This window comes from Rhyacophila brunnea, unplaced genomic scaffold, assembly GCF_057557595.1.
Source record: "Rhyacophila brunnea isolate RB1 unplaced genomic scaffold, BYU_Rbru_1.0 scaffold_9, whole genome shotgun sequence".
NCBI classification, from domain to species: domain Eukaryota; kingdom Metazoa; phylum Arthropoda; class Insecta; order Trichoptera; family Rhyacophilidae; genus Rhyacophila; species Rhyacophila brunnea.
Window position 1 is genome coordinate 22,863,107 of NW_028233361.1, and position 1,153,433 is coordinate 24,016,539.

A 1,153,433-nucleotide genomic window follows, 5' to 3' on the forward strand; every position below is an offset into this window, starting at 1 on the left:
ATATTTCTAGTTTGTAGTCAATTGAAAAAAGTGCTACATCAATGGATTTTTACCATTGAGGTATTAAATAAAAAAAGGGGCAAGCAATCGGCTTTCTCATACAACTGAATGAAGCAGGCCAATAATAGCTGACAACTTACGAAAAATAGCGACGCGATAAAAAAAATCCAGGGCATCAAGGAAGATTTACTTAACGTACACATATAATATAATGTTAACATGGAAATTTTGCCACAAATTGATTACTAGCCAGCCTCACCATACTTACATATAACCTGCCGCTCCTAGATTTTTACCTTATAGATTCCTGAATGATGCAACCAAAACACAATAAAGTAATCAACGAAATGCGTTACAATTATGCAAGACATGGTTTAAGAACATGTTTTCGTCTACGTGGAAAAAAATATTTATATTAGTACTTACTATATTATATACCTACAATATACACTTAGATAATTTGTAGTGAAACGAATGAACCAACTTAACCCGGTCGCACATATAAACTCGTCCGACTGCAACACGTTTAATTAGTCGATGTGATTTTATTGTTATTCACAAAATACAATATGTATATTAATGCACTTCTGTACAGCTGTCGGTATGACATTTTTCGTCGAAAAGGCATCTGCTTGATATTTTGTTATTGGTACGTATTGAGATTTTTGTCTGATGCATTGACAGATTTTACCTACTCTAAACGTCAGTAGATAAACGACATCAATTTAAGAAACCAGCGCTCGGAATGGAAAAGTTTACGAACCGGAGCGCTCGACAATTTTCTGAAGAAATTTACATAGTTATCAAATTTGATGTACCATATTTTATAAAAACAAGTGTATTATATTTTCTATTAGCGTATTATCTAGCTCAGACGGTCAAAATATTTTCTCCACGAGACGGAGCGATAATATTACCGATTTCACGAGCCGGAACGGCGCTCCGGTCCATTTAGAGCCCTGAATAAACATTGTAACAACATTTCAACATTAATTTAAAGAATTTTATTGATTTTGACGATAACTGAGAAAAAATAATAAAATACATAGATATGCGCCGATGTAATGAATTTGAATATAATTTAGGATTTACGGGTCGATATTGTAAACCTACCTATTGGTGTCACTTTACCTAGGAACGTCATTGGATCAGTATCATTATTATTACCACGTTTTTATTAGCACGTATTCTTGTTTGTCCAGTACTATTTTTTTCTTTTGTGTCCAGTACATTTTTTTTCTTGTTTGTCTAAGATTTGTATTGGACGATTGAAGATTTTTAGAAGAAGAGCTAGACATTTGAAACTTTTAGAATATATCAGAACACGACGACAATGATTCGTTTAATACTTTTAGCCATTTTTAAGCAGAATTGAATTTATTTTCAGTTAATTCTGTTTTGTATGGAATGTTATGATTGTTGGTTGCTAAGGGGGTCCTAGCAACTAAATTATTAATATATACGTGCGTTACTATGGAAATCAATATGAAATGTCAAAATGACATTTCAGTATTCTGTATTTATTTTATTCGGTATTTCTATCAAGTAGAATACAAAGTTTTTATTAATACATAGAATAATTGTCAAGTTTATATGATTCAATATAAAATTTAAAAACGTGGTGTATAAAAAGTTCTTTTTATCTTGTAATTATTTTTATTATCGTTTAATTGATTATTAAATTATTTAATATCAATGCAAAGGTTACGTTTCTCTGACTTGGCATTAGGTAATTGACGCACAAGTCTTTTCATCTCCGTAGTTGGTTTCTCTCGTCTCTTGGCCGGTCAGCGTAATAAACATTATTCGTTCTCCGTCCCTAACTTCTTATTCCTCCTCTTGCAAGAATGTAATTAATGTGTTCGGCTAAGTGATCGGATCGATGGAGCTCCACAGGCTCTGTTATAAAAGATTTCAGAAAATTAATCATCTGTATTATTTGAATTTTAATGACTCTCCCTTCATATATGGACTGGAACGTAACTATTTAATTCTTTATAGCTTAATATATTCAAAGAATATAATATGTAATAAGTACCTTGAATTTTATAACGCATAAATTCTGTATGCGAATGGAAAAAGAAGGTTGCATTATAAATAAGAGAGAACTCAACTTTATGTAGTATCCTAGAATTTATATATTTCTTATGAAATTTACAAATTCACCACTTTTGATTGGACTCATCATAATAAATATACATTATTCAATTAATAGATATCACCAATTTAATCACCACATCAGTTTATTTCAATTTATTTATTTTTAGCATATTGTGGACATTACAAATTATAAGTTTAAAACGTTCACAACATGACATGAAACATTATTATAAAGAAGAAGAAAAAAGTAATAAAAGCGATAAAAGTGAAAATATAACAAGAGAACATACAAAGGCAGTGACAATATTGACAATATAATTATACATCTATAGAAGTTCAAAGAAGTACACCGAGTTTGTTAGAGAGGCCCTATTTTAAGAATTTATAAAATAGCGTCCACCTAAACTCATACTCTCGCAAGTGGAATATATCAACACCCGAAGCAATTTGGTTGAACATAGTTATCGCCCTCCCAATTTGCATTACCAGTGGCAGGTTGGTGCTGCACCTTGGGAGAATAAACAATGATGCTCTCTATCAACGAAGGTCGATCCACTACTGGATGACTGCCTATTCTATCTCCTTCCACTCTTCTCAATACTTACTCTTATGTTAGTTCGTATATCTACCAAACTTGGTACTTGGGTACCAATTTATGACGCCATACATCCGTAGAGAAAATATCCGACTCAATGCTATCTCATCAGTTTGGTGACTTCTATCATTTATCGCGTGATTACTTTTGTCTGCTCTCTTACATATTAGGGCCGTTTCAGAAAGGACACCGGTGTCGCGCTCGTATATAATAAGGAGGCCTTTGTATTCGAATAAAGGAGCCTTTGTATTATGTTTATGAACGCCCCAGAGCTAATGAATCAACGCATGTCCGGTACACTTTTCCGTCGGCCGCTACATTCTCAAGCCGCCGATACACTTGTTTTTATTACCGCAGCTGACTCATTAGCTCTGGGGCGTTCATGAACATAATGCAAAGGTGCCTTTATTCGAATACAAAGGCCTCCTATATTATATCGAGCGCGATACCGGTGTCCAGTCTGCAACGGGCCTTAATTTATTTTGTGGTATTTTTTCTTATGTTATGCCCAATATGCACCTTTCCATGTCACATCGCGCTATTCTTAAGCCGGCACTCAGATATGAACTCGCCTCATTTGCCGCACAGCCATAAATCAAATCAGAAATTAGAAATGACCAATTTGTAGGTGTGCTTATGCATTCTAGCGTCTTCGATTCGCAGCCCGAGACGCATGCGATTTGTTGATAGCAGCACTAGATGTTTTTTTCAAACTAAAAAGTCGCATTCAACCTATCTGCGGAGCTCCACTTGTCAACGTGTGTTTTGTGAATAACAATGACGTCATATCAAAGTATTCGTCACGTAGCAGACGGGACGAGTTTTGATGTGCGAACCGGGTTAGAGTCTTATTTTTTTATTTAAACCTATAGGTATAAGCTGTTGAAAATGGCATTACTGAAAAGGATTTTATTGTATCGGACAATTATTCAAAAACACCAAAATAATCGATTAATGACGAATACTGGATGTCATGATCTTGGCATGAAAACTATTATTTCGACTATTAAGTTGTCTACCTGTAATTCAAAAGAAAACAATTAATACATAATTTATGTAATATGCATTGTATACGATTAACATCGACCGAATCGATTTTAGTCAAATTCTCTTTATCGCTTTTAATACGCACACATTCGCTTATATTTGATTTTGTAAAAATCTAGAAACTTATGAGTTAGAATTATTATTCATGAATAAATTCATTCGATTGAAGAGTTTGTGCAAATGATTATGATACAGTTGAACAGATCGTAAATTAGTAATAACATTATTTCGTTTAATATTAAAAAAAAATAACGGGACACTGAATGGATAATTAAAAATACGTATAGGTACTTATTATAACAGTGTCTAAAAACAGGTAATCAGAATAAATTTAAAATAATTCCAATAAATCAAATAATTATATTATTATTGGTATGAAATGCGCATAATAGTAGGAATATTAAAAATATATTGGATCAAATATTTCTTATGCGTAAGTGCTAGTATTAAAAATATTTTATTTGGTAGTAAATTACTGATCAAAATACCTTCTTACTGTTTAGTTTCAGTTTAGAATCTTTAAAAAATATAACATGGTCATTTGAAAGGTTGCTTCTAAACAGTGGTGTAGTCTAAATGAAAGGCTGGACATTTAAATCAATGTTATTAATCTAACGTTTTAAAGCTATGCCAAGAAATTATTGGTGAATTCAGTTAAAATAATTACAAGATAAAAAGAACTTTTTATGTACAACGTTTTAAATTTTCTGTTGAATCATATAAACTTGACTTGACTAGCTTAAACGATCAAAAAATTTGTACATGATACAAATAATACTGAAATGTCATTTTGACATGTCATATTGACTTCCATAGTAACGCGCGTATATATTAATAATTTAGTTGGTAGGACCCCAGACCCCTAGCAACCAATACTGGTGTCGAAATAACTTTTCATACAAAACAGAATTAACTGAAAATGAATTCAATTCTACTTAAAGATGGCTAAAAGTATTTAAAAAATGCATTGGCATCGTGTTCTGATAGATTCTAAAAGTTTCAAATGTCTAGCTAGTCGGGAAGTTAGTTAAAAATCGATTGCTAGATTTGTACCCGACAAAGAACCACCGGAAAAATAAGAATACGAGCTAAGAAAAACGTTGTAAAAATGAAAGGCACCAGAAAATTGATTATTTTATCTTCTTCTGCTAGTTTTCAATAAAATATATCTGTCATAATATATCTCCCATTTTGCATATGATCGTTGTATCAGACGTAAGAATGACTATTTTGTGTTGTAAGTAATATATACGTATATACCTACTGTCATTTTCTTTTAGTTTTCCTTATATAATTTCTATGTTATTTTAATACTATCCTTCATCTGTATGTGCCATGTTCACTTTGACGACGATGTCTCTGTCCTGCGCTATGTGGAACAATTTATTGACTCGTCTAATTATGGTGTAGAGTTGTAGACTGTAGTCTCTGATGCGACTTAACCAGGATGTGTGACGTCTACCAAATCCTCTGCGTCCTTATATTTTATTTTAAAATATACCCTGTAATAAATAATTGCTATTAACTTACGAGACATACCCAAGATAAGCCACATCTCACCGTTCCACTATAAACAATCTAGGAATTTGCATAATGTTTCGATGCAAGCACATTAAATTGTAATTGTTTACAAATGGCGTATAACATTAATTATTACAATTAAACTGACTCTTATGTACAATACAAGTAACAATATAATTTTATATTATGATAAAGCATCGCTTTTTACTAAAACATAAATGCCGGGACACCTTACTCCGTGTTCCCATGCTACTACACCACTGGTTCTGGCTTCTTAGAAAAAGTTTTCATCAGGTGAGTGTTTTTATGAGGCCAGATTTGAGCCAATGACCTGTTTCGATCTCTCTAGAACCGAAACACCAATCTATTATTAAACAAGCACGACTTTTTTGTTTAATAATATCATTATGTGGGATTCTTTCGCGGGCAATCTTAAAGTACAAAGTTAAATTGAAATTAGGGTCACTTTTAATGTAATGAAGTACCAGTTAATGAAACCTTTTAAAAGTATAGACCTTGTTATTTTTACGTAAGATTTAATTAAGTAGTTGTGGTTGATAATTAAATACTACCTTAACGGCCCACATGCTCAGCGTAGGTCAAAATGGAGATTTTATGGCATTTTCAGAGCATAATCCTGGTAATTCTTTAAACGTTGTAGATAATCTATTTATATAATTTTGAAGCCTTATCCTTTATATTTAATTTAAACGTTTGATGACTGCATAAAGTATTTTAATTACATAAAATAGTATTCTTTTAAACCTCTCGCTTTAATGTTTTAGAATATAGTCATATTTCAGTACATTCATGTGCAGTGGTGTTTTTCATTTACAAAACAATTAGTTAAAATAATGTTAACATTATATAGTGACATATATACGATAAAAAATTATATTTTATAATCTTTGTGATCCCAAATTTATTATTCAAAAAATGGGCACGATTAACACATTTCAAGATGATTCTAAATATACTGATTATAAGCGTTTATTATCTTTGACCATTCAAATGTAATAAATATCCTACGAATAATGATTGCTTTATAATAATTATTGACCTATTATTATCAATTTAAAACTCAGCATCTCTGTAAACTGATCCCTAGATTTTACTTCAAAAACCAGAAAAAAACAGAACGTTCATTATTTTTATTTTTCAAAAGTCGACCATCGTCATAAACGATAACCCGGATAAGCTGTAGGGGTGGATAGTGAGTGGAAATTTGGCAGGAATGTAGCTTTCAATCTCATTATTGACCAAAAACTCTTCGTCAATCTGAGTCACGCGGAGCTTTTTATGGGTCGGTCCAGTTCCTCATTCCGATGTTTATGGAATAGCCAATCGTCATAACAGATGGTTGGACAGGATTGAATTGATCTTACCTTTTAACCGGCATATTATGTTGACACTGCCAAAAGTCATGAGATGAGCCGAACCATATAAGCATATTGAGTGTAATTTTAGCCAACTACGAAGTCTAGATCGATTTTATTTGACGCCTATGACGCAGTCGGTTAACAGAAGATTTAAAAGGGGACCTCGAAACAAACCAGTATTTTAATTATTAAATTAATAACACATACATAATATTCTAAGATACGTCTTTCTCATAAATTGAGTAGGTATCTATAAATATTACGCAAAGCATAATAAAATTCCAGAAATTAACATCAATTTAAGAGCCCATAGCTTTACCACTCAAACAGATTAATAATTACATATATTATTGTGTCTTCACTGTCATTAAAATTAGTCAGTTTGTCGGGCCTCCACGTCCCTAAACTGGCCAAAGTCTTGAGTAACTCTTTCTTTAGATTCATTGGTAACTGTTACTGTATATTGAATTAATTAGAGACAGCAATATTATTAAAATATGTAAACAAACAAATTTGAAACGATCTGTGAAACCGCCTACAAATCGCCGAAGTGGGCGGCTAAACGCTATTCCAATCGAACAATAAACAGTCGCCCACGACATTTTAAAAAGCATTAAATGCCATAGAAGTGAATAAATTATTTATGAAACTATTTAAATCGATTAACAAATGATTATCGAATCCATGGCTATCTATTATAATAGATACATCTGCATAAAAATACAAATTGATATTATACGATTGACAACTTCCTAATTTGTGGAATATTATTGTTATTTTTTAATGAATTATTGATATTATTAACATGCATACTTATATTGCATTTAATAATTTTATTGTCAATGATATAAAGAATTGATTTTACACGATAATTTTACATAGACACCAGTGGCGTGCGGTCCATAGATGCTGTAGATGCTCCGCATCCCCAGCAGAGCTCGAAATGGAATAGTTTACGAACCGGAGCGCTCGAAAATTTACTGAGGATATTAACATGGTTATCAAATATTATGGGTATTTTATAAACATAAGTGTGCTAGTTTTTTTGTTATATAGCATATCTAGCTCAGACGGTCAAAATATTTTAACCACGAGACGGAGCGATATCTTTACAGATTCCACGAACCGGTACGGCGCTCCGGTTGATTTCGAGCCCTGATCTCCAGGAATAATCGATTGAATACAAAGTATGTACTTAATAATAATATTATGAAGGCATTTATTATGCAGACAGTAAATTTTACTTAACCAAGATATAACACCACACAAACCAATATAGGATAACAATATTCATAGCTAACAAACACGTCGATTTGAATAACAACATAATATATTGGTTGATATGTATTTCGATAAATCCGGTGTATTTCACGTGAGTTTCATTGGTATTATCTTAAAAAATGTTTATAAAAAATAGCGAAACTTTAATACAATACGGTGAACGGGCTATTAAAAAACGTGTGAGCGAAATGCATAGCACGCATGGTAGGGATGCTACGTGGGTGTTGTTATTTATGCGATCGCGCAACAAAAACGCGAACTTTTTTCGCATGGAAATCTACGTGCATCAAAGAGAGATAGTGTTTGTTACTTTGTATGTGTGCTGCACTGGGCTGCGCTGCGTTACAGATAGACAATATAATATTTTTAATTATATATATATGATAATTAATGGGCTCACACCGGGTTATTGCGTCCCGAGTGATGATTATGTGATTGTGACCGAATTGTATAGAATCAAAATCAGAACTATCCATATCCACCTATATTATTATGGTGGTATCAATAAAAATGTGTATTTTGTAAATAATTACCCAATCAACAAATTTTTAACGATTTTTAGATTAATACATAAATAGCAACCTACCAGATATTTTTCATCATAGTATGTGCCAAAGAGTGAATTATGGATAGTTCTACTTTTGATTATATACAAATCATTAATATAGGTACAATATTATTGATTGACAATGGCAGTATGATGAAGTCAAAAACCGAATATGATCATACCCGTCCATACTAAAACATATGAAATATTAAATACACAAAACTACAATGATTACTATTACATACCGGTTTCATATTATTATAAACATTCTTTACAAGTGTTTTTGTCGTCGTCGTGGGGCCTAGAAGTTATTATTTATTCGATCGTCAAAAAACAAAATATTAATTGGAGAAGAGAAGAGAGTCGACGGGTAAGTCGGTAAAAAAGGGGCCCACAAACTCGCTCCCGCCCCGCCCGGGGCTTCGCCTTTTTATTTCATTACCTACCTCGGAGCCGCCTAATTCTATGTTATAAGCATCAGCGTCTCCAGTGTATTGACTCCCCCCATTCCTCGTTACGCCGCGGACATCACATTTCGTTTTTAACACTATGTGTATCACAAATAAATATATGCATAAAGGCTATACCTCAGTTGAGGCATGGTCTAAAAAGATTGTGGCTAGACGATGCGCGGATTGCGGGTCGCAGGTGCAAATGACGCATGCCGAACGAAATATAATTTGTCATATAAATCCAACATGCGTCCATTTAATGTTCTGTTTATTGTTCTATTAGTAACAATAATAATATATTCATTGACATGTTTTCTTTTTCAAGTAGATGTGTAACGTTTTTAGTCATCTTTACACGATTTAAGAATTAATACCCAAGAGTCCAAAATTTCGTCGCGCATATAGTTGAAAATTATTTGCCGGTTCACTGAAGTATCGTCTTAATAATCTTGTAATCTTTTGATCAGAACTAAGTCCATCATAATAGATCGAAGCCAATGACATTATTAATGGACAACGCACTCAGTACCAGTAGCCAGCAAATAAATTCGCGCATAGCGATATTCGCACATGTATAAGTAGACGTCACACAATTCCCATTATGCGATATCACGCATCGGGAATTTATAGCAATGTCACCTTTATTGTAATGTTTAGAACAGTGTTTCTAGTGTCAATGTTCATTTGAGCGAACCCCGAACCATTCGGCAGACCCGACAAAAAGCATCGGGAATTTATAGCAATATCACCTTTATTGTAAATGGCGTTAGAACAGATTATGCCATTCGGCAGACCCGACAAAAAAGTGAGTGTCATTTTTTGTTCTAGATTCTTCGTCCATATTAATGTCATTGATCGAATCAGACATATCCAGGAGTTTTTTTCGCTTGATGACTTTATAACGCGTTTACTGTCGAGGTTTTGACCAAAATGTACGACGTTGCAGAACCAGGTGTAAAAATACAAAATTAAAAGTTTGCTGTCATATTTTTCCAAATAATCAGTGATGATCAGAGGTGACGTTTATTAGTACATATTAGAATACTGACTATGTATCATTCGTGTAATGCAAAGTAGAGTACCTATACTATTACGCTTTATAACTTTGCATTCCGCCTTTAGGATGAAAATGATATTGTAATATATTCTAAAAATAGTTTTTTTTTTAAATTTTTACCTTTTTTTTTCGACCATGTCCGATCCTAATAAGATCATATGGGCCTACATATAGTGGAGGTTTATATTAACAGATTTTTTTGGTTTTATGAGAAATGGATGTCAGCCACTTGCTCAACCTATTAGGTCCATACTCTGACTCATGCACAAGTTGAAAAACAATAATATGTGTAATTGACAGACCCAGGATTCGAACCTGAGTATTATCTATTTATTTAATTATTACTACATAGGTATTCTATTAACACAAGTGAATATCACTAGATTTGATCTAATTTTATGCGAGGTAATCAGGCAAGTGTAGTAAAAAGTGCAAAGCTATAAAACGTATACTCTACATTTACGTGTATTATCTATGATTTTACCACAGATTAGACCTGACGAAGTGAAGGGTTTGATGAACAGATGAAGACAGCCAAACGAATGACTCTCCTTGACGCAAGCACAAAACTTCTCGGTGTAATACCAGAATTTAAAAGTTGAAGTGAATATTTATGTGAACTTCGCTTATAAGACATAACTAGAATATTTGAAAGCAGTGAGGAACACCAAAACTACGAGTATTTTGATCAATTTATTTATCATAAGTGTAAATAATTACATGATAAAAAGAACTTTTTATATACCTCGTTTTTAAATTTTCTGTTGAATCATATAAACTTGACAATCCTATGTATGTATTAATAAACTTTTAATAAAATTTGTACTTGATAGAAATACTGAATAAATATAGAATACTGGAATGTCATTTTGACATTTCATATTGATTTCCATAGTAACGTACGTATATATTAATAATTTAGTTGCTAGTAACCCCTTAGTAACCAGTAATAGTGTTTTACTTTTTACGATTTTTTTCCGAAATAACTTTCCATGCAAAATAGAATGAACTGAAAATGAATTCAATTCTGCTTAAAAATGGCTAAAAGTATTAAAAGAATGCATTGCGTCGTGTTCTGATATATTCTAAAAGTTTCAAATGTCTTGCTAGTCGGGAAGTTACTTAAAAATCTTCAATCGTCCAATACAAATCTTGGACAGACAAGAAAAAAAATGTACTGGACACACTAGAAAAAATTAGTACTGGACAAACAAGAATACGAGCTCATAAAAACGTGGTAATAATAATGATAATGATCCAATGACGTCTAGCTAGTCGGGAAGTTAGTTAAACAAGATTTGTATTGGACAAACAAGAAAAAATTTGTACTGGACAAACAAGAATACGAGCTAATAAAAACGTGGTAAAATGGCACCTTTCATTACAATAATAAGTGTATCTTTGGTATTAGTCAATACAGAATGTGTTGAATCAGTTGTTCAGCAGTACCGCGTTATTCGATGTAGTGAAATAATAAATCGTGTCTCTTTGACAGACATAGTTTCTAAAAAGTTATCTAGCACTTACCGCTATCGCCAGTTCTATTTATAGATCGACGAAATGAGATAGTTATAAGCAGTTTGATGATTCTCACTTACTTTTTTATATTTATACAAATGCCTATATGACTGTCCACTAGTCGTGAAGTGATCCCTAATCCCTTGATGATATAAACATGCGGTTACGTCATGTAAATTGCCATATGTATTTAATTTCGCCATATCACAATATTCATCATGAGCTGTGGTATCGGTAAGAAATGGTCGTATAGCATTGAGATCAAAAAATAACGTGTTTGTCGTGGAGCATTGCAGATTTTGTGGTGTTTTATGTATACCTAAATTTGATCTCAATACTATTCTTCTTCTTATTGTGCCATCCCCTAGCGGAAGTTGGCCACCATCAAGGCGATCTTAGCTTTGTCGTCTGCTACCCGGAACAGTTCAGTGGAGCTGCACTCGTACCAATCACGGAGGTTCTTAAGCCACGAAATGCGGCGATTGATATAATACTATACGGCCATCTATTTCCGATACAATATATCTCGGTTGAACTGTGATATGGCCAAATGCATATGTACGATTTTCCGGACTCGTAACAATGTATGATACTTCATCTACAAAATTCAAACTTATTGTTGATTTTTTTCGTTATTTTTGTGCTGGGATAATTAACGCACCCCCAGTAAAATACTGTAGTAAGTCAAAAATTGGCATTTTGCAGGAGAGCCATTTGAAGTTTCGAATATTCTTTGTAAATACAGGAAAAGTCTGAATGTAAAAATTATTACTCATTTTTATGGAAAAACATGATCTATTTTCAACTGTATTCATCATTTTTCTCTAAAACATATACAAACGGAGATATTTGAATATTTCTGAGTTACGACTGTATTTTATTAGGATATTTGACAATTTCATGGTAAAATTTGAATCAACTCAATACTTTCTATGTAAATTTCCCTACCATCACTCTAATAATTTCAACTAATTTGTTGGGCACTGTAAAGGAAGGTTTTCAAAATATTAAGTTATGGTACAATCTTTAAAGATTTATTGAAAAAAAAAGAAAAATACAATTATTAGTTCAAAACAACAAAAAAATACTAAATTATTTAATTTAATGGGAAAATAATTTTTTTACATACGATTTTTAATTTTTAAACATCACTTGGAAGAGAAGCAAAAAATCATAATAAAATTCACGATGTTTAGCGGTGCAGAGGAAAGCTAATCCTTCTTTTTAATTGTCGTTATTTTTGGCCACTCTTGATATGCTTTGGATATATTGAGACCATCCATTGGTAACGGTTTGCCTATTTGCTGTTGTCGAACATTCAATTTCCTACATTCTTCATGATAACTGGTTTTAAAAAAAATAATGTATGGATAGTCTCTGTCTACTTTTATAACTTTAATCTTCTGCCACAAAACTTTTTCTCCATTTTCATCCGTGTTGTAATTTTTACCGATTTCATCTGCTAGTTTTTTCATGTTGAGAAAATTATTTGTCGTCATGGATTTAACTATGTATGGTTGTCCTGTTTTCTTACTTGTTTGTCCAATGGTAATCATTTGGCTGGGCACAAATATTGGTCCACTTTTTAGAGCCCTGGTCTTCTGCTGCTCAATTGTAGAATGGACAATATTGCCTTCATTTTGTTTATGCCCGGTGACCAAAAACTTATGAGAGATCGTTGTATTTTTTTGTGAATTCCCGGTGGCATATAAATACATTGCAGCAATGTATTTATTTTTATTCTGCCCGGCACAATTGTCACTGTAAAAAATAAAATGCTCATTGTGGTGATATTTTTCACATGCATTGTAATCGAGTACACAGCTACCAATTTTATTGGATCCTCGTGCAGCTTGACTCTCGTCCCACATGTATCAGTTTGCAATATTTTCAGTGATATTATAGACTGTACGATTGTACATTGCCAAACTTTCGTTTATAATAGAAAGTTGACACATTTCCGCAAGGAAGCGGTAAAACAGCCTGCAAATCATATACAGCTACATTAATGACGCTATTTTGGCCATTAGTTCGGGACTCTGCTACGTCTTTGATCTTTTCATCCCTTGCCTCTTTTTTCCAGGTTGATGTGTCTCATATTTTTCTTGAAGTTGTTTTTTTCCATCTGGTGGTGAAGAATTATTGTATAGGTCGCATTCAACGCACAAATCTTTTTTAGGCTTAAAGAAGCCAATATTAAATTCGTCATTAAATATAGATGCGTATAATAGTGTTCTTTTCCAAATGGCATATTGCTGTCAGCTTGTTGTTTTTTGTATAACCGATACATTTCAGCAATTGTTAATTTACCATCTAAATACAATTTGGACGTCTGTGCACGCAAATAATGTTACTCGATCACTTATATCATTTTTTTAAACATCACTAATTTTTTGTGATTTTTGTGATCTCTTTGTTCTGGAATTGGCGTTCTGGAAAGAAGATCTCTTGTTTTCCATGCAGTGGAGCAGTACCTTTCACTCACCCCAAATGTGTTGATAAAGTATTTTTTGCATACTTCTTGTATTTTACTTCCATTTAATTGTTGATAACAAAAATTGTTGCCTCTGCTGCTTCCAGTTTTTTTTGTTTGAATACTTTGGAACAATAATATCCATGCAATTAGTGAGAAAATTACGCTGTATCTCAAGATTTTCCTGTAGTAACAGAGTTACAACAGTATTTTTTTGAAAAGTATTGTTTTAGTTTTTTAGAAAGCTTCTTGTAAAATACTGTCGTAACTTAGTTACAACACTATTTTATTATCTATTAAACAGTTTTCGGAAAGTAATGTACTGTATTAAGTGCTTTCTCTCCGACACTATTTGAGTTTGAGATACGATAGTATTTTATTAAAATAGCAAAAAAAAATACGAATCCAACCACATCCATAACTCGAAAACGCCCATTTCAGACTTACGACAGTATTTTACTGGGGGTGCGTTAATATTCACTGTGATGTTTAAAATCACATTAAGTAATTGATCTATGCTTGAGCGCGTCTTATCTTCATTTGTAAAATTGTAAGTAGTCTCGAGAATTGAAATAATCTAAATTCACTGATTTAATTTCTAAGTAAATCACAAAAACCAAATACTTACCTACATGTTATATACGTTCATAGTTTGAAATTATTACGATATACTTAGTTAATAGGAATAAAAAATATACAGTTAGATATGTAACGCTTTTATTTCGTCGATATTTTGACGCAATTTTTTGATATTTCGTTTAACATGGTTTTTAAATAACTCTGAAAATATTCTTGAATACATATTTAGTTGTCATTCACAGAAATATCTTTTAAATACCTACTAATAATTTGTTTTTTCAATAAACATTTCCACAATCAATATCGATTTTTTAAAAAAGACAATACCAGTTATAACAGTACCTATTCAAAAAAATTAAAAAAATTGAGGCAAAATTATCAAAAAGCTTTCGACTTGGATTCTGGTAACAAATAAACATTCTACTGTGCGAAGCTTCGGCAAGACTCATAGGATGAGCACCTACATAATAACTGCATTTTTATGAACGGAGGATATTTAAAAAAAATGTGTGTATAATATTAATGATTGTAATAACTTTTAATGTTGCTAACATATCCTATTGGTCTCTCGTACAAACAAATCGATTTCATACCAAACGAATCGTTGCAGTTTTAATAGATGAGGAGCTTTCGGGACGTCTTTTACTTCGTCATATTTGCGTACAATATTTTTATATTATAATATGGCAATGCGACTGAATATGCATATACTCAGGTAACTTTAGCAAATAGATGTTGAAATATTTCGTTTTGTTAATTATTTAGGGCATTTTGGTTGCTTGTTAAATACGTAAAATATGTGGAATGGGATACATTTTCTCAAGAGCTGTGACTTCACCCAATTGTCTATTATTAGTATCAATTAGCAGCTCAACTCGAAAAATAGCTTTTAAAAAAATTCTATTGCCAACTGACTGAGTTGTTATCTGTAGGGACAGGGAGGGACGGTTCAACTTTTTTTAGAAAGTTTTCGGAAATACAATCATACTTTATTATACCGTACAGTTTGTATTATGTATTACTTAATACAATTAAGTATATTATAATGTAATAAGTAGGTTGTGGGTATTTCAGCGCTCGAAATGGAAAAGTTTACGAACCGGAGCGCTCGAAAATTTTCTGAGGATGTTAACATGGCTATCAAATTTTATGGGTATTTTACAAACATAAGTGTACTAGATTTTTTATTATACGGCATATCTAGCTCAGACGGTCAAAATATTTTAACCACGAGACGGAGCGATAACTTTACAGATTCCACGAACCGGAACGGCACTCCGGTGCGCTCCGGTCCATTTCGAGCCCTGTGATATTTCATCCGGTATTTCATACTAGCTACCCTGGTACCCTAATTTTACAAAAAACCTCATACTGTTATGTCCCTCAGGGAGGAGGGCAAAGGAAACAGGTAGCTTGTGTTGATAGGAACCTGATGTGGTTTGATAGTTATATCCTTCCTTCGTGTCCTTACCAAAGACTTGGATTTCTGTGCAAATTGTGAGTAGTATTCACAGCTGTTACGTTTAAAGACCGTTGTCTTGAAGGTAATAATTTTTAGGTGATTTTCCTTAAGGCCGTACATCAGTTGAGGCACGGTCTAAAAAGATCGTTGCTAGGCGATGCGCGGAATGCGGGTGCAAATGACGCCTGTCAAACGAAATATTATTTGTCATATAAATCCAACATACGTCCATTTTATGTTCTGTTTATTGTTCTATTAGTAACAATAATAATATATTCATTGACATGTTTTCTTTTTAAAGTAAATGGGTAACGTTTTTAGTCATCTTTACACGAGTTAAGAATTAATTGGCCCGTCGCCATCACGAAGCAAAGTGACGTGCTTCTAGCTCGACGTTATCTCACTGAATGCGAGCGAGTCCAAAATTTCGTCGCGCCTACAGTTGAAAATTATTTGCCGTTTCACTGATGCGTCACCTTAAACCTTAAAGGATGTATTTAGACTAGATGGCTAGTAGATGATCGGAAAACAATAAGCTTTCACGAAAGTTAAAACATTAAAGTGTATTCAACGGAAATGCAAGTACATAATACAGCGGACAGCTGATATGCTCGTTACAACGATTTAAAAATAATAGACAATGGCGCGTAGTGCTACTTACTTTACAATTTGAACCAAGTAGCCAATATTAAGTATTTACTTACATATTTATGATACATGAGGTTTACGGTTGTTATAGAGATTAATGTCGATGGTCGGTATTCACATTCATATAATACACTGAATCGTAGAAATATTACACAACAATACGAGGGCTTAGTGTCAAACAACACTATCTACAAAAGTGCAACTTTACAGGAGAGCCAAAAATCGTTATTTTAGATTTTTGTAACTCAACAAGGGAAATGTTTATTTAAAATCTAATGTTAATATTTTATAATTTATTGTGTATTGTACATTTATCTTGCTTATGATGATGTTAAAATTTATAGGGATAGTTTTAAAAAAATATGAAAACAAGGGTAACTTATGAAGTTAGCGTTAAACTTTACTGACGATTTAATAAGAAATTAGAAAAGATTGACATAACGTTGTTTTACTATCATGTAGCCGTAAATGTAAAATAACGTTATCTCAACAACAAAAAAAACACTTTTTTGTAGATAACGTTGTCTAACTTTAAGCACTCGAATAGTTAGTTATAAACGCAATCCTCAAATTACGCAATATACTTTATCAAACTTTCGATTGACGATTAAAATATATTGCTCAAACCTTAAGTTGGTACCTATATCTAGTAAACGATCAATTATTATATTACACAATAAAGTTAATAAATACCGTCTATATTATTTATCAATATGAAATACTTGAATCCAATTCGAGTCCTATCCGGCGTCATATGTTTTGTAATATAATAATTATATTATGTTGTTCTGAAGTGTTGTCAAATTATATATGTTTAATAAAGAGTGTTATATTCTCGGATCTTGTGAATAATTCGTTAAATAAAAAAATAGTTTATAGTTTACTAAGTTTAATATTTATTAGAGAGCTTTCTCGCATGATGTGAAATTATATTGATTGTGCTTTTGGCGTCGAATAAATAACAAAATGTATTATTATTGAGGACACGTCAGATATTCATCACCGCTGACCTGATACATAGCCATTGTGAACAAGTATTTGCTTACTATCAAGATTTAACTCAATAACCAAAAACTGTATTTCGTTACATTGAAATAAGTTTTAACAGTTTTTCCACTTAACAGATATGTATAGGTGTGCTTTAAATTGATATTGTAGAAATGTGTGCATAGTCTAAATTAATACAACTTTAATTGCATCAGCTTTAAAATATTGCAAATCTTTTTATAGTGATCATTTTACGTTTAGGTGAACTTTTATGTTTGAATCACAGAACAGATAATAAATAGAATTCCGATAGGCTATATAACAATACAGTAAATTTTGACACAGAGTTTTGAATGCGTGAGTGTCCTACGAAAATGAACCACGCATTATAGACGTGCAAAAGTATGTGTAATACACCAATATTAAATGAGCGTCAATGCATAAACGGAGAGCAGTTATCAGTATTCGACGTATGACGTATTCTTGACTGGTGTTTAAATTTATCCCGCATTATTCCTTACTCGAGATCGGTTGCCTGCTTCTCCTTACCCGTTAGGTATTTCAGTTCCCATTATTTTTGAGTACCCTGGTCTGAATACTGTATTTTTGAAATTTACATCTCAACTGCAATCCAGAAGATTATCATAAAAATGGTTTCGAATATTAATGCATTTCTATTTTACTTTGGTCAAAAACAAGTCACACTATAGTCCTGGAGTCCTAATCGACCAACTCTCTATTTCGAACGTTTCCCTAATCTGTCAGTATTTTACAACGTTTTTCTTAGCTCGTATTCTTATTTGTCCAGTACAAATCTTGCAATCGATTTTTAACTAACTTCCCGACTAGCTAGACATTTGAAACTTTTAGAATAACTAATTTTAATTTAAAACTTTTAGAGTATATCAGAAGACGATGCCAATGCATTTTTTTAATACTTTTAGCCATCATTAAGTAGAATTGAATTCATTTTCAGTTAATTCTGTTTTGTATGAAAAGTTATTTCGACACAATTATTGGTTGTTAGGGTTCTGGGGTCCTAGCAACAAAATTGTTAATATATACGTGCGTTACTATGGAAATCAATATGACATACATATAAAGTACAATTTTTTTGATCATTTAAACTAGTCAAGTCAAGTTTATATGGTTCAACAGAATTTAAAAACGTTGTATATAAAAAGCTTAATACTATTTTATGAAATTCAATATTATTTTCTGCTAATATTAATAAAATATAAAATAAAATGTCTTCACATTTCTAGTAAGTATCAGTTTCACGGAGATAAATTACAAATTAGCGTTAACCGCATACAAAAATATTATACTCGTAGGCATAACGAGTCATTAGTTTGTCTCATCGCATTATTTATTACGACGAATTACCATATTCATAATAATTACTTCTGATATTTCAAAATTTGTAATATCTATTAGATATGTTTTTATAATACCTACCACATTCAACGAAGAATTATGTTGTAGGTAGTTATAGGCATGCATGTGCTAAGGTGACTCCAGAAATTACGTAAAACCACAAATTTCAATCATATATCTATATCCATACCTAGCAGCAGTGGCGAAGGGTGACTTTTTGAAAGAGGTAGGCCGTGGGAGTAACCATGCTTGTCAGATATGTTTGCGGGAAATAAGAAGATAACCCAATATTACTACTGATGAATAGGTACGCTAAACGAAGAAATTTCAAAAGTTTAATTGGTTTGTTATAATTAGTTCATAAAAATAAGCAATTAGTTTGAATTACTCATGTATTTTTCTAAACATTTATAAACTTTACACACGCTCAAAATATATTACATCATATATTAAAATATCCGTTGTTGTATGTTCCATAACAATTTATAATTTAACCCGTAAAACTAGACATTTTAAAATACTTAAAATACTAAAATACACAGACTTAGGTAGGTACAATATCAGATATCTAAATTGTCTAATGAGTATACTTATCAAAAAAAAAATCACGAGAAAAATTATTTTATATTTTTAACAACAATCAATACATATTTAGATTGAATCCCATAGAAAATATTTTTTAAATTATCTTCTTATTAATTATTTTGAATAAATGTGCTCTCGCGACGTAAGCGCTAACGAAGCAGCTTGTACATTTGTATGCAGGACGCCAGACATTTTGAAATAATGAGAAAAAAACTTCATATTGAAAAACTCGTCGATTCACGCGAAAATAATCCTACACAATATGTGAAGCGAAACGCGGTGTATTCTATTTTTTTAAACTTTCGAGAGATGCCATAGATGGTGTTTATTGAAATATGGGAAAAGATCGTAAAATTATGACAATTATACGATAGATGTCTTTGGGCATATTGAATATATTATTATGTGTGATTATATAAATACGTCAACATGAAAATAAAAATTATTTTTCTTAAGAAGGTAGGCTTTAAATAATCGCCTAGTATGGAGTCTTCGCCACTGCCTAGTAGTGTATATCAGATCAAATCGGTATACACAGTGGCGTGTAAAATGTAATAATATTATCTAGTTAGTATAAAATTGTATGATAAATTTTGTAAGGTATTATATTCTTAATACTACACACCAGTTTTGAGTGTAGATAATATTGGATAAAAATGGTATTTCAGAGAATGACAAAGCTGCTAGAAGTATTACAATATTGTTCATAACCTGAAGTGTTTTGGATGCATGGAAGAAAGAGATTTGGGTAGAAGACGAATCATTGTTGAAGAATCTAGGTCAGGGGAAGGTTTCTTTAGGACGTAGCCTCTGTGTTGCGGTCAATTGAAGATCTCTTTGATGATCACCAACCTTTGTAGAATAACGGTACTTAAAAAAGAATATTGTCTGTATTTGGTAATCCTTTTAACGTAAAGTTAATGTCTTCAGTATTGTCAATCGACACACTGTCATTCATATATGAAATTACACACATTAGCGGCAATTAGTTTATTAATACTTAGTTTAAAATTTCAATTAGTATATTGTATACTAAAATATTCAGTGTTAGGGATTTGTCAAAAGAGAAACGATTATTATCAATAACTTACCTTTTCCGTGAATATTAAACGAAGAGGAAAATGTGTCTTGAATTAACAGGAAAATAAGGTGTAGGTAGTCAAGTTGAAATAAGTGGCTTTAAAGGTACAGTGCGTGCAGTCCCACGGGCCACAATAAACCTGAGTACGTGTACAGCGTGACTTGGCGCTGCGGCACGCGTTTGTCCATGCAAATGGCGGCCCCAGGAGGGCGGCCTTTTGAAGACTGCGCGATATTTCTGAACAGGGTGTGGTAACAAGTTTTCGATGTTATAATTTTTTTTTATTATTTTTTTTATATTTATATCAAATATTCTCGACTATGACTATTATAGGGAGTAATATTAACATTTTGAATTACAATTATTTATGGCGAATCCATAACGTTTTTGGTTTGAATTGGTAGCCATAATAAAATTAATATTCTGTACGTTGAAGTATTGACGCATTCTTTAACCACCTGTTCTGACTATTTACTTTTTTTAAGATTTTCCATCTAAATTATGGTACCTCATTGTCTATTGATCACCAGCTGTCATGCATGTAATAGTGGTTCACCATATATATATCCATATATAATTCAAGTTTCAGTGTAAATGTTGGTAATATCTGAACATATTTTGATAATGTATTCAATTGATTAATTGAATGAAACTAAAATTAAGACTAATAATTACAGATGAGGACAATAATTACCTGAAGTTTGCTACAAATTACGTGCATGTTAATTTTATCATCTTTTTGATCATTGTTTTCATGCGTTTTAGCTCAGTTTAGTTTAGTATAGATAGAGCAAGTTTTATTCGTCATTTTTATTGTAAGTATACTTAATAGTTACCAGCCCTGTAAGAATCAGAGGATCCCTAAAATTCTTTGACGTGTTCTGTCTGAAGTTCGGATAGTTTGTGATAATATTTTTTTATGGTTGGTAGTCAACCATTCTGTCAATTCAAATAGAACTGACTGGGACCAATATTCACGCTACCTTTATATTATACAAACAGAAGACCATGATGGGTGGATAATCTTAACCATAAAGAGCTAACTGCGTTTCTGGGCGGTCACTTCTTCAGTCACGAAGAAGCGAGATATTAAATAAATCAAAAAGTAGCCATTTACTCCGATTTCTGTGAATATTGCCCTTATCTATAAATTTTCATATAGTTTTTTGGTATAATAACAAATAACTGTACATATATAAATACTTTTCAATTTATATTTCTGCTGAAAATCTCAATAATAAAATGATTATCACGAAATGAAAACAATTTTATTTTATTATCTCTCTAGTAGAAAATCGTTTGATTATAATATTGTAGTTAACTATAGTTACATACATTATAAAAATAGGTGGAACCTTTCCATTTTATATTTTAATGTATCATTAATTATTTATTTATAACTTTTGTTTTATTTAATCTGATATATTAAAATATAATATATTTTACTAAATTCTACTAAAAAAAAAGTATATTATACTAAAATAAATCATTTCCGGCATGTCCTTTCTCTTCGTTATTGACCAATTAACGGATAGTATTTGCTTTAAATTAAACTAAAAAATATATAAAAGAAAAAAGTAGCAGATACATATTAATATATAAGGTAAACATTTATTACTTCAACTCTGTATAATTAATCGACTTCTTTGAATGTTGTTAAATTACTTTAATATGTAGATAACTACAGCATATGAACTGTAAATAATAAGCATGTAACATATCGATGTATCGATGGACCTAACATTCACGTGGTAGAATTTCTCCCTGAAAATATAATCTAATTCCTCTTTCTCGTTATCATGTAATATTTTTGTCTTTCAAAAAATATTTAATTTTAAGACACCTACCGTTAAGGCCAAGGACGGCGAATACAATAAACAAGAACTTGAAATGGAGAAGTATTTATTTATAAAAGACAATTGCAGCGTAATAAATTAACAAGTGACATGAATGGCAAGTAACGACAATATGCATTCATCACCCCCTTTGACTAATGGCTTTCATTTTATTTGAAGCCATTGCTGGCTGATTTTCGTATTACTTTCTAGGAAATGGCTCACTGACCGAACATTTAGGTAAAGGTATGCTACCAACGTGCTCTAAATAAAATTTGTATGGGAACATAAAATACAACAAAGTCTTAATATTACTATATATTCTATATAAGCTAAATCCTTGTTGTAAGACCAACTGAAATTGATTTCAACCTAATCCCCAAAAATAATAGTGGATGAGACATATTACTTATTAGAAAATTTTATTTTTTTTACCGAAACGTCAAGGTGCCGACTACAATACTATCCATCATAAATTAACAAGCAATTGTGTATCTGATGATTTCAAATTCAATGAATATTGGCAATAGCCTTTTCTAGTTTTATTTCATGGTATTTACAATCTTAACTTTGATTTCCAGATGGTGTCAGGATTAATTGTCAAAATTTTAGTTTTGACATACTTGCACTAGTTAATATTTTTTCATTTAAGTTGGTATTGTTAATTGAATTTATGGTACAGTTCGGTTATGAGCAATACAGCGGCAAACACATTTTGAAAATAGCCGATATACTGGATTATTTATTAGGTTAACCTAACCAAACGTAACTTAACCTAACCCAACCTAACTCAGCCTAAACCAACCCAAACTAACAAAAATAATCAGTATATCGGGTATTTTCAAAATGTGTTTTCCGCTGTATTCCTCATAACCGAACTGTACCGAATTTTTACTTGATTTTAAATTTAAAAAAATGGTTGTCAATATTAATGCAATTGGTAATAATAGTCCAAAAGTTTTATTATTATTATGGAATTTAGCAAGGATAGAATTTAGGCAAGTAGCTTAATTGTTAAAACTTATCGCCCAGATTGCAAGTTCCTTTTTTGTCCAATTTTGTAAGATTTTTCTAATAGATATTAATGTTTCTGAAGTTGTTCCAAATGATGTATGTTCAAAGAAGAATTTTACATTCTTAATCCTTGTATTTTATTTAGACTTGAATAAAAAGCAATCATATTAAAAATATTTCCTAAGTATGTAGATATATTTTGTACTTAGGAAATTAAACCTTTATTGCTGGGCACCCATGGTTCCGTTGAACAGCCTGTGAAGTTTAATATGTTTTTATTGAAATAGAGTTGACCTCTGTTGAACTGCGCTGTAAGCCCCCATTCAGGTTTATATTATCTACCTTTGTGGGTATATCACGCTCAGAGATCCAAGATACACCAGCTAAGGTAGGGCTGGAAGTATAATGGGTTTCGTTTTGCTTTATTGTTACTCAAGCAATATTATGAGCGAATGTTGACCTATCAATGTAGACGTAACATTATAAAATTAGTCAGTCGGGCTATATCCTAGTATATTTAATCATTGTTTACATCCTGGAATAGCTATATATTATTATGTTCAATATTGGCTACTACGGAATTACACTTTGACGCTTATTGACTCATCCTATTCCAGATTATTCATTCTTATGACAAAATTCTGCTATGCCACATCCATGCATTAGTATTTATCCTTTAATAAAAGAACAAAATTTATATTAGCAGATCAGGGTCATAGTATATTTCGCTTGCTATACCCTTTAGTAAATCAATGCATGTTATATTGATACATGTGTCCAGAAGCCTGGATAAAACATGGAATATTTTTAGGGCGGACAACAGCGCTTTAGAAAGAGTGAAACAACTACGTGTACTGAGGTTTTCCATTAATAATGAGAGAAGAATAATAAAATTGTGCTAGGCAAGAATTAATGTCCTTTTGGTCTAATGAAGGTGCTACGTCCCTATGCGTTCTGAAATTCATCTTGTACAAATGACTAAGAAGATCAGTTGTCATATTATATAGCTCGCTTGGTGCATGATCAAAAACAAGGAAAGAGTATTGGACTCATTTGAGCGGAGCGTGCTACGGGGTATCGTTGGACCCATCAATAACACCCAGTTCGGGTAGAGACGGAAATACAATATTACGAGGTGTACGTTTTGTACTTAAATTAGGCTGCCTTAAATGGGTGGTTCATATACTAGGTTATTGGTGACTAGGTATAATGAATTAATGAGTAATTATACCTACTAATTTTGTGGAGCTGTGCATGGTTATCAAAGTCAAGCAGATAAATTGAGGTTTTTACGCCGAATGGCTAACATGCAGTGATTATATATTAAATATTTATATGTATTTCTTTTATAAACTTGAGTTTTATAAATATTTAATTATTAATAAATAGATACGTTTTATATAAATATTTGTTTTGTACCACCAATAAAAAGAGTCACCATTTTTGTTTGTCTAGTTGGGATACGAAACTATAACATGCTCAATAGTTTAGGGTAGTCGAAGATTGAATTTACAGTTTTAAACTTAACCAAAAATTCACCTGTTATTAAATTGATTTCCGCCTGGATAGATTATGCTCAATATATTTAGGATATGACCAAGATGCTGTAAATAATCCTCGCGTATCCCTACTGGAATATAGGTTACTTACAATACGACGAATGCTTTAACTGCCTATTTTTTTCTTATAAATTACTTTGAATAGTTTTTTGATTATAAAAAAAAATATAGAACCATTTTATGTCTTGCTCAGGTTTGAGTAATTTTATATGTATCATTAAATAATATTGGACTAACGCCCATGATGATGACGCATTATAAATATCATTAATTATTAACAGATGTTCGTCAGAGTGATGTGAGAAGCTGTTGATTGAACTTGGAACAAGCACTGATGAAAAAATGTTATTATAAAAAGAGTCAAATGAATCTGTCGCTCTGGGGTCCATATCTCATCATAACGGGAAAGCCCTGGTCAAGATATACCTACTGATTATACACTAATTGTAAATATGGTGACCGGCAATCAGGTATCAGCTGAGTAGCTTACCTATTTTATTATTACGTATGATGGATGGTATCTAGTTACTAATGATTTTTCATAATAATATATATAATTTAAATTTATTATATATTCTCATTTATAATAATAATTGTAAGAGCTTTTAAGTCAACTTGATATTTAATGCAGTTAAAAAAAACTAATAAAGGCTAGTTTAACTTTATTTATGCTAGTCAGTAAATTTAAAGTATCTAAACTAAGACTAACTTATTCAATTGATAAGTACTATTACTGTCTAAGAATAAGTTAAATAACTATTACGATATAGTTTTAATATAAAATAATGAATAACACTTAATACGTCAACGTGATAGATAAAGAATTTTCTTCGCTAATTTGATTACTATAATTTGAATTTAAAATTATTTTAAAATACTAGTTTTTCTTGTTGGTAGTTTACATATAGGTAAGAGTAAGATATAAAGTAAGAGGATTATTAAAAAAAAAAAATCAGAAATAAAAATGAAATATTTAACAACTATAAAACCGATATGCATAATAATGCCTTTTTATATCGAACTACCTAAGCTAATTTGATATATAAATAACGATTTAAAGTTTTTAATTGTTTTTATTATTATGATTCAACCCTAAATTAAAGATTTAGAAAGTGAAAATATTTATTATTGAAATTCGCAAGAACCATCAATAATGTTACACTAGAAAATCAAAGTAATCCAGATGCCCTCCATAAATCATATAGTATGGATTATTCACCATCACCAGCAATGGCACTTCAGCCTAATGTGGGTCTCGGATCCTTCCATAAAAACATCTACACCCCCTTTTGTCTGTCGCAAGCTCCCTTAACTGCCTTAACCTTTTGTATACTGCATTTTTTCTATACAGTCAAGCACCACAGTCTAGGTCTCCAGACCCTTCTTATTCTCTGTTGAAAAGGAGGCTTTTGGGTGGTTATATGTCTCGATAGTGGCGAGATGTGGAAGTAGGTGGCTTATACAGGGTTTATTTGAATTTTAAAACCTAGGCAACACCATCTTCAGTTTGTATTCGTAGTTTAATGAAATTAAATAAGTATGACTGACAAAATTTAGTGCGCACTATTTGTGTCAGATCTCCACAGTTTACATCCACCCTTCGCCACTATTGTCATCCATCTTGAGACACGCTGGCTGTATATGTATGAGTACAAAGCCGTGAGTGCTCAAAAATTCATACAGTTATTTCAATGTATATTTTTAATATAGTGCAAATATCTAAGTTATGTGAACAGTTAACAACTATTCCTTGTAACCGCCAACACAATTTTAACTCTGTGTAACCCAATAAACTCCGCTTAGAATCGGAAAATCAGTTACTTTTACTTTATTTAATATTATACTTCTAAAACTTGTGTTGTTAATATTAGCTACAATTGTAGAAAAGTAATACTTGTATAATATAATGAAAAGTGTGTTGAATAAAGTGAACCGGCAGCCGATCAGCCAGGAATTTAGCGCCGCGTGGCGTGAAGGTATGTTGGCAGATAAAAATACTTATCCTTTTTTTTACAATGCGAGCTCATACCTCAATTAGCCAATAATAATATTATATAATAAAAAAAATCAAGAACGTGTGTGAATTTCTCGAGAACTTATTTATTAGTGAAGATATTTTTACACGCATAGTTTGATTTAATACTTCCTGTGAAAACAAATATGTTTGTTCAAGAAAATAGTTTGTTTTATTAAATTAGGTATCTACCTTACAAAATGTTAGTAAACTAGTATCTTTATATTATTTTATTATTCCGGAACTTTGTTGCTTATTTTTCAATACTCAAAATATGATCTTGAGACCTGTTCTAACGATAGGTTTATAGCCAGAAGCAGCAGTTAACATCGAGAATTTAAAAATTGTAGAAATAAAAAAACTATGCGAAAAAAACATTTCATTAAATTGATTAAAATAATTATTAATTAATACCATCTACTTTGTATAATTTGTGACATTTCTCATAACCTAACTAATTTGATAAAGTTTCTAAAATTTTACTTTAATCACATTTTTTATGATAAATGACATTTTAATACGTTGCTGAGTACCTATATCAATAGTGCGTATCTAATATACTTACTACATACGTATTTCTAAACCCTTCAAATTTACAGTACTAGTTTTTATACTTGCTTCTTTACTTGGTAATTAGTTTGTCACGCTCTTTTATTGTATCAATTTGTTAATAAAAAAAAATAACGGTATATTTTGTCAGTGTCCATCTTCCATTGGTGAGTGTGCATAGTAGCCGGAGATGCCGAAAGGCGAAACCCGGGTCGCAAAAAAATACCCAAATTGAATAGTAAAAAACTTAAATCTACAAGAATAATGATGTGAAGATTTAAAAAAAGAACCAACAAAATATATACATAATGAAAATGATTGGACGACAGTTACTTTTTTTCTTTTCAGAATTTTTGAATAATTGTAGACTTAATTTTTTTGTTCTTAAAATAATAGAGTTTTACCACGTAAACATTAATTTAATTATTATAATTTTCGTGTACCACTTATATAAGTATCAATTAATTTATATATTGTTGATAAAAATAAATTTCGTATATAATAATATAGTGATATATTTACATTTTTAACAGTAGTAAACTGTGAATGTATTAATCGTAATTATATGCAATAATTAGAAAATATTTTAATTATTTAATCTTCAAGAATCTAGATGATGACTACTAAAACGACATTCGAAGGGGAAATTACTCTACATTACTACAACATACAGGCATTTTTTCATAGATTATTAGACTCTTCTTATCGATACGTCTCATACTAGAAAAAAACTAAAAACAAAACAAAAATTAGGTGGAGAAAAGCTCGCCGCGTTCAAAACAAAATGCTTAATGTATTCAATACAAAAATAAGTTTCCATCTCTTTCATTATGTCCGCACAGGTAAAAATACACCTGCAAAATGAAAGAGATGGCTGGCTTTTGAAGAGTGAGGGGCGAAGGGTAGAGAAGACAGGTAACCTGTTCTTCTATTGTAATACATCCACTCTTACAGTCCATAAAGAAATTTTGAAAATAATTAATGTTAGAAGGAAAGAATGAAACTCGCTTTGGGGATATTTATTTAATAGGACGTGAAAATAAATATTACTTATATACTTTTATGATATATTTAAAAAAAAATATTTTGACAATTATTAATCAAATCATTTAACAATACATTTACCACATTTTATGAGTTTTCAATTGTTGAATGCTTGCAACTCACGCACTTTTTAAATTTTAACTTATGTAATTTTTGTATCGTCGCTATTGTCTCGTATTATAATAAAATTTTAAAAATTGTATTAATTAATATGGATTCAATAATAAATGAATTATTTTTCAAAAAGTTCACAGTCATTATTTTATGTAACTAGGTTATTGCTTTATCAAACCAAAAAAGCTCGCACGGGGCTTTATTTTAGAGCTTAATTTATTCGTACGATCAATAAAAATTGTATAAGTATTAAATAAACGTGAGAAATAACTACAAAAAAATAATATGTACTATGTTAATATTATTCACAATAATATTATACTTCTAATTTATTAACAGCAATTAAATAAAATATTATAATATGCCAATATTTGAGTAAATAAAATATCGTCCTAAAAAGGTGTTTTATACATTAACTTTCCTTTGTATTGTCAAAAAATATCTACTTAATGGTACCACTGTGTGATGATAATTAGATTTCGGTTTTTTGTTAATTGTATGGTTTTTAGTTGAAGATTTTGATTCATGAATTTTGACTCATCAGAAAATCGTCCCAACTCAACCAAACTTTAATCTTAAAGTGTTAATATTTTTTACAAAAGTAAAATGTTATTTTATAATACGCAATTATACAACATTTACATAATTTAGTGAGTGTCTGTTTGATATTGTACAGGTAAGTATGTTATTATCGTGTGTAGTGGTCTCAGGCTTCGGTTGGCCTTTCGCAGCCAAAGCGAGCACAATGGCTCACAACTCACGAGTTACGTTTACAGGTAGCGGCAGACAGAGACGGTGCTTTGAGGCAGCCAGAGTATTGAAATAAGACTCGTTCACAATTGCACAATATACTGGTCAGATTTAAATATATATTATATATATATTAACGAGCTACTCAGATTGCTTTTTTTACTATTATAAATGCTAGGCAAAAATGGCGTGACGCCTTTTAAATGTTATGCTGGAGTAAGATGTTGAATCACGTGGATGATTAAGCGCATGAATGAGCTGTACATCCAGTTTGATTTAAGATATGTGAGACGCAAAATCGGGACCTTTGGCTATATTGCCCAAGATGATCAATTATGTATAAAAAAATATTATTACTTACCTATTGCAAACGATTTGACAAAGTTTGTTAACTAACACCAAAAATATACTGTCATATTATTATATAAATTGAAAAAAATAACTTTGTTTTGACAATGTATTCATTGTATCAGTTGACAAAAACCTCCTATACGAACAAAACTAAGTCTTATCTTTATATAAGTATATTGATTAAGTACATACCTACCTACCATGGTTAATATTTTTTATTTAATTTATTTTAAAGGGTATATTATCTTTTTAGTGCATTTAGCGATATTTTTTCTGAAACACTATACGATTGTTTTTATTCAAAAAAATACCACTTTAAAACCGTCAGAAGTTTATATATCAGTTCTTTATTTTGAAATTTGTTATGATTTTCGCTGAAACTTTGAAAAAGCAAAAAGTTATAGGTACCAACACATAATACTTACTGAATTTTCTATTTAAATAGAGAAAAAAACTTATGTCTCCTTCTGATTATAAAAAAACTTTTGATTGACAACTCAGAAAAGCCAAAAAAATATCGAATATGATTCTAAAAAAAATGTACTGTTCGGTTTTACGGAATACAGCGGAAAACGCATTTTGAAAATAGCCGATAAACTGGATTATTTGTTGGTTTGGGTTAGTTTAGGTTAAGTTAGGTTGGGTTATGTTAGGTTAGCTTAGATTTGGTTAGGTAAAACTTATAAATAATCCAGTTTATCGGCTATTTTCAAAATGTGTTTTCCGCTGTATTCCGTATAACCGAACAGTACCAAAAAAAAAAACAACCAGCTGCTCAGAACTTTAGGATGCCTATAATTTTTATGTACTAACGGTACTGTGAAACAAAAAACATTTAAAAACAACTACCTTAATAGATAAGATCACTTACTCGGTCAGTGAATAACCAGAGTCTAAATGTGTTTATGTTTTAATTTAAAATATTCAAACATATTTTCCTATATAAATTAGTAAATTATTTTCTCTCATTTAAGCCGGAGTCTGTTAGAGATAAAGGGTCACATTTTTATCACCTGTACAATTTAGTGTGAACAGTTCTTTATTGCGCAAAGTAATACCTGTAATAGACCAGCGACAGAAGATAGGTTTGTTGTGCGTAAAAAAGAGACAGACGAGAAAATCCCTGCGGCGGCATTCAGTCCTGAGAACGCATTCAAACGCTCGTGACGTGCATCGCAACTTTGTTAGTGAAAAAAATAAACTGTGAACAAATCAAAAATATAAATAAATATAATTTATATTGATTGTTTGTGAAAAAGTGACCGGATCGAAGTAACCGCGCTGTGTTGTTAGTAATGAATAGGGGGCAAGCGTCCCACAAATTGGGCTGGCTACCAGACTGAGCGGCTCATCGGCCGGGTCTTGCAGCTGGATGCTGGAGAGGTCCCGCGAAGGTCTGCGATGGCCACGCTCGGGCTGTCCAAGGTCTTCATTCTGGACAAGTACTTCACGGAGCTGCAGAAATTCTGGGAGACCGAGAAAAAGTTGCAAGGTGAGAGTGACGCCCTGCGCAGACCTGGCGACCACACGACACCTGGCCCTGGGCCTGGCCCCCCTCAAATCCGTCCGTACTCCCATTCAATAAACAGATGCATGTTATTTTATTATCATTAAGTTATCTCCATCTAATTTTACTCATGTTAATTAAGAAACTACACACTTCCATGCTAAACTTCTAATTTAATATTAGATACTATTGAATATATACCTCAAAATTATGATTACGCATAAAAATAATAGCTTAATTTTTGACTTAGATACTTCAGTATTATATTTTGTGTTGTCAATTAAATGCGTACCTATCAACCTACCAGTGGCGAAGGGTGGAGATGGGCTGTTAGGATCCGTCATAAATAGTGCACACTAAACTTTGTCACTCATATGTATTTGTTTTCATTGAAATAAGACTACAAATTACAGATGCTGTTGGTTAGTTTTTCCCTGCAAAAACCATGCCATAATAGATAATAATCAAAAAATACTCGTCTATCTATAAAATATCTAAAATTATGCAATTAAATTATAAATAACTTTGGATATTTTATAGATAGAAAAATATTTTTTTATCTATTATAGTTTGGTTTAAAAAGAGATTAATGAATTTAAAAAATGAACCATCAATATATTGTGTAATAATAATTAATCCAACGAAAAAAAATGAGTATGACTGAAAAAATGTGCATAATTGTGCCGTATCGCTCAAAGTATAAACTATTGTAGTCTGGTTTAGGCAGCGTTTCATTGATTTTTAAAAACTAACCAACACCATCTCTAAATTGTAGTCTTAGTTCAATAAAAACTAATACGTATGACTAACAAACTTTAATGTGCACTATTTATGGCGGATCTTAACAGCCTACCTCCACCCTTTGCTACTGCTTCCTACACCATATAATATGCATTTTTAATGTTATGTTTCCAATATATGATAGTACATCCTTGTTACATATGATCCAATATATGAAAGTACATTACAGCATCGTACCCACGATAAACTATAGATTTTCAACTAACTTAATCTATAGTCAATTCACCGTGAGAAACAAAAAACTGAATAACTGATTGGCCAGATACCTCACAATGGTATTATGTATTTAAGAGCATAATACATAATACCATACATAAGTTATAATCATTATCATAATATCGAGTAGATAATATCACAATAATTGTATGTATCTTCATATGCATTCAATTGCTACGTATTTTATTTAATCACTTTACATCATAATATATGACTGAAAGTTTTTCCGATAATTTGAAAATATGGTAAAATAAAATTGATCCTAATACAATAAGCGAAGCACTTAATATACTTATATAATATGCTGATAAATAAAAAAAATATATGATTTATTTTCTGTGACTATAAATAATTAACTTTATATAAAACTATTTTTTTGAAGTTATACATCTTTTGGCGCGTTTAGTAAATCAGATCAGAGTGTATTTTTGGCGTATACATAATTAATTTTTTCACACGAAAAAAACACACTCGATTGGATTCGAACCACTGATTGTTCGGATATCAGCCGAACGCACTACCTTTACGCCACGGTATGATACTGCAATCGTGACGATTATACAGTATATTATTATACTTTAGAATTGTTCCGTTGCCTAGGCAGCGAGTTTATTATTGTCGGCCATTTGCAATTCCTTGCGTAAACAAACTATTACACCTCTGAGTGACAGTTGGTACTTTAAAAATAAAAACAACGAGATACCATTATATAATTTATTAATATAAGTTAAAATGTATATAAATAAACCAACGGCGTTCCAGTAAGCGGTTCTTTTTCTTGAGTGTGTAATTTAACAAGATAATTAAAAGCTAGTCAAAGAATCTAGTTTATCACAAGTTTTATTTTTGTTTTGTTACGCCAAAGAAGTATAACTTATAACGCGCGTACTAAAGTACACACAGCGATTTTATTTAATTTCAACTCACTACATCGTACTTTAAAAGTATGAATTTTATTTAGAATGGAGATTATTTTTATCTCCAACGTATTATGAATAATTATCAATTTTAAATGAATGTTTGACAAACCGTTTAGCTTTTAATTTGATGAACTAAGATAAAATAAAATTATCGTAATATGCCATAATAACACCTGATTATAGAAAGGGTATTTTTTCAACAAGACGTCGAGGAATCTTTATAACTAAGCAAGGTATTACTACTAAAATATTGAAAGAATTTATACTAATTAATATAAATATACATTTTAATTATCGTTTATAATGGTATGTCATTTTACGTGGAAATTGGTAGCCATCTAATATTATTAGTCAGTCGTAAAAATGATGCTCTACTTTTCTAAAGAAGTAACATCAACGCTAGAGCAAGCTGGAAACCGTTGATGTTCCGAATTGAAAAAACTCACCAAACCTGTCGACTGCGCGCTTGAAATTTAATTTTCGTTCACAGGCACCGAAATAATATTTCTAATTTATTCAGACAAGCTTTTTTCTATATCTTACAGTGCGTATTTAAATTAATTTTCTAGTATGTGCTGCCAGTGGCTTCTCTAACCAGAGGCGGAATGAAAACATATTTTATTTGCTTGTTAACTGCCGCATAATAATATGATAAAGAGGTCTTGACATTGAAAAATGAATACTACAAGTAATACTATATAAACAAAAAACGACTTATCTAAAAATACAACCTGCAATTACACATAAATGTAATTGTCCAATATTTTTGTCAGACAATAATCATTCATTAAACAAATATGTTACCCACAATATTAATAATATTATATCTAAAGTAACCATTATCCAGACAATCCATTAAACCAAACTAAAAATAAATAGGTACAATTTTTGAATGAATATTATTTCATAATTGATATAATATGAATAATTAAATACAAGTTGTTCGTACGTCTTTCATACATTTTATTTTTACGATTAAACCATTTTCAATTCATTCCAACTCAATTGGTAATATTCTGACAGACCAAATCATTGTAAGTACCTATATGTTTTTTTATATATTATAAAATTTAATGAATTGGTTAATAATTGTAAAATACATTTGTATTACAATTATTATTGATTATAATAAAAAAAAATAACACGTAGACCGTACCTAAGTACAATGGAATAAAAATCATATTTTTATAAAAAACATCAATTTAAATATTTTTATTATTTTTACTAATAGATATAGTATTTTTCTATGATAAATCATATGTTATATACTTCCTAGTCTTATGTTACAATATTCCATCGGAATGTAGCATAAAAAACTTATTATTAAAAAAATATATATTTGCATCGGTTTGTATCATCGATCTATTGTTCCAACCGATTTTTATTCTTTATTAATTCATAATTATTATTCATATCTTTTATTGTACTAGTAAGAATTTTGTTTATTTTAAACTTTTTGAAGTCTGTTCAAATGTGTACATTTTCATAGATCAACTGCGGCTCTGTAATCTCTCCAACGGTTGTCAGTCACTCTTCAATTTGATTTGGTTCTAATAAACATTTATAAGTAGTCGAGGCGGCTTTTTTATAATATCATATGAATAATTTTACAACTATCGATTTATTAATAATAAACATTCCTTGCAAAAATAATGATGGTATTAAAAGACAAATTTGTATTGGCACGGTGGGAAGCGATAGAGTATTTAATTTTTATCTGTATACCTACATCATTTGGGAAATATATATATATATAAAAGTCACAAGTTATTTAGTAAAAACAGGAACTGAATGCAAATAGTTGACCGTATAGATTTGAGGGTGCTGTTGACAAATTTAATATTGAGGATTAATATAGAGGAAAATTTAATGTAGGATGTAGTTGTAAACGATACAACAGTATGTGCGATATACTGGTAGGGATATTTTAATAACAAAAACATTTTATATAAGTAGCATGATACATTTTTTTGTTAATCTGTACAGTATACGCTTTAAAGATTGATCAATTATATAAACGGTAAATAGGTTCAGTAAAGCGGGGTGAATAGGAACGTTTTCAATTTAAATCTTACGCTCAATGACTAAATATCTAAATTTACTTGCCAAAAGTTGTGTTTGCAATTCAGCAGTATGGCTTGGTGAATGGGAACGCTCATTATCCACTCGCTGTCGATATTTCTCACAAATTATGGTCAGTTCTTATTTTCCAGTGAAATGGGGTGAATAGGGACACCAAATAAATAGAAAGGAAAAACTGCAAATTTTAATAAAAAATATGTTTAAATAAAGAAGCATTTATTTATAATATAATATCATACACAATGGAATGCAAACAGTAGCGTTTTGGCAATAATTGTAACACTTTGAAACTTTTTATTTGAGAACTGTTACTATTATCCACGTCATTCATATTCACCCTGTTTTACGGTACCAAATTTCTACCTTTCTTCTCCCAACGTATTTCATTTCAATTTGCGTAAATTTTGAATGTTCATAATATTCTAATGAAAAAATATATGAATTGAATAAAAAATCTTAAATGGTCAATCTTAATTGTCACTTAACTGTTTGTTTACATAATAATAAAAACTTTGTCATTTAATAAACATCAACATAGTTCCAAGATGGACAGACGTTGTCTTACAGATTCCATTTCGAATTTGGAATACAATCTTACCAACTGTTCAAATAGTTTCGCGCCCAGTCACCTCGCGCAAGTGGCCGCCGCCACTTGCCCCCCTTTCCCTCCGTTCCCTTTTCATCTTCCCCGTGGAAAATTTCTTCAATACCTTGCCACACCAGACCACGCGCATGCGCGGCAACTTCGTGACTCGCGATCATAGTACTCGTACCTACTCCCTGCAGGGATGCATCAGCGCTATGACAATGTATTTTGAATCATAGACAATTATAAGTCTTTTATACAATAATAGCGACTGTGTTCCAAATTCAAAAACCGGATTAATGTACAAGATTCATAGTTATATTAATATTAGAAACACTTTATAGAAATATAAACGTTCATTGTAAAATATTATGACCAATGTATATAGCTGTGCAATTATTAACAACTTTATTAAAGAGATAGAATGTAAAAATAATCTTTAATATAACTCCTCTTTCAGTTCATTGTACATATAACTTTATAACTAAACAAAATGATGTATACATAGTTATGGTTTGCTCTATCGGCCTCGTAAATAAGTTTTTAAAATGGTTTGCCATTGGAAATGGCAGATCAGACAATATTTCTTGTAATACTTTAACCTACGTTAGTAGTTGGAATTGATGATTTTTAAATCAGTCTGTACCTTCGGCATCCACGTTCATAAACCCGCCACTGACTGTCTCACCCTCTTATTACGAGGGTGGGTCAATAATTCCTTAGAAAAAAGCATTAAAACAGCTTTTATTTTTGTATTTTTTTTTTATTTCTCAACATAATCTCCTTGGAGCTCAATACACTTGGTTAGACGTTTCTCAATATTTTTTAAACCGTCAGAAAAATAAGTTTTCGGAAGGTCCTCAAAATAAGCATTTGTCCGATCGATGACTTCTTCATTTGAAAAAAAACGTTGTCCACTTAGCCATTTTTTTAAGTTTGGGAAAAGGAAAAAGTCACTGGGGGCTAAATCTGGCGAATACGGTGGGTGGTCGACCAATTCAAACTTCAATTCTTCAATTTTAGCCATTGATCGTAAACATGTGTGAACACGGGCATTGTCCTGATGAAAGAGGATTTTTTTCCTGTTTAAATGAGGCCGTTTTTCTTCAATTTTGTTTTTTAGCTGGTCCAATAAAGATGCATAATAATCCCCTGTTATTTTTTTTCCTTTTTCCAAATAGTCAACGAAAATAATTTCACGTGCATCCCAAAATACAGTAGCCATAACCTTACCAGCTGATTTTACGGTTTTCGCCTTCTTTAGACATGGTTTGCCTTCGCAATCCACTGCTTTGACTGTTCTTTCGTCTCGGGAGTATAGTGATGTATCCATGTTTCATCTACAGTCACAAAGCGACGAAAAAATTCATCCGGATTGCGTTGCATGAGCGACAACAGGGCTTTAGAGGCTACCACCCTATTGCGTTTATTGTCGACTGTGAGCAAACGCGGCACCCATCTTGCAGAAATATTTTTCATGCCCAATTTGTCATGTAAAATAGAAATGACGCTACCCTTTGAGATCCATGTAACCTCAATTATCTCACTCAACTTTAATCTTCGGTCACTTAACACCATATCGTGGATTTTATTGATCATTTCTGGTGTAGTCACCTCTACAGGACGTCCTGAGCGTGGTTCATCCTTTGTTGATGCACGACCACGTTTAAATTCATTTAACCAGTTATAAATAGTTGCAAGTGAAGAAGCAGATATGCCGTGAACTAAATCCAACTCATTTTTTATTTCCTTTGCTGGTAACCCTTTTATATTAAAATGTTTAATAACAGCTCTAAACTCAATTTTCTCCATTTTCCATTTTTCCATTTTCCACAAGTTTTTTTTTTAAATGTACGAGAAACACACAACAACCCGACCAATCTGATTGAAACTTCGCAGCATACTGAATCGGTAGTGCCGCTGCATGAAAACAAACCGCTTACAGTACTAGTCGCGCCACCTGTCGGCTTTTCTAAGGACTTATTGACCCACCCTCGTATTATAAAACCGTAACGGGCATACTGCATACAGATTTGTTCATTCTTTAAAAAGACGCATCACTATTTAAAGCCACCTTGCAACAATGACATTAATATGGACGAATCATCTGGAAAAGAAAATGACACTCACTTTATTATCGGGTCTGCCGAATGGCATAATCTGTTCTAACGCCATTACAATAAAGGTCATATTGCTATAAATTCCCGATGCGTGATATCGCATAATGGAAATTGCGTGACTTCTACCTATACATGCGAATGCGCGAATTTACTTGCTAGCTACTGTATTGAGTGCGTCGTCCATTAATAATGTCATTGCCAGCTTGTGTATTTGATTCCTAATGTATAATTTAGATATTCAGTTACAACTTTAGGAGTTTGGCATTATTTATAATATAGCCATTGTTGTTGTAATGCTGTATAAAATTTCTCATATATATATATTACTCGATTATAATATAAATACATCCAACCCAATTCAACTCTAACCATTGGTCTTTACGCTTCAAGCAGTTGTAGTAAGGACATGGTTTCGCAACTGTTGCATTGCACAAACAAGCTATAGATACCGAGATACAAAGAGTATACTTCTCTATATCAAAGTGTGACGTTCAATTTATTACTCTGCAGTTTATTTTAATCAAACTACAGTTAGTTTTTAACCACAATTAAAGCTTTTCTAACACTACTCTGAAGTCTGAACAGTAGGTACCTTATTGAATAACATAACAGAAGAATTTAATTGTCTTATTATAAGTTACTTAAGTAATATCTTTCTCTGTAGGTACTTACTATGTAACTATGATGATTATAATTGATAAAAAAAACCATGATCGGAGTTGTGATGCGTTTAATGATGTAGAGGTCCAACATGCTGATCCCATCAAATAACATTTAAAATTTTTGCATAATTTAAAAATTATATGAATGGTTTTAACTGTTTTGAGAATCCTTTTAAAATCTTCCAACGAATCGATTGCGTCATTTGTAAATTTAAATACCTGGGAAGAATATGGAAGAAGATTAAATTTAGCAATTCAACCTATATCACAATTATATTTAGATTAAACTAAATATTTATAATTACAAGATAAAAAGAACTTTTTATATACAACGTTTTTAAATTTTCTGTTGAATCATATAAACTTGACTTGACTAGCTTAAACAATCAAAGAAATTTGTATTTGATAGAAATAATACTGAAATGTCATTTTGACACTCATAATGATTTCCATAGTAACGCACGTATATATTAATAATTTAGTTGCTAGGACCCCAGACCCCTAGCAACCAATAATAGTGGATTGGATTACGGATTTCTTCCGAAATAATATTTCATAGAAAACAGAATTAACTGAAAAAGAATTTAATTCTACTTAGATATGGCTAAAAGTAAAAAAAATGCATTGTCATCGTGTTCTGATATATTCTAAAAGTTTCAAATGTCTAGCTAGTCGGGAATCTAGTTAAAAATCGATTGAAAGATTTGTACCGGACAAACAACCATTGGAAAAATAAGAATACGACATAATAAAAACGTTGTAAAAAAACGTTGTAAAATAAAATTAAATAATAAAATACAGTTAGTTTTGGTTCACGTGAAATACGTAAATAAAAGTCGACAGATATCCACTATAGATGAATAGACTTATTCGATTTTAACGCAATTTATTCACTCTATCCACCCCTCACCCCATTGCTCCACTGCTGCATTTTGATCAATAATTCACCAAGTCGTCACTTAATGCTATCCCACCCAATCGGTATTGTTTGGATGTACTTTTATTTATATATCAATAAAATATAACTAAATTTGTAAATATTGATAGTCAGCAGGTACCCAAATAGTCTATAAAAATAATACTTACTTACTTAAATTGGTGCTACAGACCATCCAGGTACATAGCCGACTACATAGTCATTCTCAAGGAATCTCTAACCCGAGCTCTCTCTTGATCACACTCAGCCTCTCTGCGTTCCTCTTGAAGTTATTCGCCCATCTCCTCCGGAGGCGCTGTAGTGTGTACGAGTGCCTACAGGGGTTGATAAATAATATTAAACAATATCTGTTTACTTGTTTGTTACATTATTCAACGTTTTACAAATTAACAACAAAATCACATAAAATTTTCATTTTATTTTTCATCAAAAAAGTACTTATTAATAATGATCATTAGTATTCCACATAAATTCCATAAATTCATCCAAATTGGACAATACTACCGTGATTATTTTTTGCGGCTAAATTACTGTTTGCATAATTTGTACATTGTATGAATACTCGTAATAGTTGTATAATATCTCTGTATAGCGTTATACGTTTTCGAATTGTTAAATCAGTGCAGTAATGATATGCTAGAAATGTATAAGAATTAACACACAACTGTTTTTAAAGTGCCCACCCATCGGGGGGAAGCATAATTTAAATAATTTTGTATTGAAGCAAGAAATAACGGTGCAATATTTAAAACACATTGCCTAGCGAATACGCTATAATCGTATTTCTCCTGGGTGGGAATAGAAACCCCACAGTTTTGTGAATATTTATTTAATAATATATTATAACGAATAAATGTGTATATTTAAAAAATAAAAATTTTTAGACATTGCTATTTCTTACGTTAAACTTTCGATCGTAACGCCAAATAAATCATTTTGACATTTTTACGGTTAATACCGGATAGAGAATAAGGAAATTCAAAGAAGATAATGCGATATAAAATATTTCTTAAAAGCTCGTATACATATTATAGAAAAAAGTTTTCTGCCTAATATTACATATCGACTATAGAAAGTAAAAAGGGCGTAACCCTCGGTTTTTTCAAAATAGGTTTTATTGCATAATAACGTTGTACACGACTAAATACACGTTATGTCCAAAGGATGTAAGCTTTAGATGCCGATTTATCATCTAAATTTAGCTTGCAGTTTTAAAAAAATAATAGGGAAGTGACATGGGAAAAACGGCTTAACCATCATTTTTGTTGGGTTTTTTTTTATTAACTCAATAATATCAGATTAGGGATATATAAACCAAATTATTAATTATTATGTACACGTCAAGGTTATGTATATTTTGCATTTTAACTTTGACCGAAAACTATAACAATAACGTATTTGTGCATCCTATTAAATTTGATTTGTGTGTATTACGCCCTTTTTTCCTTTCCACAGTCGGTATTATAATAAGTTGAGTTGGAAACTTTTGTTTCCAAATCGTCCAAATAAATGAAATAAATAACAAATGTTTCATTTTTTTATAAATACATAATTTTGTTGTCTGTTTTGCTGTCCAGGTGAGTGTTCTTATACTTTGAGCTATCTATTCGCCTACGGCTATCGATTTTTTTTTGAATTTCACCTAGTAAGAGGCAACCAGTTTTGAGATTAAAGGGGATGATATTACTTATATGATTTATAAATGGCGACAGGTGTATTTTTCCAAATTTATTTAGGACTGAATTGAATAAAAAATAATATTTTTTTACCATACTGAAGATACATAAGATTTGAAAATGTTAAATATTATGTATTTTCAAAAATCTTTACCTAACACTATTCGACACAAGCTATGTTATCAAGTATATGATATAGTCTATTGACTACTCACTATTTTATATATTAACAAAGCTATTCTTACACAAGGCGGCTATCGACGGTACTTTCAGGCAGTTAATTTTTACAATAAGTAACCGTCTAAACTGGGGGAAATTGCTATGTTTTAACAGCCCCTCTCTTTGCTATACTAACTTTTAGTGCGTGATAGATAGTTTTGACAGGTTATACGGCTAATTTATTGTAACAATTATAATACCTCAATGCATAATAACCGCTGATAGCTGCCTTGTGTATTGAATAGACCCACAGAATCATTTATCAAATCATGTTTGAAATTTCACAAATAAACGTGACGATATTTTAACCCACCGTATGGTGTTTACGACACTTACACTATTATGCACCTACATTTTAATTTATTTACTGCTTCTAATGTTCAATTACTAATATGTTTGAGATCATATTATACATATTATATTATTTATAAAATGCGTTGTTATTTAAAACAATAAGTAGATTCATTGCGCGGCTTAAAATTGATATGATAATTTGATAAGATTTTAGCATTTGTCCATTTCTGGCTTATTGTTTACTTTGAAGGCCTCGATAAAGTAACCAATATACTTTAATAATTAATTAATGTCATTGTATGTGTATTGATATCATAATGAATTGAAATACAATTGATAAGATTTTTTAATAGTTTTATTATCAATATACTTACATATTATTATATATCACGCAATATTACTATTAAATATATCTCAACAAGTCTTGCGTACACTTGCCTAGATGACAGCTTCCTTTTCCACAATATTTACAACCAAGAACGTTGTGCACGCCATTTTGATCTCCGTGTTTGTTTTGCGCACTTACAATTATCTAGTAAATCTTATGAACAGACTACGAGCTATATTTCACGCGGAGTCAACCAGTAAATTATCCCCTATAAATAAATACCCGTAGCAAATCTGAAACTATATCCTTGTAAATTAAAAAAAGCTATATTAGTTGTATTAAAATTAGTTATATTCAATTTTAGGTTGGCTTCATAATATATTGTTATCGATTTAAAATCATAATTTTCTAATGCAAAGTTAATAAGTATATTTTTGCAGACCCCAATCTCTTTCTCCCTTTGTGCGCGCATTTATATATCAAACATGTCTCTGAGAGTAATGCAATGAATATTTTTGTCTCATTATTTTGAGTTTTTTTTTCCTTAAACTTCTGAAATTCCATTGTAATAATATATGTACTTGTTTATATTTATTATGGGCGGGAATCAAACAAGTACTGAAAAGTCATAAAAGCTTTACTTTAAACCACGCAATAAATGAATCACTTATACATGTATTTTAACCATTCAATTCTTCTCATATTGTATAAGTACATCGTAAAATAACTGAATAATTTGTTTGTAAGAAATATCCAACAACAAAAGCTCACTATCGGGTACGGAACGATGCGTTCAACCGAGTTGAAAATATGCATTCAGTATAAACAAACGTAACCGAAGAAATGTTAAGATATTCTTTTGAGCGTGCATGCACGATTCATCATTAAATATTTCACTAGCTCATTCAGGTGTACATTATACCACATAAAGCAACAAGTTATTTCATTTTGAAGTCTTGTTTCAACATTCAATAATATCGTAAATGAAATCAAAAAAGAACATTCCACGTGACTATTTTGGAAGCTAATATAAAATAAATATAGTGACGTGAGTATTATTAAATAATAATTAGTAGAATAAAAAAAACTAATTTCTTATTAGTTAAATGCTTTTATTGAAGCTATGTATATATACCGTCTATATGTAGATGGAGTACAAATACATGAAAATGATGATTTAAAAAAGTTATTCATCAAAACGTTTACATAAATTTTGTGAGAATAAAAAATTCATTTATAGCAAACTTAACGTTAATATTGCCTATTTCTGTCAAGTAAGTAAATGAGTTGTAAGCTTTGCAACATATTTTTAGATTTAGGTACAGCAGCCAATTTCATAAAATAATAAATACGAAAATGTTGCCAACAGCCAGAAATATAAATATAGTATGAATGGATGATATTGTTTTATTAATTATTACGAACATAAAACATGTTTAACCTAAACTAAAACATTCACATTATAATACAAATTTAATGCAGTTATAACTACATATTATGAAAATAGAAAATGTCAGCTATTGTACTTAGATAGACAATCAAATACACCATACATATTATAATCATTAGTCTGAATATTTAAATGAACTGCCACAAAAATAACATTATATTGTTATACCTTACGTATTAATGAATTGTCAGAATATGCCAAAGATGCTGGTTGTAAGAAAACTTTTTAGGCACACATTTTTCAATGCGTGATGAATCACATTGAAAGCTATATAATACTAAAACAATGCATATCGCCAACAAGTATTGTATGTTGTATTACAAAAACTTCATAAGACTCCGTGAAGTTATGTTCATATAAAAGAGTAATATTTCCGATTTAAAATTCTTTCCGTGTAACCGATATAATATTTTAAAATACAATCTCCACTTCAATAAAGCGTAAAGAGTCGAAACACATTTATATTATTTCTTGTTACACGTTTGTCATCGAGTTTAGCAGTCGGATACGAGTTTTTTTTCTTCTTCTAAAAACGTTTCTTCATTTTTTGAATCTCGTTTTGAGGTCATCGCCTTCTCGTTTTGTATTATTTATTATTTATTTATCAGATGACATGATGTATTTACTTACCGTATAATATTTTAAATTAACGTTATTTTTTTTGCCGTCCATTAATAAGCCGGATGTCTTTTATTGTACTCCATGTGAGTATTTTTTTCCGATACGTGGATTAATTTTTATGACATGTGAATCAAAATCTCAACAGGTGCCATGTTTATATATATTTTTAGATAAATCAGATTTAAATAAACATCATAATATACCAGTTTTTAAAACAATGCAACAATATTTTTGTTCCGTCTTTTAATGAGAAATAATTTAATATATAAGTTAATCATTTAATATTACATATGTTTTTTTCAGATCATGTTTTTTCAAGTATGAATTCAGAAATTTTTGTTTGAGTATATTTAATTTCATTATTATTGATTTTATGTAATGTTACATAAATTTCGGTAGACAAACTCGATAAAGCTCACCACATGATTACACTATGCGTCCTAAAACAATCTCTATATGTTATATTACATAAAATTATCATGAATATCAAGCATTGCTTTTCTTGAAAATAAAATAAAATTCGTCTAAAATAAACGTATTTTTTATAAAAAGACGTTTTTAAATTTATTTCTACAATACAGTATAGATCTTGCGCGTCTTTCAAAGAGTTTTTTTACAATAAATGATTATTATTCATTGGCTGATTTTTTTTGTGATTTTACCGAGGCTTCGACTGCGACTCGCTGTCATATCGCCTCTCCTCTTCTAGAAGGGGGTCCGTCGATCAGGTCCTCACTCCTATTCTGTTAAATAACTTTACAATTTTGCCTAGCTCTTCCGTCTTACCCACCGCCAGGACACCTTTCAATTCGTCGACATTCTCATAGATATCCGCAATTTGCAGCTGTACTCTGTGAAGTTCATATTTAGGGCATTGTAGTGCTATATGTACAATATCCTCTAAAACATGACATTCATCTCAGAGTTGCGATTCGTTTCTTTCCATAAGGACATCAAATATTTTGCCCATTGTGTGCCCTGTTCTTAGCCTCAATATTAACTTAAGCTCATTCCTCGTCAAAGGAGACTCTACAAACCAGGGCACCTCTCGTGGTGATGGTAGAATAGACTTACTCCATTTCCCCTTTTCTAATGATGCCCTATGGTGTAAATCTATCCACATACTTTGGCCCATTTTCTTTAAAGCCTCATTCTAGTCCAGGTTTTCTGGTATCCACTAATATGGTACCCCTGAATGGCCAGCTTCCTTTGCCAGATCATCCGCCCTTTCATTGCCCTCAATAATTGGCTGAAATTAAAATATCAATCTTTTGGATTCAACTACTCGTTGTGTCAAGCAAGTGACTTTCCAGGCGTGGGATTCAAACAGACACTCTGCTATTAGACTACGGCAGAAATATTATTGTATAACGAGTTGCTAAACAAACAGGGCGTAAGATAATATGTTTTGGTAAAAGTGGGCTATTTATATGATTATATTGTTTAGTTAGAATATCATATTCAGTGTGCCGATGTGTATCAAAAAATATATTCCATGACTATACCGTCTATATCACAACCATTTTTATATAATGCAGTTAGTGAAATATGTATTATAAAACTAGCACAAAGTTGTAAATTGTTATCGTTTTCGCTTAGCATTATTGATGACCTGTATTAACTTTGTGGAAAGCTCGAATTATAAATACTTGAAAATATTACGAAATAAAATTATTCAAACTCTTATAATGATTTGACAGTTACTTTTTTTGTCTAAAAGATATCAAAACAGTGACTATATTATCAGTCAATGAGTGGATAAGGAAGCAGACAAGGGTTTGCGATGTAATAGAGTTTATTAAAATCCTTAAATGGAGATGGGCTGGACACATAGCTCAAAGAAGAGACAATCGTTAGACAAATCTAGTCATCCAGTGGTATCCAAGAAGTACAAAACGTCCGCAAGGTAGACCTAGAGGCCACTGGATAAATGATAAAGTTCTGCGGAAGTAAGTGGCAACGCAATGCACAGGCCCGAGAGAAGTGGAAGCAGCTTGAAGATGCCTTCATCCAGCAGTGGAAAGATTCAGGCTGATGATGATGATGACTATATACATACGGTTTCACAGTTTCATCCATTGATTTAGCATATAGATTAATAGGCTTTTTGCTAACTTTGCATAGTTTTGAAGTGTAAACAATTTATGACAGTTCGTAAGGTATTCAAAGCCATCTAATGGCCGGCCTATTGGTACTAGGTAGTTTTCAGTCAGTGAGATTGTATACCGATAGTATTTAGGTGAGCCTAAAGTGGACTTTTGTACAAATTTCGTTTATAAAACCATCTACTTGAGCACAGCAAAATAATTAAAACTCATTAATTGATCTTATGATAAGGTATAATTTAAGAATTTTAAGTTAAAACTAAAATAATATAATTCGTGATGTGATTAAGTAGTAGATAGATACGCCATTTCATTAAAATAAACCAATAACTTATTTAGAAAAAAGGAAAACTAAATCTTTACACATTTGTAATAACTCTGATAACAATTTTAATTAGTAAATTTTGACTTGTGACTAGACATAAATGTACAGATTACTGTAAATTAAAATTATTCTATCCATTAGAATGTAGCCAGTTACTCCGAAAGGTCTTTAACGACCACAGGCACAAATTTAATGTAAAGTTTTATGATAAATAATTACAAGATAAAAAGAACTTTTAATATAACACGTTTTTAAATTTTCTGTTGAATCATATAAACTTGACAATTCTATGTATTAGTACTTGATAGAAATTAATACTGAATAAATATTATAGAATACAGAAATGTCATTTTGACATTTCATATTGATTTCTATAGTAACGCACGTATATATTAAAAAATTAGGACCGATTGGCAACCGATGTGGCTGTATAGACGCATCCTCAAAATTCCTTGGACTGACCGGGTGACAAATGTTGAGGTTCTCAATCGAATGGGAAAGGACCGAGAAGTTCTACGTAGTATCAAAACCAGGAAACTACAGTACCTCGGCCACATAATGAGAGGAAAAAAATACAGCATTCCCCAACTTGTCATTCAAGGAAAGATCAATGGGAATCGTAGCAGAGGACGGCGCCGCATTTCGTGGCTTAAGAACCTCCGTGATTGGTACGAGTGCAGCTCCACTGAACTGTTCCGGGTAGCAGACGACAAAGATAAGATTGCCTTGATGGTGGCCGACCTCCGCTAGGGGATGGCACAATAAGAAGAAGAAGTAAATATTACTTTTAACGATTTTTTTCCGAAACTTTTCATACAAAACAGAATAAACTGAAAATGAATTCAATTCTGCTTAAAAATGGCCAAAAGTATTAAAAAAATGCATTGTCGTCGTGTTCTGATATATTCTAAAAGTTTCAAATGTCTAGCTAGTCGGTAAGTTAGTTAAAAATCTTGGACAAACAAGAATGAGCTAATAAAAACATGGTAAAATAGCTAAATTATAAAGATGCTTAAATATTTATAATGCTATTTTTTTTTCATTGTATTAGTAAAAATCACTCTAATGTTATAAGGTAGCATTTCATTATACTTTTTCCCCTGAGATATGTCATATTATAACAACATTGTAGGTGGCAATGTAAAATAAGGTAGAAATTTTAATTAAATTTAAAATATGTTCAACTACGTATTAGGTCTTAGGTACGAGTATGATAACGTTATCAGATCAAGTTACGTAAAGATAAATATTTATTTTAAAAGGAATTCATCTTCCCATAGCATCAATATTGACTAAATATCATGTAAAGCTATGGCATTTATATTCAAATCTGAATCACACGGGATCCACCCTTAAATTTTAGTAGAATATATTATTATTGCCTCTTTGCATTATCACCTGTATACTTAATTTCAAATGTCTGAAAATAAGCGAATAGGTTGTATTATTGAACTGAAGTTAATATATGGTGAGTAAAAATGACTTATCATGTTGCGTAAATTAAAATCTTGAGGTCGTAATGTTAATAAAAGTCGAAATAGGTACTTAACCACATTAACCGTTATAAATGCACAGTCACGTTGGGGATTGAATCCAACGTTGTGGTTTTTCGTATCATAATAAACATATTAATCCAAAAACCGGTCCATCTGATCCTCAGAGAATATCAAACTGGCCGACACCATACGTTTATAAATTATAGATTAAAAATGATATGCAATAGATGTATTAAAACATAATATAGTTATAAGTAGGTTTATCAATTCTAAAAGTAAACATTACGATTATTTTATTTTTCAAATTAGAAAAGTAATATCATCAAATAATCATCAAACTGGATCATCAAACTGGATCATCACACAGCCACTTTAAACGGAAGTCTACTTTACTTTATCTATTGCTCCATAAATACTACTGCAAAACTTAACAATTCCGTAGATCTAGCGGTACATATTTGGATTGTTTTATTGATTCTGGGTACCACTGGATGTTTGATTTCAAACTATCGGTTATCATTTGTCAGCATATATAGTTGACGTAATGACTACCTACATTATTTTTTCATCATCACACGTGCAGAATGAATGTTTTCATCACCTCCGACGCATTTTTGTCCGTAGCATCTGTTTTTAAGTAGGTAGTATTTTCTCCGAATATAATCAATTCGTCTATGTACCTATCGTGTTTTAAAGCAGTTCTGTGACCGATACATGCATTTTTCGTTCCACTGTAGCTAATACATGTCCCAGTCACGTAAATCGTCTCTTCGTGATAACTTCAATCACCGAAGGCTGTTGTGTCTGCTCACGAGCTCGGGTGTTTGTAACGCGGTCATACCAATGTACCCCTGATTGAAGTTATCACGAAGAGACGATTTACGTGGCTGGGACATGTATTCCGGATGCCGCCAAAGAGTGCGGCACTTAGTACCCTTGTGGCACAGCCTCAAGGGTTCCGTTGCCGTGGCCGGCCCTCCTCACCCTCCAGCGATGCTACAAAAGCGACCTACGTGCTGCAGGTCTGACATGGCGGGAGGCGCAGGAGTTGGCGATGGACCAAGGGAAGTGGCGCTAACTTGTGCTTGCCCTATGCCCCAATGTTGGGACGTGACAGGGTGACAGAAGAAGAAGAAGAGTAGCTAATATTCAGATTATTCACTATCCAACCATAGCATGCCTAATTACAATCACAATGATCATATTAATAGTGATTTTCGGAAGTTGAACATCATTATCTCCTTCACACAGCGCTGATTGTATGCTATATTAAGATTACTAAGCATAAAGGATATAAGTGACAATTTTTAGTTTTACAAGAGTGCAATTTGAAATAGTAATTTTATAAATTTCAGGATACTAAAGATGTCATTCTTAGCAATCTATCCCATAAATAATTACTTCTTTTTATAAAATATCCATTACTTATGTCTTTTTTGTTTAGCTACTTCTATAATTTATGTATTGTTTCATAACGGAAGCGTATTATGGTAACTCATAAAATATGAAAAACAATTATTTGCAAAATATCAGATACTTAAGTGAATAAAATTTATTAAATTTATTTATTAATTATAATTGAAAAGCTTTGCTAGGGTTGCATTTGCTGTTCGCTGCATACTGAAATGCAGGAATGAGTCGACCGCGGTATGCATAGAAGAAATAAGTAGGTACATACCAACTACTTCTCCATTTCGAAACGCCATTCGAGTGCAAAAGTCAATTTGGTCGAAGATCTTTACGAGGCGGCCAGCATTCGGCGCCTTTGCACTTTGAATTTCAACTTTACGGTATCCAGACCTGAATTGGGAACATTAAAAATCTTCACATATGTACTCGGTTACTTGTGGTTTAAAATTTACTATCTAACAATTATAATGTAGTGGAAAATATTATATTTAATATTAGCTTATCACAAATAACGCAACAATTGGGGATAAAACCTGCGCATCTATTCTATACACAAGACTGCTTTCGGCCGCTATCTAGGGTAGGAAAGTATCCAACTATTAGCACTTATTGTAACAATTACAATAAGTTAGTTGTAATTGTTACAATAAGTGCTATGTTTTAACAGCACCTCTCTTGGCTGTGATAAATTTTAGAGTGAGATAGACAGTTTTGACAGTTCAGACAGCTAACTTATTGTAATTATTACAATATGTATTAATATTTCGATACTTTCCTATCCTATTTAGCTGCCGAAAAGACCAAAAGCAGTCTTGTCTATAGATGCGCTGGAATTTTTAAATAATTCTCTCCATAATACATCCCTATTTAACGTGATCGGGTATTCAAGCATTCAGCAATTTTATATCTAGGAAGGTTTTTGGTCTACGTTTTCTCCAGCGTTATACAGTATTGCTCGCCATTAGTCTCTTTATGTATTAAAGCCATTAAAGGTCGTTCATTTGATCCACATGATCTAACAGGCTCAGTCTCTCAATTTTGATTGATTGAAATTCGTTGGAATAGTCGTACAGAGTAGAGCTCATCATTCCCGCCAATATCACTCGTAATTCTATGGTTTTCATAATGCTCCGTTGCAGAACGGATGTGATGTTTTATGATGATTGTAGATGTGTTAAAGTAAAAAAGTTTAAATTTACAATTGTTTTTATTCTATTTATTTGCTGACGTGATTACAATATACGATATTTAGAACATTTTTAAAGAAATATTAACATTGTACTGGCAATGTTTATTTCCGCAAACAGTGGTTTATGAAAAAATAGTGTTACAATAAATTATACAAAAAGTTATGGTACATTAAAATTCATATCAATATTATTCAAAATAATGAGGTAAACAATGGATACAGCACTGTTGTTTGATTCATTATTTTTTATGACTGTAAACATTCACTACCTAGTACAGAATATATGCTAATAGTTTCTAATAAAATATTGCATACGTCTCTTCGTGAAACCATCAGCAGACTTCATTTTAAATCATTCAGACAATGAAACATTATTTATTAGAATTCGCATGCTATGTCAGTTGGCGCTTTTTAACAACGGCCTTTTAAAATGGGCGTGTTTTCAAAGGAAATTTATAAATGTCTAATTAGAGAGGAACTTGACAGCCATAACAATAATATAATAATTGAAAAGACTGTTGCAACATTTTTAATTGAACGATATGCTTCTTACTTATCATATCGTTCATATTGAAAATGGCTAGCAATAGTCACATTGCACACTTAAAAGCACATTGATTTATTATTATCGGCTTATTCATAAAGTTTCAGTTGCATAATAATATTTTTATGAAGAGTCTTACGACGTTTTTCTCGAATTAATCAACTCTGTATTAAAAACTCACTAATATTAACTTTGACTTTTTATGCGGTAGAATATATTACGGAAAACGGTACAGTATGATTACGATGAAATATATAATGAATAAGACCAATAGTATTATTTACTTATATTTTAATTTTAGTATCAATACTTTTTTCCTGATCTAACATTTTGATATAGATATAGATGTGATAAAAAAATGATATTTTTCTTTGAATATAAAATGCATACATTCATGTAAACATTTATTTGTTTAATTCACAAATTTAATTATAAACTATTTAATCAACTTATATATTTTGAATTATACATTCACTTACATTATTTAAACGAAATCTGTTGAAGTTTTACTTTCATGTTATAAATTATGGAATCACAATAAAACAAATGGTTGGTAAGAATAATTTATTATTTGTATTATATATATGTACGTTTTTGTCATAACAAATCGGTATTACATTACATTATATCACCATGTTCGTTCCTAAAAGGATAATATAGGCTTCTACAGAGTGGAAGAGGTATTAATAGATGTTTATTTTTACCATAAATAAGGTCCAGACCACCGCCATTTTAGATTTATAAAGCCTGAGCATAACTTTTTGCACAAGCAACGAGTGGTCCACTTTTCAGCTGTCAAAATCAGATACCAGATTGCTTGACATATTGATTCTCCATTTCTCGTCTCAAATTTAATTATAAAAATTCTCAATAATATACATTCCTGTTATTCATCAGCACTGTCAAATTCAGACTAGTCATTCACACAAAAACCGGTGGAAATATTGATTTCCAAAAAATATGTAGCATTGATATATGCATTACATTTGTAGGTGTGTTAATGCTAGTGTATTATTTATCATGTAACTTATCTATTCAAATCAAACCATTCCCTGTGTGAACACGACCGATGCGTCAGCATGAGCACTCTATAGAATAATGACAGGTAATGACAGGTAATGACAGTTCATAAATATACAACAACGGGAGGGGCGGAAAAAATAGGACCAGTCGTTGTTAATGTATCGGTTTTCTACTTGAGTCGGCAATGTCCAGGACACATATTGGAAAATATTTCCAGACCTGCAATTCCCAACCGGGAGCCACGACATGCCTGTACTTTACATATAATATTTGTTGTTAATTAAAACTGCAATAAACGATCGTTAGACATGAAGAATGCGATTACCTGTTATAGAGACATTTTACGGGAGAAAAATTATCCTCCAACTAAAAACTGTTAGTTATTGCATTTTTATTCATCGAACCGAGAACTGTAACTGAAATTGTGTACATTTCTATATTGATGTATGTATTATCAATTTGAATTAATATGTCGCCATCTTTAAAATAACCTACGACGAAATTCCAGTATTGCCATTTGAATAGAATATACATAATAATAATTATACTCATGGCTTTGACAATATAGTCCCAGTCAGATACTAAACGTTCGGTATTTTTCCGGTATTTTATAAAATCCTTAGTGCTCACGATGCGCATGAGACATGCTTAAAATATTTTACTCTATCCGAGTTCTCCAATCAGAATATTTTATATGCTCAGGATTTAACGATTGTATACATAGACGTTCCTTTAAAACTTGCATGCAAGATACATGCATTTTTCGTTCCACTGTAGCTAATACATGTCCCAGTCACGTAAATCGTCTCTTCGTGATAACTTCAATCACCGAAGGCTGTTGTGTCTGCTCACGAGCTCGGGTGTTTGTAACGCGGTCATACCAATGTACCCCTGATTGAAGTTATCACGAAGAGACGATTTACGTGGCTGGGACATGTATTCCGGATGCCGCCAAAGAGTGCGGCACTTAGTACCCTTGTGGCACAGCCTCAAGGGTTCCGTTGCCGTGGCCGGCCCTCCTCACCCTCCAGCGATGCTACAAAAGCGACCTACGTGCTGCAGGTCTGACATGGCGGGAGGCGCAGGAGTTGGCGATGGACCAAGGGAAGTGGCGCTAACTTGTGCTTGCCCTATGCCCCAATGTTGGGACGTGACAGGGTGACAGAAGAAGAAGAAGAGTAGCTAATATTCAGATTATTCACTATCCAACCATAGCATGCCTAATTACAATCACAATGATCATATTAATAGTGATTTTCGGAAGTTGAACATCATTATCTCCTTCACACAGCGCTGATTGTATGCTATATTAAGATTACTAAGCATAAAGGATATAAGTGACAATTTTTAGTTTTACAAGAGTGCAATTTGAAATAGTAATTTTATAAATTTCAGGATACTAAAGATGTCATTCTTAGCAATCTATCCCATAAATAATTACTTCTTTTTATAAAATATCCATTACTTATGTCTTTTTTGTTTAGCTACTTCTATAATTTATGTATTGTTTCATAACGGAAGCGTATTATGGTAACTCATAAAATATGAAAAACAATTATTTGCAAAATATCAGATACTTAAGTGAATAAAATTTATTAAATTTATTTATTAATTATAATTGAAAAGCTTTGCTAGGGTTGCATTTGCTGTTCGCTGCATACTGAAATGCAGGAATGAGTCGACCGCGGTATGCATAGAAGAAATAAGTAGGTACATACCAACTACTTCTCCATTTCGAAACGCCATTCGAGTGCAAAAGTCAATTTGGTCGAAGATCTTTACGAGGCGGCCAGCATTCGGCGCCTTTGCACTTTGAATTTCAACTTTACGGTATCCAGACCTGAATTGGGAACATTAAAAATCTTCACATATGTACTCGGTTACTTGTGGTTTAAAATTTACTATCTAACAATTATAATGTAGTGGAAAATATTATATTTAATATTAGCTTATCACAAATAACGCAACAATTGGGGATAAAACCTGCGCATCTATTCTATACACAAGACTGCTTTCGGCCGCTATCTAGGGTAGGAAAGTATCCAACTATTAGCACTTATTGTAACAATTACAATAAGTTAGTTGTAATTGTTACAATAAGTGCTATGTTTTAACAGCACCTCTCTTGGCTGTGATAAATTTTAGAGTGAGATAGACAGTTTTGACAGTTCAGACAGCTAACTTATTGTAATTATTACAATATGTATTAATATTTCGATACTTTCCTATCCTATTTAGCTGCCGAAAAGACCAAAAGCAGTCTTGTCTATAGATGCGCTGGAATTTTTAAATAATTCTCTCCATAATACATCCCTATTTAACGTGATCGGGTATTCAAGCATTCAGCAATTTTATATCTAGGAAGGTTTTTGGTCTACGTTTTCTCCAGCGTTATACAGTATTGCTCGCCATTAGTCTCTTTATGTATTAAAGCCATTAAAGGTCGTTCATTTGATCCACATGATCTAACAGGCTCAGTCTCTCAATTTTGATTGATTGAAATTCGTTGGAATAGTCGTACAGAGTAGAGCTCATCATTCCCGCCAATATCACTCGTAATTCTATGGTTTTCATAATGCTCCGTTGCAGAACGGATGTGATGTTTTATGATGATTGTAGATGTGTTAAAGTAAAAAAGTTTAAATTTACAATTGTTTTTATTCTATTTATTTGCTGACGTGATTACAATATACGATATTTAGAACATTTTTAAAGAAATATTAACATTGTACTGGCAATGTTTATTTCCGCAAACAGTGGTTTATGAAAAAATAGTGTTACAATAAATTATACAAAAAGTTATGGTACATTAAAATTCATATCAATATTATTCAAAATAATGAGGTAAACAATGGATACAGCACTGTTGTTTGATTCATTATTTTTTATGACTGTAAACATTCACTACCTAGTACAGAATATATGCTAATAGTTTCTAATAAAATATTGCATACGTCTCTTCGTGAAACCATCAGCAGACTTCATTTTAAATCATTCAGACAATGAAACATTATTTATTAGAATTCGCATGCTATGTCAGTTGGCGCTTTTTAACAACGGCCTTTTAAAATGGGCGTGTTTTCAAAGGAAATTTATAAATGTCTAATTAGAGAGGAACTTGACAGCCATAACAATAATATAATAATTGAAAAGACTGTTGCAACATTTTTAATTGAACGATATGCTTCTTACTTATCATATCGTTCATATTGAAAATGGCTAGCAATAGTCACATTGCACACTTAAAAGCACATTGATTTATTATTATCGGCTTATTCATAAAGTTTCAGTTGCATAATAATATTTTTATGAAGAGTCTTACGACGTTTTTCTCGAATTAATCAACTCTGTATTAAAAACTCACTAATATTAACTTTGACTTTTTATGCGGTAGAATATATTACGGAAAACGGTACAGTATGATTACGATGAAATATATAATGAATAAGACCAATAGTATTATTTACTTATATTTTAATTTTAGTATCAATACTTTTTTCCTGATCTAACATTTTGATATAGATATAGATGTGATAAAAAAATGATATTTTTCTTTGAATATAAAATGCATACATTCATGTAAACATTTATTTGTTTAATTCACAAATTTAATTATAAACTATTTAATCAACTTATATATTTTGAATTATACATTCACTTACATTATTTAAACGAAATCTGTTGAAGTTTTACTTTCATGTTATAAATTATGGAATCACAATAAAACAAATGGTTGGTAAGAATAATTTATTATTTGTATTATATATATGTACGTTTTTGTCATAACAAATCGGTATTACATTACATTATATCACCATGTTCGTTCCTAAAAGGATAATATAGGCTTCTACAGAGTGGAAGAGGTATTAATAGATGTTTATTTTTACCATAAATAAGGTCCAGACCACCGCCATTTTAGATTTATAAAGCCTGAGCATAACTTTTTGCACAAGCAACGAGTGGTCCACTTTTCAGCTGTCAAAATCAGATACCAGATTGCTTGACATATTGATTCTCCATTTCTCGTCTCAAATTTAATTATAAAAATTCTCAATAATATACATTCCTGTTATTCATCAGCACTGTCAAATTCAGACTAGTCATTCACACAAAAACCGGTGGAAATATTGATTTCCAAAAAATATGTAGCATTGATATATGCATTACATTTGTAGGTGTGTTAATGCTAGTGTATTATTTATCATGTAACTTATCTATTCAAATCAAACCATTCCCTGTGTGAACACGACCGATGCGTCAGCATGAGCACTCTATAGAATAATGACAGGTAATGACAGGTAATGACAGTTCATAAATATACAACAACGGGAGGGGCGGAAAAAATAGGACCAGTCGTTGTTAATGTATCGGTTTTCTACTTGAGTCGGCAATGTCCAGGACACATATTGGAAAATATTTCCAGACCTGCAATTCCCAACCGGGAGCCACGACATGCCTGTACTTTACATATAATATTTGTTGTTAATTAAAACTGCAATAAACGATCGTTAGACATGAAGAATGCGATTACCTGTTATAGAGACATTTTACGGGAGAAAAATTATCCTCCAACTAAAAACTGTTAGTTATTGCATTTTTATTCATCGAACCGAGAACTGTAACTGAAATTGTGTACATTTCTATATTGATGTATGTATTATCAATTTGAATTAATATGTCGCCATCTTTAAAATAACCTACGACGAAATTCCAGTATTGCCATTTGAATAGAATATACATAATAATAATTATACTCATGGCTTTGACAATATAGTCCCAGTCAGATACTAAACGTTCGGTATTTTTCCGGTATTTTATAAAATCCTTAGTGCTCACGATGCGCATGAGACATGCTTAAAATATTTTACTCTATCCGAGTTCTCCAATCAGAATATTTTATATGCTCAGGATTTAACGATTGTATACATAGACGTTCCTTTAAAACTTGCATGCAAGATTCACAATTCATTAAAATTAGTTTTAGTGAACAAAACATAAGACGCAGTTCTAACTAGTAGGATATTTTAATAAATTTTAATTCATATTGACCTCGACAAATGGGATTTTGTAATATATATTACTTCCTTTGCCGCGCTCCAGTATTGGGGAATAGAGCAATTACAAGGTCGCAGCACTTCCCTCAGCCTATCGCCATGTGGCGCCCACTTTATGAGACATGCAGCTCGTAGATTGTTTTTTTTAGCATAGCTGCATGATGAGGGAGGGTCAGCCATGGCAATGGATCTCTTGAGGTTATGCAATATCTGGCGACATCTGGAATACATGTCCAGTAAGTAGGCTTTTATGTGGAATGTATTTTAAATATTATCCTAACGTGTAATGTGGTATTGAACTTGGATATGCAAAACACGAACAATAAATAACTTTAATCCAGCCAAAAATATGGTGGCCGATATTCAATCAGACTTGTATAAGAAGAAGAATGATATACAATGAATAACGTATTAGAAGTAGACCTTAAATATTCTTAATGATGTGCCAAATCCATTTCATAGCTTTTCCAATTTTATAGCCGCACCATTGATTACAACATGTCGTCGATGGTACAACTGAACGCAGGAAGAGAACAGACTATTGCGTGTTCCGTGTTTGTGTGATCACTGTAGTATCCCACTTTTAGTTATTATCTTTTTCTTTGGCTACTCTGATCTAAAAGCGGTTTATCATGATTCAAACTACGAAGATGTAACACTGTAATTATATACTATATATTGCTAAATACTATGGAACTGGGAAGAAGAAAAATAGTAATAAGTGCCAGGGATTCCGAGATCCGAGATAAACAGCGCAAGTTAAACTTTGCAAGTAATACTGATTTATTTTTATTGAACTAACAATACAAACATCAGATTATTAGTTTGGTAAGTTTTTAAAATTCAATTAAACCCTACCTAAAGTATGACTGACAAAATGTAGTGTGCTCTATATACATAAAATGTAATGATCATTCTTCGCTTTACTATAATCGTCGACGTCCGGATGAGGCATAAATATGTTAATAAAAATAATGTTGTCACCTATAATAATTTATTTTTTTATTTTAAATGTCTCGCCATCCTTCCGCCAGTGTAGAAAAATATTTTTCCTGTGTAAGTACGTAGTAATAAAGCTCGCGATTCACTGCCTTTAATCCGCTGTACGTATTGTCACTCGCGGTGCGTCCGCACTATCTCGGCACCGGGCACACGCCGCCAAACTGCCCTGAATGACAATCGCCACATCCTCTGACAGACACGTCCTCTCATTTTATTTACTAGCGAAATCGACTTTTTAGATACTCACGCTACTTTATTGGCGACGGCAGGATTTCATTCACGTCGAGCGCGTGCGGCCGCATCCTTATTTAGTTTTATTATCTCGATAATTATCGAGGCGTATCAAGTCTATGGGTAAAAAACCTTTCTATAGACAATACAGCAACGCAATCAAGAACACTCATATTTTCAAACTTCAAACTGTTCCATTTTTAAACAAGATAATCGATCGATATAACAGAAAATTTCTATGTTATTGTAAGCACGGAATAAGTTTTATTTTTATTACATACCTACCTATTATTGTCATTGAATTGAATTTAGTGAGGAATACTTGCATATTATGGTTTAACAAGCCAATACTTTCAATATCATTTAATTTCTTGTACTTAACACTAATTAGTAAATATTCATGTATAAAACATCGTAATCGAAATAATATATTATGCTGATGGGACTATTTCTAAATCTTTTTTTATTTTTCCAATAGTATTTATCTACTACAATGTATAGTGGCTCTAATTATTAGTGATTTTGATACTTGAATCTTGCTAGCTCAAATTCAAATGTTGTTTTGTCCCTATTATATTTGTGTTCAGGGTTTGGGTTCAAGGTTTTGATTAAATGGGTACACGTCAGAAAAAAATCAATTGTTTTGTAGTTGACCATATCTATAGAATGATTTTCCTATTTTTTACCACCTCTGAATTTTTACATTATTATTTTATGATAAATAAAATATATGTAGGTACGCGTAGTCCAAATAGATCAACATGGTAGATTTTTTTTAACATTTTTAAGAAAATATGTGAGTTAAAAATGAAAATGGCGAAGAAACGTATAAAACATGGCTGAAACTAATAATAATTTTATGAATTTGATATAATTTAATGTATTGGAATCTTCCAACCAAGATGAGATGGTTTCATGTATGTAAAAATGCAATAAAAGCGATCGAACAGTTCAATTCAGAAGTAACTATGGGAAAAATATAGTATTTGTTCGTTGCTGACCACATGACTAACTTCTGACTGACTTAAATCTTTTAAACATTTTAAGATGGCCGAAGTAATTATAATCAACGCTCCGGGACTTTTTCATTTACCACTATACGCTGTTGATTATGATAATATTATCATATACGTACTCATATAGCAATAAATGCTTGTTTTATATGTAAATAAAATTTCCACGTCGGAAAAAAAATTGTACGTCTTATATTATTTATTTTTATTTGTAATATATTCAAGTTACATAAAAATTATAAAATACAAATGATTTTTATTAGCGCCGGGAAGTAACTACTTTTACGCATATTGTTTAATTATTTTTGATTGGAGAAAACATTATCAAATTTACTGTGACCATAAACGCAATTACCAGTGTATTCGGAAATGGTTATTTGATTAGGAAATTGCTTAGTTTTTGCATTCTCTACATTTCTCATTATTTTGTTAGTACCTACACATAAGTAGGGACCGGATAGAATTTAATAATGTAACTAACAATGCTTATGTATGTACGTTATTTGATTCAGTGGCGTACCACAGGTAACTGAAATATTATGATTGGAAGATTATTAAAAATTGTCACCAATATTAGAAAAGTATGCACGGAATTAATACAATATTTTAGTATACGTGTATACTAATGTCGCTAATATTAATAAACAAGTAATGACATAATGACAAAACAACTAAGTATATTTTTATACGAAGATTTTACGATAAATACTATAATATTAATACTATCGACCGAAGGTACTTGATGAATTCTAATGGATTCAAGCTTTGTACTTTTCCATTTAAGATGCAATCTAGTGTATTGTTATTAATAAGATAGGGTTTTTACTAATTAGGTTTTTTACTGACACTTCAACTACTTATTCATAATTTGTTTATTGTATTTTTTGTGACCTCTGGATACTAGATAGGTAGGTAATGGAGTTTTTACGTACTTTATTGTATTGATTTACTATATAAGGTAGAGTTTCGCGTGTTCGTTGTCAGTATGTGTTTACCTTTGGTGAGTGCACACGACGCCTGAAGATGCCGAAAGGCGAAACCCGGGTCGCAAAAAACAACTTAAATGGAATAGTACAGAGCTTGAATTCATTAGATAAATACTATAATGCTCTTTAACATTAACTGTGCCGAAAATGTGCTAATAAATAATAAATTATTAAAAATAAAATAGAATATAATAAATTATATGAGTTATTTAGTAATATCCGTTTGTTATAATTCATAATTGTTAATAAATCACTTGTATAGATTATTATTTATATTTCATAATAACTAACAATATATTAATAATTTTAAATTGTTAACACATACTAGACGGCAGTAACAAAAGTAAACAATAAATCACAAATCTATTAATATTGTTTTTTTTTGTCAGGTTAAGGACATTTCATACTGAAATTTATTGCATGATTCATAGCAAACCGGTGAACTAGCGAATGTACTACGTAGCTTATTTTTTTTATTGTATATTTATTTCTATTTTATTTTAATATAAAATATGACACATTTTATAATATAAAGAAGTGGTTTTAGTTAAAAAATATTGTCGTATTGGATGCATATATGAACAATAAATATATACGTTACCAAATTTCACCGATGTCACGTACCATATATTATTATCACACTTAATTGATGATAATATTATATATTCGCAACATTTTCGCGACATTAAGATAACCAACTTCAATCGTCGATGATCTCAATTAAAATATTTCTCAAATGGCCCAAAGATATTTTTTGGATTCGGTTAGCACAACATATTATTATAATATATTTTAGTCTATGGTCAGCCCGATCGAAATAATGGGCTGTCTTCGGATGGTCCGTGTTATTGTCAGCTGATTCATGCATCCCGAATAAAACACATAAAACCATGCCTCTTTGGGATCGTGCAAGCACCAGCATTCGCTATTAATGTAAGGAAGCAAATGTATGTACATATTTAACATCCCGATACTCCAAAGAATTGGAACGTCTTGAGGCAACGGTATCATCTACCACAATAAGTAATGCAAAATCAATTCTCAATACATTTATTATGTATCTACACACGCATTGTACAATATCATTATTATCATCATTATTGACTCTACAAACCAGTGTAGACCTTAATGCTTTCCATCAGTTTTTTTTTATGAATAGCTGCAAATCATTCGCTCAACCTTTTGATTCCATGCTCTGGATACAAATACACTTTTAAAGTCTTAAACATCATGTTCAAGAATATAAATAAATACTATCCACTCCGGTAAGTTTGTACTCCTCTGGTTGAATCTAAAGATAGTGATTCCAGTTTTTAAATGAAACCACCGCACCACGCCTACAGAAAACACAGCCATGCTGCAAATTGTCCGTTCTTGGAAATAGTACATATAAGCAGCTTACATTAAAATACGTATATTATAAATTATTTCTACGAACAACTACAAAATTCATTTTCGTACATATATCATATCCTGTAAACAGGGTTTTGTATTGCAGGAAATCTTACATTCTTCAAGTCAGGTCTGAATTGTTTGTTTTGCATTATGAAGTTCTTTGAACTTGTTTTGTAAAAATCTGCAAATAAAAAACATGTATAAATAACAATTAAACCTGAATAGCAAAATTAATTATTTAATTAAGGTACTTTCATGTTAATGTATCATGAATAAATGATATAATATTTATTTGATACTAAATATATACAAGATTTACCAATCATATAATTGTTGAAAATACTTCTGAGAAAATATATTATAACCAATAGAAAAAATCTTTTTGAAAAAGTAAGAAATCGAACCCGCATCTCTCGGGTATTGCGACCATGCACAGAGACCACTATGCTAAAATGTTTACTCAGCATCATACAATATTAAAATTTACTATAATGCCAATATAAAAAATATGTCATCTGTTTTAGTATAGAAAATATGTCCTTATATTAAATAATTACAAGATAAAAAGAACTTTTTATGTACCACATTTTTAAATTTTCTGTTCATATAAACTTGACAATTCTATGTATTAATAAAAAAAATTTATTGTACTTGATAGAAATACTCATTTAGTCATTTTGACATTTCGTATTGATTTCCATAGTAACGCACGTATATATTAATAATTTAGTTGCTAGGACTCCCTTAGCAACCAACAATAATAACTTTAAATAAAAAACAGAATTAAATGAAAATGAATTCAATTCTGCTTAAAAATGGCTAAAAGTATTAAAAGAATGCATTGTCGTCGTGTTCTGATATATTCTAAAAGTTTCAAATGTCTAGCTAGTCGGGAAGTTAGTTAAAAATCTTCAATCGTCCAATACAAATCTTGGACAAACAAGAAAAAAAAATATACTGGCCACACAAGAAAAAATCTGTACCGGACAAACAAGAATACGAGCCAATAAAAACGTGGTAAAATACAACTTCACATAAATTTACTGAACAATAAGTGATTTAACCTTTGTACTCCATTTCAATCGTTTTTTGCAATGCAGGTTTTCGGGTAGAAAAGTGCACAACTCAAATCAATATTATAAACCAAGTTTTAATACCATCAATTACTGTATTATCAATGTACAACGTATAAAATTTTACACAACAATTTACAACGGCATTACAATATGCGTGTCGAATATAAAACTTTTAAAATTTTATGTTAGGTACTTATTGATATTATACTATTATAAACTAGAATTTTAGCAAGTGCCATTCGATCTAAATTGATAGGTACATTTACTTTTCATTATCATTTTAATTATTTAAAAGTTTACAATCTATGATATATTATATTGATAAAAATATTCATATTATAATATTCTAACGTTACGGATTACATTTAAACTAGATTCAACTAAAATTTACTTGCTTGGTGTTTATAGTATTAGGTATATCATTTGACATTAAAAGTGTCCGGTTTTATTTATTGATATACCAACTGCAGCTTACTAAGGTACAGTGAACCGGATATATTGTCGTCTCACCTCTTCTCTTAATACAGCCTCTTTTGAGTCACAGTTAAATAACTCCGTAGGATTTAAGTCAATCATAGAGAATTGTATCATTATTACATTTGAACCCACTACTTATTTTAATGCGAATCGTAATAAAGAAAACAGATATATTCTTACATATTAATAATATAAATCAATACATTGACAAAAATTAATTATTGAGATTACCGTTCCATTTTTCAAAAAATTGTGTACGTTTTGTTTAATTAATAATATAAAATCTTATAATTTCATAATATTATGAATTTAAAATAAATAATAGTGGTACATGCAGCATTTAAAAATATATTATCGACTGAGTGTAGTTACTAAATGGTGATTTTATTTGATTTATATAATAATTTTGTCCATATAGATAGATCTCACAATACCAAGCATCAATACATTTTCTTTCTATATAACACCCTACATGTGGCTTTGTTTAAGTGCATATTATTATATTGTCATGTAGTCTGCTACCATATGAGTAGATAAATATTATATATAAATTGCACCACTTATGACAACTTGTATGTACACGTAGGTAGGGATTGCAATACCGGTATTTCAAAACCCGTATTCCAGTATTTATCAATACCGAAATACCGGTTTTAAAATTCCAAAATACCGGAATTTTCAGTATTAAGAAACCACACTCGTAATGTTTTTTTAAAATGAATTATAAGTTACGTGCTGCTAAAATGTAAATATATTGAGTGAATCCAACAGAGGTGAAAAAATAATAAAACAAATTTCACCAAATATATTTTACAAATTATCAAATTATTTTGAAATAGAAAACATCCGTGACAAAAATGTTCAATTATTCTATTATTGATGACTGTACAAGCGTTAAATTTAAGAAGCTTTTCCTGCAGCCGGACTTATTTGCACTAACTTGATGAACTTTTGAGGGCTTTAGTTAAAATTATCAATATATTCAAATTATTTGTAAGAAATCACTAGTTCTACAATTATGATCAATATATATTTTTAAATGTCAACATAATAATATATAATAAATGTAGGTATGTAGGTTTTTGCTATAAAATAATATTTTAAAAAGATTTTAATAGCTATATTTATTGATAAGCACCTACTTCTGTTTTTTAATTGTTAAAGAAATACCGGTATTCAATAAGAAATACCGAAAAACCGGTATTAACATTTTCATTCGGTATTGCAATCCCTACACATAGGTACTCACTTACCCGTAATGAATCAACTAATAAACAGATGAATAATTTTATAACGAAAGTATTCTTTATCTGCGTATAAATAATATTAATGTTGTGAAATTCATTACAATTTCTTGGAATGTACGTAGGATACGAGTGTCTTTAAATCATATAAAAATATATATCACTATTAAAGCATATTTACAATTTCTCATAAAATATGCAATTAGTAACTGAAAATATTTCAATGAGACTAACACAAATAGTATTTTATTTTTCTTGTGCATTAAGTAGGATTTGGCATTATACTCTATACGGACGGTGTTGAAATTATAGTGTATAAGTAGTAAAGTTTGGCAGTACATATTATATGAGTGGCATTGAAGTGTGCTTGCCATAAGCTATATCGATAATTCCTCTACATGATACGTGGGGTTTGGCAATATGCATTTGTGTTCACGCTGTATTTTTATCTACTTATTGAATGTATACAACTGACTGTTACTTATTACGTTATATTATTTTATCAATTATAACCTTTTTAAATATGTTACATTCCGATCATGTGAATATTCAATGAATGACACGTTTTCAAATCGAATTTTATGTATTGGTAGTTGAATATTAAATTTACATATATAAATATTATAAGCTTTGGTAGAAACTGGTAACATTGATGGGATTATTGACATTGTTACTTAATAATACTGAAACAACTTTGTTATATCACAATTCATAATGTTATTGAATTTAATGAAGGACTTTACAGCTATTTCGTAAATTGTCCAATACAAACTTTACTCTCAAATATAAGCTTTATTTTCGAATGTTTCAAACATTGCCTTAACAATAATTAACGCTTACGACCGTGTCGTAAACATTAAGTATTCAATACAAGCTCTTTTAAGAGGGCTCATTAGATAAAATAGAAATGCGAAATCAGGAATTTAGTGTGGAATGTTGAACTTAACTTATCTGATCAAGCTACGTGCTTCGTACAATTTATTTGTATACATACTTGGTGGTATCTATTCTCTGATAAAATATATATGTACCTACATAAATAAAATGACACTATAATTATACAACAATGAATCAATATTATTAAATAGGTATTCTTAAATGTGTATTATATTCTTTTGACACTACAGTAGGCCACGAGTAGCAGTAGTGTTGTGAACAGGGCTCGAAATGGACCGGAGTGCACCGGAGCGCCGTTCCTGTTCGTGAAATCGGTAAAATTATCGCTCCGTCTCGTGGAAAAAATAATTTCTTCGAATGAGCTAGATAGGCCATATAATAGAAAATCTAATACACTTATTTTTTTATAAAAAAAACACATACAATTTGATAACTATGTGAATATCTTCAGAAAACTGTCGACCGCTCCGGTTCGTAAATTTTTCCATTGCGAGCGCTGGTTGTGAAATATTAGTGTAGTAGTAGTAGTAGGAGTGAAACGATCACAACAACACCAAGGCCTTGAAAAAAGTACATATATATATATATATAGTGACGTCTTATTTTTCTTATGTAATCCTATGTATACTTACCATTTCTCTGATAAGGGATGGAATGCTAAGCTTAAACCAGTGTCTGCGATATCTAAACTAAGATAATCTCTTTCCGTCACGGTTCTGCACCGGAAATTCTCCACTGAATAAGCTGATTATTCTCGGGGCGTAGTAGTATTTGTTTATAACGAATTCCATCAAAGCGAACGTTCAGTAATAAGTAACCAATCTAAAAAGGCTGGATCGAAGTTACAAAATAATTGTGTAATTTTTGTTCATTTATGGCAAACCCGGTTAAAACAATTTTTCGAATATGATAAACCGTTTTTTCACATAAAATTTCAAAAGTTTTCAGTTACAATACAACAAACCAAAAATAAATACGTTCACTTTTAAAACAACATTACTAATGGCAAACTTACGGATGATGATAAAGTTGTAGCTTCCGTCAGGCATCAAGCTGTTGATGAGAATGAAGAAGACAAAAATTATGAAATTGGGTTGGACGATTATAATAATATCAAAGCTCCAGTTCTCACTACGTTGGAAGCATCTTCCTTTCGTAATTTCTTTCAGACTTGGAATACTATATAGTACAATTTTCAATAAACTAGTATTAAAGTATAAAGTAGGTAATATTATATATTAATCACTATATAAATGTTGCTAAAATAAAAAAAAACTTAAATAAATGACGCTACTGTATTAAGTAAAGAAAGCATATAACAGATAGGTACATTAGTGACTCATTGTTTTCAATTAGAAATATATAGTTAAATTATAATCATTGTTATTGTAGCGAGAAAATACACTAATGTAATATAAATATAACGCCTATGACTTATCGAGATATTATTTATCAATACTTATCGAAATTTTTATCTTGGAGGTTAGATCAGCCTCCAGATGAAATGGCTAATGGTTTTCTTTCCATTTAAAGTTGGATTAAAAATAATAAAAATCAAACTTTGCTATATTCGTTGACATCGTCTCCTTTATGGTATGCAAATGATTTAACACTTCTGTAACAGATTTAAATAAAATTGCGTCACTAATAGAAATTGAATAATTTGCATTACATCAATTACGAAGATTGATTTGAATAAAAATACTCGACGATCATTGCTTTAATGTAACTTTTCAAATTGAACGCAGTCATAATAATATATTTAGATTCGATTGTATTACTTAACTATAATAATACACTAATCTTTTGTTTTTGTATTATCACTATATTGATTTGAGTGAAATACGTAAATTCATTGTTATTTTAAATACATTTTTCATTGTCATATCAGTTTGTAGGATTTATGATTAAGTATACTGTAATTTTAATTTCCGTGCAAGCCTTTTAATCTGATGATAAATTTAATTGGACTTTAAGTGAGAATTCTTTAAGCAAATATTTCTATACTCATATTTAACACAAATCTAACCATCTAATTCATTGAAACAATATACTGACATCATGGGCGGCTGGCTCCTTGGGTCAAATAGTCAATGACCTCCCAAAAATAAATATCTTACAATCTACATACATTATACAATGTCAATTATTGCCTATATATTATTATCCTACGCCTTTTTCCGTTTTGGCGAGCGATTGTAACGTGACGCACGCTAATTTATATGTACATGTATCTAACCACCATACACACTAAATTTTGGTCATTGCTGAAAACGAGATGGCTATACTATTTTCAATATGTAAAATGAAACAGAATGATATAAATTTTTCCTTAAATTAAATAGAGTTTTGTTCTGTGGTTTCAAGGTCTCATTTGAGCGGCAAACCTTTTTATTCTTATTTGTTGTCGCTTATTATTTCAAACTGACCATTGTCGTCTGAAAGTTTTATATGTTATTAATTGTAGTTCAGTTTAAATCCAACATTTGAGTAAAACCCATCGACTGCATTTTCTGTATTAAACCATTGTATACAAGCTACCGATTAAAATGTAATCTGCTATATTAATCATAAAGTTACCTTCTAATAAGATCAGTAGAAATATAAAAAATGTTTATATATAAATGATCCCGCCATTCCATAGCACTAGGTATTATAAAGGAGTTTTTATTAAATGAGTTTGATTGTTTTAATCTTATGTTCTTAAATAGTATTAAGTACAACAGTTATTAGGTATATAAATAGACACACAAAGTTTGGTTTTTGACCTAATTTACAAAAAAATATAACGTGTTGGGTGCAATTTCGGTTAACAATGAGTTGACAACGTGAAAAATCGACATTTTTTAAGGGTAAGTAACCTACCTATAACAATTTCTAGCACTTATTCTATAATGTATAAAAAGCTAATTTGCAATACGTCTTTTAAGTATACAACGAAAAGGCAAATTAAAATAATATGTATATTCAAAATTGACCTACCCCGTTGTCAGGCTTAAGGCCGCTATTGACTGACATAATAATATTTTCTAAGTAGATCAACTACATAATATTGTTCCTAAATTATCCATTCTCTAGCTAGAGATCCGTTTACTCCGTTTATGAACGGAATGTAAATTTCCATGATTAATTGATGTTTTGTTAGAAAATAAAATAACGCATTTATGTATTTTCACTTAAATTTGTCATTTAATAATTAAGTAAATATTATTTTAGCAGTCATTCTATTTCAATGTTGTTATTTATTATATCATTCTATGTGTATTGTACAACGTTTTTATTAGGTCGTATTCTTATTTGTCCGGTGGTTATTTGTCCGATACAAATCTTGCATCGATTTTTAATTAATTTCCCGACTAGTTAGACATTTCAAACTTTTAGAATACATCAGAACACGATGCCAGTGCATTTTTTAATACTTTTAGCCATCTTTAAGTAGAATTAAATTCATTTTCAGTTAATTCTGTTTTGTATGAATAGTTATTTCGGAAGAAATCTGTAATCCAATCCACTATTATTAGTTCTTAGGAAATTATTAATATATACGTGCGTTACTATGGAAATCAATATGAGTGTCAAAATGACATTTCAGTATTATTGCTGTCAAATACATTTTTTTTTGATCGTTTAAGCTAGTCAAGTCAAGTTTATATGATTCAACAGAAAATTTGAAAATGTTGTATTTAAAAAGTTCTTTTTATCTTGTAATTATTTACTATCTCTATATATATAAAAATCTCGTGTCACGATGTTTGTGGTCGAACTCCTCCGAAATGGCTCGACCGATTTTTATCAATTTTTTTATGTGTAGTTGTTAGGTATGAGAATAAGTCAACAAGTATATTTCATACCGCTAGGTGATTAGGGTATCTCTATCCAGAAAATTTTTCTTTTATTTTTTTGACAATGTTTTTTTTGTATTTTTTTTATTATTTGGCATAAAAAAATACCTATAACCTCAAATTTTCATTTTCCTACCCCCATCCTCCCATTTTTTAATCGCGATTTTATTATTTTTGTATGAACAAATTTAACCGTCGTTCGTATTTCAAACAGAACGAAATTATTTATGTGGTTGAATGACAGATGGCACTACGTCCGAGAAGAATTCAAGAGAAGCGTCGCGTCATTTTGACATTTCATTCGGCAAATCACAACGCAGTGCGTGCAAAATTTTGTACGATTTATTTTAATTTATCTATTTTTATGTGCGTGTGTTACAGTGCACAATGCCAGCAAGACGCAAGGGGGGCCATTTGGGCCGTCGAACGAATAAAGCAACAAACATGCGAAATAGTAGAGTAGAAAGAACAGACGAACAAATCCAACAAAATAACAAAAACGTGCGTGTAAGCATGTCGCAATTGCGTGCATCTCAATCACAAGAGGCACGAGCTGAACGAAATCAACAACGACAATTGGAACGGAGCCAAGCGCGCCGGTTCGTAGTTAACACACGCAGAGCAAATGACCGACAACGCCAACAAGTACATCGAACATTTCCATCCGCTTCTTTCCTTCGTCTCGCATTCGAGTACGAGCCAGATATTGAATATTCCGCTCATCCGAAAGTGCTGATTGGTGCTATAGACAAAAAATTTCCCCATTGTCATGCGCTCAAATTCAAACATGAGTCAGCCGGGATGTGTTGCGCATCAGGAAAAGTGCAACTACCAGAAATTGAGAAACAACAGAACCATTGAACAGCTTGCTCATTGGCACGGTTCCAGATTCAAACCTGTTCCTGAAGTCCATTCGCACATTCAATTCATGCTTCCAAATGACTTCGTCCGGAGCAACAGAAATAGTTCACAATACTGCGGCAAATGGTCAACAATTCCATTCTACGTTCAAAATCAAAGGTCAAGTATACCACAAAGTAGGCTCATTGCTGCTAATGCCAAACGAACCACATACATTTTTACAAATCTACTTCATGGGCGCGGCGGTGAGGACATCAATCATGTGGATGCACGTTGCGGCTACAATAGCCTCAATTCGCCTAATGCCAGGCGCATTGTCGGCGAACTGGACGCCCTGTTAAATGAGCACAATGAATTATTGAAATTCTTCAAAGCACACATGCACGAATTTCAAAGTGACAATCACGCTATTGTCATCAATCCTGATAAAACACCAGCTGGAGAGCACGTACGTCGATTCAATGCGACTGTTGTTGACGACATTGCTGGAATCATGGTTGGCGACCGCACATCGACGCAAGAAATCGTGATTCGAAGAAGAAACAATAATCTGGAGTTCATCGCTGACACACACCGTTCATACGACGCTCTCCAATATCCGCTAATTTTCTGGAAGGGACAAGACGGATAGTGCATAAACATTAAACAACGAGATCCTGTCACAGGTAATTCATTCATTATGAACATTATTACTCATTTTGAATTGAGAAAATGAATGGTTGATGTTTTTTTGTTTTTATCGGCGGTCATCGTCTACAGTGCTCTATTCCTCTTTCTGTCATATATCCCATCCCCACACACTTACGATACATTCGTTACTTTTTATTTAACAACCAAAATATTCACTAGAAATAATTTATATGGCAGAACAACGTTTGCCTGGTCAGCTAGTAATATTATAGTAATTATTACATGTTTATTCAACATTGAATACACGCAAGATATAATATTGTAGAAATTAGTATTTATTGAAAATATAATATAGCTTAGAAAACCTATGTATTTCTCTTGCTTGGTTAAAGCTCTAGCCACCTCAGCTATTGACCAAAGTACAAACATTGAAATCATTATTTTCTAATAACTACGTTATTCGAGGTTTCATTTCACAGCTTACTAATAATTTATTATTAATGAGTCTTTTAAAATTGTATTAATTAATTTAAATATTTTTAATTGAACATTAAATATAAACAAGATTTAACAGTGTAGAATTCTTCGTTGAATTTACATAACGTGGTAAAGTCTCTCATAGCCACATTATTCGATTGTTTGTTGACAATGCTTAAACATACGCACCATTTCACTATGTATTACAAATGCAATCAATACTGTATACTAATCACACATTTAACTGTGATTTAAATAAAGCTGGGCTTAATAGGATTCATAAATATTTACGATTATGGTTGCACAACCCCTTCTGTACTGATAACACCAACCTAAGAGCCATTTACTTACCTTATCATTATGTGTTTAGCGAGTGTTAATTTAAAATTAATTTCACACGACGCCATGCTAATAGAACGATAAAACATGTTCCAATCACGACTTTTACAGCGCTTTTTATAAATCCACGTAGTTATCAGTGACGTTCGAAAAAAAAATGCTAGACTTTTTAATAATATAATATGTTTGTTTATAATAAAAGCATTCTTGGTGTATATTAATCTTAACCAGTAATTGAAAAAGTAAGCACTACCGTTTAAAAGATTCAAAGGGGCACTAACAAACAAGGGGGCGGTAGGGAATATTCAAAGATGGTAGAGGGTGCATGGATTCTCAAAATGGCCAAATAATACATTTTTATATCGCGTACGGAGACTATACAATTGCTTTATCATTCAATTTTAAAGGGGGCTTCGAAACAGTTCAAACCAAACTTATAATTTTTAAATTACACTAAGATTTTATACACAAATTGAGTACCTATAAAACATTTTAGAACAAAATCTCTCTGACTAATATAAAAGACCTATAACATTATAATAAAACATATTTACCCAGGGCTCGAAAAGACCGGAGTGCATGGGAGCGCCGTTCCGGTTCGTGAAATCGGTAAAATTATCGCTGTCTCGTGGAAAAAATAATTTGACCGTATGAGCTAGATAGGCCATATAACAAAAATCTAACACTTATTTTTATAAAATACACATAAAACTATGTTAGTATCTTCAGAAAATTGTCGAACGCTCCAGTTCATAATATTTTTCATTTCGAGCGCTGTATTTACCTTTAGTTACAGGGTGTAATTCTAGGCAAAATGTACATTGATATTTTTTATTTGGTATGCTAGTAGTTGGAATTTATGATTTTTATTTTATTTTTATCATGAGGGGTCTAAAAATCAGTCAGTACTTAGGGCTTGAGAAATAAAATGTTTATCATCAATATTAAATATACCGTTAAATTCTGTTCGAATTTAAACGCTTTCTTGTTCGGTGTCCGTTTAGGTCAAATTATTATAAAGAAAGGGTACGCCACTGGCTGCAATCAATACCAACGGCCTACTCCAAGGACGTCCAATCATTTTATAATTTAATTGATGGTTAGCAGCGTAATCGGTTTTAAGGCGCTACCCGGGAGACAAAAAAAAACACTTCCATTATGATTCATTCTTAAATGTGACTAGAATAATTAGTATGCCGCTGAACTGCATCCGACACCTTTATCTTAAATCGTTTTAACATTGATATATCAAATAATAACGATCTGACAGCTGCCTGATCAAAATGCATCAGATGAAATCATCAGATTCTATTATTTGTTTTACCTTATGACTTTAAGTATATAAAAACAGGTCGATGAAAGTATAAATGTTAATAATTTACTAAATAGGCACACTGTTTTAAATTTAGTACTCAATGACTACCGAATACGTTTATCTTTACTTATTTATATAGTTGTCACAATAAATTCTCATATAATATTGATTCGGTACACGATGATATTATACTTTCAAGGTCCCCACATCCTTAAGCGGGCCCCAAGGCTAGGTCCTTTGTCGGGCCCCCCTACCTATCGCCAACGTTAAAAGCAGTGTGACGCTCTACAGTAGCGTTTTCCAAATATGGCGTTCACGGTAGAAAGATAGGTATTTAGTGTATTTTTAAAACTTACATCTACTTGAATTATGGAGTTATCAAGTAATGACGCAATTAAAAATTACATCGCACAATAACAAATTTAAAAATATAACCTTTACCAAAGGACAATAGCGCCGCAGGCGATTTTTTTACTATTAGAGCAAATGTGTGTTTATCTCACTTATTTGGTCGATTCGCCACCCCGGGCCCCCAGGCAAGAGCCCTGTCAGCCCCCCTTTTGTGGGGGCCATGTATGCTTTAGTCTTTATGGAATAGTACCCCAATGTGCTGAAAATTATTATCGGTCATTTTAACGACCCACATATATGGGTCTAATTAGAAAGTGTTTGTACACATGACCATAGAATACAATCCAATGAATTATTGCCAACACTATAATAATTATCAATAATTTCTGTTTCTCCATGAAAATTGCAATGGATATCAAATACTTATTATTTTAATTTTTGTATAATTTACTGAATCAATAAAACAAAAAACCTACTAAAACTTTATGACTTTTTACAACGTTTTTATTAGCTCGTATTTTTGTTTGTCCGCTGGTTGTTTGTCCAGTACAAATTTTGTAATCGATTTTCAACTAACTTCCCGACTAGCTAGACATTTAAACATTCGAATATATCAGAACACGATGCCAATGCATTCTTCTAATACTTTTGCCATCTTTAAGCAGAATTCAATTCATTTTCAATTAATTCTATTTTGTATGGAAAGTTATTTCAGAAAAATTCGTAAAAAGTAAAAGACTATTATTGGTTGCTAAGGGGGTGGTCCTAGCAACTAAATTATTAATATGTATGTGCGTTACTATGGAAGTCAAAATGACATTTCAGTATTCTATATCTGTTTGTTTGTTTGTTTTTTATTTACTTCATATCAAGTACAAGTTTGAGCATATTGAGCATAATAATTTAACAGAAAATTTAAAAACGTTGTATATAAAAAGTTATTTTTATCTTGTAATTATTTATGGCTATTTTAATAAAAACGGCAAGCGGTTAGACAATTTGAGGGGAGTATTTAAAAACAGAGTTTACACATGGCCACAGGACAAACTTTATTAAAACAAAGGAATTTATTATTTGGGTATTAAATACTACAAAATTATATATTCTATTCTAGTTATACAATTTGTTGGTAAATGAGAAAGGGGGGAATAGTTAGATCCACGCGGTATAATTTGTTAGTTACATTTTAAAATATATGATATCCTTCTCCTTGGCCATTATTTTGACAGTAGTGACCGACAGGAATCACAACATTAACGAAAACTAGCTTACCCACTGGGTGTAGATAAATATAGGGTAAACCTAAACAATACGTGTTAAAGAATAATATGTTATTTTTGCCGTCGCGACGACCGACGACGTTTCTTTTCCGTCGGATTACAAATCTCACCGACGCACTTGTAAGGTGGTAAAAACTACATACTAAATAATGATGGTGTACCATTCCATAGGGTTGTTACAAAATAGTACAAAACCATCACAAGTTATTATTTAAATTCAATTTAAATCTAGCACATTCGACCGAGAGTATTTTGTTAAAACAAAAAACCATTTCAACTGCTAAATCTGCAAACCGGCTAACTCCGTTTGGGCAAATTGTTCAGAAAGGAGAAAAAAAGAGAATTAAACAATAATTCCAAAAATACACTAATATAATAAGCTGCACTATGAATTAGTACACTATTTTTGTTTCCCTTTTACATATAAAGAAAATTTATATAAAGAGCAAAGTTGTTCCATTTAAGATATTGGAAATCTGGCACCTGCAGTTAGGTATTGTGTTTGAAGAACGATAACTCATTTATTGATAGGTTTAGGAGTTTGTGTGACTATATAAAATATTATAAAACATTCTTAATAACAAAATCTTATAAAAATCTCATTATTTTCTCTTATTTTGTTAACTGTCAATTCATGGTGGAGCTGCATTGTATTGTTGTTTTAATTTAATAAAACGCATTTTTTTGTAGTACTTATTCCACTTTTAATCAATAAATTAGGACCGGCTTCGTCCGCCTCAAAGGAAAATGTCTCTCTGAGGCGGACGAAACCGGTCGTATTATTTTTATAAATATTTTTAAGAAGCTTTGAGGAATCTATATGAACAACATTCATAGTATTTATAAATATCTACATAAAACATCCTTCCAATAAAAACATGTTACCGTATGAATTTTATCACAAACGTTATACGGCCATTTTACGTTAGTTAATTAACTTCTAGTTTTACTGTAAGTACATACGTCACTTCACAGCTATTGATTTATGATCTGTTTCCTGTGACACATATTGATTAGGCTTTTTAGTAATGATATCCATGAACGGATATACTATGATATTTAAATTTACTAAAAAAATCTACATCGTCGAATGATTAAAGCTACCTAACATTTACGCATTAATATAAATGTATATTTTTGGAATTTATCTAATTATTTCACCGATTATTTGCAAACAAACATACATATTATATAAAATATTAATTGAAAAAATTTCATGTTAAAAAATATCGATTGTTGTTTTGGGTCAAAAAATCATCATTTATCAAGAAAACGTTTAGTTCGTTGTCATAACGATAATATATGAATGAAATAATATTATATTAACCACTTTTTTATATTATATATTGTTATCTACTTATAGTTTTATGCACAATAATGAAATTATTAATACTATTTGGTCCGAGTTGGACGATGTTAATAATTAATACAAATAATAATGATGATCATAATAATTAATCTTTTGGTTTTTAAATGGATTGTAATTCATGTTATTAATTATGAATACCATTCTACCCCTCTGTCGGACCCCTAGTATGTTTGTTATACAATTTAATATTATATATATATATATGTATATATTTTCAACATATATATGTTGATATTTTTCTCAATATTTTAAGCCTCCATTATTATTAAATTATTTAGTGGAAAGTCTACAATATTTAAGTCAATAATAATTCCAGTTTTCTCCAAACAGTGGTATACTGTAAATTCGCAACATCTCTAAGAATTTTCAACAATTATTTATCCAACAAAAAAAGATAGAAATCAATTTTTCTAATTCCACCTAATAGTATATTTACTGCAATCTCTCTAGTAACGCAACAGTAGTCCCTTTATAATAAATACGTGTATGATTGTATTATGAATCACATACTTATCGAAAAAAAATCAAAACGTCGTCTTCTTTTGTTGACCGTTGCCTGGTAACTGACAACCGTGGCAATGTTGAAATGCAGTCATATTTTGAAAAGCCAAGATTTTTCACTCCTAACGGTCTTCCGCTTGTATATCAATAAGCCAATAAGCTCTATTCCATTGTCACTCTTGTACGCTGATTGTATATTTCTGCTTCACTTTTTGTTCCCGAACCTTCACCCAAAACCACAAACTTTGACAGATTTCTAGCATCACGACGAATAATGAGTGATATGTCCAAAAAATGCAAAATGCATAGACATAACTTTTATTTTAAGTCGTTTGATTACTTATTAGTTCGTTATGTGCCATATTAACCAATGATTTCAAAGCATTCAGCGCGAACACCATATTTCAAAAGCATTAATTGCCCCACTTATTTTTACACTCAGAACACCTTTAAAAATATGGGAAACACTGTTTTTTGGTATTAATAATTCTATTTATTATAATGGAATATTTTGATTGATTATTGTTAATGTCAGGTACATATTGGTTAAATTAATGTAATGATGTATTATTGAAATGTATAATAAACAATGGAGAAGTCTTCCTGGAAATATACCGGCAACGCCAAAGTCGAGCGGTAGATTCGAATCTTTTCAACTGAGAAAAACAGGAACCGAAATCGGTTTTGGTTTTGTATTGCCCACGAAACAAAAAAATACACCTTGCCTTCTTTCTCGCATTAAAAAGGTGGAGATTATTTTTTTATATAGCTATTCTTATTTCAAAGGTTTATTCGCTTTTATATTATCTTATTGTTTGCGTGTATGTGTTTGTCTGTCCTTTTTATGCGGTCATTTTAACCTAACGTAGACAATTTATCTCCGAACACAATCAAATGAAAATCATTTTCAACCAAAATATTTTTATATAACTTTATTATGTTAAGCTTTATTTCATGTATTAAACTATACAGTTTACATAAAAAGATACAACTCTACTATAAAAATAGAAAGTAATAAATATTAAAAGTACACTAAAATAGTAAATGTTCCACTATAAAAAAATGACAATTTTCTCTATTATAATCTAACATTTTCTAAATTTTGAAGCCTGAAAGTGTAGTTCCAATTTTGAAAACATTATTTTCAAGTCAAATCATGACATGACAAATTAACGAAACAATGCATTACTGTCATTAGCAGCATGCATAAAAAATAGTTATTAATTGAATTATACATGAATAATGTTATATGTTCCTTAAAATAATGGAGATCATTTTTCAAAATATGAAAAAGATTTATTATACATTTTTACAAGACATTCTGCCCATTGTAATTACTTTGTTAATTATTAATTGTGGAAACAATACTTAGTTGAACACAATCACTTTAAGCAATAGAAGACATTTTCCTTGGCAGTGGTAAAAATGGTAATGGTAGGTATAAAGTACCAACATTATAGGGAGACTTTTTCTGTTCTTCTACTAATGCCAACCTAAAAAATATATATATTTATACATTCATCAACTCAGTCCAACTTTGAATGCTAACTAACAGGTGTAAAAACACAGTGATTTATGGAGAAAGAAGCAAGTTACTATGCTATATACCTATTATGATTTATAATGGTAAAATCGTCATTTTTAAATATTCACTAAACGCTTTCGATTTTTTTTAAATAGTATTTCAAATGAATATTCAAAGTTTTTATTGACACGAATTGTCTGCGTGTATCTTATTTTTAATATATCATAAATCTACCTGCTTCAGGATTCACGATGATCTATTTTTAACTTCAACGTCTTTTTTAAACACGCATTTGTTATAATAACATAGAAGTCATCCAAAACGACACACGTATTTTATTAAAAGAAATATATTTTTTTTATTTAGATGAATGTAGCTGGAGGTAAAAACTCTCATGAAAACTGATTCGATTCTTTTGGATCAAATAAAGTTAAAATTAAATTATCGCTGTGAGAAATTGCAATCTTTATATTAATGTTATTTGCGATTCTAAAAACAATGATGAATTTGTGAACAGTTTCTCTTTAAATGAATTCAGCATTTCAAATCTAGTTGTCAGTTTATTTTAATAGATACGTCCCGCACCATTTTTAAATTAACACGATTCGTTAAAATGTAGAGAAAAATAATGTAGCACATTAGCGGAAGTGTCAAACGCGAAATTTTCCAACACGCCAATTGTATGCGGGATTTAATAGTACCTACACAAAACCCATTTCCTATATAACAAGATTAAAAGTAATGATATGAAATACAAGAGTGACTCGGCGCGTTTTAAGAGGCTCACAAAATAATTGAGTAGGTTGTATGTACCGAGTTTATTATTTTTCTCTTTGGTCCATCCAACATCCGATGCTGGAACAATGGGTCATTTAGTTTCCACGTTCTCGATGCTTCGTCCGAGATAGAAAATAATAACTCTTCAACGAAACTATAATCTTCTTCAGTAAACATTATTTATAACAGCGTTGTAAGTTTATTTTAAGATCTTTACATCCCGTTACCATACCTAATGAAAATCGTTATAACAACATTTTGTTTGTTTATTGTGTAAAATTCAACCAGCATACATACATAATAACTTTTCAGGACAAGTCGGTATACAGGAAGCCAGGCAGGAACCGAGCTAATTTTCATAGCCGATTTTGGCAAAATTCATAAATTCAATAATGAAAACCCAACCTAACCTAACCTAACAAATAATTCAGTATATCGGCTATTTTTAAAATTTGTTTGCCGGTGGCTTCCTCTAAACCGATAAGAACCCATTTTTCTTATTCAATCTAGAGTAGTACTTCCCAAAGTGGGCGATAGCGATTCTTAGGGGGAGCTGAACCAAGCCACGTACATACTATTTCAGTCACACTTCTTTGTTTTCTTTGAATAAAATTAAATAAAAATTGCAGATGGCTTTTAAAATTCGATTAAACCCTGCCCAAACCAAAGCATAATAGATAAAAAATATTATATTACAAAATATTTGGGTTTCCATCAAGGAATAAGAGTGAAACGTTGATTTTAAAATAAAATAATATATACTAATAATTATAACCAGGACTTGAAATAGACTGGAGCGCACCGGAGCGCCGTTCCGGTTCGTGAGCTCGGTAAAATTATCGCTCCGTCTCGTGGAAAAAATAATTTGACCGTTTGAGCTAGATAGGCTACACAACAAAAAATCTAACATACTTATTTTTATAAAATACACATAAAATTTGATACCTATGTAAATATTTTCAGAAAATTGTCGAGCGCTCCGGTTCGTAAACTTTTCCATTTCGAGCGCTCATTATAATACCAAGGTGTATGTCTGTGATTTGAAATATTTGGCTTTGAAGTCACAGAATGAAACTTTTCGAAAAAAAACAAGCTTACACAAATTTATCACGAATAAGTAAAATAGTCGGTGGAGTGGTGGGTGTTGTTCGGGTAGATGGGTACACGCCTATATCTAACCGTTGTCGATCGGCGGGCTCGTCAAGCTCTCAGTCGAATGTGATACTGATGAACGTATATAAATGCACTGGATCCAACCGTTGATTTGAAAATTACTAAATCAGACTATTTCTCCATTCTGTGTATGTCTCCACATTTTACGCGAATTCACGTAAATCACGAATTGTATTCAATAAGACAAATTTAGCTGAATATTTTTATACATTTTACATAGCTACCTAATGTTGTTTCATTATTATTAATTTATAATAAACATTTTTTCTATAAAATATTCTCCCTTCGTTTTTCCTTTCTTTAGATGCTGGCTATCATGATAAAATATGCACAAACTACATAGTGATAATAATTTATTAGATTTATGATAAATTTATGATCCCAATGAGAAGAATTTTAGTTTTTTAGAAAGCAGCGGTAAATAAATTTTAACTTCTGACAATAATAACTATATCAGCTGTAGGCTATATTTTTACACTTGACCATCAAAATTCTTGTTCTATTTTCATATAATGGGGTATAATATATCATGATTATATTATTATAAAAGAAAAATTGACTGATTTATGTGGTTATTAACTTGTAAACAAATTGGCAGACTAATTTAGATGACTTAATGATAGCTTAGTAACAATACAGTAAACTACTATATTGAATAGTAGTTTACTAATAATTAGCAAACACGTGCTAATTATTGATCAATCATGTATCTGGAAATATTGACAATAATAGTTTTAGGATAAACGTTAAATAATATCATACAATTACGTACATGATAGAATTTTAAGTAGTATTTTTTGAATATCAAAACAATGGGTAAATAGCCTATTGACAAGTGGGCTAATTGGATACCTATTATTCTAAAAAGGCATTAAAGTTATCATACGGAACGTTTCGTAAATAATTCACAAATGAGAAATTGAGATGTATTTTTGAACTAAATTCCATTTCACGCCAAATTTAAATCGGTGTTCCTATTCCTAACTTCCTTCGGAATATTTATTATTTCCGGTGACCGACTTGTAAAAAAAAATGAGAAAGATTGAAGAATTCAAATATTTTGAAATGAAAACGTCATTGTAATTAAAGGTACATAATTAAATAGTTATTGATTTAATTAGCATGTACGTAGTAGCACTCCTTTTGAATTGTTTTAAAATAACGTTTTTTTATTAATTTAACAGTATTTATTTTGACAGCCTATTTTGGGCTATGTGAGCCAAACCGATCCAAATGTGACTATTCTTTAAATTTAAAACAGGGAACATTGATTTATAAATCATGTCAAAAAGGAAGTACATACTATATTAATTAAAACTATTGTACTCTACTTTAAATGGTATACAAGTCAAACAATCAAATTCGGATATTTTATTTCATTATTTTGTAGATTAGTATTTAAATAGACTACATTTATTTTATTTATGTTTAACATAATAAGTATCTAATATTTTTTATAAGTAGATAATAATTAAAATATGCATAAAAATACTTTAATAAAACAACAAGCACTTAATGATCTAATGATTTATTATAAATTATTAAAACACAATGAAAAATATTTTGTATTTTCTCTTATTAGTTTGAATATTTTACCACTTCGGTTTCTTATCCCTTATCTTATTATTTATATGAAAAATGTCTTGGTATCTCACCTATTTTACAACGTTTTTCTTAGCTCGTATTCTCATTTGTCCGGTGGTTCTTTGTCCGTTACAAATCTTGCAATCGATTTTTAACTAACTTCCCGACTAGCTAGACATTTAAAACTTTTATAATATATCAGAACACGATTTCAATGCATTTTTTAATACTTTTAGCCATCTTTAAGTAGAATTGAATTAATTTTCAGTTAATTCTGTTTTGTATGAAAAGTTATTTCGACACCATTATTGGTTACTAGAGGTCTGGGGTCCTAGCAACTAAATTATTAATATATACGTGCGTTACTATGGAAATCAATATGACATGTCAAGATGACATTTCAGTATTATTTCTATCAAGTACAATTTTTTTTGATCATTTAAGCTAGTCAAGTCAAGTTTATATGATTCAACAGAAAATTTAAAAACGTTGTTTATAAAAAAATCTTTGTATCTTGTAATTATTTAAATTTAATATTCATTTATATCGACATTTTCTTTGTTTGAATCAATGATGCGCAACTGACGCGTAATAATAAATAAAAATTTAGTTAAAACAGTTTTTGATATAAGTATAATTGCCCCGTCTTGAAAAGAAATTTTGATCATCATTAGTTTAGACAAGAATGTGTTTAGTAGTTTTTTGTACTTTAGATTATACATACAAGCATTTGCATTTTATTTGTGAAATACTTTTTGCTATTATTAACAGACAATAAAATTAATATAAATTGTGTTCATTGTAGTCATGATATATCAAATATAACAGCTGAACTTAGCTAACTTTTAAAAGCGCGTTAACGGTTCGTGGAGCTTTCGTATCGATACAGGAAGCTTTCCATCCACCCAACAGAAAACTGTTTTACCTATACTGGGTCGACCCGCCTGGCGATGTGCGGCAAATGTGAATCGACGGACAACAATAATAATAATTTATAAATAAATAATAGCACAACATGGCGGAGACTAGCTGAGACGTGACCTCACGGCAGCACCCGTTAGATTCTCTTCAGGGCTGCCTGTTGCAAGCAATTTTGTGTAAGATAATAGGCAGGTGTATTAAAATAATTATCGTTCCCCCTAAGTTATCATACATACCCAAGACAATAGATACGTAACTTTATAATGTTTTAAACTGTTTATTGAGACACACGCTCACACACATTATAGCAGAAAATAAAATTTCTAAACAGATATCTCATAAATACTTACTATATTAAAATATAATGTTTCATACTTTTATAAACTCTTCTAACAAATTGGGAGTCATATTTTCACACCATTTATTGTTATACTCCGTCTTACTATTAGAATATATATTACACAATATAATAAACCTAGTTTCAATATTATATTATATCGACAATATTATATATAAATGTTGAGCGTTAAGTTTATTTTTTGTATTCAAGTATCTACGTATCTGTTTGAATGTTTATGACATAGACACTCACGTCCCTATGCAAAGTACCGCTTTTAGAACAATGAAAATTCCACCCCTCTTAGTTTTTCATTAAACTATACCGACCCTAAATATTTAGCAGTAATTATATTGTTTTATCATTTTATCATTTACCGGAGTAGTATTTGTGACTGAGCAAAAATAGACTCGTTTTTTTTATATTGTTACCATATACGTTATCAAATCATTTGATAATGTCTCAACAGTAATCTACATTCATTAATCGAACAAATATTTGTCGATGCATTCTTTCTTGAATTTGCCGCCTTAATAACAACTGCCGCCCCTATACGGCGCATATTCTGTTTGCCCCCACGAGGATGTCACTGGTCATAGGCCATTTTGATGGCAAGGATTTAGTTATATTTTGGAAAATATTAGTTTTTGTGAGAAATACACATATTTGATAAGATGTTGGTATACTTAATTAAATAATTGTAATACTGATATTTGAAAAATTTCGAGGGCACTTTTTAATTTTCCTAATAAATCGATTGCACCATATGTGAGAAAATTCCTTTCAATATCCTTTTTTGTATGTATTAAATGGGCAAAACGACACAGTGATTGAGTTTTATTGTTCATTATTATAATTTATATTATTTTACAAAGTCATTTTTTATAAAAAGCATTGGAATCATTCAAATGTCATTTAATAAGCACAATGACAACGTACATAAAAAATAAATAGCCTCTATATTATAATGTATATTTATGTTCACACAACTAATATTCCGTTATTAAAATATATGAACCCCGTCCATATATTCCATCACCTGATGAAAACAGGTGATAAAATACCTTTGATTGAATCTCACTTTTGAAGAAGTGTACGACGCAACCATTTTGACAGCTCACTAGAGATCAATTTACGATATGGCATTTAAATACGTAAAAATAAATAGGTACGACTGTGTATGTAACATAATATAGAATATAATAAAAATAGTCTTACATTATAATGTAACATAAGCTTCATAAATATCTACACGAGTGTAAGCCAATTAAATACCTATTTATCAATATAGTATAACATTTATTAGTATATATAATAAGACTTTCTCTGTTAGATTTTTGGGTTGTCACCACGTGTTTTTCCTCTTTCCTACCTTAACATTTTAGGCTCATTGTATAAATAGGATATTATCAAAAGATAAGTGTACTGTAAGATGTATGACTGCAAACGCCGCTCTAAGAATGCCAACAGGAATCCATTCAGCTGAGACCAAACGTTTCTCAGGGTAAAAAGAGTGATTTTTAATAGCGCATCATCCGTATTAATATCTATTGTCAATATAATTGTCGTTTTGTAATAGAAGTAGTAGAAACAAGCGATGACAAGTCAAACATATATTACTAAATCTTATCGTCATCATCTTTGTCACTTTCGATGCACTGCTGAATGAAGGTCTATCATGCTGGTGTTTAATTGGTACTGTTTCCAAATTTCATTATTACATCGATCCATCGGACCATTTCTCGGGTTATTCTTGGGGTATTTTAGTTTACTTATCTCGAGAATACTGCACGTGATCAGGCATGTCCAACTTCACTTCGAGAGCTTGTCGCGTTATATTGAGTACGTAAATTTTCCCTGTGCATTATACCTTGTCCATATTCATCATTTATACATTAGTACTAGGAGAAAATATTAGTTAAACACTTTATGATTTTTGTATATCTCACCTTTAATTATCCCATTCAAGCGTACAAAATGCACTGCATTCTGGTTTAATTTTCCGGATAATATCGTCCAAAATTTCTTCATCTACATACATTAGCTGACCCTAATATACGTAGTCTTCACCACATTTGAAATGAATTTTATCTAAAAGGATTAATAATTTTGAATCCATCAAGAAGTTTATTGCAATAACCATTTATTTCATGATAAAATAACAATATAATTTTCATACAAATTAGTAACACTGATTTCAAAGAGTTTATTTCAGCGAGATTTTCCTCAACCTATTATAAAACTAATAAACACAAATTATTAATCATTTTCTCTTGGAATGTAAATGTTACTTTCATTGCTTTATTATAAATTAAAAGACCAATAATGACTTATTATGAAAGATTTTAAAGCAATTATCGGAAAACGTATAATGCCTTTATGTCAAGCTTAAATTAATATTTGCATATGACATTTCATTGAATAATATTCTGATACGGAATCTATTATTATGTTTAGTTTATGTCACTTTGAGTTATAATATTTCAAATTTCTAGCATACGCTTATTTATTTTCATACATTCTACGCTAGACAGCTGTCACTTTTTTAATAATGGTAACACTAATAAAAATATAGGCGTAATTCAAAACCGTTCGAAATTCTAACTGGATACCTTATAGTGTTATATTAATGGTATTGAATATCGATGTGATGCCATCTAAAACCGTGGCATAATCGAGCATACTTTTGCAGAAGTAATACATCTTAATGATATTATAGCGGTAAATATTTCCAAGATTCAAAGTTCTCCATCGTCATTGAGCTTCGGGCTATCTCGCATGTTCACGAATTCACATTAACTGTCCGTCCACAGGTGATAGTAAATAACTTGTATAATTTGGCCTGTCAAAAGAAATTACTGGAACCACTTCCTCGCATTAGGGAGATAAATTACGTAGAATAAATACAACAGTAAACATTTTTTAATGTACCTACATTTTAAATGACAATTTCAAAAGTAGATGTTTTTTATAATAGGTGTAATAATTTACAAGCAAGAAGCAATAAAGGAATGTTCATTGAATAGAAAAACATTTTCAAAAACAATAACAATTAGTTAGTTTTTTAAGATTTATCTACGTACAATATAATATACTAGTATAAAGCATTCAAATGTATCGTAGTATATTTTTGGGTTTTCACCGTGTCTCCTTCTTCCTTCTTAACTCGACGTTTCGGGCTCGTTGCAGAGGCCATTATCAAGAGATATGTTTTATGATGAAATGTAGTGTAGGTATGTGAATGTAAACGTTGCTCTGTTGCTCTTAGATAATCGGATTCCTTTTGACATTCTTAGAGCAACGTTTACATTCACATACCTACATTACATTTCATCATAAAACATATCTCTTGATAATGGCCTCTGCAACGAGCCCGAAACGTCGAGTAAAGAAGGAAGAAGGAGACACGGTGAAAACCCAAGAATATACTACGATAAAAAACAACCGTGAAAGCCTCAATCATTACATTCAAATTTACACTACCTTACACCTCAGAAGTACCTATTTACAGCGTGGTATAGAGAGGTGCACGCTAGGCACAGCAAATACGGATAATTAGTCAAGAGAAGAAACTAGGGTATACACTGAATAAACACTTTAAATTAAAATGAGAAGAACACCTATTTTGACGAAGAGACAACATTAGTTAAATCTAATTATTCTGTTATACCCAAGAATTAGTCAGTAAGATGTCTGAAAGACAAACCTAGAGGCTAATGGATTGACGATACAGTTAAAATCGACGGAAGTATGTGGTAACGTAACTTACAGGACCTAAAAATGGAATCAGCTTGTAGAAGCCATCATTCAGCAGTGAATTAATCTACTCAGATAATGATATACTCGTATTTATCATACTTTCTTCAGTTTTGTTTTAAATTGTGTTATAATATTTTTTCTAAATCCTGAAGCATTTACTTACTCAAATGTAAAGTTTATTATTTTCTCACGTTTATCGAAATTTCCTAATAGAAATTATTAATCACTAAATTGTGATATCGTAAAAAAGAGAAATTTGTATTTTTACGAAAAATACAATCTGATATACCAGACCCAGACTTCACAGATGATTCGATTCGAAGCACGGTACTAATGCAAAGGTCACAGTCGTGAAATAAATTAAATGTTATAAATTTAGCCATTAAAATACAGCGAGTACAAAGTACACCGAGTTGATTATATACAATTAAAAGCTACTCTGCTGGAAGGCATTTTAAAACGTTTACTATGACATAGCATTGCGTAAACAGAATGTATTTATAAAATGTCGAATGATTTTAACGCAGAATAAATGCATATTAGATCAATGTTGCTTGTATTCACTCTACCCATTAATAGTTAAATACAATTGCTGAAATAATTTTACAAGTTTTCATAGAATGATACTCAAATATATTATTAAAAATATCCTAGTAATGCAACAGTAAATATTTCCTGTAAGTATTAATGATGAAAAGACAAGGGCAGTTTTTACATGACTGAGGAAAATAATATAGCCACGACCTAAATTTAGGAGCTTTAAAAGAGATATCAACGTCTGCATCTTAATTCTTAGATTTCGATTAAAAATTTCCGATAAACGAAGCCATAACAAGAAAAGAACGTCTTAAGGGGGGACATGCTCGTCGAAGGTCAAAATTGAGTTTTTATTGTATTTTCAAACCATGATCCTGGACACTCCTTAAACGTTGTAGATAATATATGTATATAATTTTGAAGCCTTATTATCTTTTATAGTTATTTTAAACATTTTATGACTGCATAAAGTATTTTTGTTACATAAAATAGTATTCTTTTAAACCTCTCGCTCTAATGTTTTAGAATATGGTCATATTTCGGTACATAACTGTGCAGTGGTGTTAAGATTTTTTACATTTATTAATTTTTAAACGCATTTATAAAACCATTAGTATAATTTATTATGAGATAATTATTGTAAAATATTCACGATAAAAAATTATATTGATAATCTCTGTGATCCCAAATTTGACAAGAATTAGGCATTTTATTATTCAAAAAATCGGCAAGATTAACACATTTGAAGATGATTCTAAAGATATTTATTATATGCTATGTCTTTGACCATTCAAGTGTGATAAACATCTTATGAATAATGATTGCTTTATAATAATTATTGACCTAAGAATAAGGTAGTGTTTTTTTGAAATACGCCATTTCTTTTGTCATTCCCCAGTGGTTAAGCTACAACATACGGCCATAGCCATAAATTGACAAACTATAATTAAAGTAGGGAGTAAAATGATGTTAACGCGCGTGTTTGAACATGTACCTAACCGAATTTATTTTTTATTTTTTTTAAAACGGTACATGTTCAAACAGTTTAAGTTATAATATATTTAAGTATAATATAATATAATATATGTTTAAGTTCTATATCTATATCTCTAGAGTCTAGTTTTCATTGTCATCAAATGTTGGTGAATCCTCAAAAATGTCGTAAGTATATCTTTCTTATATGTGTAATTTCTGAAAAAGGGTAATTTTAAATGTTGTTTGTATACTTACAGTAATATTCCATAATATATTTTTTTATAAATTATACATATAAAAGAGAATGTTCAAAAATGGAAACTGCCGTTTTCTTTATGAACCTTCAATTGTGTTTTTACTTAGAAATATTAATACACTTATTTTTTTATTAAAATTGTGAGGTTGTTTTGCTTAATTTAAGGTACAGGCGTTTGGACCATTGTTATTCTTCACATGGTGCATACACTAATAAAGTCAGGTCTTTATAATATAAAATAATAAAATGAATAATGGTTTCTGAGGTAAGTAGTGTTTCCATACACTACTCGCGTTGAGGAATTGTTTTTTTTACTGTACCGTAAAAACAAGTTGATTTTTCTTCGTGAATTCATCTGTGTTTATGAATTGCAGCACTTAAATGTAAGTTATTATTTAAATGACTCCGGGATTACCCGAAAATAATTATACAGGTAACGTTAGTAACTTTTTTCGCTTGATATTTTCACTTGCATTAAGCACACGCAAATGTGTTTACTGGAATAAAATTGCATCTACAATTATTTTTGAGCAGTGCCTGAAATATAACTTACGTTAAAATGTTATATATTTTTTTATCAGTTCACACTGAAAATGAATTCTGATGAAGTAGGTATGCTAGTTATATGATAACGACTCGGTGTCTTGTTCTTCGTCTTTCTTCTTCTTTAAAGGTTTAACTTCTGATATCAATAGAGTTTGAATATTTATTAATTGTGTTGAAAATGACTTACAATTTTACTAATGTATCGATCAACCACTTTATTGGTACCTAGTGAAATATTATATACTTAAATGATTTCGGATTATAATTTTGTTACTGACAATCAAATTCATAAATTTATCATTCGATGATATTATTTTATATTACATTGAATGGCAAAACAAGATAATTATTGAAACTTATGTTCATTGTATTATATTATATTACAACAATTATTAACAATATCAATTGACAGATTATTCCATACAAAAGCTCAGATTCCTCCTTCCTGCTTCAGTATGCTATTATATACTGTATTACATTATTGTTATGTAGGATATTCAATTAATTAGTCGTTAATATAATAAAACATTTTCAGGTATATGTTTACATACCATATTAGTTACATACCTACATACGTAGAGTCTGAATATGGCGAAAGTCAAAACCCGAGTCACTAAAACCTAACATAATGAAAGAACACAACTTATAAAAATTAGAAGTATACTTACTACTAATTCAATACACGACACATTTATGTGAAAGTGGTGATTATAATTCTTTTTTGCAAAAACTGATAACTTTATTTTAAATAATCAAAAGGTAGGTACGCATCTAAAAACGTGTATATAAAAAATATTTCTTTTAGTTGAAAAATACTATAGGTAATATAAAATGCGCATTTTTGGAAGTCAGGTTTTTATTATTCCACTAAATTTAATGAATATTTTTATTATTAAAATGTAGTGTTAAAAGTTATTTTTAGAAAATATTGAAATCAATTCGAGCTTTGGTACTGTGATAACACAAACGTTTAATTTGATTTCAAATTATTCATATACATTTTCTAATATATTTTAATTAAAAAAGAATTCATAAAACTACTTTTAAATAATTAAAATATTATATAGGTACTAACAAAAATCTGACTTCCAAAAAACGCTTATTTCATATGTCATAAATATATATTTTTCTTCATAAATTTAAATCTAAATTTGTTAAGTCATTTTTTAGAATTAAAAACATAATTATCTCTTCAAAATTTTTAAACAGGTTCATGTAGATTATATTTTAAGATAAAGTTTATCAATAAAAGGTATTAAATTGCAGAGGCATAACAGTCTTTCTTAACATGTTCTTTTCTGGCTATCTTCAAATTACTTTTATTCTATTTCTAATAAAATAACATTGAAATCGTAGAAAGGAAGGCCGAAATACACCGGTAAGTATTCACAGTAACCAAATTGAACTCTGACCCGATAAAACGTGTATGTGTTGAATATTTAAAAATATTCTCTCGGTAAGTAAGCAAGTACTGTGAATCGGTCATCATAACGGTAGTAAAGTTTTTCTCAGCCGCTTTTTTTAATGTTACTAACGATATGCAGGTATTTATTTTATTTTTATTATTGTTGAAATCATATTTAGCTTCGTTCGAATGATTCGTTTCATATTTGAATCTTGAGTTTTTATTGTATTTCTTTTAAAGATATATTGTTACGTTATGATGGCCCTTAGACATAACGTTAAATATGTGTCTGGCTCAGTGTACTTTATCAACCATGAGTACCAATATTCCAAGTTATAGTTTATATAATCTTATAATTATTATTGTCAATACTGTGAGAAAGGGAATAAAAATTCTATCTAAGATGAGAAAGAGACAACTGATTGTTTGTTATAAAAATTATCGTCGACGTACAGGGGTAGAAAATTGTGAGGCTGTGACGAAATTAAGATTTTTACATTTTTTTAATTTATTAATGGCTATAAATTAAACTCTTTCTGTATATCTTTTTTTATTTGTTTGGAAAAAATATGTAGTTAAAGATATCGCCTGCATATTTTAAATTGCTAACATATTTGAGTCACTTAAAACCTCTTCCAGATGAAATTTATATTGACCCCAAATAATGAACATCTAATGGACCGTGGGTATTTATTTTCTAACGAGACTTTCAATAAGATATAGTAATAATTTAATAAAGTCATGGTCCTGTCTCTCTCAAAATAGAGTGAAAACTGATTCAGTCAACTTCTTCACTTATCTATGTCTGCAATATTCTCATTTGTTTTGAATTTTCTGAAGATAATGTAGACCCATAGCTCATCTAGTATATCTCGTCCATGTCAAGCGATTATCAGGAATGTTACAAAATGCGTTTCACGTACATTATTGACAGCTATGCTTGTTTTCACGCTCTGGATTAAAATCGTTTACGAAAAACCATCTAAATTATCCATATAGTGAAACTTTCCTTTGTAATGTCTATGTAATTTATCCAAGCGCAGTAAAATTGAAAGATTAGTGCGGGTCATTTCCTCAAATAATAATATCTTTACGAGTCTTGTCGGTATGTAACATAATACCACATTTTGATATCAGGGACGCATAGCAATTAGTAATGACTTTGACAATTTATCTCGCGTGGTTGTCCAGAGGTAGAAGCTCTCATACTTCGTGAGAACCTGCCTTTTAATAATGTGTACACATTATAATAGCATGAAATATAAATGAGGATTTCTTTGTTTCTTAAATATATTTTTATATTTATGTTTTTTGGGCCATTTTCTAATCGGTGTTTTCATTTCTTGATGTAGTTTAACTTTTATTATTCATACTTACATTTAGTCAGTGTTTTATGATAAAACGAATTCATTTAAATTTAATGAATTAATTTACAAACGTATTAATAAATTTCATAAATCACATATTAGAAACAAAATATTTGCACCGTATCTGACAACAACCAACAACTATCGTAATCAAACCACTTTACTTTATTAATTTAGCTATTGAAACAATCATTTCCTAACAATATTAAGCTTTGCATTTTAGAATAATCTTTCCAATGCTCAATGTCTTTTTATTTGATTGTACAGATTGAAACAGTATTAATTTATTTCGTGTTCATCGCAATCGGTCTTGTTTATAGTTGTTGATTTTGGTTGCTATGGTTTTTTACTCTTATATTTTTCCGCCTGTAGCCGGTGTTGTCATATTATCTGCTGCCACTGTATGTTTAATTGCTATTATCATGATTAACGTTTCGTTCTTCAAGTCTTTTTAATATCTTTCTCAAATCAAACATTATTTGACGTATTTCTCTGATAAAATAATGTTACTACTAAAATAAAATTATATAATATTATGTAGATTGTGTTGAATTTGGGGATACTTCGTATAATAGTATTATAAAGCTGTCTTTTGTGCAAGCTTGAAGAGGGTAATAATTAAATAATCAGTCACAAGAAAGAAGCCCCCCGGTTATGAACTAAAGACACAATAATAATAACTTGCTTCCTGAAGTCATCAAGAATGCATACAATATACTGTCTTATTACTATCTCATGTTTGCTTGCCATTTTAGAATTAATTAAATTGTTTTGCACAAGTTAAAAAATTATTAAACTTCAATATTTAAGTAACATGTGTTAAAATTTGCATTATTTTTTGTCGTCTAATATACTACGAATATCAAAATAAGCCCACGATTTTTGTAATCAATAAAATATTGAATTTATTACAGCAAGTTTATATGAATTTTGTTCATTAGGCATTGGTCAAATACGTAAAATTGTTTTTTTATTACCCGGTTAAAAATGTTTATCTAATCTAGTTGAAATTTTGACGTTGGAAACAGTTTATTTTGATTAAAGTTAACGAGATTTATAAAGTGGTTTGTTTGTAATTATCTACATCATTATAGATTTTAAGTTTTCGCGATAAACACTTTCACTTAAGTAACATAATGTTACGTTACCGACTGCTAATTCTAAATACTAAATAGTATACATTATAATATAATTACGTCGATACGATTACTGATTTTTTTAAATGTAATTATTTATTACTAACCAAACCCTTGCTTTTCCGTACGAGGTGGTATTATAGAGATAATTGCATAAAGTTGATTACGTATTTGTGGAAGATTACAATATTGAAAGTTTTGCTAGGTTCGAGTTTCATATAAAGGCTGTAGTGAGTTATGTTCACCCATTTATTTCCTTAATTTTTGTAACCGCCAGAATTTGACATTATGTGTAGTATTCTTGTGTTGTTTTATTTTTTTTGGAAATCCAAGAGACCATCGCTCCTTAACTAATATTGGGCAGTCGTTAATGATATGCCATACTGTTTGGGACGTGTTGCCGTCACATGAACAACAGCCATCGTCCCTAAATTTTAATATGTTTAGATAGGCTTTCAGAGCTGATCTGCTATGATATAATTTCTCAGTAGATGACAAGATATTCCATACAAAAATATGAAACATTTACGTATGGATTATTACACTCTTTAATACAGCGCATCTGTAGGTGTCAAATTATATATTTTATTGAAGGCTGATTATGAAAAGCTTTCTAGCGCAATTTTCCGTCCGTTCCCAGTAGATGTTATGACATTTTATACAGAAACATGATACATTTACGTATGGATTATTACAAGCAATGAACGCACTGGTTAAGGCCGTCTAATAGCCCGACCGTGGTTAAATTACGAGTTACGATATATCTTAGAATGCAGTGCGGTAAGCCATGGCCACCAAAAGGGGGCTCAGGGTGACAGGACTGACAGGGTGACAGGCTGACAGGGCTCTAGCATGGGGGCCTGTGCTGAGAAGGGCTCGGCGTGGCGTGTCACAAATTTGCTCTAATAGTAAAAAGAAGTAGTAGTTTTACTTCAATGATATTAATATTTTCAAATATGGAGATGCAATTTTCAATTGTGTGATATTTGACAACTACATAATATAAGTGGATGAATTAAAAAATACAAAAAATCACTAGAAATATATCATAATTTTACCGCATACACCATTTGGAAAATATTATTGTAGAGTCACACTTTAGCGATAGGTAGGGGGGCGGCCAAAGATCGTAACCTGGAGGCCCAGGATGTGGGGACCATGCGGTACCTAAGTTGTTGGCAGTAAATGAAGATTTTCGAGCGCAGATTTCGTTCAAATTAATTAACAATCGTTACTTTCAATAAACAATTTAGCACTATGATTGAAATTCATGGTTTTGTGGCTCGGTATTACTGATATAATCTAATATAAAATTGATTTTTATTAAGGTCGGCTTTAAACAATCGCCTAGAAAGGAATCTTCGTGGTGGGAGTTAACAATCTAATGTGATGTAAGATTATTATCAGGTGTATTCTTTTATCAACACTAGACTTATAAAGCAGTACCTATATGTGGTAATGATGATAATATTGATAATAACAACATAAAACACCTGCCGCGTGTTGATTACAGTCGATCTGCGCTCAAATCATCTCGCCTAATGGTCCTTGCCTGAACCAGACCAATCATGAGCACGGTGGTCCGAGTCAATTCTCTCGTGCTTTGCTACAATGCAGGATATTTTTTCCATTTAAACTTTTTATTACTTCCGACACATTAATAACATCCATCGCTATTGTGATAGTCAACAATAATAATGGGTAACTTTTGACAATTTCATAAATTTTATCGACTTTCCAAAAATATTTATAATATGAACTATTTTTTTTAATATAGAATTTGACAATGTAACATTATTTATTAAGATATTATTATCCTTTCATAAAAAAATATTGAACCAGCTATATTTTTTCTAATAGTTATGTTTGTGAGGTTTTCCGAATAATTTAATAAACAATATTACGTTCATACATAATTGTGTTAATTATTCTTTGAAAAAACAAATTATTAACAAGCAGGTACTTACCTACGCTACAACAAATTTTTGGAAAAGTTTTGAAGTTTTATTAATTATTACTTATTAATTAACCATTTCTTTTATTCAACGAATAATTCACAAGATTTAAGAATGTACCATTCTAATTTTTAAATTTGGAAGGGCGCTGATGAGCAGTTATTAAAGGCCAATAGTTAAAATTTGTCGTAATTAGTATGTCACCTTGTAGCATAGTGTACAATGCGCACTGGGCGTAAACCCAAGAGATGCAGGTTCGATTCCTGCCGGGTGTCAGTTACTTTGTCAGTGTTACTTTTTTTCAAAAAGATTTTTTCTATTGGTTATAATATATTTTCTCAGAAGTGTTTTTCAAAATGATGTATATTAGTAGTTAGTTTTATTGATGGTTTTAGGTACTCGGAGGTCTACGGCTAACTGTTTTGAAGGCTTCTTACTAAAAGAAATTTATCGCAATAAACTGTCATAGAGTGCTACAAATACAGCGATAACTTTCAGTTAACTGTCAATTTTTTTTTTAAATTAATTCACTTTAATTGATTTTTACACTGATTATAGGGTATATTTTCATCTGCTTCATGAAAATCAGCCACCAAAAGCTCCATTTTTCATATTTAATATTTTAAATACATAATCCCTAATTCCAACATATGTGAATGTGTGTTTTGGAATTCGGAATTTTCTATTTTTTACAAAGACACGACATAACACCTTCCACGTGTGCAGATGATCTTCTCGTTTTGATTTTTTTTACTGCCCATCTTGACTAACAGAGAAAGGATGAGCCTTTGTGAGATACATACTTATTATTTATACTAAATTTATGTTATAACTAAGCACCTACAATATTATAAATAGTATAATAAAACGCAAAACCTGCTAACTAACAATTATATTTAAATTATTCAAAAAAAGTATCAAGCAGATTAACCCTTAACACGTTTGAACTATTTGATATAAATTATACGGCATTAAAGAGCATTTTAGTATTTGATGTTTTTTTTTAAACCAAATAATTTATTAATCCGGTTTTTTGAAAGATGTATTATGTTTTTATGTATCTATTTTTTTTAGTATAAGCATTTTTGTGAACACAGAAAAATAGTGTAAACACAAGAAAATCACAAATTCGACAGAATAAAACCAATTGTCACCCAGTAACTAATACTATAAGTTATCTAGTATTACAACATCCCAAATGAATAGTATTGTAAATAATATACACAAGTCTATCTTATTGGTGTATTTTCCACTTTTCTTTTCTGATGTAGATAACTTAGGTGATTAAGCTTATTTGTACTATAACATTTTACAAACACTGTACACAAATATACAGAATCTTATCGGCGTAAAATACAATTCAATTATGTAATTATGTGCTTTTACACCCCGATCACGGATATTGTATCAAAAGGTTTGATACAATATGCAAACAATTATCTGTCACACCAAGATCTTCTCCGATTATACGTATTATAATACTACTAAATATTAAGTTGTTGAATTGTGTATTCATATTTGATTTCAAAATGTATTTATAATATGCGTTTCCATAATATAATTAACTCTTATCAATTAGGTTTGTTTAAAAATATTTATTTTTAAATTTTATTCATTACTTGCTTATTATCATAAACATTACTTTTTTAATCAAAACAATGTTTTTGTGATAAAATATTTCTCATAGTTTTATGGCAAATCTTTTATTTAATACTGTAATAATTAACGATATTTTTGATTAGATTTTCCTTGTATGAGTAAAAAATATATTACTCGATGGTTTAATCATCTGTATGATTATCGTAATCGCTAAATTTATCCGTGTAATGTAATGAATCACCGCCTTCCGGACCACCGTGTTTTCGATAGCAGATAACTTTATTTTCTTTCAAACCCGTTTGATGTATCGAGGTGCATACGCTGGATTAACTATTATAGTTGAGTTTCTATAAACTGATCATTGTAATATTAAATACATATGTATTTTGTATCTAAAAAACGTATTATATTATAATGAGTAAATTCTACGTAATGAAAATACAAATGTATGCTAATTTTCTGTACTATCATTATCATTTGAAAAAAATATATACGAAAGAAGTAAAAACAAAATCATTTTTCAATAAACTAACCACATAATATTCTAAAATTTAGAGAAGCCTACATAATATTAGAGAAATTTTATTAGAGAGTATGTGAACTCGTCCTTGAATCAAACCCGGATTGGAATATGATGGCCGCAATATATGGTTGTAACATTTATATTTTATATATCTATTGAATTTATCAAAAATGTCATTACCTTATATTTTATATTTATTTAATATATTATACATTAAATGATCGAAGAAATTTAACTAATTTATAACAATGACGTATATTGGGATATATGTACATATATATAAATACAAATATATCAGTCAATGAAGTATATTACTTATAAAAAAATATTAATAACTAATACCCCTCCCCTACCCTTCTATAAATTACAAAGAGTACACAAAATAAAATATTCTTAGAACCAATAACTTTAAGGTTTGCCTGACCCTAAGTAATAAGTTCCCATTAATAACATCCCGAAAATTAACACGCATACATGCTGCGCTACGGCTGCCATCTTAGAAAATGATGGATGGTTTTTAGTTTTACAGTCATACCTTTTTCATTAACGGCTGAAAATATCTAAAAATGTTTTAAATTTTAAGAACATTAAAAAAATCACATAAATTTATCATTGGAATCTAGCACTGTGTATCTGTGTACATACAATATCTCCCCTTTATGGGAGTTTTATCTAGGTAAGGGGTTATTTTGACCTAATATGACTGAAGACGCCTACGATAGCCAAGCGACTTACGCATCGGCTTATAACGTTGTGGGTCCCAGGTTCCAATCCAGGATCTTTCAAATACATATTGTTTTTCTATTTGTGTTTGGAGTCAGAGTATGTACCTAATAGGTTGGGCAAGTGGCTAACATCCATTTCTCATAAAAACTAAAATAAAACTCCACTCAGTGCAGGCCCATATTATCATATTAGTATCGGACATGGTCAAAAAAATATATGACTAGACTAAAAATTTTACCAAAGCGTGTTTAAAGAACGCTATAATAGTATCGCAGTTGAAATTTTTTCATTTAAATAAAATTATGTTTAGCGTTGCATTGATTATGTGGCTGGTTATAATGTTACATATTATAAGAATATCCAACATTACAAACGATATTTCCGAGAGCAATAGACACATGATTTTGAATAAATATCTTTGGTACAGTTCGGTTATGAGGAATACAGCGGAAAACACATTTTGAAAATACCCGATATACTGGATTATTTGTTAGTTTGGGTTAGTTTAGGTTGGGTTAGGTTAGGTTATGTTTGGTTAGGTTAACTTAACAAATAATCCAGTATATCGGCTATTTTCAAATTGTGTTTTCTATCCATACCATATCTTTTTAATTATTTCTGTATTGAACTATGGATAAGAAGAGCTTTAAAGCTTTGTCGCTTTTGTATTTTAACTTTTTATACTCATCACACCAATTTATTGCAGGAAACCGCTCATCTTTTCACCATTATTAAATATGACATATAAGAGTATCTTGCACGTACTTGGCATCACAAAACGCGCGTATGTCTAAAAGTGTTTATTATTAAGTCTATAAACGCTATTCATCCGCGAAGTTCTATTATGTTAAGGTAGTGTCAGTGAACGAACTCATCGACGGGGCGGCCGATCTGTTACCTCATGTCATATTGCCTCGATGTATCTATAGTCTAAGATTGCCTCACAGTTCAATACGTGCAACGTTATATAATTTCTATGATAAACAATATTGCGCGAAAGTCAATTATTATTGCAACGTGCCCTGTTACTGACTTCATTCGGAGGTTAGCATTAATCATGGTGATTTCATACTTGGAGGTAAAAGCTCTAAACATATTTTCAGTTTTCTACATATTTGATAGGTACACGAATGATTACGATTTAATTCCACATTACGATGAAATTTCGTAGCCAATCATTTTTCGATAGACTGTCTTACATGTTATAATTATATACGACAACATAATATGCTTATCTGCATACGTATAGTCTAATGAATGAAAGATAATAATATATTTTTTTAAAAATGCCTCAGTCTAAGATAATAATGCAGTTAAGACATCTAACTACTATAGTCCGATATACCTAACCAGGAACATAAAAATATCACACGAACAGGCCACGGAGCAGTGCGAGCCTATCTAAAAAGATTTAATTTGAGGGACTATGACTGTTGTTCATGTGACGGTTATATATCTCAAACTGTGTGGTATGTCATCAACGACTGCCTTATAATAGAAAAGGAGCGATGGACTCTCAGGACTCTGTGTAGATACCATAACTATTAAATCGACTTCCAAATACTAAACAACACAAGAACACCACACAAAATATTTAATTATGGCCATAAAGAAAATTAAATATATAAATGGAGGAACATAATTAATTACACATCAATGCAACTGACTATCCCAACCGCCTTGTATGAAAAAGCAAGGGCATGGTTATTTATATACTTATATAAAAAAATATATTAAATATTAGTTCTAAACCATGTTTTATGCGTCAAGCTTAAGTGGTTCTCATGTTAGTTCTTTTACAATCGTATTTTATTTTCAAATTACAACAATCTACCCATTTTTATAACCTATAAATCCTTTTTTAGAATAAATATATGAAAAATGAAATTGAAGACATATCAATATGTATTTATGTCACTTTAAATAATCGACTTTTGTAATTAGTTGGGTGTATAAAAGAACTTATGATTTTGGTGCGTATTAGAAGTTAACTCTTACTTATTAGTCATTCCTTTGTGTATGAGGATCGTGACCACCCTGAAATGCAGTCTTCTGAGCGAATAAGACTCGACTCTCCACTGATCGCGGTTCCCTGCTTCTATTAGAACAAAGTGAAGACTGCCCCCAATAACCTCCTTTACTAATAATTAATTCATAATCACTATTGTGTGAAATTGCACATACAATATTATGTAGTTAGTTACTTATTTTCGTTGTGTGACAAATATCTTTGTTATTAGACGCCTCATTTTAAAGTTAAGATTTCGTATAAGCATTATAGTATGTGCCTCTAGGCAACACAAAAATAATTTTGGTTGCCTTCTGGATAAGTCTGTAACAAGATTTAATTTTTAAAAATATGGAATAAAATTGAACACGTGTTAAATAATATGCAGTTTTCAATAGTTACGTTTGTATGATTCGCATCTGTTTTTACCTTACCTTTATCATTTAAGATATCTATAAAATATCTACATAAAAATGGTAAAATGTTAAAATTATTTTGTTTTTGCAAATATTTAACGATCTAAAATTAATATTTTTATCTTTGAAAAACTAAAAAAAGTAACAAGAAAAAATCTTATAAGATTATTATTAAAAGTCTGTTGCCATGAAAATTAAGATAAAAGTAGGTCCCAACCTCAAAAAAGTTGGGTACCCTTACCCTTGATCTAAGCCTAAAACAAATATTTATGTAAATCGGTGTATAATATAAAACGAACGATGTTTCTAGATGCATTTTAGTCGTTTTGGTAATGTTCTTTCTCTTACAAATTGGTTGCTGTTATGACATAGCAGTTTTTGCCATTGCGATTCTTCTTTTAATATCTCGCATGCAACTTTTTCATACATTCATATAAGTACATTGCAAGATAAATATAATAGGTATATCTTTCAGCAGCAGACTAGGTTGCAGTATTAGATATTACCCATATACATACCCATATATTACCCATATATTACCCATATACATATATATACATTAACGTGCGGACATGTCTTTCAATAGTGTAAATAAAGCTGATTTAATTAACATTTCTTACAATTCATATTACATTTTAATCATTCATTATACTTTATCTAACACAATACCTAATATATTCAACTGAATGAATGGAGGCGAAATGCGTCAAATTCTTGCATAGTTTGATTTAGCACAGCGGTAAATTCAAATGCTGATAATTAAGTTTTTTTGTCTAGAAGTTTTCTCACAAAACTTAATATAAATTTATTTAAAACGAAGAGCAATTGTATGTATGTCGTGAGAAAGGTTTTCTTATCAAAGCTAAGAACATAATTACTAATTTGAATGTTTTTATAATATTATATCAAATACACAATATGACGGTTTGTTTGAGAAATTAACACGGAATCTTTTTTTTATTCGCATCACCGCGCAGACATTGATACAATTTGAAACTCGTACGTTGATTGCAATTTTAAGTAAAGAGAGTGGACTGTATAATAATATTATATTATATGAAATAGTTAGGTACAATTATTTTATTAAATAAGATAAATGTACCTACGTCGATCAACAAAACGATCTTGTGCGTGGCCGGTCCTTCGGCTAGTATTTTATAATGTTGAATAATTTATTTAAGTGAATACCCAATAAATAAATAAGATACACTAGTATAATTTTCTTTATTATCTATTTCTGAATACTGAAACAATATATAAATCTGGCACTTACAATTCAACGACGTTGTTTGTCGTCAGCGATCAACATTTCATGAATACCATATCAATTTCATTTATTTGACTTATCTAATTATTCCTTGAGATCACAGAATTTGAAATAGTATGGAAAATTCAGTTCAATTCACACTAAACATATCGTTACTTGAAAGCAACGGTGGGATAACTAAAAAAATACTACTTTAGAGATACTTGATTAATATTTGTGTCAGACAAATGAATGTGTTTATGTTGTTTTTATGCTGTTTATAATAGATGACAAAGGTATTTTTTTTGTAAACTATTATTAACAGTATATTCTCTTAATTATCCCACTGTTTAATACATTCCACAGTGACATTTTTTTCTTTTAAATTGGGATATTACATTTAAAAAAAACACAGTGATTCATTGTGTAGGTACATATAGAGTTGTGTTTCGGGAATTTCCCGATGGGATTTCTCGAGAAATTTTCGAGATTTTCCATCCCGAATCTCGAGAATTTAAATTTTTAACATTTCAGGATATCCCGGATCTCGAGAATCTTTTCTCGGGATTCAGGATTTCTTTATTATCAAATATCAATTTGAAAAAACGATTTTATATATGAAAAAAGTGGACAGAAAACACAAAACGTTCAAAGACTGATTGACGTTCAAGGATTGACTTGGCATTTAACATTATCAAGCCAACGTCGACTCAAAATGAGTGCAATGTTTGCAACATCAGGGAATTTTGTGTCTCAAAAGCGTACGCGATTGACAGTCGTGTGTTTTTTGAAATTCAATTTTAATAAGTAATGTTTTGAATTATTTTTGTTTTCCTACTTTTATTTTGTTTGTCTTCTTACATAAATAAAAAAAATCAATTTTTTTTGGAATTTGTCTGTTTTACACTGATTTTAGGATTTTTACAGGTTTTTTTAAATATCCCGATATCTCGAGAATTCAAAATTTCATCATTTCGGGAAATCCCGAATGTCAAGATTGAGATTTGCTCAGGAAATACCCAACTCTAGGTACATATAGCTTTCAGCAATCGATTGGCATACTTATCTCAGAATTGACGTTTTTTCACTTTGTCTCACTGTTGCTTTCATGTAGCGATATATGTATCAGAACTATTGTATTGAATGCTTTATATTTGAATTAACCACGTTAAAGTATAGTCTTATATCAAAATTGCCATTTATTACGGTTGCAATCCCAAGTAAAAACTTCTTAAAGTGTTGGTACCTATTATGTGGTTATATATCCCAATACTTTGGTTAAAGTTAAAATGAAATGAGACGTAGATAAACGAGAGACCACAACAGGACAGAGTACTGGTGGTCATCGAACTCCCGCCAAACAAGGTGTTCAGAGGTGCACGCTTAATCTTTCAACACATCAAACTCTTAAATTCCACGTGATATTGTCGGCTCAATGTATATTTAATTTGTAGGGCCAATAGCATAATATGCAAAGCAATCAAAAAGCACTTTAGATGAAATTAATATTAAACCTGTTGCTAGATGTCTGCTTTTAATTTTTTTCGAATTCATAGACTTTATAATATCAATAATTATTCCAGTATCAAAACAATAATAATGCAATGAAGATTAGGGAACAACAAGTAACAAAATAAAACAGTTTTCATATCACAGTAATTATAAGTGTAAAAGAATTGAAACTCGTTACTGCTTCAAAATTAAAACTCACAAGCATGTTATTATTTAAATTCCATTACACTCGATGAACTCATGTGTTAAAAATATTAATTATTGTATAGAAATGTAATTTGATAGTCAAATTTTAAAAAAAACCTAAATTAAAATGTAGAAATCCCAATATTTTTTTTAAAATGGTAAAAATTAGTTATTTGAAAATAAAAACTTATTTACTTATAGAATGTTGAAAACCGTTATATAACATTTACAATAGCATAATATAACTTTGAATTCGATTTACTCAACTTGGATACTTGATTCTCAGCATAAAATACGATGAAATATACTTGTATGAATTTATATGAATTTTATTACAAATGAATAATAAATTTAAGTATTTTTGGCGTTCAAATCATAAATGTTGTCAATCTCAAACTAAAATAAAATTATGTATCTACCATTTTTTTATATTCTACGAATAATTCACAAAAAAGCATCGAGCAATATTTTTGCTTTAAAAATTATTTTATTTGACATATATAATTTAAAAACACCTCAGTACATTCTATACGCAAAGCAGCCATAGGCGGCTATCGATGGAAGTATATCATATTTATGTATTGAGGTATTATAATTGTTACAATAAGTTAGTCGTCTTAGCTGTCAAAACTGTCTATCTCACTCTAAAAATTAACACAGCCACGAGAAGGGTTGTTAACACACGTTGGGCATCTTTTGACAGTTTAGACGGATAACTTATTGTAACAATTAACCACCTCAATACATAAATATGATAAACTACCGTGCATAGCCGTCTTGTGTATAGAAAGCTTCGCAGATATATATAACTACTAGAAAAAAAATCCAGCTCCACATGGCTCAATTGTTAAATCGAATAGTTTCTAGTAGGTTTTCTAGGATGTTTTCAAATTATATAATGTACAATAAAATATTTTTTAAACCAATAACATATTGCTCGACGTGTTTTTTTAAATATTTCATTATAAACGCTAACGTTTGATACATATTTAAGAAAAGACTAAACGGTAAAGCTAATGGTAAAATTGGTGGATGATTTATATAATATGACGTGTAATGATTTGAATTGTATACGTTGAAATCCATGTAATTAGATTTAGTTTAATGTCATATCAACACACCAGTGTATTAATTAATCAGAAAACTATTCTGATATTAATATATTTATCTCTTAACCAATTGCATTATGTTTATTAACTGTTACAATATCTATATCATAAAAGAATAAACCTACTTATCTATTTACAATCATTTTAAATTATTAATAAAGAAAGGCATTTAACAACAATAAAAATAGAATACATACAATCAAATAGATTGTCACTCGGCTATTGGTAGTTTTAACAATAATATAATATTATATTATTACTCTTTATATTTCTGCTTCGTTGTGTTGGTATTTTTATTGAAACACGACTGTGACTTGCACTAGTTTAGTACAGTTAAATATCAGAGTAAAAAATGACATGCCTGTTATTTAAATGATAAGTTTCTTCCTACGAAAGAAGTTGCAATAATAATATTATATAGGTACTCATTAAGTAGAATTTTAAATCATCTACAATCTACATACGAGGCGCTGTACAAGTGTACAGGTTGGTGTACGTACATATATTATTACACACGTTTAAATTCTCATTATACTCACATGAATACGTTAATGAGTTTTTGCCGACGTTTTGACCCATTCTGTCCAAGCGTGCAAGTAAAAATCATTGTAGTATACCAAATATGTAAAAGAAATGCGTTATTCTATGAAGTTAATTAAAATAAACTCTTTAATATTTTGGTACTTATTGTCATCATCAGCCAGATGAATGCCTCCCCTAGCTCTTTCCACTCTCTTCGATCCCTAGTGCTTTGCTGCCGCGTACATCCACCGAACTTTATGAACTCGTCTATCCATCAGGTTTTAGGGCGTCCCTGTGGGCTTTTAATACCCCTTACCACAAATGTATGACGGCATTTGTCCACTCACTAAGCGACATGTCCAGCCCATTGCCATTTCATCTACTTAGTGACCTCTATCACATCACGTACTCTTGTCTGCTTTCTTATCCATTGGTTTATTTTGTGATCTTTGTGACATGCATCTTTTCTTGCCACTTGCCAATCGTAATTTTTGGATTTCTCTTACATTCATACGTGAGCGTTGGTAGCACATATTGGTTGAACACTTTACTCTTAAGCCACAATGAGAGGACACTTTTGAAGATACTATTCAGGCGCAAGAATGCACTCTATGCCAGTTTGGTACTGCTAGCAATCTCGTCATATATACCAGCGTCAATTGGCATTTGTTGTCCAAGATAGACGTAGTTATTGACTCGCTCGATTTGAGTGTCACTGATGAGGATTGCTTTTGGTTCAGTGGTAATTGTTAAAGTTCCTTATCGTTATCAATCAACATGGATTAAATAGTACATATTATTTTATTATCTATACTTACTTAAAAATGTGTACATAAAGTTGTTAATTTAAGCATGGCAATGTGAATATTACATTTTTACTATCCAGCTTTTATAATATTTGATAAAAGGTTCACAAAAATCGCCCCAGACGTTATGTTTCTCCTCTTTTAAAAGAAAATCTTATTGTTGAATAGTTTAAGAATGGATAGACATAGAAATCGATGTGTGGAATTCATTTAATTGACTACACACTCATACTATTAAAAATTATAAAAGATTCAATTTAATCTGCATCATTAAACGTTATTTCTGGTTTTAAAAAGTAGTCAATATACAATTTATAGCATCATGGTGGTAATTAATTTTCTTCAATATCACAGTGATGGGTAAATTTCTTATTAAAAATAATTATTTTCACGCGTGCAATTAGTCTACAGGGTCAAACGTCGTGATACACTGGTAATAATATACTAACCAACTAGATACTATTAGATTATAATCGTTATTTATTTTTATTTTTGACTTTTTAAAAAAATCTAGTCTTTAACTACCTAAATTATGGTCATCATAGTCGATGAGTCAACAATCCGCTGTGGATCTTGACCACCTCACGATGAGGTTTCTTTAACAGTTTTTTTGCTATTAGGCAAAATTTATGTTACCTACATACTCAACTTATTATGTTCGTGTATTAGATTCAAACTCATATTAAAAAATAACAGGGGGAATTTCCAGACTTGAACACCCAAGACCCACGACTTCATAACCGGACACACGTCCATCTCAGATGTACCTATACTAAATACAATTACCTATACTGAAATGAGACATATTTACTTATTTACAAATTAGTCACTGAATATCTTCTTCTTAGTTGTTCCCTCGTAGCTGAGACCTTCCACCCCTCTTAACCCCAACTTCTCTCAAGGCAGAGTGAAGGCTCCCCCAGTAATCTCAGTCACTTGGGTCGTGTCAGCTCTTCTTCTACTTATCCTTGCTTGTGACAGTCCGCACCAAACAATAATATGTCAAAAAGTGTAGAATGCGTTTCAGACATATTATTGTCCAAAGCCGTTTCTTTATCTGTAGTCTCTGGATGATTGACTGGTGATACATTTACATAATATTTTAATATAGTACAAATTTTACTCTGAATATATTATGATATAAGTTTTTTTTATTAATTAGGGTCTAACGGGTTAAAAGTGTTCTTTTGATATACCTACTAGCGAGTTGAATTTTTAATTTAAAAATACTAACGCAGCGTTTATTATTATCCCGCACAACGATGCAATTGAAATGAGCTTTTCTCGTATTCAAACGTGAGCCGCAGAGCTTTTTAGCACTTAGCTTGGTAACAATTTGAATAAGTAGCAGATCGTAAACAAATTATTGACGTATTACATAAGAGATCAATTTCAAAGTTGTGTTGTTTGTCTAACTGTTTTTCGAGCATCTATCGACAACTAATATTAGAGACTTTAGGCAATTGATTGCGATCCGTTATGCTTAAAGCTTCTATAATGTACATAGATGGTTGTATCTGTATCTAGAATCTACCGTTGTAGAAATAGAGCTCTCGTCTCTAAAGTTTTGTATTCGGGTCCGTTTTCGCGTTTGGTAAAAATCACATGTAACACATATTATTTTCAACATACCTACGTACCATAATATTATTATTACTAGTATATTATTATTTATGAAGATAGAACTGAGCTCGGCCTAATAAAGATGGAAACTATCAAACTGTTTGTAGGTACTCGTATATCAGGGCGTCATAGCGATTCCAGTATATTTTGCGCATGATTGGATTTATAGTAACAGAAACTCGTAACACTGAATTGATAATTTGAGAATAAAATTCATAAGATAATTACTATTGTTTTGGAAACGTATTTATAAAAAATTTTCTCTATCTTTAACCAAAGAACACATAGCCATCAAAACTTTAAAAAATGGAAAGTTACCATCATGTAGCTTTTGGTGTTGATGTAATCACTAACTGTCAATTCTTGATGAAAATACAATATTTTATTAAAAAATAAAATAAAATTTCGTTTTTTACATTAGCTTTACAATCTGATGTAGATTTTGGCCGGATTTTGAATGGTCTCAGAAATGGACATAAATCGTAAATTCATAAATCGGAGAATATCAACTATTATATAAGTAAACAATGTTTCTCCAAGCAATACCTCAAAAGCAGACGATCCCGGTCCTGATCTTCATTAAATTAAATCTTATTCTTATCATGCCTATAGAGGGTCGGCCATCATCAGAGAAATTATTGCTATATCATCTGCGAACAGTAACATTTCGATGGAGCTGCACTCGTACCAATTACAGTGGTTCTTATGTCTTGAAATACGGCGCCATCCTCTGCTACGTTTTCCTTGGAGGGAATGCCATACTTTTTTCCTCTCATAATGTGGCCGAAGTAGTATAAATTTCTAGTTTTAATACTACTTATTCTTTTTCCCATTTTTCACCCTGTCAGTCTGATGAGTTTTCGTTTAGACATCTAAATTAAGGAAATAAAGTACTAAAAACATATTTTGGTTTTTTTTTAATTAAGATATTAATCTACTTACCTATTTGCATAATCAAATTGTGGACTAAGTGTGTGTGGCCATACTATGGATTTTTTGTAGCAGAATTATTTATTTACCCATAAAGTTGTTTACCTGCTTGATGCTGAACAGACGAAAAACCAATGCGAGTAGAATTTTGCGTTTCAGACGCGTCGTCGTCGAACGAGGCAGTCCACCTGCAGCAGCGTCTTCGCAGCCTCAGCACCGAGCTGGTCACCCTGAGGAACCGTCTGCACGTCGGACAGCCTCCTCCCGCCCCCACAGCGCCCAACAACGCCGCGCAGCCAACCTCCGCCCACAACACGCTCGGGAAGCAAACCATCTTGCATCCCCAGGTAATATAACACACTTACTGTAATACAATTTTATACTGGTATTTCCTTCTAGAAAGATATGATTATGAATGATATTCATTTACTGTTTTATAATTGTATTTATAATTAGGTTAGGCTTTTTTAAAACCAGCATTTCGGCACTAGTTTATGTTGCACTACATACATCATTGGATAGTATACCTTTAAATAATATTTATATAATTAACTATTTTTTTATTCAACGAATAATTCACAAGATTTAAGAATGTAACATTCTTTTTATTGAACATACATAACTTTAAAAACACTTCCGAGAAAATATATAACCAATAGAAAATATCTTTTTTCAAAAAAAAGAAAAAACAATAAAATTGGAGTGATCCGTGACGTCGGTTAGTAATTGAAGTAATAAATTAATAAGTAATGATTTAAAATACAATCGCCGATCGCCAATAGTAACTCAATTTGGAAAGCGCTTTAGAGAGTATTATAAGAGCCATTACTTAAAATTTGTCGCAATTAGATAAGATACCTATAGCATTGTGGTCAATGTGCATGAGCGTGAAACCCGAGATACGCAGATTCAAATCCTGCTTGGTTTCGTATTTTTTTCAAAAAAAAAAAATATTGGTTATTATACAGTTTCACAGAAGTGTTTTCAAAATTATGTAAGTATATTCAATATCATTTATATAATTCAATTCCAACATCGCTATCAATCGTGGTCGTCCCACTACCTCATCCATGTCTCCCACTTCATACTTTTTTTCTACCATGCATTTCCGTCAAACACATCGTTGTGTCGATCCAACAGGTTTATAATCCTGCAACCGTTAAGCCTTCCCTGTATGACTGTGTTATACCTACATAATATCTAACGGTGATTCATTTTCTGAGTCCTCTGTTTAACACGCTGTTTATCAATTTTGTTACATTTAGAAAATCTAGTATTTTTGTGTGCTTCTCCACCTATCTGTGTATTTTGTAACTATTCCGAACATGCTTAATTCAATATCGCATTGTGATACTTTTAAGTTTTTTATTTTTCTTATATTACATATCTTTTATTGATACATGATGACTGATAGCACACATTGGCTTTCGGCACAATGGGAGGTTATTTTTTTAAATACTTTTCATACACTAGAATTGGCTCCATGCGAATTTTGTTTTGCGTGTAATTTCATCATCCATTAATTTATATACACTAATTGTTATCCGAGATGAATGTATTGAATATTAGTATAGGTAAATACTTTAAATCCTGGGTTTTGTTACTTGTTACCAAGTAAATCTTAAATATTACACCTTTGTGTGTAGATATTATCAACATTTTACTTAAGGTTTGCATGTTAATTAAAATGTCAACGAATTCATTAAAAATTATGTTTAATAAAATAAATAACCTATAAATTATATTTTTTTAAATAATACTATCGGCAAATAGTCAATAGAAATAACAACAGAGTAATTAATATTATATTTGTTTATATATATATTTATAATATTAAGACTAGCTTTATTTTACGATATTGACATTAACTTTTAATGTGAAATGTTAATACATTAAAAATTTTATTAACAGTTGAAAATGGATTTAACTAAAATTAGAAGAAACTGAGAAAATGAATTAAACGAAAACCAAATATATTATTATTGTTTCACATATGTAACACATTTCTTTCAATAAAACGTTTACAATTTAAGAAAATTTATAGAGTTATCGGTTAGTTTTTGGGGTTTGTCATAATTTAATTTATACGTTTTATATTATACCCACTGTTTTTTTAAGTGTTCTCACTCTAGAAATACAATTAAAAATAATTGTGATGACTACATATAATAATATGATATAATATATTTCGTATCCGGAAATTTGTACGTAAACAATTCACCGCATGACACTTATTCGTGCGCCGCAGTAGGTACGTGAAACATGAGTTCATGTAACATTTTAATCAAATGATGGGTTCTTCGTTGAACATTTCACCGTGGAGTATATTTGTACGTATGCTACAACATATGGCGAATTTAATGAGATATATTTACTAGGTTAGGTTAGGTTAGGGTTAATCTAATTGGAACAGTACTATTTGCAAACTATCGGCGCACTTTGTAAGATAAGTACAAATATATTCCACGGTGAAATGTTCAACGAAGAACTCGTCATTTGATAAAATGTTATACGAACTCATGTTTCACGTACTGCGGCGCACAAATAAGTGTCCCACGATGAACTGCATACGTACAACTTACATGTAACCAATATATTTATAGTAATAATACAGTGAAAAAATGCCTTTTATTTAATATCTAATTATTAATTTCATTCAGTCAAGGATTAGTTGCAGTAAATAAAATCAAGATTTTTTTATTCATTAACTGCTTTTTACTACATAAATTTAAATTATGAACATCTTTTTTCGGCATATTCGCAGTGTAAGAACTCTGCAGGTTTTGGTAGTATTGGCATGTGTGTTTCCGGCAGAAAAGCGGGAGCATCAATTTATTATTACATAGAGAAAAAATAACCTGCTAATTTGGAGAGAAATGTTTACTGTTGAACCAAATCGTTTCAAATGTTGTTATATTGAGCTTGCGCTAAAGTGAGTTTATGTGGATATTGTTCTATCACTTGTCTTCATTTTATTATTTCACTTAATGAAAATAAATAATTGTTCATTTGAATAGATCCCACTCGGAGGATTTGGGTTGGGGTCCCAAGTTCAGGGTGGACCGGCAGTCCCTCCTCGACACACCGCAGCCCCGCTTCCGCCACCGCACCACCTACCCACCCAGCCGCAAGGTAATACTGAAATCTTTTTTTATTATCCTCACATAGCCAGTACCCAAACGTATATAATATAATTAATTATACTCAGCACAATCACTAACTATGCTCCACTTAGAAACAAGACCAAATGATTCGAAAGGGATGATGGGTAGAGTAAATAATCTTAGAAGCGTTTCGCTGAAAGTAAACGCCGTTGTTTACAGAAACATTCAATGCGGCTCCCGGTGGAATGCTGAAGGCAGGTCGACTGAGTGGCGGAGGGGAGGGGGGCGTCCCGGCGTCGGGCACGGCGTCGCGAGTGCCCCACCTGAACGACCTCACCCACCTCGCAGGACCTCTCACCGAAGATGCCGTCATCAAGTGCCTGCAGACCAAGTTCTATGCTAATAAATTCTATGTGAGTAATGTATATTTTTTTCTGTAGTGTGTGCGCATATCGAGTTATATGGACTGAGGTTCTCCATTACACAGCACTTTTCAACTCATAGCACTATCAATGATGCTTGATAAAGCTCACCATGCAAGCGAAACGCGTATCTTAGTGTAATTATTTCTATATGATGAACACTAGAAAACATTTTCAAGAGTTATGTACTACCAAATAAACGCTGTTTTTTTTTAATTTGGACGATATCTATAGAGTTTTTGTATTACAATACCTAATGACTATTCCATAACGCTACAATGTGGTTGAATTTGTATCTATAGTTGTAGATTATGTTTTACAAAAAACATTTGTCCATTTAATTATGGCGTTATAAATGCGATATCGAACTTTATTGACGTTTTATTATAGGTAGTTGGTACTATACTTATGGCCGATACTCAAGCGGTAAAATGTCGGCCTACAATGTTGTAGGCATCATGGGCCTGGAAAAAATCACACGTTGTATTTCAATGTGTGTTTGAACCAAACGTATGGATCTAATAGATTGACAAACAATCTGATAAAACAAACTTTACTCTGTGGAGTCCCATATTATGATCTTCTTAGGATCGAACATGCTAAAAAAACATATCAATCAAGACATCTGTAATAAGTCAAGCCACGGCACTAAATGGCGCATACCGATGGTAGTGCTAGTTATTGCGTAACTTCGAACGCAACCAGTTAATGAATATTTCCTCTTGTATATTTATATCATATTAATTAACGTATTACTCTTTTTTATTATTAATAACCAGGTCCTTGCTTTTTCGTACAAGGTGGTTGTTAGTAATTTTGAATAATCACAAACACCCAGGCTTTGATAAAATCACATAAATATGCTGTGTCCTCTCCGGGAATCGAACGCAGAGCTTCCGGATGAAAGGCCAACGCCTTACACACTACACCACGAGAGCCACCCTTGTCATTTTTTCAATATGAAATAATCATCATATTCCACACACAGTTTATCATATTACATTCGAAGTAGGTATAAGCAATAACTAATAAATTCAACATTCATGATATGGCCTAAATATAATGGGCCATGGTATAAATATAAATGATTGTCTCCTTTATAATTTTAAATAATTCGAGCTCAAATTCAATTGAATGGGATACACGAGTGAATTTATATATTTTATATTATTCAATAATTCAGCAACCATTAATAAACAACTATTAAATGGTTAAAGCTTTTATTTTGCGCTCAATTATCCTCAACGGCAAATTTTATATGAACCCTTGCACAATTTAATGACATTGATGAATGGAACACTAACATAATATAATACAATATATCTTTGAGACCCGATATTATAAAAGTAACTTCCAATTAACTAGTCTGAGACCTGTGTAGGTAATGGATAGGTACTATAGTAACCTTTACAAACAACTTGATAATGATACGGTATATATACATTGAATAAGGCACTTTCTCTTCGTGTTGACATTTAGTTGTTATCTTTAAACCGACGGCTGTGAAACATTATATTACATCACGCGTTCTGTTTAAAGTTTCAATCCAGGCTCATAAATTCGATAATGTCAAACCAGCTCGCAATTTATTGCGAACCCCGCGTCGACCACACCCAACTAGATAGGCTTTGCCGCGAAAATAAAAATCACGTGATAAATTCGAATGATAAATAATGATAATTGATCAGTGTTGAAATTTCTTGACCTCTCAATATATCAAAAGAAAGATCTACATTATATGTTTAAACAGACAAGCAAATCGTGCTTGTGCGAACTAGCTTTATTTTTTTTTCTTGTTAGTTTTTTTTAAATAAAATCAACAGACTTTACTAAACAGTGATATAGTATAATAGGCACATAAAAGAGAAATAAAAAACGACATTCGGATGTTTTTTTAATACGTATCTTAACTAATACTTTCGATCAAATAGAAACACTGTCTATACTCAATCTCAAAAACGAAATAGTACGTCTTATTTACATTGTAAATAATATTCTCGCAAAGCGGAAACTTAGAAAAATTATTATAGATAAATCATTCAACAGTAGCACTATGAGTACGTAAAAATAAATTTGCAGTTGTAGTGGTATTTATTTCTATAATTAAAACAGGCATTGCAAACAATTCCAATACACTTGCAAATGCCCGGTGAAGCACTATATTATAATGATTGTCCTCTACAGCGTCTCAGTTTACCAGGCCATAGTTCATAATATTTGTAAATTAATTAATTATTAAAGAAAATACGTAAGTAACTCTTTCAGCCGATAAAAACAGTAAAATTTCTGCCATTGTTTTCATTGGCATCCCGATGAATATTAGTAAATATTAAAATTAGTACTATACAGACCTTGCAGTATACAATATGATAACCATGTAAAATCATAATATCATGTACATTTTAAGTGAGATATGTTTGTTTTTTACTTGCTTATGTAACTTTATCTCTTGGATCCAAATTTTATAAATATCTAGTTGATGTCTGATGAAACTATCTTTACTAACCAAAACGTATTAAAATAATATACCTAATTGTTATATGCGAGCATTCACTGAAACTGGATGAACGGTGGGAATAATTAAAGCTTCCTCATGAACCTAGTATTGAATTATTCGTCTGACATGGTTTACTCAAACATTTTTTTCCTGTAAACTGTATGAATGTGGTTGAATTTTTTTTATCTATTTACCTAGATTACAGTAAGTGATATTATTCCATTTCTAGTTTAATTTTTATAAGATTATTGCCCTGTTTTGGTAACGCCGTTTATAGCTAACCGCCAAATCTTCTTGTAAAAACACATATATTATATTATGTATTTTAAAATTAACTCTACCTTGCTAATACCAATAGGGGTGATTTCCTATATAAACATCAGATACCTTCGTCTCCGCGTGTCCATAATGCATTCAACAGTATGGGATGTGTAATTGTTTCAAAATCGGTTACTTCCATTTTTACTTTTTTCGATATTTTTCTTGGTTCAGATTCAGTAATTACTCTTATGATATTATATGTTTATTCATAAAATATCAAATCCAGCTCTGTTTAGTCAAATAGAATTAAACCGGAGGTTAATTGACAGAGTCAGTTATACTCATTAGCTGCCATTTTTCAATTAAGTAAACATGTTTTTTTTATTAAGCTTAATGACATCAAGGTCTGATCACCTTTTCTAATTGTTTGTGGTTCATGTGGTGGAGAAATACAGGATGCAAACCACATTATATACGAATGTCCTAAAATGTATACGGAAAGGGAAGAGCTGTTCAAGTCGGTTTAACCAGCTGTTGGGCCCATCGAACCATCCGACCTAGTCGCCGCAAATATAAATTTTGTTGCATTTAAAAAAAATTTGCGTCATACTGTTAACGTGAAGATCGCTTTACTTAAATTGTTCGGCAGTTTTTTATTAGCTCAATATGTTAATTAATACAATTTTTAATTTTGCTTTTACGTGCTTCTCTTTCACATGGGTACTCTTGATCTAAAGTCATGTAATTTCAGTCAAAGCATATTTAAGTGCATGGTGACCTCAGTCTTGAGTAACTGCTCCTGAGACATTCCCAGTCATAAAAAATGAAGCTTCTCACCGAAGTAACGTCCCGTGATACGCTTGATTGAGTAAGGTGCAGGGCGAATGTGGTTTAGTGGGACCATTAACTTCAATATTTCCTAATATGTATATATATATATTTATTCTAAATGTAATGCCCTTAGCATTTTTTGCGATTATTTCAAAATGACAGAATATGGAGGTAACCGACTTTAAAACTGACAGCCTTAATTGCAACGCTTAGGAAATTGCACGGATTCGGCATAACAAATGCATATAAGAAAGATAATTGTCGTGGCAAACTTTGTGTTGCTTTTATATCGGTGAAAATTTCTTCATAATAACACCTCAAAGCGAAGAGGAATCTCAATTTTGTTAATGGTCGGGGTGGCAGATAAGTAGTGATCGCCGCGTGAATGGGACCGTCTCCGCCCGTCCGCACAATTAAGCGGGGAGCTTTTGGAAGCCGAGGACCGGTTCTCCGGTCTCTCCGTGTTGATGTAAAGGCAGTGACGTTCCGTGGGAATAAGCAATCTAGATATTGCCTTAAAGCGCCAAAAGCTATACGATTAATTCGCGCTTATGGCTTTCGATATGTTTTATTAAATGTATCAAGAAATAATTTGAGATGAATCTTCTTCTTTATCATCATGCCGGATCTTCAACAGCTACAACAGTATTCGTTAAAAAGTTACCAACACAATTTTCTTCAGCTTGTAGAATTTTGTTTAAATGTCTTTGTAGTAGGCAACCTTTGCATGAAAATATTTGTTTCATGCTTTGCATTTTACCAATCATACAGGTTTATTTATCAAAGAACCTCCATTTCACACATATTTCTGTAGGTGAAATGAGATTATTAATACAAACATACTCCTTCACAAAGATACCATTAATTATAATGCAGATATCGTTCATTTTTCAACTACATGTACTTATAATATGTATTAGAGAATACACTATGCAATCAACTGCAAATATTATGTTGGTATAATAGGACAAGAATTCTGTAAAAATTCACGTGTCGTTTTTTCACCTACAATCCGATGGAATCTTGTGTGTAAATTTCTCTATTTTGCTGAGTTTCGTCCCGAGCTGGAAATCACGCGGTTTAAAAAAGGTGGCCCTTTTCCATGAACCACCACTGCGTAGTGGGACCACACCGCGGTGACGGCGGGATCGGAGCCGCCGGCGAAAGATGACGCCCTGTGCCCCGCGAGCCTCTCGGACCACCTCTCGTGGTCCCTATTTCCTGCAAATATATCCTGTTGATAACCCTTTTTTATTTTCTAAATTGAATGATTACCAACTTGTATTATGGTAAGAAAGAAGGAGATTCGATTTTAGAGTATTGATTAACAATATTAACGAGTATATTATTACGAATGATGAATGATTGAATGAAAGATAAAATATTTATTTTGGTTTTCATTTTTATTCTAGAATTTTTTTTAAAAAAACCTGAAATTAAACACTCACAGTTTCTCCAATCTCCAATTCTCCAATTTATTTCAACCCTTAGGACTCAAAAAATATAACAGTAAATTTTGCCCGGAATGCAATAAGATGCAATAAGCATAAATGTGAATGGTAATAAAATTCATTAATTTTCTTTATGACCTAAATAGTATCTCCACCATTTTTGTTATCAATAAAAAAAAATTTTAGCCGAAATCCTTAAAAATCAATAACGTAACTAGAATTATAAAGATTCGAATATTTCTAATCTTTAGTCTAGAAAATTGTCGAGAAAACGTAATTTCTATTATTGGCTCTATAATAATTATTTGATTCACTTACCTACTATATATATACGGTTGGTGTCAGATTAGATTAGTATCGAAAATGTAAACGATAACAAACATAAGTTAGGGGAGGGGGTTTGCATCAATTATATTGGACAAAGTAGGTAAATAATATTATTACATTTGAAATACATATGTCTTCCGTATAACTATGAATTGACTACCAATGAAAAAATCACTAGTGAAAGGTTATACCTACCCTTGGAATACTAAATTAATGGAAAATGCGTTATCTTCCTGAGTATAATGAGATGAGCTAGCGCCTCGAGTGTATATAAAATGCGTGTATTTTTTTTAAAGAAGGTTCAATCTTCGCTACGGCACAGATTCGGGTTTGAATTCCGGCTCTAGAAATTTTACATATTGAAAATGGTTATATATCGTTAATTATTAACAACAGTGAAGTTACCACCCAAGAAAATAATTCAATAATTACATATATTTTAGAAAATTTCCAATTTGAAAAACAATATTGTTTAACAATTTTATGCCATAATAAACAGGTTAAATTAAATCTTAAATAACGCAAAACCATGGGTTGAAAGTGATTTTCAATGGTTACGTATTATTTTTGAATTTTATGACACGTAATTATTAGATAGCGTTATACAATCATACCAAGATCAAAAGATGTTGTGGAAATCACTGCCCTCTGGAAAAACGTTGAATAAACATTCTTTAATAGAGATGTGCCATAAATATACGACAGCTAATCGCATAAAACTATACGTTATGTTATAAAACCACCATCTTTCAATGTACCAATTGACTATGGCTATTAATTCAACTATACTTCAAACATTTTAAAATCGCAATCAAGGCTTGCTCAAAATCTAAATCGTTTACTTAAAAATATGTGAATTTTTTGCAAAGGCGTCACCCAAAGCGATATCAATCAATATACTTATTTCCCAGTTAAAAAAAAATATTTATTACTAGCAGATGACATTATTAATTATATGTTTATATGTTAGGACTAGGTACTTGATTTTTTATTAGTAACGTAAGATTTCGTCCTTACTTCCTCCAACTCTATCCCTAAATATCTAGTGCCGTCATTTTCCGATTACTTTGGCCGATCATTCTTAAATCTTCCGTGTTGCAGACCAGCCTTCTCAGAGTTAACCGTCCAAGCCCTTTCTTTCCCTTGGATAATGCGTCTGTGGCCCGTTTTTATAGTAAAAAATCACTATTAAGAGGAACATAATATGATTGATCGATCATTTTAGTTCGTAATATTATTTAAACTCAGCGATCTGATTGTGATAATAAATAACATGATTACTAATTTAATGCTGATAACAATTCTCTCGTTCCCCACTTATAAATTACTAGGAAATCGACATAAGATTGAGTTAGTTTGGAGAAACGATTCAGAGTGAAGGCGAGGCAAGCGCGTCCCGAAAGAAATTCACACACGGAATAGCTTTGCATTATTCCAGCAAGAGCAAAAACCGAAAGTAGAAATTCGACTTTTCACGGGCAGGATTTCGGCGAGCGCACCGACCAAATGTGCGGCCTGCTCCCTGAATAGGGTTTTAAACCAAACGCTGTGTTTTATAATATAAAATAAATATATTCATGATGAGTTTGCTCTCAGAACTAATTAATATCTTGAAAAGTGATCTACCATCGTGTTATAAATGTAAAGTATTACCAGTACTCACGTATGCAGGTAAAATATGGACCCTTAATATAAGATAAATTACGGCTTGCACAGCATGGCACGGAAAGGTGCATGTTGGGCATAGCACGGAAGTACCATAAAATAAACCAAGGGATAAGGAAGGGGCAGACAATAATACTGGGCTGTAAATGTCTCTTATCAAGTAAACAATAGCTGGAATTTATACAGTGGTAACCGAGGACCACTAAACGACCACAAGAATTCCCTAAAACCTGTGGGATAGACGAACTTATAAAGTTAAATTAATATGTGGCAGAGAAGAACTAGCGACCAAAAAAGCTGGGAGGAGCTATGGGATGCTTTCATCTGGCAGTGGATCGATCCCGGCTAATGATGATTATATATTAATATGGCGGCAGTTAGTTAATTGGACATGAAACGCATCAACGAAGCCTGTAGTCACAGTCTAGTATTGACACTTGCTTTATTAATTATAGTCTGTTTTCATTGTCAAATCTTGACAATCGTAATATTTTTCGATTCCATTTTCAGCGGTATTTATTTATTTAAGTTCACTGTATGACCAATCTGGTAGCCGCTATCAAAGCCGAATGTACCGCCGTATTTGAAACTTCTTCCAACGTATTCCATTACGGGCCATACTGTGACATTCCCTTTAACCTCGCCAGCCAGTTGCGAACTCATAGACTTATAACGAAAAACCGTGAGAAAAGACCCAATGCACCATCAGTTTATCGTGTGTTCATCGTTTGCTTTTCAGCATACGTCAATGGTAGGGACTAATTATTTAAGTTAACGAACTCATAAATTTACTAGGGTATTGAGTATTGTCGTTTACATTCTATAATAAAATATAACATTAAAAAACTAAGTAATATTAAAAAATATCATCCTTTGTTTCCAGTACCTATTTATTTAGTTGGCTTTGAAAATTTTATTACTTACGCAATATTCAGGTTTCGCGCTTTACCAATCATTGAAGTATTTCATTAGCCGACTAAGCTTTTTGCTGTAAGCTTGTTGCACCGTTCGTGCACGCGGATTTATTGCTACACGTAGTATTAAGATATATTATGTACTTACTTTTAATTGAATTTAAGCTTATATTATATACTTAGTGTGTACCTACTTAATTTTATGGGTCTAGTTCTGAGTTTCCGAAAATCGATAGTGCCGACCCTGCCTAAGTAATTGCAGGGCTGGCTTGCCCAAAATGGAACTCAGACTGTCGGCCGTCGGGTAAAAAACTCAATAAAGTCAACAAGGTCCGATGGATTTTTTAGACACCATTGACTCGCCGGGCGGCCTCTGAGGCCACTCACTGAACCACGACAGTTGTTGAATTTACCTCAAAATATGAGATTTTTCTGAAAAACGTTAAATTTTTTTCGCAATATGTTATTTACAATTTCAGCCGGTATTTAATTATTTGAATACCATGACGGTTTAATTCTAACATATACTCCGTTAAATTATCGTCAAACTTGGAACCTCCCTATTTGATAATACACAATTTCATAATTATTTATTTTAAAGTGTTTGACGTTGTGCTACGTAATATACCTACCTATTATCAAAATCAAACTTTTTTGCCGTATTCCTTAAAAAGCTGTATATAATTACTTAGTCAAGTAATAGTAATACGCTGTAAAGCTTCCAGATAATATATCGTCATAATATATTGTTATCTTAATGAAACGTTGAAAATTAGTTAAATGCATGTTTTTTCGCTTATTCTAATAAGATTATATTTTTCTTTAAAATTGTAATGAAAACAATCACAAACATAATTGAGTTAGTTTTATTATTTGAATATGACTATTTAAACAGTAAGTTAAAAAAAAAATACTTTCCCTTTGAATTAATTTGAGCGATCCATGGTTTAGAAGTTTAGGTTATCGACGACATAAATAAAGTCTGAACATGCTAAAAGATGAAACACAGGTCAGTAAAAACGGTTCCTATAGATATGTTTAATTCGAAAAAAATATGTATGTACAGTGTACACTAAAATCTGACAGTTAATTAAGTAAGTACGTAACATATCTACCAAGAGTGCATTTTTGGCAATTAAAATATCTGGGTAAGCACTTTGATCGAATTAATCGGTAATTACATGAAGGATCCTCATATAATTCACCATCTGGTGTGTTTCTACGAAATGAGGAATACACGGTGACATCGGCGACAGTCAGTGGCCATCGTGACGATGGGTGCGTGCCCAGCCCGGGCGTTTCAGGTATGCGTTAGTACTACTGGAGGTACTCATACATACTTTCACGGAGGATTCCTGTGTCACAAATGAAAACAACAAGCTCCAAAAGAGAAACTGTCGCCCGGGCTGCGGGAGGGGGAGGTACGAGCCTCCGGGAGGACGGAGGGAGAGGGAGTAAGGGACTCCGAAGACTGATCTTCCATTCCCGCCGAGGTCTCTCGGCCCGCCCGCTATAAAAAGGCGCTTTCATCGTGTCCAATCTCAACTTTTACCACACAAAATACAATTAAATATAAATACTCTACTATTAGATGTAATTTATTTATTAATGTGTAAGGTTTTTTTTAGTCTATGCTATTACTATTTTTAATATTATTTGAAAAGGAACTTTATATTAAAATAAGAAAATCACCAATGCGGAGTATAAAGGATAAAACAGAGACTTAATTTTTTAGCCATTTGCTCAGCCATTATAGTCAGGCTAAACTGGAGAGTGATAATCACTGCTCATCCTTTGCTATACGCATAATAATATGCAATTGAAAATTTTCATTTATTGCAACAGGTTCCCGCATTGCATTCGAAGATAATCAATAATCAGAACTACCATCGTAATTCGCAATTAAGTGCCATGACCTGTATAGTGGGTTTTGGGTTCATGCTATGAATTCAGGTGTTGAAAAACTTCTCGAATTCAGGTGTTGAAAAAAGACTCGACTTAATCCTTCTTATTTTTAAATTCTGGTATCTAATGAATAACGTATTCGATGATAATTATTTGATTATTTTTGTTTTTGGTATATTTTTTCTTATTTATTAAAATAAGAAGTAAAATCAGATGCCAAGTTCATATTACTTGTAGCTTGCTGAAATTCCGTTTAACTGATAGGTAATTAGGTAATTTAATTATACCTATTATTTATTTGTCCCATTCGCAGGTTCCGAAGCCATTTTTATTAAATGATTGAATTGTATTATTATATATTATTATTATCTTGACGGTTGAGTTACAATGCAAAACTAATGGTCGAAGAGTTGAAATAGTCTATCTCTCTTATAGATAGTGGTACTACACGTACCATCTGATATGCTGATCATTATATTCAAATTCAGTTAACAAGTGTCAGCGGTTGATAATAATTACAATCAAATAAGTGCAACTGAAACCGGCTTTATAATTTCATTTTATTATTTAATTTACCTATTATTATTGGCATTAATAAAAATACTAGGACTTGTAAGCCTGGGATCTTGCTCGATTTGTTTACACCTAAATTCCAGCTTTATAAATTTAAAAATAAATCTACAATTAATCTCATAATAAAGTATGAAAAGATTAAATGCATAAATAATGTACTTTGTAAAATCTAAATCATCAATCAATAAAATACTTAATATAAATTAATTATCTCAGTCCCAAAATTTAAAAGATGTTTTTTTACAAAATATCAAAAAAACTGTCCGGGATTTTAATCTCTAATCAGTACATACCTTAGTTAATATACATACATTTTTTTTATCTAAATACATTTAGAACATCTCATTTCTAGTGCGTTGACATCATGTTTATGATATTGAACACTGAGCACCGAACACGGTCCGCTTTCCCGAAAAACTAGTTTCGGAGCATGTTTGTATGCGCATGCGCCCCCCTGCCTCGGCCTCGGCCCCCCGCCACTGCGCGCCGAGAATGCGCGTCGGAATAATATTATGATATTCCCGCCAAACTAACGACACTCCTGTATAAATAATGCCTGGGGAGATATTCAACCACGACAATGCTAAACACTATTCCTTGATAGCCAACCCAAGTCACAACACAATACTGAAGAACACCAAATATATTATACATCTTTATAAATACCCATCTTATTTAAAAGTTCTCAATATTTGTGTGATAACTTTTAAAAGCATTAACATAGCTTCAAAATAATTATATTTGAAAACATCTATTTAAAAAAAAATGGTGATAGTTTACATAGGGACGTATCTGTAATTACTATGACGTATGCATACAGAAATGAATAAAGCTTCTGATTAGCCAGTGGTGGGCTTAAGCGTGTCCGGAAACTTGTACGTATGCAGTTCGCCGTATCACACTTCACCGTGAAATATTGTACCTATCAGAAATATATGGCAGTATATTAAAGACCGTTCAACCTCTTTGGGTTTTATAGTACCTACTGACATAAAAAAATTGTCTAAATAAAACACGGTTCTTGTCGGTTTACACTTACAGGAAGCCGGCAAACAAATTTGGAAAATAGCCGATATACTGGATTATTTGTTAGGTTAGGTTAGGTTTTCATTCTTGAATTCATGAATTTTGCCAAAATCAGCTATGAAAATTGAATTAATGTTCATATTTAATCTAATAACATTGAAGACCGTATAACATACGGTAATATCTTTCCGATAAGAAAACTCACAGCGAACTGTGCCACGGTGAAATATTTTACTTTACGTACAATTTACATGTAACCGAGCTTAGGAACTTGGATGCCTGAGGTAATAACTGATTATTATAACACCACCGTCGTTAAAAAAATAAAATAAAAACCATAAATTTCAACTACCAACGTACTTCGTAATAATAACAATGTATCTCATTCATAGAATCACATTTTGTCATTAAAAATATTAATTATTGAATCATGGTAGTCATGACACATAATAATGTTCGTTGTTTATTTTTTATGTACAAGTACCTACGTAGGTATCTGTTTGAAAGATCATGTTATGGCCATTTTTATGTTAATTTTAGGGATTTTTCTTTGATTTCGGTAATATTTTATAAGTACTAAATTTGTGACGATTTTATGATTGGTTTGAACCGTTTTGAAGTCACCTTTAAATCTTCTGACGAATCGATTCCGTCAAAGAAAATCGCCGCTACTGATAGCCTTCCATTTACTTCATAAAATGCACTACTTATTTACTGAAGACCCTAAAGTAAGAACATGTTAACTAACATTTGTCGTCCCGTTCCCATTCATTTTTAGTTCAAAATTATCTGCAATTTCGTTAGGTATTTACTTACCTATCTTTTATTAATTACCTTCGGCTATCTTAAACAGACAAATACACAAAGAATCTTTAAATGTATATACACATCATCGAGCGAAAATTAGATCATTTCCACGAAATCTACTCTCAAACAATTGTAGTTTTATATACATAGAGGTCTATGCCTCTGACAGGTTTAGAACCTTCTGGGTATTACAACAGTAGTTATTTATGATTCAATTATTTTTTAATCAGATATTTCGATACTTTCTAAAGATGTGACAGAATCGTCTGCCTCATAATAGAGCCGCGCTGCTATATTTGCATTCGTACCTTCATTCGCCGCCTTTATAATGCGCCGTCCCTATGCAACGCATAGCCTGTGTAAACCCCACAGAGCGTCACTGCTCAAAAGTGACCACAACATAATTATGAAACTATTAAGACGTATTGAATATGTTAACTGAAATCGTATATGAAAATCAAACCAATCAATTACGACATGAATAATATGTTAAACTCAAAGTTAACATGTTTTTACAATATTTTTTTCAGTCAGGCTCTTCACACTACGTCGTCATATCTATGGTTAACACGTTTTTTCAGTGATAGCGATAACGTAATTATCGATTTGGTGTTTCGACGTGTGTGGGAATTGTGGATTTTACAAGCCTGATGTATCTAAAATTTATAAAAAAAAAATAACTTCAAGAGCCATTCCACTCAAAATATTGATTGAATCTCAACATGTTTTAATGTGTTTTTACTGTAAGATTCCATCACCAATATTGGAATTTTTACGACAAAAACATGTTAACTATTTTTTTTTATTGAAATTTAAAATATATTTAATGCAAAACATATAAAATAACTTTTTCACCTGCTTATTCATTCATTAACCACCATAAATGTTTGCTATAAATGATTAAAATTTAGGCCAATACGCAACTATCTAAATCTCCAAAAGTATTTTTTGCTAGTTATCATGCTTGGAATCTTCAACTGATAAAACACTTAATTCAATTAAAGATGTACATATTACTATTTCATGATAATTAAGGTCTGTCATTTGACTGCAAAAAATCAACACGAGGTGATATAATATATCTAAAAAAATCGGTGTGTGTACTTATGTACGCGCATTAGAAGTTATACTTTGGCGTAACAAAACAAAATAAGCCGTTACCTGAGTCTATTAATATTACAGTGGATTAGGTTGATGAAAACGTACGCGATTCATCTTAGCACATGATAATTGTATTTAAATATTGTATTGGACCAAAACTCATCTTTGCCATACAGCGGTTATAATCGATTCAGAAGTGCCCATGATGAATTAAAATTATTTACCAACTCAACATTCACAAAATTTATTTATTTTTATTGATATATAATTTTACTCATAAATAATACTTACATTAATATAGCCTCAAATCTTGATACAAAATCTTTACAATGAAAAATAAATATACACTCCAATATAAATAAAGTTTTATGAATATAAATCAACAGTGTAAAATGTTAGTCTCCAGAAATTTGTTTATAAACATATATATTTATTATGACACACTATTGGTTATGTTTACAAGACGTGCTGTTTACTTGGTTGTATTGAACGACTAACTAAATGACACTATGCGCATGCGCATGTACTCTTGAGACCGAAATAATAAATTATGTGTTACATCGGCGCCCGCAACTTCGTCACACGCCAATAATAAATAATGTGTTGCATCGGCGCGTGCAACTTCGTCACACGCCAAAAATACACTCTGATCTGTTTTCCCAAACGCGCCAAAATAAATATAACTTTAAAAATAAGTTAGTTCACAAAGATCGAAACTCTCGTCACTGTAAACGACTATAATAATCTAAGCTCTTCTACAGAGTTAACAACCAGTATGTACAAATTATAAATGATACACGTAAAAATTAGATCGGGCCCGTTTGAATAAATTATCCTTTCCTGGCAAACAAGTTACCTCACAAGTAATAATTTTTAACCAGCCCGTACATGTGTAGTAGACAGAGTGTGGTCAAAAGTATGATAAAGATTTCGAGTCACGCACGTGCGATTACAGAAATATTTTCAAAATTGCGAGCGTCTTTTTAAAAAATGTTCCTCATTATAATTATTTACTAATTTACGATTGGGAGTCGTTACGAAGTTTTTGTGAAAAACTGCCCGAGTTCTTTGTAACTATAATAAAATAAAAATTGAGTTTTAGCTCTTCTGACTATATTATATTCTATATCTGTGTGAACATCGTAATTTTATCAACTTACTAATTTAAACTGACGGTATAGTATAGATAGATAGAACATTCAAATTCCATGGTTCCATAACCGCCTCTATCCAGATCTCTCTCTCTCTCTCTCTAATCTGTCACACTAAGCCTCGCTGCATCCCTCTTGATGTTATCACCTGCTAGGGCTCTTTCCACAGAAATTTCCGAGTTCCCTGGTTCCTTCATAAACTTTATGGAGAGCTCTCAATCTTTCGCATCTAACAACGTGTCCGGTCCATCTGAGTCTTTCCGTCCTCGATACATTAACTATATTAGGTTTAAATTGTTTGCATAGCTCAACATTCGTACGGATGTACCATCTTTGATTTTCTTGAAACTATTCTTCGGAAAATTTTGTTTTTGAATACTTGGATAGTCTTCTCTTGTTTCTTCATTAGGCTCTAGGTTTCACACTCATACAGGCCGATGGGTTCCGCAGTCACGTTGTCCACTCGGAATTCTGTATTTTTGGTCAGTAACTTAGACCTTAATAGACTTTTCAGTGCAAAGAACGCAGCATTTCCATTTTTCAGTCTGCTGGCGAGATCTGGGTTAATTTTGATATTTAATGAAATTTTGGTTCTCATGTACTTAAAACCAAAATGGTTAACATTGAGGAAGAATAGACACTCAGGAAACATTTTGGTATGTAACTCGACATTCGAAAGTAACACATTAAAATATATTATAACTTAAAGATTAAAATTAACTGCGTTCCAAGAGAAAGAATAAAATAGTTATAAATGTCTTCTCAAATCTGTCAGAGGAGGCATTGATGAGTTTTGGATTCAGTGATAATCCTAAGAAAAGTGTAGTTAAGTTCATATAGGTACCAACGAATACCGAGGGAAGACAATGAACTCACGTGTGATGAACGTTCTCGTGCTAAGGGTTTCGTTTGGTAATACTACTCAAAATGTCAAACAATTTAAGTTTTAAGTATTTTACTATTAATTTATAAATGCAGTGAAAAACTTTAAAATATTCCATATCGCCGACGATTGGAGTTTATATGCTTCATTAGCACCGCAGGCCAACAAATAACTCAAAATATTATATTATCTTTTCTTCTTTTTGCCATCAATAAGCAACTGGCCTGTCTACCCTTTTTTTTCTTTATACAAATATTTTTTATTAGGATTAAAATGATCTTTGCATTGTTATATTCATAGTTTTTCTTCAAATATGTGATAAATCTTGGAATAGAATAATTGATTGGCATCGAATATAAACTTGTACTTATCGTTATCAGTTCCGTACAATGTATCTATACATTACAAGAAAAGAATCGTTCTACCGGTTGTTTTTTAATAAACTATAGATATTATTTAGGTACGAAGTTGGAGATATAATTGAGAAAAATATATATAACCAATGTGGTGTGGGATAGAAAGAGAGTAGTCTATACAATTCCGGAACAATTTGTGTCCTGGATATGATTCAATCGGGATTCTGGACGGAGACTTATCCCGGACAGTCCTGGGCAATCCTGGACCGTTGCCAACCCTGTCCACGAGACGTCCACTGTGTGGATTATAGTTTATTAGTCATAAGAACGGATAAAACTATAAATCTTATTACATGTGTTTCGGCGTTTCGTGAAACATGGCCCTCTTCAAAAATAGTTTCCCCACTAAATATAACCTATTTAATTTATCTTCCAGACAAACGTTGGCCCGATCCTCGTATCCGTTAACCCTTACAACGATGTTGGCAACGCCCTCACGCTGCGGAGTGCGCGAGGCGGAACTCCAAGACCTCAATTGGCGAGGCTGGTCCACGAAGCGGTCCGCCAACAGGCAGATACTGGCTATCCACAAGCGATCATACTATCAGGTCAGCATCATATTTAAGAGTTGTTGGCGTTCCAATAAACTCAATTTATACTTCAGCACACATAATTTTCCCATCTGAGAAAAAAATAACATTAAAATTTCTGCAAAAGATTTATGACACAAAAATAAACGAATTTCAATTACTCTGGACTATGTGGAATCTATGTATTTGAACTTCGTTTTAAAATATTTTAGGGATTAAGTTCCAAATAAGGTTAAATGTTTAATTCAATAACAAGGTAAAAACCACCGCTAATATAGTCTATTTTCGACTAACGAACGAAAAACTTTGTTTTTGTTTCTAGTCAAAAACGATTAGAGAAATAAATAATTACAAGATAAAAAGAACTTTTTATATACAACGTTTTTAAATTTTCTGTTGAATCATATAAACTTGACTTGACTAGCTTAAACGATCAAAAAAATTGTACTTGATAGAAATAATACTGAAATGTCATCTTGACATGTCATATTGATTTCCATAGTAACTCATGTATATATTAATAATTTAGTCGCTAGGACCCCAGCCCTAGCAACCAATAATAGTGGATTGGATTACGGATTTCTTCCGAAATAACTTTTCATACAAAACAGAATTAACTGAAAATTAATTAAATTCTACTTAAAGATGGCTAAAAGTATTAACACAAATAACACAATGCTTACGGGCCCTTTTAATTAATTTTGTAATTAACGTGTTAATTTGCATTTGAAAAGCAATTAGCAAAAACACAATTTTGTGCGGCCCGTAAACAAATTGTTAAAAGAATGCATTGGGATCGTGTTCTGATATATTTTAAAAGTTTCAAATGTCTAGCTAGGCGGGAAGTTAGTTAAAAATCGATTGCAAGATTTGTTGAAATTGAAACGATTTAAGTTTTTAGTCCGTATTTAATATACCTACATAACGGGGAAGTCACGGAACAGCCAGTGAAAAATCCAGCGCTCGAAATGGAAAATTTGACGAACCGGAGCGCTCAATAATTTTTCCGAAAATTTTAACCCTAGTTATTATTTTTATGCATATTTTATAAAAATAAGTGTGTTAGATTTTTCTTATATGACCTATCTAGCTGAGATGGTCAAATATTTTTTTTTCCACGAGGCGTAGCGATAGTTTTGGGGATTTCATCAATCGGAACGGCGCTCCGGTCTATTTCGAGCCCTGGGAAAATCTTGCTTCAGTAGGTAACTAATGGTTAAATTATTCGTCTTATAAGCAGTTTGAAAATTGTGCATTCATATCATTCTTGATCCAAGATTTTTTTTGAGAATTTTTCTAATTGATATATTTCTGAGGCTGGTCTAGTTTACATTAAAGGCTTAAACATTATCGCATAGAATAGCAATTCCATACAGCAGCTAAAGAAATAGAGGGCAGTACATTTGCTAATATTATGTAATTCATATTTTTGAACCACCGTTTATTTATTCTCTAATAGGTACGAGTGGATCAGGAAAGACCTACGCTTCGATGTTGCTTCTGAGACAATTGTTTGATGTCGCCGGAGGAGGTCCTGAAACAGATGCATTCAAACATTTAGCTGCTGCATTCACAGTACTACGATCTCTTGGCTCTGCTAAAACTGCTTCCAACTCAGAATCTAGCAGAATTGTAAGTAGGATATTCAATTATCTGCATTTACATAATATTGTTAGATCTAACATAAAAACATTAATATTTTTGTCTGGTACCTACTCAACGATCAAAAATGAAAACAGAAATCTCCAAGTGTAACATTACGCAGATATTTTTCAATTAACATGTACTGCATTTGGAATCAGGTTATTTGCCTTTGATGTTTTTCTTTTTCCACCCCGGAATATTAGTAAAGCGAATGACTATCAATCAATCGTCATACATTTAAAATACATATAAGTACCAAAACCAATAGCTCAAAGAAGAGACAAACGCTGAACAAATCTAGTCTCAAGTGGGTAGCACAAACTTTAGAAAACATCCGAAAGGTAGACTGCTGGATCGACAAGATAATTAAGTTCTGCGGTAGTACGTGGCAACACAATTCACGGGACCGTGAGAAATAAAATCAGCTTGAAAAGCCTTTTTTGGAGCAGTGGTTTGGATCCACGCTGATGGTGATGATGGTAACATACCAATAAGTACTTATCTGAAGATATAGGCTTGGAGCGAAAATCGATTCAATGACATAATTTTATTTTTTACTACATTTTAATATATCTACATCTTAAATATATTTAGTTACAATAGTTTAGTCAATATTCACTTAGTAATTTTATTCTTGCTTGTTTTTTTCAGGGCCAATTCATCGAGGTCCAGGTGACAGACGGAGCTCTTTACCGTACAAAGATTCACTGCTATTTCTTAGACCAAACCAGAGTGATCAAACCTCTGCCAAATGAAAAGAATTACCACATATTTTATCAAATGCTGGCAGGGCTATCGCATGAAGACAGAGTCAAGCTGAACTTAGATGGATACAGTCCTCAAAATCTCCGCTATTTACAAATGGGAGACACAAGGCAAAATGATGCAGAGGATAGTGCCAGGTTTGTTTAAAATACTATATTATTGGCTGTATTATTATGACTTATAATTTTACTCATTCAAAACTATTTGATTAGCAATTGCACGAACTTCTTACATTATCGATGTCCAAAAAGCTGTACTCTGTATGCATACATTTTTAATACTATCTAGAGATGGTTGGATATACTCACATCAGTAGCGAAGGGTGTTTGGTAGGTAGGCTGTTAAGATCCGCCATAAATAGTGCTCATTATTTGTTACGGTATACAAATTTGTTTTTATTGAACTAAGACTACAAATTTACAGATGGTGATGGTTAGTTTTTTAAAATCAATTAAACCTTGTCTAAACCAAACCATAATAGTTTTGGTGTATTTCCGGCGATACGACAAAATTGTGCACATTTTTTCATTCATACTTATATGTTTTCGTTGGATTAAGAATACATATTACACACATTGTTGGTTCATTTTATTAAATTTATTAAGCTCTGCCTAAACCAAAAAATGTCCAAAGTTATGTATGATTTAATTGCATAACTTTACATATTTTATAGATAGACAAGTATTTTTTGACTATTTTGTATTATGGCTTGGTTTTCGCCGGGTTTAATTTAATTTTAAAAACTAACCAACACCATCTGTAAATTGTAGTCTTATTTCAATGAAAACAAAATACGTATGACTGACAAAGTTTAATGAGCACTATTTATGGGGGATCTTAACAGCCTACCTCCACCCTTCGCCACTGATTCGCATACAATAATTTAATGATTCATGATGTTCGAGCAATACCTTCCTAAACATACATATAACAATAACGTTAAAATAAATACAAAACAAGAGAGGCAAGTTGAACTCCATTATAATAGTTTGCAAATAAAACTTAATATTAATGACATATTTTTCATATCATAATAATATTATGTATTTTTACCAGTTTTGTATTACCAATCAAGCATTTTCAAATAAGTCCCTGAATTTCAGATTACTGAGAATATTAGAACTGAAAATTAGGTATCCATATATCCTTTAAATAAATGTCTAAGACGTGCCCATATTGTTGGTCATTATATTAATTGGAAGCTCAGAGATTGGTTAGGAGGGAGTAGATTATTGAAGCAGTAAACACAACATATTTTATGTTGTAAATAAATACTTCTACTTGTGCAGGATAATTATGTGCAGGTTGCAGGTTGTTAATCATATTATTGCTATTAGAAGTAGAATAATAACTACATACCATAGTAACTGTACAATTATGGAAAGGATACTTCCTACTCGTATTTTCTCTTCTGTACTTATTGCTCTTCCAATAAGAATTGATGGAGTCGTTATTATTACCGAATACAATACCTAGTACATAACCAATAGAAAACAGAAAACAGTGGTTAGATAATAATTATTGTTTACTTTTATTTCAGATTTCAAGCATGGAAAGCGTGCTTGGGAGTTTTGGGAATACCCTTCTTAGATGTTGTCAGAGTCTTGGCAGCTGTCTTGCTTCTTGGAAATATTCAATTTGTGGATGGTCACGGGCTAGAAGTCGATATCAAAGGTGAATCCGAACTGAACGCCGTGGCCAATTTGCTGGGAGTTCCCGGTCCATCGTTGTTCCGAGGTCTTACGTCTAGAACTCACAATGCCAGAGGCCAGCTAGTGAAATCTGTGTGCGATGCAAATATGTCCAATATGACGAGAGATTCGCTAGCCAAAGCTTTATATTGCAGAACCGTAGCTACAATTGTGCGAAGAGCTAATAGTCTGAAGCGCTTGGGATCTACTCTCGGCACATTAAGCTCGGACTCCAACGAAAGTGTTCATAACCAAGGAGAAGTAGCAAGTCAACGCGCATCGACGATAGGAGGAAATGCTGGTTCGAAGTCTATGACCGCTCTAAATAATGCGGTCCGACATGCAACTGACGGCTTCATAGGAATCCTTGACATGTTCGGTTTTGAAGATCCAAAACCGAGCCAATTGGAGCACCTGTGTATTAACTTATGTGCAGAAACCATGCAACATTTTTATAACACGCATATATTTAAATCGAGCATTGAATCCTGCCGAGAAGAGGGTATACAATGTGATTTGGAAGTAGATTACGTTGACAATGTGCCGTGTATAGATTTGATATCTTCACTGAGGACCGGACTCTTGAGTATGCTGGACGTGGAGTGCTCCATCAGAGGAACTGCCGAATCTTATATTGCCAAAATGAAAGTACAACACAAACCCAACACTAGACTGTTCGAACCGAAACCCCTCGAGCCGCGATTGTTTGGAATTCAGCACTTTGCCGGCAACGTTATCTACGATGCTTCTGATTTCTTGGACACTAATAAAGATGTCGTTCCTGATGACCTGGTCGCCATATTCTATAAGCATAGTTGCAATTTCGGTTTCGCCACACATTTATTCGGCAGCGAATTGAAAGCACTGTATTCTTGTGAAACGGTTCCGAGAGGGGTGAGTTTTAGAATTTCGCCAACCTCCCACACAGACCTCTTGAACGGTGACGAGCCGGTGTCTACTCTGACTCAAGACTTCCACACTCGTCTTGATAATCTCCTTAGAACTCTGGTCCACGCCAGGCCTCACTTTGTACGATGCATCAGAAGCAATCAGACGGAAACGCCGATGCGATTCGACAGAGCGACGGCAATGAGACAAATCAGATCGCTGCAAATCCTGGAAACGGTTAACCTCATGGCCGGTGGATATCCACACAGAATGCGATTCAAGGCGTTTAATGCCCGCTATAAACTATTAGCGCCATTTAATCAATTGCGCAGAATTGAAGAAAAGGCCACCGAGGATTGTCTTTTGATTCTTCAACATGCTGTTAATTCAGCGTCGAAACTAGAAGATACTGTCGTTTCAACAAATTACGCTCTAGGCAAAAGACACATTTTCTTAAGCGAGGGTATAAGACAGCAGCTAGAAACAATGAGAACAGACACGAGGCAGAGATCTGCGACCGCTATTCAATCTGCATGGAGAGGCTGGCGATTAAGAAGAAGATTTGCAACCTTAAGAAGAAGTCAACTGGCGGGACGAGGGGTGGCTCCGGCGACTAATGGAACCACTCCTGCAGCGGCAATCGGAAGAAATGCAGCGATAGCGGGGGCTCGACCGCGACCTCAGCCCATCGCGGGAACTCCGCCGCCGGACCCCACTGATAAGTGTGACACAAAGATGATACAACAGACCTGCAGCCTGTTTGGGTTGGACTTGGTAATTATTATATTTTTTATACAGTTAATTATGTGAAGTGTCTCACGATTTATAGGTAATAGATAACTACGTCAGATATGGCAAATATTGGCCCTACCAAACCACATTCGGTTTTAATCCGGCCTATAATGGGACCCTACGTTTGATGTGAAGCATCAATTTTTTTAGTCAATTATATATTAAGCGTCTGCACCTACATCAACCCCCTGCTCGCCAGTCGACCCTTCTGCAGTAGTAAATGTAGAACCTAATCGGCGCGGATATACATACATATAAACTCAACCATAAACAGCGTTAATGGGCGCCCATGTTTAGTCTGTGACTGTATTTCTAAATCTTTAGCAACATGATAAAGTGATGTATCAATTAAAATCATATGCAAACCTATCACGTCTGAGAATGTCATTTTGTGCACTATACCAGTGGCAAATAAAGACCTTCCGTGGTCCCTAGGTACTGACATTTTGTATCCCTGCCCTACGACAAAAACTTGCACTATCAAAATTGATTTAAACTTACAAACAAATAAATAGTTTTCGGATAACTGCAGCTAGATATCAGTGCAAATATCTCATGTGTAAATTTTGGAAAATTCAATATTGTTGTAAACATAATAAAGATTTAATAATCAAAAACGTTAAGAATAGTACCTATATAGAAATTATATTTACTAGATAGGTAGGTACCTATTATCATTTTCTGAAATACACCCTACGCATATTTTTCTGCGGGGCATATTTTTTTACGGTAATTGTTACTGCAATGTGCTGTCAAATTCTATTAAAGCTATATCCACATATTAATTATATTTATTAACAGAATGATTAATTCCAAACCAAATTCACCTCAGTGTATTACTACAATGATGTATTTTTCAGGAACGTCCCCCGCCCGTTCCGCCAAGCCGATCTTACACGGTTGCAGGAAGCTTAAAACTGGGATACCCTCAAACTAGACTGATGAAATTGAACTTCCCGGACATGCAAGAGGCGAGCTGTGAACTGATTCTACGCAAAGGAGACGCCGTCATAGTTGTCGGCGCCTCACCCCGAAGAGGTCACCTCATCGTTGAGCACAACAACACCACCCTCCACGTCCCCTTCCAGTACATGGAGCTGGTGAAACACGTCCCCCTTCTCCTTCCCCCTGTCAATATCAACTCCGCCAACATCCCCTCCTCGCCCCTCAACATTTAATCACCTGTAAAAGAATATTTATTACACGTTCAGTAGACCTATTGTACATTATGAATTCTTTGCGTGCCAACATATTTTCGCATCCGTCATTGTAAATATATCCACACACCTTCGATAGTGTTTAAGTATATGGCTATTAAGATATTATATTTTTAGACTCATTCATATGTTACATCCATTTTCCCTCGTAGTTTGTTTGAAGACAATATGAGGCTTTCTGCGCAACAAGAACATGACTATTTGTATTCAAAATTACTTACAATTTCGGCCACAAGGGAGTTTTTTTGCTGAAGAATCAAACATTTATTAGACATGAAAGTCTGATAACTTTCATAGCAGTCTTTTTATATAATTTCTAGTTAATAAACTGTCTTTATTCCGGTGAATTATATTATTGTAATTTTCAATATTGTGTATTGTATCAATATTTCATCAAAAATTGTCTATTCTAAAGATACAAATTACTTTACTTATTATATTGTTTAGCCTTTATTCCAACTGTCACAGTTTACTGTTAAAGCTCTACATGCGCAATATTGCCATATAAATATTAAATGAGGATCCACTTCACGAGTGCACATGTAGGTACTTAAATAACAATAATTATTAACTGTAACTAGTAAAAAGACAGACTAAATTGTCATTGCAATATTCACATGTTTTAACTGATTCTACCATTTTATTAAATCGCATTGTAAATAAGTAAACTGTAAAATTTGACAGAGCTAAACCGTTTCAATGGCCACAATTATATTGTTGAGAATCGGTGGGTGATGGTGTTCACTTGATTGGATTGAAGGCCTCATATTATAGCAATAATGGTACCATATAGATAAGTATTTACCAGTAGAGAATAGTATCATACGTATTTTTATATTAGTCTATTTTCGACCTAGTGAAACAGTATTAACGCAATGGTAAATTATATTCGGAAGGAGTCCAAATGGGTGCGAATAGAATTAAACTTGCATTTGTATCGGTACTACTTTAAGGATTTATTACTACAAATGGTAAAAGAAGTTTAGTTATGTATTATACTTTTCGGTATTCTTCATTTGTCTTTCCATAGATAATAATATTTTATGTACTATCAGACGAGTATCCCCAGTAATATGGTCACAATAATAATTGGTATCATTTACCAAATTCATTGTAGTCAAAATACAATTATTATATATTAAAAACCAATTTATAATACTACAATATGCCACAATTTATATTTGAAAGGTACAGGGCAACATCAAAAGTATTGAAATGATGACTGTTCATTCGCTATATATTTTAAAAAAAAAATGATACATATTATTTTAATGTCATTATTCAAGTGTTTAAAAAAATTGTCTATGACTTATGGTTTTAATTGTATTTAAGAAAGTTCCTTCGATTACTAAAAAGCTGATTCGTTGATAACGGAGACGTGAACTTTTGAATTGTAAATCAGAGTTAAAACATGCATGTCTTTGATAAACTAAATGCGGTTTTTTGGCTAGTCTGTATTTATTATACAAAAAAATATATTTTTCAAATCATTTTAATTTATTTAAGAACTGTTCAAATATATTTAAGGATATATCAATTGATAATATATTCCAATGCAATGCCAGTTTTAACCTTCATAATAAAATTGAAAAAGTACAGGGCGACTTCTATATTGTGGCTGACTTGTCATAGGATTGTTATGTACTGTGTAAGGATGGAAGCGAGGGGCAGGCTTAGAGATGTACGTCTAATAGGTGAGAGAGTCTAATGCCCAATAATTTATCAGCCACAACATCGAAGTCGCACTATACATGGTCAGTAGTATTATATTTATTTTTCAAAATTCTATTAGAGTTGACCAAAGATATTGAAAAAAATGTTCTTCTATAGATGTGCAACTTAAACACGAAAGTGAAGTAAATAAAAAGGACCTCCTGTTCAACTAATTTTCATGCAAATTGTAAAGAGCATCAATTAGTTGATGTTGCATAAAAAATGCCACTCTCAGCAAACTGGAACTTGCTTCGGCAATTTTGATATTGAATCCACAAAAGGCTACCATCTGGCAGAATAAGTAATTCTTCAACATCTTTGGATTGACTGTATAATAAAAATAAAAAAACCCAGTACATAATCCATAAATTTATTTGCTTAACCAACAACATTGTGTACAAATACTTTTCTAACATATATTTTTAACTCTATATGACATAGAAATATAAAGCTATAAATAAAGATGTTGTTTTCTTTAACACAAATTGAACACCATGTAGTGGTTCCATAAAAATGACATCGGCCATCTTATCTAAGACTATAATATAACACAGAATGCGAAGAAAGGCTAAGCGACAGGTACCTGGATTTATTACAAAGATTTAACATTCAATTACACCAACACAACACATCCAAAGAACATTTCATGAATGTGACAAAATAAATACATATTTTTAACCAGGGCTGACACATCCCAACATATTTTAATATTTATTGAAAGCATCTACAATGTTTTATCTTTCAATATTAAAAACATTACTTTCGAAACAAAGTCATTGAATGCAAAATGGATAGTCGGCACCCCCGGTTAACAGTTTTAGTTTCACATATAAAAGTATATCAGTCTTCGATTTTATTTCTGCAGAAAAATATAATAACAACGTTAAAAGTATAGAGATTCATAAAGAAATATTGGTAAAGCGTCGAGGTCCCAAATACATGAGGGGGTATCTATTTCACATTAGATATAGGTATTGTAGAATTATTTACTTATATTAATCATATTATTTATTATACTTAGATTCATATTATCCAAAAATGTTTAGGTCAACCCAAATCTGCTTTGCTTGTCATGTTGGCATGAAGATTTTTGATATAATATCACATTCCCAAATCCAGATGTACAGAATGAGGAAAATCGACTGTTGTTGTCTGACTATATTTTATAACATATTGTGTAAATTAGCAAAATATGTACAATAAAAAATTACTGAAAATATTTATAAATCGGGAAAAAGTATGAGAACTGAACAAAAATATATTTCTGTATTATTTTGACAGCTTTGAATAATTAAGTGACGTTAAGGTGAACATACAAAAACCAAAATATTTTAAGGATTTTTATGAGAATTGGTTATCAGCCATTCGCGGAACTAGACTGCAGCTTTATCGCGACATACACGTGGCCGCGGTTGTTTCTGGAACTAAAACTGTTGTAATACCTCCAGCATGCAAAAAGCGCGTGGCGTACTACTGTAATCGCATACAGCGCCACGACGTAGATGTCAATATATAGAAGGCGCACAATAATTAGGTATATATACTGGATCCACACAAAAATTGATTTGAAAAACTACAATTAATTTATTTATTTATATAGGACACAGCCTTATATAGAAAATCTCAATATATTATATTAATGAGCAAATGAGACAAAAAAATTGTGAAAGACATGAATCTGAATTTGGAATATACACCTGTATTGCAATGTGGGTAGTGTACAGTTTTAAACCATATTCTGGACAGAATCTGTCAAATATATAGAATGCCAGTTACCAGCGACTGAGTGCAAAAGAAAATCTGGAAGGCCACAACTGAGACGGCTGGACTGCCCCACGGGAGATTTCAATATGTTGAAAAAAAACAATTAAAACACGGTGGTACTAAATCGACCAGTTGTGAGAAATCTTGTGGAGGAGGCTCTTAGACCAAAAAGGACCCAAAACTGGTGCCAATAATGATAAAAATATAATTAAAAAAGGCTTGAATCAATTACACACATGATGTCGTGAAGTAATAAACTGTATTGCATTTTTTTAAATAATTGATTTTGCTCTGTAGCGAATTTTACATATTGCCGTTCTAGAAACAGACTATTGTACCTCAAACAAATTCAGTTTAGAGTTAACTATAAAATTTTTATCACAATAAACGGTAAAACTGTTGTATGTTCATATCTCAATTCAATTTTACTCTGGAATTATTTTAAAAAATACAGTCTTACATTCAATATAATGATATGCACGCACTGGAGTAAACTGTACTAAAATACTTCCTACAGTTTAGCTGCAGCTCGAAACTTATTACTTTTGCTAACTTGCTATATCTATATAACTATCTGTGCGGTATTTGGGTTCTTTGTTTTTATTTTACCAAGTAATCTCTACCTCAACCAAATAGTCTATTCATTGTTTTATGGTTTGATTTAGTGATGCTGAAACCTTTGGATTAATTTATTGGCGATATCTCGACACCTCCTACGTATAAAGCCGTAACTGCAAAATGATACTTTTCAGTAGTACGATTTTAATAAAATTGAATGACACCACAATGTTAATTTTTAATGCGAAAAATCGTAATTTTTTAGTTGATTGATATAATTATATTGATTGAACTTTTTTTTATTATCATTGTTGTATTATCTTTAAAATTATTTAATAAATGGCAATCAAGTTAAAATAGCCAAAAAAGCAGGTACGGTATTTTACATAGGTGTTGATCTATACGTGATTACCGATGACAATGCGCAGTTGCAGATTTGGGTTAGAAATTTTTTATTAAGCTAGTGTTACTAGAATCAATATTTTGCAGTTAAATTTGCATTATGAAACTACATGAATAAACTTTTTGAATGTGCAATTTAAAAATCTAACAATTTTTCAACATACCTAGTCACTATGTGACCTATTTGGTTATTTAAAATATTAGTAAGTATACCAAAAAATACATGAACACTTTTAGATAAAAAACGTTTAGTTAAAGGCAAAACAGACATCGTTGAATGCGCAATACATTTACGTAGTACCGAGTACGAATTTAAATGCTTATAAAATACTATTTATAGTAAAATACGATTTATAACTATTTGTGTCATCACAATGGCTTGGCAGTGTTGATACATTTATATTTTGAATAGGCAATTAGGACAAATACGAAATGTTAATTAAAATTTGTACTTGAAGCTTTTCCATTGTCAATTCTTCTCTGGCCATTCAGCTAGTCCGCCCTGTCCGTGTATATCATGACGTACATGTTCAGTAGGTCACTGAATCCGGTCGCAAACCAATATTACAGTGGAAAACGTGGAACATGAACGCATAGTAAACCATAGAAGAATACACTTATTCTCGATGCAGCGGCGAAAGGTGGAGGGAGGCTATGGAGATCCAACATAAATGTGCACACTAAACTTTATCAGTCATTCTTATTTGTTTTCTTCTTTCGTTGTTTTCTGTGAACTAAGAATACAAATTGCAGATAGTATTGGTTAGTTTTTAAAATTCATTTAAACCCTGCAGCAAACCATAACAGATTTTAGATTTAAAAAATCGGTGTGTATACTTATGTACGTGCATTAGAAGTTATACTTCTTTGGCGCAACAAAACAAAATAAGCCGTTACCTGAGTCTATTAATATTACAGTGGATTAGGTTGATGAAAACGTACGCGATTCATCTGTGTCTCATACAGCACATGATAATTGTAATTTAATTATTGTATTGGACCAAAACTCATCTTTGCCATACAGCGGTTATAATCGATTCAGAAGTGCCCATGATTAATTAATAAAAAATCAAATTTTAATATATTTTTTGAATTATTTCCCTACCTATTCAACATTCACAAAATTTATTTATTTATTAATATATAATTTTACTCATTACTAAATAATACTTACATAAATATAGCCTCAAATCTTGATACACAATCTTTACAATGAAAAATAAATATACACTCCAATATAATGCATGTGCATGCACCCTTGAGACCGAAATGAATATAATCATAATAATAAATTATGTGTTGCATCGGCACGCAACCTCCATCACATGCCGAACGTGTTACATTGGCGCATGCAACTTCGTCACATGCCAAAAATACACTCTGATCTGTTTTCCCAAACACGCCAAAAGAAGTATAACTTCAAAAATGTTCTTCTAACTGTTTGGTTTGGTTAGGCAGGGTTTAATAGAATTGTAAACCATCTGCAAATGGTATTAAGTAGTGTAGTTAAAAGAAAACAAATAAGTATGACTGACAATGTTTAGTGTACACTACATATTTATGTCAAATTTCCATAGCCTACCTCCACCCGTTGCCACTGATGGAGAGTATGTTTAATGTTACTAAATTGAGACTAAATTGCAGAAAACTATTGTGAGTAAAGGGGATCCTCGTTATCTGAGAGTAATTAGAGTGAATCCACTTAAAACGGAGACCAAAATTACTTAGTAAATGCGTGTAATTGGGACACGTTTAGAAAAGAAAAAGACATGTGAGCAAGAATTAGCGTAGGATTGTGGGATTGAAAGATTGAAAGTGACAGTTGACGACTGTGAGCTATTGGGCTTGTGTTTTTTATGTGTTTTCATAGTTTTTTTGCATTCCCGGCAAATTCGTAACTGCGGGGACTCGGATAACGAATACTTTGATGAGGAGCCCGTGTATGCATAAAATCAATATTGCCATGTCTAACTATACAATTTCATGTGAAACGTTTTCCACTGAGCCATCTCACCGAGTGAAAGTGTACACATTAAATCTAACACTATTTATCGTGATAATAACACTGGAAGTATATTTGAATGGTTCCTTCAAAAATACTACAAACAACATTAAATTTAGATTAAAATACGTCTGCACACTAATATAGTAATATAATCTATCGAAAATATTTATCACGTTAGGGATATCATCGTTTATTTATAAGAATATTTCTTGATAAGTGGAGTACATATGAATACTCATTATTTGATTACAAGATGTCGGTAATACTGCACGAAAATGCTGATAGTCAAAAATATACATATTATTATTATAGTCTGTAGAAAAGGTTTAAAAAAATGTTGCCAATCAGTGTAGTTACAGTAATATCAAAATTGACACACGTATTTGGCTTTTATTAAATAGGAAAATATCGACACAATATTAAATTTGAAAACATAGCCGAGTGAAAGAATAACTGCGACAGCTACTAAATTGCAGATAGATCCATCAGATATCTGGTGCATTGAATGCGGAAACATCTTACGATATATATTTATATAACAATGCCATTGCACATATTGAGCAGGTGAAATTATTGTACTTAGCTTTAACAATTCAAAAAAATAGCGATCAAACAGTACCATCTCCGTTTTAAGGCCACGAGTTTTAACTGAATACATACTGACAATTTTCGAGGTAAACATAAATGCTTTGTTTAATAAATAAAGTAAACAACCTTGTGCAAATTAAAACTAAACCAAACGTAAAAACTCAAATCATATTACATACAAATACAAAATACAGCCGCACAAAAATATAACCTTTTTTTCATTTTGGTTTAGTGTATGCTATATGCTTGTGATTTCAAGAATATTTGATTCTCGAAAATTCGGAATTGGTTTATTGATTTCTCGAGACCTTGACAATTTTTTATTTAAGCATTTATTATGCGAGGAAATTGTTGTAAATTTTCTTAAAAAAAAAATCTATCCAGAATGAAAGTTGAGACCATTTTTTTCTTCAGCCAAAAAAAAATCACATGCGAATTTTCAAGAATCAAAGTTTTTTTGGCAACGCTGTTTCTGAATCACATATTTTTTTATATATCCCTAGTGAGAGAGATTTCTCAAAAACTGAGAATCTCCAAAACATCTGACAAAAAATCTCAAGACACAGAATCATTATTTCTCAAGATTTTCCATCTCTAGAAATCTCAAAAGTCTTTTGTTAACCGCCATGGCGTGTGGCAAATGGAAATTTCGAGGGTTGCTCAGTAAAATCTCTCTAAACACCACACTGTGTATGTATCTGAAGAGAGTACGTAATCATTATCAATATAGCAGAAATGAGTGATGCAAGGGTAAAAAACAACCATAATAATTATAAAAAAGTGTCATGAAAAAAGGTCATATAATTCATAACGACAGAGTAAAGCCCCATAAGTCAGAGTTTCATTAGGGATACGTTTAGCTAAAATAAACCTTTATTTTAAGTTAAGCTAATGGCATAACAAATTCATTTTATATAAACGTATTTTTAATGAGTTTTAACATACTTAAGTAATGGAATGATAAAAAAGTGGAAACAAAACCCATTCACACAAAAAAATCAACCACCATAATATTTATGTGTAAAGCTTATAAAAATGCTAAACAAACAACAACATGAAATAATTAAGTTCAGAGAACATCCAGATAAAAATTACTCTTTCAGATATTGTTTAAGAATGATAATGTTGATAAATAATTGATCCAACAAATGGGTTACTCAGTTTTCTTTGACAGTTATCGGTGTGCTGCACTTGATGGGTATTTCAAGCTGTCCGCTACTGAGGTTCTCTTGAGCAACTTCCTCTAGCGGAGAAGAGATTTGACTGTCGAGGCACGAGAAAAGATCACTCGACACTACTTCTGAACACATTTGCTGCTGGGCAACTGAAAAACAACACATTAAATTATTAACTATTATAATTAATAGTTAGACAACACTTTGATGGAGATTCCAGAATGTTCATAGTTGGCATTATTGTGAATTGTTTGAACATAATAGAGAAAATTGCACTCTGCTACTGCTCTGCGACGTGTTGCATTGGTTACTTGTGTACTATTATTTGTAATTGTTCATCTAAACATAATATTAATGTTGTCCCCTGGAAAATTTATCTCATAGGTAAATCTGTAAAGAGTAATGACTTGCAGCGAATAGGTAATCACTATCTTTGATAACCCTTTTTCAACTCCAATTTCGTACACAATGAAACCTTGATTTTAAGCTTTTGAAGAGACTGATAAAAAAACGTAAATAAGGGTTATGAAAATTCATAAAAAATGATTTCTTTTTATTTTTTAAATTATACTTACCCCTTTTTGATAATTTTCCTTTTATTTTGAACTGACAATGTTATTTTTTGCGGAGACATTATTTAAATGGGTGTAAACAAAAAAAAAAACATCAAACTTTTACAATCGCGTTGTGTTACCTTGGTTTTGGGCACCGCAGACATGATGTCTATAAACAGAACGCACACATGCGTCTGGTATTCAAATAAATTGGATTTTAAATATATAATGCGTAATTTTAATTGAATTTTGAATATGTCAGATGTAAATTGACAAGAAATAAAAATGTAAAACCAAAAATGAAATGTACCAAAATGACACGGGACTGCAGAAAACACGCAAATAGCGGGAAAACGTAAACTCGGGGTATATAAAATCAAGGTTCCACTGTATAAAAAATCCATCTCCATAGAACAACGTTACCTTTAACATATTTGTTGGTAACTCAATTTAATTAAATAAATTATGCTCCAAAAACTATAAAATAACAAGCTTTATAAAGAACACTACTCACATACATATTCTTATCGCTATAAGGTTAATTACCATTTTTGCTCCTAAACAGACCATATGGACCTCCACTCTAGTGGAGGAGATATGTACATATTAACATTAACCCTTTCAGCATGAATTAAATTTTCTACGGCAAAATTTTATCTAAATTAATTTCGGCCATGTTTAAATACCCATCGCAACTCAACACAATAAATACACCCTCCAAAAAGACAATACTTAATAAATTTTAATACTTTAACTTCTAATTTGAATGATTAAAAATATTTATTTGTATAATAATTATATTGAAGAAGAAATTATTTAAACTAATCAATTTTAAAAATAGCACTTGGCTCTTGGGTCTAGCTCTATATGGCAGTGGCGAAGGGTGGAGGTAGGCTGTTAAGATTCGCTATAAATAGTTCACACTAAACTTTGTTAGTCATATGTATTTGTTTTCATTGAACTAAGACTACAATTTACAGATCGTGTTAGTTAGTTTTTAAAAATCAATTAAACCCTGCCTAAACGAAACCATAATAGTTTTGGTCTAATTTGGGCGATACGACAAAATTGTGCACACTTTTTCATTCATAGTTATTTGTTTTCGTTGGATTAAAAATACATTTTACACATTTTGTTGGTTTATTTTTTTATTTCATTAAGCCCTGCCTAAACCAAACTAAAATAAATAAAAAATATTATTTTATCTATTGAATATTCAAAGTTATGTATGATTTGATTGCATAATTTTAGATATTTTATAGATAGACACATATTTTTTGACTATTATCTATTGTGACTTGGTTTCTCAGGGTTTAATTGAATTTTCAAAACTAACCAACATTTTCTGTAAATTGTAGTCTTATTTCAATGAAAACAAATATGTATGTCTGAAAAAGTTTAATGTGCACTATTTATGGCGGATCTTAACAGCCTACCTCCACCCTTCGCCACTGCTATATGGGTGACATGAATAATAATATGAAGTATTTCTTTCTCATCCAATGATATTTTCGCTCTGATTATATTTCAGACATTTTGACAGATGACAGGTGAGATAAAGCTTAGTATGAAATATTGCTGCTCGGTGCGAGACCATTATCAATTGAATGTGGGAGATTTTATTGTAATTTTCAGTTAGTGTTGCATTGACTGTGTGCGAACTGCCCAACAAGCAATCCAAATCGGTATCATTACACTGAAGCGCATCTCCAATAATTCATTGTTTATACAATTACATAGATTGATTTAGACGGCCATATGATTGACGTCTCATTGATATGGGGTATAAACCACCGTACATGTCACGCAGTCATCTTTTATTTAAATTATGTCATTGCTCTTTAAAAATTGTCTATTGGCAAGTCTGCGAATAAACTATTTTTAAAGATGTTCAGGAAAGACAATAAACAGTTTATACGCCCCGGTTTACTTTCGTGGTTCATTCATATACTTTTTAGTGACATGGCAATGAAATTCATATATTATTAAGATGGTGTCTGTTTACATAATAGATGAATAATATATATATATATATATAACATGAAAACGTACTTAATACTGCCAGTCTTTCGTGTTTGCGAATATAGTCAGTACCTACTTGAAATAATTTTACTTTGTCGAAAACAAATAAACATTAAAAAATGTATTGATTCAATTTCAAGTGAAAATATGACAGCTGTCCGATTTTCAAGCTATCCATCGCGCACGCAACTTATTTGCCCAGATTCGTTCTCCATTAAACACTAATTACCCAAATAACGGCTGATTAATGTTTAATGATCAGTGACATTCTGCCTTAGCCGATTCCGAAATTTTAAACGATCAGTCACATTTAACTTATTTAATTTAGAATTTGGCAAAAAAACATTTTTTTTTTAAATATGATCCTCCAACGGTATTGCTCTTACACTAATGATATAGTATTTTAACTGATTTCAACAAAGACTAAAACATGTCTAATGAAAATTTATAACATACCAATTAAGTTTTGTATATTGTCAACCAATGCTCTGCTGTTAACGAGAGTCCGGGATGCAATATTCAGTACGCTGCTCCAATTATTTAGCTGTGTTTCCTATAAAGGATGAAATAAATAATGAACAATGAAAAGATATAAAATAACACAATATGAGATGAGTTATGTCGCCGTTTGCTGCATAGGTGATATCATTTGAAAATTATTATGAATTCAAATTCCACATTGTCACGGCAATAAAAAAAATGTTAATTCTCATAAAATCATCAAGGAATTGAAATTTATATTGATCATGCATGGCATGTCTAAAAATAGGATTCCAAAATGAACTCATTACCCACTAAGGTCATCAGTCGTGCTAATAGAGCATCATGACAGCGTATCGTTAGCAGGACTGACCATTTGAGCAGACGCCTATGAGTTATTAACAGTGCACCCACCTAACTGACTATCAAATGAATCAAGCCAAAGATACAAAAATGTATGTTCGGTGGTATTATATCTGGTCAATTTTCATTTTAGAATAGTATGGAATTAAAAAATAGTTCATTTGAGTATTGTTGTGAAACAGAATTGATATAATATTTGTTGACAGTTGTTTTGGATGTAGCACCTAGACTTGCTTTTTCTTCCACCACCCGCCACGTGTCCACACCCATTATGCAGGCGTATACCGTGGCGTAACGAATGTTAGGCACCTTTCAAATTTATACTGAGAGTGCCCCAGGAATAATTCCCAAGAACTTGGTTGGTGTGAACCAGTGTGCGTGATTCCTATTTTGATATAATATATTATGGTCAATCGTCAATATGAAAAGACCTTCTCGCTTGCTGTAAAATGCCGCAAATTTTTCACAAAGACTAGTGTTACAATCAAAATAGCTATCGTGAAATAAAGCAATCTATAGAATATAATAAGATTTATATTATGATATTTGTAATGCTTAAGGCCCATATTAGACTATCAAAAACTGGCCAATCTCAATAATTAATGAATAGGTAAGTAATAACCATTTTTATATTATAAAGGCTTGAATGGGAAAATACTGACTATTTGTGGAGTATGATACTAAAGATTCTCTAAAGCTACTTAGTTTCTCTCATGGAATCTAGGTTTCAAAGGCCATTTGATCCAACTGAAAAAAAAATGTGATGTACAAACCATCTTTTTGAGTAGATTTTCCATAAATGGTTCGTAATTAACGCCGACCATCTCCTTAATTTCCATAGCATTGTTTATACTCTCTTGTATATTTGCTTTCACCGCAATTATGTCTTTGACAATGCTGCTGCACACAGGGACAGCCGCATTTGTGTCTCCCGATTCTCTCAGAGCACTCTGTATCACGTGGGTGTGTTGGTTTATGAATTCAATACAATTTCGAAGCTCTGCAAGATCAGATTTCTGCTTTGCTACAATAAGAGAATAAAGCATTATCACATACATACAGTAGAAACAGCAAGACTTGTTTGATTGGTGTGGATAAAAAGATACATACAAGACAGGCACTATTCTTTAATTACAAAACTTACATAAAATCAAAAACTTGGACAAAAATAAGGGAAATGAAATTCAATGAGTAATTTTATTATTGACAAGCTGAGGCTAAATAGATTCCCACAACCCACGATGGCCGCGCAGCTTAAGCGTTGGCCTATTGCGTCGTGGGTCCCAGGTTCGAATCCTGGGTCTGGCAAGTGCACATATTGTTTATCAATAATTTGTGTATGAGTCAGAGTATGGACCTAATAGGTTGAGCAAGTGGCTGACATTCATTTCTCGTAAAAACAAAATCTGTCAATACAAACCTCCACTCTGTGGAGGCCCATATGATCCTATTAGGATCGGACATGGTCGAAAGAAGAAGAAAGAAAAGAAATAGATTCAAGAGCATAGCAGATCCTAAAAATAAATATTTTTTGAACCGAAACATTTGATAATTTTCCAAAAATATTAATGGTAGTGTGACTTTTTCTTTTGATTTAAGTTTGTACTTTTTCCGACCCGAGTTTCAGCATAAAAATTGAGGGCTACACCATAAATCTTCCTCAGCAACCTATTTTTCAATACAAATAGTTTTTACTGGTTTTCAATATCATTGTTTTATTATTATTAGTCTTATAGCTCGACGATCCAAATGTGCATTTTAACTAAAAATAGAACTTTTCCAATAGTTTACGAGAGTTATAGATATTATTAAGTATATAAAATCAAATGTTAGAAATTATAATAATCTATGGGGTTTGGTGGATTAATGTTAAAATAATTTTATTTTGTTGTAAATGTTTATAGATACTATGCCCACACGATGGTAGAGCGGTTACCGCGCCCACTTATAATGTCGTAGGTCTCAGGTTCAAATCCCGAGTCTGGCAAATTCACATGTTTTTCAAAGTATGACCTAATAGGTTGAGCAAGTGGCTAACATCCATTTCTTGTAAAAACAAAAATCTCCTAATACAACCACCACTCTATGGAGGCCCACATGATCCACTTAGGATTGGATATGGTAAAAAAATTTAAATAGATAAGTATTATTTTTTGTTATAAATAAGCATGCAATATTAAAAGCGTACATAAGTGAAACGGCAAATAATTTTCAACAGTATGTGGGACGTAATTTCGGCCGCGTTGCCAGTCGACATGTGAGCACGTCAATTTGTTTTGTGATGGCGTCGGAGGAATATATTTTTAAATCGTGTAAAGATTCCGCATGTACTTAAAAAAGAAAACATGTCAATGAATATACTATTATTATTACGAATATAATAATAAACACAACATTAAAAGGACGCATGCTGAATTTTTATGACAAATTATATTTCGTTCGGCTCGCGACATTTGCACAATCTGCGCATCGCCTAGTCACGATCTTTTTAGACCATGACTTAGCTGAGGTATAGCCTTAAGTGAATTTAATTACGTATTCTTAATATCACCAACTGGAATGCAATTTTAAATCTGTTAAACGAAATGGAGCGCTATTCAAGAGGATTTCAAGAACCAATTTCAATTTCAAGCCTTCGTTCATAGGTAACCGACTTGAGTAAATCGACATACCTAACTGTTTTTCAACATTCTGTAAACCAGATATAGTTTTCAATTGATACAGTAGGTGTTCTAATGCCAAGAGAAAAATTGTCATTCGTGTGCTTATTATTGTTTTTAGTTGTTAAATATGTTGCTATGAAAATTTTAAACATATTTTATAGAATGTAAGCCAATGTTATAAATAAAATGCACAACTTTTCATACAAAGTCACTTTTCATTCATAAATAGATAATACTCATGTGATGTAAAATCTTCTGCTAAATGCTTCTAACTATTTCTTTTTGATTATTTGTCACTTATGTCCCTTTAATTCTCAGCCCCTCAATTTTCTTATACATGGTCAGAAGTCTCATTGGTTTAATTCTAATATTATTATGATAATTTGATTCTTTCAGGTTAATAAAATCTGAAGTAGGTAACTAATACACTGCTCATTTTGAAGTTACTAAATTAATTAACACTTTTTCATGGAACAATTTTATTTTTCAGACACAAAATTCTTTCTGTACTAAATAATGTTGGTAATTTTTCTGAAGAAGGTATTATTTAAAAAAAAAAAAAATGTATTTTGGTGTTTGTCTATCAATTTATCACCGCAGTTTCTGTGCGACGGTGGCGTCACTGATTTCACAGGTCACAGGCTGCTGGTGTCTTATATTATTTACATATACAAGTAGATATTCAATGTATATGTACCTCAATACATAATTTTGCCCATAGCGCCAACAATAGTGTAATGGCAGAACGTCCATCGTTATATTATAGTAAAGTAGATTTTTCAAATGCGCATATTAAAAAATTGACAAATTACATACCTATCTAGGTATGTAGTTCACATGTTTTTAATTATATAGGAAATACTCAGATAAAATGTCTATATACAGAAATACTGTGAAATAGTTGGCCATGTAATTTAATCTAATCCGAATGCCATAACCGCTGAGAACGTCAGAACAAATGTCACAGTAAAGTTATATTTTTTAGGTAATAGTACTGCAGATGCCCGCATGAGCTTTCATAACTTTCTTTTTAGACCAAATCCAACCTGACCTAACCTAACCTTGCCTGCCCCAACCTAATATAACTTAATTATAATCAGAGTGTGATAATGATGCATCAAAATATATGAAAATTTCAAATTTTAAATTAACAATTGGATCAAAAAGCATCTGCGCCGACAGAAAAAGGTAGTTAGTATAATTGTCATATATAATATAATATATAATTATTGGCATACGCCCCACCGGGGGGCAATTTGAATGTTTTGGGGGGCAAAACGGTAATCTTGAAAATCAGTTGAAAACAAAGCATATAACAAAGATCGCACTTATTTTCTTCCGAGTTGTACATTGTAACGTAATATACATATTTATTTAAGAAAGTTAAATTAAAAATAGTATTGCCCATGTGCATTTTTTATTTGAACCAATTCATTTTTTTTTCAGAATTAGTTAGGTAACTATAAAATTTTGATAGGGGGGGCATGGAGATTTTTGAAGCGTAGAGGTGGGGCTTAGCAGAAATAAGGTTGGGAAATACTGGTAGATGGAATAAACCGTTTTCATAAAAAAAAATTATAAACACTCATGCAGGCATCTGCAGCATATTTACCTTTTATTACAACAGTGAATTCATTACACTACTGTGCCAGTCAATGCAATTGGGATACTAAAACTTGCCTCATTTTCAATCAATCTATGCTCTGTGCTTGATATTAATTTTTTACACTTTTTATTTACATTACACAAATACTTAAACAATGTTTATAAATACAAAGTTTAAATTTTATGAAAATAAAAAATCCTATTAAACCGCCAGAAGCATTGGCAAGCATTAAAACTATTGCAAAAAGTCATGCCATGCGACAACAGAACCAATTTTGTGTGGGATGCGTTGTGCTAATCATTGTTCACGAGTGAAATATGGACCGGAAACTTTGTCAGTTAAATCTGGTGTTAAGTCATGGTGAAGAAAGTAAGTACCTAAATTAGTTTTTAAAAGTTTTAATTGATATTGATACCCTAGTTCTCAGCTAAAGTATTATAAAAACATCGTAGAATTTGGAGAAAATTTAAAAATTTAAATATCGCCTAGTTATTTTAAAAGAATCATAAAACCATCACCAATATAAATAAACAGTTGGTTGAAATAAATGTTTGGTCGATGGCATTGAAATGGTTAGTTTATGACCAAATTCGTGAGTTGAAAAAATGACACGCCACACAGCAGTATAACCGAGAGAAATATTAAAAGCAAACAAATATTCCTAAATTTATTACAAAATCGATCGACATAGGTAGGTGTAACTGCCAAGGTGACAAGCTATACACGCACGTTTAAAATGAGTGGAACTTAATATAAAAATATGTACAGGTGCAGACGACACCTGGCATACCTTGGAAATCGTACAGTCTCTGTAATCTCAACAGATGCTGGTCATCTCTTTCCGTTTCTTGGACATCTTGATCAGCCTTGCGAGCGTCCGCGTAATTCAGCATCTTCGCAAATAAACACTCTCTGTCTACCATCTTCAATTAATACTACGAAACTAATTTTGAAATGAGTGCTTCGATAAAAGATGACCTCATACACAAAAGTAAATTGACACTTTAATTGACAAAACAAATATTCAAATTTCAAAGCAGTTCGTAAACGGAAAAAGCGAACAAAACCTGTCAACGAAGAAAACTATACCATAAACTATTTTTGAGCCGATAAACAATTATTATGTCAACCAGTGTTGCCATATTTTGAAAGTGGAATTATAGTACAGAGCCTCCAAAATTATAGTATTTGGGGATAAAATATAGTACGCGTTGTCATCTCTTGAAAATGAAAATTTTCCCAATTTTTCATAGTCGGCTCGTTTTTTTTAGAAAAAATATTTCGTCGCGGGCCGCAGGTTCCCAAATTTTCATGGTCGGCTTGTTTTTTTTAGGAAAAATATTTCGCCGCGGGCCGCACGTTCCCAAATTTTCATGGTCGGCTTGTTTTTTTTAGGAAAAATATTTCGCCGCAGGCCGCACGTTCCCAAATTTTCATGGTCGGCTTGTTTTTTTTTGGGAAAATATTTCGTCGCGGGCCGCAGATTTCCAAATTTTCGAAGACCACTCGATTGCGAAATGGCAAATGAGGAATTATAGTACTTTTATATAAAATTATAGTACGATTTTACAAAGCACGCCGCGATACAAGCGTCAGTCCTGCCAGCCGGTAAAAAACAAGATGAACAACCAGAGAGGTAAATAATCGAGAAGAAAAGGGGGTAAAAAAGGGCCAGCGCAGAAGAACACAAGGCAAAAATACGATCAACATCTCAAGGGACTTCAGAGTCAACAAGAATAATAAGAGTTTTAATGGTAGGTAAAACTCCTTTCATTATACCTACCTACCTACTTTTTGAACCAACGAAACTTTAAAATATAATTACCCACCCAACGAGTCCAAATTATTATTGATATTTTTGATATTTTTGATCCGTATGAAATATTAGTTTATTTCGTTTAGGTAGGTACTAGAATTTTTAAAGAGTTTTTTATATATTTTTACACGGCTATAAACACTATACTATTTTGTGGCTTAATACCTCTCCATGACACGATAAAATTCTCAGTGGTAAATCGGTAAAATATACACAGAAATCAAGCAAACCAGTTAAAATGTCGAGAGGAAGTAGTGCCGGTTTTGACAGACATATTACTATCTTTTCTCCTGAAGGAAGGCTCTATCAAGTCGGTGAGGAACTTGGAAATTGTTTTGATTTTATGCATTTTTGAATTATCCCTATTGCATAGCCCAGCAAAAGTTTTGTTTCTTCCACAATGACTGTCAAAAAATCTCGAATTGTTAAAGCTTCTCGTTTGAATCGTAGAATTAATTGTGCAATTTCGTGCATCATGTCGACTCAGTCTACTACGTATTGAATACTTTTATTGAATTTGCACATTTAATCGAAAGCGGCGACATGTAATATGACTATCTACCGCTTTTTGGTTATGTTTTAAAAAAATCCATTTTCTTTTAGAATACGCTTTTAAGGCCATCAACCAGGGCGGGCTTACCTCAGTGGCCTTAAGGGGCGACAATGTCGCAGTATGCGCTACTCAGCGGAAGGTGCCTGACAAGCTTCTGGACCCTGCATCGGTTACCCATCTATTCCAACTTACAGAAAACATCGGCTGCGTCATGACAGGAATGATAGGTTCGTGAATATCTCTTGGTACACAGGATGGATGCGCATTACAATGCAAATCCGTTCTGACAAAATTAATCATCCTATTACAATATATTTCCAATTTGTGTTGCACGTTTCACTGTTCAACTGATATAGCCAAACAAATAATATGTTGCATTCCGGCAGAACCACTATATCTTGATTGAGTGCTACCACGTTATAATATTTTGTTTTACACTTTTTCCAAAATTATTGCTATATTTGTATTATTGCAGCTGATAGTAAATCCCAAGTCCAGAGAGCGCGGTATGAAGCAGCCAACTGGCGCTATAAGTATGGTGTGAACATTCCTGTTGATGTTCTGTGTCGCCGTGTTGCAGATATTTCCCAAGTTTATACACAGAATGCTGAAATGAGACCGCTAGGCTGCAGTAAGTGTATTTTATTTCATCTTGGAATAACCCATGACAGGGCATTTTACATTTTTTTATGTAGAACTATCTGCTAATGTATCGACACTATCTAAACTTTCTTTGCTGTATATATATATGGGATGTCATAACCGGCGAGGCCTCATTGCAAAATTGGAAGTCATTTAAAACATAAATGATTAACCTGATCCTTGCCGGGAAGTTTTGTATGGCGGCAGGTGCCTTTTCAAACCTTTTTTATTTTTTTTAAATATATTGAAAGTTTACCATAAACACTTACCAATCATGTGCAAAATGTCTCATTTGGACCAGTATTCTTCCGAAAAAACACAAGTTTAATGTCTAAAAATTGCCAGGGTTGCCACAAAACTTGTAGAAAGAGTTTTCAAGTTTATAGTTTTCTACCGTGTGGTAAGTTTCGAAACATGGAACCAAGCAGAGGGCCACTTTGCATTGTTTACACCGATACTTTGATTCTCTCACGAACAATTTATAAAAAAATCAATTCTCTATTGCCGAAACTTTCAAAATCTGATCCTGATTTTGAGCTATTGAACGATTTTATTTTTGGCACAAAATCTCCAATTTCCCATTCGGAAACTGGCATCGATTCATCAACAGTAGAAGAATGAGATGTATCTTGTTCTCTAGATGTCACTACATGCTAGAGATTTTAAATTATTCAAAACAAACGCCTGGGACTGGCATTCTGTCTTCAAAGACAGGCGAACAGATTCGCGTTTTTTGTATAGCCGACCCTATGCGCCTGACCAATACACGCGAACATGTTCGCTTTGGCGTCGAGTCGGTTATAAAACATTCATTATTTCATAACTATCCAAGGTATCACAATGAATGATGTGGCGTTGTGTATATAACGGAAAAGTTTCATGTGATAATACTCCCTGCAATAGTACGGGGGTGGTATGTTGCGCAATTGAGGACACGAAAGTCATATTGATTGTCTTATCGGTCTTACAATATTTAGTAGGCAGTGAATGTTGAAAAAAATGCATGTGGCGAAAACTTAAATGGTTAACTTGGATGGTAAAAATTATTGTTCAGTATCGTCCGTATAACATTAATCCTATGCGTCTATGGTGATGGTGTATATTCATAGTGTATTTCAATAGAACAGATTTTCCTTATGGAGACGACATGAATGTAGAATGTATTATTGTTTTCATTTTAGGTATGATGTTGATCGCACACGATTCAGAAAAGGGGCCTTGCGTGTACAAAACTGATCCGGCGGGGTACTTCTGCGCTTACCGCGCCATTTCAGTTGGGGCGAAACAAACGGAAGCCAACAGCTATTTGGAGAAGAAATTGAAAAAAAAACAAGACTACACGTACGATGAGGCTATACAGCTCGCAATTTCTTGCCTGTCAACGGTTCTCTCGGTTGATTTTAAGCCTTCAGAAATTGAAGTCGGTGTCGTTAGCCAGAATAACCCAAAATTCTTGTAAGTGAACAAAACTAAGTTACTTTCAAAATTTAAATACCAAGTAAGTTACTATACTAGGACCATCGTGTCGACTGCTTAACATGCAAACTGGCGAATTTTTTCAAAAACTCCATTTGGGCAAATTGTTCTGGAAGGCGAAAAAACTTAATTATTTAACTATCGAGCAGCGGAATTCAACAATTCCAAAAACACACTTGGAAATTATTTTTTTTTACGAATAAGATGCATTATGAATTAATACACTATTTTAGCTTCCCTTTTATAATATAAAGAACAGAGTTGTTCCATTTATGATATTGGAAATATGGCACCTGCAGTTGGCTGTTTTGTGTGAAGAATAACGCATTTATTTATAGGTTTATGAATTTGAAATTTTGTGTGAGCTTAGAAAACATGCTTTATAACAAAATGCCTTCAAAGTCTCATTTTTGGTCAAAAGTGCAATTATGTAGCTGGTTTTCAGATTAAGCAGTCGATATCTTGGCTACAATTTTATAGCGCTGTATGCAGTGCTACGGAATATAGCGGGGTCGTAGGCATAGATTTATACCTGATAGTGCGAGGGGCTCCATGGTCCTCCAGATCACCATTATGACATCTGTAGCCAAGATATAATTGTAAGGCTATAGACGGATTTATCAAACTCACCTTTCAATTGAGGTGTCTATTTCCAAGCACTGATCCAATGTCTACATTTCAATATTTGTTGTAAATGACATTCATGTACACCATTTCGCAACTCAACAGTTGGGCATTTTGGACCTATCAATATACAAAGTCAGCAACATTAATGTTAACTGGTTTATACCATACCACCTACAAGTTCCTATTCACCGTTATTAATGTTTCATTCTTTGGCAATATAGACATGTACTACAAAAATAGGCGATGATTCTAATATAAATTGTTTTGTGTTACAGGGTTCTTTCCGAGACGGAAATAGACAAGCACTTGACAGCAATCTCAGAAAAAGATTAAATTTAAAATGTTTTAAGTAATGGTTTCAATTTTTTTTCATTTTTTATCACAATAAAAGTATTTCCCGCTATTTGTATGTATGTTTTATTTGAAAAACCTTTTATTTTAATACATGGCATTTTCATAAGGACAAAATATGTTTATTATGAACTAGAATTACATAAGTACAGACCTACAAACGTATCTGTAGAATGGCCAAAAATGGAACTACAAACTACCATAGGACGCCATTTTGAAAATTTCATTTGAATGTCAGATTTTGTCCAGTTATGAGTCTTCATTGGGTAGTTTTCGACAATGGCTCCTCCATCCCATTCTTCAGATAAGTTTGTAGGTCTGTACTCAGTTTGCATACAAAGGCCAACACAATCATGTTTCCAAATTAATTAATATAAAAAAAAGAAACACTTTTACATAATGTTACAGGAAATTAATATGTAGCTAAATATTGTGGATAGCTTAGTTTACTGTTCAGACAATGTCATTTTTCTTCAATGATTTATCGATGGCATGAACTTTTTGTGATGCTCTTCCTTCCTTGTAAAACCGACAACCAATTCTCTGGGGACTATAATATCGAGGGCTTGAAGTCAAACAACACTATCTACAAAAGTGCAACTTTACAGGAGAGCCAAAAATCGTTATTTTAGATTCTTGTAACTCAACAAGGGAAATGTTTATTTAAAACCTAATGTTAATATTTTATAATTTATTGTGTATTGTACATTTATCTTGCTTATGATGATGTTAAAATTTATAGGGATAGTTTTTAAAAAATATGAAAACAAGGGTAACTTATGTAGTTAGCGTTAAACTTTACTGACGATTTAATAAGAAATTAGAAAAGATTGACATAACGTTGTTTCACTATCATGTAGCCGTAAATGTAAAATAACGTTATCTCAAAAAAAAAAAAAAAAAACACTTTTTTGTAGATAACGTCTGACTTTAAGCACTCAATATACTCTGTTGGAAACAAAATTGGTGACAAAGCAATTTTTTCATGCTGTTTTGAATTATGAAATTTTTTAGGAATGGGTTTATAAGAATACTTTTCATAAAATAGTTGCCAGAATGTCGGCACCAATAAATATATCCAAAAGTGTAATTATTATACTAACTGGAATACAAAAGTGATCACAACATTTATAATGGAGAAAACACCCTCTAATATAAGCTCGGTGTTTCAAATCTTCTATGGAGACGATCATACCAGAAAAATATATTATGCCAATGATATAAATCCATTAATAATTATTTGATATCTGAGCCATGCAACAATATATCGTGCATCGCGTACTTCCATGTCCACTGCCTTGCCAAGTGCTCGAATTTTTTCCTGTCTGTAGTATATATGTGGCCCAATGCTGGTTCCATACAGATCTAAAACAAAACATAAGTACAACTATTCTTCACAAGAGTTGAAAATATAACATTCTTAATTATTATTATGTACATAATTTGGAAACATCTTTACTAGAGAAAAAAAATACATTTTCTAAAGCATTTTAGATGTATGAATACTAGCTAATTTCATCATAATTAGCTAGGATGCAGACGGCTCAATGGAAAAGCACATTGGCACGAATCTTATGGATACGGTTTCTACTCCCTCAGCCCGAATTTTTTCAAAAGATTTTTTATCTGACATGTTTTAAAAGTGTATGTTCGAAACGTACGTAAATTGTGATTATCATAATAGTAATCAACTGTCATTTGGAATCAATGAAACTCGGTTTTCACATGTCCAACATTTATAAAAATCGATACAAATTGCTGTAATCATACTTGACTCAGTTTTCAAAAACAACTTTTCTACCTAACTACCCCATGAACACAATGAGAAAGTAAAATCTTAAATAAGAGAATGTTAAATCTGGAATAAAATAAAACTTCTGATCCAATTTATATTGTCTTATGACGGAACGTTTGTTATAAAACACCACATAACATGCTTTAACAATTGATATTTAGATAAAACTATGTAGACTTTGCCTTACACGAAAAGCAAAAATCATTGTTATTTATACAAAAAATATAAATGTGTTAAACCTATCCGAATTAAACTAAAAGTGTATCCCATGTGATAATAAATATCATAATCAAACTTTACCCGAGTGTACGGATCCGTCAATAAGCTCTGAATTGAGATGAGCACTTTACTGATAGTGAGTGCCAGAGACCAGTTGTGATGGATGCAGTCGATACCGACGTCACCGTGCCTCGACACATTTGGATGAAGTATTTTCGTCAGGAATCGAACCACAGGAGGATTCAAAGGATAACTGAAATATAAGTATTTATTTACTGACAGTCAACATAGGTAAAGTCACATTCACTATTACAAGACATGATCTCATATTACATTATGGGAGAATATCCATAAGCGGACAACCACGATTTTTGCAGAATAACAGTAACTGTACTTTCCGAATCTTTATATTATGTTTTATTTTTATAATGTTGCCAATTTCATCAGTCAATAAAATTGTAATTTGATGTGATGAATAAAAATAATCATTACTAGTCTTAGGATTCTTAGGTATTTAAATATTTTGTGTGGCCCCACAACAAAATATCTATCTGTTTCAGACAATTTTGAAACATTTAAGCCCTATTTGTTAGCACCTATTTTTAAATATTTTTAGATAATTACATAATATTTCAGGTTTAAGCACATATTTTCACATAAACACAAAATTAATTAACACAATAACACTAGTAAACACAATTGAAATGTTAGAATCATCTACAAAGTCACTAGTGGAGCAAATTATTATTTTAAACAATACTGTGATAACTAAGTACAAGCCTCAGATGTTTCAATTTTTTCTACTTCGGAAATACTGTCCAACAAGATCTTCTTGGCTACGTGTTAAAACTGTGAACTTACATGCTCCTCCGATTTTCGATTATAGCGCCTTCCGGTTAGCGACGAGTTATCCACGTGTTAAAACTGTGAACTAAACAAGCTCCTATTTATCGACGACAGCGACTTTCGACTTGTGCCTAAATCTTCTTGTTGGACAGTAGTTTCATTTACATACACAATAATAATATCTGTAGAAGTTGAAAGAAGTTTTTCCATGTCTAAAAACTTTCTAGGATCAAATCGACAAAGATTCACTTTCGAAAATTTGAAGCATTATTTTATTATTTATTATAAAGCGTTTTCTGTTTGCGAATAAATATTAAATTAAACTGTTCAAATATATATTATGATTTCTTGTAATATTTACTTAATTTTTGCACCTTTGTAATTATGAAATTTTAATAATATATCGTCACTGTTCTGGCAGAAGACACTAATTCGAAAAAATGATCGGAAACCTTCTTAATAAATAAACAGTCTTTATTTTAGTCATGCTTTTGACGATTACTTAATAAACTCACATGATAGACCATTATTTCAAACATTTTAACAACTTCAAAGTCAAATTACTCAAAACTAGTATTCTACAGTTAGTGTGTTCTGCCAGAACAGAGACGATATTTTCCGATTATATCTAGATACATATTTTAGGTACCTATTCTATTATTCATTTTTAGTAATTGTGCCGCAGAGGTGACCATTAGCTTTTATAATTTTTTTTTACGATAACAGTTTATTCCATGTAGACAATTATAATAAATACCTTTTTCTGTCGGCGCATCGGCTTTTCGATCCAATAATCGTTCATTGAAAATTTGAAATTTTCATACATTTTGATGCACCATTATCACAAACTAAGATTATATGAGGTAATATTGGGTTGGGGTAGGTTAGGTTTGGTTTGGTCTAAAAAGAAAGTTGTAAAATCTCATGGCCACCTCTGCGGCACATTTACCTAATTTTTTTTGCACCTAAAAATCCTTAGCCTAATCATTACATATTTTTTCAATGTAAAAAAAACGTACCTGAATGGGACTTGAATATAGAGATAAAACAATCCGCCTTCATATGGAGATCCTATTGGGCCTGTCAAAGTCGCTTGCCAATGACAACACTTTGCATCCAAGGGAATAGCTGCTATGCCTTCCGGTGGATCATTGTGCAATACCTGTAACAAAAAGAGTATTTTTTTTAAACTAGACGTACCCAACAACTATGTAAATGTATTTTAGTTTGTAAGCAAGAATATGTCATTACAATAAATTGGTAAACAAAAATAATTTGCTAATTGAGATGATAATACTGTATGTCTTCCAAATTATTCATTAAGTTACTGTTCTCGAAGCTCAATCTACAGTTGTCCTGAGCCTTCATAATGTACTATGTCATGGTACCATGACTCGCTACCGTAAAGCACCACCGTCAGAATACAAGCATCAAATAGGTGGCATTTGGTTTTAACCAAGTATAGTCATGAGTCTCAGACATTCTGCATCGAGTTGAATGATAGTATGCTATTTTTGCAAAGTGCCACCTCTCGAGATATGGACCCCAGGTATTTAAAGCGGTTGACACTCCATATTTTGCCCGTCGTTAATCAGGGGGAAATCTGGATCAGAGCAGGTGCTATTGCATAAAATGTTGATTTTCAAACCGATGCAAGACAGAATATTATGCAACCTATCGATTGCCTCTTGAATGCCTTCAGTTGAGTTGTCTCATAGGACAATGTGATCGGCGTACCCCAGATCACACAGCTTTTACCTAACCTACCTGTTCTTCAAGTTAACCGGATTTTGGAGTCCTGAAAGACACAGTATATGGACTGCTGGTATGATTTGTGAAGATGCAAGAAGAATGGCGAGCAACATAGATTCCTGGAGGCGCCGAGTGGTGTCCAAATGTTCTAAGTGAAGCTCGAGTATGATCAAAGAAAAAGAAGAATGCGATTTATCTAAAAATAACATCTTCAACTTCTTCCACTACTAAAACACCCTACAATTTATTAATCTGATATATTATGTAATTACATATAAAAGCAATCAAAGTATATCTGTCGCCTTACCTTTATTTCTGTTCTGAGCCTATTGCGGCGCCAGGTATTTTCTTCACCAACAGGCTGTGACTGCACGGCCATTTGAATTAGGCAAGTGTAACAGAAACATGATGTCATCAATCGCTGATATGTCTACAAAGAAATTGAAATATTTATAACTTGTCATTTAAATCAACGCTTTTAAGTATGAACAAATAATATATTATTTACCGTAAACCAGTCAGTGTTGTTGACCAATGATTTATAGAGAGGCCACCTTTTATTGGTGAAGTTTTCCCAATTTTGACTAGGCACTTGCGCTTTCAATAGAAATCTCCATTGTTGGCAAACCATACTGACGCTGCATAATGAGAAGTCATCCAGATAACTGAATATCCACAGGAGAACTGAAACAAATTGAAATCGTTTGAGACTAGTTTTACTAGAGTTTGTACAACAAAGGTTTGGTGAAGACATAGACTGGTTTCGTCAAACTATCGAATTAAATTTTACGGTCTTCAGACATTTTCACATTTTAATAAAATTTGAATGCAAAAGCCAATCTCCATAGACAAAGGCTTTGGAGCCTATTTCAGCTTAAAATTTAGTGACAGTCAGGCCTTAGTGTGAGGCCTCAGTGCCAGCGTTTGACGCAGCGTTGAGCGTTTTGCGCAACTCAAACGTATAACCGTATAAATGTATAACCATAAAAAGTCACTGTTTACGAACATTTTCACACACGGTTATGCGCTTGAGTTGCGCAAAACACTCAACGCTGCGCCGAACGCTGCCATTCAGGACGTACACTTAAGAGAAAAGAAATACAAAGCCCACCTCAATTTACGTGACAAACTTTAATGCATTTTATTGTAGAGATGTATTGAACATGGCATATTCTTTAACGTATACATATTTAAGTTTACCCCATATTTCACAACATTCGAAAATGAAACCTTTTTAAAGCCTTACCGGCAACCCACTTTCCATTACTTTTGTGTTCCCCGTTTATATTTGTCGATTCTCTAAATGGAATAGTTTCAAAGTGAGAATTTAAGTCTGTGTAACATAATGGTACTTCTGAAGTAAATGTCACAAAGAGTAGATGCAAACTGACAAAAGCAAAATTGATAGTAAGTGGCGATGCGTTCCTCAATTAAGTCAGTGTAAAATCAAAAGTCATCATTGGTACGGCGGTACAAATGTCTTGACGAATACAAACCTTCTGGCGGAAGCCTCTGGACAAGTCCGGGCTGCATCTGGTTTCCAGGGTGTGCGTTAGACAGAAGTTCTATTCTGTGCTCAATTTTGGGAGGATGGTGTGGCGGAATAATGTTTTCAAAGAGTGGAGAACTCTCTTCGTCCGGCATGTCTTCATCTTGATCGTTGACAGGATTCTTATAATTGGAATAAAATGAAATGTGACACATATTTATAGATAGATATTTATTATCAAGTCAAAGAGCCGATAACTTTAGAATCACCAACACCATAATTGAATTTTTAGAGACATACTAAAGGTATCTTAATCTCTACTATTAATCATCAAATCTCCAGCCAATCTTTTAATATTCCGAAATGAAATTCACTATTATTAATCCATTTCAAAAAAATGTTATTTTTGATAGGTTTAGTTTAGTTATAGGTTTAAAATACAGCCATCTGCATAATTAGTTTCAAACTCGGCCAAAATCCACTTCCCTTATTCTATCCCAAGTCACTTATTATCAAAAACAGCCAAACTGAATAGTCAGTATCAAAATTGGCCGAGAGCATAATTATTTTAGATGTCAAATTGAGCTTTGTTAACAAAGTTACACTTAAATTTACTATTTAAAAGTATTCAGGAAAGGTTATAGTATATTAAGAAAAATATACCCACTTTGAAACTGGGGGCCTCATATTTTCTATAATTTTAATGGTAAATCCTGATAATAAATAGAATGTGAGTTTTAAGAAATCGTTTCAAAAACAAAAATGTGAATTTGCTGATTTTCAAATTCGCCATGATGTTATGTTGCCAATTTGAATGCAGTAACAGTGCAGTGAAGCATGTCAAACTGACGGCATGAAAATTGTTCCAGAAACTTTACATAAATATATATGGAAAACATTGTAGAAATCGTCAAATCAGAGTGGAAGATGTATCTGAATCTTTACGTCATCCGTTTATTCCCTAATAACGCCTGTGTAGTGTTGTGCATGGATTTATTGGCACTAATAGCATGTAAATTAAACTATCATGATAATAATTACTGTTTACGAGTAAAAGTGCTGACTGTCTCGCCAATCTCATTCTCCAAGTGTGAGCGAGCCCCATTGTTGTCATTGTATGGTGCTATTCGATCATCATCATCATTTATGGTCTTGGCCTCCTTCAAAAACTTCCATCCTGGATGATCCAGCGCTAACATTCTATAGTTGCTTTGACCAAGCATTTTTAAATCTCCCGTTGCGCAGTCCAATCACCTCAATTTCAACCGTCCAGGTCTTCTCTTGCCATCGGGGGTTGCGTACATAGCCCGCCTCGCTGGTATATCATCCGGCTATTTGATAGGTTGTGCAAATTGGTAAACATCAAAATGCTCTGCATGATACAGTTCAAATTTTTTTTCGGCAGGTTCGCCACTATCGTTCTACAGCACATGTGCACTTTTTTGATCCATGCATGCAGTCGTGCAACATGCATGATAATACGTGTTTACATTTGCATTTTATCATTATGGTCGCAACAATGTCATTTGATAGAACTAGAAAACCTGATATTATAACCCAAAATATAAAACAGCCCAAATTTATTAAATATAACACTTTACCTCGAGGATCCACATATTACTACTTGTCCATGAATATTCATGTAGATTTACAAGAATAAGATGTCCGTAAAGTGAGGCAGTAAATGGTAACATTTGACATAATCATTCAGTATAGTTTATACCGCCCATCGGCTTAGTTTCAAAATTTAAACAGTGGACGACTATTGTTGATACAGTAGACTACAAATTATCCGGGCTAATGGTGGGGAGAGGCGGCACGGATAAATGAATAACACGGATACTCCGAACTATGGTTTTTTCTTTTTAAAATACATACTCCATATATCAGTGGCGAAGGGTGGAGGTAGGCTGTTAAGATCCGCCATAAATAGTGCACATTAAACTTTTTCAGACATACATATTTGTTTTCATTGAAATAAGACTACAATTTACAGATAATGTTGGTTAGATTTTAAAAAATCAATTAAACCCTGAAAAACCAAGCCATAATAGATAATAGTCAAAAAATACACGTCTATCAATAAAATATCTAAAATTATGCAATTAAATCATACATAACTTTGAGCATTTTATAGATAGAATAATATTTTTTATTTATTATAGTTTGATTTACGCAGGACTTAATGAATTAAAAAAATGAACCAACAATATGTGTAATATGTAGTTTTAATCCAACGAAAACAAATAACTATGAGTGAAAAATTGTGCACAATTTTGTCGTATTGCCCAAATTAGACCAAATCTATTATGGTTTCGTTTAGGCAGGGTTTAATTGATTTTTAAAAACTAACTAACACCATCTGTAAATTGTAGTCTTAATTCAATAAAAACAAATAAATATGACTAACATAGCTTAGTGTGCACTATTTATAGCGAATCTTAACAGCCTACCTCCACCCTTCGCCACTGCCATATATACATTTCTAAAGCAGACAATTATTTTAACATGTTCAACGCTTTCGCTGCTGAAGAGATAATGAGATTTTAATTTCCCCCTTTAAAATGCACGTTAATTACATCGATCGGCCGCCTGGTCATTACGCGCCGTGTGCGTCTTCCGCGTCGAAAGTATTAATACTCATTATTTATTAAGAAAATCTGTGATTTTGGTTTGTTTGCAGAAATCTTTTAATGATTTTCTAATATCAGATCGAATTTTCCTAAGAGGTACCTATTATATCGTTGTCTACACCGTATTGTGAATGGATAATCGGGAGTTTACTGTATTTCTATACTGCTCAATCGATTATTTCATAACCAAAACAATAATATAAGCAGTGGCAGCTCGTCCATATGTACTGCGGAACTGCAGCACCCCCAAGCAAATTGAGAAAAATGTAATATTATAATATTAAATAAATTTATGCATATTATATGAAAATATCAATATTATTTAAGTGTGTTAAACTCGCCCGCGCACCGATACATCTAATCATAATTATCATACACCGCGATGAAAGTGATGCATCCCGTGATTTCATGCAGTACCATTTTCGATAGAATATGCTCGAATAGGCAAATGAGGGGCGCGAGGAGCGGGGCTCGCCGCTCAGAACTAAGTCTGGTACTGCCGCTTTGGCAGTATTTTCGTGTTGCGAACGTTGTCGGGTACAGGGGCTCTGAGCTAGATGCGATGCGCGGCGCGATAGACCTTCTTTCAAGAAAAAAAGACAGAAGATTCAATTTTACAATGAAATAAAAACACTAAGGTATAATGTTTAATTGTAATAATTTTGATGTTAATAGTAAAATATAATCCAAATAAACATTTATTTTTAATCAACCGCAGCACCCCCAGATATAATATCCACGAGCCGCCACTGAATATAAGTTGCCATTATTGATTCTAAGCAACAGTTTAGGCTCCTACCTGGTTCATCAGCCATAAGTTCACATAGTTCTGTGTGGGGTGCAGACGTTTTTCAGATGGATAGTTCAAATCTGACGGCTCATCATTTCCTGAATCGCCGTCATCGGTTTTTTCACTGCTTATGTATGAAGGTGAAAGGACTGTGGCATAATCAGGGAAGAGAAACGTATGGCAAGTCAAGCAGACCGGTTCTCCAAAGCATGGACCATAATAACCATTACAATAATGGCATAATGTTGTCTAGGACAGAAACAACAAAATCACGTAATTATAAAAATCAGAAAGATGTTAAGTTTTTTTTAGTCAATGGCGAAAACATGTTATTTAAGAAAATACTCACAGGATACTCAAACTGTATATCGGGTTCTGAATATTGACAAGTATTCAATATTTCCTGCGTTATTTTATCATCATTAGACTCCAATAAATCAATAAATCTCGCTGTATTAGTTATATCCATACTAATTGTCCATAAAAATGCATTGAATTTGGCAATAATCAATTGTTTTGGATGAGAATGTTTGACGTTTCAATTTTGGATAAATAGTTTAATTTGAGGCTATTGGTTTCTACTTTTTCAGCCAATAGAGAGAATCATAGACTATGAACTACTAGAAAATGACTCACCGGTTCGGTAAAATATATACAAATAAAAATAGCCGAATCCAATCGGGCCTATAAAAGCTCTCCCATAATAATTGGACGATGCATTCTTTGATGTACAATGTACATCGTATGTACGCCTCCCAAAATCGACGTCACTGAAGACTTTTCACTTACTAAAGCCTTAGAAGAAATCCAAACAGCACTAACTTCAAACGATAATAAACTTAATATACCTAATACAATTAATACGACCTATCACCATAGAATCATGTAACAAACTCCAAAACTCCCCAAACCTCCTAATTACAACCCGAACCCCACTCTCAAACCCAAAACCAATAACTTCGCTTCAGTTAAATTCATGAGAGACATACAATATATTATATTGGATGAAGACGGTAACCACCAAAGAGATGGAGGAGTCCAATCTCTTTGGTAACCACACATAATCTTTTAAAAAAATCATACAAACTGCCGCGAAGGCATTTAACTTCCTCAATGGCCTCCCAGACAACCCAGACTTCCCTCCAAAATCAAAAGGCAATACCAACCATAAAATCAGACCTAAAAGCAGATCACCCGCGAGATCCAGACAGACTAGAAGCAGAACTAGGAAATTAATAGCAATAACCCAAAGACTCACAGGCACACAAGACACAATAGGCCCAGACACGTCTGACTCTGAAACTGATCCAGAGACAATCCCAAACACCAATACCCACCTCCTAGGACGTCCTAGACGGATTCAAGGAACTTGGCAGCATCCATCAAGAAACCGACAAACAGCTAATTATAGAATCCCAACCAGCGACACCAACAACCTCCCCAGACCCCGCCCATATATCACACATCAACCCTCCAGCTTCCCCATCAATTTCTACCCCCTCTACCAGTAGATTGCGCACATCACAATCTCCTCGAAACCCACTCGACAAATCCCCCTCACCGCCTCAACGCAGACCCCCACCCCCAACTCAAACCCCCCATATCCCACCAACAAACACACAACCACAAACCTCCACCCCAAACCCAACCACTACCTACCAACAATTCATCCAAAGTTCCCCCAATCATACTACACCACAAATCATCACATCATATCACGGAAGCACTCAACATTAATCAAGGGATCAAAATCACCCTCCCGGACCCCAGATCCTACGTGAAAATGGTTAGCTTCCTAGACAGGAGAAAAATAGCTTACCACTCATATCAACTAGAAGCCGACAAAGCATATAGAGTAGTAATTAGAAGCATACCGGAAGCCATTAGCAACTCCGCAATCACAGAAGAGCTAACCAGACTAGGATTCCCAATAATAAACACACAACGCAAGGTCAAAGGAATAGATAGAATCCCAATCCTCCTCATCCTCATTGACGTCGAAAAGAACGAGGCAAGGAGAGCTATATACAATTTAGACTCAATATTCTATTTAAAAATCAAGGTAGAATCACTCAAGAAAAGAACCGCAAATAACCAATGCCATTATTGCCAAAAATATGGACACTTAGGACGTAATTGCCATGCACCCCCCCCCCATCGGTGCCTAAAATGCGGATCAGATCACCACATCGCCGTCTGCAAACACTCCCGAGACATGGGTCCCGCTACTTGTGCTAATTGCGACGGCCCCCACCCAGCCAACTTCAGAGGCTGCGTCGCCAACCCCTCTAAATACAACCCAGCCCCAGCCCCAGCCCCAGCCCCAGCCCCACCCCCTGACCACATGGCCAAACCTACCACCATCGATGCCCCGATGGTTCTACCAAAATTCCATAACAACCATGCAACCCGCATGGCCAAGACCACTTCGATCATCCCTAACAGCAGCACAATAATGGAGGAGACCACTTCTCCCCACACCCCAACCTCCTTAGACTAACACCACCATCAGAAACCCCATCATTAACCCCTCAACAAACTACAATAAAACTGGCTCCCCAACACTCAACGCGTATCATCCACAAATCGCTTAACTTCAAGAACTGTTCTCAGGTATGAAAAACCTACTTCAAGTAGCCAACTGCATTCTCGCGACAATATGCCCAACCCTCAAGAACCACCGAACCACCTCTCAGTCTCAGCAATCAGCCCCCTCCCACGACCAAATACCTACAACCTCCAATGGCTACCAAGGTATTACGTACTTCTCTCCAAATAGCATTTTGGAATGCCTCTGGAGCAGTACACAGGGATAAACACAAAATCACGTGCTTCATAGAGGACCATGACATTGACATCTTCCTAATAAACGAAACCTTTCTAAAACCACAAACGACAATCAACTTCCCCAGCTACAACATCTACAGGACAGACAGACTTGCAAACAAAGGAGGTGGAATAGCCATCCTCATCAAATCAACATTAGACCACTGCCCACCATCAACAGCAATGCCACACCACTCCCCATCAGTAGAGTCCACATCAATCTTAGTTAACACCAATACTTACGGATTAGTACAATTCACAGCAGTGTACTGTCCCCCCAAAAAACAACTTTCACAGTCCGATCTACATGACCAAACTGATTCCCAATGTCTTATCTTCATCATTGCTGGAGACTTCAACGCTAAACATTCCGCATGGAATAGCACAACCACCACAGCTAGAGGCAAGGTTATACATCAATACGCAGAGGACTCAGAGTCAATAATAGTAGCCCCATCCGAAGCAACCATCCACACCCCAGGTCGTTAATCAAACATTATAGACTTCGCACTTTTAAGAAACACTAGCTACATCCCGATAATCAGAGTAACAAACGAGCTTAACTCGAACCACAAAACCATCCCACTGTATTTGGCAGACCCAGTAGACCCTCTCGCCACACTCCCGGACAATACCAGATAATATAAAACATCTTGGGATGCCTATCTGGAGGAACACCTCACACCACACACTCTACGCACGAACGAACTAGATATAGAAACCGTGATATTGGATCTAACCAACAAAATTCAGGAAGCAATTAAGAAAGCTTCTACCTACTCGAACCCAATTACTAAACACAGACTAGACCTACCCAAACACAACAAACTTCTCATCACAGAAAAAAACCGACACAGAAAACTAGGCCAGCGCACAGACGACCCCCAAAAATTCGCACTAGCTAAACAGCTCAAAGCGAAAGTCGACCGCGAAATCTTAGAATATATCCAAAGTAGATGGATTAGCAAGCTACAAGACCTAATAAAAGGCAGCCACTCTTTCTGGTCACTCACCAAAATTTTAAGGCTTAAAAAATGCCCAATAATCCCACTAACTGGACCCAAAAGGCTAGTATTTACCAATGCAGACAAAAGAACGCTATTCGCGGACAGCCTCCAAGAACAATTCTCACCAAACCCCATAGACCACTCGGACACTCAAACCAGAAGACACGTAAACGCAATTATTAGAGAAGCCGGTGCTATTCTCAACTCAACACCTAGTCCTTCACTAACACCACTAACAGCTGTCACCATAGGTGAAACTAAATATCTGATCAAACGACTAAAAAAACGCAAAGCACCAGGCAATGACGGGATTAGTAATCTCACTTTTAAAAAGTTCCCAGATAAAGGCACTGAAGCTCTAACAAACATACTCAATGCTTGCCTAGGGCTACAGTATTTCCCAGATGCTTGGAAATCAGCCGACATAATACTTCCGCCTAAACCAGGTAAGAATCTCAAGCTCCCACAGAATCATAGACCGATCAGCTTGCTCCCTACTATGAGCAAGATACTGAAAGAGCCATAAATTCAAGACTTAAAAGCATTATTTACGAGAAAAAACTCATACCCGACGAGCAACACGGTTTCAGACAAAGCCATTTCACCTACCATCAGTTACTTCGCACCACAGAATACATCAGCACCACACGTTCACGATAGGACTATTTCTAAACATAGCCAAGGCCTCATAGTAAAACTCGCCAGAGCAGAGATCGACCTCCCTATGTCAAAAATCCTAAACTCATTCCTCACAGGTAGACAATTCGCGGTCAAATATCAAAGCACCAGATCAACCACACGGACTCCCACCGCCGGAGTTCTTCAAGATTCAGTGTTAGCCCCAAATTATTTACCAGAGACATATCCAGTCCCCAAAACACTACAGCAAAATCCTGTATAATAGCCTAATACGCCGAAGATACTGCAATTCTAGCCAAATCCTTAAACAGAAATCGCGCCACAGACATATTACAGGAAGCAGCAGACAACATATCCACATGATGCAAGAATTGGCGCATCAAAGTCAACGCTAAAAAAAGCGCGGCAATCTTATTCTCACACCGACCAAACCCACACAGCAGATACGCAAAATCTCTCCGCATGAACAACACGACCAGCCCCTGGACCGACACAGTTAAATACCTTGGCCTACACTTGGATAAGCATCTTACCTTCTATAAAGACATACATATTATCAAAGATAAACAAGCTAGAATAGCCAAGACAAGACTCACTCCAATGATCGGTAAACGCAGCAAACTCTCCCTCAGAGTTAAACGTCTCCTGTACACGGCGATTATATGACCAATTATGACTTACGCTTGCCCCATCTGGGCACACGGAAACCCCAACTTAATGAAAAAGTTGCAGACAGTACAAAACGTAGCCCTACGCGCGGTCACCGGCGCTCTACTTCAGACTACGTCAGAGGAACGACCTCCACAACGATCTAGAAATAGAATCCTTAGCAGACCACATACAAAAACAAGCAATTAAATTCTACTTCTCCATGAAAAACCACTCCAATCCTTCAATCAGGAACCTAAACGACTATGACGAAAACGACATCACCGAATGCAACAGACCACGAACCGTACTAAGACGTAACCCTCCTCAACCACAATAAAACCAATAAACGAACCACTAAAAATAATTCTCTAATTACAGATCTACAGACCCAAAGCAGCAACAATTAGACGCCAACAATCTCCGAAGACCATAACAACCAGGACCTACCGACATCTCTTATACTTTCAGATCCTCAGCAGACAATGACGACATAAGCCATGGACCACCAACAACCAAGATCCACCAACACTACCTCTACTATCAGAGGCTAGCAGACCATGACGACCAACCCATCCACGGACTACTAATACCACTTTCTTTTTAGATAAAAATCACAGCGGCAAGGGTTTTTTCCGAAAGTATTGCACACTCCACTCTCAGAGTTTTTCACCCCACCGCGGTTCAAATTTTGATGAACAAACAGGTTTTAAAAGGTTTCCTGACCAAGTTGTCATCATCTTCTTCATCTTCACTTGGAGCTGGTTGCACTGGTGTACGCCCAATTCCGAAACTCACAAAAACCCCTCAACCCTCATAGGGAAGTCAAAGGACCCAGATGTATCACCAAGGGTTCGCGCAGGCGACAGGATGACGCCACGAAGAGGGCAAATATGGTGACGCGGTCGGTGCGGTGCTGACCGAGAGGGTGGCTCGAAATTGAGAATGAGAATGAGAAACGAAATTAACTTATAGAACTGAATTCTAACTTATAGAATTGAATCTAGAACAACACCCTTGCAATTGGAGGCATAAACCTCTCCCAGTCTTCTTCACGAACCGGGAAAAACAAAACTAAAATCGCACACGTAAATTCCTACCAACCTCTATTACAGATAAAAATACACATGAAGGGGATGCGGAATTAGCCCGGGTGCCCTGAAACCGAGGAATATCAAATAAAAGTCAAGTCGTATGTACCCTCTCCGCTTTTTATGGTTTTGAAACCAAAGAGATTAGGCACCGTGCAATGTCTTTGTTTGAAACAAATTTTGCACAAAATAATGGGAAGTTGAACTAGGTAGGTAAGGTGAGTAGGAGTAAGTGTGACATATAATTCAATGAGATGAATTTCAACCTGGTTCATGATGAATAGGCGTGTTTTAAACATTTGAAAACTTTACCGTAGGATCTATAAAAGCATTACATTAATATGTACAGAAGGAAACCACTGTATATCTTACTATAATACGACATTTTAATATTTTTTGATCACTAGTAAGTTTGTTACACCTACTCCAATATTGGGGTAAGTGTAACTAAATTCATCTTTATTCCAAAAGTACTTCAAAACCATAATGTATTATATGCATAGAAAGGTAAAAGTTGTTATCGAAAAATAGCCAGAAAAGTTTATTAATCGGTAAATATATATTCAAAAGTAATGAGAAAAATAAAATAAAAAATTAAGATGTATCGTGGAGTTCTATATACCAAAAATACGTGTCAAATTCGGTACATTTCTATCGGGTGGTAAGAATGAATGACATAAGATTTATTATCAAAATTACGATAAAAATATACGTAAATCTATTACCTAGGGAAACGCTAAACGTTAATTGGAATTTATTATATCCTTATATCTTTTTTTTCAAATTTAAAAAACATCGATTTAGAGGTTAGAAAGCATGCAATTAAAATCGAAACATCTCGGTTCAGACATAATTTATCGCAAAAAACGCTTAGCGTTTCTATTAAAAATATTATTTATTAATTTTTAGGCTAGTTATTTAAATTTAATCTTGTATTTTTGTATATTAACGAATCGATTGTAAATAAAATGAATATTTGACAAGACTTTATCGACATATGCTGCTAACGCGGAAATAAATCGAACTATTTTTGAAATAGTACTTGCATAGATTAAAAAATACATACACACACACATACATTGAAAATAAAGGTTCGCCAGGTACGAAGACAAAAACTGTGTTAATTCTGCTGTCAATAATTTTTGTTTGCGATATTGGAGCATATGTCAAGGGACTACATATATCAACCTCCACTTTCTGAAATAGTGTTGTGTAATTATTTCAGATATTTATTACTGTTTTGACGTACCTACCTTTTATAAAGCGATTTTAAAATAAATATAGTTTCATAATAATATAAAGAAAGCATACGAGCGAAAATGCCTAAGATACTTCTGACACACATCAAATTTAATCTTTGTCTAGTAACTGTACAATTTATCCATATTTATGTTAAGTGTTTAAAATGTTATAAGTAAAAAAAAAATCGTCTATTCACGTGGTAGTCGCGAAAATTATGAACAATATACAATGTTAAAAATAATAAGAATTGTTAAAATTTTACAGATTACGTTTATGACACTAGTTAAGTGTCTAATTGTTGTTTTCGCCGACAATAAAAATACCAATTCTCTGATATAACGAGTACCGCTTATAACGAGCAAATTCAGCCGGTCCAACCTTCCTAGTAATAACCAAGTACAACTGTATATTCCTTATTTTGTTTAATAATAATTCGAATGGCATTTGTTTTGCTATTCATTTCATATCATTCTTTTATTCCACCTCTAGTAGAAATTCGATGTAATTGTCAATTGTACAAGATTAAACTCAATCTTATAAACATTTGTACTTAAATGTTCATTTACTACTATAAATGAATTTTACTGTAGAAAAATATTTATATTAATTCGTATTGACAACGTAAAAAAATCTGGTTCATTGACTAGACAGGATACCCTTGTATTGCCACTGTAAAAATAACTACGGTAAACAAAATGTAAAAATCATAAACACTTTAAATCAAATCGACATGTTAGAATTGTAAATATTTTATGGGGAAATATTAATTGTAAATATTTTTACATAGGTAAGTAAATATATAATAAATTTAAATGCATTTTTATCAAACTTATGATTTTTAATATGTGGCGACACACAATATTTTATTTTATATTTTAAGTTCGTATCATTGAACCTGAACTGAACGAATCAAATGGCACCGTTGGATTTATTTGATTTGGAACCGTTTGGTAGAATGTCCACGGAAACGCTTTTCTGACAACTAATTAGTGCTGCCAGTACTTAAAATTAATTAATAATATATTAGTCTCTAAAACAGAAACATATCTGAAACGTCAACTTGTTATGAAATTCTAACCTCCTATCGTGGTCTACAATAATACAAATTTAACAAACTATCGTATTCATTCATTTTAAATATACAAAATATAAAGAATGCTTCATAAATAGGTAGCCATTTAGTTAATTTATAAGATTTATAGGTATGACGAGTTTTTAAAAATTACTTTTAATTAGAGCTTTTCATAATTGACCACTATTGTTCATGTCGACAGTGTGATATTGTGACTTAGACGACAATCGAACATAATATTAAAATCGTAAGGTAATATAAAGATCATTCCGGGTTGATGTAACACAGTTTGTTTGTAGTTTAGAATCTCCGTTACAAAATATAAATAAAATGAAAATAAATTCTTTGTCTGACATAATAATTATAGTAATGATATTAAATCGAACTTGCATAGAAAATAGTGCTGGATTTTGATTTGTCTTGTTCGCGTATGGTTACTTATGAATAATAGGTATTGATTATTAATCTATAATACATATAATTCAAGTGAACTCCTATGGTGTAAATATCTAACATATTAATATGAACACCTCACGATATATAAATGCCGAATAATGCTTATCAACACTTTGACAGATTGCCATTAGTCTATGGATCGTCCGAATTGGTTTGACGTTTCATGTCAAACCATTTCTGATGGTCCGAGAACGGTTTGATTTTCAATGATACACTGAACCAAACGTCAAATCTCAAACCATTTCCGGTCAACTACAATTTGTATGTATATTGTCTATGGTTTAATTTGATTTGTTTCGTTCATGTTGAAAGAAACGAACCTATCATTGCCATCTGGTTGCGATCGACGAAAGTTTTTAGTAACACATTTTTAGAAATTCATGGTAGATGCCTGTAGATGCCTTTAGATGGCGTTGAAGTCACATTTGATCGTAAATTGAGGCAAAGAATTCGCCTTAAGTTAAAACTGCAGTATAGAATTTTGACAAAATGGACAAAAACATTTTTTTTGGAGTAAGTGTGTCATACTAATGTATGAAGCGCTAGTGATGTCCCGAAAGAAAAACGACGTATTTTTTATTAACTAACGCAGGTAGTTGACGGAAATTCGATGACACTAACGAGTTTACTTTTTGAAGGATCATGGGAAAAAACTTGTTAGGTATGTCAAGTGTACAGTCAACATTATATATCCATTGTGGACAATCCTTTAAATTCAAGTTGATGGTTGTACGGTTTTATAAGACAAGTTATAGTACCAATTGATTACAAAAGGATCGCAAACTTTTTTTCAAACATATTCTACGGCTTGCGGTTTTTAGCATGGAACATGCTTTTGTCTTGACCACCCGGCTGGATTCGTTATGAAAACATCGCACAGGCAGCGGTAACGAAAACAAAAAATAAAGTCACGAAAGTAGCGCGGCGCGGGCTGGAGTGGCTTCAGTCGGCCGTGAACGGTGCTTCGGGAATGACGTGTGACCAAAGAGATTGGAGGAGTCCAATCTCTTTGCGTGTGACCCGCGCCCCGCAATTTTTTTTTTTTTTCGAATTTGGACAACCAGCATTCAGAGAATCAGTGGGCAAAGCATGTTCCATGTTTAATAATTTTAGCCGTTAAGGTTTAAGTAACCATCATATTTAAATAATAACTTATTTCTTTTAATAAAACCTATAAACTAATTGTGTCCGGGTACTTCGTTTTTAAACGGTGTGTTAATATTATTTTCTTTAATATACTGTCCAATTAATTCGAGAACTACTTTTTTGTGAGTCATGCTTTTCCAACGTATGCAAATTTTCTGCAAAAGATTTTTCAATCACTTTGGTTAATATTGTACTTCTGCTAAAACTGTCTTCTCTTCTTTCGTAAACATGATTATACATGTCAACCTAGCACTTCGTCAGGTGGGCACAAGGACACCTTTCGGAGGCAGAGATACCAGACCAGGTTAGGGGTGGCTTGCCAAGAGGCCCACACCCATCCAACCGAGGTTTTCCCAGAGATAACCGAGGTGGTGCGAGGGGCACTTACCCTAGACGCAGGTGATCGGGTCTCCCTCACCACGTTCACAGGGGGACGCCTCCAGCATTTCCAGGAAATCTGGCAGGCCAAGGGTGCACCACCACCATTATTAAAAATAATAATGGTAACCCATATTCCGTTTATAGAAACCCCCTCTAATAATGCCTTCCGTACAATTCCAGAAGGATTTCCAAACGCGACAATCGCCGGAGATCACTTCACAAATCGCGGAACTGTAGAAATCGGGAGTATTGGAATCGGCAGAACCATCTCCGAGCTTCCTCTCAACCCTGTTCCTAGTAAGGAAGCAAGACGGCAGTCAACGACCCGTCTTCAACCTAAAACGCCTAAACGGTTTCCTACAACCAAGGCCGTTCAAATTGTTCCACCATTTTCAAGGTCCCAACATTCCTGCAAAGAGAAGACTGGTTAGTAAAAATAGACCTAAGCCAAGCGTACCTACGTGTACCTATAGCTATACAACATCGCTGATTTTTTCGGCTAGTTTACCAAATAGAACTCATTCAATTCACATGCCTTCCGTTCGGACTGTCGGCAGCACCAAGACTGTTTGCCTCATTAACAAACTGGGTGGCCGAACACCTCCAGGAAAAAGGTATGAGAATCGTCACTTACTTAGACGACTTTCTAATGGCAAATCAGTCCAGAGATATTCTTCTGTCGCAACTGACTTATATGATAGATTTCATGCAGGCACTAGGCTGGATAATCAACAAGAAAAAATCTTGTCTGATTCCAAGCCACCAGCGGGAGTTCTTGGGTATCACGTGGGATACTCACAACAATCGAAAATATCTATCAACATAGAAGTGCACATCGCTTCGTCACCACCTGCAATTGCAGATCCAAAAAGGCCGTTGGTCGCTCAGGCAGGCCCAACGCCTCCTCGGGCGACTCAACTTTCAACCTTCGTCACTCCACAGGGAAGGTTGCATTGCCGACGTCTACAACGTACGAGCGCTCAATTATCAAGGAGCCACCCTCACCAAACAACATCGATTTTACCACAAGCTCGATAGGACATCATGTGGTGGATTCGAGCGGTAGGCTCCTCAGGAAAGATTCACAGGGCAACCTACAATCACTTCCTCACCACAGACGCAGCCGATTCAGGCTGGGGAGCGCAGTTAGACGAGTACCACCTATCAGGTACATGGACACAAAGCCAATCCACGTGGCACTCCAACCGAAAAGGGCTGTATGTAGTACTCTCAGCCATGCAACTCCAGGAGCAAACGCTCAGGGGATCAGAATTACTCCTACAAACCGACAACAAAACAGTGGTGGCCTACATCAACAACGAAGGGGGCACAAAGTCCGCAACCCTACTAAGTCTTTGCCGACAGATTCTGGAAATCGCCAACCAGGCCAGTATATCATTGACTGCACAATGCCTTCCAGGAAAATACAACTGCGTGGCAGACCATCTTTCACGCAGCAAAATTATCCCAGAATGGCACCTAGTTATGGCGGCTACAGCTCCTCTATTTCAAAGATGGGCACTCCTAGACGTAGACCTGTTCGCGTCCAACACAGCCCATGTTGTCGCAACTTATGCCTCACGAAATCCGAACGATACCCTTGCACTGTTCCACGATGCCTTCAGTCGACAGTGGGACTTCAAACTAGCCTGGATATTCCCGCCACCAAATCTAATTCCACAAGTATTGGCACACCTGAACATGGCAAGGGGTACATATTTACTAGTGGCCCCATGGTGGAAGAAGTGTTTTTGGAGTGCAGAACTACAGCAGAGATCACTGGAACCCCCCTACCCGATCCCGCACTTGGAGTCATTTCTAGTGGATACGGTGACAAACCATCCACCTCCACAAGTCCGGGACCTATCACTCCAGTTATGGATAATTTCGGGTGGGCAGAGTTAGAGGCCATCCATGGACTGAAACCGTATGCGGCTTAGATCCGTGTGCCATACTAAACTTATGATTTTTGTTATAAAATATAATATTTTCACTAAATTTATAAGTGGAAGTGTATGGTATAAACGGATACGATCAGATGCTTATAACATACTTTGTGAAAATATATTTCCATGAACAGAAAAGATAAGCTAAGTATGACACATGGTTCGAAACCGCACATGATTCAGTCCATGGATGGCCTATTAGTTTCTAGCTGGTCGGTAGAGGATAGATCACTTCTCACTTCCGGCTGGCGACCATCCACTTTGAAGACCTATAAACTTGCATGGGACAAATGGAAGACATGGTGCATGGCCAACACGATAAGCTATAATATCCCCGAGCCGATTGAAGTGGCTAGATACCTGAGTCACTTATACAATATGGAAGGTCTTTCATATAACACTATTCTTGTACATAAGTCAGCCATAGCTACCTTTTGCAAACCTATGATCAGTAAAGACATCAGCAGTAACGTCATAGTAGTGCGTCATATGTTAAAAGCCATATCCACCCGCAAGACTAGACCTACAAAACCACCGATTTGGGGTCCAAGAATAATCGTGGACTACCTCAAGAAAACAACATCACTAGTATACAACCTATATGAAGTTTCACGCAGAACAGCTATATTATTATTATTCGCATCGGGACGACGGGTTCATGACCTTACCCTACTCAGTGTAGCGGATAATAGCCTAGTCGATAATGGCGACCATATAATTCTATGGCCAGTGTTTGGTTCCAAGACATACACATCAAGGCACCACCAATCTGGATGGAAATTAAGCGCTTCCAGTTGCCAAAACATCGATCCAGTATTTTGGCTACGAAAACTTATCTGCGTTTCCAATGAGAGAAGAGAAGAGGATGGTAATATTCCGGCATTATTTATCTCATCAAGAGGCCCCGCAAAACCTGCGACTCTAGCAGTCATCGGGAATTGGGTGAAGTCAGTACTCGCTGATGCAGGGGTACAGGAATCACCAGGCAGTACTCGATCAGCAGTCGCCTCTCTAAATTGGTTAGAGAATTACCCCACAGATGACATCCTGCAGAGAGGTAATTGGCGCCAAGAAGCTTCTTTTAAAACATTTTACCAGAGACCGATAGACACAGAGACTTCTACAGCGGGGGAACAAAATATGTTGACCTCTCTGTTCAGCCCGGTGCACTGAGCCTAAAAGCAAGGAGATATTATACCTAATTCTCATGTTAGGTTCATCTACCCTATCTTGCAGGATCTATCTTGCTTTACCAGGTGATACAAACAGATATCTCAAGGGACTTCAGAGTCAATAGCGAATAATGAAAGGAGTTTTAACTTTATAGTTAAAACTCTTATTATTCTTGTTGACTCTGAAGTCCAGAGAACACCTACCTGGTTTCCTTGAGACATATCAAATTGAATAAGCAGAGACAAAGGACGCTTCCGATAGAAGCGTCAGTCCTGCCAGCCTGCTAAACAAGATGAGCAACCAGAGAGATAAATAATCGAGAAGAAAAAGGGGTAAAAAAGGGCCAGCACAGAAGAACACAAGGCAAAAAATACGATCAACATCTCAAGGGACTTCAGAGTCAACAAGAATAATAAGAGTTTTAATGGTAGGTAAAACTCCTTTCATTGTTTTAAACATTTTCATTGATTAACTTGTTAATTTACACATTGGAAATGAGAGATTTATCAATTATTTTCTTTATTTGTATTTATGAAATTCATAAAAGAAAACTTAAAACTTGTTGTTTTCACTGCTATATTATTTTATGCAAGTCTACATATAAATAACACAAACTTATAGGATTATCGGAAGACATTACGATAATGGCAACTTTTCACAGCTCAACTTTTTATTCGTTCGTTGATCAGTAGCAGAGGAGTCCTCGGACTTTTGGCAATAAAAGAAACAAATACAATGATTTTTTCGGTACTGTTCGGTTAAAGCGGATACAGCGGAAAACGCATTTTGAAAATAGCCGATAAACTGGATTATTTGATAGTTTGGGTTAGGTTAGGTTAACCTAACAAATAATCCAGTTTATCGGCTATTTTTAAAATGCGTTTTCCGCTGTATTTTAACCATGGAGATTGACGGCAACGGGCAAAGATATATTCATAGATAATAATATGTATATATTAATCTATGGTGACGGCGAAGCTGTCAAATATTGTCTATGATTGTCAATTTGTCAAGTGGTATTCATACTGTCGTTTTAATATTGGCTTCAATCAAATCGAAAACTGTGTAGAGTCATACTTTTTTTGTTTCATTTTATTATTTCGCGTCCGTTCATCATGTTAGGGGGGTCGAATAAAGTTTCAGTGGACACTCTCCGGAGGAACCTCGGCAATGTCGACGCTCATTTGCCACACATCGTCGACGTCGAATGGAAGTTGGACCTGGTAGCGAACACGTCGGCCCTCGAGAACGAAAACAGACTACAGTACACCATCAAGCTGAAGACAGAGTGCGGCGAACGGGACGATATCAATTTCGTCTGTAACGTTAATCAATTGCAAGATCTCATATATAAACTCAAAGAGATCATCAGACACTGCGAGAATGTCAGTTCATAAACATCAGTGTCTTTTTCCTTGTCCGTTGTAAAACTCAAACGCCGATCGACAGTGAATAAACAATAAACTTTTTTAATTCCGTGATGTATGCTAATGGTATGGAAAAATAAATATATTGCTGTTACATAAAAATGATATTAATATGAATAAAACACATGAAATTAGTAAAACAGGTATATTTAACATTTATTGAACATGAACACATTAGACATAAATTAGTTTCATTACAAAAAAATAATTGTAAAATATAAATACAATCTTTGTTAAAAAAAACAGTATATCTTATTTGATATTAAGGCATTGTCATTTTATACCAGAAATCACCATCTGGTTAATCAGTAAAGCTTAAAATATTATATATCTTCTATAAATTACGCTGCTAGTGTTTTTTTTGTTAGAAAAAATAACAATGGCAACATATAAGGCACATTATACTTATGACTAAAAAAATATACATCAAAAATTATATGCACATCTTTTCACCTCTGATAAAACTTCGTTTCGATAAAAGATTAATAAGTTAAATACATTCGATTTGTCACGATCTTAACGCTTCATTTTTTCCAGAATCGGAATAATCATTTCGAAGGTGGGTCGCTTTCCTGGATCTTCGTTCATGCAGATCTTGATCAACTTGGAGACGTGCGGGGCGACACCTGGACCGATGGTGATGCGCAGACCCTCCAAGGCCACTTTCATACCACATTCCATCGGAGACAGGTCGGCGAAAGGCACCTGAACAGAATAATTATTGTATATTAATATTCGTCCTGACGAATAAAGATTCTAATAATGGAAAACGAACTGAGCCGATTGCGCGAGGAAAATGTCTCCCTAGCGGCTCTGGTGGAGCGGCTGGAGAAAGAAGGGGCCGCTCTGGCAGGCCGGCTGGCCGGGGTGGGAGGGCAGGAGGCCCGCGCCAAGGGTAGGGAGATTCAGATGGGGCTTCAACGGCAACTGGCTGAGGCCGAGAGGCAACTGCAGCGCGCCCTGGCCGCCCGGGACGGGAAGCCACAGGGGAGCGGGGAGAGCACCACCTACTGCGACGACATGGCTGAGTGCCTACAGCAAGAGTTAGTCAAAATGCGACTGTGCCAGGCAGAAAACGAGGCCACCATTCGGGAACTGAGGGCCCGCACGGCCGACTTGGAGCAAGAAAAGAAACGCCTGCACGAGGCGGCTGTCCACAACTGTGTTGCGCACCTACAGGAGGAGCTCATTGCTGTGAAACTGCGTGAGGCCGAGGCCGGACTTTCCCTGAAGGAGCTCAAGAGGAAGGTCGGTGACCTCTCCGACTCGTGGATGAGACACCTCCAGGAGCACCGGCGGGAGGGGCAGACAGCGGCAGGTGTCCTCAGCACCCCTAAGAAGATCATGCGGGCGTGGGAGAGCAGGACCGTAGACGCCCAGCGGTTAGAGGAGGAGCTTATGAGCACCCGCATCCGTGAGACAGAGACGCTGGCCGAGCTGAAGGATCTGCGCCTCAAGGTGATGGAATTGGAGACACAAGTGCAGGTGTCCACCAACCAGCTGCGGCGACAGGATGAGGAGAAAAAGGAGCTGAAAGAGGAGTTGGACGCTGTGCAGCGTAGGGTGAGAGGTCTGCTGAGCAAACAGAAAGAGCAGGAACAAAAGTATCGCGATGCATTGGGCGCCGCTGGCCACGAGCAGATGCTCTCTAACATTCGTTTTGCCGAAGACTCGCAGCGGATAGCTGCCCTCCAGCATCGCATCTCTGTTCTGCAGATGACCGACCAGATCGAGATTGCTGAGACCAGGCTCAAGAGCAACGATGAAAGGATCGAGCAAGTCAAACGGCTCCACGATCTGGCTGCCGACCTCTGAATTATCCAATTTTTCTCTATTCACAGGCGTTTGTCATGTAAATGTTAGTATGTCGTGACGTAAGATTATTTCACAGACCTTGCTCTGGAAGTCCGCGTAGCATGTGAAAGACATTCGAAAAAAATTTAAATGAGAGAATAGAATGATGTTTGGTGTTCTGAAATAATATCCTACCTTCATTTATTAATGCCATGACAACCAAAAATATTGTTGGGTAAAATAATCATTGCCCAGCTTTAATGGATAGAAAATTGATATGAGAATGTAATATTAAGAAATTTATTTGCCAAAATAAATGCTACATTGTTCGATAAGACAATACACACATTTTTTCGCTGATGCTAGGAAATGAACTCCAAAACTAATTCCAAAAAAGTATTAATAGAGTATGATAGAGGAATGTATTCCTTGACCAACAACTGAATTACATTTCTACACTTTTGTCATAAGGCGAGTTTCATCTAAAATTATCTAATTGAAAAACCTTATTGATCAGTGTGAAATGTAGTTTAAGTCAAAGAATACCTATATGTAGTTTGACTATAATATTATGTATGTATATATATATAAATATACTTAAATTCCACAGAAACCTGATTATTCAGACAATCTGATGATATCCTCTGAAGGATCTTTTCATCAGTGATCCGATTATCACAGCATAATTCGGATCATCAGCTTCTAACATTATTTATTTAAATGTATAAAGTGCGTAAAGAGAATTAATTATAGAGAGATGTACCCACTAGTCATAGAATATCTATATTCTATAATATTATGTGTCATTGATTTAAAACTGTTGTCAAAAAATTACCAAATTGAGTTCCATAATTCTGTTTGTTTCCATTTATTTATTTCTAACACAGTAAAGCTTGAAGTTGTTCAGCTTGGTTATTTTAATAAGATAAGCCTGCCAGTTATGTAATCGTTTGTGTAAATACCGAGATTAAAAAAGCCAAAGTTTAGTACTATTCATGAGACTAGTAGATTATTCATTTCAGTTTGCGGATAGGAAAAATAATTGTGTCAAATAGTTCATAGGATATGCATATTATAATTTGAATCTCCGTATATTTATTATAGACATATATAGTTGTCTGATAAATAGGAATCTCTGTAATGCTTTTTGCCATGTTTTTAAAGGAGACAAAATGGAATTAAACGGGCATGCCAAGTTGTAGTACCTAATAAAAACTATATTTAGAAATTCAATCTCATGTTATATTTTTTATGCTGTTATACTATGTAATTTGAAAATGATAAAACTTCTGCAGTAACAGTAACCTAGAATGTTGACTAATATATACTTATAAATACTAATGCAATTGAGACTTGATATTTTCATTGGAAGATCATCACAATATGGTAATATATTTATATCCCTATATTGAATTTACATGTTCCCCTATCAGAGCTTCTTTTTTATATGTGTAAATGGCTCAATAATCCAACATGTCTGAGTGGATTTGAAACATTGAAATTGAATATTATTATTGAAATGAATCAATATACCTATGTAATTCCATTGTGCCAATATTGTTTGTGCCATATATCTTTAAGGATTATAATATTAAGTGAAATGCAATGTCAATTTAAAACTATTGTGGCATAACCATATAATAAAGAAATAAGCATAAGTGTCTATATTTCTCTTTTCATGATTATTCATCATCACACATTTTTCTTTCTTAACAGTTTCGCTGCCTAGTATATAATATAGAATTGACCCCATGTGCCAATTCCACGAAAACGTAAAAATTAGGTCAAGGTAGATGAAAACAAGTGATGACTATATTCATAATATTTTTTAAATAGATAAACATGTCAATACGGCAGTTAAATATAATGTCACCGATCGGAGCCGGCGGCAATGCCCTTGAACTTGAACTGTATTTGTTATAACAAGTCGTAAATTATAAGATTTTTCACAGTACTTAAGACATTGAAAACATTCAAGTGGTTTTGTGAATGAAGGCCCTTGAAAAATGCTCGAAAATATTATTATGTTACGAAATTTATTTTATGGATTTTTTATGGCCTGAGATAACGAAATTTATCGGGGGGGGGGGGGGGGGGGTGTCCCTAATTGATTTTATGAGATTTGGTGTTCACCATGTTATGAAAAGTATCAAATTTCAAAGCAACCACTTAATTAACACTAATATGAAGACCAATTAATATTTTCTTAGAACAGTAGCGTACTTGACTAAAAAACTTTTTATGTTTATAAAATCATTAAAAACCAACTAGCGAAAAATATCGGTAACGTATTCATCTACGATGCCAGCTAAGAAATAAATCACTCAATGGTAGTGCCAGTGAAATAATGACAATTTCGTGATTACTATACAGGCGGCTCCGATCGGAGCCGGAGGCAGCGATGCTGTTAACCCTTATAGTATTATGTATGACCTTTAACTTGGCATTGGAATGAACAACAATGGCTCTCCCACTAAACCCCAGACCCTAATGTGGTATGTAGTAATTTTTTACATCAATATAATATTATTTACGAAAATGAATAAAAAATACAGTGCATTCTCATCAAATATACTTTGCTGGCAGCCAATACCAAATTGCGTTTTTATAAAAAACAGATTACACTAAAATTTCAGACCAAATTGAGATAAAAAGTTCATAAGAAATAAAATGATTATTGAACATACATAATTTTGAAAAACACTTTCTGCGAAAATATATTATAACCAATAGAAAAAATCTTTTTTGAAAAACGTAAGCCACCCCGGCAGGGAATCGAACCCTGCATCTCCCGGGTCTATGCCCCATCCGCGCATTACCTCTATGCTACGCAGTGACATACTAATTGCGACAAATTTTAACTATTGGTCATTTCAATTATGTATGTTCAATAATTAGAATGTTACATTCTTAAATCTTGTGAATTATTCGTTGAATAAAAGAAATAGTTAATTATAAAATGATTATTGCACATAAGAAAAATTCGAGAGCCTATCTGAATTAAAAATATTTTTTTATATTCCATGTCAAAATAACAGTAAATCAAAAATTTATTTCATTTCCTTACATTACAAAATTAATTGATAACATACTTCTCTGGTTGCCAGTTCCCATAGTAAAATGGCAAAGCTCCACATGTCCGCTGCTTCCCAATTCCTTTTGGCGGCAGGTTTCTGCAGAGCCTCTGGCGCCATCCACGCCGGTTCGTAAATGCGACCCTTCTCTTGGAATGAGAACTTTGCGTCCGCCATGTTGATGCGAGCAGTCAGATCTTCATCAATCTGTATTGAACATATTTAGTGTCAAGTAACAAATGATTCAGTACCAGACTGCCATAGTAAAATTGGCATGGCAGATTGAAGATTTAAAACGAAAGATCATTTGTAAAAAATTTGTATGAAATGTAATCACGACTATTATAACAAAGTCAAGATTTAAGATTTTTAAAATTATCAGTAGACTTGTTATCTAGTGTAAATTAGGGTGTCAAGTCATGGGGTGTGATTGTTTACAATTTCATTTCCAGCGTCACACTCCATGACGAAATTACAATTTTCATGGTTGGTCATTTGTGAGAAATATATCTATGAAAATTGTCCCTTTATTATCATGTTATAGAGGGCTGTCTACACATCTCAGTTTCAGTATGTATTCTTATCAATCAGCCTGTCTTCATTCAGTGTTTCGAATGAACTATATTTTTTTTTTTGACCATGTCCGACCTAATAGGATCATATGGGCCTCCACAGAGTAGAGGTTTGTATTAGCAGATTTTGTTTTTTTACGAGAAATGGATGTCAGCCACTTGCTCAACCTATTAGGTCCATACCTTGACTCACACACAAATTGAAAAACAATATGTGTACTTGCAAGATCCAGGATTCGAACCTGGGACCTACGGCGTTATAGTCTAACGCTTAAGCCGCACGGCTACCGTATTTACGCAAGGTGAATTGTTTTCGATTGTTATAAAATTCATTCAATATATAAATTGTACATTCAAACCTCTTGACTTTTGCATGCATTCAACTACATATTCCCATCATTAAAATTTACTTAAAATAACAATTGATAGGTAGTTGATGGCAGAAAAGAAAACTGATGTTTGTAAATATGTACATACCATTATGTGCTTGCTGTTGAGATGGTAGGCAGGTACAATCTTGTCCCTGTCGAGGGAGTGAAGGAAAGCCATTCCTTTGGCGACGTCACACGCTAGGCGCACAGCGGCTCCCGCATCCACCACCACGCCACCTCGCCCGCCGCCCCCACCCGAGTGGAGCAGGCTGTACAGTGAACCCCACGCCATCCACTGGGAAATGACTACTAAGTTGTTTGGTGCCACACAGCACCCTACCTGGTGTAGCAAAGATAATAAATATGTTAGAACGTGGATATATTATAACAGAGACTGAAATTAACTTATAAATTATTATATTGTTGATCCAGCTAGTCTTTAGCTCAAAAAATATGTAATATGTAACGACTGATAGGTCGGTAAGTTAATTAAAATACAGAATAAATCTACTCTTTTTCTATTCCCACCATTTGTCAATAATAGACTAAAATGTAAATTCCGGTACTCGTACTTGATAAAACACACCATGCTAGCGAATTGCGTGCTGTAAATATTTTTTTTATATTGTGAATATGAAGTGATAAACCCATTTTATAAATGAATACTGATTCTTTATAAAAATGATTTGAGAATGCCAAACCACAAGAGAAAAATGGTTTTATATGCCTTAGTCATATTTTATAATTACCTGCACAATGACCTAACTTAACCACTATCAATTACTCGTAGAATGGCAATGTTGTCATCGGTATAGTATTATACATGCACTCAACATGATTAATCTAAAATTGCATTTGGCACATCCATAAATTAAATTAATCCTATCAAATATTTCAGGAATAAAATGTTCCATACAAAGGAAAAAAAGAATATTTTGAAATAGGTATACCTATAATGTTTCTGGTAATACTTTTAAAAGTGCTATCAACTTACAACTGGCAATATGTTGGGATGAGAGAATATTCTCAATTTCGGGAATTCTTCATTAAAGTCTCGTTGGACACGAGGCGTCATTTCTCTTAGCGCTAAGAATTTCGCCACTATGTCGTTCTTTTGCCAACGCCCCCGCCACGTGTCTCCTGTGAAAATATTATTACATCATTCATATACTTTAAAATTTACTAACCATTTTGAGCAGATTGATTTGTAATACGCTTTGTTCAGAATTATTTCAGTTCAAGTAAGGAATGGTGAACATTTCGTGGGTCGGGATGTGTAGTCAGGTAAGTCACAAAACAGCAAAAATGAGATATGAATGCCACTATACTAAAAAAAAAAAATCTTTCGTTCTGTGTAGTCAGATAAGTCGTACGTCTCAACATTAGCGAGATGCATTTTCAGTCAAAACATATTTTTTATTTTACGGGGTGTGTACACAGTTAAGTCACATGAGTAGTCAGATAAGTCAACGTTTTGTGTGACTTACCTTACTACTCATGGTTGGCTTATCTTCAAACGTCATACCTACTCCATCATGATCTTGGTGAATCTAACGAATTTTTTAAGATATTTTGAGAAATTTTGAAAAAAAAATAACAACAGAACGTTAGTAAAATAGTCATATTTTAATAAATTATGACTTATATAAATAAGTGTGTGTATTATTAGTATATTATAAAAAATATACCAAATTTATCGAATTTGATTTATTCAACTCTAAAAACACGTAAACAATATCCAAACAAATAATCTTGCTTCTAGGTTCAACCACATACTCCAATAACTTGTATGTTGACGATTCATATGGTACGAGGGTGGGTCAATAAGTCCTTAGAAAAGCCGACAGGTGGCGCGACTAGTACTGTAAGCGGTTTGTTTTCATGCAGCGGCACTACCGATTCAGTATGCTGCGAAGTTTCAATCAGATTGGTCGGGTTGTTGTGTGTTTCTCGTACATTTAAAAAAAAAAATTGCTTGTGGAAAATGGAAAAATGGAAAATGGAGAAAATTGAGTTTAGAGCTGTTATTAAACATTTTAATATAAAAGGGTTAACAGCAAAGGAAATAAAAAATGAGTTGGATTTAGTTCACGGCATATCTGCTCCTTCACTTGCAACTATTTATAACTGGTTAAATGAATTTAACCCTTTTACTCCCACGGGGCCGATATTTCGGCCCACCATACCTATGCGAAAACTCCATCTGGGCCGATCCATCGGCCGAAAGTTTGGAACCAAATTTACGATTTATTCAAAATTTTTTCCCGTCATATTTCGTTCATGTAGACGAAGCATTATATTCACTGTGTGTTGGGTGGTGACTAACATTTATTTTAGTGTCTGGCATTGTTTATAATTATGCCATACCCTAATAACTCACAAGTCATAATTGCTCTGCTGTCGAACTTGAGACCAAAGAGGGTCATAAAAATAATAAAACATTATTTTTATGACACATTTTAAATTCTGATATTTCTTTTAGTTGTTTTATGATTCATATATCACATTACAAAATGCCCTGATGATTTAGCCCCCAGTGACTTTTTCCTTTTCCCAAACTTAAAAAAATGGCTAAGTGGACAACGTTTTTTTTCAAATGAAGAAGTCATCGATCGGACAAATGCTTATTTTGAGGACTTTCCGAACACTTATTTTTCTGACGGTTTAAAAAAAATTGAGAAACGTCTAACCAAGTGTATTGAGCTCCAAGGAGATTATGTTGAGAAATAAAAAAAAAAATACAAAAATAAAAACTGTTTTAATGCTTTTTTCTAAGGAATTATTGACCCACCCTCGTAGCATAAAACATCCTGATTTTGATATTCAAAAATTATTAGTTTAATTTACCAACATTGAAGAACCACACCCTTCATGCTTAAATAATGCTTCCACGATTACACATCACAACGTTGTTTTAAGCTATGACCCTCGTTCTCGATTCAGAAGAAATAATCACCAAAAACGTAACTTAAAGAATGATACAAAAGCCTCCAGAAATGATAAAGAAGTTGCACGAATTACTGGCAAAAGTTACAATGTAGGTACCTATAATGAAAGTTATGAATATGGAAAAAAGTCGTATCAGACAAAGCGAACCAGGAAAACATAATTTTCACCAAGTAACAGTTCAATATTACTTGACTGTTGTACTGTTACGGAAACCAATTTGTAAAGGTTGTACATTAAAAACATTAAGTGAAAGTCACAATTTTTTTGAACATGTTTTGAAAAAAAACGTGCGACTGCTTCCGGTATACTCATTCAAGAAGATGCAAGAGGAAAAATATCCCTAAAAACAAAGATAGCGAACAAGATAGGCAAATAGCAAAGACACATATGTGACTGTCAGAAAATACTTACCGCCACATTTGACAATAACTGTGATGTATTCTCAATATTTGAAGAGTATTAGCTGTAATCCCATCAATATTCGTTTATACGCAGAAATATTCCATGGCATGAACTTAACATTCAAACGGCTAAATAAGGATACTTGCCAAAAATGTATATACAAATTAAGAATTCCACCGATGATAAAGAAAGAAATAAAAATCGTGAGGAATTGAAAGAGCATCATATCATGACGAAGCTGACTTTGCATATTCAGCTAAGAGTTGTGATAAAGAGTACTTGCAAGATTCCTCTTGCCAAATTGTAACATTTGACATACAGCAATGTATGCCCACACCAGTTGTTGAAAGTTCCCTGGCTTTTTACAAACGACATTTTGACAGTGCATGATTGTGATAATAACCAGGGATATTGCTTTGTATGCCATGAGCTCTTGCTAATAGAGAAGCTAACGATATCGCTGCATGCCTGTTCAAATACTTAACCAAGGGGATACATGATAATATTAAGCATGTGATCATGTATTCCGATATATGTGCGGGTCAAAACAAAAATAGCCACGTAGCTGTAATGTGCATGATAGCAGTGAAACATTCCGAGACTTGAAACAAAATTGATTAAAAAATTTTAGTCCCTGGCCACACACATATGGAGTGCGATAGTGACCATCGCATAATTGAGAAGAAGAAAAAGACATTTGGTGGAACGATCGAACATCCTCATGATTAGGCCAAATCAATATGCGAGACTGCAAAGAAAAATCCTTTTCAAGTCACTGAAATAACTCGTGCAGATTGTTTTAACTACTCGTATCGTATAGACACATATGGGAATAAGTTTGTTTGGAGAGATGTTAAGTGGCTTTAATTCAACAAACACGAACCGGGAATAGTGAAATTTAAAAGAACTCTCGACGAGACGACTGCATTTTAACAAATTTCATATATAAGACGAGACAAGACGAAAGATTTGATAGACTTACTTCCATACATTTCACCTTATTATAGAGAATTTTATGAGTCACTTGAGACATCTGAGACAGTCAGGGATATTTAACCTGATACAATTGAAGAAATCCGTACTGAAGTTTAATGATAACGATGAACCTTTATAATATTCAGGTGTGTGTGCCTTTTCACTACTTAAATAACATTAAAGTAAAAATAAGGTACGCCCACGGTGGCCGCGCGGCATAAGCGTTGGACTATCATGCCGTGGGTCCCAGGTTCGAATCCTGGGTCTGGCAAGTACACATATTGTTTTTCAATATGTGTGTGAGTCAGGGTATGGACCTAATAGGTTGAGCAAGTGGCTAACACCCATTTCTCGTAAAAAAAAAAATCTGTTAATACAAACCTCTACTCTGTGGAGGCCCATATGATCCTATTCGGATCGGACATGGTCGGAAAAAAAAAAAAAAAAAAATAAGTTATAAAAATTCAAATTTTAAATTTATATAATATTTTGTTCAATAAACCAATAAGATTTATGTATAAAATGTGTGTTTTATTGCTAATATTAGTCGGATTTACATGAAAAAATAATAATATTACTTTGTGCGTAGTAAGGTAAGTCGATCATTTTTTGTGCAAATCCAGATAAGTGAATTCCCTTTTTTTTTAAACCAATTAAATTTTAATGAAACAAAATAGTTAGAATACTTCTAGGACATATAATTGAAAGGCAATTACATGTACTTTGCTTTGTTACTCATAAAAAAACATAACTATAATTAGGGGAATGTGGGGAATTTTTTGAAGTTTGTTTTTGCTATATCTCAAAATGACAATTTGTGACTTATCTGACTTCACATCCCGACCCACGATTTTATTGTGCCACTGGGCGGTGTTAGCCATTTTCATACATTGAAATTATAGATTTCGAAGGATTGCTTTCTTCGTGCCTAATATAAATACAAAGAAATCAGCCAATTTGCATTAATTGCGTACATACTGTGGTAAATGAACCCTTGTCAGAATTATCTAGACTGTACAAGTTAAGGTAAATATTAAGTAATCTTTTAACCCGGCCGGCGCCGATGTCACACACCTTGTACAAATCGGCCAAATTCGCAATGCGCATGTGTATAAATCGATGTCACCGCGTCCATATTTATCATACGGGACTGATTTTTTCACGTAAATTTGGCCTGATTTGTCCTTCTCCTGCCACCTATGACATATTTTAAAAGCATTGGTTCTAAATATAAAATAATCACCAAAGTTTCGAACCAATTCGTACGGCCAAGTTTTGCCGGTCGACAGAAATCAGTTTGAACTGCGCGCCGCGACTGCGCAGTATACGACAGACTTTCAACCGAGCGGGCCATTGCGCGGGATTGTATTTATCGCATACAAGTTGAATATTTACCGCAATCGTTGATAAATACTTTTTTTGCTGTCTGGTGTACTTATCACATTAAAACTGGCATGATTAACTATTGAACGTATGATTTTATTTTACCGCGATTTTTAAAATACTTTTTGTACTGTCTACCGTGTCCCATTTTAGTGAATGTGAAAATTAATACTGATATCAATAACTATTGTGTGTGAGTTTAATGGTTTCTGTGATTTGGCGTTCCCTAATACTGTAGTTAAACATTTTAAAAACATTTCATAGTTTTATAGTGCGTAAATATGGAGGAAGAAAATGTGCGTACTAATGAGGAATTGGACTCAGATTATGATATGTCGGAAGAGGAATTGGAACAGCATGAGACTGATCATGACGTCGACGATACGGACTCTGACGAGCCAATTGAATTTTTGCGGTCGTGGAGAACTGGCCCGTATATTCCAATAGTTCACGAATTCAATGATTGTCGATCTGGCGTGACATCGAACGACTTGAACGAATCCTCTCCCGAATGTCTTTTCTTTGAACATTTTTTGAATAAAAATATAATGTCGGAAATAGTGAACCAAACGAATACATTTTTTAACCATTCGTACAGTGCGGGAGACCTTGGACCGAAATCGCGATCACACAATTGGACAGACACGTCAGTGCCGGAGTTGTATACATTTTTTGCCGTATCAATGCTGATGACTCGAAATAAGCACACGTCGATAGAGGAACATTGGAGTACCGATCCTTACCTGCATGCAGACATTTTTGGGAAAATAATGGCTAGAAATCGATACCAACTTATTTTACAAATGCTTCATTTTTCTGATCCTAGTGTGACCGCCTCAAATGATAGACTAGCTAAAATTAGATTACTGTTAGAACACACAAGAACAATTTTTAGGGAAACGATGATACCGTGTCAGAATCTTTGCATAGATGAGAGCATAATCGTGTTTAAGGGTAGATTAATTTTTAAACAATTCATTCCTTCCAAAAGACATCGATTTGGAATAAAAATGTTTGTGATGTGTGACGTAATGACAGGATATATTATTGACTTTATAATTTATTGTGGGGAAGGGACTGACATACAAGACAATGAAAATCTCGGTATTTCCGGTGCGGTAGTGACAACGCTAATGAAAGACTACATCGGGAAAGGTCACACCTTATGGTGTGATAACTGGTATTCGAGTCCGGCGCTTTTTAAATACCTTCACTCTCACAAAACGAATGCTTGCGGTACAGTGAGAAAAAATCGTAAAGATATGCCAGAGTTCAGCAAACTGAAAAAGGGAGATACCGAGTCTAAGTACAATAGTCCACTTTTGGCTCTGAAATGGCACGATAGGAGGGATGTTCACATGCTATCCACCCTCCACGATGCATCATTTGGACCAACGGGAAAAGTGAACTATAGAACTGGCGAAAACATCGAAAAACCAAAATGTGTTATAGATTATAACAAAAATATGGGTACGGTAGATAAGTCCGACATGATGCTTAGCAACTTGTCGTGTATGAGAAAGTCGATCAAGTGGTATAAAAAGGTCGCATTCCACATGATCGACTTATATTTATTAAATGCTTTTTATTTATATAAATTTATTAAATGTGACAAAAAAACATTGGGCGATTTTCAACTCTGTGTAATAAAACAATTAGTGAACAAATATTGTGTGAGAATTTCAAATGCACCCCTGCCCAAGCCGACAGCGTCAACTAGCGATAATCCCGTACGATTATTGCCCAAAAGTGCAACGGGACATTTGCCAGAATACATTTTACCGACACAAAATACCGATAAGCCTAGAAGGAGATGTTTCGTATGCGGGAATTCTAAAAAAAATCCGAAAAAAACAAAACTCTCTCGCTATATGTGCCCAACGTGTGATGTTGCGTTATGTCTGTCACCTTGCTTTAAAATATATCACACGTCAAAAGAATTTTAAAATAGGTTTATTATTGTATTTGTTTTTTTTTTAATATCTGAGTTCGTGTTAATTTATCAATAATATTCAATAAGTTAAGTGTTTGTGTAGTTTAAATATATTAAAAGGGTCCCCTTTATATTTGTTTACGACTCAACCCGAAGACATTAATATGTGATTTATCGATATGCACTTGAAAATTAGTAACACTTCAATTCGTGGGAACGTAATGCACAAGTGTCGAAATAGTACACACCGCGCAGAGCTCTAACTATTGGCTACAAAATGGCGTCTTACGGTGAGTTCTTTCAAATTTGGATAGCATTCGTTTGTTCGAGTGTTTCTGATATTATAACTGATTTATTACGGTTTTTTAGTGTGTCGAAATTATTTTAATGGTTTTGGGTTCTCGACTGGAGCTGTGACATATTTTTTATTGCTTTTTTTAGTATAGAACAAAGACGATAATGAAATTCATGCGTAGTTATGGTGCGTCATACGATTTTTGAGGCAGGTGCCGGGTTAATATTGCGTCCTGGTCAATGCTGTAGTGCAATAGGATAACTTGTAGAATGGCAATGTTGTCATCGGCTGATGCAGCCGTCTGCACACCACAAATGAGAGGAATCTGTGCCATACTTCTACCGTAGCAAAGTTATTTGCTCAATATGTAATTAATTACCTGAAGGTGTGGAGCCAATTTGAATATTTAATGCTAGCTCATTGATATTGATGCCTTTGTGCCGTGAAAGTGTTGCGTCTCGACTTCTCGTCTTTAATCCCAGCCATGATTGGTCTTTGAAATGGATTTTTTTCATATCCTGTCCGGCTTCCATGGCCAAGTCCAAGAGTCTTGAAATAAAAATAATTATGATTTTATAGAAGTAGTTCGATTGTATTCTCATATACAATAATATTTATATGTGCCATTCTCAATGCACACTGGAAACAAGAATGTGAGCGGGAACTTTTATCAGGAGAAAGATGTCAATGGAGAATAAAGACTGCGCTACGGTGGAAGAATAGAATGAGGAGACTCGTCATCAAAATAGCCAATATCAATAACTGGACAAAACTCAGTTTAAACCACATTGCAATCAAATGAAGTTACAGACGTATGCAATATTTTACCTTTGAGAAAGCTGCCCTCTTGTCTTATCAAGCGGTGTGTCACCATCCTTATTAGCAAGAGACACAAGACTTCCAGCATTGACCAAATCCTCTGCGATTTGGCCGTATCCCCAAAAGCAGGCATAATGCAGAGGAGTGTTGCCATGTTCATTGATAAAGTTGACGTCAGCACGTTGTTGTAAAAGCTAAAATGAAATGTTAGAATTGAACCAAATTAGCAGAATACCAGTTAAAGCGAATCCTTGCATAGTGTTAAAGCACTGGTTATCAGCAGTGACGTCCCGTGGGAACAGGTAGATTTTATGGATAAAGGTAATCTCTCTCCACCTTGTATGTGCATAAGAAAGTTTAAAATTTTCATGGCTTCTAATAAATTTACCTACAATTTTAGATTTTAAATGGTAGGGGGTTTAAAGGCGGACTCTGCCTAGGGATGTCACTGGTTGTCAGCAGATAATGCTACAAATATAATGCACTAATATTATACTTTACTACATCTGGCGAGCCAAAAGAAGTAATCCATGCGGTACTTAAGTCCAGTGGTTTTCAAACTGCATCATTTTATGGTGCCTAAAAAAATTTTGCACTTAGAATGACAATTGATACCGTTTTTTAGCTTTTCCAAGAAACATAGGAGACTTTATATCTTTGTCAATTAGCTCAGTATTTTTGGGTACCAATTACTTTTCCGTTTTTCAATGTTTTAATAAAAGTAATGTATCTAAAAATTTCAAATTAATGTACGTTATTGAAGTAAATATAAACCTAAAGACTGTCTTTTAAAATAAAGGATTAATGGTAACGGTAGCGATAAGGGAAAAGCAGTTTAAATTTTGTTTTCATTTGAAGAAAACAAACATTGAAATAAATAAATCCATCATTACCTTTGAGAATAGATGCATGATTTCAGATTAGAATTATATTTTTAGTCTATCACATCCCTGAGAATCGCTCGTAGTGCACACTTTAAATACCACTGCCCTAGTCAGCTTCATTAAAAGCTATCGGCGAACAAATAAAATTTGGGTACGATGATGCAAATAAATATAGTTCAGGCTAAAACTGTGGGGTGCATAGTTTCCTCAACTTTTGTTTTAAGATTACGGCTGGAGTGTTAATTTCATTGTATTTCTTGGTAATTGGGTTACCACGGAGTGGATTTTCCTTTCTTCTCATTTCCAACTAATTGCAGAATTCATTCTCAAGGGTTGATGCAATGACCTGTATATGTCGATATAGAAAAAGTCTACTGATATTTGTGAAAAGCCTAAATTTGCTTTGTGAAAAATGATAATAATGGATGCTGACAAATTTCAGATAATTTTGTTTGAAATATTCAGTTGTCAAGTTTTGCTCAAACGTGATGAACAGTTAGTTGATAGATAACTCACTATTTGTACGATATTCCGATGCCCATGAGCTGCTGCTAAATGCAACGGGATGTCATCTCCTCGATTTGTGGCGTTGATTCTGGCTCCTCGCTGAATCAACAACTCCACCAGTTTTAAGTGACCTTCTTTGGCAGACCAATGCAGTGGACTGAACCCGTGGTCGTCACTGTAAATAGATATAACATGCTGAAACCAAATAGGCTCAAGAGATACACAATTTATCACAGATTACCATTTCCGCTTCTTGGGAGCACAGGTGTGCCTTCACAGAGTGAAAATCAAATTGACAGGTTTTTAAGTGGAATGGCCGTTAGCCATTTAATTTTGTTATAATGTGAGATTTGAAAATTTGAAAGACAATCTGCCACCACTCAGTGATGCCAACCGTACTATAATTATAGTACAATACTATAATTTTAATTTTGCAAAAAATGTTAAATACTATAATTTTATGCCAAATATACCAAAATACTATAATTTTAAAGGATTCAAGACGAAAAATGTTCCTCTACTATATATTTTTCAGAAATACTACAACTTTTACGCCTTTGTACTATAATCAGCATAGAAAAAGATAGCAACACTGCCACCACTGCACAGTGAGCATTGATTTAACATATAGGATTGACTTTTACCTAAATTCACATAGTTTTGATGCAAACATAGTTCATGGCATATTGTTAGGTAATCGAGCCCGTTCATTGGTCAGCCTATTGCATTCAATGAGGTATCAGCCCATCGGTTAGGAGCCAATAAGATTTTATATCGCTAAGGTGTAGGTAAGCCCAAACTGAAAGTGGTCTCTATACAATTCTTGCACTTGTGAGTATCTCGATTAGTGCAGTGAAAATAATTCAAATCTCTTTGGTAAATTACTATTTTCACTCCTTGGCAGAGCATATTTCCACACAGTGATGTCTACACAAATTTTTACTAGGAACAGTTGTTAATCATTCGTCCAACTCACTGGGTCAGTCATTCTGTTGAACTAAATACACATTGAAAAACAACATGTGAATTTTGCCAGAGCCGAGATTCGAGCCCACGACCTACAACTTCAGAGGTGGGTGTGATTTTATTGTCTTAAAATTCCAAATTTTTCCAAGGCAGATTTCATTTCTCAAGGATGATTTCTAAGATCGTTATGCTTTGTATGTTAATAGACAACAATTCAATGTTAATCGAGTTTAAAAAAAATGATTGATAAAAGGGCGTAGATATTTACTTAGATGTTTAAATATTCCCGCAATGTTGTAAATACTCCCACTATTCTAGAATTACGTCACGGCACGGTTATGGAACCAGCTGTCAGTGGGTGTGTCTTATATTCCAAATAAGGTAAGGCATCGAGATTGCGATATCGGAAATATGAGATTATGATGCACACCTGTCTTATCATTAAGAAATCGTTATCATAAATGCAATATTCTCATCATTATTACCCCTGGTTCATGTCATGTTCAGTGTCGTCCAGCCAAACTCGGACTTGCATGGCATTTCCTTCCCTGCACCAATGAAAGATATCCTCCATTTCGAGATTAAGTAATTCAGACGGTTTAAAACAAAATGAAGATTATAAAATAAGACAACTTATATGGACAGCATTGCACTTAAAAACAGAATTTGAGGCGTACACAACCAAAAGTCAAACTTAATAATAAACATGCAGTGATGTTTTATCAAATTTCAATGGCGGATGCTATGTTTAGTGTTACTAGCTACATGAAGGACAATAAATAATACGAAACACACAAAAAAAATATTTTATCGCAAACTTGGCTACACTTTGTGGCCAAATTTTGACAAGTAATTTTTTTCGCGCCCTTATTCACTTCAGTCCAGTCGAAATACATCACCGAAACTGAGAGTGATATATTTTTATTTTTTGTATTTTTACTTAAAAATAAGTGATACACCGTTAAAAATCTTCATACAACTTTAGATTGATTCAATTTGTGTACAATTATGGATAACCCTATCGATATTGTAGAGGTTAATTCGGAAATGTGGATGAAAAATGAGGAGATTTACAAAACTCAAATAGTGGACAGTGCAATCCGCAAAAAGGTAATATAATAAATAGAAATTTCGTTCACATTTCGATAATTAGCTTTCTCGTGAGATAAGTCGGCACATTGACCTTTAAATAACCTTCCTCAGATTCCACTGGTGAACGCGAATGCACTTCATCTTCTGCAAGACAACCGACTGGTTCGGTTCAGGGGAATGATTCAGGACATGCACAATCCGGAATTTTATTTCGAGTCGTTTGAGATAACAAATAAGACAACGAAGGAGTCACGCACGAGTTCGGGAAAGTATCGGGACACTTCAGATATTGGTGTAAGTGAAATTTTCAAATTCGCGTTGCAAAATAGAGCAAACCTGTAGAACTTTGAATATATCTTTGTACGCTGCGGGAGCATTTTTTATCATGGAGGTACCTCCATCTGTTAGCTAGTCATTAGTTACTTGGAGACCTAGCTTCTGGTACGTGACCAACATTCTACGACCCACACTTTTGTAGATTTGAAGGATTAGTAATCCATTAGCAGACTTATCTGTATATTGTATGTAGAGCATGGCCCCCACATCCTGACGCGGGCCCCCAGGTCAGCATCTTTGATGGGTACCCTTAACTATCTAAGGTTAAAGATATTGTTTCCCAAATGGTATTACGTGGAGCCCTAGGGTTTCGTGAGGTAAAATTATGCGGATTCTGTGTGTTTTTAGGGTTTCTATTTATTGAAAAATAAATCCACTTAAATATTGAATTGACAGCACTCGGCATCATATGAAGCACCGATTGTGGTCCCCTTTGATAACCAAGTTACATGTGACCCCTCGTCATATTGGATAAATAGCAGGAAACAGGAAACACACTAGAAATAAAATTCTACACGTTAAATTATCATTTTAATTAAGTATAAAAATCCTCATATCACATCAAATTCTATTGCACAACTACGTATTTTAAAATGTTATACCCAAAGAAAAATAGCACCCGCAGACGACTTTTTTTACTATTGCAGAAAATTTGTGGTATGTAGCCTGGGGCCCCCCCTTAAGCGCAGGCCCCCGGACTAGAGCCCTGTCAGTCCCCCCTCCTTGTGGGGGACATGATGCAGAGTACGGTTTAAATGCAGTTTACCCACCCAATCATTTCCTATGAAAATGTTGATTATTTGGTGGGTGACTTTGGGAGCAATATTGTAATATTAGTTGATGGTATTTTTTAATAGGAAAACGAAGCAATGAATTACAACTCATCCAGTTTAAAGAGTGCTGAGAGACAAACAATGGTTGCGATATCTCTACCCGGCTTTAATGATTGGGCGAAGAACATTGAAAACGAAAGTAGCGTCTTACCACATCTGAAGCATCCTCCGGGTACATCCAAGAATGGGAATTGCAGCTCCAGCTCTTACTCAAACCTCAAGAGAACTTTGGAGGAGGTGGATAGTGGAACAGCCACTGACTCCATGGATACCACAGAGAATGGAGATAGTTCTAATAATGACCGAAAAAAAACTCACAAAACGGAGACTTCAAACGGCACCAACAATCAAAATATCTCTCATGACCACATTATTAATTTTCCTCTTCCGGATGTCGAAGGGAAAGTTTGTCTGATCAAGGTATTAATTAGTACATAGGTAATTAATAACTATAATCTCCTCCGCTATGTGGAGGCCCATATTGTCGGTGTTTTGTAAAAAGGGCGAATTAACAAAAATGCTATTTTACAGGAGGATTTTTAACTTTTGACATTTATTTGTTTATTACCTGTGGATGATTATAAATATCTAACAAGCTTATAATAAAGCTTAGAAAGAATTGTCATTATAATAGGCATTATTATATAATATTTTCAAAGGCCTAATATATCACATTCGCTTTTTATTTGTAATTTTAATTAATTTAATTTTAGTCGATTATCGTTTTTTAAGTACTTTCATGTGGGATACAAATTCGCCGTTTTTACACAACAAAGCTAGTGGGGTACATATTGTATTTTCATTAAAATCTTGATTTCGCCAAAATGGTTGATTCGCCCTTTTTACAAAACACCGACGATATGATCTTATTAGGATCGGATATGGTCGAAAAAAATAAATTAATTACTTGCATTCATAGAATAGTAGTAGATGTAAATTTATGCCAGAGATATTATTCCATAGAGGTGTTAATTATCTGTAATTATTAACCACAGATTCATAGGGTTTTCTCCCTGTAAAATGTGGATACAAGGAGCCCGTGATCGACATGTGGCCTTGAGTTGCTGTGCAGATTCAAATCCCACATTTAGCAGATTCACATGTTGTTTTTTCAATGTATCTGGATCCAAAACATGATCATTATAGGTTGGGCAAAGTTAACAATTACTGCAAAAAAAAATTGTTAATAATCTGTCTTTGGGAGGCAGCCACAATCATTAAATTTATTGGGCCTGTACACGTGCATGGATTTACTAACAGCAATTTAGTGCGTATTTTAAATTATCGTGACAATACACGTAAATTTGCTGACTGTCTCTCCAATCTCATTCTTCAAGAGTAAGCGAGACGCTATGTTGTCATTTTATGTTACTATTTAAGAGATCGTAAAAATTGGTTAACCTCAAAATTAGTTTCTGCCCGTGTAGTTCGTTTTTTCGCTGGCAGGTTCGCCACTATCGTTCTACTACGTAGATCCAAAAAATCCCAACTGTCACATGAAAATTCAGAAGCTTCCGAACTTTTTTGATTCATGGATGCAATCTTGCAACTGCAGGATAATACATGTTTACACATTCATTTTCTTGTTATGGCCGCGATAATACGTACTGTCAGCAGTAAATCCATGCACGTGTAAACAGGGTATTATACTTTCTATCTAGAAGCAAACATGGTGAATAAAATATATATATTTTTTAGTTATAATGTACTGTATGAGTCGCAGATCACTTCTAAAAATGGTAATTTACCAATTTTTTGGATTATTCTGATTCTATGTTTCTTTTCCCAAAGGTATATCATGATGCGGACCTCTTGAAATTAAATGATATGGTCGAAATAGTAGGATTCCTCTCAGTTGACCCTATCTTGGGGAGTGACTGGAACGGGAGCAAGGAGGAAAAAGACGAAGAGATGGATGTAGAGACACTCACACATAACCCGCCCCCGAGCTTAGTTCCCCGAATTCATGCTGTTCACATTGAAACGTTGAAGCATTGCAATCCATTAATGGAGGCAAATTTCGATAAAGGTAACATAAAATCTATTTTATTTGAGTTATTCTAAATTGCTTTCTAATTAATCAATTACAGGCAAGAACTTCAATGTTTTAATTAGACGAGTCACGAATCACGCTGATCGTCGTAAGTAATTGTCAACCTTAAATAGTTATTACTATATACTCGTAATCGATTAGTTTTATGTTTACTTTGATTGGTTCGGAATGGGTGTTGAATCTTTTTATTTTGGAAGACAACTAGTGGCAGCTAGTGATTTTTGAAATTGCAATTTTTGAAGGTGTGCCAGACACCTACCATATTGAAATACGAGATCTTTTCGATGTTGTTTTTGATAGGATAAAAGTTTTTTAGAACTGTCTCATTAGCCGGGTCTACACTCGGGACTTTTCCATACGTCTCACGAATTGAACTCAGGGCATGCGTCGTCGACCTTGAAATCGGTTTGAAAATGGCCGCCATTTTGTGATGAAAAAACTAACGCACTGCGATCCGACCGGCTTGGATTTCTGTTCAACACCCCAGCAGCTTCGTATTTTTTCGGTAAGATTCGGGTCGTTCGTGCATTTGGCTGTCAGTTGCGTTGTCAATAAATGTATTTATTTGAGTCTATTTGATCATATTGGATGCATTTTAATATTGGAATATTACGATTTTTTGCAAAATGTCGACTGAAATGATTACAATGGATTTTATTGAGAGTAAGGGCACATTGCGCATTATGGGATATAACCATAAAGACTATACGAACAAACTGAAGCGCAATGATGCCTACATATAATTGGCAGGAAAATTTGGAATGTCAGTTTTAGGGGTAAAAATAAAATGTTTACGGTTATACTTTTCCAAGGAGTACCATAAAACAAAGGAAACTAAGAGTGGCGCTGGGGCTGACAACAAGCATGAACCCTCGTGGTTTGCATATGAGTCAAATGGCATGTCGATAATAGGGGTTAAAAATAAAATTGAGAGCTTGAGTTCGTATTTTTCAAAGGAGCTCCACAAGACTAAGGAAACAACAAGGAATGGAGCTGGGGCTACAGCAAAAATGAACCCTCGTGGTTCTCATACGAGTCACTGTTGTGTTGTATCGAATATATTATCTAGTTATACTAGGTATTCAATGACATATTGTAGTATTGATGTGTCGTATTATGTATAACGCCCACGGTGGCCGCGCGGCTTAAGCGTTGGACTATTATGCCGTGGGTGCCAGGTTCAAATCCTGGGTCTGGCAAGTACACATATTGTTTTTCAATTTGTGTGTGAGTCAGGGTAAGACCTAATAGTTTGAGCAAGTGGCTGACATCCATTTTTCCTTTGACATCCGTGTAATGTTCTGAAAAAGGACGTTTTCATTTGATTCTGTTGCCCTCATTATTCCGAACAGTAGTCAGAAAATATATTATATCATTAAATTTAAATCTCTTCAACTTAAATTGATGTAATTACAATATACCTAGTATAATTGTAATATTTATTTTGACAATCAGAATTATTCGTATGACGTTCGGGCATAGAATATTTTATTTGCGAGGGTGAATATCCATACAAGAATAAATATCATTAATGTAATACAAAGTGCACCGAAAGATGGCACTAAACTAGTTCCATGACTGGTTTTGTCGTCAGGACACACTCAATTATGCTTATTTATTACAAATATGATTGTGATAATAAGTTTAAAAAAATAACTAATATAATTAAGTATTTGTTATTCCAAATTTTACTGTTTTCTTTTAACTTTTTACACTCGTTTCCCGTTCGCTCCGTGGTGGGGCTGCATTACCGTGAATAATTTTATTCATCACCTGCGAATCTATTTCGATGTATAATCTATGACTCAACGAAGTGTAAGCTGTGATGAACGAATGTAGACAGTAAAACGGATTCATCTCCTCTGCGCATGCACAAAACTTCTCGGTGTAAAACCAGAATTTAAAAGTTGAAGAGGAAGTCGGCGTTGAAGTGACTAAATGGGGACATAGCTATTGACATTTGGAATTGTCTGTATATATGTAATATATTATTTGATAATTAAAACGTGTAGTGAGTTAAGAGCATACATAAGTGAAACGGCAAATAATTTTCAACAATAGGTGGGACGAAATTTCGAACTTGTCGCCAATCGGAGAGCGGTAGTCGAGGTGTGAACATGTCAATTTGTATTGTGATGGCGTCGGAGGAATATATTCTTATATCGTGTAAAGATGACTAAAAAACATTACACATGTACTCGAAAAAGAAAACATGTCAATAAACATATTATTATTACTAATATAACAATAAACATAACATTAAATGGACACATGTTGAATTTTTATGTCAAATTACGTTTTGTTCGGCACGCGTCATTTGCACAATCCACGGGTTGCATAGTCACGATCTTTTTAGACTATGCCTCAGCTGAAGTCCCTTAAGTCTTTCTTCATTTATTCCGTTTTTAAATGATTTTTTTCCTTTTTTTTAGCAGAAATCACCTCAGAGCCATAATTCATATCTGTAATTGCTTTGTTCTCAGACCAATATGGTATCATACTTTCTGTTCGGTGCATGACATTCAACATCTTACTCATGGTAAAAACGATTACATATCACAGTTTCCATTATTTTGTAATGGTTTTATATAGTGCCGAATTAGTGAGATTCTACTGTACATTGTTTTCATTTTATGTTTGTGGGCGTTGCAATAACTTAATTTTATAAAATTAATTTCTTTAGCTTCTAGTATGAAGGAAGCGAATGAATGCAGAGAGCATCTCCGAATCGCATTGTCACAGTTACTTTTTGGAGACACCTTAGCTGCCGACTATCTCATATGCCATCTCATCTCGTGCGTGTGAGTAATTTCATTCAATACCTTCGTAATGCCGATTCTTTATCCAAACCTTCAAGTTGATTTTAATCAAAATCTCTTGTTGTTTCCAGATATGTGCGAAGAGACGTTCTAGCCCTAGGAAAATTCTCATTGAACTTATCAAATATTCCGACTGTACGCTACCCGCAGTACACTGAAATGCTGTACAGCATCTTACAGGACATTGTAACAAAAAGCTACTATCTACCGTTGACAATTGATAATGTGAACACATACGAATTTTTACCCAAGTTAGTATACATAATGAATTGTATGAAGTTAAATAAAGATATTCTACATTGTACTTCATTGTACACCCACGATGGCAGAGTGGCTTAAATGTCGGCCTATAGAGTCGAGGGTCCCAGGTTCGAATCCTGGGTCTGGCTAGTACACATATTGTTTTTCAATTTGTGTATGAGTCAGAGTATGGACCTAATAGGTTGAGCAAGTGGCTGACATCCATTTCTCGTAAAAACAAAATTCTGTCAATACAAACCTCCACTCTGTGGAGGCCCATATGATCCTATTAGGATCGGACATGGTCGAAAGTACTTCAGTGACGAAGGATGGAGGGAGGCTGTGGATATCCGATATAAATAGTGCACATGAAATTTTGTGAATCGTACTCATTTGTATCCATTGAACTAAGAATACAAATTACAGATGGTAGTGGTTAATGTTTAAAATTCAATTAAAACGTGTGTAAACTAAGCCATATGGGTACTGTTCGGTTATACGGAATACAGTGGAAAACACATTTTGAAAATAGCCGATAAACTGGATTATTTGTTAGGTTAACCTAACCAAACCTAACCTAACCCAACCTAAACTAACCCAAATTAACAAATAATCCAGTTTATCGGCTATTTTCAAAATGCGTTTTCCGCTGTATTCCGTATAACCGAACAGAACCGACATATGTAATAGATAAAAAATATTCATCTATATAAAATATCTCAAATTATTCCATTAAATGATACATAATTTTACATATTTTATAGATAAAAGAATATTTATTATCGATTATGGGTTGGTATACGCAGGGTTAAATTGAATTTAAAAACTAATCACCGCCATTTTTCGATATCCCGAATTTATGTTTTATCTTTATGTTTTTTTTGTCATTTCAAAAATGTAAAATCAGGGCTTACCTGTATTTATTAATGTGCAGAGGAATAGTGGACAAAACCATCCACCACCGAATACATGGTTCACGAATCCGAATCCCATGGTATTAAATAATATGTTTTTTCGTTTCTAGGAAGGATTATACATGCAACCGTCTGACAAGTGGCATTCTTCAGTTGAGTAAAAATACTCACCTCATATTGGACGAAACTAAATTACAGCCGGGTCAGTTGAACAGTTCAGGTGTACTAAATATAGGCGCTCTGGGAAATATGATGGAAACTCAAAAAAATCAGTACGATTTCAAGTTTTACAAAATGGACTATGATTGCGATATACCGGTTCTTATACTGTCAGAAGGAAAGTCACTGCTTCCGGTTAGTATTTATTGTGAATAATTTCCAATTATATATTGTTTGCAAAAATTTTCTTTGAGATTGGTTAACATATCTAGTCATTTACCATAAGAAACAACCTCTACAAGAAATATTCAAAGTTGGGCGGGCGCGTTCAATAAAAGACAACTTGGAGAGGAGGGGTATTTATTTAAAAAAGGACGATTATAATGTATATGTTACGCCGAATGTGCGAAATTGACTATTACATGAAATGGGCTAAATTTTGGCTAATTCATGTAATAGTCAAGCCTGTTGCCTTATTCATGAATTAGGTAAATTTTCTGCCGAGTACGTGAATTCGCCAGGGTATGGAATTCTTAAACTGTCAACATGACAGTAAAAAAGATAAATTTAATACGGATGGTTTTATTAGTTATAATTGGACATAATATAATATTATTATTATTAGGTTAGGTTAGGTTTTGTAATTCTGAATTATTCAACTGAATGTCCATTTTGAGGTTAGCTAACAAGTGTTATCACAAACATACAATCGACCATTGCACGATTAATACCCAAGCACGAAACAAATTGCGAAAATACCTTTTAATAAAATTCTTCCGTTATCATATTATAGTTAACACCACCGGAGCGCGACCATCTATTTTGACCATAGATAATATACGTACATTTTGACCCATGCATGAGCATTTGACACATTTAGTTTAGTTGCAAAAAATACCACCGTAGCGCTACTATCTAATTTGTCCAATGCATGAACTAGGCAGAAAAATTACTGCCGAATTCACACACTCGCCAGATATTTTGTCTAATTCATGAATAAGGCAACGGGCTTGCATTTTTCTTGATTTAGGCAAAATTTTGCCCATTTCATGTCATAGTCAATTTTGCACATTCGGCGTAACATATATATATCATCATAAATTGCCAGGTGTTCAAAATTAAAACTAAGGTCATCTCATATAAATAAAAAATATGAAATGATATGTCAAATGTTATCATGTCGTCGCTATAGGATTGGTTTCCCGAATATCCGTTTTTGTCGAAATCGACCTCTTAATGCAGAATGTTTTATTGTATCTAATTGGACGAGAACCATCCCTTTCTTTAAATTACTTTGTAATGGTAATGAATACATCAATCATATGCTGTAAAAATAACAATTTAAATATCTCCATGTATTTAAATATAGGATTATGAAATTTGTTTTTCGTCTCCTGAACATTTGGTCTATTCGGGAAACCAATCCTACAGTGACGATGTGGCGCCTTCACTCAGCGGACAACTTATACTGGTGGAACTATAGTACTGTAGTACATTAATTAGGAATATAAATTTTGAAATGAAACCGGCACCTGTTACCTGCAGCTCTGGTAATGTAATCATTGTTCCCTCCCGCTCATTGATGGCTTTCTCTTCTACCTGAAGCCTGAGGTACCATGTGACCTTCTCAGAATTTTGGTACGCTGACTGAACAAGCATGTATTTTCCAATTCTAAAAGCTAATCAAATGTGTATAGAAGCTACTAAATTGAAGCCAATTACAAGTATATAAAACCATCAGAAGTCAGTTCCGGCCTAATCCGCAATCGAAACGAAGAGGAGTCAATTTAGAGAATGTTAGAACATATACAACCAAAAGTGGATAAGCATAAACAAAGCGCAAAAGTCATCATTTGGAACAATTATGTACATTGAGAAGACTGATGTTTGATCACTTCAAATATTTTAAAACGTTTTTATTAGCTTGTATTCTTATTTGTCCGGTGGTTGTTTATCCAGTACAAATCTTGCAATCGATTTTTAACTAACTTCCCGACTAGCTAGACATTTGAAACTTTTAGAATATATCAGAACACGATGCCAATGCATTCTTTTAATACTTTTAGACATCTTTAAGTATAATTGACTTCATTTTCAGTTAATTCTGATTTGTATGAAAAGTTATTTCGGAAGAAATCCAATCCACTATTATTGGTTGCTCCTAGCAACTAAATTATTATTATATACGTGCGTTACTATGGAAATCAATGTGACATTTCAGTATTGTATATTAATTGTTTGTTTGTTTTTTATTTACTTCATTGCTTCATATTATCAAGTACAAGTTTGAGCATAATAATTCAACAGAAAATTTAAAAATGTTTTATGTAAAAAGTTCTTTTTATCTTGTAATTATTTATTACGTGTTCACAATGACGTCATTGCATATTCACAACAGAAACTTATGTGTACTACTTTGCCAATCCTTAAGGCCATGCATTAGTTGAGACACGGTCTAAAAAGATCGTCGCTAGGCGATGCGCGGTTTGCGGGTCGCGGGTGCAAATGAGGCATGTCAAACCAAATATTATTTGTCTCATAAATCCAACATGTCGTCCCCTTATTGCAGAACTAGCCTAACTGATTTTTAGACATTTTACAGGAGAGCACTTTTAAACTTTATTTCGTCATTAATTTGAAAACTGTAAATATAAAAAAATTGATTTAAATATATGATAATGCATTGGTTAAATGCTTTGTTTATGTGAAAAAAAAATACCAAAAAGTATATTCCGTCACATATTTTATGCAGATAGGCTACTTTTGCACTACAGTATTTGAAATCAGCACTATCTTATTTGAGTTAAGCTTGTTCTGCATAACTATTAGGATATAGTTGTACTACAATAATTCAGATCAGAACTATCTTAATTGAGTAAAGGTATTTGAACGCGAACATAATGCAATAAAAATGGTACCTTAAGCGCATTAGGAAGTTAGGCTAAATTTGTATAGCACTACAAAATAAAAATTATATCTCACGACATAGTTTTTTTATTCACAAAATCTACCAAACACTTCAATGAACATGGGTACTTATAATATACTGTAGTTATTAATGAAAGTTAAAGTTCAATAAGTTATATAAATGAAAAGGCAATAAAACCTATTACTCATAAGCACTATTTTTAATTTAATCACTGTCGGTTTCATCCCTATTCACTTCTTGTGGTAAGGTGATCAGTCTTGTATAGAAAGAATGGTAGTCAACAGGGATTATTTTCTCCGGGCAAAGATACATTAGGTCACAATGTTTTAGCTTAGCTATTGGTATGACCGAACTTCTTACTGGCATCAATTTGAAGTCAGTTATCTTTTGAATTAGTGGTCCACGGCTGCGCTCAGCTGCATTAACTGGTGCAGGCGATTCTTCAAAGTTGTACTCGATTTGGAGTGTGTGTGGATTTTCTGGCATTACTGAGATTCATTTTATCTTTTGCCAAGAAAATTTGATTCCACGTTCATCCTAATCCCAATTTTTGGTTGTTGATTTCAAGCAATGTAGGCGTAGGGTCTCTTCCTACATGCTGATCGTGCTATTGAATACCACTAGCTCGGTGTATATACTGGTATTTTCTTGGCAGCCCTTTCAATAACACTATGAATCGAATCAACTTCATTTTGCGTGTGACCTTTTTCTGAAAAGATATGTGTTATTTTACAAGAGAAATTGGCCGCACAGAACATGTATATACAGTACATGAAATAGATACAATTTTTTCCAGCACGATTATCTGAAAAAAATATGATTTCTTTTATCCCTTCCGATACCTGTTGTTTGATGAAATCAAAGACACAGCTTCCAAATTTCACACACTCCTCTCATTCCAATTGATTCATGTCACATAAAACAATGACCTTGTTGTGATCCTAGATCATAAATACTGAGATTGTATGTGGCATACTTTCGTTTATGTTTATAGTATAGTTGTGCGGCTTCTGCTCTGGGATTTGTAAGACTTGTTGTTGCGCAATAGGAACATTTTATTTAAGTTTGCCTGCTCCTTGACATTTATTTTAACTTTCGGGTAATTTCTTTATTTTTTAAATGAGTATCATATTCTGCTTTCATAATATCTTTTTCTTCATTACTGCTCTGCTCATATTTCAAGAAAAAGTCACACTGGTCCTTCTTCGGAGTAAAGAATAATTAAATTCATTACAAAATATGCCTCTATATGTAGGTACATTGAAGCAATGGCTACTGTTAAGCTTTTTCCTTCGTAGTCCTTTTTATATAGGTCAAACATCTTTGTTATATTTAATGCTGCATCCAAGTACTGCTTCGTGGTCTTTTTTCGGCAATAATGGCTGCTTACTGTAGAAAAACTGTTAATGTGATCCCTCACGTTTTGCTTCATGTGGTCGCTTACCGCAAATATCCTCTGCAACCCTCTGCTGTCATCAGCAACCGTGTTTTAATTAAGGTGGTATGAATTCTTTGCAGCAGTCTTAACCATTTGATAACGTATGCTCAATGAGTTTTAAAACAATTGGCATATTTTAATCTTGTTAAGATCTTCTGAAAGAAAATTTGAGTTGTCAGTCATTTTACGATGACTTCTTTCTCGACCTTCACTTATATCAATTGTAGTTCTTTTTTTTATTAAATTCAACGAAGCGGTTCACGTTGATTATTTATATCACCTAAATTCCAAAACTGATGAAATATTGCAATCCTCTGTCCTTGGGTAATTTTTATAGAACAACCAAATTTGCATGTTTGAGGAGAGGGTTCCTTCATTTGACGCTCACATATTACATTGTTTTTCCAGTTTATAAATTCGTTTCCAGAATTTCGCTACTTTTTATTACATTTCTGCGCCACAGAGCTTCATTATGATGTCTTTTCCTAGTCTTTTTTTCCCTGCTTGACTTGAGTTATACACCTCTAGGACAGGTGCTGGAAGTCGATTTACAATATTACCAATACCATTTGATGAGTTTTCATCACTGTGTGATGATAGTGAATGCTGTGATGGTTCATAGTCTGATCCACTGTCGGTAGAAAATGGGTCCACTTTCCCATCATTATCAAAGGAATCAGATGTCGAAAGAACCTCTTGATCATCCATAAAATTATTGCAAACCTTGTCGATGATTACAGAGTCTGAAAATATATACATCATTGAGCTAATGTGCGGGATAGAAGCAAATTGCAGTTCTTATTTCAGTCAACAAAGTGTTTATTTTTGTTGTAAAAGTGAACAATAAAACTCATAATTACCTCGTTGTTCTAATGTAAAGTGGGCCACTGTGGCACTGATTTCTCCTTCGTTATTTGGAGTCAGCGGGATCAATCGATTTGGTGTTGATTGAACTCCAGTCATGCCACTGATTTCGGTAGAAAATGTGTTAACTATCTCATCATCATCAACCGAATTAAATGTGAAAGGAGCCACTAGATGGTCCATAGAATAATTGCAATACTTGTCGGTAATTACAGCATCAGCGTAATTACGTTGGCAGTTGACATTGACAGCAAACTAGTACAAATAAATCCTAACTACAATAGAAAGAGGCGATATTGCCAACGTGTAGGTGTACTTTTGCGTGCAGAACTAGCTTAACGTCAGTTAGGCTAATTTAGTTCCAAAATATTTTTAAGATTGAATTTAGGCTTGGAATGATCTAAGCTGATAACTTTTTTTATATTGATAATTCAGATACGCCTGTTCGGACTCCAAATAGAGAATCAAAAAAGGAATTTTTCTATCAAATAAAAAAAAAATCACAAAAAATCAGTTAGGCTAGTTCTGCAATAAGGGGACGATGTGTCCATTTAATGTTCTGTTAATTGTTTTATCAGTGACAATAATAATATATTCATTGACATGTTTTCTTTTTAAAGTAAATGGGTAACGTTTTAAGTCATCTTTACACGATTTAGGAATTATTACGGCCGTCGCCATCACGAAGCAAAATGACGTCCTTCCAGCTCTACATGCTCTCTCAGAATGGGAGCGAGTGCAAAATTTCGTCGCGCCTATGGTAGAAAATTATTTGGCGTTTCACTGATGAATCACCTTAATATAATTTTTTAAATTAAAAAACATTTAAATACTCTTGTCTAAAAATGGTAAAGTAATTACCAAGGTACACACAAATTTCTACTATAGTGCATAAAAAATATATGAAATAATCAAACATATAATCATGTTTTAATTAATTCAAATATTATGGTTTTTGTCATCCGTAATTTTTTCTCAGTGGTGCAACAAACAATACTAAATTCAAATACATACATACCTATTTTTCTCAACATTTATACAAACTTTAATTTAATCATTCAGGAGTGAAAACAATGTTCATGATGAAAGTGTTTTTCTCTTTGGTTCACCCCAGATCTGCAGTTAAATGTAATACATAATGGGTATACAAATTTTTATGATGTAATTTTAATTTATAAAAACTTATTTTTCTAGAGTGATTTCCACATCTCAATAGTGCCAGAAGAATCATGTATGGAATTGATAAATGAAATAGTTGACAGTGTTAAGTTTTATTTGAACAAAGATCTCTTGAAGAAAATCCGAATCTTTTTGACATCGATGAAACTGGCTGATTACTCCATAGAAGAAGAACCAAAGGTATGTTTCCTCAACCGTATCAATTTCATGATTGTCACCATCAGTGGCGCACCCAGAATTTAATATTGGGGGGGGCCCAAGGAGGAGAATGTAAATTAGTCCTATGGGTTCTTTTTCTTCTTCGCAGCCTAATTTCTCGTCTATTGGTCTTTTGTCTATTGCACTCGGTGTACCTACACCATGGTCCCCACATCCTGAAACGGGCCCTCAGGCTAGGATATTTGGTGGGCCCCCTACCTACCGCTAATATAAATGGCAGTGTGAAACACTACATTAACGTTTTTCAAATTGTGTTTTAGTTCAAATTAAGGGTACTTATACAGTGAATTATTAGCGATTTTTAATAAATCTACTTTAATAATACAGCTGTCGAGTATCGACACATAATAATCAAAAAATATATTGACAATTGTGCAATATATTTTTTGATTGATTTGAGTAATTGAAAATGTTCTTGGCCATGAAGTATAATAGCGCCCGCAGATGACTTTTTTTACTATTATAGCTAATTTATGATGTGTGTTTACCTCACTTATCTGGTCAACCCAACACGCCGGGCCCCCCACAGCCCGGGTCCACAGGCTAGAGCCCTGTCAGCCCTCCCCAGCCATGACCTACACCACTCCGGAATTCGGGTGGACACCGAGAATTTTTTGACAGTTAGATTAGGGATTGGGTTTTTAAAAAACCTGACATTAGTGTTACGAAAGTTTTGTTTTAGAAATTAAAATCTAAGATTTTTTTCTAAAAAGGGTGCTGGAGAATTATTACAAATTTTTTTGCCGTGTTTTTATTTGTCTAAGCCCAAAAGTGTCTATAGTTTATTGGGTTTCGATTTCAATGTTTAAAATCATTCTGATAATTTTTATTTTTGGGGGGTGCCAAGGCCCCTTAGCCGGGGGGGGGCCCTGGGTGCGCCACTGGTCACCATATTCTTTTCTATTCGCTACCATAGTGCACCTGATAGATATTTTTGATCCAGGCAATAAAACTCCCATTATTGCCTAATCTGCTTTTAACTAAATTTTTTAAAAATAATGAAATCAGATAAATTCTACTTTTTTTTTAAATAAACTAGTACAGTAGGTTCCCACTATGTGCATTTTATTTACAGTCTATTGAGTGCTGCCAACCCAGAGAATAATAACTTATCTTTAATTACCATCACCAGATGATAGATCACCGTCTAGTGTTGTACACAAAGAGTTCATTAGACTTTAACAGTCCAAACAATTTGTGTTGAGTGATTAGTTTTCAACCACCCTTAATAAATAGTCTGTCATGTTCTGTTCCCCTTCACGTTTGACGATTTAATTTACTTCATCTGTATCTGACATTGTGATCATTGAATGAATGCAATACCACTTTAGCTTCTAGTGGACCATGTATGAGCCTCCACAGACTTAGTGAAAAAATTTATTTACAAGGAATGTTTGTTAACTATTCGTTAAAACCCATTGAACACCAGATTGGAAAAAAACAATACATACGTAATTTTTGCCAGATACACAATTTGAATTCGCACCCATGGCCAACAAGCATATAGCCAACTACTCCAACATGAATCATATTGGAAAAGTGATTCATTAGTTTTTCGAAATAATGCCACCGGCTAAATAAACTATATTTGATTTTTAGTACGTCCAAGAAGATTTTGTAAACATGCGGAGAAACATGAATGGCGTAATGCAGAATGCAACCGCCGATGATCTTCACAAACTGCTGGTGCTGACCAGATATGTGGCGCTATCCCGAGGATATAACACCCTCACCCAAGAGTGCTGGAATATCGCCAAGGACATGGAAGAGCAACGCTCTACAAGATTGCAGAAATAATAATAAAAGGGCGCTGTCATCTTTGTCCATTAGCCTTCATTGTTATGAAGCATTTTTTCACATTTATACATACACATTTTGTAGTTACTGCCATTGTATTAAATAATTTTCGATTATGAAAGCAATGTGATTAGATAATACTATGTACTATGAAATGTACATTTCCTGAATATAATAAATATATTTTTAATACAACGACTTCCTGCGTTTTTATCAGTATGTAATAAATGATTTGGCTTTTGTAAAGTAGTTATTACTATTTCTATGTTTATTCCCTTCTGGGTCAACTGGAATGGCAAATTTCGAAACTACATACATACATATGAAGCTATTAGTTTCAAAGTCAGTAATCTCCATTTTTAATTTTTTTGATATTTTTCTTGATTGTGATTCTGTAAGTGTTCCATTGTATGTATGTATGTTAATAAAATATCAAATCCAGACCAGTTTCTTATTTAAATAGAATTAAACCAGAGATTGATTGTAAAGTCGTTTATATTCATCAGCCGCCATTTTTTATATTTTGCGACTAACTTATAACATTATTTTATATTAATTTTAAGGGCGATTTATTTTACTGCTAGCTTTTTTTAATTGTTTAGGTAAAGAAAAGTTTGGGAAAAGAAAATATTCTGTTTGCAGTTCTAAATGTGCTTAGTGGTTTTTTTGCGAATATTGTGAATCTTTAAATTTGATTATCTTAAAACATACATCTGTGCAGTAACTGGGGGTCGGAAACCTTTTATCAGTAGATTCCCGGAACTGAATTGCAAGGAACTTCGTTTATTTAATCAGATTTATTAAATGACTGTTAATGTTGTCTCCCATGCATAGATAGTATTATTTTTCAGTCAATATAAATATTTTAATACAAAGTTTGCATAATTATATATACATAATCTCTATATATATAAAAATCTCGTGTCACGATGTTTGTGGTCGAACTCCTCCGAAATGGCTCGACAGATTTTTATGAATTTTTTTTATGTATATTTGTTAGGTATGAGAATAGGTCAACAAGTATATTTCATACCGAGTAAGTGATTAGGGTATCTCTATCCAGAAAAATTTTCTTTTATTTTTTTGACAATTTTTTTTTTGTATTTTTTTTATTATTTAACATAAAAAAATACTTATAATCCCAAATTTTCACCTTCCTACCCTTACCCTCCCATTTTTTAATCGCGATTTTATTAGTTTTGTATGAACAAATTTAACCGTCGTTCGTATTTCAAACAGAACGAAATTATTTATGTTGTTGAATGACAGATGGCGCTACGTCCGAGAAGAATTCAAGAGAAGCGTCGCGTCATTTTGACATTTCATTCGGCATATCACAACGCAGTGCGTGCAAAATTTTGTACGATTTATTTTAATTTATCTATTTTTATGTGCGTGTATTACAGTGCACAATGCCAGCAAGACGCAAGGGGGGCCATTTGGGCCGTCGAACGAATAAAGCAACAAACATGCAAAATAGTAGAGCAGAAAGAACAGACGAACAAATCCAACAAGACAACAAAAACGTGCGTGTAAGCATGTCGCAATTGCGTGCATCTCAATCACAAGAGGCACGAGCTGAACGAAATCAACAACGACAATTGGAACGGAGCCAAGCGCGCCGGTTTGTAGTTAACACGCGCAGAGCAAATGACCGACAACGTCAATAAGTACATCGAACATTTACATCCGCTTCGTTCCTTCGTCTCGCATTCGAGTACTTAGAGAGTACTTCGAGATATTGAATATTCCGCTCATCCGAAAGTGCTGATTGGTGCTATGGACAAAGAATGTCCCCATTGTCATGCGCTCAAATTCAAACATGAGTCAGCCGGGATGTGTTGCGCATCAGGAAAAGTGCAACTACCAGAAATTGAGATACCACCAGAACCATTGAACGGCTTGCTCATCGGCACGGTTCCAGATTCAAACCTGTTCCTGAAGTCCATTCGCACATTCAATTCATGCTTCCAAATGACTTCGTCCGGAGCAACAGAAATAGTTCACAATACTGCGGCAAATGGTCAACAATTCCATTCTACGTTCAAAATCAAAGGCCAGGTATACCACAAAGTAGGCTCATTGCTGCCAATGCCAAACGAACCACATACATTTTTACAAATCTACTTCATGGGCGCGGCGGTGAGGACATCAATCACGTGGATGCACGTTGCGGCTACAATAGCCTCAATTAGCCTAATGCCAGGCGCATCGTCGGCGAACTGGACGCCCTGTTGAATGAGCACAATGAATTATTGAAATTCTTCAAAGCACACATGCACGAATTGCAAAGTGACAATCACGCTATTGTCATCAATCCTGATAAAACACCAGCTGGAGAGCACGTACGTCGATTCAATGCGACTGTTGTTGACGACATTGCTGGAATCATGGTTGGCGACCGCACATCGACGCGATAAATCGTGATTCGAAGAAACAATAATCTGGAGTTCATCGCTGACACACACCGTTCATACGACGCTCTCCAATATCCGCTAATTTTCCTGAAGGGACAAGACGGATATTGCATAAACATTAAACAACGAGATCCTGTCACAGGTAATTCATTCATTATGAACATCATTACTCATTTTGAATTGAGAAAATGAATGGTTGATGTTTTTTTGTTTTTATCGGCGGTCATCGTCTACAGCGCTCTATTCCTCTTTCTGTCATAGATCCCATCCCCACACACTTACGATACATTCGTTATTTTTTATTTAACAACCAAAATATTCACTAGAAACAGCGCTCGAAATGGAAAAATTTACGAACCGGAGCGCTCGACAGTTTTCTGAAGATTTTTACATAGTAAAGTTATCAAAGTTTATGTGTTTTTTCATAAAAATAAGTGTTAGATTTTCTATTATATGGCCTATCCAGCTCAGACGGTCAAATTATCTATTCCACGAGACGGAGCGAACATTTTACCGATTTCACGAATAGGAACGGCGCTCCGGTGCGTTCCGGTTCATTTCGAGCCCTGACTAGAAATAATTTATATGGCAGAACAACGTTTGCCGGGTCAGCTAGTAATTATATATGCATGTTCAGATATACTTGTAGTTCTACTGAAACATTTCGCAGCCCTCCCCCTCCGCTAAAGCCCTGCAACCCCCCAGGAGTCCACTACCCATGAGTTTGGGAAGAACTCATTCAAAGCATGAGATAGAAAAACAAAATCCAATCCATCCATTTTTGTATCACTGTCGGTTTCTCTGCATAACGTGATTTTTGAAGCTGGTTTCCTTTAGCCAAATTATATCTTTTAAAAAACCTGAGGTGCAAATTCGGATTGAATTTTTATTTTCTGTTGACTCAATATGGCTATATAACATAGATAATGTGTACACATTTGCCATAAAATAATTCTTTATGGTTGTCTTATCTGTCATGGTATCAAATATTCTGTAAGTACCGACTTAAATTATAACTGCTACAGTAATAAAGCTTATCTGTTGGTGTGCTAGATTCAGAGGTGGGAACTACAATTGAAAATACTTTGTAGATTATTCTGTAAACTTATTTATTTACTGCAACCTTCAAATACACCAATATTGAATGAGCGTCAATAAACTGTGAACAATTTATTGTCAGAACGAAGGACAAGCGTATTTTTGACACGTTTAAGTTTATCCCATATTCTTCCACACTCAAGATCGGTTGCCTGTTACTCCACACCCTTTAGGTATTTCAGTTCCCATCAGTGTTGCCAACCGTACTAATTATAGTACAATACTATAATTTAGAATTCGCGGAAAATGTAAAATACTATAATTTTACGCAAATACTTATGCCAAGAATACTATAATTTTGAAGGATTCGAGACGAAAAATGTCCCTGCACTGTAATTTTTACCCTTTTGTACCATAATCAACATATATATATAGATGGCAGCACTGGTTCCCGTTATTTCTGAATTCCCTGGTCAGCTTATACGATATGTAAACAGCTATTATTGCAATCAATGACATTAATATGGACGAAGCATCTAGAAAAAAAATGACACTCACTTTTTTGTCGGGTCTGCCGAATGGCATAATCTGTTCTAACGCCATTACAATAAAGGTGATATTGCTATAAATTCCTGATGATTTTTGTCGGGTCTGCCGAATGGTTCGGTTCGAACGGGTTCGCTCAAATGAACATTGACACTAGAAACACTGTTCTAACGCCAGTACAATAAAGGTGATATTGCTATAAATTCCCGATGCCTGATATTGTATAATGGAAATTGCGTGACGTCTACCTATACATGTGCGAATTGACTTGCTAGCTACTGTATTGATTGCGTTGTCCATTAATAATGTCATTGATTGCAATAGTTTAAAATACACACTAAGCTGGCTTTCACATCTAAAGTTGCCTCGTCTGCTGCACAGCCATCTAGGAACGTCGATGCATATGAACCCCGCACATCTACCTAGCGACAGTCACATGTAACCTCTCGAAACGTATAGATATTTCGATACGGCGACCGATGACCCGGTATAGGAATGACCAATTCGTAGATGTTTGTTTGCGTTCTGGCGTCTTCGACTCACAGCCCAATAGGCATGCGATTTGTTGATAGTAGCAATAGATGTTTTTTTCAAACAAAAAAGTCGCATTCGACCAATCTGCGAAGCTCCATTTGGCAATGTGTGTTTTGTGAATAACGATGACGTCACATCGATTTAAGTGAACCTGTTACAGACGAGACGAGATTTGATGTGCGAGCCGGCTATTGGTGCAAGTAAATCCATGCATGTATACAGGTGCGCTAACATTCATTGTAGGATGTATAGGATTTAAAATAAAAAAAACATAAAATTAGAAATAGATTGTTGTCTTTTTAATACTTCATTAGGCATAGTGATAAGGTTATCCTTGTACATAATAAAATGAAACAAAAGTAATTATATTTTAATAAATGCAGGATACGAAACTATAACATTAAAAATACTATAAAGCTTATCACTTTTCACATGGTCATAATAATTAAATGAGTACTAATGCATAGTATTTATTGCGAGATTAAAAATGATATGTTTTAAAACCTATCCCTTATTCGGGAAACTAAATTCTATATAAAAATAAAATATGATTTGTCTATTAGATTAAACTGGCCAATGATTTTACATTTTCTCAATGTAATAATAACGAACAACCATGACAATAATTACGCTACCTTATTTTTATTCAAATCTATTACGAAACTAAATATTTATCGAATACTTACTGAAAATTTTACTGAGACATTCTCCGTTTATAGTTTCTTCTATAAAATATGGCCGCAGACGAATGCAAGGAAACAATTAAATTTTTCTCAAATAAATCATAGAAAAATAAATGCTCTTATGAGTATTTTGTACAAAAATTAAATGTCCATGACAATCTAGCTAGATTTAAAAAAGAGGTCGAAACACTCACTTAATAATTGTGTCATTTGTTTTCAGTATATCATTCCTAATGATAAATATATATACACAAGTAGCAAGTGATCCAAACAATATTAGTTTGTGTAAATAATCTCATGATTAAAATAATTAAGCAGACGCCATAAAATTTAGAGCTAGCTTGTAAAAGGAACCACCGTCTTATTAATTAAAATGTATACGAAAAATAGAATTGATAGGCATGTAATACGTTTCTGTACTTTGATTTCTTAAAATATTCAACTAAATTACTTATAATCCTTAGATGTGAGGTCAAGCGAGAGTCTGGCTTCCCCAAGACCTCATGGATCCGCCTCGACATAATTTTCTTCCGATCGTTTGTACGTGAAATCCGATTTTCATCAACGCCTCATGGTCTAAGATTTTTCTTCCGTCAAATATATATGCCGGCTTGAACATGACGTTGTAGAGTTTTTGGAAGTCAAGTGTTTTAAATTCGTCCCACTCCGTGCAGATGATGATGGCGTGAGCTTGCGACGCTGCCGATAATGCCGACGAATGAATCTCAAAATTACTCGTTCTGGCCTCTGCCAGTTCTATCTTTATTTGAGCCGGTTCCACTTTAGGATCGTAGATTTTGAGGGTAGCTCCTTCGATGAGTAAAGTTTTAGCTATACAAATCGCTGGAGACTCTCTCGTATCACCGGTATTCTTTTTAAAGGCGAAACCCAGCACTGCTATTGTCTTATCTGACACAGTGTTGAACAATGATTCGATGATTTTTTTGGTGAACCTCGATTTTTGATACTCGTTCAAATCTATAACTTGCTGCCAGTACGCTGCGACCTCCGGTAGATTTAAACATTCGCATATGTATACCAAATTTAGAATATCTTTCTGAAAGCAGCTTCCGCCGAATCCCACCGATGCCTCCAGGAACTTGTGACCGATTCGAGAATCTTTACCCACAGCGCGAGCCACTTCGGAAACATCCGCTCCCGTAGCTTCACAAACCGCCGATAGAGAATTGATGCTGGATATCCTCTGCGCGAGGAATGCGTTTGCCGCTAATTTGGATAATTCTGAACTCCAAGTGTTCGTAGTGATGATATTTTCTTTCGGTATCCAGTGCTCATAAACCCAAGAGAGCTCACGAATAGCTTTTTGACCTTCCGGAGTATCTTCGCCGCCGATTAGAACGCGATCTGCGCCTAAGAGATCAGTTATCGCACTTCCTTCAGATAGGAACTCGGGATTCGACAGTATCTGATAGTTGACGCCGGGTTTGATATTAGCAGTTAATATTTTCATGATACTTTCGGCTGCCTTAACGGGGACAGTGCTCTTTTCGACGACTATTTTATTACCCGTCGCGATGTCTGCGATCATCCTCGCGGCTTTTTCGACATATTTGAGGTCGGCCGCCCTTCCTTTTCCATTCCCGAACGTCTTTGTCGGCGTATTCACCGATATGAATATCAGTTCGGCTTCGTTGATGCTCTTGTCGATTTCTGAAGTGAAGAAGAGGTTGCGGCCCCTGCATTCTTTCACGACTTCGTCCAGCCCGGGTTCGTAGATCGGCAGTTTGTCGGAGTTCCATTGATCTATTCGTTCTTGACTTTTGTCCACGACCGTCACTTGAATATTTGGACATTTTAGTGCAATAACACTGCATGTTGGACCGCCAACGTAACCTGCGCCCAAGCAACATATCTTCGTGATAACCATGATGCGTAATCTAAATAATAATAGTTAAACAACAGCAAAGTTTCAAAACAGAACTGTCAATTCACAATTGCACAAAATGTTTATCAACGTGGCAAAAAGTAATTCTTAGAATTCTTCTAGAGAATATTTTTATCTTTGTCACGTGAAGCACATGAGGCTTTCATACAAAATTATATGATTACTGACTGGAACACTCGATCGAAATATTTTTAATAAAGGATTTGATCTATATTTTATGGCAGTGTTAATTTGACATCGCCGGCCGCGGTTAAGCTTGTGTCAAACTATTTTGACGTTTGAAGTTAATCACCCGGTGCCAGGGTAGCCAATTAAAAACTATTCAATTAATTTTACACCTTTCAAATAATATACCTACCTATTCAAATTACAAAATTAATTTATAGAAAGACTTTCTTGGTTATCCCAGCATAGCTAGGCACCTATATCCCTATAATATCAATCACAATATGAAATAATAAAATTTTGTGGAAAAATAATAAATACTTACCTACAGCTTTTTTAAAACAAAGAATCATTTTGCAAAAAAAATATTATGTAGGCAATGACATTATTATGTAGGTAATAATAGTAAATGAGCTGGTATTCTCTTTAATATGAAGTATTCCCAGGTACCTATTTAGATTATTTTTGAGGATAGCCATACCTTAAAAATTATACAAAGTTGACAGATCGTAGGACGTGTCATAAAAGTGTCAACAAAACCAAGTTTTCTAACTTTTTTGGCATGATGTCTGGGTCTTTTAAAGGTTTCACAGAAAAAGATATCGAAAAAATTAAGGACAACAAAACAGGTTTACTTGACAGTTATATCTTCTTAAATCATACATCAAGAATGATACGCCTTTACTTTTAAGCATCCCACGTTAATATCAAGAAATCATAAATAATTTCCGTTATACTTTTTTCATGGGCAATCATAATGCTATTATGTCACATATAATTATATATATATATACTTATATATATATAAATAAATATTATATTGTGATACGGGGAAACCATTGCCTGCCACTTGTTTGGAGTATTTATCATTTGATTTTTGATGAAAACCGTCCATCAGTCCATAATAAACCATTGCACAACCGTGGATGGTTGCATCCTGTCTGCAATAATATTATTTTTGAGCTTGCATTTTAAATTAGAATTTCATTTTAATCTCTGAATTCGTCAACTTTCACAATTACTGTATAAATACACTTTTTTGTGTGCATATTTATATCAATCTTTAATTCAAACCCTAATAAATAATATTAGAATATTATAATACTTAATACAATGTAGGATTCGTAATGTAGATATTATGTTTTTATGAGAAGTAAAAATAAATAAATTCTTCAAAACAGTTATTACATAATAATAATGTAAGTATCTAAGTAGGTATCTACCTATGCAAAAAATGCCTGTCCTATAATTAGTTATCTATCTAATGTTATCAAGTTTTGGGAAAAGGTTTGCACAGAATGCTAAAATATGTATATGAAGAATTTCAGAAATCCTCAAATTGCTTGCTCGTTCACGATACTTAACTACAATTATTCAGGTTTAGTTTAAAATACGGCGCCTGCAATGGATGAGTAGTTGAGTGTCCGCTATTGAAGCTATGGTTCTAATTTCGCATCAAGTAAATCTACATGCTGTTTTTAATGTGTGTTTGGATCCAGATTCGTGGACCTAATAGGTTGAGCAAGTAGCTAACATCCATTTTTCATTGAAAAATCTGGTCGAAAGCCTCTTTCAGGAAGCAGTGAAAGTGCATATTAGACTGTAGAACCAATGAAAAATAAAAATAAAATAGGGTGGAAAAACTGACTCATAAGGCCATCATCGTACCTATATTGTAAGTACAGGCGGCCCTCAACTTTCGTACGTAATTGGTTCTTGGAAATGTATACAAATGTTGAATGTACAAAAGTAGAGTAATGTAAAAAATCATCAAAAAGTGTACTTAAAATTTTTATTTATCAATGGGTATAATAAAGTTTACGAGGTGTATTATAGCAAACAGGTGTTTTCCTTATAAACTTGTCAAAAAATAGTTGAATACCACCCTTTTTTTCTTTGTGGAGAGAGAAGCTACTGCATGGAACCGCACAGTTTTTGCATTATCAACAAAAATCTAAATTTTAAGATAAGTACAAAATAGCAAACTGTACGAAAGTAGAATGTGTGAAAGTCGAGGATCGCCTGTACATCTTTATTAACTACACAGCAATATATCCAGTGTTTGCTTTTTTACGTGAATTAATTATATCTAATAAATATATATAATATGTAATATTAGTTAGGTATTCACCTCAATGAAATTGTAGGTAATACAATATTGCAAAACATTGAATTACGTAATTGTTTAATTTCTAGATGGTGCCCCTCCCATCAAAAAATCTACGATGAAAAATAAAGTGCAGCATTCGGTTACCCTCAAGAAAATGGCAGGCGATCAAAAGTTTGAAATTATTGATCAAAAGGCTATGTTGAATCAGCAACCCGTAGAAGTCGAACAAACAATCGTAGTTCCGGAACCCGCCCGCAAAATAAGTGAGGCAGAAATTTGTGCTCTGAAAAATGAGGCTAACAACAACGGCAACGACTTGAATGATAATATTGACGAAGTTTGCGATTTACCCATTTTAAATACTGACATATTGGGATTTGAAAAGCCTATCAACTTAGAAGAGTTTCAGGCGCATCAAAAACTTATCGAGGAACAAAATAGGAAGAGGAAGGAAATGTTGGCAAAAGCTTTAGATGATCGGTTAGCAAACAATATCTATTATCACTGTTTGTCTTTGATTTCCATTAAGAGAAATGTATTCTTTTTTTTTCAATCGAAGCATGTATCTTCAGTAGAATATTCACTGTAAATTTGATAAATTTCTCAACAAGTTTCTGTCCATACTACTTCTGCCATCAGGCAATATAATCGAGTTTTAATTTATAAAACGATTTGTAGGTAAATGCATAATATTATCAAACTATCAATATCGACTGAGGAATGATTATCGCACGCTGTTCACGCACGCGGTAGGTTCTTAAGATTTAACATAAATAGTGCACTCTAAACTTTGTCAGTAAAACGTATTTGTTTTCATTGAACTATGACTACAATGTGTAGATAGTGTTTGTTAGTTATTTGAAATTCAATTAAACCCCGCCTAATCCAAGCCATAGATATTAGTCAAAATATATTCATACATCTATAAAACATCTAAAATGAAGCCATTAAACCATTCATAATTTTAGATGTTTTATAGAAAAATGAATATTTTTTATCGATTATGGTTTGGTGAAAAAACTAACCAACACCATCTGTAATAAGTATTTTAATTAAACGAAATTAAATAAGTATGACTGCAAAATGTGCATTATTTTTTGTCAGATCGCTCATAGCACAAACTAACCAGCACCATCCGCAAATTGTATTCTCAGTTTAGTGAAAACAAAAAGGTAAGTATGATTGACAAATTTTAGTGTGCAGTGGTAATAGCAGTGGCTTTAATGTAATAGCGCTAATAGCAGTGGCGAGGGGTGGAGGTAGGCTGTTAAGGTTCGATATAAATAGTTATATCGAACCCAGCCTACCTCCACCCCTCGCCACTGCTATTTATATATATACTAAGTCATATGGTGGCGGCTTAATAATTAACCACGAAATAGAAACATGTTGCAAAGCAAACACAAATTCACACAGACAAACTATTATCGTCACTTTGTTTAGTTTATTTAGTAATTATTACAATTCATATTACTGTTTGTACTTCCGAAACAGGGAGTTCTTAATAATCTTCAGTTCCATTTTTAGCAACATTTCTTTTGAGTACACTATTATTATTATTATATATTACCACCGTGCTTGGAACAGTTTTCCTTCAAAGTTCCCCATTATAGACCATGTTGACGCACTACTGTTGGGTTTGGCATCCAGTGGTGAACTCTTTTAATAATGAATTATTTACAGATTCATTTGAGTTAAATAATGTTGGTATGTTAAATCTGTTCATGTTTTCTTGCTTTAACTTGTAGATCTAAACAAACTGCAGAAGAAGCAATTCGACTGGAAAACATAAAAAAAGAACTGCAAAGCCTTGATGCAGCTCTATCTGACGATGTGTCAATACTTAGGAAACAAATTGACAAAGCGAGTCTCGTATATTCAGAAGCGGAGTAAGTGTTTTTTTCAATCGTTAAGTGCTTAGAAATTTGAAGCGTGTGCTAAAAAAATTATGTTGCAAGCAGTGGCGGCCGGTGACAAGAATATGAGGGAGTGCAAAAAAAACTCACCTATTTATACAAGAAGTCCATCTTCCATCGATTTTGAAAACACGTTGATAAGACGAACATCTATACTTAACATCGCAAGAGCATTTAGCCTGTCTTGAGTCATTGTATTTCTCAAAAATGACTTAACCTTTTCTAAAGTTGAGAAACAACGCTCACTTCCCACTGAAATCATCGGGATTGTACAAATTATTTTTAATAGGGTAACACTTTTGCCAAATACTTCCAGTAAATTATTATTAGTGAAAAGTTGAAGTATCAATAATGCTCCAACAGTAACGTAGAAATCTTCTCTACTGTATAAGACTATTAGTTCATTTTTAAGTTAAAATTTGTCACGTTAATAATAATTATTCATTATTTATAATTAAGTATTAAATTACCCGATTTAAAAAAATTCATTTACTAAAATATAATGCCAGCCGGCTAGGTAGGCGGCTAGCTCTCTTCAGTACACATTTTAAATGTACGTATGATTTTGAAATGATTAATGCGAAACATAGCTGATAATTTGGCATAATTCGGTCGCGTTGTTTACGGAACTCTAACTGTGACCGCCGATTTTTAAAAATTCATTGCGTGCGGCCGCATTGTAGATATGTTTCAGACGATGCATATTTACATATTCCAAAGTTTTAGCGTTGTCCATCGAGTAATAAGATAGTTATAATAAAAGTTATAAAAAATAAATGTCACCTCCGCGCATTGCCAATCTGCCCCTATATTAAACGTCGAACTGCAAAAAATGATATAAACTTTGCAACCAAGGAATTTCGGCACATTTAACATGATGAGTGACATGCTTATTGAACATATTTAAGCCGAAACGTCGATATTGAGTGGAAAAAAATAATATCTTCGGTATTTTCTTTAAAATCAGCCCATGTCAGATTCAAATCGCAGAACGTTCCCGCGACACGACAGTGCTGTGATCTGTCATATAAAATCGCAACTTCGTTTAATGAATGCATTTTCACGATACCTACGATGACGTTATTGAATTGAATCGTCGATTTATGCTCTAAATTCCCATTGATGACATTCTGCCGCTACGGCAGCTATCCAAGGTAGGGTTGTATCGAAGTATTAGCACTTATTGTGATCCAAAAGCAGTCTTTATACTTACCCACCTATAGAATAGATGATGCGCCGATGTGAATAATAATTGCTTCATGAATTCGACTCGGAAAATTAATTCCGATTAAACTATAAAACAGTGGGTAGTTATCGACATACTACCTACACAAGTACCTACCTAATGATAAGGTTAATGATACCTACCTAATCTCAAAATGACCACAAAAGAAATGGGGCCTTTTTATCGTACTTACTTACCTATCAAAATAGGTACCTACCACCTAATCTTAAATCGACCACGAAATAGGGCCCCATTATCGTTTCAAATAAGAAAAATTATAAATAGGTAGGTAGGTAGGTAGGTACCGTTCCATGAATGAATAGGTACTTGGCTGAGCTAATAATGTCGGCCAATGTAAACTGTCATCCGTCTCGATGTGAATCGCTAATTAAAATAACGATGAACAATAATAATTTCACTTGTAAAATTCTCATTCAACGACAGTACCTATGCTCCATGTTCCTTCTTATTGAATAGATACCTACCTACCTATCTGTACAAAATAAACGTAATAATAGATATTATAAGTCCTATGTAACTAGGTACCTACTTCAATGCGGCAAACACTAGGCTAATTAATTGTTAAAAGCTACCCACCCACCTACGTCTACAATTCTACACCTAAGTACCTATTTATTCTCAATAACAGCCTTTCTGTGGAATACCCACCTGATTAAAATCATAATGCACCTAAGTACCAAATTAACAAGCTGAACTGAACTGTGTGTACATCAAATTTAAGATACCTACCTATTGAAACACTAATAGTAATAGGGTAATCTCAAAATGAAAATAAAAAAAATAATCCACCAACGTTAGCATAATAATATCGGCGAAATCGGTGAAACCGGGAGCGGCTTACGTTGGACTAAACTTGCTAAACTAACCGTTTGATAAATAAGTCGAGAATATGTTTCTATTTTTGCACTGCATGCATCGACATGACATTAGTCATCAATAATTAGGCTTCCAACTATATCTCGACGCGTGGCCTAAGCGCTTGTGTTGGAATATTTATATCGGCCAGTATATGATTTTATTGTCCGAACGCCGAGTTAAGCTTTGTGTGCTATGGCATTAGGTACAGGCAACCTCCTGAAGAATTAACTTGGAAAACATCATTTCCAACGAAGATTCATGTAGTCTTATAGAACTTTGTTGGTTTTGATTCTACTAGCCTCATTTGTCGATCTAAATTTTTAAATGTATGCGTGAAAAATAGTGTAAATTCAAGGTACACTTTGAATTTTGCTCCTTGGCATGTCTCACCGATGTTGGCATGTGTGTATTGGTCGCGTCTCATTGGTGTAGTTACGTGTGTATTGGTAGACGGTGGCGTTGGCGCGTCGAAATCACATGTTCGAATACGCGCGGAATTCAAAATGATTGATTTCGTATAAGTTTCCGATATCGCATTTTTCGGAATACATGGGGGTTGTATATTATATATTTTTATTTAATCGATGATGGGAGTGCAGTGCACACTTTGCTCCTTTACTAGAGCCGTCCCTGGTTGCAAGCATTGATATTTTACATCTTCATAATTTTTAGCATTTGAGAATGTTGAACTGTTTATGGGTCGTCTCATTGCTGTGTACAGCCAATTAAATTTTATATCGGTATTCTGGAGTAGTCAAAACTGATAGTGGGCTCTGTATGATTTTTGGCGCATATGAACATCTCTATTCTTGTCAATATTAGTAAATTACTATATAGGTACATATTTTATAATGGTTTTCTGTATTCTATTATGTTCATCATCATGTAAATCAAATTCTTTTTTTTTTTTTTGACCTCCACAGAGTAGAGGTTTGTACAGTTGAACAGATTTTGTTTTTACGAGAAATGGATGTTAGCCACTTGCTCAACCTGTTACGTCCATATTCTGATTCCAAACACACTCTCCATGTCATACTCATACACACGTCCATACTCTGAACCTGGGACCCACAGGATTATAAGCCGACACATTAGCCGCTCGGCACATCGCCGTTAAATTATGTTCTATTACATCCATTAATGTCAATTAATATCTTTCCATGAGATTTTTTTTACTTGCCTTGATTGGATCTCCTGTTTACTTATCCAATGAATTTAGCGTTACCAAACCCCGATTGTGCGTTTTTACAGGAAGAATTATCATAGAGTGGAGAAAGAGTTTCTTGCTGCAAAATTGACACTTCAGAAGGAGAAGGAAAGGAAGGAATTACTTACAGAGCACCTGTGCACTCTAATCGCTCACAACGAGGATCGCAAGGCGAAGAAACTGGAGTCTTTAATGGACCAGCTGGTGTATAACAACGTCGAAATAATACACAGCTATGTGAGTGACGGAGTTTGCGAACAAACAGGTAAAATGTTGGAAATGGAAGACGGACATGTCATCATTAGAGATGATTAAGAAAATATAATATCTTTTGAATATATTTTTTAAATTTATTGTTGAAAATATACAATAATGTGGTGCTAAAATAAATAATCATCTTCCAAAAACAACTATTAATAATAAATTAATCTGTACAACGAATATTATTATATTTAATTGTTTATATACAGTTCTTACAATTAGTGAAATAACATTTTTTTTTACAATTCGTAATAATTAATTACATGAAAAAATATTAATATTAAGGCTGTGTTCAATTTATACGTGGCAATAATTAGCGGCCAATATCAGGCAGGCATTTACTATCTACATAATTATTAATTTATAGGCATATTTTGTACAAATATTTTATTAATAAGTTATGTAACTAAATTTTACTCTTGTGTTGCCCTATTTTTGTCGTCATTATTTCATACGCTAATAATATATTCTCTCTCTATAGTCTATATTAATATTCTAAGTATAGAAGATGAGACTGTGAATGTTCAAAAGAAAGATTATCACACACAGGGACAAAACGATAGCGTCGACTGCAATATTTTCTTAAAAAATATTGTTGAGCATTATTTTATTACCTACTTATTAAATAACCAAGTAAGATAGAATCAATTATCTATGAATCATCAGAGTTCCATTTTTTGTTTAATTCTTAATAATACTTATAGTTAATACAGGCACATACCTTACGTGGGGGACTATTTTAATAGCATTACCGAAAGTATTGAAAGTTATAGTAAAAATGTAATTTATTGAACAATTTTGATTTTGTTAGGTAGACATAAAAGGACTTTTTTTACCTTTTATTACGCATTGTAGACTGGTCTTCAACAACCATGGTTGCTAGTAGCCAGAAAGTGTGGTTGGTTGCCGTAATCGCTGATTTCCTTCCTTCTGAATCGCGGTTGGCGGAGATCAATCGACAATATGTTTAATAATTCATACAAAATCTTTGATGTTAATCGTTTATTTTTTACAATGATTTTTTCACAATTTGTGTCTCATTATGCAAAATATTCCACTGAAACAAAGCTAACTTCACTATTCATAACAAAATATGAATTTGGATTTACATGTTACGTTTATTTGCTTCTTTTAAAGTAACCTATTCTCTTTTTACTTAAAAAATAATAGACGCAAACTAGCAAACTAGGATGAATGTATGTAGCTGTAAAGACGCTAATAGAATGAATTTTGTTTTGTAGTATCTACTGTGACATCTCGGAATGTAATTTTTTTAACTAACATTCTGGCAAACATACAGTAGAACCTCATTTATCTGGACTAATTGAATATAAAAGTGATAAATCCAAACGATCGAAAAACATTCTGGATAATTATGATTTTACTGTATGATTACATTGTGAAATTATATAACAGTGTTGTCACAAAACATAATGCTCTCATTAAATTCGGACAAATAAGTATTTAATATAAATTACAAAAATATGTATGCAGTAATCTTTTGTGTATAATAGCCATAGATTTATTTACCTATTAAAAAAATTGCCATTTTCAAACCAGTTTTAATTAAATGTAGGGATATAAAACAATACTAGTAACAGAAAATTTAAAATGAAACCATTTAAATAATGAAAATAAATTTTGTACAAATTTTAATAATTCATTTTCAACTAACAATTTTTTTGTGCGAGTTAACTTTGTAATGAATTATCATTTCAATGATTCTGTGCTTTATAAAAGCATTATGTTATTAGAGTATTTACATTTATAAGGCATTTGTATTTTAAGTTTTATGCAATATTAATTGGTTAGATTATATTATATAACATAAGTACTTTAATGAATGGATGCTTTAGTTTCCTATTGAACAATAATATATTTTTAATACTATTAATTTTGAGTTGTAACTATTTTATAATGTTAGAGAGCTGCTAAAGATATACTTACAGCATCTTGTAATGGAGATTTAAGTAGAAATATGTTTTTCTTTATAGAAATAAGATCTTTTTCTACCAAAGTGTCTTATTTATCGGTGATATCTGTATGAATGTAATACTTACGAATAATACTCACACCAGTAAGATAAACAAAGATAATTTTGTGTTTTATTTATTCTCAAAAGGATGTTAGTTCCTTGCAAACATCCTTTTCCCCGTATGTTATCCTCTTCCGTATGTATATTTCCCTTCCGCTTCTCTCAACACTCTGTCGACGTTCATGGTAGCTTTCTCCAAGGATTTCCTGGTGTCTCTCTCCCGCTGTAAGAGTTCTAGGCCTTTCTTAGCCGCGCAATGGTACCTCTGGCTCAGTGATGCTTCAGATCCCTTCACTCGAGGGATGTGACCCGTGTACCCAGCTATCGGTGGAAATTCGGGAGAGATGTGATTTTCTTTTTGAAAAAAAAAGGAATTTTGGTAAATAATACGTCAGCACAAACATTTCAAAGTGGATCTAGAGAGTAGAATTCTTCATAAAAAATATGTTCCCACTGTTTTCTTATTTCTATAATTTTACATTTATTTACAAATTTATTAATTGAATTAATTAACAAGTACCTACCTATGTAAGATTTAATAATGCAAGATACCTTTGAATATTTTTTCTAATGAAAGTTTTAGACAGTTTGGTTTCCGAGTTCATCCGAGTACTAATCGGTTCTTTCGGTACTTATGTGTTATGACACATTCTCAATATTTTTTGACTCATGCCTCCCTTTGATAATAGCCAAGTAACCTACGATTCCTCAGCACATTCGCATAAAAAGAATTTTTAATAAGGAGAACACGTTAAAAATAATCGATCATTAATAAAACTTTATACATTATGTGAATTCGTTATCTTCACATGTCATTCTTTCACTTCAGTATTTTTCTCATTAAGCTGTACTGTAGAACCTCTATTATCCGGATTTTCGATTATCTGGATTTTTCAAAATAAACACAACATTAATTTTACTAATGGTTTTGTAAATTCGTTTAAAAACTAATAAATCTAAAAAATTATAACACCACTTCACATGGACCTACTGAAATATGATTATATTCTAAAACATTAGAGCGAGAGGTTTAAAAGAATACTATTTTATGTAATAAAAATACTTTATGCAGTCATCAAATGTTTAAAATAAATATAAAGGCTAATAAGGCTTCAAAATAATATAAATAGATTATCTACAATGTTTAAGGAATGCCCAGAAAATACCATAAAAGCTCCATTTTGACCTACGCTGAGCATGTGGGCCCTTAAGCCGAATTCTCTGATCCTCAGTCGACAAGGTCAATTACAATTGAATTTTGCAATCATTGTCAATATGTGTATTAATAATGTCAACGAATAAGAAAGAAATCAAAATTTGAATATATTTTTGGATTTAGAAAAGTTATCCAACAGTATTGAAACTAAATAATAGCATTCTACTAAGAATTTTAATTAAAGTCACTTTCAAAATTAAATACAATTTGAAAGAATTGTATTACCTTTGTACTTGTTTCTTTCTTCGTATTGCCGCAGAGAAGTCTTCACCTCGTCCCTGTTGTGAATGGGCTCCATCTTAGGCGCACTCCGCGACCTGGTGTAGCGCTTATCGATTTCCTTCCTCCGTCTTAATTCCGACTGTTTAGCGCTGAACTCCGTCATACTGTCATCGGCTGCCCTTCCGTATGATTTGCCATAGCGAAAATTTAATCCAGGAATGTAACCGGTATAGCCTAATATGTACTTCTTCCCACGGTAAGCAATGTCGTTGTAGTTGTCAGGCAAAGCGGTGTCTTTGTACTGTGAAACAGGTTTGTGTATAGCATAGTCTTCTGGCCGATACGCAGCTGGTCTCCTGTGAATTAAAAGATATATAATAAATTCATTAATGCGTTCATCAGCCATTACTAACTACACTATGTTACTAAAACAGACTAACTCCTGGAAACGTCTTCACTCTTGTCAACCACAAAGTCCCTTCACCCTTTTCGCCTTAGAGATACCATATTTCTTTCTACTCAGTTTATGCGTCAATTATATTGAGCTACTTTACGAGCTGTTTGTTGGCGAATTTAAAAGCGGGCGATTCAGCTACTGCGATTGTGATGATGACACACAAAACTTTCCATTCGCTGAGAAGCCAACAAGCTAGCGACTATTTTGACAGAACGTAGTTCCTTTTTTACCGGGAGGTCGCTACTACGGCTCTACTGCGCAGACGCAGTACACCCACACGACGGTGTTTAGCGTGTATAGTTGACCGGCTTTCAACTTTTCTCAGTAGATTGTTTACAATCTGCTTGTTAGCTTGTTCGATGATGACACTGGGCGACTTTACAGGCAGATTTTAATGATTAATAATTTTGAGATATGGTTTCCCCAACAGTCACTTCACTTCCATGAATGAAACGACTAGGGGGTCGTTGTACAATGTGTATATTTTGTGTTTGTAACTACCTCGCCACATGCCATCTTCCTCGCATATGGCTTTGAAGATCCTTCTAATATCTTCCTTTCAAAGATATCCAGCTACCTCTAATCTTTTTTGACAAAGTTCAGCACTCTGACCCATACATTAATATGGGCCTGATAACGTTTTTTTTAAGCTTTATTTTAGTTACCTTTGAAGTGGTTTTGTAAACCGTGGTAAGATTTGTTTCCCAGAGTAATTCTCCTATTAACTTTGTGGCTGATGTTGTTTTGAGAACTAATGTATACTATATTTTCTCTTCTACTTCTAGTACCTATAAGTTAGCGGATTATCAGATGTAGGTATTTAATGATGATTATACCATAACCCTCGACATTACGCCATTTTGAGATAATCGCAAATAAAACGGTAAACAATTAGAAAAAACAAACAGCGAAATAAAAATCTATTTAAAAATATCATTAAATTAACAAAAGTGATATTTAAAATTGGTTGTACACTATAAAAAATGGCGGCTGATGAATATAAACGATTTTGTTATATTTATCTAACACACGTGGCTGGATGAGTTAAGTACCAGAATCAAAAATTTTTTTTTTTTAAAAATAGCAAAAATTTAGATTACCGGTTTTGAAACTTATAGCCCCAATTATTATAATGGTTTGGAAACAATGTTTTGTTAAATTTACAATATTTTAGTTATTATTTATGTTAGCAGTTGTTTCGGTCGGTGTCTACTTAAAACGATCCTAATGTATTTTTTTATAAGTTAAGTCATATTTGAATCGTTATGAGGGTGGGGTATAGTCCGAAACGGTGTTGTCTATATAGATGTCTCAAATATTATATACCTATATTACAATCAACAAAAACCTTTTTTCCAAACCGTTATGTAATATAAATAATATTTCGTGAGTATCTGTATGATGTACAATCGACACTTAGCAAAATATTATATCGACTCTGATCTGTAGAAAATCATATAGTCGGTAAGTTGTACTATTATTAATTTGTAAAATTCACTATTTCATGCGTTGAAACCGACAGAATAATGTATCGTAGGTTTACTAACGATATCTACACATTCTGTATTACCATATTAATTTACTTAATGGAGTTGGTTGGGCGTAGTTTTTAATCTTCATTTAATTTTACGACGTATGTATGTTAACCAAATAATGTAATTGCCCACGGCAAAGTTTCCAAGAAGAAGCGTGATTTTCCGAGCACGGTGTATATAACGGATGTTTCCCCGATGCTCATTCATATCGTACAATGTACATTGCTTGCTAAAACGGCTTATTTACAGAAGTTCACCCTTTAACATACCCCCTGTCTTTTATTCATTGTATTTACATAATAATTTTAGAGCAGACGCTGATAAATGAGTATTATTCAAAAGCGTGTCAAAGTCAACTGGCGGTCGTCAGCCCTTACATAAAAAGTAGACATGAAAGAAAATACAATATAATGTAATATGAAAATTATTCAACAAACCTACACGCGTGTCCTGAAAACTTGACCTAGTTAGATTTTTAGATACTTGACAATACACAAACGTAAATAACCTGTAGAATTCACGGACATACTTCACGCTATTCCATTTTAAAATGGTTTAAATGTTTGCAATACTCACAGCAGAGGTCCCCGGCTGGTGAATTCTTGCATTATTTCCCTGGTGTTGGTCCCATAGCAGCGTCCAAAGCGAAACTTGAGCGTCGGACAGTGGCCCGTGTATCTAAAAATGTGTAAACAGATCGATATTTTTATAAGGAAGAGGCATGACAAAGGCGCGTAAGGGGAGCGATGTGCGTCCTTACTTCCGCGTCGAAGCTTGTCGGAAGTGCATTTCGCATACGTGTGTTGTTTGATAGCAAACATAATAACGAATAACATCAGAGCTTACGGAAAATGAAAAGAAATATCTATATTCCTCCGGGAATTTTACAAAAACTTTTTCAAGATTGATTTTATTATATGTACACACTTATAAAACCAAGCATAAAGGGAAACTGGAAAAGGGAATCTATTCAAATGTTTTGAGAAATTTTCTGAGAGTCTTTACTTCATAATATAATCATTATTTTATTCGTGTTGTGATTAAACTATGTAAAACTAAAAGAAGGTGGATCGCGTGTTAATAATTATTTAAATAATAACTAGGTACATATTTTAGCAAATGTAATACTAATGGTACATGGGTCAATGAGAAATGGGACCAGTCTCAGGAAATAAAAACTAGAATTGAGATCGCAAGGAGCGCCTTTCTCAAAATGAGACGCCTCCTTAGCAATCGAGGTCTGAGACTGCGTATGGTACTTTATGTTCTCTCAATTCTTTTCTATGGTATGGAAGTATGGACGATAAACCAAGAGATGTCACGGAGACTTGAAGCTTTCGAGATGTGGCTATATAGACGCATCCTCAAAATCCCTTGGACTGACCGGGTGACAAATGTTGAAGTTCTCAATCGAATGGGGAAGGACCGAGAAGTTCTACGTAGTATCAAAACAAGGAAACTACAGTACCTCGGCCACATTATGAGAGGACAAAGATACAGCATTCCCCAACTTGTCATTCAAGGAAAGATCAATGGGAAGCGTAGCAGAGGACGGCGCCGCATTTCGTGGATTAAGAACCTCCGTGATTGGTACGAGTCAGCGCTCGAAATGGAAAAGTTTACGAACCGGAGCGCTCGACAGTTTTCTGAAGAACAATACATAGTTATCATAGTTAGAAGACATAGTTATCGATATTTCTGTGTATTTCATAAAAATAAGTGTGTTAGATTTTCTATTATATGGCCTATCTAGCTCAGACGGTCAAATTATTTTTTCCACGAGACGGAGCGATAATTTTACCGATTTCACGAACAGGAACGGCGCTCCGGTCCATTTCGAGCCCTGGTACGAGTGCAGCTCCACTGAACTGTTCCGGGTAGCAGACGACAAAGATAAGATCGCCTTGATGGTGGTCGACCTTCGCTAGGGGATGGCACAATAAGAAGAAGAATACTTATGTAAAATGGATATATTCGAAGTACATATTAACTTTACTGATATTGTATGATCTTAAGTGGGTACCATCAGTCTTTTTAATGCTAATTATGTATAGGTATATTATATACAGTGCATAAATACGTACTACAGATTAGAAGTTATTATAGAAACTGACGTGTCTTTCTTGGGCAAAAATAAAAAAAGCGAATACCCAAGTATTTCCTTTATTAAGTGTGGTCTTATTTAATTGACATATTCAAAAATTGGTCATTTTAGTTGGTAGGTACTGACCTAAACATTCTTTTCTTCTTTCGAACATGTCCGATCCTAATAGGATTATATGGGCCTCCACAGAGTGGATGTTTTGTATTAACAGATTTTGTTTATATGAGAAATGACTGTCAGCCACTTGCTCGACACAAACTGAAAAACAATATGTGTACTTGCCAGACCCAGGATTCGAACCTAGGACCCGCGACGCTTAAGCCGCGCGGCCATCGTGGGGGCAATCTAAGCATAATCATATTTTATCTTATAATTGAGGCGTCTAATTCCAAAAAGCGATAAGTTCACATTTGGTCAAAATCGAGAAAAAAATACGCACGTATTCTTTGTATAATTGGACACAATATGTATTGATCTATAAATTCCAAAACGCGACATAACCCTACGAAAAAAAAAATTAAGTCTCAATTTATTACAAAAAGCGCCAAGTCCGTGTTTCATAATATTAAAAGCTTGGTTGATTTTGCGCGTGTTTAAGTCAATCAATAAGGGAACGTTCAATATTGAAAAGGTCGTCTCCTATGCTGTATCATCTGGTAAACACGTGACAGTGCCACGGAAATATGTGCCTTATGCGGAATAAATTTAAAAGTGAGGTACAAATGGCGCTACGTCCAATTTTATTTTGCCTATATTTATTACATTTAAGAGTTTATCGGCTGAAACAAATTGCCATTTGGTTCTAATTTCGACATAGAATACAATGGAAAAAATAATCTCATGTTAATACAAATAATTGAAGCTTGAAACATAAAAACGTTGTTTCCCGAAAATATTGAATTGTGGACTTGTCGCTTTTTGTAATTAGACGCCTCAATTGTTTCACGCAAATAGTTTTCTTCTGAATGTGTGAGTTTATGAGTTCTTAAACAACGTACCTACATATCTGTTTACATTTATATTTAAATTCATCACGTTTATATCATGTCCCTTGAACGAAGATCATCAAAAAGAAAAAAATACTCGATTAAATTCTATGATACTCATTATTTTAATCGACGCATTACTAAACAATATAGTCGAGAGATACCATCCAAATTTGTATAATTTAATAAGCAAATAACGTACCTACAAAAATAGTACTATAATTTTAAAGTTAATAATTAAGACATATTACTCCTACTACTCCTGCGAGACGTGGACCCTCAACATGAGAGATGTCCAAAGGCTAAGAGTCACACAGCGAGGCATGGAGAAGTGTATGTTGGGCATCACGCGAAAGGACCGTAAGATAAACGAATGGGTTAGGAAGCAGACAGGAGTACGCGATGTAATAGTCGTTGCCAAACAGCTGAACGGGCGGGGCACATTGCAAGGACGGCCGCTGGACAAATGCCGTCATCCAGTGGTACCCAAGGGGCACGAAACGGCCACAGGTTGCCCTAAAAGCTGCTGGATTGACGAACTGGTAAAGTTCGGCGGTAATGCGTGGCAGCGAACGACACAAAACCGAGAGAGTTGGAGAAAGCTTGGGAAGGCCTTCATCCAGCAGTGGATTGACCCCGGCTGATGATGATGACTCCTACAATATTAACACAAGCACAGGAATAAACTAGGAATACGAACGAATGTTGCTAAGGAATACCACGAAATATTTTATATTTGTAATAAAAAAAAATTGTAAGTAGGCCGATTACAATGATCCGGAAGTATGTTGGCTCTCCTTTGTTACAGAAAACATTATTGTTGTAAGTTATTGTCAAATTATATATTTTAATTTACTTGCAACATGATACACTATCAATAAAATAAACTTTTTGCTACACGAGAAACGTGGAGTTTGATATCAATGCTATACTACGAGTACCATCTGGTATTGGTAGAAAACCTCACAGAAATCATATGAGGCCTCTAATTACAAAAAGCGACAAGTCCACAATTCAATATTTTTGGGAAACAATGTTTTTATGTTTCAAGCTTCAATTATTTGTTTTAACGTGAGATTATTTTTTCCGTTGTATTCTATGTCGAAATTAGAACCAAATGACAATTTGTTTCAGCCGATAAACTCTTAAATGTAATAAATATAGGCAAAATAAAATTGGACGTAGCGCTATTTGTACCTCACTTTATAATTTACTCCGCGTAAGGCACATATTTCCGTGGTACTGTCACGAGTTTACCAGATTGGTTGACTTAAACACGCGCGAAATCAACCAAGCTTTAAATATAATATGAAACACGGACGGACGGATTTGTAATAAATCGAGACATAAAATATTTTTTTCGTAGGGTTATGTCGCATTTTGGAATCTATAGATCAATACATATTGTGTAAAATTATACAAAGAATACGTGCGTATTTGTTCTCGATTTTGTCCAAATGTGGACTTATCGCTTTTTGGAATTAGACGCCTCAATTAACAACACTACGTACCTACTGTAATTGGGCAAGTACTAATTTTTCTTAAAACTTAATAAAACTAGAATACAAACTCTTACACGCCATGTAAATAAAAAATACATTGAACATAGGTTTTCAGGGTATGCAATCACTCACTATGTTTACGACAGTTGTCTGAAGATTTTTACATTGTAAAGTTATCAAAGTTTATGTGTTTTTTTCATAAAAATAAGTGTGTTAGATTTTCTATTATATGGCCTATCCAGCTCAGACGGTCAAATTATTTATTCCACGAGACGGAGCGATAATTTTACCCATTTCACGAACAGAAACAGCGCTCCGGTGCGTTCCGGTCCATTTCAAGCCCTGCAATCACTTAAATTCCGCACATAGGTACTCGCATGTATGCGTAGAGGCAAAACATTGGGTGTGTGAGGAAAAATCATTTTTAAATACAATGAGTATGTACTGTTTTTTGTGGAAGGTAAACAATTAGACGACGATTATCATTAATCAGGCATCTATTCTATTGCACATGTTATCTAGAGTGAGTGATAAAAAGAATTTTAAAATGTCAATGAGCATTACTTTCACCCGGGTTCAGAAAACTCTAAAAAGGTTTTCTGCAAAGACGTGGTCGGAATGCGTGGTTTCTCATTGAACGCTGTGAAAATTAATGGTATTATTTAAGATAGGTAATTGGAATTCCAGTTGTTAATTTATTGCATACGAATGTTTTTTTTATTTCCTTTTCAAAATGCCGGCACAATAATAATTATTAATAAACACTGTCTATTAAAAAGTCACTCACGAAGATGCATGCTTTTATTTTCGATGAATGATTTAATTTTAAGATTAATGTGCTGCAGGAAATGCTCGTCATAACAAGAAAGAAGAATAACGCCGAGTAAACATTTAAACATAATCACCTATCTATACCAATGGTTTTCAAAGTGTGCACTGTGGCGCACTGGTGACCCAGGCTGTTCGAATAAAAAATAATTCCATACAATCTTAATTCAATGATCACAATGATAGATCCACACTCTTCGGTGGTTGTTGCCTTCAAGGGGTAACAAAACGTGAACTCCTTTTCCCTTATTACCAATGTGACAATTCGTCAGTGTTATTTTCGAGTACAGTTCTGAGCGCTGTGTCATTTAGATATAATTCTTTTGTTTCACACGTCCACATTTAGTAAGTAATATACCTAGGTACCGAAAAAATATTGTGCGTATATTGAAACAGGGAAAAACAATACGTTTATCCATTCAAGCTTAGAGGCTATTCACTGATTTATCGTGGCTGGCGAAAAAAATCTTATCCCCACGAAACCACCCAGTTGAAATATTCGGATTTCTTTCAGCTAATTTGTCGCTCCTGAGCGACACATGACCTGCATACCCGACGGAATGTTACTGGATCTTCCGCCTGATAACAATAGTTTCCACCATATTCTGAAGAATTTTTATATTGAAATTTATTTTCGCCTTATTGAATCGCATCACATCACACCAATGATATAACAATTACTTAACCTGGTATTTTTAGATTTGTTACTTTTCCCCATAGACAGGGGTGGATTTACCTGTATTCTGAGTGTACGCAGGAGTAAGGCCCCGCGCTGACAAGGGGCCTCTAAATTTTAAAAACGAAAATAGCCAAATTCTACTACTAAAAGATTGTTCTTATAATATTATGGAACTGTTTATTACAAATAATGAATGCTATAAGTTATTCTTTGCAATTAAAAAATGGCCATCTATTAATTACGTAATGGATGTATAATTATTATTATCTCCATCCGAAATATTTATTGTCTAATAAGAGAATGATTTTTTTAAATTATGTTGTTGTCAAAATAATTACATACGAAAGAAACAAAGTTTAATAAGATATTTCTCCATTTTCACCGTATGACTAAATCCTCCCTTGGCCATATAATTCAAAATATTCTCATCTCATTAAACGCAAGCATTGTTTGAATATAACAATGTAATTACCTCCCGGCTTAAAGAGAATATTATAGATAGGTAGGTAGTTAAATTATTAATATGTTTTTTTCCCACTGATAACTAACCATGTTAGTAATCTAATTTTGAAAAGGGACAGAAAATTCAGTGCCTATAATAAGTACCCACATTCCGTATAGCGTTTATCTACCTACTAACCTATGTATCCATGTTAAATATTCGGTGGCCCGAAAGGTCATTTCAAAATCAATCATAACTATCATAAAGCAAATTGTTGAAGACTGTCCACCTAAATCCCAAATTGATCGATGCCCTACTCCTAATACTCCCACACGAAGTTTGTGTGGATCTATAGTAGAAGAAAAAAACGTAGAGACTAATATTAATTAATCTATTGGATAAACACTAAATTGAACAGTTCCCAATAGATAGTTCCCAATCTTTCTTGTCGATGGAGTGAAGTCCAAGAGTTTGAAGCCGAATTCGGTTCAATACTTAATGACGGTCCGGTCATAAAACGCAAGAAATACAAAGTTATTTTCAAATCTCTCAAAATTCTCGGTTACGCGACAAACGTTAATGGAAATTTTGATGCAGAACTGTTTTAGTTTACATTTGTTTTTTTTTACGAGAGAATTCTTTGAAACAACTTTGGTACTGAAATTATTTATTATTTGTATGGATAAGTGTATGCATCATATTTTAGTAGGATTATTGATTAAAAAATGGTGCATACCCTTGTTTATATAAATAATAAATAACTAAAGTAGGCTGTTTCAAAAAACTTTTTTGCAAAATATTTCAAATGTTTGTTAGAATAGTTCTGCATTCAGCTGACGCATGAACACCTGTTTAAACATTTTCCCCACACTAGAGATTTAAACCTTATTACAGCGTCATCCAGAAGGCAATCCACTTCCCATTATTTTTCGTATTCCCAGGACTGAGAAAGAAAGCATTTTTTTAAATCTCGCGGGACCTACAGTAAATTACAAAATGGACGTGAAAAGCAGTGAAAATTGGCATACATTGGAAACATATTGTTTTGTCTTACATTCTATGTAAATTAATTGGGTACCTACTACATTAACCAACTGTTAGTGGCCGCAGGGGAAAATTTTGTCATCTACACTGCGTTTCTATTCTGTCAATCTACATCTATTCTGCGTTCTACCTAGGTATGATTCGTATTATAAATTTACTTCCATCTTCGTATATGCCACTCCTAAATAACGCATTAGTTGCCTGCTATATAAAAATTAATTAACATTTTTGAAAACTGCCTTATTAATCTATTCTAGCGATTCTCAACCTTTCTCATTTGGCGGAACCCTTGAAGCAATTTTTAAACTCTGGGTGTGTCGCTACCTGCTTGACACGTAGGTACTAAATAACTAAATTATAGAACAGTATATTACATTTTTTTTCTTTTTTATGATTTGTAGTTAACTAAAGTCAACTTTCAATTTTTTAATATTTTTAATTTTAATTATTTAATAATAAAAATGGAAGATATTATGAATGCACTTCGTAACATACAAAAACAACTTGACGAACAAAGAATAGCGATTCCAGAGAGGCCTTCACCCGAAGAAGGGTTCTTACAAACCAAACAAACTAATTACATACCATTGTTCAATTTATAAACATTATCTAATAGTGGATATTATACAAAAAAATAATAAATAATATTATATAAACTAGAAAATAAGTAGATAATACAACCATAGATAGATATAAATATACATAATAGATATATTCATAGGTTATATATATTCATTAGATATAGTCATTTTAACTGTCGTTTACTTTTGTTTGTAAGAAATAAAAAGGCTTTTTTATAATTTTATTATTATTTATTATTACAAAATGGACGTGTATGTTTGAAAAAAATATATTAAGAGAGTAATATTCATATACTATACACTAGATTTTTAGTAACTAATATTTTGAGATGTCTCCCAAAACCCCAGGGTTTCGTGGAACCTGGTTGATAACAACTGCTCTATTCTTAGACATTAATTAATCAGAGCTGTCGTGGGTATACTCGTGTTACTATAATGGTTCTCTCTAGTGTGTGCACTTCAAATAAAACAATTAATTGAAATAATAAAGAAGTACCTACTTGCACATTTACTAATCTAACAATTCTTTTTTTATGATGTGTAATTCGCACTATTTTAAATGAATAATAATAGACGGAATCGTAAATTAAAATGTCACTATCACTCAAGCCAGATTTCCGTTTGAGGAAAAACGTTATTACCCACCTACTTGGTAAATTAAGACCAAGCGTATGCAAAGTGATTGTATAACATTTGAACTACGCTATGGTCAATTATATTAGAATCAGTGGGTCACGACCTAGTATAGAGGTGGCGAACATTTTACGCATAGGTGCCAAAAAACTTAAGCAAAAAACAATAATAGGGTGGCGCGACAAGTGTAATGCACAGTGTGCACCTTAGACTATAGATACATTGTGTGCACTATTTTTGTTGGATCTCCACTATTATGATTTGGTTATGGTTGAATTAAAAAAAAACTAACGAACACCATCTGCAAATTGTATTCTTCAATCATCAGTGAAAACAAAACAATGATCCGGTTCGTGGATTGTATGCGTACGTGTACCTACCGTTGTCAGCGCTACGGGCACATCACCTCCCAAGCGGTGTTGCCAACCATACTATAATTATAGTATATTATGTATTAAAGTAGTCCGAAGATACCTACTATAATTTTGAAATTTCGGAAAAAAGTATGCAATAGATGAAATACCTATAGGACTAAAGTTATTTGGGAGAGATAAAATAAACCTCTCGAATGTCTGTCTAAAAAAAGCCCTTGTTAATCACTATACGTGTATTTTTTCGAAAATGCAGAAAAGTATCGGTCATTCAACCAGTACTATATTTTTTGCCGAAATACTATAATTTTATATCTGCGTAGGTACTATAATTCGGTGACAATATAACATTGCTGCCAGATAATTAGTACCATTGGTAGGGTTCGGACATCCACACGCACACCATCGACTAACCGATTGTTTTGTTTTTACCGTAATGTCTGGCAAATTTTACTGTGCACCCTACCTCTATCCTTCGCCACCGGAGACACATTATGATCACCTGACCGTGATTCATTTTAATTGGCATGTAAATAATAATTTAGTGTGGGACGTGGATTATAATAATGTGCCGAATAGTTATGTAGGTACTAAGGTAAACTACACTATACACTACTTTTACTACTATAAAATACGATATATGATACGATACGATATAAATACGATAAAACCATATGAAAATCATTATATTTTATTATATACATAACATGAATATTTTGTTTTCGATTTGGGATACATTATTTTTAATTTCTGTACTAGGTATGTACAGTTGTTATCGAGATACATGCTTACCTACCTACAATGCAATGTAGCCGCAATCAGTGGCGTAGATTAAGTTCCCTTTGTGTTAAAAATAATAATAATTTCGTTCGTGAAAAAGAAAAGCGGTAATCATTTTGCAGAGGTAAGTATTAAAAAGTCAGTGGCGTGACTGAGCTCGATTCGGCGAAAGATATAAAACACTTGCGCTACTTGTCTCGCCATGGGTAAAAAGACTTATTTAAGTTTTCATTTTTTGTACACGATCAGTCACAGGTATTTATTTTTTGTTTTGTTTGCGTGGCTTAGGCCGCTTGGGAAGTTTCGAAAAGCAATCGTATCAATGTAAACATTTTATAAAATTGTGATTCATGAAACTTTATTTGGCGTCCTAAGCGATTCGTTTGTGACTGACTTTTCTCCTAAATCAAAATAAGGAGTTCAAAACAAAAAAAAATGTTTGCACGAACAGTAAAATACATCAGTATACAATGATGTTTGTGCACTGTTATATAATACTATATCGGTGGCGAATGGTGGAGGTAGGCTGTTAAGATCGAACACAAATAGTGCACACTAAACTTTGTCAGTCAAAGGTATGTGTGATCATTAAGCTAAGACTACGTAGATAGTGTTTGTTAGTTTTTAAAATTCAATGAACCATCGCCTAATCCAAGCCATAGTCGACAGTTAATAGCCAAAAAATATTCGTTTATTTTAAAATATCTAAAATTATTCCATGGTTTATAGTGTTTATACATACTTTTAGTTATAGATATTCTATAGAGGGAAGAATATTTTTTATCGATTATGGTTTGGTAGGGCAGGGCTCAAAGAATTTAAAAAAAGTAACAAACACCATCAGCTATAATATTATGTATTCTTAAATCAATGAAAACAAAATAAATAAGTAGGTATGACTGAAAAAGTGTGCATTATTTTTGTCGGATCGCTCATAGCATACCTTAACTTGGTTTGGCAGGGTTTAATTTAATTTTAAAAATTAACCAGCACCATCTGTAAATAAATTGTATTCTTGGTTCAATGAAAACAAATAAGTACCTATTGCACTGTGCACTATTTATGTCGAATCTTAACAGCCTACCTCCACCCCTCGCCACTGTAATATAGTATGGCACTTTGTGGGCCTATTGAATGGAATCAACGCAAATGCTGATAATTAACTACCTACATTTTCTTGGTTGTGGTTATTTTTATATTTTCGATTATATTAACATAGATATTATATCCGATCAGTTATTATAGTATAGAATATAGATACTCACAGATACTAATAGTATAGCAAGTAGTTATAAGATGTAGAGTTCTCCAAAAGGGTTATGAAGTGGCACTAGATACCTGAGACGTCTCTGGAGGAGGTTGGCGGACGACATCTAGATGCGGTGCAGAAAGATTGCTAGGGTGATTGACTGGAGAGAGGTCGGGACTAGGGAATCCAATCCCGGGATTGATAAACATAATCCCGGGATTTCGGGATTGATTTTTTTATCAATTTTTATGGAAAATATAACAGAAAAAATACTTTTAATACAAAATAACTACATTAGAAATAAACTGAGTTTGAATGAAGTTTGATGTGTAGGTTGCCGATTCATTTTATTTTTTCACATAGATTATTAAAAATGAGAAAGATTTTTAAAAAAACAATGCTTCGCACTTTTAACAAAGTAATTCCACCATGATATCATACGTTTTACGGCAATTTCATATTTGGCTGACTAATTAGATTTATGAAGCGGAAAGGCCATAAGTACGCCATGATTATTTGCTTTACTATTTTAAATCTCGCTGATCTATTCATTATGTCTTTACTATCAGAAATAGCAATCTCATATTAAATTCACATTATTATTTATATTATAATATTATTTACTCCATTTAACTTGTGTATTTCCAAGATTTAACGTATACAATATTAACAATAAATGTCTTAAATAGTATAAATTATACTAGATTTATTTTTGACCAATTTTATCAATGTTATTTGTAAATATAAAAATTTTATATTAACAATGGAAAAAAATCCCAATCCCGGGACCAGTCCCGGGATCCCGGGATTGTCAAATTGTAATCCCGAAATCCCGGGATCAGAATTTTGGCTCGGGATTGGATTCCCTAGTCGGGACAAAGACCTGAAGAAAAGTTGTGCAATTGGCAATAGACCTGAATCGACTATAGTACCAGGCTATCTAATATAGTAAATGTTCACAAGTAATAGTTTAAATTATATTACAGAAAAAAAAATTATGGCAACAATTGAAGAATAACATTCTAAAACGTACTTTAAACGCCGATAGTTTTGTATGCGCGTTGTATAATAAAATTTACAAGCCGTTACAATATAAGAGTACAGTTAGGTTAACAATGACAATAAAATTGTAGTTTTCGAACTATAAAATAGATAATAAAAATGACAATCCAAATTCATAGTGAAGGAGGGACTGTCACTGGAAAATGTTTTCATTCAATTTAATTTGCCAAATTGTTAAAAAAAAATACATTATGTGTGCTTATATTATTAACCCCACCCATAGAGAGTGATTGATGACAGTTGAATTTAATTTTAGATCGTTGGTTTATTTAAATATTTTGGTTGAATGCCAGTCTTACAGCGCTCGAAATGGATCAGAGTGTTATGTGCCATTCAAATTTGTACCGTTAGTTTGTCAGCCTGTGGGTTCGACAGGCTGAAACATGTTGTATCTTGTCATTTCTTAAGTTTTTTGCATCATATTTATTGTTTCCTTCCTAGAAGTATTTCAGAATAACAAATCACTCTACAGCTGGACGTCTCACAAGAAGGACGCATTGTGTACCTTGTAATATTCAACTTTGTATTAAAACTTCAGTAATAATAATTGTATGTGATTTTGTGTTATAAATCGGAATAAAAGAAAACGTTAAATATAATTAATAATATCTTTTAATAAAACCAACCCATAACATAAAATTGGTGTCAGGAAGTGTGGATAAAGCTAAATAACGTGAAAAAATAACGGTGAATTCAAATTCTTTAAAAATAGCAAGAATCCTAAAAATAAAACACATAATAATATTACGTATAAACTAATTGTTTTTTAAAGTACATCGTTGTGAAAAACGAACGGAAATTAAAAATCTAATTAATAATATAAAGTTGTATATTCTCCTAAATCTTCAAAATCATTAAATCAAGAATCTTCTATATCTTCAAATCCACAAGAGAAGTCCAACAAACTCCTGTCTCCAAGAGTCTTCAAATATCTTCAAATTCCTAAATTCGACGAATAATCTCCAATTCTTCAAAATCAAAACTCGAATTCGTCAAACTCCAATCTCGAATTCATCAAACTCAAATCTCGAATTCTTCAAGCTCCAACTTAAAATTCTTCAAGCTCTAGCTTCAAATGCTTCAAGCTACAGCTTCATATTCTTCAAGCGTCCATCAGATCTTCAAATCTCCAATATCATCAAGACATAATCTCCGAGTGTCAAGTGCTTAGTGTATATAACAGTGACAGTGTAAAGTGTAGGTATTTATTCTCCACAACAGAACGGTAAATTAATTATTCATTCATTTATATGAAAATTATCAATAACTACAATAATACTATGTCGTCACTAAGCTTAGATACCCTGATGAAATTTATTTCAACCTTCGATGGAGAAAGGAAAAATCTATACCCATTTCTTAATGACTGTGATACGGCTATTGAAATATGTCCGAATGAATTAAAACCCGTCCTGTTAAAATACATGATTCACTGCGTAGTAGGCAACGCCAAATATACAATTTCGAATTATAAATTTGAATCTTATGACAATTTCAAATCTTTTCTAAATACTACTTACGGTGAAAATAAACATACGTCTCAATTAGAATTAGAACTCAGAAATTGCAAACAGGATTATAAAGAACCTATTATCAAATTTATTCAGCGTGTAGAGAATTGCAGAAATAACCTCATCAATGCAATCAGACTTATACATAAAAATGACGACGAGTTAAAAGGTCGGATTAAACAAATCGAGGATAGTGCTCTAAATACCTTCATGCTAGGAATCCATCCTCAAACGTCTATGGTAGTTCGATTGTCTAAGCCAACAACATTAACAGAAGCAGCAAACGTGGCTATAGACGAGGATAAGATTTTAAATGATTTCAAAGGTATGCACATAAACTATAAAAATAATAATCATAATCAGTCACATCATTTCAATTACAACAATCAAAATATAAATCAGTTCAAAACTTCAGTAAATAAAGTGTGCAGGTATTGCAAAAAATCAGGACACTTAATCGAAGAGTGCAGAAAACGACAGTACAATAATCGTTTTAAAAATAATTCGAATCCTTCTCAGCTTCAAACTAATCAAACAAATCCAAATGTTTCTTTCGATCAATCTCCGCAAAATTCGCAATATTCACAAAATTCTCAAAATTATCAACTCCCAGCACTCCAGGAGACCTGCCTCCTCCCGGTACGTGCGAAGCATTCAGGCAGAATATTTTCATTAGAACCAAGTACAGCGTATGTTGAATTTCCATATACAGAAAAAAAAAATCTAAAATTATTGATTGATACTGGCGCCGACATCTCATTAGTAAAAATAAGTTCCCTAGATGGAAACGAACTTGTTAATGAAACTGAACTCGTCACGCTCAAAGGTATCGATAACTCTCCGAATCCAGTAAAAACTATCGGAACAGTTAATTTAACATTTCCTTTAAAATGTAAGCAACTTCATCATACTATTCACGTCATTTCAAACCATGTCACTAATATTCCTTTCGACGGATTACTAGGTCATGACTTTTTCGTCAATAATAATGCAAAGATTGACTACGAATCAAATACATTACATATTCACGATGAAATTATTCCTATATTCAATAAAATCAATCCTATTTATACTTTAAAGCCTAGATCCAAAACCCTTATAGAATTAGTTGTTCAAAATCCTGAAATTAACGAAGGTGTTATACCAAATATCCAAATACTTCCAGACGTATACTTATCACGTACTCTTGCAAAGGTACTTCCAGGAAATAAAGTATATGCCACAATCGTCAACAACAGTTTTAAGTCAGTCAATATCTTATCAAATAAAATAACTCTCGAACCATTTAATAAACACGAAAGTTTCGTTGATTTTACAAACTCTAATACTAACGCTTTTTCTCAAATCGACAATCAAAGTACTGTTCTCATAAATAATTCTTCAGCGTGTAATCCTTCATATTCATACAATGACTTCATCGAGAAACAAAATGAAAATGTCAATGTCAACTTGAATGAAACCGATGAATCTCTTACAAATCAAAAACAATCGATTGCACACTGTATTTCGAATGATAAATTAATGTCCAAGGAAATAGCTTCAGAAATAAGTACGATAACTAACCCTAATCACAATGAAATTCCACAAATACTTAAAAAATATCATGAGTCTCCCATAAGCGAACATTCCGGATATCACAGAACCTTAAATCGCGTACGTCTAAAATACAAATGGACGAATATGAAAAAAGACATCAAAGATTACATTAAACAATGTGAATCTTGTCAGAAAAATAAAATCTCTCGAAATAACCTTAAACCGAACTTAAGAACAGTTAAAATCGGCGATAAAATATACTTAACCAATAACGCCTCTAAAATAAATAAATCAAAAAAATTATCTCCTAATTTCCAAGGACCTTACGAAATTGTCAAGGTTAACAGTCCGTTAAATGTTACAATTAAGGTTCAGAATAAGTTAGTTAAGGTTCACACAAATAGAATTAAGCAAGCTAATTTAGATCCCTCACAATAAATAATCTCATTCAAAGGATTATGTTATTATTTACTTTATTATAATATGTACTAATATTAAGAATTTTATTGTTTTTCTAAATGTAAAAAAAAAAAATATATATATATATATACCTGTATGTAATATGACTTCAATTGTTCTAAATCTATTTGTCACACATCACAATCTATTGTTCACAACAAAATCTATTTTCGAAAACCAATGTATTAATATGATTATAATTTCTTTTAACCAAACTCATGGTAAAAATTGTGTACCATAAGTTTATTCTTTTGAAGGGAGGTGTTATGTGCCATTCAAATTTGTACCGTTAGTTTGTCAGCCTGTGGGTTCGACAGGCTGAAACATGTTGTATCTTGTCATTTCTTAAGTTTTTTGCATCATATTTATTGTTTCCTTCCTAGAAGTATTTCAGAATAACAAATCACTCTACAGCTGGACGTCTCACAAGAAGGACGCATTGTGTACCTTGTAATATTCAACTTTGTATTAAAACTTCAGTAATAATAATTGTATGTGATTTTGTGTTATAAATCGGAATAAAAGAAAACGTTAAATATAATTAATAATATCTTTTAATAAAACCAACCCATAACAAGAGCACACCGGAGTGCAGTGAAATATACGAGACTATCGCTTCGTCTCGTGGAAAAATTAAAAAAGTTTTACGGTTCTTAAATTGTTAGGAAAAAAATTAAACTAATTTATTTTACATTCCCAATATCTTCAGGATATGTAGAATAAGTATATGACATATTATGGTACGTTAAAACAAAATTAATTTATAAAACGATCTTAAGTATTATATGAATTAGGTTTTATTAGCAAGGTTACGTGGGTTAGGTAGACCACCTTTATGGCTATTGGCGGAAAATAAAATAACAAAAGAGAATAATACAATTTTTCACATTATATTTCGTAGAAATGAGATTTTTTTACCCGCGGCGCTGACAAACTTTGCCTGCCCAATCGTCAGTAGGTATATACCCACTTTTAATTGATTTTAATTCAAAAATCATCAAGTACATTCGGTCGATAGTATTAATATGTCAGTATATACGCTTTCCAGAAGTTTAAATAGGGTTATAATAATTGTCTACCCATGGTATTTATTTAATAAAAAATCGAACACATATTAAGTATATAATATTATTGTTGGAAAATTATCGAGCGTTCCTTTTTGTAAAATATTCTATTTCAACTGCTAACAATAGATTTTTATCCTCATAATACATTTTTTATGTGTAAGTATCAATAATAATATTATTGTTCAATCAGGGATAGTTGAAATATTGAATTTGGAAGAAAGATTGTTAGTAAGTAGGTACTTAAATTGTATTAGATGACTCGGCATGATCAAGACTTCATTTTTATTCGAGAAGAAGTAAAGAAAAACAGACGAAAATAATATACGAAAGCGAATTGCGTTTGTACTCTATGAAATTGGCACAAAATTCAGTTTTTTCTTTTATATTTATTACTATTGTCATTCAATGTAAAGAGATTTTGATAAAAGTCGAAACATGATAAACGGTGAAAGTTATATTCTCAATATTATATTATATATTATGTACCTTTAATCTAGATACGTACGTTATGAGGATTGGCTAGCCATTCTCTCACAAGTCACAACCGATTGGGTACTTACATGCCCTGGATCCGAATAAGCATGTTAATTTATTGAAATATCAACATGTTAACTTGGTAGTTGCAGTAAATAATAACTACAAAGCATATTATAATATCTCCTAGTTCTAATATTTATATATACCAGGAATTTTGTGAAACGCATAGTCTTCTTATTCAATGACATTACAACCAAATTGAACCTTGACTCTTCAATGCCATGCCTCTACGATACCAAATTTTCGCCACCTAGTGTAGTGGCATTTTTTTCGTTTACATTATCTCTCTAGTAAAGTCATGGTTTTTTATCAGGTATTTTTCCATTTATGCATCCATCAAGCGTCTTCTTTGGAATTCGGAGTTATTCGTCCTTTGCAGGACGCCAGTCCTTCGCAGAATAAATATTATTTATATATTTATGGAAAGCCGACGTTCCTTGTATAGATTTATGTAGAGTTATCCATTATACCAGATTCTTCACACTGCTATATTATTCATGAGTCCATAATAATATGTGCGTTATAGAATCTTCATTTGAACCTATCCAGTCGCTACCGATATGGTTCAGGATTCACTTCCGTAGAATAACATTGTGCGCATGATTGTTTTTTATATATCACTATTTTAGTTATTTATGGAGTTCATAACGTTCTCAATAATGTTGAATTTCTATAGTATCAACTCTATTATTCTTATTTATCATTCTAATTGTGGCGCGAAAACAAAGTAAAAGTAATATTGGCCGAATAATTTTCACATTTGTAACCCGGTTCATTTACCCTTATCGGAAAACATGCCTACCGAGATAATATAGACCAGGGATGGGCATACATGAGCTCAACGAGAGCCACATTCTGGATTTTCATATATATAAAGAGCCACATCATAGTCATGTTCTCACGTAGTTTAAATACACAAATTCAAATTTAATTACTTTTATACACAAATCTTAATCGCTATAATATAAAGTATAAAAAATACATATATAAGAAAATAAAAAAATTTAGAAAGAAACACAAAATAATTAGTTCAAAATTTATTCAATAGAAATAAAATAAGTAGGTATGTATACTTAATAAAAAAAAATATTTATCATTTTATAGTATATGTATTTTAATAATATGCACACACGCATCCACCAATACGTGCGTCTTGTCTCATTTGTAAAGGAAAACTCGCGAACATAATATCTATATTTGTATCAAGAGATATTGAGGACCGCACTTAAACCAACGAAGAGCCGCATCTGCCCACATCTGATATATACGTTTATGAATGTATAAACATTCTATAGAGAGGATTCATTATTATTTTACAACGTTTTTATTAGCTCGTATTATTCTTTGTCCAGTACAAATTTTTCTTGTTTGTCCAAGATTTGTATTGGACGATGGAAGATTTTTAACTAACTTCCGACTAGCTAGACATTTGAAACTTCTCGAATATATCAGGACACGATTACAATGCATTCTTTTAATACTTTTAGCCATCTTTAAGCAGAATTGAATTCATTTTCAGTTAATTCTGTTTTGTATGGAAAGTAATTTCTGAAAAAATTAGTAAAAAGCAAAACACTATTATTGGTTGCTGAGGGGGTCCTAGCAACTAAATTATTAATATATACGTGCGTTACTATGAAAATCAATATGAAATGTCAAAATGACATTTCAGTATTCTATATTTATTCAGTATTTCTATCAAGTACAAAAAAAAGTATTTATTAATACATAGAATTTTCAAGTTTATATGATTCAACAGAAAATTTAAAAACGTGGTATATAAAAAGTTCTTTTTATCTTGTAATATTTGATTATATAAACGTATACTATCATCGTTAAAACGCATTTATTTTCAGGGTGAACGGTATTCTTCTATTTTTTTAATTTTGAATTTAGAAAAAGTGCTTTCATTGCATGGTCACTTGCTCAACTTATTTGGTCCAAGCACACATCAAATAATATCGTGTGTTTTTTTTAGCCAGAGCCGGTATTCGAACTCAGGATCCGCGCCATTATAAGTCTGACCCATAGCCACTCAGTCATCGTAGGCCGTGGGCAGAACATAGTATGCAATAAATCTGACTTTGATTGTAGAAATGTAGAAAAATATTTAAATTAAAATATACTTAAAACCGCTCTCTTTCTAATTATTCTACGAGTAATTTGTGATTGCTTGACTCAGTTGCAGTCCCGTACAACTGTTAGGCGTGAGCATAGAGGTATTAAATGAAAAGAGGGGCAAGAAATCGGCTTTCTCATACAACTGAATGAAGCAGGCCAACAATATAGCCGACAACTTACGAGAAATAGCGACGCGATAAAAAAAAATGCAGGTCATCACGGAGGATTTACTTTGGTCATTATAACGTACCCATATAATTAATAATGTTTACGTTAATTTTTCCGTAAATTGATTACCAGCCTGCCTCACCATACTTTTTATATAACCTGCCTGCTTCACCATACTTTCATATAACCTGCCGCTCCTAGGGCGTGAGGCACTATACTATTTTCATTCTGATACATCTAAGGTGGAAACCATAAATATCTACTACCGGAACGCCTTTAGGCGTCACATATATTATTATATAGGTATTTATATATTACTAACAACATAGTAGAATATTGTAAAACAGTCAGTGGTGGTATTAGGCCCGAGGCTTGACAGATTTGGAGGCCTCAATGTAAAAAAATATTGCCTATGCTATCAACCACCATTGTGTTTGACTAATGCAGCAATAATCAAGGATCATCAGTATTTTTATCACTGATTGTTTTATGCTTTGATTGGTAGTTTCCATTAAGTTTGTGAAAAAAACTTTTAAAATTTGTCATATCTACCTCATATATTTCATAAAAGCAGCTTTTGAATTAACAGATTTTATTCATTACTTATTTGATTTGATGTTTACGTGGTAGAACTAATGTTTTTAAAATAAAGTTTTTGTCTCATAACGTCATAACAAAATTAAACCATAACCTTCATAACATTCTTTGGTATATTTTAATAATATATTATATTATACTATATAGGTATAACTGATAAGGGAAAAATTATCAGGAGGAAAATTACTCAACCATATAATATTACTTTGTAAGTTTTGTGGCATCAAAGAAATACGTCATGATTTCAATATAGATTGAGTGGATGTACTCTTTTGCTGTATTCAGCCATTCAAGGCAATTGGTTTGTATTTGATTTACGTTTCAGTGAATATTTTCTGCAACACAATAACCGGAAATATGATATTAGCCAAAGGTTCATTAATAATTTTCTTATATAAGGTAATTCTATTTCCTCGCAATATTTGTTATTTGTATTTAAGTATATGAATGTATAAGACGTAATATATTTTCCATTTCAACTGCAACCAAGAAAATCGATGAAAATTTGACAATTCGTATTACAGACAGTTGAACGGTCGTTTCCATATCAGTGTTCGCCGGATGAATAATCATTGTAGTTGAATAAAATAAAGTATATACGGCAATTGTTCCATGTTTAAAAAATGAGAAAAGCAATTATACAGAGAAGAGTGAGTAATAGAGATCATACAAAAAAATATAAGTCCTGTATGCCAAATACGTAGGTACACAATAAAATTTAAAATGATAATAAATGTTCGATTCTTATATAATATTACATTATAGTTGGAAACGCCAAGCCCTTACTGATTTTAAGGCTCCACACAATTGAAATTAAACCATCAAACTTTCAGTGAAAAAATAAATAAAACGCACATTGTTATTTATATTGCATTCAACAACTTTTATAGATAAATGGATCGTCGTGTACATACTGTCCTGTCACCATCATTATAATGCATTTTCACAGCTTGTTAATCGATGCATTATTTTTATTTAAATTTAAATTTAAATTGATCTAAACTTTGTCCAGTCAATTATATATTTTTTTTCCATCATTTGCATCACCGAGTGAAACAATATAAAAATATACATATATTGATGTGAGCGGACTTTTTCCAGTTACATAAAAATCAGTAAGCCGTTTGCCATCCTTTGCAACTTATGTTGTCAGAAGGTATTGTTTAAAAACGTAGCCTTTTGTTATACGGAGCGAAAATTCTCAAAACTTAATAATATGGTCAGTTAATTCGTGTGAAATCTATTCTTCTTTATTATACAAATATTCGTAAAATAAAAACGTTGAGTGAGTGATCGTTCGTACATAAATTGTTTATTATTTACCACTCACCCGCTTGCCAAGAAATTCTAACTTTAAGTCTTTGTCGTTCATTTAAAAGTGACATTAAGAAACCATTGAAAAATATAGCGATATGTGAAAAATACGCACGTCCTGTTTAAGATTTTATAACTTTCTGACGATCAGACATCCATAACAAATAATATAATTTGTAGCTACAATATTTTTCTCGTATATAAAAGAACGTAGGTATTTCAAAAAAAAAAATGTTTTATTCATTTTAGGTAAAACACAGCTGGTGACTTCTTTAACATATAAATAGTTCAATAGGTCAAAAAAATCCATAACATATTCACATCACATTTACATAATACCTAACCGTTTACTATTCAGAAGCACAACATGATAAATGGCGAACAGTGACATTCGCCCCAGATCACGCCAGATTTGTCACGTGCCTACACTTTGTTTTCAATATCATAATTCTAAACACTCGTATGGAGCATATGTCCACCACAAGATATTAATAATATTGTACATTACATTCATATTCCAAATCGTGGTCCGTATCGCAGTTGTGGCTGCATAGTGTAGCGTTAGGTTTAAAATTAAATTATAAAATTATTAAAACTGTTTTAATCATCATGGACCCAGCTCCGTTTCGCGAAATCGCTCCGTCTCGTGGAAAAATTAAATATTGCGTTCCGATTTATGAATCATTAAAAAGTAACTAATAGAGATATTTTTATATAATGTAAGTACATATAATTATATAAACAGGTGGCAATGATAATATTTTCAACAAATTATTGAGTCAATTTTCCATTTCAAGCGCTGATCTCAATAATAGATTTAACAAAAATGCACCAGTAGGAAATTTAATCGGCCAACAATGGGTCCATATTGATTGGATAATAACAAGGAATTTACTTTAAGTGGTAAGTATATTATTGCACATTTTATTTACTGTCTAACTTAAAGAGTTTAACACCGACCTATATGATGTTAAACTAATTATAGTATGCAGTCGGATAGTTAAATGGTTGACTTAATTAATTTAATTAGCGATGTACGCCTATTGCGGAGGGCAGCAACAAATAGCGAATGCAGATGGATCTTAGTGGATAATATTTCTTGCACAAACACTTCTTCTTATTGTGCCATCCCCTAGCGTAATACCACCTAATAGGTTGAGCAAGTGGCTGACATCCATTTCTCGTAAAAACAAAATTTGTTAATACAAAACCTCCACTCTGTGGAGGTCCATATGATCCTATTAGGATCGGACACGGTCGAAAGAAGAAAAGGATGTTTAGGTCAGTCCTACCAACTAAAATGACAAATTTTTGAATATTATTATTAATAAAATGTCAATTAAATATGACCACACTTAATTTAGGAAATAATTGGGTATTCGCTTTTTTATTTTTGCCCAAGAAAGACACTTCAGTTTCTATAAAAACTTCTAATCTGTAGTAAGTATTTATGCACTGTATATAATATACCTATACATAAGTAGCATTAAAAGGACTATCTAAATTAGATGGTACCCACTTAAGATCTTACAATATCAGTAAAGTTAATATGTACTTCGAATATATCCATTTTACATAAGTATTCTTCTTCTTATTGTGCCATCCCCTAGCGGAGGTCGGCCACCATCAAGGCGATCTTATCTTTGTCGTCTGCTACCCGGAACAGTTCAGTGGAGCTGCACTCGTACCAATCACGGAGGTTCCCATTGATCTTTCCTTGAATGACAAGTTGGGGAATGCTGTATTTTTGTCCTCTCATAATGTGGCCGAGGTACTGTAGTTTCCTGGTTTTGATACTACGTAGAACTTCTCGGTCCTTCCCCATTCGATTGAGAACTTCAACATTTGTCACCCGATCGGTCCAAGGAATTTTGAGGATGCGTCTATACAGCCACATCTCGAAAGCTTCAAGTCTCCGTGACATCTCTTGGTTTAGCGTGCATACTTCCATACCATAGAAAAGAATTGAGAGAACATAACAACGTACCATACGCAGTCTCAGACCTAGGTTAAGGTCTCGATTGCTAAGGAGGCGTGTCATTTTGAGAAAGGAGCTCCTTGGGATCTCTATTCTAGATTTTATTTCCTGAGACTGGTCCCATTTCTCATTGACCCATGTACCTAAATATTTATAATGGGTCACACGTTCGATTGGTTCGCTGTTAATGACAAAATTTGTGTTGGTGTTTGGTGTCGCTATTTTTGATACTAGTAATAGTTTTGTTGAGATTCATTTTTAAACCATAAGAATTACTGACCTCATTAACCTTTTCTAGTGGTTGATGTAAACTCTTTAAACTATCAGCAAAGTATCATCGGCATACCGTGTATTGTTTATATGTTTCCTATTAACTAAAATACCCACCGATTCACCTTGTAAGACACAAACACTAGACAGAAAATTAATCATCGTTTGAACATATTATGGAAAAATTGGATTCTTGGGATTTCATGCTATTTCGTTTACAACTTGTAGCTTTCGATGAAAATGCATATTTTCTAATAAACTTGTTCCAATAGAAAAGTTTTTTTAGGTATTTATAACGATTCCTAATTATTTTAAATTATCTTTTATTCGGTTGGCGTCATTATCAAACCGTATTGTATCGTCTGACATAAAAATACTAATGATTTCACCACTCGAATAGTTATAAATATTTACAAGAAACTACAAAAAACGCGAAAATGACAGCAACATGCATTAATCGATTCACTATGAAAGTCTACGCAAATACCTCTATAACTAATTTTAAGAGCTCTATTAAGATTTTTAATTCTTGCCAGCGATCAAAAATATATAACAGTAAATATAATATGCGGATTTTATGGCAATAAAGTTGCCCGCCCTTAACCAAGAGAATCTCAACATGTTCTATGCCTCGCATCCCTAGGAAATGTTTTAGCATGAAAATAATTATTTTGATTTAACTCCATTGTCTTTAGATGGAAATAACGTGCTTCGACGAAAGAATCATGCCGGTAGATCCGCCTCTGACTATTAGATTCCATACCGACAGCATGTACCCTAATAAAAAATCAAATCTAGTTTTTTTTAAATTGTGCGCGCCTGATCTAGCTAGAGCAATGACTAAATAGGTTAGGCGAAATGGCTCATTATAAATCATGCATTATTCGTACAAGTTTATTCATCTAGCAAGTAAAATGCTTGAATATGGTTGTAAGAATCCAATAATAGGTATATCATAAAAATTTGAATAGAATACAGATTTCATGAACCATTATCATCTTTTGGCTGCTTAGGATTCGAGATATATCTACTGATCTGGTGTACAACAGTCAGCATTCGATATACTGTATATTTTTATTTATTTAAAAGAGTATTCAATAAATCTAACTTTATTTTTATTAAATTAGAATTATCGAATATTTTCATTTGGCCTACTTTATCATCGAACGCAACTAATCACTTAGCGTCATTAAAACTTGGAACTTTCAAAATTAATCCGGCACGCATGCGATAAATATCAGTCGCAATGTTACCGGTGAACACTGTCTAACTCAGAACTCATGACGGTTATGCAAAAATATCTGAAGGTTTGATAAAATGGTTATAAATAGTGATAAGGGTAGTATTTACAGTGGATTATGTGGCTCAGGTCCGTGCATTTCGCAGAGTGGTACGCCCTACAACCTCTGCCTCCTAGTCTACCCCCCCAGCTGAGTAGGCTACCCCATCGTCGCGTGCAGGGTTTATAATACCGGTTTTAAATACACTATAAAACCGTAAGTATGAATTTAAATACCGGTATTCTTTATGTTACGTGCCGATGATTCAATCAAATCTTACATTCAATGTAGGTGGCTTTGGTTTCTACCTACCTAGCTCAAAATTATAAAGAGGAAGTAATTTATTAAAAATTAAAAGTAATTCAAAAATGCATGCAGTATAAATAAAATTACGGTTTTTAGTTTGAGTAGGATAATTTAAAAAATACCATAATAATGAAACTGTGTCTTAACAGTTTTACGGTGACGAGAAAAAATGACCCGTTTACATGCGCATGTATTTACTGCTGACAGTACCTATTATCGCGGCCATAACAATAAAATGCACGTGTAAACAAATATTATCGTGAGGTTGCAAGATTGCATGCATGGATCAAAAAAGTTCAGCGGCTTAAATTTTCACGCGAAAGTTATAGTAAGATATCTGCGCCTTCGCAGTAGAATGATAGTGTCGAAAATGCCGAAAAAAATACGAATAATTACAACGTGCAGAGCATTTTGATGTTTACAATTTTACAACCTATCACAAGCACAATAGCGTCATACACTCACAACAACGTGTCTCGCTTATGCTTGAAGAATGAGATTGGCGAAACAGTCAGCACTTTTGCATGTAAACAGTTATTATCGCGATAGTTTAATTTACACACTATTGGTGCCAGTAAATCCATGCACGTGTAGGTACAGCCGCTATAACTGCCACACAAAAGCAAACATTCAATTTGTCGGCGTGACGTTTTACTTAAGTACTTATATATATATTTTTTAACGTTTTTTTTTTAAATTTAAAATTCGTAATTGCTATTCTTTACCAACTGGCTAATAAGTTATTATTTTTACTGAATGTAATCAACATGTTATAAAATCGTTAGCAGAATAAAATATCTCTATTGTATTGAATGCTAGTACTTTGATAATCTGCGAAGGTTGAAGCTGAAATTTAATATTCGTATACCGGTTTTATCGCGTTTAACCGATATGCCAATCCCTAATCACGTGTTTTCCGTTTCCAGTACACTTTTCCCCGCGGTGATTTCGGTAAAAGCACCGCAAAATAGCTACACATTTGTCTTCAAACTAATTGTTAGGGTTGTACAGCCAATCGAGAGAGTGCGTACCTATGTTTTTTAAGACAGGTTGGCAGTCACATATAAACGTAAAGACTATTCGTTGTATGCTTGTGTAACTTAGATTTCCTTAGTTAGAGGTAAAATGCAAAAAGAGCTCCACTTATCTTAGTCGAAGTTGATCAGAGGATAAATATTTCCTATTCTTCTCATACCTACTGTATTATTTATAATGGTGTATGGCCAAAACGAAAGTTATATATATATATATATATATATATATATATATATATATATATATATCTTTAGGGTAGGATGTAGCTATGTTACTATTGTTTCAAATATGTGGATTAGGGTTCAAATGCTAGCTGGACAGGCACGCATACAAAGGGCGGCACAGAAACGGAAAAATAATTTATTTACATAGGTAAATGGAATACTTACCTATTATTTCTTATCATTTTTCGTCAGGCCCTCTTGACTCAGAGGACCGTGGCCCGAAAAATTTAGCTATGGAACAGTCTTATCAACGGGTTCCATTCTTGAGAGTCTACGCCCTACGGCACGCAAGGCCTCTGTGGCCCTCATAAAATGGCGCAACTATCTGGGGCTTCACGTATGCTTTAATATTCCGATGCGCCATGTCAAAAGAGAAGACAGCGCGGACGATACAAATAGACACTAACGATCGTAATAATTATTACTGTTAAACGCAGATTTGATAATCACTTGTGGATGCGACAGCTCGCAATAACTTGAGGTAAACACCCTTAGTTATACACCTGCTTGCCAGGTATTTATTGTTAGACTCAAAGTGAGGAGTGTCCGGGTATGCGGAATGTACCTACTTGTAGTGTGTTATTCCGCGGTTGAAGCAACGAGAAGTTATAAGTAGTAGGCGGGGTAAATGGAGATGTCAGTAGCATCTGCTAGATTTTCTTAAAGCTCATTTTTGATTAAATGGCTTCGTAAAAAAACACAATTGTCGCATTTTGACTAATAAAAACCTACATGCTATTATTGCAACACCTTTACATCTACACAAATTAACAGTTTGGTATGATTTATGGTCTGGAGGTTTAATTATATGTGGATTTTTTTTTGAAAATGAAAATGCAGTTACTGTCAATGGAGAACGCTGCAGAAACAGGATTACTGATTTTTCTGGCATGTATTAGATGAATTTTATCTGGATAATATGTGATTCTAACAAGATGGTGCAACATGCCACACAGCTCGTGACACAGTCAACTTTTTAAGAGTATATATAAATCTCTTATTTGATTATCCTATATTAAAAATACGTTCTTTTCGACGAACCTACGGTGTTTGTGTTTGTACACATATAAAAATCATGAATACATATATCCTTAGCCTCGCTTTACAAAATTGTATTATATTCTACTGGAAACATTTCGGGTGCGTATAAAAAATGCACGGAAATGGGAAGGGCCGTTATTTATATACGAAGTTTTATTGAGTGATTGAATTTCTGGTCGGACAGAGGACGCGGCCGTTTGTTTGTTCGCTAAATGTAATCGTGCTCAATCTACAATCACGGAATCCGCGTGACACGAAACGTAAATAATGTGATATGCCTCCGAAACCATCACCGAAATTCGTATAATACTAATTAATCCATTAGATTTGACAATGATGGTGTAATGTAAACTGATAATTTATATTAGAATAATAACATGCATACTCAATGGTGGGTTTAGGGATGTGGACGCCCAACGCACTGCCTGATTTGATCTCCCCTTAACCATAAATCACATCCTCTTTTCAAAAATAATTAATATTAAAGACTACAGTGATGAGACATATTATTATTAGTGGTTTAATTTGTGTGTACAATTACCTACGTACCTTTCTATTTGAGTGGGTTATGGGTATATTTCATGTTATTTTCAGGGATTTTATTATGCTTTGAGTAATATACAAAATTTGTGAGAAATACGCATTATTTTGAGATTTTGCTACACTTTATTAATTGTATGATAGGTTCAAACTATTTTGGGGCCCTTTTTGAAAACTTCTGATGAATCGATTGCGTCATTTGCGTGAAAGAAAACTACCGCTATGCCAACCCATGCCTACCTACCGCCTCGTGCGTAGATGTTCGTTTATAATATTGTGAATAAAGTATCCTAATTACTCTTCTTGATTTGCAATGGGAGAGAACCAGTTAGCTCTAATATTTATTAGTACGATATATGAAGTGGTCCCTTAGACCCTACACAGTTGGTAGAAACGCGTTTCTGAAGTCGTGGGTGCGGACTTATAGACTTACGGATAACATGTGGGTTTAATCCAGAACAGATAGGTACCGACCCAATTGATTGGCGACCATTAAACTATTCTTCTCTTAAAGTCTCACTGTTGTACAATCCCACTCTGTGGATGTCCCTATGCTTTACTTAGGAACGAATATTGTAGATAGTTTACATTAACTCCCTTACTAAATGATGAATAAAAATAGAATTTTGGAAATATACATACCTAAATCATGTTAATAATTAATCCACGTTATATTAAGGCTATACCTCAGTTGAGGCATGGTCTAAAAAGATCGTGCCTAGGCGATACGCGGATTGTGCAAATGAAGCGTGCCGAACAAAATATAATTTGTCATATAAATCTAACATGCGTCCATTTAATGTTCTGTTTATTGTTCTATTAGTAACAATAATAATATATTCATTGACATGTTTTCTTTTTCAAGTAAATGGGTAACGTTTTTTAGTCATCTTTACACGATTTAAGAATTAATACCCCCGTCGCCATCACGAAACAAATTGACGTGTTCACAGCTCGACGTTCGCTCTCCAATTGCTAGCGAGTCCAAAATTTCGTCGCGCCTATAGTTGAAAATTATTTGCCGTTTCACTGATGTACCGTCTTAAGCACTTAACAAACTAGTAATTTCAAATATTCTGGTTCTAATGCTTCAAATACACTCTATGACGATCGGTCATATATATGTCGAAAAACCCGTTTCTTATGTTGGCATCCTGTGTCACAGGGTGTCACAGAGTGTAAATACGATGTCATAGCTCTCATACAATATGTATGTATAAATGTCGGAATGGCATAGATTTGATCATATACACTAAAACGCTCTTACCATATATGTGCCCGATCGTCATATAGTCTATTTGAACCTTAAGAAAATATATCCATTCGACTTCCCTAATGTATTATTGTCCCAACCTATTTATTTTATCTCTAACAGTATTGATTGATTTATTAATGTAGGTACGTAAGTATTATGTTATTAGTTAAATTAGTAGTATTCAAATTATTCTGAGAACAATTGGGTATGAGTTTTATTTTGATTCCGATTCTCATTGGAAAAATTTCTCTAAAAATGTGATATCCCGAGAAATGTTAGTTTCCACGGGAACATTTTTCGTGACCAAAGCACTGACAGAAGAAAAACGTCGTGTCTAAAAATTCAGGACTGGTTTGAGCTCAGCACTCCATATCTGTTCCGATCAGCGGCAGACGGGAAAAATATGATATGGTACGAACAGAAGAAGAAACATTTTCATCCGCGAAACCAATATCAAGAACTTATAAATATAATTATAGTAAAACTGCATTTTTTTTATAATTATGGAGTATTTAAGTGGTTTTAACAATGTGAATTCATAATGAGAACTGTCAAACGTTTCCTGATTAGTTTGTTTCTAATGTTGTGCACGTTGATTCACTTATAAGTAAAATTATTAAAGAAAGCTGCTTCCCGTTTGACAACACGCTAGCTCGGTTTTTATCAAACGTCTGGATGTCTAATCTCTGATGGCTAAATAATAAATATTGTTTCGTTTGGTGAATATAATAGTATAGTTGACGTTGAGTTGAATATAATATCAAAAATAGTGAATTAGGTCAGGTCAAGACCTTGGAGACATGCCTAGTTGTCTCGGCATTTCCGCTTCCTGCGTTGAAATAAACTATTTGATTAATACTAGCCGAACAACAATAATTAACTGCATGTCTCTAATCTAATATGATCTCTAGAGGATAATTAACACCTCATTATCACGACTTACGCTAAATAACGTTGCAAACACGCAATTGTTGCTAGTGTTGCTACCTAAAATACACAGAGAAATTAACTACAGCGACGAACCTGAGACCAAGAACATCTATCTGTACGTGAAAAATGTTTACCATTCGCGGTCGAATACAAAAATACCTGGAAATTTGTAGTGGACGATAATATTAAATGTTTATAAACAGTTTGTATATAATTTTCATTTGGAAATATACTACCCGTTAGTCATGCAACTGAAGAACTTTAGCAATTTAGCTAATTTTGGCGACTGGGTTTTCTGGTTTGAATCAAGGTACCAATAATTTGGAGCGGACCCTTTTTTGAGTTGCTCCGCTCCGGTACCTAATACTTGCTCGAGCTCCGCTCTGGGTATAAAGTATTAATAAGTATTATATGTATACAAACGTTAAAAAAATAAGTACATACCTAAGTAGTTTTAAAATATTCGTCATTTTCATTATTAATTCTATTAAACAAAATCACCGAAAGCAAATCGTCTCTCATTATTTGCCTCTTCAGTCAAAAAAGTGAGGTTATTTATCACTCGGCAGTGTTGCCATATTTCAAATAATTCCAGTGTTGCAAATAGTGTCAAAATATATCTACTATTTTCATTAGATTTTAGGACGAAAATTTCATAATAATAAAAAAAACAACCGGAGCAGTGGAGCACTACAAATTTTTGGTGCTCCGGCTCCGCTCCTGCTCCGGGTAAAATCTCATTGCTCCAGTGCTCCGTGCTTCTGCTCCGAGCTCCGCTCCAACGCTCTGCGGCAATAATTACTAGCCAGTGGCAGGATCTCTCACAATTTAAATCGTAACGCACTTGCACTTACTATTAATGTGTTCAAACCACAAAAGCTCATCACCAATATTAGCGAAAGGAGCACGACAATTAAGTAATTATTTCGATGTACGGCTTAGGTCGTAGGCAATTTATTTCAAAATATGTTAGAATATTAACTAAGAAATTTTCTTAGTGCGGAAATGTATCTAGGTAGGTACCTAATACACCGATATAATAATATATATGCATACTTGATATTTTTGGTATGTTCTAACAAAATTAGTTTTATTTATAAATGTATACCAACAGCCATAAAGAAAATAATAAAAAAACATGACAAACTCACAATCAAAAAAATATATAATTTCGCCACAGGCAATTTTAAACGTTTCGCGATTGATGTAGGCACTAAAATAGCAAAAAATAGGCACCCGAAATAGTAAAGCCTATCTAAAAGTTCTTCGTTGCCCGTTGGAGGTTTCCAGCTCCGCCATGTTGGTAGACCAACTTCCGTCGTTATAATGTATCCTGAGGTAAACTTTCTGAGGCGGAAGTCAGTTAATCTTTGATGACGGGCGAAACGCGCTCCGCATTTATTTGCGTGAGAGTTGGTAATATTTGCAAAAGGTTTACTTGTTACACGAGGGATCGTGTTAATTTTCCCGGTGCGTATAATATATTGACTATTGAGTAAGTGTAATAAATAATATTTGATCGCTATTCTCTATGGCAGTATTGTTGGGTGAAAACCTTAGACTATAGATACATCGTGAAAACGTTTTTTTCTTTCTTCGTTGTCTAAATATCAACTCAAACCATTTTTATTTATTTATTTAGAAAAAGAGTATTACGGCATTACAGCGATTGGCCAATGCGCCATAATACATAATAAATACAAAATTATAAAAATGTCTTAATTACAAATAACAACTAATATAACAAGAAAGTAGAAAAGACGTTTGTTTGACATGTGTTTATGTAAATATTAAAGAAACATGATATATTATACAATTATAAATTTAACCTATTTAACACGTCCACAAACATTATATAGTTAATAAAAAATAAATCAACCTTTATGGTGCCATCAAATAAGTTAATCGTACGATACACAGCATCATGAAACATAACATCTGTCCTGCGACGAGGTATTTTGAAGACCGTAGAGTTACGAGTGATATTGGTGGGAACATGAAAATTAATATTTGCCAGTATACGGATTGTAAATGAACCCACGAGAAGTAAAAAGAAATGCTTTAAAAAAGCAAACACTCTTCGGTGGACGGGGATTGTATTGATAGCATACCCAGAAGAAAACGAGTCCGGAAATTCATTTTATTATCATTTTCAATATCCATTTACCAATGTATTTCACATACGTCTTAATATTTTTATTATAAGATATTAACATTGAATGGATTGGTCTTAGGGCGATTGAACCGATTGAACCCAATCGGGCAGCATTTGTAATGAAACTAAATTTGAAAGGTGGTTTTTAATATTAATGAAATGTTTAAATATCTACATTTAAAAAGTAGTGAAATCATGATTTTTTTTGGGGACAAATAAAGAACAAGATGTTTCTAGATATCCATGATTACTACATTTAAAACATTAAAAATGAGCTCAATTGCATATCAGCAATACAAAAGGATATTATTGGGCGAATAAAAGGAGCTAGTAAGTAGTAAGTATCAAAACATAATTTTACCGTTTAATTAAGAAGCTGGGATTTTTTTAATATTAATGCTTTTGCTGATAAAAAGGCAAGAAAAGGTATTATCTTCAGGCTATACTTCAGCTGAGGCATCGTCTAAAAAGATCGTGACTACGCGATGCGCGGATTGTGCAAATGCGCGACCCGAACGAAACATAATTTGTCATAAAATTCAACATACTTCCTTTTAATGTTATGTTTATTATTATATTCGTAATAATAATAGTATATTCATTGAAATGTTTTCTTTTTCAAGTACATGCGGAACGTTTTTTAGTCATCTTTACACGATTTAAGAATATATTTCTCCGACGCCATCACAAAACAAATTGACTTGCTCACACCTCGACTGTCAGTCTCCGATTGGCGAAGACTGCGAAATTTCGTTCTACCTAATCTAACTAAAATTATTAGCAGTTTCACTTATGTATGCTCTTAATAGTTGTGTGTGAGGTAAATTATAATACATAAATAATGAGATTTAAAAAAAAAATCTGTCAAAATTCACAATCAGTGTCTGTTTTATCTGAGGGAAGGACCCCACGGGTTGAGTTGAATAGGTAACAACTACCCTTCGTTAAAAAGTTTTGTAACGAACATAGAAATTTAACTTCAAAAACATTATATCATTAAACATATTATTATGTACATAATTATAACATACGAAATTATTGTTTTGTCTTTGAGGGCAATTAAAATATTATATTAAGATTAATTATTACTGTAAAATATAAGCATATCAAACATTTTACAATCCAGGATCGGTTGTTGAATTTTAAGTTAATTTAATTGGTAATATTTATATTTAATATTGATTACTGTGGAATAAATGTCTGTCTACTGCATTGTGAAATCAATGCTTTTTACATTGCTATTTAAAGGTCAAAGAATTTACCTTGCGATGGAAGCATTTAATTAAAACTTTTAAGCTACCTACCTATCTAAAAGTTTTCGTGTTTTATGCTTTATGCAGATAGGTACTTCGTTAGGGCAGCGTGAAAAGATAACATTAGGTAGACACTTTATGAAACTTTGTTAAAGTTAGGTACTTTTTAAGTAAAAATAAAAATCATATATAAATTACTACACAAATTAAATTTTTAGTAACAAAAAGCTCGGGCTATATTTTGCATATTATGGATATATTTATTAAAAAAGCGTAATGGCGATTCTAAAATGCATAATATAATATATGCTGTGATTGAGATAGTAGCAACATATAAATTAATGTTCTGTTCCTTAGTGCATTGAAAAATGGCGACTATATAATTATGTAGTCTTTAATAATTTACAACCGCCATCATTACCGGCCTATTTTGACGTTTTATTACAATGTGCTGATCACACAACAGATAATAAATACAATTCCGATAGGCTACATTCAATATGTTACATTTTAATGCAGGGTTTTGAAAGTGTGAGTGTCCTACGAAAATGAAACACGCATTATGCACGTGCAATAGTGTGTGTAATACACCAACATTAAATGAGCGTCAATGCATAAACCGAGAGCAGTTGTCAGTACTCGATTCGTATTCTTGACAGGTGTTTAAGTTTATCCCGGATTCTTCCTTACTCGAGATTGGTTAACTGCTACTCCTTATCCGTTATATATCTCAGTTCCCATTATTTTTGAGTTCCCTGGTGCTGATGATACCGTGCGATATTTTAATCTAAGTATTTTAAATAATGATGGTTCACTCGTTTTACGCTTCCAACACTCCTTTTTATCTCAGCGCATCCCTGTCAACCAAATTAAGTGTATACATTTTTACCTTGTCAATCTATGTTCATGTCGCAATTTTACGTGATTTACGTGATTCTAACTAATGATGGTTTATTCTAAGTACAACATTTTATTGTAGGCTTGTACCATGAATGTAAGACGTTTTTATCTCAGTAGAAAATACGATACATATCCAACCACAAATGTTTGGCTTCGTGTGAAATAATATATTTATCTTTTTCATTCATAATCTTTTTAAAATAAGTTTTAGCTTAAATTAGGTCTCTAACATATCGTCACTGTTCTGGCAGAAGACACTAATTGAAAAAAAATTACATATTGAGTCAGTTATACCAAAATGTTCCTTATTTCAAACTTTACCGTCTGGAAACCTTTTTAATAAATAAGCAGTCTTTATTTTAAAGTCATCCTTTTTACAATTACTTAATAAACTCACATGATAGACCATTTCAAACATTTTAACAACTTCAAAGTCAAATTACTCAAAACTGATATTCTCCAGTTAGTGTGATATATAAAACCGTGTTATTATCAAACTTCTCGTCCAGTATAGGGTCTAGGACGATTTGGCACCGCGAACTGGCCTCCGCCGATTGGCCTCCGGTAATTGGCCGCCGGTACAATCGGACGCTGGCCCAATTGGACGCCGACCCAATTCGACGCCGACCCAACTGGCCTCCGGGAGATTGGACGCCGCACAGTTGAATTAAATGCGCAAAGGAATAGACGTACGTTACGATTTGTTGGAGTAAATAAGCAAGTCAGTTTAATATGTTTCTATCTTCTCAGTAGTCGTACCTTATACATTTCGCGCTTGACACATTTTTAATATAGATTGAGAAAATTTATTATGCCTTATGATGTTTATTAAAAGAAAATAATTCTTCCCTCGCTAAAACTTAAAGATGTGCATAATCAATTAATTTATTGTCTATACATGGGTACTTATTTATATTTACAACAAATATTAAAAATAATGTTAGATGTTAGAATGAAAATTACATTATATTTCAGCGTTTTATCGACTTAATATTATAATAAAGCTTAAACATGTATATTATTATGCATAAATGCGTATTTTAAGATAGTATGAAATTACAAACAAAATATTAAGTAAGTTATCTGCTAAGTATAAATGTTTTAGTAGTTTGATTGATAAACTACTTAGGTACTGGGTGCCGGACGAAATCTCGAAGGCCGAAATCCCGAAAGCCTAAATCCCGAAAGCCGAAATCCCGAATATCGAAATCCCGAACGCTGAAATCCCGAATGGCCGGAATCCCGAAAAATAAAAAAAATACAAACATCAATAATTGCGCAATTTTTGCAAGAGACACAAAAACCCATTTTTTGTGGAAATATAAAAAAAATGTAAAATACAAACATCAATAATTGCGCAATTTTTGTAAGATGCACAAAATCCATTCGTTCTACAAAATGGTCTCTCCTGAAAAAAATTGCGCAATCAAAAAAACCCATTTTCCAAAAAAATGGGATTTGTCTCTCTTACAAAAATTGCGCTCACGATTGCGCAATTATTGATGTTTGTATTTTACATTTTTTATATTTCCACAAAAAATGGGTTTTTGTCTCTCTTGCAAAAATTGCGCAATTATTGATGTTTGTATTTTTTCATTTTTCGGGATTTCAGCATTCGGGATTTCATCCGGCATCTAGTACCTAAGTAGTTTATCAATCAAACTACTGAAACATTTATACTTAGCAGATAACTTACTTAATATTTTGTTTGTAATTTCATTCTATCTTAAAATACGCATTTATGCATAATAATATACATATTTAAGCTTTATTATAATATTAAGTCGATAAAACGCTGAAATATAATGTAATTTTCATTCTAACATCTAACATTATTTTAAATATTTGTTGTAAATATAAATAAGTACCCATGTATAGACAATAAATTAATTGATTATGCACATCTTTAAGTTTTAGCGAGGGAAGAATTATTTTCTTTTAATAAACATCATCAGGCATAATAATTTTTCTCAATCTATATTAAAAATGTGTCAAGCGCGAAATGTATAAGGTACGACTACTGAGAAGATAGAAGCATATTAAACTGACTTGCTTATTTACTCCAACAAATCGTAACGTACGTCTATTCCTTTGCGCATTTAATTCAACTGTGCGGCGTCCAATCTCCCGGAGGCCAGTTGGGTCGGCGTCGAATTGGGTCGGCGTCGAATTGGGTCGGCGTCCAATTGGGCCGGCGTCCGATTGTACCGGCGGCCAATTACCGGAGGCCAATCGGCGGAGGCCAGTTCGCGGTGCCAAATCGTCCCATTCCCTCCAGTATATTTACAATATGTTGTTTTTTTCAATCAATGTGTGGTTCCAATGCATAATACCTAATATGTCGGGTGAATTTTGAGAGGGGCCAACATCCGCGTCGAATTTTTCAGTACTTAAATATTAATTACTTAGTTTATTAATAATTATGACACTTAAATTTTATTTAGTACAACTAAGTTTGGCCCAACCCTAACCTCATTTGACCAAACATGTGTAGAGCACTGAATCTAGTATAGGTACAAGGGCAGAAACGCCTATATTGTTGTACGTGGAAAAGTGGGATGAGGAGATTTATACAGGAAATTCTATACACCCGCTATCACGTGTCAGCCACAATATAAAAAAAAACACGATATAGTGCTAATTTTCCATATTATAAAACCGGGTGAAATTGGTATCTAGTTTATTTACAGACATTATGATTATATTGAATCGCAGTCTGTGTAAAGGTGAAACTCACGCGGTGCAAGGGCGGAATTAACTAGTCTATTGGCGTTTCCATCGTATTTTAAGAACATGGTTACTGTTATACAAGAGCTAGTTTTGTTTAAGATATATTTATTACGCTCTACTCCTGCACGTGCTGGGTACTGGTAAATCCGCCGCTGCACGACTGGTATACTTGAGAAACATTTTTCCGCTAGATGTCGATAATATGTGAAAGGGTGACGAATAATTTTCATTCCGCGTGAATATTTCCCAAATAAACAAGTCGTACGAAAAGTTAACAATTGTATTATTCACTTGTGAGCTTGTGTCAAATAGGTAGATACATAAATTGTGAGATTTCATTTAAAGTATATACGACAATGATTTGAATATTAACAAATCTATAATATTAATCGTGTTAATCGTGTTGATCGTGTTGAGTCTTCGGCGTGAACAGACGTGTTTTCAATAAATTTATGTCGCCGTCTAATTACAAATAATTGCTTTGCTTAATTAGTAATTTCGCTCATAAACGATCATTATAAATCGTTAAATTAATTTGGTGTTTCATAAAAATTTGTTAACGTTGTACAAATTGTTTCGATTTAGTTCATCTTATATTTATAATAATTATTAATAATAACGATTTTGTAGTTAATAAATAAACGGGATAGTTTAATATTGTAATTTTGTAATTTCTTATTATTATTATGGATTAAGGCAACAATTTAATATCGTACTTTGTGTTTAGTTATAATGACCTACACTCCGGTAAAACTAAGTGATCTTGCAAAATCCTAAGGTAGCAACCGTTCAGACATTTAAATCATATTGGCAGCAAAGGCATAGTAATATGCCGCTCAAACGGACCCCTCCTCGTGGGGAATCGCTACCGGACATTCCAGGCCCTGCAAAAACTGCTTCAGGAATCGGAACACGCGTACGCGAGCGGTCAAAAAAGGAACGCTCGCCGAAGAGCCCCAAATCACAACAAGATAAGGCCTCTACTGCTGAAGATGGAGAAAGAGAGCCAAAGCAAAAGAAAACCAAACAAAGAAGCCACCAGCCTGCACCCCCGATTACGTCGGATGTCGAAAGCGACTGCAACGTCGTTATAGATTCAGCAGTATCGGACACCACAACCGAGCCTGAAAATAATGGCATCTATGATGACATACAAACGTGCTTACATGAAGTGCACTCCTCCCTTAGGGCTGACTCTAAAGATAAGCTACATAATGCCCTACTAAGCCTTTCCGAGGCTGTTGGAAGGCAGAATTTGTGCATGGCCAAGCTGGAGATAAAAGTCGTAGCGCAGGAATGCGAGATTAAGGGCCTGCAGATTCAACTTCGTGATAAGCAATTAAGCATTGAAAATCAAAACCTGGCCATTGCTGATTTAAGAGAGCAGACGAAAACTCTCAAAACTGCCACATTACAAATCAACAAGGAGCCTACCATCACTGCCTCCCCTATTGATACCACCTGGGCTACTGCGTTAGGAAGGCGGCAGCGTCCGGCAGCTGCGCCATTCACGGCACCTGCTGTCACCGGGTCAGCATTTCCTTCGCTGTTGCCGCTAGCACCAAGGCCTGGAGTCCTCTTTTTCCCTACGGGAGAAGGAGAAAAACGATCGGAAACGACAAGAGAGCTCATCAAGAAGTCCCTTAACCCCAGGGATATTGGGGTACAAATAACGGAAATTAGAAACGTCAGAAACGGAGGTGTTATCGTACACCCCCGCTCTGAGGACGAGGCCAAGCGTCTCGTCAGCGCTCTGGAGACCTCAGAGACTGCTCTGAGTGTTAAACTTTCAGGAAAAAAGCAGCCTCGCATTATTATTTTTAATATGCCGGCTTCCACTACAGAACCCCAGCTTCGGGAGGCAATTTACAACTCTACAAGAGAGCAAACGGGTCTATCTGAGGAGGCCTACCAGGCCGTACGCCTCAGCCACAAGGCGGGTCCCAGGACTGGCAGATGCCATTATATCACGTATGTACCTGCCGCGGTGTGGTCTGCTCTCATTGCAGATGACAGACTGTACATGGGATGGGACTCTTTCCCACTCCAGAACTATCTAGGGGTAACCAAGTGCAATAAATGCCACTTATATGGGCACATGGCCAAATCATGCTCGGCAAAAGACGTCACCTGTTCTTACTGTGCCGAACCAGGCCACGACCGTGCGGACTGCCCCGTGAAGGAAGCTTCACCAAAATGCGTTGCCTGCCGCCGTCACAAGCGGCCATATGACCACCCGACCCATAGTGCAACATGTCCGGCTCGCCTGTATGCGGAGCAGAGGGAGCGATCAATGACGGACTACTCAATAGAAATCCCTCACCCATCCTCAGCATGACTCGCTTATAATAAGCATCATTCAACAACTTCCGCACCTCGGTCATGCGAGATTTATTATCAAAATGTAAGAGGCCTAAAAACTAAAGTAAATACATTTAAAGAGGGTATATTGTGTGCCCGACCATCGATAATTGCTCTAAGCGAAACATGGCTCGACGACACCATATCGGCCAATGAGCTGTTCGGAAGTGAATATTCTGTGCATAGAACAGACCGTCGAAATGGTAGACGAGGTGGGAGCGTTTTGCTGGCAATTAGAAATGGGGTAGCATTATCCACACAAACTTTATATCCAACCAGATCAAATTTAACTGAATATGATTTTGATTTTAATTTGTGTAAAGTTAATTTTAACTTTTGTTCACTGTACTTGGCCGCTGTATACTTCCCTCCCGGCAGCTCAGCGACTACATACAGTGATTTTTTTTCACATAATAGAAAATTTGGTACTGCCCAACAAAAAACTAATTATTTTGGGAGATTTTAATTTGTATTCCGCTGGTATAATTGAATCTGATTATACCAGCTTTAATAATTTATTTAATTTAAAACAATTTTCTTCTGTGAAAAATAGTCTCGGTCGGACGCTTGATTTGGTGCTATCTAACGTTGGTTGCACGGTGGTCAGCGCGTGTGATGAGCCTCTCGTTCCTGAAGATGTCTATCATCCCTCTACTTGCACAATTTTATCTTTTAAGCATGTATCGCACAGAAATGATTCGTCGATTCCTCCACTGAATAGGCATAATCCGCAATGGAATTTTTCAAATGGAAATTTTTTAGCGCTGTATAATTCTTTGAGTACTACAGATTGGACCTCTTTATATGAACAAATTGATGTAAACACGGCATTAGCTATTTTTTATAATAAATTTTATAATAGTCTGGACTCCTGTTTCCCTCGCCGGCTCGTTCATCTACCGAAGTACTCATATCCTAAGTGGTTTACGCCAGAAATTATTTATAATCTAAGGTCAAAGGCATATTATCATGCACTGTGGAAAAAACATAGACGGACTGCAGATTATAGTAAATTTTCCTGTCTTAGAAACTCATTGAAGTGTGACATCTCTTCGGCTCACAAATCATATCTAACGTCGATTGGTCGAAATATTGTCTCAGATCCTAATTGTTTTTGGAAATATATTCATTCGCTTAGTTCCAGTAGTACTACAAAAGACAATGCCATGATGACGTTGAATAATGATCCTATAGAGAACCATGTTATATCTGATGCATTTGCTAAGCATTTTGAATCACTTTATAGCTCAATAGAACCGCTACTTGACCCCGATTCTGCTGGTCCTTCGTCTGCAACGCAAGATATTCAAATCTCAGCTTTTGACGAGAAAGATATGGAATATGGGTTTTCAAATTTGTCTCCCAAAAGTTCATTTCGTCCAGATGGCTTGCCACCTTATGTGGTTAAGGGCTGTTACGAACAAATATCCTTTCCGCTTAAACATATATTTAATTTAATCATAGCATCCAGCACTTTTCCTGATGCATGGAAAATAACCCGCCTAAGGCCGCTTCATAAAAAGGGATCTAGATCAGAGATCTCTAACTATAGGCCAATAGCAGTTCTTTCGGCTCCATGTAAATTATTTGAATCGATATTACATATAAACATCAACCGTCAAATAGACTCTCGCCTCTCCGATTCGCAGCATGGTTTTCGACTTAGGCGGTCCACAGTAACAAATCTTATAGTGTATAATAATTTTATTTCAAATTCTATGGATAAGTCAATTCAAGTTGATTCTGTGTACACAGATATTTCCAAGGCATTTGATCATGTTGATCACGATATTTTATTACAAAAGCTTTGTACATTTGGCGCGTCATATAGTATAATATGTTTTTTTGCTTCTTATTTGAAAAATCGCCGTCAATTTGTTGATTACCATGGGAATGAATCGCGGATTTTTAGAACAAACTCTGGTGTTCCTCAAGGTTCAAATCTTGGCCCAATTTTGTTTTTAATATTTTTTGATGATATTGTCAAAGTTATAACCAATTCTTCTTGTTTGCTATTCGCAGATGATCTTAAACTTTTTCGAATTATTGAAACCCCATTATGCTGTGCGATGTTGCAGTCTGACCTAGATGCTATCTCGCAATGGTCTATCTTAAATAAACTTGAATTCGCTACCTCCAAATGTAATATTATTTCATTCAATCGTTCAAGGCACACCTTATTGTTCCCATACACATTGTCTGGTATAATATTGAGTAGGGTAACGGAGATAAAAGATTTGGGAGTATTGTATGATACAAAGTTCACTTTCAATCAGCATATTCTTAACATCAGTACTAGATCTAGCAAAATGCTTGGTTTTGTTATGAGGGTTTCAAAATCATTCGAGAACGTCCGAGTGCTACGTACATTATACGTATCATTTGTGTTGAGTATTCTTGAATATGCCAGCATTATTTGGAGTCCTAATAGGTTCATGCACACAATTAAGCTGGATCGAGTCCACAATAGATTTCTTAGATTTCTCTACTTAAGAACATACGGGTTCTTTCCTTATGATAATGACAATAAAATGAATTTCCCGACTCGTTTTCTTCTGGGTATGCTATCAATGCAATCCCTGTCTACCCGAAGAGTGATTGTTCTTTTAAAGCATTTCTTTTTACTTCTTCGTGGGTTCATTTACAATCCGCATATACTGGCAAATATTAATTTTCATGTTCCCACCAATATCACTCGCAGCTCCACGGTCTTCAAGATACCTCGTCGCAGGACAGATGTTATGTTTCATGATGCTGTGTATCGTGCAATTAGCTTATTTGATGGCACCATAAAGGTTGATTTGTTTTTTATTAATTATATAATGTTTGTAGACGTTTTAAATAGGATAAATTTATAATTGTATATATTATCATATTTCTTTAATATTTACACATGCTGTCTTTTCCACTTTCTTGTCATATTAGTTGTTATTTGTAATTAAGATATTTTTATATATTTGTATGTATTATGTATTATGGCGCATTGGCCAAAAGCTGTAATGCCGTAATACTCTTTTTTATAAATAAATAAATAAATAAATAAATAAATTAACAAAGTGCTGTATTGCTCGCAGTCATGTTTTCGTGGCAAAATTATTACGTCACGTAAATTATGTCTGGGAATACGTCATCACTTCATATTATTTTATTTACGTGTTGTGTTTATTTGCAAACGTAACGTCATATTATTATAATCAATAGTTAGCTGTCGTTAACAAATTTGTATTGCTTTCAAATTTTGGCAGTATTCTTCATCGTCAAATAAACATTAATAATGTTGGGTTAAATTTAAAATCTTCTAAAATATCTATTTAGATGATTCATGAATGATTCTTAAAATTGTAGAAATGATTTAAATAAAGATGGATTCACTAATAAAAAAATAGAGATATAAATAATGTAGAATACTTATATAGAATCCTTTATGGCAGTGGTCCCTAACCTTTTTATCGCCGCGGACCGGTCAACGTTTGATAATTTTACCGCGACCCGCTGAGGGGGGGGACGTTGTTTATATTTTAGATTGTTTTGATTTAATTGTATTTAAACATGCCTTCAAAATAAAATACAGTTACACCAAAAATGAATATAAAGTGATTTAACATTTTAACTCACTAAACCAATGAGAACAATCCGATGGAATCCAGGGCGTAGAAGAAGAGGCAGGCCAAAGATTCGCTGGTTGGATGGAGCTGCCAGTAACTGCCGTATTCTGGGGGTATCGCATTGGAAAGCGGCCACACTGGATAGGGACAGGTGGAGGGAGGTGTTGGAGGAAGCCAGGATCCACACCATGTTGTCGCGCCCCTGATGATGATGAAATCAATGAGAACCCTGAGCTTGTTTTTGCAACGAGACGGTTCCATCAGGGCGTAATAGGAGACAATGACACCCGAAGTGTGTTGCTTATGTCCAGTTTATTCCGTTGTTTTGTTTTGGTAGCTGTCATTGCAGAAAACCCCATTTCATACAGATAGGATGTCGTAAATGGCAATAGGGATTTAAGTGCTGTGGTGGCAATCTCAGGGTATTCCGCACTGACTTTAATCCAGAACACCGGCAGAGACGTAGTTTTAAGGCCGCCATCATTTGCAATCTCTCAGCTCCCGGTTAACCTCTCGCCCATGGAAAGTCGCACAAACCGGAGAGAAATACACCACAGTAAATAAAATGGAAATAATTTAATGTTCCTTGGGCGGCCCGGTACCATTTGATCCACGGACCGGGGGTTGGGGACCATTGCTTTATGGGACTCTAAAAAAATGGCATTTTGAGGTTGAGACGTAATAATTGTATATTCACTGTATTCGCATAAAAAATACAAATACTACGCTAGGTAGGTAGAGTGTCGGAGGAATTACCATCATGGCGAGCTATATGCGCATCCCTCTAAAGTAAAAGAACATTCAAGACTGAGTTGATTTTGAATACCCCATAACCTAGGATTATCCAAAGTCAAAAGTCAAGTTGATCTTGAGATTTTGGTCAATCGCTTACCACATTGGTCCATACTAAAAATGTTGAATCTTCCAGATGAAGCCTTCTGCGGCTTCTTTATAAAATTCGGGGAAGTAAGCTCAAAAGTGCAATTTGTGCATCCAAAACAATACAAAAGCTCCCGCTCATTTCAGAATTAAATGGTCGCAAGGTTATTTTGTAATCATTTTCATCTGTGTATGCCAATCTCTATAGAAAAAGATTATATGTTTAATATTATTTATAGAACTGAATACAAACACGTCATATTGATTTTTTAATGTACCTGTGCGTATTTAACTGAACTGATGATTCGCAACCGTCACCATTATATCAAAATGACAGTGACTGGATAAGTCCGTAATATTTTAAACCTAGTATTACTTAGCGATTATCGCTAATAAATAAGCTAAAATAGCATATGTTATGTAGATACCATCTACATATCTACTGTAGAAAAACTGCAGTCTTCGGCCATAGTTTCCACACTGAGAGTTAGTACTTATAATTCCGGAAAAGGTAGATGGGAAGAAGATGCATAACATTATCTTGGTTACGCAACCTCAGTAAGTGGTCCAATCCGCTCAATATCCAAGGCATTGGTGATCTGACACGAGTGGCCCAGGATATAGAGATGCACATTGAACACGGCACCAATTAATAGAAAAAGAAGAATTGCATTACCAGCCAATTTAATGTAACAATTGCAACTAGAATTCTAAATATAAGAAATACTGATATAGTTACTTCTTTTTATCTTCAAAGACTTGTAATATTATTATATATAAAAAAGGACATGTACTTGTTTATTGTATTTTAATTGTTCGGTACACTTTGATACATAATCTCCTTTTTCGTATCCCAGACTGTTGATATCCGTGACTCATTTTAAACGTCCAAGTTATGTATATCCCAGCTATCCCGGCATTCCGCATTCGCATAGCTGATGGTATTGAGAGGCCCGTAACATTCTTCGTAGAATTTTATAGTCGATCTTTATCTTCCGCGTCAACTCTCGTTGTTTCCGATGAAGAACTTCCGAACACTCTGGAGACATACTTTAAAGGCCGGTCTTTTGTGCTTATTTCTTTCAGAACGGAAATTTTATATTTGTCTTTTTTTGTATTTATTTTATTGAATCTATAAAATTGCGCTTCCAACATATTTACGTTTGATTTTTAATACTATATTTTAGTTAACAACTTGTGTACCTTTCATATCCAAAAGATGATTGCATACTATCAGTGACGTCCCGTGGGGGTAGGCAGATTGAGCGTCGCTTGGGGGCGGCAGTTACCCAAAGGGCGGCAAATCGAGGAGAAACATTAGGTATATATAGAAATGTCTACCTAAACTTAGTAATAATAGTAACGGAAATATCTATCCATTAGAAAAACTAAGCTCTCTGGTTGGAAACAAAGGTAATATAAAAGTTTTAAGAGGACTTTATTTTTTGTCGCGTTCGCGTTGTTTAGTTTACTTCCGCTGTCATTGGACGTCACGTTCTTCGTGAACAGCAATGACACGTGCATACCTAATTTAAAATTTATCCAAATATGCCACTCGCAAGTTTAGGAAGTTGTCAGATGTATGTTTAAATGACTCGCAATATTGTCTTTTGAAGCAGAGATGGCATTTAAATTAGATTTAGTGGTACCTATATATTTTGATAGCAATGTATCCATACAACACATTTCTTAGATATTGGAGTCATGAAAAGATGATAAAAAGTCCTACTGTATAAAAAAAATGTGCCGGCATTTTGGTACTGCCTGGGGGCGGCATTTTGTCTAAGGACGTCACTGCATACTACGAGTATGTAGGTAAGTATATTATTTTGATATCTTAACATCGTATTCCTGCTACGATTAATCAAGAATAACGTTGCTTTTGAAAAAAATATATCAAATTCAAAACAATGGATTATGATGGCGAATAGGGTTGAAGAGGAAAACGGAAAAGCGTGCGCTCTTGAGATAAGTAGCATGAGATGCAAAAATTGTATTCGTGATGACGAACTTGCGTAATAAAGCTTTTACGATCACTTCTTTGACATCCCATTCTCGCAAGCATGACCTACATAGTTTAAAGAAAATATTTTTGCACTTATACCCTACGCCCAAGGGGCGGCTCTACCTTAAGGGTTCGTAGGGACCATCCCCACATCGTTATGTCAAAAATACAAGTTCGATATTTAATTTAATTTAATTAAATATTTAATTTATTTTATCATACTGGGGAGCGAATCGAATGACCCCATGGTGAGTAAAAATGCTCGCTGCACGTCGTTGTTTAAAACTGATAATGGTAAGTTTATAATAATTATTAATAGGTAGATATTAATTAGGTTAATATTTTTAAGAACGCATTTTAGATGTGATTAAGTGACGACTCAGATAATCATATTATTTATTCTGAAAAATTACTCATTTCCTCATTAATAACATCATATTATTATAAGTATCATTTGTATAATATTAGAAAGTAGGTAGGTATGTATGTATATTTAATGATTAATGGCTAAACCCCACCACTTAGGAAGTCGTCGAGCCGCCACTGCCTACGCCTAATAAAAATGTCCATTGGCTTCCTGATGAAGTAGGTATATACTATAATATTTGCCTAAAAACGTAGAGTTTCATAAAACGTTTTTACTAGGTTTAAATATCAGCTATTCGACCAGCTTTAATTACTTCCATGGGTGACAATATATTATTGAACATCACAAAAACAGTATACTGTATATAGATACAATTTTAATTATTATTGAAAAACCAATATAGGAGATATGACGTTATTGTTAAACCAATTATAGTTGAAGCCCATGAGGTTTCACAAGCTAGATTGATAGTATCAAAACGCCAATCACACAATGTTTTTATATTTTAAATAATTATCTCTCTTAATTATTTATGATTATTTTCTATAAATATGTTTGTTTATGTAAAACAGGTGCCATTCTTTTCTTGTTGTTCATCAATGCTTATATAATGTTATTAAATTTAATTCTAGTGATACCCACTCGCAAAAAATATTAATCCCTTATTCGTTTCTGACCAATTTTCTGACAGTATGATTTAGGTCATGGAATACCTCGGGATGATTGCATTTTTAATGGCTGCCTCAAATATTTTTCGGATAGTATAGAAATCATTGAAATGAAGAAAAACGGTATTCCAAAGAAATTACGAATAACTGCCGTTGTTACGGGTTAGTTGATCTACGTAGTTTTTTTTTAAATTCTCAGAATGTAGCCAAACTATTCAAGCTTGTAGGATGACGCATATTTTGTTTCAAAACTTTACAAAATGCATCGACTGTTGGGTTTTGTAATTAGAAATAAGTTTTTCTTACAAAATTTTGATTGCTTTTCTTACACAATAATAATAATTATTATGAACAAATTTCATGAACGAAAGGATTTTATATCTAGGTATATCCGCTTGCTGGATCAGTAAGTGGTAATAATTATTATTATATACTGCATTTACCCAGTGACGCGTTTAGTGGCGTGGAGGCCCGACGCACTGACTGTTTTTGAGGCCTCCTACGATTAAAAAAATGAACAATCTAATTTTAATTTTCCAAATAGATTCATGAATCCAAACAATTTTTAATTTTTATTTTGAATAAATTATACAAACATGGTTTAAGTAATTGAAACAGTCTCCTTTCTTACAAATCATAATCCATAAGTACATCGTGAGCCTATACTACAAGGTTCTAAGTGTTCGTCCTTGAAAAAACAAACCCAACAAAGAAGTAGTATTCTAAGCTACCTCATTGTTACTTTTGTTTCTCCAAGGACAAACACTTAGAACCTTGTAGTTCTCCACTCGCGACATGCTTACAGCAGAATACCTACCAATTTAGTACCTATTTGAAAAACAGTTTCCATGAATATAATGGAAGTATGGGAATTACAAAACATTTTAAATATATAATATTTATATCCATTCATTTTACATAGGCCATTTTTTATGTTGTTCACTGTTCGTATCTACCTATTTAATTAATCCATTTTACTTCTAATCAAGAGCTAAGAGAACTCCTACTTTTATGCAGGGGTTTTGTTATGCTTTGCCTATTGCAATACCTATTTTCTACTCAGTTTGTGCGAAATATGTGTCTTTTTTTCAATTTTCAATATAATTTTAATAACCGAATGGCAGATTTTAACACTTCGTAGGCCCCATTTTCATTTTTTTCTCGAATCGGTTGCGTCATGTTGCGTATAATGATATACTTATGTATAAATATTATTATTATGCTGTAGTAAGTAGGTATATAATTAATATTAATTATATTTATATGGAAATTTTACAGACCTAGTTCTTAACACTATTGTATTAATTATTATTGGATGACAAATTACATTAAGGGAGCACATGCTCAGCGTAGGTCAAAATGGAGCTTTTGTTCTATTTTCAAAGCATGATCCTGGACATACCTTAAACGTTGTAGATAATCTATTTATATAATTTTGAAGCCTTATTATCCTTTATATTTATTTTAAACATTTGATGACTGCATAAAGTATTTTTATTACATAAAATAGTATTCTTTTAAACCTCTCGCTCTAATGTTTTAGAATATTCAGTTATTATATTCAGTACACAAATGTGCAGTGGTGTTAAGATTTTTTACATTTATTAATTTTTAAACGCATTTATAAAACCATCAGTATAATTTATATCGACATTATTATAGTGAAATATTTACGATAAAAAATTATATTGATAATCTCTGTGATCCCAAATTTGACAAGAATTAGGCATTTTATTATTCAAAAAATGGGCAAGATTTACACATTTGAAGATAATTCTAAAGATACTTATTATAAGCTATGTCTTTGACCATTCGAGTGTGATAAACATCCTACGAATAATGATTACTTTATAATAATTATTGACCTAAGAATAAGGTAGTGTTTTTTTGAAATACGCCATTTCTTTTGGCATTTCCCAGTGGTTAATACAACATACGGCCGTAGCCATAAATTGACAAACTATAATTGAAGTAGGGAGTAAAATGATGTTATCGCACGTGTTTGAACATGTACCGTTAAAAAAATCGGTTAGGTTAAGCATTAAATGGGTTAAGCAAGATAGCAATGATCTCACAACGAACGAAACCGCTCAGCGGTGGCCGATACGTTTCTTTCGCAATGGGTTTGTCATTTATCATCCTATTGTCACGCTATTATTGCCTTTTTATTGTATACGTAACAGAAAAAGTCGAACAATTTACTGCACTATTGTAGTATTAGTATCCCGCGCATTGTGAAATGACATGGCATTGTTAATGATGTTTGTCATCTTGTCAGAGGTGAATAATAAAACAACGCAATTTACGCGGAAAAAGCGCTGCACTTTTTTGACAGCTGACACTAGCGGCATTTTCTCTCGGTGACTGGAGATGGTACCTACTAGCGATTCAAATTTTAATTGCACGAGAAAAATCATCACTCAAGATGGAAAAAAAAGATAGTGTTGAAATATGAACACGGCCATTCCCACGGAAGAACTACTAATAATTATTGTTTATAATATTCAATGCAATGCATTTCCTGTCGCAAAAATATTGTACTTCTGGTTAATTTATGCTGCTTATTATTTCAACAATTTCCTTGACAATACTTTTACTTATTTCAACATTTTCTTGAAGTACTCGGAATCGAGCCCTATTCGAATTTTACACTGGAACCGAACCTTTTAAATGGGTGTCTCCAGGGGCGGATCAAGTCAAGCGGAGGCCCTGAGTGGTAAAAATTTCGGGGCCCCCAAATTAAAGTTAGAAAAAAAAGTTTTATATATAGAAACGCTCATTAATTTTTAACAAAAAATATAACAAATGTAATAGAAATACAATTTTAAAAAACATATTTTTTAAATGAATTTTCGTCTTGCTTTATTTCTTGCAAATTCGTCAATTATTTTAGCAGTGTCAATTCGGCTTAAAATTTCTTGCTCTATATACAAAATGGCCATACTATTTAATCTTTCTTCTCCCATAGTACTTCTCAAATATTTTTTTACAGGCTTTGAAATAGAAAACGATCCTTCATCTGACGCATTAGATAAGGGGATTATTAAAAAAAATCAATAATATTTCTACATTTGGGAATGTGCAAGACATTTCTTTGGCGGCTCGATAGATGTCTGGTGTGGTTTTAAGTGTTCTTGTTTTCTTCAAGAAATATAAAAAAAATGGTCAAATTCATCTACAAAAGTACAAACATCAATGTCCTCTTTGTAAATATCCATCAACTTTTTATCGCGTTCTTTTTTTCTTCCATTGATAGATTCCAATCAAAAATTTTCGAAAAGGCTCTATAACTATTTCATATGTTTGTGTTCTTTGCGATAGTTCTGCATTGGTCTTATTACATATGACATAAAATGAATTTACTTCGAAATCTTCTCTAGTTGTAAATTCATGTTCGACTTCTTTGTTTTTATCAAAAAACATTTTTCTTTTTTGTTGTCTGCGAGTTTGTCCATATTCATCATTAAAGGATAATCTTGATAAATCAGTTGCCTCTTTTTCAACTTTTTCATATTCTTAATGACATTTTGTAATGACTTCAGTAGGATAGATCCTTTCAATAGTTCGCATTCCGCTGTTTAGTAGCGAGACCATAATAAAGTAAACGATGAACTGCACCCAATCATAGAAATTATCAAAATCTGCCTGTAAGACAATTCTTTAAAGACATTCCAAGATCTGGACCTTCGGGGCCCCACGCGACCGCTTAGTCCGCTTACCGCTAGACCCGCCCCTGGGTGTCTCGAACAGCCCTGGTTCGTTCAGTCTTTAAAACTCTAAAGAACAGATTCAATTTTGCAAGATAGATATTTAGTACATTTTGTATTGCTATTCAAAAAAAAAATCGTTACATTTGCATTGTTTTTTCTTACTCTTAGTCATAATATTTTTTTTGCGGGCATTCTTCATAGTGAAAATACTCTTATCATCATATATACATAAATTATTGGTTACAAACTGAAGCACTGATGATAAAAATATACTCTGTGGTGTTTTCATCTCCTGGTACGGCCCATTTGCAGGAAAGTGTACCTAATTTCATTGTAGTACATTTTGAGGTGACATAAATGCATCAAACTGACATGTTTAAGGCTCAATCTATATGCACCGTGCAACCTCTTTGGTTGTAATGTATTATGAATAATAAAATTTTAGTAGCACTGTAAAGAAAATATGCTCTTGTTCTGAATTCCAAAATATAATGTCAAAATACAATTTATAATTTATATCTAAATATATTTTCAGAATCAATAATGTAGGTAATAAAGCGGTCATCAGTTTTAAAAATTCTTTTGAAAAGCGGTTGGTGTTAGCCAGATAAATCATTATGCAAATAATATATAAGTAAGCTAAATTACGTCACGCTAATTTTATCTGTAAGGTATAATAATAAAAATAAATAAATATTTTTATTGGCATCTTAAAATGTATTATTGCCACTTTTGAGTACCGTTATCGTTCTTACTCATTATACGATATTAATAATAATAATAAATAAAAAATGAGTAATAGTAAGTTCCTAAATATAAGTAATAAATTTTCAATGTTCATGGTCCGTGAAAATCAATCGCGTGGTTCGGCAGTCAACTGTTTTGAGTTTTGTTATATATATTTTTATTTATTTGTCAAAATGTGGGTCAATGGATCAGTCACCTTTCATGGCAGGTTGCAATGAGTAGGTACTTCGTATGGACGCGATGTTCGATGAATTATGGATTATAGTCGTTTGCTGACAAACCATGTACCTTTGTGGTGTGGATTAATACCTTTTTACTCTGAGAAACAGCTATTTAACACGTATATTCATTTTTAACCGCAGCGGATACAAACAAACTCATAAGGCACTATAGTATAATATAAAATTTTGGCATTTTAGATTATGTCAAGTAGTTTTCCTAAAATATAAAAAAAAAAAAAAGCACTTAGGTATAAAAGGCAGTCTATGAAAGTATGCGTTTAAATTAAATGGCCTACAGATTTAATCTAGGTGACTTATATGGAATACCTATACAATATTGTTCAACTTAGGTACTCCACTTTTTTCCTTATCCGTATTAAGATAACAAAGAAAGATCTTTGTCTGATAGTGGTATATACCTACTAATATTAATATTGTTTTCTTGACTCACATTTCTTTCACACATTTCAACTTTCGTCGGATACAGAGTTTTTCAAATTGTTATAAGACATGCATAACAAAAAAAGTAATAAATATTGAATTTTAGAAAATCAATGTTAAGTGTAATTCTAAATTTTATTCTTTTCTATGGACACTGACTGAACTAGAAAATTTTATTAAAAATTTGGTTGAATACATTATTATTCAACATCCCTTAAACTGACAAGTTAGGCAATGTTTGTAATTTTGTTAACAATGTGTGACCCATGGCCGGCGAATGTTTGCCGTACTTCGACACAGTGTTGGTGTTTCAACACGCGTCAAAAGCCACCAATATTGGACCAATGTGGAAAGGAGTGTCAGATATAGGTTGGCAACATAATATCCTTATTGACTATTGCCACTCAATTGTAACATGTCATTAAAATTAACACGCCATGTATCAAATTATTTTAAGTAGCGTATTAATTGATACCAGTAGGTATATTATTACAATGTTGAACAAAGAGAAACATTGTAATAAGAGGATAGAGCAGTGTTTCCCAACCTTATTTCTGCCAAGCCCCACTTTAACCCCCTATCAAAATTGTATAGTTACCTAACTAATTCTGAAAACATGAATTGCTTCAAATAAAAAATGCACACAGGCAATACTATTTTTAATTTAACTTTCGTAAGTAAATTTGTATATTACGTTACATGTACAAGTCGGAAGAAAATTAGTGCGATCATTGTGCTATGCTTTGTCTTCAAATGATTTTCAAGATGACCTTTTTGCCCCCCAAAACATTCAAATTGCCCCCCGGTGGGGCGTACGCCCCACATTGGGAATCACTGGGATAGAGGGTCAGCTCTTCCCAGGTTTACCAAAGTAAATCATAAATGATATACATGGCAGACAATGTTTTGTTTTTGTGACATGTCTGCCATGTATATCATTGATGATTTACTTTAATCTTACTAAGTAATCTAGTAGTAGATTAAAGTAGATTACTTAATTGTAAGATTTCGTGACTTTGATCTTCATCAAACTGTTTTGCAGAACTTTACTGTCAAAGAAACAGTAAATATTGCCCTGACAGAAGACTATCATCCGATAGAAGATGATACAAAAAGAGGAAGAAGTAGTATTCAAAGTATACGCTGCAATGCAAGAATTCTCCATAGAAAGAAATTATCGTGACTACTGAAATTGTCAACTATGCACTCGCGATGGCCGAGATAATGTGTCGGCTTATAATATCGTGGGTGCCAGGTTCGAATCCCGAGTCTGCAAATTCCACATGTTGTTTTTCATTATGTGTTTCAGCCCAGGGTATAAACCTAATAGGCTGAGCGAGTAGCTAACATCCATTTCTCGTGAAAACAAAAATCGGTACTGTTCGGTTATACCGGAGCCAGCGGAAAACGCATTTTGAAAATAGTCGATAAACTGGATTATTTGTTAGTTTGGGTTAGTTTAGGTTCGGTTAGGTTGGGTTAGGTTAGGTTAGGTTAGGTTAGGTTAGGTTTGGTTAGGTTAACCTAACAAATAATCCAGTTTATCGGCTATTTTCAAAATGCGTTTTCCGCTGGCTCCGGTATAACCGAACAGTACCCAAAAATCTTTTAATACAACGTCGACTCTGTGGAGGTCCATTATGATCGTCTCAGGATCGAACATGGTGAAGTAAAAAAGTAAGATGATTATACAGTAGTTTTTCTGTCATTGGTAGCACTGTGTTCATATTTAGACCCAGTGCGACTGAGTTATCATCATCATCAGCCTTAATCTATCCACTGCTTGATGAAAGCCTCTTCAAGCTGCTTCCACTTCTCTCGGTCCTGTGCGTTGCGTTGCCACGTACTTCCGCAGAACTTTATCATTTCATCGATCCAGGTCTACCTTGCGGACGTTTTTTACCTCTTGGATACTGGACTGAGTTATAATCACATGTTATTTTTCAATCAGTTCAACCGGGTTTTGGATGTTTGCATTGGTCTCAATTTCTTTCCGTCTATGCTCATCCACAGGTTGAATGATTGTATAACAACGAATCCTTGTAAAATAATTTGTTACGTCAACTACCACATTGTGTAGACCAAATCATACCCCATATGGCATATGGAGTAGAAATGTTGTGACAAAAGAATGTTAATAAGTCGTCATATATGCAAGTGTCAAAAGATTAAATATTTTTGGACTCTAAATATCTGCCCTGTGTAGTCTCATTAAAATATATATATATATATTGTATAAATAAGTATTTGGATATAGATATAAGATAGATGTATGCATTTTTTTCTATTTTGATACCTAAATTTTTCTCTGAAGACTTTCTAACACGATTTTCTGCTTGAGGCTGTCATGGATTAAATAGATATATTTTTTTTTATTTATTGAGTATTCGGATCATTTTTTTAACGTTAAAATCGAAACGCGCGCACTACAAAGACGGGGATTTTGTGCAACGATAAGATCAGAAAGTACTTTTACCATTTTGCACATTTCCATAATATTATTATGACTCGTTAACTTATGAACATTGAGTATGACGTTTATAGTAATTGAACGAGAAAATGAATAATTAATCTTAGTTTTGTATTCGGGTATAAATATAAATAAAATTATTATATATTTTAATAATGATCGCTGTTAAATCTGTTAAACATAAATTTGGATAATTTTAATTTATTACATTATTAAAATAATCATAATTTTGTGTTAAAAATGCGATTAAAATAAAATTTTATTACACGTAGTACACGGTTTTGCAGTCTGCTTCATTACTGATGGATAGGAAATCAGTTTACGGAAAAGACAGTTTTGGAATAATGTATTTTTTTTTGTTTGTCATACAGTTATTTGAAAATAGCAGTACCTTCTTTCAAAACAGTGACTTTATAACCTGGGCAGGCCTGATACGCTATGGGACTAAATATCTAAAATTAAATCAATTGATGAAGAGAATAGTCGCTTTCCATATTACCGCAAATTTAAAATACTACCTAACATTACTTGTCAATATCAATCGTGTTCATTTCCACTAATGTCAATAGCGTTTGAAATGTAAAATTTTTGATTAAAGTGATTATTCGAACAAAAAACAATAAAAGTATTATTAATGTTAATATTATTTTCTTAATTAAACATATTTTTAAATATTTGGTTCTTGTCGGTTTAAGGGAAGCTAGCGGCAAGCAAAATTTGAAAATAGCCGATGTTCTGGATTATTTTTTATGTTAGGTTAGGTTTTTATTCCTGAATTCGTGATTTTTGCCAAAATCGGCCATGAGAATAAATTAGCGTGGTTCCCGCCTGGCTTCCCGTAAACCGACTTGTCCCAAATATTTTTGTATTACCCCAAGATACCTTAAAATATAAATCCGGTTCTGAACCTGGACACTCGATTTAAAATAACAAGAGAGTTTTTTTAACAACAGATATAACACCTTATATTATTTATTTTAATTACTAACTATTTTAATTTATCATATAAAAATATACATAATATTTATTATTCTTTATTCAAACACGGAAACCTCTATATTATTTGTCAAATCATTAGGAAGTTATCAATCACTTCAACAGCGACAATTTAGTGGCACTACAATGCCCTAAATTAATTTTCTAAATAATCAAACCAATCAATGTACCTATTCTTCAATAAATTTATTATTACAAATAAAAATTCAGTGCTTACTTGGATGCTTAAGTATGAAAAAACCACCCTTAACATTTTTCCGAACACAAATTTTCCGTCGTACCTATCTATGGGCGAATCAGAGACGACGCGGCAGAGGAAAAGGTACAGACCTGAGGTATACTACCATCTGTATGCGTAGTTGAATCACGATTGGGAAACCGCGCTGATTAGGTCATGAGCCCGTATGAATAGGATGATAAATGAGTCATAATCTCCAGTAGGTAACAATTTTGCTGGTTAGTTAGACGACTGCTGTATTTTTGGGATATCGAATTAGAGGGACAGACTGAATGAGAAAGTTGTTGAAAAAGGCAAGAACTGCGACATATTCGCGTACCTACTGATGATAATGACCATTGAATTCTGGTGTAAACTGCAAGCATTGAGCTTTTGAAAGTTTGAATACGAAGCTTGTTTTGGAAATTCTTATTTACAAAGGTTTTACATAATATCCGAATCTGCTGTGGTTTAGTACCAATGTTGGTCTCGTCGCAAATGGAAAATCAACAAAGAAAAGTAAATATTAGCGAGATATCTCAAAGAACAGCGATCCTTTGTTGATATAAAAATATAAGTCTCGCCTCGAGTGAAAATTGTCCGGAAAAACTAAGAAATGTTGACGGCATCAAAAATAGACTGGGAAAATGTAATCGATAACGACAGACGTATTTTTGTGAAATAATTATGATACATTGTTTAACTACGGGTGTATTTTTCACTGATGAGAAATTATTGAATGAAATTATTTTATTTACATAATATATTATGTCTACGTGGTTCTTCTTGTTATTCTTCTTCTTCTAACGGAGCAACAGCCCAAATTGAAACTTGATCTCTTCGATTCATCTCCTCCATTCCCCTCGGTCCACAGCAGTCTCCAACAGTGGTATAATGCTAAATGAAATAGTACCGGGTCGCAATTTTTAAACATTACAATTTCTCCCACCTCCCTTTCCCACTTTTTCTAAAGCGCTTGTTTTAATATTTCAACGTTTAGGTACCGAAAATGTATTTAACAGCAATGACAACGATTGCTAAAGATTAACACATTTTCCTATTACCACTTGAATTGAGCTGACTAATTGCTTCCCAAACATTTCTACTCCCAGTTTTTTTTTGTTTTCGATTGTTTCTTTATCCACATGACTCAAAACTATTGCAGGTAACATAATATCGATGAAAACTGTGCCTACACCACTCTTATATTATATTAGCGGCCAGCGCTCGAAATGGAAAATTTTACGAACCGGAGCGCTTGATAATTTTACGAAAATATTAACACTGTAACTTATCTAATTCTATACATATATGTATTTAAAAAAATATTGTGTTAGATTTTTTTATAATATGACATATCTCGCTCAGACGGTCAAATTAATATTTACACAAGACGGAGCGATAATTTTGGGGATTGTATGAACCGGAACGGTGCTCAGGTGCGTTCCGGTCCATTTCGAGCCCTATTAGCGGCTCCAATTCTTCCCCTTAACCAGATCGAACCAGCGGCGCCGTGTTCTCCCTACCTTTCGCTTTCCACCTGGGTTTTGTGTGAGGATTATTTTTTGGAACCCATGTCCGCACCTTATCCGCACCTTACAATATGTCGAGAGAGTCCTAATATATTGTACCTATTTACATATATGTTGTACAGATTGCTATTGTATCTTATTCTTCAGCTGTCGTATTCTTCTGCGTGGCTCCAACACTCTTTACTAGATTTTTTTTTAAACTATGCCAACATTTTTCAGTCATTCTCTCATAAATTTCCACGTTTGGATATCTTATGTAACTACCGATCATATTATTTATCTAGGTGGTTTACACTCGTATAGTTTTACGGCGTTTATACAACCCTTTACGACTCGAACCGACGGCCGTCACAGAAAAGAATGACTAAACAGATTCTATTTTCGTAAAAAAATAACTATTATGTTAATTAATTGACCTATATTGGAAAAGTGGCAATAATGTCAAGGCATCAATATCACCCAGTGACGAAGACTGACTGTTAGATCAAAGCAAACAAATTAAAATAAACAACTTCTTAAATCAGTTTATTAAGAAAACCGGGCCATGTTTGGTTGCCAGACTTTAAAAATAGATACCTATAACTCTATAAGTATAATCTTATACTCCTTAAATGCCGCTCTAAAGAAGGCTCAGGAATAATAACGGCAGAACATGCAAGACATTCACAGCGACAATTTAGGTATTTGGAGCGCCAAGTTTTTTTCTCGGAAGACTAGGTATCTACTATTAAACAGCATACCGAAACTTGCTGAAAGTTACGTTTACTTAACTGTTTTGCTGACTGTAAAAGAAATCTTCATTAGTCCCACTCAACTCGTGCAGGTAAAGATTTCTATCTGGAATAACAAGACAAGCTAGGTCCGGTCTTATGGCAGATGGAAAGATTGGGTCCAATCGGGATTCGCGTTCTGGAACGGTCTTGCGTCCTAACTGGATTCAGGTGTCGCAAAAAAATGAAACGGTAGATTAAAGTTGGTTTTGAATTGAATTTTAGGGGAAATCGAGAATTACGTGTCTAATAATGTTATACAGAGACCATTATTGAAAAACAATCAAAATGAATTCATTGCCACCATGGAAGATGCAGAACAACACCAATTGAGAACGAATAAAGCGGGTAGTAGGTAGGTACTTTGTTGTCTTGAAGTTTTATCTGTTTGTTCATTTGTAGCGTCTTATTTCGGACGTGAAGATCTCTTCAAATAGTTTTGTATTTCCGTATTGTTTTAGCTTTGTTGTTTGTATTATATATTTATTAATTAGAGTTATTTGTTTTTTGTTAGTTCACTATGCTCCTCTCTCTCGTCGGCACTGTTATTAGAAAGTCTTTGTAAATCCAGTCAAAGCACACTTAAGTGCGTGGTGACCTTAGTTTTAAGAATCTGCTACTGAGACACTCCCAGGAGTAAAAAACTGCTGATGTTTCACACCCAAACGTACGGCCTCGTCATACGCTTGCTTAAGACCGAGTGTGATGTGCGAATAATTTGCACATAAAAGGGTATGAAAAATATCATTTTGTTTGAGTAGGTAGTAAATTGATTTGCTATATTATCAAAATGTTCGGTAAATTGTTATACTGTACTTATACAGTTATCACCCCGATAATAGTTTTCGGATAGGAAAATACTATACTTAGGGTCATGGCCCCCATATTCTGAACCGGGCCCTCAGGCTAGGATTTTTGGCGGGCCCCTACCTATCGCTAAGGTTAAAGGCAGTATGACGCACTACATTAGCGTTTTTCAAATTGTGTTTTAGGACAAATTAAGGGTACATTCAGTGTAATACTAGCGATTTTTTGTATTTTTAATACGTCATCTACTTTAATTGTGGAGGTGTCGAGTATTGACACACAATAATCAAAAATTACCATTGCACATCATACAATATCATGAAGTATAATAGCGCCGCAGGCGACTTTTTTGCGATCAATGCAAATTTATGACATGTTTATATCATTTATCTGGTCAACTCCCCTCCAGAGCCCGGGCCCCCAGGGTAAAGCCCTGTCAGCCCCCCCTTGTGGGGGCCATGCTTAGGGGCCTCGAACACCATGTGCAAATCAGACCTCGCATTTTCTAGGACCGGACCTGAGACAAGTGTGTGAAGAAATGGAAGTATGTGTGTTGAAATTGTTCGCAGAACAGAGCTGAGTTCTGTTGGTATTGGCATCCTGAATAATATATTCAAAAGCGACCTCCCATTCTATCTAGAATCCAAAATGTTCAACCTATACGTATCTACTTGTAGTAATCACATATGCGTGCAAAGTGTGCACGCTGGGCATAACGCGTAGGAACAAAAAGTTGAGTGATTTGATAAGTGAACAGACAAGGATATGCGATGTAATAAAGTTGACTAAAAACTCGAATGGAAATGGTTGGACACATCAATCTAAGAAAACTTAATCGCTAGTCCAGTGGTAGGTACCCAAGAAGTATACAACATCCAAAAGATAGACCTTGAGACCGTTGAGTCGACGAATTTATATAGCAATTCACAAAACCGAGAGAAATGGAGTCATTGGTGAGGCCTTCATTCTGCAGGAGATAGATCCTGGCTGATGATGATGATATGGAGCGTCTATATAAAAAGTTAATATTTTAGTATCATTATTTTTATATATGGTTTCACCAATGACATCAATATGGACGAATCATCTGGAAAAGAAAATGACACTCACTTTATTGTCGGGTCTGCCAAATGGTATAATCTGTTCTAACGTCATTACATTAAAAGTGATATTGCTATAAATTCCTGATGATTTTTGTTGGGTCTGCTGAATGGTTCGGCTCGAACGGGTTCGCTCAAATGAACATTGATATTAGAAACACTGCTCTAACGCCATTACAATAAAGGTCATATTGCTATAAATTCCCGATGCGTGATATCGCATAATGGAAATTGCGTGACGTCTACCTAACATGCGAATTTACTTGCTATCTACTGTATTGAGTGCGTCGTCCATTAATAATGTCATTGGGTTTCACTTAAAACTATTTTGATGGTAGGTATTGCTTAAAAAAAAACAAAAAGCTAGAATTTCGTATGCTATCACATCGACAAAGAATCTGGTGCCGCATTATTTAAAATAAATGTAGTTTTCAATATGTACAAACATTTTTTTTTTTACTATAATATTAATTTAATATATCAATGTCAAGAGGTTAAGCAAATTATTACCTTTCGAAATAAATTTATGAGAAAAGGACTCTTTGTTACTACAGCATCGAAATAATTTTATTAATACAAGGCCACATTATTAAAAATTAATTTGACATCTTGACTCCTCTGAAAAGGTCGACAGTAACTTTCTTATTATTTGTAAGTATGCAAATTAATCACGTATTAAAGAAAGAAAAACAAAGTTTACAGTTATGTATGTTTCAAACTCTTTGGTATGGATCCCTCGCCATCGGTTATTTTGTTAATAATATACGTCGTGTTCATTGTGTGACCTCTGCAATAATTTAATACTTGTAGCCTTTTTAATCTGAGGGCTGATTGAAGCCATGACCCACAATTCGACTTAAGGAAGGTAAGCATGCATATTAATTATGTTATATATTTACGGTGACCATATTTTTAGCGGAATAATTTACCTTTAAACAATTATAGTAGGTATTGGTATGTTTACACCGGAATTTTTAAAATTTCGTCAAAAATCGAATTCGGTTATTTTTATAACAAACGATAATTATTATGTAACTCAACTTTGCCATTATGTAGGTATATTTGGTGTATGGTAATATTAAGTATTGTATATCAATAGCTATAGTGTGAAGCAAAAGAAGAGGTGGTTAAAATGAAGAAACTCTTGGATAAGTCTGGTGGTATGGTATTTGTAATGGTAAAGGTATTTGGAGTAAGAAACTTCCAACCCAACGGTAGAGCCCCAAGTCGTATAGCTTTACGAAAATACAACGTGGGCCTCAACCACATACCTACCCTGCACACATAATAATATACCTATATCCAATGTGCGCATAGTAGAATTTATTCGTATTATCGTTGCTATAGGATTGGTTTGTCGAATATACGTTTTTGTCGAAATCGACCTTTTAATGCAGAATGATTTTTGTATCTAAATGGAACAGAACTATCCTTTTCTTTAAATTACTTTGTAATGAATACAGCATTCATATGCTGTAAAAAACAATTTAAATACAACCTGTATTTAAATATAGGATAATGAAATTTGTTTTTCGTCTCCTGAACATTTGACATGTTTTCTATTCGACAAACCAATCTACAGCGACGTTATGTAGAAATCCAAACCAATGACCATCGTGCTGAGAACTGTGTTCTGGATTGAGGACTTTTATCATTCATTATAATAAATATCTGATACCTACATGCCCTGGTATCTCACGAATGATACCAGTGAATAAATAAAAGATTAATAATTTATTTATACAATTTTCCCAGTATGTACCTACATTATCTTAATTCTCATTTGCCATTCTGACATTGTATTTCATTGCAACAAGAACTTGCGCATTGTACTACGTCATCAAAAGCATTTATTTATGTAATAGTTGTGTAGTTAAATAAACACAGACTTGACAGTTATTTTATTTAAATAATACTATGTTTTGAGGCCGTGTTAATCAAGTGAAACACTACGATAAAACTTGTCAATAGTAATTTATTTATAGGCGTTTCATGGAAATAGAAATACGATATGCAGTATCAAATTAATTATGTAAAATTCACAATAATTTATAGTTATAATAGTTCAATAATATATATATACATATAATAATGGAATCAGTAGGCCTCGTATAATCTTAGTTACACAATTATCATTCGTTTATAGAATGGTAGGAATGATATTAACTATTTTTCATTCAAAATTTTCGATTTATTTGTTGTCTATTATATTTTTTTTTCGTCATAATATATGGGCATCTACAGAGTGGAGGTTTGTATTAACAGATTTTGTTTTTTTATGAGAAATGGATGTCAGCCACTTGTTCAACCTATTACCTAGGTCCATAATATGGGTCATACACAAATTGAAAAACAGTATGACGTGTAATTGCCAGACCCAAGATTCGAACCTGGGACCCACGACGCTATAGGACGCCGATCGTGGTTCATTATATTATTACACTATTTATAAAAGTTTAAATATTTTTGTTTGATTTTCTTTTCCTAATTGACATCAACTGAAATTTACATATAAACAACATAAAGTTTGTTTGTTCAAATTACCTTTACTGTCAATCATAATTTTGAATTTTCACAACAGATAAAGTTTGCATTATTTTGAATTCGATTTTAATTTCTTTTGTTTGACTTGACTTTGGAATTATTTTGATTTTGACATATTATTTTATTTTGAAGAAAATACTTAATTAGTATTGATATGTATACTAAGTAAGATAAATTTATATTGATCAATGAAGTATCCATGCATGTTTTCATGCCAATTTCAAAGACTTTTGTCAACACTCATAAAAAATCTCCCGACATCATCAGGATCAATGTTGATTTTCTTCCGGAATACCCAAAGAATTGCCATTTTTTCAGAGGAAGAAAACTCCTGTCGTTGTGGCCGATCCTTCCTCACCCTGCTGCATTACTACTTCTGGATGTCAAGTGTATCGTCTCAGAGACGTGAGACATGACGGTGAACTGGGAGAAATGGTGCTACTTTGTGTTTGTTATAATAATTATGATACATGCTTAAAGCGTGACAGGGTAAATACCAGTGGCGAAGGGTGGAGGTAGGCTGTTAAGATCCACCATAAATATTGCACACTAAACTTTGTCAGTCATACATACTTGTTTTCATTGAAATAATACTACATTTTACAGATGGTGTTGGTAGTTTTTAAAATTCAATTAAGCCCTGCGAAAACCAAGCCATAATAGATAATAGTCAAAAAATACTCGTATATCTATAAAATATCTAAAATTATGCAATTAAATGATACATAAATTTAGATATTTTATAGATAGAATAATATTTTTTATCTATTATAGTTTGGTTTAGCCATAGCTTGATGAATTGAAAAAATGAACCAACAGTATGTGTAATACGTATTCTTAATCTAACGAAAACAAATAAGTAAGAATGAAAAAATGTGCACAATTTTGTCATATCGCCTAAAATATACCAATACTATTATGGTTTGGTTGAGACAGGGTTTAATTGATTTTTAAAACTCAACCAACACCATCTGTAAATTGTAGTCTTATTTCAATAAAAACATATACATTTCACTGAAAAAGATTAATGTGCACTATTTATGGCGGATCTTAACAGCCTACCTCCACCCTTCGCCACTGGTAAATACATAAGTAAGTAATGTAGGTACGTATTTCCCCCCACAATATAATGATACGATCCATTCCGTTGAACATCTTCACAAAAACAAATCGCGTTTCTGGTAAACCGGCATTACAGCAATTACGCGATTATGTAGTTAGACAATAACTGTATTACGTAGCAGAAACCAATATGGTTGGTTATCCATCGTGATATTAATGCAACACGCCGCAGTCAGTAACTGCCGTAGTTAAAAATTAACAGTTAAATACATCAATAATATGAACAGTATGGATTGCAATCCCGGTCGGAATTTACAATCCGGGATAAATATATTTTCAATCCCGAAATTATAGGACGGCGGTAACTGTAAGTAATGTAGAAGTTGGAGCACCAATGCTGCTACAAAAAACAGAGTTTTTTTGGTTGCAGAATAATTTGCATTCAAACAAAAAATGGAAAGATTGTTATCAAAAAAGTATAGTACCTCTACTAATTAATAAAGTGTGTTGAGTTTGAATTTTGTACATAATTGAGGTCCAAAGGGCACTCAAGACGTTAAATTAGACGTGTAGTGTCAAAAAAACGCCTTATCATCGAAACGAGGAATATGAGGGAAAAGATCCGCGCGATCCTTCATCAACTGGGAATATCAAGAACTTCATTATTTTATAATGCCTGTTAGATCATAGCTACAAAGTTCAACCTGAGATTTAGTAGGTAGGTACTCTAATTTGTTAGTCATCATAGACCCTTATCATTTTTTTTATTTAATGTTCTAAAAAAAATAACAATCAATGAAAGTATGACCATTAAATATCAGGATTGGAGGCGGCTCTCGTGGTGCAGTGGGTAAGGCGCTGGCCTTCCACCCGAGAGTTCTGGGTTCGATTCCCGGTCATGACAAAAACGTTTATGTGTTTTTCTCAAAGCCTGGGTGTTTGTGATTGTTCAAAATTACTAAAACAACCACCTTGTACGAAAAAGCAAGGAGATGGTTATTAATAATTCTAAAAAAAAAAATATCAGGATTGGTACCCTGAAATTACCGAAAGTACCCGGTAATTATACCTACTGGATAACAAAAAGCAATCCAAACCAAATAATATGTCTGGTGTTAGGTGTTATTTTTATGAGATATCAATATGTTTTGTGTATATACAGACCGCTTTCTTTGTAATACACTTATTTACTTGACAAAAAAATAATTTTTTAAAACAAAATAGGTAGGTATATAACTTAATCCCGGACTATCTGAATCAGAAAATTGAGCGGGTCCCGAAATTCTAAGCCCTAACGAACAGTAGTTTGTATAGTGATTACAATAGCATACATAGCTACTACAATCGCTAAAAAGTTGGATGATAAAACATTTATATGTTTTTTGAATAAATAAACAGTTAGGGACTTGCCCATTGATTGTTTGCTCAGCCAATTCATAAATAAATAGGTATATATTATTAAACAATCAATAAGGTGGAAAACCGACAGGCAAACAATGTTTGGAAAAAAAAACATTCACGTACCTACACACTGACGTGTTTCAAATGAGTCTATTAATATTAAATTTGGTGACTTGCTTTATTTCTATTAAATTAAGTTATCGTACGAGAATATCGATTGAGTGAAAGCATCGGTTGGCTGCTGAAAGTAGAAACACAGATAATGCAACGATTACAATATTATTAAGAACGTGAATCACAATTTCCTCCGTGGTATGGATATAATTTAAGCTATATAGATATATAGCCAACCAGCTTTGAGACCAGTGGGTCTAATCTATTCACAAGGCTGTTATCGACGGCTATAGTGTTAAATTTATCATATTATTTATGTACCTAGTTATTGAGGTATTATAGTTGTTACAATAAGTTAGACGTCTCAATTGTCAAAACTGTCTATCTCGCTCTAAAACACAATATGTCAGAATATTTTTTTTCCACAAAAAATAATATTGTAACATACGGTAATGAAATCTATGATAAATTATTGTATGTACTCGTACATATTATTATCTTCAATTAGAGATAGCATATCGAAAGAAAAGTATTAATACCTGTGGATCTATTCTATACACAAGGCGGCTGTCGATGGTAGTTTATCAATTTATCAGTTTATCAACTGTCAAAACTGTCTATCTCGCTCTAAAAGGTAACACAGCCAAGAGAGGGGTTGTTAAAACCATGGCCCCACATCCTGAAGTGGGCCCCCATCTTGGATCTTTGGCGGGCCCCCTACCTATCGCTAAGGATATAGGCAGTGTGACGCTCTACAGTAGCGTTTTCCAAATTGTGTACGCGGTAAAATTAATGTACATATTTTTAAGTATTTAGTGTTTTTTGTATACATTAATACATCCATCTGAATTATGGAGTAATGGAAAATGGAAAATTGTATCGTAGAACCACATAATTTTAAATAATGATAGTATTGTAGGAAAATAGCGCCTTTACTAGTGAAGCAAAATTTGTGATGTGTGTTTATCTCACTTATCTGGCGACTCGCCTCGCCGGGCTCTCCCTGAGCCCGGGCCCCCAGGCTAGGGCCCTATCACCCAAAAAAAAACAATTAAAACAGTTACGTACTTTTTAACAGTTTAGACGGTTAACTTATTGTAACAATTAACCGCCTCAATACATTAATATGATAAACTATCCTCGATAGCCGCCTTGTGTATAGAATTGCTTTGCAGGATTGGTTATTATGCATTCTAACTCCTTGGCCGACGACATGGGTCAAAACATACATATAGATACATACACTTAAAACAAAATGAACTCTTCATAATCAGCGGGATTCGAACTCGTGAATCTCATACGTAGTTATAAGTTGATAACACATGCTCAAAAGTGGGCGATTGGGCTGCAAGGATAAAAACTCTTAATTCATTAATAATTATGTACCTAGCATCAGATTCAGGGAAAATTAAATAAAACAGTGTGACGACAATAATCTATATTTTTAAATTTGTTCGCTGTCCGAGTTCTATTTTATTTTCATGTACGATTCATAATTTTGATTCAATTGAGATATCATAAGTCTCAATAAATTTATTTGATGTTCATTGTTCATAATATACCTACCTATGTTATGGGTAACAATTAATACTTATCCGTAAATCGAAAGATATGGCAGTGGTCATTCAGAGACGGTTTAAGACCTTTGTAAGCCGTTAAGACCTCTGTCCGAAGAACTTTATTATTTCGTACCAATTTTATTTTATTTCCACGTACATAAGTAGTTATTGCAGATAAGTCTGTCCACAAACGCGATAACTTAAACTATAAAGAATCAATACAAGAAACACAAATTGAATAGTTTTTACGCCCTGTGTACCGTGTCTACTTAGTCTAATGGGTAAAACGGCTCTGTGTCCACTGTCTCTTGAGTTCTGTAGGCATTATTGTATATTACACATACAATTTGTGATGACTGATGATACGTTCACAAAAGTTGACTTCTGAAAACTACACAAAAAAATCCGCGGGAAACACTAATTAAGAAGTATAATCGTTACCAACCTAACAGTGCAAAATTTAATGCCCCTCATTTTCAATATACTAGGTATACATATGTATGGTTGAATCATTTGTTTTTTATTCTTTCGATACATTAATGAAGAGATTTCCAAACTGGGAGGCGCCGGGTGTTGCAAGGGGAGGCGCGAAAAATTTAAAACAATATTTAATGTAGCCGCAGGTTTGCAGTTTGCAAACGTTTAAACAGTTTAAAACGACCGCTAGTTATAAACTATATAAAAAACAGTCCTATAAAAGGTTGTTTGCAAACTTGACTGAAAATATGGAGACTAATTTTATAATACCTCACTCTAATACCATTGTGAAGCGCGCTGGATATCTCGTGAAAAACTGAAATAAAATGGTCAAATCATTATGTTGAAATTTCAGGCAAATTTGTTTAGGAACGATAATTTTGTCGTTAAACTTGTCTACTTGGTTGAAATTTTAAAAAAAATGAGTGGATAAATCAATGCAAGGACCACTAATACATTCACTGTTTAAAAAAAATGAACGCATTCATAAAAAATGGAGCTTTAGAAATCAAAATTACAAAAAATGTCTCCACTTTTAAATGATTTCTATGCCAGATATATTGAAGCAAACAAAAATCTATTTACTGAGTTCTTGGTTAGTTTTCTAATGCACCTTTCACATTATTTTATTAATAGTAAAAAAAGTCGCCTGCGTCGCTGCTTTGTTTCAGAGCTATTAAATATTTTAAATATGTGGTTATACGTTGCAATTTAATGTGATACCTTTTTCATTTCTGTATTAGTACATTGTTGACTATTTAAGAAGGTGTCCGTATTATTTAACCAAATAAAGGGGGGGAGGCGCCAAGATCAGATTTTTTTTAAAGGGAGGCGTAGTGACATAAAGTTTGGAAACCACTGCATTAATCACAAACCATACGTGTTTCCTTTTCTTTGAATTTGAAATTGAAGTTATCACGAAGGGATGCTTAACTTAGCTGAGACATGTGTTCCGGAAGCCGCCAGAGAGTAAGACATTTTGTACCTCTGCGGCACAGCCCCAAGCGTTCCGTGGCCGTTCCTTTGCACCCTGCAGCGGTGCTATAAAAGCGATCTACGCACTGCAGGTCTGGCATGGCAGGAGGAGCGAGAGTTGGCGATGGATCGACGAAAGTGGCGCGAACTTATGTACGCCCCATTCTCTCAATGCTGGGTCGCGATAAGAAGAAGGTCAATAGATCAGGAATTTATTGGATGGTGTTGCAGGCAACGGAAAACTGTTATTCATGAATTATCATCAATACCGCCATGAAAAGAGAGATTTTTTTCTTAATCATATCAATAATCGTATATAACGTGTTGACTAGATTAGAAATGTTGAAGTAGATTCGTATAGAGTAGAATATATGAGCATAATTATTATCTACTCTACTCTACCTACTCTACAAACACATACAGTATTATTTCATTGAAAATAATATAATTTCATAAAAATAAAACATTACTACTATATACCTATATATTAGGCAGGTAATATAGCACAGAACAGATTAATAAAATTATAGAATTCTCTATAGGTACCCAAATACACAAAATTTTGACGCAGGGTTTTGAATGTGTGAGTATCCTACGAAAATGAACCACACACCATAGACGTGCAATAGTGTGTGTTACAACTTCCAAATACACCAATATTGAATGAGCGTCAGTGCATAAACCTAGAGGAGTAGTAGTTGTCAGAACGAATGACAAGCGTATTCTTGATACGTGTTTAAGTTTATCCCATATTCTTCCACACTCGAGATCGGTTGCCTGTTAGCCCACACCCGTTAGGCATTTTACTTCCCATTATATCTCAGTTCCCTGTAATACACCTACACAACCAGGCATGGCCCCCACAAAGGGGGGGCTGACAGGGCTAGAGCCTGGGGGCCCGAGCTAGAAGGGGCCCGGCGTGGCGGGTCGATCCTTAAGCGAGATAAACACACACTACAAATTCACGCTAATAGTAAAAAAGTCGCCTGTGGCGCTATTTTACGAATGGAATTTTATTTTATAATTATTTTTAGTGTGCTTCCTGGCTAATAAAACGACTATTTAGAAAGGCCGCATGTTACTTGGGTATCACAAAGGGGGGTCGCGATCATTGGTTCATAATATGATACCGTGCCGACAGGGTCTAGGACGATTTGGCACCGCGAACTGGCCTCCGGTAATTGGCCGCCGGTACAATCGGACGCCGGCCCAATTGGACGCCGGCCCAATTGGACGCCGGGAGATTGGACGCCGCACAGTTGAATAATGCGCAAAGGAATAGACGTACGTTACGATTTGTTGGAGTAAATAAGCAAGTCAGTTTAATATGCTTCCATCTTCTCAGTAGTTGTACCTTATACATTATTATTTGAAAATGCCAGAAGCCTGCATTTCCGCAGAATACCATTTGGGGATCACTATTGTAGCACATTACACGGCTCTTAACCTTAGAGATAGGTAGGGGGGCCCGCTTCAGGATATGGGGGCCGTGCACTCAGGGCTGTTCGCAGTATAAGTAAATAGAAAGACACGCTGATATTAAATAATCTACCTATCTAGATGCTAAAGTATTTATTATACGCAATTTTAATTATACTCGTAACTATTATCCAACACTGCTAAAAAATATATTTAACTAATTAATTTAAATATTTAAACACCACATGAAAAATTATTCATTGTCAAAATAATAAAATTACTCTCACCTAAAATTGTACTCAATTAAAAAACCAAAGTCACTGCCAAGTTAGAATGTTATTAGAATAATAAAATTAAATAATACTGTATTTTAACTTTCAAAGTACCTACATTAAGCACCTGAATATCACACACATACACACATTAAAGATATAATTATGTTTACGCTTAATAATTAATCATAGCTTTATAAATAAAGTACCATTGTACACCTTTGTCTTTAACTTAATAGGTATACTATATATATGTATAAAATGTTGATATTCCACTTCCTTATTCAGCAGCAATTTTCTTTGATGAAAATGACGCAACTGGTTCGTCATAAAAATTAAAAGGGGTCCTCCAAACAAGTAATTTATTTTAATTATACGAAAATCTGTATTTTTCACAAATTGATATTTAAAAAAAAATATCGATTAGAGATTTCACAGACCAACGCAATGAAGTCCCGTGGGAGTAGGTAAATCGTGCGTTGCTGAGAGACAGCAAATTAAGAAAATTATATGCATACGTTTTTGATCGTAGATTCCGTGGAAGTGACAATTTTTCGCCTGCGGCCAAGTGGCCTAATCACCGAATATCATGATTGCAAATATAAATTCATGAAAGATATTCAGATATTTAGGTATGTATCGTGTTTAGCAAAAAAAGGTCTGTTTATTTGACCATGTCCGATTCTAAGAAGACCATAAAGGGCCGTAGGGAGGTTTGTATTTACAGATTTTATTATGGGAAATGGATGTCAGCCACTTGCTCAACCTATTAGGTCCATACTCTGAATCCAAACACGGATTGAAAAATTATATGTACATTTGCCAGACTAAGGATTTGAACCTGGGACCTACGAAATTATAAACCGACGCGTTAGCTATTATCTATGGCGTTAGCCACTCGCCCAACGTGTGCGAATAATTTAATTAATTCGCTACATGCGCAAAACGCACGCTAATGCAATATTCAAGTTCTATCATTTCGAAAAGTAGATCAACGACACCCATGTTTGTTTACATTTTCATCGGTTTCAGAACTATATGATTATTAACAACAAAAAATAGTTTTTTTTTTGAAGAACGTTGTATAACCATTTTTCAAACTGTGTTTTTTTTCTTAATTTCATTGGATATTTTAAGTGCCGCATCAAAAAATATAAACCCTTGAATAGTTTTATTTAACTACTTATATCTACCTAACTATCCCTAATAAATGCAATTAAAATTACTGTGTGCATGAATGGTCCAAGAGTCGCCACTTGTCTAACACCCGTTTAGAATACGACGGATAGAATATTATTATAAAGAGTGTATTATAATAATTATAAATGATTAGAAAGGTGCTGTTGACAATATTTCTCTTACCCTGGCATGAGACATCCATTGGTTTGGGCCATATAATTCTGACGTTCATTTTTGCTCACATCAACCCACATTATAAAACTTTTATTGACAACAAAACTTTTAAAATATCAACGAAAATACATTCTTGTCCATGAAACGATTCAATTATTTGTATAAGTGCTTTACTTTCATTAACGAAATTGTTTTTATGGTTCACAGTAAACAAATAATCGGTCGCCAGCCACGCAATCACAAACGAAGTACGAAATTTTCTTGTATCATAATTTATTTTATTGCGAATGTAAAATAATTTGAACACACGTCCGTTCGACCGGACGGATTGTTTACTTCTGAAAAGCGACGCGAGTTTCCACGTAGAAGTGCTACGCCAAACGTCACACTGAGGTATGCTCTTATTTCCGTAGCGGCGTAGACCTACACGTACGTTTTGTTTTTCTTCAGCCGCGATTTTCCGATTTAATCTTCAAACATTTGTATACATAAGTAACCAAGTACAATTATTTAAAGTGTTTTTATACAAATCCCCATGTTTTTTTGTATTAGGTACGACGCGGAGGAAATCATACCCGAAGGCGGAAGGCTTTTAACTTAAAAATACGGAGTGTCTGGGTATGGGGAATCGGAAAAGTGCTGAGGCAGGGTCTGCGATTGAAGCGACGAGAAGCTATAAGTAGTAGGCGGGGTAAATGTGGAAATCCGTGGCACCTGTGGGATTTTATTAACCGCTCCCCTCGCCATCGCCATGGACCAAGATTTTGAAGCATGGTGTTTTATGATGGTCAGGCCATAATATAAGGTACGCCAACTGTCCTCAAATATTGAATGCGCGTTACATTTACGTGACAAACTTTAATGAATATCATTATGACACAGACGTGACATGCGTTTAAGTTTATCCCTTAGTTTTCACACTCGAAATCATTGTCGTCCCGTGGGGGTAGGCAGATTGAGCGTCGCTTGGAGGCGGCAGTTATTCAAAGGACGACAAATCGAGGAGAATCATTAGGTATATGTAGAAATAGCTACCTGAACTTAGTAGGTAATAACGGAAATATCTTTCAATTAAAAAAATCAGCTCACTGGTTGGAAACAAAATGTATTAATTAACATAAAAGGTTTAACAGGACTGTAACTTTTTCGGGTTCGCGATGTCTAGCTTACTTCCGTTTACTTTACTTCTTTTTTATCCAAAAATATTTTTGCCAGTCACTCGCGAGTTTTGAAAGTGAAGGTGTATTTGTAAATGCATCTGAAACCGTGGACTCGCAATATAGTCTATTGAAGCAGAGATGGCATTTAAATAAAATTAAATTTATTGGTAATTATATTTTGTTAGTAATGTATCCATACAACACATTTCTTAGATATTGGAGTCATGAAAGAATGATAAAAAACACTGTATAAAAATGGGGTGGATTTTGGCCCTGCCTGGGGGCGGCATTTTGTCTAGGGACGTCACTGCTCAAGATCCGTTTCCTGTTATATCACACTAACAGGGTAAGTATCGGTAAGTAAGGGGCATCTGTAAGTATAAGAACAAAGTTTTTCATCCGCGTTGGAAAACAAAAATACATGAGCATTATTTGTATCACAGCATATTATTAAATATTCGTAAATGTTTAGATACAATTTATTTTGATACAACATTAGAACAGTTTGTAGGTATACTTTGTTCATTAATTGTTCGCCAAACCGATCTGGACTAGTTACAAGTCGCGGCGCTTGGTCTCGTGGAATGGTGTTGAGGTTACACCGCTCACCGCCGATATTTATACGATTTGGGCTGTCCAAGCCACATTTAATGAGATAGCAATATTATTAATTTGCAGGTGTGTTTGCAATTTAAAACAGTGTATAGGTAATTAAATGTCTTCAAACAATTAAATAATTGTAACATATATAATTTGAAAACATTGGCGAATCGAGTGGATACGGGTTCACGTCCCGGCGGGCGTCGTATTTTTTCTAGTAAATATTATATCTGAGGTGTTTTCGAGTTATGTTCGTTAAATTCTCAAGACTTGTGCCAACAAGCTAATTATTTGTTGAATAGAAGAAATAGATAAATTATTAGCAAGTGCAAGTACGTTATAATTAAAATTTCGAGTGATCCGGACGTTGGTTAGTAATTAGGCCAATTAATTGATTCCTTGATTTAAAACACAACAACCGCATGGCGCACGTACTTTTAGGTGCAGTAAATAAATAAATAAGAGCAATACAATAATTAGGATAGAAAGTAGGATATAATAATAATGGAAAGGGTGGTTTTTTGTCTGGGGTACTGACAAGATTTTGCATGATAAATGTTACTAAATAGGTAGGCTTTATTGTATTATTCCGATTAAGAAATCCAAGAAGAAAAGACCTAATACTGTACCTACACAGTTGGTACCTGGTGAATTTACCTATACGCAATTTGAAATTTAAAACCACTTTACGTAGCCACACATTATAGTCCACACGTCCATACCTAGATATTATTGTTCATTCGTAAGTAATCAATAACTGACATATTACTATGTATGTATATGATTTATCAGTGGTGAAGGGGGGATGTAGGTTGTGGAGATTCGATATAAATAGTGCACATTAAACTTTGTCAGACATACTTATGTTTTTTCACTGAATTAATATTCAATTTAACCCTAAGTTTCGTGTTCACCATTTATGTCGGATTTCCACGGCCTACCTAAGCCCTTCGCCATTTATAAAATATATTCAAACAGGCATTATATTATTAAAGTAATAAATAACGATAATATTTTGAATTTGATTAAGTTATAATACACAATCTCAATAAGTAAACTTTCGGCATTTTAATTTAAAAATTAAAGATCTATCATAATATAGATATGTTTAACTCTAATTATAATACACCAATTACACTAACTTCACTATTTTCATCAAAGAGTGAATACTATAATAATAATATTAGGTAGGTAGGTACCTATACAGTTTTAAATAATCACTATGTTGGATAATGTCATATTTGCTTTCATTAGCCACATTGTACAAAGTTGGTAAATATGCCGTTGTACAATAGTAAATAATATTGAGAAGTGCATGTTTTGTTAGTTTATAGAGCAAAATATATCTTATTGTTATTTATTTATATAATATACTACGTCTAATGTCGTATCATACTGAATATAATAATACTTTGAATTCTTTTTTAATAGTGCGCGAAGTTTGAATAAAACAAAATAATGTTCAATAAGGTTGCCAGACAAATTCCAGGATAATTACCATAATTTTAAATCCGAATTTATAAAACTCATAATTATTTTATATTATCATAAAAAGATAGATAAACATTTAAAACATCTGTAGAATCAAATAAAAATGTTTTTACTTCAAATGGTAGATAATAAGAATATAATATAATGTACATTCCCATATTATAAAATAAAAAAAATACTGAGCACTAGGTATAATAAATAGTCCAGTCAAAAGCGTTTCAGTTGTATGTTTTACTATTAAAATGTGGGCGCTAATATCAGACGATCGCTAAAACGTATATAATGTTGCTATTTTGAGACTGTAACAGTAGGTAATAGAACATTGAACTAAAAAATCTTTCTTGTTTATTGCTTATGATATTTTTTTTTACTGGCGAGCTCGGGCTTCACGTTCACAATCACCATAAACAATATCTATCTAAAATGTTCTAAGTGGTCGGCGGTGTAGGTACTGTTTTTCGCACGGCATTTCATAGTTTTTTTTTGCAACTTGTAGTTGCAACTGTTAAAGTCAAACATCTAAATGTCAGATTCTCTCGGAAAAAATGTCTATTGATCTAAAGAAAAACCGCGAGTCCTTACTCGTGGCCTGGAAAGACGTTTTAGATGATAAGACAGCCACAAACTGGTGAGTAGATGTTTTTGTTTAGATCTGGTTGAGGTCTTTGATCTCATTATCACATTCCGCCGGCTTTTACGACTATCAATATTTCCATCTAAATCCATCATTCATAGAGTACTTCGATATTGTAGATACCTGTGAGAGCTTTCATATCTTATCTGTTTAATAAAACTGACGTTTTCCAACATAGGTATACGAACGTCGTAAATTTTGCCGTCTGTCAAAATAATAAATTTCTAATTGGTTCGCTGCCTTTCAAATTTGCGTTTGGTAAATTATTCTAGTCATACAATCATTAGCATACTCACTGGCATTTTACAGACTAAATTTTGTAATTTCTCTCATTAATAAATGGATACCGATCACCTCGCAACTTGTATAAATTTAAAATACCAACCCGACCGTCTGAGGATTCTAATTTCTATCGTCGTATTTTATCGTAGGTATTGCTGGATACTATATTTAATTATAAAACCAATTCATTTATGTATTTCTGTACGATTTTCTTAATTAAAGATCCAATTTGCACAATACTTATATCGTTTAGTTAATATGGTAAATAAAATTATATTATTCAGTTCGAAGTAAGTATGTACTTATGTATAATTATTATTTTGTCTTCAGGCCTATGTAGTTTGTTTATGAAGAAAGAAATAACACAAACTTAACATTTCCATATTATTGTATTGTAAATATCCCAAGAATATAATGGTACCTACTTATCTAAATCTAAATGCCAGGGAAATGTCAAAATTATTCTTGTGGAAAATGATTACATAAAAACAAAATAGCAAACTCGACTCATATATATCATGTTATCTAGCTAGAAAAAATAATCTACCTATCTATAAAAACGATTTTTTTATGATACTTACATACCAAATTAAATCTAATTGAACTTACAAACTCACCGACTGACTGGCCTGATCGAGATATGTCACATTAAATCCATGGAGTCATGAGGATTACTTACCATATCCGACTTGACAACTGAAACTAACGATTCCTTCGAAGGTGACGTTAAATTCCACTTCCGGTCGGGTGTGCCTTCAACGCTGTCATGTTAATGTTTGCCATCATAAGTAATTTTCGGCGGACATTATTCATTATTTGAACAGATAATAACACGAAACAAAAATATGCTTAGTAAATAGAATCAGTAATCAGAGAAAGTCAATTTTTGTAGCATGTCATTGGCTGAAACGAATGTTCTCTGTCTCATTCATGATGAGACCATCTATAAGTAATAAAAAACTATGGGTGCTTTCAAATAATATAGTAACCCATTTATTACGTTCATAAATGATATATCGAACAACCCGTGGAGGGAAAGTGATAATGATATTCGTGTTAGCGAAGTGACAAGCTATATTGTAAATACTATTATAGATCCATGCTTTGGATCCAAACACACGTTGAACAAACGTGTGAATTTGAACCTGAGATCCACGACTTTAAGATAGTCATTAGGCTGACCAAAAGATTTTTTGTCTATTGATACTTTTTAATACTAGCAACAAAATGTAATGTTATGATCCACTCACAAAAAACGTCAAGATGATCCAATTGGTATAGTGCCACCTGAAGAATTGATGGGGGAGCCACAGTCGAAAACTACCCAATCAAGACTCGCAACTGGACTGAATCTGACATTCGAATGACATTGTCAATATGGCGTCCATATGGTAGTTTGTAGTTCCATTTTTGACCGTTCTTCAGATAAGTTTGTAGACTGATTGTACCTGAATCGTTGACTATAGTAACCTCTAAGTATAGTTAACGAATGCTCACGATGATCAATGTGTTCAATCATTCGAGTGATCTAGCCGTTATTTAAATTTTAACATTTGTATATTCAATTTTTGTATATGTATGAGGCTCATTAATATTGTCTTTGTAGGGCTCTGTTTGGATACGAGGGTCAGACGAATGAACTGAAAGTAGTGAACAAAGGCGATGGAGGCCTCGAAGAGTTGGCTGACGACCTCAACAGCGGGAAAATTATGTACGCCTTCGTCAAAGTCGAAGACCCCAAAACAAGCCTAACCAAATATGTCTTAGTCAATTGGCAGGTAAATATTCTTCATGGCTTTATATTTTTCTTTCTTTTCGTTAACCATATTTTACGACAACTTGACAAGGTGGTGCTGTCTACTTTATGTATATTTGGCAGTTCATTTTCATTATCATGTGTGCGACACTCTAGGATGGGTTCCGGTTTCTTCCGACAACTCTCTCCACCTGTCCCTATCCATACTGGCCGTTTTCCTGTTCGGAGCTCCAAGTATTACATGGATTAGCCAATGAATTTTTGGGTCCTATGGGATTGCTCGACATTACTCTCTTATCAGGATCTTTGTTCTTCATGTCATGCAAATGGATAGCCAGCGCAGCCTTCCAATCCCTGCAATCTTTCTACAGCCCGTGGAGCTCAGCAGTATCCTATTCTCAATTTGTTGCCATCTCAGCACCTTTATTCCATTGCACCCGCCGCAAGTGGAATGTATCACATATAAATTATCAATTATTACCTTAGATAATCCTAATTACCTAGAGTAACCAAGGTAGTAACAATTCCATAATTCACACGCGATACATTCCACTCGCGGTGGGTACGGTACAATGGAATACAGGCGCCGGTCTGCTCAAGTTGGCTCAAACCATTGGACAGTACAACTTGGTTGCCACTCAAAGACAAACTTTGTTTCATTTAGAAAATTTACGGTGTCATACTGCACAACGTGAAGATTTCTACACTTGAATTGTGTGGCAGTTTTGTATTAGCTTTTATTACTTATTACGATTTTTATTTGACCTCTACATGCTCCTCTCTCCCATAGGCACTCTTAACTTAGAGTCATGTCAATTCAGTGAAACCATACTTGAGTGTTTGGTGACCTTAGTCTTGGGTAACTGCTCCTGAGACATTCCCAGTCATAAAATACCAATGCTTATGGCTCAAATGTATGTTCCCGTGATGCACCTGATTAAGACCAGGTGTGGTACGGGGCCAGGTTTTGTTTGGTGGGGTCAATGTTGCCATCTCTGATTGACCTATAAATATGGTGGATTTTTTTTTCAAAAATGTACAGAGGTCGTTCATTTCGCAAAGACGATGTCCTCATTTCCAAGGCATATGTGAGCATAGGCGATACAAGTGTCTTCAAGTATAGTAGACGGTACTTGACCGAAGTAGTATTTATTTTGTTGCTGACATGATACTCTTGTTAATTTCCTTTGCGGTATCATTATGTCAGATCATAAGCAATTATTGAATAATTTCTATATTATTGTTATATTATATTATGTCAGATTAGTGTTAACCATTTGGAGTCTCGTTGGTTTAAAATAATATACAGATAGATAGCGATGTCTACCAATTGATTTATGATTTCAGCACATACCATCCTGTTATCATTTTAACACTACTTATCAAACGAGATAAATAATTATGTACCTAGTATTCATTACCTATTGGATGATAAAATGATATACATTTTTTGTATTCCATCAGTTAAGTAAACTGACTTAACGATTATTGCAAATATTTCAGAAACTGGAATATTTAACATTTAGTCAGTGTTCAATTCTGTGTTCAAAAGTAAAGGGAGGTAACGCTTAATTTTTTTTTTAAATAAATTGAATATGCCAAATTACTCTTAGTCATCAATATTTTTGAATAAATAAATTCCACAAAAAATCATAGAGTTCACATGGGTACAAAATGGTTCAGAACTTATAGCTCCCCTGAAAAGTATTGATTTTTAGACTGCCCTTCCCTCACCCCTATGAATGATGACTTGTTTTCTAAGGTAAATTACCATTTCCGCTAATAAGACAGAGCAGAGCATGAGCTTTACAGAGCGGATCTTATCTGCCAAACCAATCGGGTCCATGCTCTGGGATCTACACATATTGAAATAACGTATGAATTCTGAACATGCCATCCAAGGCTTTGAAGGAGACGCTCGACTACTACTCACATTAATGCTTCATTTTTTTTTTTTCATGTAAAACTTTATTTACTTAACTGTAAAAAATATACTGTTATAGTAGTAGATATCTTCATATGTGTTAGTCTCACTAAACCAAGTCATAAAACGATGAATAAAATATTCGGTAGAAATATAGATATTTGGTAATGTAAAAACAAAGACTCCATAACCCATGCTGATGCCCCCAGTAACCAATAAGTTGAGACATGGCTATACTGTACTGTGTATTTTACTACCGTCTACTCCAGTCAGGCACGCACGCAGAGGGGGGGGGGGGGTTTGTGTCCGGACTCCCCCCCTCAAACAATTTTTCTGTGTGCGCACCTAACTCCAGTGCATAGACAAGTTCATTGGATGCACGACTGTGTATGGTATACTGTCATTTGATGGGAATATTCTATATTATTTATATTGTAGTTTCACATAACACATGATGTTGATTATCACTGAGTCATAACTACACCATTTTATGTTTTGTACTATATTACTATATACATTGTTATCTCTTATTTGGATACTATATTTACTGAGTCAACAAAAAATTGGTAAACGTCACGTCATGTCTGTTTTAATTTAAGAGATTTTTTGGTATATAGGAATCTACTACTTATATAATATTATAGGATTCAAATCTACAAACACCAATCAGAAACCTAGCATGCTAGCCGTTGCACGGCGGTGGTTCTTTAAACATATGCTTTGCTTTTATGAAAAGGTCCTATGGTGCCCTTGTTAGGTGTATTGTAATCATTTTACAGTGGCACCATAGGCTATTCGCAGAAGTATTTTTATTGTTTGCTACAATGCCTATTTCAATGTTTGCAAACAAAACCAATACAACTGCAACTGTAGAGTGATCGATACATAACTCAATTATTGACACAATAAAAGAAAATAGTTTTTGCAAAATCTATATATTGTATTAAAGTCAATACATTATGTGTGTTTGATTTTCTTCTCCTACTTGGCCTCAACTGACATAAGAACTTTATATACAAATGTTTTTAAATTTTCTGTTGAATTATTATGCTCAATATGCTCAAACTTGTACTTGATATGAAGTAAATAAAAAACAAACAAATATAGAATACTGAAATGTCATTTTGACATTTCATTTTGATTTCCATAGTAACGCACGTATATATTAATAATTTAGTTGCTAGGACCACCCCCTTAGCAACCAATAATAGTCTTTTACTTTTTACGAATTTTTCTGAAATAACTTTCCATACAAAACAGAATTAACTGAAAATGAATTCAATTCTGCTTAAAGATGGCTAAAAGAATTAAAAGAACGCATTGGCATCGTGTTCTGATATATTCTAAAAGTTTCAAATGTCTAGCTAGTCGGAAAGTTAGTTAAAAATCGATCGCAAGATTTGTACTGGACAAACAACCACCGGACAAACAAGAATACGAGCTAATAAAAACGTCTGTTTGTTCAAATTGCCTTTCCTGCCAATTCCGTTTTTAAATTTTCACGACAGATAAGGTTTGCTTAATATTATGGATTCGATTATAATTTCTTTTGTTTGGCCTTGTTGTCGGAACTATTTTGATTTTGACATATTATTGTATGCCTAGATAAGGATATTTTTAGTATCTATGAATGTAACTAGGTACTTATTATTGTTTTGTCAAGTATGATAAAATAATGTATATCGACCAATGAAGCAACCTTGTGTGAAGCCGGGGTGGGGGGTACTTCTTATAAATTTATATCATGTTCTAAATACATAGCTGTTATTTTTATTTGCATTCAGATTAAGCTATTCAGGGACAAAATGAATGGTACACATATCTACTAATTCTAGCTGGTCATCATCTAATTTGATTGCCACTGAATATGTGTGTATGTGTGCACAAAAACATGGCTTTAATTTGATCATATTTACAGCTGTTGCTCAATTGATGTTATGACTCCTACAACAGATGTGAAATAGCAATGTTCATGATAAAAGAGTAATTCGATAACATGAATGAAATGACTGTTATTCACTGCTCAGTATTCGATAACATGATAAAACTTAAATATAGGAATCAAAGAGTTTGACCATTTATAACTCAGTGAAATCTTATGATCTTTTAGTATTACAACACAATATGGTGGTAATTCTGCAATATTTTTAGCCTGCGTCTTTTGTACGTATGCTCCTTCTATTTAGCTGACTTCTATATTTCCTACAGCGGAAGGTTCGACAGGCGGGAGGCGGGTCAAACGCAGCGTTTCGCGGTTTATGTCAGGATATCTTGTGATTATATTACTTCATCCTATTTTAGCATTAGAGCATAGTGCAAGAAAAGATTGCATCACTTCCCATCCATGGTTTATCGCCACGTCCCATGCCTCCCGCCTGGTATATATGTATTAAGAGTTTACTAGTTCTTTCACCAGCACTCGTATTGTAATGTGAATGCTTTGGTTTGGTACAAGTCAAACACGTTTCGTATTCGATGATCAACATAAGTAGTCATTATTAAAACAATACCATCCATTCATAACAAATTCAAGTTTCAAGGTGAATTTAGTTGTGGAAATGATTGCAGTTTTGCATGTGGCCGATATTCAGATTCGACTCTTTTTTTTTTATAAACATTTGCCCTTTTCTTTTGTATATAGATGTTAATTAACATTGGATTAAAATATTATACTCTACCATTATCTCTTGCATCTCGGGTATTATAAGCATGGACCCCACAAAGGGGGGGCTGACAGGGCTCAGGAAGGGCCCGGCGTGGCGAATCGACCAGATAAGTGATTTAAACACACATCAAAAATTCTCTCGAATAGTAGGCGCTATTTATCTTCAATATTAGTATTATTTCAAATTATGTGGTTGTACGATACAATGTTTGATTGTGTATCGATACTCGACAACTCAAATAATTCAAATATACAAAAAACACTAAATATAGGTACACAATAATTTTACCGCGTACACCATTTGGAAAACGCTACTGTAGAGCGTCATACGGCCTTTATCTTCAGCGATAGGTAGGGGGCCCTTCAAAGATCCTAGTCTGGGGACCCGCTTCAGGATGTGGGGGCCATGATTATAACCATACAAAAATTACTGAATCTGATTGGTTTAGTAATAATTTTCTTCGTTTCTAGGGTGAAGGTGCACCAACGGTTAGAAAAGGCACATGCGCAAATCACATCCGCGATGTCAGCGGACTTTTCAGCGGCGCGCATCTCACACTGCATGCGCGCACGGATGACGACATGGACCCGGAAGCCATCATCGATAAAGTGGCCAACAGCGGTTCGGCTTACAGCTTTAAAGCTCCCCGCTCTGAAAACAGCGGACAGAGCGGCCCCATCGGCACTACTTATCAAAGGGTGATACCAGGTAACTGAAATAATCAAATTTTATTTATTAAATTAAAACTTAAATTATTGCCTGTGCCGCTACGGTTATACATTTCAAGTAAAAGAAATGTATCTCATGTGTTAATAATCTTTTTCTAGGAAAAGAAATCAATTCAAAAGAAAGAGATCAATTTTGGATCAAAGAAGAACAAGAAGAAAAAAATAGAGTAGCTGCTGAGAAAATCCGGCGTGATAATGTAAGTACTTCATATAACATTCTCTCACATACAGTCAGCGATTGTTTATCAACTCCAGTGCAAAGGGTCTAATGGAAGGATAATTGACAACCAACCATTCTTTGTAACAAAACTGTTAATATAACTTCTACACTGTGGACGCCCATGTTCACAAAGGACCGAAAATTTTAATTTACCTTTTTTTTATAGGTATATTATATTGTCACTGTTCAGACAAAAGTCACTATCAGCAGAAAAGATAGTTAAAACTTAAATACTTGCCTATGGATTCAGAAAAAAATATTTTTCAAACACAGTGGGATACAATTTATACTGAACCTAGACAATAAACATACTGTCATCTTGTACAATGTAGGTATACCATCGTACATCTACTTTCCGACTTGTATCTCAAAAGTATGTTTCTGCTGATGGTGACTTTTGCCCGCGATATTTTGGATCATGAATTGGTCAGGTACCTAATTGCGTTTTGAATAATAATTGAATCTTTTGTTTCATGTATTTTCCAGGAGAGAAAAATTGCAGAAGAAGAAATTCGAGCTCGAGATGCTCGTGAAGCGGAAGAGAGAGAGACCGCAGCGGAGAAGAGGAACGAAGCCATCGCACGCAGGAGGGCCGCCGAGCACAGCCAAGAGATCGCCAGGCGGAGGGAAGAAGACGACAAGGAGACTCAAAGGTTTGTGACTGTGTTCATTGTCTATCTATGTCTGAAATCCCTGTTTCCTGATAATTCAGTGACAAACTCCATTTCTTTATCAATGTATTGTAGTTATGTAGAATACAGCCGGTCCAAAATTTGGACAAAAATACGAATCCATATAGAAAATTTTACTGCTTGCAGAATATGCTACCTTCGTAGAACACAATCACGCTACAATAAGATAACATAAATATTCCATTTATCTCCTTAAAAGTTATTCGCACTCATAGATATTATATAAAATATGTGGTATTTATCATTAAAAAAAAGTTAATGTAGTGTATAAATAGGTGTGTAGTTTTACATAATCACATCTAACACAAAAGTGCCTATTTCTCAGTTTGTGTCCTATGTTGACTGGTTGCTTTCTGCAAAAATATGCTCAATTGCGAGTATTTGTATATCAGACTTGATCATCCAGTGTTATCCAAAATTATGGCTCATTAGCAATAGGCATAATGTGATTTAGATATATCGATATACCTCTTACAATTTTTTTTGTAGGCTTCTCAGAGAGCAAGAGGAGAATGTTGCGAAGAGTGGTTTAAACGAAAGCGAAACTCTTCGTCGGCAAAGATCGAGAGAAGCCAAAGAACTCATCGGACATTCTACTTCACAGGCCCGTGCCCTCTTCCAGCAAAACTCATCGCAGGGGCAGATGAATAATAAGTTAGTGTTCAATATTACTCAAAGCGCAAATAAAAGTACGCTATGCATGTCATAATATGGTGTTCACCTCATACAGTGCAGTAGTATGGTTATATCTGTTATAATCATTCAGGATAGCCATGCCCTTATTATGTACTCGTTACTCTTATTATGTGCCCTTTTACTCCTTTTTATGGCCATATTAGGGCCAAGCCACACGGCATTGCAAATTCATAAATACTGCAGTACCGCAATGCTGGTCTTGCCTGCTTCCAATTGGACCCATTTGCTATCAAGCACAATCAGCATTGTGGTACTGCAGTTCGTGTGAATTTGCAACTCCGCTTGGCTATGCTCTTACAATGAAACTTATCTAAAGAGATTTAATTGAATTGGATGATTAACTTCTTATGAATGTTTCGAATCTCTAATGTATTTTGATATCTTTTGATCATTAATTCCATTAGTTGTAATATAAGTATATGAAGTAGAAAACTATTTCACACAGTCATTGAAACATTTTTATCAATCATTAAAATTTCATTTATTTTGTCCCAATATGGTTTTTTGAAGTTACATATACCTGTATCGATCTTTCGATATGCTGTCTTTAATTGCAGATAATATGTACATACAATTTTATTTATCATAGATATTATTACCGTATTATGACATTATTTTTAGTGGCAAAATAATATTGTGAAATTTGAATGTGATTAATGTTATCATTACAGAAACTTCAACTCCGTTCCTCAAAAACCGATCCGCAATTCTGTGATAGCGCAACGCATTAATAGTCTGACACAGCAATCCGAAACCGTATACAAACCGCCGGCCGACGAAGCCTTACTCAAGAGAGAAGAACCCGCCCCCGCACCGAAAACTAGTCCCATCAAAAACATAGACAAGATCAAACTGAGCCTGGAGACCCCGTCCCAGATACAACAGGCCATCGAAATAGACCCCACCGTTTCCGATCTCAGTCACGGTGACGTGAATCCCATCAAGTTCACCTCCGTGATAACCAATCCCAAAAATGATGTCCCCTGTTCGGAGGAGACGCAAAAGCCTGCGGACCGAGACCCAGAAATCTCAAACAGGAGTCCCAACCACACCAACCCGCAGAATGAGGATTTTATCAAGCAGAACATTCTAGAGAATGATATCTTCGACAGTTCACTGTCCACCTCCAGCAGCAACGATATGGACGACGACGATAGTGATAACAAATTTAGTACCATCAAGAGATCGCCGCACAGCAAGAATAACATCTCTGAGGAGAATAACACCAGTGGGGGGAAAGATCGCGGTGAGCTTAGCCGACAGAATACCGTCATCGAAAATGCCAACTACAAAGACGGCAACGGCCACACTAACGGATCTAGCACCCCGGATGGTATGTATATTTGGATACTTTCAATTTATAATACTTCGGAAGTTCATGTCGTAATTGAGAGTGATTTTTTTATGTTAGCTGCTTTCACCTTCCGATATCTCAGAAAGAATTCTCTTCATGGCTTAAGGGCGAACGTGCTCAGCGTAGGTCAAAATGGACTTTTCATTGTATTTTCAATGCATGATCCTGGACATTCCTTAAACGTTGTAGATAATCTATTTATATAATTTTGAAGCCTTATTATCCTTTATATTTATTTTAAACATTTGATGACTGCATAAAGTATTTTTATTACATAAAATAGTATTCTTTTAAATCTCTCGCTCTAATGTCTTAGAATATAGTCATATTTCAGTACATGCATGTGCAGTGGTGTTAAGATTTTTTACATTTATTAATTTTTAAACGCATTTATAAAACCATTAGTATAATTTATGTCGACATTATTATAGTGAAAAATTTACGATAAAAAATTATATTGATAATCTCTGTGATCCCAAATTTGACAAGAATTAGGCATTTTATTATTCCAAAAATGATCTAGATTAACACATTTGAAGATAATTCTAAAGATACTAATTATAAGCTATGTCTTTGACCATTCAAGTGTGATAAACATCTTACGAATAATGATTGCTTTATAATAATTATTGACCTAAGAATAAGGTAGTGTTTTTTTGAAATACGCAATTTCTTTTGGCATTCCCCAGTGGTTAAGCTACAACATACGGCCGTAGCCAAAAATTTACAAACTAAAACTGAAGTAGGGAGTAAGATCATGTACCTAACCGAAAAAAAATAATTTTTAAACGGTACATATTGTACCGTTGTACAAACGGTGTTGTAGTGATATGCAGAGCCTTTCAGAGAAAATGCAAAGCCCGGTATATTTGGGCCCTCCCTTCAAAATTCAAATTACAGGTAAACCCCTGTTGATCATGGTGGATACGTTTTAGATAAGGTCATGATAAGCGAAAGTTCAGGATTTAACGATGCTTTTAAAAAATCAATTTATATAATGAGAACACTTTATTTTTATAAACAAAATAAAACATTGCGTTGGGTGCGTTAATATTTATGTACCATTGTATATTTTTCATGTAGATGTGTCTCCAGAAGCATTAGAAGATGATGGAATTTATCAAGATGTGGATGATGACCCCGGTCTTACTGCATGTGCGCTTTATGATTATCAAGCAGGTATGTAATAGAAACTTAACTTAAGCTGAATAAATAATTAACCAATTTTCAATAGTATAGCATATTGGACATGGATTTACCATATAAGATGGACTTTTACCTAAATTCACATAGGTTCAACGTATATATAGTTTTTGATAATATTATGTGTAAAAATCCCAATTTGACTATTCTTATAAATATTTGATTCATAGTGAAACAATCCCCGTACCCCATCATAGGAGATTGTTGGAAAGGTGTCAATACACATTATGCATTTTTCCATACTTTAAAACGCAACCATGATTTTATATGGAGGTTTTAATATTTTTGGAGGAAGTTTTTAATATTTTCTGTGGAACGAATCATGCGTGAAAAGAAGGATTTAGTTACCATTTTCAGATGTATGTACTCTTGAATACCTCGAAGCATACGTGGAGGGTGGAGGTAAAATGTGGATATCCGACATAAATAGTCCACACTAAACTTTATCAGTCATACTTATTTGTTTTCATTGATCTGTGAATACAAATTGCAGATAGTGTTTGTTAGTTTTAAAAATTCAATGAAAACCTTCGTAAACCAAAAAATTAATTTCTATCTAAACATCTTAAAATTTTGTATGTATATTTTTTATTCACCGCCTCAAAGGTTTGAGATATTTTATCTGGTCTTATTAACACTACCTCACACTGGTATGTTGCTCACAAAATCACTTTAAATTATGGAGAGTAGGATGAAGTAGTTGTTTGGTTTGTCTGTAACTTGAATATTTATTTTGTTGACGTTTCCAGCTGACGAATCGGAGATCACGTTCGATCCGGGCGACATCATCACTCACATCGATCAGATTGACGAGGGCTGGTGGCAAGGCCTCGGCCCGCACGGCCTCTTCGGTCTGTTCCCCGCCAACTACGTCGAACTGCTTCCCTGCAAACCCAAAAAATAGATTTCTTCGTTTCTGCAACACCAATTTTTTGAGGACTGTGTGCACAAAGATAAGGGAGATAAGTCTCAAAAATTGGAAAATACATAATATATGGGTAAATGACAAAAAGAACGAATCAAACGATGTCTCCGAATTACTCAATTCTACACACAAACAAGAGTTCCCATACAATGTCCAAATTGTCCAAAACTCAATCTCCTGAAGATATACTATGTGTATGTATCTCTCTTCTCCTTTCGCACACAGAATGATGCGCTCAAAATTCAAACTGTGACACATAGCCACCGTTCCTGTTATATTTAAATAATAATTACGTATTAGATAGAACAAAGATCACAAATTAAAAAAAAACATGATAATATAACTTATATCGACAAAAGTTGAGAAGTCGAGTTATATTGCGATAGTGCCCTCATTGTGTTAATATTGATTTTATCATATTTGAGTTAATTAATTGTTGTCTACCTCAGATTGGAATAACTAAGATTAATTGAATTGAAATGAATTTGTTTTATAAAATTTGATACAATCTACGCCTTTTTATATAAATGTAATTTGGTTCGAGCCGATATGGTTTTACTGAGTAGCAGTGGGTGTGGGTACATATTTTTATTTTAAAGGAAATTCATAATGCGTCATCATGTCATAATGTCGTCAATAATTGTTCATACCTAATAATAACAGAGACTTTTAGATATCCTTATTTTTTCTTTTATAACACAACACATGCATAATAAATGTAGTGTAAAAATTACAGTACCTATTTAGTTTTTAATAATTTGCTGATTTACATTTTATAACAAAAACTGTAATTACTTTTCCTCCGTGTATAAATTAGATTTTTTAATGAATTTTGATATTTTTATAACATTCATGGATTTGTTATGTTGAAATTACGATTGAGATTCACGAAATTAATGAGTTATTATTAAGTTTTAGGTGGTGAAGCTAACGAAAGAATATTATTATGTTTAGTTATTTTTGTAAGGATATTAATCTGTACATACATAATATTTTATTTGTCATCCTCGATCCAGATGTATATAATATTATTTTAAATAATTTCTGTCACTATTGACATATTTGTTAAATGAAGTCGTATTATTTTATCCAATGATGTTTTTTGAACACAATAATTTTGCAATAAAATATGAGCTTCTTTCCTAGTCTAAAAAAAAAAAAAACGATTTTTTTGCATGAAATACAAGAACAAATTATGCCTAAATGTGCTTTGCATAAATAACTGTGAAATCTTGCTATAACATTGTGGAGAACAGTAATTATAATAAATATTATATTTTAGGTTTATAATAACGGCTTTTGCTTGTATTTAAAACTAATGGCCTCGAGTATTAGGTACATTTTAGCCTTAGCCTTTTACATTATGGTCCGTCGGACATTGACAATAGTTCACTTGATTTACTAATCCATATTCAGTCGAGTATTAGACAGTGATGTCGGAATGAGCGTGAACTGTCATTATAACATTGTCTTTGTCCGAATAGACTTAATAATTACTGCCAACATTTAGTCATTATATTTTAACTAAGCATTTTCTTCATTAAAAGAATACCATGTTTTTTGTCATGCGAGTATTTTTCTTTGTATCAACAATTAACTATGTTCACTAGGAAAATGTTAGTATGTGATGTTTCAGTATATTGAAGTTTTATAATCAGTATTTTATCTAAAATGTGCAAAAAAGTTGCTGTTTTATTGGCTTGCACTTTTAAATGTACCTTTTATGAATAATAAATAATATGTAGATTTAACCATTTTTTATATAAACATGTGAATAAAAAAAGTCAAACACCAATATTGGCATTTAAGGATTTTATACGTTATTTTAAGGCTTATTCGATGTTCTCGATCGAATACCGTTAAGTATTTCAAATGATTGATCATTGTCATACCAGAAATATTTGGCTGACTGGTTTAATTATTTTGTGTTTTGACTTCAATTTAAGTTATCTCATTGTAATTGTGTTAAACCTACACATATTACTATGGATCAGAACTTCAATTTTTGCTTTCGGGTTAAAACCTGATCATCTAATATTTTTATAAACATTTTATTGCAATGATCTCTTTATTTATTATATATTATATCAGTTTGTATTATTTATTTGCTCTTATTTTGTTAACTCTCTTTATGATTTTCAAAATCATAATATTTTGGACACATTTATGTAGAATTATTTATGGTTAACTTTTCGTCGCCTTACGATTGGTTTGTCGTTGCTCCATTTTTGAAGAAATTGAATTTTTAATGCAGTTCAATTTCTTTTATAAAAACTTTTTATTTTTCAATGGAAACAAGTTTTTTTTAATGTGGTAAGAAAACCACGGCACATAACAATCATTCCATGTTGGTTTGTCTAATGTGGACATTTAACAAACCAGCACCAGACAATATATATAAAAAAAACTATTCAAAAGACCATATAGTATACATATAATATTTTGCTTGCATAGTTATTATAACTCAATTAATTTAAATATTTTCTGGGTAACTATTTCGATTGTCTAATCTCCACAATTCGTAGCATACAAATTCTTCTGAATTACATGAGTAATATCACTGGATTAATTAGTCATTTAATATAATGTATCTCACTATGTAAAATAAATAAATATGAAAGATCTTCAAGCATTGGAATATATCATAATGAACTTTGTTTGTCGTCTCCTGAATATTTCACATATCGTCGCTTTCGACAAATCAAACCTAATGCGACATTTTGCCTAGTTATTTAGTTCAATATGTACTAGTAAATATACCACCATTGATAATTCAAATAAAGTGTTTTCCATGCAACGATATCCAAATGGTAAAATAAATGCTTCATTTACTTACATTGAAGTGTATTTCATATATCATAAAGAAGCATGGCACGTCCCGCACATAGATAGCATAATTTTATTATTTTGCCATTACACAATATTATTTGTATGATTGGTCTATATCTATGGTCATACTGAACTATTTTTTGTGTATGTACGTAATGGTGCTTTATATAAATTTGTTTTTCTATCCAAAAATTTATTTTTCAACAGAATCTTACTAGAACTTTATTGTAATGCCAAATAATAGAAACAAACAATACAAATTAAGTAAAAAGTAGACATATTTTTGTATCAATTTACTACCAACACAATTCATTCATATTTTTTTATAGCTTTAGAAGTCGAAAATGGCAATTTGAAATTTAATGTTTTGAAAACAACATTATTTGAATTTGTTTTTTTATTAAAGATTTGGCTTACATCCATTATGTAGAAGATATTATAATTTTCCCAATATTTTCTACCGACGTACCAACACAAAGCATTTAATATTATAATGTAAATCTATCCATACCTTTGTGGAGATCTATTATTTATATTTCGTCTATTTCTCGAATTGTAAACTAAATTTATCTTTGTAACTATTGTAAATTTTATCACACTCATTATTCTATTCTAAATGTCTCTTCATTAATAAATTCGTATCGCTTAGGTGATTAAATTCATTTTTCGTGTTCATCGATTCATTTTAAACGACCAACCTATTATAAAAAACCTAATAGTTCGTAACTGTCACCCTGTATAAAATTAGCGGTTGAATTTTATAACTCTTAGAGATGCCGCATTCGTGCGGTGAGTGAATATAATAAAATTAGATGTATGAAAATTGTATATTCGATAGAGAATCATTAAAGAAAATCTTATTACTCATTCCACATGTTTATTATCTACACAAAAGAAGACTTTATTAGACTGCATGTAATTGTGTAATATAAAAATGACTTATTCATATTATAGCGTCTTGTAATGATTATTTTATTATAATCTCCTTTTTTGATGGAATTGTGTAAATTATAATTGTTTTACATCGTATTTATAATTATCGCGGTTTTATTGTACTTATTTCTCGTGATGCGTAACATTTTTTTACTGTTCTATATTCATACATAATTATTGTCAAATACATTGTTTAGAAGAAATAAAATAAGGTCTTTAATGAAGAAAATATACTTATGACTTATTATTTCTTCGACAGGTTGCCACCAACTTTCCTCTCCGAGTAAAACTCTAAGGTACGGTACATCAGTTATACGTTTGATGTGATATCTCTAACAAGCAAAATAAATGATCAAAATACTTCATTCGGTCATGTTCAACCTGTTTTACTCCACTAGCAAAAAGTTTACAAAGAACCCCAAGGGTAGTGGGAACCACTGCCCTATTCGGTGTCATGTTAATAGATGGCATTACGGTCACACAAGCAATACCTAGTAATGACCAATCAATACTCGGCCTGCAAATACTACTTGTCACTATAGTCAAATTTGTATAGCATATTACTTGGCGAAACGAATGTTCTCAATGATATTCGTAGGTATTCAGGTGATTAAATTATTATAAATAATACGGAAATATGCCCGCGGATAAAATGAAATAAACAGTTTTAATGGGAATTCGTATAAATGTTATTGTTTATTTGAATAATTATAGTTATCTATAGGTACTTGCTATAAATGTGAGGTTATTATAGTGCTTTACATCGATAAATCATTATAAGACGTAAATAATATCAGCTGTCGTTTTATACATAAACAACTACCTAATGAATGACGGATGGTACGTTTTTAAAAGTGGTTTTTTTGTGACTGTGTTGAGTTTTATAAAATTGTGCGGGATTCAAATTGTAGCTTAAATGCATCCGATAAGTAAATATGTGATGAGTAAATTAAAATAATGTAATTTAGTATACATAGCATAATAAATACATTGTGTCAAAAGACTTTCTTTCCGTTAGAGGTGTAGAAACTTAACTTAAAACAAAGAACTTAATTCATAAAAATATAAATAAATCAGTTCTAATATGTTTATCGGTAAATCTTATTTTGATTAGTTTGTGAAAATTGATTGTATATCGGTTAAAACGCATTTTAAATTTAAAGCGGCCATCTTTGTGAGTGTTGCAAACATTGTGAAAAAATAAATTCCCCGATATAATATCAGTTGTCAATAAAGTCACGTGTCGATCGAAAATATATTGAGAAATGAACAAAAATCACTGAATTGGTATGGAAACTAATGATGCGGGTGTCAACTGTGGAAAACCCATTTTAAACGATCCGAGAACCGATTATTTTTTTGAACCCATCGGACATAACGAATAAGGCACACAATCGCTCACCAAAACGGGCAAAGCTGTAGGATAATAATATATAGGAGATAATTTTGTAAATACTTGATTTTGATTATAAATAAAACCATAATTTACTAGTACAAATTTCTCAAAAAAACTATTTGTACCTGTTTTTTTTACCATATTTTGTATGTATGCACTATAAATAATCCGCCGCTTTCACTAATTGGACACTTGTCTGGTTTATGGAGTACTGTACATCTCTATTATTCCAAACGCTTTTTACATTTTCACGACTCTATTTTTATGAGCCTATGGGTGTAACCGACTAAAATCTATCCTGCGATCGACAAGTTGAACAAGTCTTATTTATACCCAGGGCTCGAAATGGAACGGAACGCACCGGAGCGCCGTTCCGGCTCGTGAAATTTGTAATATTATCACTGTCTCGTGGAAAAAATTTGTTGACCGTCTGAGCTAGATAGGCCATAGAATAGAAAATCTGACACACTTATTTTTATAAAATACATATACGATTTGATGACTATGTAAATATCTTGAGAAAATTTGACGAGCGTTCCGGTTCGTAAACTTTTCCATTTCGAGCGCTGTTTATACCTATAGATCAGTTTTCTCTCGGTTGGTTATAGAATTTCTATAATAAAGTTTGTAGGAAGAGGATAAAAATGTAGAAATAAAAGTGGCATATGATTGATTAAAAATATATTCTTTATTTTATAACCATTACACTTGAAACTACCTGGTAGTATTCTTTCACCTCAAAAATTAATAACGAGACGAAGTTGAATTTTTTACCCTTGAATACAATAATTTTCTTCTATATATTCAGTCACTTTCATCGGTGCGATAGAGTTCATTTTCGCAACTATGAATACATTACATTTCACAACAATAACAATATCAGCTAATAAATAAGTGATGAAAATATCGTAATGACAAAAATGTTAATTAATACATACACTGAAAGGAAGGATGGCAAAGCCAAAGTAGGTAACAGGTTAGTACTATCGTCTATCACACACAAGTTACAAAAAATATCACATTATAACAGCTAGAATTAGCTACCATTGCAGATGAATCCTCACATTTATTTGAGTTGATTGGAATGAAATTTCCATGCGAGTCAAGCACAAGTTCTATTAATTTCATTTCTTATAAATATATTGTTAATTTATTATTAAATATATTACATTATGATTATTATTATAACGTATTTTATAAGTAGCTTCGATTTGCTTAAGTCATTCTAAAATTTAGAGTTAAAATTAATAAACCGTGGGAATATTATAATAAAATATATTTATGGTGAACTACATAGGAAAATATACAACATTCAGCGACATTTTATAATAAATTTAGTCTCGCAAATTGTGTCGTTTTCAGCGTTGAGAATTGAGGACAAAGTATTTGATACAGTATATCGACGGCTTAGCACATAGAAATTGTAAGTTCAGTTATTGTAGAAATTGAGTCATTTACACATAAAAAGATATTGTCTCGATCAGTGACGTCCCGTGGGGGTAGGCAGATGCGTCGCTTGGGGGCGGCAGATACTCGAAGGGCGGCAAATCGAGGAGAATCATTAGGTATATATAGAAATAGCTACCTAAACTTAGTAATAACTCAAATATCTTTCCAAAAAATCAGCTTACTGGTAATATTGTCTATTGGAGCAGAGAGGCATTTATTTAAATTAGATTTGGATGACAATATGCAATAAAAAAAGGCCAGGAAAGTTTTTGTATTTTAATGGTTGAGTGTTGAGACTAATAATTATAATATATTTATGATTGAAAGTATGTGTATATTAAATACTAAGGAAAATTATTTTGTAATATTGTAAAATAATAGCATAGTAAAAATGGCGTAAAAATAATAAATCTATGTATTGCTAAATGGTACAAACCAAATGTGTCAGAAACATCAACCAAATAGGACCTCAGATTGGTGATTTGGGTAAATTTCTAACTCAATTATATAATATTTATTCACTTTTTATAACTAAAAATAATTTTGTATGTTTTAGTGATACATATTTTGTTAGTAATGTATCCATTCAACACATTTCTTAGATATTGGAATCATTAAAGGATGATAAGAAATACTGTTTTAAAAAATGGGGCGCCATTTTGGTGCTGCATAGGGGCGGCATTTTGTCTAGGGATGACACCGATCTCAATCAAATACATAATATCATGTCCATTTTAAATTTGATTTTTTCAAAACATACAAAGCCGGATGGATATAAATAACATCTGCACACTAACCCGTCAATATACAAGAAATGCATGATAAATGATCGGTGAAGTTAGCACAAAAATTACTAGCATACTATTTACATGATTTTACAATTTGAATGAAAGATATATTTATTTTTATAAAAATAGCTGTTATAAAATAAAATTATATGAAAAAAAAACGCTTCAAAAAGGTAGTCACACAAAAAGATTATAATTAGATTTAAAAAATATTATTATATAGAATTATTAATAATAATATGGATGAATGATTTACATAATAATAAAATAATTAAATCTTTAGTTTTAACAATGAATATCAATTTGGAGTACGCAGCGTTTCGCAGTAAAAGAATCAGTGAAGTATAATTAAAAATTTACATAAATATCTTAATAATTGTAATATTTTCTTTGAACGGACATAATGTTGTACAATCACAGTAATACACTTAGCAAATAGCTGACGGATAATACACCACAAACAAAAACAAATAATATTGAAGATAAATAAAAAAATCAGTCGTAATTACATGAAAAGCAGTTGGACCCGACACGATTACTTGTTCATTTGAACACATTCACATCTTATGTATATTGTGATATAATATTCTAAGTAGATGTCCAATAGTTATCAAATGAGTCCTCATTTAACACTGGTAACATATAATATTTTGACAGTATACAATAGCTTTGAATAACTCAACATCAGAGAAAAATGAATAATATTGATATAATAACTAAAAATATGTAGTAATTGGGCCCATCTCCAAAGAAATCGCTAAATCAAATCAAATTATGTGCCATACATTTGTTTACATTCTAGCCAAAAATCATTACACATCACATAATTTTTGAACTGGCATGATGTGTTTAATCGCTAATATCAATATCTTAAAATGAAGATTTTAGGATAACGCTACTTTTCTAGAGATGGGCTCAATTACAATAATCAACACACAATAATATCAATCAATGATGGAGTTGAGTTTTATGAGTGTCTTATAATAAAATCCTGTGATTTAGATTTGTTTCATAATAGCGTAATCGAATTCTTGATGGTGAACTAACCTACTCTACATTTATAAATTTCAGAGATATAGACTTTTATTATGTCTCGTTGGACATTTTAACCTTTCTAACGCGGCAACTGACTTTAGTCAGCCTATACGCGCGAGTCATCCGCGCGTCAGCTGACTAAAGTCATTTCGATTTTCGTTTGCCTAGTACTCCTTTCGGCCAGGCGCGAATAATTCGAACATTGATTTAATTTATTCAGAAATCATCCTTCTCTTGACATCTGTCAATGGATAGCCTAAACTTTTGTTCTATCTAATTTAAATAAATATTTTTCGGGAGCGTGTCTTGAATAAAAAAATATCAGTCATCGGGCCAATTCAAATTTGCCGCGTATATAGTGTCTTATCGCTTCTTAGTGCATGTGCGTCGAAGACATTTGACTGACGTGTTTGTAACGATACGAGTTTGCGATATAATAAGTTATATTGTTTTTTAATGATTGAAAAACTATTTGGTGCGTAAACTGTTAAATAGAATATTCGAAATTTACATTGATCAAAGTGAATTTACAAAATATTTTTACAAAAGGAATGCTTTTGGAGATTGCATTCATTCGCCTATCTGCTATTATATTATCCGCGAGTAAATAGTTTCGGAAAATAATTTGAACAAGGTGTCATTTAAATATACCTAGGAGTCCGCGATTCAATATGTCTCTTTGTTTATCATTGATTAACATTTTTAAATACTATTTTCTGGTTATAGAATTAGGTGAAACAGACAAAAATTATTTATTTACCCTAGTTATCAGCCATTTATAAAGAAAAGACACGAACAATCAGATGCCCGTTCCCGCATAAATGCGGAAATTGTCGTATTACGCTACACCAGGTCCCGCGCTACTGAATTTTTATACACTGCGCGGCAAATCATCGTCTGCTGGTGTGAGACAGACACTTGAGAATTATTTTTTTCGTAACACTATTCAAAAGGGTTTGATTCATGACTACTATTTTTTTTTATGGAGAATTCTTCTTATATTTATAGTCGAAAATAACTCGAGTTACTTACTATCATGTCATTATAATAAAATAAGAGATTACCTATTCTAGTACCAGTGGGTCTATTCTATACTTATCGACCGCTAAAGTGATAAAGTAATAAATATTATCATACTTAGGGTAGGTTTGTATCAAAATGTTAGCACTTATTGTAACAATTACACGAAGTTGGTTTTTATTGTTGCAATAAGTGCTATATTTTAACAGCACCTATCTTGCTGCTGTTGAAATATCGCACTTATTGCAACAATAAAAACCAACTTCGTGTAATTGTTACAATAAGTGCTAATATTTTGATACAAACCTACCCTAAGTTTGATACTATTTATCACTTTAGTGTTCGATAAGTATAGAATAGACCCACAGGTTATTGAAGTAATATAATAAAAAAAAAACAAATGAACTTGAAAATAAAATTGTGGTGACTATAAAGCATTTAGAAGTGCAAAAAGTGTTTGAAATTTAATATTTTACGAATTGTAATAGCCTAATAGGTATTCGAAAAATAAACCGTTTTGTTATAAACTATGTGTCATTCGATTCCATTCAGTTCGGGGTCAATGGTAGGTACAAACCAGGCACTGGTGGTAAGTACATTACTCTCAAATAGCCAGTAGTTCTCAAGGATGATTTATTTATACTCGACCTGCAGTGCTGCAATGTGTATGGGAGTTCAAATAAAAGTTACACAGTTTGAGATGTCCTGGATGCTATAAAAATGAGCTATTTATGACTGATATTTTTTTAACACACTCAACAAAAATGCTCATAAAAGTCATAAACCATATTATTATTCATTATGTGTATGACATATTTGTCGAAATCGTAGCCGTAGACTATAATACTGAACTGTTCTTACACTTGTTAATCTGTCATCGACGCATTAGTCCAGCACCATTTCGTAAGTGTCATGGCGCCGCTCGAGTAAGCCGGCATTTTTTCAATGAAGAAATCTTGTTCGTGATTTCTTATCAGTTTTAGGCGACGAATGTTTATTTTTAGAGTCACATAAAATATTAGGTTCTGTCATAATCATTTTTGAACTTGACTCCGATTTTTTACTACTCTATTTGTGTATGTTTGACTGACATTTATTACGATTTATTGATGCTTGAAATAACAACGCGCACTGTTGTACTAAGTCGGGATTCGTAACGCTTAGAAAGGGTTAATATATAAATAATATTTTTTTTTCAACAGATGACTATTAAAACATTTAGATCTCTCACTAACTACCATAAATCATTTGGTATTTTAAAAATAGTTTGGTCAAATATAATCCTTTTTTAAATATATGGAGTGGGTTAGTTCACCACCAAAGCGACTAATTGAGGAGCTGACGATTAAAGAGAACCAAGTGCCTAGAACTAACGATGTTGACTAAATCGACTTCAAAGTTAAATACGCGATCACAAATTCTACAATACTGTTTTCAACATTCTATAAATAAGGTCTACTTCTTAAATGACATTATTCCTTGTCGAGAATAAAATTTTGATATTTCTTTACGTCTATTACTGTGTCTATTACGTAATTTAGCTATTATAGTAGTTGCTATGAAAATAATAACATTTTATGCAGAGGAGTTAATGGAATGTATCTACCTAAACCAATGTTAGGGGTAAAATGCTTATAATTTTTCATATAACACAATTACATGATTGAATCCATTTTCACGCATAAATAAATTTGTAGTGTTGTGGATGCTGCTCCGAACTCATTGTTTTAACGTAGAATACGTTAATTGACAAGATCTACCTAAACGTCTTTTTACTAATGAAATAAAAAAAAATCTTTGGTGCAATAGGCAGGGTTCGGTACCATTTTTACAGCAAGCACAACTTCCACGGCAGGTCCAGATGGTTTGCATCTCGGCTACCGGTGCAGTCAGGCAGAGACAAAAATAAGTTTTTATACTAGCCCAGAACAAAATGTGGTATTCCACAAATAAAATTTTCATGAAAACTATTTATTAATATGGCATGTGTATCAGTTTAATCCTCAGTTCCTCAATTATATTATTAATGTAATGAAATTAATTTTGGAAATTTCCATAATTTTATTAATATTGCACATTATGTATATTCTTGTAAGAAAGAATGGTTGATCTATGATCAGTAAAATACAATACACTGAAGATGTATATTATACGAAAATCTAGGAACACATTTTTGATAACTGTTATTTATTTTATCCAATGATAAATTTTGTTAAGACTCTGATAATATTTTAATTTTTGGCATTGTGTCATAGCTCTGGCGATCTATTGTATGAAACATAATGGTGTATTTATATATTTTTATTAAATTATTATATTGACTTGCTGTACTTGAATGCACATTAGTGAAGTGGAGAGTTGATTAATGAAAATAATTAAAGAGAGAAAAATTTGAGAAACGCAGCAGGGGGAATGGGGTGGGGAGGCAGCGGACCCCCCGCTTCTTTTACTCTTTCTCGATATTCCGGGCACTGTAACACAAGGAAAAAACATTATAATTATAAATATACCACATTAAAAATTGATTGTATTAATAGAAAGCAAGACATAGTCGAAACGGTGCCGAGTGAAAAAAAAACAATGCAATATAGGCTTGATGTGAGTGACTTGTGTAATTCCTACACACTAGAAGAAATCACATCTATAATAAGGATAAATTATTCCACTTTAGTAAATCGAAAAATAGTAAAAAAAAAAACAACATTGGAGTTTTATCAATTTTATTGGATGTCAACTCTTCAGTATTTTTATTGTGGTTGAAAAATTAATATTCCGTACGTTGATATATTGCAAAGTGGTGGCTATAAAATATTGTCTATAACTGCCATCTTTGACAGCCTTTTAACATTACATTATTACATAATTATTAGGTACACACTAACATGCTTATGCGATTTTTTATATATTGTTTATTTAAATATTATTCTGTATAATGAAGGCACAATGTATTTGGCCGCCCATTTGTGTGCAATAATTGATGCGGTCTATCCTTTTACAAGCAATTATAACAGCTAATGAATATGATAATAAGTCATGAAAGCTTAGTATTCAAAAAGATCAATGTACTTATGCAGTAATTAATAAGAGCATCCATTTATAATAGGTTTATAGTTACAGGGTAGATTTTGGTGATATCTGTACATTTAATAATTTTTTTAGTGAATCTAAAAGTGTGTTCGAAATGCCTGCAGTTTTTGACTGATGTGGGTTTTGACTATCATTAATTTTGTCTCCGTTATATTTTTTCAGTGTCACTTTCATGTGTTTATATATAATAATATAATCTATATAGCAGTGGCGTGTGGTACATAAATCCTGTGAATGCACCGCATGCCTTTTTATTCCAAAATATTTATTATAATAGTTTAAGTACCTACCCACAAAAACAATAAATAAATTCAATGAATTACTAGCTGCCTGGTACTGCTCCCTATGATAACAATTAATGTGCTGTGGTGTGGGACTAGTAGAATTTTTAGTAGAATATTTATATAGAATTCTTTAGTAGAATATTTTTCATGCTTTGCAAGCAGTTCCTTATTATTTTGATACAGCGTGGTCAACTTATAATTTCATTCGAAACTAATGACAGTACAATTACATTTATTTGTTTTGATAATCTTTCATCGAGTATTCAGTAGAAATAATGTATTTAAAATTGGAACATAGGCATATGCTTTTGAAGAGCATGCCTGATCTCAATAGAAACCCGCACGCCATTGTCATATAGCTATATCAAAAATCCACTTTGATTTTATTTAATCTGAACAATTTAATTGGAAAGTTTCAAGCAATTAATTGATGAAGGAATATAATAATTACCTCATCGGCAATACACGGATGGCCTAAAGATCTCCAGAATAAACATTTGCAATGTCTACAGAGCGATAATGTCTCAGCATACTGCACGTCTTCTCGTAATCCAAAAGATCTAAAACAAAGTAAAACTATAATTAAATTCCAATCAGCAAATACCTATTGATAACTAAGATTTTGGACTATACTATAAGGAGTCAGAATAATTCTGATGACCTTCCTTGAACATGTAGGATACAAATAGAAAAATTATAATCTGTGGACAAAAAATAATTTAACTCGTAATTTTTCATTAACATAACGTGTGCTCCCATAAAATAAAATTGGCTGTGGTGTGGGTTACCTCAAGACTTTCATCTTTTAAAAGCCACCTACTTCTACGTCTAAAAACTTTTGTTTTATGTAGTGATAGTCGTATACATTAATGCAAGACGTTTTGCATGCAATTAGAAAATACCTACTTTAGAACACACTAAGTGTGAATCTTGCTATATATGAATCTGTAATGTGAAACGACCTAAAGCTAATTCAATCATTAGCCTTGATTTGATTTGATTGAAAACAAAAAAGTAGCTACGTTTTGTGAAGAATGTAAATCAGTGAATGGTATAATTACTTTCTCAGAGAGTGATATACTGCCCGCCAGTCGACCTTGTCTTCTGGTTGTATATTTAGTTTGGTAAAGGCGCAGTCAATTTGTGACGGAGTAAAATGGAATGAGACCAGCTCCCGCCAGATCCTTTGTTCGGCGCAAACGGAAGCCATGACGCCCCACGCCTCTGCACTAGCCTGAAAAGAAATTCCAATATACAGTACAGTACGTATCAATGTTCCCTCTAATTTTACGTTACATGTGCACAAAAAATCTAGATGTGCAATGTGTTCTCAGACAGACATGAATAAAGCCATGATATTGTTCAATTCACGAAAACTTTCTAGAGGCTTCATACAAAATATAGTGTTTCTTACTGAATAATATTTTTAAAGGACTTACTAACCACATTCAGCGCTTTAATTCCATTGTACCCATCGCGAGTCGAATGTATTCTAATGTGATACATTTCACTCATGGTGGATACAATGGAAAAATGCGCAGGGATGAGCATAGCTTTCCTTAGCTTCACAATCTAAATTTACTGCGAAAAAATCAACTCACGTGCAGCGGTTCGAATAACTATAGTTCACAATAGTGCCATTGCCGCACCTCAAGTTACAACTACCGCTATCTACCCTAATGTTTCCTAAATTAATACTGTGCACTGAGGGGTTACCTACTTGATGAAAATTGAATTTAATTATTTTATAATAATATTTGTAAGTTGATTATAACATTGAAATTGTAGTAAAGTTGAAGAATTATAATATACATACTTCTAAATCTTTGTGATCAGATATACGGAGTAGAACTTCTCTGATACATTCTTCTGGTAAATGCTCTAATTTAGGCACAACCTCTGGTCCAGGCTGAAACATAAACAACCCTCATTATTAACGAATGAATCAGTAATTGGTATAAAAAATGCTGTAAATACAGTGGAATCACACTAATCCGGCGTTAAATAAAATCTGATGATACCAGATTTTTGGAATGTATGAAAAACTATAAAATAAAGAAATAAAAAGAAAATGATATTTCCTACATACGAATTCGATAAATCAGTTTTTTGGGTTGTAGCAAAATATAATATTTTTCGATTACTATGATTATTTTCATACACTAAAACCTTATCTAAAAACTTTCTTCCGTAGGTTAAGCAAAACAAAAATGTCTCCAGAGAGCACTGGATTACTAGACTTCTGAAATGCTGGATTTGTGATATATTTTCAAAGGGCCTATAGTTGTAACACATGTAAAACAAAATGCATTTATAACAGTTAATTTTACTTGATGGTAATATCAACAGAACACAATATTGACAATCATTCTAGGTATACCTCATTGAAATTTAAGCGTTCAGCAATATTGTTTATTCTGCGGATAGTGTTACGGTGGTGACCCCACAGGGCTGGGCTTCCCAGAGGGCGGCCCCAGCACGAACGCCTCTCGTGTTCGCACAAGCTTCCCAAAGCTCCCAGAAGCACTCGCAGTGCGCGAGGATTCTGCTGAGATGCGCTTACTGAAAACAGTTACAACTTATTATGAAAGATGTTGGAAAACATCTTAATATCTCATTATTCTGTGATTTCAGTAATAGAAGATAAACAATCACAAATCCCAAGCTTTGAGAAAATGCATAAATATATTGTGACCTCACCGAGTCAAACTCAGGGCCCCCGGATGAAAACCAGCGTCTTACAAACTGTTCAAATCAGTACTGATCTTATCCCTCTCTATTATTGTAATCTTATGTTAGCCACTGTGTTGTGTTGATATAGTTGGTAATGTCTGGATTAAAAAAATTCAAATGGCTTTTGAATTTAAAATACAGTAGAACCTCGATATAACAAACCACAATAATTATAATGAACAAAATATCCAGTCAAATGTGTAAATTCTTAAAAATATTCTGTAAATGTTATACATGTTTAAATCCAAGTGTCACCGCTAGTAAACAATGTTCTGCGCATGATAGTCACGTCACACCTCTCGCATTCGCAATGTCGTCTTGCTCATAAACTGAATGTAGCACTGATGTTTGGAACGCTGGCTGCTAATTCACACAGCTGCGCAGCAGTTTAATTTGTTTACTCGAAGTGAATGGATGCATTTATTATTCCATTCAATAAGTCTAAATTGTAAATTACAATCAAACACATCGTATGAAATTGGCACATGAAACTTTACGTGAAGAAGCATTATTAAAGTGGTATGCACAATAACGTTTCAGTGGGGTTCTGGTTAAGGCAGTTGAATTGAAATCTGCTGCATTAAATTAGAAAATGAGGTTCTACTATATTATGTATTTATCGTGAAATTTAGATATATTGTCACTTTTCCTTTTTGGAGTAATAAAAATAAAGAAGTATATTTTTGTCAGAACCAGCGTTTCCTTGAATTCTGAACAAAGCACATAGATATTCTTGCGATTCATCCCATTTCAATAACACAGGACTAGTGTGGAGTGCTTTATCTAATAATATAAAAGAGACATTAATTACATCACTAAACTGATTGTTCGTTTCGACCAGGCTGTCAGTGGGAATCATTGTTTCAAAAATAAAAGAAACTAGATAATATCAGTAAGATACCTTGCATTGCGACTTCTTCTAACATTGTAAGGAGTACTTTCTGAGCATCGCCAGGCAGCGCTGTCAGTTTCTGCCCGGCCATAAGTAGCTGCAGCAGAGCGCAAATATAATTAAATCGTCGCACATCTCGAACTGCGCTCATAAAATCTAATCTGCGGACAGCCTCTGAAAGACCATTGAATCCTGCAATCTGAAATACAAATACAACAACATTAAACCCATTTATAGCTCAAAATAAAAAAAAATTAAGACAGCAGACGTTGAGGTTTAAGATAGTTGTAGTTTTAAATTTTGCGACTGTGTTTTACATTATGGAGATAATATAAATAATACAATATGTCAGTGCTATATGGAGTGTAAACGGTGGAAGCAGGGTTATGCATGTGAAAGAGTGGAGAGATTTTTAGTTCCCTAGATCGATGCCAAGGTCACAGCCATGATATTACATTGGTCTGTCAACAGTTAAGCTGCGTTGACACGATCCAAGTACACTTGCACCGAGCGCCATCCAAGCGCACTCGTACGGAACATCTTCATACAAATTACTCCTATCCAAGCTACTTGGACCGCGTCCTACTCACCCAAGCTAACTTGGATAGGAATAATTAGTATGAAGATGTCTCATACGAGTGCGCTCGGTCCAAGTCAACTTGGATCGTACTTGGATCGTGTCAACGCGGCTTTATTCCAACATTGCTAATTTCTGGACCTGCATATTTATTCTATACACAAGACTGCTTTCGGCCGCTACGGCAGCTATGGGTAGGTTTGTATCGAACTATTAGCACTTATTGTAACAATTACAATAAATTAGCCGTCTAAACAGACAAAACTGTCTATCTCACTGAAAAATTTAACACACCCAAGAGAGGTGCTATTAAAACATAGCACTTACTGTAACAATTACAACTAACTTATTGTAATTGTTACAATGAGTGCTACATAATATTTCGATACAAACCTACCCTAGATAGCTGCTGTAGTGGCCGAAAGCAGTCTTGTTGTATAGAATAGATGCGCTGAGAGGTATATTGAGTTATTCGAAAAATGCAACATCCTCAGTTGAGGTTACAAATAAAATTATCTAATTTAAAATGCATGCGATTTCAATTGAATAGATTCACTACATAGATTTATTGTTAAATAAAATAATGGTGGACAAACATAATAAGAGAATGTTTTAACATTTTTCATTATGATTATTTTTTAATTTAAAGAACCATTGAACCTAGCATATAAATATCATGATAAAATCATCATCATGTCAAGAACAAATACTACTTGGGTCTATTGCAGCGCTCGAAATGGAGAATTTTACGAACCGGAGCGCTCGATAATTTATGAAAATATTAACATTGTTATCTAACTGTACTTGTATTTTATTAAAATAAGTGTGTTAGATTTTTTTTATTATATGGCATATCTAGCTCAGATGGTCAAATTAATATGTCTACGAGACGGAGCAATAACTTTGGGGATTTTATGAACCAGAACGGCGCTCCAGTGTGCTCCGGCTCATTTCGAGCCCTGGTCTATTAGCTAAGACAATTTAAGTCTCATCTACTATTACGCCGAACAAGACACTAGTAAAGCCTGGGCTTACCTAATCTTTGGAAACTTAGATATTAACTTTGCGAAATGAACGAACCCTGACCATTCTTGAAAGAAAAATTCTCCACCGTATTTATGGCTTAATCACGCACGGCGACAATTGAATGCGAAGATACGGTGTTAAGTTCTGTAAACAGCCTTCTGAACGAAGATAACAGTGCAGTTCAATAAATTAAGATTGGGAGATTACATTATATAGCTCATGTGCATAATGAACCGACAAAGAGAGTAATGTTGAGTAATTCAATAGCACGGAGAAAAGCCAGGCCAAAAATTTGCTGGCTGACTAAATTGGAAAGCAGCCACTATGGATATGGGGAAGCAAGGACCCACAATAAGTTGTTGCATTGCAGATGATGATGGTAAAATAGTGTTGGACTTACTTCTCTTGTGCATTTTATTGTGATGCGACAATGTGGCGGTATAATTGGGAAGACGTTTCCCACAGCGCCTTCCGGTAAATCCGCATCCCTGAAACAATAATGTATTTTTTTTTACAATACTATCTTATTATAGTATTAGATAATATTATATTCATGCTTGACATAGTCATATAATTTGGAAAACGATTGGTTCGGTTTCTTTATTTACATATTAACACAAAATAATTATCGATAATAAATTAAATATCATTATTGTTGAAATGAATATGACGTGTATTATTCTAAGATAGGTACATTCATTATTCACCCAACATTGATTTGCACACCTCAAGTCATGTGACATGCATGATAATTAAGAATGCGTCCAAAAGTGAATACAAAACTAAACAAAAATTTATAATTACATTGTCCATTGTCCTTGATTCAATTTATAATGAAACATATCAAAATAATTTAATTATTAATTGTTTGAAATGATTTGTATACAAATAGATATAATAATAATATAACCAAAGATGTTGAAAAAATCTTGTAGCCTAATTGTATGAAAGTAATGGAAAAAAATAAGTCTTGTCTACAACGTGTCGAATACATCAATGTGACGTCTTTATTATTCACAAAACACACATTTCCAAATGGAGCTCCACACATTGATGGAATGCGTCATTTTAGTTTGTAAAAAAAAGAGTCATATGCAACTATTTTCACGCAGGGTATAATCCCGGAATGTCGTACTTCATCATTTATTTTGGCTTGCCGTGTGACGTTACTGCCCTCGCACAGCCTTGCCTATACATACATTAGAAAGTTTCATGTTGCGCTGAGTTTTAATTTTTTGACTATTATCCCATTCGAGACGATTTTTAATGTGCGACTGGGCTAAGAATACCGAGGAACACAAAACAATGAAAAGTGCGTTGCCTTCTAGGTGTAGCTGTAAGAAGGTACTATTCTCGAGTGTGGAGAAATATGGAATAAATTTAAACATGTGTATTTCTTGTATTTAACACCTGGCCTCAGTGGCGTGTTTAGTGATGTAGACGCCCAACGCACTGACTGATTTTGAGGCCCCCTATGATAAAAAATGAATGATGTAATTTTTGTTCACTGTTCGTATCTACCTACTTAATTAATTTAACCTATTTTTACTTCTAATCAAGAGCTATTAGAATCCCTACTTTTATGCATGGATTTTCTTATACTTAATACCTACTTTCTACTCAGTTTATGAGAAATATCCATCTTTTTTCGAATTTCAATATAATTCAATAACAGCACATTGGCAGGTTTTAACTCTTCTGAGGTCCCCTTTTAAAACGGATTGGTTGCGTCATGTTGCGTTAGGGAAACGTGCCTCTTCCTAGCCTTGACATTTATATCTTATTAATCTCTTTTCATATAAACTCTGAACTTTGACCAGGGTTTTCTTTATTTTTGACATATAAATATGGAACTTACGTTAAAGTAAAATAGCATTCAAATTTGTTTTTATAGGGAATCAGGAAGAAGATGAAACAGTAAATTTGAGCCCCTTCTTAACTCCAGGAAGTAGGGACAATAAAAATACTATAAGATAATAATAAGATACTGGGTGTTCTCTCAATACAACCTCGGTTTGCCTGATAGAGTGATACTTTTTTCTTGTTCCTGTAGTTCATCTATATTGGCCAGTATTCATTTTCATATTCGAAATAACACCACTCGTAATTTCGCATTTCTACAAAAAAATTATAATCCATTGCGGGTCAATGCAGCGTTGCATGATGCTGTCTATCATGTGGTTGATGTATTTGCTAGCACCATTTTTTTTTTTTGATAAATTATATTAAAATGTTAAATATGATAAATATAAAATTCTATAATTAATTGGTTTTTCTTCTCTATATTATTATATTCCCACTTCATTATATATTATATGGTTAAATTTCTACTATAATATAAACTATGTTATTTACTTTGCATTATGTTACATAATTTGAGTATTGTAGTATATTGAGGCCAAAATGGAATCCCAAATTTTGTCTACTGCTACTAAAATAAATAGGGTTTATCTATTTTAAAAATAGCCACCCATTACGACAAAGATACTGCCTATTACTTTGGTTTGGTACTTATGAACCTACATAATTCATATTATTTATAGACAAGGTTCATGCACAGTGCTCAGAACTCTTGAGAGATGGTCGAGAGAACACTGTTTCATGTAACTTTCTCGTATCTGAGTTGGATAATAATACCTACTGATACCTAGCCATCATATACCTACAAGTGGCTTTCTAGGAAGTTCCCAGAATCTAAATGTGAGAGATGGTACTCGTTTATGTGCAACGTACAGTAGGCACATTTTCATATTTTTCAAACGAAGAGTGCCAAGGATTACGGCCAGTGCCGGATTTAATGACGTGGAAGCCCAACGCGCTAAGTGATTTTAAAGCCTGATAAAAAAAAATCATAGACTCCAACTATAATTAAGTACCTACCTAATTATTTGTATAACATTTTACGAATTTAAAATATTAAAATAACTCCCGGCATCATCGGCATATAATGAGATTTTGACAAAGATTTTTGTATAAGTAATTTAATAATAATCACTGGTTTGAACTGTTTCGAGGCCCCTTTTTAAAATCTTCTGACGAATCGAGACCCCATTTTCAGTATGAAGGAGATGTGAATATCAAAACTTTCCAGAGTAGGTACCTCTCATGGAGAGATTTTTTTCGTCTACGGCGTTAAATAAGTTTTTCCACGGACGATATTATTTAATATTAGCGCTTCGTACATATGGGCCTCGCATTCTCTAGGACCGACCCTGTAAGTTAGACATAGAGGTATAACTAAAAGTTGGGAGCCGCTGTTCTGTGGCATTTCCGTTTTCGTAAATACCGCTTAGCAGTAGATCGTTAGGAGATTATGATGATTTTAAAAGCATTTGGCAATAATATATTTTCACTTTGGTTTGCAGCATTTTAAAAATTAAGTAAATTTCATGAGAGCATTAACCATTATCGGAAGTAGAGCATAACAACATCATAATAATTATATTATTGGTAACTATCGTCATATTTTTATTTCTTTAGAATGCGTTTTTTAAATATACCTACTTTATATTATGTATATTATTTAATAAACATTAGGTACACTATTGTGGTACAACACCAAATATTAGAAACATAGACTAAAAATCTGCTATATTTTTTTTTGACATTTAATATTTATTGATAAATTAGAGAAGAGAACATAAAAAATCTGTATCGTAAAAAGATGTTAATATATAAAAACATACAAGAGAGACCAAGGGCCTGGCCTCCACAGCGTATCTGTAATGTGTAAAAATAATTGCAGACATTTGTATCTGTTCAAACAAATTCCATTAATTCGTAAACAAATAAATGCATAATATTATAAATGTAGTGGAAAAATAAACTTTGTTTACATTGCAATAATGGTGTGTATTTCAAATACGCGTCGATGTATTTAAAGCATTGTTGTCCTGTTCTGCTAGGACGTATATAAGTGTCCGGTCAAATATTGCAACATACAATTAATAAAATGTGATTGAAAAATGAATTTTACATAAATTGCAACAAGGGTGCAATTGCAACGCTTTGCCAGAATGGCTTGCTAACGAGCCCGATCACTTGGGTCCATTCCCTGTATTCAATTATTATGAATATTTACAAGAGCACCGGTTACGAAGTTGGAGAAATCGGATTAAATGCTAAAATGTTATATAATATACGATTGTATTTTTTATTACATGACTGTCTTAATATTCTATAAATGAGGTACCTATTGTTCTCAAAAATGATCCATTATTAACATCGATATTAAATTTCTTTGTGTTTTTTTGAAGTCAGGCCAAAACATTAAAATTGGAATGCTAATAACGGCATTTCATACAAAGAGTGTAATCCATATCCAATGCTAACCCTGCTTATAACTTTTTATACGAAGCACCAAGCAGCAAGCAGTTACATTCTTTCAATCCTGATTTACGCACATGAGTTGTTTATTAAATACACAAATAACTAATATATAGGTTCACAATAATAATAATAACAATGGAAAATGTAAAATAAAATAACAATGAGTCAAAGTGTAAAATAATTAAAGTATATAAGTACACATTAATATTTATGTTATATACTTATATAGGTATATACACTAAAACTTTTAATACCCTAGGTTTCCCCCATATCTCATCCAGTACCCTGGATACCTCAAGATCCAAGAGTACTTACTACCCAAAACAGCAACTGCATTACCTCTTTGGATTTCAATACTTATTCACTCATGTACTCAGTTGAACGGTACATACTCATATAACTTGGTGACGACAGACCATGGCCCCCACAAAGGGGGGGCTGACAGGGCTCCAGCCTGGGGGCCCGGCGTGGCGAATCGACCAGATAAGTGATTTAAACACACATTACAAATTCTCTCGAATAGTAAAAAAAGTCGCTATTTATCTTCAATATTATTATTATTTAAAATTATGTGGTTGTACGATATAATTTTTAACTGTGTATCGATACTTGACATCTCCATAATTCAAATAGATGAATTCAAATATACAAAAAACACTAAAACACATTAATTTTACCGCGTACACAATTTTTTGGAAAACGCTACTGTAGAGCGTCACACTGCCTTTATCTTTAGCGATAGGTAGGGGGGCCGTCAAAGATCCTAGCCTGGGGGCCCGCTTCAGGATGTGGGGGCCATGCGACAGACAGACGTAACATTTGCCTTTGTAGACTCAGTTAAAAGAGCTCCTGAACGTAACGGTTTAACTGATCTATTCAGAAGAATGCCGCAAGTTTCACGCATAAATGTATGGGGTAATATTAAAATTGTTCCTAATTATTTTTTTACTTTATATCGTACTCATTAATCCTTAATACCTCAAGAATTATTATATATTATTTTCGGTTAAAAAATGCATCATACCGCCGAGAAGAGGTATGTAGGTACGTATTGAAAACGACTGAAATGAACGCTATCAACGGCTTCAGTGAGACGATTGCATGGGTAAATAATATTGAGTCATAAAAGTGATTATTATGAACGGCGATTGAATCAAATGAGGAAATATCAGAAGCACTTTCCATTTCTTGCCGCTCGCGTTATTATAAAACGTTACTAGACGTAAAAACATTCATGAGCAAATGCACGACGACTTTGTTACTTTGGCACTTGTAAAATGCAGACAGGCCGTCATTGTTAATTATTTATGTTATGTACCTATCAAATATCAACATGCATTATTATAACATAACCCGTACAGATGCATTTGTTACAGAATTTGCACTGCATTAGTGCATTATTTATTATCAATATAGTAAAGTTGACAACCCCGCCTCTTACAAGAATTTCCTTCACTTTTCATGTTGCTGACAGTTTTCTTAAGTATTCACCAGGTTTCGAGATATTTTATTGATACCACAGAACAATCTCCGAGTTCCCTGCTTGATACATTGGGATTGATTGACTTTTTCATTGTTATGATTCTAAAATTAAATAGTATACTGATAGGCACTCTAAAATTAGAGATTTTTTTTGGTTTCTCGAGAACATTTTTTATGGTTTGAAATACCAAATGAAAATTTTCTCTTCAGATGACAGATTGGAGACTCTGTTAGTCTTCCAAAGACGTGCCAGCGAATATTTTCCTTTAATATTCAGATGTAGATGTGGACATTTTGTGCAGGGTGTCATATTAAAACGCATTTTCAAAATTATATAAAAAAATTTAACGAGGTTGTCGCGCGACATGTTGCCAGTGTGGACCCGGCTTAATATAACCGCTCAAACATCAACATCGGTACTTGTAGGTAATGAAAATAAACACCATTAAAATTATTATATTGTGTAAGTACCTACTGTAATCTTCAACAATTATAGGATAGGGAAGAAATACATTTGAATTTATGGTTTGTATTTTATTGCTTATTGTATGGTCCTCAAAACAGCCTCGGGCATTCAAGTCCTTAAACCAGCCACTGACAGTAAGAATGTTATTTAATTACATTGATATCTAGTAAATTACCCAACTATATTCAATATACACACGCGGTGAGATTTTCTCGAGAAAAGAGAATACAAATTTCTCATAATTTTCCTCTAAATTCATTCGAATAGGTAACTTTTGAAGATGCTCGAAAGCTCTCCAATGGGGTGATCTGAAATTGATTCTACAAAATATAATATATTAGCAGCTCTTCATAGAAACTATAATTTCTACGGCGGTCTTCAAATCGTTCACTATCCGTGACGCCATTTCATCGCTATATAGATTGGTTTGTTGAATATCCGTTTTTGTCGAAATCGACCTTTAATGCAGAATGTTTTTTTTTAATCTAAATGGACCGGAACCATCATTTTCTTTAAATTGCATTATAATGAATACATCATTCATATGCTGTAAAAACAACAATTTAAATACTTCCATTTATTTAAATATAGGATAATGCAGTTTGTTTTTCGTCTCCTGAACATTTGACATTTGGTCTATTCGATAAACCAATCCTACAGCGACGATTTGGCGCCATTAAATGGCCACAAATTTTATGAGTATTATAATATTCTAAGATTATTGGGCTGAGATAGTCGTATGCTAGAATTGCCTACCCAGCATTCTTCAAATGCTGAAATGCATTGACGGCTTAAAAATAATAAACAAACAAAACCTGAGAATGTTTAACATAAATAGAAAAAATAATGACGAAATTGTAGCTTTGATGAAACACGTTTTTCATTTTCACAGCACGTGTGCGTGTCAAATAATTTTCTTGGCCAATAGACATACCTACCTAGAGAAATTAAAACATTCATATTTTATTATTGTACAAAGATTCTTTTAATGTGAACGGCGATAATTCACCCATTCATTGCAATGATAATTTAAATTAAAATATGTGTAACGATACACGTACTAAGAAATAATTGTACTTACTTAATAAAATTGTGACATTCAATGAAAGCATCAGATTAATAACATTACAAATCAATATTATGCTTTTCAATGGGCAAAGACAATTATTTACTTGAAATTAAAATATTGCCATTACTAAAATTATCTAGCTACCTATTAGTACCTACTCTGATTTAAAAAAAAAAAAAAAAACCTGCTCCGTCCTAAGCATTTGGAAATTTCAAAGTAAATTTCCAAAATTTAAAACCCCTTGTCTAAATTATGTCACATTTTTAATCCGCCCAGTTTAAAAAATGTTCGAAATTATCGATTTCAGTATAATGTTTCGACGTCACCAAACATTAAATAAGATGTCACTAATACGTAACGTTTTCACGAAATATTTAATTCTCGGAAAAAGGGAATTTTGTCGCATTTTATACAATTTGTCCCCCCCCCCCCTCTGTCTTTAGGGCGTAACGTTATAATATATGGACGATTCGGAAAAATTAACCGCACAGACGGATTCACAAGAATGTTCAACAACAATTACAATATTATATTCACTGCGATTTGAAAAAAAAATACCACATTGCGTTTCACAACAAAATAACGCTTGAAAATACAGACTGTCATACCACAAAACATCTGAAATGTAGAACTAGAGATCGCAACAATAATAATTATGTCTACCGAAGAACGTGGTAACACAATTCACATGACCGAGAGGAATGGAATCAACTTGGAGTGTACAAATTTCCGTTGTGTGGACGGACTCGGTAACACATACCTACAATAGCCAACATAACTTAACGTGTTTTAAAATAATGTATAAATAAATTTTAGATAAGTATTTATTTAGGTTGACATTTTGAAACACCGTGCAAAATTATTTTTTTATTTTCCAAGCAAAGCTTTCGTTCTGATCCAAGGGTTAATCAATTACGAAAGGTCAAATATATTATGCAGTAATATGCAGTATGTGTATCAACCACTATATTATATTATATTATGTGTGTACTACTTTGTTTCGATATTACTTCCGAGGTCTTCTAAAATGCATCGCCACGGTCGATTCTATTCAACGAGCCCGACCCGTAACAGAAATTAATGTCCATTTATTATGATTGAATGGCGCTTTATAAATTAATAATTAAATTAGTATTAATACTAGTTAAAAGCACTGGTAGTAGTTCGCTATAAAACTACTGTAAGAGAAATTGCCCATCATAATAAACATTATGAGTTATGAGTATTTACAGGATAAAAAGCATAGACAATATACTAGGTAGGTACCTACTGAACAGTTGATAAAGTTTACATAAAAAAGATCTTTCATTTCATGATGCAATAAAATTTCATTATTTTTATTGTTGCTTGTTTGTTGTGTTCTTTATTTTCGTATATATTCAAAAAATGTTCAATGTATAACATAATAGATATTATTATTATAGAATGATATTATGTAGGTAGGTATAGTTTGCGTCGGATTTGAAGACATTTTGAGCTCAAAACTAAAGGGAAGCCGCTTTGCTTTTTATTTATTTTTAGATTGCAAAGCAAGTTTTTTTCGGGCAGCATAAAAATAATAGGATGTGGGTTGTCTTCTGGGTGAGGGTGTAAGAAGGTTTACTTCTCGAGTGTGGAGAAATATGGGAACACGTGTTGAAGAATATATTATTTTCAATATTAACGTCTGTATATATTACGCTAAAGTCTGCCACGTAAACGAAACGCGCGTTCTATAAAATAATATACTTACTTAATATATTAATTATGTCCTTTTTCTGTATTTTCAGGTGAAACTGGCTTCAAAGATTTTGGTACGCGGCGATTGGATTTAGCAGTTCTATCTAATTAATCGGATTAGAACATTTGGCATTGTGTGTAAATACGTACAGAAAATGGCGGACTGTTTTTACGTTTTTCTTAGATAACTCACTCACATACTTACTGCTATTTGTATTTTTTGTGAGTGTCTATCTAAATATTATAAATAGTAATGGTAACAAAACGTTTTCATTTCGGTGTAGCCACGGAAAATAAATTTCAGAGCACATAATAATATTATGTGTGAATCTTGCTACGGATGAATGAGGCAGCGCGAAATGGTATGAAGCTAATTTTAACCATTGCTTATTAGTCGTACTTAGTCGTTGTTAAAGCTCCACTTTCCTTTATTTAGGCTCAATTTGTAAAAAAAGGTTTTATCTTCAGCTACAGCATCAATTTTATGGCAGTTTAGTAGGTACCTACGTATCTAACAATAATATTTATTAGAAAAATAAAACGAAAATCTAGCATTGGCACGAAAAAATGAGAAACAATGTAGGGAGGGCATGTAGGCATAATTATTACGAAAACAGAATAATTTAAATATAGATTTAACTATAGGTATCATGTTTAAAATGTAGAAAAACTACTTTGACGGACAAAATATCACATCAAATCGCGAATTCATGTAAAACTGAAAGGGTGATTATGTCAATAGTTAGTAGTAATGCTGTAACAACTGAAATATGACACGGATATTTGGGTAGGTATAAAATAACATTAATAACATTAACATAATATAGACGTACTCACTTATCTTTCACTGATCCTATATATCAGTTCCGAATACAATAAACACTATCTGCCCAACCTTAACACTGACCCAGAAATCAGGTTGCAGTTGTGGGATATCTAAGTGCACAGTACACGTTCATAAATAATATTGTATACCTACTAGCCAGGTTAGCTACTTCTAGTTTTCACAAGCGCAAATTTTCATTTTGGCGCCCGACAGGTCACAGGTCACGGCTATTCGAAATATATTCAAAAATATAACACAGTTCGAAATTGTATACAATTTTAGACACGCATAGTCAATGAATGCTATTGATTCGTGGTGAAAATATTATTTTCAAGGATCAAAATGCTGACATTTCGAGTAGGAATCTATATACATAATAATAGGATTGCTATGAAAGTTTTTAGAGACTTAATTGATTGACTTTATAATCCAGTATGGATCACGGCAACAGGTTTTTTTTACGAGATACTAATCGACCTCTGGGTCCATTGGATCCAAAAACACAATGAAAAACAACATGTAAATTTGCCGGATGCATGGTTCAGAAACGGACACTGCCACTCAACCACGACGGGTTTGGATATTTATAGTTGGTATAAAGAAAGATTCATCTACATTCTGCATACTGCATACTCACCCAAATTTAGGGATGTGCGATTAAAATATATCTTTTGTTTCAATTTAATTTAATTAATTATCGAATCGAGAATAAAAATCGAAATAGGTAATCGTTTGTTTTTCGCACATTCCGAATTGACTTCCTATTCGGATAGCGAATTCACATAAGCGAAGTACCATCTCTCGAGATAAATGCACCCCAAGGACACTCAATAGGCACCTACTCTGAATATTAATTTATTGTATCTAACATTAATCAAAAGAAAATTTAAATCGAGACTGATGCTATAAAATAACGTTGTTTTTTTCACGGTGGGAAGTTGTCATGCCAACGCATTGCGAACCTTGTTACGAATAGGTAGGTACTGTATTTTTTTATCCATCCAATTGACGAATAATATCGCTGCCGGCGTACTCCAAGACGTCATGACTCCGACTCCACAGCATCATGGTGTGGGGTGGTATAGGCTTTCATAGTATGAAGCCGAAGAGGGTGGTAAAAAGAAACGGGGCAAGGACGCAACCCTATCTGACTCCGGCCGTGACCTCGAACTATTCCGTGATAATGTTGGCACAGTTTCAGTACTATGCAGGGATTTTATTATAGCGTTGACCTTGGGAGAGATCATGTATTGATGTATGCATCCATTATCTTCCAGGGGGAAAGAAAAGGCGGTCTGGATTGTTGAAAGAACCCAAAAGTGCGGTGATATTCTAATGATTATAAATATTAATCAAATTTAGTTTCTTCATACTGATTTATGGAATAAGAAAGCCAGAAGCGTTCTACATTATTTAACAATTCAAATGTAAAGAATGAGATGGGTGAAGATGGTAAAAACTAAAATAATTCTACATAGACATTCGTCGAGAACACAAAATTCCACACATAAAAAATACAGTCGGATGGTTGGAAAGACACGCATACAAGGAATTTTTAATGAGTACACGAGGGCTTGACAAAAATAAGACAAACACGACCGGAGATTCCGCGTTCTATTTCCAGTGCACAAGTAAATTCTGCCTGTATTTCTGGTTGCATACACCGTACAGGGAATATTATTGTCTCAGACTTGCAACATTACGACAGTTAAATAAATTAAACGCTATACGACATAAAATAATATTATATATAGCGGGTTAACGAACTAAATAAAGCACGCCATCTATTTCGCTATGCACAAAGGGAGACTCACGCGACCAAAGAAAGTCGCATACATATTATTTATTTTACTTTCTTTATTATTTTAATATACATAATTATTTAATTCCAAGCCATGATGGCCAAGTGGTTAACGGGTCGCCTTATAATGTCGTGGGTCCCAGGTTCTGCGAAATACATGTATTGTTTTTCAATGTGTGTTTGGAGTCAGGGTATGAACATAATAGGTTGAGCAAGTGGGTAATTCCCATTTCTCGTACAAAATCTGTGTACCGAGCTGTTTACTTGAAACAAGGCAATTTTCATAGCCGATTTCGGCAAAATAAATGAATTCAAGAATGATAACCTAAGCTAACCAAACAAATGATCCAGTAATTAAAATAGACAAAAATTAAAATCTGTTATGACTGTGGAATTAAAAAAATAAGGGAAGTGGGTTACCTTCTGGGTGTGGCTGTAAGAAGGTACGATTCCCAAGAGTGGAGAAATATGTGTTAAATAATATATAATATATCATAATATACCTACATTAAAGTCCACCACGTAATCGAAACGCGCTTTCAATGTTTATAATAATAATTTAGGACATTCAGGATGCTTTATATTTCTTGCTGACCACCATTAAATTATAGACCAAAACTACCTTCAAAGTATTGGACTATCTATCTATACCTATAACGACTGGCTTAGATAATGAAAAAATGCGAACTACATAAAAAAAACATTTGCGATTTGCGATCCCTGAATAAATAATCCAACACATGTAAATTAGAAATATTATATTAGATATAATATGCAATGCAATTTTATTTTAATTTCGTTTTCATGTAATTAAAATACGTAACAAAAAATATTCCCGCGGCAAAGAAAATTATACGAACGCTGTCGCATGTAGTTTGTAAGCAATTTCTGATATTATTATACAATGAACAAAAACTTGTTGAGTTTAGTTCAACCTTGTATGTGTTGTGGGAAATTCGCTCCATATTTGGAAGCAGACTGTCTCTTTTATCGTATCGGTCGCTAGGCGACGGTATAAATACATATTTTACCTGTTCAGATTTTTTGTGAATCATCATTCATCAACTCTGGAATCAGTTCACATCTGACTGAACATTGTCATAATGAAAAACCATGCCATGTCAGGTCCAGCGTTGCCAGTTTGGCGTTTTTCTTGACAAATTTAGCTTCTTTGAATACGCAACTAGTGTGTGTCGTTAAATCTAAAGTTTATTAACACCGAATACTAACTAACTACAGACTTGTTTAAAAATCGACATTGTGTACCATAGTATATCAATAAAATATAATATACAATATTTAGTAGGTACTTACCTATTTATGTTATTTTTTAGTTGTTGATATGACTTATGTCACTTGTATTAGTGGTGAAACAATAAAATAATATTTGATGTTCGTGAAAATAATGTTCATTAGTATAATTTATTTTATCTGGACAGATAGTCAGAAGATATTTTATTGAGAAAATCTAGCACTTTTTTCTAGTGAATCACTGTCCTGTGTTCGGGTCATTAGTATCTTATCCTATCTGGCATAATTTTGTCAACGACAATTTGCCAACACTGGTTATGACAAAATTTTGAAGGTTTCAGTCGGGGTCTTTTGGTGGTTTTTTCGCGTTATGTCCAATATTAACTGCCACGTTGCGCTACTCTATTTAATATGCACACTATCCATGATAATAATAATACACTGAACACACACATCATTATTTAAATGAAAAATCACGCAATCAAAGCAAAATGTCAACAGCGGGCCGCCGTTTTAATTTTATTTAGAAAGAGTTGCTAACATGAAGAAATTATTAACCTTTCTACAGCTACTAATTCAACATCACTGCAATCATCATATAGTTGTTGAAATACAAAAAATATCATATGAATCCAATGGCGGGTTTAGAGAAATGGAGGCTCGAGGCACTGACTAATCTTGCCCTCACGATAATAAAATATAAATTCTAATACCAACGTATTTAAACATATGTATGTAGTAAAAATACCATGATACCTCTTTCCTATAATGACATAATGTAACTAAAAATAATTAGGTATTATTAATATGACAGCGACGGCACATCATTGACATCATAATAGTAATGCTTTAATTTTGTGTGTACAAGTACTCACTAACGTACCTATATGTTTTTTTTTTTTTTTTAATTATTATTGACCATGTCCTTACTTTTTCGTGCCAGGTGATTGTTAGTAAGTTTTTAGTAAGTAAGTTTGAACAATCACAAACACCCAGGCTTTTGGAAAATCACAAATATATTGTGTCCTCACCGGTTCGAACCCAGAGCTCCCGGATGGAAGACCAACGCCTTAGGCTGCGCGCAGACGGCAAAGCGAAGTTTCGGATTCATCCGCCAAACGTCGTTTACGGGTCGAATGCGTTTTGTTTGCGTTTCGTTTACGGCGATATATCGACGATGCTGTCCAAACATCTGGACAGAGAAAACACAGTTTTCAAGGAGATTCATAAACGCCTTTTTTTGAAACTGCACCCTGCTGCGAGAGTATTTATCTCTCATTACAGTGGTGAACAAGGGTAAATAAATCAATATAAAATCAGTACATAATATTGCATTATACCTACATTTATTTTCCCACTATTGCTTCTTTTGGAGCTGGACTGTTTTATATCGATAGCGTTTTGAAAATTACCTATTATTGTGCCTATTATGTATCATCATAAACTTTGTCTGATCAATACTATCGACCGACGGTACTTGATGGAGTTTGAATTTAAATTCTAATTGATTTAAGTTTTGTACTATTATTATTTATTAATACAATAAAAAAAAAGATTATAAGTTAATACACGAAGAAAGGGTAAAAACCTTATTACCTAGATACCCACTAAGTAAAGGATGAAGTATAAAAACATAATATTGTGAATAATTTGAATACTTGCATTGTTTCTAAAAACTTGTTGTAAATACTATTAATACATTCGGTAGGTAAGCAGTTTTACAAAATAAAATAAAAAAGTTTTGACACAGCACAGCTATGAGAAGAAGTATTTCATCAGAAGAAAGGCTCGCCATAACTAGAAGGTAAACTAAACTAAACTAAAAAATATACATATACCTATACAAGTACATAGGCACATACCTATCAATAGTAGTAGGTGGGTATTCATTATTCTCACTACAATATATTATTATTGGTACCCGTTTACATTTTAGTGTATATATATATAGATCATCTAGATGAACAGATTTTAAGGGAGATATTTCAAATGTTTATTTATAATTTATTTTTTAAATATTTATTTGATAAAAGATACAATAGGTATAATAATATAATACATTGTTCTGACAAATTATATACAAAACATCTATAAAATATTTTAATTAAATTATATCTGTTTTTTTCCCCATTGCATAAACGCCACTGTGAAATTCTTGATGACACTAATTATTAAGAAAGAAGGATTTTTTCAAATTTTTCGGACTAAAGTAATAAATTATGTCATACAATATGTGCCTTATTGTGTTCTGCAAACTGATAGTAGTAGTCTTTGTTTTCATCCCTAGTGTTATTATGGAAGAATTTATTTATTGCACTATCCGAAGAATTTAAAAAAAACCTTTTTTTGTCTCAGAGGCCAGTGGCGAACTAAGATGTAAACATTACCTACATATTATTAAGTATTTCTTTTTTACCGTTTTACCTAGATATTTTCATAGTGTAGAAATTATTTCAAATGACTTTCATGCGGATTTTTGTTAGCTATATGCAAATGCAGACATAGTCCAAATAAGCATTAAGCATTCAAGTGAATCTTTCTGGTTGCAAACAATTCATCATGATTGGGTTTTATTTTTACACTGCCCAGACACGTGGTATGACTTAGATGGTGACCGGACAAAACAGGACACGACAAAACAGAACATGACAAAACAAAACAATAACAATACAGAACATGATAAAACAGAACAGCCAGGTTTTTTCCGGGTGTTCTGTTTTGTCACATATTATAAATAAACATTTGAAATATCTCCCTTAAAATCTGTTCATCTAGATGATCTATATATATATACACTAAAATGTAAACGGGTACCAATAATAATATATTGTAGTGAGAATAATGAACACCTACCTACTACTATTGATAGGTATGTGCCTATGTACTTGTATAGGTATATGTATATTTTTTAGTTTAGTTTAGTTTACCTTCTAGTTATGGCGAGCCTTTTTTCTGATGAAATACTTCTTCTCATAGCTGTGCTGTGTCAAAACTTTTTATTTTATTTTGTAAAACTGCTTACCTACCGAATGTATTAATAGTATTTACAACAAGTTTTTAGAAACAATGCAAGTATTCAAATTATTCACAATATTATGTTTTTATACTTCATCCTTTACTTAGTGGGTATCTAGGTAATAAGGTTTTTACCCTTTCTTCGTGTATTAACTTATAATCTTTTTTTTTTATTGTATTAATAAATAATAATAGTACAAAACTTAAATCAATTAGAATTTAAATTCAAACTCCATCAAGTACCCTCGGTCGATAGTATTGATCAGACAAAGTTTATGATGATACATAATAGGCACAATAATAGGTAATTTTCAAAACGCTATCGATATAAAACAGTCCAGCTCCAAAAGAAGCAATAGTGGGAAAATAAATGTAGGTATAATGCAATATTATGTACTGATTTTATATTGATTTATTTACCCTTGTACACCACTGTAATGAGAGATAAATACTCTCGCAGCAGGGTGCAGTTTCAAAAAAAGGCGTTTATGAATCTCCTTGAAAACTGTGTTTTCTCTGTCCAGATGTTTGGACAGCATCGTCGATATATCGCCGTAAACGAAACGCAAACAAAACGCATTCGACCCGTAAACGACGTTTGGCGGATGAATCCGAAACTTCGCTTTGCCGTGTGCGCGCAGTCTTACACACTGCACCACGAGAGCCGCCTACTAACGTATAATGTATGAGTTGTTATGTTATAAACCCCTTTGATGATGGTTGCAGGGATTTTGTTAAGCTTTGAGTAATATTTTATACCTACTCGATTGGGGAGAAATATGCATCTTTTTGATTTTGGTGATTAGTATAAGTAATTTATTAATTATATGACTTGTTTGAACTGTTTCGAGGCTCCTTCTAAATCTTCAGACGAATCGATGACGTTGCCAAAGAAAATCGCCACTGTATGAATCCCCTTTCCATTGGATTCATTATTTGGATTTGGCCATACATAATCATAAAATAATGACTAAATAATTATTGGACAGCACTATTCGTATGAATCGTATGTTGTATTTAGAAAAATTTTCTAAGATTTATCCATTACGAAAAAATAGGAAACAATCTATATATGTGCACGGAAAAATGCTTAATTTCTCCCCCAATTAAGAGGGGCGAGAATGAAAATCTAAATATATACCGCCAGACCGCTTCCTGGTACACATCAGTATGTAACCATCAACATCACGTATATAATTATTATTATTCTTCGTTGTAGGTGTAACAGAAGCAATAGCTTTTGAACAATATAATTAAATTAGGGGATATTGAAAGTAACTTGAGTTCAACGAAAGGGTTAGTTTAACTTTACATTTAAAATTTAAATGCACGTGTATGTGAGGGGTTCTTTATCTTTTATAGCGTATTTTAAATTGTATTGAAGTAAGCATATTATTATAAAATGCGACCTTTCCAGATCATACATAGATTTAGTTTCGATAATTGAACTTTCGCTATCGTGAGATGTTATATAGTTAGATGGTGACTATTTTTTATATATGTATAAGTATGCAAGCAATCTTATATTACAAATTATGTATTTTATTTTTGCTGGTGCACCCACAGAACAGATAATAAATATAATACCGATAGGCTATATTCAATACGCCGCATGTTGAAGCAGGCTTTTGAACGTGTGAGTGTTCTACGAACATGAAGCACGCATTATGCACGCGCAATAGTGTGTGTAATACACCAACATTAAATGAGCGTAAATGCATAAACCGAGAGCAGTTTTCAGTATTTGACGTAAAACGTATTCTTGACACGTGTGTAAGTTGAACCCGGTTCTTCCTTACTCAAGTCGTTTACCTGCTATCGCCTTACCCGTTATGTATTTCAGTTCCCATTATATCTGAGTTCCCTGGGTGCACCAGTAAGTATTCCCGATACCAAGTAGTAAACTGAAGATTCTGGCTTTAAGTATCAGTTCATTATTATTTTTCAATTAAATTGCATAGTATTCAATTCAGCCTCAGGGCAAAGGTTAACGTTTTAACCACTGTGCGCAAGTCGTTGGCCAAAGGTAGTTTTATTTTTAGATACCTCATATGATTTTTTGTACGCAAATTTATCGATGACACGTACCTACCTATTACTTTTTTGTTAATATTTAAAAGTACTAGTAAATAAGGTGCATACTATATTCATATGCAATGAACAACTAACTACAGCCAAATAGTTCCCAGTTTAATAGATTAATTTGTGAGGGCTGGAGGAGAGGAATAAGGCCATGCAGCAGAAATTGTACACTCAATCAATCAAATCAATTTTAAACGGGGCTTGACTGAAAAAATTAACTAATATGTATATGCATAATCAATTGTAAAAATAAAATATTTCCAGATAATCTTCACGCAATGGTGGATGCAATAGTTGCAGTAGTTTATGACCTCCAATGGCTCCAATGCTTCCACTCGCGATTTAAAATTGCTTTTGAACAGCAATTATCTCACTTCAGTTCAACTGGTTTGAAAATGACTTTCAGGAAGATAATATGGAAAAGTTCAGTCGGTTTCAAGTTCTGTTGTCAATGGTGGTAACTAATAACTATAGTAATGTATCCGTGTGGTTAGGTTGTCATACCACGCTTGGAGATGGCACATCAAAGAAGAAATACAAATAATAAACCTAGTTTTTGAGAGTAGATTCCGTAGAGTCGTCAACTCTTTCGTTTACATGGCTAACGGTATGTGCGTCTGTATAATTTAAGACAAAAAATAAAATAATGCAGTATTTTGAATCCACTTGAGCGTGGCGCCTAGATATGTCATGGGGTTGTTCTGTCTACTTTGACTACGAGAATTGAGAAAATGCGTGGAGTGCAGCTGTAACTATGTAGTAGGCACTAAGCAGACTCAGTGACGTCCCTAGACCAAACTTAGAATGTCATCCCCGTTTATTTTCAGTTTCAAATTGTCCGCAGATTTAGTAGTTACCTACTTACCCATTACATAATTGATTTTCGGCTATCTTACACAGCCGAATACACAAAAAAAAAATCTTAAATTGACATACACACCATCTACTGAAAATTAAAACATTTCCACGAAGCCTACTCTCAGACAGTGGTGGTATTAGATGCGTGAAAGTGTGTGGTGCTGACAGGTTTTGGAAAGGTTGGAAAACCATTGAGTCGTAGTGGAAATGGTAGGAAAATGTCCACGGTAGTCAGTAATTTTAAATTTGTGCAATATTCTGCAGTGTTCTGTTGGAAAATAATAATTTATCGCAATTACCAAATACGCATTATTTAATGAAATTACAATAGGTATTTAAAATTGCATGCATGTCTGTCTATGTATACATAATATTACAACAATATGAAGCCTGCAGTTAAGGCACTGTCTTCAAATAGGCGAAAGTAGAACGCAGTCACACCAACTCGGCACGGTACGGATCGTAATTTTATTTTCAAATTTGTACAATGGCGCACTATTCATATTATTTGGAACAGCTTTTTCCATACATAACGCGGAAAGTAAAAGTGAGAAAGCAATCTGTCTCTATGACATGGATGGCCATTACAATAAGCCATTTGAAACACTACCAGTTAAATATTATCGTTTACACTTTACGAGGACACATAGTTACTATAAATAGATTTTGCTGGTCTGCGGTTCCCACTAAATAATCCGACTAGTCTCAGAAATTATAACATTACATAAACAATCGAGATTTTCTTAAAATTTATATAAAGTAGGTACCTAGGATAATGTTTTACATGATTTTTGACACGTGTATTCAAATCATTTTGGGACGGTGTTTAGTGTCATTTGAAAGTAATCATACCAACTTACCAACACCTAAATGAGTTGCCTAGCTAGGTATATCGGTATTTTTTCCATAAGCCGCTTAACTCATTCACCGCTGACTAGATAATGATTTTTTAATTACCACCTTTAAAATGCACTTTAATTACATCGATCGGCCGCCTGGTCATTACGCGCCAGGTGCGTCTTCAGCGTCCACAGTATTAAGCCGCGTTGACACAATCAGAGTACACTCGGACCGAGCGCACTCGCACGGGACAGCTTCATACTAATTACTCCTATACGAGCTAACTCGGAAGAGTTGAACGCGGTCCGAGTGTACTCGGATCGTGTCAACGCGGCTTTATCTTTTTAGATACCTACCCATATTAATCTGAGAAAAATTATACAAAGGAATATTTGTACGGGCCACAAATATTTACTTATAGGTACTTACTTACCTAATTCAAAAAATGTTTGAAAAATAAATAGGTAGCTACCCACTGGCTAGATGTCGCAATATTGAAAAAAACATTACATTACATCTTACGTCAAATTAATGTCCCTATTTCGATTGGTAGGTAATAATAAAATTAATTGTGTCATTTAGATAGGTACCTAAATCATTTAAAAATAATATGTAAACGACTTTAATTAAAAAAAAAAAAAAAAATCCTTGACAGCATAGGCCATAGTGTATTGTGGGTTTTTCTGCTATCATATTTTGGTTTATTAAAAAGTGGTAAGTAAGTACACGAAAATCCAACCTACATCATAGTTTTCTGCTAGTTATAATTATTATGGATCTGTCTACCTATACACAATATACCTAATAGGTAGAAGGTACATAAACATACCATTGCATACAATCATACATTATGCTATCTGGCAAGGCGAATTGAAATAAAAAGCACGATGACAAAATACGGAAGATCCTATGTAACGAAATGGATAGTTTTTTCTTTTATCTTGAAGGAGTTTAGCCATTCTCAAGATTTGACCATTTAATTTTAATTGAAACAAATGGGTCACTTTGTTGGTTGAAACAATTCATGTCACGCAACACAATGTTGCTGTCATTCAAGAAGTAAACATTGCACAAAAATAAGAATCGTATTAGAATCTGATTAGGTTATAAGATGCGGAATGAGTGTACCTACCTAGTTAGATGGTCATAGAATAAAATAATATGATGAAAGCACTTACCATGGATGATCTGCGGATCCATCATGAGAATTATCAAAATTAGAAATAGCAGCGCATCTGTAAGTCAAAGCAAACTTATCAAAACAGTGCACTTGCGACATAACAAAAAATCAATAAACAGCACTGGGACATTGAAATCCAGTTGGCATAATGCAATGTATTTCTACCACGGAAAATGGTTTTCATAAAATGACGTGAACGTAGCGTTTGCGAACAAAGAAAGAGCTAAAGTGCATTGATCCGTTACGGCAGAAAAAATCCAAAGCTTCTAATCTGACCTTTGGTTTTCTAGTTGCGCCGCACATTCTAATACTTTTTTCTTTTCCCAGCCTTCCTGCGTTTTCACCCATTCTTCTCCGGGAGATCTCCAGTCTTTAGAAATGAATGGCATTTTCAAAACAGATTGTAAACAAAATAGTGTATCACTCAATTTGACCGTGCAAATGCGTCGCAACTCTAGGCCGATTTCAAGTTGACTGAAATGAATTCACAACAGAAAGAGACGGAAGCGCGCATGGCTTTTGTTTGTTGATATTTTCGTGAAACGTCACTAAACAGCTGGACTTGTGCAGATGTCAAAACGAAAATATTTTGGCCATCTAGCGTACTATACAATAATACATATTCCAACTCCTTGTCGATCAATACAATAGTGCACGTAACGCCATCTATTGGTGACAGTTATTGTCTATTCTACTACTTTACAGTAGCCTGCAGAAAACTTCTTATTTTCAGCCATCTAAAGTTTATGTAAATGCAGTTTGCAGGCAGCCATTTGCAAAAACAAGAACTGTCACTTTCATACGAAAACGATAGTCCATGACCATAGACTAATCAGTAATTACAAAACACATAATACAACTGCGATCAAACCGAGTGAGGTTAGGTCAATAGTGCGTTATTTTTCGTGAAAAAGAATAAATAAACATGAGCGATAGTGAACGAATGCCCAAATTGAATATCTCAAAGGGCAAGGTATCCGGTCTCAACCAAGCGCAGTACGATTTCATGAAAATTATTGAAAAGGAAAACGCTGAAAGGGTTCAGAAACTTCTTAAACTGCGACGAAACAACGTTATTACCGGATCTTTAATCGGCTGCGGAGTTTTTGGTATTTATTTATACTCCATATTGGCTGTGAAGCAAGAGCGCTTTCTGGACGATTTGAACGAACCCGAAAAGATTCTTCCGAAGTAGTCGTACGTCGCATCACCAGAATGGCGGCGGCACTGGCGAACAGAGTGACTACTAAGATCCGCTTACCTCCCCTTCCGACCATTAAAGATATTATTCGGCTATATAAACTGAGAGCTATAAAGCAATTATCTCAAAACTTCCTAATGGACGAACGCTTGATGGATAGAATAGTTCGAGCGGCCGGCAACATTGAAGGACATCACGTCTGCGAAGTGGGACCCGGTCCCGGCGGAATCACCCGCTCTATTCTGCGCAAATCTCCATCGCAACTCGTATTAGTTGAAAAAGACCCTCGATTTATGCCTTCCTTGGAAATGCTGGCTGAAGCCACTGCTGAAATGACAGATTTCTCCATAATACAGGGTGATATATTAAAAACAGACCTAGGAACAGTGTTTAAAAATGTCGCTCAAGAACCCTGGGACGGCCCTATTCCGCCCGTTCATCTCATTGGCAATTTACCTTTCAGCGTTTCGACAATCCTAATTATAAGATGGCTGGAACAGATTTCGAAGCAAACGAGCGCGTGGAGTTACGGTCGCACCCGGATGACGCTTACGTTTCAAAAAGAAGTGGCCGAACGAATGGCGGCTCCTATTTTGTCACCGCAGCGATGTCGGTTGTCAGTCATGTGTCAGAATTGGTGCTTTGTCCGCCACAAGTTTACGATATCTGGAAAAGCATTCATACCGAAACCGGACGTCGATGTCGGCGTTGTCACTCTCACCCCTTTGAAGCAACCCATTATAACTTTGGATTTCAAATTAGTTGAGAAAGTGGTGAGGCAGATATTTTCAATGAGGCAAAAGTATTCTATTAGAGGTGCGATGACGCTCTTCCCTAAGCACTTACGCGATACGTTGCCGTATAACATGTATGAAATGGCTAATATTGATCCTCAAACCAGGCCGTTTCAACTCGACATTCATGAATTTAACAGGCTGTGCATTGCTTACCATCAAATAATTACAGATCGCCCGGAGATTGCAAACTATCAAAGTAACCAACCAAAATATATGGACAATTATGTTACGGAGCTTTAATTTGTTCGCAATTAACATCATGAATAGCATTTACAGAATATTTTATCAGATTGTGTAGTAATTTAGTGTAAAGTGTAATTAAAATAAAACACAATTAAAGTTATTATTATTACCTTTGCATTTTATTTTTTCAAGTTGAATTATTTTATACAATATCAAATAATAATAATATGGTGGGTATATTTCATACACAGTGAACACAAAAACAAAAAAAATACAAAATGAATTACATAATATGCAATAGTCTTATTTTTCTACATTTTCAAAAACATATATTTTAAACTGAATAAATTGTTGAATTAATTGTAAAAATTGTAACAATTTTACGATCTTACAATTTTATTAATATTACTAAAATTAAATCTCAAATTCTCTCGGATTCTCAGTTTTAAAAACTGGTACCTCCATCTGAACCGAGGGCAAAACCCTTTGAAACATTGCCTTTTTTAATTTTTTTCAGAACTCTTTGATGTCTCCTCGAATGAATATGTATGTTGTACTGGTGATCTCCGATGAAAACTCTCTTGCAGGTCTCGCAGAAATGTGATGTGTTTGGATTAATGCCATCGATGTAGCTCAGGCCTGTGGACTTTTCTTCAGGTTGCACGTGGCATTCCGTATTGCTTGTGAAACTCTCTATAATACTTAAAGCCTTCTCTTTAACGTTTAAATTCCACTGAGACACATCTGTAGTGTCTAATTTGTAAATATGTGGAACCTGTAACATAAGATTTAGATATTTAAATTAAAATAATAAAAACGTGACATTTATTATTTTTAACACAATGCTTTTCAAAAGGATTAACGTATCGGATGAGAATGTGAGCTCGGCTAGTTAGGTTAGAATAAATAAGTGGTTATATTGAGAGTGTCTCACCACAGATAAAAATTTGCATAAGATGAATAACCAGATTGGTGTAAGTGTGAGTGATAGGTAATAAACTATTTTTTTTATTCAACAATTAACTCACAAGAGAATGAGAATGTAATATTCTATATTGAACATACATAATTTGAAAGCAACAGAGAAATGTATAACTAAATAGTAGTCACCAATTACCGTGCCCTGTTCTAATACGCCCCCTTCTATCTCAGAAAGTATGAGCCGCCATCCTACGGCGAATATTTTAACTAACGCTAACACGTGGTTTCATTAATCTGTGAACAACATAGCCAGCGCACTATTCGAAAATTAAAATATTAAAACAATTTGGCAATGGTGATTTTTTTTCATAAATACACATAAATCTATGTAATTAGTTTGGTTACAGTGCAATGTTTTATAGATATTTTAATCCAATAATATGATCGATATGTCATGGATCCAGCGGATTAAGTTTTATTCTGTATTATTTAAGCCATGTGAAAGATACTAGCTTTCAAATCGCGGCGTGTGGTGATGCTAAATATAGCCCCCCTATGGTGTCTAAATAACGTCAATATTCACAAGTCATCCAAATATATTGATCATTTATGAAAATAATATACTATATCTCTATATATATAAAAATCTCGTGTCAGGGTGTTTGTGGTCGCACTCCTCCGAAATGGCTCAACCAATTTTTATGAATTTTTTTATGTATATTTGTTAGGTTTGAGAATAGGTCAACAAGTATATTTCATACCGCTAGGTGATTAGGGTATCTCTATCCAGAAAAAATTTTCTTTTATTTTTTTAACAATTTTTTTTTGCATTTTTTTTATTTGGCATCAAAAAATACCTATATTTCCAAATTTTCACCCTCCTACCCCCACCCTCCCATTTTTTAATCGCGATTTTATTATTTTTGTATGAACAAATTTAACCGTCGTTCGTATTTCAAACAGAACGAAATTATTTATGTTGTTGAATGACAGATGGCGCTACGTCCGAGAAGAATTCAAGAGAAGCGTCGCTCATTTTCACATTTTGACAATTCATTCGGCATATCACAACGCAATGCGTGCAAAATTTTGTATGATTTATTTTAATTTATCTATTTTTGTGTGCGTGTATTATAGTGCACAATGCCAGCAAGATGCAAGGGGGGCCATTTGGGCCGTCGAACGAATAAAGCAACCAACATGCAAAATAGTAGAGCAGAAAGAACAGACGAACAAATCCAACAAGATAACAAAAACGTGCGTGTGAGCATGTCGCAATTGCGTGCATCTCAATCACAAGAGGCACGAGCTGAACGAAATCAACAACGACAATTGCAACGAAGCCAAGCGCGCCGGTTCGTAGTTAACACACGCAGAGCAAATAACCGGCAACGCCAACAAGTACATCGAGCATTTACATCCGCTCGTTCCTTCGCCTCGCATTCGAGTACGACCCAGATATTGACTATTCTGCTCATCCGAAAGTGCTGATTAGTGCTATGGACAAAGAATGTCCCCATTGTCATGCGCTCAAATTCAAACATGAGTCAGCTGGGATGTGTTGCGCATCAGGAAAAGTGTAACTACCATAAATTGAGACACCACCAGAACCATTGAACGGCTTGCTCATCGGCACGGTTCCAGATTCAAACCTATTCCTGAAGTCTATTCGTACATTCAATTCATGCTTCCAAATGACTTCATTCGGAGCAACAGAAATAGTTCACAATACTGCGGCAAATGGTCAACAATTCCATTCTACGTTCAAAATCAAAGGCCAAGTATACCGCAAAGCAGGCCCATTGCTGCCAATGGCAAACGAACCACATACATTTTTACAAATCTACTTCATGGGCGCGGCGAGGACATCAATCATGTGGATGCACGTTGCGGCTACAATAGCCTCAATTCGCCTAATGCCAGGCTCATCGTCGGCGAACTGGACGCCCTGTTGAATGCGCACAATGAATTATTGAAATTCTTCAAAGCACACACGCACGAATTGCAAAGTGACAATCACGCTATTGTCATCAATCCTGATAAAACACCAGCTGGAGAGCACGTACGTCGATTCAATGCGACTGTTGTTGACGACATTGCTGGAATCATGGTTGGCGACCGCACATCGACGCGAGAAATCGTGATTCGAAAAAGAAACAATAATCTGGAGTTCATTGCTGACACACACCGTTCATACGACGCTCTCCAATATCCGCTAATTTTCTGGAAGGGACAAGACGGATATTGCATAAACATTAAACAACGAGATCCTGTCATAGGTAATTCATTCATTATGAACATCATTACTCATTTTGAATTGATAAAATGAATGGTTGGTGTTTTTTTGTTTTTATCGGCGGTCATCGTCTACAGCGCTCCATTCCTCTTTCTGTCATAAATACCATCCCCACACACTTACGATACATTCGTTATTTTTTATTTAACAACCAAAATATTCACTAAAAATAATTTATATGGCAGAACAACGTTTGCCGGGTCAGCTAGTATATCTATAGATGTATCGATTGAGGGAATTACCCAATGGTTGCTATTATCCTTTGTGTTTATTATAGATAGAGAAAAAGAAAAACTGGGACCGAAACAATATGATGAAAGTAGTTGAAGCAGTAAAAAAGAAAGAGATGGGATACAAAATTGCAAGTAAGACTTACTTACAGTGTTCTCCGACCACATTAAAGGAGTATGTGAAAAGAAATGACGTAACCTATAAAAATCTTATAGATTTATTATTTACTTGCACCAATAGTGTGTATTTTAAACTATCGTGATAATAACTGTTTATACGTAAAAGGGCTGACTGTCTCTCCAATCTCATTCTTCAAGCGTAGGCGAGACGCGATGTCATTGTATGGTGATTTTTGACAGGTTCGTAGATAATCCAGCGATTTCCAAACTGAGAGGCGCGGAGTGTTGCAAAGGGAGGCGTGAAAAGTTTAACACACGTGCAGACACAGGTTTGGACAGACAAGTGCATAGTTTATAAAATGGCTAGTTATAAACTACCTACATAAAAAAAACTCCTATTAAAGGTTGTTTGCAAACCTGTCTGAAGATATGAGACAAATTTTATTATACCTCAATTCTATACTATTGTGAAGCGCGCTGGCTATCTCGTGAAAAAATGATATAAAAGATTCAAATCATAATATTGAAATTTGAGGCAAATTTGTTTAGGAACGATAACATTGTTATAAAACTTGTCTATTTGGTTGAAATTTAAAAAAAAAAATGACTGAATAAATCAATGCAAGGACCACTAAGTATATATTCACTGATTTAAAAAGACAAAGTGAAGGCATTCATAAAAAATTGGAAACTTTGGAAATCAAAATTTAAAAAAAAATAAGTTCGTCATGTTACTACTTTTAAATGATTTCTGGGCCAGGTATATTGAACCAAACAAAAATCTATTTACTGAGCACTTGGATAGTTTGCTTATGCACTTTTCACATTATTTATTTAGAAAATCTCGATTTTACAAAGTTCGCATGGATATAGAATCCATTTGTTAATGAACGATGATGAATTTGCGATAATTCATTCAAACAAAAACCCTAGTTCAATTTTGGTTGAATCGAAGTGAAGAATAATATTATAATACTTTGTCAAGAAAAGCAATGCTTATTGTAAGTAAAGTACTGCCACCATTCGTAATATCATACTTATGCGAAACGAGATAAGCTGCAAAGAAATCCAAATATCAATCCCGTTTAGTAGAAAAAGAGCACTTTGCGCTAATAAAAAAGCACATCCATGTCATGAAAAACAAATTAATATAATATCCTTATATAATAAACCTTGTTTATTTTTACAACGTTTTTCTTAGCTCGTATTCTTATTTGTCCGGTACAAATCTTGCAATCGATTTTTAACTAACTTCCCGACTAGCTAAACATTTGAAACTTTTAGAATTTATCAGAACACGATGCCAATGCATTTTTTTAATACTTTTAGCCATCTTTAAGTAGAATTGAATTCATTTTTAGTTAATTCTGTTGTGTATGAAAAGTTATTTCGATACCATTATTGGTTGCTAGGGGGTCCTAGCAACTAAATTATTAAATAATATATACATGTGTTACTATGGAAATTAATATGAAATGACATTTCATTATTCAGTATTTCTATCAAGTACAAATTTTTTTGATCGTTTAAGCTAGTCAAGTCAAGTTTATATGATTCAACAGAAAATTTAAAAACGTATATAAAAAGTTTTTTTTATCTTGTAATAATTATAATTAAGTTTTTTAATTTTTTTTGTATTAGTAGATTTTTGACTATTTAAAAAGGTGTATGTATTATTTAATGAGACAAAGGGGGGGAGGCGCCAAGATTATATTATTTTTTAAAATGAGATGTAGTAACATAAAGTTTGGAAACCATTGAGATAATCGTTAAACGTCAAAATATTCTGTGCGGTGTAGTTCACGTTTTTTCCGGCAGGTTCGCCGCTATCGTTCTACTGTGTATGCAAAGTGCCAATTATTGCATGAAAATTCAGAAGCTTCTGAACTTCTTTGATCCATGCATGCAATCTTGCAACTTGCAAGATAATACGTATTTACATGTGCAGTTTCTTGTTATGGCCGCGATATGTACTGTCAGCAATAAATCCATCCACGTGTAAACGAGGTATAATGTAAAATACTATTACTTCACCATGTTCGATCATTAGAGGATCATATGGGCCTCACAGAGTGGAGGTTGTTTTAACAAATTTTATTTTTACCAGAAATGGATGTTAGCCACTTGCTCAACTTATTAGATCCATACTCTGACTCAAACACAAATTGAAAAACAATGTGTGTATTTTGCCAAACCCAGGATTTGAACCTTGGACCCACGACGTTATAGACCGACGCTTAAGCCTGTAAGTTTCTTTGATTGTTTCACTGCTTTTACTACACTACAATTTACAACAGTCTCTCAATAAAAAAATCAGTTACAAAGGAACAATTTGCATGATCTACTTGTACCTAAAGATGTTCCATGTGTTGAGCAAATGTCATGAACTCGTGAACCATCAAAAGACTCCATAGTAGATGCCTGTAAGCCTACCTTCTGAAGAAATATAATAAATAACATAAAGACATTTAAAAATGCCAACTGTGAAAAGAAATATATTTATTTACCAAGCAGCAGCGCCATCTATTTATTTTCTAAGTATTTGTCTCTAATTGGATTTACATACACATACATAATAATATAGTCATAGTGTTACAAACAAAAGCTTGCTATAATCCAAAGATTATTTTTATGTACTTTTTGTGCTTGAGACCTGACTTACTGTCTGCTCCAATATTTATATTGTTAATGTTATTTTACTCACACTAGGCAAGCTCTGACTGGCTTAGCAGACAAATGCCGGCCACAGACGGACAGTTCTCGTAACAGGTTGAACATGCCAGTTAATAACTATACAGTTATCTTTGGTAGATAATCTGCTGCGCCCATAGACGGACACTTTTCGACCTTTCAGATGTTTGCCATGTTCAAACTGCCAGCGACCCCCTACTCCCGTGTTTTTGTAAAACTGTTGGAATTTCAACTAGCCGAAAGTTTTCGGGTGACGTTAGATGTTGGTAACGTAAAGTAGAATATACCGCGCGATACAACTTCGGCTGGTGTTGCTTGTTATTGCATTTTATAATATATTTTATAATACATTAAAAATGTAATAATATTATGTACGCGGAGATCGCAAATATTATATTTTATTTATTTTTACGAGAGTAAAACAAAGTAATAGTTATTTATGTAAACATATTATTTTATACAATATAATATAAATGTTAAAATGAAAGTTATTGTGAAAATATAGACTAATAACTCAGTACTCAAATTTTGTTTATTGTATGTCTTCTTCTTCTTCTTCTTCTTTGCCCATATCCGCCCCTTAACTGGAGCATATGGACACCACGCGGCGCCTCCAAGAATCCCTGTCGCTCGCCAGTCTTCTTGCTTCGTTCCAGGTCAAACCAGCATCCCGTAGCTCCGCCGTATACACTCTGTAGATTGTATTTAGCGGCCTTCCAGGACGCCGGAATCCGGTCGGCTTGAAGAACAGGCAAGCCAGGTTAAAGTTCTCTTCTGGCATCCGCAGCACGTGGCCGAGCCAGGTCCAACGTCGCCTCTTCACTTTCAGCGTGATGAGAGGCTGCTTGGTACGTTCTCTTATCTCCTCGTTGCTCCTAAAGTCATACCACCGCACACCCAGTATTCGTCGCAAACATCTGTTTTCGAAGCTCAGTATACGGTTGCTCTGAGCCTTCGTAAGGTGCCATGATTCGCTACCGTAAAGCAGCACCGTCAGAATGCAAGCGTCGAATAGGCGGCATTTGGTTTTGACCGAGTACAATCGTGAGTCCCAGACATTTCGCATCGAGTTGAATGTTGCTCCAGCCATTCCCATTCGGATAGCGAGCTCTTTCTGCAAAATGCCATCTCCCGTGATGTGTACCCCCAGGTACTTGAAGCTGTCGACGCTCTCGATGCTCTGTCCATCGCTAATCAGAGGGAAATCTGGATCAGGACAGGTGCTATTGCACAAGACGTTGGTTTTCTTCGCGTTGATTTTCAAACCAACGCGAGAGGAGTTGTTATGCAACCTGTCGATTGTCTCTTGAATGCCCTCGATTGAGTTGTCGAATAGGACAGCATCATCGGCGTATTCCAGGTCGCATAGCTTCACCGTGGGGGTAACAGGTATGCCTCGGTCGGGTGGTATTGACTTCCGTAGTATGAAGTCAAAGAGAATGATAAAGAGAAACGGTGCAAGGACACAACCCTGTCTGACTCCGGTCGTGACCCCGAACCATTCCGTGACAGTGTCTCCAATTCTGACACAGCATTCGCTATTCTCGTGCAGGCTTTTGATTATGGCAATGATCTTGGGAGGGATCCCGTATGCTCCCAGTATCATCCAGAGGGAGGGGCGGTGCGGACTGTCGAAAGCCTTCTCATAATCCACAAAACAGCAGGCCATCGGACTGTTCAACTCATGGCTCTGCTGGAGAAGACATCGAAGGTTGTGGATTTGGTCTGCACACGCTCGACCAGGTAGAAACCCGGCTTGGTTTTTCCTGAGGACGTGCATTATTGGGTCCCTTATTCTCATCAAAATGATGTTTGCCAAAATCTTTCCCGGAACACTGAGTAGCGTAATGCCTCGGTAATTGTCGCAGCTTAGAGGGTCACCTTTTTTAAGAAGTGTGATGATTTCACCGTTCACCCAGTCCCTTGGGCAGCGCTCTTCTTCCCACACCTTTGTCATCAGATGAAACATAGGGTGCAGGATTGCGCTCAAGCTGTACTTGAGGAATTCAGGAAGAATCCCGTCTCCCCCCGGTGCCTTTCCGTTCTTGAGCCTTTTCACAGCCGATTTTATCTCGGTGTGCGTGGGCGGGCAATCGGAAATGTCGGTCGCTCGGGGAATGTCCAAAAGTAAAGCTTCCGCAGATATGTCAAAGGGATCCAAGGGGGGTGGGCGGTTCAGCACTCCGCAGAAATGATTCTTCCAAATCTTCTTGACGCATTCTGCGTCAGACTCTATTGCTCCACTGGGACACGAATGGCTCCGGGAGTCGGTGGTCGCCTGCCGCAGACTTCACGGGTGATTCGGAAGAGTTTCCTGGTGTCATTTCTGCTTGCTGCCTCCTCTGCCGCTTCAATTTGCCGGTTCATAAAATTGCGCTTGTCCAACCGCACGGATCGTTTGACTACCCTGTCTTGGGTCTGGTAGTCAGTCCGGCGGTCCTCGGTTCGGTCGGGGTCTCTCTCCTCGTCTCTCAGGGCTTTCAGCCTGGCTCGTTCACCAATTTCAACCCACGTTTCGTCAGACATCCACTTTGGCTGCTCACTCCTTCTGGTACCAAGGACGGTACGAGCCGACGACACAATCGCACTCTTTATGAGGCTCCAGTCCGCCTCAATGAGGTCGGATTCAGATTTGTGCCGCTCGTAGATACGATCTACACTATCTCGTACAGCAGTTTCGAAGTCGGTCCGAATTCTTCGGCGTCGGAGCTTCTCAACGTCAATTCGTTCGCACTTTGGAGGCCTCGCCTGGCGACTGAGTTTTACTCGGATGTTTCCAATAAGTAACTCATGATCGCTATGGATATCGGCGCCTCTGTAAGTACGCACGTATGTATTGTACGCATTGTATGTAGTGAATATTAAAACTTATTAATTTAAGACGTTCACAACATAAATTAATATACCTAATTGTGAATGACAATCTCGGTAAATCTAAATAAAATTTAAGTATATATTTTAATAATATCATAGTAATTAATTATTATACTGATAATTGATGTAAATATAATTTTGTGGCATGTTTAAATTTATTGTATATAAAATCAATACCTTTATAAATATTACCATTTTCTTACTTAATTAATACTGTCCATTAAAGGGAATAATTTATTCAAAAGAAAAGATTACATTTTATATTTACACGAATGTGTATAATATTGTTTCGGTGAATCGATAAAATACACAATCCACTAGCGAAATCATGATTTATTTTACCAACGTCATAGGTGTGTATTTTATGTCAATTTGTTTCTAATAAAAACAATTATAACCATAATAAATTCAAAGTAAAATTATTCGTGTATCATCGTTCAAGTATACCCTACCTAAAACTAATTGAAACAATACCCCTGTGTAATATCTCCGCGAACCTAACCGCCATAGTTTTTGACACTTGCTCTGCCACAGACAATAACTGTACGTATATGGGCACGTCTGTTGACAGTTCGACAGATTTAAATGGGGTAGTTAAACTGATCTGTGGTGTGGCCACTAACGTACAGTTATTGAACAGTTATTGTCTGTGCCATGTTCAAACTGCTACGAGAACTGTCCGTCTATGGGGGCCTAAAATGTGCAGCTAGTGCAATCGCAAATTTTTTAGCACAAGTTCGATTCGTGGTTCGACATCACTTTTTTTGGCATAGTGAAATAAATATCATTCATAAACTAAAATATAAAATTTTATGTTCAGTAAATTGTAACAGTATAATACTGAAGATGAAACAGAATTCAAATTTAATTCCCGTAAATATGGCTGTCCATATTCACTATGGCCGAGCGGTTGCCGCCATGTTACTGCATCGGTTTATAATGTCATGGATCCCGGGTCTTCAAATTCACATGTTGTTTTTCAATATATTATATTCGGACCCAGAGTATGGTCCTATTAGGTTGAGCAAGTGGCTTACATCCATTTATCGTAAAAAAAAAAAAAAAACTATTAATACGATCTCCACTCTTGGAGGCCAATATGATCTTCTTGGGAAGGAATATGTTAAAAAAGGGTTTTTTCCGTTACCTACCACTAGGGATTCCAATCCCGGGATCCCGAGCTATTTTCGATACCTATGAATCCCGGGATTGATAAACATAATCCCGGGATTTCGGGATTGATTTTTTTTATCAACTTTTATGGAAAATAAAATAAAAGCGAAAATATAACAGAAAAAATAACTACACTAGAAATAAACTGAGTTTGAATGAAGTTTCATTTATACCCATGTGTAGGTAGCCGATTCATTTTGTTTTTTCACATGAATTATTAAAAATGAGAAAGATTGGAAAAAAACAATTCTTCACACTTTTAACAAAGTAATTCCACCATGATATCATACGTTTTACGGCAGTTTCATATTTGGCTGACTAATTAGATTTATGAAGCGGAAAGGCCATAAGTACGCCATGATTATTTGCTTTACTATTTTAAATCTCGCTAATCCATTCATTATGTCTTTGCTATCAGAAACAGCAATCTCATATTAAATTCATATTATTATTTATATTACAATATTATTTACATTTACTCCATTAAACTTGTGTATTTCCGAGATTGAACGTATACAATATTAACAATAAATGTCTTAAATATAATAAATTATACTAGATTTATTTTTGACCGATTTTATCAATGTTATTTGTAAATATAAAAATTTTATATTAACAATGGAAAAAAATGCCAATCCCGGGACCAGTCCCGGGATCCCGGGATTGTCAAATTGTCTCGGGATTGGATTCCCTACCTACCACAGCCTACCTACAGACACCCTTCACCACTGATATAGAATATGGAAAAGTAGTACCTGTCGTTGTGGATGTCCGAGAAATCTATTTTTGATAGTTTTGTTTTGTTTCCGAGCATATCTTTTTGTTGCAATTTTTAAGTTCTCTAAACTTTCCATGAAAAGCTTCTTCCCATGAACCGATTGTCGTGCCTCATCATTCAGTAAAAGATATTCATGGAATTCTTTTAGTCCGATTGATTGGAAAATCCCCTTTGTGTAGTTTGTAGGTCTGAAAAAAATGAAAATCACTTACTTAAAGTTTTGTGTAACATTATTGGACATACAGGATAAGATTTATTGCAGGACTACCCTTTTAAATTTTATTATAAGGCCATGGCCACCCTCATGGATGACATAAATGTATATAAATTACATGTATTATTGTCCAACCCATTCAGCATTGCCAATTTAGCGTTTTTCGATAGGCATCTAAAGTCTGTATTCTATAAACTGGCGTACACGTCACACGGAAAGCATTGTGCCATCGCATTCAACTGTTTAAGTTTTCAATAGGAGGGAACGAGATGGATGGTGAAGCGGGAGGGAAACCGGAACGCCAACTTATAGAAGACAGACTCTAGATTGTAAAAAACGCATCTGGCTTGTGGTGTTTTTCCTAGCATTTTTTGATGCATCGAACAGCTTTAGATGTGTTAAAAAAACGCAAGATATTTAGTTTATTTATTTTCATGCGCATCAAATTTCTGACTATCAGATACTTAATGCAGGTAGGTCGGTACCTATTTTAATGAGAAATAAAAGACGATGAAACAATTTCATGCATTATTTAATGTTTTTTTATATTATTTAGATTCTCCGCGTATATAAAATAATAATTTAACAATTATTAATGTAAAAGGTATGTTATTTAATTCTTTATGTTTGTCCTACAAGAAAGAAACAATCGTCTTCCACAATATGTGAAAAATAAATAAATTAAATTAATTAAATTGAGTCTTCAAACATGAAACGAAACTTGACCGCCCCGCCGTTGACACAATATAGGTATTTGTTGTCAATTTTGCAATAAAGTTCTGTTAAAATATGTGGTTTTAAACATATCGACATTTTTTCGAAACGCGAAAGCAAAGATATTAACTTTGTTCTTGGTAGAATAAGTAAATTTACTTGCAATTTTTTTTTCACAAAATCTAGCGTTTTTTTCTGCTAAATAGCTTGTTTCATACCCTGTCTGGCATATTTTTGTCAACGATAGTTGGCAACACTGAAGTTTCTCACAATATTTTTACATGCATATTTCACAATTAAAGTTGTGATTATAAGGTAAGTACAGTCAAATTTTCAATTATTGTTTGTCGATGGTTAAGCAATTTTTGGCTAGTTATTTATCTTTTATGTTAAAAATATACTGTTGTCTTGAAGTATTGTCATTATTGGTCTGAAATCTGGTTTGGCAACATCACTATTACATCGTCCACATACATAAATCATGTATATTTCCTTGTACATTGATTTTTTACCTATGTTATGCCCAATGTATAACTTTCTATGTCACAGTCTGCTAGAATAAATTGTTTGTTCTCTATTATATTACGCTAACATCTCGAGGCAATGAACAATAAGGTATGGACACTTAACGGTCAAAGGGTCACCTTGAAACCCGCTGAATTAACGGACTGATAATGATAACATTCAACTAAATATGTGACACCAAAACACTAAAGACCACGGGCAGGGTGATGTGAGGTTGGGTCGGCGACCCAAAATGTTTTTCAAGACCGGAATGCGCTCCGGCATTTCACCTATGATGTTACATACAATAATTTTGTATCAAGTGAAATAAAAATAAGCTGGGGAAAAATGTAGACAACTATTTTGACAGTTTGATATAATTTTATATTCAATTCTAATGGATTTAGGTTTTGTACTATTCCATTTCAGTCGTTTTTTGCGACTCGAGTTTCGCCTTTCGGCATCTTCAGGCAGTATGCGCAATCACCAAGTGTAAATGCACACTGACAAAGAATACAGTTAATTCTTAATATAAGCGAGTGCATAACTTTATCACCGGCCTTCTGCGCGCTCTGAAGCGGAGATGGCAGGCCGTGATAACGTCAAGGTCAAAGCGGGGGTGGAGGACAGAAACGCACGGGGTATTTGGTCAAGGCTGGTTTATTTCATCGTATTGCAGGGTAGTCGTTACAGATACGATACAGGTTATTGTCGTCGTTGGCGGTCGGTTGGTAATTGGCGGACTGCAACGTGGTGTCGCGGGCTTGGCTGCTGGGGCTTCGCATCCGAGGCGATGCTCGCTGTCCGATGAGAGGTAGGGTCGGGGCTTGCGGCTTGGCGTGCTGCCGATGTCAGATGTGGTCTTTTTGGCGGGCTGTCCGGAATGCTGGCTTGGCTTCGCGTCCGAGGCGAGCGAAGGCGAGAAGAGATTTTGCGGTCGATGCTGTTGGTTCGGCGGTTGATGTCAGAGAGCTGCTGGCTGGTTGACGTATCAGGCAAGAGAGAGCTTTCGCGCCCATCCAGATCCAACTGCCAGATTCGCGGCGTCCTGTTTTATCCGTCGGTCGGGAAGCTCCCTGTTTTACCGACGGATTGACTAGTGGCGGCGCGAGCTGCCGTTTTTGATAGACCGCGTCTGTTTTGGCGGGAATTTGAATTTCAAGGAGACGGGTTCCGCTCGGCCGAGGGTTGCGATCACCGCGAAGAGTGGACGTAGGCTGTGGTGTTCTGGGAAAGTTGATGGTTCGGTCCGCCCTTTGAGGTAGTCTCCTGTGGGAGACTTTCATCTGGTATCAACTTAAATCCATTATAATTTAAATTCAAATTTCATTAACTACCCTCGGATGATAGTGTTAATATTATATATTATTTGTGCCCAGTAGACTGGGCATAAATATGTATACAAAACAAATGATGCGTCAGTTCAATTCCGAGGCGGAAAATATTTAAGTAAGTATCACATTTTTTACTTAGAAGGATGAAATTTTAAATATTCTATAACTAATCATGCGCTATTGGAAAAGAGAGAGGAAGTTTTTAAAACCAGCTACCCGGTAGTATTTCATTTAGCACTACACCAGTGGTTCCCAAAGCTGACTGGGCTTCGACCCATCTAACAAAAATTTCCAATCTTGGGACCCACCTCTTAGCTGTTTTAGAGAAAACAGGGCATAAATATTGGTAATGCTCAGATTCCCTAGTGGCGAGTCGTGGAACTACTTAATGCTGTCTTATTTGTTCTAATTGAAATAAAAAAAATATTTTTTATAAGTGTTACCAATATGAATGAAAGACTGTTGAAATAAGAAACATAACTTATATAAAAAAAAATATATTACTTAAATACCTATACCTGCAAGGTTTTTTTACAAAGTTATTTCAATGGGAAGGATGTATTTGTTTCTTATTTTTCTTCATTACAGTTTTAGCATCAACTTCAACTTTAGTTACTTTTAATCGCAGTGAGTTTGATATATCCAATTTATTTCGGTATTTAGTTTTAATGTTAACCATAGCCGAAAATCTGACCTCACATAGATATGAGGTAGTAAAGAGGAGGACTTTCATAGCTTCATCGAAGAGGCAATGATAATTATTATCAGCAACTGAGAGCCAGAATTTCGTTAACTGTTTATTGATTACAATGACGTACGCGTACGCTGTCTAACACAACACAATGTGAAATGAACTTCGCAAAAACAATAGACATTCGTCTCGCTAGGGACGGGCTAATGACATGTGTTTCGTTCGCCGCGCTGTCGCCGATTGAGGCCTGAGCTGTCAGTATGGCTGGCGATATTCCGCGACTGTGCTGCCATCTGTAGTGCATTGGCAATTCAAATTATTATTATTTTATCACAATATTTTCCGTAACGTAAGTTTATTTCAATTTTTAGGAATTTTAAATTGCTGAATGAAATATCAAATTTATCACTTCCTATTTTTTTAAATTCATGTATACAGTGCCGAGGGCCCACTCAATATTCGCTTGCGACCCACTGGTGGGTCGCGACCCATAGTTTCGGAAACCATGCACTACACCATTAACGACGAGGTATGAAAAGATGAGGAGGTCTTCATCCAATAATGGATATCTGGCTGATATTTCATCAATAAACAAAATTTTACTCTATATATTATTATTTATTGACTAGGTATCCATAATTTACTGTAGATAGTTTTTTTTAAATCATTTTTGTAGGCATTAGATTTTAAAATTAAATAGTACCCTCATGACTATTTGCTGCGTTTCTATACAAGTAGTTAATGGATCAGTTATTATTAAATAACATCAATATGCGTGCGCTCCTACACATCCACATAAAATTTTATCGTAGGTAAACTAATTTGTATAAAAATAAATTCTGTTATCCCAAAAATAGAATTTATCTAGAATAAAGAAATTATTATTGTCTTTGGCCATCTACCGATTAATTTGGAAAACTTTTTTTACTATGACTATGATAGTGAGTTAAGATTCAGCAAACTTTCAAACCATTAAAACGTAAAACATAAATAATGAAAAAAGAATTAAAATTAGTTTCCATTATTTTCGCACAAAATAATATGGCTAGATTCTAGAATAAAATTCTAGATAATAAATTTAATCACATCAATAACATTTTTTTGTAGATAAAATTCTAAATAAATAATAGAGCAAGGAAATAAGGATGAATAATAATAAAAAAAAAACTATAGATCGGCTAGATGAAGGCAATTTTGGATGCAGTGAGAAATAGATTCATAGTTATTCCTTCTATAGACATTATATTATTCATAATAACTATTATAAATAGATAACAACCATACCTACCCAAACATTGCTATTGCATGTTATGTTATTATTTTCTTTAATAATAACATTAATAACTAACTAAATATTATCTTCTTCAGGTAAAGTTCGAATTAATTTATTCCACATAATATAAATACGTAATATATTTAAAAATCATCAAACAACTCAAATTTAATAGATAGGTAAAAACCTACCTATCTTGGCATTAAGAAAAAATTATTATGACTACCTAAAAATATCAATTCGAATGAATAGTAAAATAATGTAACGCTTAGAATAATATACAGGATTACATCAGAATCTCAATGCATTGTTAATCTTGGGTCTGATGGTGTATTGAATAAAGATAACAATGAAATTTGATACGTTTGCGAATACAGGTTGGGTACTTTAGCCAGTTGTACACCAATTATAAGTATGTAGTGGGTACTTGCATGTGTGCAACATGCTGCAACTGAAACCAGGCTTTTGTGGTTTCAACCAGTTTCTACGGAAGTCCTATAATACTGTGGGACTCGGTGAGGCACTTTGGGGTGTAACTTTTATATATTTTTCATCGTTAAATACAGTGAAATTATTTTCATCATAGGTTTATGGTACTCATTATTAAATCTATCAGACTGTCTGACTTAAAAATTGAAATAAGTACTAATAAAAAAATATGATTTTATATTAAAGAATACACAAAAATTAAGAATTATTCACCTTTCTAGATAAAATCTTATCATTCGCCATTCCTGAGTAAGGGCTCTAATAATTGTGAGGACATATATGAATCAGGTTATTAACTTAGTACACCTTGATTTAAAAATGACAAAAATGGTAGGTACCTAACAATTTATTGTGATAATTTGAGAAGATAATATAATATTGGGAAATTTCTGCTAGGTTAGTATTTGGGTTTAGTGGTTTCAGCTATCGACTGGCAAGTGAAATTCGTGTGTTGGTCGACAATTTTTTCTAATGTGTTTGTTTCTGAGGTCTTTCTAAAATCTAAAGTATGTATTTTCAGTGAATATTAATTATTTTTATAATAAAGAATCAAACATTCTAAAAACCTTGTATATTATATTATTCTACATTGATTTTTTTAAAATATTAGTTTTAAATTCAAAATCCCAAATGAATGTATGAATCTGGACAATTTGTGAGGTTTTTATCGATCATTTAGGTACAGAATGTAAGTTAAAAGAAACTAAAAAAAAATATTAAAAAAATAAACTTCTACATTTTGTGTCCTAAATTGTTGGTCTGGTAGAAGTTCCAATTCTTCGAGGGTTTCTCAATGATGCTATGGATTCAATTAAATATTGAAAATACTATGGTAAGTACCTATGTAATAATTTAAGATTTGTTCAACAAACACATTTGATAATGATAACAGGTTCAAGTCCCATCGGGTGTCGTATTTTTTTTTCTACAAAATGATTTTTTCTAGTGTGTGTATACATGAGATGTTTTCAAATTACGTATATTCAATATTATAGAATGTTAATTTCTCAAATCATGTGCCTTATTCGTTGAATAAAAATCGGTGTGTATACTTATGTACGCGCGTTAGAAGTTATACTTCTTTGGCGTAACAAAACAAAAACAAAACTTGTGATATCCTAGATTCTTCTTCTTCGACTAGCTCTGGTGTTTTGATTTAGAATCAGGTTCACAAAAGAAATAAAACTGTTTCTTTGGTTCATCGAACTATCCAAATTATTTGTTTTTCTTATTGGTAGGAAGTTGAAATGGAGTGCCGCTGGTTTAAAATTATGTTGTAGCTTCATTCCGTATTTATTAATATTATTTAATATTACTATTTTAATTATCTTGTCAAAATATACATATAGAAAAAACGGTGATAATTGGAACGCCGCTGGTTTAAAATTATTTAATTGCATCATTCCGTAATTATTATTAGGAAAGCTAACAGAAACAAATTTGAATCACACAACGAAAAATTATTACGCAACCCGAATACAATACAAATTATAAAAATTATGTGTTACATCGCGGCCGGTCACACGCGAAAAATACACTCTGATCTGTTTTCCCAAACGCGCCAAAGGAAGAATAACTTCAAAAAAGTTTATTGAATGATAACAGTGTTTTTTTTATTGTAAGTTTCTCTATACATAATTGGCAACATACGTAGAATGTAGGTAATGATTATTTAAAATGTAAATTATCAGTACAATTTTGCCACTAAATTCACAATAAATACTGTGCATTCAATTAAAAACTGTTTCTTGTTCTATTTTTATTTTCAATAAGTAGTTTTTCAGTGAATTGTAAAGTTCATAATTCTGTCACTATATGTGCATATTTAAATTACAATAATAGGTTAAGTCAATTATATAGATAGACACTAGACAGATAGACTAGGACTAGACCAAATAAAAAGAATGAGGATAAAAAGTATGAAAGTATATTAAATTAAATCTATACAAAACTCCACACCTGCTCTTATGGCGACCAGTTAAGACGTACCTTCGCGTTTTGTTACGTATTATGTTACAATAGTTTGCTAAAAAAATTAAATTAAAAATAAATTCAAGGGACTCTGTAAGATTGCGATTTGAAAAATCTTGCCAATTTAACCCTAATGTGAAGTAACCAAAATGATTAAAATTGAAGTTTTGCGAGCTGACCTCAGGCAACACAATTCCGTTCACGACAGGTGGAAAATGGTATAATTAATGTAGGTTTGTACTAGTGCAGGGGTCGGGAAATCGGGGCGTGCGGCTCTTTTGTTATTAAGTTTTTAAGGAGACTTGAATTATTATTCTCTTGATACTTTTTCAATTAATTTATTATGAATCACACCCTTGCTTTTTCATACATACATTACTTTTAAACAGTTATATAAAATGGCACGAACCCTGTATTCATTAATTTTAGATTTTTTCTTCACCTCATCAATGTTACACATAACGTGATTATTTACTACTACAATGTAAAGTAGTATAATTTTTATTATGCTTTACGGAATATGGGTCCAAAGTGCTGCGATTTTGATGATTTTTAATGATTTTCTTTGACGCAGAATATATTCTTTAGAATATTTAAAATTGGACCCCGAAGCGGTTTAGACTAGTCATACGATAATTGATAAAGTACCTATACCAAAATCTTAAAAAGATGCATACTTCTCAGAAATTGAGTATAAAATATCGATCGAAGCATAACATTAAAAGGCCCCATAACATAACCACTCAAGAAACGTAGGTACTTGTAGAAAATTAGCCGGTGTGTAAGGCCTCCCGTCAAAAAATATCGACACTTTCTTTCGATGACGATAATGACAGATACTTGCTTGTAGCCATACCTTTTGACCGATACTTTAGTGTCAATCCTTTCTTTCGATATGACGTCCCTACTACCACGACGACTGGATCTACTAAGTTTACTATACGGATATTAAATTTAATTCTGTCTACAAAATCCACATTGTACACAAACATACACGCAGACTGGACGTTGCGAATTGAATCACTAATTTATTTTAAAGTTGTTTAATTAATAATTCCTGGAATTTCGGTTGAAGATTTGAATAACTCCTTGACCTATTAAGAGTACGAAGGTTGATAGAGATACGTCACCGTCTCTATTTTTGAAGCAAGCTGATGAGAACGTGACATTTGAAGAACTGAGTCGTAAATCTTCATCAAAAAGTAGTTGCATGTTAGCAGTAGGCTAGTTAATAATCCTAATTTTGCGCCCAGCACGTGGAAGGTGTAGCCAATTATGGATTTCCTGTCGCGTACACCAAGAACTAAAGCTCTCCGACTTTAATAGCATCTTTGCAGCGGAGGGATTCATATCTACGGTGCTTCTGCTTAGTAATCTTAGTATCTCTGCGGGTCTATTCTATACAAAAGGCGACTATCGACCGCTAACGTGATAATGTGTTAGTATTTATTACATACATTTTATATTGAAATATTATAATTGTAATTGTATTGTGATCAGTTAATCAGTCGAAACTGTCTCTCTCTCTCTATCGCTCATGCTCTAAATTTTAGCACAGGCAGAGGCATGCCGTTAAAATATAGCATTTATTGCAACAATTAATACCAGCTAATTGTAACTGTTACAATACGTGTTAATAATTTGATACAAACGTACCCTAGTTAGCGGTTTTAGCGGACGAAAGCAGCCTTTTGTACAGAATAGACCCGCTGGAATTGGTTCACGAAATAACTGAATATGTGATTCAATAATTGTCACCTGTAGTTATTTTAGGTACGCAAATATTATAAGAATACAGTTGTATACGTACAATATCAAGAATAATGGGTGGCTCAGAGACAATAAAAATTATTCTACATATAACATATTATGCTTGTACGGATTACAATTTGGACAGAGTTTTCTTAGGCTATCCAAAAATCCATACATTTTTTCCCAATAGAAACAATTTTCTTATTGTGGTTGACATGGCCGGTTCTTGGAAAATGCGAAGCCTGATTGGAGTATGTGCGCGAGGACACATATTTATATGCTACGATTGTTATTTTCGTCCCATCATCCTTCCGCCCTGGGTTTACTATCAGTGTAAATAGTTTTAGTTTAATACCTGTATCAAAATGATTTTACCTGATCAATATTATATTTTTCTTGCCTATATTCAAAATTATCACAATTTAAATTCTCAGCTTTTACAGTACAGTTTTTAAAAATCCGATATAAACACCTTAATAGTACACATTAAAACTTTTTCAGTCATACGTATTTGTTTTCATTAAACTATGACTGCAATGTGTAGACTGTAGATAGTGTTTGTTAGTTTTTCAAATTCAATTAAACCCTGCCTAGTCCAAGGCCATGGTAGATAATATTCATTTATCTATAAAATATCTAAAATTATGCAATTAAACCATTCATAATTTTAGATATTTTATAAATAAAAGAATATTTTTATCGATTATTCGTTTGGTGACACAGGCAGGGCTCGAAATGGACCGGAGCGCCGTTCATGTTCGTGAAATCGGTAAAATTATCGCTCTGTGTCGTGGATAAAATAATTTGACCGTAGAGATAGGCCATATAATAGAAAATATAACACACTTATTTTTATGAAATATACCTACATGAAATTTGATAATTATGTAAATATCTTTAGAAAACTGTCGTACGCTCAGGTTCGTAAACTTTTCCATTTTGGGCGCTGGACACAGGGCTTAGTGAATTATAAAAAAACTAATCAACACCATCTGTAATGCGTATTCTTAAATAAAGAAACAGATTGCAGAATATAGGGTTGGTTTGTTTTAAAAAAATAATTAAATCCTGCCACCCCAAAACATAATAGTTTAGGCGTTAATATATGGGCGATTCGATAAAAATAGTGCACACTTTTTCAGTCATACTTATTTGTTTTCGTTGAATGAGAAGAATTACAGAAAAATGTCCTAAGAAACTATCATACGCGCGATCAAAATACTACACAGGGATATTGTCGGGATTTAAATTTATTCAATATGGCCGATCTCGTTCCATTTTTGAAACATCCTCGAGCGGATGGCGGGAAACACGGCGGCGACTTCCGGGAAGGCCATCACTCTGCCCGAATAATGAATAAACCGGCGACGACATCTTAGTAGGCGCGCCTAAACAAACACGCAAACTTACAGATGTTTCCAAAAGTCCGATGACAGATTACAAACATTAAACGAGTGATTATGTACTTAATAAAGTTAACAGTAAATATTAATTAATCTGGCTTGATCATTCAGATTATACACACTTACACTGTGTAAATAAGTAATGACAGAAAAGTGGTGTGCCTAATATATTGAGTGTAGAAATATGTACCTAAGTACTTATCTCTATTTCTTCCATATGCGCCGTCTTCTAAGCGAGTAAACGAATGTTGGATATCATTGTTTTATGTTTCGCTCTATTCATCCTGGCTGTTGAAAGTGACTCTCTGCTTTGATGTAAAGCAGTGTTTCTTAACGGGGCGTAGTGCCCCCCCCCCCCCCCCTATGGGCGTTTTAAAAACTGGAGGGCATTTTTATATTTAAAATAGCATTTGGGGGGCGCTGCTGAAATCCTTGGATATTTCGATGATGCAATCGTATCTAACTTATAAAATAGCGCAGATGATTGTAAAATATAGTGCACGACATATCTATGAAGAAGAATTATTACTTATTAAGTAAAATGATCGGACAAAACCAGCGAGAGATTCTTTCTTCACTCTTCATATTTTATTTCAAAAAGAATGATGAGATGTCAAATAATGTAGAAATTCAACTATGTGATGAACTGCAGTGCAACGGATTTTCATTACAACTGGATGAGAATACCCTGCGTGATAATGGATATCTACTACATACTTACTTGAGATGTGAGGCTGTATTTAACTAAATACATAGTATACTAATGGCGCCTGTACACGGCAAGGGTTAACCAGCACCAATAGTGTGTATCGCGATAATAACTGTTCACACGTAAGCCGGCTCTCACATAAAAACTCGTCCGTGTGCCCAACAAACCCCATATTCTACGGAGGACATTAAACATACAAAGTTGGGTTTCGGGAATTTCCCGACGGGAATTCTCGAGAAATTTTCGAGATTTTCCATCCCGAATCTCGAGAATTGAAATTTTTAACATTTCAGGAAATCCCGGATCTCGAGAATCTTTTCTCGGGATTCGGGATTTCTTTATTATCAAATATTAATTGAAAAAACGATTTTCTATATGAAAAAAGTGGACAGAAAACACAAAACGTTCAAAGACTGATCGAGGCATTTAACGCAATTAACGCGACTTAAAATAAGCGCAATTTTTTGCAATATCAGGGAATTTTGTGTCTCAAAAGCGTACACGATTGTCCCATGCAGCGATTGACAGTCTGTGTTTTTTGAAATTCCATTTTAATAAGGAATGTTTTGAATTATTTTTGTTTTCCTACTTCTACTTTGTTTGTCTTCTTACATAAATAAAAAAATCATATTTTTTTGGAATTTGTCTGTTTTTACACTGATTTTAGGATTTTTACGGTTTTTTTTTAATTTCCCGATATCTCGAGAATTCTTTTTTGGAAATCCCGAATCTCGAGAATTCAAAATTTCATAATTTCTTGAAATCCCGAATCTCGAGATTGAGAGTTTCTCGGCAAATACCCAACTCTACATACAAAAAATGTAATCAGCGATGTTTTTAAAAGAAGCTTTCTTTGTAAAATCAATCTTTCTGTGTATGGCTAGATTACTATAGCAATCAATTCCGCGGGAACCGCATCATTAGAATAGCGATTTCGTACAATTGCAGTAGACATAACCTCAAAATGACGTGCAAGTCGGGCATCCGTAGAAAGGTGGGTAGGAATGTGTCTTGTAACTGCTCATATTCAAATATGCAGTCAACCGTGAGTAATAGATGGATTCTATTTATTTATTTAGATGTGAGTAAAATATACAGTGCTGGAATAAAATCCGAATCATATTTAATATACCTATGACCTTTTATAATCTTCATGGCTAAATATGCATCAAAAGCTTATTTAAAATAGCCCATTGCGGTTTTGATTGTCTCCCAAAATATATGGTGTATGACCGAAATATACACATTAGTCTAACTCAGGGTTTCCCAAACTATGTTCCGCGAAATGTCAGTGTTCCGCCGCACCTGAATAGGTGTTCTTATACACTGCAACACATTTAAGGGCGGACGTGCTCAGCGTGGAAATGGAGCTTTTATTCTATTTTCAAAGCATGATCCTGGACATTCCTTAAACGTTGTAGATAATCTATTTATGTAATTTTGAAGCCTTATTATCCTTTATATTTATTTAAAATATTTGATGACTGCATAAAGTATTTTTAATATCTACATAAAATAGTATTCTTTTAAACCTCTCACTCTAATGTTTTAGAATATAGTCATATTTCAGTACATAAATGTGCAGTGGTGTTAAGATTTTTTACATTTATTAATTTTTAAACGCATTTATAAAATCATCAGTATAATTTATATCGACATTATTATACTTAGTGAAATATTTACGATAAAAAAGTATATTGATAATCTCTGTGATCCCAAATTTGACAAGAGTTAGGCATTTTATTATTCAAAAAATGGGCAAGATTAACACATTTGAAGATGATTCTAAAGATACTGATTATAAGCTATGTTTTTGACCATTCAAATGTGATAAACATTCTACGAATAATGATTGCTTTATAATAATTATTATTGACCTAAGAATAAGGTAGTGTTTTTTTTAAAATACGCCATTTCTTTTGGCATTCCCCAGTGGTTAAGCTACAACATACGGCCGTAGCCATAAATTGACAAACTAAAACTGAAGTAGGGAGTAAGAACATGTCAACGCGCGTGTTTGAACATGTACCTAACCGAAAAAAAATCTTTTAGTAGGGATTTTTACGATCTGCGCCTGCGCAGTAGAACGATAGTGGCGAACCTGCCGGCAAAAAAACGAATTATACTCATTTTGAGGTTAACCGATTTTACTACATGTCAAATAGTACTACAAAATGACAACATTTCTTTTGAAGAATGAGATTGGAGAGACAGTCAGTATTTTGACGAGTAAACAGTTATTGTCACGATAGTTTAAAATACGCACTATTGCTGCCAGTAAATACATGCACGTGTACATTATACACTGGCTCTGGCAGTACCTTACACATTTTTACACATTTGTCGAAAGTTATAATAATTAAAGTGTTATATTATGACCGACTAATGCGACAAGGAATATTGACAAACAGAGAGACCGAAGTCACCGGACATGGAGTAGTCACGTTCATAGATCATATTATTAAGCATTGATAGCTATACTTCAGCTGGGGCACGGTCTATAACGATCGTGACTAGGCGATGCGCGGATTGCGGGTCGCGGGTGCAGATGACGCATGCCGAACGAAATATAATTTGTCATAAAAAGTCAACATGCGTCCATTTAATGTTATGTGTATTGTTATATTAGTAATAATAATAACATATTCATTGACATGTTTTCTTTTTCAAGTAAATGGGTAACGTTTTTAGTTATCTTTACAAGATTTAAGAATTAATTCCCCCGTCGCCATCACAAAACAAATTGACGTGTTCACAGTTCGACTTTCGCTCTCCGATTGCCAGCGAGTCCGAAATTTCGTCGCACCTACAGTTGAAAATTATTTGGCGTTTCACTAAAGTATGCTCTTAAGAAAACTTACAAATAATAAGATACGTGCAAAACATTAGCTACGGCGATATTCCGCTCTTCATTTTAAAGAGAATCGTGTATCCAGTTTTGGCATTTATTTTGAAAATTGTACGTTATTATTGCTGCACCCAAGAAAATTTTCGACATCTGGAGACAGAAGATTTTAGGGAAGTAAAGAAGTATAATTGGAAACTAAACTAACTTCGGAGCTAAAAAACCAGTCAACCTGGATTCTGGACGGTAAAGCTTTTTAAAAGCAGAGCGGAAAATTGATATGAATACATTAAAAAGCTCTCTGCTCTGGATTCTGGTGGAAATCTTATTAATTTGTACGGAAAACTGGTGGACGGAAAAATACGAGTAATTTGTAAATTTAAAAAAAGTTATTGACTTTTTTGATGACAATTTACAACAATGCCGAAAAACCAGGACAATTACAAAATCAACATTTAGGGAGGTATTCTATTTCCGCTCTAAAGAAATATGGTCACCGTAGATACCTATTGCAAAAGTTCGACAGGAGAATTAAGTCGATTATCTTCCGAATGAAAAATTATAAACTTTGCTCTAAGCAAGGGAGAAAAAAATCATAAGAAAACACGAAGCTCACGTAAAGAACAATAACGATGATAAATAGTGGTACTTAAACTCGCTAATTATTCTTTTTGTTGTTTCGTTTAATACATTAATGTCTAGACGGCATAATTATTCCGTTTATGACTGGAAGAAAATAAAGCAACCCAATTTTCTCGGCCGAGATGATGTATTTAGTGAAAATGCCTAATACGATACAATTAAAACAGACGCATTATTATAATTTACCGTTGTTTTCGTGTCACTTTGAAAATAGAATAAACGACAATGTTACATTATTTTTTGTTATGTTTATTGTTTCAGACTGTGCGAGCCTTTTTTAAGACTGTGCGAGACCCCGAGCTCGTAGCAAGGCTGACGGTTGACAACAACATCATAATTATATAGTCGAGTCAAATTGCGAGTTACGATAGTAGTGTTAGTTATTATTAACCTGTTCGCAAAAAATGAAGATATTCGATTGAATATTTCGTTCAAATTAATTAAAGTAAGTATTACCATTTTTTCTACAAACAGTTTTCAAACAGGACTCTTGCGTCCCACTATACGTACAGAAAAATCTCAATTGTTGACTTCTTTATAATATTATCTACTAATAAGGTTATTTTTAACGTGTATCACTCTCATGGATGAGTCTTGAGTAATTAAACATACTAATTATGCGGCCATTTGGTTGGCCACTATTCAATTGATAAAAAGAAGAAGAATAGATGAGGGAACATTATAAAAATCTAGGCGATGGACTTGAATACACGTGAAAGTTTTGTTTCAGTACTTTGTCATTTGTTTCTTTGTATGCGGCAACGAGTCCGATGAGAACCTAGCTTTATCAGCACACAAATCCGGGACATAGAGGTCGATCTCAAAAATATTATTCAATTATTTTAATGTACATTTTCACAGGCCGTCAGCGGTATCAATTATCGCTTACTCGATGAGACATACAATTTTACACGCATCCAGTTACTACTTACAAATAAGAAGCATCAATTCATATTTATTATCACGCAGTCAGCCAATACTCAATAAAATTAATTGAGCGAAATTCATGGGATATTATGTCAGCATGATTTATAAATCGTTAGGGATTTGATAAAAATAGTCTATCACGATTGAATGGAACTGCCACTCCGTTTCACCACGCCTCGGGCTAAATATCTCACTCGCTTTTATTATTATTATATGGTGTATAACTGTCACGCCTGTACTTATATCACTGTACTTGTGTAAACCAGTAAATCAACACGCATTCTCAACACTACAGATCTTCACATAATCATCATCCGTCAACATCTCCACATACCTTGCATCCCAAAATCGTCGGATCCATATAAATTATTATTGACCCTTAAATTTCGATTCACCTCTGCACATAATCATTAATAACAAGAGACTTGATACAATATGTTGTTAATCTAAGTAAGATTGGAGGAAGGGAAGAATGTACTCACTGATTTACTTATGGAGTAATAATGAAACAGTTTATCTGTGAGGTATTGTTTCTTTTATACGCACCATTAGCCTTATGTCTAAGCAATTTATTTTCAATATTGAACGTCTTTATCTTCATTAGATGAATGTCTCTAATATACTTGTGATTGGTAGGTACTTGACTTACTTAGGTATATAATATGGTAAACCGCAGGGATCGGCAACGCGGCGCCCTCGGGAAATAATTGATGCGCCCTCAAGATCATCTAATAAAAAATTCAATATCACATTTCCCAAATCTTAAACATATTATTGAGAATTTGGCAGAAGAAAACCCTATTTGTACATTATATATAAAGATTATGGATACTCTCATAGAAGAGTTTTCTTCTACATTTGAGGAATTTGTGTTATTAGAACCAGTAGTGAGATTTTTTATATATCCATTTATTATTACTGAAAATGATATACCCCGTATGATTTCGTCATATTTTGAAATTAGTAATACTGAAGACCTAGAATTATTGAAAATAGTAAATATACAAAATGATACTAAGTATATTAAAAGCACATTATAATGATAAACTGGTGGGTCTAGGACGATTTGGCGCCGGACAACTGGATGCTGCAGAATTCGAAAATAAATAGACGTTAGGTACTTATAGGTACTTTAAAAAATATTTAATATTATTATTTATATGATTATATTATGATTTAATAGTTGGTGAGAATGTAAATATGCAGACGTAAATAATGATTTAATCGTGCATATGTTTAAGTTCCAACGAAAAAAAAGTTTCTTATGTTATATAAAGCCTTAGACATGGTAATTCTCAATCCGCAATAAAGAATACATTATGTTAAGAGTAAAATAAATTAAAACTACTAAGTAGTACATAGAAACTGATTAAAATACCTCGTTTACGTTCTGTATACGTGTCTGCGATAGTGCGGCGTCCAATTGTCTGGAGTCCAGTTGTCCCATTCCGTAAACTGTTTTGGAATTTAGTCGAAGCAGAATACTTATTCTAATTTAGGACAATCTGCATTAAAAATATATTGATACTGTGCTACGCTACGACATATTCTTGCGACTTGCGAGTTTCTGTAGATTTCTAGCATGAAATGCTTAAAATCGAAATATCGATGGAGACTCGCAGACCCTTAATTGTGTTTAGTTAGATGAAAATTTACAGTTCCTAATGTCGCATTGATTTTATGATATTGATATGTATGTATATTTAAATATAAGAACATCTATTTTAAAATACTAATAATGTTGAAAATTTGAATCTTGGTTTATTGATTAACCTTTTTAGTATTTATATTTTAGATATAGCTTGAAATATTAGTTATATATTTTGTATGTTGAGTTATGTCGATATGTATGTATCTACTCATTAATATTAATTGATTGATTAATATGATGTTTAATTTATTGAACTTTATTTTATTAATAACGGACATTTCTGTGATTTTCGGGATTAAACCAGGATTTCAAGTTCTATTGGAATTTTTAAAAGTTATCAGCTTTAAAGAAAAGTACGTATATATACGCCCCTGGCTATGTTCAAAATTTGTATTGCGCCCTTCGTGGCCACAAGGTTGCCGTCACCTGTGTTATGGTATTTATAATAATATGACTAAAACACAGTGAACTAATATAGCATACTGGTGAGAGTAATACTAACTTTCACTAGATACTTACAACGTTTGGTAGGGCTTCCAAAACGTTAGAATATTTTAAAAAAAATCATGCAGATAGTACAATATGTTTTATTTTATTATTACGATACACTGGTTTGCGTCTGCGCAAATATAAATAACATCGTTTGCGTTAATATAATGCCGCTATAATTATCCAAGATTTGTAAGTAACGATTTTATCATATTAAAATCCAATTCAATTATATGACAATTAATTATAAAATCAGGTATTTAACATAACTTATCGGTGTGGCGTATGAAACAAAAGTCTTCCCCTTATATTGGCTACATGCTCTGTATACTGAATATGGATTTATTGTAGGCGCTTGCGATCTTCCTACGGAGAAGGGTCAATGGGAGAATATGTAGGTTCCCTAAACACCAGACGTTCTACAAAAACATCATAAACTATCGATTTTATTATGTGAATATTACAATTCATCTTACTACACTACAACATTATGTGAATATAGATGGTAATTAAATTTACACAATAAATCTTTATCTAGTCTAATCAGTACTTAATCCACAGGTATCCCTTATTTATTTATATAAAACATCCCTTGCGACTATAATATTTAACAATATAATATACTTAACATAATACTGTGAAATGCGGTAAGTCATAAATTTACTTATTGATTCATGTCTTATATCTAATAATATGTTATAACCTTATAACAGTGTACCCAACTATGCTGGTCTTAGACTATAAGATGCCGGTGGTCTAGAGGCAAAGTGTGTGACTTTGGCGAAGCAAACATTCCGTAGGGACGGTTACGAAACCTCGTGATTGCACCAAAAATACGAGTAAGTATATATCGATAGTAAAGTAGATACACTTAGATTAGATATAACACAAAACGTGATACGTATTATGTGCTTTCGTGTAATACTTCAGCGTTACGATTTATCGAGGTGAGTCTTTTAAGAAAAGCATCTACTTGCTTTTTCGTATAAGGAGGTTATATTTTATATTAAAACATAAATCTACGGTAGGATAGTAGTTAATAAAAAATGGTTATATTATGTTGACGTGTCGCTTTGGTTACTTACATACGTATGTATGTACAATTATTTGCGGTTGTATTTATTGATATTGATGCTTTTACTCCAGTGCGGACTTAAAACAAAAGTGTTATTATATATTTTAGTAGGTATATAAAAGCTCGATTTCAATAGAATAACGACTTTCTTCATTAATTAAATATCATAAAACATTCATTAACAACAAAAAAACATTGTTTTTTATTATTATAACACTCTTAAACAGTATCTTATTCGTTAAAACATATTGCCTTTTCAGTTAGGTAGGTACCTATTTGAGCGAAAAAGAAACCATGTGAGATATTGAGATGTTTTAAATCGGCAGTTATTTTGACTATTTCACTTTTGTAGGATTTCGCGAGTCGCGATAGGCGATAAAAACCTAGGTACGCATCAACAGTTTTTCTACCACTGGTATGGACATATTAAGTTGAACAAACGATTAAAAACTATATATCTATATCGATATGTATCGGAATACAGAGCTAATTGTATTGTATAAGCATTTAAATAAATTAATTTTGCGTAGATAAAACAGTTTTTAACAGAATACATTGTGATTATTAATGGTGTCTGCTAAATAATTCATTTTGTCATACTGGCAAAAGGTACCATCGTCTAATAAAAAATATACGTACTACCAACATTGCCAATTTATCTCTTCGTTTCTCTATGAATGTACGTCCGTTTCCGTCATCTATGCCTATAAATAAATAAATACTCACTGTCCGTCGATAATCCTCTGCTTGTTGTATATGTCATGAAAGTCAGTTAGTTCCTTTACAAGTCCCTCCTCGAGCATTGAATCGATGCGATCTGTTAGCCGCTTGTCGTGGACATCCTGAAAAAATTATATTCAAAAGACATTTTTATTACGCTGCCAACATAATAATAATAAATAACAAAATATTCAAAAAAAGAACATGGAAGATTTCGCAATATCATCAAATGAATCACTGCGTTTTTTATTCCCGAATAGGCAATAATAGTATGTTGACCCTTTGAGAAGAATCGTTAGACTTTGAACACAATGTCACTGGTATGGTAATAATTTAGAGAAAAAATGCGTTTTAGGAAAGCAAAGAATAGAATCGCAACATTACATACATAAATAAAAAACGTATATTTATTTTCATTATTATTCGTGGTATGACTATACACGGTATAATTGAAGATTATTTACGGAACCTATAAGGTTTTACTGGTCACATTTGTGGCAGTGGCGGGCTTAGGAATGTGGAGGCCGATCGCACTGACTGACTTTGAGACCCTCACGATAAACAATACAATAAACGCCAGAAATCACATCATTTAAACAGATTAATAATTTATTGAGGATGACAGTGATATATATGATAATATTATAGGTAGGTACATACTCAATTTGTGAGAAATGGGTATATTTTGGTATACTTTAGTAATTGTGTGACTGGTTTGAACCGTCTTAAATCCTCTGATGAATCGATAGAGTTATCTGCGTCAAAAAAAATTGCCCACAGCATGTAGTATGAATTAAAGTAGGATATCTGTCAAGTTCCATGTCTCGGTTTATCAGTTACGACCTAGGGGCGGCAGGTTATATGAAAGTATGTTGAAAAAGTATGGTGAGGCGAGCTGGTAATCAATTTGTGCCAAAATTTCACGTTAACATTATATTATATGGGTACGTTATAATGACCAAAGTAAATCCTCCGTGGTGCCCTGATTTTTTTTTATCGCGTCGCTATTCCTCGTAAGTTGTCGGTTATTGTTGGCCTGCTTCATTCAGTTGTATGAGAAAGTCGATTCCTTGCCCCTCTTTTTATTTAATATCTCTATGGTAACGACAATATTATCTACTGATATTGACTATATTGATAATGAATTTGGTACATCTTAAAAATATAATTATTGAAAAAATATTTGTAGAGAACGGGACAACGAATTAATAATCAAATGTATTATTGATTTATCATAATTATTTGTTTGGTGATATATTAAAATGTGTTATTGTAAGTGTTTAATGCTTAATATTACCACATTTTTCTTAGCTCATATTCTTGTTTGTCCGGTGGTTGTTTATCCAGTACAAATCTTGCAATCGATTTTTAACTAACTTCCCGACTAACTAGACATTTGAAACTTTTATAATATATCAGAACACGATGCCAATGCATTCTTTTAATACGTTTAGCCATCTTTAAGTAGAATTGAATTCATTTTCAGTTAATTCTGTTTTGTATGAAAAGTTATTTCGGAAGAAATCCGTAAAAAGTAAAAACACTATTATTGGTTGCTAAGGGGGTGGTCCTAGCAACTAAATTAATAATATATACGTACGTTACTATGGAAATCAAAATGATATTTCAGTATTCTATATTTGTTTGTTTGTTTGTTTGTTTGTTGCAAAATAGCAAAAAAATGATTTGTGGCCAATTTCCTTATTTGTCCTAAATTATCATACCCTCTATAAACCAAAACAATACGCTAACCAATAAACGGCCGCCAATGCCTTAATAAATGTCCGAAATCATGTGAATTTGGCAACTTATCATATATATGGTAAATCAATAATTTGCAACTAAACTACAGTAGGTATTCACCAATATCTCTAGAAACTGAAATTAAATATTATAAAATATAAATTAAACAAAGCATTTCCGCTGTGGTAGCGGAAAGTCCGCCTGTAAATCCGCGGGTCGCTGGTTCGAAGTAGTCACACGATAATGATAGCCTGTCATATAGAATGACGTGTACTGAACCGGTTATGGGAGGCTCTCAATTTGAATATTTCGCGCCTAAACGTTTTGGCGACATTGACCGCGAAAAATATTGCGCCGAATTATTCGTCTGCCATATTATACACCTTCGACAATAAATTAAAATAATATAAGAAGAACCAAACCGGGATAATCGTCTAATACTTACATAATTTACTAAATTAGTATAGATAACCACACGCCATATAATAATAAATTATAAACATAATAAAATGAGAGGTTCAAAATCAAAATCAGATTTAGTGTAATGACTACAATATGCACCTCGGAAATAGCTTATCGATAGATATATACAAGCCTCGTCGATTTTACATTATGACACGTCGCATGCTGTCACATGCTGGCACGGTGACAAATTTAGTCTATGGTTTCGTCATTCCGCAGAATATTTTGAATGATCGTTATCTCTATAAATTCAATTATGGAAAGTGCCAACTCTAATTTATTAGTATTTTGAATTATTATTCATTATACCTGTATATACCTTAAATTAATTTTAAAATTATCTTCGTGAGCGTGCGTTAAAATTACTTGCGATATTGCATCCATAGATAGTATTTTGAACAGAACCCAACCAGCAAACTATAGATAATAGACAGACATAGATAATACTTTAATGGAAAATTCACAAAGAGAATCACTAAAAACAAAGAAAACGCGATTTTGACATAGTTGAAAATGTGTAGGCAGCAGAAAATAGAAAAAAAAGTTTACTGACAAGTGCGGTTCATGATAATATATTGTGATACGCCTTAGGTGATCTCATTGTTGTACTGGCGATTTCGTGAGCTTTCGCTAACTGACAATGTTCATTTAATGGTTCCAAATGTGCTACTGGATGAGAGCACAAGTCTGATAATATTTTAAATACCAAGAAAAGCGAATTTATATTTTTTCCCCCGTAGCGGCAGCTTACTATGACAGCACGTAACGTGCTGATAATGTGTTTGAAGCATTACAACCTCCACTATGTAGAAGCACACCGCCTAATACCGGCTATGGTAATTTAGTTGCATTTCATTAATTAAGGCTCTCCATTGCCATTGCAAACTTACGGCTGTAAAAATACACGATAATATAATATGATTCCTTATTTTATTTTCGTTATCTTTCGTTATCAATATCATGCTATTTAGCGAGGAGTCTTATTTATGAATCTGATACGATTGGACAAACGTTTCGCGGAGTAATATTTTAATTGTAAATAGCCTCGGCATGTGCAATAATTTATGTTTTAGCGATACAATTTCGAATTGAATCAAAAAACAAAATAGCTTAATATATAGTAGGTATACAATAATAACACGACTATTGCCATTTTATTTATTCGATATTTCGACGCATACTTTTGATGAGTTGTTTGCGTTGTGTTATAAAATAACATTTTCTTCATAAGATTTGTATTATGAAAACAAGTGTCACTAACTTTTCCTCTCAACATATTTATGCAAGAACGTATTTTTTGTGTCATGTATTGTTTACTAGATAATATTCTATGACAGGTTCAGCCTGTGTTAAAATATAGTAATGGAGTTGTTCTACAAAATTTTTATGCACTTTAAAACCCCAGATTGTGAAAATACGTATAACATAAGTACTGCGACTAATTCATTTCTATTTGTATGTAATTTGTACTCCTTAGGTCCTTAGGACATTTGCCTTTTACTCGTAATTACCAAATCTGGTTCGGTACGATAATTTGTATTCTAATAACGGTGTGGATTATGTATATTTCCATTCATAGTCTTAATAATATGTAAGCAGTCATCAAAAATTGTGGAAATGAATATATGCATATCTGACCACAGGTACCTATAATATATGGTATTTCGGTCCTAGCATTTACATTACTTACGTACATTTTGTACAATGGACAATGTTACAAAAAAAGCATGAAAACTAAATCCCAACCCTTTGTTTCAACGTGTCAACTCTGTGGTGTAAAAACAATTGAATTACAAGATCTGTTAGATTAAAAGAAAACTATTTAACAGATTAAGGCCACGCGCACACGATGATCAAGTACGGTTGCGACAGTTCACAACTACTTGTAGTAGGTAGAGCATTGAAACCACAGTCTGGTCGTCAACCGATATAAACTTAGCATGGCCTGAAAATGACGGGAGACATTTTTTTGGAAGGGGAATGACAATGCGATTAAACAAGGTTAAGGTTGAACAAGGTTATTTTTCTTTTCTGTGGTTAAGATCGTAATTTGGTATTTTTTACAAATGATTCTAATAAAAGGTTAAACAGATAATAAATAACACAAGATTGTTTTGCTTTATTTTAGCAATGGAAGAAAAATAACCGACTGAAATAAAATCCTAAAAAATGCTAAAATAAATTTCTAATTTTATGATTAAAAACCGTTAAATTTATAAAAAAATACGCAAGATACCTTTTTTGTATAGAATTTTACCATATTTATTTCATTTCAGAATAAACATTCTGTACCTAGTATGTTAGTAAGGTACCTACCTAGTAACCAAAAATTCTTTTTAGCCACCATTTTACTAATATGGCAGCATTTTGCCTACGGTTTCAAAGTTGCACCAGGCAGGTTCGTAATCAGAGGGAAAAAACCTCTTGGCCCTCTCAGTAGAGGCCAGGTGATTAATCGATATAATTAAATCAAGGGCAGCTTGAGCATGGTGGATGTACGCGGTAGTTTGCACGGATGGACCGTGGAAGCGATGTGGCACGGTAAGTCAATAAGAGGGCTGCGAGAGGTCCTCGCAACGGTTATTTTAGGGCACTCTGAACTTTATAGCGTGTTGCAACTGGCTGACGCACGCTACGCAGCGTGTGTGGGCATCCAATAAAACTGTATGGAAAATGCAGTTTGCTGCGAGTGGTTAGCATCGGTGACTGTGGTTAGTGGTCGTGTAGACGTGCATTGTATCTAAGTGCTCGCGCCTACAGAGCATACCTACCAGTGGTTACATCTATAAGTCAGGTAATATTTGATATATACAAAGCGCGGAGTATCATAGGCATGTGAACATGAGGAATGTATGAGCGGTCAGTACTCAGTGAGCAGTTGATACGATTTAAGATGAGAGAATAATTTAAGATAAAGAGAACTGGATATGAGATATAGACAATGATGAAGGGATGGTCATAGTCACTTTAGCCGTTGTCATACACTGCTTAATGAAGGCATCTTCTTGGAGTGACCATTATTCTTGGTCCATAACATGCTCGCACATAGAAAAATAGTACTTAGTTTATAATTGGTTTTACGGAGTTGGGAGAGGAGGGGTGGATAAAATCTAGACAGTCCCTCTGACTTCAGGGTACATCCCCCTATCCAGACTCACATAAGTCAAGCAATGAACAGCTGGCCTATAGCTATTATAACTATAAATGAGTTGCTGCGCCCTGTCGCTTGACGACCAAATATTATGAGTCACAATTTTCAGTCATGAGATGAGGTCCCGATGCAGGGATCATTGGATATAGAATATTTTAATAAAGCGACGAGGCGCAGTACGATAGATACAAACCGAATGGGAATTGCAGTGCATGGAACGTGCTTACTATCGGTGGTGGTGGTTAGTAGTTGTGTGTGCGCGCAGCCTAAAAATGTTTTTTTTGTAATACAGGAAATACTCGTTTCAATTGTAAACGAAATCTAAACGTGCGCGGTGTACAATTATTTGAAACAAAATGGGTACCATTTATGTAAATGTCCAAGAGTAGACGGCGTTTTTCATAGTCTAACAATCGATTATACACGTGTGATTAAGAAACATTTTGATAAGTTCATACAAATTACAGATAATCGTTTAAAAACACATTTATACCATGTATGGATATGAATTTTAAGCAGGGCGCTGTAGTATCTACTGATTAAAAGGCCGTATTATTTATGACTTTATAATTATTGTCTATTGGAAATATTATTTATTGCCATATAGAAAATAAGGTACGAAAGTGTAGAAAAAATTAAGTATTATTTATTTTATTTTATTGATAAATGCGTAGGTACGTATCGATTTATATGAATATAGAAGATCTCAATATTGAAGTGGACATGTACATCAAATACATTTGGTACAATACAAAGCATAGCATTATGTAAGCGGACAATCCGGAAAAAAAACATTAACGCGAATTGCAATACACACCCTAATTGCAATGTAGGTGAAGTTGAAGAATGAAATTTGTATTATGAAACCCTGATTGCTACGAGCAGGTTCTTGATTGCATTTATTCTCCGGAGTAGTCATTCATTACTGTTGAGAGTCGCGACCTCCAATGATTGGGGTAGCTCCAAAGAAAAATGACCTAGGAGTTTGATCATATGTCTTACGAATGACGTCGAGGTCGCCGAGAGGATATCTTGGATATGCAGGTACTTAAGGATAAAGACGTTAAAGAATCTTCCTTAAAATCGTCCAGCCATTTCCTCTCTATTGTCTATTGACGTATTTATATAAAACTAGCGGATCACCCACGACTGCGTCCGTGTGGTATACGGTAAGAACAAGTAGACTGATATAAATCATGAAGATTATCTATGAAATCAATGAGAGAGACAATGGTTAGATCTAGGCGCACACCTCTCTATTAGTAACACGTCACCTCACCGATTCAATTGTATTATGAATGATTAATCTACGCTCGCCTGTTGACTCTTCCATAATAGGCAATGTGGTAGCCGATACAGGTGGTGCATACATACATAAGAACGCAACGGCCCGAGGTCCTTGTGGGCGCGCGCTGTAGAACGCACCTCACCCGCTCACTCTATCTTTGCTACCTAACCACTTTAACTATTCGTATCATCATCCACGATGAATTGTTACCAAAATGCGTTATTTTAAAAATGTATTATTATTTTGTAACTCTACTAATTTGGAAACACCGACGTAGTCTGTAATAGTTTTTAAGTTACAACGGAACAAACAGCTAAAACATATATAATTTGAAAAGATCCCATGCATATATCCACTAGAAAAAAAAATCTTTTTAATTCCTACTTAATAATAAATAAGGGCATCCTACTTAATAATAACAATTTTAGCTAGTAGTTCTTACATGAGATGCTTATCAAATTACGTTACAATGTTGGCTATCGGTTTTTGTATATTAAATCAAGGTAGGTACCTATCAGTTAAATGCCTTAATTAAATATCAACGTCACGGATGACTCTAATATTTTAGTTTTTATAAAGTAAGTACTTAGACTTGCTAATAATTTGATAAACTATTCCTTTTATTCGACGAATAATTCACAAAATTTGAGAATGAAAGATTCTATAAGTATATTGAATATACATACCTAATTTGAAAAGATCGCATGCATAACCACTAGGCATCTATCTAAAAAAGATCATGTCTAGTGAGTATATGCATGAGATATTTTCAAATGATGTATGTTCAATAATATAATATAGAATGTTATATTCTCAAATCTTGAGAATTATTCATTGAATAAAAGAAAACATAGTTCATTAAACAGATAAAATAAAGACAAAACTTAAAAAAGTAATTTAATTATTTCTGTTTACGTAACATTGTAATAATCACGACTCACATCAAAATGCAAATATTTTTAAATCATAAACACTATAATTTTATTTTTACTAGAAGTATCTAGATGTATTCCTTTGTAAGATGTAATAAATAATAATGAAGTACCTACTTACAGTAAAAGCATAATATTTCTTTACCTATAAGCCTAAGTTAACCTATACGTTATATGTCAGTGGTCCCCAACCTTTTTATCGCCGCGGACCGGTCAACGTTTGATAATTTTACCGCGGGCCGCTGAGGGGGGGCGTTGTTTATATTTTAGATTGTTTTGATTTAATTGTATTTAAACATGCCTTCAAAATAAAATACAGTTACACCAAAAAATTAATATAAAGTGATTTAACATTTTAACTCACTACAACACTAAATCAATGATAACCCTCAGCTTGTTTCTTTGCGATGAGACGGTTCCACCTGGGTGTAATACGAGACAATGACACCCGAAATGTGTTGCTTATGTCCAGTTTATTCCGTTGTTTTGTTTTCGGTTGCTGTCATTGCAGAAAACCCCGCTTCACACCGATAGGATGTCGGAAATGGCAATAGAGATTTTAAGTGCTGTGGTGGCAATCTCAGTGTATTCCGCCATGCCTTTAATCAAGAACACCGGCAGAGACGTAGTTTTAAGGCCGCCGTCATTTGCAATCTCTCAGCTCCCGGTTAACCTCTCGTCCATGGAAAGTCGCACAAACCCGAGAAAAATACATCACAGTAAATAAAATGGAAATAATTTAATGTTCCTTGGGCGGCCCGGTAACATTTGATCCACGGACCGGGGGTTGGGGACCACTGCTATATGTGATTTCTACGTAATTAAAAATATATTTGAATATCAGTTATAAGATGTATATTTATTTCACTTATTCGTAATAACGTAAATGAGTAATGTTGACAATTTCATAGCGTGACAGGGTCTAATAACAAAATAACAAAAGGGTTTAGTTTAAAAATACTATCACGTCGACGTATAAGTTGAACAACGCATTAATTCAGTCTCAATTAAACAAAGCGTAAATCAATTTACGTCATTTAATTAATAATTAGTATTAAAGTGGAGTAATATGGTGATGTACCAACCTACACTGGCCTAACTCAACGCAATTAGAAGTATTTAAAAATTAATAGCTGGGTACGTACTTTTAAATTAACGTAGTTTCATCCCGTCACGAAATATGATGTAAGAATTATTGATACTAACGCATTGAAATATCGTTTACCTGAAAGTACACACCTGTTTTCACTGGTGGTATCGAAGGAAGGAGGTCGCGAGGTTGTATGACTGAGACGAAACGATATTATCAATAAATTTAAAAAACGGCTGAACTAACAAAGGCTGAAGCAACCAGATCAGTGCACGATTGCTCCAGATGAAAAGAGATTGTTGGCAAAGCCTGTAACTTCAGTAATCATCATTCTCAGTCAGTATATCTGCAGGGGCCTTATGTTAGAACTTGCGAGTTGTAGTCGCCCGGTCGACATGACATCATATGACATCATTGTGACGTACTACCGGAGTGATAATAGCATTCGAGAATATAACGCTACTAAAATAGTGGCGTTATCCATTGTCCCCATACACAAATAGGTGTTTCAGCATAATGGTGAGCCGTGTGCGTTGGACGGCTTGCCTCAAGCGTGTATTGGCTGACGTCACAATTACGTCATGTCGTCGGGTGACTTTATATCACTAGTTTGAACATAGGGCTGCTGTAACATAACTGTTTTAAATATTGGGTAGCCAGTAGCTACACGGAATTATAATATATTCTATATGATGCTTCGAAGCGCTGGACGATACCCATAATATGCCCAGAACAATCTATGTTCATAACCAAATTTATTAAAATAAAATATTGTATTTCTTTAATGCGGAAGATCCTCGAACGGGCCAAGAAAAAGTTCGTCACACTTTCAGAGCATTACAAATAATTTTCATCAAAAACAGATTTGAAATCAAACGGGCCCACCCGTCGTTATTGTAAGTTGTTTGTTGTTTTAAGTGATCAATAATTTTCGTTCGATAATAGACGTTAAAAATACAAAACATTGTATACCTAGTGATCTGATTTTAGGGTGTTCAAATAGTTCATATCACGAGTCTTCTTACAGATAATCTTCGTCTTCTGTCGTGTTCGTGCGAGGGAAGCACCTAAACTCTTTCATACCATGCCTTGACCACTGCGATAACTGCATGCTAACATGCAGCTGGATGCAACGACCAGACATACCATTATTTATTCACCAGTAAAAATAGCCAAATATCTATTAGACGTCTATGTTTTGTTTTTACCTGCAGTAGTTTCTGGATACCTTCGACAAAAAATACACAATATGAAATTTATCATTGGCACGGCGTAGGTCCCAACCGGCCCCCAATACCGGTCTCCATTATCTCCTCCCGCGGGTCTAGGACGATTTGGCGCCGGGACAACTGGACGCCACGCAATTCGAAATTAAATATACGTTATGTAGGTACTTATAGGTACTTTTAAAAAAAATATTTAATATTATTATTTGTATTTAAATTATTATTTTATGCTTTATAGTTGGTGAGAATTCAAATGTGCACACTTAAATGATGGTTTAATCGTGCATATGTTTAAGTTTCAACGAAAAAAGAGTTTTTATTTTTATATTCTAATAATAATGCGGTAATTCTTAATCCGCAATAAAAAAAACATTATGTTAAGAGTAAAATTAATTAAAACTACCAAGTAGTAGATAGAAATTGATTAAAAATTCATCGTCTACGTTCTGTTTACGTGTCTACGACAGTGCGGCGTCCAATTGTCCTGGCGTCTAGTTCCCCCTCCCGCTTACCATGGAAAGCCAGTTGGACACACCAAGAGTCTAGAGCTAAATTTCTACTCTGTCAATCCACCGGAGTCGTGGTCTCACAGTATGTCGTCGTCCCTTTTGCTTTGTATTGTTCGTTCTTTCTATGTATATTTGAATCTTTATTGCATATTGCTGATATTGTCTAATTCGTGATTAAACCGACGCTGCCATACTCCATTCGTAGATTGGCACAATGATCTTTCTGAATACCCTACGCTCAAACACCATCTGTTTCTAATAATCGGTGGAGCACAGGGGCCGTGTCTCGAAAAATAGATGTTATACCCCGTATCTACCTATTTAGTGTCTGGGAAAGTTTAATTTACACCTGATAATTAATATCTACTGAAATAGTTATAATGTTCTAGTAATAAAAAAAAAATGTGGATCATGCTGTGGGGTGGGAAAAATATTTTACAGACCCGGGTTACGAACCCGAAACACACAACTTTATAAGCGGACATATTACCACTAGTTTATCGCGGGCAATCAATGAGAATTGTACGAGTTATATAAAACGATTTTCTGTTATTAATGTGTTTTTTATCAGTACATACATATTTCAAATACTTAAGCGTCACGGAAATAAAATATAAAGGCACGCAGCATATCAAAAGTATTTATTGATACATATGTTTCGTACACAGAACAGATTAATAAATATAATTCAGATAGGCTATACCCCAAATACACTACGTTATGAAGCAGGGTTTTGAACGCGTAAGTGTCCTACCAAATGAAACACACATTATAAACATGCAATAGTGTATGTTGCAATCTTCAAATACATCAATATTGAATGAGCGTCAGTGGATACACCGAGAGCGGTTGTCAGAACGAATGACAAGTTAAAAATGACGTATTCTTGACACGTGTTTCAGTTTATCCCATATTCTTCCACACTCGAGATCGGTTGCCTGTTACTCCATACCCGTTATGTATTTTCGTTCCCGTTTATTCAGTGTTCCCTGGTTTCGTATTATATTCACATCTATTATCACCAAACAATCAGGCACATGTTTATTTATTGTCATTGTAAAAATATTAAAAGAAAAAAGCAGATATCCTTTGGATAATGAAAAGGATTATGAATATTATCATACGTTGATTGCCTATATGCAAAATTTTACGATTTAAATATTTTAAAATGATAATAAATAAAGTATTGAATTGATTTTTTCCAGACGATCATTCAGACAGGAAGTTTATTTAATGGGGTCACAGACATTCAAAACTAATATATTGGCCATATTGGGTTAATATCAACATTATTCCAGTGGTGTAGAAAGCGTGGTAAAATGAAATATAAATGTTTTTAATTTCTAATAAATTTAATTTTTGAACTAGTCCATTTGAGTCGTTTTTTGCGACCCGGGTTTCACCTTTCAGCATCTTCAAGCACTACGCGCACACCAATGGTAAAAACACACTGACAACGAATACAGTTAATTTTAACGTATATAATAAATTGATAAAATAAAGTAGGTTAACACAGGTGAGTGCGCATACTACTTACCTAAACATGACAAAAAATGACTCAAATGGAATAGTACAAATTTATATCCATTAGAAATTAAATTCAAATTTCATCAAGTACCCTCCCTCGGTCGATAGTATTAATATTTTTTTTAATGTATTATCACAAGTATAAACGCATTCTTTTTATATTATTCCCTATTGCGGTGATCTTCACTATATTGACTGCTGCCCGAAACAGTTTGGTAGAACTGCACTTCTACCAATTACGACTGTACTTAAGCCACGAAATATTTCTTCATAATAACTACAGTCGATCTTCACATGGATAATACTATAATTTTGTTGTCTATTAAAGTACCTACCTAGTGTAGTTTTCTAGTTGTAATACCACGAATAACTTATCGCCACAATCGTTTGAGGAAGTCAACATTAGGTACCATGTCAATCAATAAGGAATTTTGAGTATACGTCTGTATCAGTGGGGAAGACTCCATACTAGGCGACTATTTATATAATGTTGTGGTGAAGTTGTAAAATTTTAAATGGAATATTTGACTGGAATATGATGACATATTTTGAGTGTATGTTACGTGTATATTTTTTTTAGGAAAATACATAATTTAAACTCATCGTTCAATTTTATATCGTCAGTGAGCTTTTGAAATTTCATCGTTTCAGTGAGTAGTTGTCATTGTTGACCATGTCCGATCCTAATAGGATCATATGGGCCTCCACAGAGTAGAGGTTTGTATTAACAGATTTTGTTTTTTTTTTACGAAAAAATGGATGTCAGCCACTTGCTCAACCTATTAGCTCCATACCCTGACTCACACACAAATTGAAAAACAATATATGTATTTGCCAGACCCAGGATTCGAACCTGGGACCCACGGCGTGATAGTCCAACGCTTATGCCGCGCGGCCACCGTGGCAATAAGTTGTCATTAGTGTGTATCTATTCATCAGTAGGTAGTAATCGGTTTATGTTTATCTTCTTATTTCTCATGTTCACCTGACAAGTGTGCTTTTTCTCTGTGATCTCCACAGCTTACCTCTTTCCAAAAGTCATCCTTCGCCACTGGTCTGTATACTGGTACATATAGCCACATTTCGAAGGCCTCAACTCTCGATGATATTTCTGGATTCAGTGTTCATACATCCACACAACATCAAAAGAATTTAAACAGTATAAGAGCGAACCATACCTGCCATAATCATATGACTAGGTACAGCTAAGAAGGCGTCTTATTTTGAGAAGATCTCCCATTGCTATCTCAATTCTTGTATTAACTAGGTAAGTAATTCATTCTTGAGACTGATTCCATTTCTTATTTACCCACGTTCTTAGACGTCATTTATTTGAGTCACGCGTTCAATTGGTTGGCTGTTAATTAGGAAATTCGTGTTTGTTATTTAGGATTATTTGGATTACGACATAGGAATATGCGATTGATACAGAAAAAAAATATGCCAGATAGGGTAATAAAACAAGCTAGTTGGCAGAAAAAATGATAGATTTTGATAAAATCAAAAAGAAACTATCATTTTAAAAAGTATGTAATAATTTATTATTATGAACATTGTTTTCATGAAACAAATAATTTTGAAGAAGATTTTGTAGTTTCCTAACTAACAAATCTTAATCCATTCATATTTGTTAAATAATTGCTAAATTAGGTCAGCATGTTGATTTTTAACCAAAAATGCTGTAATATTCCAGTTTTTTTATGAGAATTTTAAAGCTTTTTGCGGTGTCGAAAAATGCTAGATTTAACGTCGTATGTCAGATCGGCATTTCCAAAGCAAGATGTCTATTCAAAAACGCTAATATGGCAACGGTTGATTGATGTACAAGGGTAGACATGTTATTAATATTTTTGGTACTGTTCGGTTATCAGGAATACAGCGGAAAACACATTTTGAAAATACCCGATATACTGGATTATTTGTTAGTTTGGGTTAGTTTAGGTTAGGTTAGGTTAGGTTAGGTTAGGTTTGGTTAGGTTAACCTAACAAATAATCCAGTTATCGGCTATTTTCAAAATGTGTTTTTCGCTGTATTCCTGATAACCGAACAGTACCATATTTTTTTCTAATTTTTGAGGTACCTAACGGTAAGTATTTCTATCTCTGGCGTATTTCAACTGTAATTTTTTCTACATGCGTCATGGAGAGATGCCATGTTGAATAACGTTAAAAATATTATCTAATGTCATTAAAAAAAATGGAATACGTTTAATATAACATCTCAGCGTGATAAAAATGCGGTATTTAATAAAAAAATATATACTAAACGAATGCCATTCAATTTGTGGCGGCAAAATTGTTTTTCAATTCAAAACGGTTAACTATCGTCATATCCAATTAAAAATATCCAAAAAATAACATTAATTTCAATAGTATGGTCGGTTTGTCAAGAGTTAAAGTGGCATCTAAATAATTATCGAGAGACCACATACTGATGCAAAGATAATAAAAAAAAATGGCTGGAAGGTAATTAGGATATTTTTTGAATAGCTTAACAACATCTACGATTAATTTGTTGTTACATATACATTTGACATCAGTGCTCTATCCATATATATTTGTTTTTGACCATATCCGATCCTAAGAAGATCATAATATAGGCCTCCACAGAGTGGAGATTGAAGGCTATAATACCTCAGTTGAGGCATGGTCTAAAAAGATTGTGGCTAGGCGATGCGCGGATTGCGGGTCGCGGGTGTAAATTACGCATGCCGAACGAAATATAATTTGTCATATAAATCCAAAATGCGTCCATTTGATGTTCTGTTTATTTCTGTCCCTGCCACTGCCTCCTGGCTGCACGCTCGTTGCGTACGCCGACGACTTGCTCCTGCTTGTTGGGGCGACGAGCCGAACGGCACTTGAGCGTGCAGCCACGGACGCCTTGGGCAGAAGGGGTTGGGGGTTGCTGAACAAGCTGACCTTTGCCCCGAGCAAGACGGAAGCTGTCCTCCTCAGGGGTAGTTCTCGGGTAACTCGACGGCCGCCCACGGTTCGTTTTGGCCAGACCTCAGTGCGTTTCTCCGAAAGGGTTACGTATCTGGGAGTAATTCTTGATGACAAGCTGTCTTTCGTTCACCACGCCAAGACGGCCGTCTCCAAGGCCAATGCGGCCTATCAGAGATTGGCCCGAATGGCGGGCAACAATTGGGGACTCAAGCCTAGAGCCCTTAAGGTTGCATACGGCGCAATTTTCATGGGAATTGCCGGTTACGCCTCCAGCATTTGGCATTCCCGAGTAAACTCCTTAACTCTCGTGAGACGTGCACTACTAAGCGGGCAGCGACTTGCGCTGATCTCGCTTACCAAAGCTTACCGCACAACTTCTACTGACGCGCTTGCCGTACTCGCGGGGGTGCTACCCCTCGATCTGCACGTCCAAGTCAGAGGATCGATCACCCTCCTCTTGAGGGGGATCAGCACAACACTCGCCGGTGTCCATCTGACACCACCGCAGAGATCCGAGGACGTTCCTTACAGGAAGATTGTAAGTGACATTGTGTACAAGACCACATTTGCGGCATGGCAGGCGAGGTAGACCGCCTCCCCCAAGGGGCGGCACACTTACCGTTTTTTTCCAGACGTATTCTGCTGGCACCAAACTAGAAGACTCCAACCTTCGCACTGGATTAGCCAGTTCCTCACCGGCGGGCATGACCACCAAGATGTTGAACACATCCTCTGGGATTGCCCGATTATGGAATTCGAACGAGCGGAGCTGTTTGCCAGGGTCCGTCCTCACACGGGCCCAATTAGTCATGGAGATCTGGTAGCAACCGAGGCCAACTTTGCGGCATTTGAGAAATTTGCAGCGTCGTATGGGGAGCGGGATAGTCCCGACTCTTCTGTAGATTCATCCATTTCAATTCGTGACACTCAGTATGCGGGTACACAAAGCGCCTAACGTCAGCGGACAGCAGAGCCAGTCCAAAAAACAAACATTTTCTCTCTTAACTTTCTTCTTTAAGCACTATGGTGCATGGTTACAGCATCAGTCCCGTGCGGCTCCGTCTCGGGACGGAATGAGCACTTAAAATCACTTCTTTCAGACACGTTTAAAGCGTCATAGAAAGCGGCCGTGCATATCCACGGTTGTGCATATATGACGGGTGGTGGTGGGCACTTAAACGTATGTTCTATTAGTAACAATAATAATATATTCATTGACATGTTTTCTTTTTCACGTAAATGGATAACGTTTTTAGTCATCTTTACACGATTTAAGAATTAATACCCCCGTCTCCATCACGAAACAAATTGACGTATTGACACCTCGACGTTCGCTCTTCGAATGCCGGCGAGTCCAAAATTTCGTCGCGCCTATAGTTGGAAATTATATATAGTCAATTGCTAAATCTTTTAAGTCCACACTTTGATTCCAAACATACATTGAAAAACAATATTCTGTATATACCAGACCCAGGATTCGAAACTGGGACCGACATTATAAGCCGATGCTTTAACCGCACCTGCGTGACGATGAGTTTAGGTGGACGTTATTTTATAAATTATTAAACTTTACTTCCATGTACCTACCTAATTTATCATTTTTATTTTTAATCTTTTGATACTGCTTTTCTGTTTTGTTTTTAATTGCTGGTTTAACACTATTTATTCGTTATTTGTCACGTCATGAACGTGTTCAATTTGAAATTTGTTGAGTTCAATATATGTAAAAAAATGATTTTGAAAAATAAAATTTAATTAGAAATGTTTGTTAAGGTGGGTTAGATCCAGTGCAGTGAGTTACATAATATGAAAATCATCAGATTGATTTTACACATTGAAATCGAAAGCCAATAAACTATACCTTGGGCTTAGACAAACAACACGTCAAAAAATGATTTGTAATTCTCCAGCACCCTTTTTAGTAAAATTTCTTAGATTTTAATTTCTAACACAAAAATTTCGAAACACTGATGTCAGGTTTTTTTAGAAACCCGTTCCCTAATGAAATTCTCGGTGTCCACCCGAATTCTGGAGTGGTATGGGTGATGGCTGGGGAGGGTTGACAGTGCTCTAGCCTGGGGGCCCGGGCTGTGGGGGGCCGGCGTGTCGGGTTGACCAGATAAGTGAGATAAACACACATCATAAATTATCTTTAATAGTAAAAAAAGTCGCCTGCGCTATTACACTTCATGACTATGAACATTTTAAATTAAATAATTGTCCAATATAATTTCAGATTATTATGTGTCGATACTCGACAGCTCCATTATTAAAGTAGATGTATTGAAAATCGCCAATAATTCACTGTATCAGTACCATCAATTTGAAGTAAAACACAATTTAAAAAACGTTAATGTAGTGTTTCACACTGTTTTAATCTAAGCGGTGGATAGGGGGCCCGTCAAATACCCTAGCCCAGTGGTCGGCAAACTCATTAGTCAATAGAGCCAAATATCAACAGTACAACGATTGAGATTTCTTTTGAGAGCCAAATTTCTTAAACTGAAATTATATGCGTAGGTAGTAAGTAGGTACACTGCTAATTTACTTAAAAAACTTTAGTTAAAGTTTTAAGTCCTAATTAAATTATAGGTAGGTACACTGAATAAAACTGAATATCATACGTAATAATGATCTTATTTATTAATAAAAATTAAATTGTAAGTCAGGTATCCATAAAATTGAATCATGACAATGACTGACAAACTCAATAGAATAATGGCCTTGCATCTCCTTGTAAAGTTTGGGTAAGTCAGGTTCGTATGCTGTTGATTTAATTTTAAGCACGATTCCAGGTTCTCATCAATAAATCGATTTCTCAATTTACTCTTGATTTCCTCTCTTGGAAATCTTTTTACTAATCACAAAACTTGCAATATTAACATTGTTGAAAGATTTTATTCAGTACCTAATTAAATACAGAACTTTATTTTTCTCGACTCTTCTCCTCAGCTGCTTTCTTCCTTGCATCATCGACGGAATATTTAGCGCAAAATAACGAGTTTTTAGTTGTAGTATCTCTCTAAATTTGAATGCGCTAATTTTTCCCGACACATAAATAAAGGTCGGTAAGCCATTTAAGTTTTGAATAAACGCGAAGTCTCGGTCTATTCAACATTACATGTACGGTTATCCTCTTCCATTTTCTTTGCTTCTTCTTTGTAGCCATATCAAATATGGCAGAGAGCATCTGTGGCAGAGCCGCGCTCAAGGGGCCAAAGAGCCGCAGTTTGCCGACCACTGCCCTAGCCTGAGGGCCCGTTTCAGGATGTGAGAGACAAAATACCAATAAACGAGATAGTAGGCTGTGTTGTATTGAGTAGGTTGTGTATAATTTAAAAGCAATAATACTTGTTTGTCCATTTTCAATTAATATGTTGAAACCTCAATATTAAAAAATAAAAAATCTGAGATAAACATTCGGCGAAAAGAACGACTACACCCACTACGGTGGTGGTGTAAATCAAAAGATTTTTTTTTTAATGGAATTCGGCATAAATATTGTAGCTCTCTAGACCAGTGTTCCCCAAACTTTCGACATATGTGTACCCCTTCTATAATTTTCGTAACACTGAGTACTCCTCGTCAAAGAAAAATGCATATAAGTACTTTAATAACAATCAAAATATATTCCTTTTGTAGTACATAAACAAAATAATAATAAACGAAAAATAAAATTCATTCATAATAAAATATAAATAAAAGTTATATTATAAAAAATATCATTCATTATAAACCATGAGAAGGATGAAATTATTTATGTTGAAACGACAGATCATCATAATTTGGTTCCCTGGTTATTAATTTTAATCTGAGATGCGGTTCCACACCCAAAGGCTGTTCCTTTTTTTGACTTAATGTCTACAAATGCTGAAAAAGCAACTTCCAATAGATATGAAGTTGAAAAAGGCAATGTATTTCAGGAATTTCTCTGTTAAAACTGGATACACATGTTGCATTTGCAACCTAAATGATGTTTAAGTACACTCCTTATATTTATTTTGCAAGAATCCGTCTGAAGCTAATAATTCCAACAATTGCTCTTCTTCCGCATGCGATAAACCTTCTAGCATGGATGTTGTATTAATGCTTGTTGCACCAGGCGTAGCCATAACCAGGTGCAGCACGTACCCCCACCAAACTATTCCCGTACCCCAAGGGGTATGCGTACCACACTTTGGGAAACACTGCTCTAGACCAAGCGGGTAGCACAGCCGATATTATTTAAGCAATGTTTCAGCATACTAGGTACACATGTCCAGCATGGTCGCTGTTCACTTCCAATCCGCCAGTCGCTGATGACACGCTCAACGGTTACCGCCACTATGCCTCCAATTTAATAAAAACTAGGAGAAACTGTACAAATGTATTGCCGTGTATTGTGAAATTATGTAAAAATATTTATATGAAGAAGAAAAAGAGCCTATGGGACTAATTTCCATTCTCCTCCTTCGCCCCCCCCCCAATAATAAATCCTGGGTGCGCCACTGTGAAGGTCTATAAATTGCTACGACCAGGATCAAAGTGGTATTTTACTTTACGTATTCACCACATACGAAGATTGCTTTATAATACGTGTTTTACTCACGTTGTGAGTTTCATCAAGTATGAGTAGGAACCGAAATTTATATTTGTTATAATAAGTATTGTCAATACTGTGCGGTGGGGGTAGAAAACGAGCTATGTACCGTGGGAAAGGAATAGTAAAATTCCAAGTTATAATTATTGAGAAGAGGGGTGTGGGAATCATTTATCAAAAACACTTATGATTTTAAATGTTGTCAATAAAATTAAAGTGTTATTGCAATTCATATTTTTTTTCTTAATTTTGAACTACATAATATTAACTTTTAAGCATACTTTATTTGTGCGATTAAGGATTTTGAAATTACTATATTTATCAAAGTTATGATCATTTTCGATTAAGATGGTTTATAAATTCTATTTATTTTTTATAATTTAATGTCCCAATATAATTAATAGTTTGCATATAATTATGAATTTATAATAATATGTATTCAATGTATAATGATATGAGATAATATGAGGAAGTGTTTAGTCCAAAGATGGCACGCTGACCTCGAAATTTGGCCGGTAAATGCGCGCATTGACCCACCCACCTGTGAAAATGACTACGTGCACATACACACACATAAACAGCCTCAGCACATGTCACTATGGCTATGAATGGTTCGGTTACAATGGTTACATGCATGTAAAGTTAAATAATCGCTAACAAAGTCGTTACATACCAACAGGATCAATAAATTAACTCGAAGTAATTGATATAACTCAAATTTTAGTTAATTGGCAAGAATTTTATTATCATTTGTCATTTAAATGTAAGGTATAATCTCGGAATTATTATTTATAATGAGTATTAATTAAGTTAAAATAAAATAAAATCATGTTATTAAATATGTTGTCTTAATTACCATCCAAATAGTATGTTAATATACCTACACCACATTTTTTTAAAGAATTTTCAGAATAAAATCAGATCTCGATTGTCTTATAATTCAGTTCACACATAGAAAAATAGATGAGGCCGTAGAGCATAGTTTTACTAATTTAATTCGGTAATAATTCGATATAATGTAATCCTACTACAAGACAATATATTATTTTTTAGTTTAATCTGTGATGGCAACATGGCGAAGGGAAATTTGATTCGTGGTAACTACACAAAATAAAAATCCCCAAAAATTATATATACTTACTTTAAGTATTAATGTTATTTAAAAAAATCGTAATACCTATGTCCTAATATATTATATGGATAGAATAAGTATACATAATAGTATATAAGTGGCAAAGACTACATACTAGGCGATTATTTAAAGCCTACCTTGTAAACAAAAATAATTTTTAATTGCATATTGACGTATTTATACAATCACTTGATTTTTTTTTATTCTATATACTAATTTAATTTGCCAACGACATCTGTCGTATATATGGGAAAATATTATCAATATAAATACGGATTACAGAACAATTTGTCAAAGGTTTAAAAAAATATGCCACAGCGTCATCTGTCTTTACCGTATTTATCGGATTATTTGTCGAGGAATGCTGATGTTTTTTTGTATAGACTTTACGTCACGTGACCTCGGTCTATCTATTACATTGTACCTATGCAATATGATAGGCTCCAATCACCAAGCCTTTGCCCCATAGATGTATTAAAAGTAGAGATAGGCCACTATTTGGCTTCCTCATAGAACTGAATGAGGCATGCCGACAACAGCCGATAACTCACGAGAAATGGCGACGCGATAAAAAAAATGCAGGGCATCACGGAGGATTTACTTTGGTCATTATAACGTACCCATATAATATAATGTAAACGTGGAAATTTTGCCGCAAATTGATTACCAACCTGTTTCACCATACTTTTTCGCCATACTTGCCGGCTTCACCATACTTTCATATACTATGCGGCCCCATAGCTTTGCCCTCATAATATTATTGTTTATGACTGCAGCTTTCTCTAAAAAAAAAAATTAGATAATTTAAAAAACTATTTTCTATGGCGAAATTTCACCGAATTAGTGTACTATTCATTAGTATCTAGTGATACGGCATTATCTCCTTATTTCCCGTAAATATACCTATCTGACAAGTGTGCTCTTTTTCTCAGATCTCTACAGCCTATCTCTTTCCTAAAGTTACTCTCGCCATTGATATGTATATAATTATATATTTTATGTCAACCATCTGTAAACATTCGCGGTTCTTTTTATCTCATTGTCATGAGCGGCGAGAAGCCTAAACAGCAAAATTCGACAAACAAAATAGCAACAGAGATTTTATGTTATCATTATTCGCAGGATGTTTTATTACATTTAATTAAATGGTAAAAGACATAGCTTATAATTTTCTTCAAATGTGTTAAACGTGCCCATTTTTTGAATAATAAAATGCCTAATTCTTGTCAAATTTGGGATCACAGAGATTATCAATATAATTTTTTATCGTAAATATTTCACTGTATAATGTTAACAACAATTTTACTAATGGTTTTATAAATGCGTTTAAAAATTAATAAATCTATAAAATCTTAACACCACTGCACACGGATGTACTGAAATATTACTATATTCTAAAACATTAGATCGAGAGGTTTAAAATAATACTATTTTATGTAATAAAAATACTTTATGCAGTCATTAAATGTTTAAAATAAATATAAAGGATAATAAGGCTTCAAAATTATGTACTTAAATAAATTATCTACAACGTTTAAGGAATGTCTAGGCTTATGCTTTGAAAATACCATAAAATCTCCATTTTGACCTACGTGGCGCATGTGAGCCGTTAAAGAGAAATATTATTTTATTAAGGGGGGACATGCTCGTCGAAGGTCAAAATTGAGTTTTTATTGTATTTTCAAACCATGACTCTGGACACTCCTTAAACGTTGTAGATAATCTATTTATATAATTTTGAAGCCTTATTATCCTTTATAGTTATTTTGAACATTTGATGACTGCATAAAGTATTTTTGTTACATAAAATAGTATTCTTTTAAACCTCTCGCTCTAATGTTTTAGAAAATAGTCATATTTCGGTACATAACTGTGCAGCGGTGTTAAAATTTTTTACATTTATTAATTTTTAAACGCATTTATAAAACCATTAGTATAATTTATTACGAGATAATTTTTGTAAAATATTCACGATAAAAAATTATATTGATAATCTCTGTGATCCCAAATTTGACAAGAATTAGGCATTTTATTATTCAAAAAATCGGCAAGATTAACACATTTGAAGATAATTTTAAAGATACTTATTATAAGCTATGTCTTTGACCATTCAAGTGTGATAAACATCTTATGAATAATGATTGCTTTATAATAATTATTGACCTAAGAATAAGGTAGTGTTTTTTTGAAATACGCCATTTCTTTTGTCATTCCCTAGTGGTTAAGCTACAACATACGGCCGTAGCCATAAATTGACAAACTATAATTGAAGTAGGGAGTAAAATGATATTGACGCGCGTGTTTGAACATGTACCGTTTAAAAAAAAATTAAAAAAAAATCAGTTAGGTACATGTTCAAACACGCGCGTTTACATAATTTTACTCTTAACTTTAATTATAGTTTGTCAATTTATGGCTACGGCCGTATGTTGTAGCTTAACCACTGGGGAATGACAAAAGAAATGGCGTATTTCAAAAAAACACTACCTTATTCTTAGGTCAATAATTATTAGAAAGCAATCATTATTCATAAGATGTTTATCACACTTGAATGATCAAAAACATAGCTTATAATAAATATCTTTAAAATCATCTTCAAATGTGTTAATCTTGCCCATTTTTTGAATAATAAAATGCCTAATTCTTGTCAATTTTGGGATCACAGAGATTATCAATATAATTTTTTATCGTGAATATTTTACAAAAATTATCTCGTAATAAATTATACTAATGGTTTCATAAATGCGTTTAAAAATTAATAAATGTAAAAAATCTTAACACCGCTGCACAGATATGTACCGAAATATGACTATATTCTAAAACATTAGAGCGAGAGGTTTAAAAGAATACTATTTTATGTAACAAAAATACTTTATGCAGTCATCAAATGTTCAAAATAACTATAAAGGATAATAAGACTTCAAAATTATATAAATAGATTATCTACAACGCTTAAAGAGTGTCCAGAATCATGGTTTGAAAATACAATAAAAACTCAATTTTGACCTTCGACGAGCATGTCCCCCCTTAAGTTAAAAATAAACTTACAATTAAAAAAAACTTTATAAAATGTAAAATCGTTGGGTGTTTTTAAAGAACTGGAACCGAACCCTTAAAAATGGAGGTTCTAACAGCTCTGGTTTCAATTAGTTTTAATTAATGTGATTATATAAACGGAAAAAATATTTTGGAATAAATTAAACACCCATTGAGACGATAGCACGTGACCCGCAAAAAATGTCACTCTTTATTTTTGGTGTGATAATGCATTCAAAGTTCGTTACGATCGTTACACTCGTAGGAAATATTTTAGATTTTTTTTGAACTGTCTGGTTACGGATGCTAGAGCCATTGTGCCGGTGATAAACAGGGTTTTTTGGCGGCAAAATTTGCAACACGATACGTAGATAAATAACGAATATGCAAATTTAACTTGTTATTACAGAAGGGTGGCCATAATTTATACGTTAATAATTGTGGAATTCTAAATTGAGACTAAAATATTTTATTCATTATTGATTCAATAGTTTTGAAATGGGTTTGCTATCATGGTTGCAATTAAAGACATTGTAATCGATAATACAAATTTTCGAAGCAGTTTTTTACCCGTGACCTACGACTACAAAAGAGGATGGTCTACCACTCGTCCGCCTCGGGCTCTAACTATAAACTCAAACACTAAGCGCAACATATAATTTTTTTGTCAATGTAATATGTCAGTCTATTTGTTCTGTTATAACTCAAAAAATACTGGACCAATATTGACGAAACTTGCAGAGCTTATAGTAATATACTGTTGGCACCGAGTAAAGTTTCACTTAAATATATCAAAAGGTAAAACTTTTCGAAATTAACGTACTTGCAATAATAATTGATAACGAGTCGGTGAAGTGGTCAGATAGCAGTGATGAAGTTGTGAGCTAAGTGTGCGGGTAGAGAGACGCGCGCCTACATCACTCGATTTTTTAGTGAAATGTGATACTGATGTAGGTGTCAAAGATACTGACTGGATATTCATTGACATGGAACGGCTGGATAAATAAGCGCGCGCCTAGATCCAATCGTTGTCTATCTCATCATCATCATCGGTACTGCAACTAAGTATTGGCAGTATCCAGAAAACGTCTTTACTCTTCTTTGACTGCTGCTAGCTCCCTTGTCGCCTTAGGGCTTAGACTAAGGGATGCTTTTTATACAGTAGTACTTATACTCTCCCAACGTTCGTATTCGTATGTTCTTCGCTAGAATATGCCACCTCCCTCGCACACGGGTCCGAAAACCATCCTCAGTAACTTCCTTTTAAAAACAGTTTTTATCACATCTTTTATATAAGGCTCAGCATTCGGGTCTAGGACGATTTGGCACCGAGACAACTGGACGCCACGGAATTCGAAAATAAATAGACGTTAGGTACTTTAAAGGAACGGCTCTCGACGATATGTCTGAGAAGAATTCTGCAGTTTTTTGGACATATTGTCAGGCGCGGACCGGGCAACCTGGAGAGACTGGTAGTTTAAGGTAGCCTCCAGGGAAGGCGAAGCAGAGGAAGAGCGTCTGCGCGATGGAGCGACTAAGTGAAAGAGCTGACACCATCCATTCTTCCCTGAGAGAAGCGGAAGCTCGAGAAGGATGGAAAGTCTTGGTCGCTCAAAGGATGACGAAATTTAAATGTGGTCACGATCCTCAGCCATGAGTGCACGACCAAGAAGAGAGAGGTACTTTTTAAATATTATTATTTATATTTAAATGATTATAGTATGATTTAATAGTTGGTGAGAATGTAAATATGCAGACGTAAATAATGATTTAATCGTGCATATATTTAAGTTCCAACGAAAAAGCCTTAGGCATGGCAATTGTCAATCCGCAATAAAGAATACATTATGTTAAGAGTAAAATGAATTAAAACTACTAAGTAGTAGATATAAACTGATTAAAATACCCCGTCTACGTTCTGTACACGTGTCTACGACAGTGCGGCGTCCAATTGTTCGGAGTCCAGTCGTCCCATTCCCCAGCATTCTGACCTATAAATCCATATAATATAGGTCTGACTTATACAAAATCTTAACTTCTAGTAAATCGCATGGATTTGAAAAAAAAATCGAATGTGTCTTCATTCAGTCTGTCTGTATACTTTTATTTCCGTATTTCAAACAGACGATGTTGTGGAGAAGGTTATACCTATATTTATTTAAAACAAATAAATTTTGTTGAAAATTTCGCCAGTTCATTGTCATGTATCAATCGATCAAAGAAATATGAAGTAGTTTAATACAAAATGCACTGGTCACCCTAATATTGCAAGAAATAGTTGGTGGGACAGTTGTGCTGTTAATAGAGGACGTGTGCATTTTAGGAAGCGACGCGTGAAGGACGTCTTTCGGGAGACAATGAACTCTGCTCGTCTCGGTACATTTTTTTCGTTTTGTCACAGGTTATCTCATTAACATACACGACATCGCGCATACAAATAAGCCAAATAGACTTCACGTAGACTCTAAATTCTAATCACCGATTAGAGAAAACAAAAAAAGAGTTGTTATAAACACCGCAGAACACATCACATTGAGGAATATAATAATATTTTCTGATAATATAACGAATCGTTCTATTTGGATTCGTTCCACAAATTCGAATTTTGAATGTGGAATCTTTTTTACAAATTCTATTTTTAAATTCATTTGAGATCAAAGCAAATGTGAATGATTATGTAGATATAGAGAGCAGTGGCGAATAATGTCTACTGGAGGGAGGTTGGAAATTCGTTGGAACATTTTCCTTCATGTTCAACATTTTACTAATAAACAATAACTAAGTATATTCATTACATTAAATAAACATTGGTTCTATAATCCATTCATACGTGGATCCTTACCATGGCTCCCACATCCTGAAGCGGGCCCCCAGGCCAGGATCTTTGCCTCCCTACCTATCGCGAAGGTTAAAGGGAGTATGATGCTCTACAAGTCTACAGTAGCGTTTCCCAAATGATGTTCGATGTAAAATTGGGTAGGTATTCTTTTTAACGATTTTTTTTTGTTAATACATCCACATACATTATGGATTTGTCGAGCATCGCACAACAGCATAATATTTTAAAATGATTATAATCTTAAAGGAAAATAGCGCCTTTTAGTTTTTTTTTTAAATATCAGAGCAAATTTGAGATGTATGTTTATCTCACATATCTGGCCGACCCGCCAAGCCGGGCCCCAGGCTTGAGCCCTGTCAGGCCTCCCCTTGTAGGGGCCATGATCTTCACCGCCGCACGAAGACATGCTCAACCTATTCGGTCAATACTCTGGGTCCAGAATATGCCTGCACCGGGATTCGAACCCGAGACCCACTACTTCAAAAGCGAACATGTAACAACTCAGCCACCGCAGACCCAAATGTTAGGTAGGTACTAGTAAGATATCATATTTTTGTTTATCTATGTTTTCAATTATTTCAATAATAACGTAACAAAACGTGCAGAGCTATTACTTACGAGTTTCCTATATATATATTGTTATTCAAGACTGAATATGATTTAAATTTAAGCGTATGTACAGTGTTTTTTTCTTTGGATCGGAAGCTTAATTGGTTAAAAGCTCTCGCCCCGCATGGGAACGTCGTGTGTTCGAACCCAACTCTGTCCAAGATATTTCCAATTATATTATAGGTACTTATATCTTATTTCCTTTGAACTCGTTGCTGTCTTGTTCTCTCGATACACATACCAGTTCAATTAGATAACTGAAGTTCCCAATAATTATTGTAGGTTTCATCAGAAAAAGTAATAACATTAAATAAATCAAAAGCATAATATTTATTATTATTACAAACGTTTTTCTTAGCTCGTATTCTTATTTGTCCGGTACAAATCTTGCAATCGATTTTTAACTAACTTTCCGACTAGCTAGACATTTGAAACTTTTAGAATATATCAGAACACGATGCCAATGCATTTTTTAATACTTTTAGCCATCTTTAAGTAGAATTTAATTCATTTTCAGTTAATTCTGTTTTGTATGAAAGGTTATTTCGATACCATTATTGGTTGCTAGGGGGTCCTAGCAATAAAATTATTAATATAAACGTGCGTTACTATGGAAATCAATATGAAATGACATTTCATTATTCAGTATTTCTATCAAGTACAATTTTTTTGATCGTTTAAGCTAGTCAAGTCAAGTTTATATGATTCAACAGAAAATTTAAAAACGTTGTACATAAAAAGTTCTTTTTATCTTGTAATTATTTTTACGTATGATTTTTCTCACAGATTTTGAAAACACGAGATCCCATTAATTGGTTTTAACTTTATTTTAAGAGTGTCAATCCAAAATTTTAAATGATGATTGAATCATATTATCACCTAATCTAACTTAACCCAATTTAAAATACAATAGAAGGCTATTCTAACATATCACTCAAGTCCAAATTCAATAAAAAAGTGATGTCGTATTCATGCATTTAATTATCCCCGGAAGTATTAAACACGGCCGTCTATTATCGCCAATTGCGAGCTGTCAATTTTCTTTGAATAAAATGGTTAACACGTCTTACTTGATTATAATCGGATGCATTTGGAATCAAGTAAAACGCAGTGTGAAAGTGTGTTAACAATTATTGTTTGTAGAATTCTTCCGACTAATATCCATGTTAACTTTTTAGAATAGACCTGTTGAAAGATATGTATATATTATTATGGTTCCACCGTGCGAAAAAGTAGTACGAATACAAACGTATAATATTGTATATAAACATATAAAATAAAATGCATTAGAAAATTCTCGTGAAGACAATATTTTGTGATTAAAAAATACAACTTCAACTATTTCTAACGTCTACAAAACGTAAATCGTCAACGTTAACGTGCCCATCTTAGAAGATGGGCACAGTATTGAACGCCATTTTGTTACATTGCTATTAACATTCCAATGTTTTCGCCTGTAAAATACCATTGCCATAATGTTGCTGTCCTTCTGAATAGTAAGTATGACTATTATGATAATACGAGGTCAAATAATATTTTATTCAAATAGACCGCCCGCGATCAGGCGGGTTTATCATCTCCTCGCCCTTGAACCGCCTATCTAAAAGACCGCTCAAGTGACTAATTGGGGACGGAACAATTTTACATGTCATCATCTATGACTGATCAGTGATCAGTGATCACAGTGATCAGTGATCACAGTGATCACTGATCACTGAATCAGTAACTACTAAATGAAACTGTAAGATTTTCATTATATCGTTACAAACCCAATATGTGGGGTGTGGTAAAGGTATCCAACCTACCAGTCTGGTCGGGATCGTAAGGTAATTGAAGCATTTGTCCAGGATATCAGTTGGAGCTTACCTGAGATGCATAATACCCCGGATTTTTAGAAAAGCCATGCAATAAATGTAAATTATTTATAATCGTCGACGTAAATCGTAAACCCTCATTTCAGAAGTTTATTTCTTGGCCGGAAGAGGAGAAGAGAAACGCAATCCCATAAACATATCGGGAAAAATTGTTGCTCGGAAGAGCAAAAAAAAGCTTTCTACTCTCATTTCTCTAAAAATAAGCTAAAAGCAACCCTAGGTGAGGTATCCTTTAGCATTTATTTACAACCAGATTTGCCAAAGCCGGTTTCTTCTAATTTAGAGAGACGAACATCGATATGTCCGATAGTAACTTATTTTATATTGATTGAGAGTTACACGGCTTATTTCATATAATGTTTTGGTATGTGGGGTGCACAATGAGTACTTTTCGCGATTCCAAATGGAAGCTTTTGACATTCACTAGAGTCCAAACAATATTAGTACGGATAACGACCTACATAACTTGATACATAAAATTGAAATATCTACGTTTGCATTCAACATTATATCTTGATGACGATCTCTACAATGAGGAAGGGTGGAGAAAGAGTACATCCAAATATTGATTTATAAATACTATTATGTATGGGGTCAACCAGTTCCAGAGTCGAATCCATATCGCCCATACACGTAACAGCCAACTAGAACGGTTAAATTTTATGGTTTGGATGATATGTTATCCCCCGTATCGAGTGTAACAGGTCTGAAGTAGATACCACGATGTAAGTATTTTCTGATCATATAAGCAAACTATTGATTATGTTTTTTGGTAATGATTGGTAATTTGGTAAGTATTTCCAGCATTAAGAAAGTAATAGTTTATTTGTAGGTAGATGAAATTCAGCCCTACGTATACTCTCCAACGTTCGGGGGTTAAAAAAGTAACTTTGATTATCTCATCGTTTGTTCCTTACAATTTTTGACCTATATACCTACCTACATAGACCTAATATCAAAAAAAGAAAGTGTTTTGGTACATTGCTCTTGAGACACAGTTGCGGCAAACTTTAAATATTATCGAAAATTAAGAAAAAATATTCTTCATTTATTTTTTGTTTGATGTAAGTACCTATACATGCAATAATTGAGTCAACAACTATTAATTTAATGTTTGTATTTTTAGATACCCGATTATTATTGTAAGATAATTATATACCCAATATAATGAGAGAGAAAAAAAAACAGTTAAAATTACCGTTCACTCATTCATAAAATCTGTTGAAAACCATTACAAAATAACGTTCATTAAAAATCACAACCTAAATTATTCATAACCAAACAATAAAACACATATTATATTATAAAGCTATTAGTGACAAAGAGTGTCGACATTTTAAAAATATTGCAATCACATAGGAGCACTTGGATAAACTTTCAAAAATAAGCATTGCTCTTATCAATAATGGTTTCACTTTCAAATTAAAGAAAAAAAAATGACGAGAATATTGCTAATGTTGACACTAAAATTTTAAATCTAGTGAATACCAGTTTTGCTAGTCACCATGAAGTAAGCGACTTTACTATGTCATTGTTTATTTTTGCAAGATACCTATGCCCATATCATAAATTTAGTAAGATCTTATCTCTGTGAAACTTATACATCATCATGGACGCAATATTAAATCAATTTATGCATCAAACTGATTAAGGTTATATTTTTTTTATGTTATATTTTTAAGAGTTTTTTTTTTAATTCGATTCTAAATTATTGTTTCATATACAACAATATAACAAATCAATCGGGATTTTAGATTATTATGAATATTGCCATTGAGAGAATTTTGCATTAAAAAGTCATTCTTCAGAATATAAATTTGATTATTGATTTAAAAAATCATAATAATTTCAATGTTTTATTTAAATTAGTGGTAATCATTATTCCTTGCCAGCCTTCGGATCTTATTAACATTGTTATCGATTCATTTGATCATACGCACTATTCACGCAACAGCTTATAAATACTCATATTATGAATATTAGTGATGATTAAAATTATAATGGAAATGAATAAAAATGGTAAACTAACAAATCTTTATTTCCTATACAAAATGCGTGTCTATGGTTATATTTGAATTTCGAATCATGTGCCACACAGAGAAAAAGGAATAACAACACGTACCTATGTAAGTGTGTGGGAATAATGAACGCTTTACGCTTCAGGGATAATGAGAGGTCACTCTTTAATATTTAATTCGGACGACTAGATGCACTCCATCCCAGCTTTGATAACCGGACAAATATATGTAAAAGTTCCTCCACCTATATACCTACATTTTCTGTTCAATGTATTCGTAATCACTGCCTTCTTAACGCTACACTTCACAAAGCAGTGTATGATAATGAATGGGTGCGAAACATGGACTTTAATTCAATAAAATCTAAAAACAAATAATAATACACCGCGCTATGAAGATAATATGTATGTTCAGCATTACGTAAAGGAATCGAAAAATAAATAAATGTTTACGGGGGCAAAAAATAAAAATGTTGAAAATTATAATAGTATAAAGGGCAAAGTGCTGAGATGAGATTGAGAGAATCATTATCTTATTTCCAATACAATTTTTATCAAGACTATCTACGTCGCTGTGAAAAACCCATCTACCACACGTCGCGAAAATATTTTAGATTTTCTCTATATTGGTGGTGTCTCGGTATGATTTTCCTTTCAAGGCGATCATATTTAAAATAATTACAAGATAAAAAGAACTTTTTTATATACAACGATTTTAATTTTCTGTTGAATCATATAAACTTGACTTGACTAGCTTAAAAGATATTATACTGAAATGTCATATTGACATTTCATTTTGATTTCCATAGTAACGCACGTATATATTAATAATTTAGTTGCTAGGACCATCCGCTTAGCAACCAATAATGGTGTCGAAATAACTTTTCATACAAAACAGAATTAACTGAAAATGAATTAAATTCTACTTAAACATGGCTAAAAGTATTAAAAGAATGCATTGGCATCGTGTTCTGATATATTCTAAAAGTTTCAAATGTCTAGCTAGTCGGGAAGTTAGTTAAAAATCGATTGCAAGATTTGTACCGGACAAAGAACCACCGGACAAATAAGAATACGAGCTAAGAAAAACGTTGTAAAATATATAATACTATCACCGGAAACGGAAACACGTTCTTACAACACTTTCTATAATATATTGACAATTATTCCACACCTTCATTGGGCAAAGCCAGGCGAAAAATATATTTATAAAGGACAATGGTAATTTATAGAGTTGCAGGGCCGGTCCTAGCGTGTGCGAGAACCGATTAGATTAGTAGAGTATATGCGCGAGTTACCTAGGTATATATTTTCCCCTTTACAATAAAGCTGTCAGTGGAGGGAAAGTTGCTTATCAGTGTGAGTAATTTACTTGAAAGAAAACTTTTCCTTATGTATACCAACATTATAATAATTTACCTGACATTTTGATAATATTATGCATATTCTAATTCATTTAGGTTTTGTACTAAAAATTAAATGGAACCCAAATGAAATATAATTGAATTTAAATTCAAAACCGATCAAGTACCCTCGGTAAACAGTATTAATTTTTTAATATTATGTACATATAACAAAATTACCTACTAACCTAAATAATATGATATTTTCGATACCCTTTTTCAATAAAGTAGGTACTGATAATTGTTCAAAACGTAAATTCATTAGTACTTCATTATCAATTAATGAACAGACAAAATTGTAAGACGACCTCTATTCGTAAAATAATATTTTTTTTTGTACTGCATCTCTATGATGCCAATGGGCTCATTTTGAATATGTTTTTCAATGGTAGTCCTCAATTCACAATTTTTTCGATGATTTTATGATATGAACTGTTTAATGGTTGTTTATTGTTTCATATATATTTTAATACTGCTTTATTATTTTGATAGTTTAATGTCTATTGCAGACAAACACAGTATGCGAGGAACGATTATTCAATTGATAGATTATTTATGAACTGCTTGATTGAAAGGTTTGATATCGTCTACTCATTTATCTAATACAGTATAATATGACGAGTATTTAATTATCGTCTGAGATAGTTAGTTCTATTTTATTCTGATAGAATCAGTGCTCCGCAACCTTTTCCCACCTACGGCACACCAAAGGTATTCCCATAATTCCGCGGCACACCACACGTAAAACAATTTATACACCAAAACATGGACCCCACATTTTGAACGGGGATCCCAGGCCAAGATCTTTAGCGGGCCCCCCTACCTATCGCTAAGATTAAAGAGTAAAGACAGTGTGATACTCTAAAATAGCGTTTTCAAATAGTGTTCGAGGTAAAATTAAAGGTATTGATTTTATGATTAGCGATTTTTTGTATGGTTATATTATATTATATAATTATGGGTAGTTGTGAAGTTAGGAATAATTATTTGTCAATACTTGACAAATAATAATAAATTGTATCCTACAATCACATGTTTTAAAATATTAATACTAGTGTAGCAAAATAGCGCCGCAGGCGACTTTTTTTGACTCGAAAATGGGAGCTGAACTGCGATAGTCTTGTCGGAAATCCGAGGATAATTTTTATTGACCGAAATCCAGAATATAGCCAATTGAACATCGGCGAAGTTCAGTTTTAGCGTCCCGTCGTTTATCAATTCAACAAATTCCTCTCGAATTTATAGGAAAAGCGCTTCTATAGAATTTTTGGCATTGGTTGCAAAAAGGTTTTGTATCCAGTAGGATTAATTGTATGAAAGCACTGATGAAATTTCTTTTGCAAAAAAGTTTTTGAGACGGAAAATTAATTGCTTGTTTTCAATGGTGTTCTGGTAGTTCCTTTGGAACATTTGTAGAGATCCTTGTGTTAACTCCTTCCGCCAAAGTTCGAGTTTATTTTTGAATTCTTCTACTTTATCAGAGTACGTCAATATATTTTCATTCTGACCTTGCATTGTTTTATTAAGTTCATGCCTACCACCTACCATCGTCTCGCGGCACACCGGTTGCGGAGCACTGTGATAGATGTTACTATAAAACCATCTATTGTTTCATTATTTTTTCTTATTGCTATTTGCGGTCCAATCACCCTAAAACCGGGTTTGTACTATAGCACTGGAATAATTTGCACGATTCAATCAATACCAGCTGCAATCATCAATTGCATACGTTTTACACACTATTCCAGTAATATCAATATACATAATAATATACAGTCCCAAAATGAATTGAGTAACGGACTGACTTTTATTATCCTACGAAGTTGCAGAGGGCAGCTGTCTCGCCATGTCACGACACTAGCTGCATCCAGTATCACGTCTCTCTAAATAATTTACGAGACAGCAGTCCATGGTACGCCCTCGCGGGAAAAGTGGCGCTCAGGCGTGATGTGGACTCGGTTCTATTTGCTTTGATAAGAGCGGTGTAAACTCTCATGAGTCATGACTCGTATGCCTTAGTTACGTTCGTGATTCAGGTCTCAGTGTTTCATTATCGTGGTAACTAAAATACGATGCGAATGTATTGGACTATTGAATTGCTGTATATTTAACTTCCGATATTAACCCTGAGAGAAATATGCCATTGCCATTTGTTTAATGTTTGATATATAGCTTTGACATTTTTATATATGATTTGTTCATTACTACGCGAAATTAAAATATTTAGGTAAAGTAAATAACTAGACGTGTATAGAAAAATATTAAAGAAACAATAAATGTATGATATCACTTCTCAATATTTAATTAGAAGCTCTGGAAAAACGCAAACAAATGCAACATTACGAAAACATTTTTTTGTGTAGTAACTAAAATACTATAATGAATAGAATAGATCAATGCTGACACATTTTTCGTACACATGAAATGAGAGATGCACTTTCTTTTGAGATCTGTCTACCTGAGACGATAATATACTATAATATAATGGTGACGAATCCGCGACGCACGCATGAGATGTAAGAAGTCACGATCACTTTCATTTCACTCACATTTTTCATGTATACTATCATCTCTGGTAGACGAATCACAAAACAAACTGCGTCTCTCATATTATGTAGACGAAAAATATCTCAGTCTTTACTTGGTATATGACGGTAAATGTATACGATATATTATATACGGAAACGATCAGACGCTTATATAGTATTGGCAAACGGATCAAAACCACATGCGGTTTTAGTCTGAGATGGCCTCTAAAACAAAATAATATGATTAGTACCTACCTACATAATAAACTAAATATTTTTTTTAAATTTTCGTTTAGTCATGACATATTCTGAGCTTTTTAAAAAATCGATAAGAAACTACAATTATTAGTGGACGTAGGTAGTACCTACATGAAAAATCATTATTTCACACGTCGTATGGTACCGTGCATTTATAAATATGTTTAGCGGGTTATATCTAAGTTTTATTTTACAAGATTTAAGAATGTGACATTCTTCATTTAAAATACATACTTAATCATTTCAATGGATAATTTTCTATTCTGTACGTTATGACGTTAACATGAAAACTCCTTACGCCATCTATGACACATAATGTAATTTCCCCTGTTTTAAAATTTAAAAAGATGGTCACCATTATTTATGGTATTTTGAAAACAGCGCTACGCCCTTGAACTACGGGTTCGAGTACCACTTAGTTAATTTTTTTCAGATTTTTCGATTAACGATTCGGACATATTTTTTTGTGGCATGTTTACGTCGTTTTTCTTAATAAATAACAATTATTTCTCCTGTATATCCGTAGGGAACCAAATTCTGAGAAATTTAATATTCCCACAGTATAAACAAGTGTACATGGGTCGGACACATAGCTCGTATAAAGGATATCCGCTGGACAATTGCAATGATCCTGCACTCAAGCGATATAAGACGACCGAAACGTAGCCCCAAGGTACTCTGGAGTCTGGATTGATGAAATATTGACGCCAAGCGGAATAACGTGGCAGAAAAAATATACGAAATCGAAAAGATTGGAGAGAGCTTGAGGGCACCTTCATCTAACTATGGATTGAAATAGACTAATGATGATGATAGACAATTAGACTAAATAGAAATATCTCTACAGACGCTGTGAGTACAAATAGCGAAAATTATTTCCCGCCAAAATAGCCACACCGGCGGGAAACCGCAAGAGTCTGGTTGGGGAAATGGGAAGGCCCGAAACGAATTCTTCTCTCTTCTTCGCATTGTTTTGAGTTTACACTTACTTGTTGTTTCTGGCCGTGCACTTTTGGCGTGGAAAGGGTTCCCAAGGTCGACCCTTCACCCTTTTGTGGACGCCCAAGGAATTCGCTACCATGAATTGTTAACACCTACGTCCCATCTCGTTATACAGTGGCGCCAGAAAATACAAAAGTAGATAATATAATATATCTGTCGAAAATATCAAATTCACAGTAGAGATTATTATTAAAAAAAAAACACAACGAAATTAAATAAATGTACCTACTTACATAAAACGCCATTACAAAATTCATATATACATACATACTTACTTAGTTATATTTTACTTATGCAGGAATATATTTCTATATTCTGACCAATCATGAAGCCTGGATTGCCTATTTAAGTAAGCGTTATATAGTAGAATCAAAATACTATATTTTGACCATGTCCCCTACATCCTGAAGCGGGCCCCCAGGCTAGGATCTTAGGCGGGCCTCCCTACCTATCGCTAAGGATAAAGGCAATGTGATGCTCTACAGTAGCGTTTTCCAAATGGTGTACGCGGTAGAATGAATGTGTATATTTAGTGTTTTTTGTATCTTTTAATATTTAATATATTCATTTGAATTGTGGAGTTGTCGAGTATCGATACACAATTAAAAATTGTATCGTACGAGCACAAAATTTTAAATAATAACATTATTGAAGGAAATAAACTTTAGAGAGCAAATTTGTGATGTGTGTTTATCTCACTTATCTGGTCGAGTTGCCCCTTATGGGGGCCATGATTGTGACTATAGAAAAAGTTTAAAATAATATATTTTTAGAAAAATCGTTGTTTTTTCAATTAAATATGAAGTATTGTTAAAAAACCTCCTTCACGTTTTTGAAAGAACTAATTGAAGGCGAATAATCTATAGATATTTACTATAGAGACCTACTAGAAGCACCTAGCGGAAAAATATGAAGTTTGCAATTTATGACATTCCTTGATAATTTATATTTTAATTAAAAAATACGTTGTATTTACACATTAAAAAAACAAATCTTTTTTTATTGGAAGTCAAAGATAAACTTACAATTTAATAAAACGTCACAAAATGTGAATTCTTTGAAGAAGCCCATCTTATTAAAACATATTATTTTATGATCATATTATTTATTATTAAAATTTCGTTTATTAAGTTTCTCTAACGTACATAAAGAAAATATTTTTATTTATATCAAATGTAATTTTTGTATGACCACAATATATATAATTTTAATGATAAGAATACCCATAATAATTACGTAATAATAAATTGATACTGTTCAACGAACTTCCACTTCTGAATAGATTTAGATAAAGTTAACTTTGTCTTCAAAAACGTATATTTTAAAGATTTTAGATACCTACACATTAAATAACTTTAATATAATTTCCAAAAGTTAATTTGATTTTTCGTCTTCTATAGATAGTACAAGTCCTCTCAGCATATGAACACGACGTGGCGCTTCCAAGAATCCATGTCGCTCGCCAGTCTTCTTGTGTCTTCTCAGGTCATGTCAGCGTCCCATAGGTTCGTCGTACAAATGGTGGTATTAAACGTCCTCTCAGGACGTTGAAAGTCTCTCGACGCATCCGCAGCACGTGGCCGAGCCGCAACATCGCTTTGAAAACGTGACAAGAGGCTGTTGGTTGCCTATTATCGCCTCGTTACGCATGACGGCACATGACACCTTTGTGCGAGGAAGAAGGTTGCAACATTTCCGGCGGTTTTACTTTATGACTATGTCCCAGTCGAGACGATATTCTATGTGCGGACAGCTAAGTCTTCTTAAGGTGCGAATTGCGAATATTAGCGACTGCAAAACAGCATCGTTAGAATGTAAACGTTGAACGGGCAGCATTTGGTTTAAGGTGCATAATAGTACCATATCCTACTTGTTTTTAACAAGATTTAACTATTTAGTAACATCAGAAATGGTACAGGCATATTCACCACGTCACTGTTCAACCCTCTTTTAAAATACCCTTGCCGATTTGTCAAGTCGCTGTTTATTATTTTCATAGGGTGGGAAAAGTTAAGTCTCAAAGGAAACGGAAACAATTTTATACGTTATACGCAGCGCCGAGTTTTCCTTGCGATGTGACAGCCGCCCAAATAAAATAAACAGTCCGAATTTACATAAATAATAATTGCAGAAATGTCTCGTGATAATATTAATAAAGTTCCAGTGAGACATTAAATTAACCTTTATTATCATCATGAGAACCTACGGATTTTTTTTATCTTCATTTAATTATCAATATTCTAGCGTGTGATTAAAATACTACATTTAATTAACCTTTAAATACAGATTTTCCGATGTATTGCATATACATTTAATTCACCTGCAGCATAACGCATAAAATAGGTAATATACTTGTATACTTTTCAGTGATATATTCATTGTTTCTGTTTTTTTTTTATTAAAGTTAATAATATATGGTAATATATTCGACAAGCAAATCAGCCAACTGCACATTTGACCAAAAATTATAATTTAATGGCATTTTGTTATAAAGCATGTTTTATATGGTCACACAAAACTTTTAACTCCAAAACCTATAAATAAATGCATTATCTTTCTTCACACAAAACAGCCAACTGCAGGTGCTAAATTTCCAATATCGTAAATGGAAAATATCCACTTTTTATATAAATTTTCTTTATATATAAAAGGGAAGCTAAATTAGTGTATTAATTCATAGTGTAACTTATTTGTAAAAAAAATTCCAAGTGTATTTTTGAAATTGTTAAATTATTAAGATTTTTCTCCTTTCTGAATAATTTGCCGAAATAGAGTTAGCCGGTTTGCAGGTTAAACAGACGAATCCATATTTATATAAAAAAAATTAGCTTACCCGTTCATAATATCTGTTTATCAGAGGTAAACTACGGTAAATCCAAAATGACAACTTCACAGGAGAGACGAATTTTTGATTTTTGGAACTTTCAACTTGTGGCATTCGTGAATGGAAAAAGATAAAATTTATCTATTTATCAAAACCTTTTTGTTTGTTTACCGCTGTAGTTCGATTATAAGTTTCATCAAAAGAATTGTATGGTTTCTTACTGATGTTTACCTCTAATAGTTATGGAGTTACAATGACATTTTTAATTTTTAACTTTTATAATAAGAGTTATATGAGTTACAGCTGTTTACGGATAAGTAATGAAGTAACCATATAACAATAACTCCATTTCACGATTTTTGGAGTTACAATGGTTTACCTCTGGTATACAGATATATATTTGGATTTTTTTCTATTTTATGTTAACTATTTGTGGAAACTTTAATGGTTACAATATTTTTGGTTTTGCCAATTTTATGTAATCAAGTTACTGTTTAAAACCAGACCCCCCAGTATTACAGCAATAATTATAATGTATTTCAATGGATAGCCTTTATTTATAATTATGTGAAGTATATGTATGTCTTGTAAAAATTTCGGTAGGTATAAAAAAAACTTCTGAAAACTATGTGGGAACTATTTTACCATAGCCTGATTGTACGGAATACTTAAGGGGGGACATGCTCGTCGAAGGTCGAAATTGAGTTTTTATTGTATTTTCAAACCATGATCCTGGACACTCCTTAAACGATGTAGATAATCTATTTATATAATTTTGAAACCTTATTATCCTTTATAGTTATTTTAAACATTTGATGACTGCATAAAGTATTTTTGTTACATAAAATAGTATTCTTTTAAACCTCTCGCTCTAATGTTTTAGAATATAGTCATATTTCAGTACATGCACGTGCAGTGGTGTTAAGATTTTTTACATTTATTAATTTTTAAACGCATTTATGAAACCATTAGTATAATTTATTACGAGATAATTTTTGTAAAATATTCACGATAAAAAATTATATTGATAATCTCTGTGATCCCAAATTTGACAAGAATTAGGCATTTTATTATTCAAAAAATCGGCAAGATTAACACATTTGAAGATGATTCTAAAGATACTTATTATAAGCTATGTCTTTGACCATTCAAGTGTGATAAACATCTTATGAATAATGATTGCTTTATAATAATTATTGACCTAAGAATAAGGTAGTGTTTTTTTGAAATACGCCATTTCTTTTGTCATTCCCTAGTGGTTAAGCTACGACATACGGCCGTAGCCATAAATTGACAAACTATAATTAAAGTAGGGAGTAAAATTATGTTAACGCGCGTGTTTGAACCATGTCCAATATACGGCCAATAGTCGAAGGTATTTTTCGAATATTCTAATGTAAAAAATAATTTAGAACCCAATATTAGTTATATTATTTTTTATTTAAAAAAAATATACATAACTATATATTCTTGTTAACACACAATATACCATGAGACCCAATGACAGTAGGTACTTAAGGCTATACCTCAACTGAGGCATGGTCTAAAAAGATCGTGACTAGGCGATGCGCGGATTGCGGGTCGCGGGTGCAAATGACGCAAGCCGAACGAAATATAATTTGTCATAAAAGTTCAACATGCGTCCTTTTTATGTTATGTTTATTATTATATTCGTAATAATAATAATAGTATATTCATTGACATGTTTTCTTTTTTAAGTACATATCGATACCCCAGTTCAATAGGGGAACAACTCATTAATCCTTGTTCCAAGATAATGGCGTTTGAATTTTTTGCAGTCATTCTCATTTTAATTTTAAAGCCTTGATTTCGTTGAAAGTGTATGTTTTTTTATATTTAATTTAGTGGAATTCATCAATGCACAATGAAATTATACATTTTAATAAGGAATTAACCAATAAATTTGATTATATAACGGAATTACTAATTAATCTCAGAAAGGGTAATTCGATTTATGACACATTGAAGACATTTTTGACTATTTTATTTTCTGAATTATAAAGAGAAGACTTTTCTACATCGAATGGCATTCTTAACTCAAAACCTTTAAATTATGAGTTGTTCCCCTATTGAACTTATCGATACGTAAAGTTTTTTAGTCATCTTTACACGATATAAGAATATTTTCATCCGACACCATGACAAAACGAATCGACGTGCAGACACCTCAACTATCGCTCTCCGAATGGCAACGCGGCCGTAATTTCGTTCCACATACAGTTGAAAATTATTTGCCGTTTCACTGATGTACGCTCTTAATGTAGTGGAGCGTAGTTTAAAAAGCGATATAATTGAAACAATCACAAACACCCAGACTTTGAAATAATCACGTAAATATATTGTGAACCGGAAGTCGATCACGCACTGGTCTACAAGGGTCTTAAACGCAGTGACTTCAACCATTAAATTGTAAATTGATCGTGATCGATCATAGATTTCACTTAGGTTAGAAGACGTTCTAATTTCATAGTACCAATTGAAGGAAAGTTTAGATTAAAAAAAAAAAAAAAGATTGTTATACCTGTTGACAGTACAGCCAGAATACAATGACGTCGGGATAACGCAGTGGTCCTCCAATACTACACCCCCCTTCCTCAGAATGCTGTTCCTGCAGGACTTCAGTGTGACGCCGACCGCTCTGAGCCCACACTTGCAGAGATCTGTAATAAACAAAAAAAAAGTTCAATCATTGATATATTGCAGAATAATATTAAATCCTTCAACTTTGGGTAATGATGATGGAAATGATTTCGGAATACCAGAATATGAAGTACATGAAATACCAAAATTTCATTGTAAAATATTTTTGACCGTTTACAATTTAAATACCTTCTAGAAGATTATGTTTCTTACTCAGTTATGGAATCATTCAAATTCATGCATTATTCAATGCCAAATTAATTAATATAATATTAATTCTCAAATAGTTCGTCCATCGACATGTTCAATACCTCTCCATTCAGGCGCAGTTTTGGCAAAATATCCTTACTCATTGGTGGCTACAGTGGCGCACCCAGGGGGGGGCAAGGGGCCTTGCCCCCCCCCCCCAAAACATTGAAATTGAAAGCCAATAGATTAGACAAATAAAAACACGGCAAAAAAAAGATTTGAAATTCTCCAGCACCCTCTAGAAAAATTTCTTAGATTTTCATTTCCAACACAAAAATTTCGAAACACTAATGTCGGGTTTTTTTAGAAACTCAATCTCTAATGGAAATGTCAAAAAATTCTCGGTGTCCACCCGAATTCCGGAGTGGTGTAGGTACACCGAGTGCAATAGACAAAAGTCCGATAAACGAGAAATTAGGCTGTGTTCTGTTGGGTAGCTTTGTGTACCTATAAGTTAAATGCAATAATACTTTTTTTTTCCATTTTCAATTAATATTTTGGAACTTCACTATTAAAAAACCCAAAATCGACGATAAAAAAACTGCGAAAAGTATGACTACACCCACCACCATGGGCTGACAGGGCTACAGCCTGGGGGCCCAGGCTTTAGAGGGCCCGGCGTGGCGGCTCGTCTAATTGTGAGATAAACACACACCAGAAATTTGTTATATTATAAAAAAAATCGCATGTGGCCCTATACTACTTCATCAAAATTAACATAAAAAATATGAAGTATGATGATAATATGTTATACCTACGTAACTACATGATAATAATTCACGTGTATCATTTTATATTACAATTATTTTTAGTGTTTATAGAAAAATAAAACTGGTTATTTATCCAATATCGAAGGGTCGAATGCTACTTGGCTACCACAAGAGGGGGTCGCGACCAGTGGTTCATTGTATGATAACGATCGATAATATGATATGAGGTCCGAAAAATCAAGAATTCAAGGGAATTATTTAACAATATAGACAAATCCACGGAATACCATTTGGGAACACTACTGTAGAGCGTCACATTCCCCTTAACTCTGGTGATAGGTAAGGGGGCCCGCCAAACATTCATGATGTGGGGGCCATGCCCACCACAGTCGGTGGTAGTGTAAATTAAAAAAAAACATTTTTTCCCTGGAATTCAGCATCAATATTGTGGCTCTAGACCAGTGGTTCTTAACCGGTATTTCGCTGGCTTGTTGCAAGTGCACCGCGAAAATAATGATACCCTGACACCCCCCAAACATGAAAATTATCAGAATGATTTTAACCATTGAAACTGAAAGCCAATATACCTTTGGGCTTAGACAATTAAAAACACTGGCAAAAAAATGATTTGTAATTCTCCAGCACCCTTTTTAGAACAATTTCTTAGATTTTAATAGATTAGATTTAAAACACAAAAATTTCGAAACACTAATGTCAGGTTTTTTTAGAAACCCAATCCCTAATGGAACTGTCAAAAAATTCTCGGTGTCCACCCGAATTCCGAAGTGGTGTAGGTCATGGCTGGGGAGGGCTGACAGGGCTCTAGCCTGGGGGCCCGGGCTGTAGGGGGCCCGGCGTGTCGGTTTGACCAGATAAGTGAGATAAACACACATCATAAATTAGCTTTAATAGTAAAAAAAGTCACCTGCGGCGCTATTATACCTCATGGCCATGAATATTTTCAGTTAATTATATAATTGTGCAATATATGTTTTCATTATTATGTGTCGATACTCGACAGCTCCATTATTAGTGGATGTATTGAAAATCGCCAATAATTCACTGTATAAGTACCCTTAATTTGAACTAAAACACAATTTGAAAAACGTTAATGTAGTGTTTCACACTGCCTTTAATCTTAGCGGTAGGTAGGGGGCCCGCCAAATATCCTAGCCTGAGGGCCCGTTTCAGGATGTAGGGACCATGGTGTAGGTACACCGAGTGCAATAAACAACGAGAAATTAGGCTATGAAAAAGAAAAAGAGCCTATGGGACTAATTTACATTCTCCTCCTTGGGCCCCCCCCCAATAATAAATCCTGGGTGCACCACTGGGTGGCTAGCTATATAGTATATACAGATATGAACCGGAATCGAGGAAATTCATGCTAAATTACAAGTTTGACTGATTGGGTCCAGCAGAACTATAATTACTAAATACTAAATTATTAATATGTTTCTCTCGTAATAATACTTTTTCAAAACTCTTGATGAAGAAGATTGGATTTTTTTAAATAGTCAATAGTTTACATATATGAAGGTAATTTAGTAGAGCTTATTTATTTAATTGATTCGGTAATATCGTTGAATTATATCGTTTGGCCAATGCACCACATACTATTTATTATACAATATAATAAAAAAAAATATATACAGTTTATATTGTATTCAGATAATAGAAACTATACAAATAGGGGATAATTTTACATACCACAGTAACGTGAAAAGAATAATAATAATACTAAGTATTGGATATATGCAGGTAACATACAATAGAACATAATATTGTAGACCATGGCCCCCACAAGGGGCTCTAGCCTAGGGGCCCGGGCTCAGGAAGGGCCCGGCGTCCCACGAATCGACCGATATGTGAGATAAACACAGACCACAAATTTGCTCTAATAGTAAAAAAAGTCGCTATTTTAGTCCAATAATTATTAATAATTTAAATATTTGATTGTACGATGCAATTTTTAACTGTGTGCCGATACTCGACCACTCCATAATTCAAATGGATGTACATATTAAAAATACAAAAAATCGCTAAAAATACACCTTAATTTTACGGCGTTCACCATGGAAAACGCTACTGTAACGTGTCACACTGCCTTTACCCTTAGCGATAGGTAGGGGGCCCGCCAAACATCCTAGCCTGGGGCCCGCTAACAGGATGTGGGGGCCATATTGTAGACAGTTTGAAACCTATTCAATGCATCCGTGAAATTATATAGGTAATATTTATAGTAAAATCCCGATTTTATGTGACTAGAATTCACGTTACCCCGCTAAAATGTGAAAGAACACGTTGGCATAATATGCTCCAAACCATTTTTTATGGTCATGTAATTAACAATTCACGGTGGCCGAGCGATTACCTATAGATAGCTAATAATGTCGAGGATCCCGATTTCGAATTCGGGGTCTGACAAAAATCGAATGTTGTTAGAACCCAGAGTACTGACCTAATATGTTGAGCAAACGGCTAACATCCATTTCTAGTAAAAAAAAAAACTGTTAATACAGGAGGTCCATATTATGATCTTCTTAGGAGCATGGAAAAATATATTTAAAAAAATATGTTTATTAAAAAATGTAAATTAAAATATACATTCATCATAATGGCGTTATCAAATAGGTGAAACATTACACCTGTCCTGCGAAGGGGTATTTTGAATACTGCATTTATGCAATAATTTCTTCGGTGGGTATCGGAAGAAGTGTGATGAAGTCGACAGAAATATTTAAAATTATAAGTGTGGAAGTCATGGTGTTGCGGATGAAGAAGTCGAGATTTGGTGGTTGCTCCGATAGATGGATGAGCGAGTTTTATTTGCAGCGTAAACGGTCGGTACAAGAGTATGTTACAGTTGTTACGTTTACAATACTGTACCGAGGTCCGAGCTTTGGTAGAATAAGATGTTGTGCGGAGCGATACAGAGACTGAGATACTGACATACTGGGAACTTATATTCGAGTGACATATCCAATTAATTATAATCCGCTATTTATTGATCAAAATAATATATTGAAAAGAATATTTAGGAAATAATTATTATAAATGAGTGAGCTACTCTATACGGAGTTGACGTCATTGGATGTGGCTATGTGGAAAAACGGATATTGCGGAAATTATAACTGCTAAGCTATTTACTGAGTTTGCCATAATTGGACACTACGGGAAATGGATATTAGAAATTTGTAACTGCGGTCAGTTATTTAATATCAAAGATCAATATGGTCACACGGATTGACTTGCTTATTCCCATATCTGTACCTACTTAGTATTGACCCAAAAAATATGTGACCTTATATTATGTAAGTTATTTAAAATAAATTTAAATTTTTAATATAAAATTCCATGTGTTCTTTCAGCGTAGGAGGCACGTACAAAGCACGAAAACAAAATACTCCTTTCAAAATCTTAATGCCGGCAATCAACCATTGTGTTTTCACCAGACTTTACTTTGAAGAAAAAAAGTGTCTGCTCTCATATTACACAAAGTTCATTTTTAAAGAAAGCTTCCATTAATTATCGTTAACGTGAGTTCCCTTCCGTTCGCCCTTTCAATATAATCGAATTTACAAAAGACGAACGACTGAACATTATATTTTTATAATTATACTTTTATAGATAATGGTCATTGCAGACGGGACAAAATTCGACAACAACTAATAATTATCGGGTTTTTATATCTCCGGAACGACTGGGGTAGTACCTAACTGAATTATATTAAATTAATGATTGTAATCGAATACACCTAGGTACATACTAAACAGTAAATAGGTGTATAGGTTTTCCCAACCATACAACTGACATGTTATAAAAAGGATTTCAAGTTATACACATTTATATTTCGATGTTTTTTTTAAATAAATATAAAAAATATTAAAACTATGAATTAATCAAAAAATTAATAAAATAAATTTTAATAATAAATATGACCATAGAGTATATGTAAAATAAGATGGGGTCCTTTGACAAATTCACATTTCTTTACAATTTTATTGTAAGGTTATCTTTGACTTAAAATAAAAAATATTTTTCTTTTTATTGTTTTCAGATACGTATTTATAAGTTAATACAGTTTAAACTGTAAATTATCAAGAAAATGTCTCCAATTGCAAGCTTGGTATTTTTCCGCTAGGTGGAGGTCTCGCCTTAAGTACCGATGCCTTGAAAGGCTAAAAAATGTTATTAGGGGAACTCAGATAAAAACTGGCAAGCTTAGATAATCAAATTATTATTAACATTGGCCAAAAACGCTAAGGCAAGAATACTCGGAGGGAAGCCCTAGCACGAGTCTGACCAAATTAAGTCATATTATTATGCCGTGTACAGTTTGGACGAGTTTTAATTACGATAAACTCAGTAGAAAAGTAAGTATTGTTTTAGTTGTAAAAATGTAGGTTTATAGCTCACCTATCATTGATACATATTCAAGAACGGCACGCGACACACGATGAATGCACCTTGCACATGTGAATGCATTTATTTCCTATCGCACTCTTCTAATATTTATGATCGCTCAACACGTGACGGTGCACTTTCAGAAGCGTTCAACCCCTATCTTATTTGTTTCTAATTAACCAATTCTCATAGAACTCAAAGGGTTTAAATTGCAGTTATGGAAAGGGAGTTTAAGTTATTTTTCAGTATTATCCCTTATACTTTAATATAATTGACCGTGTATAGTTTGCTGTTAAGTTCTCTCGATTTGTTATGGTATATAGGTATAGATATATCTACACGAGTGCCCGTGTCTGGATCATAATGTCGTGAGTCCCGGGTTTGAATCCCGAACCTGGCAAATTCTCATGTTGTTTTTTTTCAATATGTGTTTAGATCAAGAGTATGGATCTAACAGGTTGAGGAGGTGATTAACACCCATTTCTTGAAAAAATCTTCTGTTAATACAACCTCCACTCTGTAGAGGCATATGATCTTCTCAGGATTAAACATGGTAAAAGATAGACTTAAACTAGAAAATATCACAAAGTAGAGACCTTCGAGATGTGCATATATTGTCATATTTTCAAAATTTCTCAATCAAATGCGAAAGAACCGCAAATTTCTGTGTAATATTAAAATCGGAAGATTACACTACCTTTGACATATTATGAGAGATAAAAAGTATAGAATTCTCCGTTACATTATCCAAGGAAGAAACATCAGTTGTATACGTTTTTTACCGATCATGTCCAATCCTAATAGGATCATATGGGCCTCCACAGAGTGGAAGTTTGTATTAACAGATTTTGTTTTTACGAAAAATGGATGTCAGCCACTTGCTTAACCAATTGGGTCCATACACTGGACTCATACACAAATTGAAAAACAATATTGTGTACTTTAAAGGTATACTTAGCAGAGGAATATGTCGCATTTCGTAACTTATACAATCCATGCTTGGTACAAGTGCAGCTCCACAGAATAAGCAAAAGTTGCTCTGATGATGGCCGACCTCCGGTAGGTGCTGGTACAAGGAGATGAATTATAAATGAATAGTCTACATTTTTAATTACACATTATTTTTTTGATGCAGGAAATAAATTTATGGCATTAATATAATATACTCAATATATGGGTAAAACTTTGGGAACTATATCTAGGATTTTATGAACGTAACATTTCTTTTATTGAAAATACATATTTTTGAAAAAAGTTTTCGATTTTCTATCTTACCCGATTAATTCACCTATCCAACTATCTTACTTGCGAATAGTAACTACGCTATCGGATAGATTTTAAATTCCACCAATAAATGGCTAAGATGTACTGTGGAGTTGATGAATTAAAGATGTAAATCGAATCAGTTTATGTGTCCCCACAAACAGTATTGAAATAAAACCATGAGCTCACCTGCAAACAGATTATTAAAAACGGCAACCTGTTCTTATGTAGGTATATTATTTTATTGAAGCAATGCACCTGTTGCCTTCTTATCCCCATTTGGAAGCGTGAGTATTAACTACGACAAAAACACTTAATGATGTTCGTGGTTAAAATGAGTACATTTATACAATTTTACTAGGGGTAAGTCAGGTATAATCAACATTACTCCTTGAGTTACAAAGAATTTTTAAAGTGCATCACAAACTATTTTATAACATATCACATGAAACTCCAAGCTTTTTTTACGTTCAGATAAATTCAACAGTATATATTAGTCATGCATATAACTACTAATTGAAAATTCTTGAGGAGTTATGAACAATTTCGCTTCTCGTTTCTTTCCGAATATTTTTTTAATTAAATTTAGAGATAGTTTCTCGAGAAATCAATAAGAATTTAAGATTTTTTCACCGCATGTGTATTGTAAATATACCTACTGATTATAATTGTTACTAAGCACTTTAAGTGGCCATCTACAACTGCTTCAATCGAAATATCCAACTGTAAATATATATATATATATATATATATATATATATATTATTATACAAGTATATATTTATCTTTCCTTGCTTTTGTATTTCTTCGCCGATTTCATTTTATGAGACAATTAAAAATATAAACGTAATATTTCTGTCGAGGAATTAAATATGTTTTGATTTCAAGATTTTGTTTTTTTTGCTGGGAAATCTAAAATCAGAAGACATTTTTAAATCCAGGACGGAAGAAAGCATTCTTATTTATAAAAAATAATTTTGGGAATTTTCAGGAATTTCTGAATTCTTGAATCTGGAGAATTGAAAAAAAAACACAATAAATCGCTCAGCTCAGCCAGTAATTTTTTGATAATTTTATTATAGCTAATCAATGTATATTACGTAATTTACATAAACGAACAAAGAATACCGACGTGTTTGTTATTTTTTCATCAATAATAGGTATACTCACTGTATAGCCCATAATTTTTACATCCAGTTATGACATGCATTCCTAATTATTATATTATATTATTTGAAACTTCTATGATTTGCAAACATTTACTGAGAAAACTATATCATTATAATTTTAACAGAAATATCTGATAAGAATATGTTAACAGATGATGGAATTTAGATACATTTAGAATAATGTAAGTACGTACGAGTAGCTATCAGTGGCGTGCGGTGTCTTTTGAGATTGAGAATGCTCTTGAAAAGTATCCGCCAATATTTGAGTTATAAGTGGTATTCTGATATATCTATAGCATTTTTCGTCATGTCGGATATTTTAAATTTGGTCACATTATTTATATTAATGAACCGATGACGGTTTTAAAAATAAATGAATTTATTGGCGCGGTCACTGAATTTACACGTTAACAACGCTATAATAAATAACAGCACAGCATAAAAAACATAATATCAAATAAAACGTCCCGCACCACAAAACGTTTACTTTCATAAGGAGTGGTTCCAGGCTTTTTTTTTCTTTTTCTTCATACGATGAACATTACAAATTATAATTTTTAGACGTTCACAACAAGACATTTAAAAAAACAAAGAAATAGTATTAAAATAGTGCAAAAAAGAGTGAAATATATGGCAGTATCACAAAAAAACAGTATGAAAAGTAAATATGTAAAAAAATATATAAAACTTATAAAGTATGGGAGGACACCGAATAAGCTAGCGGACCCTATTAAGGCATGCGCTGCATCCAGAGCATCTATCGACCACACGCCACTAGTATGTATGTAAATCATTGATGTATACCGGGATACCCAAATCCTAACATTAAAGCGAATACCTACATTATCAGAATATCTGTATCGATATTCTAGACTCGATATCCGCTAGACTTTTTAAAACTATGTGTACCTACCTACATACCAGATATATTTTTACAATATTAATATGACAATAATGCCGTAAAAAGAATAAACGCAGATTTGCAATAATGACTGTTACTCAATTTTTGAACCACATTCATCTTAAAATATTATGAACAAGCTCATTTTTACATGCTACGAGTATATACATTATTAATAACTAATATTCAACAAAAATTGTAACAAAATAATAATATTATGTCATTTAACTAAAAATCTGTGTGTAAGTACTTATGTACGCGCGTTGGAAGTTATACTTCTTTAGCGTAACAAAACAAACTTGTGATAAACTAGATTCTTTGACTAGCTCTTAATTATCTTGTTAAATTACCCACTCAAGAAAAAGGACCGCTTATTGGAACGCCGATGGTTTATTTCTATACACGTTATCTTATATTACAAAATTATTTAATGGTTTCTCGTTGTTTTATGTTTATAGTACCAACTGTCACTGTCGTTCAATCGTTTGTTTACGTAAGGAATTGCAAATGGCCGACAATAATAAATTCGCTAGCTAGACAACGGAACAATTCTAAGCTACAATATTATACTGTATAGTTGTCACGATTGCAGTATCATACGGTGGCGTAAAAGTAGTGCGTTCGGTTGATAACCGAACAATCGGTGGTTCGAATCCAATCGAGTGCGTTTTTTTTCGTGTGAAAAAATAATTTATGTGTTACATGTCACACTCCAAAAATACAATCTGATCTGATTTTCCATACGCGCCAAAAGAAGTATAACTTCAAAAAATTTAAAACAACTATGTCCATCGACCGTGCGAAGGGCTATTAGCTAAAATAATAAAAAAAAAAATACCTAATAATAGTTGGTTATCACTGATATCTTGGAATGACTAGGCAAAAAATGTAAAACATACGGAAAGGGTGATCATATGATTGATACATGACTTTTTTATTAAAACGAAACACTAATCGAATATTAATGGATTATAATACAATATCAGAAATATACAAAAATGGCAACATAGGTGATCTGATATGCAATGTATAATAATTATTATTCGTACCCAGTAGATGAGTTAAGTATAAATTCATACTATTTTGGGAAGGATTAACGAAACCAATGGCAATCACTGTGAATCTACCAATTATCTACATTATATTGTTTTTGTTCTCAGAATATATGCTTTTATTATTGACTTTATACATAATTATTTCATACGTACAAATTGTTTAATTTATCATTATTTGTTAATACATTTTAAAGGACGAAAATTCTTCATTGAAGAGCTTGAAAAGTTTAGCATTGAGACCAGGTGATACCTTCTTCGTCGAACATTTCATTGATCATAAGTCACCTTTATTTTAAGACTAAGCACCTTACATTATTGAGATCAATTTGTAGTGCTAAATGTGGTTATCTAGTTGTCAAATTCGATACACACCTGAAGTGAACTAATCATTTAGCAAGTTCATATACTCTACACAGTAATATTCAAATTAGGTAAGTTAAATTTAAGTAAGCTACTATTGATATTGGTGCGGATCAAAAATGGCTACCATCTTGATAATATTACTAACTTGATTTATAGATGGCGTCAGGAGTAGGTACACAAAGATTAATATGACGTTATTATACTTACCACTTGATCCAATATTGTATTTAAGATCGTTCTTGGTTTGAGGGTTGAGGCTTGAGGCTTTTCCATATTATATATAAGTAGATATATTAGTTTTTGGTTATATTTTAATTTAAGCGAATATCATACATTCACATTGCAAGTGTAAGACGTTCACATGATATGAAAAATATAAAGAAAAATAAGAAAATTACTATACTATTTACATACAACAGCGCTCGAAATGTAAAATTCTACGAACCGGAGCGCTCAATAATTTTACGAAAATAGTACCTAACATTATTATCTAATTGTATATGTATTTAAAAAATAAGTGTGTTAGATTTTTTATTATATGGCATATTTCGCTTAGATGGTCAAATTAATATTTCCACGAGACAGAGCGATAATTTTGGGGATGTTATGAACTGGAACGGCGCTCCGGTGCGTTCCGATCCATTTCGAGCCCTGACATACAAATAAATACAAAAAATATGCAACATAATAAAAATATAAGTGAGTACACTGATTTAATTTATAAAATAGCGTTGACAGTGATATTAAACAGACAAAACCGGTCAAAGTGATAGTTCTAATAATAAATTGTTGTATTATCAAGAGCTTGCCCAATTATATATTATATATCATATAATAATATGATGTGCGTTGAAAATTTGTAAATACATACGAGGAGCTTTGGGCCCGAGGTAAACTCAAGAAAATAGTAGGCATATTAATATAATAACAAAATATTATATTATCCGCTTTACAGAACGGCAAATCGTTTTGGAAGAATAACAGGACTTTTCCTGGAAAGTGAAATGAATAATAATAATTATAATCATACCCACTGTGTGTCGAATGCCACATGTTGTGAGTTTTAGTTCAGAAAATGCCGAGAGCTTTATATCGCATGTCATAACTTTACTTCTGAGTAAATAATATTGAAAGTTAAAATATACAGACAACACAACTAGTATAGGTACCGCATACAATCAATCATATACACAAAGTGATATGATCGTTCATTGAAGTAGAGATATATCCGGTATGGTCTAGTGGCTAGGATACCTGGCTCTCACCCAGGAGGCTCGGGTTCGATTCCCGGTACCGGAATGTATTTTTTTTCATTTTTCATCAGTGTTGTTTTATTGTATTTTTAAATAAAAAGTGTAAAATATAACTTATTATGTAGGACTAGTACTTATATATTATGTATTATTGGTCATCGTGAAAAAACGTTTGAGATCATCATGGCAATAAATGTATACATGTACAGTTGACCGTACGCTGTTCTGTCGGAAATAGATGACCGTAAGTATAGAATTGAGATCAAATTCACGTCTAAATAAAACACATAAAAATACGTAATAAAAACGTTTTTTTCTGGTAAGTGCTCATAAGTATCAAGTCGTACTTGTCAAATTAATGTTCATATTGAATCTAATACAATTTGAACATGCGATGCTCCACGAAGGACGCGTTATCACAATGCTATTCGACCATCTCTTTCCGGTCAGACAGCTCACGATGAATTGTGGTACGGAGAAATGTAATACGTAGATACAATATACATGTAACCCATCGCAGTCACACTAGATTTGAAAGATGAAAGGCGACTTATTCATTCATTCAGTGAATTTTCTTTAAAGCTTCCTTTTCAAGTTTCAATCATCATCAGCCTATTTCAATCTACTATCTACTGGAAACAACTACAACCAACACCATATGTAACACTATGCATTCCTAATTCAATGAAAACAAATAAGTATGACTGAAAAGGTACGATTTTTGTCGGATCGCCCATAGCATACCTAAACTATAATGGTTTGGTTAGGCAGGGTTTAATTGATTTTTAAAAACTAACCAGCACTGTCTACAGTTTTCATTCTTAGTTCAATAAAAATAAATTAGTGTCACTGACAAAGTTTAGTGTGGACTATTTATGTCAGATCTTAAAAGCTTACCTCCACCCTTCGCCACTGGTTCAGACATGCTCAACGATTGCTTCTGTATACTGATATTATATCGTTACTACCATACGTTTACTATCTTGTATTAATTGTTGATATTACGATCGTTATAATAATTATTTTATGACAGCCTACTACAGTAATAAGATAGTAAAATATTTAATAGAGATATCGATTATAATACTTACTATGATTTCAAGGAAAATTAAAATAATTTGATAAGTTTTTTTTACTGAGTCCAAAATAATTTGACAGGTGACGAGACACGGGTAATTTTTATTTATTATCTACTTGATGCTCACCTCACAAGGAGAGTAATCCAATTAGGTACTTAAGCCAATTTCCAAGAATTAGTGTGTCATACAGGATTTCGGCAATTAAGCGCAATAAAAATGAAGGACATAAAGTATTCGGTCTGCAATTTTTAAGGCCACACGACAGTGACAGGTGAAAGAAAACAATTATTAAAACGGCAATCCAGATTGCAAGAAAAATCTCGATTTGAGTATTATGGAATGATATAATTATTACTTAAGATTCCATCGAAAATATGACAATTGGCTAGTTGGAGTGACCGAGAGAAGGACGCCACGTGGTTTCCTCTCGCAATATCCGACATTTCATGACGAATACCAAAATTATCCTTAAAATTGGTCTAGGCTAATATAACCTTGCTTTTTCCTTCACCATCCAGGAACCTATCAAATTTGTGTTGATAATGTCCCAGGACCAACTTTCTAAGACCCTAGAGTGTGCGTGATTCTTATTTTGATATAATATATCGATGAAAAAAGACCTTCTCGCTCGCCGCCGTTAAATGCCACAAACTTTTTTAATGCTGAGAAATTACCTCTCATATATACCAAGTCGCAATGATCGACTGGTCCGATTGAAGGTTGAACCGACTTGAGAAACTCGTCCTTTTCAACCGACATATACTACAATTCGCAAGATAAATAAAATTTTGGTGATTATTTTTTAATATTCAGTAAAAAAGAAGAAAAAAATGGGTAGAATTAGGCTTGAATTCTATCGCAATCCAGACGATAAGCTTTTGTTTGAGCTTAATCGGCAAAGCTTTTATGGTATCTAGAGATTTAAGATACGTAGTTACAAATAAAGTAAGTTTAGAATATATTTAAGGAAAGTATGCGACAAGCAAACCGTAGACACAATGGAAATCCCATGGCAGAGGAGTCTAGAAGAATTTCATGTCACTAGTGGTCTGTTTGTTTCGAGAAGCTATTTTCAAGGTGCAAATAGCCATGATGGAAAATGAAACGGTACAATAATATATTTTAATCACCTAACGAAAATATTAACACAGCATAATAATTATGTCCGTTCTACAAACGGGACATGCAATATTCATTAACAGCGCGGGGGAACAAACTTTGAGCTCTTCAATAAGTGGTAACTGCAGGGTTGCCACATTACGGTACACTTGGGTACATTAAGTTGGTAATACACAGCAGTATTAGCGAAACGGCCAGGCCAAGTTTAATTAACAGCCCCTGAAATAATTAGTTCGAGGCGAGGGTCCGCCAATAAAGGCAACCGTTCGCGAAGACCTCCACCACCTATAATCATGGATTAATAAGTTCGTACGGCTGAAGTAACGACACAATGAACTCATGATTTCAAAAACTGCACTAGAATGTATGGATTTTTCATTTACATATTGTGTGCTGTTAAATAATTGAAGCTAACTTGCAAACAGCCATAACTTCATTAAGGTAATAAATTGAAAATAATTCATACAAATTTTATTTTAGAATTCCTATAACAACAGCAATAAACGAACTAATTACAAATAATTACAAGATAAAAAGAACTTTTTATATACAACGTTTATAAATTTTCTGTTGAATCATATAAACTTGACTTGACTAGCTTAAACGATCGAAATGTCATATTGACATTTCATTTTGATTTCCATAGTAACGCACGTATATATTAATAATTTAGTTGCTAGGACAATCTGCTTAGCAACCAATAATGGTATCGAAATAACTTTTCATACAAAACAGAATTAACTGAAAATGAATTCAATTCTACTTAAAGATGGCTAAAAGTATTAAAAAAATGCATTGGCATCGTGTTCTGATATATTCTAAAAGTTTCAAATGTCTAGCTGTCGGGAAGTTAGTTAAAAATCGATTGCAAGATTTGTACCGGACAAATAAGAATACGAGCTAACAAAAACGTTGTAAAATATCCCATTCCCGGATTATATAACTATTTTTATACCTACAGGTACAAATTCTGGTACTTACTTAATAAAGCTTATTATGCGAATGAAACATGATAATTTTTGTAGGTGGTGAATACCAAGTGAATATTGAATTAAAAAAAAAAACTAACATATTGAATATGAATAAATAAGATAACTGAAAATTAGCACATACGTGAATAATTTATCTGGGGTCATTTAAGACAAGGATAATATTTATAAGCTCGGTGGGTAAATTGCAAATAAGAAGCGGATAACAATAATTGTAATATTTGATATTATCCGTATTTAGCAGTGGCGATGGGTGACTTTTGGAAAGAGGTAGGCTGAGGAGATCTGATAAAAAGGTCAGGTATACTTACGAGAAATAAGAAGATACCTAATACGATATTACTACTAATGAATAGGTACACACCAATGACAACGGCACACTAATTTAATGAAACTTCGAAAACTCACTGACGACATAAAATTAAGGGATCAGTTTAAATTACGTATTTTTTCAAAACATTTATACATATCAAAAATCATTAGATAAAAGTTCTTTTTATTTTTAATATATTCTATATTTATTAATATTCGATTAAACTCCATAGAAATTATTTTTTTTCGGTTTTAGGCTCTGCGATCGGAGCTTACCTTATTTCATACAATTCGATAGACTGGGCGTGGCTACGTGATGGAAAGTCCATATGAATAAAATTGAGAATTATTTGAAACATAATCCGACCTTTATTTACGTCAAGACAGATGGCGCGCTATAATATATTTTTTAAAACCTTTGCAGATTATCTGTGTAATACATTCCTACACATACGGCATCTCTCGTTCGCAAAATACATTATTTTATAGAATATATAATCAAGTGATTATATAAATAAGTCAATATGCAATTAAAAAATATTTTCCTTATGAAGGTAGGCTTCAAATAATCGCCTATTAAGGAGTCTTCGCTATTGGTATTTAGTATCCGTCTATAAATTTATTTCTCTCATAATTATTATACATATTAATATTATTTATATACATGAAAAACTAAACAGGTAACGCAAAAATAGATACATTAGTTAGATAGATACAGAAAATGAGGAAGGCATTTATTAATGTAATACCGTCTATTAGGCTTCATTACAAGATGTTTTTGTTTGGTATGCTTTTAAAGTAAGTTGGTAATTTTCACACGTTTGTTGTAAATATATTATTTTAGATATTGTTGTATTGTGTAATTAAGCTGTACGTACTCCAGCAATATAATATCAGCTTTAAGATTTATGGGCGTAGAAGCATGTTATTTCTTTTCTAATAAATACCTGATATTAAAATAAACACATGGAAATCTGGGTAATTATCAAAATTATTGTCTAATGTTAATTCCAATTTATGCGCATAAATTTAATTCCATACTGTTATATGGGTCCAAATGTGTACGAACAACCAAAACAGTAGCAAAATTGGTATGGAAATTAGATTGTATATTCTGTCGGTCTCATTTTACGGGTAGGTACGTCTCAGAATTCTGGTGCTGTACCCATCTGTACAATTTTGTATACTAGATAGTAACAGTGTATAAATGAAAAGTGGCGTGTCTACGATAGAATACGACAGAGGATGTTTTAATAATATAGATATTTTAAATAATGGAAAACTGTTTTTAAGAACGAATTATAACATCTCAGTATTTTAGAAGTATTTGAAAATTCTAATTTAAACTCAGATAAGCCGGTCACGTTGTTAAATTCGATGGGTCTAGATTTATAGCACCTCGTAGAGTTGGGTTTCGGGAATTTCCCGACGGGAATTCTCGAGAAATTTTCGAGATTTTCCATCCCGAATCTCAAGAATTTTAATTTTTAACATTTTGGGAAATCCCGGATCTCGAGAACCTTTTCTCGGGATTCGGGATTTCTTTATTATCAAATATTAATAATTGAAAAAACGATTTCACGTATGAAAAAAGTGGACAGAAACATAAAACGTTCAAAAACTGATCGGGGCATTAAACACAATTAAGCCAACGTCGACTCATAATGAGCGCAATTTTTGAAACATCAGGGAATTTTGTGTCTCAAAAACGTACGCGATTGTCAGACGCAGCGATTGACTGTGTTTTTTGAAATTCAATTTTAATAAGTAATGCTTTGAATTATTTTTGTTTTCCTACTTCTATTTTTGTTTGTCTTCTTATATAAATATATATTATAGATATCTCGAGAATTCAAAATTTCATCATTTCGGGAAATCCCGAATCTCGAGATTGAAATTTTCTCGGGAAATACCCAACTCTATTCACAAGGTTTTATGCAGGAACCCCAGTAGGTACTCGACCCTTGTAAGAAGATGTGTGGAAACCGTTATGAAGGACGCAAAAAGGCTAAGTGTGGCCGACTGAAGAGGTAGAGCTCGAGATAGAGATCATGGATGACGGTTGTGCTGTCCGCCATAGAGTGAATGATCTGTAATATATTTTGCAATGTTTATCGTTCTTTAATACATTTAATGGGGCCCTCTTAATAATGGCTTAAGTTGGGCAAATATTAGTGGTCATGTGGTGCATGCCATTATGGAAGGGTGAAAAATCTGTTAATTCAACGTTCACTCTGTAAAGGCCCATATAATTCTAGTATGATCAAATGTATACGTATGTATGGACGTACATACGTATTTGTGTGTGTATGTATATATCCATAATATATGTATCAATTTATGTATGAAAAGAATCTTATCTCCGTCCCTGACTATATAATATAACTAGCAATGTACGTATAGGTTATAGGTATTATTATATTTCTAAGTATATGGAAAGTGTGTGAACGATTTTCGTTATACTTATTAATAGTTATTATGCAAATGTAATCATCCCTCGAATCGGTTTGGGCGCATTTGTGTCGCCGATAAGTTGGGACGATCAGCAATTTTAAACGCCCCTTTTATGGAAAAGTAGTCATATACAATATAAACAAGCGCCTCCGTTAACTCATTAAACATACATAATGGTATATTTTAAATGAAACCACTAAAATCCAATTTTAGTATTGCGTCTTACGCGTGCGATTTACGTAGTCGTATTTTGTATCGGATTTCATGTGTGCAAAAACAACTTCTTTCTCCAAGATCAGACCAACATATTTACGTCTGCCCGCAGACAAATAAAATTGTATAAAACCACCTAAAATTTGTATAAAAACTAATTACAAACAATTTTGATAAAGACTGTACATATTATATAAAGGTTTTTCTGTCCCGCTCAAAAAGCCTTTTCGCAATCAAATGAAGCTGATGTGACAATACAGCCTATTAAAAATTTGGGGTTGTTCGCTACTCCAAACATGGGTCATACGGCCAAAGCCTTAAAGTTGGAACTCCCACTAATAAATTCATCAAAGATGATTTCCAGAAAGAAATGAAAAAAATGGGAGTCGTTGATCCATTTTTTGAGATAATGGAACTTAAACATTGCATTAGTGCACGTCGTCGTTGAGTATAGCGAAGGTAGGGTTGGGGCCGTGGTCGAAAGCAACGAAGTTTACTGATCGGTAGGGGGTTTGTGCCTGGCATGATATTTTAATAATGGATCTCCTTTTGACTATGTTTCAATTTAACGCAAATCGACATTCATTCTATGCATCTCTAACTTAGAGACTGGTAAAAGGTAGAATTAATTTACAAAAAAATCATTGAAAATTACCGTAAAATTATTTTTAACGATCTGAGTAAACTAAGTAAACAAATTTTTGGGAGTATGATAATAGTGTCATAATGCCTTAATCAAAAGTGGGTGCATGCATATACGGTAGTTCACTGCTAGAACTACTTTAAATCCTGGACGAGACGTGATTTATGACAGTTTAGCAGTTAACGCTCGTTACATGATGTGGCGCCATTAAAGAGTTGACATATTCACTCCATCGTACCACATTAACAGTAATTGACCCTTATATAGGCGGACGTTAATTAATTGCCCAACGAAGCCATAAATGATTACTTAGTAAGTTATGTTACAAAACTTATAATTTAACGATTCCTTCAAACTTCTTACCGGTAATTTAAGAGACAAAATACTATGATGATGAAAATATTCATTAGGTAGGTACTAATTCTTGACATTTTAACTTGGGATGGTCTAAAAATGGGGCTATTTTTTCGATGTATACAATATCCCTAATCTCGATAGCCTTTAGTAAACGTCTCTGCTCCCCTGCGTATACCTACAGCAAGCTCACTTTACTGCCTCTATAACTATATCAAACACGATGTATATCTTTTTATAGAATTTAACAGCTTCAGATTAACTTTATAAATGATATAATTTCAAAGTCAGTAACCTCCATATTTCGCCATTTTGAGGTACTTGCATAACACCGCAAAAACATTTATGTGTACAAATAGAATATTTTTCATTAAGCAAACATACTTAACTAGAAAAGGTGAATATCGAAATAGAATTTCATGTACTAGAGATTGGTAAAAAAATATAACTAATACTTATTTGATTTGTATTAGTAATTTAAGTTTCATTGAAAAAAATGGACCCACCATTCAATTTTTGGCTGTAAATGTAGTCCTGATAAAAATAAGATAATGGGTAGTTGTCTAGTATGTGTAGTATTTCGAAAGCTTTAAAATTGTAATATGTTTATTAAGAGAGACACAACGCATGAGTTTAAATGTAAATGAACTTTATCACGTCATATTACGTGAAGCCAAAAAAGCTTGTGTTAATAATAAATGTCAGCAAACCGCTTACGCACAACCAGTTTCTGCACAGCTTTTATTTACTTGTAAAAAAGTGTACACGAGTGCTTTTGTTGTTGGTAACATTAAAATATTATTATACAGATATGTCAATGTGCATATACGTTTAAAATATCATTTTAAAATGCAAACATTTGAATTTCAATGAAATATATTTTAAAAAAAAAGCTCTTGGGTGTTCCTTAGTGTTAGTTAATCGTGAATACCTATGTCATATTAAAATACTTCAGCAATCATCGATAGGAATGTTAATATCAATGCATAATAAATAATATGTACTTACAAATTATAATCATTAAATACCATCTTGCATCGATTATAAGACTTATAATAAAAGTATTCAAATAAATCATCAAAAACACTTTATTAATAATTACAAGATAAAAAGAACTTTTTATATGCAACGTTTTAAAATTTTCTGTAGAATCATATAAACTTGACTTGACTAGCTTAAACGATCAAAAAAAAGTACTTGATAGAAATAATACTGAAATGTCATATTGATTTCCATAGTAACGCACGTATTAATTAATAATTTAGTTGCTAGGACCCCAGACCCCTAGCAACCAATAATGGTGTCGAAATAACTTTTCATACAAAACCGAATTAACTGAAAATGAATAATTCAACTCTACTTAAAGAAGGCTAAAAGTATTTAAAAAAATGCATTGGCATCGTGTTCTGATATATTCTAAAAGTTTCAAATGTCTAGCAGGTCTAGCTAGTCGGGAAGTTAGTTAAAGATCGATTGCAAGATTTGTACCGGAAAAAGAACCACCGGACAAAAAAGAATACGAGCTAATAAAAACGTTGTAAAAAGATGCAATACATAATATAATGAGAAATGACAATACAAATTAGTGTAATATTATTCCACTTGTATAATAATATGACAACGATTGCAAGACGCCATCGGTTTTAAGACGCATCCCAAATTCAGAAAAAAACGTGCGTCTAAAAATCGATGCTAAACTGTATTTTTTGAAAATGACAGTGGATGAGAATAACGGATACTAAAATATTATGAAAGATTGTCTTACTTATAATAATATAAAAATAAATTATGCTCATTCAGCGAGTCTTCATAATATGGTTTAGAATACTGGATATTATCAGAGGCGAGTGTGTTTTTGAGATAAAAGTCCTGGGAAAAATGTATGATGTCAATCGGGTGAAGATTGTTCGGCAGTTTTGTATTAATTTTTGTTACTCACTACAATTTTTAATTTTGCCTCCTCTTTCCCATGGGCACTATCAATTTGAAGTCATGTAAATTCAGTCATAGCACATTTGAGCGAATGGCGACCTCAGTCTCTCAAACTATCCAAACTATTCGTTTTTCTTATTGGTAGGAAGTTGAAATAGAGTGCCGCTGGTTTAAAATTATCTTGTTGCTTCATTGCGTATTTATTAATATTATTTACTATTACTATTTTAATTATCTTGTTAAATTACAACTCAGAATAAGCGCCGCTAATTGGAGCTCCGCTGGTTTAAAATTATTTTATTGCTTCATTCTGTAATTATTAATATTATTTAATATTACTATTTTAATTATCTTGTTAAATTACAGTCAGAAAAGGGCCTCTTATTTGAGCGCCGCTGGTTTAAACCTATTTTATTGCTTCATTTCGTAAATATTAATAATCTCCTATATATTATTATTCTACAGCTTTGCCCGTTTTTGCGAGCGATTGTGTGCCTTATTCGTTATGTCCGATGGGTTCAAACGTCAAACACACTAATTAAATGTTCTTAATTCAAAACGGTCGAATAGAATATGAAAGAAAGGGTTTTCCGAATTTAAGTTATCTTGCGATATAATATTGATGTTTCTCTAGAGCTTTCTGGCACGAACGTCACTTTATTGACAATATGGGAATTTATTTTTTCACAATGTTTGTAACACTCAAACCAACTAAACAAAGATGGCCGCTTTAAATTTAAAATGCGTTTTAACCGATATATACAATCAATTTTCACAAACTAATCATAATAAGATTACCCGATAAACATATTAGAACTGATTTATTTAAATTTTGATGAATTAAGTTCTTTGTTTAAGTTAAGTTTCTACACCACTGACGGAGAGGAAGTCTTTGACACTGCGCGTATTTATCACGCTATGTATACTAAACTACGGTATTTCAATTGACTCACCACATATTTACTTATCAGATGCATTCGAGTGACTATAATTTGCAGTGAGCACAATTTTATAAAACTTAACAAAGTCAAAAAAAAAATCACTTTTAAAAACTAGGTACCATCCGTCATTTGTTGTTTATGTAAAAAACGACAGGTGATATTATTTACGTCTCATAATGATTTAAAAATGCACACCACTATACAATAACTCACATTTATAACAAGTACCCATAGATAACTATAATTATTCAAATAAATAATAACATTTATACGAATTTCGATTAAAACTGATCATTTTATTGAAACGCGGGCGCACGAAATATCGGCGTTTTAACATTACCAAGGAATAATATTTCAAAATGTAATGTCACTTTTTTTTTGTACGGCTGTTGAATGAATTTTTTTTTGAACCAATGAAACTTATATACATTTAATTAGCTTATTATATAATCCAAAAATATTAATATATATATCAACCAGTGTTGCCAACTAAAATTTTCAAAGTTCAATAGATTTTTTGATTTTTTCTTCAAAATATCAGTAGATTGACAAATATGTATAAAATTCAACGATTGTGTTTGGTGAAAGCGTGCATATTGACATAATCTCACAATATAATCTCAATCTACAATCATGTAAAAAGTGACTTTTGTTCATCACAAATATCATAATTTCTTCTTTTCCTGACAAAAATTTCAGTAGATCTAATGAAATTCCAGTAGACATGGCAACACTGACTATGCGATCAACCCAGTGTTGCCAAGTCAAAATTTAAAAATTCAGTAGATAGACATGGCAACACTGACTATGCGATCAACTCAGTGTTGCCAAGTCAAAATTTAAAATTTCAGTAGATTTTGACAAAAAATTTAGTAGATTTCATAAAATATCAGTAGATTTTGAAAAATGTGGTTTATTAGATATGATTTAAAACTAATAAGAATAACAATAACTAATAATATTAATTTACTGTAAGCAATGATGATATTAATGGGTAAAATGGCGCTCTTGGGTAGAGTTACAATGCTTTTTATGTCAATTTAGAAGTGTATAACATCAAAAAAGGTCATGCGTAAATCATTACAAGTTTATTATTAAAAGAATCATCAGTTAATTTACAATTATGGAGAAACACAAATATCAGTAGATTTCTTGAATTCGAAAAAAAATATCAGTTGATTTGATCTACTGAAATTTCAGTAGACATGGCAACACTGGATACCATAGAATATTATTTCAAAATTTGATAACGTAACATTTTTTTTATGGCTGTTAAATAATATTTTTTTAAACCAATGAAACTTATATACATTCAATTAGCTCATATAACCCAAAAATATTTAAAAGGTATTCAGCAATAATTGGTGTTATACATATTATTTAAATCATTATCAACCAGGATCAATCCACTGCTGGATAAAGGCCCCCCTAGCCTGATTCTATTTCTTTCTGTCATTTGAATTCCTGTGTTTATCAAAATCGGTGATATTATATTTATCCTCATATTCATATCGTCATCATAATCATCGACCTGAACCAATTCACTGCTGGATAAAGGCCTCCCTACCCTGATTCTACTCCTTTCTGTCATTTGAATTGCTGTATTTATCAAAATCTGAGATATTATATTTATCTACATATTCGTATCGTTATCATCATCATCATCAACTAGGATCAATCCACTGCTGGATGAAGGGTTCCGAAACCTGATTCTATTCCTTTCTGTCATTTGAATTCCTGTGTTTATCAAAATCGGTGATATTATATTTATCCTCATATTCATATCGTCATCATAATCATCGACCTGAACCAATTCACTGCTGGATAAAGGCCTCCCTACCTTGATTCTACTCCTTTCTGTCATTTGAATTGCTGTATTTATCAAAATCTGAGATATTATATTTATCTACATATTCGTATCGTTATCATCATCATCATCAACTAGGATCAATCCACTGCTGGATGAAGGGTTCCGCAACATGATTCTACTACTAGCAGTTAAACGAATTTGTGATACTATACCTATTTATATCATCCTTATCGACATCGACCTGAACCAATCCACTGCTGGATTAAGGCCTCCCTAGCCTGCTTCTATTCCTTTCTGCATTTTAATTGCTGTATTTATCAAAATCGGTGATATTATATTTATCTACATATTCATATTGTCATTATCGTCATCGACCTGAACCAATCCACTGCTGTATAAAGGCCTCCCTAGCCTGATTCTACTTCTTTCTGTCTTTTAAATTGCTGTATCTATCAAAATCGTTGAAATTATATTTATCTACATATTCATATCGTTATCATCATCATCATCAACTAGGATCAATCCACTGCTGGATGAAGAGTTCCCTAGCCTGATTCTATTCGTTTCTGTCATTTGAATTGCTGTATTTATCGAAATCGGTGATATTATATTTATGTACATATTAATATCGTTATCGTCACCATTGACCTGATCCAATCCACTGCTGGATAAAGGCCTCCCTACCCATATTCTACTCCTATCTGTCATTTGAATTGCTGTATTTATCAAAATTGGTGATATTATATTTGTCTACATACTCATATCGTTATCATCATCATCATCAACTAGGATCAATCCACTGCTGGATGAAGGATTCCGCAACCTCATTCTACTACTATCAGCGAAATGTCAAACTGTCTGACGTAAATAAAAAACCCATCCCGAAGAGAAAACTATGGCGCCATCTATGCATACTTCACAATTATATTAAAATCCAACACCGCCAAGCCGTCTGCAAGACCTAGCGAGACAGACTGGCGAGAGCCAGCTGGCTCAGCTAGTATTTATTATTACTCTTTTAATTATCTTGTTAAATTACACACTCAGAAAAAGAATCGCTTATTGGAGCGCCACTGGTTTAACATGTACCCTTGAGACCGAAATGAATATAATCATAATAATAATATTTACCAACTCAACATTACAAAATTTACTTATTTATTGATGCATAATATTGATGCATAATCTTTACAATGAAAAATAAATATACACTCCAATATAAATAAAGTTTTATGAATAACGTTAGAAAATTAAACAGAAATAAATTTGAATCCGCCTAACTCTAACACAACGATAAATATTTTAAAGTATTACGCAACCCGAATGCAATATAAATTATAATAATTATGTGTTACATCGCGGCTGGTCACACGCGAAAAATACACTCTGATCTGTTTTCCTAAACGCGCCAAAAGAAGTATAACTTCAATAATATTACACCTCTAATTAAAAGAATGGTAAATATTAGACACGTCCAGTTTCCAAAGTGAACTACTGCAGTGGTACCTACGTGTAATTGAACATGCAATTGATTAGATGCAGTGTCGCATCGGATACAGATAGGAAATATCACATTATTTAATTTTCTGACGAGTCTTCCATATTAAATTTGGTATAAAAAAACAAAATACAGCTGTTCCAAAATAGATTTAATTTTATATTAATTTATTGAAGTATTTGGAACAGGTGGATATTCGGAAACACGAAAATTACACCTGCGATACGAAAAAAAAGTTTTCGTCCGGTTGGATTCTTATTAGATAGAAAGTCCTCGGCGTATAAAAGATATATTTTCGTATATACTATACGTAGGTATATATGTGATGTAGTTATATTGTTGGTAAACAAAACAGACAGGTTGAGACATGTGTGCGAGTCCCGGCGTCGGTTTTGTGGGGTGACCGTTACACTGCGAAAGCTCTAAGCTTACGCAAGTTTAAAGCACTTATAGAATATTACTTGGTAGTAGGTACATTATTAATTAAATCTCAGAGTAAATCTTTAAAGATTTAAAAATAAATAAACAATATAAAGGTACTGTGATAATTTAATTTAAATTCAAGGAGAATTTAAAAATATTATATGTATTTTGCGGATGAAGGGATGCTTTACAAATTAAATACAACTATTTAATATATCTATAAGATACAAATATAGGTTAAAATTGCTACGCGGCAGGGAATCGAACCCTGCATCTCCTGGGTTTACGCCCCGTCCATCGCATTTACCTCTATGCTACGCAGTGACATACTAATTGCGAAAAATTTTAACTATTGGCCTTTTTAATACCTACTCATCAGCGTTCTTCTAAATCAAGCTACTTTGGCAAACGGTTTTTGTTTTTATTAAATCAAATCAAAATCAAAAGAAATAGTTGATTAAAATTCTCACCTGGAATACTTGGTTACCCTATTTCAAGCGACAGGTGGTCGCAACCACCTTACGTCAAACGAGCACCTACTACAATCTACCTTTGCAATTACAACCACTTTAGAAACATCACAGTCCCAGTGGGGGAAAGAGGCAACATACTATCATGCACTCGTGAAAGAACGAGACATAATCAAAGACAGACGGTCGAGTTGGCGCTTTTTGTTGAGGGAATCACCCTTAAATTAAAAAAAAATAATAACGGGCTACCCAAGCGTATTTTCTACAAGATTATTTCATTTGACTTAAAAGTTGAAATTAATGGTAGGCGAATGTAGGTTAACTGTTAATTTAACATGAGATTTTATGATAAAATAATGTATTATGATAATAATCACTGTGAAGAAATATTATGGCTTGATGATGGAATATTTAAATGCTGATGAAGACGTTTTTGTATTTGTGTACCTAATCGAAAAGAAAAATAGTTACGCAGAACATTTTACATACTTTGTTTCTTTGTAGTCAGGCAACAATCAAATTGCAATGCAGCTCATCTTATGTACCTGTACAGTCGATAATTGCATGACCACTTATAAAATATATTTTTTTACAAACTGAGATATTAGGTCTCTGTATTCTAATATGGAAGAGTTATTCGCAGGTACGTCTATACGACGAAGCCGGATCGCCATAATAAATGCCATTCATTTTACGAATTTTTTCTGAACTACAATTGAACTCAAAGGAAATTTCCCAGAGGTTTCCTTCTGCATATGGTATCAATACAAGACTTCTATCCACCAAAACAACGACTTGTATTATACAAAACTTCTTTCCATTTCTACGATGAGTTCATTTACCTGATTTACGTGAATGAGATGCATTTTAATACATTGATTCTTACAGAAATTTACATAAACTATTAATATGTTAGTACAGGTTAATTGGTTCCGTTATACGGTGTGTTGTATTATATTTCAAGAGTATTTGAAATTTTGAAATTCAAATAACGTGTCTAAAATATAATTCTGTCAATCATCATTACTGAAGAAAAAACTAGTCAGGTCGACAGCTTGTTAGAATGATATGACGAAAATATCGGGGACGGTCATTTGGAGACTGCACACGAAGATAATCTTTACTCTATGTTCTGTTGCTCAAGTTAAGTTAGTCGAAATATCTGTTTACAATAGAATAAATAAACAAATTCCCCATTTGCTCTATAATTCGATGTGAGCTTTATTAAGAGGTCGGTTAACAGTTTTTACGATAAATAGATGTTAGCAATTTGCTCAACCTATTATGTACATGCTTTGGATTCAAACACACGTTGAAAAATAACATGTGAATATTTCAGATACAGGATTCGAATCCGAAATACACGAATTTATAAGCAGACACGTCACCACTCGTCCATCACGGTTACTTGAAGAAATAAATGACACATTGTAAACATTAAGCTTTAAAGCTCTCGCCCGAAATACTTTAAACGTATGTTAGCCCCGATTAAACATTTTTAGAGAATTTTTCGAACACGTATTCTTCTGGGGCTATTCCAAATTATTTATGTATATTGCATGAAGAATGTGACATTCTTAAATCATGTGTATTATATCTGTCAAGTCTGACAAGACAGTGTAGGCAAGTCTTGAATGAAAAATAATCCGATTGAAAAAATACTAGAATGGTTTGTTTTAATTGCTAGAGTAGGTATACAAGTATTCTTGACATTTAGAGATACGTAGATACGTACGTCTTTTTAGATATTATGTACAATTCGGCATTGCTTTATTCATATTACAGTTACGTCATTAATGAAATGCATTCATTCGCTAAGGCCATGCATTAGTTGAGGCACGGTCTAAAAAGATCGTTGCTAGGCGATGCGCGGACTGCGGGTCGCGGGTGCAAATGACACCTGTCAAACGAAATATTATTTTTCATATAAATCCAACATACGTTCATTTTATGTTATATTTATTGTTCTATTAGTAACAATAATAATATATTCATTGACATGTTTTCTTTTTAAAGTAAATGGGTAACGTTTTTAGTCATCTTTACACGATTTTAGAATTAATTGACCCGTCGCCATCACGCAGCAAAGTGACGTGCTTCTGTCTCGAGATTCTCTCAGTGAATGGCAGCGAGTCCAAAATTTCGTCGCGCCTACAGTTGGAAATTATTTGGCGTTTCACTGATGCGTCACCAGTTGTATGAATATTTTCATTAGTCATTTTGATAATTATATCACAATTAATAATTAATTAATTTATTACTTACAAAATAATATTATAAATAGGTAAATCAAAGTATTATAACATAACATAATATATACTTATTATGACAACAGTAATACATTACAAAAACCCGTGACGTGTAGGTATTTAAAAATATATATTATTAAACACATGCAAAGTAACAAAAAAAACTAGAAAATCTAGGTCAAACTGACAACGAGTAGGCATTTTCTTCGACGCTAATGTTTGCAGATAAGACGTGTGGAGACATATTATTATTATAATATATTACAATATATATCATAATATATTAAATGTGTGCGTAAGCCACATTTTGTCACTCTTGCAGGAGATATTTTTAAATAATTTCTACACAGGAAGAAAGATTGTCATAGATTAGAAATGAAAAGTGTATCTATGCATGTGGGGGAGATATTGTAATGTAGCTTTTATTTCTGGAACTCTGGAGAAAGCTTAATGATACTGGTATTAAGTCTACGAGGGGGGACTATATACAGAAGTGGAAAGAGTTAATTTAAAAAGTTGGATTTTGCTTTCTATTATTACATCTTTTTTGTGGTCATAATAATTTCGATTAATTATAAGTCATATTGATGAAGATACTAATGCCAAATTCGCAGATCTAGTTTATTATATGAAAGCTTTAACGGTCAGTTTCGAAACATTTGTTTTAATAACATCTTATTTTTTATAACAAAAACATATTACGACTCTTTCGATAGATAAATAAAATGTCTATATGAACTATTCTTAGAATTTTTGTTATATATCCAATCTTCGAATGCATCTCAAACAAAATTTCAAAAATTTTTCGTCAAAATATCGAAGAAATAAAAGCGATAATCGTATGGTTTTTATACATCATATAAATTAATTTTATTTAATTATTTATAGGTATACCTATTTTGTTTCTTGATTAACTTCAAAATTATATCGATAATACATCAATTATTTCAACACCCATATTCAGTGTATCCGGCACGTTAACGTCAATCTGCAACATATTTTTACGCATTTAATTTTAATTGTAATAAAATCAATTATATCACATATAACCTCTATACTTTCACTCGAAAAAGAAATAATTACAATACAAAAATCTTCCAGAATGAAAGTAATGAAAGAAATCGATAACTTTAAATTTATTAAACTACAATTTTGATTTTAGAAACCGTATTAGGTAGGTACATGGTGCATTTGTCAGCAGTCGGTTTGGTTACCGCGGAGGAATTCGAATGATTTTGCCATGGCCTTAAACTTTTTGGATAAAATCTGGTCTATTAGTTATAATCGAAAAGGAATGGAATGATTCCCCATCGATACTTATTTCGTTATGTCACCCCGTGACATTTCCCATATGCACAGTTCTTAGTGGATATTCAAAGGTATCGTAAACATTTTATTCGAGTTCTTTGCATTATATTGCAAATAGCTTGGTATATAACTTCCCGAACAGGCACACATACTCCGTTTATGAACGTTATTGTAATAAAATCAATTATATCACATATAACCTCTATACTTTCACTCGAAAAAGAAATAATTACAATACAAAAATCTTCCAGAATGAAAGTAATGAAAGAAATCGATAACTTTAAATTTATTAAACTACAATTTTGATTTTAGAAACCGTATTAGGTAGGTACATGGTGCATTTGTCAGCAGTCGGTTTGGTTACCGCGGAGGAATTCGAATGATTTTGCCATGGCCTTAAACTTTTTGGATAAAATCTGGTCTATTAGTTATAATCGAAAAGGAATGGAATGATTCCCCATCGATACTTATTTCGTTATGTCACCCCGTGACATTTCCCATATGCACAGTTCTTAGTGGATATTCAAAGGTATCGTAAACATTTTATTCGAGTTCTTTGCATTATATTGCAAATAGCTTGGTATATAACTTCCCGAACAGGCACACATACTCCGTTTATGAACGTTTTCATGTGAAGTATTAAAATCCTAAGTGTTTCAGCGGCGGATTTAACCTACCCCTTTACTTCAGGCTGTAAAGATATTATCCATTGCTTTATAGTGTATCCGAAAAACTTCATCTTAAGTAGGCATTCTTACATATTGTAGTTTAAAATTTAGAAGAGATCTATATTTAGTTACATATTTTTTCTGACTCACACGCGGTGTAAATGGAAACTTTGCCATTCTTGGTAATATTAGCTTGTGTTCCTGATAATTATATTAGAAATCGGCAGACCTACAATAAGCCCCCAAGACTTTAATAGTGCTATATGCTCAGTTATTTAATTAAAAATACCGTCTCTATGAAAGTAAAATAATATAAGCAGGGACAAATCATGCGTTATTATAGTTTTTTTATAAAACAGCCTAAAAATAAACAAAATTAGTAAATAAACTTTTTTTTCAAAGAATGATTCACAAGGATTTGAGAATGTTACATCATTTATTGAGCATACATAATTTAGAAACACATGAGAAACATTGCCATTAGAAAAAATCTTTTATTAAATTATAGTGTAGGTAATAGTGTGTACGTTAAGACTAAACTTCGAAGAGATTCTGACGGTCACTAGTAATTATTATTAAGGCAAGTAGGTGAGTTTGGGTCGAAATCTCGAAGGCCGGAAGCCCGAAATCCCGAATGCTGAAATCCCGAACGGCCGAAATCCCGAAAGCCGAAATCTCGAAGGCCGAAATCCCGAATACCGAAATCCCGAACGCTGAAATCCCGAATGGCCGGAATCCCGAAGGCCGAAATTCCGAAAAATAAAAAAATACAAATACAACAGTAATAATTGCGCAATCTTAACACTTATCTAGAATTACGCAAATTCTACAAGATAGACAAAAAACCATCTTTTTGTGGAAAAATGGGTTTGTCTCACTTGTAAAATTTGCGCAATTTAAGATAAGTGTTAAGATTGCGCAATAATTTCTGTTTGTATTTTTTTTATTTTTCGGGATTTTCGGGATTCCGGCCATTCGGGATTTCGGCTATTCAGGATTTCAGCATTCGGGATTTAGGTTTTCGGGATTTAGGCTTTCGGGATTTCGGCCATTCGCGATTTCAGCATTCGGGATTCGGTCCGGCACCCTAAATAGGTACCAATTATTGCTACTTTCGTAAAACTACCAAAGTCAGTCGTCAATATTAGCGAAATTTATGAAGTGGTACGGTTGCATGACTAATAGTTAGTTTCGTCATAATTAGATCCGGCGCAGGTGACTATGCATACGTAAAAATTTCGGACACGGTCAGGCTTTAAGTACGTACGTATACAAAATTATAATATCTGTAGTTCACCCTCGCATGCAGATATTAGACAAACATACGTACTCACAGGCTAAGCTAAAAATAATTACAAGAAAAAAGAACTTTTTATATACAACGTTTTTAAATTTTCTCTTGAATTATTATGCTCAATATGCTCAAACTTGTACTTGATATGAAGTAAATAAAAAACAAACAAATATAGAATACTGAAATGTCATTTTGACATTTCATTTTGATTTCCATAGTAACGCACGTATATATTAATAATGTAGTTGCTAGGGCCACCCCCTAAGCAACCAATAATAGTCTTTTACTTTTTACGGATTTTTCTGAAATAACTTTCCATACAAAACAGAATTAACTGAAAATTCAGCTTAAAGATGGCTAAAAGTATTGTTGTTTTTATTTAATAAAACGCAATTTTTTATAGTACTTATTCCACTTTTAATTAATATATTAGGACCGGTTTCGTCCGCTTCAGTGGGACATTTTCGACTCGAGTATTAATTATTTATATTTATACTTATTAAATAAAAACAACAATACAATGCAGTTCCACCATGAATTGACAGTTAACAAAATAAAGGAAAAAAAATGGCTAAAAGTATTAAAAGAATGCATTGGAATCGTGTTCTGATATAATCTAAAAGTTTCAAATGTCTAGCTATTCTCGATTGCAAGATTTGTACTGGAAAAACAACCACCGGACAGATAAGAATACGAGTTAATAAAAACGTTCTAAAATACAATGTTTTTCTTTTGGTGTGATGTCGAGTTTCCATTCTTGGAGTGATAATTGCAGTACATTGCCACTTCAGACGTCTGGCACAATCTATACAGGTATTTCAGACAGAATAAATATATAATTACTGTTGACATAACATTCCTATAATCTAATATGTTATTAAGTGGCAGGACGCGTGTGTAGTAGTTATTGAACCAAAGGGCGTACACTTATCGAAGTAAATTATCCCTTCACCTGTTGTTCGCTTAATGCTACTTGTTGCACGCGCCCGCTGTGAAGCCGAAATTAATACAAGGTTTCCGTTTATCAAAAAATACGCAGGTAAGTTTGCCATATCACTGAATAAATTAATGATATTTAAGATAAAATCTGGGAAAATATAGGTTTGCCTAAATTAATAAACCAGCGGGCGTTTACACAACATTACGACGGATAAAGATAATATTGAATTATCTAAACAAATAATCGAGAATTAGAATTACGCATATTTAAAGGGAATAATAATTTAGTGGTTAAGTTGTGTTATATAAAATTTTACGGGTGCTAAATCCCGAAGGCCAAAATCCCGCATGATCAATTTCTTGAAAAAAGAAAATGTTATAACATATTATCGTCTATGTAAGTGCACAATGGTATTTTCGAAATACATATTATACAGCAGTGACTTGCGGTGACTTTTGCTTGGAGGTTTATATTGTAGAAGAAAAAATATTTATTAGGTAGGTACTACCATTTGTAATGCGAAAGTAATAAAAATGTCACTGTCCCAATTTGTAAAATAAAATATTGAATATACGGAATACAGGAGTTTTATCGGTTAAACTACAGGGAGAAAGTACAGATTCAATCGCTCATTTTTGCATTTATCAATTGACTAATTGAGCAAACACCATATTATTATATTATATTGTCACCTTCACTGGATACTTGCAATTTTACATGACATTAAGCAAATCATCGAAATTGAATATCGCTCTTTTACCAATAATCCTAGACACTGAGAAAGGCTACATATTATTGTTTTTGGCGGTAATATAGGAAAAAGATTTATATTTGGAATCAAAATCAGAGCTCAGTCATCTAATTGATTTAAGCGAATATAGCAATAATTAACCCATTTATTGGCGAATGATTTCTTTCATTTATCGGAGTAATTAACTACACTAGATACATGTTTTTAATCTTATTATAATAATTATGAAATATTTTAAATAATATAATACTGTTATCTACTAATATTTTAAGCTTCATGGCTAAATTTAATTATCGCACGTCTGTTGCCTATAAAATTAATAATGCTAGGCAGATAATGATAGATCAATAGCGTGATTAATACTTATCAAAATTGATTCATTCTATAAATAAAGCAACAATGCCATTTATTATAAATACATTAAATTAATACTTAATTTGAAAATACACATTACATGGTCACGGATGAAATCTGTGATTACACTGTCAACTGCCTTTTTGTTTGTTTCTTTTGTACTCAGACACCTGAATTTCCGTAAACTGATGGTAATGCGATGGCATTCTAGTGTCAGCCAAATACAAAAAAATGGTAGTATATACATTGTTAATCTGAAATTTATAAATCAGGAAATCATCATCAGCCGGGGTGAATCCACTGCTGGATAAAGGCCTCCCCAAGCTTCTTCCAACTCTCTCGGTCATGTGTCGTTCGCTGCCACGTATTTCCGCCGAACTTTACCAGTTCGTCAATCCAGCGGCTTTTAGGGCGATTCTGTGGCCGTTTCGTGCCCCTTGGGTACCACTGGATGACGGCATTTATCCAGCGGCCGTCCTTTCGGCGAGCGATGTACCTCGCCCATCTCCATTTCAGCTGTTTGGCAACGTCTATTACATCGCGTACTCCTGTCTACTTCCTAACACATTCATTTCTTTTACGGTCCTTTCGCGTGATGCCCAACATACACCTCTCCATGCCCCGCTGTGCGACTCTTAGCCTTTGGACATCTCTCGTGTTGAGGGTCCACGTCTCGCAGCCATACGTGAGCACGGGTAGCACACATTGGTTGAACACCCTACGCTTAAGACATAATGGTAGGTCACTCTTGAAGATACTATTCAGACGTCCGAAAGCACTCCATCCCAGCATTGTTCTTCGAGCAATTTCATCACGCATGCTTCCGTCTATGGGCACCTGCTGTCCAAGATAGACGTAGCTGCTGACTTGCTCGAGTTGGGTGCCATTAATACAGATAATCGCAGGGTCCGAAAATAAGGCATTAAATATACCCAAATGCGACAATCTTAGATCATATTAAGTCAATATTGAAGCATCAAGCAAAAAAGTCCTTGTTTATGACGATGACGTTTTTACGATGCGAACATTCTTTACATGTAGGTACCTACATTTTATATTGTATCCAAATTTTGACTCCACTTATTTTGAGATGGTCATACTACCTACCGATTTAATGAACGAAAATTTTATTTAGTTTAAAAGCTTTTCAGTTCGTTTCATGAAATTTATGAATCAGGATTACCAATAATTTCTGGTGGATATTTAAATATGACACGGATTAATTTTTAATTACCATATTTAAATAGCATGTTAATTATATCGAATGGATAGGTAACGCAAACGCGCCAGTCGCGGTATCAGCACTAAATGAGTTATTAAGTTTCGTCATATTAATATTTTCCATACATCACAAATTATTAGGCATAATTTTTAAGAAAGAGTAACTACACTTTGTACGAGGATAAACATTGGTTCTATTTGGGGTTATTTTAAGATCCATCGGTCATAGATGGGTCAACGTACACGGGTACACTAATATAGGTAAGGTGCGGATAAGACAAAGATGATTCACAAAGGCGGCAGGTGGTGAAGAACAGGTGATAAACTGGAACAGGTAACCGTGGGGACTACTGTGCTATACGTCGTATAGAGGTATAAATAAAACGTAGAAGTGATGGAAGCAATATATTATCACGATGAATAATAATTAAGAATGAAAGATTTTACACATTTGTTTACAAAATGCTAAATTCAATATTGTATAAAACCAAAGAGACTTTTAGGGCGAGGGACACGAATTTTTTATAAGGATTTTGGTATTATTGAATTGACGTTCTGGTAGTATAGAATGAATTGTTTGTCTATAATAAAAAATGCAACTACCATGTCTTGATTTATTTACTTACCTTCGCACTGTTCAGGGAACACGCAAATAATGAGAAGTGGGTTTCCTTCTGGGCAAGGCGGAAAGTAGACTGTATCCTGGGTGTTCCAACGTCTTGGACCAGATATATTTAAAAAGAAAAAACGTAGGTATAAGTTATTATTGAACAATTTGATGAAACGCTTTATCTTTTAAATATGAACATAACAACATGTGATTCCCAACCGGGTCCGCTGGCGCTCTGCGAGAATTCATAAAATCTTGCGAATAAAATGTAACTTGAAAACTTTTTGGTAATAAGGTAAACACAAGGTTTAACGTTGTCTATTCTAAGCCACTACAGTAATTTAATATTATATGGTTTTATTTAGAAGGATTTTTTTTTTGCAATAATAAATGTAGGAATAAAAAATAAGGTATCAGCAACCGCCTACTACGCACTGATCACGTTGTTCTAGTCAAAGTTGTAGACGTTAACATTGTAGGTATAGCAAAGCATTGATGTACGTATTTTAAATTCTATTAGTACAACGTGGCCGATTTTCAGGTCCGGACCCCAGTAACAGAAAAAAATTAAAATATTTATATTTCATCATTTTCGTGAAGACCTCATGACTGAGGGCCGCGACCTGGATGATTTGCTATCGAACATCCTTCTTAACGGGTTGATCCCACTTTTATCGGTATTGTACGACACACAAGGCCTGTGATAATTGAAGAACAGTTGCACTCATAAATTGGTGCAACTATAAGTGGCCTCCAATGTTAGTTTTAATAATTCGATTCAGCATGTCGAAAAAACAAGACAGCAGGACAAACGGACTTAACGACCTTAAATATAGGTGATCAAGCGTGGCTATACATGCAATCAAGTTGTTCATCGCTAGACTCAAAGTGCGGAGTGTCTGGGAATGGGAAATATAGCAAGAAAAGTGCTGGGCTCCACGGTCGAAGCGACGATAATTTATAGCTAGTAGGCAGGTAAATGACGTGGGAGTCAGTAGCATCTGCTAGATTTTGTTAGTCCCTCCTCCCGCTGTCTTAAAAATCAATAAAACAGTATTATGGATATTTTTTTTCAAAATGAACCCCCCAAACCATTTTTCTTTGTGCGCGCCTGAATAAATAATACAATCGTATTGTCAGTATTCATAAATCATTTTTTGCGAGATATATGAATAACGCGATAAATAAATTTAGGATTTATTGCATGACATAAATAATAGCTATATGAATCATTCAAATTATAATACGTTTTAATTCATGTTGTGAATTAATGAATGAAATACTCGTTTATGCTAAATAATCAAAATAAATAAATCTCGAGTAGCCTAAATTGGGTTCGCGATGCCACCTGTTAATGTCAAAAAAGCTTGACGTACGGATAAGCTTTTCGAATTTATTTGCAGTCAAATTAAACATCACAATTAAAAACTTCATGAATATTAATGAGTCGGAAACTTTATTAAGCAATATTGTAGAGTGCACACTGTGCCATATAAAAATATTGACCATTCAAACATATGTGGCCATTGTTGCCAACTGTCGGTGACAAAACATGCCAGGTGAGGAAGCTATGTGGCTGGAAAAAACGATAATAAGTACCTACCTGTTTTTTCTAATCGAAAAAAAAATGCAAAAATTGAAAACATGGGTAGGATATACGTGTAAAAATCACACCACATTTTCCCAGAAACTCATTTCAAAACTGACAAAAAATATATTATTAATCGAACAACCTACGATAATGAATAATTAGGTAATACCATAGAGTGGAATCCTTGATAATCTTCAATCTAATCCCACATGCCAAAGCACACGTTAAATTATGACATCTGATACCAATGTATCACTATAATGCCAAGAATGCTCCTGTTGTTTCATTGTATTGTTTTATTTCTCAAGTACCTACCGAACTACCTTCATTATTATTGTTATTATATATATTTTCTCTTCTTCTATTTTGTGAGGGTAATGTATGAGTTATAATGTAAATCTCATGTTGTGTACGTCTTGAATTTAGATTTGTTATGTCCACAATGTTTTGTATTCTTAAATAAATACGTGAATAAATAAACTAAAAATCAAGATTATTTTCAGCACATTTAAAGCTGTTGAAGGCATCAAACATGCTAATAAAAACGCCATAAACTAGATGCATTTTTTATTATTATGCCTATCGTGCTAGATCTGACAAGAAAAACGATAAGTTGGCAACGCTGTATCGGCCACTATTCTACTAATGGTGTCCTTCTTGCCAGTATACTTACTCTTATCTGACACGATTATACGCTCAGTGACTTATATGTTAATCAGTAATCACTGACAGTTAATATCCATGTTTCTTGATTACGTATTTAATCCATCGACTAGCTGTTAATACCGTTAATTAAAAATTGTGAAATTCGTAAAAATGTTTATTCTACTTCCGATTAGAAAGCTAGTCCAAATTAACATTGTAATATTAACATTTGTATTTTAATCCAACCATGGATTAACTGAATATCTAACAACCAATTCTCTCAAATAATCCACAATGTCATTATCTATCTGCTTTGAGAATTAGGCCCGTTTCAGACGGGACACCGGCGCTCGATATAATGTAGGAGGCCTTTGTATTCGAATAAATGGGCCTTTGTATTATGTTTATGAACGCCCCAGAGCTAATGAGTCAATGCGTATCCGGTACACTTTTCCGTAGGCCGCCACATTCTCAAGCCGCCGATACACTTGTTTTTATTACCGCAGCCAGTTTTATGTTCTAATTTATAAAGCGAAATTATGCGTTGACTTATTAGCTCTGGCGTACATAAACATAATACAAAGAGCCATGTATTCGAATACAAAGGTCTCCAATATTATATCGAGCGCGATACCGGTGTCCCGTCTGAAACGGGCCTAAATGGTAATATACCTTTTTTAAGAACATGGGTAAATGAGATATGAAACCATTCTCAGGAAATTCAAACAAGAAATGCGATAGCAAGGAGCGCTCTTCGTATACTGAGATGACTATTTTGTAATCGATACTTCAACGGTTAAACCTTTTCTGCGAATGAACGCTTTGCATATCCTGAAATTTTAACGGAACACGTTGTTTATTTTGTAGGGTAGGTAAATAAAACATAATAAATACAATTTAAAAAAAGAATGAGATAAAACAATAATTATTTTTAAAACATAACAAATACAAATATAAGTGAATGAAGTTCTTAAAAAGTAAATGACTTCGATGATTTTGATCTTTGAATTACAAATCTTCTCGATATCAGGCACAGTATCAGAAAGTTGAATTTTTATATCTGTTATGGCGTCGAGTCTGTTCCTGGACTTTGACTTAATTGCAGTATAATTAGAAAATCTTACTTTGCATACATATGTCGTAGTAAACAAGTAAACGGAAGTAAAATAATAATAGCTTGTTTTGACACACTGGGGTACTCTTCTGATAAATTAAATAAAAAAAATTGTTAAAGTTTTACCTATATCTGAATCTGTGTATAGTTCGCTGTTATGTTCTATCAATACTTTTATATGGTATTATGGACGCTAAACTATGTTGACGTCCGCAAACGAATGGGAAGTGGCCGAGAAGTTCTGCGTAGCATCAAAACCAGAAAATTACAGGATCTCGGCTAAAGTATGAGGAGTTGAGGATTCCCTAACTTGTAGTCTAAGGAAAGACCTCTTTGTTGTGTTATCTGTCAATTCATGATGGAAATGCATTGTATCATTGATTTAATTTAATAAAACACAAAAAAATTAGTACTTATTCCACACCAAATCTGGATCGATGTCCCTCTGAGGCAGACGAAGCCAGTCAAGATTTATTTGTTAAAAGTTAATAAGGAAAGATTAATGGTAAATTTTAATGTAACAGAGAACGAAGATGCATTTTGTGGAGTGCAGCTCCATCAAACTGCTCCGGGCAGCGTATGATGGAGCAACGATCGCCCTAATAATCGCTGACTTATTAGGGAATGGAATGATAAAAAGAAGACCTTTCTTTATAATATCATGTTGTGATTGTGATTATTTGTATTCACCTCAGAATATTGACCAGTTCTGTTAAATATTAATCTGTGAAATACCTGATGTTAATTGTAATAATATGTTTGGCAATATTTCATGATGTCAGTGTATACACACCCTTAAAAAATGTTATCATAAGTGTAGTTAAGTTATATTATTAATATGCAGCCCAGCAATATTGTACCTGACCTTGGTACAAGCTCACCCCGGCGGACTCCGAAGTAAATTGTTATGGTCTGTGCACCAAATTAAGAAATAATTATTAAAAAATAATAACCACCTCGAAATATTGCTTCGATTAAAATTATTATTAAAATGTGTAATGCAGGTGTGTTCAATTAATGGTGATCAGGTCGGTAGTTTACTATCTGAAAACTTATGCCTGGGTAATTGGATGCCGTCGTCACTACTTCCCCTTGTTGGAGCTGATCTGACAGGAAATTTTTAGTATACTGCCACTCCGATATATTTATATTTTCCCTTAAATAACCAGTTGCAGCACTAAGTATTTACATTTCCTTATGATATGTCCAAAGTACTTCAATCTTCTGCTATTTATGGTTTATAACACTGTCAATTCAGAATTAGTTTTTTGATAATATCTTTTTTAGTAGGTATCCATGTTTCATTCCGTAAAATAATAAAGGTGGCCTTATTTTAATACGCGTATTAATATATAATTGTAGGGAGACATACACACTAAAAAATAATTAGAGGCATACATTGCCTACAGAACAATAATAAATCACCTAAGTGAAAGACGCAGTGAACGCTGCTAATATTAACTATCAGTTATTATTACATAATAGAAAGATATCACAATATGCATTGAAATAAAATAAAATACAATATGTTATTGTAAATACTGAAATAATTGTCAGGGCGGCTTTCGCCCGCTTAGACTGATACTGTCAATATACATAAAATAGGCAGAACACTTAATAATTCAATAAAATAAAGTTCTTTTGTTGCTACCTGCGTTGCGTAAATGGTATCAAAAGGCCATACTGATTCAATTGTTGTCTTGCTTTGACTTGATGAATATCTTGCTTACAGGCTCATCTCCATAAGTTAATTCAGAAAATTGCAGACACTGCACACAATCAGCTAAAGTTTTTTTTTTTTTTTTTTTTTTTTTTAAATATTAATATATTATATACCTACTTATAATACTATTTTTAACACTACAGCTGGCCATGAGACTTAACGATACTAGAGTAGTGAAACAGTAGTATATTTAGTAGAGAAAAAATCACAAACAACCATGTTTTAAAGAGAATATCACATAAATATATTGGAACCTCAGCGAAAATCGATCTCGGGGCCCCTGGATGAAAGACCAGCTCCTTACGCACTGGACTACGAGGGAGTTTGACAATGACAATATTAAATTCTTTTTTAATTAATATGTTTTATTTGTAATCGACGATGTAGATTCCTGATCTGTTACATTCTATGGCTATCAATGATCTGTATATTTTGCCTTAATTACAATTTACAATATAAGATTATATCTATATAAATATTATTTAGTAGGTATAAGGAGTTTTCTCAAGATATGGACGATGACGCCCGTGAGTTAAGGTTGCCTGATGTGCAGAAACATAATACAGAAGCGAGAAACACTAAAGATCGTTGCCCCGGATTTGCGAATAGTATAAAACCGGAAGTAGTCTGGCCGCTTTGCCGAAATTTAATAAACACAAAACACGAAAAATCCTGCCATAATTAGAGCCATTGAAGTTTACGAGCACATTGATCCGGATAGCTGATAACCGCCAAGACAACAGCATGCATCATATTTATTATTGCAGAGTGGGAAAGTACTGGGTATGAATGACTAAAGGTTTACATGCCAGGAAAACTGAAATGAGATGCATTCTGAGAAAAGGAAATTAGTTTTTTACACGTAAACAGATATACCGTAAGTAATGTAAAACACTTGATACATTAAATTCATAATTTGTCTTTTTATTAAGTCATGTCTTAAAGACATCAAAGTCAGGGTCGCATTAGTTAATAGGCCAAATAGATCATGTCCGGAAACTTGAACGTATGCAGTTCGCCGTATGACACTTCGCCGTGAAATGTTGAATCGGAAATAATATGTGGACGTATATTAAAGACCGTCCAAATTCTTTGGGTCGTATAGTACTGATATAAAATTCATGTCTAAATAAGGTTCTTGACGGTATACACTTTACAGGAAGCCAGCAGCAAACATTTTTAAATAGCCGATATACTGTATTATTTGTTAGGTTAGGTTTTCATTCTTGAATGTTTTTCCAAAATCAGTTGTGAAAATTGAATTAATGTTCATATTGAATCTGATAAAATTGGAGACAGTATAGAATACGGTCATCTCTCTGATAAGCAAGCTCATGGCGAACTGTGCCACGGTAAAATGTTGTACGTACAATTTACGTATAACCGAATATATATAATGCCTTGAGCATGATTTGAGTTACCCCATCTTCACCTGCCATGTATACCTATACAGCCGCGGTTTGTGCACGGCTGCCTTTCATGACGCTATAAACGTGTCAGAATGAAAAGATTTTAGTGCCACACGTCCTTGCCCCGAAGCAACGCTGCACGGGACTAAAGCAGCAACCATGCACCTTAGTGCTTAAAGAAAGAGTTTTAGAAAATAAAAATAATCTTGACTTGCTCTGCCGTCATTTATCCTTAATGACATGAAATGTCCTCTGTATCCGTGTCCTGAAACTCTGCCGAAACAGAGGAGTCAGAAGTTGAAAGTAATGAATCTAAAGAGGGGTCGGAATTAGAGCAGTATTTTTTGCTAAATAGGCACTTCACCCTATGGATAACTACCATTACTCGTACTCGTAAAAAACCCGCTTGGGAGTGAAAACCGTAGTTTAATTTTCGTAAATATTTAATAAAATGAATTTATCGAGAGGTATAAATAATTAATCAAGTTTGTTGCACACCCACTGCACCAAATGGTGAATAGTAAAATCACACTTTATGTACCATACCGGTTACATGTAAATAATTGTGCATAGCTATTCCGTTTCGCCGTAGCACAATTCATCCCATGAGCTGTCTTAAAGGAAAGAGATAAGCTAACCCGTATAACATAGACATATAATAGATACGCAATGTTCGTGGAGCATCGCAGACAATAATGTTCCAATTTTATTAGATTCAATAAGAACATTAATTTGATAGGTATGACTTGATACTGACTAGTACCAACCAGAATTTTAGAAAAATAATTACAACATAAAAAGAACTTTTTATATACAACGTTTTTAAATTTTCTGTTGAATCATAATATAAACCTGACTAGCTTAAACGATCAAAAAAATTGTACTTGATATAAATACTGAATAAATATAGAATACTGAAATGTCATACAATCATTTTGACATTTCATATTGATTTCCATAGTAACGCACGTATATATTAATAATTTAGTTGCTAGCACCCCAAACCCTTAGCAACCAATAGTGTTTTGCTTTTTACGGATTTCTTCCGAAATAACTTTTTATACAAGACAGAATTAACTGAAAATGAATTCAATTCTACTTAAAGATAGCTAGAAGTGTTAAAAGAATGCATTGGCATCGTGTTCTGGTATATTCTAAAAGTTTCAAATGTCTAGTTAGTCGGGAAGTTAGTTAAAAATCGATTGCAAGATTTGTACTGGATAAACAACCACCGGACAAACAAGAATACGACCTAATAAAAACGTTGTAATAAACATTTTACTTATCTACCAATTTTCTTCGTCTATCTTTCCGTAGTATTCCGGTGGTTTTTAATTAATGTTTTATTTAGACATCAATTTAATCTCAAATTCAAATTCATTTTTTTCACATACAGTGAACTTTAGGAATAGGCAGTATAAGTCCATCTATTTCCAATACAGCATCTCATCTCAGTTACTTTAATACGGCCAACTGTATATGTATAAATTTCCAGACAAGAGGTAGAGGTGTATACCTATACACGAAAATTCCCCCAAAAACCATAAAACTCTACAACATAGCAAATATTAATTATGTACGCATGTAGGTTTTTAGATAAACCTTATGAGACCCTAAAAAGGTTCAGAACCTTAGGATAGCATAGCGTAGTTTAGAGAAGTGTAGACTGAGCATAACGTAAAACAATAATAAATTATGAAGTTAACAGACAAAAGTATAGGGTGTAATGTTCAAAGAGTGTTGTAAAGAGTTCGGTAAAATCTACAATGGAAATGGGATGGACACATAGTTCTATGAAAAGACAACCGTTGGACAAATCTAGTCATCCAATGGTACTCAAGAGATAAAAAGGTTACTTAGAAGCCACTGAGTCGACGCACTAGTTCTGTGCGGAAGTAGGTACCTACGTCGCAAGGCAACTCACAGGCGTGAAAACAGTGAACTCAGCCTCATTTAGTGCTAACACCGCGACTGGCGCGTTTGAAGTCGTTGGCCATTAGATATAATTAACGTGTTATTTAAATGTGGTAATTAAAAGGTTAGCAGTGATTTTGTTAAGGGTGGTCTTCATTCAACAGTGGACAGATTCAGACTGATACGATGAGAAAATCATTTTTAATTAATACATACATAATTACATCGTAATTTAAAATAACTTTTTTCTAAAATTTCGAACCAATAAACAGGCGATGGTGACTGTATGTATACCCAGTTAAATTATGTATTATTGAAATTATATAATTTTTAAAAAATCTTGGAAACATACATTTTAAAATGAGCTTTCATTTGGCGAAATTTGAAGTACATCAGAAAGCGAAGTTAATAGTGATAATTGTGATAGTTCAATGGATAAAAGCACTCACCAGCGCATCTATTCTATACACAAGGCTGCTATCAGCCGCTATCGGCGGCTATCGAGGGGAGTTTATCATATGTATGTATTGAGATATTATAATTGGTACAATAAGTGCTATATTATTCCAACAGCACCTCTCTTGGCTGTGTTAACTTTTAGAGCGAGATAAACAGTTTAGACGGAAAACTTATTGTAACAATTATAATACCTTAATTAATACTTTGGACGCTGAAGACGCACCTGGCGCGTAATGACCAGGCGGCCGATCGATGTAATTAACGTGCATTTTAAAGGTGGAAATTAAAAATCATTATCTAGTCAGCAGCACATATAATAAACTACCCTCGATAGCCGGTGATAGTCGCCGATAGCAGTCTTGTGTATAGAATAGATGGGCAGGTCCTACTTGGGTCAACGTATATTATGTATGAGGTTTTTCAAAAATTGTATACTTGGTTTATTGAAGATATTATCAACCTTTACGTTTGGTTAGGTTATGGGCGTATGCCAGTTGATAATTTAAAGCTCTTGTTATGAATGAAATAAATGGTAACTCTGAATTCATTGAGTAGCAGGCATGAATAAAATATGGTCTATCAAAAATGAGGGTCAATCAAAGGCACTGAACTTGCGAAGTTCGCGGTACTGTGGGTACGAAAATTAATGGCGATATTTCATCTAGAGCTGTAACACATAGTAATTACATTTTGTTGCCGGATATATGGTATCAACAATCAAGATAGTGGGGATGCATCTTTATGTATCTGCCTATTTCATTAAGTTATGAATTTTATATTCGCGTAAAACATTGTATGAACGAAGCGCATTAATTGCAATCAAGATAAGATATTATGTAGATTTTAAATGCTCTTATATTTTAAATGCTATAATTTTATTATATTTATATCTTACAGACTGAAATAGTGGAAGAATATTAAAAAAGTAATATACAAAAGAAGATAATTAAATTATTATCTGACGCTGTGAAACATAGTAATTATTACGTTGGAATAAAATATCAACCATCTAGATTCTAGATAGCGGCGATGCATTTGTATATGGGAAGCCCACAGGAGATTTGTTGTTATCTCGAAAAGTAGATCGACGATAATTTTTTTTTACATTTCGATTTGATTCAAATCTATGGATACAATACCAAAGCAAAAAATAACATCCCCTTAAATAAGGGTCTGGGCTCTTTTCTGTTCTCTTTTATTCTGGATTTTGTTTAGTTTGTATGGGAAAACTTAGTAAAATATCGAATAATAAATTATTATTCGATATACCGTACGTCTCTAAGTTATCGATTCATGCGAAATACGTGGTTAGCGCTCAGATGACTATTACGTTAAAATTAGTAAAGTCATTGACATTAATTGATCAGAAAGTAGATTGCCTCCTGATTGATGTAATTTAAAGTACCTCAGTTAAAACATAGCTATAAGAAATATTTCACATGAATTTCATATTCTGAGTTTTTTCAAATTTTTATTTTAATGCGTTGTCGATATTATGAGTTATGTATACGTCAACTCGAGCCTCGAGAAATTATTTCACTAAGTGGGTATAATAAGTATTATAATTATATAGATGTAAAACTGTAAAACATTGTAAGAATGAAACATAAATAATTACAATCTACATACACATTTATATATGTATACTTACACTAACTGAGTTGACAAGACAGAGGCAGTAAGATGAATCAACATAACATACATATCCTGAATATACAAATAACTATTCAACGAACAAAATTATGTAGAATGTATGATTGAGAATATCGTATGTGCATCTTATGTGTTGAGTAATTCGAATCTGATGATTGAATATAATATAATATTTGTGAAGTGTATACACGGCAGAGTAGAATTCAAAATGAAATTCTATTCACCTCAAACCTTCTCCGCATTTTCCCTATGGTGGAATTAAACAATATTCGAAGCACATCCTTTGGAATAATTATTGCCCAATCATTTCGTATCAACGAGACATAATATATTCTGACACCTACAGATATAATGAAATTATTATGGCCCTAATTAGGCATGCATATCTTGTTTATTTAAATAAAAATATATAAAAGTTTCTATCAGATTTTGGAGAAAAGGTTTACACCCCGTGCCCTTCTATCATCGATAGAAAAAATCAAAGAGTCCGATTTATCAATTCGAAAATCAAAAAAGTCATTTTCCTTTCACAAATACGAGAAACGGGTTGACGATATATTATTTGTTTAACGTCAAGACTGTGTCTTCACTTCGCCATATTTAATAACGGTGCCATTTTTATGTCATATAATGATGGCTCATGATTGGTCAAAACCTTGAATTAGCTTCTTGTTGTGAGTAAAAATATATCACAACAAGACACGACACATGTGTCACGGGAAATATGATTTATGACTACGTGAGTAATTAGCAATTTCTTCGTGGGAGATTTCCAGTATAATTTCAGTACTAATGAAGTAAGAAGCACTTGGTGATATAGTTAATAAACTCGTAATATGTATATATTACAGTTACATGTGAATTGTACGTATTACTTTTCTCCGTATCACAGTTCACAGTGAGCTGTCTTACTGTCTTATTGAGCACAAAAAATTACGCGTTGCATTGCAGATAGTAATGTTTAAACTGTACAGATTAAATCGATTAGATACGAATATCTACCAGAATTTTATTTTATTATATAGTAGATACGATATGATTTTATTTCTAATTTATTTTTATTATGTACGAGTATCTTTAAGTTTTTTATTTAGACATAGTTGATCTCAATACTATACGGTCACATATTTCTGATACAACTCACGATGAACTGTGATACGGCCAACTGCATACAAACAAATCTGGACAATATTATATTACTTCGTCTCGTTATTATTCTATATTTATTCAGACTGCGGCATAGATTCCTAGTAGTGTATTTCATATATCACTATGTACATGATTTCAATTTTGAACATCCTTTCCAGGGGTGCTTTACAAAAGTTTCATCTTAACCTTTTACTATATGTACCTAACCTGTAACTATTTCTACAGTATCACAAAGGCCCCTCCCATTTTCTGTCTTTTCGTCTGTGATGCTCGACGGAGCATAGGCATCGACGTGAACTTGCAGCAATGTTTTTCAACGCGTGTAATTAAAATTATAATATAACATGAGTTATAAAGTCTATACTGCCGTTTAAAAAAAACATTTAAATTAATGTTTGTCCCAGCACGAAAATAATTTAAAAAATATATGTTCAATAAATATAAGCATATTTTTATATCGGGCATTTGACGGCAGCCGATTTAGTTGCTGCGAAGGAATACTAATGATTTCGCGACTATTACATGGCCTCAAAAATTCCACATTAGCAATATGATTAGACCAGGAGAATCTTATCAAATGGTTTTAAACGCCATTTTTGATAACAAATCTACATTCAGATATCTTCAACTACTCTAGTTATGAAGATATATAATTTGAAAACACGTCAGATATTTACCTACTAGATTTTTTCAAAATATAACTAGTAGTTATTACTTCTTATCAAATTGCGTTAATATTAGCTAAGGGCTTTTATGTTTTAAATCAAGGTATAAATTGAGTGCCCTTATTACTAACCAACGCCCGGACACTCAACATTTTAGTTATGTTATAACATACTTTCACTTTACATAAATATGAGAATGTAAGAGTTTTTTTTTGTTTTGAATATAGAAAATTTGAAAACACCTCAGATATTTACCTGATATATTACTATATTAATTATTATATATTACTAGAAAAACTACGGTATGGAATATTAGTTTTTACAGAGTTTTTTCAAGTACTTAGACTTGCTAACTATAAAATATTTCTTTTATTCGACGATTACCCAATTCACATGATTTGAGAATGTAAGATTCTGTAAGTATATTGAATATAGGTACATACCTAATTTGAAAAGATCGCATGCATAACCACTAGGCATATATATAAAAAAGATCATGTCTAGTGAGTATATGCATGAGATATTTTCAAATGATATATGTTCAATAATATATAGAATATTACATTCTCAAATCTTGTGAATTATTCGTTGAATAAAAGATATAGTTTATTAAATATTATATTTAAATATTTTCCATACTACTACGGAGATATGTTTATTTATTTATAATTAGTATTCCCATTTGCTCACATTAATATTTGTTGGTCATAATTAAAAGGTGAAATATGAGTTTAATAATCATTGAAAGAGATATTTTTGCCATGAAGCCATGAACATTGCGCTACAATACAATTTTGTATGAAATTACGATTGGAAAAATGATTAAATTGTAGGTAACGTAATCCAATCCATGGTTCTGTGTTATTGAAAAGTCTTTTCGGAGAAATCAAAATGTATTAGAATATATTAATTTAATTAGCAAATCAAAATAACCTGATACTTGTCTAACATGCGGAATATAGAAAATCTAATTTTATTTAGGAGGGGAAATCGCCACTGTAGTTATTTATTGGCAGTCAAAATTATTTGTCTTAACATTCCATTTAAATGGAAATTTCTTGATTTCATCAGACACCGATCATTACAAAAAACAAAGGTATAACGTTACCCCGGTTCGATCTTATCTGAATTGGTGATTTATTAGTTTTGATGAAATCGATATTCAAGTTTGAATCTTAATATATGTGAGTGTACTAACTGCTGTATAGAAAATCTGGATAGCAAAGACTAAGCCGATGGATTAAAATATAACAGTGCCTATTGTAAAGAGGCCACAGTAACACATATTTGGGATAACTGAATATAACGATTTTAAGAGAAGACATAAATAGGGTGCTGATAATTTTAAGGGATTTAGTGATGAGAACGCGACACCGCATAAAAAATATTTAATAGGTAACAATCTTTTCAGTAATAGAGTAAAATTTATTTTGTTAGAGATTATGAGGTAATCTGAAAACCATGGTAGAGCCAGACAATATGGTGAAATGTGTGATCTCTGATGACTAAGTCAGCAACTGCTAGTGCGGCGAAATGCAAAATATGATAAACTTGTTTTTGTGTTTGTAGTAGATCTGTAGAGTATACCCACTAAAATGAAATTTTAAGGAGATTTAAAAAAAATTGTATTCCTTTTGTCAGCTACTGGAGCGACAGTCATTGAAGACCCCGAACAATAATAAAGAAGAAGAACCAAGTGATCATGAATTCCATCCCAACAAGTAAACCCCGAATATTTTGAAAATATTTAAGTAACATTTCAAACATTTAAATTTTGTTGAAAAGTATATTTTTAAATATTGATAATGTAGGTAATTAATTACGAGTAGTTTGAATACGTTTTATGGGAATATTTATCACTGTGGAACTTCTCCGGCGGTTAATAATAAATAAACAAACAGAAGCTTTATTACTAGGTATATAGAACACATACATTAATGGAAAACAGGTAAGTCATATTTCAAATTCGTCAGACACCATTGAAAATACCCATATAATAGATAAAACTCATAGTACTATACCTATGCAAGAGTCATCCAAGTTAACCATTGTTTTAATTCCTATTCAAAGAATATTATGTTATGTCCGTTAAAAAAAGAAAATTACGCCACTGTTATATGGGGCGAAGCAAATATGTATAAAAGATTACACGAACTTTTTCTGACATTTATTTCGTTATAAATAAGTATTATACTTATTGAAAATTAAATGGAATTTCATGGTTGCTAAAATAAAAATTAAATCCCTTGAATACTGAATAATTTTGGAATTAGTTTTAATCTATTTAACTATAAATTTTGACTAGTATTGGTAGAGCGGCAACATCAAATATAAAACGATTATATAATGAGTCGTGTCGTTATAACAAATTAAGTTGTTTTTTTTTTAATATATCACGTGAAAAAAAATATTTTTTACATATTACACGAATTTTGTCAGCGATGACGTGGCGTAACTAGGCTAAGCTATCCGCGGCGCAATGAACATAAACAATTTAAACGGGTGAACCTGTCAACTATCGCAGGGACTATTTTTATTTGCCAAACACATGCAACTTACTCACTTTGCCCCCCACGTTAATCATGTCCGCGATAATTTGTTCGACTGTGAAAGCTATTAGTGCCTCAAAGCTCCAAGCGGAAATACACTCTTTGATACTGATATCTATGGATACTTACACGTACTTCGAAATGTACGCTATCAAGCATTACGGTGTTTACTTTTATTACAAATAAATAAACGACTAATTATGTTAGTTATATTTGGAACGTATTTCTACAATACAAAATTTAGACATAGCATTTTTGTTGACACATCCACACTTATATATTTTTGAAATTATAATCAATGCAATCACAATTATTCTAAGATGAAGAAAAACCAATCGACAATACAGTCCAGTCTCCCCATAGTAAGAATAAATTATGAAGCTAATCAATCGAATAAATTAATGTCATTATCTAGCTAATATCAAAATATGGCATTGTGTCAATACTAAAGTAAATAAATATAATATACTGAAAGGAATATAATATAATAATGAAATTGTTATAATATGTCTAATGTAAAATAAAGACAGATTAATTAAGGTTAAAAAAAGGTGTAGGTACATAGAAATAAACTCGCTGTCAAAATTAATAACACGAAAATTATGTCATAGCCAAATAAGGCGGCGAAACTATTGGCGATGGAAGTATACATGAAAAGTGAACGAAAATGAAGCTGAAGATAGTCCTTACAAATAAGCTATATGTACTTCAGTTGAGGCATGGTCTAAAAAGATCGTGGCTAGGCGTTGCGCGGATTATGCAAATGACGCGTGCCGAACGAAATATAATTTGTCATAAAAATCCAACATGCGTCCATTTAATATTATGTTTATTGTTATATTACTAATAATACTAGTATATTTATTGACATTTTTCCTTTTTAAAGTACATACGTAAAGTTTTTAGTCATCTTTACACGATTTAAGAATATTTTCATCCAACGCCATGAGAAAACAAATCGACGTGCAGACACCCCGACTGTTGGTCTCCGATTGGCGACTAATGAGAAATTTCGTCGCACCTACTGTTGAAAATTATTTGCCGCTTTACTGAAGTACGCTCAATCACATATCGTAAGTAAGCTACCAAAAAAAGCTGTCGCGAGTCACCGGTGGCTCTCAAGCAATGGTTTGGCGACGAATGGTTTAAATTAACTAAATTTGTAGTAACGTAAAAATACTATATAAAAAAATATAATATTTAATATTATTATGTAGTTTGGATTGTTTCTTTTCACTCGGTCTATTTATTCTCTTGACAACAAGCGATTACGACGGTATGTACAGTTTTTTTTATGTAACCGTACCATATAAAAATGTATTATATACTCGCCTATTATCTATGTAACATTTGATTATTAGAATTTCAAAATATACACAACAATTGCGAAGACTGCGTGTTGGAGACATCCGTAGCATAGGCCCATCACGGCATGGCAATAGACGTGGACGGCGTCCTTTAAGGAGCGGCAAACTCTCTTATTATTTCTTGACATATTGTGCAGGCATCAAACGAAGATCCACGGGTTTCGCTTGATAAAGAGCGCCCGTTTATGAATTGGAGCTGTTTGTCGGGGTCCGTCCACACACGGGCCCAATTGGCCACGCAGACTTGATATCAATCGAGGCCTACTTTGAGGCATTTGAGAAATTTGCAGCGACGTATTCAAAGCAGGTTAATTGGGTTGATCACGATTCCTCCATAGGGTATCAGATGACACTCAATGTCACCCGAGACTAGCTGAGCCAGTCTAACCCATTTTTCTCTATACATTTTTTCAGTCCCGTGCGGCTCTGTATCGGAATAGCAGAGTGTATACGTAAAATCTATTCTTTCAGACACGTTTTACGCGTCATGGAAGGTGGCCTTGCATCCACGGCAATCATAAGTCCATTTTCATATTTCCCCGCTACTCTGGCTTAAATAATATTAGTCGGTAGTTACTTACATAATATACAAACGATGTCAAGGCTAGAAAATCAAATTTATGTTGTCATTGCAATACAAATACATGAGAAAATGGTTAGTAAATCTACGCGCAAATGACTATGCATAGTACAATATGATTTTTCCGGAAAATTAGATATAGCACATACCCAATCTAGTATTTATATAATAAAAAAAATATTCTATTGCGTTTGGTAGCGATAAAGAATGTGATTTTTTTAAAATTTAAATACTACATTTAAATTTAAACTGAGAATTATTAATCAAAATTCTTTTTATGATCTCCATATAAACTTTAATGATAAACATAACCATAAGATACAATGTATTGATAATAATCGGCCGTTCAACGAACATTCATTTTTTATAACGGTTGCTTACAATTAAAAGTTTTTATTTAGAAACAAAAATATTTTGTTTTGCTTTTAAATGTTTTTAGATAGGAACGTGTTTGAATTAAATGAAAAAAAATATTAAATTGCATGCTTGATAATATCGTGTCACTAGATATTGCATTACGCTTCCTCTTAATAATGAGAAAATATTTTGTAATGCTTTAAATTACGACGTATAAGGTATTCAGTGTGCTTTGTGCATTATGAGTTTATTCATATTATTATGAAGGCTAAGCAGCGATGTTCAATAAACCTAAAGCTATCGTATATTTTATAGTTTGGATAATGGCGTTAACTTTGAAATAGCTATCCACCCAAATATTCATTCTCATAATTGTAATTTAATGTAACCATTTTCATATACACGACGATAATTTTACTTTCATTCGATCTCAGTCGTTCTAATGGCACGTAGATAGTACATCCTATGTGAATCTATTTTGACCACATTACGGCAATTACCCGTCCGAAGATGAAATAATGAGGTTGAGCCGAGAAAAAAAGTGAAATCAACAACAGAAGTCATGGTGTTTGGCATTTATTTCCCGCGTGAGTAGGACAAAATACATTAACCCTCGATTGAATTTATTAGATTTCTTTTCATTGGCTCTACAATGGATCTGGGTTGCCTCAGGGAGAGGTTTCGCTTTACGAAAAATGGGTGTTAATCACTTGCTCAACCTATTAGGTCCATACTCCGTGACCTTTTCATTGAATAACATGAGTTTTTTTTACGAGAACCGGGATTCTAGCCTTGGATCCACGGCATTAAAAACCCTATGCGTAATCGTTCGGCCATCGTCGGTACTATTTTATTATTTTTTATTAGATATGCCTGATTGCACGATACGCGGTAGCTGATACGTGGTTATACGGTAAATTAAGTAGCAACTACCTACTGAATTAGCAAAGTCATATATGCCGTAAGATTTGAAATCTCACAATTCCTAATACCGGAATATCGTCAAAAGAGCTCTTATAATAATATAATTGAAAATGCTGAAATCCTTGGAGTTAGCAGATTAGCTTTTATATGATTCTCGTTTAAAACTAAAGCAATGTAAAACGTAAACTGTGAAGATTTTACTTGTTAAATTAATTCGCTCATTATTCATGGGAAAAATACGTCCTAATTGGGAGATTTTTGTGATACACAACTGTTTGAGTCTCAGAAAAATCCTTAAGCCAATCTGTGAAAATTGCGTAAGTACTACATCGGTTTAATCACAACTGTACAGCATCCGCAATGAGATGGTTACTTAGAAATTTAAAAAAATCCAAAGACCCCGCTGTGTGGAACGCATCGAATGAATGAACAGTACATCAACACTAAAGTCTTTAGTGTAAGACGGTACTTCAGTAAAACGGCAAATAATTTTCAACTAGTTTCGTGATGGCAACGGGGGTATTAATTCTTAAATCTAGTAAAGATGACTAAAAAACGTTACCCATTTACTTGAAAAAGAAAACATGTCAATGAATATATTATTATTGTTACTAATAGAATAATAAACAGAACATTAAATTTGGATTTATATGACAAATTATATTTCGTTCGGCACGCGTAATTTGCACAATCCGCGCATCGTCCTTTCGACGCGATGTCGCGACGTCCGCGATCTTTTTGGACCATGCCTCAACTGAGGTATAGCCAGATAGCCTTAACGTCGGCAAAGACACGACGATTAGAAAAGGTTGCAACTTGATACGTAAGGCATGGCACAAGAGAAAGAGAAGATGTAAATTCCTGTGCTTTAAATTGAGACGTAATAATTTATTCTTACGATCGCGCACTAGGCTATATGTACAATAGGAGAATAGTTTGACGATGTGCGTAATGACCAGTTTTAATACTGAGTATCATCACAACCCTCTTGAAGTTGGACATCAATGTAATACGGTATATGACCAGTGGCGGCCGGTGACAAGAATATGAGGGAGTGCAAAAAAAACTCACCTATTTATGCAAGAAGTCCATCTTCCATCGATTTTGATAACACGTCGATAACACGAACAATAAAGTCTGGTGTTGACGATATCAATTGTTTTTCTATACTTAACATCGCAAGAGCATTTAGCCTGTCTTGAGTCATTGTATTGAAACGTCGATATTGTGTGGGAAAAATCAATATCTTCAGAATTTTCTTTAAAATCAGCCCATGTCAGATTCAAATCGCAGAGCGTTCCCGCGACACGACAGTGCTGTGATCTGTCATATAAAATCGCAACTTCGATTAATGAATGCATTGTCACGATACCTACGATGACGTTACCTATTGAATTGATTCGTCGATTTATGCTCTAAATTCCCATTGATGACATTCTGCCGTTAAGGCAGCTATCCAAGGTAGGGTTGTATCGAAGTATTAGCACTTATGGTGATCCGAAAGCAGTCTTTATACTTACCCACCTATAGAATAGATGATGCGCCGATGTGAATAATAATTGCTTCATGAATTCGACTCGGAAAATTAATTCCCATTATACTATAGGACAGTGGGTAGTTATCGAAATACTACCTACACAGTTACCTACCCAATGATAAGGTTAATGCTACCTACCTAATCAATCTCAAAATGACCACGAAAGAAATGGGGCCTTTTTATCGTACTTACTTACCTATCAAAATAGGTACCACCTAATCTCAAATCGACCACGAAATAGGGCCTCATTATCGTTTCAAATAAGAAAAATTATAAATAGGTAGGTAGGTACCGTTCAATGAATGAATACCTGGCTGAGCTAATAATGTCGGCCAATGTAAACTGTCATCCGTCTCGATGTGAATCGCTAATTAAAATAACGATGAACAGTAATAATTCCACTTGTAAAATTCCCATTCAACGACAGTACCTATGCTCCATTTTCCTTCTAATGGAATAGATACCTACCTACCTATCTGTACAAAATAAACGTAATAATAGATATTATAAGTCCTATGTAACTAGGTACCTACTTCAATGCGACAAACACTAGGATAATTAATTGTTAAAAGCTACCCACTCACCTTCGTCTACAATTCTACACCTAAGTACCTATTTATTCTCAATAACAGTCTTTCTGTGAAATACCTACCTGATTAAAATCATAATGCACCTAAGTACAAAATCAACAAGCTGAACTGAACTGTGTGTACATCAAATTTAAGATACCTACATATTGAAACACTAATAGTAATAGGGTAATCTCAAAATGAAAATAAAAAAATTAATCCACCAACGTTAGCATAATAATATCGGCAAAATCGGTGAAACCGGGAGCGGCTTACGTTGAACTAAACTTACTAAACTAACCGTTTGATAAATACGTCGGGAATATGTTTCTATTTTTGCACGTCATGCATCAACATGACGTTAGTCATCAATAATTAGGCTTCCATCTATATCTCGACGCGTGGTCTAAGCGCTTGTAATGTGTTGGAATATTTATATCTGCCAGTGTATGATTTTATTGTCCGAACGCCGAGTTAAGGGGGGACATGCTCGTCGAAGGTCAAAATTGAGTTTTTATTGTATTTTCAAACCATGATCCTGGACACTCCTTAAACGTTGTAGATAATCTATTTATATAATTTTGAAGCTTTATTATCCTTTATAGTTATTTTAAACATTTGATGACTGCATAAAGTATTTTTGTTACATAAAATAGTATTCTTTTAAACCTCTCGCTCTAATGTTTTAGAATATAGTCATATTTCGGTACATAACTGTGCAGTGGTGTTAAGTTTTTTTACATTTATTAATTTTTAAACGCATTTATAAAACTATTAGTATAATTTATTACGAGATAATTTTTGTAAAATATTCACGATAAAAAATTATATTGATAATCTCTGTGATCCCAAATTTGACAAGAATTAGGCATTTTATTATTCAAAAAATCGGCAAGATTAACGAATTTGAAGATAATTCTAAAGATACTTATTATAAGCTATGTCTTTGACCATTCAAATGTGATAAACATCTTATGAATATTGATTGCTTTATAATAATTATTGACCTAAGAATAAGGTAGTGTTTTTTTGAAATACGCCATTTCTTTTGTCATTCCCCAGTGGTTACGCTACAACATACGGCCGTAGCCATAAATTGACAAACTATAATTGAAGTAGGAAGTAAAATGATATTAACGCGCGTGTTTGAACATGTACCGTTAAAAAAAAATTAAAAAAAATTCGGTTAGGTACATGTTCAAACACGCGCGTTAACATAATTTTACTCCCTATTTTAATTATAGTTTGTCAATTTATGGCTACGGCCGTATGTTGTAGCTTAACCACTGAGGAATGACAAAAGAAATGGCGTATTTCAAAAAAACACTACCTTATTCTTAGGTCAATAATTATTATAAAGCAATCATTATTCATAAAATATTTATCACACTTGAATGGTCAAAGACATAGCTTATAATAAGTATCTTTAGAATCATCTTCAAATGTGTTAATCTTGTCGATTTTTTGAATAATAAAATGCCTAATTCTTGTCAAATTTGGGATCACAGAGATTATCAATATAATTTTTTAATGTGAATATTTTACAAAAATTATCTCGTAATAAATTATGCTAATAGTTTTATAAATGCGTTTAAAAATTAATAAATGTAAAAAATCTTAACACCACTGCACAGTTATGTACCGAAATATGACTATATTCTAAAACATTAGAGCGAGAGGTTTAAAAGAATACTATTTTATGTAACAAAAATACTTTATGCAGTCATCAAATGTTTAAAATAACTATAAAGGATAATAAGGCTTCAAAATTATATAAATAGATTATCTACAACGTTTAAGGAGTGTCCAGGATCATGGTTTGAAAATACAATAAAAACTCAATTTTGACCTTCGACGAGCATGTCCCCCCTTAAACTTTGTGTGCTATGGCATTAGGTACAGACAACCCCCTGAAGAATTAACTTGGAAAACATCATTTCCAACGAAGACTCATGTAGTCTTATAGAACTTTGTTGGTTTTGATTCTACTAGCCTCATTTGTTGATGTGAATTTTTAAATGTATGCGTGAAAAATAGTGTAAATTCAAGGTACACTTTGAATTTTGCTCCTTGGCATGTCTCACCGATGGAGGTATGTGTGTATTGGTCGCGTCTCATTGGTGTAGTTACGTGTGTATTGGTAGACGGTGGCGTTAGCGCGTCGAAATCACTATTGTTCGAATACGCGCGGAATTCAAAATGATTGATTTCGTATAAGTTTTCGATATCGCATTTTTCAGAATACATGGGGGTTGTATATTGTATATTTTTATTTAATCGATGATGGGAGTGCAGTGCACACTTTGCTCCTTTACTAGAACCGTCCCTGTATATGACTAACTACCCCACTGTCATGTGCCGGGGCAGATACCTTTGAGTGAATAGACCCTCTCCTACAGTTGGCCGTATAACATTTCACCGTTAGTTATTGTATCGGAAATAGATGGAAGTGTTGAGATCAAATTCATGGCTAAATAAAATACGTAATAAAAACAACCGGAATACAAGGAAAAGACAGAAGAAAATAGGTAGGTAAGTAAATTAGAAAAGCAATCATATCGTATATATTTATGTAAAATTATGGCAGGTGCACGTATGTATCAATTTGTACCTATCAAATATCTGATAATAATTTTGCGCTATTATCAGATATTTTATCATCATCATCATCAGCCGGGGTCGATCCACTGCTGGATGAAGGCCTCCCCTAGCTCCCTCCACTTTTCTCGGTCCCTAGTTATTCGCTGCCACGTACATCCACCGAACTTTATGATCTGTATGACGGCATTTGTCCAGCCGAGCGACATATTCAGCCCATTGCCATTTCATCTGCTTATAGCGACGTCTATCACATTATTTATTTTGTGATCTTTATGCGTTATGCCCAACAGGCCACGTTGCACTATCGTAATTTTTGGATTCTCTTACAATGAGAGTCTATGTTTATTATGCATACGTGAGCGTTGGTAGCACACACTGGTTGAGCACTTTACGCCTGAGACACAATGGGAGGTTACTTTTGAAGATACTATTCAGGCGCTTAAATGCACAGTGCAAATAATGATAACCAAGCAATATCAAAATAATGTTCTTATTGAATCTAACTTAATTTTATCATGTCAATACTATATGGCCATCTCACTGAGATCACAGTGAAATGTAATACGAACAATTATTTATATGTAATCCCTTCTGTCATGATTTGCGAACCGCGATTATTCGTTCGCCGTTTGAATTTTAATCCAGATATATTTTGATCGTTCTGAGGTTGGGCTTATAGTTGTCAACATAAACAACTCAAATGTAGGGATTGCAATACCGAATGATTATATCAATCCTGGTATTTCGGTATTTCTTATTGAATACCACTAGAAAAAAGAAGTACCTATCATTAAATATGACTATTAAATGTATTTAAAATACTATTGTATAGCAACCTAAAGTACAGACCTATAAACTTATCTGTAGAATGGCAAAAAATGGAACTACAAACCACCATAGGACGGTATTTTGAAAATTTCATTCGAATGTCAGATTTTGTCCAGTTACGAGTCTTGATTGGGTAGTTTTCGACAGTGGCTCCCCCATTCCATTCTTCAGATAAGTTTGTAGGTCTGTGTCTACATATATTTATTACGTTGACCTTTGTACTTACGTATAAATCATAATATTATTTTAGAACTGCTAATTTTTACAAATACCTACTGTAAGTCTGGGTACAGAAAAATCTTCCTGAAATTCAACGTTTGTTGGATGTGCTATCAACTTTGGATCAATGGTTAGAGAATAATAGGAAATATTTGCCACGAATGTTTTCTTTTTCAAAAGAGGGATTTTGTTGATTTTAGTCTATATATTTGCGTTTTGGCAGCATAAAACTTATACACTAAATTTAATATACAATATAGTAGCAAGTAATGAAAAAATACTATTAAATTCATTTTTGAAAAACATATACATGAGTGCTATCTTAATATCAAAAAAACAGGTATTTTTGAAACCGGTATTTCGGTATCGATAATTAATTGAATACCGGTTTTAAAATACCGGTAATGCAATCCCTACTCAAATGTCGTCGAATGGCAAAACACTTTGAAACCTATTTACGTTATTCATTAAAATATATCCCATCGATTTTGTTTAACAATGGTTACTTACTAACACAGATGTTATTAGTGTTATTATGTTCATCTTCTCAAATACCCACTCCGTCTCCGTTTTCACTGCTGACAGTGGTATATTATTCACTGTGCGTGTTTCTAGGCAATTCAGTCATTAATGCGTCTAGCCAACGCTACGTTCAATTTCACTTTTAGCATTTCCCACTGAGAGTGAAATGGTGAGTTGCGTCGGCCATTGCGTACGCCAGTTGTTCCTAATTCGAGTGGGTCGCGGTGCCCTTTTGTATCCGGAAACAATAATAATTATTGCAAAGCCTACTTAACGTAGTTAATAAAAAAACGCATAATGAAATTCAGTTATAATGCAAGTAAATTGTGCGAATTACATTTCGCCGTGTCAGAGTTCAGTGTGAGCTGTCTTACCGAAAAGAGATGGCCATATAGCATTGAGAAAAAATACGCGTTATAGGTACGTAGAGCATTGCAGTGCATGTTCAAATTTTATTAAATTCAATAAGAAAATTAATTTGATATAATAACGCTGTCATCATTATCAGATACTTGATAGAATACCTACTTATGATCACAAAACAGAATTTTATATAAATTATACGATATGTTTGTATTTCTACTTTACTTACCTACCAATTGTATTCTATCTTTCTTTTGTATTACGGTGTTTTCTTTAGACATGAATTTAGTCTCAACACTATACGACCATCTATTTTCGATACAATAGCTCACAGTAAACTGCGATACGCCCAACTTCATACATACATATTTCAGGGTATTTTCATAAAGATATCCTGGTAGTTGACCACTTTCCCTAAATCAACCTAAACATTAAAGATATACATAATAAAAAATAAATGCAAAAAATAATATTTATTACAAATTAAATATAAAAAGGTTACGATTATCTATTTATCGACTAAACTAATAAGTTAACCATTAAGATTCTCTTCTTATCGGTCGCTCCCTTATGGCTGAGTCTCGCGAACCCTAAATTACTGTCTTTTCCTTTCCACCCCCCGGATGCCTGCTTCTCAAGGTTAGAGTGAAGGCTGTTCCCAGTAAACTCTTTCATTTGGTCACTCCAGCGCGCCGATGCTCTCCTCTGCTTCGCCTTCCCAGGAGGCAACCCAAAACTACCAGTATCTCAAGGTTATCTGATCCACGCCGAACATAATATCAAAAAAACTGAACAACACATATAAAACGCGTTAAAATACAAGTTTAACTTTTAAAAAATATATAGAAAGAACAGTTCATATTCTTTTTCTCACATTGAAGCAAGATTTACTTCAATATACGTCTGTTATCTATGATTTACTTTGAGCATTTGTGTTACAATCATTTGATCTGACAGGAAAGTTCATTTCACTTGTTTCAGATGTTCGTTATTTAAAATTCTCCTCATTTTTTTCAATTTCATTATTCTGTTATCAGATACCTCCTTGAATATCATGCTATCAATCAAATTATATTTCATGTGAAGACTTTTGAAGTGAAGTTTGGCGGAAGTTTAACTTCGAAAGTTCAGCTGTTTATGTTCCTGTCAAAAAATAGAAGTCGCTTTTTATACCGCGTTACCAGACACATAAACCAGGAACCAACTATGTATTATACTAAAGACTGTTTTTATTCAACGAATTTTATTAGCACGTGCAATTACGTCAACATTCAAATTTGGAGATTCTTGACGATGGCTAGTAATCAACGTAAGTAGCTACCTATTATTTGTACTTCAAAACACAAAAACCAGTCGACAATATTAGCGACATTTGTAAAGCGACCCAGTATGACTACTAGTTGATTTCGTGGTTAGCAAGTTCAAGTAAGTTACAACAAAAAACTTGGAGTGATCCGTGACATCGGTTAGTAATTAAAGTAATACATACTTTGATTTAATATACAAAAACCGATCGCCAATAGTAACTCAATTTGGAAAGCGCTTCAGAGAGTATTAACAGCCATTAGTTAAAATTTGTCCCAATTATTAAGTATGGCGCCTATACAGTGACGTCCCGTGGGGGTAGGCGGATTGAGCGTCGCTTAGGAGCGGCAGTTGCTCGAAGGGCGGCAAATCGAGGAGAATCAATAGGTATATATAGAAATAGGTACATTAACTTAGATTTGCGAATTATATTTTAATTATAGGTATGTACATAATAACCTAATAAATTTATCCATACATTTTTGTCATAGTTTTTGTGCCAGTCACTCACAGGTTTTGAAAGTTGTCAGATGTATTTTTTAATGTATCTGAAACCGTGGACCCGCAATATTATATACTGAAGTAGAGATGGCATTTAAATTAAATTTAGCGGTATATATTTTGTTACTAAAATGTATCCATACAACACATTTCTTAGATATAGGAGTCATGAAGGGATGATGGCGCTGCTTAGGGGCGGCATTTTGTCTAGGGACGTCACTGCGCCTATAGCATGTCTATTTGCATGGGCGCGAAAACAGAGATATGCAGGTTCGATCCTGCTGGGTGTCTTACTTTTCTCAAAAAAGATTTTTTCTATTGGTTATAATACATTTTCTCATAAGTGTTTCTCAAAATTATATATGTTCAATAATTATAATGTTACATTATTAAATCTTGTGAATTATTCGTTGAAAAAAATAGTTTATGTATATTAAATTATACATTAAAGTTACATATTATTATAAATTTAATGTATATTTTACATTATGTAATCTATCTTTGCGGTACAAAGTAGGTACAGAGATATAGTATTACTGCTTCATTTCACGTAACAATATTTGGTTAACACTGATACCGCATCGTTACATGATGTTACACACTACTGGCTTCGTACTGTCACTATGCAAAGGCTATAAAAAGTGTCATTAAAACAACGGGAATTAGCCTATTTGTAGCTCCGCTAGAGGGGAAAAAATATTTATGAGAGTGACAAAAATGAGAACGGAAAATGAAAGTGTTACGGGGAAATGAATGCTTGCGTTTTGCGTTTATGTAAAACTATGCACTTCTGGTTTTTGATTGTTTCTTGTTTCTTTACTCATGGAATATATATAATAAAAATATTGATATTTTGAAGTATCAATAGTTTTTGACAGGGTATTGATAATGATTTTACGATTTTTTTTTCAGAAATAAATCCCTCGCGGATCAGCATCATTTGATACCGACACTTACGAGTATCGATGTTTTTTAACCGATACTTTTATTTAGATATTTTATAGATAGACAAGTATTTTTTGACTATTATCGAATTATGGCACGTTTACGCAGCGTTAAATTAATTTTAAAAAAAACTAACCTATACTATCTGCATATTGTAGCCTCGGTTCAATGAAAACAAATATGAATGACTGAAAAAGTTAAATATGCACTATGTATGTTGGATCTTAACAGCCTACCTCCACCCAACGCCAGTGGTACATATGTATTATTGATATCAGTACATGCGTCGTATCGAGGATAAAGATCCACAAACAGGATTTTGATTATGGGCAGAAAAACTTAAAAAAAAAATGTAGGAAAGTTTTAAAGAAGCTCTTAGCTTTGGTTTATTTCAGTATTTAAAAGGTTTTAAGAAACCTTGCTCTATATGGATAAAAGCTGTTTTGATCGTTATTATTATTACATATTATATTATGTAGGCACTATGTATTTTCAATACAAAATTATGTAGAACAACTATTATGTCACTATGTTATTTCAAAATAGGTTATAAATGTTATAATATAATATTTGTTCGCGAGGAACGTGATCTTCCTATTGATATTCGACATTATATTATTACCTACATGAAGCGTGTTTATATGCGAAATTCACGAATAAAGAGCTAGTGACTAGAAAAGGAGCTCCATTCACGTAAGAATACTATAATGATTAATAATATTATTATTAATCATTATAGTATTCTTACGTGAATTAAATTATTATTATTGAAGTATTAAAACAGGCGTGCAAGGTTACGAATAGTGTTCATTATTACTTATTATGTTTTTACAATACAATCGTTATCAAATAATATTAAGAACTTGTGTTTTTGTCAATTATGCTAAATAATATTGTACTACATGAAAGTCGCCTCCTTCCAATACTGTATAGTTGCTATAAGAACGAATAACGCAATATTTTTTTAACACTACAACATGCCATGAGGCCTAATGACAGTAGTGTAAAGAAAAATGGAGGTTTTATTAACAGATTTTTGCTTTTTTTTTGCAATAGACGTTAGATACTTGCTCAACATATTAGGTCCGTACTCTGTGTTCAAACACACATTGAAAAACAACATTGATTTTTTTCAAGATCAGGGATTCGAGCTCGGGACCCACGACTTTATAGGCCGAAACGTTACCGCTCTACCATCGTGGGCTTATTATAAAAAATATTTTTTTTTCATGAGTACCATTAATTACCTGTTTGAGTTAACATTTACATGGTAGAAGTCCATTTTTTTACCAAATTAATGTATAAATTGTATTAAATTATATAGGACTTATAATTGTAGTTCTTCAGACTAACGAGTCTCCAGACAATGGTGTGACAACCAAAGCACGAGGGTTGTCCAAGAATTAAAGACCTTCATTTATTTTTGGCGAGGTGGATGTTATTTCTCAGAAGATGGCAGCACTAGCGTGTAGCGTAGACTTCCCTCCAGAACGAGTGGTGAGCCGGCTCGGTAGCTGCTTCAGTATGACCTTTGCATCCGTTTGAGATGGACGCTCCGCTGTCGAATCCCGCCGCCTTTTCAATCATTCGGTTTCTAAACCAGGAGGGAGTCCGCCCTGTTGAAATCCATCGTCGTCTCACATCCAATAATTATGGTAATGTGATGAACCAGCGGAATGTCAGGAAGTGGCGCACTGAGTTTTCGAGTGGTAGAACGATTGTTCATGATGAGGAGGGGAGAGGAAGGAAGTCCTCAATTTGTGACGTTTTGTTTAAGAAAATCAATGATAAAGTTCGTGAAGATCGCCATCTGACAGTCGGTGAGCTCGCAGTTTTAATCTCAGACATCAGTAAGTCTACTATACAAACTTTTTACAAAATTTTGAGGATTTGAGATTACATACAAGATTTTGAGGAAAAAATTGGGGTATGCAAAGGTATGCTCGTTGGGTGCCCAAAATGGTCACAAATAAAATCATGTGAAAAGTGCTTAGGTCTTTTTGAACCTCTTGGACTCATTCAAATGGGATGTCCTCCGTCATCCTGCTCATACGCCGACCTGGCGCCGAGTTATTTCCATTTTGAAGCAACCTGAAGCAAAATTTGGCCGAAAAACGCTTCGAGACCGACGAGGACGTGGAGGAAGAGGTGAAAACATTTTTAGGACGGCGGCGGCTGAGTTCTGCGACTAGGTAATCAAAGACTGTGCCACCTGTGCCACGGCTCTTCAAGTGCATCGATCGCAACGGGAACGACGTCGAAAAATAGTGGGCATATGTACCTAAAACTAAGTATGTTTTTTTATGAAAATAATTTTTTCTTGATTTTTAAAATAATAAAGGTCTTTAAATCTTGGACAACCCTTGTATCTCTATCTATCGACTAACACGTACAATTTAATATAATTTATATAGCGCTTAATTGAAGATAAAAGCCGTTGAATTTATTTCTACACGCCTAATATAAATATACAACTTTTAATAAGAAGCATTTCTTCTCTATAAAATGTAACAAATACTATTTCAATACCACCTAAATATTTATGTAATAAAAAACAGTGACAAACAAATAATCGATCTAGTAGCATATAAAAAAATATTTTATATTGCAAGTATGACCAATAATATTAATGATTAAACACAGTGAACAATCTGCTAGATGCTACTCATATAAATAATGCAACAAGTGTGTCAAGTTTATGCAGTATGCACACAATACGTTCAGTACTGACTAGGGAATCCAATCCCGGGATCCCGGGATTCGGGATCCCGGGATCCCGAGCTATTTTCGATACCTATGAATCCCGGGATTGATAAACATAATCCCGGGATTTCGGGATTGATTTTTTTATCAATTTTTATGGAAAATATAACAGAAAAAATACTTTTAATACAAAATAACTACATTAGAAATAAACTGAGTTTGAATGAAGTTTGATGTGTAGGTTGCCGATTCATTTTATTTTTTCACATAGATTATTAAAAATGAGAAAGATTGGTAAAAAAACAATGCTTCGCACTTTTAACAAAGTAATTCCACCATGATATCATACGTTTTACGGCAGTTTCATATTTGGCTGACTAATTAGATTTATGAAGAGGAAAGGCCATAAGTACGCCATGATTATTTGCTTTACTATTTTAAGTCTCGCTGATCTATTCATTATGTCTTAACTATCAGAAATAGCAATCTCATATTAAATTCACATTATTATTTATATTATAATATTATTTACTCCATTAAACTTGTGAATTTCCAAGATTTAACGTATACAATATTAACAATAAATGTCTTAAATAGTATAAATTATACTAGATTTATTTTTGACCGATTTTATCAATGTTATTTGTAAATATAAAAATTTTATATTAACAATGGGAAAAAATCCCAATCCCGGGACCAGTCCCGGGATCCCGGGATTGTCAAATTGTAATCCCGAAATCCCGGGATCAGAATTTTGGCTCGGGATTGGATTCCCTAGTACTGACTGACAGCCAATGTTTCAACTATCACACAAAGGCGTGTGCGATTCGCACAAACTTGCAACTTTGCAATATGTACACACAGACCCAGTGGAGTGAAAATTTTTAATTGCAAGGAGGAATGATTCCTTCCCTGACTCATGAAATATGATAATGATTTCGAGAATTAATGATAATCTCCTTATGTAACTATTATAATAATATAACGTGAATATTTTATAGGCGGTAATTTTTCAGTAATTACGTTTGTCTTGTTTGATATTAGTCAAATATTTTTTTCCAGTAATTTTGAGGATGTTCAAGTTGTACCTATATATATATATATATATATATATTCTGGGTTAATTAATTGTCCTCATTATTTAAAGACATAACCCAAAATATCTCCAGGATAGGGATGCACGAGGTTATCAAGATCTCAAGTAGGCATTTATGATAACATACATTGATAAATAATATTTCATTATTTCACCAAATTTTGAATTCCGGCCCTAACTAGTGTAGATTAGAGGTGAGTTGGAAATGCTGTCACCAGTTTGTGTACTATATACCATACTCTGTGTGTCCGTCCCAATAAACTTGTGATGATATCATCGCGATTCGTTGTTCTGTGCGCTCGCCTGTTGGTAGACTTTCAACACCATTAACATTAAATGCGCGCGAACGAGATAGCACTTGAATATAGGTATATTTTAATTTATTAGACTATTGCATTCGAATGTATAAACAATAGGTCATAAATTTTGTGTCGCGGCACAGTGGTGAGAGTACGCACAGGCGGCTTGTTATAATTATGACCGCTCAAACCATGCTTAAAATAATGAAAAATCACTTTTTTAAAAAACTACTCATGAATTTAAAATGTTTTTAAAATTTTATAATAAATGGGACATTACGAAAAGCTTAGCTTAGCTCTATTGAAGCCGATACACAGTCTGAGTTACCTGAGCTGATTGAGCTGAGCGTATTTCAAAAATACTAATATAGAGTTGGTTTTAGTTCTAGTTGAGTATGAGACTTTTGTCGCATACGCACGCCAAACGCTCTATATAGTATTCCAAATACTAGTAAGTATTTTGGAACAAGTTTCGATACTAAGTATTTTTTTATACTGGTAGTAAGTATGCTTGGTCTTCAAAATCGACCAGTTTTCCCACCTCTAGTGTAGATCACCCAATAAGTAAAGATCAATGGAGAGTTGCATGACGTCTCAGAAAAAGCGATGATCTACTTTCCATACTCTCTTACTTTGGTATTGAACACGACAAATCACTACGATGTAGGGATATAAAATATGCAGCGATAACCTCTCAATATTCTACGAAGTGTTCAACATCTTGAATATATTTCAAAAGATATTGGTTTCCAAATGAATGACAGGAAGATCAATATTATGAGGTAAACTATGCACGCTATGCCATATTATAATAGTTTTTAAATGCATACAATTTCGACGTGATTGAAGACTTTCACTTAGGTAGGTACTTACCTGAATTTCTACCAATTAACATATGTGCGTCCAATATTATACTTGTAGTTTTTAGAAAATCCTATGAAGCGTTTTCTAAATTACGTTATTTTTTTGACAGTCGGCTTTTGTATTTTAAATCTAAGTATTAATATTACCTTAATTACTAATCGGTCTCAGGATCTCTCCAAATTTTAGCTATAACATACTTGCACTTGCTAAGAATAAAAAAAACTATTGTTTTATTCAACGATTAATGCACAAGATTTAATATACATATAAGACATTCTTTATTGTAGTAGTTATACATATATCTAAGGTTTTTTTCAAATTATGTACATTCAATAAAGAATGTGACATTCTCAGGTTTAAATTATTCGTTATATAATAAAAAAAAGTTTATTAATATAGGTAATACCAGTGATTACAACTACATGGCGGTACTGTGATGGCAGACGATTATAACTGTTGCAGTTTTTTACTTTTTTAGTTTTCTTTCATGATACGAGTATGTTCATTCTTTGATGCGGAAAAATATTAGAGCTGTAACTTTATTGGTCACAAAATATCGTTAAAAGATATCTGCATCTGACCAAACATGAAAAAAATGATATGGCAAAAAGATATATGCTTGATGCAAGATAAATAAAACTTAATTTTTGTTAAAAGAGATGATTTGATCTTTGTGTTGCGATGCTTATACCGCTTATTTTGATATAAAATAATTCAAAATATCTTATAAACTAACTCTTGTCAAACTGATTTCAAAACTTTGTTTTTGCTCTCGTGTAAAACTGTGTAAACAACAGTTATAACCGTTTGCCATCACAGTACCTATACTTACAATAAAAATAGTTTAATCGATCATTATTACTTCTTTAGAAATCCCACTAAAATTAAATAGCAAGTACGCTACTTGCTTATAGTCGCATGATAGGTATGGTATATAAATAAGTACCTAATCCATTCATAGAATCATACAATATAACCTATTATCATTGTATTGCCAAATGCTCTCACACGCGCGTACGGGATACGACTTAATACTTACTACCAATCTGGTAATTTCCCATTCATAATACGTTTCCTTTCAAGTGATCGCTTCATTGTATGCGTGGAATAAGAAGGTACCTAATTCGAACGCATGAGTGAATATTGTCAATATGTACGAACCGATGAAGAAAATTTATAGTATACTGAGTATGACAGGTAGTATGGTTTTCAATTCCGAGAATTTCGAAGCTCGATATTGACAATGCTGGTGGAACCCTGCGATTTGTATCTCAAATGACTAGTTTTTGTTGACATGGAGAACATTTCAGTGCAAAAATATAGGAACGAATATAATCATTTAGCCCTAACCTTGCATACACACATGTATTATTACTAGAGGCCGGATTTATATTCTAGTGCATGTTTTGATAGGATTACAGCTATGAGAGTTGCACAGAAATCTGGTTTGAAGGACGCAGAATCCAAAAATAAAATTGTATTGTGCACATAAATGCATATTTTAGAGCTTTTGCATTTATAATTTTAGTTTTATTAAATTATTTTATAGATGCACTTGTATTTTTAATGCCTTCTTCGAGCTGTGGATTTATCAGAAAGATTCAAGTCAACTCGGGCACTTTTATTAAAATTTTGCCCAATCACCTCTGTAGACGTTGAGAGGTCGTTTTCCTCATATAAACAAAATACTGACAGATATGCGGAAAATTTTATGCCAGAGCATAATATTGAAAACAACATTGTAACTTATTTATTTGGGGCAAAAAACAGACAATGGTATTTAGGAATAGTTAAATGTGTCGTTTTTGTTTTTTAAAGTTATGTTTGGTTTACATTGCATTTATTATTCAATTATTTGTACTTGTGAAAAAACTATATTGAAAACTGTAATGATTGATTGGCTTTATATTGATTATTTGTATTTTTTTTTTGTTTCGATATCGTATTATGTTGAATGATTATAACTAGTTATTCGATTTTTTGTCAGTAATATTGGATAAAGTGTGTATTTACAATTTTTTCCCACAAACACTGTCAATCTTTAACTGCGTATTTCTTCGATTTTAGTGCATATTTTATTAATTTTGAGTGCATACTTGCATGCATATAATCATGTTTTTTGTTGCATATAAATCCGCTCCCTAATTATTACCTGTAAAACTTTCATACGGTTACTATTTAACGGTCATTTAAAATTCTACTTGTATTCCGAAATTCCGGGATCGAATGATCGGGATGAGTGATTGCAATCCTTAATACGTATTGCACAGTATATATAGACGCACAAAGAATTTCTTTCAAGCACAGTTATTAAATCTATGAGTAGGTACATACAAAGACTACATTCAACTGTTGGTATATATATATATTCACGCGACGAACTTATTTATTGCATATATCATAATATGATAAATGTAATGAAAGGATGCATTTGGAAATAATTCTGTTCAAAATCCATCATCATATGGAATAACTAGTTACATACAGAATGCCACCGCAACGAGCAGGGAATTTAAATATCGAAACAGCGACCTACTCTGAAGCTTTATTAAAATGCGATTGAAATTATTTGAAATATGGACATATTATTAACACTGGAATCTCTTACACTTTTATAGTAAAGTATTGCAGCGAAAGCGGGAAGGTTTTTACAAGGGCAGGCACACATATTTTTTGTTCTTTCCGAATATACAATGGCGATTGCCAACCAAACTGACTCCTGACCACTACACCAGTAAGTTTTTGAAAGGCCATGGTGGATTCGCTGCCAAACTTTACGACCTTGGACTTGTTAGCCAGCATGTCCGTGTGGCGGAGAGCTGCAGAATGCAAACCACATCCTCTGGGAATGTCTGAGACTGTGCTCCGAGGGGGAAGAGATGCGTAAGTATGTCCAACTAGTTGTTGGGCCCACCGGGCCGTTCGACCTGGTCCACAAAGGCCAATTATATTGCATTTAAAAAACTTGCAGCGTCTTATTGCAGACATGAAGATGTCTTCACATAATTTTGTTTGTCTGTATCGTTTTAGCTTTATTTTTTGTATCTTACATTTATTCATTCATTTATTTCTGTTATGTCCCCGTGCCTTTCTCTCCTATGGCACTTTTTATTATATTAAGTAGTTCAGTAAACTCAGTCAAAGCTCACTTGAGAGCGTGGCGGTCTCAGTCTTGGACATCTGCACCTGAGACATTTCCAGGAGTAAAAAACTGCTGATGCTTCATATCCAAACGAAGGGCCTCGTGATACGCTCGATTAAGACCGAGTGTGGTGCGGGGCGGGTTGGTTTGGAGGAGTCTATGTTTGTGTTGTAGTTATTTCCAGATAACAATGCTGAAAAACATACATGAATTGATAGTTGACATAGCCTTATGTAACCAATACAAAATATAGAATCATACCTATCACAGCTATCATAAACAATTTAAAGATAAAGTTACAAAATACATGAAATGGTGATTCGTGTAAATAAACCATTGTCAATGAAGACTTTTCGGTTGCGACCCCCATACAGAAAAGTTTGGCGATTCTGGTTTGACAGGTAATGACTTAATGTGTCATTTGGTGGCGCCGACTGCAGCACAATGCCTCTCGATCATTATTCTCCTGCATTATACAATATAACTTGTAATGTAACATATATAATGCAATAATAATATGACATGGCGTGAATACAAATATGAGATGCGATATATTTACGCAATTAGAGCAGCGGCATACAACCTTTTAAATCTAACTTTACATAGGAAGTATCAGCGATAACCTGCGGCTTTGTCTACGAAAATCAAACGTAGACAGATAGGTATACAGGACGAGATTCGGAGATTTTCAAATTCAAGTAAACTGTCATCTACTATCCAGTACTAAGGTTGGGAGTGGTCTACCATTATACTCTCCCATCATCATTCTGCAATTATATTTGCTCTTAGTTTCTTAATAAATTTCAAAATCACATATAAGGATAATCTTTTGAAATTTTGAACATGTTAATACTTATAGTTTTTACGACAATCAATTTCAAGTCCTGTATCCATACATAAATACAAAAAAAATATGTATAATGTGAATTTGATCTCGACGCCAAGACCACCGGATTTAGAGATATTTCAGGCTACTACTCCATTGTGGGAGCAAGCATACGGTACATAGTCACCAAAATAATAAATTCAAAAGGAATAACAAAAATATTTTGAAATGTGAAATCGATAGGGTTATAATTATGATTTTGACAATCTGTACGCATACATGTAGGTACATACTGACATCGCTTTTTTATGATAGCACACATCTGGAAGAATTTCAAGCTCTGTTTTCATACGTAAAGCCGATTCTCCATACACGTATGGTTATATTGCTTTCATATGAACAGTGTTTTTAGATTCAGTAAATAAATGCCTTTGAGTCGCAAGATTAAAATGTGTTTTTAATCGGTACACGCAATAAACTAATTTGATATTTTCTACTGTGACAATAAATCAGTTTTACCAAAACATACTCTCCATAAAACATTTCACTCCTTTTCTCCAATGATTCCATATTGCATTCGTCCGGAGCCAAGAGGACGGTTTGTCAGTAGCATGTATCCAAATATTATTAATGCAGTTGTTACAAAATATTCAGAGAGGCAACAAATGAATATGAAAGAAAACGACATGAATATTATCTACAGGATAAACGACCGACTTCTTTTGTGTCTACTGCGTTTTGTTGTCGTCTGCTTTTTGTAGGAAATTGAAGTAAACAATAACGATCACTGGGTATTGTTATTATAATATGTATTGAATGTAGGCCATATATTATAATTACTACAATGTGGAGTATGTGGACGCAGGCAGAATTTTCACTTTTATTATTATAGCCTTAATTATCGGCTGTTGGGGCTCCATTAAACGTATCATTTATAACTGTTAATAATTTGTTTAAGTACTTACTACTTCTTCCAGTTCTGTCATCCGATTCAAATTTCTGAACAATAGGTAAATGAGAATTACCGAGCAGTTAATGACGAAAAAATATGACAAAACGCGGTCGCTAATAACCCCAAACCTACGAGCCTACGCTGGACGGGCCCTTACAATACGGGTATTTTGAGAACGCTCTAACTAGAGTTGGGTTTCGGGAACTTCCCGACGGGAATTCTCGAGAAATTTTCGGGATTTTCCATCCCGAATTTCGAGAAGTGAAATTATTAACATTTCAGGAAATCCCGGATCTCGAGAATCTTTTCTCGGGATTCGGGATTTCTTTATTATAAAATATTAATTGAAAAACCGGTTTTCTATATGGCCAAAGTTGACAGAAAACACAAAATTCAAGGACTGATCAGGGCATTTAATACAATTAAGCCAACGTCGACTCAAAACGAGCGCAATTTTTGCAACATCAGGGAATTTTATGTCTCAAAAGCGTACGCGATTGTCAGACGCAGCGATTGACAGTTTGTGTTTTTTGAAATTCTATTTTAATAAGTAATGTTTTGAATTGGTTTTGTTTTCCTACTTCTATTTTGTTTGTCTTTTTACATAAATAAAAAAAATCATATTTTTTGGAATTTGTTTGTTTTTATACAGATTTTAGGATTTTTACAGGTTTTTTGAAATCTCCCGAGAATTCTCGAGAATTCTTTTCTGGAAATCCCGAATCTCGAGATTGAGATTTTCTCGGGAAATACCCAACTCCAGCTCTAACTAAAGAGTGAAGATTAGCTTGATGTGTTGATGCGTATCAGTGGCGATGTTAGCTGCATCGGTACCCATTCGGTTGGCGGTGGAGGACCATATCGACCCTTAATCGGCAGAACAACGTAAGCGACACTTTTTGGTAAATTGCGTTTTAAACTGAGAACCGCTCAATATCACCTAGCGCGTAAGTGACAAAAATATTAGAGCTCGATCTCATTCGCATGACATTTTTTTAGGGTCTGTGCCTTTTAGCGTTTTAACTTGTACCTCATTATAAAGTAGAGCAAAACAACGTAACCGACGTTATTTGATAGTGTAAGCTACGGTACGGTTTATTCGGTGATCCGTCTGGTAGTGAGTTGTGCGAAAACCGATTTGGGAGCAAAACTCGCGCCGTCCAGTAAAACTGGCTGAGATAAAATAAACCTGGTAATAGAGTTTATTAAACAATAATTACCCGCCGTTTCATCTCACTACTGTCGGAATAATCTACGAATAATAGTATCTTCCTGTAGATTTTTGAAATGTTGAAAATATATATAAAATTTATACTGAAAATTTGGATTCTTTGAATGAATCCACTAATGTCGTGATTCAGAATGTTTTCAGAAACGTATTTAATAGACAGTAAGTTCAACTTGGGTTTTCATCTACCAAAAAAGATAATAGTGTTCTTTTTGCGAGAAAATAACAAATATTTCTGGTGACAAGAGACTTCGGCTAATTGAAATGGATACTTAGAAATGTCCCCTTACCATAAAGGATAAATGCAAGGAGATGTTCTTTAATGATCTGGCCAAAATTAAAAATCACAATGATGTTTTGTGCGCAAGTTTTGACCTCGAGAAGGTGCAAAAAACTCCGTAGTCGAAAATACGCATACTATAATGAAAGTATCTATGAAAGTGGAAAAAATAATGGATACTGCTTTTTATGGGGTGAAACTGATGGTAAACGTGGCAGTAATGAGATCTCCGAAATAATGCACAAATCTTTGGATAGGACTGACAAAGCGGGAAAAAATCAAGGATTTATTATACTGTGATTGGTCAGAATAAGAACCGGGCAACACTGGCTATGCTATCTTATATTATGAAAAATTCAACTTTCATTGAATTGATAGAAATACATTTTCTTTTACCAGTGGGTCTATTCTGTATTTATCGACCGCTAAAGTGATAAAATGATAAATATTATCAAACTTAGAGTAGGTTTGTATCATAGAATTAGCACTTATTGTAACAATTACAATACGTTGATTGTAATTGTTGCAATAAGCGCTACATTTTAACAGAACCTCTCTTACTGCTGTTAGAATACAGCACTTATTGCAACAATTACAATACGTTGGTTGTAATTGTTGCAATAAGTACTAATACTTTTATACAAACCTACCCTAAGTTTGATAATATCCAGGGGCGGCTCTACCTTAAGGGTTCGTAGGGACCATCCCCACATCGTTATGTCAAAAATAAAAGTTCGATATTTTTATCACTGTCACAATATACATACTTATTTACATGATTAAATTAACTATTTAATTTATTTTATCATTCTGAGGAGCGAATCAAATGACCCCATGATGAGTTAAAACGCTCGCTGTTTGTCGTTGTTCAAAACTGATAATGGTAAATCTATAATAATTATTAATAGGTATGTATTAATTAAGTTAATATTTTTAAACACGCTTTTTAAATGTGATTAAGTGACGATTCAGATAATCATATTATTTATTCTGAAAAATTACTCATTTCCTCATTAATAACGTCATATTATTATTTATTTATTTATTTATTTATTTATAAAAAAGAGTATTACGGCATTACAGCTTTTGGCCAATGCGCCATAATACATAATACATACAAATATATAAAAATATCTTAATTACAAATAACAACTAATATGACAAGAAAGTGGAAAAGACAGCATGTGTAAATATTAAAGAAATATGATAATATATACAATTATAAATTTATCCTATTTAAAACGTATACAAACATTATATAATTAATAAAAAACAAATCAACCTTTATGGTGCCATCAAATAAGCTAATTGCACGATACACAGCATCATGAAACATAACATCTGTCCTGCGACGAGGTATCTTGAAGACCGTGGAGCTGCGAGTGATATTGGTGGGAACATGAAAATTAATATTTGCCAGTATATGCGGATTGTAAATGAACCCACGAAGAAGTAAAAAGAAATGCTTTAAAAGAACAATCACTCTTCGGGTAGACAGGGATTGCATTGATAGCATACCCAGAAGAAAACGAGTCGGGAAATTCATTTTATTGTCATTATCATAAGGAAAGAACCCGTATGTTCTTAAGTAGAGAAATCTAAGAAATCTATTGTGGACTCGATCCAGCTTAATTGTGTGCATGAACCTATTAGGACTCCAAATAATGCTGGCATATTCAAGAATACTCAACACAAATGATACGTATAATGTACGTAGCACTCGGACGTTTTCGAATGATTTTGAAACCCTCATAACAAAACCAAGCATTTTGCTAGATCTAGTACTGATGTTAAGAATATGCTGATTGAAAGTGAACTTTGTATCATACAATACTCCCAAATCTGTTATCTCCGTTACCCTACTCAATATTATACCAGACAATGTGTATGGGAACAATAAGGTGTGCCTTGAACGATTGAATGAAATAATATTACATTTGGAGGTAGCGAATTCAAGTTTATTTAAGATAGACCATTGCGAGATAGCATCTAGGTCAGACTGCAACATCGCACAGCATAATGGGGTTTCAATAGTTCGAAAAAGTTTAAGATCATCTGCGAATAGCAAACAAGAAGAATTGGTTATAACTTTGACAATATCATCAAAAAATATTAAAAACAAAATTGGGCCAAGATTTGAACCTTGAGGAACACCAGAGTTTGTTCTAAAAATCCGCGATTCATTCCCATGGTAATCAACAAATTGACGGCGATTTTTCAAATAAGAAGCAAAAAAACATATTATACTATATGACGCGCCAAATGTACAAAGCTTTTGTAATAAAATATCGTGATCAACACGATCAAATGCCTTGGAAATATCTGTGTACACAGAATCAACTTGAATTGACTTATCCATAGAATTTGAAATAAAATTATTATACACTATAAGATTTGTTACTGTGGACCGCCTAAGTCGAAAACCATGCTGCGAATCGGAGAGGCGAGAGTCTATTTGACGGTTGATGTTTATATGTAATATCGATTCAAATAATTTACATGGAGCCGAAAGAACTGCTATTGGCCTATAGTTAGAGATCTCTGATCTAGATCCCTTTTTATGAAGCGGCCTTAGGCGGGTTATTTTCCATGCATCAGGAAAAGTGCTGGATGCTATGATTAAATTAAATATATGTTTAAGCGGAAAGGATATATGTTCGTAACAGCCCTTAACCACATAAGGTGGCAAGCCATCTGGACCAAATGAACTTTTGGGAGACAAATTTGAAAACCCATATTCCATATCTTTCTCGTCAAAAGCTGAGATTTGAATATCTTGCGTTGCAGACGAAGGACCAGCAGAATCGGGGTCAAGTAGCGGTTCTATTGAGCTATAAAGTGATTCAAAATGCTTAGCAAATGCATCAGATATAACATGGTTCTCTATAGGATAATTATTCAACGTCATCATGGCATTGTCTTTTGTAGTACTACTGGAACTAAGCGAATGAATATATTTCCAAAAACAATTAGGATCTGAGACAATATTTCGACCAATCGACGTTAGATATGATTTGTGAGCCGAAGAGATGTCACACTTCAATGAGTTTCTAAGACAGGAAAATTTACTATAATCTGCAGTCCGTCTATGTTTTTTCCACAGTGCATGATAATATGCCTTTGACCTTAGATTATAAATAATTTCTGGCGTAAACCACTTAGGATATGAGTACTTCGGTAGATGAACGAGCCGGCGAGGGAAACAGGAGTCCAGACTATTATAAAATTTATTATAAAAAATAGCTAATGCCGTGTTTACATCAATTTGTTCATATAAAGAGGTCCAATCTGTAGTACTCAAAGAATTATACAGCGCTAAAAAATTTCCATTTGAAAAATTCCATTGCGGATTATGCCTATTCAGTGGAGGAATCGACGAATCATTTCTGTGCGATACATGCTTAAAAGATAAAATTGTGCAAGTAGAGGGATGATAGACATCTTCAGGAACGAGAGGCTCATCACACGCGCTGACCACCGTGCAACCAACGTTAGATAGCACCAAATCAAGCGTCCGACCGAGACTATTTTTCACAGAAGAAAATTGTTTTAAATTAAATAAATTATAAAGCTGGTATAATCAGATTCAATTATACCAGCGGAATACAAATTAAAATCTCCCAAAATAATTAGTTATTAATTAAGTATCATTTGTATAATATGAGAAAATATGTAGGTATGTATGTATATTTAACAATTAATGGCTAAACCCCACCACCTAGAAAGTCGTCGAGCTGCCACTGATAATATCTATCACTTTAGCGGTCGATAAAGTATAGAATAGACCCACTGGTCGTACTACGATGCTGGTCGATTCCATTCATGCGAGAATTGAGTCATTTATAATCAGAGTAGTTTGGGCACTATCAGAATGACCCACCATCATTTCCAACGCTAGGTCATCATTTCATATGCAGAATTCCGTGACTGGAAATCTCTCGCTGCTACTTGCATTGCTTCAAAGTTCAAAATTAAATTTGGTGAATTACAAAAGGCATACTTAATTTAAAAAAACTTACCAAATATTGTACCTACTCTGGTGACAGTAGGACTAGACCTAGAAAATGTCATCAGATCCCGATCAAATGCTGTGATGCTTTAAACGCCAGCCACCCTTGCTGTATAGTGCTAAATCACCAATATCGGAGATCGAGTATAACGATCTTAAAAGTATCCGTGTTAAATTTAATATCCCTCAGAGATGACGGATGAGTTTATGAAACTGCCACATAGATTATCAGTGGAAGATACTTTACCGGAATCCGATCAGGAAGATGTGAATGAGGATAATACAGCGATTACTGCTTAAAAAATAAGGGACAATAATTTTTTTGTAAGATTACAATTTTATTTTATCATAATTAGTAGGTCCCCGTACTTAATTATGTACGAGTAGATACGTACATATTTCATTTTGAAAAATAACAATACCTAATAACATTAATAATATAAGCGAACCCTTAAAAATACCAATCATTTATTTTTATTTTACCTATGTGGTTAAGTATCTACAAGCAAAAATATTAATTTAAAAAGTATTTTTAATTTATTTAACAACGCCCCCTTTCGTAAAATAAATGGGTACTTATGTTATTTATTTTAATACTTAATTATTAATGCCCTGGCATGATAATTAGCATGAAATTTATAAATAAAAACAACTACGCCAAATAGCGTAAGCGACATGCCTGGAAAAAATATCGCGTCATAGACATAAGCAAAACAGCGTTACCGCCACTATCTCGAAAACTAAAAGCATTAATGCAATTGTTTTATAATTTCCGTATAGGCAGTAACCAATTATTAGTAACCACATTAACATAATTCATTTTTAGAACTAATTACGGAAATAATTAAGAAAAAACCTTCTCCTCTAAAATTTATGAATTGTCGCTTACGTTGTTCTGCCGATTAAGGGTTGATATAAGGAGAAGAATTAGTGTGACGGGGCTCTAGCCTGGGGACCCGTGCTCAGGATGGGGCCTGGTGTGGCGGGTGGACTAGGCAATCGTGAGATAAACATCGAGTGATTAATTTTTAGATGTTTTTAATTGTATAAAAAAAATATTGGTACTTGTATGATAGCCTGGCGCCACACTCTGAAACACTGAAGTGGGGAGTGAGATCATGTTAACGCGCGTGTTTAAACATCTACCAAACCGGAAAAAATGTTTTTTTCCGGTTCGGTTCCGGTTTTTGTTTCAACAAAAATAGTGTTTTCGGTTCAGTTCCGGTTCGAAGCCCTGAGAAAAAATTCGAATAAAAGTGTTTCAATCTCTAATATTATGTAACTCTATAAATACATGTAATTAATGTATGATCGTTCATCTATTATATTTGTATACTGTATGCGCGTCCACGCTGTGTGGTCAACCGACCCGCACGTATCTGCATTATTTACGATGCACCATTCACTACTCACTGCACCGCTCAGTGATGTCTGATGCCGTGTCACCATACCATACAAGTTTCTTGACCCTGGAAGAAAGATGCGCGAAGTGGATTTGGTAAAGAGGTGAGCTTAAAGCTAATTAAATGAAATAACTTTTCTTTCAAACATACTGGGCATTTAAATTTTATAAGATTGTGTGAATTAAGTGCAAATAATGTATTTTAATTCACAAAAAGTTTAATAATACTCTTCAAATGTTATAATCACTTATTAATTGCATAAACATGATTATTTTGATTTCTAACACTTTAGAATCATAATTCGACTATAGATAGTAAAAAGGACGTAACTCTCACTTTTTTCAAAATAGGCTTTATAATAACGTTTTTCACGACAAAATATACGATGTGTCCAAAGTATGTAAGCTGAAAATGCTGATTTATTATCTAAATTTAGTTGGCAATTTTAAAAAAAAGAAGTGAAATGGGATAAACGACTTAACCATCACTTCACGGTTATATCTATTTTGTATTTTAACTTTGATCGAAAATCATAACAAAAACGTCTTTGTACCTCCTGTAAACTTTTAATTGTGTAGATTATGCCCTTTTTCCTTACTCAAGTCGATATGTATGTCTTCCGCGTCATAATCACATAATTTGGATTTAAATGAGTGGTTAGTTAATGTCAATTACTTTAAATAATCTTTTTTTTTTGGAAGGGTTCTAAGACAATTATCCCATGGACATTAACTCCCCTCAAGAACATAACCTCCTGTTTAAATAACCGCCCGTGATACAATTCATACACAACCGTCAAAAATCAGTTCTACTTTCCTTTATTCGATTTTACAAATAATATCAACATAGGTATATATCAAAAAAAAACTTATAATAGATTGATTTTTATTTCGATCTTCAACAACAGGTTTGACACGCTCAAATTAATCACCAACACTACAGAAACGTGTGACAGATTTTCAAAAAAAGATTATTTAATGTATATATGTATATAATAAAGGGTTTTCTTTTATATGGGATTACAGTCATGTAAGTGTATAGGATATGTTAAAATACGACCAAAGTCCACTGTAAATTTAGATAGTTATTGAGATTTACCAGAGTTTCGTGGTTTTTTTAGTGGATGGAAAAAATATATTCAGTCCGTAAAATTTAATAATATAAGAATAAATATTTTCAAAATAATGGTAAACTTGATGACAATGACAGCGAATGGTTAATAGTACCGTATCCTTCCACATTAAATTCGAGTATTAATGTCCTCAACTTAAAAAAGGATTTGATAAAATATAAGTAGGTACATAGCGTACGATGAAAAAAAAAGAGATTAACACCACAACCTCCCTCAACAGGTGTCTTGTCAATGATGTCAACGTTTTCAATAAGAAACATGTCTTAGTGATATTTACTGATAGAAATCCATTTTACAACATTATAATATGCACAGTATTTAATACAGTACCATTCTTCATTGCTTATTTGGTGAAGAAATATACCTGTTTAGTAATTAATGTATTTTTACATCATGGCCCTACTTCCTGTTTATTGAGTTGTTGAATATCGACGCACAATAATCAAAAAATTACATTGCACTACATATTTTAAAATGTTTATATACTCACATGAGGTAAAAAATAGCGATTTTATTTTACTATTAGAGCATTTGTGATGTGTGTTGATCTCACTTATCTGGTCGACCCGTTACGCCGGGTCCTCCTCATATCCGGGCACCCGGGCTGCCCTGTTAGCCCACCCTTGTGGGGACCATGACATACATACAGTATATAGTGCACAAAAATTTGTTTTGACATATTCGGTATATGCCATGTTTTTGGTATATACTGAATATATTTGATTTATTTAAAATGTATATTTGTGTATATACACTTATGGGTCTTTGTTATCTCCCAAATGTGCAGCACTAATTATTTTCATACAAATACTAGCTACGATTATAGAACAATGATTTCATACCACGTATTTAAAAAATAGTGTGATTTGAATGTTGAGTTACCCACCAAAATGTTTCCTGTATGTATATTCTTCCTTGACACTTTTAAGTACTTGATCGATTCAATGTAAATCTTTAGTTTTATTTTATCTTTAGTTTCACCGCATCCTCCAGAGGAGTAAAAATATCGTATATATACGTGTTTTTTCCTCCGGGCAACACCAGATCAGATTAGCTGAGTACCTAATGAAAATCATCGATTCTATTCATCGTAATTATGTTATGTGAAACTAACTTTCGTATTTTAATTATTGCTTTTACAAGTAGGTATGTAGGTATAGGTAAATGAGTCTTCGCCATTAGTACTCGTACCTAACTAGCAGTAACTAGGGAATATTATTTTCGTATGATATTATATTATCGGTATACAATATACGTAATATATACTATAATATAATATAATATAACGAAGGGCAGTGTAAGTTTTATCACTTCAGTAATTTGTTTTATACTCGGTTTGGTATTTTAAACTAAATGGCAAGAGGATAGCAAAGTTATAATTGGCAGTAAATATTCTGAATTACCTCTAACGATAAAATTCCCTTTTCTTTAAGCTGAAATTAAACTATTAGCATTAAGAAAACTTTTCACAGTGTTACAAGATGACAGAATTAAAGAGATAGAAGAAATATTAGGTAGGTACCTATAGCAAACTTGGCCAGATTTTTCGAAGATTATAACAATACAAAACTGAATATAACTCGGTATGGTTACATTTGAAGCTCCTCGAAAAATATTATATTGGTTGGTATGAACGACGTTTTTTCATTAATTTAAGAACGTGCTTACTATTTTTAATTGAAAATACATCAATTAAATCAGTGCTTTCCAAACTACAGAATATATTAATTTACGTATATTTTTTTACATATTATATATGATGTACCTATTATTTATATTAAATTTGTCAGATAAGAACACATTATACCATTTTTTAAATAACATATTATTTACATTGACCGAAAAGATGATGTTTACGTTTGGGACAATCGTAGAATGCAGATGTATGTACGATTGATCTACTGTCGCTCGCTAGTCGCCGTCAGCGTTGTCAATTTAGCGTTTTTCTTGCCAGATCTAGCATTTTTCGATGGGCACCTAGCTTGCAAAAATCTGGCTTGTGGCGTTTTTACTAGCGTTTTTTGATGCCTCCAACAGCTTTAAATGTGCTGAAAATACGCTAGATATTTACTTTATTTATTTTCATGCGCATCAAATTTCTGACTATCAAAAGCTTTATGCAGGTAGGTACTTTAGTAGCGTGAGATATAAAACACAATTGGAGCATGCATGGACTTATAGTGAATGGTATCATAAGCATGTGCTTAGGTATGTGACATCAGTTTGACGATTAATGGAGATTCCACTTTTCTGATGTTATCTAATTATTATCAATCGTACGTTGTTAAATAAATAAATTATTTGTTTGGTATTTCAAACAAAAGTCTTTTTTTAGTTCTTATGACATGACTATTTATTACTAATTGTTGGTTCATAAAAATGAACTTTTACGTACGGAATATTTCCAATATTACTAATGTCGTCGGTTGATTTAAGGTCTCGGGTTGAGCTGCATTATTTAATGTTTTTCTATATTATTCCGAATCTCCGCGTATATAAAATCATAATTTAACAATTATTCATCTAAAAGGTAGGAATTCTTTAATTGTCTATGTCTCTCATACAAGAAAGAAGCTCGCGTCTTCAAACATGAAACAAAACTTGAACGCTGTTGACACAATATAGGTAATTGTTGTCAATTTTTAAATATATTTCTGTTAACATGTGTGGTTTTTACACATATATACATTTTTTCGATGTTTGCAATTTTTTTCGATACACTAAAGGACTTCGTTCTTAGTAGAATACGTAAATTTACTTGCAATTTTATTTTTACAAAATCTAGCGTTTTGTTCATGCCAAATAGATTGTTTTCCTACCTCTGGCATGTTTTTGTAAACGACAGTTGGCAACACTGGTCGCCATGCATATTCCGTCTATTGCATAAGCAGCATTGATAACCATAATTCCTTTTGCGACAACATACCTTTGCGAAACAGCATTTTCGTCTTTACTCAAATAAATAAGCACAGGTCATGCTGTCAACGGAGACTTTGGGAGATTCCCTGCGAATTACTATTTCTAACATTGCACCCAATATTGATTTATTATGTAAAAATATACAACCACATCCCTCTCATCAAGTTATTTTTGAAAGCTTCGCGTATAGAAATTTATTAATTAATTATAGTAATAATTGATGCCAAATAAAACTTTTTATTACTAAAATAGTTTATTTTTCGGCGGACGGGGGGCTAGGGATTTTTTTTCAGATTTTGGGGGACGTAGTTTGAAAAGTTTGGAAAGCACTGAATTATAGACCGCCAAACCTTCATCAGTATTTTTGTTATTTAAGTTAGATAGACCTGTCGTAAAATAGCACTATTTTGAAAGAAAAGTTGAAAAAATATTTTAGTGTCTTTTTTTATCAAGGGGGGACATGCTCGTCGAAGATCAAAATTGAGTTTTTATTGTATTTTCAAACCATGATCCTGGACACTCCTTAAACGTTGTAGATAATCTATTTATATAATTTTGAAGCCTTATTATCCTTTATAGTTATTTTAAACATTTGATGACTGCATAAAGTATTTTTGTTACATAAAATAGTATTCTTTTAAACCTCTCGCTCTAATGTTTTAGAATATAGTCATATTTCGGTACATAACTGTGCAGTGGTGCTAAGATTTTTTATATTTATTAATTTTTAAACGCATTTATAAAACCATTAGTATAATTTATTACGAGATAATTTTTGTAAAATATCCACGATAAAAAATTGTATTGCAAATCTCTGTGATCCCAAATTTGACAAGAATTAGGCATTTTATTATTCAAAAAATCGGCAATATTAACACATTTGAAGATGATTCTAAAGATACTTATTATAAGCTATGTCTTTGATCATTCAAGCGTGATAAACATCTTATGAATAATGGATTGCTTTATAATAATTATTGACCTAAGAATAAGGTAGTGTTTTTTTGAAATACGCCATTTCTTTTGTCATTCCCCAGTGGTTAAGCTACAACATACGGCCGTAGCCATAAATTGGCAAACTATAATTAAAGTAGGGAGTAAAATTATTTTAACGCGCGTGTTTGAACATGTACCTAACCAAATTTTTTTTAATTTTTTTTTAAACGGTACATGTTCAAACACGCGCGTCAATATCATTTTAAACGTTTAAGGAGTGTCCAGGATCATGGTTTGAAAATACAATAAAAACTCAATTTCAACCTACGACGAGCACGTGGGCCGTTAAGGGTATTTTTTTTTAAATATGGGCCTAAGTTTTGCAATTGATGATTCCCGTTACAAATAAAGTAGAATACAAATATGAATGTTTCGTTACGATTCGTGAGTATAAAAATATATAAGTACCTACACATTAAATTATCAAACAATTATGGCAGTAATGGGTAAACTATGTAAATGTACTGTGTTCTGTAATATAATAGTTTATTCATGAAGCTTTACAAATTAAGTAAAGGAAATATCTTATAATATACTATGTATATTATATGAAGTAGGTAGTAGGTACTAATCAATGATATGAACATATTTGCATTAAGTAAGATTTTTTACTCTCGGAATAGGAAAATTACGCACCGATGTACGAAAGAGTATTAAACAAACATCTATACAAACAAACATACCAATATATCAGGGCTTCGAACCGTTATTTTTTTTTTCGTTCCGGCTATACCTACGTAAAAAATATATATCGGTTCTGTTCCGGTTTACGTTCCGAAAAAATAACAGTTTTTTCGGGTTTCGATTCAACTCCGAGTGATTAATTTTAAAATGATTTTATTTGCATTAAAAATTTATTTTTTAACATAATTCAGAACATTTTATGGTACTTTATGGCAGTGCTCCGCAACCGGTGTGCCGTGGCACACTGGTGTGCCGCGAGACGATGCTAGGTGTGCCGCGGCGCATTGTGTCAAATGCAAATAATTTTGTATATTATACAATACTTACTTAATGGCCAAATTTGCGTGCATGGCTGGTAATATATTTGAGCACCTGAATAAAATTAATAAAAAAAATGCAATGTCAGAATGAAAATATATTGATATGCTTCATACCATAGGGATATTAAATAAATTACTACCATTGAAAACAAGTAATGAATTTTGGGTCCTGCCCATAAACTTATAACTTTGCTGCAAAAGAAATTTCATCATTACTTTCATACAATCAATACGACTGGATTCGAAACCCTTTTGAAACTAATGCCGGAAATTCTATAGAAGCACTATAATTATATTCGTAAGGAATTTTGTTGAATTGAGGAACGACGTGACGTTAAAAATGAATTTCGCCGATGTTCCATTGGGTATTTTCTGGATTTCGGTTAATAAAGAATATCCTCGGATTTCCGACAAGGCTATCGCAGTTCAGCTCCCATTTTATACGACATATACCTATATGAGCAACTTTCTTCAACTCAAGCTATAATTAAAAATGATAAGCAGTCATACTTGACGGGTGATAAGAACTTCGGGTTTCTCTTACGTCAGAGCTCTACTCTGGGGGGCCAGGCTCAGGAGTAAGATAAACACAATTTACAAATTTTCCCTAATGGTTAAAAAAAGTCGCCTGCGGCGCTATATTACTACACTAATACTAATATTTTTAAATATGCGATTGGGGAGTGTTTGTATTAATAAATACTTACAAAGAATAGCTAAACATACAATGAATACCATTAATTTTACCTCGAACACCATTTGAAAAACGCTACCTACTTTAGAGTATCACACTGTCTTTAACCTTAGCGATAGGTAGGAGGCCAGTTTCAGCATGTGGGGTCCATATTTTGATGTATAAATTGTTTTACCTGTGGTGTGCCGCGGAATTCTGGGAATACCTTTGGTGTTCCATGGGTGAGAAAAGGTTGCGGAGCACTGCTTTATGGTACCGAAACTAATGGTTATGCTGAACCACACGGCCGTATCCGTAATTTTTAAAAATAATATATTATAAATTACGAGATGCGTCATGAAAACTGAACGACAACTAAAGTGGGGAGTAAGGTCATGTTAACGCGCGTGTTTGAACATGTACTGAACCGAAAAAACCGATTTTTTCGGTTCGGATCCAGTTTTCGTTCCGAAAAAAACGGTTTTCCAGACTTCGATTCAGTTCCGGTACAAAGAACCCATAAAATCATAAGCATGTTACGTCATGTGTGAATTTGAACACTCTGTTGAGCAGGACGGGGAATCCTCGGGGTAAGAACCGTGAAAATTCGTAGAAAATGGCGATAAAACCAAACGTAGACATGATATGATACAATAATAAACATTAAAGCAACAATGATAGCTCTAGAAAAAAACATAACAAAGCTGCTCGCGGGCTCAAAATAGCGGGAAATTTAAAAATTTTAATCTTATAAAACGTTCTGTTTGTGATTCAATTTTGTAAACTAGAGCTATTACATGTGTAGAAAGTTATACATACTGATATGACATACGAAATAATCTAGATACTATTTAATCTGAGCACTAATAATATCGGCGAAACGTACTTATATTACTTATATACTTATTAACTTATGAGTAGCTCATGGGAGTAAACACAACCTTTATGGTGATTAAATTTGTATAACGAAGTCATTGGTAAATTCTTAATACAGTAGGTATACATAAAAAATACATATTATATGAGTGTTTCACAAGCATAGTGAACCAAGTCCATTCTGGTTATTTTTGGGTAAGCTAGGTTCAAACATAATGTTTGAGTATTTCTAAATCTGTAAGGGTGTGATTGCAATTCTGAAATGTTATTTAGAGTACATTTAAGTTATTGTGTAAGGGAAATCAGACCCTCACAGAATAAGAAATACTCAAAAATTATGTTTGAACCTAGCTTACTCAAAAATAACCAGAATGGACTTGGTTCACTATGCTTGTGAAAAACTCATATAATAAGGTACAATAAAATTATAATATCAACAGTGTTTAAAATCATTATTTTAAACTGTTTAATATTTATTAATTATAACTAATTAATTAATTAATGTTGAGATCGGTGTGTTTCAATGTCTGGGAAATTCCTTTACTTTTGAATAGTGTCATTTTTACAATATTTGTCGGTTGTATAACATTTAGAACAGGTAGATATTCCTAGAACCGTTAGATGCCGTAATGTGAAACTCGAATCGCTAAAACCAATAACAGATAAAACTTTCATGAATACTAATTATTACCCATCATTAATACCAAAATTGATTCTCATTTTAATTTATATAATATATATATATTATAGAATTCAAGAACTCGCGGATGTCAGTCAAACGGTCGGTCTAAAGATAAATGTCTCAAAGACAAAAGTGATGAGGAACTGTTTTTCGGACCAGCAATTATCTGTATTTATAGCACCCAACTCGAGCAAGTCAGCAGCTACGTGTATCTCGGACAGCAGGTGTCTATAGACGGAAGCATGCACGATGAAATTGTTCGAAGAACAAAGCTGGGATGAAGTGCTTCGGACGTCTGAATAGTATCTTCAAGAGTGACCTACCATTATGTCTTAAGCGTAGGGTGTTCTACCCTAATGTGTGGTACCCGTGCTCACGTATGGCTGCGAGACGTGGACCCTCAACATGAGAGATGTCCAAAGGCTAAGAGTCACACAGCGAGGCATGGAGAGGTGTATGTTGGGCATCACGCGAAAGGACCGTAAGAGAAACGAATGGGTTAGGAAGCAGACAGGAGTACTCGATGTAATAGACGTTGCCAAACAGCTGAAATGGAGATGGGTGGGGCACATTGCTCGCCGAAAGGATGGCTGCTGGACAAATGCTGTCATCCAGTGGTACCCAAGGGGTATGAAACGGCCACAGGGCCGCCCTAAAAGCCGCTGGATTGACGAACTGGTAAAGTTCGGCGGAAATACGTGGCAGCGAACGACACAAGACCGAGAGAGTTGGATATAGCTTGGGGAGGCCTTTATCCAGCAGTGGATTGACCCTGGCTGATGATAATATAATATACATTACCTGACTAATATTATTTAATGTTATGTATACTGTTTTATTTAATATAATTTTATTTAAATGTGCATGTGTCATTTATAAATAAAATGTTTATAGATTTTCTATGAAGCGTGTTAACAACATATTATATTATAACAGTCCGTAATACAAATATTAACTAACCCTAGGTACACAAATTGCCAATTGATATGTAGGTACGTCTAGGATAATGTAATTTGCTAAGTATCCATAGGGAATACACCTAATACTCGTTGCGCGTTCAAAACAGACTTGTGTGTATACTATTTAACCAATTCCAAATTATTCAGATTCTTGAATGTTTTAATAAAATAATTATATTATGTTCTGGGACGCACTTATTAAAATTAACAATGTTTTTGCCTCTAATGCTTTAATTTAATGTATAGTCACTCGAAAAATATAATATAATATATGGCTTTGAAGGCGCAAAGAGATGGTATGTTTATTGTGACAAGCTCAACTTTCGTGAAAATTTGTACCACTTTGATCTAATTAAGGGGGGACATGCTCGTCGAAGGTCAAAATTGAGTTTTTATTGTATTTTCAAACCATGATCCTCGACACTCCTTAAACGTTGTAGATAATCTATTTATATAATTTTGAAGCCTTATTATCCTTTATAGTTATTTTAAACATTTGATGACTGCATAAAGTATTTTTGTTACATAAAATAGTATTCTTTTAAACCTCTCGCTCTAATGTTTTAGAATATAGTTATATTTCGGTACATAACTGTGCAGTGGTTTTAAGATTTTTTACATTTATTATTTTTTAAACGCATTTATAAAACCATTAGCATAATTTATTAAGCAATAATTTTTGTAAAATATTCACGATAAAAAATTATTTTGATAATCTCTGTGAACCCAAATTTGACAAGAATTAGGCATTTTATTATTCAAAAAATCGGCAAAATTAACACATTTGAAGATGATTCTAAAGATATTTATTATAAGCTATGTCTTTGAGCATTCAAGTGTGATAAACATCTTATGAATAATGATTGCTTTTTAATAATTATTGACCTAAGAATAAGGTAGTGTTTTTTTGAAATACGCCATTCCTTTTGTCATTCCCCAGTGGTTAAGCTACAACATACGGCCGTAGCCATAAATTGACAAACTATAATTAAAGTAGGGAGTAAAATGATATTGACGCGCGTGTTTGAACATGTACCGTTTAAAAAAAAAATTAAAAAAAATCGGTTAGGTACATGTTCAAACACGCGCGTTAACATAATTTTACTCCCTACTTTAATTATAGTTTGTCAATTTATGGCTACGGCCGTATGTTGTAGCTTAATCACTAGGGAATGACAAAAGAAATGGCGTATTTCAATAAAACACTACCTTATTCTTAGGTCAATAATTATTATAAAGCAATCATTATTCATAAGATGTTTATCACACTAGAATGGTCAAAGACATAGCTTATAATAAGTATCTTTAGAATCATCTTCAAATGTGTTAATCTTGCCGATTTTTTGTATAATAAAATGCCTAATTCTTGTCAAATTTGGGATCACAGAGATTATCAAAATAATTTTTTATCGTGAATATTTTACAAAAATTATCTCGTAATAAATTATACTAATGGATTTATAAATGCGTTTAAAAATTAATAAAAGTAAAAAATCTTAACACCACTGCACAGTTATGTACCGAAATATGACTATATTCTAAAACATTAGAGCGAGAGGTTTAAAAGAATACTATTTTATGTAACAAAAATTCCATATGCAGTCATCAAATGTTTAAAATAACTATAAAGGATAATAAGGCTTCAAAATTATATAAATAGATTATCTACAACGTTTAATGAGTGTCCAGGATCATGGTTTGAAAATACAATAAAAACTCAATTTTGACCTTCGACGAGCATGTCCCCCCTTAAGGAAAAATGATGTGTGCATGCGCTGGTATTTATTTATAAAGAAAATCTTTCAGGTGGAACAAATAGCGTACAAACCATTTTGTTTAATAAATATTTATTATAAAACACGCGGGGAATAGGTTTTTGAAAAAAAATAATATAATCATGTACCTACATACTTGATAGGAATTGATTTCGACTATTGTGAATTTGTTTGTAATATTATTTATGAATGATATATAAATAGGCTTACAAACATATTTTGGATTCAAGCTCTAATTTTCACTCTTCAGGATCCTATTCATTAAACTACCGATCCAACTGTCATTTAAAGCGAAAAATTTATACAATTAACTATGTCATCAATGCCGTTTTAAAATCCATAACGATGTGGCTATATACTTTGAAATGCATATCAAAGTAGGTATCTAATTATATTATTAATAGAAGCTATATAGCTGGTAGTTGTAATATATATTTTTGGTTATGATCTTGTACTTGCTAATATTAAACAAAATTTAAGAATGCAAGTGTAAGATTAGTAATATACCAAACATATTATGATTGGAATACCGTACTGTAATAGATTTCTAAATTATTATGAAATTTCAATTTAAATTGTGAAGTACGTTTAGTACAAATCACAACAAAGTAAAAATGTTGGATCCTAACGATATAAACCAACCCTAAGGACTCTTTAAAATATGCACCCCCACCAATTAAATCGAGTATTATAGTGATTACAGTTTTTACATATTGACCTAGATAACTAATAATACGACAATTATTATGTTTGCAATTATTACTGCGAAAGCTCCCTATAGCAGAATATAATTGAAGAAATCTTTATCTAAAGGCTTTGTGTTGTTAAGTTTGCCGGTGAGCTTTTGAGGAATATTCAATTAATGGGTCGCATTCATAATACTTTTATTGCATTTAAATAATTATTTAAACAAAAAATATATCTTTTTCTAATTTATTTATCATCTAACTAAGTATATTAATCGTCATATTATTATTATCACATCAAATTACATCGCAAAATCACATAGATATTATTTTTAAATGTTAATATTCTTGACGGAAAATTAGGGTAAATTTGTGATATCACAATTAGTTGGTCGAGCCGCCACGCCAGGGCCCCCGGGCTATGGTCCTATCAGTCCCCCCATCTCATGTGGAGGCCATGGGTATAATATATACTTACGAAAATATCCTTAAATATATAGCCAGTATGTAGGTACATTAAAAATAATACTATTAAATTGCATTTTCAAAACTGTTTCTATTATAAATGTAGAGGTTAAGTAAATGGGAGTCCCTGTAGGTAGATCCTAGCAGACGCATTGCACCTGTGTGTTTGGCCTGTCCGCTGGACAAAGAGTTGAGTGCGTGCGCGACTCCTATAATGAGCGCCCCTTTTATCTTAATCACGACTGCAAGGTGCAACTCAGGAAACGGTACCTAAAACACAGTGCCGTGCGACAATTCAATCACTGACCAAATTATAATGACACTTTATGAGAAAATTGAAATGGCAAGAAGCATCAACTGGTAATTAAAGAAAACGCCATTTGACATAAATAGGTATACTAAAATAACTAGGAAAAGAATTAGAATCATACCATATGATAAAAAACTATTAAAAAAATCTTTGACCAAGTGGAGTTCAAATACCTACCCGTATTTCGTTCGATGGCAGGCAATTAGTTTAACTAAATAATCTACCGATTCGGGTATCCCTCTTACAGATATTTAATATTAACTAGCCATATTATAACTGTTATATAACAATATGTTATTATGTAAGCCTACTTAGGAGAAAGTATCCCTACAGTCTAGACTAAAAGGGTTTCTATTCTGTTGAACCCTATCCATTAAAAGACCGAGCTTAAACTGCTTCGAAATATGAAGAAATTACTAAGTAAAGCCGAAAAAGCACCAAACATAATAATAAGGAAAGTAGGTTTTATAAAGTGGTTTCTACTTGAAATTGATGGAGTAAGTACTGCGAAATATTTTATTTGTTATATCTATGCAGATGGACAGGGAACCGAATGGTCTCTCTTTAGTGAAAAAATATAGACTAAAAAGACTTTAAGAGCAGTATTGCTCGTGGTCTCGAAAATTCGGTGGGGATGGCTGGGTCGTAATTGTTTAGATCTTTGATTGACTGGTTTGGGAAGTCTGCTGTCATGGAACTGTACAATTTTTTAATCAAGACGTTGTCGTAAATGGTTTCTATGTTCACGTCTCTATGAATGTATTACGTACAAATCATGGGGAATCTGTGATTGTGTCTTTTTATAGAAACCCATCATGAATAAAAATGCTTCCACTTAGTATCTCAGGCCTTCGGCGAAAAAATGCTTTTTTAATATAATAAATATTGCTGAGATGAAAAGTGCTTATTTGCAAGTAATAATTCGATTGTGTGAAATTTGTATGCAAGACAAATATATGTGGTAAACAATGTTATTTTCGTTTTTTCTCACTGAGTCAGCAATATTCGAAACTGCCGACGGCCTGTGAACAATGTATAAATAGTAATTAAATAAATAATATCAATTTAAGAACTATTCACATGTCAGGATAATGCTGACAGTGCATATTATCACAGAACTCGTTGATCGCCACTATTATTAGTAATGATAATGTTGTAATATATAGATTTGATATCTACTCGATAATATATTTGGATAATTTAATGCACTATTTAATAATGTATTATTATTAATAAATATTATTCGATTAGATTTATGCGCCGCCACTGCATCGCGCGGTACGGGGTTCGCGGCATATGGATGGCAGGTGGGTCGCTTTCCTACACGATCACCTCAAGTGGGCACATGCGTCCGACGAACGTAATATAGAACATCTATTTCTTTTTTCTTAAAAAAACAACAAAAATGATACAGCGACTGACAAAAGTTTTATAACGGGTCGATATTTGATTGGATTAGGTCGATTGAAAACACCATGACATCGAATTATCGTAATATTTTGGATAGTGTCTACCAAGGAATTTGGAGTACATATAACTAAAAGAAGCCTTATGAATTTATTGTATTATAACACTTGGTGGAAACTTCTCGTCCATTAGTGTGTTTGAATTGGTTATCCGTAGAAAATATAACATTATGAATTCAAAAATGCTGGATATAAACTTTTGATTATAATAGCTGTCATCTTTAAACTGTTTTGACGTTTTGTTATTATGTACAATATAGGTAGATACGTACGGGTTTTTTTTAATAAATTTATATACATATCTTATAATATATTATTTATAATGATGGATATATAAATTTGGGGTGAATATGCACATTTTTGATGCGATGAAATGCTTAAGGTTTTTGACGGATGCGTGCGATAACAGTATGAAATTCGATTGAAATGGTTTTTACACAATTTTCAGATAATTTAATCAATAGTCTTAGTAACCTTTTCTGCTCAACTTTCATATAATACTCGTATATCGATACCGCATTTCAATAAGGAATCAACTGAGAATTTCAAGGTTTTGAGTTAATAATTCCATTCGATGTAGAAAGACCTTCTCTTTAGAATTCAGCAAAAAAAAGAGTCAAAAATTTCTTCAATATTGTGGTATAAAATCGAAAAACCCTTTCTGAGATTAATTATTAATTCAGTTATATATACTGTGAATTTCTGTGTTAATTCCTTATTAAATTTCATTGTGCATTGCTGAATTCAACTAAACTAAATATTTTAAAAAAAAACAACATTTTCGGCAAAATCAATGTTTTAAAATTAAAATGAGAATTTCTGCAAAAAATTCAAACGCCATTCTCCAGGAACAATGTTTTTTGTGTTATTTCCCTATTAAAATATCGTCGGTGTTTTGTAAAAAGGGCGAATCAACCATTTTGGCGAAATTGAGATTTTAATGAAAACACAATATGTACCTCACTAGCCTTGTTATGTAAAAACGGCAAACCTGTATCTCTACGGGAAAGTACTTAAAAACGATAATCGTAAGGGCGAATATCCACTTTGTGTTATGAATAAAGGGCGAATGTGACATATTGGGCCTTTTAAAATAAAATCTGTCCTAAAGTAGTGGTAAGTTTTATGATGTACGGGCGAATATACGATATTCGCCCTCCCTGCATATCCACCTACATATCAATGTGACTATTGTTAAATCAAAATTGTCGAGTTCGCCCAACGTCACTATCATTCGTGTCATTTTACTAATGACATTGAGTAGTTCGTTTTTTTACCGGCTGGTTTGCCACTATCGCTCTTCTGCGCAGACGCAGATCGGCTCACACGCCAGCGTGTAGCGTGTAAAGTTGCCCGGCAGTCAACTTTTATCGGTAGATTGTTTACAATCTGCTTGTTAACTTGTTCGATGATGACACTGGGCGACTTTACAGGCAGATTGTAAATTCGCAAACAAGCAGCTTGTAAAGTAGCTCAATGTCATCGAGCCATTAGTGATAAAAGAATGTTTTAGTTGACAATTTGTTAAACAATCGTTTGAAATATAGTTATTTGCTTTTTCTACTAATGCGTCAATTACATTGAGCTACTTTACGAGCTATTTGTTGGCGAATTTATAATCTGCCTATAAAGTCGCTCAGTGTCATCATCGAACAAGTTAACAAGCAGATTGTAAACAATTTACGTGTTGTACAGTTGTTAAGCAATTTTGGTTTCGATATGTAATATACATTAAGATAAAATACCGGAAATCAGGCTATGGAAAGAAAAAAAAACAGCTGAGAGCCGCTGGAAAAGAGTATAAAACTGGGGCGGGAAATGTTGTTCAACAAAGGAAACGATTTAATTTTTTCTGTAGAAAATGTACATATTATAAATGCAATGATAGATTTTTGGGGAATTTTGGAAACTCGGTGAAAACGATGGCAACCAAGATGAACGGAGACAATATATTTCAGATAGTATAACTATTGAAAACCCCAAAAGGCAGCGTGTAAACAATATTTCACACAATTTTATTCATTTTGTATCTCCAGTCCAGTTAATTTGTCCTTACTTAATAAAAAATAATCTGATGTTCCATAACTATTTTGATTAGGTATAATATCCCTTTTAAGGACAAAAACACTCTTAATGTTTACTAGAATATGGTTTTGATTTAATTTAACTTTCACTAATATATTGTTTTGTCTTGTAAAAGTTTAAATAAAATATTATAAACATAATAAAATTACTTTCCTTATAATTATTCCCTTAGAAACCCACATATCTAAGGGCGAACGTGCAAGTGTTCCGTATTTTTTATCACACATAAAGGGCGAATATCCATTTAAAATGATTTTTCCGACCTTTTTATACAAGTTTATACATTTTTTTTTATATTATCAAGACAGTAGTTCCTCTAAGCTTTATTATGTATTTGTTAGAAATTTATAATCATCCATAGGTAATTAATAATTAAATGTCAAAAGTTAAAAATCCTCCTCCTGTAAAATAGCATTTTGGTTGATTCGCCCTTTTTACAAAACACCGACGATATGGTATCGTAAAGTAATAGATTGTGTGGACTCCAGAATACACAATGAAGCACTTATAATTAAAAGGTAGGTATATAAAAGGATATTAATTACACATTAAATCAGGTAACTCATGTTACGTAAACAAAAACGTAGACTTAACAATGACAAAGATGGCGAGGTATCTACGCTAAAAGCATTGTATAAAAATATACTGTCCGTATAATAATATGCTATATTTTAACATTAGTTAATACGGAACACAGTCATGTTATAATAATTCAATAAGTGCTGTTTTAAAAAGAAGATAATATTTATTATCATTATAAATTACGACGATCAGAAAAAAACATGTCGATGTAAAATATTATTACACCAAGACACTTTGATCGCCAGGTGTAAAATATTTAATACTTGTTGAAATATGTATGTGTGCACTTGTTTCGTAGAACACCGGCTGCACTAGAACAAAGCTATGATTTAAAACAAAAGCAGAAAACGCCGCGAGTGCTTTTTCACTTGCAACCCAAAACACAGAGCTTTTACCGGAGCTTTATGGCGACCGCAGAAATATAATAAATGCTGCAGATAATATACGACATACGCGTACCTACATTATTTCCAGGTGAGATTATGGAATACGAATACATGGTTTCAAAATTTTATTATTAATTGTACGAAAATACATGGCTATGCTTGATCTTGGATGATGAAAGATAATATTATTATGAATATAAGATTTTAATTAACGCGATCAGCCCACAGTAGAGATGTCGTAGTAGATTTTTGGGTTTCCACCGTGTGTCCTTCATTCTTTACTCGACGTTTCGGGCTCGTTGCAAAGGCCATTATCAAGAGATGATATGTTTTATGATGAAAATATAGTGTAGGTATGTGAATTTAAACGTTGCTCAGCGTAATATGTCAATCGTTACGACCAGGGATACCGGCTCGAATATTGGATTTTGCTGATAGTGCCGGAAGCCATGACGTTTTAACCGTAATCCATCAACCCTATTAATATTTTCAGGGTTTCTATGGATTGCAACGGCTTCCTTTACCAATCGTACGAAATATCCTTTATTCCGACCCAATGTCTTGGTTTCAAAGTCAAATTTGTGTCCTGTATCCATCGAGTGCTCGGCAATTGCCGACATCGTGTAATGCCCTCTCGTGTTCACTCACACGCTTCTTTACTGTTCTGTCTTCTATAAGCCGGTGTGCGGTTCTCCCCCCCCGCATCAGGATTCAACACTGCATTCCCTCTCACTCCCTCTCATTGAAAACTTGCAACAGTCGAACGCGATGGATGGGGGATGAATACCACTGGGTTTCAAAATATCAATTTTAGTTTAATTATCTCGGAATAAATTGGTTAAGCCTATTTTGATTGCACTCTTAATAATATGCATTAATTTGCGAATTTGTAGATCGAGGGATCGAATCATGCAACTGAGAGAAATTCTCAGATTGTTGTCAATGCATTCAATCTAAAGGATTCAATGAACTGAGACAATAGCTAATAGCTAGATAACATTACTGATGTTAAAATAATTATGGATCATACACAGTGGATTTTTTTTTTTAGTTTAAATAAGCACTATGATGAAAAAAATGCTTTTTATGTGATAATAGTATCATGTACCTATAGACATAGAAAGAAAATATAGATTTAAATAAAAATACCTAGGTAATAGGGATAATATAAATTCTTTGCTTTATCTTAAAGCTTTATAAACTGGAAATTTAAGGGAGCTTTGCATTATAATGCAGTTTCTCCACCACTGTATTGTGAATATTTATGGGAGGCGATAAAAGAAAGACGATCAGAAATATTACGTTTCACCCTCTTGAACCACAAAGGGCACCGTCTGAGGGTAACAGCCTTCGCATGGCAATGGTCGGTGGTAATGAACTGAGGAGTGATCCCCATTCATGACCTGTCTGCTTTATTAAAACTCTTGGTTAATTGATGGGAATTGCTTGTTGAATAGTGGACGATCTGCTCATCCAATAGTGTTCTTAAGTTATGTCAAGCATATTATACAAAGACTCCGATTTACCTACTACAACAGTGATTCTCAACCAGGATTTTGCGAGAATCTTAAAATACAATAAACATGTAGATATGTTATCATGCTTTGTTTAGCGATATCACATTTTATAGGGCCGCAAATTGGGGAATAAACACAAATAGTACAACTTTTGATAGTAGAATCCATCGAGATGCTTGTTGCCTGCCGCGCTAAAGTTCTGTGAATATGTCCATCACATTTTTTTGGTTTATGAATTGATCACAGAGATACAAAAATAATAAAATATAGTAAGTAACGAATTGACATAACATTTCAGATTAAAAATACTAAAGGGCAGCATTTTGAGTCTGCTTACTTAAAGGCAGCAATTTTCCTACATGTATCAATACTTAATTTACAGTTGTATATTTTATAGCTTATCCACCGGACCTTAATATATATCAGGCAGATACGGTTCCCCTGAATTAAAAAAAAAACCTTACTACTTATTAAATAAAACAGGTTGGCAATCACTATGATTTGAGAGATCCTGATTTTAGAACCCAAACGGACTATAGTGTGTAATGCAGTGGTGATTAAAATTCATTGAACGAAGTGAAACCCTGGCCATCTCAAATGTTTGAACGGTTTTATAAAAATAACAAAAAAAAATATATAATATATTAAGAAAGTAATACAAAGTAAAATTATTCGGATGTACGAATAATTAAATTAAATTAACACATTTAAGCACCTTCACGCGCTATGCCCAACATGCACCTTTTCATGCCACCGTGCGCTAGTCGTATTTTTTTTACATGTTTCACATGCATACGTGAACGTTGGTAGCAAACATTGGTTGAACACTTTCGCTTAAGACACAATATATTGAGATACAAATGACACGTTACATTCACACGATTAAAGCTGATAAGTATTTACTTATCCAAATTTAATCTTTTTGCTAAAGTCTATAGTATAAAGCATGAAAATACGTTCATTTCGATATGTTTATAGCGCCATGGAAAACGGCCGTGCACATACACGGCGGGTGAAAACGGAGTGCTTATAATACAATCATTTTTTCTCGACAGCCGAAAGGATTCTTTGGGTAATTTTTTTAAAACTGTTCCTTTGTTCCTTATGCACTCACTTTAAGTAATATGCATCACGCGATGCTAATATGACAAAGGTTGTTAATAATTTGGAATATTTCTTTGTTAAATAAAGATGTAGTATGTACATAATGATAATATTGAAAAAGAAAGCTTATACCGTCGTATAAAAAAATACAATACTTAAAATAAAATATACTAAATTGACATGCGGGAGATAAAAATACACTTTTGATTCTTATAATTTACTACGTATATATTATAATGAGATCGATACAACTGCAGGATTCGTTGAAATGAAGATGCGCCCGCATAAAAACAACTTTGATATGAATAATAATTTGAATATTGTTCATTCATAAAGACGAATAGTATACTAAAGATTCAATAGGTGTCAATAAAACTGCCATCAAAACTGGACGGAGCCCACAATAGGGACATTTGATTACTGGACAGTTTTTGGTTGCTATGGTTGCTGGCCAGGGGCCTTATGTTGTAACTTGTGAGTTGAAGTCGCCCGGCGACATGACGTCATATGTCACCATTGTGACGTACTACCGGAGAGAGTCAATAGTCTTCGAGAAATTAACGCTACTCTAATACTGGCGTTATTCATAGTCCCCATACACAAATAGGTGTTTCAGCATAATAATATCTATGGTGAGCAGTGTGCATTGGGCGGCTCGCCTCGATGCGTGTATTGAGCATACGTCACAATTACGTCATGTCGTCGGGTGACATCATGTCACAAGTTACAACATAGGGCTGCTGGTCGATTGCTAAAGCAACTATATTTTAGTCAATGAGAATTCTAATTTTTTAACAAAAATAACATAAATTAAAAAGAACACTTCTGAGAAATATATAACTACCAGAAAAAAATCTTTAAAAATCCGAGAAGGATTCTAACCTATTGTCCCCCGGGATTTGCGCATGAATTGCTTTCTAAATTGCTTTACCCACTTATTGTTTCTATATGTTTAATAAAAGAATGTTATATTCTTAAATCATTTGAATTATTCGTTGAATAAAAAAATCTAACGGATTATCTGATTATCTAAGTATAAGAATATTGTAGGAATCTGTTTATCGACCCGGATATCGCTTTCCTCTTGACGAAATTCAGTAGTTTTCACAAAATCGTTTGATTAGTAAATAAGTACATTAAAAACGAAACAATGATGCGGTTCGTCGATTGTATATGTACGTATACGTACGAATACGCGGTCATCGGCTGCCAGGCATTTATCACGGCTCCCCATACGCACGCACACTATCGACCGACCCCGTTATTGATTCGTTTTTACTGTACATTGGAGTTTATTATTCGTGTGTGTAATATATGATGTTTTTTTTTTTAGTTAATTTAGTATACCTACAGGCACTCATCATCATCAGCTACGGTTGATTCACTAGTAGATGAAGGCCTCCCTTAGCTACGTCAGCTTTTCTCAGTCTGTAGTTTTTCGATGTCACGTACAAAACTGTAGTAGTTCGTCGATCCAGCGGGTTTTCTGACGCGCTGTCGTGGATTAGTGTGCTCCTCGGGTATCACTGTATGAAGGTATTCATAAAGCAGTTGGCCACCGATTCTCTCATCAAAGAATCTATAGTAGAATAATGTTGTATAAAGATATTATCATTGATAATTTATAGAGAAACAAACGATATTATTGTATACCAATATGAGCTATTTTTTAATTTGCCATGGTTCTACTCAGATTATTATTAATACGGTATGTACTAATAATATAACACACACAAGCTCTATGCATTGTCATGCATAATATGTAAATACGTGGGATTTGACTCGCGCGCATTCCAAGTACAGGTGGTCTCATTGAGCCGTCCACATGCACTCGCGACGTGTCACCTCTCGCGCGCGGTCGAGGTACATGTGACTTCGTTGAGTCGTCCACACAAACTCATATATATAGAGGCAAGACAGGCGTCACCTGGACAAGCCTCTAAGGAACATTCTATAATAATTTGTATTTCAAGTAATGCATAAGATTATTAGTAAATGACACCTAATTAATTAGTTATAACGGTGCAATTATGTAATTACGAAGATAGCAGATTGGGAGAGGAAAGTTTGCGGCTATGTTGAAAAAGCTCAAAAAATATACCACACGATTCAATTAATAATTACTAAATTAAACAATTTAGCAGTACCTACTACAAGAAGCTCAACAAGTAGTAAGAACCAAAAAAGCAACATCGTTTAAAATAATTCCAAAATAAATTGTAAATTTTCTCGTATTTTTTTTATATAAGAAAATTTTAAATACTAAACAAGCAAGTTTGGGCAATTTGGGGTGTGTTCATCATAATTAATTTAGTACATACTTACATCAAAATAGAAATCTGGGAATACGATTTTATTTAAGATAAAAAAAACTAATCAGATTTATCAAAGATCTTTTTTGTTTGACAAATTTAATCTTGATCAAAGAAATTTACTATTAAATTGAAGTCATTTGATATTAATTGAAATCAATCAAATTGTAATTACATTAGGCACTCGCTTGAAAATATTACTTATGTAGGTCATCTACAAACACCTGAATTGAATGCTTACGATAAAAATTACATATAATCTAATATGTAAGCTTAGCTAATACCAACGATAGCTGGTCATCACACAACAATAGTATTTTACAATAATATAATATACATCTTTCTTAATTTTTGAGGGTCCGATATCCATACTAAAACATGTGCGAATTATTGTCCTACGCCATTACTCATAATTAAGCATTGCGAAAAGATCTTCTGCTAAGAATCTCCATATAGTTATATTTATTTTTCTAGATCTTATATCAAACCTTGATGTATATTATTCGTATTGCTCCTTTCTCAAATGGGTATTCTTAACTTAAAATAATGTAAATTTAGTTAAACCACATTTGAGTCGACGGCGACTTCAGTCTTGGGTAACTGCTCCTGAGACATTTCCAGTCATAAGAATGATGCTTTCCACCAAACTTAGGGTCCCGTGATATGCTCGATTAAGACCGGGTGTAGTTCGGGGCGAATACAGTTTGGTGGGGTCATTAGCTTCAATGCACTTTTTACCATTCAAAGTATGTAATATAATGTAAATATATAAAATATAATGACATTTAAATAAAATTATATCTACTGGGTATATAATATAATAAACTGCAAAAGCAACTACTTAAGTCAGTCGTTCTACGCGAGTTCAATAAATTGAAAAGCTTCATTTGAAAGCTCACTTTTATAGTTTTCACCAAAACAAAATATTGACATGTCGTGTTGTTTGGTTGTCGTTTCGTTCGATGTGGGTCGTAAGTTCACTCTCGTATTTCAAAGAACGGAACCGAATAATAGATTTCTTTTTTTTTCGAAGAATTTCACGGACAAACAAGTCAGCGACCGCTTTTCGAATAATTCAGCAATTCCACGAAGGGAGTGTAATGTACACTCTGATTGTGAAATTTCAGAAGACTAATTTATCCTTAAAAATAACAATCTGTTAATTAAATAATGACAGAGTTAATTAAAAAGAAAAAAATCATGATTTAATCCGTCAACAATATTATTGGGTAAGTGTATATTTTATTATTCAGTTGTTCTAAGATATTATTAAACTGAAACTGAATAGAAGCACAAATAGAAATAGATTGATTAGCAATGAAAGATACGAGTATTAAATTGACCAATGTATGCATATAAATATTATGATTATTATAACAATATAACAATACGGACGGAGTAAAATTACTATGTGGCAGTGTAACCTGTCGAAATTTTTGGATGTTACTTAGTTCTGCAATGGAAGTTATTTTGATTAAAATAAAATTTACTGCTTTACTTTTCCATCAATCTGTCGTTGTCGTTTAATACTTTCTGTATAGGTATTCGATATACTAGTACTGTACTGTAAGTGTCTGTCAAAATGTTTATTTTTCAAATTTAGTCGACTTATCCCTGTCTCACACTTTTCTACTTATTTCAAAATGTTTTTTCTTATGCATTACAAATAAATGAGGACACATACAGTGATATACGAACCAGACTCTTGATTTTTCTTAGAATGTGGTTATGTTATCTCTTGAAAATTCGCTTCGATACAAAAATAAACAAATGTTGGGTTAAATGAATAATGCTGAGATTTATATGTATATTCACTGTATTTTGATGTTTTTTCTTTTCTTTGTATTACTTCACGTCATATTGTAAATGTAAACGTGTTGATATACTATGACAGCGTCATGTAAATAAGTACATAAATAGTTTGGATTTCCTAATATATTATAGGTATATTACAAATATACCAGAATTAGGAAGGAAGGCATGCGCGCAATCGAGGTGTTTATATTCCAATAATTTTCAGTTGAAAAATATACTCTATAGGTTTTGTCATTGTTTTAACTGTGAAAGTTTCAATAAATTTCAGACACACCATGTATAATGTCCAAAATAAGTGAACCAATTACAAGGCATACGAGTAATGACGTCACTTACGTGCATGTTTGCACGCGATCTGCTTTTGTTTGGGCAATTCCGTTTTGACCAATGCAATAGCACCGAAATGATTGTGGTGTAGCAGAATACAAGATTTGCGAGTTGATAAAGCGATGGTTTGTGTGCATTTTTAACCGGAATCTAAAGCTTTTATCAGTTAGGGGAGTAAAACACTGTCATTAAAATGCAACGTCTTTATTTCCATAGTTGTAACGTTTTCAAAATGCGAAAGGATATAATATTATCATTATTAGTTGTAGTACTCTGAAATTATACAGATGATAAGGGATAATTGACAGAAAACTAAGAAATAAAAGAATGCATTATCTGTACACACTCGTATTACCTCTCACAAAATAAGCATGTAATAATTATATTCGTATATTATAAGATCATTCATTATAGTCACCATCATGGCGTTGAAAGCAGTGTTGCCAACTGTTATTCGCAAAAATATGCCGGATAGGGCAATAAAATAGGCTACATGGAGGTTGTCATATCTAGTTCAGTGCGTAAGGCTCTTGGTTCGATCTCGGCGAGGTCACAATATATTATTTTCTGAAAGCCTGGGTGTTTGTGATTGTTTCTTTTATATTACTAATTGAGCGTAGTTATACACAAAGCAGCCAAGCAACAATTTTGAAAAAAATTAGTTATTGTGATTTCCATAATCTCACACGTTTGTTTTTCGATCTGCATAAAGCAACCAAGCTGCTGTCATACAAAAATGTCATATAAATGCGTTTTAAAAATATGCCATTTTCGATCTGCATAAAGCAACCATATGATAATATTATGTACTTAATTATTAAAATCCTAACTGAGTAAAGTGTGTTTTTCTACATTAAATTAATACACATTATTTTCTCAATTACATTATATGTTTTTCATTGTATTATATATAATATATATAATATAATTGCATGTATAGATTTTTCATGTAAAAAAATACTGCCAGGCAGCTAAATATTAATTTATAATTTACAAGTTTTTCGAATTATTTTCAGAACTTTGAAATCCCCATAATACTTGAGTAAGTTAGAAGGTTTATTTAAAGAAAATAGTTGCAAAAATAAAGATTTTTCTTACAAAAATAAGAGTTGGCTGCATACCAGAATGAACATTCTAAAATAAACGGTTTTGCACAAAACAGCCTGGACTGCTAAAACACCATAATTTTATAGATTTTATGCTTTTATCTTTTTAAAAGTTACACAAAATCATATATAATATATAATATGTATCATTCAAAAGGTATAAACAGTATACATGGGCTTTGTGGATTTAAAGAAACACACTTTATATAAAAGTGCTTCTATCTCTGATTGAGGTTGGTGTGGAATGGCTGCTTTGCGTATAACTCCGCTCAATTATAATACTGTTTTACTGCACTACTATTATTGGGCTTCGTGGAGATAATTAATATTTCTAGTGTATTGAAAAAAGTTTTAATCGATATTTTTATAGGAAATATAAAGACGTAGGTAATAAAAAAAATCTCAAAAAAAATATAATGTATATTTAAAAGAATTTGGACTTTTTGGAAGGAGTTTTATATTTTATTTCTGTTATGACATTTGAAATTATTTTGAGATCGCATAAAGGATGGTTAAGTTGGTAAACTCCATAAATATTAGGATCGCTGAGTTGGCAATGGCGGTCATTTTTTATGTTTGGGGTTACTTACTTTTACGCAAATTTCACAAGATTTTTCAACTAAATAATAATGCTGAGTGTAGTAATTGGTTGCTTATCTATTCATCACGAAGGATCGTCTGTTAAAACGCCCTTAAAATTGACATACATACGTCATAGCAGTAATGCGAAGGTCTTGAATGTGAAGTCACCTGTAGCTAACTTAACCAGTAGTCCAGTAGTCGTATTTTTTGCTTCAATTTAATACAGTTAGGCTCTATCTCTATAGAAGAAGGTTTTTTCAACATCTTTGGTATTTACCTACTTATTATGTGGAAATTTTACACGAAATGATCGCATTCTCCAGAGCTTTGATCATTGATAGTTGGATACTGTAGTACCGAACAGACGTGTTCAGGTGTTTTAATTTATTTTCAATCGTTGAAAAATACAGATCACGTGTCACACCCCTGTGTTCCTGAATATTTATAACACAGATAAAGAATCGAGACAAGCTATGTTTTATAATGCTTCCAAAACTAGTGCAAAATATTAAAATATAATAAACTAAAAAAAAACATTTCTCTTGAACATTCATCTAAACATTCAATACAAATATATAAAAAATAAAGCCATTCAAGCATAAATGACGCCTATATTTATTTTATATTCATCAGTGTTGAAGTGCGATTTCTTGTACCTATACGTTTCAAAGGTCAATATATATTTTGGTCTTTATGATACAAATAATAATATATTATGAAATAAATTCAATATATTTGAATACGAATTCAATTGAAAAGTCTCATACATTAGTTTTGTAAATAATTTCTCTCTCACTTATCACAGTTGATAATTCGTCCAATTTTCCTCAATGTATACCAACCAATTCCCAGTGCTTTCGAAGGGTAAAGGTTATAATACATATTATATTATAATAAGTATAAGGAACATTATTTATATGATTCTAGCAATTATGGTGGTGGGCGTAATTTGTTTCATATTCAACTTTTCTTCGCGTCGAGCTTATGATACGCCAGTAGCAAATGCTGTTCGACGAATCAACGCACTGCACAGAGATATAGAATATAGATAATATATTCAGTGATTTTTATTTTTTTTCAAATTAATTTCATTAGACAAATGTATTTATTCATCAAAAGTATTCCATTACCTGAACCGGGCATGTCCAATGCGTCGATGAATTGAATCGTGAAAATGTAAAAATAAACGGTTTTTTTTCAGTAGTAATATACTATGATTTGAGATTTTGAAATGAGAGCATTAATGATTACTCTTATTGCAACCTTGACCACCTTTCGTAAAAATTATTACTAACAGCCTGACGCAGAAGGGAGAGGAAGAGAAGATGTGAAATTAGGGCGTTGTTTCCCTTATCGCCACGGAATATACGTTCATACCATAGTAGGGGAATACTTTAACGATAAGTGCAATAAGTGATCAAAGAAAGAACAAAACTTTGAATTTCACGGCGAAAAGTAAATTGAATATTTTTTGTGATCGAGAAGTATTGTTTAATTTGTAACACCTTAGTGTCCCCAGTCAAATATAATAAAATAGGTACATTTGTTCAAGTTGTAGAATGACGACAGGAGAGTGTCTACTAGTTTTGATACGGGATAGTAGATCGTAGCCTACTTGAAGTTGGACAAGCCTGACTTATATTATGATGTAGGTATATCAGTGGCGAAGGGTGGAGGTAGGCTGTTAAGATCCGACATAAATAGTCCAAAATAAACTTTGTCAGTCATACCTATTTGTTTTAATTGAACTAAGTCAACAATTTACAAATGGTGTGGTTAGTTTTTTTTAATTCAATTATACACTGCGAAAACCATGCCATAAAAGATAATAGTCGAAAAATAATCGTCTTATCTATAAAATATCTAAAATTATGCCATTACACCATACATACTTTTGGATATTTTATAGATAGTATAATGTTTTTTTTATCTGCTATGGTTTGGTTTAGGCAGGGCATAATGAATTAAAAAAAAAAAAAACTAACCAACAACATGTGTAATATGTATTCTTAATTCGACGAAAAATGTACAGTATTTTGTCGAATCGCCCATAACAAACCAAAACTACTATGAATTTTGTTTAGGCAAGGTTTAATTATTGATTTTGACTAACTAACCAACACCATCTGTAAATTATAGTAATAGTTAGCTCAACAAAAATAAATACGAACGACTGATAAAGTTTAATGTGCACTATTTATGTCGGATCTTAAGAGCCTACCTTCACCCTTCGCCACTGAGGTATATTTAATATAGTATAGGTATAGTATATATATGAAGTGTAATATTTTTTTTTTGTGTGTGTAAAGAAATAAATAAACAATAATTATTGAAGGCGTCAAAATGATTAAAAACACGTAGCATCTGTCTTAATTCGATGTAAAAAATAATACTTGTGAACAGTACTATTATTTCATGGGATATTATAATAAAATAAGTTACATGTTACGAGATAATATTATTGCATAATAATGACCTTTAGAATATTATTACTTCCATCTCAATAAACATAATATGGTTTTCATTAGCAGAATAATAATATTATCAATTATTCAAAGCCGAACCAACAGATGACAGAACAATCACATTATCGCCCTCTCTAAAACCACCGCGTAGGAAATTCAATTTGCCCAATTGATAATATCACCCACTACTACCCTGCCCTTGCCGCTGCTCTAAGGGTGCATGAACTTTCGCAGAAATCGACAATATTTTTATAAAGACTAGCACTGCCAGATGGGTATAGCTAGAAACATTCCTACGTCACAATTCGTACATCGCAATACTCTTCGCTGCAAATATTTTTAAAAAAAATACATATTATTATATACATTGTATCAAATTTTTTAAAAGTGTCACAAAATTAATTGTTTATATACAGTGTCGCACAATAATATGAATGGCATATGGAAATAAAACAAATAACACATGAATTTATTGAACAAAAGTTTTGCACGTAGGCAATGCATTTATTTACGGAAAAGTATTAATTAAATTACACAGTTTTAGGTACCTATTACATAAAAAGTGGTAAATGTTAGGATTAGAATGGACACACAAAAGACACAATAATAACTTTAAGAATTATATTGTTTTAAAAAAAAATGACTTTAAAAGAAAAAATAACTTTGTAAGCATGTACCTACAGGCAACAGTTCTATTATGAATATTTATTTTCTTTATAGATAGGTACCATAAAAATATGCTGCGAATAATTTTCAATACGAAGGTGTGATGCTTGTAAGTTACAGCTTGATGATGATATAATATGGTAATGTTAATAATTACTTTTTATATAAAACGTTTTTAAATACTGTTGAACCATATAAACTTGACTTGACTAGCTTAAACGATTTAAAAAAATTGTACTGGACATGTCATATTGATTTCCATAGTAACGCACGTATATTTATTAATAATTTAGTTGCTAGGACCCCAGGCCCCTAACAACCAATAATGGTGTCGAAATAACTTTTCATACAAAACAGAATTAACTGAAAATGAATTCAATTCTACTTAAAGATGGCTAAAAGTATTAAAAAATGCATTGGCATCGTGTTCTGATATATTCTAAAAGTTTCAAATATCCAGCTAGTCGGGAAGTTAGTTAAAAATCGATTGCAAGATTTGTACCGGACAAAGAACCACCGGACAAATAAGAATACGAGCTAAGAAAGACGTTGTAATAAAATGAGACAAACTCACATTTATAACAATTCGGCGTGGACGTAGCCGCTACCCGGAGAGGAATTTTAACAGATTTTTTTGTGAAAAATGGTTCTTAATAACGATTCGCTAAACCTATTGGTTTTAGATTATTGTTGGTATATTACGTAGTCATGGGAATCGAGTCACTTAGTAGCGAGTCGGAGACTTTCGTTCAATTAAAGGTAATTAATTATCCGTTCATTTGAGTCAGTTGGAAACATGATCGTATTGCGCAATAGTTTTTTTTGGTTCATTCATAACGTCTCACTATTCTCGAAGACAATCATGTCATCAAGTCAAGAATCATGAAAACTTGCTTATGACGTCATGTAACAATCGCATAAAACTTAGTGGTTATTTCACAGCTATGGAAACGTAGCTTTCTAGCATTTAGCATTCGCGTACCTATAAGATGATGCATGACTGATTTAACGAGCAGGGTCTGACTCATGTGGTTTAAATCAGTTGTACACGAACTTCCCATAGATACTTTGATTAAAAGAAATGTGAATTCGCCGAACGCGGGATTCGAAACAGCGATTTACGATTTCAGAAGCTGACATTCTACCACTGGAACACTAGCTCTTTGCCAATTGAAGACCTTGGCATAAAAACAACAAAAGTCATTTTTTTCAGGGGAGGGTAGAAACATAATATCTTGGTTTTAAAAAGTATGCGAAAAAGCAAAGTGGCATATTTTTAAGAGCTGATTTGAGGGACTGGTTTTTTAAAAATATATATTTTCACAGTTGTATGTAACCATACACAGGGAATACAGAAATGAAATAAAATAAAAATGTTAAAAAAGTGGACTTTTGATGTTTTTATGCCAAGATATTCAATTTATAAAGTGGTTTTAAAAAAATATTTATATTTTGATACTAGTTTATGTATCTATGATAAATACTTAATTAATAATATTTTCATACTTCACTCATTGAATGGATATAATCACATAACAGATAATAAATATAATACCGATAGGCTATATTCAATACGCCGCATATTGATGCAGGGTTTTTGCATGTGTGAGTGTCCTACGAAAATGAAGCACGCATTATGCACGTGCAATAGTGTGTGTAATACACCAACATTAAATGAACGTAAATGCATAAACCGACAGTAGTTTTCAGTATTCGACGTACAACGCATTTTTAACACGTGTGTAAGTTTAACCCGGATTCTTCCTTACTCGAGTCGGTTACCTGCTATTGCCTTACCCGTCAGATATTTCAGTTCCCATTATTTCCCTGGATATAATATATACTCTAGCTAAGACACGCATCCCAAAGATAATGGTGATGACAGTGTGTAAAACATTAAACACCCATGCTTCATTTACCGCCAGTTTTAAACCACAGAGTTTTTCAAAAGAGCAGTGGCGGACATAGATGAGTGGATGATCGTGCGTCAAAAAAAACAAAAGGAAATTCACGAACGGTGAGAGACAAAAGTCGCCGACAAATTAAACAAAGGGAGGGCGAGAAAACTTCAGTGAGTGACGCAAAAAAAGACGGAGTGGGCTTTAGAATAAAATTACGAGGGTGACACTGCTTGGGTTGCATTACATCGCTTGTTCACACACTACATTTTCTTTATTATTGCATGAATGTGGACACAGAGATAGGAGAGTGACGTGATATTCTCACATGATTGCGGTAGAAAAAAGTGTACTCTCGTTGCAATATTTTATAATAACAAACGATAGTTATAATTAATTAAAAAATATATTATATAAGTTAGTTAAACTATAGTTTTAATTATTTATTTATGTGTTACCCTTGCTGTTGACGATTGTGACTCCTTTAAAATGTTCTAGATATGTGCCTCCAGTGATCCCTGTTTTCTTCCATCCACATATTTGAAGTTATCGAGAAACTCGTAGTGCCTTTTGCTTGGTCGGACCATCGTGTAGGTGACCTCTTTTTTATGCGTCGATGGACGATGTTTCCTCTCTCTGAAGATGCGATGAAAATTTCAAATTTTTATTTTTCTTTCTGGCTATGTGACCAACGAATTGCAAAACGTTTTGGAAACAAATTTTAGAAACTTTTATACCACAATCCTTCGCCGCATAGGTAAGTATATTACAAAAAAAAATGATAAAAATGCGACTGTTTTCCACTTATAATGGATGTTTTGCGGATTGGTTGACATTTTGAAAAATCTATTTCGTATAACATTTCAACTTCTTTTAATATGAAGTTTAAAATTTCCTACATAAATAGTGTGTTTTGGAGAATTTTAGTAGTGTTTTGCAATGTGACTATGTAGGTATATACATCTTCATCAGCCAGGGTCCACTGCTGGATGAAAACCTCCTATTGCTCATTCCCCTTTTCTCGGTTCATTTCACTTTGCTGCCACATACATCCACAAAATTTTACGAGTTTGTCTGTCATGTGTGTTTTAGGGCGTCTTTATTTCAATTTCAATTTCAATTTGTTTGTTTTTAACATATTGTGGACATTACAAATTATAAGTTTAAGACAACATAACATTTAGAAACAAAGAAATATAAAACAGTATTACATAAAAAATAGTTAGATCAGTAGGTATATCGTCTATATAATATATAGTCGTTTAGTGTAAACTTGACACTGTATGATGGCATTTATCCAGCAGTTATCTACTCTAAAAGTGACATATCCATTAAATTTTCGCCTAGTTAGCGACCTCTATCACATGGCGTACCCTTCTCTGCATATATATATATAGGTACTTAATATATAATGCATTTTAAAAAAAGTAGTTAATTACATATAATTTTATCCTTAAGATTAGAGCGAAAGCTTCAATTAAATGATTTTTAAAGTATATGTTCGTGAAAATCGACAATTATAATGGTACTGGGGTAAGTACTTATATCTGAACCACATAGATAATAATATAAGCACATATGTGTCGCTAGATTTCAAAATCAGCCAAGTCCATAATAGATAAATAGGGGAAAAACAGCTTTTTGTTTTCTCAAATACACAGTCACAAGGGTGAAAGTTTATAATATTTTGAGTATAGAATATTTAAAATTAATAAATTTCACATTTTGATAATGCATAAATGTTAGAAAGCAGTAATTCTTCAGCAATTCACAAAAAAAGTCAAAAATACCTAAAGGTGGACTTGGCTGATTTTGAACTGTAGCGACACATGTTTACTTTGTATTTTTTTTTATTATGTAGGAATTAACAAAAATTAGATACTGTATGATATGCAAATAAACTACTAAAGTGAAAAAATCACTAACGTTAATTAAAATTTCATAATGGGGTTGATAGAAATTCAAAAAAAATCTCGGCAGTAATTGGCGCGAAATTAGCTTTTATTTATGGTAAAAGGGGAGATTTTTTGCGTGCGTTATAATTTATTAAATGTGGGGAAAACTGTTTATTTTTTGACGTTTACAAAGTGGTTATTCCAATAAAATATTCACGACTAAACTTTGAAGTGGCTTGAGGGGAAAATGTGAATTGATTTTGTGAGCATATCGCCGAGCTGAAATTATATGATGGTTAATAATATAAAAATATGAAATGTTAAATTACAAAATCACTAAAATAATTATTGAGTTTCAAGCATTACTCAGATGAAAATTGAAAAAAAACAGCATGTCTTTCATGATATTTAATTTATATTTAAGTAGGTATATTTTTTTACTCATTTTCTTTTTTAAGAAAATTATTGACCTACTGAACCAATATATTCAACGAATAACACTACATATTATATATACTGAATATACCTAATTTGAAAATATTTTATGCATATACACACTAGAAAAAATCATGTGTTGAACAAAAGAAATAGTTTTTTTTAAATTATTAGCAAGTCTAAGTACGTTATAAAAACTAAATAATGGAGTGATCCGCGACGTCGGTTAGTAATTAAGGAATTAATTGATACCTACCTTAATTTAATATACTAAAACCGATAGCCATCATTGTAAGGCACTTCGATAAGCATTTCACGTAACAAGTACTAGTTAAAATCGTCGTAGTTCAATAATATGCCAGTAGCTTAATTGGAAAAGCATACTGGCGCGAATACAGCAGATACAGGTTCAAGTCCCTTTGGGTGTAGTATTTTTTTCTACAAAATGATTTTTTCTAGTGTGTATATGCATGAGATGTTTTCAAATTATGTATATACAGTATATATAATGTTACATTCTCAAATATTGTGTCTTATTCGTTGAATAAAACAAATTGTTTATTAAATTAAAATTCTTTAAGACACCAGGATTGGAAACCATCCCTCGCGATAACAGGCAAAATGTATCAAGAGAAGAAGTGACCTACGAGATTCGAGAGAGTGAAAAGTTATGAAGATGCATTAATTATAATTAGTTCATCGTACACAGCTACAAAATAGAAACACAAGATAGACATGATCAAAACAAAAATACGACGAGTTGAGGACGTTGCAGTTGTTTTTCGTTTAAACGTGCTTAAAAAAAATGTTTTGATCCTGGAACATGTGGGGAATAAAAAAATAATACCGCCAAACAGACTGCCTCAAGGTAATGTAGGTATATTGTAGCATTCGTTATGAAATACATCTTATACAAATTGACGATAAGATTAATTTTAATAAGTATGCTTACTACATAAAAAAACATAATAATTATATGGATTACGTTTCAACTTAACTTTTATTTTTTTCACATTCATGGATAAAATATGTTGTTTTGGCTATTACTGTTATATAAGTACTAAGTAGGTATAGCTACATAAAATAATTAGGTAATTACATGAAAGACTGACAAAATCTAGAGAGATTCATATTACGTTCATTTTGTACAACAATTTTATTGATGTGTTTTGAATTGGTAGACATGCAAAAATTATATTATATGATTTGGCAAACATTCAAACAATACAACTAGTGTAATAAATAAGTTGTCGGCCTGTTATGACGTTTTATCAGAAAGTTTTTGTGATTGTGCATCTAAATATCATATATAATAATACTTCATTCAATAAAAAAACAGAGCAAACTGAATCAACAATCAAAAATTACTTGCTGCTTTTTCAATAATTAGTAACCATTTCTTCCCCTCATATTGAGTTTCTCTTTCATACATTTAGACTTCGTATATAAAGATGTAGTCTTTTTTGGTACACACATATTTCGTACGGTACAAAGTTAGGACCCTGGGTCTGGCAAATACGCATATTGTTTTTCAATTTGTGATTGGAGTCAGAGTATACCTAATAGGTTGAACAAGTGGCTGACATCCATTTCTCATAAAAATAAAAATCTGTTAATTCTAACCTTCACACTGTAGAGGCACATATGATCCTATTAAGATCGGACATGGTCAAAAGAAGAAAACAAGATTTTTTAAAAGTAGACGTTATAATTTTTTCAACTTTCTCAAGATTATGGCTAATTGGAAGTAAACGAAACTTGTTAAGCCCAGGGAAAGAAATAATAAAGACACACCATCACAAAATCACAAAACTTATCCGTCGGATGAGAGGTGATGTAAATCATTTGGTTAACAATTTAATTCACTATTTTAAAATCGATTGATGAATTAAAATGTCGGTATTTACTTTCGTATACTAAAATACGGTATGGAATATGAAACATGTATAATTACGACCAGGTAAATGTATTGCATTAATATGCCGGCGTGATCAAAGGATTCCATGGGCTATTCTTAAATTGTGGTCCAGAGATGCTCAATAAATGCGACAAGTCACAAAAATCTCCTAATTTCGGAGAGATGAATATTATTTCAATTTATCACTCAATATCGAAACCAACGTTCCCTCTAATTTTTATATTATGTGTGCGGATCATCAACGCATCTGAGCAGTGGCGTAACTGGGCCGTCACCCGGTGCGGTAAATTTACACCCCCCCTACCCCCCACAAACACACACCTTACAGGGAACATTGATCGAAACATATAATAATATTATGTATGATACGAAAGAATCACATCCACAATATTAAGTTTTATCATAATAACAATACAGTGTATACCTATAATATATTATATTATAGGATAAAACTCCCTGTAAAAAAAAAATATTTCCTACAAACAAAAAACAACAAATACAAAAAAATACCACATCGATGTTCTAAAATGCATTTTTTTCACAACAAAATACGGATACAAATTTATAATTATACAAACACCAAATATGCACATTTTTGAGATAGAAAAAAATTACTTAATTACTTTTAAAATCTCTAGCAGCTCTAGTAAATAGCTCTAGCTCTATTATTTAAAATTATACTAAAATATAATAAAGTCTATTGAATATTATTTTTTCAATAATATTTTTAAAAATTTATTATTTTATACGGGGGTTATCGTCCGGAGGGTTTTCGTTCAAGGGCTATATTTTGCCATGTTACCAATATATAATAGTGCAGTGTTACTAGTAGAAGCGACTAGCGCCCGAATACGAAGGATGAAATTTTGAAACTCAATATTTTATTTGATAATTTATATTTTTAAGCGTTTTTTTTAAATTTAATATCAAAAAATGATATTGAATTGTTTATTTTATATTCTGTCCTAGATGCCTCCCGGAAGATTATTGTATTGTGCATTAAATTATAATAAAAACCGGGAGCAGAAAAAAGTGCTTTCATTATGTATGCTACATTTCTCTCGGCCCCGTGATTTAACAAAAGTAGACACAACGAAGGGCATTTTTGTCAATAAACGATTTTGAGCTTTCTCCCAAATCAACCAATTTATGGTATTTATGAAAATGGAATGCGCCTTCATAGTTTATATTATTTACAAGTCGTGAGCTTTTAATCTAAACGTCAAAGCGGCGCAATAAGAAAAAGCACAAATAATAATTTAAATAAACTTTTACTGCCACACGTGGAGTAGGCATTATTTGATGCAGCATTATTTATTTTATTACTTACACTAACTACATTCCTGATATAAGATACATCTTGAAAATTAAAATATTTTAATAGTGGAGTGGTTAAGTAGCTCAACTGTATAATATTTAGATGCAGGTCGTTTACAACTTACGGTTGATTGCTTTAACTAGTATTGTTGTAAGCTACTTTATAATTTAACGAATAACTCACAAGATTTAAGCATGTCACATTCTTTATTGAATATACATAATATAATACATTATGAAATTTTGTGAATTATTCGTCGAATAAAAAATATTGGTTGAGCTTTCAACTTTCGCTCGCGCGGTATTGTTGTTTTCTGTCATCCGGTTCGTACACTCACGCACTTTGTGACACAGTTTTATGGACTATATGTGAGACTGTATAAATGATGATTATATATTCTGAATGAGTCTGTATCTATTGAGTCAATCACTTGAGCGACGGAAAGCTATTAGAAGCCCGCTCACGCCCGCTATCGAGATGCAACTGAATGTTCTTTGTAACACCATCTATCATCACCCGTAATTGCTTATTGATTGTCTGGTGACAATAACACTGGGGTTTAGGAGGTGGGTGAGGAGATAAGGAGTGGAATGGGAACATAAATGGCCCAGCCAATTATTTTAATAAATTATTAGTAAGTGAAAGTTCGTTGTATTCCACCATTGTGTTTACCAACACAAGATATAAAGTAATATAAGGGTAACTCTTTTCTTATTCAAGAAGAAGACAACGAAGCTGGTAACCGAATCTTTGTATTAAATAAAGGATTTAAGAAGAGATTTAATAATATTTACATATAATTCCGTTATCAAAAACGTGCATCTCCAAAACTCTACTGAATGAGAAATCGTTTTAAAATGGCTATTTTTTTCTGATCCGGGTAAAGAACAGATTTAACTGTACCTCAATAAGAAAGAAAGAAATAATAAAGAATGGACCGGGAAGCATCTGCCGCGCGCCACCTGGCGACCGACGAGATACCCCCTTAGTGCAACCAACTACCCGGCGATGAGATGACTTGGACCACTTTTAACTCTTTCAGCACTGAGATCTTAGGCACCTCACTTAACTGATTATACTTCATACATTGTAAGTATTGGTTCCACTAATAACTAGGTATTTGTACCTTTTAATAAAACAATTATAAGGCCAGTCGTCACTTAAGGCTGTGAGACTTGGTGCTTAACTCAAAACGAGTAAAATAAATTAGCTGTCTTTGAGCGCAAAATACTCCGAAAAATCGTTGGACCCACGTTGGAAAATGGTAACTACAGAATATAAATGAACTACGAGTTGGAAGGGCTGATTGAACAGCAAATAATCATATGATACTGTAAGTCCCAAAGACTACGATGGGCGGGACATGTGGAGAGAATGCCAGAAGTTAGAGCGCCAAGGATCATGACGAAGTGGCTACCCCAATGGAAGAGACCCAGAAGCCGACCAAGAAGGAGATGGGCTGACGCCGTAGACATGGACTGGCTTCATATATGAAGACCTGATAACTGGATAAGTGTGGCGAGAGACCGGAGTGAGTGGAAGGCGGTTGTAGAGGGGGCCAAATCCCACCCCGGGATGTAGCGCCGTGGAAGAAGAAGATGTACCTTTTAATCTTTCCATTATTTGCTACTACCGAATAAGTATAGGTACCTATAGACAGTTCGATAGTGATGACGCTATTTAAAAAAAATCTATTACCTATAGTAGGGATGAAAAAAATATACCTACGACAATATTTGTATATATTGGTTCGATTTTTGAATGCACCCTATTTTACAAAGAATTTAGACTCGAGAAAGAAGTAACCTTATACACATTTCGTGTTAGCAATTTTGAAGGTTGTTCGATCTTTGAATCGAACGATGTGGTTATTTGGTTATTATATTCGTAACAAGTTCATTATTTTATTCTTCTATTGGTAGCCCCATTGACAAAATGGTGGCTTGCATTCCGGATAGAAGTATGTTACTTTGTTTACATAAAAGTCAATGTTCTGTTTTCTCCGCTAGTATTTATGGTATATAAATTATATGTTGAAACGTCTCCTTTGATACGGCAAAATGCTATTAGAGTTAAATGTCAAATTTAAGTCGAAATTAATTATACACTACCCAATCTAAAAATACTGCACAAATTGACACGGGGAAAAAATGTCTTATATTTCACTGTGTTACGGGGAAGCTTTTGATTACCGGGTAGAAAGATTTACGCCTAAGTTCAAAGAAAAGATTCTGAAAAAAAATCTATTGACAGCTCAGAAAAGCTAAAAAAGTTCTCGAACCCGATGAAAAAATATCAATTTTGAAGGTGGGGTTGGCTGATTAATTTCTCTAAAATGGCACCACTGTCGAACAAGAACTTCTTGTCCACGTAAAACTGTAAACTAACAATCCCATATGTTGCAGGAACGCCCCTAAATTTATCATTTCATTTTACGCTCCCGTGATGTGCGGATCTGTCAATTTACGTAATTTCAAGCTTTTTATGATAAAAATATATCTAAAACGATCAAGAGTGATGTTAGAATAATTATTAGTAAATTTTTGGTTTATTGCGAAGAAGAAGAGGAGTCGCATCTAAAAAGAGAACCGATACACTGTTAAAAAACGTCTCGAGCTCGCTTTGCCGCCATTACCTGTCATGGCTAGAAGTCTTCTACATGTGACTACAGCGGCTTCCTCTTATCGCCGATTTCTTGTTGTTAGACAACAGTATGTTGTATGTTTCGGAGACACTGGTACTTATTTATAGATAATTCCATGATATGCTTAACTAATATGCAGAAACTGTTTGAATGATTGACACATCCTATATCTGACAGATTGATAAAATATATTGAGTAGTACCTACAAATAATATAGGTCACATTTACAAGTACTATCGACGATAATATGGAAGATAATAAAAATCACTATTTCCGTTCAGAGATAGCGCGTGCTATTCTGGTATGAATTTGTGTTAATAGCACCGTTGCTAACTTGGAGTTTTTTTGCCAGATTTTTCATACAGCCATATAACTTGTAAAATACGCATCTTGTGTAAAGAGTTTTTAGATACCGAGGACAGCATAAATTTTCTCATTATAAAGCTAGAATATTACACCAGTTCGCTTGAAAAACAGTTACTAAAGAAATACAATTTGTAAAATTATGCCTAAATTTCGCACTTGCATTCTTTATGACTTATTTATGAGTTGGAAAACAATAAAACCTTCTTCAATCTTTGCTCCCGTGAAAATAATACCACAATATTTTATAAATGCTAGTTTTTATAATTTTTTAATTAACAAAATTATTTTCTAACCGTATCTGGGATATTTTTGTCGACGATATAAGCAAATTACGAATATTTCTTGTAAGCTATTAGACAAAGTAAAGTTTATGCTATGGATTGAAAAACACACATTACATAATATTATACTCGTACACGCATTTGACAGCCGTGGGATTCAAACGCACAATCCATTGATTGTAAGGCGACCGTTCTAACATCTACTGCGATGAGCACCGTGATTTATAATATGAAAAATTAAAAAAAAAAAAATCCAGAATGTGACTTCCCAACACCAAGTAATACATAATAATATCACCTTGGATTAGTCGATACTATTAATTTGCCACAATTAGCATTCAGTAGTGAAAGGGTTGATCATTATTATTCTGTTAAACTCTTGTTTTTTAACTGTTAACAATTCGGTTCAGCAATCAAGGTGCCTTATTTGATTTTGAAATTAAATCGGAACCCCAATTACTATTATTATTATTACTATCCGTAATTGGACGAATTATTTTGTTACTGTAAAAGAAGTTTTAATTTCGAAAAAATACAAACAGAAGCACCGAGAGTAATACGTGCTTTTGTATACTTGATAGAGGCTTAAAAGTTCTTAAAATGGTTAATTTTTCTCTTTCTTCGCGCAACATTCCTGAAGAGGACTTGGAGTCAACTGGCTTCTGTCCCTCGCCAATCGCCTTCAGTTTCCAAACAAGATATTTTCAGATATCACTCCGGAGAACACAACGCAACCTCAGTGGTATATTTACAGAATACGTATATATGCACTAACATACACCATGCTATCATTAGAGCGTCCATCAATAAATTGACACTTAGCATTTAATCTTGTGTCCATATTGTTTCGGCATCTGTATACCGGAAGTGTGTAGATTTATTTTTCACGGGACTATAGGCAGATAGATATTATATTATAATATGTCTTGCGTTGACTAGATTGCATGCTTCGTTTGTAACCAATAAAAATATCATCTGGTTGTTGATCACGTATAAAAGTTTACTTTATAATTCCCACTGTATGAAAAAGCGTGTTTATCCACTAACAAAAAAACTCTTTTAGTAGGTACGGCCCTGACAAAATACATAGCGTTATGCAATGTTAGTGAATTTCAAATTTTACAAGAAACTCAATTAATGAATTTCAAATCAAAAATGTTAAGCTTGATACAGATTAAACTGTCGTCCTAAATGACCTTTAATTAATTTAATCATTGGCCTTAGTAACATATTTTCAGTTTCACTTTAATAATATATATATAGATATATATCATATATAAAATATCCGCAAATATGTACCACTTTCTTCCATATCTTTGGTAAAATTCTTCATAGTTAATTTGAACCATTTAAATAGGAAAATACATATTTTGGAACAACCTCAGAAACATACATATAAGCAAATTTGTTCCAAAATCCACATATGCTTGCACTGAGTGCTTTACCAATTAAGATATCCAATCAACTTATACGTAATATGTAGCATGTTTATGACGTTTTTCCATATTAAGTATTTTGAATGAAGAATGCTACATTCTTAAATCTTGTGTATTGACTTAGAAATCAATCTTAATTAATTTTCATGAAGTAGATTTTTTATCGTATACAAATTAATTGTCACACCATCCTTTGCGTACGGAAAGATATATCTTTTAAGGTTATATATATATATATATATCAGTGACGTGCGGTCCATAGATGCTGTGGATGTAGCGTACACCCTAATTTAACCAAGATATTCAAATATTTAACATAATATCCTTAATACATAAAATAAAGAAATAACTAAACTTAAATCATGTAATTCAAAGTCATGGAAATGGTTATAAGTTACATAGTACAGAAAAGGAACATTGACGATAGGTACATACCTAAATATTGTCCATATTTTAAAGTTTGAGTATATTATTTTACAAAATATCTACTTTCAACATAACTAGGAAGCTCTGCTATAAGTATTTTAAGACATTTATTTCGAAGTGTATCCCTCAACTCAAAAGTCACCGCACACTGTTGATATATTTATATAAAACATAACGAATTCCGTACCGTAATGATTGGAACGTTTACCCACACCCATAGACTGTCAACAGTCCTATCTCGAAACTGAAAAATCATAAGTTACAAATTGATTCAACCAAAAATAGTACATTATTAAAATAGTATGGGTAATTAATACATAGGTAAATCCTTTTCCACGGATTTTTATTATCTGGAAAAATATTCTATATCAAAAAACGACCTTGAATTTGTGCTATCAGTATACAGTGAAGTAGTATGAATTATTATAAGTAGGCCTTCAAGTCATGATTTAATTATTTTCTGAACTTTGAACGTCTGGATGGGAAAGCCTCCTGTGATAATTCATCGTTATTATATTTTTCAATGGGGGACGTAGTTACGAGTACTTTTCTTAGAATTTTCGGCCATTTTGTAGCTAAATGTCATTAAAATCATGATTATATTATTATTAAGAATAATATATTAGTCCTACTTCTTGGAACGAAACGAAAAATAACGTAAATCGACGAAAATATTGTAAATGTCAGAGTAATAATATGAAGAGGGTGGGTATTGTTCGGAAAAATAAAGCCGCGTTTCTTGCGTATAACGCACAGTAGAACCTCAATTTTATTATAATTAACTTTACTATGAAACGTTGTACCATCATGTTGCTTCTCAGTACGGTTACGAAATTTAAACACAACATACTGTCGAACAAGATCTTCTTGCCAACGTGTTAAAACTGTGAACTAATAAGCCCCTCCTGTTTTTAACCGCACTTAAACTGCAACGGCTTCCGGTTATCGACGAGTTGTCCACGTGTTAAAACTGTGAACTAACAAGCCCGTCCTATTTAGTTAATCGCACTTCGTCTCCAGCGACTTCCGGTTATTGCCTAGATCTTCTTGTCTGCCATGATTTGAGTTTCCCCATCTCCACCCGCCATGTATATGCAGCCGCGGTTTGTGCACGGCCGCTTTCCATGACGCTATAAACGTGTCTGTATTGCTGAAAATTATTTACCGTTTCACTAAGTATGCTCTTAATGTGTATTGTAGTGTATTAGAATTTTTAATAATCCAAGTTTAAATTATCTATTTGGGTTGACGATTTATTATACGCTTATCGAATGTATTATTATTAATAAGGTATGGGGGTTTTTCACAAACACTTCAACTATTCATAATTTGTTTGTTATATTTTTTTTATTTGATTTTTGACTCAATAGGTAGGTGATAAGTTTTACCTACTGTATTGTATTGATTTATTATTTAAGTGAGATTTAAAAGTGTTCGTTGTCAGTGTGTGTTTACCTTTTGGTGAGTATACACAGCGCCTGCAGATGCCGAAAGGCAAAACCCGGTTCGCAAAAAACGGAAAAAAAAGTCACCACCATCTTTAGATTAATAAAGCCTGAGCATAACTTTTTGCACAAGCAACGAGTGGTCCACTGCCATACTATTTGTTGATAACGTACTTGCAAGCAGAGTTTGGTATTCTATAAATTGACTGAAGAGTATAAATAAGTTATTAGTTAGTGTCGTTTAGAATCGACTGTCACATTGACAAACGTCCTAGTATATTATGATATTATTATACACAGAATAAGTTTACTTACTTTGATCGTCACTTCCAATTATTAATAACACATAACCATTAAATCAGATACATCAGGAGACCTTGGATCTCCAAGATACGTTGAAATAATCTGAAAGAAATCTGAAACTAAGAATACTTCGACAAGTGAACACGACAGACGCGTCAGTATGAGCACTCTATAGACAATGACAGGTCATCCATAGACAACGGGAGAGGCGAAAAGAAGTACCAGTCGTGTAATGTGTCGGCTTCCTTCTTCGTGGGCAATGAATAAGTACAAAACTTAAATCCATTTGTATTTATTCATTTTGTTTTCGACTGACGTCAATTGGCGAATGAAAGAGGGATCGCAATAAGAATAACACGAAAAAGTGTCGATGTCTAATGTTTAACGACGTTAAAATGCAATATTACATCAGACATCTATTAAAGAGACGAAAAATCAATAAATAAGCCACAGCCCTTATAATACCGGGAAAGTATTTCCTGGCAGTTCTTAAATGCGAAGGGTGAATATTCATTACGCGGCACTGGATACATAAATAATAATAGTATTGCGATCAAATAAAATTTCGGAGAAACGAAAAATTATAAAAACGGGTTACACATGAAACCGGATAAGGAGGGGAATGCTGAGAAAGGGCCATATCTGAAAGCCTGATAAATAAAACGATCCTTATATTATACCTAGCTGTAATTTCCTGCCTTTTCTTTGCTTTTTAATAGTATGTTTTTTATCTATGTACGCTGTAGTAGCGAAGGGTAGAGGTAGGCTGTTAAGATCCGCCATAAATAGTTCACATCACACTTTGATAGTCATACGTAGATATTGGTTTTTATTGAACTAAGACTACAATTTACAGATGGTATCGGTTAGTTTTTAAAAATCAATTAAACCCTGCCTAAACCAAACTATAATAGTTCTGGTATATTTTGGGCGATACATATAACAAAATCGTGCACACTTTCTCATTCATACTTATTTGTTTAATTAACTATTTCTTTCGTTCAACGAATAATTCACAAGATTTAAGAATGTACCATTCTATTTATTGAACATACATAATTTTGCAAAACACTTCTGAGAAAATATATTATAACCAATAGAAAAAATCTTTTTGAAAAAAGTAAGACACCCGGCAGGAATCGAACCTGCATCTCCTGGTTGTACCCCCCAATTCGCGCATTATCCACTATGTTACGAGGTGGTGACATACTAATGACGACAAACTTTAACTATTGGCCTTTTAATACCTGGTATCTGTATTGGAGCAGGTAGCTTGACAAATTTAGCCATTCTAAAGGTAGAAAACGTCTAAAAAGAAGAAGCCTAAAATGGCATGTACAAAATCGTCTATACTGGGACATAAATAAAAAAATACGGTAATGCTGCAACTCTCTTCCGCGCACACGGGCGGGAACATGCTGAGACAGCGACGACACGCGGCTAGCCGAAAAAAAATGATAAAGCTGTATCTGCGCATGAGCCGATGCAACATTTTATTATTCTACCTACGACCCATGTCGAGTGAAATTTGTTACATGCTACAATCAGATTTTTCTTCTTCTAAAAATGTCCGCTGTGCCAGTATATTAAATTACATGCATATTGTGAGTGACCACAAAATCACATCGACAAATTCGATGTGTTTCAATAGAGGCCTCCATCCAGCAATGGATTGATACAGGCTGATAACGATGATAGGCAGTCTTACAAGGTAACTCAGGTTTACGATATCAATGATTGATTGTAGTTAAATGAACGGTAAAAAACTTATCTATAACAAATAATCAAAAATCTGATAAAATAGACATAAACACGTGTAAGTGATGCAAAGAATTAGTCTTGCGGCGTATTTATTTATCACTTGAAAACCGAATTCGCGAAAACTGATAGAGCAAACAGTAACCAGTTCAGTGGGTCTATTCTATACTTATCGAACACTAAATTGATAAATAGTATCAAACTTAGGGTAGGTTTGTATCAAAATATTAGCACTTATTGTAACAATTACACGAAGCCGGTTTTTATTGTTGCAATAAGTGCGATATTTTAACAGCAGCAAGATAGGTGCTGTTAAAATATAGCACTTATTGCAACAATAAAAACCGGCTTCGTGTAATTGTTACAATAAGTGCTAATATTTTGATACAAACCTACCCTAAGTTTGATAATATTTTTCACTTTATCACTTTAGCGGTCGATAAGCATAGAATAGACCCAGGAGTCACAACTCGATTCTCAGAATGACATAATTTTACATCGGTCTATTTACTATTTAATTCATGGCCGTGATATCTGCACAGATTATTAAATTTCGATGATATGAGCCATCAATTATCAAGATAATTTACACTTGCAAAAAATTTGATTAAGTGGGATGTAAATAAAAGAAAATATAATATATAATTACAAGATAAAAATAACTTTTTATATACAACGTTTTTAAATTTTCTGTTCAAATTATTATGCTCAATATGCTCAAACTTGTAGTTGATATTAAGTAAATAAAAAACAAAAAAATATAGAATACTGAGATGTCATTTTGACATTTCATTTTGATTTCCATAGTAACGCACGTAAATATTAATAATTTAATTGCTGGACCATCCCCTTAGCAACCAATAATAGTCTTACTTTTTACGGATTTTTCTGAAATAACTTTCCATACAAAATAGAATTAACTGAAAATTAATTCAATTCTGCTAATGTTACTAAATATGGCTAAAAGTATTAAAAGAATGCATTGACATCGTGTTCTGATATATTCTAAGAGTTTCAAATGTCTAGCCAGTCGGGAAATTAGTTAAAAATCGATTGCAAGATTTGTACTGGACACACAACCACCGGACAAACAAGAATACGAGCTAATAAAAACGTTGTACAATAGTATAGTACCTACGCCGACGATGGCCGAGCGGCTTAAGCGTCGGCCTATTATATTGGGAATGGGACGACTGCCCTCCGGACAATTGGACGCCGCACTGACGTAGACACGTGTAGATGAGGTATTTTAATCAGTTTCTATCTACTACTTAGTAGTTTGAATTCATTTTACTCTTAACATAATGTATTCTTTATCGCGGATTGAGAATTACCATGCCCAAGGCTTTATATAAAATAAAAAACTCTTTTTTCGTTGGAACTTAAACATATGCATGATTAAATCATTGTTTACGTCTGCATATTTACATTCTTACCAACTATTAAATCATAATATAATCATTGAAGTATAAATAATAATATTGAATATTTTTTTTAAAGTACCTATAAGTACCTAACGTCTATTATTATATATAATATTCGAATTCCGTGGCGTCCAGTTATCCGGTGCCAAATCGTCCTAGACCCATTATATTTGAGTCTTTCACGGTTGTTTCTTTATCGTAATAGATTTTTGGGTTTCCACCGCGTGTACTTCTTCCTTTCCTCGACGTCTCCTTCGGTATCTCTGGTCGTAACGATTGACACATTACTCTGAGCAACGTTTGCTCTTAGCAAATCGGATTTCTTTTGGCATTCTTAAAGCGACGTTTACATTCATTCAGCTACTAACACTACACTTCATCATAACACATATCTTTTGATATTGGCCTCCGCAACGAGCCCGAAACGTCAACGAAAGAAGGAAGAAGTACACGCGATGGAAACCCAAGAATCTATTACGATAATACACACATTGTTTTTAAATTTGTGTTTGAGTCAGAATATGGACCTAATAGTTTGACCATGTGGCTAACATCCATTTCTCGTAAAACCAAAAAACTGTTAATACAAGCCTCCACCCTGTGAACGCCCATATGATATTATTAGAATGGTTATCAGTGGCGAAGGGTGACTTTTGGAAACAGGTAGGCTGTGGAGAAAACACACTTGTTAGATGTATTTACGGGAAATAAGAAGATAATCCGACATAATTGCTGATGAATAGGTAGGTACACAAAAACCGATGAAATTTCAAAAGCAATTAATTTGAATTATGTATTTTCTTAAATATAAACGCAAGATACGCTCAAAAAATATTGAAAATATCCGTTGTTGTGAATCTGTTCCATAACAATTTATAATTTAACCCGTAAACTAGACATTTTAAAATACTTTAAAAAACTTCAAATAAAAAAGTTTTCGATGCACGCGAACGTAATCCATACAATATGTAAAGCGAAACGAGATGTCGCTTATTTTTTAAAACCTCCAAGACATGCCATAAATGGTGCTTATTGAAATAGTGGAAAAGATCGTAAAATTATTATGACAATTATACGATAGATGTCGTTGGGCATATTATTATTATGTGATTATATTATTTAATATGTCAATATAAAATTAAAAAATATTTTTCTTAAGAAGGTAGGCTTTAAATAATCGCCTAGTATGGAGTCTTCGCCACTGGTTTATATATTCTAGGGCAGTTTGACGAGTTAGTTAGGTACATACTGAATATTTTAGCCACAATTTTCTATATTAATTTAAATGAGATATTATATTACAAGTAAGTATCTTGATAAGTTTGTATTTAAAAGACAATCATTATTATTAACTGTGGGAAACGATATTATTTGACCAGTCATAAAATTGTAGGTATATTTTGAAACAGATCACGGATATCTTAATCTGCGTCAAGTCAGATACAGTTATCATTTACACTAAATCATTGTAAATATTCTTGGACGAGCTGAAAAGATGAACATCATAGCAGATTCTCAATTTAGGTGAAAACTGGCGACAAAAAAAAACATACAACCTTTTGGAAAATTTTTGATGATTTGTTTGGTCATAACTAAGGATTCCAATCCCGGGATCCCGAGCTATTTTCGATACCTATGAATCCCGGGATTGATAAACATAATCCCGGGATTTCGGGATTGACTTTTTTATCAATTTGTATGGAAAATAAAATATAACAGAAAAAAAAACTTTTAATAATAAATAACTACATTAGAAATAAAAAAAGAGTTTGAATGAAGTTTGATTTATACCCATGTGTAGGTTGCTGATTCATTTTATTTTTTCACATAAATTATTAAAAATGGAAAGATTTGAAAAAAACAATGCTTCGTACTTTTAACAAAGTAATTCCACCATAATCTCATAGGTGTTACGGCAGTTTCATATTTGGCTGACTAATTAGATTTATGAAGCGGAAAGGCCATAAGTACGCCATGATTATTTGCTTTACTATTTTAAATCTCGCTAATCCATTCATTATGTATTTACTATCAGAAACAGCAATCTCCTATTAAATTCACATTATTATTTATATTACAATATTATTTACTCCGTTAAACTTGTGTATTTCCAAGATTAAACGTATGCGATATTAACAATAAATGTCTTAAATAGTATAAATTATACTAGATTTATTTTTGACCGATTTTATCAATGTTATTTGTAAATATAAAAATTTTGTATTAACAATGGAAAAAATGCCAATCCCGGGATTGTCAAATTGTAATCCCGAAATCCCAGGATCAGAATTTTGGCTCGGGATTGGATTCCCTAGCCATAACAGTATGAATGGAAATGACTGTTGACGTCTTGCGTTTGTATAAAAAAACCTCTTCGACTATCGATCAGTGTACAACTCGTGGGGGCTTCCCTGGCAAGTTCTCTGAGCTGGATTTTTTGATCAGTCTAGAGTCTACAAGACTGTGAATTGCAGATAATCTGACCATATCGTCTGGGAATAAATATCCTGAAATATTTACGAATATAGAAGAGTTGTTCAACCAGCTGTTTAAACCTGGTCACCACAAAAGTCAATTCTCATGCATTTGAAAAATGCGACGTCGTATGTAGGTAGGTACCTACATTTATACTATAAATTCTCATAAAAATTATATCCAGTAAATTCGGTAAATTCGGTAAAGCGTTTTTATTTTATTTCTTATTTTATTACTTATTGTATTAAGTCACATTTCTCTGTATTTTTATTTTAAAATTATTTTATTATATCTTATTTTATGTCATGTCGTGAACGCTTTGAATTTGTAATTTGTTATGTTCATTATATGTAAAATAAATAAATTTGATTTGATTTGAATTGGGTGACGGCTCCCAGGAATATTCCCAGGCCTAGAAAAATGCTCACCTATTTATGCATTGTGGTACGCCCGATTAAGACTGCATATTATGGTACGAAATGGAATGAATAAATTGAGGGTTATAGCGCCTGTATACGTGCATGGGTTTACTTGTAGCAATAGTGTGTATTTTAAACAATCGTAATAATAACTTCGTCAATCTCATTCTTCAAGAGTAAGCGAGGCGCGATGTTATGGTACTATTTGACAGGTCGTAAAAATCGGTTAACCTCAAAATAAATTTGCGCGGTGTAGTTCATTTTTTTACAGGCAGATTCACCACTATCTTTCTATTGCACAAATGCAGATATTGCACGGACCAATTGTTACGTGAAAATTCGAAAGTTCCTAAACTTTAATGATTCATGCATGCAATCTTGCAATTTTCACAATAATACGTGTTTACACGTGCATTTTTTGTTGTGGCCGCGATAATACGTACTGTCAGCAGTAAATCAATGTACGTGTAAACGGGGTATTACATCGTACATTTTTATTACATACATATAAAAATATATGTTTGTATGCTTGAATAACACTAATGCAAGGTTTTTCATCTCAGTGCGATCATGTATAACACAATAGTATAAACTTGCTATAAATGAACCTGCAATTAGTTTATTTAATAATTAACCGTTTTAATCAACATCACCTTTATATGTTTATTATCTATCTTCGTAGAACAGGATACATTGCATACAATAATTCTAGTCAAATTGATAACAATCTAAACCTAAACACATGAAAATTTGAAATATTATACGAAAAAAATATTAGATACGATTACGATAACACTATGATTGTTATACAAATGTCTATGAATACGATTAAACACACTGCATTGTTTCAATAATTTACTACACGTGATTTATTCCGAAAGATCATTTACACCTGACGAAATTCGGCGATAATAAAATGATAAACAATGAAACGGGTCGTAATGATTTACTACGGGAACACTTGTGATTTACATTTATCTTCCGGTAGAATTTATTACACAATACATTGTTGCTGTGCACCCTTACCTCCCGTTTCACAGAGTATTAAGAACAGGTGGGATATTTTGTAAAGCAACTAATTGTTCGTTAAAGCTACATGGTTAACTATGCAAGAAATTCCATAGATGCTTGATTGTCAATTGAATTGGAATTTAATAATAATTTACATACTTAGCTCGAGACTTTCAAATATAACTGTTGTAGTATTTTGTTTTGGCACCGTGTTTTCTTCCTTCTTCGTACGTTTCTGGCTCGATAAAGTGGTTATCTCGAATAATAATATTATACTGTGAAAGAAATACGAACATCACCATGACCATCTGTCTCTTCTTCAGCAATGTCCGCACCTGTAGCATGATATGGACCTACACGGCTCCTTCAAGAATCCCAGTTGCTCGGTAGAGATTACATAAATTTATGTATATTATAATATTCCATTTTTCTCAATTTGCTTGGGGGTGTTGCAGTTCCGCATTGCATATGGACGAGCCGCCACTGATTATAACCATGAACATATCACGTACCTATCAAATATGGATTTACTCTTAATTTACAATGACGACGTTTACAATAATGCTCTTTTATTGTATTAATATATTTTATTGAGAGAAAATACAATGTCTCATAATGACATTTAATGATATTTCCTACAAAGTGTACAGATTATTTAGTCTGGGCTGACAAATACATTCCACATTCGTCATTTTCGACCTTCATACAGCATCTTAGCTCTTTAGCAGTTTGGAGATTCTGCCGTAGGTATTGAGTAGGCACTTTGTTAGCTTCGTTAGCCTATGGTTTCTAATGTCGTTCTTTTGCCTTATACCCAATACACACTTTTCTATTTTGTACTGCCCTGCGGCAATATATATGAGCAAATAATTTTTGAAACAATTTTAATTTTGAATTACCTTTAACACATAGTTATAAAATTACTTAGTGCATCACATTTTCTCTAAAATGTAATCATCTGCACATGACAAAATATTTCGTAACCTCTCAGAAACCAAAACTGTGTTATGTAAAGTATTTAGGAATTTAAGGGAGTAAATAACTGTCTCCCCGAACACATTACTACTATATTATTTGTCGATGCTTTTGATAACTCTAACAATGTTACAACAAGTTAACCCTTGACGCAATCATCAAAACTATGCCAAAGAGTTGGGATCTAACGGTGGGAGATAGATATTTATACCGGCCATAGATATTATATATATATATATTATGCTCTACAAATTAAGTTTACTATGTTAACCAAAGCCTTTCACGAAAATTTCTACATAGATGGAGCCTAAAAATGTATTAAATGGAAGCTTAAAAAATGGTAATTAAGAGATATAATTAAATATGCTGTAATAGTGTAATACATATCGAATTGCATATTCTTGTGTAGCAAAATTTACGCTAGTAAGCTAGAATATAACATAGCATACTCAAAACAGACAATGTCATAAATTATTATGAAATATGCAGATATTCTCAATATTAATCCTAAAACTTAAAATTCATGTGAATGTATGGTATTTTACAACGTTTTTCTTAGCTCGTATTCTTATTTGTCCGGTGGTTCTTTGTCCGGTACAAATCTTGCAATTGATTTTTAACTAACTTCCCGACTAGCTAGACATTTGAAACTTTTAGAATATACCATAACACGATGCCAATGCATTTTTAATACTTTTAGCCATCTTTAAGTAGAATTGAATTCATTTTCAGTTAATTCTGTTTTGTATGAAAAGTTATTTCGACACCATTATTGGTTGCTAGGGGTTACATACGTGCGTTACTATGGAAATCAATATGACATTTCAAAATGACATTTCAGTATTATTTCTATCAAGTACAATTTTTTTTGATCGTTTAAGCCAGTCAAGTCAAGTTTATTACAAGTTTAAACAGAAAATTTAAAAACGTTGTATATAATTCTTTTTATCTTGTATTTTTTTTTTAATTAATTACAACATAAACTCACCGACTTATACAGAATCCAAAACAATTCACATTATAATTCAATTGCTAAGGACAGCCATTTTCAAAAACAATGCGGTTTAGATCGATACAGTTTTATAGCGCCCATACACGTCCATGGATTTATTTGCACCAATTGTGTGTATTTTAAACTATCGCGATAATTAAGCTGTTTACGCGTAAAATTGCTGACTGTCTCCAATTTTCATTAAATCTTTCTCTTTCAAATCTTTCAAAGTTATATCAATAGCCTTATCGGAATTTTCGATGCAACTATTTATAGTTTAGCATTTATTAATATAATGTCGATTCAGTCCGGTATACCGGTCTTACATAATATTTTTACCGAATAACCGGTAGTGCTTTAAATGGCGTAATAATAGTAGGTAATATACGTCATGACGTTTCCACATAACACTGCATAGTGACGCATACGCATAGAATAACTTTATTATTGGCTAGAAATTGGGAGGTAACAGATTATATTTATTTATAATTAATCTTTGTTGCTTTATTGAATCTCAACTCACGATACTAAATATCTATGATAATATAATAGTGTGACTAAGTATTTTCATTTAATAGTTCACTGAAAAACATTATTTTACATCATAGGAGGAAGATTATTTTTTATCGTGATAGACGCCAGCTATGAATGCAATACCGCATACCGCCCACAAAGACGACAGTGCATATAATTTCCAGGTATTGGGCTTGTATTCCCATATGAAAAGTGCATATATTATTCAATACATATATATTATTTTCATTTGAGAATCAATAATGATAGGTTTAAACAGAGATGTTTGCTGGCCTGGTACACCTTTTCCTGTTAAATGAAGCTTTATTAATCTTGTCGAAGGCGGAGTCAATCGATGCGAATGCTAATCATTTGTTCCATAATACCACTTAAATGATGTAAGGTGAATATTTTTATCTGATGCATCACCAATAGAAATTAAATTACAAAAAAGCGATACAGTATGTAAATGATGTACTTACCTATTCATTCATTACTACTGATTTATAAGCAGTTAAATACATTCCACCACAGTAAAATCATTGATACAGGAAAAATATCAAACCACATTGTGTGAAACACATTTTCCTATATAAAATACAACATGCGAAAAAAGGGAAATATAAAAATAACATTCTTCTACAATTAAAATAATTTCGTAGGTATGAAAAAAGCAACACGTTGTGTTTATGATAATTTCAGAAACAAAGTTACCACAAAAAAACTAACAATAAAGGATATTTGACTCGATAAAAATCTTTCTACACCTTATACCTACATTATTTACTTACTTTCTTACTTCATCATGTTCAATCCTGAGAGGATCATAGTATGGGCCTCCACAGAGTGTAGGTTGTACCTATTAACAGTTTTTTGGTTTTACGAGAAATGGATGATTGCCACTTTCTCAACCTATTAGGTTCATTCTCAAAACAGAAATTGAAAAACAATATGTGTATTTTCCAGACCCAAGATTTGAACCTGGGACTCACGATATTATAAGCCGACGCTTCAACCGCTCGGCTATCGTGGGCATAGATTATTTAACATTTAATAATAATTGTAATAATTATACTATTGAGAATGACATATGTAACGAGCCCGATACGCCGAGGAAACAACCCGATAACAACAGTACTGCTGTTATTGAAGTAAAAACCATACGGTTGCTATGGTTATTCGTAAGGTGCTATACTTCGTTACCATAAAGCATCACCGCCAGATTATAAAATTAAAACACTAAATGACTAAATCAAGCAACGCATATTATAATATGAAGATAAGGCATTAAATATTTATTTGTTGTACTTAGAAATATCTACGTACAGTTTAGGTACCGAAATTTACGAGTGATACAAATCATACATACTGAAAAAATAGCCTAAAACTGTCAAAAGATAATATTATGTATGTCAAGTAGGTGCCTGTAGGGATTGCAATACTTCGGTATATCTTATTGAATACCGGTATTTGTCAAAACATATAATAGAAAAAAGAAGTACCTATCAATAAATATAACTATTAAAATCTATTTAAAACACTATTGTTATAGCAATAGATACCTACCTACACTTATTATGTTGACTTTTGTTGATATGCATCGGTGATAATATTTAAGGAGTGCTATTTTTTACCGGATACAAAATAATCTCTCTGAAATTCAACGTTTGTTGGATGTACTATCAACGTTGGATCAATAGTTATATGGTAATTGGAAATATTTGCCACGAATGTTTTCTTTTTAGAAATATGTTAATTATACAATACAGTAGTAAGTAATGAAAAATAATAAATAAATTAAATTTATTTTTGAAAAACATGTATGTGTATGCTTTCTTACCGCTTCACCGCGGAACATTTAATTACTATTTAATTACCACATTTAAATAACTTGCTAATTATATTTCATTATAATATAATTATAATTCATATTAATATGTATTTCTCCACCGTTGATCCTTTTAATAATTCAGCTGTTTCATTTAAACGTGCTATCTCCAAAATTTTGTATAGATCGATATATACTTATATATATAGGTATATATTTTATGTTACTTTTATTTGTATATCATTTAATCAATCATTATTCTTCCTCATTTTTCTCATGTAATTTTCTTACGTAATTTCTTTATATTTATGTTATTCTTATTCTCTATCTAGTTAGGCTTAACTATATTATAATGTATACATGGAAACTTTGCTGGTTTGCAATAACTTTTCATTATTATATTTAAAAATTTTGTAATCAATATGTAACTGTTTGTTTCCTTAATAAATAAAATAAAATGAAAAATAAATTTAAAAAAATATCTAATGGCCACCTAATGAGGACACAACAGCTGCGCCGTCAGCGCTGTAAGGATTTTAACAGGCACCGAAAATACCGGTATTTTGAATGTTTGAAAGAGGTATTTCGGTATCGATAAATAATTGAAAACCGGTATTGCAATCCCTAGGTGCCTGCATACATTGTACGGGCCATCGTTATCAAATAAAGAGGTGTGAAGACGAGGCGCCAGTTGTGCTATTACGTGACGGTCGGCCGTTATCGGATATTATTCAATCACGATAGTGTTTGATTTGTAACGAAACTATAGATTCATTGAGAGTGTACTCCCTGATAAGAGAGTGTGTATACAATTTATGCATTCATATTTTTAATTTGTGGCACGTAAAATACAAGATAAGAAATTCAAGGTTATCATAACGGCGCAATTTAATTCCGGCAGATGCACATGCTGTTATGATAAATAATAATTACACAAAGAACTTTTTATATACCTCGTTTTTAAATATTCTGTTGAATCATATAAACTTAACCATTCTATGTATTAATAATTTATGACAAATAAGGCAATTGCCAATAAATCATTTTTTTGCTATTTTGCAACAAAAAAACAAATATAGAATACTGAAATGTCATTTTGATTTCCATAGTAACGCACGTATATATAAATAATTTAGTTGCTACGACCACCTCCTTAGCAACCCAACAATAGTGGATTGGATTACAGCATTCTTCCGAAATAACTTTTCATACAAAACAGAATTAACTGAAAATGAATCAATTCTACTTAAAGATGGCTAAACGTATTAAAAGAATGCACTGGTATCGTGTTCTGATATATTCTAAAAGTTTCAAATGTCTAGCTAGTTGGGAAGTTAGTAAAAAATCGATTGCAAGATTTGTTTGTAAATAGTTAAGACCATGCGAAGATTACAGGAAAAGCGTTAACACTATCTGTTAAGAGCTTTAGAAATGAACTTATGTGAACGGCACGGAAAAGTGGAAAGAAAAAATCTCAGACCTCAACCCGAAAGCGGTGGATTTTCTTAAGCATTCGTTCCGTAATAAATTTACAAATACTTAAACAGTTGCATATTCTTCACGGTTACATCTAAATTGTACTAATTATATTTCGCCGTAGCACAGTTCACCATGTGCTATCTTACCGGAAAGATATAGCCCAGACGTGGGCAAATGCGGTTATTCGTTGGATAAAGTGCGGCTCCCAATATCTCTTGACAAAAATATACCTAGGTATTTTCTTTCCCCATTATACTTGTATTTTCGCGATATTTCCTTTCTGAATGTTGTAAGTGACAAGATGCGCGTATATGAATGGAACTGTCAAAGACATTATTTTGTGTTTTCTTCTCATTTTTTTTATTTTCTTATAGGTATAATGTAGTTTATTACGATTTGTGTAAAAATTTAATTAAATTCTAATTGTGTATTTCATACTAGATGAGAACGTGACTCCATAGTTCTTTATATATATGAAACTCCGGAATGTGTATCTCGTTGACCTTATGTATGACCATCTCTGATATAGACGTATAGCATTGAGATCAAAATATTACGCGTCGTTAGTGGAGCATTTCCATACAGTGATATCACATTATTTATATTGACTAATCGATGACGGATTATCAAAACAAACGACTGTATTAGCATTGTCACTAAAACTATACGTTAACAAAGTTATAATCATATAAAGGGGTACTATTTGCACAGCATGAAAAATATACTAGGTATCAAATAAAATTCGCACATTTGCTCTCATAAGGAGAATTGCCAGAAATTTAGTATGACATTGAATTTATTTATAGTGTTTTTTTTATCGATATTATCATTTTTGGAATAATTAAGGCAGTGGTTTCCAAACTTTATGTTACTACGCCTCCCTTTTTAAAAAAATCTAATCTTGGCGCCTCCCCCCCTTTTATCTCTTTAAATAATATAGACACATTTTTAAATAACCAAAAATGTACTACGTAATACAACAAAGAAACAAAACTTAACTAAGTATAAAAATAAACAAGATACTTTTATTATATTCATTTTTAAATTAATTTGTTATTCATGCGATGGATGTGCTTGTTTCTTAGCAGAAAGTGCTCTTTTTCGGGGTCAATATTTGGATTTCATTGCAGCTAATGCAGAAAATCCCGTTTCGCATAAAAATATGATGTTACGAATGGTATATAGCAGTACATACTTTACTTACAACTTGCATTGCTTTTCTTGACAAAGTATTATATTATTTCTTCACTTCGATTCAATCAAAATTGAACTAGGGTTTTAGTTTCAATGAATCATCGCATGATAATTAGATTAAATTTGTAATGTCTATTATGCCCAGGCCCCAGGCTCTTTATAAACTATTCATTTGCAAACTGCAAACCTGTGGCTACATTTGTATCAAACTTTTCACGCCTCCCAGTTTGGAAATCGCTGAATTAGAGCATGCGCCGCATCCACAGCATCTACAAACCGCACGCCATTGATGATTAACATCTTGAATTCCAGTGAAAATACTTTTATTAAATCCAAAAGTGTAATAGTTTAATGCCAAATATTCGAAAGTATTGCCTGTCGAAACGTCACATTACATTCTACATTGTTGTCGGTTGACACGATACATAAATTATTGCTAACGACGTCTAATCACAAGAGATGTCTCTCGCGAACTTTGTACACTATGGGTATTTTTATTGCAACACTAACAAAAGATATGGCAACATAAATCACACGTTTCGCGCGATCCGTGGTGATTGATGCTAATTACTATAGTATGCAGTTGGATGATAATATACACATATATATTTATAATATTTACACAAAGCTTGGAATCAACTTTGTTTAATTTAAAAAAACATCTCATAAGACAACATTTTTTTTCGTTGGTATGATGTCTATTTCTTCTCCTGTCCTAGTGCATGATTATTTATAAGAATTATGACTTGGATGGTTTGTCAACGAGATGGTTTTCTCTACGACTCAATTCTAATTCTTCCGCCATTCGGCGACACATGAGTAAAGCGGTGTGAATGTGCATGCGAACCAAGCCTTTAAAACTCTAAAGAAAGGATCACAAGCCAGAAAATCAACACAATATGTATCTCAATCTGTTTGAAAATAATTCATATATTACCACTCCGTTAACGGCCTCAGCTAACTCGGCTAACATGCTCAGCGTACGTCAAAATGGAGCTTTTATGCTATTTTCAAAGCATGATCCTGGACATTCCTTAAACGTTGTAGATTATCTATTTATTTATTTTTTCAGCCCTATTATCCTTTATATTTATTTTAAACATTTTTGATGACTGCATAAAGTATTTTTATTACATAAAATAGTATTCTTTTAAACCTCTCGCTCTAATGTTTTAGAATATAGTCATATTTCAGTACGTCCATGTGAAATGGTGTTAAGATTTTTTATATTTATTATTTTTTAAAAGCATTTATAAAACCATTAGTAAAATTTATGTTGACATTATTACAGTGAAATATTTACAATAAAAATTATATTGATAATCTCTGTGATCCCAAATTTGACAAGAATTAGGCATTTTATTATTCAAAAAATGGGCAAGATTTACACATTTAAAGATACTGATTAAAAGCTATGTCTTTGACCATTCAAATGTGATAAACATTCTACGAATAATGTTTGCTTTATAATAATTATTGACCTAAGAATAAGGTAGTGTTTTTTTGAAACATGTGACATGTTGACATGTTTTCTTTTTCAAGTAAATGGGTAACGTTTATTAGTTATCTTTACACGATTTAAGAATTAATTCCCCCGTCGCCATCACAAAACAAATTGACGTGCTCACAGCTCGACTTTCGCTCTCCGATTGCCAGCTAGTCCGAAAATTCGTCGCAACTGTTGAAAATTATTTGTCGTTTCACTGAAGTACCGTCTTAAGTCACAAAAATCTCACAATAATTTATAACAACGGAAAAGACTGAATTCGTTTCTAAAAAAATAGTGATTACACAAGTTATTAAGGCTGAGATGTGAGTATTAAACGGAATTAGTTGCAAGTACGACTAGTACGAGTATGTAAATGTAATTTATTTAATTAATACAGTATGTACGTGTGTACGTTAATGCAATTTGCTTCAGGATTAAAAACTCATTAGTAAAAATGATATAATGTCAATGCAGTTATAATAATTATAATGTAAAATTTGACAATAGAAACATAATGATATCTTTATAATACACGTTACGTGTATGGATTTATTATAAATTCATTATACGTACAGCGAGAAAAAGAGATAAAATTGAAAATTAGAAATAAATTCAAGGCGACAAAATAACAATGAATTATCAAATTTTAAAATAGTATCCGGTACCTATACGGAACATCTTACTTAGGTCACTTAAAACGTGAATTACACAAAGTTGTGTATTTTTTTTTTGTAATTAATAAGTACATTATTAAGTATTCCTATCTACCATAACCTCTGATAGATACATAATACCAATATGAATAAAATTCGTCAGATTGACAAGTTGTTTGGTCAAATTTGACAGATCAATAATTTCACAGCGTTTATAAATAATACAATTATTACATAATAATCGCGGTTAATATTTTTCAGGTTCGAATCCTGGGTCTGGAAAATTCATATGTTATGTGTTTGGACGCAGACAGTGACGTCCCAAGACAAAATGCCGCCCCTAGGCAGCAACAAATTGCCGCCCCATTTTTTCATCATCCTTTCATGACTCCAATATATCTAAAAAATTGATTGATCGGAAACATCACCATCAAAATAATATACCTACCACTAAAACACACAAAATTAAAATTATAATATTTTTTCCCCAAAAGTGGGATTTTTTTGGGCAGCAAGAGAGGTGCTATTAAAAAATAGCACTTATTGCAATAATTACAACCAACTTATTGTAATTGTTACAATAAGTGCTAATAATTTGATACAAACCTACCATAAGTTTGATTATATTTATCACTTAGTGCGATAAGTATAGAATAGACCCACAGGAACGGTAGGTGGGACGCTCTATAAGTGGGGGGTGTAACAGTTTCGAAGGCAACTTCCGTGGGCACTGGTTAATCCAATTATTCGCGAATCTGTACGTGTCGTTTCTAGTCACCAATGGCGTCAAAGGGCAACGGAAGTAAACTAGACATCGCAAACCCGACAAAACAATTACTCACAGACCTATTCAATATTTTATTTTTTAATACATTCTGTTTCCAACCAGTGAGCGGAATTTTTATTTTAAGATATTTTCGTTATTATGTACTAAGCTTACGTAGCTATTTCTATATATGCCAAATGAATCTCTTCATTTGCCGCCCTTCGAGTAACTGCCGCCCCCAAGCGACGCACAATCTGCCTACCCCCACGGGACGTCACTGGACGCAGAGCATGGATTGAGCAAGAAGCTGATATCTATTTCTTCTTCTTCAAATAAAAAAAAAACAATCTGTTACAAAACCTCTTCGTGAGGCGGCCCGCATGTAATTGTAGAAATAGTTAAAATATTAATATATATTATATTATTGTGTGCTAGACGCCATCAAAATTCTCAAGATTTCTCAAGATTCATTGTTTCTACTTAGCATTATATTATCACAATGGCTGCAGTTTTCTTAGCGGCTATATTAAGTGGAATTAAAAATCAACTGTCTATTTAAGATAGATATCTATGTCGCCGACCCCTGGTTCTATCATCTACACTGCTATGTTGGTTGTAGAATAGAGAGAGATTTGAACAAAATAATGCAAGAGCAAACATTACTTTGGATAGACTGACATTGATACAACGTATTAATTATATTAATGGTGTTTTAACTTGAGGAAAATCTAATTTATTTATTTATTTAGAAAAGAGTATTACGACATTACAGCGATTGACCAATGCGCCATAATACATAATTAATACAGAATTATAAAAATGACTTAATAACACCCAGTATAACAAGAAAGTAGGAAAGACAGTATATTATGCTTATGTAGATATTAGAGTAAAATGATAAATACAATTATAAATTTAACCTATTCAGCACGTATAATAATCATCGTAAATATCTTCGGATTCGTGCACAAATATACTATGTCCAGTTTATAATGATGTTGAGTTATTATACACACAAATTCACGTCGGCATACTTGTATAATGTAAAAACATTGTATAGCAAAATAGTTTGTCTGAGAATATATTATTACGATTGTCTAATTCAAATGCATCGATTCCGATTTTCATTTTTCCCAAAACATAGAAAAACCGAACCTGTGTTACTCGTAACAACAGAGAACACAAAATTAATATGAATCAGGAGACAGATCTCGAGTGTGGAAAAATATGGAATAAACTTAAACGCGTGTTAAAAAAATATTTTATATTCAATCTGTCTGTCTCATTACATGTATTAAAGTTTACCACATAAACATAATGTGCATTTAATGTTTGGGGACAATCGGCACGCTTTGAGTCCCTTGGATTTAAGGCATAAAATAATAAAGTGAACCCTGCTTCACATTAATTTTGCGTTCCCTGGTTACCTCATTATAATCGTATATATATAGATGGATCCGTACACAGATATTGTATGCCCAGTTTTTAACAATATTGAGGTATACACAAAACGCCCATCGGTAACATACTTATATGCTGTAAAAATATGTTTTTTGAGATGATATTATTGTCTAATTTAAATAGATACATAATAATATGCCTTCAATTTTCAATCGATTCCAAGGTTTTTTTTTTCTTTTCTAAAGTACACAAAACTAGACATACAACATCTATGCCAGGGATGGCAAACCTTTTTACGTACGCGTGCCAAAATTTCCCAAATATTATTTTTCAACTGTCCGACGTGCCAAGCAGTTTTTTTAAGGCGATGTCTATTTAAAGTTTTATAAAAAATAGTTAATAATTCTATTAATACGGTTTAAAAATTACAATTGAGCTATTGATATTCTATTTTCAACGTATTTCTAGCCGAAGTCATATTTTTTATGCATTGAATATTTTTTTCCTTGTATTCAAATTAATCAAAGTGATCGTGGAAGCATTTAAAACACTCTTCTTTCATATTATATTCTCCATCACTGAGCGGTTTTCCATTTTTGGAGATTATGTTTGAGGAAAAACAACAAGACGTCATTATATTTGATTGACTGCCGATAATTAATTACATTAAACGTAATGATTTGCCTGCAATTCTTTATACAATGCGATTTGTCATTATTTATCCATGAATTTCATCGTTTCCTCAATTCATTCAATTCATTTCATCGGTACCTTAACATATTATGTAAACCCGAAGAAAAAAAGCATGTCTATGTCGTCATTATTTTTTTAATATTATATTAGATAAGTCCTACATAAGAACTTAAGTAAGTATATATTTTTTTGTAAAACTTTTTTATATATATATTTTTTTAATACGTACTTATACTTTTCTCTTCAAAGTGAAACATTCGCGTGCCATGCAAAATCATCTCGCGTGCCATAGGTTTGCCATCCCTGATCTATGTATTACCTTATCGATATATACATATATTATATTCACCACGAAGCAGTAGGGATGAAAACTCAAATTAGGTTTCACAGAAAATAGCCCCTAATTGGCTACATGGAAGATTAAAAATTCACGGAGAATGGAATATAATAATGATGTCAAATCCGTCAAGAAGCCGAAAATAGTGGTAACATTTCGCGGTGCCCAAATAAACAAAGAAAGTCGGCCATCACCCGAGAAACATAGTAATGCAAAGGAAACCGTTTAATAATCATTTCCAGATTTACTTTCAGGAAGTGAAGTCTTCTATTTCGGGTGTGTTGGAGTTGAAGTAGAAAAAAATGGGATCGATCCCACGCGGTCTCCTGACGCGCTGCGACGACCTCGAAAAGAGAGTTTCTCAGAGCAGGTGTCTGAAACTCAATTTTTACACACCTATCAATTATTACAATCGCCAATATATTTCCACGAAGACTTCTCAATATTTTTTTTATTGAAAACGCTTTGCAAAAACACAATATTAGTATATAAAAAAGAATATAATTATTTTGAAATACCTTGGAATCATAAATGGAACTTGAACTTGGTTACATGTAAATTGTACGTAAAACATTTCACCGTGGCACAGTTCGCCGTGAGGTGGAAGAACGTTAATTCAATGGCTGATTTTCGCAAAATTCATGAATGCAAGAATTAAAACCTAACAAATAATCTAGTAAGTATAACGGCTATTTTCAAAATTTGTTTGCTGCTGGCTTCCTATGAACCGACAACCGTGTTTTATTTAGAGATGGAGTTTATGTCAAGTACTATACGACCCAAAGAGGTTGGACGGTCTTTATTATACGGCCATATATTTTCGATACAACATTTCAGCGCGAAGTGTGGTACGGCGAACTGCACACGTACAAGTTTCCGGACACGCTTGAATTCATGACTCATCGGTCTATGATTTCTGGGAATTATTTCTTATAGCGTTGTTTTTTCAACGCGTATTCGTTTCAGAGAGTAGCGACAGTTTAGAGACGAAAGCACTCACCCATTAAGTGAAAGAAGTGAGTTCGAGTCCCACACAGTCCAAGTTTTTTTCTAATAACAAATCTACACTAAACCTTGTGTGTGTTTATTATTGATTAAACAAATAATAGAAGATACATAATTGGCGCATCTGAGAAAATATATTATAACCAATGGAAAAAATCTTTTTTAAAAACACCCAGCAAGAATCGAACCAGCATCTCTCGCGTTACGCACCCATGCACATAGACCACTATTTTATAGGCTACATACTTAATTAAGATAAATTTTAACTATAATCCTATAATAACTATATCCGGAATTCCCAGCATCACCTTCCAATAATACAGTCCACTTGCAAAATCCTCAACCATGGCTCTTAATACTCTCCGAAATGCTTTCCAAATTGAGTTACCTACTATTGGCTACTACCGGCTTTTGTATTTATAATCAACGTAGGTATTACTTTAATTACTAACCGACGTCACGGATCACTCCAAGAATTTTTGTTGTAACTTGAACTTGCTAATAATTTTTATATTGATACCTTGCTTCTAACCACATAAACCGATTGCCAATATAATCGCAATTTGATGAGCGTTTCATTCATAACTTCACTAGTTAATTTCGTCGTAATTAGGTAGGACGGAGGTGACTCATTTGTTAAATCACATTGGCCGGAATCAGATGGATTCGAGTTCGTATCCCGCCTGGCGTCGTATTTTTTTCAAAGATTTTTTATAGTATGTATATTTCTGAGATGTTTTCAAACTGTGTATCCTTGTGTAGCTGTCAGTTTATTATTGATCAAATATCTATTTTTAATGTATCAAATTTTTGAACACAATAATAAATTCCCAGGGACTCATATACCGGTAAACAACCGTTTACCTGTGTCAGCAAATTGATTGGCGATATTAAATACGGTATCGCAATGGAAAATTAGTCTAATATCCATTCCCATAGTATCATATTATATTATGACTGTAATAATAAATAAAATTCACAGCTACTCGTATTTAAACCGCTGACTCGTTCAATATAACTTACTGGAATATAATGTTTAGGTATTACTTTTGACTGCATAAATTACGAATACTGATTTATCAAAATGTAACTCGAATCTAAGCACCTGGCTCGTAACTATCTCAGTACGTAATATGTACTGTCATTGTATTTATACTATCGTACCGACAGTTACGCTGTAAATAAAACTCGCTCCTGCATACATCTTCGACTTCTCCATCATAATCCTCAACACCATAACCCACACATCGAACACTACACTTGTATACTCATCAAAAGGTGATATATTAATTTATGTAGCTATTTCAGAAGTTTACATTTGAATTTTCCTACCTCTGTCCCAGACGTATCGGCAATCGCACGACTATTTTACAGACAAAACTGGGTTAACCTAATTTTTATTTTCGACGCTCGTCACGCCCCAGCAGAACGCGGACAAAAAATAAACGAAACACATTATTCTTTGTAAATAAATCAGCGCAGTCAACGTGTTGTTTTCAGATTATATAACATTCATAATATTATTCTGCCGGTTTTATTACCTACTATAACCTAGTGTGTATTGGAAATATACGTAGAATCTAAATACTGGTATAAAAATACGTGCAGAATGACATATTTACCAATAGCGACAAATCAAAAACACTTCATTTATTTACAAAATAACCAACTGCCAAATTTCAGGGTCTCAATATGAGACATTTGTAAAGATATTGAATCAAATGGATACACGCAATACTGTTATCGACCACCTTCGGCAGCTATCGACAGTGACGTCTCGTATGGGTAGGCAGATTGAGCGTCGCTTGGGGGCGGCAGTTACTCGAAGGGCGGCAAATCGAGGAAAATAGCTACCTAAAATTAGTACCTAATAACGAAAATATCTCTCCATAAAAAAAACAGCTCACTCGTTGGAAACAAAATGTATTAATTAACATAAAAGGTTTAACAGAACTGTATTTTTTTTGTCGGTTCGCGATCTCTAGTTTACTTCTGTTGCCCTTCGACGTCCATGGTGACCAAAAACGAAACGTGCACGGATGATAAAAAAAATACCGTATAAAAAATGGGACGTTATTTTACCGTTGCCCAGGAGCGGCATTTTGTCTAGGGACGTCACTGGCTATCAAGGGTAGTTTTTCATATTTTTGTATGGAAGTATTAGCACTTATTGTAACAATTACAATAAATTAGTTGTAATTAACACCCACGGTGGCCGCGCGGCATAAGCGTTGGACTATCACGCTGTGGGTCTCAGGTTCGAATCCTGGGTCTGGCAAGTACACATATTGTTTTTCAGTTTGTGTGTGAGTCAGGGTATGGACCTAATAGGTTGAGCAAGTGGCTGACATCCATTTCTCGTAAAAAAACAAAATCTGTTAATACAAAACCTCTACTCTGTGGAGGCCCATATGATCCTATTAGGATCGGACATGGTCAAAAAAAAAAAAAAAAATTGTCACAAGTGATATGTTTTAACAACACCTCTCTTGGCTGTACTAAATTTTAGAGCGAGATAGACAGTTTTGACTGTTTAGATGGCTAACTTATTGTAATAATTAAAATACTTCAATACAAACATATGATAAACTATCTTCGTTAACCGCCGATAGTAGTCGTGTGTATAGAATAGATGCGCTGAACGATTTTAATACGGTTCGATCGGAAACTATGATAATATTTTAATATTCTCAGCTTATTGTGTTAAAGTTTTGCTTTGGCTACTTACTTACGTCTCGTTATTTGTGATTTTCAGATAAATAATGATTGTTCATTTGAACATACATAATTTTGAAAAACACTTTCTGAGAAAATATATTATAACCAATAGAAAAAATCTTTTTGAAAAAAGTAAGCCACCCCGGCAGGTAATCGAACCCTGCATCTCCTGGGTTTACGCCCCGTCCGCTGCATTACCTCTATGCTACAAGTCGACGTACTAATTGCGACAAACCTTTAACTATTGGCCATTTTAATACCCACTCATCAGTGTTCTTCGAAATCAAGCTACTCGTACTTTGGCAATGATTGTTCATTTCATGTTTTTATTAAATAGTTAAGAATTTAGCATTCGATACTGAACATAGATATTTTGAAAACATTTTGTATGTTTCTGAGGTGTTTCAAATGATGATAGTTAGTTTTGTAGTTGTTTGGTATTTTAATTTGGTATGCTGTCCAATCCAACTACTAAGTCTAATTTTAGATTGATATCTACATATTTGATTAATAAACACAGAACCGTTCTATGATTGTTTTATTGTATACACTTAATTGTACACTGTATATTACATATTTAAACAATATCAATTTAGTTACCTGTGAATTTAGTATTTAATAATTTTACGTCTTTCTTGGACAAACACAGTATGAAGTTTATTTATCAACCGCTTGATTGAAAGGTTTGATATCGACTAATCATTATATCTAACACGATGCAATATGATAAGTTCGAGTGCCGAGTACTTAATTATCGCCTAAGAACGTTTGTTCTATATTATGTTGATATATGTTATATAGTTTATTGTATACAAAACTACCCTGACATGCAGCAATAATATAAGACGTTATCACAGTGCGGTCCTGGTAAATAAATATCGTCGCAAAAGGATCTGCAATAATGAATAATCACTTACAGACAATATAATAACCTTTTTTTTACTTAAAATTTCGTATATAAATACGTACTGCACATTGACAAAAAATGGGGTTTCTTTAACATCTTGGGAAGGTATTTATAACGCATTTATTTTTATTTACTCTCTCACAATACCATTAAAACAATGTCATACTTTTTACGAAGAATTATTCCGAAATCATTACAAGTCTTGGTAATTGAATAAGGAATAGTTTAACTAATAATAAGTATGTTATTGCTAATAACTATCATGTCCTTCCACTAAGCAATAACAAAATTTTCTATATTGTAATTATTTATATCTTTCCAAAATATTATCTGTGAATATTTAATAGAATTTAGTAATACTTAAGTTGCATTCTGGATGGATACCGTACCATTAAGTTGAAATGCCGAATCGAGAAAGCCAGCGGAGCTTTTACTCGACTGAGGAAAATAGTATGTAGCCACGACCTAAACCTAGGAATCACAGAAACAACACTCAGAAAACTTCAGAAGCTTTTGAAATGTGGGTGTACAGATGCATGTTCCGTATGAGCTGAAAGAGAAAGTTGCAAATATTGAGATGATGCCGAAGATGAAAAAGACTAAAGAAATAATCCCAATAAAACAAGAGAGTTGGCATACTTTGGCCACTTCACCCACGTCATGCGGCATTCCGGGAGAATCGATTCCTGCATTTTATCATTGAAGGGAAGAACGTTCTGGCCCAAGAACTTCAGATATTGGTTTGTACTCAGCACTCCATCCCTATTTAGAGCTGCGATGGACAGGGAGAAAATTGCAGTATTCATCGCCGACGTCCGATAACAGATAATACACGAAAAGAAAAAGCGATACAAAAGGAAACAATAACCACGGGAAAAGTTTCATCCATAACCGGTGTACATTTGCGAGGAAAGTACTTTTCCGTTCAAAGTTCTATTTACTTTGAAAAACATCCCCTTGCTGCCAAGCTTTATTATTCAATTGAAAAAACAAAGCGGAAAAATAACTAAAGAGCTCTTTACACAATAAAAACATAAATTTGATTATTTATTACAAAATACGTTTATATTGTGTTGTTTTCGTTTATATACAATATGCCACAATACGAAACGAATTTAACGTACAAGCCTTTGGGATAAGATATACAAATGTATTTTTAGAAAAAAAAATCAATTACCGACGCAATCGTCTCTCAGGCTTTTTCGAATAAGGCGTTTTGGCGACTGTGCACATGAAAATCTTTATACGTATCCCGACTAAAACGGAGTCTTTATATCTTTAGAAAAAGTTTATAATATGAAGACACTCCGGTGTCTGAGTGTACCTAGTAGAAAAGGACCTCCAGACATTTAACAATGGGAAATGATTTGCAGCTAGTTTAAATATTAGTTCTAGCAACCCCTTTTCAGCTTCACTTTCATATACTTAAAGGGTTTATAGAATGTTTTCTCAACATCTTTGGGATCACGTGATAATTATGTACTTATTCAGTGTTTCCCAAAGTGCCTCAGAGGCAATTGGTGGGCGTTGTATATAATTAAGAGAGCGATGGAAGCAAAACGAAAGCAGAAGACATTTTTGAAAAATTGTTCGTACAAGTTTCATGTACTATATATATATGTCAATTCCAAATAAGCACACAAACTTGAAGTTATACCGATATCTGCTAATGTCTGCCGACAAGTCTTAACACGGAGAGCGTGTCGGCAGGAATATGTGCTGCTGAAAAAAATATAACCAAATATCATTGAATTAATCTCTGATATATAGGTACATGTCATATGAATGACATATAATACATATTATTATAGTATCTATTCAATGTTTAGCCTGCAATCGGGGAACTGAAATACCTAACGGGTAAGGAGTAGCAGGTAAACGATTTCGACTGTCGAGTAAGGAAGAAACCGGGATAAACTTAAACACGTGTCAAGAATACGTCACACGTCGAATACTGACTACTGCTCTCGGTTTATGCATTGACGCTCATTTAATATTGGTGTACTGTCGTGTATAATGCGTGTTTCATTTTCATAGGACACTTCAATACACACATTCAAAACCCTGCATCAAAATGTTGCGTATTGAATATAGCCTATCGGAATTCTATTTATTATCTGTTCTATCACTGCAATGCTGGTGTTCTCTCAGTAAAAGTAACTGTAACCGACTTCATATAATTAACAATGACAGTAAACCGCAACAGCTCGCAACTATTTGTCAGGTATAAATTGGCTTACCTACTGATTGTTATCTATTATAAATGATAGCATTAGTAATTGAAAGCTACGCACGCCTACGCGAAAGCTCGATGTGCGATTCGAAGCTTTAAGCTCGCACAGTCAATGACACGAATCATAAACACTCTCCATCGAACAATGACACGCGGTCACGGGTTATCCAACTTGCCAATGCTGTGTGTGTCGACGCATAAATAATATTGCTGGTTACGCTATTTCGCACCGAGAAGAAACGATTCATATAACAAATATTCAGATAGTTCGAAAGAGCATTATTTTAACATACTAACAGCTGAAAAAGAGAATAAAAACGAAAGACGGGCTCTCTTACATATTATGTCTTCAGAGAGTTGGGCTATTTTTTTGATGCTCAGATTCTTTGGATAGTCAAAACGTAAAACAATAATTTGGAAAAGCTCATCATTAGCAGAAACTTCGAGGGCCGAGGTGGAAGTCGCCTAAACCCCACACGATGCTCCGATCAAACCAAATGAAGATAGCTTTGAACCTCTCAATCTGGGATCGCTGGCCAAGCATAACTATGATGTTTAAAGAAAGTTACGATCCAGCACAGCATAGCTATGACGCTCCAGCATTGGAGCAAAGAACAAGCGCAAGGTCCTGCCACTTCTAACGGTCGATTGCCACGTCTTGCGCCTTACTCCATATGAGGCCTGGTAGCACCTGGATCGTTTTGATAACACCGCTACAAGGTAAAGGAGGTTCGGTCACGGCGAATAAATCCTTGACGCCAGTTCTTTGTTTCGAAAGTTTACAAAAGCCTTACATTGCTTGTAATTTTTGTAGACTATATACTAACATTATTTGACATTTCAAAAATAAAGCTAACACACTAAATGTAGTTGCTTACTTAAGGTTGTGTCACAACGGTACGGAATAAACCGCTTTCTGGCGACATTCGGAAAACAGCCAGAGCCGCGTGAAACGTCTTCTCATGACTATTTCAATTACCAAGGGGCGACGTGTCCACTCACGAATACGAGTGTTTAAAATGCGGGCGTATCGATGTGCCTCTAAGATTTGGCGGAGACATCGATTCTCAAATCTCAAAAGTCGAGACTTTTAGACCCTACAGTGTTGCCAACCCAACCCTACTATAATTAGAGTATTTGTACTAGAATTTTCGTCTGCGTACTATGTACGATATGAAAAGTACGCCCAAAATACTATAATTTATAATTTTGGAAAAAATACCTAAAAAGTACTAAAATTTCGATATTTCCGGAATATAAATTGGTACAAAGTACTATAATTTTGCATTATAACAAAATTTGAAGAACATGGAAAAACAATTGGTCGAAAAACGTAAAAAAAATCCCTTGACTTTGGTTTAAAATGAAATTTCTTGAATTCGTCGCTAGACGTTTATTGGTCGGAAAAGGTAGGTACCTAAATATAAAGGGATCTAGGAATTTCGACCATCAAACCGGAGGGATGAAATTGTTCTGGGTGCGCAATATAATATATTGAACTGGGATTAGTTCGGTAGAGGAGTAATTTTATAAGGTAAGAAATATTGAGTACTTTGGGGAAATACTTCATCAGAGTCAAGAATAAATAATCTAAACATGAGGATTGCGAGAGAATGGAAGATTATTCGAAGGTCATGTTGCACACCTAACTGAGAATTAGTACTGAAACGAATGAATATGAGCGACTGTAATTTCCCTATATGTTAATATATATATTAATTACTTTTCAAATCTAAATCGAAAAGTTGGCCACAATGATGACGCCATGACGCGATATGTCACTATCTCAGAGTTTAGAGACTGTCATTGTATTTTCGTTCATGCATGTAAATTGAAGGTAATTTGACATTTTATAATTCACCACATAATTTATGAACACAAATAATACTTCGCAAATAATTGTATATTTCTCTTAAACGATGTTTCTGTAATACTAATGTATAAGCCAACCAAAGGTTGCTCCGGTTTATATTGATTTCGGTTTCAACCTAAATATTATACTGTAACACAAACTTTTACACCTGACGGAAGTTACTTTATAGTGCTTACTAAGCCTGACATAATGTTTGGAACATGAGCATACAACTAGCATTAGGAAATCGTCAATTACCGAAGCGTTATGTTACTTTACTTGACAACTTGGGAGATTATTATTTCTTATCGGAGCGGTTCCATTAGAACATGTAACACTTATTTTATTAAGGAAGGGAAAATTGAGGGAAACAGATATTAGTAATAAATTATTACAAACATAAGAACGCATTTAGGCGACGGCTTGATAGTACAATATTACACACTTATCGTAATGTTAATTTATTTTTAAGAGCGTTTGTGACAAGTATTACGTACTATAAGTTGCGATAAAAAAAAGATAAACACTTTTGGAAATAAACATTTTTATTAAATAAAGAAATGTACTTACTTACTACTGTTGCAGTTTGAGCTACGCCGACTATTATTCAAACCGTGGTAGTGGCGAGGGTAGAGGTAGGCTGGTATTCAACATAAATAGTGCACACTAAAATTTGTCACTCATACTTACTTATTTTGTTTTTATTGAACTAAGTACTGATTAGTTTTTAAAATTCAATTACACCATGTCTAAGCAAAACCATAATAGTTTATGCATGTATGTATAGTGCAAACTTTTCCAGTCATACTTTGTTTTCGTTAAATTAAGAATACATATATATTATTATAGATGGCGTTAGTTAGTTTTTTGTTTTTGTTTTTAATTAGTTAAGCCGAGTACCAGCGGTAAAATAAATCATGTATCTATAAAATATCTAAAATAGTGTATGGTTTAATGGAATAATTTTAAATATTTTATACATAAATGAATATTTTTGACTATTGTCTACATGGCTTCGATTAGGCAAGGCATTGAATTTTAAAAACTATCAAAAATCTATTATCTACACATTGCAATCTTAGTCAATGAAAACGTTTGACTGACAAAGTTTAGTGTGCACTTTTTATGTCGCATCTTAACAGCCTACTTCCACCCTTCGCCACTGGACCGTGGCACTGAATTTCAGATTGCGATGGTAGTGCTGGTTATCGATTATATGCGAATGCAATGTGGTAACCTGTATGCAATATATTAAAATTTTCGATTGCATGTTAGAATCATCACTTTCTACAAACAATTTACCATAGTTCATTCTAAATTTGAGCAGTAACTAGCATTATAATCAAAGTTTACAGTCTCGTTTCACAGCCTGACTATCTTATCTGACTATATAGAGCCCCGAGATGCTTGCAGGTTTGGAGGCCCCATTTGTCATTTTTTTCGAATACGATACACTGTCATAAACAAGTATTGCCATTATGAAAAATACGAACCTTTTTTGTAATAAATCGTCTCATTTGCTTCAAAGAATACCGTCACTGGTATGTAATTAAAATAACACATATTCACATAACATAAACATATCTACCTCATTCCCTGAACGCGACAGTGGCGCAGTGATTTTTTTTATTTATCTATGATATTATCGTACTAATCTACTCGTAATTTATTAGTAATTGCGTATTAATAAAGTGACTTACATAATATAATCTTCAAATTACTCGTGATACACCAGTTTCTTCCACCGTAACGTAATTGTGTACTGACCTAAAATGAAAGAAAAAAACATGTTGTCAAAATTAATTATATAATAATTACAAGAAAAAAGAACTTTTTATATACAACGTTTTTAAATTCTGTTGAACCACATAAACTTGACTTGACTAGCTTGAACGATCAAAAAAATGTGTACTTGACATGTCATATTGATTTCCATAGTAACGCACGTATATATTAATAATTTAGTTGCTTCCTAGCAACCAATAATGGTGTCGAAATAACTTTTCATACAAAACAGAATTAACTGAAAATGAATTCAATCCTACTTAAAGATGGTTAAAAGTATTAAAAAATGCATTGGCATCGTGTTCTGATATATTCTAAAAGTTTCAAATGTCTAGCTAGTCGGGAAGTTAGTTAAAATCGATTGCAAGATTTTTACCGGACAAAGAACCACCGGACAAATAAGAATACGAGCTAAGAAAGACGTTGTAAAATAGTACTACATGTTAGATGTTTTATACAAATCATAGAAAGGAGGATGAAGAGCGATGCAAGATTCCTTCTTCAACATGACTATAGAGGATCCGCAGAAGATCACGGCGGCAGGAGAAGGTCAACGCTCGAGTTGTACTGGAGATCCACCGGAAGAAGAGATAGGTAAAAATATTTATATTTACAATATTTCGATATTTATAAATACATAGATTTTAATAATATGCTGTCCTCCGTGGAGCATATTTCTGCAGGCTGCGTTCCTAATATGCGGGCTATGAAATCGAATCAGATCTCAGTTTTAGTCAATGCCTGCATTTAAATCTAAGTCTCCAATGAATAAAAAATCATGAAGACTGTGATACTGCATCACTGTCGAGGTACAAATAGTCCGTCTCGCAACGCAAGCTTGCCGAAAGCTCACGTGCTCGCACGTGACATGAACGTAATGTGTTTCTAGCATTTGTCACAACTTGAGAAAAACAAAGTGTAGAAGATTTATAACGTAGTTTAAATGATACTGAAAATATTGTTACAGACGTCTCTCAAGTATAATAATTCCCAACCTAGATTTAGAGGACCTATCTCGGGGTTTCGCGCTTAACTAAAATACAGTTTACTACACTTTACTAAATTATTTTTTATTTATATCTTTACAAGAAAATACGAAATCAATACCAACATAATATTATAGATACAATGATTCTAGGTAACCGGTGAGACGGATATATTTGTTTAGATATAAGTTTATTAGCAATACCCACTTAATTTAATAATATTCAAAACGTGAGTAAATTATGTATTACTTTTAATTCACTATCCTATTGATATAAGTAATTTGTTTTGAGTCTATCGAATCTAATAGAGTATAGACATACCTATAAGGTTCTTTGAGATTTCAATTATTTTCAGGGTTTCTCAGAGTTGGAAATCACTGGACTATACTGTACCGGATTCGTTTTGTTAATCTCATTATATACGCTAATGATGCCCTTGATGATGGTCTGACAGCGATATTGATATGCCGGTAAGAATCATTATAGGATGACAGAAAAACTTATGTAACCATCGTTATCAGATCCATTCAGAAAGTCGCCATTAGCTCGAGCCCGCATTATACCATCGCGACGCCGCATTCTTTCTCCACTATACCAACGCATCGCCTGGTGAAGTCCACATAGACGCCAGATAATTGACAGTATATATTATTATGTACGTGCCTGGCGGAATGCCGCCCTCCAACTCTCCGATTCAGAATGAAAGCTAAAAGTGTCTTATTCTATTTGCGGATTCAGCGCCGAGCATTATATACCGCATGATACGTTAGTATATTTGATGATCAGAGATGGCACCACGACGCTGTTCTACGTTTAACTTAGTAAGGCTATCCAGCAGGGCTATTCTAGCTAGTTAACACGATAAGACGTTTCCGTTATCATATTAGAATAGTGGTATTCTAACACATCACTTAAAAACCAGGATATTAACTATCAGGGTGTTTACATGACTGCGTTAACCGCGAGCTGTCAAATGTCATTGAGTAGCACTGCAACATATTTTTTAATACACCATACTTGATTCCAAATGCAATTAGAATCTATAAGTGGATAAAAAAGTTCAATTGGCGTATTCAAAAAAAAATTGTTATCTTTAATTAATTAGTTAACATAATAGGTTATACGAGTAGGTATGCGTCTCAAATTAAGTGAGAATATCCTGTCAAACAATGGAATCGGTATTAGGAATATATTGTACTTTACCTTTATTCATACAATGTATTAACTTCAGTTAGTTAGACCAACAATAAATTGATAGATAACATAATAAAGTGATAAATGCCATTATGTTAATGAAAGGGTTTACTTTGGCCTCTCTTTTTGATAAAAATGAACTTCCTCCAGGAAAAATTACACTAAAATAAAAAGATACAATATAAATACTTAATATAAGTTTAGTAAAATTATATCTTTAGATATTTCAGCACATAGGTATCTATAGATAATATTTGTCTAGTTAGAACCTTGATTGATATGTACCTATCTATTATAAAAAAGTATTAGATTTTAGAAGACACGCCAAATAAAAAGTTATTAACCGTTGTCAACGTCGAGATTTTTTATTTGTCATACATACAAAATAGATTGTAAATCGATTTTATCAATACAGTATTGTATTATGTGCCGAAAGCTTTCAAATAACCCACCTGTGTGCTTGAAAGGGCATTCCTTGTATTGTAAGACATGCATACACATACAATTACTATGCATAATAATATGTATCTACTGATTAATGGTAACATTATATCACTAATATTATAAAATGGGGATATTAGGCCAAAAGGTCATACTTGAAAATTTGCAACATTAAAAAGTTGAAAATAAAATAATAATTATTTTATTGGACTCCAAAATTTATACATTGTTCGTTAACAAAAAACATTGTAACATAGCTCTACCATGTAAACGTTGATTAAATTAATATACAAAAATTTTGTAGCTTTGCCCTGGGGTTGTTTGGTAAAAAGTCTTCAACAATAACAAGATAACTGAGGCATATATTATCTATTTCGAAATACCGATTCCAAAATGCAATGCTTGTAATAAACAGAGTTTGTGTCTTTTTCCACCATAATTATTTTTAAATGAGAACAATATGCCTATGTTTATTAACGCTTTTTTCGCATGCATGAGACTACGCCTGAATTGTGTAAATATTATGGTTATACGTAATTTGTAAGTATTATATTTCATAGCACAGTTTATCATGAGCTGTATTGCAGGTAAGAGATGCCAGTATAGCATTGAGATAAAAAAAATAACGCGTTCTATGAGCAACATTCGTCTCTAATGATTGAATTTAAGATTCACACACACATATATAGTATATACTGTATACAAGTCTATATAATGCAAATGCAAACAAAGTCTTTGTATAATTCAAAGTTTCTTTGTAAGAAGTTTGATTGTGTTTGTCCTTGAGATCTCATAACAGTCTGCATTCTTACACGAAACGACTAACGCTTCCACGATAACGTTATTTTACGCACCGTAGATACATTTCGGATGGCCTACTAGATAAGAAGCCCAACTAACGAAGCTGTAGATTTTTAGCGCAAATTCGATTCCCTATTATATTTTAATGCATAGGCCTATTGTCTTTTTTTAATGAAATATCTTCAATAAAAAAGTCAGTCAATTATTATTTATCAATTATTTGAGTTACCCCATATCCACCCGCCTTGTATATGCAGCCGCAATTTGTACACGGCCGCCTTCCATGACACTATAAACGTATCAGAATGAAACGATTTTAGTGCACACTTCCTTATCCTGAAACGAAGCTGCACAGGATTGATGTAACAACCACACACCTCGGTGCTTAAAGAAAGTATTAGAAAATAAAAAAAGAGCCTTGAATTGCTCAGCCGTCATTTCTCTTTAATGAGATGAAGTATCATCTACCAGTGTACTGAAACTCAGCCGAAACAAAGGAGTCAGAAGTTGAAAGTGATGAATCTAAGGAGGAAACAGAATTATTCTGTCCTCCATATGACGAAGCAAATTTTTCACATGCTTCAAAGTTGGTTGATATCAAGTCGGCGTGGCCAATCGGGCCCGTGTGTGGACGAACCTAAACAAACAGCAAACAGCTCCGGATCCCATCAGTGCTGAAGATGAAACAAACTTAAAATCCAAGTCCCGTAAATATGGCTGTTCTAGGACGGTTACCTACCATAGACTACCTTTCTATGTATATAAATTATTGGTCAATTGTAATTTTACGTGTATCAATGTATTTATATAAAGAAAGACGCTGTGTCGTGTAACTAGTGTAACTCAGAACAAAACATAAGCGTTGTTTCTGTATCTAACTGGCTTGGTAACGGGGCTGGGAACAGCTGACTCGCTAACTACACGCTCCTTTACTCGGATTCTCAGCATGTGTCCAAAAAACTAAATTTTATTTGCGTTCACAGCCAATGGAAATTCACATTGCTTCATAGTTCAACCACCTTTCTGATTCAAAGTAGACAAAGAAAGACTACTATCGAAATGGTGTATGTATATTATATATGTACGTAAACCCGAATGCTTCAGACAGAAGTCATTGGCTCTGAACAAAGCTTAAAAGCTTGCAAATATTTACACATGAATATTAGATTTTTTCGCGTTGGGTGATAGGTTTAGGTTTTTGTCAATAATTTTTTTAAGTTCCAAATTTAATAAATACAAATATTCTGTTATTATTACTTTTACAATATACGTCAAATAAGCCACCGTCAATTTACTGTTTATCAGATGAAAGCTCTTAGAAAACTATAATGTTTGTCTAATAGATATAAACATATATTGAACATCTAATAATATCATTAATATATATCCTCTGACGAAAGCTCAGGACTACCAATTTTTGGTTTTAAGAAACGTTATTCCCGTTGAGTTTTGGGTTTGCAATGGTACTCACGCTCAACTTTGCGACCAAGAAGAGACGATTGACCTAACTGAGGAATGTACTTTACGCGGACGATACTGTATCAACTTGCAGCGTGACTACAAGAGCGATCGACACGTTGCATATAGGTGGAGCAGAGCTTGATGCTGAATGACACGATAGCGTGCTTCCTATATAGTCTGAAGCTGGAGATTAACAATATTAAAAAAAATATGTACGTGTATTCAGCAAACGTGATCACTTAAAAAATGTGATGCTGTATGCAATGCTCTCTCCAGGCAAAAAGACTTGACAAAAAAGTATTGACTGCCAAAACGGATTTTCGTAGGTGGCGTTAAGGCTTTACTTCAGCTGAGGCATGGTCTAAAGAGATCGTGACTAGGCGAATCGCGGATTGTGCAAATGACGCGAGCCGAACGAAATATAATTTGTCATAAAAATCCAACATGCTTCCTTTTAATGTTATGTTTATTATTATATTCGTAATAATAATAGTATATTCATTGACATGTTTTCTTTTTCAAGTACATGCGGAACGTTTTTTAGTCATCTTTACACGATTTAAGAATATATGCCTCCAACGCCATCACACAACAAATTGACGTGCTCACACCTCGACTGTAAGTCTCCGATTGGCGACGACTACGAAATTTCGTTCCACCTACTGTTGAAAATTATTTGCTGTTTCACTTATGTATATAATATGCTCTGAACAAAATCTAATCACGATTATGAGTGCGTTGGGGGTGGGAGGAGATTGTAATAAAACAAGACCTTCAAGGGTTGAGGTAGCAATAGTAGCTATAATGTAATTAGTACTTAAATACGAAAAGCTATAGGAAATGTAAATATGGTATTAATGATAGAAAATGTATATTTTACAAGGGCTTTTCATTGCGACCGAGGTAGGGACATCAATGAAAAACTCGCTGGTCACGTAATCATGAAATTAAGCCGTCAAAGTCAATAGAAAATTTAAAACAACTTTGAAAGTTTCCAGTGATTAACAAACAAAAGCTTACGTAAGTAAACGAATACAACTTCTAAAATTACCATATACCAACCTACGTTGATATATATTTTTTTAAATTAGATTACTATGACAAATGCTTTCTTAATAATCGCAGGAGGGTTACAGTTATATACAATTATGCTATCAATTTAATTACAATTTAATTAAATAAACTTTTATATTTCAATAATAGGTACGGATATCATTTTTATTTTTTAAATAAATTAATTACTGTGATGATATTTTCAACTGATGCTTCCTGCACTACGAATTGACAGTAAAAATAAGAAACAAAAAACTGTGTGCATCGTTTTAAATGGAATTTCTACGGTAGAATTAAAATATACTTCGCCTCGATTATACTATTAAAAATAAACGTCAGTGAAGCTTAGTTTGTGTGGCAACATGATAGAAAATTATTATTTAAATAATAGTAAATGTATATCGAAAAAAAAACTTATTAACTTGAGATGAGGATTCGGTATCGGGTATCTGATACAATATAAATAAATGCTTTATAAAACGATTGCAAATACGTAATTACAAGTGGCGAAGGGTAGAGGTAGGCTTTTAAGATCCAACGTAAATAGCAATAATATGTACTTACCAGAATCTCTTCAAATTTTAGTCGTGACGTACTTGCTAATAATTTAATAAAAAAAATATCCAACGAATAATTTAGCAGCTTTGACAATGTACCATTCGTTGTTTAATATACATAATTTGAAAACACCTAAGATGCATACACAGTGGAAAAAATCATTGTACATATATGACGACCGGCGGGACTCATATACATATTTATTGGATTCCAGTCAATGTGCTCTACCAATTGATCTACGTGCATCCTACCTAATTCCGGTAGCATTAACTAGTAGTACAACCGCGATCAACAGATTGCGTTAGTTTTTGCAATTATTGACATGTGTGGTTTGAATCAAAGTAGGTACATACTACATACTGATAATTTGAATTTGTGTTTACTTTAATTACTAGTTGATGTCAGAATCTCTCCAAAATTGAATTTTCACGTACTTGCAATTGCTGATTATCAAATAATCTATTTTTTTTTTACTCAATTAATAAGTAATGAATAATGTAACACTCTTTATTGAACATACATAATTCGAAAACACGTCAGTTATAAGTAAGTAACTAAATCCTCTATCATCATAATTGATTATTAAAATTTTAGGTGTTATACAATATAATACACGTCATACTGTGTGTCTGTTCTGTTGTCAAAAGCGTACCTATTCATTTTAGGTAGCGTCTAATTATGTTTTTTGAAAGAATTTAGTCTAGTTATTATTTAGAGTCTTTACGCATTGCAAGAGAGAAAAAAAACTCTTAACCCACATTCCCGGAAAAAATAAATAAAAACATTACAGCATGTTATTAGTCATTATAGTAATAAGACGCCGTAAGATGCGGCGCCGACGCCCGAATTCGCGAAAAGCGGAAGGCGTCGGTTTTTCCAGTGCATGCCTCAAATAACTGTGAGATGTGCAGCCAAATAATAGTTACCGCGCATCACACTGCTAATGCCACCAACAGTGCAAAGCTCTATTTTATTTATATAAACGGTGACAATGATAGTAAATAAATACTGTCGTAATTTGTTTCAAATGAAGTGGAGATTCTTGGAAATATTGTCAATGGTTGCATTTAGCTATTTAAATACTGAATACCAATACATACATGCTAAAGAGTGCTTCTCTCGTTTTTTCACTATATTGGAGATAACGTATATCGTTTAGACGTAATTACAATGAATTGATACCTTATTAGTGAATTATTTTTTGTAACGATAATTTTTAGTATATTATGTAATGTATAATCGGTGACTTTTTCTAATAGAGTTCTAGTTCGAGTTCCAACAGTCACAGCTGTTTTCGGATTTGGTCGAAAATTTTATAAAAGCTAGCTATTTATTTATTATGAAGGAATATGAAAAATGTATACCCAGCCCAGTGGTCGGCAAACCGTGGTTCGCGAGCCACATGCGGCTCTTTGGCCCTTTGAGTGCGGCTCTGCCACAGATGCCGTCTGTGCTATTTTACATGGCTACAAAGAAGAAGCAAAGAAAAATGGTTGACGAAAACCGTGAATTTTAAGTTGAGTGGACCAAGACTTTCGCGTTTATTTAAAACTTAAGTCGCCTACCAACCGTTATGATTTGTCGGTAAAAATTGGCGCATAACAAGAAGTCAAATTTGGAGGGACACTTTTCAACTAAACATGCGTCATTTAGTACTAAGTATCCTGTCAGTGATGAAGGAAGAAAACAGTTGAGGAACTTTAGAATAGTCGAGAAAAATCAAGTTCTGTATTAAAATTACTGAATACAGTCTTCCAACAATGTTAATATTGCATGTGTTGTGGTTAGTAAAGAGATTTCTTAGAGAGTAAACTGAGAAGTCGTCTTATTCAACAAGACTTCAAATTAAAAACATCAACATACAAACCTGACTTACCCAAACTTTCCAGGGAGATGCATTCACATGGAATGTTTTCCAGTCATTGCCATGATTTAATTTTATCGACACCTTACGTACAATTTAATTTTTATCAATCAATAAGATCATTATTAAAGTATAATCCCAAGTTTTATTCAGTGTACCTATAGTTTAAACAAGACTTAAATCTTTAACTAAAGTTTATTAAATTAATAAACAGTGTAGGTACCTACATCGGTATATTATTTCATTTTAAGAAATTTGGCTAGCAAAAGAAATCCCAATTGTTGAACTGTTGATATTTTGCTCTGTTGACTAATGAGTTTGCCGACCACTGACCTAGCCGATACAAAATACATTTTACAAATTTTAGAAAATGCAAAGATATTTTGCCCTTTTGAATTTTAGCAAAAATTGATGACGTTTGAATGAAGAATTTTGGGTATCTTTGTGTGATAACCCTGAATAATCTGTAGAGTTTGTATGTCATTATGATGTGTTTTTTTAAAACTAAAAATAAATATGTCATTATAACAGAAAACATATTAATATCTATCGTAAAATATTGAGAATAAAGTTATTTTCAGTAGGTATATAAGATGCCCGTGGTTATTGGGCTTTTTTTAAATTATGTTCGTACGTAAATGCCTTTTTTTTAATACGTAACATTATATAATTAAATATATGCGTAAACTTTCCATTGGAGTCTGCAATTGACAAGTAATTTTTGGGAAATCGCAACATTTTATATATATATATATTTATGATGGTTCAATATACCTACTATTATCTCAAGACATTGACACTTTCCCATTCAATAAATAATAAAATTAAAATATCAATGTTGAGTATGGAAGGGAATCATCTAACGAAAACTAGCCATTTTACGCGTTTAGAAAACGACTTATGAGGCGTAGAACTTCGCAATATACGTTAATCTATTTCAGTACCTACACAGCGTCAAAAAGAACAGGTATAGAGAAGCGACCAGACAGCCATATAGTCTGACGATTTATAGTATTGATCAAAACAGGTGACCTATGAGTATTGATAAAAACAAATTGTGGCAAATTTGTGGCAAAAAAACTGTGGTTTTCTAGGATGTGGTTGATACATCATAGCGCTGTGTGTAGTGAAAAGGGATGAAGCTGGAATCAGGAACAATCTAATCTATGTAAAATAGCAATAACTAATAGTATAGTGATAGGTCGAGAGGATTATTGGGAATGGGACATCTTTCAAAATATCGCTAGAAAATACGTCAAATTATTGTAGTTATAATATTGTATATTGATTTCGTATTTAATTGATAGTATCATATTTTACGACAATCACACAACACTTAAGTAGGTACTTAAAGTGTTCAAATCCAAATCAGCTATTATACCTACCATTACCGGGACAAGGGATTCCAATCCCGGGATCTCGAATCCCGGTATCCCGAGCTATTTTTGATACCTATGAATCCCGGGATTTGTAAACATAATCCCGAAACTTTCGGGATTGATTTTTTTATCAATTTTTATGGAAAATAAAATAAAAACGAAAATATAACGGAAAAAATACTTTTAATAACAAATAACTACATTAGAAATAAACTGAGTTTGATTTATGCCCATGTGTAAGTTGCCAATTTATTTTATTTTTTCACATAAATTAATAAAAATGAGAAAGATTGGAAAAAACGATGCTTCGCACTTTTAACAAAGTAATTCCACCATGATCTCATACGTTTTACGGCAGTTTCATATTTGGCTGACTAATTAGATTTCTGAAGCGGAAAGGCCATACATCATGATTTGCTTTACTATTTTAAATCTTGCTAACCCATCCATTAAAGCTTTACTATCAGAAACAGCAATCTCATATTAAATTCACATTATTATTTATATTACAATATTGTTTACTCCATTAAACTTATGTATTTCTAAGATTGAAACTACACAATATTAACAATAAATGTCTTAAATGGTATTAATTATACTAGATTTATTTTTGACAGATTTTATCAATGTTATTTGTAAATATAAAATTTTTATATTAACTATGGAAAAAATGCTAATCCCGGGACCAGTCCCGGGATCCCGGGATTGTGAAATTGTAATCCCGAAATCCCGGGATCAGAATTTTGGCTCGGGATTGGATTGCCTAACCGGGACTATATTATGATTAAACAAATTTGTAGCTGAGAAGTTTGTAATACTTACCTCGAAAAATATATATATTATAATTTAAAACATTAAAAGGAATATTTTGTTTATCAAGGACAAAATAAATAACGGAAGGTGTAAGGCGGCCGATTACACACTTCTAATTTGTCATCAATCTATTTATTAAAAATGTATTATTAGGCTAATTATCAAAATGAAATACCACGGTAATAACGCTTGCATATTTATAATGGCACAAATTAACATGCGCAGATGCGATTTCTTCCTGGGCGCAGAAATTAGGCAAGGCGAATGTGATTACTAAACTGCATTTACAATAGGCTCGATTATTGTATTTTTCTCTAGTCTAAAACTATCGAATTATAGTTATATTTTATTATGGATTAATTATCATGTGTTATTAACCCAAATAATTTAAATGTAGTTGTATTATTAAGCCCTGTATATCCAAATGTGTTTTAGCCAGGTAGGCGTTCTAAACTCTTTATTTAACAAAATATTTCGATTTTTCATTATATTCCACAAAACAAAATAAGGTTGTGATTCGCAGGATCGGTTTAAGGCCCGTTTCAGACGGGACACCAGTGTCGCGCTCGTATATAATAAGGAGCCCTTTGTATTCGAATGAAGGGGCCTTTGTATTATGTTTATGAACGCCCCAGAGCTAATGAGTGAACGCGTGTCCGATACTCTTTTCCGTCGGCCGCTACACTCTCAAGCCGCTGATACACTTGTTTTTATTACCGCAGCCAGTTTGATGTTCTAATTTATAACGCTAAATTATGCGTTGACTCATTAGCTCTGGGCGTTCAATAACATAAATACAAAGGCCAGTTTATTCGAATACAAAGGCGTTCTATATTATATTGAGCGCGACACCGGTGTCCCGTCTGAAACGAGTCTAATATTACCTAACATTACATTACAACAAAATTAGGTAGCTAATCATAAATTATAAGAAGTACCCACTTAGGTATATTTTCATTTTAAATAGGTCATAATGTAATCATAGACTATCTATCGTGGATATGACTTTAATAAGTGTCATTAAATTATTAAGATCGGCGTCAACGGTATCGCAAGTTGAATCCCTAAGAGGGACGCCCACTGCGAAATTCGCCCACAACTGTCGTGATGTCGACCCACTGAACACATCATCAGCTGTTTTATTTACTTCCGCGTTGATGACTACGCAAGAAAGGTATTGCATGACAATCTATACATCCGGAGACATATTACATTAAACACACATAACATCTCAAATATACACCCACTAGAAAAGTCGCATTTGAAAAAATACGAAGCCGGACGGGATTTGAACCCGTATATCCACTGGTATCGCGCCAATATGCTTTAACCAATTAAGTTACACACCTCCTACTTACTTACGATTATTTAAACTAGTGGGTCATATATGGAATGCTAATCAAATTGCGTTACTTTTGACGGCTTTTGTGTTTTAAACCAAGGAATTATTAATTGCCTTAATTACTAATCGACGCCCGGCCCTCGCCAAATACTTAGTTAGAACGACTACTTGAACTTCTAACAAATTTTAATAAAGAGATATATAGAAATAGATCACGAGATAATGTGGTAAAGTTTACGGTTAGGTGATGGGCGTATGACCATGCTCTAAGAGTGTCGAGAAAAGTTAAGGTTGGGGGGGGGCCTTGCACGATTTATTCATGAGAGTTAGCTATGCCACTGGCTCCACCGTTGACACCATGTGTGAATAGTCTTAAAACAGACTATTTCATCTATAATTCCTTTCAGCATCTTCGGGCACCATGCGCACTTACCAATGGTAAATACACACTGATAAAGAATATAGTTAATTCTTGTTTATCTAGTAATTTAATAAAAACAAGGGAAGGCCGAAACCTTATTACCTACTACATATAGGATCAAGTATGAAAACAAATTTTGTAAAAACCCATAGTAAATACTTACTTAAACACTATTAATATATTCAGTAGATAAGCGCATTAAAATGTCATTACTTCCAAATAATGACACTATTATAGGATATAATTTAATAAAATTAGCTAATGAGCAATGTTACTTAATATACTTACCGACTAAATACAAAACAAATAAAATGTTAAGGTATAATCCATAATCGGAAGACTGAAATCACCAACCGTGTCACCATGTCAGGTTTTAATAAGGTATGTAGGTATATCAGTTAAACATACGTACTTATGGGTTAGAATGAACTGTATTCGTTGTCAGTATGTTTTTGCCATTGGCGAGTGTGCATAGTGCCTGAAGATAACCAATATATCACACAATTGGAATGGTACAAAAATTAAATCAATTAGAATATGAAGTACCTACATATAAGTACATCATTATCAATAATTATAATGAAGTCAAACATAGTTATGCTATGAAAGTAAATATACATATTATTATGTAGGCATCTTAGTACCTTAATAACAAGAAGAACAAATTTAGAACTGTGAGCCGACATTGTGGTATGAAGAATAGAATTTAGTTTATTTCTAGTGGCCCATTTCTAATCGACCAACGCGTCGCGACGCTTCGCTTTCCAGCGTCAAGGATGTCACAAACGTGTATTGTAGTCAATACTCTGCCAAAACCTTCGACGCCCGATTATTATATTATTTAATATCAAATTATACTTATTCTAGGAGGTTGTATCGTCTTCACGGTTGCTTAAATAGGATAATTACGGTGTGTATGCGGGGTTAATTACGAATAGATTCTATATTTGACAGTACACTTTGAAGCATGTTCGAAGACGTATTAAATGTGTTACTTTGTATACAGCTCTAAAGCCTCAGACGGACCTTAGTAGCGTCAGCAGACTCCTTACCTACGTTTAACTCAATTTACTGAAAAATATTGGGGACATTACAAATTTCAAAATTCAAAACGTTAACTCTATGCTACTTATGTATGAACAGTAAATAATCTATCAAGTGAGTTAAACGTACCCTATTTTAATAGATAATAAAATAACGTCAATCTAAATTCGTTCTCACATAAGTGTAATATATCAATAAGCGAAGCAAATTAGTTGACTCGCCATTCCAATTGGTATACTAAATAAAGAAGTAACAAGTTAGTTCTACGCCATGGGAGACGAAAACAAGATGATCCCGATTTGTTAAATACTTAATAGGGCACACATTACGAGTACCTTCATAAATATATCAATACTAGCAAGTACTGCATAGTTCTAAATTTCTCCATATATTATATAATAATAAAAAACTGTGTATTAAAGATTAGTTTTTTTAACATTATGTAGTCGTAGTTAGTGTGCGTCAACTATTTCCCATTATCGACACCAAGCACCCAAAGATCCGGAAATTTTGAAGCCACCAAAATCACAAATATCTACCATTGACAAATGACTAATGAGTAAAGGTCTTTATCCATAGTCACTATAATGAAATTAAGCGGAGAGTTATCGTAAATGCCATCATTATAAATTAAATAAATGATAAGGTACGGTAGACAATTCACATTATTTAAGGCTATACTTCAGCTGAGGCATGGTCTAAAAAGATCGTGACTACGCGACGCGCAGATTGTGCAAAGGACGCGTGCGGAACAAAACATAATTTGTCATAAAAATTCAACAAGCGTCCAGTTAATTTTATGTTTATTGTTATATTAGTAATAATAATAATACATTCATTGGCATCTTGTCTTTTTCGAGTATATGCGTGACGTTATTGAGTCATCTTTACACGATTTAAGAATATATTCCTCCAACTCACAAAACAAATTGACGTGCTCACATCTCAACTACCTCTCTCCGATTGGCAAAGAGTGCGAAATTTCGTCCCACCTATTGTTGAAAATTATTTTCCGTTTCATTGATGTATGCTCTTAATAACAGTGAGTACCCGTTTCGATATTTTGACTAATTAAATCAAAATATATCTAGGCTTCACTGTGTTTATAAACTATCATTACCTAACTAGATATTACAAATTAATATTATTACTATCAAGTAATTTACTCTTTTGACTATTATATTTACCGTGTTCGATTTTAAAAAGATCACAATATGGACCTACACAGAGTGGAGGTTGTATTAATAGATTATTGTATTTTTTTTACGAGAAATCGATGATAGGTACTTCCTCGGCCTATTAGACCCAATCACACATTGAGAACCAATATACGACTTTTCCAGACGCGAGATCCTCGACATCATGAGTCGACGTCGTAGCTGCTCGGCTAACGTGGGCTCTTGATACTAGCGACTATTATTAATTTTCTTTCATCAAGGCATATTTTACAACGTTTTTATTAACTCGTATTCTTATTTGTCTGGTGGCTGTTTGCCCGGTACAAATCTTGCAATCGATTTTTAACTAACTTCCCGACTAGCTAGACATTTAATGAAACTTTTAGAATACATCAGAACACGATGCCAATGCATTCTTTTAATACTTTTAGCCATCTTTAAGCAGAATTGAATTCATTTTCAGTTAATTCTGTTTTTTATGAAAAAATATTTCGGAAGAAATCCGTAATCTAATCCACTATTATTGGTTGCTAGGGGACTGGGATCCTAGCAACTAAATTATTAATATATACGTTCGTTATTATGGAAATTAATATGAAATGTCAAAATGACATTTCAGTATTCTTTCTATTAAGTACAAATTTTTTGATCGTTTAAGCTAGTCAAGTCAAGTTTATATGGTTCAACAGAAAATTTAAAAATGTTATATTATAAAAAGTTCTTTTTATCTTGTAATTATTTAATAATACCTATAACAATAACCGTACATATATCTATAAAGAAGGCAGCACAGAATGTTTTATAATATACTGAAAATACAAATAGAATCGGATTCAACATACTATTACCATGGAAGTTAAAAAATAATCACTACAAATTATTTTTACCACGTTTTAGAGGACAATTTGATGTAATAAATTACAATTTTAATATGACACGAAGAACATTCAGGAAAAAAATAATCAAGCGACCCAAGTGTTGTGACCATGGAGTGTGGACATGAATTCAGTATTCACTATGTTTTCCGAACAGTAGAACCAAACACACCAAGATTGTAAGAACTGCGTGCATACCGTTGGATCGTTAATACAAAATAGATTCGTTCCACTGCTGATCAAAGCTTTTTTAGTTTGTCTCTTGATGGCTTGGTATGTTTGAAGAGAAATGAGACAAGTAAAAGTTAGGCGACGCGTCTATTTTAGTTGAAAATAATTAAGACAGAGAGTTCGGTAGAAGATCGGAAACTTCTGGCTTCAGGGGTTTGGCGATTGATAGGTAGGTACTTACGTATTTGTACGATAACTTAGCATTTAACTAATAAAGGATTTTTTTTCGCCAGAGGTCACATCATTTTTACAGAGTAATAAATAATACGACACGAAGATATTGTAGAACTTTTTTTTACAATTTAGATAAAGCCTTTATAAAATTATTGTCTTTATAAAATTAGTCTCAAAATCGGTAACTTCCATTTTTACTTTTTTTCTGATTTTTTACAACGTTTTTCTTAGCTCGTATTCTTATTTGTCCGGTACAAATCTTGCAATCGATTTTTAACTAACTTCCCGACTAGCTAGACATTTGAAACTTTTAGAATATATCAGAACACGATGCCAATACATTTTTTTAAATACTTTTAGCCATCTTTAAGTAGAATTGAATTAATTTTCAGTTAATTCTGTTTTGTATGAACAGTTATTTCAGAAGAAATCCGTAATCCAATCCACTTTTATTGGTTGCTAGGGGTCTGGGGTCTTATTAATATTAATAAATTATTGATATATACGTGCGTTACTATGGATATCAATATGAATGTCAAAATGACATTTCAGTATTATTTCTATCAAATACAATTTGTTTAGTCAAGTCAAGTTTATATGATTCAACAGAAAATTTAAAAATTGTATAGGTAAAAAAAGTTTTTTTTATCTTGTAATTATTTTATTGATTTTAATTCTTAATACTTACTATCTCCAGCATAGTAAGTAAGTTACGTGTATTTTAAATACACTATAGTAGAGCGATAATAAGCCTCATTTAGCGCAAACAGATCTACGAGTGTGAGCCACGATTTGGGAAGAGGATTTTAAGATCCCACATTTTAAACTATTTTGTCGCGACATACAGTATAATTCAGAAATACAAGGTGATATCTGTAATGTAATATTAAAATTAACTAAAATTCTACGATGTTTACGTAAATCAACTAAAAGTATTTAAAACTGTTAGTAAGTCAATATAATATTATCCTAACAGTGCGAATAATAGTTTGTAAAACATTATAAATTTGCAGAAGGCCAATTTAAAAATGAATTTTATTGGTTTTGTAACATAATTTTCACTAACTACCTACCTCATCCTTAATAGCAGAGCAAAGAATCCTTGTTCTATTTGTCTACCATCTGTCGATCTATTCTACTGACTTTCTCTTAGGTATGTTTACATACTGTATTCTAAAGCTTAGAAGAAATATAGCTACATACATATTATTATATAGCGACCCTCGTTAAGTGCGTAAGAGGTCTTCTACCCTGAGTCTCCTGGTTCGATCCCGGTGAGGTCACAACATATTTATATGATTTTCACAAAACCTAGGTGTTTGTGAATGTTTCACTTCTATTACCAATTTTATTATACAGCTGTCATTAAGTCTCATCGCCTGTTCTAGTGTTAAAAATAATATATATTATTTTTGAATTATTATTTTATTTTATCTGATTTATAAACAGTATAAATTGAATGCCATTCTTGATAGTATAAACCTTTTGTGTGTCCTTGATAACTATCTTAGAAACCAGCAGCATCCGCTGTTTGTTCTCTCAAGCTGCAGAACTAACCTGCCATTGGAGATACAAATTAAATGTGTTCATCAAATAGCATCGGTTATTGATATATTTCACTTACGTGAGCATTGAGCGTGAGGTGGGCATTGTTTTATAAGTTTTAAAAATATGGTGTACTTAGTTCACTCGGTGTGCTTATGTGATTTTTTTCATTACTGTCTTTAATTTAAATATTGTCAACACGTAGGATCTTCTTTGTCATGTTGCGAACGCTTTAATTTGGATTCGTTCAATAATACACACGATCCTCTTTTTGCACGGGGGATACGTTCCAAAGACTACCGTGCAAAACAAAACCGTGTCAAAAAGATAATGTGCCCATACAAAAATGGTAGATAGGTTCCATTATTTAAAATCAACTCAAAATACGAAATGCTTGAACTCAAAAATAAATCGAACTTATTTATTATTTATAAATAAAAACATGTAAGTAGGTACTTATACATAAAAATACATAGCTTTCGATTTAAATTAAATTTAGCATCAAGAAATATATTCATTCAGTGTCGCTACTGGACACTAAACGTGCCCGTTTACTGCTGTTTTTCGCTGGCAACAATCACTTTCATCGCTGGAAATATGTAATGACGCTGACGCCGAAGCACGCGGCGCGTCTCTCGTATCGAACCCGAAGTGACTGACTAGTGGCACCATGTATGTACGTATGTATATCTGGGCGGCATCCGGTGATAACATATGTATGCACCAGTGGCGTGTGGTTTATTACAACGCAATTTTTCTATAAATATGTACATGCATACATATTTTTATTCTTTTTTTAAGCCGTGTTAAAGCAAAAAAATCAGTGTATATAAAAATAATCGGTACTTTTTTAAACCATGTTATTTCGAAACCGTGCAAAAAAACCGTGCAAAGAGAGGATCGGGTGTATATTGTGCTGTCGCAAAAGGCAGCATGATTTTTGTCGCTTCTTTAAAAATCTGCATCTGAGGTCTGTCTTATTTTGAAATTTCATGCGTGGTTCAAAGTTCGAGCGCAGTTCAAGAATTGAACTTTAATCCTCCAGGCTCTTACAGTAGATTAATTATTATTTAGAAGAAGAAAAAATATGCTGAAAAAGTATTGCTATAATGAAAACTAAACTTACGGTGTAATATGTATTTTCTCTATACCTATTTTTAACCTTCATCACTCACAAAAATTTCATATTATCACCAATTCTCCGATCCCTGGAAGGCGATTCACGAATGAAGCAGTATTACCGGTTGCGCAACCTAAGCGCAAACCTGCTACAGCGCAGTATATTAAATGTCAACCGGCGGTGTCGGGTACCGTGTGCTTTTTAACTATACACGCTTTGCCGATAGAGGCGCTAGTAACTCTCCATTTGACTTTGACATATTATTAAACGTCAAAAATTTGTACGTAGTGAGCAGGCTGTCATTCTATTTTTTCTATCTTTTACGCAACTATTACCGCTAGTTTGTGTTTAAATTGTCATTTAAGTAGGTACTTTTGTGATTTTATTCTATTTTTTCTATCTTTTACACAACTTATACCGCTAGTTTGTGTTTAAATTGTCATTTAAGTAGGTACTTTTGTGATTTTGTAATAGTTAGTTTGTAAAATATTGTTGTATCTTGTATTGAATATTCTAATAATGGACACGTTTCTCGCTACGTACGTTTTGTAACGCAATGTTAACAGGTAGGAAATACTGATTAAATATGATGTTATTACGATATTTTAGGTTATTTTACATCTCCAAAATGGAAGTCTCGCAGTCAGAATTCGGTAATCGGACGAATGCGTTCAAAATGACTGACAACTCGTTTGTGAAACGTTTTCGGTTATCGAAAAGATTAGCAGATACGTTAATTACCAGGTTGGAAGAATCAATGGCATCTCCATCCAGATCATCGGCTTTGAGCGTCGAAACTAAGGTGAGTGGTGAACTTTGATGTCTATGTATATATGCAATGAAAAATATATTAAATGTTTGTCCCTTATCATTGTTTTTTATGTGTAGGTTTTAGCGACACTCCGATTCTTGGCCACTGGTAATTACCAAACGGGTGTCGGCGATGAGCACACGGTTATGGTCAGCCAAGCATCTATCAGCAGAGCCGTCCAAGAAGTGACAACGGCCATTAATGATCATTTGTTAAACGAATGGGTTGTATTTCCTACTGACAATTTGGAACCTATAAAACAAGAGTGAGTATATACTTAAATTTATTAATATTCCACACATAAATTATCATTTGTGCCAAATTAAAATAAAAAAATAATGTTTACTTGTTTTCAGATTTTACAATAAATACGGGTTCCCGGGTGTATGTGGGACTGTCGACTGCACACATGTGGCTATCGTAGCTCCACCTGCTAATGATCCTCTTCGCCCGGAGTATATATACATAAACCGAAAACAATGTCATTCAATCAATGTGCAATTGGTAAGTTAACTATTCAAATTAATAAAAATATTATATAAATCAAAATATTGCATAAATTTGTCTAATCCTATTTAATCTCCTTTCTCGTTAGGTATGTGATGCGAAGTTGCGCATTCTAAATGTGAATGCACAGTTTCCGGGGAGCACCAACGACGCTCACATCTGGAAAATGTCTCATATTGGGAGTGTCATGGAAGTCGTCCATAGGCAACATGCAACGACATGGCTACTCGGTTAGTGAAATACCCATCTATTTGATCACCGGTTTCCACAAAACACTTCCTCTAACGTTACCCGCCACATTAAGGAAGTTCATATGCTATGTTTGCACCGGAAAGTGATTATCTCTATATCTTCCTATTAATTATTTCAGGGGACAGCGGCTATCCCCATTTGCCGTGGCTTATGACCCCGATACATAATCCTGCTACCCAAATCGAACGACACTACAATACAGTGCAAAGTTCAGCCAGATCTTGCGTGGAAAGGTGCAATGGAGTTCTCAAAGCAAGATGGAGGTGCTTGCTTAAACACCGAGTGCTTCATTACACCCCTCAAAAGGCTATCAGGATAATAAATAGTTGTGTTGTCTTGCATAATATGTGCATACATCATTCAGTCGCTATGCCAGCACACACTATCTACGCAGACGACCATGAGGAGTCTCTGGGAATCCTGCCTGAGGAGATTCAAGGCGCATCAAGGAACCGTCTGCTGAATGAAGCGAGGGCTATCAGAGGCGGGATAATGCAACACCTCATGCGCTGAGAATTGTACGTAAAATAATATTGTTTTTAATAACCTAGCATGATTGAATTCAAATGTTTCTGGGGAAATTTTCAATTTGTTTCTAATGAATCATTATACCTAACTTAATATCATTCAAAGTTTCAATCAATATTACTTGCCAGGAATAATTCAACTTAACTGATACGTCATAACTAGGCTGTATTATTTTACCAATCATTATAAACTTACAGTTTACAGAGCTCGCTGACATTCCAAGGCGTTCATAACTCACGTGATGCCGCAAGAAGATTGACAAAATACGGGGAGGAGGTGCCGTGTGGTGTTCATATGATGAAGTTACGGAGTGTAAATGGTTAATGCATTTATGGTTTTAAAGTTATGTCATATTTTCAAACACCAAATTCATGGATACCGATGTAATTTTATTTTTTCTTCGTGATTGATATATATTTGGGCAAAGGCTCAGGGGGGGCAAAGGCTGACTATGGCCTCAATGATGTATACTGATGCCAATAGGTATACTTCTGAAAAATGTTGAGACGCCAATGTCCAAGAAAGTCAGCAAATCCTATCTCTAGCCTCCGCGCGGCGTCCCCCGGGCAATGCAGATAATGTGCTGTATAACGCAGCATATCTGTAGCTAATAGAGAAGGGTGCAAGGCGAAACTCTGGTGCCTTAAAACAAGAGACCTTGGCTACGGGAAGGATCACCCAGACAGAAAAACCACACACCAACCCGTCTGGACAGCGAAGGAAGGCAGAGGGTGCTAACAATCCCCGGAGACCCGGGAAAAGCTGCCAACAGATGACCATTGCTACGTATAACGCGAGAACATTTCCAGCGATGCCAAACTTGTAGAGTTACAAGAAGGGCTCACGAATATCCACTGGGATGTTGTTGGACTCAGCGAAGTAGGACGTAAAGGTGAGGGTATTATCACTAATTAGTCACAATTAATGGTAGGTGTGTTAATGAAAATATTAAAAACAGTTTGTCGGGTATTTCAACAATTATGAAAAAAGATGTTTGTATTTTGGATAAAACCATTTATTTATCAAAAAAATTATTTATGAAAACCAAAATAGGTACATAAATGGTTAAATATAACAATTACAGTCAGGAATGTTCACATTATTTAAATCATGGTGATTTAATATCAATGTACTTTATTAATTCAAATAAAACATATTTTTTTAGTACTAGTTCCACGACGCACAAAAACTAAACTGATACCGATAATACATTTAAAGCCGCGTTGACACGTTCCAAGTAAAGTACGATCCTAGTACACTCGAACCGAGTGCCATCCAAGCGCACTCGTATGAGACAGCTTCATACAAATTATTCCAAGGATTGTTAGGAGTAATTTGTATGAAGCTGTCTCATACGAGTGCGCTTGGATGGCACTCGGTCCGAGTGTACTTGGATCGTACTTGGACCGTGTCAACGCGGCTTATACCGACGATATATTATATTTAATAATATAATTCCAGCACCATAATTAAAGAGTATAATGATAAGTGGTGAGCTTTGGTTTAAAATAAAGAGATTTTTAAATATCTCAGTAACTATAAATAAATACCACATATGCGTTAGACGCCGTAATAGCTCATAAAAATTGCTATAAAATAAGTAAAAAACTCAATACTGTAAAATTTTAAGTTACCAGGTTTTCAACGACGATATGCATCGGACACATACTTCAAAATCAAAACTACGATTCTCATACTCATGTTAATATTAGAATATTTTTAAATTATTTGAATATTCTTGTGAAATATGAAAGCAATAAAAAAATGATTGTTTCAATATACTGTGGAATTTTATTTCATCCTGTCTCTCAAAAAATGTTTTATATACACCGATTATACACACAAAATCATTAAATTTAATATAGGTTTGCATAAGATTTGCACATTTTCATAACAAACTAGAGACACCATGGAAAAATCACAGATGCAGACACATAAATACTCATTAAACAATTCCATTTTAATAAAACATTGCATTGAAACAGAACTAAACAAATAATTATTGGTTTAAGCCGCAGGTTGACACGATCCAAGTTGACTTGGACCGAGCGCACTAGTACAAGACATCTTCATACTAATTACTCCCATCCGAGATACCTCGGATGAGTATGACGCGGTCCGAGTAGCTTAGATAGGAATAATTAGTATGAAGATGTCTCGTACGAGTAAGTTCGGATGGCGCTCGGTCCAAGTCAACTTGGATCGTGTCAACGCGGCTTTAAGGCATTCAAAAGTTATGGAAGTGGAATTCTTTCGAGTATTTAAGCACATGAAAAAACTGTTTTGAGACGAATATAAAATAATGTTTCACAGTTGATTATAAACAGGTGTATTCATGCATGGTGAACAAGCATAATATCGCCATATACATTAAACATAAGTTCACGATGCTGTAAAATCTTATTTTATATTCGGCTCAACACGGTAATTATGATTCAGTGAAACCCCCGAAATAGCGCCAACCACCCCAAAGAAGTGATTACGGTGCATTGCCGAGATTGTCTATTTTTGCACGGAGTAGTAATATTAGTGCGCTCAACTCTGACTTGGTTGCAATGTTGAGAGCTACCATGTCAGACCTGAGCGCAGCAACATTGATGGTCAGCAACTCTAGGGTGGTATTTAACACGGGCACCGGACCCATTGTCTGCGTTGCCACAGAAGTTTGGGACAACGAGAGCCTGCGGGTTCTCACTGTTGCTGGGAAGACAGCACTGCCTTCACGTGTAGCAGCATGGGCTCTCGTGAAGGCAGCACTGTCTTCCTGTGCAGGGTGCACGCTCCACATGCTGTTGCCGGACTACTCCGCGGCACCAACTTCTGCAGAAGGAGGAGAAGCAGCGGCACCAACATGCGACAGGACATCATGACGTATCTGTAAATTAAATGTAATCATCATAAGTAAACATGCGACGGATGAATCATTTTATACTGTTAATCTATATAGAATTTTATGAATGACCTACCTACCCCAGAGAAGCTCCCCTGTCCAATGTGCTCCTCACCAGTAAACGTTATTGGCTGTATGTGAGCCAAAATTCGGTTCTGGAGAGCAGACAGCTGGATTCTACAGGGCGGGCCGCCTCCCGTCTTCCTCTGGGAAATGATGATTTTGGCCCGCGTGTTGCGCCGTGTGTGTTGCCATACCTGTTAAAACAATAATAATTTTAATTTTTCAATTTCAACAATATTACTACCTACCTAACAATCTAAAGTCTGTCTTCTATAAGCTGCGTGCCGGTTTCCCCCCGCATCCATCTCGTTCCGTCCCATTGAAAGCTTGCAACAGTTCAACGCGATGGCACAATGCTTTCCGTGTGACGTGTACGCCAGTTTATAGAATACAGACTGTAGTACTGTGTACACGGCAGTGACATTTGGGATACTTTCAAAAGACCTGGTTTAATTTATGAATACAGCTGATAATCGAAGAAATAATAATTATTAAACATATTATATAGTAATAGTACATCACCTTTTTCCAATCTCGCCATGTTTTCGTGGCACCCCCACAAGCATTGAGTCGCACTGCAATCTCCCGCCACTGCCTCTCGATTTCAATGCAGGTGAGGTCGTTGGATATCCTTCCTGCGACGAGTTCAGGATGCACTAAGGAAAATAGGGTAATTTTATAGTATTTCACATCGTCATTGCGGTTAAGGCAGTTTGAGTTACAGTAGCTGAAGGGTACAATAATAGCATAGAAAAAATGGTGTGAAAATAATACATCTGCGTAGAGATATTACTAAATGGTACAAACCAAATGTGTCAGACATATTATCAACCAAATAGCATCTCAGACTCTGGTGTTTGGGTAAGTGTCTAACTAATATTATATTTATTCGCTTATTTATTTATTAATATCTAAATTTAATTTTGTATGTTTGTACTACCACATGTTAGCATTATTTTAGTAGGGTACATTTCTTACGAGTATACGAGATACGTTTACAATGAAATGAATAAAAATTTTGTGTAAGTACTTACAGTCCATTAACTGTACCAGCATTTCCATCTGCACACTATTCGCAATTGCCATTTTTCGTTTCTGTCTGTAAAGGAATAAATAAATACACTTTTAGTATGATTTCTAGATACTATTCTATAAAAGATATATCCGAAATAAATGTTCAAATGATGTTCACTTACCGACGTATTTGTTGATATAAAACTACTCTGCGCGCCAAATTTTGCTGTCAGTGAGGGCATAGACAATAATTTAATGCAAACTCCTAGGCGATCATAAATGTACACCCGATTTTTGGCAAATATTACGTTGCATTATTGGACACAGGGCGAAGCGGTATACTTCCGCGGAAGCGTCGGAGAACACACTATCGCGTCATGAAGCAGGCTGGAACTTGCTGGTAGCAGGTTTGATACTCATTTCTAGCATACTTCGGTAGTGCTTCATTCCAGAATTGGTATCCTGGTGTAGAGAAACCATTATCGAAGTGAAATGAGGACAAGACAAAGACTATCAACGTCACATTGTCGCCTTCATTTGACGGCTTCATTTCAACGGATCACCATATTATACAATTTCTTTGAGTGTACTATTAATAGTATACCTATGTGACGTATTACTTCCTTCATTGAGGTATACTTATAATTATTTATTATTATACATGATAATCTAGTGACATTTCGTGATTATTAACCATTTACACCACAATATTAATTTTAATAAAAATGTTTTATTTAAAATATAAATTGAAAACTTTGGCGAAAATCGTCCACACAATACCATTAATAATTATGTAAATTCTATTGAGCTATTGCGCATACACTTTCATTTTGAAAAGGAATCACAGAACAGATTAATAAATATAATTCTGGTAGGTTATATCCCAATACAGTACATTTTGACGCAGGGTTTGCAACCTTCGATACACCAATATTAAATGAGCGTCATTACATATACCGACCGCAGTTGTCAGTATTCGACGTATTACGTATTATTGACACGTGTTTAAGTTTATTCCGTATTCTTCCGCACTCGAGATCTGTTGCCTGCTTCTTCACACCCGTTAGGTATTTCAGTTCCCATTATTTCTGAGTTTCCTGAATGGAATATAAGGACGTTTCTGCCGGTATTAGATTATAAAAAATCTTTTATAAAATACGTATATAATAAAAGATACTTTATTAAATCTAATACCACATTACTTTTGAGTGTTTTTCAGTGTTTTCAGATAAAATTGTCAAAATTCAGTAGATTGAGAAAAGTCACTAAAAATCAACATTCTCTACGTCTTGATCGAACGACTTCGTAAGGCAGAACACGTATAACGAATGGATACCAGCGGGCCTTGCAAGTAGGCGTTTTCTAATACTACTAACTTTGGTTTTAAAGCATTGGCGCATTAGCGAATGTTAACAAGAAATTAAAAAGAAAAGAAAACTCCTCGGGAGACGAACAAAATTCAGACCGTCTTGTAAACCAACTTGCGTTTAAATGAAGCAACCGCTTAAAGATGATTGTGATCAAATTTCATCGCCATCGAAAGTGTTATCAATGTTATCATCTTTTGTACTTGGGTACTTCAAAGCACACTTTCGGTTGAGTCTAATGAGATTAAAAGATCAAAGTTATTACAACGATAATTTTAATTACGAACTGTACGAGACTACGCTAATTACATATTATCATGTTGAATGTCAGTAGGTGCATGAACACTGTAGAGCTATTCTAATAAATAATAACACAATGGCCGACGCACTGTACTGCAACTAATAATTAAATAGGTACGTGCCGGGAAACTAATCAACAAAAGTTACTCCCATATTAGGGAAATATGATAATACAAGTTTATATTTTTAATAATTATTGTAAATATCAATGTGTGATACTAAACTTAGCTAAGTAGATATGTGTGGATGTAAGAATCTACAGTGCTGTGTCCTGCATAGCGAGCCTTCAAAGTTTATTGAATCGAATTAAGTCTGTTCAATAATTATTAACTTAATTTATTAGCTTCTGTACACAGATTCACCCAGGCTTTTTTCTCTCATTTGTGCAATTGTGTATTTTATTTTTACCTTGTGCGATCCTAATAAGATCATAATATGGTCCTTCACGGGGTGGAGGTTTTGTATTAACAGATTTTGTTTTTACGAGAAATGGATGTTAGCCACTTGCTCAACCTATTAGGCCCATACTCAGCCTCAAACACAATATGTGTACTTGCCAGACCAAGGATTTGAGCCTGGGACGACGTATTGTGTATTTTTACCACATCACAACTCTATTTTTTTTTATTTTTCCGTTGGCACAATTCGAGTGGATTTAGCCTGGTCAGAAAGAGGTTTAACAGATTTTTTTTACCAGTAATGGATATTCGTCACTTGTCAATCTATTAGGTCAATGTTATGGGTCCTTGAAAAACAAAATGTTAATTTTCCAGGCTCGGGAGCGGATACATTATCGCTCGACTATAACGTTAACTTTAGTTTGCAAATTTTAAACGATTTGAAAGAAATAAAATTAATAGTGCGTAGTAGGCGAGGACATTAAAAACTGAAAACTGAATACTGTTTTGCTACTAAAATTCTCCTACCATGTAAAACTATCGCTACTCCACCGGGTCCATCCACTACTGGATGAAGACCTCTCTTAACTCATTCCACTCTTCTTGGTCTCTGATTTTTTACTGTCACGTACATCTGTAATAATATTCATGGCACGACATCTATTTATTTTAAATTTTCATTAGTGAAAATAGATTACACATTTTACTAATTTATTACCCACCAAAATAGTAACAATTTCTACTTTTTTCTCAGCATCGTGCGAATTCCCTCAGTTGCTCCTGATTGTAGCCATATACATGAAACGATAAAGAAGAAGTATTTTATTATTTTTAAACGAAAAATAATAAACATTGGTGGGATACAAAGTACGAACATACAACTGTGAGTACGTAACTCAAAAGCTACTTCCGAGTATAAAAGCCAGCGCCTATCATTAAAATACAGAAGCGCCGAGGAAATATTTACGGCCCGATCTTGGTGACAGGTAATAATTTAAAAAGAATACCCTGGCCTAGGGGAAATGGACGCAATACATATAAATCAAATTACAGTCGAGCTGAAGTTTCAAGTGGGTTTAGTGTAATAGTCTTAACTAATATTGTGTCTTTTTTTTGTTTATTAACTGGATTATTTATAATCTCTCTTTTAAAGGGAATGTTTAAGCGAGTTATAGAATTTAGTTCACTGAGCTTTTACTGCTTCTGAAGTGGAATTGTAATAGTAAAATTGACTATGCAGAAAGCAAGCAACTAATGTGAAAAGCAAATTGAAATGAATTGAGGTTTAGTAAAATTATTATATTATTAAAGTATTGTTATTAACGACCCACGTACGCCACGTTGACGTAGGTCAAAATGGAGATTTTATGGTATTTTCCATAGACTATAGATACATCTAGACGCCACCCGTTGCATTGCTAAATGAAGCTGCGTGTCATGCGTTTGGTTTGTGAGCGAGCGAACGCATTCGTCTACAAATGTTCGAGACCATAGACCATTTTGCTAGTGCTCGCCCAAAGTGCTCGCACTAGACGCTCAGGATTAAAATATAATTTTCTATTTTTTTACGTTATATAGTATTTTTAAGCGGTCAAAATGCAATCATTAGGTAAAGATATCCATAATTTAAGTTATTTTAAAGAAACACTAGGTCACTGACATTAAAATATATAATAATATACAAATAAATTATTACGAACATGTATCAACTTACCTATGAAACGTAATACCATCTTCTTGCTTATCAGTACGGCTACCATATTTGAATACAACACACAGAACCATATTTCCTACTTAATTAACTAAAAATATTTACCACTGATTTTATGTTTAACACAAAAAATAGCAATTTAGCAACACGAGCTACCACGCTACGTGAAGCGATTCACCGCGATTTGTCAGCGATACTTTTGGAAACTAACCAAAACATATGTAGACCTTTTATCTTACTCTAGCGCGTGTCGCAGAGATTATAAGGGTGCCGAATACTTTCTCACTCGCACTCATGCATCGTTTTTGTTCGGGCCTTGGTATTTTCAGAGCATAAGCCTGGACATTCCTTAAACGTTGTAGATTATCTATTTATATAATTTTTCAGCCCTATTATCCTTTATATTTATTTTAAACATTTTTGATGACTGCATAAAGTATTTTTATTACATAAAATAGTATTCTTTTAAAACTCTCGATCTAATGTTTTAGAATAAAGTCATATTTCAGTACATCCATGTGTAGTGGTGTTAAGATTTATTAATTTTTAAACGCATTTATAAAACCATTAGTAAAATTATTTATTATTTAAATAATATAAATATTTACGATAAAAAATATATTTATAATCTCTGTGATCCCAAATTTGACAAGAATTAGGCATTTTATTTTTCAAAAAGTGAGCACGATTACCACATTTGAAGATAATTCTAAAGATACTGATTATAAGCTATGTGTTTTACCATTCACACGTGATAAAACATCTTACGAATAATGATTATTTTATAATAATTATTGACCTAGGTCAATCTAAGGTAGTATTTTTTTGAAATACGCCATTTCTATTGGCATTTTCCAGTGGTTAAGCTAGAACATACGGCCGTAGCAATAAATTGACAAACGATAACTGAAGTAGGGAGTAAGATCATAGACATATGGCTTTGCTCAAATGCGTTTTAATCACCATTCTGACTGCTGACCATGATACCAAAGCACAAAATATGTTTTTTTTCATGTCAGTATATTTGTTTATTACGTTATAACTACATGAGAAATTTGCATATAAAATAACCCACTTGCAATAATTTACCACAAGTGTGTAAATTAGTCAGATAGCAGTGGTGGAGTGGTGAGGTGAGGTGCGGGTAAAAGGCCAAACGACTACATCAAAAGGTTGTCGAATATTCTACTAGCAACAATTCATCTTGAGTAAGTAAGGTCTCACACCCACGATGGCCGCGCGGCTTAAGCGTCCGCCTATAGCGTCGTGGTTCCCAGGTTCGAATTCTGGATCTGCCAAATACACTAATTATTTTTCAATTTGTGTTTTGAGTCGGGGTATGGACCTAATAGCTTGAGCAAGTGGCTGAGATCCATTTCTCGTAAAACAAAATATATTAATACAAACCTCTACTCTGTGGAGGCCCATATGATCTTATTAGGACATCGGACAATGAATGAAAATGATATTAGGTAAAGTTATCTGAAAGCAGCGGTGATGTGGTGAGGTGAGGTGCGGGTAAAGGAATATGTACATTGATTCAACCGTTATCTATCTGATTGATTTCAGAAATTCAAAAATAATCTGCCTATATTGTCTTGATTCTGTACACCAACTGTGCCATTTTTCGTTTTTGCATAATATATTTAGTTATTATATCTGTATTTTATTACGTGGACGAAATCGTGGGTTATCTGTAATACGATTTAAAGTTATGGCATTTAGGTATATTTAATTCGGAATTTATCAAGAATAATGATTTGTGCGCCAACTGAAAGAAGTATCTTCCGCATATAATAAAACTCATTTGCAAAAAATATTTGTTTTATTTATTATACCTAGTTACTTTCGTAATAAAAATTCTAATCCTTCTACTTAGAATTGGTACAAAGTTTCAACGAATGATATCATGTTTTGATAGTTTAGTTTAAAAGATATATATAAAAGCTGTCGTATAAGACAGGCACGACCATTTCCTGAAACATTGTCGGTAAGTATACACAGCGAGAAAGCTTTCAGTTTACCATTTTGAATACAACAAATTCTTCCACTTTGAAATTCAGAGCTTTTCCCAATACAAAGTAGCAGAGCTTGCTACTAAAACTGACGCTGTGAGCCAGTATCAAAATTAAAGTGTCGGTCTTACTCCAGCGGCGAGATAGCCAGGCGGACTATAATATCATTTAGGAAGTAGGTGCCGAGGATATACTCTACCCACTAACCTAACTGAAACAGTGGTAGGCCAAGATATGATTTTATAATAATACTTAAGAAAATATAAATTTATATTAAATTATGTAGAAGAAACACTACAATAGTTCAGGTTAGGTTAGGTATTAAGGAAACTACAGATTATCTAATTTTATTACTAAACATAATGTTACGCAGTTAAAGAAAATTCAGTAAAAATAGTTAAAAAAATCTTCACGGTAAAGTCTACAGCTTGATTGTAGAATTAATGTCTGTCATCAAAATAGATTTTGAGTATTCCTACTCGTTAAAAGTCCAAGTTTCTAAATAATCATAAACCGTCACAATATTCCCCTAATAAGAATAGAGTTTTACAGTTCAATGAATAACTTGAATGCTTTTCAAAGTTATTCAAAAATTGAAGTAAATACTTTGGATTAGAAAACGGGCTTTTACGGAGACACACTACACTTTGAATTAGTTTGAGGTACAGAATATAAAATAAGATACAAATGCTAACACCAGTCGCCATAAACCAATACATTGATGGCAGTTTTTATGTCTTAATGAGAGGCAAGTCATTAAACGCAAAAAATATAAAGTACCTATAAAATACTTCCGATATTGATTGCGCGTTAAGTTTACGTGACAAACTTAAGTACAATTATGGTAAAGACGTAAATATTGAAAACAACTGACAGCCACACCCAGAAGGTCCCCTACCTGTACCTAAGGTTGTTTTACGTTAATTGTTTCTAAATGAAATTAATTATTGCATATCTATTTGCCATGTAATGCCTTAAAACGCAGCGACTGGTTGTGGTAGAGGACGGACGCTCTAAAAGAATATTTTCAAAAAACAATAGTTTAAACAATTAATGTGATTACCTCATAATATAATATTATGTTGATTATATTATCAATTAAAGACGTATTAAGCGAGAGATGTTGTCATGACTATGTAATTTTCGTCAGTGATTCAATGTCCAATGCATTGGTGATCAGCTCATCTGACTCACACACCAGCCTCCGATAGAATACGGCACCACAAGAAGAAGAATTATGCCAATAATTGTGTATGCTCATTAGAAAGATTAAAATAATCAAGATATCACAAATAAGGAACGACACGAATTAAAAAGAAAAATAATATTTATCTGGAAACACTATGTAGGTACGTATTCTAGGAATCTATTGAGGTGCCCTACATATATGAATTTCACGTAGGACTTGGTACGTATTCTAATAAAGTTTGCTGACCTCTGTACTGGAGCATTTCGTTTAAATGTGTGGCCACCCTTCTTCTAGACATGCCAACTCTGAAAAAGAAACATATTATTTTGCTGTGGTGACGAGAATAGTTTGAAACATGAAAGCTGCGGTATATATTCTACATAATAATATGTGCGTACGTACACCGAGTATAATATATTTAAATAGAACGTTACAAGTACAGAAGTTAAGGTTCAACAAACGTTATGTAGGCAAACCGTAAGTTTGAAACATCGCAGAAAGCGCGGGAAAATATTTGTTTACGTAATTACTGATAAGAAGCCAAAATCATAAATGGGACGTCGGAAAAGTTATTTATTTTATTGCGTTTGGCGACAGATAGATACTAATAAGCTGCGAAGAAAGAATTTATTTACAATGAGACTTTTTCAATTGACAGATTAAAAATTACATAAGTCAGCAAAGGGACCGTGTGATGCTGCAGTTTATTTTTTAATATTCTGGTTATAAGTATTTTTTATTACAAGCCAATAATGGAGAAGTTAAAAATGACTTTAACGATGTTAGTTTATGTAACCTGGAGTGTTTACCTACCGACAACGCACCGACGGTAGTCTGATTGGTAAAGTGGTCGATTACACGTATTACACTTAGCGGTAACACAGTCCACCGTGAGTTGTCTCACCGGAAAGAGATGACCGTATAGTATTTAGATAAAAAAAATACGCGTTCATCGCGGAGCATTTTAGACAGTAATGTTCCAATTTCATTAGATTTAATAAGAATATTTATTTGCGTACGTACGACCCAGAATTGTATTTCTAATTTACTTACCTATCTATTTTCTTCAGTATTTCCCGTGTATTCAAGTGATTTTGATTACGTATTTTGTAAGTGTTTTATTTAAACATGAATTTAATATCAACACTGTGTGTCATCAATCAATTTCCAATACAACTGCATTCGTTGAAATTTACGGACACGAAAGTGGCCATGTTTAAACCCGTGAATTGACAGGTTTTATCCGTTCGGAAGTGTTATATCAAGTGCAAGTAAGAAATGGGGTGTGTGAATGCCTAATAACAATGAAATGTTTAAAAAAATATTTTACGAACCCTATCTGTTTAAGAGCGAATGTTGTTTACTGAAGAGACTACTATTTTTATATTAATGTTTTATATGAAGTTAGGTATATGTAATTGAATTTTGATATAAAATTTGATTATAATAATTAATTGGTTGAGCAAGTGGCTGACATCCATTTCTCGTAAAAACAAAATCTGTCAATACAAACCTCCACTCTGTGGAGACCCATATGATCCTATTAGAATCGGACATGGTCGGAAAAAATGATCATGGTGATGTTAGTATAAATAGATGTGTGAATTAATTTTCATGTCAGTTCAGAATGTCTTTAAAACCGGAAGAAATATAATTACGTATTATAAATCGTGTATAATTTTAACTAATTTTAAAAGGAGTCAAGAAGTTTTCTGCAAATCACGTTCATGACTACGTGAACTAACGTGAACACATATAGGTATAAAAGTGGATTGTGTTGCGGTAGGTTGACGTCATTGAAAATGTGTAATTAATCGTTGCTTTCGGTTCAGATTGCTGTTATAAGAATTACTATAAAACTTCACATTGTTTGATAATGATTGATTAGGGGTTGAGTTGGAATAGTCATTTAATTCGTTGTTAGCTGCCTTTTCTTTCCACCCGTTTGCGTCGAAGCGATTGCATTTTGTCAACTCAACACTAACAGTTTAGTTAAAAGGGGCGGACATTTTAAAAATGAACGCAGTAAACCAAAGTTTAAAACGGGTTTCTTCATCGCCAACTAGCAGTGGCGTATCAGTAAACTTCGTAGATTTCGTACGTTTAATGTGATCTATAAAGAGTCAACCCTTCAAAGTTCACTTTGTGTAAAATGCAGTACAAAGACCATAAGCATATTTCATACATTACTGGCCAAACAATAAACATTAAATTTTAGTTACCACCTGACAAAACACGTGTATCGATATAATTGATCCAATCGTATTCTATATAAATTCTAATGGATTCAAGCTCTGTACTTTTCCATTTAAGTCGTTTATTGCGATCCGGGTTTCGCCTTTCGGCATCTTCAGGCGTCGTGTACACTCACCAAAGGTAAACACACACTGACAACGAACACTCTTAACTCTACCTTATATAGTAAATCAATACAATAGAGTAGGTAAAAACTGCATTACTTACCTATCTAGTCAGAGGTCACAAAAAATACAATGAACAAATTATGAATAGTTGAAGTGTCAGTAAAAAACCTAATTAGTAAAAACCCTATCTTATTAATAACAATACACTCGATAGCATATTATTATAATAAATCATCAAAACCTAATAATAGATCATTATTCTTTTTTAACAATAAAAATACTACACTCAAGAGGTGTAAATCGTCAATTCTAAAAATAATAATTAATGGAGTTAACTAATGAGATATTAGTTTTTAATAATACCCTTACATGGTACCTACTTTTATAATATTATTTTTAAAAACTATACATAATATAAACTAATATATATAACTCACCTAATATAATATATATGTATATACACACCTATACATACCTAAATCCTCATCCATACATTCTCATACATACATATATAAATTTTGTGTCACGAAAGAAATGAGAAGAACAGAATACTCAGTTAAATTATATTATAATAAAAAACACAACGTTTTAAAAATATCCTAAAGTTAAATCGATATTATGACACGTTTCAAATGAAAACCAAGAAAAGGACATTGTAAATAGGTACGTCATATTATAATATGTGAACGTATATGTACCTACTAATTGCACAAGTGCCGACTAAACCTATCTTCTACGTCTACCTACGACTATATCTTCTTCTTCTTCCACCCCGTTACGACCCAGCATTGGGGCATAGGGCAAGCACAAGTTCGCGGCACTTCCCTCGGTGCATCGCCAATTCTTGCGCCTCCCGCCATGTCAGACCTGCAGCACGTAGGTCACTTTTGTAGCACCGCTGCAGGGTGAGGGAGGGCCGGCCACGGCGATGGAATATAATAATTGTTTGTCTGGTTATATCTACAAAACTACGTGACCAATATTGTTATACGAACTTAGGATACCAACTCGATTCTCGACATGTCAAAAGAAAATTCTCGAAAATAATGATTATTCCAACAACGCTCTCTCTCTCTGAGCAGATTTTGTGATTTGATTGATTGAGCATTAAAGTTTTTTCAGTGATAAATGAACTCATCATATTATTATATCACGATAGTATTTGGTCTATAATTTTGGTCCGCGTACTATATTATATATATATATACTTACTATAAAAAAATGTGGCAGAAATACTACAATATTGAATTTGAGAAATTTTAATAGAATTGGTAGACACTACGCGTGCTACATTTTTAGTCAGTTAATTAATTGTTTATTGTAATATTGATTGTTTCTTTTATTTCCACATTATTGAAATACTTGCGTCGAAAAGAGACAGTGATTAGTGATTTTTTTAGCGACAAAGCACACTGCGAGTGTCGTTTAAGGCCCATGCGCCGTGCGCGCATCACACGGCTTCTTGCAGTGTGCTCCGCCACTTACAAATCCTCAAATAAAAAATAGAATAACGTGACGACGTTTGTCCTGTGAGAAATAAATCTGCGAATAATGTGCAATATTGGGTAGGTTTAAATGTTGGTTATTGTTTTGTCTCTTTAGAGTAGGTACATTAGGCAAGCCAAAAATCTGGTATACCTACACGTCTACAATTTTTTTCTGTATCGTTGGAAACATTTGTGCGCGTCAACACCTTAAAGAAACATTATTAATTGCAACATAATCAGATGAGGCATGGGTAGAGGTCTGAAACAAGTGCCTAGAAATCGACCAAATTAATAATACGAATCACTATATTTGTTCATTCACTACTTTGGTCGTGGGCGATCGGTAGTGTGATGTGAAGTTGATAGTTTTATTAAATTATAAATTTATCCAACTGTGGACGACCCAGAAGGATGGATACGCTTAAATTCTCAATAACTCATACATATACGTATAATTATCACAGTCCTCTGGCAAGTAAAACGTAGGAAAATGTTTTGACAGCGGATAGAACAACGTCATTGCTGAACCCTTTTTACGATACACCAATGTGTTAAAGCGTAACGTATGTGAAGGATTTAGATGTTTGCTGCAAATAAATAACAACATCCGAGCGGTTTCTAGTCATTAGAAGTGTTTTGAAATGAACAAGATCTTAGTCACAAAGATCTCCTTATATAATAACTAAAAATAACGTAACATAGAGAAATATATTGCGAAAGTGTGTATATGAAAGCTCAAAGTAATAAGAACATAATATAAAACATAATGCTTGGATTTTTTAAAATAACCAGATTCTTAAAAAAGGTTAATCCTAAATATAAAATAAATAACACCATACATGGCCCACGGTGGCCGCGCGGCTTAAGCGTTGGACTATAACGCCGTGGGTCCCAGGTTCGAATCCTGGGTCTGACAAGTACACATATTGTTTTTCAATTTGTGTGTGAGTCAGGGTATGGACCTAATAGGTTGAGCAAGTGGCTGACATCCATTTCTCGTAAAAAACAAAATCTGTTAATACAAACCTCTACTCTGTGGAGGCCCATATGATCCTATTAGGATCGGACATGGTTGAAAAAAAATACATACATATATGGATATATTATTTTTAACACGACATCAGACTGTGAGGCCCAATGACAGTTGTGATGTCACACAGTAGTGTAGTAATATAAGTGAAACAATCACATAATTAATTCAATTGTGAGCTCACCGACATAAGAACCCGGAGGCCCCAGCTTATATTTATTATCCAACAAATAATTCACAAGAATATGAATGTAAACTTCTTAATAAAATACATAACACCTTAGAATTATACTTATTAGAATTTTTTAATATGGTGCCGGGCGGGGCTCAAACCCGCGCATCCATTGATTGTGCTAATCCGGCTAATGTGCTTTATCAATAAATAATTTCCGAAATCTCATGAAAACAAAATCTGTTAATACAAACCTCCACTCTGTGGAGGTCCATGTTATGATCTGATTAGGATCGGACATGGTCGAAAAAAAACTGAAAATTTATAATCTTAAGGTACGTAAGTAGTGAGTACCAAAAGACAAAGTCATTTTGTAATCAATGCATAATTCACTTAAATTATATCAAAAGTTATTTTTAAATAGTCTTTCAGTTATAAAAATCCAATATTCAGTGTCGTAAGTAAAATCATGGCAGTGCATGTAGACCTCCACAGAATATATGTATATTATAATATAATGCATAAGATGTAACGGAAATATTAAACGCGATATTCACGTATGATTACATCGGCTTTGACCTGAATCATGTAGCCAAATACCCCTTGATCTTCAGGAAAAGCGTCGAGAAGAAAACTTAAATAAACATACGATTTTTCCGACGTCCAAGACGCACTACATCAAAAATCTAGAACACCCATTTCAGCTAACTCATTTATCTAAGATAACACGCTAAATATATACATTAAAAATATTGTGAAATATATTTTGAATAACGTCAAAAAGAACATGTTATGCCACAATACTTAGGTAAAATTATAAAATAAGAGATTCACCGTGTGATTATTCAATTATTGATCACGACGTCATCCGGAGCTGTTCAAAATTATTAGGTATCTGACATCTGAAATGTTATGTGCTCATCTACGAGGGTGGGTCAATAATTCCTTAGAAAAAAGCATTAAAACAGTTTTTATTTTTGTATTTTTTTTTTATTTCTCAACATAATCTCCTTGGAGCTCAATACACTTGGTTAGACGTTTCTCAATTTTTTTTAAACCGTCAGAAAAACAAGTTTTCGGAAGGTCCTCAAAATAAGCATTTGTCCGATCGATGACTTCTTCATTTGAAAAAAAACGTTGTCCACTTAGCCATTTTTTTAAGTTTGGGAAAAGGAAAAAGTCACTGGGGGCTAAATCTGGCGAATACGGTGGGTGGTCGACCAATTCGAACTTCAATTCTTCAATTTTAGCCATTGATCGTAAACATGTGTGAACACGGGCATTGTTCTGATGAAAGAGGATTTTTTTCCTGTTTAAATGAGGCTGTTTTTCTTCAATTTCGTTTTTTAGCTGGTCCAATAAAGATGCATAATAATCCCCTGTTATTGTTTTTCCTTTTTCCAAATAGTCAACAAAAATAATTTCACGTGCATCCCAAAATACAGTAGCCATAACCTTACCAGCTAATTTTACGGTTTTCACCTTCTTTGGACATGGTTCGCCTTTCGCAATCCACTGCTTTGACTGTTCTTTCGTCTCGGGAGTATAGTGGTGTATCCATGTTTCATCTACAGTCACAAAGCGACGAAAAAATTCATCCGGATTGCGTTGCATGAGCGACAACAGGGCTTTAGAGGCCACCACCCTATTGCGTTTATTGTCGACTGTGAGCAAACGCGGCACCCATCTTGCAGAAACTTTTTTCATGCCCAATTTGTCATGTAAAATAGAAATGACGCTACCTTTTGAGATCCCTGTAACCTCAATTATCTCACTCAACTTTAATCTTCGGTCACTTAACACCATATCGTGGATTTTATTGATCATTTCTGGTGTAGTCACCTCTACAGGATGTCCTGAGCGTGGTTCATCCTTTGTTGATGTACGACCACGTTGAAATTCATTTAACCAGTTATAAATAGTTGCAAGTGATGGAGCAGATATGCCGTGAACTAAATCCAACTCATTTTTTATTTCCTTTGCTGTTAACCCTTTTATATTAAAATGTTTAATAATAGCTCTAAACTCAATTTTCTCCATTTTTGTAAACAAGCAAATTTTTTTTTTAAATGTACGAAAATAAAAAACAACAACCCTACCAATCTGATTGAAACTTCGCAGCATACTGAATCGGTAGTGCCGCTGCATGAAAACAAACCGCTTACAGTACTAGTCGCGCCACCTGTCGGCTTTTCTAAGGACTTATTGACCCACCCTCGTAAAATGGTAAACGTCACGCGTAAAACCCACTTAACGGAGCGAGTGGGGCTCTCGCGCAAAATTTCACAAGTGGCGTGTAAATCATCGAAAATACAACGTAATAAAATACGCCAGCGCACACTGGATTTGACGACGCATTGTGCCCGCCTGCCCCATGAGTCACCGTTGTGTGGCTTTTCAGCCGGACGAATTAACGAAAATACAACGTAGTCTATTCATTGAACACGGCAAGAAAAATCACGCTCCTCGAAGCGTCGTCGATAGACGGGCGAGAAGCCATTATTTAAGAACAGTGAACTCTTTATTAAGTTATTGCGTGTCCGATATTAATTACAAGCCCCGATAAATTTAATAATATTTTTATTGCTTTGTTATGAGAGACGCTGATAATAATAATTATTTTGTGCTCCTTGAGCCCCTTATTACATAGGTGAAGGGTAATGCGCGGGTGGGAGGGGGCCTACTCAGTAGTGAGCGCACCGAACGCTTTTTTGGTGGGCTTTATGCCTCATATTTAGTTAGTATTCACGAACATTATGTAATTTGAACACACATAATTTTGAAAACACTGAGAAAATATATTAAAACCAATAGAAAAAATCTTTTTGTAAAAAGTAAGACACCCCGCAGGAATCGGACCTGCATCTCTTGGGTATCGCGCCCACGCACATTTACCATTATGCTAAAGAAGTCATACTTAATTGCGACAAATTTTAACTAATGGCTTTTAATACTCACTGAAGCACTTTCCAAATTGAGCAACTATTGGCGATCGGCTTTTGTATTTTAAATCAAAGTAGGTATTAATGTAATCACTAACCGACGTCACGGATCACTCCAAGATTTTTTGTTGTAACTTATTTGGACTTGCTAATAGTCTGTACGAAGGAAAATCGGCCGAAATCATCAGGCAGTTTCATCGATCAAATGTTTATCGAAGGTTTAATTTTGACGATGTTAATAAATACGTGCATAGCATTTTTTGAATTTGAAGTATAGTCATAAACCAGTTAGGTTAAATTAGAAAATGAACAATAATAATAAATAAATAAATGGTAAAAAATACGTTCATTTCAGCCATTCTGAGAGAATTATTGGAATCTTTAATAACATCGTGAATTTCCAAAAAGTTCTTCACGAAATGGTAAAATAGTCCAATCAGTTTTCCAAAGTAACGGTTCGGTGCAGTGCTTGAAATGGACCGGAACGCATCAGAGCGCCGTTCCGGTTCGTGCAATCGGTAAAGTTATCGCTCCGTCTCGTGGAAAAAATAATTTGACCGTCTGAGCTAGATAGGCCATATAACAAAAAAATTAACACGCTTATTTTCATAAAATTTGATGACTTATGTTAATATTTTCAGAAAATGGTCAAGCGCTCCGGTTCGTAAACTTTTCCATTTCGAGCGCTGGTTCGGTGTAACTTTTAACTTAATCAAAAAACGAAATAGTTTTATAAATATATTATTATGTGTGGTATTACAGTATAACATGTTTACAAAATGGTTCGATTACCGTTTTACATTATCGATATTTTGACCAAAACTTTTAATATTTTTAAGAAAAGCTAAACATTTGATAACTTACCGTCACAGAACAGACAAATTCACAAGCTTATTTTGGCATCTACGGAATGCAGATTGTATTTTAACAGAATTTTTGTTTTTTACGAGAAATAGATGTTGGCCACTTGCTAAACCTATTAGGTACCCATACTGTGGGTCATGGCCCCCACAAAGGGGAGGGTAACAGGGCTCTAGCCTGGGGGCCCGGGCTCAGGAGGAGCCCAGCAAGGCAAGTCGACCAAATAAGTGAGATAAACACACATCACAAATTTGCTTTGATAGTAAAAAAAAAAGTCGCCTGCGGGCTATTTTCCTTCAGTAATGTTATTATTTAAAATTATGCGATTGTACGAAGTACGATACAATTTTTAATTATGTATTCACGACCCCACGTCGACAACCCCATAATTCAAATGGATGTATTATAATATATTTAAACAAAAAACACTAAATATACACATTAATTTTACCGCGTACACCATTTGGAAAACGCTACTGTAGAGTGTCACACTGCCTTTATCTTTGGTGATAGGTAGGGGGCCCCGCCAAACATACTAGCCTGGGGGTCCGTTTCAGGATGTGGGGGCCATGCTGTGGGTTTTAAAAGATACATATTGAAAAACCATATGTAGATTCGAACCAGGAACCCTCAACAATGTAAGCTTAACGCGTAACCGCTTGGCCATTGTGGACGTATTTAAAACAATATAAGGTCCACAACTCGTAGGAAACCTAACAAACCTCAAACAAGCTGAACGAAGAACATATGATAAGAAGGAAACACACATAAGATACTGGAATTGTTTAGATCTCAACAGGAGTACTAATCCTATTAGATTTTTTACCATCAGCAGTATATCATCATCACTGTGATAGGTGGAGAAGGTTTCTCAAAATAAAGATTACTATACAGAGCACAAAAGCTTAAGGGGGTAATGGTTTTACGTCCTGCCCTGGTGCTTCGTGGTTTAAATTCAAAACCAATGATAAAATTCGGTCAATTGATTATTAGAAACATAGAAGCCATCGGGTCTAGGATGATTCGGCGTCAACGAATAGACAATGCCAACTGAACGCCAGGGTAAGTATAAATTAGTATCCAGATAAGCAAGTAAATAATTATAATATGTTCCCATTATAAAAACCCATGTCGATTCTGTGATCTTACATGTCGATATTGCGCATGTTTGGATACTTGTACTTGCTTAGAAAATCAGTCCAATGCGACATTTCTTTTTCAATAAAAAAACTCGGCTATAAATCTCAATTCTCAGTTCCTAATGAATACGACGAAATATTCGTCAGAACCACCACCGCCGTGCACTACAATGAATTCTCCAATATATTTGCAAGGTGGTTTCATGGGTCTTGGCCGAATTTAAATCAGCAATACCCGATGCGGATAGACGAATTGTTTCCAATGAGGCGTTTTTCTTAGTCGGCACAAATGTCTTTTGACTTAGCATCAAGTAGAGTAGTTTGCGTGCGAAAGTCTTTAAAGAAACCTTGATAGTAAATGCGAGGTACCCGTAAAGGCGTCTAGAAAAAAACCCGAAATGGAGATGCAAACATTGCGCGAATTGCGTAACATATTTCGATGACATTTTCACTGACACAATGGCATTTCATTGATCTATACGGCGTCTAGATGTCCGTCGTAAAGTCGGTGGCCTCGAATCACCCCATTCCCCAGATTTCGAAATAGATACCTAAAATTAATTGAAAAAGACAATTCAGTATTTACAATAGGTACCCAAATAAACATTGGTCACCGAGAGTAAGTAATAAAGGTGATTGGCATAGATATGTGGCACCTCACCAAAAGACGCGTTGTCTGTAAATACCGGCCAGCCCACTCATCCCAACTGAGTGTCACGTAGTCGTAAGTTCCGCTGGGAACTCCTATACGTGGGTTCGATGCCCTGAAAACCCCAAATTTACAGGGTGGGTGTGAAACGCTTTGCCACTACCATCTATATTTAATGCGAACCGTCAATTTTGCGCGTCGTTGTATGCTCGAGTGGTTTGAAAGAAGTGCAAGTCTTTTTAGACGAACAGTAGCTAAGACTTAATTAGTTGAGATTATTTTTATTTAGGTCAACCGACAGGATCAATCACAGAAGAATACAATATGATACTTATATAAAATAAAAGAATAAGCGATAGTCCCAATACTATGCGGAAAAAGGAAACATAATTAAATCGAACAGTAAATACTGTTACATTGTAAAATACATTAGAGAGAGCTATTAAAAATGATTAAAAAAGAAAAATACATACTTAGTACATATAAGAGAGTGAAAAATAAAATCTTATTCATACCAAAAAACAAAAAAACTAGGTATTGATAGGTAAGGGTTTACGTAATGTGTTGATTTATACTTTTCACTCATTAAAAACACTGATTCAGGGGCATTAAGTATATTTAGCTTGACAAGTAACAAGTAATTACTAACAACATTTGTAAACGCACGCTTTGGCGCGAAAAGGGTAGCAAACTGAATTTTTAGAGGCGACGTTCAAGGCTCAAGGGTAGATTACCGACTGACTGTACTACCTACTCTCGATCCTTCGTCCGCCCAGAAACAGATAACGGTAACTTTCTTTTTGTTTGTTTCGCTGTGCATCCTCGTCTAGCCTTGACTCATTTACAGTCACAATAATATTATCATTATATTCCCAACTCTGTCGATTGGAGGATTTTCGATGGGGGATTTAGGCATTATGATATTTGGTATCAGTATATAATATGTAGGGAAGACAGGCAATACAAAAGAAAAAATACAATCAAAAATATTATAGTCGCCCAGTGAGTGGTAAATTTTGGAGCACCTTCATTTAAATAAGGCAAGAGAACAAAACAATTTTACTAAAAATCACTATGATGATTATGTAGAGGCTAGTCATTTGACAATATAGTAAACCTAGATTGTTTTATTTATATGTTTGAATGTGTATAAGTGAAAATATGCGAGGAAGAATATTTACTTTGGGTAGGTACCTATGTATAACTTTATATTTGACAGTATTTATGGACAATCTAAATGATGCAAGCGTAATTACATAATACGAATGCAGGTGCATTATGTTTTGCAATTTTGTTTATTCGTCTGTATTAATTACAGCATTGCACATAGCACATGGATTTGGTCTTCGCCTTTTCAGATGGATACTCATACGGTTCTAGTTGGTACTGAGTTTGTTCACAGAGATTTCAAACAAGTCCATCGTGATTAAAGGATAACCGTGTCGTCGCACTGCTGATCTATATGTCAGGAGGCGGGGAATGTGGCGGTGGACCTAGTAACGACTTTATTTTGAAAACACCTCATATTCCGACGTCTGGTAGGATACAAACCCGCATCCACTGGATTCGCACCAGGCGTTGTATTTTTTGAAAGATTTTTTCCAGTAGGTGTTTTAAAATTATGTAAGTAATATTTAAATTGAATTTACTATGGTACATGTACGGTGTACAATCGAGTGAAGTAATAAAACATGAATATTGCATACCTCATAAATAGATCTGAAGGTAATCAAACAACTAGGTTTGGGTCGAAATCCCGAAGGCCGGAATCCCGAAGGTCGAAATCCCGAATGCTGAAATCCCGAATGGCCGAAATCCCGAAAGCCGACATCCCGAAGGCCGAAATCCCGAAAAATAAAAAAATACAAACAGTGATAATTGCGCTATTGATGCTAGTGATAAAAACCCATTTTTCCACAAAAATGGTTTTTGTCTCTCTTGTAAAATTTGCGCAATTCAAGATAAATGTTAAGATTTCGGCCTTCGGGATTCCGGCCATTCAGGATTTCGGCCTTCGAGATTCCGGTTTTCGGGATTTAGGCTTTCGGGATTTCAGCCATTCGGGATTTCAGCATTCGGGATTTCGGCCTTCGGGATTTCGTCCGGCACCCCAAACAACTAGCATATAATATTATGTGTCCATCGACAATCAGACGTTTACTCAATTACTGCGACTAAATATGATCTATCGTAATAATTAAAACATGTTTCCCCTGTGTTTAATACATGCTATTACACGATGCCTATACAATATCTGCGTCCCCCAAAGCCTTCTACACTCAAAACCCAAAATGAAAACCTCCCGAGCATCTTCACACAGGGTCCAGTTAGGAGGAGTATCACTATCTATCCAGTCCCGTGCGGCTCCGTCTCGGGACGGAATGAGCACTTAAAATCACTTCTTTCAGACACGTTTAAAGGGTCATAGAAAGCGGCCGTGCATATGCAAGGTTGTGCATATATGACGGGTGGTGGTGGGAACTTTAACATATGTCCTATCTATCAATTCACAGTACTTGTATCATTCGCATATCTTTCTGTAAGCTATTTTATAAAAGCCCTGTATACGAGAATATTGCTACGTTCTCGGCTGATTAATGTAGATGTTAATGAACGATTGCTTTCAAGTTAGCAGGACAATTTGTCTGATGAAAAATAATAATCATTTCCGAATGAAAACATACAATTTTCTAAAATAGTGCGAGAGACATATTGTCTTGTGAAATGACAAGTCATGCATGCTTCGTGAAGATCTCATACGTACTATGTGGATTAGCATCACCATGCAATAATCATCTTATTTATCTAATCTTTTACACATCTGTCAATAATTAATTATAAACAAAACTTATCAATTTATTCATAATAATAATGTTTCACACCCATAAATAAGAATTAGTCCGAGAAAGTGAGATTATCGGACAATTATATAACCTGGCGTAGAGAAAAAAAGATAAGTACTGATGTGGAAGGGTTTGTTTTAACTTTAATTAAAACCACAGTTGCGGGCAAATTAAATATTAAGTATATATATTATGCTTTCCACGTGAGATACCAGGCATAGATATTGATTGAAATAACAAGTATTATCAATATTTCACGGGTAAGCACACGGCGTGAAAAAAGGTGGCGATTTTGATTCGGACGCGCCAGAGCGACGGTCAAGGGCTAGTTACCGATTACCTACCCTATATCCTTTCAGCCACCCAGAGTCAAGTAACTTTACTTTATCTTCACTGTGCCATGATTCGTAGAATTGTTGTCCATCCCGGTTTAGCATTCCTCGATCGTCTCATTTCAAGTTACAATTATTAATATTATTATGTATAAGTTCTTTTCTTCCTAAATCTGTCGATTACAAGATTATTGATGGGGGATTTAGGCATCTATTATGTTATTTGGTGTCAATACATGACTTAGAATAGCATTGATATACACTTATAAAAACTTAGTATATAGAAATATGGTCACTGAATTATCACCACCTCCGGATTTAGTCAAATACTTATGATCTGAGTGTGTTTCAAATTCCGTCAACACAGGGCTACCATCTTTGCGATTTTATGATTAAAATCTAATTAAATTTATTTCTGAGGATCTTCGTAGTTAAGTAGGTATTTCAATACATAAAATTCGATTTACTCAACATAGTTATCTATATAAAATTATGTACTTGGGTTAATGTCAATATTTTTTTGTTAATTCCATAAAACATTTAAAAAAAATGTTAGTATTATAATTAATTAATTATATTATTATTAAAAATCAATGATTTTTAGAAGGTAATAGGGTAGGTAGTATGGCTATGATTGAGAGATAAATGTCAAATGTTTAATTAAAACGGGGTCTTCGAACTTTGACAGGCGCCAAAAATCAATTCCTGGCGATCAATCGCTCGCCAAATAAATCCGAATCATCACGCGTACGCAGGTAGACGGAGTTGGCAACTCCTCGCGGGCCATCATTCACCGCCGATTGACGACAAGAGAGTACTGACCAGCGGCCGCGGCGCACGTGGTCGGCCTGCTGTGCATTGAACCCGACACGTGAAGGTCCTGGCACCCCCCCGCTCGCTCGGGTCGCGCGACGCTCCGCCGGGACGCGTCGGTCGACGTCGGGCGGGAAATATGTGTCACACGGCTACTTAGCAAGATGCGCTACGAGTCAATCGATACAACATTGTAGCTTTATGTGTAGCAAACTTAGGAATAAAACAAATATTATGATTATTTTGAAAGGGAGACTTAGTTTTTCGTTTAGTATGATCACAGGTGAAAATCTATGTCAAAAGTTTCGATCAAAATATCGAAGGAATAAATCAGTAATCGTAAGTATACAAAGGTACTATGTTATATGTCCAACGAGTCGGTCGCACCATAGGCGTAATGAAAAAAGCGTGTAGGGGAAGCTGTTGTACCTTGGACATGGTTGTACCTCGAACACATGCATGTTGTTGTATATTGGCGCCATTTTATCTTAAAATTTACAATAGTAGTTTGAACACATTCCTCTCGGTGGATACTTGACGCTAGTTTCAGACGGCAAGCGGCACGCGTGTTTATGTGAAGTGATTTTGAAAATTTTCGTTCGTAAAAGTAAGTTTTTTTCATTTATTTTTTTTGTAAATATATGCCATACTATGTTTGTTGTGTGAATAAGTAATTGTGTAATTGAATTAAATTTCATATGCCAATAACATTGGGTTATTATAGATTTTGTATTCCTTACCTAAAAAAAACTATTAATTGTTTTTGTCATTTTGGCGTGGTGTTGTACCTTGGACATAACAAATGAACATGTCCAAGGTACAACGCGTTTGCCACGCATATTGTGTATGACTATGATTAGTATTGTTCATTCATTTAAACATTCAATTTAATTCTAACCTATTGTTTAGACTTCTTCCAGGTGTTTATTTAATATGCCTCGTACGCATCAAGACAGGAATCAAGAGGGTTCGCCCGGATAGCGAAAAAATACAAACTGCGATCCGTTTAATAAAAGAACAAAAATATACGCTGAAGAGAGCTCCGAAACTAAACAGGTTACCCAGAAGCACAATAAGAAGGTAAAGTCATCATTTTGAAAATACTGCACTCTTTATGAAAATCTTGCTTCAAAGAAAGTTTTCAGTGAAGAAGAAGAACATAATATATTGCTGCAATACATTACAGAAGCTGCATCTTTGCAGTATGCCTTCTATGATAAGACCTCACCCCAAATCGCCAGGGCCGAGAAAAGGGTCGATCTCGTAGTCTGACTGATACACCGGAGAAATTGAGAATCGAGGATAAGAAGAAAATCAAGCTGGCGAAGACTTAAAATATTATTCCATCGAAAAAAACTAATTATGTTCTTAAAAAAGTTTCTGCTGTTGAGAAAAACTATTAGTTAGTTTCGAATCTTCATCAGCAGAGTCATCGGCTGATAATTTTGCACTGCAAAACTCCAGCGATTCAAAAGGACCTCAAGAATTTCCATCTACACTGAATTTACAATATTAAGTGGGGGATTTTGTAATTTTTCTTTATGAAAGAGAATAATTATTTTCTAGGCAAGATCCTAGAAATAAGCAAGGATGGGGCCAAGATTAGCTCAATGCAAAAATCGCTAAAGGGTTGGAAATGGTCGGAGAACATCGACTCGATGAATTATCCTTGAGATGACATAATCCAGAAAATTCTACCACCTGAAAAATGCCAATCTAAATTTACTTAATTTACTAAAGTCTAAACCTACATTTATCAAGTTAAGGAAATGGTCAAGTATTAGGGTGATAAGGAAGAGATAATTGAGGTTTTATTATTAAAAAACGATTCATTTTATGTGTTATAATATCTACCTCATTCTAATTAAGATAATTATGGTTTATGAGTATAACTGTTATGAAAAAAATGTTCTTTTGTTCCATAAAACATATTTGTAAAAAGGTTCTTTTCTTTTATCGTAATATACAAAACCTGCGAATTTAATAAATCTGTGTTTTTATTTAGCATAGGTGCCTAAATGTCCCCTTATTACGATTTTTTAAATGTATGTCCAAGGTACAACCTTCATATGTTCGAGGTACAACACCCCTGTTGTACCTTGGACCTAAATCCACATTTTTTAAATGGCCTTAAATCACCATAAATATCAAGATATTTAATTTGAACCATATATCAAAGCATGATCAACAGATGCTAAAATCAAACCAACTAAAGTTGGCAATTTTACCTATAACCAGTAATTTATGAAAAATCAAAAAGAGAAAAAAGGTCCGAAGTACAACAGCTTCCCCTACATGCATTGAAATTTTGAAAAGGGCGTATTAACCATTCCTGTTTTTATTTCCTTAACTAGCTTACGTGAAATCCGTTCACAACTTAACTATATTGGATTACTCATGGCCTGTCGCAGAAGTAAAATAAAGAGAAGATTTGAATTGTCGCGCTTTAGACTAAAATGTAGTTACTCCTTATCGCAGTAGGCTTTATGCAACATAGGTGAATGAATGCTCGAAATAAAACCAAAACTTATCCTTCTCCCAGCGAATTTCATTGTAGTGATGAAAGACAAGTGTATTTTTAGTTTGTTTAGAATGGTTATTAAATGATCAAAGCACAAAAAATACCATGAAACAATGATACACATCCCCTATCAGTTAAAAAATTAGCAACCTCCACAGAGACGTTTTTTTGACGCAATCGATTCGCCAGAAGATATAAAAAGGGGCCTCAAAACAGTTGAAACCAGTATTTGGTTAAATTATACCAAAACCTTAAAAACGTGAATAAAATATTATTCAAAGCATAACAAAGGCCCTGCAACTAATATCAAATGAGCATATAAGACAAACATGTACACTATGTGTCATCAGTCATCACTCATGACAGTCATCTTCGATATTAATTATTTTTAGTTACCTACGTCCTACAGCATGTAATTCCATGAAAGAGATACATTGATATATTATTTGCTAAGTACGTTGGTGAATATAATTCATGACTTCTGTTTTACTTTTCATCGTGCGACGTCTCAAAATCGGTCAGTGCTTCGGGTATTCACGTATCTAAACCCGCCACTGAATCTTCACCCTCCAATATTGTAAACGTTTGGACAAATATTTACAGTCAGTCGCAACGGAAAATATTCTGGGTTTCATTAATAATTGAGAGCTTAAGGGACAGACACAAAGCAATCATCAGTCATAGTCACAAAGGAAACAAAGTTGTAAAGTAGGTAAGTCATTCATTGGGCACCTGTTCGCATCCGAGATATGTTCACTAAACTATTTTAAATATTGGGGTTAGTATATTATATTGCCACTAGGGATTCCAATCCCGGGATCCCGAGCTATTTTCGATACTTATGAATCCCGGGATTGATAAACATAATCCCGGGATTTCGGGATTGATTTTTTATCAATTTTTATGGAAAATAAAATAAAAGCGAAAATAAAACCGAAAAAATACTTAAAAAAAATAACTACATTAGTAATAAACTGAGATTGATTTATACCCATGTGTAGGTTGCCGATTCATTTTATTTTATTTTCTTTATTTTATTTTATTTTATATTTCGATACTTTAATTATAGTTTGTTAATTTATAGCTACGGCCGTATGTTGTAGCTTAACTACTAGGGAATGACAAAAGAAATGGCGTATTTCAAAAAAACACTACCTTATTCTTAGGTCAATAATTATTATAAAGCAATTATTATTCATAAGATGTTTATCACACTTGAATGGTCAAAGACATAGCTTATAATAAGTCTCTTTAGAATCATCTTCAAATGTGTTAATCTTGCCGATTTTTTGAATAATAAAATGCCTAATTCTTGTCAAATTTGGGATCACAGAGATTATCAATATAATTTTTTATCGTGAATATTTTACAAAACTTATCTCGTAATAAATTATACTAATGGTTTTATAAATGCGTTTAAAAATTAATAAACGCAAAAAATCTTAACACCACTGCACAGTTATGTACCGAAATATGACTATATTCTAAAACATTAGATCGAGAGGTTTAAAAGAATACTATTTTATGTAACAAAAATACTTTATGCAGTCATCAAATGTTTAAAATAACTATAAAGGATAATAAGGCTTCAAAATTATATAAATAGATTATCTACAACGTTTAAGGAGTGTCCAGGATCATGGTTTGAAAATACAATAAAAACTCAATTTTGACCTTCGACGAGCATGTCCCCCCTTAATTCACGAGATATAAACATTTGAAGTTTCCCATGCATCATAAAAATTTTAATTTATGGACATTTACTTAATTTTATAATTTTTTGATAATCGGTAACCTTGGTAACGGAACAATAAAATTGTCTGAAGATATCATTAGACATTAACAATATATTTGTATTGAAGTGAATCAAATCAATCAAGTGAATAGACGATGATATTTTTTTTACATGAATCAACCTAGAGCAAAGAAACTGTGTTATGTTGTGTTTCGTTAAGATTTATAATTTAAGAAAGGTTGCGATATAACTATAATAGAAAAATACACAATCGCCAAGGAAAAACCTGGGGCGTAGCTGGGTACAAACACCGCCTAACAATAAAATAAACGCCTTTTGCAATAGGTATTTACGACAGTTTTGAGGATACTAAATTAATCTATGCAGTAATTTAAAAATTTGGTATTCAATTCTTAAAAAATATACATATCATCATTGCCATCAGCCGGGGTCGATTCACTGCTAGATGAAGGCCTCCCCATAGATCCCTCTACTCTTCTATGTATCTAGTTCTTCGGTGCCACGTACATCATCCGAAATTTATGAGTTATCCTATCCAGCAGGTTTTAGGACGTATCTGTGCTCGTTTAGTACCTCTTGGATACCACCGTATGGCGACATTTGTCTAGCGGTTGTCCACTCGCCAAGCGAACGGGTACAAAGTGCATTTGGGCGCCTGAGTAGTATCTTAAACATAAAGTGTTCAACTAATGAGTGCTACAAGTTCTCACGTAATACGTGTGAGACATGAACTCATAATGTAAGAGAAATCCAAAAATTACGAGTAGCGCAACGTGGCATACAAAGGTGCATGTTGGGCATAGCGCGGAAAGACAAAAAAAAATGAACATATAGGAAATAAAAAATATAGCATTTAATAAAAATTAGTAATTTATTCAAAATAGATATATAATAATAATATTTATACTATTTAAATGTGAATTCAATCAAATTACTCTAAATAGCCATCCCTGATAATTAGGAGCATACTTCATACTTCAAATTTCGGACTGGCTGGCAATCGGAGAGCGAAAGTCGAGCTGTGAACACGTCAATTTGTTTCGTGGTGGCGACGGGGGTATTAATTCTTCAATCGTGTAAAGATGACTAAAAAACGTTACCCATTTACTTGAAAAAGAAAACATGTCATTGAATATATTATAATTGTTACTAATAGAACAATAAACAGAACATTAAATGGACGTATGTTGGATTTATATGACAAATTATATTTCGTTCGGCACGCGTCATTCGCACAATCCGCGCATCGCCTAGCCACGATCTTTTTAGACCATGCCTCAACTGAGGTATAGCCTTAAATTGCATCTCAAATTAAGAAATTGACTCTTTTCAGGCATCACCTATTTATTCTCCAATACCAAGGATTCATTATCTTTATAAATTTAAATAAAACTATACAATTAGTTACGAGACATCTCTTGAGTTTCGCACCCTGCACATATACCACTATGCTACGACTATACTACCATCTGTAAATTGCAGTGTTAGTTCAATAAAAACAAATACGTATGTCTAACAAAGTTTAATGTGAACTATTTATGGCGGATCTTAACAGCCTACCTCCACCCTTCGCTACTGATATGTAGGTAGGTATCTAATATTTTAATATAGTTTATATTATATCAGTTTAGTATAATATATTATCCAAACATATAGATAAAGATTTTATTTACTTTTTATGTTTGGAGCAATGTAATAACCTAATATACGTATTGTAATACAATTGTTTGCGTAAACGGCTTAAGGTATGCCTATTCAATTTTGGTCTTACTTTAAATTTTAATTTCGTTTAATTGGCAGTCAGTAAAATTAATAAAAAAGAGTACTACACGAAGCGAGATGCAGATAGATTGTATATAATCAAAAACAAGTAGTCATTGACTTTGATTGTTGAAACAGTTTGAGAGTAGGTACATTTTACTACAATGACAAGTAAAAATAATCCAAAAAAACTTATGCGCATTGAGAAAATGGGTTAGTTTTAAAAAGCTCGTTTGCAGTGACGACTGCCAAAATAAATTTAGTTGGAAAAACACTGATCCACTAATTAGGTAACTCGATAAAGGAGATGTCCGCTACAACAGACAAATGTCATATAAAAATTAACCCAAATACCAGAAACAAGACGAGTGTATCTACTCATTTTAATTTAGAACGTTTCGAATGATATTTAAAATTTAAAAATAGAACTTAACCTCTAAGTCCTTCGCCATCTTGGAAAGTTTGCCGGAGATTTCTTTTAAGTTTATAAGTTGTTCACGAGGAAGTCTCTGGAGAGTTAAAGTCGCTTAATCTCTCTTGCTCTTGAGTCTCGTGGATCTTACAGCTTTCGATAGCTTATATATTATAAAACTTCTGGAACTTGACTAAATCACAGGATTGATATGAATTTTATAAGCGTATACATAATTAAGCTTGTTCGTCATTAACAGTGCTAATACAAAGCTCAACCATTGATTCATGTAATCATATATATATATTTGTTGAGAGATGATCAAAATTATCTACTTAAAGTAACTTAGGTATATAAATCAGTGTAAATAAATAGAAATGGTTGACAACCTGATAAAACATTGAAACACTTTTGCCTGTTATCGCGAGGGATGGTTTCCAATCCTGGTGTCCTAAAGAATTTTAATTTACATGCGCCTGTACGTGGTCGCAGCCATGATGTATTATGTATCGGAACCGTTTCTTCGTGTCAAGCCTATCAGGCACCATAAGCGAGGGGTGCAAGACTAGTCAATGCGCTCAAAGACGTAGACACATACCTGTGACATATCGGTGATATGCCATGTATTTTGTATTCGAAATTTTATTTTTCTGTATAAAATTGTACTTAAGTATGTTTTTTTTATTATTATCATTATTATTATTTTATACATTCTCTTCTTCTCTCTTGTGAGGGTTATATTTGTGAAACAATATTCAAAAACGTAAGTGCCTTGTGTGAAAAAATGTAAGAACCTTGATTTTATTCCCTACTGAGACAAAGACTTCACAACCCTCTCGATCATCTGCGTCTCTTAGAGATACTCACAAAATTGGTTTATAATTTCAATGTTTTGGCTTGACTTGTTTTATAAATAACATTTTTTTTTTTGTATTCCAACGAATGATTCATAAGTTTAAAAATGTAGCATTCTTGAACACACCAGAAAACCCAATTGTTAATATTAAAGCAATTGAATAAGGGCTTCAATTATATATACTACCTAATAGTAAACTTTGTGGCTCATTTGGTAAAGCACATTGGCCGATTCCCACCAAGCATCGTATTTTTTTCAAACATTTTGTCTAGTAGCTATTTTTTTGAAGTTTATCAAAAAAAAATCTTTTGACTATGTCCGATCCTAATAAGATCTTATAGGCCTCCGTAGAGTGGAAATTTTTGTATTAACATAATACTGTTTGTTTTTTTTTTACGAGAAATAGATGTTAGCTACTAGCAACTAGGTCACCTGTGCATTTGTATTTGATCTATCATCAGTAGCAAATTTATATTACCAGATATTTTCATTAATATTAAAGAAGTTTCTTTGTTAACAGAGTAAAGTATTTTTCATTATAAATTGAAAAAAAAATCATAATTTGTACTTCTCTTCGTGTCTTCGATATTTTTAACGCGTTGCATCTAAACTACGAGCCTTCGAAAAGAAAATACAAAAGTCCAGCTAGCAACAGCATTTATAACAGTAAATAAAACAAAAAGCAAACTCAGGAAAAGCCGTTAGCATAAGTTGTCAGGGAGTTTAAAATATTACATATGTATTGTAATATAATTTGTGTATATATATACGGGATGTCATTAATAGAGACGCAATATTGGCACTTACGTGCGTGTGTCCACGAGGAAATTTGGCACACTTGCCAGACAACCACGTTGAGGGTTACAAACCTTTTCAATACCACACATTAATATATTTTTATTTAATACGACAATTATTCAACCACATCATGTAATGACAAATTAAGCAGGTGTTCCAAAAAAAATTACTTAATGCATGCCAATTTCCAGTAAAACTAACTGAAATGGCAAAATTAATCAAACATTCGCGTCGGTTAATTTTAATCACTTCGTCGATTGCACATAATAATATTATATTATTTAAAAAAAATGACAAAACTTATACTGCTAATTACCTCATATTCACAAAAATGACACTTGGTCTGTAAATATATGGCACTGCCTATTTATTGTAATTTAAAAAATATTAAAAAATATAAGTTTGGACACATAGTGAGAGAACACAAATTTGTTCATATAAACTTATAATATTGTGATAACCTTTTACTATTACCATTACCACTAACACAAACACTGAAAATTAGTTCAAGAAACTATATTAAATTTAGTGACACCACAGTGAGATGATAGTATCGAAGGATTGACCGGACTACGTTAAAGTTTCCACCACCACCTGTCATATATGCACAGCCGTGGATATGCACGGCCGCTTTCTATGACGCTTTAAACGTGTCTGAAAGAAGTGATTTTAAGTGCTCATTCCGTCCAGAGACGGAGCCACACGGGACTAATGCTGCAACCATGGACCGTAGTGCTTAAAGTTTTTTTTTGACTGGCTCTGCTGCCCGCTGACGTTAAGCGCTTTGTGTACCCGCATACTGAGTGTCACGAATTGATATGGATGAGTCTACAGAAGAGTCGGGAGAGTGAGATATGCAGATACCATTTTTTCCCGTGCGCAAATAGTAGGCGAATTAAAATTGTATATTGTATAATATATCGGCTTGTCTCGCTCTCTCCGCCTCCCGATATTCGCCGTCACTCACCCGAACTGTCGAAGAAATAATATTCTAAATATGGTACATTTATAATACATATAAATTCAGTCAAACCACACTTGAGTGCATGTCGACTTCAGGTTTGGGCAACTGCACCTGAGACATTCTCAGTCATAAAGTATATTAATTCTTCACAATCAAACATAGGGTCCCATGATTCGCCGATTAATACCGGGTGTGGTTTGTGGGGCCATTAACTTCAATGTGGAAACTGTAGATATTGGGGCCTCATTAATTTTAAAAAAATCTAAAATTGAGAATAATAATATATAATTACAACAGTTTTGTACTTTTTTTAAAAATCATTTTCTGTGTTACCAGACTTTTTCTGGGGTGTACGCCCGACGAAATACGAATATTAAATATGTAATATGTTGAAAATTTTACGATGAATAAAATAGGTATTATTATTTAATCTAAATATGTACTCGTACCAACTTTTTTTAACTGATCGACCATTTGTGTACCGATTGTTAACGTGCGTACATAATCGGTATAAAATAAAACCACGATTATAATTTTAATCCCGAAAACTACGTTTAAGAATAATGAGGATAAAAAAAAATATATTAAAAAAATCTAACCGCCGAAGTGTTCCGACGTTGAGAAGTGGTTAATGTTTGCGGTCAGACTTCTTCTGCCAAAGAAAAAGCTATCGTGACGACACTGGCAATAAATACCTCCTAACTAACAACCATGGAAGTTCAAATTATATTCTACTATTGCAATATCCGCTATCAAAGGATCACAATAAAAAATAAATTCAGTCGATAAGCGGATAAATCGTCAAAACCTAATAATAGATAATAAGTAATTATAATCATAAATCGTACTTCTCATTGCTGCCCATATTCAAATCCAGAAATGTCCACAGAAAAACTAAGACCCGACACAGTCGTTGCATATGGGTGCGAGTCATGGACGCTAAATATGAAAGCAGCTGGTGGCAGAATGGTGGACTGCTTTGAGAGAAAGATCCTGAGGCGGATATACGGACCCATGAGTGATGGTGGGGAGTGGAGAATTAGGTACAACACGGAACTATACCGCTTATACCAAGATTCAAAACTCTCCACCTTCATAAAACTCCAGAGGCTAAACTGGGCAGGCCATGTCCAGCGCATGCCTGAGTTACGAATACCGAAGAAGATCCTCGAAAGAAACCCAGGGGGTAAAGGCCAGTGGGAAAGCCACGCACACGATGGGGTGATAACATTACAAAAGATGCCAACCAGCTGCTAAAAATAAGAAACTGCAAAAGACATGCGGAGGACCGTTCCGGCTGGAGGACGGCGGTGAAGGAGGCCAGGGCTCGACTTGAGCTGTAGCGCCATCGAAGAAGAAGAAGTAATTATAATCAATATTAATATTTCAATATAATAAAATATTAATACTTCTATATTTACTTTAATGTTGAGATATTTTAATAAATTTGGATTAATTTAGAACTGCATAAAAAGATTACTATTGATGCAAGATTTTAGGTAATCTTTTTCCCTTATTTTACATGAGACATGTTCCTAAATTATGGATCCCAGCATACGGTTCCTATTAGTTAATAGGAATTTAAATAGCTTTCCACCTAGTAGTATATTATTGCGTTTGACACATAGGTGCTATTTCAACGTTGGTGATCATTACGAAGATCGCATCGCGTGTTAGTAGCGGGTGTCCCTGTCAAATTCCCGAGCGTCTAGCGCTGTCTCAGAACTGCGTCTATCGGCGTCGCGATGTCCAAACGGTCACCGACCTGATTTATTATGAAAATTATAACAGAGGCGCGGTTGCGTCGCGCCTATAAATTCCATTTTATTACGAATCTATTTGAAAATGGCTTAGTAAAAGCATATTATGAAATCATCATTGTTATCAGATTCTATCAAATTCTTGTACCTACTACACCTGCAATTTTAAACGTATAGTAAAGGTATAGTTATTAACAAATTACAATTTCTATTACAAGTGTCTCTCTCGCACGTTCTCAAACATTCTACAGACTTCTAATTTCCATTTAAACTGTTTCGTTTCACAGCGAGCTGTTTTTAGTCCAGAGGGTTGGATCGGACCATTTTTGAAGTTATACTTCTTTTGGCGCGTTTGGGAAATCAGATCAGTGTATTTTTGGCGTGTGTCATGTAACACATACTTAATTTATTTTTTCACACGAAAAAAAGCGTACTCGATTGGATTCGAGACACCGATTGTTCGGTTATCAGCCGAACGCACTACTTTTACGCCACAGTATTATACTACAATCGTGACGATTATACAGTATAATATTATAATTTAGAATTGTTCCGTTGCCTAGGCAGCGAATTTATTATTGTCGGCCATTTGCAATTCCTTACGTAAACAAACTATTAAACGTCACAGTGACAGTTGGTACTTTAAAAATAAAAACAACGAGAAACCATTCTATAATTTAGTAATATAAGTTAAAGTGTATAGAAATAAACCAACGGCGTTCCAATAAGCGGTCCTTTTTCTTGGGTGTGTAATTTAACAAGATAATTAAAAGCTAGTCAAAGAAAGTTTATCACAAGTTTTGTTTTTGTTTTGTTACGCCAAAGAAGTATAACTTATAACGCGCGTACATAAGTACACACATCGATTTTTTTGAATTGATCCGCTCCAGCTCCGCTACAGGGTCTGCTCCGCTTTGGGTAAAAAGTTTAATAGGTATTATATTATGTACCTATACAAATGTTAACAAATAAGTAGTTTTGAAATAAGTTTAATTATTCGTCCTTTTCATTGTTAATTATATTAAACAAAAATTGCCAACAGCAAAAAATCTTTCATTATCTGCCTCTTCTGTCACTCGGCAGTGTCAAATATAATATTTTCATTGGATTTTAGGACGAAAATTGAATAATAATAAAAAAACATCCGGAGCAGTGAACCATCACAATTTTCGGTGCTCCAGTTAAAACCCTATTGCTCCACTGCTACGCTCTGGTTTTTCATTTTTACGGCTAAAAAATTCAATAATTGCGATAAGGGACGATACTGTTCTCGATCCAAGCAGGCGCAAGTGCCGCCCTGTATATTATGTACTTTTTAGTCTCAAATTATATGTAGTCATTTCATTACCTACGTCTCCAGGTATATATTCCATTATTATAACATATATAAGTACAAATTAAATAAAACCCATTAACGGTGTAATGGCCGAGAAGTTACTGGGTCGGCTTATAATATCGTGGTTTCCCGGGTTTAGATCTCGGGTCTTGCAAATTCACATGTTGTTTTTTAATGTATGTTTGAACAGAAGTACGGACCGAATACGTTGAGGAAGTGGCGAACATCACTTTCTTGTAAAAACAAACAAAATCGGTAATGTTCGGTTATAAGGAAAACGCATTTTGAAAATAGACGATAAACTGGATTATTTGTAAGTTTAACCTAACCTAACCTAACCTAACCCAACCTAACCTAACCCAAACTAACAAATAATCTAGTATATCGGGTATTTTCAAAATGTGTTTTACGCTGTATTCCATATAACCGAACAGTACCAAAAAATCTATTAACGCAACCCCACTCTGAGGAGGTCCGTATGATCTTCTAAAGATCGGACATGGTAAAAAAGAAACAAAAAAGAACACTATTCCATGGTTACTAAACTAAAAGTAGCTATTTTGAAAAGTTTCAAGAAACGCAGCAAAGCGTTTAAAGTACACTCCGTAGAGATTGTCTAATAGTGAATATATCCGGCGTCGAATGAAAGCGACGCCGACGTCGCCAGCGGACCTCACTTGTCTCATCTGTCCCCGCGTTAAATAAATATAAAGCAGGGTCGGTAAGCCGCGTGCGTGCCCACTGGAGTTACGGCCAATTTGCAGATGACGTCAGGGTGACCGTGGAGCATGGATGTTTAACGGGATTATCCAATTAATACTGTAAAAATTAATAATAGTCTATACTCTATACTAATGACATAAAAGTCCAATTGGAGATTCTAATCGGATGCATTTGGAATTAAGTAATACGTGTTAACTGTCGATGCGATCATGGGCGGCTAAATATCTAAAATATCAGGCCTAACAGTTAACTTCCCGGAATAATTAACTGCCTGTTATATATAATATGTTAAATAGCATTGCAGTTTGGTATATACGCTATAGCTGGTCGGATCTACTTGTATAACTTCAGTACATATTAATTCAGGAGTCAGGACATTGCCAGAACACATGATTAGCAGCTTTTGAATGACAACCACACGCACATGATGACCGATCTACAAGTCCAAATTTGAAGAGTTTGTCAGCTCCAGATACTGACCAGAAAATATCAACCGTATGTTCTCAAAATAGAGAATTGTATTAAAATTAAAGTACCCGTATTACGATGACTGTCTCCCCGGTTAGTGGTTTATCCAAGTTATATTATAATAGTCTATGGTTGCATAGGCAATGGACTTTTCGCTGGACTATTTTTTTTAAACTAATAGGCAGATATATTAATATCTAAGCCGTTTATAACGTTTGTCCCTATTTAACATCTCTCCAATATGGATGAGAGGCGTTTGAGCGAATAGTTAAAAGTTATTGATCCTAAAAACTACATATTATTTAACATTGTGGTTAAATATTTTATTTTTGTGTTTGCCATGAATGAGCGGTAATGTGCCCGCTTATTATGTAGTGGGCTTCGGGTTCGTATCTCGAGTCTGGTAAATGCATCCATTATTTTTTAATTTGTGGTTGAATGATTAACATCTGCCCATAAAAAATCAGTTAAGACCTTTATGTGCCGACCAAGATTAAAGAATTGTAGAGTGAACACAAAAAAAAATAGAATATTTGCTTGTCAAACATTGATTTACGTTTTATCATTACCTATTAAATTGTTTCGCTACTCGACTAAGGTATTTTTTTATATTAGTAAAATAATTAGTTAACAGTAATACTTGGTCATAATATTAAACTCGGTCGTACGAATAAAGTAAAACTAATAGTTAATTTATTAGAATTTGTTGATAGCTCGGTTTGAAACTGTCACCCTACGACAAGCTAAAACCTAATTTCGGTAGACCGGCTGTTCGGTTAGTTGGTCGTTGCGTAATAGGGAACGACGCCCCGAGAGACTAGCGAGGGAAATCCGACGGACGTCGCGACGTTTCTCGCTCGGCGTCGTCAGGAAACAGTCAAATGTCACTCGCGTATGTAAAAACTATCCCAAGATTCCTATTCTTGGAATACGTTATCAACGGGTTCATTGTTTAGATTTTGGAACTGCGACCCTCTTCCATATATTTATTTTTACTCAGCCTTATTAACCAATATACATTCACACACCAATATCAAGTTTAAATACATTAGTAAAAATAATACATAGGTACTTAGATACTTAACACAAATACTTTAATGATTATTGGAAACCTTCTCATCCGTTTAGATGAATTTTATTGACTACTCGTAATTTGAAAAATACGATGGCACATTAAAAACTATATTAAATGCAACATTCCAAGAATATCATGCGTTATTAGAACAACCCAATACAATTTAACTCGCCTTCAATGTGTTTCGTTGTTTGTAACTACAAATAAAATAATGTGTTACGTTACATGTACAACGTTTGCACTGTTTTATAAATCTTACTAATATTTAATCTGATTTCTAATATACAACAATCAATAGATTCTAACATTGAAAACACCTGGATAATATTTATGTTTTATCAATCAACCATTTATTCTACTTTTTCGTTTCGGGTTTTCAATGACAACAGACTGTCGCTCCAGAAGTTGAGCAAAATTCAACAGCATATTCCTCAGGTTTAGTGGCTATGACTATGTTTTTTAATATGTATGTATGTATTATATGCCTTTCAATCCTCCACACTTACACGTTACATCAAGCTAGAGGGTGTGATCGAGATCGAAACCAATCTCGAATCTCGAGAAATTAATTTTCTAAAACTTCAAGAATTCTCATTTCTCGAGAAATTGTCACAAGGTTTAAACTACCTAAGAATTTTCTTATTCGGTAAAAATGGGGCCTTGATTTTTAATCTGAACGGAATTTCTTAAAACGGTAAAAAAAATAGTCGGAAGATTTAAAAAATGAAAAAAAAATCGACTATAGGTAATTTCGTAATAATAACAATTTCTCGAGTCTTGAGAATTCTAGAAAAACCAAAAAATAAGTCAGGAATTCTCGAGAAAAAAAATCGATAAATCACAAGCTCCTCCATTTCACCATATTATTTACCCGTATATGCTCAAACATTATACGAAGTATATTCTTTCCATATTTGATGCTCGAGACTATCACTGGAGCTCTGGAGGGAAACATTCTGGTGGTCTTGTCAATTTTTCGAGGCTGTCAGCATACATGTTAAAGTGCCCACCACCACCCGTCATATATGCACAACCGTGGATATGCACGGCCGCTTTCTATGACGCTTTGAACGTGTCTGAAAGAAGTGATTTTAAGTGCTCATTCCGTCCCGAGACGGAGCCGCACGGGACTGATGCTGCAACCATGCACCGTAGTGCTTATAGAAGGAGGTTAAAAAAGAAAATGTTTGTTTTTGGACTGGCTCTGCTGTCCGCTGACGTTAAGCGCTTTGTGAACCCGCATACTGAGTGTCACGAATTGAAATGGATGAGTCTACAGAAGAGTCGGGACTATCCCGCTCCCCATACGACGCTGCAAATTTCTCAAATGCCGCAAAGTTGGCCTCGGTTGCTATCAGATCTCCATGGCCAATTGGGCCCGTGTGAGGACGGACCCTGGCAAACAGCTCCGCTCGTTCGAATTCCATAAGCGGGCAATCCCAGAGGATGTGTTCAACATCTTGGTGGTCATGCCCGCAGGTACAACCCGGCCCATCTACTATCAAGCCAAACTCGTGGAGTCTGGCGGCGAAGTTGCCATGGCCGGTGAGGAACTGGCTAATCCTGTGCGAAGGTTGGAGTATTCTAGTTTGGTGCCTGCAGAATACGTCTGGAAAAAAACGGTAAGTGTGCCGCCCCTTGGGGGAGGCGGTCCACCTCGCCTGCCATGCCGCAAATGCGGTCTTGTACACAATGTCACTTACAGTCTTCCTGTAAGGAACGTCCTCGGATCTCTGCGGTGGTGTCAGATGGACACCGGCGAGTATTGTGCTGATCCCCCTCAAGAGGAGGGTGATCGATCCTCTGACTTGGACGTGCAGATCGAGGGGTAGCACCCCCGCGAGTACGGCAAGCGCGTCAGTAGAAGTTGTGCGGTAGGCTTTGGTAAGCGAGATCAGCGCAAGTCGCTGCCCGCTTAGTAGTGCGCGTCTCACGAGAGTTAAGGAGTTTACTCGGGAATGCCAAATGCTGGAGGCGTAACCGGCAATTTCCATGAAAATTGCGCCGTATGCAACCTTAAGGGCTCTAGGCTTACGTCCCCAATTGCTGCCCGCCATTCGGGCCATTCTCTGATTAGAGACGGCCGTCTTGGCGTGGTGAACGAAAGACAGCAGCTACTCATGCGGAGAGTCGGTCCTCTTCGGGTGAGACGGTCAGAGGTGTGGATATTGCCTTAAATCTTATTTTACGCACAAGCTTTGTTTTATCTATTTCGTATGCATACATAACGTGTCGAAGATCCACTTCTTGGGCAGGATGCAAAATACGTGAGCTGCTTTACTCACATAAACAACGACACTTAGGTAACGATAGGCTTTCCTTTGTAATGTTGTCCGGTGTCCGTATTTTTTATATTCCTCTGAATGTACATATAAAGATTATTTATCGATTTCTGAAAATTACGTTAGTTAATATTTGTACGTGAATGCCTAACTTTCGATTAGGCTGTTTTAAAAAAAACTACGAATATGTTACGCTTTTACGATGTAGCTTTGCAGTGTATTATGTGTCGAAACAACTTCAATGAAATCTCACAGTTAGAGTGAATACGAATAATCGATGATGAAATTCAGAAATATATATAATCATTTGGCGATATCACGAGAAAAATAGATAACTGTAAACGAAAAAAACAGACATCATAACAAAACTGGCCACGTAGTGTAATAGGTGATACATAAATTTGCGGAAAAGCGTCATATTCGACTTCGTGTATGACTGAAACCCCTCCAGGGAAGGCTGTTACATGTAAGTTGTACGTATGCAGTTCATCGTGGGACACTTATTCGTGCGCCGCAGTACGTGAAACATGAGTTCTGTCATTTCCCTCCATTTTGGTAAGGATTAGCAAGCTGTCACTTTTATTTTTAGTATGGTTTTTCGTCTGGATTCGGGATGTGGAGGTGAACAAATAACACACCGGAATTGTTTTGGAAACGGCAAGGTATATTTAAGTTAATATTATATAATAGTTACATTTTTAATAATTTATTTTACGGAGGACGAAATGTACGTGTTTGCGATTTAGCTGCTTGCAGCGTTCTGCCCGCCATTTTGTGTTTTGCTTTCAACGAAAGCGTTGTCGAAAAACGGCGACGTTGCAATATTTTCAACGGTCATAATCTACGGCATTGCCGGCTCGGCTCTACTATTATTATTTATTTTCGTAATCAGCGCTTTACTATTTGTTGGATTTGATACCGACTCGGGCCTCTCCAAATACACAGAGACATCCCCAAATGGGGACCATACGGGGGTGTAACAGTTCGTATAACATTTTATCAAATGACGAGTTATTCGTTGAACATTTAACCGTGGAATACATTTGTACGTATCTTACAAAATGCGGCGATAGTTTGCAAATAGTACTGTTCCAATTAGATTAGATCAACCCTAACCTAAACTAATCTAACCTTACCTAGTAAAAACATCTCATAAAATTCGCCACATGTTGTAGCATACGTGCAAATATACTCCACGGTGAAATGTTCAACGAAGAACTCGTCATTTGATTAAATGTTACACGAACTCGTGTTTCACGTACTGCGGCGAAAAATAAGTGTCCTAAGGTGAACTGTTTATGAACAAATTTCCGGATACGCAGGGAAGGCATACAAGTTATAGAAATTCAAGATATGCTTAGTAGTCAGAACTTTTTCTAGCCCTACTTAAGGAAGATATGATCACAATTGCAATGCCCACACCGTATTTTAGGATATCCGCTATATTTGCGTGGAAGTCAGAAAGCAAAGAAGCTCGTCCAGTGGACCCGCAATTTTAAGGCAGTTCCTCACGCTCCTATAACTGGCGGCTACGTTGAGACGCATCCTCATGCACTCTGAAACAGCTCCTCTCCTGGAATCTAAAAAGGATTCCCCCAACGAAGATGTTCATGATAATGTATGTGAATACAAGTTTGTTTACCAATAAAAAAAATACAATATAATGACTAGTGTACTATTGATACAAAAACCTTTTTAATCTGACTAGTACGAGTGACACATCGCACTGTAAGTGTAAACCAAGGCATCTGCAAATTTTTCAATTTCCAGATTAAATGCAAAACAACTGCAAAAGTCGTGAACTTGATGATGTAAAAGTGAAGTAACTGAAAGAACGTGCAATATAATAATGTAGATATAAACTAAATATTATGTTATTTTATAGAAACTCTATTTGTCCTAACAAAGCGAAGACTTCGATACCTAATATATCCAAAATATGTCTTTTGCAGATGCCTTGGTTTTACACTCACGGTGCGACATATTCAAACTCTAAAGTCACAAACCGACTAAGTGACCAATAATAAATGATGTTACCTTAATTTAATTTAATTAATATGTACTTTTAGAATGCAAGCAGTGTACTTTTTTTAAAAAATAAATGCGCTGATTGGTAGATAGCACACATAATTATTTAAACCCTGTATAAAATCCGTGAGTAACAATCTACTAATACATATAAAATGTAAAGTCGAAGTGTTAAGTTCACATTATGTTTTGTTTCTATAAACATATTACATTCACGTAAGCTCATAAAAATTGTATGTAACTCAAAGAGCTTTTGTCAGCAGTCCGTCGAATATTTAACATACAGATTGACATTGAACCGTGAAACGGACCCGGAATAAGTAACGTAGTTTTAAATTAATATGTAAAACGTAGATTTCCGTTAGCGAGTGACAACGTGTCGAGCATCGCGAGAGATTTTGGTGCGATCGTGTCGACCGACATCTGACTTTGTAGTAATTTTTGTACACACCCATTATGAAGATAAAACCGACGGACATATCTGCGGAGAAATCTATAAACAAATATTTTCAATAAGTAATAATTTACATTAAAAATTCCAATTCAATAAATTTATTGCTTCATTTTCAAGGAAAAGAATTTTTGATCGTAGTGTCAACATTTTCAAATATTAATTAAAACAATGTAAAATACTTATTTCATAATTTAAATAAATACCAGAATCGGTTTCATCTGAACGGCAGGACATTTTCAAACAAACAATGTAAATATCTTGCTTAGTGAACGAAACTGGTTCTGATATCTAATAATTAATGTAAAATAAGTATATTAGGTATAATATACCGTTTTATGTTTTTCCAACACGAATTTCTAGTTAAGACAATTTAAATGATATTCAAATAACAACACGTACTCATTTACACATTTAATAATATTAAAAAAAATAATGATACGGAATGTGCAAACAAAACACGTGTCATAATAACTTTTAACAAATATTCAACAATAATGTAGGTACCACCGATCTATATAAACATACCACATTATCGTGAACTTCGATTGTTTTGTCAAAAAACAAGATAGTCAGGTCAGAGTGGCGCCTAGCGAGAGAGAACGTTGCAATAGGCTTTGGTGTGTCCTAAATGCAGTCGTGCAATAGCAATAATAAAAATAATCACATTTGCCCTGCCTAATTGCTGCACACTACAATATATCGCATCTGCGCAAGGTTATAATTAAATAGAGTAAAATGTATATTATAATTGATTTAGTAAATTTTAAGTTTAGAAGTTTCACCAATTCTGTTTAAAGAAGCGAAATACCTACTTAGAATTCATGACAGATTGCACAACATATTTAAAAGATATGTTTTCCATTATTACTAGAAATGTTAAAATTGATGATAGAATGTTAATATCAAGTCAATACAAATACATTCGAATTTTCAGATTCACACAGTATAACAATATGAAAAGTCACATGCGGAAGCCTGCAAGTGGTGATTTGTGCGGACTTATCTGTGGGATTAATAAAACCGTGACGTTCCAAAATGCGTCGATTTATCCCGCGTGTGTATAGTCAATGTCGTTTGTACTGCGAATCACGACAGAACGCCGGCACATCATGAATATGGATGAATACATTTTAATTTTGGGTCAATGATTTGTATCATTCAATCTCTACCGATGCTGTCCCAGTAACCTTTGCGCGACATTCCAGTTGGGAATTCATTTGCGATATATCATACATGGAACAATAAGTCTGATAGAATTTATCTTTGCAAAAAAAGAATTATCAATCTAGGGAAGTGTGTAATAAAATGACACAGATTTTTGTTTATTGATACATATATACTATTATAAAATTAAATATCTACGGTAAATATTTATAAAATTTTAAACTATTTATTTTTCCATGTCTTTTTCTATTACATAAAAATATATACTTAGCAAACAACTATTTTACTCCATCTCACATCGGTAGTTACATAAAAGAATGTGACGTACATAAATAAAATGAAAAAAAGCGTAATTACCTACATTATATGCAAAAAATACGAGTACCACGTAAATCCAAAACAGGGAAATGTTGCTCTGGAGGCGAATGTTGAAAGCATTTGCAGGTAGAGTTGGGTATTTCCCGAGAAAATCTCAATCTCGAGATTTGGGATTTCCAGTAAGGAGTTCTCGAGAATTCTCGAGATATCGGGAAATTTAAAAAAAAACCTGTAAAAAATCATAAAACCAGTGTAAAAACAGACAAATTCCAAAAAATATTTTTTTTTTCATTTATGTAAGTAAGAAGACAAACAAATAGGAGTATGAAAACAAAAATAATTCTAAATATTACTTGTTAAAATAGAATTTCAAAAAACACAGATGCAAAATTCCCTGATGTTGAAAAATTGCGCTCACTTTGAGTCGACCTTGACATAATTGTGTTAAATACCCCGATCAGTCTTTGAACGTTTTGTATTTTCTGTCCACTTATTTCATACAGAAAAACCGCTTTTTTTCATTAATATTTGATAATAAAGAAATCCCGAATCCCGAGAAAAGATTCTCGAGATTCGGGATCCCGGGAAAATTTCCCGAGAATTCCCGTCGGGAAATTCTCGAAACCCAACTCTATTTGCAGGGATGATGATAGATTGGAAAACTCGTGGTATTTGGTCGCGCTGTGAGTATAGAGTAGAAAGATGTCTCTCCAGGTGGACGGACCAAGTCAAGAAAGAGTGCTAAAAGTTTTCTACTAACGTAGACTCTACTAATGTCTACTTGAACAAAATGGCGATTGTATCTCTCAATCTGCCCCTCATACAATTTGAATCATTTTAATATACGCATGTTAGATAACAAAATGTATGTTTTCAGGAATGCGGAATTCAAAAAAGCTCTAAAATACTTTGGGAAGTAGAAAGGACGAAATATCAAATATGGTGACCAAAATGGCCCCCGATTAAAACTTATATTATGATAGGACGTCGTGTTTAAAATTCATTTTCACCTGACGTATTGTAAGAAAAGCATGCGATGTTTTAATGTACATAAATTTAGTAAGAGAGAATTTTTTAAAATAAATTTTAGGTTTAAAGGGAATAACCTTTCTGAAACAACAAATATAAAAATTTATTACAACCCATGTAATTGGGGTAAAATTACAGAGGTATGAATTTCACAAATTCAATGAAAAAAGCAATTAATTAAATTGTTTACGTTCCCGCTGTTGTAAGGCTTGTGCTTTATTAAATAAAGCAATTATATAAGTATTTTTTATTAAGAAATAGTACTACGTTTAACTTTATGCGTTAATTTTTTATAGATGAGTGCTATGACTACTTGTGTATTTATTTATGTAGTCAATGAGCCACAAACAATCAAATCAACTTTTTAAAACTGTAAGTGGGTAACATAAACGTTTGCAAAGTAATAAACACACATGTAATACAATTTTAAATTATAATAATATGTATAATATCTATATAATACATAAGCGTGTGGTAAAAAAAGTTATATAAAATTCCACGCAGAACGACCTTCATCACTGTGTTGTAATGAGCCTACATACCTACATTGTAAAACCGCAACTTTTCATTAAAATCAATGAAAATTGCTAATACGTGTATAGATTTTTAAACTTGGCATTAATATAAACACTTCATCATTGTGGAGTTACTCAAATATACTATTATTATCGTACGCATTTCATCAAAAGTTGAATACCTACTCTTATTTCGTGTATGTGCAAGACATCTAAACTAAACATTTCCAGTCCACGCCCTATTAGGGGATCTTTAACGATAATAGGAAATATCACTTATATTGGATACTCGACATTCTTGAGTGTTCCCAGTAATCGTCAACCCAACTATCACGGATTTTCGATTGAGACGTGGATGGAAAGTAGGAGCACGACTCCAGTGAAAGATCCTAAGTGACACTGTGATAATGTAGTCTGGCCTTTATATACGAGGGTGGGTCAATAATTCCTTAGAAAAAAGCATTAAAACAGTTTTTATTTTTGTATTTTTTTTTTATTTCTCAACATAATCTCCCTGGAGCTCAATACACTTGGTTAGACGTTTCTCAATTTTTTTTAAACCGTCAGAAAAATAAGTTTTCGGAAGGTCCTCAAAATAAGCATTTGTCCGATCGATGACTTCTTCATTTGAAAAAAAACGTTGTCCACTTAGCCATTTTTTTAAGTTTGGGAAAAGGAAAAAGTCACTGGGAGCTAAATCTGGCGAATACGGTGGGTGGTCGACCAATTCGAACTTCAATTCTTCAATTTTAGCCATTGATCGTAAACATGTGTGAACACGGGCATTGTCCTGATGAAAGAGGATTTTTTTCCTGTTTAAATGAGGCCGTTTTTCTTCAATTTTGTTTTTTAGCTGGTCCAATAAAGATGCATAATAATCCTCTGTTATTGTTTTTCCTTTTTCCAAATAGTCAACGAAAATAATTTCACGTGCATCCCAAAATACAGTAGCCATAACCTTACCAGCTGATTTTACGGTTTTCGCCTTCTTTGGACATGGTTTGCCTTCGCAATCCACTGCTTTGACTGTTCTTTCGTCTCGGGAGTATAGTGGTGTATCCATGTTTCATCTACAGTCACAAAGCGACGAAAAAATTCATCCGGATTGCGTTGCATGAGCGACAACAGGGCTTTAGAGGCCACCAGCCTATTGCGTTTATTGTCGACTGTGAGCAAACGCGGCACCCATCTTGCAGAAATATTTTTCATGTCCAATTTGTCATGTAAAATAGAAATGACGCTACCTTTTGAGATCCCTGTAACCTCAATTATCTCACTCAACTTTAATCTTCGGTCACTTAACACCATATCGTGGATTTTATTGATCATTTCTGGTGTAGTCACCTCTACAGGACGTCCTGAGCGTGGTTCATCCTTTGTTGATGTACGACCACGTTTAAATTCATTTAACCAGTTATAAATAGTTGCAAGTGAAGGAGCAGATATGCCGTGAACTAAATCCAACTCATTTTTTATTTCCTTTGCTGTTAACCCTTTTATATTAAAATGTTTAATAACAGCTCTAAACTCAATTTTCTCCATTTTCCATTTTTCCATTTTCCACAAGCAAATTTTTTTTTAAATGTACGAGAAACACACAACAACCCGACCAATCTGATTGAAACTTCGCAGCATACTGAATCGGTAGTGCCGCTGCATGAAAACAAACCGCTTACAGTACTAGTCGCGCCACCTGTCGGCTTTTCTAAGGACTTATTGACCCACCCTCGTACATCTTAACACTACGCTTGCAACTGAGCGTATATTATGAGCCAATCAAATCAATCGTCAACGCGATCGAGTTATTAGCTGAATCGTTCAGTGTAGGGAATCCAATCCTGAGACAAAATTCTGATCCCGGGATATCGGGATTACAATTTGACAATCCCGGGATTAGCATTTTTTCCATAGTTAATATATTTTTTTATATTTACAAATAACATTGATAAAATCGGTCAAAAATAAATCTAGTATACTTTATACTATTTAAGACATTTTTATTGTTGTGTACGTTCAATCTTGAAAATACATAAGGTTAATTGAGTAAATAATATTGTAATATTAATAATAATGTGAATTTAATATGAGATTCCTGTTTCTGATAGTAAAGACTTAATTAATAAGTTAGCGAGATTTAAAATAGTAAAGCAAATCGTGGTGTATGGCCTTTGCGCTTCATACATCTAATTGGTCAGCCAAATATGAAACTGCAGTAAAACGTATGAGATCATGGTGGAATTATTTTGTTAAAAGTGCGAACCATTGTTTTTTTCCAATCTTTCTCATTTTTATTAATTTAAGTGAAAAAATAAAATGAATCGGCAACTTACATATGGGTATAAATCAAACTTCATTGAAATTTTATTTCTAATTTAGTTATTTCTTATTAAAAGTATTTTTTCTGTTATTTTTTCGTTTTTATTTTATTTTCTATAAAAAATGATAAAAAATCAATCCCGAAAACTTTGGGATTATGTGTACCAATCTCGGGATTCATAGGTATCGAAAATAGCTCGGGATCCCGGGATTGGAATCCCTAGTTCAGTGCAATTGATATATAAAATCGACGATCGGTGTGGATCGTTGGATCTGGCTGGGTCTACTGGTGTAATTATACTTTAAGATACTGTGGATGTCCATATTATACGTTTTGTGGATGCTTATTCAATTTACAGTTGAATCACCGTCTCCGCGCGAGGTCTGAAAATATTGAACTCTACAAAAACTCTTAACAAGCACATTTTCAAATAATCTTGTTAATAACTCATTCAACCGACAAGTTCAAATGTCCATACCTATGGAAGAAAAAAAACTGTGAATTTGAACAAGCCCTGGTATTCCTGTAACCCAAGGAACAAGAGACGAACTTGGTAGCCTACTGTCGCACACTGAATTTTCCGCCCCTGTGGGTGGCGCTCCCATAAGGAGTAGTGCCTCCCAGCCGCTCGGTCTGACCCTAGTAGTCAATGTGCCACCGGTGGAATGATTACGACCCTCGACAAAGCTGAACAAAATTAACATATGTAGAAGTCCCACAGTTTGCCTTGTCGAGTGTTGCCACTCCGCAAGGTGAGCTGTGGAGGAGATAAGTCGGTCGCAGACCATGTACATATAGGTAATAAGGTAATACGATTAAATTTAGATTAAATACATATTTGGATAAAGGGTTAATTAAGTTAGATTAAATGTAAGATAAGATTTGATTTGTAATTGTAATATGTAATATGTAATATAAATGTAATATAAACATGCAATGGGTTAGCGAAATAATAAAGGGGGACATATGGATGGGCGTTTAGTGGTATATAGTAATTAAGGAATTAATGTAATTAAAGTAATATTAATATTAATCATATAATGTACATCGATATCGCTATATGTTATAGCTATAGTTGATAGACTGACGTCCGTCAACCTTATATAAATGTGTAGCATATCGGTGTGAATTGGTAAGAAATACGACCACCCACCCCTAACGGATAAAAAGGGCAAGATTATTAAATCCAAGATCAGTCTGTTTTGTGGATTTCCGGGGGTCGCTTCGGCGACGATTTGTTGTCCCGGGACCCTCACGATCTCGTCTGCATAACTAATTAGAAATAATTAAGTTAATGTTAAATAATTAGTTAATAATAATCAAGTTAATTTTAAAATAATTAAATAATAATATTCAAATTAATTTTTAATTAATCAGTAATAAATGTGGTTATTTTTGTGACTTCCGATATTAGTTGACTCTTGTTTATTGAGACTTCGAACTGTGAACTTCGAATATTAATTGATTTGACTTTTTCTTTTTTTTTTTACTAATTGTGGTGTATGGATAATAACAATAAATCGAGTTTCTTTTAATTATTATAACCTTTGGGACTTTCGATACCAATGTGAATGATACCTTTGGACTATAATCCTTGATGAAGGAATGCCATAAGGCCAAACATATTCTAATAACAATAAAATACGAGTTCTGAAGATTTCATCTGGTGTTTAATTGACTTTGTGCCCCGTGACTTCTTGGTTACTCCACGTCCATGAGGTTCCTGCCTGTTCCTCCACATTAATGAACCTCCACTTCCAAGTGCCTGAGCTAGTCAGGAAGTCGGAGGCCTTCACTACTACACAATACCTAACATACCTACTTATATGAAATATATTTCAAAATAAATATTGTGAGTAAAAATAAATATATATACTTACCAACTTACCTATATACCGACACGTCTTTCTAAATTGAATTAGTTAGGTATATAATACCAGTATTTGATAAATATACAGTACTACATATAAAATTAATCGTTGAAGTTAATTGTTAAAAAAAAAACTCATGTATTTAAATTGCTGTAAAACGGATGCTTTAATAATAAAATAAAATGATTTTCACAGTGCCTACCCATTTGCCTAGTTTTTTTTCAAATTAAATTCAAACACGGTTTTTTTGGAAAAGGTACAGGGAGTAGGTAGTTGTAACTTCATGTCAGACATCAATAAGCAAAGTCTCGCTTGTAGCTACAAACAATTTTCAGCAAAATTACTTCTTCAAAGCAGAAATTACTTCACGTCGAAGTAACAATTTGTGAAAAAGAAATCACATTTTCTGATTGTAGGGCTAAACGTACAAAGTACCAAGTACCCACTTAATAATACTATACATGTATTCGTTTGTGTAGATACTACGACTTTAAGTTTATAACTACATCGTCTTCTTCTGACGTGTCCGTTCGACTGATGCGACTAAAAAAATTACAATTTATTAATTTATACGTTTTTCAGTCGATACATATTATCGCGATTACAACGATACAATGATCAAGAAAACTATCTCTAAAAATGGAAATCTAGGAAATTCTTAGATAATCATTAACACATGGCTAAATTAATGTAGGTAAGTACTAATGTTAAATAATGCATGATTATGAAAGATATGATATTCAGGGAATGGGACAACTGGACTCCAGGATAATTGAACGCCGCACTGTCGGAGACAGGTATACAGAACGTAGACGAGGAATTTTAATCAGTTTCTATCTACTACTTAGTAGTTTTAATTCATTTTACTATTAACATAATGTTTTTTTATGGCGGATTGAGAATTACCATGCCTAAGGCTTCATATAAAATAAAAAACTCTTTTTTCGTTGGAACTTAAACATATGCACGATTAAATCATTATATACGTGTGCATATTTAAATTCTCACCAACTATTAAATCATAATAAATAATAATATTTTTTTTAAATACCTATAAGTACCTAACGTCTATTTAATTTCGAATTGCGTGGCGTCCAGTTATCCCGGTGCCAAATCGTCCTAGACCCGATATTCAATATTTGAGTCTAAATAAAAATTAGGGTGACAATGATGTTATTACTAGCAGGCCTAGAGGATCAATGACAGTAGTGTATTTAGTAATACGTAAAACAATCACAAACTCCCAGGCTTTGAGAATATCACATAAATATATTGTGTCCTCATCGGGATCGAACCCAGAGCTCCCAGATGGAAGGCCGGCACCTTACGCACTGCACCACGAGAGTTCCCCCGCTTTTCAATTTTTCTCACGCGTGCCTATTCACCCAGCAAAGTGGTATCGTTGATTGACTTCGAGGAGTGCTGGGAGGGTGCGGCATCTAACAGTAGAGCTCGTGATTTCTTGAGTTTATTCGATTTTAGAATCAAGCATTTTCGAAATAAATATGTACTATTTGATATTCAAGAATTCAGGATGAATTTTTATTAAATGTAGGTATGTATTACGTGAGGATTTTTATTTCGCTTAAGGGGGGACATGCTCGTCGAAGGTCAAAATTGAGTTTTTATTGTATTTTCAAACCATGATCCTGGACACTCCTTAAACGTTGTAGATAATCTATTTATATAATTTTGAAGCCTTATTATCCTTTATAGTTATTTTAAACATTTGATGACTGCATAAAGTATTTTCGTTACATAAAATAGTATTCTTTTAAACCTCTCGCTCTAATGTTTCAGAATATAGTCATATTTCGGTACATAACTGTGCAGTGGTGTTAAAATTTTTTACATTTATTAATTTTTAAACGCATTTATAAAACCATTAGTATAATTTATTACGAGATAATTTTTGTAAAATATTCACGATAAAAAATTATATTGATAATCTCTGTGATCCCAAATTTGACAAGAATTAGGCATTTTATTATTCAAAAAATCGGCAAGATTAACACATTTGAAGATAATTCTAAAGATACTTATTATAAGCTATGTCTTTGACCATTCAAGTGTGATAAACATTTTATGAATAATGATTGCTTTATAATAATTATTGACCTAAGAATAAGGTAGTGTTTTTCTGAAATAAGCCATTTCTTTTGTCATTCCCCAGTGGTTAGGCTACAACATACGGCCGTAGCCATAAATTGACAAACTATAATTAAAATAGGGAGTAAAATTATGTTAACGCGCGTGTTTGAACATGTACCTAACCGATTTTTTTTAATTTTTTTTTTAACGGTACATGTTCAAACACGCGCGTCAATATCATTTTACTCCCTACTTCAATTATAGTTTGTCAATTTATGGCTACGGCCGTATGTTGTAGCTTAACTACTGGGGAATGACAAAAGAAATGGCGTATTTAAAAAAAACACTACCTTATTCTTAGGTCAATAATTATTATAAAGCAATCATTATTCATAAGATGTTTATCACACTTGAATGGTCAAAGACATAGCTTATAATAAGTATCTTTAGAATCATCTTCAAATGTGTTAATCTTGCCGATTTTTTGAATAATAAAATGCCTAATTCTTGTCAAATTTGGGATCACAGAGATTATCAATATAATTTTTTATCGTGAATATTTTACAAAAATTATCTCGTAATAAATTATACTAATGGTTTTATAAATGCGTTTAAAAATTAATAAACGTAAAAAATCTTAACACCACTGCACAGTTATGTACCGAAATATGACTATATTCTGAAACATTAGAGCGAGAGGTTTAAAAGATTACTATTTTATGTAATAAAAATACTTTATGCAGTCATTAAATGTTTAAAATAACTATAAAGGATAATAAGGGTTCAAAATTATATAAATAGATTATCTACAACGTTTAAGGAGTGTCCAGGATCATGGTTTGAAAATACAATAAAAACTCAATTTTGACCTTCGACGAGCATGTCCCCCCTTAATCTGTAAATTTGTGAGAAAATAATCTCGAGAAATGGAAATCAAGTTTTCACAATATTTCTCGAGAATTCTCATTCTCTAGGTCAGGGATCGGCAACGCGGAACCCGCGGGCCCTAATGCGCCCTCAAGATACCGTCAACTTATAATACTGTTGCTCCACTAACAAGAGTTGAATTTCATAAAAAAACATGTTTTTTTAACATGAAATACTTCAAATAATAATATCGATCAAGACCCACAGACCCTCACTTAGATAATTGCTTAAACCCAAGTAATTCTAATTATGTAACTGACAACAATAAGTTAGCTGAAGATTAACTAATGGTGCACAGTGTCCATTGATTTTTTTTTGCGTGGCATGTATTCGTATATAAAATGTATGTACATTTAACTATAACAACACTCATTGTCACATACATAATAATAATTTAAATTGATGTTGAAAATTTGAATCTTGGTTAAACCTTTTTAGTACATACTTATTTGTATTTTTTATTTTAAAGTTTGAAATATTAGTTATATATTTTTTTATGTTGATTTAATATGTTGATATGTACCTATGTATCTACTCTTAAATAAATATTAATTGATTGATTAATATGTGTTCAATTTATAGGACTCCATATTATTAATAATGCATATATCTGTGATTTTCGGGGTTATTCCAAGATTTTAAGTTCTATTGTGATTTTTAATAGTTATCAGCTTTAACGAAAAGTATATATATATATCATCATTATCATCAGCCTGAATCTATCCACTGCTGGATGAAGGCCTCTTCAAGCTGCTTCCACTTCTCTCTGTCCCAGTGGCGCACCCAGGATTTATTATTAGGGGGGCCCAAGGAGGAGAATGTAAATTAGTCCCATAGGCTCTTTTTCTTCTTCATATAAATATTTTTACATATTTTCACAATACACGGCGATATATTTGTACAGTTTCTCCTAGTTTTTATTAAATTGGAGGCATAGTGGCGGTAACCGTTGAGCGTGTCATCAGCGACTGGCGGATTGGAAGTGAACAGCGACCATGCTGGACATGTGTACCTAGTATGCTGAAACATTGCTTAAATAATATCGGCTGTGCTACCCGCTTGGTCTAGAGCAGTGTTTCCCAAAGTGTGGTACGCATACCCCCTGGGGTACGGGAAGAGTTTGGTGGGGGTATGCGCTGCACCGGGTTATGGCTACGCTTGGTGCAACAAGCATTAATACAATGTCCATGCTAGAAAGTTTATCGCATGCGGAAGAAGAGCAATTGTTGGAATTATTAGCTTCAGACGGATTCCTGCAAAATAAATATAAGGAGTGTACTTAAACATCATTTAGGTTGCAAATGCAACATGTGTATCCAGTTTTCACAGAGACATTCCTGAAATACATCTTGCCTTTTCCAACTTCATATCTATGTGAAGTTGCTTTTTCAGCATTTGTAGACATTACGTAAAAAAAGGAACAGCCTTTTGGGTGTGGAACCGCACCTCAGATTAAAATTTATAACCAATGAATGTTATTTTTTATAATATAAATTTTATTTATATTTTATTATGAATGAATTTTATTTTTCGTTTATTATTATTTTGTTTATGTACTACAAAAGGAATATATAAATATATTTTGATTGTTATTAAAGTACTTATATGCATTTTTCTTTGACGAGGAGTACTCAGTGTTACGAAAATTATAGAATGGGTACACAGATCTCGAAAGTTTGGGGAACACTGGTCTAGAGAGCTACAATATTTATGCCGAATTCCACCGAAAAAAATGTTCTTTTGATTTACACCACCACCGTAGTGGGTGTAGTCGTTCTTTTCGCCGAATGTTTATCGTAGATTTTTGGTTTTTTAATATTGAGGTTCCAACATATTAATCGAAAATGGACAAAAAAGTATTATTGCATTTAAATTATACACAATCTACTCAATACAACACAGCCTAATATCTCGTTTATCGGTATTTTGTCTATTGCACTCGGTGTACCTACACCATGGCCCCCACATCCTGAAACGGGCCCTCAGGCTAGGGCAGTGGTCGGCAAACTGCGGCTCTTTGGCCCCTTGAGTGCGGCTCTGCCACAGATGCTTTCTGCCATATTTGACATGGCTACAAAGAAGAAGCAAAGAAAATGGAAGAGGATAACCGTAAACGTAATGTTGAATAGACTTCGCGTTTATTCAAAACTTAAATGGCTTACCGACCTGTATTTATATGTCGGGAAAAATTGGCGCAATGAAATTTAGAAAGATACAACTAAAAACTCGTAATTTTGCGCTAAATATTCTGTCGATGATGCAAGGAAGAAAGCAGCTGAGGAGAAGAGTCAATAAAAATAAAGTTCTGTATTTAATTAGCTACTGAATAAAATCTGTCAACAATGTTAATATTGCAAGTTTTGTGGTTAGTAAAAAGATTTCCAAGAGAGGAAATCAAGAAATCGATTTATTGATGAGAACCTGGAATTGTGCTTAAAATTAAATCAACAACATATGAACCTGACTTACCCAAACTTTACAAGGAGATGCAAGGCCATTATTCACATTTGTCAGTCATTGTCATGATTCAATTTTATGGATACCTGACTTACAATTTAATTTTTATTAATAAATAAGATCATTATTACGTATGATATTCAGTTTTATTCAGTGTACCTACATACCTATAATTTAATTAGGACTTAAAACTTTAACAAAAGTTTATTAAGTAAATTAGCAGTGTACCTACTTACTACCTACGTATATAATTTAAGTTTAAGAAATTTGGCTCTCAAAAGAAATCTCAATCGTTGTACTGTTGATATTTGGCTGTATTGACTAATGAGTTTGCCGACCACTGGGCTAGGGTATTTGACGGGCCCCCTATCCACCGCTTAGATTAAAGGCAGTGTGAAATACTACATTAACGTTTTTCAAATTGTGTTTTAGTTCAAATTGAGGGTATTTATACAGTGAATTATTGGCGATTTTCAATACATCTACTTTAATAATGGAGCTGTCGAGTATCGACACATATATAAATTAAAATGTTCATAGTTATGAAGTATAATAGCGCCGCAGGCGAGTTTTTTTACTATTAAAGCTAATTTATGATGTGTGTTTATCTCACTTATCTGGTCAACCTGACACACCAGGCCCCCCACAGCCCGGGCTCCCAGGTTAGAGCCTTGTCAACCCTCCCCAGCCATGACCTATACCACTCCGGAATTCGGGTGGACACCAAGAATTTCATTAGGGAACGGGTTTCTAAAAAAACCTGACATTAGTGTTTCGAATTTTTTGTGTTAGAAATTAAAATCTAAGAAATTTTACTAAAAAGGGTGCTGGAGAATTACAAATCATTTTTTGCCGTGTTGTTTGTCTAAGCCCAAGGTATAGTTTATTGGCTTTTGATTTCAATGTGTAAAATCATTCTGATGATTTTCATATTTTGGGGGGGGCCAAGGCCCCGTGCCCCCCCCCCTGGGTGCGCCACTGCTCGGTCCTGTGCATTGCGTTGCCACGTACTTCCGCAGAACTTTATCATTTCATCGATACAGCGGCCTCTAGGTCTACCATGCAAATCTCAGAAGACCTCCAAAGCAGAATGCAGGAACTCGCTAAAGTAAGCAACAAAGTTAGTTTGAAAATAAATCTAACAAAGACGAAAGTCATGTTCAACTGCTTTGCGGGCCAAAAAGAGATCCTCAGCAATGGCACTCAGCTCGAACAGGTGAAAAGCTACATATATCTGGGACAACAAGTGTCTATAGATGAATGTATATTTGATGAAATCGTTCGCAGAGTAAAGCTAGGCTGGAGTCCTTTTGGCCGCCTGAATAACGTCTTCAAGTGTAGTAGTGACCTTCCATTGTGCCTAAAGCGCAAAGTGTACAACCAGTGTGTGCTTCCCGTGATATATATATATATATATATATATATATATATATGTGTATATTACGAGTATATTATGCGCCCCCGGTTATGTTCAAAATTTGTATTGCGCCCTTCACGGCAAAAATGTTGCCGACCCTTGCTCTAGGTGACAGTAGTACATTTTTTAACCACATTTTGTACCTCAGCCTCTACCTTCAGCCTGTACCTGTTGTGTACGAAATAATGAAAATTGTATTAAAATAACTCAGACGTGTATGCACAGGGTTTTGCTATATTCAAATGCTGTGTAAATTAAACCTACTCACTGGTCAAAATCATATTTAATAAAATATAAAATGAACCTTCAATATTCACGCCTACTTAGTAACTTTTTAACAAAAAGCCGACAAAGTCTGACTATAACGACGATTCGATTGTATTCTAGAAAATATAATAACGCTTTGGAATATCTACGAATAAGCAATTATAGTACATATTAAAGGTAAAAGCTATACAGCCGCTGTAACGCCTGACAGCATCGTTAAAGTGATCCAATGAAGAGTGGGCTTTCCAGACGACTGGGGTGTGGGCGACAGGATGGGGAAACAGATTTTTCTGGGAGGAAAAGTAGGGGAACGCTTTTCAATGTCACATTCCCTGACCTTCACAATAATTGCGACCTAGATAAAAAAGGAAGGGATGTTTGGCCCGGATTCGTATATCGTATTTCCAACCATCCCCTCCGCCCTCGGGCTGTCGGCTCTTTGAACAACGTGGAATATTCGACAATAATAATAATAACTTAGTATTTACACAGACTTTTACCCGGGATCTGTTCAAAAACCATGGCAACGGGACATATTAGCAACGGGAGCGGTGGGAAACTAAATCTGTATAGGTATAAGTAAATTCGACAGGCAATTAGCACATTTATTTCGGCTTTATTTTATTTGTCGTTTTAATACATTCGACAGTTTAGTCGCAGAGATCTTGTTACTTTGCTTCTTGGAAATTTAGAGTCCAACTTGCTTCCCTAATTAGAATACGTGATCAACGTTCTCTGCATTTTTTTATATCCTGTACGCTGAGCAGTTGAGTTTCGAAAACATACCTATATGTGTGAAAATATCTATATTTTTTTACGTAGATAAAAGAACTCGTCAAAATATTATGCCGCGAAAAAAAGTATCTACCTAACAAGGATTTTATTACTTAAAACCTGTAAAGTGTTAACATAGCCTACCCAAGGCGTCTTTTTAAACCAAAGACCAATTCTCCACAAGGTCCGATGATTAGGTTAGCTTCAGAAAGGGAGAATGTATTTTTCCATCTCTTCAAAAAAATATATAAAAATTAATAAAAAAAAAAAAACAAAATAACGACATTCGTTCTGTGAGACAATAGTGACTGTAGACTCATGTCAAGATATCAATAAGAAAATAAGAAAAGCCGCGTTTTCAGAATAAGGTAAGTAAATAAAGACTGATTGGTACCTATATATTGTTTGTAATAAAAAAAATGACAAACCCAACATAAATAATTCATCGTCATAGACGGGGGGGGGGGTATTTTTTACTCATTGTATCAGATTATATTCAATGTTTAAAATTTATTGTTTATTTACGAAATATAGTTCTAATAATATTAACTACAGAGGTATTTATTTTAATCTATGCTACTGAGTGAGTTATTTTATAAAACAATAGTGAATTTGCCAATAGGGCGTGTAAAGTAATAATAGCATTTATAAGAGAATAAAGAACCTCTCTCACAATGCAATCGCGGTTAATAACACAAACATCTGTAATAATATAATGCTCGGTAAAACAGCAACTGTTCTTTCGGCCAATCTGATAGAGAAGTTTGCAAATCCATAACAAAACGCGATTTGCGCGGTAAATAGTAATTCCATTCATTTGGCTGGCGTTGGGATAGGTCAATATTTATTATGAAAACTACTAGTCCCCACTTATATATTATTATACTTACCATAGTAAAGGTTAACACTTGATGTTGAAACAAAATAATATATTAAAACTATGCTTGGTTTAATAATACGTGGTATATTGACAATCGATTGAAAATGCCGTACTGCCTGCTCCAAATAAAGACTAAACCGTGGAACGTACATAACTTGTTTATAACCAAAAAGTTTTATATATAAATCATTTTCAATCATTTTTGAATATAAATCAAAAGTAGAAAATCTTTGGAATGCATGACACTCCGCTTATAGTATACCTACCTACATTATTTTATAATATCGAATCATTAGTATTATGTTGTTATGGATTTGCGGATATTAAAACGGTATTGGTTATATACAAAAATTAGAAGTACCTACGAACGTAGAAGTTAGAGTACAATAATATAGTACACTTCCTTCCGGCGAGAGTCGATAGTTTGATATGAACAAAAGAATTTCGACTGCTTCCTGCCGGCGAGAATCAAAGGTTAATTGATAATGTATCACTTGAAATTGGTATTAGGTAGGTATTTGCAGTTGTTACTTAAAAATTTCAACGATTTTCACTCATTTACATTTTTTCTATAAAAAAAAATTCGTCCAGAATGGAAAAGAGTGTTTGTTATGTTCCCTTTCCAAAAAAAATACATACGTGGTATACAACTACCTAACCATTTTTTTTTAATGGGAACAATTTTATTTTAAGTGTGACACAAATTATATTTGGACCAATAAATACACAAATTGGTTTGACTGTTTATCTTAATATAGGAAATGGATTGTTTTGTTAATTGAATATTACGTAACTAACCTTAATTGTAATCTTAATAAACCTTAATAGGTAACCATATCGTGGAGATGCAGATTCGATTCCTGCGGAGTGTCTTACGTATGTTTAATTGTATTTGGTGTGATTACTTATCACTAATCTTCTTTTATTCGTTGGTATTTTAAATATGTTTATTTTAATATTCAAATACTAAAATATGAACAAAAAAACATACTAAGTATACTGGAAAGATTAATCTGCAAAAATTGGATTCATTCAAAACGCCACAATTAATGGGCTACAAGGCAGAAGGACCCCATGTATAGGTAATTTAAGCTTTTTTTTGTAAAAATATCAACCGTAATACCAAGAATAACAATATTTCAACGCGCCATTATTAAAATACATTTTACTCGTATCCCTAGTAACGGCCCAGGGTCATATGACAGGTACCTAGAGGTGATCAAGATCAGTGTACCATCATCATCGTCCATTTCCATGACTACCAACTCAATCTCACGCAAGTACGTTAAGGGCGGACGTGCTCAGCGTAGGTAAAAATAGAGCTTTTATTGCATTTTCAAACCATGATCCTGGACATTCCTTAAACGTTGTAGATAATCTATTTATATAATTTTGAAGCCATGTTATCCTTTATATTTATTTTAAACATTTGATGACTGCAAAAAGTATTTTTATTACATAAAATAGTGTTCTTTTAAACCTCTCGCTCTAATGTTTTAGAATATAGTCATATTTCAGTACATGAATGTGCAACGGTGTTAAGATTTTTTACATTTATTAATTTTTAAACGCATTTATAAAACTTTTAGTATAATTTATGACGAGATTATTTTTGTAAAATATTTACGATAAAAAATTATATTGATAATCTCTGTGATCCCAAATTTGACAAGAATTAGGCATTTTATTATTCAAAAAATGGGCAAGATTAACACATTTGAAGATAATTCTAAAGATACTAATTATAAGCTATGTTTTTGACCATTCAAGTGTAATAAACATTCTACGAATAATGATTGCTTTATAATAATTATTGACCTAAGTATAAGGTAGTGTTTTTTGAAATACACCATTTCTTTTGTTATTCCCCAGTGGTTAAGCTTCAACATACGGCCGTATCCATAAATTGACAAACTAAAATTGAAGTAGGGAGTAAGATCATGTTAACGCGCGTGTTTGAACGTGTACCGTTTAAAAAAAATAAATCGGTTAGGTAAAATGCAATAAGAGTTCCATTTTGCCCTACGCTGAGCATGTCCCCCATTAAGGGATCGCTAAAAAATGTCGTGATAAAATACTTCATACGATTCTGTCTAATTATAGTCGGAGATCGTTCATATATACATACACTTACAAAAATATCACAATAACATTAGGTTATAAAATAAATCAACCTAGCAAGTGGAAGATTTATATGCTTACATAAGTTAATTATATTTTTGTACGTAGGGTTACCGTGCGTACCGTATTTACGGGATTCACGCTTCTATCCCGTATTTGTTTCCATCCCGTTTTTGGCACGTATTTTCATATCGTCAGTTCAATTTAAAATAACGTTCCCAGAGTATTACTTTCATTTTTAACGGAGAAAATGAACTTTGTCAAATCATAATTGTACCTACCGAATATACAATAATACTGATTTGTTTAAATTGTATTTATTAAGGAAACAATTGTTACATATTGATTATAAAATTTTAAACATAATAATGAAAAGTTATTGGAACCAGCAAAGTTTCCATGTATAAATTATAATATAATTAAGCCTAACAAGAAGGAAAGTAAGAATAACAAAAATAAAAAGAAAATACATAAGAAAATACATGATAAAAATGAGGAAGAATAATGAATAATTAAATTATTAACAAAAAAATAACATTTAAAAAATATATATACCTAAGTATATATATATATCTATTTATATACAAAATTTTGGATATATTTTGAATTGTTATTATGTTATAATATAATATAATAATTATTGTATATTCCTAATGTAATTATCAATGTAATAGGTATACGATTTTAATATAATATGTACTTCTATTTTTATTGATATACCCAATAATATCGTCACTGTTCTGGCAGAAGAAACTAATTCTAAAAAATTACATATTGAGTTAGTTATACCAAAAAGTTCCTTATTTCAAACTTTACCGTCTGGAAACCTTCTTAATAAATAAAAAGTCTTTATTTTAAAGTCATCCTTTTTACGATTACTTAATAAACTCACATGATAGACCATTTCAAGCATTTTAAAAACTTCAAAGTCAAATTACTCAAAACTAGTATTCTCCAGTTAGAGCAGTGGTTCCCAAAGTTGACTGGGCTCCGACCCATCTAACAAAAATTTACAATCTTGGGACCCACCTCTTAGATGTCTTAGAGAAAAGAGGGCATAAATATAATTGGTAATGCTCAGATTCCCTAGTAGCGAGTCGTGGAACTAGTTAATGCTGTCTTATTTGTTCTAATTGAAATAAAAAAATATTTTTATAAGTGTTACCAATATGAATGAAAGACTGTTGAAATAAGAAACACAACTTAAATAAAAAAAAATATTACTTAAACACCTACACCTGCAAGGTTTTTTTTACAAAGTTATTTCAATGGGAAGGATGTATTTGTTTCTTATCTTTCTTCATTACAGTTTTAGCATCAACTTCAACTTTAATTACTTTTAATCGCAGTGAGTTTGATATATCCAATTTATTTCGGTATTTAGTTTTAATGTTAACCATAGCTGAAAATCCGACCTCACATAGATATTAGGTAGTAAAGAGGAGGAGGATTTTCATAGCTTCATCGAACAGGCAAGGATAATTTATCAGCAACTGAGAGCCAGAATTTCGTTAACTGTTTACGATTGAAACTATTTTTCAGTGACGTATCTTCTGATAAATCAATGAGTTCTTCACTTGTTTTTGTTGACATACTAGTTGGTAAATCGTCTTGAAATGGGTAAAAATTCCAACTCAACGAATCAAACTTTTTCATCTCTTCCCCAATAGTCGTCAAAGTTATTTATTAACAGTGATAAATGACTGGAGATTTCAGACAGTACGTTCATCTTAGGCTGCACTTGGTTTTCAATAATAAAAGTTTCAAGTGTTTCATGAATGAAATATCAAATTCATCACTTCCTATTTTTTTAAATTCATGTATACAGTGGCGAGGGCCCACTCAATATTCGCTCGCGACCCACTGGTGGGTCACGACCCATAGTTTGGGAAACCATGAGTTAGAGTGTTCTGTAAGAGTTTTTTACCATTTTTACTTTTATCACTGCCTTTGCTCGACACTTATGGCAACCCTGACTATACGTATCGATTTTTTTAAATGCGATAATATTATAAAATACAAAACCAATGGGATATATTATAAGAAAAGTGAAGTAATAAATTATTATTTCAATAAAACCGCTGATTTCATTTACCTGATAGTGACCTGCGGCTAGCAGTTTTAATGTTGCAGCATACTCAGTAGGTACCAAGTGTTCTATGAAGTGTTGCAGAAATTATTTAATAAGACTATTTTCGCAACAAACTACAGTCCTAACTGCTCATTATATTACATATTATTATTATAATAAGATACGTCTTAAAACAATGCCTACTCAAAAAATAATATGGTTAGTTACATTAATAAATTATTTCACAATGGACTTACTATTATTTATCACATGAAGCTAACCTCGTCTAGAAAGATCAAATTTTGTCTAATAACTGGAACATCGATATGATATAAGATATAATATAATTTTAGTGTATTGTATTGTATCCAGTGATAAATGAGCAGTCTTATTGTATTGTAATCAGTTTGTATTTTACCATAAATAATAATGTCAAGTAATATTTTTATATTAAAATTATATTATATTCGACCATGTCCGATCCTAATAAGATCATAATATGATATATTATGGGCCTCCAGCATGTAGGTATTTCCACAAATACCTACGTGTTGTCTTCGCCATCGAATCCTATATTTTAGTTTTCCCAAAAAAAAATCCAGTTCCAAAAAACTCGTTCAGATTCAAAAATTCTTTTTAGATCTTCCACTAGGTCAGTGGTCGGCAAACTCATTTGTCAACAGAGCCAAATATCAACAGTAAAACGATTGAGATTTTTTTGAGAGCCAAATTTCTTAATCTTAAATTATACAATATGTAAGTAAAATGTTTATTAACTTGATATCATACGTAATAATGATCTTATTTATTGATACAAATTAAATTGTTAGTATGGTATCCATAAAATTAAATCATGACAATGACTGATAAACACTCAATGTGAATAGTGGTCTTGCATCTCCTTGGATAGCTTGGGATGTCAGGTTTCCATGTTGTTGTTTTTAGTTTTAAGCATAATTCCAGGTTCTCATCAATAAGACGATTTCTCAATTTACTCTTGATTTCCTCTCTTAGAAATTTCTTTACAACCACAAAACTAGCAATAATAACATTGCTGGAAGATTGTCTTCAGTAATTAAATACAGAACTTGATTTTTCTTGACTCATCTAAAGTTTCTCAACTGCTTTCTTTCTTGCATCACCGACACGATATTTAGTGCTAAATGACGTGACAGGGCGTGTTTAGTTGTAAAGTGTTTCTCCAAATTTGACCTCTTGTTATGCGCCAATTTTTCCCCGACAAATAATACAGGTCGGTAGGTCATTTAAGTTTTGAACAAACGCGAAAGTCTCGGTGCATTCAACTTTAAATTCACGGTTTTCATCTTCCGTTTTTTTTTGCTTCTTCTTTGTAGCCATGCTAAATAGGGCAGAGAGCATTTGTGGAAGAGCCGCACGCAAGTGGCCAAAGAGCCGCATGTGGCTCGCGAGCCGCGGTTTGCCGACCACTGCACTAGGTACTTAAAAAGGCAGCTTCGTATTGAATATGTACAAACTTTCCGCCCAGTTTCAAACTGGGGGCATTTTTCATTTCTGCATATGATGTTTTGTCAATATAAAAATCATTTTAAAATCGACTTCTCGTGTATATTTTCATTAAGTTTAATGTACCTATATCAAAATACATAAAAAAGAAAAATGCGATTTTGAACGAATCAAACGTCGTAAAATCTGCTCTAGGCTGGGCGCTACTTTGCATTCATAATACATTTACCGCCGCGTAAGTGTTGCCAATTGTAAGGCATAAAGCCCACCAAAGCGGCGCTCGGTGCGCTCTACGAAGTAGGCCCCCTCCCACCCGCGCTCTATCCTTCACCTATGTAATAAGGGGCATAAGAAGCACAAAAAAATTATTATTATCAGCGTCTCTCATAACAAAGCAATGAAAATATTTTTAAATTTCTCGGAGCTTGTAATTAATATTCACGATATCATCATTCTACCAGCGAAATATCGGACACGCAATAACTAAACAATGAGTTCACTGTTATTAAATAATGCCTTCTCGCCCGTCTATCGACAACGCTTCCAGAAGCGTGATTTTGCTTGCCGTGTTCAATGAATGGACTACGTTGTATTTTCGTTAATTCGTGCCGCTGAGAAGCCACACAACGGTGAATCATGGGGCGGGCGGGCACAATGCGTCGTCAAATCTAGTGTGCGCTGGCGTATTTGATTACGTTGTATTTTCGATGATTTACGCGCCACTTGTGAAATTTTGCGCGAGTGCCCCACTCGCTGCGTTAAGTGGGTTTTACGCCTTAAGGCCTAAATACGCCCAAAATGGACCAAAAAAAAAATAATTTTTCCGTGTATGTACGACAGTTTTAAAGATGGCGACACTCAAATCATATTATAAAAATAAACTATAGAGTATAAAGCAATATATATATATTATATAAAACATATTATATATCGTGGGGTTACTAAGCCTCGAAATCATGTTATGGAGTAATTGCAATTTGAAGTCTGACTTGTCCTCTAAAATCAGGTATAATGCTAATTTCTTTGTGCTTTATGTGCGTGATATGGTATGACCTTGATTTTTTCTAATATACATATTTAGATATTTATATACACATAATCCGTTGTTAATTCTAAATATCTAAACTATCAACTTACCAACTTTTGGCAGCAACGCCACGAATTGTATACCTACCTCTACAATCTACAACGATCAGCGTCAAGATTCGTTCGCATTGATAATTAACTGGTGTCTCTTCATTCGTATAGCATACCTGCAAAGAAAAAAAACAGATTTTTATGTAATTAAGTCAATAATACCATTTAATAATTTTAATTTTTGTTATTAAAATAAATTTTCTTTAGAAATCATTATAGTATAATTTGCATTTTCGCGGGTAAAATTCAAATATGTACCTACTGCAATTGTTAAAAAAAACCTTATTTCCATCAGTTTGGTGAATTTTGCGTCCGCAAATTATAAACAAGTAGGTACCAATAACTTTGGTATAAAAAACAAATGATAAAAATAATTAATTAGAAACCATTTGTTTTAATTTCTTTTATTTTGTTAACTGTCAATTCATGGTTGAACTGCATTGTATTGTTGTTTTAATTTAATGTAACGCAATTTTTTTGTAGTACTTATTCCAATTTTAATCAATAGATTAGGACCGGTCTGAGGCGGACGAAACCGTTTTTTTAAAGAAATTTAGATTAAATTTAGATTAAAACCAATTTACATTATTATAATATAAATAGAATAAATTTTAAATAAATCTTAATAAGGATGTTACAAATAGAAAATTTCATAATCATCAAAAAAATCTTTTTGAGCACAATACGACACCCAATAGGATTTGAACCTGCGCCTCTCGGGATTCGCGCGCATGTGCCTGACCACCATGCTATACGAGTCCTATCTGATTGCGACAATTCTAATGTTTTTACAATATTCTTAGAAACACTTTCTAAATTGGTAATCAGTTTTTTAAAATCTCAAAGTATTGTTATCAAATTATGTACTTATGGTTAAAAGAATGTATTCATTCTTAAATCTTGTGTACTATTCATTGAATAAAAAAGCGGTTTAAGAATTAAATTTCTGAAATTTAATATCATTATAATGGATTAGAAATTTTAATATATTGGAAACAACTCTAAACATTAGTTACTTGTATTGATTCGATGAAAACAACATAATATTATACAGGTACTGATTTTAACAAGGCAGTTTATACGCATATTCACTGAGCATAGGATACTATGAATATCGAGTACCAACCAGATAATTAATTATTCACATTGCGATACCGGCGCGCTTCCAGATCAAATTATCAATTGCGTCATCTCGTAAGTAAATAAACGTCTCGGCGGATGTTTCTGAATTTGACCGCTGTGGCGCTGGCGTTGGGAAAAGTGCGCGCAATTCACGCGCCAAAATTACTGTCGTTATCGGAGTACGACCTCGGCGAGTTGAAAGGCGCGAAAGGTGCCCTTTGGCGGGCTTCAATGGCACCACCGATATGAAATTGCCACAGTTTAAGCATCTGGAAACCATTTTACTTTTTTATAAAGTCATAAACAATGAATGGCTATACGTAAAAGAATAAATATTCAATAGGATGAGAGAGAAGTATTATTTTTAAGTTCAACAAGGCTGTGTATGGGATAATACATTAATTATAGGCCTTCATCTAGTATGGGCCCAAATTGGAAGAAGGCGAATGACGTATATATGACATAACCTGCAGGTCTAGGACATCCTCGAAGGAAAATGTATATATAAATTCGTAGCATTGGTAAACTCCGATGAGCAAGAATGGACAGTTCCAACGTCTGAAAGGGTTTATTGTATAGCAGACTGGACCGCCCACACTTTAATGGGTAGTTTTTTTTTAATTAATATCATTTCGCAACAGCATCATTTCTAACTATTACCTATGTTTTTCTGAGATGTATCGGGTGCATTGAGCTGGGTTATCGTTTTTATAATGTTGTCAACTTATGTGAGTACAGTACTTTACGTAGTAAAACACACACACACACAATATAATTTTGATGATGGTTAGGTTAGGTTATGTCGAAATAAGCATGTGAATTCTATATTTATAACACAAATGATTTGATTTGACTAATAATTGGAAATAATAAAGAAAATAAAATTACTCAAAGATGATATTACTATAAACTTGTAGATAATTAATTAATCTTCGTAAATGTGCCATTATTATTTAATTGTAATCACATGACATTTATTAGACATAATAGAGTTTTAACACTAAGTAAAAATTATTTATACCGTAAAGTAGTGGCCCGATTCAAGTTCACAACATCATAAAACAAGAAACATTCAGAACATGCAATAAATATGAAACGTTTACAATTAATTGATTTGTGTAGACAGATTTGATAACAAACAATGTCATCAACTTAGCTTAAATAATAATTAATGGTAGGTATAATAAATAAAGTAGTATTCAAAGCGATATTTTACTAAATGTACAGTATGGTTTTTTTCCCTAATCGTTTACATTCTTTCAACAGGCAGTCTTCGCCGCTGTTATTTGAGTACATCATGGCCCCCACATCCTGAGGCGGGCCCCCAGGCTAGGCTGTTTGGCGGGCCTCCCTACCTATCGCTAAGGGTAAAGGCAGTGTGACGTACTGTAGTAGAGTTTTCCAAATGGTGTACGCGGTAAAATTAAGGTGTATTTTTAGCGATTTTTTGTATTTTTAATATGTAAATCCATATGAATTATGGAGTTGTCGAGCATCGGCACACAGTTAAATATTGCATCGCACAACTAAATAATTTAAATTATTAATAACATTGACGTAAAATAGCCCCGCAGGCGACTTTTTTTTTACTATTAGAGCAAATTTGTGATCTGTATTTATCTCAGTTATATGGTCGACTCGTGACGCTGGGCCCCCAGGCTAGAGCCCTGTCAGCACCCCCCCCCCCCTTGTGGGGGTCATGGAGTACATGAGTACATATATTTCGACCCACACTAAGAGATATGCACCACAGATATTAATATTCTCGATAGCTTATAAAATATTTAAATGTGTTAATTTCAGACAGAATTTTATAAAAAAACGTGTAAGTTTAATATTACTTGGAGTTATATCATCTGTCTAGCAGAAATGCGATGTTCACGCGACGCAATAAATATACACCTCCAACATGAGCCAAGCTGAATAATGACTAGACTTTGTCTAATTATGCATTTTGTGATATGCAAAAATGTCATGGAACTCAAATAAACGTGACACGGATTATGATCTCATGTGAGCTGACTGCACGTCTGTAAATTCACGATAACATATTATTATAACAATGGTTTGTTTATTAAATTAAATGCAACAGATTTTTTTAAATTCCATTCGTCGATGCAGGTGCCTGGTACTCAACACTTTCCCGCTTCGGATATCTTTTACAGGGCGTTCCCGGCAGCAACGGTTTTTCATTTTGTTGCCGGGGATGTCACACGAGTAATTATCCAGGAATGATCTGCTTTATACTAGTGCAGCGTTTAGAGTTTGGCCATATTTCATGCGCCCTGTCATCACTGCTGCTGAATGCTGAATATTTTTTGAATCGTTTTTTTTTTACATCTTGTAAATTCTGATTAAAAAAGACATATTTTCTTATTCTCTTCTTATAAATTTATTCAATGGACAGTTAAAATTAAAAAAATGTGCTAGGCAATTATAATATTGAGTAGTCTATATACAGTTTTCGGCTTGCTTGCTTGTCCATTGCGATTTTAAAATGCTGGATGGGCGCCATCCATGGCAAAAAAGCGCCAACCTATGTTACTAGTGCATGGGTCAGAAAATATTGACTCTTTATTAATAAAACACGATAATGTATGTGAGAGTACCTATGCCTGGTCACATTGGAACTCTGATTATTAAATAAATATAACTATAATAGCTGAAAAGAAAATGCACACATTAGGCAACCGAGTTTAATATAATATTGTGTTTTTTAGGAGTTCATTAGTATAATGTAGGAATATAATAATTTTAAGTTACTTCTCCAAGTTTCTCCATAATTGTCCTAATGAGATTCGAGAGACTTAAGAGACGCATTGTCTGCGAATTCATATTTCTCACGGGCATCATCAGCATTATGTCATATGAACCATTCAAAGACACGACAATTCGTCAAACGCAAAAGCCGTATCATTATTTTATTGACACACTTTCCTCCCGGCGGCGGCGAGTAGTTTGCAAAATGCCGGAGCGATTTTTGAATGCCATTATTATTGACAGCTGTCAAAAAAACAGCGACGCGAAACTTTCCCGCCAAAACCACACAGACTGTTTTACTGCTTTCGATTGGATTAGATCTGAACAAGTTATTAAAATTTGAACTTTCGTACAGAATGTTCAAAAATACTTTGTCGTACGTAGGTAGTAATAACTCCTCCTGGCTGGATACAGGGCCGGGATGCTCTCGGGAGTTATTTTTTGGAATTTCAGTAAAGGTGCTTTTTCACATTGATTTAACATGGATTTAGCTTTTTAGCAGTAATAGTGAATAAAATACTAGACTTGAAATTTTATAACTCTACGCAGTTTATTATTATTAATACAACAACATTAGGGCCATTAGGGGTACATTTGCACAGATCAGACAATTAATTGCACTATACACGGGGTACTTATATATATTTCATCATAACAGGTTGTTACTAGGGCCCTGGGCCATAAGACATTGGGTTGACTTAGACTTAGGTACACTTAGGAGAGTTTAAAAAAAAAAAAAAAAATACTTCCATAGCATGAGAAGTGATCGGTGATAGTCAAATGTGAACTTTAGCAATAAAATGCCATGACCTCTAAACCAGTTTTGAATAGAGAAATATGTACCAACTCTTCTTAAAAATGACCTTACTTAGAGCAATCAAAAATAAATATTCAGTTCACAGAAAAGTGGAAAGTTGTTTGAAATATTCAAATTCAGGAGAAGGAAACAACATAGGTACTACGTTTAACTTTAATTCAAACGTCCATTAACATATTATAAAAATTATTAGAAAAAAAACAGGTTTTCAAAGATAAAAAAACCTTGTAACCATCCAAAACACCAGAAATTAGGTAAACTAATAGTAGATACCGAACCATAGCATAATAAATTAAATTACAATTAACGTAAGAAATTATAATAAATTGAGGTATGATTATAATTGCAGAATATTTTGAAAAAAAATTAAGGTACATATGTACATTTTAAATAAATAAGCCCATCAATAATACGTCATCGTCCAATGACGATCCTCATCTACACTAAAGATTCTCTTATTTAACTTCCATGTTTGCCATTTCATTGGTTCAGTGCAGTGTTCCCAGATCGTAAATTGTAAGTTAATCAATACATTGGTTTCTTTTCCGGCCTTTTACGTTGTGCCATTCATAATTATTTGTTGATTTATTTTTCATTACACTCAGATAATGGACGAACGCTAGATAAATGCAGTCATACAGTTAGTTGTAGGTGTCCAAAGAGGAAAACTAAATACCAAAAGGGGTGGAAGGAACTAGGAAAGGCTTGTATTGGGCGGTTACAACGATATATTATGCGACTATCCGTCAGTACATTTCTATAATACGAGGGTGGGTCAATAAGTCCTTAGAAAAGCCGACAGGTGGCGCGACTAGTACTGTAAGCGGTTTGTTTTCATGCAGCGGCACTACCGATTCAGTATGCTGCGAAGTTTCAATCAGATTGGTCGGGTTGTTGTGTGTTTCTCGTACATTTAAAAAAAAAATTTGCTTGTGGAAAATGGAAAAATGGAAAATGGAGAAAATTGAGTTTAGAGCTGTTATTAAACATTTTAATATAAAAGGGTTAACAGCAAAGGAAAAAAAATTGAGTTGGATTTAGTTCACGGCATATCTGCTCCTTCACTTGCAACTATTTATAACTGGTTAAATGAATTTAAACGTGGTCGTACATCAACAAAGGATGAACCACGCTCAGGACGTCCTGTAGAGGTGACTACACCAGAAATGATCAATAAAATCCACGATATGGTGTTAAGTGACCGAAGATTAAAGTTGAGTGAGATAATTGAGGTTACAGGGATCTCAAAAGGTAGCGTCATTTCTATTTTACATGACAAATTGGGCATGAAAAATATTTCTGCAAGATGGGTGCCGCGTTTGCTCACAGTCGACAATAAACGCAATAGGGTGGTGGCCTCTAAAGCCCTGTTGTCGCTCATGCAACGCAATCCGGATGAATTTTTTCGTCGCTTTCTGACTGTAGATGAAACATGGATACATCACTATACTCCCGAGACGAAAGAACAGTCAAAGCAGTGGATTGCGAAGGCAAACCATGTCCAAAGAAGGCGAAAACCGTAAAATCAGCTGGTAAGGTTATGGCTACTGTATTTTGGGATGCACGTGAAATTATTTTCGTTGACTATTTGGAAAAAGGAAAAACAATAACAGGGGATTATTATGCATCTTTATTGGACCAGCTAAAAAACAAAATTGAAGAAAAACGGCCTCATTTAAACAGGAAAAAAATCCTCTTTCATCAGGACAATGCCCGTGTTCACACATGTTTACGATCAATGGCTAAAATTGAAGAATTGAAGTTCGAATTGGTCGACCACCCACCGTATTCGCCAGATTTAGCCCCCAGTGACTTTTTCCTTTTCCCAAACTTAAAAAAATGGCTAAGTGGACAACGTTTTTTTTCAAATGAAGAAGTCATCGATCGGACAAATGCTTATTTTGAGGACCCTCCGAAAACTTATTTTTCTGACGGTTTAAAAAAAATTGAGAAACGTCTAACCAAGTGTATTGAGCTCCAAGGAGATTATGTTGAGAAATAAAAAAAAAATACAAAAATAAAAACTGTTTTAATGCTTTTTTCTAAGGAATTATTGACCCACCCTCGTACATTACTTACTACCGGATAACTCTTAGTTTCTCTAGTCACTTAGAGCCATCGTATACAGACGTCTTTCAAAATTACCCCACGATGTAGAACAATAATCTCGTGTGCAGAGTTGGGTTTCGGGAATTCTAGAGAAATTTTCGAAATTATTCATCTTGAATCTTGAGAATTGAAATTTTTCACATTTCTTCATTATCAAATATTAATTGAAAAAACGATTTTGAAACGATATCGAAAAAGTGGACAGAAAACACAAAACGTTAAAAGACTGATCGGAGCATTTAACACAATGAAGTCAACGTCGGGCAATTTTGTATCTCAAAAGCGTACGCGATTGTCAGACGCAGCAATTGACAGTCTTTGTTTTTTGAAAGTCTATTTTAATAAGTAATAATTTGAATTATTTTTGTTTTCCTACATCTATTTTGTTTGTGTTCTTACATAAATAATAAAAAATATCATATTTTTTAGAATTTGTCTGTTTATGCACTGATTTTTGAATTTTTACAGGTTTTTTTCAATTTCCCGATATCTCGAGAATTTTCGAGAATTCTTCTCTGGAAATCCCGAATCTCGAGAATTCAAAATTTCATCATTTCGGGAAATCCCGAATCTCGAGATTGAGATTTTCTCTGGAAATACCCAACTCTACTAGTGTGTTATTCCAATTTAGAAATTAAACCCTTTCACAAAAATGCAAATAACAGTGGAATTATAAATGAATACAATTATGCATAACCCACAATTAAGATTTGTTTCTTCCATTGAAACTATAACCTCACACCCGTCAGTCACCTTCGACAAACTAAATAGAATTATTGAAATGAAGCCATTAATAACCATATAAGACATTCATCGAACAGTCTATCAAACCCGGCAAATGATATACCTACTGACTATAACGGCACCCATATGGACACATCTCAAGCCATGCTCTCGCTCGTAATGTTAATCCGCGACGCGTACCCTGGATGCATGCAGTTCATTCTCTCATATGAACGATGACACTCGGATCACTACTGATATCCCTGTGGTAGCAACAAGACGGGTTATTAACCTAATAGTGCGGGGAACACGCGTTGTGTAAACAAAATATTACACATAGCTTACTAATGAATGAAATAGTCTCCCTACCACTAAAAACATTCCATCTTTTTTCTCCCTCGTTTCCCAACCGTATTCGTCCAGAGCAAGAGGGAGATTTGTTACTACTAATTAGTATTTCACCGAATGTATGCCAAAATTTTACTAAACATATTAAGTGAAATTTATTATTTCTTATACTAGAAAAATATCAAGGTGACGAGGCCAACAATCAACAATATCGTTTAATACGTTCTATATACTTTATGTGCTAGTACTGCACTGTAAGCATCTGTCAAACTATTATGAGAGTATCCTATCATTTGTTTACTTTCACGATCCCATTAATACAAATGATTCATTTATATACCTACGTGTCAGTCAATTATCCATATTCAGAATATACGTTTCTCATCACTCTTTTTAATACGTCTCCCTGTCTCGTTCTCTCCTACACATTTACAGAATATGTTTTCTCTCATGCTTTATAGGCAGACATATTTCTAATAGATATATTGCGCCGTTGATAGAATATTATAATTTCAAATTATTTGTATATGGATGTAGGTAAGTAGAGAAGGACAGCTTATTCTGGCAATGACGCCTGCAGGTGTCATTTAAAAGTAACGATACCAACACCTAAATGAGTCGCCTGCACTGCCAGAAGAATTTAACACCACTTACCTAGTTTTTGTAAATTACGATTTTAAATTGAATAACCGTTCCCACGCCCATTTTATCTGGATCTATTAGTCCCAGTGGATCAGTGACGTCCCTAGATAAAATGCCGCCCTAGGCAGCGCCAGAATGCCGCCTCATTTTTTTCATCTATCCATCTATCAGTATTTTTATCATCCTTTCATGAGTCCAATATCTAATAAAAAGTTTTGAATGGATACAATGCTAACAAAATATCAGACTAATTATTCGCGAATCTGCACGTGTCTTTTCTGGTCACCAAGAACGTCGAAAGGCAACGGAAGTAAACTAGATATCGCGAACCCGACAAAACCAGTAAACCGGATTTTTTAATGGAAAGATATTTTTGTTATTACCAAGTTTAGGTAGCTATTTCTATACATTACAAATGAATGATTCTCCTCGATTTGCCGCCCTTCGAGTAACTGCTGCCCCAAGCGACGCTCAATCTGCCTACCCCTACGGGTCGTCACTGCAGTGGATATTACTACTTCTGGATATTCTGATACAATCATTCATAGACACAGTACAACTGTGTATTCTGTAGTACTTATATGGAATTTGTAAAACGTCACACGAGCAGCTGTAGAACAAATTATACTAAGAAGTGGTATAAAACTCTATTGTAGAGTTTGTTTAAAACAGATACCAACGTACACAAACCACGCGTTTTATTTCCGTTAGTTTAAAATATATTTCGGTTACTAATTGATTGATTATATCGCCATAGCAGTAGGTATCGTGGACAAAGATTGATGGACCATCATTTTTTTCATGTAGCCGTAAATACCTTTATAAAATGTCAACAACGAAATGACCTTCACGGTTCTTACGTAGATAGTAAATATTTTTAAAAGGTGAAAAAATAAACATTACATGACGCAATATGTCAACATACTTTTTATTGATATTTCAAACGATCGATCAAAAAGGACAAAATTAATGTATTATACTTTCCGTGATATTTAAATCCCGAATATATTTTATAATGACAATAAATTGAATGTAAATATTGCCATATAATTCAAATTAAAAACCACAGGCTTTTATTCTACATAATTATGTTTTGTTAATTAGTATAAACTCGTCAATACATAAGCATAACGTGGAAACAAACATCAGGTATATGTATATAGATGTCCGACCATGTCCGATCCTAATAGGATCATATGGGCCTCCACAGAGTAGAGGTTTGTATTAACAGATTTTGTTTTTTACGAGAAATGGATGTCAGCCACTTGCTCAACCTATTAGGTCCATACCCTGACTCACACACAAATTGAAAAACAATATGCGTACTTGTCAGACCCAGGATTCGAACCTGGGACCCACAGCGTGATAGCCCAGCGTTTAAGCCGCGCGGCCACACCGTGGGTGGACCAACATAAATTGTCCGGTGTTCGAATTTAGAACTAAGCTAATTACAGTATAAAAAGTATAATGATTTGTCAAATTTAATGTTAGCATGTGGCGCCTTCACTCAGCGGAAAACTTATACTGGTAGATCTACAGTTTCCATGATATACCAAATATATTTAAAATATACAATAAATATAATGTACCTACATAAATATTGTCAATATTCAAATTAAAAATAACGGATTTTATTCTACACATGTATTTCTAAAAGTAGTGAAAACTTGCAAGTATAAAGGGGAAACATCAATGAAATGCTAAAAAAATCTAAGTTTCGAGACACCTTTCCGCATAACAAACTCTGAATGAATAAAACAAAATACAAATGTTTTTAATGTGAAACTTTAAGTAGGTAGGTATAAAACGTATAGGTAGTAGGTATAAATCAATATTTAATAAATAAAAGCGGATGGTAGTCGTATGTTTTCTAGTCTCACTGTGTTGTGACAACATTTATACCTACATAACCTTTTAAATATGTGGTTATTCTAATTATTAATTCATTTAGAAATTAAATCGATGAGACAGTATTAATTATCGAAACATGACTGAATGTGAATACATAAACAATGACTGCATAACTATGATTTGTATTGACTATAATATTTTGATTTTAGTATTCATAAATATGAAAAGCAGTAGTAAATATTTTGATACAATATGTAAAAAAAATAATAATAAAATGAGTCGTAAAATAATTATTTATGCCAGCTGTTTCGTAGACACATGCGCAGGCGCGGTCACGTTTTGGCGCGAACATTGATCTGTCATGGCGACCGCGGGCGTTTTGGCGCGAAACGGGCGCGGGCGTGCTTGGTTACGGCGAGTGTTCACAGATGGCGCCCGATGACGAATTCGCGCGGGAAAAAACTTTTTGCGCTTTCCCTTTCGTTTTTTATGTCGTTGCCTATTATTTCAATTATCAATTTTGAATGAATGATATTTGATTTAAGTATGTACCTACGCCATAAATGAACGTTAAATGTATTAGAAATCAATCAATCATATAAATCCCATGTAGCACTATTAACAAAGGTTACTCTTACTTTCTCAAGTACCTACTAAGATCTTACGATACGTGGGAAATCATATTTTATAAAAATCGAGTATTTTGTTTATACCTATAAAGATCTAGAAACAAAAACGGCAGTTGCCATTATTTCAATATACTATGTTCAAAATGTCTTAAGTATATACTTTTTATAAAAATAATTTCTTTAAAAAATGATACATATTACTTACTATAAGTATACAAACAACATTTATAAATATTTTTTTCAGAAATTATTCCTATAAGAAAGATAATTATGTATGCCGTAGAGGCGTAAGCCAATATTTTACGATATAAATATGCGCTTGTGTTTGTATAATTATTATATTTTATGTATGTATTATCGTATCGTATCGTATTTACTACGATAAAAAACAACCGTGAAAGCCTCAAACATTATATGTATGTATTAATCTCGAGAATGTATAATATTTGTAAATGTTACAGTTTTGCCGTGCCATTTTTTTTATTTTAAAATCAATTATTTCGATACTCATTTTATACACGATATCATTTGTGTACAATATAGGCAAGGTGCCTACATTGTATTAACCTTAAAACTTTAAATTAGTCTTTAGCAGTGATACTATAATATGATGTATTCCAAGTATGTAATATTCCAAGTCCATATTAAGTACTAGTATCTATGATAATAATAAGACAAATAATCGTCGTCAGCCAAGCTTATTCAATTTCTCTCGGTCATGTGCTCTGCGTTACCATGTCCGTCTACAGAACTTAACTATTCGTCGATCATGCGACCTCTAGGTCTATTTTTCAGACGTTCTCTCTTGGGTGCCACTAAATACTAGATTTGTCAGAGATATCCTGCCCATTAAATAAAGTAGGCAGATGGTAAAAAAATAATTATTGTATTAGTTCCATTATGGAACGCGGTCCACAAGTTAAGAATGTACGTACCAATGTAATATTTTTATAACTTTCCAATCTTTATAAAATATGATTTTATAAATTCTAGTGTTTTATAAAAAACATTCACAGAAAAATAGACATTATTTTTTTTTAATGTGTAGGTACATACTAGTTATTTGGTCGATAATTAGGTATTTCGATTCGTTGTCAAATCCTAACAACGGTTTTGTGCATACTACCGTACCGCATACTACTTAGTCCCTACATACCAATTCTACATCGCGAAATGATAAGATGTCTAATGGATTCTACGGTAATTTAAGGTTGATTTGTTTGGTAAATTTGAACAAAATGTTGATTAACACTTTATGAAAACAGAGGCGGCACGTTATGATAAGGGAACGTTCCTCAAAAAGTAAAACTAAATTGTATGATTTCATTATCATCTGATAGCCGATACAAAAATAGAAGGTCAGTGACGAAACATAACGATAACGCCTGCATACACTGTGGACCAGAAATAGTGTAGCGGTTGTCTGATTTTTATTTATTACACACATTACTTTGGAGGTAATACCATGTACAATAATTGTAGGATCTTCATGAAATCGTTAAGACGATACATCAGTGAAACGGCAAATAATTTTCAACTATAGGCGTGACGAAATTTTGGACTCGCTGGCATTCGGAGAGCGAACGTCGATGTGTGAATACGTCAATTTGTTTCGTGATGGTGACGGGGGGTATTAATTCTTAAATCGTGTAAAGATGACTAAAAAGTTACCCATTTACTTGAAAAAGAAAACATGTCAATGAATATATTATTATTGTTACTAATAGAACAGTGCCCACCACCACCCGTCATATATGCACAGCCGTGGATATGCACGGCCGTTTTCTATGACGCTTTAAACGTGTCTGAAAGAAGTGATTTTAAGAGCTCATTTCGTCCCGAGACGGAGCCACACGGGACTGATGCTGCAACCATGCACCGTGGTGCTTAAAGAAGAAAGTTAAGAAAGATTTTTTGTTTTGTTTTTGGACTGGCTCTGCTGTCCGCTGACGTTAAGCGCTTTGTGTACCCGCATACTGAGTGTCACGAATTGAAATGGATGAGTCTACAGAAGAGTCGGGACTATCCCCCTCCCCATACGACGCTGGAAATTTCTCGAATGCAGCAAAGTTGGCCTCGGTTGCTATCAGATCTCCATGACCAATTGGGCCCGTGTGAAGACGGACCCTGGCAAACAGCCCCGCTCATTCGAGTTCCATAAGCGGGCAATCTCTGGGCAATGGTCTAAAAAGATCGTGGCTAGGCGATGCGCAGATTGCGGGTCGAGGGTGCAAATGACGCATGCCGAATGAAATATAATTTGTCATATAAATCCAACATGCGTCAATTTATATTAATCGACATGTTTTCTTTTTCAATTTAATGGGTAACTTTTTAGTCATCTTTACACGATTTAAGAATTAATACCCCCGTCGCCATCACGAAACAAATTGAAGTATTGATACCTCGACGTTCGCTCTCCGAATGCCAGCGAGTCCAAAATTTCGTCGCGCCTATAGTTGAAAATTATTTGCCGTTTCACTGATGTATCGTCTTAACGACTTCCAGATTCCATTCACCCAGTTGAACTGAATAGTTTTCGAAGTCAGTCCTCCTTGTCGAACTACGAAGACGCGTTCTTCAGCAAAATACTTTTTCAAGCACACGCGATTTGTACGAGTAACTAGAACAAAAATGTTGTACCTACATATATGAATCTGTAATATCTTTTGTATCTCAATAAATCAATTCACCTTCGACAGTGTTGTTTTAGGCTTATAGGCTTTAAAGAAATTTGACCCGCAAACAATCAGAAAATGGATAAATTATTGGTCCAGCCGTTAAATAGGATGTGAAACTCTGGTTTAGATTGATGATTTGTTGACATAACCGTCACACCATGGTCGCAACTAAAATTAACTTTGGGAGAAGGTAACTCTTTCTGTACCAAGGTGCCCATTTAAGTGATAGAGAAAACGACCGATACTGGAGGTGACGTCTCTCTCCCACGCCATGCGGCCTTCGTGCGTATCATCTCGCGTCTCTTTTCCTCGCACACTTAATTCTATATAAATGTTCCTATCTATCTCTATCGTCATTACAATCTGTCATGCGTACGCTATGAACTATTCCCGTTCGTTGAGAGTGTATATCCCATCTCCATTACATGAAGGCCATCAAATTGGGATCACCAGATATACTTTTGGATGGACAAATTACTCCTCGAAGACATTTGGTTAAGGTGGTTAATTTGGTGCTAAGATACTTATTTCAGGATTCAATGCATATAATAAAGACAGGGAAATAATGTAATATATGCGTATTATGTATTATATATGGCGGCAGCTTTAATATTCTTCGGGTCCGGTTTTGTCAGTAGTGCAGTTTGTCCAGCAGAATTTACTTTGATTTCACTACATAACCAATTTGGCAGCCGCTATCAAATTCAAAACTATCGCCGTATGCTAAGAATTGTGATACTATCATTGGGTTCGGCGACCAATAGTGAACTCTCATAATACGATGAATAGCCATATTAAAGTGATTTTCTTCTTCTTTTCTGGCACTAGTCATAGCTGGATTTATCATAGGGCTAAAGGGGCTTTAAATTAAAAACCATAACGAATCTTTGAGCACCATATTTTTAAAAAACCGTTTGGTTTGGATAAGTCGCATTTTTCAAAAAAAGGGGGAAAAATATTCAAAAAATAAAAGATATACCTTCGGCTAGAAACACGGTGAAAGACAGAATCTTAAGAACTCAATTGTAATTTCTAAACTTTTTCAATAAAATTCTTAAAAACATTTTTATATTTTCTCATGAAAAACTACTCGGCACGTTGGACAATCAGAAAATAATATTTAGGAAATGTTGGCCAAAACAACACAAGAAGCAACAAAACAAATAAAAATGTTTTCAGGTGTAGGTAGTTCATTCACTAATTCGATCACATAGTCCGACGATTCTCAACGTCAACGACAAACCCCAACAGCTGTGATCCCGAACTGAATCCACCGTGTTTTTTCCATCCGTTTCCGACTTGATGAAAAGGATAGCTTGTTTTAATTTTTATTGAAAGAATGAGTACATAAGAAATACCGTATTTATAAACGTGTTTACTCAAAAAATTGTAATTACTAATCAGTGTTAATGGAGCACAACTGCATTTTTAGATATATTTAAGGAGATTATTTGCGTATCTAATTTTAGCACAACAGTGCGAGAGATAACTTGAAGCTAACATGATGAATATAGTACATAATATGCACTCGGTGCACTTAATTTAGTGTGAATAGAGTTGTCCATGGAACGAAGAATCCAGAAACTTCAAGTATTGGTGTTTGGTTTTTATTCGATGGTTTGAGCGAACAACGGATCCTCGTAAAATATGTAAAAAAAATCAACGTCGGACTCCAGAGCAAGAACATATTATTATGATTTACGTTGCATAATATAAATATAAAACAATGTAAAAATCAATCCCCTAAATATTTACTCTATATTCAGTAATCTCGTATTTTTTTACAAACACAGTGCACGATGCTGCAGGTTTGGTTATGATTCCTATATTTTTTTCGACACGCAGCATAGTGAACATGAATTAAGAGCGTAAATATTAAGTGAAACGGCAAATAATTTTCAACAGTATGTGGAACGAAATTTCGGCCGCGTTGCCATTTGGAGACGGATACGACCTGTTTGCACGTCAATTTCTTTTGTGATGGAGTCGGATGAATATATTCTTAAATCGTGTAAAGATTTCTTAAAAACGTTCCGCATGTACTTGAAAATGAAAACATGTCAATGAATATACTATTATTATTACGAATATAATAATAAACATAACATAAAAAGGATGCATTTGAATTTTTATGACAGATTATATTTCGTTCGGTTCGCGTCATTTGCACCCGCAATCCGCGCATCGCCGAGTCACGATCTTTTTAGACCATGCCTCAGCTGAGGTATAGCCTTAAACAGGGTTTTGCATGATGGCCTCATAGGCCCTGGCCGAATTCAAAACAGCAATACCCAATGCGAGTAAAAGGATGATTTCCAATAAGGTATTTTTCTCAGTCGGCATGTTTTTTTTTTTAATTATGATCTATCGTCAATTAGAAGATTTTGCGTAACGTCATTAATGAAACCTAGATAGTAAGCCCGGGATATAAGGCACATGGCACATGGCACATGGCACATGGCACATGGCACATGGCACATGGCACATGGCACATGGCACATGGCACATGGCACATGGCACATGGCACATGGCACAGGCAACGTCGTCGGGAATAATATTATTGTACGTATTTCTGCTTTGTGTTTTGTGCCTACTCGTAATAAAAAAACAACCGTGAAGAACTTTATTTTATTCATCCTGATATGACACCCCTCTAAACAAACATTCCACCCTTATTCATACGAGTCGTCGCAATTCCATGTTCTTCCGAAGTAGGAAGGAGGTTCTTAATACCTATACCGATTTGTAGTATTGGTAGGTGAATGACACGGTATATCCGATTGCCCAGCTCTAAAGCGCATGCAAATTACACACGCGGCGTGATATTCCAGATGACCGAGTTATATCCGGAGCCAGAACAGAGCTCGTCATCGTTTCCTGTTCTAACTCTGACGCACCACTGCAACAATGTTGCTGATTGTTCACATTCGAATAGATGTGTCTCGTCTAGGCAGAGCCCAACATTGATTGAGTGATGTTAGCGTGTGCCATTCACAATGGCCATGCGATCTGATTATGATAGTATCGTCAACATTATTATTTGCCTCACACGCAATCCATTATTGATCTTAACAAAAAAAAGATGAGAAATGGTTATCAGCTAATTACTCAACATCTACTCAACGATCTTCTAAATTAAAATACACTACCAGAGAATAGCGTTATCGCGAAGTTACTGTCCCTAGATGACGTTAACCAGGGAACACAGAATTAATCTGTTCTGTGATGTTAACGCTATATTATACCAAGTGGGCCACATAAATAAATAATTATTTGGTTTCGTTTTTTGGTATCCTGCACAGAGACAAATCTCACGATTAATACACTTTTACATTATGTAAAAAAGTGATATTATTTACACACCATCATTTTACATATACAAACATACAGATTTATAAAGCAAAATATAAAATACACGATGACATTTCAAAATTACAAAAGTCCATGTGACAATGTCAAAATAATTGAAAAATTATAGTGGTTATTTTTTATTATTGCCGTGAATGTACGCCAGGTTTCTATGTGTTTCACAATATATTGTAATAATAATAAAGATGGCGAAATACTAATTTTTCAAATACGTATATCAACGCATACATAGATCAGAGACCCACCTAAATCAATCCCCCCCGCACCACACCTGGGAGGTCTATTCTATACACAAGGCTGCTTTGGTCAGCTAAATAGGGTCGGAAAGTATCGAATTATTAACACTTATTGTAACAGTTACAATAAGTTAGCCGTCTGTTGGTCTATTCTATACACAAGCCTGCTTTCGGTAGGTACGCTACGGCCTTTCCACTGCTTGATTGCATCTCTCTCAACATTTAGCGCCACGCAGGGAATGTATCACTGGAAATAGATCACCACATTCGATTATGGGAGGAGCATATGAATCTTCATAGAGGTTCTTTAAATGGATTTTTTAAGATACTTACATGGATATTAGCCACTTTCTCAACCTATTAGATCCAAACACAGACTGAAAAAAAAAATTGAATTTGCCAGACCCGAGATACAAAACCCGTATCATTATTGTATTGATCAATATATATGAAGGAAGTTTTTATCGTCCTCTCTGACTTTCAATCTGACCAAATGCAACAGGTTTTCCCAGATTGTCATCCTCCTTGCGGGCTACCTATATTACCAAAAGTCTCAAACCTGGAGATTGCTAAATGTTATTTAAATTTGTTATCATACGACTCGCATCATCCGACTTCAGCATCACATTTGAAATGTGTCCATCCACTATCTATATTTTTCCTTTAACGTCTAAATCTTAGAAATGATATTCCCTTAAATTAGGAAACCAAAAATTACAGTTATTTGCACTGTAGTACATAGTACCTATTCTGCTTTTCATGTGTAATTCCAGGGGAGAATCACATATAAAAAAAGGGGCAGACAGAATGCGAATATCATGACTGAAATCCATCTATAGAGCAAAACGTAGTTGTTTCCCTCAGCTGTCTCAAAGGTGGAAATCGCGTTAACAATTCCCAAATTTCATAGAGGTGGTACCTACTTCAAATAATACTCAAGGTTTTAATGATGTATTTCATAACACATTGTAATAATAACAGATGTTGTGAAACATTTATTGATTTCTCTGAAACAAAAATTATTTCACCTACGAACTACAAATTTTTGAATAAGCAATCGTGTAGGCGTGTAGCTCCAACGTAACCTATCTACGACTTAAAAATATCCACGGTAGTCAGTAATGGTGTCTTTAGCACCACATCATTTTCCTTAATGTCATTTTTGTTTGTCTCCCATACACATAGGTAGGTACTGGTAAGTATGATATCTACTATTATTAACTTCATTTTAAATTAGGTATACTTATTCTTTTTAGCACTACAACGGGCCAATACGTGCAATGACAGTCGTGTAAAGAAACAGTTATTTAGTAGTAGAAGTGAAATAATCAAACACGTGGAAATATACTGAGACCTCACCGAGGACGAGTCCGGAGCCCCCGGATGAAAAGCCAGCGCCTTACGTATTGGTCTACGGGGGCCACCGAAATGTAGGTGTGTGTGTGTTTAAACTTTTGCTTATTTCCCGTATACCTACTAAGATTTCAATCCGAAGCTCCAAGCATGTCCGCAATTAGAGTTGGATATATCTCGAGAAAATCTCAATCTCGAGATTCGGGATTTCCCGAAATGATGAAATTTTGAATTCTCGGGAATTCTCGAGATATCGGGAAATTTTAAAAAAACCTGTAAAAATTCTAAAACCAGTGTAAAAACAGACAAATTCCAAAAAAATATGATATTATTTTTTATTTATGTAAGAAGACAAACAAAATAGAAGTAGGAAAACAAAAATAATTAAAACATTACTTATTAAAATGGTATTTCAAAAAACATGACTCAATCGCTGCGTTTGCAAAAATTGCGCTCATTTTGAGTTGACGTTGGCGTAATTGTGTTAAATGCCCCGATCAGTCATTGAACGTTTTGTTTTTTCTGTCCAATTTTTTCATATAGAAAATCGTTTTTTCAATTAATATTTGATAATAAAGAAATCCCGAATCCCGAGAAAAGATTCTCGAGATCCGGGATTTCCCGAAATGTTAAAAATCTCAATTCTCGAGATTCGTGATGGAAAATCTAGAGAATTCACGTCGGGAAATTCCCGAAACCCAACTCTTTCGAGTTCTACCAAAAGTATTTTTTTTTGCAATAGCGCTATCAATATAAAACCATCACCAAAAGATCTTTCGTGGAAGATTTGATTAGGTATAGACTTGTTAAAAAAAAATGGCCGTTGATCTACTTTCCGAGATAATTGAATTTAAAAATTCTATTATGGCAATCCAATTAATACCTAATGACTTCATCTAATATATAAAAAATAATATTTGTTTGTTTGTTTGTTTGTTTGTTTGTTCGTATTGTATGCGCTGCTATACCGTTCATCCGATTGCGATAAAACTTTGTTAACTTATTGCTTGCGCTTCCGCGAAGAGTATAGGCTATATCTTATATATAAAAATGAATGTCTGTCTGTCTGTATACCTGTCTGTCCCGTATGCGTTCCTATACCATTCATCCGATTGCAATGAAATTTTGGTAAGTGGTTGTATGTACACCCGCAAAGGTTTCTGAATTAGAAAAATCATCATCTTCTTCTCTTACAAGGTAGTATGTTTTAAGGGTACCTAACATAGTTAAAATAGGAAAATAAAATGAACATTAATATCACTATAGGCTGTGATTAATTCATTGTAACAGAATCATACATTTCTAACGCTATTAAAATTTGATAAGAAAGCCACTGATTAGAACTTCCTTATGCACTTTTCCTGGAAATTCGACCAATCTGGGTTTACACTAACCATAATAATTATTGCAAGATCTTAGCGATAAAATATACACATGAATGAACACAGCTTCCCGCCAAAAATAAGCGTTGCCGCTTTGCCGACATTAGACGTATCCGCATGACAACAGTGTATTATCTGTACACGTAATATTGTACGTTTGTACAATATTAAATTTATAATATTGAATGGCACCGGCCGGCGTTTATTTATTTATTTCGTTTCGCGCGCTTTCCGTTTCCCGCCAAGAATCGGTTCCCGCGCGTGCACGCTAAACGCCGGAAGTGACGTAGCGCCGCAGCGGTCATACACTCGTACTCGACTCACGTGGGTCGCAAACCAACCAATCACATCGCAATTAGGCCGCTACAAAACGTCACACACAATACAAAAAAATAATCATTAATGATTGTAATAATTACTAATTACAGGAATTCTTTTGTTGAGAGTGGGTCAGATTTTATACAATACGCCATACGGTACAGTATTGTGTACCTGCACAGAACACAGTCATGAATCATAATATAGGTTTTATTTTAATTTTTCCAACAAAATATGGTGTAAATTAAGGCTTTCATCACACTAGCTATATTTTGCGGCAGACGTGGATCGCATATTGTGAAATATTATATCGATCGCTCGCTCCGTCGCAAACCGCAAGCAGTACGGGTTTAGTTTACACAGGCAGCCTACCTCCACCCTTTTCCACTGCAATGTGTCGTAATTTAGTATGTACAACTGAAAGTGAGTGAACGTGTGTTTTAATCTTTCATACCATTAAGCCGCATTTAGACAAAGCGAGCGAGTGAGTGTTCTCCCCAATGAAATGTCATTGGTTCTCCCCCATTCCAGCGAAATTCTCTCGCGTTTTGTTGAGCGAGCATAAGAATTTCGCTGGAGTGGAGGAAGAACGAACATTCGCTCGCTTGGTCTAAATGCGGCTTTACAGTCTCCACCATGATCGTATCCTACGACTGATAAAAGTTTCAAGTATCCGTTCATTCACAAGTATTTATGTTAATCATGAGAGAATATTGACAATTGATTTTAAAAAACATTGTTTTTTCCTTAAAATTAAAGACACAACGACGACGTGGTTCAAGCATAAATTTTATTGATTCCTGCTGTCCAAATATACTTCGGTCATGTGTGGATTATGGTAGTCATGTTACGCGTTGGCTTATAATGTCGTGGTTCCCAGGTTCGAATTTTGGGTCTGGCAAAAACACAAATTAGTTTTTGGACCGAATAGGTTGATGAAGTGGCTAACATCCATTCCACGTAAAACAAAATGTGTTAATAAAAACCACCAGTCTGTGGGGGCCCATATAATCATATTAGGATCGGATATGGTCAAAAAAAGAAAAGAAGTCAGGTATACTTGCACAAGAAAAAAATACATAGTTACATAGGTAATAAAATAATAAATGTAGATTGGCTTGAGAAGCTTCAAAACACATTATTCATTATGTACGACACTATTTCATTCAACAATAAAACACATTCTATTTTGACATTCTTATTTTGAATTCAGACGATTGTCTTTCAAACAATATTGAGATGTTTTAATCATTCATGATAAAATAAAACCAACTTCGTAACAAAAAATATTATCTGACTTTGACGGCGTCCTTGAAATTAATTTCTCGGAATTTGGTGCGGCCTTATCGACATTTTATTTCTATATATTTTTTTTCTATTACGGGATTTGTGAACTTTATCAGTAAAAAAGGCAGTTTATGTTTTTTGATTTGTATAATTATATTTGTATGGCGCACCAAATGTTAAAATAGTTTGTATGTAAAATAAAGTAACAAAAACCAGGTTTACTTTCAATATTATGATAATATCGCACTTAAGCAATTAATTGAAATTGTTTATTTTTTTTACAGTTTTACAGTTTTTCTCATTTACGTAAGTAGGTACAAAATCAAATTCTATTCCTTTGTTTGGTTCTGTTACATAGATTGCGATGGGAGGTTACATGTAAATTGTAAGTAGGTATTCCATTTCGCCGTAGCACATTTCACCGTGAGTTGTCTTAGCGAAAAGTGATGGCCGCATAGCATTGAAATAAAAAATTGCGCATTGTTCGTGAAGCATTGCAGAGTGTAAACCGATTTTTTTAAACGGTTAGGTACATGTTCAAACACGCGCGTTAACATGTTCTTACTCCCTACTTCAGTTTTAGTTTGTCAATTTATGGCTACGGCCGTATGTTGTAGCTTAACCACTGGGGAATGCCGAAAGAAATGGCGTATTTCAAAAAAACACTACCTTATTCTTAGGTCAATAATTATTATAAAGCAATCATTATTCGTAGGATGTTTATCACACTTGAATGGTCAAAGACATAGCTTATAATAAGTATCTTTAGAATTATCTTCAAACGTGTTAATCTTTCCCATTTTTTGAATAATAAAATGCCAAATTCTTGTCAAATTTGGGATCACAGAGATTATCAATATAATTTTTTATCGTAAATATTTCACTATAATAATGCCGATATAAATTATACTGATGGTTTTATAAATGCGTTTAAAAATTAATAAATGTAAAAAATCTTAACACCACTGCACATTTATGTACTGAAATATGACTATATTCTAAAACATTAGAGCGAGAGGTTTAAAAGAATACTATTTTATGTAATAAAAATACTTTATGCAGTCATCAAATATTTAAAATAAATATAAAGGATAACAAGGCTTCAAAATTATATAAATAGATTATCTACAACGTTTAAGGTATGTCCAGGATCATGCTTTGAAAATAGAACAAAAGCTCCATTTTGACCTACGCTGAGCATGTACCCTTAAGTCGTCCATAAGAAAGGAAGTATGATCATTGATCACTGTATTAAACGACCTAGTCAGATAGTCAAACGTAAATTCCTCCCCGATTCCAAAGATGTTGATTACACAGCAAATCAAATAGGCAGGTACCTACTTATAAAATATCAATTTAAATAATTTTACTGTTAGCTGTAAGTCCATTATCTTAATTACATAAAAATACAAACAGATTTGCTAACTGGTTATTTGATAAAGAGACCTTGAAATGATAAGGCAGAAACGTGATTAATTTAATCATATCCCAAAATTATATAAAAATTTTGATAATATCACTTATCTACATACCTACCGGTTATCATAGCGCAAATAATATAATATTTGAGGCCCAAATAATGGACCTCGAAAGCTCAATATATTCAATATGTTATATTATAAATTAAATTTGGATTTTTAACAATGGAATATCTTGTTGACAATATAATATTGATTATATTAAAACATGTAGGTATATAATGACTGACTTAAATGGTCAGTTCACACAGTGTAAGCAACGTGGCGCGGTAAGATAATCACGCGGGTGATAATCTACAGGCATACGCATCACTGTGGCTATATTGGAACAAATGTCGCCTGCAGCACAATATTGACCAGTTCTATAGTTGAATAGCTTAACCTTGAAATTGCACATATTGCGATTTCTTCTACTGCGCACGAAGTACCTACATAGGGTAAATTTAATTATTGTTACCATTATTATTTCCGACTGCTCTGACATGAAGCGTATTGCATCGTTTTGTCTCGCTTGGCGTCGCCTATACACGCCATATTTTCTGTCAAAACAACGAACGTCACGCTTATGTTTTATGTATACCTATAGATTATAATAGAATGCATGGCAAGGTATGCTACGGAAGTACCATATTCCACACTTACCACACGCATCCCCGCCGATTACGTTACCTGGCCACGCTGTTTCCACAGCGGGACCCCCGATTTTTTTCGGATCGATTTCTCATGTAAATCTGTGCAATAAATATTTGACTTTCTACCCGTAGCACCCACACCCAGTTGTCGAGTGCGCGCAACCTAAGTAAAGACAAGATACACGGAGATAGTGACGCAGGCGAAAATAAATAAAAATAATGAAGGGATGTTGAATGGTTGAAACGACGTCGGTTACCAGAAATGTTCAGACACATAAAAGAAAGAAATGAGGCAGTTTCAAAGTCGGTAACCTCCATATTACGCCATTTTGAGATAATCGTAAAAAAACTGTCAAGGAAATCAAACAGAATATTTTACTTTTCCAAACTGATTGGTAAATAATTAAAAAAGGCGAATAGCGAAATAATATGTGCGTAACGTCATTAAAATTAATAAAAAATCATGTAAAATATATAAAATGGCGGCTTATGAGTATAAACATAGCAACCAACCTCCGGTTCAATTCTATTAAACTGACAAACAGAGCTGGATTTCATGTTTTATGAATATACCATTAATCATAATCAATAAAAATATCAAAAAAGATAAAAATGGAGGTTACCGACTTCGAAACTATTACACTCAAATATTCCTTGAAATATCATTTTTTTAGCTCAGCAGACTTTATTTGTTTGTATTATTATTAAATTTATATTATTATTCCACGGATTTTATGCATTTTTTGTCATTTATATAACGGAAATACTCGTGAACGTTGTGAAATAGTTATGTAGTAGTTTTCATAAATAAATATAAAAAAAACAAAGGTTAAGACCACATAGTTTGCAATAATTATAATATATCATGTTTTAATAACCAGTATTAACTGGTTTTGGCAGACTAATTTTCGTATATAAATTCTCCATAATTGTTAAATTTGGATAATGCTTCTGACCAATCATAATTTATTACATTGGTCCCCAAAAGCCTTGAAAAATGCGAAAATCAGGTATGTACCGGAGAACGTGAATTAAAATTTTGAATACTTAATACTATTGTATAGTAGGTAATTCGTAGGTATCAATGTATTAATTGATAATAATTTTTACATTTTCTTGATAACACTAAACCGGGAAATAGAATTTAAATACGCATTTAAAATCGTCTATCAGCAGTCTAAAATGGAAAGATAAATAAGTGTGCTTTAAATGTTACAATATGTTGATAAAACAAAATAAAATATACAAATTGCCATATTAATTACTACACAACGTTTATGATACTCGTATAAATATAAAATAGCAGATTATTTTTTAATAATTGTAATATTATAAATTTATAAGTAATTTATATAGATGAAAAATCCACAATTTTAGTAACGTTTATATTAAGTAGGTGGAATGTCAAAATTATAAACACTGCCAGACTTGATTGGCTACTGCGCAATGCGTTCGGTGGCATAGTGATTAGGTACTGATTAGTTTTGTATACAAATATCATACAATGTTTTATAAAAGATATAAAATTTGATAATTCAGTATAGTTATAAAGATAGGGGTGACGAAATACAGCTGATGAATTTCAATATGTTATTAAATCTTCCATTCTATTTTTCAAACATTTCTCGTGCATTGCACATTTTCCAACTATCTGTCAAATGAGCGATTTGCACCGACAATTTATTATAAGTTTGTTTAAAATATATATTTAATTTTTTAAATGCAATAATGCTTAAGAGTGTTAAAATAAAATTGAGAGAGAGACGCGCAACGCCTCTACGGCGTAGGTCTTGACCGTTTATCAACCTTGCTACGCCAGTAAAAGACAGTTTAGTTTCTATCTACAATATTTGCATTAAGTCTTTATTATGGAATAATGATGTGCTGAATTCTTTTACAATCACTTTATTTGTTTGTTTTTACGTAAGTAATTTAATATACTATTATGGACAGTTACTTATAAAGGTATTAAATTAATAATATATAATGAAATATGCAAATATACTCATAATACATGAAAATGGCAGCATATTTGTAGGCAGAGGATTCTGTTCGTTACGGAGCCTCTATAAGTGGCCCAACGTCCAAGTGATCTAATACGACTAGTCTAGGATGAACCCACTGTAATGTGGTTGCCAACGTTAGATAGAAGACGGCACCAAAGGAAGAATTGAATTAAAACTGAATCAAAATAATGAATCATCAGATGTGTTATTATGGAATAGTCAAAATAATCTTATTGTCCTTGGGAAGATGAGTAATTTATAGCCCAATAACATACATAATTCAAATATCGTAAGGTAATATTCCTTTGTTTTCGATTGATAAGTGAATATTCAACCTGTTAGTTTTGTCAATCTGTGCTGATTGTTCAGATCAGGATCTAAAAACCAATTTAACTTAGATGATTAGAGAAATTAAATAATTACCTAATGTGTGTCTTTATCATTAAAAATATTTTACATAAGCAAAAAACAACAAATCCTTTCTTGGCAAAATACAAGTACCAAATTAAAAATAAAATAAATACATCAAGACTACGCCACAGTTGTGAACGAGAAGAAAAGCAGATATTAACATATACACCCATTCGTTCAATCATGATTATCTGAGCATACACGCTGGTTATCTGAATCTGGCTTTATACATCGGTATATAACAGCTGTCAACATAAATATCTTAAATATTATAAAATTATCAAAAAAAAATCTAAGTTCTACCACGTAAACGTCAGTTTAATTAATAAGTGAAATCATAGTAAAGTTACCGTTTCTTTAATAAAAATTCACTTTCTTAGCCGTATTTGACCATATCTTGACACGGTCCTGTTATCTTTGACACCGTCCCAGGCGTCGAATATTTAAATATCTAATTTATCCCGCGAAGATGTTGCTTACTTTGAATTCGAATTTGATATCATTTCTGCCTCAGTAGGTACGAATACGGTTGATAAAAATAGAGAGCGTTGCCGAATTTCTGTGATTTCTTTAAGCATGGCAACGCTTGGGTACCCTTGTGCATTCATAACATAAAGTCGATTTATTCCAGCGGACCAATGTTCTTACTGATACGAGACGAAGTCCGAAAATTAACGTATTATTTCATCAATTTATAAGATTGTCAAGTCACCGATGACAAAATAAACCGCTATTTATCAATCAGTAGTGTGCGATCTTTACATGCTGTAGGTAGAATGTAGACGCTCCCCATCCCCAGAAATAATCGATATAGATAAACACTACCTATGTAATAAAAATATATTATGTAAGTATTGTCACAAGGTTCTATATTATATAACGTATTTATTTTAATATATAACACAGCTACTGCAATTAGGTACATAACAGATTAATAAATATAATTAATACACTAAATATTGAAGGAGAGTTTTAAATGTGTGACTGTCCTACGAAAATGAAACACACATTATAGACGTACACTAGTGTGTGTTGAAACCTTCAAATACACCAATATTGAATGAGCGTCAATGTATAAACCGAGAGCAGTTCTCAGAACGAAGGACAAGCGTAATATGACGTATTATTGACACGTATTTAACTTTAGCCCATATTCTTACACACTCGAGATCGGTTGCCTGTTACTCCACACCTATTCAATTAGTTACAAAATAACAAGTGGATAGTATGTATTAAATATCAAGTATATATATTTTAACAGCATCCCTACAAGCGAAGTCACTGCACGCCTCTGGTACAAATGATAAAAAGTCAAAAATGATATTAAGTTTTGGACTTTTATGATTTTATAATAATTATTATAAACCAGCGATAAGCTCGCGACTTGTTCAGCGAGAAATACGGAAAGATGTATAAAGTAGACATAATATATGGAATAAAGAAATATACTAAGGCAGAAATAACTAAATTTCACCAAATTTGGAGTTACTCCAGTTTATCTCCCACGTTTCGCATACACATGATTATAACGGTTGGATCGAGGCGAGCGCCCTCACGCACCTCATCTCACAACTCTACCGCTGATATCCAACCCCGATACCTACCTGTGATGAATTGTTGCGAGAGTGTTATTCGACAACGGTAGGTATGATTTAAGCGCACATCCTTCTATCTCTATCTCAACCTCACCACACCACTCCACCGCTGCTATCTGGACACTTCACATAGTACGAGTACGTTATTTTCAAGAAGTTTGATCTTGTAATTTTTTTTGAGATATCGAGATGAACTCTAATTAATTAGTATGGACGAGTTTCATAAAAAAAATATAGGTAGGTAATAGTTTTTAAGTTACAACAGAGATTCAAAATTAATTTTGCATGGTATCACGGAATTATTCAATACGATGATAAAAAAAATATTTCGAAATCTCTGGATAATTTAAGTAGGTACATTTACTAATTCAGCGGCGTTCGTTTTTGACGAGTCTTTTTACTATTTTACTGGTCGGAATACTTGTACATTGTGGTTAATTTAATTTGGCTTTTATTTTTGAAATTTTCGAATTTGGAATGAATTCAGCATTTTTTTTCGAATTTCCATACTTATACTTATACAATAAGTACACAAATTGTTTTTCAATTTGTGTATGAGTCAGAGTACGGACCTAATAGGTTGAGCAAGTGGCTGACATCCATTTCTCGTAAAAATAAAAATCTGTTAATACAAACGTTGGCGGCTTAAGCGTTGGCCTATCGCGTCGTGGGTCTCAGATTCGAATCCTGGGTCTGACAAGTACACAATATATTGTTTTTCAATTTGTGTATGAGTCAGAGTATGGACCAAACAGGTTGAGCAAGTGGCTCACATCCATCTCTCGTAAAAACAAAATATGTCAATACAAACCTCCACTCTGTAGAGGCACATATGATTCTATTAAGATCGGACATGGTCGAAAAAAAATATTATTAGCTATAAAAATAAATACTTCTTTCTATGCTTTCTGCACAAGATATTCATAATCATGTATCTAAATACACAGATATTCCCAAAAGCTGGCGAAGTAAAAATTATGCGTTCGTATTTGTCGAATGCATTATTAAGTCATTAAAAAGAAGTCTCGGTCTCATACATTAATAATTGTTTATGAAAATACGGATATATCTGTGCAAAAAATGCTAATGTTGTACGTCAAATATCGATATGGGATGAATGATTTTTGCGGGTATAATAAAATTCTGTTCTCAAATCACTGAAATTAATAAATACCTTATAAATTTAAATATAGGTATGATTTAATGAAAAATTATATGTGTGTTTGTAGGTGGGGGAGGGTGTAAATTTACCGCACCGGGTGACAGCAACCCTAGTTACGCTACTGCTCAGATGCGTTGATGATCCGCACACACAATAGAAAAATTAGAGGGAACGTAGATATTGACATACCACGGGAAATTTAATTAAAAGTATGTTCTTGAAGTTATTCATAACGAGTAGGTAAAGTAATTATATAGCAGCGGTGTAATAATGAGGTGAGGTGCGGTTCTCTAGGTCACTCTCAGTCGAGTGTGTTATTGACGTAGATACGTGTCTAAACGCACAAACTAAATAATATAGTCGTTGTCTATCTCAATAATTTGAAGAAAAAAAATTATATGTCTATGTTTTCTTTATTTTGGCTTTTTATTTTCGTGGATGACGTGACAGGATACCTACAGGATGCTTTTAGAATTTAATACTTATAAATAACTTCATAATTTAATTAATTATGAAAGGTTTCTAACGCCTACAGAAGGTACATGCATGCAATATTATGTAACATCACAATAATAAAAAAAGACAATATGTTAATGTAGATCTAGTACGTACCTAACCGTTTTACGGCTGTTACATAATTCGCGAAATATAACAACATTGCACAACCAACGAGCACGTTGCATCCAAGGCTTAATTCGGCAAAATGATAATGAATATTTCTGATAACAGAACCTGTCTTATTTAATATTGATTCTGCATTGATACGTGTTACTTGTTTTGTTATATAATACAAAATTTATTTAGTTAAGTATAATTATTGTTATGTTGGCTTATATATTATAATATGTGGGTATTTATATCGTTTCTCTGTATAATTTATTAGTTCTGTATATAATTCTAAATGTAATGTAGGTAGTATGTAACTGTTTGTTTGCAGTATTTTTTTATATAATTACTTTAAAAAATGCAAAATTGTACAAGAAAAGTCGTTAATATTTGAGACGTAGTATTGTCGCTTTTCGTTTGTCGTTGTCGGTGTTCCATAATACTGGAATTCAAAACTAGATATGAAAAACAGCCACATAGAAAATTTCGTATAAGTAAGTAGGTATTAAAAATGATATTCTTCTCTTCTTACATTCAAATTACTTCTCACCCAGTTTCGTAATATCTAAAAATCTCGATCTTAGAATAATGGTAGGCGTTACGAGGAGAGAACTAATTTAGCTATTCCCAAAACTTTGGCCAACCACACTTTAATATTATCCTCCCCTTTGAGGACGAAAAAAAGCGAAAATTATGTCATATTGTACGAGTATATTATTAACATGGAACATGTTTTACTCATGATATCCGAGCCAAAATCGTTACGAAAATTTAGTGGAGAGTTTATATTATAAAGCTTTCCATTTTTGCATTGTACAAATTCTTACCCTAATCTCACTTAATACAACCGTGTAAACAAAATACCTATGTCATGGCCCCCACAAGGGAGGGGGGTTGACAGGGCTCTAGCCTATGGGCCCGGGGTCAGGAGGGGCCCGGCGTGGCGGGTCGACCGAATAAATGAGATAAACACAGATGTTAAATTTGCTCAATAGTAAAAAAGTCGTCTTGGGGTTATAGCCATTTTAAAATATATGGTTGTGCGATACAATTTTTGGTAATGTATTGATAGTCGACAACTTCATAATTCAATGTGTTAAAAATCGCTAAGATACACTGAATTTTAGTTGACGTCGAACTCCATTTGGAAAACGTCACTGTAGAGCGACAGACTGCCTTTAACCTTAGCAAGAGGTAGAGGAGCCCGCCAAAGATCCTGACCTGGGGGCCTGCTTCAGGATGTGGGGGCAATGACTTACGTGTATTATCGTTATTTGTCGATATAAAAACTTAATTTATATAAGTTTAGTATCTAACAAGGTTTTAGAGCCGTATTTTTATCACAAACTATATTTATTAAAATCGAATGACAGAAAAAGATGTTTTTGGAAAATGAGGATATTGTGTCGAAGTGGTCGAAATTTAAATAAAATCTGTTCCATATAATTTCGGATAACTTTAGAGACCATCAATACTAATACTTTGGATCACGTTGGTTTCTTTGGGTATACTAAACTAGCATAGCTATTAGAGTATTTGCTTTATAGTACTCGTATCAGCTTTCACGATATTACAATTTGTGAATTAATGCGTCAAATTTATAGAAATACATAGTATAGGTCAGGGTTGGCGAACCTTTTTACGTACGCATGCCAAAATTTCCCAAATAATATTTTTCGACTGTCTGACGTGCCAAGCAGTCTTTCATGGTGAACATTTTTTTTTAAGTTTTCTAAAAAAAGAGTTTTTAAGAATTCCATTAAAAGTTTAAAAATTACAATTGAGTTCTTGATATTCTATCTTTCACCGTATTTCTAGCCGCATGCATAACTTTTGTTATTTGAATATTTTTTCCTTGTTTTCAAAGTTCACAAAAAGATCGTGGTAGCATTTAAACCACTCTTCTTTCATGTTATGTTCTAGAATCTAGATCACTGACCGCTTTTCCATTTTTAGAGATTATGTTTCGAGACAAAATAACAAGCAGTTATTATATTTGAATGACTGTCGATAATTAATTTCATAAGGTTTGTTGATTGAATATTTTTATTTTTAATCCGATCCTAGGGACCGACCTATCCAATTGCATATTTACATTATATGTACCTAATGATTATTCTTGAAAAGGATTTGTCTGCTATTTTTACACAATGCGATTTGTCATTTATGCACGAATTTCATCGTTTCCGTTTTTCGCATCGATTGGTATACTTAATATGAAAAACCGAACAAAATACACATGGCTATGTCGTCATTATGTTTTAAATATATATAAAACAGTAATTCCTTTTCTCTTCAAAATGAAACATTCGCGTGCCATGCAAAATCATCTCGCGTGCCATAAGTTCGCCATCTCTGGTGTAGGTAGTTAGTCCAACTAAATCAATAGAATATACCAAAAAACTGAATTGTAATATCGATGCATTTTTTGTAGTAGGCTAAAACACGTTTTTTGGAATACAAGCAATAGATCAGATATTAAAATTGCTATCTAGGTAGACGCAATATGGAATTCGTAGGAGTTTTTTTTCTTGGACCAGAGGAATGTCGTTTTGAATTTAATTTTACTAAGTAGTAAAATATGTAGGAATGAATGACGCAGTTATAGTAAGTAACCGTATATCAATTATTTATATTTAAATTTATAGTATATACTTACCTACCTAGTCGATTTGTAATTACGATATTATATTAATTTATCTTATCACCAGAAAATACCCTGCACGCTAGTACCTAGATATCAAAAATCACAAACAATGCAAAAAAACGTAAACAATAACAAAATACTAATGAAAAACATACATAATATATTATTTTAGTGGACATTTATGTAGTGATATATTATATAGGTAGCTTAAATTCACACAATACCTAATTTTTGATTTTCCTAAATAGACTAAAATAATAACTAGCGCATTTAAAAAAAAATGTAAGGTTGGTACGCATATACTTTTTCGCATCATAATAATTTGACAAGTTCATTTATCTACGAGGTCATATATTTTTTCTACACAATTTACTGCTCAGAAAAGCTATTCAACACACAAGGCGGCTATCGACGGTAGTTTATCATATTTACATATTGGGGCGGTTAATTGTTACAATAAATTAACCGTCTAAACTGTCAAAAAGTGCCATAACAGCACCTCTCCTGGCTGTGTTAACTTTTAGAACGAGATAGACAGTTTAGCCATCGATAGCCGCCTTGTATATACCCACAGATGGGTTTGACACAAAACAGAACAAAATATGGCACGTCGCATAATACAAGATGACGTATGTGAAAAATCAACGATGTTGAAGATATCATATAGGTACTCCTATATGATTCTAAATATATCCGTGCCTTAACCATATTATTTAACATAGTCATATTAAACTAGCGATGTTTTTCTTTCACAGCACTGTTTATTTTGGTTCGCGATTCCCAACCTACTTTGTTTGGCGGAACCCTTGGGCCATTTTCTAGAAACTCGGTAAACCCCTATCTGGCCCACGCATATTAAGGCAAAAATATAAAATATACACGTAAAACCGTAGATAGTGATATACCTATTATGACAAAGTATCGTATTGCAGCTCTTTAAGAAGTCAAAATTATCATCTTTTAATATTTGTATATAGCGCCGCAGGCGAGAATTTTGATGATATAGTTTTTTTTAACAAAACATTTTATAAACACACACTTAATTATAAATAGTATAGTAACCTATCATTAGTGTGCGGTAACGCTGTCATGCAAATTTTAAATGCTTTTACAGAAATAAAATGAACGGTGCATAGTAGGCGGTGACCTTCATAATGACAATTAGATTCCTTCATTTTTACATTAAAACTTTAAAATACTTATTAGGTACTCAGTCACCAAATTTGTTTCAAGTTGTGGGCTTTTGCGAATTCTCTTCGAGCCATCATAATAAACCTCGCGTAGCTCCAGGGTTGACATAAAACCTATATTATATCATCTATGTATCTTGCGCCCAGTCATAGTTTTCTAATTATCGTTAGGTACGTTATGACTATTACGACCACATAATATCAAAATAAAAGAACATTATTGCGTATTGAAAGTTTTTAGTTATATATTTTTTTTAAATATAATAGGTACGGTTAGAGTTTGGTTTCAGGAATTTACCGATGGGAATTCTCGAGAAATTTTCGAGATTTTCCATCTAGAATCTCGAGAATTGAAATTTTTAACATTTCGGGAAATCCCGGATCTCGAGAATCTTTTCTCGGGATTCGGGATATCTTTATTATCAAATATTAATTGAAAAAAAAATGATTTTACATATGAAATAAGTGGATAGAAAACACAAAACGTTCAAAAACTGGTTCGGGGCATTTAACACAATTAATTGGCTTAATAGTCGACTCAAAATGAGCGCAATTTTTGTAACATGAGGGAATTTTGTGTCTAAAAAGCAAACGCGATTATCAGACGCCGTGATCGACAGTCTGTGTTTTTTGAAATTCTATTTTAATAAGTAATATTTTGAATTATTTTTGTTTTCCTACTTCTATTTTGTTTGTCTTCTTACAAAAATGAAGACAAATCATATTTTTTCGGAATTTGTCTGGTTTTACACTGATTTTAGGATGCTTAGTTTTTTTTTTTAATTTACCGATATCTCGAGAATTCTTTTCTGGAAATCTCGAAATTGAGATTTTCTCGGGAAATACCCAACTCTAGGTACAGTACGTTGAATATACCCATTTATTATGTATTATGTAATATTCTAACATTAAAAAAACTGGTATATTCCTATGAAACCAGTATGGTTACAACCTAATACACACAGCATGCTGATGATGAGCCTGATCTATTCAAATTACAGCATGACTTAATTTAGTAGGTACCTATTTAAAAATATTAACTTGCAACCTATTCAATTGGTATCATGTGGGTTACAGTCGCGACATAGGTAATACGTACACAAAAATTATGAATTCAAAGATTAAATTGAGATAGTATTATCATAATATTATATAGTCATGTGAATAAAATTAACCAAAATCTGAAATTTTCAAATGTCAATAAATAAATAAATTAATATAACTGCTTAATAAAAAGAACAAAAGTTTGAATGAAATATTACAATAAATCCATTTCAGCAAAATAAATACTTTTATAATGCAAATGGAAACTAATTACATATTTAAATAATATGCGAATATTTATTGTAAAACCGATTTTATCCGGTTCGCAAGTATTCTCTATGAGAAAATAATGTCGTAGGTTTTTTTTGTGAGCCGCGAAATGTTTCATCTCGCTCGTACAAAATGCCGGAAGTGTTCATAAATTTATTCAATGTGCGTATTTTATTGCGACATTTCGGGTTATCAAGGTTTTTCGCTATATGTATTTTAGACATTATCGTTGCCGGACTCAATGTGTTCGTTGGCCGCGAAGATTCTAAAACGGTTAATTTATTGCACGGCAAATGATAACATTGACAATGGTTTCCATATACACGAATTTTACGGATTTCAAAAAAGATAGAAGGAGACAATACATAAAATAATAAGACAGATCTTTGCGGAGTTTTAGTACATATTGCAACCAAGAACGGAGCTATAGAATATAGATCAATACTTGAAAATAAGTATGTTTTAGTATGATGAGTGTCGTATCGGTTGTTAGAAAAAAATAGAACTATAATGTCTCAGACGTTTTCAGCGTTATGGCACTCGGATTAGCTTAAATTGCACGACCAACTATTTCGTACAATTTCTGTATATAAACACCATATCTGAATATTTATTATATCTCTGCTTGCAGCGTAACGTATTGAAACATGGCGTCTACGGTTATAACAAAATTTGCACTATCATATATATGAATTAACTACTCAGCCAACAGTTGATTAACCTCGAACGATTCCAAACAGAACTAGCATCCTACATGGAATCCTGATGTAGAACGTATTTATTACAACGCTTTTCTTAAGTCGTATTCTTATTTGTCCGGTGGTTGTTTGTCCGGTATAAATCTTGCAATCGATTTTTAACAAACTTCCCGACTAGCTAGACATTTGAAACTTTTAGAATATATCAGAACACGGTGCCAATGCATTTTTTTAATACTTTTAGCCATCTTTAAGTAGAATTGAATTCATTTTCAGTCAATTCTATTTTATATGAAAAGTTATTTCGATAACATTATTGGTTGCTAGGGGGTCCTAGCAACTAAATTATTAAATAATATATACGTGCGTTACTATGGAAATCAATATGAAATGACATTTCATTATTCAGTGTATTTCTATCAAGTACATTTTTTTTGATCGTTTAAGCTAGTCAAGTCAAGTTTATATGATTCAACAGAAAATTTAAAAACGTTGTATATAAAAAGTTCTCTTTATCTTGTAATTATTTTTGTAATACAAATGTGTTTTTGAAATAAATAAAATGCAATTTCCAGCAATTAAATTAACAGTTTGGGATTTTCTATTTTTTTTTTGTGAAATTGGGAGCGTTCCCGTGAAAAGTGTATGGAATCGTATGGAAACATACGATTCGGTATAAGACATTTCGCTTTACGACCGATTTTCCCGGTATATATTTCGCCCCTAAAGCAAGATATTTCATTAAATTGTCCATATAAAACAAAAAGTATACAATTTAGAAGTAGTTTTTAAGTTATAATGCCAGATTATATTAATTGAAATGCCTCGGATACACCTACGAACTTACGAATACGCGAACTCGCTCAACTCGCTGTAGTATATACAGACATGATCATGGTCGGCTCGCCTAAATCTTGCAGGTGTGTACCGATCATAAGAAAAATGCGCGCGCACACCAGTACACTCAGTATTTCCATTCAAAAATCTTGTCAAAAGTCTTGACGCGAATGAAAACTGTATTTAAGCATTTAAAGCCATGCAGGCTAATAGTTCTAAATAGTTCGACTTCACAAAATAATGCACATTTTTGACGGGTATCAAATTGAAGTTATTGGAAGCGGTCTTATTAGGTGACAGCACTGACAGCCAACTCAATACTAACTTCTAACAGGAAAAGGTTCCTTACACGTGGCTGAAATTATTAAGATGACTGTAGCCAGCTTCACTTGGTGGCATCATCGAAAAGGCGATGTTCCTCTTTCGCGTCGATCCTCGATGTTTCCGCTGAAGATAAGCTGGTCCATATAATCTATCCATATATCATGGCTACGTGACCAAAGAACATAATATAAATTGTATGAAATTCTACATATTTACGTAATAGTCGACATATATTTCGATTGTAAAAAAGATCTAAATTTCTTTGAGAAGAATGAGAATAAAATGCCATTGTGTAGATTGTATACATATTAAGTAAAATCATTAAAGCTATATTTCTTTCCTCCGCTGTCGCGCGCGCTCACGTACGAACACAGAAACGGCGATACACTGTCGGGCCTGCAGTACCGATCAAGCTCCCAGCTGCGTTCCCCACTCCCCGCACCCCTCCTGCACATTTGAGCATATTCGTTTGAAAACGGTACTGCAGTACGCGGTGTAAGATATGGGTATCGGTGCGCGGGCAAGCTTAATTCACGCTTAAATAATATTGATATTTTCATATAATATACATAAATTTATGCACCTATATTATAGTATTCCATTTTTCTCAATTTGCTTGGGGGTGCTGCAGTTCCGCAGTGCATATGGACGAGCCGCCACTGGATGTAAGTAATGGGCGGTATTTGGCAAAATTACCAAAATGTTTAAAATCATATATATTATATAATTATATTGAAAGGATGAAGCGTTTACAAAGTACAGTGTAAACGTGAGGATTGGTTGAGATCTTATACGCTTAAAATGGCTGCCGAGACACAGTTATCGAGCATTCCCTTACCTTAAGGGTATGACCGGTTTAATTTACATATTTACCATCAAGGGACTTCTTTGATTACACAGTGGTATAATTTTTGTTGCATTATGTTTATTTATTCAAACGTTATAGGGGATTCTAATGTATTTATTTAAAACATTTTTGTATTAATATTCTTTCAAATAGTACCCATCTACTTATTATAACCAATGAAAATATCATAGTTCCGTCTAATTTTACGTGGGTACATTGTTACAAAAACTTTTTCCAAAATATCATTTATCAGTCAAATAAAATTGTAAAGAAGATAAATAATGTCAATAAGTGTGTTCACGAATAACTTCAATGTTGCGACTCAGAACATATTATAGGTTGTTAATATTTCACTTAGATGTGGGAAAAATCAAAATGCTTCACGAGTAGTTTCTTGGAGGCCACTCAGACCGTTACATAAATTTTCAATTTACTTTGATTTATGTTTATTTTTCAATATCTTACAAATGACACTTCACTCCGTGCGTACAATCCGGAAAAGGTTTTTCCTGGAAGGGATTTTAAAATAAGAATACACTATTTCTGGTCTCAGTTGAACGTAATTCTTAATGTACCTAAATCATATATTTACGTTATATTTTTTAAAATAGTAGGTATACAAACATTTAATTATTTAGTTATGTTTGAACAATAGTGCAGTCAGTATCACGTCAGTCAGCTCCACGAAATTTGATTGTGCTTGTAAGTTATGATTTTGTCAAAGATATTAAAGAAGATTAACAAAAAATATTTTAGTCCACATAAGCCCCGGGTCAAGACATAGTTTTATTAAAAGTTGATCATTGCAGTATCGATAATTTAAAATTGCATGTCCGGTGGCATCACGAGGTAAATTCTCAATTAAGATCTTTAAGTACAAAGTTGTTGAAATATTTTCTGGATCGTAGATTTCTTCTTTCTAATGAATGTATTCAATAAAAGTCATTAGACTAAATAAAACACTTTTCATATAATTCTGCAATAATTTTTCGTGTGGCAAATATGATGTGAAATATTAAATAAAACAAATTTTGTGATTGAAATAATTAATGAAAGTCTAATTCTTCTTCTTATTGTGCCATCCCCTAGCAGAGGTCGGGCGCCATCAAGGCGATCTTATCTTTGTCGTCTGCTACCCGGAACAGTTCGGTGGAGCTGCACTCGTACCAATCACGGAGGTTCTTAAGCCACGAAATGCGGCGTCGTCCTATGCTACGCTTCCCATTGATCTTCCTTGAATTACAAGTTGGGGAATGCTGTATTTTTGTCCTCTCATAATGTGGCCGAGGTATTGTAGTTTCCTGGCTTTGATACTACGTAGAACTTCTCGGTCCTTCCCCATTCGATTAAGAACTTCTCTAGTTGAAGTCTAATTCAAAATATAATCACTGTGTATATTCAATATTTTATTAATCAGTCGAAATAGTATCTTACGTAAGGTACATAAGTAAAGAAAACACATGACAAATTCTGATTATAAAACAAATTTCATGTATCTATGTATGTATGATATGTATCAACAGACTTTGTGTAGGCCCTTTACTGTGGGCTGTTATAGTAAGAATTAAATATTCATGAGTAGATATTTGCGTAAATACCTGTCACATTATATTTGTTACAACAGATTTTTTAGCAAATTTTTCATCGCCATACATGGCAAAACGCAGATACTACAATTCAGTACCTACCTACGAGTTGCTTTGATTTGTACCTACATGATCAATAAACCATTACAGATATGGCCAACATGTCTATCGGAAAGCAATTCTAGGTTGATTGTGGTTTATTACTAATTTGTCAGCATCTCATTTATGTATATATGCACAAAAAACGTTACAAATTAAATAAATAAATTAAATTAAAATTAAAACAAATTAAAAACGACATGGTTGATGTCAGATTCAATGGTTTTTAAAAAACGAAGATATTATTGAATATCTATGTTATCTTATTATCAGATTTAAATCTGAAACATATTGGAGGGAAACTTTTCTGATATACGGCGACACAGCTCAATTCGCTGTTGAATCTAGGAAACTCTATTAATAAAAAGGTCTACTACAAGAGAACAGTCGCCAACCTGGACAAGCAACATAGATAAACTGTGACATCTTTACGAAGCTTAGCTGGCAACGCGATTCTCTCTATACTTACATGTCGTAATGTGTAGATACTCAAACTTTGTCATAGATTCGGTTAGGTTATGTGTAGGTAGAGTTGGGTTTCGGGAATTTCCCGACAGGAATTCTCGAGAAAATTTCGAGATTTTCAATCTCAAATCTCGAGAATTGAGATTTTTAACATTTCGGGAAATCCCGGATCCCGAGAATCTTTTCTCGAGATTCGGGATTTTTTTATTATCAAATATTAATTGAAAAAACAATTTTTCTATATGAAAAAAGTACACAGAAAACATAAAACGTTCAAAGACTGATCGGGGCATTTAACACAATTAAGCCACTTCAACTCAAAATGAGCGCAATTTTTCAACATCAGAGAATTTTGTGTCTCAAAAACGTACGCGATTGTCAGACGCAACGATTGACAATCTGTGTGTTTTGAAATCCTATTTTAATAAGTAATTTTTTGAATTATTTTTGTTTTCCTACATCTATTTGTTGGTCTTCTTACATGAATAAAAAAAACATATTTTTGGAATTTGTCTGTTTTTACACTGATTTTAGGATTTTTTACAGGTTTTTTTTAAATTTCCCGGTATGTTGAGAATTCTCGAGAATTCTTTTCTGGAAATCCCGAATCTCGAGAATTCAAAATTTCATCATTTTGGGAAATACCGAATGTCGAGATTGCGATTTTCTCGGGAAATACCCAACTCCACGTGTAGGTAAAAGCCTCTTGAATATGAAACATTTGTGCACATTTTTTTTTGGCAACATTTAAGCACATGGTCGAATGAAAACGATTCGCTATAAAACGTATATGAGCAAAAAACTGAAATTCTTTTCGTATTTTTTTATTTGCAATATTCAATTCCGACATTTGATTAACCGTAAAATCAACGGTTCATTTTTTTCTCTATGGGCCAATTTGCCAGACCATCGACAACGCCGATACGATTTATTGGAGCAGGGTATTCCAAGTGGAAAAAAAATCTACGTACAAGTTGGTACACAGAATCCATCTCTTCTTATGTGACGGCTAAATGAATGAAACAAATGCGATTTCTTGCTTTGCGATTCCTAATCCGGCGACCGGGTGGTAGATAGCATAGGCGTCGAGAAAACTTATTATCATTAACATCATTTCAAGCAAACAAGAATAGTATTTAATAAAAACAGGTACACATTTAATATTATTAGTAAAAATGAAAAATCATTGCATCTTTTTTATATTTCTAATTCCATAATAATTTGTATTTTGTAATATAATATTTTATTACGAGTATTATTGTTCTGTGACCTTTGTTCCACTGTGTTCCACTGTGTTCCACTATATAATTTCTTTCTTAATTGCATGGGCCGTTTATAAATAAAAAAATAATTAAAACGTACATAATTTTACAAAACCTCGGAAATATACCTATCTACATGAAAAATATCTCGAGAAAAAATTGGAACGAGGGGGACTCGAAGTCACATCATTCGCTATCCGGGTGAGTGCTACAATACTTGAAGCAATCACAATAATAAGCAAATACGGATAGTTGGATCGATACTATTTGGTCCATTTTTTTTCTGAGGTTTTTCAAAATTATGTATTAATCATAGGGTATTTTTTTATTCTTAAATTTTATGTATAAGTACTTATTTAGTATTGAATAATAACGATTTCTTTTATGCAACGAATAATTCACAAGATTTAAGGATGTAACATTCTTTATATTGAACATACATAATTTGAAAACGCCAGACGCCCAACTTGAACCTGCAACCACTGGATTCGCGCTAATGTGCGTTAACAATTACGGGCAACCTATGTAATTACGACGAAATTAACGATGTACTTAGTTGTTTTTACAAGAAATTCTTGCCTATCGGTTTTTTCTAGTAGGTATATTATCTGAGGTGTTCCAAATCGTCACTGTTCTGGCAGAAGACACTAATTCGAAAAAATGACATATTGAGTTAGTTATACCAAAATGTTCCTTATTTCAAACATTACCGTCTGGAAACCTTCTTAATAAATAAACAGTCTTTATTTTAAAATCATCCTTTTTACGATTACTTAATAAACTCAGATGATAGACCATTTCAAACATTTTAACAACTTCAAAGTCAAATTACTCAAAACTAGTATTCTCCAGTTAGTGTGTTCTGCCAGAACAGAGACGAAATTATGTATGTTCAGAATTTTTATTTCGCATTCAGAAGAAATTTGTGATTAAACTATAGTATTATAACATCATAAACTATATTGTATCTTTCTACAATTTAAATAAAATTTGACAAAGTAAGTAGACAATAAATTGCACTTTTACGGAAACTTTGCTGGTTGCAATAACTTTTCATTATAATATTTTAAATTTTTGTAATCAATATGTAACTGTTTGTTTCCTTAATAAATAAATAATAATAACACGATAATAACGGAACAACAAATATAGTTACAGTTGAGGCGTACGACTATGTTTGATTCAATCTAAATTGACCAACATTTTCTTGAGTTTCTTATTCAAATAACATATAATTTTATTGGAGTCACGCATTATTTTAGATATTATGTAAAATCAAATAACTTATGTGTCTAACACTGTGGCTTGTAAGAGGGATACAATATTCAAATCTACTCTGAAAAACCTTGTGTGAATAAAGTACAACCGATCCCGTAAATGGCTGGAAGCCAGCTACTGATTTTGTGTTTTATTTTTGTTGTTGTAAACAACAAATACCCGAATATCTAACCAACTTTAATAATGCATCATTGTTTTATTAACGCCACGCGAAACCCTTAATTATAACAATTGTTTTATTCAATTACTAAAAGGTAGTGAGTTGAACTGGTTTAGAAAACTCGCGGAACCCAGTACACTAGAACGAGAAACTCTGAATGGAAATCATTAATTTATATTGTATATTATACCTAACTAATCATCACTTGATAATTATATCAGCTTCAGTTCAAGAGACTTTGATTATATAGAAAATATTATTATGTGGGTACCTTCACATGTGTTGAGTTATTTTAAAGAATTTTTCAAGAATAAAAAAGTGAAATTGACCTCAATACCTTGACCTTGGAAACGATAATTATATCGATAGAAAAATAATGCTCGGTTCATACTTTTTGATGTCAGTTTATCATACAACATGAATACAAATTTCTTTACAACGTGATTTATCTACTAAAATAGAGGGAGTAACTTTTTGAATTACGATGCTTGATAGCGATTCTACAAATAAAACTAGTAAACTGGTAGGTAACTATAGACAAAAAATATTTGCGTTTGCATGCATTGATTGTAAATAAAAAAAAAGCTGCCTGCTTGACGTGATGACGTAGTTGTAATTGTACGTGATTTTTAAGAATTTTAATATACATCTTCATTTATCCTTGTAAAGTTACATTGGGACATTTTTATCTCATTGCGGCTCAGGCAACGGGGCAGAGGTGTAAATCTCGGTACTAATAGACCAAGAAAGGAAAATTTAGTTATATTAATTTTCCAATAGAAAATCTCCATCCACATTAGAGAAGATCTGTCTTTAAAATCTTCGGTAGAAATAATGGTGAATCACGAAAACAATAATTAAAATGTGCATATCACAATTTTTGGGTAAAAATGGAGAAATACCTATAAGAAATAAAAAAAAACACAAGATTAACTTTAGGTGGACGATTTAGTTGTGACGGTGTTGGAAATTGTTGCTAATGTCTTCTTGTTAGAAGGAAATGACTTTGTTTAAGACGGAGAGTATTTTTTTTAACAAGCCCTGCCAGTTAATACATTTAACTGATATCTTTCATTTTATATAATAAATACGCATTTAAAAAACAAACTTAAAAATTTAAAAAATAAACTGTATCAATGTGCATTTTTTGGAAGCCAGGTTTTTATTAGTAGGTACATCGTATTTTATGAATATTTTGACGTTACAGTGCAGTTTGATTAATTGTTTAAAATTTTAACATTCTATAATTTTAGAGTTTTCTTTTTATAATTTAAAAAATACTGATTTTTGAAATTGATTTGAAAACTATGAATTCTTCAAAAATCATTTTGTCACATTCGAAAAAAATTCAAACTAAATTAAAATGACAAAAATAGTCATAAAATACGATGTAGGTAGGTACTAATGAAAACCTGGCTTCTAACACATTATATCTAAATTGTAAGTTTACTTTTTTATACATATTCAATTGAAGTTTTTATGTTCACTCGCTGCGATCACCTTTAAATGGCATCAAGTATCATAAATATTTTCATTATTAGTCTTTTTTTTTAGTAGGCACTGCCATATTTTATCAGTCGGTCGAAGTCTTTGCTACCCATAATAATTAATGTACTCTGCCAAATACACCAATATTGTATATATTTGGATTCATCCTGCAAACCTAAAGTTAAAACTAATAAATTGTGCGTAAAACTAGACTGACAATATTACGTCAATATTCTTGTTCGACTTGGTCGGGCAGATTGATCAGAACTAGAGTTAGGTTTCGGAAATTTTCCGACGGGTATTCTTGAGAAATTTTCGAGATTTTCCATCGGGAAATCCCAGATCTCGAGAATCTTTTCTCGGGATTCGCGATTTCTTTATTACCAAATATTAATTGAAAAAAAAACGATTTTCTATATGGAAAAAGTGGACAGAAAACACAAAATGTTCAAAGACTGATCGGGGCATTTAACACAATGAAGCCAACGTCGATTCAAAATGAGCGCAATTTTTGCAACATCAGGGAATTTTGTGTCTCAAAAGCGTACGCGATTGTCAGACGCAGCGATTAACAGTCTGTGTTTTTTGAAAGTCTATATTAATGAGTAATGTTTTGAATTATTTTTGTTTTGTCTTCTTACATAAATAATAAAAAAAATCATATTTTTTCGAATTTGTCTGTTTTTGCACTGATTTTAGGATTTTCACAGGTTTCTTTTCAATTTCCCGATATCTCGAGAATTCTCGAGAATTCTTTTCTGGAAATCCCGAATCTCGAGAATTCAAAATTTCATTATTTCGGGAAATCCCGAATCTCGAGATTAAGATTTTCTCGGGAAATACACAACTCTAATCACAACAAGCTCGAATTGGGGCGACGATGCTATTATTATGATGTCAAATTATAATCAATGTTCTTGGCTGACTTCACCGGACAGGTTAATAAGGTATCTGAAAAACATGAAGTTTGTAATATATTTATCAATATTATTACAAACTAACCTAGAGACATTATCGCTTCTGTTTACATAAACCTCAATACAGTTTTGCTCACTGACCTGAGATAACTGATCGAAAAACATTATTCGACCGTGACGTTTTCTTTTTAGATATTTTTATTTAACGCCACGTAAAAAAGCGACCGTCTGCGAGGCGCCACTGTGCGATCTCATCTTAGAAGGAAAAAAAACTAATGGAGTAGAAAATTTGAAGGGAGCGAACAAAAATAGACTCACCATCTTGTATCACAATATTATTATTGATGGTAATATGTTTATGTTCTGACAAAGTATTATGACTATTATGAGGATCAAAATGATAATAATGTAGCATAGAAATACATCATTTGTAGCAAAACATTACAAATGTGTAATAATTCTTATACCTACTACAATAGAACTGTTTTTTTTTTTCACAAAAATGGATTTTAGCTTCTTGTTCGACCTATAACAGTGATGGCGAACTGATGACAAGCAAGATGATTTTGCATGGTATACGACTATTTTATGTTCAAGAGGAAATTAGATTTAAGTAATAATTTAAAAAATATTTTTTTTAGAAAAAAAAATTACAAATATAAATAAGTATAATATAATATTAAGAAATATTGACGACATAGCCATGCGTATTTTCTTCGATTTTTAGTAATATTTTTACCAATAATATTTACCAATCGATCCGCAAAAGTTAACGACGAAATTCATGCGTAAATGACAGATCACATTGTATAAATAATTGCAGGCAGATACTCTTCAAGAATAAGCATTACGTTTAATTTAAATTGCATAGGTCGGCCATTACGTTTTATGCGTTGCATATATTATTATCGCACTGACCTTGTAAGGCGGCGGGGGAAGCCGCGCCGCTAAACTCTGATTGTGATAGATTTGCAATCATTTTACAATGTTTGAGACCACTGTAGCGAGAGAATACCTAACCTGATCGGAGCAATTCTGGCGTCAATTTGTGCGTAAACAACCTCAAGACTCTGGAACCTTATTACTTATAATTTTTGGAATGTTTTAATAGATTTTTTCCCCTATGAAAAACTGCTTGGCACGACAGACAGTGAAAAAATAAGTTTTGGGAAAGTTTGGCACGCGTACCTAAAAAGGTTTGCTAATCCTGACCTATACGATCCATTACTCTGCTACAAGATTCGTGGAGTTCTCGAATGATAAATTATAATATATAGTGCCTAATATTTTTAAATATTAGTCCATTTAATTAGTCCTTGTGAAATTTCCTACATGCATGTTCTTTCTGGAGCGCGTCAAGAACAAATCTCTTCGACATCTTTAAATCTTCATACACCACAGAACAGATAATAAATAGAATACCGATAGAGCAATATTCAATACGCCGCATGGTGAAGCACGCTTTTGAATGTGTCAGTGTCCTACGAAAATGAAGCACGCATTATGCACGTGCAATAGTGTGTGTAATACACCAACATTAAATGAGCGTAAATGCATAAACCGAGAGCAGTTTTTAGTATTCGACGTAAAACGTATTCTTAACACGTGTGTAAATTTAACCTGGATTCTTCCTTACTCGAGTCGGTTACCTGCTATCGGCTTACCCGTTGTGTATTTCAGTTCCCATTATTTCTGAGTTCCCTGTCATACACCGTTTACACACGCATGGATTTCCTGCTGACAGTACGTATTATCGCGGCCATTACAAGAAAATGCACGTGTAAACATGTATTATCATGCAAGTTGCAAGATTGCATGCATGAATCGAAAAAGATCGGAAGCTTCTGAATTTTCACGCGACAGTTGGGATTTGTTCTACATCTGCGCCTATGCAGTAGAAAAATATTAGCGAATTACTGTAAGTAAATCCATGCACGTGTACAGGCACTATTATAACTATTTTCTTTTCAATAATAAAAGTATTTTTGAATATCTTTCTTCAAAGCTTGCTTGCTTTTCACTTTCTTGAATACCGTAGGTAGGTCATTTCTGCTTTCAAAGCAGTTTTCCCTGCTCTCACATAGATGATTTTCAATATTGACGTTTTGGAAAATTAAAATTTGTATGCCCCCCCCCCCAACCCGCCAATTACATGCGTATTACTATGGCTTATAATGTTGATAATATCGTGTAACTGTGTTTAACGCGAAAGAGAGTAACCTTCACAGACAAACATTCACATCACAAAAAAATTTACTTACAGGAGGCAAAAAAATATTTTTTTTAATGATTTTGGTTCTATATTAAAATATAAAATATGCACAGACATCTAATGTACGGTAATTAATGAATTCGTGTTTTATTTTTATGATCTGACAATATATTAAACAATGAAAGTGCCCACCACCACCCGTCATATATACACAACCGTGGATATTCACGGCCGCTTTCTATGACGCTTTAAACGTGTCTGAAAGAAGTGATTTTAAGTGCTCATTCCGTCCCGAGACGGAGCCGCACGGGACTGATGCTGCAACCATGCACGTAGTGCTTAAAGAAGAAAGTTAAGAAAGAAAATGTTTGTTTTTGGACTGGCTCTGCTGTCCGCTGACGTTAAGCGCTTTGTGTACCCGCATACTGAGTGTCACGAATTGAAATGGACGGGTCTACAGAAGAGTCGGGACTATCCCGCTCCCCATACGACGCTGCAAATTTCTCAAATGCCGCAAAGTTGGCCTCGGTTGCTACCCGATCCCCATGACCAATTGGGCCCGTGTGAGGACGGACCCAGGCAAACAGCTCCGCTCGTTCGAATTCCATAAGCGGGCAATCCCAGAGGATGTGTTCAACATCTTGGTGGTCATGCCCGCAGGTACAACCCGGCCCATCTACTATCAAGCCAAACTCGTGGAGTCTGGCGGCGAAGTTGCCATGGCCGGTGAGGAACTGGCTAATCCAGTGCGAAGGTTGGAGTCTTCTAGTTTGGTGCCTGCAGAATACGTCTGGAAAAAAACAATATATTAAACAGTTATTAATGAAAAACCATTAAAATTGAGGGCTGATTCTTACAGAATATTTCCAACCTTATTTGGAATATTAACAGCATACAAAGGCATTAACCCACAGTAAACCGTATATAGATATAATTATATGTATTTATTGAAAAATGTATGCCTATGGCACCATCGGTACCTATAACTGCATTTGATTCTGAATCCAAGTGTTCAAGTAATTCTTAAATTCGTTTATTTACATGTTATTTGTTACGGCATTTGTACACGCACGTCATTTAAACGAACGCATTTTAAATGAGATAATTTCGTTGTAAATTCGATATAAAAAAGTGGTTTTATACGAATAGTCCAGTTTGATCGAGTCCAAGTCGGTTTACATGAAGCCAGGCTGTAACCGCGCCAATTTTCATAGCTGACTATGGCAAAATTCATGAATTCAAGAGTGAAAACCTAACCTAATCTAACAAATAATTCAATATAATATATCGGCTATTTTTTAAATTTGTTTGCCGCTGGCTTCCTGTAAATCGACAAGAACCTCCAGTTTTTCTCACGGATCTAGAATTGACTTTTGCACAAGCCACAATATTTATACAATACTATCTGGTAACACAATCGTAATAATGAATAGTATTATCGACTTATTATAGCACTTCATAATAATATTAGATAACTGTGATCTACGTAGACAACACATTATCATATTGACATTAATAAATAATAAAAGCAGTGTTGCCTTGCATTATCAGAACAATGAGAATAAAAATAGTAAGTACTTATGTGCATATTTGTATAGTCTGTTTCTTTTTGTGCCATCGGCGATGAGTTCGACCATTTTTCCCTGTCTGTCCGTCGCTGCTCTAATTACGGATGGAGTGCTGAGATCAAACTAATTCTTGACCCAGGAAGTCTTTCTTCTACGAGGCCTCACTTACCGGAGAGCTTCCCTTGAATGATAAAATACAAAAGTTGATATCTCTCGAGATGTTGCATTATGCGACGAAAGTTTGATTTAATTTCTTTGGACTTTTTCATCTTCGACATCGCCTCGACATTCATAACTGTATCATTCCAACTTCCAACTGATACGCAGCATGCGTATGTACACCACTGAGCGTTGTTTCTGTGATTATCCCCACGCCTCCACTCCATATAATGGAATTGAAAATAAAGACTGTTTTTAAGCCCTATATAACTTGAAAATGTAAAAATATAACACAAAAAATTTACTTTTAACAAAAAAAAATATTCGGAAGATCAATTACATGGCATCATTTGAAAATGATTTCGAGAATATGGCCACCGCGGCTGATCTTGGCGAAGCGCATTCTGGATGTCCAATTTTGGGCAACTTTTTCGAGCTCTACATGTCGTATATCACGAAAAACATGGACAATATTGGCTTCCAAGGCTTCAATTTATTGTTGCTGGTTTACTTCAGTTAACTTCAAGTAGCGTAACAATCACACGATCACGACCTAAACCTGGGACTGGGACTTTTTTGCTTAGGTAGAACTTACGAAAATGTTCACTATCATACCGAGCTGTGATATTAATTATGGCACTCACTTATGATCAGTTTAGTCTGGCAAAGCATCATGAATAGTCACGTTTGAACTACGCTACCAAATTATACAAATTTACTTTAAAAATCAGTCGTCGATTTTAACAACTTATAGACAACTTCGTGATTTTTTATGGTGCACGCAATCGATGTCATGTGATCTTTTAAATTTAAAAAAAATATATATTTTTTAAAATTTCAAGTTCATCGGGCTTAAAAAACAGTTTAATTAATAAATAAAATAAATAAACAACAAATTAATAGACGATGCACACGATGCAAAAACTCAGCGCATATTGATGTAGGTACATATTGGCAATTGTTAAGTTTTCAATCGGAAATAACAATAGCAATGCGTTAATAATAATCTCAATTGCATTCAACTCTGTGCATACTGAATATGTAAATAAATAGTAAAATTAGTTCAATGTTAAGTATTGTTTTGTTATATAATTGTTCATAGTGTGTGCCGATCCGACTAGATTTTATCAACAACCAATAGTAATAATTAAAACATTTAGTTCAGTTCATAATTAGAACGTTTAGTTTATTTTACAAATCTAATTTTAACGTTTTATTTTATTATTTTTACAAAAAAAGTTTATATATATACTTAGGTTACAACTAAGCCAACTTGGGTCGCGTGGCGATCAACGCTGTATTGTCTGTGTGAGGACCAAATATCGTATCAACACGTGCGCGCTACTTGTCCTCCTGCATAGTGGTGAGAGATGGTATCGACTTTTGGGCTTTGAGAATATATATATTTGAGGATATGTGTACACTGGTACGACCGCGTTACAAACACTCGAGTTCGTGAGCGGACACGTCGGCCATCGGTGATTGAAGTAGTCACGAAGAGATGCTTTACATAGATTAGAAGCTTGGATATAACGTTTCGGATGCCGTCAGAAAATGCGATACTCCACACCCTTTTAGGCACAGCCATGAGTACCTAAGTAAGTATACATATATTAAGATTCTTTAGTTCGTTAGTTGTATATTTTGATATGAAAAATGTTAGACTAAAAAAAATTATAAGCAAAGCCAGGCTAAATTTTGTGAACATCGAAATAATGAACTAGACGGCACTATAAAAGACCGCATGCCACTCAGATCGATAGGGGTTGTTTTTTATCAATACGGGAAATGAAGGCTGCATTTCTGCTTGTATGTATTCTAACTTTCTATTCTTAATACTAATAATTCACGACCTTTGATGATTCAACTACCAGACATTTTTTTAGATAGCTATACGAGATTCAATTCAATTCAATTTATTTATTTTTAACATATTGTGGACACTACAAATTATAAGTTTAAAACGCTCACAACATAACATTTAGAAACAAAGAAATATAAAACAGTATTACATAAAAAAAGAGATAGATCAGTATAGAGATAGATAGTAAGTTATTAATCAGTAGAAATGTGTACATACATAAAATATAAATTAGATAGGTACAAGGAAGTACACCGGATGAGTTAAGCAGACATTTTAAGAATTTATAAAACAACGTCCACCTATACTCATCCTCACGTAGGTGGAATATATCAACACCCGAAGCAATTTCGTTAAACATAGTTATCGCCCTCCCAATTGGCATTACCAGTAGCAGGTTGGTTCTGTACCTTGGGAGAATAAGCAACTGATGTTCTCTATTTCTAAGATAGTTATCAGGCACACACAGGTCAACACTGCCTAAAAAACTGCTAATAAAATAAAACTATAATTTAAAAAAAGTTTTGATACCGTAACATCCGAAAAGACCCGGGAAATACGCATGACGAAGCCCAACATTTTAAGCGCCGTGTTATAAATGGTAACTATATGGCTAATAAATGTCAGTTTACTCTCAAACGTAATGCCAAGATCCCTTAGAGGTGACAGACCCCGTGACAGAATCCGTGACAGAACCCTGCCATGCATCGAGTATTGAAAAAACAACACTTTTGAGGCTCTGGTAAACGACAAAAGATTGCTGGAGATGTATTTAATAGTATTAAATACTTACGATTATACTACTTAACTACTTACTTAGATTATACTAATGTAAATTACCTAGTACCTACCTGTAATAATTATGTAATTCAGTTTATCGTGCACATAATAATATAAGTATATTTCGTGTGAAATATATTTCAATCGAAATTCAGGTTCCTTGTATCTTGCATTCAAATGAACGAAATATAATATGAGTAGGTACCATATTTTTTTGATTTTGTGTCGATATTCTGCCACTATTTAATAAGGACACCATACAGAAGAGTGACTAAGCATCTAACTCTTAATTAATCGGCTCTCATGTCTAAACTCGCCTTCTGAGAACGGCGATCCAGTGTTGCTTGTGAAGACCGCACCGCGCACATATGCCTAGCGACAGTCGCGCGTCGCCTTCGACACAAATATTTTAATGCGGCGATCGGCGAACCGGTATAGGAATGACCAATTCGTCGGTGCTTGTACGGGGCCTGGCGTCTTCGACTTGGAGCCCGAGAAGTATGCAACGTGTCGATTGCAACAGCAGATGTTCTTTTCAAACGAAACAATCGCATCCGACCAATTTTCGGAGCACCATTTCCACGTGTGTTTTGTGAATAACGATGACGTCACATCGACGTATTCGACACGTTGTAGCGAGACGAGTTTTGATGTGACAGCCGGTTTAAGTTAATCTAACGGCAGCATCTCTGAATCTAACCAATAGACTGCAGCTAATTAGTGAGGCTGCGCGTCCTAGACGGAGGGTGAGTTTATTATTATCGTAATCGAAGGTATACGTTAAAACTAAATAGCGTAGCAGATTTTTATGATTGCTTTTCTTTTAAATTGTTTTTAAATCGAAAAAAGTTGTCGGGCAGGTGTGCTTGTAAACAAAGTCGTGCTTTTTATTACTACAAAGTACCGTAAGTTATTCGGAGAATTTGCAAATAGGCATAAAAAGTCGATAATCCTACTCGAATTACATCATGACGTATATATTATATTAAATCTATATAGTAAGTGATTCAATAGATTGTGTATGTTAGTGGTTTTCAAGGTGTGCAGCACGAGGTAGCATGCTGTTTAAAAAAAGTAATAACCTCAGTAAGCCATACTTCGATGCGCTGATTCAGTCACAACTCACAAGAAAGATCTGTGGAGAAATTTATCGTAAGACTTTATTATAATTAGAAAATAAATATCAAGTGAATTTTAAGAACTAATGGCAACTGTACAATCAAAACACAAAAACTTATCTACTAACTGCAAACGTCAGCAAAAACCTTCATTACATTCCAGTCAGACATCCGAAGTAGGTATGTATATCAACCTACTAATTAAATCAACAATACTTCCATGGAGTTACTTTGGAGAAGTTTCGATGAATTCAAAATCTGGGAGACATAAAAGTAGTTGCAGTGAGTGACGTCCAACATTGGTAGGGAGTAGGGAATCCAATCCCGAGCCAAAATTCTGATCCCGGGCTTACAATCTGACAATCCCGGGATTGGCATCGATTCAATTGTTAATATAAAAATTTTATATTTACAAATAACATTGATAAAATCGGTCAAAAATAAATCTAGAATAATTTATACTATTTAAGACATTTATTGTTAATATTGTATACTTACGTTTAATATTGGAAATACGTAAGTTTAATAGAGTAAATAATATTGTAATATAAATAATAATGTGAATTTAATATGAGATTGCTGTTTCTGATAGTTAAGACTTAATGAATGGGGAACAGGAGCGGAGTCGGGCACCGAAAATTTATAGTGCTGTTTTTTTATTATTCAATTTTCGTCCTAAAATTCATTAAAAATATTATAAGTATTTGACACTTTGCAACACCGGAATTATTTGAAATACTGAATTATTTGACATAACATCACTTTTTTCACAGAAGAAGCAGATAATTAAAGACGATTTGCTGGCGGAATTTTGTTAAATAGAATTACGACTACAAATAATAACCCTTATTTAAAAACTACTTATTTTTACAACGTTTTTCTTAACTCGTATTCTTATTTGTCCGGTGGTTGTTTACCCAGTACAAATCTTGCAATTGATTTTTAACAACTTCCCGACTAGCTAGACATTTGAAACTGTAAGAATATATCAGAACACGATGCCAATGCATTTATTAAATACTTTTAGCCATCTTTGAGTAGAATTGAATTCATTTTCAGTTAATTCTGTTTTGTATGAAAAGTTATTTCGACACCATTATTGGTTGCTAGGGGTCTGGGGTCCTAGCAACTAAATGATTAATATATACGCGCGTTACTATGGAAATCATTATGACATGTCAAAATGACATTTCAGTATTATTTCTATCGAGTAAAATTTTTTTTGATCGTTTAAGCTAGTCACGTCAAGTTTATATGATTCAACAGATGTTGTATATAAAAAGTTCTTTTTATCTTGTAATTATTTTGTATTTTATATAACATTTGTATACATATAATACCTATTAAAACTTTTTACCCAGAGTTGGAGCGGAGCAACTCAAAAAAGAGTCCGCTCCAACCTCTGATTTCGATTTCACAAAACGTCAACTTTCTATGGATATAGACCTTAATCCCAATGTTAAACATAATACTATAATAAATAATAGTATAGCAATTAGCGGAAGAAGGAGTTGTATCCGTCTTGAAATATACCGAATATATTCAACCATAAAATTTTCCATCGTTTTTTTTCATACGGCGGTCACAGCCGTAATCAATTATTCGATTAACCAAGTACTAAATACATAATTGTGTACTTGGTAAATAATTCGTTCAAAAAATGTAGCGGGCGACCTTCCGGACGTCGAACCGGCACCGGCCGCTTGCGAAACGGCACCAGCACCACTCAGTCTGGCGAGTCCGCCGCGCCGCGAAGGCATCCCACATTGCCTCAGGCCTTGCGCAACGAGCTTGCGCCGAACCCGACGACAGACACATTCATAACTTTTCACTTGATATGCAGTGCCGGGTAAATTTCATACTAAACAAAACAACGAAGAAAGAAAAAATATTGAATTTTTCTCTAGAGCTTCATGTAGAATTCTAGAGTGGAACTTCAGAATATGAAAAGAGTTTAGTAGGATCATTATATTATCCCTAACGTTTAAATGTACTATTTCGATTTAGGTAATTTCTGCAACCCGGGTTTCCCATTTCAGCGTCTCCAAGTACTATACGTACTCATCAATAGAAAATAAATACACGAAGTCAATTCTTGTTTATATAACAAATGAGTACTTACAATAAAAACACGAGAAAACGTAAAACGCAAGTATATAATTTAATATTGCAAATACCTATTGTAGTACATAATATGCAATATTATATACCCACTGTTAATATATTTAGCAAAACTTAGTAAAATGCAATGATTATTCATAAACAGACTTGCTAAAGTATCGGGCAACTTAGTAAAATTAGGTACCTATGCAATGAAACATGCCACTACATTATATTAAATAAAGACAAATATATTCCTCAGTAAGTAAAGCGAATGCATCAAATAAAATAAACCAATTATTACAATTTAAATTCAAACTCCATCAAATATGTACCCTTAGTCGATATTATTAATAGTATTTACAATTTAAGAATAAAATAGCAAGTACAGCAATCAAAATTCATGTAATTAAAACAGTGAACCTTCTAGTGTTTTCTAGTATCCATTTCCTTTTGTAATTTACCATAATTTCTCGCCAGTGTTTCACATGAAGAAAATCCACAGGCCTCCTCCACACATGAATGCCCTTGATCACCGGACGATTCGACCGTAACTATATATCTGTTTGTAAACGATGCATGCACATTATAGACACATATAGGCATGGCCCCCTCATCCCCCGGGCTAGGATCTTTGGCGGGCCCCCTATCTATCGCTAAAGATAAAGGCAGTGTGACGCTCTACAGTAGTGTTTACCAAATGGTGAACGCGGTGTACATTTAGTGTTTTTTTGTATGTTTTAATACATCCGTTTGAATTATGAAGTTGTCGGGCATTGCTACACAATTAAAAATTCTACACATTATTTTAAATAGTACCTAATATTATTGGAAGGAAAATAGCGCTAACTTTTTTACTATTAAAGCAAATTTTTTATGTGTGTTGTGTGTTTATCTCACTTATCTGGTCGACTCGCCTCGCCGGGGCCCTCCTGAGCCCGGGCTACAGGCTACAGTCCAGGCTACAGTCCTATCAGCCCCCCCTTGTGGGGGCCATGCATATAGGTATGTCATTGGTAATGTCAATTAGATTGTCTTTTTGATATGGCCGGATTAGATTGAAAACATTGCGTGAATCTCAGTGTATTAGGTTATAATATAAGCAACTGATATTGAAAAACTTACAGGAAGAGCTTTCATAAATAGGAAATAAAAATCACTGAATATGTTTTCTCTCAATATTGTGTTAGCGTTCAAACACGTATCTGTAGGTGGACTATTCGGTCATCTTTTTCAGTATTTACTATCCCTTGAATGAAGTTTGAAAGAATAATGATTTTATTTAGATTCTTGTATCTATAACAGAATATGAGTTTTCGGCAATGACATTAAAATAGTGTATTCGACCAGCATAATTATTAAAATAAAATACAGATAAGTGTTCTAACATAGGGTCAATATTATTTTAATTAAAACCTATCTAACACATTTAAGTGTCAATGAACTTAAATATATTTGTTATCAAAGTGATTTAAAACACTTCCTTATTACACCAAAATCTGTCAACGTTTTAATAATGATAAGTAATTATAAAATTTATCGTTAATAAATCTATTTAAATTTATCAGTAGAAAAAAAAATTCAAGACTCCAATTATTATCTGTATGTCGTAGGGTTAATGGAAACATTTAACATTTACGATAACGAGTATAAAAAAATACTAAATCACCTCGAGAGACATCTCTAATCAATGGTATGAATATTTAGTCAATTTTAAATATTCCAATGCTGATAAATTTCTAATAAATAATTTAAATTAATTATTTATTAATCAGGTAACTAAAACCGGATTTCTCGAATATCTACGCACGTTACTGGATTTATTTTATTTACGTATGTATCTATCTATCTATGATTAGAAATAATCGTCAAAATATTTCATTCGATGTTTTATTTTTTTATTAACAAATTGTATTCTCTGCAATAACTTCTTATACAATTTGAATGTTAATAGGCTTTAATTGATATTCTTTAGCAAAATATTTGCCATATCAACTTGATAATTAAAGACCTACTGAATGAATTTAAAAAAATACTTGAATGCCATTACATAATGATTAAATTAGTAAATTAGGCATCGCTAATGATTACATTGCGTGGTGATTCTTGCTAATAGGTTATTTACTCATAAATACCTAGGTACAGTTTATATTTATTGGAGAATTCGAGCACGCATTTTTAAAAAAACATACTATGCCAAATATAATAATAATTGGGCACCACAGAACAGAATAATAAATATAATTCAGATGGGCTATACCCCAAATACATTACATTTTGAAGCAGGGTTTTGAATGTGTGAGTTCGAACGAAAATGAAACACACATTACAGACGTGCAAGAGTGTGTGTTGCAACCTTAAAATACACGAATATTGAACGAGCGTCAGTGCATAAACCGAGAGCAGTTGTCAAAATGAAGGACAAGCTTTGAATGACGTATTCTTAAAACCTGTACTCAATATCCGTTAGGTATTTCAGTTCCCTGGTAAATAGTGAACAGCACATAACGACACCTTCTACGTATAAGGTCGGAAATACAAAATGGTAACTTTTCAGTAGTACGATTTCAATAAATTTTAATGACACACAACGTTAATTTAAATGCTGTAATCATATTATCTAATAATTATGTCTATTAAAAAAATATTCATTGAATTTTTGTTTTTTTTGATATCATCGTCTTATTATCACTTTTAAATTATTTAATAAAGTCAATGAAATCAAAACAATGAAGTTCCGACCTTTTACGTAGGAGATGTCGATAATATGAAAACTCATGACGTGATGAATGAAAACAAGCAGTGGAAAGGACACCTGTGGGTCTATTCTATGCTTATCGACCGCTAAAGTGATAAAGTGATAAATATTATCAAACTTAGGGTAGGTTTGTATCAAAATATTAGCACTTATTGTAACAACTACACGAAGCTGGTTTTTATTGTTGCAATAAGTGCGATATTTTAACAGCAGCAAGATAGGTGCTGTTAAAATATCGCACTTATTGCAACAATAAAAACCAGCTTCGTGCAATTGTTACAATAAGTGCTAATATTTTGATACAAACCTACCCTAAGTTTGATACTATTTATCAATTTAGTGTTCGATAAGTATAGAATAGACCCACTGAAAGGCCCAGGCGCAATCAGAAAGTATCCGGTTATCCATGTGTGTAATGAAAAAGGAAGATAAGTCTGAAATTAAAAAAAAAAAAAATTATGCCAAATTAAGCATAATGCATACGTTCTATAAAATACTTATGCGTAAAGAAAAATAATGAGTCGAATCGACATTGCTGAATCAGTAAATTTCATACAGGAACACGTGTAAAGAATACGCTTGTCCTTCGTATAGACCACTGCACTCGGTTTATGCACTGACATTCATTCAATATTGGTGTATTTGAAGGTTGCAAGACACACTGTTGCACGTCTGTAATGTGTGTTTCATTTTAGTAGGACACTCATTCAAAACCCTGCGTCAAAATGTAGTGTATTGGCCATCGGGGAATAGCCTATCTGAATTATATTTATTAATGTGTTCTGTGTGTGCTACGCGTATATACATTAAAAACTTGAAAATCAATCTATACTCTTCAGTTAATATTAACATTAAAAACAAATATTACATCGTAATATAAAAATCACATACATATTCCAATTTTAACCAGGTAAATAATATGTCTAAATATAAAAACAAAATAAAAAATTAACAAAGTTTTTGATTAAAAAAGACAAATCAAAATAAAAAGTTTAAAATGAATGAAAAGTGTTTATAATTAATACATATATTTAAACCGTACATACCTACATAAATATTATGTAAACTATATTGACCTTGTGTGAAAAGGAAAAGTGGCGTTATTGTTTTCATTCGACTATTAAAAAAATATACATAGTAAGTTAGTATTTATATTATTTCCCGTCTGGCGTACGGTAATAAAACAAACGAGTATTTTATTCAGACTGGATTTTTTGCTTTTTGGTAGGTCAATCGCCAATATTCCTGATATTGAATTTATTTTGTCGCATCAAAATGTAAATTTGCCAGCCATCTGTTTATCGAGACGCATTTTGTATTGTCCGATTTTGATTAATTAACATACATAATTCGGAATACCTCGGAAACCCACGTGTTAGAAAATATCTATAAAAATATATTGTGCGGGGCAGGACTCGAACCGCATCCATCGGATTACGGATAATGTAGAAGTTAGGTAAGTGCATGATAATTGATTTTTTTTAAATAAATTCCACGCAAACAGACAGCATAGAAGTAGAATTTATGTACATATATCGATATCCGAAGCAAATTGTCTCCAATACAGTTACTTATTGCACTCAAAATCAGTATCGCCAAAGCTGTCAAATTCTGCACCTTCAGAGAATAAATAATAACTGATGGTACACACAAATTAACATTAGTTCTGGCACGTAAATGACGTATATGAAAGCAGGTATTAGAGAAAATCGATTGTATAAAGCCTTAAAAACACCTCTTTTTGTCCGTAAGAGGGGAATGGGACGACTGGACTCCGGACGATTCGACGCCGCACTGTCGTAGACACGTATAGAGAACGTAGACGAGGTATTTTAATCAGTTACTATCTACTACTTAGTAATTTTAATTCATTTTACTCTTAACAATTAACATAATGTATTCTTATTGCGGATTGAGAATTACCATGCCTAAGGCTTTATATAAAATAAAAAACTCTTTTTTCGTTGGAACTTAAACATATGCACGATTAAATCATTATTTACGTCTGCATATTTACATTCTCACTAACTATTAAATCATAATATAATCATTTAAACATAAATAATAATATTAAATATATTTTTTAAAGTACCTAACGTCTATTTATTTTCGAATTCAGTGGCGTCCAGTTGTCCCGGTGCCAAATCGTCCTAGACCTCATAAGAGGTTTGAACTGATTTCAACAACAAAACAATCGATCTACTATCAATGGTCCCCACAGCCTAGTTAGTTACTTCGTGAATACGAATATCACGGTCGCATTTACCTCCACAAGTTGTTTAATATAACATTTGTCGGATAAAAAACTAGGTTCACCATAAGTTAAAATCACCTATAATATTTTATTATTTATAGATGCCGCTACAGTTGGCAACACTTATACCCACTAGAAAAAATCACATTTGAAAAAAAATACGACGCCTGAAGGGATTTGGACCCGTATATCCACTGGTATCGCGCGTAAGCTACATGCCTCCTACTCAATAAAAATATTTTAAACCAGTAGGTCCTACATGAAATGCTTATCAAATTACGTTATTATTGACTAACGGTTTTTGTGTTTAAGTCAAGGAATATTAATTGCCTTAATTACTAATCGAAACTCGGCTCTCGCCAAATATTTAGTTATAACGTCTATTTGAACTTTTCTCTAGTGGGTATATATCAGAGGTGTTTTCAAGTTATGTTCAATATATGGAACGTTACATTCTCAAATCTATTCGTTGAATCAAAGAAATGTTTAATACATTATAAATAGCTTACACACGGCATTAATAACTAACTTTAACTCATTCTCGATTATGTCACTTTAATGAGAAAATTAAAAAATAAATGAATTTAATAAAATATTCTCTCAATGAAAATTAATACAATATCTTAAATCATTAATATTTGTCACATACCATTGTTTCTGAAGCAAATAAAATATTTTATTAATGCCAGAAATGTAATAAAAAAACAAAATTAAATGTTTTTTAATGTTTATATTGGGTTTCACGAGCTATTCCATACTATTGTTCGGTTGTGATTTGTGACCAATAGTAAACATTAAATAAATTAATAAACACCGTGTAAATTATTTTCCACAGCAGGTGTTACCAATGAATTCAAACAATTATAATACTTATTAACTAAACTTCTAAAAAAACGTTATATAAACGGCCTCGTTTTAATCCAATACGTATGATAATTAATAGCCACATGTAATTTATTGAAATATAATACATAAATATAAGTATATTAATTTATATTAAACTCTCTGTCGGGCTATTTGATGGTGACGTACAACCAGTTGTACCCTAACAGAACTTGTATTACAAATTACAATAATTAGTATTGTACTGACAGAAAAAAAATATATATTCGATTTAAATTATCTAGATCTCCTTGATTCTAGCTTACTGCCACGTTCAAGCTAAAATATATTTTGTAATATCATTATTTTATAAATTAACATAATATCCGAAAACCGGCGGCTCTCGCGGTGTAGTGCGTAATGCGCTGGCCTTCCATCCGGGAGCTCCGGGTTCCACCCGGTGAGGACACAATACATTTACGTTATTTTTTTCAAATCATGGGTGTTTGTGATTGTTCAAATAACCAACAAACCACCCTGTACGAAAAAGTAAGGGCATGGTTTAAAAAAAATATCCGAAAACCTGAAATGTTGCCTCCTATTTGTATACAATTACTACTATAATATGACGTTAAATTTATGATTTCGTTGTATCTACTATTTTTATAACTAATTTTAACATCCATCTTCGATAACATTCTTTCTGTCCGAGATTCTTCCAGAAAAGGTTGCGTGGCCTCGCTGCCATGAGAAAGAACATCATATAATTAATTTTCCTAAATTTACTAATTAGTGACTCAATCGATTCGTCAAAAGATTTAAAAGAGGTTCTCAAAACTGTTCAAACCAGTCATACAATAATTATTAAAGTACTTATACCAAACTCTTAAAAGGGTGCATACTTTCCTTACAATTTGAGTAGGTAGGTATGCAATATTACTCAAATCATAACAAAATCCTTGCTACTCAACATATTATATTACTGACATCTTCATCGTCTGTTTCAGTCTGATCTCCTTCTGTTGCACGATGACCTGCTTCTATCTGCCTCCTGAATTCCTTCGGGCCGTGTGTTACTATCATTCACGTGGACCGCATACCTTGTAGCCAAGGCTAGATTTACCATAGAGTTGCCTAGCTACACCAGTAGACTCGCAGACCCAACCAGATTAAACGATTGTCTTGAGCAATCGTTAACTTTAAATACCAATTATACGGAACGATTCAGCTACCAACTCAACACGGTCGAGTTGGTAGCTGAATCTTGATTTGATTGGTTCATAATACATAATATAAGTACGCTCAGTTTCTAGTGTTAACAATTATTGTAAGTAACTAAATTGTCCTAAATCATAAAATATCTATTGCTCAGGTCGGTGACAATATAAAACAGTCATTATGTTGTTACTTTAAATGTTAATGGAAACTATTGGAGATGACATTTAGACAATTAGTAACGAGATGCTGATTGTATTTACCAGGATATTATTTTTGTTTTGTATAATAATTACTGTAAGCACCTATGTTAAAATAATTAATAAAGTCAGACACTCTTCGAAATACAAGACAGGATAGGACACGCACGTGCGGCCACTCTTGGAAGCTCATTGTTAATCGGATATTTTCGGACATTCTCACAATTTATTGTCGAGTAAATCGTGCCCAAAAAATTGGAATTGTTTCAATTTGGTCACGACTCCAAGGAAATACTTAAAAGTGACTTTTCACGATCAAGGGAATATAAATACATATGAAAAAACTGAAATTCATGGAATAGTCAGTTAGTGGACGTGTTTTACAGTTTTACGATTTAATTCTAGAGGACGTTGACAAATAAAAATTCTAGAATACGCAACCCCGATTCTTAGAACCTTTCTAAATGTTCAAATTCAGAAGTTTTCTATGAAGTACATTTTTTTATGATAAATTAGAACTATAATAATTGTCAAAATAAAATAATATTTTGCACGTTGTCACGAATTAAAAAATATTTTTGCATCACCATTGGCCAAAATCTAATCAAGTTAATTAATTCACTTGCATCAATATCAATAGAGTAATGGTTTCTAATAAAATAATAAGTGATTTTGTGAACAAAAAACTAAAAAAATTTTAATAAATAAATTTTAGTAAAATTAAAAATTTAATTAAGTATTAATTTTTTTTATTAAGTAAGTAATTAGTATTTTTTTGGAATTCAAACTATCTTAGCCTAAAGCCCCCGAAAGCTTAAAGCTGATCCTGTGCATCCCGAAAATAATGTAAGTATTAAACACTGAGACTAACCAGTATTAAAAATGTGAGTTGGTACTGCAACGTGGTACGATCAATTAGTTACTTAATGTGATGTAATTTTTAAAATGTTTACCAATAAAACTACAATTAAACAATACTATATAGATTTTGATAACCAAATTATACTGACATTTAAATATTCAAATTACGATAATAATGGATTCTCCGATACTAAAAGATCTACTACGACATTTAAAAAAGTACAGCGACACAGCGACAACTTTCACTTATTCGTCGAGAGTCCCGTGACCAATAGTAAATAATGGGTGTGTCGTTAATTTCGACGAATGGCAGACCCTCTTTAGCCTCAGCACGTGGATGGCCTCTATCGCCATGGCAACAGACGTGGCGGTCATCTGACGATGTAATTAAGCAGCGAATGGAATCTATTAATGCTGTATCGATGAGGAAGAAACTGTATTCAAGATGTCGCAATGTCACGAGAATAATATAACGCATTAAAGCTAGATTATCTGACAATATTGAGAAACTAAGTTATGCTAATTCGGTAATATTGCGCGTTAGAAATGTTTCGATAAACATCTATCATAGCCTGAAATCTTATAATGGGTTTGTAGTAACAAGTACTGAATTACTTTTCTGATGATACACAACGTCTATTATTACAATAAAATACTATTTAATAGTGAAGTTTTTAATCCACCTAATAATTGGTAGTATATTATTCTTTTCAACAGATCCAGCGTAGCTTTCGTGGTTGGTTCACAATATATTTTTGAAGTTATACTTCTTTTGGCGCGTTTTGGAAATCATATCAGAGTGTATTTTTGGCGTGTGACATGTATCACATAATTTATTTTTTCACACGAAAAAATGCACTCGATTGGATTCGAACCATTGATTAATCGTTCGGTTATCAGCCGAACGTACTACCTTTACGGTACATTATGATACTGCAATCGTGACGATTATACAGTATAATATTATAGTTTAGAATTGTTCCGTTGCCTAGGCAGCGAATTTATTATTGTCGGCCATTTGCAATTCCTTACGTAAACAAATTATTAAACGTCAGGGTGGCAGTTGGTACTTTAAAAAATAAAAACAACGAGAAACCATTATTAATTTAGTAATATAAGTTAAAGTGTATAGAAATAAACGAACGGCGTTCCAATAAGCGGTCCTTTTTCTTGGGTGTGTAATTTAACAAGATAATTAAGAGCTAGTCAAAGAATCTAGTTTATCACAAGTTTTGTTTTTGTTTTGTTACGCCAAAGAAGTATAACTTTTGACGCGCGTACATAAGTACACACACCGATTTTTTTTAATTCGCTCTACAATCCTATGTAGATCTAGGCTGCCTTACGAAGAGTTTCTTAAGGTGATTCATCAGTGAAACGCCAAATAATTTTCTACCATAGGCGCGACGAAATTTTGCACTCGCTCCCATTCTGAGAGAGCATGTAGAGCTGGAAGGACGTCATTTTGCTTCGTGATGGCGACGGCCGTAATAATTCCTAAATCGTGTAAAGATGACTTAAAACGTTACCCATTTACTTTAAAAAGAAAACATGTCAATGAATATATTATTATTGTCACTGATAAAACAATAAACAGAACATTAAATGGACACATGTTGGATTTATAAGACAAATAATATTTGGTTTGACATGCCTCATTTGCACCCGCGACCCGCAAACCGCGCATCGCCTAGCGACGATCTTTTTAGACCGTGTCTCAACTAATGCATGGCCTTAACAGTTTTTCGGTTCACGAGAGATGGATGTTAGTTACTTGCTTGAATTACAAGGTACATACTCTTTGTCCATATTTAGGGGTGATTTGAACCAGGGACCCGCACTTTATAAGCCTAACGTGTAGCCGCTAGTCCGCTAGTCCGCTAGTAATAAGTTATGTAATATATTTTACACTCACATTATATAATTTTAAAATCAAATGTAAAATAATGGTATCTATTCCAAATTATACGAACATATTTCTATAGTTTTGTCAGTTATAAAATAGATAAGTTATTTCATAAACAATACAAAAAACAAAGTTGTATTATTATCAAATAAGACGTTTCCCGGAAGTAGGGACGATAAAGTGATGACCGATGACATCTGGTGTCCTGTGGGGACAATTTGCGGCTGAGCGAAACTTATCAAAGAATAGTTCGGGTCACATATTGAGCATTATTTACACCATTTACAGGAAATAAGATTACAGAATCGACATATTATTACAATACATTATTATCAATAAAATTCTTAAATATACTTGTAACTTCTTTCAATGTCAGAGAATGCGTAACATGAATGAAATATTTTGAAAACAATGCTTCATTCACAAAATTTATACCAGTATTCTAAAAATTACCAAATAATAAAACTTTACACTCTTTCACACAATGGCGTGCGATGTATTTGGAGATTGGGCATGCTCTTAAAAAGCATATGCCTGTATTGAAATTAAAGGTAGTATTTTGAGATACCTATGGCATTTTTTTCTGTCTTCGGATATTCCAATTTTGAAATATATTATTTATATTGACTAACCACTAACCTATAACGGATTGTCAAAACAAACAAATTGTAGATACTAATATCTCTAAAATTATACATTAACAACGCTTTAATAAAATAATGAGGAACTGTTTGCACAGCACGAAAAAGATACTATAAAATAACAAGTCCTATGCCACATAGACATCCTCTCATAGAGAGCAGTGCCAGGCGATTATTAAGTGATTAAATTAATTTATTGGTCTTGTGGATATTTATATGTACCTACTACGAGTATCATATGAATATTTTGCAATTATTAAGTCGTGCACCGCATCCACATCATCTATGGACCGTACGCCACTGGTCCGTAAGTCTATTTACATGCGAATTCACAATCGTTACATATGCTTTCACTTTAAGTACCTACTGTTTCACATTGTTTATTGTTTTACTAGTCTACGTATATTTACCGTCAAACATTACACTGTAAATCTAGTTTAACGTTTACCATGATGATCATAATATACTTAACTGTACTATTTAGTATTAATTATATACTTACAGATTTTTTTTTGTTTCCACTTTCAGCCGTACTCTATAATTTTCGGCCGACTAGGTAAATCGATTTTTACACAAAATATATAAATAAATATGAATATAAAATTCGGTACGAAGAAGGTTTAAAGTCTACAATATGACTGTTATTCAAACATCGAAATAAGTACTGATTAAAAATATGTTTTCTTAATAACATGTAGGTACTATATTGAATCACAGTCAATACGTTTTTTTTTCATTTTACTATTTATTTGGAAATCTCCTATACCTATAGTGACTCCTAACTGGGTTAAGAATATGTAGGTACCACCTATATTAAATCACAGTCAATAAGTTTTTTTTTTCATTTTACTATTTATTTGGAAATCCCCTATATAGTGATTCCTAACTGGGGTTCCGCGAGAGGTTATGATAATAACATAAAAAAAAACTGTTCAAGACCTATTTTTGAACATTGAAATATTTAAAAAAAATATATAAATATAGCTTTATTAACGATATAGCATCTAAGAAGTACCTACCTAGCGAGAATTTTACTTAGGAGAGAAAATTTGGTAGGTACCTAGTAACAACGGATGAACGAATAGAAATCAATGAATATGCACCGTTCGATTTGTTTCTGTCAAAGATTTAAAATAATAGTATAAATTATTTACTTTTGAGACTAGATTACGTGGAGATAACCAATTTTTTCACCTGCAATCCTAACAATCTTTGAATATTTCCGGATGTATATATATATCACTATTCTAATATATATTTTTGCATATGTCCGTTACAGAAATAACAAAATGCAGAAGGTAATGACATTATTTAAAATTTGAGGCTACATACATATAAATGTCGGCAAATTGAGTCTGCATTTCACTACTTACTGAATTAAAGTTACTTCAACGATTATTTACTCCTGTGAATTTTACTATGTTTCGTCCAGATAAGGTTTCGCGAGATTTTACAAAATGCTCCATCGATCGGTTAAAAATTACGGAGAAAATACCTCGCAACCGTCTTGGATTTCGTGGTGATACATAGGTTAGGAACCGGCATTATTGACAGCCAAATAAGTGAAGTTAACTGCAACATCTCTAATATTGTTAATTAGTTTCATTTATTGTGTCCAAGCTAGGATTGAGGAATTAAAACCAACAATAGTTATTTACTGGGTTGTGCGGGATGTACGCAGTGATTGAAGTATCGATACCGATAATGCGTCAAATACATTATCATCACGTTATGTGCCGTCACGTGCTGTCACAGTAAGCTACCGCCACTGGCAAAAGTGTGTAACGTCGTTTTTATTGGTCTTTAAAATCTTAGCAGACTGATGCTCCCATCCCGTAGCACATTTTGAACCTTTAAACGAACATTATCAGTTAGAAAAATCTGCCGAAATTCCCAGAACAACAATCAAGTCACCTCACGCGTACCGCGTTACATCGGCAACCGCATGACATAATGAACGTTTTTATTATGTTCTGCATGCCTACACAATTTTGACTCAAAACGAGCGCTTTTTATTTTAATTTTTTTCTCTGTAGATTTTATATTACATTAATATCTATGTCTGGTGTTTACATCTATTGCCTGTATCCCAAATATTAAAATAAATACCCCAAACCCGCCACTCTAAACTTTTAACCAAGGCACTCCAACGATTATGACCCGGGTTCAAGCCCCAGCCTATTCAGCAGATACTCAATATGTATACATACCTACATATAACTTTTTTTTACAAATCATGGGTTAATTATTAATTATCTGAAGATCACATATTAAGTGTATTCCAATATATATAGGCGGCCAATGCCCAGTTACTGTCATATCTGACCTGATAATAATAATATGTACCTATCTGCACATTGTTTAGCTACGTGAGTCTTTATGTGTCAATAGTTTTTGCCATAGGCGATCCAATTCACCCGTGGCACATAAACTGGCTGTCTGAGACGTGATATCTATATAGCTTTTACTTTAGCACCCTTAAAATATACCTCTCTAACTTAAGGCTTTATCGTTATCTCCATTCAGAATAATTATCATTAGTGGTTACAAGTTTAATACGAAACACCTTACAAACAAATATAGCCCGAATAATATTCTCTTAACTCATGTACTTAGTCATATGCCAGGTTTAAATGTATTATTATAGAATATACACACTTTGGAAATATCTTAGAAACATGACCATTGGAATTTTTTTTAATATAATATATTACGCTAAGAGTTATGCAACTGAAGCCCTTTTCAAATTTCAGGAATAGTGGCTACCGACTCTTGTGGTTTGAATCAAGTAACTAATAATATGTACCTACATACATACCTACCTTGATTTCTCCTTCTTTGCTGAACATAGAATATAATTTGGAAATATCTCAAAAATAGAGTATTAGAAAAAATTTTGAATAAAATTTGGTGCCGGATAGGACTTGTAATCGGATTTCGTCAAATGTAAGTAGGTAAGAAAACAGTAGTATATTGTATCAGGTATTTAGTGTTAGAAACTTTATGCGACTCATTAATTCATCGCCTGGATACATTGAACTTTTTAGTGATTTAATTCGCTTGGTCTTTTAAAATTTATTGTTGATTTAAACATATATTTTCATGCATTACGATTTATAATATTATTATGTTATGTAATTTATATTTCTTATTATTTTTTTCTTTTTTAGTTATCTCTGTTCACTCCATCAATCCAGAGTAGTCATGGTACTCACCCCGGATGTTCGGCTTAGATTATTTATAGACCCCATGTATTTAAAAGATTCTCATACGAGCTGCTCATTGCCTCAAGCTCTCCTATTATTTCTACTTGAGTTTAAAAGACCTTATTCAGAACATTCCTTTCAATTAATATTCCAGTTGTTCTCATATAAGTTGCCAATGCGTTTTTGCTATATATAACTACCATCCGGAAAACTTGGAAACTTAATAACAAAATATTTTCTGAAATTTCAGTTTTCTATATCAACAGTGTCGGAAATAAGACTTACAAAATATGTTACACTTAATATCAATTTGAACAGCTACTGCCGAACATCCAACTATTCAATTTTGAGAGAAATATTATAAGTTTACAAACCTAATATGGCTGCTGAGTTTGGTGTCTGTATCTCAAATATTACCGGAGATACCTATAGGGCGAAAGACGGTTCAAGGTATAGTACTCAATTCTCGCCATAGCCATCTAGCCATAGAAAACTTGAGAACGTATTGTCATTTCAAATTTGAATTATCTATGTTGTCGCTATCGGAAAATAACACTATTTTAAGAAACTAAAAAATCCACGAAAAAAACGATTTGTTTAGCTAATGTCCAACGTGCAACATGAAAATTAGAAATAAATCAAATCCGCAGATAAATCCTGAAAACTTGGTTGCATTGTGAAGACCGTTAAAGAAGATAAAAGCATTCTAAAAATTCAGTTTACCTCTCTAGGGAGAGCACTGTTAGTCTTGCAACACTTGCTATTGGTGCCTGATAAGTCTGGCATGAGACTATAGTTTTGCTCTAGAAGAGCATGTGGGTAATAATTAATGATAATTGACAGGCAGCATTAAAATTGACATTTTTCAGAAAATAGGGATTGCAATCCATGCCACTTTCAAAGCAGACGAAAAAGCTTTACAAGTAAGAATTTAACTTTCAGACAATTAAAGCTAGCAACCTTGAAAAAATGTGAACGAAATGATAATATAATATGTTCTAAACTAAAATAAAGACATTGACGAAACTTCTTCTGGTTGGTTCTAAAATAAGTTTGTAGGACACTTCGTACGGACTCCATATAATGGATCCATTCGAGGGTATTACAGACTATACTATAAATAATATAATATAAGGAATGCTAATTGATACACATTATGTTTGTTTATCGCTATTAGTTGTAAGATTTGTTCTGGTCCTATATATTAGGTAGAATCCGTACTAATGAGAACAAATCTCAATTTAACGCCCATATATCTCAATCATACGTCATTAGCCATGAATCGTTTATAAATAGATATAGGTATCTACACAATAAATATATATATATATTCATACGTACTGGTTAACCCTTTCGGTTCACAAACAAAATAAAAACAATGTAAAAAATCAACATTATTAGGCGTTGGTATTCTGCCATTAATATCGAATTCGGTGACCTTGATTTCGGCTTTCGGCGTCTGTAACAGCCATGCAGTCTACAAAATGACACTGATTAGAACAGTTGTACCAACCTGGAACTTACCTAAATCAACTATTTATAAGAACGAAGCAGACGAAGAGTAAAATGAGAATACACATAATTTGAAAACACTTCTTAAAAATATAAAAGAATGACACCCAACAGGATTCGAACCTGCGCCCCCCGGGATTTGCGCCCATGTGCTCTGACTACTAAGCTATACATGCCGTATTTACTTCCAACGAAGTTAACTAGTGTTTTTACATTACTCCTCTGGAGCGCTTTCTAGCAAACGGTTTATAAGTTAAATCGACCACAATTTTAATTTCATTCACAATTTTTTTTCAGCGCTGAAAATACAAGGGAATATTAACTTTTCTGTAGTTACCAATCAAATCACACTAAAAACATTCTGGAATCACCAGCAAATTTTGTAATACTGAGAGTTCAATAAGGTCTCTTTTAGTCGATTTTTTTTCTACTTACCGTTCTTACCAATATTCAAGGCTATGAACTATGGGTTCAACATATATTATTAACGAGATTCGTTGACACTGGAAAATGGTGTAGTATTAATCTTAATCATTATTATCAAAATGAAACCACAAAACCAAACCAGGCTTTTCATTATCTCTGGAATACTATAACAAGTATATATTATTTGGGTCAAAGTTTAGTAATTAAATTACGTTGACGAAAAAATTCATGTTCAAAAAGAGTTCATGTTTTTATTTCGAATACAAAATTTTTAAGAACACTATCAACACGTTTCTGATGATAACTGAGCCAAAATAGGACTAGAATAAAAAATGTGATAACATTGTCTTATAAAATTAAACAACTTGTTTTGGTTCTATGAAATGACATATTAAATGGACGACTCACTTCATACCCGGCGCGCACGAGAAATTGTGCATGAAAGTCATTCACAGATGTATAGGTAGATGTCACGTGACCATTGACGTATCCGTTTCCATTATGCGATACAAGCTTCGAGAATTTATAGTAATATAACCTTTATTGTAATGGCGTATTAGTGTCATGACTCATTGCGTTAGAAACAGATTCTCGGTTACTTACGACTTCTCGGAGATTAGACGCAAGTGAGCCCAGCGAATCACAGGCGACTGACTCTCCAATGGTTCCTGTCATTCAATTGCATTGAATAAACATTCATCAATATCTTAAAATGGCATTTTATAAATAATAAATAATACTAATACATGCAAAGTGATATCCCATCTTTCTTGGAGTGTTTAGTAGATTTTTTTACAATTTTTAACTAGGCACATTGGCATTTTGTAACACAATAATAACGGTGGAGTCGAAACCTGACAGTCAGAAATTTTGTATGGGCAGACCCAGCGGTGTCGCCAGACCGCTTGCAAGCAGAATGTTCATTTGAGCGTAGGATACCGATATTAAAATATGAATTTCGCCATCCGGCAGACCCGACACAAAGTGAGTGTCATTTTATTTTCTAGATGCTTCGTCCATATTAATGTCATTGGTTCTATGTTGTAGTTTGAACAAAATTTAATACAATGTTATATTAATCGTAAGAAATAACAAATATCAATAATGTAACGTAGGTACTTATTTGTTAATTTTTCCACATTTAAAATGTGGAAAGAGTACTAAATACAGCGCTCGAAATGAAAAAGTTTACGAACCGGAGCGCTCGACAGTTTTCTAAAGATATTTACTTAGTTATCAAATTTTATGTGTATTTCTTAAAAATAAGTGTGTTAGATTTTGTATTATATGGCCTATCTAGCTCAGACGGTCAAATTATTTTATCCGCGAGATGGAGCGACAATTTTACCGATTTCACGAACAGGAACGGCGCTCCGGTGCGCTCCGGTCCATTTCGAGCCCTGACTAAATAAATGGAATAATACAATTAATATTACATTTTGCACCATTTTATGTATAAAAATCACAGATTCACAGTTTTCACATTAATGTTTTCTTGCCAGATCTAGGAATTTTGAACAGGCATCTTATAGTCCCCACTATGGGAACCAATCCCGAGCCAAAATTCTGATCCCGGAATTTTGGGATTACAATTTGACAATCCCGGGACCCCGGGACTGCTCCCGGGATTGGCATTTTTTTCATTGTTAATATAAAAAAAATACATTTACAAATAACATTGATAAAATCGGTCAAAAATAAATCTAGTATAATTTATACTATTTAAGACATTTATTGTTAATATTTCTATCTTGGAAATACATAAGTTTAATGGAGTAAATCGTCTCTGTCCTGGCAGAACACACTAACTGGAGAACACTAGTTTTGAGTAATTTGACTTTGAAGTTGTTAAAATGTTTGAAATGGTCTATCATGTGAGTTTATTGAGTAATCGTAAAAAGGATGACTTTAAAATAAAGACTGTTTATTTATTAAGAAGCTTTCCAGACAGTAAAGTTTGAAATAAGGAACATTTTGGTATAACTAACTCAATATGTAATTTTTTCGAATTAGTGTCTTCTGCCAGAACAGTGACGAAATAATATTGTAGTATAAATAATAATGTGAATTTAATATGAGATTGCTGTTTCTGATAGTAAAGGCTTAATGAATGGGTTAGCGAGATTTAAAATAGTAAAGCAAATCATGGTGTACTTATGGCCTTCCGCTTCATAAATCTAATAAGTCAGCCAAATATGAAACTGCCGTAAAACGTATGAGATCATATGGTGGAATTACTTGGTTAAAAGTGCGAAGCATTGTTTTTTCCAATCTTTCTCATTTTTATTAATTTATGTGAAAAAATAAAATGGATCGGCAACTTACACATGGGTATAATTAATAAACTTCATTCAAACTCAGTTTATTTCTAATGTAGTTATTTATTATTAATAGTATTTTTTCTGTTATATTTTCGTTTTTATTTTATTTTCCATAAAAATTGATAAAAAAAATCAATCCCGAAAGTTTCGGGATTATGTTTATCAATCCCGGGATTTATAGGTATCGAAAATAGCTTGGGATCCCGGGATTAGAATCTCTAGTCCCCACAGCTTAGCCAGTTGCTTCATGAACACGAATATCATTGTCGCTCTTCATCCACGGATTGTTTAATATAATATTTTATGAACAAAAACTGCAGCAACTAAAATCTGGCGTTTTCGCGTTCGACAACTGTTTATAATTAATACAGCTACATTGTACCACATTTGTTTGAAAATGCTGGTCTTTTGTAACTTATATCTTATAAATAAAATATATGTTGCACACAAAATAACGACTTAATTTCTTGCCTAAGTACTACACGATTTCTTAATTCTTTGACTTCATTAATTAGTTGTAAAATACTACGTTCTTCGTAATTTTTTTGGAAATGTCAGTTGTGAAACACTCAATGGTTAACTTTTATCGGGATAGAATCTTTCTTATTTCTCCGTAATCCGGGTATAGTTGTTTTCATATCTTAGCGATATGTCTAGGATGATAATTTCATATATTCAATTCGTTACCATTTCAATATCATTTATTTATGTCGCTAATTTGACGCAATATTATTTCATTAGAAACTGAAAAAAGAACGTATTCTTTTAACCCCAATATTGTAATAAAACATACATAAACCATAAGTGTGAGTAATTATATTTAATTATACTCAAAAAGAAAATAATATGTATGTATAAGTACATATTCACGGTCGGTCCTAGCAAGTGCAAGGCCCCTAGTTATGGAAAATATTTTCCCTTTCGAAATCAGTACATTGAAAGTGGAAATCATCTCTGTCAGTGCGAATAGTTTACTTGAAACCATGTTTATTTAACTTTCAACACATTTATTACAATAAGCACATTTAGTTAATATTTCAAAACTACATAGTTAGGTACTAATCAAGATGACATTTTTCTTGCATTGTTATCGGAAAAACGGCCATAATCTTTAAAAGTCCTCGTTTTTCAGTAACAATAAATTAATAGATTATTGTTATAATAGAAAAAAAATATTAACAGCTTTTATTCGTTTAAAATATTGCTTTGTACTACATCTCCCATCATGTCAACGGGATTATTTTGAATAAATTTTAAGTAACCTTTAATATCAATTTCAATTTAGTTCCTGAATAACTTCATTATAGACATGCATGTTTTATACCTACTCAAATATTTGAAAATAATATAATATCATTATTGTGCTGCCTGAAGTCAGTTAAGGCGCGAGGCTCGATTGGGTCCAATCGGTCCAATCACTGGAGACCCACAAGACTGGGCCTATAAACATACTTACCATTGGATGAAGTACAAGATGTCAAAAGATCACCGATTCTTACCTGAAATTAAAAAGAAAGGGAGCGTTAATAAACCAAGAAAATGATATCATACTAATATGTCTATAAGGATCAAGTTGACTCGTGAATATAAATAAAATAAAATACACAATACAATTCATATTCCACATTACTTAATAAATATCAAGATCGTTTTTTTTTTTTTGTTTGACTAGTTACAATTAATATTAATACAATGTTTTCCCACCAATAATTGACAGTACTATACAACAATGGCGAAGACTCCATACCAGGCTATTATTTAAAGCCTACCTTCTTAAAAAAAAAAATTTTACCAACGACACCTGTCGTATATGTAAGAATTATTATAAATTGACTGTCGACTAGACAGACATAAAATTGTGTCTACTATACTGGCCCAATAGTTTAGTACCAATACGTAGCAGAAACCAACACAATAATACAAAGGTTCCAAGTAATTTGGTACATTTCACGCATACAACACATACAAGTAATTACACACGTATTGTAAAAAACGCATACACACAATGTCAAAACTGAGGCTTTTTGTTATTAAGCATTAATAGACTCTATTTGCACATGTAACCATTCATTTTAGCGCGCTGGTTTCGTACCGTGGTTCCGATGACTGACCATCCGATTCTTGTGATAACACAATGTTCTAGATCGAGTTCAAATTGCGGTTGAGGCAGTTTGGTATTAGTTTGTTTTAAACATATATTTTAGTGCCTGTTGCTTTTTTCGTATATCTATTATAAAAAGGTAAAATATAATATTTTTTGTTCAGTAAAATATTGAAGACGAACAAAGTTTAACTTGTTTTCAGTTAATTACCACAGCCTACATTCAAAAGGCACCCTGCGCCAGTGCAATACAATGTGATGAAAATATGCAACATATAAGAAAAGTGACTAGTCAAAAAAGGGTTAGAATGCTTTAAATTCGTTTGTACTGGCCGATAGTTTCATAGGCGTCCGCCTCTGACCACTCAAAAATGGCGCGTTCCAGATTTAAATATAAACCATTGTTAGTATTAGGCTATTTCCGTGTTTCGAAATAAGGTCACTGCCTGCCTAGTTAGGGCCCCTCGTCGATTAGAATGGGATATAAACATCTTAGAGCTAGAGTGAAGTGTTCCGAGGAATATTGCCAGCGCGCAGTCCAAGCGCCAGACTTTTCACACTTTTCATGATAGAGTCCAATTTACAAAACTTGAGCGACGATTCAGATATTGAATCCTTCTTAATCATTCCAGCGCATCTAACAAGAGAATAATAATTAGGATACTAAAATTATGTTGTTAAAGATAACAACATAATATTAATATAGAACTGTTGGTTTTACACTGTATGACATAATGAAAGGCTAGAACCTATTTAGATATTCAAAAAAGAAACCATGTCTGTTGATGTACTTCGGTATTTAAAAAAAAAATATGTTTAGTGAAGAGATCCAATATTTTTTTTAATAATCCAATATAAATACTCAGATCATATTATCAGTAATAAATATATGTGACGAGAAAAATAATATTGATTACAATCATAACCGTATGAAGAGATAAATCACAATTTCCATTCGACAAATTGATTTGGATTTCCACAGTGCACAGGAATCTTTACACATTTTTAAGGCGATAACTTTTTAGCCATTTATTCAACCCTATTAGTATCCATAGGCTGTATTTAGTACAGTAAGTGAGACAATTAGAAAATAACGCTTCCCCAAATTTAAGAAGAACTAATGATTATTAATTATGTGTGTATAATATGGTTTAAATTTAGTTGGAAACGATAGTATTAATAATCCATCAACATGGGATTAGGTATATTGACATATAAGGACACGACTAGATAAAAAATATTGCGTCGTTGAAACTAGAAAATTGTGTAACTCCGTTTTAATCGAAAATTGACTTTGAATGCCATCTAGTGGCCGTTGACAATATCTATCCATCTTGCAAATTTTGTAATTCCAGAAAAATTGTATCATTGTTAAATCATGGATGATTTCACTCCAAAACCATATATTTGTATAGGAAACCATAATGTTTTTTGTCTCTCCTGTAAAGTAGTGTTTTTGGAGTTACACAATTTTCTAGTTTCAACGACGAATTTGTTATTACTAAATAATTTTAGTATTAATCCTAAGCTTGATTTGATATCTTTTTGTAATCACTTAATATAAAATAAAACAAATACGTGTGGGGTATTATTATCTTCACGTTTTTCGAAGGACAATTATTACAAGTGTTTTCTATATTATTTGATGAAATCATAAATATAACTATTACTTATAAAAACAACGAGTGGTACCCAAGGGGCACGAAACGGCCACAGGGTCGCCCTAAAAGCCGCTGGATTGACGAACTGGTAAAGTTCGGCGGAAATACGTGGCAGCGAACCACACAGGACCGAGAGAGTTGGAACAAGCTTGGGGAGGCCTTCATCCAGCAGTGGATTGACCCCGGCTGATGATGATAATGACCTATAAAAAAATCAAATACAACATCAACTTTCGTGGCTTATACTATGGTTAAGTAAATATCTCCAAATTTTCTTGGACCATCGCCTGCCTAATGCACCCGTTATAGAAAAATGATTATTAAGGCAATATTTAATCCTTTTACATAGAAAACGTTTAAAATATATATTTAAATTATATAATAATATGTGCACACATAAATAGTATAATAAAATAAATAAAAGCTGCTGCTGAACAAATAAAAAATTCTAAATATTTTCATACCCATTCATAATAGGTAGAAGAGATTAACATTTTATATGTTGTTATACAGGTATGAAAATGTATCACAGGAAAGTCCAATGTCTGAACAAATTGCTGTTTTGGGAAAATACCCATGTTTTTATTATCGTTTTTAGATAAAGCTGCAATAAAAAGTGTTAAAAATTATTCATTTGGGAAGAGATGTTTGTATTTCAATATTAGAAATAAAATTGCATTATTATGATATATTTTTATCCCTGTTTTATCAATAACAAAACAATGTAACTTATCACATAACAAAGTCTACGTTTACCAAAATGATTATACAGTATGTATTGTGATAAGAAAATAAGTGGGTAGTTACAATTTATTCAAGCTTTGGATGATGACACCTATCGTCATCAAACAATAAATTGTACTTATAAACCCAGATATATCTAATAAATAACTATGGAAAGTTACATTTAAATTTAAATCAACTATACCTACCAGCAGTTTTCTATCAATGTCCTTGATTTGCTTTTATTTTCCTGTGTTGATATTGAGATATTTTTAGTTTTTTTTTTAATTAATAACTTGTATTTTGTTTATTTACCTAAATGTGTAATATTTTAAATAATTGTAATATTTTGATGAATATGGGTGAATGTATGTTATTCTCATTCATAACTGAAACTAGATAAACATTTATTGCAGAGTAGGTAACATGCGCCGTGTATAAATAAGTACATAATAAACATGAAAAAAATAGTATTGTGTAGGTATATTATATCCGATGAATGGTGGTAAGCTGAAAAGCTCTCGAATATGATTTCGAAGGGAAATTTGTCAATTGGCAGCTAAGAAAAGCTAAAAAGCTTTTGTATCAGATTCTAAAGTGAAAGTTTCCATCAGCTGCACAGAAACAGAACATATAGTAAAATTAATCGCCAATAGTGGAGTATACGGGTAAAAATATTAGTTAAATTTGGAAAATAAGCTGGGCTATATTGAAAGAAACAATAATTATTTTTTTGTGAAGTTCGCAAGATTATGTAATTGTCGATCGTTACTGTGTATGACTTCCAAAGTGAGCACTATTTTTTTTTATCTTACTCATCGCTTTCGTATATCAGGCAGTCCTTGCAACTTGGTCATTTGAAAGGGTCGACATAACAGTCGAACTTCAAACTATTCTTTATTTCAGTAAAAAGCAAAAAAATAATTCTAGAATCAGAGGCGCTAAAATTCACGAAGACCGTATAATTTATTACCACCTGGTTACATTTTTTTTTATTTAAAACTAATTGTTAAAAATTTAAATAACGATTAATTCGGTTTGGCAGTGTGCCGGATACGCCCACTTTGTCTGACCGAAGACACCATCGCGAATTGCTTAAGTAGGGCTCTCCCTTTAACATATAAATATAATACAATGCCTACGTCTAGTCTAGACTGAAATAATATTGTGCAAACACGTCTAGTTAGTTTAAAAAAAACTCAAATATTTACAACTGCAACGCAGTGAATAGAGTAAATATAACAATACGTATGTAATTAGTTTGAATAATACGTAGGTAATTAAACTACATTTGAAACGATTTTCCTGCTTTTTGTTTCTGTCTTCCATACAACAACAAAAGCAAACAATTACCTTAAGTGACGTTTGTAGGAAACCTCAAAAAGCTCTCTCTGGAAGAAGCTTCAACGTATTATATTCTTAAAACTCGTATCCAATAAGTCTTGTGCAGTGTGACCTGTCAGTATCAGGACACTGATGGAGATAGGGTTACATGTAAACTGTATGTATTACATTTCACCGTATCACACAAGGAACTCAGAAATAATGGGAACTGAAATACCTAACGGATAAGGCGATAGAAGATAACCGACTCGAGTAAGGAAGAATCCGGGTTAAACTTACACACGTGTCAAGAATACATTGTACGTCGAATACTGAAAACTGCTCTCGATTTATGCATTTACGCTCATTTAATGTTGGTGTATTACACACACTATTGCACGTGCATAATGCGTGTTTCATTTTCGACATTATAAAACCCTACATCAACATGCGGCGTATTGAATATAGCCTTTCGGTATTCTATTTATTATCTGTTCTGTGGTATCACAGTTCGCCGTGAGCTTTCTTTTAGAAAATAGATGAAAAAAATACGCGTTGTTCGTGGAACATTGCAGACCATAATTTTCCTTCAAGAATGAAAACCTAACATAAACTAACAAATAATCCAGTATATCGGCTAAAATTTGTTTACCGCTGGCTTCCTGTAAACCGACAAGAACCGCGTTTTATTTGGACATGAATTTTATCTTAGTACTATACGACCCAAATAGGTTAGACGGTCTTTAATATACGACCATATATTTCCGATACAACATTTCGCGGTGAAGTGTGATACGGCGAACTGCATACTTACAAATTTCCAGACACGGGATAATCCCAAGGGTTTGTCTTGCAAATCAGTGCAGTGATCCCAGATATCCTGTTTGTTTTAATACATTTAGGCTCCATCTTTGTCCAAGAAGATTTTCTTCAACATCTTTGGTTAAAGGTCGTTTTTAGAGATTTAAATCTGAAGTCATAGGGGGAGCATGAAATATAAATACAACATTTACTTAAATATGCATGTTTATTAAGTCATGATTAATTTTTTACATGATTCATAATTTTAAAGAGAATTAATAGATACGTAGGTACATAATAATAATTTAAAGTAAAGTAAATTTAAATCGAGAGTACTAAATTTTCTTTATAAGTGGGGCCGGAATTACAAATAAAAAGTATAACAAGTGAGCATAAAATGAGCCAGCATACAAGTGGCGAAAACGATTATAACGTTCTAAAACAGTGGTTCTTAAACTGGTTCGATCGAACCCCAGGGGTTCGGTGAGTCAGTCTCAGGGGTTCGGCGGTGGTCAAGACACTGTCAAATATTCATTATTATGTTTTTGTTTTTGTGTGAAAATCATGTTTTAATGGTTTTGTTCTTTGAACACAGTGATGTTGATGCACGGTTCATTTTGTGCACCAGTAAAATATATACCTATGTTTTGAATTTGAAAAAAATCATATTTTATTTTTCCAATTAAGGGTTCGGTGAATGCGCATATGAAACTGGTGGGGGTCAGTACCTCCAACAAGTTTAAGAACCACTGTTCTAAAATCTAATAGAATAACAATACAGACGTGTATAATAACAACCCGCATTTTGGCTCCGGACGAATACGGGGAGGATTTGCAGGAGAGAGGGGTGAAATGTTTTTAGTGAGGGAATTGCTTCAGCGTGAACAGTGTTTTAAACTTTGTTGAACTGATTTATTGACACAGTAGAAATTATAAGATACGTATAATAACATATATTATTATGTTTGATTACAGAGCGCGTGTGCAGGAAAGAAACAGTGAAGAACGCATCTTCTTGGTTCGACAGGGAGGTCGGAACTGAATTCAAAACACTATTCAGTTCAAATGAGGGAGAATGGATTTTGGGGAATTTTAACCGAAATGTGTGTACGAATTGGTTTTTACAATAGCGATAGTCCGCGGGGAGCGTCCATATAGGTGACGTCATAAAAAAGAAAGTTTTACCTAAGTATATTATTTAATACATATTAACCCAATATATGATAGTGATGGCAAGCAGAGCGTGGTTATTTTGTTATAATATAATAATCAGATTATCTCTAAAATGTCATAATAAACTAAATAGGTATCTCCCATTTATTTTTGCGTTGAAAACGACCTTTCATAATAATTTTCATGTAGGTACGATAATGTTCATACAAATATTAGTTACAATTACAGACCAATTAATTTAATAGGCTTCCATAATTTATCACGTTGTAATTGTATTACTTACGGACGAAATAATAAATCAGTGCGAATTGATGCGTGACAAATGGATTTATTTATGTTTAAAAAACTCTCCAAAGTAAATTAAGTAATGGGCACTGAAGTATACACGATACTTTGGAATAATACTTCGATATTTTCTAAAGCAACTGAACTTTTGGGAAAATTTACTTAAGTATTTAAAAAAAGAAAAATAAATAAATTGGATGATGCCGAGCAATAATGTCGCCCGGAATAAGATGAGTCCTTGAATATATCTAATTTATTCTTGCGTTAATTTGGGAAACCTGGCTCAACGAAGCGAATATATTTTTCCTCGAGACACTTTTTTTCGACAAAGCGACGATTTTTAATGTCGCTGAAATTAATGTTTAAACAATTAAGAATGTGCGTATCAGCATCATCGGTTGTGTAAAATCCCTGGTGCGTAAAAATACACTCACACATGTATACAAAGTTGGACGGTGGCCTTGAATATAAAAATATATTATAAGTACCGGGTGTTCTGAAAACCGATTGCCTTCTCTTCGCAATCGTAGTGGTATATAAAAAAACAGCACCAAATGTTTTCCAATATTTCTTACCGAAGGACACCCACAGAAGTCATAAATACATAAAGACCTACAACGCAGTTAGCTGGAGCTTTCAAGATTGTATTATTCGCACCTCTACTTGCAAATATCCACCAGCGTATACATATATTTTTTTAATCGGCTCGATTCACTAGTCTGGGAAACGCTGAGCCATCTCTGCCCAAAACTTAGAACAGAATGCTCCAATAATTGAAATAGTGGCATTACTATTTTACTACTCTTTTTCCCAAATGGTTTCACTGTGAAACCACCTTTTATAATTGTTATGCTGAGTAACCACTATTTATATATTAAAATAAAGTTCATAAACTAAACACATACAATACAACCGGTGTATACCTATATGACTATACTCTTTTATTTAAACAATGCTTTTTTTAAATTTTGAATTGTTGTATTTTACTAAACTTATAAGATTTATTGCTATTTTGTGTGGGTTAAAAAATTCCGAGTAGCGAATACTTGTAAGTAATTATTGTATTTATTATTTTACTGTACCTTATTGAAAAAAACTCATTTTTATTTCATACTACGTATACTACTAACTTTTTAAAATTTTCTTTTCCTTCAAAAAATTGAGGTCTTGGGCTGGAAAAAGGTAAGAGACCTTCTACGTTAGCATATTTATAAGCTCCAGTCGGCGGCGCCCCTGAGTGGGCTTCCGTTTTTGAAGGGCTTATCAGTGCCGCTTCTTCAGCGCGTGAGTAATAGTAAATATTAACAATGTCCACTCCATACTCCATTATATATGTATACATACGTGGTCATTATGTCATGATTTGTAAATAGGTAATGGAAAGCGGCAAACATTACAGTGGAAAAAACCATAAATGCAATAAAAACGTAGCGCCAGGTAGTCACGTGTGCCTGCCACTGAGGTGCTTCTTTGTAGAATAAAAACATTAAGGCCAGAAATAGATAATTATCACGCCACGTGTACTTATGCTAGAACTATCAGAACATTAAATGATAAGAAATGACAACGAGCAGAACCGTGGTGTTAAGTAGCTATCATTTGCATCTTCATTTCAAACCACTAAAAAAATTAAATAAACACGTGAAATCAAGTGACTTGAAAATGTGTAAATTAACAGGATACATTTAAATATGAAATAAGATGATATCAAGTACCCACTTTTTGTCCGTGACGTGATAACAGTCTGTTTCAGTACTAACGTAGGAAGGTTATAAAGCTTTTTGTAAAACCGGCCACGGGTTTCTTAACTGTTCGATGTGTTATCTTATATAATTACTAATTTCACTCATTACCTATCAACTAAAACTAAAGCGTAAAAATTACATTTAATTTTTTATAAAAGAAAGTTTTTTTTAATAGAAAACGTTCAGTGGTGGAATGATAAAGCATTTTCTGATGACCGTGTTCGGAAGTACTGATATCGGCGGGCTGCTGTCAGAATACGGTCATTATGAATGAAATACGTCCCATTCAAAGATGCTGCTCACGCAATATGCCAACGATACACTATGACTACAGACTACACTACACTTCAAACCAACTTGGTTAGCACTGTAACTTATAAGATAACTTCTTAATTTGATTAATATGACATAATGGCAAATTCTGTTATTATTTATAAAATAGATATCAGTTTGACTTTTGTGACCAGTGAGATACTGAGCCCTGCTGATAAATCAGCTCTTACGCACATGTTTGTTTTCGATTTTTTTTCTTCGCTGTCTTTTTTTTTCATTCACTTTGACAATTAAACCATAATATTTTTTTAAGATATTCACGGAGTTTCAAACGTTTGAGATAGTTTAAAAAAAAATCTGAGCCGATACCTCAATAATTCGAAAAATGTAGATATGGCCCAACAGTGAATTGCGACAAGCGCTTAAAAATATTTAGGTATATAGGATTGAGGGTAGTCATCCCCTACAATAAAGAAAATATATATTATTTATTATATACCTACACAGGGACGCACCAAGCGGGGATGTTAGCGGTCCAAAACATCTGGACGACAGATTAGATTGTTTTACTGATATCATTAAAAAATACATAAAATAAACTGATGAAAAAAAATCACCTGCCGTGCAATTTCCTTCCATATAATTTAATGTGTCCTTTCGTGTTTCATCGGTTTGTTTTATCTATCGATTTGAGGCGTTTTTCATTAACATTCAGAATGTTATATTATTTAATAGGTAAAATATGTTACATTTTGATGAAAATAAAATAATTGTTTTAATTTTTCTTTGACTTTTGTCATGGGGGTGCGGAAATTTAGTGCTGGCACCCAGCGACAGCCGACCTTGGCAAGTCCCTGTACCTAAATATGTTTTACTTTCAGGAAATTGTTTGCATAACGTACGAATATCTATTTTATAGTTTTGATTTATTTTTTGCACTAACCAAGCGTCGCTGTTTATGGATAACGTGGTGAAGCGCCATTGGTTTTTTACACCTTACGACAGTGGTCTCCAACCTTTATGTTACTACGCCTCTCTTTAAAAAAATCTAATCTTGGCGCCTCCCCCCCTTTATTTCAATTTTAATACAGACACTTTTTTAACACACAAGTTTTTACTACTTACTTATATCAAATTCATTTTTTAATTAATTTTTTTTCATGCGACGAATGAGCTTGTTTATTACCACAATCAATTTTAAAAGAAGTCAACTAAATTCATCATCGTTCATTGACAAAAATTAATGGATTCTATCATGAGCTCCACATAGTGAATAGGGCCCACAGGCCAGGATCTTTCACCCATATATTAAAAATATTTAATAGCCCTGAAACAAAGCAGCGACTTTTTTTACTATTAATAAAATTATATGAAAAATGCATTAGCAAACTAACCAAGAACTCAGGAAATAGATTTTTGTTTGCTTCAATATATCTGGCGTAGAAATCATTTAAAAGTGGAGACATGTATTATTGTTATATTATATTAAAGAAATCACGTCAAAAACAATTTAAAAAAAAAATATCACACCCTGCCTACACGCTTTAGTTGACACTTTAGCTACGAGTGACATTTAAATTTGAGGTTATTGTTTTCATGCAACCAGCGGTCGTTTTGTGCATTACCGAAACAGCGTTTGCAAAAGCGCCATTTTTAAATTTCTCCGCTCCAAATATTTTTTTAATAGGATTTAAATATATGTATTATATATTAAAATAAACATTCATGCACTGAATTTGCACTGTTACGTTAAGATATGAACTTTTATTTATTTGTAGATATTATAGAATAAAAAATAATTTATTCAAAAATTTTGGCGCCTCCCCTGGCAATAGATCGCGCCTCCCCTGGGAGGCGCGCCTCCCAGGTTGGAAACCGCTGCCTTACGATGAAAATAAATGCATTAAGTTACTTATTAATTCTTATTAAAAAAATTAGTAAATTATGCAAATGTGTAAAATACTGTATGCCAAATGTTGGTAAGTATGACCGTTTCTTAATAACATTTTATGTATATTTTTTTTTAGATAATATGGACTATTTAAACAAGTGAAATAAAAGAATATTAGATACCTACTCAAATCTATAAAAAAAACTTGAAGTCATTGGATCAGTGGTTTCCAAACTGTATGTTACTACGCCTCCCTTTTAAAAAATCTAATCTTGGCGCCTCCCCCCCCCCCTTTATTTAATTAAACAATACACACCTTTTTAAATAGCCGAAAATTGACAAATGGATTCTAGCATGGGCCCCACATCCTGAAGCGGCCCCCAGGCTAGGATCTTTGGCGGGCCCACCTACCTATCGCTGAGGTTAAGGGCAGTGTGGTGCTCTAAATTAGTGTTTCCTAAATTATACATGGGAGTTATCATTTAAGTACCTTTAGCAATCATCATATAGGTATCACATCAAATTACAACGCATAACTACATATTTAAAATATTTTATAGTCCCGAAACAAATTAGACTTTTTTTTAACTATTGAGTAAATTTGTGATGTCTGTTATGCCCGGGCCCTCATGCATACTGCAAACCTGTGCCTACATTAAATTTGTGTTAAACTTTTTGTGCCTCCCTTTGCAAAACTCCGCGCCCCAGTTTGGAAATCGCTGCATTAGATTAAGGCTAGGACTGATTTTAAAGAAGACGTTAAACTTTAAATTAGGTATAATTCTGTAATATATTTTTGAGACTTAAAAACTTTTGGCAATAACTCAACGATATGCTTTATTAGAGTACATGAAAAAAGAAACTTAGCCTTAACCTCAGCACCTCAAATATCGATTTGTTTATTCATATTCTTGGTTACATTGTTACATAGATCATAATAATATCACATAACATAATTTTATCCGTTGAAATCACGAGTCCCATGTCTTTGTAATGATTTATGGTGAGTAATGAATGTCACATGTGTAAGTATTTATGTTTCTCAGTTTCGGACGCTTAAGTTTTCCCATGAAATTCAGATTATACTCGGCCGCACAAGCTAATATTACGGTAAAATTCTTTTTGATAAGTTACGTATTGCCGCAAGAAACATTTATTTCACTTATGATTTATTTCGCAAGCTGTCAATCAAGCCCTTCCTATATTACATTGTAAGAACAAAAAGTACAATAATAAATCAATCAATTTTTCATTACTAGGTAAAAAGTAAACTTAAGATTATGTGGGGTCTTGAATACCTAGTTCAGACTTAACTACGTCGATTCGGTGAACATTGTAAAAACCAGTGGTTTCCAAACTGTATGTTACCACGCCTCCCTTTTAAAAAAATCGAATCTTGGCGCCTTCCCCCTTTATTTCATTAAATAAACGAGGTTTTACTACTTATATCATATCATATTCCTTTTTAAATAAATTCATTTGTCATGCTATGAATGTGCTTGTTTATTAGCACAATCAATTTCAATAGTAGTCAATCCAAATTCATCATCGTTCATTGACAAATGGATTCTATCATGGGCCTCAACATCCTGAAGCGGGCCCACAGGCCAGGATCTTTGGCGGGCTCACCTACCTATCGCTGAGGTTAAGGGCAGTGTGGTGCTCTAATGTTATGTAGGTTTTCCTAAATTACACACGGGAGTTATCATTTAAGTATCTCAATCATCATTTAGGTATCACATCAAATTGCAACGCATAACCACATATTTGAAATATCTAATAGTCTTGAAACAAAGCAGCGCCGCAGGTGACTTTTTCTTACTATTAATAAAATAATGTAAAAAGTGCGTTAACAAACTAACCAAGAACTCAGTAAATAGATTTTTGTTTGCTTCAATATGCCTATCTGCCGCAGAAATCATTTAAAAGTGGAAACATGGCGAACTTATTTTTATTTTGTAATTTTGATTTCCAAAGCTCCATTTTTTTATGAATGCCTTCACTTTGTCTTTTTAAATCAGTGAATTCATTAGTGGTCCTTGCATTGATTTATTCACTCGTTTTTTTAATTTCAACTAAATAGACAATTTTAACAACAAAATTATCGTTCCTAACCAAATTTGCCTCAAATTTTAACATTCTGATTTGATGACCTTTTTATTCCATTTTTTCACGAGATAGCCAGCGCACTTCACAGTAGGATAGAAGTGAGGTAGTCTCCATATTTTCAGACAGGTTTGCAAACCTTTTATAGGACTGTTTTTTGTGTAGTTTATAACCAGCGGCCGTTTTATAAACTATGCATTTGAAAACTGCAAACATGTGGCTACATTAATTGTGTTAAACTTTCCGCGCCTCCCTTTGCAACACCACACGTCTCCCAGTTGGGAAATCGCTGTTATATAAACATTGTTTACGACTTAAGTAGATAGATACACGTGGGGTTGCTGCCTAAAGTTGGTTGTTCTATTAAAATTATTTAATATACCTACCCTGATACAAATGACCTATGACTTTTGTTTTCCGACGCTGATGGAAAACGTTGAATATAAAATATAAAGATATAATCTAATCTGGACTAGGGCTTGAGAGGACCACAGCAAGGGAAGTTGAATAATGTATTAAAATATTCTCGAAGACATACATTAGTCATGAATCGTGTACTAACTACATAATTATTTTTTTACCGTGTCCGATCCTAAGATGATCATATGTGAGCCTCCACATAGTGGAGGTTTGTATTTGCAGTTTTTTTGTTTTGTTTTTACGAGAAGTGTATGTTAGCCATTTGCTAAACATCTTAGATCGAAACAATATGTGTAATTGTCAGACCCAGGATTTGAAAATGGGACCCACGACATTATACGCGATATAAATAAAAAGGATTTAAAGTTATACGCATTTATATTTTATAAAAATCGATGTTTTTTAAAATATATATAAAAAATATTAAAACGCTGAATTAGTCAAAAATTTAAAAGACGAAAAATCGAAAACTTGATAAACTAAATTTTAATAATAAATATGACCATTATATAATGCAATAATAAGATGTGACCCTGCAACGAATTCACATTTTATTACAATTGCAAGTTTATCTCTAAATTAAAAAAGAAAATTAAAAATCTTTTTAATGTTTTCAGATACATATTTATTAATTAATACAGTTGAAATTGTAAATTTTCAAAAAAAAATCTTAAATTGCAAGCTTCGTATTTTCCGTTAGGTTCTCTGTTGGCATGCCTTTCCCCCTTAAGGTTTAACTATAGTTATCTACTGTTAGGCTAAGGTATCAAATGAAAACAAAGTTATGTAAGTCTATGGCTTTACATATAAAAAACAAAAGCGGTAACCGAAAACCTTTTTTAAGTCTACAATCATCATCATCATCGTAACCCGGGCTCTTTCCACTTACGGTTCGTAGTTCTCCACTCCGTTTTTCGGCTCTGTAGTCGTTTAGCGCCCCGTGAGAACGACTACTATTTATAATATGGCTGCATTATTTTGTCGAGCCTATTCCGGCCCATTCCTATAAGCTTGGCGACCTCTATTAGGTCGCGAACTTTTGTCTGCCGTAGGCTATTATACTTCAGCTGGGGCAGGGCTCTAAAACGATCGAGACTACGCGACGCGAAGATTGTGCAAATGACGCGTGCAGAACAAAACATAATTTGTCATAAAAAGTCAGCATGCGTCCATTTAATGTTATGTTTATTGTTCTATTACTAATAATAATAATATGTTCATTGACATGTTTTCTTTCTCAAGTAAGTGGGTAACGTTTTTTAGTCATCTTTACACGATTTAAGAATTAATTCCCCCGTCGCCATCACAAAACAAATTGTTTGCCGTTTCACTGAAGTACCGTCTTAAGTGGTGTCTATGCCCAATTCTCACTTTCCATGCTATGTTTTTTTCTCTCTAACATTAAAGATCCATATTCACATTCATAAATGAGCACTGGTAGCACACACAACATTGTCCGAATGCAGAACTATTTTAGGTCAGTCAAAAAACCGAATACAATTAATTATTCCACATAATTAATAAGTTGCAAATATTATAAAATTAGTGCGTAGCATGGGGGACAGTCAAAGAAAATGTTTTCTGGTTTTTTATTTATTGACAACTGACCCTTTGGTTATATTTAAAACGTTAAATTCAATCTTTGATTATCCTGTGGGTCTATTCTATGCTTATCGACCGCTAAAGTGATAAAGTGATAAATATTATCAAACTTAGGGTAGGTTTGTATCAAAATATTAGAACTTATTGTAACAATTACACGAAGTTGGTTTTTATTGTTGCAATAAGTGCTATATTTTAACAGCACCTATCTTGCTGCTGTTAAAATATCGCACTTATTGCAACAATAAAAACCAGCTTCGTGTAATTGTTACAATAAGTGCTAATATTTTGATACAAACCTACCCTAAGTTTGATACTATTTATCAAGTTAGTGTTCGATAGGTATAGAATAGACCCACTGAACTGTTTGTTGAGCATGATTCATTTTCGTGTCCCCAATAGACACGAAAAATTATTGTCACCCTTTTCGCGTGGATTTTTATTTTTCATTCTGTAATACCAAGGATTCATTGTCTTTCGAATTGTTATACTATTGACATGTCCAATACTTCCGTTCAGGCACTCAACACTGCAACAAATAAACTGTTTGTTTTTATAATTTAATGATAAGTTAAATTTCGTTAGATATATAAGTATTTACATTTTATTATTATTGATATGTGTGCTTCGTTTTACTGTTTTATCTCTATAAGTTTGGCGCCCATGATGATTTAACGTCTGCCGCGTCGGCTTATAACGTCATGGGTAGGGATTGCAATACCGAATGAAAATTTCAATACCGGTTTTTCGGTATTTCTTATTGAATACCGGTATTTCTTAAACATTTAAAAAAACAGAAGTAGGTGCTTATCAATAAATATAGCTATTAAATTTTTTTTTAAATATTATTTTATAGCAAAAATCTACATACCTACATTTATTACATTGACATTTAAAAATATGTATTGATCATAATTGTAGAACTAGTGATTTTTTACAAATAATTTGAACATATTGATAATTTTAACTAAAGCCCTCAAAAGTTCATCAAGTGCAAATAAAGTCCGGCTGCAGGAAAAGCTTCTTAAATTCAACGCTTGAACAGTCATTAATAATAATAGAATAATTGAACATTTTTGTCATGGATGTTTTCTATTTCGAAATAATATTATGACAATTCATCGCGGCAATCACTTATATAAATATGTTTGATGAAATTCGTTTTATTATTTTTTCACATCTGTTGGATTCACTCAATATATTTTCATTTAGCAGCACTAACGTATAATTCATTTTCAAAAACGTAAACGAGTGTGCTTTTTAATACCGAAAATTCCGTAATTTGGATTTTTAAAACCGGTATTTCGGTATTGATAAATACTGAAATACCGGTATTGCAATCCCTAGTCATGGGTCTCGGAATTGTCTGTATTTTGTATACATTTTCTTTTTAGGTGCATACAACGTTTATAAATAAATTCACATGTACCTATATCAAATAATAATCAATGTTTTTGAATAGGCTGGTTCATTAGTAGGTAATTACTAACTCATTTATTTATATGGCGTGCACGTGCTAATCACTAAAAATAGTATAGTGTATTTATAATTTTTAGACTTAATCTTATGTTATATCAAAATTGGATAAAAATAAACATTTACTAGAACAGTATCTAGCAATCCCATGTTGGTCAGTGTATGAATAACTAAACACGAAACACGCCAAGTCCTTTCTTTACAAAAAGAACAATTAAATAATGTTATTTAATACGTTCGCCTGGTGGAATTTTAAAACGAAGTGAAAACTGTCCGGTATGTTTCCACTCAAAATGTCCTTCCAGCAGGAGGAAACTCGGAAAGTAGCAAGATAACTTTACAGGAAAACTTGTAAAAGGATATCTGAGAAATTTTCGTAATTATTTCGTGCATTAAATGGTATTCAAGGGACGATATTAATTTTCAAATTTAATCATTTGAAGAATTTTAGATTTACTTGCGGAGCGGACGTGTACCGTACCATGCCATCTTATTAATTTAGTTATAAAGAATGATAATATTATAGTGATATACAAAATATTATTTTATTAAATCTATAGTTACTGTCCGAGTTAATTGATGTCCTGTCCACCTGTACCGTTTGAACGTTAGCCATAAATGTATTAATCTAGCCCTATTCATTGAGACTCTGAAAGTTGGACCTTTGCTTTGGTGGAACCACCGAATTACCTTATCTAAGAAATGCTGCGTCGTCTTCCTGGTCGTATCTTCTATATATCCCCTTGATTGACTACAGCAGTATATATTTGTCATCTCACATGCTATGGTGAAAGGATTGGAGATTTCTTTTCCTCATAATGAATATGATTCATTGTCTTTTTAAACTGAGTTTTTGAACAACGTACTACAACGTTGTGTGTTATTTCCATGATGCTACAAGGATTCTCCGGTAGGCTCACACCCGAAAGGGTTAAATTTATTACTAATACTTCATTGACTTAAGGCTATACTTCAGCTGGGGCACGGTCTAAAACGATCGTGACGACGCGACGCGAAGATTGTACAAACGACGCGTGCAGAACAAAACATAATTTATCATAAAAATTCAACATGCGTCCATTTAATGTGGACGGTGGAATGTGCACCAAAGTTAGATATTTGTGCATACAAGTTTGATACGGTCGACAGTTTCATATACCTTGGTTCTCTTGTAACTCGACATAATGATTACAAAAGAAATCAACAAGATAATCATATCTACGAATAAATGCTACTTTGGCCTGTAAAGACATTTTAAATCCCGCATACTATCTCACCGAACTAAAAGCACTCTTTACAAGTCATTTGTAAAGCCAGTGCTCACCTATGCATCGGAAACCTGGACATTAACTCTGCGAAATGAACGAGCCCTGAACATTTTTGAAAGAAAAATTCTCCGTCGTATATATGGGCTGATCAGGGACGGCACCAATTGGAGAAGAAGATATAACGCTGAGCTCTTCAGGCTGTACGAAGATTGCAGCGCAGTTCAATCAATTAAGATTGGGAGACTGCGATGGCTAAGTCATGTGCACCGTATGAATGACAATGAACCGGCAAAGAGAGTGATGTCCAGCAATCCAATGTAAAAGAATAGGCAGGCCAAAGATACGCTGGTTGGATGGAGCTGCCAGTGACTGCCGTATTCTGGGGGTACAGAAAGTACGGAAAGCGGCCACAATGGATAGGGACAGGTTGAGGGAGCTGTTGGAGGAGGCCATGACCCACACCGGGTTGTCGCGCCCCTGATGATGATGATGTATTGTTCTATTATTAATAATAATAATATATTCATTGTCATGTTTTCTTTTTCAAGTAAATGGGTAACGTTTTTTAGTCATCTTTACACGATTTAAGAATTAATTCCCCCGACGCCACCACAAAACAAATTGACGTGTTCACAGCTCGACTATCGCTCTCCGATTGGCAGCCAGTCCGAAATTTCGTCGCACCTATAATTGAAAATTATTTGCCGTTTTACTGAAGTATGCTCTTAATGAAATATATATTATTATAATATAGAAACATTTAACCAACCATGTCTTCAGGTAAACATAAGATCAAAATTGTAAAAGATTTTTGGGTTCTCAGCGCATGTCCTTCCTCCGATAACAAACATTATGTAAGTTCAAATCACGGTTGCATTGTATTTTGATAACAAACATTATGTAAGTTCAAATCACGGTTGCATTGTATTTTGTCCAAAAATACATTTCTTGCCTATTAAATCCGACATCTTATTTGCATGTTTTGATCCTAATTTATATTAACTATATTTCCTAAATAGCTATACTTAACCCTATGTTGAACGTTGAAGAGAACTCTGCGTAAGCCGAAAAGATAATTAATAATAGTTGTTTTGTGAACATGTACTACTTGATATATCTGCATTCCACAGGATACATGTTTCCATCAGGTGCACACATAAAGGGAAGGTAGACGTCTGATAAAAATCTGTAAAAATTACCCTTATTAAAATGTAGGTAGGTACTACATACAATATTATAAATTTATAAGATGAACATCTGGTATTGGGACACAGATACAAAAAGCCAATATAACACAAACAAATTACCGCAGTTTGGAAATTGACTACTATAATAACATAACAATGCAATACGAAATGCATCGTGTATTACGAAAAATAAAATAAATATATGGAATGATTCTGGCTGGCTTACCTTTTGGGAAGACTGAAATTTTAATGTAATTTTTTTTTGGTACACGTCGGTTATGGGAAAACCAGCGGCAAACTCATTTTGAAAATTGCCGATATACCTACTGGATTATTTGTTAAGTTGGGTTAATTTAGGTTAGGTTTTCATTCTTGAATTTATGAAATTTGCCAAAATCGGCTGACAATTAGCGCGGTTCACGCTTGGCATCCCGATAACCAACTTGTACCTTTTATTTTTCACACACTTGGTCCGTTTAATAATTTCAAGCCAATGGTTGACCGTTGGTAGAACTTTGTTTTGGCAATTAGTTGAATGCCCACCCCACGACAATCACCTGAATCACCCCTATTCGATTCCAAGGAATATACGCTGGTTGTAAATAACTTCTACGAACAGTAAGTTAAGTGCATGCTTGTGATATTACTGTGATGTGATGTGGCATATCGGTAAAGTGGTTTCCTGTGTGAAACAATAAATCTATTGTTGTGCTCGGCCTGACCGCAGATGTGGGTATCGGTTTAGTGCGGCTAGAGATGGTCCTTATCGATATTTAGTACAAGCATCGTGTAGTACCGATGCTGGTGGTACGTATATACAATACCTCATACGTGAATCACATCATCGACTGGACTGACGGGAAGCAATTAGCACCCCATGTCACTCTTGTCTCAGACGTCTCAACAATCACTGCAAACTAAATATTTTATTCTTAACTGTAAACTTTATGGGTATTGTGTGACTATATGGACTGGTGGATTAAAATTATATAAACATTGGGATAAAATATAAATTGATATTGTTTTTATTGTTCGCTAAACCATAACCATGGTGTGTGCGCATGCGCAGTAGAACGATAGTGGTAAACCTACACCACACAAAACATTTTGACGTTTACCGATTATCTACTCTCTCTTTCTTGTCCGAACCTATCTAAATCTGTCAAATAGCACTATACGATGACAACATCGCGCCTTGCTTACACTTGAACAATGGGATTGGAAAGATAGTCATCACTTTTACGTGTAAATAGTTATTATGGCGATAGTTTAAAATACACGCTATTGGTGCAAGTAAATCCATACACGTGTACATGCGCTTTAACACTAATATCGGAAGAATTATTTCAACCACCCCAAGATAAAAGTATTGATAATTGTTATTTGCATCGTATCGAAAGAAAGCTATCGATACAAAAGTGTCGGTCTGCGTATTGATACTTTTTTGACGTCCCTATTTGCGGCCGGTATTGCGAGATACAACTTTAGCCCAACTATCGTGCAAGTCTCCCTTATCATTTCCGTCCATTGCCGAATACGCTACATTTCATTATCGTTATCCATAATGGTAAACCCAGTATTAATGAAATAACCAAGGATGTACTATAATATTATATAGGTACTTACATGAGTGGCGAATACCCGATACTAAATGCTTATTAAATTGTACGTTTACCTAGGGCCGTATGTATGAGATTACCAAATTCTTTATAAGCTATTTAACCGATGTTCCACCATATAGCGTATAGCACTGTTTGTGACGTAAGCAATCTGACGTCACACGTCATTCAAAATGGCTGCTTCATCTTTCACTTTCAAATGTCATATTAATAATGCATTCATTACAACAAACGTTTGCTTGAGGCCCTCGTTCATTTTGTAGACTCTGTAAAACATTTGCGAACTTTCAAAACAGTTCCTAGTCGTGCTGTTTACAAAATACGTATAATTTTGATCCATGGTCTATAATCTAGATACTAGGTAACTGATACAATGCCTCGTATTTTGCTTACAAAATGCAGTATTTCTCATGGATAGATAAGAATTATTCATGTATAATTATTAAATTTATATGGTACCGTTCGCACACTTTCAGACACATTTACAAATTGAAAATTTTAAATTAATGGTCGGGGAATGAAATTTTATAAGTTTGCTATTATTTGGACGCCATGACACATTATGCCGGCACATCGTGACGTCGCTAAACAACGAATTACATTTGCACTCATGCATACAAATGAGCAGTATATAGCCTATAAAGTATTTGGGAATCTCATGCATACGACCTTTAGACAAGTAGGTACGTACAGAAATAATTTAATTAGTCCGATTAACGAGATATTCTGTGGAAGTCACAGGACTGAGAGGAACGGAATCGGATTGGAAAGACATTCAACCAACAGATGATTAATTCAGCCTAAATACGATGTTGGCTAATGATAGCAATGGTAACAAGACAAGTCATTTCTACGATATTATCGTTATCCTCGCCTTAAACCAGTGGTGCCGCATGTGGATGCCACGATGTTATCTCTGCTGCTCTGCAAGATACAAGTCGGTTTACGGGAAACCAGGCGGGAACCGCGCTAATTTTCATAGCCGATTTTTACAAAATTCATGAATTCAAGAATGAAAACCTAACTTCACCTAACCTAACATAACAAATAATCCAGTAAATCGGCTATTTTCAAAATTTGTTTGCTGCTCGCTTCCTTTAAACTGACTAAAACCGATTTTTTTTAAATAATATGTCGGAAAATGAATGAGATATTTTTATTGTTTTGTAAAATAATCGGTTTTAATAATTCTGCGAAAATACGTAAACAAATGGTTTTTGAATTGATCGTCATGATAAGAAAGGTTGCTTGTCACTGTCTAGTCAGCCGTAAAATAATAAAAAAAATAGCATAGAGATCAGCCTAACGAAAATGTGGCACACTCATACTTCTACAAAGTCACTAATGGCTTAACAATACACAATTTTATATAAGTACCTAAATATTATTCTTTAATTTTTTTAATAATTATAATAGGTATGTACATAACTAAAGCGTCAATAAACGTGTGCTGTGCAGTCACTTTAAATTATTTGTTTTCAATTCAATAATAATAATATGTACTTATTTACGTTCTGTTTCTCTCATGCGCCTACCATGTCACCTCTTCGTGGGATGCCCGAGATGGTGTGGTATAATTACATATATATTTTGTTGTAAAAAATTATAGCTTACTCTTATATTATAACGGAGAACCAAAATTATATAATTGATATATTATTATGTGGCATGACGTGTTATTATTTATACGAGACTTCAAATGAAAACGAATTTCACTATTGTGTTTACAATTTACTTCTGTGCCGATTTACTTTCATGGCCCATAAAAACTTCGCGGAAAATCCAATAATGGCTAATTTTCATATTCGCAGTGTGCTACTTAGTTAGTTCTAACAGCCAACCAGAGTAGAGGCGAAACTAAGCGAGTTTAAAAATAAACCCATAATACTATAATATCAGCTTGACATACTTAGAAACACCAGAATTAATAAACGCTGCGTTAACTTAACGTGATAGTGCGTACGATAAGAAAATATTTCTCAAACGTTTTTCTTTTACAACACCCCGAGGACATGGACACATACACAGAACAGATAATAAATAGAATACCGATAGGCTATATTCAATACGCTGCATGTTGATGCAGGGTTTATGAATGTGTGAGTGTCTTACGAAAATTACGCATTATGCACGTGCAATAGTGTGTGTAATACACCAATATTAAATTACCGTAAATGCATAAACCGAGAGCAGTCTTCAGTATTAGACGTACAACCTATTCTTGACACGTGTGTAAGTTTAACCCGGGTTCTTCCTTACTCGAGTCGGTTACCTGCTATCGCCTTACCCGTTAGGTATTTCAGTTCCCATTATTTCTGAGTTCCCTGGACACATACAATTTTGCTTGTACTCTATTAAAGAGAGAATATTTAATATTACCACATGACCATACATTATCATAATATGTTAATGTATGTTTCATATTATTATTTACAATTCAGCTTGGATTGAATTCGTCTTGAGATAAAAAATATATATTTTTTTTTTATAAAATATACATTTTCAACATGTCAAATTCAGAAGGAAAATATTGAGCCAATTACAATCACCAATAGAAAAATCAACCAAATATATTTTTATATTTTGAGTATAATAAAATAAATGTTGTCAAAATTAAAGATTAGATAATTTTAAAATAAACCATTCCCACGGATATAATATAAACAAAACATGGCTATAGATATACCACAATACGTATTGTGCTTTTGTTACTTTAATATTACATTACAATTTGGCTTTATTGTTTTGGTAGTTTTAAGTCTATTGCGGACTACTTGATTGAAAGGTTTGATATCGACTACTCCTTATAATCTATATAATAAATTCGATTAACGTCAGTTTAATTACGTCAACTGTTTTTGTGACGAGTGCTTCTCAACTGAGATCTTTAATTCTATTTTATGTCGATAGATGTTCTATAAAATAAACTATATATTTAAATAATTGCGAAATACCTACTAGGAAACTGAATTTATATTAGAATATTAGATATCTAATTACAACTTTTGGTTTTTCCCCCATAATAATGATCCAATATTAGAATACATAGAACAAAATATGCGCTATTATCGACTTACACAAATCATAACATAATATTATTTTTATGAATAGATAGATAAAAAGTATTTTAATCTTATCTGCAGTACTATGGACGATAGCAGAACTCTAAAAAACCGGTACAATTAATTATATTTGAAAATTAATACAATGCATCTCGCTTGACTTTTTAGAGAGCACTGGTTGAAATGAGGACAACCCTCCCCCCGCCCCCGCACGAATTTTCTGGGGGTTCACCGCCCGCCACTCGAACAGCCGGAAGGACTAGTTTTTCGGATCTCCCGCGCAAACTGAAAGGGGGCGAGTCCATCTCTACGCGGGAAGTGCGAAAAGGCGGGAAACTCGCGCGCGGAATTTTATTAATATAAAACCAGAGTTAAAAACGCGAACGTTGAGTTTTATGGCGAAATTAAAGCGGATGAAATGGTATTTAGATAAATGAAGTTTTTAAGAAAAGGATGTATTTTGCCGTTAGTTCATTATGGTTTGAATTTGGGGGCTTTGATAAACGCCAAGATCTGAATAAACATTCTTTTACGTATCTTCTTCTTCTTCGTCTTGTCATGTCTTTACTGGCAGCAACATTCCTCGGTTTCGTAGGATTTCGTCGGCAGTGCATATTATAGAGATTGTGTAGAGACCACATATTTCTCCATCCGAGTGTGTCATACCGTCGTTTTTCTATACTCAATACAGATTCTTCGGGACCTAAGGGTTACATTAAATTCCCGTGAGGACCGTAGTCTTTTTCGGGTAAAACGGCAATAGGCATGTGGGTAGAATTTAAATTTATTAATCAAATAAAAATAAACAACAAAAATACAATAATAAGTGAAAAGATTTCTTATTGATAACTTGGTATTAAACAATTGGATTGTAAAAAATATTTATATAAAGGAATTTTTGATATAGTATATTTATTAATATAACTTATCTACAATAAATTACTTATATAAAACAAATTTGTGGTATTAAATTTAATCACGAAGGGATACTTCACGTAGATTGGACATATGGTGTTCTGGGTGCCGCGAAAGTGCGACACTCTATTGCATAGCCATAAACATTCCGTTGCCTTGTGTGAGCCTTATTCAGCCAGTAACGGTGCTACACAAGCGATCTACGCGATGCAGGTCTCACATGGCGAGGAGGGAAGTGGCGTGACGTTCAGACGATCATTAAGTACGCATCACTCGAACTTATCATATTACACTGTTTTATAATATTATAATAATCAAAACTTTCAATCAAGTAGTTTACAAATAATCTCTCAATTGAATAATCGTACCTCGCATACTGTTTGTCCGCAATATACATAAAACTAGCAAAATAATAAAGCCACACTATCATAAATCATAATATTAAAATATATATCATATAATAAACAACCAAAAAACAATGTATTGTGTTTATTTATCAAATATGTATCCATAAAAAAATAAACTTAATAACTGGACATCATACCAAACTAAAATACCAAACAACTACAATTAAAGGTGATCCCGACGGAAAATGATGAACAACTATAATATATTTTCTCAACAATAACTTTCTTTCAGAATTTCCAGACATCAAAAAATATCATATAAACTTCAATAAAGTCAAATAAAATAAAAAATAAAATAAAATAAAGTCAATAAGCCCTATTAATAGAGGACTTGTATATTGAAAGGTTTTATTTGTTTTTTGATTAAATAAATACGATAAACGCAGTACTGCCATGTGTAAATAATAAATAAACGAGATGATTGGATTTAACGGAAACATGAGAAGTATGTATTTTGTTTGATTCTAGTAAGATAAATGCATTATATTATAGGTATCAAGCCAGGTACTTTAGCTAGTAACTAATAAAAATAAGTCAAATGAATGGATGTGGGAATGCTGACGAATATTGGAGTCAAGCACCTTACAACATTGGCCGTCATTACACATTACGACAGAATTAGTAGTAAATTCCGTGATCTCTGTCAAATTTTGTAGTTAGAGTAGAGAAAAGAGTACTACAAGGATGTATTCTCTCTCCCAATGTATTCATAATTTGCGGCGAATTAAATACAATCGTCCTGTCTTGAGGGTTGATAGATAGAAATCGAATTTAGATACAAATTTATGATAATGATCTTCTCGGATTCTTTAGGCTTCACGTTTATCTACATATTATGGTAAAAATACAACTTCACTGTCGCTACAACCGATTCTATGGCTGATCAATCAATTCAAGTTCACGATAAATTCATTATAATGAATAAGATATTAGAAAGTTAGAATGGTAGAATGGTAGAGCTTCCATATGAGGCGAGACATTGTATAATCTAAGATACGCCGATGACACCGTACTTATAACGGATAGTCCAGAAAAGATGGCTGAAACACTCCATCGGGTCGTGCAAGAAAGCATGCGTGTAGGATTCACATGACTGATATACAAAACCTTGTAAGAAAACTATTGTTATGTTCAATAGTTTCGTCATTGAGATCTATGTCTCTCAAAGAAAAATAATCTGTGAATACAAGATCAGAGTCGGTTTAATCTTTAGAACTTTGCTACAGCATTGACGTTTTAAGAGTAAAAATATTTTTTACTCCGTATTTGGATACACAGTAATAATATTACAGAGGCGAAAACGTCACCTTGAAGAAAATTACATTTCCTTCTTACTTCGTCTATTTCGGAAAATTCTGTAACCTTGGACCACAGGGCGGGGGAGGGCGTAGGTTGCATTCCATCGGCTGAGCTGCGAGCGCCCCCTCCCATCCCTGAAAAGGGTCGATGACGCGACGGCCTTGGGTTTGAAGGACGCGCGCACCCAGGCGGGTGGTCGACGGGGGCGGGCGTCGCCGGGGGAGGACACCCGGCGTGCACGTGGACCCGCCAAGGTCGCGGGAGTCGCGACGCATGCGTTGCTATGCCAGACTCATGCACGTGTGCGTGAGGGGGTGTGTGTATGCGTATACCGTATGGCCTCATTTTCGCGCATAAGCGAAATTTTCGTACTTATGTGGGATGCTCTGTCGTTCTGAAATGGCAATTTTACTTCTATATTAAAGAGAGAAGGCAATAACTACTGGATACCACATATTACAAAGGGTACCATGGAATGATCATTAAAAAAAAATTATTCTACATAATACTTACATCATAAAGAAAGGTTGCTGAGAGACGGTATTATATTATGCATTTATTATTAAATTAAACTGCATAATTCCCATCGATATATCGATGGCTAGAGGAAATAACTATTTTATGTTTTTAAAATGGAATTTCAAAAAAAGGAAAGGTGCATACACTTTGCTGAAACCTATTCGTCAAAGTTATCATAGTTTAATTTACGTATGAGGTATCGGATTGCAATAATTGCTAGTTGCAATGGCTGTTATGTTAGCAAACAATACCACTACACTGCAAGCTTTAACCGCAGTCATGGTGCCACTGGATATTGATTTACCTATACATAACGTTAATAATTAAGCTTATACAAAACAAAATTGAATTGGTAAAGAACTAGTTCACCAAAAATGTTTATTTTAATCAAATTATTAAAAAAATAATGGGTGGAGAAACAATATTTCAACCGTATATTTCCAAGATCACGTATGGTCAAAATCTGACATGAATATCGAAGGTATTCTGTATATTTTCACAATAGCATTTAAATAATATTTGAGAATTTAACGGTTTAAGGTTGTTTTGTATCGATTGTAATAGATTTTTGGGTTATCACCAAGTACTCTTCTTCCTTCTCTGTTGTACGTTTCGGGCTCGTTGTAGAGGCCATTCTCAAAACATAATGTATTGAAGTGTTCTGTAAAGTGTGACGTTTGTATTCAAATGCAAACAGAAGGCAAACGAAGACCTGGTCTACCTCGTAAAAGATCGTTTTGAGTTGGATTTAAAGATCTTGGGCGTCCTAAACTGGAAAGAAGCAGCTTTGGGCAGACCAGGATGGAGACAGATGATGGAGGAAGTCAAGACCCACACAGGGTTGTAGCAGGAAGAAGATTACAGCCAACTTGAAATTGGACTGTTTTATAGTATAAATACGTAATAAATTTAATTTACACGGTGCACAATTTATTTAAATAAATAAACACTATAATGTAATAAAACTACTCAATTCGTATGTTTCGATAAAAACGAATTCAAATATTTTCATGAAAAAATCTACAATTGTAAACCGAGGGTAGTAAAACAAATTTTACAACTTTACTATAAAACTTTCATTTAACCTCACTATTATATTTTTTCATCGAGATTTATTCATTATGGCTATTTTTAAAGGCATCGTTAACAGTTTGTCAACCTCTTCGAGCAACGTTTCTTCAACTGTAAGTTATAGGTAGGTAGGTAATATGTAAATAGACAGGTATGAGGTAGGTAGGCATAAGTGAGTAAATCTTTTAGGTGGCAGATTAAAAGTAACTTTACTTTTCAAATCGATTCTCTCGTCTGAGTGATGACATGTGGGAACCTATAATTTTATGGCCATTCAATATTGCAGTGATGTAACGATACTAGGTACATAGTTATAGGAAAAAAAACGATTTTTCTTATAATATATTTATATTTCAGTATTTTTTTACCATGACGAAAATTTAATCTATTATAGATAAAATATAACATACTAAAATATTTATAACATGTTTATTCGTAGATATAAGTAACAAGTTAAAAATAAAGCTCCAATCACTAAGTAATTACGTTATTAAATATACCTTATACCTTAAGTATATAATTAATACTGTAGGTACCTATCTGTAACTGTTAACATCTACATCATTAGGTGAAACAAAAGCCAAGTCAACATCGCCTTGATGGTAGCTGACATTCGATAAGGGATAGCAGAAGGCTTACATTCTGACGTTTCTGCTTTACAGTAACGAATCAAGGCAACTCGTGAAGGCTTAAAGCAACCGTATATATTGAGCTTTGAGAACAGATGTTTGCGACGGATACTGGGTATGCGATGGTGGTATGATTTTAGGAGTAACGACGAGATAAGAGAAAGAACCATGCAGCCTCTCATCCCGCTGAGAGTGGAGATTCGATGTTGGACCTGGCTCGGCCAAATACCAGAAGAGAACCTCAACATGGATAGCCTGTTCTTCCCTGCCTATAGGACAGGGTTGGAAAACATTTTTACGTGCGCGTGTCAAAATTTTCCAAATGTTATTTTTCGACTGTCCGACGTGCCGAGTTTTTCTTGGAGCATAAAAATGGAAAAAATAAAAATACTATTATTGAAAATGTTTAAAATTACAATCGACTTCTTGATATTCTGTCTTTCATCGTATTTCTAGCCGAATAGATATCTTTTTTTCTTTGAATATTTTTTCCTTGTTTTCATATTATATTCCCCATCACTGAGCGGTTTTCCATTTTTTGCGATTACTTTTGAGGCAACAACAACAAGTAGTTGTTATATTATATTGTTGATTGAATATTTTAATTTGTAATTGCCCGATCAATAAATCCTTTTTGTTCGTCCTTGTCTCATAATACTACTTTACTGACTTTCTGCATACAACTGCTTCACAATACAAAATACATAATGCCTTTGTGAATCATGCCATATTCCTTAGTCCAACAACTTTGAAAGGCTCTGCTACTTGATTTTAATATTATTTCTAACTAGTTATGTTAAATAAGATTTATTAAATTAATTTAAATGCACGCACTTGTCTTCACTGACACTTGCTAAAAGCAAACATTGGCTGGATCGAATAATTATTATAACCTATGTTGCCAGAAAATATATAGGTGTACGGAAAGATGAAAAAATATAAATGAAGAGTCTGGAAATACTATACATAAAAAATTGAATTTGTAAATCGTTCAAGTGCCAGTTAAATTTTCGTACGTGCCATCTCTGGCACGCGTGCTATAGGTTCGTCATGCCTGTTATAGGGTGTATACAGCGGACATATGGGATGCTGGTCCAGGGAACTCAGAAATACTGTTCTGTGCCTGGAACGATTCAAGAAGACTGGCTAACGACAAGGATTCTTGGAGTCGCCGTGTGGTGTCCACATGCTCCAGCTAAGGGGCCAACATGGCCGAAGAGAAAAGAAAAGAAGAAACCGTTATAATTTATTATTTTTCTCTTAATAAAAAAATATATTCAGCCAAAGTAAAATAATATGGTATTGCGATTTTTGTGTCACATTTTAGAGATTTATGATTTTTTTTTTTTTTTGAATATAAGAACCAGAGTTGAGAAACAAATTTGAAAAGTTACATGGTGCTAAGATAAAGGATACACGTACCTCATTAATATGCCAATATTGTACGCGGAACAAAAATCGTTACGATTTTATTATTTCGTAACGAAAACAATATGGTTATTCAGATTTGACCCACGCAGTTCCTTAAGGGGTTAGGAACTGTTTTCCATATCGGATCTCGAAGCACGCACGCTATCGAAGGTTCCTAATTTACATGTTCCGCGTTGACCCCTTCGACGCAGATATCTTAAATGGCGGTGTCGGGTAATTTTGGCGTCTTGAGAATACACTAAGAAAATCTGACTTTAGATAGGTATGTTAAGAAACAGGCTTCAAGCACACAAGCAGTCTACGTAGGTCGAAATATAAAAGACTGTACACACACATGTTGACAACATCATAAAAAATGACATAAATGTTCGATTCGACAATTAAATTTAATACAGGAAATTAATAAAACCGTTTGTTAGATAACAATACATTAAAACAATAAAATATGGTAAAATAAATTATTTTAATGTGTTCTCTGTGTGTAAAAATAATTAAATTTATACCATTTTTGTTTGTTAAGACTAAATTAATTACCTTCAACTGAACCACAATGACCGAAAGGCTAAAGCGTTGGATTATAATGCGGTAGGTCCCACGTTCGAATCCTGGGTCTGGCAAGTACACTTTTTTTTTCAATGTTTGTTTGGAGTCAAAGTATGTAATGTAAAGTAATAGATTGAGAGTCTGGCTAACATCTATTTCTCATTTATTTTTAAATATGATAATACACCACTCCGTTAAGGCCCATTTGTTCTTTTTTATAATCGAATATGGTCAAAAAGTAAAAAAAATATAAGTAAGTATGAGGTGTACAAATAAAAAAATATATGATAATCTATGCAATTTAATAATTATTGAGATAGCATATTATATCAACTTGGTGAAATTCCATTTTACAATAGTATAACATTATTTAGTAATTATATTAAATACCACTTAATAAGACTATACAATATATAGCGACCATACCACTCAGCATTACAAGTGTGACACACTTCAATATTTATGCTTTGTTGTCAAAACAAAATAAAGTGACAGAAGCGATTGTCAGCATTTTCTTAATCATAACCTAGATCAATAGCGTATATTATGACTTGTTTAATTGCGACAACGTCTCTTGTAATGTATGGTCTGCATTAGTATACATAGCAAGGTCGATCCATAACTCGTCAACGAGTCCGTCATTCGGCTCACTACTCATCACGAGTCCGGTCACTCGGAACAGTCAACCGTCGTTCACTCGAGTCCAGTGATGCGGTCCGATTAATCTCTCGATAACATAAATCTCATCAGTTAATCAGTACAGTCACTCTATCATCTTTATCATTGTATTTATTTAATCTTATATCAATAAACAAACTCTCTCCTTGAAACTTTCGAGCAACTACGACTTTATCTCTACACACCTCATCATCCCCACAGTTATAAATTGTATCTCTACCTAAATAGGTTGAGACGTTTTTTCCAGGCTACGAGTATATACATATAATCAAAATTATCAAGCGATTCATGTTAACATAATTTGTTCAATTTAATAAAGTAGAATAAAAAAGTAAATGTTATAAAATGTAGAATATGAACTTACATCATTTTGTTAAAATTAAAATTAATTGTAATTAATTATTAACCTGTTGTATTGAAAGAGTTGAATATTTTTTCTCTTCACATTCTGAAAACGAAAGCTCGCCATCGCTGTCGAAAATATTTTGAAAGAATAATTAATAACGTGGCATTTGGATTGATTGATAGCCAAGGGGGACTGTTAATTCAATACGAAAGCCACTGAAAGCTTAAAACTATACACACCCTTACCTTAAAACTGTATCGTTGACCGCAAAGTAGGTTTAAAGATGCACGTCTCCAAATGATGAATGTACTTACAGCAAACCTTAATTTCGCCCGCACATAAAAAAGTAGAACGAAGAAAAAAATCATACAATGTTATAAATCATGAAAACGTATGAATCTGAGAAGTAACATATAAAGAAGTACCTACTATATTCGATACTTTATTTGATTCTGCTTTTATTGCTGACTTCATTCACTAAACGTCAAATTTAGCACTTGGTATAAACAAAAATCAATGAAGTTTCCTCACAAGTTGTTTAATTTCGATTGTTTATTTTCAGAGACGACCTTGGCGTAGTTTCGTTCGAACCGTAAAAAGTATTAATAGAAGACGATTACGCCTAACGGAATAAAACCCTAGTCTGAAAGGTGGAAGATAACTTAGAATGTTTGATTCGCTATCGTGTTACCTGTGCATTAGCGATTGCGATCTCGAATAGATTTTAAACCCTGAGATTACCGGTATTAGTATTTCCAATTTCGTTTCCGGGAATGGTGAAAACGCGGGAATTTTTGAAAAAGGTATAACGTGAAAAGGTTCAAACAGACATTTCAGGTTTAGTCAGATGTTTAGTATAATTAAGCAAATATTTTTTTAAATTGTATCCAATAGTAATTTTTTTCCGAACCGTCTATCAATGAGCTTTTTTATGACCGTCTTTGAGCTATCGTGAATGAATAAAATGTCATACAATGATGTGATGTTTTATAAGTGGCTCTACAATCCGGTGTAGACTTTGTATGTCTCCCGAATAGGTTTGTTAACCATTTTTTAAATGAGAAATGGTTGTTAGTCATTGATTCACTCCGCGTTCTAGATACAGGCACACATTGAATAAAACAGGTGAATTTTCCAGACAAGGAAATAGAACCCGCGACCCGAGCAGATGACGGACATGGGACTATACAATTAGTGTATTTCTGGAAACAATGGTCAAGATAAATAATTCTAGAAAAATATAAATGTTCGATATAAACTGTAAAAAAAATAATGTTGTAACATAATTTTTCCATAAATGATGTAGTTTCAAAGTGATAGGTAGGTACTTTGTCAGTCCACAAAAATACGTATTTTCAAATTAACAACATAATACATAAAATACTATATAGTTAATATTATATTCTGTGTAAATCCCGAAAGCCGAATGGCAGAAATATACACAGTTGAATGTATTTATATACTTAGGTGTTTTAAAAGGATAGTTACAATTATATTTTTGAGATTTTGGCTTTCGGGATTCCCGTCTTCGTCATCGTCCGGCACCCTGTTTTCTCATTATAAATGTAGATAGATAATATTATTTGAAAATTGAGGTTAACCCATACTTCGACGAAAACAGCCTCATTCCGTATAATTGAAGACGCTAATATGTATAAGCACGTACTGAAAAAGATGTCTTTAAGGCCGTGTTTATAGAACAACTAAAAAACTAATCAATAAATATGATAACATTATTTAAAGTGTGAACTAAAATTTTTGTTACTTTCGCGATTTTAATAATCTGAAGCTTTATTATTTATGTTAAACCTTTTCAGTACCTACAGTTTTCGCTTGATATTTATTGGTGATAATCAACGCATGTTCTAGCTGAGTTAAATATAATTTAGTAAATCCGTAGCTTTATTAGGAATCGTGTATATAAATTCAATATTTAGGTTTAAAGCTTCAATATTTAATTGTGTTTTCAATGTCTGAGGGACACTCCCCGCCAATTTTTATTTCGAATTTCGATAGACTCTGATACATACACTGACGAAATTATTAAATAACTTTTATTGAGATGTATGAAGCTTTTAATAAATTAAATAATTATATAAGTACACATTATACATACCTAGCTACAAATTACAACTTTACAGGAAATTTAAAGATTTATTTATACCTATTTCAGTTTTCATATTATCATTATCAAGTTAAATCAAGGATTCTTTTAAATACCCAGATGTGACAATTAAAATTGAAATCATAAGCGTATAAGGTATTTTTTAATTCAAATTCGGCTGTGCTAAATTTTAGAGCGAGATAGACAGTTTTGACTGTTTAAACCGCTAACTTGTTGTAACAATTATAATACTTCAATGCAAACATAATATGATAAACTACCCTCGTTAACCGCTTAAGGGGGGACATGCTCAGCGTAGGTCAAAATGGAGCTTTTGTTCTATTTTCAAAGCTAATCCTGGACATACCTTAAACGTTGTAGATAATCTATTTATATAATTTTGAAGCCTTATTATCCTTTATATTTATTTTTAACATTTGATGACTGCATAAAGTATTTTTATTACATAAAATAGTATTCTTTTAAACCTCTCGCTCTAATGTTTTAGAATATAGTCATATTTCAGTACATAAATGTGCAGTGGTGTTAAGATTTTTTACATTTATTAATTTTTAAACGCATTTATAAAACCATCAGTATAATTTATATCGACATTATTATAGTGAAATATTTACGATAAAAAAATATTTTGATAATCTCTGTGATCCTAAATTTGACAAGAATTAGGCATTTTATTATTCAAAACATGGGCAAGATTCACACATTTGAATAATTCTAAAGATACCAATTATAAGCTATGTTTTTGACCATTCAAGTGTGATAAACATCCTACGAATAATGATTGCTTTATAATAATTATTGACCTAAGAAGAAGGTAGTGTTTTTTTTTAAATACGCCATTTCTTTTGGCATTCCCCAGTGGTTAAGCTACAACATACGGCCGTAGCCATAAATTGACAAACTATAATTAAAGTAGGGAGTATAATTATGTTATCGCGCGTGTTTGAACATGTACCTAACCGATTTTTTTTTTAAACGGTACATGTTCAATGAAGCAAAATTTAAATTAGGTACATCAAATAGGTACCCTCAGTTGATAGTATCAATACAAATATGTTAAATACTTCAGTGTATGTATAAATAGCCAAGGTATGTCTGCAGAAATGGAATCTTTCTGCGTTGTTTCACGTAGCGAGTTTCCTAGGATTTCGGGAAATGACCTCGTCATGTTCAATCTGACGGTATAAAAATATATTTTCAGTAATCGGTTATGTCTGTGTAAACATTCAGACTGCGTGCAAGTATTGTCCAGTAAAACTCACAAATGAAGAGCGATGTCCGGTTCAGTTATTTTAATTATTACAGATACCTACCCCCATTTGGGAATGATGTCATGACTAAAGAGAATACATACATTGTTGAGAACATATTTTGTGAGTACCAAAATGTAATTGTTCAACGCATTCGTGCTACCTGTAGGTACTCTTGTACAAATATGTGTCGTGACTCGTGACATTTGACCAAGTTGCAAAGGTCTCAAATTGAGCTTTAATAATTACAAGATAAAAAGAACTTTTTATATACAACGTTTTAAATTTTCTGTTGAATCATATAAACTTGACTTGACTAGCTGAAACGATCAAAAAAATTTATACTTGATAGAAATAACACTGAAATGTCATTTTGACATTTCATATTGATTTCCATAGTAACTTACGTATATATTAATAATTTAGTTGCTAGGACCCCATACCCCTCTAGCAACCATTAATAGTGGATTGGATTACGGATTTCTTCCGAAATAACTTTTCATACAAAACAGAATTAACTGAACATGAATTCAATTCTACTTAAAGATGGCTAAAAGTATTAAAAAATGCATTGGCATCGTGTTCTGATATAATCTAAAAGTTTCAAATGTCTAGCTAGTCGGGAAGTTAGTTAAAAATCGATTGCAAGATTTGTACTGGATAAACAAACACCGGACAAATAAGAATACGATCTAATAAAAACGTTGTAAAAATGGATGATTGTAAAGAATCTAGGAACCACCACACTGGTGTGATTGCGTCAAAAATAATCAATTTCATGAGAGATACGTGGACGATGAGGGCTCGGTCGCCCCATGAAGAAATTTTATAACAGATTTTTGTTTTACGAGAAATATATTATGTCAGTCACTTGTTCAACTCATTAAGTCCATGCTTTGAAAAGTCATAACAAATGTTGAAAAACAAATCGATATTTTTTCCAAGCCCAGGGAATTCAAACTCGAGGCCCACAACTTCATAAGCGGATTTCTTACCACTCGTCCATCGTGGACGCTTCCGACTAATATGTAGAGTTAACAAACCATGCCATCTTTATTTGAATTGATGTGTGTCGCTATCTAATAAACCGGGAGTAGGAAAACAATAGCTGTGTTCAACCACCGATTTTATACAAAAAATATCGATAGCTTTATTATGTTCGTGTAAGGGTGAGTTTAAACGTATATTGTTTATTTTAGTCACTCTGCATACTTATAAGTAGGTACTTAATTTTTTATCTTACTGTATCCATTGTCACCCAATGAACAATTTGAACTCCATCCAGTTTCAAACAAACTAAAAAAATCTATGAAAGTGTCTCAGTACTTATATACGAAGGATATTTGAAGCCCGAAAACTGGACGTGCTTTCTCTTTTTTCATATTAACCCATCCTTGGCTCTGTAGAGACCTGACGTCCACTGTATTTAGCTTATAGTTATTGTAAGGCCTTTTTTCTCTGACACTCGGACAAATTCCTTACTGCGATCGAAACACATTTCTCCAGCCGCGGAACTAGAATATTTATTGCAATGTAGGTAAAATTTTAAATATTGATAAATATGTAGACTATAATAATCAATGTCTCAATACAATGTGCCGGAGATAAATACTTTGTACTTTCATCCTGCCATGTGATCCATGTTCTTCAAAGAGTTCCGAATAACTTGAGGTATTACTACCTATTTAGGTAATTCTTTTCTTTATAAGTAATATGTTTCATGATAATATTATGTTCTGAAGGTTTTGAATTTATAATAATAAAAATCCCAAGTTGGCAATATAAAAAATTCTAAATAATATAAAAAAATCTAAATAATATAAAAAATCGCTTTTTGTGATTGTATTTTCTGTGATGGAATTATAGACATCCACAAGACAAGACAAACGAAAATACATGCGAATTGTTCTCGCCAAGGTCTCTGTCTTCCTGGTCTGTTCGTATCACAAATAGATACCTGATGTTAGTTAAATAGTTTCAGATTCATTGGACCGCTAGAATGATTCATCATAGTAAACACAAGCTCGATGCCACATTAGTGAATACCTGCATTTATCTAAAATTTTCAGGCGTGGACCTAATAATTATTGTAATGCCTTGTCCTGACTACGATACATTAATATTGTATAAGAAACGTGTAAAAAATTATACAAAGTTTAGTGTTTTTTTTTGTATTCGTGGTAGGATAGAAAATATGTATAAAAATAGTGTCAAACATACAACTGTGGAACAATTTGGAGGAAAAACTGTTTAAAGTGCGTATAATTGTACCGCGTGAGGTGTTTAAAGTACATCAATGTTCATAGGTATTGACATGCGTTGATGCGTGTTCAAAACTGTGTTCAATTTGTGTTGGGACAGATGTTTACAGAACATTTGTATAGGACTTTTACGCACATAGATATCTTGTTCTGGATTATGCATTTAACCTACTACTGTTATACCAGCATAAGTGACACAGATCCTTTCTTACTAAAAATCCTTTTTAAGACAAAGCGGAGACCATAGCGTAATCTATATTTTTCACGTGCCATCCTCTATCGGAGGTCGGCCACATCAGGGTGATCTCGTGATTCCTCGTAGTCCAGTGCGTAAGACGCTGGTCTTTCATCCAGGGGCTCCGAGTTCGACCCGGTGAGGTGATAATATGTTTATGTGATTTTCTCACAACCTGGGTGTTTCTGGTTGTTTCACTTCAATTATTAATTACACTACTATCATTGGGCCTCGTGGCCTGTTGTAGTGTTTAAAAGAAATATGCATAGGTACGTATTTAAAAAAATATTATTATTATTAGATATCCTTCATTTATGACGTTTTTAAATTTAGAAGACACGGAAAGAACGATTATGTGCAATCTTCAACACACCGAAGTTAATAAGCTATCGACGACGTTCATTCTGTACGTAGATACCTACTATATATATTCATTATATAATATTTACTTATATACATACTGAGTAAGATACAAATTAACCACGATCACCACACAAACTATGAAACACTAAACAATATTAATTTATATAATAATATGAAACTCAATGTGTGCCAAATGATGGCATTCCACTTTGCGTATGGATCGAAGATCGTTCATTTATTGTCATTGTAGGTAGTTACTTTTAGTAAGTGACCCACCAGTATCTCAAAACTACTATTTCGTATTCAAAGTTTCGCATGTTTTATCGTAATAATAAATTTACGCTTTAAATATCGTGGAAGCATTCCGGAATGCGCTATTTCGGGCACGTAGCCGAGGATAGCGCGCACGTGGAATACGCATTGTTTATTAACGCCCGTGTTAAATTATGTGAATTGATTGTTTAAATTTAAACAACCACATAAAATAAAATAAACTTCAAGTATTAAAAAAAACGGTTGGAAAAAGATCACTAGTGGAACTAACTACATGGTGCAAAAGCGTGCAGTGCGTAGGGGTAGTTTTAAATCATCAACTATTGGTAGCAATGGACATTCAAGGGAGATAAATACACTATATATTACTATACATATTATATTATTAAGTACATCTATAAGCTTAGTAAAGCTTAAAGCTTTTGGGGGTATGGATTTCGTTGAGGCTGACCCTCCTTCACCACAGAGGGATGCTACAAAACCGATAGTGCAGGACCGAGGAAAGTGATGTGACTATCATTAATACGAATAAATGTAGTCGGAAAAATAACTCACTAACATGCATTTCAAATTGATAATTTCGTTATATTCTTTCTATCCGTCTGTCGACAGCTGTGAAATATAATTGTAAAAATATATCTGACATGTAATTGAAAATTAACTCTAACTATAGGTAGGTGATTATTGAAAATTTCTGTTCTCGCGTTAGACCTGCTCTGCTAACGTGTCCATTTGGATGCTGAGATGTTGAATGTGAGCAAGTTTCCTGTAGCTGTAAATCATTATACAGTGGAACAATAGACGATTCGCATGTGCATTGGCATTGTTTGGTGCAAAGCGTATTTATTCCAATGCTAACAAACAATATCACTAATTGCAATCCGTTTTTGACGTACCCTTGGTGCCACTGTAGAATGATTAACTTATATTATAGCATTATTGCATTTAACGCATACTGACGTAGGTACCGGTGTGTCCATATATCGTTTTCTTTCCATGCACATCAATGATAAATCTCGTCTCAACAGTAAAAGTGCCTGCCTATTTTTTCAAATTACATATGTTTTATCCACAGTGGTTGAGCTTTTTAAATGAACTTTAATTATTTTTAGGGAAGATGAGGAGGTCGGATCTGTGGGTGGGGTCGATGGAACAGAATGCCAGACACTGACCTTTGTGATGATGTATGATGGCTCCGTGGTCTGGTTTCAACTTTCGCTCGCGCGGTGTTGTTGTTTTGGGTCACCCGGTTCGTACACTCACGCTCTTTGTGACACAGGTTTATGGATTATATGTGAGGGTGTATGAATGATGATGATAGATTCTGAATGAGCCTGTATCTATTGAGTCAATCACTTAAGCGACGGATAGATATTAGAAGCCCGCTATCGAGATGCAACTGAATGTTCTTTGTAACACCGTCTCTCATGATCCGCAATTGCTTATTGATTGTCTGGTAACAATAACACTGCGGATTAGGAGGTGGGTGAGGAGATAAGGAGTGGAATTTGAATATAAATGGCCCAACCACACAGTAAAGATCTAATGGATTGAGCGAAGCATAATAATAATAATAATTCATTGTTTTAAAAAACTGTTAATACAACCTCAACTCTGAAGAAAGAAGACCCATAGCTTTGCTTATGAGCTAATCCTGAAGCTCTTTCAGTTCCGTTTTTTACTCTACATACAAACAACGCTATGAAAAATTGAAGACATGAAATTTTGATTGTAGAACAATATATTTACTGCTACAAATAATAATATATAATATTGCCTTCAAACGTTCATTGTATTTTATTTATAAAAGTTACTAGTACATATTGTGTGTAATGAATACAAGAATAAGATTGAAGAAACCAAATCAATATATAAATTATGTACTCATGTATCTATCAATAGTGTCCGATAGTGCTACATAAACTATTTGAGAACCACTGCGGCATATCAAAGGTGTATTACAAGCAGGGCGTGAGAAAAATACGGCAGATAGGACGAAGGTTATCCGATACTTTGGCTTGCAGGGTATATGACCGTCGGAGAGGGACAGAAATACCAACCCGCAAGTACTTTTCTATTAAATTTAACTATCCGTGCGAGCGAGACGGTGGAATGTGACTGGGGGAGGGGGTCGCACGGATTAAACTTTCATCGGGGTGAAAAGACCGCAATAAAAGTCGCTACCAGAAGGATATGGTGCCATAAATTTAATCGTTAGAAATTGAGAGAAACTAAACTGTTATCATTCATTTAAACTAAATAGTATTTTCACACCATTTTTTTAGGCTCACCGCGTTCCTCGATTAAGGCTTAAAAGCTCTCAACGGTTCCATGCCTAGATGTGGAAAATTTAACAATCTGAAAATCATCATCGTATGAGTAGTTCTTCGTGCAAAAAGGTGATATGCTAATGAGTATGGTAAAAGTTTTAGATGTTACTAAATAGGTTTATTAAATTTGTTTTATTGGTTACACTTATTGTTTTGTTCAAGGCACTGATTTTAGAATGAAAATCAGAAAATGGGGTTTTAAATCATAGGTGGGTCTATTAAACATGTGCACTTTACGATGGCTAACAATAAAAATATAACGAATGAATGTAATCAGTGGTAATAATGATTAATATAAATTTGCTGTCGAGTTGTGTTATTCAAATATTGTTAGTTTGTAACTTCCTTCCACTACACTTCTTTCTTCTACCTAATAGTGCAGGATCCCATAGACTTCTCGTATACATAATATGCGGAACGCATTCTGACAATTGGAATAGGTTTTAGTGGTCACCAAGATATATAATGTCGATGTTGCCAGGCGATATTAGTGGTAATTTTTTTTTATTGAGGTTTTAATTTTTTTTCTTATAACCCACCAAAAATTGTTCTGAAATCTTCAATAAAACCAAGACCGAATCAGGGATTGATTGAAAATGCAATAATTGTACCATGCCGCGGCATGGTCGTAGAACGGTGCGTCCCATTTGAAAAAATAAAAATAGCGGGTAGTGCAATGTGATCAAAATTATCGATTCTTAGGATCCTCCATGGCTTAAATTATATTATTTAGTAGCATTTTTGTATAAAATCACCCAGATTGGTTTCTTTACTATATCTATGCATATGAGATTAGTTTTAGTATTATGGTTAATCCAGAAACAGTGTAGGTTGCATATATAGGTAGGTGAATAAATTAAATAACGATAACCACTAACCACACTAAGTACACATTTTTATTAAAAAAAAAAAGAAACAACAAGTCAAGTGTTCAAACTGCTAAGTAAAGTATCATGATCACAGTTTTTACAAACACTACATACACATTTGCACAATGATATACATGTCAAAGCCAATTTCTTATTACTACATGATAATGTACGGCAGTTAGAATTACATATGCATGGTTTAACCTTGCGTTAAGCCTTGGAGATCGTCCCTTAGATGTGGTGGATTAATTGCAAAGATTTTTTTGTGAGCCCTCAAAATAAATTACAGCTTTTTTAAATTTATTTGTGAGCTGTACATTTATGGTGGATTTGACGACCACACACTATGGTTTAAATTGAAGGGATCAATTTTCACTGACGCCATTGATTTAAAATCAAAATTATTTACAAGCAGACTTTAGAATGTTCTGTCATATATTTCATGCTGTAAGAATGCAAAATTTGGAGATTATTACAGTCCCGATACAGATGTTTTAATCTTAGGCATTTATTTCTGGAATAAACTTGCAACGATTGGTTGCCGTGGATTATGGTTTGAGGGATCTCAGAAGAAATCCCATATTTTAGGATGCCATTTGGCAGCTGAATCTCTTGGCGAAAATATTTGTAATATTTTGCCAGCATTTCATTCTTTAATCGGCTGCGACACCACTAGTCGAATATGTACAAAAAAACAAGCTGTAACCATCTCGTTAATGAGTTTTGTTCAAGATGCACTTTCAGCTTTATGAAATGGATTGTTGGAGATCACATCAGTTTCAAGACCTGGAAAAAGTTTGCACTTGCTTATTTATAAACAAAAAACAACAGCGGATGAACTTCGATATAAATTTATTTCCCAAAATATTGGATTTAGTTTAAATTTGTCAAGAGTGATATTCACATATGATTCATTGTATTTACAATGTTTAAAGGCTTCAGCACAAGTTTATTTATGGTAAAGCTCACCTGATCCACTATTTGAGCCTATTGATTCCTACAACTTGGCTATGAGTTACGAGAAAATAATTTGTATCGAAGACAATTAATCACGAATGGACCGGACCTCTAACAAATTATTTAGTTAAACCATGCAAATGTAATTCTAACTGCCGTATTAATCCACCATATATATACCATATATCATATAATTAATCCACCACATCTAAGGGACGATCTCCAAGGCTTAACGCAAGGTTAAACCATGCATATGTAATTCTAACTGCCGTACATTATCATGTAGTAATAAGAAATTGGCTTTGACATGTATATCATTGTGCAAATGTGTAAGTAGTGTTTGTAAAAACTGTGATCATGATACTTTACTGAAAGCAGTTTGAACACTTGACTTGCTGTTTCTTTTTTTTAATAAATGTGTACTTAGTGTGGTTAGTGGTTATCGTTATTTCATTTATTTACCTATCTCGGTATGCCACCTACACTGTTTCTGGATTAACCATAATACTAAAACTAATGTCATATGCATAGATATAGTAATGAAACCAATCTGGGTGATTCTATACAAACATGCTACTAAATAAAATAATTTAAGCCATGGAGGATCCTAAGAATCGATAATTTTGATTACATTGCACTACCCGCTATTTTTATTTTTTCAAATGGGACGAACCGTTCTACGACCATGCCAATGGCATGGTACAATTATTGCATTTTCAATCAATCCCTGATTCGGTCTTGGTTTTATTGAAGAATTCAGAACAATTTTTGGTGGGTTATAAGAAAAAAAATTAAAACATCAATAAATAAAAATTGACCACTAATATCGCCTGGCAACACAACATTATATATCTCGGTGACCCCTAAAACCTATTCCAATTGTCAGAATGCGTTCCGCATATTATGTATACGAAAAGTCTATGGGATCCTGCACTATAACAAGTTTTACTCCAATATACAGAAAGTAAAAATAAAGGTTGGAAGTAACACATAATATACTAAGGTAGTTGGGTTGTATTGGAAGACGCACAGTACACGTGAGATTAGCTTCGGTGGAGGTAGCTTGTGGCAGACAGAGGGCTGTGGAAACAGTATCTACAGGTGGCCAAGACCCACAATTAATTAAACAATTAATCAAATTGATTTATAATAAGGATGAATTTCGATCGGCACCATAATTGGACATAGTTATGCAGAATGTAGCCAGTCCACAATAATGTCGAGCTGAGATAATGGCACTTTAGAAACAACATGATATTAAAAATGTATGTAAAATGTAAAATTGTGAATGGTATTTTATTTCAAGAATAATTTTTTGCGGCTTGACTATTTACAGCAGAACGTAGAGAAAACCTTCTCGCATGTGATCTATATATTTTTTATTTTTTTGTGGACTGGTTACTTTCTGCATAACTATGTCCAATTATGGTGCCGATGGATTCATCCTTATTATAAATCAATAATATTATTAGCTACCAGAGTGTAACAATAACAATCAATTAAATTCGGTCAATAGCTGTTATTACGTTTAGTTACAAGTTTACATCATCCACAATTAATTAATTGATTTTTTTTCGATTCTTTGATTCGACAACAAAGCTATATAATTAATTCGTTCGCTCACATCTTCCATATTTTTGACCAATAAGCGCCGCAGGAGTAAAAAAACAAGAGGAAACTGTTAGTCGTATATAATTTCTTCAGAAGAATAATATTTTACCACGGATTTTGACTGCGCGACAAATTTCTTATATGTAGTACACTCGCAGCTTAGAGCAGTGGTCTCCACACTTTTATGATCGTGTACCCCTGAGGTACAAACAAGAAATAGCGCGTATCTCCATGTAAGATAGTATGTATTATTATAAGATTTTTTTAATACCTGACATCACATAAAATGATACCAATCTCATGTAGATACGTAGAACCAAACGGTAAGAGTGTATCGATTGCTGCAGTTATAAATTTGGGATAGGTAATCGGTTTCAAATCCACCTATGATAAATAAATTTTAGCTGTTATTTGTATCGCGATGTTGTATTTTACCCCCTGAGGTACGCGGACCTTACTTTGGCGACCACCTTAATTAAGAAAGCTTGCCTATAATAATAAAGCATAAAATAATAATAATAATAGTAATAATATAATAAGCCTTAATTAATAAATTAATAATTATATTATTCTCCCGTGGCTAAGGATATCGTTATTGATACTGGTATTGTATCGTATCAAAAGATAAGTATCGATACAGTCATGGTACCCACAAGGGGAGCTGGCAGTGCTGTAGCCTAGGGGCCCGGGCTCAAGGATGCCCCGGCGTGGAGGGTCGACCATTTAAGTGAAAAAATAACACACCACAAATTTGCTCTAATAGTAAAAAAAAAGTCGGCTACTGCGCTATTTCACGAGTCGAATTTTATTTTATAATAATTAATTTTTACTGTGTTTACTGATTATAAAAATATTTATCTAATATGGCGAAGGGTCGCATGTTACTTGGCTATCACAAAAGGAAGTTGCGATCCGTGCATCATAATAAATGACCGAGTGCCCACAATTCAAGTGAATTTATTTAGAAATACCAAAATCGCTAAAAATACACAGAACTTGGAGTTCCGCGGAATCTCATTTGAGGAATACCGCTGTAGAACATGACACTTCCATTAAGCTTAGCGATAGGTTGGGGGGGGGTGGCTCCAAATATCATGACCTGGGGGCCCGTTTCAGGATGTGGGCGCCATAGTTACAGTACTGGCATTGTATCAGAAGAAAACTATGGCTTTCAAAGTATCATTATTTTCAACACCCCTACGCATTAGGAAATAAATTTATGTCGAATATTTTAATATACCTAACATAATAATTTGACAGTTTACCACTCGGGGGCCAACGTGTTTGCAGGTCACGTATCGCAAAGAGTCGTCTATTATTTCCGTGTTTTTTTTTAGATATTGGAACTAAATCCTCTTTATGATTGCGTCGAGGGTTAGGTCGTTACACACATTGAGTGTGATTGATGCAGAGGACGCCCCATATCGAATGGGCGCAGTGAAAGGGTTATATGTTATTGACCTTGCCATAATATTCAAATTTGGAACATTTACCCATTATAGTGGATAATTTTACACATTTGTATTGATTCGCACGAAATTCCATTAGTTATACTTATAATTTCACTGCTCACAGAATATACTATGATTCGCTGAAAATAGTCACACTCTATACTAAAATAATATTTATTTCCAGAAAACTTATTCACACTCATAGTATAGTATTTATGGTGTGTAGTTTTAAATAATCACACTTAAAACAAAAGTGCCTATTTCTCTATTTGTGTTCTGAGTGGACTGGCTACTTTCTGCATAACGACATGTTACTACTATTACTACTTGACTAAGTTCGATCCTGAAAAGATCATATTATGGGCGTCCACAGGTTGTATTAACAGTTTTTTTTCGAGAAATGGATGTTAACCATTTGCTCAACCTATTAGGTTAGCGACATGTTAGGTTAGCTGTAATATTGACATTTTAACCAAGGTTTTCTTTGATGATTTTTTTGTTGTAATTATATTATTTGTGCAATTGTATGATATTTTTGTTACAATGAAATAGTGAGGACCTAGTCATAGTTGAGTTAAGTTTAATTAGACACTATATATATATATATATTGCATATGTGCATATGTATATAACGATATTGCTCGTAGAACCAAACGGGCGAATTAGAGTAGTACGTTCAAAAGTGAACTCTTTTTGTGTCTTAAACGGAAAGTGTCCAACCAATGTGTGCTACAAGTGCTCACGTATATACATGTGAAACGTATATTCTTAATGTAAGAGAAATCCAAAAATTACCAAGAGTGCACAGTGGTATGGTAAGCTGCATGGTGGGAATAACAAGAAAACACAATAAAATAATCCAGTGGATAAGGAAGCAGACATTAATACGCGATGTTATAGAGGTCGCTAAGCAGATAAAATGGCAATGGGCTGAATGTATCTCGGTGCTGAACCAATGCAGTTATACAATGGTACATAGATCGACGAATTTATAAAATTCGGTGGATGAAAATGACCACTGTAGTAATCATACCACTCAGCATTACAAGGGTGACACACTTCAATATTCATGTTTTGTTGTCAAAACAAATCAGAGTGGCGGAAGCGATTTCAGCATTTCCTCAGTCATAACCAAGATCAACAGTATCTATTATGATTTAATTAATTGCGACAATTACTCTTGTAATGTATTAATTTAATTTGTATAAATAGCAAGGACGATCTCTTAAGTGCGGTCACTCGACACAGTCAACCGTCATTCGCTTTCAGTATTATCGTTAACAGTAGATCATTACTCTGTACCGTTAATCTTTACTCCGGTCATTATAACTCTCTGTACTCTGCATTAAGACAATACACATTTACCAGCCATACCGCTAATCAACTCACTTGTCATCTCCTCATCGATCGCCAAAGTTAATAACTAGGAACTGAAGAGTGCAAGAAGTTAGGGCAAGCCTCCATCTCCACCTGAAGATTGTTTAAGAAAGATAATTAAAATGTTGATACCCAATGTTAAATGTAGTTCGGTAAGACTATACCGTGGTCAGATACCGCTGCCTTATAGGCAATTGAAAATTCCGGCAATTTATATTACCGTGCAAAATTTGGAAAAAAATGAAATTCCACATTATCGAGGCGCCTTTACAAATTCGCAACCAATCACAAGTGGAACTAACACTTTTGGCACAACTTCTATTATCAGTTCGATGAGACGGCTGTTGATGACTGGGATGTTTCGAATTTTGCACAGATCATGTTTTTCTGTTCGAGTTTACTGGCGCCATTAAATTCTCCATGCCGGCAACAAATAAAAATACACTCTACCCATGCACAGCGCAAAACCTACTCTCTCGTAAGGAAAATAAAATAAAACACTATTTTTTGTCATTTACCGCAACTTTTTTGGCCAAAATTCAGATAAAAAGTATCTATCAATCGAGAACATGTGGTGAATTTTATAAGTTTTTTATGTTGTTATTTTCTGCACAATTTGGAGATAACCACAGAGGAAACGTCGAATACCTTCATTCAAGATTACCAAGAAAATAATACAGTTATCAAATTTAATAACAGATAGAGCTAGATAATAATATTGAGTAGGTACCCACTATTATATAGTATACAGAAATACTATCATCAGAAGAATTTATTGTGTTATTAACATTTCTATGAAACTTATTTCAGTTACAATGGGCAGAGGCAGATTTAGCCATAACGAGGCCCTACTCGCGATATCAATAATTACGCCTAATAAAAAATACGCGAAAATTCGTATTTCATATTTATTGATTCCAAAAATATACATTTAATTAAATCGAAGTAATAAATATGCTAACATTCATTATTTTCTCCCACTTTCCTTAGCTTCGTTAATATTACACGTAAAATTACATAAATATCGATTTAACTGATTACTTTCCCTTCTCTAATACCACGACTATCGTTTCACAGATTAAAAAGCCATCTATCTATACATGGCCTTATTACAGAGTATGTAATATAGACTGTTATAAATGTTGTATTTCCTTTATAAAATGGTTTCAAAGCCTTCAGCATCATTGAATATTTTTTTGATTTATTGTACGTTTTTAAAAGTTCTATAACGTATTAATATCTAGTAACTATGTTAAAGACTTTAATTATAAACAAAAAATGTGTTTTTAAATGTTTTTAAGATAATAATAAGCATTTGACTGCAGCGGTGTACGATGTCGCGTTCAATTAAAATAATTACAAGATAAAAAGAACTTTTTATATACAACGGTTTTAAATTTTCTGTTGAATCATATAAACTTGACTTGACTGGATTAAACGATCAAAAAAAAATGTACTTGATAGATATAATACTGAAATGTCATTTTGACATGTCATATTGATTTCCATAGTAACGCACGCATATATTAATAATTTAGTTGCTAGGACCCCAGACCCGGCCTAGCAACCAATAATGGTGTCAAATAACTTTTCATACAAAACAGAATTAACTGAAAATGAATTAAATTCTACTTAAAGATAGCTAAAAGTATTTAAAAAATGCATTGGCATCGTATTCTGATATATTATAAAAGTTTCAAATGTCTAGCTAGTCGGGAAGTTAATTAAAAATCGACTGCAAGATTTGTATCGGACAAACAACCACTGGACAAATAATAATACGATCTAATAAAAACGTTGTAAAATAAAAAAAAAATGGGGTTCCCTCTTATCGCGGTGCCCTACTCCTGCGCTTACTTAGAGTACCACTAAATCCGCCCCTGGAAATGTGGTTGCTGACATTACAGAGATTATTGTTTTATTTTATTCATTCCGTTTATTCTATTTACAGATAATCATTCACTATTTTTGAAATTAAATAAAAATAGAAACAAATAATCAACTGTTGTCTGAGTTTAGTCCAGCGCTGCATCTATCAGAGCCTCACAAGAACCAAGCCTCACAGAATTTACTACATGGTGGGTGCTTGCATTTAAAATGAATCCTTTTTTGAAACTTTACTGCAATGCAAGAACAGAAACGAGCATGCGGATACCCACCTGGATGGTGAAAAATATATGCTTTCCACCCGCCAACCGCTACGTTGGACCTAGTTGGAGCATCCCCATAATTACCAGATTCACAGACAGTGGCATGACACGATTCGTCAAATCGGTATGTATGGAATACGCCAAGCTGACAGTTTGATGGCGAAATCATAGTTATGTTTAATGAAATTATAGAAACTTTACCGAATGCTAGAACGCCATCCTGAAATATATCATCTTCTGCATTTTATCATTCAAGGAAAGAACTCCGGTAAGCGAAGGTCTGACAGGTGAAGAACGTTATGGCTCAAGAATATCAGAAACTGATTTGAGCTCGGTACTCCATCCCTATTTAGAGCAACACAGACTGAAGAAAATAGCCGAAATCATCGTCGTCGTCTAATAACAGATTCGTCACAGAAATAGAAGAAGGCATATAGTATATTCAGTAAACAAGCCACAACGGATATGCCAAGTAAAATCAATGTAGATATAATATAATAATATCACCGATATTGTAACAGGTAAAATATTCAGGAAATGCAGAAACGTGATTGTCAAAATGTATGCCCATCTACGCGATAAACTGTTTTTCGCCAACTAACATAGACTGTCAAATTTTAATTCTAATAATAGATGGCCATACTATACATTACAAAATTAAATAAACCTGATTTGTAAAAAATGACTCATGAATGATATTTGTTTGGGAGAGCCGACGTGGTAAAAGGAGAATGATTATTAATTATTAATTTTGGCCAGCAACAATCTAACTTAAAATGTTGATATTTTTGCCGAATTATTCCCACTGATAATAATTACATTATTTAACAAATATACAGTTGCTAATGCAGTACAGTAGTTATCTACCACATGACAATATTATTGTCAAAAACGTCCATGCGATTCAGTCGTGGGAATTTGACACAGATGATAACCCACATTGTGATGACTAGACATCAAAATACTTGACCTTTGGGTAGCGATTTTTCTGCTTATTCAATCAACACTCAACAGGAATAGATTTGATGTAAAAAATCATCGTGAACTTTGTAAATATAACAACTGCATGTACCTATGTAAAGACAAGAAATAGATAGAGAATTATGAATATGGTGTAGATACTGACCTAATCGCTAATTGTACGATCATCGAAAATTTTGTATAAAATCATTACCTATTTCTAATATATTGATATATAAAGAAAATATTAATCATAAAAAATGTAATGAAGGTGAGTAACACACTGGCACTACCTCATAGACCACACATCCTGAAGTGTGCCTCCAGGCCAGGATCTTTGGCGGGCCCCCTTACCCATCGCTAGGCTTAAAGGCAGTGGGATGCTCTACATAAACATTTTCTTAGCGTTTTTCGTGTGAAGTTAATGGTATTCGGTGTATTTTAACGATTATTTTGTATTGTTGAATAAATTCACTTGAATTATGGAGTTGTCAATTATCAACATACAATAATCAAAAATTGTATCACAGAACTAGATATTTTAAAATGTTAATACTCATTAAGTATAATTGCTCCGCATGCGACTTTTTTCCCTTTAGAGAAAATTTGTGATGAATGTCTCTCTCACTTATCAGGACAACCCGTCACGCCGCCCCCCATTCTGGTGGCCATGCACTACCCTGTATTGAATATTTATGAAATGCACTGCATATTATCGTGGCAGATTACTGGTTGCAAGATGAGTATTAGAATATTATTCAATCGTGAACTTGAACTTGAGTTATTTGCAAATGTAACTTTTTTTATCGAAATGACAGCGATGATGTGTATGTCTCGATATAAAAGCCGCAGACAACTTAAGAATTAAAGTAAATAGTAGGTACCTATTATTGATACCTATCTTGATTCGAGCTGCATAAACGGATTACCAATATTAAATCAATGTGATAAACGGTTCAGTTGTGTATAATGTGTATATTATGTAGTCATCGTAATTGGGTAGGACGCAGGTGGCTAAATTCGTAAAGCACATCGGCCAGAATCCGATGGAAGCGTGTTCAAGGTCCGACCGACGTCGAATTTTTTTCAAATATTTTTTCTAGTATTTATGTTTCTGAGGAGTTTTCAAATGGTGTGTGTTTGAACTTTGAAGTTATCAAACTAGCAAGACTTTTATTAACTTATTTACTCGCCTTAGCTTCCGTCAAAAGCTTCTAGACAATATTCGTAATTATTTTTAATTATGTATGTTTTGCGTTTGCGACGCTTGCGTACAAGGATTATATTATATCTGTCTGTTCCATTGTGTCATTTTTATATGGTATTTGTGCCTTGAATACATTGATGTTTGGTTTTGGTAATTTTTGTCTACAGAAATTTTGTTAGAGATAACTTAACTGTAGATGTTAGAATCAAGGCGGAAAATAGCGGACCTTTCGGTTATGTTTAAAACCGTAAATTCAATTTACAACTGCCTCGAACTATTGAGTATGATCCAGTTTTGTGTCCCCACTAGGCAGACACAACAGCCAACTTCTCTGTTTATTCTTTAATACCAAGGATTCATTATCTTTGAATATATCTTTTACTGATACTGTAAGTCCCAAAGACTACGATGGGCGGGACATGTAGAGAGAATGCCTGAAGTTAGAGCGCCAAGGACCATGACGAAGTGGCTACCCCAACGTAAGAAACCAAGAGGCCATCCAAGAAGGAGATGGGCTGACGCCGTAAAAGTGAACTGGCTTCATATAGGAAGACCCGGTAACTGGGGAAGTGTGGCGAGAGACCGGTTGTGAAGGAGGCCAAATCCCACAAGAAGAAGATATTTTACTGAGATGTTCAATATTTCAGGCACCGTAACACTGCATTAAATGACTTTTTTTCTATTATGTTTACCGACGCAACTTGTTTTCATAATTTGATATCCAGCTTTTGAAATTAACAATACTTTTTTTTAAATTTCAAATTACACGATAAATTGTATTTGGTTGTTGTTGTGTAAATTGCACCTGTTTTGTATATTTTCTTTGCATGATCCGTTTATAAATACATGAGTAAAGTGTTCTAGTTTTCAGTAAGTTGATAATCGTATAGTCTTCAACTTTTCCATGACACGTTTCTTTTAGGTGGATGGATCAACTCAGTGACGTACCTAGGCAAAGTGCCGCCCTTAAGCATACTTAAAATTCCGCCCCTTTCATTTTTAGTTTAAAATTCGGTATGTACCTACTTATCTATTTTATTATTTATTTTCGGCTGCCCTAAGCAAATACACCAAAAATCTTTAAAATGACATAGACACCACACCATCTACTGAAAAATAGAGCATTTCCACAAAACTTACTCTCAAACAGTGGTGGTTTTTAGGTATGTCGAGGTCTGTGATCTGTGTATACAATATGTATTACAATATAATAATCGCCATATTGTCAGAATTATGTATGCTTCGATATTTTTTTCAAACTATGATGTCGATATGTACTTTATAAAGGCGGCAAGACTGGAATCTCTCAGTTTCAAAACGTTCGCAACTGAAACCGAGGAGACGCGACATGGTAGTCTCCCATTCTCTCAGTTGCCATTCACCCATTAAACAGTAGTACCAATCTACCAATATCAGTAGATTCGATGAAAAATCATATTTTCTTCCCTAAGTTGGTAGCACTGAACAAGAAATAACAAGCCAAAACGTCAAAAGTTAAAGATGGGCGAACCGATTTTTAATTTAAAATAAGTGGCAGATGTTGAGAAATTCCCGTAAAGATATTACGGAAAAAGCTTAGAATGAAGTAAGAAATACAATGTGTTTGATAGTTTCAGGTTATGAGATTATTAGGTTTCAGTAGCGCCGTGTGCGAAGCATCAGTCACTGGTTAGTTTATGAATTCCATCACCAACCAGTTTATCAGATTTAAGTTTCTGCGTGAGAGGATGGCCTAAGGATGAACGACCAGTAAAAACGGATAAGAGGAAAAAGATACCCACGTCCTGTAGTTAAGGAAACCCAAACAGAAACGTCGATGTCAATGATTAATGACAATAAGATAACAATGTTGCTAATGTTTTGACATAACTGTTACTTCTTGGCCATATTTAATGCCAATCTCATCTAAGTATTCAAACGGTGCGGAAAAAGTTATCGCAAGTCGTGCGTATTGCGACCCAGTTATCGAAAGTTTACAAACCCGACCATTCAGCAGCGACTGTGGGGCCTCTCTCAAAAATGTGACCCCACGTCCGGCTCGCCAGATAAAAACTTATAATTCTATATGTCATCGATCAAAGGTGCACGAAGTGGTTTTAATTCATTGGTCGATACATATTAAATGATGTAGACATTTTGCTCCATAGCAACAGTATTTATACATAATAAATAATCACATAAATTGTAATAATATAGTGTAATTAAAGTTGCGTCCAATACCAGTGAAGTACTAAGATAATAGAAATAAAATACAATAAAATATTAAGAAATATATATAGGTAGGTACGAGTTGCAAAGGGTGGAGGTAGACTGTTAAGATCCGCCATAAATAGTGCATATTAAACTTTGTCAGTGATACGTATTTGTTTTCATTGAAATACGATTATAATTCACAGATGCTGTTGATTATTTTTTTAAATTCTATTAAACCCTGCGAAAACCAAGCCATACTAAATAAAAGTCAAAAAAATACTCGTCTATCTATAAAGTATCTAAACTAATGCAATTAAATCATACATAACTTTGGATTTTTATAGCTATAATAATATTTTTTATCTATTATAGTTTGGTTTAGGCAGGGCTTGATGAAATTGGACGGTGGACGGTAAAGAAAGGATAAAGACCGTGGCTAGATGTATTTGTGCTGGAAGCGGATGCTGAGAGCCTCATGGACGGCCTATCGGATGAAAGGCTGACTTGCTGTGAACGTTTTAATTTTCCCCCCTCTATTGTTTAAATTATCCACTGCACCCTTCACTTGTGTATCGTACAAGAGTACTTTTACAGAAGTCAACCTGATGTACTTCAATCTCACGCAAGACTAGAAACACTACATAAATAAAGAATGACACGTTTTCGAAACCTTAAATATGTAAACATCACAAGTGCGTGGAATAAAAGTAAAACGACACTAAAGCGCTTTGAGTAGTACCTACGTACCGACCCAGAATCTCGATAGAAAATCGTTCAAATATCTATGGAGGGAAAAGCTTTTACCAGAGACAATAAATAACCAAATTGTTAATTTTTCACGCAAAGGCATCTACGGAATTTCAAATATTCGATACCAAGCCCCTGGGGATTTTTTTATGAAATTTATACGGCGTCAAATATTTACATTAGTTTATGGAATTTTATTCGTTTTGGCGTAATTTATTATGATTACAAAAAATACTTATTAATTTAACGAATATACTTACATGGAGCTTTTATTACTCTAGGTGTAGTTCTTGTTCACTGTCCAGACACCATGGTACATGTGTAAAGCGAATGGTTTAAAACCACGTCCCTTCTAAGGTGCGTACCTACATACCGATGAATTCAAGAAATTTCATTTTAAATCAAAGTCAAGGGATTTTTTTACGTTTTTCGAACATTTTTTTCCAAGTTCTCCAAAACTTCTTATATTGCAAAATTATAGAACTTTACACCAATTTATCGAACGAAAATATCGAAATTTTAGTACTTTTTACATATTTTTTCCGATATTCAAAATTATAGTATATTGGGTGTACTATACCTACATGTTTTACATCGTACATAGTACGCGGACCAAAATTATAGTACAAATACAATAATTATAGTACGGTTGGCAACACTGTGATACGCTGCCATAACAACATTTTGGGATTATACCTGCGCCGCATGCGTCACCAGCTGTTTTTTTTCACACTAAAATGTTGCAATCTTGCGGTATGCGGCAGTACATTCAGTTCTACGTATTTTTTGATTGCCAACAAAAACACATCGAAAAATTCGACATGTTGCAGTCGGAAGAGTTTGTATGTGAGATCCAGCTTATGATTGCTTACACTCACTCCTCGTAAAAGGTTGTTAATACAACCTCCATCCTGTGGAGATTCATAATATGCTCCAATAAGGCCAAAGCTGGCAATATACCTTTTTACCCTGTTTTGTGTTGACAATCTCATTTTTCTGTTTTCACACAACTATCATAGGTTTGTGATCTTTTGTTTGAAGATTTTGTAGAGTATGACCGACTGACGAGAATCTTTAGGTTTCGAAGATTGAGTAAGACCAGCAGAACGTCTCCTCGACCTCCCCCCCCCCCTCTCGAAGCTAGTTTCTAGTAGAGTACCGACAATAGGAATCTCTCAACAGACTGCGACCCATAATAGAGCGCAGTCGAAATAATATGGTGAAATGTGGGTTATCTGATGACCAAGCCTGCAAACAACTCATGCCCACGGAGGTCCTACGAGAAAACGATGTGCCTTTTATAAATTCTGGAGCGATACCCGATAACCATTGGAGCGTCGACACAACGAAAAAGAAGAAGCCATCCACTGTCAATTCAAAGTCAATTATGTGATAACATACGTTTGTGTAATTTAGTTCAGTGTAATTATTAAATTATTGTAAAAAGCTAACCAACTACATGAATCTATTTTTTACCCCTTTGTCAACTTTATTCTTAGTCCAATCAGCATATTAGGTACAGACTGTAGTTTAAAGATATAAGATATCTTTGTTGGACAATTCTTTTGTCGACTGCTTTGTGGTGTTTTATTTTCATAAATAATTACTATCAACAATGTAAATGTTGACAATCTACATCCAGATTCATTCCCTGGTTCTCTTTTTGTTTCTACCAAGCTACTGTGAACACTAAGCTACCGTGTACTTCTTCTAAGTTGGATTTTTATCTCTTTGCCACCATGCAAGTGAGTAAAATATGTAAGAATGATTAATATTGAAAATCTTATATTGATTTACTGCTTACGACTCGCCTCTGTAAAATGAAAACACAGAACATACAACATTGTGTTAAAAAAATATTGTTGATAAAATTAACGAGATCATGCTTCAAGATAACCCTTTACAAAGTGCATGCGTAATCTAAAACTAAATACCTTACAGTAGGTAATAACATGTTGCATCTTCTGTGCATTTATATTAATGCTACAAGTCAAAATATATCCAATAAACGATTAAATATCTAAAAATGTAATATTATTATAGATCAGTACTATACGAAATTCAGTCCATTTTCAGATTCACTTTCAAATTAGTAACATTCTGAATCACTCAGATAGACAAAAATCGAAATACCAGGCATGTCTACTGCATCAATCACACCACTGGTCCATAATATAAATTAATTCGTGAGTACGTAAAGTGCGTGTACGTTCAATTGTAATATATACTAACATGAATCGTTAAGATTTTGAACAGGAAGCATTAAAAATTCCTATTTTTATTTCCTTAAGGCGAATTCTTTGCCTCAATTTACGATCAAATGTGACTTCAACGCCATCTAAAGGCATATACAGGCATCTACCATGAATTTCTAAAAATGTTTTACTAAAAACTTTCGTCGATCGCAACCAGATGGCAATAAAATATAAAATAAAATATTGTGTGTCGCCACATATTAAAAATCATAAGCTTGATAAAAATGCATTTAAATTTATTATATATTTACTTACCTATGTTCACTGAATTGTTTACCCTATATTTTACGGAGACTAATAATAACTTATATTTTCTACATACTAAATTATCAACCTCCACTTTTTGACAGGACGGCATACAGTTATATAGGCACGTAGATAATAATTTTAAGGCCGTAGACAGGAATGAACGTTTGATGGCCCAAATATAGTACAATAGTATGTATGTAATTAAAGTTAGGGTACAAGTCGGTTATCCTGGATACAGCGGCAAACACATTTTGAAAATAGCCTATATACTCAAAATAGCCTATATCCACAGAAACCCTGAAAATATCAATAGGGATGATGGATTACGGTTAAAAACGTCATGGCTTCCGGCACTATCAGCAAAATCTAATATTCGAGCCAGTATCCCCGGTCGTAATGATTGACGGATTACTCTCAGCAACGTTTGCTCTTAGATAATCGGATTCATTTTGACATTCTTAGAGCAACGTTTACATTAACATACATACACTACATTTCATCATAAAACATATCTCTTGATAATGGCCTCTGCAACGAACCCGAAACGTCGAGTAAAGAAGGAAGAAGGAGACACGGTGAAAACCCAAGAATATACTACGAAAGCTCTATAACTTTATACAAGCTTTTAGCATATGCAAATAAAAAAAACTTTCTAAAGTTATGAATTAAAGTTGTACGTAGGTATAAAAATTTGTTGACAACATTAATTAGGTACTTGTAAAATATTTTCTCATGTAATCAAATTTCGTTTATTTTCACTGAATTCTCGGGAATTTCATTCGGTATTTTTAATACCGTAATATTTGTTTTAGTAGTCAAATAACTAAGAGGAAAAAAAATAGCTGACACAAATTTTTAATACCAATGAGAATTACACGTGAGAATATTTTACGAATTCATTCATTGAGAAGTAAGTGTGTACATGAAGTAATTTCTAAGTAAAATTAAATTACAATACGACAATGTCTCTAGATAACAAATTAAATAATAATTAATATCTTTGTACTCAATTGATAAGTTACAAAGTAACAATAAGTAGATATCAAAAATACATACAATTAATATTATTACACGCCATAACAATATGTTATTTACTAGAATATTAATCCATCTCGATAGCATATTTACTCCTAGTATGTATAGAATTAGTATTTTTTTCATAAACAGCAGCGGTTGGAGCGGACCCTTTTTTGAGTTGCTCCGCTCCAACTCCGGTCCGGGATCTAATACTTGCTCCAGTTCCTCTCCAAGATCTGCTACGCTCATGGTAAAAAGTTTTAATATGTATTATATGTAGATACTTATACAAATGTTAAAAAAATAAGTAGTTTTCAAGTAATGTTAATTATTCGTCATTTTCATAATTAAATCAATTATTTAAAAAATCCGAAACAAATCGTCTTTCATTATCTGCCTCTTCTCACTTAGAATAATAAACTCAAATAATTCCAGTGTTGCAAAGTGTCATTGTGTGTGGATTTTCATAGGATTGGACGTGAGCACTACAACTCTTCGGTGATCTGCTTCTGCTCCTGGTAAAACCCCATTGCTCCACTCCACCACTCGAAAAAACAACTATGAAGAAAATATAATTATATTGCTAGTCGGTAGATGATTTGATTATTCGTAAAATGGAAAAAATATATATCACTGATAAAGATAAATTCCGGTCCATTGTTGTTTGCTTATAAAACTCTCAAAAACTCTCAGTGTTTTCCAACCTTTTTATACCTGTGTCCCAGTAAAAATAGAAAAAATATTTCGGAGAACGCTGACGCAGAAAAAAAAACTATTATAACAAACACTTATATAAGTTTGATTGCGAATACAACAAATATACTATGGAAATTATATTGCTACATAATTGAATACGTAGGTATAAGCAAATAAATTGTTTCATTTTTATTACTGACATCGCCGAAAAAGTCATCTCACGTGAATAGCTAGTCAAAATTTTGGAAGATAATTTAATATACTTATGTGCAACTAACAATGTTGTATTTTATTTCTGGACACCAAATTGACATCAAGAGACAACTCGGGTAGCGTCCGGGAGGAGAATTATACATACACGCGCGGTCATTAGTCACGGCTGCCAGTCCAAGTTCATCTTGAACGGGGCCGTTTACCCGTAGAGGGTGCCAGGCCCGTGGTGACGGTAGCCGGCCGCGGTATGGGTATTGCGTATTGATTAACGTATTACTTTTTTGTATGGGGATTTGCTTGGAATTTTTATCATAATACCTATGCATTTTAAAATGGTGGACCATTACTGTTTGTGGACCGGCCGAAACTTTCTGCGGATCGTCAATTGGGAAATACTGCTCTAGTGCACGCAAAATAAAGGTTCGCGTAAAAATTTTAACGCCATGACATGACATTCAACTTTTCTGACCCATAAAGATCTATCTGTCAGTGAGCTGGCGATTGTATGCAAGTGTTACATGGAAATTGTGCATAAATAGTTGTACGTATATTATATAGCCGTGAACATTTATTCAAAAAACAAAACAGAATAGCATTGACAGGATGAAACGTTTTTCATTCAGAATTTCACCGAGCGGTTATTTGTACGTATTTAAAAAATATCTGCCATTTATTGGAGATACGAGACTTACTTGTATAAAGTAATGTTATAATATTATTCTGCCGTCTGTTATTTGAATAAATGTTAACGGCCATAATATATACGTACAATTTACCGGACATGGCGCAAAAGTGATAGATTTCATATTCATTCGTTGAAAGTTTTTAGCATAAATAATATTTTATAAATAAAGTCTCATCTCAAATATTATAAGATTTTCAGAATTTACTGGAGAAATTCGACTGATTTTATGTAAACTTGGAATCATTAAAAATGTTGAAAGCTACGTAATGTGATAAGATTAAGTATACCCAGGTACCTAAAGTAACAATTTCTTCGTTTGATTATTCAAGAAAAGATTTCCAATAAACAAAGCTCTGGCAGAGTTAAATTAGTCTGGCTCAAAACTTTTAGAGACTGGTTCGAACTCAGCACTCCATTCCTGTCCATCGCGACAGAAAGCAAAAACAGGTCAAAGGCAAAGTCAGGTAACGGATATTACACAAAAGGACGAACAGAAAAAATATTTTTTAATCTACCAGTTTTATAAAATAATAAATACACTTAAATATAATATAAGTTGTTAAACATTGAATTAAATTAGTTTTCTCTCCAGCGAGATTTGAATATACACAATGACATGACGGTACTGACACTCCGATACTGATATGCTACTGAGATGTGTACTCTGTCTGTTATTATGACGTAGTGACGTACTATAAGTTAGGTACCTAATACCCCGAATGCCATACATATACATGAAACATAATAATACGAATATACAATACATTGATATCAAATTATTATAAAAAAATACGAGTCCCCCATACAAAAATACACAATGATTTTCAAGGATACTCACTTATCTCAAAATTCCAACACATGAGTTGGTTTAAACTTTATTTGCTAAGAATATTTTGTTTGGACAGCTTGTATTCTTTATTTGGTTACCAAAAAATTGAATGGCTATATACGTCATTATAGTATATATTCCCACGAATCTCTTAATACGTGTACTATTCACCATGCTTTTAACACACTTTAACATTATGTATTCGTCAATAGATCTATTATATACCTATCATCTACACTATTTTTTCTATTGTAGGTAAATTTTGTAAAAATAAAATATGCGTGCAAATATTTACCATTTTTGCGTAGATAAACGAACTCGTCAACTTATTATGCTCAGCAAAAGAAAATAACTAAGTACTTACTTTTTTTTTTACTTACTAAAATTTGGTAGGTGTAACAAAATGTTAGTAATTTTTTAATCCAGTGATACCGGTAGCTACCGGTAGCTCGCGTAGGATATTTTATCATATTTATAATTTTATTGGACTCCGAAATGGAATGAAGGCATTGTTTTGTTCTACCAACTTATGTGAATCAACGTTTTCCACTATGAAGGTGGTTAAAAGTAGAAACAGACCCACGGATGTACATCTTGATAATTGAATTCGGATGGGAGTGACAAGGTACTCACCGAGAAGTGAATGCCATTGTTTTCACTAATTATTTTTATTTTTACTCTTTTGTTTATAAATACATAATTAAAGTACCTACGCATTTTATGTTTTATTGTGTTTTTTAATAAAATTAATTTTAATTAATAAAGAAGGAATATGTATAAGTAGCTCACTAGACAATTTCAATTTTTGAAAGTAGCTCACATCCTTATTGAGTTTGGAGATCACTGGTTTAATCTATTTAGGTACTCAAAAATCTGTTACCGCTAACTACATATAAAATTTATATGTGCGGATGTTGGAAACATACTAATATACAAGTTTACGCATGCAAATTAAATTTTATTTGATTACGAAAAGATTTTGTGATTGATACCTATAATTAAAATTTTGCATTATGTATATTTTAACTGGCGTCCCCGATGAATACCTTCGCAAGACAATATATGCAAGTCAATACCTACCCTAAAAAGAATATATAAAAATACTACAACTTATAAGTAAAAAAAAAACTCCAGTTCCCACGGTGGCAGCGGATGGTAAAAGTCACCGGCGCGAGTGGTGTTCGGGTTGTCACGTCACGCGCGGCGAAAGAAAAAACACGTGTCCAACATTTTCTTATTATGATAACGATTCCGCCCATTGGAAAAGCAATTTCGGCGGCAGGGGATGATTCGAGTGGGTCGGGGGATGTCCTCTACGTCTTCGTTCGCCGCAACACCTCGCCGGTTGCGAGAGAACCATTTCCGCAATGCGTCAAACGTGGACCATTCCGGAACCTGGCAAAGGGTGTTTTATTCGCTGCATTGCATGCCACTTATCGTCTTTAGGAACAATTCAGACAAAAAAAAGATGTTACTTTAAGACTGTCAATGAACAGAGTCGGTTGATTCAATAGTTGCTTATTATTATTATTGTGTAATGTAAATTAATCAGAATGGCCATGAAAGATTCTCGAATCGATATATAAAAAAATGCTTATAATAAGTTTGAACCATTAAATTACGAATAAACATGCGAAAATTAAAAAGGTCATACAAATTGCATTCTTCCGCAAACAGAAAAATACATATGAATGTAGGTAGTTAAAAATGTTCTACATTTTAATAACGATCATTATCAGCATATGCATCTGTCTGCCAAATACTATTGTAAAAATGCAGGTAATATGCAGACGACAGTTAGTTTTACTAAAGCCGCGTTGACACGGTCCAAGTACGATCCAAGTAGACTTGGATAGGAATAATTAGTATGAAGATGTCTCATCCAAGTGACAGCTTCATACTATTTATTCCTATCCAAGTAAACTTGGATGGCACCCGATCCAAGTACACTTGGACCGAGTGCCATCCAAATGCACTCGTATGTGACATCTTCATACTAATTATTCCTATCCAAGCTACTTGGACCGCGTCCTACTCATACAAGTTAACTTGGATAGGAATAAATAGTATGGAGCCACTTGGATGAAACATCTGCATACTAATTATTCCTATCCAAGTCTACTTGGATCGTACTTGGACCGTGTCAACGCGGCTTAAAGGCTGGTTTACACGAGTCACTGCGGATGATCATCGGCAGGGAATTGTATACTGCTTGTTTACACGAGTGTCACCGAAAGTGAAATACATACTCAAATCATTTCAAAATGGCGTCAACTGAAATAACGATGCAGGCTGGAATTCGAAGAATCAGTTTTGTTGTATGGTATTTAATAGGAAAAAGAGGCGTTGGTGGATAAAACCATGGGTAATGCGACGTAATATCATGGGAGTATTTATGTAAACGGTTTGTTTTTAATTCAGAATGACAGTTTACGTAGTTATGTAAACAGTAGTCAGGCAGTCACTGCAATAATGGCTGTCGTAGTCCAATGCGTAAGGTTGGCTTCTCTATACCGAAGATTCCGGGTTCGCCACAACTCGAGGTCGCGACATAATATGTGATGTTCTAAAGTGTGCGTGCTCTTGTCACGTCATGAAGGTCTAATTTAAAAAAAAAATTAAAAAAAACAATCTTTTTTGTGCCTGTATACAATTGAATACGCCATACAATACCTTAACTACTTATAAGGGTGCCTTACCCACGCACGAGCACTAATACAATTAACATTGACAATTCATTCATCTAGATTTTATTAAAAAAAAAATGAAACAGTTCAACGATAAATACTTGATTTAATAATGATCAGGACCGGTTTCGTTAGCTTAGAGGGATTGTTAATTCAAACTAAAATAAACTGTCACGGTTGACAGTAAGTATTAAACGTTTTTTATCAGTAAAAGAGGTTGAACGTTGTATACAGTTGATTTTTTTATTTGACTTTTCCCCAAGATACAGCATAATTAAATTTATTTAACTTTTTATAAATGTGTTATGATAGCGGGAAATATATAATAATAAATACATATAAATACATATTCATGTCAAAAACATATCATGGTAATTTAACAATAAATTTTCTTGAAAGTTCTTTTTTGAAAAAGGTACGAGGACGCGCCCATGTGTGCTGACAACTAAGCTATACGTGTCTTATTTAATTTTTACAATGTACTCTGAAGCTCATTTCAAATTGTTCAGGGGTCAGAACACATGGGCGCGAATGTGAGGGCGCAGGTTCGAAACCTGCTGGGTGTCGTATTTTTTCAAAAAAAAAAATCTAGTGGTTGTGTAGCAATCATTGATCAGTAAGGATCAGTAGGGTCTATTATGCTTTGCTAATTGCGACAATGTTTCTTGTAATATATGGACTGCATTTGTATAAATATGGACAATCCATAAATCCTCACTCACTAATCGAGTCCGTCACTCGGTGAACTACTATCGTCACGAGTCCGTCTCTCGACATAACCGTCATTCCACTCGAGTCCAGTCTCTCAGTTCATCAATATAATCAATCTCTCGATCACATCGATCTCACCAGAACATCCGAACTCGCGATTATAGCCTCACGCTGTCATCTTTATCATTGTATATATTTATTCTTGTAACGATAAATAAACTCTGCCCTTACAACATCCAAGCAACCACGACTATTCTCTCTTCTACCTCATCATCCCCCAAAGTTATAATATATAATAAAGTTATAATAGGGACTAAAATTTTGTGAATCATTCGCTGGAATAAAGAAAATAGTTTGATAAATATTCCATTGTAACAAATAAATGTAAGAAATAAATAATTAATAATAATTAATCGGAAACCATATCCTGACCAAAAACCACACACGTTCGTTCGAAAACATCTTCGAATAAAGTAGGTATATGATAGGCATGAAAGCTGAATGAAGAGATTAATTATCTAATCAGAAGACAAACAGATTGGGGGCACAATACTTTCGATTAGGCAGGAAACAGGAGGGAATGGAAAAGGAGAATGCGACCGCAAAACGGCGAATTAGTACTATACAGAGAAGATAATAAAAAGAATTATTATCCGATAATGTAGATAAATTATTTATTTGGACAATAACAAGGAAGCTACTTCCTGTCGCCTTGAATTTTTTGATAATCTGGTTAACCGCTAAATGTTTACATTTTTTATACCTTATCATTAACAAAGAAGTTTGTCGAACTTCAAACACCAACTCAATGATACGATAGCTTTTTCCAAAGAACTCGTATTTACAGCATACAGCTATATCTACACTTAGTCGCTTTCATCTTCATGTGCCTTTAACTTGTAATTAATTATTGAGGTTGTTAATAATTTTAAACTCGATAACTTCCAAATTCCCTCATTTTGAGATAATCGCAAAAAACCGTCAACCCCATTTAGGACGACAGCAAATTGAATATTTTCTTTTTACAAATTAATATATTAGTAAACAATTAGGCACTACAACCTTTGGCGGGTCATGGCCACCTACAAAATCTTCATTGACGATCCAGCTCTGACAATCTCCAGTTGCTTTGACCGAATATTATAAAATCTCCTATGGCGCAGTCCAGCCATCTTAATTTCGGGTCGGCCAGGTTATCTCTTACCCTCGGGGGTTGCGTACATACACCACATTCCTGGTGTTCTATGCACGCAGTCTCTGTATTTATACTACGTGATCTTTTCGTCCCATAAAGTGACCTAAAGTACCTTGACCTCCAAATGTCATCTTCTTGAACAGCCCCATAGATTATTCTCAAAACTCTCCTTTCAAAGATATCCACATTTCTCTCATCCTGTTTGCTGAGTGACCTGCATTAATGACCGGTGTTGCCAATTGTTGTTGATAAAAACATGTAAGACGGAGTACGAAAAAAAGCTATTTGGCAGGAAAAAACGCTAGATTTTGTGAAAATAAAATTTCAATACCTTTTTTTCCTATTGGAAAAGCGTAGAAAAAAATTACACCACATTTTCCCAGAAACTCATTTCAAAATTGATGAAAAATAATTAATCAATCTAACAACCTATGATAAGTATCTAATTATTATGTAATACTAGAGATTGGAATTCCCGATAAGCATCAATCCGATGCCACATTCCTAAGTACATATTAAATTATAATTTATTATTATACCATTATATCACTATAACGGCAAGAATACTCCTATTGTTTCATTGTATTGTTTTATTTCTCAAGTATCGACCTACCTTCATCAAATATCTGATTAAATAAACTAAATATCTAGCTTATTTTCAGAATATTTGAAGCTGTTGAAGGCATCAAAAAACGCTAATAAAAACTATAGGCTTGATGCATTTTTTTGCAAGCTAGCCCATCTAAAAATGTTAGATCTGGCAAGAAGAAGTGGGCAACGCTGTTAGTGACCCATACGTCAATACTGGGCCCAGGAGAGTTTTATATCAAATTGTTTTGGTTTTTCTTAAGAGTGAGAGTGAGAGTGAGAGTGCCTTGTTCTTCAGAAGCCTTTGAAGACCAAAATACCACCTGTTGGCAAGGTTGATCCGGCGATTTATTTCGTTACTTGTGTGATTGATGTCGGTGAAAAATAAATAACTCTAGATAAACAAATGAAAAGACAGTTTCAAACGCATCAATAATAAATCTATTATTATCATACTTTCATTTGTCCGGCGACCCATGTTTGCAGCAGACGACTTTACGGAAATAAACCCGTGTTTGAGGGCTTTTGGGGAACAGGCAATGGCATCAATATCATCAGTCAATAATAATTGAATTCACTTAAGGAATATTATAGGTAAATCATTCTACAGTGGCACCATAGGCGATTCACGCGTGTATTGAATTGCTTGCGATAATGCCTGTTTCAATGCTAGCAAACAATACCACTACAACTGCCAGCCGCATTTGCCGTACCCATGGTGCCACTGTAAAACGATTTACCTCTACGCCATTTTCTTCCAATTTTGCGTCAAGATAAGCGATAAGGCGAATAGCAAAATATATCCGTAACGTCATTAAAATTTATAAAAAAAATCATATTTGAAGGTAGTCGTACAACATACAGAATAGCGGCTGATGAACATAAACGACTTTGCCACCAACTTTCAGTGTAATTCTGTTTAAGTAACTAACAAACGAAACTAAATTTGACATTTTTTAATATACATATGATTGAAAAGACATACATAATCAGAATCGGCAATGTAAAAATGGCCGTTACCGACTTTTAAATTAATAACGTCAATAATTCAGCTTCTAAAACTGACTAGTTTTGCGCATAATTTAGATTGAATGGGTTGGATGCACTCCTTCAACTGTCTACACTTGTACGTCAAATAGTTTTCAAATTGTCAAGGGAAGGAGTGTTGCCATCTGTTATAATATGCTGATTATAATACAAAGATGGCCAAACTTGAAAAAAACTATATTACACACACATATACATTTTTACGGTATTTTTCAGTTGGCAACACTGGCAAGATGTTGAACAGAAATACAATGCCGAAGGAACTAAATGCGCTAGCACCTTCATCACGGAAAACAGCCAATTTTAAACTGGGTTGAGGCAAGCAATTGCGCACGTTATGCATACCCTGAGACGTGTTCCTTTAGCGAACGGGAAAATGACTAGTGTGGACATCACTCATAGTATCCTTCTTTACATAGAAGTAATAAAAATTACATCGACATTTGAAACCACCTGGATTTCGTGGAATTAGCTAGATTTTTAAAAAGTAAATTCCAAGAAATTGAGTTAACTTTATCGATTTAAAGAAACTACGTACATAACTAGATATCTAGACATGTTAACATTATAAAGTGTCAATAGTTAGGAAGGGAAATGTATTAAAATTCAAAATAATCAAATATATGCATAGGTATATTAATACTTTGGACGCTGAAGACGCACCCGGCGCGTAATGTCCAGACGGCCGATCGATGTAATTAACGTGCATTTTAAATGTGGTAATTAAAAAATCATTATCTAGTCAGCAGCGAATGAGTAAGAAAATATGGGACTATAGTTTAACCCATATTTCTTCACATTTCTGAATTAAACCTTGCCACAGCCTGAACAAGAAGACTCATTATTGTTGTATTCCCTGTGTAGCACGCAGTGGCGAAGACTCCATACTAGGCGATTATTTGAAGCCTACCAGCTTAACAAAAATATTTTTTAATTGCATATTGACTTATTTATATAATCACTTGATTATAAATATTCTATAAAATAATTTATTTTGCCGTCGAGAGATGCCGTAAGTGTATAATGTATAACACAGATAATTACAAAACAATCTGCAAAGTTTTAAAAAATATACCACAGCGGGTAAATACAGGTCGGATTATGTTCCAAATAATTTTAAATTTTTTTCATATGGACTTTATGTCACGTAGTCCTCCCCCCCCCCCCCCGCTCAGTCTATCGGATTGTATGAACTAAGGTAAGCTCCGATCGCAGAGCCTAAAACCGAAAAATAATGGAATAATAATAAAAATAGATTGAAAATAAAAGGAACTTTTATCTAATGATTTTGATGTGTATAAATGTTTTGAAAAAATACATAATTTAAACTGATCGCTTAATTTTATGTAGTCAGTGAGTTTTTGAAGTTTCATTAAATTAGTGTGTCGTTGTCATTAGTGTGTATCTATTCATTAGTAGTAATACCGTATTATCATTCTTATTTCCCGTAAGTATACCTGACATGTGTGTTCTTTTTATCAGATTTCCACAGCCTACCTCTTTCCAAAGTCACCCTTCGCCACTGGTAGCACGCAAGCATTCAAGGAACAAATGCCAGTAGACCTAAGCTAAGAAATTAATTTCTCAAACAAAATTATGAATATGACGACCACCGGGGTTGGCATTCCCTGTTGCAGGGCAATAAACATCAGTTTCAATGCAAAGGCATTAAATCAGCAGCAGCGCTGTGCGATTATCGGTTTTATTTTACTATCGAAAAACAATATAATATTATTATGCCGGCGATAATAATATGAAGTCGAGTCGACCGCACTTTACGAGAATGCCACGCCGGCAAAAATGAGCCGGGACCATAAAATAGTGGTTGAAACATCTCTGGGGACCAAGGGACTCTAACACCGGTTTTTGTTGTGTCAAAAAACCGGTATGTTGAATGTTTTTATTTGTTTGGTACTGTTCGGTTATACGGAATACAGCGGAAAACACATTTTGAAAATACCCGATATACTGGATTATTTGTTAGATTAGGTTAGGTTGGGTTGGGTTAGGTTAGGATAGGTAAGGTTTGGTTAGGTTAACCTAACAAATAATCCAGTTTATCGGCTATTTTCAAAATGTGTTTTCCGCTGTATTCCGTATAACCGAACAGTACCATTTGTTTTAATTCCCCGCGTAGGTAGTTGGTACAGGTACAGTGCCTGTCTCTGAAGCCGTGGGTACAAGTTGGAATCCACGCATGAAAAAAATATAGATTGTTATTGTATTATTCAGTTCTGTGTATACACAATATTTAAGAATGTTAGATGCTTCATTATAGAAAATACACAATAAGAAAAAACGTGGTAAAAAGTAGAATAGCTTAAAGGCACTCACCCGAAAAGTGAAAGATGTTCGAGTCCCAATCGGGGATTGAAAAATACATGTTTTTTCAATGTGATCTACAGCAAGGATTTATATTTAAAAATGGCTTACAGCGATTCCTCGTCAATAGTCTGTTAATAGAACCTACACCTGCGGTGGCCTATATGCGTCGCTTAGGAGAAAAATTGTAATTTACTTTTATTTTATTTATCAGACCACATAGTATAATAATATGGAATAAAACTAATATAAGTACGTAAGTATTATAAGTGTGGCCGCTGGCGTATATAGCAGTGGCGAAGTCTCCATACTAGGCGAATATAAACTAAAAAGCCTACCTTCTTAACGGCCCACATGCGCCACGTAGGTCAAAGTGGATATTTTATGGTATTTTCAAAGCATAAGCCTGGACATTCCTTAAACGTTGTAGATAATCTATTTATATAATTTTGAAGCATTATTATCCTTTATATTTATTTTAAACATTTCATGACTGCATAAAGTATTTTTATTACATAAAATAGTATTCTTTTAAACAATCTATTTAGATTTAGAATATAGTCATATTTCAGTACATCCATGTGCAGTGGTGTTACGATTTTTTAGATTTATTAATTATTAAACGCATAAAACCATTAGTAAAATTGTTGTTAACATTATATAGTGAAATATGTACGATATAAAAATATATTTATAATCTCTGTGATCCCAAATTTGACAAGAATTAGGCATGTTATTATTCAAAAAATGGGTACAATTAACACATTTGAAGATAATTCTAAAGATACCGATTATAAGCTATGTCTCTGACCATTCAAATGTGATAAAACATCCTACGAATAATGATTGCTTTATAATAATTATTTACCTAAGAATAAGGTAGTATTTTTTTTAAATACGCCATTTCTATTGGCATTTCCTAGTGGTTAAGCTACAATATACGTCCGTAGCCATAAATTGACAAATGATAACTGAAGTAGGGAGTAAGATCATGTTAACGCGCGTGTTTGAACATGTACTGAACAGAAAAAAAAATCGTTTTCCACTTTCCAAAAGTCGCCCTTCGTCACTGGTAAATATATAGACATACATACATAATATACGCACAACCACAAAGGTACCTACCCAAAATATGTTAATATATGATCATCTTATTTACCGGTTTTTTAAAACATCATAGGTGGTACCTACATAATATGAAATCTGCATGTTATGTATTTTACGCAGGAATAATGAATATTGTGATGCCGGTTTTCAATATAAAAAATACCGTATAAAAAGTATCTATATATACGTATTGCTAATTTGAATTACATTTGTCCGGTATTAATTTTTCTTTGTCTCATTTTTCAAAATTAACAAAAATTCACATATAACAGAGGTATTAAATTTGTATATGAAGTAGGTACCGAGGTACTCGTACCAATAAAAATCATTAACATTATACTGAAAACATAGATAGATACTTTTAATGTAATTTATTTCAACAATAAATTCGACGATATAAATTATTCAAACAACGTTAAATATTACAACAAGACGTTTTTGAAAGAGAAAATTTAAAAAAAACCGATATTTTAGTAAGTACGACATAAATTCTCGGGTTAAATTCAAACGTGATAATAAATATTGAAATAAGTAGAAACATCGATCATATATAACTTTCCAATATACGTTATACGATCTTAATAACGTTATTCTAACGCTTATCAATAATTTTATGACTAGCTGGCTAGTATACCTGGGTCTTAATCTCAACTTGTCAATATAATCATAAAAGAGGCAACTGTTTTATCACGATATTAATAATAATACTGAACAACTTGTATAACAGCGATAATGCGATTGTTTCAATGTAGATATTATTATGAAACAATGTTAGTTAAAATTGTAAAATTCATTTCCCGCCAGAATTATCAGTATAGAGGTAAATTTACTATTGTATCTACTACGGTGCACGATCCATTCATTATAAAATGGCGGGGAAATATGCAAAGAATCTACACAATATAATTTACGAGCATTATCGCAATTCTACGTGAATATTAATGAGCACGTTTGCAAGCTTTCTGTGTAATGTTATATACGTATAGCAAAATGTAATCAAATATTTTAGATACTTACCTACTTTACAAAATATAGAGTCTGAACCAAAATGATTTGAATATTGATATTAAATTATGAAAAGCGACAAAACCATTCTTCATTCGGTGGCGTCTTGCATCGAAATTGCAATACATCCACTTCTATCCTGGTAGCCAGTAGTACCAAAATCACAAAGGCATTCATTGCACATCAAATAATATTAATATGCTACCCTTTGCCTACCTTTCCCTGCATTATGAAAAATATGGCTGAAGTCGTGTCCGGTAAAGTGTACGTATGTAGTTCGCCGTATACATTATCGCCGTCAGCTTTTGTACCGGTAACATATGGCAGAATACCATTGAGGCCAATTGACGCGAGGTTCATGGAGCATTTGATCGAATGGTCATTATGTACGCACACCAAAATTCATAATATTATTTACGTTAGCAGAATGTAATGCATTGTTTATGAATAAAAAAATTAATAAAAAATATAGTGTCCCGTTTATGTTTTAGACTGATTCCGTACGTTTTATTGCGCTTTTACGTTATTTTTATATCAAACTCACAGCAAAAATGTAATGAAACTTGCTTTAAATCAGGGATAGTCAACCTTTTTATACCTACTGCCCACTTTTGTATCTCTGTTAATTATCAAATTTCTAACCACCCACCGGTTCCACAGTAATGATGATTTATAAAGCAGGGAAGTAACTAACTTTATAAAATTTATAAAGCAGAGTTACGGGAAGACAAGTTAAAGCATATATGTAATAATAATTACTTTTCAGATTTTCGCCAAGTTTGGCAGAATAAATCTTTATAAAACAACTTACTGTAGTCAATTCTATCTTTTTGAAGTCTGATGAAATTATATTTAATTAATTGAAATCACGAAAATGTTTTTAAAACCTCTACCGCCCACCATGAAAGCTGGAACGCACACTAGTGGGCGGTAGGGACTAGGTTGACTACCCCTGCTTTAAATGAATGGTTTGTGAAATCCTTTGGGTCTTATTTAATAATTAGCATTAGTACCTTTATATTCAGCTTGAATTTCACAATATTATAAAAATATCCATATGCGTAATACATGTTTTCCTTTGGCCGAACGCTATATTCGGGAAATCTGTGCGCGTACATTTGCTTTCAGAGATGAGTTTGAAGAGGCTTTCATCCAGCAGTGGATCGATCCCGGCTAATGATGACGATAATGTGAAAATTGCGGGACCTTTGAAATCCATAAAATTTAATCCGACAAGTTTAGGTAAATCAATTAACCCGATCGTAATAATTAATAATAGCTTCGATTTACAAGTAGTCTCACAAACTCATTATCATGATAAGAATAGTTATTCTTCGATTTGTTTAAATAATTAAGATCGGTTAAATGCGCACAGTTAGAGGGATGAGAAACCACACTTAATCAACGTTTTTCTAGCCAGATCCTAGCATTTTTGAATGTTTCGTGTCGTTGTAAAATATGACATTCATTCTTGTAATAATTAAGTATGAGATATTTTTCAAACGGTAGTTTCGTGAAATTTCGTAAAATTTTAGAAAAGCTAGCATTTTTATCGGCAATCAAACTTATTTTTTTACCCTACCTGAAATATTTTTGTGAATGACAGATGGCAACACTGCTCCTGATTGTAAAAAGATAGTAGGTAGGTATGCATTGAATTCATTGCTCTATAAGTATATATTTACATAAATAATATCATTATGCTTTCTTGTGTGTTACTGGTTAACATAACATAGTTTGCTAAAATACAAAAGGTGAATGAATTTCGACTAAAATAAATATATAATAAAAATATACATTCTATAATATGTGTATTTATAAATTCAAGTATGTTGGATTAAATTTATTCTTCTCCTTACCGACAAAAAAAATGTTGTAGAACGACTCAATTATGCACATACATAAATATTATACCATACTTTACTATTAATAATTCGATATAACCTGTTGAAGTATAACAACCTGGGAAAAATAGAACGCCACAAAAATAATTTGCATTCGCAATTAAGTCAACAGATGGAAATGATGTGCAGTTGTCAGTGGTTGCATATGAAATGTGGCCCAAGGACAGACAGTCATAAAGGGCGATAAAACATACTAATAATTATTATTATTGTTAATTTTGTGCGCCGAAGCAGCAATAATGCACACCAGGTTATTATCCGGCGCACTTGTGCAACCTGTCCAATGCACCATCATCATCATTCATAACAACATAATCACTATGCGAAATTACGGTATTGTATGGGAAAATGCTGCACAGTGCATTGTCAGTATTGTCACAAATAATAATGTATTTTTTTTATTTGCAACCGTAATTAGTTAGCTGTTTTTTTGTCATATTCATGAATGTAATACCTATGATAATCTGTCAAAAGATATATATTTATTTCAGTTATGGTGGCTATATTTTGATACAAATTAATGTTCTTATTGAATCTAATAAAATTTGTACATGTAGATGCATGAACAGTGCGTCAATTTTAGATCTCAGTGTCCCAACCGGTCGATCGCGAAGCAAAATTTGGTCGATCCCAATTACGATTGTGAATTTTGAAAATAATAATGATTTCCATATTTTATTCTAGTGATAAATATATTATAAAGTTTAAACTATAGTTTAACGACGGATTTTAGAAATACGTTTTATTCTGTTTTACGGTCTTGTTTTGTACTACACGAAACACTATAATTATTATTACAAAGATTATATCACCATGTTAGAAGAATTAATATTGGGTTATTTAACAAGAGATGTAATGATTTTAATGAGCTTCATAAAATTTGCAGTTTCTTACATTACTTATCTTTAAATATAAATGAAAATAATGTCTAATCGAAAACCAGCGCAATGATTTTTCCAATGGATGTGGAGAATTCCGAATTACAATTGGGTAAATGTGCCGCAGAGGTAGACATGAGATTTTACAACTTTCTTTTTAGACCAAACCAAAACTAACCTAACCTAACCTAACATAATCTAACCTACCCTAACCTAATATTACCTCATATAATCTTAGTTTATGATAATGGTGTATGAAAATGTATGAAAATTTCAAATTTTCAATTAACGATTATTGGATCGAAAAGCCGATGCGCCGACAGAAAAAGGTATTTATTATAACCGACATGGAATAAACTGTTTTCGTAAAAAAATATATAAAAGCTCGTGTCCACCTCTGCGGCCTACAATTGATTGAGTTGCAAAATGGCGGTACATTGACACAATTAAAATCTTCTGATATGGAAAGTACTGAATCCAGAAAAATACTCAAATTTTAGAGAACGTCTATCTTAGAATTTTATCGTGTTTTGGAAGTATATATTTATGTGAATTCTCATTTTCTCATATGAAATTTATATAATCGAATACATTTGACGGATGATCACCTTGATAACTGTTTGCGTTTTGCAACAAGTAATTATAAGCTGAATTATTTGAATTATACATATACAATGTCAAATATTTCACTAATTATAATATATAAGAATTAATAAATATATTTGAATTAATGAAAACTGCCAGAAGATTTTTTTATTCTTCCTTCTTTGCTATAAAAAATATGAAAATTGTTTTCTTTTTGCAGATATTTAACGATATTTCGCCTTTTAAAATGATTTTAACTTTGGAGAAAAAAATCTTATTAGAAGTCGATTACCATGACAATTAAGATAAAGAATAGCACCCAACCTCAAAAATGTTGGGTACGTTTGCTACACGATCATCCTTTTCCGGTACGTAAAGCCCACGATAAACCGTGATACGTAGAGCAGTGCAGACGGCATTAATCAATGTTTTATGCCTCAAATTTTATTAGATAGCATTACGATTAGGTACTTATAAATATTTAGTATTATAGTATCATGATTACTATTTTGAAAATACTACAGGTATTTTCGTAATATTTAAAAAGAGTCGATTTTTCGGTATCGATTTTTTTTTTGCGATAGTTTTTCTTTCGATGTGACGACTGACGAGCCATGTAGTATGTTATTGATTGAGGAGGTATTTAAATATTTTACAATACCTACAATCCGATAAAATTGTAGTAAGGTATACTTATTTTTATTGTTTTGATTAAAACCTTACGCGTTCAAATGCATATCTGACTGGCAAGGTTAATCTCACGATGAAACGGAAAGCAATAAAATTGCATTGATTAAATTATTTTATAAAATAAACTAGAAAACTCATTTATAAAGTTACGCAAGGAATCGATTCGTGGTCGATAAGTAAACAAGTGCGATTTCATACAAAAGTGCTACCTGTATTATTAATATAAAAGAAACCAAGCGTAAACACAATGCCAGAGTCCACATAAAGCGAGGACAATAGTTTTCTTATATTAGGATCACCAACATTTTCCGTGTTCCACACCCCTATGGATCGCATAATTTTATTATTGTTCACATTTGAAGATGAATAATCCAAATATGTTTTTTATTTTTTGTACCACAATACAAATAATATAGACCCCTTCAAATCAACCGTCACCAAAAGTCCATATTATGTAAATAACGTGTTTGGGAATAAACACCACACAGGGTTGCTAATTTAGCTCGACTTAATAAGGCATGTCTTGACTATATGTATTTTAAATCATTTCGTTCTGGGCCACTGCGTCTTTTCCGTATATTTTCTACCATATGAAGTATTATTATGTATGGATACTGTAGGTGACGGAATCTAAGTTGCCGATACTGGGTTCTTAAAGATAGACGCGTTTCTAAGGGACTTACGCTCAATGACATTATTAATGGACAACTCACTCAATACAGTAGCTAGCAAGTAAATTCGCGCATAGCGACATTCGCACATGTATAGGTAGACGTCACGTAATTTCCATTATGCGATATCACGCATCGCGAATTTATAGCAATATCACCTTTATTGTAATGGCGTTAGAACAGTGTTTCTAGTGACAATGTTCATTTGAGCGAACCCGTTCGAACCGAATCATTCGGCAGACCCGACAAAAAAGTGAGTGTTATTTTTTTTCCAGATGCTTCGTCCATATTAATGTCATTGCTTACGCTCCTAAAAATGGTTCTGCATCGCGCTTTAAATAGTAAACGAAAGATCACTACTAAATTCCATAATTATTACGGATAAAAAATTCATTGATAAGGAACTTAAACAAACACTGGAAAGGAAACAATATAACGATGTCGTATTGTACACTGGAAAGTGCCTTGATCCATAATAAATGCAGCGCCCTGGATACAACTGCATGTCAGATTTAAAATTAAAAAAAAACATAAATTTATCGTAGGTTTCCACTACTGCAAACAAATATTGCACTGTTTGCCGGTGTCACATAATCGATTATCGAATGCGCTTTGGTTTTATTGAGTGTAACGGCATTAAGTTGAAACTTATCGAAAGAGAATTGTTGCTTACGTGATTTTATACAGCAGTTTTCGAATTAAATGTATACATCATCAGGCATATATTACGCGTTATCGCGCTGAAGAAAGGTATACATTTCAATCACAATAAAAGTAATAGTGATTTAATAAATCTACGCTGTTGTACTGCTGAAGTTACACTTCATAGATTGCAAAATGGGCTTGAGTATACATCAATGAAAACACTAAATTTAAAAGGACCAAATCATCAGAATTCTTAGAAAGTATTAAGATGTCGAACTTAGAGTGGACATTGCTCATTGAACCAATATGGATATTTATATGAAAATTAGGAAAGAAGGACTTTATAATAATAATTGTTTGCGCCAATTTGTGTCCAAATTCCCACTTCACCTTCCAATCTTTTGTGTCCTAACTCCCGGGCATACGTATTTTAATTTAAGGCCATGCATTAGTTGAGGCACAGTCTAAAAAGATCGTTGCTAGGCGATGTGCGGATTGCGGGTCGCGGGTGAAAATGACGCCTGTCAAACGAAATATTATTTCTCATATAAATCCAACATACGTCCATTTTATGTTCTGTTTATTATTCTATTAGTATCAATAATAATATATTCATTGACATGTTTGCTTTTTAAAGTAAATGGGTAAAGTTTTTAGTCATCTTTACACGATTTTAGAATTAATTGGCCCGTCGCCATCACGCAGCAAAGTGACGTGCGTCCGACTCCACGTTCTCTCAATGAATGCGAAGCAAGTACAAATTTTCGTCGCGCGTACAGTTGAACATTATTTGGCGTTTCACTGATGCGTCACCTTAACGCCAAATCGATCGCCATCAGATCCATTACAAACATAGGTAAATAATTTGAAAATACCTGAGAGTTGTGCTTTACCAACTTATTAAACTATGTGCGTCATTTCTAATTGAGACGAGGTAAATTAGTAGTTTTTACAATACTCTCTGAAGCGCTTTCTAAATTGAGTTATTTTTTGGCAACCGGCTTTTGTATTTTAAATCAAAGTATTAATATTACTTTAATTACTAATCGGTTTCAGGATCTCTCCAAAATGTAGTTATACGTACTCGCACTACTAATTTAATAAAATATTTCAAATTATGTATGTTTTCAAATGTTGTGCGCTCAATAAAAGAATGTTAGGTACATTGTGAATTATTCATTGAATAAAAAAGATATTTTATTCGATTACTCACAAACATTTAATTATAAACTAACAAACACAAGCGTGCGTGCGAGTGAATAAGTGTCGATCCAATCATATACACATATATCATAACAAGGGTACGAGTGAGTGACCCAAAATCCAGAAGTTCTTCGGGAGTCCCTCCGTCCATCCCAATCCACCAAACTCAACATTCAATAATACAGTCCATTTAAATTATCGCCATATTATATAATATAATTAAATACGCATGTGTGCCTTCATCTATATAAACCCATTCGCATACGAAACTTTGATTTTAAGTGGATGTACTTTCGTCGTCGTTCACTTTTAAACCGTCCGATTTGGGTCCTCTGCATAGGATCTTTAAGGCTATACTTCAGCTGGGGCACGGTCTAAAACGATCGTGACTACGCGACGCCAAGATTGTGCAAATGACGCGTGCAGAACAAAACATAAGTTGTCATAAAAAGTCAACATGCGTCCATTTAATGTTGTGTTTATTGTTCGATTACTGTTGGGAATTGTGGATTGTTTTGAGGATCGTAAATAAGCAACGTAGTTTTAATATACGATTAACTTTATTTATATCAAACTGCATAAATATTATTATACAGAAAGATTAAATTTTATATGCGCGCGTTACAAATAACCGATGAGAACTAAATACTATCACGCCACACACACACAAGAGTGGGAAGAAGAATCTGTCTCCCTCTTACAAACAATAGTCCGTATCTAACAGCGTCGCGCAGCGAGCGCCAGATGTCGACACGTACTTCTTTATTCTTATATTATTAATTATATTATTTAATTATATTGTTATATTATTCTATAAGACGGCTATACATCAACAATTACTAATAATAATAATATATTCATTAACAAGTTTTCTTTTTCAAGTAAATGGGTAACGTTTTTTAGTCATCTTTACACGATTTAAGAATTAATTCCCCCGTCGCCATCAAAAAACAAACTGACGTGTTCACAGCTCGAATTTCGCTCTCCGATTGTCAGCCAGTCCGAAATTTCGTCGCACCTAGAGTTGAAAATTATTTGCCGTTTCACTGAAGTACCGCCTTAAATAGAATTTTGGTAGACATACCTCTGAGTAGTTTATATTGAATTTTGACAATAGTGGGTTGAATATTGTTTCTTCGAGTCAACCGGAAAGGACACCAAATAAGACGCGATGATCTACGAGATGACGCCATGACATGGGAAGGGTCATTTTGGGACTGGTAGAGATTCTTAAAGGGGCTACACAAGAATCAGACACGGACTAAGGAATATCACAGGATAGTGTATTGATATTATTTTTTTCTGATTACGGCTTTACTTCGGATTATTATGGTACGTATAAACAGAGTTATTTATTGGTGTATAAATATTTTTCTAATCATACGTGTGAAATTTTAGCATATAATTTCAACGAGTTTTATATCGCAAAAGTGCGATAAAACAGTTAAATTCCAAGGCCGTAATAAAGATAGCGCGAATTTAATTTAATTCACAAAGTTTTGTAGGTAATACGAAAAAATGCCAATCTCTGTTGCTAACGAATTATATGACTATTTACTAATTCGAATAGTATACGCTGTATAACTTTACACTTTTTACCACGTTTTTCTTAGCTCGTATTCTTATTTGTCCGGTGGTTGTTTATCCAGTGCAAATCTTGCAATCGATTTTTAACTGACTTCCCGACTAGGTAGACATTTGAAACTTTTAGAATATATCAGAACACGATGCCAATGCATTCTTTAAATACTTTTAGCCATCTTTAAGTAGAATTGAAATCATTTTCAGTTAATTCTGTTTTGTATGAAAAGTTATTTCGGAAGAAATCCGTAATCCAATCCACTATTATTGGTTGCTAAGGGGGTGGTCCGAGCAACTAAATTATTAATATATACGTGCTTTACTATGGAAATCAAAATGACATTTCAGTATTCTATATTCGCTTGTTTGTTGCAAAATAGCAAAAAATGATTTGTTAACAATTGCCTTATTTGTCCTAAATTATTAATACATAGAATTGTCAAGTTTATATGATTCAACAGAAAATTTAAAAACGTGGTAAGTATATAAAAAGTTCTTTTTATCTTGTAATTATTTCACTTTTTACTGCACTGATAAGCCTCTTCGACCGATTACCTCGCATAAAATTAGATCAAATGATATTATTCACTTGTATTAATATATTTAGTAATAAATAAATAGGTAATTCAATTAAATATATTACGGAGTGCAAAGTTATGAAGTGACAACTCTACATTTATCATAAAAAAAATCTAAAACGGTGTTGAAGGTGGAAATATATTTTTTTAATTATTAATTGTAAGAGTACATTATTATCAGAAGGACTTTGGGAAAACCCTCTTGACGAAGGGGACTTAGCGTAAATAGTACCTACAAACTGCTCATGCACATTATCAAGACTACAAAAATAAACGACTTTTACAAAAATTATAAGAACATCTTGAAATTTATTAATATAGAATTAATTATCAAAAAATAATATAAGCATAATTAATGAGAATCTCACAATACATTCATACATTGCTTTTATTAGATTTAATATAAAATTCACAACATGATGATAATATTATTGTCGAATGGGTTCAATTGAATAATTAAATTTGCTTGTTCCTAATACTGTTTTTAATTGTATAATAATTTACTAATATGAGGTTCGGTAACTCATCGACTACCTACGCAAACCATACAATATTTTTGTACTATTTTTAAAGTAACCCATTGATAGGCCGCATGTTCGGAAGTCAACTAACCAGTCCAGACTCCGGTATTTGGACGGTGTCAACAAGGGTGTATCGGTACAGAGACACCTCCAGTAGGACACTGTCGCAGTATAGGGGAAAATACAATAAGTTCTTGGAGGAGACTAGGATCTTCTCTAGGTTGTCAAGCAACAATGTATATTCTTGACGAGTGCTGGAGTGAGCGAGAGGGAGGATACCGACTATTTCTGTGTGTTACATACTTAAACAAAGACTAATCATTTATTTTTATAATCTTGGTAACGTAGTGACATCTGAGTCGCCGAAGCTTCTTTATCCAATTGGGTATTTTAATCGAATGTATTTGGAGCCAAGTAAGACCTGCGTCGACGCACGCAAACTGCAAATATAATGTCTATTATTATTATTAACATAATAAAAAAATAACAGGTGATCCTCACCTGTCAAATTTTTTGTCGATACGCTCAATATTTATATTTAGCTGGTAATAATAACTATTTGTATATCATTAGCAAGCCAATATAGGGTAACAAAAATCATAGCCAAAGAACGCGTTGTTTTTTAATACCAATGCGTGTGAGCGAAATGCATATACATACGTGATTAAGTACAGCGCACATGAGAAGAATGCAAAGTGGATGTTATATTTATGCGATCATGCGACAAAGACGCGTGTATGACAGACAAATACCAGTAAGTACCTATATTATAATATGTCGCCGTTTACATAAAGAAACCTCAATCCAATAAAGCGTTTTTTTTTTTTTAATATTCTCATTATAAAAATAAGGATTTGTTTAAAAGTCATGTATTACAGTCAATTATACTGAGGTTTCTCACCCATTGGACCGGCAATTAATTAATTATAAATACGTCACCTATAAATATGGTACTTACTGTAAATTGTGATCCAGATTCTAATAGGAATACCTAATACTTATTTACTCAAACTAGGAAAAATAATCAGAGAGAAAAGGGTAGTAGGTACCTAATATTTTCTATCGCGTTCGCATAATAGTTACCAACGACGCGTATTGCAATTTACAACGCGTACAACCGCAAAATTACACGTGTTACGTTATCTTAATTGAAAATGTTACACGAATAAGGAATAAATGAAACGATAGTATGTATTTTATTCTATCGCCTTCGATGTGGTAACAGTTAGTAGGTAGTTATTCAGTCAGTCTACCTCTAAATTAAAATAAAACAATTTTGTTGTAAAATCGGTAGGCGGGAAATTTTCTTATCAGTCAGTTTTGGCGCCAATTTTACCACGTCACCACAGATCTACAAACTGTATTTTTTTAATAAATCACACTTGCAATGAATGACAAATTATTATTCATTATACTCTCCGGCTACTCGCTCACACAGTTATAATCGCTGAATCCGATGACTGGTGTAACATATTCTTCTTCATTTTATGCGATATCTGTCTCAGTGATGAATTCGGCCATTTTCTTCATGTCTGTCGCTGCTCTAAATAGGGAAAAAAATGCTGAGCTCAAACCAGTCTCTAAGGTTCTAGTTACAGTCAGGACCTTATTCTTCTACCAGGGACTCGTTTACCAAGGTTCTTTGAATGACAAGATGCAGTTGATATCTCTCGGAATGGCACATGATGTGTAAAATAAGCTAGTTTTCTTGGTACCTAGCTACTAAGTAATTATTTCAATGACCTTTTCCAGCCGGAGAATGCGTCTGTACATTCACATTTTGAAAGTTTCAAGTTTTCTGAGCGTTGTTTCTTTCTGAGTGTCCACGCCTCCACTACATAATATAATAGCTACCTATTGATACGTACTAATAGTTAGACATCTATAGACCAAGTTATACAAGTGCAGAAGTATAAAATCACCACAACTTGTGAATTTGGTAAATATTAATGCTCAAGTCATGAAATTATCCGCCGTTCTTTGACTCAGTGTCAACATTTACTGACAATCAGTGGGAAAATATTTGTCAAGGACATTAGTCATGTTATTCCGCCTTAAGGGGGGACATGCTCAGCGTAGGTCAAAATGGAGCTTTTGTTCTATTTTTAAAGCATGATCCTGGACATACCTTAAACGTTGTAGATAATCTATTTATATAATTTTGAAGCCTTATTATCCTTTATATTTGATGACTGCATAAAGTATTTTTATTACATAAAATAGTATTCTTTTAAACCTCTCGCTCTAATGTTTTAGAATATAGTCATATTTCGGTACATAAATGTGCAGTGGTGTTAAGATTTTTTGCATTTATTAATTTTTAAACATCAGTATAATTTATATCGACATTATTATAGTGAAATATTTACGATAAAAAATTATATTGATAATCTCTGCGATCCCAAATTTGACAAGAATTAGGCATTTTATTATTCAAAAAATTGGCAAGATTAACACATTTGAAGATAATTCTAAAGATACTAATTATAAGCTATGTCTTTGACCATTCAAGTGTGATAAACATCCTACGAATAATGAATGCTTTATAATAATTATTGACCTAAGAATAAGGTAGTGTTTTTTTGAAATACGCCATTTCTTTTGGCATTCCCCAGTGGTTAAGCTACAACATACGGCCGTAGCCATAAATTGACAAACTATAATTGAAGTAGGGAGTAAAATGATGTTAACGCGCGTGTTTGAACATGTACCTAACCGGAAAAAAAAATTAAACGGTACCTACATGTACGGTTATATCTTCATCATGCCTTGGCAAATCGCCTGTGATCAGAAATGTACTCAAGCTAAGAGATTAATATCACGCCATACTATATACAATTTTCAGCGACTAGAGTAGATATGCGAGTATTATGTGTCTGAAAACTCCGAGAAGCTGAAATGTACCCTGTCACAACTCACAATTATTGTAAGGCTCTTCCACAGAATTGGAATGGTGACTGGATAAACAGCGACATGATATTATCAAATTGTATTCAAAGCCTCGGTATAAACATTTTTTAATCTCCTGCCTTAAATTAGCTTAACTGATAATTGGCTAGCAATATTTTTCTTTGTCCATATTCGTTCCTTACAGAGGGGATATGGACACTACGAATCTGTCGCTCGCCAGTCGCCTTGTGTCTTTTCAGGTCAAGCCAGCACCTTGCTGCTCCAGCGTATACTACATATATAAATAACTAAGCTACAAAATTTTAGTATTTCAAATAAAACATGGCGGTATTAAATTTTCACTGAGTAGGTACATTATAAACTGTGGAAGTGCGAAGTAAACTTTACTAAATATTTAAATTTTATTTCAATACACATTTTCATTATAATTAAATTGAATACGACAATATAAAACACTTTGAGCACCTTCGATAAACGCATTGCGTGAGTGAGTAATCCTATAATCGTATATGCTACTGTCATACTGTATGAGGAGTGCAACGATATTTCCTTGACACGTAATTGTACGATACATGAGTGCTACATACTATTTAATATAGTATTACATGCACTTTTCATGCTGAATGAAATAAAGATAATTTTATGCCGCATTGACGTAGGTACTACGTGGATCCAGTATGTTAAAAATTAAAAAAAACACGTACCTACACGAACCTACACATAGAGATCTAGGCCTGCCATAGTACGCATAGATAGACGAATGCCATTCTAAATTTAATAAGTTAAAATTATCAATTACCACTTAATCTTAAGATGTTTATAGCTCAGCCAAACACTCATTAAAACGTTGTTGTGTATCCAAATGTTTCTGGGAGTATAATTTCTAATACCACATGGTTGACGCTAACATGTATTATGTAGGTACCTGCCTATAATAAATAAGGTTTTTTTATTAACATAAACCAATACAATATACATGTAAAAACAGTGCATAAACATACAGCTAAATAAACCTCACCCAAGACTTCGTAGCTTAATAATAAAAAAATGCCACTCTCCCATAAACAGATAAAAATTCAGATTAATGCGGTGTAAAAATGAAATTTACCTACATTACAATATCGGCCATTGTTATGGTACGTTTACATCTGACACTTATACCGATATACTTATTTTATGTGTCTGACATAAAAATTCACTTACTGTTTACACCTGCATGGATCTGACATAAAATTCTGGTATACTTCTCGTTGAAATAAAGTCTCGACACTTTATTCAATGGCAACATTGGAATAAATATATGCGGTGTTTACATATGGTATTGTAATTTATTCGGACACTTATTTTGTATACTTCTCAAAAACGTTATGTTAGTTGTCAATATGGGAATGTTAAAAAAGAAAGTCTTTTGGCAACAAAAAGGAGGAAAAAATGGTCTAGATGGGTGCGGGAATGGATTCAGCGACGAGAAGAACTAGGTGCCTTCCGTTTAATGTCAGAGTTTAAAATCGAAGATCCAACTCAATTTGTGAACTTTAGTTTGCAAGATTGGACCTTTTGCCAAAAAACAAGACACACAATTCAGAAATGCGTAGAAGAACGATTAACAGTAACATTGCGATATCTAGCACTTGATCGTCATTGCATATTCAATATAATATTATCGTACCTAATACGAGTGCAGGTGTGGGCCAAAATGAATTAGGTAATACCATTTGAAGCGCATTTTTTCTTCACAGAGTGCATCAGAATTAATCGTATGTGCCGATAACAAGCGATATTTTATTTTCGAACAAAATCCATAGAACACGGCACATCCGATTTATTTCTCATTGTCTATGATTTTTGACAGATCGCTACAGTACATTTATTAACGTAAACGTTGGGCATACATTCATGGTGTACCTATGATAATAAAATTAATTGTCCGTTGTTTTAGAAATATACATATGCAATTCACTAGGTACCTGTCAAACTACGAATATTGTGTCAGGTACTTGACATAAAAGTAGACGGTGGTCCAACTTCGGTGATATATCGCTCTAAGTTCGAACTTGTCGAATACGCGGTGTTTACATTTGCGTATATAAGTAGATTGAATAAGTGGTAGGTGAGAGTCGACACACGCAAAATAAGTGGCAGATACAAATATACTTACTGTTTACACTTAAGTGAATATGGTGTCATACATAAATATGACGATAATAGTGTCAAATGTAAACGTACCATTACAAATCTTCGTCCATGTCCATAATTCTTGCCCTATTCTTGATAAAGTTTATGGTAAAAATACATAATGGTATTTTAGTAAAAAAAAAAAAAAAAATTACTTACAATACAATAAGGATGATCATTAAATATTTTCGTCAGTCAGATGTATTTAAGTTTTTGCAACAGTGTCTATTCTAATATTGAGATTTTCTAGTAGAGAAAGGACATATTCATCTGGTATTGCGGCCACGACGAAAAGTGTAAATGTCATTTGAAAGTAACGATACCAACACCTAACTGAGTCGTCTGCAATGCCACAAGAATCTGATGCCATTCTACCTGGTATATCAAAAATTGGAAGCCATATAACAATTACTATTACCTACACACCATAATTATTGGTGAGGCAACATCCCGGGGTGGGTCATGGCCTTCTCTAATTATCGTCACCACTCCGGTTTATCCTCCTATATCCTATATATATATACCAACAAACTGCATCCTTCCAAAATGCTTATCAGTCACACATCCTGGGTTACGCCGTAACACTCATCTGACCAGATGGTTTCATATCGAAATATTTCCGGGCTGGTCGATCCAAGGCATAGACGGGATAATTTTGATGGCTTAGGTATAGATTATGTTGGATTCCCAAATTATTTATATAGTATTTAGTAATTGTATCCGTCACACTTTATCTTCGTTTTAGACTCCAAATATCGCTCTCAGAATCTTATTTTCTATTATGAACAGACCGTGTTCCGGCTGTTTACGACTAACAGTGAACATACGTTCTGTAATGACAAATGACAATAAAAACCTTTAAAATTATTGTATTTTCAAAAACCCACTTTTGTTGTTCACATGTTTAAAGTAAGTAAAGATAATCAGTTTTAGAACACAGTTCAAAGCGGTGAAACATCATGATATAAATTAGTATAAATGCAATGTATGTATATTGATATAATCTTTCACAAACCAATTTCAGAGATTTTTCAAATAAATGAATCATTATAATATATATTTTTCACATGCATCACATTTCAATGGACTTTTACAGTAGGTACCTAGTCATTATTTTTAATGTTTTTAGGAAGTCAAATGTTTTGCTTGTGTACAAACATCGTTTTTAAGAGCATAATTCAGTGAAACGGCAAATAATTTTCAACTATAGGTGCGACGAAATTTCGAACTGGCTGCCAATCGGAGAGCGAAAGTCGAGCTGTGAACACGTCAATTTGTTTTGTGATGGCGTCGGGGGAATTAATTCTTAAATCGTGAAAAGGTGACTAAAAACGTTATCCATTTACTTGAAAAAGAAAACAAGTCAATGAATATATTATTATTACAAATAGAACAATAAACAAAAGACTAAATGGACGCATGTTGAATTTTTATGACAAATCATGTTTTGTTCTGTACACGTCGTTTGCACAATCTTCGCTTCGCGCAGTCACGATCGTTTTAGACCGTACTCCAGCTGAAGTATAGCCTTAAACGACTTTTCGCCACTATTTCAGTTTAATGTTTTTAAATCAGCATAACTAAAACCAATACGCGAGGGCGCCACATGCTACCATTTGACATATTATTATCATTGAACACTTTTTATACCGTGATGAGCTTGGTTCTAAATTCGAGCACTAGACGATTTATGATGGTAGATCTATAATATTAAAATAAAAGTTTGTGGAATATGTTTGTAAAGCGTTCAGTCAATAAAAAGGTCGAGTAAATAGAATAAGTTGATAGCAATATTATTATAGCCGGCGTCAAATAGTTCTCTTTTTTTACGTTATGAAATAATTTTCCGTATGAGTGGAAAATTACTTGGTTTATTTACTTCAGCGTAGCTTGAAATTGTTTCAAGGCGAATTGTAAACATTGATACGAAAAAATCTTGCATTTGTTGCCGGGCGATAAAAACATATCGATAGATTATCACTCCTTAGTAAACATTTATTTACTATTACAAAATTTGAAATCGATAAGATTTGTATGGTGAAAAACGTAAACGAATTATGCGTTACTTTAAAACATTACAAAAAAATTGAGATAGAGATAAACTAACTGTTTTTTTAATCGATGATTATTTTTATTTATTTAGAAAAAGAGTATTAGGTACAGAATTACAGCGATTGGCCAATGCGCCATAATATAAAATAAATACAAAATTATAAAAATATCTTAATTAGAAATAACAACTAATAATAACGAGAAAGCAGAAAAGACAGCACGTGTATATATATGTAAATATTAAAAAATCATGATAATATTTATATTATGATATCCGTATACTAGTGGCGAACGGTGCCTGTTGAAGGTAGGTAGGATGTGGTAGACAACTGAAAAAAAAGTCTCAGGGCAGCTACATTAACAGTACTTTAATTTGAAATTATAGATATTACACGAAAAAAGATGACATGCACCAAATAGATATTAAAAAAGTAATGTGTTTTGACAGCGAGACCATTGGGAAACGTATAAAATCAAAAATCACATGCTGTAAGCACCTAAAGGGGCGTTAGGCTTAAATACTTACAGTTTCATGTCACATGATAGTATGACACTGGTTTTGATATTATGCGTGTGTTTTTTACAATACATGTGTAATCGTATGTATGTGTTGAATGCGTGAAATATAATGTTCGAAATTACTACGAGCCTTTTTTATTGTATTATTCTATTGGTGTCATAACTGGTTACGTATTAGTGTCATGTATGTGTCGGTCTGGTTATGCAAGTGGGCAAGTGCAGTTTTACTCTTAAGCACGTTGCTTGCACAACCAACTATCTCTATATATATAAAAATCTCGTGTCACGATGTTTGTGGTTGAACTCCTCCGAAATGGCTCAACCGATTTTTATGAATTTTTTTATGTATATTTGTTAGGTATGAGAATAGGTCAACAAGTATATTTCATACCGCTAGGTGATTAGGGTATCTCTATCCAGAAAAATTTTCTTTTATTATTTTGACAATTTTTTTTTTGTATTTTTTTTTATTATTTGGCATAAAAAATACATATAACCCCAAATTTTCACTCTCCTACCCCTACCCTCCCATTTTTTATTCGCGATTTTATTATTTTTGTATGAACAAATTTAATTTAACCGTCGTTCGTATTTCAAACAGAACGAAATTATTTATGTTGTTGAATGACAGATGGCGCTACGTCCGAGAAGAATTCAAGAGAAGCGTAGCGTCATTTTGACATTTTATTCGGCATACCACAATGCAGTGCGTGCAAAATTTTGTACGATTTATTTTATTTATCTATTTTTATGTGCGTGTATTACAGTGCACAATGCCAGCAAGACGCAAGGGGGGCCATTTGGGCCGTCAAACGAATAAAGCAACAAACATGCGAAATAGTAGAGCAGAAAGAACAGACGAACAAATCCAACAAGGTAACAAAATCGTGCTTAAGCATGTCGCAATTGCGTGCATCTCAATCACAAGAGGCACGAGCTGAACAAAATCAACAACGACAATTGGAACGGAGCCAAGCGCGCCGGTTCGTAGTTAACACACGCAGAGCAAATGACCGACAACGCCAACAAGTACATCGAACATTTACATCCGCTTCGTTCCTTCGTCTCGCATTCGAGTACGAGCCAGATATTGAATATTCCGCTCATCCGAAAGTGCTGATTGGTGCTATGGACAAAGAATGTCCCCATTGTCATGCGCTCAAATTCAAACATGAGTCAGCCGGGATGTGTTGCGCATCAGGAAAAGTGCAACTACCAGAAATTGAGATACCACCAGAACCATTGAACGGCTTGCTCATCGGCACGGTTCCAGATTCAAACCTGTTCCTGAAGTCCATTCGCACATTCAAATCATGCTTTCAAATGACTTCGTCCGGAGCAACAGAAATAGTTCACAATACTGCGGCAAATGGTCAACAATTCCATTCTACGTTCAAAATCAAAGGCCAAGTATACCACAAAGTAGGCTCATTGCTGCCAATGCCAAACGAACCACATACATTTTTACAAATCTACTTCATGGGCGCGGCGGTGAGGACATCAATCATGTGGATGCACGTTGCGGCTACAATAGCCTCAATTCGCCTAATGCCAGGCTCATCGTCGGCGAACTGGACGCCCTGTTGAATGAGCACAATGAATTATTGAAATTCTTCAAAGCACACATGCACCAATTGCAAAGTGACAATCACGCTATTGTCATCAATCCTGATAAAACACCAGCTGGAGAGCACGTACGTCGATTCAATGCGACTGTTGTTGACGACATTGCTGGAATCATGGTTGGCGACCGCACATCGACGCGAAAAATCGTGATTCGAAGAAGAAACAATAATCTGGAAATCATCGCTGACACACACCGTTCATAGGACGATCTCCAATATCCGCTAATTTTCTGGAAGGGACAAGACGGATATTGCATAAACATTAAACAACGAGATCCTGTCACAGGTAATTCATTCATTATGAACATCATTACTCATTTTGAATTGAGAAAATGAATGGTTGATGTTTTTTTGTTTTTATCGACGGTCATCGTCTACAGCGCTCTATTCCTCTTTCTGTCATAGATCCCATCCCCACACACTTACGATACATTCGTTATTTTTTATTTAACAACCAAAATATTCACTAGAAATAATTTATATGGCAGAACAACGTTTGCCAGGTCAGCTAGTAATTTATATTATAGAATGCCAGAAGAGCTACCAGCAATGCGGTATATGTACGTGGATGGCCGATACTGATATGTAGACTAGCAGAGATTTCTGGAAGAGTCCGAGATACGCCAAGAATTGTACAGCCAAGAATGATGATGACAGCAGTCGTGAAGAACAACATTTTGGCGGTAAAACAAAACCGCTCTTTTAATATAAATAATTTTATCTTCTGTATTATATTATATCTATTCATTTTATTTGTCTATAATAAGACTGGGCCATTGACAAAACAGTTTTTTTAAATTAATTAAAATACACAACAATCTAAACCGCCATATTTTTTTCTTGCAAAAAACATACTTCTGTCTAGACACTTTGCAATAAATACATTCAATGTAAATATTATTTGCTATATTGGATTTAAATTTTTAATTATTTACAGAAACGAGATTGACAAAAAAGAGAGTTTTAAAAGTGTAAAATTTAATTCATAATCAATTTTAGTAAAATTAAAAAAAATGTACGTACCAACGATTCAAAAAAGTGAGAGATAACAATAAATTGAATTGATAACAACTGGCGCCAAATTTACGTAATTTCGGAGTAAATTGCCAAGTACACTCACGTTTTACTGATAACAAACATAATATAGATTCAAGAGTTGGTACTTCAATAATTCCAAGAGATTAATAATTATCTACCACAAAGTACTTAATATAAATGAAATCATTTTATATTTTTTCAGCACATGGCTTAGCCAGATAAATCCACTTAACCAAACAGATTTCAATTTCGCTTTAATTGATTGGTATCGTCTAAATTGTCCCAAATTATATTATATCATTGGACTAATGAATACGTTCCCAAGAGTGATATAGTATTAGACAGAATTATCATCAAAAATATTCGTTGAAAATCAAGCCAAATTAGTTTTGGACTTTTAAAATACAGTACGCGTACACCCAACGACGCCTTACAAAATAAAAGCTAAATTCACGAATGTATTTGGCTCGCTTCATACTTTATATAATATGACAAGCTATCGATCAAGTAGATAACTAAAAAAAGTTACAAAAAAAATAGAAATTCAGTTTTATCTCTTAAATTTATATAATAGTGATAGAACGAGCCTGTGTTGGCCAATAGGGATTTGATATACATAGCTGTTTTATTGCGTTAACTGTCAATAATTCATGGTGGAAATGTGCTATTGTAAGTGTTTATTGCTTTATATGTTTGTTTTATATTAATAATTAAGAATGTTTGGTTTAAGTATCCTTTTAATGAGGTATTATGAAATATTAAAATGCAATTTTATTCATTTTAATTACCAAGTGTTATTGACATAATATATTTTGATAGGATACTTCATTGTATTGGTTGATTATTTTTGTCACTTTTTGAATTTGTTATTAATATTATATATTCGTGTTGTGTTGAATATATTCTTTAGTTCAAAATATCCCTCTGATGTGGACGAAACCGGTCCAGATATTAAATAAAAGTGGAATAAGTACGACAAAAAAATTGCGTTTTATTAAAAAAAAAAAAAAATTCATAGCTGTATTTTCATCCTAATAACAATATCAGTGGCGAAGAGTGGGGGTGTAAGTTGTGGGGATTCGACATAAATATAATACATACTTATTTGTTTTCATTGCACTAATAATACAAATTGTAGATGGAATTGGTTAGTTTTTTTTTTAATTAAATTAAACTGTGTCTAAACCAAACCATAATAGTAGAGGTAGCCTGTGGAGATCTGACGCAAATAATACACACTTTTTCAGTCATTCACATTTGGTTTTTTATTGAACTAAGAAAACAAACGGCAGACGGTTTTTAAAATTCGATTAAGATTAAACCCTGTCTAAACTAAACCATAATAATGGATTTAAGTTTTGTACTATTCCATTTGAGTCGTTTTTTGGGACCCGGGTTTCGCTTGTCGGCATCTTCAGACACTGTGTCCACTCGAACGAATACAATTAATTCTAACTTACATAATAAATTAATACAATAAAGTAGGTAAGTAAAAACGTTATCACCCACATATTAAATCAAAAAATTATGAATAGTTAAAGTGTTATATAAAAAACGTCCATTACTAATAACCTCTATCACGAAAGGCGAAACCCGGGTCACGAAAACGACTAGAATGGAATAGTACAAAACTTAAGTCCATTAGAATTTTAATTCAAATTCAATCAAGTACCTTCGGTCGATAGTATTGATATTATAAACCATAATAGATAAACAATATTCTTCTAGCAATAAAATATATAATTATTGTTAATTATGTATGGCTTAATTACTTAATTTTAGATATTATATAAGAATATTTGGTACTGTTCGGTTATCAGGAATACAGTGGCAAACACATTTTGAAAATAACAGATAAACTGGATTATTTGTTAGGTTAACCTAACCAAACCTAAACTAACCCAAACTAACAAACAGTACCGAATATTTTCTATCTATTAAGACATTCTTTAGACAGTGTTTAATTAAATTTTAAAAATTAATCAATACCATATTATTCCTGCAAATTGTATTCTTAGTTCAATGAAAGAAAATAATTATGTCTGTCAAAGTTTAGTGTGCACTATTTTATGTCAAATCTCTACAGCATGCCTCCACCCTTCGCCACTCCAAAATATTATAACGATTAGAACATGGTAATAAAAATATTGGCAATAAAACAGTGATTGCTTGCACTAAAGTTTCCACTAACCTTAAAATTTTTCTTCGATTATTCGGGTGCAGTCTATCAGCCATTTCCGGGTCAACTTCCTTCAGTTTATTGTGGAGGTATTCACTGCTCAATTTGCTATCGTCGCTGAAGTCGTCCTCACCATCAAGAACCTTCTTACAGCGAGTCACTTCACCACACTTCTCACTCCCACTATCACCAGAAACGTTTCCACCACTTCCTCTGATATCTTCACCCACAACACTTAATTGATGATGATTCACACATATACCTTCTGCAGAATCAGATTCCCGTCGTGCTTTTCCAATAGCATCAACATCTAGTTTAATTCTTTTGCGTCGATATTGGTCATTTTCATATTCAGCTGATACTTTTGTTTCGCTATCGAAACCGTCATCTCTACCGTCTTCTTTTGTTTTACCTTTAACATCTTTGTTTTTCGTCGAATCAAATTCACTTTCTTCTTTTTTACTAGCCTCCAGATCTAGTTTAATCTGCCTAGCTCTACGCTGATCTTCATCGGATTCCGAAATCAGTTTCTGACCATCGGTTTTGTTAACATCGTCAACGAGTATCTTCCACAAAATTGATTCTATATAGTAATTGGTACCACCCACAACTATAGGAATTCTTTGGCTTGATAGTAATTCATCAATCTGGATACATTAGTTAGGAAAATACATTTTTTATTAATTATTTCTAAACACATTGGTTTGGAATGGTCGCAAAATCAGACTGTAGAAATACCGTTTTTCAAAAGGGAAGAAAGAATTTATAGATTAACTACTGAAGTACCCGGCTTCGCATGAGATCGCTTCATTGGTCGATATCATTTATATTACTTAACAAAACAATAACAATTACATTCGTCAATATCTATATCTAGACATACATGTAAAAATGAAAATTCGCCAGGTGAATGCAGAACTATTTTCACTCACATTTGAAAAATTTTAGAAGGGAGTTCTTTGAAACAACCTACTGAAATTATTTATTATTTGTATAGATAAATATAAACATCATTTTTTGATAGAACTATTGACGAAAATAATGATGCATTAATGTGTAGGTACATATACATAATAAATAACTTAAACGGGATGATACAAAGACCACTTCTAAAATATTTCAAATGTGAGTTAGAATAGTTCCGCATTCAGCTGACATTGTTCTGACAGATAATCAAAGAATATCAAATTAAAATCGAATCCAAAATAAAATGCAAATTGTCCTGAAAACTCAAAATTGCAAACGGCATGAGATGTATTAATTTGATCAAACAAGCTTTATATTTATTTATAATATCTAAATGTCAGTTGGGGTCAAGTATAAAACTGAAATAAAACATATTTGGACTTTGGCTTTGTAGATATTGTCATGTAAGCCTGAATAATATACAAAATTTTACAATACAACATTATTCATTCAAAACACGTCAGTTGCATCCACGCCAAAAACAAACATAAGAGAAAAATGATTTGAAGTGAGTAACATTATAACCCATATATTTCTAATACCGGGCGAGCACTTTTATTAATAATTACACTACCGACTCACGTATAAAGATAATTCTAAAAAACCACGTATAATTAGGTGTTTCAAAATTCAGTAAAAAATTGTAACCATCTTATTAATTTAAGATAATAAATAATATTCATTACCTACCTAGGTACTAACTTTTATTTATAGAAAGCATCAGGATTGAATGAAGCCTTATTTTTACACTTACTTATAATTTTTGATAATTATAAAAATATACCAAACAAAATCTAGAACTATAATATGATAACGGAAGAATTTTATTAAATAAAAGGTATTTTCGCGATTTGATTCGTGCTTGGGTATCAATCGTGCAATGGTCGATTGTTTGTTTGTGATAGTATGATTTGATAGTTTGTTGACAGTAGTTAGCTAACCTCAAAATGGACATTCAGTTGAATTCAGAATTACAAAACCTAACCTAACTTAACCTAATAATAGTAATATTATATTGTGTCCAATTATAACTAATAAAACCATCCGTATTAAATTTACTTTTTCTATTGTCATGTGGACAGTTTAAGACTTCCATACCCTGCCAAATTCACGCACTCGGCAGATAATTTGCCTAATTCATGAATAAGGCAACGGGCTTGCATTTTTCATGAATTAGGCAAAAAAAAATCCGATTTCATGTACTACGCAATTTCACGCATTCGGTGTAACATATACACACATTGAAATTTTAAAAGAGAACGAAAATGTACGAAATGGTCGACGTTCTCTCTAGAGCAGTATTTCTCAAACAGGGGGGCGCGGCCCCCTAGAGAGCCCTAGAGCTCTTGCCAGGGAGCCGCGAAATATTTCAGTATTTTATCAAATATTTTCCAAACTTAAATAAAGACCAAAAGTACTATTGGATAAGAACACCATTTGCTATATCCTTAAAATATGATCATATTACGTGGGAAGCTCAACAAGAATTGATTGATGTTAGATCATACAATTCCATTCAAGTCGGATTTAATGAATGAAGTGTTGCAGAATTTTGGATAAGGCGACAGCAAGAATATCAGTCAATCGCAAAACTAGCATTGTTAATCATAATTCCTATTGCGACAACATACCTATGCAAAACAACATTGTCATCATTATTAGTAATAAAAAAATAAACACAGGTCGTGTCTATTAACGGAGACTTTGGAACAAACCCTGCGAATTAGCATTTCAAACATTGTACCGATATTGATTTATTGTGTAAAAATATTTCAATTTCAATTTCAATTTATTTATTTTACATATTGTGGACATTACAAATTATAAGTTTAAGACGTTCACAACATGACATTTAGAAACAAAGAAATATTATGTCAGTTTTACAGTTTAACAGTTTAACAGTTTTATGTCCATAACACAAGAGATAGATCAGTATTAAGTTATTCTACAGTATAAATGTGTAAATACAAAAATATTAAGTATGTAGGTACAACGAAGTACACCGGATGAGTTAAGCAGACCCTATTTTAAGAATTTAAAAAACAACGTCCACCTAAATTCACCCTCACGTAAGTGGAATATATCAATATCCGAAGCGGTTTCATTAAACATGGTTATTGCCCTCCCAATTGGCATTACTAATGGCAGGTTAGTTCTGCACCGTGGGAGAACAAACAACGGATGCCCTCGATTCCTAAGATAATTATCAGAGTTCACATTTACGCCACGTATAAGTCTGAAAAAATATGTAGCTAAATAAAGAAATTTTAAGCTACAGTATGTAAGCATCCCTAAGAGAAAATCAGTCGGATAGATATATCCCTTTCATCAAATTGGTTGTGTAGGCTGTAGCTGTAATAAATTTGAAGTTAAGTTTTGTTTGTTTTTTTTTTTTGCTTCACAAGCAAGTAAATGAAATATTTTATTATTTTTAGTAAAAATATACCTGTAATAATACTTAATCGTAAATAAAGTACTACTGGTCACTAAAGACTAAAGTTTTTGGGAGCCTTGCATTTTTTTTCTGATTTCAGGGGCCGTGGTATGAAAAAGTTAGAGAAGCACTGCTCTAGAGAATAGCTACCTATCCAAAAAGCCTAACGAAAAAACATTTAAAATACTAATGCTTAGGTACCTACTTCGGTTCCCACCGAACATTCAGTAGTGTTTACTCATTTTTTTAAGATTAGTACAAAAGGATACGATTGTCACAGCTTTGTTGCGGAAGTCGATGACCGTATAAGTTTGATGTGGTTTTAGGATGTCCAAAACGTGGTGTGGTACCAAAGCTCGTTCTTCCTCTGTAGCCTTTGCAGTAACTATGTTTAATCCCTTGTAGATCTGTGAAAAAAAAAACACATTTACCTATACTAGTCCGTAAGTTTAATTAAATATCGAAAGCTAATCTTAAATAAAACTACTTTTAGTTAAGGTTTAAATTATATTTATATTATACCTAATAGATAAATTCTGTGTCAGTTATACGTTTGGTATAATATTATGTTAGTTGATAGTACCGAAAGGCAAAACACGGAACGCGAAAAACTATTCAAATGGGAAAGTACAAAACATAAATCGATTAGAATTAAAATAAAAATTGTATCAAGTTTATATCCCCAGTCAATATTATATATTTTACGATGAAGTTTCTTAAGGACGGACATGCTCAGCGTAGGTCAAAATGGAGCTTTTATTGTATTTTCAAAGCATGATCCTGGACATTCCTTAAACGTTGTAGATAATCTATTTATATAATTTTGTAGCCTTATTATCCTTTATATTTATTTTAAACATTTGATGACTGCATAAAGTATTTTTATTACATAAAATAGTATTCTTTTAAACCTAAAGATACTAATTATAAGCTAAGTCTTTGACCATTTAAGTGTGATTTATAAACATCCTACGAATAATGATTGCTTTATAATTATTATTGACCTAAGAATAAGGTAGTGTTTTATGAAATACGCTATTTCTTTTGGCATTCCCCAGTGGTTAAGCTATAATATACGGCCGTAGCCATAAATTGACAAACTAAAACTGAAGTAGGGAGTAAGAACATGTTAACGCGCGTGTTTGAACATGTACCTAACCGTTTTTTTTAAACGGTCGACATAAATTATACTGATGGTTTTATAAATGCGTTTAAAAATTAATAAATGCAAAAAATCTTAACACCACTGCACATTTATGTACTGAAATATAACTATATTCTAAAACATTAGAGCGAGAGGTTTAAAAGAATACTATTTTATGTACTCGTAATAAAAATACTTTATGCAGTCATCAAATGTTTAAAATAAATATGAAGGATAACAAGGCTTCAAAATTATATAAATAGATTATCTACAACGTTTAAGGAATGCCCAGGATTATGCTTTGAAAATGCAATAAAAGCTCCATTTTGACCTATCTTCAGTATTAATAATTTCAAAATATGTTGAAATCATACTGGGTATAAATATCATTTTTAGTAATATTAAATGGATTTTTAAAAAATCTCACCACTGGATCTAATAACACAAATTCCTCAAATCTAGAAGAAAACTTGTATTGTATAATTACGAATTATTAAGAGGATAAAAACTACGTGCGTCGGGTGTAATATTTGTCACGGGGCCACCCATTGAATCAAGAATCACAAACTCATTTATTTTCTCGCGGACATAATCATTTTTTTATGAAATTAAACCTGTTAGTGGAGTGACAGTATTATAATTTGATGGTATCTTGAGGGCGCATCAAATTTTCCGGCGCCATTTTCAGGCGCCGCGTTGCCGATCCCTGCTCTACAGTTTACTATATTTCATTCGAAGTATGAGCAATTACTATCATCGAAGTTTACAGTTTCATTTCGCGGCCTGATTAAAGTGGGAATTAGTCCAACCGTACATTGAAAAACTACATGTTAATTTGACAGACCCGAGACTCAAGAGTTTAAGAGGACACGTTCACGTCATTCAATCTTCTATACTCTATTGTGTGCGCCAAATAACTTAGGTATATTAGAATCCAGATATTTTAACATACAAACATAAGTACTTATATATTTCCAAAATGTCTATTTCCAGCTATCCCTAAGAAGTAAACGATTTCTCGAAGCCAGCTAAATGAAGAACAATAAAACGGTCGTGACTAGGGAATCCAACCCCGAGCCAAAATTCTGATCCCGGGATTTCCGGATTACAATTTGACAATCCCGGGATTGACATATTTTCCATAGTTAATATATTTTTTTTATATTTACAAATAACATTGATAAAATCGGTCAAAAATAAATATAGTATAATTTATACTATTTAGGACATTTTTATTGTTAATATTGTGTACGTTCAATCTTGAAAATACATAAGTTTAATGGAGTAAATAATATTATAATATAAATAAAAATGTGAATTTAATATGAGATTGCTGTTTCTGATAGTAAAGACTTAATGAATGGGTTAGCGAGATTTAAAATAGTAAAGCAAAACATGGTGTACTTATGGCCTGTCCGCTTCATAAATCTAATTAGTCAGCCAAATATGAAACTGCCGTAAAACGTATGAGATCATGGTGGAATTACTTTGTTGAAAGTGCGAAGCATTGGTTTTTTCCAATCTTTCTCATTTTTATTAATTCACGTGAAGAAATAAAATGAATCGGCAACTTACATATGGGTATAAATCAAACTTCATTCAAACTCAGTTTATTTCTAACTTAGTTATTTGTTATTATAAGTATTTTTTCTGTTATATTTTCGTTTTTATTTTATTTTCCATAAAAATTGATAAAAGAATCAATTGGAATCCCTAGTCGTGACCATCTTTAGTAAATTATGAATTTATTGATATACCTACATATACGTACTTCGTGCAAATTCATTTAACAGCTCGAATGCAATCAAATTGCATTGTATAATCGTTACTTTAAGTTTGTGCAATAATTCCTCCTTCTTGGAAATTAGTTGCATATAACACGCATTGAAATCGTCGACATACTAATGGAAGCAGCATCTAACGAGCAAAAGTGCACACGTAAACCAGTCAATCATATTATAGATCTGTATAAAATATCACCACCTATAATTACCTACATAATATCTAAAATATAAAAATCAATATTTGTTTGTTCGTATTTTATGCGCTGCCATACCGTTCATCCAATTGTGATAAAACTTTGTCAACTTATTGCTTGCACTTTCGCGAAGAGTATAGGCTATATAATATATATAAAAATGAATGTCCGTCTGTCTATCTGCCTGTCTGTCCCGTATGCGTTCCTATACCATTCATCCGATTGCGACGAAACTTTCGTCAGTTGTTATACGCACACCCGCAAAGGTTTCTGAGTTAGAAAAACCATATTCGTCTTCTTCATCATCATTATATCTTCTTTTATTCGTATGGTTCCTTTACCATTACGACGATTACGATGAAACCTTCATCAGTTGTTATGCCCACACCCGCGAAGGTTTCTAAATTAGTACAACTATCTTCTTCTTCTTCTATTCTTTATTCTTTATTCTTTTATTCGGATGCGTTAATATTCTATTCATCCGATTGCAATAAAACTTTCATCAGTAATTGTGCCAACACCCGCGAAGGTTTCTGAATCAGTACAACCATCTTCTTCTTCTTCTATTGCATATTTTTCTATTTGCATGCGTTTCTATACCATTTATCCGATTGCAATGAAAGTTTATCAAGTGTTGTTCTGACGCCCGCAAAGGTTTCTGAATTTGGACAACCATTTTCATATTTTTTTTTTCTATTCCACCTTCTTCTATTCGTATGGGTTCTTATACCATTCATCCGATTGCGATGAAATTTTGATCAGTTGTTGTGCGCTCGCCCGCAAAGGTTTCTGAATTAGTACAACCATCTTCTTCTCTTCTATTCGTATGCGTTCCTATACCATTCATCGGATTGCATTGAAACTTTTATCAGTCGTTGTGCGGACACCAGCGAAGGTTTCTAAATTAGTATTATATAAAATACAAATTTTGTTGTTTGTTTGTTCCATCCAATTTTGAATTTTTAACTACATATTAATACTCGGACTAATAACGTTTGCATACTTTAGATACGATTTTATTTAGTGTTCTTTTGTTTGACCTTTACTCGTATTAGAAATATTTTCATATTGCCATATTTACACAGATATTTTAATATTAAAAAGATAATTACTTATTATTATTTTTTAAATATCTAAGATAAATGTTTCCACGAAGCGACCCTGTGCGAAGTCGGGTACTTCAGCTTGTAATATATAAAAGAGAGTTTTAAACGCATATAATTTGATTCATAATCTATTTTAATAAAATTACGAGATTCAATAATAGTATTAGAACACTCACAAAAAAGACAGATACAACAATATAATTTAATTGATAACAATTGGCGCCGAATTCACATAATCTGAGAGTAAATTACCAAATAATATAGTCACGTTTCACTGATTACAAATATAATATAGAGTATTCAAGAGTTAGTACTTCAATAATTCAATAAATAATAAACAGATGAATACATAAAGGTGCACGTTGGGCATAACCATATTATAATATATTCCAAATTATGTATACCCACGGTGGCTGCGTGGCTTAAGCGTTGGACTATCATGCCGTGGGTCTCAGGTTCGAATCCTGGGTCTGGCAAGTACACATATTGTTTTTCAATTTGTGTGTGAGTCAGGGTATGGACCTAATAGGTTGAGCAAGTGGCTGACATCCATTTCTCGTAAAAAAACAAAATCTGTTAATACAAACCTCTACTCTGTGGAGGCCCATATGATCCTATTAGGATCGGACATGGTCGAAAAAAAAATTATAATATATGTATTATATAATATTTACCAATAATATTTAGTATAATCATTCTTAAATGCTATTTATACAGGGTGTGTCGCAACAGTAAATGTTACATCTGTGGTGTATTACTATTAGTAGTTAATAACCCCTGTGCTAACATAATATGTTATATTATTGAGATTTTCTATGTAAGGGTCTGTCCCGCGTGAGTCAATCAATGAGATAGCTTAAGATGATACGACCGGCGAGAATTGCCCCGACCTTGAGGAGTGCATAACGTGAACGTAAAGGCTGTACAGATAGATTGCTAAGGCTCTGACATCACGTAATCCTTGCATCTAGTTATCTCGGCCATCCGATTGAGGTCACTGCAGTGGCGCCGGATGCCTCTATTGACGAATTGGACAGAGCCTCTCAAAGTAATATCGCACTATCGGTTACATTACATTGTACGTATTACATATTACCGTATCATAGTTCACCGTGAGCTATCGTACCTGAAAGTGGAGGCCAGTGACGACCCGTGATGGTAGGCAAATTGAGCGTCGCTTGGAGGCGGCAGTTACCCAAAGGGCAGCAAATCGAAGAGACTCATTGGATATTTATAGATAGCCACCTAAGTAATAACAGAAATATCTTTCCATTAAAAAATTCAGCTCATTGGTTGGAAACAAAACATATTAATTAGGTAGGTACTATAAAAGTTTTAACAGGACTTTATTTTTTGTCGGGTTCGCGATGTCTAGTTTACTTCCGTTGTCCTTGGACGTCACGTTCTTGGTGAACAGCAATGACACGTGCATAGCTAATTTAAATGTTATCCAAATATGTTTGCCAGTCACTCGTGAGTTTTGGAAGTTGTCAGGTGTATTTTTAAATGTACCTAAGTATCTGAAACCGTAGACTTGCAATATTGTATATTGAAGCAGATATAGCATTTAAATTAGATTTAGTGGTATACTTATAATATACCAGGGGCGCCTAGGGGCGGCATTTTGTCTAGGGTCGACACTGGTGGTGGCCGTTTACTAGCCGGCTTTGCAGTTCCCCTTTGATCTACGAATCCGCCCGTATAGATTGCCAAAATCTAATGGCGCTGAATCACTAACCTAACTAAGTATTGTTACCACGTCTCGAATCGGATGACCCTTTTATGCGCATCCTAGGTACATGGTTCTTCGTTAAACCCATTATTTTTACCGGAAAGAGATAGAGCCGTATAGCATTGTAATGAAAAAATTACGCGTTGTTCGTGGAGCATTGCAAACGGTAGTGTTCCAATATTATAATATTCAATAACCTACTCCTTGATACTTGGAAGCACAACCCGCCCACTTTTGAACCATTCAGAATTGTATACAAACTTATACGATATTATTGTGTTTCTAATTTACTAACCTACCTATTTCCTTTAGTCTTTCGATCCAATTCGGTGGTTTTTTACTTTTTATTGCGTATTTTAAGTGTTTTATTTAGACATAAAGTCCATCACAATGCTTTACGACCATCGACTACCGATACAACATTTCATGATGATACGGACAACTCTTATGTAGACTTCGGAATCTTATAATTCAAAGGAAAGCGAGGTCCTGGTAGAAGAAATACGTCCCGACCCGAGCTCAGCACTCCATCCGCGAAGCAGTGAGGCAAGGGAAAGATAGCCAAAGTCATCACCGACGTCCGATTCCAGATATGACACAGAAAGAAGTGAAAGAAAAACGGTAGGTATACACTGTATACTATACAGTAAACACCAGTGGCGAAGGGTGGAGGTAGGCCGCCATAAATAGTCCACACTAAACTTTGTCAGTCATACGTGTTTTGTTTTCATTGTTTTCATTGAAATAAGACTACAATTTACAGATGAAGTTGGTTAGTTTTTAAAATTCAATCAAACCCTGCGAAATCCAAACCATTATAGATAATAGTCACAAAATATCTACAAAATATCGAAAATTGTGCAAATAAATCATACATAACTTTGGATATTTTAAAGATAAAATAATATTTGTTATACATTATGGTTTGGTAAGGCTGGGCTTAACGGCCCACGTGCTCGTCGAAGGTCAAAATTGAGTTTTTATTGTATTTTCAAACCATGATCCTGGACACTCCTTAAACGTTGTAGATAATCTATTTTATAATTTTAAAGCCTTATTATTCTTTATAGTTATTTTAAACATTTGATGACTGCATAAAGTATTTTTGTTACAAAAAATAGTATTCTTTTAAACCTCTAGCTCTAAAGTTTTAGAATATAGTCATATTTCGGTACATAACTGTGCAGTGGTGTTAATATTTTTTACATTTATTAATTTTTAGACGCATTTATAAAACCATTAGTATAATTTATTACGAGACAATTTTTGTAAAATATTCACGATAAAAAAATATATTGATAATCTCTGTGATCCCAAATTTGACAAGATTTAGGCATTTTATTATTCAAAAAATCGGCAAGATTAACACATTTGAAGATGATTCTAAAGATATTTATTATAAGCTATGTCTTTGAGCATTCAAGTGTGATAAACATCTTATGAATAATGATTGCTTTATAATAATTATTGACCTAAGAATAAGGTAGTGTTTTTCTGAAATACGCCATTTCTTTTGGCATTCCCCAGTGGTTAAGCTACAACATACGGCCGTAGCCATAAATTGACAAACTATAATTGAAGTAGGAAATAAAATTATATTGACGCGCGTGTTTGAACATGTACTGTTTAAAAAAAAATAAAAAAAAATTGGTTAGGTACATGTTCAAACACGCGCGTTAACATAATTTTACTCCCTACTTTAATTATAGTTTGCCAATTTATGGCCACGGCCGTATGTTGTAGCTTAACCACTGGGGAATGCCAAAAGAAATGGCGTATTTCAAAAAAACACTACCTTATTCTTAGGTCAATAATTATTATAAAGCAAACATTATTCATAAGATGTTTATCACACTTGAATGCTCAAAGACATAGCTTATAATAAATATCTTTAGAATTATCTTCAAATGTGTTAATCTTGCCGATTTTTTGAATAATAAAATGCCTAATTCTTGTCAAATTTGGGATCACAGAGATTATCAATATATTTTTTTATCGTGAATATTTTACAAAAATTGTCTCGTAATAAATTATACTAATGGTTTTATAAATGCGTCTAAAAATTAATAAATGTAAAAAATCTTAACACCACTGCACAGTTATGTACCGAAATATGACTATATTCTAAAACATTAGAGCGAGAGGTTTAAAAGAATACTATTTTATGTAACAAAAATACTTTATGCAGTCATCAAATGTTTAAAATAACTATAAAGGATAATAAGGCTTCAAAATTATATAAATAGATTATCTACAACGTTTAAGGAGTGTCCAGGATCATGGTTTGAAAATACAATAAAAACTGAATTTTGACCTTCGACGAGCATGTCCCCCCTTAATGAATTTAAAAAAAATGAACCAACAATATGTGTAATATTGTGTATTCTGCATCAAACGAAAACAAATATGTATGAATGAAAAAGTGTGCACAATTTTGTCGCATCGTCCAAAATATACCAAAACTATTATGGTTTGGTTTAGGCAGGGCTTAATTGATTTTTAAAAACTAACGAATACCACCTGTAAATAATTGTAGTCTTAGTTCAATGAAAACAAATACGTATGACTTACAAAGCTTAATGTGAGCTACTTGTGGCGGATCTTAACAGCCTACCTCCACCTTTCGCAACTGGTATACAGTATAAAGGAAGGAAGCAAAACTCCCATTGGAAGTACTATTGGAGACAATCAAAACAATGTCTCGCTCGACATTTTGAGAACAACTCAGTCTTATGCAGTCCCGTGACAGGTATTACGTAAACTCCAACGGCTTGCCAGTTTTGTTGAATGTAAACAATAGCTAAGTTGTTGCGAAGTAGCTTGTCAGTTGGTTGGAAACACGTGGACTGACTTGTGAGGCACGTTGCTACTATTTAGGTAAATACTCTCAGACATTGACGTGCTTTTTTTCATTGAGTCTACCATCTTAATATATCAGTGGCAAAGGGTGGAGGTAGGCTGTTAAGATCCGCCATAAATAGTGCACATTAAACTTTGTCAGTGATACGTATTTGTTTTCATTGAAATAAGACTACAGTTTATAGATCTTGTTGGTTAGTTTCAAAAATTCAATTAATTCCTGCGAAAACTAAGCCATAATAGATAATAGTCAAAAAATACTCGTCTAACTATAAAATATTTAAAATTATGCAATTAAATCATTCATAACTTTGGATATTTTATAGATATAATATTTTGTTATCTATTATGGTTTGGTTTTTAGGCAGGGCTTAATGAATTTAAAAAAAATGAACCAACACTATGTGTAATATGTATTCTTAATCCAACGAAAACAAAAACGTATGAATATGGTTTGGTTTAGGTAGGGTTTAATTGATTTTTAAAAACTAACCAACGCCATTTGTAAATAGTATTCTCCGTTTAATAAAAAAGTTCAATGTGTACTATTTATGGCGGATCTTACACAGGATTTAACAGCCTACCTCCACCCTTAGCCACTGTAATTTATCAATCTTACGAATGACCTAAAATGGACTTCACACTTTTAAATGTGTTATGTATGTACTTGATTAGGGCATTGTTAAGTAACTTTATGGTATAGCTTATATAGGAAGATCACTTGTACCGTGACTTGTCTATGAGCCATAGAATCGAAGGTAGAACTGATGTGACAACTGATGGAGGTTTGCAGCTTATTGATTTATAATATCATAAAACAACACTTGTTGCGAGATGGGAGATTGTCGATGGTCCAGCTAAAATTTTTATAATTAGGATTGGACACTGCTTGCATAGAAAATAAAATGGAAAGAAATCTGGCACGCCGATCATTTTTCAATATTTTTTGCACATAGGCGTAAAAAGGTTTGCTACCACTGGCCTAGATGCTGAGAGAGACAACTATTGTCGCAAATATATGCATGGATCTAGAAAAAAGTGTTTTGATTTACCAACGACACTCTATCAATTCTTAAAGTTTTGTTTGAGCTAATTACCTGTAATACCATACAATCCCAAATCATGCCCATATAATAATATTATTATCTATCTCCTGGGCACATATAATTAAGTGCTGATTTTAATGCAAAACCAACAACAATCAAATTAACTAAACTACACATTAAGTCATAAATGCAACTACAAACCCATAAATGAGACCTACAGGGTAGAGTTGGGTTTCGGGAATTTCCCGACGGGAATTCTCGAGAATTTTTCGAGATTTTCTATCCCGAATCTCGAGAATTGAATTTTTTAACATTTCGGGAAATGAAAAGATTTCTTTACTATCAAATATTAATTGAAAAAACGATTTTATATATGAAATAAGTGGACAGAAAACACAAAACGTTTAAAGACTGATCGGTGCATTTAACACAATGAAGCCAACGTCGACTCAAAATGAGCGCAATTTTTGCAACATCGGGGAGTTTTGTGTCTCAAAAGCGTATGCGATTGTCAGACGCAGCGGTTGACAGTCTGTGTTTTTTGAAATTATATTTTAATAAGCAATGTTTTCCTACTTCTATTTTGTTTGTATTCTTACATAAATAAAAAAAAATCATAGTTTTTTGGAATTTTTCTGTTTTTTTTGTAAATTTCCCGATCCCGATTGAGATTTTCTCGGGAAATACCCAACTCTACTACAGGGTAACCGCGCCAGTACAGACCGTGCGCTTCAAAGTCATGAATGGCGTTGTGACATAACAATGACAGTGTGTGCGTGGGTGACTTGGGAGATAAGAACGCGGGAATTCCTACTCACCATCAACTCAATGTTGGTGCCCGAAGTTCCCAAATCCACCCTACCCATCCGAAAAACTACCATATACAGTACACTAAAATTATCGCCAAGTTTGTTGAAGACAAAATGACCGAGCTTGAAATTTTTGTTAACTGAACTGGCGTTATCAGTTATTTTGTCAAAATACCATTAAAATTTTGTTAGCACCGCACTGCCACTTTTCAGGTGATGTTTATTCTTATCGTAACAATAATAATTGTACGTTTTTTATTTTCATTCGGTTTCATTTTCACCTGAGTATACATAAACAATGCATTCATAACATACCACGATTTCCGAGGTTGCGTAACAACAGCAAGCTTACTACGACGAATTAAATTGACCTAATTGTATGTCCCATTTATTACGAATCTTCCTTTTTTCTATTTAGTATTTTGATTTTATCGGAAGCGTCAAAATAATAAGGGATTGCTATACCGAGCACGATTTTCAATTCCTAGATTACAGAATTAGTATTTCATCAATCGTGGTATCCAGGGATTAACTGATAATAATACGACCTTTTGTAGTGGACCCCAGAATTGGAGCACTGAGGAAAAAAGCAATGGGTTTTTGCTGGAACCCGGTGTACGAATAGGTTTGACTGCTCCAGATTATTTGAGTATTTTCTGGTCAAAAATTAATATTAATTGACATAACACAAGCAGTGAAAGCCGACTCATTGACAGCCACTGTGTCTTATACAATACATTGTGAAGATTTTTGATTCATTCATTTATTTTGAACATTCGAATAAAATATATAAATATATTTTAAATACGTTTTATTTATTTTGTTAAATTTTTAAACATCGAAGATTCACATGGAGCGCGGAGTGGAGACATTTAAAAAATGGTCTGCTTCAAATCCTCTGATAACAACGTGTAAATTTATCAAAACTTTACAAGGTATCATCATTTCGGGGCAGATCTTTTCTTGAAATTTAATATATTATCTAGGTAAGTAATTGTTAGCCAAGTCGCACATACAAAATCACCTCGACTTGAAAATGGTTATAGATTTAATAAAAAACGCCGGCAATGTTGGAAATCTCTTTAGAGCACGCAGGCGGGACCATATCGGGACAGTGACGTCACGCGGCTAGGAGAAACGAATGACTCATCAAAAAGCAGATGCCACGTTCTGCTATTATACTGCATCCCATGTCGAGTGAAATTTGTTACATGCTACGTCACTAGCGTAGCTAGTGATGAATGACAACAATTTTATATCGATGTATTAATTGTAATCGACTTGAGTTTATATGTGCGGCTGAGCTTACTCTAGCTTACTATGTCTACAGAATGCATTTCATATTTTTTAAAAATACAGATTACTTGTTTAATTGATCGCCAAACCCTGGTTTTTGCTTGATTTCAGGGGGCGACCGAAATGTAAGTATAAATTCACACAGTTTAACTTTAACATGTTTGATGTATCGATTGACCACCACCATCTCATTTTTTATTTTGTTTGAGATTTTCGATGCCGATGTCTTGAACTATGGAGAATTCATCACATCGTATCATCTTAATAAAGACACATTGCCATTTTCCATCCTGGGCAGAGCATATTATGAATAACCACAGAGTGGAGACAATATCAACATTTTTACAAAGAATCGCTTTAAATATTCGCGTAAAGATGGATCTTTTCTCCAGATGAAACAAAATATAAAAAATCAATAAAGAACCCGCTACTCACGCCTTGAATAACAGGCGACTACCCATTAAATCACCATTAGTTCAAATTTTCCAATTCACCAACGATTGACGGAAAACAATATTTAGTTTTCATGATTGATTTTTAATACATAGGTATTATATTGGACTGTTGTTTTTATTTAATAAAACGCAATTTTTTATAGAACTTATTCCACTTTTAATTAATATATTTTTCAAATGTCCCACTGAGGCGGACGAAACCGGTCCTAATATATTAATTAAAAGTGGAATAAGTACTATAAAAAATTGCGTTTTATTAAATAAAAACAACAATACAATGCAGTTCCACCATGAATTGACAGTTAACAAAATAAAAGAAATTATATTGGACATTTTCTAAATACATAGATTCAAAATATTATTACGTATTTACGATATGAAACGTAAAACTGATAAGATAACTCTACTGCACTGCAATGAAAACAGTAGGAATAAAATAAGAACACACTTGTAAGGTGTGGAGTTAAAACTAAAGATATTTGTTTACTTATATAAAAAATAAAAATATACATTTGACACTAGTAAATCAACGCTTCGTTGGTTAACTGACCTATCCCACTTATATTTAAAAGATGGTTTTACCTAACTATTATCTGAGTCTACACATACTATAATATCGTAGTGCTTCAGAAACTTTTTCATACCACGACCCCCCTCCGCAAAAAAAACCAGTAAAATAAGAAAAAACGCTGTAGGGAAGCCGGGATTGGTTGCACTAGGGGTAAGTTGCTACAATCTATATAAGATTGTACAGTAGGTACGCATTTTGGTCTAAAACGCTCTACGCTTTTCATTCAATTCCACTTCAAGCGAATTTTCTGTATAATATATCTTATACTGTAAGCAGTGTAAGCGAAGTATAAGCTAATGTGACAATCAGAAATAATATATAATTGTAAAAAAATATTCATAAATAAATATTTGTAGTTCTACTGAAACATTTCGCGGACCCCTCGACCCATGAGTTTGGGAAGCACAATATTTAAATATTGTAATATTTTAATATCGATTAATATTGGGGACAGGCCCTACATATTTTGATCACAGGTTTTAAACAGTTACAATAAATTAAAAGTGTATTTTCAAATCCGAAAAATTCTAATGTGTTATTTAAATAATTATTTGTTCATAATGTGTTTTTGCTTTATGCAAACTCCACCCTAAAATGTAATGACACATTAAAAACAAAAATAATATATTGCAATGCGTGTTTTCGTATTGTTATTTCATTGATAACAGGGTGATTGACTACAAAATAGTACATCAAGATAATCTAAAAATACTACGTTATAGTAATAACAACAGTGTTGCAATTAAAATAAAAACAAAAACATACAGTAATGATAGCAATTACGTATTTGAATGAGTTCTATATGAATAGTATTCAATTATTATCTATTCCTAAACAACAAGGGCAAAAATATTTATAACATAACCATTAGGTATAGTGATAAGTGATAACGTTACCAAGGTTTCACAATAATTCGCAAAAAAAACAAATGTTTTTTTTTTATATTACATACTCACATGTCAAAACAAATATTTTAGTGAGAAAAAAAATGTATTGGATATCATGCTATTCTTCTTGGTTTACACGAAATACTTTTTTTTAGATATCATTGCAATATTACTAGAATGGCTGAAATTCATATGTTATTATAATATATAAATAATTTTAAAAAAACTTCTTCCTTATCGATAATCCCGCTTTGATCCAGGCCGGATTTTATTTTTTTAGGGATGTGGAGACCCGACGAACTGAGGCCCCCTGCAATGCGTGTTTTCGTATTGTTATTTCATTGATAACAGGGTGATTGACTACAAAATAGTACATCAAGATAATCTAAAAATACTACGTTATAGTAATAACAACAGTGTTGCAATTAAAATAAAAACAAAAACATACAGTAATGATAGCAATTACGTATTTGAATGAGTTCTATATGAATAGTATTCAATTATTATCTATTCCTAAACAACAAGGGCAAAAATATTTATAACATAATCATTAGGTATAGTGATAAGTGATAACGTTACCAAGGTTTCACAATAATTCGCAAAAAAAACAAATGTTTTTTTTTTATATTACATACTCACATGTCAAAACAAATATTTTAGTGAGAAAAAAAATGTATTGGATATCATGCTATTCTTCTTGGTTTACACGAAATACTTTTTTTTAGATATCATTGCAATATTACTAGAATGGCTGAAATTCATATGTTATTATAATATATAAATAATTTAAAAAAAACTTCTTCCTTATCGATAATCCCGCTTTGATCCAGGCCGGATTTTATTTTTTTAGGGATGTGGAGACCCGACGAACTGAGGCCCCCATGGTAAAAAAAACCTACAATTTTTTATATGACTTACCTTCAATGAAATTATACGTCCGTAATCCATTTACAAATTATATTAACTGTGGACTTCGATTCGGTAACGTGTTGCATTTATCCATCGAACGCTACGAAATAGTATAGTATAGTATGTAGTTATGTCCCACCTTTTCTTAAAACTGAAACCTTGTGAGTTCTGACAGGTAGACTTCAGTTCTCTAACGGCCTAACTAATTATATTTCTAGGGTCGAGTCATATTTTAAGTACGTACATTAATGTCCCTTCCTACGTGTAATCTAGGTTTTGAACTGTTGAAATTCGCTTTCGAAATCTTTCGAAGGCAAACAGTCTGCGCGCACTATTTATACGTCTCTCCATATATCCTCTAATAACATTATTATGATCAGAGCGTTGGAGCGGAGCTCGGAGCAGGAGCGGAGCCGGAGCACCAAAAATTTGTAGTGCTCCACTGCTCCGGATGTTTTTTTTTATTATTAAATTTTTGTCCTAAAATCCAATGAAAATATAATATTTTGACACTTTGCAACACTGGAATTATTTTAAATACGGAAACGCTGCCAAGTAATAAATAACCTCACTTTTTGACAGAAGAGGCAAATAATGAGAGACGATTTTCTGTCGGAAATTTTGTTTAATAAAATTAATAATGAAAATGACGATTATTTTAAAACTACTTGTTTTTTTTAACATTTGTAAACATATTATACTTGCGGAGCAACTCAAAAAAGGGTCCGCTCCAACGCTCTGATTATGATGCTTCAGTATGGAATCAGATTTTACAGGTAACTGCGTTATACGTTGCGTTTGTATTTATGATTTTGTTTCTAGATATGTGTGATTTCTCTACTACGATCTACTAAATCTTTACGAAATTTGTTATGACGATTTAATTCTATCGTTAGGTTGATCAGAATTGGCAACCCAGTAAAAACACACCTAATACCCTGTTCATGCAATATTTTCGAATGCGATTTCACGCCAGATGGCGTGCAAAACGTATAATTGCGTTCATCCAGATTTTGTATATAAGCATCTCGCCGAATCCGTACACGGAATGCCCCTCTACCATAAGTTTAGCGAACCGATTGCTAAATATGGCAGAGTCGATGTTTGACAGATTGCAACTGACAGCCCGCGTTTGTTGATAATAATTGTCATACGTACTTGTTTTCTTCCGTATTTCATTATGATTCAGTGAATTATTTTGATTATTATCTAATGGTATTATCTATTTTATAATTGATCCTATAATTGGTGCTTCATTTTATTCAATCATGATTGCTTTCTTTATTACTAAACTTTGCTTTCGTGGATGAAACTAATGATGATGATAATATAATGATATTCAATAACGTTTATTCGGCATTCGGATTATCCGGCCATAATGTAATATAAATCAATAAATATAAGAAATAATGAGTGTGTAAATGACGTAGCGATTTTAACATCTTTCATTTTCAATATTGGCAATGTATTACTACTAGAGGTATCTCGCGGCAAAATGCAAAAATTACGTCATGTGTAGTTTTTGTTTGACGTTTAAGCGTCCATAGACATCAAACTTGTTAAAAAGTGAACATAGAGAACGATATTCTTCTGATTTTGGTAGAATGAATACTTGATCCAAATATGCGAGCATACCCCGAACACTATGATTTAAGTGAAGCATAACGGAACACGAAGCGATGTCTGTATACAGTTTCGCAAGCACTTCCATGAACACTCAACTAGTTAGTAAATGGTTGTAAACGGAAACAGCGTAAGTTTGGAGGGTAACAAACGATTCGGTTTGGCTTATTCCATGGATAGGGTATAAGTTACTGACTTAATTTAGGGGTGTAGCGTTTACTTAGTCCGATGAAAATAATACAGTGCCATTCTTATAATATGTAAAAACCATATTTTTTTAAATTTTCTTACTGAAATAATAATGTAGATACTGTGCAGTGTTGACAACAGTACCATAATTTATTATAGAATATTATAATTTTGAATCAGCGAAAAATGTAACATACTATAATTTTACGCAAATATGCCAAAAATACTATTATTTTGAAGGATTCCAGACGAGAAATGTTCATGTACTATAGTTTTTTTTTCAGAAAAACTGTAAGTTTTACCCTTTTGTACTATAATCAACATAGAAAAAGATGGCAACACTGGTACTATAGCAAAGTCGCACAGGAAGTTCTCGGCGTTACCAGGCATTAGTTATTAATAATGTTATTATAACCAGGCGACACCTGAAATTTAATCTAATTCCGAATTCAATCAATGTCTCCGCATCGCATCCTGTGCAGATAAAGTACATCCACAATAAAACTTAGGCCAAATAAATGATGCATTCACATACATTTCAATTCGAAATTCAAAATTCGAATTAGTTATCGTCGAGGTATCGGATGCATTTTAAGTACAGCTTCCTTTGGTTTTTTTTGTTGTATTTCATTGAAAGCGATTTTTGAGAGAGGAGTGCAACGCCCTTTTTCGCGAGACGGTTTTGTATTATCGGATGAATGCTTTTTAAGGATCAAATCATAATATAATGTCAGTGGCGTACGTACGAACACACTTACTATGTATCAGATAATTATTTTATCTTCATATTGTTGTAAATATACCCCCCCCCCCCATCGCCATAAAGTCAGTCAAAGATTATTCATAGAAAATTTTATGAATACTTATAATAATATATTATGTTTTAAACGAGATGCTCGTTTTTCAAGTATTTCTAGCAATGTTTTTTTATTATTAGTTTTAATGATTGCTTCCTTGTTTTGTAAATCTATATATAAACATATAAGTAGGTACCTAGCAGTGGCAAGGGGTCCACCCGAGGGTAGGCTGTTAACATTCGACATAAATAGTGCAGTGTTGTCAGTCATTCTTATTTGTTTTCATTGAACTTAAAATACAATCTACAGATGGTAATGGTTAGTTTTTAAAATTCAATTAAACCCTGCCTAAACCAAACCAAAAAAGTTTAGGTACCTATGGTATGAGTGATGCGATAAAAATAGTGCACACATTTTTAGTCATACTTATTTGTTTTCGTTGAATTAAGAATACAGTTTTTTTTTTAATTCTTTAAGCCATGCTAAACCAAACCATAATCGATAAAAAAAATATTCTTCTATCTATACAATATATGGTTTAATGGCATAATTTTACATATCAATTAGTTCAACGAAAACAAATACGTTTGACTGACAAAGTTTAGTGTGCACTATTTATGTCGGAACTTAACAGCCTACCTCCACCCTTCGCGACAGGTACCTAGGACCATTTAACGACATAAGTTTTTATTTTTATATAAACCACCACTAACTAGTTTTCCGTATATGGCAATAACATTGGGGAAACATTACTGGCCGTACTAATATTTGAATGACTTCTCACTACCTACTTAATTATATGTTTTGAAATATTTTGAAGATTATATCAATTAATTAATAATAATGCACTTATTGTGTGTCAAGAAGAAGAAAATAATGAATAAAGTAGTTTACAGAATGAGGGAGTTAAGTAATTTACAATATTTCCCGTTTCCTATATTATGATCATAGAATAAGTCCTGTATGAGGAAGACTTATTCAAAGACTCAACTACGACAGTTAAGACTAGACGTACAATCTACCGATGTTTTAAAAATATGCAAAATACGTACGCCAATGCATTGAGTAGGTAGGTACCTGCATAATATACCTATGTTTTTTTTAAAGGTTGAAATTCAGGTGTAGGTATCAATGCAGAACTCAAAAATCATTATAAAGGACCTGCAGGATAGCGTCAAATGACAGTCGTGAGGTATAATAAAAGAGTTCTGAGTAACTGATACCATCCGTTGGAATAAAATTGATGTAGGATGTCAATAGAGAATAAATACAACGAAGACTAAATTGACAAAGATGTTCAAAAAAATAGTTTTCATATATACTGGAAATAGTGGAAATAATGCAAGTACAGGGATTCCGTTCGGTAGCCTTATCCTGAATTCCCGGGATTAAATATGATATTTCAAGATTCAATAATATGATATACATACATATTTTTGAAGTTGCGAATCTAATAATCAACAGATTAAGTGGAGAACGGTTTATATTTATTTTTAAGATTAAGACAGACACCGTACAGTTTACAATCATTATTAAAGGATTAAAATTACGCAGCCCTGCAATAATTCCTGGGTATCGTGGAACAACTTAATCTTGTACATATTTACGCATATTTCGATTAGTACATTTAATTATTGTTACCGTTATTATTTCCGACTGCTTTTACACGTCATATTTTCAGAACTATTGAACATCACACTTATACGGTATGTTTATAACAGTCAGTGACGATACCTACTACATAATCAACGTCCCCTACCGGTGCCAAGCGCCAGTTTGAGCTTCTCGGAAATGGCTCACTGGAATAACATTCAGGAAAGAGTATGTTATAATCTTAGAGCTGATCAAATATTACAGGAACATAAAATAATAGTAATCTAAATTCTAAATTGTAGACAACTTCTGGTAATAAGACCGTTAGAAGGCGTTTCCGGTTTAGTCCCTAAAAAGAGGTTAATTTAGTATACATGTCAAAAATAACAAAGTCTATCGATTAAAACAATGTATTTTAAAGATGGCAGTTAGTTTATAGATTATAATAGGTAATTTTAAAGTGTATAAATACTAGGTACCTACTATATTAGTGCTAATTTTCATAGGATCACGGGATTAGTCCAATGGTTTATTCACACTTTACACATAGGCTAAATATAAGAAAATTATGATTAATGTAAATATCATTTGTGCTCTTTTTATGAGTACACGTTTATGTTACAGGCATATAAATATATATCTCGGGATCGCAATCAATGCATCCATGAAGATAATTTTGAAAGACAATGTCAATCCATGTACCTATACACAGAAAAAAAAATACAAAATATGTACATTTTAATACAATATACACTTAATTTTTCGAAATATCAAAAACATATCAATTAGGAAGAAATACACCGCATGGAACTTAAGTGCGTTGAGCTACCGACGCACTCAATAATCACGACGAAATTTCATAAAAAAATATAACTCACATGTTAATTTAACTACGGTAATATTGGTGACCATCTTTTATAGTTTTGAATCAAGATATGTATTAATAATACGTACAAACGTTGATTGTTAGACAGCGAAAATATCTGTTCAAATTATCGTTTTAACGGACTTTCACTTACATACATTTCATGTCAAGTTGTGAACATCTTGAAATTGTAATTTTGAATGTTCACTCGTGTTAATAAATTAACTAATTACCTAATTGAATGTGTGAAAATTACCGTCCATTGGGTTGGTCAAATTTTGTTTTTTTTACCAATCAACATATTGTTGTGTATCTCGATTCAGAGCATTCAGTACATTCAGTACATATTCACAAGTAGATTCAGAGCATTGGAGCACTGGAGCATTTTGTACGTTCTCCCTCGCTTTTCCTTATAACGTATGACTATAATGATTTACGCCAGATTCGCTCAAAGTATCTAGTCATCTTCCATAATGTGAATGAAGATTGTAATGGTGAAAAAATCAAACACTAGGTAATGCTAGTAAATATATCACCATGCGATATCGTGTTAAGTGTGTTAAGAAATTGCATCAATGACGACACATCCGTCCAAGTCTGTGGTGCATCCGTAAGCAGAGACGTGATCTGCCCACGGGAGTGACGTACAATAAACACTTTCAACTGACAACCGAGACTGACCTCTGCAATGGAGGCGACTCAATGAATAATTAAATCAAGACCGTGAATTATTATCGCCAATCCTAACCGACTATTCTGTGACATGGGTATTGATAAAAAATAAACTTCGCTACACCAATGTTGAGCATCTCTGGGAATAGCAATAGCGTCCATTTTCTGACATTTTTATATACCTAATTGGAATTCGCCCATTTTTTAAATATAAAAATCTATCTGTAAAATATAACACGTTGGTAAAATGTTATAAGTTATAGCCTAGTACCCACGCACGTTCTTGCTCGACGGTTTTGCTCGATCGAGCATGTTGACTTGAAATCATCTTGATTGCATGCTCGTCGTTGCGTCCATACAGTCGAGCAACTCGACACAAGACGCTGTGAGGCCACCGTCGCACCGCCACGACTTCGACCACGAGTGAGAGCTGTCGTATGGAAACTGTAATTAGGTATATGTTAGCATAGATTTAAGATATAGCTATAGCTGAACAAAACAGTTTTTGAAGACATGTTTTATGGGGACCATGTTTGGGACTCCCGGCCGTTCACCAATTTGGATAGAATGTATTGTCACCGCATCACACTCTCGTATGCTGAATTCCAATAATTATTATTTGTGTATATAGGTATATAGGAATTATGTGAAACATCATTTTAAAAATATTATGGATGTTTTTTGCAAAATGGATCCCCATTCCCACACTATTTTTCTGTTTACGCGTCTGCACACTGGTAATGTAATCTTACATACCTACTGAAGATGCGATCAAAACATTAAAAACTGCATTGTTCAGAGCGAGACCGCAATACTAATTCTTGCATGCACCGTAGCATGTATTTGAATGCAGCTTGACAATTTTTCTCGGAAGGGGAATTCGCGATGTCAATCTGCCGGGCGAAAATTTCGACAGTCTGACAGCCTCTTCCCGACCGAACAGCTGACTGGAATATTGATTTCGCGCCAATTTGACGATCGACAATCTCGCATCCTGCTGCGCGTACATCCGGCGAGACTTTTGGCGGGAAGAATATTTTGAATGCGGCGGTTATTTACCTTTCGAAACACACTATAAAAATTAATCATGACGCGTAATATTTATAGGAAAATATTATTGGTACTACATAAATTATTATACTAACTCTATATAGAGTTCAACAAACATTGTATCAGTAATTTTAAGTCAAAATCGTAAAAAGAAGTATTTATTACAACACATAGTGGTAGACTGTGAGCGGTTTCTGTCCGTACTTCGATACAGAAAACCATCCATATATCTACTAGTAACTCCAATATATCATGTGGGGGGGGGGGCGTGACCTGTTTCAGTAGAACTACCAAATATATTGATTTGCGAATATTTAAATATTTTTTTAAAATATTTCCCAAACTTGAATGTATACATCAAAAGTATGATATTTGCTTAATTCTTACAATATTACGTTGGATGGTCAAGAAGAATTATATATCAGATCAGATAATTTGCTTGAAGTAGAATTTAATTAAAATCGTATTTCATAATTTTGAATTTTGCACATCCCTCTTATTAAATTGTTATTGTAGACTTAACGTATAGCATTTTTTTCTTATTTTATTTTGTTTGTGATAAATGTGTACTTACATTAATAATTAATAAAGCGTTTGATAAATGAAATAATTTATTTTTCGAGGGGAAATTTAATGATTTAAAAAATTCCAGTTTTTCTTATATTAATTACTATACGGATATTTTATGAAAGTCTTAATTTAATTTCTGGGTGAATTTGAATTGATATTGTGTTAAATTAAATAAATATTTCCGCTTGGGTAAAAATGAGTTTTCCTTCAATCTTTTCTCTGCATGGTTTATTGTTGATTGTTCATATTAAAATCGCCGCCTAAGAAGTGCCTATGGGGGTGGGGGGAGGTGAGAATACGTACCTATAAGATAATAATAAGTTCGCAAACTTTGTAAGAAAAAAATACATATAAGAATTACTTAAAACATGAAGCAAATTCAAACAAGCAATCGAAAAAGTTACGGAAGCAGAAGACAACAAAATGCCCGTTTTTGTATTGAAATACGCTATTAATTAAAACTCCTGAAATGGGTCAAAGAAAAACTCTCAGAGGCGAAATATAATAATATAATGTTATATAAAACAATAAAAATGGGTCAGTTTTTCTCTTCGTATTTTGTAAACAGAGGTTACTTAATAATTCTATTGAAACGTGATTTAATTAATGTTATTTCGGGACGAAAATTAAATTTGTACGCAGTTTCTTAATTTTTCACATCCATAGAAAAAAGTTTGGTAATTTTGAATTTTCGCGACAGCGCATTATAATAATATGAACATAATATTTACAGTATAATTAAATATAAACAATGATCGCCCGCCCGTCTCTGAAGCCGTGGGTGCGAGTTCAAATCTTGCAACTGGAAAAAATCACGTGTTGTTATTTAAATGTGCATTTAATCCAGAGCAAAACATAATGGATTAGATTAGACAAATGGCTATAAACCATTCTTGGTAAAAAGTATGCTAATTTGACATCTGTTTCGCTGTATGGGGTAAGCAATGGCGAAGACTGCCTGTTAAATGGAAGTAAATGATTACAAAAAACTAAAATGGTAACAATACTCAGCTAGACAGTGATCAACGTAATATAATAAAATATATCCAGTACACGTATAGCAACGCATGACGATAATATTGTTGTATAAATGAATTTTACTCTTTCTTATGTTAAGTGCGGCGCTAGTTATATTCACGCAAATGTTAGTTGAATCATCAGCTTGATGATATTACCCACTCCTGTATAAAGGCATTTTCAAGCTGATTCTGCTCCTCTCGGTCCCTTATGCGTTGCCACGTACTTCACGTCTTCGCGCGTATATGATTTGATTTACCGCATCTCCACCCGCCACGATTTGTGCATGGCCGCCTTCCATGACGCTATAAACGTGTCAGAATGAAAAGATTTCCCGAGACGAAGCTGCACAGGACTTATGTAGCAACCATGCACATGCGGGTCTATTCTATACACAAGACTGCTTTAGGTCCGCTACGGCAGCTAAATAGGGTAGGAATGTATCGAATTATTAACACTTATTGTAACAATTACAATAAGTTAACCGTCTGAACTGTCAAAACTGTCTATATCGGTCTAAAATTTATCACAGCCACGAGAGGCGCTGTTAAAACATAGTACTTATTGTAACAATTATAACTAAATTATTGTAATTGTTACAATACGTGTTAATTATTCGATACTTCCCTACCCTGTTTAGCTGTCGTAACGGACCGAAAGTAGCGTTGTGTATAGAATAGACCCGCTGGTAGATACTTGAAGAAAGAGTTTAGAAAATTTAAAAAAGGCTCTTGATTTGCTCTGCCTCTTTAGTGACATGAAGTCTTGTCAAGGTGGAGTTTCGTATACATAATATGAGAGATGAAGTTTATTTTCTGATGCGTCTCTCTGAGAACATAGTATAGCTGTAGGCGAACAGCCAAAGTAGCCGCAGGAATGGTGGTGGATCCCAACTTAGTCTTTTAGGGACACCGCGTGCTCACGTTCATTTTGTATTTTATAATAGTATAATGATATACGTACGTTCACTACTTATATGTGTTAAATAGGTAAATAATATTTTTTAGCATAATTTATTCATCTTCTTCGTATGATCTTGATCCGGATAATTTGGCCGTCGGACAACAGCATTGACCACCAGCTTTATCTTTTATCTCGATCTCGCCTGTGTCACTAAAAAACCCGTGGCACGCTTAATTCACGTCCATGAAGCTGTTCCTCGTCCTCTTCGACTTCAATCTAATCAACTAGCACCAGTTTTCTCAGGTTGTTATCCACCTTGTATCATTGTTGACCACAAAACTTCAGGCTATACCTCAGTTGAGGCATGGTCTAGAAAGATCGTGGCTAGGCGATGCGCGGATTGTGGGTCGCGGGTGCAAATGACGCATGCCGAACGAAATATAATTTGTCATATAAATCCAACATGCGTCCATTTAATGTTCTGTTTATTGTTCTATTAGTAACAATAATAATATATTCATTGACATGTTTTCTTTTTCAAGTAAATGGGTAACGTTTTTAGCCATCTTTACACGATTTAAGAATTAATACACCCGTCGCCATCACGAAACAAATTGACGTGTTTCCAGCTCGACGTTCTCTCTCCGAATGGCAGTGAATCCAAAATTTCGTCGCGCCTATAATTGAAAATTATTTGCCGTTTCACTGATGTATCACCTTAATTTGATCCGTCCATATGGCTGTTCCTCGTCCTTTTAGTGGGCTCGCACATCAGAACTCGCCGCATGCGTCTTACGACGAATTCGTCGATGTGACGTCATCGTAAACCAAGAAACAAACGTTATCAAATGGAGCTTCGCAGATTGGCCGATGCAACTGCGACTCTGCGACATGCGTCGAGTTGCGTTGGCCAAAGCCTGCATGTCGATGTCCGGCCAATATCGACTCCGCGCATGCACACAGCTGCACAATCGGCCATTTCTCTCCAGACTGTCGCCGCTTTTGGCAGAGCTAGAGCTAGCAGTGCTAGGCAGATTGTGATTATGCAACATTCGTAGTACCAAGTTCAAGTAGTACCAGTTTTCTCAGGTTGTTATCCACCATGTGTCATTGTTGACGACAAAACTTAAGCGTAGACAAATAAAAAAGAAACAATCTATGGTTTCAAAAATTAGCATATCGCCAGGCAGTTAGGCACTAGACAATATTAGACTATTAAGAAATATCACGATATAAAATAATACTTAATTTAATTATGAAAATGATAATTGACAAAAATGGATTAAAAATGAAATTATTCTGTTGTTGAGATTGTATCAACACTAAATAGGCCAAGAAATCATAGTGAGAATTGAAATTTATTTCATTAAATATGGATGAAAAAAATCAATTCTCACTATGCGTTGCAATTTGAATTGTATTACTAAGATGAATGTTACATAAATGCCGAAATAAATAAATAAAAAAATTATATAGTATATGCCACCATGTAGGTAAGTAACAAAGTAATTTTATAATATCACTTTTATTTGATAATAATATTCAGGATGTCGTTAATAATTCGGATAAAAAATTATTGAGGAAAAATAATTGTACTTCCTTCAATTGAGATATAAGTGTGAACTCTGTTCGATGATAAAAATACCACTCTACAGAAAAAAATAACTAGGATGGAGAATGGATTTTCCAATGCGGTTTCCTATACAATTAAAAGGCGACAACAAACGATAGTAAAATCCGCTTTTTGATAAATGGGATCAGTATGTGAAATACGTAGGAAATACAGGACATTAATTTTGATTCTGGATACGTATCGGGACCCGTGGTGAGTTACATGCACAGCCATTATGGGAATTTAAACAGTTGAGTGAAAATATTGGAATATTCTGCATTAAACACTTTTGGAACCGCTGATTTACAGAATAAATCCACAAGTAGGTAATCATCTATTTAAAAATAATACAGCCTGCTAAGAAACATCTAAAAATATCCGGGAAATGAAAATACATTTTTAAGACGGAAATAGAGGTTTTAAAATAAAGGATTATCCGGTCGCCGTGATTGCCTACCTCAAGAAACGACAAAACATTAACTGTTTGTTTTCACCTTTTGTTTACGAAAATGGCTAATGAACTCGGGGTTTTTTTTAGTAAAATGCCGACCGCATTTCGCACCGTGCTCGCAACATTATCGTGGAATGTTTGACAACACTTCAAAAATTAAATTCGAAGACGTTAATTCTTCGCACGCGTCGCACACTGAGTGACATTAAAAAAGTAAGTTTTATTTTGTATGTGAATTTAAGTAACATACAAAAAAAGCTTATAGGATATTACTCATTATATAATATGTATAATTATACTACGGCAAATATATTCCATCGCAAACATAGTAAACAAAAATATATATGTAACTAAAAATCATATGAAAACCATTTTAGGGGTTTTTGAAACTAGTTTTCCTACGTATTACCTACGTATCGATACAAAAGTGCTAATGTGGTAACAAATTTACTAATATTTTGGGGTGGTCAAACATCAATACTATTAGAAAACTAGTATGTTTTAGTAATGAGAATATTGATCTGAAACTTTCACTTCCTCAGATGCAACTAAGTTTTTTGTTAATGACGTTATCGATCTGAAATATTTAGTAATATCGTTTTAAAAAAAATACAAAAAACTGTACATCTCTGATTTATTTTTCGAGATAATGAAACATAAACATTGCATTATCGTTGTTAATTCTGCGCGTGTATAAAATGGTGGGCGGGGTGCAAAATCCCTCGATGCGGGGGGGTTGGGATCCCCATAAGTATGTTTTATGTAATTGACAATTTTTGTCACGCAAATTTCAATTTTGAAATATATTATTTCGATACTCACTTTAGACATGATTTTCATAACAAAAGAAGAAAACATTCATTTTCTATCCATCGCAATCAAAGTAGGAAGGTAGCCAATACGTTTTTTTTTATAATACAATCAATTAGTAGTTAGAATTACTTAAATTATTTTCACTCAAAACTTATTTAAAATATTAATGTTACATTTGTAACATGTTTTTTAATCCCCGTGCCCTTACAAATAAATTTTGTGTTAGCGCTTTGCATGATATCGTTTACCATCAACTTATAACAAATTCACATTTTGCAACAACTGTTGTACAATTAAGAATTTAAGACTGATTGAACAAATCTGAAAGTGTGTTAAACATGTTATAATGATTTTGGTTTTTGATATGCCGACGCGTTTAATATGAAGTTTGCCACAATGTGAAACTAACCATTATACAGTTTTACTTACATCTATATAGGTTTCATTTATATTGTACCTAAAGAAGATTTTCTAAAACGTTTTTGAATATAACTAACTGTAATATACGTGAAAAAGTTGAAGATATTATTGAGGCTGCTAAGAAAAACAAAGTAAAAGACATTTAATAGAAAAATAATTGTTTATGTAATCAGATTATTTAAAATGTCATCTTTAGTGTTCCATAAGTTCATCAGCAAGACGTCTTATTCTCTGACTAATTTACAACTAATTTTTGAGAGTGTAGTTAATGGATAAAAAATGACATACCTACCTAATCAATTAATTCTAATTTTAAATTGTTCTACTGTAAGTATTTACGCTTTTTCGTATTAACAACTCGGTATGTCACTGTTCTTAAAATGGTTTGAGATAAGGTACTTTGTATCTAACACTATCTCTCTACATAGTACATTATACAAGATTGTGTGTTACAACTTTATAAATAGCGTAACATTATATCATAACGTGCAATACATGATTAGGTAGGTACATTACAAGCACGGAGATGCGTCAAATGAGATACAGTCTCCATATCACGTAATAATGCATAAGTCACTCTCGGAACGCGAATGTCAACATTATTTCTCAGAGTACCTCTTGTAAATACGTTTGTTGTTTTCTTTTTCTTAATATTGTTGTATTTACGACACAAGTTTCTGATAGTTTATAGGTATAACACAATATGTAAATTTTTTTGGCCGGGTCGCACATATAAACTCGTCTCGACTGAACCTCGTCGAATATGTCGACGTGAATTTGCTGGTATTAATAAAACACTTTAATGTACCTCTGCACACAGCTCAAATGTATGACATTTTATGCAAGACGATTTACTAATTACTTAGTCTTCGGACTTTTTTTCGCGTGGAGCACCCCAAATCTGTGGACTTTAAAATCCGCAGACCAGGTTCGTTGATTGTCAAACATTTTATTCTCCATGTCGCCAGAATTCTCCTATCAATCACTACGTAAATTCGATTTGACATTCATACATAATCATCCGAACCGAAAAAACTTGTAATTGATCTTAAAATTTTAATTGAGTAATAAAAGCGTAAAATTAGTTTTGTTTTCATTCCTATATTATTTTATGCAAATCTGAATATAAATAACACATTTCGGGATTATCGAAAGACATTACGATATGTTTAACTATCGTAACTGTCAAAGGTCGACTTTTTTACTCGTTTGTTGATCGTGCATTAATGAATAGCAGAGCATACACAAATCGGAGTCACTTTGCCCAGGGACTTTTGGCTCGTCAATGAAACAACTGCATAATTTTGAAAAAAAACAGCTGCAATTGCAATATTGCAAACAAATTTCACGCGACTTGTGTAGCATCATTTAAAGCGTGAACATTCTCATCTTCTCTTTCTCTTACTCCTGCGGTGGGCAGTGAGGGATGCAATATGAATCAAGTAATGCGACGAGGTCATGTGGGCATCCTCGTCGTTAATATGAAAACGATTTTCACGTTAAGGAAAATAAAAATAAGAATGGTTAATACTTTTATATGACAGCTGAATGTACAGGATCAAAATCCATCCCGCTATCAACGCGTTGGACGTCTGGATCTACAGGATAAACCATTTCATACAATGTCCGAACAGATATATGGTTACTTTTTCCATAAAAGGTTTTTGTTTCTTTGTTAAATACCACAACAGACCGTGAAGCCCAATTACGATGGCAAAACTCCCAGGCTTGAGGAATTTACATATTATAGTATTACCTCACCGGCGATCGAACCCGGAGCTCCCGGATGGAAGGCCAGCGCCTTACGCACTTCACCACGAAAGCCGTTATAGGTTATAGACATTTGACAAAAATCTGTACGTATCACCTCTATTGCAATTAAGGTAGAGTTTAGTTTTAAGTAGATTCATTTATACAATATGTATTGATAAGATAAACATCTGACGTTTAGATACAGGCGCAATTGGGTGAGATAAAAAACGATTATGACACACAAATTAACGCCGTTTACAAATTGACGCTTATTACAATACAGGTAGAGTTCATTTTACTTAATTATTGAAAAAAATATTAATTATTAAAATTTTGATGTAATTTTGTTTTTCACACACTTCATCAAACGGCAATGGTAGGTAGTTAATTATTGCGATAAATCTCAGATCTCTACCTACATCGAAAACTTAGTTACTCAGCTGCGACCAGTGGATAACCACTGGAGACTACACCTATTTACCAATGATTACGTCTGCATTACGTGTTTACAGTGTTTAAACTAAGTCTTCTATAGACCAAAATGACACATCGCTATTTCTGTTACAAGCAACTACGTAAAGTGCAATGTACCAAAAAATGTACAGGTAGATACATATAAGATGAGGTTGGTAGATACCATTCTAAAGTGCCATTATTCCAATTTAGAATCGCTGAAGTGATTCGAATGTGAGGTGTTAAGCTTACCTTTAAGTTTCTGTTTTAGTACCTGGCCTGAGAATGCGGAAAATCTTCCTTTAGAGCCGGTCTTAATAAATATTTAATTATTTTTTTATATGTATCTACCGATATTTTATTAAATTAACTGCATAATATTATTTTTGATCCGCTGTTGGATTTCGGCAATACATGCAAACATAATATACATACATACATTCGTACATATATTATACATATCCCCATTGGCTGCCTTAGGCCCGAAAAAGTGGTAGGTCAATTTTGAAAATATTATTTTCAATTTGCCTTTTCGTTGTAGGATTAAAAGACGTTTTGCAAATTGGCTTTTTATACATTATAGAAGAAGTTGTTATAGGTAGGTACTTTCCCTTCAAAAAATGTCAATTTTCACATCGCCAACCCATCGTCAACCGAAATTGCACACAACACGTTATATTTTTTTTTTTTAATTAGGTTCACTTTTCTTTCTTAACATCTTCTAACTCTTCTTAACTCCAAACATCTTCGAATCAAAAAATATAAATATAAGTCTATAATATCATCACTGTTCTAGCAGAAGACACTAATTCGAAAAAATTACATATTGAGTTAGTAATGTTCCTTATTTCAAACTTTACTGTCTGGAAACCTTAATAAATAAACAGTCTTTATTTTAAAGTCATCCTTTTTACGATTACTTAATAAACTCACATGATAGACCATTATTTCAAACTTTTTAACAACTCAAAGTCAAATTACTCAAAACTAGTATTTTCCAGTAAGTGTGTTCTGCAAGAACAGAGTCGAATTATAAAATATCTAAAATCATGCAATTAAATCATATACAACATTAAATATTTTATAGATAGAAAAATATTTTGTATCTCATATAGTTTGGTTTAGGCAGGGTTTAATGAATTTTAAAAAATGAACCAAATATTATGTGAAATATGCAATATGTATTTTTAATCCAACGAAAACAAATAAGAATGAATGTAAAGGTGTGCACAATTTTGTCGTATCGCCCAAAGTATACCAAAACTATTATGGTTTCGTTAGGCAGGGTTTAATTGATTTTTTAAAACTAACCAACTCCATCTGTAAATTTTAGTCTTAATTCAATAATACGTATGACCAAAAAAGTTTAATGTGCACTATTTATGGCGGATCTTAACAGCCTACCTCCGCCCATCGCTACTGACATATACACACACACACATATAATAATATATAATATACAACCCGCTTGTTTACATACCTACTGATCGAGTTATTTGTGTTTGGAATTTAAATCGTAACATTCCCCGTTATGTTGTGATAATTTCGGTCAAAGATCAATAATTGAAGATACTACACGGCTAACATATTTGTCAGGTAAGTATGTATATATGTTAATTATTGGACTGATGTTTACATGCTATAAAAGTACCACGTTATAGAGACACTTCGACAGTTTGGGCAGGAAACAGGAAATCGTGGGATACAGGTCAATACAACAGGCGCGATTTGAACACTGTCGGCGATAGCGGTAGTGTACAATAAATATCTGTATACATTGATTGTTAAGCGTTCCACTATACAACTTCTTTATAGTGGTAATCTATTGATCTTCATAACAATCTTAACTATAAGGTTAACCCCCCTCATCATTCTATCTAGACTACGGGTGGCCAAACCGCGGCCCGCGGGCCACATGCGAACCACTAGGTGTCAACTTGTGGCCCGCGGAGCAGTGAGAAAATAAAAATAATATCAAATGCTGCCGCAAGTTGTGGTAATTTCGCAAATTGAGATTCGATATTGGCTCAAGATTTTGACCGTATGCTTTTTGCTGCATTTGCAACGCCATTCTCCGTAGACGTGAATTTATTACCGGGAAATTTACAACTGGAATATTGTGAAATATGTTGCGATGCACAGTTAAAGGAGAAATTCTATCAGGTTGGTTTGGAAGAGTTTTACAAAACATCTTTGGGCAAGGAGAAATATCCTGCATTTTACAAACATGCTCTAATGATGACTCACTATTTGGAAACACTTACACGTGTGAACAGCTTTTAGTCGGATGAAGCATATCAAATCCCGGGTGATAACACGAATCAATGATGTGCGTTTGGAAAACAGTTTGCGTGTAGGAACAACCTCACTCGATATCGATATTAATGCACTTAGTTCTGCCACACAAAATCAAACTTCTCAATAAATATAAAATTTATTATTTTTATATTATTTTGTTTATTTTTTATTATTAAAAAAAAGTCTAATCTAATAAATATGTTTGATTCTCATTTTTGTTTTATTTTATTAATATATATATACCTACTTAATATATATTTCTTTTTTGTTTTGTATAATAAAAAAAATCAGTTGTGCGGCCCGGTAGGAAATCTCATTTTTAGAATCTGGCCCGGCTGCTGAAAAGGTTGGCCACACATGATCTAGACTTTTCAGACGAGAAGCAATAGATGCTGCTTTGAAATTTTTCAGTAATTAAAGTGCTCTAACGGTGATTTTGTAACCCAAAACAGGTGTCCAATATCAATAGATTAACAATTGTAGTTATAAAAAAAACGTTTCAATGGGTAACCGTGTATTAGATGTTTTATTTTTACTATTCCATGAAGTTTATATACAAGATATGATGAAATCACGTCGCGACTCGGCCAAGTATATGGAAGGCTTAAATTTTCCGACCAGTGGGCGTCCACATGACGCACGGCGGCGTCGCGACGCTGATAGCCCGACGCCTAAATTTAGACGGCGCTGAGACGGCGCCCGATGCGGCTGCGTCTACTGCCGACGGGGATTCCAACTAGACGCGCATATTTGGCGACACACAATGTTTCTAATGTAAATAGTAATAGGCATTCCGCTTAAATAATATGCCAGAAAATTCGAATGAAGTTTAAAGTTGACGCATAGCCCCTAATAGCCAGAAGTTCAATAGCATAGGTACGTAAGTATTGTTATTTTCTACTACGTAATTAAATGTTTCCAAACATAATTTATGTAGTCCGAACATCGAGGTATTCGGACAGCTTTGAAGAGAATTTATTGTTGGTATACAATATCTTGGTACTTATTTATTTTATTAAGTACATTCTTTTTAATACATACTTATGAAACTATTAATAAACTAGCACAATGTACTATACAATCTACAATATTTTTTATAATAAGACGATGCTAGCCGTTTATTGACAAAATTTAAAACAATTTAAATGGGATAGTTAGATTAATTTGCAAGAGACGATAGATCGGTAGCTGATTTAGTTACGATGGGGTAAGTATAGTGAAAGTATAACAGAATGTTTTTTTCTAGCCCTTTAATCAGGTCCATAACTAGCACTACCACCGGAGGTAGTAATTTAGTATCACGGCCTGACTATAGACGGCATTGCCCATAGTGTACATTCTAATTGTAAGAGGGCGTAGTACGCCGCGCCGGCGACTGATGACTGGTGAGGACTGAGGACTAATGAAGAGGTTCACATAGTCGACAAAGCCGATTCTGCAATTGTAGGTCGCCTGTTGATATCCTCTCGAACCATACTTATCGTGAAAAATTAAATTAAATATCAACGATGTGTTAAATTTCTCGGTTTTTCGGCACGGAGAGGTAAAATGAAAAAAAAACTCGAGAAATGAATAAACCAATTTCGGATTCCCAAAAAATCACAAGCTCTAGCTGAGATCGTTACAGAAAAATAGTCCTGAGCTGGCAGCACTGAGTACTTTTTTTAAGGAAGAACTAAAAAAGCGCTCATCTTCGATTCTAGACGAAATTTTCATTTTGGCTATTTGGAGTAACCAAATTTTAAACTACATATAAGAGAAAATGTAGTTTAAAATTTGCGTTCTCATTTCACTAAAACCAAAAACACTGTCTTTTTACTTAGCAGAGCATAATAGTGCTTAGCTGGCAGAAATGACTCTCTGGCGGAATGCGTTTTATCATTGTTGCTCAAGTGTGGTTATGATTTGTAAAATTGCGGTTTCGGAAATGCGCATAGAAAAAAATTCATTATCAACGCAGTGAATTGGCAAATTTTCGGGTTAGTGACCCTGTATCACATACGATATAGACAGATATATATAGACGAATAGTGGGCACTCACTAACTTTTCTGGGAGAATACCTGCACAAATAGATTTGAGGGAAAGATTCTTTCTGGAGATACTAGATACATATTGTCTCTAAAATTTTGAAACTTTTATTATATTAAGGCAGTTTTAGAAACTGATAAAAGAAAGCAACATATAGTAAGTATAAAACATATATTACGTCAAATCGAAATAACGTCAATATAACATGCGTAGATCAAAACATAATGACAGGTCCAAAAGTTAAAAAACCGATTTTCCGCTAATTATTAAAATATTTTTTAATTGTCATACAGTGGTAAAAGTTTGCAAACGGCACAATATGCTTACACAGAATAATTATAAATGAATACATAGTTAATATAAACATCAAATAATTTATACGTTGATTTATCAGTGGTTAATTGAATCAATTGACCAATTGTGGATATTAGTATCCCGAGTAAGGTATGCTGGATTCATATATTGTTTTAGTGACATGGCAAGAATTTCATATGTTGCGCTGACATCGTATGTTACTCTTTATCGACATATTAATATCTGTTTGGTTGTTGTTTGCGTGAATATTCGTACTAGTCCTATGTCCCACTACGTTTGTTTACATTTTTCTCCATTTGTTAAACAGCCCATAGATTACAAAATAGCGTAATGAAATTCCATGCATTTAGGCATAAAAAAATAATAAAGGGGATTCTATTTAAGTTTTTCTGGTGTGAATAAAATTAAAACACACTGGAAAACAATATCTTCACGAATCTAAAATTAGATTTAATGTAACCATAATATAATATTACATAGGTACGACTCCGTGCGGTGTATTTGTGTTTATTTAACGCTGTGGTTTCCAAACTTTATGTTACTATGCCTCCTTTTTAAAGAGTCAACAATATACAGATACAATAATGAAAAAAACATATTAAACAAATAAGGTTTTACTACTTATGGTATATCCATTTTTAAATTAATTTGTTTTTCATGCGATGAATGTGCTTGTTTATAAGCACAATCAATTTTAATAGTAGCCAATCCTTTCCAGTTTCCTAAATTATACACGGGAGTTATTATTTAAGTATATCAATCATCATATAGGTATCATATCAAATTGCAACGCACAACCACTTTTTTTACTATTAATAAAATATTGTGGAAAATGCATTAGCGAACTAACCAAGAACTCAGTGAATAGATTTTTGTTTGCTTCAATATATCTGGCGCAGAAATGATTTAAAAGTGGAAACATGGCGAACTTAATTTTTGTATTTTGATTTCCAAAGCTCCAATTTTTTTATGAATGCCTTCACTTTGTCTTTTTAAATTAGTGAATGCATTCATTAGTGGTCCTTGCATTGATTTATTCACTCATTTTTTTTTAAATTTCAACCAAAAAGACAAGTATAACAACAAAATTATCGTTCCTAAACAAATTTGCCTCAAATTTCAACATTATGATATGACCCTTTTATTTCATTTTTCACGAGATAGCGCGCTTCACAATAGTATAGAAGTGAGGTATTATAAAATTAGTCTCCATATTTACCATAGACAGGTTTGCAAACAACATTTTATAGGACTGTTTTTTATGAAGTTTATAACTAGCGGCCGTTTTATAAACTATACATTTGCAAACTGCAAACTTGTGGCAACATTTTTTTAAGCCATGTCCGATCCTAATAGGATCATATGGGCCTCCACAGGGTGGAGGTTTGTATTGACAGATTTTTGTTTTTTTTTTTACGAGAAATGGATGTCAGCCACTTGCTCAACTTATTAGGTCCATACTTTGACTCATACACAAATTGAAAAACAATATGTGTAATTGCCAGACCCAGGATTCGAACCTGGGACCCACGACATAATTGTGTTGAACATTTCGCGCCTCCCTTTGCAACACTCCGCGCTTTTTAGTTTGGAAATCGCTGATTTAAGGTATGAAAACTTAAAAAGTGTTTTAATATTTTAACGAGTCAATGTAACTCGTCTGTACGTTGCGTCTCCAGTTACCATTAATAATTAATGCCGCTGTGAATTCATAATATAACACCGGATATAACGAGTTTATTAAAAACAAAAAAAAATAGCCAAAATTATGATAACGAAATCAATGTGCCACCAAGAAATCGGTGTACTATACACAGAAATTCCACTAATTGCGCTTTCCCCGCGCCATTAATGAGGTGCTAAATAAAAAATAGAGAGCCATAAAATGTTAGTGGGTACATCTTATTATATTATTATGTAATTTGGGAGTTAATGTAACGATAGAGTACATACCCGGCGGTCGATGAATTCGTTCAAGGCCTGTCGGAGCAAAGACCGACGCGAATTTTAGGCCAAGACACCCGACGATTTAATAAACTGAGCGATAATCGTGATAAGGAAGTGCTCCTGAGGCTGTGTTGCGAGACCTCGTACTACATAGAGACACTGGCAATACTCAAATTAATAATTGTATGTATTGGTTACCAAAGCAAATAGTCACTGTATTGATATTACAGGTGTTTAAATCAAGTTCTCCTGTAGATGTAGAGCCTCCTAAATGGTTGAAATTGAACCAAAAAAAATCTCTGATCCACTGCTTAAGTTAGTTACAAGTGACTTTGCATTTCAGGTTCACTTGAAGAAAACTTCATACTTTTATCATTTCGTTTCACTATAATTTCAGATTCATCCTATTAGTTAAAAGGTCGTTTACATGAGTCACTGCGGATGATTTTCCGCAGAGAATTGGATGTATGCATTCACTTTTTGTTTTCACGTGTCACCGAAAGTGAAATACTCGATTCATTCCAAAATGGCGTCAAGAGAAATAGCGAACACAGAAATCATAGAAACAGCAACCAAGAATCACAAAATAATACTTTGTTTATTACAATCAGTATGTACTATCAAATATGATGTGGACTGCAGGAACATCTATTTAACCGGTTTATTTTCAATTATTCAAAATGACAGTTTACGTAACTATGTAAACATGATGACAGTACGTACTCAGGGGCGCAGTGCGCATGCGTGGCGTGTGCGCATGCATCATCCGCAGTGATCAAAAAATAATCAAAAGTAGAACAAGTTCAACTTCATTCGCTTTTGATTCCAGATTCCTTTCGATTATTCGTTGATGAATGTGCGTTTACACGGGTCACTGCGGATGATTCCTCCGCGATGATTGTCAAAAGTGAACCATGTAAACGGGACATTAAAAAAACTAAATGATTAATAAACAAACAGAATAGTTAGTACTATTTTACAACAAACTCTAAAGCGCCAGTTTAAGTCATGTACACCTGGACGTAACAGTATTGCCTCCAGATATTTTACGATCTTTAGGTAGATCCCTGACGAATGCAATATATTACGTAAACAAGTTTGCAAGCTTATTTTACTTGCTTATTGTGATATTAAATAATATTAATGATTATCACCGTGATAATATAAAATAATAAATGTGTGTTTTACCACTTTGTTTCATCACAAAATAACGTTCAACAATACGTATTGGAGTGACATCTTTAATTAGAGAAAGCTAAATGAGTTAGTTAAACCAGTCCATGTGTTTTTTTTTATCCATTCCTGGATAATAGATCAACCCTATTTTAAATAAATCCTAAGATTGAAATATCGTCTGTGGTCAATAATATTGTCCGCTTGATCAAAATCAGATGGGTGTATGTGTATTTAAAAAAGTAACAATATATTTATAAATTATTCATACGTTCAATTTAGATCGCGATCGCGACAGTATAATTCATGAACGCAGTCCAGATTGAACGTGTAATGAGCAGATTAATGGATTGATGAACTGAATCACGTTGATTTTCGACACACCATGATCCAGATTAACATTTAGGTACCTAATGCCTGCCATAATTTGCAGTTTTTCATTCTGCATATATTGCTTTCTTTAAAACCTACTACTGACGTACAAACATCTGCCCGCAAAAAAATAAACAGTGCATGTTTTTTTAATTCCGCCACGGTTGTGCAAATACATGAGGCCTTCGAACCGGAGTTGAACCGAAAACCGGAAAAATCGTTTTTTTTCCGAACGAATACCGGAACCGAACGATATTTTTTTTTACTTGAACCGGAATGAAAAACGAAACGAAAAAAATAACGGTTCGAAGCCCTGCAAATAATCAAGTATCGACAAGTATGCATACTCTTTCACTAAAAATAGCGACAAGTGGTTTCACGAATTGCTGTTTTGATTAAAGCGGACAAATTTTACGATGTGGTCCATCCATATGACATTTAATTTGACAGCAATTTTGTTTGTATATGTGGACAAACGCCGAGTTTCAAACAAATGTCGGAATGTACTAGCCTTATATCGTAGAACATGCTATGTGTTTTTGGAAATAGAAAAGAAAGAAAAAATAATAGATTCGATCCAATTACAGATAAAGCCTAACATATGAAAATTAAGCAAAATAGGTCTCCGGTTTATTGATTCGGTCAGTTACAAGTGATTTCGCATGGCAGGTTTATTTAAAGAGAATTATTTTCGTATGAAAAGACAATCCACTACGACGAACAGATAATACACACCAGCAGCCAATAATACACACCTCGGAATTGCAATTTAGTTGAAAAATCGATAGAAATTAACTGCACAATAATTAATGGCTATCAAAAAGTGACAAACTTTGGAAATCAGGAAAGGCAACTGAACTGTGTAAATATATGTGCAGTTTATCAATATAATAATGCTCCAATTATGTTCTGTAAATGAGTTCAAATGTCATAATACAAATCGTGTAATAGACTCCTAGACAGTTCGAATTCTTTAGTTATGTAACTATTTGGAGTTAGAACAGTTTGAGGAATACTGAACACAATAAAATATTTTCTCAGCAAAACGAGAATCAATCATTTACGTGCATTATTTTTTCTTTAACTTGGATGACCAAATTTTTATAACAAAAGGGTGCAAGATGACTTAGTAATAAATACTATACCAAAACCGGAGCGGTCAAGGAGTGTGAGATTTCAATTGTTGGCGATTAACGCTTCGTTTGGATTCGAACTTGTTTATAAAGAGAGAGAAAAAACATCCAGTGGATACATTTTTATGATTATTCCATTTTTAATATATTTATGAAGCGTTCACGCACAAGTATACGTTTAACCAATTATCTCGCGTAGGAAATTAATAACCTAATTAAAAAAAACTCACGCTTTTGTTGTATTACTATGTTACAATCGTAGCCTGTGGCCCAAGTTTTTACTTTGTACTTTACTTTGAAAATCTAAACAGTATTAGAATAATTTATATAAACAAATATTATATATTTTGTTCGCGGTTTTTTTTTTTATTCACTTCTTCATAAGTTATCAAGACAATAAACCTGGCGAATAAACCCTACTACGGTTTACTAAGATACTTCCAGATTAAGCTATAGGTCTAGACTAGAGTCTAGATAATTTAAATAAAGTTTTTAAAAAAATGTGCAATTGAGTAGCCTAGACTCCTAGACATAACTCACATTTTTGAATTATCGCATTTTTATTACGTTTTTTTATTATTACAACGTTTTTATTAGCTCGTTTTCTTGTTTGTCCGGTGGTTGTCCAGTACAAATCTTGCAATCGATTTTTAACTAACTTCCCGACTAGCTAGACATTTGATTTTAGAATATATCGGAACACGATGCCAATGCATTATTTTAATACGTTTAGCAATCTTTAAGCAGACTTGAATTCATTTTCAGTTAATTCTGTTTTGTATGGACATTTATTTCAGAAAAATCCGTAAAAAGTAAAAGACTATTATTGGCTGCTAAGGGGGTGGTCCTAGAAACTAAATTAATAATATATACGTGCGTTACTATGGACATCAAAATGAAATGTCAAAATGACATTTCAGTATTCTATATTTGTTTGTTTGTTTGTTTTTTATTTACTTCATATCAAGTACAAGTTTGAGCATGTTGAGCATAATAATTCAACAGAAAATTTAAAAACGTTGTATATAAATTCTAAACGCACCAATCTATAAAAGCTGGATAGCAAAAATGAATTATAATTAGGTATGTAAAAATCATTTCAAAAAATTATTCTAGAGTAAATTATATTCCGCCCATAAGGTCTTTCTAACCAACCAGGAAGCTGTATTTTTGTACTAGAATTGTCTCAAAAATAGTAAGTTGGCAACCCTAAATATTCACACCAGTGTGTCTTATGCTATAAATTCCAGCAGCCAGACACAGAAAATATCTCTAGTTACGAGTACGTATATGTACGAAAATATGGTATGTTTTATTAGCATATTTCATTAAGAATCTGTATACCTCATCTCACCCCATATAGAATGAAACATAAAACCATACAAAGATTTTTATTAAAAAATGCCTACAGATTTTATTGAGGCTTAAATCTCTAAGCCTTAAAATATGCAAGCAACATCGTAAAGCAAGTTTATCGCTATTCGTTTATGACTCGTCCTCATCAGCAATAAAAACATCATTAAGATCATGCATGAAGAAGAAATTCACATTATAGTAGGTATTGCTGAGAAAAATGGAGACGACATTAACCCGCGGAATTTATTACTTGCGGTGAATCGGAAACTGGCATAGAAAGTTCATAATATCTACTACGGCAGGGTTGGCGAACCTTTTTACATTCGCGTTCCAAAATTTCCCAAATATTATTTTTTAACTGTCCGACGTGCCGAGCAGTTTTCCATAGGGGAAAAAATAAAAATTTAAAAGGTAAAAAATATATAATTGAGTTATTGAGTCTTGATGTTTTTTACGCACAAATTGACGCCAGAATTGCTCAAAGCAGTTTAGGTATTATCTCGCTACAGTGGTCTCAATCATTGTAAAATGATTGTAAATTGATCAAAATCAGAGGTTCGTTGCGCGGCTTCCCCCGCCGCCTGATTAGGTCAGTGCGACAATAATATAATAATATATGTGAAGCATAAAAACTAAGGACAGACCAGACCTATGCAATTTAAATTAAACGTAATGCGTATACTGGAATAGTGTCTGCCTGCTATTATTTATACAATATTGTGATATGTCATTTATTGATGAATTTCATCGTTTCCGTTTGCGCATCGATTGATAATTATTATTGGTAAAAATATTATTAAAAATCGAAGAAAACACGAATGGCTATGTATTAATATTATATAATAACTTAACTTATTTGTAAACCTTTTTTGTAAATAAAAAACATCTTTTTTTTTCGATTGGACATCAAATGTTCGCGTGCCATGTAAAATCATCTCGCGTGCCGTAGGTTCACCATCACTGTACTAGGGTTTGCAATTCTGGAATCCCAAATTCCTCGATGGAAGATACTGGAATTTCAGAATTTATGGATTGTCTTTCTTTGATTTTTATCTAAAATAGCCTATTTTGTTTGCTGCAAGTAACATAGAAAATTATTACTAGTGTCTCATTAAATAAGTGTAAAAATATTATACGAAGGGTCTCTAAACGTTTATTTGGTGATAATTAATTAATAAATTAATAATTGGTATTCACCACATAAAAAGATGGTTTTACATTCATTGATAAAGAGAGAAACACGTGTCGTGTTCTTACACATTATTATTATAATTGGTGAATGCGATAAATTCATTTATTTCATTATATTCTTACGTCATAAGATAAGATCTCCACTGGAGATTCTCTAGTATACTAAGTAGTGAATTTATATATTCCCGGATTTTTTAAAGATCACGGAATTCTTGGCAAATTTCCAATTTGTTTTTTACTAATCCTGGGACCCTCGGATCGGTATCGGAATTGAAAATACTAATCCCGAAATTACGGGAATGATAATCGCAATCCCTAGTAAGCAATCAACTACATATTATGTACATATTATTGCCAGCCCAAATACATATAGTAACATCCCATAACTGCAAATCAATAAACTAAACATTGTGGATTATTTTATGTTATGTTTTACTGAAAATAAGTAGGTATATTATGCATTGTATTTTTAGTATGATTTTCAATTGCTACGAACATCGGCCGATCGTAAATACCAGAGCGTTGGAGTGGATCTCGGAGCAGTAGAGCAATGGGGTTTTACCCGGAGCAGGAGCGAAGCCATAGCACCGAAAATTTGTAGTGCTCCACTGCTCCGGATGTTTTTTTTATTATTAAGTTTTCAACATAAAGTCAATTTAAAAAAAAAATGACACTGCAACACTGGAATTATTTGAAACACGGCAACACTGCCGAGTGATAAATATAACCTAATTGTTTTTGACAGAAGAGGCAGATAATAAAAGACCATTTGCTGTCGGTTTTGTTGACCAATAAAATTGATAATCAAAAGGACGAATAATAAACCTTATTTCAAAACTACTTAATTCTTTTTTTAACACTGTATACATATTATAATATCTATTAAAACTTTTTTACCCGGAGCGGAGCAGACCCTGGAGCGGATCTGGAGCAAGTATTGGGTCCCGGAGCGGAGACACTCAAAAAATGATCCGCTTCAACCCTCTGGTAAAGACCATACAGAATAAACTAATATTTTACACCTGATAATGAAGCATTTTCAAATATGGCACCGAAAATTTGTAGTGCTCCACTGCTCCGGATGTTTTTTTTATTATTAAGTTTTCAACATAAAGTCAATTTAAAAAAAAAAATGACACTGCAACACTGGAGTTATTTGAAACACGGCAACACTGCCGAGTGATAAATATAACCTAACTGTTTTTGACAGAAGAGGCAGATAATAAAAGACCATTTGCTGTCAGTTTTGTTGACCAATAAAATTGATAATCAAAAGGACGAATAATAAACCTTATTTCAAAACTACTTAATTCTTTTTTTAACACTGTATACATATTATAATATATATTAAAACTTTTTTACCCGGAGCGGAGCAGACCCTGGAGCGGAGCTGGAGCAAGTATTGGGTCCCGGAGTGGAGACACTCAAAAAATGATCCGCTTCAACCCTCTGGTAAAGACCATACAGAATAAACTAATATTTTACACCTGCTAATGAAGCATTTTCAAATGTTTAACCTATATAATAAATTATTTAAATGCAACCTTTTTTATAACAGAAGGTATTTTTTTATAAAGCCATAACATGCTAGAGAAAACCAAGTGAGAGACCAAACTAACAAAGTTAAAATAATAAGTAACTTGTAAATCTTTCATTGCATCACTTGTAAAGGCAAATCTTACAACTGGTATAATACTTGACAAATAATTTATTGCTAAGTGTCGGTAAAAATACTTTCATGACTTATGACCATGGCCCCCACAAAGGGGGGGCTGACAGGGCTCTAGCCTGGGGGCCCGGCGTGGCGGATTTACAATTTTACGAACACAAATTTCCTCTAATAGTAAAAAAAGTCGCCTACGGCGCTATTTTACTTACAGGGTTTTATTACTTTAAAACCGGTTGTCCGATGCAATTTTTGATTATTGTATATCAGGTGGATTTATTAAAAAATCGTTAAAACTACATAGAATACCTATTATATTAAAATATTTTTAACCTGGAACACTTTTTGGAAAACACTACTGTAAATCGTCACACTACCTTTAATCCTAGCAATAGGTAGGAAGGGCCCGCCAAAGATCCTGGCCTGGGGCCCGCTTCAGGATGTGGAGGGCATGCTTATGACAGTATGAATATTTTACAAATACACCAGTTGTGGGAACAGTTATTAATTCGCAACCTGAGTGTAAAAATATAAAAGATGCCGAAGTGAAAATTTTTCGATTTTGAGATCCGAAGTTGTAAGTTGTAGAAATAAATTGATAAACGAATAAGGCGTAATGTTTATATGAGCCAAATTTTGTCGTTTTATTTTATAAATTGTCATATTTTGTACGTCATTTACACTTTGGTTTTACATTCACGGTGCGCATTATTCACTTGTACAAGTGGATGTACGAATGCTCAATTGTTGGTAAATTTGTCAAGTAGGTACACCAGTTGTGGGATTCCCCCTATATATTTTGATTAAATTATTGTCGACCAGTACTTACCTATAACTTGGCGATCTAGCGTGGGCACCGACATCTCTACAATGTATATTTTTCTTTTCGGGTATTTCCCCAAATTAATGTAATATGACGTATAACCTTATCCCTTTTATAGTAAACTAATATTAGCAGAAATGGATATTATAAAGTAGGCATTTGACAGTTTTCTCGGTACCTAATTTAAAGTACGATTTTAGTTTAATGATACGCTGGACCATCATGCAACATCTTTATTTGTACACACCATTCAAACTTCGTACCCACTGTGTCCAAAGATGTATTGGATTTGGTAAACTGCTAATTAACACCACGCGTCGTCCTGTTACCTTGTAGTGCCGAGATCAAAAATCATTAATATATAAATTATAAGATATACCTAATTTATATATCTAAAATGTATTTAAATATAAATAATATTATGTAGACTTCGAATTTGCAATATCATAATCAGTAGTCATTCACATAGAAATCAATTCACTGATTTAAAACTTAATGTTTAGTAACTATGTTAATTAATTTCAAATCATATTCAAGTAAGACATTGTAATTAAAATGTGTCTTAGAGCGGAATGCACAATCTAAGATTTCGATCCTAAGGATAAGTCGCCGAATAGCATGACTTAACTATAGACAATCCTGAGTATAGAGTTAAGGAATCGTTAACCATAGACTACTTTTGTTATGAATACGTCCCCTTCTGTATTACCATTTACCACTGACAGCTGCTGTCAAAATAAATTCGCATGTCTATAAAACAGTCCATACACTCAAATTCATTTAACAATGTACGAGTATTTCAATATGGATATTGATAGTGTTAATTCGTTTGGCATGTATTTGGAGAATAATATTTTACTTTTATACGCCAGCCCGCTGAAATACAAGATACCAGGTGAAGAGTGACACTTGACGCTAGTGTTACCATGTTACAAAAATATCTTGCGGTGCCTGTGGAATCACGTATAATGACTTATAACGGAAACATAAGAGTAATATAATTAAATATTAATATGTATTTATAGTTATTGCATTTATAAAATGCAGTTGTAATATTTTTGTCATCGTTTAACAATTATAAAATAATTTACCTAAACTATACGAAGGAGAATTTTTAAATATGGTATTATTTTCAATAGAAATAAATGATCTTAACTAAGGACAATGTTTCTGCATAGTGTTTTCTGCTAAGGAAATTTTAGTTATGACAAATGTTTCTGCATCCGCTCTTAGTGGCCTGCTAAAATAATATCAGACTACGTCAGGATGACAGCACTATGAGTATTTTTAATCCGATCAAAGATTAAAAGCTGACGGGGCTCTAGCCTGGAGGCCCGGGCTTTGGGAGGGCCCAGCGTGGCGGGTTGACCAGATAAGTGAGATAAACACACGTCATAAATTAGCTTTAATAGTAAAAAAGTCGCCTATTATGCTTCATGGACATTAACATTTTAAATAATATGATTGTGCGATGTAATGTTAGATTATTGTGTTTGATACTCGACAACTCCATAATTAAAGTAGGTAGATGTATTAAAAATCGCTAATAATACACTGTATAAGTACCCTTAATTTGACCTAAAATACAATTTTGAAAAACGTTAATTTAGTGGGTGGGTGCTTTTAACCTTGGCGATAGGTAGGGGGCCCGCCAAATATCCTAGCCTGAGGGCCCGCTCAGGATGTAGGGGCCATGATTACATAGATTATCATCCGATGCTGAATCTCAATTTCAGGATTTTGACTGAACCTCAAATTAGATTAAATACTACGAAATAATTTACTATATACCTAATTACTTAAAGCCAATTCCGAGAATCGTTATGCTTGGAAAGGATAAGTCAGTATACTAATTTTTGATTCCGAAAAATCCATCACATGACTCTGCCAGTCAATGCAAATGGCATACTAAAAGTTATCTCATGTTGAATTGATTTATGCTACGTAGATACAAGATCGTGAACTTCTTAAAAAATATTTTCTTTCCTAAATAGTAAGAAAATGACACTAACTCTTGCGTGTTAATTAATAAAATAATATGTGCGTTTTTTATTTGCCATAAATCAAAATTATTTCGACAAATTACTGTAATAAATTAACAAATAAATTAATAAATCACCATCAATTAAAATAAATACAATGTTAAATAATATACTGAAATCCATATATGCCAGAGGTGGGGCATCCTTTGTTAAAACTTTATTATTATTCATAATTTCATGAAAGCAACGGTGCGGAAAAAATCATGCATAGAAAAATACAGTCATACATGCAATTAATTTGCACAGAATTAAATGTTTATCATTAAAACGAGAGTGTCCGTAAAATTATTTTTTATATAATTGCACCGGATGCATAAAACTTTATTGAGCTTGGACTTTCACACATCATAATTTCGTAGGTTTCCAATAAATTGCACCCACAGTATCTTCAATGCCAGGGACGGATTGATCCGAGGCACACCGGAAGAAAACCCAGTAGTTCTAATAGATTTTAATAGCTACTTATATTTAGATAAGTCCTCTTTTTCCTATAATATGTTTTGACGAATTTTTGTCCGAATATCCGATCCTAATAAAATCATAAGGGCTTCAACCGAGTGGAGGTTTGTATTATCTGATTTAGTTTTTACGAGAAATGGATGTCCGCCACTTGCTCAACCTTTTAGGTCCATAACCTGACTCTACACAAAATGAAAAACAATATGTGTATTTGCCAGACCCAGGAGTCAAACCTGGGTCCCACGACACTATAGGCCGACGCTTAAGCCGCGCGGCCATCGTGGGTGTACGAATACCGGTATTGCAATATTCATTCGGTATTGCAAATCCCTAGTGGCGAGCGACCGATGAAATAGTTTGGTGTGATTTATTGCGGAATGGTGACTATTTTTAATACAGAACGTCAATTATAACCAGAATTTGCACCAGAGAGAGAGAGCACGTAGCAGTGGAGCAATGGGGTTTTACCCGGAGCAAGGGCACCAAATATTTATTATAGTGCTCCGCTGCTCCGGATGTTTGTTATTTTCATTAAATTTTCGTCCTAAAATCCAATGAAAATATTATATTTAACACAGGAATTATTTGAAATACAGCAACACTGCGAGTGATAAATAACCTCACTTTTTTGACAGAAGGAGAGATAATGAAAGACGATTTTTTTTAAATAGACGAACAATAAACCTTATTTCAAAACTACTTATTTTTATATTTTTTAACATTTGTATGTCCCCTCTGATTATAACAATTAATTAAGAAAGTCATACGCAATCCGCAATGTATAACTTATGGAACCATTCGAAGCAGTATAGTTTAGAAAAAAATACCATAAAAATTCTCAACAAATGCATAATATTATTTATAGTACTTTATCAAATCTCTGGGGATGACCCTTAACTACAGAATCTATGGATCGCGGACCACTGGTTAAATAATGAATGAAATTAATTCACAAATATAATACAAACCATCAATATAACTGACAAACAAGCGACATATTATTACATAAAATCGAACATTTTCAATATGTATAAACATCAACTACCGTATAATAAATAGCATACAACGTGAAATATCACACACTGCCTGTACAATATCTCTACAATTTCATACAATAACAAACTAACAAAATATACCTTCCCCTTCAGTAACTAGTTCGGCAAGTATTTAACTTCTAACAAAGCTTATTTCACTAATTGTCAGTTTTTAATTGAATTATTTAAGGCGGCCGAGTGTGGCACATACAGTGGAGTACAAAGGACAAAAATAAAGGGTGAGTTAATAGTTTATTTTATTAATTGTACATGTAATATATTATGAAGTTATAAGTACCTTCCAAAAAACCCACATAACCGTTAATTTTGTCATTTTATTCGAAGTAATAGGGTAAATTTTATAAAACATATTCAGTACTGAATACACTCAAGATCCTATTCTTTAATTATACTTAGTGTTTCTTTTTGAAAAACCTCAGTTGGACCGAGTGGGGTTCGAACTTTCATCTTTCACTTTCCGTGTGAGTGCTCTCGCCTTTAAGCTATCCATCATTATCTGAAGTAATTTAAATTCAACCAATTAATATGTTAACCTTGCGTTAAATTTTCTTAAAAGTTCTAAATTCGACATTTTCATACAGAAACTGTTACATATGATTGAATTCATGTATGTTTTATTCTATCGATGAACAAAATATATGTTTTGGTTTTGTTTTAAATATGGTCACATAAAAGTATACTTAATTTTTTTTGTTATAATTTTAAAACAACAATTAACATTATATTTAGATGTTAAATAAAACAATTGATTTGCGCTTCGTTCTTTGGCGACACTTCTCCCATACGTATTTACAAATAAAATTTCTACGAGAGATCATATAAAATATTATTATAATATTTTAAGGGTAATTTTTTTAAATTCAGACATACTTGAGAATACCATCTTATGATCTCCTTTTTTAACTTCTATTTTTTGTGTTGATCATATAATACCCCATTTGGGAACGCTTACAGACTCACCAATGCACTGCTTGAAAATATTTAAATATTCAGATGAGCTATCTATGTTTCTACTTGTATATTGCTCTTTTTACCGCCATCGCGATTTTACTAGTTAATGTCCACGAATATTTATTGTATTATTATGTTATTTGTATTTAATTGTTCATTTCATAGTGTTAAGTGCATGCTATTAAACTGTAAATAAGTAGATATGTTATTTTGTTATTAAATAATATATCGACCAACTAAATAAATCTCCCAAAGATGATAATGATGACTAATACGGTGACATTATATTAAATAATATATAAATCTATTTGCTAAAATATATCAGTCTACGTCGGACACCACTGGTGACACGAGGTGCAAAGTGAGAGAGGCGTTGAGCAGACGGGCGGGAGGGGTAAGCTTCATAATAATAAATTAAAAGCACCCGGTTATAATCACGACTTTTTTAATTGGACACATGACTTCGTTTTCTGACTTCATTACATGCAGTGTTGGTATAGTGTACTTGTCTCACGAAGGCCCACAAGGCCAGGATGCGCAATGGAAAATTTCAAACAGGAAATTTGTCTACGCGCGCGGTCGCTGTAGTGAGGATGCGCTTTCGTGAGATAAATACACTATATCATGTGAATTGGGCTACCTATTAGGTACATTCTTACAAAAATATCGACAGCTGGTGCTTTGAATAATTTATTTTATGGAGTTCCTCCTGTTTTCAGATTCCTGCATCCAGCAGTTTATCGCCCCGGCAGATGATGGTGATGACAATAATACCGGGCAAGACTAAGGATGTCCAATAATGAATCCAATTACTTTTAATATCACATTACTACCTATAATAGAACGTTACCGTTACCGTTACCGTTGTAGCTAAATGCCTTAAAACATAGACGATAATACCAACAAAATAAATGAAATAAAACAAACTTTTACGAGGAATGGTTGTTAGTCACTCGCTCAACCGATTATGTACTTGCACTGTATAAACTATAAAACATCAAGTAGGTAAGTAGGTACTTTCTTTTGCCAGTCTAAAAATCGAATCATCGAATCATAGTTACATTTTGTTGATTCGTATATTTGAACATATTATATTAGGTATATTAAATGCTTGTACCGCTACTCTTGAGGACTTATTTAGGAGACTTGATTGAGAGGAAAAAGGTGTTTCAATTAATGGGGAGTACCTCAGTCACCTGTGCTTTGCAGATGATGTTGTTATACTCTCACAAGACCCAAAGACCTCCAAAATAGAATCCAAGAACTCGCGGATGTCAGTCAAACGGTCGGCCTAAAGATAAATGTCTCAAAGACAAAAGTGATGAGGAACTGTTTTTCGGACCCTGTAATTATCTGTATTAATGGTACCTGACTCGAGCAAGTCAGCAGATACGTCTATCTCGGACAGCAGGTGCCCATAGACGGAAGCATGCACGATGAAATTGCTCGAAGAACAAAGCTGGGATGGAGTGCTTTCGGACGTCTGAATGGTATCTTCAAGAGTGACGTACCATTATGTCTTAAGCGTAGGGTGTTCAACCAATGTGTGCTACCCGTGCTCACGTATGGCTGCGAGACGTGGACCCTCAACACGAGAGATGTCCAAAAGCTAAGAGTCGCACAGCGAGGCGTGGAGAGGTGTATGTTGGGCATCACGCGAAAGGACCGTAAGAGAAACGAATGGGTTAGGAAGCAGACAGGAGAACGCGATGTAATAGACGTTGCCAAACAGCTGAAATAGAGATGGGCGGGGCACATTGCTCGCCGAAAGGATGGCAGTGGTACCCAAGGGGCACGAAACGGCCACAGGGTCGCCCTAAAAGCCGCTGGATTGACGAACTGGTAAAGTTCGGCGGAAATACGTGGCAGCGAATGACACAGGACCGAGAGAGTTGGAAGAAGCTTGGGGAGGCCTTCATCCAGCAGTGAATTGACCCCAGCTGATGATGATGATGATATTAAATGCTTGTAATATGCTTATATTCGCAACCCTCTGAGTAGGGATTGGACAAATTAACGCTGGTTTCAAATGCTATTTAAATCCACCCCTCTCTGGCTACCAAGACTACCCAGACGGACAATGTTTCAATTCTACACTTAAAACTTTTCAACTAAAAGTGGTTTTTGAGGGAACCTACGTGCTGTAGGTAGGTATAGGAAGATAATGATAATACCTATATAAACCTACTTTGCAGTAGACGTACGTGTTTCAAGTATATTTGATACATAGATGTATATTTGATAGTATTTACTTGTGAGAATTTCACTTTACAAATAGAATTATAGTGAATTGTACAAGTTTGTTTTAGTTAGTTTTGCTAAATCCTACTCATCAGAAAGCATGACAGAGACAATTTTCACGCCTACATCAATGTAGCCTTTGGCGACCACATTTCGACATCGCCCTTACGGACTAAACCTCCAAACCCGATATATCGGAACTCAGTACATACTCAAATAAAGCTACTCGTACATCGATGTAGGCGCGAAATACGTCGGCTTTGTAGGATTTGGCAAGACGTAACAACGCCATGTCTATACCTAATACGGCAGCAAATCGTGAAAACTTTTGTTAGAACGACTAACTTTGGAAGTAAAGTTCAGAAGAAGATTTTAGGAACCAAGCAGAAAAGGGGCATCTTGTATCTGTAGGTACAATGCAGCCAGGGTTTAAAATGTGCAGGGCATATCCACCGTATGCCAAAAATTATCCTTGACCAGACCTCACCCAACATTACCTAAGCACCTAGATGGGAAGCGAAAGGTGAGATGACCATGGCTCTGGTGGATATCATATGGAGTGAGGTTAGACGCAGTTAACTAGCTGGAGACAGCTGAGAAACGAGGAAAATAGAGGAGGTCAAGAAAGCACGATTTGGGCTGTAGAACCACTGGAAGGAAAGAAGGAAACAATTTCTTATAGGTACCTATCTCACCTAATCTAACTCAATCAACAAAACATTATGTAGTTACATCAGGTTTACCGAGGGAAGGGCGACTAAATGTTTTGGCGAAAAATATTGGTGGTTTATTTCGAACTGTATATCTAGGATACACTATCAAAGCACGAGGGACGTTAATGTAAGTCTACGTTGTTCCGCAACCCAGACAAACTGAAGCAGACTCCATCTTAATAATTATTATGCCTCACACAATACGCACACGTGGTAACTACCTGTGGGTTCAACAGATCCCATCAGTGGTTGAGTTGCAAACCGTGGGTTCATTACCAAGATTAAAGCGCATTGAAAATCATCTCGACTCGGATAATGGTCATAAATCAAAACTGAGCGCAACATGCAACTTTCTTATGTGCGTATAGGCGATGCCGTGCTATGACAGTCATGTCACACGGCAACCCGAAATGAATGACGAATTGCGACATTTCGAGATTATACCTGCCCTGCATGTCGGGTGAAAATAGTTGCATGTGACTCCGGCTGTTTTGAAAGTTTTGAAAGGTTGCAATCATGCTGTATGCGGCGGTAGATTTAGTTACATGCGTTTTGTGAATGCCACCAAAATTACATCAACATATTTGACGTGTTGCAGTCGAGACTAGTTGGGTATTTCTCGATAAAATCTCAATCTCGAGATTCGGGATTTCCCGAAATGATGAAATTTTGAATTCTTGAGATTCGGGATTTCCAGAAAAGAATTCTCGAGATGTCGGGAAATTTAAAAAAAACTGTAAAAATCCTAAAATCAGTGTGAAAACAGACAAGTTCCAAAAAAATATTATTTTTTTTATTTATGTAAGAAGACAACAAAATAGAATTAAGAAAACAAAAATAATTCAAAACCTTACTTATTAAAATAGAATTTTAAAAAACACAGACTGTGAATCGCTGCGTCTGACAATCGCGTACGCCTTTGAGACACAAAATCCCATGATGTTGCAAAAATTGCGCTCATTTTGAGTCGACATTGGCATATTAAATGCCCCGATCAGTCTTTGAACGTTTTGTGTTTTCTGTTCACGTTTTTCATATAGAAAATCGTTTTTTCAATCAATATTTGATAATAAAGAAATCCCGAATCCCGAGAAAAGATTATCAAGATCCGGGATTTCCCGAAATGTTAAAAATTTCAATTTTCGAGATTCGGGATGGAAAATCTCGAAAATTTCTCGAGAATTCTCGTCGGGAAATTCCCGAAACCCAACTCTAGTCGAGACGAGTTTAGATGTGAGAGCTGGCTAATAGTGCGGATATCGACACTTGCATGTGCCGGTACCAAATAATGCTTGTTTGCCAAGGATATTTGTATATTGAAAGAAAGTAAGTTGATATCGAAGTATCGATCATAAAGATTTGGTAGGTAGTAGGGAATCCAATCCCGACCCAAAATTCTGATCCCGGGATTTCGGGATTACAATTTGACAATCCCGGGATTGGCATTTTTTCCATTGTTAATATAAAAATTTTATATTTACAAATAACATTGATAAAATCGGTCAAAAATAAATTTAGTATAAAAGACATTTATTGTTAATATTGTATACGTTCAATCTTGGAAATATACAAGTTTAATGGAGTAAATAATATTGTAATATAAATAACAATGTGAATTTAATAGGAGATTGCTGTTTCTGATAGTAAAGACTTAATGAAAGAATTAACGAGATTTAAAATAGTAAAGCAAATAATCATGGCGTACTTATGGCCTTTCCGCTTCATAAATCTAATAAGTCAGCCAAATACGAAACTGCCGTAAAACGTATGACATCATGGTGGAATTACTTAGTTAAAAGTCCAAAGCATTGTTTTTTGCAATCTTTCCATTTTTAATAATTTATGTGAAAAAATAAAATTAATCGGCAACCTACACATGGGTATAAATCAAACTTCATTCAAACTCAGTTTATTTCTAATGTAGTTATTTTTTATTAAAAGCATTTTTTCTGTTATATTTTCGCTTTTATTTTATTTTCCATAAAAATTGATAAAAAAATCAATCCCGAAATTATGTTTATCAATCCCGGGATTCATAAGTATCGAAAATAGCTCGGGATCCCGGGATTGGAATCCCTAGTAGGTAGGTACTTCATAGCATTGATAATTTTTGCATGCCTCTATCGTACTCTAGGTACGAAGCGTCTGAGAGCGTTCATTACATACAAAGAGATAATATAGTAACAACTAAAAATAATTATAAGATTATAGTGTAATAAAATAAGATTGTTGATACTGACAATATCTCTTGTTTATTTTAAACACCTGTTCAACACACTCACTGCCCGACGCGTGGCGGCTTCATTTCAATAATATAAATAATGATTTGATTATATTTAATTTATTAATAACAAAGCTTAATCTTCCGATAAGCTTTTGTTTGTATTTATTGAGTAAATAATAAAAAGCTGGCTGATAAAATTAATAATGGGCCGTGTCAAATAACAAGTACACGCGCTTTGAATAAACAATATTATAATAGTGCAGGATCCCATAGACTTTTCGTATACATAATATGCGGAACGCATTCTGACAATTGGAATAGGTTTTAGGGGTCACCGAGATATATAATGTTGATGTTGCCAGGCGATATTAGTGGTCAATTTTTTTTATTGATGTTTTAATTTTTTTTCTTATAACCCACCAAAAATTGTTCTGAATTCTTCAATAAAACCAAGACCGAATCAGGGATTAATTGAAAATGCAATAATTGTACCATGCCATCGGCACGGTCGAAGAACGGTTCGTCCCATTTGAAAAAATAAAAATAGCGGGTAGTGCAATGTGATCAAAATTATCGATTCTTAGGATCCTCCATGGCTTAAATTATTTTATTTAGTAGCATGTTTGTATAGAATACTAAATAAAATAATTTATGCCATGGAGGATCCTAAGAATCGATAATTTTGATCACATTGCACTACCCGCTATTTTTATTTTTTCAAATGGGACGAACCGTTCTACGACCATGCCGATGGCATGGTACAATTATTGCATTTTCAATCAATCCCTGATTCTGTCTTGGTTTTATTGAAGAATTCAGAACAATTTTTGGCGGGTTATAAGAAAAAAAATTAAAACCTCAATAAAAAAAAATTGACCACTAATATCGCCTGGCAACATCGACATTATATATCTTGGTGACCCCTAAAACCTATTCCAATTGTCAGAATGCGTTCCGCATATTATGTATACGAGAAGTCTATGGGATCCTGCACTATAATTAAAAAAGTTTATATTATTTTATTAATGTTTAAATGTAAATATCAATAAGACATTAATGACAAGTCGACATAGAGTTTCATGTCTTTATTGCCTTACGACTTTTATTATCTTATCTGTGTATATTAATTCTTTCAGACTCAATAAGTACAGAGCTTAAGGGGGGACATGCTCGTCGAAGGTAAAAATTGAGTTTTTATTGTATATTCAAACCATGATCCTGGACACTCCTTAAACGTTGTAGATAATCTATTTATATAATTTTGAAGCCTTATTATCCTTTATAGTTATTTTAAACATTTGATGACTGCATGAAGTATTTTTGTTACATAAAATAGTATTCTTTTAAACCTCTCGCTCTAATGTTTTAGAATATAGTCATATTTCGGTACATAACTGTGCAGTGGTGTTAAGATTTTTTACATTTATTAATTTTTAAACGCATTTATAAAACCATTAGTATAATTTATTACGAGATAATTTTTGTAAAATATTCACGATAAAAAATTATATTGATAATCTCTGTGATCCCAAATTTGACAAGAATTAGGCATTTTATTATTCAAAAAATCGGCAAGATTAACACATTTCAAGATGATTCTAAAGATATTTATTATAAGCTATGTCTTCGACCATTCAAGTGTGATAAACATCTTATGAATAATGATTGCTTTATAATAATTATTGACCTAAGAATAAGGTAGTGTTTTTTTGAAATACGCCATTTTTGTCATTCCCTAGTGGTTAAGCTACAACATACGGCCGTAGCCATAAATTGACAAACTATAATTGAAGTAGGGAGTAAAATGATATTGACGCGCGTGTTTGAACATGTACCGTTTAAAAAAAAAATAAAAATAAATTCGGTTAGGTACATGTTCAAACACGCGCGTTAACATAATTTTACTCCCTACTTTAATTATAGTTTGTCATTTTATGGCTACGGCCGTATGTTGTAGCTTAACCACTAGGGAATGACAAAAGAAATGGCGTATTTCAAAAAAACACTACCTTATTCTTAGGTCAATAATTCTTATAAAGCAATCATTATTCATAAGATTTTTATCACACTTGAATGGTCAAAGACATAGCTTATAATAAATATCTTTAGAATCATCTTCAAATGTGTTAATCTTGCCGATTTTTGAATAATAAAATGCCTAATTCTTGTCAAATTTGGGATCACAGAGATTATCAAAATATTTTTTTATCGTGAATATTTTACAAAAATTATCTCGTAATAAATTATACTAATGGTTTTATAAATGCGTTTAAAAATTAATAAATGTAAAAAATCTTAACACCACTGCACAGTTCTGTACCGAAATATGACTATATTCTAAAACATTAGAGCGAGAGGTTTAAAAGAATACTATTTTATGTAACAAAAATACTTCATGCAGTCATCAAATGTTTAAAATAACTATAAAGGATAATAAGGCTTCAAAATTATATAAATAGATTATCTACAACGTTTAAGGAGTGTCCAGGATCATGGTTTGAAAATACAATAAAAACTCAATTTTGACCTACGACGAGCATGTACCCCCTTAATTATATTTAATGTTTATTTTCTATTACGTTTTTTTATCTAAATACGACAATATATTAAACATACATAATGATTGAAAATAATTGATATAAATAGTGCACATTGATTTATTTCTCCAACAATAAAAACATTGAAATAACAATGCCCATAAATAGTTTTAAAGTGGTAACCAATCGAATGTATTCAATTCATAAAATGTAAGTATTAAAACAACTAGCGCCGCAATGTGAATAAAATACAGAGATTCAGAAATCCCTACACAAAATAAACATAAAGCAACTGGATATCCGCCGGTAGGTACTTTAAATTTTAAACATGACAACTAATTTCTGACAACTGTGAATGCTGTGATGACAGTGAACTGATGACGTAAAATGGGTTGGTAGAGATATCCTGGAATCATGTGATTGTGGAAAACATAACATTTTCCCAAAATACGTACATACTTATATAATTTTCTGTTTTTTTTTTCTCAAAGTAAGTAAGACACATTTTTTTTTAATGTTGAATAGGGAAAAGTTTTATAGTTAGGTAAGTACCTACGTAATAAAGTTGCAAATTTTATAAAACTAAAAAAATGTGACGTATAATGCTTGGATCAAATTATTTATTTTTAATAGTTTTACCAAAACCTTTAAAATTAACCTTTATATTATAAAAGGGTAATGATGTCTGCTAAATTATACATATTTTTCATAAAATACATTATGTACCTAATTATAACAATCGTCTCGTAAAATGTTACAATATTAGATATGGTAAATCCGGTATTACTCTGCCATATACCTAGGTATTTTAAATTCTTCTTCTTCTTTCACCCTGTTACGCCCCAGCATCGGGGCATAGGGCAAGCACAAGTTTGCGTCACTTCCCTCAGTCCATCGTCAACTCTCGCGCCTCTCGCCATGCCAGACCTGCAGCGCATAGATCACTTAGGTAGCATCGCTGCAGGATGAGCGAGGGCCGGCCAAGGCGACGGAGGCTGTGCCACAAGGGTACGAAGTGTCGTACTCTCTGGCGGCATCCGGAACACATGTTCTAGCCACTTTATTGACAATTATATTGATTCAATTCGCATTCTTTAAATTTATTTAGTTTACGGAAATATGATATTACTCACATAAAAGAATGAACACCAATTCCAAAACCTCGGAATTTCAAACATACCAGAAATCGAGTAGGATTCCGGGATTGCAATGGTTACATGATGTGAATCTAAATTCTAAATGGACTTTTAACGAAAAACCATCACCTGGAACCTGTGACACAAACGCACATGGGAACATATTGATTGAAAAAAAGGAGTAGGTCAGTTTTAGCGACCAAATCCTCCAAGTAATAAAATTGTCAATGTGAGTGGCGGAGCACACTGATAGTCAGTCGCTGTGCGATTAGCGCGTGGCGCGAGAGGCGTAAAAAGCACTTGCTTTGCGCACAGCGTAGCGCGTATGTTTCTCGCAGTGTGCTCCGCTACTAACGTTGACGATTACTTTGGGGAATGCGTCACTGTCCCGCATTATTTCCACTCTTCTAATTCCAGTCCATCCTCAAATGTTAATCAAGAGTCAAGACGTTGCCTTTATATCATCATAGGCCGAGATGCATAGAATGTTGAGTTACGTCAAGTAAAAATAAAATATATGTACATACCAAAATAGAATGACAGTTCCAAAAGTGTTAATTAGAGCCATCATCATTGTTGCCATTTTAAAATTTCGATTTCCAGATATTTTTCAATTATTATTTAATTGACAATACAATGGTAAAAGTATGAAAACTGATATAGATCTGTTGATACGTTATAATTATATGATATTATGGATACTTTGAAACAGGGTACAGCATAACTGATATAATATATTTCATTATAAGATGACTATTCTTGCAACGTTGAGCCAACTAACTTCTAATACTTACTTATTTTGTATTCCAAGGAACAAACTTAACTTACTCATTGCATTGATTGGAACAAAGATGTTGAATGTTTTGAGACGATTGTAGGCACTAAGAGAAGGAAATGCGCCTCTTCTGGAAGTTAGTTTAGTTTGAGAGTCTTTAACAATAAGACGTTGGCAGAGCACACTCCAAAGGACAAAGTTGCGCTAACTGGAAAAACACTTTGAGAACCGTAAATTTGTACCATAACTATATTATAAATTTAAACAGCTTATACCATAAATAAATTACTTCAAAACATAAATAGATACCAAAATTAATTAATGGCTAATTTTTAATGGCTCAGCAACATCAACTTAACCCCAAAATCAATAAAAAAAGTTGTAAATATGCTGCATCGTATTGCGACGGTTAATTATCCCGGGATGTGAATGTTAGTGATTCACATTACAGAATGCAGTTCACATTATTTTACAGATTTTCAGAGATTTAGAAAGTTTGATAATGACGTATTGCATAAAATATTAAGTATATAAGACGTTGACAATAATATATTATTTTATTACACATATTATGTCCTTACCTACTTATTATTCTCTCCATATTTTTTTATAACTTGAAATAAGTTAGCAAGTAGTCATAAATATCTCTCACTGCAATTTTAACAATAAAATAATTACAAGATAAAAAGAACTTTTTATATACAACGTTTTTAAATTCAGTTGAACCATATAAACTTGAGTTGACTAGCTTAAACGATTAAAAAAATTTGTACTTGATATGTCATATTGATTTCGATAGTAACGCACGTATATATTAATAATTTAGTTGTTAGGACCCCAGACCCCTAACAACCAATAATGGTGTCCAAATAACTTTTCATACAAAACAGAATTAACTGAAAATGAATTCAATTCTACTTAAAGATGGCTAAAAGTATTAAAAAATGTATTGGCATCGTTCTTTCTTCCGAAATAACTTTTCGTACAAAGCAGAATTAACTGAAAATGAATTCAATTCTACTTAAGAATATATTCATCTGTCATAGAATATATATTCATTATTCAATTTGAATGCAGAAGAAAGTAGGTGAAGGGCAATTATTGGTATTAGTATGTAGTTTGAAATCAAATCAAATTAATGTAAATTAACCACATAGCTAATAATGATACTATTCAATTATTTTGAAAAGGTATTTTGTTTAGTATTCGAGTATAATTCAATATTGAAATATAAACATAAATACTATAAACATTATTTTTTATTGAGCATTGTTTTATTCGAACAGTTGAACTGTAATAAATACGACTTTTAGAATCAAAATGAGCAATCTTCAGTCATGCCTATTTATCGATATATCATAATTGATTATTTGTCAACAATTCTTACGATTATTGCTTGACCTGTGTAAACTGACAACATTGTATGTGAAAAATGACAGATTTTATACGAGCTCTACTGCAACAGTAAACATTCTCTGACGGTGCAATACCACCTATCAATAAAGGAAAAACAAAAAGTCAAAGATACATTAAAACATTGTATAAAATCCACATTTTTATTTTAGAGTTGAATATATCATGTTTTCTTTATATTGTTCGTTCACTATGCAGAATTTAGCGTTTGTTGGTTAGGTGGTATTTTTATGAGTGTGTTATTAATTATTGTCATGACATTACATGAAAATATTCATGCGGTATAACAGCACCGCACTCTCTGCATCGTCTGGTCGTTGCGATTTGACCCCAATATACTAAATCAAGGAGACAGTCTGCTTGCAAGGGCTTAGAAGGGTACATACATAAAAACTCAACCACTGACGGTATTAATGGGCGCGCAGACTAATACAAACAGCATATATTTAAAGAAAATATATTACACTTCAATATATGTTAATAGTTAGTTACACGGCGTAATCATGAATAACTAGAAATTTAATTTATATTATTCCATTGACCCGTTCATGCCTAAACTATTAAAATACATATGACTAATAATTTTCATATAAAATTTTAATCAACATAACTGATGTATACGCCATTAATAGCTATAAACTTTTCATATTTCGTATTTAATTAAGAATGTCGTTATTTTACAACATTTTTCTTAGCTCGTATTCTTATTTGTCCCGTGGTTCTTTGTCCGGTACAAATCTTGCAATCGATTTTTAACTAACTTTCCGACTAGCTAGATATTTGAAACATTTAGAAAATATCAGAACACTATGCCAACGCAATTTTTTAGCCATCTTTAAATTGTGTAAAGATGACTAAAAAACGTTCCGCATGTATGTACTTGAAAAAGAAAACATGTCAATGAATATACTATTATTATTACAAATATAACAATAAACATAACATAAAAAGAACGCATGTTGAATTTTTATGACAAATTATATTTCATTCGGCTCGCGTCATTTCCACCCGCGACCCGCAATCCGCGCATCGCCTAGTCACGATCTTTTTAGACCATGCCTCAGCTGAGGTATAGCCTTAAGATCCGACATAAATAGTGCACATTAAACTTTGACAGTTATACGTAGTTATTTTCACTGAACTAAGGACTACTAAATATTACAGATTGTTAGTTTTTAAAATTCAATTAAGCCCTGCGTAAACCAAGAGTTATAAAACATTCGGTTTTCGGCGAAATAACAAGCAAACAGACCAAATAAAAAGAATAACAAGCTGTCCACTCCCAATATCGATTTAGATCTCATACCAGAAATCGCCTATCATCCATCGTCCAAGATCTCAGTTTTTTCAGTTCCTTTGCTGTTAGAATGAGGTCGATTCCTGCAATTTCGATTATATTGTCATCCATCATTAAATTCATTGTAAAATTGTAGATGCCATCGGTAAATTCCGAATACAAATCGAGATATTTTTAACGTCGAATAATGTCATCATATAATTTTCCTGTTCCGTTACCAAGGTAAGTCCATAAATTCAATGTTTATATTTGTGGCTGTCATCGGATTTCTGTAACCCAGATCTCAATTATAATATTATTTATTAAATATTAATTTTTCACGTACAGTCAGTCAGTACCAATATATAATATGATTTCGTATTGTTATGAGATAGAGGATCTGCAATTTCAAAACACTACGAAATAACATGATTTCATAATAATTTCAACATATTATTTCAGAGTACGACGGTCAATAAATGGCTGGTCAGAGTCGATTGGACATTTCACTGGATTACAAGTTTTCGTTAAAGACACATCGCACCGAATTACCGCTATATTTATTATATTGCATCGATTGTACCCTTGTTGTTATTTGAAACAGTAAATAAATTCTCGCCTCCTCCATCATCACGAATAGCTACTACCGTCTTTCACCTGCAATACCTATCCTCCACCGAACCACAGAACACGACATATTTAATTTCATTGCATTTCTCTCTTCATGTATGAATAATATAGTATATAAAAAAAACTCGAAATATTCTTATCTCGTGAATTAAACAACATTTTTTTGCCTTGATATAAATTTTAACCAAGGAATCTTCAGTTAAAATTTCAGCGCTTTAGGGGTTGCCATTTTGGAGCCTTTGAGGCCCGGATAATTTTTTTGTTTTAGTTTAGGTTTAGAGCATAGCTATATGATTCATTATACAAACAATTGATTATTTCGCTCATTTATTAATTTTAATTAAAGCACCCCCGGTGGCTGAGTGGTAATGTATACGTTTGGAAACCGAGGGTCTTGGGATCCGGAGCACATTAAACAAGTGGCTAACATTCATAGCTCGTAAAAAATCTGTTAAGAAACCTCTTCATGAGACGGCCAAAATCCACAACGGATGTTAAAGCCAACAAAAAAAAATCAAGTACATACGCTAGATTTGTTAGACTTTTATATAAACCATACCAGTTTTTTCCCATATATCTTTCTTAGTTTCTCAGTCTTTAAACCTAGCTGAAGCAGGAGGCGACCCTGACTGACGATTGCATTAATAAGTAAATATCGCGAGTGCATACTTCACTTAGAATCTTGACATGAGAAGTATGGGCAAATTTGTCAGCGGAGCGTGACGCTTTTACCAAGTACGGACAGCATCGGTGCAATGAACATCCAGTGGCATCCCATGAATAACGAAAAAACGTACAATTAACAATAGTCAGATTAAATTTAATAAATACATAATACACCTTGCATAAGTCTTAGACTATCACTCAATCAATAAGTTATAAAATTAAGGCTTTCATGATGAGTTTACCGGAGAATTTTTAGGTAACCAAAGGACAAAGAATACCTACCTAACGATGTAATACTCTAAACTTAGAGTCTAAAGAGTGGGACCAGAAAGCCCAGGTACCTTAAGCAAAGCATAAGATACCAGGGCTTAAATATATATGTATGTATTAAATATATAAAAAAAACTATGTTATTAATACTATCGACCGAAGGTACTTGATGGAATTTGAATTTAATTCTAATGGATTTAGGTTTTGTACTATTCCATTTGAGTCGTTTTTTGTGACCCGGGTTTCGCCTTTCGGAATCTTCAGGCACTATGTACAGTATACACTCACTAAAAGGCAAATACACACTGACAACGAATACAATTAACTCTAACTTATATAACAAATCAATACAATAAAGTAAGTAAAAACTTTATCACCTACCTAATAAGTCAATAAAAATATATAACAAACAAATTATGAATAGTTGAAGTGTTTGTAAAAAACCACCTACCTTATTAATAAACACTCGATAAGCATATATAAATCTTCAAAACCTAATAATAAATCATTAGTAATTATAAACAATAAAAATACTACACCCAAGAGGTGTAAAATCGTCCATTCTGGGAACAATGGTGACGTATTGGGAATTAATGGAGTGACGAAATGCGATGTGAAAATTAACGTAAACGCAACGCGCATTCAATATTGGTAATATTTGAGAACATTCAGGAGGCGTTATGCGTCTTGCGTTTTATGGTCTGACCGTCATTAAGTAATAAACAAAGCTTTAGTCTATGGCGACTGGATTTTGGCATTTCTATCTTATTAATCTGTTGTGCGAGACATATTGGAAAAAATATGGCGCCGTGCAGGAGTCCAACTCACATCCATCGGATTACACTTGAGTAATTTGATTAGAACTTAAGTTGCATGAGTGTTAGTTCATTTCGTCGTGATTGCGTAGGGTGCAGGACGCCGGTGTCTAAATTGGTAAATCACAAAAAATATTTATTATTTATATATTAATAATAATGATAATAATGTAAAGCTACACCGCGCCGCTGTATTCAAAGCTAACATCAATATACATAGATAGGTACTAATATATTATGTAGTGTACCTGTAATTTATATACCTATGTACATATAGCATATTGCATTATCATAAAACTTTGTAGGCAGGGTAGGTATATTCTACGAGTTCATAAAACATAACAATCGAGAACTAGCGCAGGCCTACTTTCTCCCACTATGAATTATCATTATTTGCATGGATAGTGTTTCAATATAGAGTTACCATATTACTAGCAATGTCAATCGCTAACATTAGTTGCATATATCAATATTAACTCTCTCGTTACTGTAATATCACCTTAGGTTACCCAATTAAACTGAAAATATTTCAGTTTAACTCACTCGCTGCTGACTAGATAATGATTTTTTAATTACCACCTTTAAAATGCACGTTATTGTGATACTGGTCATTACGCGCCAGGTGCGTCTTTAGTGTCCAAAGTATTTTAATAAGCACTTCGTCATCTTCATATTTCAGCTATTCCTAGAATCAGCACAATGGCTACTACATCGAGACATATACATCACCGCGGTCGTTTCTGGTACTAAAACCATTGCAATACAGCCAGCATGCAAAATGCGTGTGACGTAATACTGTCATCCCAAACAGCGCCATGACGCAGTGGCGAAGGGTGGATGTAGGCTGTTAAGATTCGCTATAAATAGTGCACACTAAACTTTTTTAGTCATATGTATTTGTTTTTAATGAACTTAGACTACAATTTTATTTACAGATGGTGTTAGTTAGTTTTTAAAAATCAATTAAACCCTGCCTAAACGAAACCATAATAGTTTTGGTCTAATTTGGGCAATACGACAAAATTGTGCACACTTTTTCATTCATAGTTATTTGTTTTCGTTGGATTAAAAATACATATTACACATATTGTTGGTTATTTTTTTCAATTCATTAAGCCCTGCCCAATCCAATATATAATAAATAAAAAATATTATTCTATTTATAAAATATTCAAAATTATGTATGATTTAATTGCATAATTTTAAATATTTTATAGATAGACATGTATTTTTTGACCATTATGTATTATGGCTTGGTTTCTCAGTGTTTAATTGAATTTTAAAAACTAACCAACACTATCTGTAAATTGTAGTCTTATTTCAACGAAAACAAATATGTATGTCTGAAAAAGTTTAATGTGCTGTTTATGGCGGATCTTAACAGCCTACCTCCACCCTTCGCCACTGCATAACGTAATGACAATATAAGAAGACGCACAGTAATAATTAAAATGTTATTATTTTCATAATCGATAGGATTATCCAGTTAATACACCTAATTGATACCATTTTGATAATTTTATATATAAAAATAACAAATAATGAAACTTTATTAGAATTATTTATGTAGCCAAAATAGGCATTTTCTCCTTTGTCAATTCCATATGGTAACCAAATGTGACTTAGCCGGAACGGACGGAATTTATCAGCATCGTAAAGAGGAGGTCAGGTTCAGGAGACTACTCACCTAAAACACGATTTAGCGCTGTTTAGGGAAAACAGTCTCTCCCTTACACTCGTAACCTTTTTACTAACACTAAAAGTTGAATGCGGTCCATAAGCTTCCCTCGGTTTCTGACCCCTGCGTTTTTTTTACCAAGTTCGATCATAATATTGATCATATGAGTGTAGAGGTTATCTTAACAGATTTTTTGTTTTTTATTAGCCAATTGCTCAACATATTAGGTCCAAACACAAATTGAAAAAAAAATGTGATTTTTGCCAGACCCAGGATTCGAAAACGGGACCCATGACATTATTAATCTGACGCGTAAACGCTCCGTCATCGTGTTACATAAAGTATCTATTATCATAAATTAATCCAACGAGGTTTTGGCCAACACTATTACATTTTAGGATTGTATCAAAGTTGTCTAAGACATATTCACAAAATAATTCGTTATATGTCGGACGCAACTGTACGAAGGTAATTAATTTTTTTGAGATTTCACTATATTTTTTTCCCAATTTCTGAAATCCGTAGCGAGTTGCATACGGCCGACGCAGGCTACATAACGTGTGCGGACTCCCCATATAAACAATATGGGAAATGCAGTCCGTAGCGTGTTATTATCATCGGTGACTTTATGTATGTGTTTTTATATAAGGTAAGTGGCAATTTGCGTATTAGAATATTAAGGTGTAACGCCCTATCCGTCTTAATAAGTTATCAGAGTGTCCGAAATAGTGGACGGTATTACAATTATTTCATTCCATCGTGATACTGCTGGATATATTTTCTAAGCCAAACCACAAAAAACTGGACTACCACGATGAGGAACCGTCAAAAATGACAGCTCCGTTGAGCTGGTGTTTTCGATAATTTAAGGCAGTCGTTCGCAACATTACGCTTTCAGATTTTACCACAAAAGCGAAAAAGTTTTATGTGATACCCAGCTCTATTTGATTTTGTTTTGGTTGTGGAAGAAAAGGCTTCGCGGGTACCCTCTTATTATACTTAACTTTAAGTGATATTTATATTTTTCAACAACCAAGTACTTAGTACTTCCTACTTCCCTGAATTTAAATTTAAATTCTAATTGTTGAAAACTTTGTATTATTTAATGTGAATTGGTATTTTAGTTAAGCTATTTTTTTATATTCAAATGAATAAGTCACAAGATTTAAAATTGTAAACGTCGTTAATACATAGTGGACATCGTTAAAATAAAAAAAAATGGGGAGATATATGACTTAATTGGTAAAGGACGATAGCCAGAATCAAGTCCCAATTCCGTGCATAAAATACATATTTTCTAATAGGCATATTTCTATAAGTATAATATTTTCTGTTCCACGGCGAGCATTTAAACACCTCACAGCACACTCGGAAAACTGACGTGTTATACATACTTATAATAATCAAAATATTTAATAATAAAAACTGACAACCTACAAAAACATTATGTCAATTACCACCTGTCATTTGTAGCTCCCTTCCAAACCACCAAAATCAAAGATTCGTGAGTAGGTATATTAATTATATGTGACTCGAAAATATGTAATTTTTCAGAAAATAAAAAAAACTTTTTATCACGAGCTATGTTAGTGGTGAAGCGTGCTACGCGTGAGGTGACCTCGGTGTGGTTCTGATACATTTATAAGATATTGTTATCTGACACTATTCGCTTACAGCAAAAAAGTGCTATGAGATGGGAGCAGCTTTCTGATAATATTTTAAATACCAAGAAAAACCATATTGCATACCTATTTTTACCAGTGGTGCGAGCTTACCGCGTGCTCACGTGACGTGATCGTAGTGTGTTTCTAGCATAACCCACTATTGTATGTTTGGATACATGGAATTGACAAAGGAGAGGGTCCCAATATGTCTATAATTAGGTACCGAATATAGAAAATTAAATATTGGAGATAAAAGAAGCGTGCATAGAATAACATTAGATTTTTTTTTGGAGATATTTAATATATAATATTCAAGATGACGTCTGAGCCAAAAAGTGTCCTAAGGCCATCACTTCAGCACGACTGATATAAAATGTTATTTTCTTTTCCGACAGGTTGATTTGGCCGAGGTAAATTTGTTGTAAAGTGGACGTTGATAAAATGCTTCGCTCGAAGGCGCACAGCGCGTGCGCGTAATGACAGTTATTAACCGAGAAGATGCGTTTTTGTGAGCGCACCACTACTTCAATTCACGTACCTACCCGTGTACCTAATTCTACATGCCGGTATGTACTTCTGAAACTACTTAACTACTAATACAGGTGTGACGGAAATAATACACCCACTATTAGCGAATTTATACGTCGCGCATTTCAAATGAAGTTAAATATTCAAATTTAGAATATGTATTATAATTCAAATTTGGATTTTTATAATATTCAAATTCAAATCGGTAGTTCCTTTTTTGTTTTTAAATTGATCATACCTACACCGCCGTTTCTTTTACTGTATCCATTTCATAAATGCGCGAATGCATAAAATATTAATCGGAAAATTAACAATAATGCTTACTGGTTTTAACTAATTTCTCGGCATACACATAAACGATCTAATCGCCCACTTACGCATATATACGCACATCGGGTGGACGCTTTGACACGTACATGTACCTACCAACGTTCCCTCTAATTTTTCTCCCCACAAACACCCACATACAATTTTTGTTAAAACTTACAAAATTAACATTTTTTGCACAGATATATCCGTACTTTCATCAACAATTTATTAATGTATGAAACCTAGACTTCCGTAATTCGAACGCATAATTTTTACTTATGTGCATCAGTGCACAGAAGTGTGTTCAGACACGCCAGTAGTTATTACTAAAATCTTGCAAAGGAAACTTTCTCTTACAATATTTTTGTCTGAGGACTGTGCGGGGGATGAAAACATGTGTGCGAACACATTTTGGGACAATAGGGACTTACAGGGAACTTACAGGGAACATTGATACATACGTCTTGCATTACTTTCCAGGAAATTTTTCAGCCATCCACCGAGCTCATGAAAACACGCCAGCATGGATTAAATCTACACCAGCGCCTCTCTCGTAAAAGCTTTATCTGGCAATACGATTTTTCGTTGGTGTCTGTGGTTTTATTTGTGTGAGCTTTATTCATTTTATATTCTTTTTAGCATTTCTTTAAAAATCGCCGCCATCTCATTTATTTCACCCTCTTTTAGTTAACTTGCTCTTACCTTAATTTAAAATTTATAAAAAAATCACTATCATAATAATATAATTAGACGGCGGCTATTTTGATAGCCATGTGAGATATCTCGTCCTATGGATATACTATGTTTTCCTTTTTGAATTAAGCATTCCCAAAAACATACAATTTGATATAAGTATTGAAATAATTAAAATGTATAGGGGGCAATTTTTTGGATGCCAAGTTTGATGCTCCCTACAAAAACTACATTTTTCCTCTAAAAACGCTTCTTGCACAGTTAACTATAGTATCCACGGAGAACGTGTATTATATGATTTACTTCTCATCCGGTCTTTCGCTGCCATAATTATTTGTTTGTACATTGGACCACCGTGTCGGAGACTGCTTTGACTGGCCTTTAAAATAATATCTTCCTTCTAAACACCTACAATTACTAACAATATCTCGGAGCAATATTGTAGGGTTATGGATTATAAGATTTGTATGCAAAGACACGAAAATGGTACTTATACAATTTTAACATATACGTTGTCACAAGCCACTCCTCAACAGAATTGAGATTATATTCTTTAAAGAAATACGAAAAATAGTTGTTAGCCATCTGTACAACTCACATCTGATCAAAGATGCATTGTAAAAAAAACATGTATTTTTTGGATTCAAATCCGAACCTACGGCTTTAGAGATACGTGATCTAGAAACTATTCCAGCGTGGATATGGGTAAAAGAATCTTTTTTTTACCATCTCCGATCCTAATAAGAACACATGAGCCTCCACAGAGTGGAGGGTTGTATTAACAGATTTTTTGTTTTTTACGAGAAATGATTGTTAGCCACTTGCTCAACCAATTAGATCCATAATCTGACTCAAAACACAAATTATTGATGAACAATAGGTGTATTTTCCCGACCCGCGATTCGAACCTCAGGTCCACGACATTATAAGCCGACGAAAATTAATACTATAACTAATTATATGAATATTATATATAGAATAGGTGTATTGTTTGGGCCCAGCATCAGTTGAAGTACGAACTTATGGTGGAGGGGGTTTACTTGAGGCCGTATGGATACTATATTATGTGGCTTTATCTGACTGACTTTCTCTTAGGTCCGCTTACATACGTAGTCTAGACACTTCTACACGTAATTTTTTCCGACTTATACCTATGCGATGTAAATGATAAGTCTGGCTTTCTTGATAGTAGGTATTTACATGTTTGTCCCCGGTAACTATAATTGTTGCAGAACTAACCTGTCATTGGTCATGCCAATTAAGAATAACTGTTTTCAACCAAATCGCTTCAGACGTTGATATATTCCACTTGCGTGAGTGGAGTTTAGGAGAGCATTGTTTTATATTTTTTAAATAGGGTCTAATAATCAGTTCATTAGTGTAGGTATTTGCATTTACTTTTTTACTCTACTACCATGTCTTCTATTCAAGGATTGTTGGATTTTTTTTTGTTTTTATGTCATTTTGTGAATGCCATAAATTTGTAATTAGTCATGTTCACCGTAATATGTAAAAATAAATACATTTGAAATAAATTTACATTAGCAGAAATGGCATCTGTGCATGCCGCATCTTCATGGTAAATAATGGTTCCACTATAACGCTTATCACTGTAGTGAATCGATCTCAATGCTCTCTGATCTTGGGTTAGGTACCTGATTAATTAATTATAAAATAATAATTACAACGTAGTATTTTGAGATAAAATCTGACGATATTTACAAAAACATTGCGTAATTTTTCTAACACCATCCAATATCAGTGAACGTGAAACCAATACAACCGAATATTAGGTATGTACGGTGGGAGAATAATATCAATTATTACAACACGGAGAAAACGTATGTCTATTTGGAAATAAATAACATTGTTTCGACCTTTCCGTGGGTCACTGTCAATCTCGCGCGATAATGACCCGGGCAAGGTCGGCGAAATAATGTCGCGGAAAAGTCATGTTTACTTTAAATTAAAATAAAAAGATAATACGAATTCTAACACATGACTTTTTGCGATTAGAAATCCAGATAAAGATGTGTGATTCTGTCTTGCGTAAGTGCTGACATTGAAAACGAAAGTGGCATACTGATTATTTAATAATAATCATTTCTGACATTAATAAAAACGAGATTGTCACCAATAAAGTAATTTACGAAATGTATTGCGTAAGGGGACGGAGATAATGAGTTATTAATATTATAAAATGCAATGATCCCCGACCAGGTTGCTTGAGTTAGTGTCAGGGGTTATACGAAAATTCACAAAAGCTTCCAAAAAAGTATAAATTGAAAGCTTTTTAGTAACAGAGTAAACATAAGTTTAACATGAGCTATTTGTATTTTATAAGTATAAAATTATGTTATGACTAGTTTCGGCAATTAGGTACTTATTATTAATTAGCAAAACATGTAAATTGTAGACCGAAGTACCGCAAAGCTCAAAAATAAAGTCTTGGAGTAATGTGTGCTAGTTGGGTGCGGAAAGCACGTAACTGGAAGAAGCGAAAGGGAAAAATATAACCATGGATCCAGCAGTGGACGCATACAGGTTAAACAAGAAGAAGAAAACTTATTTTTTAAACCGTCAAGCATTTTGAAAGCTCGGTTAGATTGTGGGTCATAATAATTATCATTGAAATACCGAGAGTTTTATTTGAAAGAGAATTATTTGTAGCAGCAAGAAAGAAAGAATAAAATTTAAAAAAAAATATGGTACCTCATCGCCTACTACGCACTGTTCATTTTGTTTCAAAATCCACCATAATATTAAAGGTGAGTACAGTAAAGTATTGTATATATAGTATACTATATCTACCTACTTATTTGCCCAATATATTGATTAATGTCGTGTGTCTGAACTTATATAATGCAGTGGGGCGTGACAGAGTCCTCACTTTGCGAGTGTGGTGAGATTCAGACTACGGAGCACATCGTGGAGTCATGTAACATGTATCATGACATGTATGCCTTCGCCGGAGGAGTTTCAGCCATACATCAGGCCAAACCGAAAGCTATTGCAATGATTAAATACCTTGCCGGTTCCACTATGACCTGTTATGTTGTCCTAATGACTTTCTTTTTGAAAAATTTGTTCTCCTTATTTTTTCTTACTATCACCATAATTATGAATATATCAAGAAAACACCGGTATGCAACTGAACTGTAGGCAATAATTACTATTTTAATTCTTCAAAGGTAGGTAGGTATCAATTATTTATTGATTACTTACTGACCACACTGCTTCACACGGATATTTTGTAATCTACCTTAAACATATTTTGTCAAATGGTGGTAGTGGTTCCCATTTTACTAGTTAGGTATTTCCGTCAAGCAAAAAAGAGACATCACCATTAGTTCATATTGAATTTACAACCAGTTTAGGTACCTACACTTTTCCTTCCAAATTGCATTTTTTTTAAATAATTATCGACTATCGCCTGTCACGAATTATGTGATAATACTTAAATATAAATTGAATGAACAAATGAGATAGATAGCAATTAATTACTTTTAAGTGATGCGATGTATACATTATAATTATAAAATATACAAAAAAGTTAAACGTCCTTGTAATTCGTTTTCAAAGGCAAACACAACATAAATAATAATATCCATAGATATTATGTAATTAAATCATATCTTATTTATTGTCATTTGAATTAATTATAAATAAACGAAATATGTAGCAGAATTCAAAAATGATATCTAAATAAAACATTGTAAATTAATTTATAATATTATGCCAATTGAAGATAATTTCTCCATATAGGTATATTCGTATGTGCCACTAAATAAAGAGTTAGGGTAGGTGAGATTAGGTCAGTGGCGCACCCAGGATTTAATATTGAGGGGGGCCAAAGAGGAGAATGTAAATTAGTCCCATATGATCTTTTTGTTCTTCACAGCCTAATTTCTCGATTATCGGTCTTTTGTCGATTGCACTCGGTGTACCTATACCATGGTCTCCACATCCTGCAACGGGCCCTCAGGCTAGGATATTTGGCGGGCCCCCTACCTACCGCTAAGATTAAAGGCAGTGTGAAACACTACATTAACGTTCGTCAAATTGTGTTTCAGTTCAAATTAAGGGTACTTACACGGTGAATTATTGGCGATTTTTAATACATCTATTTTAATAATGGAGCTGTCGAGTATCGACACATAATAATCAAAAAATATATTGCACAATTATATGAGTAATTGAAAATAGCGCCGCATTTAATATTAAAGCTGATTTATGATGTGTGTTTATCTCACTTATCTGGTCAACCCGACACACCGGGCCCCCAGACTAAAGCTCTGTCAACCCTCCCCAACCATGACCTACACAACTCCGGAATTCGGGTGGACACCGAGAATTTTTTGACAGTTCAATTAGGGATTGTGTTTCTAAAAAAACCTGACATTAGTGTTTCGAAATTTTTGTGTTGGAAATTTAAATCTAAGAAACTTTTCTAAAAAGGGTGCTGGAGAATTATTACAAATCATTTTTTTTTGTCGTGTTTTTATTTGTCTCAGCCCAAGGGTATAGTTTATTGGCTTTCAATTTCAATGCTTAAAATCATTTTGATAATTTTCATTTTTGGGGGGTGCCAGGGCCCCTGGGTGCGCCACTGGATTAGGTTATCAACACTTGTATGTTATTATTTTAAAAAATAATTTTTCTAACCTCTAATTAAGTCTACTTAAGTAAAAAATATATTTTTATCAAATAAATGTTTTTTCAAGTCGGAAAAATTACCGCTTCGGCAAAAAGCTGATCGAACTGATGATTTCGGCCAATTTACCTTCGTAAAAGTGTTTTCGTGAAAATTACATGAGACCGATAAAAATGAGCTTATTTTTGTATTAAAACTGTTACATGAAAAGGAAAAGGTGATTCTAAGTAGGCATTAATTGTGTACGAACACACATAGTTACTTCTCAAATCATTCCTATCCACCTATTTTAATTGAATATAATAATATCATGAGGTTACCAACATTAGCTATTAAGTACAAAATAGTAGCGAGGGTGTCGACCTTTTTTGGTGTGCGTGCAGACTGCAGACTGCAGACTGATAATGACTGGGCGAGTGTAGGGGTAATGGATCAAAGAAACTATAAATTTGGTCATGTTTCTTTGATACGAGAAAAGCAGGTGTATAAGTCACGGCTATAAGTCCTATCTCAATAATACAATTATTATAGTAAACGCTAAACTATTTGCAAGCACGTATTGTCGTAGGCAACAATATATAGTGCATGCGAGCTCATACCTTACCTAAGTGGTTTCCAAACTTTATGTTACTACTCCTACAATAATACCTTTTTAAATAGCCAAAAATGTACTAATACAAAAATGAAAAAACTTAATTATAAAAATAAACAAGATTTTACTACATACTTTTATTATATTCATTTTTAAATTAATTTGTCATGCGATGGATGTGCTTGTTTATTATCAAAGTGCTCTTTTTCTACTAAACGGGATCGATATTTGGATTTCATTGCAGCTAATGCAGAAAATCCCGTTTCGCTATAGTAGCAGTAGGTACTTCACTAACAACTTACATTGCTTTTCTTGACAAAGTATTATATTATTCTTCACTTCAATTCAACCAAAATTGAACGAGGGTTTTTGTTTCAATGAATTATCACATGATAATTCTATCATTTTTTTCCTTTTCAATAGTTCATCAACGTTCATTGACAAATGGATTTTATCATAGGCCCCACTTCCTGAAGCGGGCCACCAGGCCAGGATCTTTGGCGGGCCCACCTGCCTATCGCTGAGAGGCAGTGTGGTGCTCAAAAGTAATGTTTCCTTCATTATACACGGGAGTTATCATTTAAATATAGCAATCATCAGAAAGGTATCACATCAAATTGCAACCCACAACCACATATTTAAAATGTTTTTAAATCTTTTTTAACTATTAGAGTAAATTTGTGATGTGTGTTATGCCCGGGGCCCCAGGCTCTTTATAAACTATGCATTTGCAAACTGCAAACATGTGGCTACATTTGTGTTAAACTTTTCGCACCTCCCTTTGCAACACTCCCACCCACACTTTACCACCCAGTTTGGAAATCGCTGCCCTACCTTATAATAATATATGTCGGATAATATATGAGGTCGCAGGAAAAAGGAAGTCAGAGATATCGGACTAATAGCTTGCCTAGTAAAATTAATCTACTTGAATATTTTACATTCTACGCCGTGATTGCAATATGTAAAATATAAACCGTTTTCCACCTAAGTTCTTGTTTATTACCTTATCAGTTATATTTATATAAATAATGAAGCTCTGAATAGAGCTTAGTTATGGATATATTCTTGACGAAAACATAATGCTAGAAGTTATCTTATTTATTTATAATATAGGTGCAATCATGGCCCCCGCATCCTGATTCTGGCCCCCAGACTAGGATCTTTGGCGGGCCCCCCTACCTATCGCTAAAGATAAAGGCAGTGTGACGCTCTACACTAGCGTTTTCCAAATGGTGTACGCGGTAAAATTAATGTGTATATTTAATGTTTTTTTGTATATTTTAAGAAATATATTTGAATTATGGAGTTGTCGAATCGATTCACAATTAAATATTGTATCGACCAACCACATAATTTTAAATAGGTAATAACAATATTGAAGAAAAATAGCGCCTAAAATAGATTTTTTTTTCCTATTAGAAAGAATTTGTAATGTGTGTTTATATCACTTATCTGGTCGACTCACCACGTCGGGCCCTTCCTGAGCCCGGGCCCCCAGGCTAGAGCCCTGTCAGCCCCCCCTTTGTGGGGGCCATGGATGCAAGGTACAACGTGTCAAGAAAAATAGATGCTGCAGGCAACAGTATACATTATTAATATAATGAAACTAATTTGCATTAGAATGCGTTAAAATTTTTAGTAATAAATAATGGATAATAACAATAACCAAAGATCGGCCAAGATTTCATAAAGGAAATCATTAACATAACTTAAACATTTTTATACATACAGAATGCAGATGCAGACTGAAAGTATGCACTATAGGTATCGCATAATGATATAATATTATATTATATGCTTCAGAAAATTCCCAATGGATCACAACAAATCTTAATGAAATTTAAATTCTAATTGACTCAATGGAGAGTATAAAACATATTAAATCAATTACAATTTAAATTCAAATAACATCAATTATTTACCCTCAGTTGATAATATTCATTGTCAATTAAATCAGTTAACATAATTGTAAAATAGCAAAAAACTAATTAATAATCTTCTTTAGTGACAAGATTTCATAGAAATTGATTTCGAATTCAAATTGACAAGAGTTTTGTAGTATTCATTCGATGTCGGTTTTAGCAATTATCTTTTAATATAAAACATATTGCTAACCTAATATTTCACTTGAGAAATTCAATAGTTTTATCAAATCTGTGTGCATTTAATTTTAATATTCTGGTAAGAATGGGTGTTTTTTTACTTATAATAACATCATTTTTACGATAGTACCTATAGTTTAGTAAAAACAAACAGCAACAAACGTTGATATGAATGAGTTATTTATATTTATATCTGCCTATAAGCAAAAATCGATTTTTAAGGATTAGTAAATTAGATGAATCAAATACTCAATTAGGATATTTCATTAAATTTATAATATATTATGGCACATATTATTCTATTTTGTTTATCTTTTTTTCTGCATTGTCCATTTTGCCTGTAAAATCCCGCGTTGGTCCCGGTTCACACACTTCGTCTGCCAATGTTTTCGTTTCTTTCCAGATAAGGAACATAAAAATAAAGGAAGTGGGCTGCCTTGTGGGAGTGGCTGTAAGAAGGTACAATTTGAAATTGTGAAAAAATATGGGATAAACTAAAACATGTAGGCATTAAAGATTATATTATTTTTAATAGTTTCGTCTATATCATAAAATGTATTTATAGGCCATCCATGGACTAAAACCGTATGCGGTTCCGAACCGTGTGCCATACTAAGCTTATCTTTTATGTTCATGGAAATATATTTTCACAAAGTATATTAATAAGCATCTGATCGTATCCGTTTATTCCATACACTTACACCTACAGATTTAGTGAAAATATATTTTCATGAACATAAATCATAAGTTTAGTATGGCACACGAATTTAAACCGCATACGGTTTCAGTCCATGGATGGCCTCTAAGGTGTTTCACATAAATGAAACGCGAATTCAATATTAAGTACTAATATTTGAGGATATTCACAAGGCTTTGTATTCCATACGTTTATGACCTGATCATCATCAAGTCTTACACCCAATTGTCCTTCAAAGCCTTGGTATATGGCGACATTCGCATCTATATATTATTTAATTTATTCTGTACCTATTTTCAGTTTTTCAGGTCATTCGAGCATCACTTTCTATCTGTTACACTGTTACAGTATAACGATAGGGTAGAGAATGTCGGATATTCCGATTTTGTTAAATTTAACTGAAAATGCAGAGTGGTTTAAAATACGTTTACTTCGATTCGTTTTAACGTACCTATTATCTATCACACATGGCCTGCGAATTCCTAACTATCGACTCGTGTGTCACCCGACGGCATGACGTAATTGTGATGTAAGCCAATACACGCTCGAGGCTAGCCGCCCAACGCACACGGCTCACCATAGATATTATTATGCTGAAACACCTATTTGTGTATGGGGACAATGGATAACGCCAGTATTTGAGTAGCGTTAATTTCTCGAATGCTATTATCACTCCGGTAGTACGACACAATGATGTCATATGACGTCATGTCGACTGGGCGACTTCAACTCGCAAGTTATAACATAAGGCCCATGCTATTGAAAATAGTAGACATTTTAAAATCTCATAATCATAAAAAACTGTACTGACTAAGATGTGAGCTACGATACCTTTTCCTTTTTGCTACATCCAAAAAACGCGTATGTCTCTTTGGTGATCCAACATATTTTTAATCTTCTTAATCCGTATCAGCTTCAAATGGACACCACGCGGTGCCTCCATGAATGCCAGTCGTTCGCTGAGTCTTCCCAAGTCAAACCAGCATACAATAGCTTCACCGTATACACTACACCCCGTGAATGTAATTTAGCGGCCTTCCATGACGAATTTAACACTGCCTTTAAAAAATAAACCATTTCAATTTGCAAATTCAAATCGTTCAGTTTTCGCAAATCGTTTCAGTGATCAAAAAACCATACACAAATACTAAACTGACCACTAGTCAAAGATAATAACACACATACAGGATGCATCGCATAGCAAAAAAAATGAATATCGGAATAATTATTCTAACTCTTCTTATTTGGGTCTAATACACAATTCGGGCGAATCCTTTTTTTGTCTTTTTATCGGTCATAACCGCTTCCTGCCATTACAAACCATTCGATACAATCAATACAGACTGGCTGGAGGTAGTCATCAGAACCTAATCACAATGCAATAAATTCAACCACAAGTGACAGAGGTCCTTCAACTGGTTCGCTCTAGGTATACTTTGTAGACACATCACACGCTTCTCAACATATTATTGATAATTTTTCATTTAGTTAGAAATATCGGAGTTTATATAAAAAATAAATATAAATTCTATAATTTACAACTCATTATGCAGCGAAAGCCGGTCAAACAAAGAAACTCGTGTCGACTGTAACACGTCGAATTTGTCGATATATTTTTGTCGTCATCCACAAAACACATGTAACTTAGTGGACAGCCGCACATAGCGTCTGTGCGATATTTTTGGTACAAAAAAACATCTACTTGTCGTACCTATTTAATAACCATGGGCCGCAGGTAGCAAAATGTTACATCGGCGCATGTGCAGATGCTGTTTTCATTCGTTTCGGCTAGCCGCGTTACGTCAGTGTTCCGGCATGGTCCCGCCTGTGTGCGCGGGAGAGAGTTGCAACATTATCGGAAGTAGAAAAATTTTAGGGTGAAAATTCTCATGTGTATACAATTTGATTAATGGCGTACAGGACGTCAGATATTAGTCGTTAGCTTGATAATGTCTTCAACTGACCAGTTCTCACTGAGCAGAAGCGTTAGATCGTTTACATGGATAATGTATATTTAAATTCTAATTGGTCTAAGTTTCCTACTATTTCAATTGAATCGTTTTACCGACTTCAATACCGGCAAACTTCTGTTCTAAACGCAGATATTATCACGCGATATAAAGTGACCATTTTCCATATACATGTCGGCGATCAATGATCGCGCGATAATGTTCGCTGCGTGTGAACATACGTAGAAACGAGTAGTATCAGAAAGTACGTTTTTCATTCACATATGGTAAATATACAACTGACACAGATAATAGTTACTTACTACTTACATTTCCAAATTAACATATTAAAACCTTAGATAGGTATATAGAAAAGTATGGTGAAGCAGGCTAGTATGGCGAAAAAGTATGGTGGGGCGGGCTGGTAATCAATTTGTGGCAAAATTTGAACGTTAACATTATATTATATAGGTACGTTAAAATTACCAAAGTAAATCCTCTGTGATGCCCTGATTTTTTTTTATCGCGTCGCTATTTCTCGTAAGTTATCGGCTATTGTTGGCCTGCTTCTTTCAGCTGTATGAGAAAGCCGATTCCTTGCCCGTCTTTTAATTTAATACCTCTATGGTTGAATCCTATTCGTTGAAATTTCCGCAGCTTTCTTATGTATCGACATTGCGTCGCTAGTTGTTTATATAGAAATTAATGAATTACATCGTCAGCCTGAATCTATCCACTGCTAGATTAAGGCCTCTCCAAGTTAATTCAACTTCTCTCGGTCCTGCGCGTTACGTTGCCAAGTACTTCCGCAGAACTTTATCATTTCATCGATCCAGCGGCCTCTCGGTCTGGATGACTAGATTTGTCCAACGATTGTCCCTTCTTCGAGCTATATTGTGTCCAGCCCATATTGAGTTACAAACAAACCAATAATTGTACACTATTGTGTTTGTGTGGCCAAATAGTTATGACCTCTTTTAGTAAATATGCAAATAATAGATTGAGAGACACTGGTTCACGTGACGTAGTTGTACTTTAATGATCGAGCGAATCTACACGTAACACGACGTAAACGTGAATGGTCAAGGTTACAATGTCGTAAACCGCACCGCACAAAGCATAGAATAGATAATTGGGGGCCAATGCCTCTTGTAATAATAATTTATGATTGGTCGAACTTAAAAATCGGGCGCCTCTAAAGCGTATCAAGAAAACTAAATCGATTCGAATTGTATCGACGGGTATGTCGTTTAAGGCTACCATCCTGGGCTCGCCTCCGATATCACATCTACGCATATATACGACGAGAGGCGATAGGGACAAATTAATTCAGTCAACTTTAGCAAACCCATTCATATCTATTAGTAAATTCTTGAAATTGTTGTGTCGAATATAATCTTGGAATCAGTGGTGGGTTTAGTGGCATAGATGCCCGAGGCGCTGACTGATTTTGAGGCCTTCTACGATTAAAAAAATCAGTCATGATAGAATGCAATGAAACTTGCAGTAAGTAATTAATGTTGTAAAACAAAATAATGAATTTTTCAATAAAATATTACATCTACTTTCTTGGACCTACTAACAAACCGCTCTCTGGGTCACTCATGACGAATATGGGTTCACGGGAGAGAAGGAGTGAAATCTTTTTGGTAAAGTATTGTGACAGGATGAACACAAATTTATTGTGACATACGGTAGAAATTACAACGTTGACAGTAGGTAGATATAGATAAATTCGACCATGTCCGATCCTAATAGGATCATATGCGCCTCCACAGAGTGGAGGTTTGTATTGACAGATTTTTGTTGTTACGAGAAATGGATGTCAGCCACTTGCTCAACCTATTAGGTCCATACTCTGACTCATACACAAATTGAAAAACAATATGTGTACTTTCCAGACCCAGGATTCGAACCCGGGACCCTCGACTCTATAGGCCGGCATTTAAGCCACTCGGCCATCGTGGGTGATAAATAGTAGTAGTAGATAAATAATAAAGGAATATTATTTTCCACATCGCGTATGCTCAGAGAGTAACCAATTAAATAAACTTCGACAGGAAAGTACAGGATGTGAAACACTTTGAACTACCTACAGCGACTTTTATGATCGAAAGCGGGGACATTTTTCCAAACTAGGTCATCTGCTCAACGTCACAATAATTAGTTAGTATTACTTATTTACCTATCTGCCAAAAGATCTGTTTTTGCTTAGATACTTACGTATCTGTTTCACGCTTTATATAGTTTTTTTCTTCACTTTGTAGATGTTTACTGTAGTTAAGAGATATATAATGTATTTTAGACAGTTTTAGTGACCCCCTTGCGAACTTGACGACGAAGCGAGTGCATTATATATTATGTTTCATACAAACCAGCCCCTGCGTGAATTTTGGATTAAATAAGTTGATTTCAGGCATTTCTGGCATGCGAGTTAATTTTATGCAACCTTGTTTATTTATATCACACATTACTACCTGCATTTTGTTGTATTGCCTTTACAATCCAACCAAATCTTGACCGCCCTGGATTTTATAATATTATTATATAAATCAATATATTAAGTAAATGTTCTGGGTCTAAAACAGGCATTGAAAAACAACGTGTGAATCTGCCAAACTCGGGATTCAAAACCACAACTTCGTGACACTTTACCTCTTGTTCATCGTAGACGATTGATGCAATTCAATGAAATAAACATAAAATGTTCCACTTCAATGGACGTTGTTTACAGTTAAATCTTTTTTGGCGGAAAGACAATATCGTCACAATTGAAATATAATATATTCTTCTTCGACCATGTCCGATCCTAAGAAGATCATATGGGCCTCCACAGAGTAGAGGTTTGTATTAAAAAAAATGTTTTTTTTTACGAGAAATGGATGTCAGCCAGTTACTTGCTCAACCTATAAGGTCCATAGGCTGACAGACACAAATTGAAAAACAATTTGTGTAATTGCCAGACCCAGGATTCGAACCTGGAACCCACGGCGTTATAGTCCAACGCTTAAGTCGCGCGGCCACCGTGGATGTCAATAATATAATATATACGGCACCACTTAATCCACATAATTTAATATTAATCATGACCGGTTTCATCCGTAGTTGATAAGGCTCTTTTAAACGAATGAGACAAGTATGTGGATCAAGTAAACCTTATATATTTTGTTTTACGGTAAACAAATATATATATTAATATGGGTATGCAGGTAATGATATTTCACAGTGACTAGGGGTGGAGATAGGCTGTTAAGATTCGACAAAAATAGTGCATATTAAACTTTGTCAGTCATACTTATTTGTTTCCATTAAACTGAGAATACAATTTGCAGATGGTGCTGGTTAGTTTTAAACATATAAATAAGCCTTGTCTAACCAAACCATAATAGTTTTAAGTATGTTAAGTATATTTTTTAGTATATTTTAAGTATTCGTTAAATTAAAATTAAAAATATATAATATTACAGATGGTATTAAATAGTTTTTTTCTTTCTTTGAGCCCTGCCTAACCAACTCATAACTCATAATCGATAAAAAATATTTTATAGATAAATGAATATTTTTTGACTATTACCTATCTATTATGGCTTGGATTAGGCAGGGTTTAATTGAATTTTGAAAACTATCTACACATTGTAGTCTTAGTTCAATAAAAACAAATACGTTTTACTGTCAAAGATTAGTGTGCACTATCTATGTCGGATCTTAACAACCTACCTCCACCCTTCGCCACTGATATTACACATACCTACTACCATGGCTCCCGCATCCTGAAGCGGGCCCCCAGACTAGGATCTTTGGCGGGGCCCAATACCTATCGCTAAGGATAAAGGCAGTGTGACGCTTCACAGTAGCTTCTTCCAAATGATGTAAGCGGTAAAATTAATGTGTACATATATTTTAATAATTTAATACATCCATTTGAAACATGGAATTGTCGAGTATACACAAATAAAAATTGTATCGTACAAACACATAATTTTAAATAATAACATTATTGAATGAAAACAGACTTTTTTTACTATTAGATTTAGGATTTGTGATGTGTATTTATATCACTTTATCTGGTGGACTCGCCACGCCGTGTCTTTCCTAAGCCCGGGCCCCCAGGCTAGAACCCTGTCAGCCCCCCCTTTGTGGGGACCATGCCTACTACTATCATACTGCTATTAGGGTCGGTATACATAACAATAGAGAGGTATAGTATACCTGATTAATATTATATATTAAATAATTAAATAGTTAAATATAACTATCTACTACGTTACTACGACTCTAGTATTCTCACCTAAAAGAAGAAAGCTACAACTCGCATGACTTCATAATATATAAAACATACATACGCATCCTATCATATCATATTTAATAAATCTTAGCTCATCATTCATAAACTTTCATAATCTTTCCTACGAACCAAACGTACATTCTCATAGTAGGTACCGACTTATTTTATTAAAATATATGAGTATAGTCATATACGTAGATATAGGTAATTATGATAGATTTGCAAAAAAAAAACATTGGGACCGATCGAGTTCACAGACTGAATCTTCTTCTTTCACTTAGAACAGACAACTGTGCGCCGCAGAAATAACGAAGCGAGGTGTGTAGATAATAAATGGAAAAGAAAATTCTAGTTAAATTAATATTTTTAATATACCTATAATAAAATAACCTTACCGTTTAAATTGGATTGTTTATTATGTATAGAAAAACAAAATATTGAAAAACCTCAGAAATATACATATTATTAAAAAAAAATACTTTATAACAATCAAAGACCAAGTGGGACTCGAACCGACATCATTCACACAGAATTATTAAATTTCAAGTCAAAATCGGGGAATCCAGTGGTCAGTGATGAAAGTCACCGCCTATTGGATACGGTTACCTACATAATTTACATATCAATAATTGTACTATGCAGTTCGCCGTATCACGGTTTACCGTAAGCTGTTGTATCGGATTCAGATGGCAGAGAAGTTACATTACAATTTTTTTTTTCGACCTAATAAGATCATATTATGGGCCTTCACAGAGTGGAAGTTTGTATTAACAGATTTTGTTTTTACGAGAAATAGATGTCAACCACTTACTCAACCTATTAGGTTACTCTGACTCGAGCACAAATTGAAAAACAATATCCGAAATCCTTAGATGACACCTGTTTTGATGTACTTATTTAAAAATAAATAAATACCATCAAAACATTGATATATTCTCAATGTAAGATAGGTAATAAAATATACCTAAGTATTGTTATAACTTTTTACTAATATCTCATGTTGGACTGTATTTAGACTATTTAGCCTTATACTTAAATATCAGTTTTCAAAAAAAAATGTAAAATATTATTTCAATTTGGTCCGAAACACGTGAGGGCGTATAGGGCGCGTGGCAGCTTTCTGCACTGATTCCCGGTAGGTAGGGTTTGGACCTGTAGTCTGTATGGGCGACGTTGAAATACGATCGCCAAAAGCTACATCGATACATAAATAGGGTTTGGCAAGACGCGTATTTGAGGAATGCAGTTGCAAGTTGCAACATTTCCGGCGGTTTTGATTGATGGCTATGTCCCATTCGAAACAATTTTCTATGTGCGACTGGGCTTAATAAGTACACGCGAAACATCAATAAACGCAGGTTAGCCATATTTTTTGGACATCCTATGCACCCAATACCCGCACAATAGTCGTGCGAATGAAAAAAATCTCACCGTGTTGTTATTTTTTTCCTCTCCAATTCAATCAATGGACTCCTCTTTCTATAGACGCTCTATAGACCACCTGTTTGTTTCGCGCTGTAAATCTTGCTACTAATTAAAGAAGCAGAGATGAAGATTTATCAGGAGATTCCGATTTTTTGCGCAGCTTTAAAAATGGCGCATTCCGCGGTTCAGAGCAGCAAAGAAATAAAAACAGCTGATAGTCTCCGGCAACGGGCAACACCGCGATGGACTTGGTATCTTGGTACATCTCACAAGATTATAGTACCTACAATGCGATGAGATGAGAATGCTTTAAAAACTAGTGTATAACTGTTACTACTACTCTCTATCTTGTTAGGCTTAACTATATTATAATGTATATATGGAAACTTTGCTGGTTGCATTTACTTTTTATTATTATATTATAAATTTCTGTAATCAATATGTAACTGTTTGTTTTCCTTAATAAAAAAAAATAAAAACTTTGGAGATTTACGAACTCTATGGCTTCATGAATGATGTCAAATTACTCTATTAGTCTATTATATGAAGATAGGACATCCGCCCTCCTGAACATCGTGGCAAGCTAGGTTAAGGAACAAGTTATTGTATTGGAATAATCAGTGGCGATTTTCTTTAACGCAATCGATTCAATCGATCAGAAGATTTAAAAGGGTGCCTCAAAACTGTAATACACCAAAATCTTTAAATTATGCATTTTTCTCACAAATTACCCAATGCACAACAAAATCCCAACAAATAATATCAAAAGAACCTATAACATAACCACTCAATTATTATTGGTACACACTTGGTCACTAATTTAGCTGTTTTTGTATAAATACGGGTTCAAAACTGCGACTAGTCAAAAAAGTTAGGCGAATGGCTAACACATATTCACTGTAAAGGAAAAGTCTGTTAATATAACCTCGGCCGTATTTATCTTTAACCGAGAATGGTTGACACGTGATTCGCTAGCTGCTATTCGCAGGATGAGCGTAGGATTAGCGTGGTCGCAGTAGAGAGAGACGTCTCGTGAGGCCCCCATTCCTCGGCTCACCCAAGTATTAAGGTCACGTCACCAGGAGGTTTTGCATGACTTCAATGAATCGAGCCTTCTTCTTTAAGAGCAGCCATAAAAATGTACCCGCTCGCTTCATTCTGGCCGCGCAAAAAAATCTAATTCTGAGGCAGTGAATGCACTGCACGTACAAAATGCGCTCTAAAAAACACATAAAGGAACATTGTAAAAAGTATACGAATATTGCAACACTGAGCGGACTCAACTTCTGGGAGACGCCGCGATGAGGAAAAAACGACTGCCAACAAAGTAGTCAACGTGGGGCTCTGAGGTATTCGCAGGTATCTTCACTCCACCTTGAACTCTTAGATATTTTATAAAAACCTTACCATTATTCATCTTTACCTAGCCGATGTCCACAATATAATTATTACTAATTATCACAAAGTCATATATTTCGGAAACCGATTTCAAAACGCGTAGGTACTAACCGATATACGAAAACATTGTATACCTTAAATAACTACTGTGGTAACTTACGTTATTCAAATAGTAAAGGCAAAATAAACTGTTACATAACAGGGGTATCTATATCGAGTAATGATTGTGACCGGGTCTACATCGGGTAAACTTTAATAGTGTTGAGACAAATGAGATTACTATAAACCAACCACCTATTGATGTAACCATAACGTTGTTATTATGCGAATACAGTGGGTTAAAAATTAATAGTCTTGAATTATAAGAAAAACATAATAATATCAACAGAATAACACATTAATTAACCACAATTTAAACACTGATTGCTCCCTCTACTCAATTAAGTTTAACTTATTTTATGAACTATAGCCCTTTCCCACATTACACAGCCCCTTTTCTACCCCCACCACATAGTTGCATTGACAATAATTATAACATTACAATTTAAACTCTAACGAAAACGTCCGCAATCCATACTTGATAAAGTTCAACACGATACTAAAAGGAGTGTCGATCTTTACATATTTCAGTAAATAAATACCGGGCGATAAACCCAGTTTATAAATTATTTACCCAGTACCCATATAACTATTTCCCAGATAACTAAGCGACTTACGCGTTAGTTTATAGTGACGTGGATCCCAGTTTCGAATCCTGGGTCTGGCAACTACACATGCGTATTGTTTTTCAATGTGTGTTTGGAGTCAGTGTATGGACCTAATAGGTTTAGTAATACAAGTGGCTAAGATTCATTTCTCGTAAAAATAAAATTCTGATAATACAAACTTCCTTAACTTAACTTAACAAATAACAAATTCAAGACGTTTAAAATATGACATTAAAAACAGTAAGTAGGTACATATTTAAAAACAAAAAATTAGAATAACATTATAAAGTGTAAATACAAAAATAATTATAAAATAACCACATCTAAGTACCTACTGCGTATGCGAATGATCTAAACACATTATATTTATTTTAATTTTCTTGGAGATTTTTATATATAAACTAGCTGACCCGGCAAACGTTGTTCTGCCATATAAATTATTTCTAGTGAATATTTTGGTTGTTAAATAAAAAATAACGAATGTATCGTAAGTGTGTGGGGATGGGATCTATGACAGAAAGAGGAATAGAGCGCTGTAGACGATGACCGCCGATAAAAACAAAAAAATATCAACCATTCCTTTTCTCAATTCAAAATAAGTAATGATGTTCATAATGAATGAATTACCTGTGACAGGATCTCATTATTTAATGTTTATGCAATATCCGTCTTGTCTCTTCCAGAAAATTAGCGGATATTGGAGACCGTCGTATGAACGGTGTGTGTCATCGATGAACTCCAGATTATTGTTTCTTCTTCGAATCACGATTTCTCGCGTCGATGTGCGGTCGCCAACCATGATTCCAGCAATGTCGTCAACAACAGGCACATTGAATCGACGCACGTGCTGTCCAGCTGGTGTTTTATCAGTATTGATGACAATAGCGTGATTGTCACTTTGGAATTCTTTGAATTCTTTGCTTTGAAGAATTTCAATAATTCATTGTGTTCATTCAACAGGGCGTCCAGTTCGCCGACGATGCGCCTGGCATTAGGCGAATTGAGGCTATTGTAGCCGCAACGTGCATCCACATGATTGATGTCCTCACCGCCCATGAAGTAGATTTGTAAAAATTTATGTGGTTCGTTTGGCATTGGCAGCAATGAGCCTACTTTGTGGTATACTTGGCCTTTGATTTTGAACGTAGAATGGAATTGTTGACCATTTGCCGCAGTATTGTGAACTATTTCTGTTGCTCCGAACGAAGTCATTTGGAAGCATGAATTGAATGTGCGAATGGACTTCAGGAACAGGTTTGAATCTGGAACCGTGCCGATGAGCAAGCCGTTCAATGGTTCTGGTGGTATCTCAATTTCTGGTAGTTGTACTTTTCCTGATGCGCAACACATCCCGGCTCATGTTTGAATTTGAGCGCATGACAATGGGGACATTCTTTGTCCATAGCACCAATCAGCACTTTCGGATGAGCGGAATATTCAATATTTGGCTCGTACTCGAATGCGAGACGAAGGAACGAAGCGGATATAAATGTTCGATGTACTTGTTGGCGTTGTCGGTCATTTGCTCTGCGTGTGTTAACTACGAACCGGCGCGCTTGGCTCCGTTCCAATTGTCGTTGTTGATTTCGTTCAGCTCGTGCCTCTTGTGATTGAGATGCACGCAATTGCGACATGCTTACACGCACCTTTTTGTTATCTTGTTGGATTTGTTCGTTTGTTCTTTCTGCTCTACTATTTCGCATGTTTGTTGCTTTATTCGTTCGACGGCCCAAATGGCCCCCCTTGCGTCTTGCTGGCATTGTGACTTTGATACACGCACATAAAAATAGATAAATTAAAATAAATCGTACAAAATTTTGCACGCACTGCGTTGTGATATGACAAATGAAATGTCAAAATGACGCGACGCTTCTCTTGAATTCTTCTCGGACGCAGCGCCATCTGTCATTCAACAACATAAATAATTTCGTTCTGTTTGAAATAAGAACGACGGTTAAATTTGTTCATACAAAAATAATATAATCGCGATTAAAAAATGGGAGGGTGGGGGTAGGAGGGTGAAAATTTGGAGTTATAGGTATTTTTTTATGCCAAATAATATATTAATAAATTTTTCTGGATAGAGATACCCTAATCACGTAGCGGTATGAAATATACTTGTTGACCTATTCTCATACCTAACAAATATCCATTAAAAAATTCATAAAAATCGGTCGAGCCATTTTGGAGGAGTTCGACCACAAACATCGTGACACGAGATTTTTATATATATAGAGATATATATTGTAATATTATATTATGTCAGTAAAGGTAATGTCTTTCCACCAAGAATTATTAATAGTTAGGTTGAGATTTTATGAATATTGACTCAGATAACATGATATGAACGTGATTTAAACCCATAATATTAATATATAGTTAGCTGGATTGTACACAGATTAATTTCGGCTATCGGACCACGGGGCATACAGTATAAAAAAACACTTAGCAACTCGCATAAAATAAACGGGGGCAGCCCGCCAAAAAATACATCCTTGGCATTGGCCGTTGCACCGAGTGCATTCGGACCGAACCCTGGCGATTATCGCGCGATAGGACGTGATTTTGCCATTACTCCATGCCGGTGTAAGCCGAGATAGGTATTCTGAATCAGCTGAGAATAATCACACCATGTGATATTATTATCAATGAATGTAGGTAGATATTGTAGCCTCTTATTGTGCGAAGATGTCACGTATTTGTATAACTGAACTGCGTTCTTAAACGTCATTTATAGTTAGATACAACCATGTTGAATTTATCACAATCAGAGCTGGAAATTAAACCGGGACTGAACCCTGTAACTCTGAGAACACCTTTATTATCTTGAAACCGGGAACCCTGATTACGGATGTTTTTAAAATGACAGGTTTCCGGAGGTTCAATATTCTGTGCACCTCTATTCAAACACCAAAAATGAAAGACTCCAGAGCATCCCAACACTCAAATAGAGTTAGAAAGAGCTATCATGTGGCACCCAACGTGGGGTCACACTCACATTTAATTGGAATCTAAATTCTTTTGAAATGAGAATAAATACTCTACCATTTACCACAATATAATAATATCAGTGAGAAATCTCCCCGTCGATGGTCAATATGAAAAATTCAAACAAGCTAATAGGAATTGCGAGTAGCTCTTTCAAGCACCGATCCAGACACACAAAAACTTGTATTATCTTAAACAAACGCAAGTAGGTATCTCTTCTAAATGCTCAAATTATGTAGATTGAAGTTTCCCAATAACTTGTATCTTAGAGCGCCGTGGACCGAAAAAGGTTTTGTTTTACAATGTGTGTGATTTTTTTAAATTTTAATATAAATGTTGAGAAGCAATCGCACATAATATAAGCGACGAATTGTATATGTATATTGTATAATCGATTATACAAGTAAATAATTAATATAACAGAAAAAGTTATGAATACGTTTCTGACAAAGCAAGCTTGCAAGTCTAAAAGAAGTTTTTATACAATAAATCATCATTATTTACCTATACCCATCATAAAGCAATAAAAAAGACGTAAGATTTGTTCGCGCCTCAGACCAATAATATTTGAAATGTGGTGTTTGAGGCGCAAGCTAAGGAGTCTATGGACGGCAGAGGGGGAATATCCCCATCATGGATGAAATAAAAGTGAAGGCCTGGATCTTCATGTATCCAGAAAGTTATGCAGTTCTTTGGTCACGTAACCACAAGGAAATACGATAATTTGGAAAGTCTCATCGTCATCGAGAGGTTGCGTACTTGATGGTCATACCATGTTAATGGACGTTGCGGGTATTTTTTAAACTATAACTATAACACTAGGTAGTTGTGATGTGAATGTTTTCAACTTTGCGTAAAAATTGGCAACGTTACAGCGGTTGGCGGTAGTGTAGACGTATTGCGAGCTATCAGTTCTCCAAACCGCCGCACCTGAAATTATAGTTGTTGCTCTATGCGGACGACATAATGAAGGGATCGCTGGAGAGTTATAACTAGGACACTTTAACACAATCACTGCTAACCTTTTAACTACCTTTTAATTACCACATTTAAATAACACGTTAATTATATCTAACGGCCAACGACTCCAAACGCGCCAGTCGCGCTGTTAGCACTAAATGAATTAAAAGGAGTCACGATTCTTAACTGATGAACACGAAAAAGAAGAAAAAGTCACAATTTTCATTTTTTTATTTTAAATAAAACTACTTACCCGTGGATGGAGTATATGGGCCTCAAAAAAGTGGAGGTTTCATTGACAAACATTCGAACAGTGGTTAGTCTTTCGTTAATTAGTTGTGTCCTTGCACTGGCCACACCTTTAACCCCTTTGGGGAAAATTTTCACGATTGAAACGTAACAAATTATACTGACATAAAGTAAACAGTAGATACCCACATGACCGCGTCAGGTGCAATTCATCGGTAGTTCGTTTCAATGAAGCCGGTAGAATTTTATGACAAAGCTATCAAAATATTGTTAAATTATTGCACGTAAAACCTATCTGTGATTTCAACTTTTTTCATGATCCGACCCACAATATAAAGTGAATGAAAACAAAATAGATAAATTTTACATACCGTTACATTCTCAGGCGTACCATCATCCCGTCAAATGAATTCAGCGTGTGTATTTTATTTAGCTCTAGAGCAGCAGAGTGATTCCCAACCTTTTGTGTTTGACGAAACCCTTGTGACATTTTCTAGAAACTCCAAATACCCCTACATAATGTCCAGATATGAAAATTATAATATATAGGTTTATGTAAAGCAGTAGGTAGGCAGTGGAGTATCTAGAGAAAGTGCCGCTTAATAACCGTTTAAGTAGACAAGCCGCCTCTTACTATTTAAGAGTAAGTATTTATGTAGCTTTAAAGGAAACAGTTTACGCGCCTCAGGCGAAAAATTTAAAAGGATAGTTATCTTAACATACCTTTTATCCAATGCGTACAAATGAGCTTTGACTAAGTTTACTGAGTTGACTGAAGTTAATAAAAAGTGCCAAGGGAGAGAAAAGCACGGAAAACTAACCTAAAAATAAATTTAATTATCCCTAAATATAGTACAAAAACAAAGCTAAATAATACTGACATACAAAAACTATGCGAAGCTAAGATCCAAATTGTACCAATAGGTGTACCTTAAACGTGCAATATTGAAAATACACACAGGCTTATAATATATATTAAACTGCATCATCCAACACCAGGATGCGATGCAAAAGGTCGAAAGACCACGAATCCGCTGGAAGGAATAGAGGTGGAGAATTGAGGAGTTGGAAACTTCATTTTGGCTGTAGCACCATTGGAAGAAAAGAAGAAGTTTATAGAAGTTGACACATTTTTTTAGTTGTATAAACGTACCTATCTTTAAATGCATAACGTAGTCAAAAAAAAATAATGGCTTTTTTATGAATTATTACTTATATTATGTTCAATAATAGTCTATGTTCAATGACGTTTTTTTGCAAAATACAAATAAAACATTCGGAGTTTAATATCAATTGAACGAGCAAATTCTTGAATCGGAATTCGTTGTATCCCATTTCGCCGGCGTACATTTTTTACCAGTCGTCGTTGTTTTGTGAGAAAACCAACAACACTCCAACTCAGCAAATAGTCAAGAAAATAAGGCCCCGGATTCATGTTATTACATTATAGCGAGGAAAATAGATTCGGTTTACGCTGATGTGGATAGTTTCCATTACGCTAATTGAAATTGGCGCGCAATAGGTGTCAAATTGAGACAAAATGGCAGCGGTTGTAATTGAAACTATTTTTTGCAGTTGTTATGAAAATGATTAGTATTTCGCGCCTTATTAGTCATTGTTTCAACACCTCACTGTAAATATATATGATGAACATGATTATAGTGAGTTATATATTTTAATTCATTCATTCAATCAGATTGCCGTAGTATGTATGAACATTAGTTGTAATTTTTTGCAATCACTTTCATACTTAGGTTTATAATAATATCTTATTTAATAACTAAGAAAAAAAAGCAATTTCTTCAACCAAAATTATAATAAACTATTTTGTGTATCTGAAATCTGAAACCACATTATTTTCAAAGGACAAAATATTTTAAATTAAATCTGAATTACCATTAATGCTCAGCGTACGTCAAAATGCTTCAAGAGCTTTTATGCTATTTTCAAATGGACATTTCTTAAACGTTGTAGATAATCTAAAAGCTCCATTTTGACGTACGCTGGGCATGTAGGCCGTTAAGTATTTTTATTACCTCACATAGAGGGGAGGCATGGCAAAAGTTAATATGAAATCTCGTGTTTTTGATCCAGAGCAAGAACCCCGTGTCCGGAAATATGTACGTACTATGCAGTTTACCGTATCACACTTCACCGTGAAGCGTATCGGAAATATATGGTCGTATATTAAAGACCGTCCAACCTCTTTACGTCGTATAGCACTGAGATAAAATTCATGTCTAAATAAAGCACGGTTCTTGTAGGTTTTGACGGTTTTGAAAATTGGCGCGGTTCCCGCCTGGCTTCCTGTAAACCGACTTGTACCTAAATCACTTACAAACTACGTAATAAAAACTACAGAAATACAAGGGAAAGGCAGTAGAAAATATGTATATACGTAATTAAATTAGAAATACAGAACGCCTATTTTTAACTCTTTCCGATAAGAAAGTTAACGGCGAACTGTGCTACGGTGAAATGTAATATGTAAAATTTAATGCTAATATGATGTGATCGATATCCTGCAATTACCCACTAATGCACGTATACGATGTTATCAGACAGTGCACATACATTATTTCGGGCCCGAACCCCTCCTCTAGGAACGAAAAAAATACAAATTATTTAGATTAATGGAAAAATACTTCTTCTTCGTCAAGAGCTCGTGAATGAGGATCGCGACCCGGATTATTTAGCCAACTTTTGAAAGTCTCATGCTGCGTAGGTACTACTGCAGTCTAATCTGGATGGATGCAGTTTATTAAAGTAGGCGATATATTATTATGTTGTTATTTCGCAAAAAACATTAATATTATATTATCAACTACTTCATTTTTTACGAATTCTTTTGTATGTATGGTATAAATAATTATGTAGGTATGTTAACTATTTTCAGTACCTACTAACAAACCACCAAAATTGTCTTATATTCAAAATTGGTTGGGTTACTTGAGACGGAATGAGTTTAATATACATTATTAGATAATATTATGTACCTATGTTAAAACACTACCTAGGTTCGCATAATAATATTAGCCATGTCCAATCCTAATAAAAAATATGGGCGTCCACATAGTAGAGGTTTGTATTAACAGTTATTGTTTTTACGAGAAATGGATGTCAGCCATTTGCTCAACCTATTAGGTCCATACTCTGACTCATATAGAAATTTAAAAACAATATATTGTGTACTTGCCAGACCCAGGATTCGAGCATTGGACCCACGACGTCATATGCCGACGCGTAAGCCGCGCGGCCACCATGGGTGACGGTGTGGGTGATGTACTTGTTAAAATATATACGTAGTAAGTTAATAATAGTTCCATAACATTATCAGGATTCGCTCGACCGCACGTAAAGAGTGTCACTGTATAAAAAGGTGTTGCGCTGCAAGTGATTCGATGTACCTATTAAACAAGGCATATTGAATTTTTCAGCTAATTTATTCATAGTAAAACCTAGTACTAATAGACGGTACCCCTGTATCGCTGTATTTTTTGAGTAAAACTTTTATTACATGCGGCAAGTGAATACCGCCGACGTGTAAGTATCAGAAAAAATGTCACGAAGAAAGTGACTCTCGCACGTACCTAAATTCCCTCATAAGTCCCAATGAAACTCCACCATACGCCAGTAAAATTACATTTCGCCATGCGAAAGAATGATTTATGTTGACTTCTGAGATTCGACAAATCAATTATGACTAAATCAGCCGCACAACGACCTAAAGAGTATGGCGAGAGAAAACATGCGAATGCAACCTCTCCGAAAATTGAGAGCAAAACGAATAGTTTGATTTCTGTTTAGTGTGATCGTCATACACACAAATATTATTTTTTTAGAAAAAAAATCATACCGAGATCCAATCCCGCATACCAAGTCAAAACCATTTAAATAATAATACCTGCATAGTACTACAGAAAAAAATACTAGGTATAAGTACCTAGTTATGTACTGTATGTACTAAATTAGTATTTCCATGATATACATACATAATGTACTATTAAAATTAACGGCCACGGGTCAAAATTACGAGTTTGTCACTGGAAATCATTCAACTTTTTTACTACGTACATACTCTACATCAGGGTTTCCCAAACTATATTCCGAACCTGAGTAGGTGTTCCGCGACAATTTGGAAAGGTTTTATACACTGCATCACATTTAAAGATCTTCTACTAGGTAGAAATAAAATAAGTAAAACTAATATAAGTAAAGAATCTACTTCATATTGAAAGCCGAGTGATGATCAATCTCCACTGATGTTTATGACTCGGTAACTATGTAAAATCAAGACCACTTCAATCCAGATTACATATTTAAAATTTTGTGCGATGAAATGGGTAGTGGACACAGTGGACACAAAGCGCTTTTATTGTAAGTCCGTCGTGGTTGATAAAACTTGCATATCTGGCAGATATTTTTACCAAGTAGTTACTATGAAGTTAATTTATCATTACAAGAAAAAAGTATTACAGTTTTCAGTACAAGATATAAAATTTCATCTTTTAATAAAAAAAAATACAATTTTGGATTTCATCAGATGAATGTTTGAATGAATTAAATTTTAAAGTAGATGAAGAAGTTTCCAAAGTATTTTTAGAACACCTACATAACTTAAAAACAAATATTTTGCAATATGTTCCGAAAACTAGTAAGGACGATTCCTGGGTTCGGAATCCTTTTTCCGTGACAGCTAAACCAGTAGGCTTACGCGCAAGTGACTGAAAGTCTAATTGATTTAATTATTTTATGTTTGTATTATATTATAAGTAGTTTTATATTTAAAAATAATTACTAAATAAATATTGTGTTTAATAACATTTTTTTTAATTTTTACTAGTAGGAATTAGGTACCTACCCAACCTAAAAATAAGATAAGCGTTCCGTTAAAATTTCCTGGTTTGCGAAATGTTCCATTGCAGAAAAAGTTTGGGAAAACCTGCTCTACATAATATTTTAAAAAAGCATTACTATTATTGTAATGGAAAATTATACATAATTCAATTGTATTAGAAATAATCTTATGCCACAAAAAATTACAAGTGGACAAATAAATTTAATCGGTTTACCCGTCGAACACAAAGTCAACGCGGACACAAAATAAAATATCGACCTGGGATGTATTTTTTTATGGCAATAATTGTTATCAAATGCAGCGTTACCTCTTAATTTAGTCTTGAAACTATCGATATAAAACATAATATATTAAATTGAATGCAACATCTTTAAAAATTTGCATCGATTGTATGCCGCAGCGTTTGTTGTTTTCACTAAGTCGCGTGTGTACTTTTGAGGTTAGAAGTGAACATTAAACGTCAGTTGCCTACGTGAACCAGTGAACATTGAATTAAATATGCAAGTATTTGAGCATATAACTTTAGTGTATTGGCGGTGGATTCCTTTTAGAGTTGATACCCAAAATATATTATATTAATACATATTTATTTATTGAAAAACTATGTTTGCCACACAGTATTCAACCTAAATAGTGACGAACTTTGGGATTAAAAATATTTTAGTAATGAATAGCCCACCTGCATAGAATCGGCACTAATTATTTCCGTTTTGTATTTTTGAGCCAATTCAATAGACAGTTTTGTTTTTCCAGTTCCAGTTGCACCTAAAATCACAATTAAAGGCACTCGCGACGACAAACAAGCCCTGCTGAGAGCCATCTTAAACGTCAAACTCTCTCACGAACTTCACGTTTGTTAGTTAGTATAGCCAACTACGGTCGTTTGTCGGGTGAAAATAAAATGTACCAACTTGACAATAATAACAATAATAAACGTATTTTTGCAGTAGGTAATGGAAACAATAAAATACCTACCTGTGTACTAAAATATAATTAATTAGATGTGAATAATATGTAGTTCATCTATTTCATAGTGTATTATTAATTTAATGTACCTACCGTGAAATACATTGCGGGATACCTATTATAATCATGGTTATCTACCATAGATCAATCTTATTCTTCGTCGGTACCTCATGACTGAGAAACATGATCCAAATGATCTAGCAGGACATGCGGCACGTAGGCCCTGTGTTGGTGGAAACGTATAACATTCTTGAAAATTTGGTCCCGTAGAGGGTTGTCTCCAATCTTTAATCTGACCACATACCATAATTTTCCAGATCCTCTGCAGCCAGCGCTCGAATTGAAAATAATACGAACCGGAGCGCTCGATAATTTTCTGTAAATTTGAACATATAAATATAGTATACAAAATGCATTCACTATACTCCGTAACAACTGAGCATCCGCCTTCAGCTCTACATCTCAAAAGCGTCCAGCATCTGATTTACACTTGAAGAGGGGCTGTGGTAAAACATAAATATGGTAGCCCAAAAGATCATAACGTCTTTTTAAAAATGGTGCTCGAAGTTTCTTTATGGATTTTTTCAATTTACTTTTAGGGCTGCGGGGCCTCAGAAGCGTTATAATAATATATATTATATATATATCAATATGTATAAAGAAACAACTCAAAATACCTAAGTTCTAAGATAATGGCGTTTGAAAATGTTGCACAAATTCTCATTTCAATGTTTTTTTTTACTAAATATGTTTATTTATTATTTAGTTCAAGTGAACTTAGCAATGCACAATTAAATTTTACAGTCAACAAATAATCAACCCAGACATTCCCGTTTTAAATTGAATTATTGATTAATCCCAGAAAGGGTTATTCGAATTTATGACCTATGGCTAAAGAAATAATACCTATATTATATTTCTTTTTGTTGAGTTACTTATAAAGAAAATACTTTTCTACATCGAATGACAATGTCATTGTTAACTCAAAACCTAGAAATTTTGACTTGTTTCCCTATAGAACTAGGGTATCGATATACAGATTAGTAAGACTAGACGCATTTTAATCGATTTGGTGGATAATATTTTTCTGTCCCAAATTTGTTTGCATTTTCGCCATTGCTATTTTCTCTGATCAGTCCCGCAACCACTTTTGTCAGAGATAGTCGACTCTAGATAAAACATATTCGCTGATCACCAGTATCAGACTGGGTTGCTGTCTATAGTATTAAGATTATTGGATCTTGGATAAGTGTATCCTTACGACCATAGATTCACTCTCTTCTTCAACCCGGTTGACCAAGATTGTTCATATCGTTGGTGATTTTGAAATGAGTACTATTCGCGTACCTATCTCAAATTGGAGAGCAATATGCTAAGGCCACATAGGCAGGTGCCTTGCTTGGTGGCTACGTGCTAGGCGACATATCCTAGCAAACGAACGCACACTATTCTATCGCAATGGCTAACCTGCACGCTTCGCGCCTCGCTACGTGATTATGAGTCACCTCGTGAGTCTCCCGGCGAACAAACGTGTTGGTTATTTTTATTGTGTCACCTAGTGATTTTGCCATTGTATATGGATTTTGCAAGATAGCTGATGTTTCTTCAGTATGACAAACGTCAAACACCGTATATTTTGAGGTTATGAATAATGACGCTTGGAATGAATCGATATTATGCACCCAACATGTTCGAATTTGTGACTTTCGAAATTTTCAACTTACATTATCTGTGAGAAGTAGCTTTCTGGTTAGTTTTGAGAGTGAAACAATATCGTTGTTGACTTGAGCGCTCCAAATGTCAAATGAATTTGTACCTAAGCACGTAGCGTGCAATGTGGCAGTAGTGTTTTTTGTAGACAAGCATAGCACCTAGCTCAGCACTACAGTGCGAAATCTTTACGGTGATAGGCGGCGGCTTGGAATACTACAACCCCTCCTCTCGCGTTTCAGTACTCTCAATACTTCGAAATCGAAAACCATAGGCAAGATACAACACGAGCGCCGCAGCCAGGTCTCACGTTAAAGATTTCGCAGTCTGCACCTGCCTATGTGGTCTTACCTTTAAGGGTAAGCTCTACAGAATTGCCCTTGAGAATTGAAAATATGATTTTTTTATATGTGGTCCGGAATTGTTGGTCTACTAGCAATATACAAAGGTCGCCGACAACGCTTGTGTCAAATGTAAATGGTCTCTAAATTAAATTTAAATCATAAACACGGTCGACGTGAAGACAGAATGGGGTGACCAAAAAATAATATCTTCTAATATAGGTAGGTACGTAAATGTTACTAAATTCAATTTGTTAATCAACTGTTTGGGAGAAAGTATTGCAACCAATATGATGGTGACATTTTCAATTATGTGGTTGCCACAATATAAACTTAATAATATATTAATAACTTTTTAACCTGAAATTGTCCGAGAATTAAACATACGAAGGATGTTGAAATGCATATCTACCTACATTTTTATTTCATGTGCTATCCAAAAAACATTAATAATGAATAGTGTTTATTTGTAATGTTTAGGACCTACGTATTAAAAATAATAGGTATTGTTTAATTCTAATGCATATTTTTTAAAACGTAGAATTTAGTGTCTGCCTATTATAAAAAGAAAGTGACTTTTTATTGACTGCGCAACTTCACTTTTATACTAGTGAAACAAGTGGTAGGTAGAACCATTATTGCATGTAAAGGCAATGGGCGAAATAATTTATATCATGAGTGCCTAAAAATAATTATTAACATACAGTCACTAGATACATTATTTTTTTATTAGACCATCCGACTGGCGGGCGACGCCAGGGCTGTCGACGCAATTAATTATATTGTACTTTTTAAATTTTATTTATAATATATTTTATTCAAGTTTTGTGCATCTAATGCCGGGTCCACACTGGTAACATGTCGCGCGACAACCTCGATAAATTTTACGATAATTATCATAATGGCTTAAGAAATTTTACGATAATTATCATACTTATCGTAAAATTTAACGAGGTTGCCGGCGACATGTTGCCAATGTGGACCCTGCATAATATCCACTGTAGTTCACGTAGTGGAATGGACCTGTTGTTTCTGGGGTCAACTTATTCAAGAAGTAAACACCCATGATAGAATTTTTCTAGTTTTAGTTGCATTATATTCCAAAACTCATTTTGGATTTTATAAATGGAAATTTCTTGGTGTACATAGTAAACAAACCTACGAATAAAAAAAGACAGGTAGGAACATACTGATTCATCGCCATAAAAACTGGCAACCAAATTCGCCATTTTGGAAAGCGATGACTTTGCGAAAATAAATATCGTGTGGTCTGCACGTGTGCGGTAAACTTAAATAGGTAATTTTGTGTATTTTATGTTTGTGTATCATGCATTGTTGGCCATATTTTCCGGTCTTTCTTGATTGCCGTGACACAATATGTTCCTTCCAGTCTTTTTTATTCATAGAAAAAAACAGTATGTTGTATTAGTTATATAACGTATTATGAATCTGTAATAAAATAATACACAATTAAAATATTTTCAAATTGAAAAAAACACATTTTCATAGCTTTGAGCCGTGCTCACTCATGAATGTCGAATATTCTTCATTTAGGTAAGTATATACAAATTTTGATGTTATCTTGAAAATTAAACAGGTATCTGACCTTTTCACTATATTATACATGTACCTACATGCAAATGTATTGTTTTCAAATAATTGATATGGATTATATATCATCGTATTATTTTCTCGAAATCATAAACATACTATAATAGTATTTGAGTATCAACCTACGCTCAATTTGAATTAGGTAATAATAATACTATGACGAAATTAACATTTTAAAAATATTAATGGATATAATATTTTGACAGCCCTGTTTTCTGATCGGCGGACACGTGCAGTTGTTTATCAAATAATAATGTGTAAGACGGCCGACAATGCCAATAATATATATTTTTTTTTAAATAAAATCTCCGATTAGTGGTTTTTGCGAAAATATCGATTTAAATTAACGTCCTAACGACGCCGATGTCCTTTTGATACTAGATTATATTTCAATCTCCTCCTCCTCCTCCCGCTGAAGAGCCCGCCGTTCAAATATAATTTAGTATAAAAAGGACCTCGGCGTCGTAACTACGTCAATTTAAATCGATCTTTTCGCAAAAATCACTAATCATCGGAGATTTTATTTCAAGAAATATTATTATTATTACTGATAATTTCTGCCGCGCGGAGAATTATTATTATTTTATGAACACCTGCGACATGAAGCCGATCAGAAAACAGGGCTGTCAAAATAATATTAAGCATTCATATTTTTTAAATGTTAATTTCATCATGGTTTTTAATCAAACCTGTGCAAGTACGTACTGATAACTTGGGTGGATTTTGTAGCAAACATACTATTGATATATATACGGGTATATTATTATTATAACCCAATTCAAATTGAACATAGGTTGATACTCAAATACTATTATAGTATGTTTATGATTTCGAGAAAATAATACGATGGTATAATTAATCCATATCAATTATTTGAAAACATTACATTCGCACTTTGCACAAAATTACAAACACATTCGAAGTTTGCCGCACACGTACAGACCACGTGATATTTGTTTACGCAAAATCGTCGCTTTTCAAAATGGCGAATTTGATTACCAGATTTTACTGCAATGAATCAGTATGTTCCTTTTTGTCTTTTTTTATTCGTAGGTTTGTTTACTATGTACACCGAGAAATTTCCATTTATAAACTCGGAAACGATTTTTACAGAAGAGTTTTGGAATATAATGCAACCAAAACTGGAAAAAATTCTATCATGGGTGTTGACTTCCTGAATTAGCTAACCCCAGGTCCATGCCACTACGTGAACCACAGTGGATATTAAGCCATTTCCACACTGGCAACAAGTTGCTGGCAACCTCATTAAATTTTACGATACTTACCATAATTGCTTAAGAAATTTTACAATAATTATCGTAAAATCTAACGAGGTTGCCAGCAAATTAACTTGTTGCCAGTGTGGACCCGGCATAAGATGCACAAAACTTAAATAATATATATTATAAATAAAAATTTAAAATATATATTATGATTTATGTCTTCGACAGCCCTGATGAAATAAATGTGAAATATGAGTCGGATCAGTCACAGAGCAAATTTATTAACACAAACAACTTTGACACGACCTTTTTATATTAACTAGTAGACCAGATATTATGGACCACATGTTAAAAAATCATATTTTCAATTCTCAAGGCCATTTCTGTAGAACGTCCTCTTAACAAGCAACACGGTTTTCCCAATTCTTTAATAATTTCTGCGAGGTCTGGGTAGAAGATACATCCCTGGCGACAACGAACTAACTCTATGGTTGCGTAATGCCAATCTGAAGAATTTAATATAATAGAATGTAAAGATAATGGCTTATCAATAATATAGGTACCTGCTTATAAAATAGTATATTAACTCAATGTCATTGATTAACTCTATCATAATCAAATGAAATCTTGAAAAATGATTTTTTTTTTATTTTAATAACAAACATCTTTTAATTACCTACTATACAATTCAGTCGCTTCTCGTAATGCTTCCACCTCTAAAGATTGATGATGGAACAAATTATTACTTACATATCTTTTGTCGACTTCAGTCGCGTACTTTCTGCTACATATTGTGTATTTGCCACACATTAATGGAGTAAGTACAGTCCAAAATTTTTGAAGTAACGAAAATTATATTACTTCGATTTAAATCAAAATGATGGTAGTTATCCGCTGGCGGATTTGAAACAAGATCTTATATGTAAGGACAAAGCCTCAAAGAAAGGCGTTTGAGCCGAAAGCTGGCTAGAGCAGTCTAGTCACCCCGAATTCCATTGGGTCAAAGATTTTTTCCAATAAGTATTTTCATGATGATATTCCTCCAATGTATGCTGGATTCTAAAAAATCCTAAGTTGATGTTGTAAATTGGTATTATTCAACATTTGGGATGTAAATAAATCAGGATTTGGGGTTCAACGAAATCATAATTATACAGGTTGCCATAATGAAAAACATTTTTGAGTTGGGTATTTTTAATTCGTAAACTTAAATCTTCATACACGTAATTAAGGAACAAAAACCAAAATAACCTCTCTAAAGATAACGTAACATGTAAGAGTAATGTAAGTACAAAAAAATAAATGCATCTCAGTTGCTCTTTTAGCGAAATGTTCTTTAATTAAGTATTTATAAGTGATATATCTATCTCTTGGCAATCAAATTGTGGCGGATTTTTTTAAATACAAAAATTAAAAAAATAACACCGCCATTTCGCCAAAGAGAGCCGCTGACATGCACTTGAACATAAAATGGAAAGCCCTAATAAAATAACTAACGTATTTGAGTTGAATCATCTTTAATAAAAAAAAAGTTATCAATTCTTTTTAACAGGACATAATATTAATTCTAATTTGACCATCGCTTCGGCAGTGCTGGAAATGTGCCTTGTAGCTTTTTTTTAATTTTCGCGAAACGTCATAAAAAAGAAAATAACGCAATATCAGCTTTTAAAGGGTCGGCGGTATTCAGTGTGTATACAAAATTAAACGATGAACGATTCGAGCTTTTCAGGAACTGGTAAGCCATGAATATTTTTTTAATATAATATATAAAAGTGTAACAAAAAAATATGGTGGTAAATGTGTTATAATTTCGTCTATGGAAATTGAAGTCCCACAAAAATAAAACATTTAGATGTATTTACCCAACTAAATTTAGTTTCAATAAAATATTTTGTTTAATATATCAAATATCTCCCCAATCAATCAACAAAATAGTTAAAATTCATGACTTATCCCGAAAATATAAGTGAGATTTTCACCGTTTGATAATGTATCGAAGCTCCGTACTTCTATAAAATATTCACAAAAAATACGACTTCCCTTTACTCCGCCCCCCTTTCTATAATATTAAATAACTAACACGGTAGATTATAATAACAAAATAAACGTGAAAATTAAATGCAGGTACAATATTCGAGGATCGACTCGTTCTCCACAGTAAAAACTAACCGTAGACTAAAAAAGTTTATATAAAAAGCTACATAATAAAACAAATTCCCGCTACAAACTACAATATATAACGTACATTTTCATTTCTTCAATTGCCGTTCGTATTCTGTACATTTTTTTTAATTTAATGGAAGTCAAAGCATTGTTTTTTTTTTGTTTCATTAACATAATCTGGTCGAGCAGTAAAAATATGAAAACAGAATTATTCTGACATAATTCCATTTCGCAATTTTTTCGGCGACCCCTAATCATTACTGTTCTATAGCATTATTTTATTTAAATTGAATTTGATATTTTTTCTCCATTTCTAATAGTTATTACAAAATATATATGGTATTTACTTAATGAATTCGAGTATATAAAATACTATTTCCTCTTTCCTCCCATCACAAGGCACATTCCGCACTAATCGGTATTTTTAAAACATCGAAAGTGACGAAAAACCTTAAAGCGGTTCCAACCTACATAAAATTTACAATGTTCTCAACATGTCCTTTCCCGAAACATATATCTATCGGGGAAGAACCACCCCTTGGGGCAAGTATGATTTAAAATAAAACTTTTTAACTTTCAAAAATAAAAATGCCCCCCTGACACATTTTAAAAGGGGGGCGTGTGACAAACAGGAAACTAAGTAAAATAATCTTAAGAGTTTTACAACATGACATAATAATTCTGTAGTAAGATGTCAAAACACGATGTCAGTTTTTCTAAATTTCTAAATTCAGGAGAGCAATTTCAACAAATCACATATTAATGACAGCTTATGTCTCCCAATCTATTTTAATCATATTTTGATATATTGTAGATTTCAGAGACGAGTCTGAATGTATCATGCTTTACCATCTTACTACAGAATTATTGTATCAATTTAGTTAGGTTATAAAAACATGCATTCGTCAAATCGTGATTTGTTTTCTTGGACTGGAATAATACTGCTAAATAATCAGGTTATGTATTATAATTTGTATGAAAACACTCATACGAAGAAAATTAGACTGAAAAACCGATTCATAATCATCACAAAAACGACTTTAATTACGAAAAATAAGAAGTAAAATTTCAGGTCCACGGCATTTATTAAAAAAAATGATTTTTACAATTCGATAGACATTTAAATAGTATACGCGGTACGTACTCACTTACTTTTAAATTTAATGGTTTAAAATTACACTTTATTATTGAAATTCGCATTTAAATACAGTTACGGGAGGCATCCCGAATGACTAAAAGGTACGTAATTATTTTTTAAATATTTATTTCGAATCAACTCAATTGTAAAATTGAATCAAACTGGAATATATACCATTATTTAAATTGTGAATCTCAAATAAATGCTACATACGTGTTTTTAAAATTTAATTAATTAATTGCGCTTCAGTCAAGCGAATATTAGAATATATTATGTAAATGCTTTTTGAGGTTATTGTGAACTGGACTGATGGATTCAGCCAATTTTCTTTCATGAAGTGTTTTTTATACAAATCATCGGGCGCAGGAAAATCAAGATATTATCAATTGTTATTAACGAAAAAATCATAACACACCATGAGTCGTTTATTTAAAGATTTTTTGTCCGATGAAGATTGAGCAATATAATTACAGTCTTAGCTTATGATACGTATTGTCTTTAGGGAAATCTGGTTGTCATTAGTATCATAAAATGCTATTTTAATAATATTACTAGCACAAGTAACAAATCAGTTGGTAAGATATCCGATTAGAAATAGCAAAAAGAAAACAAAACACACTTTTTAATTACAAAATAAGTGGATGTGTAAATCTATATGATTTTACACAGTAATAATATGTATATAGGTGAAGCTATCCTAAGCAATTAGGATTATACATTTAGTCATTTTTATACAAACTCCATTAAATTTATGAGGCAGCAGGATAGGGAATTAAATTTTGTACGCAGTTTTGCTCAATCAACATATATATTACGTTATTCACCACACAAGTGAAACTATAACGTATTTAATAATAAGCAAATACTCGATTATTTTTTATTATCAAAAGTACAAAATTAGTGAGAAATTTTAAACAATTCTGTTACTTAAATAAAACGTCATTTTGGAATTTCTTTCTAATTATTAAGTATATTAAAAAATAGCTCGTATAAAAATATTTACAAGGAATATTAATTATCAGCATGGTTTAAAATTGACTGCAACTTTTGCTTTGGCACTCCTAAAAATGGATACAGTAGTCTCTACCGATCAGAAGAAAAAATTTATATAGTTATTATTCCAATATATTGGAAACAAGATTAAAAGAAACACGCTCGGCTGAATAATTTATTACCATAAATTGTGGCGACGTTACGAAGTTGACAGTAATTTGGCATGGACAAAATTGAAACCTCTATCCTGTATCTTCGTACAATTTTATTTTTGGATCAGGTGGCTTCTCACAAGCGTCGTCGGGTAGGGAGGGTCATCTCGCGAACGGGCAGACTTGAGGAACGTTGACTTTTTACTATCGCATAAAAAGTTTTATCAATATTATACAAGCTGAACGTTTGGCTATTATAAAATATAGTATAATTAGCAAACCCTTGGGGTGCGGTTAAATCGTAACAAATTCTAGGAACATATTTATATATTGTGGCAGTCCGTCCGCGGTGACCCTCATAACTACCGACTCCTGTATTTTATAAATAAAAAAATATCTTCCTCCGTGAAGTATTTATTTCTTACAAGTCAATCAAATATTCCTAGGCGAATATTTTATAATAATTTTCAACAGTCACAAATTCGATTAGTCTGTTTTAATTAATTATAAGAATATATCGCATATTTAGCTATATTTTATCAATGTAAAGCATTAATTAAACTTAACGTTTAGCATATCCAAATATCATTAATTAATCAATATCATTACATTACTTTTTATTTACATATAACAGCCTGAATGCGAAACCGAAAACAAAACAAATTATCCATGGCCGAAAAACATATATGATGGCCTCGTCTCCGCGCTCCCGTCTAATTCTCTCCAGAATCTCTCGACATTAAAAACAAATACAATCGGAACACACCGACAAATCTATACTTCAGGCGGAAGCCGATACAATACGAACTACAATTCGATACCTTACAAACTAGTCTTAAACTTAGGGATGTACATAATCGTCTTAAAATCCACTATCATACATAATAAAATTAACAGATTACTCAAGAGATACATCTGCTACGCGGCGCGCGAGAGTCCGTTCCTATCGGCGACTGGCGTCACTGATCATCGGAAGACGGTTCGTCTCCGGCGCCGCGACCTGATCGCTCTCCGGATGATGCGTCAGCCCGTGAACAACGCTTCATTTCCGAATACGCCGACGGCTATCGCGGGGGTCGCTTCCGTAGAGTGCGCGAGGCAAACGAGGCCTCGCCGCGTCGGGAAACCTTCCCTCCTTGGAGGGCGGTCTTTATACGCTTTAAGCGTTCTTAGGTCTCCGGGCTGCGAGGTCGAGCCGGAGATGTCGCACGCGAGCCAGGAGCCGCGACTGTCTCGCGCGGAGCTGTTCTCGCTCACGTTCTTCGCGCTGTAACCGCATGCAGAGCGCAGCTGCTTCGCGGAGGACGACAACTTTAGGAGCCCGCTCCTTCTCTCTGATGTTTGGTACTTCGCGTTTCAGCTCATCGAATAGGTTCTTCAAACCTATTCTTCTCTGTCTCTCCATGTCGTTGTGAAGGGATCGCTTCTCGATGTTATCTGCCTCTGAGTCTGAGTTGGGTGATGAGTTTCCGCGCCGTTTCGGTGGTGACTGTCGTGGACTGTGTGATTTGTTCATTTTAGGTCGTTTTCTGTGTTTTGATGATTGCTGTTGAGGGGAGTGATCACGTGTCCTTTTCCTGGGCCTAGGTGAGGGGGAAGGTCTGACGGGTCGCTGTTGGCGGTTGACAACCATAGCGGAAGCCACGGCACACTGCAGTTGATGACGGTCGAGGGCTGACGGGTTGGTGGGCAAAGCGACGGCGCTACGCGCGCCAGGTGACAGTTTCTCGCCCAATGACTCTACGTCAATTTCTTCCTCTTCTGTGGACAAAAAAGAAAAAATAACAATTAGTATCAAGCTTGAATTAGGTACAAAATTGTATCATAATATTTGGAAAATTCGCAAGTACCACCCAGGTGCCTAGATACGCTTATCATTCCATCATAATTAATATAAACGAGGTTCGTCTTTCGTGTTTACGGTTAAAACATCACGATTCGAGCTAAGTCTTAATTTCTGAACTTGATGCGAATGTATCAAATAATGACGAAATGCATTCTCACTTAGCACATATAGTAAGTGAACGGTCAATGCGCGAAGTCGAGAAGTCATCGTGGGCGTCCAGCATCTGACTCATGCCACTAATTGTGTGAACTCGCCCCACGGTCTTGCTTGCCTCTTATTGCGATGTCACAACCTCTTAAGTTTGTCCGTATAAGGAGAGCCTACTCTAGCATGGGTGATAACTGCACGTTCGTTCATTCATCTCAAATGCATCGCCTGAGGTAAAATAATTCCTGATTGCACTTCGCCTCTGAGACCATTTAACAATCAGACTTAAAAAATATTCAATTCATTTTTACCGCAATCAATTGCAACTTGGTAGAACTAATATGCAAGATAGGTATATATTCATTTAATTTTTTCGGTAATAAATGTCTTCCAAATTAAAATTAATATAATATAATATAAAGGGCAACAGATGTTTTCAGATGTCGTATCTCTACTATCCAACGTGGGTTGCCGGTTAGGTAGGTACTACCTACACCCATTTGATTGCAATAAAAATAATAAGCTAAGTGACGGATGAAATTACAATTCAAGAGTTTAGTCAATTAATTCAATACATCCACCAATTTTAATTCAATTGGTGACCCTGACAAGTACTTTAAGAACACTTTATGGGATCAGGATTGGACGTATCGATTACAAGAGTGCCAAATACATTAATTAACATTACATATACGAATATGTTAATAAATATAATAAATTACTTTCACAGTGATAGTGTGGGTGCCAGAAGGTGTTTAATTAGTTTCACCGCACCGCACCGCACCCATTGCACCTACATATTTTTAACCGTACCTTTTTTTTATTGAGATGCTATCAGCATGCATTATTGCACTATAGTTAGCATGAAATAGAAAGTCTTGCTATGTAATGAGTCATAGTTTGATTCCTACGAATGGAAAACCGGTAAGAGGCAAGATGTCTTACGATGACGTCTTCGTCTATTGTGTTTCTTTGAGATGTGATGAGTAACGGATAATAATAGAAACGTATGCAATAAATGCACGATGATAAGTATTGCATCAAGAATGCACTTGGGTTAGTTACTGTGTCAAAATTAATGTGACAATACGTTAATAGGAAACAAGCGAATAAATAAAACATAACATTACTGAGAATGGGTTTAAAGAAAAATAAAATTCAATGTCAGATGTAGGGGGAATAAAAGATCGTATAAAAACGACGAAAAAGAGCTTAGGACGTGTATGACTGCAAGCGCTGCGAATAATGATTATCATGATAACTACATACAGAATATCGATAGGATCAATTTATTTGATCGTTCTCTCTCTCGGCGGTCCAAGTAACTGAAATATATTAACAAAAAAAGGCTCCGGATTCGACAGCCATACAGGGCAACGTTGTTGGCTATAAACTTAAGTATTTGATAGCAGGTACGAGGTAGCAAAATACAATGAAGAATGTTACATGCTTAAATCGGGTGTATTGAATAAAATTTTTTTTTAAATACTAGTAAGTGCAAGTTGGTATTTACGTTATAAAATTTGGAGAGAAAGTGAGTATATTTCCTTAGTGATAACTAGTCTAATATTTGCTTAATAGTACGTTTTATTAGTTGGAAGTAGTGTATTGTTTGATTCGCCCACACACTTTGTCATATTTTAATGTAATACGCTATTTAAGGTGCCATGGTTATTGCAGGTTATATGACAGCATTATTGTAATTAATTTTTCGGACTCCAGGCCCTCTGCCAATTTAGGGACACTGGGATTATAGCCCTATGGTAAATTCAGGCCTGACTGACGCTGTCTCGGAATCAGAGATAGTAGAGTAAACTTATTATTGGTAAGCTATGCCAATATTGACATTATATTTAATACATATCTACGAGATTTCAGCATGGGCACATTTTAGTCGATCCCCACCCAGTTTGCGATGAATATGGGTGGGTGAAAGTCTCATTAAACCCATCTCAATTTATTAGACAAAACATCCCCGAAGCATAGTTATTTTTATGAAACGCGTTCAATTTTTCGGCAGCCTCCGTGAACTGCAAGTGCAATGGTAGTTAAAATGTTTTTGGCCTCATGTTGGTTGCATGAGGTGTGTTCCTCTTAGGCCTAGTTCCTAAGCCGCCGAAAAAAAAACTCGCCGTGTATGGCGAATTCGGAGCGACTCGCTTCGTTATTTTCGGGCATGATTCGCCAAGCGACCAGTTTTTCGGACGCTGGCCGTCTTTTGAGTTACTAGTCCGCGAATCTCTGGGAGCGGAATGCGGTGGCGCAGTCACCGGGTGCTGCGGCAGCGGGGTGGCGCAGGGTAAGGGGGCCCGCAGAAAACTGTGTCGGCCCTGCGGTACACCACGCCGGAGCGAAGAATTTCAGACTGGGAGGCGGCGAGTCACGACTCGCTCCATGCAGAAACGGTAGTAAGGTAAGAATTGCACCTCAAATTTCAATGAAGATAGATGAAGGAGAAAAAAAAAACGAAAATATTAATTGGCGTCACGAAACGTTCATAATATTCCTAATTTGAGCTCTGAAATATTTTTATAACTGGTTCAGTAGATTATGCAGTTGGTCATCGAACCTTGGTTCTGTTGTCAGTCTTTTAGCGTGGGTATTTAACATATAGAAAGTACCTATATCATTTTTAAAAACCTCAGAAACATACCTATATACCTATTAGAAAAAAAACTTCAGCAAATGAGATTCAAAATAAAATACTTCGCTTTCCAGCATTTAAATTGAGCCATATAAGACTCATGCAAATTAATTCTAATAACTGTTTTTAAGAGTTACTTCAAGTTCAACATATAGAAAGGAAATCAATTTTGTAATCAATAAAGGTAAATGAAATTAATTGTTATAATCGACGTCATGTGCTAGCCAAGATCTATTATAGACGTTCTTGTACTTTATTCTATAATGAATGTAATAATTTTAAATCGGGTGCTATATTCAGCATTGAATACAAAAAAACTACACGTAGAAAAGATTATCTGAAAATAATATGTATATAACCAATCGAACAATGTACTTTCTTCGTAATGATTGCAAATAAAACTACCCGGTTTCTCTCGTAAAAAATCTAAACGTCAATAATAATAATAATTATACGTTAATTTTACTGGTGATCATAATTAATTATAAAAAGGTGCCCATGGCAATTTTAATAAGTTGTTACTATACTAGTTGAGATCGGCAATTTGCGGAAGAAAAAATAAGTAGGAATGACAACCATTTCGCTAAAGGCAACGTCCGTAATAAGTAACAATAATCGGTGCCGTGAACAAAAATCCGCCGGTTCGCTTAATTGGCCAAGTGAAAAGACAAATGATTAATTAAACAGTTCGATTGAGACACTACTTATTGGAAAGTTCCATTTCTAATCGGCGGATTGAAACAAAAGTGAGAATTTGTCGTTTGGATCGACTTTTAAATAATAGATCGGTTGACAATAAACAGGTGTCAAGAGCGAAAATGTTAAGATGATGGTGTGATGTGGGTAGAATAGTTTTGCACTTGGGAAAATACAAGTGACTATGCAGTTATAAGACATTTAAAACATGCTATAAAGATATACCATTATAATTAATTAGAACGTGTAACACTGACATCCCGTGGGGATACAACTTTTAAAAGCAGCGAGATTTCCGTGAAGCGGCCGATGCGGTCGCTTCGTTAGAAAGTACTAACATCCTATTTAAAAAAAAATCATATAACCTCCAAATCCAAATATGGCAGGGTAGTAGACCCTACAATACCACCTAAGCTGAAGAAATGCTAGACACCATCTACGTATGCATAAGTGCGACGTCACTGCAGCATAATATCTAGGACAAATATTAATAATTTTAGGCAGTCTTTGGGTTGCGCGCAGTGAAATGACAATCATCTGGGAGCAAGTACATACCTCTAAAATAGTGGTCAGTAGAAGGCGTGGAATGCAATGGACAAGCGCCGCATGACTTCCAAGAATTTCAATCGTCGCTTTTATAGTAGATTCATTTATAATTTTATATATTGGAAAACACGTAGAAATTTGTTGAAGAGTATTAATGTTAAGTGTTAATGAAAAAATAGTGAGGAACGTATTAATATTATTACAAAATAAATCACAAACACACAATAATTTATCATTCCTCGATAAAAAGACGTCGTTAGTTTACGTTTGCCCTTGACAAAATATTAACGCGAAGACTAATAGAGACCATCAAAATAAAAGCTATAACAAATTAACTGATGGGTCGACAAATTAGCTCCATCCTTCATAGAGGCCGGGCGCTGCAGACCCGTAGAATGCGGCGAGTCCACAGTATGTGCGGAGGGGGTAGCGAACCATCGGGGATAACGACCCCTGACAAGCGTCAGGGCGTCTGCACCCATCGATCCAGACGCTGTGACGTCATCGCGCGCCAAAACTGGACGCCGGCGCAGACGACGCCACTAATTCTCCCTCCCCCCGCCTTACGAGGCCTTACGCAACAAATGCGGCGTCGCCGGTCGATTTTCCGCCGCTCCCACTAACTAGACATGGCCAGCTCAACGCGGCAAGGTTTGGCGGGAAAATTTCGCGGGTTTATTGCGCCTGCGTGAGATAGGGCATGGACGGCTGAGATGAATGCATTGAATTAATATCTCAATTTAAACATAATTATACTACTATCAGACTAATCTTACGTACATTATTTTGATACTTTTCTATAATTTATTATTCGTTGAAATATCGTTCAATACACTTCCTCTTTGGACTTAAAATACTATGTTACGTTATTAGAATAATAAGTTTACTGAGATCTGTTTTTGCGGACGGACGGGGTTTAATGCGGTGCATAACTTGATTGCATGTAATAATTAATGCATTCAACAATAATTACTACTTCATTCGACAATAATTAATACTTCAATAATTTAAATTGGAACATAGATACTTTTAAATAAGTATTTGAATTTGGAACACAAATATTAATTTACGAAAAAATAATATTTTATTTGAATTTGAATTTGGAAGTGAGACACGATAATCTTAAATTACATATTAGCAAAGTTATATTCAACATACCAATGTCCGATTGAACCCGTTTGATTAGTGTTGGGCCGCGGTAATTAAACCGGACTAATTTAAAAAAGGCAATGAGCTGTACCAACAATAAAATTATCCGAGTGGAATTGTTGAAATTGTCTCCATGACTCATTAGCTCTATTCTTGGTGACACTTGGTAACCCAACTCGTTAACACATTCCAATGGCAATCATATTAAATAAAATGGACGGAAATAGGACATTCTTGCGTGTGAATTATGTTCTATACGTCGGCAGCTATTCTATATTGTGCCAAAATAATTAATAGCACGATTGTGGAGTATGTAATTGGTTGAAATTATAGATGTATTAGACTTTGCAGTCTGTTTCGGGAGATAAAATTGATACTTTCAAAAAAAAAAAAAAATCACCCATGAGGTCATACATATGTGCACGAATGTTAGTAAAGAAAGCATTATAACATAATGTTAAAATTAATCAAACCATGTGAAAGGCGATGTTGATAATAGGTATCGCAAGACCGGCCCCGCTGGGGTCGTGCCAGAATGTCATACGCTGGGCGGGCTTTATCGTGGATTTGATTAATATAATCTGCGATAAGCGATTACTCCCCCCTGCGAAACCGCAGTAAAACTAAACTGGTACTAGCACAACTTGCCATACATGCACCTATATAAAATTAATAACGACCGTGAAAGTATCACACAAAAACGCGTAGACTTGTTATCAGACGGTATTATTCAATAATAAAAAATAGATAGTAGGTATGTATTATTCGCTCTAGAAAGTCGACTGTCGCGGCTTTCTACGATTGTAGTGACTATAATAACGCTTCGTGTACCTGTACATATTATACGCATGTAAATGTACAGGCATCGGTAAAGTGCCATGGCGCATTCGTACACAGTGAAAGATACATTTATTATAACTTATAAGAAACGCTCTTCTTTATACAAAAGATTATCACTTGAAATATTTTTGGAGATTGAGGATAGGTCGGCCAATGTAAGTAGTCTTTGTATGACAGGTTTTAAAAGTTTTTTTAAAAACAAACAAAAGAACTACAATAAAGGTCAAAAGCGAACCCGTTAGTGTAAAAAGCGAACAATGCTAATATTTGTTTTTTTTTTAAGAACCGTGCAATCAATCAAAACTGATGGACCAATAAGAACAAAAGAGTAAATAAACAATGTATTGCATTGGCTATACATAGACACATTAAAAGATTTGGCAATGAGTCTGATCCATTGATATACATACTACTAGATGAGGAGTTCCAATACAAGTGTAATTTAAAAAAATGTACCACAAAAGAAGATATTACGAATATCGTCTTATAATATTTCCTTGTAGGTATAATGTGTTAAGACCGTTAACATGGATTCCCGAATTTCACCCGTATTGCCCTGACTGTAAAACTAAATTTGCGTTCTTGGAATAGTGACCCTAAGGTTATCTGCAACCCAAAGCTTGCAAGCTACCAAAAATTCATGTCTGAGCGGACAGAGCAAGTCGTCATGCGCTGACTATTAGTTATGGTAAGATGAAAGCTAGATTGGGCTTACTCATAATTATTGCCAGGTCGTTTTTGAGACAAATATTAAGAGAGCTTATATCGAGTTAAGTCCGCTGATATTAAAACAGTAAGTTTTAACACTGGCCGAGTCGCTGAAAATCGGGCGTCATTTTAAGAAGCATATGATTCATCCAGTAGTATATCAATGGTCTGATCTGATTCAGCAGAAACTAGATAGGTATTACAATCCGTCGTAGGAACCGATAGTTTTCTATATAATCAACCTATATAAGCATTATAGTTATTTAAAATTATAACAAAATCCTTTCTCTCTTGATGTGTGTCGGTATTTTCATGGAGCAGAGAATCAAAAAAAAAAATCGGCTATTGTGTGTGAACTTCATGGCAATTGCGAAACAGTTTCGGTTGCCATACAGCAGCTGCGAATTCGGTGTTAATAATTGCGCAATACTGCGATCGCGATCACGATTGTTGGGCGCCTCTGACCAAGAGGAAAGTTACTCTCGATAAGTCTGGACGACCACGCCCAAACCAGAGGTGTACCAACACACCCGAGGAGACAGTCTGTGTGTGTACGATATCACAATGCACACATGGACGGGTCTTAGATTGTAACATTGTAGTCATGATATACGACATTTAGTTCGAGCAGAGTTATCCAATCGCTCGCAAACTCAGACTAGGTTATACCCTCGGAATGGGTGTATGGATGCATTATAACAGATAATTTAGTATGGCCAGCACAGCACATAGTTTAATTCAACAGGGTCACTGTGCCCACGTCTGATTCAAGACGAGGATTGTGAAGGAAAAAGCAGTATTTGTAGGCAAAAACAAGCCATGAAAAGTTTGGTGAGCTCATTCATGCCTCATATACTAACCATTTAATAATAACTGACAACCTACAAAAACATTGCGTCCATTACCTGCAGTCTCCCTTACAAAGCACTAAATTAAAAAATACGTGAAATCACGTGACTCAAAAATGTAGCTTGCACCAATGGTGTGGCGTTATATGCGTGAGGTGACCTTAGAGTTCAGACACATTTTGGAAGATTTCGTTCTTTGGTTCAAAATATGCTACGGGATAGGAGGATCAGCTATCCGATAAGTGATAGAATTTTAAATACTAGTAAAATGACATTGCTCACTTAATAAATCACATTGCTCGCTATAAGTTAAATTCCTAAAGCCTAAATAGTTATTTTAAGAAATACCTTTGGAGTAAGTTAGTGACTGTTAGATAATTCTGTATGGATGTATTGAAACAATAAACTTTATAGAACATAATGTGTAAGATGACTCAATCGACCATCGCTTGATTTTTGGTAGATGAATTTCTTAGGGCTAAAACTTATCTGCAGTGATTGTTTGGATAGAGAATGGGTATTTGACATGACGTCGCATCAGATCCCATTCATAGATGTTGCAGCAGTTGGTAGCACATGACTTCTCTTATGAAATGATCCGCATTCTTCGGCGCGAAGCAGAGATATCTAGAGCGATAGGCCCGCGGCGACAGGAAGCCAGATACCTTTCTCTGCCCCGCTCCTCTCGCAATATATTATGTATGTGATATGCCGAACCAATTAAAATTTATAATAACGTATCTACTTATCATACGCGTGCGTTCGTACAGGATTTAATGCGGTCTATTAACATTAATAGTTTCACAAGGAATACGGTCGATTTGATCAGCTTTCTTGGGATAATAAGTCGTGGTCACTTCATGATTTATTATGACATTACTAATACCTAACACAATTTATTGAGAACTATAAACCGGTTACTCGTTATTTGTGATTTAATCAAGGGATTTCCAATATTCATCTTAAAAGTACTAAATCAAAGGATAGATAAAAATCCGTGTGCATTGTAAATAATTGTTCACGAAGATCTTGATATTAACCAATATACAAGCTGGCATTAAAATCGTATGTTGGCCTGTACTGCTAGACATGAAATTATATTGATGATGGAAATCTACCGAAGGACATAATTATGCAAGTCGCTAACGTTGTAGTATGCTACATAGATGTTATTGGTGATTTTTATCTATAGAACATCGTTAGTGCTATTTCGATGATCATATTTGCATTAATAAGTGATCTGAGTAGGTATCGATTTATGGCGTAGATATTATTACATCCAGCTAAGTGGTCTCAAACGGCCTTTAGCTGATTTAGCAGATTTGTAATTTTTTCACCGAAATCGGCAAGAGATCTCATGACGCGAAGCCGACCGCTAGATATCTAATATATAGGTAGGTACATAGATAACAATAACGAAAACCCGCTCAACCGGTATCACGATATTGTAATTAAAGTTTTTTATTTACATTAATTCTACCTATTCGTCTTTGCGCAGTGAGGGAGGTTACAGGCTAAAATTGCAAGAAATGAAAATTTAAAAATAAGTAGGTAGGTACATAATGTACAATGTTGATAGAATGGAAATATTTTTTTTAAAATGCAATAATTTTATACTTGATCCATAACATTCTATAGTGGCAATACATTTATTATTCCAAATTTAAGACTTACATGCCAGATTTGTATAAACTATAATTATTTTATATTGAAATCATTCCAAATTCAAAATAGTGCAATATGTATCTGTCAGTCATTGACCTCGAGCGGCTATGTATATTGGATGCTACCGTTTCTTGGGTAAGGAAGCAAAATGGCGGGAAATTCATGAAAGAATAATAATGTACTTATATCAATAATAAATGGCGGATGGGTTTCATCGTTATCTATGATTCAGCGAAAATATGCTAATTAGAAATATCAAGCGGAATATTAAGCGAGCAGTAGTGTGGCGGTGCCTAGCACTTGTTGCTCCCACTTCAAATTCCCTGGCGGGCAATGGAATTCGCCGAGCGGTCAACGTGTCGATAATGTCAAATGACAACACCAACCAAATATTCCATACATTATTAGTAATCCATTTATCGATAACTAATTTATCATTCGGTCGCCTCTAACGGGTAAATTATTTCGCGAAATATCTGTATCACGATGATTTGCCGGGCGGACGACTTCTTTGCAAACCACAAAATGGCACCAAGACGCTATAGTTTGAATTCATAGTTATCCGAAAACTTTATGTGTGCCATCAAAAGTGTGCTATAATAAACGTAAACTTTCAAAACAAAATACGAGTTTACTTTGAACGTAGAATTTAGATTTCGACGATGTCTTTTTGTTTCTAGTTTTAATATTCGAATTTTGAATTTGTGATTTCGATGAAGGCAAGGTGAGTTTTACTAATAACTTTGTTATATACAAACAAATGTATACGAAATATAAATATTCTGTTCAAATGTTGAACACTAATTTAAACATTATTTATTTTAATTAGTACGCCATAATAAAATGACTGTCAACCGTGGACTAATTGAAATATATCAGTCGGTAATGCAGATCCCGATAAATTCAGAGCGGCCATAAACAACAACGGCGGAATAAATCACGACAGCAGAAAACAACACACGACTCTCATGAGAGAAGTTTTACCGCTAAAGTCATCTGGATTCATACATTCATGCAGCTTTTGCCGTGTCCACGATAATGAATAATGCGATAGAGATAAACTACCCGGCAACTTAACAAAGCAATAACGGCTTCGAGGGCGGATCCGCGGGAAACCGGATACCGGAGAAACACTGGCGTGCCGTAGTAACGCTCGTTAAAATAGCTACATAGGTAAATACGCATTAAATAAAATTTATTTTCTAAAATACCACTGCCTATTTGTAAAGCTATGCTTATTCATACTCCTCTTACTATAGCAAATTTTAAGCTATATATTATTGACATAGACAACCGAACTATTTTTTAAGATTTTTTTGTTTGATTGTTTCAGTGTTCATAACGGTAAACGGTTTTTTATTTTCATATGAATGGCATGGTCCAAAAGTTTTCGCAACGGTACAACACTAACATCCCTTTAATGATATCAATTGGAAGGGCAGGTAGCTGTGAGCAATCAATCAATCAAGTTCCTTCGGATATCGATATACTCACAGAACAGATAATAAATCGAATTCCGATAGGCTATTTTTGACACAGGGTTTTGAATGAGTGAGTGTCCTACGAAAACGAATCATGCATTATAGACGTGCAATAGTGTGTGTAATACTAAATATTAAATGAGCGTCAATGCACAAACCGAGAGCAGTTGTTTAAATTTATCCCGTATTCTGCCTTACTTCAGATCGGTTGCCTGCTTCTCCTTACCCGTTAGGTATTTCAGTTCCCATTATTTCTGAGTTCCCTGGATATACTCCACTCTCGTATGTGAGTGAGTTTAGGTGGATGATACTTTTTTTATAAACTGTGAATGTCTTAAATTCGTAATGTGATCTTAAATAAATTGAATTGAATATCCTAGAATCGCACGACGATGCAGAAAGAGATAGCGCGCGAAATCCAGCCCGAGACTCGTGCGCTATCATTGTCCCACTGGCCAGACTGTATCATTTTAACTGTATTAAACGATCGCCAATTTCCTGTAATGGCCTGTAATGGAAGCGTCTGAGGAAATCGTGCTGGTTCAGAGTTTATGGCGGTGAAGGTCGTCTATAATGTGAAACGACTTGTCGATGAAAATAGGAGGTCCGCACACTGGTCGAATAATTATCATTCTGTTGGGTTTAAAATATGTACTTATACGAATCTAAAAATATTGTTGGGACCCATGGCAAGACAATATGATCAATTATTTGACCCTTGGGTTTAGTTGGGTATTCAGCAGCACGCAGTGTCTCGTGTCAGTGGGAAACCATCAGCAATATTGCTGTATTCAATATATCTCAATGAGCTCTCTGACTCCCAGACCAAATACTAATAGTTATTCTAGATTACGGATGTCTAAAAGATTGTGTGACCCAGGAGAATCATCTCGAATGGCAAGCTCGGCTTTTGTTTTATTCGTTTCGCCGTTTATAAGACTCTTAACATCCGCCCGCTTCAGAACAGCGTTCGTACACTACCTGCAATACGTTTCATTCACAATTTTATCGCTAAGGTGTTTTATATTATCATAATCCTCCATTATCACCCATTGATCTAAACTAGATCCTCCCCTCCCTCTCATCTCGGTCATCAGCGTTTCGTCAACCTATCGGCGTGTAATTTTATTCTACTTATCGATGCAAGCTCAAAAAAACGAGACAGATTTGACCATGTTGCCTCAGGACCAGATAATGTATTGTAATATCCACATTCGATAGACAGAAAAAAATGTGAACAGACAAGTTAGCCGCGTTTGATAGAATCTAATATCCATTGCACAGCTCTGGTCCGGGAAGGTCAAAGATCGTTATCACTGGCCGGTGATAACGAAATCATATTATAAGCAGCTGCCGCCACAAATTTAGTCGTTTATCGAAGATCCGTAAAAGAATGTGATACTCGACCTTCGACGAGTTGACACAGTCGTAGTAGACGCGTCAAGCGAGTTTTAAGCGGTTTGAGTGTATTACATGACTTCGTAATTTAAAAATGTCCACATTATGGAATAAGGAGCAAAATAAATTTGGCTAACGCCACTTACCTTAAGGTGAAATAAATTACACGCAACTAATATTATGACAGTTGCCTAATAAATTGTTAAATTAAATAAACTAGCTAAACTAACAAAAGGAGCGATTTATGAATACAAACTATTGAATTATACAAAAACGCAACATTACAAAGTATACGTTAAGAAAAATGACGTGAAATTGTAAAACGCACCCTCCTATTGCGAAATTTCCCAACCACATTCAATAAGAATATACCCATTATCTTGATTACTAAGTTATACTGTATCCAATCTGTATCCAAAGTAATATAGCAATGATATTAATAGATAATCAATATTTAAATAAATTACCGAATTGAACTAAAAAAAATATTTTCATAGACAGTAGGCGAATAGTAAATGAAGAATATTTTATAATCATCGAAGAGCTCCGATACTACAAATCCGCCAAGTAGATTAACAGATAGCCCTGTCTCAGGTGACGCGGGCATTGATGTAAAATTAATTCAAAATCCAAAACCAAAATTACGCAACTAACATTTTCAGAAGGGGCCTCGCGCTGACTAGAAGGGATTACGGAGGCAATATTAAATTATTCAATAAATCTGAATTTTCCCTAGCTTCATAACGTTAGATTGTATTAATATAGTAAATAATACTGACTTACTTATTTAAATTATTTGCCAATTTACAGGATGTCAAATACTGAGTGTGGTTTGCAATCCCGGGATTGCGGATTGCCATAAAGTGTAGAAAGAAAATCTTAGTAAATTTACATACAATACTGAAAATGTGGGATGCGTTCGGGGTTGACTTAATGTTATCATAACATTGCCAATACGGTTCGCCTCCCTTTGCTTTGCAATTGTTTTGCCTGTGTGCATCAAGAATTCCGGCCATTAAGACGCCGATCTCTCAAATTTCACAGGGCACTTTTGTTCAATCAGTGCTAGTTTAAAAAAAATGGTTGTCATGAGAGAGTAAAAAAAAAAAGTTTTCATGGCAATACAATTTAAATATGTAGATTATTCAGTAGTATTCATAAATTACTTTAAAAGCGATCAATGCATTTATAAACTGGTTTATAATAAATTAATAAAAAAAATAGTTTCAAATAATCCTTCGCGCTCAATGTAATTAAATGTAGACTATTTTTTTTATTGTAGACAACTATTGAGTCATAATTGTTATAATTATAATCAAGTATGTTAACAAGAAAAGCGGTACTTATTTCAATTCAATAATGCATGTTTTTATGCAATGCAAACCATGCACACTGCCTACATATCGATTATATTATTAAAACGACTGAAAAAAATGGTCAACGCCTTGATTTTAAATTAACATTTTTTTAAAATACGGTAACATAACACAGTCTTGTGGAATTGGGTCAACACCATCCGCCTACCAACCTACTAAAAAGCAGGCAGGTACACGTAACAATGAACGTATGTACAATCGACGGATAATAATTATGTATTACGTAAGTAAGGGTGTTAGACATATAACAAAAAAGTGGAAGAAGACGCTGACAAATTCTGTCAAATAAACAAAATAAAGTACAAGCTTCAATGTTAATGATTCAATTGGGACCTTTCCCAAAAACCAGGCGCACACTTGCATACGTTATAAAAATAATACTCTCATAAATTGGAAGATTGATCAAAACTAGATTTGAATACTACATAATATTAATTATTTTAGTCTAATGAAATACTTAACTTAAATTTATATTATACTATGTGTATTATTGTACAATATACCCACGACAACAGCGTACTATAAATCTTATATTCGAATACTTTACTGATTTATATAAAAATAATTTCGTTGAAATACTGTCATTGGCGTGTACACAAAATTCCATATAATAATACTTATTGTCTCTGCATTTTTTGGCCGGCTTCACGTAGTTTCTATGCGGAAATGTGCTATCGTAGGAGCGACATTGGATGGCCTTAATAACTTGTAAGTACTTTTCATTACGTAAGAGTAAATCTTACTGCCCTTTAAGTGGCGGTCAATGTCGTTCAAATTGGGCAGTAATTTTTTCGCATAATCTGTCTTTTTGAAGGCTTCTTTTTGCGGGAGTCGGCGCGGAATTGACACCGTAGTAATTATTTGGCACGGGTATCAAGGGCGTCAGATTTAACGTATTTCAAAATGATACTATCCATGTGCACTATATACTGACCGTTTAAACTAAACGGTATAAATAAAAACAGTACAAATCAATGCAGTATCTCTATTGCGACTATTAAGAGTAATAAAGCTAATAGAGGAACAGGATAGTTGTGCCGTTGACCCCCCGGTCCAGTGGGAAGAATCAGGAATGCGCAGTTTGCAAAAACGCGTAGGATCTAATTATTACCGAGATCGCCATTTCAAGATGTCCGCTTTCTGCAGTTGAGATAGATGTTATCGGTAAATCTATTTGACCGACATAGCCTGGTATGTTTGGATTGAGACCTGACATGATTGGTACTAATATTTAACCCGTGACCAAATCCTCGGCCTAGTTAAAAGATTTAAAAAAAATGGAATATTTATTTGTCGGTCATTATGAAAAATAGCATACAATTATGACAGTATGCTTTCAGACGATCACTTTTCGTTTGAATAAGAACATAATAGATTAATAGTATAGTTTAAGTAAAGGATTGTTTGTTGTATTATATCATGAGATATTGTATATTTGTATTAACACTTTTCTACTGTTCAATAACTTAATACTGATATATTTCTTTTTTATAATATAATACTTACTGTTTAATGTCCGTGACGGGCCGTCCTTACTGAACATTAAATTAATTTGATATCGAAAATTGCCAAATTAATATAGTAAAGTACTGACACTACACGGTGGGTTTGTTGTAACAATGTAACGTAACGTATACGATAAAATCGACGACGCATATTGCGAAAATGGCCTACCAGTTTTGGCAAGTTTCAATACCTATTTAAAAGGTATTAGTACGACAAAGTAATGAACAAAATGATAATTCGCGATATTCTATTCATGGGGTTCACTGAAAATTTTAAAAAAAAATGATAATGATTATGTACCTATAATATCGATAGACGTAACCACCGCTCATAAAGAGGGCATCTGGGTTGCCAATACCAAATTAGTAACGCTGTAAGACTTTCTGTAACACTGTTACTAAGCCGGCCACGCTTGTGTTGAGCATTCATAATTCGCCTTGACTTTCCGAGTTTACACCAAAAATTCACGTTTCACTGTGAAGGTGACGACGAGACGTGTGTAAATAGTACGATTTTACGTAAAGTTGTATGATTTTTTTTTTCTAATCTGTAACCATTTTTGGGTAATGGTTTCTTCGAAATTTGAAAAGTATAACAATTTTGAAAATAGAAAAGAACACATCGAATTATTGAATAATGAACAATATTCTAAATTCAATTAAAGTGAAATAAAATGCCTCTTAAAATATTCATTCCTTATAAAATGCATGTCAATAGACAATCCAAAACTGTATTATTTATAACTTAATAATTTATCCGCATACCATTCAGTTGTACGAAAAATTTACTTGCAAATAATTTATACGGAATGCGTGTATTTTACAAGTTGAGCATAATCATACCAATTCAAAGAGATATGTATCGATAAATCGCGGGAGGGAAATTAACGTTTGATTGGCACATTCGAAATACCGACAACTTTCATTGCCATGCCAACGGTGAACGGGTAGTGGAATGGAAATGGGTCTAACTACTAACTTAATCACTTTATAAGACGTGTTGACGTATATTATAATAATTGATATAATTATTTGTCTATTACCTGTACTAATAAAGAAAAATAGTAACATATTGGTTATAATTGATGGCACTCTTATTTTTAAATTTGGAACAATTAAATCTTTGCTAATAATTTTAAGTGTTGCTATTGATAATAAATATTATTCCCGTTTATGTCCAATATTCAACGATAAGTTGGTGCATTTAATATTTGTTCAATAGATTTGACATTACATTCAGCGCAGATAAAGACAACGCTTTGACTTCTGTAACGAGGCACTTAAAAACTAACTAATGGAAGCTACGTCCAACAATTCGCAAAATTGATTCTGTAACATAAAAGAGAGAGTACTAGAAAATAAGACACTATGACGTATTGCCAAACTGCTTCGATGATTTAGCAGAAATCTACTTTTGCAATTTTATTAATGATGCCAATGCCTGACACACTCTATTATGGCATATAGACGCAGTTACTGTATAAAAGACAAGCTATTTTATCGACAATTTCGTTATGTATTATGTGTATGTACTACTTTTATTACAATATTACGAGGGCAAGGTACTATACACTCCCTTCTTGTCATTTCTTGTTCGCAGCATGATATTAATTTGATCGAAGTTATTAAATTCAACTCGACAGTAATAATTATTGTAATAAGTATGGTGCCTTTCACTTTCTTGAGGTGCTTTATCTATACACTGCTTAAGAAAAGCATTTAAAATTATATAATACATCTATGATGTGATGAAAACTATAGATAATTAGATTATATGCAGGACAATTAGTAATTAATAATAAAAATGCCGGAGTACGTATCATTATACTATTGCAGATCTCTGTCCAGGTAAACAATTACTAGACGTCACGGTCTGACAACCACGACGATACGCCCGATTCTTCAGTCTTATACCTATTTAAAATCTTATGAATATTAAATAATCAGTTCATTACTCAATAGGCCGCGAAAAATAGTTGTCCCACAGTGCGACGGGCGGTTTGCAAATTTGGATGGGTCGAAGGTATTAATCCCATTATGTGAATTTCTGCTCAAGGACGTCTGGAACATTTTAAGCTGTAAGCCCACATTAATTTCACACACAAAAACCACTAGATAAGTTAGATTGTTTATACCAAATCAATATAGTATTTATATTTACATTATTGTATACGACTTCACGATTTTTAGAAAATGTTTATTTATATTATTGTTAAATATACAAGGAAAATGACAGCAGAAAACAGTATATGCAGTAGGTATCTACTATTATTTGAGTCATGATCAATATTCATCATTGACTAACAGATCAGTGCAATAATATATTAAGGCAAAGTATAATTAATTTTATTATTTTAGTAAGGTTCTATACGAAGTATACAATATTCATTAATGAATTTGGTTGCTGGGTACTAAAAGGAAGTCGCTGTAACAAATATTTATATTAAAGTCCATCGAATGATTTTCACATTTCCGATGTCATTTGGTCGTAGGACGAGACTCGTAAAAAGAAAGTAAAAAATGTCATATATTTACAGATCAAAAAAGAAAGGTCGTTTTGAGATCCGAAGACAAATAAAAAAAAATACAAAACTGTATTAAATTTCTTCACGGCGTCAGTCGAGTTCGAATGAGTTAAAACCGGATTTTCTTATCGAATAAAGTATTTAAACATACATTCGCGTATTTAGTACGGTTTTTCATGGACCAACCATCCAGTATACCTAATACAATTAATGTGTAGGTATATTAAATAAATTATTAAAACATCTATAATGCAGTATTCGCCAATCGTCATGGTACAGTAGTGGAATGGCTACTCCTGACACCGTGAGTAAACACAAACATAGACCCCTCCAATCCAAACCTATTAATCGAGCGATCACCTCTTTTTTAAACGTAACAAAATTGGCCTTTGTGGCGACCAGGTCGGATGGCCCGATAGCTTAACTGACTTAAGCTATCTTCCCTTTCCGAGCACATTCTCAGGGAATGTGGTTTGCTTCCTGTAGGCCTCCGCTACATGAATATTTTGATCGGGTGACTAGTCAAAGCTCAAAGAGCCTGGCACATGTTATTTTTCAGTGTGTGTTTCGATCCCACAAATATATGACAAATACTACCCGTAAAAAAACCTATTCCAGGGGTGAACAAGATCTATACCGTATCGTAGAGCCAATTAATTGTAATAATAAGTACTTACATAACTATGTTACTTTCGTTGTGTCAAAAAAGCTTCTTAGTTAAACAGTAAACAATTTATAATATTATGTATAATAAATACATATTTGAAAAGTTGACGTGGGCTTTTCTATGGGTGGTGTCATGAAACCACAATAAATTCGGTGGTGTATGTTGGGAGTATGACGAAAGCAAGTGGGTATGGCGGTTAGCAACAGCGGCTTGAACGGAAGAAGAGATATAAAACAACTATAAGGTGACCATAAGTCGGTGGTCTAATTTGATAGTGATTGAGAAATAAATTGCGTAAAAGACGTCCATAGTAAGTTTGTTTTATATTCGAAAATAATTATCAGTGTCAATAGTGTCTAAAGATATGGGCCAATGTGGCCGTGTCCCATCTCAGGGATTAATAATATTGGAAGGACAATAATATTGTCCTTAAACAATATATTATGTATTGTGATACCTATTCAAAAGGAAATAATACAATTTAGATAAGAATGTAACGATGGTAAATAAATTGTTGTTAAATTCAAATACATATGTAGCTACATTATGAATGGAAAGTTTAATAAAAAGTAACAAACGATGGGGTTATTTTATATGATATATAAACTTTGAAGTAAGTTTCTGTTCAAGCTGAAGTTCAGATCCGCATCGCGAGAGTTCGCAAATTGTTACATAGGGTAGAATGGGTACGCGGATAGAGGCAGTTGCCCTGTAACGTAGCAGTGCGCGACAAGGCAAGGCCAACACTTACGACGGACAGTGACGTAAGAACCCAAGTAGTAAAAATTTATTCGAAAAATGCAACTTTTTAAATCAAGACTGAACACCAAATTTCGTACGAAACATTACATGTTTTTAGAATGGTCTTTTTTGCGTCATCTGAAAACCCAAGACCCAGATAGTATCCCTTAAAGCCTAGTCGACGCAATGTGGTGTGGGTGAGTCTACTTACTACCCATTAACCCAGTTGAGTGGCTCAATGTTTCCTATCATTGTGAATAATTAATACCATTAAAAATCAATGTTCTAAATTTAGATTGAAACTAATACAAATTAAAAAAAAATACATTTGACGAATTAAGGAATAAATTTCACTATCAAAATTAAAAACTTAGTTTTTTTTATACGTGGTAGAATGAGAAACCGCGCAACAAGATACCATGTGAAAGAGATATGTAGGTATTGAGGGGGTAAACCGAGGTGACGAAAGGATAAGCCTTGATATAAGTAGTAAAGCCAAATCGTACCCAAATTCCAAATCCCTGGGTTTAAGGGCGCAGTATTAAGGGTTGAAGGGCATGGGAAGCAATGGCGTGCAGAATATCATGTAAAAATTTACTTGCTAATATTTAATAGTTTCACAATATTTTACACAATTAGATGCTATTTATTTAATATGATTTTTTGAATCGATGACTAAGACATCCAAATTTTTTAGGTTGGGTATGTTGTACTTTCTGATTTCTTTAACATGTTTAAAAAATATACAGTAAATTCAGATAATGTAGATTTGTAGAATGTAGATGTAAAAATTAGTACCTGTTAATTAAAACGGCGTTACGTCACTGTCGATTGGCAAAGAGCAGCTGTGAGAAAGTGAAGGAGATAAGGGAAATAAGGGAGGCATCGAGTTACCCCTTCCCGTGTCAAGAAGGGTAAGGAGGTGCAAGCCTGACGCATTTTACGCACGCAGCAGGTTCAATACAGCTTTTCATCTGACGCACAACTTTTACGAGATTGGTCGCGGGGGCAGAGATATCATTAAGGTCCTGCGAAAAACCCCCGGAAGAATAGCATACGGCCGTAATAATATGATTGTCTACTTCTGATGTTATATTTATAAATGAATAACTCAATATGTTTTAACGTATTTAATATACAGTTTTTAGACGCCATATAATGTCAGTTGTTTTATAATGCGACACCCGTGATTTAGTAGGTAGTGAAATTATTTAATATTTTGCTAGAATATAATGATTATATTATGATATGTAGGTGTGTATTGTGTTTGATTGAATTAAACGTATACTTTTTTTATATTGGCAAGTACCTACCTAAGTAATGTCTGAATCTTTGCTGAGGTTTTAACAAGAGTTCAGCGGATAGGTGATTGATATACCTACCTAGCTACCCAAAATTCTTACACAAAATGCCTTTTTTGTGGTGTGGCATTTATTGAGAAATTTTAGTCTAGTTCATTTTTTGTTTAACCCAGAACCGGTTTTATATGTTTAACTAGGTCGGCAGGCAACAACTATAACAGCAAAAAAAATCCTAAATTAACGGTCACACAGTGCATTCAGGTATGTGGGAGTGTAGCAATCGATACATGCAATAATAAGTGAAATGCCAAAAGCATTTAATTGATCTAGATAAGACATTAATCCAAGACATGAAAAATGCAATCCAGTTTTTAGAATTTGACATTTAAACAATAAAAAAACATGTCCGTACGCTAGTAATAAAATTCTTTAAAATTATATTAAATATATTATTAAAAATACCAGCATAATATGCGAAAGAATAGACAAACGAAAACTAGTAATTATCAATTATTCAATACACATCGATGATAATGTCAGTTTTACATAAGCTTATTTGGCGATTGTTTCATCTAGTCATAGATCACTCGTCCCGATTCGATCTAATCGCGCACGTGGTGACACGCGTCGGGCACTTGACGGCTGCGAATGACCTTGACGCCCACCGGACACATGCGCCTTTGCGTACTGACACAACCAAAAACCGTGTAAAAACACACACTATCAAAAAGGTGGCATAAAAATAACGCACACAGCCACGCTTTACACATTTTACGCATATCATAGCCGTAGATGGGAAAATTCTATTACATTTTTACAACGCTAAAGTAGATTTAGACGCCAAATTCAATCGACTTTTGTTTTTTTTAATCGTCGTAACTGAAAGTAAAATAGATATTTTGTTTTGCATATATTTTCAGATGCGTGTATACTACATTGATTACAAAATTAAATGAGAAAACCTGTCATCCAAGACTTTTAAGCCAGTTTTGGTTTTACTTAATGACAATCAGGCCATAACACTCAAGAAATACGAAACCCGCCCGAATGTCAAATATAAGCAATATCGAATACGTGTTTCGACTTTAATGCATACTACAGAAGGGAATATTGAAAAAGAGATAATAACCTAAAACATTTATTTAAGTCTATCTCATGTTTTCCACACTACAGTATTTTATACATTATTATAACCTCACCCAGGAAGGTGATCGCTTATTTATTTCTGGGTTTCATGTATATTAATTAAGTTGGTACAAATTAAAGCAGTTTATACGCGCTCATGCGAAAGATACATTTTTGAAAACTCGTAACATAATCATCCATTATATATTATTATTATAGGTTATTGTAGTAACCTATTCAAAAGCATGTATATCGCGTCAGGCCGTGGACCAGTTAACTCGTGCGTACTTGTAACTGTCATAACTTCTATTTTCCTATTTTCTAAACAATATTTATCATTGAACTCGAGAAACATGTTGATTTGGTAAGTTTTCACAAATATTCATAATTCTCTTCCTATTTCATATTTTTATAAGGGATTTATTTTAGTAAAAATTGGCTGTCAGTGAAAAGGTTCGTCCATACGATGCTTGTGGCGTGTATAGGTACATAATATCATCGTGCATGAATCAATGAATTAAGTATGTGAATCGATGAAGAGAGTGTAAGGGTGTAAGGGAACCAAAATTAACGATATTGATAACAATCATGCTGAGATATGAATCAACTATACAATTCCAGGAACCTCTTGTAGAAGCATGTCATCAGTTCGTTAGCTCGCAGAGGTTAGTACCATTAGTAGGAGTCGACATAATGAGGCCAATAAAAAAATGAATCGCCGACCGAGCTGGCCAATTCACAGACGACAGGACAATAAAGCATAGAATTACTTGGATCCCGGGCCTGGATATTTAGTAGTCAGCTGACCAAGTGATCATCATCAGCATTCATCACACCCGAAGAATAATTGAGAATTGCCGCCCAGTGAGTCATATCATTCATGATGGCGATGCACGAAGGTGACATCAGCGCGCGGTTTTCTTCGTAGGATCATAGAACGCTAGGACTACACGGAATTTCGCGTGGGATTTTCGTCGCATATCGAGAGAATAGTTCGCCGAGATATTCTATTACCTGGACATTGATATTCGTAACGGTTTCAAATTGGAAACGACCGCAAAGGTGTGGGGAAGGGTGACTAACGTGTATTTTAATATTAAATCGTGGATGATATTATTAGATTACTAATATCAAAGACGATAAGGTGTTTGGGACGAGGCCAATAATGTAATAACGTCATAAAATATTGAAATTGAAAATTACAATAAACATTGGTAGAAATTTGACTATTTCAAATTAACTTACGCAGACACAGTAGCCTAGTTAGTATAGCTATAAACCCATATGCACGAGTCATAAATATTATATAAGAGTGTACGTTCAAAATATAATTCCATTAACTTTTACCATTCATATTTTTATTTCTTTCATCAGTTTACGTGGATGTAGTCTTCAATAATTAACCAGGAGGAAGCAAACCTGACCTCATCGTAACGGCTCGCTGCAGGAGTGAAAGAAAGAGAAAATGAGTATTGCCGCGATTTAAACTAGGTAGTTTTTAAACTTTTTAGATTTTTCTGTAGGAACACGTTTGGCAATGACTGATGCTATGTAATGGCATTTTCATATTTGGCCAAGTTAAAATGACAAGTGAGAATATCTAGATATTAAAAGTATTTAGATATAAGTCTATCGGCAAAGTCATGGTGAAGAGTCAATGGTTTTTTAATTGACTGTGATGGATTCGTTTCGTCTGCCGTCGACACAGTCAAAGTCGGTCTGATGAATAAATTTATTATTCCTCATAACTTCCTATTACCGGTTATTTATTAAGAGTGAATCAATTAAAACGAGCGGTGCCTATGAATTTTTCATGTAGTGTGATTATTTTTTTTAATTAAAAATGCTAATATTTCTTTCCCTAGTAATAATGAAAGATGCGCGCTCACTTGGGTTAACTGCCTAGTGTCGTGACATGGAATGAATTCACGTGAGCTATATGCATCTAACATACATGGTGGGTGGTAAGCATGTATCCCCAAGAAAAAAATTCGAAATAAATGTACAGGGGTCAATCATCCAGAGACTGAAGATAAAGGAACGGCTCTCGACGATATGTCTGAGAAGAATTCTGCAGTTTTTTAGACATATTGTCAGGCGCGGACCGGACAACCTGGAGAGACTGGTAGTTTTGGGTAGCCCCCAGGGAAGGCGAAGCAGAGGAAGAAATCCCTTAAATCGGCAATAGAAATACATTCACGTTGTAGACATTATGTAATGTACTTAACTTTGGACATATTTGCTATGATTGAATTGAATTTCGGAGTTTGCAGATCATATACATCATAATAATATTATGTATGCTATATTACTATATTATGACGACTGGGTATTATATTGTGGCGCATATCTCCCGGATTGTTGGAAGCACAAAAAGTGCATCGCGATGCAATTACTATGCGGAATGATCGCGTGACGATGGTTGGCGTCCCAGACGGGGCAAGACGGCAGAGCGGCATGGTGCTGGCTGGCGGGAGCCGGCGAAGCGGGAAGGTGGAGAGGCGAGCGAAACCCTTGGCTCGGGTTCCGCCCGGCGGACTCCGAGAATGGCGGGAGTTTAATTGGCGGCGATTACTACGAGGCATGGGCAGCTTGTGTGTGTTGTATTGTTTACAATGATGTAAATAAGACTTAATTAAATTTACAGCCAAAAAACATGACTAGACAATCTGAAACGTGCTTATTTATAGTATAGCAATCCAGGATGCAATTCAAAATACTTCGTACAGTCAAAATCAAAATCTAAAATGTCTATATTTAATCTTATAGGTGTTTTCATTTAATCGACAACATTTATTAATTGTATTATTATTAGAGTTTATAGTTTTAAGATTAATTGATAATTTAATTAGAATATTGGGAATAATAGAAAATGAGATATATTTTATACTTAATAAACTAGTTCCAACAAATAATCAAATTTAAAAGATTATACATGACTCATAAAGTCATCATATTATAACTAGGTAAGTAATCTAGTATTGTAGTCGGTATGTAGAAGTAGTATATGTACCTGTTTGGTTTAAAAAATGATTCAATTTAACTTCCATGGATTTCAAATTTAGTCAGTCTGATTCTTAGAAAACAGATCTGCGTAACCAATCCATATATTCTGCGTATTAATAGAAAATTAATCTCATACATATTCACGACTATTGTGATAAAGTGGAGTAATGGTAATGCACTCTGTGTAAACCCCCTGAGGCTATGTAGACAGTAATTAATACGTTTCCTGGGGCGGGGGATCTCGGCTGGTAAACATAAACAATCAGAAGAGTAAATAAATAAATAGAGTGGCGTGGGTGGGTAGCAGAGCGTGAACACCTGCAATTTTTATTTCACCTGCGACAATCGCTGCAGAAGCACACTTTCAATTGACGAACATATGTACCTACATACAAAACGAAGACGGGAAAAAACAGGTCAATATTGGGCATATTTAATACCTACACTTGAACATAACCTACTATTGTGCTTTACCAATTACGACGAAATTAACTAAACGTCGTACAACTGACGAGCTTCCTTTGGGTTTTTGTGGTTTGAATCAATGTACCAATAAGATGTATTTAACCCCATTCTTTCACAATCTCTCTAAAATCTATTCTCAAACGTACACACTTGCAGTTTTTTTGTCAGTCCTGTCTAGGGTAAGAATTCATATAGTGCATGAAAATATAAGAAATAAAAATTAATACAGTTCTGAAATTGCCAGGAATTAAAAGTACTAGATCATAGGAAGTTGAATAATTATTGTTTACATAGAAAACATTGAACAGGCATCTCGCGGGACCGATTAGGCCCCCATAGACGGACAGTTCTCGTAGCAGTTTGAACATGGCACAGACAATAACTGTTCAATAACTGTACGTTAGTGGACACACCACAGATCAGTTTAACTACCCCATTTAAATCTGTCGAACTGTCAACAGACGTGCCCATATACGTACAGTTATTGTCCGTGGCAGAGCAAGTGTCAAAAACTATGGAGGTTATGTTCGCGGAGATAATACACAGGGGTATTGTTTAAATTAGTTTTAGGTAGGGTATACTTGAACGATGATACACGAATAATTTGACATAAATACACACCTATGACGTTGGTAAAATGAATCATGATTTCGCTAGTGGATTGTGTATTTTATCGATTCACCGAAACAATATTATACACATTCGTGTAAATATAAAATATAATCTTTTCTTTTGAATAAATTATTCCCTTTAATGGACAGTATTAATAAGTAAGAAAACGGTAATATTTATAAAGGTATTGATTTTATATACAATAAGCCACAAAATTATATTTACATCAATCATCAGTATAATAATTAATTACTATGATATTATTAAAATATATACTTAGATTTTATTTAGATTTAGCGACATTGTCATTCACAATTAGGTATATTAATTTATGTTGTGAACGTCTTAAATTAATAATTTGTAATATTCACTACATACAATAAATAAAATTAGTCTATATTTTCACAATAACTTAATATTTATAATGCTCTCTAAATTTTTAACATTTATATTATATTGTATAAAATAATATGTTTACATAAATAACTATTACTTTGTTTTACTCTCGTAAAAATAAATAAAATATAATATTTGCGATCTCCGCGTACATAATATTATTATATTTTTAATAATAAATGAATTTGTATTTTATAACAAGCAACACCAGCCGTAGTTGTATCGTGCGGTATATTCTACTTTACGTTACCGCCATCTAATGTCAGTCGAGAACTTTCGGCTAGTTGAAATTCCAACAGTTTTACAAAAACACGGGAGTGGGGGGTCGCTGGCAGTTTGAACATGGCACATATCTGAAAGGTCGAAAAGTGTCCGTCTATGGGCGCCGCAGATTATCTACCAAAGATAACTGTATAGTTATTAACTGGCATGTTCAACCTGTTACGAGAACTGTCCGTCTGTGGCCGGCAATTAGCAATTAAATTACCTATGATCGATGGATTTTTGTATGTAAGTTAAACAAAGAATCCAGTATATTAAATTTTAATATGTAGTATGAGCCGATGAGGGGAGGATATTATGATTCATGACTAGATAAAATTTGGTATACTGCAAACAAATGCCAATGTTGTGGGAAGTATATTTTGTTCTGGCAAGATAATGCACACCACCAGCTGTCATTCAGAATAAGGAAAGTCTTACAAAAAGTAGTGTAGCGGATGATTATTTTAATCTGATTATTCAATTATGATTTTCATCACTCGAATATTAATTGCCACGGCCTGCCCACACACGCGAGAAGTTCAATGATCGACAGACACAGTGGAATAAAATTTACAGCGAATCCATACTTAGTAGGAAAAAACCCATTTGCAACGATAATAATTGACATGGCGTTGGTTAGTAAGGCAGTGATGAAAAAAACGAGTACGGGCCAATGCAGTGCACTCACCTGCCGAATAAAAATAAACAAAACGAATTAATTAGCACCCGAAGCGCGCAAATTGATATCAAATCACGCGCGGATTGTTATAATGACCCCAAATGTTGAATAAGACATGGATACCATTGTTGTTACGTTGTATCGTTGTGGCGGGAAAATCAACCGACGCCGTGGTGTCAAAACGAATTTTTTAATAGATGTTAGTGCCGGCGCATACGGAACCATTTGTTCAAGCTAATGACGTGATCATCGGTAGAATCAAAGCGCGGGGTATCTACTATCTGGGTATGACAAATGTTCCCGGGGACTGTGCGGGATAAAATGAGTCTATGATAAGGCTGTGGCAAATGTGTGTGGATAGGTAGGTATATTTTTTATCTTCCAATTGACCGTTTTTGCATACATATACATTTCTTGTTGGTGCATACTAAGCGGCCTGGTTTATGACAAAATTGGATTGTCTTAGCGGCCCACGTGCGCCACGTATTCAAAATGGAGATTTTATGGTATTTTCAGAACATAAGCCAGGACATTCCTTAAACGTTATATAATTTTGAAGCCTTATTATCCTTTATATTTATTTTAAACATTTGATGACTGCATAAAGTATTTTTATTACATAAAATAGTATTCTTTTAAACCTCTGGATCTAATGTTTAAGAATAGTCATATTTCAGTCAAAATCAAAGTCAAAATATGCGTCCGCCAACGCTACCCACCGGTGGAGTAGAGGTAGTGTGCGCGCGGCTTTATAGACTGATTGTAATTTCCGGATTTTTCCGGGTGTCGCTCCACGACATCTGTGAAGCTTAACATGTACCTACCCAATTATTTGACACTGCGGTGTTTCTAACACAACACGGTGACCAACTTTTCGAGAGTGGTAAACGGTTTTTTTTTAACACGAAAGTAAACAATAACAAAACTTACTCATGCAATAAATAACATACCGAATTTGGGGTAAACGACAGGAGATTGTTTGGTCATCGTATGTTTGATGCTTGGGTATATAACTATTGTTTAGAATACTTTAGAACAGAGACATACCGCAATAAATTAATTGTTATCATTAAAACGGACTGAATTACTAATTCCATAGACGGTTAATAAACTATTTTTAGGTAATAGGACTTAATTTAAAAAAAAATGTTTCGTAACGTGGACCTAAATTGATATTTGATATTTTTGGGGTTAAATTAATCTAGAAACATCTTGAAGTATACATTATAAATTCGTGTTAATTCTGATGGAGTCAATTGCAAATAAATGTCCATGTTCGGTATCGTGGGGCCGCCCGCAAAGGCATCGGGCCAGTGTCCCAGGCGCGGGCGCCGGCCTTGTACGAGTTCGCGCGGAAGTTCACGGTTATTCGGGGGCCCGCTGCCTCCTCGGACCCCTCGGCATCGCGGGCCCCCCAAACCAATCCGGCAAGTGACGTCACTACGCGGATGATGATGATCAGATGTTTGGGTGCGAAACTAGACCGATCATCCATCAGTCGATTAACAATGGGAATTCGAGTGAAACCGGTTCTGAGCATAACAATAATAAAGCGTGATATATGGGTCACTGTGACATTAGAAGTTCAATTAATAAGTCAAATAATCTCAATTAAAAACAATCTGTATCAACGTCATTATAGACACATATTAATTAATGATTATAAAAATATTTGGCAGACAAAAATTATTTAGTATCTAGGTAAAATGAATAGGCATAATTAATATCCTAATCTTCAATCTCTTTCTTATTTATAAAGGCCTCTCCAGTCCTGTTGCAATTATATGGTTCATTATAGTTTCCTCTCGCGTAAGAATTCAATTAGCATTTTATAAATATATTATTACTCAATATTACGTAACAAAAACTAAGTTGGCGGGCTAATATAGTACTGTCACGTCAATGAACCTGCTGAAGGACAATCACCACAAACTAGTATGATAATTTTCGAAATTTAATTGCCGACTGTACGATAACGAACGAGCAAGTACCTAATACGATACGAAATATTAATATTAATGTGAACTGAAGACATGATTTTATTCGATTTTTTTTTTTGCGCGAAATCTATCGTATAAAAACGTGATGGCCGATTTTGTAAACGTGTATTTTACGTACGTTTAATGTGAATTAATATATATTTTTTTCGGCGGTAATAAATTGACTCTGAAGCGTCACGTTGATTAAAGGCAACTTAATATTCAACATCGTGATGATTTCCATGAGAAAATGTACGCATTAGCCCACCTCTATTAGTAGTGGTAGTAATCGATATAGTGAATAAAATAATTGCTTTTCTCCTCAGATACGTGTAACGTGAACTAGTAAACTTAAATAAAGAATAATAAAAATTATAATTATTATATAAAATACAATTTTTCATTTGTTTGTTGGTTCCAATTTTGAATTCTGATGACTTGTTCTTTTGTTACTTACAGAAAAAATCACTTTGACGTATATGATATCGTATGTCTTGATTTAACAGTTATAATATTGCTATTGGTAAATGTGTTTATTTTGTTACATAATATATAAATGAATATCTCGACCCTTATGCGGTAAGAAGGGTATTAGTATTAATTCAGCTGTTAGGCAAATTATGCAGTACAATGCAGGATAATAATTTCGATTAATTTCTTTGACCCCGTGACAGTAAAAATCGCAAAGCGCATCAACGAAAGCAATTATAATAAACGAGTGTTGCAAGTCGTGTTAAAAGTGGGGCGTGTTTTTTGTAATTTATTCCCAAAATGGAAACCGCCGTCGCGGCTTTTGCCGAATTTTAATCAAACAGAACAAAGTCTGCTTTGTTTTAATTTGCGTACCTAGATACTACCGTGTCACAGCCACTTGAGAAGTCAACCAAGTATAGTAAATACAAAATGAATAAAATAATGAACAATTACCGGTCAAGTCGATAGCTTTCCTTTTGCAAGAGCGAGATCATGGTGATTATTGCTTTAAGTTTTGGATCACTGGTCAGGAGATTTGACAGCTTTCACAAGCATTGCAAGACACCGAAATTTCCACCGCGATCATCGCCGATTTAGTTATGGTAATTACTTAATCGAGATGGTAGTCATTCACTGTGATGACCATTTTTTTTCTTCCGCGTGCAAGAAGCAGGCGGGGTGATTGATATTTATGTTTGTCTATGGTCGCTATCTTTGACAGTGCTGACATAGTTTATCCCGTATCGAGATGTCTCCCAACCCTCCTGAGCTATCTAACATTATTTATAATATTATGGTTAGTGTATCAAACAAAACGACTAATTATCATACTTGCTGATGTCGTAGATAAAAATTACATTATAGAAATATTTGTTTATAAACCATAAACAACTAAAACAATTAACTTATTCATACTTAATACATTGCATTTAATTGCATTCTTTATTTTAAATTCAAATTTAGAATATTGTCAGAATAATGTAGTTTTAAATACGGAAAATAAGTAAGGTATTCGCTCTAAATATAAAAGATAATCTCCAGCAAATGATATGTTTAAAACTACTTTGAAATTTAGTAGTAAATGCGTTATATCAGTATGAGTAATCAAATTTCATAATTTCGTAACATCGCAGCTAATTAATATAAGCAACAGCTGTTCGAGATTCTTTCGGTCCTTTTTCGGAAAAAAAGTTTGACATTTCCTGCGGCGGTGTACCTAGGTATGGCGAGATGTCAATGGACAGGTGGGTATTACGTCTTACTTTTTGGGCGAAGCAGTTTGGAATTTCTGCACGTCGATAACGTTAGCCAATAGGATAAAAAAACCTCTAATTCGTAAATAAACAGTGTTAAGTGAGGAATATTTTAGTCTTAAGTTCAGAGGTAAGTGCCCTCGTCAGGTGAAAAACGATATATCTGAAGAAAAAAAAAATAGTTAATATTAGAAATGTCTATTTGAATAGTAAAATGAAAAACTGGATCGTTTTTTATACATATGTTCAGATATGTTTAAATAGATGTTATAATAATATTAATGAACCATCTTACCAATCCAAATAAATTAATATTATTTACTGTATAAACATAGCGTAGACTTACCTGGAAAAAGAGAGAAAAACAAAATTAGTATGAGATAAAAGCTATACAAATAAAATAAATAAGGCAAAAGTTTGCAATTAAAATAAGCATTATCCTAAAAAAACAATTGCAGCATGAATTAATTCACCTTCGAATATTTTAAAATTTGAATGTTTTTTGAAATTAGAACTCTGTAATCACATTAAAAAAATATTTAATTTTGTTCCATTTTTAAAAAGTGTTATACAGAAGGAATACCTAAGTAGAAAATCATTCGATTCGAAACTACCGCCGACAATTTTCAAGGATTTCTTATGAATAGTAAATTTACCAAAAAATTATACAACAGGCTACTTAAGAATAGGTTCATTGGCTTGCCTAAAAAGAGAAGTACGTCCGAAATATTTAAAACACTTGATCGGAGTCGCAAATTTATTTATTATATGTATAGATACAACACGTATACATATCAGCTATTGGTCAATACACTGTTAACAGGCGCTAATCATTTGATTCAAGGGCAACCATTCAATAGGTATCGATAAATTAAATAAATCATTTTTATGTACATAATGGTTTCCTTATTAAAGCTAAATGTTTGATAGAACATTTTCTTACGATGGACATAAAGACGATTTACTACGAAATGTGATGTTTGAACTGACAAGACTATAAATTTCGCGGATATAAAATGTGTAACATATTTAACCTGGATTTGGATTGAATGCATACTGTATATATGCAGAATATAATGACTATCGTTTTAATGCCTGCCGGATATTCACGAGTTCTAACAACGTGAGAAGGAATTCGCGACCAAATGCAATATTTCAACATCCAGTTTATTTTAATAAAATTATTACTATGAGAACAAAAACCTGCTGAATATTTAAATTATTGCATAGATTCTGCAAGGCATTGTTATTAGGTCTTATTACCAAGATCATGAACGAAATAATTAAGCAATTAAGTATATTAAAGACATGCCATAACGTGAACAAAAATTTATAGATTTCACAGAGTCACTACTATCAATTATTTATTCATGTTCTACTGCATGTCGTTTTGTCCAGATAAAAAAGAAATGCATTTGAATTAAATAAATGTGGGTGAAATGACAATATCCTTTTGCAGGATTTTTATTACGACCATTAAAAATCAATTCCAACAAATACCTATAAACGGCAGTTCTTAATAATAGCAAGTATTTCATCATCAGGGCTGGTCACGGCAACGATTGATGATGACTAGACGTATTTCAGTACTAAAAATAAGATCATCGTTTGATTTGATCAATCACAATTACTGTGAGATTCCGACCGCGTAACTAAATGTGAATTAGGAGTCCATAACAGTGGAGATTAATACGACGGTCTGCGTCCAAAATTTTCTTCACAAAATACGCATTTTAACGTCATACAATTAATAATATGAATAGTTTCTAACAAGTACTCCACTGAATTCCAATGGTGTAGTTTTTTTTTAATAAATAGAATGAGCTATAAAAATCAAGTGTGAAAAATCTCATTAATAATAGATGGAAACATGTAAAATATACGGTAAGTATGTAGATATATTCTGCTGACCATGCCATGTCTAAATAGTTTCTAACTGATCGATTTATAAAGTCGCAAGTAATGGAGCACGGCCCTCAATGATAACTATATTCCATTGTGAACGCTATATTCAAATCTCGTGATGCATTACAGATTTCTCGAGTTTAAACCACGAATCCTATTAAATATTTGAATATATTTATTCACGGGTACCAATGTTTACAATGTAGTCCTTCGCATGAAGAAAAAAAAATAGATAGGTACATGATATAATGTATTTGAGACGAAGTTAGTATATAATATGAATATGAAAATAGATTACCTACTTTATATAATAATATTATAATCCATATAAATGATTATAAAATACTAAAGATGGGACACGAATTTCCGGTAAATATCAATAGGTGATAATATATATGTATGTACTGTCAAAAAATTAAATTAAAACAATTTGGCCCTCTGTCTTTGGAGGTTGTAATAATTAATTACATCCGAGATTGGAACGGAACGCAGGTCGGCATCTCCTGAGACGCGGTGCGAATGGAGTAGTGAGTAAGGAGATACAGGTACGATGCCAAACATTCGCTACAGGTGTGTGGGCAAAAAACGTAAACAAAAAAACGCCCCAGAGTAACAGCCGTGGTAGGTTGGGGGAGACTGAGTACTTTGATTTTATACACCTGCCTACGAGAGATGATTCAAAACAAACCGAAACGCATGATGTACGCACAGATCGACGGAATAATAGTGACATTCAGGAAACACAAAAATAATGAGAAGTGCATTACCTGCTGGATGGAGAAAATAAATGTTATTTTAAATATGTATTTACATCTGTATCATAAGAGGTATTCATTAAAGATTGTCACGAAACAGGGAGTTTTGTATTACTTGCGTTTAATGGCCTGCCCATCATTAAGTCATATACCAAAACTGCTCGTATGGCGACTGGCTAACGCATTTTTTTTTTATTAATCTGTTATATTGTGGCAACACCTAATGCCGGGTCCACACCGGCAACCTCGTTAAATTTTACAATAATTATCATACTTATCGTACAATTTAACGAGGTTGCTGGCGACACGTTGCCAGTGTGGACCCGGCATAATAATCGTGCAAAAATGATCCCGCAACACCATTTGACTGCATTTTTGGTTTTAACAAAAAAAGGATATTATTGTAGTTGTGTTAACATCGCTAGTGTTATAATAATGTACATATAGTGAAGTAGAAGTATAGTTAAGTTGACGCCTAAATATGTAGCCACAAGGGACGGTGTGAAAAGGCGCCTTTACTCGATGTAACTGTCATGCGTGTGACTTCTTTGATGCATAATATAACTTCACGAACACATATTTCTACAGTACGAAATCGTCCGCTGAGAGCGGCAGTGTCAATTGATCAGTTGTGACCATGTTTATGAAGTTAGAATTGTTATGGTAATATTAATTTAAATAGTTTTAAATTATTTGTTTGAAGACATAGCTCCAGTGTTATGATCGAAAGTGTATATTGTTAGCAGGGTCGACGGCCAGCCGAGCGGCCAATCCGAGACACAACAAACCGCTGAAAAAATCGCAAGCGAAGCGATTTCATTAAATCGCAATTATTATATGGTTTAAAAAACAGCCGTCCGATACACCAGTAAGACCTAAAATAACTTGCCGGCCGGTTCCATCCAGCAGTGGATCGGAAACAGCTGACGATGCCAGAAGCGAATTACGTGAAACAATTAAAATTGTGCCATTGCTCTCGTTTGTAATTACTTATTAATTATATAAGTTTAGCTCTACGCCACTGCTGTGAGCAGAACCGTATTTTTTACCTATTGCTGAGATGAAACAAAATAAAAGTCTGTTCCAGGAATTAGCATTTTACTGCTAAATGTATTTCAATCACTTACCGTTAATTTGTATGATGTAATTAAACAATTATTGTATCTTATTATTAAACGATAGGTGGAGAAAGGACATGCTTTCGTAAACGACGTTTTCCGATTAAATACTAAATGTATGTACTTAGGTCAACAATTATATTATAGGTTATAATTATATTTGTAGGTATTTAAAAAGATAAAAAGTAATACTACAAAGATGAATATAGATATCGTTTGATAAGATAACAATATACTTGTAAAAAGAAGATTAATTTGATTCCAATAAAAATTCGTCGTTCCGCATTCTCCAATCTGAAGCGCAACTGATCGCATTTATTTGTGTTAGTGAGTATTTTGAGGCTCTATCTGATGTCTCTTTCTCGCTGTAATTTAGCAAACGACAACTGGCCTGTGAAATTGCCAATAATCTTAAAATTCAATCTGACGGTTCACCGATTTGTCAGCACCTGGTTTTAGACTACATATTAAAGAGATCTCGACTACATTGTTTGGATTGATTGAAACCTACTTATAGAATAGAGATAAACGATTTCAAAACAATAAATTGTAGCAATTATTATACACAATTTATGAATATTTTAAAAGCGGTGAGGCGCCAGATATGATTAAGACACTTCCTGATACGTGTGTAAACTTTTGTACACTGCATTCTTAAACTGAGATGAATCACGATATAAAAAATACAATGACACGGTGATGAATGAATTCCGAGAATTTTCACTATACAAATACAACCGCTTTGTAAATTTTAATATAAACATGATTAAACAAAATGATTAAAAAAAAAAATACTTACATATATATTTATAATGGGAAGACGTACCTATATTGGTGTACGTAAATTAATTTCCCAGTCAATAGTATCGTATAACGTAATGTAGTTATAAAATTATAACTTACTATTATCATTCACATGATATAGTAATATATCCTTGTTGATGAGAAATATTGTATAACGTTATTACCATTTGTAATAAATCAAAATAAGAATAAATAGGGGCGCTTGATACATTGTGCTATCCAGACAGATGAGATGAAGGGAAATCAAATATATAGCAATTTAACAAGGTAACTGAAACTGAATAACATATAACTTTCACACACTATTTAATCAATAGTTTGAATGATAATGTACAAATATTAAAACAAAAACATTTGAATATATGTGGTTAATGAAGTAGCCAAAATAAACAAACGATAAAAATGAATCGACGGACGACGGCCTCGGCCGACTATGCAATAACATTATTATTGCATATTGGAATTTGTAAAATTATTATTATCCAGTCGATAACCCTTGCCGCCGTTCGTGCCGTCATACTCTTTCTTTCAAGTCGCTGCCATTCCGTTGCCTTGAACTTCGAGTTTCACGAATGCGGATCATGAGAATCAAGGCAATAGTTGTGTATTTATTGCAGACAAAACAGATGTCGTTTAATTTTTGTACTAAATCCGTTTATTGCACACAAGAATCGGGATTTTCGATTTAATCGGACATACAACATTATCTGACAATATGAAAATAGCTGATGTTACAGTGGTGTTCATAAATAAATATAAAATGTGATTATTTTGAGTGAGGGTAATTTATATAATAAGTATTATACTGTGATGGTTTCCGATTTTTTTTCTGTGGATATTTGATCTGGCAAGCATCTGGGATGAGGTGATGAAGCCAACGATTGAGACTTGAGCTCCTGGGCGAACGAACTTCTCCGTAATTATATACGTAATATACATTGTTTGACTAGCTATCGATGTGTACGATGCAATGATATTATTAATGGACAACGCACTCAATACAGTAGCTAGCAAGTAAATTCGCGCATAGCGACATTCGCACATGTATAGGTAGGTAGACGTCACGCAATTTCCATTATGCGATATCACGCATCGGTAATTTATAGCAATATCACCTTTATTGTAATTTGAGCGAACCAGTTCGAACCGAACCATTCGGCAGACCCGACAAAAAAGTGAGTGTCATTTTTTTCCAGATGCTTCGTTCATATTAATGTCATTGGTACTATGTATGCTTAACACACATACGGCAGGATTAAATAATCTACCTCCTCTGTGTGATTCTGAATACATCCAAATCATTGGGTATGTCACCGAGATCTCCATTGGTCATTGAGAGATGATGAGAATGCACTGGGATGGATCAATGGTATACAGGTGTCTCATAAGATGTCTATTCTAAATAGAGTATTTATGGTTATTTATCAACATTTATAATAAAATTATATAAGAATAACTTTACTATAGCAGGAACCCAGGTAATGTGTGGTAATAATATATTATATACGTTTATTCGTGTTCGGAATGTGACTGACGAACTTATACACGGCCGTAAATATTTTAATATTCCGATTATCAGGTGTCGAGTTGGGCGCTATTGGAAAACTTCCCACGGTACTCTCCCAGGGAGTAATGTCAGCGGAGTCGTGTTGTGCTTGCTTGGTAAAACCGACGCAAAACTATTTAACCACCTGTGCAGCGACGCCGACAAATATTAAAACCGATTATCGGACGCGCCAGACCTGCACTATCGAACGGAATAAATTGACGAAACGATAAACGCCACATTACAAAGTACATTAGGGTCTTAAAGGTCCTTAAAGCTTGTTAGATTTTCATTCAACTTGCTGCAACCTAAACTGTATTAATATAAGGAATTGGCAAGAAAAGCTTTTATAATAATGGATGGTTCAAATCTGTGTGCGAAAGGTTTTGTGGGTGAAACTTAGTATTTCAGCGGTGTTGATTTTACTTGTCATTCTCGGTTGTTTGTTCCTTTCAATTATTGCATAATATTTTGGATTCAATTCTAATTCGGTGTGTTCTGCCGTCAGAATTATCTTGTTTTTCACAAATATTTAGTTATAGTATCTATGCAATGCATTTACAGTACATAAATAGTTACATAAAATAGAACTAACGATCTCAGTCGATAATTAAGTTCTTGTCACAAAAACAGTTGACATAACTGACGTTAACTGAACTTTTATGTACATATAAATAAGGAGTAGTCGATATCAAACCTTTCAATCAAGCAGTTCACAAATAATTTCTCAATTGAATCATCGTTCCTCGCATACTGTGTTCGGCCGCAATAAAATAATATGATCCATACACAAAAAAAAAACTCAACTTGGTAGGTACTTAGTTGGAGGTAATACCAAAGTAAAATATAACAACTACACATCATGCAAGGGATTTATTGGATATAATACATCTTTTACAAGTTTTAGTAAATTTATTTTTGAGATTACTTTGTATTGTGGAAATAATATTAATATTAATGTTAATGTCAGTGATACATTGTCTCTTGTCTGTATATGATAATTGAACTAAAAAAGCATATTAAATCACATAATGATGAAGGTATGTGTGTGATTCTTATTGCAGAAATGCAAAAGACTAAGCGCGGAAAAATAATTTAAATTGTTGTTAAAAAGATTAGTTGCGATGGTATGGAAAGGGTTATTTAATTGAAGGAAAAGATGTATTGCCGTAATCGACAACGCCTTCGGGACGCGTGGACGTGTCAGAGGCACCGGGGGCACCGTGCATACCAAAACACCTTGCATAATATTGATAATAATAATATGCCGACCGTAGAAAGCGCCCGCCGGGGGGTCAAGTGCATCGCTTGGCCTACGTGCAGCGGTCAATGGGTCAACCGTCACATCACGTGAGATACGCCAAACTCACCCACAACGCAATTCAGGAACAAAACAAAACAACCAACAGCGTAGCGTATAATTCCGCATTCGAAATTCAAATATTTACATTACTGTAATATGTTTTTTTGATCCAAATTCAAATAATAAAATGAAATTGAATTCGTTCGAAAATTAAAAAAAAAAAAAAAAAAGAGCATTTCACTTTACTCAAAGAACATCGACACTAATTCAATAATAATGGGTACAGTCTATTTTGATTATTTGATTACACACCACTTTATTTTACTCTTACATACACTGCACGCTACACAATGCGTAATGAAAAGCGTGAGAACGCGTCGAGCTTGAAAAAAAATCGCGAGTGTTTTCTGTCATTCATGTAATCGTAATGTTTGACAGATGTCATAAGAGCAATAAAATAAAACAATAGCTAGTACCTGTGTAATTTGAATTATAATAATTGATACCTTGTCTGTCTATTTTTTTTTAAAGAATTAGTGAAATTTATTATTATCATGACGTGTCCCAATATCTAAAAAAAAGAGATAAGGGTAGCAGCATGAGAGAAAACATGTTCATCTATCAATTTGTACTCATATTAAATGGCAATTCTAATTAATAAATAGTTACATATTATTATGAAATCTTCAATGCTTCTACAGATTCATGTCACGATCTTATACCTCTCGGTAGTATCGTGTGAGGGCGGAGAGATTTATGAATAATTTTCGATACAAACTTTTTAATATTGACGTGCAAAAAATGAACTTTCTAATAATTATTGTTGTGAAATATATCGCCAAAATTTACTTCAAGTAACCTTTAACGATCGGTTATGTAACCTGAAAACATGACGTACCTAGAAATACGCGATGATATAATAATTTGGATTACCGACTCAAAACAGCATTTAAAAATTAACGGAAGAATACAATAAATATTTTTTTGCATGACCCGTATTCTTTCAGTAGTCGAGCTCTATTAAAATTTTTGGCGGGAATCTTTCAAATCAAATTATACCGTGTAAGTACGTGTGAAGGAATGATCAATACACAGAAGGGACAAGTGACATAGCGTTGCAAATTCACGAAAACTGCAGTACCACAACGTCAATCTTGCCCGACTCAAATTGTATCTAATTTGAATGCGTGACCCAATCAAGAAGACACTCAATGTGACAATAAAGCGATGTTGTAATTTGTAATATATTATAATCATGGGACCCATGGTGCAACCAAGCAGTGCGCCTCTGCACGGTAGAGATGATTGTGTACTTAATTATACGCGAATAGATAAAAGTGCAGTGAAGTTGCAATGCGACTGTGAATGAAAAAACCAGTACAACTGCATTAGTATGCAAGTCTAGGTCTGGGCGATGGGCACGCGCCAGGTTATTGTTTTTCTTCCTTTTTTCTCATCAAGTCAGACAGGAATAACAATGTAACTAAAAGAAACAAAACAAACCGTAATACGTAACCAACAATTTATCAGTCTAGCCGTTGAAAGGGTTGCCGCAGCGGTTGAAATAATTGTTACATGATTTATTTGTGAAAGAACCGCGAAGGTGTCGCTCATATGAAAACAAACAACATTAGAAATTCGATCGATATCTGTAAAAGTGTCTTATAATAATATTCTAGACATATTATACGGGGCTACATTATTAACAATTTACCAGACTGTATGCGATGGGTGCTAAAAAGTTTCCTAAGCCCTGTCATGTGGAATCTCACGTTTAAATAAATTATTAGCGATATTCTCGAAGCACAATGTAGACAATAACCGGTTTCCCGTTTATATCACGTGCTGGCCGCTCACAGTCCAAACGCATATCTTGACAAAATTCCTCAGCATGAATTGCTGGGACTTTTAGAGATTCGGTGAAACGATTTATTTATTATTCGTAATAATTGAATGATTGGTCCGGCAATAAAACAAATATTATACAACAGCCAGACACAGCACCGTTCATCAGACATATTGCAGTATTATTTTTGATAAATTCTCACGTATCAATCTACAGATCATCAATTACATATGCTCAAATCGCGAAGTGTTGAATATTTTGAAATCAGCTGCATCTTGTATCTTGAAATAATTTGAATAAAGAACGAACGATCCAGGTCTAAAAAATGTTTGAACTATTATTATAACTGATTGAAAAAATCGTATACTTGATCCATGATTTATACTTTAATATGGAAGAATTTTCAACATGTTCGTTATATAGTTCAAACTAAATCAAACACAATTTTTAGAAACTATTATAAAGCTGGCCCCGCTTCGCAATAATTGATATAGGTAGGTATTGAATTGCGAGAGTCTACGAGAGCGACATGTCAGTGCGACAGCCGCAGTGAAAGATTTCAGAGAAATAAATAATTGAACATGGCAACCAACATGAAGGATCCAGGTTTGTATCTAAGAAGTGTACGTTTTTCATTGACATCTCAGCTTGACTGGAATGTGAATATTGCGCGGCAGTATTAAAAAAATGGCAATTTTGCCGACCCGATGAAGCGTTGCAAAGATAAGGCACTAGTGTCATCTATTATTTAACAAAGGTTATTTAAATAATCAGAAGAATGTTATTGTATTGAATTATTAATTTTAATGGATTTTGTATTTTCAAATATGAGGTTTGGGAGAAACGTTCGAAATAACTATACGATGATAAGTTGAATTGGCATAATGTTGCCCCGTTTTCTGTATTGTAATGGTAGTTTTGGTTTGTTGGATGCGAGGCTTAGATCGAATGCGATTCTCTATGGTCGATGATTCCGGCCTTATCTATTCGTGTTACACGTCGCCACGATCGACCAATGCCTGACAGGTGGGATATCCGCCGACGTCGTGAGATGTTTACAAGATAATTATTAACATCCATTACGCGATCTGTTCGTTTTGCTGGATGTTGCTGATGACGATCATAAACTTCAATATCCGACAGGCAGGGAGACGGTATGATAAATGGCTGGGAAACAGTTGCACGTATGCGGCACGTGCAAGAATTTGAAGAGGTATGTTTCATTAGAATGCCTTCATTATTGACAGCTTAAAATGATGATCGATTTTGTGCAAACGCGAACAGACAGAAGAAAAGACGAATGCCACCCTTTCTATCATTTTTTCGTCTCTACGTGATGGCATCTTCAGAAAGACTTTGAAATATTGATTGAGGTTTCAATACATACAGATTTTTTCATAACAATTTAAATAATTAATGGAAGTAATATTTTTTTTTAATATCAGTGATCATTAATCTTTCTCGTCATAACTACCAATCTACACTGTATACACACTTTCCCAGATGTTTAACTTTTTAATTTAATCTACGTATGATCATTTTTATGTACTTATATATTCCCCTTAATATACATAGTCATCAAATCTGCAGTAGTTTCCATAGTATAACTACAGTCATAAATTGGAAAAAAAATATTGACCAGTTCCCCGCTGTGGAATTATTTTAAATTGTAAGTAAACTTGCTACCGGAGCCAATAATGTATGTTTTATGGCTCGATTTGGTCGTCAAAAAGAAAGGTTCCTTCAGCAATAACTTTCTAGACATATTCATCATGCTAATGGGCGAGTGCCAGCCAGGATTATAGCCTCCCACCACCGGAGAGTCCGATGCCAGCGACTGGGGGTAGCCGACCACCCCCCATTTCAAACCAAGTATGCAGACTTTTATCAACCAGGCGGAAATGCGTGCGGGGTAATAGGAAACCCCTCAGTAGTCGTAAAACAAATCGTGATATACGGAATAGATTGGCCAGTAAAATCAAACCAGATTTGCATATGTAATTCGCAATATAAATAGCTTTTAAGCAGATTAAATGTCCTTGTGGAGGGGTTATGGAGGAAACTTGTCGTTCGAAGTGTTAGGGAGCGTTTATTTATTGATTTTACAATTATGTATCTATAAAAACCAATTCTGAACTAACTTATGTATAATAATGGTAATATAAATTTGAATTTACACATTTAGCTTAATACTTTGGACGCGGAAGACGCACACGGCGCGTAATGACCAGGCGGCCGATCGATGTAATTAACGTGCATTTTAAAGGGGGCAATTAAAATCTCATTATCTCTTCAGCAGCGAAAGCGTTAAGGTGACGCATCAGTGAAACGCCAAATAATTTTCAACTGTAGGCGCGACGAAATTTTGGACTCGCTGCCATTCAGTGAGAGAATGTCGAGCCAGAATCACGTCACTTTGCTGCGTGATGACGACGGGTCAATTAATTCTAAAATCGTGTAAAGATGACTAAAAACGTTACCCATTTACTTTAAAAAGAAAACATGTCAATGAATATATTATTATTGTTACTAATAGAACAATAAACAGCACATAAAATGGACGTATGTTGGATTTATATGACAAATAATATTTCGTTTGACAGGCGTCATTTGCACCCGCGACCCGCAATCCGCGCATCGCCTAGCAACGATCTTTTTAGACCGTGCCTCAACTAACGTATGGCCTTAATTAAATATTAAAATTAACATTCATTTAATGAATTATTGGATAATAATTTATAATTAAATTGATCAGATGTCCTTATTCTGCATAATAGTTTGCAAACATTTCAATAAATAATTGTATTTTAATTAAATGTCATTATCAGTTGTTGCACTGCAAAAGAAAGTCATTATACCTACAAAGTAATTATCTCGGCACTAAAGCTGTCTGTCACCACAATAACTGTACGTATCATTAAATAGCAACGTTTACTATTATTAAGTGGCTAGAAATGAATAAGTAGCTAATGCAATTATTTATAATCAAGTTAGAAAATATAACTAAACTTATCGCGTTCCACAAATTCACAACCGCCTTTATTCATTATTTATTATTGATACAAAAATATTTACATAATATTATGTATCATTTGTTTGTAAACAACTCAAAATATGTAACGGGGAATGAGGAAGTGATATCAGATTAATTACCACGGTATATTAGTCGAAATACCTGCGCAAAACGACGCAGTAGGTAACGTACCGCTCGAATGGCATATTGTCATTGCCGGGCCTTGTGTCGCTGCATACGATTATGGGAGACCACTGCATTTTTATTGATTGCATCGCAAAAAAATGGCCGTTAACAAGCGCCGTAGTGATAATGATACTTAATAATGAAATTATGCAACACCTGGGAATTTCCGCCGGCGATAATTTGCACTCATAGGTAACATAGAAAATCGACCAGCGGCTTAAAAGACATTTAAAAATATCAATATTATGTTTTCATCAGTATCTTGGTGGATTATTGTTTTAAAAAATGGTTACAATCTGTAAGTCATTTTATATCAATTTCAAAATACCTAAGTAGTCTATAGGCATATAATCGTATTTTAATATATCAAAATATGCGTAATGTATGAATATTGATTTATTCATGTAGTTCAACGGTTAGTCATCACACGGGTTACTTGATTCATTTTTAAGAATGAATGATTCTATGTTAAATCATTACTCATGGTTAATTTACCTACGATAGATAAAAATGTTATTCGCGGATGGAAGATACCTACAGCTTATGTTTATTACTAGGGATTCCAATCCCGAGCTATTTTCGATACCTATGAATCCCGGGATTGATAAACATAATCCCGGGATTTCGGGATTGATTTTTTTATCAATTTTTATGGAAAATAAAATAAAAGCGAAAATAAAACAGAAAAAATACTTTTAATAAAAAATAACTACATTAGAAATAAACTGAGTTTGAATGAAGTTTGATTTATTTATACCCATGTGTAGGTTGTCGATTCATTTTATTTTTTCACATGAATTATTAAAAATGAGAAAGATTGGGAAAAAACAATGCTTCGCACTTTTAACAAAGTAATTCTACCATGATATCATACGTTTTACGGCAGTTTCATATTTGGCAGACTAATTAGATTTATGATGCGGAAAGGCCATAAGTACGCCATGATTATTTGCTTTACTATTTAAAATCTCGCTAATCCATTCATTATGTCTTTACTATCAGAAACAGCAATCTCATATTAAATTCACATTATTATTTATATTACAATATTATTTACTCCATTAAACTTGTGTATTTCCAAGATTGAACGTATACAATATTAACAATAAATGTCTTAAATAGTATAAATTATACTAGATTTATTTTTGACCGATTTTATCAATGTTATTTGTAAATATAAAAATTTTATATTAACAATGGAAAAAAACGTCAATCCCGGGACCAGTCCCGGGATTGTCAAATTTTAATCCCGAAATCCCAGGATCAGAATTTTGGCTCGGGATTGGATTCCCTATTTATTACGATATTCGTAATAATAATAGTATATTCATTGACATGTTTTCTCTTACAAGTCCATGCGGAACGTTTTTTAGTCATCTTTACACGATTTAAGAATATATTCCTACGACGCCATCACAAAACAAATTGACGTGCTCACACTGCCAGTCTCCGGTTGGCGACGACTGCGAAATTTCGTTCCACCTACTGTTGAAAATTATTTTGTTTCACTTTCAAGAAAAAACATAATTAGATAGTTCTAACAATTCTAACTGATTTTTGGAGGGGTGTCGAATAATATGCTCTAAAAGTTGTGTACCTAAAGTTGTAAAAAATTCGAGTTTGGTGTATACTGCAGGATAAGACTAATTTCTTCCTCAAGGATAAAGTACAATACAACCAAGAAATCTTGAAAATATACATAAGGATCTACACACAAATATACATATTAAAATGGGTAAGCATACGGAATATATATGAGTAATAATTATTGTAGTATAGTGAATGTTATCAAAAGAGAATTCACTGCAATAAGTTGACAGTAAAGATTTCAAAAGACCGGCCGGCATCGTGACAAGCAGCCCGGCGGCGAATAAGATGACGAGGCCTGTCTATGTGGCAAAACGGCGGCCTGCATTCCGCTCCGGAACAATCCTCGGAATTCAGCGAGCGGTTCGAGAACCGGTTCTCGCTCACCCGCGGGCCGCGAGTCTGCCTCACCTGCCCCTCGCCGGTCTGACCAAATCGCACATGGGTACGCCGAAACTATAATAACATGGCGGCTGCAAATTTTATCCCCCAGGAAAGTCGTTTGGAGACCACCTAATTGTGGTTAGGGGTTTTTTGGCGCTACCGGAGGCATAACATTAATAACTTACAAGATCTCGGTAATCAAATTTCGTTTGGACGAGGGAATACACTACCAATATTCATAAGAATAGATTACAAATTATGCACATCCCTAATGTTATGAAATATTATTATTAATATCAATTAATATGAAAGTATACATTAACAAAGGCTGCACCCAAACCATGTTATCAGTTTATTATACTTATACTCCACCCAGCAAGGGTTTTTCATAAAATGTAGGTAAAAATATAAATATGTTGCGAGCCCTTTGATCGGGACTCGATATCCGGGTGGAGAAGGCGAATATACAATAACTCCGATTAAATAATATGAAACCGTGTGATTGTGAGGTCATCATTGCCGCGGTAGTTGAAAGTGGCGCTCTGCCTCCACCTTTGCAATGCCACGTTGGGCTAGGCTTCCTGATAAAGCCGTTCCCTAACACTATGCGTAATAATAGTTTGACACATATACCGATGACCCCTGCACATTCCTCATACCCAGACACTATGCGCATTGATTAAAGCGAAGACCACCCGGTACCGCTGATAGATTCGTAATTATGATTAGCTACAACCCGTCGATAATATTATAGTAAAGACAATGACATTATTAAATGGACGACGCATTCAATACAGTAGCTAGCAAGTAAACTCGCGCATTCGCATGTTTACGAAGACGTCACGCAATTCCATTACGCGATATCACGCATCGGGAATTTATAGCAATATGAACTTTATTGTGATGGCGTCAGAGCAGTGTTTCTAATGTCAATGTTCATTTGAGCGAACCCGTTCGAGCCGAAACTTTCGGCAGACCAACAAAAAGCATCTGGAATTTATAGCAATATCACCTTTATTGTAATGGTGTTAGAACAGATTATGCCATTCGGCAGACCCGACAATAAAGTGAGTGTCATTTTCTTTTCCAGATGATTCGTCCATATATTAATGTCATTGAGTAAAGATAGTAATTACAATTCGATAAACAAGACGTTATATAACTTCGAATTGTTTGTGCATTTAGTTTATCAATGTCTATAATGATTATGTGATTGGGGAGGCCTGTGAATGATTTGATGAAGTTGAATCGGAAAAAATAGACCATTATCGAACAGGTTTCGGTTAGTACAAAATACGGTCACGGCGCGAAAAATCGGCGGCGCTAATTTCCAGGATGGGATTTCGCGGGAAAAGAAGCATGTGTATAAAAAAACAACAAAAATGTATACACACGCAAATGAGACGGGGAAAGACGAAGAGCGAGACGGGTAGCATGCAGACAACATGGCGTAACGTAACACCGGCGTACAATCACACCGTCCAGACTGGCTGTGTCTGCCGCCGTGATGATGAGAAATGAAAGAAAACCCACGTGCGGAACTGCGAACTTGATAGCTTGCGATATCGTGGAAAAAAGAACTATTATTATTATGTAGTCTGAACGGAAACAAAAAAAACTATCAAAGGATGGCGCTAGTGTCATTTTACATATTATTCTATTTTCAAAATTATAAATTCCACGAATAATAACTTATTGTGTTCTTCTACTACGTTTTAACTAAACCTACCAATAAATTAGAAAAAATCGCCGATCAGATCTGGCCGATTCAAAATTGAGAATTTACAAATATTGTCAGACTAAACTTATTGCGTCCGAGTATGAAGCACTTGGTATGTGTCCCACGTTAGCTGCAGATTTAGCGCTATGCAGCATTTCCAGACGCTGCTGGTCGAGAGGGGTGGAAACGGCAGACAACGGAGAGTACAGGGGAGGCAGTACGCCATCTACCTCATTGAATTGGCAGAATTGGTTGACATAGGGAATAAATAAATAATGTATTATTTGCGGCACAACTAACCGCATGTGTATGCCTACACTAGCAACATTAATATTATAGAATAAACAGATTTCATAATATGCTAACTACGTATTGTCATATATTTAATTTTAATAAGATACTTCTTGGTAACAGAAAACGATATCATTGGAAGAAATTGAGGATTTCTCACCGACTTAATCAAGTACGGAATACTCATCAAAAAATTGGCGGGCAACGCAGAGTAATTAATACATTAAGGCCATGCATTAGTTGAGGCACGGTCTAAAAAGATCGTTGCTAGGCGATGCGCGGACTGCGGGTCGCGGGTGCAAATGACACCTGTCAAACGAAATATTATTTTTCATATAAATCCAACATACGTTCATTTTATGTTCTGTTTATTGTTCTATTAGTAACAATAATAATATATTCATTGACATGTTTTCTTTTTAAAGTAAATGGGTAACGTTTTTAGTCATCTTTACACGATTTTAGAATTAATTGACCCGTCGTCATCACGCAGCAAAGTGACGTGCTTCTGGCTCGAGATTCTCTCAGTGAATGGCAGCGAGTCCAAAATTTCGTCGCGCCTACAGTTGGAAATTATTTGGCGTTTCACTGATGCGTCACCTTAATATTCGAAGAATTCCACGACGTCCAAGATGATCTCTGGTTTAAGACGAAAGTAATGCTAGGAGAGAAGAGTTCGAAGTAAATCCAGTTTTAACGTTGATTTGATTCCGTAACATGCATGTCTATACGTAGACTTTCTTTAATACTTAAGTAGGTAGGTAGGTACTTGAAAGTATTTTATTATTGATTAATAACGCGTCGAAAATAATTTAAGCTCTGATGATTTGGCTATAGATATTATTATATGTGTGGTTACGTTATTTTAAAATTTTATAAAATTTGTTTGAATTATAATATAATCGTAAATCCAAATTCAAAGCACCTAATCTTGCGGTTTTGATAGATTATAAATATAACTCTTAATCATTTCACATGAATGTGCAAAGCCTGACCACAAAAAATGAAATTTACACACGATTATAAGAATAATTGTTACTACGTTATAATAATTAAAATAATGTATACTTAAACGTAAGTAGCAATCACGAACACAATACATAGCCCTAATAAGAAATATGAAAATCATCTTCAATTTAATCAAACTAATTTAGGTACTAGAAGCGATATTATTTTTATACTGTATGTATTAATAAAATAGGGTGGGAATTGGGGGGGTTGGGGAGAAAAAAGACGCGTGCAACAGACGGTAAGTTGTGTAATCTCAGCATAGGTATAAAAGGAAAAGAATCCAAAAAGAAAACTTTTTGAAAGAATCTTATAGGAAAGGAAGCATCTGGCAAACGTCCTCCGATAACTGAATCTTATTTTTTTGTAAGGACTGTAATGGATAGCATCGTAAATTTAATTGAATTATTTATTTTGTTTTTATTGCATACAATAATAGTAAATGAGATTACATTATTTAAATTTTATACTTTAAGAGGGATTTTCTCAATGCGATATTATTATTCGGAAGTTTTATTACCACCTTGTTTTATAAAGAATTCTTTTTCATGCATTTTTTATTTGTTATCAATCAATTTTTATAACATTGTACTAAGTAGAAGTATCATGATATAATTTTGAAGAGAATCCTTATCTTAATATAAATAGTGTAGGTACATATAAAATGTAATGTGTGTTGTAGTAGGAAACTGACACCTCTGGTTATTTACCAAACTGCCCCTGAAAACCCTCCAAAACGTCCGTCTGCATTCGAAGGAAGTTCTTTTGTGAGCAGTCCGAATTCAAGATCAAAGTAGTCCGATAATAGGGCTCGTCTGTTAGTCAGAGCAAACTTTCGAGGAAATGAAGCGTTCAAAAAACGAGTTTGCCTTTTATCTTCCACACAGGAGAGACGAGGACGTAACAGGTTTCGGGTCTTATATTTTCGACAAGGCTAGGTTAGTTATTAAGGGACTGCAATTATGGGTTCCGGTCGCTTGTTACCATGCGCCTCCGTGGCCATGGGCGCACGAGATGAACATAAACATTAAAATATAAATAAAATATAAATAAATGAAAATATAATATCTGTTGCCGAAACGCATATGCTATGCATAACAATGAACCGCTGCCACAAAGCTTCTAGAGCTTAGTAGAATCTTGTAAGAGAGACCTAGTGGAATCTAGTAGGAATGATTTATTGTATTCAAACTCATGTATTACAGCCAATTCTATCGAAGTTTCTAACTCACTGGACCGGCAATTAAGTATTTATTGTATTATAAACACGCCACCAAAACCACTAGCTGTTGCGTATATGCCCGGCTCTTACATAAATTTTGGTGTTCCCACCACCACCCGTCATATATTGCACAGCCGTGGATATGCACGGGCGCTTTCCATGACGCTTTAAACGTGTCTGAAAGAAGTGATTTTAAGTGCTCATTCCGTCCCGAGACGGAGCCGCACGGGGCTGATGCTGCAACCATGCACCGTAATGCTTAAAGAAGAAAGTTAAGAAAGATTTTTTTTTTGTTTTTTGGACTGGCTCTGCTGTCCGCTGACGTTAAGCGCTTTGTGTACCCGCACCCGCATGCTGAGTGTCACGAATTGAAATGGATGAGTCTACAGAAGAGTCGGGACTATCCCGCTCCTCATACGACGAAATGAGTTTCTAATAAGAAGCAGCGAAAGCTCTGTTTTCACCTTGAATGTGGGTTATAAGAATGTCGAACATAATAATATTTGCGATTCTACCCATCAAAGGTAAGTTTTTATAGTTTAATTAACGAATTATGTAAATATTCTGCGTCACTGGTGTGCGTAAAAATCCAGACAAGAGGCAGAGCAGAATAAAAAAGCAGGAATATGACAATATGTGGCAGATGTTTTCAGATATTGTTACTAACTGAATATGGCCAACAATATTTGTTGAGTATTTAAAAAAAATGTATGCAAGGATATAGTTAGTGTGAAGGAAACGCTCTTAATAAAATTTATAATAATTTTTAATAACAATCACAAGTGAATTCAAACTTTTATTAGCCCTTTTTTATAATTTGATATTCTGATATTTTTATGATTCTGATAAGAATAAAACTAGATGCATAGGTACCAACTGGTTACTGATTTAAATTGCTTTAATATGCAGTTTTAATATTCATGATTCATTTTAATGCGTATCACAATCAGGAGCTTCATTATTATTATATTTCCCATGGGTGAATAGAACGGAATTAGAGTTTTTTTATTATGTTGCCAACTTGTGTGTAAAATCTTACAGAGCAGGAGTAACCGTTGTACCAGTTCATAAAATAAATACTACGATCAAATATAACTTATTCAATGAATTAGCCATTTGTATGTTACCAGGGAACTCAAAATGAACGGATACTGGCTAACCCTACGGGGTATGGTATAACAAGCTACGGATCTCGAGTGTGGAAAAATATGGGGTTACGTCCGTATCAGAATAATATGCATTAAACTTCGCCACGTAAATGTAACGCGCATTCAACATAGGCGCGCTTTATTTTACGTGGGTTTTATGGTCTGCTCCAAAACGTTAATGTGACTATATGACTTGGAAGCATGCTCGTCGTTGCGTCCACACAGTCGAGCAACTCGACACACGACGCTGTGAGACCACCGTCGCACCGCCACGACTTTCACCACGAATGAGAGCGAGGCCACACGAGCCTTGCCGGTGCGTCCTCACTCCCTCACTCAAATTACATCGAGCAAGAATTACGATCCTACCTTCAATCTTTTTCGGATAGCGCAATTTGTTCGATGTCGAACAAAAAAACCATCGAGCCAGAATATGGTACACACGTTGAGACACGTTGGAATGAGCGTAAAACCATCGAGCAAGAGCGTGCGTGTGTACTTACTAATATTCCACGGTGGTGGTTTTTACATTTATTCTTACTAATCTGTTCTGTCGTATTTACTGAAGAACAATTATTACAATAAGAAACTTTCTTATAAGAATTAATAACTCTCCCGAGATTTGAAAATTCCTGATTAATCAACAAATTTATTTCAATCGACTGAGTAACCAAGGCCGTAAATGGCGTAAATACATGGGGTTGATGTTTGTAAAAAAAATATGCCAATTACCGAAGGGGTTGTAAAACGGTACGCGGACCGTGCGAAATTCCACTAGTCTGTTCGTATGAATGATTGCGTAGTACGTCTCGGCAAGACGGCCGAGGGGTGGGGTAGATTAGGGGGCAGACTTGCGGAGGTGGGGGCGCCGCGAAGCCTTCCAGCGGCGGATCGATGGCGTCCCGGCGCACGCGCACCAACCATTACGGCAAGCATCCGTGACTAGGTACTCGCTGAGTACGGTATCGGACCAGTACTATGAATTCGACCAATAGTTTCAAACTATCGAGTTTTGCACAATCAATCGTACAAAAAGACTGTTTATTTTATATCGATGCAGTGACACTGCATTAAATCGTGGTTCACTATTTTCAGCGAACGGCCATTATAATAATATAAATACATAAGTACGAATTTATTACAATTACACACTCACTGACTTGTTTTGGAATGAAAATAAAATTACCGAGATTATTCACAATACAGTTTACAGTTTTAAATTTATGCTGTGATCATGTATGTATTGGATCTTGCACATAATATTTATTCAGTGCGCAAATAATATTACAGTGCAAGTAAAGCTACGTCGTAGACATTTTTAATAATGTGAAGGTTAAAGGTATAATCATTGATAATACTTATGAGAAAGTGTTTTATATATTATTATAGATCTGATGGTACAACAGAAATAGGTAAGTGTAGATATGAATACAAATGAAAATAGAATGGAAATTACGTATTTCACAACATGTCGAAATACCTATTTGCATAATAATATTATTAAATTTGATTGTTTGTACTCCTAAAATGCTTCGATATTCAAAACACTATCATATTATTACCATCACGCCCATAAAATCGTAGTATTTAATTTGGCGCGGTAAAAAATGATAAACAATTGAATGACAGATAACACTGTGTACGTAACCTAGGACAATTTAAATGGCGTAAAATGATTCGGATAGATATTAGATTAAGTTCCTTTTTTTGAAACTGACAAGTGATTGGTCGCCTTTCTTCTGTCAGTTAAAAGTGCAATGTTGTATGTAGAAGAGAAAATATAGTGTAAACGAGTAGGTGGGCATATATTATATGAAACGATATGTGCACCGTAAAATTACATACTTGACCGGTAACTTTCACAAATTACTGCGCGGCTGCCCGAGGGATTTATTTCGCGAAGGGTGCTCCACGATCACACGCCGAAGTTAAACGCAATGTTATCTCGACAGTTTATCTCCGATACAATTAGAAATAAACACTGGCAGTGATACCATATTGGATTTATTACGAAAGTTCTCTCTATTAGCGAATATTTATTTCAAATTTAATCATTTATCTGGTTGAATTAATTCCAGCAATGTGAAAATGTGAATATACGTGTAGGTATTAAAAAAGACACTTAAAATAATATAAAAAATCGGTACTCACCGGAATCGGAAGGTGTTTGAACTCCCAAGCCGTCACATCTGGTCTGTTTGGAAGTTTTGCAAAGTGTATAACTGTGGTCTGAAGCTATAGTGTTCTCACGGTAAGTTCTGGAATCACGGCTTCGTCTTTCGTAACTTTCGTGTTTGTACTCTTCTTCTTCATCTTCGTAGTCATCGTCCTCCTCCTCCTCGTCTTCTTCCTCCTCCTCCTCTTCTTCTTCGTCATCAAAATCGTAGTCTTTTAATATCCTTTCCGGCGATGTTTGGTTCGGTGCAAAGGCTGCGATGTCGAGGTTGTGTTTGAAGGGCGGATGGTCTTCTTCGTCTAGGCTCTGCGGCGTATCGGGCCTGGCGTGAGCGATAGGGGCTATGGTCTTTCGGGGCGCTTTTGGTAATCGAGGAGGCGCTCTCGCCGCTGTCAGTAGAAGACTTCGCCCGGGGAGTGAAGATTGCACAGTGGGAGCCGCGGCTACGATCGCTGGAGGAGTTGGCATTGTGATGGTTGGCATATTCGTGCAAGCGTTCGGGCCGTTATGGTATTTGTCAATGCAGGTTCCAGCCCACATGCAATCGTGATGGACGATTTTGTTAGTTTCCATCGTGTCCAGGGTCCAATCGAGTATGCTCTCCAATTCGGCATCGTCGAGGGCGAACTCCCCAAGACTGCCCCCTAATTCGAACAGTTCGAATTTGTCGCTGTGTTTGTCCAAGCTGGTCCAAATGTCGTCCATGTCTGATAGCACCGCGCCGTATTCGACGATTCCCAAATTTGTTAATCCCCACGAATCTCCGGCTGCTTCTTCGATGTCCTGTGGGAACATCCTCATTACGCGATACTAGAGTTAATAATGTTTTTTTCTTTATTATAAATTATTTTATTAGGTTTAATCTTAATTTTAGGCTTATTTAAATAAATTATTTATATCACAAGTGTCTTCACTGCTCCGCGCTATCGCGAGAACTTTATATCACAATTTTCCGGCTACCGATCACGATAGCCAAGCAGGTATCGTGCAGCGTCCTCTGAAACAAACAAAACAATTTCGCTTTAGAACTGTGCCGAATACTTCAGCTGACTGATTCCGTGGGAAAAAAGTATTCGTCATTTGAACTGAACTAAACTAAACTTCCGCGAACGAAAAGAAAACTAACCACAATCAAATCAAACACTTCAGATTCATTTTGATCGGCAATGGAAGCAATAATTCGAGACTTGAATTAAATATATATATATATATACCTATATCGTTTATTGATAACACCAGGCTATGTTTTATAAAGATAATGTTTATTAAATATATTAAAAAAAAAATTAAAACGACAATAATTTGACAGCAGAAATGTGTCACTATGTATTTTTCGGTAGAATTAAGATTGGTATAAATAAATTATTATTGTTCCAATTATGACAACCGCTACACAATAAATAAATTATGATTTTTAGAATTTCACAATTGTAGGCATAAACAACTAAAACACAAAAACGATAAAATATCAATTGTAAAAATACACAAATAATTTACCTCTGAAATCAATTAATTATTAAAAGAAAGAAGGATTATTACGATCGTTAAATAATTTAAAATTAGCCAACGACAATAATGACAACCAAAACGTCCGAAGGTTTACGACGTAATGAAGACCGATGACAAGTTTCAAAAAGTCGAACACCGTTTCGCGCCAACTTTGCAAAATGTAAATAAATAAATCAAAATAAAAACAGAAGGGGCAAAAAAATAATTATCACGTAGGACGTAGGTGTACGCGGACTTGATTATTGGTGTGTCGCGCGTTGCCGAGTATTGTGCAACACTGCCGGTGCCGGTGCCGGCCGGCGAGTTCCCGCGTACACGATCATCAGTATTTTTATGTGCAGGAGATATAACATCGCGTGCGCAGGAAGTAAACATTCACAACTTTATTACTAATCTACTCGATACCAATGGTGATTTGACGTTAGCCTACCGTCAAACTTACAATGAAATCAATAAAAATAAATAAACACACCACACTTACGTTGTTTATAAATTACATGATCTTTTCTCTATATTTTCTACGTTCAAATTTCGAACTCCTATTAAATTTTGTTATTATTATTATTGACGTGATATGAACTTATTATAGGTAGGTAAAAATATTTGAATAAGGAATACCTACTTTAACCATAGATAAATATTATATTGTATTGCTACATATTGACAATCGATACATAAATATTATGGTAAATTAATAAGAAAATATTTCTACAATAACAAATTTTAGGTATAACATTTTTATACGAAACCTATACTACCTAGGTATATAGTAATATGTTAATATAGATCAGTAAATAATGATAAAGCACTGTATAATATTTAGATTAAAATAGCAATATACCTATGCCTCTGCTGAAACCATATACCTATTTATTAAATAATACTGAAACATTAACATAAATTTAGAATACTATGGTGAATTTAAGGAAAAATTATATAATTCAGGAACTTGAAGAAAGCAAGAAATTTCTCTCACAATTAAGTATATTATATTTTTGTTCCCGTATAATATTCTTAATATTAATTATGCATAGATATGTATTTAAAATATTATGCAAAATCCACAATTTTTGTGAAAATACTGTTTAAAAAATTACCCTTCCCTCCCGTGTATCATTTTTTCTTGCGAGCGATTCCTATATTATTGTGACTGGATAAAATGCCAATCATCCGAGGAAGCCGTGCACGAAGTAAAAAAAAAGTACACGTATAAAAAAGTGTCTTCTTTTGACCTTGAATCACAAATTTGCCGAACTATCTCGGCTTCAGAGAAGAGACGCTACTTTTTTATACAAATAATATTCACGCCAAATCGAGAGGACGGTGCATTTGTTACGTGTCTGTGATTTAAAAGCTACGTACACGATACATTATGCAAATTGAACAAAATGTATTGTATCACTATGAAATTCGATAGCAGATTATTCATTAGGTGGGTACTTTATGACAGTACTCATTATTATGAAATTAATTCTATCAAACACAAACGGTGATTTGTCAGATATTTATTAACTTTAATGGACTTACTACTTAAAACCTTCAACTTACAAAACCTATATTCTAAACAACTTTAATTATAATACTTAAAAACTTCAAAAATTAGGACAGCATTAGGGCGTATGTGGTACCTAATGACTTTTAAATTAGGATGTTCAATTCAGATTCATTGATCTGTTATAAATATGACAATTGTGGTTGTATACCGAGGTAGGTATGTGAAAGAAAAAGTTCGACATAATGTCGATATACGATTCTAATTCTACCAATGAGGATTACTCACATGTTTTATAAGCAATAAAATGATATTTATTTTCAGACTGTATAACTAATAATATGTATCACTTATTCTGAAAACTGGTATTTGGGAATTCGTAGCAGGTATCTGTATCAAAAATCTAAAAATGATTATGTTAAGTACCCACTTCAACAATATAGTATTTTGGAATAATTTCACAATTATCATGAAAATTAACTAATTATTTTTTTGTTTGTGGATATAGATTATAGTCCTAAAAGCTTTGTCCAGAGACTTAACGACACTATTAGAATAATAATATTTATATTTAGGTAGCGCATAGTTAGCAACTCACCAGTTAAAGCTGAAATGTAAGTAATCCAAATCTGCAGGATACACAAATTATCACCAACAACTTAAACTGTTGTGGAAAGTTTTTTTCGCACGCACTGCACGTCACCCACTGATATGAGAGTGTTTATAAACGCTCGATAGTTTATACGGCCTCTACTAAGGAAACCACCGAAATATTGTGTCGAACACTGAATAATCATTCTTCAGACCCGCTCGGTCCTGTGCAAACTTCAACGTCTACACCGCTTGTCGGTTGAAACGCGACTGATTTCTGAATTCTGTACAATTCCGCGGGAAGCCGGTTACCGAAATTTATTCACTCTACGATCACGTCACTATAGTTTGTAGGAACGCCCCGTTCAAGTGATACATTTGTAATGTAAATATTATTATTTATAAACTGTGGAATTTCTTCTCTGTGTCATATCATATATAATATTTGTATCAATAAATCGCTTTTATTTATTGCAAATAATTAAACGTTGTTTCTGGCAACTCAGTAAATAATTTTAGTACATACTATAACAGTATTCGTTTACGTTTAATAGGATTAAGGTGTATTCAACAGAAATTCAGTACCTAATTTAAGCATTTACCACAAGACTTGAAGAGGTGGAGAAGGCTGCTCTAGAGTTTCGCCCTACGTATTCCAAAGTGATCACTATCTTCAGTCATGAGGGATACGGTAAAAAAAAGAAGAAAAAAGCACCCTTAGTATTATGCAAGTATAAAAAACCACATAATACTAACATTCATTTCACAGTGATATTTTTTATAGCGTTATATAAAACACAATGTAACAACAAAATCAATATTTATATTAAGTAAAAAATGTCGATTTGTGTCATAAATGTTATATAATACACTTTTTTATTTTACTCGCTTACTGTTGTTTGTTTAATATTGAGAGTAAAGATGAATATTTAATGATGTTATCATAGTAATCACTAATCAGACTTCTGTCATGGCGGTGTGCTTGCCGGCTAGAAAACGTAATATTTCCTCAATAACTACACGATTTTAACCGATGACACTTGAATAATTCGATAGATAATAATTTTTCATGTATAAAAATACAAAGTTTCATCGTTGTCTTTGCGCGTTAAGCTTTGAAATAGCGAAAAATGCTGCACATGGGAACTATTTCTTAATAAAAATGTAGCGTCATATTAAATGAGGTTGCCAGATTCGGTCAAGAAATACGTAGTAAATTAATATCTTTGACTTATCTTGCAAATTTCTTATAATTAATACTGCTATGAGTATCTGTTTTAGGCAATTTTTTTATCGTAGCATTAAGTATAGTTGGATACATAATTATTAGTGTATACTTAAATTCTCTCATTGGCGAAAGGTTCTTTTGTATATAAACTGAAATCTGGCAATAACAAAAATGCGCGCCAAATGTGAACCACTACAACTACATCCTCACAAAACAAAATAGGCAATGCATGTGTGTGTGGCTATGTAGTAGGTGGAATGAGAATTACTCAGAAATGGTTGTATATAATTTTTGTGTAGGGATTTTTGATATTTTGGTTGGTTAGTTTCTGAGCGCTGCTGGAATCCAAACATAAATGAACGAGTGCGGCAATAATAATTGTCAGACCCTGCGCTGGGTGCTGGGTGTATAGGTACGTTAGAATCCTTAGATCCCATTGATTCCCAACCTTTTTCGAGTTGCGACCCGTTTTATAATACCCCAAGTAACTTGCGACACGCGTCACGTTTTAATAAAAATATAGTCGAGTAGGAAAGAGAAAAAACATTTTAAAAAATTACATGTGAATTATCAAACATCACATTATTATGTAATTTCTCAATGATTTGTCATTTTGATACCCTTTGTTTACTGTCAAAGTTTTTCGTAATAAATTTGGTTCTAGTTTTAAAATAGCCTCCATTGCATTTAGTTTTAATTTATTAGGTAGGTACCTACTCTGTTTTTTACTGTCAAATATTTTAGTTTCGATTATTTTCTATTTTTCCCACCTTGCAACTGGCAGTCCTCGTTTAAAATATTATGCGTTTCATTTTTGTGATATTTATTCAAAAAAATTATACATATTTTTATTAAATTTCATTATACCTATTCGACATCAACGAATCTTGCACCATTGGGCATAATATTATTAATTTCAGTTTAGTTTTTAATTGGCGCTAGGAAAAAAAATACCTATGCATTGGAAGGGAGCAGTGACGTCCCGTGGGGGTAGGCAGATTGAGCGTCGCTTGGGGCGACAGTTACTCGAAGGGCGACAAATCGATGAGAATTGTTTGGTATGTAATATAGAAATAGCAACCTAAACTTATTAATAACGAAAATATCTTTCCATTAAAAAAATTCAGCTCACTGGTTGGAAACAAAGTGTATTAATTGACATAAAAGATTTAACAGAGCTGTAATTTTTTTTCGAGTTCGCGATGTCTAGTTTAATTCCGTTGCCCTTCGACGTCCTTGGTGACATATCGATGGCTCAGTTCCATAGACGGACAAGTCCAAAATTTGATATTTTGAGTTATATTACCCATTATATTCGAATATTGCTCCTTTTCAGTTCCACAAAAGGACAACTCGTAATAAGTACTGGTTTTCTCTCATTGGACAGATGTCTGCATATGGAAATAAATAAACTTAAACACTCTCTCAGTTCCATAAAAGGACAAGTCGAGATATCGTTTTGTGAAAATATTGTTTTGTGACTTATTGCGTTTCATAGAGGGACAACTCAAAATGGCGTTCTATCATTATGAAAGTAGGATCACCGTGTGCTGAGAAGTGCAGATTGAAATGTTATGATAAAATTGAATTCAATCAAAGGGAACAACTCCACCAGTCTTTGGTGGATTGGAGACGTTGATCGACGACGTGAGTTTATTTATTAAGGTGCATCACGCCAGTTATTCCAAAGTACAGAATGCAAACTCCTGGTAGTACACGTACAGTTAACAAGGCGTACTGTTTTGATATAAATGGGGTCCAAATAAAAGTATTATATTCATATGAAACGACACATGCACGGATGATAAAAAATACTGTATACAAAAATGGGGCGGCATTTTGGCGCTGTCTAGGGGCGGCATTTTGTCTAGGGACGTCACTGGAAGGGAGCCCACACAAACCGGGTTAAATTATGTGTTGCCTGTTATTTATACTTACCCACGTATGTAAGTATGTCGTAAATAAAAATACAAACGTATTCCAAAACTAAGAAATGTGACAATTAAACAAGAATTTCGAAAAGAATAGAACATGATCCTTGTGGACCAAATCGAAACGAAAATGTCGCATGCGGATTTATTTATTCGAGTTATAGGAGTCACTTGGTTGCCCCCTGAATACTAATGCGACGAAATTCTTCGCTTTTTGCTCATCAAATACCTTATGCTCAAATTCCAACGGAAGACGTGTAAAATTGCGCAGAATATGTACCGTCAATTTAATGTTAAGTGCAAAATTTAAGCCTTTAATGCTGCTTCACTTCATAGAAATACTATCAAACTGGGTAGGTATACTACAATTATTTATATTTCTAAGTGAATAATAATAGTGACTAGCTCACTATTTCGTCGTATATTTTTACATCAATTTATACATCAATTACCTTCATCAATTTACTGTTGGAAAAGGACTCTCCGAGCTGATCCATGTCTAGCCGTTGTCATGCAGATAGTATGCAGTGGCAGGTTTAAAAACGTTGAGGCCAACGCCTTGACTGATTTTGAGACCCTTACGATACAATATAAATAAAAATCGATAAACATCTTTATATTATTTTACACTGTTATCGTAAATTAGAAATTAAAATATTATAATAAGTACCTACGTACACGAATATCGGCTTATGAAATTTTTTACAAATTATTTGGTAAATAACATTCTTGAATCATTCTTTTCGCAAGTCGGTATATATGCCAAAACGCTTCAATATTATTTATTACGATTACACTGATTTTCATTGTAAATACAAATTCGTAAACGACACTACAGTTACTACGAAGTAATGGTTATGGTATAATTTAATAATTATTGTATGACTAATTTGTTTCAAGTTTCAAAGTTTCAAGGCCCCATTTTAAATCTTCTGACGACATCTGCGTCAAAGAAATCGCCGCCGCTCACAGTGTTGTGATCAAATAATAATGTTGATATTAAGACGATACTTCAGTTAAACGGCAAATAATTTTCAACTGTAGGCGCGACGAAATTTTGGACTCGCTGGCAGTCGGAGAGCGAACATCGAGGTGTGAATATGTCAATTTGTTTCGTGATGGCGACGGGGGTATTAATTCTTAAATCGTGTAAAGATGACTAAAAACGTTACCCATTTACTTGAAAAAGAAAACATATCAATGAATATATTATTATTGTTACAAATAGAACATTAAATGGACGCATGTTGGATTTAAGATATGACAAATTATATTTCGTTCGGCATGCGTCATTTGCACCCGCGACCCGCAATCCGCGCATCGCCTAGTCACGATCTTTTTAGAGCATGCCTCAACTGAGCCTTAATTGAAATCCCGTCGATGTTCCGTCGATATAGGTACAACCTACTTATAACCTACATTAGTAGTTTCATAATTTGAGAACATGATAGGAAATTATATATTGATATGATCATATCTGTTATAATTAGTATACCTAGTATAAAGACACGCTTATAGAAAACACTATTTAGGTACAAACAGCACAGTTTGAGAAACAACTTAGTTTGGATTCTCGTCAATCGATTATAAAGTCGTAAGTAAGGAGGCACAATCAATTTTTCAATTCTTTACCTTTCTTGTCGTATTATTTTTTTTTTGTACAGAAACTTTATAGTTTATAAACAAGGGCGGATTTACTGATACACTGAGTACGCCCATGAGTAAGTACATCCCCGCGCTGACAGGCTGCAAAAATTAATATTAAGCAGAAATAGCCAAATCCTTGCCAACCAACTACACCATTGTTTTTTATAGTGCAATTGTTTATTACAAAGAATGAATGTAATTAAGTAAACGACCTTTCATTAGTGGCAGTAGAATTATTATCTTCTCTCGAGACATTCATTTGTCGTACCAATAACTTTAATCTATAATTCTATACGTATATAACGTACCTAAGTATTTTTCAAGAAACAATACTGTTGAATGTCGTGAATGTAAGAAATTATATCGTTATTTCTAACCCAGTAATGATTCGGGAGAAATGTTAATACCTATAATCATAACTAGGCATACAGATACAAGAGTGTCCCTGATAACTATCTCAGAAATAGAGACCATCAGTTGTTTATTCTCCCAAGGTACAGAACCAACCTGCCACTGGTAATGCCAATTGGTAGGGCGATAACTATGTTCAACGAAATTGCTTCGGTTGTTGATATATTCCACCTACGTGAGGATGAGTATAGGTGGACGTCGTTTTATAAATTCTTAAAATAGGGTCTGCTTAACTCATCCGGTGTACTTCCTTGTACCTATCTAATTTATATTTTTTGTTTTTACACGTTTCTACTGTTAATAACATACTATCTGTCTCTATACTGATATATCTATCTCTTTTTTTATGTAATACTGTTTTATATTTCTTTGTTTCTAAATGTCATGTTGTGAACGTCTTAAACTTATAATTTGTTTACCCACAGTAGGTATGTTAAAAATAAAAAAAATTAAGCTGAAGTAAATTGAAATTGAAAATTAAAATTGAAGAGACCACTGTAAGTTATGTTGATGATATTTTAAACAACCAACTGAAATCAACATACATTCAATTTATTATCATATTATAGTAATATATTTTAATGCTTTTTGCCGATGCAGAAAACTACAGTTGGCGAATAATTAATGTAGGTACACTACATTTTTCTCTCGTTATCCGAGGATAGATCAACGGAAGCGGCGATTTTCTATTATGCACATGACGCAATCAATTCGTCAGAAGATTTAAAAGGGAGCCTCGAAACAGTTTAAACCGGTCATATAGTTATTAAATTGTATTAATACTTATCTTAAAAAAATACACACTTCTCACAAATAGAGTATTAACTATTACCTAAAGCAGCCCTTACTGTCATTAATGTCATCATTAATACCGTTTATTTTTAGTTACAGGATGTGATTCTGGAAAAGAGGTAAGTACATACATGGATAATTTATTGGTAGTTGAAATCTATGGATTTTATTTTTATCGTGGGGGATCTCCAAATCGGTCAGTGTCCCAGAGTGTCTCGGGTCCCAATGTCACTAAACCCGCCACTAATCGATGGTAACCGAATCAGAGACGACGCCGCATTTCGTGGTTTTAAAACCTCTTTGATCGGCACGAGCAGGGCTTCGAACCGTTATTTTTTTTCGTTTCGGTTTTCGTTCCGAAAAAATACCGGTTTTCGGTTCAGCTACGAGTGATTAATTTTTAATTGTTTCCAAGACCCACGACGTGAACACGTGTTGCGTTTACGGCAACTGAAGCGGGGAGTACGATCATGACGTTAACGAGGGTGTTTGAACATGTACCGAACCAAAAAAAACAATATTTTTTCCAGTTCGGTTCATGTTTTCGTTCCGATAAAAATAAGGGGTTTTCCCGGTTTTAGATTCAGTTCCGGTTCGAAGCCCTGGGTACCTATGAGTACAGCTGTACTAGGCTATCTCTGGTGGCTTTCGATAGACTAAATATCACCCGATAGAGCCCGAACTCCGAAAGGGGGTGACATGAGAGGAAGAAGAAGAATGAAGAATAATAAATAATAGGCTAATTGTATTTTCCAAACAGCTTCCTTACAGGCAAAAGTCGCCGCGGGCCACTGCTAATTATGCATGACAAACGGCTCTTGTGGTGCAGCGCGTAAAGCGCTGGCCTTCCATCCGGGAGCTCCGGGTTCGATCCGGTGAGGTCAAAGAATATTTACATCGCACCTCGCAACTAAACTGCCACAATCAAAAAAACACAGAGAAAATCAGATTTGAAGTTTTTATCTTTCGCATTTTTGTACTGTGTTTTTGAAATATGTTTAGATATTAAATGAAGTTTTGATTTGAATTTGATGACTTAGAGATATGAAATTGTCGGTACATATACTATGAACGATAGACAATGAAACGTAGTAATTAACTCAAAACACGTAAATTTGGACTTGTGGCGGTTTAGTTGCGAGGGTGCGACATAATCTAATATGTAAATTCCTCAAGCCTGGGAGTTTTGCCACTGTAATTGGGCTTCACGGCGTGTTGTGGTGTTTAAGAAAAGAAAAAAAAACGAAACGTGTCTCAAATTAACTATGTTTTTAGATGTGGCGATTATTAAGTTATAGGACTAGGTACTTATATAAGTACCTAAATGACTTTAAAAAAAATCAAACAAGTTACTAAAAGGTTGAGATCTGCTGACACATTCACCGCTTCTTTCAGTATAATTTTATTATAATGCACTTAATTATCTTGCTTTTTGTAGCTAATTGACACCCGGCCGTGCACAGGTAAGTAAACTTCGGTGACAATATTATTAATCAGCAGAATTAGTGTAGTAAGTAAAACATAATAATAATTAAACATTTCCACTTTCATTGCATTTTTTTTATTTAATTTAAATTAAGTAGGTGCATAATTTATGGTGTTAGCTGTCAATTGTTCATGGTGGAAATACATTGTTTTATTTAAATCAATAATACTTTAAATACCTATAGGTCCATACAATAATTAATATTCTATCATTGTCATTATTTGTTTTCAATAAACCCTGCCCTTGCTTTTTCGCATAAGGTGGTTCATAGAGATAATTACTAAGAGTTATTTAGAGATTCGCATTTGTGGTTATGATATTGAAAATAATGCTTGATTACAGTTTTTAGGTGAATGTGCAATTAATTGGGTACTGTTCGGTTATCAGGAATACAGCGGAAAACACATTTTGAAAATAGCCGATAAACTGGATTATTTGTTAGGTTAACCTAACCAAACCTAACCTAACCAAACCTAACCTAACCTAATCTAACCCAACCTAACCTAACCTAAATTAATCCAAACTATTTATATTGTATTTTCAAAATGTGTTTTCCGCTGTATTCCTGATAACCGAACAGTACCATTAATTGTATTCTTCCATTTGGCTTAGGATAGGGGCATAGGAGACCCGCTATAGTGACTTGTAAGTAGAACGATATATTCTGTTCATAATCGAATCGAATCGCTATTATAGACGCGTTAGCATAATAGGACAATTCGTTAAAGACATGAATTCAGAGTTGCAATATTTTCCACCATCGTCGGAACAGCATCACGACGTCATATTATTATAAAATCTATATATAAATGTAAACAATTTTGATGCTACTTTCGAATGGTTTGCAGACAATGTTAATTTTTTCACGAACTGATGTACCTATCTTGATATGGGCTCTAGACATACATGAGAACATAAAATTATTTTGTTTGAAAATTACCAACTAGAGCAGTCGGTGTGTTTAAGTCAGGCGGTCGGCGCCTGAGGCAATCTCAAGACGTGATGCATCTTCGCAGGTCTTCGTATAAATAAATTGACGAGATACTCTTGTTAAAGATTGACTGTAACATTAGCCCTAGGTCTGACCTAGTGACTGCATTTTCAAGATAATTTTAAAGGACATTTTATAGTTAGTATCAATAATTAATAAATTATGCACTAATAAAGTAAGTAGGTATTCTTCTGAACCTCTTTGATCAGCGTATTGTGGCAGTTGTCTTTTTTCTGGCCATCTCATCCGCAGGGAGGACATCTTAGTTAGATAAGTATTCTAAGTTGAAAGAATTCTCCAGAGTTCAGAGTTCAACGTTTTTTGTTTTGCGGAACCCTTGGGACGTTTTTAGAAACTTGAGGAACCCTACCTCTCCGACACAATATATCAAGATTCATATGGAACAACCAAATAATAAAATATAAATATAAAGCCTTTAAGCTACGGTCTTTTAATTAAGTAAATAAGAATGTTATTTTCCAGCTGATATAATTCGTAGAGCACATTAGTGTCGCAGGCGGAAAAATATGGGATACCTAGCTACCTAGTTATTTTAACATACCTTTGTCGAAAGCTATTGGGTATCCCAATAATCAAACACAACAAGAAATAGTAGTAAAAATAGTAACTAATATATGTGCTGTAACCCACCCTGTAACTATAACATTATCGTACAAATTTAAACGATTCGATAATAATAAAATTAACAGTACGTACGTCGTATGCAATGGCTTTTAATACTGATTACTGGATTCCTTGATTTTGGCATTAAACTTAAAAATACATATTTAATTAAAAATATGTAGATACTTAAGGTTAAAGCTTTTATTTCTATTGCCATTGATGGATTCTCGTGGAGCCCTTGACACGGTTCGCGTAGCTCCATGATTCCGCGGAAACCTTTTTGAGAATCACCGGTACAGACGGATGGATGAAATTTAAATTTTTAACCATCACATATAATATATACCGTGCCTGCTGTAGAGAGTCAGACGATATGTTCTCAGGTTGTGGAGAAGCTGTGTGTAACATGATCGTCTGTTAATCAGAAGAATTGAAAAGGTGATAATATCGTCTATTAAAGAAGGAAAGTATAGGAAAAGAAACTATTTAAGAGTGAATCTATATAATTGTATGTCGATTATAGAATAATTTTAGTATGGCTGAATTGGTAACAGTAGAAAACTGAATATTCGCTGCTTTGATAATCGTGTTTATAGGTATTAACTAAAAAATAAAATGACGATCTCTTTTGACTTTCTGACGCTTTTGATTTGATTTTACAGAGTTATGTAGGTATATTCCAACTGCCATTAATTATGACTTTACCCGATTTAACATTTATTTATAGGTATGTTATGTTATTAAGTACCGACTACCGTAATGGTACTTCCAATATGGCTGGTCACCGAGGAAGATCACGACCAAAACTCTCCAAAGGAAAATACAACCACGCAATACAACAAACCTTGCATCTATCCCAGAGTCCAGTGGGATTTCTCTCTTTGGAGGAGGCCTTCACCCGAAGAGGGGTTCTTACAAACCAAACAAACAAACAAACTAAAATAATATTTAAGTTTCAAATACAAAAATATGTACTATATAAACGTCACATAGCACTGTTTAATATATAAACATTATTTATCATACAAAATAAAAATCTTAATATATATATGTATTATACAAAAATATAAAAATATACTTAGATAAAATATAAAAAATCATGGATAGATAGATATATATACATAACAGATATAATTATAGGTTATATATACATTAGATATAGTAAATTCACTGTCATTTACTTTTTATCTGTAAGAGATAAAAAGGTTATTTTATTTTATTATTATGTTATGTTATTAAGTACCGACTATCTAATGGTACTGTAGATATTTTAAGCAATAGTTTTTTAATCAGATTTATTTTTACGTATCTTATGTATACAGTCTCGCACGTATACACTCAATCTCGATACAAGAGGGGTTTTCTCACCTTCAAGACGTTTGAAATTTTACATAATTAAATGTACCTAAATGTACCTATTTAAAAATCCAATATTATTTCAACGACCGTCCTGACTAGACCGGCACGAATGTTCACCTTTACCGGTGTTATTTGGCAACCCAGAATCCTAATCATCGCATCGTGTCAGTTTTAGTTTTGGGATACTCATTATTTTTTTGCCGCCAAAATATTTGGCAATTGCCATTTTTATAGTTGTTTGTTTTTGGCTAATTTTACACATCTTGAATTTAGATCAGTGTTGCCCGATCCCATGCTTTCGTCCCATAAGGGAATGTATTAACTTATCTATATTATTTTTAAATTTATTGTAGGCATGTATTACATGAAAGTGCAGAATAAAATAAACTAAAAGATATTTATAAAAATATTCTTCTACGTTCTCGATTGCTCTGATATAAAAAATACGTGGTAGGTACGTCACATTATTTTTCAAAACGAAGTATTTAATTGTTTGCTTATGTGTTAACCGGGGAACTCAGAAATAATGGGAACTAAAATACCTAACGGGTGTGGAGTAACAGGCAACCGGTCTCGAGTGTGGAAGAATATGGGATAAACTTAAATACGTGTCAAGAATACGCTTATACTTCGTTCTGACAACTGCTCTCGGTTTATACACTGATGTTCATTCAATATTGGTGTACTTGAAAGTTGCAATACATACTATTGCACGTCTATAATGTGTGGTTCATTCTCGTAGGATTCTCACACTTCAAAATCTTGCGTCAAAATGTATTGTAGTGGGTAATAGCCACCTGTGGTGTTAGCCAACATTACAGAAATTATTAGTAGGAAAGTAGATACATAGGTACTATGATTTGTAATCTGGGAATTTATTTAATTTTCATCTACGATATAATATCATTGAACGAATTACTTACCTACATATATCTCCAATAAAATATAATACAATAATTGTCATTCAGCACTTTACACATAAAAATACATACCTATATATAATAATAATTTTGGAAATATAATTAAATACCTACTTACCTACGTACTTACAAAAAATTGTAGAACAAAGTTGGGATTCGAACTCACATCTTTCCAAGTCCATCTGAGTGCTGTTATCCTTTGAGCTATCAATCCTTCTTATAATTTTTTCTGATTATTTATGTGAAAATTATATCCCCTTTTTCATAAGTCGGTTGTTTCAACATATTATATAACATTATTTTTCGGAAACACCTCAATAACTAGCTTAAAAAGACTTATAAATATAACGCCAGGCGGGACTTGCATCCATCATATTCCGGCCAATGTGGTTGTAGCTTGAAAAAGCGCATAAGTCGGAATCTGATGAACCCGGGTTCGAGTCCCACCCGGCACCATATTGATTATTTCAAGACTTTTTATAAAATGTTTATTTCTGAGGTGTTTCTGAATTAATAAAGTTCAGTAAAGAATGTTACCTTCTCCGATCTTGTGAATTATTCGTTGAATAAAAACAGCACTTTTGGCACTTTAAACCAGTGTTCCGCAACCTTTTCTCACTCACGGCACACCAAAGGTATTCCCAAAATTCCACGGCATACCACAAGTGAATATATATACACCAAACATAAATTTATGTTTTTTTATTTGATAAATAATTAAATAAGTATAAGTACTTACATAACATACTAGTACTAACTAAATCCACATATTTACACGTAGGTAGGTATTTATATTATCAGTATAATATATTTACTTATTTAATAAATATAACATAATTATTATACAACAATAAATAATTAAGGTGGCACGCGTGCCATAGGTTCACGACCACTGCAATACATGGTTGTAAATTCAGTATATTAGAAAAAATATCAGTATATCTACTGAAATTTCAGTGGACATGGCAACGCTGATTCAGCGGCCAGCATTTTATCCAGTGGAAATTCCCCGAATCGTGTAGCCGGAGCGGTCTAGTCGGTTGTGCGCATTGTGAAAGCTTTCCCGGACCGGCGCCAGTCCACGGACCACTGTTTGAAGAACACTGCTGTATAGCATCACACTGCCCTTAACCTCAGCGATTGGTAAGGGGGGGGGGGGGGGGGTGGCGCTTCAGAATGTGGTGACCATGAACTTAACCAGATAGCTGAAAGGTATGCGAATGAGTGACTTGGGATAAAGAGTCCAGGAGGACTTCCTCTGCTACCCTATACCCATACAAACTCATCATCCAAATTCTAAATACACAGCCCATTAAAAATATCGCCAAGTCCAGGTAGGTACCTGAAAATATAGTCGGTAATAATTACATCGAATTAAACTGTCCAGATATGATCCTTCGGGTAAAATAATTGTTCAAATTATCGCAAAAAAGGCAGGTTTAACATGCAAACTACCTATCTAATTACTGAACCATTGCTGTATCAGATAACTCAACATTTACCTGTAACTACTGTGAGTGGCATCATACCTTGTCAGGTTTATAGTGAATGGCTTTTTTATATTATATGTAGATAATTTTACGTTTCCTTGTTTTAATTGTAAATAAAAAAAAAATAATCCTTGCATTCAATAAAATAAAATAAAATATGGTCCTATGGCTATGGTATAGGCAGGAATGGCGAACCTATGGCACGCCAATGTTTATTATATGGATATTAAGTACTTATATAATATTAAAAGACATAACAAATGAGTGATTTCTTCGGTTTTTAATAATATTTACCAATCGATGCACAAACGTATCGACGAACTCATGCATAAATGCAGATCCCATTGTATAAAAAATAGCATTCAGATACTTTTCAAGAATAAGCATTACGTTTAATTCAAATTGCATAGGTCGGTCCTTGGGTTTAATGCGAGACACATCATATTATCGCACTTACCTCAACAGGCGGCGGGGGAAGCCGCGCCGCAAACCTCTCATTTTGACCGATTTACAATAATTTTACAATGATTGTGACTACTGTAGCGAGAAAATGCCTCGTCTGATCAGAACAATAGTCAATTTGTGCGTAAAGATCTAACCTAAGTAATACAGTAATATTCAAGAACTCGATATTTATATATTTTTTACTTTTTTAATAGAATTGTTACAACTATTTTTTAATTTTTTTTCCAATGTAAAAAAAACTGCTCGGTACGGTAGACAGTCAAAAAAAAATATTATTTGGGAAATTTTGGCACGCCTACGTAAAAAGGTTCGCCAACCCTGGACAGTGTTTAAATAAAATAGTACCGAATCGCAGTTTTTAAAAATGCTCATTTCTCCCCTGCCTTCAGGCTTTTTCAGCGTTTCGAAGAAAACTGAATAATATACGGTGACTACCCAAATAGGTACCAAAGAATCCATACTAGAAATAATCATAATATAGGTAATCCATCAGTACCTAACTACATCACAAATGCACTTAAATTCATCTATCAGTTCTAAGATAGTAGCTCCCATTCCACAAGTTTACACTTTACAGATTTACATAATGTCAGAATACAAAATACTATAAGGAAAAAAAATACTGGCAATATATTGTTAAATGTATCTTCTAAGAATTTCTATCACTAAAAAATTTGATACGATAATAAATAAAAAAAAAACGATATTGAAGTATTTTGATTGTCACAAATTTCAGGTTCATCAACATAAAACTAGGAGGTTATACGTTATACCTACATTGTATTGAGGTTTTGTTTTACTTGTGGCAACGGGTTTCTTTTTATTTAGTTAGTTTTTATTGCATTTTTTGGGGGTTCTATACAAAAAAGCATGCTAATTTTAGTGAGCTTACGTCATTTTTGGCAAAGCGGTCGTCCCTGACTGCTTCAGTCTATACTCCCAAACAAAAGGGTAAACGCCATTCCACGAAGGTCACAAAACCAAAGAGTACAATGAAAAACGTTAAGCTCTTCAAGGCGTAGACGGCCGCCATTTTTTGTTGTTGTTTTGCTCATTTTTGACGTTTCGCGTATGTATATACATACCTACTTTGATCACTCAACCACGATTATTAATTTAAAACTGTTTCGTTTGCTTATCATTTTTGCTTTTTAAATTTGTGAGAACCGCTCATTTTTAATCTGTGCCAAATCGCTAGGTACCTAATCAACATTTAAATCCTATGAATTTATTAATATATTCTGTAATAAATTCACTACATTTAAACCACATGTGTTAAAAGATTGATCTAGTGATGTTTTTATCGGACGGACAAAGTTACTTTTAAAGTTTTATCTTTCCTTTAATTTAGTATTCCTGAGATCTTAGTGATTTAAATGTGTATTTTAACTTCTTTTGCCGGTTAACTGACAGTTTACATGCATACTTAATTTTGTGGATATAATTATCGCAAACGTCGATAACTAAACGTCGCAAACTGTAAAAAATGCGATGACTGATCAACTGAGAGTTCTAGAGATAAAAATTCATGATTATAAAATATGATAAAATGTAGCATTTTTTTTATCGAGGTAGATATCTACTATAATATAAATCTAATAATGGCGGCCCTCGAAATCGAATGCTTTTGTTGAGCGTATGAGCCTGAAAATATTTTTTTTCCGGGGGCAGCTGCTTCGCCTGGTTAAAGGTTTTTTCATATTTTATTTTTCGGACACCGGGGCCTTGGGGTTTACCTCTGACATCCACCACGTTACCAAAATGAGAGCGTGGAGAACGAGAAGTGCCCTTCAAAATTTTCGGTCGGATATACTGTCCGACAACAAGAAATCGGCGATAACAGTCATATGTAGAAGTCTTCTCAGTGATGTACTTGTCACGGGCGGCGGCAACGTGTGCTAAAGGCGTGTTTAAATAATCTATCGGCTAGATGCGACTCTTTTTCTTAATTGCAATAAACCAAAAGTTTACTAATAACAATTATAACATCACTCCTGATCGTTTTAGACATATTTTATTATAAAATGCTTCAAATTACATAAATTGGACGATCCATACACCACGGGAGCGTAAAATGAAATTATAAATTTGGTGGCGTTCTTCATTTGAAAACGGAAGTGTGATTAGCTGTACTGGAGGGCATTGTTAGTTCACAGTTTTAACATGTGGACAAGAAGTTCTTGTTCGACAATAGTCGTATAATTCTTTCCTCTCTCCGTTCAACAGAGTTATGGAGATACCAATTGAGCGTGTTTGGAATACGTATGGAGTATGTATATAATATGATGTATCTATAGTCTAAGGGAATACGTCATTTCTCCCTAAAGCATTGTTACCGTGATCACTTTGTCGTTCGCGATACGAGGGTAGTCCGACATAATATCACCACACTCCCTGTAAACTTCCTCACTAGGACATGCTTAACATCCTACGATTCGCTACATGAAATAGCATATGTGGGATTTTTATAAAACCGAGCTCGCAGAGCTTAGCTACGAAATCATTATAACCAGTACCAAATATTGTAATTTTACTAAAAGTGAATAATGTAAAAATGAATATTATACTGTATAATACATATTGTCCCTTTTATGGAATGTTTTATTCCATTCAAAGAGATTGATTAAATCGTCATTCATTACTGCTCATGCCAAAGATAATCTTAAAAAAGTATGCAGTTCGCCGTCCCACATTTAACCGTGAAATGTTGTACTTATCAGAAATATAATATGGCTGTATATTAAAGACCGTCCAACTTCTTTAGGTCGTATAGTACTGACATAAATTTTATTATTATTATTCCATGTCCGATCCTAATAGGATCATATGGACCTCCACAGAGTGGAGGTTTGTATTAACAGATTTTATTTTTACGAGAAATGGATGTCAGCCACTTACTCAAACTATTAGGTCCATACCCTGACTCATACACAAATTGAAAAACAATATGTGTACTTGCCATACCCAGGATTAGAACCTGGGACCCTCGACACCACATACCGGCGCTTAAGCCACGCGGCCATCGTGGGTGTAAATAACATAAAATTCGTGTCTAAATAAAACACGGTTCTTGTCGGTTTACACTTTACATGAGCCAGCAGCAAACAAATTTTTAAAATAGCCGTTATACTGGATTATTTGTTAGGTTAGGTTAGGTTTTCATTCTTGAATTCATGAATTTTGTCAATATTAGCTATGAAAATTGAATTAATGTTAATATTGAATCTAATAAAATTGGAGACCGCCACGGTTTTTCGTATCTACCTACAATTTTATTTACATGTAACCGATTTGAGTGACATATTCACATAATATAACATAAGAATGCAATATAGTATACCTACCTATTCATTATGCATTCATGCAGAATAGTCTCTCAGACAAAATGCATTGCTTGAATTTACGTGATTGCTATCGCGTTGTTGTGACGGTAGCAACCGATGCACCAGCGTGTAGGCAGTAAGGTTGGCGGGAAAAAATATCTTCACACGAAGTCAAACTAACTACGACGACGATTCCGCGCCTTTTTTGCATGCCAACGAACCATGAATGAAATTTAATACGTACGATAATATATTTTTTGCGATCGCCGTGCTTCGTCGGCCGTTTTATGAAACAGGGAATATGAGATCCTTTCGCCGCATAACAAAAATAATAATGTCATAAGTGCCCTGACAAGTGTATATTAACCGCAAACATGCAACATTTCAAATCATCTCACATTTTGTTTTATTTCATCTAGTGAAAGTTCTTACATACCTAGTCGTATACAGTAAATCGTTTTAAAATATCACATACCTCTACACACCTACTAATAAATGACAAATAATAAAGGTTGCCCACGGTAGGGTAGTTATTATAATCTAAGGGTAGTTAGTTGGTAATGGTGAAGGAAATTTTGTCCCACCGTCGCTGTCCAGTTGGTGACGGATATGATCAGGAAGATGTGTTTAAAATGGCCTGGTTAAAGTGCTTTATATCAGTGTTTTTCAACCTTTCCCTTGTCACGGCGCACTTTTCCAATTATCATACTCTTAGGCGGTGGCATACTCACGGTCGTATTAATACCTTCAGCCCCCTATCCTAACCACTTTTTGCAAGTTTTGGTGCCTATATAGGTACTTATAAAAAAAAACAAAAAGCTATATTTTTCAAAATTAAACAAGACTTTGGAAGTTTTCATTCGTTTTTTTTGTACACTACTTGTTAACTAATATATAATGTCATAAAGTCACAAGCACAGTGGCTCTCAACAAGAATTTGGTGTAAAATTAAATATAATTCAAAAAAATATTATTTTCTATAGTGAAAGTTCTCGTGATGCCCTAAGCATGGGCTGCTTGTAGGAGTTGTAGGTTAATCTAGAACTGGGCACACTGAATAATACTTACGTAGGTAGGTACCTATGACTTTTCCAAAGTGACACAAGGAGAGGCAATAAACTATAAACTCACAGATGAAGGTAAACTTTCATATTATCTAGTGTGAGTCTGCCTACCCGCCTACCCCCACGGGACCTCACTGTATCTAATCGAAGGTTTTATCAAACTAATAATGAGCCAAACCAATTAAAACGTATTATTAGTACCTATAACTGAAACTATTGGGTAAAAAAAAGTCTTGCTAAAACTATGATATTTAAGATGTGAAGTAGACAAAAATATGTTACGGCTCATATATTATCCCATAGCTGGAGCACACCGGTTTGGATTCTGTGCTTTTCATAATACTATTGGATTATTTAAAACTCTCTGCAATGTATGGGCGAATTCAATCTCAATTATACTTATCTTCACCTAACTGCCTTCTTATGCATATTTTACTAAATCAATTTATATAATATGTCGCTATTATATGTAGCATATTCGAAGTGACATAAGTTTGTGTGTTAATCTGTATTAAGTATATTATAATATATTTGTTTGATTGTAAAAATGTTCTTAGATATTCATTATTTACTATGCTTATTTATTATGCAGATTGGCTACGCGCATTTTTTAAATCACCAAGCTGTCATATTATTCTGACAAATCTCGTTTCCTGATAGTAAGAAAGACCACAGGAGGCGGCATGTCAAGCTGTGGAATTCACTGGTTGTTTGTGAGGCATTGCTACACCTTGCGAACCGTCTCAAATCGAAGTAGTGAAAACCGACCACGAATTACCGATTGGCAAAAAAATCAGTTTGATAGGACCAAAACCAAAATTATGGCCATGCGGTATGGGTGGCATCGCCACCTAACGTCTCTAAAGGCTTGATTACATTGGCAGACGCGCAGATCCGATCAGATCCAACGATCCACGCCGACCGTCGTAACCACTATTTGCAATAATTACAAGCAACGATTCGATCGCGTTGGTCCTTGCTTTTGATTTGTTTAAAATAAACATACTGTTGCTATTATTAAAAATATAGGTTGACCGAAAACTATTTCTTCGTTAGATTGGTGGCGACACTGAACAGTTTTCCCGCGCAATTTTACGTCAAAACTCAGCTGTCAAACCTAGCGGGTGCATGTTCGGACATTTTCGTACGTTCTCGGCAATCTTCGCTTACCAGTGAATGGATCGTGACAGACGGAAATAGAATTTGTTCCAATTTGCTCACGATCCCAAAAAACCAGAGGTAATAGATTTTTGCAATCGTGACCGATGATCGGGCCAGACGCAATCTGCCAATGTAATTTGAGCATAACAAAGCCTCTGACGTTGTAAACTAAACGATCCGCGCGCCCTGTACAACTCGCTGGCTCTTGTGGGCTCTGCAGAGTATTTGTATTTTGGTTGAGTGGTTGCGTCGTTTGAAAAATTGACGCGCGTGCCGTTACCTCTACGAATGTCCGACGACAGGATACTAAAGATCATATAGAGGTGAATAGGTTAGTACCTCAGTGGAATCAATCTAGGGGGAAATCAAGAGGTGTATTGACAAGACAAAGTAGAGAAGAACTGAAACACGATGAACAATGCAAACGTAGACCCCTCCAAACCAACCCGCCCACCACCACACTCTGTCGTATCACGAGGCCGTACAAGAATTGACTGGTGTAGTGGTCAGTCCTCTACCCGATTATCTCCAATCGCCATGAACATTTGGAATGAACAAAATGTATCTATTAATATGTGTTTGGCCTTGGTGGAGGTCACTCATTCTCGCACCAAGTGTTGCCCACTTCCTTATTGATACCTTTTCAGCAACATGAACATGATAGATATCGGCCAGCGAGAAAGAAAAACATGCTTTACATCCAATTAAACGTAGGGTGCCCCGATGAAGGCCGGGTGTAGTTTGGTGGGGTCGCTAATTGCAAATTAACACCGTAGAACTAAATCTTTCTAGTACCTAAACTACATGTACACATAGATTAACAGAACATAATGCACGCTCTCTTTCTATCATGTCTTCGGAAGTGCAATTAGTTATCTTAGTTAGAGTGCCTTTCTGAATATGGGTTCATAGCCCGAAACAGCTGTCAACATAAATAACTTTCTTATCGTATAATTAAAAGAATACGTTGTTTTAAAATCATTATTCTTACGATATTATAAGATATAACGCTATGCTAATAAATTAATGAATATTGGAAGGTATAGATACCTATTTCAACAGTTATGTAATACGGGTATGAATAAATTAGCATTGCATAATATTATATTAGGTCGGTTCTTAAGGAAATTATACATGAGTGTATTTAGAATTTATAATTATATTTCATTGTAGCTATCTGGTGCAATACCCGCTTTACAATATAAATTTGTTTAAACAGGTGAAATAAAATGTTCGATGTATTATTTCAATGGCATTCTGATAGAATCTTTTAAGTCGAATAAATTATCATACAGGTAGAACTTTTGGAAGGAGTTATAAACCTTCGGTAAAAGTACCACAGTGTTGTGCGATTAATTAAAATACTCAATCAAATAAATCAAGTGGTTACATACCTTATCATATACCTACCTGTAGTATTCTGGTTAGGCGGATGATAGGTATTTCAGATGAGAAACGGTAGTAGTTGTTCGTGATGATGGAGGAGGCGAGAATTTATTTACTGTTTCAAATAACTACAAAGGTACAATCGTTGCAATATAATAAATATAATGAAAATTCGGTGCGATGTGTTATGTCCAATCGATATTAACCGGTGCACTATGAAATAATATGTTGAAATGATTATGAAATAATATTAATTCGTGATGTTATAATATTGCGGATCCGCCATTTTATAACATTAAGAAATTATAGATTATATATAGGTACTGATTGTACGCGAAAAATGAATATTTAATAAATATTATTATAATTCAGATCTGGGTCACAGGTAAACTTATAATGCCGTCCCCTTGAATTTTTAGTCTGACATTTTATGCGAAATTGTTACTTAGGTGCATTCTTACATATTTTATCACCATTAAACAGACAAAACATATAACAAAAATCTTGAAAAAAATGACATAAGTACCGACCTATATATTTGGAGGTTGAAGAAGGTGGATGGTGATGTGTTGATTGAGTCAGCAGTAGTGGAGTTGGATATTTATTGTCGTGATGCAGAGTACAGAGGGTTACACCGGTAGGAGATGTAATGATGTGATCGAGATCTGTTTGTGTTGATGATATTAATGAACTGAAAGACTTGATTCGAATAGAATAACGTTGACTATGTCGAGTGAAGGACTCGTGACAATAGTAGTGCGTTTCGTGACGGACTCAATGAGTTGAGTGAGGATTCCTGCATTGCCTTTCAAAATTATTCAAATGCAGTACATAATTATAACAAAAGATTTTGTCGCAATTACCGTTCATAACATACTATACTGATCTAGTTATGATTGAAGAAATGATGACGAATATTATCGCATATTGTTTTGTTTTGACAACAAAAGTGTGTCACTCATTTAATGCTGAGTGGTATGATTGCTACATATATACAAAGAATCTACTGAGGATTAGAGCATTTCCACGAAACATAATTTCAAAAAGATGTAGTTTTAGATACGTGTTGAGGTGCTTACAAGTATGGAGGCCTTCTTGTGGTGCTTTAGAACTAAGATATCGGTACAATGTACCGAATGTCATTCTAAGAAAGCGACCGCATGGTCCGTTTCATGGAAAACCACTACTGCTTCAAAATGTTGTAATATTCGACACTTCGTTTGCCGCCCTTTATATTGACGTCACTTTATTAATGGATCTGCACTGTAAAAATAATGCAGATGATAATATAATCATACGCCTTAGTAACCTTCATCTTTATTTCAGCATCACCATTTCTTCAGTAAGTTGGAGAATAATATGGAAGTTGTTTTACAATAAATTTTCGTTAGAAATTCATTATAAGATCGAAGTGGAAATATATATGCGCCTATATAATATTATATTGATTGAAAAAGTAATAATTGATTAAGTATGTTAATTTTACACTATATTCAAAACTTATTTCGTGGGCCACGGTGGAAGACAATATGCATAAATTAAAATAAAATCGATATCTATCGGAAATGGATGAGGAATAATTTAATACCACTGGATTTTAGGTAAATTATACGAAGTCTGCGAGCTATTTGTCTTAGCATTATTTAGTTTTATAATTTCTTTGAATCAAAAATAATTATTTTGTCGCCAGGCCATGCCTACTTGTGATATTAATAAATAATCATTTATTCGTGAGATTGACACACTTTATTAAAAGCAATACTTCAGTGAAACGGCAAATAATTTTCAGCAATAGGTGGGACGTAATTTGGGCCGCATTGCCAGTCGGTAGTACCTAGTTGTATAATATTAACTTTCTACAACCAAATTGCTTCTGATATCGATATATTCCATTTGTGTTAGCTGAGTTTAGGGGGTAGTTATTTTCTTAAATCCTTAATGAAGAGTATTTAACGCACTCGTACTTGCTTGTAGCTCATGACCCCCACATCTTGAAGCGGGCCCCCAAACTGGGATCTTTTGCGGGCCCCCCTACCTATCGCTAGGGTTTAGCAGTGGGCACTTAGCAGTAGGCCCAGTGGACAGTGGGACTTTTTACAGAATCGTTTTCTAAATGTTGTTTCAGGTAAAGTAAAAGGTATTCCGTGTATTTTTAGCGATTTTTTTGTATTATTGAATACATCCATTTGAATCATGGAATTGTCGAATATCGACACATAATAATCAAAAATTGCATCACACATTTTAAAATTCTACAACTCTACAAATAAAATAGCACCTTTTTTCCGCATTAGGGCAAATTTGGGATGTGTGTTTATCTCAATTATCAGGTTATCCCACCACGCCGGGCCCCCCCCCCAGAGCCCGCCCCCCCCCCCTCAGAGCCCGGGCTCCCAGGCTAGAGCCCTGTCAGCCCCCCTTTGTGAGTATGTATCTAAATTACAAACCCCTTAGGTACGTATCTAAATAAACTGTTTTTTAAATTTTAATATATGTCCATATTAGGTAAGTATCTCAATGTATTCTTTGTGTATTTTATATCACGTAGTCAATCTATCGACCATGTACATAAATATAATAAGTATATAAAATGAGTATTCATCACGTACCTATAAAAATAGTTTACGCCAAATGTTTCGTTCATATGGTGAGAATTTTTACATAGGTATAACATAAATCATTTTAAAACATTTTAGACCCTAATTATTGCTCCACACTTTTCACGATTTTCTCATTATAAGTTCCCACCCCCTGTCAAGTATAATTTGGAATTTCACTAATAATTCTCACCTACTCACATTACATACCACACAATATTGACAATAAATATAACATTACATAAACACAAACGTAAATTTCGGTACTCAAACTTGATAAAGCTCACCATATAAGCGAAAAGTGATTTTTGTATGTGGTAAATAAATACCAAGTGATAAACCCATTTTATAAATTATCATGAATTGTCATCAGGGAACACAACATTAATGGTAACAGGCTTACCCTACCCGCTACTGGGTGTGGTATAACAGGGTACGGATCTCGACCGATCTCGAGTGTTATGGGAAAAATATGGGATAAACGTAAACACTAATTGTTAAAGAATTCAATATTACAATATTATAGATGTCTATCTCATATTGATAATATGCTTTAAAGTTTGTTACATAAACAAAACGCGCATTCTATATTGAAGAGAGTCGTCGCGTTTTGTGTCACTTGGTTTTATGGCCTAAAGTTATAAAGCGAACTCCGCTTCAAAACTTTGGTCCATGGCGACTGACTTTCACATTTTTATCTTATTCATTTGTTCTATGATTATATATAATCAATCAGTAATGTCAAATAAGGTTTATATAATTAGATAATTATTACATTTCACACCTAACTACAGATTCAACAAAAAGTGCTAAACAAGCAAAAACTAATAAATTCTACTGGATTTAAGTTTTGTACTACTCCATTTGAGTCGTTTTGTTGCGACCCGGGTATCGCCTTTCGGCATCTTCAGGCACTATGTGCACTCACCGGAAGGAAAATACACACTGACAATGAATACAATAATTCTGACTTATATAAAAATTAATACAATTAACTTTGTCACCTAGGTTGTACCTATTAAGTTAAGGATCACAATAAAAATATAACCAACAAAATTATGAATAGTTGATGTGTTTGTAAAAAACCCCATATCACTAATAATACAATCAATAAGTGTATATTTCGTCAAGACTCTAATAATAGATCAATAAACACTACATTTTAAGAGGTATAAAATGGTCAATACTATAAATTTAATGGAATTAACTAATGAGATAATATAACAATAGGTCAAATTATAACAAAGGTGTATAAAAGATTACTGTTTGTTAGAATGTACATGTTTTATAAACGGATTAGGAGTAAATGTCGCAGCACACTCCCTAAACCCTAGCGGCACACCGATTGGGAAACTCTGATCTAACCCATTGTCAAAATTTTTCTAGACATAATATTGGTAATAATATATGTATAAGTTCTCGCTGCTGGCAACACGATCGTTTTCTTTATAATGATCATTTATTGACTGTCAATATTAACATTTCGTATATTTTCTGGAAATATGTATATCAGTGAATTAATCATTCCTCCAGACAATTTTGGCAGATATCTGTAATTAAATATATATATATATATATAATATGTATATATCACCTGTAATACGACTTTGTTTTGTATTGTGTCTGAAAATTTAAATTGAATTTAGAAGTTGTAATATTAAGGTAAATAAATATGATTAAGTATCTGCTAATATAATAATATCAACTGTTTTGTTTGAAACTGAAAGTTACACCTAGCTAGAGGTAGGGTAGTGCAGTCCTACATTTGAGTTTGATTGACGTTGTTTACTAAATTCTTGACTTATGGTCAGTTTAATTTAAGTATTTTGCTTATTGTGAATTATGTAAGTACCCAGTGATGTAGTAAGGGGTGGGCGAGCGGACCAGCCGCCGCGTGCGCACCTCTGGTGGGGGCGCCAAAGTGTGGTGCCGTTGAATGTGCAACAATAAAAATAATATTGCAGGTATGTCAAGAGCTGGTGATAATTTAAAAGACATTCAGAATAACTGAATAACGAAGAAGGCCGCCCCAACCGCTGCATAGTCGTAAAAGTTTTCCAAGAAAATACTACGCACATTTAAATAAAACAGTGTCTGATCATCTGCATTATTGCAGTTAATAAAAGATTTAAAGTAAATCAGTTGTTTAGTGAAATCAACAAAAAAAAAATAGGTGCTCAGCTATATGGTGTGTTCTTTCTATTCCGCGAATTCTGCTCTCCCCATGCCGTTACAGACCCTAAATTATTCGCCAAACATCAGTGCAGCGATGTCAGATCGTTATTATTTGGAATTATTTTAAGAGTAAAAAGCGGAAATAGTGAAAGGGAAATTTCATCCTGATATGACAAAATTATGTGAAGAGCGATCCTTTTTTATAATAACAATTAAATAAATAAAAAAAAAAATATTGTTTAAAAAAAATCGCAAATGTCGCTTCTATCGATACCAGTTATTATCTATATGAAATAGTTTTAATTATTTCATAATCACTAATTAGCACATTTGTCTGATCATTATAATTTATGTTAGAGATTAACCGTTTTTCATATATCATACATAATATAATATGAAGAATTATATGAACTATACCAACAAAAAACGGGGATTTTTATTCAGGTTTCAGGGTCTACATTTTTAAAACATTTACATTATTAATTATTTGATTCAATTCATTATTTTTGTGACGCCGTCACGGCGTCACGTTGAACCAAAAGCAATTCGCGCGCTGTGAATATGGATTCTGTGCGTGGTGGCGACGACATTTTGAACTTTTCAACGAACAATGTTGACGCCGTGTGTGACAGTAGGTAAGTAAAGTAATCTGTCTGCCGACACAAAATATCATTTGCTGCGTTTGACCCCGCCGGACGCCTCTCGACCCTTCCGCCGAAGAAAATGTAGGAGCTAACCAGCCAGGCGTCGCTGAATCTCAGTCGCACAAAGTTTGTATGTGCGATTCACCTTATACCTACGTTAAATCACCGCCTCAGATATCAATTGATATATATTTTAAGCTGTTTAAATCGATTCGTTCGTTATCATTGTCATATCATATTATTGGGTGCATACAAAGTATCAACGTCGACCATTGAAATGCTTATCAAGTAGACATTACATAATATATCGTAAATGTATCTGACCCACTTATGAAATATCACTTCGATATCATACAATGTAGACACTTGTTTAGATAGATTCTCTTATGAATCATTATCATAGGAAGTTTTTAAGTAAAAGTCGTTAGATTTGTACACGGTTCCAATGAGGCTTGTTCGGTCAGCGTTGTGAACAGTTTTTTGACTTTTGTTCCAGACCCCGGAGTTTTAGCTGTGCTTCCGCTACCACATCGCTGTTCAAACAGTTGACAACTATATTGTCGAACAAGAAATTCTTAGCCACGTGTTAAAAATGTGAAATAACAATCCCTTCCAGTGCAGCTAATCGCACTTCCGTTTTCAAATGAGGAACGTCCATAATTTATCATTTATTTTACGCTCCCGTGATGTATGGATCTATCAATTTACGTAATTTGAAGCTTTCTATAATAAAAATATGTCAAAAACGATCAGGAGTGTTGTTAGAATTATTATTAGTAAACGTTTGGTTTATTGAGAAGGAAAAGAGTCGCATCTAAAAGAAGAGCTGATACATTATTAAAACACACCTCTAGCACGCGTTGCTGCCATGACAGGTACGTCACTGAGAAATCTTCTATTGCGGCTACAGAGACTTCCTGTTATTGCCAATTTCTTGCTGTCGGACAATATCCAACATCCTCTTGGAATGTCTGAGAATGTGCTCCGAAAGGGAAGAGATGCTTAAGTCGGTCCAACCAGCTGTTGGGCCCATCAGGCCATCATATTCTAAATCAAGCTACTTAGGCAATCGGTTTTTGTTTTACAAAACAACAAAAACCGATTGCCAAAGTAGCTAGATTTAGAAGAACGCTGATCAGTAGGTATTAAAAAGGCCAATAGTTAAAATTTGTTGCAATTAGTATGTCACTGCGTAGCATAGAGGTAAATGCGACGGACGGGGCGTAAACCCAGGAGATGCAGGGTTCGATTCCCTGCCGGGGTCGCTTACTTTTTTCAAAAAGATTTTTTCTATTGGTAGTAATATATTTTCTCAGAAAATGTTTTTCAAAATTATGTATGTTCAATAATCAGAATGGTACATTCTTAAATCTTGTGAATTGTTCGTTGACAAACAGTTATTCACTATATCTTGACTACTCGCGATGAACAAAAATATTTATTCCATACTTATCAACAATAAAAAACATGAAGCGTATTTAAAAAATTAAATCTTAACTGACAGGCATCCTAAAAATTCTCCAGAAAGAGTTCTTATGTTATTTATAATCAGACAATATAATGTAACATTCTGTAATGTGTGCACTGTACTGCACCCAACAACAGTGTCTATTAAATTTTAAATTAAATTGACCCAGATTATTTTCTTATCAACTATATAAATACACATTTATAGTACTTTCAGAATAATATATGAGATCTGCGGATAAAAAATTAAACACACAATAAGTGATAAAAAACCAGGTGAGAGTTTAATTTAAGCAAAAACTTTTATTTTATTTTAAAATATTTATATATATAGAATATAATATAATATACATACCTATACATAATTATATAGCCTAGAGTTCCTTTGTTATACAAGGCGTCTATTATTATTATTATTAAGGATTTCAGCGTAAAGCTTCATAAGCCCTCTTGCAGGTTTCCTCTTATCAAGAGTGTCCGGTAGGGCGACACGATCTCACCCAAATTATTTACCGTGATATATTCAGGCGACTTGACTGGGAGAGCTGTTCTCAGTGGAACCGCTATTGATGGCGAATACGTCAGTCATCTTCGCTTTACAGACGACATTGTTCTCGTTGCGAACGACACAGAAAATTTTCAGAAGGATGCAAGAGCTTGCAAATGAAATCCGCAAATTAGGTTTAAAGATAAATGCGACGGCTTCATCCTTCATCCAGCAGAAGACCGGCCCCAGCTGATGATGATGGTGAAAATGTCACGTTGTTATTCATTATTATTTTGTTTTACTCTTGATATTATAATGTTGAAGGCTCAATCCGCATGGGACTTCTGCGTAGTTTCGATTTCAAAAACATTATTTTGAAATCAAATGATGACATGATAGATGAACAAAACAAATGAGAATACCGTTGCCGTTATTGGCATTATACACTGAAAAAATAATTATTATTTAAACAATTGTTTTAAAATTATACGGTTTCCAAGTAAGTACCTAAGTCTTTAATAATATGTCAGTACCTATATATTTTAACATGCAGGAAAGTAAATTGTTAGTAAGTATGTATGTGTGAGAGATAGAGAGAGAGAGAGAGAGAGAGATCGAGATCATTTCGTTTTATACTTAAACGTAGATAAGTCGTTTCTTTTTGTAGTCTTGATAATGATGTTACAACCGAAATAGCTATCGACTTAAAAAAAACATCATGTGGAATTTAAGTAAATGCTTAGTCAATTAATAAAATCATACGGGTATTTCTTCCTTAAAATAATGGGTAACAGTTAGCAAAAATTATAAAAGAGATTATTATTGAAAGGTTTTAGAAGACATTCTGGCCATTTGGATGATTTAATTAATTTATTATTAATTGTGGATTTCCATTCCATGAAACCATGTTTGTAAAGAATGTTGGTGCTCACTGGTTGAATAATTATGTTTATTTAGTTTTATCATGAAGTACTTGCTTACTAAGTTCTATTTTTGACAATGATAAATTTCTCTCTATGTTAGTAATCTATTTTTACTGCTGATTTTTTTTTATCCTAATAGTATATTGTTGTTTCTATAACATAATTGTTTTTTTCGAATTAGCCCTAAGTTTTGAAAGACATTTTTTGTTAATAATTCTGCTTTAAATAACTTTGTTTCAAAACATTTATAATGCAGTAACCACGTAAACGCCATTTCAATCAATAAGAAAACCAAAAACCAAAATAGAAAACTTTCACCAATCCTTTGCACTCCTCTCGATCCTCTGTTTCTCTCAGGGCAGAGTGAATGCTGCCTCCAGTCAGCTTCTTCACTTGGTCATAATACAATATGTCATTAAAACTGCAGAATACGTCTCAGACATAGTCACAGTGAAAAGCCTCCGATTTGACTTGGTGTGTAAGGTGTAACTTTGGCTGAAACGTCTCCGGGAATGCATGAACACAAATTATTATGTCTGGAAAGACTTATCTATCAGTAAGTATGCGTGAGAAAAGAGACTGCATAATATGACACCAATTATTGCATTTCAGTTGTGGGTTTCAAACGAGCATTGGGCACTGGAGGATTCAATTTCTGATGTGGTTATATTTTGAAGATGTTTAAATTGAGTAAGTACATATTTTCCTGTTTGTCTCGCTACCTAGGGCTTGTTGGATAATATATAGATAATGTTTCTATGATAAAATAATTGACACTATCTTTTTATATAATATGAGGTTCACGTTATACAAATTATTATCTAGCAGCCTTGTTTGATTTAATAATATTATGTCTTTGTTTCGATTACACAATTAGATAATAATATGATCACCCGAGCCAAAGCCTGAACAAAAACGAACCACGAGAGAGTGAGTGAGAAAGCATTCAGCACGCTTATAATATCCGAAATATGCGTATTTTTACGGCTGAATTAAATATTTTTTGTAACGTCGCCGGTAAATATTGATTTGAATGACTACAATCATTTAAAAACTGCGAGCACGTTTTACTGAAATTTATTGTTTTTCTGTTAAATTATAAAGTTAGTGGTAATTATTTTTAGTTGATTTATTAGAAAAAATGGTTAACTACGAGTATGTTGTGTTTAAATTTGGTAGCCTACTGAGAAGCAACATGACGGTATAACGTTTCATAGTTAAGTTAATCGTAATAAAATTGAATTTTTACTGTGCGTTACACGCAAGAAACACGGCTTGAAACCAAAATTCTCCATCATACTCGTAGCTATCTATGAGCCAAATAGCGACAGAAAGCATAATGCTGATCTCGACGAAAACCGATCACTCAATTTTGAAACCCTGGGCTGACTCATATGCACCATAGTATGAATGTCAATGCAACACAACAATAAATATCCAAACCAAACCACCCTGCGAGAACACGCTCTTCATTAGGGAATCCAATCCCGAGCCATAATTCTGATCCCGGGATTTCGGGATTAGAATTTGACAATCCCGGGATTCCGGGACTGGTCCCGGGATTGGCATTTGTTCCATTGTTAATATATTTTTTTTATATTTACAAATAACTCTAGTATAATTTATACTATGTAAGACATTTATTGTTAATATTGTGTACGTTCAATCTTGAAAATACATAAGTTTAATGGAGTAAATAATATTGTAATTTAAATAATAATGTGAATTTAATAGGAGATTGCTGTTTCTGATAGTAAAGACTTAATGAATGGATTAGCGAGATTTAAAATATTAAAGCAAATAATCATGGCGTACATATGGCATTTCCGCTTCATAAAACTAATTAGTCAGCCAAATATGAAACTGCCGTAAAACGTATGATATCATGGTGGAATTACTTTGTTAAAAGTGCGAAGCATCGTTTTTTTCCAATCTTTCCATTTTTAATAATTTACGTGAAAAAATAAAATGAATCGGCAACCTACACATGGGTATAAATCAAACTTCATTCAAACTCAGTTTATTTCTAAAGTAGCTTTTTTTTATTAAAAGTATTTTTTCTGTTATATTTTCGCTTCTATTTTATTTTCCATAAAAATTGATAAAAAAATCAATCCCGAAATCCCGGGATTATGTTTATCAATCCCGGGATTCATAGGTATCGAAAATAGCTCGGGATCCCGGGATCCCGAATCCCTACTCTTCATCAAACGACCGCGAAGCTTTGGATCTTTGGATGTGAAGCATCACTAAGTAGTTGTTTCTGTCTGGGAATGTCTCAGGTACAGTTACCTAAGACTGAGGTCACCATGTACCCAAATGTTCTTTGACTGAGTTTCCATTACTTTAAGGTTAATAGTAGCCATATTAGAAAGGAGCACGAATAGCAGACAGATGTGGGTGTTTAATTTGGTGAATTATAGGAACAAACGTAATGTTTTGATTTACCTCAATTAAAGATCAGTTGTTTGAAATAACTTTACATTTACACTATTAACTTCCTTGTGACGGGTGCTATAAAGTACCTATCTGAAATGTACACAAGCTCACAGGGAGGGTGTCACGTATAAGTGGCAAAAAATTGGTCTCCGTTTCCCGTTTGTTTTGTGCACCCTTTTTTTGGACTTCTCAGACCAAAGCTAATTTTATTGAAATATGCGTTCGTGCTCAGACAGACGATGTTGCTAGGGAGGAATAGTATTATTATTATTAACACTATATCCAGTGTAGTGCCACTAATATAGAGTAGATACATGGTATCCTTATAAGTTTAGTATTTTAAATGATTCTTGAAATATATATATATATATATAGGTATCATCGCATCGCACATTAAACCAATAGATACAATTATAATTACAGAATATGTTCATAATTAATATAAACAATAATTATTAATGATTAACTGGTTCGTGTCCGGACATTTGCACATACGCAGTTATTACAAGGGAAAGACAAAAGAAATAGGTAGCTAAGTAAATTAGAAATGCAATCACATCGTATAATTTAAGTATAGATAATTCTAGTAGGTGCTCGTAAGAAACATGTCGTATCTATCGAATATCTGATAATAATGACAGCGTTACTACCAAAAATTTTATACCAATCAATATTAAATTAACCTTATTATTGAATCTTATAAAATTGGAACATTACTGTCTGTAATGTTCCATCAACAACATGTCATCTTTTTATCTCAATGCTGTACGGCCATCTCTTTCCGGTACGACAGCTCACGGTTAACTGTGATACGATGAAATGTGATACTTATAATTTACATGTAGCCTAACTGGTTATGAGGGTTTCTTTGTGCACTGTGTCAGTGTTGATGTACGAGTACCTAAAGATAGGAGGAGGAAATAAAAACGTAATATAAAAACGTTGGAGATTTTAGTTTATCTTTTTATAATATAGTAGATTCTGTCAAAGCTAATTAAAAACTTAACACGAAGAATCGATTAGTGGAAATTTCAGATCGATAGTATCACCAATAAAAAAATGTTCTTTGGAAGAACGTTGCATGAAAACCAAATATGTAAAAGATCTGACTGCCCTCAACTTGTAATATAAATGCATCAGCACATAGATAATTAATTAATTGATCATGACAATTTGTTTTAAATCTTATTTTTTAGCGGTTAGTCTACCTCAGAATCAAACACCCATCATCATGTATCATATTATTTGGTAAAATCAATGACATTCACTTTTTTGTCGGGTCTGCCGAATGGCTTCGCTCAAATTCGCTCAAATGAACATTGACACTAGAAACACTGTTCTAACGCCATTACAATAAAGGTGATATTTCTATAAATTCCCGATGCGTGATATCGCATAATGGAAATTGCGTGACGTCTACCTATCATGTGCGAATGTCGCAATGCGCGAATTTACTTGCTAGCTACTGTATTGAGTGCGTTGTCCATTAATAATGTCATTGGGTAAAATTATATACTTTTATATTACATATTAAAAAAATTAAATATAAGACTCTTCAGCCATTGGTGTTTATGGAGTTTCTTAGAGAGCGACGCAGAACCATCTAAGCACCATCCAGAGGTACTGATCTAGCTCAACTTAATAAGGTGTGTCTTGACCGTTTTTTATATGGTTTCGTTCCAGACCACTGCTTTTTCCGTAGATTTACTACCTGCAATATGATGTTTTAGGATGTAGGTATAGATATGTAAGTTGCCGATATTGGCATCTTAAGGATAGGCGGATCTTAGGACGTATGGTTCTGCAAGCGGTCTTCAGATAATTATTATGAATTGAATCAAATTATGAATCGGTTCAATTATTGTTTTTGCGAATTCGTACCTGCATAAGATAAGACACACTATGAGGTGCATGCAGATATTATATTTTAGCGACGCCACTGCCTTAGTTTCTCATAGCCCCCGTTGCAGTGGCGCCTTGTACCTTATTCCATATTGTAGTTTTCCACGAAAGCAATATTTCAAAACAAAGTAATTCCTCCGTCTATTTTTATGGCCGAAATTTTCCACTTCTATACTCGTTTACTTCTTGTTCGAAGACACTCAACTAGCACAGCGTTTGAATGTGGAATGCATTATTTTTATACGATAAAATGAATAATGTGTTGCTTTTGCCCATTAGCAAAAATATTAGTATGCTACTTTATTACATAAATTCAGATTTATTACACAATGTAATATAAGTACCATTTTTTCGTGTGTAGTTTTGATGAATAATTTTCATGGGTTTATTTTATTACATTGAATAATAGAGATTTAGGCGGAAGGATGGTAGATGGAAACCAGCGCTATAAAGAGCGTAGGCCTTGGTGTTAGAATTTGCTTATATCTACCCCGTTTACAGGTGTATAGATTTGGTGCTGACAGTACGTATTATCGCGGCCATAACAAGAAAATGTACGTGTAACCATGTATTATTCTGCAGTTTCAAGATTGCATGCATGAACCAAAAAAGTTCGGAAGTTTCTGAATTTTCATGCGACAGTTGAGAACTTTTCGATCTGCGCCTGCGCAGTAGAACGATAATGGCGAACCTGCCGGCAAAATAACAAACTACAAACGAATTTTGAGGTTAACCGATTTTCACTACCTGTCAAATCGTACCAAAAAAATGACATCATCGCGTCTCAGAACATAGACCCTTAATAAAAGAGAGATCCAGAAACTTATAGTAGCACAGCATGGTATAGAGAGGTGCATGCTGGGCATAACGCGAAAGGACAAAAAGAGAAATGAGTGGATAAGGAAGCAGACAAGGGTTTGCGATGTGATAGAGTTCATTAAAAGCCTCAAATGGGGATGGGCTGGACACATATCTCGAAGAAGGGACAATCGTTGGACAAGTTTGATTATCCAGTGGTATCCAAGAGCTACAAAACGTCCGCAAGGTAGACCTAGAGGCCGCTGGATCGATAAAATGATAAAGTTTTGCGAAAGTGCGTGGCAATGCAACGCACAGGACCGTGAGATGCGGAAGCAGCTTAAGGAGGCCTTCATCCAGCAGTGGATAGATTCAGGCTGTTGATGATGATACTTAAATGTGAAAACCTGTTACCATGCACCAACGCTTTAAAGTCGAACTAGGATTATTATTTTATGATAGTCAGGATATAAAACGCAAAAAACACAGTGTCCTCAAATATTATCAGGAATGAATTCGCGTTTCTTTAACTTGACTATTGAAAATTTAAAAAATGTTTAATACGTGATTAAGTTTATCCTATATTTTTCCACGCTCGAGATTTAAACCTTGTTACAACCTCGTCCAAAAGGCAACCCAATAATCATGATATGTTGTGTGTTCCCTGAAACAGATACTTGGTATACCATGCTGAAAATCTCATTCGTTGTATGACGTTTCAATATCTTCATTCGACTGAATTCACTAAATGTATTTTTCATATAACCTAGATTAAAAAATATTTTGCAGAAGAATAATTTTCTGTGGACATATTACACGTTATTGATATTAATAAATATATTGATAAAATAATATACATAGATTAATAATACCCACCACTGAATTGTGTAGAAAGAAAACAATAATAGCAAATAGTACTTCCTGAGCTCACGTCACCTGAAACCTGTTTCTTTAGAATTTCTCAACCCCTTAAGGATGAGGCCTAAAACTAGAATAATATTAAAATACGATTTTGTGTAAGGTATTATTGGCATTTCCCGTTAGATAATAATGAGGAACGTTACACAACAAAGCTACAAATATAATATAATCCAATGAATCCTTCATCAATACAAAACATTATTATTCCCAATATCCTTCCAGTTCCTGATATCACAAAATATCTTTTTTATATAAACCGGAAGTGCCTCTTATATTTCACAATATAGCACGTAAATGTATTCAAAATAATATATAAAACTCGTTTAATAACATAATTATTGCCTATTGAATGATATAGGAATTTAATAGTTGCAATATGAATGCAATTTCTATTATATGTATTTCTGAAGTGATACGATAATTTCCATTTTTAGAATTCTTAAAAAAAAGTTTATTTAAAAAACAAAGGGGATAATAATTATTTATTTTAAACGATAAAAAGATATCATAACGTTCATAAAATATTTAAATAAAACAACAAGAACAAGTAAATTTACATAATTTTCCTATTTCAATACTTATTTTTCTAGCGCAATCACAGTTTTTTATTAGTAAGTATGATTATTGGTTTGGTATTTTTATCTGCTGTGTAATGATTGTATTTTTTTAATATTTGCGCAACGGCACTTCCAAAGTCAGTTTTCATCAATATTATGTTAGAGTATAGGTACGTTTTATAACTTTGCACTTTTTTGCTCTTTTTACTACACTGATACGCCTCTTTGCCTGATTACATCGCATAAATTTAGATCAAATGATATTCACTTGTATTAATATATGTAGTAATAAATAAATAAATAGATAATATATTAGGTACATATGAAAAAAATATATTTTTAGAATATACCTATTACCTAGTACCTAGTATACATCATTTTCATCCTGGAGCCAGAGTGCAATAGTTTTGAGACATGTGAATAAAGAAAACTATTTATCTATTATTTTCAACTTGGAAACAATCGAGAACCATTAAACTGGGCCTAAAATGCGAGGGAATCGATTAGTAAGTTCAATTCGTGATTCGTATGGGTTTTTAGCATTCCGTCGCTTCGATGTTTTCGATAATAATTTTCTGTACACACATAAACTACACACCCCATGTTCTAAGTATGATTGCTCTATCAATGTCTTGTTCAGCTGGTGAATACGCATATCCCGTATGGAACCATTCGCGCCATACCAGAAAGGTGGATACACTCCTGAATGATACCTGTTACTACGGGAAGGTTGAAACCTAGTCCTGTGGCAAAAGTGCACGTTCTGGCTGTCTTAGCTTCGACGAGAAAAAGATTTTCATATTTCAACAAGTAATAAATATAATTCCGATAGGGTACATTTTGACGCAGGATTTTGAATGTGTGAGTGTCCTAAAAAATATATATACACGCATTGTAGACGTGCAATAGTGTCTGTTGCAACCTTCAAATACACAAATATTGAATGAGCGTCAGTGCGTAAGCCGAGAGCAATTGTCAGAACAAAGGACAAGCGTATTCTTGAGACGTGTTTAAGTTTATCACATATTCTTCCACACTCAAGATCGGTTGCCTGTTACTCCACACCCGTTAGGTATTTCAGTTCCCATTATTTCTTAGTTCCCTGGTAACACAGAACATACTACAGTTGGTGCGTATTCCTAATAATTAAATAAACTAAAATAGAGAATTTTCTCTGTATTTCAAAGAGAAGAAGGCATTAAAAAAACCGTAAACGTTTATATTATTTAACTTCTTGTTTTCAGTTTAAATGGACCACTTTCCTTCTTTTCTTAATAAATATTAACTGAAACAGCCCTTTTGAGACTGGGGGTAGTCAAATTACACGACTTTAACGAAACTTAAAGTCCAAACATTTTTTTGCTTGTTTTAATAAACATGTGTAACATTTAAATTTACAAGTTTTGACAGCTGAATTTCAAACAGATAACGCGCACGCGCATCACGCCGACCCTTATAAAATCGAAATATTAATAATGAAATGTTCGGATAGGTATAAAAAAATCTTTTGAAACAAACCCTGTTACCCAGTCTGTCATTTGGGAGACTAACGTCAACTTTGATCTACCCGTCAAATATAACGATTCGAATTTCAAATAGCAACTCACCCCTGAAACACAACTGACACAACTCTAATTTGAAATTTATTTATATCAAAAAATCTTTTATGGTTACCCACTATTATATACAAAGTTATATTACATTTGTGATTCAGAATTTATATATTAGATATTATATTTGTTTTCGTGTATGTAAAAAAAGGGTATCCCAATGAAACATGGGCCGGTTTAGTCACCACCACAGAACATATTTCTGAGTTCCCTGGTCACCACTTTCAAGTATCAATCTTTGATGAGTTCGTTTATACAATTGTTCATACATATTTAAATATGGTATGCATACAGAGACAAAAAAACACGTAAATGTCATAATATTTCTCATATACTGTTTATAAGTGATTAGTTATTACATAGGTACATATTTAATTCACTCCATCATACTCTAACCTCATATTATCCTATGTGGTAAGGGATGCCATTTCCTTTGGTCTAAACTCCAGTGCATTCATCGGCTATTACCATTTTAACATGATTTAATTTAATATGCCTAATAATAATAACATTAATAGTCAGAATTGTAGTAACTACTAGTGTAAAGGTAGCCTGCAAGTAAACTTCAATAAATATATTATATACAACTGGTATATTATATAAAAAAATACAGTACGAATGATCAGCCTTGTGATAATATTATATGTAAAAACAAGAAGAATGAAAAAAAATTATAAATATAGCATAGCTCATACCTCGAAGATGGAAAAATTTTGTCATCCAGTGGTAGGTGCCATAATATGTAGAAAGTGACCCAGACGCTGCTGGATCGACAAAGTAGTCAAGTTCTGCGGTACTGATAGAAGTGGAAACAGTTTGGATATGCCTCCATCCAACAGTTTATAGATTCAAATGTGCAAACTAAGATCTTCCGGGTTTTTGAATAAGTACTAATAAGTTAGTTGTAAAACTCGTAAGATGTGTGTCTAAAATCCGATAATAAATCTAAGTTGTTACAACTTTTGCGTCTAGGTGAGGCACAACTAAATATTTACCTGAGTTTTTCGGTAGCTTTGTACAAATTTACTGACTCAGTGATACATGTCATTACCTTTTGACATTTCAAACACCCATAAAATCCCCGTTACCTGTAACTTAAGTACCTAAGGGCACCTTCGTCTATTGGTTTTCTGTTAAAGAACCCACGAAATTAGGGAACCCCTAGTTAAAAATTTAAACGACTAACCCATCTACCCCAATTTGGAGAATTAAAAATCATACCTACTTAAAACCGTTGTCTGGGCCAGAGATTCTCAATACTTTACTACAAAAGGACATTAAGTATCTAAATATTATTTCAAATTAAAAATAATTTCAGGAGCACTGACTGTATCACCACGAATTTTATGCGATATACCTACCTACAATGTGATTGATCACTCTATCGTCTGAAACCTGGGAGGAGGGAGAGTTCGTCGGCTAGGTTATAATATATTTTTCAAAGGTGAAGGACATAATTCAATAAATATACCAGAAAGATAAAGTCGGCTCAGGTTTCCTGATATTGTTGCACTGTGTATGAATTTCAATTTATTTATTTCAATTTTCAATTTATTTATATAATAATAATACTAATAATAAATATAGCACCCCTGAGATAAAGGCCACATAACTAGAGCAGATGAAACATTCTCTGAAGATGGTCAAGAGCTACCTTGGATTATGTGCTGATTGGTAATAATCATGAAAAATAATAAATGTTCATATTATAGTTATTTATTGTTAATCAGAATTTTACGACTCCTTTTAAATGCTAAGTCGTCAATTAATGTCATAAAACAATAAGAGATGAATATTTAAACACAATAAAGTGTAATGCATTTCAGAAAATGCTTAATATGTTAAAATGTTAGATTCCCTATTATTGAAAATAGGGTATAGTGAGGTTAACTAGACATGGTAGGTTAACTGGCCATTTAAAATAAAATGCTAGTTTAAATGAAAGTTTTAAAGAAAAAAATATTTAGTTTTGCTGTTAAATTACTGATTATCGTAGTAAACTATATTTTTAAAAATAACACTAATCATTACTTCGTCCATTGTCAAAAGTGTTGCTTAAAGTAATTTATTTCCTCAGTTATTTCATGTTCTTATCGTCATCTGAATTTATATTAAACCAATAAATAATAAGGTAAATTGTCGCGGCTGTTAACTGTGTCGTAATATGCATAATACTATATTATAGTAGAGTTATGTGTAGGTATTAATTAATTTTAGCATTCACAAATAATTAATAAGCGTTTGTTTTTATAGTAGATCACCATACTGCCTCAAATCAAAACCCGCAGCACGACATTTAGTTTAAAACACACTACTTACATTTTTAGCACAAAAATAGTTAATATTATCTGTTTTACTATATCTGAAAAACTTTATATTTAAACTAATAAAAAGTCATATTTAACAGTTGCTACGTGTTTATTTAACCTACTCACTAAAAAATCATTGAAATTAGTATCTTAAGGTTGTATATAAATATGTTCTGTTAACCTATCCACGAGGCCCAGTTATGTAGTTAACTAGGCAGAATTTCCTCTTTTACTATTTTAGCCTTTTGACGAATCTTTTTTAAACATTGTAAATTTTATCACATGAAGCTAAATAAGTTTCTTGCGTTGTTCGAACAAATCAGATAATATATAAATAGTAAATAAAATTGTAAAAAAAACCCCGATTAGCCTCACTTTTACCCTACGGCCTACATAATGTTCTATGCATAAGAATTTGAATTAAGATAAGCATAGTAATAATTTGCATGAATGATAGACAGATCATTGGGTCAAATGATAAAAGCATTCACCCGGATAGTGAAAGACGTGAGTTCAAGTCCCAATAATTGGCCTATTATTGGGCCAACTTTTTTTTCTAGATTTTTTCTAATGCGTATGTTTCTGTGATTTTTCAAAATTATGTATTTTTTAAATAATACGATGTTTTAGAACCGCTGGTTAGGATAGTTAAAACAAGTGCTAAAGCCATAGAAACAGCAGTTAAAATTAAATTTCCTCCTTAAAATCACATTAATGGGGGTTGCTCAAAAAAACATCCGCATGTCGTTGGGCACCTTGACAATGCTCCTGTTGTAGTTTTATTTTTGCAATAGGTACTAAATAAAAGGCGTTTTATTTTGCGACCCCTTTTATTATTTTTGTGCAGCGAACTCGACTAGTCGGATTGGGATTTAAAAAAATGAATAATCTCAAAACGAATCGCACACAAAAAGACAAATAGTAATATATTATTTCAATTGTTGATATTTAATGGGATTCGAACCACAAGACCTCTATGATAGTCTGCAAGTCCCTTGGCTAGGGTTGAATTGTTATTTTGAACCCATCAATTGAAGTATTTTGTACGACACATCATATTATCATGATAATAAATATTAAATAACAACTCATAAAATAATACATGTTTAATTTATACATCGGTATATTTTATTTATGAATGATACATTAACGGCCCACATGCTCAGCGTAGGTAAAAATGGAGCTTTTATGGATTTTTCATAGCATAACCCTGGACATTCCTTAAACGTTGTAGATAATCTATTTATATAATTTTGAAGCAAGAGGAAGAAGGAGTAAGATCATGTCAACGCGCGTGTTTGAACATGTACCTAAACGATTTTTTTTTAAACGGTACATGTTCAAACACGCGCGTTACCATGATCTTACTCCCTACTTCATTTATCGTTTGTCAATTTATGGCTACGGCCGTATGAGACCGTATGTGTTAGATTATCTACAACGTTTAAGGAATGTCCAGGGTGATGCTCTGAAAATACCATAAAAGCTCCATTTTGACCTGCACTGAGCATGTGGCCCCTTAAACTTGATTAAACTTATATAATTTAGATTGAAGTAATCTTTCTATTAATTTCTCATTGATTAGATGTACTTAAGTCAAATTAAAAATTAAATAAAAAGTAACCACACAACCCAATTCCATTTGCATGTCAATTATGTTTAAACTACTCTGAGTAATTACATAATCCTAATCTATGACGATGATTCACGACATCAACGAAAAATAATGCTTTAAATTGCACCGTGCTAATCGAATTAATTTATTAATTACCCAAGATCATAGAAATCTCAGGAATGTTAAAAACAACTTTGATTCTGAAGGAAATTTTAAATGTGTGTTGGAAAAAAACTTGTATTATTTTATTACAAGAACTAGAAAAAATGTTTCGACTTTGATATTGAATGGAAGAAGGTTGACTCTGATTGTGTGAAAAGAAGTTGGCAACAATCGTTTCGACCTTTCACTTTTCTTGATTACTTGGATTGCGTACCGGAACGCAGCGCCGGTTCATGAAACCCCCAAGATTATCACTCCGTCAAAATCACTCCAAAATATTATTTGACCGTCTGAGTTAGGTAGTTGGTGTAGTAGGGTGCTTATATAAATTTACAATACATAAACATCAACATAAGTACTTAAAATTTTACTTATTCTATCATATTTTGTATCCATTGTATAGCCAGATACATGTATTTTTGTTTAGTAGTTTCAGAATCTAGGTTTAAAATGGTTTGGTTACGTTATTTATCAACCTTCAAAGTGGTTGACATTCGGGTAATTGGAGCCTAGGTGACTCCCATTACCCCTATATAAATTTCACACCTCTTTTACTAGTAGACAAGATTTTAATTGTTCCAGATGCTCAGAAATAGAAAGCTGAAGACTATCAAGGCTGGTTGGACGGTGACTTCGTTGGAAAATGCCCTCCGAAACCAGAAAGATTATATATATATGTTTTTTGCTTAGTTCCATAACATGACGTGTTGATTCTTTTGCTATTTTTTGTACTAGAGCATATTTTTGTTGAATTACATTAGTAAATATTTAACATTTTATTGTACCTATGTCTGTTATAATGTGTATAAGTGTTTGTAAGCATATTAAAATATGAAGCTCCCATTACATATTTGGTAAATTCTTGGCTCTCATTACCCTACATGTGGGGTAATTGGAGCCAAATGTGTTTTTTGGGAAAACGTTTTTTTTGTACCTTAGTTATAGATTTTTTTAGTGGAAATTGCAGTAATATTATTACAATGTAACCAAAGGACTCATTTCAAGTCTTAATAATAAACGATTAGAACATTTTGTTACTTTTTTCAACAATTTCCTTAGTAGGCTCCAATTCCCCCTTGCTCCCCTACTTAATATTTTCGGAAAATTATCGAGCACTCTGGTTGGTAAAATTTTCCATTTCGAGCGCTGTTTGCAAAACGAACAGAACTACAAAACTCATTAAAACTGAAGTAAATCATAATATAGGTAAGTAGGTTATGTAGATACGTAGTATGTATATTTTTTACACGGTATTATAATAATAATAATGTACATGTTATCAATATTATGTAATTAAATGTTTCGATATTTCTGCTATAGGTATAGGTACGTCAAATGTAATAAGAATCAAAATTAAAGTTATATATTTATTTTTTATTTGCATTGCAAAGCGAAATGAGACAATACTATTATTATTTTGTACGTTTTAATTCATTAGTAGATACCTAACAATTTGTATTTTATGTTACTCTTTATTAAACGCGACCGTAAGTCATTGTAGAGGTGAATTTAATATTTAAGACGGTCAATAACACCAACATAATATTTGTTATCCGATAGAATTTGCTTTATATGTATATGTGCAGTCTGACTACCCATTGGCCGATATAAACAGTCAGTTTTATCAGTTATTTACTTATTTTAATTAAATTTGATTGTATATAATCTTTTAGTTTAAACTATTATTTTTGAGCCGTTCTACACAAAACCGTCTTCTAAATTTGTACTGAGTTGAGTCTAGCAACCGACGTACAGACGTAGGTACTTGCGCAGTGTGCGTCCATTCTGCATTACTTTTATGCAGATGTTAGTGTAAAGGTAATTATTTTTTATTATATTACAATATATCAAAATATGTTTGTTTGGTTTCCTTTTCCTACTTTGCCATAACTGACATCTACAGACCTACAAACCTATCTGTAGGATGGCCAAAAATGGAACTACGAACTGCCATAGGACGCCATTTTGAAATTTTCATTCGAATGTCAGATTTTGTCCAGTTATGAATCTTGATTGGGTAGTTTTTGACAGTGGCTCCCCCATACCATTCTTCAGATAAGTTTGTAGGTTGTACCTACTTACATAATATTATAAAAAAAATACAAATGATCTTTCCGGCCAATTCCAATTTTGAATTTACACTACAAGGAAAAGTTTACATATTTTGGATTCGACCTTAATTTGACGTTCTTTTATTTGAATTAGCTGTCAGAATTATTTTTTTGACATGTACCTATGCCTAGATTGAGATATTTTAACATTGAAAAATATAATTATTATTGTTTTAAATAAGTTTTTTGAAGCGACTTCGTAAGGAACCGGCTATTTCAACTAGAATAATAATAACTTGATAAGTAATTACTTACCCCCTATTATTATATTTCTCAGATTAGATTTTTAATCGATAGCCATTTCGTATGTGACACTACCGATCATATACAAACGAGTCTGCTTAGAATAAAAGCTTTTAAATGCAGAGATTTCTTATAATATTTTGTTAAATAAAGGTTGTTGAACTCAATACCTACATTTCTTACGAACAAAATATTATGAAGCATTTTAATTTACGACACTTTATCTTTTGAATTCGGAATTCACTACATTGTATGAGCATTTTATGTCCATAAATAAATAATAGTAAATTACCATAAACAATATGAAACTTTACAACATTGCATTAATGATTCCACTAAATTATCGTAAACATTAATCTGAATAATTTCGATAAACACAGTGTGAAATTATTAACCGATTCATTGTCGCCATGCGATCTTTAGGCGGATCAAAATGATATTTTCATGATAACAAAGCAAGCTAAGTTACCTTTAGGCGCCATATTTCCTTGAAAATGACATAATTTTACAGAATTTAGTAGCAATTTGTATTTTTAATGCAATTTTGTTCACGTTTGTCATTTATTACACCTAGTTGGTATCATCAACCGATTGAAAAATTGTATTGTAAATAGTTTGATAAATTAATTGAATCGCATTAGTTTTAAAGGATGTTAACTTCACTTTTGACATGGCGCGAGCCTAATACTACAAGGTTCTAAGTATTCGTCCTTGAGAAAACAAACCAAACAATGAAGTAGTATTCTGAGCTGCCACGTCATTGTTACTTTTGTTTCATCAAGGACAAACACTTAGAACCTTGTAGTTCTCCACTCGCGATGGAGTGAGTAGGAAATGCTAGTTTGTACCTATTATTTTTAAAGCTCTGCAAATAAGCAATAGCATAATATGTAAAACAATAATTGTTAACTACTTATAATAATAATTATTGATATAGGTATAGGCGTATAGCTATAAAATATCTTGACACCATATACATATATAGGTAGGTAAATAATAATTATATTATATTTTAAGACTATCGTATTTTACCACGATTTTCTTAGCTTGTATTCTTGTTTTTCCGGTGGTTGTTTATCCAGTACAAATATTTCAATCGATTTTTAACTAACTTTCCGACTAGCTAGACATTTGAAACTTTTAGAATATGTCAGAACACGATGCCAATGCATTCTTTTAATACTTTTAGCCATCTTTAAGTAGAATTGAATTCATTTTCAGCTAATTCTGTTTTGTATGAAAAGTTATTTCGGAAGAAATCCGTAATCCAATCCACTATTACTGGTTGCTAAGGGGGTGGTCCTAGCAACTAAATTATTAATATATACGTGCGTTACTATGGAAATCAAAACACCTGACCTAAATTTGTTATCAAATGCGCGTGGCTTTAACGGTGATAATTATTAGGATCGAAGGTGTCCGTCTGTGTCGTCCGCGCTGTCTTCTCTTTTAGACGTGCCGCATAGGAATAGTCATGCCACAGATAGTTTCACCAATTTTGCAAGTGCCACGCGTCTTCCAATGGCCACAGATCTTGCGTGTCATTAAATGCTGCGAGGAGTGGGCCAACCCGTTCTTAAGCTGTTCGGTCACGATCCTCAGCCGTGAGATCCTGATGAAGAATAAGAAGAAGTATTATTCTATTTTAATAATAGGTACCTATATTTAATTTTCCTAAATAATTAAATATAGGTATATCTTCCGTTTATGGAGGGGGTAGTTCGGATTCGAAGCCCGAAGTCCCCGGCCACCCTTTAAGTGCGTGCCTGGCGAAGTGTGTAATGTTCCCATGCGAACGAGCCAAATCTGGTTGTCTATAGATTAACGATGGCGAGAGTAAAGCCGTATAAAAGATGCATTGTATAAGGATGGATTAAGTAACCGGACAAAACAGAACATGACAATTATAACAGCACACGAAGAAACAGATCGGTGACAAAACAGAACAGCCAGTGGAAAAATAAAATATTCATTTTTGTCGTACTTATCTATTTACTAATTAAATAATTATAAAACTTATGTTTATAAACGAAATATATATATAAGTATTTAATATATAGCTACTATAATTACTGCATGTTGGCACTCGGCGTAAAAATCTTAATTTATCTGCTTGATTTTGATAATCATGCACAACTCCACAGCATTATTAAACTCATTATTTCGTTTAGTCACCCGAGCATTTTGATCATATTCGATTGATTGATTAAGACGAGATATAAATCTAGATTGCCGGCAACACCGAATTGAGTCCCGTTTGAATGAGGCTTTCCGGCAATTAGGAATGCAGAAATTATATACTTAATTTGATTTTTTTACCGATTAAAAAATCTATATTCTATACAACATATTATTATGGAGATACGACAATTATTTCAATAGTAAATGTTATATTTTTCCTAAATGTCATAGTTATATTTATCGCTGTTCTGTTTCTTCAAATAACTATGGTCATCTTTTAAAATTCATTCATGTTACATTCTACGTTTAATAATTATGAAAATCATTTATTTGAGAAGTCATAATTAACTCAAGGATATGTAAATGATAACAAACACGATAGTATAATGCGTGCATCGTTTATATTGTTATGTTTAGTTACAAGAGTTCAAATGTTGAGGATATAATCTAGTCTCTAGTCTAGATGTGGTGTAACATTTATTGCATTATATTTATAGCATTGCAAAAATGCACAAAAACTGTGCATAGAAATTCTATGAATATCTAGTTCAGGGATGGCGAACCTATGGCACGCGTGCCACCAGTAGCACGCGAGATGATTTTGCCTGGCACGCGAATGTTTTATGTTGAAGAGAAAAACAATAGATATAATTTTAAAGTATTTTTTTCACAAAAAATTTTTACAAATGGGTAAGTCCCTAAATATATTATATAATATTAAAAATGCGTATTTTTTCGGTTTTTAATAATATTTATCAATCGATCCGCAAACGGAAACGACAAAATTCGCGCATTAATGATATATCGCATTGTATAAAAAATAAGAGGCAGATAGGTACTCTTCAAGAATAAGCATTATAATTAATTTTAATTGGATAGACCGGTTCTTAGGTTTATGCATCACACATAATATTATAGAATTGGCCTCAACAGGCGGCGGGGAAAGCCGCGTCGCAGAGAGGACGCTTCATATGATCCGAGAAATTTTGGCACAATTTGCGCGTAGAGAACCAAACTAAGTAGGTATTATAGTAATACTTAAGAACTCGAATGACCTATAATATTTGAACTTTTGTAATACAATTTTTATTATTCTCATTTTTTTCCTGCTCGAACTACTTTCAAACTGCATCGGCACGTCAGACAGTCAAAAAATAATATTTCGGAAATTTTGGCACGCGTATGTTTTTAGAAACCTTTTTAGGTTCGCCATCCCTGATCTAGTTGATTTACAGTAATTGCTGGTATCTAATAGTTTTTCATAAATACTCTGTGAAAAATGTAGTGAGCTATGTCATTGAAAATGTATTTCGTGACTACGGAAGCCACCCACCATAAAACGATCATAATGCTCTGCGATAGTAAATGTTAGGTTTTTTGTTGTTACATATTATGCCGATTGTGAAACCCATCGGCGCAGTGCGTAAGGCGCTGGCCTTTCATCCGGGAGCTCCGGGTTCGGTCCCGGTGAGGACACAATATTTTTATGAGATTTTCTCAAAACCTGGGTATTTGTGATTGTTTCCCTCTATCACTAAATACGCTACTGTTAAAATATACTATTGTCGTTGGGCTTCTAGGCCTGTTGTAGTGTGAGAAGGAATATATTATAATGTATTGGTATTATTTGCCTGGCGACGTGTAATAATTATTATAGAAAACGTTAATATAAATTGTACATATTATCATTTTATAAATCGGAATTCAACCAAATAAATGCTGATTCAATTAATAATAAATTTAGCAGTCATTTTGTAGGCATATTTAAAAAAAAAGTTCATATGGTTTAAATATAAAGGACATCCATCGATATAGTAAGGTCTTATAGGGAAAATTGTCTAATGGGGTAATTAATATCTAGCTGTGGGACGATTAAATGGTATCCAAATCAAAATCGTACTTACTACTTTGGATGGGTTAAAATACTCTCAATAACACAGGAGTATATTATTCTATTTATCACTGTAGCTTCGGATAAAATAATTTATTGATTTATTGTCAGTTCATGTAAATCAGATGCATTTAATAAAATTACACGTTATTTTTTTTTAATGAATCTGGTTACTTGCTCCTACCAGTTTTGTTCAAATGTATCGTATCATTCGATTCGATCTTTATATGATAATCTAATATTCTAATGGGCAAGAAAACATTCAGTTAGCTCATAAAAAAGCGGTCAGGTGTAATTGAGATGATGTTAAAAGTACATTCGAGATATTACGAAAGAGGCTAAAACTTAGATCCCTCCTGAGGTGCAATAATGCACATCGAATTTAAAATTCCAGGAATAGTGTTGTTAAGTATTATTAATAATTTCATTTAAATTTGGTGATAACTGAGTATCGATTAATACTTTAATGTTTTTTTTCTTCACTTGCATTGAATCAACAAGTCATTGAAGAAAGACGTAGAAAAACAACAGGTGAAATACACCGGTATAGTGAGTGATACGAAATTGTAATGCTTTAATTAAAGGTTGTAACTATTTCGCCTACTTTTCTGACACTATAGCTCAGTATAGATCTTGGCCGTCAGCAAAATCCTTGACTCTGCTCGGTACTTCACTAAAAAAGACGTTATTAAAATGAACTGCCCAGTACAGTACGGCTCCACCAATTTTACGTAGGGGTTGAACAGCGTAATATTAGCGGCATGGCCCCCACATCGTAAAGCGGGCCCCCAGGCTAGGATCTTTGGCGGGCCCCACTACCTATTGCTAAGGATAAAGGCAGTGTGACGCTCTACAGTAGCGTTTTCCAAATGGTGTACGCGGTAAAATTAATGTGTATGTTTAGTGTTTTATTGTATACTTTAATACATCCATTTGAATTATGGAGATGTCGAGTATTGATACATAATTAAACATTGTATCGTACAACCAGATAATTTTAAATAATAATATTACTTTTTTTACTATTAAAGCTAATTTTTTATGTGTGTTTGTCTCACTTATCTGGTCGTCTCGCCTCGCCGGGCTCCTCCTGAGCCCGGGCCCCCAGGTTAGAACTCTGTCAGCCCCCCTTGTGGAGGCCATGATTAGCGGTACTCTTGGTTTAGCAAGTTTAGTTGATCCACTTGGAGAATGTTCTTCCTCGTCTTCTTTGACATTTGATCTGGATAATTATATTTAGTTTTCCCAGGTTGTCACTGTTCCTGCGGGTTTTGTAGCAAAATCATAATCAAAGAGCCTAAAATGTTTTTAGTCTTCGGGTTTTCTATAAGTATCTATTATAACGGTAAGGTAATTTCTTACCGTTATAATAAGTAAAACAGTAATACTGAAACTAACAATGATATTCGGTTTAATTTTACCATATTTTTATCTCTCTTAAAACAAACGGATATTATTTTGTATTTAATTATTTTTTAATACAATTAGTAGATTATAGAGTTAGGTAGGTGCCTACTCTAAGAAAAGGGCGGTGTGAATTCATTAAAAATAATGTAAATTAATAATTTACTAATTAATGGAGAGTTTATTTAGAAAAACCAGTGTTATGAGAAAAAACTATTAAATTACCTAAAACTCTGGGAAATTTCAGGAATGCACTAATTATAATTGGATATAAAATAATATAATGATGTAGGTACTTAGTGGCAGGCTTAGGGATGTAGATTTTCAACACAATGACTAATTATGAGGCTCCCCATGATTAAAAAATAAAATTAAAATCATAAATTATATTTTTTTAGATGACCTGCCCCGTATCACGTTTAATATAACAATGTAGATACCTACTTACACAGTGACCTAGTAAAATATCAATATATATAAATATATATATCTTTTCTAGAATCATATACTTTCACTAAAAATAATAACTACAGTAGAATCTCGATGTAACGGACATAATATCCGGTTAAATGAGAAAATTGTTAAAAGCATCGGGTTAATGTTATACATTATATTTAAATCCAAGTATCACCGCTTGTAAACAATGTTCTGCGCATGATAATCTAATAACATGTATTGACTATTGAAAGCAAGCGCGTCTACATTGAACATTAATGTCACTCCACATCGGGTGGTGTGTCTGGATATATTATCAATTATCATCCTTAGACGAATAAACAGCATTTTGTTTGTGTTTTTATATAACGGACTTTCGAGATTAATAAAGCATGTGCATAACTTTTTGCACAAGCAACGAGTGGTCCACTTTTCAGCTGTCAAAATCAGATCTCAGATTGCTTGACATATTGATTCGCCCTTTCTCGTTTGAAATTGAATTATTAAAAATTCTCAAATCAAATATATTAACTATCAGTGTTATTTATAAATAATATAAATTCCTGTTATTAATCAGCTGTCAAAGTCAGACTAGTCCTTCACACAAAAACCGGTGGTAATATCGATTTACAAAGAATATGTAGCATTGATCTATGCATTACATTTGTAGAAGGTGTATTAATGCTAGTGTATTATTTATCATTCAACCCATCTATCCAAATCACATCATTCCCCATGTCATGACAGCTGGAAATATCGATTTGTAATAGCATAATAGCACTTCCAATTATTAATAACACAGAACCACTAAATCAGACTCACGAACTCCAAGGTCTCCAAGATACGTTAAAATAATTTGAAAGAAATCTGAAACTAAGAATACTCCGACAAGTGAACACGACAGACGCGTCAGTATGAGCACTCTGTAGACAATGACAGGTCATCCATAGACAACGGGAGGGACGGAAACGTAGGACCAGTCGTGAATGTACCGGCTTTCTCTTCAGTCGGCAATGGTCTGTAACATCGAGGTTCTTCTGTACATATGTATTATTATTGATCAGTGATTTTTTTGTGTACAAGCAATCATTTAATGTCAGTTGTAGGCTATGCTTTGGGTAATATTTTAAATTTAATTTGTGAGAAATATAAAAAAAGTAGGTACCTATATTGTTAAGATTTTGGTACAATTTTCTAATCGTATGACTGGTTCGAAGTATTACGAGGCCCTTTAAAAATATAAATCGATTGTGTCATCTGCGTTAAAGGAAATAGCTGTTGTATGCCCCGATAATAATTGAAGTTAGGCAGCAGGGTGTTTAACCAAAACGTGTTTCCAGTTATCATTACCATAGTAACAGAGACATACAAAAATTAAGAGTTGCCGACTTGGTCTTATGGAGACGTGTATAATAGGCCTTACGCTTATAGATACACAATGGAGAATGGGAATATAGCTTGTAGACAGGATGGCTGTTAGACGAATGTTATATTATAATCCAATAGTACCCGACATGCCCCACAAAGGGGGGCTGACAGGGCTCTAGCCTGGGGGGCAGGCTCAAGGGTGGCCCGGCGTATCAGGTTAACCAGATAAGTGAGATAAACACACATCACAATTTTTCTCTAAAAGTTGAAAAAGTCGCATGCGGGCTATTTTATTTCGAGAGTTAAAATATGTGAGTGAGATGCAATTTTTGATTATTATGTGTCAATACACGACAACTAAATATTCCTACCCCGATAACTAACCTTAATTCAAGTGAATGTATCAAAAAATACAAAAAAATCGCTTAACTTACAATGAATAGGTACCATAAATTTTACTTCGAACACCATTTGGAAAGGGCTACTTTAGAATACCTATCACACTAACCTTAGTGATAGGTACCGGGACAAGGAACCGAAATTAGTGGGTTGGAAGGGTTCAATCAAAATTCATATATAGAATGTGTTAATATTTTAAGTTATAGCATTACTTCTCCGTTCCAGAGATTCGTAATAATTTTATAAGTCAGTGAACTCACAACATAAACGGGTAAGTGAAGAACCCTTTTTTGAATCTCGTTATTAAAGAAAAAATAACTTTCGATATTCAAAACGTCTAGTCAGTTTTTATTCATATCAGCTGCTGGTCATGATAGTAATTGAAAATTGATAGAGCTATAAAAAATCGATTAAATACTTTCTCGGGGGGCCCGAGGGGGCAATTGAATGATCAGCGACGGCACACATCACAGGTAAGCGAATTCTTGTTTTATCTAGATATTATTATTATTATAAAAAAACCTAATTCTATCTTTTGTTATCATTATTACGCTTAAACAAGTGCTAAAATTGAGCATAATCAATGTATATTATAAAATATATTAAACCAACCAAGATAATAGTAAATAAATAGACCTAACCTAACACTATCATAAATAATCATTTATTAATTTCCAATATAAATAATATATGTTAATACTTTCTTCTGGCTACAAAATAAAACACATCGACTTCTAATCACTAATCACACTAATATCATAGACAAGTTAATGATGGTCTTATTTGAGACATGGTGTGTATTCAGTTTTTAATAGAGTTATGCCATGTCAGAAGTAAGTGTCCACGGATTCATGTATAACTTATATATCATACGAGAGACGTGTCTAAATGAAACTATTCCGATGCATGCCTTGGCCATTGTTTGACCGCGTCATTGGCTTCCTATAATATATCGTCATTGGTGGTGGACGCTTCTAAAGGTTGTGATAGAGAATTCTCGAGAAATAATCAGAAAACGCCAATCTTGAATCTCAAGAAATTTCATTTCGCGAGAAATCATCAACGAGATTCTCGAGAAATCTAGAAATTTCTATTAAGCTATGTTGCTGATATTAAACGGAATAGAAGAGCTTAAAAAGGGTCCCGGCTTTCAATCTGAATGGAATATTATCTTAAATTTCTTGGTAAACAAATTTTGGCCGAAAGATCTAAAAATGAGAATCTCGAAAACTCGAGAAAAAAATCAAGAAATCACAAGCTCCAGAGTCAAGACGCATCAAGCAGGCAGATCATTACTTGTTCCACGGTTTCCTTATCAATAAATTCGTGGTTAGTAGGTAGCACTAAACACCACCACCGTCTGTTATGCTAAACACACGGTGATATTTTTAAGCTGACACCTGCAGCCATGTAAAATGTGATGTGTGCGGAGTGTAGAAAAATAATGCTGTAAAACATGAACTTAAATTTGCAATATGCTTCCTTATTAATTGTAAGATAGGTAGAGTTCATTTTTCAATCATTCAATCTGTACTTACCTGTTCATCTGTTCATCTGAAAGAATAAAAGTTGTACCCATTTGCATTTTTCGGAGTGTTTGCACCTAGTCTATATATAAGCAATTAATTAAGCAATTTCTATTGTTCAAATGTAAGTAGCTTGTGTAAATTTGTGTTTTCGCTGAATTATGTTTTTCAGTTAACAGGTTCTATATTTTCATTCGTCATGCCTAAGAATAGTAATTCTGTGGAGTAGTTTAAAAACTAGCAAGACGTGGCCTTTGAAAATCTTAGTGTGTATCTGGTATTTTAATAGATTTGACGTAAAGTAAAAGATCCAGCATATGTATTATATCAAAAATCAATTATAAACATGACGCTGACTACAAAAAGCTCTTCTTTTGTCAGGAAAGTATGTGATCTCCAGGTGCACTGGTGTAGGTACCTAGTACAATAATAATAGGTACAGAAAATGGTGCTCAGATTTAATTGAATACACATTCACAAAGCAACTAAGAAACCATTCATAATACCTACCCACCTAAAAGGTATTGAATAAAAATAGAAATTTCGTATTTTTAGTAACCAAACAACTTTACTTTCGACAGAATTCTTTGAAATTATTTCATACCTGTGCACTGTTGCAATGTTTTTTTATTGATGCTTTCATTGTGATAAACCCGAGCTAGGATGTATTACCAGGTAAATTTTTACCTGTGAGAGCATTTTGTTAGTAAAAACATAAGTGTGCGTACCTGTATGCAAGGAATACTTTCTATTTAAAACACTTGACAATTTACCAGCGACATAATAATATTATGTAAATACTTATATTATATTTATTTGAAATCAACTAAATGTTGATAATATTATAATTACCTAAGTACTTTTTTATTCAACGAAAAAACCACAAGAATTAAGAATGTAAATTATAAATGTACCTAGGTACTAAAAAATCTTTGCCAAAAATAAATGATTAGGTATGTAGATTGCAGGTGGTTCAATTGATATACTCACACTCATGGCCCCCACAAAGGGGAGCCGACAGGGTTCTAGTCTGGGGGCCCGGGCTCATGAAGGGCCCGGCGTGGCGAGACCAGTTAAGTCATATAAACACAATCAAAAATTCTCTATTAATAGTAAAAAGACTATTTTTTCTTCAGTAATGTTATTATTTAAAATTATGTGGTTGTACGATACAATTTTTTATTTTGTACCTACTTGATACTCGACAACTTTAACGACAAATTAAAATATACAAAAAAAACACTAAATATACACATTAATTTTACCGCGTTCACCATTTGGAAAACGCTACTGTAGAGCGTCGCACTGCCTTTATCTTTAACGATAGGTAAGGGGGCCCGCCAAAAATCCTAGCCTGGGGGCCCGCTTCAGGATGTGGGGGCCATGCTCACACTACAGAATAAAAATATGACAGGTGCCACATTTAAACCAGAGATTATTACAGTAGGTACCGATTATTTACTATAGTCACCTAACTGTTTAATTATAATTATTCAATATAAATTATTTCTTATGCAGTTTTCATACTTTTACTATTTAAATTTAAAAAATATTTTAATAATTATCAGTGAGGAATTTTAAAAAAAGGCAACAATTTTAATCGAGGAAAGCATTGTTTTCTTACTAATAAAGATTATTAGGTTTATCATTATTTTTTTAATAATGCATTAATGATTTAATGCAATTCGACATTCTATGCATCTCTGCCCTAGTTATTATAACTGAAAATAATTACAAATATTGATCGATGTATTATAGAACCAAGCAACTCGATGTTGACTCACTTTCTTAGAATTGTGATGGTTAATATTTGAGACAAAAACACATTTTATTTACAAATTTATATCACGATATTACTTGTCTTGTCGGTACACAGTTCAATCAAATTACAGAGTACTAAAAATATCCCAACAAAACAGGCGTTCGTTCACAACAAGGCAAAGGTGTGGGTGGTAAGTATGACGTCACGCGCCCTTGAAGTTTTCAAGGGTAAAAATAAAGGTTAAAGTAAGGATGAAAAATAATTATTTATAGAGAATTTGGTAGTTATACCTAGAGTAGGTACTTAGAATTAATGTGTTTACAAATTTCTCTTTTGTTACAGATATTAGATTTAGAAGATACTCGTATACACAGGAGGGTAGCAAGGTGTTTTAGAGCCTGGGGCAATAATAAAAACCACGCTACATACACAATTAATAGAATACTTGTATTTATCTATCTTGGGTCGATCCACTGCTGGGTGAAGGCCTCCCGATAGCTCCTGCCACTCTTTTCGGTCATTAGTTCTTTGCTGCCACGTATATCAACATAACTTTATTAGTTCGTCTAACCAGCGAGTTTTAGGGCAACCCTGTGGGTGTTTTGTGCCACTCATATTTATACCACTATATGACGATATTACCCAGCCCATTTCCATTTCATCTGATTAACGACCTTTGTCACATCGCGTACACTTTCTTGTCTGCTTCCTTCTTTATTGTTTCATTCTGCGATCTTGATGCGTTATGCCTAACATGCACCTTTCCATGCTACGTTACACTACTTGGAATTTTCGGATTTCTCTTACATTAAGAGTCCATGTTTCACATGCGTACGTGAGCGTTGGTAGGACATTGGTTGAGCACTTTAGGCTTAAGACACAGTGGGAGGTCACCTTTGAAAGGCGCCCAAATGCACTGAATGCCAGTTTGGTTATTATACCTACTAGGTACCTATAAATATTAAGTTCACATTATATGTTTATTTATTTATGTTCGGCTACTGTTGATACTGGGATAAATAACTAATAACGTACGTTTATTTTACATTCATTGCACCATAAAACTGAACAATAATTTTAACGACCCCCGAGTAGTAATAACAATCATAGAGCTTGGTTGAGCATTTCGCAAGTGGACTGTATTATTGGAAGGATGGCGAGGAATCCAGATCTAGGGGTAGGGGCGATTGAACAGAATGCCAGAAACTGACCTTTATGATGATTTATGATGGTTTTATTGTTGATAAATGAAAAAGAATGAATTGTCAACATAAAGTATAATAACGAGACAAAGTGCTAAATACCTATTAATAAAAACTATTTTTATATGATATAATAAACACTGAAGGTATTAGCGATGCAGACATTTTTTTAAAAATAATAAACCAATCATTTTTATCGTAATCAATAATCGATAGCAGTAATCAAAAATAATCGTTCTCTGCATAATTTGGGTGTTTCTGGATGAAATTTACTTTTCACTATTTCTGCTTTCTACTCTTAAAATTCCATATGAACTGGGAAGACGTCACTGATGTTTGATGCATAATTGAGTATCTATAACGTCGAGGATATAAGAAATTCTCGAAATGGATGGCAACACGCCAATATTAAACTCGCCCTATCTTGTTACCGATTTCACCGAATACGAAGACCTGATTAACATGTTATCTTTTTTAAGGTATCAACTGTGTTTTTGAAATATGCGAATTACTTGTCTTTCAATAATAAATACGCCACTTCCGCGCCCCCATTCGAGCTCCTCAGTCTGCGTCCAGGGAGGCTACCTGCCCCTTGCTACGCTACTATACATACCTATATATTTTGAGAAATCTTTTAACGATCTATTGACGAGAAGCCTGAAAAAGCTTATTTATAAACATACATATTATTTTATACAGAATTCATTGAGTCTATACAAAAATAGACCAGGTTTTCGAATAAACGTACGCACTTACATGATTTTAAGGTCAAACTTGCTAACTCTACAAAAGAGACCTAAGGGTATTTTAAGATCAAGAAAATCCCTGGACGTAACTGTATGCTTTAGTATTAGTTTATGACGATGCCACTGTGATGGATACATTGTGGCATCTAGGCGTGCACACAAAGTGGAAGGGGGTGGTTTTCCGATACAAGCAGGTGAGTGTCGCACATATTGTACCTGAGAAAGCGAATAGTCAAAGAAATGCCTGAAGGAAATATACTAGGGTAGTAGGGATAGTGATCTAATGACAAACAGGCCATGTTTGTGTGACACGCGGGTGAAGCGGCAGATTACGAGATTACATAAACAAATTAATATCTCATTAAATTGTAAAACTGTGTGAAATTAGAAAATATATTACGATTATTTAATTTTTTGCTAAATATACGATATATACACATAACAGTATATACCTATATATTTTTATTATCTTTACATATTATTTGACACGCGATTATGTTTTTCAAGATTTTTCATATACTTTGACACACTCGTAGAAAACCGTTCGCCACCAAGGCACACCAAGAATATTTATATTTTTATATTATAAATGTACCTACATACCTACTTGTCATGGGTATGGCAAATACGCATATTGTTTTTTAATCTGTGCTTGGAGTCTGAGTATGAACTTAATAGGTTGGACAATTGGCCAACATCAATTTCTCAATTTCTCGTAAAAGCAAAAATCTGTTAATACAATAATTATTACAAACCTCCACTGACTGAGGCCCATAATATTATATTCTTGGTACCTATCGGACATGGTCAAAAAATTGTTATTATTGTCTACTTATGTAATTATTAATTTTCTATATAAAAAAAACACTCCAGAATATCAAAAAAAAGGAACACAATTAATTAGAAAATTGTATGAACTTTATGAAAATTGCAATATTCATTGCATTTTTTTATACGGGAAATTGTTTTTCGTTACGAAATTTTTATTTATTATGTAATGTTTATTTATAAAAAAAATAGTGCGTACTTGATATAATATTTTGACTCACGTTTTTCGTCAACGGAAAAGTTCTGTTGAGTAATCAAAGGTCAAAGTTTCAAGATTGGACCGTAAAAGCACGTGAGTCACTTTTCAGCTAAATAATATTATCCACAGTGACTGGGTCAAATAATGTACACTTCCTATTTATTTTACGTACAGTGTAATGTGATTTGTTCACTGACTTCATTTAAACGTTAACCCATCGCGCCCTATCGGCGCCGGTGTTACAGGATGCAGGACATGATGAAAATCAAAAAAAAAAATAATCATATTTTGATTTTTTTTAAAGTTGAAATTACTTAATAATACCTATATGTAGCTATAATTTTATGATGTTAGTTATATACAGTCCAATATATTTTTCAACAAATATTTGATTTATAAAATCTATTTTAATTTAAATTTGTCAAAATAATGATCAGTTCGCTAGGTATGAGGGGTTTGAGACAGTAAAAAACATAAAATGGCCCTTCATCTTCTAAATATCTTGAAGAGTATTATATTTAGCTCCAGTTTTAGTATATCTTTCTTTTATTATTTACTTCTATCATGGACTTTTTATCTATGTCATTTTGTATAAAAAAAGACTAAAAAAACCCAAAAAACTATATTTGACATGTTTTTTTCATTCCACTTATACACAAAGTTTACTTAAAATGTAAATACTTAATAGAAAAATTCAAAACCTATAAATATTTAAAAGATTTATTTGAATTGAATGAATAATACATGAGTTATATCAATTTTAGTAATCAGTGTTTTAGATGATGCATAGGAATGAGTCGAAGGCTTCATTTCCCATTACGAATATTCGGGCTTTTAAAACGATGATTTTGTAATCTCTTTGGAAGTTTATTTTAAGGCGAAGTGCAGGGCAAAAGAGAATGTACCTACATTTAAAATTTAAATTTAATAAAAAAAACATTCTTATAATTCTACTGTAACTCATAAGGTATTAAAAAACGGTTACATGACTTTTTTAATAATTCATAGTTTTTATCTACGTATCTACCTATTTATTATTCAATTTAATAAACACATCGATTTTCCTGTAAATTAAACTTTTTTTAAAATTGTGTAACTTTAATACCTACTTACTTTTTTTTAATTATGTAGGCATATCAAATCGAGCTTTGGTATGGTCACGAGGTATGGCGATCGATTAAATAAAAAGGTTCTTGAATTATTACATTTATTCGAGAATATTTATTAACTACATTAAATTTGAATATTTTTTATAAAAATGTCAGTTTACCTTACTTTGATATTATTCAATTAAGCGTGGACGTTATGACTCTAATAACAGAATATGAAAACTATAATTTAATATACATATTTGCTGAAATCATAGTTTTATGAAAATTTACTTTTTTTAATTATCTACGTATCGTTTTTTTTTATATACAGTTACATATTGTGTATAGCATTAGCATTAGCAAAGCTTCCAGTTTATGTATTCTAACCGCATCAAAGCTCGATTCAATTATAAATAAAGATGGATTCATTCAACGAATGCACATTTATAAAAGTTTATTTCTAATTTTAAGTTTATTAGTCAAATAAAAAATGGTTTTATATACGTACAGATTATTTAAAATTTAAATTATCAGTAAAACGAATTTAATTGCAGTTTTTTTATGAAAAAGATTACTCTCAACGGAGACTTTTAACTTTAAAGAATCTTGAGTGTTTCAACCCGTTGGTGAAAATTTTGTACTATTTAAATTATAGTATACATAATTATAAGCGTCTGCCTCGAAAGAGTTTAAAGTCGAAGGCTCGAATCCGGCGCCTAGGTTTCAGTGCGTATTTAATGCAATTTGCAAAGCAGTCCCCAATGGGATGGGTAAATGGGTAGTGTCCATTCCTCTTAAGAAACATTCACTCTGTATACTAAGCTCAGGGTTGAAAATGTTAATTCACATTTTTATTTCAACCCACGTTGGTCAATGATACTCCAATAAAACATAAATTTTCTTAAAAAAATGTCACCACAATAAGAATAGATTTTGCTGGATATTAAACGCTAAAATGAGTAATATATTATATAACTGAAACCCCATCAAAATTTTATGAATCATAGTGACATACAATGAAAACCCGAAAAGGTGAGACATACCTATAATTTTAACTACGTGACCAACCTGGTCGATATATTGTAGGTACCCAATAATAAATTAACTATTATTTACGAATTGCAAAAACCTGTATATTAATGAATTCTCATGTCTTCAAACTGGAGCAGTAGGGTCAATCCCAGGATCCCTGATTCTAGTCACTTTCTTGTCAAAATCAACGTAAATACTTATACAGTACTTTAAAAGTATGTACTATACTTTCATATTTATAACAAAATGTTAACTTTGTTATTATTCATGTTGAACTTCTCAGAGTCGTCAGTTGTCAGTTATTCTTTTCGTAATAAAAAGTTAGTTGGACATCATTGAGCACTTTTAATAATATGGATTGATTTTTTAAAGTTTTACGAAAACAGTTATTTTATGGGAATAACGGGATCAGAAACTTTTACTTACTACTAAATCTATTTTTTGTTATCATTAATATTACTTTAGTACAATTGCCTACATAATTTTCCTCCTACCACCAGCCACGTCTACACAATATTACAACTTTACTGTAATCGGACGTTACGGCGGCATAACTAACGTTGGTCGCCTTTCATAATTCGACCGTGAGTGTCCCAGGAGTATCTATGCATAGTTCCTATTTTGATTCAATATATTATTATAATTTTGCTATTCTTCAATTTATCTTCATCCAATGAGACGACGCAATGATCTAACGCTAACCTAACGTAACCATATTTTAGGTTTTCTTAACCGTGACAGATTTTTTAAGCTCTTTGTTTAGATTTTCATACAAATATTTTTTATCCATCCGACTAGCTTTTCTTAACCAACAACCGAATCAACGATGATATTCGTGACCTTTTTTGATTTTCATTAAAAGGTTCTTCAAAAATAAAATCCATCCAGATTCTCAAGACATTTTTAAAACCAAACATTGCTCAGGAAGCACCGCCTCCGGACGTGAGTGGTTGATGAAAATTATATTTCATAATTAATTTTCAAACCGGTAAAAAATTACAAATATACAGTATTGAAATTCAGGACTACATCTTTCTTTACCTACTCACTTCTTGGTCGTTCCCTCATGCTTCCTCGTCATTCCTCTGCTTCGCCTTCCCTGGAGGCTACCTAAAACCACCAGTCTAATCTGTACAGGTTATCAGGTCCGCACCTAACAATATGTCAAAAAAACTGCAGAATGCGTCTCAGACATATTGTCGAGAGCCGTTCCATAGTCTCGAGTCTCTGGACGATTGTCTGGTTCATCCTGTGATATGACCAAGAAATACGACGCATTCGACAATAACACCACATTTCGAAGGCATCAATTGTCTTCCGCTCCCTTATTATATTATTATTATCTTATTATACCATATTAGTGGTAAGATATTGTATATTGTGTCATCACATTTTTCATAATCTGTTTGCGACTTCCACAGAAAATGAGTTCCCTGGCGACTTCTTATTTATGCTTCACATTCGCTTTTTCCACCGATGGTCGATCCCAGATATACTAACTTAAGGGTATACCTAAATTGAGGCACGGTCTAAAAAGATCGTGGCTAGGCGATGCGCGGATTGCGGGTTGCGGGTGAAAATGACGCATGCCGACCGAAATATAATTTGTCATATAAATCCAACATTCGTCCATTTAATGTTCTGTGTATTGTTCTATTAGTAACAATAATAATATATTCATTGACATGTTTTCTTTTTCAAGTAAATGGGTAACGTTTTTAGTCATCTTTACATTATTTAAGAATTAATACCCCCGTCGCCATCACGAAACAAATTGACGTGTTCCCAGCTCAACGTTCTCTCTCCGAATTCCAACGAGTCCAAAATGTCGTCGCGCGACGCGCCTATAGTTGAAAATTGTTTGCCATTTCACTGGAAATAATTTGCATTAATAAATATGTCTTTATAAAACATAGTAAGAATTGACTAATTAATCAATAATCATTAATCAATAGAGTGGTAAGTACTAGTTATTTACTAAAGATGTATGGTATGTTTTTAATATATATATCAACTGTAGCGAATTATAAATATATTTGTTTTGAAAAAAAAAATGTAGAAAGTATTATAAATTATTTATATTGACAAATATTTTGGGCTATACATTTATCGCCAGAACGGTCAAAAAGATAACTTCCATCTTTGGCTTGTGATGATAAATAAGTAAGTAAAGCAATTATTGTTTAAAAATATTATTATCAAGCTCTACCACATAAACATAAACGATAGTTCAATTAATTTCTGGTAATTAGGTTCTGGTATTGAAGAAAATACTATTCCCGGAATTGAATATTTTTCCCGGGATTGGAATTCATAGTATTATTGTAGGTAGATGATAATAACAATTTCTTAATAAATAGATTATGATTATAGGCTTCGGGCGTTCACCGCTCAACGCCATCTTAAATTGGCGATGTGCGATTCAGACATTTTTAGCGGCGGTCTGACCTCTGCGAGGGCTGGAAGACGGGGCAAGGGCGCCGGGAGGGATGTAGGTCGGGAGAGGGGTCGTCAACCTTCGCAGGTCACGGGGTCATACGTCTCGGCAGGCTCGGATAACTTATTAACCCTGAAGTAGGTAGCGTAGGATTATTAGCTATTCGCGCATCCGATTGGGTTTGTTTTGCGCGGTAGGTAGTACTATAACTTGAAAATAACACCCACCGTTACACACCGCATGCCTCTTCATAAACTTAAAAATAATTGGTACTTAGTAAACAGTTAGAAAAAAGTCTAACGTTTTCTTTCCACTCACAAGTCTAATATTAAATTTATAATGTATTATTAGAGTTATTTAACCATGTTTTTTGTTAACTTTATAAACTAATGTAGATACTAACTAGCGTACAATTTTGGAATAAAGCAATTCTTAGATTCCTTTGTTTATAGTCAAGTTATTTGCACAATCAAATTCAACATGTTTCATCATCATCATTTCATTGGTACCACAATACCTACTCACTCACAGGATATTATCACTCCTACTACGATGTGTGTCCTGTTCCATGGTTTTCTAGTAAGAGCCGTATGCATGCAATCTCAAACTGCATTGTAGGTAAGTGATCAGTGGATGAACGGCCTATTAAAAACATTATCTTAATAAGCTGTTTGACATCTATAAAAATGTAAACAAATGACGTCACTGCGTAATTACAAATCGCTGCTTGGCTGTCAGTATCTGTAATAATGGATGCACTACAACAAACGTCTGCTGCAAGAGTTGAGACCCTAGTTCATTTTGTAGATTCTGTAGAGCATTTGCGAACTTTAAAAACAGTAATCGTGCCGTCACACGTACATCATGGATCCTCATCCATAGTCTGTCTAGCTAGATGCAATGCTCCTGTATTTCGATTATTCACTAAATATGTCATAAAAACGCAGTATTTCCCATGGATACGATGGATTTACGTAAGATTATGATAGAACACCGTCGACCCCAAAGATACTGTTTTATCTGGCATTAAAATATGTATTATGCAATTGGAAGAATTGTAAGCAATCTGCATTCTTTCAAAATATCACCTAAGGTAACTGTAAACAAGGCAAAATTCTTAAACACAGTGGTGATATTAAGAATGTCATAGGTATAAATATAAACGATCTCATAACAGACATTAAGTAAGCCATAGATAATATACGTGAAATCAGCTGCGGAAAGCGAAACTGTGTGGCCACTTGATTACTTAATAAATATATATTGGGAATACTTTGTCCGATATTCAATTCTATTATAAAAACACTGAAAACATAGTAAGAAAGAAAGTGGGTGGATTATTCCGTTGTTTTGGAGATATTCAAATAAAAAATAAGTAGGTAGCTACCTATAATTTAAATGGTAATGACTAATGACTCCCTGGGAATTTCAGCAGTTAATGTGGAAATTATCACATACTTTTTAACAACATTTACGAGCAATAAGACTAATGCACTTAGAAAGTCATTAAATTCTCTCACTAAAATTAAATGTGCAGTAATTAATAATACAGTACAATTCTACGATAAAGCGGAAACTTAAAAGACACGCCTCATTTTTTTTATCTCCGTATATTAGCATAATAACGAAAAATATATTTTGAAAATAAAATGAAATATTTTATAGTAAGTACTTAATTAAATTACGTTACATCACCATGTTTTATCCTAAAAGGATCATAATATAAGCGTCCAGGCAGTAGAGGCTGTATTAACAGATTTTTGTGTTTAAGATAAATTATTGGTGTTTACCACTTGCTCAATTTATTACGTCCATACTCTGGATCCAAACACACATCGGAGAAAGAAAATGTGAATTTGCCAGATCCGGGACTCGAACCCGGAATTTACGATATTATAAGCCGACACGTTACCGCTCGGCCATCATGGGTGTCATAAAAATACGTGGGTGTTAATTATAACATTAGGTTAATAATTTTACGTGTTTGTTTTTACTCAGTTCATTTCTACTAAATTTCTTGTATTTTTTTAATGTATGTATTTTTTTTTGACTTTGTTGATAATAAATGATTCATACATATTAATATATTAATTTACAGTCATCATTGAAAATTCTATTAGAAATTTATAAAACAAAATGTTGTGTAAGTACCCACCTAAACGATGTAGCAAAATTGTTTCACCTACACCTATATGGTATGTTTTTATATGCCACAGTTATATTCATATTTAATTAAATTCTGTAATAGTGGATTACTCGTTTAGTATTAAGATAATTGGAATGAAAACGAAAATCACACAAAAAAATATTAAAGTTACATGCAATCAATAAAATTGACCAGGTAACTGAACATTAAATACAATCAATTATATCAAACACATTTATAAATTACGAATTTAGTATGTCTACAAAATTTGGTCCAGACATTTTTACATTTGGCTTGTTCGAGAGGGTTAGTAGAGAATAACATTGAACAACTAACTGTAAACACGTAGGGTCTACGCTTCGCAGTAGACATTTACGTGATTTCGAGTCTATTCAAGCTCTACGGTATTCTACGCCTCTACGCAGTACATCAAACTGAGGTCGTGAAATTAGATAAAGCGTTCATAATAAGGGATTTATCTAGTTACTAAGTACTACTTTGTGGCGATTATAAGATTTCGGCATCGTCTTACGTTCGTAATGGGGGTGGAATAACATTGACAATATGACAATACCATCACAATAGTATTTTTTTTCCTACACAAATATTTCGAACCCTCGCACACAGAATTTTCATGGAAATTTGTATATTATAATCGACTTTGGAAAGGAAAAAGGACTTAATCCACATAAATCAAATTTTACAGGTGGTACAAAAACGTTTTTGTTACGGTTTTCGGTTAAAGTTAAAATACAAAATAGGCATAACCTTGAAGTGCATAATTTAAAAAAAAACAACAAAAATTATGGTTAAGCCGTTTTTACCATGTCACTCCCTTCTTTAAAAAAAATACTAGCTAAATTTAGATAATTAATCGGCATTTCTAGCTTACATCTTTTGTACACAACGTGTATTTAGTTGTGTACAACGTAATTATGTAATGAAACCCATTTTGAAAAACTGAGGGTTACGCCCTTTTTCCTTCTACTACCGCATATTCTGTACACTCATTCATCACAGGATGAATTTTGTCACATTAGTCTCCACATTTCACATACCTACCTACCTTATACAATGTATAATTGTTATTTCTCAAAATTGGGATGTTGTGTTTCATTAGAACATTGTAAAATATGTTTAAAATGTAGTGAAATATAATATATTTAATCGGTTCACGTAAATTGGGTCTGTGATTTAGTTGGTAGTATCAACCATTCCGAATTGACTTGAATGTTGCCAAAGCTTTATCAAAGTGACATACCATATCCCGTGACGTCATCACTCTCGAATTTTGATGTTCTCTCCATCGTAGATGAAAGGTCCGGATCGGGAGGTATATTATGTTTGATCGTACCATTTGTTTTATTTGCATAGATTTTCATGCTAACACGATAAGAATTTGTATACAAACTATTGATTGTTTCAATCCCATTGTAGAATCGTCAACTAATTACCGTACCACGTATCGTTGCTTATTAAGCTGCGAGATTTTTCCAAATCCATTACTCATATCCAGACAGTTCATACAGTCATTATTTTTTATTAGTCTGTTTAATAGATATTGCACAAAAACGAGAATAAATCTAATGCACAAGGAAGTAAAGTTTGTCTCTGCTGTAAACAGATATCACGTTATTAACCAAACTGTCTACATAGATAATTTAAAAGATTTATAACTTCTTTATAAAATCTCAAATAACTTCTTAATCATACGATCGTGTCAGAATTGTCAGTTCTTATTATAATAAACACTGATATATGAGGACCTCAGAGGATACAAATGATGGGTTCGCAGTATGACGCAAAAAACTAAAATGACAGACATCTTTTTAATAATGTATCTCCAAAAATAGTTGTGGATTTTCAATTCACAAATGCCAGGATCTTTTCATAGTACATAGAAGTACCTAGTACCTATACGTATATTACGTCTTATCATATCTAGTAGGTACTTATATCCATCCAAATTTAATCACTTATCACTTTGATGAAAGCTCACCTGTAAAATAAAATGAGACACGATTAAAAGCTACCTACTTCACAAAAATGAATAACGATCCAGACTGCGTTCTTTAGCTATCCATCATCAATGCCCACTAAATTCAGGCCGCGATGCGATACTGTGAATTTCGATCGTAGTGTTAGTTATTGCTTATATTGACTTAGAATACAATATGGTAGAAAGGTAAACTGTTGAACTGAGAAAATAATTGTTTCATATTGCATGAAAATATGCAATCGAAAATAGGTATTCATTTAGTGCAAACAGGTTACCACATTGCATTCTGAGTTACACAATAACTAGCACTTCAATCGGAGCTCGCCATTTTAATGCCGCGGTCTTCCTATATAGTATATACGGTCTTGTTTGCACATAATTTTAATGATATTCATAAGTAGGTACATTGTTAAATAGTATTAAATATAGGTACAGTATAGGTACTTTTTCATAATAATTCTGTAACACCTCAGACGCATACGTATTAGAAAACATCTCGAAAAACATATTGTGGCTGGCGAGACTCTACTATATAGATATTTTACAAAATATTTCAATGATTCTGTAAACTACAAAAAGGTTTGAAATCACTGCTTTAGAGTCTAGACTAGCATTCCAATAAAAAAAATGATCTACAGAAATTATTTTAGCGTCATTATCACGTTCGCTACACCACGAATTATGTCCTACATTAGGATGTACAACAAGTATATTTTACTAACATCGCAAATAATAAAAACCAAATATTTCTCAGTATTTATTATTTTTATCACCTTTGGATATTCTTAATACATAATGCATGCAATTTTTAATTTGAAGTTAATCCACTTCGCTTATCGTTACGTATTTTAGAGGTAAGTAATAAAACGATTTAAAATATACGCGTCTTGAACAGTAAACCCTATTACTTTATTGGTACATTAAACAAATATGTTGCCATGAAAATGAGAAGGGTTTAGTTATTGATCTTCAAACGCAAATGGAGCGGGATACTTTTAAATAAACGAACCGAGAAGACCTAGCAAGTGTCTGACACTATGAGACATTTAATACATAAAACATATTTTCTCAATTATATATTTTGTTCAGATAATATTGTAACATAAATAAATGAAATAAAGTTAAACGTCAAATAAAACAAAAAAATCTTAACACTGTATTAATGATGCTGTTAAAAATGACAACCACCCGATAATTAGTATCATGAAATAAGTATTTAATTGAAGTTAAATTTATTTTACAATTATTGTTGATTCTCAGTATTCTTTATAAAAATATTGGTAGTGGCATCCATTATTTACATAGATTTAGTTTACGTATTTTATGTTTCTGTCTAAATTTGATTAGTTGTACCTAACATACTTGAATGTCTTCCAGTGAGCCATTTATGAAAAAGGTCACACGGACATCAGCCAGCGACGGCATTCAAGTACAAAGAAAGCCAACGAGTTATAAGGTGTGATGATTAGATTTGTCGTCACTTACCGTTCACCTGAAGTCATGCAGGAAAAAAAGTCATCAGGCTTCTGTCCCTTAGTAAACCGCCATCTCGTGCCCGGCTGCATTTATATATTTATATTTTAATAATTATTGTAATACATGCTGTAATTGTCCTTTTAAAAAATATATAAATTATAACCTCTCAGCCAGCAAGTTATGGTGGATTATTGAATTCACCATTACATCATAATATTCCTCTTATTTTTTATCATATCTGTTATCAGACGTAGGCGATAGTTTTGGCAATCTATTCCAGCTGGTTTTTGAGATTTCTGAACCAAAACGATCTTCTTCTGGCACCACGTGTTGTTCAGAACTATTTCATTGAATGATAGGATAAAAAATGGATACATCTCGGGATGTCGTATATAGCCGTATACTTAATGCGATTTAGATGTAATTATAATTTGGAATTAAAAGTATGTTCATAGTATGTATCGGTGGCGAAGACTCCATACTAGGCAATTATTTAAAGCCTTATGAAAAATAATTTTTATTTTCACATTGAGGAAAATACATAAGTAATTCAAACCAATTACTTATTTTCATGAACTAATTATAACAAACCAATTAAGCTTTTGAAATTTCATCGATTTAGCGTACCTATTCATCAGTAGTAATATTGGGTTATCTTCTTATTTCCCGTAAATATATCTGATAAGCATGGTTACTCCCACAGCCTACCTCTTTCAAAAAGTCACCCTTCGCCACTGGTATGTATTATATTAGATGATCATTAAAATGAACGTTAAGTAGCATAACTAAATCATTATTAAGTCATTTTAAACTCTATGCTATCTTTTCCCGGTTATAAACAGTGTCCGTAGATCGTCCTTGTCTATTGCAGTAGCTGCAAAGAGAGTATCTACGATGCTACGCGAAGCCTGCGCCAGATATGACTACGTTGGGGCAGACTCAGTACTGGGCGTACGAATGAATCATAGTTTTATAACCACGTAGATTGTAGATTCACGTTTATATACAGTAATCACGATACCCAGTGACTCAATCCCAGCAGCGAATTTTCGATGAGTAGGGGCTTTACGACCGGCTTAATGCGTCTACAAGTGAAATTATGTAAGATTTATTTACATAGTTAATTCTGATTTGTGTTCAATTGTTGCTGTTTATTGCTATGGGAATGGATATTTTTTCATCATTTAACGACATTAAAATAATCCAGACAGATAAATAATTTATATTACATTTATTTACTGTTATTATTGCATTATTGTGATGAAATTTATTGAGCGTATCTTATAAAAAAAAAACACCCTCTAACGACTTCTAGACACTTATAAAAAAATATGTACATTATTCTATTATTCTCTTCTATTTTATTCATGTTAACTAAAAACTATGTAGGTGTATAGAGGGATGGAATTGCTAGACATTATATAATTAATATTCTGCACATTACCTCATTGTTTATAGCTATTTAAGAACAGTGGCGATTTTCTTTGACGCAAATGATGCAATCGATTTATCAGAAAATTCAAAAGGGGGATTCCAAATAATTCAAATCAGATAATCAAAATCATGCATATTTCTCACAAATCGTTAAAAAAATATCGATTTAGATTTCACAGAAAAAAATCACTCAACAATTATTACAATCAGTGACGTCCTATTATATAGGAATAGACAGATCATGCTTTGCTAAGAGATTGTAAATGGCAAATATTATAATATACCGATATCTTTGATGGTGGATTCCGCGGAATTTTTATACATTATTGTAAATTACACCCCTTCTTACGTTGTATTAATGTTTTCATATTATATTCATGGAAGCTATCAAGCTAAATACTACATTTATAGGTACACTGACATAAATAATTATTACTTGTGATTAATAAAACAAGAAATCTATTTACGAGAATAAAATTAATTAAATGCAGTTCAACCGTGTTCGTATATTTAATACAAAATATTAAATAATAAATCTTTCGAATTCAGGGATTTTTTTCAGGAAAATTAAAATGTGATTGCTAAGTTTTCTATCATAGTGTGCCTCTAAACCATTCAATTAACCTACAGAAGAAGTCATTGGGCCTCAGTATATTATATATATATATATAATAGAACTGCCATGAAAATATACCCCGTAGAAAGTTCAGGGAATTAGTTCGTAAAGTACTCTCCCGGCATGAGTGAGTTCGGTAAAACTTTAAAGCTTTTTTCTCTTATATGTACATCTATCGTCTGAGGCTGTTATGTAGTATTATATATTCTTCTTAAACCTTGTAATTAAACTAAAAACTGACAAAAATGATTGAAGCAATGATTTGTATTATTTATTAAAGTCAACTAAACCTTGTTTGCTTCTGTGTACGTTTCTCAATTGAGGCGCCGAGTGCCAAAGGAGCTCAAGCGCCAACTTTACGATTTTTGACATTTGAATGTAGGTTTTTTCTATAAATCGATATGTATCATGCCACAAAGTCTTATCGCTCAAATAATTATAGATATTTTACAAAAGAGATTTATTTTCTGTGGCATAATTGTTTTGGTCGTTATGTCGGCACGCCACAGAAGCTTATCCGCCATTATACTATGGAGAGCGCGAGATCAAAACAGCTGTCAGATTTGTCTTATTGAATATACGTTCTCAACAGTGAAAAAAACTAAAAATGAGGTCAAGAAGGATTAGAAAAATAGTTTCGATGTGTGTTAAACCTGTAAACGAGGAAAATCGCGGTAAGTTTAACAAGTTTTATCCGTTTTACTTTCTCATACCTACGTTGTTGTTTAAAATATTTTAGATTCTTTTAAAATATGGTTCTTAATGTCATTTTAGTAATTTTGTCCACTAAACTTTTACATCCATTCTAATTTCATCTTGTTTTATATCCAATTACGATTGATATACACTAAAAAAAGTATTTAAAAAATCACCCGAATCCTTGAGAAAAACTGATGGGGTTAAATTTGAATAATGATTTTCTTATTTTGGCCAGTTTGGAGTAACGATTTGATTTAGTATTATTAATAATATTGGGTATATAGACGGTTATTACAAAAAAAACAATCCAAAGGCTTTGAAATCATTTCTGTAATGGCAAAAACGTATTTAATATTATAAGGAAAATTTTATGCCAAACAAACTCATGTAACAATCATAACAAATTTGACCATTTTTTTCAGTGTTTATTTGGCATAATTTTTTTTTTTATATCAAAATTTTTTTTATTGCTATCCAAACCCTTACATTAAAACATTTTTTTAAATGATTTATTTTTTTAAATTAATGCCATTATTTGAGTTCGAAAATGTTAATGCCACAGAAGCTTATGCAACAAAAAAAAGTATCAAGTGCCACCTTTTTTCATTTTTCTATATGCCAAAGAGGCTCAAACACCATTTTTTTTGGAATCCAATAGATATTTTTCATTAAATATTATTGCAAATAAAACTTTATTTTTTTTAAATTTGCTTTGCTTAGAAAATAATTGTCCATTTCAACTTTCAAGTTCAAAATTAAAAAAATAAATTCACTGAAAACTTGCCGGCCATTTTGTAGCACTTTTGTTAAATGGTGCTTGAGCTCCTTTGGCGCTCGGCGCCTCAATTATATTCGTGCAAATATTAATATTATCAACAAGCCACGCCCAAAGTAGAAAGCGTTAAAAATTATATGATTTAATTTGTTATACAATAATTTACTGTCATTTCAATTAAGTAACTACCTAACAATGTGTATGATTTGTAATCGTAATCCTTTTCCACCGCTCGAATATTAAATTAATAAAATTCCAGCCTTGAAACCGCCCCTCGTACACGAGAAAGACACAGATAAAAGATCCATTACTATGTAATGCCACATCGTCAAAAAATCATATTATGGAGTGTTCGCGTACATAAAAAACTCATTTTGAAAAAGTACTTACATTCCCGAGGGCAATAAAGCATACCTCGATAGACCATTATAGTGAAAACTAAGGGCAAACTGCGTAACTACTTACGCAAATATGATGATGCCATCATCTCGTTCACTCATGATTCACGGCTGGATGAAGGCCTCTCTTTGCTGCATCCACTCTTCTTGGTCTGTCTGAATGAGCAGGATTTGGCTTCGTCACTGTTTAGGTATTTTAATATATTTTAGGTATCTACTATATATCTACAACAATGCAGTTAATATCTTGAGGGCGTAAAAACTCACATGGACAGGCCACTAACACAGAACAAGATAAACATGTGAAATCCAGCCAGTTATTACTTTAGGCCATTAAACCCAAGGAACGTAAAGCGCGCCGACTGTCGTCAAACATTGAATACGCGTTTTGTTTACGTGACAAATTTAAAGGCATATTATTAAAACAGAAGTATTGAACATAACATGTACGTCAAGACATATTTAAGTTTATCCAATATTTCTCCAAACACAAGATCCATAGTCTGTTATACCGCAAGGTGCACACGATAAGGTAAGACAGTTCCGATTTTTTGTTCCCTGGCTGATGTCAGGAGGGAAGCAAAAAGGCTGCATGTGACCGACTGGAAACAGGGAAAGATCGGGATAGAGATTGCTGGAAGATGCATGAGTAGTCGTCCATTTTAAATAATAATTGACTACAGAAATAAACATCTTTCATCTAAGTGCTGATCATACAAATGTTACCTACGATTACGGAACCAGTAATTTTTGAGAAAATTTAACGGTAAATTCGCAATATTGATGGCAAATACCTTGTAAGTAGTAATCTATTACTATTAGTTTAGACCTCAGTGCATACATCTTCGCAACTGCTACTGGAAGGTGCGAATTGTCATGCAATCGTCATTAGATTATGCTGGCAATTTTATGGTGTTATTGCATTATTTATGTAAGTATTTATTTATTTTTGGTTGATACCTATTATAGAATTTTGTTTTTAAATTGTCCCCAGTAGAGCAGTGTAAAGTAAAGGTGGATTGCGAGTTCGATTCGCTAGTCAGGCTGAAATTTACCTGTGTCTTTCCAATATTTTGAAACATGCATTTTATTCCTAGTTAGTAAGTCTATGAAAACAAAACTTTAATGAACTTTTGTGCTATTGAACTCGATAGATACTTTTACATTTTTTTTATGAAAATAAATGTTTATTCGTTTACTCGTACGCCAGCAGATTGACAGCGACACAAAATCATATTACTAATACTAGATGAGATATATTTCGGTGGAATATAAGAGTGCCTGATCCTGAAATCGAACGTTCAGAATATTTAGATTTCTAGAGAAAAATAACACCATAAAGACAATATTATACATCTTTTATAGTAAGTATACGATTTTTTCAGGCTTAGCACCCAAATATATCCTAAGATTTTAATTTCCAACTGTTACACTACATGCGAATTGTGAGGGCTTAAATAATAGGTACCTACGTGTAAAAATATCAATCGAATACGTATTTTTGAATATTTGCGCATGCTGCCACCTCGTTGCAATACAATTTTAGAGCAGTACAATCGACTGCAAAATTGTGGGGGCGTGTAATATTGCATCATTCACCCTTATCGTAATATGCGCCACGTGGCCTGGCCGGGAAAAGCGCGCCAGATTTTCCCGCCAAATGTCAGGTTCGCCGTATGCCGATCGATAGGCGCGCTACGCCCGCCGCCGGGGGGCGTACGGCGGGCGCGACTTGGGCGTTTTCAACAGGGGGAGGAGGTCGGTAGGCCTCGCCGCAGTCTGGGGGTGTGAGACCAGACCTAAGTGGGAGGGGGCCGCATTTGGGATGGGGGCGGCTTTGACAGTCTGGGAGAATTTAAATCGTTTTAATAAATATTAAATTATTGTAATTTTCTTGGTAAGTAGTGATAACTTCTCTGTAAAATTTTGACATGGGATGATGGCTGTACGTAATAAAAATATATTTAATATTACAATACCTAGACTCCATATCTATCGACCAGAGCACCAAGCGATTATTTAACGTTTACTTTGAATAAACAATGAGAATTTTCTAAACAAAACACCTATGTACCTATTACTCCAGACTTTGTCAGTGTCACAAGAGCGGAAAAACTGGCGACACCTTTAATTTTACTATCAAATTATTGGGTCCGTAATCGTAAATAATATTTGTATGAACATTATTATTAGAGCCATGCTTTCGATATGAATACAAAGTGAAAATGTTCAGGTAGGTAACAATTAAATTGCTGCGCGGTACTATATTATACATATTATTATGCAGGTATATTATTTTAACATAACACATTGACTGTCTGAGTGTGTATTGTTATTCTTTTAGTTGCTTATAATTGTTCATCCGTTCAACAAGTATATTTCGCTACTTTATAGTAGCCACGATATAGTGAATTATTATGTTCTGTACTATTCCACTATACACAATCGAGGGCATTCAAGAAACATTCGACAGTATCAAAAGTGACTAAAAATCGAGAGTGTCGACAGCTTCAAATACCTGGGGGTACACATCATGGGAGTCGATGGAGCAACCAACAGTAAACTCGATGCTGAGTGTACTACTAGTGGAGTACTCGATAAAATTCAAACGCCACCTATTCAACGCTTACATTAGGACGGTGCTACTTTACGGTAACGAATCATGGCACCTTACGAAAGCTCAGAGAAACCGTGTGGGTGGTATGACTTTAGGAGTAACGAGGAGATAAAAGAGCGAACCTAGAAGCCTCTCATCACGGTATCTCAACCTAGCATACCTGGAAGGCCGCTAAATACTATCAACAGAGTATATACGGCAAAGCTACGGGATGTCGCCTTGAATGATGCACGAGGACTGGCGAACGACAGGGATTCTTAGAGTCGCCATGTGGTGTCCAAATATTCAAACTAAGGGGCGAACATGACATGATCGAAGATTTGTAAATTATTTTATTCTTAATATTTTTTCGTTTATGTACGAATAACACACATTGATTATATTTGTCATGTCGTCATAAAGTACCAAAATCATACATACGTACCTTATAGCTTTCGCGGCATAATAATTATTTAACGAGCTAATTTTTCTTTACTGTTGAGATGGGTTTATTTATATTATAACCATAACCCAATATATTAAAAAATAAAAGGAACGTTGTGTGTATCTTCTCCGGTATTAGTAAAGTGTTTTTTTTATATTGATTTATCTACTAGTGAATTGAATTCAAAGTGAATACAAAACATCCCCAAGAGTAATGTCTCTTTGACATTGGCGTGCGCGATAGTGTTTGGTTGGGGGGGCGCACGCACGATTATTTGGAGCCGGCCCAATATTATTTGCTGTGGCCGGTGCCTGCCTCCTCACTTCGCCGATAAAGCACTACTTACTAACATTACAATTTAGCCTCTCGCCAGAGCATTGACTTTGCACCACGCTGCACCAAACAATATCACTGCATGCAGCTAACTTCGGTTGCAAACTTGCACATGCGCACGCCCTTGTCTAGTAGGAGTTAACACTTGGCAAGCTTTTGGCGTACATAGTTTACTACATAGTAACATAGTAAGTAGTATGTTTGTGGGTTCCAACCATGTTTATGATTAATTTTCAACATTGTTTCAATTCTGTAGCATCCTCGCTGCCCTACATATTTAGGAGTGCGGCCGACATTGTATAAATAATACGAAGCTGTAGTCGCGATTTTAAGCCCACGACCGCTCAAAAAATGCACGTTATTTTGATCTATTAATTAAGTCGGCATTTACTTGGCAGAATTACATTTTACAAAAAATGACAATATTAAATTCTACATGGCGTTTTTTTAATAGTGGATAGCTATTTCGGTTATAACACTGTTATCTAGAGTCTAGATAGACTATAATATAAAATATAAATAAACGACAAGCTTACATGGAAACCATATTAGTCTTTAATACCTACGTTATTATTATATTTGACTTGTATGAAAGTAAATTAATTATTTTAAACTTAAGATATGGTTTCCAAATAAATAGGTACCTATTACACTTGAATTTACAGGGTGAGAGAGAAAAGACCATTATCTTCTTATTTTATGAGTTTTATACGTAGCATAGATGTAATGTATATTTATGTTGTCTTGAATCTTGATAATGGTATTACAGTCGAAATAGTTTTCAATTTAAAAACACATTGTAGAATTTCTTATCATCCCTGAGTGGTGGTCGGCCACCATCAGGGCGATATTTGCCTTCAAATTCAATTAAATATTTTTTTTATACATACGGTGATCATTGCAAATTATAAATTTAAGACGTTCACAACATGACATTTAAAAACAAATAAATAGTATTAAACAGTGTAAAGAAGAAATAAATATATACAGTATCACAAAAACAGTATGCAAAGTAAAGGAAAAGGTACAAAAATTATAAAACTGCTATTAGTAACAGTTTGGTGGAGCTGCACCCGTACCAATTACGGAGGTTCTTAAGCAATGAAATACGACGTCCGTCTCTGCTCCTTTAACTATCGGCCTTTCATTGGGTGACAAGTTGAGGAATGGTGTACTTTTGTCCTCTCATAATGTAGCCGAGGTACTGTTGTTTTCTGGTTTTGATATAAGACAGAACGTCTCGGCCTGTTCCCATTTGATTGAGAACTTCAACATTTGTCATCCGGTACACTCCAGGGATTTTTGAGGATGCGTTTATACAACCACAACTCTCCGTGACTTCTGAAAAATTTAATATAATTTATATTATCATTTGTATTTAATTATGTGCAAAACCACAGCGACAAACCGTATAGGTAATATGTGCGTACATATTTCAGTAGTCAGATTGTTATTACTGAACCGCATCATATGTAGATATTAGAGGTGAGTTGGAAATACTGTCACCAGTTTGTGTACTCAAGTCTCGGATGAAACTACCCATACTCAGTATATATGTGGCCCAATAAACTTGTTCCAAAAAACTTGTGATGCTATCATCGCGAGTCGCTTGCCAGTTTAGTCTATTGCATTACAATGTATGAAATGTCATAAATTTTGTGTCACAGCACAGTGGTGAGATGACACACAGGCTTGTTATGACGGTTCAAAACAGGTTTAAAATTAAAAAAAAATCACTGATATTCATTTTTGTTAACAAGAATATTATTTCCTAACAGAAAAACAACTCATAAATTTAAAATGTGTTTAAAATTTTATAAAAATGGGACATTTCGAAAAGCCTAGCTCAGTGTGTTTTTAGCGATTCTATTGAAGCCGATATTTCAAATACTAATATGGAGTTGGTTTTAGTTCCAGTTGAGTGACTTAATATGTCGCATACGCACGCCAAACGCTCTATATAGTATTCCAAATATTTTGGAACAAGTTTCGATAAGCACTAAGTATTTTTTATACTGGTAGTAAGTATACTTAGTCTTCAAAATCGACCAGTTTTCCCACCTATAGTAGATATATTGATATCAGAATATTGAGCATGGAGTTTAGAAGTGTTTTGAAAAAAGTGATTTCAGTTCTGCATGACGGGATTTAAAATTTATTATACCTACTGAAGACTTTTAGTGTTGGTGGGTGATCTGTGAAACACGTGTGAACACATTTTAATTCCTTATATTTGATTTGATTAAATAAAGATGTTAACATTCCATTAAGCATTTCACTACGAGGGGGGTTCTATAGCGTCCCGCTCGATTCAATCATGACTTAGTTCGTCACACACCTCAGGGCGCAAAGCTTGCGCATTACACACTCACACACATAAGTATAAATTAATATCTTTATTTAATCGACTCAAATATATGGAAGATAAATAAATGCGTTCACGCGTGTTTGATTAAATCACCCACCTACAACTGAATCCCACGGACTCAGGCAGAGACTCGCGTTGCGGCGACTGAATGGCATAACACGCGTAACTTAGAATATACCTACAAACTATCGACATCGGATATGAAACATATAGTGGAAGACACCTAAAATAGGCCAGGGCCCTTAGGACTCCTAGGAGTATGTAACGCCATGAATGATAATGTCGGTAATGATTAATTTTACAACGTTTTTCTTAGGTCGTATTCTTATTTGTCCGGTGGTTGTTTGTCCGGTACAAATCTTGTAATCGATTTTTAGCTAACATCCCGACTAGCTAGACATTTGAAACTTTTAGAATATATCAGAACACGACGCCAATTAATGCATTTTTTAAAAATACTTTTAGCCATTTTTAAGTAGAATTAAATTCATTTTCAGTTAATTCTGTTTTTTATGAAAAGTTATTTCAGAAGAAATCCGTAATCCAATCCACTATTATTAGTTGCTAGGGTCCTAACAACTAAATTATTAATATATACGTGCGTTACTATGGAAATCAATATGAGTGTCAAAATGACATTTCAGTATTATTTCTATCAAATACAATTTTTTTGATCGTTTAAGCTAGTCAAGTCAAGTTTATATGATTCAACAGAAAATTTAAAAACGTTGCAAGTATATAAAAAGTTCTTTTTTATCTTGTAATTATTATTGATCAGTTTTGCATATTTACTACTGTGATTTTATTTGACAAGTTATTATGTCGTCCGCAGGAACTAATCACTGCACTGTACATTGTAATAATATAAATACTATTCAGTATTCATTACATATATTAATAAATTAGCGAAAAACGTCTGTATATTAATTAATTAACAATCCGAGATTATTAATTTGAAAGCTGATTATCTTCACAAAGCAACAAACAAGCTGGATCGCAACATTTGATTCTTGAGAAATTTCTAAGAACATCTTTACAACCAAGCTTTCTGTGGGTACGTACGTAGGTTGGTGCTTACAAACTTTAGCTTATTTAGGCGAAAGCTCAAACGGGATTCGTTTCATTTATCTTGTTACGTACTTATTTCAGGGCAATCCAAGTGTTTTAATAACTCAAATACAAATTCAATTATTTCTTTACACTTGGAAATGAAGAGTTTCTTATTAGTGCCTTACTGACAAGACAGAAGGGATAATATTTATATTTTCAATAGATTCCGTGTTTCTGTCAAATCTTCCACTCGAACCTGTTTAAAAACAATAATTTAGGTGCCTTTACTGCTTTCTCAAAACCTTTTCATGGGATATAATAATTATGTAAATCAGCCTATTAGACTTATTAAAACCCTGTTCTTACGCCTTTATTACCGAGGTAAATAACAATACGTATTAACACATATTACGGTAGGTAGGTCTATTATGAATGACATTTTTTTTCACTGGGCCTAATTAGTGTTAAATTTGGAACTAATTTACATAAACCGTGCATATTAATTACATGCATTTACAGTTTTTTTAATATTCGTGTGACAGCGCACTGGGGTTCTTTTCTGACATAATTTAAATACCTAGGTACCTATTATACATGCCTACTTACCTATTTTATATACGAAATATTGTAAGTAAGTATTTTATTATTTACATAAAACAGTTACACACACCTTAGCGATTTTCCTATTTAACTTAATTTGTAGCAATAAATTGAAATATCGTACTCTCCAGTAGTACCTGTATACCTACTCAAATATAACAAATTGACTTCAGTGTAAATAATAATGAAATGGAATGCATATTATTATGTATTCCATTTCAGGATATTAATCAAAATTAAAAAATAATATGAATTCTGGAAATGTACCCACTTATTAAACCAGCGGTCAGCAACCGATTGCCAAAAGTCAACACCAAAACTTATAAATAGCTGACCATAGTATGTACTAACATAACATAATCTGCTCCTCGAAACCATATGGATGCAATTCCATTTTGGTAAAACATGAAGTTTTGGCAGAATAGTTATGGTGAAACCATTTTTTATTAGTAATTGATAAAAATTTAAAAGTTCTAACTAGCATGAAAATAGATGCCACGCCCGCTCAGCCGGGTGACACATCAAAAGTCGTCTTGATTGGAGCACGTCCAATATTATGTCGATGTGATTTTGATGGTATTCATAAAACAGATCTAACTTAATGTACTTACCTTCGCACACAGCTCGAATGCGACATACAATACAAAAATGTCGCATCAGCATGATCGGAACATGTACAGGATCTGCCTTTTCATTCGGTTCGGCTAGCCGCGTGACGTCACCGTCTTGGCATGTCCTCGTTTGTGCGCGTGAAAGAGAGTTGCAACATTGTCCCCGATTTTGATTTATGTCCATATCCCGGTTGAGGCGATTTGCTATCTGCGACCGGGGTTAGAAGTAGAAGGATGCAACTACATAAAATGTACAATAAATACAACCAGATATTATAATTATGCAGCCTATGAATAAGTTTTGTTAGTACAGTTTGCAAATTAACCAAAGCACAACACTCTCACGACACTATTATGGCCCGATTTCAATAACAAACATTAAATGATAAAAATAAATCTACAGCAATTTGTATGTTTAAATCAGTATCTGCAAGTGGATGGCACTGTCTATCGTTGGTATTAGACGTATAAAGTTAGAAAGTGAGGAATTTCACTCACGACCACTTGCGGTGCCTGTCACCATGATTTTTTGTGTTTAGTAACGTCTTAGGTAGACGAATCAGTAAATAAACTGCGTACCTATATCATTTATTATGCAGATGAGCCACGATCACTTCTCAGTCTGGCACCATGAGTTTTCGTGTGTTCTATCGTTTCAGGTAGACGAATCATAAAATAAAGCACGTCATTCTTTCATAATATTCTGTATTAGTGTATACGGATTCGGTCGCTCCACCTAGGGCTTCCCAGGTCTACTGCCTATTTTCTTATCAAAATGGCTTCACAATGTTTAGTTAAATTTCGAATGTTTTAATGACCCAACTTCCTCTCGACTCGCGCCGTATTTATTGCCTCGAGTCGTGAAGGGCGGCGCCTCTAGAACAGGAGGGCGCCGCCTTCAGGAGCAATTAAATAAATATATTCTGATTGTACAAATGAAACGGAGTTCGTCGTCGCCCAGACGTCGGAGTTTATTTGGAACTCTCGGCTGGCGTAATCATTTGCAGGCAATTTAAACAACGCCTAATTAGCTGTTATTACTAAGTTATTATTATATTTAGTTGATTTGTGGAATTTGGGTGACATAACTTTTATGACTAATAGCTTTCATAGTACTGCCCTACTAAATATTATGTATATATATGTTACGCCGAATGTGCGAAATTGACTATTACATGAAATGGGCAAATTTTTGGCTAATTCATGTAATAGTCAAGCCTGTTGCCTTATTCATGAATTGGGTAAATTTTCTGCCGAGTACGTGAATTCGCCAGGGTATGGAATTCTTAAACTGTTAACATGACAGAAGAAAAAGTAAATTTAATACGGATGGTTTTATTAGTTATAATTGGACATAATATAATATTATTATTATTAGGTAATTCTGAATTATTCAACTGAATGTCAATTTTGAGGTTAGCTAACAAGAGTGTCAACAAACTATCACAAACATACAATCGACCATTGCACGATTGATACCCAAGCATGAATCAAATCACGAAAATACCTATCAATAAAATCCTTCCGTTATCATTCTAGATTTTTTTTGCGCATAGTAAATGGATATGAACGTCTTGTAGTTATTGATTAGTATATTTTTATATTATAATCAATGACATTTGACACATTTGGTTAGTTTGATTGGTTGCAAAAAACACCACCAGAGCGCGACCATCTATTTTGACCATAGATAATATACGTACATTTTGACCAATGCATGAGCATGTGACACATTTAGTTTAGTTGCAAAAATACCGCCATAGCGCTACTATCTAATTTGTCCAATGCATGAACTAGGCAGAAAAATTACTGCCGAATTCACGCACTCGCCAGATATTTTGTCTAATTCATGAATAAGGCAACGGGCTTGCATTTTTCGTGATTAAGGCAAAATTTTGCCCATTTCTTGTGATAGTCAATTTCGCACATTCGGCGTAACATATACAGTTACATTACATTACAACACTAGCAGATAAAAATTTTAATTGAGTTACCTGGGATTCGACACTTTGGTACCTGTAAATTTTTTCCGATCCTATACGTTTTCTTTAGAATATATAATATCTTATGCATTCCCGCTATCCAGTCTTTAAAATTGAGATGGCTCTTGCGTCGCTCATTATCCCTCAGTGTACAATAGCTTCTCGACTGACAATGTTTGTGGGTGTGTAGGTCTATCAGAATTAAACTTTCTTTCCATGTAGGTATCCAGTTAAGCTAACCTCGCAGGAAATGATAACAACTATGTTGTACATAATATGCAATTCGCCGTATATACTATCACCGTGCTTTTGTATTGGTAATAAATGGATGGAAGTATTAACAACGTTGAAGCTGAATGGCGCGTTGTTTGCGGAGCATTCAAATTGTCAAATATACCAAATGGTTTGACTAGCTAAATCAGTCACAGTATTACAATATAAAAAAAAAACACATGAGGACGGAAAAAAACTAGGAATACAAACGAATGTTCAGTAAAAACGAATCAATGATGCGGTTCGTCGATTGTATATGTACGTATACGTACGAATACGCGGTCATCGGCTGTCATACATTTATCACGGCTCCCCATACGCATGCACACTATCGACCGGCCGCATTATTGTTTCGTTTTTACTGTAAGTGTGCATGTACATAAAACATAAGGAATGCTAATGAAATTGTAAGTAGGTAAGAACTTACTCGTAATCATTATAAAACAATTGTTATACTTAAGTACTTAATTAGATTAAAGTCAAATACTCAACAACACGTTATTTGGCCTCAATGCTATAATTCTGCCATCTATTACCAGTATAAAATCTCACGGTGATTATTTATACGGCGAATTACATACTCACAATTTACCGGACACAGTACGAACTAGGTATGATTTTTTTTTATTTATCTATAGAACTTATGTCAGCCGGATAAGGGGTTCCCTGACTTTTTACAATACTTTTACAAAATACGTCAAGAATTTCTCCAAACCAAAAACTTTGGGAATCACTGTATTATTTATATTCAGTCTCAAATAACAAAAGAAGAATAATCAAAATAAATCTTCTAATAATAGACACATTTATTATGTATTAACCTAGGTACGTTTAAAAAAAGGAAATCGTACATATACCTACCTAGATTGGTAATAATTCCTCGTTGAGATGATACCTAGTCTCCACATAAAATCGGTACTATAGATTCGATTTCTGTTCCCATGGAATACCTGTCAGTCGGTCCAATGTGCCTACCTGGATGACACTTTTCACAACGTGACAATTATTATTTTTTGACTCACAATTATTGAAGCTGGGAATGAATAATACATGCACGTACAATAACAAACAATGGCTTGCATTGAAATGCTCTAAAAATCGTTCGAATAATGCATTAAAATTTAATCCTGGGGTAGATTTTAGAGGTGAATGAACTCGCAGTCTATTTCCAGGTGCATTAGTGCTGCATTTTCCAATTCACTCACTGCAGTATAAATTCAGTGGCGTACCTAACTGAAAATAATAAAAAAGTCAATTTCTTAATGTTTTCGTTACAAGGTAAGTATGTTATATTCTCAATTCTTTTACTATGCATTTTTATTTTGTCACCAACCTATTGGATCATTACAACACAACATGTATGTCGTCAGACGCGGGATCGACTCTGAACCCAATGCTTCAAGGACGATCGCTGTATCAACTATGCCAACTTAGAGTCACTGAAGATGGAATACAACTTCTTATTCTTCTTGTGTCAACACATATCAAAGGTCAGTCACCAGTCACCACCAGAGCGATCTGCACTTTACTGTCTGCTACATGGAATGGTTCGGCGGAGCTGCACCAATCACAAAGGGTCTTAACTCTTAAGCGAAAAAATATGGCGTTTTTCTCTGCTACGTATATTGTACATTTTCCTTAATTATAATTAATAATATAATAATTAACATTTCTGACGGTAAAGTCTGTGTACTATAAATAGTGTACTGGATAACGGCAGGCTATTTTTGTGATCGTAAGTACATTGAATTTAAAATTTTCCCTTGTATTATTGTCGTAAAAAATTGGAATAACACACGCACATCACGCGAAACGTCACTTTGTTAATTATTTTAGACTTTCCATTCGATTTATATATTACCCGCGAGATCTTTAGATTGAATTGAGCATAATATACCTAATATATTCAAGAAAACAAACACTTAAAAAGTCTTCATAAATTAATATTTTAATAATTATTTTTTCCGACCTTTGCATGTGATAATAATAATAATTACTTCATTTTCATCCCCCATTTAAATAAAGGTTTGTTCAGGTCGATCAGGTTCGATCAGTCAGGCCGATTACTGATTTTCAAATAAATTACTATTATCGCTCATGTATCGATCATATGGCCCCCCACAGAGAAAATATATTGAAAAACCTTACATGAGAAATAATAATAACAAAAAGCGCAACTCCACCCCAAAGCAAAAAACCTAGCTCCCACTAATAACTACTACATAATGTAATCAGGCACCACAAGTCAAAACTTATTATTATTGTAAGTTCATTAATATCCACCACTATGTGATAAGGATGCCAACCTGGGTCTAAATATCCAGCAAGTAAGCTGGCTGTGACCAAGTGTCTCCCCACTACACGTATTCAGGGATGGAAGACACTGAACCACCAGGAATAGAGTGGCCGCCACCTAACCTTGCCATTTGGAATAGATTTTTTTGAATTAAAACGTGAGTAAACCAATCAAGTGCCTGGCTTTTACTAATACAATTATACGGTTGGGTATAGACACAAACCCTTGTCACTGTGTACAATGGCAAGGTTATTTAGAGCAGTGCTCCGCAACTGGTGTGCCGTGAGACGATGCTAGGTGTGCCGCGGAGCAATGCTTCAAAAAAAACACAAATAATTTTGTATATTATACAATATTTACTTAATAGCCAAATTTGCGTACATGGCTGGTATTTGAGCACCTGCATGAACTTAGTAAAATAATGCAAGGTCAGAATGAAAATATATGGACGTGATCTGATAAATTAGAAGGAGTTAAGACAAGTATCTCTAAAAATTTACCAAATGACCTACCAGACCACCAATGAAAACTAGCAATTAATTTTGGGTCCGTCTCAAAAACATTTAGGTAACTTTGTTTCAAAAGAAATTTCATCGTTACTTCCATACAATCAATACGACTGGATCCGCAAGGTGGAGGGCTCTAGCCTGAGGGCCCAGACTCAGGGGGGGGCGGCGTGGCAGGTCAAGCAGATAAGTGAGATAAACACAAATTACAAATTTGCTCTAATAGGAAAAAAGTCGCCTGCGGCGCTGTTTCACTTACCTGGTATTAATATTTTAAAACAAACAATTGTGGGATACGATAATTTATTATTATTGTGTCAATACTCAACAAATAATTATTCTTAACCCGACAACTAACCATAATCCAAGTAGTTGTATTAATAAATACAAAAAATAGCTAAACATACAATCAATACCATTAATTTTACCTCGCACACCATTTGAAAAACGCTATTTTAAAGTATCACACTGTCTTCAACATTAGCGATAGGTTGGGGTGGGGGCGCCGAAGATTCTAGCCTGGGGTCCATGTTTTCGTGTATAAATTGTTTTACGCGTGGTGTGCCGTGGAATGCTGGGAAGAACTTTAGTGTGCCGTGGATGAGAAAAGGTTGCGGAGCATTGATTTAGAGGATACTCTACCATTAGGAAAGATGAAGACTACGGTGATTGGACTATGTATGTACAGAGACACGACATCCCTGAGGTGAATAGAGCTGGCGGCAGACAGAGAAGAGTGATAGCTTAGTTTCCTTTTGGCGGCCAAGACCCACATGGTGTAGTGGATGATGATCACGATTATTCTGCAATATCTTCCTTCTGTGTTGTTTATTTTCATTTTTGCTGTCGTAAACTACTAGTTAGCACGCAGCTGAGTCAGTTGCAGTGAGGCTGACAGGAACTGAATTATAGATCGGATGCATCAGACCGACTATCAAGCTGATACAGCACTTATTGCAGACGATGTCCACGTCATTCGTCGTTATCCTCATTGTACTTTCAATTATGAGGATCCAAAAATAGTCATTGCGCAAACTACACATGTAATCGGGTGTAGATTGCTATCTTGATATACCTATTTACGTGGTTTTGACATAATATATAAAAAAGAAAGTCATAGAAATAACTATCACCATATATTGCATTTTTATCGGTCATTAAAGATGTACATTGTACAACTAACACTATTAGGAACATAATATTAAGTTTGCTAATTAGTGTAAAGGAACAATTTGCAACATTACCTACATGATAGGAATTAAAAAATGAATGTTATTGTTTTTCTCGTATATTTGTCAATAAATACATCAACGAAAATAGTTGTAAATTCGGCTTTATTACACAGCTTTAAGTTGCCACATTATATAGTAATTAATTATAATCTATCTTCGAATAATTCATATAATCGATTTGTCATTTATCTATACATACCTAATCATGTTCAATAATGTTTAGTTTATTGGTAGTATCATTTCAATTCTATCAGATATAATATCATAGTCAAGGTTTTCTATATAATAACCAAACGCCTCCATACGGTGTCATTATTTTTGTTAAAGAGATTCTATATAGGTATATTTTTGGAAGGACTTCCCAATGTAGATTTACAGCAAAACTAGAAAAATATCCATAGTGAATAATAGGAATCATATTATTCTACTTTGGTTACATAGATTGATCACATTAAATAATATGTAGGTACATTATATTTATAACGAATAGTATATTAGAGAACATTTTGATGAAAAGGGTGGATGAATAAAATACAAAATAAACTTAACTTTAAAAATCGTCATTGTTACATTGTAGTGTAGTAATAACATAGTAAATAACATGAAAGACGAACAGACACGCAGTGACAAACCAAAAATAGCAAAAAACCGCGACAGTCAAACATTTGTAGCGTAGTCTTTACAATCATTTTTATATCAGTGAAACAAATAATATTGAAGCCGTTAAAAAAACTGATAATACTACTAATTCACTCTAGGAGTGGTAAACATTATATGATTTTCTCCATCAATTTCTCGTAAAAACAAAAACCTTCACTCTGTAGAGGCCCATAATATGATCCTATTAGGATCGGACATGGTCGAAGAAGAAGAAGAAGAAGATTTTCAAAACTCGCTTAATTTAACATCAAATAGCTTAAATTACCTTCTTATGGGACTAACTTTCAATAGTCGGTAAATCCAGCAGATTTAATTTCAAACAGCGTCAAATCCATTTCAACCAATCACGTCATCGCAAAAGCAAACGTAATTTTACTGAATTTTATTGACTTTAATTGATCACATTATTAGTCTAGCGAAGACGATCCATAACTCGTCACCACTCATCTCGAGTCCGTCATTCTACTCACTACTCTACTCGAGTCCGTCACTCGACACAGTCAACTGCTTAAGAGTAGATCGGTAGTCGTCACTTCCAGATCGCTGCTCGGTCTGAGCACGAGCTCACTGCGATCACTCTACACCGTTAATCTTTACTCCGACCATTGTAACTCTCTGTACTCTGCATCAAGACAATAAACATCTACATCCGTCCACACCACCACTGTCAATCAGCTCACCTACCTTCCTCCTCATATGATCCCCGAAAGTGGAAGAAGCTATGGGGAAGCCTTCGTCCAATAGTGAATCGACCTCGGCTGATGATGATGCTATCATAATTATTGGGATTGAGTATAACTTCCCGATTCATTCATCAAAATAACATGAAATCATAATAGCACAACATTGTTTACATGTATGTCGTTTGATAACAATAATACATTATTGTGTGAGCCAGTAGTTTGTATTACATATCAATAAAACTTTGAAACGGTAAAAAATCATACCACGATGATAAGTGATGATAAGAAAGGGTCAAAAGTGCTTACTAATCATTAGACACCGGACATCTGGAGTCCTTTTTTTTTTGGGACGGACTCGAATATTACAACATTTTTTAATTAAAAAATGCGTTAATAATTTATGGAACCTATGTTTTTCAGAAAAATAAGTTGTACGATGTAGTAGGTACAATTAAATATGAAATAAATGATATTGATAATATGTGCAAGAGACTTTATCGATACTTAATTATATAGAAACGCTGCTATTAGTAGGTAGATATACTATACTATTTAGAGAAATTAATGAAGCGCTTACGTATAGAGTGGAAAAATTAGTTGTTAATAGTAATATCTATAATATTTAATAATATTGCACTTTTTATATACATACCTATTATTGTAATCAAAGTTTAAAATTTCTACTAAACTACTTTTATTTTCACTATCAAATAACAAATCACACTTGCTCCCATAATGAGAAGGACCTGACAGCTAGTGTATTATTAAAATCGTACCAAATCTGAATGATTTCGTATATTATGTTGATACTACGAAAATATATAATATGAAAACATATTAATATATTATATGTATTTATGGATGGGTAAAATGTGGAATATCGGACCTATGTGATTAATGAAACCCTTTAGAAAAAGTTTCGTACGAAAGATACTTCAAATCGTACTTTTGTGTTTCAAGCAAGTGGTTGGACATATTGAGATATTCAATTTTAATATATAGGTACTGATGTTGTAATGTTTTTTTTGACATTTTGATAGGCCATTTTCAAAAACTTTATATTCATCATGCAAAATATGTAAGTACATGCGTTTTCTGTTAATTGCTACTCCCTAATACTATAAATTATATATCATAGTATTATTTCAATGAAATATATAAACCCGATATAATTATTTATTTCGGAAGTTATCAAAATGATACAATCATAATTAGTTGACATTGATACATTGTGTATATATAGTACCTAATACCATTGATAATAAATTATTTTATCAAGAAAATATTAGATATAAATAGGTATAACACAGTTGCAGTGCCTACCATTTGCCTTAACAAGTAGACCTTGGTTCTAATAGTTCATTGATTTATCCAATCTGGGAGTTCACACATGAAACTATAATTTGATGTTATAGTAATATGGTAGAAAAACAAAAAAAACTTAACCTGCGCGTTTGTTAACTGATCTACGTATTTTCTTAAAATCCGAGATCACTTCAGTTTTGACGATTATGGATTATAGCTTAAAATTGTTTATTTGTTTTTATTTAGTGAGTAGGTATATTTCGTGATATTTCACATTAGCTGGTTCCATTGTTTACGGGAAATGACGATTTAACGGGCTTACCTATTGAATGTATTAATAGTATGTAATATATTCATTACGAGTTTTTCACAAACACTTCAGATAATCAAAATTTGTTTTTTACTTGATCCTTTACTAATAGGTAAGAAGGTTTTAACAATCTTTTATTATGTCAATGTGCATTTACGATCGGTGAGTGCGCATAGTGCACGAAGAAGCCAGAAGGCCATAAGCCAGAAGGCATAAGCCGGGTCGTAAATAATGACTAATAGAATACCTAGTACAAAACATAAATCAATTAGAATTTATTGATTAATATTTTTGCCACTCGTACCCGTTAGATATAGGGACCATTATACCACTTTCCTCTAGAAGGTGTATAAGGTACTTTTAAACACTTTGTACATTTTGCATTTTTGTTTATTGTTATTAAATCTTAGTTGATATTATTCTTTTGACTTATTAACTTAAAAATAACAACAATGGAATATTCCTAAATATTATAATATGTCACATATATAATATTGTGTAAGTATATAATATATAATTATCAAGCCTCGATAGCGAAGGCTGCGTGACTAGCAAATGCACTTACGACCTATGTAAACCTGCCGCTTTGTAATTTTATTCTTGTAAATCCACGGTATTATAGATGGTTGCACTATTATATCTAAAATGTAAACATAAATTTATATGCAATATTGGTATATACTACAGCTGATGATGATACATACTATCGTATGGAAAATAATTCATTTTTAAGTTGTGGGTTTCTTGTACGTATCATGCGACAAAAGCAATAAAATCGTCTTCAAGTTTTTGTCATTGGTCGGGAACCTTTTTTGATACATACACCTACGGCAGGTGAATTTTAAACACAGCAAATTTTTCACAGTTTTGAAGTTACGCTATTTCTTAATGTATATAAACCAGTCATTTAATAAATAAGGACAAATATCACCAACAAGTTAGTTCAAGTAAACAATCGACTCCCACGTCCTCTATACTTAATTGACCTTTTATGCAATAATATGTACCTACCTATATTTTGTACTGTTATTCAATTGAAAATGTCCATTAGGATAAAATCGTTTGAATATCAACATTATGGAATAAATGTGGAAAAAGTACGAAAGTACATATTATAAAGTGTTTTAATGAAATATGTATCTAGGTACCAGTCGTTTTATGTGATGAATAGTTCTTTACACTTTATAATATGTAAGTATTTAAATCAAATACATAATATAATCATATATCAGATAATTTCTTTTTAATAACAACATTTAAATATAATGCTAATTATGTCGAATGGCCACCTAATCGGCGCGCCTTTAGCGTACAATGTATTAAATGGGACGGCGGGACTTTTTTTAATGTTACACACCTACAAACTTACCTGTAGAATGGCCAAAAATGGAACTACGAATTACCATAGGACGCCATTTTGAAAATTTCATTCGAATGTCAGATTTTGTCCAGTTACTAGTCTTGATTGGGTAGTTTTCGACAATGGCTCCATTTTTTTTGTAGTACTTATTCCACTTTTAATCAATAAATTAGGACCGGTTTCATCCGCCTCAGAGGGACATTTTCAACTGAATCTTCCCTTGTTCGGTTGAAAATGTCCCTCTGATGCGAACGAAACCGGTCCTAATTTATTGATTAAAAGTGGAATAAGTACTACAAAAAAATGCGTTTTTTTAATTAAACAACAATAAATATTAACGTAATACAATCACTAAGTGAAAATCTGAAGTATTACATGGGACGGCGGGACTTTTTTTTAACGTTACACACCTACAAACTTACCTGTAGAATGGCCAAAAATGGAACTACGAACTACCATAGGACGCCATTTTGAAAATTTCATTCGAATGTCAGATTTTGTCCAGTTACGAGTCTTGATTGGGTAGTTTTCGACAATGGCTCCATTTTTTTGTAGTACTTATTCCACTTTTAATCTATAAATTAGGACCGGTTTCGTCCGCCTCAGAGGGACATTTTGAACTGAATCTTCCCTTGTTCAGTTGAAAATGTTTCTCTGATGCGAACGAAACCGGTCCTAATTTATTGATTAAAAGTGGAATAAGTACTACAAAAAATGCGTTTTATTAAATTAAACAACAATAAATATTAACGTAATACAATGACTAAGTGAAAATCTGAAGCAATATTATATTGCAAAACCTTTAGAAGAATGCAATTACGGCTTACGCAATACATAATATTATAATAGTAGGTTCAAACGAATATTTTCAGGGATGTCTCGCATCTTCAGATGTACGCCACTGGTATTTTGAAGATGAAATTTCTTACGATCGATTTGATGAAATTCTTCAATGTCAATAGTTTATAATCAAATAGACCAGTTTGGGCAGAGCATCCTCAAAATACTTAAATATCTAAAGAAATAAACAAGTAGGTATGTGACTTTTTTATCGATATGTAGGTACGGTATTGTTGCTTGGTAATACTAATAGGTATCAATATGATACATTTAGAACATAAAACGGGTCAGCGGACAAAATCTTCCAATATTTGTATTTATATTAGTGGTAGGTACGCAAAAGCTATTCGATATTTAATTATGAAAAAACATATTCTACACGCATTTTATAAAAATGGTTTACCATTACTTTCCTGCAATAAAACAAACCATCAATTTTGTAATGCGATCTTTTTAATTACATTTTGCGAATTTGAATTCGTTTGTCGTAGCCGCAAGTCGCGTTATAATATTGGCAAGACGATTATCTTAATTACAATAATTACCATCGCACCTGAGCTGCCAGAAAAAACAACTGACAAATTGTAGAAATCCATACTAAGAATCATTTGGGCAAAAGTCTCCTTAGGATATTGGATTCGTCCACCATTTTAATGTGTTTTTTTATGGGTTGACGGTTAAAAACTTGAAAGATCCGGCCTTTACTAATCATGAATAAGTAACGTCTGTTATGGTTATGATTTATGAATAATATTATTGGTTGAACTGGTGGTGAATGGCAACTTGTAAATTTTTTTTGTACTTCTTTTATCATTTTTATTGTAGTTTCATATATTGACCATTTACCGACTTAATATAACAAATTAGTTAGGTTAGGTCAGTGGTCGGCAAACTCATTAGTCAAGAGAGCCAAATATCAACAATACAACGATTGCGATTTCTTTGAAGAGCCAAATTTCTTAAACTTAAACTATAGATTTAGGTAAACTGATTATTATCTTAATAAACTTTAATTAAAGTTACACTGAAAAAAACTTCCGTCTTACTTAATAATGATCTTATTTATTGATAAAAATTAAATTGTAAGTAAAAAAATAAAAATAAATCAATAAAGTATATAAAAGTCTATAGAGATATAAATTACATCAATTCTCTTTAAATTAACAATTGCCTTCCATCTTCTTGAAAAGTTTGGGTAAGTCAGGCTTGTATATTGTTGTTTTTAATTTTAGGCACGATTCCAGGTTTTCATCAATAAGAAGACTTCTCAATTTACTCTTGATAAAGTTCATGCTTGAAAAAGATTGTTCGCACGAATATGTAGAACCGGAAAAGGAAAGAACGACAAACGCTATTTTTTTCAATTGATCATATTATGAGTCAGAAATACTATTCCAGGTTATAAAAATCATCATGCCTTCCTTCTCCAGGTCTTTTAAAGTAGACTACTTGTGCTATAAACCATATTCATATTTGTTTTTCTCTAATATGTCCATATCAGCACAGACGTTGAAGTTTATAGCTCCATAATTCTTAATTTTTTAAATCCAGCAATGGCATTTCAAAATTTCAAAGTTGCCAATGTCAGCATCAAAGGGAGAAAGGTAAAGAGGGAAAGGTAGATGAAATAAATTGTACAAATTTGTCCTGTATCATTTATGTCATAAAACTTGTCAACTACTATTAATAAAGCTGAAATCAATTTAAGATCTTCGATTTGCTGGTTGGTTATATTCGAAGACATTTTGACTGTTTTATCTTTCACTGTTTTAGTCCGCACGTGGTCATTTGTGGTAGAGCCACACTCAAGGGGCCAAAGAGCCACGTGTGGCTCGCGAGCCGCGGTTTGCCGACCGCTGGGTTAGGTAAACATAGGGTAGTAACAATACAGTGGAATCGCGGGAGAGAACATGTGGAATGTTTTTGGTGGGATGAAGATCGTTTATGCAAATTGATTTATTGAGACAGTAAAATTACAAAGTTGGTTTATAATAATAATATTTTGTTTGTACAACGCGTGTGCGGAGATTGAGTATTGAGTCAAGGATACCGTCTTATCCTCGCACCGGTAAGGCAAATATTGAATATGGAAAAGACTGTTCATGTGGAAGAATATACTCTGTGCATCCGTAAGTATCGTAAACCAAATGCGTCGTGAATAGACTTTACGAATAAGAGCGGGCGAGAAGCGTGGAAAAAACAATATAAAATGTCAACTTGTCAATCGCGCGATCCGAATCCATGAACTACTGCTCCGGACACGGATACTCTACCGAAAGCGCATCAAAAAAACTCACCTGACATAACATAACTGATTTGTATCAACGGTTCCATGACAAAACAGAACAGTGACAAAACAGAACATGACAAAACAGAAAATGACAAAACAGAACATGACAAAACAGAACAGTGACAAAACAGAGCAACGATAAATATAACTATGACCTTTCAGGAAAAATATAAATTTATATTGAAATTGTCCTATTTCTATTATGTTGATAGATTTTTAATAGCGCAGATTTTCAATACGCCATAATAAATCAAATTATATACTATTCCTAATCGCTAGAAACCCTCAAATAAACGGGACTTAACTCGGTGTTGCCGGCAAGCTTAGGATATCTCTTCTTAATCAATATAATAATTGTTCAAAATGATTGGGTGACTAGGTACAACGAAATAATGACTAAACCTAACCTAACCTAACCTAATCTAAATAGATTCCACAAAAATTTATATTTCATTTTCCCCTGGCTGTTCTGTTTTGTCACTGTTCTGTTAAGAAGTCAAAAAGATATACTTATTTGAAGTTGTTACTTTGATTGTGATTCTGTAAATACGTTACCATCGTATCTACGTGTGTATTCATAATATTATGTGCGTTTATGAATAACTAAATAAAATTAAGTATCAAATGCCAAATGGAATTAAGCCGGAGGTTGATGTCAATGTCATTTATGGATTCATCAGCCGCCATTTTTTATATTTCACAACCGACTTTAAACATAATTTTTCATTAATTTGAATGGAGCTGTCAATGACATTTTATTTAGCTATGTATTCGCTTTTACTAATTATTGTTAATATACCTATGTATTTGCAAAGAAAAATATTCCATATCCAGTCCTAAAAAATTTTCTTCACAGTTTTTCGCGATTATCGATCGACTTTGAAACTGATAGTTTCACTTATACTACTTATTTTAAATACCTACCTGCCCATGCTGCAGTGTTGCCATATTTTGAAAGTGGAATTATAGTACAGAGCCTCCAAAATTATAGTATTTGGGGATAAAATATAGTACGCGTTGTCATCTGTTGAAAATGTATAGGTTTTTTGTTTCTCAGAAAAAAAATAACGGAGATATTTCACCGCGGGCCGCAGGTTCCCAATTTTTCATAGTCAGCTCGTATTTTTAGGAAAAATATTTCGCTATTTTCCGAAGACGAGTCGATTGCGAAATGGCAAATGCGAAATTATAGTACTTTTATATTAAATTATAGTACGATATTCAAAATTATAGTATTTAGGGCGTACTATACCTATTTTATATCGTACATAGTACGCGGACCAAAATTATAGTACAAATACTATAATTATAGTACGGTTGGCAACACTGCCATGCTGTAACGTATCCACTTGCGAAGTCGTCAGTCTCGGGTTCGAATGCAGGGTCTAGCAAATTCACATATTGATTTTCAATGTGTGCTTGAATCCAGAGAGTGAACACCATCTCTCGTAAAAATATTTGTTTAGAATCCTCTTACTGAGACGGCCAAGAACCACATCGAATTGTAAAGCCAATTAAACATAATAGGTACGAGGGTGGGTCAATAAGTCCTTAGAAAAGCCGACAGGTGGCGCGACTAGTACTGTAAGCGGTTTGTTTTCATGCAGCGGCACTACCGATTCAGTATGCTGCGAAGTTTCAATCAGATTGGTCGGGTTGTTGTGTGTTTCTCGTACATTTAAAAAAAAAATTTGCTTGTGGAAAATGGAAAAATGGAAAATGGAGAAAATTGAGTTTAGAGCTGTTATTAAACATTTTAATATAAAAGGGTTAACAGCAAAGGAAATAAAAAATGAGTTGGATTTAGTTCACGGCATATCTGTTCCTTCACTTGCAACTATTTATAACTGGTTAAATGAATTTAAACGTGGTCGTACATCAACAAAGGATGAACCATGCTCAGGACGTCCTGTAGAGGTGACTACACCAGAAATGATCAATAAAATCCACGATATGGTGTTAAGTGACCGAAGATTAAAGTTGAGTGAGATAATTGAGGTTACAGGGATCTCAAAAGGTAGCGTCATTTCTATTTTACATGACAAATTGGGCATGAAAAATATTTCTGCAAGATGGGTGCCGCGTTTGCTCACAGTCGACAATAAACGCAATAGGTTGGTGGCCTCTAAAGCCCTGTTGTCGCTCATGCAACGCAATCCGGATGAATTTTTTCGTCGCTTTGTGACTGTAGATGAAACATGGATACACCACTATACTCCCGAGACGAAATAACAGTCAAAGCAGTGGATTGCGAAGGCAAACCATGACCAAAGAAGGCGAAAACCGTAAAATCAGCTGGTAAGGTTATGGCTACTGTATTTTGGGATGCACGTGAAATTATTTTCGTTGACTATTTGGAAAAAGGAAAAACAATAACAGGGGACTATTATGCATCTTTATTGGACCAGCTAAAAAACAAAATTGAAGAAAAACGGCCTCATTTAAACAGGAAAAAAATCCTCTTTCATCAGAACAATGCCCGTGTTCACACATGTTTACGATCAATGGCTAAAATTGAAGAATTGAAGTTCGAATTGGTCGACCACCCACCGTATTCGCCAGATTTAGCCCCCAGTGACTTTTTCCTTTTCCCAAACTTAAAAAAATGGCTAAGTGGACAACGTTTTTTTTCAAATGAAGAAGTCATCGATCGGACAAATGCTTATTTTGAGGACCTTCCGAAAACTTATTTTTCTGACGGTTTAAAAAAAATTGAGAAACGTCTTACCAAGTGTATTGAGCTCCAAGAAAATTATGTTGAGAAATAAAAAAAAAATACAAAAATAAAAACTGTTTTAATGCTTTTTTCTAAGGAATTATTGACCCACCCTCGTATATTGTGTAACTAGAAAAAAAACATTCAATCAAATGGTGTACCTACATATTAATTGTATTATATTATTAAATTTTATGATAGTAATAATTTAAATAGCATGCGTTTTGATTAATTATTGTCATTTTCCCAAGATGGCGCGGCGATTACTGCTAGCGACATCCGGTGTCACACGGCTTTATCGCGAACGACGAAACGCAATTCAATGAATGCTATGAAGTTGACGTAGGTCGGGTCTTAGGTCACTGGATCGCGTAATTTATTTTAAGTTTCAATGCCAGCAAATAATGCATTTCATTTCAGTTTTATGCTAGTGGAGTAACTGAAAATGCGTTATTATATGGTGATATTATATTCAACTGATAACACTGACGCATTGCAGGTTGAGAAGTAAAGTTAAAATAAATAGGTAAACATATAAATAATAAATAAAATAACAAAACGTCATAGACATGTAAAATTCTCTCTATTATGCGAAATAATACGTCTTATTCTCAAATTAAAATTTTATTCAAATTTATTTATTTTACATAAAGTGCATCAATACTACACGTCGTCATTATAAATTCAATACGTGCACAACATGACACAAAAGAAAAAAGAAAACAAGTTAAAAACCGGTGTAACATGAAAAATATACGAGTATCATAAATAAATAGATAGATAAATAAATATACATTTTAATTAGAACGTCCAATTAAGCCCAGGGGCGATTTTCTTTGACGAAGTCTTAAGATTTCAAAGGGGGCCTCGAAACAGTTCAAACCAGTCATACAATCACTGAATTATTCCAAAATCTTCAAAAGATGCGTATTTCTCAAAAATTTAGTATAAATATTCGTATATTGCCAAAAGGATACTTTAGCAGTGTTTGAATGGTTTCGAATTAGTTACCTTCAAATAATTGCCATAATAAAATATATATCAAGGCAAATACTGCACGCAAAGTGTTGCAATTTCTACAAAATTACGAGTCAATTACAAACGCCATTGAATAATTTACCGAATATATTTGATCCGTTAAATTTTATGAAAATTGAATATAATATATCGCGTGTGTTGACAAAATAATAATTTGAAAAAGTGCTGTCAACAGAAAAGTACTTACCCCAAATTTTTCATTTCGACCTTCACGCCGCACTCCAGCCCTTAATAGCGTACATTTTTGTAACACTGACAATTCCTTTGTTTCAATCGTTTTTTTTCTAAAAACCAAATTTTCCAGACATAAAATTATATTCTTACATTTTTCAAACCTGGTTATAAAGTTAGCTAAAATTTTCCAGCTCATACTTAAGAATGACTTTCATTTAAAAGTTGCTTTATTTGACTTTTGGCTTTTGTGAAATCGCTCTCCCTGATAATAAAAAACGCCGACGTCTGGCTGAATTATTAATTCGAATGTCCTGAACTTGAATTTACGCGACCCTCGCCAGTGACATCGCAAAATATTCGTTAGATCATTTATCTAATCTCCACTAACACAATATTTTAATTTATAACACATTCGTTCGAAACAGACTCGTGAATGACAATTATTTGAGCTCCTCATCAGTTGAAATACGAACTTATGGTGGAGACGGTTCGTAATGTAATAATATTGTAAAACTTTTTAAATTGAGACTGTATGGATCACATAATAGATTAAGACAGAAATGCGAACGCCAATAGCCGTAGATAAAAGATTTAAAGCCAGTTTTGGTTTATTACTTAATCAGCCTATAAAAAGAAAGAAATATAAAGCACGTTAACTGCTAACAGCCGTATTTATACACTTTTGAACCGCATTCAACGCAGTAAGCGGTTTATCGGCCAAATAAGAAAACTATAAAAAATACATACGTCACGAAGATGCGTACAGGAATGCGCACCAAACTTAAAATGGCGGCGATCTGCGCGAGCTGTCAGTGTCACTTTAATATTATACGTCTAAAATGAGTTCATCACAACAAGCGTTTAGTATGAGGCTTGAAACCTTCGTAGGTTTTATAGATTATTGTGAAAATGTGTGTGTAGATAATATACGTAAGTTTGACACATGATAATTGAGATTTGAGAACCCATCAATTTTGTAGATTCGGTAGAGCATTTGCGAACTTTAAACAGTAATTGTGCCTTTTAAAAAACACATCATGAATTTTAATCCATAGTCTAGATACAATGCTCCCGTGGTTCGATTACTCACTACAGACGTCATAAAAAGCGCAGTACTTTCCATGGATAAGATGGATTTACGTAACATTACGATAAAATAGGTACTACATACTAGTTACTGCTTTATTTAAGATATTATATATGCAATTGGAAGCAGTCTGCATTGTTTCAAAATATCACCTAAAATGAAATAAACAAGATCAAATGGAATCCGGAATCTCTCAAAATATTGAATGCGCGTTTTGTTTACATGATAAAATTTAATGAATTTATACTATGATACAGAGATAACTATTGAAAATGACATATTCTTTAGCACGTGATTAAGTTTGTCCTACATTTCTTCACAATCAAGGTTTAAACCATAGAGGTATTAAATAAAAAGAGGGGCAAGCAATCGGCTTTCTCATACGACTGAATGAAGCAGGCCAACAATAGCCGACAACTTACCAGAAATAGCGACGCGATAAAAAAATCACGGCATCGCGGAGGGTTTACTTTGGTCATTATAACGTACCCATATAATATAATCTTAAAGTGGAAATTTTGCCGCAACTTGATTACCAGCCCGCCACACCATACTTTTTCACCATACCTAGCCTGCTTCACCATACTTTCATATAACCTGCCGCCCCTAGGTTTAAACCTTCTTACAGCCTCATCCAGAAGGTAATCGACTTATTTTATTTTTGTGTTCCCTGGATCCAACAACCATAGTGACTGTCTGTATTAAGTATAAACTTTCTATTGGACATGCTTACATACTGTATTTAAAAAGTTAAAAGTGATCTTTACTTAGCTACCTGATGTCCGACCAATACGTGGCATTAATAAGAACTCTGCCATTCTTGTTAGTTTTGATCTGCGTGTCATACTATCTGAACTATACTGAACGAATATTGATGAAACCTTCACAGTTTATAGAATGCATCGTTGGTACTAATAGTTGGTAAAGTTTGATTTTGATATAAATGATAAATAATTACAAGATATATACAACGTTTTTAAATTTTCTGTTGAATCATATAAACTTGACTTGCTAGCTTAAACGATCAAAAAAATTTGTACTTGATAGAAATAATCAATGACATATCTTTGGAAATAATACTGAAATATCATTTTGATTTCCATAGTAACGCACGTATATATTATTAATAATTTAGTTACTAGGACCCCAGACCCCTCTAGCAACCAATAATAGTGGATTGGATTACGGATTTCTTCCGAAATAACTTTTCGTACAAAACAGAATTAACTGAAAATTAATTCAATTCTACTTAAAGATGGCTAAAAAAATTGCATTGGCATCGTGTTCTGATATATTCTAAAAGTTTCAAATGTCTAGGTAGTCGGGAAGTTAGTTAAAAATCGATTGCAAGATTTGTACTGGATAAACAACCACCGGACAAATAAGAATACGACCTAATAAAAACGTTGTAAAATACAATGGTATTTCAATAATACCTATGTCTTATGATAATGTGATTTTTTATTAAAATTTTTGGGATATTTTATTTTATTTCTTTCATCTTCGGCGTCCGAAGTCAAATAGTGCACTATGTAAACCACATAACAGATTATTAAGATAAAAATGAGAAAGCCAGTCGCCATAGACCAAGACGGGAGTTGTGGTTTATTACTTAATGAGGGCAAGCCATTAAACGCAAGAAATACAAAGCCTCCAGACTCTTTTGACATATTGCAAATATTGAATGCGCGTCTCGTTTACGTGAGAAACTTTAATGCAGATACAGACATAAATATCGCAAATCCCATACTAATCCACACTTGAGAATCGTACCGTCTTACAACCACACACAGAAGCTAAGACACTTCCCATGGTTTTGTTCCCTTGATTGTATATTCATTTAAATCATAGTGAGTCTATGATATACCATATCTGTTGATCAAAAAAGACATTATCCAAAAGTGAATCTGTTTTCAGGTGTAGCTTTCTGTGGTCTCATTAGGGAAATTTTAATAATTTAAAATATTAAAGTTAATAAAATAGTACATTAAAACTTAAATGTGGACAATTCCTGAAGCTATCCAGGAAGCCAAGTAAGTACCTTATTAAAACCTCGATTCAAACCACAAAAGCTGGTCGCCAATATTAACGAAATTTGTCAATACGTCAGTCGCATACCTACTTTAGTTAATTTTGTCATGATTAGGTGAAGAAAGTTGTCCCGATTCCAACGAATGCATGTTTGGGTCGGGACCAATATTTTCTAATGGGTATATTTTTGATATGGTAGAAGTTATTGGTATTTAAAGGGGGACATGCTCAGCGTACGTCAAAATGGAGCTTTTATGCTATTTTCAAAGCATGATCCTGGACATCCCTTAAACGTTGTAGATAATCTATTTACATAATTTTGAAGCCTTATTATCCTTCATATTTATTTATTACTATATAGTATATTACATTTTATTACATAAATTTATTACATATTTATTTTAAACATTTGATGACTGCATAAAGTATTTTTATTACATACAATAGTATTCTTTTAAACCTCTCGCTCTAATGCTTTAGAATATAGTCATATTTCAGTACGTCCATGTGAAGTGGTGTTAAGATTTTTTATATTTATTAGTTTTCAAAAGCATTTATAAACCCATTAGTAAAATTTATGTCGACATTATTGTAGTGAAATATTTACAATAAAAAATTATATTGATAATCTCTGTGATCCCAAATTTGAAAAGAATTAGGCATTTTATTATTCAAAAAAATGGGCAAGATTTACACATTTAAAGATACTTTTAAAGATGCTGATTATATGCTATGTTTTTGACCAGTTAGCTTATAATCAGTATCTTTAAAAGTATCTTTAAATGTGTAAATCTTGCCCATTTTTTGAATAATAAAATGCCTAATTCTTGTCAAATTTGGGATCACAGAGATTATCAATATATTTTTTTATTGTAAATATTTCACTATAATAATGTCGACATAAAGTATTGTAACCATGTAATAATAATATGTATATTTAATACCTAGTAAAATATAATATGCAACGCTACTGACCCACCCGAGCGAGGTCTATTTAAATATTTTAAGGCCCGAAATTTTAAGGGAAAATTTTCACGCCCTTATCCTCACATTAAAAAGGTTCTGAGGGAGTTTACAATTATTATTATTGCTCTTAATGTGAAGATAAATTAAATTAATGGCTCATATAAATACGTGTTCATTACAGTCAATGTTGTATTATTTAAATTTTAAAGCAGCGCCGGCAAACCATTGGGATTTCAGAATCTCATATATATTTTAATAGATATTAAGAACAGGTTTGTCGTCAATGAATGTCATCCGTGTCCCAATTTAACACAGAAGTGGGGATGTTTTGATACTATGCGGTTATTTAACATTTAAATTAATTCAAAAAATAATTCAAATACTACTCACTAATATTTGAGCATAGCGATTCACATTGTATTGGAATTATTTGCTTGAATTCAGCGTCGATTTTCTTTGTCAAGATGCGTATTTCTACAAAACAAAATCTCTGCAAGTAACTTCAAAAGGGCCTATAACTTAATTATTCAAATAAATACGTACCTAATGGATTTAAGTTTTGCACTATTCCATTTGAGTATGTACCTAATGGATGGAATGGATGGAAATGTATCCAAATGGAATAGTACAAAACATAATTTCAATTCAAATTCCATCAAGTACCGGTCGATAGTATTATAAATACGTACCTCTTCTTCTTCTTTCACCCTGTCACGTCCCAACATTGGGGCATAGGGCAAGCACAAGTTGGCGCAACTTCCCTCGGTCCATCGCCAACTCATGCGCCTCCCGCCATGTCAGATCTGCAGCACGTAGGTCGCTTTTGTAGCACCACTGCAGGGTGAGGGAGGGCCGGTCACGGCGACGGAACCCTTGAGGCTGTGCCACAAGGGTACGAAGTGCCGCACTCTTTGGCGGCATCCGAAATACGTGTCCCAGCCACGTAAAGCGTCTCTTTGTGATAACTTCAATCACCGAAGGCTACGTACCTACTTGTACACAAAACAAAACTCAGCAATCACATAATGAATCATCACTAGTTAGTAGTTACAAGATATAATTTAGGAAAAAGATACATTCATATTTTTATGTTAGTGTGTTGGCTGTTGATATTTGTGGTTTTCATATTATCGTGGGGAGATAGGGTTAGTACCCCGGGCCTTCAAGTTCTTAAACTTGCCACAGCTAGCGTTGAAACAGGCATGACAACAAACAAAACCAATATACATGCGGAGCCGTCCATGCTGCCACCGTAGAATGATTCCAATATCACGAAACACGAAAATCGCGAATTGGACCGCTGGTATCAACGGACACTAAAGGGTTATATCCCCCCACCCGAAGTCGGATGGAATATGGTTGATGCACTTATTAAAATACTGAGAACCTAGTGGAATCTCCTATATATTATTATCCTAAGAGATTTAGGAAAATACACCAACAGCTCATTTAAGCGACATTTTATTGTTATTTTTACATCTTCACTTCGAAATGTGCGCTACCGATTCATCTACCGATTGAATTGAACACATTTCAGAAATTTTCCATGATTTTAGATGTACGTGACGTTTATATCCGATATTTTCTTACACACCGCATACAATCGCCATATTTACTGTGAACCCATCTACTGCTGGATAAAGGCCTCCCATGCCTGATTCTACTCCTTTCTGTCATTTGAATTACTCTATTTATCAAAATCGGTGTTATTATATTATATCTATTTATATTTCCATTATCATTATGAGCCTGAATCAATCCACCGGTGGATGAAGGCCTCTCTAAGGTGTTTGAATTTCTGTCGGTCATATGAATTGCTATATTTATCAAAATTGCTGATATTATATTTACCCATTCATAATATCGTCATTATCATCATCAACCAAGATTAATCCACTGCTGGATGAAGGTTATCCCAACCTAATTCTACTCTTCTTGGTCATATAAACTGCAATATTTTTTTTAATTTGTGATTTTATATACCTACCCATTTATATCGTCATTATCGTCATCAACCTGTATCAATCCACTGCTGGATGAAGGCCTTTTTAAGCTGATTCCACATCTTTAGGTCTTACAAATTCCTATTCTTATCAGATATAATAATATGTATTGCTTCATTATTTATCAACATTTGTCTCGATATGAATGTCCCGCACCGGGAAACTATATTGTTTAAGGTTAATTTTGAAAACAAAATATGATTTTTAAAATATTATTCTATGGCTCCAAGCATTTATTTTTTATAGACAATGAAACAAAATAATGTTTAAATTTATTTTTTATGCTGCTAACCTTTTTCCAGTATGTAAATGGGACCCGAAAGGGATTAATATTCGCGTTATATTGGATCGCTATTTATGATAATCACGATTGAGGTGTATAATTATTTATCATATTAAAATGCACATACCTACACATATATTGTATTAAAATTAAAATGACAGTGGTAGCAATCGGCGATTGCCAGCTGTTCTGCTAGGCTTAGCAGCCTGAAATGGTGTCAGATGATATTGAGAAGACCAGACTCCAGAATAGACTACGCACATGACTCCAAATTTGTATTGGCAGTGACGACATGCAGATCGTAAAACTGACAAATCAGATAAATTTTCAATTGTCTGACTTGAATGAAAATCCATCCCGAAGGGAAAACTATCGTCGTAAGCCGTCTATACACACGTTACAATTATTATATTAAAATCCAACACCAAGTCAATATGACGAAAAGCTGTCTGCAAGACCTAGCGAGACAGACTGGCGAGAGCCAGCTGGCTCAGCTAGTATATATTATTATTCATATTATGCATTCGTTTTAACACTACAACAGGCCATAAGGCCCAATGACAATGGTGCAGTGAATCAGTAGTTTAGTAATGAATATAATTTCAACAATCACAAACACCCATACTTTGAGAAAATTACATAAATATATTATCGTGACCTCACCAGGAATCGAAACAGGAGCCCTCGAATACGCACTGGACTACGAGATCGGTTGAGGTTGGCATTTAGGGGTGGCATTCATTCAGCATTAAATAGAGCCGACTGATAATGACTAATAATCAAGGAAGTAAAATTAGATTAATATACATAGTAGCGAAAAAGAGAGTTTTTGTAAAACACTAGCTGGGAGTACAAGGTTTTGCACTGGGTCACTTGATCGATAAAATAATAATAATTACATTTTTTAATATGAAAGTAATATAGACATATTACAATATGTTAACATGAAAATAATTCTGACAGCTGTAAAAGTCAAACAAAAGAACACAAAACCATAATAATTCAAATTTGGAAGGAAGAGTCAAACATATTTTTTTATTTTATAAATATAATATATAGCTAGATAATTCAACAGTTATTTGAACGTTAAAATCAAATATAAAATATCAATAGAATATCGGATACCAAAAAACATAGCTATCGATACGACTTGCTAATTCATTTTTAAATTTTAAATTGCACGTTAGGTGATTTTCACACAGGTATGTTCAATTATTTTAAAAGCTATACTTATTTGGAGTTGGGCCGTCATCAGTCTAGTGATATATCAAATAAAATTATAGTGAAGATTCGTTTTGTTCCGAGTGCCAACATTGGTCAGTATTATACCTTCTAACTCTTTATCCGCCTATTATTGTTTTGATTCGTAGATTTGATTAAAACAAAAATGAAACCTGTCCTACCTCAAATGTTTTTGTATTACGAAGTAAGTTTTAAATAGATTACCTACTGGCTAGACGTTTTGCTCGTATGTGTGCACGGTGATTGCAAACACAAATAAAAATTGTCTTGTAAAATGATTAAAATATATATTTAAAAATTATCGAATTAAATCGATGTATTTGCGATAATAATAAATGGTATCTAAAAACACGTCGATTTTTATCACATGTATTTAAATTACATAACGACAAATAAAATTCAGAAATACCTATTATAAAAAAGTGTACTTACATGCGCACTGATAGTTTACCAAGATATTCCTTTACAACCGTGAATTCTCAGATTAACTTAAATAAACAGACGTACTGTTTATATAAAAACAAAATACGAAATAATTTGCTATATAATTAAACCCAATACCTACCGAGAATTGTAATGCTGAACAGTCAGGTCAGAACATGTAATGATATTATTTTTCCATAACGAAAAAATTATCACACCTCGTTTTCAACCGATATATTATTATATTCTGTATCTGGATTATAGTTATATTGTACCTACATACTAATCAGGCCTAAGTGTTTAAAAGAAAAGTAACTAAAACCCTGTTTTTAGAACTGCACTACTTTGGATACGTCTCCCATCTGCGTAAGTTCGTAAAAATCAATTATTACAGATTCCATTGAAGTTGAACTGAATCTAGTCTAAGAAAGAACTGAATAGTTTTTGAAGTCGGTTCCGGCCTTCTTGTAGAACTACGAAGACGCGTTCTGCTGTATGTGTAATAGAAAAAAGTTTGTACATGTTCATATCTGTAATTTCTATTATGTCTCAATAAATCAACAGTGTTGCTCCTGAAACAACCTGCGAACCCCCTGAATTCATCCTGAACCAAAGTACGGTTTGTTACTACATAATAATAAAATTATAGGAATCGATATTATAAATTCAAACTGAATAATATGATATCGACATAATAAAGGCATCTATACCTACCATTTAGGGATTGCAATACCGAATGAATGTATCAATACCGGTATTTCGGTATTTCTTATTGAATACCGGTATTCGTCAAAACTTATTATAGAAAAGAAGAAGTACCTATCAATAAATGTAACTATTAAAATCTATTTGAAATACTATTTTTTTGCAATCTACCTACATTTATTATGTTGACCTTTATAAATATGTATAGATGATAATATTTTAGAACTGTTAATTATTACAAAATATTAGTCCGGGTACAGGATAATCTCTCCGAAACACAACGTTTGCTGGATGTACTATCAACGTTGGATCAATAGTAAAGTTATAGAATAATTGGAGACATTTTCCACGAATGTCTTCTTTTTCGAAATATGTTAGGTCATCGCGACAATTCTATAAGTATATTTGAGGGATTTCATTTTAATATTATGTAACTTTTTTGGTTTCAGTCAATAAATTTGCGTTTTGGCAGCATAAAATTTATAGACTATGTTATATTTATACAATATAGTAGTAAATGATGAAAAAAATAACATTAATTCATTTTCGAAAACATAAATGCTTTCTTAATACCGAAAATACTGGTATTTAGAATTTTTGAATCCGGTATTTCGGTATCGATAAATAATTGAATACCGGTATTGCAATCCCTACTACCATTATTGTATTTTGGAACCAGTTGGAGGTTTGGATAACTGCAGAAAATTTGTACAAATATTGATAATCAACTTTTTTATCAATACGAGAAATGTGTCAATTTTTTAATCATTCACACACACGCAACGTTGGTTAATGATATATAATAATTCTCTCTCCGATTTAGATATATGTATTATTATTTTGTCTCGGAAACTGTCACCGGATTACCGACATACTTACGTATATATGCATAAAGACTCAATTCAGATTCGGCGGTAGTGAGTAAAAACTATTGTTTATTTTTTTAAATTACAACTTTTAAACATATTCATCATTATATGCGCAGCGCATTAAGTTCTATTAAGTACAACATAGTACCTAATACACTACAGAATAATATATCAATGGTTACACCATGGCCCCCACATCTTGAAGCGGGCCCCCAGGCTAGAATCTTCAGCGGGCCCCCCTACCTATCACTAAGGTTAAAATCAGTGTGACGATCTACAGTTGTGCGATACAAATATTAGTGTAATTTAGGGTATTTTATAGCGATTTTTTGTATTTTAATGCACCCATTTGAATTGTGGAGTTGTTGAATATCGACAAAAAATCAATGTTAGTATACTCGTGAAATAGCACCGCAGGCGACATTTTTTACTATTAGTGCATTTTTGTAATGTGTGGTCGTTCCGCCACGCCGGGCCCTCAGGCTAGAGCCCTGTCAGCCCCCCCTTGTGGGTACCATGGGTTACACTATAACTATAATAAACTTTATTAGTTATAACTAACGTTTTAAAGCATTTGATTGGTTCAAAAATTGACAATTTTATGCTAATTTAGGTAATAATATGTTATACCGGCCATATGTGACTGCGTTGTGAAACACAATATCTTTGTTTTGTTTCTGGGCACACAGTACTAGAAACAGACTGATCATTTCTGAGAATACATTTAAAATTTTATTGCCCACGCATGTGAAATTTTGGAATGAGAGTAGGTAGGTAATGAAATGTTTACTGCTGTCCGTTCAGCATACACGTCAAATGCCGGCCACAGACGGACAGTTCTCGTAACAGGTTGAACATGCCAGTTAATAACTATACAGTTATCTTTGGTAGATAATCTGCGGCGCCCATAGACGGACACTTTTCGACCTTTCAGATATGTGCCATGTTCAAACTGCCAGCGACCCCCCACTCCCGTGTTTTTGTAAAACTGTTGGAATTTCAACTAGCCGAAAGTTCTCGTTTGACGTTAGATGCTGGTAACGTAAAGTAGGAGTAGCTGGCGCGATTTGGCGGCAAATTTTGACAGTTCTGTCATAGTTCGTTCGTAAGAAGTATATTATTTTTGTTGCGTGTTAGTTCTTTTGCGAGATACTCATATTATATAATTACGAATATTGTGGTGTCAACTAGGTATCGCAAACAATATTTTCCACTACTTAAATGTAAATAAAAAAATTAAATGTAAACTTGATGTAAAATAAATCTAGACAAAAGAAATATGTACTTACGTAAATTTAGTATTAAGTTAATGTTATAATATGTACCAAATTAATAGATATTATTCAAAACCAATAAGTAAATTGTTTTGGTGATTGAATAAAACATATTACACAAATTTAATGTATATAACCCTGATTTAAATAAAACAATACGTATGTATTTTATCTTAATTAAATTTTATTAAAACAACAATAAGTATACTATGAATAATTTATTCAAAATAAAAGAATCTGGACATATATTTACACAAACAATAAATTGTAATCATAATAAATCTAACAAAGTAAAATTATTCGTAGATCAATCGTTCGTTCAAGTATACCCTACTTAAAACTAATTTAACACATGGTACCCCTGTGTATGATCTCGGCGAACATAACCTCCATAGTTTTTGACACTTGATCTGCCACAGACAATAACTGTACGTATGTGGGCACGTCTGTTGACAGTTCGACAGATTTTAAATGGGGTAGTTAAACTGATCTGTGGTGTGTCCACTAACGTACAGTTATTGAACAGTTATTGTCTGTGCCATGTTCAAACTGCTACGAGAACTGTCCGTCTATGGGGGCCTAAAGGTGGTCAAAGACTTTCGATGTGCGGTTTTGCACAGCATTGTACTTCATACCTTTATCGATATTATCAAGCATTATAACCTATACACTCTATACATACAGTATACGAGTATACAGTTATACACTATACAGTAAATGGTTATCGGAGAAAGTCCAATGTGTACACGGTTCAAATAAAAAGTTATGGCCCTACCAAACCACACTTGCCACGCATCACACCCGGTCTTAATCGGACGAATCAAGGAACCCTAACTACGTTTGCATGTGGAACTTATTTTTTTGGTTCTTGTCTATATTTTAGTGGAAGCCAACGGCAAACTAATTTTGAAAATAGCCGATATAGGTACTGAATTATTTGTTGGGTTATCACTCTTGAATTCATGAATTTTGCCGAAATCGGCTCAGAAAATTGCCGTTATTCCCGCCTGGCTTCCAGTAAACAGGCTTGTCCCTTGTACCTACCATTTTTCTATGACTGGGAATGTCTCAGGAACAATTACTCAAGACTGGGGTCGGCATGCACTCAAATGTGCTGTGATGAATTTCTTCCTATTCTTCTTTCACCCTGTCACGCCACATGAATCACAAGTTCGCGCCATTTCCCTCGGTCCATCCCCAACTCTTTCGCCTAATGCCATGCGAAACTTGCAGCGTGTAGATCGCTTTTGTAGCACCGCTGCAGGGTGAGGGAGGGCCGGACATGGCGACGGAACCCTTGAGGTTGAGCCTAGAGTTGGGTTTCGGGAATTCTCGAGAAATTTTCGAGATTTTCCTTCCCGAATCTCGAGAATTGAAATTTTTAATATTTCGGGAAATCCCGAATCTCGAGAATCTTTTCTCGGGATTCCGGATTTCTTTATTATCAAATTTTAATTGAAAAAACGATTTTCTACATGAAAAAAGTGGACATAAAACACAAAACGTTCAAAGACTGATCGGGGCATTTAACACAAGTAAGGCAACGTCGACTCAAAATGAGCGCAATTTTTGCAACATCAGAGAATTTTGTCTGTTTTTACATTGATTTTAGGATTTTTACAGGTTTTTTATATTCCCCGATATCTCGAAAATTCCCGAGAAATCTTTTCTGGAAATTCCGAATCTCGAGAATTCAAAATTTCGTTATTTCGGGAAATCCCGAATCTCGAGATTGAGATTTTCTCGGGAAATGCCCAACTCTATGTGCCACAATGGTACGAAGTGTCGCGCTCTCTGGCGAATTGACTGAATTTGCATGACGATTGCTAATACAAAGTGTCGAGCAAAGTGAATTCGAGATGTGAGAAAAATGAGAAAAGCCCAAAGATCAAGAACGCTCGCTCAGACAGTAAAGATCTGAGGTTCGAGTCCGAATTAGTCTACCTTTATTCTAGGATTTTTTCTAATGTGTATATTTGATGAGGTGTCTCAAAATTACGTAGCTAGCTTCAATAATAAGAATTTAACATTATGGAATCTTTGAAGACAGACAGATAATAAAATAAGATGCTCCCGGAAGGAAACTCTTATATTTCCGAAATAAACATCACGTATTTAATTTCTTTATAGGTATATTCAGGGCGTAGAAAATTTTATAACAATATTAAATTAAGTATCATAAAACAATTCATTGAATAAACATAAAGTTGGGTAAAAGTAGAAAATAGTTTTTATTGATTGGGAAACCGAAATGGCTTCGTTAATATAAGATAATATATTATCATAATATAAACTCACGCACTATATTCACCACACTTACTTATCCAGCTGTTATGGTATACATAGCTATTAAAAATCATACTTTAATAATTATTATGCTATATATCTATATACAATATTGAATATACATACCTATACTTATACTAATAATAAAATTCATGTGTCTGTTTTAGATTTTAAAATGTTTGCCTTTTGGTTAGTGTTTTTACTATTTTACACAAAACATAAACACAAAAAATAGTTTTTGAATTTTTTGTCTGTCTGTTCCGCTACAACTAAGAATCTATTAGAGTTTCATCTCCATCCATCAAAGAGGAGAAAACATATCGGAAATAACGCAGTTGGCACAATTCATCGTGATACGAGTAAGAAAAGTGGTACCTGTGCTTGTAGGGGTGGTGTGATAAGGTGATGTGCGGGTAAAGGGTTGCATGCCTAGATCCAACGATATGGGGCCTCGAAACAGTTTAAACCAGTTTTAAAATTATATATTATACTCGTATTACTCACAAATTTATATACTTATTTTTTAAAAATATAGATTTAGATTTCACAGAACAAATACTTACTTAACTTATCTTATCATCCAATAAAATCAGTGATCTCTCTTGTGATAGTAGGCAGATCATTCATTGCTAAGAGACAGAAAATTAGGCAAAAATGGCGAATATTATAATACATAATAAACTATTATTAATTTTAATAAAAACACTAATTTTATAGTACTAATTCTTTCCGCCTAAGAGGGACATTTTCAACTGATGTGGACGATACCGGTTCAATTTTTAATATAAAGTGGAATCAGTACAATAAAATTCGCGTTTTTATTCAAATTAATAATACAATGAATTTCCACTAAGAATTTGACAGTTAACACAATTAAAGAAATCAATGCTGTATAGCTCAACTTCATCATAGATTTCGTGGATGTGAAATTGGTATTTTTTTTATCGTAGATAGTCTAAAATTAGTCAGTGTGTCGGATCTCTACGTTACTTACAGTGGCGTCCCTAGACAAAATGCCGTCCCTAAGCAACGCCAACATTCCGCCCCATTTTTTATGCAGTATTTTTTACCATACTGCCATGACTCCAATATCTAAAAAATGTATTGTATGTATACATTACTATCAAAATAATACCACTAAAACATACAAAATTAAATTTAGATATAAAAAGCGCATAAATATAATATATGTAACTAAGTTAGACACTTAACAAATCACCAGACTCTGAGGTCCTTAAAAGATACACATGACAACTGTTAAACCTTTTATGTTAATTAATACATTTTTTTGCCAACCACTGAGTTGATTTTTTTAGTAGAAAGATATTTTCGTTATTACTAAGTTTAGGTGCCTATGTCTATATATATTATACCAAATGATTCTCCACGATTTGCCTCACTTGATCACTGGTTACTTAAAGAACCACTAAGTATTCCAATGAAAAACCATAATCAAAATATAATATCAATTTAGGTATCCTTTTTCATAAGATTAAGATTAAGCTAAATAAAATATCTTATTAATTAACCTAATCTACGTTTCTCACAGTTATTTTTTAATCGTCACAACATGACCGCAATCTTAAACGTTTTCTTAATCGATGACGTATCAGTGGCAACTTTCTGTGACACGGATTACACAATCGATTCGTCAGAGAATGCCAAAGAGGGCCTCGAAACAGTTCAAAATATTCATACAATTATTAAATTATACAAGAATCTTCAATGGTATTTTAATGTGACTGGACAGTGTGTCCACTAAAACACTAAACGCGCCACTGTTACCTATTCTTGATAAACTATATGAGAAAGATGTGTGTCGAAAATCATTGAGATAGTACACGCTGACATACGGCACGCAGTGATAGATCAATTCTATACATTTTCATGAATTACCACTAAGTAAACACTGAATGGTTTGAAAGGAATAGGTGAATTACTAAAATATATCGAATATAATATTATATAAAGTGTAGACATATAAAGTATTTTTTTTAATATAAATTTAAAAAAATTGCTTCACAGATATTTCAATTCCCAATTTAATAAAATCACATACATATCAGAAACGGTGCATTCAAATGGGTTAAATTTTTATTGAACACTATTGCAATGCCGTTTACAATAAAAATACTGTATGGTGAGAACATAACGGTTTTCTCTTTAAGGTGAAATGCATTGATTGTCGATAAAATAAATCAAATATGCTATCGTTTATCTCGGTTGCTTTTAAAATGATTAATTTGCCTCGTATATATTTTTAAATGGCAATTCTCAGCAGCTATTTGTCTATCGGTTGTATAATTCACGTTTTCGCTTTGTTAAAGTTGTTTCAATAATCAATATTGACGGTTTTTAGAAATCGTACATGATTAAAACCTGTATTGTTTGTTAAACATTTATATATTTACTATAAGACGTAGGTATATTAATTTATTTTATTACCAATATCACATATTTATATATTTTTTTTAATTAGAACTGTCGTGTGTTTTGAATGACGAGGAAGTCCCAATGGTAAACCTCCAAGACGCCCTCCCCGACTCACACGCAAATACATCGTTTGAGTAAATTGCATAATACGTGCTACGGAAATACCAATTGAATCCCTGTTTGAGTGCGAAGAAATCAAAACCACAGAGCATGCCGTTGAGAGTTGACTCAGTTGAAGCAAGCATATTTCATACCCTTGACAAGGATCTTTTTGCCAGGCTAACAAAAATGCACTGGTGCATCTCTCAAGTAGGAACTAATTTGTGACAATGTGATTTTGTGTTGGTGACTGTGGATTTGTTTTTGTGGATGATTTGATGTTGTCGTTTACAACCTGCCTACCTTAGTAAAATAATGAATTGGAAACGTTTTTTTTTTCAAATATTACGTCACTCGAATGCTGCACTATCGCTGGCATTTTACATTATTTTTGTATCGACAAATCTATCTGGATACATGGGAGGGAATATAGGGATATCCAGGGAATACAGAAATATTATTATACTTATAGATATTATTGTGTATTTTTTTATATTAACCTACTAGTATGTTGGTACTTATAGCCCAGGGAACACAAAAATAAGAAAAGTGTGTTATTGTCTGGATATGGTTGCAAGAATACATGAATCTCGAGTATGGAGTAGGTAAGTTGTAACTTGTAAATTGATACTTCTTTCCCATGATTTTGTCATTTTCTGCAAGACCCGGACACGAAATTGGAATAATAATTGACATAACTGTTAAAATTTAAATGAAATAGGTTGCTTTTCCGAAAATTTATTCATAAATTTAATAAATCCTTCAAAAGTGATATTTTTAAAACGGCTCTAGCTATTTTCAAAATTCTTTCTGTCGCTGTCAGTTGTAATACTTTATGATAGGAAAGACAATGATAATATATTATTATTATTATACCGTTTTACAGAAAATCCTTGATAATATGGGATGATAGATAAAATTTAGCTGCGAAGGGCACACGTGTGGAGGATTTAAAGTTCTTTTAAAACATAATTCTTTCCACATTGGCATATTTCGACTGGCACATTCCAATATTATAATAAAAATATGGCAGTGTAAACTGTAATGCGGCCGATTCGTGAAATGTGAGCAGATATGTTGTATTAAATGATTTTTAAATCTTTTTAAATATGTAGGTATCTTAATCCAGCAGTTGTAAAAACTAATAAATGAAAAATATAAACGAAACAAGAAACTAAAATTTAGCTATCAACAGGATTCAATTATCCAGCAGTGATTAAAATGAACAATCCACTGGTCTTTTATATTGACCGTTAACTAGGGTTATTCAAAATCAAAGCTAAAGGGGTCACTCCAATTGTATTATTAATTACGTAAGTACTAACTTTTATTTGTGGTGAAACAAAATGGTCAATCCACGATACATTATTGTTTAGAGTTATTAATCTCAAGAAATTATTAATTTTATTAAACATCACAGTAAAGTTTTTTTTTAATCAACTTGTAGATTCCCAACGACGATGTCCCATACATCAAGATATTGTATTTGACAACTTTCTTCACCTTTAGACTACTCGAAGGTTTTAAATTTTGAGTTTACATAATTGTCACCATATTTCTGGCCCAACTGCCCACTGCCTACAATGTCCACATTTAAAAAAAATGTATAAAGTATGTACTACTAATAAGTAGGGAGCGGATTTATATGCAACAAAAAACATGATTACTATATGCATGCACATATGCACTTAAAATCATTGAAATATTCACTAAAACCAAAGAAATATACAGTTAAAAATTGTCATTTTTATGGGAAAATATTGTAAATACCCACTTCACCCAATATTACCGATACAAAATCGAATAACAAATTAATAATCTTAACAAAAAACACAAATAATAAATATAAAGTTAATCAATTACAATTTCCAAAATAGTTTATTTACAAATAGGTACTTACAAATAATTGAACAAGAAATGCAAAATGTAAATGTAAACTATGGAAAACAAACACAACTTAAATAAACAAAAACGACACACTTAACTATTCCTAAATACTATTTGCTGTTTGTTGTCCGAAAAAATAAGTTACTTACAATATTTTTTTCAATATTCTCTGGCATTAAATTTTCCGCATATCTGTTAGTATTTTGTTTATATGCGGAAAATGATCTCTTAACGTCCACAGAGGTGATAGCGCAAAATTTAAATAAAGCTGCCCGGGTTGACTTCACTTTTTCTGATAAATTAATGAAATCCTCGGGGGGATGCCATTAAAAATGCAAGTGCATCTTCCCGATTTAGTTATGTTTCGATAAAATTATAAATGCAAAAGCCCCAAAATATGCATTTATTAATGAAATATGCACTAATGTCTCAAATATGCATTTATATGTACAATAAAATTTTATTTTTGGATTCTGCGTCTTTCGAAACGGATTTATGTGCAACTCCCAAACATGCACTAGCATATAAATCCGGGCCCTACTAATAAGTAATCTTTTCGAGCATTGATAGTGATTTATATTTTACATTTCATATAATATTAGCTATACCTATACAGTGTAATGTAGGCATGGCCCCCACATCCTAAAACGGGTCCCCCGGCCAGAATCTTTGGCGGCCCCCCCTACCTACAGTTAAGTTTAATGGCATATGTGACGCATGACAGAAGCGTTTTCAAAATTGTGTTAAAGGTAAAAGTAAGGGCCTTCAGTTAATTTTAGCGATTTTTTGTAGTTTTATTACATCTACTTGAATTATGGAGTTGTCGAGTATCAACACAAAACAATAAAAAATTCTATCTTACTACTTCATTTTTAAATTGTTAATATTTCCCATGTGAAATAGCGCAGGCGACTTTTTTTTACTATTAGAACAAATTTGTGATGTGTGTTTATCTCACATATCTGATCGACACGCCACGCCGAGCCCCTAGGCTAGAGCCCTTTCAGCCTCCCCTTGTAGGCGCCATCAATGTAGGGCAGAGTGATTTTCTATTACTTATATAAGATTTAAAAGTGTGTTAATTATTTAGGTAGCTACTAGTCAATTCATTTTTGTTCAGTCCACTTTTTGGAAGTTTTGTATACAAATACAAACCATTAAGATAAGTTAATTACAGGTAAGCTATTCGATGATAACAAACAGTAGGTACCTATTATTTATTGTAATTGTTTATTTTCCAGCGGACAGTCCCTATCGTAATTCATTGATAACACGCTATTGGAAAACTAAATATTTAAAATAGGCAATTTAACCAAACCAAAATATCATCAAAAGGTACGAGTATATTATTTCAATTTAATAGTAGATATTTTAGATTTTTTTTTCATATAGAATTATTAATAACCATGTCCTTGCTTTTTCGTACAAGTTGGTTGTTAGTAATTTTGAACAATCAGAAACACTCAGGCTTTGAGAAAAACACATACTTAAATGTTTTTGTCATGACCGGGAATCGAACCCAGAACTCTCGGGTGGAAGGCCAGCGCCTTACCCACTGCACCACGAGAGCCACCGATATTTTAGATATTATATAAAAAACAATTATATGTTATAAAAAATCTACTATAAATCGTCTAAGTCTGGCATACTAAACTCGTCGTTCGCTGGGTGGATTTTGGTTTATCGCACCATGGCTTATACGAAAAATTTTAAAAGCGGGTCCATTCTGTACATTCAGTTATCATATTATAATATGATTTCATTGAGATTTCGATGAGGAAGCATTAACTATTTAAATTTTGATTTCCGTAAACGGCTTGAGAGAAAGAGAAGATTTGAATCACCGCGCTTTAAACTGAATCTTAGTTTCGTCTCACGGTCGCGCAATAAGGTCTTTTTACACATTACCTAGTTTAGGACATAGTTTGATGTTGAGTGTAATGAGTGGCCAAAAGAAAACCAAAACATATTTTCTACGACAAATGAGAAATCGTCCTTAGTGCCCTCGGTAAAATTTAATAATTTGTACTTAATAATGATAATGTGATAGTGTGTTAGATCACTGTTAGTTTTGATTCTAGATAGTAGTTAGAGTTGTGATTGAGATTAAGTGGAGGTAGGCTGTTAAGATTCGACATAAATAGTGTACTTACACTAAAATTTGTCAGTCATACTTATGTGTTCTCATTGAACTAAGTATACAATGTGAAGATGGTGCCGGTTAGTTTTTAAATTTCAATTAAACCCTGCCTAACCAAACCATAACGGTTTAGTTATGCCATGGGCGATCCGACAAAAATAGTGCACACTTTTTCAGTCATACTTATTTGTTTACGTTGAATTAAGAATACATAATCATAATAGTATTACAGATGGTGCTTAGTTTTTTTTTAAATTCCAGATAGCCTATACTGCCCTACACCTACGTAACCATAATCGATAAAAAATATTCTTCTATCTAGAAAATATTTAAAATTAGGTATGTATGGTTTAATGGCATTTGTAAATTTTAGTTCAATGAAAACAAATAGGTACGTTTGATTAAAAAGTTGTGCATTATGTATTTTTATGTCGGATCTTAACAGCCTACCTTCACCCTTCGCTACTTTAAATATCCAGCGGTGCACACCATTTTCCACCAAGGGCCATTTTATCAATAGAAAATATGTACCATCCAGATTTGTTAGATTTTTTAAGTACCTACCTAAGTACATTTTTTACATGACTAATATTTTCAACAATGCATATTCGCAAAAGGGCAAGAAAGTGAAACTTTACTTCAAAATATGCAGTAAGTACATATAGTATTAATCAATTATCAACGTTCATAAAAAATATATTAAATTTAGTACATAATAATATCCGTTAATACTAAACTTATTTTTTTTACTAAAGGATTTAAATAGCTTTTTAAAGTGTATACTTAAAAATATACCCATAAAACTTAATGGAGTGAATCATCGAGCACATAAACATTACAAAATACGAGTTTACATTAAACTTAAAATATCACGGTGTTCCTATAATAATAAAATTAAGTTTGCTTAGTCTGCCCCAATGCACAGTGTCGGAAGTGGCTTTAAAATAATATATTAGTTTATATTATATTATGTTTCAGTCACAAATAGATTTGGAGATAATTTATTATTACGTAGTAGGAAAATTGCGTGTTTCCATGACTTGAAATATTTATTGCTACAGTTTCTACTATTTACAACTCATTCAAGTATACGCTTAGCTTACTGCTGTAGCTGTGTATTTTTAGTTGAATGACATTAAATAGGTATTGAACCTGGTAACTACTAAACTAAATGAATAATGTTTCCTTCCACAGAAAACATTGAAATGACTTGATACATATTATCATATTTTGTTTAATATACCTACCTATTACCTAAATACTTTTGGAAAAAAATATGTGATTTTCTGTTGTCTTCAAATTTTAATTACAGTTATGAAAGTACTAATTTTGTAAAGGCATGACACCAAACAAACTTTATCAAATAAATTGTTAAAATTTTTATATACCAACATTCGTGTAAGTATTTTTAAATGTTAAAAATTTCCTAGTCTAATCCCGATAACAATGTAATAATGTTATAAGTACTATAAAAGTATTAACTAATAAAACTCTTACATTCACTTTTCACGTTTGGAATCAGTTCAAACTGTGGTCAAAATCCAATGAGCGCACCGACCATCGATGGGTGGCTTCAGGAAAAAAATAATGAGACAATGATTTATATAGAATTAAGAAATTTGTTAATATGAGTAATAAATTGAAAAGCAATGATTAGTTTGAATTAAAAAGTGACAGCTATTCGAGCTAATTGGCTCAGAGACAATTAAATATAGAAAATAGGAAAATAAATAATATTTTACGAAATGCCGCCTTGATAAATTAAGCTATAAATTATAAACATGTGTAATTAATTCAGTAACTAATTGAAAAATACCAGTTTATATTATAAAAATAATAAAGCATATTAAAAAATATTTTTTTACCCATACCATATCAACACATTATGTAGGTACTTAGAAATCATTCAGCTATAAGTAATTCACCACACTAGTCGTAAGGTAGTAGGTACGTTTCATTTACATCGGAATTGGTTGTTGATCGTGCATATCATTAGGACTTAAAATTCTTAAAACTAAAAACTAACAAATGACAAAAACTCTCACGAACAGTAGGTACCTATATTCTATCTACTATCCATTAGTAAGAAAGGCTTCTACTGTTGAGTATGATGTTTATATATTATAAATAAATTGTATTTCTTTATTCTGACTAATGCTACAATTTGCTGCTACAATCTTTTAATGCTTACTACACTTCTTTACAGTGTGATTTATTCAATTACGTATACCAGTGTTTCTCAACAATTTACAATAACACACATCTGCTTTTAAAACGTTACGTAAGCCACGAACGAATTCAAGATATAAAAATGAGGACTGTTAACTACAGTAAAATCTATCGAAATAAAACAGAACTAACGGTCTTAGCCGATATCAAACCTTTTAATCAAGCAGTATCCCCCAATTGAATAATGGTTACTATTCCGTGATACTGTGTTTGTCCGCAATAGACATAAAACTACAAAAATAATAATAACATACCAACTACCACGTAATATTAAATGAATTATGAAATAATAAACAACCATAAAACAGTTCTGGGTTTATTAATAACATATTATATAAGTATCCATATAAAAAACTAAATTTGGTAGTTGAACGTAGTAACAAATTAGAATATAATTAAAATAATGACGAACTGCAAAACATAGACATACGAGTAGTATATAGAATATAGATGGTCTTATATTATATTATATTTTCAGACAGGAAAAAGTTCAACCGCGCTATTTTTTCCATCTCCACACAACGTCGCTTATAACTGCCCGTTGACACAAACCACCAAATTTTTTAATATGATTTTCAGACGTAAAATGTGAGAAGTAAAAACGTTAAATCGGGAATTAAATGTACTAAAAAACGGTACTGCAGAAACTACACACAAGATTCCCTGTACATACGCTTGCTTATAACAACCGGTGTGAAGCGGAAAAGTTGATTGAGAACTGTTGGTGTAGACAACGATATATACGGTTTTCCTTTCAAATAGGTAGACAAAATGTTTTTTCGTCTGGAATTTTCTAGCAACGTTAGTTTTTTTGTTAAATCGTCTTGGAATTCGTCCAACTATTGATTTAGTGCTCGTTTTTCAAATTTGGCAGACTCCACAGACTAATCTTCAATTTTTCTACAAATTCAAGATATTGATGTATTGTTAAATCTAATAGACTTCCATATAAAGTAAAATCATCTTCATTTTTTAAATATATCTGGGGAATAGAATTTACGAAAATAAATATTACCACAGTTCGAGGTACTTTCTACAACTAAATTAAATCAAAAGTACATATGGGTTTTAACTGTTTTTCACGATATTAACAAAGAGACAAGTGTACCTAGACAAGCCATAAATTTTTGATATTTTTAGTGAATCTTAAGGCTCTGAAAATACAAAAAAGTTGGCAGTTAAAATACTGATAATAGTTCAAAAACTCCAATCAAAACCTCCGAGACTGCCGGCGAATGTTGCATGATCACAACCTCGCACATCTGCCTAGCGCTGCTAGCTCTAGCTCTGCCAAACGCGGCGACAGTCTGGAGAGAAATGGCCGATTCTGCAGCTGTGTGCATGCGCGGAGTCGATATTGGCCGGACATCGACATGCAGGCTTTGGCCAATGCAACTCGACGCATGTCGCAGCGTCGCAGAGTCGCAGTTGCATCGGCCAATCTGCGAAGCTCCATTTGATAACGTTTGTTTCTTGGTTTACGATGACGTCACATCGACGAATTCGTCGTAAACCGTCAATTACATTGAGCTTCTTTACGAGCTGTTTGTTGGCGAATTTATAATCTGCCTGTAAAGTCGCCCAGTGTAATCATCGAACATGTTAGCTTGTTCGATGATTACACTGGGCGACTTTACAGGCAGATTATAAATTCGCCAACAAACAGCTCGTAAAGAAGCTCAATGTAATTGACGCATAAGACGCATGCGGCGAGTTCTGATGTGTGAGCCTACTAAGAGAGTCGCAAAAGCGGCCTCCTTATTAATAGGAATACGACCACGAGACGAGTCGGTCGCGTCGAGTTAACCTACTACCAGTAGCACGTACCTACATAACTCCGAAATCTAGAGATGATTTTGTTTACAGTGAAACCTCGATTCTATAAGAAACCCTAGAAAAAAACGATAATAATGCAGGATATACAAAAAAAAATTAAAAAACTCGTTTTTCTCCTGGTTTTTTTCGACGCCTTTTTATTTTCAATTTCTTTCAATTATTTTCAATTTCTCAGCTAGAGTTCTAGTTTTCTTCATGGGGGGGGTATTTTAGTTGTGACTTATAAAAATTCGTGATACGAGAGCCTGAGCGTCGACCGACCTGTGCAAACAAAGCGACGTGACTGAAAGGTCTGTAATTGTATGTCTCATAAATAATTCTACGACAGCGAAATGAAAGATATTCAACAAAAACGGTCAATCGGGATAATATTTGTGACGGGACCATAATATTTAGATTTAGACCATAGATCGAGAAAAACGATAAATCGGGGAACGGTTAATGCGGGATTATTTAACATTGTTCTTATATGTGTTTGGCAGGACTCAAAAATGAACGATCCGTGCGGGAAAACGATTTATGCGAGAAAGGTAGATCGGGGTTCCACTGTATATGGTATCGAGAATTAGTCGATGAGAACACAAATTGCGAAAAATTTGATGACACGTCATACTACTGGTAGGATCGACGAATTTTTATTGCTACGAAAATAATTATTGTGTAATATTAGTTTTCTCCATACGGTGTCATGGACCCCGAGGAAAAGAGAGCGGAAGGAAATTGATGTCTTCGAAATGTGGTATTGGCGCTGAATGCGTCGCATTTCTTGTTCATAGCACAGGATGAGCCAGTCAATCATCCGGTGACTCCAGATAAAAGAACGGCTCCCAACAATAAGATGCATTCTGTAGTTTTTTGGAAAACTTATTCTGGCATGGACTTACCTATATATCCTGGAGAGATTGATGGTTTTCAGTAGCCTCCAGGGAGAGCGAATCAGAGGAAGAGCGTTTGCGCACTGGAGTGACTAAGTGAATTAGCCTACCGGGAGCATTGGAGTAAATGGCCCCATCAAACCACAGCCCCCCGCACTCCACCTGGTCTTAATCGGACGTATCTAATCGGACGTATCACGGGACCCTACGTTTGGTTGTGAAGCATATTTTTTTTTATAATTGGGAATGTATCAGGAGCAGTTATCCAAGAATGAGGCTGCCATGAACTCAAATGTGCTTTTACTGAATTTACGTGACTTTAATTTAAGAGCATCCATGGGAGAAATGAGCACGTAGAGGCAATATTAAAAATTGTAGTAAGTAATAAAAGCTAATACAAAATTGCCGAACATTCTAAGTGAAGAGTTGGCACGTTGGCAGTACGACGCTGTAATTTTTTTAAATGCAAAAAAATTGGCCTTTTTGGAAACCAGGTCGGACCAACCGATGGGCCCAACAGCTTGTTGAGCCGACTTGAGCAGCTCTTCCCATTCTGTACACATTTTAGGATATTCCCAGAGGATGTGGTTTGCATTCTGTATTTCTCCGCCACATGAACATGTTGAACGGGTAACAAGACCAAGTTCAAAGAGCTTATCAGCGAAACCTCTATGTCCAGTCAAGAATTGACTGGTGTAATGATCTGTAGTCAAAGCGGTTATCTCCATTCGTCATTTGATATTTAGAAAAAAACATATATTATGTGTGCATACTGGGAGCTGCCTTCAATCTACCCTGAGAGAATTGGAGTACAGAGAGGGGCGGAGGGTTTTGGTCATATTAAAAAATATCGTATCTCATTCTTCGCCACACTGGAGAATTAAACCTTGGTTCAACCTAACCCAGAAAGAAGGGAACGATAAAGAAAATTAGTGTTTACGTATGATATTCGTAGGTTCTTTAAAATCTTTAAGCGTGGGTACCTAATAATATTAGCGATTATCAGAATCATCACTGTGGACAATTCGCCGAAAGTACACTATGGAAAATTAATGAACACGTCTATGTATATGTTGTAAATAAATATTTGCAAATTATGTTGTTAGTTATCTTAAGGAATTCTCATTTTTATGTACACTATTCTTACACTATTAATTTTACAGAACGAGTTTGGTGTATTTAGATAAAATATGATGATTACGTTGTGAGTAGGTGGTTATGTATTAACCGGATTTCATTGAAGAAAACGTGTTTCTGTATGAAGAACGCTTAGTGTGTAAATCAAACAAAATATCTTCATACTAAAAGGCCTATGTTGTTACTTGCCGTAGTAATTCTAACGTTTATGAATTGAAAACACAAAGTTCAACTTGCGGTTTCATTTTCTTTCAAACACCTGCTTATGTATAATTATTGTTATTTACAAACTTTCAAGTTTGCCTTTTACTTTGATGAAATGGAAATTGATGATAAAATTAAACTCTAAAATTCATTAGACAAATAATATAAATTCCATTATCATTCCTATAATTTCTTATTTTCAGCGTGCTATACATACTATGTTATAAATGCACCAGCGGCGGGGGGCTCCACAGATAGCGTAGTAGATGCAGAGCACCCCCAGAATTATTTTTATTAAATTAGTATATTATAATAATATTATGTATATATTTATTGCGCAATTGTAATGTTGAATGTTGTAATGGGAGCATCCCTACAAGTAAAAGTCGCCGTACACCAGGTACTTATTAAAAAATATATATATGAAGGATTCCAATTAGTATTAGTTCAATTATAATCAGGACCGGCTTCGTCGGCGTCAATGAGGCGTCATTAACAGATAACAAAATAAAACGTTACAGATATCTGTATAAAAAGGCACGATTATTTATTGATAATATGTATAGACTATAAGATAGAGTATTCTGCCCCCATAAGCAAAAACAAGCTAATGGGAAAAAGTCAATTTTGAGAAAAGAGAGGTTATCATGTTTTTCATTGTTGCTTCATTAAAAGTTAATCAATTTTAATAAATGTTTCGGTTTATAATAGATTATTTAAAAATTGATATTTTGATTACATAAAAATGGCAAAATTACAAAAATTATAAAACATCACTATTGTCTTTTTATTTATTATTTTGAATGGAATAATGTCAGTTTCATAAGGAAAAAAACAGTAAATATGTTTTTTGCTTATAATTTAAATTGTAATGGATATTTATGAAAAATTAAATACTTATTTTTTAATGTAATGGTATTTTGTTTATTAATTTATATTGGAATGACAATATATATTTTTAAATATACAAAAATTCGTCAGTTTTGGTGGGAAGACTCCCAAAACGTCTTCCTATTTGTAGGCAATACTCTTCCTTATTTTTGAATTATGCATTTCTTATTTTCCTTTGTTACTCCACGTGGTGCAACGTACACTTGAGGTTTTGGTATATTAAGGAGAGAAGTTTTAGTCAAAAACCTCATATCGTGCTACGCAGAAGCGATATCAAACGAAGTTTTGTATTTTAAATGTATTGCCTCTGACGGCTTTGACAATCATCATGTCCTTCATGTAGGGTCTACACCAGTGGTTTTCATGTGTGGCCACCACGGCCACACATGATAATATTTCAAAAATGTATTTTTAAAATTATGAATATGACTTGTCTTAAATTTCTTTCCACGCTCAAAAATGATCCATAAACTGCTGACCTGTTAATTAATATTTAATTACCACATTTAAATATCATGTTAATTATATCTAATGGCCAGTCGCGCCAAACGCGCCTGTCGCAGTGTCAGCACTAAATGAGTCAATATTGTCAATTTTTCCTACTACTGTATACTGTGAAAGATTATTCAGTGAAATGCACTTCATAAAAAACAAACATCGAAGCCAGTTGACAGATTTAAACTTAGAAGCAGCCATGCGGCTCGCATTGGAAAAAAGGAATATTGAGGATTTCCTTTTGCATTATTTTTAAATATCAAATGTTCGGAGACATAAGTACAAATATCATTAATTTAATAAGACTAGATAGTTAGAAATGTGTTTTATGAGAGATTAAGATTAAAATTAATAAATCTCATTTAGTGCTAACAACGGGCTGGAGCGTTTTCAGTAGTTGGCCATTAGATATAATTAACATGTTATTTAAATGTGGTAATTAAAAAGTAATTAACTGGTCATTAACATTTTATTTGCCATTATAATTTCATTGGATTTTGCAGCATTTTGATCAAGTTTATCCAATTGCATACTCTCCAAAAAAAGGTTGAGAATCTGTTTTTCACGATTCTTAGTCCAATTTCGAACTTAATCACCTTTGAGTCTTAAAATATCATTTAAAATGTAGGGCGATATGACGTTAGTGAATGATTAATTTGAGGTTATCTCATTATTACCAGTTACATGCGGTATTACGTTTATGTAAAAATTCTTGAATCATAAACAAGAAAACAGTAGGCCAGCGTTTTTAAGCAAAAAACACGGCAAATCAATAGATTTGTTGTGTTTTTGCTTATGAATCATTATTTACTGTTTTGTTGCATCGAAAAGCCTAACATTTTTGCAAAAGTAATGAATACATTATGATGATTTCTATATTAAAATAAATGATTTGCAGTTTATTTTGTTATGCAATTATGTTCAGAATTTTATCTAGTATGTCACCTCATACTTACTTCATTTCATTTTTTCCCATTAGCTGTGTTTTTGCTTATGGGGGCAGTATAGACAATAATTAAATAAAGTTCTAAATTAAAGAGACAATAAAAATAGGAGGGAGGTACTTATAATAATTTAAAATATTGTTCTTTCTCGGAGTAATGTGAACGTTGAAGGACTGGTCAACAGAGGACTGTAGACTTTCCGGCCTATATTGGCATACGTTGGTGATATACTGGTTATGATTAACTTTTAGGACGAGTCAATATGTCACTAGAACTTACAGCTACAACGAAACGTAAAAAAATGCATTCTTCGAGCATATTTTTCACAACGAAGAAAAAGAAATCGAAAAAGAATCGCTCAAGCTTCATGGTGACACTAAAGGATGATCTGTATAATATGCAAGAAGCGGAAAATGTCTATTATTAATTTATTACTTTCAGATTTTAAAATCAGACCTTTGATTGTCTTCTGTTTTCGTTTCTATTTTCTTTATATTGCATATTTTTGCATATGCATATATTATTATTGTGCTTGAAGTTTTGCGCGGCTAAAAAAAATCATACCCTACTGGTGACAGATATGAAACGTGTCATATTATATCTAAATATCTTCACAATATAATATATATATTATGTATGACTGTTTGAGCATATTATATAGGTATGTACGTGATTAGTTATACCTGAAAATTAAATAGCACATTTATCTGCTACATTCACTACTTAGAAATTCTCATCGTAGATTGTAATATGTATTTAATGTTACTAGATGTTGAATGAATTTATTAGAAAAATATTTATACAAATAAAGGTGTTAAATTTAAATGTATGATGTATTATACTTACACATCTTGTATGCCGATCTATAATGCATTTTAGTTGAGCAACGAACCAAGCTTTAAAAAGCTCACCGAGATATTACAAAAACTTTCAAAATAAAGCTCAATAGTTTGGTTCGGGTCCCTTCGGTTCATCGGGTACATCATAGCTTATCAATTACCCCGTTCAAGGCCAATCTACACCGAAATAATGATAATTGACTTAGGAACAACCGGTTTTAGACTCGTCGTCGTTTCAACTCTGGATTCTCTGAATAAATTGACTGGATTAAAGCGACAAGCAAAGTTTTTGGTGTATTGATAGACCATTGGCTCGATTTTTGTTAGAATACAAGTATTATTTTATAATTAACAAAAGTTGTGATGATTTTAATATTAGCTTATAATGAGTACCTACTTAATTTATTATTGATGAGGATTGTGGATATACTTATATTAAAATATATTAATATTAAATACTTTCAATAAAATCAAGCATAATATGTACATCCTTACATATTTATATGTAATCACTACTAAATGAACTTATAATACACACAATTATCACTAGGTATATGCACTAAATATAGGTAGGTATATGTGTTTGAGATTGTTCAAAATTACTAACAACCACCTTGTACGAAAAAGCAAGGACATGGTTATTAATAATTCTATATTAAAAAAAAATATAGTTATCACGCTGGGACACGTATTCCGGATCCCGCCAAAGAGTGCGGCACTTCGTACCCTTGTGGCACAGCCTCAAGGGTTTCGTCGCCGTGGCCGGCCCTCCCTCCCCCTGCAGCGGTGCTACAAGAGCGACCTACATGCTGCAGGTCTGACATGGCGGGAGGTGCAAGAGTTGGCGATGGACCGAGAGAAGTGGCGTCAACTTGTGCTTGCCCTAATATTGGGACGTGACAGGGTGGAAGAAGAAGAAGAATACAATATATAAATATAATATATACTATTCTTCTTCCTTTTGTATGATTCGGACAAAGAATTCTGCATTTTTTTCTGTCTGTCGCCGCTCTAAATAAACATTGGGTGCTTATCAAAATCAGTCACTCAGAGCCAGGATGAGCCAGGACTTGAGCCAGGATGCTCTTATTGTTGCAGGGCTTTGGTTATCATAGATCTTTCGGGATGCCGCACGATATGGCTGATGTTTGTCAACTTTCTGGTTTTTATTTCTCAGATTATTTATTTGGTTTTTTTCATTCTCGACATTCGTAACTTTATCTTTCCAGCTGATACTGAGAAAGGGTCTATACATTCATTTTTCAAAAGCTTCAAATTTTCTGAGGGTCGTTTCTGTTAATCTCCAAGCCTCTAGTCCTATAAAGAGAATTGAAAAGATTATATATTATCAAATCGGGTGATATAAAAAAATTCTTTTACCAAACCTTTCTAGTAATTTATTCTTCTTAGTTTTAGAAAATAACCGTTGGGTTTTAAAAATTACCGATAAAAGAAATTGTATCGGAGAACTAGGGACCGAGACGAGTGAAATGAGGTAGAGGAAGCCTTCATGCAGCAGTTGTTCAACCGGATCCGGAGATTTATCCGGAAAAAAGAGCATCAGAAAGCGAAGATATTCGAAAACGGACGAGGTATTTAGCTTAGTGACAGGACTGAAAGTCCGTGCATTTGATTGAATAATAGTGGATAGTATAATAATTATAAAAACACTGTATGTTTCCACTCGAAAAAAAGCAATTTATTAATGTCGTAGCACAAAAATATCGATATAAACTGAGTTTATTTTGGTTTTAGTACACGAATTGATATTTTGCTCATTCATACATACCTACGTACATTTGCGTTGGTGAGGGTTTATAATTTTTTCGCGAGCAGCGTAAAACTTTACGAGATTTTCCATATATATTGTCAATATGTATTTATTAGAATATTATTTCTGTTGACTGGATATATAATATTATACTTAATAGATTTTGAATTTAAATTCAAATGGATTTAAGTGTTGTACTTTTCCATTAAACGATTCAATGGAATACAACACATAAATCAATAATTAGAATGTGTAAGTATTTTTAATATAAATTTTATTCGTGCTGTGATTAAGATTAGAAATTAATTACAAACATTACATCATAGAATAATGTTATGTTCACACAATAATTCAGTATAGAATTTTTTCGTAATGTGTAATTAATTATCGGACATTAAATCGTTAAAGGATAATGTCCTTTAAATGAATGACCTTCATGGTTTTTTTTGTACAAAACTCCTCTACAGATAAAATCTATTCGGAATAGCAAATTTACAGTTAGACAAAGCAAAAAATCGTTCATTTAAATACACGTATAAAATGAAACAAGTTTTAAATTAATGACATATTTCACTTAGATAGATGGACAATACATAATACTTTGAATAATATTAAATAATATATTGATTCGGGCGCGTGTGGGTATTCGAAAAAAGTGTAGTTCATTAAACTTTTGAATATTTACATACAATAATTTATAATAAAATATGATGCATAGCAAACCATGTTTTTAGATTTTTTAGTTTAACGGTGTAACTATCAATAGGTGTCTACTTTATTAAATTTAAAAAAGTACAAATCTATCGCTTATTTTTTCTACCTTTTTTCAAACTGAAACCTTGTGAGGTCAGAAAGGCATACCATACCTCGGTTTCCTGGTTAATTATATTTCTAGGATTGGGCCGTGTAAATAAATACATTAATGCTAAAGTATTGAACTATTTTTTCGAGAGAAGACAATAAAAAAAAACCAACAAACAAAAGTTCATCCATTATCGGGATATTCGGCTTGAAGTTCTCATTTTATGAGGATCTCTTGATAAAATCGATGTTTGACCAGTCCCTCCGGAGTATAAGCCCGTTTCTATTATCAACAAGTAAAGCTCTTATATGCAGAGCGTTGGAGCGGAGCTCGGAGCAGGAGCACGGAGCACGGAGCACTGGAGCAATAGGACTTTACCCGAAGCAAGAGCGGAGCCGGAAATTCGTAGCATCCGAAAAGACGACAATTTGTATTGTTCTGGAAGTTTTTTTTTATTATTATTACATTTTCGTCCTAAAATCCATTGAAAATAGTATATTTGACACTTTGCAACACTGGAATTATTTGATATATGGCAACACTGCCAAGTTATAAATAACCTCACTTTTTTGACAGAAGAGGCAAATAATGAGAGACGATTTGCTGCCGATTTTGTTTTATAGAATTAATAATGAAAATGACGATTGTTTTAAAACTACCTAAGTACCTACTTTTTTTTTTTTAACATTTGTATACATATAATACTTATTAATTGGGTAAAATTAAAGGGTCCGCTCCAACGCTCTGCTTACATGGGCTCTAAGCCCAAGTCTCATTCTGATGTATATTCAGGGCTCGAAATGGATCGACGCACACCGCAGCACCGTTCCGGTTCATGAAATCCTCAAAATTATCGCTCTGCCTTGTGGAAAATATACTTTAACCGTCTGTGCTAGATATGCCATATAACAAAAAAAATCTAACACTATTTTTTATAAAATATACATAAAATTGATAACTATGTTAATATTGTCAGACAATTATTGAGGTTCGTCAAATTTTCCATTTCGAGTTATATTCTAAAGCTACCTTGTTTAAATTTCATAGCTTCTTCTTTTACCTATACTATTAGACACTGAAGGAGGTCGTGTTTGGCGCCATTCAACTAAGTTAACTTTCGTGGTGCTGTATGAAAATCTCTTCGAATTCGAGTTTGGCCAATTGGGTATTTCGACCTGGTTTCCACGACGGACGTATAGTCGAAAAAGCCTTTGGCAGTTTGAATAAACAAATCTTCGCAATGTCAAAATAATAGAAAACAAAATGGATTATAGATAGAAGAGAAAATAGGTCAAGTAACAAACTAAGGCACGCGTTGGCCTATATTTTATGACTTCGCGTAATAAATTATTATAGTTAGTCTCTCTCCCGTTATCAAGTCTCGGTGTTTATTTCGGAAACAAAAACAAACACAGCATAAAAAATGTTTCACAGCCTCAGACTGAAAGTTAAACAAAGCTGATTGATTGCCTAGTTCAGATTCAACTAATAAACACTTATGAAACCCATAAAACTATACATCATACAATAAACAAAAAAAAGAGTCGTATATTATTTTAATTTTACTATTAATTTTTAATTTGTTAGAAAATGGACAGCACGATTATCTCTCAATTAAAGAATGTAGGAATCTAATACCGTTTTAGATCAGTGATAAGTAGGCTTAGGATTCTTAGGTAGGTATTTAAATATTTAATATAATATAATAATTTAAATATAACACAAAATTAATTAACACAATAGCACTAGTAAATACAATTGAAATGTTAGAATCATCTACAAAGTCACTAGTAGAGCAAATTAATATTTTAAACAATACTGCTGCTAAAATAAGAAATGTTCCTGGACCAATTGGAAAAAAAATAAGTACAAAATTAAATAGTGTTTTAAATAAAAATACTGGACTTCGATCGCAGCAGAATATTAAAGCTGTTTTGGAAAATCCATCAGATGCCTCAGATGTTTCAATTTTTTCAACTTCAGAAATAGTTTCATTTACATACGCAATAATAATATCTGTAGAAGTGGAAAGAAGTTTTTCAAAGTATAAAAATTTGCTAGGATCAAATCGTCAAAGATTCACTTTCGAAAATTTGAAGCATTATTTTATTATTTATTTGAATAAAGCATTTTCTGTTTGTGAATAAATAATAAATTAAACTGTTGAACTATATATGATTTATATTGTAATAAGTACTTACTTAAATTTTTAGCACCTATTTTTGTTTTTTTAGCACATAATTATGAAATTTTAATAACATATTTTTCAATTATATCTACATATTTTGGGTACCTATTATTCATTTTTATCACCTAAAAATCCTAAGCCTAGTGATAAGTAACCATCGTACTAATTTTCTGCGGCCCATTTTGTGTACTAACTTAATAAATATTTGTTTATTTATTTTTAAACAGCATATTATATAGAATACAACAGTAAAATAGACCACATAGATAGAACAATAATAAATATTACAGTCATGGAAAATTTATACAACAACAACAAAATATAATTTTTAGTTAAATTTAAAATAAAATCGAAGAAAAGGTGCAATAACGTATACGCAGCATATCAAAATTATGATCAAAAAGTTGAGTAAGTAGACACCAGAAAAAAAATATTTATCGCAATGCTTGATTGCCTGAACGGAGGTATTGAACATGTCAATATAACTATTAGAAATAGAATTAATATTTGGCATAGAAGAAATAATATAGAAGTTGGCATCGGCGAAAAAGTGAAACGGGTCGCATTTTTTGCAAAATCGTGGAATCTGCTCTACAAAGTTATATTAGTAGCATCCCTCCCTTAGCTGTTTTCCGCCACAAAGATACATTGAGCAGTGCGTGGGAAGCGATAATATTCAATAAAGACAAATAATGAATTATTTTTCATTCCCTATTGCTGCAAAAATGTTCCTCCCAAATAAAACTCTCGCCACTTAAATTACAAAACTATGGCGTAATATCTAATTAAAAATCTCAAAAAATCCCTATTACCAAAAAGGTCTCAAGTTGTACGTATTTTACGGATTCTCGCGGAACCCCGCTTGGGAATCACTTGGCTTTTGAAAAAATCGTTGACTTAAGGGGGGACATGCTCGTCGAAGGTCAAAATTGAGTTTTTATTGTATTTTCAAACCATGATCCTGGACACTCCTTAAACGTTGTAGATAATCTATTTATATAATTTTGAAGCCTTATTATCCTTTATAGTTATTTTAAACATTTGATGACTGCATAAAGTATTTTTGTTACATAAAATAGTATTCTTTCAAACCTCTCGCTCTAATGTTTTAGAATATAGTCGTATTTCGGTACATAACTGTGCGGTGGTGTTAAGATTTTTTACGTTTATTAATTTTTAAACGAATTTATGAAACCATTAGTATAATTTATTCCGAGATAATTTTTGTAAAATATTCACAATAAAAAATTATATTGATAATCTCTGTGATCCCAAATTTGACAAGAATTAGGCATTTTATTATTCAAAAAATCGGCAAGATTAACACATTTGAAGATGATTCTAACTAAAGACACTTATTATAAGCTATGTCTTTGACCATTCAAGTGTGATAAACATCTTATGAATAATGATTGCTTTATAATAATTATTGACCTAAGAATAAGGTAGTGTTTTTTTGAAATACGCCATTTCTTTTGTCATTCCCTAGTGGTTAATGTACAACATACGGCCGTCGCCATAAATTGACAAACTATAATTAAAGTAAGGAGTACAATTATGTTAACGCGCGTGTTTGAACATGTACCTAAACGATTTTTTTTATTTTTTTTTTAAACCGTACATGTTCAAACACGCGCGTCAATATCATTTTACTCCCTACTTCAATTATAGTTTGTCAATTTATGGCTACGGCCGTATGTTGTAGCTTAACCACTGGGGAAAGACAAAAGAAATGGCGTATTTCAAAAAAACACTACCTTATTCTTAGGTCAATAATTATTATAAAGCAATCATTATTCATAAGATGTTTATCACACTTGAATGGTCAAAGACATAGCTTATAATAAATATCTTTAGAATTATCTTCAAATGTGTTAATCTTGCCGATTTTTTGAATAATAAAATGCCTAATTCTTGTCAAATTTGGGATCACAGAGATTATCAATATAATTTTTTATCGTGAATATTTTACAAAAATTATCTCGTAATAAATTATACTAATGGTTTCATAAATGCGTTTAAAAATTAATAAACGTAAAAAATCTTAACACCACCGCACAGTTATGTACCGAAATATGACTATATTCTAAAACATTAGAGCGAGAGGTTTAAAAGAATACTATTTTATGTAACAAAAATACTTTATGCAGTGATCAAATGTTTAAAATAACTATAAACGATAATAAGGCTTCAAAATTGTATAAATAGATTATCTACAACGTTTAAGGAGTGTCCAGGATCATGGTTTGAAAATACAATAAAAACTCAATTTTGACCTACGACGAGCACGTGGGCCGTTAAGAGCATACTTCAGTGAAACGGCAAATAACTTTCAACAGTTGGTGGGACGTAATTTCGCTCGTGTTGCCAATCGGAGAGCGATAGTGGACCTGTGAGCACGTCAATTTGTTTTGTGATGGCGTCGGAGGAATTAATTCTTAAATCGTGTAAAGATGACTAAAAAACGTTACGTATTTACTCTAAAAACAAAACATATCAATGAATAAATTATTATTATTACTTAAATAACAATAAACACACACAAACACACGCAAACGCGTTGTTTGCACAATCTGCGCGTCGCGTAGTAACGACGATTTTTAGACCATGCCTCAGCTGAAGTATAGCCTTAACAAATTCAATGAGATTTTGTGTTATATTTGATTCAAAAAAACTAATCTAGATGACAATTTGGATTTTAGATTAATTTTCAATCTCCATTTTGAAAAAAATGGACATTGTTTTCTACAGCAGCTTTTATCAGTTATCTTTAACGTGAGTTGTGAAATTCCGTTTTATGAAGTAAAGTAGGTACACAAAACTTAATATTACGTAAAAAGTATTTTTTTGCAGTTTTCCCATCCATTAATGGGTACATTAAACGCCCTAAATTCGTGAAGTTCGAATCCCGTGACTGGATCAATATAAAATATTGTTTTTCAAGTGCCTTTTTGTATCTCGTCCAACGGGTTGACTGAATTTAAAACTATTATTCCTCGTAAAGTCGGTGGCGGTTGATTGTCTTTCAGCAAAAGTGGTAATATACCTCTTATTAGTTTTGTCACGGTTGTTTGATGTTTTAACACAGCTGTTTTTATAATGAACCATGGACTTGTGCATTTAACATTCTTACTAGATAGTCACTTTATATGATATATAAGTATACAAAGATTTCATTCATAATGCCTATAAAAAATCATTCTTTCGTTGGTCTTAATAATGAATGAAACTGTCACTAACGAGGCTTATAAATTAATTTTGGCAGATCTAATATCATCACTTTTACTATTTTTAATTACACCGGACAACCTTGAAATCAAATTAGGTCACTGACCCACGCTTTTGAAACTATGGGAAGTGTATAAAAAATAGCATTTCAAGGATATTATGTGAAGTGTGTGAAAAAAATGCGTCCCTGTAGGTTCCCATATATCTCAGAGAATATACAACTTTTTAATCAAAATATGTTTAGTATTTAATTTTAAATAAAAATATTAGCCTAATTATTAAAACTTATAAAATACATATAGATTTTGGATTTTTAAAATTATTTTATTTTTATTTTTATTAGTTAAGGTGATATCTCGACATTTCACATTTCTCATTTCTTCTGAATTAAAGATTAATTAATTAATTTCTAGATAATCTCGAGAATTATCTCGATTCTTCTTCTTTTTACCTCTCCACTTCATAATTTTAACCGATAATTTTAAGATTTTTTTTTTTTTGCTATTCAAAATCGAAATTCAGTTATAGTTAGTTATAGATAGTACTTTGAGAATCGCAAACGGATGTTTCGCTCAGTCCATTAATCACCCAATTAACGACCGACTGCGGTGGGTAATTTGTATAAAAGTGTGATTCGAATGAGCTAATTGAATACGAAATCGTTATTAAAACTGTGTCTACTTGTTAATTTCGCAAATCTAATGCGATTGCAGGTAATAATTATACACCGATGCCACCCATTTCATTAGAAGGAATACAAATTTTCGTATTATCGTTGATAATTATTATATAATATGTGCACAAAACTATAATTATATATCTTCTTGGGAGCTATAAAGCTATGAGCAACAAATATAAAATTGTGCATTAAGAACATTAATTGAATTGGCGGTTTATTTTTATTAATATCATTATTTTTTAAGATTTTAAAACATCTAATGCACAAGCAGGTAGGTATATCCACTAGAAAAAAAAGATTTTTTTCTAATGGGAATATGCATGAGATGTTTTAAAATTATGGATGGGGTGATAACATTACTATTACCAGCTGCTAAAAATCAGGAACTGGAAAAGACGTGCGGAGGACCGTTCCGACTGGAGAACGGCGGTGGAGGAGGCCAGGGCTCGACTTGAGCTGTAGCGCCATCGAAGAAGAAGTTATAAAATGATGTATGTTCAATATTATAATAATGTTACATTCTCAAATCTTGTGTCTTATTCGTTGAATAAAAGAAATAGTTTATTAAATTATTTTTTATTCAATATTGGATACACTTACACAAGATTTAAAAATGAAGCATTCTTCAGTAATATATTCGTTCACCCACCAACTTCTTTCGTTAATTTAATATTATACATAAAAATATCCCCTATAGTACAGTTTTGATTACAATTAACACAAAATACTACATAAGCGTTAAGTTAGATAGTTATGACAGAAAATATGACGTAGTTAGAGCAACGCCGAGCGAGAGATAACGATGCAATAGACTTTACGTAAGAGCAATCGGAAATAATAACGGTAACAGTAATTAAATTTACTCTATTAATTCAGTAGAAGAAATCGTCACCTGCGCAATTTTGGGGGTTAACTTGTTTCACTTTAGGAGGAAAGTTAAATCGAAGAATGTACGAAAAATATCTTATTAATTATTAGGAACGTTATTTCAATTTATTTATTTTTTAACATATTGTGGACATTACAAATTATAAGTTTAAGACGTTCACAACATGACATTTAGAAACAAAGAAATATAAAACAGTATTAGGTATATAAAAAAAGAGATAGATAGTATGTTATTAAACAGTAGAAATGTGTAAATACAAAAAATATTAATTAGATTGGTACAAGAAGTACACAGAATGAGTTAAGCAGACCCTATTTTAAAAATTTATAAAACAGCGTCCACCTATACTCATTCTCATGTAGGTGGAATATATCAACACCCGAAGCGATTTCGTTGAACATAGTTATCGCCCTCTCAATTGGCATTACCAGTGGCAGGTTGGTTCTGCACCTTGGGAGAATAAACAACTAATGGCCTTTATTTCTAAGATAGTTATCAGGGACACACAGGTCAACATTGCCCAGAATGGCAGAGTTCTCATTTATACTCATGTATAATCTTATCTTATATTTATGCAGGCTTTCAAATATCATAAAAAAGTAAACCTAAAGTACCATTATTAAGATGGCACCTAATCCCAATGTCTTGCGTATGTACCTATCTGAGTAAAAGTATTATTTTCACAGATAATAATCATTAATGAATAATCATTCAAACGGTTAGAATGTCTTCCAAAACCTTCCAATATATTTTTTTTCATTCTTTGCGAAACCTTTTCTATCAATTATTTTAAGGAACCACCACAATATATAATAGTATGCACGTACCTATAATATTTTAATCAATAACTATTTTTTCAATGCGAATGACAGCATCGTTATTTTCATGTGTCATCGATTTCATTTTTTTTTTAATAGGAACTGCAAAAGACCCGTGCGCATTTTTTGTAACATGTAAAATTATTATTATAGATTTATAGGAGATATTACCTACAATAAATGAAATCGAGCAATTTTTATTTACGTCCAGGAATTTTGAATGAAGGAGTTTACGGGATTTTAGACGATCGAAGTAGTTCTTAGCGCCAAAATACGTTTGTCATAATTGCATTATTATTATATCCTACTGTAGATTTATAATAAAATTTAATTCACATTGTATTTAATTATGTATCGTCCCCTCTCTCTCTATCTATTATACATTAAGTCTTCTTATAAAGATTCTTTATATTGCCCTTCAATTTTATTACCACGTTTTTATTAGCTAGTATTCTTGTTTTTCCGGTACAGATTTTTCTTGTGTGTCCAGTACATTTTTTTTCTTGTTTGTCCAAGATTTGTATTGGACGATTGAAGATTTTTAACTAACTTCCCGACTAGCTCGACATTTGAAACTTTTAAAATATATCAGAACACGACGACAATGCATTATTTCAATAGTTTTAGCCATTTTTAAGCAGAATTGAATTCTTTTAAAGTTAACTCTGTTTTGTATGGAAAGTTATTATTGTAGGTTGCTAAGGGGGTCCTAGAAACTAAATTTAATATATACGTGCGTTACTATGGAACTCAATATGAAATGGCAAAATGACATTTCAATATTCTATAATATTTATTCAGTATTTCTATCAAGTACAATAAAAAGTTTTTATTAATGCACAGAATCGTCAAGTTTATATGATTCAACGGAAAATTTAAAAACGTGGTAAGTATGTCTTTTTATCTTGTAATTATTTATTTTCAATTTTATATCTTTTCCGTAAAAAAAATGAGTCGTGAGGTTATGTTTTAGATCTCTTAATCCAAAACAATTCCGTCAAAATTGTCATTTTTACCAGATACTACATCGGCTGTGACGTTCTACGTGCCAGTGGTCGACGTATTACATAGTTCTACAATTATTTTGTGTGCCAAACATGGTACGCGTGTCACACCACTCGTGGTTAGTACGTACTTCATTCGGATAGGTAACATAAATGTCTCTATTCTCCATATTATGTATGAATATGATACATTTCCTATCAACACAGTGAAAATAACGTTTTTTTTTTATTTGAAATTATTTGACGTATTGTGGCAATTATTTAGGATTTGATGATTCCACTCACGTTTTTCTTTTTTTTTGTGTCACCCCTGTCAGGGGTCGACCACCTTCAGATCGAACTTTATTTTGTCGTCTGCAATCCGAAACAGTTCGGTGGCGCTTGGTGACACTTGGGGACGTCATATCGAAAGAAAAAGAAGAAGAAATTGATGCATGATTTTTTGACGGCCCTAGCTACACAATGCTGTGTCTCCATCTAGCAAGTATTAAATGAACGAAGACGTGAGCCATTTATTTGAAATATCAGTTTCATACTGTTAATGGGAAAACAATATTAATTGCGAATTTTCGAATCACCGCGTGCGCCTGTGCATCTCAATAAGTAATAGGTATTATAGATAGAGGGTAACCGGACATAACAGAACAGACAGTGAAAAAATAAAGCATTAATTTTGGTCGTATTTATCTATTTATTAATTAAAAACTTAAGTTTATGAAAGAAATATATAATATAAATGTTTTATAATATAATCACTGCATGTTGGCCATTTAGCGTAAAAACCAGAATTTATCTGTTTGATTTTGATAATCATGCATTTGATAAAATCAAGGTGACATGTATGGGCATTGGCTAATAATATTCGCTGGCAAGCCATATCTCGTCTTAATCCATATAATTTAATAGGTTTCAAATGCCTGAGTGACTACAATGAAACAATGAGTTTAATTATGGCATTGTAAAAAAAATTCACAATAATGTGTCATCTTAGGACATCTCTCAGCAGCAGCCTCAAAATGATTCCATGTTCAATTTGTAAAAAGAAGTGATCTTCTTGTTTTTATCTCTACAGAATTATTAAACACATTACTTCGTTGTACCTGCCTAGGTACACTTGCCGGCAACACCGAGTTGAGTCCCGTTTAATTATGGTTTTCCAGCGATTAGATTGATCTACGGTGTATTGAAAACCTGTGTTATTAAAAATCTATACAATATATAATAGATATACGACAATTTCAATGTTAAATGTTATACGTATTTTTCCGGAAATGTCATAGTTTTGTTTATCGCTGTTCTGTTTTATCACCGTTCTGTTTATTCGTGGAACCTACTATAGTACCTATTGAAATCAAGTACTTACAGGTATTTTTTCTTCATTATAAAATGTCACTTTTTCCAACCAAAACAAAGAAATAAATAGTATTTCGCTAATATTGTTTGGTTGCCTTGAATACAAAAAACCTGCACATATTATTACATTGTGTCTTCAAACAAACTTCTATTTGAGTTGGTCACGCTTTGTAGACTAAACATTTAACGCGTTTTAATGCGATTCCTTTATTTGCCGAATCGAAAAAAATCTAACAGGTGTGAACCGGAACGAAAAAATTGCAAAATCGCTAACAAATCGATCAACTGATTATATCAATCAATACACCGTGTTTAAGAAGTCGTTTATCAGTAATGTAGTGTTAAATAAAATAGTGCCGGATTGTAGATACTATCAAAAATTTCGAAACAGCAATGACAGATAAATCAAAGCGTCCTTTTGGGCGTTTAGTGCCCTTTGGGTACCACTGTATGTTATCCACTCGACGAGTGATGTATCTAGCGGCTAGCCCATTGCCATGTCATCTGCTTAGCAATCCCTATCACATCGCGTACCCTTGTTTGCTTCCTTATCCACTGGTTTGTTTTGTGATATTTACGCGTTATGTCCAACATGCACCTTTCCGTGCCATTTTGCGCTACTCGTACTTTTTGGATTTCTCTTACATTAATATGTTGTATAATTATAGAAAATACATACTTTTGCATGAATCACAGACTGCTCAGTAACTCGGAGTATACGTCAATCACCCGAAAAGTGGAAAGATGACTACCACTTAGCCCAACTTTTTTCTAGAATTTGTTCTAATATGTGTGTTTACTGCTCTTAATTATCTTGTTAAATTACACAGTCAAGAAAAGGGACCGCTTATTAGAACGACGTTGGTTTATTTCTATACACTTTAACTTATATTACTAAATTATTTAACTATCGTTGTTTTTATTTTTAAAGTAATAACTGCCACTATGACGTTTAATAGTTTGTTTACGTAAGGAATTGCAAATGGCCGACAATAATAAATTCGCTGCCTAGGCAACGGATCAATTCTAAACTATAATATTATACTGTATAATCGTCACGATTGCAGTATCAAACTGTGGCGTAAACGTAGTGCGTTTGGCTGATAACCGGACAATCGGTGGTTCGAATCCAATCGAGTGCGTTTTTTTCGTGTGAAATTATGTGTTACATGTCACACGCCAAAAATACACTCTGATCTGATTTTCCAAACGCGCTTAAAGAAGTATAACTTCAAAAATATTTGTAAATGTTTTTTATGCTTACAATTTTGTAGGAAATTACAAAAATAATGTATTTAGAAAATATATAAACAATGTCGGGCAGAAAAATGTGATAGGTATATCTTGTAAATAACCTGTTAATTTCAATTGGGTAGTAGGCAATATGCTTCATTGAACTTATCATTAAATGCTAAATAAAAAAAGTGAACGATTTATTTTTACTAACGCATTAATTCGACGAAAATTACTTTTGATTAATTGCAAATTTACGGATCCTTGGCGATGCGAAAATGAATTATTTGCTAAAAATGACACTGTTTTGTTTAAATTATAATTATATTCATCGCGATTGTCTAGATAATTTGAACTCTAAGCCCGGTCGCACATACAAATTCGTTTCGACTGGATGTGATTATAAATTAAAATCACCGACAATATTGCAAATCTCTTTCGCTCGCACAGATGGGATCATGCCGGGGTAGCAGAAATGAATTAATAGTCAACATTTATGCATGTGCGTGGATGCAACATTGAAAATTGTCTCGACTGGGATATTAAAACTGAGCGCAACATGCAACTTTTTTATGTGCGTATAGGCAAGGCCGTGCGAAGACAATGATGTCACACGGCAAGCCAAAATGAATGACATAGTGCGACATTTAGGGATTATACCTGCGCTGCATGTCGGGTGAAAAAAGTTGCATGTGACCCCAAAACTAAACCGGCTCGCACATCACAACTCGCCTCGTGTGCCTGACCGCCATAAATCAAAACTTACGAGAACGGGCAGCCGGTGTTCCATGATACAACCTCGCACATCTGCTTAGCGACATCGTCATTCGTCGCATCGTGGCTGCTCCGAACGCGGCGACAGTCTGGAGAGAAATGGCCGATTGTGCGGCTGTGCGCATGCGCGGAGTCGATATTGGCCGATGTCGACATGCAGGCTCTGGCTAACGCAACTCGATGCATGCGGCAGCGTCGCAGCGTCGCAGTTACACCGGCCAATCTGCGAAGCTCCATTTGATAACGTTTGTTTCTTGGTTTACGATGACGTCACATCGACGAATTCGTCGTAAGACGCATGCGGCGAGTTCTGATGTGCGAGCCCTCTAAAAGGTTGCAATCATGCGGTATGCAGCTGCATGTGTTTTGGGAATGTCAACAAACTCACATCGACATATTCGAGGTGTTGCAGTCGGACGAGTTTAGATGTGAGAGCCAACTTATTCTACTTGTCGAGTGAATTTTTTTACCAATGCTTACAGTGACATGGCGTGTTTTGTGAACGACAATAAAATCACATCAACAAATTCGACGTGATGCAGTTGAGACAAGTTTGTATGTGCGAAAAGGCTAAACTAATCAGAAAAATTCACCCCCTCCCCCGTGTCCAGCTGTATATAATTATATACAGGTCCATCAAATAGTTGGACTATGTTAATATTTAATAGAATAAATGATTGATTAAATAATAAATTATTATTAATAACATCCAACTTCTTTCTGTGTTATTTGTATAATATTTATTTTGTTTCGAGTCGAGTACCTACTAAGCATCATAAACTAATATAAAACAATAATTACAAAATTAGTATTTAACTATTAGCAAGTGGTTACAAACTGAAGGTTTCTGGTGCTACGAGGACGTTGCCTAAGTAAGGTTATCTCAGGCACAATAAATTGCCATCTTGTCACGCACAACACACAAGGCTGTGTTCGATTATGGACAAATACAAGGCTCACAATTTCAGGAACCTTCTTCTCCGTAGCAACTGAAATATGAATTAGGAATATATTAATGTCAGTTGTCGTCAAACTGTCGGTGGATGATACGTGCGATGGGAAGTATTGTTGCAAGGTTTTGTTTATTTATTTATTCATTAAATTACTGAACACTTCAGTACCCAGGTATATTTATATACTTTAAAATTTGATCATTATCTAGGATGTATTAATTAATATCGTAAAATCAATGACGTCCATAAGCAAAGTGTCGCCATTTTAGGCAAACTTAGAATGCCGTCCCCTTTTATTACAACGTTTTTCTTAGCTCGTATTCTTATTTGTCCGGTGGTTCTTCGTCCGGTACAAATCTTGCAATCGATTTTTAATTAACTTCCCGACTAGCTAGACATTTGAAACTTTTAGATATATCAGAACACGATGTCAATGTATTTTTTATTTCTTTTAGCCATCTTTCAGGAGAATTGAATTCTGTTTTGTAAGAAAAGTTATTTCGACACCATTATTGGTTGCTATGGGTCTGGGGTCCTAGCAACTAAATTATTAATATATACGTGCGTTACTATGGAAATCAATATGACATGTCAAAATGACATTTCAGTATTATTTCTATCAAGTACAAATTTTTTTGATCGTTTAAGCTAGTCAAGTCATATGATTCAACAGAAAATTTAAAAACGTTGTATGTATATAAAAACTTCTTTTTATGTTGTAATTATTTTTAGCCTCAAATTGTATACAAATGTGCTAGAGATAGATGCATACATACATATTTTTAAATTCTTGATTTCTACGAAGGATTAGAGCAGTTCTATGAAAACTACTCACATACTACGGTGGTTTTAGGTACGTGGAGATCTGAAAAGTTTGAAGGCCCCCTTAAGATTAAAAAAAAAACTAAGATGTCGGTACTTACCTACTTTCTAACGAAACGACTGCATCGGCCGATTCATGGAAAACCGCCACAGCTTTCAAATGCTGCAATGAACGTATTCGTTTCTTCATTTGCCGCGCCCAGGCAATACATGGCCTGCCTATCCCCACAGGATGTCACTGTATAAGATACTCGCATTTTAAGTAATCTTTTTTACAAACTAGGTGAATAAGAGATTACAATAACAAAGCGATGTAATACGATATAATTACTTACAAATGTGTTGTTAATTACAATTAAACGCAACAATGTACAGTATAATTAACACAATTTAACAATAACCAGGGTCTTGCTCGAAAGATATTGCCAGCAGCATTTTTTTTTACAAATTGTATTAAGTATATAAATTCATGAAAAGGTGCTAAATATGTACTTGCATTAATCATATTGTAAGTATTATTGGTAAACAGTAGGTAGGTACAACTACAGAACAAAAACTGCTTCCTGTCATTAACTCCATTTTGATAAAAAAAAATGTGAGTTAAGGTTGTCTTATAATCTCTTCTTAAATCTTCGTAAATAGTTTGTTGAGGAACTTCCACACTTTACAGGTCTATATAGATAGATAATATTATATAGATTATAGATACTTACATATACTATTAAGGAGCGTAAATCGTGATCAATTAATATCCATACTTACCCTACAATAATATACGAATAGCCAGTGGACAATCATTATTTATAATAGAAACACAATTTTGTATTATTAAAATGTTCACGTGGTCAGGTAAAAAAAATACTTAATAAGTAATATGTGAAAATTTCTGATAAGTTGTAATTGCACCTAAGTATATATTTTGATAGCAAAGTAACAGTAATACATAATATAGTGTAAGGTATTTTTGTTTGGTCGAATTGAATAATTGCATATTAGATAGGTACTGGATAAGTACGGTCTTTACCAGGTAACAGTCAAGTGGCCTTCACCACAGTTACGTTGTAACACCTATCACACATGACTCAACTATTGCCAACTGCAGATTTCTTGTTTCTAGAGTTGGGTTTCGGGATTTTCTATCCCGAATCTCGAGAATGGAAATTTTTAACATTTCGGGAAATCCCGGATCTCGAGAATCTTTTCTCACAAAAACTCATGAAAACACAAAATTCAAGGACTCGTCGGGGCGTTTAATACAATTAAGCCAACGTCGAATCAAAATGAGCGCTATTTTTGCAACATCAGGGAATTTTGTGTCTCAAAAGCGTACGCGATTGTCAGACGCAGCGATTGATAGTCTGTGTTTTTTGAAATTCTATTTTAATAAGTAATGTTTTAAATTATTTTTGTTTTCCTACTTCTATTTTGTTTGTCTTCTTACATAAATAAAAAAAAAACATATTTTTTTGGAATTTGTCTGTTTTTACAGATTCTAGGATTTTTACATTTTTTTTTGAATTTCCCCGATTTCTCGAGAATTCTTTTCTG

General features: G+C 33.5%; 16 protein-coding genes and 1 non-coding gene across 27 annotated transcripts; 8 read left to right on the forward strand and 9 right to left on the reverse strand.

The window, feature by feature from the left end:
* The first annotated feature begins 31,320 nt into the window (after positions 1-31,320).
* dachs (unconventional myosin-IXb-like dachs) lies at positions 31,321-135,052 on the forward strand. The gene is made up of 9 exons (XM_085959949.1): positions 31,321-31,411; positions 108,389-108,576; positions 111,247-111,361; positions 111,553-111,746; positions 127,940-128,111; positions 129,553-129,725; positions 130,389-130,639; positions 132,043-133,855; positions 134,734-135,052. The coding sequence occupies exons 1-9, from the start codon at positions 31,321-31,323 to the stop codon at positions 135,049-135,051; spliced, it is 3,315 nt and encodes a 1,104-aa protein (XP_085816075.1). The 3' UTR covers position 135,052.
* Positions 135,053-135,285: 233 nt separating this feature from the next.
* LOC147063406 (uncharacterized) lies at positions 135,286-152,080 on the reverse strand. The gene is made up of 4 exons (XM_085959952.1): positions 151,774-152,080; positions 147,488-147,738; positions 146,328-146,424; positions 135,286-143,444 (listed from the first exon to the last, which is right to left on the reverse strand). The coding sequence occupies exons 1-4, from the start codon at positions 151,904-151,906 to the stop codon at positions 143,278-143,280; spliced, it is 648 nt and encodes a 215-aa protein (XP_085816078.1). The 5' UTR covers positions 151,907-152,080; the 3' UTR covers positions 135,286-143,277.
* Positions 152,081-152,989: 909 nt separating this feature from the next.
* Positions 152,990-156,500, forward strand: LOC147063407 (proteasome subunit alpha type-6-like). Its single transcript, XM_085960089.1, has 5 exons — positions 152,990-153,113; positions 153,403-153,579; positions 153,828-153,983; positions 155,176-155,449; positions 156,373-156,500. The coding sequence occupies exons 1-5, from the start codon at positions 153,038-153,040 to the stop codon at positions 156,428-156,430; spliced, it is 741 nt and encodes a 246-aa protein (XP_085816215.1). The 5' UTR covers positions 152,990-153,037; the 3' UTR covers positions 156,431-156,500.
* On the reverse strand, positions 156,494-166,807 carry LOC147063408 (uncharacterized). 9 transcript variants are annotated; one of them, XR_015072156.1, is made up of 10 exons: positions 166,322-166,522; positions 165,982-166,221; positions 162,557-162,731; positions 161,569-161,744; positions 161,368-161,490; positions 160,328-160,470; positions 158,544-158,715; positions 157,387-157,813; positions 156,786-156,998; positions 156,500-156,602 (listed from the first exon to the last, which is right to left on the reverse strand). XR_015072156.1 is itself a non-coding variant. In XM_085960087.1 (8 exons), the coding sequence occupies exons 1-8, from the start codon at positions 166,439-166,441 to the stop codon at positions 157,685-157,687; spliced, it is 1,278 nt and encodes a 425-aa protein (XP_085816213.1). In that variant the 5' UTR covers positions 166,442-166,522; the 3' UTR covers positions 156,497-157,684. The 9 variants fall into 9 exon arrangements, 2 of the variants coding, with proteins under 2 accessions (XP_085816213.1, XP_085816214.1); XR_015072153.1 differs by having other exon boundaries at positions 156,494-156,998; XR_015072155.1 differs by having other exon boundaries at positions 156,496-156,602; positions 156,908-157,813.
* A 14,350-nt stretch (positions 166,808-181,157) lies between these two features.
* Ilk (integrin linked kinase) lies at positions 181,158-198,709 on the reverse strand. Its single transcript, XM_085960075.1, has 8 exons — positions 198,436-198,709; positions 196,994-197,159; positions 195,603-195,787; positions 195,154-195,323; positions 187,832-187,977; positions 186,944-187,177; positions 185,913-186,101; positions 181,158-181,731 (listed from the first exon to the last, which is right to left on the reverse strand). Exons 1-8 carry the CDS (start codon positions 198,522-198,524, stop codon positions 181,543-181,545), a joined length of 1,368 nt encoding a protein of 455 aa, XP_085816201.1. The 5' UTR covers positions 198,525-198,709; the 3' UTR covers positions 181,158-181,542.
* A 61-nt stretch (positions 198,710-198,770) lies between these two features.
* On the forward strand, positions 198,771-215,020 carry LOC147063410 (mini-chromosome maintenance complex-binding protein). The gene is made up of 9 exons (XM_085960074.1): positions 198,771-199,060; positions 199,154-199,336; positions 200,236-200,631; positions 202,003-202,240; positions 204,948-205,065; positions 205,155-205,334; positions 206,348-206,591; positions 212,822-212,986; positions 214,625-215,020. The coding sequence occupies exons 1-9, from the start codon at positions 198,959-198,961 to the stop codon at positions 214,820-214,822; spliced, it is 1,824 nt and encodes a 607-aa protein (XP_085816200.1). The 5' UTR covers positions 198,771-198,958; the 3' UTR covers positions 214,823-215,020.
* Positions 215,021-219,636: 4,616 nt separating this feature from the next.
* On the reverse strand, positions 219,637-222,256 carry sgl (UDP-glucose 6-dehydrogenase sgl). Its single transcript, XM_085959716.1, has one exon. It carries the CDS (start codon positions 221,926-221,928, stop codon positions 220,513-220,515), a length of 1,416 nt encoding a protein of 471 aa, XP_085815842.1. The 5' UTR covers positions 221,929-222,256; the 3' UTR covers positions 219,637-220,512.
* A 352-nt stretch (positions 222,257-222,608) lies between these two features.
* Positions 222,609-231,791, forward strand: Gorab (Golgin, RAB6 interacting). Its single transcript, XM_085959950.1, has 4 exons — positions 222,609-222,740; positions 224,308-224,701; positions 225,970-226,110; positions 229,493-231,791. Exons 1-4 carry the CDS (start codon positions 222,674-222,676, stop codon positions 229,761-229,763), a joined length of 873 nt encoding a protein of 290 aa, XP_085816076.1. The 5' UTR covers positions 222,609-222,673; the 3' UTR covers positions 229,764-231,791.
* Positions 231,791-307,029, reverse strand: LOC147063413 (ciliary microtubule inner protein 2B-like). The gene is made up of 4 exons (XM_085959951.1): positions 306,724-307,029; positions 235,751-235,852; positions 233,186-233,538; positions 231,791-232,098 (listed from the first exon to the last, which is right to left on the reverse strand). Exons 1-4 carry the CDS (start codon positions 306,792-306,794, stop codon positions 231,869-231,871), a joined length of 756 nt encoding a protein of 251 aa, XP_085816077.1. The 5' UTR covers positions 306,795-307,029; the 3' UTR covers positions 231,791-231,868.
* A 3,330-nt stretch (positions 307,030-310,359) lies between these two features.
* Abp1 (Actin binding protein 1) lies at positions 310,360-324,194 on the forward strand. The gene is made up of 9 exons (XM_085960131.1): positions 310,360-310,593; positions 312,488-312,659; positions 317,698-317,935; positions 318,055-318,152; positions 318,662-318,828; positions 319,357-319,521; positions 320,235-320,896; positions 322,001-322,096; positions 322,870-324,194. Exons 1-9 carry the CDS (start codon positions 310,511-310,513, stop codon positions 323,022-323,024), a joined length of 1,836 nt encoding a protein of 611 aa, XP_085816257.1. The 5' UTR covers positions 310,360-310,510; the 3' UTR covers positions 323,025-324,194.
* Positions 324,195-333,691: 9,497 nt separating this feature from the next.
* LOC147063415 (F-box only protein 25) lies at positions 333,692-362,510 on the reverse strand. The gene is made up of 9 exons (XM_085960132.1): positions 362,289-362,510; positions 362,011-362,067; positions 341,495-341,582; positions 339,501-339,690; positions 338,247-338,428; positions 337,683-337,775; positions 336,928-337,100; positions 336,318-336,426; positions 333,692-334,966 (listed from the first exon to the last, which is right to left on the reverse strand). The coding sequence occupies exons 1-9, from the start codon at positions 362,399-362,401 to the stop codon at positions 334,871-334,873; spliced, it is 1,101 nt and encodes a 366-aa protein (XP_085816258.1). The 5' UTR covers positions 362,402-362,510; the 3' UTR covers positions 333,692-334,870.
* A 427-nt stretch (positions 362,511-362,937) lies between these two features.
* Positions 362,938-363,207, forward strand: Ccdc56 (Coiled-coil domain containing 56). Its single transcript, XM_085959877.1, has one exon. It carries the CDS (start codon positions 362,938-362,940, stop codon positions 363,205-363,207), a length of 270 nt encoding a protein of 89 aa, XP_085816003.1.
* Positions 363,208-363,227: 20 nt separating this feature from the next.
* mtTFB1 (mitochondrial transcription factor B1) lies at positions 363,228-364,362 on the forward strand. Its single transcript, XM_085959876.1, has one exon. It carries the CDS (start codon positions 363,228-363,230, stop codon positions 364,248-364,250), a length of 1,023 nt encoding a protein of 340 aa, XP_085816002.1. The 3' UTR covers positions 364,251-364,362.
* LOC147063418 (tRNA dimethylallyltransferase) lies at positions 364,347-941,841 on the reverse strand. Of its 2 annotated transcripts, XM_085959874.1 has the most exons (7): positions 941,683-941,841; positions 846,455-846,592; positions 842,798-843,432; positions 436,200-436,338; positions 394,686-394,801; positions 375,254-375,464; positions 364,347-364,968 (listed from the first exon to the last, which is right to left on the reverse strand). In XM_085959874.1, exons 1-7 carry the CDS (start codon positions 941,821-941,823, stop codon positions 364,639-364,641), a joined length of 1,710 nt encoding a protein of 569 aa, XP_085816000.1. In that variant the 5' UTR covers positions 941,824-941,841; the 3' UTR covers positions 364,347-364,638. The 2 variants fall into 2 exon arrangements, with proteins under 2 accessions (XP_085816000.1, XP_085816001.1); XM_085959875.1 differs by lacking the exon at positions 375,254-375,464 and having other exon boundaries at positions 364,362-364,968.
* TRNAE-CUC (transfer RNA glutamic acid (anticodon CUC)) lies at positions 447,663-447,734 on the forward strand. Its single transcript has one exon. It is a non-coding gene; the product is annotated as a tRNA-Glu (tRNA).
* Positions 612,042-613,527, reverse strand: LOC147063420 (uncharacterized). The gene is made up of 4 exons (XM_085959987.1): positions 613,338-613,527; positions 612,826-612,959; positions 612,313-612,497; positions 612,042-612,225 (listed from the first exon to the last, which is right to left on the reverse strand). Exons 1-4 carry the CDS (start codon positions 613,387-613,389, stop codon positions 612,042-612,044), a joined length of 555 nt encoding a protein of 184 aa, XP_085816113.1. The 5' UTR covers positions 613,390-613,527.
* A 6,189-nt stretch (positions 941,842-948,030) lies between the features above and the next one.
* Myc (bHLH transcription factor Myc) lies at positions 948,031-1,009,517 on the reverse strand. 2 transcript variants are annotated; one of them, XM_085959878.1, is made up of 3 exons: positions 1,009,251-1,009,517; positions 1,005,627-1,006,648; positions 948,031-953,064 (listed from the first exon to the last, which is right to left on the reverse strand). In XM_085959878.1, exons 2-3 carry the CDS (start codon positions 1,006,450-1,006,452, stop codon positions 952,463-952,465), a joined length of 1,428 nt encoding a protein of 475 aa, XP_085816004.1. In that variant the 5' UTR covers positions 1,006,453-1,006,648; positions 1,009,251-1,009,517; the 3' UTR covers positions 948,031-952,462. The 2 variants fall into 2 exon arrangements, with proteins under 2 accessions (XP_085816004.1, XP_085816006.1); XM_085959880.1 differs by lacking the exon at positions 1,009,251-1,009,517 and adding an exon at positions 1,007,149-1,007,402.
* Between the last annotated feature and the right edge of the window lie 143,916 nt (positions 1,009,518-1,153,433).

Coding starts and splice junctions, on each gene's coding strand:
- Myc (XM_085959878.1), bottom strand. CDS start 1,006,452: ATGAGGATGTTCCCACAGGACATCGAAGAAGCAGCCGGAGATTCGTGG. Junction 953,065..1,005,626: donor TCAAACACCTTCCGATTCCG/GTGAGTACCGAT, acceptor TTTTGTCCACAG/AAGAGGAAGAAATTGACGTA.
- LOC147063407 (XM_085960089.1), top strand. CDS start 153,038: ATGTCGAGAGGAAGTAGTGCCGGTTTTGACAGACATATTACTATCTTT. Junction 153,580..153,827: donor CGTCATGACAGGAATGATAG/GTTCGTGAATAT, acceptor GTATTATTGCAG/CTGATAGTAAATCCCAAGTC. Junction 153,984..155,175: donor AATGAGACCGCTAGGCTGCA/GTAAGTGTATTT, acceptor TTTTCATTTTAG/GTATGATGTTGATCGCACAC.
- LOC147063413 (XM_085959951.1), bottom strand. CDS start 306,794: ATGTGGGTTGATGTGAGCAAAAATGAACGTCAGAATTATATGGCCCAA. Junction 233,539..235,750: donor ACCAGCCGGGGACCTCTGCT/GTGAGTATTGCA, acceptor TTTAATTCACAG/GAGACCAGCTGCGTATCGGC. Junction 232,099..233,185: donor AGAAAGAAACAAGTACAAAG/GTAATACAATTC, acceptor TTTTTCAAAAAG/AAAATCACATCTCTCCCGAA.
- Abp1 (XM_085960131.1), top strand. CDS start 310,511: ATGTCTATTGATCTAAAGAAAAACCGCGAGTCCTTACTCGTGGCCTGG. Junction 317,936..318,054: donor TTATCAAAGGGTGATACCAG/GTAACTGAAATA, acceptor ATCTTTTTCTAG/GAAAAGAAATCAATTCAAAA. Junction 322,097..322,869: donor GCTTTATGATTATCAAGCAG/GTATGTAATAGA, acceptor TGACGTTTCCAG/CTGACGAATCGGAGATCACG.
- dachs (XM_085959949.1), top strand. CDS start 31,321: ATGGCCACGCTCGGGCTGTCCAAGGTCTTCATTCTGGACAAGTACTTC. Junction 108,577..111,246: donor AAACCATCTTGCATCCCCAG/GTAATATAACAC, acceptor TCATTTGAATAG/ATCCCACTCGGAGGATTTGG. Junction 128,112..129,552: donor ACAAGCGATCATACTATCAG/GTCAGCATCATA, acceptor ATTCTCTAATAG/GTACGAGTGGATCAGGAAAG.
- LOC147063418 (XM_085959874.1), bottom strand. CDS start 941,823: ATGGCTCTCAGCAGGGCTTGTTTGTCGTCGCGAGTGCCTTTAATTGTG. Junction 843,433..846,454: donor GCAACAAAGCTGTGACAATC/GTATCCTTTTGT, acceptor TAATGTATCCAG/ATTGATGAATTACTATCAAG. Junction 436,339..842,797: donor AATCGAAGAAAAATTTTAAG/GTTAGTGGAAAC, acceptor TGTTTATTACAG/ATCTCTGCAAGTGTGGGCTC.
- LOC147063406 (XM_085959952.1), bottom strand. CDS start 151,906: ATGGTAGACAGAGAGTGTTTATTTGCGAAGATGCTGAATTACGCGGAC. Junction 147,739..151,773: donor GAGACTGTACGATTTCCAAG/GTATGCCAGGTG, acceptor CTCTTATTGTAG/CAAAGCAGAAATCTGATCTT. Junction 143,445..146,327: donor CAATATACAAAACTTAATTG/GTATGTTATAAA, acceptor GTTGTTTTTCAG/TTGCCCAGCAGCAAATGTGT.
- Ccdc56 (XM_085959877.1), top strand. CDS start 362,938: ATGAGCGATAGTGAACGAATGCCCAAATTGAATATCTCAAAGGGCAAG.
- sgl (XM_085959716.1), bottom strand. CDS start 221,928: ATGGTTATCACGAAGATATGTTGCTTGGGCGCAGGTTACGTTGGCGGT.
- mtTFB1 (XM_085959876.1), top strand. CDS start 363,228: ATGGCGGCGGCACTGGCGAACAGAGTGACTACTAAGATCCGCTTACCT.
- LOC147063415 (XM_085960132.1), bottom strand. CDS start 362,401: ATGCCATTCATTTCTAAAGACTGGAGATCTCCCGGAGAAGAATGGGTG. Junction 341,583..362,010: donor GGATCCGCAGATCATCCATG/GTAAGTGCTTTC, acceptor TTATTGTTTCAG/GGATGCGGATTTACCGGAAG. Junction 337,776..338,246: donor AACGCTTAAATTTCAATGAG/GTATACCTAGAA, acceptor TTTATGTTTCAG/CCTGGACCAGAGGTTGTGCC.
- Gorab (XM_085959950.1), top strand. CDS start 222,674: ATGATGTCTGGGTCTTTTAAAGGTTTCACAGAAAAAGATATCGAAAAA. Junction 222,741..224,307: donor AATTAAGGACAACAAAACAG/GTTTACTTGACA, acceptor TTTAATTTCTAG/ATGGTGCCCCTCCCATCAAA. Junction 226,111..229,492: donor CTCGTATATTCAGAAGCGGA/GTAAGTGTTTTT, acceptor GCGTTTTTACAG/GAAGAATTATCATAGAGTGG.
- LOC147063408 (XM_085960087.1), bottom strand. CDS start 166,441: ATGGATATAACTAATACAGCGAGATTTATTGATTTATTGGAGTCTAAT. Junction 166,222..166,321: donor ATATACAGTTTGAGTATCCT/GTGAGTATTTTC, acceptor TTTCTGTCCTAG/ACAACATTATGCCATTATTG. Junction 160,471..161,367: donor GGCTCAGAACAGAAATAAAG/GTAAGGCGACAG, acceptor TTTTTGTTACAG/GTATTGCACAATGATCCACC.
- Ilk (XM_085960075.1), bottom strand. CDS start 198,524: ATGGAGGATATCTTTCATTGGTGCAGGGAAGGAAATGCCATGCAAGTC. Junction 195,324..195,602: donor AGAGGGCAGCTTTCTCAAAG/GTAAAATATTGC, acceptor TTTTATTTCAAG/ACTCTTGGACTTGGCCATGG. Junction 187,178..187,831: donor ATCCCAACATATTGCCAGTT/GTAAGTTGATAG, acceptor TTGCTACACCAG/GTAGGGTGCTGTGTGGCACC.
- LOC147063420 (XM_085959987.1), bottom strand. CDS start 613,389: ATGGCAATTGCGAATAGTGTGCAGATGGAAATGCTGGTACAGTTAATG. Junction 612,498..612,825: donor CATGGCGAGATTGGAAAAAG/GTGATGTACTAT, acceptor TTGTTTTAACAG/GTATGGCAACACACACGGCG. Junction 612,226..612,312: donor AGCTTCTCTGGGGTAGGTAG/GTCATTCATAAA, acceptor TTTAATTTACAG/ATACGTCATGATGTCCTGTC.
- LOC147063410 (XM_085960074.1), top strand. CDS start 198,959: ATGGATAACCCTATCGATATTGTAGAGGTTAATTCGGAAATGTGGATG. Junction 200,632..202,002: donor GGAAAGTTTGTCTGATCAAG/GTATTAATTAGT, acceptor CTTTTCCCAAAG/GTATATCATGATGCGGACCT. Junction 202,241..204,947: donor GGAGGCAAATTTCGATAAAG/GTAACATAAAAT, acceptor TAATTTCTTTAG/CTTCTAGTATGAAGGAAGCG.